Source organism: Manacus candei, unplaced genomic scaffold (assembly GCF_025592945.1).
Source record: "Manacus candei isolate 608988 ecotype Guabito, Panama unplaced genomic scaffold, ASM2559294v1 h1tg000018l, whole genome shotgun sequence".
In the NCBI taxonomy this organism is placed as follows: domain Eukaryota; kingdom Metazoa; phylum Chordata; class Aves; order Passeriformes; family Pipridae; genus Manacus; species Manacus candei.
This window is the reverse complement of record NW_026138066.1, coordinates 16,579,873-17,456,023: the sequence shown is the minus strand read 5'-3', so window position 1 is coordinate 17,456,023 and position 876,151 is coordinate 16,579,873. Positions and strand designations below refer to the sequence as shown.

Genomic DNA, 876,151 nt, shown 5'->3' with positions numbered 1-876,151 from the left:
AGCCTTGAAGTGCAGTGACTTCAGGGTTGGCATGAGGCAGCCAGTAACCAGCACACACTATATAATAGTGTATTGTGTGAATATCTTATCCATATGAAATTGCAAACAGAATTTGAGGAGGCAGGTATTTGATTCAGAGACCAGGCTAACCTCCCTAAGCCTTACCCTAGCTACAAGACATTCAATACCCATAAATAAACAAGCCCCGAGTTGACCCCTCTTTTGTAGCACCATCTTTCCTCCACCATTGTGCCAGAGTAGGGCTTTGCTGCTACAGACCCTCCAAGGCTCCTGCTGAGCCCCCCAGCAACCACCTCCGAGCATCTGACCCTCCGAGGTGCCGCTGAGCCTCTTTGTCCCGAATTGAGCGTGTCCCAACACAATGGGGATACAGCTGTCTGCCTGCCAGAGTTAATGAGCATAGAGGGTAGGCCTTCAATTACCTTCTTTATCAGACATATTTCTCAAAAAGCTTTACAGAAAAAGGAGGTATTCTGCTCCTAATTTTATACAGAAGGAGGCTGGAGGCTAAAATGCAAGGAAATTAAGTAATTTGTGGAAGATAACAAAGCAGGTAATCGGCAGAGCTCAGAATCAAGCTTAACTCCCCAGCCCCGCACCCCTCTACCACTTTTTGCATCTAAAAAGGCACAACTTAAAATCCAACACTTTTTAACTTTCATAGTAAAGAAGCAGTTCTGCTGCAGTTTTCTGTTTGACTTCTTTTGGCTTTGCATCAAGCCAATCTGGCTGTGTTCTTATTTTATACTTACTACCACCCTAAGGAGGATCTTTTATGAGTGGGCGCCATAGAAATTAAGTTTTAAGCTACAGTTTAGTGGGATCAAGTTTTTGGACACAAAATTCCCAGAAAATCTAAAATACTGAAACCTAGGTCTTATAAAAAAAGAAGGAGGAAGGAAATCTAATGGTCACTTCTCTCCTATCGCTGTATGGTCCCAGTCCAATAGGAACTGCTGGCTCCAACCAGGCTGCCAGAGGTCTGGAGTGCTGGGACAAAAGGCCAAAAAACATCTCTTTTCCATACAGACAACATTTTAGGTGGAAAAAGAAGGACATATCCAAGGACATCCAGATAAATAGTAGCCCTAGCAATGCCAACTTTTCTGCTCCCAAAGTTGTTTACACCCACAGAATTTACTGTGGTGCCAAACCGCAAGGAGAGTTGTGACTCCCTTAAATGTGTGGTCTTTATCTGAAAGGCCAAATGAAGTAATTTTGAATTGTTAGGCACATTAACAATACCTGAGGGTGTCATATACAAACAGCAAACACCTTTAAGCACTGATGCAATAAGGATGGACAAGAACATTAGGTGGGGGTGGTGGGAGGAAAGGTCTTTTTTAGATGTATCCGAGGTAGAGCAAGTTTTATTACTGGGCTAGAAACATATAGTATCCCAGGAGTGAATAGCTCACACATTTGATCCAATCTTGGGCTCAGTCCAGCTCCCACTGAAGTTTAATGGGAGTTGGATCAGGCCACTGCACTCACATTTTTTCCATGCATGGAAAACTATTTCCGTTACTTTGAATTACAATACCACTGGCTTTGGATTTTATATAATAAAATAAATCTAGGCCACTGTTTATATTCCAAAAAAATGCATTCTGGGATGCCAGCAAATATATTGCCTGTTGGATTAAAAAAAATAAAATAAAAACTGGACACATTGGTTTAAAAAAACAACAGCTCCTAATTATTAAGCATAATTTTTCTTCCTTGTGCTTTTCTGGAGTCCTCAAATATTTGAAGTACGAAAGGTACATATAAATTCTTCTCTGGTGGTTGAAATGGTGGAATCTGTAAAACTGCAATGTTTTATAAGAAACAGAAGTTTAATATAAAAATAATAATCTTCACAACTGGCTCTTTGCTTATTGGCATATTTTGCGCATTTTAAAATTTATAGGGAAAAAAAACAACACCCTTGGAATGTCAGTAACAAAGGGGATGTATATTAGCAACCCCTTAAATTTTGGGAACTGGCTCCTCTTGATTGTTCTGACTGCAAATGAACTCTGCAGATGCTGAGAGGCACAGGAAATGTGCTAGAAACAGCATTTGTTCCCTGCTTTATGAATTGGATTCTACTGAAATCCCAATGTGGTAAGACTGATTAGCAGACTTTGGTAATGCCTTCTGCCCCAGTACAATTTTATTATAGTCTTTTATTACCAAGGGAAAAAAACACAGAAAAAAAACCACAGAAAAAACACCCACATTCTGGGAGCAAACATTATCTGTGGTGAGCTTATGCCAGCGAAGAGCATGGCCCCTGGACTCTGAAATACAGAGCAGCAAAATAAAAGGCACGTCACCAAAAGAATAAAACAAAAACACACATATACACAAGCAAGAGAGGGAAAGAAATGTCACTGAGGGGTGCTTAATGTTAAAGAGAAACTATACGACTGGCATGGCGGTGAGGAGGATTTAATAGAGGTGAACAAGGTGACCACCTGCATCCACTTCAAAGAGGAAAAACCGGCAGTGGTACGAGGAGTGCTTATGCAGTCATGTGCACGTGTTTGTGCACAATGCTTCTTTCTACTGACAAAATATACTTTGCAAATATCCCCGGGCAGCGGCAGCTTTTCTTCTGTATTGACAAATTCAGTTTCAGCACAAGATTGAAAGGAAAAGAAAAAAAATTTCCCTCACACACAGAGCCATGTAGACTGAGCTGGACAGATTTCCCTTGGCCCAGGTGGTACAGAAGAGGTGCTGTCTCCATGGGGACTCCCAGGCTGTGCGCTGGTTAGCCACAGGCTGCACCTTCCTTCTTCACAACAGATGGTGGTAAACCTTCCTCCACTCCGTTGTGGTCTGGGGAGCATCCAAGAATGGTTTACAGGACTGCGGATTGTAAGCCATACTGGGGTAAGGGAGCCTTGGCTAACCTTCCTTCTAGTGTGACAAAGCCCTTTAGACAGACCAAGAATTGGTTACAAATTCCCCAGTGCAGGGTTTGAAACTCAAATAACTAGGACTCACCCACGTTTGGCTGTAATTTCCGATGTGCAGTAACTATGCAAAATGCTGAGATTTACAGATGAGAGAGCAGGAAGAACCCACTCTTCTTCTTCTTCCTGGCTTTCTTTCTGTAATGAAATAGTGTGTGCTTGTGTGCTTTGCCAGCACCTCCTCAGCCTCTTCACCCTGATTGAAACAGTCCTAGGGGAGATGCACCCAAAGACAAACTCCCCAGCAGAACTGGCGGAATGTCAAACCAGCTGGCCTGATGGGGAGATTTCAAAACCAAAATGTCTCTTAAATAAGCTTCTTTAATTATTATCATCATCTGTTTATTTATACAAATATAAAATATATTTATATAGATTTATATAATATAGATTTGTTGCTTTGGTGGCTCCTTTCATTTACAGACATACTGGTCAACGATCTCTGTGCACTTTTTACACTTGACATAACAGCACCAATGGAACTTGCAGTGGCAACGCTCCACCTGGACGCTCTTGAACTGGTCATAGCCCCGTCCGCAGCACATCAGCTCACACCCATCCATGCCCTCTGAGGTCTTGTTGCACAGCCGGCCCTGGGTGCCCAGAGAGCCGGTGGTCTCGTTGCGCAGGCAATAGTCCGGGCTGGGGTCAACGTAGACCAGGTCCTCTTGCGTCGGCACGTTGAACCGGTTGTTCACCAGCTCCAGCTTCCCCTTGCGGCTGATCCTCATGGCAGCGGCGCTGTCGTACTTCTCCTTCAGCAGGTCACCCACCTTGCGGAAGTCAGCCAGCTGCAGCCAGCAGGTCTTGAGGCTGCAGGAGCCCGACACACCGTGGCACTTGCAGGCCACGTCTGCCAGCTTGTACACGGCCTGTGGGAAAAGAAATGCAATCAGGCAGAGCTGCGTTTAGTTTATTCCTGCTGCACTGGCAGCTGGCTTAAGTACAATGAATTCATCGCGCTTTCAGAACTGCTTTGATTACCCCGCAATTTCTGTTGTTTTGCCCTTCAGAAGAGACAAAGGTCTTCTCATCTCCCTGTTGCGACTGCTGTGTTCCTGTTCCCTAAACATTTCTATTTCTGGTCACATTGCCTGCAAACACGGCTTCCTCGCCCCACCTGCTTTCCCTCTGGCAGACTGCTGGCTTGACAGCAGGGTCATGAGAAGGAAAAAAAAAAAAAAGGAAGAGTGCTCTTAGGGTGGACTCTGGAAATTCCCCATCTCACACCACAGCAGTGTGGCATGTTTTTCCCTTCAGTGCTGCGGAAAGGGAACACCTGGGAACCAGCCCATTTCCTACCATACGCCCCAGGAACCAAGGCTATCACTTGTAGGGATGCATCTGCATCCTTTGGAAACAAATCCACAGACCCACACCCTTTCCCTTCATGCCTGCTGAGAGGAGCTCGTCCAGGAGCAGCATCCAGAGAGGAGCAGGCAGGGGTGGTGGTGCCAAAGATGGGCACGTCCACCCTGGAATGGAGCAGTTTAGCTCTGCTGGAGGTGTTAACCAGGCGCCCTCCTGGAGCAGCAGGGCTGAGCTGGGAGCCCTGGCTGCGGACCTGCGCCATCTTGTGCCCACACGTCTCCCTCCACCAGCAGGGCTGTCGCCAGGCAGAAAAGCCTAGATTTTAACAGCAAACGCAAGCTTTCCGTGCTGTCTTTTCCCAGACGCTTTCAGCTACCCTTTCAGGAGCCTGCAGGGGCTGTAGATGCATCATACCCCTGAAAACCCGGCATCAAAGTTAGCAAAGAGTCTTGAAAATTCGGGGCAGTGAGCATTAAACCCTCAGCAGAGCAAGTACAACATGTAAAGAGGGACAGACGGTGGTTACTCTCCTCCTCCTCACGCTAGCTGGGAGGAGAGTGAAATACTGAAAAATATTCTACAGTAACAAAGCTGAAAACCATGGAAAATAAACTGAAATGCAAGTTGTGTTTGTTCTTTAGATCAATTCCAGAGACAGGTACAAAACTGCATGCTAGGTGAGATCCTGTCAGCTCTCAGGCACTGACAGAGCTTGCAAAGCAAAGAGCCGGCATCAGACCTGCTCCATTTTATAGGGGCTGACCCCCCCAGCCCTTGCTCCTCATCCTCTCACCAGCAGGGTCACATCTGCTCTCCCAAGACCATCCAGCATCCTGCAGTGCCTTTGCCAGATCCCACACGCCAAGCAAAGGTGTTTGGCATCAGCTGCAAAATTGCCACCAGCTGTATTTGGTGGGGGAGATCAAGGAATGTGGGAAAAAAATAGGGTACTCAGAAGGAGATGGCAACGTGTCTCCTAGCCAGGTTTTCTGCTGAAAAAAAAGCAGCCAAACACAGAGGTTTCTTTACCGCCTCACTCACTGACAGAAGAAAGCTTCACAGCTCTCTGCTTTCACATGCCAAGGACTAGGTGGTTAAGGCAATTGAGCATAGTGCAAGCAAAACCATCTGCCTGCGACTACGTTCTGGACCAGCAGCAAGAGGTCAGAGTTCTCCCTACAACAACTGGTTGCTCCTGGCCTAACTAAGGTCTAGTGCTTTTGACAGCTAGTGAAGATTCAATTTGGCTTAATGGCTAAATCACATGGAGGCCAATCCAGCTCCTGAGAAAGTCAATTGAGTGAGTCCCTAAAACAGAAAACCTTTAGTTGCCCTCCTCAGAGCTCAATTTACTGAGGCAATCCCTCACGGCACAACCTTACAGCGCAATGTAACAGCTGTAACAAGCTGGGAGTTAAGCACTTCTCTGGGATCAAACTACAACTGCAGAGGACCAACCACACCGTCACTTAAGGATTCCTGTTGTACTGTAACCAGACAGAGCTACAGCTGAATTTCCCGCACACCAGACACTTACTATATCCTCACTGCATTGCCAGCCTGCTTGTTATAAGCTTGTGTAAGCACTTTTTGGTTATGGTTCTGTCAAATCCCAGGCCACTTGTGCCCCCCTTGCCCTTGCAAGTGTTTTTATAAAGTATTATGATTCTTCCTAATCCTAGGCTTTGTTCCTTTAGAAAAACACTGCAACTCAATCCCTCTCAGTTAATGTCATGGGACTGAGTTCACTCCGTCTTGGCTTTAAGCAATTGATGCTCAAAACATCTGGCCCATGTGGGTAGTAGCTGTGCTGGGGAACAGAATGCTACCAGTTATCACAGGTAAGGATGGCGCCACTCAGCCCCCACAGCTCCCACCACCAATGTCCCGTGGAGGTAACCATAGCTTCAGCTGCTAAATGACTCTACACTCTCCCCCTGTGCTGCTCGGATGGGGAGAAAGCAGAGGAAATTGGAGAATTCCTCTCTGACCAGGCTCAGGTCAAGGTAAAGAATAACAGACCCCACATGCAGTTCTGAGGGCAGGAACTGATCGATGGCCATGCCACTTAAACAGGTTGAAAATGCCTCTAATGGAAAGGCTTAGAGCCCCTTCCCATAAGCCCAAGTTCTCTTCCAATTCTTTTCTTGCAAGAATGGGAACAGGAAGAGGATTAATGGGTAATTCCTCTGTGGTCAATTAGCCAGACCCCCTTCCAGGCTCTTATGGCACTGGCTCGAGTGACTGATGACTGAGGCCTGCCATATGCTGACTGGGTAAACAGCATGGAAGGACTGACCATCCCAGTCTGCCAGACACAGTGACAGATAAGGAATGGGGGAAATAAGAGAGGGTAATGGAGACCAATTGGAAGAAAAAGACAGATGGAAGGAAAGGACATATTGAGATAACAGCCAAAGACAAACAAACAAGAGCAATAAAGCCAGAAGCCACCACAAGGACTCCAATGTGGACTGAAGGGGTGATGGGGTCAGGACTGCCTGAAAGATAAAAGGCCTCTGATCCCCTCCCATCCTCCCCAGCTCCTCTTGAGAACCATGAAGAGAAGGGACAATCTTCTCTCCTGCCACCAGGGCTCCTCAGGGTTCAAGGAGAACTTTCTCACTCACAGGAAACTGAGTGAAGGGACATGCCAAAAATCTGCCTATAAATCAGAAGGTATCAGCTGAAATACTGGCTGGGAAAGCAGGGCAAGGCTGTAGTGGGATGGCACCTTGGTGGTCACTCCGCAGTGTTTACTGCTGGGTCTCCAGTACTCCTTTCCTTCAGCATCAACTTTTAGGAGTATGGACTTACATACGCACCTTCCTACTTCCAAAATCAGAATCTGAGAAGTTTAGGAATGCAGGACTAGACAGGACCTCCTTGGTTATTAAGTATGATCTCTTGCTATTGTAGGCACTGCTTCAAATAATATTTTCCCTAAATGCATACAGCGCCCTTTTAAAAGCAATTAGGTTTTCAGCCACCATTATTCTGATCACTATTGCAATGATAAAATACCTTTTTCTGATTTCCAGTCTAAATGTATTCACTTTATGCTCATTTGCTATTGTGCCAAATTGGCCTTTTGCTTAAAGAGTACTTTTCCTCCCATATTATTTCTCCCATGAACACAGACATCAGTCACATCCTCTCTTAACTTTCACTTTAGTAGGCTAAATATGGCAAGCTGGTCTAGCCCACTTTCTTAAGAAAAGATTCCTATCCCTTGGGTCAGCCATAACAAGCCTTTTCTAGTCTGAGGTCATTTTACTTGGGAATATGAGAACATACAATATTGTGGGGCCTCACAAGAGCTTAATACAATGGCATTAGTATTCCCTCATGTTTTATAAATAGGCTTTCCCTAGTATGTTATAGGATATTTACCACCTTCTGAGCCACATTACATCTGCAGCTGACTGCAGACCCATTTCCTAATGACTAAAACCAAATTTCCTACAAGGCCTCAAATGATGGTCTTAATGTTGTTTTATTGGATGTCATTAGCTGCTACAAAATTCAGATTCTCCTCTGCCACCTTTGCATCATCATCAAATTTCATCAGCCTAATGCTTGTGTTGAGGCTGAGAAACAAAAATATTCAGGTAAGTCCTTGATGAGCTCTGCAAAACAAGCTCTGTTAAGATCAAGATACATCCTCTCACAATTTACTGATATCTTTCCTTGAACCAGTTTCTTGTCCATCTCATAGCTGCTGCATTTTTCCTTATATTTCCCAATTTAACAAAGAATTTTCCATGTGGGAAATACCTTAAATGTTTCAGATAAATGAGACCTATCGGACCCAGTCTGCTTTTTAGGAGATCGGTCATATTCTAAATGACTGTGTGATCAATCTTTGCAAAAAATGTTCTCAAATTATTTCCCATTTTGCCTGTTTCTCTGAGATATCCTTTCTCCCACATCCACTTGTAAATGAAGCCAAGATCACAGGTGCCATCTCTTTCAGAATGCCAAGAAAGAAGGTGAGCACTCTCTGAGACTTGAGAGGTTTATGCTACCTGAGTTTTGCATCTGCCTTAGTGGCAAAAATTTCCATCTCCAGCCTTTCTCCTTTGCTCCCGTGCTAATATGCTTTTAAGAGCCAAGAGGAAAGGCTGTCCTGTACTGGCCAAATACCAGCCTGACCAGAAAACTCTGGAACACGCAGCGATGTGATCTCAGAGCCTCCTATGAAAGGATCTGGAGATGAGACCTGAGATGGCTCTGAGATCTCCATCCTTTCATATTCATCTCCTTTCCCAATCCCAGTATCTCCATTCCTCACTACCCCCAAATACTCATCCACTCAAATCCACCCCAAAGCCCCAGCTACAATTTCTCCAGAGCCCTTCCCTCTTCCAATGCTTTGCAGCCACTTGACTCTCATCTGAGTCATCTGGCTCGATCCCAAACTCTGCTTCCTTAGCAGCCCCCTGCACCATCCCACCCATGTCAAGTCCAATGGCTCAAACCTCAGTACTTGCTGCTCAACTCCTCTTCCTCTACCTGTCTGAACTTTATAGCTGCCTCCTCGTGCCTTCCTCACTCCCACAGGGTGCCAGCACCATCAGCCTACTCTGGTAGACCTTGCCTGCCCCTGTGGCACCCTGCCCTGCCTGGCTTCCCCCAAAAAATACAGTCCCAGAGGTATTTAAAAATCTACACTTCAAGTACTTATTCCTGCTAAGCAGAAGTGTTGAGGACAGAAAGAGACATCTCCACTGTGCAGCAGACACGCAGCATCCCTCTCCATGAGCAATGTCCCGCACTCCAACTTGGAAGCCCCAGGTAAAGCTCTCACTTACTTTTGGGACCAAAACTTCTCTGCCTTTAGACTCAGCCCCATCCTCACTGACTATGTCTCCTTTCTTCCAATCTCCCCCAGTCTGCAAAGTTTAAAAAAATTTTGCTGTTTATTTTACTAACCTTTGCAAGGTCTGACTCAGCAGGATTTTTACTGTTCTCACTTCATCTTTACACTTCTTGACCTCTAAGACAGAGCTTTTCATTATTTATTTGCTATCAGTTGTTTTTTTCTTCCCCCATTCTTAGTAGGCTCTTGGTCTATTCCTAACAGCTTCTCAGTTGCAGTTATTCATTCAGTGAGGTCTGGATATTCTTCCTATAAGCTTTTTCCTCTTGCTTGGCATGCAGAACTGTAATGGCTTTAGCATCTTTGACTTGAAAAAGTTCCAGACCTCTTCCACATTGAGTTCCTCGGCTCAGCTTATTAACCGGCTCCCTTAGTTTATCAGAGTTTTTTTTTGAAATCCACAAGCTTAATTACACACTGGTTCATACTACCATTTAATTTAATCTAAAATGACTTGTGTTCATTTAATCTAAGGTTATTTTCTACAGCCATCTGTTCTACAGAGTCTACAAAACTCAACCTGAAATAACACTGTCTTTTGCTGGCCCCTTTGGAAAGCTTTTGTCCAGGTCCTGGGTTAACTGGAGACACAGAAATGGCCTTGAGAGCTTGTCTACAGAGTCCAAAGAAGCGAGGTACTGTAGCACAATTTAAACAACTTTCTGCACTGTAGTAAAGGCAGGAAATAACTGCCTTTAACTCTGTCCCTAAAGCAGGACAAAGCTTTTTTTCCTCTGTAGCATCACCTGAAATCACAGCTCAGCAAGAATCTTGCCTATATAACAAGAATAACATGACAAGGCAGTATTTTCCCCGTGGCATGGAGTAAGCATCTTCTGACTTGATCTTCTAATACAAATGTTACTGCAGTTCAATTGGCACCTCAGACTATTGGCCATATTCTGTCCCTGGATCCCTCAAGGCAACAGGGCTGGCTGTTAAAGTCCCATAACATACTCACTCCCTATTTTAGGCAGAGTATTTTTTTGTAGTAATCCAAGTTCATGACTCCAGACATCTAAGATGTGCAAAGCAAGTAATGCAGAAAAGAATGTCATGTTCAGACTACTACTCCACTACATCCTCCATTTCTAAGACCCCCTGCCCTTCCAAGCCAAAAAAAAAAATAATCCCAAAGCAAAACCTACTGAGTTCTACAGCTTTCAAGTCTGTTTTTTTACCTACTGCAAATTTACCACAATTTGATTTTTCAAAAGAACCGTGGAATACTCACAATGCTTCAACCTGACACACTGATTTCACAATCAAAAAAACAGAGCACATCATCTTTGGTGGCAAAATGAAGTTGAAATTACATGCAGAAAAGACAAACATCCATGCGAAAGGGAAAGATAATTCAGTAATAATTAGAATCAAGAAAGGGCAGAAAATTGATAAGGAAACTAAGGCTATTAGTTAAGAATGTGCAAAAGAGCAAGACTAAGTACGCTTAATAGGATTTTTTTAACGTGCATTAGAAATAAAATTAACCTTAGAAAAGCTTACTTCTACAGAAGAATGATAAAATCTTAAAACACCCTGGGGAAAATGCACAAACGTTGAAGTAAGTATTCCTGTTCTACTTTTGGAAAGAGGAGGGATTACATGGCTGTACCACATATGAAGGATGCTACACCTTCTGGGCTATTAATCACAGACAAAGCAGTTGTGATAAAAAAGCAAAAGTGCATACACTGAATGCATACAAAAAGGGTATGGGAAAACTGGAAAGGGTACACTAAATTGACAGGGAAATGATTTGATGGCTGATGAGAACCTCTGAAAGTGGGAGAGTTTTCAGTGCTCTATCTAGTTTGTCAAGAAAGAATGGTGAATAAATTACAGTAGATAAAATACTTGCATGCAGAGGAAATTCTGATTACTAAGAGGCTTTTGGATTTAGCTGTAAAAGTCAGAAAAAGAACTGATTAGAAGCTGGTGCCAGATAAATTCAAATGATAATGAGGTACAGCACTGAAACAGGGTGATTAATGATGGTACCATACTACAAAGTGAAGTGATGGATTCTCCATCCCTAGGGGTCTCCAGATCACAACTGTGAATCTTCTCAGGAAATATTTGTCACCTAGATGCAAATTATTTATTTTGCCCAATAGCAAGGCAACTGAGCCAGGCCTAAGTTCCAGAAATAGCCAGGTAGCCTGATTCGATATTTGCTTCTGGCCTTATGTTCCCAAAAATCTAAATGATGGTAGGAGAAGAGAACTCCAGATGCCAAAATATTATTCTTTTCATCAGCCTGTCACTTCCAGAGCTCTGGGAAGCTCATTTCTGAGACATTAACTTTAAAAATGGGCCATAACAGCACCTAGTTTATTTGGAAAGGGCTTACATGTCTGCACGTGTGCCATACAGTGTCTCAACAGACCCCAAAATTCACTGGCTTTGGCTGGCAGTGGAAGCCTGACATTAAAACTGGAATATATCATTGTCAATATTGTCTGTAATATTCTGAAAAATGCAGAAAACGTGAGCATACACCCTTATGGGGGCATCACTGGACTATCCCTCATCACACCTCCAACTAATTTGGTATCCAGCTACCTCCAGCCTTCTGACTCTGCCTCCGAGAAAAAAAGAAAGGGTCAGCATCCGTCTTACCCTGCGACCGGCCTCGTTGTTCTGCAAGTTCATCAGCATGCGGGCCTGCTCCTCTGAACCTCTCACGTAGTTCTTCTCCCTCTCCTTGGCATCCACGAATTCCTTGGCGAAACGATATCCGTACTCCACGTTATCGCCGCAGCCGCCCCACAGCCAGTCTCGGGGCAAGTCCTTGGGCCGGGCCGTGCGGCTGCAGCCACAGCTGGAGAGCTCTCCCTCACGGCAGGCCCGGCTGATGGCGTTCACCACCCCGGCGGCGCTGACAGCGTAGGTGAAGGCGGTCTCTCTGCTCCCTGCCAGAGAGGTGAGACAGACAAATTAACCACAGGCAGACAGACCTCACTGAACATGCAGCACACAGTGAGGAGCAGGGCCTGGGCATTAGGATATGGGGTGCTCCGATAAGGCGCACAAAATTCACAAGAATACGATGCTCAAGAGCAAGGGCACCATCCTGCTCTGGAGGAGGGGGACTGCCCTAACACATGCCTGCATCCCAGTTTTGTTTTCATTTCACTTGTAACAGCTCCAGTCAATTGACTGTCCAGAGCTGGCAGTTTCTGCGTAACCAGGATCAAACCCAAATCTGATTCTCTGACACGCACCAGGGAAGGGTCTGAGATTCCTGGAGCAATGTTCTTTAGAAAACCATGTTCTTCATCGTTTGTAGGTGCTGCTCCTCCAGGGTTATTATTTTTATTACACCTATGTTTGAACATTTAAGAGCCCTGGGAACTGCAGGCCTTCGCCAAAAGAAATAGCAACACCATAGGCAAGAACTGCTCAGCCTCTTTCCCCTTCATCTATCCTCTCATTTTAACTTGAAAGAAACTCTCAAACAGCAAGAGGGTTACTCACTTGCTGAAAATACAGCTGCTGCCTTAGCCACTACATTTGCCAATAATCAGTGAGAACAAGTAACAAGGTTGGGCTTGTGCAAAAGAAACATTCTGGATAAGCCAGTTATCACCTGGAAAGGTTTTCATTTAACTGGGACAAGCAGTCTTCACGGGCTCCTCAGTTCATCGACCTTATTTTGGTTTACATAAGGTCAGCTGAAAATTGTTTGGAGACAAACTGAAGGAAACTCCTTTTTACACTACAGGCTCTCCCCGTGCCTACAGAACCGCAGTGCTGGAACAAGTAAAACTTTCCCATGTAGACAATAATAAATGAAAAGACTTTCCATTAGGAGGTTTACTAGAGAGTGCCCTGCTTGGCATGTATGCCCTACACAGCATCTGAGCCAAGCAGCTGGATCGGGTCTCCAGCTATGTATTCCTGGCAGTGATTCAGCCCCAATGTGACCGGGGCACCATCACAGCCAGAACACTGCATGAGGCCAAGCACCAGGAGCGCTGTGGGTCTGAAGAGGGGGAGTAGACAGGGAATGAGGAGGAGAAGGAGGCAATTCACACCTGCACTCTCACCACACGGTCTAACAAGCTAAACACCTTCAGAGTCATTGTGTTCATCACCAAACTTTCAGTGATAAAGAGAACAAATGCCAAAGCTTCATTTGAATAAGCAATCTAATTGTGAAGAGCTACTTACACCAAACCCCAGCAAGATCCTCTCAAGCAAATTTGAATGACTTCAGAGGGCAGATCTTCCAAGAATACTTAGTTTGTCACCAGCCCAGGAGGCTCTCAGTGCTAGCACCGTCAGCAGGGCTGAGCTGATGCTTTTGGTATGCTCTTGTTCCAATTTGCACCTGCGGACAATCTGTAACTAATAGCAGCTTATCACCAATTTAGCGGTAATGACCCAAGACAAAGGCAGGGCTGTGAATAGCATCCACCTTGCAGAACAACTTGTGATTCCCCCACCCCAAATGAGAGTCGAACACTACGGTTTCTGCTCTGGAGTGCAGCACAAGGCTGATAAAATACTACAGGATGCATAACAAAGAAGGGAGGGCCTTACTAGAAGGTCACAAAGAGAGAACTATGCTCCCTAAACCTTGCTGGTCTGAGAGGTAGAGAGGAGTGACTCCTAGTTAAGGTAATTCAGCTGAGACTGGCCCATAAGGGAGTTCGTTTTTCAGTAACCAAAAATCAAGCTTTTACTCATCTAGCTTGTTTTGCACGTTATGGTTTTTTGAAGATAACAGTCCAATGTGCAGTTTTGCCCCTACCCCTCTGTGCCTGTTTGGAGAGAGCCCTGCGGACACATCCTGTTAAGTAGAGCCCTCTCTTGTCTATAGAGATTAAAACACAGGCAAGGAAAGGACCTCACACTGTTACAGCTCTTGCAACAGTCCTCACAACTCCAGGTGCTTAGCATCCTTACAGCTGGATTGAGATCTCTGAAAGCACAGACTGGATTTGCACTTTTACTGTCCATGTTTTAACCATCTCCACCTGTCAGTTGTAGCAGCACAACTCAATGTGCAGCCCCTGGATCTGCACCAGTTGTTTAAGGCTGCTGGAGGATGGTGGTGGGAGAGGCTGGAACAAGTCACAGCAGGATGGGGGTTTTTTCCCCGTGCTGCCCACAAAGCAGAACAAACCACAGTGCTCACTCGACTTTGGTAGTAGGTTTGGAAGATCATGGCTTGGCCTGGGAGGCAGGATCAGATGTGATAAAAGCCTGTGTTAATACAAACCAAATTTGTAGCTGACAATTGAGGGCTTATACACCCAAGTTTTCTCTGCTCTCCTGCCGTGCCTTCCAGCCTTTGAAAAGTATTTGGGTTTTTGCTGGTCCTCTCATTCCAGTTCATTCCAGTTCCACACCTCTGTGCTGTCGTCTCGCAGGACTGGGAGTGTTCCCAGATTTGTTCTGCCCTTTTCCACACCTCTGCTGAGCTCTCCTGAGCTCTGTATCAGAGTCACCGCGGGCTGCCGGGGCCGACGCCGGGGGCTGCGGGCCCCGGGAGGCTCTGCCCGCCGGCTTGGAGCTCCACGGAGCTCTGCTGCCCTCCTGTGCCCGCCCGCCGCTGGCAGCAGGACGGGGAACCTGGGGCTGCGGCGGCTCTTGGGGGGCACTGGCGGGATGCGGCGTGGGCAGCACCCAGGCAAGGGCTCGGTCCCCACGGCTCCCTTCCCTGGAGCTGCTCGAGAAGGAAATGGGAGAACGAACCCAGTGGGGAGACTGACACAAAGATGGTAAAAATGTGTCAATTTAACTTTTTTGATGAAAAAGATTTAGCTTCAACTGATTTTTTAAAAAAGCGTTACCCTAAAGTTTGCCAATCTCGAAGAAAAACAAAGAAAAAAATATTTCTCTTTGTTCTCTGGTTTTATGACTCTTTTTTTTTTTCTTCTTTTAGCATTTGAAAAGGCTGAAGAGATAAGATCTCTGGCTCCAGAAATGACTGGACTAACCTGGAAACCCCAGCCTTGCATTTAGGATTACTCAGAGGGAGATCTGTTCTCTCCTCCCCTGAGGAAATTCTAACATGACCTTTTGGGGTGCTCTTGTCCTCTCCCCCTCATAAATGTAGCAGTAAGGAATGTCTGTATATAATGCATAATATATATATATACACACACACACACATGTGCAGTCTAAAATCTGTATTGACAGAACAAGAAGTAGCTTCAGAAGAATAATATTTGTACATCAGATATAATTATTGAATAAACCACATTTAAAAGGTAAGAGCAACTCTCATAACAACACAAGCAGTAGGAGGAAGTAATGCTGAAAAGCAGCCTACTTCAGTGCTGTGGATCCCTCTACAAAAGCTTGGTATCATTGGACTGCCTCACCTCTGTGGAACACAGAAAATGAAGGTGTAATGATTAAACACAGACCGACTGGGTCTCCTGTTTCTGAGCCAAGCCAAGTTCTGCGAGGGGGAAAGGAAACTAATCTTCCAGGTTTCTGAGTGAACACTCTCACAAGGATCTCCCAGGCTTTGGACTTGGCCAGGTCAGGTTCTCCTCCCCTCTCACAATCTAGAGCAGCTCAAGAAATCATGTAATATATGCCATGCCTGCATTGGTGGGTGGGCAGCCGAGGGCTGCTGGCACATTACACACCTTCTGGGTCCTTCTTATCACCTTTCACCTCCCTCTCCACAACAATCTGGCATGCCTGTGCACTCTTGCAGATATTCTGGTCTCCAGACCTTTCTCGTGCCATTGGCACAGAGTACAGAAAAAGGGCTGTGGTCCAGATTTGGAGCTCAGAAGTTGAAAGCAGGAGACAGACACACAGTATGAACCCAGGGAAGAATGACTTTATAGCTAACATAACGTGAGATTGAAAGGCTTTGTCTTCTTCCCCAGTGTGGAAAATAGATTTGCTGAAATGATAAGCAATGACTCATTTCAAAGTAGAAAAATGCAAAAGCAGGAGGTGGAACTGAGGCAGCACAGCAGCTTATCACTGACACAGGCAACAGTGATGAATCATGGATCCCCTAATACCCCAGGCCACCTTTGGTGACAGTTTTTTTATTGCTGTGCTGCCTTGTGCTGGAGTATAAACATCTGAACATACTCTAAGTGCCCAGAGAATCTAAAGGAGATGGGTTCAAAACTCTGTTAGGACAGGTTTTTAAACAGTGGGCAACTGCTGGCCCACAGACACTGCCATCAGTAGATTCCTAAGAGAGATACAACAGGACTCAACAAACAAATGCAGCACACATAAATCAAGCAGGACTTCTGGTCATACCTGTCACATACCCACAACACCTCCTGCCTTCATCAAAACCCAAATCTACCCTCCATCTAAACAAATAGGATCAAATTCATTTTAAAGAGGAGAAATCTTCCAACTTCCACTATCCCTTCTTCCTGTACACACTCTGATCTTTCCTGACAGCTTCTCATCCTTCAGATCTGATCTTTGCTTTCTCTTAGTTCACCCTTACTTTTCCAGGTGTGGACTCTCCCACTGGAGCAACCCAGGGTTGCAGGAAGATGCTGAAGAAGAGAATGAGGTTTGCTCCAGAAGGGGAGATTGCTAGATTCTTGCATCCTTGTGGAGTCACTAGTATCTCTTTGGGGATCTGAAATTTACCCCGTTCTTCAGGGTAAGTTATGTGTGAGGGAGGGACACCAGAAAGGAGAGATGAAGGTCTATTTTCTGTCCTTTCCCTTTGGTGGCTGAAATTTCAGTTTTCATACCCCAAAGCACAAGTTTTAACAATCTGGGATTGCATGCAGCCCCATGTGGCCACCACCCTTGCTATCAGAAAGTGAGAGATCAAGGATGCACAGATGCCTTGGATGTGTGTCAGGAACTAGAAGTATGTGTCAGGAAACAGCATTTCCCAGGGGAGTACCCCAGAGAAGAATTGTTAGGGTATGGGCTAGGCAGAAAGGGAAGAATTAGAATGGCTCTGATGGGCTGAATTAGGAATTTTGAAAGATTTGAGTAACAAATGCAGAAATATCCCTAGAGTTCTCTAAGATTTCAGGATCAGATGGAAGGGATCACAGGACTTGGTGCCCTATCGCCTTGACGCCCCAGAGGTATTAAAGATGCACCTCTTGGTGCCTTGCTGCCTATGCAGTTTTTTTCAGAGATAAGCCAAAAAAGTGAGAGCAATGCTGGGGGCAGCTAGGGGTTCAGGAGCTGAAGGTCTTTTTCCATCCCTTGCTAAGTGTTTTCCTTGACCTCACAACCGAGAAACACTGGAGAAACACTGCTGGTTCTTCGGTGTAAATGATTGGCTTTGTGGGTGGGAAAGAAAACCTCTTCAGACAGGGGTTGTGGGGAGTGAGTGTGTGTGTGTGTGTCTGTTTTAACACCTTTTCCTTATTGTCCTGGCTGTCGGACACATCAAAACGAGCCCGGATTTCTCAGTTTCTTGCCATCAGATGATTGCATTTCAAAAGGAGCTGGGACAATGTAGCTAGGTCACACCTCAATTCAAGTGCAGCAATGGCCTGTCAATGTGCCTCTTAGGGCCAGCAGGGCAGGAATTATAAAAATCGCTTAGGTTTACACAGAAAGTGGCAGTACAAGGAAGGGGGGGAACTCCCACGCCAGGGGAGCCCTATTTCCCACTTCTCAGGGCTGCATTCCCTGTCCCAGGGTACTCAAGATGCTGGTAATGATAACACGGGGCCATTGTTCCTGGCTCCAGCTTCTTCTCTCGCTACCTTTAAACAACCACTCAAAACAGAAGACGCCCTGCTCTTCCTGACCGTCCCGTGCTTCCCCCAAAAGAAAGTGTCCCCCTCGCCTCCCCGCTGGCTCCTGGTGTGGCTCAGGTGCACTGGTGCCACCCGCCCAGGCACAGGCAGCATGTGGGCAGCACCAGCACACCAGGGAATGGAAAAGCTCGTTAAAGGCAGCTTCAGGAGCTGGTACTAATGGGGCTCATCACTCCTGCATGTGTATTTGAAGGAAGGGAGAGAGGTGCAGAGGGACACCCGGCCTGCACCCAGCACCTCCCTGCACTAACTACTAGGTGTATTAGTGTTCTACCAGGTGTTCCTACCTATTTTCATGACTCTCCCAAAGACGGAGGTGTTGTCCACCGTGCTGCAGTTCCACCGCCGCTGCCGAAACTGGTACTGGCACTCCTTGATGGCGCTGCGGGCCCCTTCCCCGATGAACACCATGTGCTCCTGGTAGAGCTGGCAGAGCTTGCGCTGCCCAGGGGAGAGCCCCGGCAGCTGGCTGCACACCGGCTGAGCGCCGATGATGTACATCTCAGGTCTCTGGATGGGGTTCATGGCCAAAGACCTACGATGAGAAAAACATCCCAGGGAGTCTGGAGGGAGAGGCCCCCTCCGCGAAGCGCCCGGCACCTCTCCCCGCCAGCCCAGCCCAGCCCAGCCCAGCCCGGAGCCCGGGCGCATTTCTCATGTCAGCTGCCTCCCTGCACGGCTCTGCCAGATGCGAGGCTTTTCCAGGGCTCTAGCGGGAGAAACACAGCTCGTTTGTAACCCGAGTTTAAACACAGAGGACACCCGGGATGGGGAGGGGGCAGAGAGAAAGCTCAGCACTTTCTCTGCAGAAGAAAGCGAGTAGCTTTTTTACAGAGCGCCAGCGAGCGATGCCTGCCTTCCAGCCAGGCTATTTTCCGCTCTTCAGGAGAAGGGGGCTCCGCGGCTGCTCCCAGGGCTTTTGGCAGCGGGTAGGAAACCTTACCCATCCACTCCCTACGCATTCCCCACATCCTAAAGCCCGGACGGCATTTGAGCGAGCCCGTACAAAAGGAGCCCAGAAATGCCTGGAAGGAGAGGGGCTGCGTCCCACGTCTCCAGAAACTGGGCAGGGACAGTGGGAGGGGTGGCGGGGAACCTGGAAAGAAGCGAGCTGCTGCGAAAGAAGCCCGGGAGGCAGGGAAGCTCCCGCGGAGAGCGCAGGGCAGGGAGCTGCCGCACCGCCCCGGACGGTCCCCGGACCCCGGCCCTGGGCGGACAAAGGCACCGCCGGCTCCCCTCACTTACCACCAGGAGTTGGCGTCGGCCACCGGCGAGGTGCAGCTGCAGAGGAGCGCGGCGGCGAGGGCCAGCCTCGGCCCGGTCATGGTGGGCTGCGGGGGCAGCCCCCGCCGAGCCGGCCGCCGGGACGGGGCGCCCTGCGGAGAAGTGCCGAGGAGAAGCCCTGGAGCGGGGCCTGCGTGCGGCGGGGGCGCGGCGAGCACAGCCCGGCTGCCGCCCCCTCCCACCCAGCAGGACCCTCCCCCGGCCGCCGCCTCCCGGGGGCTCCGGCGGCGGCCCTGCCTCCCGCCCGCCCCCGGCCCCGGGGCAGGGGCCGCGCTGCCGGGGCCCCGCCGGCACCGCCCGGGGCTGTTCTCGCCCCGACGGGCGTCGAGAGGGACTCCCGGAGCCCTCGGGCCGCCCCCGCCTTGGGCGCGCCCGCCGGTGCCGGGTACCCCGCGGCCGCAGGTGTGCGGGAGCCGGCGGGGCACATCAAAGCGCCGCGCCGGCCCCGCTGCCTTTGTAATGCAGAGTCGGCTCGGAAATGAGCTGTGCCCCCTCCCCAAAACGGCCTCCCGAGGGGCCTCACGCCACGGACCCGGCCCCGCGCCCCGGGTGGGGGGTCTGCGAGGCTCGGCCGGGCCGCCAGCGACGAGCGCAGATAGGGCTGGCACCGGAGTCTAATGGCTTTATGGGCAGGGGAGGTGGACAGGAGAAAAGCTTCAAAGGCTCCTCTTGTCCAAACAATCTCTCCCTTCCCCACTCGACCCACCGGCAGCTCCTCAGCCCTGTCTCCCCCAGACACCGGCAGAAGGCAAACGCAGGCATCCCACACTGTGCGGGTACTAGTAACAGATGCTCCTCACACCCTGCCTCCCTCATACCGCAGGGAAACAGCCACCTTATCACGCCATCCACACCACTGCTGCTGCCTCCATCTCTGTGTGGCTTCCCGCTGTCCTACCCTGTGCCACATGGTCTCCACCTCTCTGCCATGGAAAAATGCCCCCCCCTCCTGCCCCACACAGTGTCCACACCAGGCCTGGTGTCCCCCCAACTCTGCCCTGCAGCAGTGGCTCCCCAAAGGCAGGCTGAACTTGCAGGTCCCCCCCAGGCTGCGGCCACGGTGTTCGTGGTCCAAGACATGCAAGTGCCCAGCCTTTCAGTCTGCCTCACGAGCAGCACCCGAGACATGAATCACCAGACTCGGCAGCTCAGACCACTGAAGTATATTTTTTATCGAATTCCTCGCACCCGCCACGGTGGACTTGCTGTGTTTGTTTGCAGCACGCTTCGCTTCCTCCCCCATCCAGATGTGCTGTACCTGCAGCTGGTGGCCCATCTCACCTGGCAGGCAGATGTGGGGCTGCAAGTGCCAAAATTAGCCTCGGGACAAAAAAGCCTTGTGTGACCCAGAACCTTGGTGGGAGGGGAGTTTTACTGCCTGGGCACAGCAGGATCCACGTCTGAAGAAAACAGGGTGACTTTATTCACATCTTCTATATCCTCCCTTCTCCTCCTCCCACAGCCCCGAGCCTGACGGAGGGATGCCGAGGTGTATGTGTGTGTAGCCACGCATACATGTTTTGGGTCTGTTTCTATAGGGAATAGACAGAATGGAAAGTTTATCTCCGTGAGTCTGGGGAGGAAGGAAGTTGTGTATGGATGAATGGCTTTTCCATGACAAACAATGAGTCTGCACAGACATGGTGTGATGTCACCTAAAGAATTTCCAAGCCAGCCTCAGATACAGAAAACCTTTTCGCTGGCAGAGATGAGAGCCTCCCACCTTTCCATCTCACCACAGCCAGAAGGAAGAACTAGGGCAGGGGGAAAAAAATAAAAGCCCGTGCTGTCTCACACACACACACACACACACACACACACACACACACAAGGCATGTGCCATGTAAATAGATGACATGATGGGAGAAGTGCATCTCCAAGCTTTGCCCTCACCAAGTCTCCTTGCGGATTCTGAGAAAGGAGTAAACCATGGCGAGCCGCCCGGGTGCCTCTCCCAGCCAGGAATGTGAGACAGCACCAGCCGATGAGGCAGTTCCACAAATACAGGTGATGTCAATGTCCGTGTTTGTGTGAGCTTCTCCAAGCACATGTGCACCATCGCAGCACTCCGTGGGACAACACGGACACAGCACCATGCAGTGCTGCACTGGTGGTCCATCACTGGCACTGTGGCGTGGTGGAAAAAAAACCTTTCCAGCCTGGGAGATGCTCACGTGAAACTTGGGTCAGAAACGCACGGCATTAATTAATTAAATATCTCATTTTAAGTATTAATATGCACAGGCAGCCGATGATTAACAACAGCAACGTGTTGTGAACACTGCTAGTAGCAACCTGACTGCCAACAGGCACAAGCAAGGCAATGATCTTATTTTGAAACATGAGACATAAGTATTGCCGTATGGGATAAGATCGCTTATCCAGCCAACCTAATATCCTGTCAAAGGCAGCAACTAAAGGAGCTGCTTCATCAGGAAAGGTCCGAAACTCTGAATTCTACCCAAAATCTGCTGCTGGTGAAAGCGACTGCCACTGAGCTCAGATGTGAATTATGGAAGCGAGTCCTTTTTAAGGTGTTGGAAATTATTTCTTCACTGGCTGTGTTTATGACTTCAGATAAAGTGATAATAGCAGGTGAGGCACTGCTGGAGGGATTTAGCCTCAGCCAGCAACTTCCAGACCGAAAGCTGCAAAGCACTTGGCTGGTGGTCCGAAGAATACAGTCTATCCCTTTTCCTTGCGCCTGTTTCTACTTGCCACCAAAATCTTGAAAGCAAGTTTTTGATTTTGTAAATAAAAAGCCTGGGTTATTTTTTAAGCCCAACTGCAGGGCCGGTTCAAACAGCTTTGTGAGGTTGTTTGCCAAAGCAGGGCTGGGTGGGAGAAGTCAGTGAAATTTAGTGAGGATGAGAGGTGGGGTGGAGCAGGGCTGCTGGTGGGCTGGGATGAAGAGAGTCAGTGCAGTATTAGGTGGGAGAGCCCAACCTCACCACAGGCACACCACCCTTCCTGGCCATCACTCCTTTCTACCCTTCACCACTCAAGTGACTCCCACCCCAAACCATCCCTCCCCTGCAGCAGCCCACTCACACCAGCTCAGACCGCTTCTGCTACATTAGGGGATGAAAGAGCAGTAGAAACAACTCCAAAACCAGGGGTTGCTCTTGCTTGTTGTGGAAAAAGGCCCCTTCCCCACCCCTTCCAGTGGGTGTGGATCACTCAAACAGCAGAATTGGACACTGGCTTGAGCACTGCATGTCTGATGCTTGCACACAGAGTGCTGAGGATCACCTGGGCTAAACAGTAAGCTGTTGCCTGAAAACGGGACATGAATCTCAACCCTCAGATTCATGTCTAATGCTCCCTTCTCAGAGGGCAGCACAGCAGCAGCAAGTCTGCATCTTCGTACAGCCTTGGCATTCTGCTGCATTCAACAGTCTGCTGCCCTAGGCAACTGTCTACTGTGTTGGCTGGCTGCCTAAAATTAGTACCTGTGTTTGCCTTTGTTCACTTTTCAGAGGTGACAACTGTGCACGAAGCATAAATTTACACATCCAGTTTCCAAAGTCACAGCAAAGCAGTTGGAGAGCTATCACCGCTTTCCCAATACCGTCCCTGCCGTGTTTGCTGGAGGGAAGCTGCAAGACTCCAAGAAAGGGAGGTCATGTCCATGAGATCATTTGCAAAGATTTGGCAGACCGTGAAAAAAGTTGAACCCTGGCTGGAAGACAGCCCTGGTAAATGAGAAAAGGAGAGTTACTCATGTAAATTCCTTGTCCACCCTTATTGTTTTTCAAAAATTTGGGATGTCCTCAAGTGTGACACAGATCCTTATCGAGTGCTATAAGGAGTGTTGAAAGGAAATGTGTCTTCCACATAACTCCAGTGATCCTCATTTCTGCAACTTTTCTGGTTTCTCCCAGGCTGGGGAGAACTGGACATACATTCTTCCTGTAATGATCAAGAGTGTCTTTCAAGTTCCTGTTTATTCTTGCAACTCAACTGTAGTTCAATGCTTGTTTTTAATGCCTTGCAATGTCCAGTGCATCCAGAAATATTTACTGCTCTCTCTGACATAAGACACTTACTCAAGATGTGAAAAATACCCACTGAAGCAGAGTCTCCTCTGCTTAAGGAGCCAGTAGAGATGCATTGCCCAATGTCATGGTTTAACCCCAGCCGGCAACTAAGCATCACACACCCTCCCGTTCACTCTCCCCCGGTGGGATGGGGAAGACAATCAGAAAAGAGAAAACCCATGGGTTCAGGTAAAGACAGCTTAATAGGTAAAGCAAAAGCAATCAAAACAACATGGGCAAAGTGAAACATGGAATTCATACACCACTTCCCATGGGCAGGCAGCTGTTCAGCCACCTCCAGGGAAGCAGCAGTCTATCACATGTTACTTGGGTTACTTGGGATGTCAGATGCCACAACTCAAATGTCCCCTCTTCTTCATTCTTCCCCCAGCCTGCACTGCTGAGCAAAACATCATATGGTCTGGGGCATCCCTTGGGTCATTTGGGATCAGCTGTCCTGGCTTTGTCCCCTCCCAACTCCTTGTGTAACCCCAGCCTATGCGGGGTGAGAGGCAGAGAAGGCCTTGACTCTGTGCAAACCCTGCTCAGCAATAACCAAAACATCCCTGAGTTACCAACACTGTTTTCAGCACAAATCCAAAACACAGCCCCATACCAGCTACTGTGATGAAAATTAACTCTACTCCAGCCAAAACGAGCACACCCGGGAAGGAGGGTTTCCATGTGCTGCTCGAAAGGGAATCCCTGCCCTTTGGTTCTGTGCCATGGGCCTGCTGTTGACAGCACCAAGAGATGTATCATAACATCCTGCTATACATCTGCTTCTGGCAGCCTGGCTTGGTTTTAACCATAGTTCTTACTAAGACTTCAGGAATCTCATTAAAATCACATACTTGCCCATTCAGCTGAACCAGTTTTAGAGGGAGTGTAGATTAAAAAAAAAAAGAAAAGAAAAGAAAAAAGAAATCACAATCACTTGAAGCTAAATTGCAGTCTTCACACAGAAACCTAAATCATCTTTTATCTCACCACTCCCTGACTTGTCTGGTTCTGTGCTGCTCCCCTGCTGCCAACCTGTCCCTCTCTCAGCACCGTACCACCATGTTGCTGTACTGGTGTCAACCTTCCCAGATCTAAATGTGTTAATTTATTTGTATTGCAATTATTACTTAACCTGCAACTGGAGCCACCTCCACAGGTCCAGACCCAGCTGAGGTGTTACAGAAGGTGTAACAAAACCTTCTCAAAGTATCCCAGCACATCAGTCTCTCATGTCTGCCCCTTTTGTCTTAACATTGCCTTGCCTCATTGAATTGTTACGCACCGTCTGTCTCCGTTGGAAGGGCAGATTATTCCTGCTCACATCCTGCTTGTTTCTTTTGGTACTTACAGACTCGGTTTTATCTCCTGATGTGCTCATGCACTACTTTTTTCTGCATCTCATCACCTGTCACCCCCACTGACAGATCCAGATTTCCTTTCACCACTACCTTGCCCTTTCATTTTTCCATGACTCCCCTGGCCAATGACATCCAGCCTCACTGTCACCAGGGCATGTAGTGCAGCAAATGCCAAGATATACCTGCCAGTCTCAGCAGACCCAGTGACAGCTGTCCCTGAAGTGCCTCACCAAGGAGAGCAAGAGTGGAGGGAGGTTGCAAGTAAAGCAGAAGTATTAGACAACAAAAAAGGCCATATACTAAATATTTTCACTTAAAACACAATATTTTCATTTAAAACCAGAGTAGGTATAAAGAATAGTGATTCTATGAATAAAACAGCTTCTCATAAATGAAAGATACAGAATATATTTAAAGCCTCATGAACGTTGTCATTTTCACCACAATATTTCACAACAGGCAATGAGCTCACCTGGGGCAAGACCATCTCACCCCCTACAAGAAAAGAAGCAAACTCCAAAGATAAACCAGAATATGGTCTCCTCCCTCTCAAGGGGATTCAGTGGTAGTTGTACTCTTACTGCAGATTAAATCTCAGTGTTGAGCCAACCTGGTCCACTGAGACCTGCACAAGATATCCCAAAGAAAAGTGCAAGAGACTCAGCAGCAACCCGTGGAGCACCTCCAGAAGCTGCATGTGCTGAAACAAAATTGATTTTGATTTTTCAAAATTAAGAAGCAACATAGACCCATCCCTGTAGGTATGCAGTTGTCTGGAAACTCTCCATATTTATGATATTCCCATGGACAGATCCAAGCCATCCAGTTCCCTTTTCCATGAGAACTCTATTTGCATGTTGGCAACCTCAGCTGAGAGCCAGAGCCTTGAACCAGGACATGTCTAGCCCAAATTTTGCACTTCTTGTTCCCACGACTACTAGAATACCAGGATTTCTGGGGCTGCAGGAAATCATCCATAATCACAAACTGAAACCTTTTTACCTCCTTTATTTATATGGGAAGGTCCCACAAGAAATTAGACCAGCTTCACTATGTGTAATCATAATCTAACAAATCACTAGATATATATACTTGAAAAAAGTATCAAACATTATCCTCTGCTGACTGTCCAGCGGCTTATTTAAGATGCCCACCATGTCACAGCTTACTTGCCAAAGAGACACTCCATCTCCTTCAATTGCACTAACAATTCCATCTTCAGAAACTGTTCCCCAGGCCCCCTCGAAGGAGCCATGGGGGGGCAGGTTGAAACACAAGCTCAGGAAGGATTAGGAAGCTCACACTGCTGCTCCCCCAACATCACGGGTTTCTAAGAATGAAAGACTCCAACCCTTAAGGCCATCTAGCTAACACCTTCCCAAAAGGTTAAGTTTACACAGAGGATTAACCATCCTAGAGGGGAATAAGACATGAGAAAAGTGAAAAGGAGAACGTACATCCCTTCTTTATTTGTTTTTCTGCGAGCTGGTTTGTTACCTGCTGTAGCTGACGGTGGCACAGATCCCCCTAGCAGTGACAGGAGGGCAGCCCTTGTCCTACTGGAGAGCTGATGCTGGCTGCAGGATTTACCTGAGAACTCTGGACCCAGATTATGGCAGTTCCAAGCACGTACACCAGCCCTCCTTGAAGGTTAGGAAGGATAAAAGCACAAAGTTCTCTGACAGCGTGAGCAAGGAGGCAGCGAAAGGCAATCCAAGTCAAAGCAACTCCTCTGCAAAGCTTTAACAACAGACCAGGGGATGGAAACAGCTGGATGACTTTAAGTGTTCTCTTCTTCACTCTGATCTCGCAAAGCAGGGAGCATCCTTCATCCTCCCTAAAGGGGTGTTTAGCTCCCCCAGTCCCAGTGGAGTCATTCCAAACCGAGAAGATTTATGTCTCTGCATCTCACAGGCCTCATTTTTGCTCCGAATATATATTCCTTCTAGTTTGTTCCATGCTCTGTAATAGTTACATCAACTGGCAAAGAAAATCAAATATTTAAAATACAGTTAAGCTGCTGTTGCAGTGGTTCTTAACTCTCCAGGAGTGAATGACCAGGGGAAGCAGGGAGATGCGTGGTTACTGCCCTGTCTTGGACATTCAGCTCCTCAGTGTAGGTCACAGGGACTGGCGTCAGACTGAACTGGATCAATAGCCTCCTGTCAGTTAAATCATTGCCAGCAGAGCTTGACACATACATTTCCAAAGGAAATAGTAAGCCATTGGAACTAATTTATTATAATTTCTCTCCTTCCTGACATCCTTCAAAGATGTTCTTATAAAGTCCAGTCTTATGAAAATAATAGTAATGACCAGCTCTTCCTCCACTCTAGGATTGCAAAGCAAGCACATAAACCCATACATTAGACCTCACAACACTAACAGCCACTATTTTTCCCTCACAGAAAGAGAAAGAGAAGTGCAGGATGGGCTGAGTAGCAGGCTCAAAACAATAAATCTGTGGTGCAGATTTACCTCCATTCAGCAAAGAATTAAACCAGGTGCCTGAAAGCAAGTATACTTATTTTTTAAATCTACTTGCTTTTTTCAGTTCTTTCAACCATCAAATACTTCTGCCATCAGTTAAGTGTTGTTCCTGCTCAAATACAGTGGATTTAAGTACAAAACATTTTGGGAATAAGGCACCAGTGTATCAATTGTACCAGCTTCATAGTTTTCACAAAAAGTTTCCAAACTATACAAAAAACATTTTTCAAGCCTTCTTACTGTGTTTGAATATTAAAATATATATATGTATATATATAAGGTTGAACCACTATAAATAAACCCCTGACTATGTCAGAAGATTACACTGATTTAACCAATTTCAGAACTTATCTTTTATATTGTCACGCTTCAGTGAAGGAATTTCCTGTTAATTCTGGATGCAACAGATTTAAGCTAAACCTGTTCAAACTGTCTGGGGAATAGATTGCATATACATTTGTACCAAAAAGAAGATCATTTTATATCTCAACTTTGTTCTAGCACCAATCACATATGTGGAATTTTAACTGCAGAAAATAAAGGTATCCTAATTTTGATCTTGACTGGTATTATAACATTATTACCTACTTAAATAAAGAGCTTCCAGATATAAATTTTCAGCAACATGTCCATCCATGCAAAATAATTTGGAAGAGTCCTATCAGTATATCAGTATTGTGTAGGTTAGTTACCCTTTAAACCAAAAGTAAAGCCTTTGAAATTAAGATCTACATTCATTTAACTGGACTGTTCAGTTAAATCACTGCATTTTTTTTCTTTCTAAGTTGATAAGGTCTAATATCAGGAAGAAGGCGTTGTGCCTCTTTTCAGTGACACATCATATGATACCATATGTAAGGTCAGGAAGCATCTTGAAAGCCTTGGTTTATTTGGGGTCCCTACTCTGTCTGGCATCTTACCATGCCAAAAGCTGTGACTCTTTCTCTAATTTTCAGTCAAAATTTATTCATGGTCAGCTCATGCCCATTTGTTCATGCGCCAGTTTGTCCCTTAAAGCTCAGGATGCCAAAGTTGAAGCTGGAATCTGACAATATGGTTCTGCTGGCAGCATTACCAGGGTAATAAAGACCCTTCTCTCCCTCCCTGGGGGCTCAGCCCTGTGCTTCAGGACACTGCTCTTTCAAGGTGCAGCCCACTGACAATATAAGTAGTTAAAAAGATTATATAACGAGTTAAAAAGATTCAAAGTTAAACTTACAAAAAGAAAATACCAGGGTTTACTTCTTTTTAACTGCCTGGACTGGGAATCAGAAGCCTGGTGGAGTGGGGAAGGCTGTGCCATGGCAGTACCACTGTCCTAGTTAGAACAGCTGGGACCAGTTCATCATTGTATAGGGTGTAACCCAAAACTGTGTATTCTATAGCCTTCCATGCCATTTCCCAGGAACTGTTATCAATGAACCATTTACACCATCTGCCCATAGAGCCTGACTCCTCAGGTTATAAACTGGGTGTTAAGAGGCCTGCTCTTGTCCTCATGCCCATTGAGGAACCCCCTGCCCTGAGAGAGGTACTGAGCATTCCTGCCTGAACTAGAGGATATATAATCTTGGAGTCTTGGAACTTTTGGAACCACTTGTGGGATCCGGAGGAAGACTGCAGATCATTGCTCTCAACCAAACTGCAGACCACTACTCTCAACCAGACTGAGACCATCACTCTCGACTAGACTGCAATCACCACCCTTGACCAGACTGCACCAGCACTCTCACCAACAGGTTTTCCCCTCTCCTTTTACTTTGGACTCAGGGGAGCCAAAGAACACCACTCTGTTCATGCCCCAGGGTGCTGGGTTATACATTTGGGTTTTGTGGATTAAAACCAATTGTTTGTCTGTATAATCGTACTTATTGCATTATTTTATTAAATTGTTATTCTGATTTACAATCTCTCTTTTGAGTTGAGTTCATTTCCTCTGCTGGTTTACCTCCAAACCAGCACAACCACCTTCTCCTGAGTTAAATTCTCCTGAGTTGAAAGAGATGCATTGACACTTCCAGAAAAGTAGTATTCCTGGGGATATTTTTTGATTGTGGATCCATTCCCTGACCAGTTTCACAGCTCACTACCACAGGCTGAGGGCACAACTGCACAGAGGGTGAACATCAGCCTCCTGGACAGGAACTACACAAAGCTGTGATGCTGCCAAAGCCCCTGTGTTATCAGGGCATGGCCTGAAGGGCAGGAACATGGTAGTAAAAAGAAAAAACAAATTAAATCTAAGTCTTAAAAAATTCATAACAAAGCATTAGTTTGAAAGATGTCTCTGTGTAAAACAACCTGGTTTGTAACAGATGAGGTTTTCCAGTATTTGTGCTAGCATTTGCTGCTTTGTAAATCCTTCCCTGAGCAGAAAGAAAAAACCAAATACCCTAGAAAAGTTACTGAAACTGCCAGTGCACTTTACTTAAATTTATTCATTTTCACTGACTTTGAATTTGCCTCAGTTTTCAAAGCATATTATATAGATATTTTAACTGCCAAAGCTATCCAAAAGCTTTCCAAAAAAAGCTACACTTTTTTCCTGCTTCTCTCCTCAACACGAACTCTAATGTGACATTTTTGCTGGTGGTACAGACACTAGAATAGCATCCATCTTCTCCTCCCACAGCTCTGCTTGCCCAGCAGGGCTAACGAAAATCAAAACTTGCTTTACATCGACACAGCCAGTGCAAGCTGTCACCAGACCTGCTTTCCACCCATGGCGAGGCTTTCTGAGCACATCCTGCACTCCACCGGTGGGGACCTCATCCTCCAAAGAGCTCAGCCCACACCAAGGCTTCAAAACAAGGAATCAGATTTCAGAGGTGCCTGTGGAAAACAGTGTTTTTCCTTTCCTGCTTTTGACATGAAAAATGTTGTAACCACCAGGAACATAACTCCAAGGGGTTAAATTATCTGGAAAATGTAGGTGCTTATCTAACACCTCATCTACTCAGAAAGTAGTGTACAAGCCCAGGAATGACTGACAACTGAGAATTTGCCCCTAAGCTGTTCTGAGAGCCCAGATGGTAGTACCCACATTTTGCAGCCCTTTAAATATGGATTTAAAAGTCACCATTCCCATAGCAGGTGCAGCTGGGCTGGATAAGTCTACCCGATTCAGATCATGATGATCCTGCAAAGGCACTTGGATATTCTGACTTCTAATGCCAACCAGTTTTTCAATCCAGTTTGTTATCAAGAGCTGGGGAACTGCAGGACTTGCTTCTTTTGACGCAACTGTGGGTTGATGTCATCTTTGAATGATCACACACCTACAGCGTCAGATGGCGTGAGATTGTCACCAGGTCTCAGAATCACACCTGAAGAAGGAAACAAGTATCTACTGACTGATTCTCATTCCTGGTGAAAATTCGGGTATGTGTATGATCACACGCTAATTTATCAGAGGGAAGGGTGTTTTCCTTGGAAGCAAGCAGTGCTTTAGCCTCTCCTGTGGCCAAACTTTGCCCTGGGCACGGGGTGGACATCAGGCCAGGTGCCCTGCAGGGCCAGCCTGCCTCCCCTCCCTGCTCACACCTTTATGCTAATGGCATTCTTTGGCCATATAACGCGTGGCACTTAAATTGCTCTGCGCTGGCATTTCCAGCGAGGAGCACGTACGGAGCCGACAGTTTGGCACGAACAGTCCTCACAGCTCCACAGTCTGGAGCTCTGCTGATCTAGGCAAGGTGGGGATCTGACCCTGTGTCTGGTGACTGCAGCAAGGGCTCAGGTCGGGACCTTGTCTTCCCAGCACCGCTGCTGATTTGCTTACCCATCTTGTTTTGGTCATAACTGACTGAGACTCTGAAATTCAGTTCCTTCATCTGCTGGGGGAGCTAAATTTATTTCAGGACCAGTATTGTGATTTTGCCTGTGGACACCATGGTATGTTACAGGCTCTAATGCATTTAAAGATCCTTCAGTGAAAACATGTAAATACAGTTATTATTAAGTGCATGATCACACTAAACCTCAGGCAGAACTCACCAAACTCAAGAGAACAGTCTATAGGAGATGGCTTTCTTTCAAAAAAAAAAAGTATGTTTATTCTTCCCTTGAAGCTAATGGGAAAACACATATCCAGGGGGTTAAGTTCTTCCAACTGCCACTCAGATAGAGAAAATTTAAATTATCTATTTTATGCTACAATCCAAAGAGATTCTTTCCCCATTACCTTGAACATATTTATTCTCTCTGGCAACATGCTATTGAGTAAGTTGACTAGACAGGACTAAGGGATTTCTGTAGGTGGAACAGATGTACATCTGGAATGCAATCTTTGCCTTTTTGGACAAATACAAAGTTCTTGCAATGAAAAATGTGTTTGTCCTGCAAAAAAAATCCCCAGTGTATTTGCAGAGGAGATAGGGATTGCTCTTCATGCAGGAGGGAAGCATGTGCTGCATAGCACAGATGGGTTATGTGCTTGCTTGCAGGTGTGGACCTCAGAGGGCTGGTGCATGAGGATATGTGCACCCATCCCTGCAGTGGGCAAGGTGTAGGAGGAAAGAGGGAATTGCCTGAGTCTCCATACTGCAGGGAAAGCAAGAAATCCTATTAAGGATTTATGCTGTTCCAGCAAAATAACTTCCTCACTTGAAGCAGGAGCCAGCTTTTTCATTGTCTTTGCCTCACTCGTGCTGACAGCGTGCAGCTCCTCGGTCAAGCCCGGCACCAGTTTTGCACTGAGAGATTCATCATTAGGAAATGGGCTACCAAGGCTCCTACTCCTGCTCTCGGTCACAATTTCAGTTGCCTTTGAGGTGGATTTCCAAGACTTTGAGTGAACAGCCCTCATGTTGCTGAACACTCACAGAGTGAAAGCAGTTATTTACTACATGAATGGGTTTGAAAATCCAGTGACGTGCACGTTCAAAAATATGTTCTAGGGAAGGCATGTATGGGAGATGTCTGAGGAGACATTTGTGCGTGGTGTGTGATAATTATAATATGTTTTCATTTACATAGTGTCTCCTCCACACACAAGGGGGGAATGCAACAAAATGTAACTAAAACCACATATCCATACAAATAAAGGGAGAGAGAGTGTTTCATACAAAGGTTAAACAAAAAAATCTGTTTAATGTCACTTTGGGGATTATAGGAACCAGAGTAAAACAAACATCCAGAACAAACTTTGAGGGGTTGCTTCAGGAAAAGCACATGTGTGAGTGTGTGCCATCACATCTGCATATTCAATATGTCTTGCTGGGACAGCTCAGGGAAAATAGGAAGCTGGAAATTTTCAGTGTGGGAATTAGATGGAAGAATGTGAACCATTCTAAACAAAACACTGCAAAGTTGCCAGCTGACTTGCTAAAATGCCAGTGCTCTCTAGGATCCCTTGAAACAGAGCTGAGGACTGGCCTTGCCGTTCAGGGAGTGGGTAGGGAGCCAGGAGATCTGGGCTGTATTCCTGGCCCTGCAACAAACCCAGCATGTGACGCTGGAAAGTCATTCAGCTCTCAGTTTCCAAAAACCGATTTCATGCCTATACTTCTGGGCACCTAGCGTGAGACAGCATGAGCCCAAACATCCAGGATTTCAAACAAAGTTAAGCTGCAGGTACTAACTTCCCATCCATGAAAAACACACATTTTGGGACTCAGTTTCATCACGGATGCAACAGGGCTAAAACCTGCAAAGCAACCCAAAATGCTGCAAAGCTCCAGGTGTTACACGATTACAGGACAGACATCTCATTTTGCCAAAGGAGAGGTGCTACAGGTATTTAGTTACCTGTTGTCTCCCACGTCCCGGTAACAACTGTCATTCTATAAATAATTTCAGAGGTTTCAATACATCTGAAGACTTTTGTTTATGTTTCCTGCTTCAGTGCATCAAGGAATAATCTTCTTACGAAAGGATTCACTGTTCCAAAAGGAACCTAAAGAATACAGATCAGGACTGCTGGCAAAAAGTGTGGAACAAGAGTAGGAAAATACTAGATCTCAAGGGTGAAACAGTGGAAAGAAAGAGGCTTTTCCACATAATTTAGTCAGCATATATGCTGGGGAAAAGAAAAAAAAGCAGGAGTAAAAGCAATATTTCTAGCTTACATTTTTTTTTCTGTGCACGCACATTTTTTAAAAAATTTGGAACCATCTGAATTTAAAAAAAGTTGTGTTCTCATTGTACATGACAGGGTCTGGTCACAGAGGAGATTAATTTACATGATACTGTAGGGAAAGGTTTTGTGTTTTTTTTTTAATGAACAGTGAAGTTGAAAGAACTATCGTCAAACACAGATCTTGTTTTTACCAATTTATATTTTCACCTCCGACCTGGTGAACTCTATACTTTCTTCCTACCCTGTTTGTGTCTGCCCTTAATTTTAACCCCACATTTCCAGAGAGGATTTTCAAGATTTTTGTCATGCACAGGTAGATAACACATGTTGGTAAATTTGGCTGTTTGAATGGGGTTTAAGAGTGTCCTCATGTACCCAAGAACAGAAGCAAGAACACAAGCAGTCTCTGAAAGGCACCTCCCTTTGCCACCACTTTTCTGTGCATCCACTAGTTGAACCAGATAACTTTCAGAAAATCAGGGGAATTTAGCACCAACAGTTTTCTGCACTGTTATTTCTAGGAATAATACATTACAGTAGTCTTCCTTTGGCCAGAAGCAATCAAAATCCTCCACAAAGTATAAAATTGTATTTTGTATCTTTAGCCTGCCTTCTTTATAAAACTGCATTTTCCAATTCTCACCTGTAGTTTTGCTGGGCTCTAACTGTGAATCTGATTTTCACAGCATGTTTCCAAAACAGCACTGCACAATTTTTCAGTTTTCCTCCAAGAACTTACTTTGGAGCCGACGCTCATAGGGCAGGTGACATAACTTTGTCCAATTCAAGGAACTGCCAATTTTAGAATGCTATTTACTATCTGAAAATGTGCTGGTGGCCACAGGCCAGAAAGGGAGGAGTTAAAAGTAACATTGTGGTAATCCATGGGTATAAAAATCTTGTGTTTTAAAAAACATCTGTATCCTCCCCAAGCTGAGTTTACCTTCTTGTGAGGTTACCTCTCACTCTCACTATCAAAAGAATATATGAATTTTGTCCCTGGACCTCATCCCTGGGGCCCCATGCAAGGCTTGACTGGAGATGGATACACCCAGGTACTGATGCCTTATCTTCCTTGCAGCTTCAGACAGCGAGGACAAGAAGAAGCTTTGCTGATAGCCAAATAACCCTTGCTCACAAGCTGACCAGTATTGCTACATCTGCCCTGACTGCATGGAAGCCTTTAGCAGAGGGGAGGCTGCACCCACTTTTCTCCAGCCTCAGCCAAACCTCAGAATATCTCCTCCATCCCAGGCTGAGTGGGCTGGCTGTCAGTTGAGCTACACACACAGAGCATCCATCCACCTCTGCTGGGTTTTGGACTAAACAGCTGTTACAAAGGAAGATTTCACAGAGCTGCTGCTGTAACAGGTACCACACAGCATGTCAGACACACATGTTTCTGCTGTGACTGCAGGGGCTGCCCCTTTTGGATCAAGTTGTAGAGGTCTCAGAGTTCAATCCCCAGGAATGGCTTATGAAAGCAATTACCACCTGAAAGGTCTCTTTGTTTTTGTGCCACTGCTTTTAATAATAACGATTGCATCAGATATTTTCTGCCATCTCGATCTTCTTTGGTGCTGCTAATAAAGAAATGACAAAGCCTAAAACCTGAAATAGCACCCAATGCAGTGAACTGCAAGCACTAAGGTTTGAGGTTTTACATCCTGCCCTCCCAGAGCACTTTCCCTTTGATGATTTTAACCATTGAGTATCAAGCTCTGCATAAGCCATGAAGGGCATGACATGCACGGCCGAGTCAGAGAATCGCCCGCGGGCAGGGGCCCAAGTGCCTTGCTCTCAGCACAGACAGTCCTGCCCCACAAGAGCATGTGCATGACAGGCACATGGCATCCGAGGGCAGTTGCCTGGACAATAATATATTGCTTTGATTCTCTAAGCAATCCTTTCATTTATGCTTGGTTCAATCTGTTGCAGCAGCAACAGTTGCTGGCCAATTTAATGGCAAAACTGGGAACATAATCCAGACCTCCCACGCTTTACATCCTGCGACCATTCCTCCTCATTTCAGCATAGTTATGTTCTCGTCAGCTATTGACTGACAAGTAAAATTAAGACCTGAAGAAAATACCCAAATCCCAAAGGCTCAAATTTATAGTTGGAGTCTGCACTGAGACATCAGCTCTGAATTTTGCCCCGGCACCCAACCACATATTCACAGTACATTGTATTTTGAATAAACCATCCCTGACACCAGGAAATACACGGCAGATGAGAATTACTTTGTGCAGGTTGAACCACATAATCCTGTAGCACCTATCAGAGACAAGATACCTGCAAAGTACAAAAACCCCACCATTTTTTTAAGGAAAGCTTCATAGTGACCTAATCTTCACAACAAAGCTCAACAGGTTACAATTTGCAAATGACCCTCAGATTAGTTACATTTTCTTTATAATCTCTGGTAAAAAAAAATAAAAATATCACAACCAAGATGAATTCCAAAGGGAATCCATTCCCTATTCTGATTTATATATGTGTGTATGGGTGTGCACAGATATGTGTATATGCATATAAATATGCACATTACACATCCATTCTGCCTACACTTAGATGTGTAACTCTTAATAGAGATCTCTGTCATGTAATTACTCGTTGCATTTACAGAAGGGTTCATGGGGATCATTTTTGTTTTATGTTCAAGAAGAAAAGGAACCTCTAAAACACCCCAGGGCAGCTTCTCTGACACCTTCCTAAACCCAGAAAAGCTTTTTAGTAGTAGTCAGGAGTCCAGTCAGTGCAAAACTCTGACGAGCAGCATGTTCTCTCCACAAGTTGGCACCTCATTTTGCTGAGCCATGTCAGAAGATGGTGGCTTAGGTGTCACCAATGCAAAATCACAGAATCATTGAACAGTTTGGGTTGGAAGGGACCTTAAAGGCCATCTAGTCCAATCTCCCTGCAATAAGTGGGGACATCTTCAACTAGACCAGGTTGCTCAGAGCCCTATACAACCTGACCCTGAATGTTTCCAGGGATGCAGTATCTACCAGCCCTCTGGGAAACCTGTTCCATTATTTCACCACCCTCATTGTAAAAAACTTCTTCCTTGTATCTAATCTAAACTGATTCCTTCAGTTTAAAACCATTATCCCATGTCCTGACACAGGCCCAAAAGGACCCTTTTGGTCTCATTCGTACACAAAAAGAAAAAAGCATTCCCCAAATTGACTTTGAAGAAGTTCCACTAAACCAACTTTAAACCCAGTTTAAGACCAACCAACTTTAAACCCAGTTTAAGACCATGGGTTGCATGAGACTTAGTTGATTTTTGTGGATACCCTTCAAATATGATGAAGAAGGTCTGGAAAGCAACTTGTGAAGGACAACCGTAGCCCCCTGAAGTGTGGCTGCATCTGAGCAACCTGGTCTAGTGGGAGGTGTCCCTATACACAGCAGAGGGGTTGGAACTAAATGATCTTCAAGGTCCCTTCCCACCCAAGCCATTCTATGATCCTATCATTAGAATTTGAACCAGTTCCACACCAGCATTAGCTGAACTACTCATTGAACCAGCTGCATTTTTGGAAAGGAGAAATTTTCCCACTGTAGCTTATACTGTGTTGAAAGACTTTAAACTAAGAAGTAATGTAGTGGTGGGCTGGACAAAAGAGCTGAAAACCCAACACCAGCCAGTCACAGGAAATTAGCTAAGGGATTGTGTCAGGCTACACCCCAAAAGGCACCAGCCTGCAGCCTCTGCAACTGATGAGGGAGGCTGAAGCCATTCATGCCTTGCTTTTTTCAAAGGTTGGAAAGTAAAGCACCACTGTTTTAAATGAAAATACTTTACTTTAGGAATTAATTTAAGGTTAAACGGATCAAAAGAGAGAAAAGGGTTAGCAGGGCATAGGCTTTACTGTCCAAGGGTTTTTGTGTCATTTCTATCCTGCATTCTCAGTGACCACCACCCATAGGCAAAAAAAAAAGCCAAAGGCTAAAAAGATTCCTGTGGGTAAATTCACAGGTTTTCCATTCCACAGCTGAAGCCATGAAAATGCAGAAAGCACACGAAGTAGGGTGGCAGAAGAAACGGAAGGATAGGGAAGGATTCTGTTATCTGTTAAATGATCAATCTGAGCCAAAAGTTACCCTGCAAATGGACAGGGAAAAGTAACAAACAGGGACAGGCTGAGATGGGAGCTGCAGAGGGACCTAGTGGATGTTATGCCCAACCACACAATAAAAGATACAGGACAGACAACAGCGCAGCTTTATCAGCAGGAATCTCTCGCAATCGCAGAAGCCATGAGTGAGTTATGTGGATCTTCCTGAACCCCTGCCAAGCAAAACCGTCCGGCCTCCACTGAACACCGGTGTAATTGGGGAAAAAAAAAGAACGAAACGTTTCTCTGGCAAGTGGTTTCAAAAAGAGAAAGCGGCTGTTGGGAGCTGCTCAAAGGGCTGGAATGCTAGAGACAGTTCCAGGGAGACGGATCAGCCATCAGAGTGTACATGAGACAGGCAGGGATTTTTTAATAAAACGCAGTTTATCGCATGGTGATTACCACCTCCTATTTATATATATGAGATCATCAAAAACATGGCACATATTTCCTTACTCCTGGAAACACAAAGTCAACTGAACAACCATGTGACAAATTGGCCCTTTTCATGCACTTTTACTTTGTCTTTCTAAACCTTTGTTTCCAAACATCTGTCACTTCGATTGGGAAATAAAAATCTACTAGAATAATAATTTCTGTGCCCACTCCCCCTTCCCCCTCAAACCAACCCCACAGTAGATTAGGATTATGAGTCCAAATTCCAGGCTGTTCCACTCAACATGTAAATCTTAATTGTTCACAAGAAATGACATATGCTCTAAGTATACAACGTGTGAGAAAGAGAACTTCAGGGTCCCCAGGAAATGCATCATCTATTTCCAACCTTTGCCGGTTACACCCAACAGGCACTTGAAGGCACAAAGAAAAAAGTGTTTCAGGTAAGCTTTTATGCCTTGAAGAGAGCGCCTTTCCCTGCCCTCCTTCAAAGGCGGTTTGAAAGCGAAAGGCTTAGAGGGAGGAAATACCGCATTATTTCCATGGTAGGATTCTGCAGTTAAGTTTGGGATAATATGGTGAAAGACTTCATTAGCACTCTTTCAGAATGACTTGTATAACTTGCTTGTAGCTTTGCCAGTTATGAGTAATGCAACAATCATAAGATACACCAACACTACTTTTGTACCACATTTCCTTCACACGTTGCCTGATGTCTACTGGACTCAGCCTTCCTGTTATCCCACCGCCTTCAGAGGAGCAGTCCCTGCCAAGGCAAGCCCATGAGATGCTGCACCTTTCACCCACTCCTCACTTTTGGAAATTCTCCTTTTCAACTGCGATGGTCTACAACTGGTCTGAGCACAGCTGGCCTGCAGTGCAGCTGCTCAGAAAAATCTACTGCCCCTTATCTTCCTCTTACGAACTCGATGGTTAACCAACCCTCCGACAGCACGAAACTACATAAACAATGCCACAAAGATAACTCACACTGGCTGACACTGCACAGTCCTGTGTGGGGACTGCAGCTCCTGCAATCCCTAAAACTGGGTCTACACATTGCTGGATCACCCAGGAGTAGAAATTTGGTCGGGATTGGGCCAAGGCATGTGATCGGGCTTCTGCTGAATGAGCCAGAGCGCACGATGCGGAGCCAACGCCAATTCTGCGCTGGCCGTACGCCAGCCACAGGGGTGCAGACGATACCTGATCTGGCTGGGGCTGCGTGCAGGGACACCTGAGCCGGCATAAAGTCTGCTAGTAAAAAGTTAACCTGTCAAAAACCGCTTGAATTAACTTGAGCAGGCAGGGTGAATGAATACCAGGTCAGCGCTTCACATCATGTGGCCACCCCATTTTTGAGCCAATAATAGGAGCTGCACTGCTGGCTTTTCTGCATTGCCAAACCACAGTCTGATGTCGATAGTGATGCTTTATATGCATGGGGATCTTATTGCAGGATCAGGGCCTCAGAGTCCTTCAACTCGCCTTGCCTCTGACTTAAAGCAAGAAGGAAAGAAAGAAGCAGAATGAAATCTAAACGTTTAACCTCTAAATAGTCAACAGGGTCTACTAATATGGAATTTGTACATGAAGATGGAGCCATGGGCATTTGTGTAGTGGATAAATTTAGATGATGATTAAAATAGAGCCTATTCCATCAGGTTAGTGAAAGCCTTGCTACAGCAAACACATCAGTAACTAGGCTGATTTGTGCAGTATTTTAATAATCCAAACAGTATTAAAAACGTGCCCTGTCGTGTTGAACAAATGTGAACTTTATTTTTTCTTTACAGCCCTCTGGCACAGAGGGGCAGTTCTGCTCTTTTGCAAAGCCTTACCTGATCTCTGGTACTTAACCTGGAACTTAACCCATTTTTAACACTACCACAATACTGCCCAGCGTTGAGATGTGCACAGTTACCATTACACGAGGCTAGAGACACACAGGAAATGTGGTTTTCAAACATTCTTTCTTGAAATTGCTGCAAATCACTGGAAATTGCTTGGCTTATGTAAGGACTTCAACTATTTTCAGGGCTAGTTCAAGGAGGACATTAGACGAAAGCCATTTTCAGATTTTCCATTTACCATTACAGACGCCCTAAAAGGGTCCACACAGAGATAGATGGCAACCTTGGCAGTTACCTAGATCTCTGAGCTACTTACAGCCATGCCCCTATTGTTCCTGCAGGCATGCCTGGACAGAGGGTTCCCAAATTTTGGCCCTCAAGGCTATTACACTGCCTCAAGGCCACCCCACAGACCACAGCAGAGAGGGCAAGGGCAAGGAAGTGGTCTGCTTTCCCCTTGGCACCTCCCACATCTGCATGAGCCCCTGTCCCTCCTCACAGGGCTCAGGGTTTCCAGAGAGTTTGAGGGATTATCAGGCAGCCAAACACAGCCCTTGGCAAACCCCTATGTGGAGGTGGGCTGGTGGCAGACACCGGGAGCTCACAGGATGGAGTGAGGGAGCATGGTGAGAGACTGAGCTGAAGTTTCAAGCTGTGCCAAGAGAGGTTCAGGCTGGACATTAGAAGGAATTTCTTCACAGCAAAGAGTGATTAGACATTGGAATGAACTGCCCAGGGAGGCGGTGGAGTCACCATCCCCGGTGGTGTTTAAGGAAAGACTGGACATGGCACTTAGTGGAGGTGTTTGGTCCAAAGGTCGGACTCGATCTCAGAGGTCTTTTTCATCCTAAATGATTCTGTGAAGCCAGGCTGCTGTCTGTGGCCCTTCCATCCCTGCCCTGGTGGGGACCTGTCACCCATGGGTGACAATGCAGAGCCACTGTGGCTCCTCTGCACTGACCAGGCGGGAAGGGGGTCAGGAATTAGGATTAGTAACGCATTAGGAAGAGCACTGCCAGCAGGTTGAGGGAGGTGATCCTGCCCCTCTGCTCAGCCCTTGTGAGGCCACATCTGGAGTGCTGTGTCCAGGTCTGGGCTCCTCAGGACAAGAGAAACATAGAGCTCCTGGAGTGGGTTCAGCAGAGAGCTACAAAATTGATTAAGGGACCGGAGTATCTCTTACAAGAAAAGACTGAGCTGGGCCTGTTCAGCTTTGACAAGAGGTGACTGAGAGGGAACCTCATCAATGACCATAAGTATCTGAAGGGAGAGCGTCAAGAGGACACAGCCAGGCTCTTTGCAGTAGTGCCAAGCAGCGGGACAAGAGGCAACGGGCAGAAACTGAAGCACAGGAAGTTCCACCTGAACAAGAGGAAGAACTTCTTTACTGTGCGGGCGACCATGCACTGGAGCAGACTGCCCAAGAGAGACAGAGTTTCCTTTACTGGCTATTCCAGAGCCGCCCGGACACACTCCCCAGGATGCGCTCAGGCACTGCCCAGCCCGAGCAGTGAGGCCGCCCCAGCCGGCCCCGCCCGGTGCCCGAGGCGGCCCCGGGGGCGCCCCCAGCGGCCGTTCGGGGCCGCGCCGCGGGCACGGCGGGGGCGCCGCGCGCGGGCCGCGCTGTTTCCAGGGCGACGGCTCGCAGTGTTCCGGACCGTACCATTGCGCAAGCGGCGCGGGGGGGGGTGCGGGCGGGGGGGAACAGGCCCGGCCCAGCGCCGCCTCCTCCCTCGCTGCCTCCTCCCCCCCCGCCTGGCCGCGCCTCCCCCCTCCCGCGGGCCGGAGCGGCGCCGGGCCCAGCAGCGCGCGGCGCGGAGCGGAGCGGGCGGGCCCGGAGCGGCGCAGTCGGTACCGGCGGCGGGCGGGCCGGGCCGGGCCGGGCCGCGCCACCCCTGCCCTCGCTGCCTCACCGCCGGCGCGGGATGCGGGCGGCGCGGGGCCGCGGGCTGTGAGCGGCGGCGGCGCGGAGACAAAGGGAGGAGGCGGCGGCGGCGGCGGGGCTCGGCGGCCGGCGCTGGGCACGGGGCGCGGGGGCCGCCGCCGGGGCGCGCCCGCCGGGATGCGGCGCGGGGCGGCGCGGCCGCGGCAGCAGCGCGGCGGCGGCAGCGGCGCGGCCCGCCCGGCGCGGCGGTAGAGGCGGCGGGGCCGGGCCGGGCCGGCGGTCGCGCAGCAGCGTCTCCCGCGCCGCCCGCGCCGGCGATGTGAGGGCGGCGGCGGCGGCAGGAGGCAGGAGGAGCGCGGCGCGGAGCGGAAGGCGGGCGGGCCCCGGGCGGAAGCGGGCCGGGCCCGGCGGCGAGGGGGCAGCGGCGCGGCGGGGGCGGCCGGGCGCGCGATGGAAACGCACATCTCGTGCCTGTTCCCCGAGCTGCTCGCCATGATCTTCGGGTACCTGGAGGTGCGCGACAAGGGCCGCGCGGCGCAGGTGTGCACGGCCTGGCGGGACGCCGCCTACCACCGCTCGGTGTGGCGGGGCGTGGAGGCCAAGCTGCACCTGCGCCGCGCCAACCCCTCGCTCTTCCCCAGCCTGGCGGCGCGGGGTATCCGGCGGGTGCAGATCCTGTCGCTGCGGCGCAGCCTGAGCTACGTGGTCCAGGGCATGGCGGACATCGAGAGCCTCAACCTCAGCGGCTGCTACAACCTCACCGACAACGGGCTGAGCCACGCCTTCGTGGCGGAGATCAGCTCCCTGCGCTCGCTCAACCTGAGCCTCTGCAAGCAGATCACGGACAGCAGCCTGGGCCGCATCGCCCAGTACCTTAAGGGCCTGGAGGTGCTCGAGTTGGGGGGCTGCAGCAACATCACCAACACTGGCCTCCTGCTAATCGCCTGGGGCCTGCAGCGCCTCAAGAGCCTCAACCTGCGCTCCTGCCGGCACCTCTCCGACGTGGGCATCGGGCACCTGGCGGGCATGACGCGCAGCGCGGCCGAGGGCTGCCTGGGCCTGGAGCAGCTCACGCTGCAGGACTGCCAGAAGCTCAGCGACCTCTCGCTCAAGCACCTGGCCCGCGGGCTGGGCCGCCTCCGCCAGCTCAACCTCAGCTTCTGCGGGGGCATCTCGGACGCGGGGCTGCTGCACCTGTCGCACATGAGCAGCCTGCGCAGCCTCAACCTGCGCTCCTGCGACAACATCAGCGACACGGGCATCATGCACCTGGCCATGGGCAGCCTGCGGCTGTCCGGCCTCGACGTCTCCTTCTGCGACAAGGTGGGGGACCAGAGCCTGGCCTACATCGCACAGGGCCTGGACGGGCTGCGCTCCCTCTCCCTCTGCTCCTGCCACATTAGCGACGAGGGCATCAACCGCATGGTGCGGCAGATGCACGGTCTGCGCACCCTCAACATCGGCCAGTGCGTCCGCATCACCGACAAGGGCCTGGAGCTCATCGCCGAACACCTCAGCCAGCTCACGGGCATCGACCTCTACGGCTGCACCCGCATCACCAAGCGGGGCTTGGAGCGCATCACCCAGCTGCCCTGCCTCAAGGTGCTTAACCTGGGACTTTGGGAAATGACTGAGAGTGAGAAGGTCAGGTGAGACGAGGAGGGCGCCCCGAGACCTCCATCTCCTCTGGAGGGACTCACTGACTGACTGACTGACTGACTGACTGCTGCAGAGGAGGAGAGAAAGAGAGAGGGGGGCACGCACAGAGTCATGCTACCCACGCACTCTGGCACCGCAGGGGGGAACACAGAGAAAGAGAGTATATCCTCGACCCGTCTGTGCTGCCTGCCTACCCTTGCTGTGGAGGAGGAGGAGGAGGAGGAAGGGGGAGCAGGAGGAGAGAGAGAAAGCACTTATCCATTTTCCAGGTCATGCCTCAAGCTCCACGCTGGGGAGACAGAGCTCTCCCTCCCACAGCATCCTTCCCTGCGGAAGAGGTAGAAGCCGACACTCTTATGCACTTGGGCTAGAGACACCCCTCTTTATCCCCACTCCCTGATTCCATCCCCTCACGCACTACGGATGGATAAAGACAGACCCTTGTTCTGCCATGTATTCAGAATAGGTTATTTTTGGTTTTTATAAAGGAGAGTGGGAATGGAGATGGGAACAAAAAATAATAACAGCAGAAAAGGCTTCCTAGCTACACTTGTGTCCCCAGCCACCCAGTCATCCTGGGCTGGGCACAGATACAGCTTTTGGTAAAACAACCATTCCACCTCTGTGCTTGCCCCTCCCCTGTCCACACATTTGTGACAGAAATACTGCTCCCTAGGTACATTGATTTTTTTTTCCTTTTAAATCTGTTTTCAGTCTCCATGTTATTCTCTGCTGTGGGTGGATACAACCTCCCACTATTCCAGTTCTCCACTGCACTGAGATTAGCGATAGCTACAGCCTCTCCTTTTGTCAGTATGTTTCCATGTCATCCTGCACTGTGGTTAATGGAAAAGCCTAGGCACTCCATTCTCTCTCCCCATCTCTCTCTCTACTGGAGATGAAGATGCCATTTCCTCCTTCTCTTGTCTCTGTGGGGACTGGACACAGGCCCCAGCCTCTTAAGCCTTCCCGTGCACTGGGGGACACTGAGAGTTACCGAGACTTGTCTTCCCTCTCATCATTCTCTCCTTTTCTCCCCTCCTTCTTCTTGGCAACAGGGATAGACATATCCAGCTACATATCCATTCCTCTTTGGATCGGGGGTGAGCAGGTAGAAGGGGTTTTTAGCTCCTTTCTACCCAGGGAACTTAAGGAAAAATCTCCAGCTTCATTTCTGCTTCATTTGAGATACTGTGACCTGTTTTTATTTTGAAATGCATAAAAAAAATTACTGCTACAAAAACAGCCTCTTACTCTCCCATCTATCCCTTGCTTACATCCTGTAACTGATCCCAGTTCACTCATTCTCCCCTTTACAGTATTCATTTTCTTACATGGTTTTATTTTTAAAGACATATGAAGTTGCTGTTCTTGTGGATTTTTAAGTACATTTTTTTTCTGCTGAATATATTCTATATATATAAATATATATATGATGTCTGGCTACCTCGTTTTAATTTGTTACTTTTTTTTTTCCCCCTCCTCAAAAGCCCTGGAATTCTTACAGGAAAGAGATTTTGAGACTGAAACATTTTTGTGCCTAGACTGGAATAATGCCCCTTGGGTTTGTTCTTCTTTTTGCCCCTCCTCCCCCCACCCTCCCCCTTTTTTTCATTTTTGTTTTCAGGCTTACCCTACTGTGTCCCACCTTCACATTCTGGTTGTGCCTCTCCCTCCCTCTTCACTGGGGACTGGGGACCCAAACTGTGCTTCTGCATTTTTACTCTTCTAGCACAAACATGTAACATGAGAATCCACACTGAGGATTGGGCTACTGTTAACAGAATTGTGTAAAATGCAAGTTTGTTTTAAAAAAAAAAAGTTATATATATGGATATATGCAAATGCTTTCCCTTCCCCTCCTTAACCACCTACAAAAGGTCACTATGCCAGCCTTCCTGTTTGTAGGTGGAGAGGAGCAGAGCTGGCCTACAGGCCCTGAGGCTGCAATGTGAAGGGGAGGAGACTGAAGTTCATCTGTCTTATCTCTGTTCTGTCAATAAAATTGAGCTGGGTCTTTAGATTATTTTTTAATTATTATTTTAAAGAGGAAGAGCAAGTTTGGGGGTTATTTTTGGTTTTTTGTTTTGTTTTGTTTTTAAATATCTTGGCTTTTTTTTTGCTCATCTGTTCCAAATCTCAAATCCTCCACAGTAACAGGCCAGACCATGGAGTTAACGCAAACCCAGAGACCCCTATGGATTAATTGTACTGTTTGTGAATTTGTATAAAAAAAATAACAAAGATCCTCTTAAAACATTTTATATTCTTACAGTAAAAGGTTAAACATATTTATATAATAAAAGAGGAAATATGAAGTATGTTTTTGAAAAAAAAAAAAAGCCGTATCTGTGTTGTCTGTGCTTTTTAAAGATGTGTATCTGTATCTGTTGGGTTTGGTAAGTACAGCCTCGTGGCTGAGGGTGGGAGTTTGGGGCCGCTTGATCTTGTGAGGGATGGAGGAGGAGAGGGAAGGAAAGGAGCCTGGTGCCTCCTGTGCAGGATGTTGAGTAACATCATCCTGAAGAGTTTGTAAGGAAGGGGTTTGGCAGGACCAGCCTTGTCTGCGAGGGTGCTTGGCAGCATCCCTGGGGACAAACCCAGTTCAGCTGCTTATTGGTGTGAAGCGTCAGCTGAGTTTGAGGTCATACAAACCAAAAGTGCTGAAGCTTTCTAGCAGCTGAATCGACTGCTCAGAGATAGAGGCAGACATTTGTGAGTGGGGGAAGAAGGGCTGTGTTTCTTAATTTTTTTTTTAAGCTCCAGGTAGATGGTATGGTAGAGGGTTTTTTACTAATTTAAACTGAGGCCCTCCCTGGATGGAAGACCCATCCAATAAAAACATTTCCCAGCAGTGACAACCACCAAAAACCTGTGCCCTTGTGGACCTGGGAAATCTGAAATATCTTGGTTGATTTCCACTGCCCAGGCAAAGATTAAAGAGAAAGTAAAGTGGGACCGTGTTAAAAAAAAAAAAAAGTTTGAATAATCTAAGGTGTCCTTTGTCCTATACCATAATCTTTCTCCTCAACGTATGACTTTTAACCCGGTGGGGTCCCTTTTTAGCCTCCACGACGTGGGGTGTTTTATTGTTGTTGGAGATGGAGCTTAAGCGGTGTTTATAGGGCACGACAAAGCCCGTCCCCCCCAGCCCGGCGGCGGGGCTTGCTCGCCCGCTGCCCCCTTCCTGCCTCGAAGGAGGGGGAATGCGAAATGGTGGAAGAAGCCGGAGCCATTGTTCAGGAAAGTTAAAAGAGGAGCTGTCCTTGCTTGCTTGCTCAGTCATGCATACTCAATCTGGCCGGGCCCGGGTCCCTATGGAAAGGAGGAGGGCGATTCTTCCCCTCTTTTTAACATTCCTCTCCAGGCCTGGCTGTATTTAAGCTGCTTTCCTCCGCGCCGAGGAGGAGGGAGGGGGATGGTCTGAAGTTCCTGTACATTTGCATTTTAAGCACTTCCAGCACTGAGCAGGCCACTTTGTTCCCCCGCTCCAGCAGCCCTGGCCTGGTGCTGCTCCAGGTGGGTTGGATGCCCTACCAAAGCAAGTCCTCTCCGTGCCCGGGCCTGCCCTGGGTGCTCAGCCTCTGCCTCCACAGGTATTTTGGCTGAGGCTGGACTGGACATACTCTTTTGTTGCCAGCCCTAACCACCTCACCTCTTTTATGTCAGTGCCACATTTCGAAGGGGAAAATAGTGCCTGACTCTGGCCCTCTTAAAAAGAAACACCATCTCCTCTGCATCCTAAGGACCTGGACTATCTCAGGGTTTGGACTTTGTTTTATTCCCTCCTTTCCAAGACTTCCAAGCTTTCTGCTGGGAGTCCATCACAAAAGATGCATTGTTCGCTTTAGGGAAAGCCACCACAATTGGATCTAATTGAGCCTGACACTATATCCATCTTCCTCTACTTGGAGGGAGGTATGGGGTCTGCCTTTCCTGCGTTAAGAAAAGAGTTTACAGTAACATCTTGATGGAAAAAGAACGTGTATGTAAATGTTATAAACAATGGGAATTCCAGATCAGGTTCCAATAACAGCTGAAAACATAATTGTTCCTGGGGTCGGCAGCAGTCCCAGCCAAGGATGGGGAGTGAGAAACCTCTCATAAGGTAGTTTGGTTCTGCTGGGTTTGAGTGAAAACAGCATCTCCTTAATAAGGCCCATGTTCACACGGATAACAGTGGGACACCTATATCTAAATATATCTAAATATGTGCTCATAAGCTTTGTAATCAGAACTAGAACAGTATTTTTTTTTCCCTAAAAAATCCCCCAAACTTCTTCTCCCGACTTATATAAAACACCAAACCAAAAGCATTGCCCAGATGGCTTGACATCCTCTTTAAGGGGAACCCAAGCCGAAGGAAGCTGCCAAAACCAAAGCCTCCCCAAAGCCCAGCACTGGGCTATTCCCGTAGATGGAGCAAGTGTTCCTCATACCTTCCTCTCATGCACCAGTGTGACAGCACCTCGAGACAGATACAGGCCAGCAACCATTGACCAATTACCACATAAACTGCTCAGCATAACAAGGAAACTTCCACTCTCTGACCACTCTTGAATTTTTGAATGTGACTCAGCTGGCAACTGGGGTAGAAAACCGTAAAAAACACCCCGCTACTTGGAAACGAGCTGGAAGTCTGTCTGTGTCAGTGAACCCACAGTGCCCCAGTGGTGGCTTTGGTGCCAGCCTTCACTGCTGTGCCCAGCAGAAGAGCTCCCATCCCTCCCTCCCAGCCATGCTTGGCTGGGGCAGCAGGGTCCCTCACCTACAGCTGCACAAGCCAGGGTATGGAGGATGAACCAGGGACCTGCTTTATGGACCAGAGGCTCTGGGGAACAGAGGGGCCACGCTCAAGAGGTGGTGACAGAGAGCAGCAGGAGCCATGTGAAGGAGGGATGAAGTGACTGATCAGGAGAGGAGGTGGCCAGGGACTGAGGGGCAGCAGCTGCAGTGAAGTCCTGCATGTGCATGGGGGTCCCTGCTCTGCTGCAGCAGCTGCTCCCCTGGCCAGATCCATGGCTGGCTCCTCTCCCTGGGAGACAGGAAGGAAAAGCAGGCTCCACCTGGGTCCTACTGCCCTTGGACTAGCACATGGGAGGTCCATGCATGACAGATTTATACATTTTATACCATCCCACTCCACGCTGTGGGTTCAACTGAATCAGTTTGTCATGGTGATTCTGGGGTCCTTTGTTTCGCCAGTAATAAATAACGGGGTCACGGGGCAGCTGTCAGGCAAACCACCTGGGGCCTGTGCTACAACCAGAGGTGATCTCTGTGCTAGACAGTACAGAGCTTACTATTGAACCTGCCCTTTGGAGGTCAGGGAAGGGTTAAAATGAGAGCTGGGTGGTCAAAACACCCACAGTTTTTGAAGCCAAAAGCTAGAAGTTAGCACAGGCTGCCATTAACAGCTCAAGGGTAGATGTCCCTTGGATCTGGCAGCCTCCCTATGTACATACGTGGGATGCTTCTAAAGCAAACTCGACCTTTTTTTGTTTTCTCTCTGCCTCCTCCACCTTAAATGCCGCTCTTTTAGCCAGCAGCTCTTTACTAGCGCCTTCTGTGGAGGAAAAAGATAAACGGATAAGCTCGACTGGGTGGTGTGGGCTGGATGTGAGGACCCCTCAGCACACCAGTGAGGCCCCACGCCAGAGCTGCTGGCTGAGCTGCAGGACACTCCCCACCGTGGCCAGCCAGCAAGGCCGTCCTGCTCAATTCCCCAGCCCCAAGCTGCACGAAAGAAAGAGCTGGAGAGGGTTCATCAGGCTCCTGTGCCAGAACTTAGACTCCAGCCACGTTTGGCAGGAATGCTAGTGTTTCTCCCCCTTCTTTAATTAAATCTACCAAATGCATTATCTCAATGACAGCCCAAACTGAAAAAGACACGATCGAGATTTTGAAAAATCCGAATCTGATCTGTCCCTGCAAGAGAAAGATGAATGGAAATGGGATTTTCCTAAAAAATTTCCTAAAATCCTCAGTGTGTCTTGGAAAAGGTGTCAAAAGTTTAATACCAGGGTCTGGACACATGCCCTTAGTAAGTATTTCCACATGAGAGGGTTACTGAGACATAAACCAAACTCACATTCTGCTACAGAAACTAACTCAGATCTAGGAATGGGCAACTCCTCCTAGTTATTTTCCTTCCTCTGAGTCTTGTTTCTCCAGGCACAGTCTAGTGATTTCACGATTAAGCAATTTCCCCTCCCACCTTTAAAAAAAAAAAAAAATACAACAAAACCCCAAACAAATTTCATCTAAGCTTTGTCCTCTTCCTCCCTCTCCTTCACCTTTCTCCCCCAAAATGTCCCAGCTTTACAACCCCTGGGTAACTTCAGGGGCGCGGCAGTTGGCACATACAGACAGCACTACAGGGACACACCGATAACAGCTCTGCAGCCAGCAGGCTCTCTGCTTGTTCAGTGAGCTGAAATGCCAATAAATCCCTGCCATTATCTCCCTTTGTGACAGCCACAGTGGCATTACTGGCACCCCAGCTTCAGCATGAACCAGGTGCATCCTTCAGTGTTATAAACTCCTCCTGCCACACACTGGGTAGAAGTCTCCTAAGGCTGTCGTGGCACAGGTGAGCTGGTTTCCCCTGCTCCTCCAGGCTCCTGGAGCCTGACTCTCAGCTCTGGCAAACCTCCATCCCCTTAGTTAAAGCCCCCCACGCACCACCAGCCCCTGTGCGAACGGACCGGAGGTGACGGGCACCGCGAGATCCCTGGGGCTGCCCGTCCACCCCACACCCAGCGAAACCCGGCGGCGACAACACCGCTGCCTGTGACACCGGCGGGGCTTCCGCGAGCGCAGGGGCTGGGTGGAGCATCCCCACGCCCGCTGCTGCCGGGAGCGGCGGAGCCGGCGGCAGCTCCCGGTCCCGCCGGCCGTAGCTCCCGGTCCCGCCGGCCGTCCCGCCGCGCCCCGGGGTCCCGCCTGCAGCGGCGGCGCGGCCCCGGCAGGCGGCAGCATTGCCCGCCGAGTGCGGCCCCGCCGACCCCCGCGACCTCGCGCGGGTATTCCCTGAAACCGGAGGCTTTCCACCGGCTTGCTGCGCCGTGAGAAGTCCGCACCAGGGTACCTGTGCTGCCTCGGGGGAAGGGGGGTCAGCTGAGGCGTCAAGTGGGAGGGGTGAGAAATGGGATGGATAGATGGATGGATGGATGGATGGATGAGAGGGCCCCGTTTGGCAACCCTGGACCACGGCTGTGCGGACGTGACACCCATCAGTGTGGCCGAGGTGGAAGGTACCAAGGGATGGCGAACTCTACTGCTGCTCATCATCATCACCACCATCAGTATTTGCTGGTGGTGAAGGGTCCCACGGGTTTGCACCATAAACCAAAACGGGAAGCCACACTTGGTGTAGCTGGACCAGTCACAGAACCACTGAATGGTCTGGGTTGGAAAGGACCTTAAAGGTCATCTCGTTCAAACCCCCCTGCCATGGGCAAGAACACCTTCCACTAGAAGGTGGTTGCTTAAAGCCCCGTCCAACCTGGCCTTGAACACTTCCAGAGGTGGGGCATCCACAGCTTTTCTGGACAATCTGTTCCAGTGCCTCACCACCCTCACAGTAAAGAATATTTCTGATACCTAATGTAAAACTACCCTCTTTCAGTTTACAGCCATCACTCCTTGTCCTGTCACTACATATCTTTGTAAAAAGTCCCTCTCCAGCTCTCCTGTGACCCACTTAGGTACTGGAAGGTGCTCTAAGGTCTCCCTGGAGCCTGCTCTTCTCCAGGCTGAACAACCCCAACTCCCTCCGCCTGTCTTCATAGAACTGCTCCAGCCCTCTGATCATCTCCATGGTCCTCCTCTGGACTCACTCCAACAGATCCCTGTCCTTCTTATGGTGGGATGGGCATCAAGGCACCCCACTGTTGCATGAGAACTTCACATCCCAGCCTAACAGGCTGCCTTCTGGAAAACATCCATCCTAGACTTAGCACTTCAGCCTGAAGTCTGCATCTCTTGACACCTATAGCTTGACACCAAGAAAATTATTTTGTTTATTTGGTTTTTTAAAAGCACGCAAGTGTGAGAATGGTAATGGAGCAGGACCAAACTTAAACTAACACCTGGATTATTTTATTTCAGTTTTGTTGTGCAGGGCTTTGCTATGTTGTTGGCACAGATACTCCACTGGGTACCTCTGCAGTGATTAAGGTATCTGGAGTTGTATGCACATGTCCTTTCTAATACATAAACTTGAACAGTCTTTTTTATCCAGTTCTCACACTGCTGCTATAGATACAGTGATGATGTCTTTTTCAGAAGCAACTATACCTTATAATTTAGAGAATTAATAATTAGCTTCTGCAGGCTCATTACACACACAGACGTCAGAAAGAGAAACATCAGCATTAATGGGAAAGAGAGGTGGAAGCAACTTGACTAAGGCTTTGTCCCAGAGCCGCATGTGTCCAAACAGTGCCTGGCGTCAAGCTCTTCCATCTCCAGTCCTGCTGGTTTTTGTCACTTGGAGCACCAAAAACGGAAATGAGTTTTCCAGCCTAAGGTAGCCCTGGAGAGGCAGAGTCAGGACAGAGAAACACTAAGCACAGAGGACATCTTCCTACTCTTCCCACGGCAGGCTGTGCCACCCAGGGCCCCAGAAGTGCTGGTGTACGAGCGTGGGCTGCGGAAGAGCTCCCAGCAGCAGGAGCCCCTCCGACAAGCCATCCTTCTCTCCCTGTGCAGACTCTCCAGCCGTCATGGCTTTTATTTCAGGCAGCGGCGAGTCTCACCGAACAAGAGCTGACAGAAAGCGCCGCCCTGACAGCCCTGAAGTCCCGTCACAACAACAGGTAGGGCTCGGGTTGCAGCTCTCCCAGCTGCTCCAGCTACATCTTCACCACGACTGTCCCTGCAGCGAGGCCCGGGGACCACCCATGCGGATCAAAGCCACGGGCACTACACGGTCCCTAAGGCTGCAAACGCTGTCTCCCCTCATGCATTCCCTTCCCAAGAGGCACCTGTCCATTAGCACAGACTTGCCCAGACCACACCAAAGGCCAATCAAGCCACAGCGACTTTCGATCTCCGGGCCCAGACCACATGGCGCGAGGACTTGTGCCCGGGCTGCCCTCTCCCTTGCCCTCATCTCCACTGGTTTCAAATGCAGCATGCCGGGGGGACATCGGGGGGAACACTGTGGGGGACATCATCTCCTGCCCACACCTGCCAGGGAGTCAGCGAGACAGGGGGAGGCTGCATGTGAGCGGCTGGGTGTAACTTCCACCCTGTCCCTAGTGCCAAAAACAAGCATGTTAAAGCTAATCTACCCCTGTCTCAGCTCAACTGCTTTTCTGTGACTAAGCCCCTTATAATGGTTTTACTAAAATCCCCTTTTGATGGAAAAAATCCCAGCTGGAAGTTTCGGGCAGCGGCACAATGTGCAAGTCTGCGTGTCCCTTTCCCCAGCTTCACAAAAGCCTCTAATCGAGTGGAAAATTTGCTGGAGGCCAGAGGTTTAGGCCTGCAATTATTTTTTAAGGGATTATCAGGAGAGAATGGGGGTACTTACGACCCTCCCTCTCTTTGTGCTTTGCTCTGTGCCGCTTTCAGACGGACTCAGCCAGAAACCTAAACCACCGCAGCTGGATCCAGCAAAACCAGGGCTCAGTTGGGCAGCTTGCCTCCTCTCTCTTATGGGACAGATCCCAGACTCCAGGTTAGATGAGTCCCACTCCAGCAGCATGCAAGAAACAGAAGTGCTTTTCCACAGAAGTAACACTACAAGATTTTTTTTTTTTTTTTAAAGAAAAGCCTGAGAAAAAGCAAGAAATTCCAGTCCTGCGAGCCTCAGGGAACTGAAAAACCAAGGAGCCAGGAGGGATGAGGTCCACTGGACAGGCTGGGCTTTGGCTGTGCAAAGCCATTATGCAGGAGGTCTTATACAAGTTACTTGCAGCAAGCTCCAAAAAACACTTGGCACCGAAGACGTGCGCGCTGTAACACCCAGCTTTTAAGGGCTTTGCTCCAAGGGTGGATCCCGGCATTAGGGTCCTCGGTGCTGTTGCGGCCTCCGAGAACAGTCAAACACCACTAAGGATCCAAAACAACTCCTTACCGGGCACAGAGCCACTTACTGTCAGCACATTTAGCGTGGGCAGGCCAGAGGAGAAGCGCCGCTGGCCCTCGTGCCTGGGGAGCTCCGTACCTTGCTCGGAGCTGCCGGGAACTGCCCGTGCTCACACGTGACCTGAAATCAGGTGCTTCTCCTCTACCATCCAACTGCCGTGCTCCCGCTTGCCTAACAGCAAGTGAGCCAGACCCAGAGGAAGCAGCGGCGTTCCCTGCTTCCCCAGCAGCCTAAGGAAGAAGATGACCTGCTTTAGTCCTGGTCTCCCTTCGTGGCACTTCAAACCTATCCCTCCTGGAGAAGGCACTAACCATTGGGCCTCAGACAAGGGCCATGAAAAAGGGCTACTCTTCGCTATTCCCAAATAAGCCATGCTAGGGTGTGGATGATTATTCCAGACTCAGAGCAAGGAAGGAAGTACATGAAGAAAGCAGTGGCTATAGACCACAGGCCTCTCGGCGTGTGGCATAAAGCACCCGTTGGTCAAGACAGAGAAACAGGTTTTGATCCTTGAGCTTTCCAACCATTCGGCTGCTATATAAGATGTTTCAGAAGAAAGGGGCAGCTGCCACTGGGTTTTCTCCCTTATCGTGTGCGTGTGTGGTGGGTGTGCTCTGAAAGCACCTGGGGAGGCTCGGGAGCCAGGGAGCTTGCTTTCTGGATCGTGATCAGACTCATCAATTTTGGGCAGGCACGTAAGTAAAACACTCAGCACCCAAGGGGCATTAAAATAAAAATAATTTAAATAAACCCCTCAGACAAACTCAGAGAAAAAGTCAAATGAGGCATGTGTGGAATTACGATGCCTCCAGGAGCTAGGTGGTGCCTAAGCTGGGGATTTTGATTTTGCAATTCTGAATGCTGCTTAAATGTCATTTGGTTTTGTTTTGATTTTTTTTTTCTTGGATCAGTTTTTTGCTCCTCTCTACCCAATTCTCTCTGAAAACACGGACACTGTTTTCAGAGTTTTAAGACAGCAAGGTAAATGACAAATGGCCTGACCTGCTCAAAATTGCTTATTAAGCTAATGTGCTTTAAAATACTCTCTACATGTCTAACTCCTGCAAAATAGATGAGTTTGCTGTCCAAGACAGATTGAGAACTTTGGCATCCCAAGGTAAGGAATGCAGAATTGCCAGTAACTAGTCGCATAGGATGTGACCTGTGTGATTCACTAGTGGCACTAGAAATCAGGTGAAGAGTCAGGTCCAGCTCCAGTTTCTCACTCCAATAAACTGAGCACTGTGCATAGTGCCACAGGAGTCCTCTTTTACTACTTCCAAGGAAGAAAATCTTTCCCCCAGCCTGCTGTTCCTGAGTACCATCAGTGAGCTTTGCTCTTGGAGTCCCAAGTCTTTCTGTTTATACACAGTCTGCTGTCCACAGATAACCTTGGAAAGCCCTACTTACAGTATCACTGAAACACTGTAGTCTTTCAGAGATCACCATCCAAATTCCGCACAGAGGCAGGATCAAATATACTTGGATCATTCCTTGCAAGGGTTTATCTTACCTGTTCCTAAAACCCTCCCTAAAAGCATATAGCCTGAAGCCCCTTTACTCAACCACTTCCAGTTTACTTCTAATAATATTTCTCCCTATCCACCTCAGATATTTTACTTTTTCCTCCAGGCTAAGCCATGTTTTTAATGCTTTCTACAAGTGGCAACAAAAAAGAGTTGAGGAGTTTTCTGTTTCAGGCAACCTCTTATGGCCTGGACAAACACTTCTTTCCCTGAGTCCTCACACTCCTGCAGAGGGCACCTCAGATGCAACATGGTTCAACTCCACCTCTGTGCAGCATCTGCCTTGTGAAGAGCCCAGTTATCATGCTGCATTGTACAGGTGGATTTCTAGACACATGATAAACGTTTCTGGAAACCATTGTTATCCTCACAAATGTTTGTACCCTGCAAGAGTTGAAACCAGGATCCCAACAACGTAAAGCGATTTGCTCACCGGGATGTTACAAAGATTTTGTATTTTACATTATTACAATACCTTTATGGTATATATTATAATAAAGATACAACTTGCCACTTGTAAATTGTTAAAGCTTCCTAAGACTTACAGATAACTCTGTCTCAGCACTTCCACTACTTTACTTTATAGTTCCCTGCCAGCCCCACTCCTTTATCCTCCTTACAGTTGTTCTCTCACACCCCTTGATCTAACAGCAGCATTCACCAAAAGAGTCAACAGGGACCTTATTTCTGTCCCCTATCCAGGGGCCACTGATGGAGACACAAGGGATCTGCTCAGTAAGACTGAAGATAACCAGCGTTTCACAGGCAGCTGCACACAGTAGAATGATCTTATTCTTTCTAGCACAACTTTACAATGCAAGTAAAAAGAGGGTACTGACAGGCCATGACAACTGGAACCACTCCTGTTCAAGCTGAACACTGCACCAAAGCTATGCTAGCATGAGCATTACAGACCTTTGAACTTCATGGGCTCTTGTCAACTCTGACACCAGTACAGGATGTCCCACATCATGAACAGAGTGAAAACAAAAATCTCTTTCCAGCTCTCAGAGGAGCAGTTCTGCTGTCACTGTACTCAGAGACAGTATGAGGTACAAGTAGGTACTTGTTTCCTACTTGCAGTATCACTGCTAATTTTGGGACACAATTTCAGCTCCAGGCTCATTGCTAGAGCAGCAGAACAGAAGTGCTGAGCTATAGTGCAGCACAGAAATAGTGTTACTCATCCAGGAAATTACAGTTCCACGTCCCACACAGAGCATTGCCCTTGTGTCTAGATATGCAAGTTAATGGGCATCAGCCACACTGGAGTGAGGCAAGCAAATGGCTTGAATTTCTAAAACTCCAGGTACTCAGATGTCCCAGAGCACCGTGGGAGCTTCTGGTGACTTGTACCTCTCATGAAAAACAACAGAGTGGATTCTGTTCCAGGCTCACCACATGACTCCAGTCAAGTCCTGCCACCCCTCTGCATCTCAGCTGCTTCGTGCTTAAACTGAGAGTATTATGCAGCTCTGAGAATAGACACACTTATTTTTGGAAGTTCAAAAAAGTACTCAAGACCTCTGCACGGACGTCATCAGAGAAGTTTCTAACACAATCATTGACATTCCCGTGCCCAGGGCACAGCACAGGAAATCTGTCAGAGCCTCCCAACAAGGCCTGAGGAAGTCCCAGCATATGTTCATTTCTGTTCCCTCCATGCCATTTCCCTGAAGAATGGGCCTTGTAGACAGAAGAGTTTCAAAATATGTCTGAATTACTGTCTGAATTACTGCACTCGAGCTGTGTTGTGTCAGACAGGGGCTCGGTGTTGAAAGAATTGTCTATATGTTCAGCTGCATATCATTACAAACATTTAAAGAAGCTGCTGTTTCCAAAAAGGAAGCAGTTCTTATTATTATGAAAGCTGGGGGTTTTCCAGGGTTGCTGGAGTGCCAGCAAAGGATCCAGAGCCAGGACAGATAATCACAGTAGAAATGATAGGCAAATCTACAAGTGCCTGAGGACCACCTACGCAACATCTGCACATCTCATAAACCAGGTGTTGCTCCCTGAAGCACATAATTTGGGCATGCATTCTGTGTGCCACTCCTACCACCTCCTGGCTCCCACCAGGACAATGTCATGCACTGCCTACAGCTACGTGCAAAGCAAGGCGTGCCAACCCCAGCTCAGAGAAATCTGTCATTTACCAATAATATGTTGTGTCAGTGCAAAACTAGCCCACAGCTGGGAATTGGCAGGACATATTTGAGGTATCGCACTCACAGAGGAGGAACAGAAAAACTGCTTTGCCCACAATTACCCAAAAACTGCAAGCAGTTTAAGTCGAAGACTTAAAAGGAGGCACACAGAGAAGTCAGGGGTCAGGCTCCAAGAGAGACACAGATTGACACTCCAGTAAACAGGCTTGTTACAAAGCACTAAATGCAAAGAGGAATTTATCCCAGCAGCAAGTGTCACACTGCACACAGACAAGCTTTCTTTACAGAGGCAAATGCACTTCGGCACGCCCAGCATCTAACACAGCTCTGGTCACTTAGTCCATGGATCCTACCACACTTCAAGGATGGGAACATCTCTCCTTCATCCACTAGCTATTCTCAAAAGCTAAGGCTGAAACCCTGGGATTGGTTCCACCTTTCTTAAAAAACAAAAGAAAAAAACCCAAAACAACACATGCAAAACAACAAAGAAAAAAAACCCCAAAGATATCCCTAGTCAGGAGTCTGCTACACCACGGAATGAAAAGTGAAGGTGGCCATGGAAAGGGGCACATGGATGCAGTTCTGGAGGAATTTTATTTTAATAAATATGTATAACTCCAGGGGAAAAACCTCTGTCAATATAAATTCTATGGAAAATATTGCTCCTGTAGACAGAAGAGAGACCAGTTCTGTTTGTGTATTCAGGCACTGTATATATGAAGATATTTTAGAGGCCTCTATACTTAGCCATTGTGGTTTCAATCTTTCCCAGGCCAGAGGTAGCTGTGTAAGCATATAGTCAGCATTGGCTAAACAAGTACTTTTAAACCATACTATTATTACTAAATTCATTAAAGAAGGCTTCTTTTTTTTTTCTTTTTTTTTTTTTTCTGTGTGTGTGCATCTATTAATTCCAGATAAAAACATTAAAAAGACCCACTGAAACCCAACACCCTTCTAGCCCTCAGAGCGAGATGTGTTTTTTTCAGTATCTCTTTATGTTTAACTGCAGCCAGACCACTTCAGGTCATGATTTCATCTGATCTCAGCAGGATGGCAGCGCTGGGTCCCGGGGAAACCAGGGTCCCTCAGGAAGTGATGTGGGTGACTCAGGCAGTGGAGCTCCTTCCTCTGAGTCAACACTGCCCCAGTGTTTCAGCATCGTGCCGGAGGGCGCTGACCTGCTCGGCGCGTTGTCTCTCAGAGGAAATAAATGGGTGCCTGACCACACTTGTGGTTGTTAAAGACAACATGTCGCTGTTCACAAACACTGGCATTTGGCTACGTGACCGCTCCCCATGTGCATAATTACATCTCTGCCTTCCTCCACTTTCTGTCCTGAATTGTTTCAATGGCTCCTGTGTTTCATCCAGCCCTAAACACACTTCGATGGTTGGAGGAACAGTTCCAGCAGAGCCCTGAACTAAGAACCTGGAATTTTATTGCTGACCCCACCTTTGGCTGGCTGCATAACCTAAGCATGCCTCTTCCACCTTCTCTCCCTTGGTTACCCCATGTGCAAAAGGGAGATCATGAGAGGAATCTCTTCTGTGAAATGCATTGAGAGATACTGGTGAAAAAAACCATATAAGAGAGCACTATAAAGATGAGAAGGTGCTATTAATTAGGTACGCCGATTAAACATCTGGGATATTTTCAGTAGAAAAGGCATTAGGGAAAATAAGGGAGATCTGTAAGGAAAGAAGTGAAGTCTTTGCATTTGATATAATCATGACCTATGATCTTCAATCCAAGAGTGCCTTGGGTTATGGACCAGACAGGTATTTCCCCCTTGGACATGGAGTTCAAGTGATGCCTGCTCTACAGTAAATTCTCTAAAGGTGCTGAGCATTAGCAGGATTTTTATCCCCCACAGGCAACTCAGCTGCCTGTAATTACCTGAAGAAAATTCCTCCTCTTCTTTCCTAATCCCAGTGCTCTGATCACATGCTCTGGGGACTCCATTTTGGAGCAATGTGACATTTACAACACACAGTCTGAAAAACACATGAAAAATACACCTGGATCTGGGATTTGGCACAAAAATTCATCCCAGGTTCATCAAAAAGTTTGTGACCTTTCTGAGCACAGTTGGGACCAAGCTACAGTTTTGCTTTGTACCTTGCAGTTTGGACAAGAAAAAAATCTGATCAAACTGACTGAGGTGCACTTGGAGAATTTCAGTTCAGTTCAAAACTCAGAGGCCAGAAACTGCCTTGAACAGAGAGCAGCCAAAGTATTCTGCACCCATCTGCATGGCAAAAAGGATCAGCTTGACAGAAGTGACAGGAACTCAACAGCAAACCTGACCACTACCAGCTCAGAGACAGCCATGAGAACACTGGTACTGTAGATCAAATAGGGATTCACTTCTGAAGCAAATCCCCCACCCATCCCACTACCCATGAAGTGGTTTGCAATTCTGAGCAGCCTTAGAGCTTGCAATTTGGATTCTGTCTGGATGAAACCGCACAGCAGACTGTGCTTGAGGAGGATACCTCATGTTCCTCCTCCACAACCATGGGGTCAGACAAAAACTCATCCAAAATAACACTCCCCCACCCCACAGTGCTAGTGCATGGGTGCCATGTCTTCAGCGCCAACTGTTCACCCTCCAGGTCCGCTCTTCCCGGCCCACTCTGCCTGCCAGTGCAGCCACAGCCACCAAAAACTGGAGCTCAGCTGCCAGAGAACTGGAGTGCAGAGGTACAGCAGTACCCGATTACTCGGGATATCTGTTTTTGAGCACCCTCTGCTGGATATTACAATTTTTAATTCTCTCCAGGCCAGCAATGCTAGCAGGCTAACTCTGATCAACCAGCAAAATGCTGGGCTGTAGAAGCAGGGAGCCTGTCCTGGGTATCCCTGGGATGCCCCAGCATACAGTGTGCCCAGTGTGCTGTGGAGGATTCTACTCTGCAGCAGCATTTATTCCCAAGGGGATAAATCAGTGTCCACTGAAAACAATCAGAGCTCAAAGTCATAACAAGGAAAAGTCAAACCCAACAGAAGTTTTCCCCATGTGACTAAGCTGCTTACAATTCACTTGGACTGAATGAAACATATTGCTGAAAAAAAGTGCCAATGAAACACCTAAAATGCATTGTTCCTCAAGAGGATGGAGCCGCACAGGCTCTGATGGTGTAACATTTTCTGCTGCGGTTCAGACCTGCAGAGGTCACCTAACCACCATAACACTGGAGTGGATGACTCTCAAAAAGATTGTTCAGACACCTGGGATGGTGGTTTGACAGATGGGTAACTGTCACCTTGAATCTACAGTCCGTGAGGGTAACAACAGCATCCTCATATTCTACATCTCAGCCTTCAGGTGATTAGAAAGCTGTGGTCACCTCTGATCCCAGCCAGGTTTATAGCAATCACTCAATGCAGAGACATTCGGGAATGCAAGGCTTAGGCACTCTTCTAAGCTAGTGTCCACTGTCAGATGTTTCAAAGGAGGGTATTAGAGTTTTATGGGGCCAGGAAGAGCATTTAACCAGCTGCAGCTGGAAGACTGTCCAGGAGCAGGAAGACTCAAACCTTCTAAACCAGCTAGAATAAAAATAATAAACTGCATGTAAGATTTTTATCCATATATCTAATCCTTTCTGTATTTTACTGTGTTCTCAGTCTCAATTATTTATGTGCAGTAACAAAAAAAAAATAAGTTTCACATGTGTCAGATGTTTTATTTCAATTTCATTGGAAACCTTGTATTATGTAAAAGTATACACAGGAATGCCTGGTTTACTTCTCTGTACTTCTAAGTTTATATACTTCTGTCATATTGCTTTTTATTACTCTTCACTCTAACGAAGGATACATAATCTTTTCAGTCTTTCCACACCTCTAGGCATTTTCATCACCTTGTTCTGTTAAATATTTGTAGCAGAGCGATCGGAAATGAACGCACGATATTTTATTTTTAAAGACCGCAGTCCCAGAGAATCACTCGTCTTCCCACCAAAGAGATCCCACACATCCCTGTTGCCAGCAGCCTCCTGCCCAACCAAAGTGAGGGAAGAGATGGAGGAAGCAGGGCTTATTACCTCAGACCCTTTCACACTGCAAAATTCATGACTGCTGCAGGAGTTATGTGCTCCCGTGCCATGCCAGCCAGAGTCAGCTGTGGTAACACAAACGAAAAGGCATTAACCCTGCTCCCTGCTAGGAAACAAAGTCTCCCACTCATTCCCGAGAAAAGTTAAAGGTACTCATTTCTGAGGCACTCGCGGGGTGGGTAGATACACTCACTGCAGTTCTCCAAAGATAGCTCAGAAATAACCTGGGAGGATCCCAGATGAAGGCTGGGTGTCTTCTTACATCTGCCTGGTTTCGGAGATGGAGTGTAAACAGTGGCACATTAGCTTAGATTAATTACAGACTGCCGGTATTTTGCTTTCATGTAGCGAGCTCCGGGAACATAACACCGCTGATAATTAAATAGCACCTTCCATCAAAAGGCTCCAAACCACCCAGCAAACCAGCCGAGCTGTTAAGGCAGGGCTGCTGGGGCAGCACACAGCAGAGGCTTAACAGGACGCAGGAACACAGCACGCTTGTTTAGGAAACGAGAAATTTCTACTGAAACTACAGAAGGAATTGTCACGTGTTTTATGTAAGTACTGCACAGCCAAACCTGTGCAGGATTAGCATCAGTGTCAGGAGACCTTCACTGGTCAGACTCAAAAGTTTTATATCCTACAAGAAAGATCATTTTTCCCATGATACGACTGTCTATTTTTTTTCTTTTTTTTTTTTCTTTTTTTTTTTTTTTCCTGGAACAGTGGCTCAGTAATAACTGAGGAATTAAAAAAAATAGTTATCTCCTACTTTGTTTTCTGCAGGTATGGGATTTCTTTGCAGCCTTCCTACACAGAATATGAACAGTGCAGAGGATTTATTCGGGAACTAATAGCCCTTAACTAAGCAAGGGTGAGAAAATGCAGAACAGGAGATAGATGCCAACAGAGAAAAGCTCATGGCAGTGGGGTTAATCTTCTGTGTCACCACATCCCCTCCATCTCCTTCCACGCACACCACTGCCCATTAGTTATGTGAGATTTTTGTGCCAGGCTCACCAGCACAGCAGTGTCAATACTGGGAGGTGAGTGATCAAATCTCCCCTCCCATGTGCGGTATCACAGCTGGGGTACCACATCCTCTCTCCCTGGTAATTTCCTTTTCTGTCCCTGCTCTTCCCAGTCCTTTTCCCTTCTTGCCCCATGCCCTTGCATTCTGCCCACTGATAGCAGGGAAGACCACAGTTGCTTTGGCTGGGATGGCTGAATGAATTGCTGCTCTAAGGCCGGGCTGCTCCCCAAAACTGCAGCCCTGAACCCATCAGCTGTTCTCTCAACGACACCAAAAGGAGAGGCCCATGTAGAAGCCAAAGGGAGAGCAGAGGCTGCTGCTTTACATTCACACTTGCAACAAGGAGCAGAACTAGTGGAGGGGTGCACATTTTTCCTGCCCAGCACAGCCTCTGGTGCCATCACCCTGCAGAGGGGACTGGGAACCTGCAGTTTGGGAACTCAGTGTCTCAAGATCAGCTGCCCTTTGCAGGCAGCTAGGGACTGGGAACACTGACATACTGAAACACACACCAAATACCTTCAGCATTCTCAGAGTAACTCCCAGAAACTCCAGCTTGAGCACCAGCAGCATTATCGAAGGGCAAAACCACTTACTGTCCTCATGAGCACTCAGTATCACACAACCTGCCCTCTGTGCAGGGACAGTGACCAATCCAGCAAATTTCACCTTCCACAGCTAAATTCAAGGCAAGGCCACAAATGCTCTTCAAAACCACTTAGGCTGGAACCTGCCCACTGATATGAGATGGCCAGAATGCCTGGCCAGGAGGCAATCCATAGGGATAACAGTCATAGGGAGAAGAGCTTAAGGGGGAAAGAAGGAAGGGAAAAAACATCACACTGGAGCAGCTCTTACTTCTGAATGGTTAATTACGTGCTATTATGGTTTAGTTAATAATCTGAAGTGAGACACACACTTCCATCCAGCACCTCCTCATCTAACAGAGAGAGGTATTTTTTTGGCACATTGTGCAAACAGCACCAACTTTTCACATAACAGTTGAATAAAAGCCATGAGTACTCAGTCTATGCCACAGCATTTGATACAGCAGCTAGAGCACGCTGCTGTGGGACAGTTATTTGTTAATTTTGCCTACTCCTGCTAGAAAAAAAACCTTCCCTGAGCCCAACCACACCACCACAGAAACCAGGTAATCCCAGCTACAGAAGCTGCACCAGCTCCTCAGGGTTGAGGTGGCGGTACCAACAGAAGCGAAGATGTAGGGAACAGATAATTTTGCAGACATAAAACACCAAGCAACAAAGTACAGGAAAGCCAAGGAGATACAAAGCTACCAAACTTCTACAGTATCTGTTAGGATCGTTCACTTACCTTTCACCCTCCTAGGAACCACGGCACAGTTGAAAAAGCAGGACCAGATGCAAAGCTCACAGGGGAAGCTAAAGAAGAGTACTTCCCATCTGCTCTCTCACAGTCCTGAGTTACAGAGAAGATGCACTACACCTGGGCAGGTTCAAATGGCAATGGTAATCCTCTGCACTCTCTGCTGCTCACACCCATCAGTACCCAGCTGAAACCTATGAAGGAAAGGAGCCACTCAGGCTTAACAGAAGGGACAGAGCCTGGGTTACCTCCATAAATCCCAGTTCCCAGCTCTCACCCCCATAAATGAATCCTCCAAGAGAAATATGAAATATTTCCATATTTTGTTTTATAGTCATTAACATCAAGTTCATATCCTGGAGCCTTCGGATTCCTCACTGTAGACCAGGATTCCAGCATGCCAAGAGCTCTCTGCCAGCAAAGCTGTATGGCTTTGGTCTGCAATGTGTGGCTTGTGCTGAAGGAATATTCAGAGGCCTCAGTGTGCTGGGCACCATAAAGCACAAGACAGAAATTGATTTGCATCATTCTTATCCCGCTAGATAAATAAAAAATTTTAAACCAAAAAGTTTCTTACCTCCTTTTACGGTAAGACAAGCACATAGCAACACTGGTGTTGCCCTTAGAAAGGCATAAAGATGAAGATTTAAAAGTGTATTAAACAGCCAGAGATGTGACTGCAGTATGTTAGATGTGCAGGCAGGAGATCCTGGATAGCTCATGGAGAAAGAGCAAGGGTTTCCACCCACTCCTTTGCCTGATTAAGTCCTGGAGGATCCCCAGCAGGTTTGTGTAACCAACATGGCCACACTTGCCCTGCTGCTGCTGCTTGTGTGTGGCAGAGACTAGAGGGGGCTCAGGTGGGCTGCCTTGAGCTGTGTCCACCCTTCAGCATTTCCACGCCGTGGGAATACCTTCCTTTCCCATGGAATCACTCCCACTGCACTAGCAGAAACAGCAAAGGAAGACAAGCCAAAAAGCTGAACTAGAAATTGCAAAACCAAAGTCCTCTTTTAGTCACCAAGTTGCATCTGTTCCTCACACATTTCTTGGAGGTATACATTTCTGTTCCAACGTAAGTGAAAGCCCGAGGACTCCAGTTGTCAGTGTGCTGCCAGTGCTGGAGTTCTTTCTGATATATTTAGAGCTCACAGCATCACACCAGCTCCTCTACTCATTAAGCCATGATATTTGAGCTATGACTTTTTTTTCTGTTTTAAAGGTAACCCATCCGAAGAAGCTCTCAGACTGTAAATCTGGTTGCTGAACAAGAACAGTACCGTTGCCCCACTGTGATTTTGTTGCTGCAATTAGTTTGGCTTTTTATTTAGAGAGTAGGTTTTATGTCTGTCTCTCAAGGACAAACTCCTGATCGAGACCAAAAATCTGGGTGAGACAACTGACCAACGCATCTGACCCAAGGCTGAAAATAAAAGCTGGCTTCCCACATCAGTTTCCAAGTAAACTCCACCAAATGACGCAGCACCCCATACTGCATTTCACCGGCAGTGCAGATATATTTAGCCCTGTATGCCCCTCCCAAAGCTCAGCGTGGGGCACAACTGGCTGAGCAGAACCCAAAGAGGAATACAGGAAAACAAACCAGGCAAACCATCCTCTCCTACTCAGTAGAGTGGCTCTTGTTTACTTGCTTTGTTTAAAAGAACACAAACAAACAAACCAAGCCCCCAAACAAGGAAACTTCGCAAGAGGAGTTTTATTTTCAGGCCAGGCGGCAAACCCAAGACTTGTAATTAGGTCCTGGAAATTAGCAGTTTAATTTATTTGTGTGGTTGAGTGTTCTTTGTATTTCCATCACAGTGCCAGAGGAGAATGTAGCAGGTGAGATCAGTATCTACCCTTTCTCCAAAGGCTTGTGAGAGAAAATGGTGTAAGCACCACACAAGCATCCTGGACGTATGAACATGCTGGGACTCTCCTTTCACAGGTGTGAGACTAGAGGAAAATAAGCCACTTGAACAGTGATATTTGGGTGCCCACAGATTTGGGATCTAGAAAAGTGCCCAAGGGAGGTGATTTTCAGCAGTGTGTAGACAGCTAACTTGCAAATGACTTGGTGTATTCCAGCAGACACCTCCCCTGAGACATGACTCCGGGTGGGTCACCCCAGGGCTGTGGGAGGGTTGGAAAATGAACACAGCTCTAGGAAGCCGAGGTTTTGCCCTGAGGGCCTGGGATGTCCTGAGATCTCTTCTCAGCCTCATCAAATCAGAGAGCAAATAAGCCAAATTATTGTGATAAAAACAACAAAAGGTAGTGGCTACTCAGAAGCATCCACCAGCCAGGGTTTTGGTACCAGCTGGTTGTATGGGGTGATGAATCTCTTCCCCCAGAAAGCCACAGGGAGGGCTTTCTGCCTTCCTCAGAAGGGCTCTCAGCTGCCACACAGGAACACAAGGCATCTTCTTGGCTTCCATGCTGCGCAATCTCCTGGCCTCAACTAAAAAAACTTACACGCTGAAGTCTTAGTTGTAAAAGACTTCCTTTTCTTCTCAAATCAGTAAAAAAATCCATTCTATACCAGAAATGAATCAAGAAATCACAGAAAAACATAACAACAAGGTTGCATGAACAGGAGTAACCCATCAAGACCCCCAGCCTGCTTTCCCTAATACGGCTGGTTTTAGGTCAAGTCTTTGGGAACTTCTTGCTCTACAGGATGAACTTTCAGCTCAGAGCTGGCCTAAGCAGAGTGTGATTCATTAAGGAGCCCTCAGTGCAAAACACAAAACAATTTCTCTTACCATTTTCCCCACTCCCAAATGGGAGTTAATGTAGAGCCAGAGAAGGTTCGTGGCCATGATAAGACTTTATTCTCTGAGTAACACTACGAGCACAGAGACTTTTGATTTCTCAGAGTTGCACTGCTCTTTCCTCTCCTTGACAATTTAAGAGGTTGAGTGGAGTAGCTGTCTCCTAGATTCCCCAGTCTTTTGCTCCTTTCCCATGAAGAGTGCTCTCTCAAGGCCTCATTTCCATGTCCTTCCCTGAGCCAAGCACAGCTTTTCGCTCGTGTTCTCGCTGCCCCGGCCGAGAGGAGACCATTATTTAAAGAGGTGCAGAGTGAAACTGGGATATGATCGTAATTACTGACCCCTGGGCACTGTAAAGCAGAGGACCACAGCGTGCTGAGACATGAGTAACTGTCCTCCTGTGGGAGAGTTGGGCACTGCTGCTCTGTGTGACCAAGAGCTAACCAGGTTTAGAAATCCCTGGACATCAGTATCCCGTTTCACAGTCCTGTAACAGCAGAGACAAATAACAGTCCATAACAAACAACTTGAGAAAACCTCTTTTTCTTATCAGATTGTTATAAAAAGCAATACAAGATTTTTCCCTAATTTGAGGTATAAAATTGTTTACAAAAACTCCTGCAAGTAATTCCTATCCTATAGGTTGCTTGTGTACGTAATGCTGACAGTATCTATTACTCAAACACTTAAGAATGACAGGCATAGCTTCTTATCCCTGACTGGGTGAGTGCCATGCCTGGAACCAAATTTATCACGCAAATATTTGAAGCTAAGATGCCAAAATTCAGGTCCCTTCAACAGTGCTCGCTTTAGCCCGCTACCACTGTATCTGTGAGCATTTCTGTAATAAAAATCACTTGTTAAAATAGTCACAAAGAGTGTGGAATGCTCTTCCAACACAATCAAACGCCAGTCTTCCTCTAAATATTGGCCAATACTAGCCAAAAAGTTTAAAATACTCACCTAGCTCATCACTGTTCCAGTGATGTAATGTTTGTAACAGTCCCGCCAGTGCCATACACAAGGGAGGTTTCTGTGAGAACCAGTCTTTTCTCCTTCAAGAATATGTCTCCTGCTCATTTAGATTAATTGATTTCACACACAGTTGTTTATGTGTGTGGCCTCCCTTGATTTTCTGAGCTCTCTTCGCTCCAAACAAAACAGCTTAGGGTTGTACAGGGAGCCAACTGCATTTTGGAAGAGGGGAGATAACACCTCAAAGCCAGACAGAAAAGGATGTTTCTTGCTTCAGAGACTTTTCCCTGGATTACTCTTTGAGGCAGCCTGACAAAAGCATGCTTCTGGGGAACACCATAAAACTGCTTCAGAGACACACTGCACAGAGCCCGGCAGGAAAAAGCTCCCCACAATGGTGGGAAGGGGAAAAAGTAACTTCTGAGGAGAAAGATATATGGCAGTCTGTGAGATTGCAAACAATAGACGACCAAGAAGCTGTCTCAAATTTTAAAACATCCTGATTTCATATAACAGCCTGTAGCTAGACTGAAAGAGCACCAGAATCCTCATTTGTGCATGGAACATGTATCAGGCAGCTGTGCAGTGCACTACCAAATGCTGGTTTGGAAGGAAAATTTATCTTCGGAAAGAAATCTGGATATTAATTTGAAAGCACAACACAGAGCAAGAAAGATTAACTGCCCTCAGCCTCTCCAGACCAGCCATGTGGACACACCACAGATTCAATCTGCAGTGAATTACAAGTCATCACAGACAAAGTATTGAAGTAGCCAGCCAGCAAAACCAGTGGAAATATACTTTTGTGGATCTGGTCAGAGAATGGAATCTCTGTTCCCCAAGAAGGGCTGGGATTTCAGCATTTGCCTGCAACCCAAATAGGGATGAAAGGTCAAAATATTATACTATTTCATACTACAACCAATTCCAAACTCTTTTTGATATGAAAAGGCAGGGGCGGGGGGAAGATATTATTGACAGAAACAAAACATTTGAAATGTTTTACCAGAATTTTCTCTGTCTACCAGCACTGTAAAAATGTATGGGCCCTCACATAATCTACCAAGGATGTTAGGAGAGCTGGCTGATGTCATTGAGAGGCTGCTCTCCATAACCTTTGACCAGTTATGGAAATTTTAGGACATCCCAGAGGACTGGAAGAAGGCTAATGTCACCTCATCTACAAGAAAGGCTTAGAGGACATTTAAGTCAATGTCAAGCAGAAACAGAAATCATTAGGTTTTGAAACATGACTATGGAAAAATATGTTTTTCTTCTGAAAATTTCAATTTAGAACACACCATGTTTGCTTATGAGAGCTTTTTCATTTTACCAGCTCAGTGCTTGTTTTGCTGCTTGAGGACTGGACATTTGCTCCAAGCATTTGGATGTCTGCAATGGGCTTATCCCATCAACACTGGAGGTTCCCTTTAGAAGTTCAGGAATACACCTGCACCCAGACTTTTTTAGAAACCTGAAATATTACAGAGTAATTACATACTTTAATTTAGGGAAAGTGGTCCATGGTGTCAGATGAGTAGTAGAGAAACAGAAACTCATTCTGCACACAGATGAGGAGTGGGGTCTGCAGATACTCCTGGACGCCCTCCAGAGCAGCATCCCTTCATCTGCATGCAAGATTAGAGATCTCTATCCAAAGGTTGGTTTTGCAAAATCTTGGAAAGGAAAAGGTAAATGGGCCTCTGAAAACACTAAATTATTGAATATTATTCAATATTGAATATTATTTCTCTGCAGAAAAAAAAAACAACCTCACAAACAAAAGCCTAATTCCAACTCCAGTAATCTGGGGACATCTTTAAAATTTCTGAAGACATCTTTAGGAAGATGTACAACTACCAGGAACCTCTGCCCTGTGCAGAAATAACCAGCCAGAGCTTTCTGTGGAAGCAAGGACAATGAGAAGGCAGTATATCCCAAACACAAGGTTGTAAACTTTGACTGAAAAGGCCACTCCGTCACTAACGCGCTGCTTCAGACCCAAGGGACAATGGCTGTGGACATGCAAGTCTGCACAGCACCACAACCACAGAGCACATCCATTTACAGGGACTAGTCACAGATGCAGGACCTCAGACTGCCAGTCATCAAGCTGGTCTGGAAGATCCACTCAGCACAGTGCTGAGCTATGCCAAGAAAAAGCCTTACCAGGGCAAAAGCGGCAGCGTAAAGTGGTGAATTTGATGTGACGAGGTTGGTGTTAAAAGCCAAAGGCTTCCGTACATTTGGACAGAGGAGCTGAAGGGAAATGTAAAATGCGTTTAGGTGGAGTCAAAACTGTTGACTGAGCAGACCAGCAACATTAGCCTGAGTACCAAAGGGAGAACTGATCGTATTCAAGTGGCTGCAGCTTTCGACGTCAGACCAGCACCTGTTAGATTGATGAACCTTCTGGATGTCAGTCTATAATTTGGGAATGGGTGCTGCTTTTGAGCTCTTTCAATCCCAGGCTCAGTTTAGAAAGCTATGACCACCCCCTGGCAGCCTCTGACACCTGTCCCAACATGTGAATGAGCCACAATTTCCACAGGACCGGACATCCCCTATCCCTGCTCCAGCTCCCAGAATACCCTACAGTCCAGCATACACATTCACTTGCACACAGGTCTGCTGGATAATCCTAAACCTAAAGGTTTTGGGCTTTGTGAAGATCACCACCTCTTTTACCAGGAGGAAGAATGAGTTACTGGACCAGCTGTGAAACAAGAGGATAATCCTCCTTGTTGCCGCAGGGAGGTGCAGGAATTGGTACAGGTAACAGGCAAAGCTTTCCATGCCTGCTCAGAGCCATGCTGTGATGGTCGCCTTCCATCTGCTTGGCTTGGAATCAACTGCATGAAGCATGAGGTTTGCCAGCTCAGATCTCACTCAGGTTTATCAAAAGCGGCAACAAACTCACAGAACCTTCTCTCTAATGTATTTAAAATACATTTCCTATTTCAGCCTTGTCCATAGGCTAAAGTAAGGCTTAGTTTGTGTTAACTAACTCTGTCTAAACGCAATCACCTTTCCTATTGCTTCTAGCTTGCTTTTATGCTTGACTTAGAAGTATTACGCAGCCTCTATAAGTGAGGCCTGGTCCAGACTATCAAGGTTACCCCACAAAAATTTTTTTAGTTCATTGAGTGAAAACAAAATATAATAAAAACACGTGCCTCCCAACACCCCGGTGAACACTGTTGTGCTGACAAAGATGGCCACATGGGCACAGCTGTGCCTGCAGAAATGCTCCCTTCTTTCATGGGCTTTGGAAAGGTGTCAGAGCTGCACAGGCAGAAAAGCCCAGCATTGCTACAGACATAGCCTAACACAAGCAGCCAAATTGAGACAGTAAATTTTTCCTGGTGTGTGAGTCTGACCTAATTGGCACCATTTTCTTAGAAGATAAAGAAGATTTATATGCCTTGTGGGTAAAAGTTTTGGTTATTACGTGCAATGGGGTTTTAAACCACTGAGGTGCAACTGTCACACAGAAATACAGACCCACTCCTAGGTCTTCTCACCGTGCTATGGAAGAGATAAGCAACTCTCAAGCCTTTCAGGATTGTGCAGGCTTCTTGGAGAAAGGCAGAGATGCTGAAAGAGCCCGTGCAGCTTCAGTAAAAACTTAAAAAAACCCCAGTGCCGCACTTACCAAGCTTACCCAGCTGAAAACTTCCTTGCCATTAATAAAAAATTATTAGAAGTTCATTTTGTATATTGGCAGAACTCCCAAACAGCTTGTTAAGAATAGGTGGAAATGGGGACTAGTTATAAAAACAGAAAAGAAATTGGGACAGGTAATTGGTCATAATTCACAGGCACTCACTCCGCTCTACCTGTATGGCAGGCTGTGAAATCTCCACAGGTGGAATAACAGCTGCAGCCACCCACAGGGCTGCAGATGTGGGTGAGAAATCTGGTTTGTACACACCATGCACTGGAGCAAGAGCTGACATTTTGGTCCAAAACCAGAAGCTTCCAGTACACCATGTGGAGTAACGGAGCTACCCCATGAATATCTGCATCGTCTCAATGCAAGAGTGTAAAGCTTCAGTTAGTTTTCAGAGATGCAAAACTGGGCAGAACTGACAGTGATAACACCCATAGAATACTACAAACCTTTCAAGCTGTGACACAGAGACGATAGTGACAAAATATTTACTAAACAAAACCCTGACATGCTGCCAGGACCAATAATTACAGTAATTATTAACAAATCTGGGGCACAGAATATAATAAAGAAACCTGCAGAATAGCTATATCTGTAAAAAGAGGATGAAAAAAAGGAACTTAATTTTCTTTTGTACAGTATCAATTTTTTATGATTAGAGACAATTTCAGAAGACTTAGGAACACCTCAGGGAGAAATGAACCCGAGAATGACAAAATTATTTTTTCTGAAAAGTGTTCCATTTATGAAGACATATTTGGGCTCATATGTTTCTCTCGACACTGTGATGCGTAACAAAGCTCAGAAACATTTTCACAGCTAAGCAAGAGAGATTCTCATTTAATTTGCTTTAGAGCTCCAGCTTATCCATAATAGAGGTGCTACAATGCTTCAGGACTCAGTGAAACAATGACACCAAACCAGCCAAGAAGCTAAATACAGAACAACCGGAGAAGGAAGATAAATTTAGGGAGACCACTGAAATATTAGTATTCCTATGAGTTTTGTTAACCCTCTGACCTTAATGATGGAAAAAAACAAGCCCAAGACACATGTTTCACTGAGCCACTTCAGTCTCCTTCACCTCCAAGATGGGAGACTTTACAGAAAACCTGTTTTCCCTCAAATCCTTCAAACCAAGACTTAAACTTCATATGTATTCAGAGATATCTCTCTCTATATATACAAAGATACTATGTTGCTCTCCTTTTCTTTCCCTAATAGAAAAACTATCAAACCCTTTGAGCCTTTCCCATGAGCTACTTTAAACCACAAATTAATCTAAACCAAGAACTCTTTAGAAATCCCTGCACGCAACAGTACCATGAGCTCTCCGGCCACAAAACAATTCCCACTCTAGGAAGACTCATTCGAGTATCCCTGGTATGTTGTGCATTGATTTATCTCATTATGTTTTGCTCCAGATCCCGAGATCAATCTTTGCACAACAGACTAGTCATTTTGAGTAACCAAGCCTGCCCAAGGAGCCGAAATAGCTGAACCTTGGGAGAAAAAAAAAATGGGACCTTTGACAGCATTTCAAGTTGGATACCCCAAATCACCAGTCATTGCTGAAAACCCTGGCCTTCACTACCTTTCCTCTGAATATGAGAGTATTAAGCACAAGGCCACCGGGTTAGCTCAAAGAGTGGCAGAGGAGGCCAGGATTCAAACCATCTCTCTCATGTGGTAGACCACAGCATTAGCTACACGACACAGCAGGCATGCCCGGAAAGGCAGAGATCAATTAGGGGTCTCTTGCAGGACATGAATGGTTTGATCTCGATGGTTTTATTTAGATGAAGAAGGCTGCCAGGTTGGGCCATATTTACTGTCCCAAACTCAGAAACACTAAAGAAAGCAAATTCTGTCCAGAAACAGGAGCATTCCCTCTCCTCTGCTTCTCCCTCTCTCCAGCTCCTGTGAAGCAGAGGGGTACATCACTCATTTATCAAATAAACTCAGACAAAAGCCAGCTTGGGGAAGCCCAGCTCTGAACAAAGCGAAATAACGAAGATGCCTTCACAGGGAGTCACCTACTGACCCCACTGCTGGGATCCCTAAGGGAGCAGAAAGAGGCACTGTCCCTTTAGAGCTGGCCAGGGAGCAACTCAGCATGCCTGATCTCTGTTTGGGAGCAACCACAGCCAGAAGGAAAACAACTGTGGGCTGTAGCGGGACAAGGGGAGATTTCCTGAAGCCTGCTGTGGAATAAACACTCAGCAACCAGAGATGAGACAACAAGGGACCCTCCAGTCCTGAGGGCTGTGCAACCAGATTTAAAAATAAAACCTGCAAGAGGGAGAACTGGCTTGTCCAGGACCTCAAAAGAGCCAGCATCCCCCTGAGAGAGGGAGCGAGCAGCAAACCACCAGCCCAAGGCAGCCAGGAAACGCTGCAGCAGGAGCCAGACCCACAGCTCAGCCACAAGAGAACAGGTCGGCTTAGGATGGATGAAGCCGGCTGGGGAGTTAAATTTAGACAGGTAAACATACTGAGGGGAAGAGATGGGGTTCACATAGCCCTCACCGTCTGCTGCTGCCAGGCCCTGGGGAGGATCCTTCAAAAAAAACACCGTGGGGATGGGGCACCTCAGAACAGGGCTGTTGGGGGCAAGTGGGTTGGGAGCACCCAATCACAAGGGCATTTTTTCCCCATCATTTGCTCTAAGCATCTGCCTGCCAGGCAAAGTCCCCAGGAAGCAGGAAAGCTGTTGAGAGAAGCATGGAGGACTCTGCAGCCTGAGGAGAGATGCAAGTCCTGGCTACACATGGTGCAGTGGGACCTTGCAAAGCAAACATACCAGGGAAAACCCAATGAGAAACACAGGGGCCACAGCACCAGTGTAGCCATTTGGGTGTCAGAGCCCTGATGAGCTCCCTTTCTGAAGGGAAAAAAAGGATAAAAGAAGCAAGAACAAGGAGCTGGTCCTGTAAACTCAGCCAAACTCTGTCTTGAGTCATCCAGGCCCCGAGACCTGGAAGAGACACACAGCACTCCTTTCCCTGCACAGCACAGCAAGCCATTAAAGCTCACTGCCCATTTTACAGCTCCCAAGGACAAGGGAAGCATCCCCACACTCACACAGACTGCCCCCTACAACGGGCTCCCCTCACAAAGCGCTCCCACAGAGCACGGATGTGCACTGACAAGGCACACGAGAGCATCCCCACTTGGTGGGTACTGCTGTGCCAAAAAGCCACAATCCGCTCTCAGTGACCCCGTCGCTCCACCTCACGCAGAGCAGGGCAAGGCTTGTGTAAGCTTCACCAAGGACCTCAGGCAGAGCAGGGGAAGGCTTGTGTAAGCTTCACCAAGGCCTAAGCCAGAGCTTGGAAGGGGGCGGCGGATCACAGGGTCTGGGCTGGTCTCTAATTCTGTCCATATGGTCTCAGCCAGTTACCTCTGCAGTGAGCCCAAGAACTTCAGTAAAGCGCCTCTTCCAAAGAGACACCCAGTCTTTATTTGAAGATTTTAAGAGCTGGAGGAGCTAAGGTTGCCTTTGGTCGTTTGTTCAGATGGTTAATCACCCTGCTGTTAAAAACACCGCCTATTTCTAACAGAGCTTAAATGCCCAGCCACATGCCTTAAGTTGTCTCTCCTGAATTAGAAAGCTCTCTGAGCACCCTCAGAACTGCTGAAAGCGCTCAGGTATCACACCATGTTCTTTCTGAAACGCTACCTAGGTCTACATTCCTTAAATCTCGCATTAGAAAAGGATTTTTTCCAGTCCAGGAGAAATTCCCTTGAGTCCTCTCTGCGCTGCCTTCAGTTTTAATGAAGTCTGTATGCCTTTCCCCAGCAAGCAAAGGTCCCTTTCTATGCAAAAGTGGAATCAAATCACAGACTGCCCTGTCTTACATAACAACAAGCCTTGGCTATGCACATCCTGATTTTAAAAGTTCTGTGTTTCAAAGTCTGTCCGAAGTGCTCAGTGTGTGTGTGCGCAATTTATTTGGAAATGATGAAATGGTTTTCACTCGATCAGCTGTTAGAAAAAAAGATCTTATGAATAGAAACAATTTATATTCATTTAAGTGAGCAATCATGCAGTTTTCAGAAAATAACTGGTTTCCCTGCGCGCCTTGAAACCCAAACCCAACAACTTCAGGACAAAAGACGCAAGATGTGAAGCAGTCCAGAAACAGAGAGGCCTACTGGGCTAGAGAAAGGGACAAATAGCTTAAAGGTGACTGCACGGATTTATTAATTTTTAAAAATTTCATGGTATTTGATCTCTTCCTAAAAGACCAAGCTCCTGGAGACTTTGCTATACAAGAATGTTAATTTTTCTTTTAAAAAAATAGGACCCCCCAACTTTCTAGACTTTTCAAAACTTCCATTTTTTTCAATTGATGTCGTGAATTCTGGCAGATTGGGAGGGAAGAGGCTGAGAGAGAAGGCTTCTCAGGGCTGGGAGCCTGCAGCCACGACTTCAGCTTTAGCTTTCCTCAACAGAGGTCAGTCACATGTACATTTTCATTGTACATGCACTAGAAACAAGGGAAAGGATGCAGGGGCTTACAGCTTACAGCTACCAAGAGGAGAGGAGTGCTAATACTGAAGGAGCTAGGGAGGGACTCCTTTCCAAAAGGAAGAAATCTCTCACAGACAATCCTGGGCACAGAAACGTGAGTGACAGAGCCTGTGAACAGAGAAAACCCACAGCTGGAACAGGGCCAGCTTACTTCCCCAGCTCTGCCTCCCACCCCACACTGGCAGCTCAGCCTCACACTTTTCTCTCCATATACTCAGCAAATTTCTTTAAAAAAAGAAGGAAAAAACCTGAGTATACTTAGGCTAGCTTCACTGCACATATGGCAACTAATCCCTCACACTGGACACTTGGGGTAAAAAACATTCCACCTGAATCCCTGCAGTGCCCAACCTTCATGTTGGATAAACCCAGGTGTCCATGCACAGGACACTGGTTTAAGAAAAGTGTCTCTCTAGCCAACTTCAAGAAAGCCCACTTCTTTCTCTTCTGGAAAGAAGAGCACATATCCAACTTGGTTCTCATCAGCATCTGTGTGACAGAAGACAGGCACCTGCAGGTGAAACCTCCCACCACCAGAAAAAGTGATCCCTTCAGCTCACATGTCAATGCCCAGCACAAACACGGGAAGGAAGGACAATGACAGGCTTACACTTGAGTGTTGGTCTAAGCCTGCAGGGGAAGGTGGGGGAGGCATTAGAAACCTGCATGCACCAGGCAGGCTCTGAAGGGACAGAGAGATGAAGGTGAGTGCAAAGGAGAGAGATACCTTGTGTGCCCTTTGTATGTGTGTGCCCGAGGCTGTGTGGACACAAAAGCCCAAACAAAGGGCAGTAGGAAAGAGCCCCTCACACATAGGCAGAGGAGGAAGCATCCATGCAAAAGACAGCCTGCACGTGCAGGTGATGTGGAGTACAGCAGATTACACTGGAAACGTGCAGGTGCACACAAGGAATGCGATGCACAAGCAACCCAAGTTTTCGGCTAGGAAGAAACTGAAGCAAGAACAAAAGTGCTGGTACATATGTGTGGAACAGCTCTGTCAGAGAAAGCACCACAATCCCAAAGATGAATAGGTGAGTACGTGGGTGCAGGTAGCAGGGAATTAAGAGGAAGATGAAAGTTGGATAGAGAGACTGACAGAGACATTCACCTGATGGCAGAGGAAAACTACCAAAACCATGAGGCAACCAAGTGTATGACAGCACACAAAAATATGTTTGGGGAAGTTATTTTACCCCATCACTAAGGGAAGTATTGCACTGTAATTCCCAGAAAAAAAACCCCAAGTTTCATAAAACAGCATGTTTGTTACAGACATAACTGGGATGCTTGTGCCCTGGTACGGTGAAACTGGGAACACCATTACTACTCATCTGTGTTTCCATGTGCACAAGCACCCTTTCCCACTCCACATGCCATGGCCTGTGCCACACCACAGGCACATGAGAGAGAAGGACAGTGTGGGCTGGGGGCTTGGGTGCTCTCTGGAAAGCAGCTGTGCTCACGCTCAGGGAAAGGGTCCTCATCCGAGAGTAACATCCCTGTGTCCCAAGTAACGTCCATCTTACTGGAGTAACATCTGCTTTGCTGAACTCATGTCTGTCATGCCTGAGGAACATCTGTTTCACCAGCACAGTGTCTGCCACCCCAGAGGAGCATCCCTCGCACCCCAGCAACATCCCTCCTGCCGGAGGGTGACCTCTCACGCCCCGGCAGCGTCTGTCCTGTCACAGCAGGTCTCTCCCACCGCAGCAACTCCACCAAGGCCACCCCGGGGCCACCCCGCAGCCGGCCGTATTCCAGCTCTCCGGTCGCCCCTCCGCTGCTCCGTGTGGCGGGAGGGCTCACCCGGGGCCCCCCCGACAGCCCCTGCCCGCGGTCGGGGCCGTCCGCCGCGGGGGCTCCGCGCAGCCCGGACCGCCCGATCCCCGCGCCCCCCGCAGCCCCTGCCCTGCCCCGCCCCGACCGGCGGCCGTGACGGGCCGGGGGCGCCTCCGGGCCGCGCCGCCCGGGGTCGGCGGCGAAACGCTGCCGTGTCTCCCGCGCTGCGAGAACTGAGAGACCCCCGGCACTGCCCGCGCTGCCTCCCGCCCCTTCGGGGGCCGCCCGGCGGAGGCGTCCGGACCCGGGACGAGACGAGCGCGGGGGTCCGCACCGCCCGGCGCGGAAAAACACCTCCCGCCCCCCGGCCTCCTCCTCCTCCTCCTCCCGCCGCCGCCCTCCCGCCACCGCGGGCCGGGGCCGCCTCCTACCTGCATCTCCCGGGCGCCGCGTCCCCGGGCGGCGGCGGCAGGTGAGCGGGCGGGCGCGGCGGGCGCGGGGCTCCGCGGCGTCGCGGCGTCCGGAGACCGCGAGGGGACGCACCTGCCCCGGGGGCCGCCGCCCCGGGCCGAGCCCCCCGCCGGCTGCGAGAGGGGAGCGGGGGGAGGCTGCCGGCGCTGCCCTCCCCGTCGCCGCGGCGGCGCTGGGCTCCGCGAACGGCGGCACCGAGGGCGACCTCCCGGCCGAAGTTGGCGGCGGCGGCGAGTGCCGGGCCCGGGAGGTGCCGGCGGATCCCGGGGGCTCCGGCCGCCTCCGCCCCGCCTCCCCCCGCCCCGCGCCCGCCCCCCGCGCCCTGCGCCCGCCCCGCCGCGGGCACCGCCGCCGCCGCCGGGATGGGGCTCGCTGGAGGGGGCGAGGCGGCCCGGGGATGGGGCGGGCGGGGGGCTGGCCCGGGGGCGAGCTGCGGACCCGCTGCCGTCGGGGGGGCCCGTGCCGGCGAGCGGAGAGGGCGACGGGGAAGGAACGCTGCCGTCTCGTACGCTGAAGGCGACCGGGCTGGCTCCCTCCCTCCGGCCCCTGCAGCCCTCCGGTCCCTGCCGCCCCGGCAGCGCAGCCCCCGCAGGGACACTCAGTCACTCGTGGGTCGCTCCCAGCGCATCCCTGCGGTGCTCCCTCCCTGGCTGCCCGGCCCCACCGGCTCTAAGTGTCCAGCCCGCTCCAACCGCCCCGAGCTGCCGACAGCTCCGTGCCCTTCCCTTCTCGTTGGGGGGGCACCACGGGCACCCTGCTCATGTGGCTTCTGCCCCGGGGGCCAACGTGCTGGGGGCCAAAACCCCTCCGGTACGGACAGCGCGGTTCCTGGCTCCCGCCAGCGGAGGGATTTTGACCCGGTGACCTACTGCTTCATCCGAGCAGCGATTTTTGGCGTCTGTCTCCCATGCGTGTGGGGGGCCGGGTTGCAATGAAGGTGTGAATGAGGCAAAGCCTGGTTCAGGGATGCTGTTAAAATAGGCTGGCAAAGTTTGGCAGAGGAGACAGTGCGTGAAGCTCTTGATGGGGCTGGCTCTCAACGAGCACATCCATCCCTTGCCTGCAACACCAGGAATCACACTGGAGGATCTCCCCCACCCCTCTTCCCATAAAACTTCACAGATTCACAGCCAGACCCTGTTCTCACTTTTCCTGGCAGAAGTAGGGAGTAGCTGCACAGGCATTAGCAGGATCACTGCAAATTTATGTTGGTGTAACTGAAAGCGGTGCCTAGCCCCCAGGATTGCTGGGCATCTCAGTACATGGAGACAGGATTTACATGTCTGGCCTCTGAGCTTGGTGACAGCTCTGCAGCAGCGAACAAAGCCAGAAGTTACACTTGTTGTGTCCAGATCCCCATCTCCGGGCCCCACACTGTCAGGCATCCAAAGTCCCTCTGCAGCAGGAGCTGCAGAGCCTCACATGTGGTGCAAAGAGCACCTTGCTGCTCTTACACCTAAACAGGCTCTCACATATAAGGATCCGAACAGAATTACATGAGGAAAGTGTTTGCCCTCCTGGAATACCTCAAATTTTGGCTTGGGGGACAGTGCAGCTTGAGGCACAAACCCCTTCGTGAGCACCTTGTTTCAAACAGCTCTGAGCATCCCTTTGGGTTCGGAGTGGAAATACTCACGTGAGCACTTTTAGAGGAGCAGCTACGTGTTTGAATACAGGCTACACACTACGAGTAATTGAAGGAGCCTTAATTTATGGCCAACTGCAACAGTGTTTCCCATCACTGTAGTCATTAATGATACTTTCTTTTAATGGGGATAGGAGATAGAGGAGGTACAGCTGGAGATAAATAGTAACCCAGTGTTTGTGGCAGGAAATAAGGAGCCATTGTCCTCAGTGCTATATAACTAGAAAGATAATAGTTGGTACAGCAAATACCAACTAATTAGAGGGTAAAGGAAGTCTTGAAATTGCAGCTGGCTGCAGGAAATTTTAGGTGCCAGCTTTTTTGCTCCAAGGTAAAGCCTGTTTACCATATGGGCTCTTGTTCTCTGCTTGTCTGTCGAACTTGCACCTTAAGGCTGCAGAGGGGAGGAGCAAGGTGCCCCTTTGGGGACCCAGAAGACAGCAGGGTCCCCTCCTGGGGACCTGGAGGTGTGGAGTGTCACAGAACTGAGACTTGGTAACAAATTACTTGATCTGTTGAGTAACACACTTTTCCACTTTGGGTGCCGTGAGGCACAGCTGGCCACAGCGAGTCATTAGGCCACAGATTCTCATTGGTCCTTACAGGAATCCTCCTGGGGCTGGCACTGCTTCACACCTCGAGATGGTGTCCGACATCAGCGTTAGAGGGAGCAGAAGGGGAAGGCAGATGCTCTGTAGGACCACCAGCAGAGACAGATGGGCAGGACTGGATATGTGTGCTCCCTAAAACCTCCAGCTATGAGCCATGGGGATTATTCAAAAAAGATACCAGATGATTGAAAGACCATGCTGGTTTCAGCATAGTCCATGAGGAAGATGGGATTTCCTGCAGCTTTAATCCATCCTTGATGTCTCCACTCCTTCTTTGGTAGGAAAAGAAGAGCTATTGAGAGGTACATATGTGTGTGTCAGGTGGTGCTGGGTGCCCGGGAGAGCAGGAAGGAGGGCTGGGGTTGTGCACCTCAAAAATTGGGTGAGGTTCCCTGGCTTACTGCTTGAAGAGCTGGAGAGAAGGTGAGACATCTTCAGTCAGCAGTAACGAGGTGCATGGCCCATCTCAGAGGTGTGTGTCTCACAAGGGGGAAGACCTGGCACTGCTGCCAGTGCTGAGGACAGAAAACCACAGAATGAGTTGGTCATGGTGTTGGTGTGGGTGGGTGACAACAGGAGGCCACCTACTGCTTTACCTCACTTTGCCCTCTCTGCTGAACTGTCTTTGGTGTTTTTCTTCTTTTTTGGAAGGAAAAAAGTTGGTTGCCTGCTTTTCTTCTAGTTTTCCCTGCAAGATTGCTTTATCCTCCACCAAAACACCGCCCTATGAATGTCATTCCATAGCTTTTGTCCATTGAAGCTGTTCCTCCATCTACAGAGCAGGGCAGATGAGAAAAGGGCACTTGTATCCCCCCAGGAGTGATCCTCACTAGGTATCGCGAAGGAGGGGCAACAGCTGCCAGTAGGAGGGGCTCCTGTCTAGCCTCAGCTGCCAAAGGTGTTGTCCATATGTTCTTCAGAAGATGTCCCAGTATGATTAAGTCTCACTGATTTAATAATGAGCAGTCCCCTCAACTGGAGCTGGGCAGGATGTGGACTCTGGTCCATGACCAGAATCTCGGATGTGACTAGTATTGGGGGCAGACACTGTCACAGCACACCCAAGGAAGATGTTACTTCTGATCAATTGCAAGAGGTGGCTTAACCCATGCAGCACCCTGGACAACACAAGCTGTTTTACTTCATCTCACTGAAACATTCCTATGGCTCCAGGTGTCCTCACGCTACTCTTTCTCTCCTACTACAGTAATGCATGTTGTGTCTCTCACCTCCCTGGTCTCTGCTGCTGGGGAGCAGGAAGAGGGTGGGGAAGTGCTCAAACTGTTTGAGGTGTGGAAATACTCAGCTCACTTCGCAGAGGACAAGGGCAATTTAAAATGTATGAGGAATAGAAGCCCATCTCAGTTAAGGGCACGACCCTGCAGAATATATTCAGAAACAGGAGACCTCATCACTAGAAACTCTGCCATGTGGCTCCAACTCTTCTTAGAGTAGATGTAGCCCAGTCTAGCATTTCTGTCGTGCTCATAAGCTCTGATATCTTGTGGAGTTTCTTCCATCCCTGTTGCATCTGCACAATAAGGTTCTCCCTGGTCAGCTGGTCCTGTGTCCTCTCTGCACGCAGGGCAGAGCCAAGGCAGAGGTGATGCCTATTCTGTGACAGCTTTCAAGGAGAAGGAGTACTCACTATGCTTCTTTCATTGAGGTGGACCTTATTTTGTCCTTTAATTACCACTTGCCCCACACTCCTGTGGTGGGATTACTAGCAGTAGCAGAAGCAAGCCAAAAGGAGTGAATTTGTGAGGAACAAGACACATTTCCAGCAGTGAGATTGTTATGAGTCAAGGTGGAATTCATGGAATAAAAATCTGGAAATGGGGAAAAAAAAATAATCTTGAGCTCCTGCCAAAGGAGGGCTCATTCCAGACAAGCTACCTGATCTGACCTGCCTTGCAGGTGTGAAAACCTTCATTGACCCACCCCCACATTCTCTACCTGCCCCTGCAAACACTAAAGGAAACCACCGCCTTATTCCCAGCCGCTGCCCTCGTGGGAAGCAGCCAGTTTCCTTGAGGCATAAAGCTCATGACCTGAGAATTTGTGGCACTCCACAAAAGGAAATATAGGCTAAACTTCTGAAACATTTTCTAATGTTGACGTCTTTCAAGCGGTAGAATCGTCTCCCCAGGGACACGTGGATGCTCCGCTCCTTGAGTCAGGGAGACAGGACTGGACAATGCAGAGGGAGACGTATTGTTGGGAACCTCACTGCTCCGGTCCCAGGGAGAGACAACGAGGAGGGGAGAGGAAATAAATTAGATGACTTGAATCATTTCCAGCTCTAATTGCTATGATTTTGCAGTAGTTTTCCCAGCCCCAAGTATAACATTAACCATCGAAGCACGATTTCACCCACGGTCAATTAAACCAGGATTCATCTGGCCTGACATCACCAAGTAAAATGCATCCTGGATTCAGGGACACCCTGCTGAGAAGAGACAGGAGCCAGATAGGGGCTCCACGGGGTGGGCAGCAGTTGCTGCCTTTGGAGGTGGACATCTCCAAGCCCGCTCTTGCCCTCTGCCAGCTCAGGGCACAGAGGGCTGTGCAGCAACTGTATGATGTGCAAAAGCCTTTCCTCACCTCAGTGATGCACTGGTAGGGTCGCTGGGACTGATCTCCCCGTCTGGATGGTGCTGCTGGCTGGGGGGGCTGCTCCAGAGGTCAGATGGAGACAGCCTGCAATGCTGGCTGATGTGTGCAGCCCTGCCAGAGGCAGGATACCTCTTCACATGCAGTGGTTACACGTTACCCTCTGTCTGGTTTGCCTCTGCCCTCCTGGTCCTCCAAAATGCAGATCTGGGAAGCCCACAAGGGATTCAGTGACTGGAGCTGCATTCCTGAATGTCGAGGTCCACGGGGTAGAGGGGGAATCATAGTACGGCTCTCCTACGGCAGATCTCCTGCGGCTGCAGCCCTCCTCCTTGCGACTCCTTTCTCTTTCTCCACAGTCCTTGAACAAAGGAGTGAGCCGAGCCATTTACTGGGTTTAGAACAGCAAGAAATCAAATAATGAGAAACCCTTGTGAAGACACAAGGATTGAAAGGACGCAGCAGTAACCAGGCTGACCCGGCGGCTGCGGTGGGGTGAAGCCCTGGCTTGCCTGGCTCCACGTAAAGTGGTAGTGGGGCTGGGGAGAGCACGCAGAGTTCATGCCTCCTCATTTAGCGCTTTAATCATTAGACAGGCACTCCCGGCCGGGCTCTGTGGGCTGAGCAGGTTAAACTGTAACTGCCCCCCTCGGCGGCCCCCCACCAGGAGCCCCTGCTCGTGTGACCAGGGCAGGACCAGCCTCCCGCAGGAGTCCCACCAGCCCTCACTGCTGGCTGGCAGGGATGCAGGGACGGCCCCAACCACAGGCTGCTGTGGGGATATCTGCCTCACATCCCAACAATGGCGTGGGTATGGACCAGGACCCTGTTGGATTTTGTTGCATGGAGCTGGGAGAGCTCCCCTATCCCTCCATCCCATGGACAGATAAGCATCACCTGGCCCCATGGCACTGCTGGGCAAGGGGGACATGAGAGGCACTTGGGGCCAGCCCAGGGTCCTAAGCCCTGTGCCTTGCCACTGCTAGTGGCCATGGCTGTGTGGTTCAGGGAGGTGCAGGGCCACGGCCATAGCCAGACAATGAGGTAATCTGCCCCTGACTCCCCTCCTCTCAGACCAAGTCTCTTGGTCTCTTCTATTTGGCTTAAACCCCAAGGCGAAGAGTTGTACATCCTTTCCAAAATTTTTATCGGCATGAATTATGACAACTCTGGATATTCTTATTGTCCATTCGATCCTGTTCTAAAGCCTTAATTCTTGGCCTCCCCTGCTTCCTGTGGTAACGAGCTCCACAGAGTAACTGAACACAATCTGTGATAGCAACCACGTGATGGGCTTCACCAGGGCCAGCAGCACTTGGGTGTGCAGGCCCAGTGCCTGTGTGTGTGTGTGTGTGTTTGTGTGCAGAGTGGGGTGCACGACAGGCGACAGTGCACTCCTGCCCGCTGGCAACCCCAGGGCACAGCCAGGCTGGGGCACTGATGCCACAGTGCTGGAGCTGTGTCAGAGGGGTCCCCTCAATGCCTGACTGTCAAGGAATGATGAAACCCAAATTCCTGCCCCTCACAGTCCAAAGGGGATGGTCGCCCTGCCAGCCCTCTCCCTCTGGATTAGTGGAGTGATGCTGAAGTCCCACAAACCTGTCAAGAATATGCCTCTGAAAGTGCACACAGGGCTCTAACTTGGATCTGTCAGAGACAGAGGAGCCCCAGCATCCCCTTCTCCTGTGGCTGCTCAGGGGGTACTGGTGTGGAGGTGCCCCTCCATGCTGTGCTGCAGCGGAGCCCTTTCCCCAGGCTGGCACCAGAGGAATCCCAGCCAATGCTAAGACTTCACCCCATTCCACTATATGTATCCTAATTTATTACTGTAATCTCTCATCTACTTTTTCCTTCCTTGCTTTCCTTTCTTCCTTCCTTCCTCCCTTCCTGCCTCCCTCCCTCCCATCCTTCCTTCCTTCATCTTTTCTCTCTCCCCCCCCTCTTTCTGATCATCTCCCTTTGTAATTTCTTTCTTCACTTGCTCAAACATTCTTACATAATTTCTTTCTTCGAAAGGAAGACAGGCCTCTGGCTGGATCTAGCACTGCTGAGGTGAAAGGGCATTATTCTCCTGATAACCACTGGGATTTACACTGCACAGCAACTTCAGCTAAAGGAGGAAACAAACAATTCCAGTGTTACATCCAGCTTTCCCGTGGACCATGCAGACGGGTGGGTTCATGCCAGTGGGAAGAGGCAGAGGATGGACGAAGAGGGTTGAGCCTCCTCTCCCCTGCCTGGCCCCACAGGCACCACTGCAGGTGGGCATGAAGGGTAGAGCCCCCCAAACCCCAAACCCAAGGTGAGAACCTCTCCCTGGGCTTGCTCGGTGCCTCCCTGCGTCACTGCTGGCTTGGGCACTCCCGGCTGCAGGGCCAGCCCGACGCCCTGCTGGGGACACACAGGTGACGCAGCTGCCTGCTGGGGCGGGTGGCACACGCTCTGTGGCCTGGCAGGCAGCAAGGGAAGGAAATGAAATGTGCTGAGACGCCAAGCCGGGAGGGTGGGACCAGTGCCGCCCTGTCACCAGTGCCACCAGTGCCACCAGTGTCACCCTGCCACCTGGGAGCTGAGGCAGGGGGCAGAGGTTGGATGGGGTTGGGAACATCACTGCACAGAGCAGGAGGGTGGGACAGAGATGCTGGGTCTGGAGGGCGGCAAAGGGAGGAGTAGGGCAGCGCGCAGGGAGAGTTATATATATGATACAATGTATGTCTGCCAGGCATGTGATTGCTGGTGCCACTGCCTGGACGCAGACGCTGTCCTGGGAGGGATGTCACACTGACTGGGGACGGTCACTATTTACAGCTAGTGAAGCCACAGCACATTTCCTGCTTTTATTTCTGAGTCCCACAAATCTCAGGGACAAGCTGAAGAGTGTCAGCGAGGCTCTGCAGCTCCTGGCTGTGCTGCTTGCACGTCCTCCTGCAAACCAACCTGATGACAATAAAGCCTTTGTATGAAAACCACCGTGTTTCATAGGCTCCAATGTGCCCTTTGATGACAAATGCCTTTGCTTAATAGTCTTGCCTTTACTGTGTGAGCTGAAGGAACACAAATACAATCCTTAGACACTGCGGCTTCTAAACAAATATATATATATATAGCACTGGTAATATATGGGCTTACACAAACATCAGCATTAAAACAAAGTGGGCAGAGATGGAAAGTATAATAACCAAAGCACCAGTGCAGTCACAGGATACAAAGAGGGAAGAGACCACGTGGCAATATACGGTTTTCTTCTAAGGCACTCGGATGTTGTGTTGAATTGGTGCTCTGCCACCAAACAAAGGAATGCACACGGATACTGATGCTCCCACAGCACAAGCAGCCCTTGGCACACTTCAAAGTCTTGTTCATGGAAAAAGTGTGTGTGTGTCTGTATGTATCCACATATGCAAGAAACTAAAGACATATAAAGCAATGAGTTCTAGCTCAGAGTCCTGTCGTATACTCTTGCATAGGTAAAATTAAAGACATAAGAGTTCCCCCATATAATTTAAGTGTAATTGTGTATGTGTTCTGTATTTTCTGTGGTTGACATCCTTAAGTGATGACTCTGAATTTCAGCTTGAGACACTGATTTTCCAGGATGTGCAGAGCACCTACCTGCTAACACTACTTGTGGCATCTGAAGTTATGCCAAATCAGTAAATGCTTCAACACATCCTGGGATTGTAATTATACACACCTGCAAAAACCAAAGAAAAAATCCCGAAAAAACCCAAAGCAAAAAACCCCCCAAAACCAAAAACCCACAAAAACTGAAGACACTATGATTCATGCCCCAAAAAGAATTTGCTCACTCTGGGAGGCATTTTTTGCGGATTTCATTCTTGTTTCTGAGCCTTTAGTGTTCACTGAAGCTACATTTTTCTATATTTCCCTCCAGCAATGGGAGCTGGAATTCTTTTTTTTTTCTTTTTTGTAAATGTAGATGAGGACCTTCTTTCCATCACAGGGCTTCAGGGGCCGTGTTTGGAAGAAAAAAAATGTCACGGAAGATTGTAACGTTGTGTTCGACAGCTTTCAAGATACGGCTTGCATATAATCCCTTTTATAGTGGCATGAATAACATTGGGCACAGGGATATCTGGAGAGCAAACGAGCTTTTCTGTGGTGCAGCGTGCCCAGATCTGCCTCCTGTGGTTCTTAGTGAGGAGATCAAATTGGGCTTTGGGGGAGACCAGGTCATCCATTGTGCGTGAGTTACGGGAACCTTCCCAAGCACGTGGCACCTAAACCTCTAGGTGTCAGTACTCCTTGTAGAGGTCTGAACTGCAGCTGGTAGATGCTGACAGAGCTCTACTGAAGGCAAGGAAGGAGCTGGCCTTTGGCACCATCTTTGGCTGTTTTGCTCTGTGTATTTTCTTTCATTTCCTCGGCTCTTCCTTGTTGAGAAGGTGTTAGTTAATGGAGTTGGTGCTACAGTGATGATGTACTTCAAGGCACCCAGACAGCAGGGGTCAGGTCAGGTTTGGCTCCAAGCTGGGCAAGAAGTGATGGCCGTGTCACTGTTCCCAAATGATCCACGACACCCTCGCTGCACAGCGCCAGGCGGCAACACACCCCACAGCGGCACAGCCCAAAGGCCTCTGTCCTGTCTGAACTTGCCCAGATATCATCGTAAGATTGCACAACTAACGAGGAGCATAAATGATACTGTTGTGCTGAACAAGCCCTCTTACCAGAAAAACAAACCCAGGGAAAGTTGGCGTCATCGTCTCCAACCCCTGTCACTCTTCAGCTGTGAGCAAAGGCAGAGGAAAGCTCTGGGTCAGCGTTGGGCCGGGTGACTTCGCTGCACGGATCTAAGACTGGTTTCCCTGTGAAGTCATGCTCCAGTCTGTCACTGCACGCGAAGGAAGCCTCTGGGTCATCCGTGGTAATATTTGTCTGCAGCTCTATAGATAGCTTTGATCTGCTCTTCTGACAGATGAGCATAAACAACTGTGTTACTGCTCTTGTTTTCAGGAGTCATCACTTCATTAACAAAGGGGTCAAATTAAAGCCTCCAACCATAAGGGCGAGGAGCAGCCTTTCACTGCCACTCTAAAAAATCATTGTGCCTGGCTTGGGCTACTGGGATAGACTGTAATGGCTGCCACTGATCCTTACAGTGCACGGAGATGAGGTTCACCACATCTCCAACATCCACCATTTGGCAAAGTGTTTGTTCCTGCAGCTGAGTGCAAAGCCAGCAGTCGCTGCCTCTCCGTGGCACACCAGGCTCGTGGGCTGGGTGAGCATCCAAACCCCTCCTCAGGTCCAGGAGGAACCATGGGTCAGAAACAGCGAGTGGGTGTTTGAAGACATTAATCCCTGCCTGCCACCCCAGGGACAGCTGTGGAGATGGATTCCCAATGGAAACTGTGAACTTGCATTATATTTTGCTGACAAATCCCAGTTTTGTCATTTCCTCAGGGTTTCCCCAGGGTCTAGTAAGGGATCTGTTTTGAATTCAAGGTGTTGTGTGGCTGCCAAACTAGGAGGAGAGGATCCTTCAGAGGGCACTGGTAGGAAGCACAATCTGTGGTATGCAATATCATTGCAGCGATGAAGGATTTTGAATGCACAAGGGGAAAGAGTTTCTTTTATTTTCTTTATCTGTCCTCAAGACAGTGTCTCACATTTCTCATTTCACTGGGGCAGGAAAAATAAGCACCTTACAATATTGTATTAGAAATGGTCACAAAGGAGTTCGCAGGAGATAGAGTGGATTGAGCACTTAATTCCCACCATCTCCTCTTGAAGGACCAGCAGCACCACGTGCTTTGGAGGAGCAGTTCCTGTGTTTGCCACTCCTGTTAGATAACTGAGGGTTGTCCACAGTAACCAGAAAAACCCTCGTTTGTAACAGTTTTGAATTAAAAAATAAAGAAAACAAAAATGGGTGCTGCTTTCTGAGACACACAGAAAGTTGACAGTTCTGAAAAATTGGGCACTACTCCCTTAAAGCATTTTGCTGGTTTGTCATCTGAAGAGACAATGAGAGCCATGGAGTTACTACTGCTTAATAGAGTGCTGCAAGTTAGCTGAGCCTTGGCAATTGGCAGGATGCATGCCCTTAGCCCAACACAAATCTAAGTCTAGTGTCAGCTGATCTGCAGCTGCCAGCTACCATTGTCCTCTCTTTCCTTGCTGAGTAGCAGAAAGACCTTGCCATAGTCATACATCATCTTCAGTGGAGATTCTTGGTTTTCCATACAATACACTGTTGTAGAGCCCCCTCCTATGCAGACAATCAAGATACCAGCATGAATTCCCACTTATTCTAGTTCACTTTACATCTCTGGAGCCCCAAGAGTCTATAAAAATGCGAGTATTCACCATGGTAAAGAGGCATCTTGGGAACAGAGCCAAGCTCTGCATGAACCCATTAATAGTCTGGTTACTACTTCAGCTGCATTCTGCTAAAAACTGTTTAAACAAAAAATAAATAAAAAAAAAAGTAAGGAGGATATCCTGTACAAGCATCATTCTGCTGGATTTATGCACAGGAGAGTAGCTCCCCAAATAAACTCCTTGACAGAGTCAAAACTATAGAGCAGAGGTCACTCAGCACTGTGTCAGATCGGGAGAGAGAGCAGCAGTGGAGACACCCATTGCTGGTACTGTACTACCAACAGCTGAACCTCCTTGCCTTTGGTGGGTGTCATGAGCATACAGAATTCCCTGGCTGCTCCTGCCTTGCTACTGCTGAGCTCTGGCTTCCTCTGAAAACAACCTTACACAGTCACCACTTGGTTTGGGAAAACACACCTGAAGCCAAAATATGCTACTTTAGAGCAATGAAAGATATCAGCAAAACTGGCAACAGTTCAAAATATCCTTAGAAGGTGCTTTCTCAAACTTTAATGACTACCACCACCCCCCACCCCCCCACAGTAACTACCAATGCTAAATTAATTAAATCATACACAAATGGCATGTACTGCTGATTGAAGTCACATTGGGACAAAAAAAAAATGAGATGTGGAAATCAAACTTACCTCCTTCTGCACCTTGCACTCAGTCTTCAAATCCAATGTGCAGGTATTACACATCCTCTAAGCCACTCAGTACCTGATGTAGCATCTTGAAGCTCTTTGCAACTGCAGCTGTCAGACAGTCTCAATTATTTTATACAGGACTTCGTGAAAGATTTGTGTTGCTGCCAGGAATGACCTGGCTGAGAAAGTCAATGTGTTTTGTAGATGATAAGGCAGAACAGAGGAAGAACATTGCTATCTCCCTCTAAGTCTTTGAATTCCTAACAAACCTCACACAGTCTACGGTGTCTGACCATAGTTAATGTTCAGCTACGTGGCTGAAGAAACAGAACTCTTCTTTGCTAGGTGAAGATTTTGATTATCAAACCCTTTAGAAATAAGTAGGGGTAGTTGAAGCTCAAAGATGTATCACACGGGAAAGTGCCTGCGTGCCCAGGGAGCAAGAGGACAAATGGGAGCAGCCTTCTTGGTATCTAAGCTGTCACTAAGGTGAGGGACAGTTTAAAGAACCACAGTAATGAGAGGCTTGTGACAGAGAACTGGTGGTCTTGGCAGAAGGATGGATGGCAGCTAGGCTTTATGCAATTATTGATTTGAAGAAATCAACTCATCCCGCACACTTAATGAAGGAAAGATCTGGCAAAAAAATAGTTACATAAATACATCACTGAAAATTGCATCATGGACACAGTAGGCAGGAAGTAATGAAGGTTTTCTAATTTCCAGACCTTTGGCATTGCAAGCTTAGTACTCTTGAAACATGGTTTCCAGTGTGCACAGACACACAGAGATACATGTACACATGCACTTCAGTACATTGGGCTACAAGATGATACCCTGTTTAAAGCTAAAAACAGTTTCTATGCATTACATGAGAGGTTAAGAGCGTTCATATATATTCCAAGACTTGTGGTTCCCCAAAATGGTGTGCCCTTACAGAAAATGAAGGGTTTATTCAAGCTGAACAAAAATCTTTCTAGGAGGGGTTTTGAGCTACAGCACCCACCCATCCTTTTTAACAATACATAAAAAACCCAAATGTTTATTAACTTGCCTTGTCACAAGGTTTGTGTCCATAGACATTCCTGGAGCTGAATTCCCACTGAAGTAAGTGACAACTTCACACAAATGGGCTGCGGTACCTGGGCCTAAATATTTAACTTCTTAGTCGTTCTTCTAGAACAGTTTTAATGTTTGCAGTTGCAAACACTGGGAAAAGCTACTGCTCATGTACTTAAAACCAGATGGATTTAAAGCCCACACCCAGAGAATCACTTGCTCTAACCCCACAGCTACACCCAAGCTGGTCCCAGCTGTTCCACCTACGTTTTATAATACATCAGCAGGATATTCAGAAATAAGGTCCACCAACACAAGGTGTATGGCTATGTTTGCTTGATAAGCAGATAACTTTATGAGGGTTTTTAAAGACAGTAAAGAAAGAGGACTTTGGCCATTTGCCCAAGATTTCTAAACATCCTGAAGCCCAGTGAGAAGAGTGGCTACTTGATACCTCCAAGTCCCAGTCTAAAGGTCATTAGTCCTACACAGATCATTAGCACAGGCAATTAGTTTTTAACTACTGTTTTGGGTAATCTTTGGCACAGCTGATGCACCCCTATAGCATCAAGCCACAGGAGGCATCTGTGCAGCACCAGTGCAGCAGATCCTGTCAGAAATAGGAGATCCTAAATATGCTGCTCTTCCCAGTGGATTGCTGATGTGGTTTCAGCTGAGTTTCTCTGACTGGTGTAATTTAGAAAAGCAGGTTTTCCAAAGTCATCCTGACTAGAGTACTGCAGAAGGTCCATGTTTAATCAGGAGCTTGGGTAACACAGGGCTCGGCACACCCCTAGGAACTTATCCGCAAAGGAAAACATTTTAAATTTCTGTGTGCTTGATCCCAGGGCTGACCATTCGCAGTTTCCACTGCTGCCTTGCCTGTTCTGTGTCACAGTAGCTGCAGTCAACACAGACAATTCTGTTCAGATGCCTTGTGTTTTACTGCACAATGCATAAAATGTAACCTGATAACGGATTTGGCATCTTCTCTTTTTAGCGGCGAACACTGTTATTGTTATGGGCCATCCAAAATGTGAGTCAGCCTCGGGGATACGGCACTGCAACACAGCAAGAGCCAGCGTGGGCTGCAGCAGCTCAGCTCAGTTCTCCTGCAGATGTGCTGCTCTCCCTGCAGATGTGCTGTCCCTGGCAGTGACTGTGACTCTTGCCCTTTCACTCGTCCTCCTCTTCCAAAAGGACAAGTCACTCAGAAACGGCATTTGTGCCATTTTCAGACTGACAGATACCTTTTCCTACAGTAATCGGTTAAATTTATGTGGCATGTGGTTTCATTCAGTTGATCTGGACTGTGCTGCAAAAGCCAGGCACACCCTGGCCTGACAGGAATCATGAATCCCCTCCTCAGCCAAAGAGGCTCGAGAGAACATAAACCAGACTAGGAACCAAAAGGCCGATGGACTCTTCCTTAAGCTCCCAAGACCCTTAATCCCCATGTATCCTTTTCCACACATGCCTGATTGAAGCCCAAGTGATTGAAATCCAACAAGCAGAGGGAAAGGAATGTCCAGGCACTGAAATCAGGACGCCTGTTCCCGTTACACATGTAGTCACTTGCACTGAAACAAGAAGTCAGGATCTTAAGAATCTCTGAAATGACAAATCTACAGAATGTAGGAGAGAAACGGCCAGCAAGAAAGTGCAGAGAAAAACTGGCTGCACAGACAGACAAAAGGAGAAAGAAACTGAGAGGTTTTGAGAGAAATTGGTTAGAAAGTGTCCCAACTTGGGGAGGTCTGCTGTGTCAGGGCTTCAGGATAGCTGCGGAGAATCTGGTGGAGTGTGTTTAGCATGGACATTGTTCTACCAGTGGGACCCAGTGTTGCAATGCTATTCTCTTTAGAACAGTTAAAAACGCCAGAAAAATGAGATTTTTATAGTGACATTATTCAGGCAACTTCCCATGTCCTCAAAATGCATCTGGAGACTGGATGCTGGGTAGAGCCCATTTCCTTCAGCGTTGCAGGGATCAAAGCTCATCTTAAGTCATGAAGCTGTGACTCTCCTTTGCTCCCGAGGGATAGGAGAAACCTGTGTCCAGGTTTCACTGGGAACATGCTCAGTAGGACAGTCTTGCTGGCCTTTACACAGCAAGGCTTTCCAGGCATATTACTCTGCAAGATGTGATCCCAACATTGACTTAACACTGGATGCACATCTGGAATTCAGTCACTTTTTAGCAACGTTTAGGTCACACTGACTTGGAAAACAGGCAGGAGAGAGACAAAGGGAACAACTGACTCTAAATGCAGTTGTTTTATCTCCGCTTACCTGACCTGTGAGGTCCTGGGATACCCAGGACACTCCTATGATTGACAGTCCCTCACCTTCACCTCGCAGGCAGCCCCAGCTGTGTCCATGAGCATCACCAGGCACGTGGTGCAGCCAAAACCCCCAGCAGGGTTGTTCCACTGGCCTCAAATGGGACCTCAAGCTTGGTCTCAGGGAACAGCCACTCAGCCACCTGGCCCTCCTACCTGCCCTCCCATCCTGGGCACGCAGGAGAGGACACCATGCAAGATACACCGAAATGAAGACACAGGACAGAGTTTTTAAATAATTTTATAATTTCCTGATGAACTTAGTCTGTGAATAAAAAAAGAAGAAAAAAAAATGAACAAAGTGTTTATATTATCAAGGCAAAGTTGAATATAACACATTTTCTTTGCAATTTCATTATCCTGTCAGTAACATGACTCCAGCAATAAAACACATACAAGTTGAAGGCAGCGTGCGCACTTGCATCACGGACATCAATGTCTCCCGCTGCTGTTATTTCAAAAAGGAATTCAAGTACGCTAGATCCTGTCCCCAAAGCCTGTCTCCCCCTCCACTAAAGTGCAACACATCTCTTCCAAAGCAAATGAGGGATCCGTGTCTGTGGAGTGGATGGAGCACCCCACAGAATTATTTTTTAACTCCACAAACCATTTGCGAACCCCGCGTGCGGCTCTCCTCATTTACTGACCTGGAGGGAAACGGTAATTTACTGTTTTAGTGGGCTTGGAGCAGCATGTTGGGCTAGCACAGAAATGATTCCCCTGTTCATGGTCCCGTTGGATTCATCCTCCTTCAGCATCTGAACAAATAAAGGCATCTTACACTAAAGCCTCCCCAGATATACTGTAATGTGTGTGTAAGTAGGGGCCAAACACAGCCACCCCTGGGCAGGCAGGGAGGACTTGGCCTTGTCCACAGAGAGCTGGGAAGATGGGATAGATCAAAGGAACAATGTCTACTCGTAAAAGTTGGCTTCAAATTTGGTTTTGAGTACAACTATTTTCTGCCAGTTTCCAAATGAAAAAACACAACCTTTTGAACAAAAAAACCCACCAAAGCACCAGGAACCTAAAGCATGGATACCTACTTAAAAGCAAAACCAATTGACTTGATTTTTAAGATCTGAACTAAAAGTGCAAAACGGGGACAAATAGCACATGGTAAGTTTGATATTAAAAATACATTTACTTAATGAAATTCTTTACCCAGTCTCATAGGTAAAGCGACTTGTGTTGGGTTTTTTGTTAACGTTACATGTCAGTTTAACCTCATCTAACCTCCTTTTAAGCAATGCAAGTCTTTGCTGCAGCCAGAGCAGAAGGTGGCTGCTAGTCCTTTCCTGCCCCATAACCTGCTGCAGGTACGTGACCAACACTGGATGCAAAGAAATACAACTTCAATAATGGATCTACACAGAACTACCTGCCCCAGCTGATCTGCACTTGCTTGTGGTCCCTGGTATCAATGGGTGCAATTGAGAAAAAGGAAAATTTGGCCAAAGCATTTGGCCCACTTACATCAGCGGTTCTTATCTTAAGGGACGCCTCTGGTGTTGATAACTGTTACTAGAAAAGATTGATTTCCAAAATACTGTTTCATTCTGCCCATTTCTGTCTTACACGTGTACAGTATATACCTGGGAAAGCAGAAATTTATACAGGGTTTGTTTCCTAAGAGGCCAAGAAGCCTTGGACCTCAAAAGCCTGTGAAAGGCAACTGGTTATAATTATAAGCCCACAAATCCTTTTCCGTACAATCCCGAGAGGAGGAGTCATGGCTTTGTCGCTTCTTTACTTGAATTCCTTTTAATGAAATTTATTTTTATATATTTTTTTAAAACACATCTTTTTCAGTTCTACTACTATCTTTTTTTTTTTTCAATCTGACAACAGACACACATTGTTGGTAACTGCCCCAGCCTTAGGACCACACAGACAATATCGACAAGCAGAAAACAAAACAGGAAAAAAACACCCCTGAAAAAGTCAGGAGAGATACTGATGACAAGGTTACAGCACTCACCACACACACTGGAAAAAAGTCAGGATTTCTGTGTTTATGCTTTTGACACTAAAAACTTTTGAAACAGTTTTTCCTCTTTTTTTTTTTTTTTTTTTTAAAAATAGTCAGCGGACACAGCCATTTTGTTCAGAAGGATCTGCTGTTGCGTAAGGTTCCTTCCATTTATGTGGAAAAAACAATTAAAAACATTATTTTGTTTAAAAAACCCCCCTGACCCTCCTTTTCCTCACCACGCTGACGAGAGGGGTCAGCAGGGCTGGCCTTGCCAGGCGTGATGCCCTGTGACGCCCCGTGCCTGACCCTCCCACCCTGCCGGCTTCGCTGGGGCAGTGTTAGTTATCCACAGCATTCTGCGTCCTCTCCGCTTCCCTCTTCCAGTGCGGACGTCGAGCTGAGTGGAGGCTTCCTTTAAATATCAGATGCCTTGATTGTACTGTTTCCCTTTTGCATTTCATTGGAGTCATTTGAGTCATGTGTGTTACTTACGTAGTGAAATTTTTGCTTTAAAATGGTATCAGTGCGTGACTCTGGTCCTTTGTAAAGACCCCTTCAGTGGCAACGATTGGCAATTAGTACAGGACTGGGGACTCAACCCTGTCAACCTTTATCAGATGTAGAAATTTCCCAACAAATTGAGCACTAGCAGCAGAATGGGCGGGAATTACAGGGCAAATGAAAAGAGATGCCCCTTTGGTTCAAAAAGCCAAGGTTATGCCTACAAGATTTATGACATTTATGCTCCCTTGTGCAAATTCCTGAGAGCCCCAAAGTACCAGAAAATTTGCTAGAGAAGGGATATTCCAGCCGTGCAACCAGAAACGGCACACGCAGCTTCGTGCATCACATCGGCCTTTTACCTTCTGTCCCCAGGACTTGGCAAAAACTGGATACTCCAAAGAGGGTTTGGCATTTTATGGAGGGAAAGCTGGTTAAAGGCAGTCAAAATGAGAGAGAATACTAGAAGCTTAGAGCTTCGTTTGGGAGCATGCCAGGCAATTCTTCTTCCAATTGCAAACAGTGCTCATGTCCTCACCCTGCAATTCTAGTGTTGTAATGTCCTTTTAGTGTTTTACATGAGGCTGGATTCAGAGGCAAATATGGACTTGGACTCATGGATATCATGAACAAGCATAGTAGTGGTGTCAGCTTTTACACTTTACGTGGGCTTCAGGCTTCAGTTATTTTTTAGCCCAAACCCTGCTAAAATGACCTATTTAATTTTCTACAGACAGCTCCTTGTGTCCTTACGTCTCTCAGTTTCTCTACAAATGACAGACTGGAAGAAAAAAAGTAATATTAAAGTAATTAAAACTTTCTCTGCTCCCATAGAAAATGGAACTTCATTCAACAGGAGAAGAAAAAGCAAGTTTCCCAAGGGTCCCTGGGAAGGGCCCCTGATTTCCTAGGGCCGCTGCACTGCAGGACTGCTGTGCTGGAAAACTGTCTGCATCTGCCTGGCTGCTGACACTTGGGTATTAGATCTTAAAAGAGCAGTGGTGGGTTAGGCAACTGGATGAGCATTGCAGTGTATGCACACATGTGGCCATTCTGCCACATGCCCGACACGCAATGCCACGATGGGTTATGATAATAAAATCCCTTTGTTGCCCTAAGGCCAATGGTGCAGCACTCCACAAGTGTGAAAGGAAAAAGCTTGCAGTGGCCACATTCGGCATTAAATCGTGGCCAGCAGCACCTCCCAAATCCCAAAGTTCCTCAAGCTATTCACCTCAAGATCTCTGTCGACACAGGATCAGAGAGATTACCTGAAATGGTTCAGTGGAGATCAAGTCGGATCAAGACTGTTCCTAAATGAGATCTGCTCTCTCCCTGAAAGCACTTTGTAGAGGTCTAAGATCAATGTTTAAGATGGGAAGCCCAGAAGATCTAGAAGATAACAGCGGTTAATGAGAAAAATCAGAAAGGCCCAACAATCCAGATGGGAGGAACAGCAGGCGTGTGGCTGGGAGATAAAGGACCAAATGGCCAGTGTGAAAACTAGCCAGGCTTGACAAATCCTCTCTGGGAAGAGGCTGGGAGATGTGTAAACAGTGAGCTTCACCTGGCTGCCGACGCACAGATCCTGCACACGCTGCCATGACAGCACCGTGCCCTTGGCTGGGGCACTTTGAACTGCAGAAACACAGCCACCAACTGAGTCAGAGATGCAGAAGAACCAGCACTTCCCTGTGATGTGTGGACACCGCAGTAAAGCAAGGGAATGGAAATAACAGCCCAAAGCGACCGCCCCTTGTTCCTGTTCCCATCCCCTCCCCCTGTCCCTGCCTGCAGCAGGAACGTTATCAAGGAACATCTCAGTAAGAGGTTTACAAGCAGGAGTCATTTGAACCATCGATAAGAGAAATTCCACAGCTTCTCACAGAGGAAGGATTGTTTTACAGCAGGGAACCAGGGCAGCTGGAGATTTGACCATATAAGTTAATGAGATAGTCAGGAGGGGTGGCGGTGGCCCGATGATGTTTGGTTGATGGCTCTGATGCTTTTACAGGCGGCATTAAATTCCTCGAGTGAGTAATTAGGGGTGATGAAGAAAAAGCAAGAGGAGAGATTTCAAAACAACAGCTCCTATCGAAAAGTGCTGACTCAAATAATGGGAGCGAAGGGGTGGATCTGGGATGAGGCACGGCTCAGCCATATGTACAGTCATTGTCTGCACGCCTTCCGGTGCTCCCCCCCATCCACACATTCAGGTTCCCATTACTCTCCTCAGCCACAACAAAAAAATAAAAAGCTTGAGACACAGGCTGATTTGCAAAGCACTGGCAGTTCAAAACATGGAAGAGGTGTGAATCACCCCTTTCTGGAGAACTTACATATTTCTTCCTAGTAGACACCATGGCTATGGGTCCAGTACTTTCTGCTGAATCATTACAGTAGAATCAATTGGGATGTGATTTATTTTAAATCAGTTATTTTTCAATAGAGTCTACAGGTATATAAGGTTTTGCCTGATTTTCAGTGCTTGTTTGGAAAAAAATACAGGGTACATCTTCCCTTACTCAAACTTTTGTTGATTTCCTTTCTATTGGAAGCAATTGGTCACTTCTAAAGACAAAAATAAGGAGTGAAAGACCTACAGGGGAGCTGTGCTGTGGATTTGAAAGACATAAGAAATGCAGTCTTCCTGAAAGGGCCTGGAACATTTTCCTTAGCATAACAGTTTAGTGATTAAGCTCAAAATGTAGTAAGTCATATGGAATTAAACTGCAGACTCTGAATGGGAGGTTTACTGAGAGGGTTCATAATTGGCTAGTGACTAGAAAACCAAGATTTCTTCCACTGCTGTGTTGATATTTGGTCTCCTTCCACCCTCCCCTTGTTCTCTTAAGTAATATGAGACAGGCAAAGGGGAACAACTCCTTTAAGGAGCACATGGGGACATGTTAAAGGGTTCTGTCCTGCAGATGCCCCCAGACACACATAACCACTGGTGGCCAGGAAAAAAACATGTCTCCCCATTAATGCATAGTCCAAGAATGAACACCCAAGTCCTACTCACAAAATAGGATTCTGACTTGGTACCACAATGACAAACTGACCTGGTATTTCAGGTCATATTACCTATCAGCAGGGGCTTTAACGAGTGTCAAAGATGGATGGGAATAAGACTAAGGCCTCTCATATACATATAAGAATTGCACTGGTTTAAGTAAAGCTGTGATTTTACACCTATCTACTCAGCTGGGTGCCAACTCCAGCAGAGATGATCCTCTCATAAGAATGGGTTATTGCTCTGAACTCAAACTCATTCCTTGTCAACCTATGCTAAACCAAAATAAATTAAATTATAATTATAGTAAGAACTATGTTACTGATTTACCTAACTTAGCTTTAAAATTATACTTTTAAGCTGAATGATGCAATTCTCTCATTTACAAAACCTAAGACTACTCTGATGACAGCTAATGTTCACAAAACTATGGCCTGAAAAATTGGCAGTGGACAAACTATACAATTTGAAGCTGGGAGCTGATCTGTTGACCACACCTGCTTGAAGGGAGAGAGCTCTCTATAAAATAAGAACTTAGGAGACACAGGTTTCTGATGAGAAACCTCATCTAAATCCCCCCCAAAAATCAACAGATGAAAACAGTTACCTTAACAAATGCCCCACCTAGCACGTCAGAATCAGACCAGTGAACAACAAAAATCCAAGTTAAGTAAACAGAAAGTACCAGTACGCCTACCTTGTTTCCCAGCTGCTAGATGAAATGACTAACAGGAACAAGTAGGGAAACTTTCCTTTCCTCTCTCTGTTATTTAAGAACATAAGGAACATTGAGACAGGCAGTGAGACCCGAGCTAGCTACCTGATGCTGGCCAGTCACGAGCCATAATCAGAGCACGCTCAGGTTTGGTTTTAGCACTGTGAAACTCAGGCTTTCAGCTTTTATGAAAACAAAAAAAAAAAAAAAAAGAAAGAAAGAATGAAAAAAGCAACATATGAATGAAAGGCAAGGGCTACCCTTCTGCGACCTCATGGAGAACTAAAGCTGCTTGTGTCCAGTGGATCCCCTCTGCTTTGCTCAGTGGACTTGGAAGAACTCTGCTTAGCTTTATCCCAAAGTCACCATCAACAAAGTCAACGGGGAATCGGATTCTAAAGCAGAAAGGCAGTGAGCAGATGAATGCAGAAATGACTAATTAATCATGGGCTGGAAGAACCTAGAGAGCGTGTAGTTTTTTAGAGTTTGGTTTTTTTTTTTTTCTTTTTGCTTTTGTTTTCTTTGTAAAAGGTGCACCAGAAGTTTCAATTCCGTTTTCTGTCTTTCGCGCTGCTCTCCGCTCTTACGGCTCCTTGGACTGACTGGGCTTGGCCACTGGTGTGCTGCTCCAGTGGGGCTGGTGGCCGAGGTCATGACGACTCCTCGAGCGTGTTGACGACTTGCTCCAGGATGTCAGGGCAGTGATCTGCTATCTGCTGTAAGATGGCATTGGCAAACTCCTGCAGCTCCGCGCTCTCCTTCTCCCCCTTTTCCAACTCATCATGAAGCTGCAAGAAACACACAGAGGCATGGTCATTCCCTGTTATTCGGTGGGGCCACTGTATCACAGACCTGGCCAGCAGGCTCAGCTCTAAGATAAAACACCACTTTTAGAAAGGGAGCTGGCAGAGGTGTAACATTCTGGGCACTTCCGGAATCAGCATCTTCCCTTGGGGAACCTCTTTAGTTCACTTTTTCATTCTGTGGGACCAGGTTTGTGACCTTCCCAGTTAAGGCCATGTCCACATGGGAAAACTAACCACCTTAATTACTCCTGAATACACAGTACTATGATAAATATGAGAAAAACTTCCTCTGTGAATGTTTTTCTAAAAGCAACCATATTCCAGAAGCAATACAGCAGTTTGTTAGTGTATTACTTTAAATAATTTGACTTCTATTCATGAACAACAGGATGTTTCATAGGTCATTACTTCAGGATTATTTCTTATACAAAATCAATGGGAATAATTATACAGAATACACTCAGAGTTAACCAGAATTCTAATTTTTCTGTGGAATTACTAATTTTCAGAGACTGTCTGTCCTAGCACAGTCATAAAATGACTACACACAATTGCAGTGGAACATACACAATTTTTGTTTACTAACTCTGCACTTCCTGTTGGATCATTCATTTTCAGATCATTTGGCTCGTAACAGGACATGAAATTTTAAACTTTATATTATTCACTCAGCCCACAGTTTATAAACAGTTTCCCCAACAAGTGGTGTTACAAACCATGTCACACAACGTACTGCAATATATGCAAACACAGCTTTTAGCTCTGAGCCTGATGCCATTGCCAGAATTAGGGGCCCACAGAGACTTAATAAAGAGCAGGAAACATCTGCCTTCAGCAACCTGTTTATCTGCCCAGCAATTGATAAAGTCCATGCTGGCCTGTGAACTGCGTAAAATCCCAAGTAATGCTGTAATTTGTGCAAGCATTTAAGGGATTACTGTACTCACAGTGGTCTAAGGATCTAGGAACAAGGAGAACAGCACCTCTTACCAGACCAGATGATAAGGATAGATAGATAGATAGATTGGATAAGCCTCCAAGTAGACAGCCCTTTCATTACTATATATCAAAAATCCTTTATTTTTTCAGTCATATGATTTTCTTCTAACAAAGTATATTCCCTATGAATATATGACATATATATTAGAAGGTATATACACTTAGGCGGATTCTGAAGTTTATTCCAAGCTTCTGCATCCAAAGTTCTTTGTCATTTTGAGCAGCTGTAACCAACTACCTTATCTTATTTGAACCTTCTTTTAATTTTTTTCCACTTTAATATTATCTGTCAGTTCTGCAACATTTCTTACTCCTAACTGATTAATATTTGTATTGGAACTCTAGTGTGTTAATATATGACAAAGAAAGAATGTCAAACTGGTAGTTTTCATGCCTGAAAGGATAACTGTTCATCAGTACACACATTTCTTGATCTGTGTTTTGCACTTCTGTTGCACTGCTCAATGTAGGTTTTAAAAGGACAGAACTATCAGGCAGTAGCTCAACAGGGATCATTTTACCACTGTAAGAGCACAATGCAGTGGCAAAGGTCAGATTTCTACAATTAAAATTCTAACCAGATACAACAGTACATCTCTGTTTAGTGATGGTATCGAGCAAAGCACAGGAGATTGTTTCTGCAAGAAATATTGCATAAAAACAAACAGCCTAAGAACGACTACAGAATAAACATAAATGCTTTTTAAGGAAGTTATGGTACAGACTTCTATAGACAAAAGTGCGAGAAAGGAAATTAAAAGGGTGAGCCTGCTACACTGTTCCCTTTACTAGGCAGGGTAGCATATAGTAAATTATTTGGGCTTTGCGTGCTGAATGTTGGTTTAATGTGTTCTTATGTGCTTTGTTCCTACTGGCTGCAGTACTCACAGCGCAGCCACATGAACCCGAGAGGGGCTCCTGCCAAGAATCACAATGCAAGAGCAACCTGATCCCGCTCTGCGGAGTGACATGAGCCGGGGAAGTGGGGAAAACGAGAGGGAGGGGAGCACTCCGGGCTCTGTAAGGGCTCCCGGGGGAGAAGGGGGGGAATTCGGCAGTAACCCATAATGGTTCAGAAATGGCACGCTGTGGATAGGTGATTAGCCTGGTTCCAACAGCCTGGCAGAGTTATTAGTCAGAAATTTGCAATGGATGGATAAGCCTAGGAGAGGTCCAGTCAGCAAGCAAGATTGAAAGAGTCAGAAAAGCCAGCTAGGAGCAGTGTTGGATATTAAAAGCCAGGAGACTGGGATTCAGGGACTACCTCTGAGTTTCAGGTTGCTCAGCCTAGTGAAATCCCAGCAATCCAGGCAGCCTGCAAACCACCTCACTGCTGGTGCATTCATGGTTTGAGCCTTCAACTCTGAGACAGGGCTGCCTTGTGGCTTCCTGGGCCAGGGCAAAGATTTCACAGTGCCATTCATCAGAAGGGTGGGAGGCCATGGAGGCTGGGAGAGAGGAGGTAATGGGAGAAGCAGCCTACAGTGTAATTCTCCTTTTCTTATCTGGCACCTGCAAGGGTCCTGAGCTCTCGGTCCGCAGGAGGAGAACCAGGAGAGGGCAGTGTTAGCAGGGAAAGCAGAGGTCCTGCACCATCACCACCTGCCCAGCCAGCATCCCTCCTCCTGGCCTTTCAGCCAAATCCTCCAGGTGAAGCTCCAGGAAAGGACAAAACAATTAAATTAATCAAATATAAAAGCACCTCTAAGAGATTAAGCCCTGAAGCTGAAAGGAGGTTGGTGAACAAGGAAGAATCCTGCAGGATGTGTCTTCAGCAGGGCAGTACTTCAACGTCAGTGAAATCTTTGTTTCTTGCTGTACTGGTCAGCACTTCTGTATTTATAAGATGCCTTATAAAATCAAGATAAACCCAAGAAAAGAAGCCCATGCCAAAGCTAATAAATCAAATGCAATCAAACAAAAGCAACCAACTTAGAGGAAGAAAATACTTCCAAGAAATGAATTTTTGACCATGAAGAGCCCAAAAGGAGATGGCTCTGAATGCTGAAGGCCAGCAACAATACTTTGCAAATTAGCAGAGACAGAAAGTCTACACAGCTGGCTGGCAGATGTCTGTGATGAAATGTCCTGGAAAAAAGTAGCAATGATAGCCTTGAGTTTGCTAACTTCAGAACATCTAGGTTTAATAATGTGATTTCTGCTTCAACAAAGACATCTTAATTGACTATATGGCTGGTGGCAGCATTTCTAGATCCTATATGTCATCTCCATTTACGTCATTCCTCTCAGAAACAGCTGTGAGCAGCACACGTCAGTCCTCATTCAGGCAAGGGCCTTCATGGGGAACATCCAGTTCTCAACAGTATAACTTGATTCACCTGGATGTTCGGCAGTCCAAATTTTAGGGAAGTTTCTTTAAAGGTATTATGCAGGTCTGCTCCTGGTTTCCTAGATTTTCTTCTCGCGAGTGCAAACAGAAATGGTGTTATCTTCCCCATGCCATTTTTCTATGAAAATAAAGGAGTGCCAACAGTCCTTTTTTGCAGGCATTTTCAGCTGAGGATATAAGGAAATTCATTCACTTGTCTCACAGAAATGACCAAAAAAGAGAAGGAAAGGCCAGAGATGTTTGTCTAGTTGAAGGCAAGTAAAAATAGACAGCTCAGAAAGAAAAGGATAGCAAGGACCCCAGAAGTGCTTCACAGTATTTATCTTTGGACAGAAGAACAGAAAGGACCTTCAGCATCTCAGGGGAATGAAAGCTTGCAGATAATCTGCCACAGATTCAGACACTTTTCAACACTGCTGCCTTCCTTCCTGGGTTTAGAGCAAGTCATGATAGGAATACTTTTCCTTTTATAGTTAAACTCCATCAGTGAAAAAAAATCCCTAACAATTCAACATGAATTTAGCTTTTCTGTTGCAAGATATTTCAGAACTTATTTAAAGATTAGCTGACATTTAAAGAGAAGACAACTTCATAGTTGAGAAATAGGATGCTATGGTTTTATATGCACACCAGATGAATCGTGGTGCTGCTCCACAGAACTTTTGTGGCCTTTGCTTATTCCATAACATAAACAAGGCAACATTAAGCTAAGATCCTTTAAAATTTATTTATATGGAGAAGGTTTACTCCCCAGTGGGATTTTTCTCTTGTTAACAATTCCACAAAAACACTGATGAATAAAGGCAAACACAAGCTAAGGGCAGAAAAACTGAATTCAGAATATGAAATGCTTGTAGAACAGCACAAAAACAATGTTAAGGGGAGGACTTCTATTAGGCTACAACACTGGGATATGGAACTATGTTTCTCCAAAGCTTAAGTGTTTCTCAATCAGGTTATGGTTAGTCTGAAAAATACATTTAGAGCTTAATGTAACAGAAATAAGAAATTAAACTGATTTAATCTTAACCTTTGTTTTGTCTCAAAATAAGTTAAACTTCACTGTATCTCAGGCAAATGGACAAAAGCTTTTGCATCTACCAAGACTAACCAGTGTAAATACGCATGTTTGAAGTAGTGAGAACCAATTATACATAAACCTTTATTTGTCAACTGTATACCTATCAAATGGCCAAAAGAAAGGGTTCAGAATACAGAAATGCAGTCTGACAAGCTTTAAAAACAAAAAAGAAAAAAAATGCAAACCCTTTAATATTTCTGCTCTATCTGGAAATTTTGTTTTCATGCTAGCTGTTTCAAAATATTTAAAAAACATGCATTTAAAAATTAAACTAAGATTTCAAATTAAACAGTCTTGCCTTTTTAAATAATGCGAACTTTAAAAGTATGCTTTAAATATATTTAAATATATTTGATTAGATTTTGCAACCAATTTTGACAAAAAACCCTCAAAAAGTTTGCTGAGGGCTCTTGTACCATATATTTGAAATAGCTCTGCACGTGGGATTTATCCTGCATTTCTGAGCATCTCTAAGCTCTGTGAACAGCAGAAATCTTATTATTTCCTTGGTAAGGAAGGAATTTCAAGATTATTTGAATGGGAAGGAGTAAAATCAATCCCTGTAAGTTATAGTTAGCATTTCACTGGAGAAGTTTTTCTGCAAACCTGGCACTTGCAGGCAATACGTCCATCCTCCAGCAACAGCAGCAATCATTTCACAGTCAGAGGACAATTTGCTGTTCATGTAAATTCTGTTGTACACTATACACTGAAAATTAATGCTGCTAGAAGTGTACAGAACATTGTTATTTTGTGGCTAAGCAGAATAAATAGCAACTATTCCATGTACCACATTTAAAAGACGTGTAGATGTGGCACTTAGGGACATGGTTCAGCGGTAGGGTTGGCAGTGTTGGGTTAATGGTTGCACTTGATGATCTTAGAGGTCTTTTCCAACCTAAATGATGGCTTCTTCTCCTCATTTCAACTGCAATGCACTGTGCCAGTTTATTCTCCTGAAGCCAGATTGCTTGACACTGCCAGGATTACTCTGTGCTGCACCCTTCGTGCTGGGCCTGTACTTTGCTGCTTGCTTTCTCTGCTGATGAACTGGGGCTCCACATCCCCACAGGGCCTTCTGCCTGTTTAGTCAAGGCAGTACCCCACACAGGGAAAATTCACCTGTCTACAAAGCAAATCTTAAATAGCTCTCCTATATGCCCTAGCTGATGAGTTTTGGAAAAACTTTTAAACAGCTAGGACAGAGGACTGGTGAGCATTTATGGTCTCGTACCTGCAAGGTGCAAAACAGAGAAGAAAGGACAAGGCTGGGAGTACTATTCAAGTACTCCATTAGTTGGCCGTATCCACAATGCTGTAACTTCACCCATTTTTATTTGTGCATGGAATTGCTAATTTTAATGACAATATATCCTATCAATCATTATCACTAACTATTCCTAACTGGAAAGAAAATAAAAAGCCAAGCAGAATCCACAGCAGTAGCTCAGCGCCAGCTTTCACAAGGACCATGGTGTCAGAACAAGGACCAGTGTAACAGAACTTGTTACTAAGAGTAAAACATATGGAGAGGTGAGCTGCCCTTGAAAAAACAAGGTAATAGCTCAGGCTGCTACAACATCTGCTTGTAGGAACTGCTTGAAATGAGGTCACATTAATTTTTTGAGACACCACACACACATACACAACACTTGAGCATGTCCTGAAACCAATGTTTTTCAATTTATATCTCTTCTCAAGTCAGGAATAGTTAAAGATACTGATTGATAGTATATATTTTAATTAAAACTAGCAATTTCATGCACAAATAAAAATGAATAATGTTATGGTATTACGGACACGGTCAACTTAAAGATAATGTTTGTGACTTTAATCAGTATTTAAGAACTATGGCACTGATCCCAAGTTCTCATCCTCACCCAAAAGATTAAATATAAAAGTTTAAAGTACTATAAAATGTAAAAATTTTAGAGAGTTTCTATATACATTACTTTCTCCACTAAACTCAGGAAATACATTTGCACGCAAAGAAGGATATAAATGGTTGTAATTATTACTTCTAATTTCTAACAGAGACCAGAAGGGGACTGTTTAACTTTAAAATACATTATGCATTCCCATAAGATTACAAATTAAAAATAAATGACATAAATCAGGTGGGGAAGATAACAAGCTGATGGAAGAGCAGTCAGAGAAGGAAGACAGGGTAAAATTGAAGTAATAGAGTAGTTTAGAATGACTAAATGCAAAATATATCAGAGAAATTTCTTTACAGAAACTAAGTAAGTTGAGTAATTTCTTACAGACAATACAGAAGTAAGAACACAAATGGGATCTGAATAAAGAAGCAGACAGGAGCCTTATAACATTGCTATTTGTAATTTAGAGTAAAGCTTATTCCACTAACAATATTGCTTGTATAACAGATCAAAATATGTTTTCAATATTTTTGAAATTTAGCAAGCAAATATGCAATTTCAAAATGAAATTTGACAGCTACATATATGCACTTTGGTGTCCTTTCATATGAAAAGATGAACATCACTTTGCTGAGAGTGAAATGTGAATTATGTGCAATGTAAATTATGCTCCTTGGAAACAAGCCATGACTATTTAGCTTATACAGCAGGTTCTGATTGATACAGTGAGGTGACATTATCACCTTTTTCCTTCCTCTGCTTCGAGTAGCTGAGCAGAAAAGACATTCCTGATTTCTTGAGAGAGGATTAGTAAGCAGGAATCTCTAGAAGGTCTGTTCTTCGGCTGAAGCTGGTACACAGGGAGAGGGAAGTAGAAAGGCTCTTCTGTGATCATAAAGATTTTTCAAAAGTGCCTCTCAGTAATTCAGTGAAGCAGCCACGGGTGCAACACTGTGTTAGTAGAGGGGTGAGACGCTCTCAGAGCAGGGGACTTCTGAGAGAGCATCTCATGGAAATGCATCTGCCCAGGTCTTAAAGGCTGCTGTCCATGTCCAGGTCACAGCACAAATGCTGCCAGAAACACCTCTGGGGAAAGAGGGACAGACTGATTGTGTGGGGAAAAAAAAATGGAGTTTGGGGGCCAGCAGAAACTGGCAGGACAACCAGCAGCCTGGATGAAGTCAGGACATGCTGGGTATGGCTGGAAAGAGCCACTGATGGCAGAGAGCCAGGGAGAAAAATGCCTCCTACTCCTTGGGTTAAAAAAGTTATCTTAATTGTATAGGTCCCCTGCTGTTGGAAGAAGTGGTGTTTTTCAGAATGTCACTGCAGGACCTATGGAAAATAAGAGGCTCTCCATATTATGATGTTCTGCACATTTTGAAGATGGATTTAGAGCAGTAAGAAACATTTCTAATAGTCCATAAACTATTAACAAAACAAACACTGTTGACTGCTTCTAATATGTTGTTGCTCTGTTTTGTTGTTTCTTTTTACTTTCTCACACTGCTGCCTTTCCACCACAGCACAGTACACCACCTCTGACACACTGAAATGACATTTTTCAGCAAATTCCTCTTTCTACTCCATTCTTTTCCTTTGTAAAGATAAGAGCAAAACAAAGCCCAAACTATAAATAAAAACGTGGACCATATAATTATGTTCTTAATGTAATTTCCTTTAATACAGGAATAAAATCCTGGACTTAGAGGCAACTATCTGAAACATGAAACGTAGCAGTAGTTCTACAGAGCTCAAGAATATTACCATAATGATACCTTTAGGACAAAGCGAAAGAAAATATTGCATTTAATAGAAATTGCTAGGATAATGCAATTACTTGTAATGAATGAATGGAATTTTTATTTCTTGGTGTTGAGATTTGGAACATTCTTCCTTCCTTGTGGTAACTTCAGTTTTTTAATAAGAAAAGTTGAATAGGACATGAACTGGTTGAAGGAGGACAGTTTCAGAAACGGTACTGGCTACTTATTCGGGGACATTGGGTCAGAACTGACTCAAAGGGATATTTTCCACCATTGGAATAACTTAATGACATGGTTCTAAGCACTTCAGGTTCTTTATTGTCCACAAATTGGACTAGTGTACTATTTTAGATTAGGTTTTGAGACACCATATACTCCTAAGTACTGGTTTCAGGCCTCCATTACAAATGGACCAAAATTTTACTACAGTAAGTTACCCTTACAAAATGTCTTTGATAAAATGCCAACAAAAAATGATTTAGCTTCTTGGTCCTATATTTTGATTACAATCAATTGAAGTCACTCAGGACTATCACTGACCTTAATGGCAGCTTAAAGATACTATTTTACATAAGAGGCACCAGCTATCAGTCAAACTTTGAGACTTCACAAAGTTATTTATGTGGCATATGGTGTTGATGCTGGTAGATACTTTTCCAACGACTATTTGTACATTAGTTTCTGTGGGTCACTGTGGACTGCTGGAAGAGTGACAAGCTTACATCTAACTTCATATACTAGTTGTACCTACTAAAAGAAGCCACAGAAAACTTCTGCTATTTGTACCTGAGCCTCCCCAGCAGGTATGAGAGACCTACAGAGTATATTGGCAGTGATGAAACGCAGCAAGACCAACCTTTGTCAGTCAAAGTTGCTGCAGTAGGAAATCACAGCTCCAAAAGCAGCAGTATGAAAATGAATTCTCACCTATTTATAGAAAAACCCCAAAACAACCAAACCATACTAAATAGTCTCATTGGTGAGAAGTGGATACATTGGCATCGTTCTTAAATGTTATTGGTGCTCAGCTAAATGTATCCTCCCTAATCATGTTAGCACTTCTTAACATTCAAGAGGATTAATTTTTTCCCACTGAGACTTGTGAAGCATTATCTACAGAAGATCATATTAGAAGGGACAGGACTGAATTTAATGCACCGGATTTGAAGTAATTTACAAAACTCATTAAAATTCCAAAGATGTAAAATGGGTATTCCGTGATGGGCTTCTGCGAATCTGGAGAACTGATTCCCACCCCCCATGGGAATACTTTAAGCACAAAGGAAATTCTGCAGTTAGAAACAGAAAAGCTCCATGACTTAAACGAAAAATCTGCTTTGTAAATTGAAATATATCATTAATTTGTGTTTTTCAACTGAAGTTCCTTAAATACAATCCAAGTGAGTACGGGAAAGCAGAAGAGACAGCTACATTTTATTTCAGTTGTATGCATGGGAATCTCAGCTGGAGTAGTAACTTTAAACCACTGTGGTGACAGCAAGGCAGGGTTAGGACAATAATGTGAAAGGACAGAAAAATAATTTTTTTCTCTTCTCCAGGACAACTTAGGCAATTCTTTTTTCTCACAATTTTTCACAATGCTTTCTTTACTGTGTAACCCATAAATGTTGTTAATGCACTAGCAAAGTTTTAATGGAAAATATTATCTTTTATTAGACCAGTACAAAGAACTGGAAAAAACAGTTGCTGTTCTCGGCTGTCTATTCAGAAGAACTTGACAAAGAAAGCCCTTCCTATTTTCTTTACCTACATCTCTTGATCAAATAGCAAACATCACCTATCCACACAGATCTTGATTATATACAAAGACCATCACAACTATAACTAAAAAGGCAATTTTTTCCAGGGATATCCAAACTTTGCCCATATCCAGCCTTTACTCCTGTTTTCAGAGGTGCCTCCCATACGTGCCACAGGTTTTGTCACCCACTGCTTTATCCCACCCTGACAGAGAAGGTGGTTCAAAACAGTATGCCTCATGTTTTGATTTATAACATAGGAGCTGTACCTCTTTATTAAAGAAAGATGGCATTGCATTACACCGATGAACTTTAAATTCTGTATCAATGATTACAGAACCCAAGAGGTTCTGCAGGGAAAAGGAATGTGCCATGCCTATAAGAGGGAAATGTAGATATGGACTGAGGTATACAGCACATGCTGAATCAAATAAATGTATGAAGACAGGTACAAAGAGAAAGAATGACTGTCCTGTACCATCTCAGCCCTGTTACGGGCTTATTTATCTCCAGAGGTCTGCTCTTCTTTCTGAATTTTTAGACATGCTCCTGTTGGCTTCCTGCAATTTGGCTGCTCTCTCCAATTTTTTGAATGAAAATTCAGTCTTGAGTTGAAAGTTCAAGGAAATTAGCTTTAACATCACAAAAGAAGAAAACCAGAGCTGAACTGTTTGAGACAGGCTCAAGATAGTGTTCACTGACCCACAAATCCCCTTTTAACTACATAGGCATTACACTAGTTTGTGTGCACACTGGATAGAGTTTGCTATAAGACATATAAAAGTAAATAGTGAAAGAATTGGCATTATAATCCAAAATCATGGTCAAAAAGACAAAACTAGTCACATCTAGTTGAGGTGCAAGCTCCTTGTAGTAGTTTAACTCAAAAAAAAAAAAGGCATTCAGTAACACAGGAGTACAATAGTAAAATAAAAAAATTGAAAAGAGAAATTAGGAAGGAATTAGGAATTGTAGGGTTGTAGGGAATGGTGAACTATAGTCTAAAACCAAGAGATAAAAACTGCCAATAAAGGGATTAAGGAAGGCAAGACATCCTCAGATCTTGAAGAAGATTATTTCAGTATCTGATTTATAACTAGATTGACAGTCTCTTGTGGAGACTTCATCAGACAAACTGTTATTAAACCATTTCCTGGAAATATGGGGTTGGGTTTCTGAAGTCACTGTGTGTGTACATAAGCATGGGTGTATCACATGTAGCACACTGAGTCCAAATCTTGATTTAGGTATCCAGGTAAGGTGGTAAGCAGTAAAAATTACTGGCAGAATATACTGTAATGGAAGGCAAGGACACTGTATTCATTTATATAAAGTGACTCATAAAAATGTGCCAATTGAATAAATGGTCTTAAATAAGATTTAAGATCCCGATGACTACATTCAATTATAAAGAGTAGCTAAAATTTGTTAACAGTTAAAACATGACAATAGTAGTATCTTGCAGTTTGATCTCCCACAAATGTGTAGCTGTATGGTCTCAAGTACAGATAAAGGAAGAGATGAAATTCCATAATAAATGTTAAATGGCAATGATTAAAAAAATTACTGACTCCTTTTATCAGCCGAGGAGTTGACCTTTGTTACCTGTTTCCACCACTTACCCAATGGTTTCACAGCATTTTGGTGTGGCACATCAGTAAGACCACATCAACAGTTCAGGCCCTTGTTCAGAACTTCAGACCACAAACTCACCTGCTCCTGGGTCATCTTCTGCAGCTCTTTCTCCCAAGCTGCCTGGTCATCATCCAGGTGGTAGGAAGCAGGCGGGGTGAGTCCACGCAGAATCAGGGGGTCACGGTCATGGCAGAGGGCTATCAGATGTCCAATGTACAACTTCAACTTGCTGCGATTCTGATCAAGTTCTAAGAGGGGCTGAATTATCTGAAATAAGAGAACAGACACAGTGAGGAACAGTCTGAGACCCAAGCAGCAGTGAAGGGAAAGATCAGTGTCTAAGTTACAATCTTGTTCAGCTTCATACTGGAAGAAACTTGAACATCCCCCTTCCCTCTATACTCTTAGCCCTTAACCTACCAACCAGCCAGCTGAAGCAGAAAAAAACAAGGACCCTGGGGAAGGGGTGTGGTGATGACAGCTGTGTGATTAGTACAGGAAACAACAATTATAGGGGTGAAAAATGAAATGATATTAAATTGAATGCATTACTGATATCCAACAGTGCTTTAGTCAACTACTTCACCAAAAAATAACTCTTCTGATAAAGAGTGGCAGTCCACAACCAATGCAATGGCAATACAGATTTTTAGCTAGTTTTGCCAACAAATATTTAATTGTAAATTAAGTATGCAATAAACAGAGTAATTTCAAATTATGCCAAGAAACTGGATAGCAACATATCTTCATCAGAAAGTTAAAATATAACTTTTAATAGTCTTTTATATAGTTAAAATATAATCTTCTGTAGTTTTGAAAAGGCAACGACTTTTATAATGCAAGCCAGATTCTATACAATAGACCAAAAAACTAAAATCAAAGGACTTTATTAAAGTACTATTTTATTTCGCTATACTTTACCCAATCTGAATCTAATCCTTATTCCTCAATGCAATCCAAACTGGAGTCATCCAGTTCCCATAAAAAGTATCCAAAGAACCCTTTTTCATCTTTTCACAAAAACAAAGAGCTCAAGTACATAAACACATACTGGGCATCCTTTGCTATGGCCTCCCACAAGAATACTGCTTCACATTGTTATAGATGTTTGTGGGTATATATTCAAAAACACAGTAAAGCAAAACTCCAAGGTTTAAAACTGATGAAAAATTAAGAACTGGGCTTAGTGCCTCCCTTCCATAAAATGAGGTGCTGAAGCTACAGGCACTGATGTACATGGGCAAGGAGAGCTGGAAAGCCTTGCCAAAGTACTGGCAACTTCTCTTTGTGTTCCCAGGCAGAGGCTGCACCTGCTGTTTGTTAGTGGGTCGGGGATATCTTTCCAATAGGACACCTCTGACCCTGCTAATGAATAAGGAGTGAGATAATCTCTGAGTCAACAGAAACAGGGTGCTGGCATTACTTTCAACAGAGACCCTGGCTTTGACCCCTTCTAATAAGGCTGTCAGGGCTCAGTTATTTAGATTCCAACACTGTTCTACATGGATTAATTTCTGTAGAGTTTGAGGATCTGGGAGGCATGGCTAAGCAGCTGATTAATGTCAGGCTCCTTGTCCTGCTGAGCTTAGCTGTGCTCAGGAGCCTACACCAGAACATGAGGGTGCCAGTGCCTACCAAAAGCCACAGGGCACCCATGGTAGAGGAGACAAGGTAGGCAAGGTAGGCAAGAAACCCTCAGAGAGAGTGACCTCACGTGCTTTATTAAAAACCCTAGTGCTACCTGCAGCCTTGGGGCAGCCTCTGTTTGCAGATACAAACACACACATCAAAATAATGGCTTGTTATATGAGGATGGGATGAGTGGACAGCAAGGTGGATTGAGAACTGCCTGAACAGCAGATGCCAAAGGGCTGTGATCAGTGGCACAGTTGGAGGCCTGTCTCTAGCGGTGTCCACCAAGGCTCAATACTAGTCCCAGCATCTCAACTATTCATCAGTGATTTGGATGAAGGGGCAGATGCCTCCTCAGCAAGTTCACTGATGACACAAAGCTGGGAGGAGTGGCAGATACCCCAGAGGGCTGTGCCGCCCTTCAGAAGGACCTCAACAGGCTGGAGAGCTGGGCAGAGAAGAACAGTCTAAAATTCAGCAAAGGTAGGGTCCTGCACCTGGGGAAGAATAACCCCATCCATCAGTACAGGCTAAGGGTTGACCTGCTGGAAAGCAGCAGCAGGGGGTCCTGCTGGACAACAAGCAGTCCATGAGCCAGCAGTGTGTCCTTATGACCAAGAAGGTCAAGGGTATCCTGGGTGCATTAGGAAGAGCATCGCCAGCAGGTTGAGGGAGGTGATCCTGCCCCTCTAGTCACCCCTAGTGAGGCCACATCTGGAGTGCTCTGTCCAGTTCTGGTTCCTCAGTACAAGAGACACATGGAGCTCCTGGGGCAGGTCCTGCAACAAAACTGATTAAGGGACTGGAGCATCCCTCTTACAAGAAAAGGCTGAGGGAGCTGGGCCTGTTCAGAAGAGACAACTGAGAGGAGACCTCATCAGTGTCTATCACTATCTGAAGGGAGGGTGTCAAGATGCTGGCTTGGTGGTGCCAAGTAATAGGACAAGAGGCAACAGGCAAAAAGTGATGCACAGGAAGTTCCATCTGAACAGGAGGAAGAACTTCCTTATTATGCAAGTGACCATGCACTGGAACAGATTGCCCAGAGAGGCTGTGGAGTTTCCCTCAACTGGATATTCCAGAACCTGTGCTGTGTGCTCTGGGATGACACTGCTGGATCAGGGAGGTTGGACCAGATGACCCACTGTGGTCCCTTCCAGCCTGACCCATTCTGCGGTTCAGTGACTGCAAACTGCAGCAGGGCAGAACACTCTGCTCTCCTGTACACAGGGCAATAGAAAGGGATATTTTAATAGCGTCAACACAGTTACATTTCACTTCCATTATCCAGCAAAACTGTATTTAGCCAATTATATCCATCAGCTTTGGTTATTTACTGAATTTGCACTATTTACCCCAATTTCTTATTTGTTATGAAGATTATGATCTGAAAGTGTACTGACTGTGCAGGTGAAAACCAGTGATGCTTCTAATTGAACTAATGTCTTTCCTATCTTTCTTACTATTTGATTTGCCCTCAGAGGGTAGTGATGGAATATCACATCTTAAAAAACCAGTTTTCTATAGAATGAAAATGTGCAAAAGCAGTAGTCAACATGTAATAACTAGCTGTCCCATCAATGTAGTAGCTGCTTTGTACTCTTTTTAGATACCACAATCTATTGAATATCCATCAGATGTGCAGATTCCAGTCTGAAAAGAATCCGACCTGCCAACCTTTCTGGTCATTCTTTGTGAACAGAAACCCTTGCTGATAAAAAGAAAGCAGACCTATCTAGCAAGTAAGGATGGAAGATTTTTATACAACAGTTGCATCTGATCGCTCAGAAATAAATCCCCTTTTGAAACACATTCCTCCTGTACCCTTCCCCCTTACCTCAAGCTGGAAACAGGCCAAATGAGGCGTGTGAAAGTTCTTAACTAGCAGCCTTCCCAAAGCTGTTCACAGAGCAATCATTCCTCTCACTTGGGATCCATTAAACACTGTCAGTCAAGTAGGAAGTGCCCTTATATCTGCGTTCCTGCCGTATCTAATATGAACTAGCCACTTAGCAAGAGGCACTGTGCTTCCCACACAGCAGAGCTGCCACTGCCTTATCTCAAGAGGGTGTAAGAGCATTTGCTAAGTGGAAAAGCAGGGCAGTGCTGGATTCATAAACCACATCGTGTTCTCATGATCTGCTCAGAGCTGTAGAGCTTTCTAGGAAAGCAATGGATAAACAGACCAAATCCAGGAATATCTTCTAAAGCGGCCCTGATTCATTAATTGCCCTGATAGGTTTAGGCCATCCTCATCAATGCATGGAATGAAGTCTGCTTAATGTACCCTCAAGTTCAGAATATTGCTAATGGCCAGCTAAGTCTGACAGTCTGTTTCACTAAAAAAGGCAATCACTACAACTCTGAGGGAGAAACATGAAATGCCTGACAAATCTCTGATACAAACCCAAGCCATCTCAGCCAACTAATAAAGACATCTGGGAACATACTCCAAAACACATTCAACTTGGAAACAACATATTTTTTTTTTTAAATTTTGTAGATTTTTAAAAAATCTTTGAGCATGAGAAATGGGAACCTAACTGCAGTTTTACAACTCATTGGGGTAGAAAAGCTTTAGAATGAAATTATACTGCTTATTCAGAGGTAGACCTGCTGTTGTTGTACAATGGTCACGGGTAACTGCATTTAAAAGTTTTTTTATGCTAAGTCTCTGCATATAAATATGTATATACACACTGTATAGATAAGAAGAGGTACTTGTAACTGAAGGTAGCTGGAGAGACCTATCTAAATGTTTGGTCACTTTGACTGTGAAAGATGAATACACCTCTCTCCCATACGGAGACTGCGGTGTCCAAAAGTTTGGCTGAGCAGTGTCCATCATAAATATACAAAACCACACAGGTGGTTACATGAAAAAGGAAACCAGTGAATGGGTGGCATAAGTGCAGCACTGTTGATAGGACAGAAACGCGATACCGACTATCCATAATCGTCTGCAGAATAAAGTATGGGTTTAATCAATGTGTAATTCACCACAACCACCAGCTTTAAATTATGGGTTCTCCAGGCAGAAGGGTTAATGACCTGCTCACCTTTCTCCCTGCTAACATTCTCTTCTTCTCTGAAGGAAGCAACCACTTTTCTTTCGCAGAACCAAGTAATTAACTGTACTAATTTCAGAGAATACCTTCTAAATTTCTACTTAACAAAAAATCTGCAGCTCCCATTTTGAGTAAAGTCTTATAGGCACCTCTAAAAGCCTGTCTGTTTTCATAACTACATCAGTTGACCTTGTAAAAGTTATCTCCTTACACAGCTTGCCTTAGTCATCAGAATCATGCATAAATGTGCATGTTGTTTGTGGATCAACATCAATAATCTTTTTCTTACAGATACATGCCTGTGATTTCTCTGAGAGAGCAAAAAAGAAGGAGAAAATAACAACTTCTTGACACAGCAATGGCAATACAAGTTTCCATATGTACATTTGGCACTGGCAGGACTGCTGTCACACTCCCCTATTAGCTTGACTACCCTGCTTGCCCTTAGAGTGTATGTACTCTGCATGTATATACTCACTAAAGGGCAGAGTGATGCAGACAAGTAGTCTTTTTTTTGCAATCAAAAATTTCAGTATCTTTTTCTTAACTTACCCATTAATCTCTAAATATTTTAGAAAAAAAATCCCTGTAAAAACAGCTATATCAGGAAAAAAATAAAATAAAACAGACAAGTAATCTCAGGTGTCAAAGTAAACAACACAAGGTCAAAATGATGGTGTTTTTGTATCGAGAATGTTACCAAGAAGTGGAGATGGAGTGAATCTGAAAGTTTTCAAGGAATTTATTTGAAAAATGACTTAGCTTGCTAGCCTGCTCTATAGACTATGAGTTTACATTGTAGATCCTGCAAAAGCACAAATAAATATGGAATTCTGAAAAAAATTCAACCATAAACCCAAAATGTCACCAAACATCTCCTCAGAACTTCAGACTGAACGTAACAAATATACTTGGAAAACAAGTTAAATGGAGGTAGCCCTTTATCTCCTCTCAATCACATCTTTCATCTGAGTGTGGAAAATTATTTTCAAATTTTTGTTACACACAGATGCAACTACGCTACCCAACAGAACCTGCTTCCCAAACTACCATTACATAAGAGAAGATGAGCACAAAAACTGTGTAGGCACCTTTTTTTTTTTCTAAAAAGAAATTATTCCAAGAGGACCTGACAAATTTAACAAAAGATGGAATGCATCATAGTGGATCCTCAGATACCTCCTTGTATCTGGGTTTTATTATAGATATTGCCAGACAAGAAAATTTTGCCTATATAGATAAATATCTTATATTGGGAGATATGGAAATAAACTAAAGATATCGAGTGACACAGTTTGGAAGTATTTGCATGGCAAATGGAATTAAGCCTTCTTGCTCAGACCATTTGTGTTTATTTGGCAACAAACACGAGGGCTCAGCTACAATAATCTTGTAACCATTGAACGCAATGGAGTTTTATGAGGCATGAATTTGGCTCAGAATGTGCAAAGCTTTCCCAAATTCAGAGCAATTTATCACTGATGTCTTCCCTTCATTATTTTAAATGGAAACAGAAGAAAGTTCTCAAAAAGACACATCCTGACCTCAGTTCAGTTCAGCTCAGTTCACTGATGCACAGAGATACTTGGTTTCTTCAGAAGACCACAACACAAAAGAGCAGGGACAGGCTTAAATTTCTTTAGATTTGTTTTAAAGACAAAAAAAAAAAGATTTAAACCTAACTTTCATAATTTTTTCCTCATAAACCAAAACAAAACAACATATGTGAGGAGCTGAAAGAGATTCTGGCTATTTTGACAGAGTTGTCTTGCTCAGTTCCTTTCTGACAAAATCAATTAGGAAATCATTTTTATATAGCAAATTATTTTAGAAATTTTTATACGCCATGAACAAATCCCATGGATTAATGATTTCCAGAGTTCACCCTCTTCACCTTGGGAAAAATCCAGACCAGAAAAAAAGAACAGAGAAAACACAAACCAGGGAAAGTAGTTTTCTCATTAGTTCCCTCTGTTTGAATAAAACCTTTTCCCCATCATGTAGGTGAAGCAAAGAATTGCAGTGGGTTGGTAGGATTCCTAAAGCACTGAAAATGAGCAAGTACTTGTAAAATATTTTTATACATAACAAATCCAGAAGTGGTTTTTCATGACACTGGCAACTTTTGCTTACATGGGCTGCGGAGCAAATGCTTGAGGGGAGCCACGTGAGGAATAGCAGGGACTACTGTAGATGAACGTTCAGGAATGAGGTACCTCAGCAGAGCTGAAGGGGGTGTCTGCATACAGCTTGAATTTTACTTGTTTCGTCAATCCCTGACTTTCAAAAGCAGAAGCATTTGCCCAAACTCTTACTCCTGAATATAACTAACTGCACTGTGCACACCTCACATCTCTTTCCTCTCTAACAGCCCATATTCCTGTTCCCCAGCTGAGACACAGGAGAGGAATCTGTGGCTTAAATGCAAGATGAGATCAGAACATACAAACTGAAATGCTGTTTTATTTCTCTAAGTTTTCTTTTGTCTTCAAAATCTCTTTGGAATCCAGCAACCCAGAAGCTTAGTTCTGGAGCGAAACAGGATGACCTAAGAGAATCTAAAATCTTCAATATATTAAAATCTCCTTCATTTTGTTCCTGTAAGTTATGTTAGTTACCAGGTTAAAATTTGGAAGAGTAAATTAAATTCCACAGAAAGTCAGACTCATGATACTGACAATGATAATATTATCAAGAGAAAAAAAAGTATTCCCACAGCAAGTACAAATAGTTTAATAACTATTTGCAGCTTGTACATGACACTGTGGATTTAAATAACACTCTCCTGATCAAACTTCTGCAGGTGTAGTTAGGCAAGTTTTGATTTCACAGAATCCATTAGGTTTTATGCTGATTCCTTCTCTACAAGCACGTAGCAGCTTGAGAATAAGTAAGAACAACCTGTTTATATTTTTAATCCATTCAAGCTTTCTAGCACTTGTTATCCACACAACAGTGAACAAGAAAGCAAACACATCTCTTGCTGTGCTGTATTTTGTCTATTGCTTATTCCTATTACAAAGGATAAAAGGGAACAGTGGCTAACATGCTTTTGTTTGAAAGCAGAACACATGCACTGGGAGACTGTGTCCATGGGAATGCTTATGTATCAGGGACTGTGTTCTTCTGTCTCCCTGTGTCTGTTCCATTGCTAATGGAAAACAGAAGGTATTTCTTAAGTAGTCTACCAGAGAACACAATCAGTGCTTTTCCTGTTCAGATGAACTATAACCTCCCTGTCTGCAGGTGATAGGAATCTTGGTCTTGTCATTCTCTAACACTGGGTCTTCATTCTGCTGTTGCAGCTCCCTACCTGATAAAAGATACTTTCAAAGCAAAGCCACATGAAGCCACCAGACACCTGGTTTATCTGTCTTTAGGAGTTCTTTTTAGAGTTGTTTGCTCTACCTTCAAATGTAAAATCCCACAAATAAACACACACATGCACACACACATATATATAAGTTCTTATCTAAAAGTTACATTAAACAATCAGATGTAGCTGGACTGCCTGTGGTGAGCCTACTATGAGTTGGAACTGTAAATCCTGACATCTCCATCATTTATTATGAACTTTACCAGCCAGGAAAATATAGCGTCTGGATTGGCTACTTGCCCCTATAAATTTTTATTTTAGGCACATTTCTCTTGAGCTTATTTTCATAGTTAATATGTTGGAAAGCAGGTTTGGGTTTGATTCTTTTTCTAATATTCTTCATCTCCCCTCTCCCTCACTTTCTTTCCTCCTAACTGACAACTAACAGGGCCTGGCTGCAGCTATTCCTCTTCTGTCTCTATCCTGTCCATGAGTGCCAGGGCTCAGCTTCCCTCTCCTTCATGTCACCAGCAGTGTATTCATAGTTTGTAGAAGCTTCTGACTTTGCATGATTGCATTCTTGGGTATGGATGAGTACTGCAAGAAATCTAAATGGTAAAGTAATTGGGAGATAGTACAGACTATCACACAAGATGCAAGCAACAACTGTCCTGGAAGTGGCCAGAAACAATAAATGTCTGAGTGCAGAATTTCTACTTGCTAAAAAGACCAAGTCACTCGTAGGAGATCATATTCAGCTGCAAATCAAAAGAGAAAATAAGACACAGACCTGGCATAATCTCATTTGGCAGAAATGAATGATGGTCTTTTTGCAATTGTTTTGCTGAAAAGCACAAATCTGTACAAAAAGAAACCAGCCATCTGTTTTGAATGTTTTAGAATGTGAAGTATCTATTTGTGTTCTTCTTTGATCTGTAAGAATAATACGAAGACAGTGATACAGTCCAGCTACACCTCTGTTGTGAGTGCTTAATTCATCCCAGAGCTGCAGATTACAAAGTTCCATCTGGAAATCTTAGTCTTATCATTCTGGGATCAGAAAGAAGATGAACAGTGTATCAAGATCAGTTCTTTTGTGTTCATAGATATTAAATTCTTGGACAGAGAATACACTCTTCTAAGATACATTAGTTACTAAATAGCAAAATAATAGCAGCAGAATTGTTCCCTAGAAGAGTGAAAAGACCAGGAGCAGATGTTGACATCATCTTAAGGACAGCATTCTTCTCTAGGCTGGCCCATCCCAGTCTAACAGTATTTACTGGGTAAAAGATGTCATGCCAATACGGGTATAAAGGAAGAGAGAAGTTGGAAAGGCACGGTTTCCAAAATGGAATGGTAGAAGATTAATCATAAAGTAAAATATTAAGCATTACTTCAGTTGTTCACTCCACCATGACAGGATTGTTACACTAAAGTGAGCAGGTCACTACAAAAGGCTCTCCCCTAACCAGAATTACTACAACCAAAGAAGTAAAGGTTATTCTCTGAAAAATGGCAAAGTTTGAAAAGGCTTGAAAAGCATGGATAACTGTATGATAGCCAAAGCAGGATTTTGAACTGCACTTCCTCAGAGCAGCAACTGGCAATCCATGAACTCTTCGTGTCTCCTTGCCTGAACTCGATGGCACAGGTGACTTTTAGTTTCATGGCTAATGATGATGCCCACATAAGCAGAGGTCCAGAAAAGAAGGGATGGAAATGAAGTCCTGTGATTAACTGGAACAACTGTATTCAAAGTGTTGCTCTTGCAAGGATTAATTAGTTACATCACCTCATTTGAGTTCATCCCATTAGGGTTCTTACTATGGGGTTCCCCATCTGAAAAATGGAAGTGAGGAGCTCTGGCTGTCACCAAGATGACAAAACACATCAGGCATCTTAACTCTCAGTCAGGACAAGTGATAATGTTTAAGTAAAGTAAGATTATTTCACATGGCTGCCTTAAAATTTTGCACAGGGTATGTCTCTAAGGCACTTTCACAATGCTTTTACACATCTGGATGAAGAACTGTAATGAACATATTATACCATTACTACACACTACACAATTAGTCTGTAGATTTTTAGAGAAGGGAATAAATGACCCTTCAGATGACAAAAGATCACAATAAAGAACAAGAGACAGTGGTCTAAAGAGCTTTGTTCAGCATGCTGGAACAGCAGCTCCTTGAAACGTTTAACATATGGATCATTTTCCCTTTTTTTTTGGGAGGGAAAAGGATCTTGGAAGGAAAAAAAAAGAAAGTATTAATAGAGTCAAATACAAATCTAATATAATTTTGGGAAAAAATTCAACATGAGGTATTAGAATCACTATCATATCACTTTAACAAGACTATTTCAGAATATTGTGCAATAATAGTACCTAGCACTTATATAGCACTTTTCCCAAGCCAACTTCCACTTCTACAAAAACTTCAGCTCATTTTACAATTAGAGAATTTGAGACAGGAAGAAAGAGAACAAGTGAGTGGTTGGAGATGATTCCAGGAAAGAATTTATCTTCTGAACTGTGGTCTAGTACTGTGTCCAGTAAATTACATTGTAATACGAGTCAGGCACAAAATCTCAGTGTTTTTGACCATTCTGTATGATCTAACAATTAAAAAGACCATATTGAAAATAAATTTATTCAAAAGGTTTATGAGGTCACAGTGTAATAAGTGACAATACTGAGAACCTAAAAGGTATGACAGTAGGACGAGCAATTCTCTACATGCTGCAAGCATAAAATGTGTCTTGTGGAGAAAAGATCACATTTATGTAGTGAATGGATGCCTGTGTAATCATTTGAACATGGAACTCACCATGAAAAAGATATTTACATTGCTAAAAGAAATCAGTATATGAATCCAAGCATCAAATAATGTAGAAAAAAAAATCAATGTTCTTCTCAAACGTCCCAAAGCATAGACATTTTCAGTGCTGTAGTGATCAAAATGAAAAATTCATGGGGTTTAACAGCTGTGGCAAAGGTTAAATTAAGTCCTGAGATGTCCTGCCCTTACTGGCATTATTTCTATCCCTCTTACTCTCCCATCATAGTAGTTACAGTTCTTCATGCTGCTACCTGTCACCTATTTCTGCCACTTTCCTCTAAATCTGTTTGAATAGCCATGAACACTGTCTGACTGGGTGTCCACTCACTGTGTATTTCCTTTTAGCTGTAAAATGGAGTAAGAAATACCTCCTACACAAGAGGAAGGAAATTGTGAATGCTCCTTCTGGGCATTCCTAGGGGTGAGACAACATTGCTCTGCAGATACAAGTTGGAAACACATGGCTTAAAACCCTAAGCATTCAGTTGGGTTTTGTATACATCTACTAGTATCAACTTCTCTGTGAGATTTCATTGTTTCTATCATTCTTACAGGAATCCTGTTTAATACCCTTGTTCTAAAACATGCAACACAGGAAAGTCATTCAAGCTCCATTACCCTTTAAAAATCACAAATGGCTATTTAGAATTAAACTGGTTTTGGAAACAATATATTCATTAATTATGTCCTTCAGAATATTAGATGCTCTTGATTAAAAACTATAGTTAAAAAATTCAAACTGAATCTGTTAAACTTTCTTCATATTGATGGTTTTCCCTCTATTTCAGTTTTTAGATTTAGATGACTCATCTACAGAAAAACTCTTGGCAAACTCAAATTACAACATTAAAAATGTAGCCCTTGGTAGAAAACACATACTTGTAATCTGGTGATGTTGCAAATTATAATTTACACTGATTTTGACAAGGAGTGTAGGAAATTTATTTGAATTGACTGTTTTTTCAGGTCTTAAAAATGAGTCAAATATTTTCCTGTAATGACTTACTCCCTCTTTCCACCTCTGAAATCTTAAGAGAAGTCTCAAATTCTGCTAGTATCTTCAGTGCTCAACCCACAATACCTACTCCTTCTGTGTTAAAATTTGTCAAACTCAAGTATTAAAGAAAAATGTCACAAAGAAGAGGCTTTTTGTCTTGCAATATTTTTACGGTAATAGGAACTTGCCAATATCTTCATCATCTTGAAATATCCCTATTTTTAGGCACTCCAGTTCCACGCTAGCTCTTTGACCATTCCACTGTTACTCTAATAAGCATAATATTAATTTTCAGATTTTGTTCCTGGAATTCAAGAAAAACCAAATGCTTTGCTCTTTAGCAGGAGTATCAGTGGCTTCAGGACTTGTTCACAGCTGTTAATAAAAAAATGCTTCCACAGAGTGAGTTCAAAAAGCTTGTCTAATGACAGCATCTACTAGGATTCAACCCTTACTGCAAGCTAGAGCCATGGAAGATAGGAAGAAAAATACAACAGCATACATACTTAAAACCACACAAGTGGTATGTATAAATTACATACCAGGATTAAACTCTCAGTTCTCAGGATTTCAGTTTTGCTCTTCCTCTGTTCTTGCCCTTAGCACTTGAATTCTGTCCTTGCTTTTCCCTGGGCCCTTCCATTTGATTGATCTTTCACTCTTCCAACCGTTTGTTGTGACCCTGTGCCCCCTACACCCTTTCAACAAGAGTGGCCCTCCTCATTTCTGATGGGCAGGGTTGAATCAAGCAGATCTCTGAACCACACCCACACTTTCTCCCAGCGTAGGTAGCACAGCTGTGCTTCACAAGAAAACTAGATGAACTGAGACATTTATGTATGGAAGCTTTGCTTCTCCTTCCCCCATATGACACAGGCATGGTACAGATTTACAGAGGAGATACATGTGCATACACACATACCCTTCTGCATGTATGAGACCTCATAAAGTGTAAATTCATATTATTCTCAATAACAGTGAGTAATAACTATTTAAGATATTGGCCAGACCATTTTAGCATCTGAGAAAGACAAAGGAGCATCCTCATGTGAAATCACACTGGAACACGCTTGGGTACAGAGGAGGATAGAGCTCCATCTGGGGAATAAAAGGAGTCATAAGAAATTCACACAGCAAGGCAACAAGCCTAGAGAAAAAGGCTAGGAAAGACTATTTCAGGATGAAAGATGGTATTTCCATTGAATTATAGACTGAAATGTAAGCTACCATTCTCTGGAACTACCGGAAAGGTGCATATGTTTAGGAACAGTGCTCCATTTCAGGGGAGATCTATCTGATAATCCTGTCATGTACACAATGGCATAATTAAATATTAAATTCAGTCAATTCTGGAATGCTAGAGGGGAAAAGCCTTAAACCCTAAAACATAAAAATAAAATAATGTAGTTTGCTACTGTACATATTCGTTACTTTTTTATCATTGTAATACGTAAATTTTAATTTAGCACGTAAATTTAAGTTAGGGACTCTGCAACTTACATTACCTTAGCTTTTACAAAGAGAATAAGGACTTTTTTTTTTCAATACACATGGAATATCATGGTAAAAACAGGTACTCTGTTGGGAATAAATGGCTTGGGACACATCAATCACCTTTATACTTTCCCTGTTGATGTATGCAAGACAATCTTGAGGCTGACAAGTTTCTCAGATGAGATGCATGTAAGGCAAGGATGCTGGCTGACTCATTATTTTGACTAGGATACTCTGTAACATGCTTTCCTGAGGAAAATGCCTCCAAGTAGAGAGATAAGCTGTATTTAATGTCACCCACCCATTAATTCAGTAAACTAATAGAAACCATATTCTTAGCACATTTGCATTCATAAATGTACCAGCAGGTGGGAGAGGAAAGGAGAAAGATCTTTCTATCAGTGTTTTCCTCACAAACTCCATGTTTGCTCTAGAAGGAAAATAAGAATCATTCCTACCTTCATAGTGAGTGTCCTCTTCCTTTTCATTCATTTACTTACCTGATCTTTCCTGTTTAATTGCTGTGCTTCAGCTGATCTTTTACAAGCATTACCTCTAAAACTTTTAACAACATACACTAACACACAACCATTGCAAGAGTGGTGATTCAAAAAGAATGTGAAATCAACAGCAAGTGTAAATTAATGAAGCATTTTATCAATTTTTCCACTAAAGAGATTTTCTCAGTTGAAACCCCAAGGCATGAAATTCAAGTTTGACACTGTCATAGCTGGATTAAATTTTTCAGATGGTTGACTTGAAAAAAGGGATTTGACCCATACAGTCAGACAGACATGTAAGTCTGTAGTTAATTGAGCAAGTGTGAAGAGATGAGAGTGCCTTATTCTTTCATGAATGTTTTAAAAATCTAACATAAAGGAAAAAATTTTCCAAAATGCAAGAGTCCAAGATTTCCACAGAAATTTTCAGAAGTTTTCTTTCAAGTAACTAGTAGGGAAAAAATCATATTGTGCGAAAAAATGTGAAATATTTTTTCTCGAAAGTGTAAGTGAAGAAAGAAAAAGTTTCATATAAATTTTTAAAATACTGTTATTGCATTTTAGTCCTTTAAAATACTTTAAGTACTTCAGAGAAATGTATTCTGCTTTAAAACTACTCCAAGGCATAAATGAATCCTATGTACGGTAGCCTAATAATGGGTATTGGACTTTTAAGCTCTATATCAAGGCTCCTGGTCAGTGAAGGATGTTTTCTTAGCTAGAGAACAGGCGTGAGGAGAAGGGCTCTGCCCTGTGTAGTGCCCTCTCTTCTGGAAATGGGAGTTGTCATGGGGACAATTTGACAGCAGAAAAGAGAAAATTGTGGACATTGACATAGAGAAACAAAATGTACTTTAAATGAAAAAACAGCTACCAACTTCTCCCCCATTGTTTTGAAAGAATGAGGGAGATGGAAAGGAGAGAGGAAGGTTAAGGGGATATTCCTCTTTGCCTTCAAATTTATAGACAATTTATATTTGTAGTCCATATCAAGAATCATCTGTTGTGAGCTGATAAATATCTGTGACTGGTTAGGTCAGCATGCATGGCAGCAATCTCAGCCGCAGATCTTAACATGCTTAAAACCTTCAGGAGGAACATTATCTTCAGGAGGAACATTATCTCTGAGCAAATTCTTTACAAACCAGAATCGAAAAAGCATACATACATTTGGCTACAGTGCAAACTGCTTTGAAAAAGAATCCGACTGAAAACATTTCCTCCATGAAGTCAATGATAAATGATATGAGAGACATTTCCTGTTCTCTCGTCCCCATTAAGAGTTTGCTTTGCACAGAAACTCAATTACATGCCCTGGAAAGTTCTCCCCACAACATCGTGAAACAATGACATGGTGATTAGAAGAGGAAAATCACAAACTCCACATAAACACACGAGAAACACCCTCATGCAGAGACTGTCCAAGCAAGGGGGAAGGAGCACAGCCAGGTTTCACAAAGCACACGGGAGCGAGATGTGGGAGCGACTGTCGGAAACTTTTCTATTGGCAAGAGAAGTTGATTCTCACCGTTCTGAACAAAATGGCTGAACTAAGAGCATCTGACTGGTTATGCCCAAATACCCTCCTCCTCATCCTAGAGGTGCAGAGGTGGCAATGGGAGGAAAGCCCCAGAGCAGCATGGGAATGAAATAAAGAGTTGGTTAGTATTTAAAGCACATAGGTAAGTACAAATAGTAGTACAAAGCATTTAATTCCTTATGCAATATTCTGAGCTACCTTGAGGTACAGCTTTCTTTGCTCTCCTGTAGGCTTTGTCAGCTTTTGAAATGCCCCTATGCAAAGGAAAAGTGCAATCAGACCCTCCTCCCACCCCCTCTCCTCCCTGCTGCCCTCCCCTGCAAGGTCTTTGCAAGAATTTCCGTAAATGTTTAAATTGTATTTCTCTTTTACATTTTATCTTTTCATTTCATCTGTGAATGCTATGCTGCATTCATTTGCAAGCATGTAATACAGTTACATTCTGGACATGGCTTCAGCTGTCTAACATTCATATCAAATTAAGATTAAGGAATCTATTTAATTTGCAGTATTAGCAATTTCCCTCTCCTGAAAAAGGTAACACCAACATTTTCCAAAAACACTGCAAAAAATTCAAGCCAGTCGAGGAAGGTATTAAATCAAGATGCAAAAGAAAGCTGCTTTGAAAATGAGAATTTTTCTGTTTGTTTCTTTGTATACACTCCTTATTTTCTTCTGATGCAGACATCAAAGGAGATTTTTAAAAATCTATTTTCTGCAGGGTGAATATGCAATTGTTTTTTGTAATTTTCCTCTTGTACCTTACCCACGATTTCTGTGCATCACTAGGTTGGCGCTTAAAGGTCTAGACTGAGATGCCTCCCTTCAGACCTCAACAATGTCTAGATGAGTCAGAGGGCAAAGAGGAGCACCAAACATGCCTTCACTTCATTAAGGCAGTGATTAATGATCACTAATATTTTAATTAAACCAGAATGGATGAGATTACGACATGGGATATGTAATTATGTTGGCATTTTCTGTGCTACCCAAGGGATGGTTAATCTCTCTGATAGTTATCACGCACATGGTTGTGCTTTCTAAATGACACAGGAGGCTCCTCACTGCTTTGGAGATGGTAAATTGATTTTCCTTCAGTTCACGGCCCATTGAGTTTGTGAGGGAGCAGTCTGTGCTCATTTGGCACCGAGGCCGGGATTTCCTCATGGGAAATGAAGGGAACTGCTCATATACAATCCATAGATCAGAAAGCTGATCCTGGAGCATGATTTCCTGCTACTGAAGACAAGAAACAGTCCTGGACACTCCACACACTCAAGCAGTAAACCTGAGCTACTAAAATCTGAGTATGTCAGACAGGACTCGAGTCTCGCGTTTTAAGAAAGTAATGTTTTTCTCCTCCTTTTCAGTGTGCTCCTTCTTCTCCACCCACTTAATAACAGGTTGGTACTGGGAACTGTTTGTTCACATTTCAGGAGTTTTCAACAAAGGCAACATGACAGCAACATCTATTTCTGCTTCATAACTGCACTCCAGAATATTATTTTTGTTCCAAGGTACTGCAAGCGGGTCAGGGAAAACTACATATGACTCAAAATAATCAGCCCTCATAGTAAAAATGACCTAAAAAACAAAAGAAGAGAGACACATTACCTGGTCAGGGGAGGGCTTGTGGTTGGTTTGGTTGGAATGGGATGAGGATTTGAGGTGGTCATCCTCATAGTTGTCAGCCATTAGCTTCATACGGTTCTGAGTCTATTAAAAAAAACAAAAAAGAAAGAATCTCAGTCTACCTTCTGATGTGATCACAGGGACTAAAGGGAACAGGGTATTTATACTATTCTGCATATCCAAAATCCATACACGGAAAAACATAAGACGTGCATAAAACATCAGTTGAATTACTGTAGAGGATTTGTAAAAACTGGGAGACACATTACACACAGTTCACTTTGAGGCTAAATTAGTTTTGCAATTTAATGGCTTATCTGACTTGTGCCTACTAAAACTTGTGTTGTACAAGAAATGACTGGTCAGTAAAATGTGAATGATACAAAATCCATCCTGTGAGAAAATGACAAAGTTAATAAATAAATCTTTGGGAAGAAAAAGTGACACAATGAAGATTTATAAATTAAAACCTGAACACAGTCAAGTAAAGAATTAGCAAAATGTGAAACAAGTTTCTTAAGTTTTCTTCAACTTCTTGGAAGATTTCAAATTCCAGAAGATATATAATTTTTAAAAACACACAATATGAAATAAACTGTGTAAGAATAAATGGAATACTTTACCTTAACAATACCATCCTAGGCAAGCAATTGCAACGAACATGAAAATATACTACATGGCTGTGTCTGCAAAGGAGAGTGTTAGTGAGATAAAGCCCTTTTAACATAATATCCTGAAATGAGGTCCCCAAGCACCTATAAACACACCCCCACAGAAATAAGGAAAGAAATGCACCTGGAAAATGTCCCACTTCCCCAGTAGGCCTTACCAAGGCCATTCAGGCAGCAGTGATACTCTGTGAGTAGCCTAGAGGGGACATGGAAGAGCTGGGTGAGGGTCTTGCAAAGCAAAGAACTGTTTCCCTTCACATTAGCTGGGTGCCAGTGTCACTGGGAAATCACATCTGGAGCAGACCCAAAATGGAGTGACAGCACTTCTCAGAGGGCAGACAAAGCCCCATTTTGAGCTTTGTGAAATCCTTGTATTCCAAGGAAATAAAAGGCTAGCCAGACCTATGTTAGAGATGATATACAGTAAATTATATACAGCTAGACATATGAAATCATCAGACATGCACTAAAATTAAATGTCTTAAAATGAAAGCTCAAACCTCACAGTAAAAATGCCAACTGTTGATTCAATCCCTTTGTAACTCCATGGTTTCTCACTGAAAACCCTAATTTTAATGAGCATCTCGAGGCTAGAGAATGCAGATTCTACTTGACTCTATTCAGAGAATCTGGATTTGATTTTATTTTGGATTAATTTAACAAAAGCTAATAGTAAATTGAGCTTAAGCAATAAGCAATTTAATCATGCAAAATTTTTATATTGTTTGCTCTGCTTTGTCAAACAAGTTTTGAATTCCAAGTCTGACTCATCATTCATAAATCACTACTTGAAACATGCTACATTAATCCTTAAACAATCAGTTTATTGTAAAGACACTTCCTTCATATTTATTATTTTATTATATTTAAGGTTATCTCTTCAACAGTTTCTTCTTTGCAATGAGAAGAACTGATTTTAAATGATTTCACATTTCTTTGGAAATTTTTGGTTTTGATAATAAATAATAAATCCTTACATGACTTTCAGCATGTGTGTGGAAAAAATCTATTGAAGACCAGATGTTCAGCAGAATGTTAGCACAGCACATTAACTTTCCTGAGAGAAAAAGTAGCTCTTCCCAGAGAGAGGCAGCATGTTTTAGGGTATTGCATGAAAAAAGCCCTACGTTAGCTCATACAGGAAGAGAAGAATATAAAGAACATAAAGACCTAAATATTTCAAAGAATCACAGAATGGGTCAGGTTTGAAGGGACCACAGTGGGTCATCTGGTCCAACCTCCCTGCTCAAGCTGGGTCATCCTGGAGCACAGGATTGCATCCAGATGGTTCTACAGTATCTCCAATGAGATACACAACCTCTCTGGGCAATCTGTTCCAGAGCACAGTCATCCGCAGAGTAAAGAAGTTCTTCCTGTTCAGGTGGAACTTTCTGTGCATCACCTTCTGCCTGTTGCCTCTTGTGCTATTACTCAGCACCACCAAGAAGCCCCTGCCTCTGTCCTTTTGACACTTTCCCTTTGGATACCGATAGACATTGATGAGGACCCCTCTCAGTAGTCTCTTCTCAAGGCTGAACAGACCCAGCTCCCTCAGCCTTCCTTGTAAGAGAGATGCTCCAGTCCCTTAATCATCTTTGTTGCTCTCCACTGGAGTCTCTCCAGGAGCTCCTTGTCTCTGCTGTACTGAGGAGCCCAGAACTGGACAGAGCACTCCAGATGTGGCCTCACCACGGCTGAGGAGCAGGATCACCTCCCTTGACCTGCTGACAGTGCTCTTCCTAATGTACCCCAGGATATCCTCGGCCTTCTTGGCCACAAGGGCACACTGCTGGCCCATGGACAGCTTATTGTCCACCAGCACCCCCAGGACCCTCTCCTCAGAGCTGCTTTTCAGCAGGTCCCTTCCCACATCTTCTCTCTTTCGAGTTTGGTGATGCCCCTGTCCCCCTTCAAATCTAGTTTAAGGTTCTCCCAATAACCCTTCTAAGTCCTAAGCTAAGATCCCTTTTCCCCTTTAAGACACGTAGACTGTATTTGTTGTCATTGTTGTATAAACTGGCCCATGATCAAAACCCACAAAGTTTTGCTGTTTATACCAGTCCTGAAGCCAGGTGTTCATCTGCACGATTTTCCTGTTTCTTGCCCCATCACGCCCTGCAATTAGCAGGGCAGCAGAGAACACAGCTTGTGCTCCAGATCCCTTGACCAGTTGTCCCAAAGCCCTGACCACCCTCCTGACTGCCCTTAGCCTTCTTGTTGGGACTTCATTGCTGCCTACTTGGAAAACCAGGAGTGCATAATAATCACTGTGCTGTATCAAGCTGGGAAGTTTGTTGGTGATGTCCCTTCTGTGGGCCCCAGGGAGGCAACACATCTCCCTATGTGGTCTGGTCAGCAAAAAACACAAGTATCCCCCAAGAAAATTCGGAGGTCAAATTGAAGAGGCTGAACACTTCTGTCACTTAACTTCAAGTAGAATAACCTACTATTAATACTTGGCAGGAGGTTTGAGAAGAGGCTGACGGAATTGGTCTGGTTTAGCCTGAAAAAGAGGAGGTTTTTCTAAATTACTTGACAGAAGGAAATAGAGAAGATGAAGCTACGCTCTTCCTGGAAGGGAGAGGACAAGAGATGATGCTTGTTAATTGGAACACAAAAAAGTCTCATTAGAGATGAGAAAAATTGTTTTCATAATGAGGCAGATCAAACGCCAGAACAGGCTGCCAGGAGACTGTGGCATCCCTGTCTTTGCTCATACTGAAAAGGTGACTGGACAAAGCCTTGAGCAAGCTGCCCAAGCTAGTGATGCTCTTAGCAGGTGGTTGGACACAGAGGTCCACTCCAACCTAAAATATGCTGCAATCCCTATTATTTCAGGTTTTCATCTTCAGGTAATTTTATAGCTATCAAAGTCGGAGTTTTCAAATTAAGAGGGAGATAAGTTCCAAAATTCCTCCTACTTGCCAAATATGATTTCATTGCTTTGTTCCATTACAGCCCTTCGAACATTTTAACTCAGAACAAACTCTGCAGCACTCTGATGATAAGAATTCTATGGGATCTGTTCACCTTAGAGGACATTTCCTAAATTCCCCCTTTAACTCAACCTGACCTTTCACTGTTGCTGCTGTTAATTTAACAATGCATGTTTGTGATAAGCAAGTCTTGGCAAGAAAACACCAAAATAAGTATTGTTATTTCACTACCAGAAATAATTTATATATGTATCACCGGAATTAGGCAAAACTCAAGAGATGGAAGAAAAGCAGTTTATCTCCTGATGGATACCACGAAGAAATATTTCCCAACATCTAAATTCCAAGCAGTGTTGCAAATAAAATATATGATATTATTTGTATAATTCTTTTAGTGTCAAACATGGAAATAAAAAGCTTCTGATTAGGACTGAAATACCAATGATGGATTTTAATTGGAAATTTTAAAAATAACTGTAAATACATGAATTGAGTTTCTCTCCTATTGCTCCTCTACAGAAGAAAAAACGTTCAAAAGCATGGAAATTTCTAGAGTAAATGGTTGTTGCAATGATTTAAAAACAAAACGTTTACTTTACTGTGGGGAACCACTCCAACATCCTGCAGTCCTGAACTGCTTTGTCATGGCACTATTATACAGTCCTCTCCCACCTCATGAGGTTATGGTTCAGATCCTAGGGCAAACATTTCTACATCACTGTAAAAAGCATGAACAAAAAAGTGGTTTAACCACCATGTCCTGTGAGAAAATAAATGAGCAGTGCAGAAAAATCGGTTGTGTCAGGAGTGCTTTTGTCTAAAACCTCCAGAGCTGTAAGCAGGACCAGTAGTGGTAAGAACCGGATGTCAGAGTCAAATTTTGCTTACGAAATACCTGTAATGTGCCATTATAGGTACCTTCTTCATGGACTTGAAGAAAAAATGCTGGAATGAAAAAAGCAGGATAAAACTCTACAAACTCAATAGGTTTCCTGATCTCTGTTCAGGTTTCTTAATTTTTTTTTTTTGACAGATTTCATAACCTTACTCCTGGCCCTCCAGTTATACCATTTTTAAAAACCCCACAACTTGTCAAAGCCCTTAACAATGCTCTTTTTTACTGCCATTAATCATCGTGCAAAAGAACAGTCCCAAACCCTTGAGACTGGTGCCAGTTCTCAAAATTACTAAAGAGCCATTGCACACTCTCAAGCTCCTAACTGAAAGCCAGGAATGACTGTGGAGAACTTGCCACGAGAAGACTGCAGACCAGAGTCTATGAACTGCAGGTCTAAAGCATAACATTTGCAAGGGTAACGTATCTAAAAAAACCCCAACTTCCCCTGGTTATATGTCAGACTATACTCTAGAACTATCAGGTCTTGTCTATCCCTCCTTTTCCCTGCCCCGCCCCCAAACTTCTGCAATTATACTTCTGCCTCTCTAATACACTTATTTTTAATGTCTTTCTTGATTCTTTTCATTTTTTAAGTCTGTCTTCTTCCCAATCCCTTGCTACAGCAGGTAAAGCACCTGGGGAAAATGAGAGATAAACTTGTTTTAATCATGAATGTGAATTATCAGGACTTCTTTTAAACATGCTCTGTTTGGTTGTTTCATGGTCCTGCAGTGATTTCACTATATTTTCATCACTTTTTTTCTCGGTACCATATGGTTTACTTCTGCCTAAACGTTTGGGTAAACAAGGAAATTGCCACAGAGTAGACTGTTTCTAACATAACTAACACCTGAAAACTTTCATTGCAAACTGCACATGAACACTATTTTAGCTGCCTAAACTGTAGCCATAGTGACTTTTTAAAGAATCACTAAGGTCCTCATTCATGGATGTACTGGTTCAAAGCACGCTCTCACCTGTAGGTTCTTAAGAGCAAGTTATTTTCTGTTCCCTGCAGGCTATATTGGTGGCTTGTTTGTACACCTCAATCCTAAAGACCAAATTAATAGATTTTATCACAGCTAAATTATTACATGAGAAAAAACAGAACTGATGCTGATCCACAAATTGTAGGGGAGAGTCACAGACGTGTTCTGGAACATAGCTGGTAAAACCTAGAGGAGTGCTGTCCAGGTCTGACAAACTCTTTATTGTGGAATTCCACATATAAATTTGAAACCCACAGGTTAAACTACAGACATTGTTTATAATATATTTTACAGAATGTTTTTATTTGAAAGCTTGCACGAAGTTGTATGTTATAATGAGAGTACATACCTTTCTTAAGCATTTCTGCAGGACAGCTAGTGTTCTGGTAACCATTACCCTGGCAAGTTTTTGAAACCAAGTTTTATTCATAGGGATCACACATTTCTGTATCTCTGGACAAGCTTTCTAATAAACAGCAGATAACAGCTCATAAGCTGTGCATTCTCTCTATTAATCTAGTCTGATTCAAACGTTCATTGCAGTAACTTATTCAAAGACTTTGCATCAAATTGGTTGCTCCACCATGAAACACAGCACAAACCATGACATCAGAGACTACTTTCTCATTTTCTGTAGAATATTTGCATGGGGGTAATTTCTGGTTTTGCTAACCAGTCTAAACAAGCTTTATTAATCCTTTAATGTAGAGTTTTAAAAGCCCCACATTAAGTAAATATTAATATAATGACTGTACTTGTGACAAATGGATATGTGGTGGAGGCAGAGTGTCAGCAAGTTAAAGGAGTCATCTCATTTCAATTGGAGTTGAATGTTTCACTGGAAGCACACACATGCAGAAGCAACAGCTTAGAAACATTTTTATCACTAATAACATAGAAAAATAATGAAGAAACTGGGGTGATTTTTCTTCCTAAGTATGTGCCAAATTCAGTATCTCTGAAAATTATATAATTGCAAAGACTTTCAGATAGTTCTTTTCAATTTGTTAAAAACCTGCAGTGAGCCATAATCCCTGCAAATGTCAAACCACCTCCCTGCCCGAATCTGGCTGTCAGAAATACAGAAAGAATAATTCCTCCTTGCCTGTTATTAGAATATGATGTCCTGCATAACTACCTTGAATATATCTATACCTACCTTGAGCATGGGGACTCTGAAAGATTGTTTCAAGTGTTTTACTCTATGCCCCCTTCCCATTCACGATATTTAATAATCTGGGAGATATTTTTCAAATTTGTAAAGAGATGATACATGCTGAGTTGTCACTTTTGTTTGTAAGGTTTAAAAGACACATGGTTAGGTTTGGCTTTCATTTTGGCTATGGTTAAGATTAGCAACTGAGATTTCTCTACTAGCAGCAAACAGTACAATGTTCAGCTGCAGAGAAATGAAAACCATTCCTGTTACTAGAGTTCTGTACATCCTGGAGCCTGTGTTTTTGTGAGCCCAACAAAGAACATGTGCAGCTGCTGGGGTTTGTCAAAGCCTGAAGGACTTAACAGATTCTACCTGAGATACTGGCTTCTGCATTGGTTGTTGGCAATGTTACAACAGTATTACATTATAAAATGAAAGACTTTATCAGCTCAGCTAATTTCTGTGTTTAAAGATTTCGTTTTTCTGTTCATCTCCCCATGAGTGATAATTACCAAGAAATTGCATTCTGGAGAATTCATATTCAAAAAACCTTTGAACTAAACAAAAGGAGGCAGATCATCTAGATATGTATGCATTCTCTCTGAGACTTGACTTACGTAGACATATGTGGATGGGATTAAAAAATAAACTTTGAACTGAAATTTTCCCTGTACTGAAAAGTGTCTCTTGGAACTTAGTTCCTTAGGAGATGAACAAATAACTAGCTATGGAATTGCCCAGTAATAAAGTTTATTGAAATCTATGGCTCTGATTCCTCTATAAAGAAAACCAGTGACACACACACAAAAAAAAATCCAAATCAGATCAGTGTTTGGGACTCCTTTTTGTGTTACACCATATGAACATTTTAGTATATGCTCCTTTAGCTCTGTTTTGCTCTCCTTAGAGATACCTCAAGCTGCGTTTAAGGCTGACTGATCAGTAGTAATAGAACTGCCTTTCTCAATTACTTGTTTCACAAGAGCTAAAATCTGCCCAGTCACAGGTTTCAAAGGAAACTAAATAAATAAATAAATAAATAATCTCCTCTCATGGTTAACTACTCAGGAGCAAACTAAGTATGTTTCTTCTTTGGCATCTTTCCACTACATGTAAGGGTCTTAGGCAGAAATATACTTTTTCCTGTATCTCAAAGATGTCTGGGCAAGGGGTGGAGTCTGAGAACATTCACCACCATACTGTAAATACCTGATTTATACTGAATGGATGGCCTATGCATCAAAAAGCCCCTTTCAGGTAGGATCAACAGGACAAATGGTAACCCATGACAACAGTCTCAAAGAATCCTGGATCCCTCACACAGCAGACAACCCAAGAAATTATTTACTGAAATTGGTCTGAAGACACAACAGCAAACAAAATGAGCTGCTGTTTTAATTCTTAAGACAGAATAAGAGATCTGGTTATATTCACATTCCAGTACTGAGCATCTAAAACCTCTATACTCTAGGTTTAAAGTAAGCAGGTAAGTATTTTTTGTGTTATGAGCCTGCCCTATGGTGCAGTTCGTTAGGGCAAGTCTTTGTTCCACACCATGCCAGAGCAGAGCCTGACTGCAGAAGAGAATAAGATCAGTATCCTTTACTGCCACATGCTCTGAAAACAGAAAAGACTCATTTATTTAAATTAGTTTAACAACAATTAGCTTTTTTGCTAAATTATGCTGCTACATCCACTCTCAGTCTATTGTGCTGTCTTAACTACGTCTTTAATCAGTGAAGAACTGATTTCTTTTGCAGACAGCATTGGCTACCCTTGAAGAGCATATGAGTCCACTTTATTACCCATTTTATCCTGGCTAATGAAATCTGCGTGCTTTGGATTTGTATTCTCCATCTTCTAACCATGGCCTTCAACCCTATAATAATCTCTTTCTCCAGCCTGCCTCCCCCATGGTGTCTCCAGGCAAGAGTCAGCTGGGACCAGTGTGAAAGTATGTATGTTCTGAATGGCCAGCCATATGTGTATGCTACAGCCAAACAAAATATATCATGGCTCAATTCTTCTTGCCTTTCCCTGTGTGGGAGCTGTACTTTGGGCTTTTTTCGCCTCTACCCAGCTGTGGATGTTAATTAAGTTCCTATAAATTACACAATCTTTGAGACTTCTTTCCCTCTGTCAAATTTGGTTGAAAATGGTCAATAAATTGAAAAGTTACTGGATGGGAACTACAGTTCAGCTAAGCAGATGGATAGTGCTGTCATTTAAACTCTTTTTTGGAGGAGTCCAAACTAGCATGTTTTGTTTGACTTGTAAGAATTTGGATTCCCAATATATCCTTACATTAAATGTTGCACAGAAGTGGAATTTTCTGATACTGTGGTACATGCCAGAGGCTGAACTGCTACGAATTCTCAAGTGAACAGGAGCAAGCCTCTCATGTTTAGTTCATGTGTCTGCTGAATGTTTAATGTATACAGTTTATTGTCTCTTTAACCTACTTCAATACATACCACCAATGACAACTCACTTGGAGAAAAAAATGAAATGCTACTTCTATAATAATGCAAAATGAAATACCAGTCTTTGTCATGGTCCTCATTACCCAAACTGTTGAAAACTCCTGATTGCACTTCCCTCTTTCTCATTTTTCCCTTCTCACGGTGCATTTGTGGACCCAAGCTAAAAATTTCATCTTGTATTTTACTAAAGATAGAAAAGCAAAGACAAAAAAGCAGTGAGGAAAAAATAAGCTGAAATGTACTTTGGAGCATAAACTCTTCCTAAAAACTTTGATAGGTTGGTGACATGTGTTTTACAAAGCAAAATGTAGAAGATATCTCAGGTTATGCTGCGGTTGGAAACACATTCCAATATATTAATGATTCTGTGATTACATTAAACTTGCACAATTTAAGCATCAACACTAAGTACTACAGATAAGGTTAGTCTTACAAAATCTATTAAAAAAACTTGAAGGCAAAACCCTTCAACTACCTATATCATATCCTATAGAACAAGCAAATATTTTTATCAAAAACAGAACAACCTTTGTTTGACATCTTGATGGGACTCCTGGTTTGTTATGACTCTTCACTTGAAATTTCTCCTTCCCTTTTCACTTCAGCTTCACTCCACACTCTGCTCATCTTACCCTCAACTACCATACTCTGTCCCCCTTTCTTTTGTTGTTCTATTTGGTTCTCCTTTCCAAAATAAATCCACTTGCATTTGCTTCACAAAGCTGCCTGTATAACACAACCACTTCAATCACTCTGTCTTTGTCTCAGCCTTTCTCCTAGTCTGAAACAAGAAAGCTTCTCAGTTCAGTGGTACCTATGAAAACCCATTGGCAAAAATCTCATTTAGGAATTTACAAACAAGATGCATCCTACTGTAAAATCTTGAAACCTAGTCATGATTCCCTGGTTCAACAATATCACTTGTAGGCCATCTGCTCATGTGTATCTACATACACCTTTCCTAGCTGACATGATTTGGAAGTTTTCCAATCTTTGTCTATTGTGATTGTGTCTTTACAACAAATACAGTAAAAGCATTCCTTTATCCAGCAATTTTTATTTTTGGAAGGTACCTACCAGTGTTTTGACCACAGCTCTTTTATTGTTACATATTTTTATTGTTACATGACTCATCACTTCAATTGCATTTGCCTGCAGCTTCAAAAAGTTGTTAATAGCAAAACCCCCTCCCCTCTATACATGCTGTTCTTGGCAAAAAAAGTAGTTATGTACAGATACAAATTCCTAGATGCTAAAGTGATGTGAGCTGCTCAGTATCATCTCAACAGACTGTCTGTAACTACCCAGAGCCCAGCTCTGGGTATATACACGAATGTGTCTGTGTCTACATGATATAAACAGTGTTGATAGCAACTGTTTAAAAAAACATACAATGAAACCTCAAGACTATTTACGCTTGATCTCAAAATAATTTTAAAAGCTGCTGCATATAAAAGAAAAAGAAACCCAGTATTATTCTTTTTGTGCCTTTCTTTCATCTTTGAATCTAGGCAAAGTCTTGCATGGTAACTGCTGGAGGGAAGAGTTGAAAGGGCATTTCCTTTGACAACCAACAGAGCTTTGCTACCCCAAACTAAATTAAAGTTAAGAATTTTTTCTGTATGGCCAATTACTAGGGTTGACATCCACCTAGAAGAGCCTTGCCTCATAATATCCATACAAACACACAGACATTACATTCCTGTCTGTCCACACCATCTGTGCGTGTGGTCTGCAGACACAGGATTCCTGTCCATCCTCACTGTCCCTGTGTTTGGTCCACAGAGGCAGGATTCCTACCCAAGCACACAGCAGCACATGTGCAGTACAGAGTTGGACAGATGATTCTTATCCATTCTCCCTGCTCTTGCACGCAGCACACAAGCAAGGAGGACTACAATAAAACACTTTCTTTTCTTGTTCTTCCAGCAGAAGTTGATTTTTCCTATTCAATCTGTGTCAAAGCTTAGATACTAAGCTGGAAAGACTGAAAAACCATTTCGTTTTTCTGCTGTATTCGTTACAAAATTATTCTTACTAAGAAAAGAAATTCTTGTCCTTTCTACAAAATTCATGGCACACAATGTGTGGAGATGTGCCAGTTTGGCCAGATGAATTTCTCTAAGGTGTCTGCATTCCAGACAGTATTCCCATCTTTGCCTGCTCTATTCCTAATCTGTTGTTTTTCTGTGACTTACATTAGATGATGACATTACATATGAACAGAGGCCCACCCAATGGGCACTGTAAAGCACACTGTAAAGCTTAGAAAAAAGTCTTAAAAAATTCCATCTGTGCTACAGAACCACTAAAATTTTTGTGAAGAAGACACTTGAAAGGTGCACAAACTGAAGATCTCGATGTATAAATAAATATATTTCCCCTTAGGAAAAAAAAAAAGAAGAAAAAAAACCTAAAATGAGAAGATATAGTCCTTATTATTTCCACAGAGCAAATAAACCTCTGCAGGCTTCCAAGTTTTAAACAACTTATGTATGTGTGTGTTCTTAAGGATCATTATATTGCTTTTATTATTTTTTCAACACCATTAATGTCAGCAGTTGGCAGAAGTTTGGGTTGCTAGCCGTAATAAAGGAGGCGAAGCCAAGATTACATCTTCTAGTGTTTAGGAGATGGAGGGCACACTGGCTTGGCATCAGAAATTATGGTTATAATTCATGTTAAGATGAAAAAAGGGAGAAGAGTAATTTCTTAAATTACTAAAAGGATTAAGAGTGGTACAACAGTGAAAATGAATGTTTTAAAAAGTTAAACTCCCCCCCTCCACAATAAAAATCCACTGTAAAAACAAGAGATACCTAGGTTGTTCAGACCCTGAAAAGAACTTGTCTGGAGTTAGTTGTGAGAACTCCATTTATTTTTTGTTTACTCAACTACAGGAAATATTTGTATTCACGCTAAGACAGACGGGCATTGGTGGCAAACAGAAAGAAAGAGAACAAAAGACTAGGTTTTGTGACTGTGAAGTTGTACTCAAACAAAGAGAACAAAACCTGTAATAAAATAGTTACCCCTTAGCCAAGGCTGTATTCAGCATAAAAGACCATTACTTCTCCCAGGCATCAGTACTGTGATCAGAGTTTAATACATATTTGGAGACTAAAGCTTTACAGAAGTTGAGAGACTAACATTTACCTGTACTGTTGACAACCTAAAATTGTGCAACATGTTATTGTAAAGGTAAATTACTTGTATTTATAACTGAGGGTACCTGATCAGGAAACTGATCTTATATCCCCATGATAAATGTTTGATTATGCCAAGTAAAATCATACTGCAATCTTCTGATAGCTGAGTTTGAGACTTACTTTGCCTTCATGCCCAATTTTGTACTAATCCCTGAAAGGACACACAGCAACCATTCCTTTATTTTGTGTTCAATGCAGGTCTGCTCAGAGACAGTTGAACACAACTGCCCGAAAGATGATCTGCCAAAATCATTAACTCGGACTTGACAGCATCATCTCCAGACTCTCATTCAAGGGAGGGACTGGAAGCAGAATCTCCATCAGTATCAACTTTCTCATCTTGTACCTTTCAGAGTTGGCAGCTGTTTCCAGACTCCTCACAGCTTCCCAAGTTAGCAGCCAGCAGAAAAATCTCCATCCCCTCCCTACATTCACAAATGTCAAGCGGCAAAACCCATGGCCTCCAGGGAAAAGCTGCACAGCTTTTCTCTGGTTGTGAATATTTTTTCATCTTAGAAAAGGGCCAGAGAAAACATCACGTACTTATTAAGGAGTAAAAGGCATCACTTGTTCAGCACCAAAACATGAATAGTAATTTTTCTAAGACTTGGATTCTTCAGAACACACCACCATGAATTTACCAGAACTGAGGGCAATCTGCAGCCACCAGCACCCATCCATTTGCAGAAGTTAATGCAAGTAACTGATGCTTAATTTCATAAATCTATGTCTCCTTTTGACAAAGCTGCTATACTGCCCTAGCAATTTCCACAATTTGCTATGTAAATTAGGGAAGGGTTATTATCAAGAAAGTAGTCCTAATTGACAGCATATATCTTAGATTTCCAACTGCAAGATGAAACTTCTATTTTCCCCTGCAATACATATTCATTATGCTGAGATTTGGTTTACTGGAGTAGGCTCAGACTGTTTCAAATAGGGAAACGATTTTCAGAATTTAAGGAGCTTAATACAGTGGATAAGAAAAATATCTGCAGACTGAGAGGTATTTCAGTATTCAAAAATACCTGAGATTACTGTTCATCAACAGTTCACTGTTTACTGAAGCTGAAGTTCATTCCATACAGTTGAGACTTAATTTTTTCCATTATCAATTTTTAAGATGGTGGGGATTAAAATTCTCTTTTGTAGACTATGCATTTTTCTCTTCTTGAGCAAAAAAAGCACTGATTTATTATGTTACTCCCAAAATAACACAGTAAAATCACAAATATGCAATATATTCTATCTTATAGATCATTAATTTTCATTACGTATTTCTATTCTTTCCATCATTCCCCCTTCAAGTAAAGAACACATCACTAACACATTAAGTCATACAACTGTTAATCTGTAATCTACTTGAAACCTTCTACATATTTGGTTTATGAACCCAATCAGTCACCTCATATCTCTGACTTCACTTTCTCCTTTACACATTTTTGGAACACACCTTGAATCATCTATCACCTCACCAGTTACAGACCTTACACAAATTAAAACCAATATTAAAGCTGGTAGAATGCCTTTCAGCTTTCTGCCACTACACTTCTACTGACTACCAATATGTGAATTGCTTTTTATATAAGATAGTTGTTGATGCCACAGGTTTGTTAACCTTTTCATCCAAAGGCAAGTAACCACAAATAAAGTCTACTTTATAGCATCAGCATGAAACTGTTCAGCGTGTTGTGTGTTCCCCGGGGAATAATACCAATAAATGTAGGAAGAGATAAGCATATTGTACCAAGTTAGCACATTTTGAATGAAGTTGAGGTAAAGGGACACGTGTCTCCTAGACAATTGTCAGTGTGTCAGGTAAAACAGCTCAAATGAACAGGACTAATTTAGTATAGAAAAACCTGCATCCAATCAATGAAATACCAGTAAGGATACTGGTATTTTTACTGAATTCAAACAAGCAATTCAAAACCTTCCTGTATCTGAAATTGCTGCTTCTTCCCCAAAAAATATATTCATGGGTTTATTTCATCAAGAATTTTTACATGTTTACATGTTTAAGTGGAATCCTCCCTGTTACCAACGCTTCAGAGTTCCCTAAACAATGGGTCTAAATGACAAGATTTAAATGCAATCATAAAATCACTCTATTTTCCAGTCATCCTTCAGACATCATCAATTCAAATACCAATAGAGTGATGCCAAACCAACCCAGCCACAAGGACTGATGGTCAGAGAGTCTCAGATGTTTTACCCCTGAGGCACATCCTGACACTGGACAACAAACAGGGAGCAGTCATGTATGGGTTCTTCCCAACTACCCCACAAACCACAGAAGTTAAGCAAAAGAAGATGCACCCATAACTGTATTCCTTGAATGAACAACTATTTTGGCAATCTTGAGCTGTTCAGACCACTCTTTCTGAGCTTTTGAATCTATCTCATGACTCATCAACTAACACAGAGACTGTCAGAAACGAGGGAGGGTAACTGTTCTCAGCGTAAACTTTGTAGCAAAGAAGAAATAGAATTAATTACATAGATACTCTGTAGGATGTGTGCATTATACAGATCTGCTCTAATATATTCTCTTTATTTAATTGAAAAACACTGTGTATCAGATCAGTGATTTGTGTCACGATAACTACAGTAAACCACTGTAGTATGGTACATATGGTGATGTGAAATGACAGTGACTATTTTTACACTGCACTAATGTCCAGAAATACTACTTGCAGACAAAGGAATGATTATTTTTCAGGCCTCAAATCAGACATCCTAGTGCACTCTTCTGAAGAAACCCAAGTTTACTGAGTATTCTTAACTCTTTAATACTGCTAACAAGCCTGGTTCTTCCAGTGTAGGTTTAACAATCATATCTGATATCCATCTCCATCAAGTTGGTCACTTACAAAAATGGGACATAGGGTCTCTCAGCTGCTAACCTAGACTTGTCCAGCAATCCTGATTTTCTAGTCAGAGACAATGTTGTCTAAATGACTTACTACAGGAGTTCATAAGCCTTGAATGAGAGCTACTGTATATGTGGCCCTAGATGCTGTTGACAATTATCCAATTAATTTAAACTTATTTGTGCAAACTTCTAGTCAAATAAAAAGCAGTAAAACTAGAATGTGAAAATCTTAATATATTCAATAAACAGAGGAATATTTCTAATAGAATGAAACAGGCTTTTGAAACGAACTTGGATTTGAGGACAAACTTGGGATTAGTCCCCAGAGTATTTTTTAAAATGTTACAAATGTCTAGAAAGAAATGGTAGCAGATACTATATCGTCATCTGAGTTTCACAGTACTTTTATAAATCTTAAAGCGCACTCTGTTAGTGAGGCAAACACCTTCCCCTTCAAGCAAACCTCCATAGCTGCCACTGCAATACCCCAAAAAGAACAGGCTGAGAAATGAGTGAGGGTACAAGCAGAAAGCAGACATGGTTGTTTACAGCAGAGCCAACAGGCTGGCACTGTGAGGTCAGCGACAGCAAAGAGCTCACCTGAACATACATTATTATTTAGTCATACCAGAGGCAAAGGGTAAGGGTAAAAGGAGGAAGGAGAGGGGAATGGGAGTATAAGTAATACCACAGAGAAGCGAAATGCTGCCCCCAAAAAGACTGCTGACGCTGCACTGAGTGCTGTTACTGCGCTAACAGATGATTAAAAATGATGGGAAAAAAGTCTGGAACACATGGCAGGGAGAAGGTGCTTTCTTTTAATCTGCAAGGACTTCTTGTGCTCTGTTCAGGAAGCGCTGCTCAAGGGCATGACAAAGCCTTGCTTTCTGTGCCTGCTCGGCTGCTGTCAGGGTGCTGGGGTCTGCTCCTGGCAGAAACTTCCCCCTTGACAGAAACAATTACTGAGGAGCAAAGCCTGGCAAAACAAGCAACGCTGTGATTGATAATCTAGGTGGATTACAGGCCTTCGACAAAAGCCACGATGCTTAAATTTGACAGCTGGCAATGCTTGATGAGAGCCAATTAGTGAATATATATTCACTTCGGCCAGAAGTTTCTTCTGTTTCTAGTCCAACAGCTTCCTGAACAGGAAGTGTACAGAGTGATTTCCCCCACTTTGGCCTGCTCACATATATGCCAGCTACCCTGTTAGTACAGCTAAGAATATGCCATAAAAACTACATATTTTGGCACTTTTGTATATTAAAGCCAGTAATTGAAAAGCTGCAATTGACCCTCCAGATAGTGGTGGTACAAGAATCTGAAAAAAGATGACTTTACACTGACTCTACAGACCATGCAGTATACAAATGAGGCTGTGAGTGCACTATTTATGTAACAAGACCCCTATAAGTGATAATAGTTCTGAAATGTTTCACTCTTCCTTGAAAAGTTTCTGGTAAAGTGCATTAATCTGTAGCTGTTTCAAACAGGTTAACCTGGCATCCAGAGAACACCAGAATTCACAGTTTGCCTTCTGTTCTAACCAATACATGCAGAAATCATGATGCCTTAAACATGATCCCTTAGAACTCATCTGCCTGTTCTTTACTTTCTTATTGCACAGGTTTTCCTTCCCCACTTTTGCATCTATTTGGACTCTTGCTAGTGCAAGTATGGGTACCGTGGTGAAGAGATCAATAAACAAAGATGGATCCAAGTGCCCTGAATCTCATCACTCATTTCAAATATTAACTTTTCTTTCTCATCTATAAAAAAGCCAACACCACCACCCTCAAGACAACTTACATAAATCTTCCTAAACTTGCCAAGTTGCCTCCTGGTTTGGGAGAAACCTCCCCTCACTGAATTTCAGAGGGGACTGTCACACTGCTGAGACTTCTTAGAGAACAACAGTGGTTCTGTTACAGAAGAAACCACCACATTTAGCAATTACCTGCAGTGATTGTATCCATGTCATCTGAAGAAGAAATTTGCTTGCTAACAGGGCGATCACTCTCATCAGACATGGTTTCAAATCAGGGCAAGCAAAGAGCTAACTGAATGCCTCTCTCAATCTATATTATTTCATCAGGCAGGGTGGTAATAAAAACTGCCAGCAGTGTGGTCATGCTGATACAGCTCCATGGCAGTAAGAGGAAAATGCTTGCCTGTCAGTCTCCTTTGACCTGTTTTACATTCTCTTGTTATAAACAGAAATGACTCCAACTAGTGGAACTTCACTTTGGAAAAGTTCACAGCAGAGGAGTGTCAGGTGTCAGTGTGCAGGGTTTCCAGGGAAGCAAGTAACAGTGGGAAAATAGCATTTTTGGAGGGAGAAGCTATTCTGGAATCTAAAATTCTTTTCTTTTTCCCATGATCCCATGAACCACATTTACTTGGAAAACCAGTCTTTGCAGTACCTTGGCTTCATAAAGTCAGTCAAAGTCCTATAGGGAAGAGGCACAAAGTAGCACAGGGAAAACAGCTTGGGCACTTGCATGGCTAGATAAAATATATATTATATATTGTATAAATGCTAACTATTATTATTACTAGCCATCGCCAAATAGTTCCTCTCCATTTGTGGGAATGGTAAATAACAATCTCTCAAATTCATGCTGGCCCACAGAGGAAGGAACAATCTTGATGAGGATATAGAAGTAGAAGGGAATGACAGGTATAAAAGATTCCTCTGAAAGGCAAGTAAACTGACTACATAACCCACACTTCCAATAGCAGGAGGTTTCTTATCTCCCTTCATTAAAAAAGAAAGGAACTCTTTTCACTAAGTCTAGTGTAAACAAACAGCAAGTGTGTCTATGGCAAGAACATGAAAGCCTTTTTTTCCCATAAGACATAGAAAAAATAGGAATGATCTTGAATTGCAGTAAGTAACATTACAGATTACATAAAATGATAGACAGACAAGTCATAGAAAAGACTTTCCAAGACTGAAGGTCTCCTTCACTTACAGTCTTTAAGAACAGTGTACACGTGTAACTGGATAAATCAAGTGGGTTCCACAGAGCTCATTACTATTCAGTATTTTTCACTAACAGTTTGCATGATAGATGGAAATATATGTTCATGAAATACGTGGAGAAAGCTTATGTTAGTTGGTTCTGTGAGCATGTTGAAGTACAGGATGAAAACTCAACATGTTCATAAAGGACTGAGGAACTGATCTGAAAATAACTTTTATTTAGGAAAAGGCAGCATAATAAAAATGTACCCAGTACTAATCTAACCTGAAGTTGCACCACTTAAAATGAAAATTTTGATATCCTGTCATCAACAACACTGAGCCAAGCTAGTTCCTGGTAAATCCTGCTATTATAAAAGAACCCATAATAATTATGAAATATTATATAATAGTACAAGTGAATACGGTAATTTACAAACAATTCATTTGAATAATGCTCCATGCTCTCAGAAAACAGACCCTAATACTGTTCAGAGCCTCCTAAAAATTTTAACACCATTACTTTGCATTTATGGCATGGCCATGCCTAGAGATGCTGGTCAGGTCAGGCCCCCACTGTGCTAGACACTGTACAAATACAGAAAATGACAGCCTTTGCTACAAACAGCTCCTAGCAGAAAACCCCAAGCATTTAAGGCTCAAAGCCCACAGACAGGAAAACCTCAGGCCATTCAGATATGCCTTCCCTTTACCACTCAAAGTCGAAGAGCAGTGCTTTGCTCCACTGCAATAAATATATCCCGATCCTTAAAACTTAGCTCAACAAGGGAAGGAATAAATGGCAAACAGGCAACTTTCTAACAGATGAGCAGCGGATGTGCTGCCACAAAGCAGGCCAAGGCTCCTTGGGCCCCTGTGAATTCCAGTGTGACACACATGGCGGGGGCTCCTCCAGGGCGCACAACCCGAGCGCACGGGCTGGCGCTCGCCGCGCGACATCTGGACCTGGTTAGACAACCTCCAGCTCTGCTCTCTTGCATCAGCCCTGGTCCCCTCTGGTGAAGCAGCCTCCCAACCACTGCTTCTCCATGAACTACCCACGGAGACAAAGTACCCTGGGAGGAAGTAAATTGGGACCACATTAGCTGGTGACCCTCGCCCTGCAATCGGCCTGCCTTTCCAATGATAGAGGAAATCCCTCACACAAACTGACAACCAATATGAAACAGGCAGCTCCATTTACTGGAGAGCCTGGTCAATGCCGAGTGCCTCATTAGGAAATGGTCTCTATATTGAGGCACATTCCTGCAATTCAGAGCCTAGAAACTCTAAATTAAAACAACATTGATGCCATATCCTCTTTCCAAAATGCCTCTCTTCATCCAAACTTAAATGCACATACTTAGAGAAATTAAAGAACCAAAATGTCTTTGGCAGGACTCCTTCCCTCTCTTTTGCAGCAGTGCCCTTGCCCTGTGAGTGACCGGGAACGTGACAGTGTTGGGAAAGGAGAAAGGAGAGTTACAGTGAGGAATGCCACAGCATCCTCCAGAATCCTTGCAACCTTTCCTTGATGAATCTCTGTGTCTTCGCCAATATTTTCAAATAAATAAAAATCACCTGAAATTATTAGAAGAAGTTTTTGTTTTGTGAGAGTGTTATATCTTTCTATACTCTAAGAAAGGGCAGTTAACAGCAAGTTAGTCAATAGTAACCAGCACAAGCAATGAAAAGGCATAATCCAAATCCTGTCCTACATGCTCGGATCCATTCACACTCACTGTTGCAGCATAGTCAGAAAATTGCTTTCCTAAAGCACTATCTATGTCAGAAGCTCTTTCCAGCTCTTTCCAGTTTGCAGTGAGATTCAGCAATCAGACCTATGGTACCACAGCATGCATAACTCTTCCCACAAACCACCCCCTTCCGATATTGCTCAGCATTTCTATTTGCATCCTACGTATGTGGAAACGGGAATCTTTTAGTCAACTGTGTCTGCCCGCTAACTGAAAGAGATGCTTTCCCACCACAAAGACTAAGCATTTCCTAGTACTGGGATGGATGGAAACACCAAATACTTATCAGGGAGTTCAACAGTCCTGAAACAGAGATTAGCGAGGTCAGGCTCACAGCTCTGGATCTGAATGGTTGAATAAACTTTTTGGGTTCCAGAACTGTTTTTCCAAGTCTTTCAGAATATCTTGATTAGTGGCATCACTTGCCTTTTTTTGAACAGCTGTGTTCAATATGTGCAAGTCTGAAAGATTTTTTCATTCACAATTTCAACTCTAAATTTAAGAATTACAGCTGAACTTTTAGGAAGTTCCTGAAATGTGATACGGTTCTGTGGAGCCGGCAAACACAGATGGACCCTTGTTCTCAAGATGCAGAAAAGGGTCCATGTAGAGAAAGCTTAAGCTGATGAAGCAGCATAGCTGTTTTGGTGGAAAATATGAGGCTGGTGACCTGTAAAAACTGAAGAGGACTGCGAGGGCCAAGTACACAGAATATTTGCAAAGCATGTAGAAAAATGAGATTCCCCTTGACTACATCAGTAATGAGGATACTGTAAAATCTCATCACCTTCTCTTCTGACCCATCTCCTATTTCTGGAACTGTCGAAGTTGGTGTGATTTGAGTTTGTGCAGAAAAGTATATACCAAAACTACTGGTACTGAAAAAAACAAATGGGACTTCAGATTCCCTGAAACTTACAGAGGTGGTGACTATTATTGTCCTATTATAAACATCTTTGTAGAGCTTTTCCTTCAATGTATTGAAAGCTGTACATAAAAAAGGATAAAAGATGACACATCCTTAAAATGTAGGATAGAATTTAGTGAGGATGTGTCAAATCTCTATTTGGTCACATAAATATTTCTCAGGTATTTTTTAATTATATAGTTTAGATTGTTTACATGTAAACAAATATCCTGCCTTGGGAACTGAGGATGCATTGGAGAATACCTTTGATTTTATACTTATACTACATATATAGCACTGAAAGATAATGATATGAACCATAACAATGTTTAAAAAAATCACTTAACTGAAACCTAAGTCATTACAAATAAGCACAACCTTAATACACTAAATATACACAAATTTTCAGCAGGAAAAAACTCACCACAAAGTACTAAAGATTGTTCCATCTACCAACAAAGGATAATCAGAAGGAAACTGGAAAGGGCAAGGGGCATGAAAGCACCTGCATTAAACTTAGGTCAACAAGAACTAAGAATAAAGTTTTAATTTCTCTTCAAATGAGTGGTAACATATATTAAGGCTGCTACACCAACAGACAATTACATGAAGAAAACAAGTACTTTACATTTCTGTGAGCATTTATGAATCCTGTTTTAGTAGAAGATCATCTGGCTGACCAGCAAAAGCAATTACAACTCTTGCTCAGAAGTAAATAATACAAGAGTGTAACCCATACTTCTTGCTCATTCTGAAGGTGGTATAAAAAATTCCAAAACTACTATTCTTCAATTAAACCATATATAACTGTTATCTTAAACAATATGGCCAATAACCTACTTGTGTTTCCTAAGGAAGAAGCAGAGAAATCTCTTATCATAAAGCAGACCTGTTTTTGTCTTACATTCTTTGACAGCAGCAGAAATCATCTGGTTGACAGATGAAATGTTGCACATAAAACTTTATGAAGATAGAAATGGTGGCACTGAAGAAGTTGATACTGGATTGGCAGCAGCATATGTGCTATTACAAGGAATGTGGCAAGGGAATAACTCAGAAAAAAACACTAGAAGTGCTGAAGTGAAAAATCTACACAGATCTTTTCAGATCCTAAATCTCTTATTGCCAGGGATGCCTTTTGCTTTCTCTGTGTTTTACTGGCAATATATTTTTCACATTGCATTCAATACTGAAATACGGTATTAAATGCTTGAATAGAATCATACTTTTTCTAATTGGTATACCAACACAAAAATATCTTAGAAACAGGAAAGGACCAATCTCCTCACAAGCACGAGATCTCCTAAAGTCTACTCCAGGAGCTGGCATTCCCATATAGTGCTCCTGTCACAGCTTAAAAATCAAAGTAGAGACTGTGTGGGCTTAACACGTTCATATTTGAGCTCTACAGCAAGGAGAATGTTCTGCCATCTATGCTTCTTCACCAACAAGGCAAATACAAACCACTAAGAGAAGGATCATTACTTTTCCCTGAATCTGTGATTACTTATGCCTCTAGAGGATAATAGCCAATGTTCTCTTCATTCACAATTTCCTATACATTCTATCCCACATTTACTACTCAGGGACAGAAAGAAACTTCCCTCAATGTTGAGTCCTCTTCTTTCTCTACTATGCTTCACAGACTTCATGACCTGTAGCTAGTTTGAAATCGTTGTCTATGCACTTTCTATCCCAACATATGACAGGATTATATGTTATTAGTTCCATAAATCAAGATGATAATCCTACATCAGATTATTAACCGGTTCCTTTCCCAGCCCTCCTCTACCCACCTGCTGCTTGAGCTGTTGCACGAGTCGGTCTTTCTCTCGTTTCAGTGCAGCCACTTCATCTTGGGTCTTCTTCTTAGAGGATGAAAGCTCTAGCAGAGCAATATTGGCATCTTTTTCACTAATGGCAGCAAGAAGGGCTTCTTGTCTGAAAACCAAAACCAAACAAACGACATTATTATCCTCCAAAATGGAGAGGAAGCCTTTACAAAGTGTTGAACTGTGATGCTGTACCAGTGTGCAACTCTGAAAAGCAGCAGTAAATACATTTGTCACAGTTATATGTCCCTTGGTGGAAAAGGAAGTCAAGACCCACCCACCTCCCCCTAAATGACTGTGCTGATACCACATAGTTGCTTATAGGATAAGAAAAACATATTAAAATATGTTCTTATTCTGCACTCAGCTTCTCGGTTTTTAATAACTAACATTAACTATTGCTTTGGCTGAACACTTTCATTCTCTATAACGTTCTAAGCATTTCCAGAACAGATTATGAGAACACACCCACAAATACTGGGCGAATCATGACTTCTGTGTTAAATTACATTAGGTTATACTGTCTATTCATGCAGCTATTTTAGAAAGGTGGCATGTGACAATTTTACTGAAATCTCTCAAACAATACAGTATATTCCCAGAAGGAAATGGTGACATTTTTGTGCTACATAACATATGTTGAAATAGATGCCTTCAAGGATGCTTGAACTATTCTTTGACTTTTCTTGTGAACAACGAATAAATAACATTCTGTAGCAAGATCTTGAGCCCCAAGCACTATAATAACTAGCTCTGGAAAACCAACCTTGTCACACTCTTTCAAAAGAGAAAGAAAACTCTTACAAATAAAATTCAGAAATATTTTATAGATACTGGGAAGAAAGGAGACAGAGATAATTACCCTGACCATAAATCAACAGTTCTTAAATGAACACAGAGGATTGCTCTGTGTTAGGGAAAACGACTATGTACGTCCTTTGACCTTACTTCTCACCTCCATCTAGTGCAGGATGTGCAACAGGACATAAAAGCAAACTTTGCCCTTATTGCCCAGTAGGGTAGGGGTGGCTTGTCCCACCTCTCATCACCTCACAAAGAAGGAACAAAATGAAGTCCTAACCATTTATGGTGGTGGTGGTGTGACAGATGACATCATGCAGCAGTGATGATGAAAGACAAACTGAATATTACAGATTTCCTATCTACCTTTCACCTAAAAATTCAGTTGAAAATACAGGTAAATCAGCAAAAAATTCAAATTCCCAATGAATAAAAAATTTTATATGCTGTAGTTTATAAACAAAAGCATGTTAATATTGATAATCTCAGAGAATGATTTAAAAAAAAAATCGAATGTGCTAAAACAATTCTGCTAATCATGTTAGTAGCAATTATTGTACTAATAACACTGCCTTCACACCGAAGTCTTTCATTAAAGATGCAAGAAAAGCATTCTAATAGAATGGTATCAGGAAAGAACTACATGTGCCACCCTGCTGAAAGATCTGAGACAACAGTAGCCTCTGAGGAGCAGCTCAGGGCTATAAACCTACAACCCAGCTTGGCAGTAACCAGCCCAGCACATCTGCCCACAGTTCTGTGAAAGGCACGCTGTCTACTCAGCCCTGGAGCAGAAACCACAGGTGCTGAGGCTGTTGATCTCTGAGAGTTTCATGAGTTAGACACCACATTTAATAAGCTCCTGTCATTTTCTATAGTTGATAAAAAATACTACTACTGCTGTCACTTGAAAGGTGTGAAGGTTTGCTATGGGTGAAAATTCACCCACGAGTGATGATGATTGCTTTCAGATGAGCAACAGCTGGGATGGAAGAAAAACTTTTTCTCACATATTGCAGGTTTAGGTCAGAAGAGAGTGAGCAGTGTAAGACCTGGTTTTCTTCTTATCCCAGTCAGTGACTGAGCTCCTAGAAATATTTATGTGAGTGAAACCTTAAGACCTCTATCACTGGACAGCAGAAGAAACTAGAGCATAAGAATAAAATTGCTAAGAGGTGATCTCTCCTCGTCTCCTCAGTCACTTCAGCCATAGCCCAAGTTTTGCTGCAGCAATCAATACAAAGAAGTTTATTATCAGGATCCCAAATGAAGCCACTGTATCAAAAAATGAGAAAGAATCATGTATTTCAAGAGGAAAAGATGTGTTTCAACAGACAAAATTGTTCATCATCTGACAGTAGAATGGACTCACACAATGGACTTTCTTTAGGTGGAATTTCTCTCTGGGTTTACACAGATGTCTCTTGTACATGCTAACAGAGTTGGCTTGCTTTAAATGAATTACCAGAGTATCAAAAATCTCACAGATCCAGTTTAGAGAGTACTTGGATCCTGTCTAGATCATATCTAGAAAAACTAGCTCCTTAAATTATTCCTTGTCTTTCAAAATGTAATACCACAAAGTTAAGCAAATTTCTTCAGATACTTGAGAATAATAGAAAGATATTCTAAATACATTTATCCTATGAAGAAATACAAATATTCTAATTACTTCATGGAGGCAAAGAGTAGAAGAAAGGAAAAGGTGCACATCAGATTCCCAGTTGTAGTGTCAAGATTGTAGGTGTGGGAATGATGGTTAGTGGATGTGTTATTATTGCCATTTTGTTTCTGTTGCTTTTGCTTTGTGGAAAAGTGTACAATTTTGGATGTCTGCCTGAAACATGAAAAATACCAACAGAGTGAAGTGACAGAACATGATCCATGACCTCTGCTTTTTTCTAGCTATCGGTGTCCTGGGAAAGACAGGCTGGCTTGGAGCTCTGGTCATTTTCACTTGCTTTAGAGTAATCTGTTTTGATTCTAAAGAAACACTTATTCTTTTAATAGTAAACCCACAATCCTTGCTGATGATTCAGGACCAGAGCCAAGAATATCTCAGTAACACTATCTATATGGCCATTACTCTGGTATGGAAATTGGAGGTGCTCAAATAGCACATAAGGCATATACCTTCTGCAATCAAATCCTTTGCTGCCCATCTCTGCTTCTTAAATGAAAACCTCAAGGCCAGGAAAATGAGATATGGATAACAGTCCATAACTTTTTTTTTTTGTGGAAAAATTTTTGCCAGCACGCCTTAGAAAGTGAGACAGGGGTGCTGGTCAAGAAGTGGGGTGAAAGGTGAAAGGCTTTCTGATTGTTTTCTATAACTGAAACAAGATGAAGTTTGAACAAAAGAAAGAAAAATGTGACGTGATAAGGGCATTGTAGCTGCATTTTGAATTCTGCAAGCTAGCTGTATATTGTTTCATATGGGAGAAGTGCAAGTGTCGCTGTCAGCTCTGTCTGTAATGGCGTGCTATTGTTCTAAACAGAGGTTGGAACTGCCAAAATGATTCTAAAAGATCACAAAAAGCAAACATCACCAAGCAAAAGACAAGGTTTGTGACTGAAGAGCACTACAAAAGTGACTTGTTTCCTTTCTTGAGAGCTGTTATCCCCGGGGAGACCAGAAGAACATGCTGTAAGACAGATGAGGTGGCAAGAAGGAGAAAATGGGCTGCTGTGTGAATGGTGCTAGTAGCATGTGAACAAACCTATCTGTCAGCAGTGCTGCAGTCAGTCACAGAGGCTCAGTCAGTGGTACAGGCTTAACTTCTTCAGCAAACTGCTTGTCTTCGGTTCACGAAACCGGGGGTCCTGAAATGTTCTCATAGGGAGGCAAAACACACACTTGCTGCACAACCCAAGGTGGTTGATCTTTTAAAATGCTGGCTAATGCCAAGGTCACTAAACAGACACAGCTCACTTAAGTTAGTTCAGGCATTTCAGGTGCTGGTAGTAGTGTAGCTGTGGCAACATCAACTCAGCAGGAGAAAACTGCCTATTTCTCTCTCCATTTGGGCAGGTTTTGTAGGCCGCACTGAGCTGTGTGGAAGCTCACAAGAAGTAAGCAGACTTTATAACAGACTGAATATTACCAAAGGAAACCTGAAATGGAAATAGTGTAGAAAAATCTATTGAAAACAGGTTCAAGATTAACTCCAAACTGGATAAAAAGAGGAGGATTTATTTTTTTCCTTCTATTTAAGCTGAAGCCTTTCAGTGAATGTGGATCATGATCAATACAGACTGGAGCTGTACTAAGACCAGTGGGTTCAATTCTTAAGAGACAGTGGTAGATATAATCTGAAGATGATTATCAACATATTTGTTCTGTTTGCAATCTTAACAAAATAATGCAAAGAAAGATGGGTTTGCCTTTTTAAAATAGATGGCTACAGAATAGCTATATGTCAGTAGAGCTGCCTCTGGAGTACTTTGATCTCATATGTGTGCTTACAGAGGCCCTAGAAAAAAAGACACGCACAGCACAGATGAGATTTCTTGTATGGCTTGGGTGAGGATAAATAAGTGATTTGGTAGTTTGAGTGACCAAGTATTTGAATGAACTCAGAAAATAAGGAATTCCAGCTCATATAGATTCAGTTACCAACTCCCACTAGCACCAAAAGACCCCAGTGTGCAGTGTGGTGAAAACCATAACACATCTCCTGGGAGTACTGCACTCACCAGTCTTGTTTCATTCCTCTTTTTCCTCTTTGGTGAACCACCACATATTTCTGCAAATGGGGACATGGGACTTTCTAACTACTCAGTAACCCTCAGCACTGCAAGACTAATATGCTGGATTCCTGGATAATAAGCTGTAGCAGGGTAAATCCAATAAGTAGTAATAAAAAAGGTTCATCCACAACACTAAAAATGTTTTAACTATCAGGGTAGCCAATTTTGTCCTCTGGCTTACAAATACTAATAGAATCAAGATGTTTTCAAATCGGTTTCTACAGCACTTGGTTTCAGGAGACTATGTAATTCCTTCACAGCTCCTTCCTAGTGAAGGAGAGGAATCCATTTGGTAAAACACAACAGAAAGCAATTTTTTACCTTGCAGTACTGTTCTCAGGGTTATAACACTGGAATATTTATCAGCTGTATAATTAGAAAGAATAACAGGGTTTCAAACAGTGTTGAATTAATGATGCCTCAAAACATCAAAACCATACATATTCATTAAAAGAATATGTTTACATATGCCAGAGAGAACACACGGTCCATGTAGAAATGTTATAAATACATTGTTCTATAACATTTTATTTCAAATTATGAGATTTCTTCCTATGTGGAGTATTTCTGAAAGCGTGTATGAGATAATATAAAAGCAATATTGAGATCAGCAGCAGCTTTGATTTTAATGTCACAGAGGAACTGGGATAATTCCATCAGGCCTAGCTGAATTACAGAGATCAAATCTGTTTTCCTTCTGACTGGCATTAAACTACAACATTTAAGAGTCCAACACAAATTTGAAGAGCTCAGGTAGCTATAATCTCACAGCAATCCAGTCAGTTCCTTCAACAGAGACTGTTGCTCTTCTGTGAGGGATGACTAACCTGCCAGCATTTTCAACCTGGCATTTTAAAATGAACTGTAATTGTGGCTATTGTGCCTTTAGTACACATGGAAATTTTCTCCTTTTTCATAAACTGTTGACTCACAGTAAGGGCATCAGTCACCACAGAATGAAAGAACTGGCACTTGTTTCAGCTGTCTGATTTTTGCCCACTGCATTTACTCACAGCCTACAGAAAAGGCTGATAAAAGCTTTTAATGCTTTTCTATCACAGACATTTGTAAAAGTTACCCTGGTGAATCACCATTACAAGAAGAACTATATTATTTGCAGATTAATTAAAAACCCTCCCATGATGTGACAACAACACAAAGAACTAGTAGGCAAAGAGTTTCAGATGCAGTACTGCAGCATTATGAGATCCAGACAGACGGGCGACAGCTTAGAACATAAAAGCACTAGGACATGGTATTTAGTAATTTCATGGGTTTGGTAGAATGACAGTGTTTGGGTGGGTCACACTTAATAAACCCTTAAAAAGTAATTATTAATAAAACACACCAAGCCGCTGATCCAATGGGACAGGTCCGCTGGCGCCAGCATCATCCTTTTTGTCATAAACTATGTCTGCCACTGCAGTGGTAGTTCCAAACTCAACCTTTTTTGCTGGTTATAGAACATCTTCAGAAAATTAAGAAACTCTAACTGCTCTGAACTACTCTGGAGAGTAAATTCCAGTTTCTATCACCCTGAGATCCTGGCATTACCAGCCACCATCCTGTCAGTACCTCGCAGGGAGGAGACAGTCCTCACATTGCTCTGGGTATCACGATTTGGTTCTTAAAAGTAACCTTGAAAAATATTGGCAGTCAGACCAGTGAATGACATTTCATGGTGCTAACAGACCAGTACCTCACTTAATAAGCAAGTTGCCAAATTCTGCACTGGCTGTAATTTCTGCAGTGTTTAAGATGCATCTCAAAGTATCCCAAAGTGAGCAAACTTTTATCCAAAAGAAACAGTAGCAACCCCTTGCTGCAAGAGAGTGGGAAAAAAATGTAACTTGGCAATAGGTACTACCTACCCTTTTAATTACAGCTGGGAATAATCAAATCTCAGGTTGCAAATTAATTTCCCAAACACAGACTTACACCTTCAGTCAAAAGGGATAATACCACACTGCTTCCATTCCTGTCCTTGAATCTGCATGTTTCCTTTGCCTGGCCTGGATGGCATATCAGCAGTCTTTCTCACTCCTGATCTACACTCTCACAGCTACTAAAAAAGAAATTGAAAATTCAAGCAAAACAAGTGAGATGAAAACAAGTGGGTTTTTGCCATCAGCAAACTGAAGCCTCCTGAATATACACCTTTTTAATGCCATTGCATACATGTGACCACAATGGGAAAACAAGATAAAAATACAAAGTCTTTGGGAATATAGTTGTGTAGTCACAGAAGTGATGCCCCTTTAATTTTCCACTGTATGAATGATGTGATAATAATCAACACTAATCTCAGACACAGGAAGCATTACCACTTGTACTGTCCTTGTTAAAAAAAAAACAAAACCAATAATATATTTTCCTACACACATTAACATCCTAATTGTCTAGGATCACAGAAGCATCGATCCTTACTATAATCAATAAGCAATGCCTTTCAAAGTCCTTTCCCTCAACATGTTTGATAAAATCACAAGCAGTCCTATAAATATTTTATATTACCTCTCACATCAATGTTTTAGCCCTTCTTTGAGTTAAGCTTTCCATTTTAATTTTACCACTTTGGCACCTGAGGTAAAAATTTGCAATTCCTAGCCTAGCTCATGTCTCAGCTCTGAGCACTCAGAATTGCACTACAGTCCTACCGTGTCTGCCAGCATATCCAGGAAAAAAAAATCTAAGGCTTTCGCAGAGGAACTTTCAAACCCACTACTAATTTCCGGAACAATTTTTATTGATGAATTCCTTCAGTGAAAAAGTGGCTGCTGCCAAACCGATAGTACACGAGCCTTACCTACTTGCCTGTGAAGAGTGAAAGTTCTTGAAGATGGCACATTTTAGAAGGAACTTTCAATCCTGGCACCTGATGTTAAGGGAGATCTGTCCCTATAAAATGTAGCATTTTTTTAAGACAACTTTCCTTGTTTTACCAGCCCTTGGTGCAGAAGCTGGATGAGAGACAGAAGTACTTACAAGGCTCTTGAGTTCCACAGAGCTGGCTTTTCTGAGAAGGCAGTCCTGAAACTGGCGTTCTTTCTTCATCTGCAGTTCAAGAGCAGTGCGAATAGAGCACAAATTTAAGGCATGCTTTTCATCCAGGCAATACAGGCCACCAGAATACATCCACCAGATTTTGAAAAATGGCCTTATAAGAAAGGCAGCTCTAATTTCTTTTCCTGGGACATGGTCAAGTACAGGTTGAGCTTTAGGTTAGCATGTGGTTTCACAATCAGCTTAAGCTGACACAAGACAGGCTCTTGCTGAAAGAGATGGTTCTGCCCTCCCATTTTCAGGTTCCTGCCCCGTCCCTGGTGCCGGCACCACTGACTGTGTATCCCTGCAGCCTGGCCAGTCAGTTAAAACCCAGCCCTGAATAAACATGAGGAACCCAAATCTGACCACAGGTTGCTTATCCTGAGAGGAACTGCAGTTCTTCATGATGCCGTGACAGTGTCAAACCCTTAGTTGCCACAGCCAGCAATGCCAAAATGTAAGAATGGAAAGTGAATCATGGAATTCACATTGATTATAACATACCAAACAACCACAGTTACTAGAGGGAAAACAATTGTCTTTATGCCTTCGTGAATCAGACCCAGGTGAAGGACAGCAGAAAGAAATTTCAGTTATATCACCAAAATGATGACAGCAATAGTGCAGTCTTATTGTGGTTCCTCATCGTGTAAAAACTCAAGTCACGATTTGTAACATAGTTGTTTTATGAAAACTATCCAATATTTATACTCAAATCAAACTGACAGAGAATCTACCTCCCTCTAAATGACTATTATGACTTTTATTTCAGGTTAGTATAATTTATCTAACTTCTGCATCTGCCTCATTTCGATGCTTGACAGAGTCATTCTGACAGGTGATTATACTTGCCTTTATTTATATTTTATCTATTGCCCATTGGAAACCAAGGCAAAGGCATTCATTTAATTCTGGAGCCATATTCATACTATTCCTATCCTCAGTATATTGTGATTCCACTTCTTTTCCTGATCAGGGATTGCATCAGTGGCTATAAAATGTTTATTATTTATTTTTATTTCTTTTGGAAGCTCTAATTGTCACTTTATTCCTGTAATATCTGCTTCCCAGAAATGTCTTCTTTTTCTTGATCACTTTTTAAGGCTGCTTCTAATTCCCTTTTGGACACAGATACACAGCTTTGTAACTCTTTCTTAAACTTTTCTCCCTTTGTTTTGGATGCAAAGTCCTTATAGTTTTGGACTTTTGATTTAAATAAATTCCCTACTTCCTCTACACTTGAATCTGAGTCCTTCTGTCCAATTTACTTGCCACCTAATAGTCTCAATTTTTCAGTGTATTACTTTGAAACTGAAAACTTTACTTTTTTAGCATGGTTTTTTTATTTAAATATAAGTTTTCTCAATTTGTGGTCACTACAGCTGAAGTTGGTTTTGGTGATGACTTCTTCTCTAGTATCATCAACACTTATTACAGTCCTGAAGTCTTACACCAACATTACCCTGTGGTGATCTAGTAATTATTGAGTTAACAAGCCCAGCAGTTTCTCTGATTTGTATCCAATAAATAGACATCTCCTACAAAACCACATTTCTCCGTTATTATTTACATCTACCACAACTCTACACCTAAAATCCACAGCAGGATACCATCCATTCTCTTTGTATAACCCCTTTTATTATCCTTACGTTATTTTCACTCAAAGTAATGCTATAATTTATGCTATCACTTTTTTATTTCCTCAGAATCTCTAGTATCATTAACATACACCAGCTGTACTTTCATTTTTAGCCTTCCTGAACCACTTGTACCCACATTCCAGCTGTGAATATTATTCTATTTCCCCTTAACTGCTGTTATCCCTGTGACATCTGGTTTCATGTTACACACCAAATGCGTAGAGCTACTTCATTTTGTTGTTCTTTTACAAACATCTCAATTTTCCTCTGCATTTCAACAATTTTTCTTGCTGGAGTTATGGATTGCTTTAATCATTTATTGTCTATCTAATTACCAGCCTGGATGTGTCTCACCTAAGAGAGAGTTCCTACTCCCTCTTCTCTGAGGGTTCTTTAGTACGATTGTCCAAGCCTCTCTTCTAGAACCACTCTGTCTGATTTCTAAAGAGATATATTTCTTATAAAGTCAGACACAGTATATGGGATTGTTTACATTAATTCTGCAAAGATGGTGGTAGTAAAACAGCAGCACTAATGTTGATCTCTATTCTATCCTAACCCTGATGCTTACTACCAGTATTTCAATCTTCTCTGGTTGCTGCTGCTGCCCAGGAGATGGATTAAAAGGAGAGCATAAGAAATGCCAAGTGTCTGGATAATGACAGGAATAGCAGCATCAGGGGGAAAAGAGGCTGGATGCAGCTTCCTTAAACACTGAGGCATTGCTTTGCCTCCTGATCCTGGTAGCTCCAATGACTGCTACTTAAGTAGTGCCAAAAAAGTGTTTCTTAGCAAGCAGGAGTTGTTGAAAGGGTTGAGGACAGGAATGGAGCAGGTGTCAGGGGCTATGGATAAAATTTGGATATATTTAGTTCTGTAATTGCGGCAGAAGGGGCCTGAGACGTTTCCTTTAATTTCCTTTTTCAAATCCGGGTCTGAAAGCAGGTGTAGCTACTTGCAGTCTCTGAGTACAGAAGATTTGTTTGAATGGGCACTACAGTATTTTCTGATAAGCTCTGAAGATAATTTTCCAGATGTTTGAAGCAACTGGCATTCTACAGTAAGTAAGGAGCATCCTACCAACTTCTTTTCTGTTTTTATCTCTATCCAGCCCCTATTCTTCTTGAGATGAAACTGGAGCTGCGTGCTGCAAAATGTTCAGTTGCTCCAGAGCAAGCACTGTTAAGTCTGATCTAAACCATGCAAACAGACCCTTTATTATCAGATCCCTGCTAAACATAATGGTATGCAAAGCCTTTTTCTTGTAGAGATTCAGAGTTTTATTAAAATAAAGAGAAACTCAACAATCTCAAAGTAAGCTGTCATTGTCTGTTTTGTAATGAGACCCAGGGTGTGTGAACCTTAAGAAACACATAGAAAGTGAGAGAGGAAGTCATTCATATGTGAGAGAATTGGAAAAACCTCATTTTAGCACATTCTAGCTACCAACACCTCTTCAACTGAGCAAATTTGAAGCTGTGTTTATCCTGCAGTTTAAACAAAAATCCCAAGTAAACTGCTTTATTGAAGAAACATGATCACATGTAAATTTACAGATATAACTCTAATCTCAGAAAAAGTAAAACCTCTCCAATTTCAAGGATATGAAACAGAAGAAACAGACTTAAACCAGTTTGTATCATACAAAAAAACAGCTCTCATGAAAACCTGCCTATACTATAGATCAGTGGAAGTTCCCCTACCTTCTTCTAAGTAACCTCTTGCTTATTTTGGTATAGTTGCCCTTTAATTGCTAAGAAGTATCATTTGGCATCTACTTTGTTATTGAGACTTGTGTGCAAAAAAAGTTTCTTGCTAAATTTCAAGATGTTTAAATTTAATCTACTTGATGGAAAAATTGTGCATATTTTCCCTGGCTGACTTCAGGATGAGAAGGTCAAGGCAAAAATTTAAGTGTGTTGCAAGGAAGAGGACTGCTAAACAGGTTACAGCTAACAGTACTATTTACAAACTAATTAAAAGAAAAATTAAAGGTTCTTTCTGTCAGTTCCCTATAATGTCTAAACTATTTAAAACAATTAGATTAAACCAGACAAATTCATGGGAAGAATATACAGTGGAGACTTACACTTAATTGTATGGACAATCAGGGAAGAGGGGCAGAAAATAACTGTGAGGCAGCGTGAACATGAGTGATGTGGACAACTTTTAATCCTATAACTATCCGAAAGAAATAGGTATTTTGCACAACGTCAGGAAAACATAAGGATGCTTCATGCAGAATAAATGTTTTAAAGACTGAGATGGAAAGACCACCACCAAAGAAAAGTGTTAGATTTTTAAAACTAACAACTGCTAAATGCAAAACATGTAAACAAACACTGTCAATTGAAATAGAAACATGGCTTAGTGGAGTTGAGAGTCAGGATCTACTCTTCATGCCTGTCATTTGTGGTTCAAACAAAAGCACATCATTTAACTGCCTCTGTAAATGCAAATGCTACTATTTACTTAAGGGTACATCTGGCAAGTCTGTCACTGTAAAAGAGTGACATCCTGAGCTGAAAAACAGTAGGGTATCCTTTTTTTTGTTGTTTATTTTTAGCTTAAAGGAAAAAAAGGGATTACCAAAAACTTGCACAGTTCAAGATGCCTTATTTTTGTTAGGAGCACCACGAGTACATTGAGATTCTTCACTTCTACACACAAGAAACTATGAGGCCACAAAACTACAAAGGAAACACCTGAGGAGCGAGAGGATTCCCCTACCACCAAATGCCCAGCAGACGCACAGCAGAGAGCTCTCGGGCAGGACAAGTGGAGCTGCCAGCCCTGAGCAAACCTGCGTTTATGGATTTATGGCAGCCTCCCAGTTAAAGGCCCATCTGGGCTGGAAAGGGGGAGGCTGGGAAGACCATGCGCCAGTTACATTTTTGCCATTCCTGCTGCGGTATGGCGTGAATAAATCACAGGGCTGAGGTCAGAACAGCCAGCCCATAAAGTGATTCATGGGCCCAGCAGCACATTCCCCCAGGACTATGTACTTTATTACAGTAAACCTCAGAACAAGATACAATTTCCTGTCTCAAGGAGCAGCCTTTAAATCAGGACACCTGGACAGCCCTGCAACCGCTTACAGAAACAATAGGCCTCGGCCCCACCGCCGCCTCTCCTCGAGGGCCCGCGCTGCCCGGGCCCTGCTGCCTTTAACGCCAAATACCACCCTCAGAAACCCTCCTTCTGCAACACATTACTGCACTGACAACACCGCGCAGGCAACACACTCATATAATCCTATTCTTCAGCCATAGCTCCCCACCCAAGAAATAAATATTCTCCATCTGTTGTTTTTCGTTCCGTTTTAGCTTTTAGGTCTCTCCTGCGCTGTAAAAGTTTGACTCGAAATGTTAAGGCAACACGGGAGTTGAAAGGGAACTCATTGGTTTCTCTGTCTGCAAGTAGATCCTTCACCAAAAGCAGGTTTTTTTGCCTTTTTTTTTTTCTTTTTTCCCAAGCTGAAGAAACTGACATGCAATTTAGGCTGTAATATGGATGTTCTCACTGTGATCAAGGACTGTGATCTGAGTTTTGGGTTTGGCATCTGGAAAGAAACTGAGGTGGTGACAGAGATGACGGCATTGTTAAGACTCCTGAGAACTCTCACTCAGCTAAAAGTAATGTTGCTCTTACACCATAGGTTATGTTTTCAGGAGAAAGAACAAAAGAGAACTCATTTTAAGCCATGAAACAAAGCAGTGGGTCTTTTCTGCTCTAAATACTCTGGGAATCTTATCTCTCTAAACACTTACATCACACAGACCTTCCAGGCTGTAGAGGAACACAACCTGCCATGACTGCCTGCTATTCTAGTTGTCCCTCAGGTAAAGGTGAGGCATGTGCTGACTGCACTTCTGCTGTTCTCCTTGGAAGCAACAGGACACTCTTCAAATGGAGGCTTCCCATGTTCACACAAAACAGGACAAAAGAAAAACTTGCTTTGCATCCTTCAGATCCATAATGGATCACCAAAACAAAAGTTTCACTTGGGTGTGTATTTTTTTCAGTATGCATCAGTCAACAACAGCAAGCATGAATAAGAAAAGGGAAGGAAGCTTCATTTTGAGCATTTATTGGCAGAAGGGAAGACTTTCCTACAACTTTGCTGACAATAAGTCATTCTGTACAATCATTATGCAAACAGTGGAAGTAATCCTGATTATTTTCACTCTTCAAAGTTCTTTCAAATCTCAAAACTATAGCAATAAACTACAGCCATAATAAGGTAGCATGTCCTTTGGAAGCTGCTTCGTGGAAAACACAGACACACCTGAAAGAAGTTCAGAGGACAAGAACATATGAGAAAGAGATGAAGGAGAGCAAGTTTGAGGAAAATTTACGGGAGAATTCATCAAACACTTGAAGTTAAGAATGCTATTGAACTGTCCAAAGTAAAAAAAAAATCTAGATAAGGAAAGAGGAAAAGAAAAGGATTGGTAAAACAGATGTAAGTAGCAGTTAACCCACCAGATTTATCCAGGATGAACCCTCCTGAAGCTATTTGTTTCATGATTACTTTTCCTATGAGTAACAACAGTTGTGTGGAAAGTAACTTCTTCCACCTGCTAATTTTTTTTTGTTTTATGCTACTTAGAGGATCTCCACTTTTGTGGATTGTTTCAGAGCCTACAGCAGGCAGAGTCAAGGTTTATTGATTTTATCCAGTCTGATTTTCTGTACAGAACAAATACTTACATTGTATCCAGTTGTTCCCATTGAAGCCAGTAATTTATTCAGGGGGGCTCAGGAAAGGACATCTACTTGTGACTGAAAGCCATGAGGAACTGGCTGCTATCCTTGTGAGCCTGTCCCTGTGGTTAATAATTTTCCCTGCCACAGTCATACGTCTTTCTAATTCTAACTTTTCTGTCCTCAGTTTCTGGATAATGATCCTTGTTATGACTGTCTCTACTGGAATAAAGTGTTCTAATATTACTATTATTTCATTTTCTAGATATTAGAACTATACAGTCTTGTGACAACTGTATCAATTATCCTATAAACCAGAAGTAAAACCCTCATTCTATTCGTGCACATTAATCCTATTTTTACGTAGCCAAAGTCCTTCTGTGGCCAACATCACACCACTTTTTTCCATAACATTGCTAAATCTTTTCCAAGTCACTCCTTTCAAAATAGTGTACAATAGATTCCATATTGTTCTGATTTATATGCTTAACGTTCAGACGCACTTAGTGTAAATGAGTTCGTATTAGGAAGCAATTTAAATTGCCCTACACGTCTGCTCTCACCATTAGGGAACACTGTGCCATTTTCTGTATCACCTGCAGGTTCCATTCACTGTCATTTTATACTTCTTCCAGCTCGTTGACAAAACGATTGTTAGCATCAAGCCAAGCACCAAAATCTACTAAGCACAAAAATAATTATCACTGTTCAGTTTTAACTGTGACTGGAAAACGCTCACACATAATGCTCACTCTAAGCACACTGTCTATACAGTGTTAATACGTAACATTGAGGGACTTTTGACAAAGGCACGTATTGATAGGACAAGGGGGGAATGGCTTTAAACTGAAAGAGGATAGAATTAGATTAGAGATTAGGAAGAAATTCTTGACTGTGAGGGTGGTGAGGCACTGGAACAGGTTGCCCAGTTGTGGATGCCCCATCCCTGGAAGTGTTCAAGGCCAGGTCGGATGGGGCTCTGAGCAACCTGGTCTAGTGGAAGGTGTTCCTGTCCATGGCAGAGGGGTTGGAACCAGATGATTGTTCAAGGATCCAACCCAAACCATTCTATGATAATGTTGGGAATTTGTCGTTTACAGAAGACTAATTATTCTTAATGCAAGAAATTACTTATACTGAACAAGGTTTTTTTGTTTTAACCAAACTTTAGAGACAATCAAGGAATCATATAAACATGTTTTTGACATTACACATCTTACACATACACATTTGACTGGTATTAATTAAAAGCCTATTCTTTATGTTATCAGAGAAATTTATCAGCTTATTCATCACTCTGCTCATGAACTGTAACAGTTAATCAATTCATAGCACGTTAGCCATCCTGCCTGTTATTCTGCAACACTTCCAGAACTTTAGCATTTCCATAACTTCTAGAATTTCACCAGAATTCCAGTATTTATTAAACTTTCACAGAGCCAAAATTCCCTTCAGTCAATTTCTCTTAGTGTTCTTAGATATCAGAAACCTTGGTGTGCCACCCCCAACACATGTATAACTTCTCCAGCAGTTTCTTATATTGTAAAGAGAGATGTGGAATGTCACAGTGACTTGCTAAGAATAAAGGCAAAACCATTTCTGCTCAAGTCCTGTGTGATCAAAATTAATAATCAAGGATGTCACAAACCAGTAAAACTATTTTAGGCATGCTGAAAATACCTCAAGTGGCTCAATGAACTGAAGAAAAAAGAAAGGAATAGGTCTTGCTTGACTTTGTTTTTCTAGTAGTTCTAATTATGGTGGCTATTTTTCTATCAATAGAAAACAGCAATTTTTTTATAATTGAACAAGTTTTTAATAATTTGAATGCTAGCATTAAGAAAAAAACAGAGGTCATTTCACCACCTTAGCAAATACAAATGGTATCCTCTCTGAAGCCAAAGACAAAATTCCCATTGACTTCATACAGTAAGAGCTGTATTAAGATTCCCACGTCCTTCTAAATGGCTTTAAATATTTAACGAATATTCCCAAAAAACTTTCAACATTTCATCTGTCTACCTAAAAGGACACAAAAATCATCCTTATTAAAAAAACTCCAAACATTTTAAGGTTGCAAAGTGAAATTTCCAGAGGTTGAGAAATGTAGTTATAACCCTATCTGCTTGTGGGGATGCTTTATGCTCTCTTGGTCTTCTATTAAATGAACATATATAGGTTTGGTCAAAGAACCCCTATTCCATTTCATCTTCAAGACCTTCAAGACCTCAAGACATTCAGGGACTATGGCAGGACAGCACATTAAGTTGCTTAGCAAAATTATCTTCAGATAAAACAGAAATTAGCATTGGCAGTTCCCTAAGAATTTTTGGCTAATTATTTGTAGCAAAGTGCTTAACTGTGACATAGAGTGGCTTCAAGGGTGGAGTGAAAAAGCAAGTTTTGATTTTTAGGTTTCAACTAGCATCCTATTTCAAAAAAATCTGACAAGTAACGTTCCATTAACATGATTTCAATGCCAAACAAAGTAAAGAAGCAAAAGGAAATATAAGCCTTTCTTTTTCCCTCTCACACATCTTGCTTTTTTTACTTACTAGTATGATAGGGACAAAAGAAAGATACAGGTAACTAAGTAGAATACTGTAGAAATGAGAAACATCTCTGTCCTCTCCACTTGAAGGTGCTATTCTATATAATCTTCTATTTAAAGCTAACTATATCACACCTGTGCCCATCAAGACATCCATTTGTGGTATCTAGACCCGAGAGCTCGTTTGTGCAACATGCCAGGGATGCCATGAAAAGCCCAGTAACGTGCCAAACTCCAGCTTTGCCAGGTGATGCTTTTAGGTTACAGCAAATACCAAGGGAACCTTTTTTTGCTCCCCTCCAGACAAGCACATCCTGTGAAAGCGTTACCTGAGGCGTAGCGTGGTAACCAAAGTCTACCACAAGCCATGGTGAGGGGATTAACACCTCTAACTTTCATGTGGCTCCAGAGCTGTCACTGTGCCCCTCAGAGAGATCAGCGCCTGTTTGTCTGGCTGCAAAGGGAACAGTGTGTTCAGACGGGGATGAAAGCCCCTCTTCCCCGTCAGCACGGTGACAGAGGCCAGGGCATGTTCATAGAAGAGGTCACTCTGAGGGGAGGAAAGCAATAACAACCTGACTGGAACAGACACCTTCTTCACAGCAAAGTCAGTCATTTACATTTTCGGTCTTGTACACCTCGCTGCAAAAGATTTTGAAGCAGTTCGTTTAAAAATAGAGCAGGAGAGTTGGCTCTCCAAGCACCAATAAAGTAGACACACTAAATATAACCTACTCCAGCCTACAGAAAATACTTCTGAGAGTAATGGCCCAAAAGCCTCTCTGGGAAAAAATAATGTTTTAGACCCAGAAGGCTCTCACACCATAACAGCTTTACAACATTTAAGTTAATGGCAGTTTTTCATTAATACAGTTAGTCAATATTATTTTGTTTAAATTAGCATTTTACTATTTTTGATGTCTTGAATTAGCTACCTAGTTGTAGACTTCTCCTTTTTCTCTAGTACAGACTGCTGAAAAGAGTGAAAGAATGCTACCTACAGGAGAACTTTTAGTTTCTATTAAACCCTTTCAGAGCAATGAGTGATGTAGGCATAAACCAAAGCAATGGAAGAAAAAAAAATGGCAGCTGAGAAGATATCCCAGACTCTCCAAGACAGACCCAAATGGGGCAGACTCAGAGGACTGACTGTGTGACCTCAGACAGTGCACTGCTTACTTAAAAAAAACATGATTTATGAATGATGAGCAATTTAACCATGAGAAACAGTGTCAGACAATTTGCCTCCCCAAAGGACACAGACAAAAGCTGTTTATATTAACATACTCTTCTTAATTTTTCATGTTCTTGAATCACTCTGAGCTCTCATCCATTCTGCAGAGTTCTCCAATTACGAAAAAACAAATTCAAATCCAACAATGGAAAATGAGTTTGTATGACACACCCCCCTCCATATATGGGACTTCAAACAAGCACATCTGACTAAGACAGTAACCCCCCCTAAATCTAAACAGCATTTTCTTATAAAGTGTGAGAACTTTTTCAGATTCAGAATAAGTAATAGAGGAATGTTGATGCTATTCATTATTTTTGGGAGGGGAGGGTGAGGGTAGAAAAGAAGGGGGGTTTTCAGTTCAATTTGGTTACAAAGCTTGTTTGCACAGGGCTGTGCTGGCCTCATGGTGACTATTCATAAGAGATCCCCAGAAGAGCTGTAAAGTCAGCCTATAGCCCAGGTGCTATAATTGCTGTCTGTCAAAACAGAGCTGTTTTCTCAGCAAACATTTCAGAATGCCCAATGCTAAGTTGATTAGTTAGTGGGTTTCTGGGAAGGAGTATAAGGATGATGGCTGAGAGACAGAGCAAAATTGATGACTCGGAGACAAAACTTGGATTTCATTAAAATGCTCTTGAGAGCATTTAATTTCTCAAAGAGAATTCCTGTCCTTGAAAGGGAAGTAGGTACTAGGAAGGAGTTATTACCATTCATGCAAGGAACATGAATTAGTTCAAGAACCAAACACAGAGGTGTTATCAGTACAGAATGTGGCTCAGCTGTGCCTTGAGTGTGGTTGTCAACGCAGTGACACCATTCCCATGCCACAGAAATGTCTCTCTTTCAGTACACCCTGCACCCAGTGCTATCTCAGCGAGCTTCTGAGGCTTCTCCCATGCACAAGAGCTTTGAGAAGCTCCATCTTCACACATCATGCTGATTCTAAATCCAGACTGCTCTGTGTTGGTAATGTGGACAGACAGATCCGGTTCCCTCAGGTGTCGGCAGCAGCTCTGACCACACAGAGCCTATTGAAACCACATCATGAGATCATCCACTGGATCTGTACACAGGCTGAGCCTGTGCAGGTTCCAGACACCTGAGCATGTGAACTCTATAAAAACAGTTCTCACATGAAGCCGTACACAGAAGTGTCGGGGCTGGGAGAGGGGGATAGCATGTGGAGTTGGCACGAGGGAAAAAGGAAGGAAATTAGGGGTATGTAGCAGAGAGAGGCTTCAGCCATCTTTTGCAATTAAAGAAACTCTTTGCAGACCTTTAAAGTGGCAGAAGGCATTAGTTGTATGTTTAGGCTGTGACTTACAACTTCCTACCTCTACAGCATGGTTAAGAAGTCAATGCAGATATAAGTCATCAAGGACCACAGCAGCCCCTTACAGACCCCTTTAGGAAGGACTTGGTGAAGCAAATCCATAATGGCTCTTCCTGTACATTATCTGCACTTCTGTATTTTCCATTAGCATTCATTGCTCCTGAACATCCACAGTATTAAAGCAACTTCATTTGTACTGCTCAGGTTACATCAATGTCAACGCTTACTTGAAGTCCCAGGGTTTTAGGGGTTTGGAATTTTGCCATCAAACTTCTCTTCAGGCTGAAACATGGAGAAGTGGGGCTCTGTTGCTCCTCATTTCCCAGGCACCTTCATATAAGCATTTTTACAAAAAACCCTCTGCAAGCATTTAAGATATTTTTGTTTTTCTCAAACCAGAAATGCCTTCAATTATTACTATTATTATTATATTTGACAAAGGTTAATTGTGAAGTCTTAAAATGTACATTAAATGTCTTAACTAAAACCAAACACTTTGTTAAATCCAGTGCAGCACATGTCCCTACTAGAGTGCACCTACTAATTTTAGCAGTAACTGATACATCTAAAGACTACAGAGGGCATGACAAGGGTTAATTACAGAGATTAGCTAGCTCAAATAGTACAAACAAATAGTACAAACAATAAGTAATAACATTTCACGACCATTTAGGAAAAAGTATTAAATTGGTAACAAAGCTTAAGCATTGAAGTGATTTTAATAAAAATTCTAAGAATGCACTGGGATGATGTAACAAGTTCTGAGACTTAATACTGATTAACTAATTTAATGATTTTTTACAACACCCTGAAAAATACAAAGCTAATATTGTTACAGTATTTTTTTCAAGCTAATGGTCATTATACAGCACTCTGGGAATGCACCTGTGGAGCAGACATCATGTCAAAGGCCTTCAGCAAGCTCTCTGGCCCACTTGAAAAGGCACTTATTTATGCTATAACTCTCAGCATTGCCTCAAACCAGGCACTTGCTCCTTAAGTAGAATTCACCACCCAGAATGACATGCACAGGTTCCCTTTGCAGCTAACGAGGAAAGCCATGCACCTCATAATGGAATCAGTGTTGGGCAACAAAATGAAGGAACACATGAATCAGCAGGAGAGTAGGAGAGAATTTGTTCTGTTCCCACTTTCAGGAATTAAAACTATTGCTGTGAAACGATCTACCTGTAGAAGTGGGAACCACAGCCCACAAATGCTCCTGAGGATACACATCTAAAGCAGGCAATTGCACACAACTGACTGCATCAGCTTGTACAGTGTGAGAACTCAATGACGACAGAGGGAGGACAGGGTAATGATCACTGTATTGACAGCAATTGATCTTCTATAACAATGCCCAGGAACGGTGACATTTTCAGTCTCAGAGCCTTCAAACCCACACTGTAGGACAGCTACTGGAGTAACCAGGCTATATGATGTATTCTAGGTTGACTTTTCATTACCTATGCACAAGGAAATATAAAACTGAGGATCTTTACTGGCAATACTCAACAAATTTCCTCATGTCATGTTAACCTATTTTAAGTATTTTGTGTTTTTTTCTCTTAATGCTGCCTTTATGATCTTTACGTCATTAAACAAGCTCATATCAGGTCAACAAAATGCTTTCCACTTTAAGAAAGTATAGAAGACAGTTTTGCATTTAAAAAAGGTAAAAGTGCAAGTGAACTTCTGCAAAATCTCCCTTGCACATCCAACCAAAGGTGAGATTTGAAAGTTAGTCTTCTGCACTGTGAAAACAAATACATCAGATACAAGGAATTGCTACTGGAAATATCCTGTTCCTCAGGATTATTTTCTAGATTAAACACTGTTTTATTGATTGATTCTCAAGGATTAAGCCTTCAACTTCCTCATTTGTCTCAAACCACGGTGACCACAACTGGATAATGCAAGCTGTTCCATCCAGTTCCAGAGGGATCATGAATGGCCTCTGAAATACCACATAGGTGAGCCTGGACTGTTGTGATGAACAAAACCAGGCACTGACAAAATTTGGAGCTAATGGCACTGTAAAGATGGAAGACCTGAAGGGCAGTCAACTCATCAGTCAGTGTAAGGGACTTTGTAAATGACAAAGGACGTTTTTGCAATAGGACAGGAGACTCTGTACTGCAAATGCAACTCAATAGAAGAAATTGATCCAGTTATAAATACAGAATCAGATAGTTTTGAGCACATTTTGAAGAGCAATAGTCTAACATGTTGATTTCTGTGCTAGAATTTGTTTTTCTTCCAGTTAACCTGCATGCAAACATTTTTCTTTTTGAATCAAGGGGCAACAACTATTAAAACTTATCATTCTGCCTCCTTCTATATGAAGTTCCAAACTTAACTGAAGTTACCAGGGCAACATCGTTTCCATCATCGATAATAACACCAATATGTGTGAAATTGAAAGTCTACAACTGATTCCTGAACTGGCATAGGAGCTGAGGGCTACGGGTTTAATGTTCCAAAATCAAATACATTTATATAATGCAGACACAATCAGATCAAGACCTTATATTACATGCCAAGAAACTACAGTATTCAGGATTTTTGTGTATCTCAAAACAAATAACAAGATACTTCAAGTGGCTTTCTAGGGATATCCTGGTTACTGCATAAAAAGGTAGACCACATGAATGATTGAATTTATATCTTATCATCAAAATGGCTGCCACCCATACTGATTTTTCTGTCTATTCCTTTCTTACTATTCTTTAGTAAGTTCACCAAGTTCACTCCCTTGCCATCACATACAACCAAATAATCACTTTCAAGTGCAGTACAAATTCCTATTCAACCCACTATGGCTACCAGAAGACTTCCAGAAATTAGTCTGCTGTCTAAGACAACAGAATTCTAACTAGAACCAGACTGGCATCCATAGCTTGAATGGAAAAAGATTTTCTGAGGGTTGATGCACAAGATAGGGAGTTTTACCAATTTAGAACTACTCTCCTTGAGTTTCAGTTTGTGATTAGGAAGGATATTCCTAGTTAGGGTCATATTATACTCCAAGTTGTGGTAACATCATGCATAAGATGGGGAACAGCAGGTAGGAGAACTTTTCTTATGAACTTCTTGAATAATCTAGTTTCATATGCTACCAGAGAGGTAATACTTCCCAAACACTCTAGAACTCTTAACTGGCATACAAATGGAAATTCTTCCATATGTTCAACAACTTTCAGTGAAAATTACACAGCTCAAAATACTGTATATAAGCATCTGAAATACTGCCTGCAGCACCACTTATTTTAAGGATTAAAATTGAATAAATCCAAGGTTGGGCTCGAGTCAATTCTGTAGCCCCTCTGGTATCACGGATATAAATTCTACACTTCAGCAGATGAAAGGACCTCTGTGATAAACTTTATCACCCTAAAGATGCTGCTTTTAGACATAACTCACATTGTCTTTTGCATACACATAAACAGTAGCAAACAGGATACAGTGGGGAAAGTTCACCCTGCAAAAGCTGAGATGCCTCAATGCTGTAGCCACAAGACAATAAAAGAGATTGGTTGAGATTTTTACAAGCTCTGACAGCCAATTCCACTACTGCTGGCTGGCTCATAGGATTTAAATATCTGCATCTCAAGTTTTATAACTTGCCTCCCTAAGGAATTACTAAGCTTCTTTCCAGAGACTGTTTAGAAGGGAAACCATTCACTTTGGAAAAGACAGGACTAATGCCCTTACTGTGGGGGCTCTGGTTTTGGCTTAGTCCCCTCTGTTCCCCGTCAGACACAACAACAGTGAACCTGATTGCTGTGAGTCAACAATTCTAATCCATAAAGTTCAAACATCAGGATTCCAAGGACCAGGCTTCACTCACAAGCATTACCATGTGAGGTTCTTATTTCCTGAAATTAATGGAAAAATCTGAGGTAAAGCACGATAAAGTTACAATAAGGAGGAATGAAAACAGTGATTGCAATTGTAGCAAAAGGCAATCAAACAGATATTTCCATTATAGGGAAACCTGAAGCAAACATAATTTTTAACTTGCAAAGAATCCCTGTGTGATCAAACTTCTTAAAAGCTGTTTGTAGGCACTTATGAAACAACTCCAAATCTGCTTCCTCCAATCAAATCTTGCTGTTTTCACTAGCAATCAGGGTAATTGAAGCAATCTCAACTCCAACTAACCACTTAGATCTGATCCACTTTGACACTTGATAATATACAGAAGCATTGTAGAAAGAGGCATTAAGAGAAAAAAGATTAAAGCCATATGACAAAAATATTTGTAGATTTTTAGTGTTATCCCACACTCACCTATGGGAGAAAGAGAATTCCGCCACTTGTCTTTTCAGAAAATCACTCCAGGATTTTCTCAGCACCTTCCTTGAACCATGTCACTGACTCCAAATTCATTTGGGTTCAATGTTGTCTCCTTAATTTCAGTACAAGGATGTAACTTCAGCTGTCCCATGAATTTGGTCTCTTTGTATTTGTTAACTTCATATCATGTAACACGACATTTTCTTTCACAGTCTAAAACTATTCTGCTGACTAATACTCAGTTCCTGTTCCTTAAACAGGTTGATTTTCCCTCATTACCTGCATCTCTGGTTCTCTTCTCATCTGCTATATTCCTCTTTAGATATTTCTGGCATTCTTTATAAATGGTTCACCTCCTATTCTGCTAGCACTGAGAATTACAGTATTAAGGACATTATAGAGCACATCCCTGTCTAATCTCATTCTAATATCCACTTATGGACCTATTGTCCGTGAATCTGCTTAAGCCACATTTGATCCTGCTGACTCCATTTCTACAGCACAGACTTCTCTGTGGCCACAACGCCTCAGTACCTGCTGCATGAAGAAGTGCTTTTACGTGTTTTAAACATGTTTTATATATACTACACTTAGCAGAAGAGTACAGCCTCCTCATGTAGTCCTGACCTCCTGTACCAGCAGCCTTGTCCACATCTGTGCAAGAGTTAAAACCCAATATGATGAATAAATTCCTTCTTCCCATGAAGAAAACACTCTTTTTCACTCAGTAAGTGGTGCAGTAGTGCTTTAGTAAGCATTGTTATGCTGTCATAACATCCCCCATGAAGAAAATTTAAAAAAAAAACCCATTTGATGCTCTATTGAGTGTCCATGATGAGGTGTTGTCAGTGGAGGAATTGCAGGCGCCTCTGGGAGAAGAGACCAGGGCTGCCCTGTGCTGGACACAGCCAGTTCTTGGTGGCTCCAATGGATCCACTGCAAGACACAGCTCAGCCCCTCAGCCAAGCTGTTGTCATCCCTGGGAAAACATATTTTAGAAAGGGTAAAACCTGGAAAGGTGCTGTTTTATTGTTTGACTTAGTTTCTCACTACCCAAACCTTTTCCAATTGGCAATACAATAATTTTCCCCAAGGTGAGTTTGTTTTGCCCGTGACAATAAGCAGTAAGCAATCCCCCTGTCTTTATCATGATGCATAAGCCTTCTCATCCTATTTTCTTCTCCTGTTGTATCGAGGAGGGTGAATGAATGAGCAGCTGGGTGGGAGTTTGGCCCTTAGCCAAAGATAGCCCACCATAGACATGTTTTTATGCTCCAAGACTAGCTTAGAAATATAGTTTTAATATGAGAAGGTAAAGTCTCAGTGGAAGTAAGCTTGCACAGTCACATCCCAGAGGTGGCATTTAAAGCTGTTGGTTCTAGCTATGAACTGGGGCTCAGAAGTGGACTTCCTTAACTTTTCAGGTTGGAGGAGAAAAGGATCAGCTTTTATAAAAAGAGACTGACCACAGTCATGAGCATCATGGAAGGTGAAGAAGGGAAAGAACTGTCACCATGCACCCTGGCAGAGAAGGAGAACTGCACTTGGATCAATCAAGATGCAGCTGATCCCGCAAGGAAGATCAGAGGCACCTGCTCTCCAAAATGAAACTTCCAAGAAGCAAGGAGCCAAAGCAGGGAAGTGCAATCAGACAGTTTACTTTTTACCCCCTCTATGTATTCAGCAAGGAAATGTTATTCTCTAAATGCTGCTTCACCCAGCACCTCTGCCATGAAACATACTGAAGACAATGGTGTTAAAAAATTAGCTTCATTTCTAATATGACACAAGGACACAACAATCAACTTTTCAGTTTTAACAAGTACTCCTTTTTTTTTTTTGCCAAAAATATTTCCATGCTTTTTTCCTGCTAAGCCAAAAGCAACAATGATTTTGGCTCTGGGCCATCACTATAATCAGCGACACCAAGAAACTTAATCACAATGGCAGCAATATCAATAAAGCCCTGGAAGAAGCCAAATAAGTTTCTGTACAGCCTCGTTTGAAAGGAAACGTTCCCTAGGCTAAAGTGCTTCCCTTCAGCTCTACACGATGCCATGAATTATGCTCTCACACTATTCAAGTACTTCCTGTGGACAAGCAGCCACCTTGGTTTCTGAGGATGATCTTCCAGGAGAGAAACATTCATGAAACTGCAGTAGATTCATGAAACCAGAGCAGATTAGAATAGTTACTGTTCAGGATTAACAACTCTGACACACCCTGACTTGTGAGTATAGTCAACAAAAAAAGACAAGGGTGGGGAAAAAAAAAGAACTGAATGAAAAATGATTTCTGGGTAGATAATCACTTGTTATTTTCTAACACATAATCAAGTTTAAAACCAGTGCATTCAGGTTTCCTTGAGAGAAAAAATATGGGAAGCTAAATCTGGGCTGTGAAAGTTCGGGAGTACTCATTAATATAACTTGCTACCTAGAATGCTAAGAGATACTTTTAATCAAGATCTGTTTTTCTACCTAAATTTTTTGTTATAATATACAGCTCTCCTAATTCTCCCAAAAATTAGAAGACCTTACCTGAAGGTTATAAACCCACAAAATACCAAAAACAGAAAGAGACAGTAGATAGAAGATAAAACTGATTGTCTTTATGCCCATAGAAGAAATCTGGAGATCACTTTTGATTTTTTTATGCAGTCGTTCCAGTTTCCAGAGTCTGCTTCTCCAAAGACAACATGAGAAGAGGGAGAAGACAAGACTCATAAAGATAATGCGATCAAGATGACACCAGTATCGTTTCAAAATGTACAGGAACAGTTGATTTACTATGGCAAAAATTTCTTTTGTGTCCTCTGTATCAAAATGGTTTGTATTTTAGACATGAATAATAGGTATAGATCACCAGCAAGCGAATGGCTTTATTTGAGCAAGACTCTTGAGGAAGGGGTTCAAATGGACAGATTACTTTTTGAGATTTATCACTGGGCAGCTATCAACCACATCTCATTTTATCCTAAATGGGGTACATTTTGAACAAATACCCCATCTCCCAAAATAAAAGAATGAGAAAACAGATATATTAATTTTAATTAATTTGAAAACCATGAACTACAACTGTAATGTGCATAAAAGGGACTAATTTCTGGGTTTTGCTGGTCATAAATAACAGCCCATTATGCCAACTGCTTGGTACCTGGTCCAGATACATCAGATTAAAAATAATTCCTTCCTCTCGTGAATCACAACACTCACCTTCTGAACCAGGCACTGTGAAATGAGGGATTCCTTCAGCAGCAAAGAGCCCAGACTGTACCATATGATGGGCCCTGGGACAACCAACAGAGAAGAACAGTTTGCCAATTAAGAAAGGACAGACCTAATCTGAAAGTGGTTAGTTGCTCTGACTGTATAAGTAGGATTATTTGCATTCCCATGTTTTCCTAACATTGCTAAAAGTCTATGTGAACAATGCAGATGAAGTAAGACTTTCAGAAATTCCTGAACTTCTTCCTGTGAATAGAAGCCCATGTAGAGACATCAAATAAATGGTACGAAAATATTTGCTTCAATCCTTCTGACTGCTAACAATTAAACAAGCAAATTAAGCTTTTATAAGGTTTTTACGTGGTTCCCAACATCCCTGACACATCCAATCCCACCCATTGCAGTTGTGAAGGCTGAATTTACTAATTTTTCCTTTCTGGATTGGTTTGTACCTCCAAAATATATCACTGCAATTGATGTAGGCACCCCCATGAATGCAGACATTGTTATAGTCACACAGACATACTTATGCAGAGACAGTTTGGGCCTATGGGCTCAGGAAAAGAATCTGTATCAATTTAAGTCATAGTTATAATGACAAAATTGCCTTCAGTCTAAGGGTCTCCCTAATGATTGTGCTGACTTAGCCCTTTTTGTTAGGACCAGAAGGGGGGTAGGGGAAGAAACACCTTTTACCAAAACGGTTAAAATGCTATAAAAAAAAGTCTGTGTATGCAGCCCAGGCCTTACAAGGAAGTGTTCTTAAACATTTATTTCTTGAAACACAAGGTTTCAATCAACAGCCACCGGAGACTCTGGGGTCATGATCTTCCCCCTCAATGTTCTGCACAAAGGTCAGAGAGGTTTCCCCTCTATGAGTGAAGCTGCCTTCCAAACACTTTGACTGAGGAATAAACAGTTTCTAACCCAGCTTGCAAAACTCTCTATTGTTTTCTACAAAACCGACAAACTCTTGCTAAGATATTTCATACTCTCTGCAGACTCTTTACAAATTAAAGGCCTGTAAAATCTTGAACCTTTATTAAGTCTGTCAGCAACAAGTAAGTTGAGAAGAACACCATATGTCAGTTTAAGAAGCCCACTGAGTGCCTACACTGTATTCCTCAGCTATCCAACCAGCTTGAAGTGCTTCTTACACCTTGACATGCTAGTATATCCATACTGTGTTAGCACATACATATAATGAACGCTCACGCTTGGCATTAGCTGGACTTGCATCAAAAGTAAAATATTGTGAGGTTACAGGGAATCTGGAATATTTTCTGATGAAAGACACAGGTTTAAAGAAGAAGCAAGTAAAATAATGCTTTGTAGCACCTGAAGCATTGAGGGAAAACACGAAACAATGCCCTTAGGATGTATCTCAAATCCTGATTTGAATATTTCAAGGATTAATTGTTAGGGTCAAAAATGTTAATAAGTGCCACCAAAGGTCAGAACTAAAATGGAAGACGTATGTTCTGCAGAACTTCAGAAAGTATTTTAAAAGAAGTTACATCTTGTGCATTTGATAAACATTCTTGTTTCTGCCACTATCACTATTTGACTGGGCTGCCTGGTGCCTGAACCCTAAAGAGCTGCCATGCTGCAAGTATCACAATACATATTTCTTTCGCATCTACTGGCGATAAGTTACGACACTGAAATTTGTCCAGGAACGTATACCTGTTAATTTTGCCTTAGATGGATTCTATTAAAATGTGAAAATCTTGGCAAGGACGGGGGTTAGACTTGCCCAGTCTGGGTCCTTTTCCCACCCAGCCAACAGGGCAGACTTTTTAGTTCATTATCACCTCATCAGTGCTCCTGTCAGCTGCCAGCAGTGAGAACTGGACTAAGCCACTCACTAATTCCTGGCCCTCCCGCCTCCACCAAAGCAGCAGTAAATCCAGAACAGATGGATGCTCTTTAACCCTCTCAATCCAGACACTTACTTTAATCAGTCTAATCAACCCACTCAACTCAGAACAAGGAATGACTGACAAGAAGCAGAATGATAGGGGGATTGCAGCTCAGATCCTTAACAGAAAACACCACTGTGCATCTCAGATACTCTGCTGATAAGGGAGGTAGCAGGCCAAAGCCTGTAGGACTCTCACATTAGGAGTAGGACAGACCTTCTATCAAAGAGGGAAAACTGAAGGGGAACGGATTAGAAAGTAAGGGCAAGTTTGTTAAACATTAAGATTTCATCACATTACCCAAGGTATGAATGAAGACCAGAAGGCAAGGGTGGCTTTTGGTTTTGCAACTAAAGTTGTAATTCAGGCCAATCTAACAGCTTACTGTCACAGTCATCTCCTTCCCAGAACACCAGACATAAGTTTCAAACCTTGCCTTGTGTTGTCTGAGACTTATGGATTGCCACCTCAGTGCACTAAGCCAGCAGAAAACTAACTTCAGAAAAATGTGAACATTTTATTGCTAGGTTAGTGTCCTGAATTAGTTCAGTGGGGTTCTGTGAGTGCCAGATACAGTATAAGGAGGACCTGGGAGAGGGGAGCAGGACCAGATGGGTTGGTACCTCAGCCTGCTCTGCAGTCAGACCACAGCTCCTCACGTACCCAAGAATGTATGTTCAGTCTTTGCCTGCAGATCGCAGAGCACAGCTTCACTCATACACTCAGGTAGAACCAGAAATTCCCTGAGAAGCTTAAAATGCTTCTTAAAGGGGATTTTACTGAATCATAATATCAAGAGTAACTCTTCTGTTTATTTTCACATTCATCTATTTCAACAAGACCTAACAACCAGGCAGACAACGGCTGAGTACACTTTAAAGAGAACCACTATTTTTTTAGATTGTCTGCATGATTTTGTATTCCTGCTATAGAAGACACAAACAAAGAAACAGCATTACAGTGCTCTGGCCTCTCAAATAGCTTTACATACTTATAGGCTTAAAGAAAACTTTCACTGAGTTATGAGAAAAATATGTAAGAAAAAGTAGTTGTATATTCATTTTAGAGTTTGGAAACTTTATAAAGTGACTTGGCTAAGGTAAAATTACACACCCAGAAAAAATTACAAATGCCATTCGGAACAACTACTTTCAGTCTTGCCATTCTGTAGCATCTTACTTATAAAAAAGGAAAGACAAATAGGAACAAAGTCAAAGAGTAGTAACAAAATGATAGTGCATCTGCAAAACCAAAGTGTAAGCTTGGGAAAAATTCTGAAGTGGTGGTTCTGATTAGCACATGGTATAAATTTAGGAGCATCAATGTAGCTTAATCATTCTCCTCTCAACCAGGTTATTTTAACCTCAGAAGTCTTACTTGTGTGATTGCAGCTTCTCTCTTTTGTGCCTTTTCTAGATGCATATAAAATCTTGTAAGGAGCAAGATAATAAAGAAGAGAAATGAAAGTCAATTAGCATCTTGCCCTGTATCATGTAAACAATACCTCCTGTTTACCCCAGGACCTACACAAAACCAGTTTCCTGAACCCAGGAAAGGTTGATAAGCATGATACGAAAAATAAAGCTTAAAAAAAAATAGTTTTATCACTTTACAATTATGCTTGATTAAACAGTATAAAAAGCATCCTGTCCTTGCATCTTTGACAAGAAAAGTGTGCCCTTCTTTTAGCATTGTATTTTTTCATTTATAAGCCATACACACAAATTTTAGGACAAATCTCTCCAAGTTTTTACATTTACATTTGTAACTGACAACTTTAACAGTTATAAATGAGGAATATATATAAGAACAGCCCAATTATTAACTAACACAATGCATTTAGTGCACATCTTCCTTCACGGAACTGGCTTTCCACTTCTCATTTGTTAAAATTTACAATTTTGCTCCTTAGATAACACAGACCAAAATTTGCAGGAATAGATGGTGGTATGGAATAACAGAACAGCCAGCCTTGTGTGAGCCAGAGAAAGACTGTTTTGGCAATTGGCCAATGAAACCAGAAGTCACTCCCAAACACCTCTAAGGACAACTAAAAAGTTTAGTAATTATTGAAAAACTCATTCAAAGCCAGCTTTTACTTAAGGACGACAACAGTAACAGTCAAAAAGACAAAAACAGTTGAGTTTATTGTAACTGTGAAACAGAGTGGCAAAATGTTTGTGCATGTGGCTGTTATAATTTTCTGAATTTTCAGTTAGAAGACAATCAAGGACAGCAAAATTATCTGGCAAAACCAGAAAAAAAATATTAGAATTACATTAGGAATCTATTGCTCTTTGCTAAATAAAAACATACTTAAATTACATAAGGACAAAACATTGTTGTGGAGTTTTTTGTTGGTTTTTTTTCAAGTACATAATTCGGCCATGGAATGAACTATCAAAGACTGCAGTATCCTCAAAGTAGACAGTGAAAGAGTTAGAAACTAGCAATGTTTTAGGAATAAATTATTCAATATGAAAAAGAAACAACCCATTATTAAGATCCTTTCAGCCTCAGTGATTATGACTAACCTATGGTGTGGAATTGGCTCAACTGCCAAGTGTTTTGGAACTAACCATTTCAATGCTTATAGGAAAGTACATGATCTGAAATGTCATGGAGACAATGACTCCTAATCCCAACGAGCCTGTGTGTAGAATGGTGGAAGTCTTAAAAAATGTTTCTTGGAGTCAAAGGTAAATCAGAGATCATCACTGGTAGGCAGAGATCAAGATTCTGAAGACAAACCAACCAAACAGAAGAAAATGAAGACTTGAGAAACCAAGAAGATGAGAAAGAACCTAATTGTGTATCTCCTGGTCTCTGTCCTATTCAAAACAATTTTCTTTCATGAACAAGAAAATTAATTTTAATATTGCCCTTTAAACAATATTTTAATAACTGCCCTTTATTAATTTGCAATGGAATATAAACTGTATTTATGGCCCAAAAAAAATTACCTCATTTCCTAGCAAATGAACTCTTATATTACAGTGCAAGATACAGTTAAATGACTTGAGCATGGTCTATAAGTCACTACACTACAAACAACCCAGATGATTTTTTCATGCCATTTAAATTTTTCTGTGCTGAGTTTCCCTTATCCCTAAATAAGATAAACACTTATTTTTTTTCAGAGGAATATTTTGAAAATTAGCATGCTATTTGTAACTGCTTTAACATTCACAGGTGGAAAGTGTTATGTAATGTGAAGTATTATAATGAGAACTGAGGACCGGAGCATAAATTGAAACTACAGAAGGCTGCATAATTAAAAAAAAAAAATCTATTCCTAGAAGGATCTTAAGGTCATGTGGAGACAAGTTATTGTAACCCATTTGGATCAGCAAACTCCTCTTGTTCATTGAAGATGTAGGTGTGTGTTTCCAAATCCCAGCAGACTGCCACCAACCTCAGCTGGAAGTTAGGTAATGAAATACTTCCACTAGGCTATCCTAACTCTTACCTCAAATCAAAACACACAGCTAAGACATAAAATAGAAAAATTTGCAGTGCATGAATTCCAAAGAGGAATGTGACCTTTTTTTGTGTTCCTTCAGTTAATATTTTAAAAAGACTTTTTCTAAGACCTGTAGGATTTCCTTGGGAATAGTACAACTGAAAAAGGCAGATTTTTCCCTTTACAGTTCGTGCTCCAGACCCACCGTATCAGTACAGAAGATGGGAATGGAAGTTTAACTGAGAATCTGTGACTGTTGGTCATGTGGAGTCAAATTTTCCACCTTTAGCAGGCAGGCATTTCCTGATGATGGTCTGCTGATTTATACATAGCTGCTTCAAAACTGACTTGGCAGTGGGAACAGGGGGTAGAGCAACTCTGAAAGAAGAGCTGAGGGTTTTATTTCACACCTCAGACTATAATCTGACAGCTCTTAAACAAGTATTCCTACCTTGCAAATACATCAAATTTTCATTAAATCCCTAACCTGCTAAGAAACTTATAGAGCTTATCAGAGTCCACAGAAAATTAATTATACTTATTTAAAAAATAAAAATGACCCATACTCTAGGCAGATCAAAAAAACCAAGTGATTCATGGCCGTTGCACCCATGTGAGTTTCTGTACCAGAAGAATGTGTAACCAGAACTATGCTAAGGTAGGTGTACATTAAAAAGCACAAGACATAACTTTATGCAATTTACATATTAATTCCACATTGCTATTTTAAGTTAGTAAAAAGAAAATGCAAGTAGAATAGAGATCTATTAAAAAAGAATGTGCATCTCCCATATATGGGAATAAAGCTTTTATGGTTTGTGTACCGCTGAGATGAAAATCATATGGTTGCCCAGTGCAATTTCTGTCCCTCTAAAATTAGTTTCGGTAAAGGTCTACAAGTTCTGTTTCAGAAACAGGTAACAAAAGATGCATTTCTTACACTTAACTGTATATAAGTTGCATTGAGATCATATTTGCCTATAAAATGAAACAAGAAATTCAGTATCTGTATAAATTATGTACTTTAGACAATGGGGATGTATCCATACATGTCACAAAGTCATGCAGAGCACTCTGTCTCCCCAAAACAAGGGCACAAAATGTAGAGATAAAGGCACTGTCAGCTGTAGTGTCTCTAGGCATCCATGACTGTACTTCTCAATTTCCCCCACAGAGGAAGTGCTACTCCCATGTTCCATGTTGCAAAGGAGGTGAAAGCTGCAGCAGTTGAGAGCACTGGAGTGAAGCCTTGGTGAGACATTGCTCAAAGGGGCTGTGCATGACCCCAGTGCATCGCTCTAGTCCACAGGCTTCTTCTGTTTGGGCCAAATGCCACACTGACACACTCTGCAGCTCAGCACCAAACACCTTTTCCATTCTCCAACAGTTTACTTGCATTTCTGTGTAAGTGCTGGTTTCTTCTGGCTCCAAAGACAGCCTCACCTGCAGGGTTTCATTTTTCTGTTCGACACCTTGCTGTTGATTTTCCCTTGCTGCACAAAAGAACTTGCTCCAGTGCCTCTTTCACAACTGCTTCTTTGTAGTAAGTGAAAGTCTTAATAATAGTATTTTGATTGTAGAGTTGATTAATTTTGACTTTGTCTAATTTGTGACCTTTACTGAGATCTTCGGGGCTGGGAATTAGAGAGCAACACTGTAGCACTGTACTTTGGACATAGGGGTTTGCCAACTTATTTCTTGCCTCATTTGTCATAAAACCTATGAAACTGCAGTCCAAAGCCAGTTTTGTATTTTTAAAGGCAGGGTAAAAACGTATTTGTTTTTCTTCTAAATTAACATCTCCTGGCTAAATTAATCTAGTTTTTCAAAGTCAAAACCAAAGCCCTCACTAACAGTGAGACTAGCGAGCAAGACAAATCCAAAGATCAGCTTAGAAAAAAGGAACAGACTGGTTCTCTCCAATTTCAGTACTAAAGTGATAAGAAATGAATACTCAACTTTAGGTATAGACATAGCATTATAAAGAAAAAAATGAGGATGTAGAAAGGATCTGTATGGGAACATGACAGAAGACAGAAATAAATGAAGTATGTATCTTACATGCACAACATCTCCTATTAAACATTTGTGTCTCAGTTAAGACAACAAAAAATCTACAAACCAGTATCTTCAGATTTTAATTCCTGACATCACTGAAGTTCTGTGGCCGTGGATGAACGAGTCACTTCATGTTTTTCATTTCAGTTTACTTTGAGGAACAACAATAGCATTTCTCAATTTTTATAAAAAAGAAGGCTTTAAAATGTAAGATCCTTCAATGAAAAGAACTAGTTCTGCAAAGTACTATTAATAATTGCATTATTTTTGAAGAAAATGTAGCTAGCTGAGTTCATAAAGCCTTTTTCCAGAACAGAAGATATCCTTCTCATTCTTTATAATCTAACCAGACCTAACCCTTTCAGGTTTCCTGCCTACTGAGGGCTTGAAAGGCAGAAGAACATTGCAGCTACTTTGAATCAACAAATTGAATGATGTTTATTTCTTGCAATAAAGAAAAAGATTCCTTTGCATGAAGAATACTCAACATGAACTACCTACAAAAGCAAAATATCTCTTTAGAAATTGAATCTGCAAGCCAAAGATGGTATTAAGAGAGAAACAAGCCCACATTACACTTAGAACAAGCTCAAGCATATAATATATTTTTACAAGACATATTTTTGGTTCTTACAGATGTTCATTAAGGAAAGCGTATGACCTGTGCTGAAAAATCACAAAAACCTGCAAGATAACACACTCTCCATCCTCAACTTAATCTAAACTACCCCTAAAGCATGATCAACTGTATATTTCAGGTATTTGTGATACGTTTGTCTGTAAAAACTTCTCTAGAACCTCTCTTCACTTTACTGAGATAATTTTGAATTTTCACCTTGTTCTCCAAAATGCCTGAACACTCACCATAGTATTTTGGTAACACACACCCTTTGGCTTTGGCTTGCCATCTGCTTCATTTATGGACAATTTGAACAGCAGCAGAGCTGGGAGAGACCTCTAAGAACATCAGGTAACACAGGTTTCCATTTCAACAAGGAATTACTAATTATTCTTTTCCAGCTACTTGCTTATTCACTTTACAGTGATTTAATTAGGAATATAATTCCTACTGTGTTGATGAGACAGTTCTGTGAGACAATTACAAAATCCTCCTGAGATCAAAACTACTGTATTACCTGGTTGATTTGTCATGACTTAGTCTCAACAAGTTTAGGTTCTCTGTTAACACTTAACTATTTTCTAAGCATTTATGAATGATATTTTTGACCATTTACTCCAATCCCTTTCTAGTAACTGCAAGTTGGCTGATGATCCCTGGCTACTCAAAGCTACTTGCAGTTGTCATCTCTTCATAACAGTATCAGTGGCCTTAAATCTTTATTCATGAAATTAAACTAAATCATCAAACTAGTCGATTCTTAGGTTGTATAGCAAATACAAATTATATAATTCAGCTTAATCTCATATGCAAAGCTTGATTCCTAGATTACATACTGGAAATAAACTAGTGTGATCCTTCAGTTTTTCAACTCAACATCAATTTTAAAGCTGGAAAATGCCAGAGGACTGAAAAAGTGCTAGAGGTCTACAGAAAGCTATAGCCATATATTTAGTGCTTGAGGAAGGGCTATAAAAGGGGCTTTGGGGAACAGCAAATATAACATTGGTCAAATGATTTTTCAGTCTTCCTTACAATTCTATATGTACCAGCTCCTGCTACCAGGAAGACAGTTCTCTTTATCCTGTAATCTGCATAAACCGGGGAGAAGTGACTTAATAGCTATGACAGCATCACATCTTAAAGAAAGACACTTTTACAGTGCTTAATCTCATCTTTTAGGATTTCTAAGTAAACAATTCTGGTCATTTTTCATGTTTTTAACTCTGGTTCCATGTGAGCAGTTGCACTGCACACAAGATATCATCAGACAAACCCAAACCAACAAGTCCCAAATCCTCTCGCTATGGAGTTTTCGCATAAATTCCACAGACTTGAAGATAGTTTTTTATTTTGCCTAAAAGAACTCAAAAGTATTGTTTGGAGAGGGTGGAAAACAAAAAAAGATAAAATTAATATTTCCATACAGTATAAAGACAAAGAGTGTAGGGAATGCCACAACTTGACTAACTTTTTCCAGTTTTTCTTACCCAACTCCCACTTGTCCTTCAGGATAGTAGGGAAGCAATTACTTGCTTCAGAGGTTATTCCTGTGATTAAAGCAAATTGACCTGACTTTCAAAAGAGGAATTTCTGTTCCACTCCAGAAAACAGACTGAAGTTAGTCTTTGCCTACATCCTGCAAAGCTACAGTGCTATTTTAAAAACAATAAAAGAATGACTTGCATATGCAGTGGCCATATGAGCACATCTAACCTTTGAGATTTCCCTCCTTGTATTCTGAACTATGTTGACGATGTCCGGATGGGATTTACAATGGCTCAAAGCTACTATTGTTCACACTACATTAAATCCACAATATATGCAACGAGATACCATAATATTTTCACTTGCAACTTCTATTAACCCACAACTTGACTTTATTTAATGAAATATGTAGTGCTCACAGAGTTGATTTATATGCATTACTACTTACAGTTCACGTCCATAAAAGAGGAAAAAGCACCCTGAGGAACTCATGGTTCTTTTGACTTTAACAGAAAGTAAAAAGTGCCTGATTTGGTTTAGCTCAGTCACACCCCTGAAAGCCCCAGAATCTTATAGCTGGATTAGGGATGGCGACAGGAATCACTGATGCAGCTGAAACAGCCAGCAATAGGCAATGCACTATTGCTATGAACCCTGAGCCAAAATACGCCTGCATATTTTAAAACAAAAATCACAGTCATATTTATGCTTCTTGCATATAAGAAGTATATACAAACAATTAAAATGGCCTGGAAATCTACTTTTGTCAAGTGTTGTTCTAGAAATGTGGACTGGAGGATTCATAATTCCAAGGGAAAAATACACAGATTTTCTTGAACGGATCAAGTTTTACTTCTGACAGAACTTCTGAGTGTATTTAGTTATACAAAGTAAAGGCATACAGAATTAGCTAGCAGAAGACAGTATATTGGTGCCCTTAGAGCTATCTTACAAGCACACTGTCCTATATACTGGTCAAAATAAAACCATTGCTCTTTATTCCTCTACCAGTTTAACACTGAGTTAACTGAGTAATTAGATCTAGAAAAAACCCATAATTTTTCTTATTCTTTTAGATAAGATGATCTGCATGCAGGTAAAAACAAACTTTTCCCAAACCAACACCCTTTGAGTAGTAAAGAACATGAAGAAATTTTAGCTTGTGCTGCACCTGCTCTCTAAGACTGTTTGCAGTAAGGAACTAGCAAACTGAGAAAAGACAAGAAAGGTATTAATTCACTGGTGTCAGGATTGTGTAAGCCTAAAAAAAATCATACATTTTAGTAGTCTGGGTATATATGCCAAGATCTCTATTGATGATATTTTTCATGGCAATTTCTGTGAGAATGCTGCAATCTATTAAAAGAAAAGAAAAACATGACAAAACCTCTGCATTCTTAACAGAGTCTACATGCTATATTTTTCACATTTTCACTTGAAAGAGGTCTAATTTCCTTTCACCATCTAGAAAACTAGGCTACCAAAGGGATCACTTACACTTAAATCAGTCCTTGGAAAACATATCCAGAAAAAAAAAAATCTCCTATGTAAAGGCATGGAAACAAGAGCATAGTGTAGCTAAATTATCCAGGAGTTAATGACTGGACCTCGTGTTCCCAACTCCTCCCTACAACATCAATAGATTTAGAAATTACAGAGTGGAGCAAACTGCTTTAACACCACCTGGTGTACTTTTCAGCAGTTGGTCTTGCTTCCAGGCCTGTCATGGTTCATTAAGATAGTATAGTACTTTCTCTCTGCAAGACTGTTCTCAGGGACCACAGAATTTGAGATAAAATGAGATATGGAGGTTTTATCACAAGACAGAACAGGACTGTGACATATCGTGCCAAGGTTTTAGTATCTGAGAAAGCTACAGAAGAAAACGTTTTTCAAGGCAGGTGAAGAGTAACAACAAACCAGTTATAAAAGATAAATATAACTTCCCAATACTTAAAGAATCAGAGTAAACCACAACAACCTAATTCTGTGCGTGCTCATATGGGGCACTTTATTTGCACAGGCTTTGCTAAAGGTTCATGTCTTTGCTTTGCAGTTTCATCTTTCTGTGACACTTCGAGATTCAAGTTCAACAGTTCTCTCACCTATGTGAATCATTTGATCCACCAGTTTAGTGCTGTTGACTGAAAATGGGTTAAACTTTTCTGCTTATTTCCCTGATTCAGGCTCTCTACTATCAGTTGCACTGAAAATGAAATGTCAGGCTGTCTCTAATGCTGCCACAACACTCTCGTCCCAGAGTGCTCAAAGGCTCACTGACAAAGGCAGGAGGACAGAAGGGATAATTCCTTCTTGACAGAAAGGCTTCATTCCTTAATTGCCAAGAGAAAAGGAGTGCAAAGGAGATTATGCTTTCTCTCACATTTTCACCTGAATTAAAAAAAATAATAGCAGAAGACACCACATTTGAGGGTTAACCAAGATCTACAACTACATTTATGAAAAGCCTAATGTTTCATTACAGTGAAAACTGAGGAGTTAGCAAAAAAAAAAAAATTATGGTCTTTAAATAAACTTTAACCTTAGAAGACACACAACATCTACATGCTGTATTTCAGCTTTCCTACTGGATTCTGCGAGAATTTGAGATTAACAGCAGTTCCAAGGTCAGTTTATTTCAAATTATTTAAGTGTGATGTCTGTATTGTTCCTTAATTAGAAATTTACTATTTTTAACATTTCAGACTAGTGCAACTGAAGTTTTTACAATTTAATTGGGTGACGAAAGAGAATTAAAACAAATATGTAATTAAATATCTTATGCTTAAAAATTAAAAAGGACAAAACAACGGCAGTAGGATATTAGTGTGTTCATTTTCACTGTGTGCCCTGCAAAAGACTTTTAAAAAAAGAAAACACCTAAGCTAACAGAAGAAAAAAAGGGACTGACGCAGATGCACTCATTCAGCTCTGCCCCAGACAGTGAATCCTATGGACACGGAGTGCCCCCTGTGGGACTTCAGCTTATTTAATTTCACACAAAGTAATTACAGGAGATGTTTTGGTACCACTGCTGCAATCACATGATGGCCTGATACACCAAGTGACCACAGACCTTGTAAGTCCAGTTCAGTATGACAAAGAGCTTGTGTTGGACCTAGAAAGCCATACCTTGCAGATGCAAGGTTAATGTGTTACTGCTTTGTGGCACTGACAACAAATGCAGTGATTTCCAACCACAGAGACAACTGTTCATAGTTGTTATAGAACATACACGCACTTCTGCAACCAGGAATCACTTCTGCTCTGGAGAACTGTTGTTAAACCATATACATAAACCACAACCTCTTTAATGACAAAAAAAAAATTCTTTAATTTCCAAGAAGACAACTGCTGATGAGCTGACAAGTTATTGTTGGATGGTCATTGATACTTTTTTTTTCTGGTTCTGTTCACCATGGGTGCGTGCAACCTGAAATATTTTTGTTTGGTTAAACTGTTTGCAGGGTTTGAAATTACTTCACACCTCATCTTGGATCAACTGAAATGACTTTTCTGGCAAATAAACTGTGTCAATTAATCAGTTTCTTTTGGACTATTTTCAATTTCAACTTCATACTCGTACCTCCAGACAATGCTGCTTTATTGCTGAGGAGATGAACTTTTCAGAAGACAAACAACCTCAGCTTCCACTGACTTAATTTCAGTTGTGAGTGTTCGAGCATCCATGTTTGTATTTTTCTCATCTGATAGCCAGAAAATGAACACGTGGACTTATCAACCATCTACCAGATACTTGTAAGTCGTGTCATGCAAGAAAACTGTAGCAGAGATACGGGTGAACAGTCTTCCTGCATAGCACTGCCTAGGTTGGCATCTTATTTTTATTAGTAGCCCTCCTGTAGCTCTCAGCAGGCCTTCCAAGTCTGAGATGAAAAAAGGGAGGCATACAATAAACAGCCTCATTAAGCTACACAGGCCTGGTTCATCTCTGATCGCCGCCTACACTCTGTATCAAACGAAACACTATCTGTGGGATGAATTCATGTAATTAGAAACTACTGTGATAAATATTCAGAAAACCACTCATGTACAGTCATGAAAGAAATCAAACGATGTTTTTTGACAGCTTGGTTTTGAAACATGAATTATTTTCTATTATAACAATTTATTCATCTGTAATATCCTTGATTATTTTTCAAGAAACAAGAGGACAGTAAATTATTCTCAGACAAGTAATAATCTTTCTGTTGTGAGCCAGCAGGATGAAGGATTCAACTCTGAAGCGCCAACTACATTATGTAAGTCTGCATACCTTGAATTATAGGGCTAGCAGCAATTGCAATTAGCAAGAGAAGGCATAATTCAGGAAAGGGCTGTTGGACAGTTTTCCAGGTCTGAAAGAACAGATTGAGAAATGCCCCAACTGGGACTTTTCAATCCTAAAGCAGATGATTAGGAAGAACCTTCTGGTCCTTCTGACCATAACAAAAGCCCTGTCTAGTAAAAAAAAATAAAAAAAAATAAAAAAAAATAAAAAATTCCCTCTCTCCATGCAGACACAGTGTCTGTTCCCCTTCCCTATAAGTGCAGTGTCCGCTGCTCCAGATTTGGCAATTGCATGAGTTCGGCCTCAGATTAGACTGTTTGTGCTCGGTTATTTTCACACACTGCCAAAATTTGCTGACAACACCAGGAGAAAAAAAAAAGGAAAGGAAAACTGGGGATTTTCAACAGTTTATAACTCAGCTCAGCCTAAGCAGGTTTTTACGGGACAAAGAACAGAGATTTCTCTGTAGACAGCACTTTATTCCTGCCTAATTTAAAAGATTTGCTGTGAATGATGGAAACATTAGAACTTCTTAAAGAAAACATAACAAAACAAAAATCCTAGCAGTTCACTAGTATTTCTTTACAGTAGATCGGGTTTGGTGATATAAATAGAGACCATTATCTACCTCTCTCATAATTATTTGCAATAAAGTTTTTTTAAAGGAAAATGAAAATATTAGACTTAAAGGAAGAGGGTTTCCAAATACATAGTATTTCTTTAAGGATTGAAATTTCTTGCTTGGAATAATTCACACTTGAGCTATTCTAGTGCCACAGTATTCCCTAAGGAGTGTGAAATGATCTTCTCAGGGTTACAGAGTCAGTAGTAAACACAAGTTCTACTCTAAGAAACAGTATTTTAAACATATATTTTCACTAACATAATATCTAACAACTTCCCATCAAAACCCAAAGGTAACTTTCTGGAGTCCCCTTGTTGCTTTAACACTTTCTTTCAGTCCATATCTAGAATATCCTAAAGCTGCATTTCCTAAGCTATTTTTCTTGTCTGTTCCCCAGCCCCACTAGCTGACTGCAGGGCCCAGCCTGTTAGATCTGCTCCTCTATCAAATCTCAAATTTAATCAGTGCTGCTTTTGAGCACCTCAAACTTTTCCCAGTAAAGCATGCCCTAAAACCTGGGAAATAAAACTGTATCTTTGAACACTATCTGTACAATAGCTATTGTTTTTTGTTAAGAACACTAAAAACAGCTAATTGCTTCACAAAATTGACCACTCATTCAATTACTGTTATTTTTTGAGCTGAAATAGTAGGAAATACTTTAACAACATGAGAAACTTTTTGGAAAACCAGAAAACAGAAAACAAGAATGGTTTTCATAAAAGGCATAGGCTGGGAAAGCAGGGCAATGAAGAATATACTGGAGTTTCTGTATATAAAAATAAGATATTTAATTGACTGGGAGTCCTCAGTAGAGACTTGTTTGCAACAGAGCTTCATGGTGAGGGTGAGTTTTTGAAGTTTGGATGCCTTTGGCAGCTTTATAGAACTTTAAGACAGACCAGCTATGACTAAAACACGCTCAGCTAGTTAACTATACAAACATAATGTTTTTTCCATCTTTCTCTCCATGTGCTGACAGCATTACCATTCTCTCCAGCATTCTTCTTCCTTCTGAGGTACAATGGATCTACCAGTTCATGCAGTTCCTGATACTACATTTCAGTACAACAACTTTCCAACAATAACTTACACAGCTAAGAGAGGTCATCATTTAGAAGTGAGTAGTTATATTAAAGGATCTACACAATTCCAAATACATTTCAGGATATACTGTACACTACGTGTATATTTTAATGAGAAGGTTTGGCAGAGCAGTTTGGCAGAAGAAAATGCTGTCAAGTGATTGGATATGGGATACATCTCCAGTTGCTTTGGATTCCCACATCACCTTAAGAGCTATTCTTCCCACCCCCACCCCCCCACCAACTCTCAAGGCAGTCAAATTTATAGCTCAATAAAATTTTTTATTAAAAATAAAAAGTGTGGCTTTTAAGTACTGTAGTCTTCCAACATCCTTACGCCAGGTCTAGATCAGACTGTTGTAGCGGAATATGAAGCTGGGGAGGCTTGGCCCACTTTATACAGCACTCCTAAGTTAGAATTTCAAGATCTAAGCCACCTCTTTCCATTTTGTAACAGCTGTTTTTCTATCCTTTCATTAAAAAAAAAAAAAAAAAAAAGGAAAGGAAAGAGACCAGCGTAGAATAGTTAAATAAATAAATAATGGCTCACAAAACCACAGTGGAGGAACCACTGCTGGTCCTGCCAATAAAAATGTTCCTTCTCTTCAGGGCTGGCTAAACAACTGAAAGTGTTTCTAATGAACTGCTGGCAGCACTATCCATCATTGCACTAAACGGATTCATGTCTCCCTAAACTAAGGATAACTATTTATCTATAATGCACAGTCAGAAATTAGGAAGTATTTAAGCCTTAGAAGTCTAATTCCTCACTTGTCCCTACCTCCTCAAAATTCAGTTTTATCCAGGTCTTCTTATGCAAAGATGATGAGAGAATTCTGACTGATAGAGAGCTTCAAATTATTCCAGTGTTAATGAACCCTCCACATTAGTTTGAAAAATACTTGAGCAGAACAGACCTCTGCAGTCTGATTTTACCATTACAAACACCTGACATTATGTTTATCTCTTCCCCCTTATTTTTTTGTCATTTGCTATACTGACTTGCACCTAACCTTAGTTATAGGCTGCTCAAAGCAAGATGACACATTAATAAAATAATTGAGTCCCAATAGTAGTCTACTGTGAACAATCGCAAGGAAGAAATGGTTTTGACCTCTAGTGGAAGTGTGACAGTCATGTTCAGAAGTAAATTCTGAAGGTTCAACAGATTACAGATCAGTCAGATAGAGACATGTTCATGCAGTGGTTGTCTTTAGAACACCAGGGATCAGAAAGGAATTCAGAGATATCAGTAAAACATGCCTACAAATAATGAAAGAAGACACTTACTTCATTTCCAGGACTTCCTCCAAATGTTTCCTTCTTTCAGCTCGTAGGTTGGTCAAATGGGTTTCCTTCTCAGCCAAAGACTGTTGTGTAGAGGACAATTTTGCTTTCATTGACTCCAGCTCCTGCTTAACCTTCTCCATGGCCATCATCAGCTCTTCTACCTAAAACATTTTTGGAGCAGACAGGAGGAGAGAAAAATAGTGTAATGTGATCAACTGGAATTTACTAAATGTCTCAACTAAATTGGAACACACAGGCTACCAGTGCATGTATGCTGCACAACACTTCTGTAGGCTGGAAGCATCATCTAGTGCTGTGGACAGTATGTCTGTACTTGACTGAAGCAACATTACAGCCTGTGAATTAAATTAGTTTGGTCACTGAAATGTTACTAGTACAATAGAAATCTTCAACTCTTCTGTGTTTCTGTTTTAGAAAACGTACCCCAAGGATAAGAGGATGACCTGTATATGTTCAAATTGGCCCACAGAAAGGCAAGGTATTAAATGAAACACATTGATAATACACCAAAACAATAAAAAACTTCCATTGTAAATGATGCCTAAAGAGAAACTACATATGCACTTTAAGAATAAAGGTATTGTTTCCAAAATAGGGAGAGGACTGGGTTCCCGTGAAGATGTAAGGCTACTTCCCTCAAAATACCATTTGAACAATGCTTATAGGTACATGTTGTGATTTAGCAACGTAAGATATTCAAAGAGTTGCTGATGGCAGAGAAGTACAGCAGAACATTGCTGATATCTCCAGCAAATTAGGAAAGATTCAGAATTAACATGATTGTAAAGTCTAGCATAGATTTTACACAGATGAACAGTACTTTTGTTTTGCACTTGGAACAAGTTCTGTCTCGGCTAAAATTTATGATAATTAACATGCAAAACCACAATAAATGCTTAAGTCTAACTACATGTAGCATTCAAAAACCTCTGGATGTGCTTTTATAATTTTATATAATTTTATAACACATTACTTTCACTGACTTCTTCAAAACAGGTTTTCTCTTCCTATCACAACCAAGTGTTCAGAACCATTTTTATAATGTGCTTCAAATGGGAGAAGCTCAGATGCTACTGATGCACATAATCAAACATTCATATAAATTTAGCATGACAACACAGCACTGCATTGCCTTTATACCCCTGCATAACAAGCAACTTGTGATCCATCCTGGAAGTGAATCATTGAAATTATATTAAGCCAAATTTCTAATTACATGTTTTCATAAAAGGAGTTGGGCATGTCATTTGCTATGTAAGTGCTGGAGGAGGGAAGGTATGTAACATACTTTAATAAATCCTGAACTCCTAAAGGCAGAGCTAAAATGGATAATAAGATTGGTTTTCATCCTCAATCAGTGACAGAGCATGAAAAATTGCAATCCAGAATTAGCAGATTTATAAAAATCTAGCACAGATATTGTGCAGTGTTTACTGTAGAAAGCCTATCTACTTCCACCCAAATACAGCTGCCAAAAGGATTCTTCTTGTGCTCAGCAAACTAAAAAAAAAAAAAAATAAGAATTAAAATATGTGATTATCAAAAACTATTCAAGATGTACAGTGAAAAATTCATCTCACAATCAACAGACCAAAGCAGAATTTCAGTGACGCAGAATCCAAACTGGTGACCATGGATATATTAACCAAACTTTCCCTGTTTTATTAGTGTGCAAAACAAGATCAGAAACTGTCAATTTTTAAAACAAAGAGAAAACTCCATAAAATGAAACAGAGAAAATACATTAGAAAAGAATGCAAAGAAGAACTGCAGAAATAATGAATAGCAAAAATACTACTAGGATGGAAACTGGTTCTTAGAAAGAGAAAAGTCACAACGTGGTGGGGAAGTAAAGGTGTACTTGTGCATCAGCTTCTAGAATATCAGCTTCTGCTTCCTTTGGGTGGATCAGAATTACCCACATAAACATTTCCCTTTAAACTTAGAAGAAAAAGGTATGCCAACTATAAACCCTTTAGCTTATAACAGAAAACCACCTCAAATCAACAAGCCCCCAGCCAACTGCAACAATCAAAATGGCCTGTGTCAATTTGTCAGCTGCCAAGATAAAACAATCTGAAGCAGCATCTTCTCTGTAATCAGGTCTGAAATATTTCTGCCATCCTTCCCTCCCTTCCCAGCCATCAGGGTCTGTGATGCTGACACTGAAGGACTGCTTTGCTCAGTGTAGATCCGTAGTGTGACAACTCTGTGCTGGTAAGAAGACACAAGCATACCAGAGACTGTCTAGGCCAAGGCTCCCAGCGAGAGGTGGCAAAGGCTAACTCTGCAGGAATACTTTGTAGTGGTGGTTATTGCAGGTACTTAATCTTTTTCTCGTTGCTCTGCTTGCTAACTCTTTTAATTCTAAGGTTGTATTCTCTATTTTTGCAGGCTAACGGAGAATTGATCTAATCACGTATTAGGAACGGTTGGAATGCAAGGAGCTTTTAAACTGTGCCAACAACTTAGTTTACAGAACTGTCATTACCTTCCATCCTCTCCAGCAAGTACCATTTGTCACACAGTTTACTAAAGACAAAGTTCACCAAAACAGTGATGACTGCATTCACAGTAAAGACTTCATTGTTCAGGTTCATCAGGTTATAGATATTACATGGGTCTGTTTCAATTAAACTTCTACAAAACAAAACATTTTATTTGGCAGCTTATGAATCTTAGGGCAGACCTGTCTGTACATGTCCCAGTAAGCAGCCCTGTGAGAAATGATACAGGAATACTCACTGGAAGCAAACTGCTTGCAAAGCACATCTAATTTAGCCTATATAAAAAAACTTCAAATCTACCCTTGATTTTTTTTTTCCTGAGAGCAGCTAATTGTATAATAAAGAATAAATATTTGCCAAAACCAGAGTTCTTGGCATGCTGAGATGTTTTCAGAGACATGCTGTTGACATTTGCAATTTAACTGCAGGTAAGTTTGTGCCCTGTCAGCTGTAACTAGAAAGTCTCCATCTCAGAAGGCGTGAAGAGTGCACTCTTGCTCCTCTTTTCTCTTTGCTCAAATGACAGCATATAAAGCAAAGTATATCTTTGACTATCTATGACTTAGCTGTGATTCAGTTCTCTGTAGACAGGCCAGAAAGGTCTTCATGTATTCTGAGCAGAGAAGTTGAATGGAGACTATTTTTTCATTGCTTTTGGGCCTTAAGTGACATGACATAACCAGGTAGCAGCTTATCCTTAAGGAAGAACATCAAGCTGAAATAAGTTTCCATTACAGGATAGAGCTCCCAGGAGACTGAACAAACTATGTGAAAGAGGGCAAAGTAAGTATGTCAATTAGACCGGTATTCATAGCAGCAGAAAAGGGAAATATCAAGATAGGACAAATTTTTTACATAGTATTACATCTCCTTCCTTAGGAAGCATGAAATCAAGACAAAGAAAAACATCAATATGACAGGAGAAGTTTATCTGCCATGTATTTGGATCTAATGGCAAAAAAAATGAAGCCCTTTTCAGAAGCCTATCTACCATCTTAACATCCCTGTTCCTACAAACTGTAATTTCAGGCTCCTCTGATGTAACTCTAAATCAAAAAACAGACTTTTGCACAGACATGTAGATACCACATTAACTCCAAATATGTAGTTGTTCCAGTAAACTTTTCTCGCCATTGGGTAATGTGAAGCCAAGGACTTGCAAAGAGCTTGGTCAAGTTCCCCAAAAGCCAGTAAAAATACAGCAAAACTGAGAAAGGGACTGGATATGCAAAATATTACTGAGCCTGAAAATCCTACTAATCACTGGATTAGCCCTTGGAATGATTACTGACAAAGACTGCAGTACCTAAGGCGCCAGACAGACAAGTTAGTGGAGCCTCAGCATCCCCAAACACTTCAGTCTGTTTAAATTACAATGTAGTGGCAGCTACCTTTTTCCATTCCATTGTGAACTTTCCCCAGTGATGAAGGATCACCTGAAGATATCTTTTCTACTGCACTGGAAATCGAAAAAGGCTTCCACAGCCCTCTCAGGAAGATAGTTCTGGAGTCTAATTTTCTGCTCAAAGAAGCAGAGTAATTTTGGGTCATCATCCAAGTAACAAATGCATCATGAATGCTGGTAATACAATGTAATTCCTTACATCAGTACGGTGCAACTATAAAGAGGCAATGGACAAAATCATCAGTATGGAGAAAAAAAAGACTAAAATGCTACACACTTGAAAAAACACCTGAAAAGGCAGAGGATCTGTTCTGAAATGGTGACCCCTGCAATCCATGTTTATATGCTACGTGTTTACCAAGAATGAGGAAAAGGCTAAAGGATGCCCTCCACAGACACCACAAAAGAAATGTTTCCAGTCTCAAGTGACAGGACATAAATGTACCCAAAGTTCATAGGTATATGATTGGCTTGAATAACCTTTATAAAAGACAGCAAATCACTGGTACACTACACAAAAGATATTTTATGTTAATGTTAGAGAAGGCTTTTCCTCACCTGTAGATTAGCAATCTTTGCAGAAAAGACTGCATAGCTTTTTTATTTTTCATTTTTTCATAGAATGCTTTGTCTGGGCTGGAAGAGACCTTTAAATACCACCTAGGCCAACACTCCTGCCATGCCTTTCACTAGATTAGGTTGCTCAAAGCCCCATTCAACCCAACCTTGAACACTTCCAATGATGTGACATCCACAACTTCTCAGGGCAATCTGTTCCAATGTCTCACCATGCTCATTGTAAAGAACTTCTTCCCTACATCCACTCTAAACTGAAGTTTCAACCATCCAGATAGTCCAAGGCATCTATTAGTCTTGTTATTTTTCCTTCCTCATATTTTTTTTCTTTTGATTAGGCACAAAAGATTACACATCAATGCATAATTAAAATTAAAATTCCTAAACTGGAAATACCACAATTTAGGTGTAGCAAAATATGGGAATTGTTTAATTATGTGCCTGGAAACAGACACCTTTTTATGTTTCTCATTGAAGGAAAGAAATTCTAATTCTTTCAATATACATACAGACATAGCAGGCTATGGGATAGCTGTTTATATTCATTATTGTGTCTCAAAAGTTCCATGTAGAATACAAAATGATGCAATTTTAGAGAATACAGATACAAATACCAACACAAACAAGTCATTTTCCTCGATCATTGTATAAATCAATCACTAGAGATCTTCATTTCAAAACCACCTCAGCAGGCTAACTTGTATATTTAAAATTATTGGCTTTCTAAACATAGACCTCTCTTGTATAAACAAGAAATTAGCATTACAAGACAAAATGTACTAGAAATCTGTACTTTTGCCCAAAACTAACTAGGCCAGCAAAACAAAAAGTCTTGCAATTAAAAGTCAGTAGAAAGAATGTTACAAGGACTGAAAAAAATAATAAACATTTCTCAAAGTGTCACTCTCTCAGACGACAGTCTCCTACTTTTCTACTGCTTCTGAGTTTTGAAACTATTTTTCATTTCATTGTGTACATTGCTGAAATGATAAAGGGACTGCAAATTTCTGCATTATCTTTTACTTAGTTTTACTGGTTAGACTTCAGAAAATGAAAAGAAATAGACATGAAAAGAAAGACAAAGACAAGAGTTCTGGCTCAGTGTAAACTTGTTTGGATCCCAGAAAAATTTCCTAGAACAGATGTTAAGACATGGAAAAAGCACAGGCCAGACTTGGGACTTAAGCATGTAATTTAACTGCCTCAAGTAACATATTACAAGGGAGAAAGCATTGAGTCTGACATAACTTGGACTGCCAGCAGGACCAGATGGTTTGCTTAAATCACAAGCTAATAAACCTTTACACAAAATAAGAGGGAAATGAATTATGGTTTCATCATAGCCCCATTTTCGTTAAAGCAGTAGGGTGGCTTTAAGGTACTCTTAAAGACTATATCCAAGACACTTAACTAAATTCTTGGCTATTCTGAATTGAGGGAACAACTTTCAAATTCCTATAGACACTGGGAAAGCTGTTAGGCACAGCTTTTTGAGAACTAAAAATATTGAAGAAAAATTAGAGAAATCAGTAAACAAATAACAAGAAAAATCTTCCTCTCCCTCAACAACATTAAAAAGTTGTTTCTGATTTGTGAGGTAAGGGCAGTCCTCAATGAAGAGAGCAGCTGCAAGCTCTACCCCACTGGCAGCAGAAGGGTGTGAAGCAGAATGGCCCTGCCCCACCACACAGGCTGGAGCTCTGGCTTCAATTCACACCCCTCTTACTCACCACCAGTGCACAGTATGCACATACCTGTGGGTGGACAGAGGACAATGCATTGTGGCTTCTGGCCTCTCCACCATGACAATGTGACTACCACTAATCCTCCTGAAGCAGATACATAGGGAGATTAGATCCTTTACCTCCCTCTTTATTCTGGGATTGCAGGTACTATGAAGATACACTAAGTGAAAAGCAGTTCACCTAAAAGACTGTTCTTCCCTACACTATACATAACACCCTACATAACTGCTTCACTTGTTCTGTGTGGTCGCTGTTAATGAATATTGCCATAAGATCCTGTGCAGACAAGTGAAAAACTCCTTTTTTCTTCACCACTTGGAATTCCTTAGTTGGAGATCCTACCTAAAGACACTCAGAAACAAACACAGCAGAATAGTGTGCAATAATGAAGATGCTTCTATACATCACATTTAGCCCCATCTCAAAGAGGATGCAAGATTTACAGAACCCCTTTTGGCAAGGTCAGCTGTGTACAGCATTAGAGGACTGTGACAGACTGCACACTGAGAAGGAGTTCTGTTTTGTTCACAGTAAAGAAGGGAGGGAGTGTTGAAGCTGTGAAAATGGCTGGTGGATTATCAGCTCTCCAGATAAATGGTAGGATCTTTTGATTATCTGTAATATACAGCAGCAATTTTAGGGATGAAATCTGTGTTTCTTTATATTAGCGTGTGGCTTTCTTGAGTCTTTGTGCCTTTGGTTTTTAGACATTTAGGATTTTGTACACTCAGCATCCCTAATAAAATAGAGTGTCTTGGTGGTTTAACAGGACTGGTGCCACTGTTCTGCTCTTACATTATTAAATGAGAAAAAGGAGAGGGAAAAGATAGAGAACAAAAGCCTATGGTCTGAAAACCTGCAGGATACTGCAGATGAATGCAATTTTTCTTATCTCTGTGAAAGTGAGATACTTAAACAGCTGATGTCTCTTATTTCCATGAGCTGGTCTCAACAAAAACTTCCATTATAAAAAAAGAATCTGATAATGAAGAGGAGTTAATGCTCTGTATTGCTCCTTACTGTCTCCACAGATGGCTCTGGGCAATGAGGAGCACTAATACCAGACTGATCAGGTATCTGACATTACCATGTTACTCCTGCAGAAGCCACAGAAACATTAACAAAGGAGTCTCTGTCAAGGGGTGCATTACTTGAGTATCAATTGAGTGCTTTTGCTCATACTCTGGGAGCACTGAGCTTTTGTATGAAGAAAGAGGAATCAGGATTCACAGATGTTTGGAAAAGAGAAAACTCCTGAGCCGCCAGACTTCAGGACTCCATAAGTCACAGCTGTGTTCTGTTAGGATGTTTGGAGGTAGCTTTGACAGTTGCATTTCCTAAATGTGGGCCATAACCCATACAAATAAGCAACAGCCTACTGCTGGGACAAGAGCTCTTGAGAAGGAAACAATAATTGTCACTGCTTAACAGATACGAAATATTTGAGTCAGGCCTGGGGGAAAAAAAAAAAGAAAACTGAATTCTGATTTCTACTGAGGAAAGAAATCTGTTTTAGTCACTGGTATCTGACAACTGTAATAAGTTACAATTCTATTTCTCCATTTCCCTCAAGTGAAACCATTATCCAACAAAACATTCTCATTATGCTTTTTAACCCTAGCAACCATACCAAAGGAAGCTGTCCTGTTTCACTTTACATTGACCTATAGTCTTAGGAAACTGTCTTGTGTTTATCTTCCATGGCTAGCAATGAGTCTCTCCCACTCTTTGGGAACACAGCAGCAATCACAGTACGCGATCTTGAAAAAAAATCTGGATTTTGATCGCCTTCTACAAATCTCTACAGAGGCAGAGACACTAGGATATAGCACATTAAGCACAGCTCTGCACACACTCATTTAGCACAATTTATTACATCCAAACAAAGTTCTCTAGAACTATGGATAACCCATGATACTCTACCTACAACTCTAAACGTGGTCATCTTCAAATTAACGTGCCCTTTCTTAGGTTACATCTACCCTGTGACTGCTGCTAAGGTAGAAGTCATACTAATTGCCCAGGGATTTCAGCACTTTTTTACCAGCACTCTGTAGACCATGCTGATTTCCATTTTGCTGCATTTTAGACAGTTTTAGGTTAACCAGGATGTCACTATGGCAGACAGTTTAGACATAACTGAATAATATTCAAAGTAAATATTTAATGCTGTGCTACATAGCACAGCAAAGACTGTCAATTTATATAGCATAGATTAATTTTGCAAAGAGAAAAATTCTGGGACGATGTATTAGCTCACTACAAGGAGTGAAAAACGTTATGCTAATTCCACATACAACTCTAACACCCTTTTCCCAAAAGACATTAAGGATCATGAACACAAATATACGAAAGCACATGCATTGCCATGTGAAGGTTGAACACGTGGCTAACTGAAGAAGCACAGTCTCACTGGCAAGCTCAGGAAAGTTTCCACCTCTATGAACTCGTGGAAGCAAATCTTTAGCATTGTAGTTAACAGAAAGCAAACAGCAGAACCTAACCACAATAAATAAAAAGCAATTCCACTACATGGAACCCAGGTTGAAATTCAGTGAAGGGTTTGAAGGAATCCAATGGTAAACAGCAGTACAGCAAAGTCTGGAAGCTTTTGTGTGAGTAGGAAACATTTCAAAAGAAGGGCATCCTCAGTTTAATGAACCTGAAGTTTGTCATTTTTCTGTGTTTTTCTGTATAGGAGAAAGGTACAGGAAGGAATACAATTTCTTTTCTTGTACTTCATGGATTTTGGGGAAAAAAATCAATTATGTCAGAAAAAGAGTATATGTTTTTCAATTTATGAATCTAATGTTGAAGCCTAATTAACTTTTCTAATGCACTCATCTATGTACTATTGCATCACACTTGCATTTAAGATCACAGTTAAACAATGCAACTGGAAAGGAAATTTAAAATGAGAAAAGCACAGCACTAACTTAAACAAATATTAACACAAATATTTGCTTGAGTCTTACAATTTCAAGCAAGCATTAATGTAACCAAATCTGCAAGAATTTGATTTTCTCCTGAGCCACCATAAATAAAATACTGTCTAGAGGTAGGTGCTTGAAAAAATAATATAACAGTCAGAGAGATGCCAAGATAGACCTTTGTCTGGAATACTCGACTATAATAAAAGGCATAATGTGAAATTGGTATTTATCTATTAAACAATAAAAAGGGATAAAAATCCAGACAAAAGGATCTTAAAGTCAGCATTTGCACCAAATTTATATATAATGGTTTCCATCAGTATTTCTCATTTCATTAAATGAAAAGGTGACTTACATGGAGAAATGCTCAATGTATATTTTGCACAGAGGTTAATTATCCTTTCAGTGTCCCCAATTCTCTTGAAAGTCATCAAATTTTGACTATTTTGCAACCTTAAATGAGAGCAACAAATGAAACAAAAACAAAGTCACCATCCCTGAAGGAATTTAAAAGACAGGTAGATGTGGTGCTTAGAGACATGCTTTAGTGGTGGGCTTGGCAGTGCTGGGTTAATGGTTGGACTCGATGATCTTAGAGGTCTTTTCCAACCTAAACAATTCTATGATTTTAAAAGATTTAGAAAGTTTTTCCTCTATAACGTTAGAAAAAAATCTCTGTCTCAAAGGCTTTGGGCATTATTTTCTATTCATCATTTCCTTCCCTATTCATTCTTCCCATCTGGAGACAAAAAAAAACAAGCCCCCAACTTGGCACAGCTGAACACAACTAAGAAAAAATTCCACTCTGTTACACTTCTTAAAAGGTACATTACTGAAAATGCAGGAATTACATATCAAATTACCTTCTCCCATGGAGGGAGCGTGACTCAGTACAAATCTGCATATTTTTAAAGGAAGAGGTTATGTAATCCATTTAAATACTTGGGGAAAAGAAGTAACTTTAGGGAGATGCATAATTGCTAAAAATTACTGCAAACATATTCCTTGACAAGGACACAGTGCACAGTCAACTTTAGCCATGCAAAATGCCTTCTCTAACCAAAGGAACAGAATCAGACAAAAGGCTAGAAAAAATAGATCTCTTGAAAAACAATGGGAAGTCTATGCTTCAGGCTGACACTGACTTAGAGAGCTCTTAAAACATCTGTATCAGTAAAAGAAACTAAAATGCAAGTTTTTAGCACAGAACTTTACTTAATATGAACCAAATACACACATTACTTTGTACATGTACATATATATACATACACTCAAACCCAAAATGAGTTTGGCAGACTTTTACAGGAAAGAGCTTTGCAGAAAATATTTAAGAGAAGTTCAGCCGAAGAAAATGTAAACTGCTTAGAAAAACCTGTGGGAAGCAATGAGGCTCCAGCACCTTCACCTCCAAACCATACCCTGGATTACTGCCTTGATCTCCAATCTCTTGGTTTATCAAACTCCTCATAAGGAAATACAGAAGAGACAAAAACATTCATTAAAAGGAAACTTTTCAGCATGTGTTACAGACCAGTCAGAATTCTGACATTTCTACAGTGCTCAGAAAACACCCACAGGTAAGTGGTTCATGAGAAATTCCATTTTATATTTTCCATTTACAGGGACTTGTAGGAAGTAACCTAATGTGTCAGAATTTGTGCTGTGAAATAATTCCATTGCTCAACATATGTAAGAAAATATATCAAATCTATTTCAGTAACAGAATGCTCAGCAAAAAAAAGGTATATTTTTTAATTTATTTTGCATTTTTAGAAGGTACCTGATAGGATCGGGTTCAATATGATAAATGTGTTGTGAATGTAATTTCTATTCTAACAAGGAAATGCAATCTAAATAACATAGCTAAAAAGTTAAAGCACAACCAGAATGGTGGTCTGATGGAAGTGCAAATGACAGGTATCATTCAATACCTGGTGAGAATTTCTGTGCAGTAACTTACAGGTAAGACTCATGGAGGCTGTACTCTACATTCAAACCTCTGCTGACCTTGTATTTACAACAGGGAAACAGGAGATTATGAAAAAGGAGTGAACTGTGAAGGTTCTACTTGAGTTATTAACCTATTCAATATTTATTTTTCCTTAATAAATAGATACAAATTTTGAAGGTGGCATATGTGATAGAGAATTTCAGGAGTCTTGTTATTGACATATTTTACATGTAATATGTACCTGAAATAATATGTCCTGAAATAATTTATAGAGACAGTGGGAGAAAGGAATTAGCATAGGAAAATACATTTAAACAATACGTTGCTTTTACAATATTCAATCTTTTATTTTTTTCCTCAAAAAGCAAAGCAGAAAAACCTGTCCTGTGCAGGATAAAAAGACACAGTGTATGAACACTGATATAGCTGTTTACAGGTCTACATACTTAACCTCATTTAAATGTCCCACTGAGAACCATAACTTCAAAAAAGGTTGATGGAAGGTGTCAAGATCAGACTGCCAACTCAAGAATTTCAGTTTAAGTAGCTACTTAAGAAGGAAAGAATGAACAGGTAATGGCCATTTTTTGTGTTTATTTACCATATAATTCTAGGGCAAGGAGTTAGATGTTAGCTGACACTAGAAAGAGTGCATTTAAGCAGGAGTTGATATCCATGAGAGAACAGAGCTGCACTACTATAAGCAAAAATACTATTTAAATTTCTAAAACCTTCTGCTTTTCAAATCTGAAGGAAATAAAATTAGATAGAGAAATGTATGTTGTGGTCAGGCAAAGCACCACCTCACTCATAGAAACAGTAGCCTACTGTAAAGGATGCAATAACCATTTCTGGTAAAAATATTTTTAGTAATAACACTAAGCAACTCCTGCCTCCACTTCTCAGTCCTGCCCCCACAGTTCAATGCTTCCTCAGATGTCCCCCAAGTTCTGCATGGGGATCCATGAACCAGGTCAGTGAATTGGTTCACATGAAAAAATTCCTTCAAAAAATGAGATAGTGGTTTCATGAATTAGGTCACTACTCCATTTCACAACAGAGCCTCAGAAAGACCTAGGCTGGGAAAACTGAAGGGATGTGCACTGCAGTATGGGGATAAAAGTGAGCAAAGAGAGGGAAGGCATTAAGGGTCTTAGGTGAGAACACATTAGTGAACTATGCCCTTCAAAGAGGAAGGCTCAAAATGCAAGTAATCCCAATATTGTGCTTGAGAAAAGAACCTGTCGCTCATTACTGATTGACACTGAATCACAGAACCTGAACTTCTGTTTCACTTTATTTCATATAAAGGGCCTCATTCTTTCATGAGGACTGAAACGCTTTTCCAGCATTGTTCTGGGAATGGTGAATAAATAATTATGAATAAATCCATCCAAAGGACAACATCCTGCTTTCTGCTGCAGGAGAAGGGATGGTACGATGCACCAGGACAGCAAAAGAACAACTGTGAGCAAGACAAGGCCTCTTGTCAAAGACGACCTCCACCAGTTTTTCCCAGGGAAGTAAAACTAATGTCGTATCTTTGAGCAGAAAAACCCCTTTATATTTAATTCTTTCTTCCCCCTTGAGGAACATAACGACAGCTTTTCCAAAATAAACTCAGATTTGGTTAATGCAGAAACAGCTCCTGAATCTACATTTGGTTTTGCCATTTCTAACAAAAAGAACCTTATGATGGAAGTGTTTATCCAAGTAATCCTAACTTCAGCCTTATGGGGAGCACTTAAAAAGAAGTCTCCATACACCTTCTGATCTCCCACCTAGAGGGCTGTACTAGAGGGATCAGCCACAGTGGTACATAACCCCACAGTTGTAAGGAAGTCACAATAACATCTACATACAGGATTCAACAGGTGCACCAACAAAACCAAGGTGAGTATTATTAGAAAGAAAGAACTTGAAGAACTTTCAAGTCTTTACATCTGTGCAAGACTGCCTCATCTGCTTTCTGTATGGCAGGGATTTTTGTTACATAGATCAGTAAGGATAATAAAACTATGCCCAATTCAATGGGTGCACTGCTCCCAGCAGGAAATGCCTGATTTCATTTTTGTGAAAGATGAAAGAAAGAACAGGTCTAAAATCCTGAAATAAACAGAAAGCTTCAGTCAGCTGGAGGCATCTTGCATACACAGATTGTGTATTAACACAGTGAACCCACTGTCACAGTTAATACACACTGACAGGATATTTTCAAACACTGGATTAAAGAGAGCATGATTTTAATCTATAACAGATATCTGAGAACCATGAAATCCAGGGTGGCTTCGTGGAGGCTGTAATTCAAATCTGAGGCCTATAAAACAGCACGACACCACACGCCAGGAGATAATGGAGGGCAGGATCACACAACACAAGGCTACAATAACAACATGAAATACTGGAGCAGAGGAACACACAAATGAGATGTCCTCATACCTTGAACCACCTAAAGCCAAAATGGTTGATCTCATGCACTGATTCATTAAACAGCTTCAGACAGGCAGTGAAGTGGCAGAATGGTAGAAAGCAAGATAAACAAAAGAGAGGAATGAAAAAGCATGCAATTAAAAGCAAATTATAATCAGTTAGAACAATATTAACATTTTAAAAATCACACATATTACTCACACTTGGGCTAAGAATGTTTGTGAAAGTCAAAGGATTTGCCATTGATAGTGTATAGAACACAGATCATTGCATTTTAAAACTCTAAGTCATCCAAGGGTGTCTTTCATGATTCTACAAAGAACTTCTACAAAACATAATAAAACAAAGAGGGCATTCTTCAAAAGTAATTGAAGGAATATGAACTGAAAAACATTTGAAGGGAAGTCTCCTCCTCACCTTGAAAAAACAGCTACTTGCCAACACTTTATTACCTGACTGCATTTAACTGAGGCCAAAACAAAATCCTATTGGACAAAATGGGGCACAGCTGGTCTCCCAGTGCTGACTGGAACAAGACACACCAGTTCCTTTTCCTTTGTGCTGACTGGTTGCTCATATTTTAAAAACTATAACTTGTCAGAACTGGCAGTTTAGTTCTTTGGTTGGAGTGAGACACTGCTGTCATTGCACAGATGTCGACTTTTCCCTCTTCCGATACTGCTGCTTTCAACCCATCCTTCTTTCTCCTCCCCATTTCTGTATGCACCACTACATCCAAATTAATTTCTTTTTCATGGTACTGTTGCCTACCATATTCCAGCAATCTTTACCCACAAATCTTACTTGTCTTGGCTCTCTTCCTCTCCTCTCAATCTCTCCCACTGACCCTTATGGCTCATTGACCTTCAGGCTGCGCATTTCCCTGCCTTTAGGTCGCCCACCCAATTCCAGCTCTTTATTCATCAGCTTCTAGGTGCTCAAGAACATAAAAGTGGTCACTTTGTCTTGTGACTGATAAATTAAAACATTATGACATCCTAGGCATCAAATCACAAACTACTTTGATGGCTTTTGTGCCTCATCATAGAACCTAATCCGTTGTCAAATATCTGTTATCCTTTCAAGGAGCTCTAATCTTTGATGTGGTGTTCACCACCCAGTCAACATTTCTATTTCATGCAATTTTTTAAAGGCTACAAGAAATCTGGAAAAAAGGGATTCTTGAAAGCGAATTTCTTAACACTGTCTAGGATCTTAGGATACAGCAACCAGAATTATCCTCAATATGTCTATCAGCAAACAGCTGAGCTTGACTCTAGCCTGAAGAGAAACAGTTGCTTTCTTCTTGAAAACTCGGATTATTACTAAGATATTTATATCTTCTTTTTCATTAAAGTCTGTGACATAAAAATACATATTAGAAAAAAACCCTCTTAAAACATTTTAAAGTGCACTTAGAACTGTTGTTAAGTAACTAACAAAGAGGAGGAGATCCCTCTATTGAAATACAACTGACAAAATGTTCCTGTTTGCTAATTATTGTCAAGTAAGGAATAGTGAAAAATACTGAAGAGGCTCACAAAAAGCACAGTAAGAGTGACAGGTTCAGCTTCTGCTTCAAAAGCTTTATCAAAATGTCATGGATTTATTCACTACTTATGCTATTCTCAAGGATTACTTACGTGAGTTACAATCAGGCATCTGTGTGATTCTTCAGAATCAGTGGCACAGAATCAATTGATGTATAAAAGTTTATACTTGTGGCTTCAACACGAGTGTGTATTTCTCTGTGTGTGCTTTACCTCTTTATCCTGTTGTTTGGCAAGTGTAACCAGACTGTGGTCCATAAACACAACTACACTAATAAAAGTCATTATCTTTAAGTACATTCAATGAACATCTCAGTTAACCTAAGTATGCTCACACATAGGAAGACAGCTTTGACAGGCAAGACAGATCAGAAGAGTTACTACTTAAAACAATATTTTAAAGCTCAGGATACCTTATATTTAATTTTAATTCCAAGAAAATCTTACCTATGAAATACCATTTATCATGAAGGCTTTGCAGACTTTACGAGTTCTGTTACTTAATGTTGGAACAGAGATACAGGATCACCAAAGAAAACCAGCTGTGTTTTGCGGTAAAGCAGGGAAAACAGCACTTCACTGTCTGGTTACTTTCCTAAGAGAACTACCAGTGACTTTACAAGATTGCAGACCTGTTTCTCAGCATTGATCCTGGCTGACTCCTCTTGTGCTAGCACCATTTCCCGCTCTGCAGTTATCTGAACACTTTCTCTGAGTGCCTCTTCCAGTTCTTCAATCCGATCATCCTTTTTACGCAGATTGTCCTGGAAAATGACGGGAGACGAGGTGAAGACGACTTGTTTGGAACTACAGCCTTTTAATCAACCAAGTTTTACGCCAACCAAAATGTGTTTCTCCCTCCCAAGGCGCAATTGCAGGTAAATCATCTTCACACAAGGGAAAGAAAGATGAAGGGATGCAAGAGTAAGAGGAAGATCGCAGTAAAGAGAAGGAGAAAGCTAGCGAAGCAGGACCCTGGAGCAAGAGTGCTTGCCCTCAGTGTTGGACACAAGCACAGTCCTGTGAGATTACACAGCATAGATAAGCAAGGATTGTTGGTAAATAAGGATTAGTAAGCAGTTCTGAAGAGGCACAGAAGCCAGAATTGGCAGGAAGGTAGCAGGCATTCAGCATTGCCCATTTGCTCTCACATTCATCAGCAGCAGGTGTGGTAAGAAAGGAAACACAGCACTGCAGTTTGGAATTTGTCATTTCCAGGTTAAGGGAGAGAAAAGCAAACATTAACCCAACAGAGTTTTCCATTGTTCAGATTAAGTCTTTGAGGAATTGTTACATCTCTAGGAAACATGAAGGATTCAGTTGGGATGTCTGAATCTCAGACATTCAAGTAGCAAGACTCCCTAAAAAGTTATTCTTTGATTAAGAGCATCTTCACAGTTGCAAATTCAGATGCCCACATATGTTCAAAGAACACTGAAGAAAACATTATAACTTAAAAAAACCCTATATACAAAATAATAGTATCGTTATTTGTAAAGGAGACTCTCCTTACTTTAGTCTTGCTAGGAAAATAAATGTGTATCTCCTGATTCTGCAGAAGCAGGTTGGACAGAAACTGCAAAGCAGGCTGTCCTTACAGTATAAATGAATGTCTTGGACCATGGCTGCTTAACAAATCCACCAGAAGTGAGCAGCTTTATGGAAGATTTCTGCATTTCTTGTCTTGCAGATTGGTTTAGATCATAGGGTTCAGGTGAGTTATTAATTCATATTGAAGTTAATACACGGCTTTTTAGTCATCTCAGCAGCAGTGGAAGAATCACAAATGCTTTCCTGTTTGCATTTTGCTTTTTGTCAGATTTATCCCTTTGGCTTTTGTCCTTTTGTATTTAGGACTGAAATTTTCCACTGTTTCTCTGAAAGTGTTTCATATCATATAAAGAATAAGGGAAAAGAAGACTGACCTGGAAAAAATTGACCTTGCAACCTTCATAATGGAAAGATTAGTCTTGTGAGTTTAAAGAATGAACCTGACTTATTCCTTGATTCCTGCCTTCTACAACCTGGGATACATCCCCAAGGACAGTTGTTGCATGAATGCCATTTCTGAGAGTCTCAAAAAACTGTCACTTTCAATGAGAGTGTTCAAGCAGAGATGCAAAGCTTTGTATCAGAGCAGTGCAGGACATCTGGCCCCACTGCCCTCGTGAAGAACAAGGCTAATGTTCAACCACTAGCACAGGCAACAGTAGTTCTTAGGCTTTGCAGGCAGAGGAGCTTTCTGCTGATGGTTACTTTCCGGAGTGGATTCACCAGGCAAGTAATTGCTGATTTCTAAAGAAACAGATGAAGAGATCTACATTTCAAAAATAGGTGTTGCACAACATGTTTTCATAATTTTTGAATCTTTTAGAAATGCTGATAACATCTTCCAAAACTACTTTATGGTTATGATTAGCCTAAATGAAGTCTCATCAAAAAGAGGAATAACAAGCTTACAAAAAACTCAGCACAAAATACTAACTGTGCCAGACATGACAAATATTTACTTGCCTATCTGCATTACACAGTAAGTATGAATTTTACTTCTTGATATATTATTCATGGATAGCCAAGCGAATGTGTAGCTCTCTGTGTCAAATAACAAAAGTGGGAATAGCACATTTGAAGAGCTGCATGTAAAATAGAAACCCCTTTAAAATAAGAATGCAGAATAAAACATTCTAACACATGGGTACATCCACTCTTCATTCCAGGCAAACATTTCAGAGCTGAATTCAATACTGTATTAACTGTGACACCATATAGTGCTCTATTCAGGCAGGTGAACTCTTGAGGGACAGAAGGAAGAGCAATTGGTGATACCAAAAATACAGTGCCACGTTACCTGCATTTGAAAAATCTATATTCATATATAATGATTTTTTCCTAAAATAATACACAAACTTTTACATATATGAAAGAGGGCTGCAAGTTAAAAAGTGCAGTGTTGACTTAGAATGAACTGCCTAGAAATTGTGATCTTTTAACTTGAGTCTAATACTGATAACCCACCCAGCACAGAAAGACTAGTTAGAACATTTCACTTTCTGTCTCAGGCAAGTCTAGTAAAAAGATGTGCAATTTCACCCTTCTAACACTGTCACAATGTGTGTAACCACCTTACAAAACCACACAAATGCCTGGCAGGAGCAGCAGATTGTTGCTTAGCCAGGTAACACCTCCACTAGAGCAGAATAGTCTCAAAGGACTTTTAAAGAATTATTTTGTTTCTAGCTCTTTGATTCATGACATTGAGCAGCATTTGAATTACTTTTTTTTTTTAAATACAAGCTGTTGCTTCATACTGCTAAAAAGTAAATAAAAGTGAATCCACATTTGCCTTTTAACATATCAGCACGTTTTTCCAATTGTTTGGGTCTGAAACAAATCAGGCTCATGCCAGTCTTCAACCTGTCCTGCTGCTGCTTTCTGCTTTTTAGTTACATGAAGTACTCTGTCTTAAATGTGATAGGTGTTAAACTCTGAGAAAAAACTTCTGTCAATTATAACTACAGTTAAAACTTTTTTCCTGCAGTGACTGATCCTCTGAAGCAAACATACATTTCAGCATTGCACTGAGGGCTAAATTACCCTCTTCTATTTTGAGAGAACTGCAGAATGATAAAAAGCGACGACCTCCTTTCATGAAGCTTATACAGATGAGTACTCAGAAAGAAACAAAAATACTACTTACCAGTACAATAACTGCATTCTTCAAGAGGTATTACCTACCCAAATATCTCCATGGCCCTCCCTCCCTTTCCTCTTGCATCCCATATGCACAGCAGAGATGGAATTAAACTGGGATAGAGGAGATACCTCTGCCTTTATGCTCACTGGTGGTAGCACACAGAAAATGAAAACCCATTCGACACTGTGGGAGTGCCAAGAGTTCAGGCACAATAAAAATTTTTGCTACCTATACTATGATTCGTATGCAAAACTCATTCCACACGTGCCTGTCTGAAAGCCTGAAAGGAAAAGGAGGTGAGAGTGATGCACATTTATGGGCTTTTCCTTTCCCTTCAGGAAGGAAGTGGTGGGATGTCCAAGTGATGCATGTTAGAACGATGGATCAATTTAATCTATCCTGCATTCATGTGATGTGTAATCTGCCATGTAGTTTTATGACAGTGCATGAAATAGGATACATGCTTCCACCAAGGCATTTAGGTTCAATTAAATCTGAGGTATCCTGGCAAACTCCATAACTGTGTCTTGAACTAGATTCATAAAGATCTTTATGGCCTAATTTCACTCTTGGAAATAAAGTGAATTTCTCTAGTCAGCTAATGGGAAAGATTAGTTAACAGCTTGAGAAGGCAATGAAAGGTTTCTTTTAACTATTAAAAGTATTCTAGGACTGTAACATCTAGGTGGGGAAAGATTCTTGTCATATAACCCTGTAAATAATATGATAGCATGTCTTACCTGTGCACTTTCACAGATCAGATGGGAAGAACACAATACTAGAAGTGTTTTGCACTAGGAAGCAATTACTTCTTAAACATTACAAGCCCCTATTATTACAAGCCCTGTTGCTTTTTCTCATAACATATTTCCTCAAGAAGCCACGACCTAGATAAAGAACTTAGTGATAATGATCTCAGTCCATGCTAGATTGAATAAAACTCCCTAAAAATAAAAAAATCTCCTTTGTGAACTGACCTTTCACTGGGTAAGCAGAACCTGGGAACTCAGGACTGTCAGCTGCCTCAAGTACTACTTAAAGCTTCCTCATGGATACAAAAAATCATTTTGTTAATGAGACAACAAATTCTTCACCAATATTTGGAGGCAGCCCATCTACAAATGTTGGGATTTTTTCCCAGTTAAAAATACGAGGGCCTGATTAACTGCAACTCTAAAGTGCACACTGGTTGGTCAATATGAAAAACTGAAATTTTCAACTGTACCACAAAATAAAAACAGATCCAATACTAAAGATTCTGAAAATAAAGTAACAGAGAGGCAAACTATCACATAAAAGAGCTTCTGCTAAAGATATTGCTGGGCATGGACAAACAGTTGAGTTAGAATAACTAGAAATGCTAGTGCTGGTTTCCCATAGCTGTCTTGATGTCCTCAATTGGTAAAGGAACTAATGTATTTGGGGTTACCTGTGATGGGGAGATCTCTGTCTCTCTAGGTAGAAGCCAGGTATATCCAAGTATTAGGTTCATATGAAGTTCCTGTTTTTCACAGCTGAAGAGGGCTTTTTCATAAGTACAGCAACAACATATGTAATCATCACGAGTTCCTGAATGAAAGGAACATTCTGAGAGCAACGAGGCACAAACTGCCAAGCAGGAGCTCCTTGATCAACATTTCCTCATCTTTAGAGAGATCAGACCTGAGATACACAATGATTATGTCATTAGGACAACATATGTCATCGTCTGGAGAATTGTATCTGCCAAATAAGACACGTGGATTGGAATTCAAGCCTGACAAGTTGCATAAACACAGAACAATAACTACAGGAGACAAAAGGAGAAAGGCTGAAGTAGAAGAATTTAATTCCACTAGGAGTTGAGAGGGAAGTGCAACCAGAGCTGGCCACAGCACTGCATATGCTGCATTGAGAACATGAGGAACGGTAGAAAGTGATGAATATATTCTTCTTAGAGCACCACAACAGAAAAAAAGAATATGTGTGCACTTGTGGATCATAAGTTGTACATCCAGAATATGTGTGTACTTGTGATTCTTGTTTCAGAAAGAATAAAAATATAGTTATAGTAAAAGAAAAAATGGATAAAAATTATTTCTAGACATGATAAATATTATTTAACCAGTCCATTAAAATTAGCATGCTGAAAAGAAGCCAAGAATTTATGAGAACTGGACAGTGAATTTTTCATTTGAAATAGAAAGGTAGAAAATGGAGTGGTGTTTCAACCATATTGACCCCTGAGTATCATTGCTGCAGTGTAGGAGAATACTCAAGAATGATGCAGGACTATAAAAGATGCTGCTGACAAAAATATGTGCTCTTCTGTTCACAGGAAGGATGCACACTAAAATATGCTTACATGGGGGAAAAAACCCACCCAAACCCATGAAAACTGGAAAAGAAATATATCAACTCTAACGATAGACAGTAATAGACAATACCCAGATAGATACACACTACTATTAATGGATCTAATTTATATGAAAGTGAAATGGGAGGGAAAAAAATCTTAAGGAAAACTTAATGAAAAGAAAGGCCTAATTTTTCACAGTCTATTTCTTAAACCCATATAAAAACCTTAAGAAAACTTGTGCATATTGCTATTTTTGCCTGAAAATCGCTACAAATCTATGTAATGCTTCTAAATATTATACAGTATACGTACACAAAAATGTGTCAACAACTCCAGCCATTCAGACCTTTTTCTTTCAAGACATTTTACATGTTATCACTCTGATATGTTACTTTCAAAAAAGCATTTCCAGGCCATACAACACTTTTGTTCAAGTGAAATACATACAATAATGATAAGAAAGGATCCTAATTAATACCAGTTAAAGGAGAACGGAGAGGAAGGAGAGAAAAGGACAGTTCTGTACTGGTATGACACAGGCTCAAGAAGGGAAGGGTAGAAGTGGTTATTCCTCTGAGAAACCAGCGCTGTCCTTTCCTGACAGCTGCCATGATCCTGACACTGCTTTCCTGTGACTGAGCTTGGCCTCCCAGCACAGCAATCAGTGACAAATCCTGGGTTTGTAGAGGCACTTTTCATTAGCAGCACCCCAGACAGACCAAAGCATCTTGCCAATACCAACAACCAGCTCTACCATTTAGCAGCTGCACAGGGTGCCAATAGCTTGAACACTTGGCTCCGGCTGTTGCAAATTACCACATTTGTAGCTTTTAAAACCTAGAGGGACGACGTTTCTATCAAACCACAGTGGGTCACTGCACGGACTATTGAAATGGGACCCAAAGCTGACAATACAGCTGTGAGAATGATCTGAAGTGAGCAAAAGCAATAGATATCTGTAATTGTTATGGGGCTTTGTGTTTTTTTTTGTTTATTTGGTTTGTATCTCTTTTTTTTTTTCTTGGGGGGGGTGTTTTCAGAGGCTAATTGGGCAAATGCTACTGTAACAAGACTTGTTCTTCACTCATAAATCAATACTATGACTCAAGACTCGTAAATTGATATGGGATTACAGAAAACAGCAGCAGAATTTCTAACTAACTGCACTATTAATATGAAGCTCAAACCCATATGCTATTCCCTAGATACAGCCTTATTTGTCTGAACTCTCTTCACAAATGTCAGTCCTGTCACCATCGTTGTACTAATATATCACAATAGTCGTAAGACCTACCTTTCTTTGCTCATTTTCCATCATTCAGCAAAACAGAGCAGCATGTATGGACAGCTATAAAAGAGCACTTCTCTCTTCTTCCCTTTTTTTCACAGCTGACAAAAACTGCTAATGATACACCACCACTGAAGAAATGCTTACTCAGCAGTTCATGCCACTGAATCTCTCTCACTCTCTCAATTTTGAAGGGAATCCCTGCAATCACCTCTGGTCTCTACATGTTCATTTTGGCCCCTGATGCCTCTTTCTTGATGTTCATCATAGTACAGTAGCTATTGTATTTGTGCTATGAACTGCTTCATTAAAAGCAGCCATCTAACGAGATGCTATTGTTAACCACTGTTCATTTTACTTAGGCCAACAAAATCCCCAACACTATTATTTTCACTCCATGCAGATGTTCTCCTATCTCCCCAACTTCAATCTACACCTCATTAAAACAATTTCACATCAGAATTTAATTATCAGTGTTTCTCACACCATCCAGGAACACCCTAACCCACCCACAATCCCTCTTGAAGCCACATATATCAAGGAAAAGATCTGTCGTGGTACAACATGGATTCAGCTACTAACCAGAAACACACGTATTAATTTAGGGGAATGTTTGGCTTAAAATATTAAAAACTGTTCTCAATCTCTGTATGGGCCATGAACTGTGTGGGTCCCTTCCAACTCAGAATTCTCTGTGAAATTCTGTGAAATATATTTACTAATAAATGCATAGATCAGCTGCACCACAGTATCTAGAGTCTAAGGATACATCTGAAGACAGCAAAGAAACATACTTATGATTTGAATACAATAGCAGAAACTTAGAAAAAGTTCATGAAGAAAGGATCAAGAAGAATGGAATGACTTAGATGTGCAGCAGCAGTGAATTCACCTGCATGTATGGAACATGAAACCTATCAGATACAACTGATAATAATAGAATACTGAAAAGAAAAATGTAAACATTGGACATTTAAATAGTAACATAATCAGAAAATGAGTTTAAAAATACTGAAATAAGGTGTTTGAAAATAAAAGCTTCTAATTTGTGTATCTGCAGTGTTACTCTGACAGTAGCTTTAAACGGGCAACTTAGAATCATAACATTCATGAAAATTACCATTTAAATTAACTGGCATAAAACCCCAAAGAATCAGAAAGTGGAAACTCTTCACATTCTGAAAGATTCTCACTTCTCTGTATGAAATTCCAATCGTTTCTATAAAAGCCTGAACTAGTTCAGAGAAAAGAAAAATAGTTATTGTTTTTCTTTAGTCTTAAATATTCCACAATGATCCTCTATTGTTCTCAGCCTGTAAAGCTAGAAAAAGTACTCCCTGGCTCTTGTCTTCACTCATTTCTTTTCAGTGTTCAAGTGTTTAAATTTATCTAGTATCTGTTTGAACTGAAGCTTGTCCTTAGGTTTACTGTTTTCTTCCTTTTCTTTGCCTTTTCTATGTTTGCCACATCCTTTTCTGTGTGGGTGACCTGAATCACTGCACATTATTCCCAAGGGGAATGCACTGCTCATGTATAGAGTGGCACAGCAGCATTTTCTGTTTTGTCATTTGATACTTCTCAATTTTTTTTTTTTAGTAGTTCTGCTAACCAATAATAGTTTCATGAAAACATTTATTCTAATTTCAAGATTGCTGTCCTATGGTAATAGAGCTAGATCAGAACCCATCATGGTGTACATGTATTTAAGATTGTTTCTCCTGACATATATAAATATGTATTCATGTTGAATTTCATCTGCTCTTTTATCCATGGGTTCAATTTATGAGATATTTGTGGAGCTCTATATGTTATCTTTCATTTAAATATCCAGAATAAATCAGTAAATATAATCCGGAAATGTATGGATATTTAGTGTCCTTTACAGAAAATATTACATTTGCCATTTTTTAGCTAGATATGTCACCTCAGCACAAAACAGTAACTGTTTCATAGCACTGGGACATAAAAACATATGCACTTATAATGCAAAAAACATTTAAAGTTTAAGAATATTCAATGGTTCTTTGAAAGGAGGATGGAAAAAGTACATGGGGGGGGACTGGCAGGGAGAAACAAGCTCTGCTCTAGAAGGGCTTGGATACATGGTTTTGGGACAGGTATCTGTCCCAAAGCTAAAGGACCTTTAGCTTTTATTTCCCTACTTTTCATGCCCTGCTTTGGAAAACCATCTGACCCCAAAGATATCAAAATTCAGGTAGAATTCAAACACAAGCAACAAAAAGAACACAACGTCTTAAGGTGAATTTGTTGACGAATTTTAACTGACTATAGACATCTTCTAGAATGTTCAGATCATCCTCTTCTAATCCTCAGTAAAAGACTAGGTGATACCAACATAGTTAGTTTTTCCTACAACCTGTGTTGAGATCTGAGTGCACATCAAACAAAATTCAGCTGAAAGGTGGTGACTTCTAGTACTTTGTAACCATCTGTCAGTTCTGAACACGTGATTTGCAGACTAAGCCTCAGTCCTAGCTAATATTTGCACATCACAATAAGAGCAGTTGTTCTGATATATCATAAGAACGTGTAAATTTTTCGACAGAGGAAAATTTAATAGGAAAAGTGCTAATTAAAGACAGAATAGGCTTATTTCTATAAAGAAAAAAGGAGTAGTTCAAGAGTGACAGCAATTTGGGCAGCTTAGTAAGCAAGATTAAAGAATAATACTGACTTAGAATGAAATTAATTAGTTTTATTACTATTTGAAATCAATCAGAGGAATTTTTTTATGCTTAAGCATTTGTTGAGACAGGTATCGAACTAAAAATAAAAATCCATGTGTATTATTTTTTAAAAACAAAGTCTGAATTCTGTGTGTTTTTAGGTCCCCATCATCACCCCACCTCCCTTTCCTTTTCTATTGTGCAAAAGAAGAATAAAGCAAACCAGCAATTTTATTAAACAATGAGACTATTAAATGAGCCGTGGCAATTGGGCATTTTCATTCTTGGGGAGAGATGAGTTAGAAACCACTTTCAACACAGCAAGTAAAAAAAAGCTTGTGAAAGAGAGAGAAAAAAATCCAGAAGAAGGAAAAAAATGCAAATTTATTGCCATTTCTCAGGCTCATGAAATAAGACACCAAAATGAAAAGAGAGCTGTTCTTCCCCTTGAATGTGCTCCTATTGTTTTGCTTAAATCTGGCCCTCAGTGTTTTCTACTCTCAGGAGAGACCTCCTCACAGGAACCACACCATGTTGTCAACAGTTCCATTAATCTCTCTGACAGTTTTTAGGAAAGCAGTTTGAACTCGGATACTAATCTTGGAAAAAAAAAATAAAAAACCTATGCAAAACACATCTAGTGGTTAAGGTTGTTGGCACTCATTCAGCTGTCCAGTCCTCACTGTACTTAGTTTCTGGCATATCATAAAGGGTACCAACCCTGCTCTTTGCCAAACAGGCAAGAGTACAAATAGCAGGTTTCATCTTCCACTGACACATAATGTTTCTGCAGAAAAGACTGGGTGAAAGTGTGTCTGGGGAATAATGTTCCTGATGGATCACAGAAAAATGTTAGGATGCTGGGAGTCCTCTTTCCTCTATTAAAAACTCTCAGGCCATATAATGGCTTTCTCTCACTACAAATCTCAATTTGCAGTTAAAGGAAATACTGGGATAATTGGGAGACTGCCTAACACTAGTTGTAAATAGTGACTTACACGAAATTTTTCCAGCTGTCTGCTCAAAACTGTAGAGCATTTTTACGTTATATAAGAAGACAAAGTCAAATGGTTCATCTTTCTTAAAGATGTGAAGGCAGACATCTAAGCTGAACATAATAAATGTACAGTAAACTAAACCGTAATGCGAAAACAGACAGAGCAGGTGGCTGAGTGTCTATCCAGGGACATGCTTATCCATTTCAAACATCAGGTCTCTTCAAGCTTGTTTTCTGCAAATGTTATGGTAGCAAGTAGTCTGTAAGGAGCCTTCTCGCCTGGTCAGACACAAGAGAAGGTAATTCCTTAACAATGTATTTAATGTCATAAACACTGATTATGTGGAATGACAGATTCTGTCTCTATAAGAACTGCTGTATCAAATTAAGAACTAGGTCATGTATTTATCCTGATATTCTATTCTAGATCGAGGAATAACCTGCATCTTCCTTCTTTAGTGACACAACTGAACAATTCATATAGCAATGAAGAAATCTGTTTCTGAGGCAAATAATTTCTTGTGTTCAAAACTACATTATTTTTGTTGCTGCTTCAACACGCAACATTGTACACATTAGCAAAAATTAGGTTAGTTAGACTTTGTAAACATTCATCAGAAAAAATGCCTTTAATAAAACTGGAGACAGGACTGTCCCCACAGTTTTCTCGTGGCTCTCTGCTTACATTGTAAGAATGTTAATACATCAAAATCTTACAAAGTCAAGAAAATTAAGAAATAGGAGAGGTAAATTTAAATTTTTTTAAATAGTCACCCATGCAACTATATATTTTGTGTGCAGCTATTTGGAGAAATAGGTATCAGATTTCTCTAAGGAAAACTTGGAAAACTGGTATTAGAAACAGACTCAAGTAAATACTCTCAAGGTCCAGTGTGTATGAAAGGTTGTCTTGATGAGTTTCCTTTAAGTAAATGGAGAATTACTGTCTTGTTAAGTCCATCAGGTACACATGTGAAAGTGTAAGAGATGAAAAGGACTAATATTCCTAGGGACAGGACCTCACCTGAGCAGATGCTGCAGGTCTTCCTGTTTGTCAAGATACTTCTCCTACTTTGTTGTGTTTACTTTGTGGCAATCTGTTAGCAAGTCTTCATGCCTTTCCTCAAAATTCAAGTTGTACTTTATGATTTCAACAAAGAAAAGAGAAGAAACCTTTGGTTTTGAGCTAGAAGCTCGTTTTTATGTGCAATACTGTCCTGCTGAGATGGAAATCCAACAGTGCAATTTTTACACAAAAATATAATCTCACAATAGTGCTATCTCATATTATGCATTGATTTTTGGCACTGTGCAGTATCCCTCCACTGTTCAACGAACTAGCATTTCTTTCCAGTCCTGATTCTGTGTTGTTAAATAATAAAAATTATTAAGGCATTAACACTGTAAAAATGACTAAGCCTTTCTTCCATTCGAAAGTATAAGAAATGAAGAATACTCGAGTTTTCTCTATAACTACTATATTACGTCACATAGATATAACAAAGTATGAAGTGAGGCTGTCTCTTCACAACCCATACATTATCTATGTCATAAAAGTAGATGTATCCAGGAATGCTTAATTATGAATTTTTAATTCCCCAAAAAAGGTTACAATTCAAATTAATTCCTCCCAGCGTCCCCTCAGGAAACTTCCCCTCACTCTAAGTGATAAAAACAGGTCATCGTTTTGGGAAACTCTCCCAGACATCCAGGAAAGTCAGGAAAAGCTTGCTTGACAAAGGGTTATGACATGATAAGAACAAGATCTGGTTTTTTTTGAAGCATCTGCCAGGGTTACATATTTGCCTGTATCTACAGTAACTGCAATACACTGTGCTGAAAATCACCACCCTTCAAATACATACAGAATGAAATGTTTGTGGAACACTGCATTTTCTGTAACATATTATAGAAGCTGATGGAAATTAAAATTCCTACTGGAAATATTACATCACTAACAAATCATGATGCATATTAATGTCTCTACTGCATATGTATATCCTGTTTTCTCATGCATAGCCAGCTGCCACAGAATCTGAGAGAAAGAGCTGGAGGGTAAGTCGATCCCAAAACTACCTACTGGCTACCACTGTGTTTAGCCCCAATAAAATACGAGGAAAAATTTACATACATTTATTCTATTTAGATATTTATGAGGTGTGATTGTTCTTTAGAGCCTGTATTTGTTCATACTTGCTGGATTTTCATTAACAAAATTCCTATATAACACTGAGAGACAGACAGTAAAAAACTGATTCACACAACCTCTGAGCTCAGAACCGCATTTAGCTTATCAAGAACATGTAACAATATTAAGTTTTGTCCTATATTATGACTGACAAAAAATCCTTAACCTTCAAAAAAGGCTAACAAATTTCTTAAAAAAAAAGAATAATTTCACAGTGAATTCATAACCTTTCAATGATTGATGTCATGAGTTCTGTCCTGGAGGACAGCATCAGGATGACCTAGAATGGAATATAGCATTAAGTGAAGTTATAGCCACTTGTGTAGGTGCTAATGGCACCTAGTCAGTCCAAGGAATACTAATGCCTACAAGGGTGTGCAGCACAGAGAATTATTCAGGGGCAGGGAGGCCAAAACTTCTCCATGATGTAATTAATGTCTAAAAAGTACTGGGAGAGGAAGAGAGAGAAAAAGAACATTTCGATCTGAGTAATTCCCAAAGGTGGATCTGAGCTCAAGGAGAAAACACATCTTTAATATGTCAGACTGTTCCCTGGAATACATCCTGCAGAAGCATATTGGTATTAAAGAATAGACTTCTACCAGGCTGAAATGGAGCAGCTGACGGTTTCCTGGGCCGTAACATGTTGAGCTGTACACTCCACTCATCTGGCAGGCAATGCTGTAATCTGATATGGCAGTGGTTTATATGGAAGAGAAATTAGCCAGGAACTCAGCACTTGAAACTCACTTATCCCAGGAAAACACCATTTAACTAGTATAACCAGTTTGCTTCAAAGCTGATGATGTCTAGAAAGTCATTGAGAAAATCCTGAACTTTAGGTTTGGAAAGCTTTACTTTAAATCTAACCGTTTTCTACTCACCATCCAAAAGCAAGTTCACAGATTAATTAGGAAAGCACAGTCTTGCTTTACTAATAGCCAAAAGACAACAAAATGTAATTTTCATTATGGCATAGTATTACTGTCAACAGATGAGATGAAAAAACTTCAGCCACCCCACCCTCAAGATTCAATCACACCATGTCAAGAGGAAATTCTTAAGTAATGTGAGACCAGATGTACTGGGCTCCACTTGGGTTTTCAGGCTTTTGAATGTTGACATGGACTGTGTATACACACTCATAACAAAGAGTTAACCAGAACAGACTGTTTCAGCTGGGAGGGACCTAAAACAATCATCCAGATCAGCCTGGATAATTCAGGGCTGACCAGAACTTAAAGTGTGTTGTCAAGGGCATTGCTCAAATGCCTCCTAAACACTTGGCAGGCTTGGGGCATTGAGGTTGATATTTAATGAATTTAGAATGCTCATTTGGTGAGAAGGTATTTGGCTATCTATCCATTTCATTGAGCTTTGCCTGGATCCCAGAAAAAGTGTTATTGAACACAAGTTGTATATTTTTTTAGATTGAAAATTCAGTTCTTTCTATCTAGAAGGATAGTTTTTTCCAATATGATAAAAGAAATATATAATCACAAGAAACAAACAACATATACCTGCATCCATAATTCATGAATTAGGAATAAATATTAAATTATCTAAATTTGGGTATGAAGAAAGAAAAAAAACAACCAGTAAGTTTACTTGCTTTTTCCAGTTGTTCATTAAAGCACTCAAATACATTTTACACCGCTTCTGGACGTATAGCTTGTCAGCAGCAATTAGAGACTGATGGATAGCTGCTGCAACACAGATCCAATAGTATACAAGCCATACCACAGATATTCTGAAAATTTATCCTTAAAACTCTGGAAGATGCTAGGGTGACAGAACAAGAAAACATGCATACCCTCCTCCAGATGTCATCTTGAAGTACCCGTTCAAATATAAAGAAATTTTAGTAAATGTCACCTTTCTAGGACTAGACAGCATATCAATTCTTCACAACAGCCAACCTTTAGCTACTTGAAGCAAAAATTTTCTACTCCAGCCCAACAGTTTGGGTTTTTTTTATCCTGCTTGTAGACCAGACACTCGTTAACCTCTCAGATCTCTGGAGAGTTGTGGTTTAAGGGAACCCAGGAGGAAAAGGCAAATTTGGAAAGCCATTTATCCATCTCACTAGAATTGAGACATTATGGTTTTCATTCTTCCCCCACTCCCCAAAATACCAAATTTCCATCATCAGAGCTCTCTGAATAAACGAACATTTTGTTACTGGACTCAGGAAGAAAGAAACCACATGCCTGTTAGGGACAGAGAGAGGAGGAGTGGACTGTGTGCTTTGGGAGCGTGTTTATTTGACTGGATTGCAGACGGTCAACCAAAGAACATGCAGATCATATATTTTTAAGCATTTCATAATGTCTTATTATTAATTCCAGCCAAAACCACCAAGACCAAAATTATCTGAAATTGGTGCTTGTGTGTCCTGACCCCAAAGCCAACAATGGTTGCATAAAAAAAAAAATAAAAATCTATGGTCTTCTCAGGTTTATTTTTTTTTAATCGATTAGAAGGTAGTGAGTGCCCTGTAGAGTCTATAGAGAAGACAGGTCTGCATAACTAACAAATTGAAATGTGGTCCTGGGTAAATTTTACTTCCAGGAAACCAAAACGCTGCAGTCCTTGAGAGAGGGAGACTGTAAGCAGAGGGCTCTTCTAAAGGAAGGAGTTTTTATTGAACCTGTCACTTGTCATTAAACACTCCATATTTTACCTTAGCCTGATATTTTCATTAGAGCATACAGACCTTTTTCATCTGTGAATGAAAGCATTCCCTTCAGCCTTGTGCTGAATATGAGGAAAGGCTCACTAAAAATCGAGCCCACCCAAACAGGACAATTAGGTTCACAAAGGCAGGAAAGGCACTAGGGAAAATCAAGTAACTTTAATACTGTCATAACTTGTACATTTCAATGTTGACTATCACATCACACTTCAATCTTAAATGTTTTCATGCATTTAATAGTGTCTATTTTTAATCTAAAAAATACCTGCACATAATTATATAGGAAGCAACAGACACCAGTGCAGAATAAAACACAACATAAGTAAAGTAGTAAAAACTATGTACTGCAGTATAGAGATCTCAAATCAGAAAACCTGAATGTAAAAAGGTAAAGATATTCATGCTATTCATAGTTTTATATCTATGATCTCTCTACTGCTTAAAACACTTTATAAGTAAAGAACTGGGTATTGCAAGGACAGCCATACATTCTTAGAGAATTCTGATATAAAGCAGTACCATTTTTGCCTCTCTGTCCATTGTTGTGTGTAGTAGTACAAACACTTTACATAACTTACTGTTTCTAACAAAGAAAGAGTGGTTTTAGTATGCAAACAGGAGCTGGGAGAAAATGTCAGGTTTTTTTCAGTGCATCACATATGCAAAGAAGAAAGAAAAATGAAAAGGGAAAGAATAATTGTGGGGGGGAAAAGCCAGAAAAGAAAGCCATACCTTTTAAAATCTGAAAGTGCTACATAAAAACAAAGATGATGGCCTTGTGGAATAGTGTCATTTGATAAATATCCACATAACTGCAAGGCAAATGTCAAGTACCAGCTATCTTTTCAAACTTAAGATATAGATTTACTCAAATGCGGATTAGAAATCTAACCAAATATTGTATTAGTTTTAGGAATTTTTAAAGACATTTCACTAATACCAGGAGGATTGTGTTATTTAAACTTAGCTGCCACATAACGACAGCCTTGTGAATTGCCATAGCATTACAGCCACAAAACCCATTAGCAGATGTAGAAATCCCACATTCCCGCCTTTTATAAAGGTCTGCAGTTATGAAATCATTTTCATACACTTGGAACTTAACTATTTCAGTTCCCAGGACTGGAACTGAGGGGCAAAACCACAAAACGGTGCATGTGAGAGTATTCCACATGGATACATGTTTCTGTGGTTCTTTCAAAGTTTTAGTTGAAAAAATCCCCCCCGAATCCCACAGAACAGCGTCAAGAAGTATCTGTTTCAATTAAGGAGAGGATTTGCCTTTACTAGTGAACTCTTAGGATGTATTCTGTGTCTTCATTGTAGATGTATTAAGATATGTAGCTGGTAACAAGAAACAGGTATAACAAAGGAAACTGCAACAACAAAGGAAAACACCTAGGGTAGGTGCTCTTTAAACATTTAAAAACTAATTTTGAAAGACCTAAAGGTTAGGGTACTGTTTCCATGTCTATTTTCACTCACCAAAAAGAAAGTTATTTTTGTAAATTAATTACAGGCAAAATGTCTATTATCTCCACACTTAGCATTGTGGTATCTTTGCTTTACTTCATGCCAACAGTTTAACATTTTTATGACAGCAACTGAAAATTGACCATTTGGTAAACCATCTACACCTAATCTCAACATAGAGGACACGGAGAAATGTTTGACCTGCTTTCATACCGGTGAATTTCTTGTGCCTAGGCAGATTTGATGCAGCCAGATAATTCTGTGGGGCAGCAGCGTGATATCATTTCAGAGATAACCCAAACTGACTAGTTTGCATAACTGCATATGCAGAATTCATGAGGTAAACAAGGATGAGTACACACAGAAAACATGGTTCTCCAGTAACCCCACAACAATTCCAGTTTACTCCAAGAATACTTACTTGGTTATCTTTCATTTACTGAAGAAAAGGCAGCATTATAAGGTAAAACCAGCTGGGAAAACACACAAAACAGCTAAAGAAAAAGGCTGTTAGAAAAGCAGAGAGGAAAGATATGCCACACCAATCTCAACACAGAACTGACAAAATTATTTCAGCAATGCACTTCATAACAGAGTTGACAGTTAAAACAATTTTTTCCTCTTATGAAAATGGAGTAAGATATGAAGGCAACTGAGAGAGGATTTTAAACAATCAGTAACAAATTTCTTAGGTAACAGCTATGAAAACAGATCAGGAGGTACAGCAGAGAGCCAGGTAGCTAAGCCTAGTTGATTGGCCAAATTGCTTTAATTCAATTCCCATGTTACCTGAAGCTGTTGGGAGCTGTCATTAAGATTATCCTCTCGTCTCCTGGCCTCCTCCAGCATCTGTGCACTCTTCTTTTTCTCCACTTGTTCTTTGTGCTTCAGATTTGCTACTTTCTTATTTTGATCTTTAACTTGCCTGTAAAAAAGAGAAGAGCACTCAGACCGTGTTCTGGACCGCACTTCCCAGGGCTCCAGCGCTGGGCAGCTGGACCAGGGAAGAGTGGAACCCTCCAGTACCATCACTTCATTTGTAGAAGGTCACCAACACCAAACTCATCCTCAAGCATTACCCTCAACTGTTAATTCAGCCAAAAAAAAAGCTTCATTTTGCTCATTACTATTAACCTAAACTAGGAAATTTCTGAAACAAACCCCTTAATTATTATTTGGTATAAAATATTAATCAAAAGATGCACCTGTTCCCTTGTGACTATGTGGCAGAAAACTTTTTTCTGTGTTCATACATACATATACACATAGAAACACAAACATCTAGTAACCTATTTTGTTTTGGGTACCACTATATCTAATGTGAGGGAAATAGGAGGATCAAAAGGAAAAACTACTGAAACATGACTTAAATATAGAGGACTACCTACACGAACCAGGCAATCTGCTTCCAGAAGTAAAACAATTTCTTCCTCAAGTTCTACTTGTTTTCTAGATATTTTGAGGCATTTCATATCCTTTCTTTTTACAGAAACAAGACACAGCAAGTAAGAACAAAGTATTTCAGAAAGCATGCATAATTTCCTAGTTCACATCTATGAACTATTTTTGATGATCCTGGCAACTACCATTGCCTGCAGACAGGGTTTGGCCTTCCAGGGCATTAAGACACATGGAGTATTGAATCTAATTACAGACTCTTTAATCTCAGCCTCCTGACCACAGAGAACTTAAGTCTAAACTTTTAGTCCAATCAAAACAAAACAGGCAAGCTTTGCTTCCTCAGCCCTTTTCTCTATAATTATATCTGGAGTTTGGATTTTGGAATAAAAGACAGATTCTTTGGTTGCAAGATTTCCCCAAAACATCATGCAAGTAGTAGAGACATCTCTTTAATTTACTGTTTAGAAAACAGAATGATACACCAGCTTCATATCTGGTATGTAACCCACACAGAGAGGGAAGAATGTTTCTTCTGTATTTCAGAAATACTTTTAGAACAGATCACAAACAACCCTACTTTAATATCTTCTTCAGAACTCATAACAAAAGTATGAACAAGAACATATCTCTTTGCATTATATAAGTTCAAATTATATGGCATATGACTAGTCAGTGCTCCGAGTTCTTCCAAAAATACATATGTTCAACACTGGGCTCTGCATTTTCCAATGTAAGCCAACTGAGGCTGAGAAAATTGCAAAGGCAGCAAGTTTTCCTTGGTGCTAAACAAACTTCTATTAGGATGAAAAAGTGCTGATGGCCTCTGGAGACCAAAAAAAACGGAAAGCCCTTTTCTGATGATGTTAAAAAATTATTAGCATACTTAACTACTCTGCCCAACAGTTACAGCTGATTTGAGTCAGGATGCTCTTTAAACACAACCAGTATAATTGTTAAGTTGTTCTAACCCAGTGCTGCACACTGGCAACGGGTGCATTGCCCAGTTTGAAAGCAGACTTGTTCAGTCACTAAACAACTTATTGGAAATATTATGTTGGCACCAACTCAGCTTCTACAATACACAGTTCTATCTGTCCAATAAAATAAACGTAGAAGGTACAGCTAAGTCAGTGCAGAAAATAAAAATGTGTCAGCCCAATACACTCAATTCTGTATGAGAATTTTTATTCAACTTCTAAATTAAAATTAGCAGAATTAATTATTTTTTATAAACTTGCAAAGCCAGATTCATCTATTAGGAAACTGGTCTTTGATTCTCTAATCTATTAGTTAGGTAAGAGACAACAATACTAATAAAGCCAAAACCCTCATCAAAGTATGTCTGAATTTGATAATCTTCTGAATGGTCCAAAACATTTTCAAACAAAATACATATTTCAAAGAAAGGAATAATTATAAGAATATTATATAATATATACAATTGACATCCACCTTCTCATGTCTGAACCAAAATTAATGTCTTTCGAATGTATTAGGTAGATATTTTGAGACAAACTCAAGCTTTCATAAACTTAAAAGATGGAAGCCTTCAAATGACCTAGTGCTTGTAATACTAAAGCTTCAACTAGACCAGGTTGCTCAAAGCCATATTCAAGTTGGCTTTGAATCAACTATGGTGCAAGATACAACTATCACTCCATACCTTTGATGTGAAAAAGCAACAAAAGTTGGGCAATAAACCTTTCAAATTATACAGGTATCTATGGCATGAGCTAAAATTTCCCCAACTATTTAACTACACAAAACTGAGGGGGTGATGTGAAACTCCAAATCTATAAACCTAAAAGGCTTGGAGTCAACTGATGCAGGAAAGTACATCTCATCCCATCTCAATGCCCATGGTACCAAATGGTAATTCTCACTTTTACGACACTTCATGCAGATAATCGTGTAAAAGGTTCAGCATCTACAAGTCCACAGCCCTTGAACACTTGCACCAAGAAAGTTCTGTGAAACCCTGAAGACTTCATACTGTGATTCTGCAAAGAATGCCCTTTCTTCTCTGCCAGATAACCTTCAGTCTTCAAAGCCAGATTCAAAGAATCCTCTTTTTATATATGTGAATCATATTTAGAAATATTTAAATACACACACACACATATTTTTAATAGCATGAGAACTCAGAAGCTTGCTTAATAGGAATCACCCAACTCACTGTTCAGTAAGATAGTTTTGTTGCTGTTTTAAATACTGCAGTACGGGTGTCTGTCAGAGAACAATTTCATCTTCACACCACCACTGCACAATGTGCAGAATTGGACCACATGCTGAACTGGAACAATAAGATAAAACACAGCAAGTACGTGTCTTAAGTGAGCACGCTGCAACTGGTACATTTGACGAGGACAGATTCAAGAGGAAAATTTTTCATAATATATGTGCACAAGGAAGCTAATTAGGACTGAAGAAAGAAACAAAGCGCTGGAATTCCTACAGTTTAGGAGACTCATTTTGTAAACTTAATGTTCTTTTAGCTCTTTTGAATGCAATTGCACATATATATATAGCACATAGCCCCATCAAAGGGACAGTAGAGTTTTAAAAAAATCCCTAATCTGTAAGAGTATTTTTATTAAAACAGAAAAAAAGATTAAAGACAGCAAAAAGAGAATGAATTATTTACAATTATGGCAACAGCTTAGAGATTTATGAATGTTTTCTAGAAAGCATTAGTATTTACATGTACAGCAACTGAGCAAACACCAGTTTGCAATGTGCATGCAGAATTCTCATCAAAGAGCAAATGAATTTCTGAGAGATACAGAGCATTAACCATTACCATAAGTACTTATTCATATTGGAATATCTTTTTAAACTGGGACAACAAAGGGAATGATGGTGATTCTAATGAAAGTTGCTGAGGCAGTTCATGTTCAATGAGACAAAGCTTTAAAGAGGGATGCCACTGGAACCAGCAGAAACAACAACAAAACTACAAAAGCATCTCAGAAGATGTTTATTCTCAGAGCCATTTCAAATCAAATAACAGAAACTGTTCTAGTCATATATGAAAGAAGAAAAATCTAATGAGAATGTTTATTATGTTGAATTACTGTGAAGAATCCCACCCATTTTGGAAATAAAAATTTCTTTTGCATTTTTAATAGCAATTTCCAGATAATCACTTTTTTTGATGTACAGCTCCTAAAAAATTTTGCACTCAAAAGTGGAAACCCTTCTCCATTACTCTGAATTTTTCTCCATTTCACAATGTGTCATGCCAAGCACTGTTACAACGGGATATATTAGACTAAAGGAATTAGAATCAAATTCATGTTTCTGATTTAAAAATATAAATCCCAAAGTCTTTCAACTAAAGAGAGGCAAAGATTCCCAGAATTAATAATTTCACATCCTTTGATTTTGGGTGTTGAATTTAAGCCATATGCCTGCTGAAAAAGCCCCTAAGATTTCTCAGTCTGGACACTGAAAAGAGCTGTTAATTTCTATGACTTTACTTTTTCTTTAATGAAATAAAGCTGCATCACTTTAAAAAAGCAACACCTTCCCACTTCTCTATGAAATTCTTGAATTTCCAGTGATGAGGGATTAGCCAAACACCGTGAGGAATAAAGTCAAATAATCACAATAAGCAATAAAAAATTTCAGATGAGAAGATTTCACACTTTATAATAATTTAAAAACAGGAAGACGAGTATAAATAATGGAAAACCAGTGGACCACCAAGTATTCCTGAAAAGTAGAAATGCTACCTGTCAGTCCTTGGGAAGAGTTTTCCTCCCTAATAATACCAACTGGCATACAGGCCCTACTGTTTATTAAGGCTTTTATGAAATTATTTTTTCTGCACTAATGTCAATATTTTTTGCATTTTAACACTAACCTCATTATTATTTACTGTAATGCACATCAGCATATATAGCTGCTAATTCTGTAGTGAAAGCTATCATCCTCACCTGGTTATCTTTCTGCCATAACTCTTGTAAAAGAAGAGTTGATAAAAATGTTAACTGAAAATATGCATAAGTTAATTTGAATTTTAATATCACATTTTAATATATTTTTCCTTCACATTTATGTGCCTAACGCACAACAGTGTTTTTACAATAATACAACGCAAGTAAACATTTACAATGCTTTTGAACGAGCACAGAAGCTTCCCTTCAATATAAAATGTATACACACATACTATGTTTCACACAATGCATACACACACTAGGAAGAAACACACAGAGCTTGTGCACTGCTATAGAAGCAGCCTGTTTTACTAACCTGACTGAGGCACTCAGAAAATATTTCTATGTGTCAGTCAGCCATGTCAGAAAGATTGCTTAGCTCCAGCCTTCATTGCTGTAGCATTACCACCACCCACAGGACAGTCCACTGTTGCTGCAGCTACTAATCCTGATGGACAGATGAACTTCAGTCTCTTTAAAGCACACTTTGCTCCTCAACACAAGTTACAACTGACAACAATAGCCAGCATTACTGGAAAAACCTGCACGGGAAACTGTACGCAATGAACTAATACATTATTTGGCTTAAAATTGCCAGTGTGTCTTGTGTGATGAAATATTAGATTCTACAATGTATAGTATGGAATCATAAATATTTCAGGTCGGCAGGGACCTGTAAGGATCACCAAGTCCACCTCCATGTTTGTTGCAGGACTACCTAAAACTAAACTATATGGACTAAGAGCATCATCCAGACACTCCATGAAATCTGTCAGGCTTGGTGCTGTGACCACTTCCCTGAGTAGCCTGTTCCAGTGCCCATCACCTCACAGTGAAGAGCCTGTTCCTAATGTCCAACCTGAACTTCCTCTGACGTGGCTTCATTCCACTTCCCCATGTCCTATTGCTGGGCACCAGAGAGAGGAGATCAGCACCTCCACTGCCCTCCTTGAGGAAGGTGATATCATTGCATAAGATCTCAAAGCACTTTGTAGTCCTAAGAGACACAGAGAAGTAAAGACCACAAAACAGTAATTCAGCTCAGAGTGCAAAACATGCTATAATAGGAAAAAATTACAGAAGGAGATGCTGGAAGGCAGGAAACAACCAGCTAAGTTGTCCAGACCTTTATTAGCAGTCTTGTTTTTAATGATTAGATGGGTGAGAGAACCAGGAAATTTTTACTGGAAATAAATTAACGACATCAACACAATGGGATGCCTGTGATCTGAGCTGGACTGATGTAACCTCACAGGACAGCGTCCAACTGAATACATTTACCCCACAGTTTCCTTCATAATTTCTTTGTTTTTAAGGTCTGCCCACACAAAATATTTTAGCTGGCTATATCGTTAAACATAACTTAGGAATTTAAAAGATAATGAATGCAGTGACACAGCTGAGTTGTTTGGGGGTTTTTTGTTTTGTTTTTGGTTTCTTTGTAGTTTTGGTACACAGAAAATATTTACATTCTGGGACATGTAACAGAAGGAAACCAAAGAGAAACTCTTCCCAAAAATGCTACTTTGTTTTGAAAATCAGAAGAAAACCTGTTCTGAAAGATTTTGCTTTGGCTTTCAGTTCCTCAAAACTCACCTGCCCTTACCAGTGGTTAGTCACCAAACCATGGAGAATAAAGGTAGTGTTTGGAAGGCCTAATTGCTTACGATGAAGAAAAAGAAAGTAATGAAAGGAAGGTAAATAAGTGATCAAGGAAACAGCACTGACCACATCACACAGTCCCATCACCACAACTGGGTGCCTGATTGACAGTCAGAGGAGAGTTGCCAAAGGTTGAACTAAGTTCCTTATCTTATGCACTGAAAAATTAGTATCAGGGGAATGGCACACTGCTGAAGATCTACATGGAATTCTGTATGGGTAGGTTTATTTTTTTTTTAACTACAGTAAGAACTATCTGGGCCTTTTTCTTTGCTTTATTGGGCTGTATCTAGCAATCCCAGCTTCCTAACAATCCCTAAACACTGTAATAACGCCAAAAAATGGTGCATTTATTTACCAACTAAAAGAAACAATAATTTCATTATGGTTTATAAACAGCTTGGTTAAATATTACTGCCTCTGTTGCACTCTGCATCCAAGCTAAAAGACCAATCACCATAGTTACAATGAGCTGTTTTTGCTCAGCACTCAGTTACCCCTTCTGCCTGAGAACTTCTCCCAAAATCTCTCATCATTTTGTTACACTGCTCCTTGCTGTTCTGTGCCATTTATATGACAAGGTAACATATGCCAATGAAAATATTAACAGACCTTGAAAATTTAACTGTTCTGCCGTATATGAGTCAAGTTGTCCCACGGTGGCTTTAAGAGATGGGGGGTAGACTTCATTTCCTGAGGCCAGGAAACTTTGACTTTTAAAAACAAAATATGTGTTCAGGTCAGCACTGGAGGAGGCAAGGGATGAAGATTAGAAAGCTGTGGGAAACTAGCTTATCCCAAATTTCAGGAACATTAGCCTAACAGTGTCTGAATCAAGAGGTGCTGAAGCCGAAGACTAGAAGCAGATCTCAAATTTACACTGGTCACTGTCATTCTTCAGTATTAAGAATTATCTGTACAATATCAATGCACACTTCTTAATGCAGTCAGCACATTAGCCAGCACATCTCTCACTCCAGCTAAAACAACATGAAGATTTTCTTTCAAAAAACAGCTGATGGGAATAGATGGGAAGGGGGACCACATGTCATATGAATCTAAAAACTCAGTATAATAAAAATGTTATCCAAACCCTCCTATAATTTAGAAACACCTCAGAAAAGAAACCTATCACTTGAATTATTACCAATACATAATGTTTATCCAGTAATAAGGTGTCACAAGTTATGAATGCTCCAAGGGATGTTTCATGAGGGGATGTTGGCAAGTCCTAACCGGAAACAGCTACCAGCCTGCGCTACAGATAACTGCACCAAGGTACTACCCTTAAACAGAATTTCTTTACGAGTAATTAAAGGGCTTCAACATCAGTTTCAAGCTTCTCTGAGAATAAACCTGTTAATGGTCAAATGCAACCACCTCCTACATTTTGCCATACAATGCAAAAATACAAGTTAATACAGTTTCAAATAAAGTTTTTCTCTTCTGGTATTAATATCTGATTCAGTGTAGCAGAAGACTAAGAAATATTATCAAAACTACACAGACTTAATCTGAATGCTACAGATGCTTGCCCTGTGAAATTTTATTTCTCAGTGATCAGTAGGGAACACACATTCATGGAAAAACTTTACTTCATGGTAAGTGAAATGATGCAGCATCAAGAGTCAGCGAATTTAGAGATAGGTACATCATAAACACATTAACAGAAAAAGAAATCTAACCAAGGATGAAATGTCTCGAATGCATGCTCCAAGTACTATCAAACTAAACTATTTCAGAGAAAATAAACCTTTTCCCTTCAATCTCTTAATTGAACAAAACCAGAATTAACCAGGTTGCTCTCCTGTCATGAGGCAGCAGCCCAGCTACACACAAACAGTGGTAAAGTCAAATGTTGTTGTCTGAGTATTCCTCAAAAAAAAAAAAAAAAAAAAAAAAAAAAAGAAAAGAAATAAAATTGCCTTAACCAACGGGCTAAAATCGAGGGATTAACTGCAGAGATTAACAGAAGTGTCTTTGTTTTAGTGCAGCAAGTCCATATCAAACTAAAGCAAACCAAAGGTTCACTTCCAGACAGGGCCAGATACAACACATTAAACCCTCTAAACACTTCAGGTAAACATTTTTAGCACCTCATGTTTTCACTAATCTCTAATTCCAGTTTTGTAGATAAAATCCATTACACCTACTCATTCCTCTAATGTGCAGCTAAAGAAACACTAGTAAAACTAATGTGCAGCTTCCCAACTATTTAAATTCTCAGCACCTACTTACCAGCAAGCAAGCTTTGTAATGAAAATAATGAATATGTTACCATAATTTCATAACTGATGCTAAATTTGAAATCAGACTGCAGAGATTAAATATCAAATTAATTATATGTCAAGTTTGATAACTATTTCTGAAAGCCAACAGCAATTGAACTAGAAAATAAACCTTTAACCTTAAAACCTGGCAACTTTTAGTTTTATTGAAGTTGGGACCATTAAAAGTACAAACTTCAGGTGAACTCTGAAATAAATCTGGGAAATAATGATATGGGTATTCCTTTGTTAAGAAAAATACTTTAAGGACCTTAATAAAAACATTCAGTAGTTCAACAAATAAGTTTGTTCTGTTGTATTTTTTTCTTCTGCTTTTGTTAATTGAGCAAACAGATGCAAAGCCAAAAATGACATTTATAAAACGGCTGATTAGGCTTTGGTGTGGATTCCTTCCCCCTGCAACACGCTGGGTTAGTTGAATTTGGCCCTTACAGTGTGGGAAGAAGTCCCCAAGGTGCTGTTCTCTTCAACTTCAGTGCACAAACCAACCACCCTGTGAACAGATCACACACAGCCAGTCACTCTCTGCTCAAGAGACCTGCGCCACTTGGCTGAAAGACGTGTTTTCTGAGCGGCAATAAAATCTTCCCTATGAATGGCATTTTATTGAGGTTTCATAGGGTATTTTTCTGATCTAAGATCACACATGTCTTTTTTAACTGCAGTCCCACTAGCCAGAAAAGAAAACAAATCACAATACAGCAGTTGTTTTCTTTCAGGCGGGCATGCGATCTTTTAATTCCTTCTAGAATAATACCTGATACAAATGGTAATTATAAGAAAAATCAAATGTAAAAATCAGCCATTGAAACAAAACAAACAAACAAACAAAAAATGTAAGAGAATTTTAAAAGCAGAGCATTTAAGAAAGAACTATGCTAGAGTAGCTTAAAACATGTATATGTATACAAACAAGCTATGAAGAGAGAAAAGGCCTTTCTGAAAATTTGCAGAAATTTGGGATAAGAGCTGAACATTATCCTGTCATCTTGATATACCATATGTTAAAGAATCACACTTTTAAGCTGACAGTTACTGAAAATCCAGTGCTTAGCAAAAGGTATTAAACAGTTGCCAAGGACAAAACCAAAAGTACAATTAATGTAGTAACTCAGTGGAAGAGGATTTCTGATAAAGAAGAAATACATGCACGAGAACATTCAGCGTCTTGCTCTTACAAAAGGATGTGAGGACAGTGATGCTAGCAGGACTATTCTGAAATAATGTATACCAGTTCATTTCAGGGCTAAAAGCCTGATGATTTTATGTCATTGAAATGCCTAAATAAAAATATGATATAATTTAGCTTATCTCCTTAAAACCAACATTGTTTTCAAGAAGAATCTGACAGATTCTCTCTCCAGAGGTGAATTGAACAGTGTTTACCATGTTAGCTATGAAAAAGTATGACATCTCATCCAAAGATGGTCATTCCTGGAGACTACGCTGGGAAAAGTATCCAAAAGGACAGGGTTGAGTGAAAAGCCATGTTATCACACCCCTCAAACTGTACATCTTCCTCACCATGAGAATGTGAGATGGGAAGTATACAGCTCTGTTTTGGGATCCACTGGGTGAGACCAACTTCTGGGAGTGAACAGAGACCACAGTGTCTCTCAGAATGGCATGTCTGGCATATTTCTTTCAGGTGCTTAGCAAACAGATTTACTAAGAGCTATCTCCCCTCATAAAACACATTCTGAAGCAGTGGCTTTGACAGCTCACGTCAGGTCAATATGAAGAGTGCCTACTGAGATGATTTGTTACAGACTTCTGACTGCCTGGCACATGGGGGACAGCAGCATTATTTGTAATAAATACACCACACACTGGGCTGAACAGCCTATATGAACAGTGCAGATGGTTTAGTTCCTCCTTCTCTGATATAGCTGTAACACTGTCTTCTCCATCTGGCAACTGCAGGACTCCAGAACACAGCTAAGGAGTATTTTGCAAATTAAGCAAACACTACTGGGTTTCTGGAGAAGTCAGTGAGTGCTGTAATAGCCTTGGTAATGTGTATGGACAAGGTTACTGGCTTATGCATTTGAGGAGGGATTTCTACCATTCCACAGTAACTGCGTTTGCTACAGAACTACAAAATATGTCCATGAGTATTTTGAATACATACATAATTTTAAAATACATTATGAAGGAGAATAGAAGAAAAAAATCCGGTGACAAGATGCCCCATGTGTCAGACATCTGAAATATATTCTCACCGATACCCTTAGAGATCATAAAGTTCACTAATTAAATTAGCTCTAGCCTGGAATATGTACTCAGAAAGATAAATTCTTTATCTTGGCAATTATAATACTCCAGTGAACTACTTTTTATTTTGTGACCTTGAGACAAATGAGGCAAAATTAAGATTTTAATTGAGCTGATCCCCCTATCAGGGCAATTGCCTTGATGTAGCCTGTCACTGAGACATTTTCTGCCTCCCTTCAATGAACTAATTTTCCAAGTAATTGGAGAACACTTCTAATCATTAGGAAAAATCAGCAAACAACAGCCTCTGCTGTCAAGAAGAATATTCCTAACACAAATATAATATACTTTCTATAAACTGGTTTTTTATATGAAGACATACAAAATGGAGGTTGAGATATACAAGCAGTGTTGAAAATCTAATATACAATTACTGAGGCTGTGGTCAAAACAGGACAGAAATACAAGAGGAGATTTCCAGTCCCTTTCTACCTTGAAATAAAATTTCTCTATCTCTAATTTAAGAAGCAACCTCCACTATTCCAAGATGTGGAAGAAAACACACTCCTTCCTCTTTGGAATTTCCAAGAAATCAACTGAAATTCCTTTGAAGGTGGTGTTGTTTTTGTTTTTTTTTTTTTTCTTGTTGATTGCTTTCTGCTTGTGCAGACAGGCAAAAGGAAGAAAGCAGCAGTGTAGAGGCCCTTTAAACTAATTAAAAAATTTCAAAGCCATGCTGTTTTAATCAGACCCAGTATGGCTCAAAATTAGAATTTCCGTGCAGATATTTACTAACTAGTAAGAGATATTTATATCTATTTTAAAAAAAGTATGATAAAGAGATAAAAATGGACCTGGGGAAGATTACATCTATAATGAAAAAGCAGGAATTCATATGTGTTCCCGAAACTGGGAATAGCATATACTTACCCCTTCTATTTAAAATAATCTTTCAAACGTTTGGTTTTTGTTCACACTATAAGGCTTTTGCCCAAGTTACAAATATGTTTGAAGTTTGAAGCATTTAAAAATAGAGAGCAGATTCCTTCAGCTATATTTCAGCTGTCATTTGCTCGTGCTATCCAAGCATACTCAAAATGAACATGGAAATAAGCAGTCAAAGGAAAACAAACTGTCAAAAACTGTGTGCCAGGCCCCATCTCTTTGAGTACACATCTGCATATGCCATATTAAAATGAGAAATCTCTGCTGAAAGCAAGAGATACAAGAAAGGGAAGAGGGCATGTCATAAACTAAGGCATGAAAAACCACTGTTATTTGCATCTCTCTGATAATCTTTATATAATGCCACTGCATGGTGCCTACAAAAGCTCTGCCTATTGCTTATACAGTAGGGAACAGTCTCTTTGATTGGGAGATATGACCATGAAACATTTCCTTTAAGAAGAAATGACATTAAATGTAGCAGTCATTACATAAGTGTCGTACTCCAAATACAACAGGAAAATCCATTTTTTTTCACACTCCAAGTCAGTGGCCACTTTTGCAGCATGAAGTGTCATTTTACAGTAGCCTAATAAAGTTTTTACTAGCAACTTCATTTAATGCTTTCTCCCATTTTCTTTTATATAGGACGACCTTGAAGTAAATGATGGAAAAGAAAAGAAAGATTTTTTTGTACAAGGGGCAAGAGGAGCAAGCAAGTAATGCTAAAAGAAAAGACACCATACACTGAGCTACTGATCCTTTAAAATACACTGACATACCAAATATTGAAAAAGTGTTTGCTCTGATATCTTTCACATATACTCCTAGAAGGAGTTAATAATAAAAAAAAATTATTTCTAAGTTGCCTATTTGGTTTTCTAAGTGAAATTGCTAACACGTTCTGCTGATTATCTATGAAAGTGAAAAATTATACACTGAAAAGTGAAGTGAATGTGTCTATCTAGCTAGTAGTCAGTTTTAAGTTAACAACATTAGTACTATTATTTATTTGGTACAAGTACCTGAGGAATTCAAGTACATCCTGCAAAACCAGCTGAAAACTCAACAGAATACACCTGTTTTAAAACATCACAGACTTAATGAACTAAAGTGAGCATATAATGCAGATTATAAGAGAGCAAGGCAAGCCACTGGAAAGAACCAAGGATGAACACAATATTGGTAAAAGAGAAAATGTATGACAGGAGATGCTCCCAAAATAACGCATTTTCAAAGGTACAGCATCCCCACTGAAGCTTGCATGGGTAAGATTTTTTATCCTTACAGATACTCGTAGGGTAAAGCTGCATTGTGTCACCTCTCTTTTAGTTCCCAGCATGTGGGACTTCATCAAACATGGCATGACCAACTCGAGACACTAAAAAAGCAAGGGAAGTTTGCAGACAATCTGAGTTTTGCTGGCACTCAGAACAGAAACAATCTGGTCATGGCTGTTAGCACCAGTGGGCCTGAAAAAGCCAAAAGTTGGACTGATGCTGAAAGCAAAGGAGGACAACATGTGCTTTTCAGAACCACCATCTGGTGAGTTACAGTAAATCCATGGCTCTGAGAAATCACAGGTTTACATGCTAGGAGAGAGCTGAGCAATACAGGAGAGTAGGAACTAGTAGGAAAGCAGCCTCACTTCTCTGTTGGGTTGGCACCTTTTCTCAAGGCTGGCACCGAGCACACCAGCTTGGCAACTGCCAGTTGTTGGCAGCTGTAATTTCTGGGACCAAATGAAGCTCTTCTTGTCCATCTACAGAGAGCGTTTTGCAACTCAAGTTTGCAATTTGCACTCAGTCTTGGTTTTTTTATAAAAAGAATGAAGTTACTTGTAATGATGAAGTTCATTCCAAAATGTTTGAAAGAAGGACGCTGCAGCAGCACCACTCAAACCCCAGTGTCATTCTAAAACTACCAACACACTTAATTTCAATTTCTACCAGATCTGTCCAGTGCTGTAAATAGATGCATACCAATGTTCCATGTAAAAGCACTTTACATTGAATGGAGTGTGCTGGGTCACTAAAGGGATAGGCAGCACTTCACCCCTTGGAGCCAGGAGTTAATTAGTCAGCCATGAACAGAAACTGACAACTACATAGATTTTGTTCTCCAAGGAAGTGAAAAAAAAATCCATTCCTTTTAATTAAGAAGAACATCCTATCTGCTGGATAAGAAGGAAATTAAGTAAGTTACTGAGAGCATGATTAAATCTGTCTGAATTGCCTGGGGTACTTCAAGAGGACTGGCTAGAAAAGCTGACATATTCCAGCACAGAAGGGCCCTCTATTGTTTGCAAATGAAGAACATGTTATGCAGAAGGAGGGAATACTTAACTACACCACCCTGTCAGAACAATGAAATGGAAGAGAGCCACAGAAGAGAAAGGAAAAGGGGGGAAAAAAGATCTTACTAATTTAACCTTAGCCTAAGAATGTTCAGCATGTTTTTATCTAGCAACATCTCTAAAAGTCTACTTAGGATTTCACGGATAAGAAATGATTTTCATTTTACAGTAATGTGATTTAGAGTGATTTCAGATTAATTGAGTGACAGCAATAGAAGTGTCCACTGGTTCTATAAACCGTATGAAATATCTATGCTTATCTAGCATATTTTTCATCCAAAAGATCAGGAATTATTTGCAGATAAGGTGCACAGGTCTGTTAGGAAAGCTGGTTTCACAAGAATGAGGATGGAAAATATTAGTTAAGTGACCAGAGAAGAAATGCTCTCAGTTGGTAAGATAAGTACTGAAAGGCACATCTGAAACATGAGGGTTCCAATGTCCCCATCTGAGGCAGTGAGGTCACCTTATGAGCAGGTCAGAAACGGAACCTGAACTTCACAAGTAACACAAGAACAAAAGATTTCAGTTTAGGCACAGGCACAGACTAAACACACGAGGAGTGACTTCCCAGCCAGCTGAAAATCTCACAGCAGAAAAATGTTGCCTCAACAAGGGAGCTGAGAAGAAAATGCAGGGTCAACTATGATCTATTTTATTTGCCTCCAGCCTAAGCAAGATAAAAGATGTGAAAAAGAGGGACGTGAAAACTGCAAATGGAAAATGGTTCTGTCAACCTGAATGACAAGACATAACAGAAAACCTGGTAACTACAAAGGCAGAACAGTAACCCCTCACTGTCTCAGTCTAAGCTCTCAGTCAGCAAGAGCAACTTATAGAGAACATAAAAAAAGAACTCAAAATATAATTTCCAACTTCATCTTCTTTGATTCTATTAAGAGCAATAAGGTTTGAGAGTATCCGTGTTTAGGGATGGGGAAGAAAGTGAGAGCAATATTAGGAATTTTGAAAGAAAAAATGTCTGGGTAAATTATTATTCATGAAAAGTCTATTAATACCACACTGACATATATCACAGAGATACATTATCCCAGAAAGAATAAATTCTTTTCAAAATTGTTTAAAAACTGAAAATACAAGAAGAAATTTTCCAGAAATAAAAGTTCAGTGGACCCGCACATATTTTTCTTACTCCTTTCTTTTCTTACAGCTGTACAGTGCTATGAGATAACAAGAAAACTTTTGTTTATCCTGTTTTACTGGGTCACTATTATGCAGCACATTCTTACCAAAACCACACAGAAACGGTAGAGCTTGTCCTAGAATACAGAGTAACTCACCACAGCAAGTTAGAATCAAGAGTAATTTTGGTTGGAGTGACCTCTGAAGATCACCCTGGTTCAATACCTTTCTCAAAACAAGGCCAAATTAGAGCAGGTTGGTCCTACCTTTGTTCAGATGAGTTTTGATGATCTCCAGTGTTGATGACTCCTCAGCCTCTCTGGACACATTTCCATATCTAAATGATCACTGTGAATTTTTTCTGCCAATTACCTCATTGGGACTTACATTGGAACAACCTGCAATTTGTGTCTGTTGCTTCTCCACCTTTTACTGAACATGTCTGAGAAGAGCCTGACTCTGTCTTCCCTGGCCCTTCCCATTAGACAGCTGAAAGACCACAGTATGATCTCCCACGAGGCTCCTCTTCCCAGGTTGGATGTCATGTCCTCTTCCCTCCTTGCATGTCATGTGCTGTAGCATCTTCTCATCTCACCAGCCTGCCTGCTGGACTCAATCCATTGTATGCTCCCCATAACCACTCCCCTCAGTTTGCTATCATCCATGAAATTATTGAAGGTGTGTTGTGTCCCATCATCCACATCACTAAAAAGACACTGAGCACTGCTGATTGCCCTCTGAGCCAGTCATCTCATCACTGAAGGCAATCAGGTTGGTCAGGCATGATTTGCCCTTGTAAATCCATACTGCCTGTTCCCTATCACCTCCTTTTCCTTCAGGTGCTTGCAGGTGACTTTGAGTATCTGCTCCAAAACCCTCCCAGCATATGAAGTTATACTGATTGGCCTGCAATTCCCCAGATCCTCCTTCTCATCCTTCCTGAGGATGGGTGTGAGGTTTTCCAGCCATGAGGAACTCTCCCTGAAAGCCACAAGCTTTTGAAGATGATAGCAAGAGTCCTTGCTATGACATCAGCTGGCTCCCTCAGCAACCTTGTATGCATCTGATCCAATTCCATCAACCTGCATATTTCTAATTTGTATAAATGGCCTGTAACTTGGTCTTCCAATTCTCTGGGTAATGCTTCACTCCTGCACACTCTGCCACTACACTCAAGGATCTGAAAAGAGTCCTTACCAGTAAAACAGGAGGAAAAGCAGCTGCTGAGCTCTTCACCCTTTTCACTGACCTTTTAAAAAGGTCTCCTGCCCAGCTGAGTTCTCTGTATCATATTAATGCTGAGCCCAGGATCTGTTAAAGCTTGTGGTACTGTCAGTTATGGAATTATTTGCACCATGACTATTTTACCATAGATATATACTACATTCACTGTCTGTCCATATATTTACCTGGCTTTAGAGTTTTAGTAGAAATAAAAATCTAGCCATTGGGGAGGGGGGATATAACATTTTGCACAGAAGTCAGCCATTAAAGAAGAAAAATAACCTTCAGATTTTATTCCTTTGACCAAATGTGATGTGACACATATGGGTTAGTCAAAGTGTTTAATGTTGCATGAAGTTTGAATGATCATTTCAGTTAATCTTCTGAGGATGACATGCTAGGTAATTTGTTAACTTTGGGATATATGAACATAGACACATTTTAAAATGTTTTCTAAAAATAATGTTGTCTTTCAATGTTTCAAATAGTACGGTAAAAAAAAACCCGCTTTTTTGTTATATCTGAAAAAAAGCAAATTGTGAAGGATTGCTCTAATCTCTCAGAGCATTTGACTCTGATCTCTTCAAAATTCACACTGATCAGCATACTGATGACAGACAAACATCCTCCCTAGTGCCATATCCAGTCATGTGTCTTTCTAATGCTGCCTCAGTTCAAATCCCCACAGGAAAGCTGCACCCTTTGTGAATACACGTGCTGAAAACAAAGCAACAACACAAAAAGAAAAACAACTCATCAGTGTTGCCTATAATTAAATTAATTTCAGCAGGTAGTAGGAAACAGATCATGCAAGACTGCAGAAAAGTGAGAATTCTGACATGATGTACAGCTGTGAATAATTTTGCTTTAAAAAGATGTAGTCAAATAAGGCAAGAAAAGAGGGCCTTTGACAGAAAAGGTACAGATTCCACTTCAAACAGAGGAGGAAAGCTCTGATAATCACTATACCTAAAGCAAATTTGAAAGGCTATGCCAGTGACTTGTTTTAGGAAAACCACAGTTCTGTTTTGTCCCTACTCATCACCACCCAACCTTCACAGCCAAGTCTGATGCCTTCATTTCTTCCTTTACCCACTATCATCTCTAAGATGCCTTACTTCTCACTCTCAAGGACAGACAATTCTTGCAAAGCAGAGTACTTTTTCATATAAAGAATTCCATAAAACCGTTTTTAGTCTAAGTAGAACTAAAGAAAATATATATTGGATAGAAAACAACTATTAGAGATTGTTAGTTTTTAGAGAAAGCCATGGAAATTTAAGTGGAAACTTCTTTGAAGACAATGTTTTTGTCTCTGCTGAGCTAAAACTAACCATTGCTGACTCAACACACTTGAAATTTTTATCACCTCCTGACTGTTTAATGACTGACATTGTGGCAGAATGAAGACCTTGAGTCTTCTGCAGGTATGAAACTAAAGAGTCAGCGACACTTCCAGTGAAATTTCTCCTGACTGCCTTGGCACTTGCTCGGTCCTCAGATCCACAGCTTCCTGGATGTACATCATATGAGTCACTGTATAAATGTATTTCCAGCACACTGAAAAAACCCCACAAGTACCATAGACTAGATTCCTGTAACTAACTACCCTTTTTTTAAAAAAAAAACCAATTATTGAATAGTATCCTGAGCTTCCTGAACTTGCTTAACTTTTTATGCAATATTATCTGTCATTTTCTTATAGAAGGATGACTATGTTTCAAATATTTCTTCAGTGGTTAGACATGTTCCGTTTAATATAAATTTAGGACTCTGGAAAAAGGACTGAAATAATCCCCTCAGATTTAGTATTTTGTTTTTACTTTGATTTTATAAGGCTACACTTGGGTCGTTACATTGACATTTAACTTTACACGGACACTCTTAGGAGACTTTTATCTGGATTCATGCCACCAGCCTGCACTCATCTAATCACCAAGCCACCATTCTGCTTGTGGAAATAAGGTTTACAGTATTTTATTATTACTTCTTATAGCATCCAATTCTCACTGGTGTAGCAAAAAATCCAGAAAACTTTGAGAACTGGATTACTTGCTTCAAAAGATGACAGACAGTACAGTGAAAGACAAGCCTCCTGTGGGAGGCCTTCTGTCCAGTTAAGCTGATTGTTACCCAATTTGGAGCTGTAAATCTTACTTTTGCTTTATCAGTATAGCTCATTCTTTCCATGAAAAAAGACCAGCTTAAAAGAACTGTAGCATATGACTTCGTGGTATTTTTCTTTTCTTTTTTTTTTCCACTCGTGCAGGTAATAACACCAAAATACTGTTATTTGGCTTGTTACTCTTCAACTCAGCCAGCATTGGGTAGTTCTTTATGTAAAGCTGTCATCAACAGAGATGCTTAGCAAAAACTCCTTATGCAAAACTGCTTTAATCCCCACATTTTCCAAGGCTATTTTATTTACTGTGAATCAGCATGACATCCACTCTAGGTCCTCAAGACTTCTGAGCAGTAAGTACATGTCATAACAGTAACAGTGATGTGGATTACAGTGTTATATTCTGATTCTCTGAGTTTATCAACAGGAGAGAGATGATGAAAGCTTAATGGATAGATCAGAAAATTCAGAGGTACTGCACTGACTACAGTAAGCAAAGCTGTTCTTGACGAGATCAGATATAATATACTCTAATATAGAGTATTTCTTTTTGTTTCTTGAAGACAGACATACCTAGCACATTTTTCACATAGTCAGTTCTTTTCCAGGAGACACATTTGCTTTGATGTCTGAAAAAAAATAACTGCTTTATATAATTCAGAGAAAAACAAAGTTTTGGCTCCCAGAGTAGCTTCTAAGGCAAAATGTAACTTCACAGAAGAGCTATTTCTTCACACGTTGCAGTTAATGGTAATTAGGCAAACTCTGAAATACATAGGAAAGAAAATGAGTGGTACTGCAACCCCTATAATGTTTCTGTTTGTCTTTAGAAGAATCTTTTACCTTTGTTTCCTGGTCAGCAGGAATTTTGTAGTTCCAAGAGGAGTCATTCCACCTATTTCCTTACAGTCTGGATTCATTTTAACCAATATATGAAAGCCTCAGCAACTAACCATCCTAGCAATTAATTTTAAGAATGAAAAAAAAAGTAACACCAAAAAAAAAAAATCAATAAAACCATTAGGAAATTATGAGGACAGAATGAACAATCTCTTTAATATCTTACCAGAAAACTCTTCAAAGTTCCTAACAGTTGGCCACCTCAAAACACAGCCATATCTTTTCTAGCCAAATTTTACAATATGCTCTGAATGAGAGAAATGAAAGTTATCATCACATTGCTCGGAAAAGGAGAAATCACACCAAATCTTAGAAGAATCCACACCAAAGCCAGACCCTAAAATTGTTTCCCCTCTTGTTCATCGTGAATTCCAGCACAGGCGCAGGTACTGAGAAAAGCCTAAAGCCACCTGGATTGAATCAGAAACAGCTTTGACAGATTTATTCCATAACATCTAGGACTTGATCAGCCAGACAAAGCACACCAAGCTCCATTCACGGTGGTAACCAGCAAATACAGACTGGCCAACAGAGTCCTGCTCGTGCAGGAAAGTGTTTGTTTCAGAGGAGAACGCTCACAGGGCAGAAAAACTTCCTGCCAGTTGCGTTCTTTGGGATCTGAAGAAAAAGGGTCATTCCAGGACAGCCCTCCTCTCCCCAGCAATTACAAGTGTGCCAGCATGATACACTGAATATGGAAGGTATTGATGGACAACAACATGATTAACTTCCAATCTTTTTCCAGTCTGTGGGAGGAAGGAAAATACGCAGACAAGGCCACAAGTGCAACGTCTGTGCCAAACCAAGGTCAGAACGCCGACACAATTTAAAGGCGTCAGCAGCACCGCAGCAGTGGGGGATTCCACTCACCACCACATTTTTCAGTGTTAAACACAAATAGGAAAGTCAGATTTTGGTTGATAACTCAGAATTTCAGTCATTAAGTAGTGGCTTCCTGGGCAAAGACACTGCCTGAAACACTTATGACCATTCCTTCGTCAGGAGTCACGGACGCCTTCTACCAAACAGATTTCATCAGCAAAGACTAGAATCCAAAATGGTTTCAGAGCCTTTCAGAGGCAACTGGGAGTCAGTAGATGATGCAGTCTGACTTGTATTATGTACACCATAGACATTTACTCCAAGCTACTCTACTGAAATCCCAAAATCTATGATTAGCAACTGCTTTTAAAATATAAAAATAGAAAAATAATCCACGGCTGAAAGACTCAAAACATGTTGTCTCTTGGTAAGGTTTTTTCAGTAGTTTATCGGTTTGTGCCTTCAACAAATTTATCCTCTTGCTAATTTACTTATCTTTAGCCCTCAGCTCTTAGTTCTTTCTGACAGCACAGTACACTTGAAATGCACCAAAACTAGTTCTGCAATATCACTGCAAGGTTTCAGGTACAGATGAAATGATAAAACCCAACAGTTAAAGTACATATGACTAGCATTTTAAAGGAACCAATTTTGCACTCAGCAGCATGTAATGTATCAAAGAACATGGCTAATAGCCAATCTTTTTTCTTCTTAAAGTAACAGATAAACCCAGTAATATTTAAACTCTTGCTTCAGCTTCCCGTTTCTGTATTTTTTTCCCTTTAAAGGCATCACTAGTAACTCATCCCCTTTCTTCCTAGTGCACAAAACATTGATTTACAATGGTTTGATATAAATTCTTTCCTTCAAGTACACATTTCTTCTAAACATACACCCTATTCAACCCATCCTCCTACACAGACCTAACCCAGTGTCTGATCTTTTATTTTGCCATCATGTAATTTGATGTGCAATCTTCTCCAAGATCTCAATTTTAGCTGAATAGACAACAGTTTTATAAACACCCCTTTAAAAGTGAATACTGACCTTGAGGTGAGGCTGAAGGAAGCAGCAAATCCAGGAAGGAGATGCGAAAGAGAAAGAGTTAAGAGTTTGTGAAAACAGTGTCCAGAGATAAAGCAGTTCAAGAATAAAGGACAAAACAAGCAGATATAAATCAGGTAATGACACACAGACACACAATCCTTCACAAACACAGAGCTGCATGTTTTATAGACATCTAATTAAAAAAAAAAAAAAGAACAAGAAAGAAAAGAAAAAAAGGACCTTTACATTAGATTACACCATTTCAATTAGAGGCAACTTTCTACAGAGAAAATAGTCTCCAATATAAAACAGTTCTTGGAAAAAGGAAATAAGCTGACTATAGAAAACTCTGGATTTAAATCACATCATTAGCAAGTATCCTTCTTCCAGAATTCTAACAAACATTTTGAAAATATGGAGTTTGACTATCCAAGATGAAACCTCATGTGTTCCTTTATGCCATCTTCTAGGGGCTTATTTTCTCTCCATGAGCAAGACACACATTTTTTTCAGTTTTCCTGCAGATGATCCCGACTTGTTGGACAGGAAGGAGAAAAACCCCAACCACGGAGTAAAGTCTTCAAGACCTGAAGACTTGTTAAAGGTAAAAGTTCATCTTTCTTAATTTTGACATTGAACACACCCTTCCAAAGAGAAACAAAATAAGCATCTGTTTCTTCTTCCTGCCATATAATTCTCCTGTATAAGGTGCAATCTAAAAACAATAATGACCAAACAGGCATATTTTGGACAGTTCTCTCCAACATTGTTCAACAGCAGAATTGACCAAGACAAAATGCTGGAGTCCCCTGTATAACGTGAGGTCCCATAGGTTCATTATTGCTTTTTTTTTTTTTTTTTCCCAAATGTCTCCAATATCTTTCATAGGCATCTGCTGGCAATTTCACTGATAACACCCAGGGAAGGCAACAAGGAGCCAGAAACACAGAGCTTTTAATCTCGGTTTAAATTTGATGCTTTTTCAGTCAATAAAAGAGAGGCGAAGTAAATGTCCTTCTGTCCCAAGTGGCAATTTGGCTTCTACAACACACGTTGTACTTCTCCCATGACAAAATTTCGCTCTAAAATGGCAGGATATGGTCTGGAGAAAAATATTTCTATAGGATAGGCTAACTGCCATGTTCTTTATTACTCTCGGTACATGGAGGCATGTAAATGAAATTTGAAGTCCTTATTTCTGGCATAAAATTTACTATCAACCATGTAGGGTATTGGATTTGTACAAGCAGCTGTTGTTGGTCTGTAACAGATTAACTAGTGTAAAGGTACTTTTCTTTGGCTTCTAAACTAACATTCTTCCAATCAAGCTCTTCAAGGACAGCTGTTGTAAAGGCTGTGCTATTTGGAGATTCTGGGAAAGATGAGACTTGTAAAATGCCAAATACCACATCTTTGATCTTGAAGCAGGTTATAATGTTCCAAAAGCCTCAGTTAATTCATACAGAAAAACGAGTAATTAATTCTGACTGAAATTCAACAAATTTAACAAAAGAGAAGAAAAAAGTGAAAATAAACACTTGGTTAGATATGGGAATAAATAAGGTACGGGAAAAAAAGGTTCACTTTTTTTATGACTGTTACCGATTCTAAATTATGAAAATTTAAGACTTCTCAGGGATCCTTTGCCATTCCTGGTTCTATTGTAATGATGTGATATTTTTTCTCCAGTTTAACAGTGAAAAAAGGTACAGGCTAGAACTCAGAACAGCCCTGTAGAATTTAAATGAACTGTACTGTTCTTTCAACTGCTATTAAAGGTAGCATCTTTTGCTGGCACAGGATGAAGGCAAAACAGTATGTAAAAAAACTATGCTGAGGTCACTTGCAATTTTCTGTATGCTGCAGAAGTATTATTTAGCCAGCTGCATGGGATTTAAATGGAGAACAATTATTGGTACATCTCCATTTTGTTACAGAATAAATTCTTTCTTCCGAAGAAAAATACATTTTGTGTAATTGCTAGCCCCTTTTTCCATGTTTTTTTTTTACAGGGGTACAAAGTATTTTTTTTCAAAATGTAGATTTTTAGAATAACCATAATATTTATCCAAGCAAAAATAAGGACTACGTCCGAAAGCACATTAAAAACGGACAAAAATCTGTCCGTGTGCTATCACTGGAACTAAACCCAAGGCAGACACTGGAAACTGTCAGTTATTAGGAAGTAAATGGAGATCTGCCACGGTCTGGAGGTGAAGCCTCAGTGCACGGGGCTCCATCAGTGAAATTGCGCAGAGGAGCACAGCAAGCATCTGCCCCAGGCAGCAGCCCCAAGCAAGCAGGATCAGATCCACACCCACACATGCTCATGGCAGAGCAAAATAACAAGTTTTGGTTCGCACTCTTTCCCTTCGAGCAAGGACACACACTTGCAGCATTCCTTACAAGATCCAGCAGCAGCGTTTCTGCCCAGCCCCATTAACTGTGTATTCCGATGCAACAGTCACACAGGGAGATAAGACAATTGTAATGCCAACTGGTAGTCTCAGAGAAAGCCATTTTCCTTTAAAATACCATCTTGTTAATCTTAAAGTTAAAGCCAACTTAAATCTGATCACTGGGCGCGGATCAAAATAGCGAGATGTGAACGCTTCAGTATTTTAATTAAGAAAAATGTACTTTAAAAGCTGTTGATTATTCCAGCTACAATTTTTCCCACATGCTTGTATATTGTAGGGAGTGAAACAAGTCTGCTAAATTAATCTCAGATGTACTTAGGGGGGAGTTTATGTAACGATTTTCAGTCAACCTTTGAATTCCATTTGTTTGACAGTGAGTGATTGTGTATATTTACGACTCTGTCATTCCTTCAAAGCAGTCTGACAAGGAACAACAGGCATTTGATCTTCCTTGTGTCTGTCAAAGCAGAAAGGCTATTTATGTTTACCACTTCTGACATATTTATGTTTACTTCTGACATATTTTCTTGGTAAAAAGAACGATGCCTGGTCTTTTCCTTTCTTTCTGGGTTGATATTTAGAGGGATAGAGAAGAGATAGAGAGACAGAGGGAGAAGGTTTGTGTGTACATCCATGTGCACAGGCATGCATGGATCTAAGAGCACAGACTTGGCCACTGATATTACTATTTCACTGGCTTATTGGCAATTACTGGATATTCCTTTTATTCTTTCTGTACTCCATGATATTGTAAGGATCTGATGCTTTTTTACTATACCAGCTGTATAAAAGAGAGTTTTTGGTGGGTTTTTTTCACTCCTTTTGTACTAGCTTGTGAGTATGGATACCCTCATATTGCTCAAAGATGTTGACTGAAACAAAGCTACAAAACAGCTTTTGAAGAGATGTAGTAAAGGCAGGCAACAATGAAACCCTGATATGCAAACTAGGCTCCTTATTTAGATGAGAATTCTTCTCCTTGGGTTTTAGAATTATTTTAATTATATCATAGTTCTTACACTCTACTGATCAAACAGCTGGATTAGGAGATATTTGCTAAATAAAACCCATCATTGCTACAATGCAGGCAGATGACAACTCCTATATTCATTAGAGATAATAAGCATGAGAGGGAATGCTTGATAACCACCCTGATTTAAAGATAAAAACAAAGAGGACTTCAGCGCTACAGAAAACTTGGCAGGAAAAGAAGCCTTCAAAAAAGCTCACAATCAGTGCTTCTCATTATTTGTACATATTTCTCTAGTGCAGGGTCCTTCTTGGAGGATCCAAGATCAGATCCTTAGTCTTGGATTAGCAGACAAACCACACTTTCAGCCCACGGTTGAATTTAACAAAGGAGTAGGTCTGTACTCAGTTCCATGGACATGAATCACTCTGTTTAATAATGTCAGTCCTGCCTGCTTGAACATGGACATAATACTAGGGCAAATACCAGGCTTTAGGTGTTTCAGTGATGGGATAACACAGCAGGCCCATTCAGCCAAAGCCTGCACCAGCCCTGACCTCTCACCATGTCAGGGGCTGGACTAATTGGGGTTCTTTGACCTTGTATTTCAGAACAGCTGTTTCTGCAATATCACAAAGTTTCAGTTTCTCCCAAAACACAGGAAGAGGGAGAGAATGGGAAATAAAGAACAGCTAAATAAAGAACAAATCGAAAAAGGATATCCCATTATATGAAAAAGGTGAGGATGGATTGAGGAGTCACCGTAAAATCACCATGATGGCTTTTTTATCTGGTGCTCTCTACAGATGGATTTGCAATTACTGGCAGTGTCTCCTTGTCTCTCTTTCCTTAGATGCAGGTTTCAAAAGCGATTAGTGAGTCTGAGTGTTGATCTTAAGGCACTTTAACAAAGGTTGACTTTCAGAGGGCAGACACTTGCCTTCTGAAAATCGGCACACTTTCAAATGTATGAAGTTAAATACCTGTAAATGAAGGCGCCTGCATCTTTTATTTTTATCTGTTTAAAGCAGTTATGTTGATCTAAAATGGATTTCGTTTTCCCTCTGTGAAACTTAATATGGGACTTCAGGAGTAATGCTCATTTTGTAGGAAGAGAAAGAAAGACTTAGAAGAAAGAAATGACTTCTTCATTTCCTGGCTCAGAAATTATGAAAATCTTAATATTCAACAGATCTGTGTACTCTGAGGGAGAGCTGAACTAACTATGGGCCTGACCACTTCTTTCCATTACAAAACCTTATCCTCAGTTGATTGCCAAAGATTAACAAATCTTGCTGATATTTTCCACGACAGGTGTCAACCTCACCCCGGATTTTTTGGGGACAATTTCAGCTATGTCCTTCACACGCCAAAGGCAGCATTCCTGTGGAAAAAATTTGTTCATATGGTTGAAGACTGTATTGCTTCACTGCAATATTCATATATGCTCACATAAGAGGTGAATTAAAATTACAAGGCAATCTTCATTTTGGAATATCCTAAGTTTTGAGTGATTTACCTTCGAATGTTAATAGTCACTTAAGCTACACATTTTTGAGGGAAGCAGATGAAAAACACAACAATAGATTCTGCCTTGTAATAATACCATTTGACCGTAAGATAAATATATTTGATTTGCTCTTATGTTTTATGGCACCAAAATGGACTGAAGTATTTGAAAATAATATTTAATTGTTTCAGGTTTTCCTATGCCTGAATCAGAATTCAATTTACTTTTGGAGGACTATAATGAGTTACAACAATTACTCAAGGTTAACGGTGATGATTATGACTTTATAAACACCTTTCTTTAATTTGACAACAACCCTTTTACTTTAAATTATTTATATGCCCTGAGGTGGTTCTTGCTTAGGAATTCTATAAAAAATTATTTAAAAATTCAAAGAAACAACCAACTTGAAGACCAAAGACAATTATTATAAGATGAGAGTAGTGGTTTGAAAATATGTATTTCAACTTCAAATTGTTGACTTAAGCATAGGGAATAATTTACTAGTACAGTTTCCTTTACACTATTCTAGGAAACTGTAAAGTTGATGGAAAATACAGCTAATTTCTCTATCCTTCACAGAACACTACACAAACATATCAGTGTCTTAAAGATATACAAAGTAAGAAACTTCATTTTGCTGTCCACATTTTTCAGCACTCCTTTGAGATCACCCAATTTTTTAAATCTTTTATTTACTGTTGAGAAGAAATATTTAAGATGAGGACTATACCCTTTAGCTGCTACAAATCAAAAGTTGGAAGGCTTCCTCTTGAACAGGGCATCCTTAAATTCATTTTAGAAAAACTCTCCAAAATCTCTTTCTTAAAATAGCCACCAACTCCAACTGTCCTTAACAGGACTGCTGGTAGTCCAAAGCTGAGTGCTGTCTTCCTTAGTTCCCAAATCAAAGTCAAGCTTCCTCCAGGAAAATAATGGTAGTGCCCTGTGTACTTACAAGAGCTACCTATCTTATATAGCGAGTATGCTGAATGAAAATCAATATTAAACCTGTAACTGGAACTGGGACTTCCACATATATTCACTCAGTGCTTACTTCTGAAGCAACATATACATATATACTTATTGCCACCTCTCAGCTACAAAGTCAGTCCTTATTTGCACAATATAAGCACACAAACAGGTCTGCATGTAAACTACCCATCTGAAGGCTGTGAAGGCCATGTCCCAGATAAGTAGCATTATTTTTCTTTATCTTCTTTTTTGTTTGTTTTCTTATTTCAGGATAATGATCACAATAAATCTCAAGAATAAGCCAATACTGACCTCTATCAATGACAATGTTTTAGAACACTTGAAGAACACTTGAGTTTTAGCAGGTTCAGGTAGAACTGAGAGCAGAGAGTTAAAACACAGCAAGAGAATTAGAACTGAAAAGCAACAGCTTCTGTTGAGTTTAAATCAAGGAGAATAGCAGCAAACCTCCTCTGGACTGTGGTCACAGCCACTGTGACACGAGTTGAACGCAGAGACTGTCAGAGCTTGTACTTGACAGCACCAGCTCCTGTTTGACCCACGGAAAAAAAGCGTAATTGCAGCAGACCCCAAGAGCAGCAGCAGCAGGAGCGCCGGGCAGCCAGCGGCGACATTCCAGCCCGGAGGAAACAGAAGCCTTAGAGAGCACTCACTTTCCCAGGAAGTCCCACACAAACCCCCCTACGTGTTGCGGTGCGGGGACCGACACCTGGTAGGGAGGGTGCAGTTTGCGGGAGGCGTGCTTTCTGAGGAAAGGCACGGGCAACAAAACCCCGCGCGGACAACACAAAACAGCTCGTGGAACCAGGACGGGACAGTGTCAATGGAAAGGGAAAGGCGAGGGAGGAAACAAAACACAAAATGGAAAGTTACAGAGAGAGACGGGAGATTGTGGAATGGCAATACAAAAAGCAAACAGTTAGTAAGAAAGAAAGTGAACAACCAGACAGCTACAAAAAACCCTCCACACACCATCGCAATCGGGGACAGAAACAAAACTTATAGGGCTGTTCAACCACAGAAGAAAAGTGGACTTAGGGCCCACCTTCTCGTAAGAAAAAACAAAATCCTCCCCACAGAGAATATAAATTAATGAGTTTGTGCTTTTTGTGCTTTCAAACTTCTGTATAGCATGCACCATACTAACCCTTTTTTTTATATCTTTCCTCCCATTCACAGCTGAAAAACAGTGTCACCCACCCAGGAATTCCAACAGCTACTGAAGAGTGGAAGCATTTCCTTCCTCATTTTAATTTAAACCAAAGACAGCTTTGCCTACATTGAAAAGGCTTTAAGAGAACAGTTTTCTGCTTTTTATTTAATCTTCCTCTCCCTACTGTCTCTTCCCCTTCTCTGTTCCTCCATGCATACTTCCCTAATAGGTGACACATTTCTTCTCTTCCATGGATGAAACTGTGCTACTATTTCTCTTTTCCTGACCACAGATGGTCTAGTTGTCACATATAACCAGCATAAGAGAAAACTGCAGGGAACAGAGACTTTCTCTTTTGAAAAATCCCATTTTTGTTAGTACAGTTATTCTCTGAATGTGACTTATTTCTTCTCATCTTGCTCTACACAGAATACTAATGGTTCCTGATAGGCACAGCAATATTCACTATTTTGCCTGCTGACAAATGCTTCTGCAAGCACTGGGGTTTTTTGCACAGCAGAGTTTGAACAGCTGTAGAAGCATTAGAAGTCAAGATAATTTCTAGCTCGCTCTGCACAGACCTCAGCTTAGGAAAGACTTTTAAAATTATCTATTTTTTTCCCAGGAAACCAAGACTCTAGCTCTTAAACATCCATGTAACATGCCTGGATATATAAGTTCAGCCATGAAGGAATATTTTATAAACAAGCATGGTAGATAAAACCAGGCCCAACCTATATATTTAATAGGCATGTTAAGATCTCTGCTTTGTGCAAAAACTCACAAGAAGAAATCAAGGTTTTAGGGAATAGTGGTTTGGGGAGCAGCTGAAAACAACTAAGGTCAAACAAATGGCAACAATTATTCAGAGAAAGAGAAACTACTAATTAAAACCTCACTATAAAGTCTCTGAAACTTTCTATCTTTTTCTCCAGTGCTATGATTATATTACAGTTCCACCTGAAAAATTATTTTAAGTCTTGATACTTTGCTAATTCACCACACTAACAGTATCCACCTTAGATCTGAAGACTTCTAGTTTCACTTACAGTGGTTATGGAACATGAATATTCTTAGATGCTTTCCCCCTTGATTTTCTCAGCTGCTGGAAATCACATGGTAACAAAAGCAGTCTTTTCTTTTACATAGTTGAAATACACCTATTCTAATTAGTAGAAATAAAAGAAAACATATTTTATATGTTATCTGAGTAGAAAAGATGACAAGTTAAAAAGAGAAGAGGACCACTCAATTTTTTTACAAGAGTGAAGGTCAGGTGGTAAGAAGGAATGGATAACACTGAATAGTCAAAGTATTCACCGAATTGCTATGGAATGATGTCCAGTCATTTGGGGGTTTTATATTTTCACATTAAGAGTATGGTCTGTGGTTGAAGCAGCAAGGAACTACCCTGCAACATGAAAAACAATAATTGCTTTGCAGATCTCTAGAAGTGCATCTTTTCAAAGAAAAAAGTTGCTATCTAACTCTTTGAAGACTGGGTTCCAATGCCTTTATTTGTAGAAGAGAAAGAGACCCATCTTAATTGCTCTTCTTTGTTATTTTTCCCTTGTAGACTGTAAACTCTTTTGATTATAGGACACTTGTATGTGTCTATTCACTGTTTGATGCTGCAAGTCTCAGTTGTGATTAGAGGCTTGCATTACAAGCATAGGTAAGAAGATTCTCTTCCTGCCATTTCACTCTCCTCCAGGAATCAGGCTGAGGAATGACACATTTCTGACTTGCTTTTCCTAAGCATTAGTTACTTCTGCACACAGAAAAAAAAGTAAGGCACTATGAACATATTTCTTCCCTATACCCTACCTCTAATCTAAATTTGCTGCTTAGACCTGATCCCTACTAAACTTGCATGCCCTAGGATGATGACATGGTGAACTTCACACCTGAGACAGGCACCTCAAAAGAACAGAGAGAAAAATCACACAGACAAATGACTCATAACTGCAATGTAGCTTTTCCATGCCTGTATTTAAGGAACCTACTCTATCAACCTATTGCCTGGATGTTCTGCTGAATACATTATGTATCAATAGGCTGAAAATTCTTGTCACATAGGAAAAAAGGGAAGACAAAAAGAATGTATCCTCACCTTTGGGTGTTCAAGCCATAGGTATAAAGAATTTGGGTCAAACAAAACAACTTCAACAAAACTAACAGGATGTTGCTTACAATGATAAAAGAGAGAAATCCAGACGACAAGTTGAACTGTTTCGGAGCTCTTTAACTTTCAAGGAAAAGAGAACGGACTCCTTACAAAAGAGTTTTTCAAATCATTCACAGGGGCCCATAATTTGACTATCAGTAAGCCAATTAAAAATAACCATTGAATGCAGAACCTGAAATGTCCTCTACTCAGTTGCCCTAATTTTCCTGACACTAAATTGCAGAGCAGTTGAGTAGTGAAGAGATACAAATTAGAAAGACTATTCTGGCACAAGACAAATGGGAACAATCAAATTTCCATTTTGCTGTTCCAAGTTAGTGATTCTTTACGGTGAATGGTAAAGTAAACAAAAAAACCCAAACAGGTATTGCTGCCTAGAAATTCCCTCTTGGCCCAACTGTAAGGTGAGAAAATGAGAAAATGTTCTGTGAGAACACAGAATCTAACTCAGGTCTTTCCCAAGATCTACTATTTATAATTGTGAAACAAATGTCACGGAAACATAATAAATCATAATTTTTTGAGGGGCATTATAGTCTTGAAAAAGTATCTTGAGCACCCTGGCTCCAACAGAAAGATGGAAAATGCTGAAAAGGGCCGAACTGCATTTTGTTTGGACAAAAGCAGATCTATTCATTAGGCTTCACCTGGGACAGAGTTTCCCTGTGTCCCTACCAGTACAAAGAGTTACCATGGACTTGTCAGCAGAACCTGAGTAACTAGTATCACAAGCTCTTAAAAGTCATGTCTTATTTGTTTTGTGAGAGCCATGCCTGAGGAATTTATGAAATCGAAACAACAAACTGTTCTAGAAACACACCAGTGCCAACAACTTTTCCTGCCCTCTCCATTCCCTCACAGTTCTATCTACCCTTCTAGTTCTATCTATAGCAACCCTATTTTTGAGCAGCCAGGTAGTGAAAGCACACAGTAAGATAACCTCTTGCTTACAATCCACCACGATAAAGGACTGAAGATAGAAAAACTCTAAACAGACTTTCCCAAAATAGGCACTTTAAAGTTTTCAAGACAAGAAAAACAGACGAACTTATCTCTAACTTTAATCAGCTCTTTTGCTCCTCTATTAACTTTATACCACTCTCACCTCTCCAGTTCTGCTATCTTCTTATCCTTATCATTCTTCTCATTTTCCATCTCTTTCAAGATTTCCAGAAGACGATCCACTTCAGCTTGAGCCTTGCTGGATTCCTCCCGATACCGTGTTACCTCTCTTTCCAGCTGCTGCATACGATCACTCAGCTCTGGGCTGGCCCTTGCCTCCAGTGTTGCCTCATGAGCCTGTAGGAAAAAGGTTCAAGAAAAAAAAAACCACTTTCATCCACATGTATGTATTTTACAAATACTACAACAACTGCAAAATGCTATCTAGAGACCTATTTCAAAACGGCAAGATTAATTATCACACAGAAATATACGGGGCCTGTGCTACTTTCAAGTATGAGAAAATACTTTCAGGGAGAAGAAAAATTTAAAACAAATTTAATTTTTTTTAGTTTAGCCTAAAAATGGTTGTTAATCTGAAACAGAATCGAAATAAAAAAGAGGTAAAAATATGAAAATATTAAAAAAGTTTAACTTCTTTGAAAGGATGGGAAAAGAAAAGCAACTGTGAGTCTAAAAGTTCCCAAAATACACTTTTAAAACAGGGATAGGACTCTAGAATTAGTTACCTGAAGAATTTATAATAATCTATATAATCTAGAAAAACAAAACATCGGTTAATAACTACAATTAATACAATAAATACAATAACTTCAATAACTACATCCGTATGCAAAGTGTCAGATATATTTGCACAGATGGTGCTGGTGTTCTGAAGCCCTTGCTAGTTATGTGAGCCATACAGACCAGGATTAATATGATTATGGCTATCTCCTGAAATTGTCTTTGTCTATTCATCTAGGAAATATATAGGGACAAAAAGTATTAGAGGACTGTGGATTATATGATCCCAATGAAGAGATGGTTTGGGTTTTTTTTAAGTGGTTTGGTTTGTTATTAACATCACTAATTTACCAGTAAAATTAATTCAACAGTTCCCAAGCATATTAGAGAGAAGGAAAATGTAGTATTTATGGTGGAAGTTAAACCAGCTGACTAAGGACTACCCTTTTATACTCCCCCTGCACCTCTGCCCTTGGATCTTGATCTGCAATTTGGTATCAACTAAAGCTATTTCAGAATTGCTCAAATTTGCTTCAGTGAATAGCAGGTTTGATGGAGCTAATCTGCTGATGAGGATTGCCTGCAAAATCAAGGCCTTTCTCTTCTCTGAAACATACCTCCAAGAGAAAATAAGACTACAGACTTTTCTCCCCACCGTGTGCAGCTGCAGAAAGTTGTTTTACAAGCTGCCAATGTTCTGCTCCAAAGCACACTAAGTCTGGATCTGATAGTAAAGGACTCTGTTGCTTTTAAAGGTAATTGGAGAGAACTGCAGCAGTATAAAACACAGGGTTAGAAGCTGCTGCTTCCAAAGAACCAAATAGCAAAACTACACTTGGCTAAATCTGTTTAGTTATTCAGTAAAATAAGACTGGAGGAAAATATCCATTCATTGACCCCAACATTTTTGCCTTGAAGTGTTTTACTTTTAATTAGCTCCTTCAAAGCCAAGGCCACATTCTAGTGAAATCCAGGAGAATCTTGGAGTAGAATATTCTAGGACTGAAGGATATCTTGGTGCCTGTCTTTACTGGGACGACAACCTTGGGACAGAGCTGGGTTTCCCAAACAATGGAACGCTTCATGTTCCAGGGCCTTGGCCCTGCAGCTCCCACCTTGGGGTCAATACTAAACTGTTTTGGCTTTTTTTTTTTTTTTTTAAAAGACAGGAATTCCAGAAAGCTGGTTAACCTGTACAGTATTTTATCCTAGAACAAAATGCCTGGCCATCCCCAGGTCTCCCACTGAGGAGTGCCCAATAACCAAAGATCATGGAAGAACGGAACTCTTTCCTGAGGCAATGGATTTAGGAAGACTAGAAGGCTCCCTGCTTCGAAGAGACTTCCAAGTCAAACCCTGACACCCCTCCATCACTGAACTGTAAGTCTGAAAATCCTGCTTCTGAGCTTCTGACTGAGACACGGACCCAAGTGCATCCCTGGTGAGCCTGGAAGCTTGAGAAGCCTTTGGGATACAGGGCTGTCAATGCTTTCAGATTCCTTACTGCTCCATAAGCACTTCAAATTACATGCCCTTGGAAAGGGCTTTCTACAGCAAGTGGAAGTGTAATTAATGCTCTGCCAAGAGGATGCAGACTCCAGGAGGACATGGCAGCAGTGAGCCTGACAAGTGTGTCAGCTCCATGAACAGCTGCAAGCATCAGGGGACATACTTGGCTTTGGAAAGAGAGTGTTGGTGGGTGTTTCTGAAATGCCTTTTTGGGATTTCCAACCTGCAGGAAATCTGAAATATTTTATTTCATTTCCTTTTCAACTACACCTAAATTTCAAAGAAAAAAAATCCATCTTTCCTTCCCAATTCCAGGGAACTGGGAATACTGGTTTTGGGGGGACACCTATACATCTACTGGGGGCATCTATATTCTCCTAAGAGACTCTATGTATAGAGTTAAGTCTGGATTTCAAAAGACACAGAGCCTGAATTCTTCTGCACTGGATTTAGGTATGTTTCCAACATCCCAAATTGTTTGTTTTAACAAATACTCCTCCAGGCTCTTTAAAGTCATCCAAAATACATGATCAGATAATCAAGAAACTCCTTTAAAAAAAAAAAAAAGCAAAGTTGGGCTGTTAGCCTGGCTTATTAAACTGATTCAAAAGAAGTTATAAGAGCTAATGCAATTCTACTGTCAGAACAGTCCTGATTTATATTACTCTGCTAATAAAAGCATCTCCACAACAACCCAAGAGACACTACTGAGAAGAGGAAATAAATTTTCTTTTTTAGAAAATTAGCCAACAAGTCAGTATGTCTGGTTCTTATAGAACCAAAGGGCTATTTACACGACATAAATTATTAGTTAAGACACGTAACACATGTTATTTGTATATAATGCACATAAGTATGGATACTTTCACCTAACACAAAGAGAATGTTATGTGATATGGTGTAAACTGGAGACCACTTCCTGAGTCGAGAATTACTGACTGAGTGCCTTTGGTCCATTTTGTGGGTTTTGTACAAAATACGTGTTTCATGACCATATCTAAAATCCTACTGGATTCATTTATTGTATAGGAGAGAAAACCAGTGCATTTAGAGGTTTCCCACAAACTCACATCAAGATTTGGGACACGGGAAATTGGCTACCTTCCCAATGCAACATTGTGCAAAATAATTCATCAGTTTGGGTTTTGTTTTTAAACCAAAAAGTTAAACTCATATAATGAATTCCTATATTCGCAGTAAAAAACCCCACATACAACTTCTCCTACCCACCTAAAGGTGTACAAAAATTCCAAAATAAGTAGTAATTTCATTTTTGAAACAGAATCAACATATAAAATGACAAATGCACTAAGAGTTTCTTCTGTATTATGAGACTCTAAGAAGTATATTTCAATAAGTTTGACTTCCATCTCTGCCTGGCACAGTATCTGTAAATCTGCCATCTCTTAATATAGTTACAAACAAATGTGATAATGCATTAAAAAAGTATAATGAAAATAATATAAATTTAAAAAGCAGCTTGCTTAGGGTGAAGGGAACACTGCTCTTTCTCCTCTGACAAACAAGAGTCTGCACAGGCCATGGAGTTTACCTCAATACAGGCTATTTTAAATCTCTTAACTGTCACTATGATCCCATCATTAACTAAGTCTGTTCCTGTGTGGAGTCAAACAGGTGAATTTAAGCTACTTTCAAAAGCACAACCAAATCTGCATGTTTCATTCTGCATTGATCTGCCTAAGAAACACAGCCACATTTCAGCTAGAAAGCAGCACTTTCTTAAACTATGTTTTCACTAGCAAAGCTCATCTGATCAGTATTAATCTTTGCCAGTGTGAATTCAGTTTCAAATTCTAAGTGGTTCAGGACAGAGAATAGCTTAAGCTCACTACTCTGGATATGCTCTCACAGTTCTTAAGAGGGACTATAAACTAAAAGGTGGTTTAACAGCTTTCTGCTTTCCTGCTCTTAGCCATCATTTCCCATCTGGAATGTGTAAGCGATGGGGTGAGTGCTTCAGGTACCTAAGAAATATAAGAAAGAGTGATTGTTCCTCAAATAAATGTACTATAATTTCTATTGCTTCCACAGAAAATCAGCTGACAAAGCCAACTTCTACAACTAAAACAAAGATGACCAATGTTTCACAGAAATAACCACTATTTACAGATGGAGAGAAGAGGAAGACAAAACACATTAAAAAGAATTTTCTAAGTTGATATTTCTTGTGCCAAAACCCTCTTTATTAAGAGGAAAGGTAATCTTACACAGCTTAAAGCATGCCAGAAGCAGGGAAGAAAACAATAGCACAGATCCAATTTAAAGGTTCTAAAATGTAAATAAAAATTCCAAACATTATGACTAAGATTCCAAATCAGTATTCCTAAAAGATTAACTAAATCAAACAGCAAATAATTCACAGCAAACACTTTCTACTTTTACCTATGAATTGAGACAGTAAATTCAGTTTAACATTTCACATATAAATATTGCCAAGAACTTTTGGCCACAACGTGGAAGTTCCCAAGAACCTGAAATCCCATTTTAATCCACCCTCCTACCTCCAAGGGTTCCTCATGTCTCCTAAAAATAGTAAATGCACACACAAATACAAAAAGATATTATGACTATTTACTGCAAAAGACAAACACACATACTCACTTTCTGTACTTTTCCTATGATGAAGGCAGCAATTCAATTGATAAGACATTTGTGCTGCCTTCTATCATGTCATTATTAGCTTCAATAAAATTATAAATTTAAAAAACAACCAGACTTTCTCTTCCTTTTGTTCCAAGGCTCTGCACACCACATATTGTAAGAAAGCTTTTGGAGAAGGTTGTAATGGAAGCAGAAGGCTCAGGAAATTCTCTCATATACTATGCACTGTAAACTTGAGTCTGTCACAAAGAGTTATTTGTTGTCTTTTAACCATCTTTAAATGGTTAGTCTTTGTTAATGTAACTGCAAATTTTTGACACTGAATAATGTTGGAATCAATTCATAAACAAATTATTTTCTTTATAAAAAAATTATAAAGACTGGAAGATGCCTCAAGAGAAGGCAATTACTATCACTTAAAAAAGTAATCTCTTCAGAAAGAGATCAGTTCCATAGTTGTTATTAGACATTGAAAATTTGCTCTCTTTGGAATTTACAAAAACACAAACAATGTATAAAGACAGGAGGGAAATGCTCAGGGAATGTCTGTCTTTATGAGCAAACTTCAACCCTCTCACCTGCCTCCTCTGATCTGGACTTTATTCACCTGACCACAGGCTACCACTATTTTACAGAAACAGAACTTAAGTAACGACCAGATATTCAGGACCTGCTTTTGGATATTCAGTGTATGCCTCTATACTTCATTTCTTTTAAATTGCAAAATGACAAAAAAAAATATTTCCCCAATTTTCTTTCTATCATGCTAATCATGACTGCAGGCTATTTTTTGGCAAATAGTAACTAATCAACTTCATAACATCACCAGTGGGAAATGAGGATGTGTTATTATACCTGTTGTGCAGGGGAAAAAATGAAACGCAACAATATCCTGCCTTATTCACTCAGTGCTTTCCTACTACTACAAAAAATTTGACCATCTAATTTCTCTAGACGATTACCATCTCCCTCATATATCTCTGGCTCGCTCTTGGAGCATTTGTCATGCAATACTGAAGCCAGCAAGAGTCTAGCAGACAATAATTTAGTTATAAAATGCTGTTACAACTACCTCACAATGAAAAATGAGAAAGACCACACAACGTGGCACTGGCCATTTCTCAGCTTTTGGATATTTAATTTTTCAAAGTGAGTGTTATCTTAACAAGGTTTCTGGGAGAGGTACAGCAGGTAAGTTTAAATTTTTTAGGTATAAGAAATGCAGGGAGAAAACCTCTCAAACTTTCCCCTGCATGATAAGATGCTGACATTGTCATGAAGCATCATCAGGACTGGAACTTTCAGAGCCATCATATAATCATAGAGTGGTTTGGGTTGGAAGGGACCTTAAAGATCATTTACCATTCCAACCCCTCTGCCATGGACAGGGACACCTTCTACTAGACCAGGTTGCTCAGAGCCCCATCCAACCTGGCCTTCACAAAGCCTCTTGTACCATACCCTGTACATTGGCTATATCATATTGGAGAACAGAACACAGTTAGTTCCAACTTTTTGTATTTTCTGACTTCAGAGTAATGGGAAGTCTCAGAAATTTTGCATGCTATTATAGATTTTGTAGAGAATATGCTCTCCTGACACTAACTCTCCTGTCTATTTGCACCAAGTACAATCTTTTCATATTATATCTCATTTTCCCAACCTCTTCTCAACACTATTTGGCCAGGTTCAAATTCCACTCCTCTTATCCAGACAGATTCCACTAATCTATCAATTGTCCTCGTCCTTTTCCTATCACTTTTTTTCAGGTTTGGGAGATTTTCCTCCAGTTATATCCAACATCACCTGTAGCCCCATGTCTTCTGCTCACACACAACACCTTCTTCTTCCCCACGTCCCAGGTTCAGTGGAATTTTCATCGTAATCCCAGATACTCATTCTCCCAGCAAAATCCATTGTGTTTTCTCCTCTCAATGGCTAACATTCAGCGCCAGCTTCCAGTCTTAACCTTGTTTGTCCTGATATGTCCTGCACACTGAGGTGTTGATTCCTGCTTCTACTCTATTTGTATCCAGCAGCTGCTTGGAACCAGAATGGTAACTGGTGAATGGTCTACTTGGTATTGCTGCCACCTGTTCAAATGGGCAGACCTAGGAGAGAGGCTGTGACAATGGATAGAGACAATGGGAAGGTCTTCCTCCCTTTTCAGGATGGGGTATAATCAGTGCAGGTGGAATATTTGGGAAGTTTCTAATTGCTAATCTAGTTTTCTACTGAGTATAAACAAACAAATAATGCATTTAACCTTTAATCGGTTTAGATGGATTTAAACAGGGGCATCAAAATCTGGTACAAGGATAAAATCTTTGAATGAAAAATTACTAGTGTTAAAAAATGACTAAAAGCAACACATTTCTGTTCCAGAAAACAGTTGTTATGGCTGAGTTTCTTTCAAAAAGACAAAACCAAATAAAAATCTCAGACTGAAGCAAATAACATAAGAAACGTTAGCTTTAAGATTTAAAAGGTTTTGCAAAACCAGAAACAATTGATAAAGAGTCTATTGAACAGGATGCACTAAGCAAGTTTAGTAATGGGCTGTAACAACTTAATCTGTAGGTTTGGAGTTTGGAAAATTATTTTAAAGTGGGGGAATGTATCCATTTACGAGAAAACACTTGAATCTGTTTTTCATACCTGAACACACAAAACTTGGGGAAAAATATTTTCTGTTGTGAAATACTAAATAATAAGTAATTCAAATGCCATATCCACTAACTTTATAAGAGATCTTTATCCACTGACCATATCCACGCCATACCTACTAACCTTCAAGAAAATTGTTCAGTTTTTTTCTTTGTGCACCAAACACCTTAAAATATTTATTAATGTCTGTTTTTACATATAATAAATAATTCAAAATGCAGTGTAGGAGTCTCTGTGCCCTAGTGCATTCTAAGAGAACTTTCTACTGCACAGCACAACTCTCTTCACAAATCTAGTCCCATAAATGCATTGTATTATCTGCTCTATTAAAATAATTTCTAATATGGGATGCCACTAAAACTGGACTATTGCAAGCACCGGCAATTCTCTGACCCTCAGACAATGATTGTCAGAATAGACATTTACCCTGAACATTGTCAGGAGTAACACAGGTATCAGACTCATGAAAGTTTTGTAACACCATTTTTTATGCACAGAGCCACAAAAGAAATCTCTCATGAAAACCACCTTGGATTACGTAATTTACGGTGTCAAGATATTATTATACAAACACTCCTCAACAGGAGTGCTCTTTGACATCAAACAGGAGGCTGGTAATAGGATCCAAAATTAAACTGACATAGTACCAGCAAGCTTAATGGTCACACAAGTTTTTAAGCACTCTCTTACTTGCTGTAACTTAATTGTTATTTCTAATGCGCTGCTGTACATCGTGTTACAGAATACTTTCATGCAAGGAGCTTGATTTGCATGGAAATTCTACATTCTTGCTCTGAAAATGCACAGACAATGGAGATGACAGAAAAGCTACAAGACACTTTAAGCATCAGCAGCAAAGGGAAACAAAAGCATTGACACAGTATTAAGCTGACCAAACAGAAATGCAGTCAGACCAACGCAGTCAAACAGTGAAAACATCTCAGAAAGCTTTTCTGAACATGACTGGTCAGATATACCATAGCATTTTGTTTGTATCCATACTATCCATACCTACTACTAAAGTAATTCAACAGTATACTCTGTGTTGGTCCAAATATAAAAGCACAGGCGAATGCACATGCAACACAAAAAATTAAATATGCCTGGCAACAGCCTCTCAGGTTGCCAGGGAACTTACTAGCTTGGATGGATGACTCAATAAAACTTCAGGGTGCTAAAAAGGGAGAAAGAAGATAGGAAAAGATGGAGAAAATTTGGGATAGAACAGTGTGAGAGAGAAAAAGAAAAGATGCAACAAGAAAAGAATTTAAAATAATAGCTGCAACATTAATTTACTAAGACGACAGAATCTTAATTAGTGGTTTTAGCATGCATTACTAACCAGCTTTTGAAACAGGAGAAATATGGAGAGTTACCCTCATGCAAGTTCCAAACTTCACCTTGATTTTTCAGTTAAACAGATTTGCCCAGTCTCCACATATTTAACATAGTTCTGTGGGTTTATATATGACTTTCATAGATTGAGAAGGACTTTGATTTCTAGTCCTTCCCTTGTATCAATTTCCAGACAGCTAAATGGTTTAGAAAGTTAATTCAGTAACTGACACTATCTGAACACTGAACAATTGCTGGGTTTTTACTTTTACTGTTACAAGACATCCTGATTTCCCTGGTAACCTTTTTCTTTCTAGGTTGAATACATCATTTACTGTCCCTTCTTCAAAAAAACCCCCATCAGCTGAGAACAAAAGGTAGTATTTCTGTTTCATCTACCAATATTATCAGCGATATTTTCAGTTGTGACAGGAAATCTATGTTCACAAAAATAAAAAGCACCAGGGTTTGTATTAGATAAGTCAAGTAAACCTTGGGAAAGGTTAGAATTTGATGAACACTTCATTCAGTAATTTTTTCTCCTGTTTTTTGAAAGATACTATCCTCCTGAACTTGAAAAAAGAACACCACAGCAGAAAAAAAACCCAAAAACCAAACACCCTCTGAGTGAGCCTGTTGAATCCAGAGGTATTTTCCTGGCAGGGAATCACTGCTAACATTCTCTGATGAACAGTTCCTAGAACTGCACCAAGGGGAAGTTTGTTAACATATGGTTTTGGACAATTTCTTTTCCCTAAAAATAAGGAGTATACCTATAGGGAGAAAAACTATGCAATGGAAATTAAGATGGACAAAAATCCACTTATCTTTGCTGGAACAACTTATAATACTAGTTGGTCTCTTCTAAATTAGAAAAACAAAAAGAAAGCAAGTATACTGGCTGGGAAAGACAAGACAGAAAAAGCTGGGAAAAGAGTATCCTGAAGCAAAGCAACTAAAGCAAAACCTTTTCACTATAAAATTATTACATTAAAATAGGAGCTTGGAAAAAGACTTTCCTAAGGAAAAGAAAAACACAGCATAAAACCACTTCACATAAAAACAGGGAGAGAACCCCCTGTGTGTGATTTGCCTCTAATGATTCCACCTCAGCTAAAAGGAAAACAGGACACCAGGCCATGTAAACTCAACAGGGATCTATCTATGGCTTGCTTTCAGCATTCACAACCTCCCACAGTATCTCCTGCTGGCAGAAGGCTGACAACTGAGCACAGAAGCAGTGACAGTGGAATAATTAGAATATTAAGCTCACAGATTGGCATAACTATAGTAGCATTATTTGGGGGAAAAAAAAAAGAATATGAAAAACTGCAGTTTTAGTCTCTAAGTCAAGGATCAGTATAAAATAGTTATTAGTGAGAAGAGGAATAGTAACAATGAGAAGTGGACACCTCAAGTCAGACACTGGAGGCTGAAATGGAAAGAAAAATAATACCAGTAACTTTTCAGCACACCTGCACTCCACTTGGCTAATAATATTTCAGTTTAGCACAAAATTAAATCTCTTTTACAGAAAAAGTGGAAGTTTGCATGGTTCATGATTTCTCAGAGGCTTACTGTTCGGAGATTTAGCAAGAGTTTTTTCCAAGGACTGCCCAAATCTTTTTTATCTAATAGCTTAACAGTAGTCCAATTCAGTCTCTTCTGTCAGCTTCTTAACTTATGAAGCCAATAGATTTAACTGAAAGTACTCGAACTGTTCACTGGAAATAAGAGGTAAGGCAAACAAGACTGATGTTAGACACATCTCTGTTCAAACAGTAAGGGAAACAACCCAAAAGAAAAAGCTTTTAGCCATTTATTGTTAGGAGGCACACAAGAGCTTCCTTCCTGCCTGTGTCTTATGCAAATCTACACTAAGATAATTCTCAACAGAATGAGCCTCTAATTCAGTTTTAAACTGAATGCTCTTATGCAGCCATTAGTTTTAAGGCTAATTATCACCATTATTTGCAATGGTTAACAATGCAGATGTGTAAAACTGAAGCTTTGAAATGGAGCTGGACTATCTGTCATAATTGTTTCAGGGATGAGAAGGAACTAATCCGTCTTGAAAATGTCAAACTGCCTGAATAAATAACTGCAATGCATTAAAAAGAGAAAGCCTTTAAAAATACTTTTTTTTTTTTTACTTCTGTGCAAGCTACAAAAAAACCCCAAAACTCTGGGAAATTAAAAACAGCTGGAAAAAAGGTTATTAAAGAAATATCTAAAGTTACTCCTAAGTATAAAACATATTCAAGTGAATGTTTACTATATTTTCTTGAGTAACTAAGAGTAACCATGACTTGGTTCTAGAAAGCAAGGAAGATCAGTGGTAGAAGTGGGCCCTTTTGTTCAACTTGAGGAAAGCAAATGCAGTTAATTACTGCATAACTGGCTCCTGAGGTTAGATTCCTATATAAAAAGTAATTGTAAACTGACTTCTTATCACCAAAAAAATCTTTCCATAGAATTTGAATTTTCCCCTGAACAGAAGAATGCAGTAGCCCAACATAACACAGTACTTAAAAAAGGAACAAAGTATTGATGATTTTGTCTCTGTAGGACTTGAGAGAGTACTTTAGGGTCTCTGCACAGGAAACAATGGTCCAAAAGTCCTAGTAAATAATAATGCCTGAAGCAGAGGAGCAGATAACCAGAGTATTAGGGAAGGGTTTTATATTGTACATAGGTAATGGTAGCCTATCAATTTTCTTCTGTTGTAGAACTTGAACCATCCTGACAATGATTTAGGTAGCTTCTTTGGGTGAGAAGATGCAAATCTTATTTGTGCTTAAAATACAAGAAGTTTATATTCACTGTTTTTCTCAGAACCAAATTAAGAATAGTTATTTGTCCCATATCTCTCCTGTACAATTAATAGTGCTCTTCACATTTGAGCTATTTTCCCCTTTTAACCCTCAGGAAAAGAATCATCTTGAAGTGATTATAACAGTCTCCACTACAAACTACTACTATCATCCAATTGCCCTAACAAACTTTGGAAAATCTTAGTTCCAATAGATTCCTCAACTCATTACCAGTAACACACTGACACAAGATGAAGCTGTAACTCATGACAGAGAATTCAAAGTGAAAGGGTCCTTTAGGACTTCTGAAATACTCACCCACTGAAAAGAGCCTGTGAGACCAATAAATTTGCGTACAATTATCTTTTATTGCTACTGGGCTCTGTTGATGCTGAGTAACAGAACTGTTTATTTTATGTGATAGAACTATGGACAAACATGGGTCTATATATGCATATATAGAGTTTCACTTATGCAGAGTTCTCAGGTGCATTAACACACACTTTACACCCACACAACAGGAATCCTAAACAGGTCTTAACTGATGACTCAAAATTTGATCTCAAATTCATTTAAGGAACTAGGACAGAGTTCCAAACTACAGCATGGGCACTCCTTTTCCTGGTTAGATGTAAAGAAGCAGCTAGAACTCCACAATCCACAATTTTAAATTTCTTTTAAAACCTGTTACATTTTGTCTAGTTCTAATTTTATAAACAGAAGAGTTATCACTATTTTGGTTAGTGTGTTTTGTGCTTCTTCATCAGAGCTCTTTTAAAATCAAATAATTAAAATCAAACAAATGTTTTTCTCAACAGTGCAGTATTTATGCTACTCACAGCTAAAATAAAGGAGGCAATGCAAACATAACCCAAAGATGCTGTTCAAATGAATTAGCTTGCTTGTAATAGAGTACTATTCTTCTGAACAGCAAAATCCTACCAATATATCAGTGGTGACTGGCAATGAGATTAAAATAAAAGACCACAAACTTCACTGGTGACATATTCTTTTCATTTGTTTTTATGCTTTCCTACAGGCTGGGCCAATCATGTACCTGAATATATCACATTAACGCCTGTAAGCACTGATAATGGGTATGTGAAATGTTTAGCTGTTATTTTTTTAGGTTTTACACCAGTTTAATGGCACAATTACTGCTATGAACCATACTGAAGATGACTAAGCCTTTAATTCCTAGTACCTGTTAAAAAAAAAAAGCCAACAGCACTGTTACTGCATGTAAATGAACTCCAAAATTAGCACAGGTGTCTGAAAGTTACTTTCATACTACAGCTTGTAACATGGTTTGCATGGACACACCTTCACAGTTCCTGCAGGAAAACAACTCCAAGAATTTGCCCTTAGATTCCAAAGTTTATTGTAGACATGGCCAATGTGTTTAGCACTGTATGCTTACAACACACACATAAACACGAATTACCTTTTTCAATTGAGTTTCCATCTTCAAACATTCTTCCTTTTTCTGTTCTAATGCAATTTCTAGTGTCTTCAGTCTTGAATCTTTCTTCAGTCCTGATGAAGCCAATGATGAAGCATGTTCCTTCAGATCCAGCAGTGATGTCTAAATTAAAAGATGTGAAATAACTATCAAGTAAGTGCAACAGCTAGTTTCTTTTCCATCTTTATTTTTTTTCTATCCCTTCACACTATGTTCAGGATCCAATTTTGATCAATATTTTTTCAGCATGTTCATGTCACTGACTTAAGACAGTTTCATTTAATTCAGGTTTTCAGGATCAAAATACAACACTGTCTAAATTAATTGTAAAATAATTTTGAAAGATGGACGATTCTGTAAACTGGAACTTGTGCTCCAGTGACAGTCATGTTTAAGAAAAACTTGTCTTCAATAAAATTGTATTTAAAATTGTATGTGGTTAGCGGATTTAGCCACTGAAAGGGTTCAAAGATTTTCTGTAAACACCTTCCATGGAGTGAACTGATTCATGCTACCTAACTCCAGAAGACATCTCAACTCCTTGCCTTCCAAGCCATTTTTGGGTCAGGTTTCTTCCTGTCAAATGCTGATTTCTATGTAGACAAAAATCTTAGTACTTCCTGGGTATGTAGTTTTTGTATTGTTTTACTTTGACTGAGTTTTGAAAAAAGACTGTAAGTACATAAGAGAGGAACAGAGAGCACTTATATTTCTCTCATACAATTAAGTTCATTTGTCTGGCCAACTTACTCATTACCAACAATCAACTTAATTAATCAAGAAAAGACTTGAGAGTCAAAAGAACTATCTGTTTTGTGGAACAATACACTAGGAATAAACATTATCCTCATGCTTTAGGCACCCACAGCTTTGATCAGCCTCTGTCCTTTCCTCCCTACATTTAGACAGGAACAAGCCTGTTCTCTGCCTTCAGTTGTCCATAAGCACAGCTCTGGTCAATTCTGTCACTGACCATCAGTCATCCACTACTAACATGATTAACTGCTGCAAATAAGGACATGGCTGCTATCCCTGAAAAGGTGGTTCTGAAATATCAATGCTTTGCAAATTCTCAAATACCGTGTTTTACCAGATAAGCTTTGTTGAAGGACAACTGCTATAAAGCAACAGTTTTCTTTATCTCAAATATAGCACAAGCATATACAACAAACAATTCTGTCACAACAGATCTGTGGTGGTGGTCAACCTCTTTCTCTGTGAGATCTCCTTGTAAAATGCTGACTTTCTCTTTCAGGTCCTTAATGTCTTTCTTGTAGTTGTCGATCTCTTCCTGTTTTTCCCGTTCATCTCTGTCACGCTGCTCCTTTAAGCGCTCAATGGTCTTTTCCTGACAAAAGAAAGCACTCTGTGAAGAAAATCCCTCTTAGTCAGTTCAACTTCTGAGACTTCTTATCGCAACACTTCTTACACACTTTAAACGAGGAGGAGGAGTGTAGGATATTGCCCTTTTCCTTATGGTTTTAAAGATCCTCAAGAAGGAAGAACCTTCAGAAATATATGGATTTATTGCTACGAAATACCAGGTTTTCTGGATCTCTGAAAGTTCCCAGTGCTGCTACAAGGCAACGCAATTTATCTCGTTCTGATAATCAAAATTAACCCAAACCAGGGTACATTACATATCACTTTCTGACTTACTTAAATCTTATTTTTCCACAATGTACAGTTAAGCCTGTGGTCCTTCAGAGAGGAAAGGGTGCAGCGCATATGTGACACCAGGACTGATATACAGTAAGAAAAGACAACAAAACGACTTTTCAGTACACCAGATATCAGTGGAGCTTCGGTTATCCTGGAAGCTGAAAGGATGCAAGTGAATTCCACAGCTTTACCACAGTTCATAGAACCTGACAGACTAAAGGAGCTGTAGCCCTGGTTCTCTGGGTACCGCAAAAAAAAAAATAAAATAAATAAAGTAAGTCTAAAAGTTGTCCCAGCAAAACAGAATGGAAAAGTCTGTTCTCTCAGCCTGCTATCTCCCGAGAACTGCGGCAGCCTACAAAAAGCGTTAGTTGCCGGGAGAATCCCTCGGATTCCAGGCTGGGAACGCCGCCGGTCCCGCCGCGCTCGCGCGTCCTGCAGCGCCCTCTGGCGAGGGACGCGCCCCGGCCCCGCGGGATGCGGCCACCCTGCCCTGCCCTGGATGCGCCGTCCAGGGAATGCGCGGGACAGCGACTTCAGAGAGCTTATCAGCCAAAGGAACTCCCCAAGGAAGGGGATCACGCCTTCCATACTCACTTTTTCTGCGAGCGCTTCTTCCAGCGTGGTCAAGGCAGTGTCAGTGTTTGTGGTGTCGGCCTGCAAGGATTTCACTCGGTCCTTCAAGCTGCTCATCTGCTTCTCCTTGTCTCTCAGCTGCTCTTGAAGATTTTCAATCTTAAAAGGAAAGGGGTGAATTTTAAGGCAACATGAAGCAAAACCATCCAAAATCATTCTAGGAGTATATTAAATCGTTAAAATTATTCTTAAAGCAAAGGAAGCGGGCAAGGGTTTAATTCTTATAACTCTACATCAAAACATCAAGTGATGTTAGCAAAACCATAGAATAATAACAAGGAATCAGTAACATTTCCAACAATGAGGAAGGAATTCAGAGCAAGAAACACTAAACTGTCTTTACAAGAACAACATAAAGAAAGGGTATTATTCCTAATTTCCAAGGATGTTGGACACTGTGTGACTGAAGGATGATGAAAGCATTAACAATAAGAAAGGAAAAAAGCTGAGAAAAACATATGTAAACTAAAAAAGGCTCCTGATTACTAAGAAGTTTTGAAGAAGTATTGTTTCAAATATTTTCTTTGGTACTATCATATTTTTGCTGTACTGGTAATGTTTCTTGTTCATCTTACATGGTGGCTTGCTATGTGATGGATGATCACAAAGTGCCACTCCTTAGGTAGAAAACATATCAGCCTTGTTTTCTGTGGGTGTAGAATTTGATCTATTTATAAGTTCTGAATATATCTTTTGATACACTGAGAAGACCTAATGAGTCCTGAATATATCTTCTGATACACTGAGAAGACCTAATGCTAAACCTTTTTTATGCATATATACACATTAACATCATGATAACCTGTCAAACCCCAAAATTTATCAACATATGAGTAAACTGTATACAGATTTCTCAGTTGCTTCTTTTTTTTGTGTTGTTCTGACAAGTTTTTCTTGCATCAGAAAATGTACATCATAAACTGGTGAATGACGTGGCATGTAAGGTACCCATCTCCAAAATACTTGTAGGAAGATATTCTTTCAAAGACATTTGTAAGAAATAATGCAACCAGACAGCCTCAAAGGCCATCTAGTCAGTCCAGTATTCACAATGCTGAATTAAAGCATCAACTAATCTTTTTGTTTCACCTTTTAAACAGCAGTTAGCAGCAGCTTGGTTACTGGAAATATAGCAACTATACCCAGGTTTTACTCTTCAGTGTTGGAAAAACTGAGTTGCTGTGATTCCAGAGAAAATGGCTGTGTAGACACATCCACGTCTACTTTGCTATGTCTATTAAAATTACATCTAGAACACAGTAGAATACAGGGATTGGAACAAGATGATTTTTAACATCCTTTCCAACCCAAATGATCCTATGATTTTATGACAGTTTTAGAAACTGGTCTAGATCTGTAATGATAACCATAAAATATTTTGCAAGAGACTGAACATCTAGTCACAAATAATGGCAGATATGTTAACAAGTGGAAGCTAGAAGGAAGAATGACCTAATTCAGGGAAACATTTTCAAATGTTCCTTTATAAACCATGACCATGGAAGAGTCTTTCGGTCTAAGACTCTTTATACCATATTTTTCATTTCTTTTAAGCAAGCACAGTAAATTTGGGATTCAGCTTTGTACACAATTTATATATTACTGCTAGCAGAAGAACTATCTAAGTTTTTTGTTGTTGTTTAAGGAATGGACTGAAATTTGGTTCAGTTTATCTTTGTTATTAGTTTCAATTAGGAAAGAAAAAAAGAATTAGGCCTCCAAGTTATGCTCAAAACTAAATTTGGGCACAACACAAATGATATGACAAAACAAAGAGCATCAGGAAACCATAACCAGAGATGTATCGTGTGAGTCAGAAATAACTGTAAGAATTGAAAATTCCTTCTTTATACACTCATATCTATTTTTTAATGCCTTATGTAGTCCACGGAGCCTCAGAAAGAACCCTACTATTATGAGTGAAAACTGACTGGTGCCCACACGTAGGGCTGCTGAGGAGGTAACGTCCCCAGGAGTAGCCCAGTGGTTGCTTCTGACCTTAGGAGCTGCCAGTGTCATGAGCTGTCTAGACAGGCTGGTGTTTAGACAGTCAACCATGAAAATATACTACAAAGGAGGTTGAGTTATTCTTAGACTCCTGTTTACTTCTGAAGGAGAAACACTCTCGCCAAAGGCTCTGGCTGGCTGAGGAGGGGATAGTGCAGAGTGACTTTCTGCTGCGAGCAAACCACACACAAGAGGCAGCTAAATAATTCAGCTTCAGCATATATTTAGATGATTACTAAGGCAGCACAAGCATTTGCACAGTGTGCATTTTCATGTTTCAATAACACTGTTTGCTATGACCAGAGTAAGAAGATAGCTGTATGAGAATACTCATCTTCCCTTTACAATTGCACCCTCTGCTATTAAAAACCCTAAAACAAGAATGTAACGTGTATAAAGTTTGAACCTGTCTATTCTTTCAGTCTATATGCATATTTTTCTGTCTGGAGTAATAAATGGTGAGTTTGTTATCATCCAGGGAACAGCAGTATGCAGAAATATTCCAAGTCATACTAACATCTCGGCACTACTTAAAAACCCCTCTGCACCTGCAGCTGTGCCTTTTGCAGGGGCACATAACTGGGAGTCCCCAGTGAAGGACATGACCCTTAAACTACAGAAAATGAACTGGCACAATGGGTCAAAATCGATGAAAATAAAACAGGTAAGTAAAATTAGATTTTTCTTTTCTCCCCAACAAAAGATGAAATAAACCTCGGTGGAATCTCTAAGTCTTGTGGAAAACATAAAGGGCCAAGGACTGAATGAACACTCGTTAGTCTTGAAATACTCAGAAGATGATAAATCTCTGAAATGCTGTAAACTAAAGTATATATATATATAAAACTGTACCATCTTTCTAAAAAGGAAAAATAAAAAAGATATTATTTTTAACTATCTTTAATCTTGCCATATATACTTGTTTTGCAGGGTAAAGACAGCCATCTATGGATAAGTTAGCAACACTATCCTTACTGTAAAGGTACACATACCTACACTGGAATCATCTGGTCTGCACACCAACTTTCTCATCAATAATGATTTACTGAAATATTTTTTCCAACATTACCAGTTGTCAAGCACTATCACGTTTCAACCTGGGTGATTTATTCTTAGTGGTGTGGAACTAATTATTTTGCCTTCCAGCCCCGAAGCACAGGAGAAGAGGCAAGAGAAGCTTCCTCTGGCATTCTGTTCCAAAGGCAAGGAAACATTCTACCTCTCACAAATACTGATCTCACTGAAAACCACAAGCAAATACAAATTAAAAATAGCCCAGGGATTTAATGAGACACATCTAGTTAAATATCCATCAAGGTCACCAGATTCCCAAATTCCTCTAGTTAGAGGTTACTAGCAAATCCTTTGTATCATGCTTCAATCACGAAATTCTTCTGTAGACCCAGTGCCCACCCCAGGGCATGTGGAAATGGAACACTTGGAAAACAATTTCTATTGTATCTGTGACTTCTGAATAAATTAAGTGGGTTTGTGAACTGGTTGTTAAATTTCTTCCACACCCCACCACCCCATGGTATTGGAAAAGAACCTTTTTCATCCTTCCAAATATTTATTTTTAATCAAACACCAGCCAACACTTTACAATGATAATGTTTGCATCCCCTGGGTTGTAACAGAAATACCTGCACTCTGTCTTTCAATTTGCTTCTTGCTACTCTGTTTGACTTGTAAAAGGAATGAAGTGGTAAAGGCCTTAACTTAGTTCATTCTGTGACAATAGAAGTGAAACAACCCTCTTAGAAATACGAAGATCCAGTAATTTGGACAAATATTTAAATAATGCAAAATGTCTTTCTTGAAATTCAAAATGTTTTACAATTTGAGAAGGTTCATTGCATATTATACTGTTTGTGTGTACCTCCAATATGTAGTAACTAGCTATACTACTTGACTGCAGACAAATCTTTCACTGTTCTTTGTTCTATAAACAGGTGGAAATGCTTTTGCTTATACTCTGCACTTGAAAGAGATTGTTTTGATCAGTAACCTATCTTCATCATAATATACACCAAGTATAGAGAAGACAATTTAACACTTGAGAGTATTCTTTCACTGTATTACAAGAGCAGATGTGCAAAAGAGTATCTCAGGGTTCTGTTAAGTCTCCTCTGCTTTTTCAGCCCTGGTTTTCCTCTGGTGAAAGCAGCACTGCAAAAAGGATCTCAATAATCAGGTGGATTGAGAGTGTTTCTGTTCCATTCCTGTGGCATACGAACCATAACTTCACATAAATTGTGACCTTTCTTCCTTGGTTTTGGGAATGCACTATTGGTCACACCAGCTCCAGGGTCAATGACCACGAAGAGATGATGGATTCTCACCAATCACAGGAGAAGGGATTCTGTCCACATCAGAAATATTAACAAGAGGACAAAAAGAGCATTTTTGGAAAGGAGAGTGGGTGAGTAAACAGGTACACGATGACAAAACAGCCACAATTCTGTCTAGCTGGAGATATGTTACTCTCTTCAATGTAATACTGATATCATGATAAAAATTTGAGAGCCTACAGACATACCTGAATTGCTGGAATCCCACAGTATTTGAGAAGCTGAGAAAGGTGGGCTTGCATCAAAATCAAGATAACCTATCGGACATGTTCACATTAAAACAAACATGCTCACACAAAAAAAATTAATAAAAGAATTGTTGCTTCAGGGAAAGGAGTAAGATGTTACTGAGAGACCACCTTAAATACTGAGAGACCATTCAAGAAAGCTGTAGTACTGGATTTATAATTATTACTGTAATTCTGAAAATCATTTTTAGAGACCATAATGAAAGCCTATAAGCAGATATTACTGTCCAGTTTTCTAACATTAAGCTCCAGTTTTATCAATGTCACACTGAAAACCTCACTATCATTGTCTTTCTATAGCAAATCCTGCAAAAGTACCACTGGAACAGTCCTGAACAAATTGCAAAAATCCATAATTTAATTTAGCATTAACAAATTCTCTGTGAGTGTGAAGTAAGGTCTGTCACATGAGTGAACATCATTCCTATTACTGTATTGAACTATTAGACTGAAAGGAATGTTCCTGCGATTAATTTTAAAGGTTAAATTCCCAAGACTAACAACAATGTGAAGCTTTAGGCATACCATGTCTTCTTGCAAGGGTGAGATTTGTAAGTTGTTTTAAAGTTCAGGACAGATCAAAACAATTTCTCTTTGTTCACTAAGATTTTGGCAAATGCAAGCCAGAGTTTCTTCCAAAGTTCAGCTGCACTCAGTACACTCTTTTCACTTTATGATCCAACCAATTGATATAAACATGGTCACACTGTTGTCAAGTTTTATACAGAGATTCTTATTTTTGAATTATCATACTAAAAACCAATTTAAGTAGTTTGCATATCTACTAAATGTGTAAAGTTCATTAAGGATAAGTAAATTAAAATCACTATGAAATGCAAGATACCAGTCGTGGTCTCATTCCCTCTCTCTCTCTTCTTAACTTCGAATTCTGTAGTCCCAGTTAACACTTCACTGCAGAGGTGGTGAACTGTTCAGTTAAGTGGCAAACATTTGTTTACATTAATTCTGCTACCCAGGGAAGACTGGATAAATTTTTATTTTGCTTCCCAACGAAGTTTTCTTTTTTTTTGCTGCTTCAATGCTTCAATCTGGAACATTACTGTCTTTGTAACATCACACTGGAATATCATTATGCACTTTGGAAATGTCCTGAACCTAAAATAGTGGGATTCTGTAACACCTTGAGCTGGTACAGAGGACCTTACACCAGGAGGTTTCTTCAGTGGCCATGGGCTACCAAAGGAACACACAGTTGCCTTAAGAAAAAGAACCAGGCTAGAAGGGGTGGGGACAGCATGAAGAAGGACAGGACAGAAAGAGAATTTGAAATGGGAAAACTCCAGCCTGCTGATGCATCTTAAACAATCATACTTCTGTGCCACTACACGAGTCCAGTTAAAACCCGAAACAGCTCCCATTAAAAAAATTTGTTGCTTTTTCAGAAGATAAAAATCTTTTTGTCATTTTCAGTCTCCCGGTCTCCAAAAAGTCCTTTGAAATCGGCATGAAGATCTACACTGTTCAGCTTTACAAATAAAGCATTGTGTTGCTATGCAGGTTAGAAAGCACAAAGAATTTATCTTTGTGATATCCACTGAAAATAAAACCTTAAATTATCTAATAAATGTACAGATCACAAACAGGCACGTTGTTACTGCTTCAAAAGGAAGCAACTTATATGCAGAGAAAAAAAGCTTAAGAAAGTACCTACAAATTGCAGGACACCTCATGAAATTAAAGCTTTATTCCTGACCTAACTTTGCAATCAAGTTGTCTTGAGAAAAGAATGGTGTGCAGAAAAAAGTGCTGAGACAACAAAAATTGACTTAACTTGTACAAACAGTTAATTATTTTGTACCTCTGGTGAAGGAACAACAAAAATATGACACTGTGACAAAAGAATATTCTCTTTCTATTGCCTTTCAAATAAGGTTGCTTTGCAAGTAGATCTATACCAGCCAGAAAAACAGTTCATCTATGTTTACATAATCTCTAAGGACATTTATTTCTATCCCTTTGTTTCCTTTTGTCCTCCTTTCTTTTGCATACCTAATCATCCTCTGGTAGCACCAGTTTGCTGAGAGATCACTGCAAAGCAGAACTTAACAAGAACAGTCACCATAAAGTGAATTGTAATTTTAGTATCTTCTAAATAATAAAGATTTTTTTTCTGTACTGTCGTATTCCCTATAACAAACTGTATTTAAACCAGATGTTTCAAGGTATATTCTCAGAATATTACTATCATGTTTGCAATCTTTTTGCCCTGCTAGTAAATAGTTTGAATTTCCTTTGAACCTAATGCAATCGTATCACTAAAGTTTGCTTTTTCTGAAAATTGACACTGAGAGACATTTTCCTGACAAGCTTCTGAAGATACTCCAACACAATTCAAATCAGGGGAAAAAAAAAAAAAAAGAAAAAACCCTCCTGATTTTTGAGTTCATAAACGTCCTGAAATTCACATTTTGAAGGGAGCCAATGTATAGGTTGTTCTTAAGCATTGTGTCAGCTCCAAAGCACTCGCCTAGAAAAAATTACGTATTAGCAATGACTCACATCCTTAGACAGCTGTAAACCAGTTAAATTCAGTTAAGAAATTGCTTCATTCTGAGGAGGTTCAATAATATCAATAGCCTAAGCTAGTCAAAAGCAGAGTCGTAGAATCATAAAATCCTTTCATGGAACACTATTCAATACAAGAGAGGGTTTTGATGTGAGGGCCAGACACTTTTTCTAATAGCCACTGATACTGGCTATGTCTCAAAGCACACAGGTTTTAATATGAATGGACAATACTTTCTTTATGTAAAATGCAATTAAATAACAAAAGTAAAAAAGCTGGTCATAAGAGATTTGATTTTGCAATATGTGAGCCAGTTGGTTAGATGCATATGGTTCATTGCATGACCCATTAAAATTCCTATCACTGGTTTATCTTAGAGCTTCACTGGATGACCCCTTGTTTTGGTGATATTCATCAGGTAAGAGAATGCATCCATTATCCACCACCAAGACTTCAACCTTGGTTGCTCATTAAGATAATCTGTTGGTTCCAACTTGAGCGTAGTACTTTCATTCCCAACAGTAATTCCCAACAAAACACTGCTATCATAAATAGCAAAACAAATTCATTTAGACGCTGCTTCTCCTCTTCATTGAAACACTAAGTTTATATATTACCCATTTATTTCATATATGTTAGAATGTCATCATACTGAGAACCACAATTGAAATCATCTGGTAATTTATTTCACAATCTAGTTATGAATAACATCCATTTTGCTGAAATCCCAGCCTAACCATGCAGAATAACATCACGCTAATTCTCCTTTCAGCTGTGCCCTGACATTATGAAGCAATCTGTGAGTACGTTTTCCAAAGTTTTACTCATACAACCTACCAAGCACAAATGGATTAAACACCCAACTATTTTGGGGATATCTGCTCGCTCCTGTGCCAAGTCTCAGAAAAGACTTAGACAATAAATGTGCATGGATTTGACTTAGCAAAGTTAATTACAGAAAAAATACAAATACTTATATTGAAGTATTTTCATAATGATGGTTCCCAAATGTTCAAAATAAGGAAAACCAAAACTACTTCATTGTGCAAGGCTGACAAAACAAGGGAAAAATTTGGACCCAGTAATTGTTAAATTAGATCGGATTTTCTGCTTTGTAAGAAGCAGAACAAAACTAAGAAGTTGTGACACTGTTTTTAGAATACTCAAGGATCACAAGGTTATATAACATTTAAAAACTGTCAAGTGAAAAACTTCCTATATTAACAATTAAATTTCTTTACTTGGATAAACCAAGTATAGTATTTCATTGACGATTATTGTGAAACACTCCTCCCTCAGTGGCAACTTTATCTCATATACTCAGGAATACTGATGATATTTTCCTGATTTGCTTTATATTTTGATTTTGGTTCTACGCAGAGTAAGGATACTGTAACTACTGACACACCCCTGAGAGAGACACAGTTGTGTGTGTTATATATCACACCCTCATTACAGAAAAAAAGGTGGCAAAAAAAGACATGAAGAAAGGAAAGGCTTAACTCCTCAGAGCACTGAGATACCCAAGCATGGAAATCAGGGAGCAGAAAAGACCAACCATTGAGGCAGGTGAATGGATAGGATAGGATGGGAACACGGGATTTAATGTTGATTATAAAGGAAATCCTCACAGCAAACTAAACTCCATTTACATTAGCATTTAGGATCACTCAAGTAGAAGGCTGTACAACTTGAACAAAGATTTTAAATTAGATTTCGATGCAGACACTGAATTACTTTGTCCAAATAACTCATTTATTATGATCAAAGATATACTGTAAAGTAAAACTGTCCAAACCCAAAGGGGAGAGCTCTGGAAAGGAGGGATGCTTCTAATCCCAGTGTAAAACACGGTCAGTCAACTGTGATTGTCCTGATTCATTCTCCTAGAAAGACTATGGAGTGATGAATAGGAAGGGATTAGGAAGTCATACTGTAAATACTAAACATGAAAGTGTGTGTGTGTGTATTCTTCAGTAGTTAGTTATCCCTGCTATTAGAGAATTCAGAACACAATAGGCAAAATATCAAACTCTAAAAATTCTTTAGTAGTCCATGCTCAAAAAAAATAATTCAAGAACCTAATATAATAACTTAGTACCACCATTTGTTTATATTCTTTCCCACTTTATACTACAGGTTGCTTTAGGCAAATCAGCACTGCAATCTCTACAGAATATAATGGTTGGAAGGGACAGAGAACGGTCCTCTTTATGCAGAAGTTCTGTGTTTAAAGACATTCTCTGCCATCTTTGCTGGAAGATATGTAAACCCTTCATCACGCAGAGGAGCATCCCAAAAATCAAATGCATGCTATTCTGGGACAAAGGGACCTTAATTTCTTCTGGTGACACTACTCCATACTGAACAGCTTTCTTATCCCTTGGATAAGTGAAATCACGGACTTGAAAGCCATTCATATGCTTGTGCCTTTCGAAAGTCCCAAAGACTGCATAAATATTATGCAGAGACCCAGCCTAGAAGTCTGTCTAGCCTAGTGGATTCAAAATTCACTCTCGAATCCAGGAAACTATTGATTTAAGCTGAAAAATCACTCCTTCCTTGTTCTGGTGAAGATCCCTGAGTTGGCTAATGCAGTCACTAATGTCTGTTCCAGACACAGCTCAGACAAAACCCCCAGGGGCAGAAAACGCCTGGTGACCAAAGGGCTGGAAACTGTGAAGTCTTACAACCCAGAGAGCAATGAAAAGCCTTGTGAGGAAGACTGATGTAAGCAACCCCAAAAATGGCACACGCCCTTGCTTTTCCTGCCTCTTCAATCATAGGGAAGTTTGTATTTGTCTTGCACGACAGTGAATGCACCAACAAAGCTCATTAGCTTTATCTTGCCAGGAAAACTACACGTTTAATTTATAATGAAGGCAAGAGGCCCCACAGTTGGCTGTTTTCCCAGATCCCTTCAAGAAACCAGAATTTGTCAGTCCCCCTACCTATGAGTAATGTTCCATCTTGCCAATCAGGAGGTTATCTCAAGGCACAAGGAGGACATAGTATTAAGATGACTGCTCCTCTTTGAGGGATACTAAAAAAAGAAGGTTCCTTCCGTACATGACAGATCTGCTGGGTTGTGGTTTCAGTTTTCTGGAATGCTGGAGTACAGATAATACCAGAAACTCCAGTGGAGTTTTCCTGTAACTTTGCTATTGCTATCAATCTTCTGTGACACTATTACAGCAGCGTGCATCAGTTTAAAACCCCACATTTTCTGGCTACAAAAGTTGAGCTACAGAACTAACATCATTAACCTCACAGTCCTGTTTTCTTTCTTTGTTTGAGCCTACTGATCTACAAGGACAAGTAGATATCCATTACTTGAGACAAGAAACAATCAAGCACTTCAGTTACTAAAGTCAACAGGCAAGATTCTTTAATAACATCAATAAAAATGGAGAGAATGTTCCTTACATTAGTAGATCTCAAAATAATAAACTGACTTGCTATCATTCACACACATCAGAGCAACTTTTGACTTTTTCAAAGAATATTACTATACATCTGGGAATACAGGTACATATGTTACATATAATCCAGATGTTTTTATTTTTATTGTGGTATCACAAAATGCTCCAAGCAAAAAAGGGATAATATAAAAATAAAGTAGCACATTCTCCACTTACAAATTTTGAATTATAACAAAGGCAGGCATAAACACTTATTTTGAATTCAGTAGGTTCCTCTGCCACAACTGCTGCAGTAGTAGTCATAACTGTGCACCAAAATTTACTGAAATAGCATAAAATTTGTTATATGTAAAACCAATTTTTCAAATTTAACTTATGCCTCCTCCACTAGTTTAGGTGGCCCACATAATTTTCTAAACAATCTTTCAGTGCATGTTCAGCATCTATCAGTAAATTCACTCACAGATTCCACTGTTCTGAAATGTAATAAAAAGCTGTTCTTATGCAACCCTATTCAAAAGCTGTCTGGACACGGTCCTAGGCAACTGAGTCTGTATAGCCCTGCTTGAGCAGGCAGGTTCACAAGATGACCTCCAGAGGTCTTTTCCAACCTCAAACCATTCTATGATTCTGTGAAGACTATTTGCCATAAAACCATACATGCACTGAAAAAAGAACTCAGGAAAAGAAAGTCTCAGGCTTCCTCTGTTGATGTTCAATGTAGAAATATCTTACAATGTTCTTCAGCAGTACAAGTCTGTGCTTGGGACTACTGTGCTAAGCCTCTGACTTCTGGTTTAATGACAAAACACAATTAAAACTCCTCATAATAGTGTCAAGAGTGCTCAGAGGGTGATTTGTTGTTTTCAATAACTAAGCATGAAGTATTCAACGGACAAAAGGGAATTTCACCAATTAATACAAGTGATCACGTACTGCAATAGAACCTAAATACGATACCTGTTGCTCTAGGCTATGGACTCACTGGTGAGGGCCGTATCAGTGCCCGACTTAACGCTGTGAAATCCATGTTCCTTTGGAAAGTAAAAGCTCTTACAATGAGAATGCTGGAGTATACTTCAAGCCACAAGTTATCTGCCATGACTGATCTGGATTAGGCAAGAAGATTGAAAGTATATTCCTCTTGTCAGTCCTTGGGAGAACACACTGTCACCTCTACCAGCACCCATAAACTGTGTACTGTCTGCCATTGAAAATACTGTTTCAACTTAAGTTTGGGGACATTTTAGGATTCCAGAAAAATGTATGTTATTATATGGCTCAGAAAGAATCAAAGATATCAAATCTCACAAGCTAAAGCCTCCCCTCAGATGGAAGGGACCTTGCTGACACTGAACCCAAAGTTGCTGTAAAAACTCCAAGATCTGTATGGTTATAAGCCACCTTCAAAACTAAACTAGCAAAGAGCTGAAAAGTGGCATGAAGAAACTGGGTTATTCCCCTGCTCTAACATTATCTTATTACCTGTACATTCATAGAAGTAAAAAAAAAAAAAAAAGAAGACACACCATGTCACCTGAGCTGGACTGCAATTACTCTAAAAGGTCTCAATGGATTCTCAGAGAAGTGGAAAGTCAAAATTGAGGGGTAAAGGACCTTACTTTTGAAGTGGTCATGGCTCACCGTAAAGTGAAAGTAAATTCTGTGTTGTGTCCTCATTTTCCATGTGGAAATTAAACAACTAATCTCCTACCTGAATGGTAGAAATTAAAAAAATCTCACAGGATAATTATGCTGGATTTGAACTGGTATAATAAAGCCTCTCCAGTCTTCTTTGGCACTTTCATTGCTACCACAAGATTTTAGCTAGTAGTATTTTGATAGAGATGAGGGTTTAAAAGGCCATCTAATTTTTCCTATTATTCCTCTAACTGAAGATAATCATCATGGCTAGGCTTCGCAAACGAAGATTTGGGAAAGGCTCTATCCACATTTGTTACAAGCATGCTGGTGGCTAAGTATACTGGTGAAAACAGAAGTGACTAGCATCTTGGAGTGACAGGGTAACAAATTAAAACAGCTTCTCAAAATTTCTAAAAGCCACGAGTTTCAATTTTGTTATGTTCAGTGGCTGTCAGCAAGCCTGAAACAGAAAGGTCTGAATGAAAGAAAAAGCAGCAGCAGCAGAGGTCTGATATCCCTTCAGGGACACAGAGATACAAGTATATCATGACCCTACAGGACACATCTTTGAGGTCATGTCTGTCAGATTTAATAAAGAAGCTGGCACAAGCCTGTGGGGATGTTTGGTCTTTTTTGTGGTGTTTGAAGTCTCAGAACGGAGTTTGGAACCAGCTCAGTGGCATGCCTTGAGACCTGGAGAGAAAGGAGCAGAAGCATGGCTTTTTCTGACAGAGAGAGATACTTACAGGAATACCCTTGTATTTGCACTGATAAGCCACAGAGTTCCTGAAGAAAAGTACCTATTTAATCAGCTCTACCTGAGCAGAAAGTCCAGCATATCTTCCTTCTACCTCCCTGCAGAAGCTCTGATGAGCAGACTATTATGATCCTCTGTAGTGCTCCTCCTTAAATGTTCATGATTCAAGCACCTAACAGCAGAAAATAAGCTTTCCCACAGGTATGTTACAGAGAAAAAGAATCATCCAGTCTGAAACAGGAAGCCACATGCATACCCACAGACCACCTTTGTTGGGACAGTCTGACTTTGTTCTTTGCTGTATAGTTTGCCCAACCAGAGACTTGGACACACATTGCAGGTCTGAATGAGCCACTGCCTACAGTGTGTGCACTATAGGACTTTAAAGCACTAAATGTCAACATAGAGAGTCTCAAAGGGATATCTCAAAGTCCATCCTGCATTTCATTAATTCTTAGAAAACCATATATTCTTTCATCTGATAGTCAAGTTCAAGGTCACACTCGGGAGGATGAAACTATCATAAACTGAATTACATGTTTGAAAATGCATTTCCTTGTCTTCAAGCTTGGAGCAGAAGAGCTGCCACAGGAGGTAAATCTACTTCACCGATGAGGAAACAGGGAATAGAAAGAAAACAATCTTTAAAGTACAAACACCAAACTTCAGAAGTTATGAATACTAAACCAACACTGCTATTGTAGTAACTATGATCACTATTAAATTCAAAGAACTGAGTTATAAATTTTATTTGCAGCCCCTCTCTCCTGCCACACAGTGCTTCTTATCAATAAGCATCAGATATTTATTTTGATTTCTAAGCTTTTTGAAAAGCAGAGGACATTTATTTCCTGTGGAGAAACGCAATGTTTCTTATCCAAAAGTACAGGAGCATTTGGAATCTTCCCAAATTCTAGCTAAACAAGTCAGCACAGCCACCAAAGAAAAAATAAATCTGTGTTCTTCCTTTATCGCAGGTCAATTATCACATAGCACATGGGGAGCTGCCAAAAACACTGCTATGTTCAGAAACTAAAACTTGCATTTTATTTGCCTGCAGCTGCATTGCACAAAGAAGGGAGTGTTAACCCCCCTCCCCAAGACAAAACATGACCTATCCCAAAAGCACAGGGTGATTGATTCACTGCTTGCTTTATTTTTTTTCTTTCAGGGTACTGTTACTTATCTTGTGTCCCAAATGCTACTTCTATAAAATGCTTTGATTGCAATGTATTGATTTTTTTTCCTCATTACTCTTCATCCTTGTCTACCAGCACAGATAGACAGATGGGGTAAAGAGAGTAAAAAAGCACCATTTAAGGTTTTTCAGGTTCAGATTTCAAATTTGCCCAGCATGGTCCCTGTTTTATTATCAGAGACACTTTCCCCTTGCCTTGAGTTCTAACAACTTAAAATGAGATTTTATGCAAGATTTATTTTCAATGAAATGAGAAAAAAAATTAATCCTGAAGCTCCATGAAACTAAGTTTTTGCATTAAATTTTCAGACATAAAGCCAAAGTCTCCAAATTTCTAGCATTTGCCCTACTTCTATTGTATAAAATAAAGGTGCTATCAAGCAGCATCACTGTATGAGCTTAGAACTGGAAAGATTCCAGAATTTAAAATGGGAAGCATGTGGTTTCCTCAGCAACCTGGAAAATGTATTTTGGTGCCTACTGGGTATTAGTAATGATGCCAATTGTAATGTTAATTTTTCAGATCTTTGTTGTTCATAATCTTCTTCTGTGTCTTTTAACTGTTCTCTAATCAGCCAGTAAACTGTCATGACATTCTTCATCTTGATTTTTGAATGACCTAAAAGTATGCTTTCTAGTTCACCACCTTTAATCAATACAATGAAAATAATGCTTCATAAAACAAACCACGCAGTGGCCTCTGTCAATGAATCCAAACAGAGACCCAACAGTAAAGGGTGCATTTTAAAACATTTGTGTTTCAACAACAGAATATTTTAGCAACTTAGGATAGCACTTAGGATAGTTTTGGGCACCACACCAAAAAATTCCTTGTCAGTATCATCAGAATAGGTGATTCCATATCTAAAAGAGTCACAGAAAATAAAAAAATATATGAGGTCCAAATACCCAATTGACTATGGTTACATCACTAGTACAGCCAACCTCTCTAAATTTCAAAAGAAGTAAACAGCTTCTAAATGGGTAAGTTTTGCAAGCTAATGATTTTTTAATAAATTATTTTCTTTTCAAATCTTTACCATTTTAGCTTTTGCTAGAAATTTTCTTTTCACTTAGCATTGAAAAAAAAATATTAGTGTGCAAAATTTAGTTGATTAGAATTGAACTTCAAAAATATCCTCCAATGTGAGTACCTGTTGAGGGAAGAGTATGTGGTAAAAACTGATTGAATAGTATCTACTAATCCAATTCTTAATTTTTATAAATTCCTTCAACATGCCAACACCTGTCCCCTGTTCCTTCTCATAACTGCTGATTCCAAATATCCATAGAGAAATATTACTTAACACTATAAAAAAAAAGTGGTTTTTGTACCACAAGCCTTCCACAGTCCTTCACTGTATTCAATTAAAATGCCTGAGTACCATTTAAATCATGTGGATTAACTTAAAACAAACATTTACTATCAGATAACTAAGACAGTAAAAAAACCTCAAATAAACTATCTATGATGTCTGTGACCTCTGAAGATACTTTAAACTGTACCTTCAGTTCTTCAACTGGAATATACAGGTTAAAACCTGATCTGTCTGAACATACCAGCTTATAATCAGAGGGAGGAATAAAAACTATCATGCATGGAGGTAAAAGTTTAAAGACTGCATATTTTTTTAATGACAATAAAATTCTGAACTGTCCCAGAAGGTCTGAAAGACAGCACTTGGATAAAGTAGAAAACAAGCTGTGCACTTTAATAAGAAAATGCACTCTAGAAATGCAAAGAAAGAAAAAGTAAATCACTGTTTACAAGCATTAAGAGAAAAAAAATTACATGAGAGGAACTAGAGACTTCTAAAGTTGCAGACAAGGGGCAGAATTAGCTATCTGTGAAGTCAAAAAATGGCAGGCATATATACCAGATAAAAATGAGACTTCATCATTTTTCCCTAGCACGTGAAACATTTTATGCAAGTTCTCATAACTTCCACAATAATATGTATCAAAAAATCAGATCAGTCCTTCCTTAGGTGTTGTCTCAAGCTCTGCTTTTCTGTGGAAAAATGCTAAAGAGAACAAGAAAAATGCAAAGCCCTGCTTATTTAAGTAAAAAGAAATTCCATATTGCACCACTAACCTCCAGAATTGTCAGCTGGATTCTTCACTAGGTTTGTTAGTCATAGAAACTGAAAAATTAATCTTTGAATTTACAACCCTCACAATTTAACTGTTCATGTCAAAGGAAAAGCTTCCAGCAACTTCGAGGCTAAAGCCCATTCAAATCTCTGTGATTCTAGTTAGCAGCAGGAAACACATATTTTTTTACAGACAGGTTTTATGGTTTTTATATGGAACAGGTTGCCCAGAGAAGCTGTGGATGTCCCATCCCTGGAAGTGTTCAATTCCAAGCTGGGTGGGGCTTTGAGCAACCTCGTCAAGTGGAAGGTTCCCCACCCGCAGCAGCAGGATTGGAACTAGATGATCTTTAAGGTCCCTTCTAATGCAAAGCATTCTATGATGGTTTGATTCTATGGTTTTGAGTGAGGGTATTTTTGTTTAAGAAGCACAGAGAAAGATTTACAAAACACCACAAATTGCAATTTATTATGGCAGTGTTATCCTCAGCTGAGCTGTCTAGAAGACCAGGATCTGAAACCTTTACATCTAGAAGCCTGGGTCCTTACTTTCCAGCCTGAAGAGACCAGGTACTTATACCTGGAAGCAGCAACAAACAAACCTCAAAAAACAGGCCAGATGCAAGAAGATACAAGATGAAACTGTCTTAATATGCATTACAGTGGTCTCAAAAAAACTAGTATTAAAGAAAGGGTAAAAAGAGAATCTTTAGCACTGCCTATAAATGATCTAATGAAAGGTCATTCTCAAGTGTCAAGTAAAGCGAGTAAGAAATCGTGTGAAAAAACAGTGTAAGAGTAAATGGAAGTAAAACACCCTCACTGACATTTAACATTTACGCAAATGTCAGATTCCTCACTTCCTGGTTAAACGTTCAGCTGGGATCTCAATCTATGTCTGGCGTGTGCATGGCCAATTTTGAAAACAAAGAGAAAGTACAGCACAAAAATCAGAAATCTGTAAGTGTTTCTAAAAAGATGAACAGTCAAAAAAATGAGCCCATGAAGACTGGGAATTAGGGCTCTGCTCTAGAATTATTAATGACTTATTTATGGCTTAAGTCCATGCCTGGACTTTCATTCCCACACGACGTTTGCTGTAACAGACCTGAACATGACCTAAACCCTCATGATTCATGGTTATGTACAAGAAGAAAAGGCATTGGCCAGGAGTCAGAAATTAATCAATATTCTGAACTATTAATATCATGAGAATTCCACAGAATTGTTTAAAGGTCTAGGGAAAAAAATAAAACAAAAACCACTCCTATTTACAGCCTAATACATTTAATAAAAGTTCTAAAAGTAGCTTCTCTAAAGATATAGAGAAAAAAATATTCTTTAAAATTTATTGTGATACATGCATTTCCCTCTTTTTACCACACGTGGCAGAAAATTGGGATATATTGTGTGCAATTTGCCAACAATCATCTATAACGATGTTCACTGCCCCAGGACTCAATGCCCTTTGGGAAACCTCTCTAATTGCTCTGACAGGGTCTACTTCTCCTTACCCAGACCTCCCCCATTTCACTGATAAGGTCTCCATTTTCTTATCCAGAAAGATATGAAGGATAGTCTGAACCCTGATTATCCTATTCTAGCAGTTCCCATAAAATATTAAGTATGATAAAACAACATTTCTAATGAAAGTTATACAAAGTTCTTCCTGAACTTTCCTCAGTAAGTTACAGAGAAACCATCCTAATTGCTTCTACTGATACATCATCTCCTGACACATTTAGTCACATACTGAAGTTATAGTCAGCCAGTGCTCTGTGCTTCAAACCAGTGTAGCTTTGGTAAGGTGGTGGGTGTGAAAAGATTGATTTTTCAGATGATGTGCCCTCACACAGATACATCAGTCATTGTTAATAAATAGCCCAATGGAAGCAGAAGCAGCACACACAACCACCGAAAGGCAACAACCTCTGCTTTGAAGTCTTTCTATTTTCTTATCAAAATTTCAAACTGAAATTCATCATTCACCAGATTCCCATTACACGAATGGACTCAATATCCGAAATGTAAATTCTAGCACAGACTTTTTGACAGACTTGGAAATGGAGATGCATCAGAGGTGTGTATCTGACGTAGACCTCTACATTCTTACCTTCTTCTGAAGAACATTAACTTTGCGTTCCTTCACCTCTAACATGTCCTTGAGGTCATGGATCTCTCCTGCTTGAGTCCCCTTCTCCTCTGCCATCTCCTGAATCTGCTTTGTCTTCTTATTTAGCATAGTCTCCTTCTCTTCCAGACGTAATCGTAATGCATCCACCTAGATTTGGAAATGCAGAAACAGGGTTTGTTTAGCACTGAAGAAGAGAAATTTTAGAAAAGTAAAACCACACTTCCACAGGGGAAGTATTACAAACAGATTCAGAAATCTAACACCCCTTTAAGGATTCAACATATATAAGATTGTGATAAAACAGTTATCACAAGTGGCAGGAGACCAAACAGTAAAAATAAACAACTGTTTTATTTCCAAACTATACAAGACTAATGCTCCTTCTTGGAAAATCTCATATTGTACTTCTCACATATCTCACCCTTGTAACATACAAGTCTGGAATTTTTTTCCCTCAAAGTAGAAGCCAACACAATGTGTTGTTGAGAAGTTCTCTCGTACGTAGGGAAACTGAGCCTTTTATTTGAAACATCACTAATACTCAGAGATTTAAATATTGACTCTTAGTAACAAATAGTCACTTTATATTCTAGGTTTTATCAGAATACTAGCTGAGCCTGGAGGTAAAGAAAGCAGAGTTCTTTGCAGCAACTACAGATCAAAACATGGGAAGAGGTTACCTTAGGATGGCTAAGAATATTTTGGGTTAAAAAGCAACATAATAGTTTATATGCAACATGCCTTTTCCACAGGATGCAGTCTTATATTAGAGATAAAATGGAACAAATGACACAGTACAGGATATTGTGGGTGCAATTTGAACACGTAAACACATTTAGAGCTTCCACGGCCTCAGTAAATTTAGAAACACACTGGGAATTCTACAGTATCCTCAAACTTCAAAACTGCATGTTCAACAGCTTTTGCTTTTCCTTCTTCATTTCTCTTACACAAACGAAACACCTCACAAGACAAAGCAAATGGGAGAAGGAATCAGAGCTATCTGAATATAAATTTGATGAGAAGAATAAGGTCACCACAGAGCACAGACTAATCTCAAAGACCATTGTGGAATACGAAATCCAACACCACCAACCTGCTCAAGACACCAAAAGAAACCCACTGACCCCTATCCACTCAACATTCAGACAGAGCTCAAATCTGCCAGCTTGGCTGCTAATCTTATTTGACAGTATCAGATTTGGTTCCTGTTAGCTGAATCCATTACAGGACATCAGTCACACAGAGTAAACACGGTGATCAATGAATTCCTTGGTCCTTCTGCACAGCATGGACTAGCAGAGACACAAAGTGAAAAGATGACTTTGACAACTCCAGCTAAGGAAAGAATTTAGGAAGTCACTATGCCTATGGTATTTTGAGCAACATTTAGTTTCAGTGTGTTATTCTAATTCCATTTTATTTTGATTTGTTAATGGAAAAGTTGCCTCTAAGGCTCTGCATTTACAGTATGTTACACACCCACAGAATCCTTTGCTGTTTTGTCTGACTCCTTTCACATAGAGAAATAAGCACTTGCCAACAGGGAAAAGGACTGCCCTGCTCTCCCCATCAGCGCTGCAATCCCGCTGCCACCTCTACGTCTGGAGCCTTCTCACTTACACATACATTATTAAAATCACATTTCTGACCTTTCACCCAACAAGTGGGGCAGGGAGTATAATCTGCAGGGATATTAGACTACCAGCTATACCCAAATATGATTTATGGGACAGCTAGTGTTTGCAATGAAAAGTTTAGCAGGTGGATCAGGCTTTGTCTTCTTTCTAAAAACACGCAATTTCATAGATTGATTACGTTATGTTCTTCTCTGGACATCTCTGATATTAAAGCTAAGAGTCACTTTTACTAATTCTTGAAGGGAAACTGAAAATCTCCCTCAAAAGAAAATCCACATACTCTCTACAGTTGTGTTGCAAAATATTTGAGACAGTCCAGATGCCTACAGTACAGTATAAAGTGAAAAGAGAACATCTGCAAATAGAAATTTATCCACAGAATGCTTTCCATTTTCTGATTGATTATTCTCTTTGAACTCTATATTAGCTTATGGTTTGGGGTAAATTACATTCCTGGTTTTATTTGTGTGAGGTCCTTGCCTAGGAAACCATAGAAAACACTTTCACGAGGTATTTTCAAAGGCTGGCAGGACACACAATGATCACCTTAGCACCATTCCTGGTAGAACACTGCACTTGTTTATTCATGTCAGCTCAGTTTATGAATGGCATCCTCCCACAGTGACAAGAATTGAGGTCTGTGGGAGTCAGGTGATGCCAACTTCAACAGAGCCAGTTTAAGATCTTCTCTGTACATGGAAACAACCAGGCAAACAGCTACTGAGGTGTGACGCCCCTTGTCCTGACTTCTGTGTCTTGGATGGTGTTGTCTTAACCCTGGGTTAACCTAACTGCTTCCACAGTAATAGACTGTCATGTCTTTAATTATGCATGGCAAGCAAATCTTACAGTACAGCTCAGGCAACTGCTAGTCCTTCGTGTAACAATGGGCTTGTTAATTTGACCTGCACACATCATCCAATTGCCCATGAAACTTTAGCAAAACAAGCACATTGGTTGCCACCTTAACACGACAGCCTTCCTAGGTACAGGGGCTTCTCTTCAGCTGGGTACCACACACTAGACTTGAATTTTTTCACTGTAAGAACAATATAAGAAAAGCTGTGTTGGGAACCATTGATCTGTCTTCACAGGATTTTCTATCAGCAACAAATAATACTCTCTGACTCCGTTCTTAATATGTATAGCCACACATTAAACATGTAGAAGTCCAAACTTCTGAGAAAATCTAGTACATTAGTAGCTTTAATGACTACCAGAACACAATAAATAATATTTACTATAAATTTAATCTTAAACCTTTTTTAGAATCTTGATTGTGTAGTTACAGTCTTAGCTTTCAGAATATTCCCAAACTATAGGGAAATCACTTAAATTTTCAGAAGTCCACAGTGAATTTCAGAACTGAGTCAGGAGTTTGAGTCAATAGGACTTAGGTTGCATACTTTTTTTTCCCTGGATTTTAACATCATCCCCACTGTACAGTAGCAATCAGGTTATGACGCTGCTGATTCTCACCTGGGGAAAAAATCCCAGTGTGTTGTCTTTTCCTGCATGATTCCTTCTCATCTACCTGTCACCTGTTCAAACCATGGTTGAACTATCAGTTTAGACAGTGAACTAAACTATACTTAATTCAGAGGTTTCAATCTCCCCTATGCTCTATCCAAGCCCAAATTTCTCTGTAACAGCAAAATTCAAAATTCTAATTCTCTGTTGGTATGACTACAGGCAGTAAAGGCAGAAAAATGAACAGATGGAATACCAATCTTGAAATGTGTGTTTAGAGCTTGCAAAGGTTTCTAACAGAAGCCAGTCACTTTTTAGAGCAGAGGTTAAGTAATTCTGTGTCAGCACTCAGAATTCAAAGATAATTGAGAAATGTACAGAGACATGAAATTATATTTGGTATGTGTGTGAGAGTTGCTTTTCACCTACAGTAGCTATTCTTATGTGAATTCTCCAAGTATGAGTATATTTTAAAAAGGATCACTTTTGTGACATTTCGTTACTAACTTGCAAACATATCATGTAAATACAAAAAAAAAAGAGTTAAGCCTTTTTACTGATAGCATAGTCTGTAATTAAGACTTTAAAGCTATGTTTATTGACTGATTTTGAATGCAGTGGTAGTTCACAGGACTTAATTTAATTCTCTATTTTTGACATTGATCTTTCTTATTAATTATGTTAAAGTTGACTCTTTACCTCCTTACCCAGACTGCAGCAATACCAAGTATGGTCTGTAGAAGTGAGTGAATTCTTTATGAACACACAGCTCCAGTTACACCTGGACAACTTAGCAGGATTACATGACCATGTCACGGGGCAGAGGAGCACACACCTGGCTTTGTGCAGAGCTTGTTTGGTTCTTGCTGGAGTTATAAACTCAATGCAGGACAGATATACTGATCCTAGGGCCTGCTCAGGTCAGAAATCAGTTCAAATGCTCTTCCACAACCTTTGGCACAAGATATTAAATGCCTAAACACAGCAAACTCAGTTCTGTGAGCTGACCTTCATGTTTGCAGGTGTCAGTACAGGTCTTCATGTAGCTGCTGCTAATAAGTCTTGTTAGAGACACTCAGCTCCCATTTGCACATTCCTCACTAAACGTAATCCACTCCCTAACTGTCTCTGATTTGGGAGACACTGCTATAGTTTCAAAACACCACTATAAGCCCTAATAAAGAAAGATCCTTAAAAAAAAAATTATGTTCTACTGAGATATTCAGAGCAAATAGAAACTTACAGAGGACTAGATTCATTTTTCTACTGAATATTCATATGAATTTACCATAGGAACAGACCAATTACAGAACCATGCCAGCTTGGGCAGTATGCAAAAATAAAGGGGAATGTTCTCACTGGTTAATGTAACCTCCCACTGAAGCCACATACCTTCATACCTTCTGGCACTGACCTAAGCTGAAGGGCTTACTAGGTAAAACAAACTTTATATGGATAAATCCTTAATTCCAAAATAAATACTGACTTATTTTCTGTTTTGTTTACAAAATGACTGTACAATTTTAGAGCTATTTTTAAAGGTTTCTTCACAAATCAAAAAGTTAACCACAATATCCTCTCCACCCAATAGCCCTCAAGATAAACACCCCACAAACAGCTAACTGTTGTTTGTAGTTCTAGGGTGGCAGGTGGCAAATCCATTTTTGAGATATTATATCAACATTTACCCCCACTTACAAGCAGGTTTCTTTAACAGAAGATTAAATAAAGGTTATGAAGATATTCTCTTTTAAAATGTTTATTTAAATATGACTTGAAAATATCAATCCCCTATGAAGATGCCTGCCGGTATATGTCAGAAACTGCACCTCTCTTCCTCCTCACAACTCTCTCTAGGTGTCTTGAGAGAAGCTAGTTATGTTTTTAACCAGTGCTGTCAACAAGTGAGCCCAAGCAGGATCTCACATTCCTATCCCATTCCCAGTGACAATGCTTGTATAGAAAGGAATCTTTTCCTTTAAAAAGGATGCAATGACAAACATCTCAACACTGTATATTTACAACACATTTCAACCTTATATGTGAGAGAATCACTTGCAAAGACAGATGATGATTTAATGGTTGAGCTTTCTGAGAAGAACACCAACAAGGATGAAAAAGATAAGACTATCTTTCAAAAAATGTAAATATCTTCTTGGTACTACATAAAAATTCTTAGAAACATAACTAACCATTCTAAATACCTACTCTGATACAATGGAATAGCCAGTTTATCAAACACTTTGTACATATTAAGTTCATACCAGTCTGCTAGATCTTACTGTGGAGAACATGCTGGACTATTCAATCCATTAAATCTATGATAAAAACATCATTCTAAACCAGTATTGTTAATCTTTTAGCTACAGCAGCTCCTTACTGAAAGACAGACAGACAGACAGCAAATCATCTTTCACTGTAACTGCAGATGTTACATTTTACTTACAATATCTGAGAGCAAATTATGTGAACAACCTAAAAGCAGTAAGCAGAAAAATCTCTCACTCTTTTCCCCCCATCCCACTCCCTTCAGCCACTTTTCATTAGTAAAAAAAGTTTGCACATTTTGAAGGAAGAATCCAATTTGGTTTTGAATTGTGGTGCTATATGAGAACCTCATTTGGAAGCACCCAGTGCAGAATGAATATTTTCAATGATTATTTTGTAATATTACAAGTTAGACAGTAATTTTCTACATTAAAAAAGTAATTTGGTCTTCAGCTAAAATAAAAGCAAAATGTTCTGAATACCTGTCAAGAGTATCTATCAACGGTATATAACCAAGTCTTCTTGTTTTTAAATATTCTGTTTAAATTTTGTACATTTTGAGTAAATATGTTTAAGTACATTAACAGCTGAAATTATGACCCTCTACTGAAGTCTTTTAGCTTGCTAATAAAGGGTATTTGTTCAAGAACTTATCTCTCATGGCCAGAAAAGTACTGGTATTTCTTATTTAAAAGTAAGAAGAGAAATGTGTTTCTAGCTTTGTAGGTTTTCACAATACTGCACAATGATTTAACATAACTATATTCTCTTCAATCACTGTTATGGTTTAAACCTGCAATTTACCTCTGAAAATGTTTATTTACATAATACCCATTTTCAATGATATTTTGAAATGTAATTTTTTTATATTTTTTTTTAACAGACATGTATGAATCTAGGGTACATTCCTGAACTAGCAAAAAGGAAAGAACAAATTTAATAAGAGGTTTATGATTGTAAACTAGTACATTTTCACAGTTATACCCACTAATGCAATTTCAACTTTGACATAAATCTGAGTATAACCAGAAAAGCCATCTTAGAATATCAAAAGATATTTACTATGTAACTTGATTTCTGCATGTCAACAAGGCCACATGCACTCACAGATTCACTGATTTTGGTTAAAGAAAAGCTACACGAGGGTAAGAAGTTCAGATCAATTCTCTTACACTCTTAAAATTTGGAACTTTCCTCCCAGCATTACCCATAAATCTTCTGCATGCATATTTCACAGCTCCGTTGGCTTTCTCCTGTTTTAGCTGTAAGGACACCTAGTTTTTGATGCATCACTGCCATCTTTTGGACTTCCACTAATACTACAATTCTCCAAGTCAGGGATTGTAATGCTGTCTGCATTCATCATTTCATGCTTGCCCTTCAAGAGTGTCCAGAAGCAATACCTTTATGCCCCATTTCGCATCTGTTTGATGTTCAGATACACACTTGGGTCTTACACAATGTGGGAATTTATGAAGCACTTGTTACTGAAACACAGTTTAGAAAATATCTTTCTTTTCTCTTGGAATGTGCACCATAGAACATGAAAGCCCATATTTTAGGTGTGAGCACAGTCTTACATGCAAGAGTTCCTGTCCATGCTGACAGTACTAGTGAAGCCTCTGCAAGGTGTGTGCTACTGGAATGCTCTTTCTTTTTCTGCTCTCTTTTAGCTACAAGGTCATTGAAAACAAATCCCCCCAGCAACTCCCAGCTCAGCTGAGCACCCATACACACATATTTGTCTTCGATAGAGAATCAAACATATAATCAAAGATACAAAGTGCTCAGAGCAAGCAGTACTGAAAGGCGGTGGGATTGTATAACCTAAGTAAAAATTAAACAAAATAATGCTTTTTATCTCTGAAAAGTCAGTAGCTAAAGAGTTGCCCATTTCACCTCTGTCTGCAGGATGGCAGCCCTTTGTTCTTTAGCTGTAAGAGACTCTTTCAGAACCTCGATATGCTGCTTGCTGTCAGAGAACTGATTTGTGAGGGTCTCTAGCTTTGTCTGCAAGGCCAGCAACTCGGTGTCTTTGCGTGACAGCTCCTGTTTCACCTGACCAATCTGAAAAAGAAAGAAAAGAGGGGCAAAGGAAGAAATAATTTATATCTTCCTTTACAAAAATGACTATAAATACACACAGCTACCAACAAACAGTATGATACTCTCCACTTATCCCACGGAATTGTGAATGTAAGGCCAGCAAAAATTTGTGTCATGAGCAAAGGATACAAGGAAAAAGATGGGGGAGCAATAGCATCAATTTTTCAAGAGAGGTTCTTTTTAACAGAGGCAATCTGTTCTTATTCATCTTCCAAAGGACTGACCAAAACCAGATACTTAGCAGGGATAAAGTTTTAATGAAGATGAAGCAGAACCACAAGAAGAACCCCTCTCAGAAGCATGATGTTTGCTTTGAAATGTCAAATCAGAAAGTTTCCCTCCATCTCTCCACCTATCAATCCAGACTCATGCTTATAGAAGATGTAAAGACACCCTTACTTTCCCCACTATTTACAAGACCGCCATTTCAATCTTCTAAGATTTAATTTATGGAGGCTTCTTAAAGCAAATGCAAATATACATCAGAACAACATGAAAACTGTTTGTGGAACTGCATTTTCTTGGGAGAAGTTTCCTAAATTTAACTTAGTAAATTAAATCAGTACAGAAATGCAAATTTTAACAAATGTAGGTTGGATTATTTAAAAAGATTAACGGTAAGAAATGCTAAAATAAAGCACTGAAATAAGCTGAAATGTCCTTCTAAGTGCAATCATCACCCAGGACAATTTTTATTAAATCTGGGGGAAAAAGAAAAAAAAGAAAAAGAAAAAAATTCATTAAAGAGGACAGAAAAGTCTAAATGTAGACTTATGTCCAACTTTCCAGTTTGCTTCCTACAGATCTCACAGAATAGCAATATTTTATTGCTGCATATATTATATAGCAGAGGTGGACATATCTCTAAAAACTAAACAGTTTTCCCTTTTTTAACTTGAACAATTTTGTTTGTGACATTAAAAAAAAAATCCCTTGGTCTCAAAAGTATGTAGGCCAATGCTTCAAAACAGAAATTAAAGGACATCACAAACTAAAAAAAAATTGTCAAGGTCATCCTCCATGTTTGGGAATGTGTTAAGAACAAAACAATGGTATAATTTATAATTTTTTTAAAAAATTTAATTAGAATAAATGCACATACTAGTAGAAATAACTGAGAGAAAAAGTTTGAGTAAATGCTGTTTTATTTGACAACATTGTTTCAATAATGGGCTACTAAAGAAAGAAAACTCTTTACCAAAGAGTATTAAAATAGCATCAAAATAAGTCATCAAGGACTCCTGTGTTCCAGTGTGAAACAGTGTAAATGAGGAGATGAGGAAGGAGGATGACATATCTCAAAAACACCTCACAGAAACTTGTTTTTTTTAAAATGGAATAATTGGAAAGTGTATAAGACGAATTTATAGAACTATTCAATAGTTTATTGTTCATTTAATTTAAACATACTAGGTTGGGGTTTTCTATATTTTTACTAAAAGCAGATATGCACACAGAATGATTTTGCCACCTATATAAATTCAAGACAAAGGTATTGATGTTAGCAGCATTATTTCTGCTGTCAGCCACTGGCCAATACCACCAGTTGCACAATACTGCCAGGCACAGCAGAACAGCTGGGAAAAGATGAATTATTTACTGCTGCTCATGTTTTCTAGAGTATCTAGACTAAAAAAAGGCCTCCTTAAAAAATTTCAGATGACACAAACTTTTCCAATTAGTAGGTAGCCTGAACTATAGTAAAACTTTTTCAAAACCACTTTGGACTTTCTTTGAAAAGATAAGAGTCTTTTTGGGGTCATCTCAGAAGAGATGTTTACCACATGTCATTACATTAAAATTCCCAAGTAGTACCCAAACAGTCTTGTCTCTAGAAATCCCCATTTCAGAGCTGCAAGCTCACACTGCAAATGTGCTAAAGCTGTTTAGAAAAAGTGCAGCACATACCATTCCACATTGCAAGAGAAGTTAAGACAGCATCAAGTGCTCACACCTCTCTTCTTGGTGATACACTGTGTTCCCTCCTTTGAGCGAAACTCTAATTTCACAGCAAAGGAATAACTTAAGCTCATGCTGCTAAAATTGAACAACCCGTTTCAAAAGCGTTCAGCATCCAGCTTTCGTTATTTTTTGGGGAACAATGTTAAGAGGGTTCAACCTAAGATTTGAAATTAGTTTTGTTTCACTAGGAAAAGTAAACCTCTTTGAAAGTCTGGCCCCAAAATGGGTGCTGAACACTTTTGAAAATCTGCTTCAATAGAGAAGAGTAAGTTATTGCTCAAACAGCTCATACCATTAAAAAGAACCAACAAAATGAATACAGATGTTCAGCCGAAGAGTGATGTTATTTATGGACACCAAAACCATGTGAACAAAAAGGCAGCTACAAGGCTGAGCAGGCTGTTAGTTCTACTTGTTATATCAAGTTGTTAATAGGGTAAGAGAAGAAAAGCTACTCCAGAAGCCAGAGAGCTACCAAGCCCCAGTGAATGGCCGCTGCACACGAAAGATAGATCTTACTGCAGAGACCTCGGTCTGGAGACCAGCCACTCTTTTTTTCAGGTCCTCCCCTTGAGCCTCTTTGGCACTTAGCTCTTCCTTCAGTTGCTCTACCTGTCACGACATTGTTATGCTTTTAAATATTTATTATTTGTCAGCTTCTAGTTACCCAGTCCAAGTAACTAAAAGCGACAAAGAACTGAACAGAAGAATCAACACTGGTCACTCATTTTTCTCTTCCATTCTTTGTTAAGTCTTCTCAGAAGTTTAATATCTGTGTAATTTCATATAGGTCGCCAGACATGAATTTGATTATGAAACAAAAGATGTATAGTTATGGTTATGTTCCCATATGTCAGGTATAGGGCACTTATCCCAACGGTTTTGAAACTGGAATTCATAAGGAAAACACATCAGGAAAAAGGACATATTTCAACTTAAGAGGAGTAAAGTTAATTGTCAAGATACAGACACAAATTACTATAAAATACAACAGTGAAAAAATAAATGCTGTGCAATTACAAAACAAGGTAGGACAACCGGATTGGAAATGGTTACGAGTCATGAGAAAACAGTTACCACAAAGGACCAAATTTTCTGCAGGAAAAATAAATGAGCAGACACAACAGACAGAAGAGATCCAGAAATCAAGTAGCTGAACAGATCTATAGGTTCACAGAGGGAGAAGGGAAACTAACAAGAGAAGTTGCTAACAAGAGAAGAAGGAAAGAAGAAAGAAAGACGAAATAATGGAAGGAAGAGATGCTCAAATCATGTCTCCATTCCTAACTTGAAGGGGATATCCTTCAGTTCCTGGAAGCAACCCAGTGGAGTAAAGGACAAAAGTATAAAAGAACAGATGTGGTTATCTTGAGGTAGATCAGTGAGCTGGTGTGAGGCAAGTGGAAGAAACACATACTTAGTATATGTTCCTACTTCAGGGCAAGTAACACTTCAAGATATTTCATTCAGCATTCTTTTCTTGACAAATAATTTCAAGCAGGACAAATGCAGTAGGCTGAGGACCTAGTAGAGTCATTTTCAACCTCTGTCCCATGGATTTGTATACCGCTCACAGGGAGTACACAAAAGTTCAGAAAAAAATTAAGAAAAGTAGGACTGTTCACAATATACTTGAATTTACTGCACAAGGGGGCCTGAATCTTCATTAAAGATCGTTAGGGCCAGCTAAAAGACTGAGAAACAAAGAATGAATTCACTTTTGCCTACAGACATTCAATAGTCAGTGTCCACCTTTATACCTGAGGATCAACAAGTCTCACTGCTGTATTTCTCCTGTATTCCAAACAACATAAATTAATGCTGGCACCACCACTGTTGTAGAATCTACTCTCATTCTGACTCCACTACTGAAAGGAGAGTGAAATGGAAAGCCATTATAGGGGCAGTTCATGCTCTTTTCAGTCTTTATATAATAACAAGGCCTACTAGTTATAGAACAACAGCTGCAGAAAGAAATATCCTTTTTTCAACAGACTGCATTTGAAAAGACTTTAGACCAAATAAAACCTAGAACTACAATGGATTAGCAATGGACTAAAGATAAACACAAAATCTTTCTAAAATAAGAGAAAATCAAGAATGACAATAAAAGCAGAATTTTGGCCACTGACCTTACTGAGCCAGCATTATCATATTTTCAAATTTGAATCTAAAATTCTCTTGAATATTTACAAATTACTTTAGTGGTTTAATGGTAGAACACAATAAATTCTGTTTCCCAGCACTCGAATGGGAAGCCAGACCATAAATCAATCCTAGCTGTAGTATGAAAATTTCTCTCATCTGTTTGCTAAGCTCAGTTTAACTTAATACTGTCACTTGTTCTCTCAATACCTTATTTTTCATGAATTTGGAATGACTACGGTACACCTCCATCTGCTTCATTTCCTCTTCACGTTCCTCTGTGCTCAGAGCTCCATTTGACTTCAGCATCTGAATCTCCTCTTCCAAATCCCGGAGGCCACGCTCCATGGAAGAAATTTTCGAATCCTGAAAACGATTAGAAGAGACAGATAAAGATACAGAGTCAGATGATTTGTTAACATACCACTGGAGTGAAAAAAAGGAAATTATTTGTTAGACGTGTACCTGCCCTGGAAATTTACTCCTGAAGTTCCTACAGAAATCAGTCTATAACTCTTTACATCTGAGTGCTCAGATACTCATTTTTCAATTTTTTTTTCTACCTTTCAAGGAAAGCAAAAGTTTAGTACTTACTGAAAGAAAACATGGCTCAGGAAAGGGACACAGTATATGATGAATAATATGAAGAAAAGTTGCCTTGTAATGCAAAGCCAGCATAAACCAGAGAAATTTAATTCTAATTGAATGGATAGCCAAGTGTGACTGCAAGAATGGTAAAAGACTGGGTTTGTGCCACTAGAAATCTAAGTGGGGTCACAAATGGAGAACAGAAGGGCACCATAATCTAGGAAAAGATGCAACAATCTAGTTTGGATTGGATATAGCAGTAAAGAATCTGTCAAGTATTCCGGCTCGTACATACAACGTATAAAACATTTCCATGCTTTAAAAATATCCAGAAAAATAAAAAAGTCAATCTATCATTATCCTCACAGTTTTGCAGGATGATCAGTCTACTTGGCTTACTTTTCATTAGAAGTCTTATGTGTTAGGAACAGCAAGAATAGATTCATACAGCACACAGAGTCTCATGAATACTCATAAACAGGAATATGTATTTATGGATTGTAATCTCTCAAAGCAGTCTAATTTTCTTAATTTAATTTCCCCAGAATATTTATTCTTTCCTGAAAGAGAAGTAGGGTTTGAAACTATCCTACAGTCTTTCACAAACAAAACCTTTATATATTTTAATTTGATAATCAAAGAACAGCTGAACAAAAAGCATGAAAGATTTTCACATACAGGTGTTCATTCATGAGATAAGGTTTTTCCTAAAAGACCATTATGAAGATCTTATTGGTTCTCCTGCTTGATGTTTGATGCTTAAGTTAAAATCAGTAAAGCAAACTTTTGCAACAGAAAATTAGAGAGCTAGTAAGGTGAAGTGATGTGTTGAAATGTGTCCAGTATTTAGTTTCAGCACTCACATCATTTCCCAGAAATGCCGGTGTGTTTCTCTTTTGATAGTAAAGACACTTATTGTTACCAGATGGTCAATTAGTTTTCATTAGTATGGACAAGAAGGATGACTAATAAAAGAATGACAGTAAATGAAAGGCTTCAAAGTAGAAAGATGTCATATGAATATGGAAAACACTGACATAGAATGGAAAAAGTTGCAAGGTAAAAAAGGAACAAAAATAAAAGAAAAGGAGGGATACAAAAAAAGAATAGTTTGCAAAGACAGTTTCCAATTTTTTAATTGTATTTGTCCAAACCCTGTCTGATGTACTTTATGGGCCATACAATATGAAATATGATAGCAAAAAGCTGTGTAAACCACACACTTGATTGTGGCTCCTGAGCTCCTGGCAAACTGCCATCAATCCATTAAATACTTAAGTTAATGGTTTGAAAATTCAATTGCAAGTTCATCTAGAAAAGTTAGGTTTATGATGACATACAGACATCTTTCTAGCTATATGCTCCATTCTTTAAGTGGGTGTTGAGTTTGCCAACTTCATTACACATAAAATGCAAAGCAGTATTTCAAATGTTGATAATACAAAAATAAAAGAACCCACATCATCATAAAAACTTAAAAATCTTTCATACTAATCTATCTTTCCCATTCTTGTAATATAATGGACTTTTAGTTAACAAAGAAATCCACATATGCTGCTGCAGGCAGACAGAAGGCAGGTTTCTACTGTGTCTGTCTCTTCACTGATCATTTATAAATAAAATAATACAGATAATTAAATAGTATAAAGTAAATATACTTATTTTAAATTAGAAGACTGACAGAAGTATATGGTATTTTGTAGAGTCAGTCACCTTTCATATGAAAAGCCATTTTTCAGAGAACAAAATCAACTGTGGCCCAGACACAATCATTTACCTTCATCTCAATAACAGTTTGAAGAGCCTTTGTCTTGGCTGTGTCAGGAGCGTTTTCAAATCGACGATGGATCTCCTGTACCAGCAGAAAAGAAAGCAAGAGTTAGACTACTGGCATTATGTCCCAACAAAAACATAACTACTAAAAGCTTCTCTTTTTACTACATAGCACAACTCAATACTGCTTTCTGCTGTTACCAGTTCATACATTTTCTTTTAGCACTTCTCATATCAAAGAAACGATAGGCAAAAGTTCATTCAACAGAATCACAGCCTCAGTTAAAAAGGCCCAACAGAAACTACATCTTTGACTACCTACTTTCAAAATAAACTTCAAATGACAGCTGAGTCTACCAAAAAGCGTATCATCTGCCTGCTAAACTAATCTAAACTCTTGATATTTTCTCACAGAAGACATACGTATAATTCATTTGACTAGGTGTTTACTGAAAACAGTAGCACTGTGGTTTCTATTTCAACAAGCTATGGGGTGCAGCTGTTGTTGATAACTCTCTTTTTTCAACTTTTTTACCCCAGAGTAGCACTATTTAACTACACAGGATGAAAATCTTTCTCCCCTGGGCCTCGAGCATTAGTGAAAGTACATGACTATATAGCACATTGTTCTAGAAGCTCACAGACAAGAGGACACAAAAGTCCGTGTGATATTTATGTAGATGTAAATCCACAAAAATAGCATGTTTCAGACTGCTTGCTAAAGAATAAAATGATAGAAAGCTGAAACAACTTGTTCTACCATATAAAGCAGGGGTTTCAAGACAACAAATGTGAACACAGAAGAAAAAATATAGTAACTATTCAACAACTTCTTTATTCGTCTTAAAATAGTATTGTCCTTACACCACACACTAATGTTAAATGTAAGAATGTGAATACTGTTAGAATGTTAATCTTGTATGCCATAAAAATACTTTGGTGCCCACAGAGTACAAACTGTGATGTCAGTCAACCTAACAACAAATTGTATATGTGCCCAAACACAATTAGCCACCCGCTTCCCTAAAAGAAAAATCCCCAAAGCCATTTCCAAACTTATATAGTCAATAGACACGGTGAAGAGAGAGCATTGTGTATGGCAGTCAGACAGGCAACTTGCTCCTTATGACTAATTACTTGAATGAGAGAGCTGCACCGTTCTTTTCAAAATCCTGAAAACACTACTTGTAAGACTGTTCAGTCTCCTTCCACAGCTTTGAAGTGAGCACGATGGAAATGTCTAATGACATGACAAGGGCCACAAGAAGAATTTTGCATAAGTCTGGCATAAGACCATTTGCATAAGTTGATGTCCATGAATGGTAATAACAAGAAAAGCCAGTAGAAGGTTTGTTTTCTGTCTGTAGCATCATAAGCGAGGTAGTATTTGGGAAAGCTCATCGTAGCACACATCCTGTGCTGGTGTAACACCAAATAATTCACTCTGCTTGGCTATGAGAGCACCTACTGGGAATATACATATAAAGAACAGAAGTCCAAGAATCCCATTTAACCCCTTGGAGAGAAAACTAGCAAAAACAGTTGAAGACACCCCAGTCAGATCTCGGTGGCACATTAGAATTCATGTCTGCCTAAAGAAAAGTTACATGGGACGGGAGGAAAAGAGGGTTTGAATCTCTCAAACTTCACCATTAAAAAAAAAAAAAAGCTGCTTTTCCTAACTTCAAAACTCATGTATGGGAAAAAGGGAGTAATTATGAAGATGATTCTTTAAGCTTAAGAAGGTGAAGAAAGATTCAAGAGTGAAAAGTATCCTATTCTGAATTGCATGAGCTTTCTCTAAATACAGAAAGTTGTATCTCCAGCTGTTCCTGTCACATCAGTTGTACAACCATCCCAGTCCTATTATTGTAGAATAAAATGAAGCAGTTTGATAACAGAAAAGAAATTAAAACAAACGCATGAGCCTTGAGAAACTGAGAAAACAAAGGCTAAGATGGTCAAAACATAATACACCATAAATCTATTTTGGAAACTATTATTTTTATTTTAGTAGTTAGATAATTTCCACTTGTGCAGAGACACAGTTTCTGACCTGAGAACATAAAATCAGCTACCACCATAGAAATGGCATAGAAGGAATATGTAGGAGGAGAACAGCACGTCTGTAAAGGGATGCTAACACAACAGTGCCTGTTTTCTACATTGCACAGTGTTTTCCCAAACAGAAAATTCTTCTAAGCTTCTTCTTTAGAAATGCCTGTATCTCCTCTGTCTGAAGGGATGCTCTGCACTTCAGCAAAGGAAATGTCCTACTTCTATAGTCTTAAGTAATTCCACTGCGATTTGGATGACATAACCTGCCGAAAAATAACACCTCCCACCTCATGGCTGCATAGTAAGGGCTTAATTTTGGCAATGTGCCTGTGATTCTGAGGAGCCTGAGAAAAAAGGCTACAGGCAGACTGAGCCTCCCCTGAACACAGATTTAAGGGCAGCTGCTGAAGGAAGGTGGTGCACAGATATCCTTTCTAATTATGCAATACAGGTTAGGTACATGTGGCAGAATAGAGAAATACTAATATATAGTATCTCTTATGTATTCAGAGTCTATTGTGGACACACCCCCCATAGATGAATGAAAATTAAGATTTTAATCTACAAACCAGGATTTTGCACAATCATTAAAAACATAGAGCCACACGCAGATATCAGGATCAGAAAAATACAAACCCAATCCTTCATTCCTTGCAAGTTATCCATTCTGATAAAGTAATAAAGCACTATTCCTTGGCACTAATTTCACATACAGAGCACTTTCAAATGTTATTGTTCCACAACAGATCAGTAAATGTCAGCATCTTTGTACCTTTGAATGTAATCTAGCTTATTAAACAAGGAGTGGCTCTTATAAATCTATGTTATGATTTTATAGGTTCAATGATTATTTTAAAACAGATGACAAAAAGGGGGGAAAAGCTACTTGTTCCCAAGGTATGTGCAACATGCAGGCTTTTCACTGTTAAATATTATTAAAAATATGCACCGTGTTTCAGTTTAGCCAGTGGGATCTTCTAGCCACCAGATATCATCACAATATTGCCACAGATATTGAAGAATGCTCTGTTACCCCATTTCTGTTCCAAGTTTTATGTTTAATACCCCATTATTACAAGCTAGTAGAGTTTCTACAACTCTTTGACATAAACAAGAAAAGCTTTAGGTGGAGGGATGCCTTATTGCCTGTCTGGCACTAGTGCTACCACTACAGGTAATACTGTGTCCACTTTGTGTGTCTACAATTTAAAAATGATATTGATATATTTAAGAGAGTTCAAAGAGTGACTGCAGGAACAAGATGTGCTCTTAGGGGGGAAAAAAAAAATCAAAGCAAAAATTACGATGCAAATCGATTCCAACATTAAATTACATTTACAGGCAACAAGAATTCAAAATGGGTTGTTCTGCCCTCAAAAAAAATTAGGATTCCATAACTAGAAACCGAAGGCTAAAAACAGGCAGAAGTTCTAAACAGTGTGGCCACCTTACCCAGAGCTGGGGTTCATATTTCATCACTGCCAATTCTTAATTAAGAACAGCCATCTTCCTTTTAAAGAAGATCTACCACAGAAAAGATATAAACTAAAGGTGTACCTGTCAAGTAGGTCTTCAAGGTAGCACAGTACTCCATGAGAAACCATACTGTAATTTTCTGGTGAGCATAATTACATAGAACAGCTGATCAAACACACTGAGAACACTGAATACATAAAGAAAGTAGCTGAGATAAAGTGATTTTAATGTGCCATAAAGAATTAGAAATTCTACAGGTTTTTTTTCTTGACCAAGAAATACCAAAATAACTCAAAATTAGAGAATATAGTTTAGAATTGAAGGAGTCCTCAATAGGTAGCAGTATAATCACTATAAATTATACATGTGTGCATAAAAATAAAAGTAGGAATTTGGTCTGAACCTTTTCTTCCTTCATAACCTGGTCATATCATTCATTACTATTTCCTGCATCTGATTTTGCACGGGATTTAGAACAAATGTGAAGGTGCACTTTCAAGCAATTATGTTTTTATAGTGGTGTAGGTTATCTGCTTGAAAACACAGCAACTTATCTCTCAGTAGCCACAAGATAAGCAGTTTCCAAAGCAATAAAGGACATGCCTTCCATTTCCTGCCAAACTTACATAATCAGGCAGTACATTCTATATGAGTAAGAAAAACACATTATTTCATACATAATTTCTTTTTCAAAAAACTGTGAAAAAAATGTATAATTAAAAGCACAGTTGTAATTCTGACTTTTTTTTAATCCTAACTGGCCTACCCATGTCTGAATATCATCAAACATGATGTTCTGTGATGGAGCTTTGTATCATTCAGTGGACTGGAGAGTTTTAGTTGACTAAAAACTATTTGGTTTTATTCTCCAACATGTAGTCCAGGCCTTACTAAATCAATGTTTTATCTTTTGTACCTAAAGTTTAGTTTCTCTGACAGCTTTTCTGTCTACCTAGATTTTAGCAACCTAGTTCCAATTAATTACAATGAAACGCAAATGTTACAACTAAAGGAAAAATTCAGGAACATCCATCAGTTCAGAATTAACTGACTTAACATCATTGCTAATTTTAAAAATTATTTAATAGATATATAAGATAAAATAGATCTTTAATTGTGCAGAAGGACAAATCATATCTGACTAACCTGATTTTCTTCTGCAGTGAAGTACCTGGTTGTGTGTGTAAGGGATGAGCAATGGGTGTTCCATGTCTTGACTTAGGGCCTTTGGCATGGCCTCCAAACATCCTTGGAGGCAAATTTGTGAGACACAGACTGGATAAGTGGTTAATAAAATGGGTGGAAAATCAGCTGGACTGTCAGGCTCAAAGTCTGGTGAGCACTGTGAGGTCCAGTGGGCAGCTGCTTACTACTGACAACCCTCAGAGTTGATACTGTTCAGTGCCTTCATTAATGATCCGAAGGGTGGGATGGATTGCACCTTCTGCAGGTTTACAGATCGCATGAAATTTGGGGAAGACGTGAACCGGGAGAAAGCAGTGCGCCCTTGATGTAAAAAAACAACCCAAACCCAAAAAACAAAACAGCCCAACTTCATCCTGGGCTGTATTAGCAAAAGTACACAACCAGGAGATGGGAAGCAGATAATTCTCTCTGTGCAGCTCTTGTGAGAGCACTGCTGGAGCACTGTGCCCAATTCTGGGCTCCCCAGCACAAGGAAGGCATTGAAAAGCTGAAGGGAGTCTGACAGACAGGCACCAGGGTGGCTGGGGCTGGAACATACGATGCAAGGAGAGGGGGTGAAAAAACTGTGTTTGTTTAGTTGAAAAGAAAAGAAGGCTTGGAGGGAAACTTGATGCTCTCTAGAACTAACTAACTGGAAGCTGTAGAGATGATGGAAACAAAAGTCTTTTCAGAAGTGGAAGGATGATAGGCAACAGGCAAAAAAGTCAAAGCACAGAAAATTTAGACTTGCTAATACGAAAAAGATTTTACCAGGAGAGCAACCAAATGCTGGACCAGGTGTCCAGAGAGGTTGTGGAATCCCCATGGCTTGAAATTGCTCATTTGAGCAGAAGGTTGCATGAAATAACCTGTGGGAGAGCCCTTCAATCTGCATGACTCATTTATATAAATATCTTTACTACCTGGGGCCAGAAAGTGACTGAATAGTGTTACAGTTGTTTAGTTTCAAGATTTTTTACGAGTATTTTTCAAAAAGTGCTCGATACCAGTAATTTTAACTTCTCTTTCAGCAACACATAAAAATGAACTGAAAAAAGAATTTATAATAAGAGCTCTGTATAATTTATTTCATTGCTATTGGAGTTTTGCTACTAAAATGTTAGAGTTAAACAAGTTTGGAGGTAGTAATCGTGGTAGTTCCTTCAGAAATTATTTCTGCATTTTTCCACTTGTCATTTCCTGCATTTGCAAACCCAATCAACATAATTCCCTGAAAAAAAACCTGACTGTACTAATAAAGAGCATAACTTTGTAAGATGTACTGAAAATTGCAAGCACATCCATAATGGGGGGTGCCAGTTGCTTGGAAGCCCAATTACCTCTGGCTAAAGAAACTCATCTCTCTGCTTTGCAATTTTATTAATCCATTCAGATGATTATTTCTAAATCCAATTGAAACCTTCAGATATTAAGACACTTAGGTTTGTTAACAATGGCATCAAGTAAAGTGAAAATTAAAGCACAGCTTCCAGTTAATCTCGCTATTCCAATCAGCAAGAAACAAAAGAAAAATCCCTTGAAAATTCAGCATTAAAGGCAAGATAAGATGAGAGAGACCAATTCAAACCACCCTATTACTTCTAAGCAGCAAGTCATTGTGTTGAAATCTGACCACAGAAGTGGGAATTCAAAAGCTAAAGAAAAGTCAACCAAAAATTAAAATCTTAATCATGTAGAACTTTATTTACATATGTGCTAGTCTTAATTTTTTTCTCTTCCTGATTATTTAAGGTGCAAAAGCACTCATTTTGTACTTAAATTAGCTTCCAACTTATTAATGGTATTTTCAATTTTTTTTTCTTCTACTGCAATGTTTCACACTTGCAGAAATAAAATTCCACAAATTTCACTACTACTGAAGAAAAGTCCAGGATAATACTAAAATCTCCAAGGAAAGTACACCAAAGATGTAATTTGTAAACAAAGCAAATCATGTAATACATACTGACGAAGAAAATCTTCTAATATAACAAAACATCAAAAGACATTAAAATTTAAACATTTTAAACCTCTAACCCCCAGCAAGATTTATGCATTGTTTCACATAGTTTTAAAAATCTCTTCTGAAGGGGATGGAAGTGCTAAAATGAAATAGTAAGAAATTATGCTATATGAGAAAAAAAAGGAAAAAAGAAAATCTCTTTGAAGACTAGCACATTCATATAGAAAAAGGAGTTTTGAAATAGATTAAAGAATTAAATCTCCACAATTTAACCCCCGTGCCAGAAAAAACAGATGAATAAACCTACTGATGTTTTACAGACTATTTCACTTTGATGAGACCATAATTATAAAACAAAAAAACCATCCTGACAGATGACTGCAGTTCTGATTTTTTCCCATTCACTTAATACCAACACAGTATTGAATTATTATAAAAAAAATTGGAAATTTTCTATACAATAATCAGAAAGTGTTTAAGATTTTTTGGTAGTTTGGAAAAACAGAAAACAAATATGTTATTTTTCACCCTAATTTTTAAACTTCTGAAGAAGTATCAAGCTACGAATCTCTGAACTGAGGAACAATGAAAACAATATTATATGTGTTTAAACATTTTTAACTGTCATTCTTTTGTAAAGTGACACATAAAAATTCCAAACTACAATGGCATTAAAGAAGTAAAATGTATAAAGAATAAATTATGCAGGCTCTCAAGCTCCAATAGTCCATTTTCTCAAATTTTAACCTACAAAAGCTCTGTATGTTTTAAAACTACTTGCCAACCAATCAAGCTAGTGTAACAGAGACATAACTATTTAAATTATCTCGATTTAAGTCACTTCCCCCTGCCATGCTTTTCTAAAAAGTCAAGAAGATGATGCAGAGAAAAGGGTAAAAGAATTTTAACACACCCATGGAAAAATAACTTGTTTGCAAAACTCGTCACAGTTCATTAAAATCTGGTCAGATAAGGGAAACAACCTTTCTCTTCCCCGGCACAGTCCAGCGGGGCTCCAATGGTATGTTTAGACAGCACATCCATCCCTGCTCAATGAGCTCCATCCTGCTGCTGCTGTTTGGCCCCCACGGTATCAAGTTTTGATAACCTAAAGCTAAACACACGTGTGTTAGAGCCCAGAGTGCCTGCTCACTGCTCTGACAGACTGCTACCAAGTGGAGAAGGAATAGAGGGTGCTCAGAGAAATTCAGTGCCAGTTCCCAGAATAGAGCAGGCACTGTTCGATCCAAGATCGCTACACAGAGGGATCGGTTCCTGCCGTAAGGCCATACTGGATATCTGTGATGCACTTCACAAACAGGACTTTGTGGAGTCACCATCTCAACAAGCACTGAAGAAAAGAAATAATAGCTTTTTCTGCCATAGCCTCTTTCCTTAAGCTCATTGTGAATGAGTGCCCTCATGAACAACCCATTACAGTGACTGTTTTACATACAAAACCACCCTTTATTTGTTGAGCACTACAGCCCTAACTCCTTCATTCAGTTTTGCACTCAGTTGTAATAAAAATCCATTTGTTTGAATGCGCCCAATAAGTAAAAAAAAAATAAGTTAAAGAAGTCAAACACTGTAATTTACTGCCAAACAGCTTTTTGTCAGTGTAAAGCCTCTGTTGTTTCTCGCCTTGTTCCACACCACTGTAGCATGCAAATCTTGAGCCTAGAACTGACTTCTGAAGAAACAAACCTTCGAGATAAATAGCCTTCCTTCTGTTTCCAAGTAATGGTTGTGCTCAGCCATCTGTTCTTACATCCTTGTTGGACTGTCCTTACAAATCTTAGTTTGCTCACAGAACTCCAAGTGTTTAGAACACCAAGTATGGATGCAATCGCATCATAATCTGCCATAAGTTGCACTGATATTTGGTCTCTTAATCTGTGTAGCTGAGAAAAATGTATTTCTACTCAGTGCATCTAGCATTTTGGGGAGGGGGGAGCAGGGAGGTTGTCAAAAAGAGCACAGTAAGCTTTATTATCTTTAGAGCCATGTGCTGTCACAGCCATCACTGATAATTCTGCAACAGGCGAGTCAGGAACAATGAGGAGCAGTTAATGCAGCTTGGGAGCTATTCTGGAAGCTAAAGTCCAGCTGCTGGATATCATCAAGTATTTCTTGCCAGTATGATAATAATTTTGTTTCTGAAAGTTAAGTTTAGAATACCAACAATAAGATGAAGAATTGTCACTAAGGTTGAAGAAGGGGTATTCAAAATAGAAGCCATCTTTTTATAAACTGTGAAGCTTAAGCTTGTTTTCTAGGGTAGAGGAATGTGATGCAGCCACACTGTTATCTGCTGAAGTCAGGACATCCAGATCCATGTCTGTGTTCCAATGTTCAATGAGACATTTAATTTTTCATTATTTTGTGTTAATGAGAGACTGCCCTCTGTATCAGCAAGCTGCCAATCCTACGCTGAGAGACTGTCCCCTGTATCAGCAAGCTGCTATCCTATGCTACACAGAGGATCTTTCCTGGAAAGACTTTTTGAGAATCTCCAGAATTCAGGACATTTGGGAAAAGCCCAAAAGAGTCAAATTGCTTATGGAGATACCTCTCACTAGCTGCAGAAGAATCCATTTCATAATCTGGATACGGGAGATTGAGACAGTGCTCTGGGAGATGAGCAAAAATACGCAATGTCTTTTACATGAGGAACAATCAAGTAGCAGAGGACTTTTCAGCCTGGAAGAAGAGAGAACTTGGAACGGACAGGACAATTTATAATTGTGAGCACGCAGTTTTGGTAGTGATTACCTGTTCACTGTGTGTTCCAGTGCCAGTGCAAGAGGCTGACAACGAAGCTACTGGGAGACAGGTTTAAACTCAAAAGAAATAAGGCAGGTTCTTCCTGCAACAGAGAGCAGGGCTGTAGAAGCACTTAGCAAATAATTCTACAGCTGCACAAGTTCACATGGGCTCAAGAAGACACTGACTGCGTACCTGGATGGCAGATCCATGGAGGATGCAAAATTAACAAGTTAGAAAAAGTTCAAGAAAACCCTCCTCTGTAAATAATCAGGAGGATGGGACAGCTTTACAGGGAAGTATCATGCTGACCTTTTTCTTCCCCTTCCCTGTGTGTCTGCACGTGGCCATTATGTGAAACAATGCAGGACTAAAGGGACTGTTGGCTTGAACTGGTACAGCTATTCCTTGGTTATAATCTTATCAGAACCACAGCTCTGGCTTCTCTTAGAATTTATTCTCCTTAGGAAATGAGTGCAAAATGAGTACAATAACAGTAACAGCAAAAGCTGAAGAAACCAATCAATTCACATTTCATTTTCAAGGTCATAGTGCTGACCACTGTAACTGCACTGTCTGCCTGAGAAGCTGTCTTATGACCTTGAGTCTTAACATCACACTTGGAATCACACGTAGGTTTAAAGTTGAAAAACTGAGGGGATACCTTTTTACTTTAAGACGTAAATCTTTAGTATTATTCCCAACAAATATTTTACCAGAAATCTAACATGCTTGTAGAGTCAGAAACAGTACTAGTGGATTCTGATACCTCAGACCTTGCTTTGGCTAAGATGGTCATGAATGCTGTTAAATTTTTCTCAACTTTCCTAATGTGTTAGAACATGAAACATAAACGCTGACCTCCCAAGCACTTGCAAATCCCTTTGAGATACTAATGCTTCCTTTAACAGAAGTATTTAAAGAAGTGTTTAGCATGCCTTTCCAGATACTGGGAATGCTAGATATAGAACCATCAAGGAAGTAAATTCATTTCTTCAAGGCAGCTCAAAAAATTCCATAGTTAGTGTCTGGGGGAGCAAAGGACTAAAATAACCTGAAGCTATGGAAATACAGGTAAATAGATAATAGAAGGTTGGTGGAGGGGGGTGATGCAGATACATCTAAGAGGCTCTGCAAAGAGACAACTTCCAGCTGTGGAACAGTGATAGCAAAAGTGAACAAGATCCTGCAGAGCAGAGCGACTTGGTGGTGAGGAAGTCAGATGCAGTCAGTTCCAGTTCAGCAACTTCTGATTTTCCCCAGCCTCCTGGAGCCCCAAGGCCTGAGTTTCATGAAGTTAGGTCTGAGGTCACTTAGCTCAGCCTAGCTCAAGCTCAAGGACAACACACAGGTACTAACAAAACCCTTCCTGTTGTCACACAGTTCCATAAGGGGCTAATTTGGCATCTCTGGGCACAGCACCGTGTTTCCAAGGCTACTGGGGTGCACAGCTTCAAGGCTAGATCCCACACCATAACAATGGCTTGAGCTACAAATTACACTATACCCAGCTCATACTTCTCAGTGAATTAGAGCCAGGTGAGCAGCAAGGAGTAGTTAATTTTAAAATACTTGATAAACAGCATTTGCACTTTAAAAGTCAGTAAGTCATCTCTACCTCTGCCCTAGTCATCTCTAGGAAACCTTTTACAATAAAGACTAGGATTTAAATGACTGATGATTTCCAAATATGTGTGAATGAAACAAGAATTCCTATCTCTCAACATCTACTCATCAGCAGAAGGAACAAACGTAACCGCATTCCTAAAAAATTACACAGCTCCTGCCAGCTTTTCATTTATGTTGCTGGACTTAGAGCCGAAACAAATGGAAGCCATGTGAGGCTCTTCCTGAAATAGTTACAAGAATTGGAACAGAATTATCATTGGTTGCTAAATAAAGGAAAAACTGTAGTGTAGAAACTCTGGAATCATATTATCTTCACTCCAGACACTCAAGAGATTACTGCTCTAAAAAAATAAATCTGGCCTAAATCTGGCTCAGAAATGCAATGGGCTCCAGCTTTCTTATATAAATGCTTGCAACAGCACAACTTCAATGGGTCAGGCCATGGAAAACATATGAATAAGAGGTATTAAGAAGTATTTATTTGCTGCAAACACTTATCTCAAAAACCTCTGTGCCAGGCCTTGCTTTCCTGGTTTCTTAGAGAAGGGGCTTAAATCCTGTGTATGTGTAGGGCTTTCAAAAAAAATGCTGAACCATGAAGTTACACTCAGTGTGCAAAACAGGTCACTAAATTCACACACATAACACACATACATGTGTAGCCACCAATTCATGCCTTCAAACCTCAGATGCGTGTAAAATAATCTTCACATAAAATCTTATCATTAGTGAATACACATATTCACATACCTATGCCCCTGCACAACCTTGCTGAATCACTTATAGAAATTAATAGTACAACACTTTATGAGGCAAAAGCAAGAGTAAAGTACAAGAGGAAAATGGCATTTAATAATATCAAGAAATTTAATTATGTTGGCTACACAATAACTCATTTATTTTCTTTTCTTTATTTTCCTAAGATATTTGCATTATATATAGCCTATATTTTATTATAATTAGCTTTGAATGATTAAGAGTGAAGAATGCCTGCCGTTGTACTCCTTTAAGGCACAATACAGATATAACAATGGTTTTTCTTTTCTGTTTTCAGAGGGAGGGTGAGAAGGGGTTACTATGTGTGCAGCAGTGTCCCTTTAAGTAATCTTTTTTTTGGCTGTGCATCCAGGGCAGCTAATAGTTTTATCAAATACCCTTCACAGCAAGATGACTGTTTCCATGGAAACTGTAGAGCAATCATCCATTATTCTTGCAAAGATTTCTCTCAGCTCTCACCTAAATACAGGTAGCTACTTTCTCTCAAACTACAACAGAACAGACAAATTCATTTTACAGGCAGTGTGACAACTCAACTCCAGAGCTTCCTATGGAGACTACAGGGAAAGTGAGGCCTACAACACAAATTCCAAAAGGGACATGCAAGGAAGCCATAAAGAAATTTTAAAATAGCCACAAATTCTGTCCACCTTATAGAGAGGATGGAAGATTCTTTCCTTACAACTGTCAAATGGAGAGGAGACAGAGTTGACCTGAGCTCTGTCACTTACCTCTCTCAGCATGTTGTTTTCTTTTTCCTTCTGTTCAAGAAGGCTTTCCAAGTGGTGCACGTGCATCTCTGCCTCAGCCAACCGCCTCGTTCGCTCATGATCCTCCTCGGTGGCTTTTGCTGACAGACCTTTACTCTGCAGCATCTCCAGAAGCTTTTTGATGGACTCGTCCCGCGCATTTAAGGTCTGTTTCTGTGTCTCAATGCGCAGTTCCATCTCTTCCAAGGTTTTACGTAGCAGGAAGAGCTCCTTGGCCTGGCGCTCGTGCTCTGCATGAAGCCGTTGGAAGTTTTCCTCTGTCAGCTCTGCCACAAAGGGCTCGCTGGTTCTAGTGCTGCTGTCCTGCTGGAACAGCTGGTTCAGGTCTCGCTGGATCCGAAGCTCATCCTGGAGAGCCTGGATAGTCATCTGCATATGCTGAAAGAACAAATAAATAAATAAAATCAGAGGATTCCCTCCACTGAAGAAATAAATAGACCAGTATGAGCCACATCAGTCCTCCTGAACTACCAACCAAAAGGTAACCACAGCACCAACAGACCAATATTACTTTTTTTAAAGCAGAATTAAGGTAGAAGTGGGTGATACTACAGAAATTTCAATTCCCTCCTTCTATGCCTGGCAGAAGTTGTTTAACGCTTAGAAGATTCTTATTCGAGTGACTCTACCACTTCCATCAACTTGAGTGAGTCACTATTTCAAATGGGAAATGTCAGCAGGCATTTGTCAGTAAGCTGAGGTCTTAAAATACTTCTTTTTTCCAAATGTTCACCTACCCTATAGAAGAATTTTGCATAAAAGTCCTAGACTAGAATTACTATCTTGACAAAGCAAAGGGACACGTGGCTATTAGAATTTACATACTCTCTAATAAAATGTAACCAGCCATGAAGGCTGCCAAGGTCTTCAGTACTAACACTACACATAGTACAAATTTCCCAGTTAACTTACAGAAGAAATTTCAGCATGTCAGGAAGAGCTACAACTACAGAAAACTGGATATATGCTGGCTGGGGAGAAGGGTCAGATGCAGGAAATAGCAATAGATCCTGTCTCAATGACTGTGAATACAGCAGGGTAATATAATGGGATAATATAGTGGGACAATACAAGAGAAGCACAGTTTGTCTAGAAAAATGTCCTCACTTCCTATTTCAATAAACATGCTTTTTCTCCTCTGCAAGACAGAAGCATCAAGATAATAACAGAGAAGTACAAACACACTGAACAAAGATTTGATTACCAGGAATGAGATGCACACCAAGTAATACATCTCTACTCCCTTAAGTGAGGCAGACACGCTTACAATTTAGTCTGAATGTGAACAGTCAGATGGACTGATCCTTGGGGTCTATCTTTATATTGCAAAAATCAGTGTCTGCAATACAGCAGCTTCCCACATTCACTAAAGTACTAGTTAGTATAGGTTATAATCTATTATCAAGCTTGACACAGTGATACACTGTTCAGGTCTATAATGGTGCCAAATTAATAAGTTTTATATAAATCCAAATACTTGATTCAACTCAAATACTTGTAAAAAAAGAGGAGGTGTAAAAAGATTTGGGTTTAAGTATTACTTCAAAAATACATTTATCAAAATTCTTATGTGAAATGCTTTGAAGATGTTAAAAAGATGTCTGGAAATGGCCCCTGGCAACAGGCTCTAGATGACCCTGCTTGAGCAGAGGGGTTGGACAAGCTGACCTCCAGAGATCCCTTCCAATCTCAACCACTCAGTGATTCTACAAAAAGACAGCAGATAGTATTTGTAACACAGTAACCTACACTTAATCTGTTTTAGAAACATAAAAGGTTAGTTTGGTTGTATAGAATTGTGCATAAAGGGAGTCCAATCCCATTTTCTTTAAAAAAGTCAGTACTTCAGTCCGAGTACTTCCTCTCCTTTTGTGTTCTGGCCTAAGAAGAGCTTTTCAAAACCAAAGGTGCTGTTACACATCCAGTTGACATAAGTCCACACTGCCACTAAAAGGAACAGTCCAACCACTTGTCCTTCCTTAGGTGGCTATCACTGACAACTGGCCCAAAGTTTCACCTGGTTGAAAATCAGCCCCATCAAAACCAAACTAAATGTCTTTCCAGCCAGATCTCAGGTCCACATGACAGTGTGACTACATCAGTGCTGATCCTGGTGGTGCAAAGTAGGGGTGGAAGGAGCTGGCCGAGAAGAAAATGGAACCATCCTTTATGGTATCAGCATAAACTGAAATCAGCTTAAATACACAGCTCTGTGGTTGGTGTATTGGTCTTTTCTTTGATTTCAGTAACACAATACTTGGCAGTTACTAATCCAGTAAATCAAAAACTACACTTCATGTTGTAGAATCAGTGTGACAACACAGCACAGTATATTAAGTGAGGGAGTAAGCAATTACTCTGTTCTAAAAGGTATATTGTGGATGCTCAGATTTATATTCAAGTAAGAGATAAAAAAATATCTGAAGAGAATCAACATAGATTTTAAGACTGTTTTTAGAAATCACTTTTTTTTTTTAATTAAAGATCTCAACTTTCAGTTATTGTCATTTATCCAAACTACAGTCAAAGTGAGAATGTCAGAACAACCTTCAAGCCTTATAACTGAGGCACTACAGGTAGGCAATCAAAACTACTACATCTGTTCAATTAATGTGTGTCAATTGAGCTGTAAGAGAAACCCTGCTGCAGTCATTTAAAGGTTTGCCTCGTCTGTACCTGTCCAACAGCAATAAAGCCAGTAGGACAACGACAGCAGTAGTGAGAGAATGCACTCAAATTTTGTTAAAATTAACAATAACTCCACTAAATAAACTTTACAATTCCACACGAGTTAATTCCATTTGTATTTGAGAAGCCCTACTTATTCACAGCCCAGCTGTGTGTTGTTCCTCCAGCTAACAAACAAATTCCCACATGCTTCCACCTGCCTCTCCACATACTGCCACTTCAGCATTTCCTTTCTCCCAAGCAAGAAAAAAGCTTCTTCTGAACAACCACATTATCTACTAAATGAAATTACTTCCTCTACTCAATGTTGTCTCGGAATCAAACTTGGGTTATTTATAAACATCAATGGACCAAATCACCACAACTAAATTCTTGTATTTTTATCATTTGATCTGCTGTGAAATGTCATTTCATGTTACATAGGCAAAAACTGTATCTCAGACCCACAGAAATTATTTCTCCCAAAGCTTGAAAAGTCTCCATGGAACTTCTGGGTCAATGAATCAAAACCTATTATAAGATTCAACACATGATGTGTGAAAAAAATTATTACCAGTGACAAACAGGATTTATTGGTATCCAACAGTCTGTTAAGTAAAGACAAGGGAATTTGGAATTTGGAGCACCCCACAAAAATATTCAATTCAGTTTACCCAGGAAAATGAAGAGGTGGGGTGAGAGGAAAGGTTAGCATCGAGCTTATGAATAACTATCACTGTTCTCTGAATCACTGCTCAGTTGAGAACAAACTTCATTATGTGAAAGGTAACTGGAAAATACACCACAGAAAAGTTATTCTATGCTTTTCACACCCACTCTTTTCCAACATGCAGAATGTATGCAAAATGGGTTCTTTGCTTTCTGAAAGATTTTATGATTCTCACAATGATAGAACAATACCTTTTCTTAGCTGGCATCTTAACTACTTTTTTTAGTTGCTTGTCTTCTATATAATTTCAAAGAAAATGTCCTTTTCCCTCTGAAGGAGAACACAAGTCTTACTAGCTTCTCTTTTATTTCTTAGACTTCACTTTTAAAATGGTGATTTTTCTGGAAAGGCAAAATATTTTCCAGGCTCATGCAATACTAGCAACTGATGCTTAATCCTGTGTCTAAGACCCGATTGGAGACCTCAAGAAAACCTGAAAAATAACACTGAAATAGGCTTCTCTACAAATAAACACATAAAATTACTTTTAATACCACTGAGCTTTCTTATGTCGTACTCTACCGAATAAGTACCAATCATGCTTTTCTTAAACAGTTTAACATCAGTAACATAATTAAAGGCAAAGCAATTATGATGAACCTGTACTTTGCTTGAAGTTTATCACTCAGATCTTGAGGATTCCCTCTTACATTCAAGTAACAAAAGCTTTTCTTGAAGCCTCACTACAAATTACAACTACACCTGCAAATCGCAGAGATATTTTTGTGAGCACACTTCTCTAGTCCTGCTGGTTATGTCCAACATACTTTTCTCTTGACAGAGCTAAGCACCTTTAGGCTCACCTCAAACATAAATCCTAAAAGGGCACGGTGCAAACACAACCTCTTACACCAGGTGTTCCTCTGCCTGTATTACTTCCATGGGCCAATTTAAAGTTCATTAACCAGGTTCTACACAGGGACAGAGTTTGACCTTCATTCAGTAGCCCAAAATTTACATCTCTAAGTAGATGAACATGATTCAATCATTCCCTCCACCTACCAGGGCTCAAATTCACATGTCACACACCTTGGTAGATGGGTTAGATGAGCTTCCAACCTACAGTATGACTACAGCCAATGATGGAGAAGTTCCTCGTATTTGGTTCACAAAGCACTCCTGCTGTTGCAGTCTCAGGATAATGCAATGTACCTACTGCTGTACTGGTGAGTTTGGGAACCTTGCTGCAGGCAGCTCTTTTCATCTCTCTCTGTTGAAGCTTTTCCATTTTGCATAAAATATTTAAAGATTCAGTAGGCCTGACAGAAAATATTAAAGAGAGCACAGCTTCTTATTCTAATTGGAAGAAGACATAACAACAGAAAGACCTGAATAGCAATACTCCCAATTACCTTAAATGGTTATCATCTTACCATTCCAAAGGAAGTGGGGGATGAGCATCTTTAACATTCTCAGTCAGGAAAAGAAACTTCAGCCAAGACCTGTATTCTAACCCTACATTTTAGATCAAAAGGAGGCAGCCATTGCTACTACCAAGATTTTGGAAGAAAGGATTAAATTGTGGCATGCTTTTTAAATAAAAGGATTTCCATACTCATCTTTGCAAGACAGAGCTTGATTCATCAAGCTACAATGTTAAAGATTCCAATATGAATTTGTCCATTTGGTTTTGGTTGCCTGATTTAGGCTATTCATACTGCAGATACTGTACTCTGTACCTACCATAATCAGATATATAACTCATCCCATAATTTATTCAAGAAGTCTAAATGCTTAAATTAGAACTGTGGGTTCTGCAACACAGGTGAGGCACCTAGACACCTAACATAACACTTCCATAGTCAAGTCCTCCTTAACCTCCAGGATTTAAATTCTAAATAGGTTAAACCGGGGAAATTACTTTAACTTCTTGAACACCAAGAAAAAATTCAGCATGTTCAAGAGATGCTTGTCAACAATAAGTAGAAAGAAAGAGAAGAATGTGCTCTTTCCCAGAAACAAGGGAAAACATAGTATGCAATTATGTGACACTGTGGCACAGAAATGTGTCACAATGAGGTGGGAAGCATTGTCACATTCTGCAAAACTCAACGACTTAAACATTCTCCTCTAACACTGGGAGAACGCTGAAGATTTGTAATCACAAGCAAGAGAATATGGTGTGATGGTGAGGGCAGGGAGAAGAAGAAGGTCTTACTAGAATATTTAGAGGTGTGATAAAAAAGCCTCAGCCAGTGAGTTCAAACTCTTACTCCTCATCTTCAGACAACCCTAATGAGGCTCCAGTCAGGAAGCAGAAAGCTATTCCTGGGTGGATCTCTAATAAGATATTTTTACAGAAAGGACTGAGAGTCTGCTTTGCACAAATATCTAAATATTGACTGGCTGCAAAATTTAAACCTACATCTCATACACCTCAATATCATAAAGGAAAGATGGTCAGGGTCTTTACCCAAATCAGCCAAGAGATGCTTTAGCACCTTGAGCATCCCTAACCAAGTCTGTTTCCTGATCAGGGGTAATCTCACCTCACTCTTTGCTAATTATTAACCAGAAATTCCTAATAAAAGTTCTGCTGAAATCAAAAAATTTAGAAAAAAATTCTTATAAAAATTAACAAACTTAGATAATGAGAATTTCCTGGTCACTTCTACTGTTAACCTACAAAGCCAGTACATCCTATACTGAATGACAGCTTTATGATGCACATGTACTTCCCAGTTTTCTGAAAATTTGCTCAGTGATCAAGCTGTTCTTCATAGAGGAAACACTAAGTGCTTGGAAACACACAGGACAGGTGTGCTGGCTTTGGCTGGAGTAGAGTTACTTTTCTTGATAGAAGTTGGTTTGGTGCTATGTTTTGAATTTGTGACCTAAACACTGTGATAACATGGGGATGTTTCTGTTACTCCTGAGCGGGGCTTACATAGTGTCAAAGCCTTTTCTGCCTCTCACCTCACCCCATCAGCTCATAGGCTGGGGTGCACAAGGAGCTGGGAAGGGGCACAGCCAGGACAGCTGATCCCAACCGACACAAGGGATACCCCAGCCCATATGATGTGCTCAGCAACACAAGCTGGGAGAAGGAGGAGGAGAGGAGGACATTTGATTTATGGCATCTGACATCCCAAGTCACCATCCCACGTGATGGAGCCCTGCTTTCCTGGAAATGGCTGAACACCTGTCTGATGATGGGAAGCAGTGAATGAATGCCTTGTGCTTGCACATATGGCTTTTCCTTTACCTGTTAAACTGTCTTTATCTCAACACACAAGTTCTCACTTTTACCCACTGGGGGAAGAGTGAGTGAGTGGCTGTGTTGTAGTTAATTGCTGGCTGGGGTTTAACCACAACAAGATGTTTCCTTTTTTTAATTATATATCACGTACTTCTCTATTTATTTTTCAGGATCCAGCCCAGGGATAAAAAAAAGTTTTAAAAAAGAGACATATGTAATTTGTTAATCGACGAAAAACTGGGTTTTGGTAGATACCATTTAGAGCTAATCTTTCATTAAGCCAATTAATTTTGCAGCTGGGAAAAAAAGACAAGCTTTCAGCTACAAAAGCACATTCAGGTCTGAAATGTGCTCGTACTACCTATAAACACTGCCTTACTTTTGTCTTTAGTTCATCATGACTACAATGCTACTACTCCGGAAAGATACAATAATTAGGATATATTTTATTTCAGAAGGACAATTCTGTAAGGCCTACACCTTCAAATGTACAGCACCAGAAGATGACAGAACTTAGAGGTGCTTTTCTTGCCAGCAAATCTGCATGCACAATCACAAACTTTTGCATTATGACAATAAGTCTCATGTTTTTTACAATGAAAGCATTTCAAACATTCGTAAGAGGATGAAGCGCACTGAGCTCCAAAGAGACCACATGCAAAATGTTAGAACAGGATTTAGTCACTCCGGGAAATCACTCCCTCCCATTCTCAAGGAGTTAATGTGTTGGCAGCATTTCTGGGAAATAGATTCTGCTGAATGCACCACAGAAGCAAAGGCCTGGCTGTCCGAGGGAGTCCCTGCTGACATTCAGCTGCAGCCCACGCAAAGACACTGAAAAAAGGGCTAATGTCAGGTGTCCTGCAGGGCTGAGATGAAACAGAACTTGCTGATTCCAGAAATGCTACATATTCCCTGTAAGGTGGATCAGGGGCTTCAAAACTCTTATTTAAATGGAAATGAGTGGGTGATTTTTATAATGTTAAGCTCAGATACAAAATACTGCTATGATTTTAATAGGATTTCATGTGTGAGAGTCAAAGAAAGAGACCTGTATTTTAAAGACAACCATCACATATTGCATTATCTCTGAGACAGCAGAAGGGCAAGATGGTAAAAAAGTGCTATAGATAAAGAGCTTAAGTTGTCAGTAATACATCTGTCAGCTGAACTAGACTTGCACAAAATGATTCATTTAAGGGGGTAGCAAGCAGTAGCCCAATTCCTTCACCTCTCTTTGTACAAACCTCTCCCCTCCCCAAAAAAAAACCCCAACAAACCCACGAGCAATTCGACAGGAATGAATTTAAACTCCTATTAAACCCGTAGTCACAGAAAAAACAAAACTGCAATGCAATCACCTCATACTAAACGTACGGGTACATCCATAGAAAGGCTGCAAGGTAAAACAGAGTAAATGCAGTACAACAGCTATGCAGTGCTGGGTGTCCACGTGAAAGATTTTTACCTATACTAAACATGAAGCAGCTTATCTTACAAAGAATAAACCTAAGCTGTTTTTATGGTCAAAGGATAAAGTATGAATATAGACAGTTTCTATAGAATACCTGATGCACAGTAAAAGCATCGCTTACCACGAAGAGATCCGTGCACATACCTGTGTGCTAAGAATAAAAATTCTGATTAAGCAGAGGGAAACCTACCAAAGTTCTGAAAAATACCAGTTTATCAATTTTTGAACAACAAATACAATTCTGACAGTTCTCCAGCTTCCTAAGGGAATTTGAGCTCTGTGGCAGATACCAGAAATGGTCTAGTAGGCAACAGCATTCAAAGGAAAATTGTTTCTGAAGTCATATCAGTGAGTCCCAGCTACCATGTGTTTACATTTCCAAGGGTACTTCTACATTAGTAGTTTACTGTGCTTCAAAAGCTTTTTCTCATGCAAATCTTGCTAGAATCTACATTTCACACCCTTTGAATATCAGCAGGCTATGATCCTGGAGCTAAAAAAAAAACAGATTCTTTTTAAGTGCTCATCTTTCTTGAGAACAGGCATTTTGGGATTAGGGCAAATGTTTAGAATTTCTCATTGGAATCAACAATTTACATACTGATTTTAACCTCTATTTCCCACTAGGCTGTCCAAATTGGGTTAGCATTACACTACTTAAATATCATGTTTTATTTATATACAAACATGAGCTTTGATTTTTTGTTCTTATGCTGCTAAAGAGACAGGAGTCCTTTCCCAGATGCAGTTTCGTACATTGCAGTAAGACAACTCTTTTTAGATTGTCTCCCATGTTTAACAAGCATAAGCTTCTTTTGTCACAAACTGTGTTGATAAAATGGATCCTCATGTACGAGGTTTCTGTTAAAAACAAACAAACAAACAAAAAAGCCAACATACAAACATCAGACAGATCCAAATTCAGGCCAGCCATGATAAACCTTGCAGAATTCAATTCTCATCCCATTTTGCATGTGCATTCAACACACCCAATTTCATCCATGGTACAGAATACTTCTAAACGTTGCATCTGTGAAATAGGTTCTTAGGTGCCACATTCAGCTTCTGTGAACCTCTCATCCCATGAAAGCAATTATAAATTATTATGGCACTTAAGGGAAAGAGAATTTTAACATTTATATATGTATAAAATCCAATATTTTCAAATTAATAGCATCTACATGAAACATGACTCATTTTGTTAATACATTAGGAGCTTTTCTGCAAAACCGCATTATTAGTCACCTCAATTAGAGAGGTCAGCAAATACATCTTTCCATTAGCTGACATAAGGAATCAATTCAAGATAAAAGGTGCTCTGCTACAGAACCTTTGATCTTGTGTTCAGTATTTTCCAAGATATGAGCCTACATTTGCAATATGCTCTAAAAGGGAAAAACAGCTGATGATTTCTAATGAGAGAGTACTATATGAAAAATCGATGCACAAGAAAGCTGTTTACTTTATCCACATCACTCTTGCCACTCCCCTCCCTCAGATTTAAACTTTGTTCTATACTGGTTGGTTTAGAGAGATTACAGTATAAATCTCAACGCACGCATGCATGGGGTTCCACAAGAATATTTTGCATAAACCCAACATCTCTCACGTGAAGACTATAAAATATGGAGTAGGTTGGATCTTTAAAGCTTTTTGAATAGTTCAAGCTTGTGACTGCTGAGGACTGAAGAAACAGTCACAATCACTTTATGTATGTGACAGTATTTCAACTAATTAGTTGTTATGTAAAACGGAGAGCTTTTCAACTTCTGCTTGCCCACAGCACTACAACACTTTGTTCTTCCTGTCCATCTGGAACAGCATGCTTCACTTGCATTCAACAGTGGAAGATCTCATGAGCTCCCCAATGCTCAGAGATCAATGAACTGATGACTATAATGTTCTTCTCACACTTGTGCTCCCAGAAATTGAGCTACAGTCCAGATAAGATATTTATAAGCCACATCAGCCTGGACTATCAAACCTGGACAGCGGTTCACCAGCAATTTGAAAACACTGCAATTTACTGACATTTTGTTTGCTGGCTATTTTAAAACGTTTTCTTGAGCAAGAAAAGCATCAGATGACCAGATATGGCCATATGTGAGAAGACAGCACACAGGACTTGATCTTGTGAAATAACAAACAGAACATGTGATATTCAGGATCTCACACACAACATATGGTTGTACTGTGACACATGGGAAGTTCTGGCCAATAGAGTCTTTGCACAATGTTCAATCAAGACAGGGAGATAACCACCAGCAAAAACTGCCTCTCAGCTGCACAGGCCAGGTGTACAGTGAGGTTTTGCCAGACTGCTTACAGTTTTCCTTGTGATGATTAGATGGTAACCTTGCAAGGCAAAAATCATCTTAGGGAGATGATTGGAGTGCAGAGACCCTGTATTGTTCCATAACTCATCCCACTGTTTCACAAGAAGATGGAGCCAATTTCACTATGTCACAATAATGCTTCTTTCTTTCTTTGTTCATAGTCTCTCCAACATGCCTTCCTAAATGCTTTCTATCCCCCCCACAATTTTAAGTATTGCATCTTCTCACATTTACTGTATCATCAACTCTTCAGGGGAAAAAAAAAACAAACCAAGTTCCCTGGAAAAGTATTTGCAAGTAGTTGTCTTGTTTTAAGCCACAATAAGGAAGAACTGTAGACTGTCATACTATATTGGCCCAAAATCCAGAAGGCCCAAAATGATTGCTGAAACAAGAGCAGTGCTCAAGTATATATCATCAGCCAATGTAGAGGAGTACAATATGTGTAGAGCTATAGACAGAAAAAAAAAACAAAAAACAAACCAAAACCAAATCATTCATTTTCTCTTCTTGAGGTCAAAAGTATGGGCTTTTTAGAGTTATCAACGCACTGCATACAACCACAACAGTCAATCATTTTAAATCTATCCTGAAAGATTAGAGCTTGAAGATCTCACAAATGAGGCAAGTTCTTGCCAAATGGAAGATATGCATCCTTCCATCTCCTCAACTTTTTTCATTTTCTTTGAAATGCAAGGAGGAAGAAAATAGAAACCTGTTTGTAAAAAAATGTGCAAAAGCAGTAATCATCAATAGAACTCTACTGAGCCTTTTCAAACCTCTGGCTTTTGACATGATACATGGTATCTCCTCAGCCCTCTGCCATGAAATATTGGCTACACTCACAAAGGAACAGACTTGAAAATGTTCTTTTCTGGATACATCAAGTGTCTTACGCCAAGTGCTGTTTTGGGAAGACAGGCAGTTCAAATGCATTACTGGAATTTCAGGATAAATTTAGAATATGGCTGCAGCAATCATTGTCCCTGTGAAAGAACATATAAAAAAACCTCTGATCGAAATGTTCTGGCACTTATCCTCATGCTGAAATGACAGCAGCACCTTTGACAGCAAAGCAGAACACAGCACATTACACTGCGTTCTAAAGGAGCTTTGTGTGACTTCTAAGAGGCAACACAATTGCCCCTTGAGGAGGTTGAAGAGAAAAGTGACAAAAAATATCAAGAGGAACCTGGATAGCCCTGGAAATGGGAAGGTCTAGCACAGCCCACCTGAATAGGAGGCATTCAAATTTCTGCTAGATGTACCATGACAGTGATCGATGCCAGGCTCAAGTACTGCTTTGCAGGTACAAAACCGAGTATTTTCATTACTAAAACCTTTACTAGACCCTAGAATGTGATGAAAATACCTAAACAGAAAAGTTTTCCCATTCAGAAGAGTGGTTCTTTCCCACAGACATCTTTCTGCTAGGTACGAGGATTTTCAAAGCGAGAGGCAATTCCCTTTGGCAGCAGTGCTCAGTCACCCACCACTAAACCCATCAGGTGCAGTAAGTTGGATTCTTAGTAGGCATCAAAAATGCATCTGTTCAGAATGTGAAACAGATAAAGCTAAAATGAGTATCTGCCATAGGACTGACAGCTAGAATGACTTGTGCCAGTGAAAGGCTTTAATAATGTCTTGTCTAAACTTGCACATCACTCTAGGAATCGACGGAATAGACAGAAGGATATAAAGCAGACATGAGTTCATTGTAATAAACATAAAACTATCCAACACCAAATAGTCTGGTATTGCCCATGGATCAAAATGGACAGTTGGTATAGCCTGTGCTGGTAAAATAAAAACTGGCTCTTAATAAATCCTTCCAGGAACCACTTACTCATGTATTACTACTATATGGTCATTAAAGCAATTTTTCATGCCGTTAGGCTTCTTGCAGAGCAATGGCTGAACTCCCTTGCTTCTTTATATACCAGACTGAGAATACATAACTGTTCAAAATCTGCAATAATATAGAGAGAAAAGCTGTGAAATAGAGTCTTTTGGTTCTGGTTCATGTGCATTTATGTAGATTATCTTGTAACCAAGTGCTCTGCATTTAAGATCTATTCAGAGAAGCATCATAATCTGCTGATACATCTGTATGAACAACTGTCAAGACACAGAGGAGAATGGAATTCCCTGTTGTGAGTTCAAGGCATCAATCCTTGAATCTAGCAAGAGCTTAAGCTTGTCTGAACATAGTAATCTCAGAGCTACATGTTTTATGAGAGTCTGTTAATTCAGAACTAAAAAAAAAATACTGAAAAGGGCTTATAGCATTGAAAATCTGGAATACTCATTTGTCCAGTGTTAGACAGATCATTTCAGGGAAACAGAACAAGTTGGCTCTGAAGACCCAAATTCAACTCATCTCTTGGATATGTTCTGGGACCTAGAAAGAATTAAGGAAAGGATTCTTTCTTTAATCCATCTCAGTTCAAGGCTGAAGGACCAGTGATGATACTTATTTAAATGTAAAGTTCAAGGCACACTTTAGAACCACTCGCTGTGCTTTCCCAGAGAAATAAATCCATACATGAAATCAAAGTTAAATGCAGCAGGGTTTAGCTCTTCCTTTTCTCACTCAAATGGATGCCTAGATTAGCTTTACTAGGCAGTTCGTACACCTAATTAACACAGAAACCCTGAACACATTACTAAGAAACCAATTCACAATCCTGGATTTCATAATCCCTGCATTCCTTTTAGATTTTACCTAACATTAACATGTCTTACTCATCATTAAAACTGTCTGTTGGTAACACTGTTTTGAGATACTTTTGCTATGGAGATTGATAACTGCTTAAGGGAGCAGGAGCACAAGCACTGTTCTCGTCTATTCTTCCAGTTTCAGGGCATGAGGAGGGAAGAAGCAGGAAGAGTCAGCAGATCAATACCTGGCTCTCAGCCCGGTGTCACTGGCAGGATTTTGCAGTTTTTAATTATAGGTCAGTTTACATGACAGCAGGCCTGCTGGCAATAGCCAGGGTACACCTGTCTCAAAGGGGAAAAAGGATCTTTGCACAGGAGCTCGCATAGCTCATTGAGAGCTTTAAATTAGGGGGAAGGAGATAAAACCAGGCTCACTAGAGATAAGCTTGGGGCAGCATGCCAGCATTCCTGGGACAGGGTACCAGTGAGGTCCTTCTGTTTGCCATGTCAACAGAGGTACTGGATGGAGATCCATGCAGCACACAGTTATTGATGTGTTAGAAACCATGAAAGCACCTGAGAATGACCACAGAGGAATCAGGGTTGGCGTGTGTTCAGAGAAGAGCAACAGAGCTGGTGAAGGGTCTGGAGCACAAGTCCTGTGAGGAGCAGTTGAGGGAGCTGGGGGTGTTCAGCCTGGACAAAAGGAGTCTCAGAGGGGAGACCTTATCATTCTCTACAACTACCTGAAAGGAGGGTATAGTGAGGTGAGGGTCAGTCTCTTCTCCCAGGTAACAAGCAACAGGACAAGAGGAAATGGCCTCAAGTTGTGCCAGAGGAGGCTGGATCTCAGATATTACAAACATTTCTTTTCCACAAAGGTTGTAAAGCACTGGAATGGGCTGCCCAGGGAAGTGGTTGGGTCACCATCCCTGGAAGTGTTTAACAGACATGGAGATGTGCCACTTAGGGACATGGTTTAGTGGTGGGCTTGGCAGTGCTGGGTAAGGTGTGACTCAATCATCTTAAAGGTCTTTTCCAACCTTCATGATTTTATTCTATTCTATGATTGTCACCAAACAATTTACAAACTCAGGACAGAAATGATGTGCTTTAACTTCCTGAAGACTCAGAGATGCTTCTCCCCTCTGATCAGAGCCACAAGCCACCTAACCTAACCTAACCTAACCCTGTCCTAACTGCTTGGACAAACCTCCAATGTCCTCATAGTCCTGTTAATGCAGCTGAAGTCCATACATGCAATTTCTAATGGTTATTTCTGACTGATGAGCACAGACCAGAGAATTATTTAAAATTTCAGGACTGTTGGTAGCAGTGTTGGGGGAAAAGTGGGGCTTGTTTTAAAGGTTTTTTTAAGAACCTTCTGTTTACAAATATACCCTTCTTGGAGAACAATTTATTAGAGAACCACTTTTTGTCTTGCTTTATGGGCTTTGCTACTGAAAGCAGACATCCATTTGTCACCTTGTTCTGCCACAGATTAACCGATTGCTGTTTATGTCTGTATCCCCAAACAAAAGACTTCAGACCATTTTCCTAAACTGATAACTGCACATATAACAGTTACAAACTCCAACTGCCAGGAAGGTGAAAAGCTAATCTATGTAGTTTTAGGATTATCTTCTGGTCAGCCCCTGGCTATGACACAAAGATAGACAGTAAAGCCTGATGGAAAATCTTTCCTCAGAAAGCACATTTCTCTCATCACTTTCCAGAACAGCAGAGATAATGTTGTATAGGAGGCAGCACCGAACCTGGAAAATTTAACTTTGGTGTCTAGCACAAAATCCCCAGAATCTTGTTCTCCAATGAAGTCAGAACTACACACCAGTACAACAAATGGACAGGAGAAATTCTTCATGTCCCCAAATATGTCTCTATTTCTAGCTACGCACACAAAAAATATTTACAATTTTATCTTTTTTCTATATTTGATTGAAGTTAAATTCTATTGGTTTTAAATAAATTTTACTTGATTGTCATAAAAGAACACCTCTTATGTCTGTACTTCACATTTCAGATTCCATACCTTAGTCATATCATTTTTTTTACCTCATCTGCATCCCTACATCACAAAATAAAAGCTACTTTTAAAGTTCTGCATTCCTCTGCAGGCATGCTTTTGGGGTTGGGTTTTTTGGTCACAATTAGTAATTTGTTCACTTTTTTAATTCGGATTTTGTTTTCTGTGGAAAACCTCATTAAAATCCTAAAATATAACATTCAATAAATGTAAAAGGACACCTGGTATTATGATTTATTACGCTAAAAATAAAACCCCATTATATGATTATTTTTACCAGAAAAGGACAGAGCAGCTCTTGTTCATTAACCTACTACAAACAATGCAAGAAAAAACACTATGGCAATTTAACTGATTTAATTTAAGTAAAAGCAGTTGAAAAAGTAGCTAGTTATTAAATTACTTCAAGCCTTACACAGAATAGGTGGAAAAGAACTACTTGAACCAGTGAAGAGTGATTTATAAACTCAAATCTTAGCTACTGTCAGAAGAATAGAACATATAATGGGGACTAAAACCATAACAAATTTAATCTTTCTCTGGTCAAGATTAAAATAATTTTTGTAAAAGCTCTGCAGAACATACAAGCACATAACACCATTGCATTTCTTTTAGTCAAAAATCACGATCCTATCACCTTTTTTACCATTGCTTTCCTCGAACCCAGATTATCAATCCTTTCTGTCATGTTTATGGATGTGCTGGGATAACAACCAGAATAATACACCACCAGCCCTTAAACACAACCACAATATAAATAGTGAATCAAACTGTTACAGCAGAAAAGGATTGAGAGCAATAAATAATGAATGAATAAAGACTTTCAAGAAAGCATTACCGTTCTCACGGTCTAAAGGGTTGAGCACAAGATTTGTATGGAGAAGTGGTAACTCGACCAGCTGATAAACAAAAAACAACCTTCAGAGCACACCAGTCCTTTAGGTTTTGCTGGTTTTGTATTAAATCTCTGAAACTATAAAGCAGCAAATAATAAATACGGTGAATTAATCTTACGTACTTTAAAAGCAATATTTTATCTAGTCTATGATTTTTAGAATTCAGTACTGGTTTACTGCATATTCTATTTTTTCCCATGCCATGCCCACAGACAATTCTATCTCAGAGGAGCCAGTCAGTGCAATGAACTCCCTCCATAATATGCCCCCTTATCTACAGCCGCCAGCCACATTTTTTTCCTACTGAAAACTCAGTAACATTACTCAGAGCAAAATTTCTCAGTTTCTTCTCAACTTGAAAGTTGCTGCTTCTGTCACCTTTCTTCCCCTTAAAAAGAGGTTTTAAGTCCCAAAGTTTGTTTACTCTTGTCTTGGCTACATCATTTAATTTAGCAAGATGTTTTACTTCTCTACAAGCCTTCCTGTGGTCATCAGACTGTACTTGGAGATGTTTCTTCCCCTCAAAAAAAGGGAAGGTACTGTCATATAGATCATCAGAACATTTAATTGTACATCAAAAAAGCTGTGCTATGGTAGCACAGACATGAGTACTATAACTTAATGGCAATCTCTAGAAACTCTTTTAAAGAAAATACAATAGGACAAGCCTGTTGGTAATATGAGGTTTCTATATGAGTTCTCTCTCAGAAAATAAATTTCCTTGAAACAAATCTGTGCATTACTGATGTAATAATGAATAGCACTTAGACATAATGGTGCCTAGACACTAAACATACCTTAATTTTCCCAGAAGACAGTCTGAGAGCCTTACTGGAACATTTGATAATTTATTTTGAGGAAGAACTTAACCCTCAAAATCTATCTGCATCATTCTCTTTGCAGCAGAAGTACCCGTGACTCACTGTTGACACCAGGCAGTGGCAGGATACAATAACCTTCCTGTGCCTCTCAACTGCTGGGACTGGCAGTGACTCACCACCAACTTCACTCAGGCCAAGATTTCCTGTGATGCAGCTTCTGTTTGCTGAGGAAAGCCTTGCTTACACTTTCACACATCCAGCATCCACAAACAGGTAATAAAGATGATACCCCATATCCTGCCTCTGTTACATAAAAGCAACTGTAGTTATTCACCCCAAACAAAAGCCTTAGCTATATTCTGACACTACTAAAATTAACAGAAAATGTGATTCAAGTCTTCAAAAAGACAATTATGTAAAATCAGTCTGACAAAAAAAAATTCCCTTTATTACCTAGAAAAAAAAGCAACAAAGGAATCTTGATCCCTTCATAATCAACAGAAGATCAATTTAAATATATAATATAAATAGATAACAGCTGAATAATGAATCCAAAGCTGAACCAATGACTTCATTGATCCACTGAATCCATCTACTACTTTCTGAACACCGCTACAGAAGTGAACACTAAAATTTATGAATAAAGCATTTCCTTTCCCAAGATACAAATAACAAAACTAGAAATAAAAGTAAAATCATTTTCTGCAAATCAGCATAGAAAAAAATTACACTGGCAAAACGTGATTTTGTAAAAAAGTTCAAAAAAATTAAAATATTTAACATATACATTTGACAAAAATGCAAAACTTTGGAAGCAGTTGTCTTACATGAAACAAGGCAGTTCATTATCCTCAGTTCCTGCTTACCTACTAAACCTTAAGAAACAAAGTCCTACATGTGTTTCAGTCTCACCATATATTTTTGAAGTATCTGTAATATAAGCACATTGTCCATGTGTAAGCAGTGCTCCTCACTGGCAAGACTGGTTATAAATCAAAAGAAAAAAAAAATAGAGAAGAAGCAAGTTTGTGAAGCAAGTTTCTTGATGTCAGTATTAAAACCAACTCTAGAAACCACCAATAAAGCTCCTGAAAGAAGAGAAGCATTCTTTTATGGGAGATAATGAAAAAAGTTCCTACATAGGTCCAGAAAGGACCTAAACAGTATTTACAAATTACTTTTTTTTTCCCAAGGCTCTTGATTATACTGAAAAATCAACAAGGAACATCAGCCTCACATTGGACTTCCCAATTCCAGCTGCCTTACCCAAATAAATCTCAGTCGTAATTCCTACCACTCTTGAATGGGAGATTTCAGTAACTCCTCTTTTACTCACAATGAGTTTAGTTAACTATATGTGTCAGTAAGAACTGAGACAGCCAGATCATCCATTTCCATCTATTTACAGAATGATCTCAGAAAACTGCCCATAGTCAGTTTAAGAGAAGAAACATCATCATTCTCACAGTTGAACCCTCAGATGAGTGTCCAGTGAGTATAAAGACACGAGTTCAGTATTCTTCTATCTGATTCTGCTCTGTCAGGGAAGAGGCAAAGGCCAAAATATCCTGCCACTCCTTGCCAGGAAAACTGTATCAATACTAAAATTTTTATTTAATAGCTACGCCTTCTACTAGCGGGAAATTTCTTACACTCCTTGCCAACAGGCTCTGCATGTAAAGTTTAAGAGATGACTAATCCCCATTAGCAACATTTTGCACAGAATTACTGTCTAAACACTCTAGGCAGAGTGTTAACCCTAACAGAACCTCCTAACCACCTGCCCAATAGCTCCAATTCCACCACTTGCTTTATGAAGGACCTTCACACTCCTCCCAGTCACCACTTTCAGCTCAATCATGTGAATATCCTACTTTAAAGAGATACTGTAAAAATAAGGGTTCCATACAAGTAGGTAACATATATAGGAGGGAAATGTAATTACAGACTGAATATTTCAAATACTCTCCATTCATAAAGTTCCTGTTCTCTTTAAATGTTCATTCATGTGTATCATTAAACTAAAGGTGACTGCATGCACTACCTACATAATGCATGGATTATCAAAAACCTCAAAGACTGTGGGAAGTTACAGCTTTTATGTTGCCTGAACACTTCTATTAGTGTCATGCTTAACAAATGTATGAATGGAAGTCCACTTGCAGCTCTGTGGGTTTCCCAAAGGATAATTTCTCTGACATGCTACAGATAGAGTTTGTCCCCAAATTAGAAATTTCTCCCTCTGCTCTGTGACAACATGTTCTAATGACCCAGAAGAACAGTCTCTGAGGAGGAACTGTCAAACTCAGAGTGCTTCCACCGGGAAAAGAACAACCAAACAAAAAGGCATGTTTTCAAAAAGATCAAGTTGTATATAAATAGGATGATGAAAGCTCATTAGAAGGTAGCCCCTGCAATACTGTCTCTGGTAAGGATGAACGGGATATTTTGATAAAGGCAAAGGAAAATCCTTCACAAAAAATGCAACTCAAACCACTTGGGTTTCAGGCTCCAGATATGTAAAAAGTTCAACCATATACTGAAGGAACGAGGCAGTGGGGAAAAGAGGATCAGTTCTCAAGTGCCCAAATTTCTATAGTGTTGCCTGCTGAGACAACAGCTATTAAGATACTCACTTCTGTGGACAGATAAAGAGAGGAAGACCATAACCTCAAATGGTTAGTCAATTCTTTCATGATCCATTGTGTGTTTTCATTGCTGTCTTGTGGTATCCACAAACTAATAGCACAGGACAGAATCACAGCATTGTCAGGGTTGGAAGGGACCTCTAGAGGTCTAATTCAACCCCTCTGCCAAGGGAGGGTCACCTGGAACGAGTCCGGGGTGGTTTTGAATACCTCCAGAGAGGGAAACTCCACAATTGTTACAGTCCTGTCATCCTCAATGTAAAATTCCTCCTCCTACTGAGGTGGAACTTCTTGTGTTTTAGTTCATGGCCACTAACACTTTTTTAGAATACAAATATCAAAGATTAGTTATTTACTCCAAGCCTGGAGTAAGCTGAATTCCATCTGGATAGTAATCAAGAGTCAGCAATCAGTTACATTCATTTACCACAATACAGATATTTGTATCAAATACATTTGCTCATAAATAAATTGAGTTAAAAAGTTCAGAGCACGGAGACATTTATCAGGTGCTAAATTTCCAAAATACGTGTAGGGAGGAGTACCTCTTACTGAGTCAATCAGTTGATCAATCATTCCAGAACAAGAGACAAAATCTCGTCTAAAAAGCAACACATCCTCAGGAAAATGAATGGTGCTTATTTTAGTTAGAGTAGCAAAACTTCTAAAGAAGTTCTAATTAAATTTTTGAATGAGCGAATCAGCAAAGGGAAAATTTCCATCTGTCTGGGCAGCAGAGAAGACTTCTACAAAGCTCTCAATCATAAAAACTGATGCTGCACCAAGATTAATTTCTCCTTAGTGCATGCAAACTGAGGCATGGGGGATGCACAGATAAACTACCCAGTGGAAGCACATCTCACCAAGAGGGAGGTCCTCAATGTCCCAGCTGCATTTCTTGGCCAAGGAGGTGTAGGGTAGAAAAGCTTTCAATTTTGGCACAGACAGATTAAGAAGGTTTCTCTTCTAATTCTCTTCTAATTCTGCTCTTTCACAAGCCATTTATAATGGCATGAACGTGCACTGACAAGGCAGAGGGTTGGAAAAAAACATCTTCCAACAGCAGTGATAACAACAAAGGCTCTTCAGCACATGACACAGCAGGAAAAAACCTTCCTAAATAGACACCAAAATTTCCTAAGCACTGGTCAGAAAGACTGTGAAAGAACACTTGTAACACAAGAATGAGAGAAAATGGTTGTTAAAAGAACCTGAATGTAGCTAACAGGCAAATGTTCCAGAAATTAGCTTTAAAATCATGCAGATGGTTTTAAATCATCAGAATAACAACAGACCTGCCTAGAAACCCTAAGAAAACCTTATCACTTCATGTGACACCTATGTAAGCTTTCCTGTAATTCATAAAGAAGAAAGAAGGAGCCTCTCTGGAATTCTGAGAAAATCCTACTATAATTCTGAGTAAACACACTATGAGATGCAGATATTCTACCTTTGGACAGCCTTTTGCAGTCCAAGTTCCAAAAAGTGAAAGCTGTTCATAAAAGCTACAGGGAAGACATCTGCATGAAGAGATGAAAGTTCCAAATCCATGAGTATTCCTCAGTCATGCCAATGTAGCTGAAATCACATCAGACAAACTCTGCATTTCCTTCTGCAAACCCCCCTGTGCCTGCAGAAGATCGATGCATCAGCTGGTCAGCTCCACAGAACAGACATTCCAGACAGCCCTGAAAACAGATTTGCTGTGGAACAGAAGGATCGATGTTATTCTCCTGGATCTTAAAGAGGCTGATCTCAGGCCCTCCCTAAATGCCAAATGGAAAAACAAACAAACAAAAAAAAGCACCCAGTACCTGCATCCTGAAAGCCTCAGCCATGATGCACCACCTGAAATGTCTTATCATACAACAAAGTTGCTCAGTGTTCCCTGCAAACAGACTGCCAACCACTAGTTCCAACTACAGGTAAGTCAGAAACAAGTGAACCTCCAAGTGTTCTAAGGGGGAATTTAAATTCTCTTTATTTACCGAAATTGTTTTAGTCCTATTAAGTAATCACCTACAACTGATGCAGAGAAACCCTTGGAATGTTTTCTAAACTCCTTGAGAACATGAGGCAAGGATCTTTAGCACACCAAAAGTCCCAAGTACTATGACCTGACCTGGCAGGAGGTCAAACTGCCTGTTTCTTTGACACCAGTAAAACATGGTATCCTTTTGCCAGGTGTACAGTGTGATTCTGACTGTCTGGTACTTCTGCAGACTGACAGGTGGGGTCCACTGAAAGGGAGGGTAAGAAAGAAGCAGGATGTTGAATGCATGACTCTCAGCATCCAGCAGACAGGAATTCAAGATAAAGGCATCTCAGCCAGAAACATGACTAATCAAAAGTGACTGCTGAAGGGGATAGAGACTGAGGCAAAATGAGTCATGTGCTTCCCAAAACATGCCAATGAGGGAACACAAACTGAGCAAGTGACTGAGTTGTAACTGGTAGCCTGCATATAAATATCATCAACAGATGATATTCGGACAAACTGTGATGTCTGCCCAATATTTAAGAGATTGAAGTATAAAATAAGGTGGGCTCCTCTATGCAGTAGGCTGCATGGCAATATCTGCCCCATCTAAAACTGCTTCATGAGAGCAAGCCTTCAGCTTGGGCTTATTTATAAGGAGCTTTCTCAGCAGGGGAATCATCCAGGAGTGCTTTGAGTTGATCCAAGTGAAAGTAAATATAAACAGGTATCCACCTGTATCAACAGCACCTGTATCACTTCATTCAAGATAACTGGATGAAGAGATGCAAAAAGACAGTAGGAGACTCAGGTAAAATATCTATGCCTTTAGTGAAAGGAAAACCCCAGTGTTCCAGGGCAGAGGACAGTCTAGAAATACAAGGTAGCTCATATGCAGTGGGAAGCCACTATTTGGCAAAAGCAGTAGCTTTGTACTTTCGATCATCCTTCCTCTGCGGCAGCCATAAACAGAGCTGAAGTCTTTCAGGATGGAAGGATCTTCTCCTGATGCCCTGAATCAAGCAAATCATGGGAACAAGATAGTATGGAGAGACTGTCAGAGCACTAACTTCATGCTGGACTCATTGTCTACAAGCTGGAGGAGAAATCACGAGTTGAATGTTTATGTACATCTCGAACATTAAAGATCACTCTGATTCAAGGCCAAAGCCAATGGATGTGTCCAGAAAATAATTAAGGAGTTTCTCCCTCTTTACTTGAAAGGCATTAGACTTGAAGCCTTTGTAAACCAAATACTTCCTCAGGGATCTGGTCCTCCAATAAAACATAAGTATTTGACATTCTTGCTGGGCACAATTGATGCCATTTAAAATAAGTCAGCTTCAGGAAATGAGACAGACACATAAAAGGAAAGAGAAATAATTACTTAAAACCAGCTAAAAGGCATAAACACATGTCTATGCAATGCAAGATGTTGCTCAGCCCTGTGCCACTGAAGATACCATGCCAGCTTGAGAGGTGCACTACCTGGGTTTTTTTTATAATTTACAGGTCCATAAAAAATTTGGTTGGAACCTAGTCCAAACTCTCACTTTAAGTAGGGTTAGTTGCAACACTAGATCAGATCAGCAACTCTCAAATATGTATCCTTATGCCATAACCTTTGAATTAGCTACTTCATATATATTTCAAGCCCTGATGTATGCCAACAGAATTTTCCTTTTAGTTTGTTTAAATAGGAAATAAGTTGAACGGGATTTGTGCAGAGACAGTCAAAAATTTCAGTCTAGCTCATATACATACACACAGTAATTCAAGCTAGGATTCCAAATCCTGTATGTACTGCATATATGTAATAATATTAACCAGAGAATTAATCTCTGGATTAATTAACCAGAAATGAATCTCTGTTCACCAAGAACTGTTCAAGGTAACTGTAATAAATTAAAGTTTTATCCTACAGACCTGTACCACATAACAGAACCGCCTCCATTCTAAAGAAGCAAGAATTCTCACAGATGATAAAGAGTTCAAAACCAGCAAAATGTAAGAATACTGAGTATTCAGATTCAGTTACTTTTCTACTGCAGAGTTTTTCACAATTTATCTTGGCTAAAACTAAACCAATGCAAGAAAAAGGAGAAAAACTATTACATGTAAAAATGTTCATAAAGTCCTTGCAACAGCAGTAGCCAAGTCCAAAACAAAACTAGAAAAAAAAAATCAGTTAAAGATTTATGTTTTCTAGACGACAACAATGCTGCACTTTTCACCAAAGATCAATAGTACCACATCTTTCAGTGCACCATCTCCTACTTTTGCAAAGGCCTCTGTGCTCCCTCAGGCAACCTCATTTCCTTTGCTCTTTATCTGTTCTGAACAGAGCCAACCTCTATGCAATGGAAAACAGAAACCACCTTAGCAAAAGACAGGTTTAACCAACCTAACAGGCAAGAGCTGAAAGGAAGGGGAATAAAATCATTAGTTTACTGGAGTAATGATCAGCAGTGTTGGGATCTTTAGCAATGTTTGTGCCCATAAATCAGACAGTGCAAAAGCAAAGTTACACAAGCTTCAATACTGCAAGTCAAATAATTCTCAAAGAAATCAGAAAAGATCTGTGCTTTTCTTCAATTAACAGTCTATGCTTCTTGTTACAGATTAATATAACGTGCCTAAGATCTTGCTGCTCCCTCTGTCTCCTCCCAAACTGGTTTTCAAGAAGTGTTTTCATACAGCAAGTAACCAACTGAGTTTGGGTTGTGGCATGACACACTAACTTGAAATTTAGCAGGCCTGGTTCCACGCAGCTATTTAGAGCAGCTATTGAGGACAACATATTTCATACCACTAACTTCTTAAAAAAAAAAATCTTTCAGCCTAGACAAAGTTCAAATGCAATGAAACTGATCTTAGGGCAGCTGCTTACCTATCAAAGGTGAATATCCTCCACATAAATCCCATCAGGAAGAATCTGATTAGCAAGTAATAAGCAATTAAAAACACATATAAAATACTGTTCCATCCTGAGAAGGGTCTGACTTCTACCACCACCATGTCCCAGATGAAAAATGCTGATTTTTCCAAGTTCAGATCATTTTTTCTGAGACACATTGTACTGAAGGAAGCTGATCTATCCAGTGAATGCACATCACAGCAGTAATGGCTATGAGTATTGCCATGCAGACAAGGCACTTGCCATTGCTTTATTAGTCTTTTTACACCATCTACTGCTTTTCCTAGATATCCCCTCTAAGAGTTCTTGATATCAGTTTCACATATATATATAAATCACATATATACATGAAGTTAAAATAAAAATATGCTGATTAACAATATCATTCTAGAAATTTTCTTTCTAAGAAAATGATGTGCTCCTATTAAGCAGGTATAGCTCACGCATTTTTTCTTAAGCTGAGACAGATGGAAAACCTTAATTTCTCCTCACCTCATCCAGGAGGCATGAAGCTTTATTTCTTCCACAGCTTATGCAAAGGAAGTAATAAAGAAATATTCCATTTTTTCCACCAACAGATATGACAAGAGGACTTTGCTGGGACTCATTTGCTTATAAGCACTAACTTAGAATTACTGCCCGCGGTATTTTTGAGTCAAGCTGATTCCATGAGATTAAGTACTCGGCTGACAGGATTTTTGTAGTATTATTTTTTATGTTTTAGGGGGAAAAAAACCCATCATGCCTTCATTTCTAACCCTAGCAAGCTAGTGTCTGAATTTCAGCAGCTGCACACTCCCCATGTACAGACACAAAAAAGGACATCATCAGCTTCTTTGTACATAGATCTTCTGAAACCTGCGGCTACTGAGGCTGCCAGGGATTGCAGGTGCCAGCTGAAAAGCCCACCACTCAGACTACCACTTAGTGGAAACTCGGAAAATGCCTGTGCATTAAAGAGCGGAACAAAATTTAATTTGTTCATGAATTAAAAATGCCATTCAGAATCAAATCACACAAACTCAGGGGAGACACATGCCCTAAAGACCTCATTCAAAAGCCACACAAGTCATATTTCTATTTATCCCCTGTTGTCTAACTGGGTTAGAGATACACAAGTCAGGGGAGGAAGGAAAGGTTTTGATCACTTGCCCATCAACAGCTAATCTTTAACATGTGCTCAGTTTATCTCTAACTTGCCAGAGAAAGAAGGTAACAGCTGAAAAGTCTGTATACTGTTTAACATTTAGTTTTGCAATTGGAAATGTCATGTCACCACTGAGATTAGATATTTATTTAAAATTCACATGAATATTCTGAAATCTGTATAATTCATAAAGCTGTATCTACCATGTGAAATCTTCAGTATAAATAGTAAATATAACAATAACATGTCCATTAATCATTAATTTTTTGTTGGTTTTTGTTGATTACTGCTGTGCCTCCTTGCTCTCATTTTCTACCAAGTAGGTAGACCAAGGGTTACATGAAAGAACATTAACTTTTAAGTTGCTCAGTAATATTTAGCAGTTAAAAGCACTGGTATGAGCACTAAGAAGTGAAAATAACACAGATCCCTGACACACCAGTAAGACTAATGGTGTGCATCAGGACATTTTCAGGGGGTACTTGCATTTATCAAGACCCAGAGAGCACTCTGACTCAGACATGTCTGTGGAACACACTTTGACTTACTTGGTATGAAAACTTACATTCTACCACTTGAACCCCATGAGTTCCTCCCACAAAGATATTCATAAAGTAAAAGGGTGTCTGCTGGAAATTCAAATAGAGCTTCAGCTGCATTATTTGACAGCAATAAAACATAATTACAGAGGCAACTGCTAACAGAATCATTCCTTCCCAAATACACACCAGCATCAGGCTACCAGATCGATCCATTTCCTAGACTCTAATGAACAAATATCCTTTAAAAAAACCTCTGTTCTGACTATGTAGACATTGGAACTCCCCTGTTGCTTTGTGAATTAGCTGGTAAACATTTAAGGCATTTGATGCTCACAAATTTTCCTTTTCTGCCACTTTGAATATAGATTGCCACGAGATTTTACCTCATGAAGTTCCATGTCCTGATACAATAAATTGAAACACAGAGGTCAGGAATTCTTAATTGCTGAAACCTAACACAGGAGATCTTTAATTTTTAAAATCTTGACCATCAAAACTGATACTTAAAGTTAAAGAAATACATTATTAATAAATCAGCAAGAGCTAGACAAAGAGAAATATATATCCACAAAGTTGCTCTGACTGACTTCCATAGGGATATCTGAATAATATTCCAAATATAATAAAGCAGAGAATATACTTCTAGTCTCAAATTTTTAATCAGTATCTTGAATGCTGTGAAACATTTAGCAAATAAGATACCACTGTTATTTTTAAGAGCTTATACATGCCTCTGAGGAGGTTAAACAAGGAACTAAGTTCTCTGTACATCTGAGACTTAAAATAATACCTGAAAAAATATTTGCCAAATACGCTTTTCTTCTTGCAAAATAATTTGAAAGACCCAAAGCAATATTCTGTAGTATACTCTTTATTTTTCAGGATAGTCAATTTATACCATGGAAACTTTTTTTCCCTTTGAAGATTTCAAATGTATCTCTGAATTCAAACCACAGAGCTGCCTAGCTGAATATAACATGAAATTAGATTTTATTTATACTGATAAATTGTCAAAAATGAAAGCAACTACAATAAAGTCATTATTACTCTAGAATATGACATCTAAATCACAACATACTGTAGAGTAGTTTCTCACTACTGACATGCCACCCCTGAGAAAATGCTTCATTTTGTTCAGCTCCAGACTGGTCAATTAACTGCTCACAGAGTAAGTGTTTTATTTGTGGTTACCATTTCATTTATTGACAGGATTCTGCAACCGCTTCTCAAATCTCTTCCTGTTCCTATACAGACTCAATCACAAGTGGCATTGAGAAGATGAATAGAAAACAGCTACTCACTGTTTTTTGTAATACAAATAACCAGCCACGCGTCACATAAAATTATTAGCTAGTAGTTTACCGAAAAATACCAAATTAGTTGCAAACCATGGTACACATTGGCAAAGGTGACACCAGAAATTCACCTAAATTCTTTCATGACAATCAGCCACAGCAATATCTACCCAAACAAAAAGTACACAAAATGAGTCACCTTTTTAAGCTACACCTAAACATTTCGATCTATTGCCAGGCTAACTCACGAGAGATCTGTAAAGTAATAAACCACATACGTATATTGAGATTTAGGCAGAGAGGGGACCAAGCTGGAGCAGATTTCTCCCTCTCCTTGTCTAGATCCACTACTATTTAATTATAGTTTTCTCTCCCCTGTCCAGCTGAGGAGGTGGAGTGACAGAACGGCTTTGGTGGGCACCTGGTATCCAGCAAAGGTCAACCCACCACACTACATAAATAATAACAAAACAAGAATTTCTAAGATAAATTACATCTTCTAGCCTTACATCTAAGGCAGTTTTTAAATTCAAGGTTCATAATGAATCATCTCAATGTTTAACAGCATATTAGAAGAAAAGGACTAATAATGACAGGGGTCAAATCCATTTCAGTTGTGTGGATTCAGCTGTCATTATATTAAATTCAACTAAAGAAAACATTAGCAGAAAAAGGATTGTTTGTTAAATCAGAAACCAATTAACCAGTTTTTTACTAAAGCATCAAAAGTTTCATTAAGTGTGAACATGAAAGGTACACAGAAATGCAGATCAGGCTTAACACAACTTATTCCATCTTTTTTTAACTTATTTATTAAAAAAAAAAAATCCATTACATTCATTTAAAACAAATAAATTAATCACTAGTTTATTTTCCAGAGTAGGGAGGCACTAATCTGCTTTTCAAAGATCTAATTCATTATTCTTTCTGCAGCTCCAAATTCTGCCTTTTCACATTTGCTTGACCATATCACCTTATTATTTTATCACAATACTGACTGCAGTGAAATCACTCCTACGCAGCCCGAGTCAGGCAGACAAAAACCACCAAAAGTATTTCAGAAATAGAACTTGTACAAGTTCAGCCACTAAGCAGCTCACCAAAAAGAGATTCGATTGAGGAAGCAATCCAGTCTTACATGAAATCGCAAGAAAGCAACATTGGCTTCTAATAATAAAGTACTTCTCATCAGCTAGCAGCAATATTTAGCCCAGTACTTCCTTTTCCCCACTTCCAGACTATTATTAACTAACACACGAAGAAGTTCCAGTTATAACTGCATTGGTGCAGGTGTCCAGGTGCTGCTGGCACAGCTCCACAACAGATCCACACAGGACACAGCTGAACCTCCCAGCCACGTGTGGGGCACTTTAATGAAAATCTATTTAAGAGCAAGCATAAAACACCAGGAGAGGAGGGACCAACAGAGGGAATGGGAGAACAACAAGGCCAGAGGAAGAACAGGAGGATGAGGAAGAGAAGATGCTCTGTGCTGGAGCAGGTACACTGCCAAAGGGATAGTGGCCTGTGGAGGACCCACTCCACAGCAAAGAAAAAGAAAAACAAGGAGGAGCAGAAAAATTGATACATCCTGATCCCAACCCCCTGCACTGCTGAAAGGACCGAGTATACCCTGTGGTGCTCACAAGGAGGGGCTGAGGGGTGTCTGAAGCTGAGCCTGGGAAAGGAGGAGGGATGATTTTCCCCAAGTGTTTTAATGTTTATCTTTTTTTGTTTCCCAGTAATTAAATATTTATGTTAATTTGCAATAAATTAAGTTAAATTCCCCAAGTTGACTGTGCTTTACCCAAGACAATAACTGGGTAGTGATTTCCCTGTCTTTATTTCAACCCTGGAGCACTCTCATCCCTGTTCTCCCTATTTGCTCCCCATCCCTCTGTGGTAGGGCCTAAGGAAGCAGCTAGCCAGGGCCAACCCACCACAGGGAGAATACAACAGTATCATGGTAAAATATAACAGTAACGTTATTATTTTTGACCTAATTTTCTCAAGGGTGAAACTTACAATCCTTAAAACTGTGTTAATTTATTACCAAAAATTAAAATGCCATTAAAAATGAGACATTCTTCAGTAGGGAAACTGAATACCACATAACCAGGCATGCTTGTACTCAGTAAGAAATCTTTATTTCCCTGAGCCACATCTCCAAGGGCCTCAACACTAAAACTCTTGAACACCTAAAAAAGTGCCTATGACAAACATCTCCAAAAAACATTCAAAATATCTATCCACTAGTGAACTAAATCTGTCCATTAGTCTAACCTGAGTACTTAATAGAAATAATGAAGAGTCATTGGGCAGCTTTAATTTCCAACAATTTGGCACAGGCTTCAAACAGTGACATAAACATACATGTACCTTGTTTCTAAATTTTCTTTAAGAGATTTATGGTGTCTGAAATAAAAAGCCATAAAAGAAAGCCACCAGCAAAATTCTAGCAAACTAAAGTGTCACTTGTTAAACACCTAAATGGAGTACTATGAATGTAACGATTAATTCAATTTTAACACAAAGTCAAAGAAAAATATCGTTTACCGCTAGTTTCTTTTGAGAGAAGTGGTCTTTATGTCCAGGCACACTGTGGTTATGCAAACTGGAAGTAAAAGCTTACTAGACCATGTCTAGAAAGCACACACACATATTTTGCAATTACAGATATGGAAAATCATAGAACAATATAGGTTGGGACACTTGGAATTAATCTAATCCAATGTCCTGCTCAAAGAAGGGGCAATGAAATCAGTTTGCTCAGCAGTTTACACAATCAAGCTCTGAACATCTCCAGGATCAGAGATGCTGATAAACCTTAGTGTTAAATTACTCTAATGATAAAAATGACATTCCTTGTGCCTAGCAAGAACGAACTTCTCGTGTTGCAACTTATGATCCCTGCCACTCCTCTTCTGCTGCACACCTCTGAGAAATCCAACTGAATCTTCTTCATGCCTTCCCATTACGTAGCTAGGAACCATAATAAGATATCCTGAGCTTTATTTCCATCAGACTAAGCCAAACCAGTTCTTTCAGCTTCTCCTCGTATGCTCTATGTCCAGTCCACTAATTGTTCTGACTACTTGCTAGACTCACTCCAGAACATCAGTATCCTGCAGGGCTGAAAACTGGGTGTGGTACTCTAGACGTGGTCTCAAGCACTGAACAGAAGGAATGATTGCTCCCCTTAATCAGCTGACTGTGCTCTTCCTAACACAGAACTTCATATGGCTGGCCTTCTTCACCACAAGGGCACACTGCTCATCCATGTTCGCTTTGGTGGCCACCAGGCCACCAGTCCCTTACTGGAAAGCTGCTCTGAAGCCAGTCAATGCCAGCCTGAGTGGAGGGGGTTTTCCTGTTTCATGTGCAGTTCCCATCACCCCATTTTTCCAGCCTGTTGAGGTCTAGGTTATTAATACAGGCATTGAACAATACTGCCTCAAGTATGGCCATGAAGAACACAAGCAAGAACACGAGCAGTTCGACTCTGTGCTGTTGCTGCTGCCCAGCCTTTGAGCCTGGCAGTCCAGCTGTGCAAGTGCACTTATCTGGTGAGTATTTTGCCAATTTGTCAATAAGGATACTTACATGAGACCATGTCAAAGGCCTTCCTAAAGTGCAGATAAACATCCACTGCAGCCCCTTTGCCCATCAGATCAGTCATCTCACCGCAGAAGGCCGTCGGGCTGGTCAGGCATGATTTGCCCAGGGTAAAACTATGCAAGGTCATCCGAGTCACATTTTTGCCCCTCACATGACTGTATGTGGCTTCCAAAAGAATCTGCTACATAAGTTTTCCAGAGACAGAGGTTATTCTAACTGACCTACAGTTCCTTGTACCTTCTTTCTTGCCCACCTTGAAGATGGGCATGGTATTCACCTTTTTCCAATTATCAGATAGTTCCAGTTATCCCACTGATTGTTTTCAAAGTGCAAAAACAGTGACAGCAAGATAGGATACAGTTGGATGGTATACAGGTATGGAAATAGGATACAGATTCTTTAGAAAGTGGTATAAGGCACAACATACCACATATCCCTCAATTCCAAATTTCAGAATTTTAAGGTCCTAAACCAAGTTCAAAGGGAAGCTAACATCTATATGCATTTACTTACAGACCAAACATCTCTTCTGCTTTGAATGATAGCCCACACACATTCACACTGACTAAATAATTATCAGCGTTAAAATATCTACCAGTATCTTTGATGTGGCACTGGCCATTTCCTGTAGAATAATACACATCAGATAAGAGACTCAGAAGTCTTGGCAGGTAGACATCTAACTTGGAAATACATCAGAAGCACTGGTTTCAATATTGATGGCCTCTTCACAGAGGAGACTGGGATTCTGCACTTTACTTGTTGACATAAAACATGATGGTAGTGGTGTTTATTTCTAACATCAGATAGATTTACACACTAATTAAGCACAGTTGAAATGCAGAAGATTTCTATGTCACTGACTTTTGATTCTGAGGCCCTGGAAGATAAAACAATAGCAAAGCAACACAAAAGGCAGAATAAAATCAGCAGTTTCCCTTTTTGGAATTCATACCATTAAGGGCATCATCACATTCACAGACAGACTGGCAACTCAGCAATCCTAGTAAAGATATATCTTGTTACAGAGTGGCTGGAGGAAAACACTTTGAATTGATAAGCAGCAATCTCAAACCATGAATAATTGGAGGTATTGTCTTAGCACAACTTTGGTCATTAGGCAGACAAAAAGGCAAGGGGGAGACCTTATATACATACAGCACTTTCCAGTACCTAAAGGGGCTACGTGAAAGCTGGAGAGGGGCTTGGACAACTTGGGCTTGTAGTGACAGGAGAAAGGGCTTTAAACTGAAAAAGGGTACATTTGGATTCAATAATTGGAAGAAATTCTTCACTATGAGGGTGTTGAGGCACTGGAACAGGTTGCCCAGAGAAGCTGTGGATGCTCCATCCACCCCTAGAAATGTTCAAGTCCAGGCAGGATGGGGTTTTGAGCAACCTGGTCTAGTGGAAGGTGTCCCTGCCCATGGAAGGGAGGTTGGAACTAGATAATATTTAAGGTTCCTTCCAACCCAAATCATTCTATAATTCTATGAATAAATCACCTGCAAGCTGAGAGAGTTAAATCAACTATTCCATTGGAGGGACTGTCCTATCTCCGGAAATATAATCATTATGACCTTGAAATGCAAGATGTACTCAATCCTCTTAAAAAGGTGATGGAAATCCACTTTTGATTTTCTTTCCAGTATTTAGAAAGCCAAAAATACCACTTCCCTTAAAACTTGTTCCTCCACAACTGTTCTAATTTCTCTAGAAATGGTTGAGAAAAGAACAGTTTCAAATCCCATGTCATCTTTCGAGAAAGGTCCCTGGAGGTACACAACTGAAGGGTCTGAAACTACACATTAATGCCAAATACTTACAAATAGACTCTCCCTATTGAGAAAATTCTTTACAGAAATGGTCTAATTTCTTGAAACAAAAGCCTCTTTCCCAAACAGGGATTATAACTGGGGGAAGGAAAAAAAAAAAAGAAAAAAAGAAAAAAGAAAGAATTAATTGTAATTCTTGGATACACATCAAATCTGCTACTTTAATACAAAAAGCTTAGAAGACTGAGCATTTCCACCATTAGAATCTACGGCACTAAAAATTAAATTCTCTCCACAAACAAGCAAAGTTCCTCAGTGTACCATCTCAGCACTGAAGGCAAGGCAGAAGGGAAGCTCTTTGAAGAGATTCACTAAGCTAAACTGTTGAGAGGTTCTCAGAGATGTAACTATTTAAGCAGGTGCAAACAGGTACAGGCAATACACAGAGTGTGGGGAGTGATTGCAACAGTGTTTTTGCACCCAAGTGCTAAAGGTACACAAACATCAACAACACAGATGTGAGATATCACTGGAACAAATCAAAGACTAGGAGCCCAAAGGGAATTCAGACATACAAGAAAGAACAACAAAATCTGTATGAAAAAGCTGAGGAAAGGACCAGAAACCACTTAACTGGAAGCCAATTTCACCAACATGCAGTGGAACTACGAAGGGGAAAATCCAAAATGAACAAGCCAGGTAGCAATGAAAGCATACAACTGATTTAACAGAGACATGCTAAATAAATTAGAAGTATGTAAAATAAATGTATGTTTTTGTGTATACACATATGCATACACATACAAACATAAGTAATAGACAACAAACAGAAAAGAATGTCCTGACACACCCCAAAGACAAAGTCTGAGACTCAGTCTCACAAAGGAAGTTAAAAGGTAGCAGAAAATGCCTTTAAAGCCTGAAAATAAGACAGGAGGGGAAAAAGAATATCATCAGGACAGCAGTTTCTGATCGACACCAGGATTTCCAGATCCAGTTGAATGCTACATTGGAAAAGCTGCAGATATCCATATAAATAAATGAAGCTTGAGTGACTAAATAAAGATCTCTCACAGCATAAAATCAGGAAAGGTATAAAACTTGCACAAACTAATATTTTACAAGATTGCCATAAGGAAAATTAATCAGTGGGGACTCCAAATTAACAGTGAAAGATGAAAAAAAAAAAATCAGGCTGCTTGCTGTATGTTTACTTTACAAACTTCAGAAGTGCTTATGACAGCACGAATACTTTATCTGGAAAGTAATGGGAGGCTGCTGAAATCTATAATGACCCTTTACTGTATAAGTATTCAGTAATAAACCTGAATACTCAAAAGCCAGTGACAGCACTCACTCTCAGGTATGTGTAGGTGTGCTGGGCATACAAGGGCTGGTTTTGGCACTGGGGGACTGCAAGGGTGGCCTCCGTGGGAAGAGATCAGGAGTTGCACCCGTGCCAGATAGGTAGAAGAGCCAGGAAGGAAGGAGTGAAGTCAGGTCTAGAAAAATGGGGTGTAGGAATGTGTCTTTAGGTTTTGTCTTTATTTCATCAGCCTACTCTATTTTTAATTGTAAAAAAAAAATTACCTTTATTTTCCAAGTTGAGTCTGTTATGCCCATGACAGTAATTGGTTAGCCATCTCCCTGTCTTTATCTCAACAATGAGTTTTTTCATCTAATTTTCTCCTCCCTGTCCTGTTGAAGAGGGGGGATGAGAGAGCAGCTTGGTGAGCATCTGGCAGCTGACCAAGGTCAGCACACCACAGAAGGTTGTGAAGAAAGAGCTTCTTTCATTATGCTTGTTCTAGTAGTATCAGGATGAAATGAGAAATAGAACTCGGAGGCAAGTCAGACTCAGTGGGGTTTATCCCATTTACTACAAGTTAAACACAGTTCTTATCTTCCACGCTGCCCAGAGATAAAAAAAAAAAACCATGATGAACACAGCAAAGACTGGAATGGAAAGGCTGTGAAATTAGAAAGCAGTAAAAAAAATTTGCTGAAAATAAGAGGGGAAATGAGATTATTTAGATTATACTAAGTTTAGTCTATTGCCTGTGGCATTGGACAAGCCATCATCCTGGACATGCTGTGTACATTCAGAGGCACTCAGTAAGATTGATTTTCTAAAACCTAGAAGGAATGGAGTGATAACTCAGCAAAGTCATTTGACTGCACAAGAAAAAATAAAATGTAGATTTTTAACAAGACATAATGCAATTTTTTTGCATGTAAGATTTACATCCAATATAGAAAAGTTTTTTAAAAAAATCAAGTCTTTAACTTTTAAATCTTATCACAGGTATATATTTTATAAACTGGTTAAACAGACAGTGCATGAAGAACTACAAAGTGTAGGTCAAAATAAAATGGCTCAGTATACTCTGAAAAATTAAACTCTAAGACTAGAGAAAACCCTGAGGAAACTTAGACGTCAAGACTATTGAAAAAACTAACACAAATATGGTCTGACCTGAATTACAACTGAACAGGGAGCCAAAGGCAGAGCAGCTACAGAACTGTCAAAGACTGAATACTTTTCTTGAAGTTAAAAAAAGATCAAGTGACAACATAAGGCTCACCACAGAACTCTCGTACAGTTATGCCTACATGTTGATTAATATTTTAAATGCACCATTACCATCTGTAACATAATAACTTCCTCCCTCAGAGACGTATTTAAAAATAAATGATAGTCATGACCATTAGCTCAGTGCTCTGAAACACAAAAACTTTGTACACAGGTGTTTACATTAAACTTACAAAGAATTTAAGAAAAATACATCTAGTAAAGAAACCAATGAACACTTAAGAATAAACCTGCAGTAGAATCTAAGCTAAAGAAAAGCTGGGAGACAAAACAAATCAAAAAGACACATGCCCTGAACATAGGATTTGGAAAAACAGTGGTTACAATTTTCTAAATAACATTGGATTTGTTGGGAATACTGTCAAACACAAGCCTGGAAGTCAGTGTGGATGTAATGCATTTGGACTCCGACTGCTCGCTGGAAAGCCTGCAAGCTTCACGAAGAAAACGAACACAGTGCCAGCAACAGCACAACAGCTACTGCCATACCTGACACTTTGATTCCAGTTTTAACAGACAAGGTGAGTTTTGATGCCATCGACTGTCAAGCCAGGAGAGAACAGTCTAGTCACTGACATGCAAGAGAGGGCACAGCCCGGGCAGCTGATGCTCTCTCAGCACTGGTACATCCAGCAAGAACACATCAGTAATACCGCAAACAAAGGCAGACAGCTTCCAATTTCAGCACTGCCAATTCATTCAATATAGTTTTGGGGTGCAATGTCTGAAAGTCCACTCAGTACTACTATAATTTATGCAGCTAAACATCCATGGGAAGCCCAGTCACTATGGAAGAACAAAAGACCTTGGGTTACTACCAAGGCTTAGTCAACTGGACAACTTAGGTCATGATTTAGACTAGAAACCTAAGCACACTTAATAAAGACATTATGCCAATCAGTGTCTGAAAACAGAATCATAATACAATAATTCAGGTTAAAAAGGACAGCAAGAGGTCATCTAAGTTTAACCTCTACTCAAGGCATGGTCATCTACAAGATCAAACCAACTTGCCCAGGACTTTATCCTGTCAGACCTTGAAAAATCTTTTATTTATATCCATTACTTCTCATCCTCCCACCATGCAACATGTAGAGCCTGGTTCCTCTTCTCAATAACTACTCTCACAGTATGGGAAGGCTGCTATTGCATCCTCCCAAAGCCTTCTCTTCACCAAACTAAACAAGGCCCATTCCATCAGCCTCTTCTCACAGGGTCTGTGCTTCAGCTCACCAATCACCTTGGCACTCCTCCAAGAAACTTGGCTGCTTATTGATGTCTTTTCCTATATTGGGCAGACAAAAGCTGGACAGAGTATTCTACACGTGGTTTAACAAGTGCAAAGCTGAAGGAGATAATCACCACACAATAAATTTCTCCACTCCCAGAATGTGCACTCCTGGCTCATGTTCAACTTGCTGCTCACCAGGTCCCCCAGGCCCCAATGTATCTTTCCTACAGGCTCTTTATTCCCATTTTTTCTTGTTGAATCTCAAGTCTCCTGCCTGCTCATTCCTGCAGATCGGGTCCCTCTGCACAGCAGCTCTGTCCTTCAGAGGGTCCCCTGAGGTTGGTGTCATGTGCCATCTGAATGAATGGGGACATGTCATCTCTATCCAGGTCATTGAGAATGATGTCAAACAGGACTCAACTTGTTACAGGCAATTGAGTAGTGATCAACCCATCAATCACTTACACTCTGAGCCTGATCATACAAACAGCTTTTTACCCACCTGGCTGCCCAGCCACTTGGACCATGGCATTCTAACTAGAGTGACAAGAACGCTGTGGGAAACAGTGATGAAAGCCTTACTAAAGGCAAGGTAAAGAACTGCCACAGCTCCTTCCTCATCCACAAATCCAGACATTTCATCACAAAAGGCAAGGAAATCAGACATGATTTATCCTTGACAAATTCATGCTGACTGTGCCCGATCATCACATTGTCATTGACATGCACAGGAGTGTGTTCCAGAAGGACTCATTTTCCAATATCTCCAGGGACTGAAGCAAGAAGCACCAGACCTCTAATTCCATGGATCGTCCTTTGGCCTGTTTTGAAGACTGTGGAACACATTTGTCCTTCCAATTTATTGAGACCCCTCCCCAATTTCTTTAGTCTTTTAAAGATGATAGACAAAAGCCTTCCAGTGGCATCAGACAGCAATCTCCTCCCTCTCAGATTCACCCTGGTCTTGCACGGGATCAGCTCCTTTCAAGTAATCCCTGACTCAACCCTCATTCAATTCACGGCTGCAGTTCTTGAACTGGGACTGATTGCAGAGGCCTGGGAGCCCTTCCCTGCTACCTGAGCAGATTGGCATATCCCACAAAGATGCAACATTTGTTCAGATGTGTTCTCTCTCTATTTGCATTCTGTGGGAAACTGTAGGAAGCCATGTAGGAAGGGATGAAAAAAGTTGAGTAATCTGTCAGGGGATCAACACAAGTCTATATTTCACATTAAAAGTTCTTGAGTTTCGCAAGCAGGAGTTGAAAAAAAGATTCCCTTCTTTATTACTGTCCTTAATACTTGCCTGAGAAGGCTAATCTTCAGAAACTGAAGCATACTTTTAGTGAGTTAATAAAATTGAAAGGAAAATTCAGTCCTTATTTACTACTTCTAACCAAACTCTGTTCTGAAGTAGATATTTTAAGCAGAAAATAAATTATTCACAAGTGTCAGCATATGCAAGATTGATTTCATTCTAGGGTTCATTACAAAACTTCTACAGTAATAAAAAATATATTTACATTTCTAAAGTTATATATTTTCATCTTATTTCCCACAGCCCTGCTGCTTAAGGAACAAAGTCATGAGAAAATTAGCCTTTTGCTATGTCACTCTTTAACGAGAACAGTTCCCTGACCCCCAGTTCACCCAAAGAATTCACTCAACCCTCTAAAACTAGTACCAGCAAAAGGGGACAATGACAAATTATCTGGGATTAATGATAGTGGAAATACAGTATTTTTAAAACAAATTCCATCCAAGAGCTACATTAAAAATATGTGCAAAGTTCAGGACTTCCTAATATTTGGGTTGACTCGTACTGAATTGATTCTGCTTTATTCACCACAAGCTGAATATGTGCTCACATTTTTACAATACCAACTGTGACTCATTTGGGTGCAGTGACTGATGCATACTAGAGGGGAAATAAAACTCTGTGGGGATAGCAATTACTGATACGGCCCCAGGGATCTGGAATTTTATTTCTGAAACGAAAGATGCATCAAGAATGAGCAGAAAACTGAGATTAGTGTGAAAATATAATTAAGACAACAGCTATATGCTTTTCCAGAGTATTTCTGTCAGGTGTTGATGGTCAAATGGGTTTGATTCCCTGCAGTTTATGATGTGCACATTCTTCTGTTGTTGAAGAATGCCTGTTGGCCATTCAGAATACACACAAATCATTTGTAACTGTGAAGTCAATATAAACTGTGCTTTGAACATGAGGTATTATAAAAACTCCATGAAAAACAGAGCTCTTCTTGTTTCCATGTTAGCCATGTAAACAAGCAGCTTGGATACATAATGTGTGTGTGCCTTAGGGCATAACCTGTTGCCCAAAACTGAACTTGTGCAATTTAAATTATTCCAACATCAAAAGTGACATAAAACCAATTATGTTACACATCTCCCAACAGCCAGCCCAATGTTGAAGGGAGAAAAGACAGGAGTTGTGCTTAAGGAAGAGGAAACCAGCCCAAAAGAAGACAAATGAAGAGATAAAATAGTTTGGTAATGAAAAAAAAAACATTCATTTTAGCTACCAACTTAAGTATTGTGAATGAGGGGACAATAATTTACTTCTAGTAACAATACTTCTCTAGTGCCTTATACTTCATGTTTTACACAAGCTCCTGTCATCTTGATTTAATAGCACCTAAAGGTGCTATTAAGTGTACTGGTTAATAGCACCTTTTAATGACAAAAAAACTGACATGATAGACAAAAGCTCTGAAAATAATTGAGATGTTAATTCAGAACATGCTAAAACAAGTTAAGAGGGAAGATATTTTCAACTGGAAACTAAATCTGTTTATGGCAGTAATAGCAGTTTTGTAACTTGGAATTACTAAGACAGTGTCACTCGTTACTTGTAATTCAGGTTTATGATGTAGTGCACAAGGGATGCAAACTATCACTTATACCTGGCAGAACCTCGACCAGTTTCTTTGGAATTAACAGTGATCATAAACCATCAAATTTAAGTAGTCATGTCCTGCCTTTTTAATTACAAAATACCTTGCTAGTTATTCTACTATGTGCAAATCTGCACAATTCAGTCAAGAAAGTGACTTTCATAAATTAAAGGCGAGTTTTTTACCAGGCTTCCCACAGTGTCAAAAATGTGAAGATTTATATGAAATTATTCACGGGGTAACAAGTCTTACAAGTCAATTACCATTTCTGTTTGCAATATATAAATATGAATAAAAAAGTAGAAACCACTGATTTTCATAGCTTAAAAGATCAACAAAAGAAGCCTAACTGAATGGAAGATTAAGGACAGAAATATCCATCCAAAGAGAATTAAAAAAACAATTAAGAAAAATACAGCATATTCCCTCTTAAAATGAAAAAGCAGTGACAATATAGAAATACTGAGTTAAAATTATCCATTTCAATGAAAAATTACTACTTCTGCATTTTTGTAGTGAAGTCTGCTATTCATGAAGTTCTATTGAACATTTTGGAATTTCAGAAAATGAAAGTGCTCAACAGCCAAATCTCATCTCATAGTTTCACTTATATATAAGCCTATATGGCATATTGACCACTCTTGTTATTGGTATACTTCTAAAATTAGTACCTTCACTCACAGATGATTAACCAAATTAACTGACAGAGTTGTTTAATGACAGAGAAATAGAAGTCAACTATGCAGGACAATTGAAGCTCAATGCCCTTCAAGAAAAGATGGGAAAAATAAAGATACCTTGCTTCAAAACTAACCCAAGCATACTATAGAGCTCTTAGAGAAACATGTCTGAAGAGCTCACAGCACTTAGTATATATCCAATATATATTCAATAGAGAAGAATAAATCTAGTCAAGAGTTAAACAGCAAAGTTATATGAAGCATACATGAAGGGGTCCCAATATCACCTACTATCTTTAATAATCAGGTCTTTTTATACCAAATAACCTGCTAACAAGCTCAACCTGTGAAGTACAGATCTACTTTTTCCAGATTAACCTTCAAAGACTGTCTAGCATTCAGCAGCTCACAAAGAAACATTAACAACCGTATTAAGCATAAAAGAAAGTGAATTAATGATTTCTTCTACAAATTCCCAGACTTGCAGATTAAAGAAGTCTGACATGAAACACTAGAAAAAGTTACTTAACAAAAAAGTAACACTAAATATGAATGAAGGACAATTCTCACACAGTCAAAAAAGAGACAGACCTTAGGCCTCTTAAAGGCATAGAGATTTGAGCTGATTCAGCCAAATGGAAAGAAGAAGAGGAATAACTTCTGAATAAGTACACACTACATGGATTTTACACTGAGAAAACACAGCATGGAGTTTTAGAAGGCAAGTCTTGAATGCATGCCCAGCTTTAGCAAAATAAAGTAGAAGCTTTTCCTGGATAGAAACAGTAACCTGGAACCTTCTTTAAATCACAAGAGTTTGAATTTGAATCTCTCTTCTAGGAGGACTGGGGAGAGAGAATGTAACAGCAGTAGGACCAAACTTGTTCAGTTGTTATATGTTAAGTGCAAAGCCCAATTTTAAAGTCACGTTGTAAACATATTTATTACCTTAAAACAAAAAAATCTCAGAAAAGGTAAGATGGGTTTTGTAAAAGCAATTTGAAGGTATACTATTTCCAACTAAAATGGCTTTAAAAGGATTAATTAGTAGTGGCAGTAGTACAAGGATCTCACTGGCATGTTACACAAGTGCAGAAAGTATTACAAATCATAACCTGAGCACACACAGCAGTACCCACACTTAATTCAACTCTTTGGCCAGGAAAGTGCACAGAGCTTCTCACAAATCATGGCCAAAGTATACTTCTTAAAACTTTCTATCAAAACCAGCTTCTAGTTCATACCAAAATTAATTCAGTGTTAAGAGAAGTCTGGATTAATTCATTTTATTGCAAGGTGATTTTTTTTGGTTTCCCTCCCCACAAATAAATTACTGCAGATAATTCCATTCTTTTTTTCCGAGCCTTCCAGCCATAGCAAAGCAATTAGAAGGTCCAAACACCCTCTGAAAGAGGATCAAAAAATGCTGTTTATTTTTATTCACTCATAAAAGATGCTGTTGACTGCACATACATAGTACACTATTTACTTTCTCATATGAAAGTATACCTTTCTTAGAAAGGTCCCTCCTTTGAGTAACTAGGCTCACAGATCTATTAAAATGGTTACACATTAACAGCCTCACCACCATATGGCCAAACCTGACCCATCAGACAATGGCTGAGGGAGAAAGGCTTAAATATCATCTTCCAAATCAAAGTTTCCATAGACAGAATAATTTGACTTTACTCAACTGATACACATGCTAATGAAGGCTGGTAAATTCCTCTACCCTCAAAAAAGAAAAGCACACCTATGGTTGTAGGCCTTTTGTACAATTACTTAGGACAAATTATTAATCTTCAGGAGTAACTACATCTGTTAAAATTAACATATGCACACACAAAAGGAAGATTTTGGAAAAGTTTATAAATTTGCTATGCTAATGTAAACCACAGAAATACACCATACTTGGTCAGATCAAAGAATTATCTAGATTTTTACCTCTGCCCTTTCCCAAAGTTCTTCTCCTTCCTCATCAGAGTTATTGAGCAGTATAATTTGAAAAACACTGGAATATTGGTATTTAACTCTGCTGCACCTAGTAAACACAACACTGTCATTTGTACTCCTAAACTGAACCGACATGAATAATGAATCACTGAGCAATCTGATCCTCCACATTTATCCAGTCGAGGGAAATAAGGCAGCTACTTCCTAAGTCTCCACTACAGAGCAGAGTATTTCCTAACAACCTAATTAAAAGTCTTTACTCTGCTTGTTCTTTCTGCCTGTTTCCTTTTTCTAGGATTATTCTGGGACTCATTGTTTCACCAATTAACACTAATCCTCAGACTAAAGCTTTTGTTATCGTCTCCATAGATGTACTTCCCTCCCCCAGCAAAGAAACCCCGAAACCTCTTGCCACAGAAGCCAAAACCACTTTCCAGGAACTTCCTGTGTACATTTTTAGTTGATGCCAAACACAGAAGTATGACCACTCTTAAGGACAGTGTTTTTGTCATCAACCAACTGCTTCTTTAGATCAGATCCAAGGCATTAATTGACTATGGAGGATTAGCATCCTCTACAGCAAAGCCGTACTTTCCAAGCAGGTTGGCGTTTCTGAGCTGTGTCGCTTTTTACATTTGTAACATTTTAAGAGCTTTGGTATGATGCCACGAATCCTTTAGTAAACCAAATTGTTTAGTGTTAAATGTTTCCATCTCTCAAAAGAGACACAGATGTAACAACAAGCCTTGTGGAGGCTTCTAGCTGTGAGATCAGATGCTGCAATAGGCTGGGTGGGTATCTCGCCTCTCTAATGAGAAAAGCTCTAGTTATCTCAAGTTACTTTTGTTGCTTCATGGTTTGTGTCTGTTCATCCAAGAACTGACATCTGCTTATAATGCATAAAGTCTAATAAATTATGCCAAATAGTAAAACAACATAAAACAAAAAGTTTTAAAAATCTTCGTTTTCTCACAGCAAGACAGGAGGTCTGCTGTAGGACACACCACTGTCTTCAGTGTCAGGACTTCTCCCTGGTCCAAAAGAACAAGTCTAACAACTGGTTAAGCCTGAGACGAGGACCTGCAGGTGCAAGATTGCTCAAAGACAACATGCTACAACACAAACAAGCTTTTCCCTCCCCCTCAGTCAAAAAAAAAAAAGTATTTTTCATCTAAGACATGATTCCACTAAAATCCAGAGCATTACTCAGACATCAATGTCATGATTTCTGTAAGGGAAAAAGGTATGTAAGTCTCATCACACTGCATTAAAAAAGGGCAAGATTTATGTGTGTCTGTGTGTGTGTATATATATGTTTATATATATATATCTTTATATATATATAAATTAATGCCAGAAGCTACAAATATATTATGATATTATCTATTAAGATATTTTATTTATATTAATATGTATATGTGTGGGTTTTTTTAATGCCAGGAACAATCAACTACTATGGAAGAACCAGATCCTGTACAAAGTACCTGAAGAAATAAGATTTTCATCTCCAAATGGTGGTGGTTCATGTGCTGACTTGTTTTAACCTCAGAAAAAAGTGACAAGAAGCATTAGAAGAAATTCATGGCCCTGTATTCTTTGGAATCCACATCAACATATAATTAGAAGACCATCTGTTCACAAAAGTTAACAACCCAAGGTAGCTGGTACCTTATCATCTGACAAGAAGGATCAAAAAATCCATAAATTTAATGTCAAACATACTTTCTCACGGAAGGCCTGCATCTGTGAAACATTTTAGGCAGTGAAAGAGCATTTAGTGAAGTGCCTGCTCCTCGATAGTGCTGCTCATGAGAACATGATGATGTAGTACATATCGTCCAGGAAAAAATGCAACCATACTTAGCTTTGATACAGATACCAGCGAGGCTTAGTTAATTTTGGACTACCATTTATTACTTGCTTGTTTTTCCAAAGCTAGCCTGTCTCCCTGTTCCTCTCTCCAGCCCACTGAAGCAGGGGATGTGAAGGGGGAGGAGAGGGGAAGAAGCAGAAGAGTGTACCACTGTAGAAACAGAAATGCATAACAATGCCACAGAACCTGATTGCAATGCAGATATCATACAGGAACAGGCATTAAACAAAGCACCCTTTAAAAAAGTAAAGTTTAGTCTCCACCTCTCTGCTATATTTGCAGAGCATCAAAAAATACCTTTTTATTGGACAGATGATCTCCACCCTTTCCTCCCTCCCTCAATAAGTAGCGTATTTTCATTGTGTTACACACGAAATTCAAAAAGTCCTCACACCCCTTTGACCTGATCTTATTTTCCATCTTGCCATGAACTGCCCAAGGTGATTAGGAAACTACATAATGCATTTAAATTCCTTCTGACGTTGTGGAATCAAATTCTGGAAGAACCTAACTGCCTTCAAACAACTGTCCACCCTTGTCGGCTTATACTATTTATTTTCCAAAAAAGTGATAACCATCACTAGATTTTAAAAGCAATCTGTACAGGAACTGCATGCAGCATAGTGCAGCAAGGACTGTATTTATCTCTGTTTCAAGGGGTTCCTGGACCAGAAGCTCCAACACTCAGGGAAGAGCAAAAGCAGCCCACTGCACACGCACTTTAATAATTTAAACAATAGGAATAAGCAGCAGTACATAAATTAAAAAAAAAAATAAAAGCTTGTATGTAGATCAGAAAACAGCTCAAATGCAACAGGCATCAAGATCTAAGGTTTACTGATGATTGTACATTACTTAGCATTCCAGTTTACAAACCAAGTTGCTAAAATTAAACTGAAGAAGTCAGTCACGTGGTATTTATTCCTGTAACTGTTATATATGAGTTTAACTCCTCCAATTTCTAAAGCAATGATCACTAGAAGCACTCTGAATGGTGTTCTATGCCAGTATTTTGGCACTTGATCATGCTCGTTTCAGTGAGCACACATGCAGTAGAAAACTGTTTTATGCTTTTGGGGGGTTGGGGTTTGTTTTTTGTTTGGTTGGTTTGGGATTTTTGGGTTTGGTTTGGTTTTTGAGGTTCAGGGTTTTTTTCTGTTGGTTGGTTTTTTGAAAGGGGGGGCTCACGTATTGCTTGGGAGGTCATGGGTTGTTTTTTTAAAGAATCCAGTCTCTTCCTACAGTGAATCCATAAGAAGACCTTCTTAATGGAGGTCAAATGACAAAAATTCAAATTACCATGAAATCTCTTTAAATCCTGATCTAGATATTGACAACAGATCCCTCCTTTCTTTTCTTCATGGTTTAAATATAAACACTGACTCTGCAACTGCAAAACATGATGTACATTGGTATGCCCCAATTTCTCCCAAACAGTACAGAAGTTTTTAATGTTTAATCCAAGACTATAAATACAAAGAAAAAGTCAAAGTTGTCTTGGGATAAATAAAGGTAGACAATTTAATATTCCTTGGAAGCAAAATTACCCCTAAATCAAGGGGGTTTTGGGTGGTTTACTATGATCTCTAAGTTACAATGGTGCTTCACATCATTGCTACCTGCTTCTCAAGGCTGCTCATATAACCAAACACCCATTTCTGCTTCACAGTCCAAGGTACTACTACTGCAAACACTAAGCAGATCACTTACATAGAACAACCAGTATCATCACAGAAGGAAACTAAATACATTTTGTCCTTGTATTTTTTCCACTACAGATGGTGACTCTGACCTTTCCAAGAGGATCCAATATAAATCTGAAAATACTATGTAGAAACACACTTATGTAGAACTTTCTGGGTTATGAAACTTAAGTTTTGCTAAAAAGACTTTCTTTTCCAGGTCTAGTGGTTGTTATCTTCAGACAAAAAAACCCAGAGATATAATTATGATCCACTACATTTAGCTGATGCAGCCATTTTTCCCTGTGTTCAATGGATTATGGCAAAAATTATATGGAAAAACTACAAAGCATTATCCATGCAAGGGAAAAAATCATGTAATCTCAACTGGCTCTGCTTACCTGCTTACAAGCCATTGTAATCTGATTTCTGTTGAGGAGCTCAAATTGTTATGACTGAAAACACTTGTATTTGATTGTGTCTACTAAACACAAGTGCATCTAGAAAATTAATTCAAAGGAGTTGCAAACTGAAACATCTACAGCACTACCAAGTTTATTCCCTCCCCGCCGGCTGAGCATATAGTGTCATTTCACAATGTTTCTTGCTTCAAATACTAATTCAGAGAGCTGGCATGAGTACTCTTGATGAAATATCCAATATAGTCATCACTTTCAGAGTACAGAAATGTCTCCTCTAAACTCTTTTGGTCTCCAGCTCTTATCTCAGAATATACATATATATACAAGTATTTATCCTAAAATAAGTTTCCTTGTTTTATTAATGTCTTGAGCATTATATGGACTATTAACAGGATCTTAGACACCTACTTTGCTGAAAAAACCCTATTCTTTCCAATTAACAGCTCAGTCATGGCAGCCCACTCTGCTGTATCATCTCTTCAAGTCTGTGAGGCTTCCTAATATCATTGAATTGAAAGGAGTTTAAAAAAGCTCTATCTCAATTTTTGGTCTTGGAGGTACACATGAAGATTGTCATGAGTATTATTAGTATTACTTCAATCTTTTTTCCATGGAGTGGCAGTTCCATGTAAAGTGCTCCTCTCCTTTCTACTTAAATCAGTAAGGTAAGGAAGACACAAGAGAATACTGGATTTGGCATTAGAAAACTATAACATCAGGACAAGACCACTTAAAATGAACTATAATGTAGGAGCACCTCTGTGCTATTGCCATCATCTATCATTGATAACTGTTCACTAAGTAACTAAAACAAAGCCTTATACAGTTCATAGCCACCTAGTCCACACTTTAGAAAGTAAGAACCCTTAGGGGGAGAAAAAATAGTAACTCAAATACCAGAATTACAATAAGGTTGAAAGGAACAATGGCTTCTAGAGAAATACAGTTACACAAATGACTTTTCATGAATATACACACTAAATGGCAGAATAACACACTGCAAACCTAGCTAGGAGTATAATGTCTGAACAGTCCCAACACATAGTGAAGAAAGAATTATAGCAGAAAGAGTCTGCTGTAAGTTCTGCAGAATTTCAAGTAAACTCTCCCCCAGTTTAACAGCAAAAAGAGCTCAGTTAAATGCTAAGTTCAGCCATACCACTGATGTCACCCGTTTTATTACAAGCTGCTTTTAAGTTAGTAGTATTCCCCTCATATGTTTAATGGATCAAGTAGAGACCAGCTGTTCAGCCCATGCTACAGCTCAAAGCAACCCAAGGCCTTAGATTCTACCTCAACAGGAAACATGGGAAAAAAGGAGCATTTGGGAACACAGATAAGCATAAAAAGTCTTAATTTTATTTCCTTATAGAATTGAAAAAAAAAGATGGGACACAGAAGGCCCCTCTCTCGGGTGATTAGATGACAATTTTTGAAGTTGCTGCAAAGTGCTGCAACTTCATAAATGCCTCAGATATCAAGCACTCTTGAGGAAGTAGTTTTGAGTTATTCTAAGAGAGAATTAAGTTATCATTTCGTGCTGCATCTAGGGAAAGACAGAAGGAACCTTAAAGCTGGCAGCATTCTAGAAAGCCGACAGACATCTGCCAGTGAAAGAATTATTTAAGTGCAATGCTGTGGGCTACAGATAATGCCTTTAAGCCATGCCTAAGGAACCACGTACTACACAATTAAACATCCAAAATGGAAGAAAGTTTAGCTTTCTATAAACTAATAACTAACTCAGGAATGGTACTAGTATTAGAATGACACAGTACTAAGACGTACCAAAACTTTTTTTAATATATAATTGGAAAAAAAAAATTAAATCAATGAAGAAGTGAGAACTGATCTGATTTTCAGAGGAAGAATGTACTCCTTAGAAGCTCAGCCAGTCTCAGAACAGCAGCACCCAACATTTTAGAGACTAACACATGGACAACTACATTTTAAAAACTGAGATGCTCGTTGCATGCTACTAAGAAATGGAGAGTAGTTCTGACTCTGGAGAAGAGCACTATGAAATGCTGGAGTACATCCCTCCCACTTCTCCATCACAATAAAGTAGAATCGTCTTCAAGTGCTTACCCCAAAAGCAAGGTGAAATTCCCTTCAGGAGTATTTTCTTGGTTAAACTCTCTCAACTCAGACATCCAAGGTCTCTGACCACAAAAAGACCACAGAAATGCATCAAAGCAAAAAGATGTTTTCAGCAGTACCACACTATTTCAGCTGAAATATAAATCAGATCTTAAATGCAGATCAGTCAAATGTGGGAAATTTCAATGCAGGGTGTTAGACATCAAACTTGCATTGTACTACCTATTTTAAGAGACAAACACCTTGTTATCAGCAAGTTTGAACTGAGAGGAATTCCTTTGTTCTAGAGTTTCACATCATCCGCCACTATTCAGTTCAAACTCTTTCTATCACAGTGCAAAACATACTCACTCTCTTTCCTTTCCTCTTCTGGTTTCTGATGAAGAGGTTTCCAGGGTAACTTTAAACCACACACACACACACAAAAAATATTCTTCAACTCAGAAAAACACAGTTACTAAAGCACGCTGAGGAGTGATACCAAGCCAAAACCAAGCTCCTGTTTACTGGGTTCATCAGTTTCTCCTTGAATATGCACGGGTTTGCATAACTGAGAAACCATTTGCACTCTTCTTTTGGCTTCTTGCAAAGTATGATTGGTTAACTAATCCACATTGTACTGAAAACTATTGTGTTTTTTCAAAAATCTCTGCTAACTAGAGGAATACTTTCCATGTTTCGTTTTGAGCTCTTCAAAACGAGAGGACAATAACACTCCCCATTTATGAAAAGAAAGGACTTTGTCTCTTCAAAATCGGTAACAAAGGACAAAAATAAAGCTCACCATATGCCACACTGCCCAGCTGAATTATTTGCTCAGAGTAGCTGATGCTGCACCACAGCTGGGGAAATGACCACAGCTGAGCAAGATTAAAGCACTCTCCAGCCAGGTGAGAGCTACAGAGAACCACGCGCATGACGTTCTCACTGTTATATCCAAGACGTCCCTGCTACCTACTGCCCTAAGAGGACAACCAAACAAAAGGATGTGACTGTCTCAGGACAGGTAGCATGCTCTTTCATCTCCCTGTTCACTCTCTCAGCTTTATCAAATCCAGAAAATTTCCTGGAAACCAGTAAGCAATACATCAATAATCGTGACTTATTTGCACATGTTCCCAAGAAACAGGAAAAAGAACCCAAAGACACCATTGCATTTATTCACAGAAGGCTTTTCAGGTGTAACAACTTCCAAAACAAAGGGTCGATTCAATCATTCAAGTTGAGGTGACAAGAAGCACAATAAAAAAAAAAAACACAAACAAAATACAATCAGTGACAATCAAGTGTGTGTAGAGGAATAAAGAGCCATGACCACAGGAAAGAGATTGAGATGACTATCAGATAATGGCATGAGTCAGCCAGCAGCTTGGCTCCACCAGCTGAGTCAATTTTTAACAATGCAATTGGCCTGAAATAAACTTTATTTAAAGCACAAGTAGTGCACGTGCAATACTTGTATTGAAGTCTAAAACTCCAGTTCCTGCAATTATACTAGAACTCATTTTAGGGGGAGGCTTGAGGGGTAACGATGAGATTTTTCTGGTCCCCCAAGAGATCAGGAAAATCTCTTGTTCAGAGTATAAACAGAGAAGTCTGTTCAATTAAAGAAAATCCTATTAAACTGATCTTCCATATAAAGGACTTAAGTGACCAACTCCAAAAGGCTATAGAAGACACAATGAATTCAGAGTTTAATTAGGTCACACTGTTAGCTAACTATAATCTATTAATTAGCATTCTTAGTTTTTACAGCTCATTGCAATAATACCCTTTTACTTTTAAATTGCACCCTTCTTATTTTTGGACCAAAGTTATACAATTCTACCAGTGTGGTAGTAATTACAGTGATTGCCTTGAGAACAGCAGCCTAGAAATATCTGTAAATGTTTAATTAGGGGATAAAGGAAAGACAAGAAAAAAAAATCTAAGAGTAATCACTGTTCTCTAATCTATTCATATTTAGTAATTGCTTAATCCCTTCTAAACCATATACTCATTGGATTTTTCTTGTAAGATATTGAAAGCATCTTCAAATGTCAAAACTGATTTCAGAAAAAAAAAAAAAGTTACTATATTCCAAGACATTCTCTTCAATATGAAAACAGGACTAAAACCGAAAAGAATTTGAGAATTAAAAGACTTACCTGCAACAAAGAGCACCAGAAAGTTGAGTGAATGGCATTCCATGTATTATGATCCTAGTACTGTACCACTCTAACTAAAATTTTCACTGTATTACTCCTTCTAAAGAAGTCCAACTTTTACAATAGAAATTATTTAACTGCAGGTTTTCTGCACTCCAAGAAGACATATGAAAATGGATACGAAACGTCACACACCTTAACAAACCCCACATCGTAACACTTACCATTTAGCAAGAATACAGCTGTAAAACCACATGACAGGTTCATTAAATTATTTCTTACTACCTTGGGAAAAGCAACTTACTTTCTTCAACTAAGTTCTTCAAGAAGTGAAAAGAAAATTGCAGACATATTCAGTGTAGCAGAGTACCATTAACCAAAAGGAATTAACTATTTAAGACAGGTCACCCGAAAGTAGAGTACAACATGTGGAGTACTACCAGCACTATCCTTTTCCTCCAACAGTTTCCCCTCTCCCTTCTACCTTCTAAAGTAAACCTTACAAAAAGTGTTCCCTAAAATAGCAACTATACCTTAAGAGCTACAAGAACATGATCACGCTTAAATACGGAAACTATTTCATTAAACATTCTTGGATATTTAAAAAGCTCAGTAGAGAAAGTAATTTTGCCATGGTGGAAGCTGACTTACATTTCAGGGAACTTTTGAAGCTGGGTGCCAGGCCCATTTTTCATTGAGAGTGGTGAGTTTTATGACCTGAGAGTCCAGAGAGATGCCTTACTAACATTTGGCCAGAAACAACTGAAGAGGAGGACGCTAACTCAAAGACAAGTAGTTACTTCAGGATTAAGATAGCAAGAAGGTCTAGGTGAGAAAACTTGAAAAAAGCTTTTAATAAGTGGAACAGACTACAAAGAGACCTCAACTTTAATCAGCCTCTCAGTTTTATTCTAAGTTGGAGATGCTTTTAAGATGGACAAGACAAAAGACCCAGACGCCCCAGACTCTCTGTTCTTCTGCCTATTCTGTAACTAGCCAGACCACTACAAAAAAACTCATAGGGTGTTCTGTGAGAGTTGCACAACAAGATACACACAGCTTATAATAAAAAAGCAGATGAGCATGTAGAAAACAGTGTTACTTAAATGTAGCCAAGAACACAATTTATATCTGTGTGTGAAAACTGCAGGTCTGGAGTTTTCCGTCTAAAGTAAGACCAGTGTAACCTGAACTTTGTTTTAAGGGCAATCCATCAAAATTCAGCAACAGTTCAGTTGTATTTGGGGTCAGCAGTTAGTACATTCTGCATCTCAGAGGTAATTACCTCTGAGATACATTACCTCTTCAAGAGGTAAACGGTACGAAAATATTAATTATGAACAGGGTAACATAATTTCCCAAGGAAACCACGTGGTTAGCACCAGTCCCAGGAAAAAAACCCACATGACACCCAAGGAGAGACAGGCACTCAAGAGGTGGCTTACGAGTCTGACAAGAAACATTTAAAAAAGAGGCTTGCAAGTTGAAAACACGTCTTACCCACATCAATTACCCAAGAAAAGCACTGATCTCATTTAGCTGCTTAAATGTGACATGCAAGTTTATTAAACTCATTTAATCACGCCACCACGCTAACACAACCGTGACATTAGATGACAAACCTGGTTTTCTTCTTGCAAAACTCTATACTGTTCCTTCCAAATGGTGATTTTCGACGCTTCATCTTTCCTCAGAGCTCTCTCCTTTTTTAGCTCAGGGCTCCAGAAGGTCTTGATGCTATTCATGGAAGAACTCAGCTTGCTTTCCTTCACCTCCACGTCCTTGCGAAGCAGATCGTTTTCCCTCAGCACTTCTTTGAGCTGTGTCTGCAGATCCATGATGGTGTTATCCCTGGCCTGGCGCAGCGAGTGAGGCACAGTGGATGCCATGCTCACCGGGGGGAGGTGGTGCTCCCCAAACGCGATGGTATCGCTGGCAACTCCACTCGTGGCGATGTTAGGGCTGCTCCCCATCGCAGTCATCCTAACACCGTAAGGCAGCCGCCCCCCAGAGCGGCCCAGAGTCATGGTGCTTTTCGGGGTGTCTGCACCCACGTTCTCGTGGTCACTTAGATACATAGGGCCAGACGTGGCATAGGCAGCGTTTAAGGACTGGATATTTTCCATGGAAAGGGTTTTCCCACTGCCACCCCCAGTACTACTCCCAGAGCTGCCTCCTGTGCTGTTGGTTCGACGATGGCCCAGGCGTGGTGACCGTGGCAGCCTCGGTGAACGCCCTGGGCTCTGGGTGCTGGGCTCGACCTTCCCCACGGACCGAGCACTTCCATACATGATTAAGCTGGTGGTGTGAGGCAATCAGATAGGCAAAAATCAGGAATGAGAGAGTTCTTCAGTGGTTATAAGTCAACTTAAGGCCAATCACAACTTATAACAGATCCAGTTGTCCATCTTCAAAGTCACATGCTCATGATGTTCAGGACCATATCTGTATCAATAAGAATAACATATTAAAAACTGTATCAGTAAGAGCAACAAATTAAATACCTAGCTTATCATCAAATGTTTTGTCCTGCATTGGAATAAAGTGTATTCTACTACCTTTGTACTTCTACAATATCTTTTCAATTTCCACTCACAGAAAAGCAATCTTATATTTAAACTCAAAAAGTAACTTCTATTTTTGTTTTTCTGTTGTTATATTATCACAGTAAAGAAGTAAGGGAAAGAGAATCCATCAATTTTCAAGCCAAAATTTTGTTGGTCATGATCTAACTCTACAGAAGCCATCTAATCTTTTCCTCTGTTTCTCATCAGCCCTAATTCTTTACCTATTACCTTTCTGAGTAAGAGAAAATAAAAATTTAAAGCCCACTGAGTAGTATATTTTTCCTTCAAGCGCTGCTAGCTTCCATAGGACACAATTTCGAAACCCTTGAGCTGTGAAAATAATCCTGCAAATGGGAAGACAGGATGGACTGAAATGACTCTGATCATGATCTTGACTACCAGGTCACATTCGAGTTGCTGTCAGCCTTTCTTCAAACACAGAAGTCAGAACCAAAACTCAGAGTAATCATGAAATCACTACTGACCACAGAGCTTAAGCAAGTAGAGATGCAACTCCAAAAGAACAGCAATCACACAGCAATGGAACCAACAAGGTTAAGAGGAACAAGAAAATCAAACCTCCACTGAAAACAAGTTCTGGTCTTTTGTTTTTTCTCAAACTAAAATAACTCAAATCTTCGTTCAGCTTAAGAAAAGATTTCACTTGAAACATGCTTTTCATTAACCAGCTCAGATTAATCCCATGAAATAATATTCCAACAGCAGGGACTTGAAACACAGGACAGTATGACATCATCATGCTGCTGTTCCTTCTCCCCTCTACTTTTTCATTAAACAAGAACTCTGGCAGCACATGCAATAAAACTCCTTATTTTTGCACTGCAATATGATGCTGCTGTACAAGTGCTGGCAGGGAACTCTTTAGTACAGGGGCACAGGGCTGGGACTGTGATTAGTAGTCAAGATCCAGCGGAAAAGCAAGAGACAGGGAAGAAATCCATTCCTGTGACTAAACTACTGCACCAAAGAACCACTCCCACTATACAGTTCTCTTCCCCCTCCTCCTACTTTTTTCCAGTGTAAACTATTTCTTGTAAATGTTGGGCTCAACTGAAATAAAAGCTAGAACATTGAAACATTCCTGATCACCACAGATGAAAGAATATTGGGCAATGTCTAAAGAGCAGCAGCACCTTATATATCCCAACATCTTTCCTTTCACACCAGCTTTTATCTAACTGCCCCCTCTGTTCAGAAGCTAGATATTCAGAATCAATTTTTTCAAATCCTATAGCATGTTAGTGAGATAATAATTGGGCAAGCAGATTAAAGACTAAGTTTAAAAGAGGAATACACTTACAAAATATAGAAATAGTGCAAGTGGGTGGAGGGGAAGAAAAAAAACCAATATTGCAGAAAATACTGGAAGGGAAAAAAGTAAAAGCCCAATGAAGAAAAGATACAGCATTTTTCCTTTCAGAGCAAAAAGTTAGTAAAGGAAAAGATACAGCAAGAAATAGTTTTAAAATGTTTAGTTGAAATTTTAAATGGAAAACTAGATCAGAATAAGCCAACATTTTTTCATTTTCACACAATTTCATAGAAGATACAATGGCATGAGCAGTTTTACAAAGCTTATGGAAGCTGATACTGTTTTGCGAGCAGTTCAAGACATTCAAGTGCTCGCTCCCTTTTTTTTAAACAAGAAAAGCTAGCAACAATATTGCTACAGAATATTTTAAAACACATACATAAAGGAAAACAGGCCAAGGAAAGACAACCAGCAGCATTAATAATTGAAATTACCTACCAAAGCAACACCTACAGATTTATTTTTTTAACACTAGTTACATTTCTTCTATTTCAACTCTATATCCTTATGCAAAACAGTACAGAAATATAAACTATGTAACAAAGTCTACACTGTTCCACTGAAGTTGCTTCAATAAGCAAGACACTGTGCCCCAGATCTGGAAGAAAAACACTTCTTCCAAACAGAAAGGCTATTTCAGACTAGTCTCACTGTTTGAGATATCAAAATGCTAAAAATGCTGCTGTGACACCACTTGAGCTCTCAAAACAAGTCAGATATGATTTCTTAGATGCTCCATAAAGTACATTCAACTGAGAGCCTTGCATTCATGAGGATTCTCTTGAAAATTAATCCAAATCACAACACTTAATTCATTTGCTAAAAACTCACCACAGTAAGTCAGTGCAAACACTCATTCACTTAACAGCTTTAAATGAGTTTAACTTGAATCAAGAGATCAGATGTGTTTTACTACATGAGTTTCAGTTTCCCCCAAAACCACTAAGTGTAAAAGCTGCTGGAAGTACATCACTGTTGCACACAGAAGTATCACCTGGTAAAGCCCTTAACGGAACACAAGAGGAGCACAAAAGTTTTTAGATTATTTCTAGTGAGTTCATCACCCTCAAAATAGGAAATCTCACGGAATTGCTTTCTCTTTGCTTTAGCAAATGTTTTGTTGAACTATTAATACTTTTCAAAGACTGAAATTGGCTGATACCCTTGACAGAAAAGCAGCTTCCCAGGCAGCTGCAAGGAGCTGGTACCACAGCAGGTGCTGAGCAGGAAGCATCTCCAATTATACTGGGCAGGCAGGTGAGCTCTCATCCACCCTAAGTGGAAACACTGTGCTAATTCAGCTCTAAGCTTTGTTTCACAGGTAGGCACCATCCTGTCTGCTTCTCCACAAACATCAGATAATTCAAGCTATGAAAGCCAACTGCTAGAAATAGCTGTTGATCAGGGTTATGGGAAGGATTCCCAGAGCTGGCACCAATGAAACTCAGGGAGAACAACTCTACTCTCACTGCCCTGCCTTACACTGCATCCACTTTTCAAACCAAAGCAATAGATTGAGAAGAGAAGTAGTCTCTGGAAAGAGGCAAATGTAACCCTCCAGTATTTTTCTTGAATAACAACTTTGATTACACCATTGTTAGGCTTCAAAGTTGTGAATATACCAAGTGTTAACTAAATACACCCTTCCACACATGCAGCCAGTTTCAGTCTTTTCACTGACACAGAGATTTGCTGTGGTTCAAGCAAAAAAAAAAAAAAAGTTACAAAATAAATCTTAACTCTTTTTTTCCCCCCTGTTTTTTTTCTAGTAGCATTTATCCCCAGTCATATCAATTTGTTGTAGAAGCAAATATTAAGACAATTAAGCTAGGAAAAACATCTTTCATCCTGGAAACAGCAAAGTGAAGGAAGCAACAAAAAAGTCTATTCTTATTCACAGCACCAATTAATCAGGAAGAAGAAAGAACTCTATTTTTCCGCTTGGAATCCAAGCAAAAGTATATGGAAGACTTCTTTCAGATAACAACATAACCAGAAAAGTTGAGAGTTTTTCAATATTCTGACCCACAGTAGCATTTTACCAGGAATCTCAGAAGAATGATCTCCTATCTTTCATGAGGCCAACATGCAGCACTGTTACTATTTTCCTCTTCTACTCTGACTCTAATTTTAGTCACAAATAAATCATCCCTTAACCTTACAAGATGGTGGTAACCACAAGGAACACTGTCCAACTGGGACATGAACGTGCAAACCACCTTCCCCTTGCAAGCTCTCCTGCAGGTTTCAAAAAACTTTGGTCTTTTCTGCCAGTATAGGAACCTTTACCCAAGATTACAAAGAAAGAGACTATAAACTGCAAGTGTTTAAAAAACCAAAACAGCTGAAGCCAGTGCTAAACCATTTTCCCTCAAAGGTAGCTTGCATACCTTTAAATTTATGAAACACAACTCTCATGTTCACTGTTCAATAAGAGAACAAAAAATTCCAAAGAGTATCCTATCTGCAAGCCAAATTAAAAAAAAATTCAAGTCAGCCCAAGCAAAAACTTCATATAGATATCTAGAAAGTGGCACAGCAGCTTTGCAAGTACAAAGATATATGACTGACCTGCTTTAGTATTAGTGGAAAATGCTATCTAGTGATTATGGAAAAGGTGGAAAGAAGGACTATCAGAAAAACAGGCAAAAATTACACAGTACTGTAGAAAAAGGTTTGAAAAAGGACAGTTATGAACACATTTTCTGCATGAAAATGTTAAGATAAATTAACAGTACATTCTGCCTGAATGCCAGCTAACAAAAATGTCTTCTCAGACCATAGGTGAGTGTCCAAAAAACACTCAGAGACAGACACCATGAACTGTGGAAAAAGTTTAAAATCTGGCAGGAGACATTTAGATGTACTGCAGTGCAATTTATTTCATTACAATAACCTGGTCAGCCAGTGAAAAGCAATGGAGAATTAAGCTTCCTTCAAAACAGCAGAGCAGCTACCAACCCAATAAGTACACCAATATCCAGACCCATCCACACTGAAAACAGTGATTCAAAGCAGCCCAAAAGCTGCATCAGGCCCTGGCACACGGAAAGAACAGTAAAAAGCCACCTGCACAACTTCACGCAGATTTACTTGTAAGGCAATTATGACATAAGAGAGAGCAGGAATAGGAACATGGGTCTTGTCAAAGATCTGATGGTTTTCAATAAAAAGGTTGTATTCAGGCATAGTAGAAATGTAAGAAATTCTGCAGGGATCACATCAACATCAACTTCACTATGAAGAATCCAATAAAATGAGATGTGTTTACCAATGCTGTCACACTCAGCCCCTATATGTAGTATTTTATGTGAACCAATGGCTCAGAAAGCAGACATTCCTGGCTACAGCTGACAGAAAACAGAAGATTCATTAACAGAGAGTTTTGTTAACCTCTGGAGGATCTCTCTGTCATATAAATATATAATGCCTTTCATATCTCCCTCTATTCCAGGACAAATACTAATACCACAGTAACTACTTCTACGGAAGCAAGCAAACAAATACACAACAACATACTGCAGAAATACAGGAAAAACCCGGCTTACATTTGTCAAAACAAAAAAGAAATTTGGAATAACTTCTGCAGCCTTCAGCAAGTAACATTTCCTCTGAATTTCTTTCCTGCAGTTTCTGTTCAGGACTGATACCAGCTGACAGACAGCAACATCTATGGAGACAACTCCTTAACAGTATCACTGCCTGATAGTCGGGAATGGGGCAGTGGGATCACACACCAGGCAGGCAAGCACAACTCTAGTGCCTCCCAGCAGCATACTGGAAGCCATCTATCCAGCTTCCAGAAGACAGAACTTCTTGTCCCACCGACTCCTGTCTGCACAAGGAAAGCTCTGAACGTCGGTTTTATAATAGAAGCAAAGTCAGCCTTCACAAGAGGCGTCTTAATCTGATAAAGGTCTGCAGCAGACACATTAGGCTTCATTAACAGAGGTAGCAATTGTTGCCATTTACATAATTCACACCCGGAGAGCTAATCACAAATAAGGATGACTGGATTACTCAGCAGGACGTGGACTACGGAGTAGCACCGGGAGGAGAAGGGGGTAGAAAAGGTAGAATTCCAAAAAAAGGAAAAGCTTGTATTCCAATAAAACCCTGCCAGATATCTTTACCCTGGAACCCAGACAGTGGGTATAATGAGAGAACTGACATGATTCACAACTTAGAGGTGTCTTAATCAAGAGAAACATTGAATTCCTGTTACTTCCTAGTGCACACCACCACAGTTACCAAAGCTATGGCTGCTATGTTACTTTTTATATAAAGTCTGAAGCCTTTGACTTAGGGCTTTATTACAGATTTCAGTTTTGACTAGTTTTGGAAGGTAAGAAAGCTCACTAATTTTCATGATAATTTAACGACTATTACACACAAAAAAGACAGAAGAAAGTTTACTCTGGAAACTGCTTGCAAGCCAACCAGTGCTGGACACAAGGCATTGAACCCATGGAATTCAGGGTTGTTTATCTTTATCAAAATATCCTCGTGGCTGTAAGAAAGCAAGAAAGCAAAAGGGATGAATGAAATTAAGACAGAAAGAAGCCAAAAAAGTAACTGTTCATATTAGGATTGATTCTCATTCCTAAATAGCACATAAACAGAAGCCCAAGCGCTGCCATCTGTTTATATCCAATCCTTTTTAAAAGCTGCAGGATAGTGGTGGTGGTTGGTTTGTTTTTTTAAATTGAGTTCACCTACTTGCACATCTGCCAGGTTCACTGAATGTAGCAGTGCCTTTGTTCTGTCTCACCAAACATAAGATGGGAATTGATATATTCTCCCCCACGTACACAACAGAGAAGTCTTCCCAGAACAGCATCTCAAAAATCCCCAATAATCTTGAGATGACTTTGACATATTAAAAAAACCATGTTTTGTAAAAGGCAGGTCATCAACCCCGACCCTAACATTTTGAGGAAAAAAACCAGCAGTCATTTGTCAAGAGAGTGTTTTGTTTCTAAACATAAAGTGACATTCCTGTTACAGTTTTTTCATTTGAAAGGTTAGCATAAATGGTACCCATACACTTTAAATCACCACAGAACATGGAACCATCTTGATGACCCATCCTTTTTAGATACCACTCTGCTTCCTATTCCTACAAGATAGCCCATCCAGAAAACACTACCTGTGAGTCTCTAAACAAGAGCCAGAAATACTCATCAGCTTCCTAGTTAATTTGTCTCCCACAAGTATACAATTCCTTTCATGAGATCTACTTCCTCAACACGGAACACAGAACATATTCGACTGTACAACAGTTTCTTTGCAAAAGCAGATTTAACTGACATCAAGTTTTGTTTCTTATAACTTCCATAAGTGTTGATATCAGCATAAAGGGTACACTTCCACCACCAGAGCTTCATTCCCTTATATCTTCTTTCCCCAAATACAAGACCACAAAAACAAAAGACTTACTGTTATTATAGCAAATAAATCTATTTCAGCTAAACCTTTATTTACTCATATTTATATACTCTTTCTGATATGCCACTTGCATATAAGGATTTTTTCTTCAAGCTCTGGAAGTCAGTCTCAGCTTGAGGCAGAACATGAGGCACTACTGATATTTCTAAAGGCCTTTCTTCATCTCCCTTGTCAGACTTCAGTGGTTCTGCACCCAGCGTACTGAGTCAACCCAGTCACTAAATTTGGGTGGCACAAGCAAGTTCTTTCTGTTCTGGCTGCTGTGCACAAACAGAAGCTTCTCTGTCTTCCTCCAGAGACTGGAGCACATACTGATTAACACTACCTGGACATCACACTGAAAGGCTTCCCAGGTGTGGCAGAAGTCTTGGACACTGCCTCAGCACATATTCTCTCCCTGATTGAATCTGTTACAGAAGGATTAGCACATGGTGCAGATATGACCATTCTCAAACTGCTTCTTGCCTGGGTTTACCAGAGACTGGACCCACATTGTCCCTCCCTGCCCTACCTTCTTAACACTGACATGTGGGTAGGCTGGGTAGGTGCATCACCATTTGTATTGTGCAGTGACTGGGACATAATTATAAGTCTCTAAATTTAAAGCAGATGTGAGAAAAAAAATTACCACGTGCCCTTCCTCTTTTGAAACAAGGTCCAAATCACAAAAAGCAACAGGAGCCAGAACCCACACATATCACTTCCTAGTGATAAACTGATTAAAATAATTCTCACTCTTCTAACTACCTAAAATATTGAAGACCTGTGCATGTTAATTTTCTGTCACCGTATGGTTAGTTTATAGCCTGAATTTCAGAGTATGAAGTCAGTAAATACTACGTGTTTGTAACCATGGCTGTTTCTCTCTTCCCTACAGGTGGCACAAACCCAACAACCCCCTTTCTAACAGCTGAAACAAAATGCTAAAAGCAATAAAGATATTTCAGAAGCCCAGAAGGACCTAGAAGCACTAGTGAATCCATGCAGACAGACAGCCTAAAGTCACCATGGGTAACATCACTGAGCAAGACAAAGCACACTCCAGCTACAGAAATTCCATCATAATCTCGCCCTGACAACAAAGTTGCATTAACAATATTGATATAAATCATATACTAGAAAACACCACTTTTGCTAAGTCAGCACTGGATTTCCTAGGATCTCCTGCTCTACCTGTGCCATACAGCAGTCCACTGCATGCCACAGAGTTAAACTCTTGGCTTAAACAGGCAGCAATGGATAGAATCCTCCTCACCCAGGGTGCTCTTATGGTAGAGTAGCCAGCAAGGGTCAAGAAGACACATTGCTGTTTTAGTTTTAGCAATTACTTTAAAAGCCACATGCACTCCTCCATACTTACATCTCTGATCAAACCATACTCAGCTAAAACAAGCCAGACCCTCTAAACATAACACACTTTATCAGTGGCTTAGACAGGTAAGTGTTGTAACAAATCTCTCACACAAAAGAGAGGATTTGGGGGGGAACAGGCTTGAAAATAGGGAGGAGGGATAACAATGGGAGAGTATCCTGCTTCACAAATAAGGAATAATCGTGAGGAACTCACACGCTGCTTACAATAGTATGGTGAAATATTTCTATTCATACAGCAGCACAGATAAATGCTTCCAGGAACTGAGAAAGGGATAGACTCAGAGGGGAAAAAAAAAACCAAGTAAACACACCAAATCACAAAAGCCCCTCAAAAAGCCAACCAGGGTTTCTTTCATCACCACGATTTGCAATTCAGCAAAAAATGTACAGGTCATGTAAATACAAAATCTGCTTTTTTTGCTAGTCAGGCCATTAGTCACATATTACAGATGAAAAGTTATGTGAACAAAATCTCAAAAAAGCTCGTGACAGGATCAAAAAGAATGTTAAAAATTATGAAAAACACGATGCTTTAGTATAGCCCAGATAGCAGGCTTTCTTCAGTTTAGGCTTCTGCTAACATCTTTACAGTGATTTAATTACAACTAAATTGGTTTCCCAGAAGTGGTGAAGAAAGTTCACATTATGTCAAATATTATGATAAATTCACATTTCACTCAGCAGATCCCAAACTTTTTCAAGGTGCAGCCTCTCTTGCAGTTTGATGGATTCAGACAAGTCCAAAATTCTGGATGACACAGTAAAGCCACAGACTTGACTGTTCTACAAACTGCTGTTCTGTCATAAAAGTTCTGAATTGTGCTTCCAGAACTGAACTACATTCAGTACAGCAGTTAACTAAACAACTACTGATTTAATCCAAATATTTCATTACTGAAAAAAATTCCACTCTTGTACTACCAACTCTAGTCACAGCAGCACGGGCAAGGTGGTGATTTCTCTCTTCCCATCCTATTTGAAATGGCTGTGAGGGTGCTGACTCATAAGTGACCCTGAATCGGGGCACACATCTGAGCTGCTGCAGTTTTCAACACAAACTCCAGTAGCATGTCAGGTTGTGGCTCAGGAGGAGATGTGTGTTCAGCCACCTACGGCTACAGACGCCGTAATCTCAGGGAGGAAAGGAGGGCAGGCAGCTGGCGGAGGTTACTGCTGGAGTCACCTTAGCCCAGCTGGCCATTGTTTGAGAATTACAACCCTACAGCCAAACCCGGCAACTTTTTTGTGGTTACAGCCTGTCGGATTTGAGGTAACATGTTATCCAGCTGCAACCACCCCACGCGCATCACCGTGGCCCCCCAGACACGCATTGTTCTTCAGAACAATCCTATTTCTATCCATTTGCTTTCATTCCCTTGGCTCCTGTAATGCTTCCCCCCACACACACCAACACCCCCGTAGGTGTTTCTTTACATCTTTTCTTCGCATCTCCCAGTCTCTCCCATTTCCACCGGGGCTTCACTTCGAACCATTTCACACCAGCTCGGCACGAACCACAACGTGAACTTCCAGGGTGCACAGCCGACACTCCAGGTAAAATAAATTGCAGACTTCCTAACTGAGATTCGGAGCTCACGCTACCAACGAGGCAGCTGTGGAAGGGCAGCAATTCGTGACACGGGCTCCAGGATGGCAGCAGATCCAGAAACAAAGCACCGTGTCAGCTGACGCTCACCCCGTAGTAGAGGCGATAAAATACACGAAACGTGACCGTTCAGCGCTCGCAAGGAAAACACACACGAAAACCCCAACACCGCCACAAGGTCTGGGCAAAAAGGCAGCGCTCCCCATCACCTCGGACTGAGGTGACTGAGACAACAAAAGCGAGCGCTTCCCAAGGACAGACCGAGCGAGGAGGGGCGGAAGAGCACGGCCGGGGAGGGCGAGCGGGCAGCGCAGGAATGACCGACCGTGCGAGGCAGCGCCGGACCGCGCCCGGCCGACGGGCAGTGCCCGGCAGGACGCGGGGTGATGTGGCCGCCCCGCCGCGCTGCCCGGGGCCGTGCCGGGGCCGCCCCGCCCCGCCGCGGGCGGTGACAGCGTGCGGGGCCCGGCGGGGCGAGGCCGCGACCCCCCCGGCCGCCCCCTCCCTCGGCGCGACACAGCCCGCGCACCCCCGCCGGGACCCGCACCCACCTGCGCGGCAGCGCCGCAGCCCCCGGTGGACCCTGCCCGGCCAACGCCGCCGCCGCCGCCGCCGCCGCAGCCCCTGCCCAGCGCGGCGGCTGCTCCCGCAGCTACCGGCGCCCGCAGGCCCCGCCCCGCCCCGGCGCGCTCCCCCCAGCGGCCGCCGAGGCGCGTTAACCCTCCCCGCCCATTCCCGGCGCGGCGCGGGCGGCGCGGCCCCTCACCGGCAGTGTCGGCCCGCGGGCAGCGCAGGGGCAGGGGCCGCGCAGGGACAGGGGCGGCGGCGGCTCCGCCGGGCCCCGCTCGGCGGCTCCGCTCCGCGCCGGTCCCGCCCGCGCGCCCGGCGCGAGACACGCGCAGGCCCCGCCCCCCGGCGCGCGCGCCCGCACGGCCGGGCTCCCCTTCGCCCCGCCCCGCCCGAGGCCCCGCCCCCGCCCCCCGGCGCTGCCGCTCCCCCGGCGAGGTTTGGCCGCTCTGCCGGCCCGTAGCGGCGGCGGCGCCGGGCGGGAAGTGCGAGCGCGGCGAAGGAGCGATTCCCGGCTCAGGTACGGAGGGAACGGGAGAGGGAACGGGAATGGGATCGGGCAAGGGATCGGGCACGGAACTCAACCCGGACCCGCGCCCGAGGCGCGCGCACCTCCTGAGGGAGCCGCCGGCGCGCAGGGCGACTGACCCGCTGCGGGATCCCCACAGTTCCACTGAACTAGGAATTTATTTAATTATTTCGTTAGTATTACAGTATACGTAATAAAATAACAATTAATAAATAATTAATTTAAGGAGCCAGAACCTGCATTAAAGTCCTTAGCCGCTGTTCGCAGGCAACGCTGAAGAGAGGTTATGGCAAATCGGATGGACCTGTGAGATTGCTCAAGGAATGACAGAGTTATTGGCATGTAAATTATCACTTTTTCAATTAGTATCTTGTTGCAAGAAATACCGTTTATATTGTAATTACATTTATCATATTGTATCGTATTATAGATATTATAATATCGTTATCATATCTTACTATATATTATCTATATGTTTTATATATTATATATTATTATATTTTGTACCATACATTACAATTATATTATATATATATATATATATATAATATATATTATCATAATATAGTTCAGACCTCTCACAGCCTGATACCCACTGAGGTCTCGATAACTTGAGCTCCCTTTTCAACTGTAGAAGCACAGAATCCATTTTAAATGCATTCCTGTTAAAGGTAAGGAAGGAAGAGCTTTACCCCGTGTTCATGAATTTCACATAAGTGCATGTTGTCAAGTCTAAAGTGTCCCAAAGAAGGGACACTTGATATTGCCGTCTAAGAAAGCAGAGGGATGAAAATGGATACAGGGTTGCCCGTGCCTGGAGTGTTCTGCCGATTTCAAGTGTAAATGATTTTTCATTTAACAGTAAACAAGTGTCAACCTGGAGCTAAACAGGAAAACAGAGAGCTTCAAAGCTTTGGGGTTTTTGTCCTAACTTAATTAGTGTGTCAGCTTAACAGGGTCCTGCTGCCAGAAGTGTCATCTGTACCTGTAATCACAACGGGGTTTATGATGCACAGTTTGACAGATCTCCCACAGCTCTTGCAGAGTTCACATGTTTCAGTTTCCAGCCTGGATTAATTTCTTGTCATAATTGCATTTGGGAAATCTGCAGCCTTTCCAGTTACAATTGGACAGGCTGCTTTTCCCTTGAAGTCCCAAACCATTACTCTGAGTTAAAAAGCCTGCTGTCTTTCTCTTGCAAGGGCTAAAGTGACTCGTACATAAATGATGTGGATATAAATCAATCTGACAGGCTTTTAGAAAGAAGTACCCACATAAATAATTTACAATATTTGATTAATATTTCTGCCAGGTCTGGCCTCCAGAACGAGCTCCTTTCTTTTAATCCATCTGTATGTATGTGAAACTCGTTTTTGGAGACTGGATTGTTCACTTTTGATTTTGTAACTGTGAGGTGTTGCTGTTTCACACCTGGAAAACAGCTTGTTTGTGAAATAAGTTTCTCTTTTCCTTCAGTTCTACCTTGTAGTGCAACAAAACAGGGCAGGTCTTCCTACAACCCCAGCTCACTGTTGCTGTAGGGAATTCTTTTATATATAATATCATCAAAAGATTATTTGTGCAGACGTACCCTTTAATACCCTGAATGAATTTTTTTTTTGTGCAGAATTGTGAGTTAATGCAAAGAAATTAAGTAGTGCAAGAAGCAGGCTTTATATTCTTGGAAAGCAAATGTATTTCAAATTTAGAATTGTTTGGAACTACCTGTTTCATAAGGTGCTACTGATGCATTTTTAACTAATGAAATTTCGTGGACACTCTGTAAGGCAAAAATGACAATGGGAACTGAATTTTAAAACAGCAAACAAAATTAGGTAGGAAAAGAGTAACTGACACACAACACTGCTATTAAGGAAAATGTTTGGAGGCATAACCAGCAACATTTGAAAAGTATGTAGGCTAAAACACAGCAACATGTGGGTTAAACCAACTAATTTGGACTGGAGCTGGGTTTGTATTTGGTGGGGAAGCAGGGCCCTGAACAACCTCCAATAGTTACACAGATGATTGGTGAACTTGTGACAGCTGTATAAAGGCTGTTATGACAGAAAACTCAGCATAGTGAATAAGGAGCTTTCTCATCCCACATTCCAAAATGCAGGAATTGACCAGGTAGGCTTTGTTTGAGATGTTGGATGTATTCAAAAATTCTTATATAGAAACATTCCTCAACAAAGGCACTGTGTTATTCTGCTAAGCTTCTATAAAGGTAAGGAAGGAGGAGCTTTACCCTGTGTTCATTAAAATGTTAATTAATAAAAATTGTAACCAGGATTAGTGTTTTCTGTTTAGTGCAGGGAGGGGATCATTATCCCAGACATGGCAAACGTAAACCTAGTAGTGCCTGATAAACCTGTGAGTTAAATTATGCTTTTGGAGCCACATGGATTCCACTGGAATAAATGGAACTGCTTGAAGGTGTCAGATGTGACACATGCCCTAACTGAGTAGAAATTGTCATAGTGCTGTTTGTGTGCCTTGAAAGCAAATATAGTTAAATTACTGCAGGTAGCTCAAACTTTCTATGTCTTTTTTATTCTCTTACTACAGAACATAGCCTGAATCAATAAGATGCATCAATAAGGTGTTGGCAGCATCACAGCCCACCCAGTCTCATGACCTCCCCGTGCATTTCATTGTTTAACCTGCTAAACACTGAATATCTTTTTCTTCTGATGAAGTCAGCAGAACATCACCTTGCTGTTCTCAAGTCGTCCAGGTTGTTTGCCTAGAGATAACAGAAGTCAAAATTGAAGAGTTCTGTTGTATGCAGCTTTTCCACAGGCAATTTCATCATCCCTTTTCCACTCTCTTTAACTTTGGTGTAGCTCAGGCCCGTCTTGATTAGGAACGTCTGCCCCATTTATACTTAAAAGCGTTACCTCAGCTTTAGTTTTAGGTAAAGCAGCCTTTGCATAACAGGTAAATCAACTTATAAAGCAGCTTGGAGTTCCCAGAGGAGAGAATACTCCACAGAAATATAAAACTTTTAAAGCTTTTTGCATGTCTTTTGGAGTGATTTGCACCTTAGGTTAAATATGTGGCATTATCTTTAGTGCTTGCTAAATCACTTGTTGCTACACGTGTAACTGTTTGCTCTGGGTGGGCTCAGTGGAACTGCATTGATTAAAGAATGCTAAAGATTTTTACTCAGCTGAACCAAAGCTTCACTGTGAAGGAAACTTACCCTATGGAGAGGATGAGGTTGAATGAAAAGCCCTCTGAAAGTTCACAGTCCATGTCAAAGTCCTTAGATTGTGTGATGCTGTGATTAATTTCTTGGAAGAGCCATGTTCTAGCTGAGTGTTTCCCAAGCTGTGGTACTCACACAATTCGTGGTATGCCAACTATTTTGAAGTGATGCAAAACTGCCTGCTTGCACCTTACACTTGAGGAGAACTGGCAACTGGCTCTCCTAGCACAGGATTAAGGCACAGGGCATGGTTCAAAAGCCTAGTTTGTCAAGACAGAGGGGAACTGATGGGAAAAAGGAGATTTAGGACCAAAATAAATTTTGGGGGGGAGTGGACAGCAGGGTAGAAAGGTGTGTGAGGATGTGTTAATTTAGAAAATTAGAAGTTATGTCCATACAATCATGGAAGGGGAAGGTGTTGCCACCACAGCCCACAGTGGTAGTTGTACCTGAACAGATTAAATTCAGGATTATCTACTCTAGAAGATTGCTTTATTTCCTGCACAGGAATTTGTGTACACACCCAGATTTTTCTCAGCAGCTGCTCCATTCACTACCAGCATACAAATAAATACCTATTTCTAGAGTGCTGTTGAAAATTAATATTTCATCATCTAGTTTCCCAAACCAGAGAATTTTTTTTTTGATCGTGTACCTAATATGTTCGAATTTTAAAGATCAAAATATGGAAGTAGTAAAAGCTGTTAAGTTTCTTTACCTGATCTAGTCTACCCAGATAACATTTTGGAGCACAGTGCAACACCTCTAGTCTTGTGGTGGTTTTTTCTCACTGATAAGAAAACTTCCTGAGAACATTACCAGCTGAACTGAAAGGAATTCCCTGTAAATAATAAGTAATGGTCAGAATCACAGAGGTAATAAATTATAAGTCCTTTAAATTGATGTAAGCTGTTTACGTTGTCCTGCGTACACAGCAAGTCTGTTTGAACTTTAATTTTTAGTATTTCAAGATGGTTTGAAAACAGGGCTTTTTTTAACACTGGTTAATGAGTCAGGCAGTCTCCCTGCACAGTCCTGGCCCTGGAGGGTGTTCGAGGCTCTTTGGCACTCAAGCCAATAGCTTATTATCTACTTTGGTATTAATGTTTCATGTAAGTTAAAATGTTGTGGGGAGAGGGTGGGGTGGGTGAGGAAACAATATTCCACTGAGGAATGGAAGTACCTTGCCTTCCCTAGCTCCTGGCTCTGATACTGAGATAGACTTATAGCTCCATTTGCAGAATTAACTTCTCTCTCTTCCAAACTCCTGCTCTAATAATTTTGATATTGGAGTTCTGTCACTTTGAAATGCTCTGGCAATTGCTTTGAGACCCAGGGCTCTACTGTGCTGCACTTCACCGACTGCAAAACCCACCACATTGCTCTGACAGAGTGTTTGCTTTAAACAAGGCTCACAGCTGAGGCTGTGCCTGCAGGTAAAGCCTGAAACCAAACTGGATTCATACATAATTTGAAGACAAAACACTGACACGTTTTTAAACTGTTTATTGCAAAGAAAGATGTTGCTAGTATTCCCTAGCAGCATCTGATCTGCTGGATTAAAACCATGTGATGTGAAGCTCTTTTCAGTGGGATTCTGTACTTCCTTGTTCTCATTCAGAATCAATTCCCATAACTTATTCAGAACTTTGTTAGGAGTGTATCTCTTTAATAAATTTAGACCGATAATGGTGCACACAATATAAAAACTTAAAGGACTTCAACTGAAACCAGTATTAAGCAATTTTGCATCAAAACACCACCCACCTACTTTGTATAAATTGGTCACAGGGCTATGTAGCAAATGACATTTTGGTCATTGTTTCTTTCCAAGGGATTATAATGATTAAGACCTGATTTAGACTGCTTGGGGCATGAGGGGAGGCAGAGTATTGTTCAAACTTTGATTCCTTTTGCCTCTCACCACACATACTATTTTTTTTCTCTCTACTTGTCTCCCTCCCCATGCAATGAACTCTTTGCTGAAGAGGGGAAATAGCCTGCTTAAATCACAAGTGTTACTCCTGGTAACGTTGCTTTCTATTTGTTCTTTTTCCAAAACCAAACGCATTTACCACAAATTGCAGCTCGCTTCTGACTGAAACACATTCAAGTGGATGAACACTCCACAATTATACAAGTTTTGGACTGAAGGTGAATAATTCTAGCCAACCAAAATTAAGGAGAGTTTTAGCTACACCTGGCATAATTGCCAGTGCTCATACTTGCCCAGGAAACAACCAGTATCCTTCTTCTGAAAATTGTTTGCCAAGTCCTCAGTAAACTTTGGATTTCTTGTTCAGAGACTGGAAAAAAAACTTATTTTAAAAAGTGCTGAAGCTGGAATAGATTAGCAAAGCATAATACCAGCCAGGTTCTGACTGACTGTCAAATCATGGTATTCTCTGGGGGTTTTAGACTTACTCGAACTGTTCTGACATCTCCAGCTATCTTGTATGTGTATTAATTTTTCCTATATTTGTAATGCTTTCAAAAGTCTGAGTGCTGGGCTACCAGTTGTACAAATGACATTTCTGCAAATACAATTGCAAAGATTGTCTCTGTGGGTTATTCAGAAGAGCTGCTGCATTTCCTTGGCACAGCTGGGAATCCCAGGGACCAGGGATCTCCCAGGGACCACTGCTCCAGCAGGGTGGAGTGCAGTGCTGGGAAGTGTTGGATACTGGCTTGGAAAAGGGTGCCATCTACTGAATTATTGGCACCACTTCTTACAGTTCTTACAGGTTCTGTGTGGTTTTCAGCTCTGCACAGCTTATGTGGTACCATGATAACACAAGACAGTCTGATTGATTGCAGTCAAAGCAATAATCTAAAATAAAGACTGACAAGTCAGGGTATAGCCAAGTAAGGTTTTAAAAAGTTACCTCTGCTTTTTTATCAGAGCCTAAGTATTAATAGATATTGAAAGTCATCCAAGAAGTGCTGAAGAATCTGAGAGGGAATTCTATTTTCTCTTACCTTTAGGGATGCCTGAAAGCCAGGGGAAAGATGGCAAAAGCTCCAGCAGCAGCAACAGTTCCAGCACTGGCAGTTCAGGTGCTTCCTTCGGACAGGTCAGTCCCCTTTGCCCAGGAGGGAAATAGAAATTTTATGCTCACACTTCTGGAAATCTGCCCTGCACGTTCATTCATTTTAAACTTGGACACAGTAAGGTTGGAATTGTGCTACATCTAATTGTATATTACATTTTTCATCCATGATGGTCTTGGCATGCCTCGAGTTGTAATATATTGCTGTGGATTCTTCTCTGAAGGTTTTTAAATCTCAAAAGTGGGTCTTGTTTTATTCTCCCTTATTCCCAGATGGCCTGGATCATACTTGCACACATTCTCAGTAGTGGTTCAGAAAAGCCAACTACTTTCAGCTATTAAAAAATTATTTAAAAAAATTGCTAAATAATTCAGAAAAAAGAAAATCATATCTGGGCTTAACAGAGCTTTTGGTGGTGAATTCTATTCTCCATGATAGGCATTTATATGTAGTTCCTGAATATGGCACAGGCATGTGCATCCTCCCTTTTTCCATATGCTTTTTGGTTACAGGCTTGCATTCTGGAGACAGAAGAAGACAAAGTTATTCCTTTAAATTTAAATGGAACCAAATACAAATCAGAGGGGTTTGCCAGGGGTTGGAATTTATGACACACACACTGTGATCTGCTGAATTGTTAGAGTAGCCAATACATTCATACACAGTACTTACAATTTAGGTGGTAAAACCTCTGTTCTGTCCCACATCAGAGCAGAGCAACACAAGCTTTTTAGTGCTCAAATCCTTACACATACATTTAGGCTTTGCTACGGTTTTTAAATTGCATTTCTACTAGGACAAGCCTAAAGTTACAACACCTTAGGCTTCTGGTGATGCTGGTGTTCTCTAAAGATACCAGTGATGTTGGAGTCATCCAGAGGGATTTTCCCAAGAGGGAAAATTGCTGAACACTCCTCAAGAAATTCCTATTTTGACTGGTTTCCTGAGTTTATATCCTCCCTGCCCTGATGGCATATGGTGCTAGAGTAACATTAATCTTTGCTTTTGTTGGAGTTTTTAAATACACTTTTCTTGTTGGTCACAGAGATATTAGGTTTTGGTTTTGAGAGGTAAAACAGAAGCTTATATGTGTGTTTGTGGCAAGCTTGACTAGGATTATTAATCAAAAATAGTTGCTACAGCTCAATAATTGTATACATCAAGAGGGGAAAAAAACCCCAAACAATCTAATGCAGTACATAACATGAGGCATTTCCTTGTCTGTTCTAAGCTGATTCTAAAAATGGATCATACACCTCTTGGAAGGACTGGGATAAAGAAATGATATTAGGAGAGTAAGATTTGTCTTACCTTATTTTTGTCAACAGTATCACTACACAGCCAGTGAATACCAGGCCATCCAGCACGCTCTTCGGCAGAGGCTGGGTCCAGATTACATCAGCAGTCGCCAGGCTGGAGGAGGACAGAAGGTAGGAGCACACATGCACAGATGTTTCTACTCCATTTTTTTCCCCCTAGGGTTTAAAAAGTTACAGTATTCCTTATTTTTTTTGAAGGTAATTTCCTGCTAGTAGTTTAATATGCAGATGTGAATGCAAAGTCAGCATGGCATAAATTTTAACTTTTATTGAGCCACAGATCCCTTTTACACTTAAAAAAAAGACTTAATTTTTCAGTGCTTCATCCTTTACAAGGGAATGTTTATCTGCTTGTGCAACACTGAGATGTTTTCCTTATTTTTTCCCAGAACTGGACTATATAAAGCATTATATAACACTGGCTATGTTTTACCATCTTTAGTCTCCTGTAGCTCTGCCTTCCATTAAGTCATATTTGTTGTTATATTAACCTGCATCACAGTTGCTGGAAGAGAGTGAACCTAAAGCTGCACCATCATCCTTTTATTCACATTACCTGAACCTTGAACTTAGCCAGGTTTCCTCAGTGTGAGGTGATGAGTGTAATCCCTCTTTAAAATAAAGATGTGTAGAGATGTGTGCACAGGTCCCTGTGTTTATATGCATATTTATGTGTTTATGCTTTTCTTTTCAGGTCTGTTACATTGAGGGTCACAAGGTCATCAGTCTGGCCAACGAGATGTTTGGCTTCAATGGCTGGGCTCATTCAGTCACTCAGCAGAACGTTGGTGAGTGTCTCCTGAGGGCAAAGAAATCTTCCCTCCCCCTTGTTTCACTGTGAAGGAAAAGTCTCTCAGATAAGGGCCAGGATATCTGTCCTAGAAGTTGGTCACTCCAAACAACCTGGAGAGAGGCATGTACAATTTCCAGGTGCTTTAACAGTTAGTAAAAATTATAGAAATTGAATAATTTCTCTAATTTCTCTAATAATGGAGCTTCTGTTTTCTTTTTACATGTCACAGTCATTACTCTGAGGGTGTTTATGATTATTCTTGAGGTATTCTAATCAGGTCTCTGATCTCTATGGGAACACTCAGTCAAGAGTAATTACAATTAAACTATTTAACACCCAGCAGCCCTGAGCCAGCTTTCATACTCACCTGTAATTTTTATACTCTAACCAGATCATATTCTCAGTTAATATTCCCCTAATCTTTAGGGACCCATCTTTTTCCGCAGACTCCTCTTCTAGCTAATACCTAGTACTGAGATTTTTATAATAGAAAGCTTTAGAAAAAATTTTCACTATAATTTGGTGTTCAGGTGATCTTAAAGCTTCAGCCTCTTCCATCTCAATAGCTGAAATAGTACCTACCAGAGAAGTGTTGTTCTTGTTTGCAGATCTGCTGTGCTTATGCTAAAGACTCGTTGTGGAAGTAGGTCAAAGTAGCTCCTTAAAAGTACTTTCTTTCTCCTCCCCACCTTCAGAAATCTTTTCTTAACTCAGGCTGCTAGATTCTAGAAATAGAATAACTTACTTCATTGCTTTCCATCTATTCTGCACCACTTTTTCTCCTCTTTTTAGTCAAGAAAGGACTGACATCCTTCAAACTCCTCCCTTTTTCAAATAATGCCATAAGAAGTCATTCCTTAGAGATTCAGAGGATTCTGTTATGTTTTAAATTCCTGGGTAGAAAAAGGGGGCTTGCACCTTCAGCAGGATCACAAAACAATGAAACAAATAGACCAGATGAGTACAGAAGGGCTCTTGCACCCCAGAACGGAGTTACTTGAACTCCAAATTTCATTTCAGACATGTGTCCTGTTTCTATTAGACTTGCAAGACTGAGTGCTCTATGTGTATTAGTTAGCATTGCTTTTGGTGTGAAGTAAGGTACTTTAGAGATTATGACTGAGAGTTGTATTGCAACCTCTTCAGCTCTTCAGGCATTCTGTACTGGATAAAACATTTATGCAAACTTTTACAAACTAGAAACTTCTGGTACATAATAGGAAAGGAATTACATGTATAGACTACAGTTTCTTTTCCATTGTTGTTTTTATAAATTAACCCTTAAAATCTCTCCTTTCAGATGAAAAAATTGTTATTCTTTGAACATTTAGGATACATATATGAATTATTAGTAACATTTGCAACTCTTTCTTCTTTCATATGTCAGCATTCTCAAGCTACAGTTAATATTTTGTAAGTCATGCTCCATTTTACAGAAGATGATACAGTATCTTAGGAACATTCAGCAAGTATGCTACAGGTTTATGAATGTCCTTAAAGGACAAAAAAACTAAATGTGGACCAGAAGCCTTTTGTATTATTTAGGATGTTGCTTTTCCCTCCCCCAGACTTTGTTGACCTCAACAATGGCAGGTTCTATGTGGGTGTCTGTGCTTTTGTCAAAGTTCAGCTTAAGGTAAGTGGATTTTTTTGTTTGCTCTGTTTGTAGTTGAGCAATTTGAAGCTGGGAATGAAAGATCTTGCATAGGTCAGACTGTGGCCCTGGAGTACTGTGCTGCAGCAGGAAATCTAGTGCTGTCCAAAACATGGACATTGCTATAAAACAACCAGCTAAGAGCAAGTAATCAGGCTTAGGAAAGCACAACACCTAACAACAAGTGCTGTATGTGTAGAATTTCCCTTCTACTTACTTAAAATTTTACTGCAGGATGGGTCATACCATGAAGATGTGGGATATGGAGTCAGCGAAGGCCTGAAGTCCAAGGCCTTATCCTTGGAAAAGGCAAGAAAGGAGGCAGTAACAGATGGACTGAAGAGGGCACTCAAGTAAGTGAAGATCAGCACTGGCACATTTTCAGAAGTTATGTGAGAATGAAGTGTTATTTTTCAGTCACAGTGAGCTCTCTTGTTTCTCAGGTGCTTTGGGAATGCTCTTGGGAACTGCATCCTAGACAAGGACTACCTACGAGCCGTGAATAAGCTGCCACGTCAGGTACAGAACACGGGCTGTTAGAGCAGGGACTGCAGAACATCCACTGTTCCTGGTCCTTCATGTTGTAAAGTTCATAAATAGTGATATCAGTGCATCTCATTCTTGAATGTTACCAGCCTGGAGACCAATAGACTTTGTAACAAACAGTTCACACAAACCAGCAGGCAGAGCTTTTCCCTGACATTTCACCACAACTACTCCAAATTTTGACTCTTTGCAGCAGACAAGTTTGCTGTGGCAAAGAAAGTATCTGGCTCAAAAATCTCATGTGACATTTATGGCCATGTTGTCTAAATCTCTCTGTTCAATGCCAGTAATCCATGCCTTAACCAAACTGGCTCCTTCCCAAAAGAACACTGCAGACTATTAGATGCCTCTGTGATAGAAAGGGTGAACTAAACTGTTTAGACTGGACCCACAACAACTTTCAGCTGTTGCCAGTCATTTCAAGGTTTTACCACAGAACAGCAAAACAGGTAACACTGTTTTATTTTGGTTTGTGAGGAGTATACAAATGGCCCTGCAAATGTCCTCTGCCTCGCTTCAAATTGTGCTGATAGCTGAGTTTTGCAACTGAATTATGAGAGCAGGATGTACTGGCCTTGGCTATTGGAGGATGAGGAATAATATTAGGAAGAACTACACTCTTATTTATTTGTGTTAAATACTTGATATGATACTACTGGCAAACTGGCTCTTCCATGTATGAAAGAATTAGCATGTACAACTGATGTATACTCGAACACTTGAACTATGGTTCTTATCCTTCACAAACAATAAGAAACCACATTACATCTTGCTTTGCTTTTTGGACTCCTTATGTTTCAGTTTGCAAGGAAAAAGCTGCAGTTACTTTACCCTCTGTGAAACACTATGTCAGTGAACCTGAGGTAACCAGCACCATGGAGAAATGCCTCTTTGGAGATCTTTGGTCCAGAGGGACATACAATAAATTGTGATGTCCATCTTCACCAGTGACAACCATTCTGTAACCCCTTTATTGTCTGCTCTGATGTGACATAACAGCCTTCAAAGTATCCGAGTTGTCCTGGCTGTTCCTGAGGTGGCAGCTCAGTGACCAACATGGATCTTGCCAGCTCTATCTGGGGGCAGGAGGCTTCTAGGGGGTGACCTACCTTGTGGACTGAGGAAAAACAAAGCCTTTTACAGCTGCTGATCCATGGAGTTTCATACTAAAGTTTCCTTCAGTCACACTAAGATTTGCCAAACCCCACCAGATGCCCAGAGATATAAGGTGATTCTCTCTAGCTAAAGGCTGTAGGAGCAGATCCAAAGTGACACCTCACCAAGTAAAGGCGGCCCAAATCTCTGCTTTGCCGTTGCCAGGGTCACTGTCTGTTAGAGGCACTGCCACAAATTTGTAAAATCACAGAGCCAGAACATCCCATCTTTAATAAACAAGAAGGGTGTAGCTTCCTCAGAGGCCTCGTGGTTGCAGAACTGAGTCAAGGTTTGCTGTGCCCTTTCACACAAGTGTGCAAACAGAACTGGTAGAACTGACAGGCTCGGCAACAGCCTCGTGGGTCTCTCTGAGAAGCTGTAAAATGCTGCATCGATCACCTGCACCTGTTCTTGTTTGCAGAGCACAGTGTGGGGAGACAGGGGCTATCTGCCCTGAAGCACCGAGGGATTAGACTAACAAAAAGGCACATGAATTCGGTGATTAACTAACTGAATTACTGTGTACTGAAAAAGCATTTCAGCTTTTTAACTCACTGGTCGACTTGGAGCAAACAAAATAGATTTTTAACAGCCTGTATGGAAACAGCCTGTGCTTATTTCATTAATTGGATAATGGAAATTTCTGAACATTTTCTCTTTTTTCCTCCTTTTTTAGGTACCCCCTGAGTTAAATTTGGTCACAGCTAAAATACAGGACTATGAGCCTGAAATAGAGAAAGCGAGGTACACCAGCTATTTGGAAAGGCAGAACACAGCAGGGAGACAGCACTCTGAGGTGGCACCTCACTGTGAGCCTGGTCAGACTGAGGCTGCTGTAGTGACAGTAGATCAGAAACAGCCAAATGGTCCCAGGTGAGACTGCTGTTATACATGTATTTTATAAAGTATATTAGAAGTTACCGTACCTTTTAAAACACATGGACAGCCCAATACCAAAGATGCCTTAAAACACTAGTTCAGTGGATTTTCTTTACTGTTATTTCTTAATGAATTTTTTCTTCATAAAATGTAATTGCTGAAATCCTGTTTGTCCTTGTGCTTGCTGGGGGGGAAGGGACAGGAACACAGACTCCTTGGCTATGGAGTGTGATGCCACTTACCAGCGGAAATTGCGGCAGAAGCAGCTACAGCAACAGTTCCGGGAACAGATGGAGAAAAAGCATCAGGTTCCAGCAGTTACTCCCAACAGCAAACAGGGTAATAAGACATGGCATTAAAAACTGGCAGTTCCCACGATAGCTGCTGGCAGGCACACCTTACCCTCAGTACAGGAGCCTGACCAGCTTCAGGTGCTTTTGTGCTGAGACATCAACACACCTTTGAGGCCAAAGGAAGGAGAATTATCCTCCTTTCCCCCCCTCTATGTTCTTAAAGTGGCAGGAATATCAGCTCTAAGCCAAGCATCATTAAAACTGCAATTTTCCAGCCAGCCTAAAGCTATTGTCAGCACCATTAACCTGCTGCACCCGAGCTGAGGCTGCAGGCAAATATTAACCATTGATATGTTGCCTTTTACTCATGGGGAATTCTGGAACCTGGAGGTGGGGGGAGCAGGCTAAAAGAACCATGTTAAAGTAGCACACTTGCTCTTGTCAGACAGCATCAGGTACAGAATCTTACTGTTTTACATCCTGCTACTAAGTCATAACTAGCTCTAGGAAAAAAGAGGATACCTGGTGCAGCTGCTGGTTATCATTTCGGACTCGTGCTCTGTTAAGAAGGAGCAAAGGGTTCTTCTGTATTTCTGATATTAATCTCTTCTTGTGTTACCTCCTTCCAGCAACATCTGATCCTCCCATAAAGCACAGCACTCCAGCAGTACAACAGGAACTAGCAATAGAAGAGGAGTTCTTTGCAGGTCAGCCAAAAATTGATAAGTGTTAAATCATTAGTATTTAAATCAGCTCTTCAAAATACAATGTAAAGGTAAAAGTTCTGAAGAATTGGAATAACAGAAGTGTAAGTGTGAGTCTAATCTTAACAATACAAACTTGGCTTAAGTGGCAGGGAGATGATGTCCATCACTATGAGGGGTTTTCCACTTAGGCTCCTGAGTAGAGTTGTTATATTTATTTGGTAAACACTTTTCTTGAGGTGACATTGCACAGAAACAGATCTTTGCAGGTGGGGTGGGTGTCGTTTCCTAGTATAACTTTGGCTGTTTGTGTCACACTTACACCATGGTGCCTGGACATTGCTTAAGTCCACAGCTCAAGGGGCAGGACCATTCCCTGCTGTGCACTGCCATTAAAAATGCTTTATAGGTTAAATTTTATAGCAGCCACCGCTTGTAGGAAAAGAGTGTGCTGATCATGGAGTTACTGTCATTCCTGTAGTACAACACTACCGTCGTGGATCACCTTCTCATTCATTCCAGATGATCCTGAACTCTGGGACATTTCCTTGGAGAGCACTGATCTTAAGGTAACAGGTCCCCAGGTGGCAGACCCATCATCAGCTGGACACCAGACACCTAAAACAGCCCACGGACCTCACCCGACGAGGACCCGTAACCGGACACCTCACAGAACGAACCACCACAAAGCCTCTGCCAGACTCGCACAACTGCAGCCACCTGCTACACTCAGGAGCAACAGCAGTGCCAGCCCAGGTAGGTGCTGCCAAAAATGACTTGAGTTCTGTCCTAACAATGGCTCTTGGCTTTGAAAGCAGTGCTGTTAGATTAGTGGAGTGGGAGAAACATTCCTCTTTTCTTGGACCTGGCTGCAGGGGCTGTGACAGTGGGCTCGGAGAACTGTCTGGTTTTTTCCATCCCACTGTCCTATCAAGGAAAAATTAGACAAAGAGTTGAGGAGTGCTTTTAGGAGCGAAAAAAAAAGCATTAAGAAGCTTCCATCTCTCACTCTCTCCCTGTTTGGCAGGGTGCAGCCCCCTCAGGAGAAGTCAGAGCTTGAAGAAAAGGAGACTGGAACCTACATAAGGCACCCAGTGGTATCCGTACCTCCATCACAGGACCGCAGTTGGCTTTTCAAATTATGTCAAATGGACTTTGCTGCATATTATGGTGAAGCAACAGAGAAGAGTTTCGTACAGCCAGCAAGAACTTCATGTACTTTTAGGTTATTGCATATTTCAGATGCCTTTTCTATAAACAAGCAATCATTTGTGCTTCTGCAGCACTGGTGGACGGTACGTGTAATTTGCCTGAAACAGGAACAGAATGAATTGTTAAAAATGAGATGCAATTAATAGCTTCTCTCTCTCTCTCCCTCAGTGCTATAGTTCAGCACGGAGGAAAGAGATTTTTAGTGAAATGGGGAGCAGGTGGGTTATGGTCAGAGGACAGAACATCTGAGCTGTGGCTGCCCATCTGGCGAGGCTGAGGGTGTGATGCTGTGGCAGCATCTGAGGTGCAGCCCAGCCTTTTCCCTGTGGCTGCAGAAACAGGGTCAGAGCCCATCATTCTTCCTCAGCCTATTCCTCAGCCATCCCAGGCAGCAGCAGCAGCACCTCCACTTCCAGCCCTGCCTGTGGCACAGGGCAGGAGCACACCAGGACTGCTGCCAGCACTGTGTGGCATCACAGACAGTGTTTGCTCGGATCCTTTGTGAAACGAATGGGAGCTGCACTTCTGTTTTTAAATAAGCTTTCGACCCTTCTCAATACAGAAATAAACATGAAATTTGCAAAGCAAACCATGCTGGGAGCTGTTTGTGTCTCTGTGCCCTTCCAGCCTTTACAACTCACTCCCTGTTTGACAGCCTCAAAGGAGTTAACACGTTCCAAATGGAAGCTAAAGAGGAACCACCGCGTCTGCACAGCCTCACGTTTGCTTTAGGATGGGCAAACAGAAAACCTCACAGGGTTTAAAGGTTAGAGCAAAGCCAACAGCTGTTCCTTCTAGTAAGAAGGTCAAAGGAAGAATTTTTAAGTACTATTGGAATAATACTCCTGTATCCATTTGGAGCAGCTCCATGCTGTAAAGGGAGGAGTTCTGCTGGGCTGAACTATCTGTTCTCTTCCTCTATAGTGAAGTGGTTCAGCTGTAGCTCCACCACCAAATCAGGGTTCAGGCACCTGTGCTGGCAGCACTGCTCCTGGCAGGGTGGTTCCACCTTCCCCAGGAGGGAAGCCTGGTACTGCAATTCCCACCTGCAGTGCTGGAAGTAAAGAGGATGATACTGTGTGACTGGAATTCACAGCTGGACCAGGAAAATTTACATAAACCCTGGGATTAGTCCAACCCTGACATCAACGTCAGGCTTGAAACAGGACCCTATTCCTGTGCTTTGCCATCACTGCTCTGTCTAAATGTAAACATATTTGAAACATCCAGCATTTATTCCTATTCCTCCCACAGTGCCTTTACCACTTAATCAGTCCTTTCCCCTTAAATATCCTCTACTGTCCACTTACCTCCTCAACAGGACAAGGAACAGCACAGAAAGACAGGACAAGCTGTAATTAATGGTAATAGATTATATCTAAAAACAAGTTGCACATTTCACCATGCTCATTTCTTGCCAATTCAGTGCTGCCTTCGGAACAGCTCAGGGAAGAAACACATTCCACATGTTTGAGTCATGCACTCGCTGTTGAAACCATATACCTGCTAGGAAGGAAGGCAACGTGCAGACATTCAGAATTACTGAATTCAAAGCTGCTCCACACTTTTACAACGAAAAACATTCAAAAGTCTCATATAAACGTAACTGCCTCAGCTTTCTTGACTCTGGAAACAGTGCCAGTGTAGCTGTGCCTCCTCTAGGAGAGATCATCACAAGGAGCCTCTCAGGATTGGTCCTTTTGAAAAGGGCAGGAAAACTTATACTTGGAGCTTTTTTTCCCTTTGAGGCCTTGCACAGCATGAGTCATAACAGAAGCTGCTCTTAAAATGGAAAGAAATGCAGCAGCAATTAGTGTTTAGAAATACCAAATTCCTGCAAGTCTATAGTTGAGAATGACCCTGTGAAGCATTTCCACAAATCTAAGGATTGAATTCCTGTTACAGACCTCAACGAGTTCCTTCTCCCCAGCCCCACAGGTGCACATCCCTGCTCCTGTCCACCCCAGAGCAGAGGGCAGGGGAGCCAACAGAGGGAGAGTCCCCAGGAAGGGCGCTCCCCCCTCCCTTGCAGCGCTCCCCACTCTTGCTTCACTGCAAAAACCAAGCACAGGACCTCACCAGCGACGCTCCCTCCACCTGTGCTTCTGACAGGGGAGCCACCAAGTTCTTGTCTGTCAGAGCTGAGTGTGTTTGGCAAGTCTGTGACATTCTCAGCCATAAAGGCAGTCCCACAGCTGATCCATTATCCTGCACAGCTTCTCCCTCCCACTCCCTCAGGCTGCTCCTCTCCTAAAGATCCATTCTACAAATTATTCCTTGTAGTACCTTGCTTTGGAGTGTCCTATTAAAGGCCAAAGGCTCATGACTGGTCACTGCTTTTGAGAAGTAAAGGGTCTCACTAAATTGGGTTTCTTGTACTTTCCTGTGATAAACTGACAAATTGGGTAACAGTTCCATCGCTGCAGGAAGAGGATGGAAGGGCTGGAACCTGCTTTTCAACAAGAAATCCCGCAGCTCAACAAAAGCAGGTTTGGTTTATTTGAGTGGCTTCATTCAACAGTCTGCAAAGGTGACAGACCAGAGCACAGGGCGCAGTCGTACGAGAAGCGCAGTGCCTGGGTTCAGTGCAAAACATACGACTAACTACGGCCAGGGAAGCCCCAAGTTTCAATTCATTTTATTTTTTTTTATTTTTATTTTTTACAGTGTACATTGTTAAATAATGTAAAGAAAACGCTTGTAATTCAGAAACAGATTTTATGTGGAAAAAGATACTCAAAGTGTAATATTAAACAAAATAATTTAACAGTTCAGTAGCATTAGTTTATTCCTCTAGACTTCAGTTATTCATCCACAGGAGGAGAGGGAGGGAGGGGAAAAAAAAAAAAGAAAATCAATGGTAAATAAAACCAGTTCTTGCATAACGTTAAGTGAGAAAACGACCTCAAAACTTATTAGATCAAATTTAAATAACCACGTGCTGCATCCAGCTGACCAGTTCCAATGCCATGAATATTCCCCTTGTCTCATTACTGCCTCAGGTTTGTCACCGCTCCCGTTTCCACTGGCCATGCCCAAGAGACTCCTCTGCATCTATCCCTGCAGATGGAGGAGCAGGCGTTCCTGTTCTGCCTCAGCCACAGGGACCCTGCCCTCCCCCCTTCCAACACACCCCTTGAGCCTCCTCTCTCTCTCTCCCTGCAGCTCCAGCCTGCACCTGCTGCACAGAACCAACCGGCCTCAGGGCCCAGAGCGGCTCCTCTCCAGCCTGGCCCTGCTGCCAAAACTGCTGTAAAACAAGTGACAGGAATGGAACGGACCTCGCACACTTCTTTGTAAAAGTGAGAACATCCACAGACACAAAAACTCCCTAATAAGGCTCCGGGGGAGGAGGAACAGTGCTCCTAGAAAACAATGTGGGCAAGTAACATCCCTGGTGGTGCACCAGCTTCCAGGATACTGGTGAGCTGCTCCCAAGCACTGGGAAGCAGAACTCTCATCCTTCACAGCTTTTTGCAGCACTACATAAATACTGGCTGGTATTATTTTGACTTTGAAGAGGAAACCAGTATTTCTTAAATATATAAAGGGAGAATGACCAAAGCAGAAGATACAGTATAGGTACTAAGAGGTGACAGATAGTGACAGTCCTGGTACCAGCTTGAAATTTGTTAAGAGTGAACAAAATTGTAAATCCTCCAAGACAGACAGAGGAAACTTCTTGATGCCGGCTGTTTCAAGTACATCCATTGCCGGCAATGGACGTTGCACCAGGACAGTCTGTTCCTGGCTTAAATGAATTTTACAAAAAAAAAAAAAAAAAAAAAAAAAAAAAAAAAAAAAAAAAAAAAAGAAAGAAAAAAAAAGGTAAGAAAGCAATCCCAGCAGACAAGCCCAACGAGCAACGGCACCTCTCCCTCAATCCACATCCTGACCAAACATCTTTACCACTTCGCAGGTGGAGTCAAACTGCATCTTAAGTTGGGCCTTTCCCAAAGATACACGTTCTCCCCATCCTCTCTCCGCTTCTGATCCAGACCTCCTGCCTCCACAGACAATATTGGTTAGTCTCGTTTTAGCTTCACCCGCAACCCTCCGTCTCTCCCCCACCTGGCCCCTGTCACACCAGCAACTTCAGATCTGCCCGCCTGGACAAGCTTCCCCGACACACAGAACGTTGTTCCAACCCGCGGCCTCAATGACTTCCCCCTCCACACACCTACTCCGAGCGGCACCGGGGCCTGGAGCGTCCCGGGCGCTGGGTACAAACAAAGCCACCCCTCACTGAACATGCCCTCTGCCCACCTGGGGTCTGCTGGGAAGACGACGCTAAACTGCAGAAGCAATAGAAGTCCAAGGCACTAAAATATCCAGCAAGCATACTGGGAGAACAGACAAGTATTCAAGTACATTAATTTATACAATTTTACATTCACATTTATTTATCTAATACAATGAAAATACAAAGGAAAAAGTTAAAGTGTCTCCAATAAGTATAAGGATATAGCTAGCTTTTTTTCCCATTTTTTCTTTTTAACTTTTTAACCCTCTATATTCCACTCATTTTTAAACTACTGTTGTCCAACAACATTTATATATCACAGTGTTTCCACATCAAAACTGATGGTAAGTACATGTCCGCAGGGAACTTTTAAATTTTTTTTTTTAACAATTTAAATTGCTCTAATGCTGCAGTCAAAGCTGTTAATATCTTACTTAAAGCAGTAATGACCTATCAAGCACGGGCTGCACTGCAAGTCCATTTGTGTGCCCCATCTTTTCAGAGCCAGATATGATTGACCGGGGAGAGGGAGAGGAGGGGAATTTGGACAGCTTTTTTCCTGATCTTGGTTCTTCAGGGAGAGGCGAGAAGCATGCTAAAGCCTCATGCTAGGGTTCAGCTCTCCCACCTCAACACATGTGGATTCAGCTTCAAACCAGAGAAAAAATTTACAGCAAGACTGTATTAACTGACCCCATGACTCCTCTTCACAGCTCTTGTTCCACACAAGAGCGGGACCCCCTCGGTGAAAAGCACTGTCCCATCACAAGGATGCTGATCATCCTCCTCCCCCTTCCAAGTGTGTGGGGAAACCCCCTTTACAGAGAGTTGACAGCAATGGTTGGAAAAGATAAATTCATTCCCAGTCTGGCAAGCTACCAGTTCATTGCAGCACTAGTAGTTGATACAGGGCCCCATTTCCCTCCCCACGTCCTGTCCCGAGGTCTCGCCAGCGTGGTCTCCGAGCAGGGCTAAGTGGTCCGCAGGTTGGAGCCGGGAGGGTTGCTGACCGACTTCTGCAAACTGCTGATGTTGAAGCTTTGCAAAGAGGCGGCACCTACGGGCTGGAACTGGCCAAGCGGTGGTTGTGCTGGACCGCCCGCCCCGCTCCATGGAGCGGGGAAAGACGCTGCTGGATAACCGTACGGCTGCGGGGGGCATATAGGCTTTGTGAAGGGACCTAAAGAGGTAGCTGATGCTGCAGGGATGGGCGTAGCACCCAGGGAAGATGTCATAGAGATACAGAGCTGACCTGGTGCCGAGAATTTTCTTGCCATTCCAGGGGCCTGAAAGAAAACCCAACCACCAAGAAAAGTTACGTAACCGTGCTTAAAAACCACCAGTCCACCCCTCGGTCCACAGGCCTTTCCCAGTGAGTGTTTACAAGGACAAGCCACGGTCCCCTCCTCTTCACTTACCCCCTTCCCTTCCAGAGCAGGAGATACATCCTGCACTGAAGGAGTCAGCTCAGAGTTTCCCAGAGCACTTGTCCCAGCTGCACAGCAGCTGTGCTCCAGCTGTGTTTGACGCCACAGCAACAACCCCACAGCTTCCCACCATAAACGCTCACAGATCACATCTTACCTCATAACTACTATGCCCTTTGCCAACTTTCTTGCCAGACAGGTTCATGGCATCCCGGGCCCAGTTATCGACCAGCTTGTGCAGGTCATCTGTGAAAGTCCCTTTCCGGCTCGAGGCGATAGCAGTGGGCTGGGTCTGGGGGGCCTGGCTGTTCACTGCAGCCCCAACTGTGTTAGTGCTGCTGGTCCCTACAAACACAAAAACCAGGAATCAAAACTAAGGTTAAAGATCATCTTCCTCTCGTGCATGAAATAACTGTGGTAATGGTACACCAATAGAGAGCCAGTTAAAATGCCATGCAGATTAATTCTAAGTTTTGATTCCAGGACACACTGAAGTGGGAACTACAAGGACTCCTACAGGCATTTTCTCGGACTGATAGTATTTCATAGATATGTTTATTTTGCTAGAAGTGCTGCAAGTGGTCATCTTATAAGAGGGGAATGGTAGCAGCCTACAGGTCTTCGTAGAGGAAAAAGGACATCAGATTTCAGCACTGAATCACAGTACACGAGGCACATCGCTCTCTCATCCTAAACCTTTAATTAGTAGCAACCACTATTGGCACAGGTCAATTCCACCTCGGGGGACAATGCTGGATGCTGAATAAGGAGCAGTAAAATCAGCATTGCCAGCTGCTCTGTAGCAAATTATCTCCACTTTGTAAAATGAAGAGAAAAATTCACCCAGTTTACATACACGCAAAAAAGAGACAGAGTAAGAAACAGCAACTGTTGTTTCCAATAGCTGCCATACTTATGTTCTTGAGGATAACCAGATGGGGCTGTCTTAATCCACCAAACAGCCAGGATCAGCAGGGGAAGTCTGCACCACATTAAATTTTGCTTTTTGCCTCTGAAAGCATTTTTTTGCCATTAGGTTCAGATTTCCTATGTCAGAAGAATAAGCATTTCAGATGCAAACAACTAACACAGCTTAAAGAAGGCAGGAGTGAGACTAGTTCCTCAGATAAGCTTTGACAAGTTTTTCTATTCACTGCAAGAACACAAAACCCCTTCAAATAAATACCAGGTTTCGGTTCTGCTGGAAAGCTTGTTGAACATTATCCTGTGGGGGGAAAAAGCAATCTAGAAGCTTTGTTTTGGATAGCCTCACTATGCTCCTCATACTTATAAACAACAAACTGCACTCAAATTTCGGTTTTTCAAAGGCAGACCTCATAACAGGAATCAAAGAAATTGCATTTTGTGCAGAATCCTAAATTCCCAGCAATATTGCAAAGCATCCTCATTTACAGATGTGGAAGTGCTAGTTAACCTCTAGGGCACACCCAACAACAAAATCAGCATCAGCAGTGCTAAAGCCAGCACTGCTTGCAAGCACACATCCTCACCTACTTGGTGCCTAAAGATCCTCAAACATTTCTACTTGCTCCCTCTGGAGACTGCAGCTGGGAAATCCATGAAAACCTGCATTTATGGCAAGTATTTCTGAGAGGAAAACTGATTTAAAAGTGGAGCACCAGAAATGCCAGCAATGAACATCACGTCTCTACTGGAAAGGCCAAATGGTGGCATCGCTGTCTCTTGCCTGACAGCTCCCTTCGTCTGTTCCACTGTCCCTGGCTATCAACCACATTCCTTGTAACCACTGTATCAAAGAAAGAACTGGTTCCAAACCTCTGCAGGAATGTTTCGTATCGAGGAGTGAATTAGGAAGGTGAGGTACTTACTATGCAGGACAAATAAACAAAGTGTTACTGCCTCTAGTAGTGCTGAGGAGGGAAGGATAAGTATCCGTCCCACCAGTCCCAGCTCAAGCATGGAAGTGGCTCCCAGTCTGGGTGCCCACAGGTGGGGCAGCAGTTGTTAGGGGCAGGCATGCAACAGTACACACAAAAAGGGAAGAATAAGGTTCCCTGAGCAGGGAGTGTGGCTGCAGCACGGATGAAGAGCAGCAGGAACACACTGTACGGTGCAAGGAAAGTCTGCAGTGAAGTAACAAGAACCTGAAGCATGCATCATGTGGAAAGGGCTCTGAATGCAATTATTTAATAAGAGCAACGATGTGAAAGGTGAAATTAAAGACAAATGAGGCAAAAGCGAGAAAGTACTTGGGGGAGGGGGAACGCTGCCAAAACCAGTAATCATCACATTCCACCATGAGAGTTCATGCAGGGATTGACACACTTGCTCTCATCGTCTTCCCGATGGCCAGCATCTGCTTTTGATATTTCACATTTCCACTTCAATCACTAAGTACACTGGATCCTGGACCTACACTGGAGAGGTTCCTCAGGCCACGGAAGGGAGAGAACTAATCAAAGCACATGCTACAGTGTGTTCAGCTGAAGATATGAAAGATCAGTTCATAAAGTTTAAGTGTTTTCAAAAGAAATGGATTGGTTCAGTGTGAGAAAGGTGGGAGGCTGAGAGACCTTTGTCTGCAAAACTGATTTTGTTAAGGAGCTCCCATCTCAGGTCACAGACGTAACAGGTCAGAGCATCACAGCTGAGCAACACAACTAAAGCTCTCATGTAATGTCAATTCAAAAAAGTACTTCGCAGGAATTTCCCATTTTAGCTCTTCCACAGTCAATGCCTGCAGAAACTGCCATCCAGAAGAGTCTGAAAAGGAAGTGCTTCAACTTGTAGCATTCAATGGAAACAACCCCCCACATTCCTGCTCGGTCACAGCAGCCGTCCCCAGTTCTGCTCTGACATGAAGGAACTCAAGTCAAACAGGCTCCTCTCTCCTCAGCCCACTACCTACATGCCTTCATTCAGCCCTTTTATTCCCCCCCCACCATAAAAAACCAGTCAAAAGACACCTTTAAAACAGTCTTAAATGACATGAGCACACACAGGCTTTTCTAAACATCTCTTGCTTTGGGAGACACACTAGAGATCTCTACTCTCTTATGCTTTTGAAATGTTGAAGAAGTGTCTGCAATTGGATCCATCACTGAGGTGACAAGCCCTATTAAATCCCAAACAAAGCAGCTGCTCTGTGGTACAACTCTAGCACATTAGAGTGAGCAACTGACCCTGACACTAAAGCTGCTCTTGTTAGCGATGGGCAGAGCTCCACAGTGAAGGTGAGGTTCTGCCTGCCTCCACTGGGCTGCAAGAGCAGCAGCCTGACTACTCAATATACTAATGACAGAGTACACATTAGAGGGCATAACACAGACAGACAGATGCTGTGCTGGAGACAGAGTCAGGGACATAAGGCTTCAGTGACCAGGAAAAGCTGATGAATAGCTTTACAGTCAGCAATCGGAGATAACAGAAATAAGATAATTACTACAGAGCTGGTTGCAAGGACAGACTTTTTTCACCATCTTCCCTGAAGCACAAAGAGAGAGTAATTTGTTAAAGATAAGAGAAACAGTGAGAAACGTTTAGTATCAGGAAGCATTACAAAAAGCTTGGTGAGAAACAGAGAACACAGCACAGCAGGGCTCTTGCAGTCACTACTAGGACATTCTAGCAGAAACCCAAAGACTGGTCTGATGGTTTAATCAGTTGTACTTTCAGAAAGAAAAGAGGCCCAGCCTCCTATATTTATTCTTCATAATTCCCAAACTATAGTGAAGAATGTCAGGAGACATTAAGGTCACAACTGGTTCTTATCAGAAAAGGAAAAGCAAGTACATCTTCCATTTTTGTCAGGATGTACAAAGCATTTTACAACTATCAAAGTTTGACCAGCAACATAAGAAGGATTTATTTGATAGGTCAAGTGCTCTTAGTTTGTCACCCTATTTTCTCAGATCTGTGAAAACAGTTCAGACATTCCCTGCCAAGCTGTACCACTCTGTTTCTCCAGCTGCACAGTTAAAAGCATCAATCACTGCACTGTTTCCTCAAGACCGCTGATTCTAACCCAGCATCTTCTCCAGCTGTCACTCTCCACAGCAGTCTGCAACAGCATTTCAAGGACAAGACTCCAGGAAACAAGCAACCTGCAGTAAGCCAAGTGCCAGGCCAAGCTGTGCCATGCCAAGTATTACCTGCTTTTACAGGACAGCTACAACACTCTTCAACAGGAATCTGTTTCCCTCAGCACCAGTCCCAAAAGAAGGAGACACACATGCAAAAGTACTCTTCTAGCTAAATGACAGTCAATTTGCAGTCAAGGCCTTGTAAGTAAATTATACTCTGATATATTTAATTCATTGCCAATTCTAGAAACAGACTGGCTGTTCCTCATATTCCCTACCCAAAAAGAGGACAGGCCGGACTACAGATAACTTTTAAAAGTTAGTTTTGGTAAGAATTTAACTTCTTCCAAGAAAAGAAGCATAAATTTTGACATTGCAGATGTCAGTGCACATCTGCACATTAATACACCAAGCAAAAACATTTAAAGATGCTCAATTTGAAAAATTAACTACCATTAGTGCTTATATCCCAAATCCAGTGAAGCGGGATAGAATTATCATCGCAAAACTCAACAGCTTAGCAAGAAGTTTCCCCTCCCTCTGACTCCCTCCCTTTCTCAGGAGGATGGAGCTGGTTGCATTGCAGCTGTCTCTGCAGAAGGCCAGGCCCAGTTCCCACACACAGCTCTGGCTCAGCTGTGCCACTGGCGACCGTAGCGAGACAGATGATGCAGATGTGTGGTACTGCCATGCAGAGCAGCGACTGAAGGTCTCTTCACAGCACTTAAAGCTTTCTCATATCAGGTCATTCCAGAGGGTGGGAAACAAATGTCGGGCATTTAAAGGGTCTAGACTGCAGAAGCAGCATAGGAAATGTTGCAGCACTCCCAATAAAAAGCATCACATCAGCAGCTCAAGCGTATTGTTATTTCAGCCACATCAGAAGTTTGAGGCTCTCTTGTAAGTCTGGCCTAACGTAAGCACAAATGAAAGGATTCTGAAAAGAGCCGCAAGGTAACTCATGAGACAGAATGTCTGAAGATATCTACTTAAATAAATGTCTATTTACCATTTTCACTGCTATTTGTTGTACATTTAATATATGTCCAATTCCCAGTAAAAATTTCTAAACCTGGGCCCGTTAGTAGGTAAGGATCTTCTGAGTTTGCCTGGAAATATCCTCTAATTATTTTTAAAACCCTCAGTGCTTCCAGCTTTAGTTATCCATCTGCTGATTATCATAAGAAGTCACTACTAACTGCCTACAGGTGGCATCAATGCTCTGCACTGTCATCAGCACTGGTGCCGGGGACATGCAGAAGCTTGTCCAACTTGCACTGTGGGCACACTGCTGGAGGAGGGCAACATATTCCCCCCACCAGTTACTGCAGTGCCCAGCAAAGGCATAATTTGAAAAACAAATCTTCCTCACTCTTTCAGTACAAAGATTATCTCCCCTACAAGTCTCCTGCCACCTAACATATGCCGAAGAAAAATTACTGAGGCAGGCCAAAATAAAATGCCCATGCACCTGTACCTTGCTAACTCTCCCCAGCTTGTGTCACTTCACTGACCTGTCCTGAAAGTTTCCACTAAAGGTTTAGAGAAAATGAGTGCTTGTGATCATGAGTTTAACAACAGAGAATACCTGACATGAGAACCCAAACTTCTAAAGGCGTGCTAAGAGCAGCTCAGCTGAGCCATGGCATGGGAGGGAATACAAGGTGGTGGATGAGAATGGGCTGCATGAAACAGATCCAAGCAGCAGAAACAGAAACCAAAAAGACAAAACAAAAAACAGACAAGGAAGGAGTAAAGGTGTTACACACAAAGAGCCAAGCAGGGCGTACTCAGAAATCGGGTCCTCCTGCCACCAGGCTTGAAGGTCACTCTCTCAGATGCACAGTTAAACTTCGCACAGCCTGTGAGAAAACAAGAACGGGAAGAACAGAGAAAGGAGAGGAGAAGAGACAGAACACCACTACAAGATGTTAGCAACTTGAAGTTGGAAGGGTGAAATGCATTAACATGACACACAAGAATAAGTCTCAAAGTGTGGACCAAAGAGTACACAGACAATATACGGAGTGAAGGGACTCCTTCCAACACCTCCAGACATTAAGCCAAGCTTGCAGTGTTGTTCTCCAGTACATAACCCAACAATAAGGTTGCAATCTATAGGAAAGCCAAATCCTGGCAGAAGTGTCCAATTCCAAAATGGTACTGCACAACTCTAGATACAGGGAGATGATTCAAGTAGCTCCAAAATACTTGAAACAGTTCTTTAAAAAAACCTTTACAGAAAATTCTTCCATAAAGTCTGTTTCCATTTTCTGCCTGTACTTCTCCAGTTTCAGCAAAAACACACATTAGAATTGATGTAATCAATCAGTCTATAGCAAAGCTTTTCAAAAAGATGTGCAAGGGGGAAAAAACCTGGAACAGCTAAGTTCAGAGAAATAAAGCAGTCATCCCCTTAACGACTGGCAAGTAAAAAAAGCCCTTCCTACCAAATAAGTCAGAGCTGTGCCTGAGAAATTATTTGATAACGTACTAATAACAAGCAATCCACGATCCGAGTAACCTGAGTAAATGAACAATTTACTATTCCCACCATTTCATCCTCCTACACTGACTCTTCCTTCCAGGATAATTTTTTAATCTCACAATTGAAGAACATGAGCCTTTCTTTTTTTTACCTTTTACTGTTAAAAATTCCATTGACAGAAACAGGCAAAGCAGTTTGGAAGTCTAGAAGGACTCTGAGTCTTCAGAAATTTTCTTCAGAAATTTCCTACTATTTTAGTTATCTGTTAACAACAAACCTGCTCTGCCCCTTCCTTAGTCTAACGTCTCATTTCCAACCTGTCTCCTCTTCCCCTCAGCCTATACCTTTCCCACAGGTCAGCAGAGCATCACTTGCCACCACCCTACTGCACTCTTTTGTCCCTGGGGCTCTCGTTACAGCAGACGGGGGCCATTCATCACTTCAACCACCTCACACTTCACCTGTGTGAGCAGCTAAAAATCTAGGTGCAAAAACCAGCCTTCACACATAGGCTGGGGACTCCAAAACTGCTTTACACCATGTACTAAAAATCAAGTGTTGTGAAGTGGATCACTCATTTCCATTGCTAATTAGACTAATTTCATTTAGAGTCTTACCTTGGCCCGGTGCCGAAAGGCTCGGAACCGACAGGGCACCATCACTGGTGAAGGCAGAGTAGAGATTTTCACTAGAAGGTGAAGGTTTGAGGGGCTGCAACAAATGGTTCTGCCCAATCTCTGGCACGCTGCCGGGAGGATGAAGGGTCTGCTGAGGGGGCAAGACTGATGGTGCACTTTGAGCTGACAGATTGCCTAGAGTTGAAAAAAGGAAGGCAAAAAGTTTTGGTCTCTCCACATCATTTTCAAAGGTTCTGTCATTGTTCCCAAGGGACAGGGGAAAAAAAAAAAAAAACCAGAGGAAAGTTTGACTGGAACAGTTACTAATGGAAAAAACGTGTATCATCTTCCAGTCAAGCATGACAATTCAGGTAAGACAGGGAGAGGCAGGGGGAGAGAACTACTCCAGTTTCTAAGAAAGCAGTAAGACCAGAAAAAATCTTCAGTTTTAAAGACAACTCTGTTCTAGTTCACTGTCACGTGCTCACATAGAGTTCCCATATCATATGACACCACAGAAGTGAGCAGCCAGGGTGACTGGACACAGAAACTGCAGTATGACGTGGAATTACTGAAGTGAATATGCAAGAAGCAGTAATAAATATTTCTGCTCACAGTGCTGGCCCTCCAATACTGTTTGCTCATCCTACAGGATTTGAGAAACATCTCCAATTACCCAGCAAGCATCTGACATCAACGTCATTCAATCAGTAAACAGAACTATTTTCTGAGTTTCCTTTATTATAAAAATGGTTTTAGTCAGAAAGGAAGCCTTGCCAATTCTCAATTTGTAATCACAATGAGGCTGCAACTCCATTAAAAAAAAAATATCACTACTTTAACATCCCTCAACTGTGACTAAGTTTCTACACTGAAAGGACACAAGTAATACCATGCTTAAGTGATACTAAAGTAGAAAAAAAATCTCTGCAGATGACTGAAGAGACCAGTCCCCTTCTGTAAAATCAGTTTCAGGAGAGAACAAGAACAGTTTAACTTTAAAAAACAAAGTTTTCCTCTCATACTGTAAATTTACACTTTTCTTCTTAGTCAGAGCCCGATGACTAATCTGTAAAAAATACAAACCACAACTTTAAAACTGCTCTTGCAGAACCATGTAACAGTATCTTTCAGTGGACTGAAAAAGTCACAAGCAAGACTACCAAATAGCACAAGTAATTTCAAAAATGATAAAGAAATTCAGGGAGGAACCAGTGCACACAGACCCCCTCAAATGAAAAGACAGACACAAAAAGATCTAAGAATGAGAGATGGTACCTTCTCTCTTTTATGTAGTAAAAAAACTGAAGAAAGTCTTACCTGATAGCTGAGGGCTTTTATGTCCCTGGGAGCTGCTACGACTGGACTTGCTGGTTTTTCCTTTAGTAGGTCGTCTCCTTCTTCCTGAAAGGGGTGCAGCTGGGGGAATAATTACTGCAGGTGGGGCCTTTCCCAATTTCATATACAGTGACTCAATCTCCTGCTTCTGGCGACTCTGTAGCTCCTGGATCTCTTTAAGGTGCCTAACACGTTACAAAAGAGAGCGACTTACAAAAATGCACACAATTCCTCCCCTCCAGTCAAGCCTGACGCGCTTCTTTGGTCAAGCTCTCGTAAACATTTAAGAAAGGAGGAAATAAATCTTTTCCACAAATAGTCACTAAACACACATGGCAGAACACTTGCCATTTTCCAGTGTGCTCTAGCCCTGGCCAGAATTCAAACACAAAGTTCCCAACATTGTAATCATAAAACCAGGATAAACCGAAGTATAAAAAAAGCATTAAAATGCTACAGGAATAGCTAGATTACTCATTTTCTGAGACATGTGGCCTTGGAGATTTCTACACTGGTATTGCCTTACATTTTGTTTCAGAGCAGTTGCATACATAGGATTTAAAACTGCCAGCTGCCCTAAAAAAAAAAAGTTCAACTTTCAGTATAAATAAATTAGTAGGTCACATTGCTTGACTTTTAAATTTTTTTTCTAAGCCCACAAGGTTTCTTTAGGAAAAGAAAAACCATTAGAAATGCCAGAAATGCATACTAGAAATGCAGAGACTTGTGTGTTATTTTCAAACAAGACTCCATTATTCCCACTAACTACTAAACGTCAGTGATACGCCAAATCCTCCTTACATCTGCAGTCTTATCCACAGGGCAGCTCTCAATCTACATACAACAAGGTTACAGGTTAGAAAATTAAGCACAGCAAATACGTATATCCCTTTTTTGTTGTAACTGTGTACTGCTTTCCCACTACAGAATCCTACTTGCCACATAAACACTGACAATGACTCCTGACACTTGGCAAAGGTTGAGCCTTTTAAAGAAGTCTATTTTTGTTCTTTGTGAATAGGAAAGTATGGGGGAAATTCCTATTTTATACACAAAGAAAAAAGCCTTACTTCTCCCGTAACCGACGGAGTTCCAATTTCAAGTCTTCATCTTCAATATCTGACTCGTTGTCACTGCTCATGTAGGAAGAGTTGAATGAGTTGCTAAGGCTCTGAACAGGGAGGCTGATCTTTGATCCCAGGTGCTGGAGAGAGTCTGGGCTCCCTGAGCCATCATCCAAATCCTTAGCCATCCCACTTAAGAAGGCGGCCTCCGGATCAGAGGACGGACCATTCATGTGTGGGGACTGCCTCGACTCCAACCCTTTCTTCGGAGCTGCAGCTGAAGAAGCAACTTGTTCCAAGCCCACAGAGAGAGGAAGAGTCATTGGCTCTTTCTCTGCACAGCTGACCTCATCCTGAGTCTTTGACACTGAGAAGCGGCCAACTTGATCCGTTGTTGTTGTCACCTGAAAGCGCCCGACCTTAGTAGCCTGCCCAACATCTACCGGTACTTGCAGCTCGGGATCTGTCTGAGGAATGCCATCCACCACATCCAAGGAAGCACCAGCAACAGCCCCGCTTTTCCGACTGCCAGCCTGTTTTACCAGTGTACTCTCTGGGCTACTGCCAGAAAGACAAGAATCACTGGAGGTGGTTTCAAATTGCACTGGCTTACTTTCAGGTTTGTCACCCTCTTTTAGCGCATCATCCACTGCCACAGATACCTAGAATAGAAATACAAACATGCAGACTTTCTTGGTTTTTCCTTAATATCATGCTTTTATTTACTTTAATAGTAAGATACATCTGAGAGGGGAAAATAACTCATTTCCTTGGTATGCCACAAAGCAAGCTACTGCTTCCCTGCAGGCAACACATTGCCACACAAAATAGTATTTCCGAGCATTCTGGAGGATTAACTCCAAGACACACAGCAGATTCAGATAGGGCTTCCTTCACCAGCAGGACACAATACAGTGAACACCCCAGCACTGTTAGTGAAAGAACAGCTAATATTAAAGACCAAGGTCTGACATGATAAAACACTGTATTTACAATTCCAGACCTGCACAGATTAGAGCAATCTCTGCCCCAAATGAAAACAGCACCTGCATGAAATGCAGCGTTCACAAGGCATTCCCTCCTGACAGCAAAGTCCAGCACAAGGAACACTGAGCTGGCACGGCACAGGAACTGCTCAAAGATCTGGATCAACAACCAAGTGAGCTGAACATCTCCTACCTGAAACCGCCCCATCTTCAGGACACTGGCTCCTGCTGTGGTAGCCACAGCACTGCTCTCTCCATCACCTGATGTTGAAGCTAAGGAAAAGGAGAATGGGATTAACAGGAAAACAAGCAACAAATTATTAGAACTCCAACTACTTCTTTTTAATTCAACTACCCATGAACTCCTAACAGGCCTTTGGATTCATAGCATCATATGAATATTAAAAAGTTAATTATTAATGTTAAGTTGAGGTATTTTTCTACAAAGCTTCCATGCTCAGTGTATTTGATGAAAGCGCACTTTTAGGTAACAGTAAAAAAAGCACAGTAATTTCAAAAAAGGAATGTGAAATAGACAAATCATTAAAAACAGAACCAAAATTTATGCAAGAAAAAGCTTATTTTAATTCAGTACCCACACTGACTACCTAATTTCAAAAATACTGGGGACAATTCATTAATAGAAAAGTAGTAAGTTGAAGAAATGCTATAAACCACATTTACTTAAAGCAGTCTATCTGAAGCTTTTAGAGCTGGATTCTTAGGTGTCAGCTCCTAGTTTTGTTGCTCTGTGCACTGGCAGCGTAAGGTTACAAAGCTGAGAAATAACATTCTATTTTTAAATCAGTTCTATTGGACAGCTTGCTCTGTTTATTAACCAACTTCCCAGATTATTTACTTGTACCTTCTAAACTTTGATAGACAAAATCCAACTCATTTTATTGCAGACTAATGGGTTCTACAGTATACTACACCAGCAACATACCAAAATGGCATATTTTATTTTACTACAGAGTTTTTGAAGGTTTGTCACTAAACTTCAGAAGCACATGCATGTTAAATAGTGTTTATTAGATAGTTTGAGAAATAATTTCAGCACCATATTAACAGTTTCTTTTAAAAATGGAAGACTTCAAAAACTAAAACAGTTAGGTGAATGCTGACAGGAAAGTCTCAGACTATTTTGCAAATGTTTGGATTCCACCCTGACAACTGAATTCATTTAGATTTGAAAGTCATTGATCATCCAGACAACCTTCAGTTGTTCTAAAGTATCCAGAAGGAAGTCTGGTTTTCCTACTATCTTCCTTAATTTTAGTAGTTTAACCTTCATTTCTCTATTTGAACAGAAAGGAAACACTCTCAGGTTAGGGAGAGGTACCCTACATGTAGAACACAGCGTGATGACACTACATGAGAAGTCTTACTGTTGTCGTCAGGAACATCACACATGACAGAAAGTTCCTTCGAGTCCTCAAGCTGTACCTTAGCAGCATAGTGGAGATTCTTGGTGAATCTTAATTTAGCATTTTGGACAGCTTTAAATCCTAAATGAGTCACTACAATCCACATGTATCATCCCCCTCTCCCGGCCTACGGGGGAAAATTTCAGTCTGGCTACTAAAAACTAATGCAATCCCCTTAAAGAACTGCCATTGTATGACTTACTAAAAAAGGCTACAACCTTCCAAGTTGCTAGTCTGTTCAATTCTGGATTATATCTCCATGCTGAGAAACCATCTAAAATAATCATGGCTGTCTTACCATCCTTCAGAGACTGTGTTGCTGTGGACACCAGCCCGGTAACCGTCGTAGATGCTACTGAGGGCACAGACTACATGTTCAAGGGGGCAAACAAAATAAAATTAAAATAATCAATGGTTTGATTGAATTCCAACAAATCCAACACACTGCATATTACATAATCTTTCCTTTCCAAGAGAGACAAATTATGACCCATGAAAAGACAAATGCAAAAGTTTTTAACCTCCAAAGCAAGCAACATCAGCAAGAGGTTTTAGAGGCCTTACAAGCCTGAGGCTGTAGCAGAACATTCCCTTTGGCTGTGTAGAAGGAATGCATAAGTAGCCACTTGGAGATTACAATATCAATCATTGTCTTCATCTAGTATCAAAGTTCATTATCACAGCCTTTGAAAGTTTCAGATCCACACTTAAAACACCCCTCCCAAATTAAGACTGACATATCACATACTGCTGGTTTAGTGCTCTTTCTCCTTACTCCACAGTTGCTTCCCCTTCTAGCTTGGTGACACACATGACATCACCAGAAGAGCTGGAATAAGAACTAATACCAAAAAAACAGCCTCAGGAAATTACATAATCTATTGCAACATACAGATTTTTCCTCCTTTGGTTGACTCAGTCCCACAGACGGGAAGATGACTTCTCATTTTTATTTTTAAAAGTCTAACTACTGGTGTGGTGATATTAAAGGCAGTGACCAAAGAGCACGACCTTGAGGAAAACACTGAGGTTTTTGAAGACTACTAAAATGCCAACATTGCAAACGTACACAGGCAGGAGCAGATGTCACTGGAACAGTCTCTGGACTAAGGGTTCTTCTCAGCTGAGCATCCAGATCTTCCAGTGGCTGCTGGGACTGAGAAAGAAAAGAGTAAAAAACTGTCCCAGCTCAGGAAAAATACATCACCTTTGAGAAACAGCCATATTTAATACTTAAATTTAAAGCAGTCAGTACGGCTTCCATATTTCTATCACATTTCCTTTCCTACATCTTTATATTTAACATCTTTATGTATAACACAGTGAGACTGGAAGCAACTTAAGCAACATATTTGTTTGAAAAAAAAACAAAAACACAGAACAGAAAAACTAACTTCCAATAAAAACAAAACAAACAAACAAAAAACCCCCACACAAACACCCAAAACCAACCAACAAAAAACCAACAAACAAAAACCCCCAAACCAAACCGAAACAAACAAAACAAATAAAAAAACCCCAACAATGAAACCACAAGTCCCCTCAGAGAGGCTATCTGGATGGGTTGGCTTGAAGAGGAGGACAGGAGAGGGGCAGAATCTCTCTCAAATATGCTTATTACTTAGATTCCAGCTGTTTCAGTTGGCATCCAAGATGTTTTTCAAACTTGGCCAATTGAATTGAGGGGGAGAGGAGAAGAATTACCTAAAAATGTCTTAAAGTTTAAAAAAAGTTCAGATTCACTCAAAATTATTAAATTCGGGCCCTACCCACAGCATACATATGAAAGAAGAAAGTGTTGGCAGATATCACTAAGTTGCAATTCTGACACTGTGGAGTAGAAGTTTCCATCCAAACTTTAGTATTAATAATCTTTCCAAGTCTTTTATATGAAAAAAAAGGTCTGTATCTGTTTTTAGAACTGAAGCTGAGGTCACGGCAACATAAAAACGTTATTTTCCACTTTTAAGAAACTGAAAGTTAGAGATACACAATAGCATAAAAATGCTTTCAACAGGTTGCCAGGATGACATTCTTCCTGACTTGTGGGTTTCAAAGCGCAACCAAAAATCCGGAGAACAATAAACCAGAATCAATTCCATTAAAAAAAAAAAAAAGGGCAAAAGATGCAGACTTCTATGACTCCATTCAGAAATCCAAATGCTTAGTGACAAGTGACCTAATTTAATTCAGTACTGTAAAATAAAGAGGACATTTCCCCTGAAATACTATATTCTAATACTATATACTAATATCACTTATGCTCACAAGAAGATATTTGCTTCAAGTAAACAAAGAGCTATCAGAATGATCGGGAAATGAAGATTTCCTTATGGAACAAGGGTACCAAAATGAAGCTTGAAAAATTAATCTAAATACGCTTTAAAAAGCAATTAAGGAATAAATAGAACAGGTATTTAAGACTATGGAACAAACTGTTCAAAACTGGTCTTAAGATGACGTGTACTTTGTCTGCAAATTACGAGTCTGGTACTAAGGAAAGGAAAATAAGTTGAGTAATGACCTACTGACAGAAGCAGCACGGAAGGCAAACCTATCAACTTTAAGACAAGCCAGTAATTTTCCAGATAGCATTATATGATAGCAGCAAATGCTCTTAACAGTCAATTAGATTTGATCCAGTTGGTCTCCTCCAATTTTGTCTCGCTCCTAGACAAGCCTTCAGAGTTCAAATGAGAAGTGAAATTAGGTAAGTTGTTTGCAAAGGACAAGAAGCAAAGGATCTATATTTGTGCCTCTTCCATGCCACAGATCCTGCCAGAAATACCTCTGACTTACAGGAAGAAGCCTTTTGCAGTGGCACAGTGGCTTGAGTCATAGAAGCGGCTGCAAGTGCTTTTGAGTTTGGGGGAAAATGTTACTAACATACTGAGTTTAAAGCAATGAAAGTAAAAAGGACTTCAAACTTAGTATGACTGATTTAAACCACCTGCCTCCTGATCCATTTGATATCTGCTCACAGCAAGAACTCAGGTAAGAATTATCACCAAACTGTTGTAGTTTTTCCTTTAGCAAAACCATGCTTCAGAGAGAACCAACTGAAAGACATAAACCAGCTTCTGCCTCTACAAGCTGAGGGCCGGTGGAGGGGGAGGGAAACCAGTGTTGCTTGCTAACAACTCATAAGCCATTCAGCTACATTAATGCAGCTTCTTGCTCAGTTTGAGAAAGAAGATACCTATTTCTTGATTACTCACAGGGCAGGAATAGGGCCTATGGCTTTAAGATCAAGCTGTAAAAGTGAGTTACTTTTGTGAAAGAGCTCAGTTGAATGAGCTTTTTCCCTTCCAACTTCAGACGTCATCTGCCTCAGCTGTGCAAACCACACAGTGTCACACAATGGGTCAGGCTGGAAGGGACCACAGTGGGTCATCTGGTCCCACCTCCCTGCAGCAGGGCTGTCCCAGAGCACAGGGCACAGGATTGTGTCCAGATGGTCCTGGAGTATCCAGTGAAGGACACTCCACAAACTCTCTGGACAATCTGTTACAGTGCGTGGTCACCTCCACAGTAAAGAAGCTCTTCCTCATGTTCAGGTGGAACTTCCTCTGCATCAGTTTCTGCCATTGCCTCTTGTCCTATTGCTTGGCACTACCATTTACATCCAAAATATCCAAGCTAACTATTGTATACAAGGACAAAAAAGTCCCTGTTACACTCAAATTATGTACATGATCAGGAGCTTCAAAAACCTTTTCAAATCTGAAAGCCCAGTGAAATCAGAGTGGAGTAACAACCACCAAAAAAAAAAAAAATGAAGCCCCAGGAGCCCATGAGGAATTTACAAAGCTAGCAATTTTTCACTTTCATAAACATTTAATTGCAATACATAGTTTCCCATATTATTTTGCTACTATACTTTTTTCAAGAAGAAAACAGGTTCAAGTTTTATGCACACACTCACCTGTGTTATTTTATTTTTCTTAAACACCTTTGAAGTTCAGGTTTACACACTAAAAAAATGCTGAGACTGATCAACTGTTCCTGTACTTCAGACACTGGGTACAGCACCCTGAAGGGCAAGTTACACAGAACCACAGAGTGGTTTGGGTTGGAAGGGACCTCCAAGATCATCTAGTTCCAACCCCCTGCCATGGGCAGGGACACCTCCCACTAGACCAGGTTGCTCATACCCAGTGCTGAAGCGATTCTGGCTGCTACTACAGTTACACAAAAGGGGTTACTCAGTCAAAAGAAAAGAAAAACAAGGACATTAATAACATGCAATGGAGAGTTTAATTGCAACATGCTCTTCGACAGGAAAAGCAGCAGATACAATCTGCCAAGTTGTGTAGCACCTGAGTTAGTGAAGGTCCTGGAAAAGGTGGCAGCGGCTCACTGGATGGAGTGCCAGCTGGAAGGTCAGAACCTACTGGTAGCACCTATGGATAACGAAGAGGAAACGCGCGTCCATCAGACAGGGAACAACAGAGGGATCAGATACCAAGCTACAGTCAGTCATGTCATACAACAGAAGCCTTAACATTTTTTTCTGTAGAGACTTCCTCCTGGCAGAGTTAGCATATAGAGTTTTTAGGTATTTTTTGAAACAAAGTTGGGGGAAGTTGTTTGCTTTGGTTTTATTTTATAATCCAGATTACCTTTGAGCAGCCACAATTTCCAGTTTAAACAAGCTGCTGTGTCCAGGAACTAAGTATCTTGGGGATATTACTTTCAAGTCTGCAAGAAACGCTAAAATAATTCTTCCAAAAAGCAATTAAATTTCCAAGAAGCTTAATTTATAAATGGTGCAAGAAGGCACTCAGTCTCCTTCCAACAGATCTGTGTTAACTTTCCATTAGAAACTGCAAGCTACGTGCTTCTGGCACATTAATCCAAGCAATGTGACTTGGGAACAGGAACTGTCAGTGCCTGAGGATGTCTCCACTTGTTGAGAAACAGATTTATAGAGCTCTCACACCATCTTTTGATCCATCACTACTTTTTGAACTGAAGTGTGTTGATGACCCACAGAAGATGACCAGGCCATGCATCTGGGTAGGGAGAAGTCATCCAGGTTACGTAAAGGAGGTTAGAGAGACTGGAAATGTTAGAAGGTGGCATCAAAGCCTCCCCACCAGGTCAGACAGTACATTCCAGTTAGTCATTTCCATTGTTAGGGAAGTGGGAAGTTCTAGGAATTAAGTGACCCATTACACAATTTGCAGTTCTTATTCCCAGCTGTCATCTTGAGGCCTGACCATGATGTGAGGTTTGCCTGGTGAGTTCCAGCACTGGACACTGTCTGCCCTTGTGTGACAGTGACTGATGGATATGGGTAACTGGCCCAAAGTCCACCCCAGGCCTCAAGCAGCAGAACCAGTTCCAGCTTGCAGTGTGTTACCACAACTGAACAATGCTTCACACTGCAGTAGTAACTGCCTGGTGAAGGTACATCCCATACTTATCTATCCTCTCAAAAATGTTTCAGCAGCAACTAGGCCAAGTTGCCTTAGCTCAACATTTTTGCACACTACGAAACACACAAGGATATTACCTGTTCTGAGGTATGATGAATTTTTAAGCTGTGGTAACTTCATAATTTAGTTTGTAGATAAGAGGCAAAACATACTTCAAATGCATTTGTAAGACAAGTCAAAACATTTAAACTGTCCAGGTTAACAGCTTGGTCACAAACAGAATAAAATACAGAGAGCTTAGCAAACCCCTGAAAACTAAAGCAATAAGCTCCTGAAAATTAAGTAACAACAAGGAAAGTTAAACTAAAAGTAAGCTTTGAAAAAAACCAAACTAAGTTATAAGTAAAAGCTTCAAAGAGGAGGTAGGTTTTCTAAAAGGGACAATCAAAAACTCCCTAACATTTATTACATTTAAACCCAAGCCTTTGTAATTACAGGTTTGCAATTAGCAAGTTTTTAACTGCTCCTGAATGGATATCACTTTCTATTATTTTCTACTCTTTCTTTTCTAATTCTCAATTTCATTTAAGTATTAATGAATGCCTTCATGTCCAGATTTCCCTACCAACCTCCTTGGCACATATTCCCAACTCCTTGACAGCAGAAATATTCTACTTTCTTTGAATACAAAGAGTACATGGGAAAGACTGCTAATGAATGGAGTTATTGGGAGCATTAGCTCAGTTTGAATGGCCTGAAACTGGTTAACAGCAAGGCCAGCTAAAGATGACCAACACTAAGTGTTGGTGAGTGGAAAACAATGTTACAGAAACAGAAAGAAGTGAGTATTAAAGTTTTGGGTTTGTTAAACACCTGGAAGTTTCTTCAATCTATTTTCATTTAAGAGCTACTTCTCCATTTAAGGAAAGGGTTACCAAGAGTTTATAATACTGAAATGGGCTGTCTCCCAGTATGGAGAGTCATTTAAGAGAAAATAAGTAGTTTAATTTCACATATTGATATATATGGCTAGCAAGCAGGTAACAACCTCCACAACACCTCCCAAGTTGTTATTCTAAGTCACTGCTATCTCTTTATGAAAATGTTTGCTTGTAGAGCACAATTCAAACAAACAAAAGAGTTTTGTTTCAGATATCTTTTAAACTTCTCAAAATCCTGCTTTCACAAATCTAAAATTTGAAAGGAAAACAGTATCCAGGCACTACATAAGCAGCACAGGACTTAAAAAAAATTCAGTCAGGTTTACCCTTGCCTGCAAGGAGCAGGCTAATGACAGGAAGCAAAGCTAAGCTATCCTGACCACTTTGTGAATTATACAACCACTTCATCTCATTCCAGTCATCGTGTACAAGATAAAAAGCTATTTAAAGCAATCCTACAAAATACTATTTGAAAAAGCAACATCAAGAAAAAAATAAACACATAAAACAAATCACAGTTGCTTTACTCTTTGTGGTTTAGGACTAGGAAAAACTAACAGTGACACCAGAGACCTCTCTCAGAAGCACACTACAGAATTGGACTTCTTTTTTTCCCTGATAGGGACAAAACAAAACACCTCTTGGGATACATGAAAACCACCAGAGCATAAAACTTTCAATACTACATTAAATGAAGCCACCTCTGCCTGAATAAACATTTTGCTTTATAACAAGGATTCTGCTCAAGAAGGCGGTTTCCTACAACAGCTGAACATTCACACAAACATTGCATTTCTTACCGGTACCCTGCTAAGGGGGGGCTTGGAAGGAGAGGTCCCTGGTTTCACTGCTGCTGTCGCAATGCTGCTTGGCGCCGAAATGTAGCTCCCTGGGGTGATCCCTTGCCCGGGAGTGGCAGCTGGAGTCAGCACTGGCAAGCCAGCTGGTCCAAGAGGCAAACTGCTTGGAGGTATACAAGTGCTAATGGATGTCAGGGGTTTAGTTGGTGCCACAGCAGTGGTTGGTATCCCAGGAACAACTGTCGTTTCCATCACCAGCGATGTCTCCAGAGATACTGAAGGATGCACTGTTCCCACATTACCATGCTCACTGAAGAGAGACCGTAGCTTTTCTTCCAGGGTCTTTATGTCATCAATACCAGGAGCTTTAGACTGAGCATCAGCATCAGCCTCCAGACAGTGAACGTGAGGCTGGTTGGGTAACGGAGCTGGTTGAGGCTGGCTATGTATCAAAGTCTGCTGAACGGCAGGCAAGTTAGTGACTGGTTGTGGCAAGACACCAGGTAAGGGAACCTGGGGCAACATGGGTGTTGCACCCGAAATCTGGGGCAGGACAGGTGTTGATGTAATTCCTGATGGGATGAGTAAGGGATGGATCACTGGCTGAGCGACTGAACCACATATGCTTGATGCTACTGAGGATGACAAAGGTGCAGAGATCGGAAGAGACAAGCCAGCTGCACTGCAGGGATGTGATGTAGCCAGAGACTGCCCACTCTCAGGTAGTGACTGTGGAGCGCTTACAACTGTTGTTTCTGCCAGACTGCACACAGAGCCACTGCTACTAAGGTGAGGAAGCTGCAAAGCCACGTTCTGAGCCAGAGACAGGGCAACGGATGTCTGTGGTGCTGCCATACTACTTACAATCTGAGGAGTAGACTGAGATGTCACAGTCGGTGCAACGACACCAAGACCAGTGACACCAGGAACCTGGGTAGATGGCAGTGCCAAGGACGACGGTGTGCTGATACTGGGGGCAATATCTCCAGTTACTGGTTGAGCGGGCTGGGATGTGGTAGATAAGGAGAAAGAAGCAGGGGCGCTCACACTGGAAGTGACACCAGTCGATTGCTGTCCAGATTGTGAGGCTGGAGGTGGAGAAACAGAGCTTGGCACACTTGTGTTTGGTGCAGCTCCAACAGCTGCATTTTCCGAAGGCAAAGTAACAGATTCTGGAAGAGAAACACCAGTGCTGGAGGAAACAGATACTGAAGAAGCAGTGACAGATGCAGGAGTTGCACCACTGCCTGCCATGCTAGAAAGTGCAGGTGGAAACGGTGGTACTGTTTGGTTGAACACTGGAGGAGCTGTACTAGGTCCCTCTGTCATCTGAGCATGCCCCATCTCAGAGAAAGCTTGCTGCAAGCTCAGTGATGATGCTGAGTGGGAGAGATTCATTCCAGGCCCATGTACTGGAGATGCAGCAACTGGAAAAACATAAAATTATCAGTCCGCTTGGAAAAGCTCATTACAGTATTATTGTCTATGACTAAACTAAGACCACATTTACCTCTTAGCATCACTAAAAAAAAAAACCCAAATAAAACACACAAATCCAAGCTTACCTTAAAACACAGAATTTAAGGTTTCAGTCTTGCAGAAAACGCATCAGAATTTTTTTGCTAAGAATCCAGCACAATATGACCTGAACTACGATCACTTCTCACCAGCACAGACAGTTCCTTACTTCCCCAAGTACTTCAAGAGGTCTTTAGGAACAGTTTAGCTAGCTAACTTCAGTTTTGATGAGCATGTCTTAGCCATCAGCTTTTAAGAGTTTAGACAACTTACCCAGATCTGAAGTTTCGCTTCCTCCAGAAACAGCAGAGGTGAAAAAGCCCTGTTCTTTTAACCGACTCTCAGGGACAGGGCTGACAATAAACCGTCTTCCCGCAGAATGGACAACCTGGGTAAAGGAGCTAGAAGGGACCCCTAAACAGAAAGAAGTCAGAAGTTTAGACACTGGCAGTTACTAAATACATAACCTGCAATACGGAATGTGCACTCCATCATACAAAATAAAAACTTGGCTGCACCCATCCGCTGAAACAGAAAAAGGTAACTGTTGGGAAAAAACAAAATAATCACAAAAGACTTACCTATTCTTTGTGGCATGGAAGATGTAGGATCTGGCTGTTTGAACTCTAATTTCTGTAAAGTAAGATAAAGTTTAAACTTCTATTCTGAAACAGAAACCCACAAGATAGTTCTTAAAATGCTAGCTGACTGAAACGTGGGCATTTAAGAGAAGCAGTACACCTTGGACCCAAGCACCATCACCAAACTAGAGGAATTCTGCCCAGATAAATGTCAGCTACAGTGGTTTTAGAGCTTCTCGGCTTAGAGACCATCAATGTAACAAATTGATCTAAATGCTCGCTTGTTAACAGGCAGTCCAACTGATTTTCTTAAACATTCCACAGATAAACAGATGTTTCAAACCAGTTTTGGGTATAATTAAGGCAGAGATTCAGGAAATGTCACCCCATCTTATTCCCAGCAACCAGTTTCAAAACCTATGTTTCCTAACTGAGCTATCCAATCTCTTAGTATTCCAGGGGGTAGAGGGCCTGAGTCCAGGCTCTCAGTGTTTTAGTGAGCAGCACAGGGTTGGGGATTTTACTGTCCTACCTCACAATAATCTCAAATCCAAGAAGCCTCAGAATTTAAGACTGTCTGTTTAGTGGACTGTTAGGAGATTCAGCAGCTTCAGAAGTCTTCAAACACACCAAAAAGAGTTCTGTTATTTAGCTTTCTAAGTGAATTTTAGGCACTCACTGATACAAAGCTTTCTCTGTGTTTTCATTTAATTATTAATCTCTGATATCTCTCATGAAAGAAAGTTGCTGTATCTAACTAGCTCTACTCACAAAGCCATATCACCCAAAATGGAAAATGCAAAAAGCTAAGGCGATCTGTCCTTTACATACCTGTGACCCTGGAAAGAAGCCATCATCTTTTGTCTGCATGCTCTCCAAACCCTGATCACCTTCTGGTTCCACGCTTGCATCCTCACTTAGCATTTCATCTGCTTTCTCAATAATCTCTCGTACCTGTTCTACGAATGAGTCTCTCTCTGTTGCTAAAATAAACTCATTCTGCACCTGTAAAGAGAACAAAACAACACTCATTTTCTATGAATGATTTCAAAACAGTACACTGAATAATGGTAATTTGCTCTTAGTGCTAATGTTTGTCCTTCCTTTGCTGTTCTGCACAAGACAAAGATGGTGACACCTTAGAGAAAAACAATTCTTTCTAAAATTATCTCCAGCACAGAAGTATTTGCCCTGGTTTAATCTTTGCTGTGGAACAACATTCAATCTCACTTCTTCATCAAACTGTCACCTCAGTCTTCGCTTAGCACAGGGAGATTTAAAATTAGCAGCCTTATCTTACTGCAGTTCCTCCTGTCTAATGTAATGTGCATTAAGAGCCACATTTAAAGGGAACTATAACATAAAAGAAATTGAAAAGTCTGTATTTCAAGATGTGTTCTGTGCTTCTCTCTTTCCATGCCATATACAACTTCTACTTTATGCAGGTTGCACATCACTAATTTAAAGTCTGGTTGTAGTACATAAAAGCCAGTATTAATTACGTTCCAAATACAGGAAAAGGAAGACTGCTCAGCCCACCTAGTTTCAATACATCATACCTGCTTTATGAAAATACCTTCTGCTGCTTATATTGGAGAAAATTAGCTTAAACAAGCATATGTGACATTTAGAAAGACATTTTTGGTTTGGTCTGACCCAGGAGAATATTCTGTCTCCTGAAATTACGCATGGTAAAGCTCGCAGAGACAGTCTGTGAAACAGAAGCAAAGCTGTCAGTCACAGTATCTCGGCTGGAAAAGAGAGAGAAACTGCCTTAGAGGTAAAGCTTGAGACATTGCATTTACATCAAGTTTCTGGGATGCTGGTTCAGAGAAAGGAAAGTCAAACGTGATGGGTGCTTTTATCTCCCTCTGCAATGCAGCAAACTTACTAGTTAAAGAAACCTTCAGTGTTTTAAGTTGAGGAATGACAAGTATCTATATGGGGTACACCTGACAGCATAATGATGAAAAAGAAACCATAAAGTCTTACAGTCAAAAGTTTCCTCAATATTCAACAAGAAACCCACGAGCATGACGTTTCAGATTCAGATGTCTAATTTACATTGCACAGTTTCAACTATGTGACTGCATTTTGGATGCACAGTTCACTTATTTTGCTTCTACTCATCTTCAAATACTGTGGGGTTTGTTGCTTGAGCTGTGTGTGCTTGTTTTTGTTTTGTTTGTTTAGATTTTTGGTTTCTTTTAAAATCAAATATACTCTTTTATTCCTATATAGGATCACTTCAGGTATGAGGTAAAGATAGACATCTGTGTATTTCTTGGCACTTGACTTTATGTTATTGACTTGTTTACAGTGTCAATACATGTATTTAGCCAAAAAACAACTTCTTCCTCTTTCTTAGAAAGCCATTAGTCACAGAAAGATTATTTCTCCCATATCACCGGTTTGGTTTCTTTTGACAGGTATGAATCCAGCACACACCAACAGAGGTACCCAAGAAGGTGGCAAAAGATACTGCATTTTGTCATCCTTCCTCACTTCACTAACACTTAAAACAATCTGTTTCATTTAGGCTGTACCAGACCAAAAACAGTTTAAATAAAAAAAAACAAGAAAGGTGTGCTAGTCCATGCTACACTCTCACTTAAATGTATCTCTACAGGGTGAATTATTTTATATGCTTGGCCATCATACATTGAATGAAGAGGTTTTTTTCCTCTGAGAAAGACAAAAGCAGCATCAGTCACTACAGACTTTCAGAAACCAGAAAGTGATTCCCATTCTTACTTCAAGGGCAGAACCTTCCCATTTTAGTTGAGAACAATGGCAAAACACTCAAAATGTAGGAATAAGTTTTAAAGACCTAGCAATGTTTGCTCCTAGAAAACAAACCAGAATTTTTTTTAACCTGACACTTCCAGAAAGTTGTTTGCCGTTTTAAAAAAAATTAGACTGCAAAAAACCAGATGCAAATTTACTTGATAAAACCTCAATTCCAAGGTAAAACCTGAAAAATTGTCATGTGAATTGTGCATGCAATATTAACTGTCAGTCAGGTGTACCACTCTGTGCCTAGAGTTTCTAGTTGTGCTCGTGTACCAACAAGGTGAACATACACCATACTACCTGGAAGAGCAACTCTGAAACACAAGAAAAAAATAAGTCAGACCAGATTCAATTCTACATCTCTAAAATATATCTTACCATAATTGAAGCTATTTCCTCAGGGTTATCACCATCCAAATCAAATTTGAAAGTAACCATTTTCCGATTGTGTGTCTCTAGCTGGCACTCCACTACCCGGTCACCTTTGTTCGAAACCTAAAGCAAAGAAAAGAGTACTTCAAACCAAAAGCACAAGAATCTAAGGTTTTTTCTTTAAAGTTCATTGAAACAAACCAACAGTATTGGTATAACACAAACTTGTTCTCTCTTTCCAGTCTAATAAATGGTGCCATGTACAGCATCATTTTTGTCTGAGGATACATCAAATATTCTGGAACAGTCTGTGGAACCACTGGTAGCTAAGCAAGCCAATTTTGCCAGACATAGTGGTCCAAAAAGCTCTTAGCAGATAACATTTGGAATGGTGACTCCAGAAGCAAAAGAAATACACTGGATAGCTTGCATGCTCAGGGAGCACGGAGCAAGGAACAAGACTGCAGAAGACACACATTCCTCGAAGGAAATAACAGTTTTAGAGGCTCACTACTGAACTGTCACTAAAATAAGAAATACTCACATTTAGAATTCTCAGTTTTGGCCTAGCAGTCTTCTCATGGCGAGAGCGACTGCGGACAGACCTCCGCATGTGCCGTTTCGCCGTCCTCCCCTCATGCCTTCCACTAGAAGTTGGGACATTCTCGTTGCCATCACTCAATCCTGAAGCAACATCAGAATGTGCACTGGAAAAAAAAAAAAAAGAAAAAGGCAACTTTACATTAGTATCCATGCATTCCATAACTGCAACAATACAGTTTAACCCACCAGATGATATTCTCTTCTGGACAGCAGTAGATGTGTGTAATATCAGACTAGAGGAAAAGAGTCCTGTCAACACTTAGGAATTCTACTCAAGCAACCCTAACAGCAATTATTTCGCTACACCTCTCGTGAGCTGAGTTGTACAAATCTGTCTTCCGAATATGTCTTCAAGCTATTTGGAGTCTGAATTCTGTTTAAGTGTCAAAAGGACAGAAAAACATCCTTTATGATCCACTGGACATGAAAAATAAAAATGGACTATAAGTTAAATCACTACAGACAATCCTATTTATTCCCTCCATATCCAGCCATAAATCAAAACTTACTCCACCTCTCATAACTCTATTTTTTTCTCTGGGAAGTTTATCTCCTCACATCCTAAAGAACACCCTTAGTGAAAAAAAAAAATCCCTGGTGAAAAAGTATACCTAAAAATCACACATGGAAGCATAATTTAAAGAAAGCAATGCTTACCTATCCATAGAGGAAGCCAAAGGGGTAGACTGAGCAGGCTGTGTTGCTGGAAGAGTCTCTGAAGAAGCAGTTTGTGAGACTCCCTGAGAACCCTATGGACAGAAACCTACATCAAGAACCCCCCAAAGAATACAGTTCCTCCTCAGGTAACCCAGCAGTCTTTCAAACTTACTCCCAAACCAGCTGTAAAGCTAAAAGCTCTGCCTTTTTAGAACTTTAAACAGCTGGCATCTAGACAGCTCTAATTTACAAAAGATTCTAGAGCAAACTGCAGTGAAGCAAAACATCCTCTGGGGAGGGGTGAGGAGAGGAAGTCAGCCGTCCTTTCTACTTCTACATGTCACTACAGTTTGCCATGCAGTCACGGTCTTACTAACAGAATGTGCAAAAGGCAAGCCAATGCAGAACACGAAGACAGTTCAAATTCTCCCTAGCAAGAACGACGCTGCAGGGAATAGGCATAATGACAGATTCTCATTTGCAGCTTGTCTTTGATATGGCAAAAATGTTCCACAGGACTAGCAAGAAGTGAAGTGTTAACTGCTTTTTGCCTGCAGGATGGCACACTCACTTCCCAACAGAACAACCAGTGGCAACAAGGTCCCCACATTGGCATGACATTCTGCTGTAAGAGAAAGGTCATTTGAAATATTAATTTCCAACTGAAGAAAAGCACAGAACGGATCAGTTCCCCACATACATACACTGCTGCATGACTCAAACATCCTAACTGTATTGTTACATTATATTCCATATATTTACCTCCAAAGCTGCCTGCTGTGAGGAGGCAGATGAGGCCTGCTGTGCTAAACTCACTGGAGGCTGGGGCACTTGCACCTGTCCTCCTATGCTGCCCATGGAAACAAGAACGTTCTGTTCCCCATACGGCTGCACAACAGGAGCGAGATATCCCGACTGGGCCATTGCATCTGTGGGTAAGGGAGGGGACAGGACAGCAGAAGGAATGCTGGCAGAGGCCACAGCAGAGGAAGGTGCCACATTCGAGTCCCCGGGGTACTGAGACGGCAGCCGCGATGGGAAACCCTGGAACAGAAACGGGGGAGTCAAGTCAGTGAATGTCAGAGCTAATTAGGAAACACGACAGTAAAAAAAATGAAAAAAAGAAAAAAAAAAGAAAAAAAAAAAAGAAAAGAAAAGAAAAAAGCATCAGTTCCAGGGGCATCTTCCAACCTTCTGTACTTATTCAAGCATTGCCAATATCTTCCCAAAGAAGCAAACTGCTCATGCAGCCAGCTTGCAAGTCACCATGCTTGAACAAGCAAATTCCCACTCATACTTCCAAGTCTTAGGCAAAACAATCTTCATCTCCCAACTCTCGCAGCTGCCTATGTAGCTTATTACTTTAAAGCCTGAGACATGAAATGAGTTTGAAGAATTTTCAGGCTGAACAACTACTGCTCAGATGTTATAAAACTGCTGCTGATTCTTGAGATTAATAGCAAAAACAGTCTTGTGTTCTTCCTGTCCTCTCAGGATGACCTGACCCAGGAACACCTTTGTCATTATTCAGGTTGCCATTGTTACAGCAATCACACAAAGTAGCTGAAGCAGTCTGTGCCCACCAGTCAAGCAGTTCACAACTAGCATCAGGTACTTACGTCACATTCAAGATCCATGCTGCCTGCCTTATTTCTAGAAATTCCATGTCCCACCCCTTCCCAGACTTGGAATGAAACACTGACATTGTTGAATATGCTGCCATTGATTTTCTTTCCAGTGCACATCTCCCAATTCTGAAGTTGAAATGTTTTGATTTTCTTCTTCTCCAAATTGACAGATCTCTTGGACACAAAGCTGTCCTCTTTCACACAGTGGTTGAACAAAGCCCTGCACTATGATTCTGTCATTTTAGACAAATTCCAGTGCCAAATATGTAAAGTTCAAAACACCAGGGTATCCAAGGACATTTTTTTTCCTCTCCTCCTTAAAGCGTGTTTTTATCACACAACGGAATTCATGTTGGTGGTTTAATGGCTCTCTTATGAAAAGTGAGTTTAGCTCCGATACCTTAAAGGAACAGCTAAAAATGTGGAGAAGAGGTCTGCTGGCTTGCAACAATACCTGGTAAAGAGCATCTCCAGCAGGAAGTGAAGCTTCAGCAGCTTGTCCAATGCTGACTGGCAATCCCACGGACTGGACAGCTGGCTGCAGGAGCTGCGGGAGAACCTGGCTGGGCAGCTGAGCCACAGGCTGCATCATTGTGGGGAGCTGGCTAGGGACAACGGTTGATCCTACAGGAACAGCAGTTGCCGCAGCAGACGTTGCCAGTGTGAGCAATGGCTGATTCATGCCAGCTGCCATTGAAATGGGTAGTGACTGGAAACCTGGCTGAGCCACTGTCACATGAGGAGCTGCTACAGGCAACTGAGAGACTGGGAACTGGGGAACCACAGAAGTTGGCAAGGCCTGTCCCATGGGTAGAAAATGAGAGCCAATGGGGACTGATGGGGCAACTGAAGGCTGAGGGAGAGAAGGTGCTGCAACAGGTAATTGAGGCTCGCCTTGGATGATCGACACTGGCTGGGAAACAGGAAGCTGGGGAGGTAAAGAAAATAGAGATAGATTTTTTTTTTAAAGCAGGGCTGCGGAAAGCAGAGCTTTTACACATTAGTCAAAGAAAGCATTATTCAAGTTACAGCACTCTGTTAAAGTGGGCGGGAGCACAGTTGGCAGAGTGGCTGGGAAGCTGGCTGGAGTTCCAAGCGGTCCTCTCTTCGAAACACTTCCCTTTGAAGAACTCAACAGGCTCTTAAAACACACACCCACAGCGGGTGAAAGAGCAACATTCGAATACCCTGAAGCACTGATTTGTGCATAAACAGAATCAAATTCCCCTCAACTCTGTCCTCAGACCCAAAGCCTGCCTTCTTACAGAAAAGAAGTGCAAATCTTTCAACAAATCTGTCAGCTTTGGGTATGGGGACTAAAGCAGAGGAAAATGAAAATCCACTGTGCCAGCATTCAGAGAATGGCAGGGGATATGTCAATTAAAGCCAGCAAATGATGCAACTGGAAAGGCAGTTTAGATGAACAAGCAACAAAACAATAATTTCAAAAACAAAAGTAAGGCTCACACATTCAACAGAGATATGAGCCAAAATGAAGCAATATTCAGTAACAGAAGCTTCTTGACCAGGGAGTAAAGGAGAAGAGCTGAGTAAGAAAGATGACAGAGTGAAGAAAGGAGTCCTATGGTTCACTACCTAAGTAAGTGACTATATAATGATGCAGAAGATAGACATTGTATGGGAAACAGAAATGACAAGTTCCTGAAAATCCATTCACAACACACCATTCATCAAAATGCCTCCTGATATTTTTGATGATTTAAAGATCTTTGTGCATGGAAGTACTATCTCTCCCTCAAATTACGACCGCCACATGTGAAAAGGTTTCCAACAAAACTGACAATTGCAGTACACTAGGAATACTATTGCCTGGATGAATGTTTTGGAACCATTAGAAAAGATGACAAAAGTGAAAGTAGCAGCATGTTGAATTTGCCAGCTGTGAAGAAAAAAAAAAAATAAATCTTCTGCTAGAAATAATTTTGTTTACCTGTGTCCCAGCTGCTGCCTGAGGCATTGGCATAATCTGTGAAGTCTGAGTTTGAGAGACAGTTTGTGCAGGAGTTGTGCCAGCAGAAACTGGTGGCTGCTGCAGCTGGTATTGTCCAGGCTGTTGGGAAGAGGCTGGCTGCTGTGCACTCTGTAGTAAGAAAAGAGGCAGAAGCTGTATTTCCCCCACACAGAGGTTTTTAAAGCATATCCTACTTAAATTCTACTTTTTACTCTCTCACAAGTAATATCAGTGCTTCTTCAGAACATGCCAAGTCAATTAAGCTTTAGCAATTATTAGCAACACTAATACAATTACATTATCAGCACCAAATCTTGCAACAGAATTATTTCCCCTGTGTGATCAAGAATGAAAATTCTATAAAGGAAGAAAAGGCAGTTAAGAGAATGTTGCAGAAGATAGTATTTCCAGTTAGGAGAAATCCTAAGAATGAAGTTTGCCTGTCTAGACAGTCTAACTTGCAAATCCTGACACATCTCCCCTTGGAAGGGACCACCACCGCAAGCTCAGGTGGAAGTTGGGGAAGACAGACATGGGAAAAGAAGTATTAAAATGATTTTAAAAATAAATTCCAGAAGGTCAATGCATATCTCATAGGACGTTAGACTGGGTGAGAACCAGAGGATTCCTCTGCTTTTGTGCAAAACTAGGGGTTGAAGGGTGACAGAGGTAGTCAACTGGTCTTAAAAGAGTCATCAAAATCCTATACTAGGAGTATTTTAGCCCTGTGTTTAGGAATTGTGATCTTACCTGCTGAGTGTGTTGGGTAGGCTGGGATGGCACTGATGCACTGCTCGAGGCTGGTTGGCCTTGCACCTGTGTCTGGAGGAGGGGGAAAAAAAAAAAAGGAGTCAGCTTAAAAAAACCCTATGATTTCTGCCATAGGCAATAATAATCATTTCTGCCTGGAATGATCTGCTTAGAATAGGTTTCTAGCAGTCCTTTTGGACAAGCAGTCCTTCTGGCCAAATTCCGCTATGACAACCAGAACAAAGCAGAGCAATCTGGAAGAGTTTCAAACTTCATTTTAAGTCTTCCAAAATAACCAATATAGAAAGTTTTTGCAACCCCTCAACATGACACAGATGAGCCTACCAGCTTCTTCTTCCACTGGTGATGCTTTAAAAGCAGGATGCCTTGGCATGACAACTGGAAATAGAGGCATTAAGTTTTATCTTTACATGTGTCCTACACACAATCAGGTGGGGTGATAAAAGGAGGGTATATGGAAATAAAACTATCCATAAAAAAAACCAACCACCAAGCACAAAGATATACGGAATTCCAGACTAATTACAACATATCCAGTACACATACATGTCATGAGTTTCCTTTGAGAGGTATGTCAAAATACAGGCTAGTAATCATTCCCAGAGTCACTCCCATTCAAAGGCTACCAAGAATCGGATATTAGGGAATGTGGGGGTTCACATTCTAGCTAAGACAGAATTTTTGAATAAGCAATGAAAAAAATGGATGAGTGGCATACAAATGAATGTGGAAGATTCAGAGGAAAATGGAATGGATTGTCATTATTTTTGTGGCTGACATTTTTTGATCAGATCCCAGGATTTGCATTATGATTTTTGTGACAACTGTATTCCTTTATCAGCTCCTGGGAGAAAACTAGACAAAGACCTCCAGATGAGCTCCCTGAGCATGCACCACATTGGTGAATTGCCTTTGTAAGAAGCATATCTGGCACATCTATATCATATCAGAAATAACTACTAAAATTCCTTAATGCTGTGATCATTCAGCTTGAAAAAGCTCATTAGGAACAAGTTTATTAAAATTACATACTTTTTTAATTATAGAAACTTTGAGGAAAGTAGACTGCCAATAAAGAGAACCATTTTTTTCTTTGCTGTTTTAGAAGCTTGAGGCCCTTACTGGCTAAAATCTAAACATGTGCTATATCCCACTGCTATAACATCTGTTCATATTGACTTAGTTTAGGCTTCAAATTCTAATCTTTTAATGAATTAGATAAAAGATCCCAGAACTTATATTCTGTAAACAATCACGATCTCTTATTTCGTTTTCCAGATGTATTTTACATGCACCAGAATTCACTTCCTGAAGTTTAACAAAGGTTTATGAAGAAAAAATCTCCACATAGTTTTCAAACTTCTTGAGTAGCAGATTCACTCTACAAGTTCTCCTACAGCACAGCAATTGCTATCTATTAGACTAGTGATTAAAGCTGCTCCTGCTTTAATAAAACACAGAAAGCCTTGAATACTTAGTTATTCATCTTACCACAGAAAGCAAAATGATTCTCCTTCAAACAAATCCCAAATTTGCTAATACTCCAACAACTAAAATGTTAGAGCCCCTAATTCCAAGGACAGAAGTAAAAGAGAAGTCTACTTCAAGTAAACCTTCTCTTTTCACAAAAAAAGTTATGAGAATTTTCAGACTAAAGTGCAGACACAATGTATACACACACACACTTCACAGTCACAGTGTACAAAAAAGTGACCATTGCAAGCGCAAATACCACATATGCTGATAAAACATGTACCTCTAAACTAAGCTTCAGGCCTCCAGTTTTGCTATTTAAAAGGACACCATTCTAGGTTTAGAAGGTGGCAATACCTATTAGCAACAGTTGTCTGTGCCATTAATTAACTACTCAGCCTGTTTAGTTTCTTCAAAGATCCTCCAAACACATTTCCAATCCATGTACATGTACATAATATAGCTCCTTCCATTCCTCTCTTCTCACTTTCTTCCCCCAAGTCTAGAAAAAGCCCTTGCATTTTAGACAGTCAGCAAAATAACTCTGTTGTTGTCTAACGAAACATTATTCATATGAAAGTTCAACTTTAAATAACACTTTCTCATTAAAATTAAGGAGCAGCAAAGTTTTACTATCACTGCTGATTCCAACTGTGGAGAAGATAGATTTCATTGAAAGCACTGATTAAAAGCCAATTTGGTCCTCCAGCTCTCTCTCACTAAAAAAAACCAACCAACTAGTCCCAGGAGAAACACTTAACATTTTTTTACTTTTAACACAAAAGCCCTACAAATATTTCAGCCAAATCTGAACACAAACCAAATGGTTGCTGATGCCTCATTATCTCATCGCAACCTGGTAAAGGGATCCTAGTATAGACTGGTGGAAAGACATCCCCAAGAACGCTAATACTTAGAGCCACAAGGAGCAAATCTAAAAGTAAGGCTCCCCTTTATAAGTACAAGGTATGACTTATAAAAAGCAGAGAAATTCTGGACGGGTTTGCTCCTGTAACCTGAGGATAGGATGCAGGTGGTCCTGATGAAAGCGAGGTGGACAAGGCCTGCTGAGTTGAGGCTCCCTGGGGGAAGCAGATGAAGAGCTGCGACTCTTGCAACACCTTCTGAGGCAGCTGAACAATGGGCAATGAGAAGTCTGAACCAAAAGCAGAAGATGAGCCCCCTGTAGGGGGAGGAGACTGGAAATCACCAGTGTCAGAGGAAGTCAGTTGTGAGGAATCACTGGAGTATTCTGGGCTTCCTTCTGGCCAGCTCCGCCTGGCAGAGCCCCCTCTGGGACCTGCTAACCCAGCACCAAGATAGTTACACTGCTCCTCTGTCACAGGCTGAAGCCGACCATGCGACCCTATGCCTTGAGTGGATTCCTCTTGACTGGTCTCCATAGAGCCCCGGCGACTTCTGTAGACCCGCGGGGGTAAAACTGCCCCTTCTGCCGAGGCAGAAGTCGGTGTGTGCACATGGAACTCAAAGACACAGCTGGCTCTGCCATCACCACTGTGAGAGAGCACAGCCGGGGCAGAGTGCGGAACAAACACCTGGTGGAAGGTCATCTGAGCAGGGTCTGCACTCAGAGGAGCTGAAACACTGGATAATGGAGAAAGGGGACCCATCCCAGAATCCAGCCTCAGGTTCTGAACGGGTCTTGCCAGGTATGTTTGCCCCGGTTGAAAATCGAACACAGAGCTTTGTGGAGGACCACCTTGCCCATGGTTTGACTCAGAAACCTGCTTCAAATGCTGTTCAGTTGCGTGAGAGTTATAAGCTACTTGATCATACTGCTCCGATACCTGTGATGGATAGTGCATGCCCACCAAATATACAGCTTCTGGATGCATTCTGTAGTGAGCATCCTCTGGAGGTGTTGGTCCAGATCTATAGTCATTGTGGACAGGAGCTGGCTCAAACACAGGATTAACTTGCACATGCAGAGGCTCCCCAGCGACTCTCTGAGCTGCTGTGCCCAGCATAACGAATGCCTCTGGTGTCCAATTGGTGGGACTACCACCAGGTGGAACTAAACTCTGGCCAGTCTTCAGCAATGGCTGGAAGTGGCAAGTTTGGGCTTCCAAAAATGAAGTGCTCTTGCGCCGCTGAGCAACTGCCACCTTCGGCGGGCAGACAGGTGGTGGTGAGAAAGACACCGGCCGTTCATGAACGGTTGGGAAAAATATCTGTGAGTCTGGGAACGTTGGTGTTCCCCCACGTGGATGCTGAGGCTGTATTGACATGAACAAGACAGGTAATTCATACATTAAAAGTGAAAGCACATCAACATGCACAGTTCACTAGGCAGTTCTGTGAAGTAACTTTATAGAATTCATACTCAATTCATGGTCAAAAACATACAGTACTAAGGAAATTTAGGTGAGTTGTAAATATCCATTAAATACATCCATGGCAGGCATAGCTACAAACGGGAACATTTGCTTGTGTTAGAGCTGCTTTTCCAGTTCAATTCCAATAATTCACAAAAAGAAACCAGCTTTGCTCATGACAATGGAAAGAGATTTATTGTCACAGCCTATCCATTGTGATCAGTGCTTGAAATCCAATCAAACCCCTGAGGTCACTGCCATATGTGGAGTATGAATTCAGAACTTGAGAGCAGCAATGATGCAGAGCCTCTAATTTGCACTCAGAAGATAAAATTACATTAAATCTCAGTATTTTCCAACACAAAAAACCACAGTGTACGTTATCCTGTATGCTATCCAGAGAGCTAAAAGAAACCTTTTATGAGACAAAATTGAACCATTCCAGCACACAGGTGAAAAAAAAGCTTCTGATAAAACCAAAGAGCCTTTGGGTTCTGCCTAAGTTGATTATCTCTCTTGATCCACTTAATCACACCTTTTTACACTGAAAATTAATACCAATTGAAACAAATCTAACTCTTGCCTGGGCAATAAAACATTCACAGGTTTAGAAAGAGTAGAGTCCTCAGGCAATTCCACTCCATCTCATTTACTATTTCAAATGAGGTTCACCTTATTTAAGATTTGTAGGGAAGATTTCAATAAAGACAGTTTATGTAAGAATATCAAACAACTTAGTAATTTTGCAGTTTTTCATCTCTGCCTACAGTGTGCTGAGAGAATGCATTCTCTACCCTAATGGAAAAAAACTGTAGGAGTCAGTAGCAAACACACTGTCCAAGACAGATGGCATTTATGACTTCAAGTTGCTCTTTCCACATTGTTTACTTTCTTCCCAGCCCCTTTTGTCCAGAAAAGCAGCAGCAAATTTCCATATTGACCAATACAAACAAGGCCCTACATGTTGAAATACTCTTCCTACATTCTAAAAACTGGTTCCACTTACTTCAGTTTCACAAAAAATGCTTCTCAAAACTTATTTTGTGGAAATTGAAGCTCAAAATTGAAAAGGAACTACCTGTGTGTTGCAAGCTATCTTGCATCTGACTTTCTGGGAAACATGAAACTATGGCTTCTTCCCACCAAGAAGCAGTTGAAGTGGTAATTCTGACTAAAACTTACAGAAAAATCCTCAAAGGTATTCATAATTTATATTTCTAGTATCCCTATCACAGCTAGCCAAAGCTTTGAGAATAACTAGCCACAGCAACCAAGCTTTTAAAACTGGTTGTTTTGTGCAGGGCTTAATTAACATTCAGTGTTTACTTAGAATTTGAAAAATAAAAAGCTATTCTTCTGATCATGATAAGAAATAGTCTTCCCTTTACCTTCTGTGGTATAACTTGGTAATTTATATTTAAACTATCCTAAAATACAAAAAAGCAGATGGTCAGCCACTGTTTGATAATGTTTAAGTGTACTGCTTCATAGAAGGGGAAAAAAAAAATTTAAAATTCAGCATTCCAGCAGCACAGTGTAAGGACTCAACTCTTCATTTTCTCATTTTAAAAATGCCCAAAGGCCAGGATGTATTTAATGATAACTTATCTTACTGTGCCAGGAGGCAAATGGTAACACATACAGGACTGACAGAGAGGGAGGGCAGGCTGGAGCGTCGATGCTTGCGTGGAGAGGCAGAGTGCATGGGCAGGACACTTTCCAGGGCTTTAGAAAGCTTTTCTGCAAAGGTTTCTTCAGGGACAGTCCGAAGGTAGAAAGGAGAAAGAGGTGCAGACAGCGCTGGTGGTGGGGTGCAAGGAGCACTGAGAGGGATGCAGGACATACAGGGAAGAGCAGGAAGGTGGGGGACACAAACTGACATGCTACGACCACGTTGAGGCTAAGGGAGGAAAACAAAAGTTAAGAATTGAACACTTCAAAAAAAAAAAAAAGAATAACAAAACCAGCAAAAACTATAATGAGGTAGAAAAGAAATGAAGACATACAATGAGAGGCCCAATACTGACTCATGTGTGGTACAACAAGATATGAGAATGCTGAATGAATGCCAACACACACTGGGAACAGGCTGTGTGCACCTCTGAGGACCCAAGTTTGCCTTAGGTTACTGAGCAGTGTGGGAAGTTCCCTAGTACCCTTAGAGGAAACATGTGGAAGGCAGAACAGACAGTATTTTCTCTGGGGCCATGGAAGCAGCCCATACTGTGTGTTCTCAAAGCATCTGGTAGTCTGACAGATTTACAAAACTTAAAGACACTGATGAGCTTTCAGACATTCATCAGTTTAGAGAGTGGGTGTGTGTTCACAGGTATCACCTAACCCAGTTCCTCTACTGAGACAGTCCCTCTGCCTGAATTAAGTGGACTAAATGTACGCAGCTGGCTCTTTATTAACTAAAACATTACCATAACAATTTAAACATTACACCCTCTACAACATGAGTTGTAGAAAAAAAAAATAACCAGTTTAACATGTGGAAAATTCTGTAAAATTAGACAAGCCTTTTCCAGATGCTGAGCCAATAACTGCATCATGATTTTGTAATCTTGGCACAATCCAGAAGGCCACAGGTCAAAATCTAATCAAATCCCAAGAAAAAGAATGAAGTTTTAGGATGGGATTTGCATTTTTCTGTTTGGTTTGGGGGTTGTTGTTATTGCGTTTTGTGTGTGTGTGTTTTGCTGTGGGTTTTTTAATGAATGAATAGAAACATGACAAAGAGGCAGTCTTCAACTGCAAGTTTTCCTTCTCTGATATTAATATGCTTCTTATGGGTGTAATCCACAATTTCTTAAACTAATTGAAATCAAATACAGATCTCCAGAGAGAAAACATCAAGATATTCAGTGGAGATCTGACTTTAAAGATTTTTGCTGTGAGAAATCTTACGAGACCGCTCAAAAATCTGGGAGAGAGGTATAAGAGAACTCAAATGGTTAACTAAATACATCGTCATCTATTTGAAGGCAGGAGTAGTTATATATCATTCCTGACTCTAATTTATACAAATTGTTCAAAAACATCTCCACTGATGGAGATTACAGTACTTAACTGTCTTTTCTGGTTAGCAAATTTATGCTTATGATTTCTTATTCTACCTAACAACGTTGTGATCTGATTAGCATCCTCCTATTTTATAGCAGCCTTTTACAGCTTTCTCTCTCCTCAAGCTCATCTTTTATAGGCTCAACTATTTCAGTCTTCCCACATAAACCATGCTTTTGTATTTCTGGTGGGAATTTTTTAACACTCTTCTCCGAATTTTCTCTCAATTCACCCTCAAATTCACTCAGTCAAGGTGTCCAGGATAGACTTACCAACGGCCAAGAGCAGAACTACCATTTCATACAATGTGATGTTTGCCTCTTTCACAACAGCGTGATGTTTTTGACCATGTCCAGTTTGTGGTACAATGTAATCCCTAACTTTTTTTTTTTTTCCAGAATGGCTGCCTAGCCAGTTGTTGCTCATTCTGTACTTGTGTAGCTGATTACTACAGTTAAGCATGAACCTTGTTCTTGTCCTGATTGAATTGTGTTCTGTGATTAAGGCCATTTTTCCAGTTGCCAATATAATTTCGACTTGTCATCCTGTCTTGCCAAAACAGGGTTAGTAGTTCCTGTAGTGTTCTACTCCATTCTGTCAGCCTCCTGGGACCACTGTTGTCATCATACGGCACGAGCACATTTTGCAGCAAACTAAGTAGCTTGGCTAAACCTCTATCATATGCTTGTTCTCCCACCCCCTCTCAAAAGATTACACCAAAATATGGCTTACCCAGAACAAGAGCTTATTTAGAGGGATTAAGAACTCATCCTCAAGGACTCGCAGTACCACACGCCTCAGGTTAAGTGTGTTGGAAAAAGATGGAGATGCTTTGCGTGTGATACCAGCCTGTTTTCCAAAAAGCTACTTACACCAGTGATTCTGCAACAAAGCCTACAACCACAGGTACCAGAAGAAGTGAGGACCCTCAGCCTAAAGTGTCACATCTTCTCCTTTATGGTATTATTAAATTATACCATAATGTCTCTGTCTCAGACTTTTATTGGTGTAAAAAACGAACAACAAGGGAACCATTGAAGACAATATAAAAGTAGCAGAAGTTCTACTCCAGAGTTAGAATAGATTTCTGCATAGTCTCTTATCAGATCAAAAACATACCAAGGAAAAAAACATACCAAAATAAAAGGGCAACACAAATGAACATAGTAGGAAAAGTATTTGTGCCCAGTGCAGACTTTCCAGGGAAAAGGAATACGCATGATGAGCAAATCAACACAAGCTAGAAATAAAATTGGGAACAAGGATGTGGGGTCTTTTCAGTCTGGAGTTCTCACATGCAGCATTCTATAACAGTCAAAAAAATCTTACCTGCAAAAATCTGTAATCAAAGCCTCACAGAACACACACAGCAATTTCATACAGTAGCTCAAATTATTCTAATCCCTTCTTCAAACTAGACCAACAGCTTAATCCCTGGTAACTTCATATACACATACACAGACCACCTTCCTAATCGAGATTAAACGCTTACATTTGTGAGACAGTCTTATTCCAAGGATGTTACTTCCATCCATAAAAAAACCCCTAACCTATCATTCTGTATAAGTTTACGCAAGATTAAATAAAAATGTTAAAGACAAGGATACCCTTGCACTTTTACCTCCCCCCTCTAAACTTAGTCACCTTGCAAAAAAAGCCCCTAAACTACTCCCATGCAGAATTTGTCCCCTACGGAAAACAAAACATACATGGAAGATGGCCTGGCAGACTTTCCCCTCCCCTCTATACGGACAAACAAAAATCAGGTAATTCCATGCATTTGCAAAACTCCAAGTTCCAGCTTACCCCTGCAGGTGGCTGAAATCCTCCATGCTGCTGTGACTGCACTTGGCCAACTGAAGCTGGGTATCCCTGGACTGCAGTGTTTGAGGCTGACTGGTCAAGCTGGGAACCATACGACACAGCCTGACTGCCCACACACGATTCAGCATAAACAGATGACCCCATGCCACTGTCAACTGTCCCATCGGCTGCAGAAGTTAAAGATAAAAATTTGCATTTCAAGAACTGCCATCTGGATTCAAAACTTGAAAGATATTATAATCAATCAAATATTAGACTGATGTTTGTGCTATGTCACATGGACCTTAACAGCATTTTACCTCTTGTACTACTTAAGGCTGGTTACAAAATACTTTTTTTTTCCTCCATACAGTAATTTATTACCAATATGCCTTCCCCTAACCCCTGGAAAAATTAGTAATTTCAGAAGTGCTTTGGGAAGACATTTAATAATAAAGTATGCTTCCTATAAAAGGTTAGACTAGACATAGAAACCTAAATTCCACATTGTTATGAATGATCTGTCAAGGGTTTTAAAATCATTATTTTTAATTTTACATGGACATATAAAACAGGTGGGTTGTGCTGGTTGCCAGATGCACCACATAGGCACAGTAAAGAACTAGGCTTAGTAGTCAATGTAAAATCCCTGTACCTAAAGAACAGACAATAATTTGCTTTTTAACTTCATCATTCTAACATGGAAGTTCTCATCTACCATCATTATTCAAATACTGACTCACATGCTGGGATGGCAGAAAAGACAGGAGTATTAATTCATCTTTTCATCTACAGCATGTAAAACAGAAAATAAAGCCTTTTCAGAAAGCAAATTATGATCTGAACTACTTGTAGATTTATCTCATTTTCACCTTAAATGTAAGTTAACAAGAATAAGTGGTTTTAGTATCTTTATCTGCACTGGTGCCAGAGTACACAGCCTTTTGCAGGGCCAGAATATACTGTCCCTATAGGGCAGCAAAAACAAGGACATATGTTCATGCTTGAGGTGCCCCAGTTCATTCAGTCTATTACCTTGAAACTAAGAGAAATGTTTTTGTGCTGAGACACTGGACGGTGAATTGTGCCAAGGCTTGGCTCAGCTAAGGCACAGGAATGCATCTTATTTTGCTGTGCTTTCTAGGGGGCTATTGTTCTTCAGCAGACAGCATCACCTTAAGGTATTTACTGTTATAGCCACCAAAAGTGTAAGATCACCGGGAAGAACTGTGTAAGTGCAAGAGTTCCTAAATAAACCAACTGACACACTTACAAAGAACAGATACGCTGGGCTGCTGGAACTGCAGTTGTTGGTGTTGATCAGCTTCCGGCTCTTCAGGCTCCACTTGGGTAGAAACCGATGCTGAAGCAGTGGGGACAAGAGTAGTACCCGTGACAGACTGGGGATGCTTTGACCCTGCATAGGAAGCACTTGGCTGCTGTTGCTCCAGCTGCTGCTTCTGACTACCTTCTTCCTGAAGGATCTTCTCCTGTTCTTCTCGCACCAACTGACGCTGCTCTCGCTTTCGCTTAATCAAAGATACCCTGTCCTTGATAGCTTTCGCCATCGTCTTGTGATCCCCTTCACAGACATAGCCAGATTCCACCTGAAGGAGGATATATTCACAGAATTCAGACTGTCACAGACAGCCACTGCTGCAGTGCTACAGCATAAGCTACCACTCCCTCTGGCATTAAATTCTCATTCACAAACCCCTGAACCAGTTTTATTTCTAGACAGCAACACCAAAAGCAGAGGTGACAGACCATGTTTCACTGTCAGAAAACACCAGTACTTCCTAAGCTTTATAAGACCATCAGCACTTACCATTTCCTGTGCTACATCCTCTGGGACATCTCTTTCCAAATCAAAGGAAAACTCTATTGCCTCATTGTCTTTATATTTGCCCTTGAGTTTTTTGATGTCTTCAATTCGCAGCCAGAGTTTAATGGCAATTTTTTCTCCATCGTCTTCCTCCGCTAGTTCTACCCGTACTCCAGTCTCTTCTTGGAAGAAAGCATGATTCAAAAGGTCCTTAATAGCATATCTAGCATATTGGGAAAGAACAGAAACCACATACAATTATTAGGTTTTCATAAAATATTAAGGAATATCCTTGCCTGATGATCCTCCAGATTTATTCTCCAACTTTATGTGTGTCTCATGCATTACTTGGCAGACCATCATACAGATTTCTACTTAAAAGCATGAATGAGAAACAAAATGCAACAATGCTACAGAAGGTACAAAAAACTCAAACCACACCTATTCATTTGGCTTTCATCTTTCTGCTGACCAAGAAAATATATATTAAATAAAATAATAACAAACCTTGAAGAGGCAGCTTGGGTATATCTATATATACATATATCTAACACACAACCTGTAGTCCCCAAATTAATGCAGTAATCCAAGTGTGTATTTCAATCTACTTCCAGATCTTATCAAAAGCCTCATGTAGTAAATTCAGCACTAGACAAACACCACTTGATTCCTTTCCTATTTTATACTATTTTGAACCACTTCATCTTGCATTTTGTTTGGCACAACTACAAGTTTTGTCCCTATGTTCATATATGCACAGCATTATCAATGGTAGTTAACAGCTTAAACTAAGTGGCAAGAAACAGGTGATGTGTAGCCACAAAATGAACTTAAAATGGGGAAAAAAAATATTAGGTTGTTTAAAACTAAGGAAAAGCACTGAAATTAAAAACACACAACACAATCAGATGTAAAACTTCCAAAAGTTAGTAGAAGGGGATGAATAAACATCCATGGACAGATAAAACTGGCTCTGAACAGAAGAGGGGGAGGCTAGAGAGGGGAAAAAGGCTGAAGCATTCTTAAGTTGGACAGTCAGCAAATAACAAGCATGCAAAAGAAGCAAAAAAACCCCCCTCAAACTCCACAAATAACCCAACAGAGCAGTTACAGATTTCCTGTAATGGTATAAGTTAACCACTTCAAGTAGAAGTCATCTTGCAGAAAATGTGGATAAAAATAAGCATCAAGAATTTGAAAATTAAGACAAGTCTTCAAAATAATTAACCATAAAATACCAACAGAATCAAAGGAATAGTAAAAAAACCCAAGGATTACAGAACAAATCCAACCAACCAAATCCAAATACCTGGAAACCTGGAAGGATTGTCCTCCACAATTTTGCTGACTGGGTCAAAGTTTTAATAAAAGCAGTAAAATTTCTGAATAAACTGACATGGATGGTTACCACAGCATTTGCACTTTTTCTGACGCTGTTAATTCTCTAAAACAATCATTGCATCGGAATCTACCAACAAACAGAAGCTGCAGAAGTATTACTGGCTTCCCAACCTCCATCAAACACAGAAGACCCCAGGAACTAATTGGATCTGATACCATCACAGATAAAAGACTTGGACAGCAACTAGGATCTCTATCTGAAAAGGAAGTACTTACCTTTCACCTTTGTTTTGCCGAATGCATCCCTCAATAATCTCCTTCACTTCAGGGATTGCTACTTTATCGAAGCTGGCTGGCTTGACACCCTGAAACATAAAAGTGAGAACTGAGAAACTGGAAGGTTCACTTGACTTAAGTTTTGATTGTGTTTATAGCCCAACTATTTATAATATATACCTATATATTTATTCTATAGATAACTGGCCTAAACAATAAGTGCAAATTAGAAAGAAATCTGACTCCAGTATTACTGTTCATTTGTTTGTCAGTGACTTTTGCAAACATCCCACACACACCATCTTCCCATCTCTCAGCTACGCTTCCATAACAGAAGGCATTGACATTTGAGTTCTCACGACAGGAGAACTGTTTAGTTTCCATAGAAGTTATGCTGGCTAGAGGCAAGTACACAGACTGGACTGAGAATGGAAGGAAATGCTTCCTATGTAATCCTAATGCAGGAACCTACATGATTAATTTAACAGTCTTCCAAGCATTCTGCTGCTTCCCAGAATGTTTCCAATGTGCCATTAGAAGTAATTTTGGCATAGATTGATTTTACAGGAAAAACCTTAGTCCAGAATGATCCAACTGGATCATTAAATAACTTGCCCAATGTCAAAAAAAAAAAAAAAAAAATCTTTCCTGTATTTTAGCTCTCCCCTGAAGACCTACTATACCCAAACAACAGTCCTGCATCACTGCTTTTGTGAGCTCAGGAAAATGAGCTCAGCTTTACAGGCCTTTACAAAAGCCCTTCCACAACACACAGCAATCCTTTCTCCAATATGCGCTAAAACCACTGGGGGAGAGCAAACCAAAATCCAAATAAGATCAACTATCCAAACGAGTAAAACAAACAGGGCATGAGATATGACCATCTGGGAATTCTGAAAAACATTACCGGCAGAGAGCCAAGCTTCATCACTCAGTCATGGCCAGAAACTGCATTTTGGGGCTAACTGTCCACAACAGCAAAATCTGGCACTTAATTTTACTCAATGCAGCCTTTAGCTTCGAACTCTGTACTTAAGACAGCAGAATGAAAGAGGATGAAGACATCCTGTTCAAATTCTGGTATATGAAGAGCTGGTGTTTTCAAGCCTAACAATCCTGAAATTACACACTTGATACATTTGACCTTGTGCCACTGGTAAATCACAACTAAACAGAAAATGAAAACCATAGAGTCTGAAGAACAGAAATAAATGAAGTAGCAGTACAAGCATCGTGATTTGAGTCCTAAACAGAAAGTACTTCTCCCAATAACCTACACAACACTGCTGCCCACCAAACGAGGACATCAAGACATGACTCTTCCCCATTCTTCTACTGTCAGTGAGAAATCTTGAAACAGAAGTGTTTGAGTCTCTGAACTTGAGCCTTTGCAACTACAGACCTTAATTTAACCAAACATGGAGACTTAATATGGTAATAGTTTAATATCTACATTTAGAGACTTCTTTCCTTAGCCAGTCATGGCAGTACCTTGACTTCACATGTTCACCACATAAAATATTCTCTACCACACTCTTCCAGGAGAGGGCATTGTCAACATCAACTTCAACAGATGTAAACCAAAGTCTGGGAGAAGCAAAAAAGTCCAGTCTTTCAGTGGGCAACATCTACCACCATGTTTTACAAAGGTGTCGTATCTGGAATTTTTCAAAAAAAAAAAAAAGCCAACAAAAAACACCCACACTACAGGAAAACATTTATTTGATAAAAAACTTCCTGTTACAACAGCATTCTGGTTTATCGATTTCTTTGGTCTAAAATTTGCTCTTGTGAAATTCTAGGACTTGAAATCCACAGCACTGCAGGCTACACTGTGACTAGAATAAGCACTGAAACACAGGCTGTCAGTGAACATTAGTTTAATGCTTTTAAAAGCTTCACTGAACATCAAGACTTAAGAAAATCGATGCCTCGGGTGATAAGACAGACCCAAGTTTGGATGGTTAAGTTTAATACTGTAACCAGGCTATATCATACACCTCCCCCTTCCTAGCAGGACATGACAGAGCTCTCCACTCTAAAGGATTTATAAAACGCTGCTCATGTAGCTGACTTGTCAGAGATGTCCACCTTTAATTATGACCAAGTTTAAACTGGTCCCAGGAATTCAGGTTTATATATGTAGTAGAGATGTTTCCATGTAGAGATGTAATTAAATGTTCTCCTATATGCATGTACACATATAGCCTGTGCAATAATTACTCAACTGCTTATTGCACATATTCCTATCTAAATTTGCCCAAATTTAGCACATGTAAGTCTCCTAAACAGCTCAAGTCCCTGACATAGCAGCAGCCAGCAAAGACCTTCATTTAGGCTGCAGCAGCAGAAAGATGATGTCAGATCTGTGACAATCTCATTTCAGAAAAACTAAGAGGTAATATGAGGAAGATAACTGGCACAGTGAAATATCAACATGACGAAGCCAGAACATGATTTTTCTTGGTAACTATTTTACCACGTGCTCTGTTCTTGCATGGAGCCTGAAAAGTTAAAGCTAAGGATAGGTTTTAAAATCTGTGATTCAAATCTGCTATCCTGTGTTTCTCCACCCTCAAAGAAATTAAATACCTGTCCAAAATCTTCAGGCCCTTCCGTGAGGACCATTTTACAATACTCCATTTTGTGAATTCCAAATCAGGAGTTCAGTTAAAAAGTGAAGCTCCTGCCAACCTCCGCCAGCATGGCTTCCATGTTCCTAACTGCACCTTAGAAAATCTGGGAGAACCTCACACTAGGGCCTAAAGCCATCAGAGGGATTCTGTGTTCAAGCAGCTCCCTATTCCTCAGTTTGCTCCACAGTCCACGAGAAGGGCTGCCTAAGCCCAGTCCACAGCGCTGGTCAAGCACCTCCTAGGCTGGAGTTCACCAGCTTCTTAAAACTTTTTCTTTTCCTCCTTCAAGCACTAGTGGAAGTAACAAACTATTTTATACAACAAGAGAGAAGGTACTATGAATGACTGGAAAAAAATAAATAAATAATTACATCAGTGAACTCTTTTCTATCAGACCTCTTCTACACACCTTAACCAGCCATCACACAGAAACCCAAAGGAGGCCAGGCCCTGCAATTCAAAAACCCTGATGTGTCCCTAAGAGTGCAGGAGCTGGGCAGCCAAGAACACATTCATTAGCTTCTGAACCCAAAGGCACTCAAGTAAATAGCAAGCCATTCAGTGTTTCCTGGTTTTTACCATGCTTAAGATGGTCACATTCCTATATGCCTCTCCTAGTCCCCAAACTTCTTAGAAGAATCACAGAGCAACTCAAATCTTTTAATCTACCAGTCCTGTTCCCCAGTGGCACTTTAATTAGGGCTAAACACCCAAATCCCACTGGCATTATTTCTGAGTTTGCTAAAGAAACAGAAGGAAGAGCTCTTACAGAGAAAAAAAAAAAAGCATGCAGAGGTATAACAGGCACACATGAAAATCACCAACATTTTCTCAAGCCACCACCTAAATTCGCACAAACTGGCAGTGCTGCTGGAAGCAAGAGCCTCCTTTTCTCCATCTCCCATTCCCACACTCGTGTCATTTCCTCTCTTTCACCAGCAAATGCATTTATACAGTTGCATAATGAACCAAATTACAGCGTTTATCAGACTTTTGGTTGAAGCAAATTCAACCAAAAAAGCCTGCAGTGGTTTCCAGTGAGCTGCAGTTCCCAGTTTGGTACACTGCTGCACTGCCTCTCAGGCTTACAGAAAGAAAGTTACAGAGCAATAGCTGACAAGGGCAGAACTTAAAACCCACTGAACACTTCCATTTTGAGAGCACCTCTAAAATAAGGACATATATGTAGGCAACACAAAGCGCCACTGCAAAACCAAAAACTCATCTTACAGTCCTCATGTTAAGCATAAGAAGAGATTTCATATTTCAATAAGGTGTGGTAAAGTTTGTGTTTTTATCAGACTTTAACCAGAGGAATGAAGTGTGTTCCAAAATTCAACATTTATATGGTTATTTGATCAATTAAAGGCAAGTTAGATTTTCTCAAATAAACTAAATTTCCAAGAAACTTTAAAACACTAAAGTATAAGCTATCCAGAATTCTTCTTCAAAATTTTTGCCTAGAAACAGAGTACTTTTCATTAGTTGGATCACCACATTACTGGGTCAGTGGTAGCATCTCATTCTAGTGCAAGAGATACTGAACACATCATTTACTTCAATAGAGAAGGTACAATTGGTGCTGCATAACCTCTACAACAAACCAAAATGAAGACAGAAGAAGTGTTACATACCCTCAGACATTCTAAAGAAAAAAATAGTTAGATTTGGAAGAAAAACCCAGGTAGAAAATAGCAGAAGCAATTATTGTTCCAGCCTTGCTGGTCGGGATTTTAATTTACATTTAAAGAATTACAGGGGGGAAAGTACAGTCAAGTTCAAAAGCTGAAGACCCAAGCTATGCAAATGTAAGGCAGTTCAGCAGATTTGTCAAGAATCCACCTCCAAAATACCTTCCTGTGGCTACATGCACTTGACAAAGCTGAAATTCTTACTTACCTCTTTAGCACAGTCCTTGTGAGAGCAGCAACAGTGGGAATTAACAATTACAAATATGGGACAGATCTCTCTTTTTGTAAAATCCATCAGGAAAAGAGGGGCACACACACCACAGAGTTAGATGGGAGCTAATTTCCGATGGGAATCCACTAAGCTGTGGACTTAACGCACAGCAGACGGAAAGCAGACATCAAGGCTAGAAGGGAGCATTGTTTCCTGTTTGACACCTCTTGTTATTTTCCAAGTCCAGTACATGAGGCTGCAGAGATCTGAGCTCAATATCTGCTTTTGCCACTCTAATGCTGAATAGAAAGAATCAATATAAGCACGAGGTAAGCGTGTCCTTTTCTGCCTGCCCAGCTGGCTGCAAGGAGGAGGAAGAAGTGACAGTGGAAGGATCCTTTACTTCCTGCTTGTCCCCGCCCTCCTGCTTGGCTGCTCTACCTATTCTCCACCCATTTTTTCTGCCCTAGCTCAAGGCTGCAGGTAGGATCATCAGGATCCTGCTGCTGCAGAAGTACCACTTTAAAGAGGGGAAACAGCTCAGTCAGTGGGTTCAGATCCAAGGCTGCTCACACTAATTTTGTGCAGGGGAATGAAGGCAGCTGTTTCTCTTCTTTCCGTGGAGTTACAGAAGTATACATACAGCTGACTACAATCCTAACTAAACACAAAGCATCATTAAGATAATATATTTCACCTCCCTCCTTCCTGACAATGGTATTTTGCTACTGTTGGCAACATCATCTGCTTAACGGGTACTTAATGTAAGGGAACAGGGATTTGAAGGTGATTTTCAAATTGCTGGACAAAGTTAGAAAAATGCATTGTTGCTTGTTTTATACCACATGTGCACAAATAATCCAGAGTTACACGTTCTAGTTGCTAGATTTCAAACCTAAGCCAGAAGTCTGATTTTTTTTTCTAATACCCACTTTCAAACAACCATTATGAAACTTGTTTATTAATAAAATGAGCTGTCTATGGCTTCAGGGGTTTGTCTGGGTTTGGGGTTTTTTATTAAAGATATCAGGAGCAATGCCAAGAAAGATCAGGTACATCATCTTAAAGTATGAAGCTAGCAAACAAACTCTGACCACCTTGTAATGATAAACTGTAATAAAATTCAATTTAGAATTATTAAGTTCCCTTTTTACCCCAAAATAACATCCTTGGTTCAAGTACACTACAACTGTATCAGTGTTGTTGTTATACTATACAACATCGGTGTTGCAAAAGCAACACTGGGCATTTTAGAATTCCTCTTCACCAGCTGTTGTGAAACCTTACAGGAGTCAAAGGAAAAGGGATCATTAAAGAACCGGCTATGTTGACTGGCCTTCCAACTGCTTAGCTGGACATTCTACAACCAGCACCATCACACCCCCCCAAAAAAAAAATCCACGGTTGATCATCAACTCCATTTTAACAGCACTTCAAGGATGTTGGAATTTTGCTTGCCATTGCTTATAATTTATTTTTTTTGATGTTGCAGTTACACTCAAACCAAACAGACACTCTGCAGTCAAAGCAAATCTACTTCGCTGGAATAAAAATCTAACATTTTGCACACCTAATTAAGGTTTTTCTGGGGTATACTGCATGACCTGCAAAGAACATTAAACATTTCAGCTTTTAACAAGCACAGGGTCTACCTGTCCCAGTCTAACCACAACTCTTGCTTGGCTCTTTTCAAAGGTGCTCTAACTGTAGAGCTTGAAAGGAATTCTACTGTAACTGATTAATCTTCTCAGACAAAATGTTCTAACTTTGCAGTCCAGAAGCTAATAAAATCAGTAGCAAAGTCAAATCCCACAAACAAAGTAATTAAAGTCTCTATATTTTCTTTTTGCTAAGTTGCTACCATTCTAGTTTGAGCCAGTCCCAGGCTGCCACAAACCATTAATTTCAGGAATTTAGAGAGAGCATATGATTCCAGTGGAAAAAAAGCCAATGATCCTACCTCTTTCCCCCTAGTCTCAAAGATGCCCTCAGGCAATGGTATTTATAGCATTTAAATAGGTTTACCCCATGATCTCCTAAATTTCACTACCTGCTATTAGTTACTTACCCTACCCTCAAAACCTATGTGCTTAACCATTTCACCACCTTTTCCATTTCACATCCTTCATCTTAACCTTACTGCCTGTTCTAGGAACAATCTTTCAGATTTAGTTCTTTCCTTGTTTCACACAGGATATACCTATAACTGATAACTCTCATCCCAATTCAACTGAATACATCCTATGAAAAGAAAAATTTCAGCTTCAAATTTACTCAGTTCAAAAGATATGGGTTGCCTACAGATGATGATTTTCTTTTTCTAGTTAAAAAGCAAGTTAGAATAGTTGAGACCACATGGCAAAAAAAAAAATGAAATGCAACATGTTTTAACAGAAGTGAAAATTTACCTTCACCAATTTCAGTATTTTCATAGCAATTAATTCTGGACAATTGATAATTCCACCAAGAATTAAATTGGTAAATCCTGCAGAATAAGCTCTGCACCAGATCAGTATCCTAACAGAGTAAACAGCATTACTGCAATACAAGCAGTGGAAGCAGATGAAAGCTCCCAGTGAGCCAGAGTTAGCTCATGAGGCACTATGCAGACTGGGACAGGCCTCGTTGTCTTCTCTGCTGATCAAAAACAACCACTGCACATTTTGAACCCAATACCTTTTGAACTCGACTGACCCATCATCATCCAAATCAAAACTCCTATCTCAGCTACTTGAGAGATCTAAGTCACTGAAATAGCTTAACCAATTGGTCTTCACCCTCTGTGATGAAGATGTGCAAACAACCCAAGTCCCATGATTCTTAAATTTCTCCAAACCAAATGAATTGAGGACTTGCAACAGATAAGGATGTATGCTCAGACTTCAAAAACATGCTGTTAAGACAATAACAGCACTGAATTTATACAGGCCTGCTTGCTGCAACCTGACTGATCACAATTCAGAAACTCTTCCTCCCCAATTTGCCACCTACCCTCAAAAAACTTTCAAGGCATTAATAAAAACCAAGAGGCCAAACACACAAAAAAATTCCCAGACATCATTAAAGTTGCTATACACACAACGTATATCTCTATTTTGAATGATACACTCATATTAATTGTTTCTCCCTAAAGTTAAAAGAAGCACCTGCTCACTGGCAGGTGAAAAGATTAAAGCAGACTCCTGATTTGACTAGCAATCACTGCTCACTGTCACCTCCACATCTGTATCCTACAACTGCCTCCAAGCCCAGGAGCCACAGGATACTGACACTTCATGCTTAACCAACTTCTCTGACAGTGTCTCAACACTGTATTTTTAACTCTTAAAGCCAGAGAATTCACAGCATTAAAAACCTTACAAGACCAAGATTAGTAGGATACAGTTCTCTTGCTTTGTTCCCACAGTCAAGTTTGAACAGGAGCTTGTCATAACTGTTCCTAGAAATCATTGGTTGCAATCCTTTCCAGCCAGTATTCTCAACTAAAAGGTGGTAAAAAGGGTCAAAAACCACTGTATTTGTGATAATACTGAAATCCCATGCACTACTGCCAAATATACATCATGGCTTAGAGCTGCCTCACTGATAAATTATCTAGCCCAGTACACAAGGCATTTTAGGATTCTACTTTGGACATGAAAGCCCACTGTACTTCAGCACTGCCAGGTAAATAAGAATATCAGCTTATTTCAGAAGTCCTGAGAATCTGGAGCTAAGCACATGGCTTTAGTTAAAAAAAAAAAAAAATAATTAATCACAACACCTACTGTAAATGCAGCAATTCTAATGAACAGAAGAAATTAATAAAGCTCTGGAACAGGGAATTTTGTAACTAAAAGGCAGGGCACAGTTCCCTAGTGTATAGCTGGCAAACAATTAGGACACTGGTGCATGGAACAGTGAAAAGGGCCCTGTTTAGAAACACATAGTACAAGGACAGAAGTTCTTCTGAAAACACTAGAATCTGGACAAGTGGCCCAGGTACTAACAGTTGTAATTCCTGCACAAAAGCATAAAGATAATTTGCATCTACTGTGCACAGTTGTTTAACCTCACCCTTATAAGCAGGGATGCTGCCTTTACCACGTGAACATGAATCTGGAGTGGTGAAGATCCTAAGCTGGCTCAATGATCCTTTGCTTTATTGGGACTTCAGCTTGAAAATGGCTTTCAAAAAAAATACAGACATGCCTAGACATACATTTCAATTCTATAAATTTAGAAATGCCACAGTGGCACAATACTAAAAGTGTCTGCCTTCTATTTGCAGTATGGAAAATACATTTTTGAAAAATTTTATTAGTTGCATTCTCTGCTTTAGTCTGCTTCCATTCTGGTAGAAAATCATCATGTAGCACTCAATTTTAAGCTCATGTACAGTAACAGTAATTCAAAAGCCACAGATTAGTTCCAGTGGATTCAAACTGAATTTAAAAAATGATGCAACATGGGCCATAAAACACATTTAGTACCAGAACTAGCCTTTAAAAAGGATACCTACTTAAAAAGCCTGGGATAATGTTCCAGCACACCAAAAATAGTGCACAATTCCAAAAATGCACCAAAAGTCATCGTGCCTTTTATTTTCGGACTTATTCTATTAGAAGTGAAGAACTTACACTTGTGTACCAAAAGATCCAACAGTTTCAGAAGGTTGTCTAAAAAGTATCCCTGCTATGTAGAGAACTTTATGATGGTGGTAATGGGTGGTAAGGTAGAAATACATCTCTGAAAAGTGTTTCCCTTAAAACAGAGTCACAAGCTCATGGTGTTAGAAAGCTACTTACACTGGACAGAGAAGCAACAGCCTTTTTTCTCTTCAGCATAAACATTTTAGCCTGTTGTGTCTCTCTAGTTTTTGAAATGAACTGTATCTACAAAATCATACTCAACTCTGGTGCCCTTCACTCTCTAATACAGGAACAAACCAAAGCACTCAAGCAGGCACACACAGCCCCATGTCACTGCCTGCTCTAGCAACAGCTCCGAGGAGCCTGGAGGTAACTATAAAGGGCTTATGTAAAATTTTGGTGGAGTTCTGGCCTATGAATCACATAACCTCAAAATAATTTATTACTACTCAACACCTCTGTGAGTTTCCTCAAGACTAAAATTTTCCTAGACTTATAACATTCCTACCCCTGTGCAACTACAGCAGTACAATTAGCAGGACACAAAAATTGTAGCCCATGCATTCTTAACGTCACTGTTTTCAACTAGTGGCACTATACAGACAAATAAATTTGAACTATCAGTCTCCCCACAGTAATGCTTCAGTGATTCACTAATCATAGAATTATAATGGTTCTCACCTCACTGCAGAGTCAGGCATTTTAAAAACACGACGTTGCTGTTCCTACAAGCACCTTACCATCTCTTGTTAAATTAACCTCAGTTAATGTAAGAACTAAATAGATGTCAGGACAGGGCAGAATATTAAATATTAATATCACAGTTTTAAGAGGCCTGATTCTTAATTATCAACTTTTCAAATTTTTAAACACACATTGTTTAGTTTGTATTCTGTGAATTTATTTAGGTTGCATTGCAAAACTCTGCAATACAACCAAATTTCAGAACCTAAAAATACACTAGATCTTGATTTTATGCAACTCAACCAATGCTCACAATCATTTTAAAATCATATCTGATTCAAAACTGCCAAGGGACACATTCCAGGCTCCGTGGTGAATTTAAGAAAGAAATAGCTCCTTTTACTTCAAACCAAGTTTGTTTTACACCATTACTGACAAAACATTTTTAGCTGTAATCTAGAAGCTGTTGATGCTGAATAGTACAGATGCCTCTAAGATCAAGTCGTAAAAGTGAGCTACTTTTAGAAAAGAATCCAGTTGAATAAGCCTTTTTCCTTCCAACTTCAGATGTCATCTGCCTTAGCTGTGCAAACCATACAGAATTACAGAATGGGTCAGGTTGGAAGAGTCCACAGTGGGTCATCTGGTCCAACCTCCCTGCTCATGCAGGGTCGTCCTAGAGCACAGGGCACAGGATTGCATCCAGACAGTTCTGGAATATCTCCTGTGAGGGAGACTCCATGACCTCTCTGGGCAATCTGTTCCAGTGCCTGGTCACCCCCTCACAGTAAAGAAGCTGTTCCTCATATTCAGGTGGAACTTTCTCTGCATTAGTTTCTGCCCATTGCCTCTTGTCCTATTGCTCAGCACCACCGAGCAGAGTCAGGTTCCATCCTCCTGACACCCTCCCTTCGGGTACTTATAGACATTGATGAGGTCTCCTCTCAGTCACCTCTTTGAGGTCAAACAGACCCAACTCCCTCAGCCTTTCCTCACAAGAGATGCTCCAGGCCCTTACTCATGGTTGTCACCTGACATGCAGCATGTTATACCTCAGTGTTCATGCTGATTGCTGCTCTTCCTTACTTAGATCATTGTAATTTCTTAAAGAGGACTTCTAAAGTGACACACAAAGCTGTCTAAGATATTAATGCTTCAAAACTTTGAATTCCCATCTTCCATTTTTAAAGTTATATATTTCTCAATTGACAGGAGGTCAGTGACAATCTCCATGCAGGAAGATTCTTTACTCTTAAAGCTGTTCCAGCAAAATGCTTGCAACTGAGTTGAACAGCTACAGGAGGCAAGTGGTAGAAGTTTTCTTTAGTCTGTTCAGTATTGATTCAAAGGAATTGCATCTGATGTGTCTTTTTTTTTTCTTGTATTTGATATTTAAGTATCTGAAGTTTCTTCTTTCAATGAATACAAGAGTTTGCCCTTTCTTACAATAATGAGTTTCCTGGTTAGAAGTTTGTGGCCTTTCAGTACCTGCTTTAACAAAGGACTACCTGCTCTGTTAGAGGGCTTCCTCCCCTACTTTTCCTTTTTTTTTTCCCTCCAGTGCTTTTTGCACTAGAAGCTTGATATGAGGGATGCCTCTGTATCAACCTAAACCAGGTCAAGTTATTCAATGTGAAGAAACAGGGTTTTATTCATGCCTAAAAAAGTTGCATATTGCTTTCAGGAAACAAAAGAGGACACTTGATCATCATTCATTAAGAACTGAAAGTAAAATTAATCGTACATCTAAAGATTTAGCATTTATCTGCCTAGGACCCCTAAAGAAGAAAAAGAAAGTAATATGGAATACTTTGCCTATTGCACCTCTAGTGAAAATGAAGCTGTTGACTAGTCTAGACAGTTGTGATGCCTAACTTTAAGACACTAAAGAAGAGATTAATTTTATCTCAACTGACCAAACAACAGCACTTTGTAACTGCCTGGTTTGCAGCAAAGAGAATGACCTTCACTCTAACCAGGGAGTTCCAGTTCCCACCAGTTAGGGAAATTAAGGATTTTTAAACCAGTCAGACACTGCCTGGCCAGGTTACTCATTATGTACCTTGTTCCCTTAGGCTCTTTTTCAAGCTCTGGAGAACAGAGAAGAAAACTGTTATGCCCACTCTGTGGAACATTTCAGTACAGCACCACCTTTTTTTTTTCTTCATTTAAAGTCAAAATGCAAAATGCCTTTTTCCCCCCCCATTCTCATCTTACAGCCACCTCAGTTGGCAGACATTGGTTTAGAGAGAAGAGATTGGACTTCTGGTGAAATAAAGGACAAGTGCAAAAGTTCCCTTGGTCAAAGTAAGCGTGGAGAAAAACCCAGTATAGAGCACAAGTCTGCCAGGAGGACTTAAAAGGTAAGTTTATACAATGGGAGGGGGAGAAAGAGAAAGGGGTTTTCTGCTCACACTCAGCTGATGAGTACATTTGAAACTGAGCACTGTCTTACTAAGTTTTTTGCAATGAGTGTTTGGATTTTTATGTTAGTGATAGATATGGAAGAAGGAGAGAAATCTGTATAATAAACCCATTAAAGACACTTATACACCCATTAACCATCTTTTCACTAGTCCTGAGACTAGTCAAGCACCTAGAAAATTTTAGCCTTGGGACATCCAAGTATTAAAGATTGAGTAGTCAGTACCTCTACATGCTTATAAAAATCTCTGCGCGGCAAAAAGCAAGTTTAAAGGAAATACAGTGTAAAAGTAAAAAGAGATCTATACTACATCTGTGACTGGTAACTGCAACACAAACAAGGAAAAAAAACAAACTAGCTTTTGAGGCAACAGCTTGGATTTCAGCAGTCACACCAGAGGCTGAGGCAAAGCAGCTGAAGTTACTGCAGTTAGTTATGCCTTTACTGCATTGCTTTCCAAACAGACTAAATTAAGAAATCATACTTAGGATGTCTGTTCTATAAATATCTCTGTTTCCATTTAAATGCACATGTAGCCCATTTTAAATATCTCCTGTGACAAACTGTTTAATTGAAATATGCATGGAGCAGGTAGAAAAAAAAATACCAGTCCAGTCTCCAGAGAGGAACAAAGTTAGACAGGGAAATATGCCCAAATTTTACCAAGATCTTAAAGTACTTTTTTTTGCAAGCAACTACATAACAGAATTACATATCTTGATTACATTTTGTGTTGGAAATGTCTGTATTGCTTTGATATGGGGCAGAATCGTTAAAAAAGAAAAAGAGGGGATTCATTCCCAAATCTGGTAGCGTATCACACAGAGGTGTGCCTGCACAAGAGGGCAGAGGAGCAAAAATAAATCACAGGAGCAGGCAAGATTACCTTAAAAATAGAGCAGCTTCTTGTCAATTTATTGCAGGTTCAGATTATTTTTTTTCTGAGGCCAAACAGGCAGCAGTAAGTGCCTGCTGGATGCATTCAGTTCCAGCTAAAGAGACATACTGCTTAAACCTCAGAGATTTCCCCACCCCCCAGTAATGTAAAAATCCCAGGAGCTGCAATTTCTTTAAGCACACGCTACTAATTTATTTGGAACCATTTTCAATGAACATCAGAGGATTGCCTCAATGAAGAAAACAGAGGGGTTTGAGACAAAACTGCAACATTATGATTTAATGAAAAAAAAAAAAAGAGGTGTCTCTCCTTTATGTTTGAGAGACAAGACATGCAGATCTCTTTCCTTTCTAAAGATACTGCTAGTGAAAGGGTCTGGACTGAGTATGCAAGAGGATGCAAGTACAGGGGTCAATATTCTGTGTCAAACTGCTGACTTCCTTACCAGAACTGTAAAACAAGGTTCAGGAAAACACCTTGAGCCTTACAAATTCTGGACAGTTGTTTTTTTTTTAAGCCAGGTACTTACCCACATTATTCTACTGAAAAGAAAAATTCTTCTAGATAAAGAGAGAAAGAATGCCAATTTAATTGCACTTCTGTTTCTTGGACCAGAGAGAATTCAGGAACTTTATCCTAGCACTACTTTAAAGGAAAACAGAAACTTCACAGTGAGACAATGTAGGCAGTACAGACAAGCATCTTGCTAACAGCAGACTCATGCAGCAGTGCTATCGTCCAAGATGTGAAGCAACAATAAGTGCCTGGGCCAAAAAATGTCTCATCTCTGGAAGGAACTTCTGCCTTTAGATCAGAATTCTAGATCGTTGCTTATCAAACTGTATTATTTAAACAAAAATCTGCTTCCAACTCTGAGGGAAGACCCTGAGCCAAAGAGGTAGAACACAATCCAGTACTCTGAGAAATCCTAGCCAACACCCCAACCCAATGCTGCAGTATCTGGGCATCAGCCAGAGGAATCCTTGTCACAAAAGGTGTAAGGTTAAAATGCAATGCAGCTAAAAAAAGAGACCAACGCACAGCCAAAATGTGAGATAAGAATATAAACTGGTATTAGCAAGTCTAGTTCTGAGAGGACATCCTGGGCATTGAAACACCTTTTACAGGATCCTGTCCTAAGCAATAGCAAGGATTTAAGCTAATAGAGCAACTCTGCTTTTTACTAAGAGTAACAGTTACTACAAAGAGGGTGAGAGAAATCAATTAATTTAAATAGATATTGCCTGCTGCACATTTTAATCTGATTGCCTTTGGGGTTTCAGTGGTTTTTAAGCTCCCACATGGCATGATCTTTCATGACTTTCAACAGTAGACCATTCTTATCGTTCTTCCCTCTGATCTCTGTGTATGCATCCAGATAAAACAATCCTTACAACTTAAGGCACAGCAGGACTATAGCTGCCACCTCAAAACATCCCTAAACATGCCTAGGAAAGTAGCAAATGAAGGGGTTGAAATGGAGATGCTAAACATCTTCCAGAAACCACATTTACCTTCCAACATACATTAGAATGAAATGTGTTTGTAAGCAGTGCTGGATTCCCCTACGTAGGTGTTTTCTGGCTCTACTTTGTTGTTGTTAGTTCACACACTGTCCTTTCAAGTACTAAATTGCTCAACTGGTTCACCCTTCACCCGCAACTGTAGACATGGTCTAAACTTCTGAAGTCTGCTTTGAAATGAAAGAAAATCTTATATTCTTTAATAGGGAGCAAAGGACAAGCGCAGAAAACTCTATGGTTCTTTTTCACCTCGGTTCACAGAGCGGTAAAAAGAACGCCAAGAGTATTTTATTTCACGTTCATGACACAGGTCTGCTTTCCACATTATAGAACACCGAATTTTCCATTATAGTTAAGACAGGTTTGTGTTTGAATTCCAGATAATACTGTCTTTTCCTTCATTGAAAGCGTTCCTTGAAAGTTATTCAAGTTTTGTTTGTGGTTGATTTTGTTTTGTTTTAAACAAACTGCTTTGCAACTACAATGGAATAAACAAACCCAAATATATCAAAGCACGGGGCCTTTCATCCTCTGCCTAGAAGCACATAAATGTACATTTCATTTTCTCTACCTTCCTGTCCTTCCCCCCTAAGTAAATCCTAGAAGCTCTCAAGCAGCAAATGAAACAGCAGGAAAAAAGTCAACAATTAAATTCAATCTGTGAACCAGCAGCAGCAGAGGACAAGAAGGTGGTGTTGGACAGGCCAAAAAACTACCAGTGTTTCTCATCCACTTAGAATTTCAACAGTCAACCAAAAACAATGGGGAGAAAGGAGCATCCAGCAAAATAAACAATCGGTAAGTTGAACCCTGGTAAGACTCTACACAACTTTTTCTGCTACAAGCCTCTACAAAGCTTTCCAATTGCTAAGTACTTCAAAGACCAGGGAAAAGACTTGGGAATTTCCAAGCTGAGATCATCTCAACAGCTGATTCTCACCAACAGCCTAGTTCCTAGCACTTTTTAAGGAATGGGCAGGACAGTTACATCAGGCATCAATTCTGAGAAAAAGTGCCCATCCAAATTATACTGCTTTGCCTCTGGCCAATGTACATCTATAAGCAAAGTAAAAGGTACCACTAAGACTGTTTTGGTAAGATACTCCAGTTTGCTTTCACTGATCCAAACCACCTTCAGATCACATTATGCTGTAAGCTGAGTAAAAGCTAGACTTCAGCCTAATTGTTCATGTCTATTTTAAAAATTACAGAAAAATCCACCAACATCAAAAAAACCCAAACAAAAACACATGAACAAAAAATCCTAACAAAACCAAATCCCTCTGTGTATGTATATGTGTATATAAAAACTTACTGTAGCATCTGTTCAAAAAAACCCAAAATTACTATTTATGCCTTATTTCTTCCTCCTTTTGTGCTCCTCCAGTATTTCCCTTCAGACAAGGGACAGTCTTCTATTTCACCTGCAGAATTCATTACTTCCAATGTGAAGACCCTTCTTTCCACAGAAAGGAATTATCAATTATATCTGCCTTTTATAGTGTGAGGCATCAGGAATAAGAAAGAACTTTATTTTTCCGAAGCCAAACAAGTTCTTTTTTAAATCTGCAACTTCTCCAAGTTAATACACACAAAAAGACTTAAGAGGAATTCATTTGTGTAACAGAGAAAGAGGTAAGTCTGGGTTCTTTTTTCCTTCCTTCACACACACGCACAGGTATTCTGAGAAATCCAGTGCAAGTTTTTCCTTCCCCAAGCAGCCACCTCACTACTTGAATGCTCAGATCAGAAGGTTCAACATGTTTTACTGCACTGGAGTAGTCCTCACAACACTGTTGTGGAGACCACAAAGGAAATCTAGCCACAACCATACTGCACATTTCTAGCACTATAGTTCTGCTTCCTATGTTCAAGGTCTGTAGGTTCCCCTTAGCTTAGTCAGAGGGGCCAACTCAAATTCCTTGCTTGCCTTCTCAGCCTTATTTGGTTTCACCCACAATGCCTCCAGCACCACCACTACACTTACCAGCACTTACCTTCTGCTATTTATCTAGTTTTTCCACTGCATTGTTATAAGAAGAACCCCCAACACACTGAGTTGCTGAGGGCCACTCAGAATTCAAATTATAAAAATCACTCTGGGTAACAATTTATGATCTGCCCTGGCAGGCAGCTAAGCCAAACTGCTCTGAATCTGTGATCCAGCTTTATTACAGAGAACAGTTACTAGCTAATCTTCAAGACTGAAATAGTTCCACCATCTCCCCAATGGCTTAGAAAATAATCTCTTATTATTCTAATGTGTTTTGGGTTGCTGGTTTTTTGTATTTTTTTAAACCCTATGTAATACCTTCTACTATACTGAAAGAAGAGTATGAACAGATGCAAAATTTTATTTGCGCTCACACATTTTACACAGCCTTCTGACAGATGTTTGGTGAGTTCAACCATGCTGTAACTTCCCACCCATCCCAAAAAAACCTCTAATCAGCTTTTTTTTTTTTCCCTATACACACTTGCACAGTACTGGTGCTACCCAGCTGTGCTCCTTTGCTGCTGACAGTAGTGGCTTTAGACTCAGGAGTGAGGAGGGACTTACACTGGTCACTCGGCGGTAGATCTGCGCAGCATTTTGGCACTCGGAATAAGGATACTCAGACGTGGCCATCTCTAGCATACACATCCCAAAAGCATATACATCAACGGATTCATCATATTTCTCCTCATACATCTCGGGGGCCATGAACTCTGGGGTACCTTAAATTAAAAGAACGATTCAGACTCTAAATGTCTCAAAGCGAGCAGAGGCTGCTGGCGTTACTCACCGCAGGAGGGAGCAGATGGGCAGACCTGTGAGACAAGAGAAAGTGGAGGCAAAAAGAAGAGGGAGGAAACCCTTAGTGACTCTGTTGCATCAACACACTCTGTGAGTCTTCCATTGCAAGGCCTTTGTGGAATAAGAATGGCGTGAAAGGACTGACGCGAGTCCTGGCCTAGGTACGTGAGTTGATACAAGTATCAAAACAGACTGGATTAGCCTGAAATCAAATGGGAGGGTAGGGGATAAGAAAAGGGAATACTGTAGACTAGCCATAGGCTGCAAACCAAATACTAAGGAGAGTTAAGACACTTACCTTTTCTCCCTGTAAAAAAGGAGGCACATTAAACCTTGTTTCAAAAATTACCCGACTGCCCTCTGCTGCAAAAGAAGTAGTACTGGTAAGAGCCCACAGCTAGTCTCTGACCTGGTGCTCTCCATCTACTTTTTGAAGTAGAATGGTTTAGGTAAGGCCTTGCAATGAAAAACTCCATTGTTACAAATATAAATCTCCATGAAAAGAGGATAAAAGGTAATTTTCTGCAAAGGCCACTCACCAGAGCCCTTTTCTTCATATACTTACCTTCCCACCTGCAGTATATTTATAGGCCTACTGCAGATACAGGCATTAGTGAGGGACATCCTACAGTCAAAAATACTCAGAAATACAGAGAGATTGAGTTACAGGCATAGAGCGTGAGATTCAACAAGTCCCATTTAAATAGTGTGCAGAAAATTATTGCCCAGTGAAGCATCACAGCAACCCCTCTGTAAACAAAGAGGCTGCATTGTTTGATCAGATTTACTTTAAGCCAGAGATGTAAGTTTGCTTTTTGTAAATTTAAGCACAGAATTATTTCCTGCAGACACCAGATTCAAGACAATTTACAGATCATTCTATAACCACGTTGCTTGTTTTCACCACACTAAACCAAAAAAAAGACCGTAATTGCAGCCATTTATCCAAAGGCTAACCATTACTAGATAACTAGATGGTAATTTTTCCAGTGATAAATTTGAGAATATGACAAGTATGCTTCAGAAATTATTACTTTTTTTAAACTATACTTTGCTTTCCTGTTAATATTTTGACCTGGTTAAGAAGCAGGAAATATTTCAGCGACAGCTTGCAGGACAATTTACAGGTATAGACCATTGATCCCATCTAGGAATCTGGCATAGGACTGTTGAGTAATGCTGCATTTTAGCAAGCTCTAAATATTGAGAGTGAGAACAACTTCATTCCCTGCAGTCTATTCACCCAACTATAAAAACAAAGCTGATAAAACCAATTCTTTTAAGAATTCACAAGAAAGACCCTTGTTTCTGATTACTCACAATCTGCAAGAGGTTTAATATGAACCCCTGGTGACAATAAAAAAAAAAATTTGGCTCTAAAAACTAACGCTACACTGAATACCAAAATGTTGTTTGGTCACCAAAATCTATTTGTACACTTCTTGAAGCATCATCATATCAAAGCCGAGATTTATAAGCAGTCAAGAGTGGTTTTATCAACAATGTTGCACTAAACTGTTGGGCAGGACAAGGACTCTGTATTCCAAAATACTTAATATTAATATACAAATATCAAAAGCACAACCAAAATTTCAACATGTCGTCGCATCAGGGACACAGAATGACCTCAGCAACCAAGAAACAAAGCCTACACATTTTTGGCTTTGACCCTGTACCTTTGCAACCATGTTTTTATAGAAAGCTCTTAAAAGGCTCTGCAGCCTCCAATACAGGAGAGGCTTACCTATCACACTTTTGGCAAAAGAAGCTCGTTTCAGGGTTGCCAGACCAAGGTCTCCAATCTTGACTGATCCAGTGGGGCCAGTAATGAAGATGTTGTCACATTTTAAGTCTCTATGAATAATGGGAGGAGTGCGTGTGTGTAGAAATTGTAAGCCTTTCAGTATCTGACGGCACCAGCTTCGTAGTACTTTAATTTTCATCACTTTAAATCTTTTCAAATACCTAAGGAAAAAAGTAACAATAGGTTACCAACTTAGTAGATTCTGCTAACAGGCAGTAGATTAAACTATACCATTTGGTGTTTGGAAGCAAAGAAACAGTAATTAAAGACATGCACAAATTTAAACTTCACCTTCTATTTTAAAATCTACCTGGGCGTTTCAAGACTTCAGAGGAGCTAAAGATGATTCCTCCTCCTAAAACCCACATCCTTTTCTTCTAGACAGGGGACTAATGATTAAAGATAAATATAAAAAGCCTAACATATAGCTAATAACTCATCTGCATACAAAATCATCCTATGGTAATTAGACAGTTGGCTTGCTAAGTTTCAAGGCATTGCTTCCATGACAGAGAATTCAAGGTTCGTGACTTACAGCAGTACTTTATCTATTTAATTGCCTAAACAGTTACAACCTTTACCTTGATTTATTAGAACTGGGTGGGGAGGTGGGTCATTAGATGCAAAACACTAATAACAACAACTAAGTACCGAGTTGGGGCAAGCTGCAAGAGCTCTGAAGTCATTATTCCTTCCTTCTCAGCAGCAGTCCAAGCACTCCAGTCAAGGTTTCCATATTATGCTTTAAATCTGCTTCAAATTTACTGGTGGAGTTGTCAAGCAAATGGGAAGTTCTTGGAGATTGCTTCCCTGGTGCAGGACAGGATTTGATCACCTGAATCTGACTGGTACTGCTCACCACTTCAAAACTACAGACAGCCATGGACAGGGCAGAGAAATTTTTAAAAAGGCTCTGCCAAATAATTGAGGTGGAAGAGTTCATACCTAAAGCCAGTACTCCCTCACAGTTAGAACGTGACCCAGCACCTTAACAGTTCTATCTTGCCACACTTTGAAATCCCATTTCAGAAGAGTCAAATTTCATACCAAAAATATTTTCCAATGCTTGTAACCTAAGACTATGATCTTATTCTATTACTTAACTTCAACAGATTAGAGATGCCACAAGGTTAATAACCTTATGACAGCATTCAAGTGCTTTCCAGCAGTGTTTTCTCACAACTTCTCTTTGGGTAACACAATTTGAAGTGAAAAACTGTTTTCTTCCTTTTGAAGCAGTACAGGCTGAAATACATTCAGGAGAAAGGAAGTAGCATGCTCTGCAGAGCAAGGACTTTATTCTTATTCAGCCAATGTTACTCAAAGTCTCAGATAAAGACCAGTTTCACAGTATTGCAAGACTGGTAGTAAATTCTGTGACCAGCATGGAGTCTAGCACCTACAGTCTCAACTAACAGCAAGTTATGTTCAATTATTCTGTGGTACTGTTCAGTTTACTCTGCATATCCACTTCATCAGGAGATAAAGACTAGATGAAATCACTTGAATCATTGCCAACATAAAAATGCAGTGTATTAATCCCTTTTACTTTCATTTCTCCAGTTCAAAAGAAGATCTGGAAAATCAAGTTGCTAGCAATAATCCTGCTGTGAAAATAGATCTGTAAAAGCAAGTGGGACACAGTTCCAGAGGAAATCAAGTCTTAGAATATAAAGACAGGCAGAGAAAAAGCCAAGCCAAGGAAGGAGACAAACTGAAGGAGGTTCTGAATCACATCAGCTACCACTTGAATTCCTGCTATTGACACAACCCTCATTCATCTCTCTTGAGCCTGATCCAAAGATCACATGGTAGGGGCACTTCAGTTCAGCATCTGGAATCCCTAATTACATTCTTGGTTTCAAATATGCTTGCCTACTGCCAGCTCCTCACTGCTAAAGGACCTGGGTCCAACCATCACCCAGCATCCTACAGTGCTGCCATCAGTTTTCCACAACACTGTCCTGAACTAAGTCACATGCCACTTAAGGCAGAAACCAATTTAAAACAGAAGCACACATAAATACATAAAGATACACAGACAACCCTACTAGCCAGTATGTTTTCAATTTTCCTAGTATCATTGGATAACTCAGTCTTGAAGAGACCTCAGGAGGTTTCTAGTCTAAGCTTCTGCAATTACAATCACCTACAGCATCTCAGCTCAAGGAGCTATAGGAATCCCTACTGAATTAGCAGAGGTAGTTATGAAGGTATGTGCCCTACCAGAGAGCTGACACATTCATTTAAAGTGGATCAGGAACACACACTAGACACACTTTTATCCAGTCCTTAGACAAAACCAATGGCTGAGACCTAAGTCAGATTAAACACTGTTGTCTTCATTAACAGTATAATTAAAATTTCAAATAGACAACTCAATTTTTCCCAATATTTTAATTCCATGATAGCATACAATATCAGAAAGCAGTCTTATTCTTTACAAAAATTCAGTTGTAAAACTTTTCCATTCATATACAGAAGTTCAGGGACTTTCTCTCGTGCAAAATTAGAAAATTGCCCAGACAGCATCTGAAAAGAAGCAGTCCACAAAATTTTAACATTTCTGGGTATTTATGTATCAATGTATACAAATACAAAAAACTATGAGAGAAAATTTACTTTAAGATATCTCTACACTTCTCTTCATTTTTTTACATCAAGTGTCAACAATATCTATGTCCCAAGTCTCAAAATGAGGAAAGTAACACTTTTATAACATGCAGGTAATGTAAAATTACTGAAAAAAAACAAGATATGCAAGTAATATTCAGTCAGCCAAATATCATAAGCTAACACAAGTGTGCAGTGTAGATTTAGGAATGTGACACAGACACGTGAAATACTTAATATTAAATTTGGCACACCAGAAATTTCCCATATATATAGTTTACCTGTCAAGTCTCCAGTGAAGTGGGCAAGCATAAACTAAATCACAATTATAACACAAGCTATGCAAGAGTGGGGAAAAAACCCCCACCCAGAACTCTACAGCTTAAAAGATCTTTGATTAAACAACCTGTTACTTCTTTCTGGATAAAACACTTTCATACTTCAAAGCACAAAATAATCCTAGAGACAGCAAATCTGAGGTGTTTCATCCTACCAACACCCTACTTCATAATTGCCTATTACTACTTTATCATCTCACTTATGCCATCACATAACAAGCCAATCCAAATATTAAAATCTGTGAGAGGGATAAAGGAGTAAGAAAGGCAGGAAAAAATTAAATCTAACACTATATGTTTAGCATAAAATTAAGTATCTTTATTTAAAGCCATCTTTACAGAGCTGCTTACTTTTTTACTGCTCTGAAAAAAGCACATGAAGCAACAGATCTATTATTTTATCTGAAATACCCTAAACAACCTTCAAAATATCTTCACTGAACATAAGGATAAAGAATGTTGTGGTATCCTTAGTCCTCCCTCCAGTACTATTTTAAGAGACAAACACTTCCCTGTAATTGCAGTCCAGACTCCCAAAGAGCCATTTTTTTTCCCTCTTTAAGAATGTCCATTTGTGGCTATCAATAAGCATCATAAAAACACAAGACATTCACGGGCTATTTTAACCAAATAGATGGCAAATTGTTTCCAGCTCCCACAGCCTGCTTACACATTTAGGATTTGAATGCCTCTCCAAGACTCAAACGGGCACTGAAAGAAGACAGCGACCCACAGCCCGTTTATCCCAAAGGCTGGCAGTTCTATTTCCAGCAAGGAACGGTGACTGGGTGCCGGCGGGGTGAGCTCCCTGGGAGCCCCCGCGGGCCCCACGCACCACTAGAGGCCCTCGCAGCAGCTCCATTTCCTGCACTCTGCTTTTAACTCTGCCTTCAAGACACACCCAGGGTCACTCAGCTGCCTCACAGGTTGGAGCTGCAGGCACCTGCATACTTTGATTTTTGTTAGGTACTGCTTCACCAAGTTTCAGCTAAACAAACAGGTAAATAGGCGGTGATTTTTTTTTCCTTTTTACATATTATTTGTACTGCTCTAACACCCAAAGCCTCCCAAAAGAGATGCATTAATTCGTACTTTGAACTTTACAAACCACCTCATGCTAAATGGAAGGCAGCTGGAGAGGAAAAAGAAAAATTCTGAGAAGTGAAAAGAGAGTATTGTCTTCCTGAGGTCTTAAAATCCAGAAGTTTTCTGTATGTGCTTACTAGGACATCACAAGGAAGAATCTGACAAGCCTCTTCAACAAGAATGTTCCTACAGGACGTTAGCCCTCAGCAAAAGGGCTCTAGTCTTACGTATTCTGAAATATCATCTATTTCTAGGGCTCTGATTCTGTGCTAATGAAGCTTAAATACTTTGACATGTCTTAATTTACTTACGTTTTCAGTGTTCCAGATGTCATTAGTTCCGTCACAAGAACAATACACTTTTTTCCTTTGACTGTAGACTCCCAGGAATCATAGAACCTGACAATATTGGGATGCTGAAGCCCTTTCAGCATCCCAGCTTCCTCTTTAAATCGTTGTCGCTCTGACTTGGACAGCTTCCGATCCTAATGAAAAAGAAAAGGTACATCAGAAAGTTTTGCTTAAATTTTCTTATTAAGAGAAGCAGCAACTTGAAAAACACTTGAGTACACACAAGAATCAGCTTTCTTAAATGCCATTTAGCTCACAATTATTTTTAAAATATGCTATCTTGAGCATATTCTATTACAGTCTTTTTACAATATATTGTTCCTTACAATCCCATTGCTCTTGGAGTTAAGAATTGCAAGTCTGTAGATTAACTCCTCCTCCTGTCTCCTCTTCCCTTACTCTTAATAAATTTATTATTGCCTTGAGCTGGAAAGGGCATGTACTGTTTTGAACATTTCAGTGTTTGAGGATAAAATCAGATCATTTAAAGCATGTTGTATGTAACAATAATCTTCCATCATTCCTATGTATCCAGCCCACTGGTAACAGATGGCATTAGCCCTCCATACAGGGGGTAGAGCATCAAACCTCTCTAACATACAGTATGTACGTGTAACTGTAAATAATCAAGTGAATGAGTTGGTTTTTCTTTGATTAAAAGCAGAAACTCATGATTGAGCAAGTTTCCTGTAATCTCACATCAACAAAAACATAACTCCCACTAGAGACAGAAAGCAACCTTTTGGCCAGAAGACAGACCATGAAAAAGCATTCCTGGACAATACTATTGCATTACCTACCAACAACTGGCTATCAGAGGTTGCCAGGACTCCAAGCTATTACCAGAATAAGCAGCACATATCACAGAGAAGACAATCTCCTTGTGCCATTCAGTGTTCTCAGCTCACCAGTGCATTACCAACGCGCTGGCTGCACCAGTCAGATCCACTGACTGACGTAAATTGGATCCATATGCAGTTTGCATTTAAAAAAAACCATTTCAAGATATCCTTAAAGCCAAGAATTTTAGAGTCATTGTTTCTAACAGTTACTTAGCAACAACCAGTGACCTATTTGTCAAATCTGAGTAATAAATTTAAGTCACTTGAGTTCGCATTTTCTTTTCAATTAAAAGGAGGCTGCAAAACCATGCTGGGTTTACTTACACTCCTGCTGTCCTCCAGGCAGTAACTCTTCTTCCTTTGTTTACAGGTAATGTGTTTTCTCGATACAATTCAGTCATGCTAATATCTAAACCATTCTATATTCACTTAGATCATTAACTTTTCCTAAGAGGTTCACAGAGTATCTTGGGGCATGGACAAACTTCATTTCCAGATGAAACGCCAATTTTCAGAAGTGCACAAGCCCCCCAGGGGAAAGTTTGAAAATAAGTTTGAAATTATCTCAGAAATCAGGTTCTTATCAGTGTCTATGAATGTCAATCACTCACATGCCTTTACAATTCCTAGGAAGATGCTAAATCCTTAAGTCTCCCAAATTTAATCTACAGATGTCAGAAGCATTCAATCCTGCAACTATTTCACGCTGCAGAAATCAGCACTAGCACCCCTTCTCACTCCTTGGTAAAGGTATTTGCAAAACTTTCGATATAACACGTTTGCAGAAACACTCCACCAGCGTTTGAGTACTCCTGCCTGCTTAGGTGTTGGGGGGGTTAATATGTAATTAGTACGTCCATTTGAGCTGCCTTACCCATCTAATAGTCTTCCTTTAATTAACATAAACAGGGCTGCACAAGTTCTGTTCAAAACCACTCAATTCTAACTGCTTCCAACTGCTGTGCAACAGAAAAGCAGTGAGTTGCAATACATACAGCAGACCATACACACGTGCTTCTGAGAGACACTCAATGCTTCAAACAACACAAAACCCACAAAAACATCATCTTACAGTAAAATAAAGCAGTATCTTCAGTCTCTGCACTTGACCCATATAATCCACATAGGACTACTTTATAGCTATAAATCCAGCTGTTATATATGGTCATCACACAAAAAAGGCTGCAAAAATTACTTTTATGTCACTTTTAAGTAGTCACTCTGAACACCTACAATCATTTTTGTCCGAAACCTAGATTTTAGATACACATTTGGATTAAATTTCCTTTATTCTGTGTGCACTAACAAGTTATCTACCACAAATACTACTAACCAGTTTTAGATTACACTCGACTTAACGTCAAGTGTATTTCATTTCATTCTCATCTTAATCTGTGTAACCTCATCTCCCCTAAGGGCTTGACTCAGCCTCCCTACCCCTGTACTACTGGCCCTAAATAGAAACTAAGTGCTAATCACCCTTATCAATGAACAGCCTCTTAACGGGCACCCACATTTTGACTCATTTCTCTCCCTGGTCACATCTATGGCAGCATCGTGTTCCTGCAAACACAGCTGTGACATTTAACACGGACACTCAACACTTCAGTGCTGACATTAAAAAAACCACCAAGACAGTGACAATGCACTAAGTAATACAGCCCTTCTTTCAAAGTCACAGTGCCCCAGTGATCTGAGACAAGTCTGGACAAAACACAGGCCAAAATCTTTCACCCAGGAACACAGCCATGTTTCTGCAACCAAGGAAACCCCGCACCCTTCAGTACATACTGCAGCAGCAGAAGGGAACGTTAAACAGAGCTGGAAGAAAAAGACAGAAAGGCCACTTGTTTCCTAACACCAGCAATGCATATTACCTTTTACTACCCTCATTTCCTTGGACACACAGCCCATACCCTCATCCAGAACAGGTTTTTATATTCTTTCCCATAAGGAATACTAATGTTAGGTTACAGAAAAGCGTGAATATACTTTAAAAGAACCCCCAACCCAGGCATTCAGGAAAACAGTAGAACTCATGTGCAGATTCATTTTGTTGGTATAATCATACACACAATGACTGGGTATAGTTGTACAAGCTACATTCTAATGCAACTTGGAAACAGTTGGCCCGTAGGCTAATATACAGTTTAAAAATGACAAGTACACTTTCAAAATCTGAGTATTCCATTCATCAGAACATTAAAAAAAAACATTAGACAGCAAGATCTCCCAGGCTGTGTAGAGATGGACTAGAGCACAGCACATCCCTAATACTATACTTTGCCATCCTTTGAGCTGTTAGTATGGGCAAATGTGACAACTTTATGCTCTTTCTTGTACAAAAATGCAACTTAAGCAACTGCAGCTACTAAAATATTGAGATAAGCAAGAAAACAGAGCACCCTATGTAATCTGGGAGACTGAGATACAATACTACCATGTTAGGCATGAATACTTTGGGAAAAGGAGGGGAAGGAGAATATCTTGGTACTGCATGGAATCCACAGCATAGCTGTAGCAGAGACAAAGAAGCCATCATCCTTTTCATAAGAATTCAAAAGAGTGTTTTTCAGGAATTTGGGACTGGAACAGCTTCTACAATTCTCAGTTTTAAGTGCCTGCTTCAAGAGACTCAACAGCCCAGATGTGTCTTCCCAGCAAGGCAGCTACTTGGGGCAATACTCAGATTCCACCGTGGCCTCTGAGCAGCAGTCTGCAGAAATACAAGACCCTCATCTCTATCTTCACCTCTAAAGATGTAATACAGTTTGTGACCTATCATTCAAAATATGCATTCCTTTTGATTAAATTATTATAAGGGTAAATCAGGTAAGCAGATTTACCCCCTGCAGCCTTTTCCCTGTAACTCACAGTCTAAATAGGTACACAGATGGATCATTTCAACATGTTTTCATTTGAAAGCAAAAATAGATGTTTCACAAAGTAACATCCCAGCTTCAAAAAGTACAAGATTAGTTTAAAATGTTTTCTTCTCTTTTTACTGTACTCTTAAATCAAACATCCAGACACTAAACAAAATAGAAGGACACAGAAGGTCCTTTTCTATAAGCCTGGGAAATCTGAACAATTTTATCAAGAAACCAGCACTTTAAGAACAGTTAATAATATATGGCTTGATACCCTATCCTTCAAAGACCAAATTGTTTTGGAATTCCCACTAATAGAATTTAAAAATGAACACACACTCTCCTCCCCCAGTCTTTTTTTACCATAATGAAGCAACCTTAGGCAGACAAGACAAAGTCCTAAGTCTAGAGAGTAGCAAATGACATTCTTGTAGCTCAGTTAGCACATGCCAAGCAGATATAGCCCAAATATTTTTAAAAATATACAAAGCTGTCAAACTGCAGGAGAGCTTGCTTCCTAAAATGGATTTAAACTAATCTTATAAAATGGACAGCATTGTTTTTCCTAAATGATAGCTTCCCTAGAGGACTTAAGTGTCACATCCCAATCACTGGGCTGCCCTTCGAACAAACTGAAACAGATGCATCAAGCCCACTCCGTTCATTTCATTCATTCCTTTCCACCTACATTAAATTGTTTTGACAAGCCAGGACAAACAGCAAGGCTTCCCAGCACGTGACCTGCAGTTCTGCAGTGCCAGGGGCCTGAAAGGAGACAGGCAGCAAATGAAACAATTGTTCAGCTCAGAACGATTCAATAAGCTTTTCTTGGCTGTTTCCATTTACCCGTGTACTTCCCATCTGATTTCTTTTGGTCAGGAAAGAACTATCAGAGGTGTTTACATTTTTCAATGTAAAACAGGGATCTTGGTTACTTATGATAAACCAGGTACAGGCTTACTCTTTCACTGATGTACTTCGTGTACAGGAGCATGAATTACATGCAGAATTGTTACTACCCTCTTTCTATCACTGTACCTACATGCCTTATATAAATGCAAAACAAACTAACCCAAAACCAAAACTACCCCCCCACCTCTAAGATTAGCTATTGCACCGAGCCACAAAAAACAAAGCTCAGCAGCAAAAAATGCCTATATTCCCATGGTGGCTTTTTTCAGCCAAGGCTTAGTATCTATTCAGCATCCTTAATGATGTTTCTGGCACCTAAATTAATCTTAAATTTCAACCGGGTTACTCACACAGCTGTTGAGTCTAGTGAGTAGTTTCTCATATGTTTTCCTTTCTAACTTTCCCCAGTCCTTCAGAGTTCTGTCCTGTTAACATCCTGACAAGAAATCACACATCTGCAAAGCACATCTTAGTACCACAAGCAGTAGAAGAACCCAGCTCAGACACCTAAAGCAGCAGAAGAGTCTCCTCAGCAAGGTATCATACTCTGCTTGTGTTGTTTGAGCTTGCTCTTCCCTTCAGGCCAACCTCAACCAAGGGTCCTTTTTACTAACTGACCAAACGGCCTGAACTAAAGTCTAGGACAATTCATCTGGTATTAAATGGACACAGTTATGTGGAAGTGACACACTGCACTTTGCCCTCTAACACATGCTACAGGATACCAAGCAAGGGGATAACAAGAGAAATACTCTACATGGAAAGAACTGCATCTGCTAACTCCTGCTATACATCCTCAAAGGCAATTTTCAATTTCTTAACATCAAGTACACTTAACACAGCCAAAGTGTTTCATGCACAACAGAACACACCAAACTTCCAATGATCTCCATCTTCTACAAATAAATAGACTCACAGGTGACAGAAGTTAACTTGAAACCATTTTTTTTTAAGAAGTTCAGTGGGTGAGGTGCTACACAACTTACAGCTGTTCCCTCTTTCACAATATTACGAAGATAACCAGTAGAGGAAACAGATAAACACTGGACACTTGACATACCACAGACAGGTTTTAACAGCCTTCTGCATATCCTATCACTATATCCAGAAATTATACATAGCTCTAATCCAGGGACAGTTAGTGGGTCGTTGCTTTGGGTTTTTTTAACTACACTACAGCAACAGTAGGCAGTTTTTATCCAAAGAGATGCACTAGAAAAATTAGTAGCAATGAACTGTCTTCAAGTGGTATGATCCAAAAATGTACAGCCACGAGAGACTTCAAAGTGCTGTTGAATTATAAATAGTCTGAATCACAAGCAAGGTAAATTATCTATCTGTGCTGAGGTTACACCAAGCAGCATTTTATCAAGTGTTCCAAACGTCTGAAAATTTGAGTGAAGACACTGAAGCTCCCAGCCTATTAGTCAGAGGAAGAAGTAGTATACAGAACAGACAAATGTTCTTCTGTGTGCATTTCTGCAGCATATGAGAAAGGCTTTGCAAGCCTTTTAGGCAAGGTTAATGAGGGGTCATCAGAGGAGAAGCTAGCAAGACTGCGCTCTGATATTCGGCACTGTTAATGGAACTGAGGCTTTGTGGGCAGCAGTGTTCTCATCCTGAAAAAATCTAGTAGTTAAGAGGAAAAAGGAGCACAGTAACCATCGAGCTAGATTAACAAAATATCAACAAAGAGTCCACTGATCTTAAAAATCATCTAGCATTACACAGTTGGTGCCTAGAAATGGAAGTCTCAGTGCACAAGAAATGTATCTACTTTTCTGTGTGTCAACACATACACCACTCAATACTTTCCAGTGTTAAATACTAGGTAAAGAGAAAAAAAGGAACGGAGCAGGAAGAGACTGTTCTGAATGCATCCCTGTATAGCAAGAGACACAAAAGTTGAACAAGGATCTGCAGAGATCCACAGTATACTTTCTGTGAACCACCAAACACAAAAGAATTAGCACAGTGAGCTGAACAGCTGCTGTTCCAAAAGTACGTGTCCAGGCTAAACAACTGCAGCTCCCTCAGCCACTCCTCACAAGACTTGCCCTCTAGACCTGTCACCAGCTTTGCTGCTCTTTGTTTGACATGCTCCAGAACCTCAATGTTCCTCTTGCAGTGGGAGGCCCAGAACTTTTGTGTAACTTTCCTCCTCATCTTAGTTTGAAGATGGAAGACAAAGTTTCTGACACGTAACAGAATGAAACCCAGTGCCAAGTTAACACTTATTTAGTGAAAGTGCAATTTCACACTGCAGCTTGGCAAGTCTTCACAAGAAGAATCAATTTTATATAAGTTACAGAGACTCTTCATGGAATACACAAATAATCTTAAGAAAGATAACACCAAAGTATAAAATACATATCACACAATGGAAAACAGTAAGCTTAAAACATAACTTTTAATGTTCTTGATTAAGGGTAAATATTTGCTGTAGGTTTCCTCTTGCACAAGCTATTAAAAATGCTTTAAGTTTCAGGAAAGTACACACCTTAACTTTTCAGGAAAATAAAACTTAAGTAAAACATTCAGGGATTATTCCCATTACTTGTAGTATTCTGGTGTGAAAGCATCTACCTTCAAATATTTTCACTTACTGGTTATGTGGAGAGCAAAGGAAAATATGTAATTGATTTGACAATTCCCTTCTTTGCTTTTATTTCTGCCATTTCAAGGCACGACTATAGCAGCACAGCACAAAAATCATTAGAAGATGCAGTTAATTTGTTAAAAACACACAAACAATACAAGTGCTTTGGTCCTTTCTCTTTTGACTGTTATAGATAAGTGATACAGCAAACATATCCAAGTTTATTGCTGCTGCTCAAATGTTACAAACAAAGAAACAAATTATACATATCTTGACAAATAACTGATGGTGGGAGGAAGGAAAGGAGGGAAATGAAACTCTAAATGATCAAACAGAAGGGGAACAGAGAAAAGCCTTCATCAGTCACCATTTAGTCTAAGTCAATTATACATATCCTGAAAGAACTGTTACTTGAGGAAGCTTCAGGAAACAAGAAACACAACTTTGTCTTAGCACTGAAGGGGAAGTATCTGCAACTACAGCCAATGTGTGTGACCAAAAGATCCCAGCACCGCTCCCCATTTTATCCTGCGATTGTTTCAGTTTTGATGAAGCTGTGACTCATCAGCACAGAGGAAAGGAGCAGAACACCACCAAGAATTCCATTCCTCTGATGTGGTCACCTTCCTGCTTTTACATACCCAGTAGCACCTGTGCCAACAGTAGCAATAGCAGCATCTAAGACACCTGGTGGCAGCAATGTCATAGACTTTAATCTATGCTTGAAGAGACATCATCCTCTGTGGAAGTCTCCTGTCGATAGAAAAGGTATCAGAACTGAAGTCTGTGCTTGCTTGCACCAAGTTCTGGCATCATTAAACACAACTGACCTGTAACTAGTCCCAGTTATAGTAGATCTTCAGCTAGAATATAGGACATTGGCAAAATCCTCAAGTTTCCAGCATACCACAATTCACAAGAACATTCAGAATAAGTCTGTGCTAACACTGGTATTGCTGTTCAGGAAGCAAGCAGTTAGGAGTAACTAGAATGTGTAAAATCAAAGATGCTTTATAAGAAAAAGTAAGTTAGGAACACTGCATCAGAGGTGAGCTCACGAACTTAGGGAGATAGGAAGCCACTCTGCCTCACTCCTTTACATGGAACAAATAGCAGAAGTGTAAGGAGCAGGCAAATACAACGCCCATCATGAACACAGCAGCAGAAAAACAACTACAACAGTAGATCAGAATGTTTCTTCTTTATAAAGGTCACAAGCAGTCTTAAAGTATGAGTCCCAATAACAAAGTTCTTTTGTTACAGTAGCACTGTTTCATTTTCAGCAATGCCAAAGATGATCACAGTGCTACAATACTGCACTTGGATACCATGTGCCATTCCAAAGACTTAAGCCAGTGTAGCTTTTTAGGTTACCACTAAAATTGGTAAACATCAGCCAAACAGTACCACCTGTGAGTCTCTACTGGATTACCAGCTTGCCTTCCAGAGCTGGGTGAATATACACATTAATATGTCTGTACTACTCCTCACTCTCTCACATAAGCACAAACCTCCATAGCAAAGCAAGTAGGTCCAGATAAAAACCTGATCCAAATGCCACTTCCAAAGAAAACAATGACTAAGACTAATCATACATTGTCTAATCCCACAACTCCCTTTGGGAAGCCTGCACTCTTCAGAATACGGACATGAAAACAACATTGCAGCTTCAGAGTAAATTAAGAACTACACTCATACTTTATAAAGTCTATTACATATTTTCCTTTGCTCTCCACAAAACCAATAAGCAAAAAATTTTAAACAGTAGATACGAAACCTAAAGCTTAGACATGACCTCCTCTGGGATCTTTCAGGTCCTCAGGAATCTGGACTAAGAATGGCAAGCAACTGTTTAGGCTTCAGTCATTTCTATTCTAGGGTTGCTCTAGGCAGCATTTGTTTCCTTACATAGAAAGGAAAAAAAATGGCTGAAAGTTTTATTCAATTTATCCATCCTGAGAGGCTGTACATAAGGGACAGCAATCAAAATGCTGGGCTATACAAAAATAATCAGTATTAGAAAAAAGAGAGCTCATTTATTTATTTTCACTTTAAAATTGTTATTTGATCCACGAAAGATAAATGGGTAAGTTTGCCTTCTGATAGCACTTCTCAATAAGGCTTATGCTTATTACATACAGCTTATTAGAGAACTGAAGTGTTAGCTGAACTGAATTCTTGATGAGCCATTAACCAGCTGGACCATCTTGTCACTTGGCTCAGATGCCTCATTAAAAGTTTTGAGGCTCATGTCAGTTCTCATTTTTCACTGAATTGACTGTTTTGTCAGTGAGAGGGAATGTACATCCAATCATCTCAGTTTAATTTTACTATGAAAATCCAATTCTCCATTCAAGAGTGACAATACTTCAGGAAAAAAGCCTTCTCCACAATCCATTCTGTTTACCTGACAGATTTGTTAACTCACTGCATTAAAAGTGCAATTATAGGTCTTTTTGTTTGACACGGTCCTGTATGACCATAAGAATCCTTTTGTGAGTAGGTAAATGTCTAAAACATTAGGGTAAACACTTCAGCAATTCTGATCAAGGTAAATCAATTTAGAGAATCAAAACCACACTACAATTCTTCATGCCATATACTTCACAAAATTAATGGCAAGTAGGAAGAGTTAGCTACATCCACTTTTCAGCATAATGAAAAACTGCATCAATATGCTGGTTGGAAACCACACAGAGGTGTTAAGATGACTCCAAAGATTTACTAGTAATGATCAAAGTAGGGGTAAGTAGGAACTAGTAATGTTCCTGTGCTTCTGACTGGCAAAAATCTCAGCATAAAGCCTAGAGGCAAAGAGTGAAGCAGCAGTCCCTGCAAGGCTGCCTCCCTGCACTCCTCCTGCTGTAAAATCAACTCACATCAGCTGCAGCACACGTTGGCTCCACCATGGGTACAGACATCACATATGCAGTCTGATCACACTACAGGAGTCACTCTTCCCAGCTTCTCCTCTTTTTCTGTGAGCACATCCAAAACCAGTACTTTATTTAATTCACAAAATTGTGGATTACTATCAGTTATGACAGGATGACATACGAAGTGTAGGCCAACTGGCAGCCGACAGAAAATCCTTACAATAATCACTAGAAAACTCCATGCCAGACATCTCTCATTCAGAAACAGATCTCTCATTCAGAGATCCTTCACTCATCTGTCCAAAAAAAAAAAAAAAACCAAACCAAAATCCTCAAATAATTGCCAGGTGTTCTGCATGTTCTTGCAAGATAGAAGGAATCAAAAAGGGATCTCCTGTAGGGAAAGACTAAAGAGATCCAGAAACAAGAAGGTTTATGGGGTGACCAAAATTTGTGTTTTAGATGAGGACTCAGGAATACCTTGCACAAATACAAGTATTAGTACTAGCAAGTCCTAAAACACCTCAGATGAGCACTTGTTAATTTTTTAAGCATTACTGCATCAGTGGTATAATTTTCCTGTGATCTACCAGAATGCCCATCTTCATCTCAGGTTGGTCATAAAGGGAAGCAGCAATAATTCTTCTATGCTTACCCAAAAGGTTGACTTATGAAATCAGCCTCTTGCATCACTTGCATGTTTATTGTAGACTTTCACAATAATACTGTACACACTGGAGATGCTTATTCCAACATCACACTGTGTACATCTTTCTTGGCAAACACCATACACAATGTAGATCTAAAAAGTTACTCTCAAAAATCAGAAATAGTTCAAACAGTATCAAACATACCACTGATATGTAAATCTAAAAATGTGCACATTATCTTTCAAAGAGCAAAGAAATCAAGCATAGCTGAGTCAGGAGAAGGAAAACACTCAAATATTTAACAGTAGGCGAGTGGCAGGCTGAACAACTAAGAAATGAATCATACTCTGCATCCAGAAGCTTCATTGGCTTTACAGTTCAATCCTGAATAGTTTTTAAATGAGTTAAAATATAAGAAAAAACAAAGTGTAACTGAAATGCAGACGGAGGGACCAGTCAGCTCCTATTACCTAAAGCAACACAGGATACAATACATAAAAAACAGAAAGGGTTTTGCTGTACAGTTACCAAAGTAATAACATGCACACCTTAGACATAAAAGGACTATCTTTACAGACGTTGAAAGGGAAAAGAAAAATAAACACAAAACCTTTAAGTGTTGGATTGACCTGCAAGAAAAGGCTTTGACAACTAAAATTCAGTGTTGTAAAACAGATGAGATGAAAGATTATCAAAAGAGTCATCTCCAAAGGGACACAAAGCAAACAGCTAGGGAAAAGCACCAGAGGAAGTTTAAAATGAACATTTAGGACTTTTTTTCCTTGTAATTTGGGGACTACATATGTCACACTCCCATTGGCAAGGCTATTCTGCATTAATCCAAGTTTATTTCCTGCAGAATACTACTGGGAATATCCTGCACTACCAGAAGACCAACCATGACCCAGAAGACCTCAGATACTCAGCCTATCTATGAGTCAGCTATTCAAACTGCTACAGCTTATCCCAAACGGCTGTTCCTCATTACATTGTGCTTTAGTCACATACTGTCCGTCCTTGGGCTGGTGCCACTTCAATCCTCTGAACAGGAACACTGAAGGAGTTTCTTGAAGACAAACTATAATGCCTGAGCATGTCATGGTCCAAGGGGCCTGCCTTAAATAGGTCATCACAACCTGTTAACAGGCTTCCTTGTTTTCCATTTACCTCCTACTTTGTCCCACTGAAGAACTCCATGTACAGTTCAAAATTCACTTTAGTTGTGAACTAAAAAGCATTATCCAGGAAAAAAAAAGTTTAAAATATTCCAGTACTGTTTCCATACAGTGAAATATCTGATGTTCTGTGCATGTGCATCACATGTGTATGATAACATACACAAAAACGATTCATAGTTTTGAACACTGAAAAAGTTGCCTTAGCCAAAAAGTTATCTGAAAACCTCTTTAGCACCATGGCTCTGTCTGAACACTCTTAATGTGTTCAGTAAGTATGCATACACAAAAAGCCATGGAAGATGGAATTCAAACGAAAGCAGTTTGTCAGAAAAGTTGCACAAGTGTTCTGGTACTGCATCCCTTGCTTTGCTGACAACAACTACATTTCTGTGGGGATAAGAGTGGGTAAGTAGATTTGTGACATTCCATATTGATGTTTAATTTAAATTCCTTGCCCTACCACACAATTCCAAACAACATCCCAGTAAAACAATTCTAATTAAGCTAAAGACAGTATCATAAAGATAATAGACAAAGATCTGGTTTTAGCCTGAAACCCACTAAATACTTCTTTAACAAGCAGACAGGCTTACTCTTGCTACAAAGAGTCAGTAAAGAATTATCTTCCCCCACTCCTGAGATAACCAAGGCTACACAAGACTCCTTTTTCACAGGCAGAGACAAATCTCTGGACAGATGCCTATCAGAGCAGCCACATTCATTTTCAGAATAAGAGCCTTCTGTCCAACTACCTGGCAACAGGATGTGAAAAGAGGCAGGACAAGTCCATTTAAGTACCAGCCTGGAAGCACCTGAAAATTAGCTCCTTTGAGGTTCTGTTACGACTCCAACATTTTCTTAATTAACTCAGAAACCATCCAGGGCCAAGATAAACTTTGTAATCAAAATTCTAATACTTGAATGCTTACTATCTAGAGATACTGATGAAAACCTCACCAATTCCTTTTGAAGAGTGTCAGGTAGTTTTGTAATTTTTCCTCCTTAAGACCCCACCACTACAATATAAAATAATTTTTCCACAGAATGGCTATGATCCAAACGCAGAAGTCAGCACTTTCAACAGACAGCTGGGTGAAATAATCTCTTGAGAGCCCAATTCTAAAACCTCTTTTGGTAGGGGATCAAAAGGTGAAAGTGTCATTAAACAGTTTTAAAATCTTCAAAACATGAGAAAATTTCTACAACAGTTTTCTTGTTATTGCCACAGGGTTCTGTGCTTAGATCTTCTAGTTTCTTAGTGTGGGCCACAAAACTGAATTATTTCAAATGAGACAGAGGGAAAATGAGGATTTTAACAACTCCTTGTTCTCTAATTGTTTACTAAAAATGAGGGCCAAGTATAAGCACCTGCTGCTGCAGCACTTCAGAAGTATTAGAAAGTCTTCTGTAGCCAGCAACAATATTACAGTACAGAGTAGCACGTGTTAAAACTCAAAATTTATAATTAACTGCACCAGCATCGACACTTAACAGCCTGCAATTGTGAAAGACCAACAGATCATCCAGTGAGCAGGAGAAATGAATCACAGTCTCAGAGTTGCAGTCCTATCTTCAAAGCTCTTAGCAGGCTGAAAAATTTATGAACAGGCATCTTCAGAATGAGTTGCAACATATCTGTCCATCAGAAACAGACATTCCCCCTTGTGATTTCACTTTGCAAGTAATAAAATCCAGACTGCATTGCAAACAAAGAACTGCAGTTCCCCCCCATACCCCACTTGCTCTTGCCCTGAGCACTCTGGCTGCAGAGGCTGAGAGGTTTTTGATGCTATTTTAATCTCTCCTGTGCTTCCAACACACGTTGGATCTCACAGATCTTTCTTGTAATTTCCTATTTTAAAGTATGTTTTCTCAGATAGACCTGGTTCATACTCAGTCACCTTCTGCTGAAGGTCCCCACAACCACTTGGTTTGGCTCTACATCTGCAGAGTAAATTAGAGCTCAATACCAACCAAATGGAGACAGCTTGAGCACTTTCAACACACTAAATTGCTGACTCAGTGCAAATGGCTCCATTTCAGAATTAGTCATACATATAAGGCTGTGAGGTGGAAACTGAAATTTGTGCCACTATGGACTCTTCTTATCTCAGCTGACTTCAGTGTGCTTGTGTCTAAATAAGGGCTTCACACAAGATCTCCTGGCAGTGACCAGCCATGTAGAAATAGGATGCTTTCCTCCAAAATTCATGTCCTTTTCAAAGACAGGCAATGGAATGGGATGGCATCGTAAGAACATGGTAAAATCTGAAGACCATAGAAGAGATTAGAGTTACCTACAAGGATTACACCCAGAATTGCATTTAAAACATGGAGGTAACAGTTTCCAGGCAATCCAAGGGATAACTGCCTTTTCTTATTATGAGCTACTGCCAATCCTTCCTTCCAAAGCACTTTCAAGTTTCCACTTCCCAGGAAAGGCAAACAACATTAGACATAGCACAGACCTGGCTCTGAGCTAATTAAAAAGGAATTCCCATACAATGTTTTAGATACTAAACACTAAAACAAAACTAAAAGCAGTAAAGTACTATTCTGATTATAGCTATGTTTAGGTTGTTTATAGATTTTTTTGCAGTTGTTTCATTGATATACTTTATATACTTTCCTCTGGACTTTTATTTTTCTCCTCCTTCTGAACAACCATGACTACTATCCATTAAAAAAACCCCCACACCACAAATGTTTCCCTAACTCAGCCTTTTGTATAACAACAGTGTTTGCTGGTAGACCTATTTCACTTAAACCCTGAACATCCTGAGTCCAAATTCATGTGAAAAATCCAAAAGGTATTTGAAAAGAACAAACTGTAAATATATAAACTTCTGTATTTTAAAATACATTAGACAAAAAAAAAGATCATTGCCAAATCTAGTAAAAAATAAAATTATATATTCTATTCTATCTATATCAATTTTCCCCTCAAGGCTGATACAAAAGCAGACAGATTTTAACAAGGGCATTTGCTTTCAAAATAATAAAATAATTCACTGTCAAGAACTAAATTTAACTACAACTAAAGTCATTTGAGCAGTATTTTCATAGATGCTTCCATCAGACTAATTACAACATATCGGTACCACAGCTGGTTCTCCACCTCTGAACACTGAAGAGCTGCAAAGTCTGCTGCTCGTGCAAATACAGAGGCTGCTGTTCCAAGAAACATTTTCTACTTGAAAACTTCAATGCCTGTTTCTCTAGAAGCTTGCATCATGGGAAGCAAGCAATTTCTGAGATATTAAAATTTACTTACTTAAACAGTTTGAACACAAACAAGTGAACTGAATTACATTGTACAGCATGTGCAAGTCAAACCTTCAGGGTGGGAAAGCTGTACAAAGAGTAATAATTATATATTTGTAAAACCAAGCCAACGCACATTGTAAGTTGAACAAATTGTTTCATATGGCATCATATGGATGCTCACATAGACTATTCACAGGCTACAACATGGATCAAGCCTTTAGAGTTTAAAAAAAAAGTAAGTCTAATCCAGAAAATGTCACTTATTTTAAAGTTTCATTATCTGAAAACTCTTTGGTTGGAAATACTCTTCAGGGTAAAGACAACACACCTGTCTCAACACTGCTTTTAGGCCCCTGCTTCACAGCTCTGAAGAGCAAAAGCTTACAGTGCCAATGGATGCAATAAAGCAAGCGCTTTTCTCTGAAGCATCTGTAACATCTTGGCTGAAGCTTCTTAAACAATTAAGCTCAAGACAGACACTTGGCTTGAAAACTTGCAGCCCAGGTGGTTAAGATACACACCAGTTGGGCAACTGAAAACAGGGTCTTACGACAGGAATCAAATTTAAGTGGTGCTACCTAATGTATTAGTCCCACGTGTCCTGACAAAGAATTTAACAGTAGATGACCCCTAGGTAAATATAGAGCATTACCAACACATTACTTCCAAAGACAGCTTGTAAAATTACAGAGCCAAACTCCAGGAAAGATACACACTTATGCTACAGAGCTGCCTTCTCAGTCTGCCTCAGTAGTTCTATTGAAGGGATCCAGCCCAGAATGAACAAGGACAAATATGATCATTTCCATACTTTCAGAAGAAGTAAAAAATAGGTATCAACTGGCACATTATGCCAACTGATGGGTGGTAATGCAAAGAAGTTCAGGCATATGTAGCTTCTGAATAATTTTAACCAACATTTTAGGCATTGTCACCAAATCTCAGACTGAACATTCAAAAACAAAAGTGTCTTTGTAGGATTTTGACAGCAGCACCCAGAGGGGCTGCAAAAGTAAGCAAGATGTCTCTTCATATCACTTCACGGCATGAGAGCAAAATCCTCCGAAGCTTTTAGAATAGAGTTACTGAAAAGAGCTTGCAACTATTGCTTCATTTGCAGATCCTTTTCTGAATAAAAACAGAAAAATTGATGCACTAAGGTGGCATTTTTTGAAGCATAACACTCCAAACACAACATGTGAAGCTCCACCCTTTGAACTACCTCAGTAACTCCAGTGGGTGTTTTCCACCCAAAGTTCCATAGCTGCAATATCCAAATTGGATCCTCAAGTGATCCAGAGAGATAAGTTTACTGCTTAGAAGAAGACAAGAAAAAACAGCAAGGTAAGAGACTAGACAATACACATCATCTCCTTGACCTGCAGGATCAAAGAAAATCATCCACAGCCTAGAAGGCACTAAAAACCTAACACTGCCCCACATCGGTAACAAGGATGGAAAGCAGCTGCGGTGTCTCTCAAGTCTATGGGGAAGCCACCTTCTGTCCTTAAGTTTATCCTGCATCGTTTTTTTCAGGGGAAACTGGCATACTTGTCATGGAATAATCAGCTGGGTCCCTGCAGTTAACTTATGCAGTATCATTAGTCCTAGTCAGACATTAAATTAGAAGCCAAGTTACAAGACTTGTAACTTGTAAACCAAGATTCCTTAACCAATCAACCTTTTCTTGTGTTGATGCTACAGCAGGAATCATGCAGGAACACAGAACAAAAATAATGACAAGGATTTCAAAAGGAACAGGATAAAAAAATAAACAAAAACCCCCAAACAAACAAAAAACCCTTAAACAATAAAAAACCCAAACAGAAACCAAAACAACAGAACCCACCGCCACCAAAGTGCTATTATTTGGAGTTTCCAAGTTACACCATCACCAGTCATGATTAGTATTAGATATGCTGAGTTAACGTGGACATGTGGTTGGATACAAACTGTCTCTGTGCTTCCACCATTCAGGAACAACTAAAAATCAAACTAGCCACAGATGCTTACAAAAAAGTGAAACTAAACTGATAAAAATGGGAAGTAATTCAACTCGATTTCCCCACTAAGACAGTCAACCCCACTTATCTTTGGTGAATGTGCCAAAGTGCACAGCACCACGACCCTTGATCTCTGCTTGACAGAAGTCATCATTCAAGATTTCAGATATTTTGCTATCCTGGTATGTCTAACAGACTGTTCAAAACCCACAAAACACAGCTAGGCTAACTGCTGTATTTGCTATTTCTGAGAGCACACATTGATGACTCCCAGACCCTCAAACTGTAAACCAGGAACTAAATTAGAAAATCACCATTCAGATGAGGTTCCAGATGAAAGACTTCCTAGCGTGTTGTCACCAAAACAAGAGATCACACGCCAATGTACGGCTGAAAAAACACCAACATTTTTCAGAATATGACCTATCCCAGACAAGTTATTTTACAGAAAATCAAAGAACAGGAAAAACTGAAGTATACCATGATTCTGAAGCAACACTGCAGACTTTTTAACAAGTATATATATCCACAAACACCACCAATATGTCAGAGGAAAGCATGTTCTCAGTTCCTGGCACCTAGACCAACTGCATGGATTCAAAGAGAAGTTTCCACACATGCAACTCAAAGGTCACAAAATCCTCATTAAAGGACTCCAGGACAGCCTCTGCCTCCCTAACTCCCTCTAGATTCCCCAGCCCCATAGAGCTGCAATCAATGTTACACTGGCTGCCTGGGCTTCTATTGCACAGGCACTGCATCATGGAATTCTGCAAGCTGGAAGAAAACCATTTCTGAAACACCATGTACCTGGAAGCAAAAGTGAGATCTGTGCAGCCAAAGCAACTCAACCAGACAATGCTTTGGGGTTTTCTTTTGGGGTTTTTGGTGGGTTGTTTCGAGGCATTACTTTTTTTAAGCCCTGCAGAGACTACGAGCCACCAATGTGGTCAACTGCATTTATTGTTCTGTTGACTACAAGTATTAACCATAGACATTAAAAACATCTTAGCTACCCCACTGATCAAGAAAGTTTTTCAAAGCAACAGACAGGACTCCTCTCAAGGTTTGAGAAACAGGTGGTTTCACTAAACTGAAGCCAATTTCCCCATTTGTTTATGGGTCTTTAGCAGTCTGTAGTTATTGCAAATTTTTGTTTTATTTCCAATTCAGTTTCAGTCCTATACAGTGCAGTCTTCATTATCCAAGAAATACAATCTTGCTTTACATTAGTTTTCTGCACACAAGCTATTATAAGTTAATGACCGTGCCCATTCTCCCATTTAAGTGTTTTTCAGTCATGGACTTAGCACTCAACGTCTTTTTTATGGCACTTTGTTTCACATTATGCTCAGCAGCCCATGCAACACATCGCATTTTGCAACCAAATAGCCAATGGCCACTGGCAGACTTCCCCACTGCCCCCCCCTTTCTCAATATTATTGGAAGAAATAGCCTTATTCACACATGGATGGCAGCAAAAACCCTCTGCAACCTGCAAAAATCAAGTTAACCCCCTCAATTATCAGTATCAAGTAAATTTATTTCAACTCTCATTGCATTTGACTTGTTGTTACTTAGGATCACATAGGTATCTCAGCTTTTTTGCTAGAAATTCATATTGAAACAAATTGAGGATTATCATCTGGCCAAAAGACCAGGGGGTAAGTCTGGATAAATGTTCTTACCTAATAAACTACAGAAGGAAAGGAGACAAGTAGACTTTAAAGCAATCCTTTAGCCACTTTAGGAACAGCATCAGTAAAATATAAGATCAGTGGATGAAACTTTATCATCGGTATAAGAGGACTTCTGTAATACTCTAGAAAAAGAATTATAACTTCATCTGAAAAAGGAATTTGCATTTAAATGGCACAGCTTCATTCTTTCTTCTTTAAGTGAGTCTTAGACTATTTCTAACAGCCTCACAGAACAGCTTTTAGAGTAATGGTCATGGCCCTCCAAACTAACAATCTGGTCACCAACTTGTGATCCCAGTGACTCCTGATAAACTCACAGCTGTTGGACTGAGTATTTATACATGAAACAACTGACGTATTTCCATCTGGTCTTCATGACAAGAGGATGACTATATAGAATGGCAAATCACTCCTGCTTCCAAACAAAACTCAGGGAAGAGGAAAGGGAAACTGCTGAGCTGGACTGCCCTTGACCCATGACAAACAGACAACTCAGCTGTCACTTATGTTTTGGTCATTTGAGTAGCTGCAGAAAGTATATCTGAAATGAGACACCCTATTCAGCTGAAGCTCAATCTAGTCCATGGATTTTTTTCCCTTCCTGGAAAGAAATTTGGCTTGAGAAGGGGGAAGGGAGAAGGCAAGAGTATAAGGCAAATTCCCAAGAGAACACTAAGCACATTTCCATGGATAAGATTGATTTACCAGCTGGAAAATCTAAGTTTGGAAGAGGCGGTTCCAGGAGTCAAGATTTAGATGCAGGTTTTAAATATGCCCATTATTCTTTTACACGGGGTAGCTGAACACAGATACAAAATCTGCTTCATTCCAGAGTGCAGGGGTGAGTATGGTGAGACAAAAAATACAAAAATAAAAATCCTTGTTTTGCCATATGGCCTATACAGGGACCACAGGAGGATTCAGGAAGACCAAAGTTAGAAAATAAAGCAAAAACCAACACTGGTAATGACCGATACAGTGTTTTGTTGGGGGGAGGAATGACAATACTTCCGGAACAGGTAAGAAGCAAGAACAATTACCATTCCCACACAGGAACAAGAGAAACAAAAGATACCATTTCCCTGAATATTAATGCCAGAGAAGATAAGGACAGAAGTCAAAGGGAAAGTGGAAAATAGTTTTCTGCATCATCACCCAACTCATTCTTTCCATTCTGAATTCCAATACCAACTTCCTCACATTTCATACTCCTCTTAAGTGACAAATTATACTTAAAACATCACTTTGCTCACAGTATGCTGCTTTTCAACTGCAGTCATCCACACCAACTTACTTAACGTGCTTATCAGTTGCGTCAGAAAGTTGCATTTATCAGTTATTTAAATAAAGTAGCTGCGCTCCTTCAAATCTTACAAGCTTACCCAAACCATGTGGCTTGCTGCAAGAAGTTATCAAGACCAGAAGTTGAGCAACATTCAGTTTTGGACGTGCTACAGCAGCACAATCACACATCATAAGCATAGTTCGGAAATTCAGTGTTATCTTAAAACCTGCCACATTAGAAGCCACGACTGTTTTCTGACAGAGGTCAAACCACTGCAGAACTGCAACAAAGCAAACCTTCAGTTAAACAATTCAGAACACCAACCAGCAATTTGCAGTAATACTAAATAACAGAGGCCAACACAAAAAGAATTTTGGGAATTATTTTGCTGATGTTGAAAGTACAGCCAGCTCCTTTAGCACAGCTGATCCTGGCTTACTTCCTTTGGTTAGCCTGACCTAATCTAAAAGCTACTTAAGCTTTCTTCTCAAAACTGAACCATTTCTTTGCTTCACCACTGTGCACTGATCGTAGTTTTCTCACGTGAAAAAAGGATTTCCAAAGTTCTTGTAGATTCTTCCCAATGAATTAATCAGCCATTTCCAATTAAAAGCCCTATCACTCATATGGTTTAGAATCTAAGGATGCTTTCTCCCAGAAGCCAAGGAATAACAGGATTTTATAGTACAGGTTTATCAAGCAGAAGCCATTTATACCTTGGGTACACTGGGAGTTTTCCCAAAATCTCTACATTTGGAGCAGTGAGACTCTACAAAGTTTTTCTCACTCTTGTTCAACTCCACACTTTAGACCTATTCAACTGTATATCTTAGAAAACTGATCCAGGAAACCTTCTGGAACAGTTAATCATCTACCACTAACTAGGCCACAGATGCTGGTTTGGGACTGATGTCTCTCCAGTTCCAAAAAAATGCTTTCAAACACCTAAATTATGGTCACAAAGTTTTACAAAGATGAAATGTGCAGGTTTGCAGTCTATTACAAAATACTAAAAAACCCACAACAAAATGCTCGTCATTACTGGCTGCTGCCCTTCTGCAGCTCAAAGTCTGAATACATACATAAAATGACTCTATATGTTCATGAATATTACACAATTATTTAATCTGCAAGTCTGTAAAAAAAAAAAAAAAAAGAGAAACTGAGGCATGTCAACAGTAGGTACCTTATTCCATAAATTATTACTAATCTAAGAATACAAAGGAAGGTGTTTCAGCAAAAACCAGTGAAGAAACCCACAAACATTAATACAAGTATTACATTAATGATACTTTCATGAACTAGTTGTTCATAGCAATCAATTCACTGTTTTACACTGGTGTAAAACTGGTCCAGATTTTTTGCTATTCCTCATCTTGTCTTGTAAATGCCTTTTCAACTCTCAAAGTTCCTTAGAAGAAGCTGCTTAAGTCAAAAATAGGAACAGATTTGAGAGTCTCCAACACCAAATAAATCAAACATCAACTCTGCTAAGTTTTCTGGGATTCACCCAAATTTGAGAAGTAAGATTTCACACTGGGAGAAAGAAAAACATTTTTATTGAACCATAGTCCCAAGATACAGACAAGGCAACTGGCTATTTTTCCTATTTGGAGTAAGTGTTATCATCTGCATTTAGCTATGTTCAGTTGCATTGAAATGCTTGAAGGAAACTTGAGTATTAAAGACAGTTTATGACAGATCTTCAGGTATAGGACACGTGCAGTACACTCAGGCACTACTTTTATGTCTTCAGCAGCACCCTAGAGCTCTTCACCTTTTTTTTTGTTCCCAAGGGTAAATACTGAACCTCTCAGATATGTTCAGGCTTGTGCAATAAGATCAGCAGAAAAAATCCTACCATCACCTTAACTGGCTCACAGTTGCCATCAAGAGGCAAAAAATTTCAAATTCAAGTGCCCTGTGTAATTCACCACCACCCCCCACCTGGCACAGATAACCTAAAATGCATTTCTGCTTTTGAGTCTGCAGAATGAAGCTCAAGATGCACATAAAGGAAGTAGAAAAAGCCACAGGAAAAAAAAATTCTAAAACTAAAGTCTTATTTTTGTATCAGACATTTCTGCAGTTTTGCCACTTTTAGCACACTGTTCCTGGCAAACCTAACAACCCACTAAGCCCCAAACGATGCTAAATGCAAACAAAAAACATGCCCTCAAAGAGCATTCTACATACTGTCAATCTCTACTTGTCTACATCCAGAGAGAGCAATATTAAAAAAAAATATATCAATCAAAAAAAAAATATCAATCACTTTTCAGACAGTATTTCTTACTGAAGGACACTTATCTGAACAGACTGCTTCAAGAACTCTCCAACTCAAGTTGTCTAACTCACCACATTTTTTCTTTAAGGAGGACTCATAGACTGAGTCCAAATCAGCTATAGCAAAACAGAGCACATAAATTTAGCATCTTGCATTTTATACACAGACAATCTACATTGCCCAAATGAAAGCATATCATAAGCAACTGAATAAAGAACAAGACAAACCAAATATAGTTCTATGTTGGAAAATATTTGTAAGAATAAAAGTCTCATTTAAAAGGAGCAGATTTGAAAACAGACATGGTAACATTTTGCAATATTTAAGCAAAACCTGCTAACAGTTCAGAAATTGCCATTAACAGATGCATATTACATAACTGTACACAGATTTGCAGATCCTTAAGATAATCAGCCTGGATATGCTGAAGCTTTTAATAGCAATATTTGTGGGTTATTGTTTGTATATCATTAGTCTATCCCAGGATAGAAGCGGTCAAAAAAACATTCAGACAGGGGTCATGAACTTGCCAGCAACAATCAGCAAAGAAGAAACAAGTCACAGGTTACCCTAAGAGAGGAAAGTGTCCAAGGAAAACTGGGTAACCCCATCAGTTGGATAGTTTTAAACTATCATAAGACTCTACTAACTGGCCAAAACCAGACAAAATGCACATAACTGTTGGGATCAGCTTTGTCCTTTCATTTAGTTCAGCATAGCTGTTTGAGATTTGCCCCAATTACATACAAAGAGATCAGAACTCCTTTTCAAAATCTTTTAAATGGTGGCAATAAACTCACAATCACATAATTGGGGTTTTCCATTTCTAGTTTCCTGCTTTCTGTGGCTAATCTCAAATCTGCTATCAGAACTATCTTCAGCTACCGATGCAATGAAACTAGAAGTGACTGAAACATGCAGATGAAAAGGATGATCCAGAACAGCCAAACAGAAACAACAGAGCTTCTACCTCACATAAGAGATCTAATAAAGCTTATTTTCCACGCCATCTGCTATCTTACTAAAGCAGAAAAGCAGAAGTTCAGTGGATAGCTACTGAAAGGTTCTACCAATGACTGCTTATTTAACAAAGGCAACAGAATCAGAACCACTCTGGACTATGGCTCAAAATCTCACTTGTGATGTGGATGCTATCAGAGTTGCCAAAGCTTCCTCTGTGTTTTCATCTTCCTGTTAACATGCTAAGAGTCCTGCCAACCACCTGTGAAATTAGACAACATTAGGCACCACAGTGATCCTGTCCTGAGAACAGACACTTCAGAGAATTGCTGTCTGTATATTGCTGATATCATTGCCAACAAATGAACCAGATCACTTCAGAGAATCATGTTCTCAGGCACACAGAGTACCAAAAACAAAAATTAAAAAAAAAAAATAGCATCCTCTCATTAAAACACATTCATTCCAGTGTCTTTGACATATCACTTTGAAAACTCATGGACATTTTAGTTACAAGGTAGACAGCCACCAATATACAACATCCTTTCTGGAGGATTTCTAGATTCTAAGTATACAGGCAGCACTCCCAAAGGTTCTGCTTAGACCAAAAAGGACAAACACAAACTCAGCAGTTTGTCCCTCTGAGTGATTTAGAATGAGTTATCCTCAAAATAACTGCTTACTGCTTTGGACACATATTAATATTTACACAGTTAGTGGAAGGTTATGATATTCTAACACCACCAGTTCCAATTTTTATCAGGTTGCAGTTTCCTTTGCCGAAAAATAAACTGAGAGCATGTTGAGTTGCTTGAGATCCAGGCAAAGTAACACAGTGCTGCTTGGAATTCCCCAGGCAAATCTGGAAGTGCTTCAGAATAATCTGGGTACGTGCAATGCACCTGCCACCACCAGGGGAAAACGACAAACAAGATGAAGTTCAGAAGTATGTTTGAGAACTGATCTGAATTCTGGTCACTGCATGCCATCCCAGTTATTTTATTCTGGCTTATTAGAAAAGATCTGTGATGATCTCACTGCATGGATCTCCTTTTGGGTCAAGAGGACTGCATAGCACAGAACATTATTAACACAAAGTTTATCCTCTGTAGCATGGAGTTAAGGAGTGTTCTCCAGGTTGTGCCCACAAGACAAGAAGTGAACAAGCTCCCTCTCTCAAAGATGACCTCAAGTGAGGCACAGATTCAATTCTAGTCACTTCTTCCCTTCCCCCAGCTCTCCCACGTGGAATGAAGGCAACCAAAACCACACATTGAGAAATGTTGGTATGACAATTTGCAAATATACTGAGGAAGCTGGAAATAGGGTAAAAAGAAGGATATGTGTGGTATCTTGACCATAAAATACTCTAACACTTTTTAAGTAAGATTAAGTACATACCCCAAATGATTGTCACAATAAGCTATAAGACAGTCCTAGGGGCTGTAAGCAGCTTCCACAAAAATACTTAAGAAGTCAGTATAAAATTTGAGTCTCATTCATCTGGACACAAATTTATACACTAGACTTGAAAAGATTTGCAGATGGTTCATGTTAGATAAAAGCCTTCAACTACTCCAAGAAATCAATTTTCAGCACTACAAATCCTCCTATTTAGAAGAGAAATTGTTTCAAGTATACTGGAAGAGTGTTTTTCCAGACGTGGTGTACACACATCATGATCAAGTTAAAACCATGGCATCATTATCTGAAGTTTTAAGAGTCAAAAACAGTAACTTTCTACCATCTGCAAGTAAAAAAAAAAGAAAAAAAAACCCACACAAACACATGCTCTGCCAAGAGAAAGTCCTCTGCCCAGCTGCAGGAGCACAGCAAACTTACATGGTATTTATTATCTTCCTTATAACTCAAATGCTATATCCATTATGTAGACTAAGACAAAGTTGAAAATATGAACTTAAAGGCCAAAACTGAAAAATACTCAACTTTCATTTCAAGTCACCCCTGATTTGAAAGAACAAATTAGTAATCTCGAAAAAAAGGTTGGTAATCTTTACAGGAAACGAGAGTTTCTGAGGAGATGCATGACAGGAAGCATCAAGGCTGCCACTGCTTCACACAGACTCTGTCACATGCAGTAAGGAGAACCTGGGTGTCAGTCAGAGCTGGGATGTTCAATGAGCTGCTCTATGAAACAAAGCCAACAATGACAAAATAAGAAATAGAACATGTGGCCCAGAGGGATGTTGCTAACCAAAAGGCACTGAAACTGCACTGTACCATGCGCTGCATCCATGGAGACTACCACAGATCTATTACTGCTTGTTTTATTTATTACTCTGCTAGGCAGCTCTCAAAGGACTCCATACAGGATGTCTCCAGGGAGCTTTTATCAGGTGGGTTGTTTTTTTTTTTCCTCTTTCAAGAAAAGATCATAGTCCTGGTACTTTTCCTTAACTCTCAAAAGTTTAGTTACGAAGCTAAGTGTTTTAAAGCACAACAGCCCCAAACAAATCTCATTTAAGAGATTTAATTCTGCACCTCTCAAACCCACACAAATTGACAAATAAGAGCCTGTTTATTCCCATAAAAAACGCTGCATTTTCAGAATGCACTTATCCGATTATCTTTATTGCCTCACAACCAGCCAGTTACAAATTGAACCACGGCCATCTCCAAAAGTGATATCCCTTTGAGGTAAGATTATTTTCCTAAGTAGAGGTCTCCTAACAGCTGCAGCTCCAGAATGTACTTTAAAGCTCCCTTCTCTCTTTCAGGGTCACCTTTGTCAAGTCTGAGGGAGCCTGACTACTGTTTATACTTCTGCAGGTAATTAGTCTGGCTCCTTTCCCATGTCATTTATCAAGTTGTCAATTGTATCAATTACAGGACAAACACTCAGGAATATGGCTGGGTTTTGTTCTTTAGCCAAAGGAGAAACTTTCACATCGGAGATTTGAAGCCCCTAAGTACCAGTAACTTGTTCTACCCTATGACATAGAAAACTAATGAAAATTTAGACCTTACTGCCCCAAATTTCAAGCTTCCTGTGTGCACACACCTCAAGACACTTGGAAATCCAGTATAACCTGAAAGTGCTATAAACCCATTGAACACTTACGGTTTTACAGCTTTTTACTATCAGTATTTTGGAAATTGTAGAGCTGAAAACAGAAGAAGAGCTAATAAGGACAGAAGGATGTTCACAGATTGTCACATATCTTGATTAATCGACATTTGTGACAATTATGCATCTGACCCAGGAGCAGTCATGAACAGGAGGCACACTGCTGCTGTAGCCACATGTAATTATGCTCACAGACTAGTAAAGTATTAAAAACACTGATGTGAAGTACTGGGTAGGCATGGGAGCCACCATACCAAATTAGACTTGATCTCCCAGTAGGAAACTTACAAAAAGTATTTTTAAATATTCAGAACTAAAACACAGTCAGAGTTTTCAAAGAAGACACAGTTGTCTCAGGATGCTGACTATTTCTCCAGAACTAGCAGAATATAACCTTCTGCCAGTAGCCCTTGACAATGAATTCCAGGTCCCTACTCCTCAGCTTCCTCTCACTGCAGAAAGGTCTTGATCTGGTTTTCCATTTTGCCTTAATGTAGCTACACAATTGTGCATCAGAGCCACTATCTCTGCAGTCGGGCCTCCTAGTGAGCAATATACAGCCAGCTTTTAAAAAAAAGACACTACAGGATGCCACAGTTATGTGATACAAGACCTTTTTTGGTTGTCAGACTTGAACATGCAGCTTCTGAAACATTCTCAGCTCAGCCAGTCCAGAAAGCAAAGAGAATTTTAAGAATTAAACATGGACTTCAGCAAGCTGATATTTATCATGGTGAGCCTGCAGTGGAGTCTATACTCCGGAGTATAGAAACTACATTCCATTGTTGTCTGCTGACCTAAAAATCACTATTAAATATAGTTTTAAGTCTACAAGATAAAGATGGGCATAGTTAAATCTGAAGTGTCACTAAAAGAAGATATACACCACATCCAAGCAACTTCCTGCACTGTGAGTTTAAGTTAACATTGTTAGACTTAGACAAATTCTGACAGATGGAAATATTATTTAGTACCTCACTGCTTCCTGCAACAAAGTGACAACCAGTGGCATTATCATTTTACCACAGTGCACTACAGAATCTCATGGTTCACATTCAGTTATGGCATTATGCTTGTTCTCAACTCATTTTTCAGTGCTACTGCCTATATGAAGAAAAATCCATTAGCAAGCTGAAGTGCTTGTACACCACACTTGGTCTGTAGTTAAACATCTGCAACAGACTTGCACACATGTAACCCTACACCAGTTTATTACTCAGATGATTTATAACTAAAGGCAGCCAAATTCATATTCAGCTTCCCCTCCAAGTAGGAACCAGTACAAACACTTCTTGCACCACTTCCACCCATCCAACTCACTTCTTACCCCCAGAAGCTCTATGCTGCTTAGGGAGAGCCCTCAAGCTCCTTTTCTCCTTCAGCAGCTCACGTGTTAAGCACAATAACCTGACTGCCACTGCACTGAAGCCAGGGTAAGAATGGCAAAGCAACATATCAGCAAGGCAACACATTTGTGAATTGTATCTGCTGACTGACAAACTCACCCTTCCCGTGAAAGAACACAAAGCACAGGAGGGACACAGCACATACCAGACAAGCAGTGCTGTTCTCCAATGTACACAGTTTACCAAGAATGGATTTCCAACCAACGCAAATATCTTTCTAATAACAGTTGATAAATCGTGCTGCCTTTAAGGGAACACACTGTCCAAATGAAAGAAGATAAGCCTTTGCATGCCTGACAAATATACAGTTCAAAAAATCACCAAGCACATGTTCATATTAGAAAAGTTACTAATTTGAATGACATAGCCCAGAACAATAATTCTAGATACAAGATTCTGCAGTCCAGCAAGTGACTGTACTCTTCTCTAAATCAGAAGTTAAATGACAATCTTGATGTACAACCAACTCACACAGGGCCTCAGAGGGATGACACAGTAGCACTAAGATTTGGCTTTTACAGTCAACTACGTGAGTCTTGCTACTTTTGGCATAAGAGTATTGCTTTGCACAGATAAACAATGCAACAGGGCAGGCATCACAATTTAGCCACAATGTTGCCTGAACTGTGCAGAGGTGATGAACGACTCACAGCTCAAAAGTGATTCAGAAAGACTAACCAGGAACACAATTGTACAGGAAGAGTTATTTTACATTAAAATAGAAAACAGCAGTAGTTACCACTTTTGCCAACATCTACCTATTTAAAGACCATTTAAGCAGTAACCCTACCTACTATTTCGCTCAATTTATGAGATGTGCTAATGACAACAGTAGGAGGCACACTTGACTCAGAATAACTAGAGTTGAGATGAATATATACAAGGGGAATAAAAGTATTTGAAGGCTAACACTACACTAACAATCTCCTTGCAGCAACTGAAGCTGAGCACTGGCATGAAGCAGCTGCTGCTGAGCTCTTCACAGCTCCACTGCGCTCACAGCAGGGCAAATAAATCACATTTAAAATACCTGCATCCAATATTTCAAATAGGTTCTGCTACAATTTGCTTCATATAGACAAGTCATGAAGTACACTGGGATAGTCCATCAGTCACACCTGTGTTGGGCTTTTGTTACATTCAGCAAACTTGACCCATCTTCCACAGATCAAGGCAAACTAGAGTCTTGGCCAGGACCTTGGCTTGCTGGAGATACTAAGAGCACTATTTGGTGACCCAGTGAACTTCAGCTCTTCCTCCTATTTCTTGCACAGTTCCATACATCAAGCAAAAAGGGAATTACAAGGCAATCCAAGAGCCTTAAGGATATAGAGCAATATTCCCCAGAGTAACACCAACAACTTGGGAACACAAGCTGTATTTCACACACAGCCTCCAAACTTCCTCTGAAAGGAAGCAGATTGATAGACTTTTTAGTCTTTATTCATATAGAGCATATACATAGAAATGAGGTAGAGTTGCATTATTCAGCATTAAAAAGTCATTCTGCCAGAGACCATCACAAAATCTTCAGTAGAGTTGTTTGGAAGACTCTAGGGAGGTGGGACACCCCAGATGCCTATGCTTGCTGGCATGAACACAGAGAAGAAAAGCTCTGCTATTGCTGAGGAACATTATTTCAGGACAATTAAAAGTAACCATCAGTTAGTTATGGTTACAGTAATATAGCAAGGAAGAAAATCATTCACATTTCCCTAATAAAATAATTATGCTTTGAAGGTTCACCAATCCTCAACCCATGGCATTCTGGAAAAACCAATAACATCTGAGTCCATCTTTGTGAAAGCAGATTGTCTTTTGATACAAACCATGCATAACAAATATCAACCTGTCAACAATTATATTTTCCTAGAGAAAGAGGAGGATATACCCACCATACCAATAAATACCAAATTCCTCCTTTTCTTTCTAGACACAAACAATAAGACTTAAGCTTAAAGTATTCTACTAGCTGTAGAATCAAGCTCCCTCAGCAAATACTTTTAACAGCTAAAAAATTTACATTGTTTTTCCAAACTTGTCACTTTGTACTGAGTCTCCTTATGAGAGGGAAACTACAGACTTTGGAATAACTTAACCCACAAGGCACTCCTGTAATGAATGCAGTTAACCTCTGAGCAAAACATCAGGTATTTTCTCCCTTACAAATATTTTCATTCATGCTTTTTGTAACCTGTCATTTTGAATACTACTCAAATTCTTCAATCAGCAACATGCCCTTCATAAATGAGTTTCTTTATTAAATTCCTACAAAGAAGGTACTTCACACAGTTTGTCCACATGGTACCAGTGATGATTCAGACACTTCAACAGAGGCAACATTAGTGAGAAACAACTGAGCCAAGGTGACATTAGTTTCTGATAAGTAAGTAAAGTGTGAAGATAAAAACGGTTTTCAGGGGTTAAAGTCAGAGAACTCGAAAACTGCAAAGATTAAAATTTAAAATAAAAGTCCTATCACTTTGGTGGATTATATTATTACCCTCACAGTTCAAATTGCACAAGTAAAGCTTCAGCAGAGCCCAACACTTGATCATTTCACTTTTAATTTAAAATTAATGCTCAAACACACCACCATAGCAAGTACCTTGCTAGCATGGAAGAGCAGGGCATGCTTAAGGGTCACAAAGAAAACCTTCTTCCACAGTCAGTAAGCACAGAATAATGGCAATAACATTATGAACCAAGATATTGGTAGAACACTTGAGCAAAGGCAAATATGAATACAAATCAAGAAATCTCTTAATTCCCTCAGCTTGACTGGAACCGATTTAAAACTGCCTTTGAGAAAGTTTTGGTGCAGTTACTCCAATCAATAATTTGTGAGCAGCCAACTGCCTAAAGACCCTACAAAGACTTTTAGGACTTTGACCCAATGCTCTTTTGTCTGTCCTAAATTGGATGGAAGCACAAACAATAACAAAGATGAAGGACACCAGCGTCTCTATGAACTGCACCAAAACCCAACACTAAGAAACAAGCACTAACCTTTTAACTTAACGCTGAGGCTTTGAAAACAAACTACTACACCAGGTATTTGCTCCTGGTACTCCAAGTTCTTCCCACTTCTTTTAAGGTTGTTGCACAGCAACCTCCGTCTCAGTTACACAAGCTCTGACTCGAATGGAACTAAGGCTGTTCTTGCCATCGTGAGACTGGACTCCTACTGAACTCTGGCTCTGCTCAGGCTAGAAACCTGGTAACAGAGTAGTGTCTTAGGCCAGTCTAACCCACCAGTCATTTGGGAAGTTTAAACTTCAGGGGGTCTTCTAGAGCTTCAGAAAGAAGAGAATTTCTTTCTTTCCTTGTGCCTATTAACAAGTATGAACCTCAGAACTTGGAATGAAAAAATCCAGCTTTGCAAAACTAAATGGTGTGAAACACTACATGACTTGTGTATATTCTAGAGTTACCTCCTACAGGAATCCACTGCCACAACACACGAAATTAACATTTTAGTATTTTTTCCTAAAGAAAAAACACCCAAACAAATTCTGAAAAGCTAGGTCTAGCTCAAGCTGACATTTACGTACACATTTTCCCCTCAGCCTCCCTGAAGCTGTACACAAGTATTTTTACAATCCTCCAAGCTACCTTTTGGAGGCGTAAAACGCAAGACGCTATACGAAACACAACTGTGGTGCATTTTGTGATGATAAACCTAAAACACTCTTCAGAGAGCACAGTATTTAAAATAATTAAAAGGCAAACTGACTCCAAGGAAAGGCTGCACCCTTCTTCCAAAGGACTGCCCCAGGTAAAGTCTGCAGCTCCCTCTGAATTAAGCAACCTCAAGCTGGTGGGTTTTACCTCCTTCAAGCACAGAGCCTAGCACCTGGGAGAGTGACTGTGCTCTGGTAATTCACAATTTTTATTTGTTTATTTTACCTGTAGCTCGCACCAGGCAACTTCCACGGTGGTTTCCGTATCCAGTCCTTTATACACAGTTTTGAAAGAGCCTCTTCCAATCTCGATGTCAAACTTCAGGAAGCGGCCATCCGGGGAGATGCCCACCGCCTTGGTCTCAAGCTCTTCGATGTCCTCCTGCTGTGCTCTCCGCTCCTCGAATTCCCGGGTGGCAGCTGACAGGCTGCCAGCGGCACTGGTAGGGGGTAGCGCAGTTGCCTCGTCCCCCTCCTCCTCCTCCTTGGGCAGCAGCGGGGCGGCATCCTTGGCAGCTGGGGGCTCCTCAGCAGCCTGTCCTTCTTCCAGGGGGAGCGGGGCGGGCGGCGGCGGCTGCTGCAGCAGCGAGGGGGCTTGGGCGGCGCTGACAGCGGTGCAAGGGGTCGGGCCGGCACCCTCGGGAGGGGACACCAAGGGAGCTGCGCTGCCTCCCGAGACCGGGGCCGAGGACGCCGCGGGCTGCAAGCTGGGCAGCTCCAAGGCCGTGGCGTTGGAGTCGCAGATCACGCTCCGGCGGAAGAAGCGGTGCTCGGTGGCGGCCGCCCCCCGGCTGTCCTTGTCCATGGTGTGGCGGCGGCGCCGGTACTCCTCACTGCGGCCGCCGTTCCCCGGCCCGCCGTCCGACCCGCCGGCACCGGCGGCTCCGTGGTCGGCGGCTCCCAGCTTCTCCCCGACGGAGCTGTCCGAGCTGGAGCCGTTCTTGGGCGGCGGCGGCGGGGGCACCAGGAAGCGAGGGGCCGGGGCGCCGCTGCCCGGGGCGCTCCCCGACATGGTGCCCCGGGGGAGCGCGGCTGTGGCGAGGCGGCGGCGGCGGGAGGCGAGGGGAGGGCCGGTCACTGAGCGGGGAGCGCGCCCGGCCGCGGCTGCCGTTGCAGCTGCAACTGAGGAGGGTCCCAAGGGCTCCTCGCGGCGGAGCTGGGAGGCTGGGCCGGCGGGGTGGATCCCCGGTCAGCGTCTGCATCCATCCTGCAGCGGGGAGCCGGGCAGCGGGGCCGACATGGAGCACCGGGAGCCGACACGGGGCGCTGGGATGGAGCGGGGGGCGGCGAGGGGAGGGAAACCCCGAGCACCCGGGGAGGGGGCCCCCGAGCGGGGAGACGCCGGCGCCTCGCCCGGCTGCGGTTACCCCCGGCGATGGAGAGAGAGAGAGAGAGAGAGAGAGAGAGCCGGGCCGGTGCGGGGAGGGGAGGGAAAGGGGCCGGGAGCCGAGGAGGGAGCGGGGCGCAGGCCCCGCACACCAAGGGAGCCGCCGCGCTCAGTCACTCGCAGCGAGCGGGAGAGGCCCGGGCAGGCCCAGGGCAGGGAAAGGGGTCCCGGGGGCTCAGCCCCGCCTCACCGGGGCGCCCATGGCGGCCGCGGCCTCTCCACCGCCCGGCAGGCGCAGCCACCGCCCGCGCGGCCGGGCCGCGCTCCCTCCAACAGCCACGGCCGCCGCGCGCGGAGCCGGAAACCCTCCTCCTCCTCCTCCTCCTCCTCCTCCTCCGCCTGCTGCTGCTGCTGCTGCTGCTGCTGCCGCCGCTCCTTCTCCTTCTGCCGCTGCTGCCCGCGGCCCGCAGCCGCCGCGCACTGGGGGCCGCCGAGCCAAGTCCGGGTGGCGCCCGGCGGGCAACACCGAGCGCGGCCGCCCCGGCGACGCCTCCGCGCTAAATGGCGACGGGCGGGAGCCCGAAACCGACACACGGCACAGGGGGGAGGAGGGGCCGCGCCGCCGGCCACGCCCCCGCCCGCACCCGGCCAGCGCGCCGTGCCCTCCCCCCGCCGCCGCGGGGAGGTGGCCGCGCCCGCCGCGCGCGGGGCACCACGGGAGCTGTAGTTTTCCAGTGGCCCGGCCGGGCCGGGGGAGCCGCCCGTGGATTCACGGCGGGTTGGGAGGGAGAGAGGAAGAGAAGGAGGGAGGGAGGGAGAGAGGGAAGGAGGGAAGAAAAAAGATCCCGGCGTGGGGCTAGGGCCAGGGGGCCGATGTGGTGTAGGCGAGCAAGGATCAGCGGGTCAAAAGACGCTGAGTCTGCTCATGGTTCTTGTTTCTTCAGGTTTTGCGTTGCACCGACATGTTAAATAGTTTAAATATTTGTATTTATCTAAATATTGCATATAAACAGATAAATATAGTTCACAGAGTCACAGAATGACCAGAGTTGGAAGGGACCCACAAGAACATCAAGGATCAGCTCCTGTCCCTGCACGGGACCATCCCCAACAATCCCACCATGTGTCCGACAGCATCGTTCAAATGCTCCTTGAACTCTGACAGGCTTGGTGCTGTGATTACTGCCCTGGGGAACCAGTTCCAGTGCCCAACCACCCTCTGGGGGAAGAACTTCTTTTTAATATTCAACCTAAACCTCTTCTGACACAACTTCAGGCCATTCCCTCAGGTCCTGTCCCTGGTCCCCGTAGAGCAGAGATCAGTGCCTGCCCCTCCACTTCCCCGCTGAGGAAGCTGTAGACAACAATGAGGTCATATTTTCAAACAGCCTCTCAAAGTCTTTAAAATCATGGGCAACAATAACTCCGTGCAGCTGAGCACTGTATGAACAAGTGAGGGTTTGAGTTTTTCCTCCGGGAAAAGTGGCCAGGCAATGTAAAATACAAATAACTGCCATGAAAATGTCATTGTTAAAAAAAACTAGAATTTGCAGACTCTGCCCTTAACACAAGTGTTATCCTGTGGCCATTTCAGCCATGGTTGCAGCTGCTACAATTGAACCCAGGGTTGTACAGCAGCCAGAGGAGCAGTGAGAGCCCACACAGACCCTGACAGGAATCAGGAACTTTCAGGTTAACAAAGTGTTGGCACAGACGAGTCATCTAAATTATTTATATCGTGTTCCTCTTTTGTATCAATAAACCAAAACCAAGCACTTTCCTTCTTACGACAGCAGCCTTTTGAAGTCAACTCGAATGTACTGAAGGTGGAGCAAATGATTTGGTACCAAGACTTTCAGGCAACTACAGATCAAAAATTACGTTGAGGAAAAAAAAAGAAAATTAGGAAATTTCCCTGTGTAAATAATACGTTCCCAGCAAACACACTGCCATTTCAAATATTTTTTTTAAAGTTACTTTTAAACCAGCAGTTTTGAGGAAGTTGTATGTTGCTGATATGAGGCCTTAACTCCTTCTGCACGATGTAGCACAAGTGGCCCTTTCAGAGCTCCACAGACACAAACCATCAACCTAAGCAATTCTCACGTGCTTGTATTCCTCACATATAACATTTAACAACACATGGCAATCAGCATATCGTTGTTTTCTGTACATCCTTCTGCCCTACTTTTTAGCCTTAGTAACAGCAAATAAAATAATGGTATAGTCTTTGCAAAGAGAACAAGAACTACTTCGTTGTATAACTCTACAGTAAAGAAATCTGCATGGCTCAGGCCTTCCCGAGCTTGCCTTCACTGAAAAAGTTAATTTAGTTAGTATATTCATCAGTGTGCTGCTTTAACTGCGTCAGACCAAGAGGAGACACGCTCCAAAACTATGCTGAGCTGAACAGGGTAATTTGATTAGCAGCAGAGTGACAGGATCGAAAATGATTAACCCCTAATTCAATCTGCCACATCCCTGCCGCACTGCCAGCACCGACAGCTCTCCTGACACCAAGCAGGGTTCAGCTTCACTCAACACTTGACTACAGGTATTTGTGCATCCCTCTAGATGACAGAATGAGGATTAATTTACAGCATCAGCGGGTGTATCCCTGCTAGCTTTATACTGTTAGGGGTAGTAAGACATATTAGCTGAGCTCCAGGAAGAGCTGACAACCAAGGTCCTGTTATCTTCCTTGCCCTGGCCACTCCAGCATCACTGCTGCTGTTGCCTTCTGGAGCTACATTAAAGCAGAGATCTGCTTTCCCCCACTGCATTTTACTAACCCTTTGGGTGGGATAAGTAGGATTAGACAGCAAGCCTCGCTCCAGCTTGATGCCTGATGTAACTTCATGAGTGCGTAGCTAAAATAATGCAGCAATAAATCATTCCCTGTGGTGTAAGCCTACGGAGCTGTTAGGTGAATTCCACTTGCATCATCAGTAGGCTTTGGCAAGCAGCTCCCAGGTCTGTGCCCAGCCATGTACCGTGTGACCTACTCCACAAGGTAGATGAGCTGCAGCGGGGGAACCACCTCGCTGTGGGCTGCATATGTGGTTTAAATGAGACCTTGAGTGTAGCTCCCCTCTCACTCAAGTGCCTTTCACCCATTGTTCTTGAATATATTTCCCCCGTAGTTAATTAAGCAAAAGCTTTGCAAAAGAGACTACAGCCCAGCCATGCATAGCCACAGGGGGCCTGAGGCAGTCTTCTACTAAAAAATTGTGGTAATTATGTAAAAAGGCACCTCCCCGGTGTCTGAACCAGCACATTCCTTAGCGTTCTTGAAATTCAAGAAGGTTAGTCCTCCAAGTCAAATGCGAGGTCCCTAACACTGGGCTCTTCTCACTGGCTCCTCTTCTGGGCAGAGGTAGGCAGAGCAATCCTCTTGGTAGAAAAAAAAAAAAAAAAAAAGAAGCTGAGCAGCTGACCTGGAGGTGGGAATGATAGATTTTGTCTTCTTTGGCTCCGAAAAATGAAGTGGTATGATATTGGCAATTATATTTTATGTGGGTGTTGATTTAATTTTGTCATTCTAAAAAAAGATGAATGTAATAAAGAGTGTGGGCTTGCTTTCCCTTCAATTTTATTTCTTTTAATCTGTAAAACTCTGTTTAGGCTAAATGGAAAATTTCAGTATTGCAGCAAGATTTAATAAGCCTTAAAGTAAATTCTATGTGTATTCTATGTTTAGAAACAAGTAATTAAAATAGTTTCGGTGCCGGAGATCCTCAGCTAATTAAAAATATTTCTTTCGCCCATTGCCCTAAGAAAAATCCACAGAAATAAGGAGCCTGACTATACTTGAGAAATTACAGGCAAAAAGACTTTTGATTGAATCCAAAGGGCTGACACTTGACACAGTAAAAATATCCTTCTTCTGTCAAGCCTTTTTTAGTTACAGTCATCTTGCATGGAACAATAATAGTTTAAAAAATTACTCTGAATGAAGTGTGATTTTGAAGTTGACTGAATCAGAAAACTTTTTTCTGTTTTGCTTTCTCTAGTGAAATTTCATCCACTGTTGGCATCCATGACCTGCCCATGTGACAAAGTATTAATGTGAAACAGCTATTCTCTATTTTCTCTTATGCAATACATTATGCAATGCAGGAGGCTATGCCATAATTTTGATGCATGTGATTTTATTCCATAACCTAAGTGCTCTTCAAAGGAAACTCTTCATCACAGTTTTATTGCCCATTACCAGGTTGTAGCTACAGTGCCCTGTAACAACAGTGACAATACAAATTTTTCTACCACAGTTTCTCCTTTTTCCTTGACTTTTCTTGAATCTAGGCCTCTGCCACAGTGTTAACTTTTGTTTCTTACAGCTGGAAGTCAGTGAAACAAAGTATTTCAAGACTGCATGCTTGAGAAACGAGGGTAACTTTTCAGATATTCTGTTTTGCTTTGTTTTTTCTCCCCAGCAAATCAAAGTTAATTGGAAACTTGTTCTAAAACATTACATGTCTTTTATCTTTAGTGAGGTTTTGCACTTGCAAGTAGTTCTGGAAGTGAGGTCGGTTCTGAAATCACTGTAACCATCTCTAGGATCTCTGGGCACTTTAAGTCTTCAGGCTCTGTAGTAGGTGGTCCATCAGGTGGTGTTGGATGGTGAGTCCTGCCAAAACCTCTGAATGAGGGTAGTCTCCCCACAAGCAGGGACTGTGGGAATCAAAAAAGATCAAGAACTGCAAGTCTTACAGGGCTCAAAACTAAACATCCCTCTTTGTGCCCTCCTAGCTTTCAGAGTGTGCCAGTTCTGCAGGAGGACAGGTTCACACCATGGCCAAGACACCTGAGCAAAGTGTGAGCTTCAGCTGAGGGAATAGTGAAAGAGGCAGCCAGGCTGTGTAAGAAAGACTGACTCCAGAAACGATGAATTTATGTGACATTTCTTACTTATTGCTTGAGAAAATGTCAACAGCCATGCACCATAAAAATGGAGCATAGCATGTGCTTCTTCATCAGATTGAAACCTACATTTCCCTTTCACCCACCCATCCACCCCCATCCTAACTACTAGAATAGAAAGCACAACTCTTTTTCTTTCCCTTTTTTCACTATTCTCTTGAGCTACATCAACAAATGTATTCTAACCATGTGAAAGTAAATCAGTGAGAGAACCAGCAGAAGGATATATTGCTGGTTTGTTACCTCTCTTTTTAAGAGCAAAGTACAATTTTCCATTATAGTAGTAATGATTTTTAGTCTAGAGCCCATTGTAGGCTGTGCTGCTGGCTCCCTGTTGTTTGTATCTAATCAACTATTGTATTTATTATTAGCATCTTTATCTATGCACATTCTCCAAATATAATCCACTCTGATAAAGTTGAACAGCAGCAACATGATGAAAGGACATTTAAAATTACTCAAACACTGAATTTTATGAAAGATGAGATTCAGTTATTGTTCATGCACTATTTCAAACTGTATCAAGTCATAATGGCAAGTTGTTGTGGCCAAATTCAATGTTGGTCCTACTGGGAGCAGAGGAAAAATCATTGCTCACTTCATTCTTCATGTCATCTTCATGGTTATTCTTGCAACGTTTCTTTACACAACGAGTTTATGAAGTAGTCTAACAGTGGGTAAGTGTTTTGGAAGCATGGATATTTGCTGAAATCAGCACTGTGTTCTTCCTTTTTCTGTGCCTTTAGTCAATTGCTCAGGATACCTCATTTATCTTTTCTCTCTCTGAGGCTTTGGGGAATTCTGTGCTTCACAGCAGTGTCATAACACTTCTAAAGCAAGCACAGAAGCAGGGGCACTGCTTTAATGAAGAGGAGCTGTTTGATGAAAGTGGGTGGAGGGAAGTGTGAGGGAGATGGTGATGCTGTGTTTGCAACTGAATCTGTTAGTGATGCTGTGCAGCAGTGAACCTGCCCTCCTTTCTGCTCGCTGCTCGCAAGCTGATGAAAATCAATCACTCTCACAGCAGGTCCAGTCCTGCTCCTCTCTACATCAAAGTACAAAAATAAAATACTACTCACTTCAGTCAAAGCAGGAGCAGGCTTAAATCCAGCATAACGAACTTCCTCCTGTCCTTCAAAAACACAGTCTGGTCCAAATGCAAAACATTAGTCTGCTCTGGTGCAGTTTATGCCAGCTCCAGTATTGGAAGGTGTTCGCCATTTCTGAAAGGTGTTGAGCATTCCTGAAGGATAATGAGGGCTCTCCACAGCCATCAACAGCAGGGAGAGTGAGAGCACTCAGCCCCTCATGGTGGGGCTCAACACACTGCAGGACAGAGCTCTCAATAAGGCAGAAGTCCTAGAGAAAAGAGGAACGTGATCATTTGGCTGAAGGGAGCAATATAAATCTGGAGTAACCTCCTCGAGTCACTTCTCTCCTTGCCAAATACTCAGCAGGAGGAGTGATTGGCATGTTGTGCACGTTACAGAGCTGTCCACTTGTGGACTCAGGCAGCTGGCTCCTCTGGCAGCCTGTGGGGACCGGGAGCAAAGGCACAAAGTTGAAATGTTAACACATTCTAGCAACCCACAGCTGGCGGACGGCCTACTGTAGTGGTTTGTCAGTAGTGAAAGGCTTTATTGACCATTTCAATACCACAATGGTATTGAAAGTGAATTAAACAAAGGTCCTTATCCGAATGACCCCCTGCTACACATGTGCGAAGTTTTCCCACTCATGTAGTTTCAGTGCTGTAATTATTATCTAGTGAAAGAATATCCAGGGTAAACAAGCTCTCGGGGACCACTGCCAGATGACACAGGTCAGAGCAGCTCTCATGTTGCTCAAATCTGTGTCCAAGACTGGGCACAGAATCAGGGAGCTATAGGTGCCTTGTACATAGCACTGGATCTTTTGCTGTGCTTGATCTTAAGTGAAACACTCCAGGGAATCTACTTCATGTTTATCGGAGACCTTGGAAGGCTGATGACTGTCTTAAAAATTCAGGTGAGAAGGGAGAGGGGATCTGAGTGTATTTGAAAACTGATATACACTGGGAAAGCTCCCCATTTCCTTTTCATTCATGTGGTACTACCCAAATGCAGACAATCCTGGTAGGACTGTCACAAGTGGATGACTCCATCACGTAACATCAGCCTCCCCAAACTAATGAGACACACAAGAACTCATCAAGTAGCCCCAAATAAAGAAGGATGGAAATTAATAGTTCAACTGTCTTTGAGATGTGACTATAATGTTTTTTAAAATTTCAATTGCATATGTTTATACATATATATATATGCATTTATCCTAATTTATCTACCTCTAATTTATCTGCCTCTGTTACCAAAGCAGTGGTTCTACTGTTTCGGTCATGAAACATCAGTCTTTTAAAAAGTTTCTGTTTCATATTCTTGTTTTCAGAAAACAACTTCCCCATCTTATACATCCATCCACAAACTCTTAACTGCCACTCACGGCTGGAAAGCAAAGCATTGCCTTCTGGGGACACAAGCAACACCACAGTAAAGACCAGACTAAGAAGTGATAGGAGTGATGTCTTTCTGCTCAGACAACTCCTCAACTGCCCTAGGTAGGTAGGACAAAGCCTCAGAAGACAGATATGTTTAGATACAGTCATGGCTTCAAAACTCAGCTACACAAAGATTAAGTAGACAGATTTTCTACAGAAATACCAGTATAAAGGACAAATTATTAAAACGTTTTGATGAGTCAGACTCATTTCCTGTAGTTCACTCCACCCACTTTGGGATGCAGTGTTTTAACTTCTCTGGGTGCCTGCAACCTGAACCATAAGCTGTTTTCTCCCAGCACCTTGTACCCCCATCAGCAGCCTTTCTGCTGTGGCTGGAGACAGACACACAAACATCCATTGTCAGGACCCAAATCTGCAAACACTTCAGATGGGAAACAGTACTTAGTCCTATGAGCAGTCACACTGACATTTTACACTGTACACAGCAGTAAGTGTCTGAAGGATCAGGCTCTTACTGATTATGTGATTTACAGGTACATCACTTAAGATTCAAAACAATGCAGGTCATGGAAAGGCAAATAATTCTGGTCTCCCTTAAGGTACTAAAAATCCCCAAATCAAACACCAGTACCTAAAATTAGATCCACTATCAAGTGACAGAGATTACACAACATTCATTACAAGGTTTGCCAGGATTTTCAAGCAGAAAAGACCCAGAAGGAAATACAGATCTACTCATGAGGACCTCCAATATCACAGGGAGTAAATTAATTTTTAAAAACATCTTGCATTACAGGGAATATATAATTCTCAGGAGAAACAAACAGACTCTGAGCAGTTTACACTTCTGGCAGTAGCCCAAGATAGCATGAGGCGTAAATCACAGAAATGCCTGAGTTTGTGTAAATTCTGTGCTCAACATCTGCACAAGATTCCTTCCTAACCGTAAAAAACTCCTAGCTCATGGTATGTTTCTTTGTCCAAAATTCAAGCATCTTATATGCTATCAGACACACCAGACAAGTTACGGTTGTTCCTTGGATCTGAATCTTTTGTGTCCCCTCACTCTATTAGATATGTAGCATCACATGTGATAGATCTTGTATTGGCAGTCAATTGCAACATAAAATCAGCAAAAACAAGGCCAATTACAATGCTGTGATTATTTCTTCTTTATGAAACCATTATTTACCTCCTTAAAGTGCCTAATTTCTGTTAGTTTAATTACATTAATTTAACAGGCCTAATTTCTGTTAAAATTTAGGTGTTATTACCATGCAGGAAGTCTTGAAGATTTGAAATGTGATTATTTGGGCATTACAACAGTCTATAAATATTTAAAGCATTAAACCCCAAAGAGGGTTAATGTAACACGGGAAAGTAACATTAGAACTGCTACAGTGAACTGTTGAATGGAAAAATGGAAAAGTCTGAATATATTTGAATGTTGAATAACCCCCCAATAAGACAGGGCTGATACATGTTACTTGACATTGTTTCAGTGACAATCCCAAAAGAGCATTCAATATCTACTGAGTTAAAACATGTAAAATGAGAGACACATTAGAACATGAAATGGATTACTCTGCTGTAAACAGAGTTCATCACCCTAATATTAAGAATGATGAGTTCATTATTGTCAGTAAAATGCATTGTTGGAAATACTTGGTTGAGAAAAAAACAAGACCAACTCATTGTTTTACATCTCTCAATTTTCACATCCTGAATTTGGACATTTTCTTGGTCATCCAACTCCTCCTGTTTCAAAACCAAGACATACACCCTCTTTAGTGCCTGTAAAACTGGTAACACCTGTACACCATGCCAGGATATTAAGCTGCTCATATCATTTTATCAGTGTTGTTGAGATCTTTGTACAGGAGAGAGAAGTAACCACCACTGTGGTGTGGTTTCTAGCCTGCTTGTTAGCAGCTCAGCTAACTCAGCTGGCTGGTTCAGAGTTTTTAAAAATGCAAGCTGACAATAACATGCTCTAAATGTTGGACTAAGCAATTTCAGAGTGCATATTTAGCTTACTGTCTTGATTCCATTTTCTTTCAAGTTTGTTCGGTAAGAAAGGAATATTTTGCCTTAAAAAAGCTGATCATAGACAGACAGACAGACAGCATTTATCTATATTTATTTACCTCTAGTACACAATGCAGGCTCTATTTGTGCAGGGAACACTCTAAGTCTGAACACAGGATATTGGGAATGTTAGAATCCTAACTCAGTCCTAACTAATTTTTTTGCTTGAATCTCGTGAAGCCCTCCTAAAGCAAGCCAAAAACTATATATGGGAGATTTCCTTGTTAAATCTTCTTCTACCACTCAGAAATTCATTCTGTGGATTTTGAGAACCTTACACTTGCTCAGGATATATAGATATCCCATATCCCTAAATGCTTCCCTCCAAAAGGACTTCTGTACATCCAGGATTTTGAGAGGACCAACACAAAGCCCTTCTGAGAGTTGAGTAGGAAGTTCTAATATATCTGCCCAAGAGCAAAGTAGGGCATTGTGAATTCAGGAGGAAGATGAAATGCTGAGGCAGCAGATTTAAAAAAAAAAATAAATAAAAAAAGAAAAGATTACAAGCCCTTTCAAAAAGTTTTTGGTTTTGTTTTTTTTTTTTTCTATTTAAGAATGTGGGTTTTACAGTACAGATAGACATCACCACTGACACTACATGCTGGATGAAATCTGTGTCAGAAGGACAGACAGTTGCTGAAGACAGACCACAGCACGTTTTCATGGTGTCACAAGAAAGGAACAAGAAGAGCTTAGCTGAGCAAAAGTAACCCACATTTCCTCCAGTCAGTTTTTAGCTTCCAGTCTCAAAATCACGCCTTTTTGTTCTTCACACTTAGCTGTGTGAAGTTGCCCCACTAACCCATTCAACTCTGTCCCTCCTCTGTGGCCCTCAAGCAGTTCACGCCTCATTCAGGTTGTTGAGACACATGCACTTCTCTCTTAGCCATCTATGGATTGTTTTCCTACCTGAATCCCAGATTGCACAATGAGTATGATTGCTGCTTACCTAATGTTTGTTATAAAACCTGTGACAGCATTTTTTCCTTGCTGCTCTACAAGAGGAAATAGCATTTTATTTGAAATGCTGTGCTGAGTGTCAACATGAGAGGTGTTTTAAAAGAGCTGAGAAGTATGCTGTCAGGAAAATGTTTCCAGGCCTACCTTCCCTCCCACATCCAACTGTGATGAAATAATCAAATGCTATACCACTTGTACTTGGGAAGAGGATGACTAACAGCAGCTAATTACTGCTCAATCTGTTGCCCTCAGCAGCTGTTGGTCTGAATCACACCCCCTGGCACCAAGGGGCATGATTTGTGGTGCAAGTGCTCTGGAGGCAACTTAATTTTCAGGGGCTTCCTAGCGAGGCAGCAACTGGGACAAGAACTTCACATATTAAGATCCTGTCACAGAAGCTGCTACCACCATGCCTGACTCAGCAAGTGAGCCTCTCCAGGTCAGCCTTCTCCTGCTGGGGGCCCTGGACAAGCCCATGTCCCACCACACAGAAAGGAGAAGGTGGTTACTGATTTCTTCCTGCTCCGTCCTTCTGCAGCAGAGACTGAACCTAGCTCGTGGCACCAGATATAAGTTTCTGCTTTCTTCCCAGTTTGCTGCTGCAGTAGCACAGAGTTGGCAGAGGGCCTTCTGTATCATATTTGATCTGTTGACACTTGCAGCAGTGCTGGACTCTAACACTGTAGGAGTTTCCGTTTGGAGAAATATGGTAGCCCTTCCTGCCTCCTCATTCCACTCCCTACGGAAAACCTCCCTCTTGTTTTCCCAAATTCTGAGCCAAATAAAATATACCAAAATAACACTGGAGACAGAGAAGGAATCTCTTGCCTCAAACTTGGCCACAGAGCAATACATGCAACCATTACTCGTCTCACAAGTGAAGTCACGTGGGTGGAAGAATCCAGGCAGGGTTTCATCGGCAGGGACTGCAGGTTCAACCTGGCTGCTCTGCAAACCTTGTTTGTGGTGGCCAGAATGACCACTTCTTCTGTTTTCGTGGTAGAAGAATCCAGGCATTATACTCTTCAGCTGGCTAACTTAAAACTTTCTAGGAAAAAAAGGGACAGAAGGTCTTGAACTGTGGTGGTGTAGCTGCTGGCTGCCCAACACGCTGCGACATTTCAGCCTTGTGTGGAGAGGAGGCAGGAAAGCAATATTTTTATCAGAGCTGTCAGAGATCCTGCCTCACTCCTGAAGCTTTTTAGTATTTCAGGGATGTTCTCCTGAGTAATCATGTAATTTTGCTCCACTCATATAATGTATTCAACACCTGACACCTGAGCCAGAGGGTGACTTTCTATAGCATAACATGCCTGCCATGAAGCCACCAGTATCATCCTGTCCATGCAGAGCACAGCTCTTTTACAGGAAGCCTCTTACATGTGGGACAGCAAGGCCCTGCACAGAGATTATGCAGGGCCTCCTTTCTTTCTTATAATTCCTCAGTGTCATTCCAGGCTTGAACCATTTCACCACCAAAGAGTCTGGAATTTGGCCTAGAGCTCATGATGTAGCACAGTACTGTTCTTTACTTAAAGTAAGATAAGCAGTATTATCAGGCTACTGTCTCACCTGGGGCATCTCTAGTGTGTCACACTCCTGCACAGTCAGGTTAATGGTTCAGTCCCTTTGAGACCAGGGACAGAGAGAGGGTTTCTCCGAAATGCAACTTCTCTGTTTTTGCTGCGATTTGTGTTTGAAAAGCCTATTACTGAGTAAAACCCTGTTTATTTTTCCCTATCTTATACAGGTTTTCATCCCTCTGTGCAATCAGTGTCGAGAAAATATATCTGGTGATAATGAATAGCTACATACTGTGTGCTGTAAACTTCAGTTCTTTTTATGGAGTTTTAATCTCTTCCCAGTTCCATCTGCCTCCTGTTCCAACAAAGGCCATATGGCTCTTCAGAGCCACCTATGCACCAGTTAGGTGGGGTGTGAGTGTTTGAAGTGGCACTCGTTCTTCTGAGGAAATTTCCATTTCAGGTGTAGGCTGAGAATGGGGTCACCAACTGGCTGTGGACATTTCTAAGACAAGTGGAATTAAAGACCAAAAGATATCACCACAGAGTATCATCACCAGTCTGACTGGACACCCTATTTAACCTGAGCTGTAGAATGACACCTGTTCTCCTCTCCTATATGGAATAAGCCTAACTGGCTGAATGACATTGGAATTGTAGAGGTATTCAGTATCTAAACAGGGTCCTGAGGATGCCCTTCTGCAACTTGTCTCCAAGCTTGCATGGGTATTGTCAAGTCATCTAGTACAGAGAGCAAGCTAATTTATACCAGGTAAAGTGCTCAGCCTCCATTTTCTCCTCCTTTCTCTTACATCCTTCTCCTCATCTGGTACCGGTTCACTGTTTTCAGATGCAAATTACTTGTAAAAATGTATATATCTGTATATCAAAATTATTGTTTTAGAAAAAAGTTCTCCCTAATGGTCTAGCGGATTCTCAGTGGCAGCATCACTTGATAGATGTGCAGGAAAGAACCTCATGTCTCTAGCTAGGATTTCACATTTGACTGCAATGTGCTCTCACCTTTTTACAGAAACACTTCAGTGTTGATGATGAGACCCTTACTCATGGATCTAGCAGCTACAGCAGCCACCTCTAGATCACAGCAATTCATCAAGTATGCTCTAGGTATCCAGAGAGACTTCAAGATAACAGTTGCATGAAAGTTCATGGAATCATTGGTTAAGCAACAAGAAGAATAACATTAAAAAAAAAAATAATTGAATAATAAAATGTGTAGGGATTCCAGCACAAGTCCACCGTTCCTGCTACACAAGTCCTACTTCTCTTACCTAACTTCCTCTTGTGTGAACTCCAGGTTTCCTCGATTAATTCCTGACAAACCGCCTTGCTCTGGCTTTTGTATCCTATGCTCCACATTCTTTGGATTTTTCTTATACATGTTATGGCTGAAATTTGTTAATTTTTTTTACTTCTTTTGATCACATTCCCTCGCACTTGCACCAGCTCCTCCTGGCTAACTGGTTCTCCACCTCTGTCTGCCTTTCCATCTTGCCATCCCACCTTGGGTGTCATCGCCACCTGCCCTCTCTTCTGAGCCTGCAAAGCCTCTCTCAGTGGAGACCTTTAAGAACAGGTTAGACACACATTTACCAGAAATAGCATAAGTACAGTTCATTCTGCCTTTGGGCAGGAAACCAATTAAAGGACTTACTGAGGCCCCTTCCAGCCCTGCATCCTTCTGATTCTATTATCCTTTGCATTAGTGGGAGAGCAGTAATGGAGCCACACTTCTTGGCACAAATGTTTCCAAGCGATTGTTATCTTGGACTCTTGGGCTTGCAGTTGGAGCTCCCCTTTAGGTTGTCTGCAGGGTAGCACGGGCTGCAGCTAGGGCCAGGGCTCAGGCTTGCCATTCTGGCTTCAGTGATGACTTAAACATCTGAGCTTCTTCTTTCCATACAGTTATCAAATTACTTTCATTTTCAATTACTCTATGTTTTCCAAATACAACGGTCATAGATACTTCTTATTAAAATAAGGGTCTTTCCCCATTCTGATTATATTTGTATTTGTCTTTTTGGGTAATTCTGCAGATAACACAGGCAGCATATAACACTCCACAGTACATCCTGCAACCATTTTGAGTACAGCTACTCTTTCAATCAGCAGATGAATTTGCTGTCAGGGGTGCAGGTAGGATATCCCAGTCAAGGAATTCAGCCTTTTCAAAATTATTAATTTTCTCTTGTATTAAATTCCTTGGTAAGTAGGTTTATAATGAGTAAAAAAAAATTGCTTTACCGCATGTAACAACATTATAGAATGAATACCCCATTATACCCATCCAGCTGCAAATTGCTGTTATCTCCTCAGAACAATTAGCCTATTATACATCCTCTTAAAACCTGATACCAGCCCATCATCTTGGAGCCCGAAGTATAAAGCCATCCATTAACTTCCTTATACTTTGGACCAGCCCACAAAAACAGCTTAGTGTTCCAACATCCTTCGCCATAGGGTTGCTCATTATCAGCTATCAGCTTTTGTGCTAACAGTTCCACACCGAGTACAAAAAAGAAGCCAAAGGGTTCGCCTGTGGTTTTCTATTATTTTAAGCGCTCTGGACTGAACTTACATCAATATTGTTACTGGTGTACTTAAAATAATAGTCAAAAGAATAGATGACTGGAAAAAGGTGAGGTGGTTTGGGGAGGAGGAGGAAATACCAATGCTGCTGGAAAAACAATTTTTTAAAAAAAAACCCCAGTGTTTCAGTGAGGCAGGTTTCACAACAAGCACCACTGACTTCTACGGGGTTGCTTCTAAGTTGTACTAAAAGAACTGAGGAGAGAGTAGAAATTTTAGAGGCAGAAAACAGTTAAGATATACAAAACATTTCAAACAAAATGGATCTTTGAAACAGTCAGGAGAAGGTTTCAGAACTCTGGTACAGACAGTCCAAAGGTCAAAAGCTTTCAGGCTTGTGTAACCCTCTGAAGTAAATCCATGCAGCCCACTGAGCAGAGAACTCAAAAAAGGCACTTAAAAAAAAAAAGGTCTGACTAATATACAGTTTCCTCAGAAAATTAGGTTGTCTCTGTGCAGTTGGCCAGTCTTTAGTCACCTTTTAAATTACACCATGATGTGTACTTGTGTGTCAGAGCAATTAATTTAATTTCTTTTTGCCTGTTCCTTGAGAGTAATCTTGGCTATCCTTTAGTCTGAGAGGGAATTGATAAGTGTAAAATATTATTTGTTTTCTTTAGTTGTGTTCTGTTTTGTTTCCTTACATTCCTTTTCTGTGGTTCAGTTTTCTCATTGCTTTTATTATCCCTTGGATCTCTGTTTTGCTAGAGTACAGGAGCACCTCAGACAGATACAGTTAGGCAGGGACAAAAAAACCCCTGAAAATAAAATCTTGTGATGTGACTGGAATTTCTCTTTTTCTTCCCAGTGCTTCTAAGGAAAAGCTAATTGTTGTACACCCTGAGCTGCATGTGAGACAGCACACACCAGCACACTGCTCTTACCAACAAAGGTGCTTATCTCCCAGTGCTACTGGTGACATTATCCCTCTCTGGGCACGAAATCCCCATCCCTGTCTAACTTTAGGGTTGTTGAAAGGTAAATTGCAGCTCTCTGGTTTAGGTGGGGGCTGGCAGAAGGACACACTGTCCTTTTTCCCTGGCTGCTGCTCTTAGAAGGGCATGCTGGCCCTCTAAGATGCCGGCAGAAGCAGCTGGTCCAGCTCTGTAATGAAAAGTGCACAGGTGTTGGGAATCTGCCCGAGGGCACGGGTCCCAGATGAGAGATGCAAATAGGGAAGAGGAGATGCAGTGCTTCAGCAGGGGATGGACACAGAGACTGTCAACAGTCCTACACAAAGGCAGCCCTTCCCCTAGGGTATCCAACAGGGACTCGCTCCTGCCTGGGCAGAAGCACAACAGTGATTTTTCGTATTTGGGGGGTTGAATTGTTCTTTTCCTCTGATTCATTATGGAGGAAAAAAGCTTAAATTGAGATGCTCTCAGGCGAGTGCCTGTGGTGTTCATTATCATAAGCTGGCAGGAGGCAAGACTGTCCTGTGAGGGTAAAGAGCAGGAACTTTCCTCTATCAGCATCTTTCTATCCAAGCTGCTTGTAAAGCTATTCCACTTTTTTCCCCTCCCTTTTCACCTTCCTGACTGAGGGATGCACACTGCCAGCATCCCTCAGTGATGAGGGAAAACATCTGGTGGTGATGTTTCAAATCAGGGAACAGGTAGCGAAGGCTCAGAGCCACTGTCTGCAGGTGAGCAGGATAAAATACCGCTTTCCAAGGATGCTCTTTTCATTCAGATGGCAGGTGCTGCCTGACAGGAAAAATTTCTTTCTAAACCAGTTTTCAAGGAAGAAGAACTGCTCTTTGAACAGTAATACTACTCTAATGAGACGAAAAACCCCCAAGTGAGTCAGGATGAAGTTTGATAGTTATAAATAGTGGCTTTTGGAAGTCCCGTTTCAGGCATCTATAAGCAAGATGGTTGCATTATCATGCTAACTCATAATCCCCAATATGCTTTGCATTTGCTATGGATCATATACTGGGAAAGACTATGATTCTCCTTTGCCTGTTTAGACTGAGATAACCTTGTAACTCCTACACAATGGGCAGTCCAGATGCCTGATATAATCCGGTATCATGGTCAGCATTTCCACAAGGCTGGTGAAGTTTGTGAGAAATGCTTTTGTTATCATATTTCTTGGCTTCCACAGCCCAGTGTCTTTTTGTAAAAACTATAACAAACCAAGCCACCCTTCACATTAGTTAATGGGCACAGAAAAAAATAACTCCTCTGGGAGCCATTTTTTTTCCTAGTATAATGATAGATTTCACTAGGAAAAAATTCCGTTTATTCCAAAATAAACTGTTAGCATTCTAAGCCATTTCTGTGGGGGTTTATCTGTTATAATCTCATCAGAACTATTTTTAGAATACTAGTGCATAATAATATTAGGCAGCACTGATCTCTGAGACAATTTGAGACTCCCAGTCGAGTTTCTGCTAGAGACTCGTACCATAAAAAGCCCCATCACAAATTTGCCCCTTTGTTCCAGAGGCTGCCAGACAGATCAAGGACTTAAAGGGCCTGCCATTTGAAGTCTCTTCAGTTTGAAGATGTACTGTCAGGGATCAGTATGGAGAAGGCTTTTGTTCTGCTGCTGGAGTAAGTGTTTGTAGATGAAAGGAGAACGCCTGCTCCTGGGCCATCAACCTGACACTTTTCAAGACATGAAATTCGCTTAGAACTAAGCACGGGATGGGGGGATGAAAAATAACATATATTTATTCTACCTTTGCTTACTACCTTGAGGAGCATCCCAATCACTTTGTAAAGGAATACTGATACATAAATAAGCTAGTGGAATGGAGAATTTACAGTATAAAGAGCAAACTTTTGAAATTGCACAAGCAGGGGAGTGAAGTTCTGAGGCTACACTACAGTCGTTGGGGATGTTTCCATTACTTTCCATAACACTTCTGGAGCACAGGTATTTGGTCACTTGTCACTGAGATCTGTGTCACAGAAACATCACCCTAGATTTTTTTAAACGTGAACATAGGTATGATGATGCCTCTTATTCCCTGAACAACCCCTTGAGGTCTCTTATTCCTTGAACACCCCCTTCAGATCACAGGTGAAATACACTGGGTAAATGAAAACAGAAAGTATTTTTAAAGCCACAGAGATTACCTTAGTATTTTATTGTTTTTGACACCTTTTACTTATGGAAGTGTGTGAGTAATGTACTTTCTTCTGTAACCCTGCAAAACTGAGTATGAAAAAAGGAGAAAGGGTGGGTCACTGTAAGTCTTTAGCTGATGTTGTTAGATTCACTTCTGGCTTTTTTATTTTACCCATCATCCAGGGCCCCCATATACTCCTGCCAAGGACTGCCTGACTTTATGCTGCATCCTCCCTTCAAAGATCTCCAAACACCTAATGGAGTTTACCACCTCATTATTTACTGTAGACACAAAGAGCATTTTGCCATGGCAATTCAGCCTTTTCTGGGATGAAAGACTGTTTTAAGCAGAGGGAGAGTACTCAATAACACATTCTTAATAAAAGTAAGAAGGAATTTTAGACAGAAATAAATTAATTTCCCACTGAAGATGTTATCTGGATAAGAGAGGTTTACAAAGAAAATTATACAGAATTTTAACTGACACAATTATTTAAATCCCTGATTTTACTTCCGAGCTGAAAGCATCACTATATAAAACACTGCCTGCTAAATAATGTTGGAGATTGGCTCAGGGAAAGGTTCTGCCAACAGTGTTTTCCATTATTTTTTAGGAGAAGAGGGACTGACCCTGTCTGTATTTTAAGTACCTCGTAAGAAGAATTTGTGCCTGGAGGAACAGACATAATGGATGACTATACAGATGTAATCCCACCAGTTGGTGTCTGCCACAAGGTCTCTGCATTCTGCCAGAGGATGAGTCAGTTATGGATCCCTGAGAAGCAAGGCTGGTATCAAGCATAGCACCTTTTCCTCCTCTCTTCTGCCTTGGCAGCCCTCGCTTCATGGCTTAACCAGGATGGACACACTTAGAAATACTGACACTTTTATTCATGCACATGCAGCGAAGGGTTTGACCTTGCTCCCATTGCTAGATTTCAGTGTGATTTAGTAGGTGCCGTGGATACTCACTGGAGAAGATTCTGGCCTTACTTGTACCAGCATTAATTTGAGGTAAATTTCTGACATGGAGAGCCCTACTCCAAATATAGTGTGATATAAATGAGAACAAAACATAACTCTGAAGTGCAAAATTTACAGTTGCTGCCTGCATGAGGAAACAACTCTCAGTAACTTCTGTAATCAGTGAAGGTGCCTCAGCCCTTTGAAATAGGTGACTTTGTGAGTAGCTTGTTATGGCCTGGCTACAGTTACCAAGTCTCATGTTCAAGCACAAAGTAAGGCAGGTGATTCCAGGCAGCCTCGGCTTCCCTGTTCCCACAGGGCTTGGCTGTGCAGACTGAGGAGCAGATGGGACTGTTGGTCACATTACTCATTCAGCTAAAGCTCAGCACTTTGTTTAATGCTTTGCTCTTTAAGATTGGAGTGGTCAGTGCTCTGCAGATTTGAACCTGTTCTTCCTACCACATCAAAGGAATCTGGATACTGGGGCAGATTTGGATCTCCCACCAGTTTTAACTGGTATAAACTATGTGATAACTGGTATGAACCGTGTGTAATAACTATGTTACTTAAGGTCTCCAAGCACCTAATATGAGCACTAAGTGAGTGGTGAAAGAGTGACAAAGCCTGTAATACTTTGAAAACATCAAGTAATGCAGTGATTGAAATATAAAAATCATTGGAAATCCAGAATTTTCACAAAAGCTGTGGCCAGTGCTGCATATTAAGCATCAGTCATTGTGCAAGCTAATTCTGAGCATAGTGCAACGATCCTGTTAAACACTTAGATTAGGAAGGATTTACAACTTCATTTCCCAATGGTAATCAGAAGCAGTCCTCTAGAAATAAATGCAACTATACTGGTGTAAAAGCCCAGAATTCAGACTACAGGGCAAAAGAAGATCGTATGTTGTTTAGTGAATCCCTGCAATCTATTTTTTTGCTGTATTCCCTCATCCCACAAGCACATCTGGTGTTTTAGGAACATTGTATTCAACACTGGTAAAAGGACACCAGGGCCAAGAATAACAAATGAAAAATGAAAACACTGGGGCCTAATGCTGATCTCATATGGGTGTAAATCAGAGGGATTCCAGCAAAGCCTTTGGAACCACCCCAGTGAAATACTTGTGTCTGATTCAGGATCAAAACTGTAGAGACCAGTGATTTTTACTGTCAGGCCTGAAATTCTCCCACTCCACTGGGAAATTTCACTGCAAAATATCTTTCAGAGAGCTTCTCACAAATATCACAAATGCTGAGGAAGTGACAAAGTAAAGCAAAAAGGCTTTAGTAGCTCTTGTGTCTGTACCGACTAATGTAAAATACCTGTCAAACCAGATTAGGCACAAGTATTTGATTTGCAATTTGCAGCCCAAAAAAGGAGTTTGACTGCAAATAAATATATATTTTGCACTTAGTTACTGGGTTAGTACATGTTTTCTCTTAAGCCCTCTAGAGACAGAGAAAGTCTTTCCACTGACTGCAGGGTGGGTTGTCCTCAGTAACACAACCTTCCGAATAATATACATTATTGCACTTTGTATTTCTGGTCTTGACCTGAGGCATGGCCATAACCATAACACTTGTAACCGCTTGGCAATTTAACTAAATCAACTGTCTTTAAAATGTAAACAAATCCCAGCTGTTTGTCGACAAAATTGTTTGAAGACACCAGATATTAAAACTCCTCAGTCCCCATTTATCGTAGGGAGATCTCAGCAGGGATGAAAAATGTGTGCATAAATGTCATGTACAGAAACCATTTTTGAGCCTGAAAATTCTGTTTTCCCTTGGAGCCCTGCAGCAAAAAAACCAAAAGTACATTCAGGACCAAATCCAATAACTGCATTGAATTTTCTAATCTCACCTTCCACCACAAAAAAACATTAGAACCATTGTAAAAACACAGGTCTTCCTCTTCCTGGAGACATGATCCAAAACATCAATAAGTTTTCTGTGATTGTCAGGTGCTGCTGTTTTTATTTCATCCCATTGTACTTGTATTTTTACCTCGTTAAATAACTTCCCTCCTGTTTCAAATATTGGTGGAATCTCCCCCTCCCCTGCTGTCTCCCTTCAGGGCTGCTGTAAAGCTAACTGTAGTCAAGAGGGCTTTTTGTGGATTTAAAGGGGCTTTGTAGGAGGTACTGACTTCAGCTACCCTCTGCATGCTTTTCTTCTAAAACACTTCTTTGCAAATTATGTCTTTCACTGTCTTGCAGCCGCTGCTGCTTCAGTTGTCTGCAGTTTGTCAGTACTCAGGGACAAAGCAGCCCACCGAGAATGATGCTCTAGGTCCTGCTATACAAAATCTCTCCCTATTTTTCTCCATGGCCCTTTAGGTGAGGATACCCTTTTAAAGTTACTTTGCCAGAAGTCAGTATGCTTGCTTTGTAAACAGAGGAATAACCTGCTCAGGGTTGCCCCTTGTTTGACTTTGCATTCAATGAACATCAAGCCAAACAGCAGCTAGAATGCCTGACCTTAAAGACTGAAGTTCAGTAAGAAACACCAGAGATCTTGAGGCAAAGGGTTTCATATTACTGACTCCTGTGTCTTTCATTGATTAGACATTTTACAACTGATAGTGGCTTTCAAGGTTTATTTGGAAACTTTGTCAGGAGGGCAGAGATGGGGGAAGGGAGAGAGTAAGCAAGGCTGAGGCTTTCTTTTCTATTTAGTGTGTGGAATTAAGCTGGGAATAAACAAAGGTGGCAGAAGGGAATGCCATTAACATACCATTTTCAGATTTACCCCTCAGCTTATCATTGGGTCAGTTCTCTCAAGCTGTAGGTGGAGAGACAGCAGTGAACACTGGAAGGAGGGAGAGTAGAAGAGAAGGAATCCGGGAGTTGTTCACTGTAGAGAATTTTTTCCCTTTCTGAAAAATACTTCCAACTCTAGCTGAAGCACATGGGAGTGATCCAAACACTCTGAATTAGTCTGTATGATTAAACCCCAATTTTGTTTGAGCTTCTAACTCTGGGTCTCTGGGAAAATGTCATACAGGTGAAATACCACATAGGGAACTGGGCAGCATTTGTTCACAGCGTGCAAAACATGCTTGTGGCAAGATCTGCTGCCAGGGTCAGAGCCAGGGAATACTATGTTCAAGCAGAGGAATGGCAGGACAGGTATCAATACAGAAAGGGGTAAGAGGAGAATGAAAATCCTTATTTTTCCTAGTGCCCAAGGGTCAGATTCAGAGACTTTCAGAAGAAGAAAGGAGCTTATAAGAGGGAGTCTTATTTAGATGAGCTTTCCAAGATTTACCCTGGAAAATGGTTCTCAAAGCTGCCAGGCACAGCAAGGCTGGGAAATGCTGCTTAGTCCAAACTCAGATATGGATCAAGGCCATAAGCACCGAAGTCAGTAGAAATATCCACAAGGAAATTCAGATATCAGCAAGTTTTACATTCAGAAGTATCATGAAAGATGTTTTGGTAATCACTTGAGGACTCAGGAAAAAAGTATGTAGTATGGCTCACTAAAAAACCATGCAATGTTAACAACCATCATGTAATGAAGGGGGGTGTGCCTCTGTGTGTGTGTGTGTAGGCACACACATGTGTGCCTTCTGACCCACTGGTGTTGAAAAAGTTTCAAGTATGAGACTGTCTAGAGCTAAGAAGACGAAAAGAGAGCATGAAGCAACCTGTAATTTCTGTAGGCTGTGGCTGAGCTGCTAAAGGGAGGGGGTGTATGCTGGAATGCACATAACCCTTTTCTAACCTCTCACACCTTCCCGTGTTGAAGATAAGGACTGACATGGGAGTTATTTGTCCACTCGAGCTCTCAAAGAGCTCAAGGAACTGCCAGTCAGGCTGTAGTCTGACTGAGCTCCCTGTTTCTTGTGTGATATCTTCTGCTGGTGTGAATTAATATTCTTAGTTTATATTTCCAGTGCAAATTTTTGGCTAAGGAAGACAAAATCTAGCAGTGAGAAAAAGCAAGTCTGGGCTGCTAGGATTTCTGGGAATTATCAATAGCCAGTTACATGACCTTGGACTCCCTACAGACTGACCCACCTTTACTCTCTTCTCACTCTGACTGTGGCTTACCACAACATTTTAAAAAGTTTAGGAGTGCTAAAAGAATTTTTTTTTCTAGCATCTGTCCTGGCCTTCTGGAGGAAAATAGTGATTTTTTTCTCTCAAGGGCAGACAGAATCTTGTACTCAGTCAGATCCCACAAAAATTACAGTCTGTGCTCCAGACTCCCATTATCAATCCAAATACACAGAAGATTATTCCTCTGTTATTTCTCTCACTTGCACCCCTATGACCATTTTCACCTGTGCAGACTGCAAACAGTGCAAAACTCTCCAATAATTCAACAGGAAAGAGTTCAGAGAGGAACAACAGCACTCAGAGACCTGTGAAATATAACCTATGAGGAGACAGCAAAGGAATTTTTGTTTTCTTAAATATAGAGAAGACTGAACAGAGACATGATAACAGTCCTCAAAAATGTAAACGACTGCAGCAAAGAGGAAGGAAATAATCTCTCCTCTCCCACGTGGAGAGGATAAGAATAACAGCCTAAAATTGCATCAGGGACTTTTTTTTTTTATTAAATATTAGCAAAACCATTTGTGACTGTTAGGATGGCGTTACTGGGATCGGTTGCCTTGGAATTGACCCCTCTGGAGCACTTTCAAAGCAGGCTGGATCTACCTCTGTGCTAACAGGACAGGTACCACTGACCTGCTGTGCTCTTGGAGCAGGAGAAGGAATTGGTGATTCCTCAAAATCCCTTCTAGCCTTGCTTTCATATAACCTAATGATTCATTGGATAAGTACATGTTCATTTATCACCCTCGAGGGAGAATTTTAGAAGTACTACTTGCATGTGTGTGTTCTTTGTCTCTAGAGCCTTCCTTAAGATTACTACTCTTCCCTACACTGGGCTATGCTCTGTGGTTCTCTCCCATAAGAAGAGAAGCTAGTCCTGACAACCAGGACCTATAACCTTACCAATAACTGCAAGGACTAATATTCCTAAAGAAATTACAAAAAATGGGCCTTTGCCTGCCTAGTCCCTTGCCTTCATTTTGCAGTAGCATGCACTACAGCATTGCTGAGTTTTGCTCTTCCAAGTCAACCACCAGTGAAACACAGAAAATAGGACCTGGGACAAGAATGGTTAGCAGGGTCAGCCCCTGGCTGTCACAGGCAGCCGTATCAGGCAATCTTTTCGGCAAACTCAGCAAACTCCATCTCCAGTCTGGTTGGGTTTCTTGTCCTTGCTACTCTCACTGGCTATCTTCTTCACCACATCAGCACTTAGGCAGCCAAGAACCTTCCTCTAGTTTGTAACCTAGCATTTTCTCTTGGCCAGTTTATTAATTACTTCCAGTGCTAATGCTGCACTTCCATCTCTTTAGACTTTTCCAGTTTAGTGGATTTACAGTTGGCATCAGTATCGCTCTTGGTTTTCATTTTGTAAGAATAAACATGTCAAGCTGTATTCATATCCTCTCAGGGAGTCAGGTGAATGCATCCATAATTGATCAGTAGTGCACTTGTCTCCTGATATAGAGAGGAGTTTGCCCAAAATTACAGGGTGCAGAGAGAGTGTCTTAAAACCACAACCAAACCACTTTTGTAATACAAGATCAAGGCCTTGGAAGAGTTAAGAAGTGAAGTTGACCTGCTAGAAGTGAAGTCGTCCTACAGAAATTCTTGTGATTTTGGATTCTTACTTAAGTTCTGCAACAAATCTGAGAGTGGAGGGGAAGAGCAGTTCTTAGATCAGTCTCCACACAGCATGCCCTGCTTTCTGCTGCCAGCTGTCTCTACTGGATAGAGCTGAAACCCAGGAACCTCAGCTCTTCTTCCCATGTCCCCTTTTGAAGGCCAGCCCTACTGGTGGCACCAGCACTGCAGCACTGTGCTTACACATCCAGCAGCAATGCTGCTTGAACCGGCTTGTCCCCACCCTCCTCCACTCCCAGCTGCTTTTTCCATTTCCCGCCGGACGCCCTCCCTCCAGCCAGTGGAAGTGTTTGCGCAGTTACGTGCAGAACCAGGTCAGGGATCTGATCCCAGCCAAAAAAACAGCCTGCAAATTTATATTTTTTTTTTTTCCAGCTGGAAGAAGTTCTTCTGTCTGGTTTCTTGGGTGGCTGCACAAGCACTTTGGCTGGCATAAGGGAGGGAAGAGGACAGAGGTGGAAATAAGCAACTTTGCCATGCATGCTCCTCCCAAGTGAGTGTGGCTGATCCATGGAGCCTCCCCTCCACTCTCAGCCAGCGTGGGCTGATCTCGCAAGGAAAATCACACACTTGTTTTTTGTCATGCCCCAGATGCTCCCCACCCTCCTTTCAAGAAACACTGCTCTTTCCCCATCCATCTCTAGCAAGCATGAGCAGAAAGATTCTCCCTAATCAATCAACAGCCATTAGAACAACCAGGTTTTGAAGGTCTCCCACTTTTCTTATGTTATACAAAAGGCTGGAAGAGAGCTCAGGGGCTCTTTAGTCTAAAACTGTTGAGTGCTACCACTCATGTGACACAATCCCTTCTAGAAGGTGGGCTGCATTCTCTATGCCTGAGTCTTTGGACCTTTACAATGGTGCATTCTTGCATCATAATTAACAGTTACTAGAAAGATAGTTTGAAAAATTTAGTTCTTTGCAATCACATTTAGAAACAAGTATATCTAAATAAGTTCATTGAGGCACTCCTTTCTTGGGCAGCTGTTATAATCCAGCTTAAAATAAACCCACTCCCTTCTCTTCTCCCATTTTTTGGCTCTGAGCTTTGCTATTAATGACATAGAGAAATCACTTCCAAGAGAAATTTTATTATTTGAAGTTTCCTCAATTTAATGTGTTTGGCTCCTGACACTTCAAGGAAGGCTGGTACAGCTACTAATACGCTTTGCAGAAAGACTCCTTCATGTTGTCCTGAGAGAGGGCAATGAGAACCTGGTTTGATTGAAATACCTACAAGGACACAAGTGTTGCCATAAGTTTTGGCTGGTTTCTCTAGTTATTCTGAGGACACAGTAAAAGATTACTACTCTTTGCAATACCTCTCTGGAGAGTATGTTAAAAAAAGAATAAAGTTCCTAGCATAGCATTTAAATAGTTTTTAAAAAGGAACATTGTTCTGTACCATGCAGTCCTGCCTGAAATTTGTGCACTGGTGATATTTATTCATCTGCTAAATAAAATCACAGATACTTCATTCCTGTCTGATCACTAGAAAATATTTTGTAGCTGTTTTCATGCTTATGTCACATATAGAAACTCAAAAAACTTTGACCAGCCTTCATGGGTTGTTTGCTGGAAGCCTGTTCACAAAGGACTTGCACAACATGAAGTCCTTTTAACTCCCAGGAGTGCCTCAACAAACACAGTGGGCATCCACCCAGTGTAAATAATCTATTAATAAACAATTTACAAATTGATCAACCATAACATCTTTTTATAGACTAAAAAAATGTAAATAGAAACAGGTAATTATCTACATTAACATCTGTGCAACAGCATACTCACAGAGAGTTTTTAGTTAACATACAGGTTCCCATCAGGAGGGCAAGTCAACAAGAGCAGCAGATGGCTGCATTTTGGGTTAAATGCTCCTTAAAAAAAAAAAAAAAGGTAAAAGCCAACAGGTGCAGAAGAGCAGCAATGAATTGCCTCTTTCCGCTCACCTCCACTTCCCTGTAGAATTCAAACACTCACTTCAGTGATAGCAAGACACAGGGATCTTAATTTTCATTCAAAAGTAGGAACCTTGATGGTGGCTTTTGTTTGTAGAATCAGCCTCATGGTCCCCGATTGGCATTCAGCCTTAGGCCAAATCCTAAGGATGAAATGAGCTGTATCCTAGCCCTGTTTTCCTGCACACTGCTAGCCCAGTCCCTAAACATATCTCACTGCTTCATCTATAAGTTTAAAAAAAAAAGCTGTTTAAGAGGAATGCAGAGAGGCAGAGAGGCTAAATTCATCAGTGCTTTGAAATGAACTCGTAGAACTAAGCACTGATATTTTCACTGCAAAATGAGGCGTTTTGCTGGGAAGCATCAATGCAACAGGATTGTCTACTGACAGACTTGTCAGCACTTTTAGGCAGGCTGGAGTATTAGAACATGCATTTGGCTGAACTGTTTAAACAGAATATATTACTTACCATAAATTTTCTATGCTACTGTAACTACAGAAATTCTCCTTCAAAAGCCAAACATGACCACCTGATCTGCAGGTAGTACGGAATAGCAGCTTCTCTAAAATCTAGAGAATTGTTTCTGATTTTTCTGCCTGAGGAATCCACCTAATAATAATAGCAACATATTTTTATACACTGTGACTTGATTCTGGCTGCACGCGTTTCCATTCCAGCGTCATTCATAGTTGTTTTCAACTTCAGCAAAAAGCAAGATTCAATTTCAGCTGAGACCAGACATATCAAATTCAACTAAAAAAAAAAGTGTTGGGGAGGGGAAAGGAAGGGCATTTTGGCTGGGGAGAAAAACGAGGAAAAGGGACTGTAAAAAGAGCGAAGTGCAAACTTTCTCTGAGATGTAACGGTGTCTTTGCTGCGGCAGCAGCAAAAAGCAGGCACAACTCTGTGGACCTCATCTCTTCATCCCTTAGTTTTCCATCCGCACGCTCCGCTGTGCGCTGGCAGGAGACGGAGAGATTGGGATCGCCGCTGTGGCCGCAGAGCCCATGCCAGGAACCTCTTGGTACACTGGCTGCATCACCACATCCCTGCCCAAGTGAGCTCATGGGGCTCAGCTGGGCTCACCGAGGTAGCACAGACGTGTAATGAACACAAGTGTCATGGAAAGTCTAAGAGGGGCGCTTGTTCCGCGGCCGCCCGGACAATGAAGAATCGGCGTGCCACCCCCGCTCTCGCCCCCCAGCCGATGCCAAGGCGGGCGGCTGCCGGCAGATGAATAGCAGGTCTGTTCCAGCAGCTGCGCGTCCTGGTCCAGTGGGGAGAGAGTCTCCGGGAGCACGGAGTGCTCCGCTCCCTGCTCCGTCTGCAGAGGGAGAGACCTGGGGGCAAAAGGATGGCCTCGGAAGGGGAGAACATTCAAGTGAGTCCATCTTGGGGAAACACCCCATGGGAGGGAGAAGTGGGAGGGAAGATCCCCAGTCTGGGGGAAATATCCACCGCTCCTGTCATTTGCTCCTCAGCTTTGACAGCCAATTTCCCTTGAAAACTCAGTTCTGCTTTTTTCCGCTGTTCCCCTTTGAAGAAAAACTAGTGGCAGGATCTCTGTTGTGTTCTGCCAAGAGCAGTTACAAGTCTTTTTCAAAAAGAAATGAGGGTAAGAAGGGGGATATTACTAAAAAGAGATGTTTTTTGGGGAAGGAGGGGCAGCAGGGAAAGAAATTAGCCTTCAGCTCTCAGGAGGAGGCAGCACATACTCTACAAGCTGCAAAAATCTGATCTGCTCCGCATCTCACAAAGCCTTTCTCTGTTTGGCAGAAAGTACTCTCAATCTGGAGAGGAGGAAAAGAAATAAATACAGCAAATACTGAGGGAGTGCAGAGGCCAGGATTTCCTAAGTAGGGTTTATAGAGAAACACAACTTCTTGGTGAAGCTGTTTCAGTTCTCTGTCTTCCTATTCTGAGTGTTTGTGTTTTTTAAGAAGGGTGTTTCTTGTGCTCAGCATGTGTTCTCATAAAGGGCAACTACCCAAGGGTTTGGAAAAAAGAAACTGTTAGAGATGAAATGGAATCAAAAGCCCAGATCACAAACACCCATCAAACCTCAGAAGTTCAAGTCCAGATCTGCACTTCAGACAACTGTGGAGAAGGGAAGAATACAAAGCATTGCCTAGGGCACAGCTTCCAGCCCTGAATAGGCTGGCATCAGGGTCCAAATTTTGCAGCCAATTTTTCTGTCTGGAATGGTCTCAGCCATCCTTAGACTTGACAGTGGGCAATTCTGTCTGGGGTGATGATTTTTATTTCTTCGGCCTGTGTTAAAGCAATTAAAATGGAAAGATTTGTGTCCTTGGAAATAATCAGGACGATTAACCTTAACTAGAAAGAAGGACTGAGACTCTCCAAAGCTGCAGAATGTATCTCCACTGAATGTGAGGTGCAGAGCAGTTTTTGAAGACCTGGGAAAACTATGCTCAATGAGAGACACGAGTGAGGAAGTGAGGAAGATGCCCAAGTAGCTGTGACAGTTGGTAAACATGTACTCTATTTAGGATTGAGAAAGAGAGAGTTTAGTCTTTCCTAGAACTAAATAATAAGGGGGAAAATATAGAAATCAGCAAGCCAGGAACTGGGGCCAAAAGGCAGAGGTCAAGAAAATTATTCTAAAGAAAAAGTCAAATTAACTCCTTGTGTGTTAAATCATACACCCAGTGGAAAGTTTCAGGTCTATTGTGGATTTGAAATCCAGGTTCCATAGATGAAAAAATCAGCTTCACTGATTAAAGTTCTCATAAACTTCTGAAAAATCCAGGGTTTAGGTTTTTATCTTTCAACCTATCTTGAGGTTAAGCAAAGAGCCAAAAGTGATCCTCAGCATCTTCAGTCTTTACAATATGCAAATAAGTAAGTCCAGAAAGTCAAAGGTTCCTTGGGTTGCAAAACTGAAAGGAGCATACCTGTCTGTTTCTAGAACAGGAAGTGTGAAGTACTTCCATCCACCTCTACTCAGGTTGCCACAAGAATAACCACTCTACAAAGATTTCCTTTGTGACACCTTACAGGGAAGTGACCAGGCAGCACAAAATGTAGGTGAATGCACACAGATCCTCACATGCTTACAATACACAGTGCTAGCAGGGGAGGGAAAGAGTCTTACATACTGTGTCACATATGATGGATGCAACCCCTTAACCAAACTAGCAGCAGTTTGGTTCAGGCTCTGAAGGATGTGAAGGAATAAGCTGTAAATGGATGAAGGACTCATCTGGTTTCAATCTGCTTTCTGAAAACCCACAAAGAAGCAGAGTTGACCCAGTGAGCATCGATGCATATGGTCTTGGAACACCAATCATGCGATTAACACATGAATAGCAGGTGGCTTTTCCAAGACTCATTTATCAAGGAACAAAGAAAGTTGTGGGTACAAGGAGTCTCATGCATACCTTTACTATCACACGTAATTTGACTACAAGCCAGCCACTTTATTCCATAAATAAGACAGCCTGAGTGAGCCTTCTTTGAGCTGCTGGCTAAGCAGCCTGACTGCATGGCACTGACCTCCCCTCACACTCTCAAGTTTGCTCCTCAAAGCAGAGAACCCTTTTACCAGCAGCATATCTTTGGTAAGTGATTGATATTGCACATAATCTTGTAGTATGGTAGGTGTGATTTGTGCTTTGGTAACCTTGATTTTTTTTCTTGGTAACTCTGACTTGTGCCTTGGTGGTTTTGAATCGTTGTTCAGATGATTGTGCTGCACAGTAGCAGAGTGAACCTCGCCGTCGAACTTTGCTAAGTCACACTTTTACAACATCATATTAAAACCACTTTCACAAGTATCTCTGATGGTGACTCGTTAAGGGGTCTAAATCACCCATTCATGACAAACTGGCATAGTTGGCAGGGTCTGAATCAGGATTCACGACACAGAGCTGAGACAAGCAGAGGGTCCTGGCAATGACGTGACTTGACCAGTGAGAGGTGAGGGGAGGAGTGATCAGCGGTAGAGAAAAAAAAAAGTTTTTCAGTTGAAAGTATGTTTAAAAGCCTCTTTTGAGTCCCTGCTCTGAGCAGTGAATGCAGAGCAGGTGTCTTCTCGGAAGTTTCCAGCTGTGGGCTTATGAAGAGCTTGTGGGAATGTGCACTGCATGCTGTGGGGTGGTAATGTATGACTCACTCCTCCTCAAAGAGCTCCTGGATGGAGTAGCAGAAACAGTCATGAAAGTTAACTATGACCCAATACAGAAGTAGGAATTTTTGTTTATAGGGAAAGGGTCCTGTGCCTGAAGTAGCTGCAGAGCACCTACAAGCATTTCTCATACAACATTTACGTGGCCCAGCTAGACAGGTAACTATAGAATTAAAACAATGTAAACCCCTGGCCTCATGCAGGAGAGAGCTAGAAAAGGCAATCAAGATTTAAGAGGGCTCTTAAGAGGACTGATCAGTCCCCAACAATTTTTGCTTATTCTGAAGCATGAGAACAGGAGCTCACTCAGCAAAATTGAAAGCCTCTGTAACAGGAGACACTCCCTTATCCAGTGTGACATCAGCCTGTGGAATTTGCCATCTCCTGGAGCAGGTTAGAAGGTCAAATATTGGAGCAAGCATCGAGAAGAGGTCAGGAGGTCCAGTAACAATATTTACAGTTATGCAAGCTAAAAAAGGTACCTTCAAATCCCATAAGCCAATAGCAGGATAAAAATAAATATGCTTTTCAGTTCCCTAAAGGCAATGGCACAATTGCTGACCAGACTACAAGTGGTATTTGCATTAGAGAGGTTATACACCAGCTCTCCATAAATGAGACCCAGGACTGCTTCTTAGCAGCAAGAGGTATCTCCCACTAATCCACTTTCTCCCTTACAAAAATTCTCTTGTTCTGTGTGTTTCAAAGAGGTCTTTTTTCCCATTCTGACTTCTAGGAAGACCAGTAAAACCTCAAAGTGTGCACAGAGAGATGCTAAAAGGAAATTGTGCTGAAATGGAAAAAAGCCACAGGGCTGTAGAGTAGCCTCACCAGATCTGTGCCAGCCAGTCAAGTGCTAAGAAAATATGTAAACTGGAATGAAACTATTTTAATTAAAAATAGTAATTTACCTATTAAAAGATGAAACTTTGATATTAATTAATTTGAATGATGCATTTTTCTCACCAGACATCTCTATCTGTGGCTTCTAAGTGAAACTTTCACCTTCCTCTATTAAACACCTGCCACTGATGAAAAGCCAGACAGAGACCAGCAGATGAGTTACTACAGAGTACATCCTGAGATAGCTGGGATCAGAAAAATACTTTTGGGATAGAAACAAATAAAACAACCCAACAAGATCCCATCACCACTTTTCTTTTACTTTGGGAAACAAAGGTTTATAAATTAGAAGTATGGCATTGATAGAAACACCCTGGCTGATTTATCTGCACTTCTTTGTGCTACTGTTCCCCCTGACTCTTGCCTCCAGCCCATCCATAGAGATTTGCAGTGGGGGAGAGAGAAGGAGGGAGCCATAGAGGACGGTTCTTTTCAGCAGCAAAAGACCTGTTAAATCTGTTTAGCTGTGTACCTCAGCTGCTGCAGTTCACGATCTGGCATCTTAACACAACCCTGTTTCATTGGTGATTTAAGCCAACGTGCCAGACTTTGAATGGGAGCGACTGAGACAACATCCGCTCCACCACTCCCACCACAGCAGCAGTAACCAGGGGAAAGTCTGTGGACAGCTGAACTCAGGAACACTCACACATATTGCCACAGCTAAGTCTGTCAGAGCCCCAGATGAATATTGCAGAACAGAGCGAAGATTGAGGCTGATACTAAGTGGTTCTACAGTTTTATCAGGTTTATATTTTTATGTTTTCTTGTTCATGAATGGGTGTTATGTTCTGTATAAGCGGCCGTAAGGGATGTGCGTCGGATGAAATGTCATCCCTCTTCGTATTGCAAAAGAGGCTATATATTGTATGTTGTGTCTTTCTTTTTATAGTTTCTTACTCTTTGGATAAAAAAAAAATTTACAATCCTCTGGGATAAGAAGCAGAAGTAATACCTAGCCATTTAGGGAATCATTCATACTTCAAAAGTAAAAAGAGTAAACAGCTAAAATAATCATTCTGGAAAATGGACCCTACACTGAAATTTTTTGGCAGAAGCTGCTTGGTGAATACCTTGAATGGAAAATACATCTGTGGAAATAAAGACAGGTTTGCAAGCAACTTGCAAGGAAAAAAGATTTTAAATAATTGCATAGTTTACTTCCAGTGCTCAGTTTTTGACCTGATCTTAGGCAGATTTTAGACAGGCAGATAAATAGCATTAGCTTCAGGCATAACAGTGTGGACTTTTCCAAAATGCCCATAAAACAGTTGGAAAGTTCCCCTTACCACTGTAAATTCCGTCTCCCACATCCCACTTTCAGTGTAGACCTGATGAGGGGATACGGCGAGTGTGTTCACAACTGGGTTAGACTTTCAGTTTTTCGGGGGTTTTTTTGTGGCTTTAACTTGTGCCTCAGGGCTATGATGCACTGTACAAGTTCCTGATTTGGGCATGTATTTGCCTGTTTCTGCAGCAACAGCTAGCTCATACTTTCTAGTGCTCTAGGACCTCTACTGTCCTTCAGTAGTTTCCTAGAATGGTGGCAGTCTCATACGACCAGCAAAGCAATGTCCCTGCCCCAGTGGGCTTCAGTAGAGTTATCTGGGTTCTGTAGTTTGGGCTTGCATAGTCTGCACCAAGAGAGAGAAAGAGCCTTTCAAGAAAAAAGTCTAAAATGCTTCAGAAAAATCCATTCCTGTGGCATCCCTGTATGATATGTAATACAACTCAGTCATCAAGAGTCTGAGGAGCTTATCTCACTTTTTTAAGTTTGTTTTTAACTCAGCTAACTCAGTTACTACAGCCCTTCCAACAGGATTCCACTCCCCACTCCCAGGGGTACACTCCACCACCTGTGCTATTCATTTGGCCCTGGTAAAGCTGGTTCAGAGACCTAAGGTCAAAGAGAACTAATCACTTTTTGACAGAGTTAATGTTCTGGTTTGCTGTCCTGCAGTGGTTCCTGGGAAGATCAGACCATGTCAATGACTAGGACTTCATGGCCATGAGAGCATGTAGAGGCAACAGAATCTCTCCTTTCAGTGGCAGCCACCCCTCACTTCAGAGCAGTAATCCTAAATCTGCGTGTAACCAGCAGAAGCAGAGAAGGCCCTAACAGTAACAATGATTGCTCCCACTGCAAGATTTCAGGCTGCTACTTCAGAGTAAAGCCTTTACAGGGTTACCTAGAGGCTTGGGCAGAGAGATTCGCTGTGCCCTAGGTGGTCAAAAGACAGGTGTGAAATAGGTTCTCACACCTAGGAGCAAGAGTGATCCTATGCTTTTCTCCCCCAGCTGCAGGGACTTGTAAGTCTGTGTAGCATTACCTGTGTTGCTCCCAGAAACCAGCAGCACTCACAGTAGAAGACAGACAAGTGTGACCACAGCATGCTGAGAAGAAGCAGACTGTTTCTTACAGCCAGTGCTAATCAGTCCTTTGTTATATAGTCAGATGTGGCATTTCTCCTCTCCCCTAAATGTTCCTTTCCCACTTAGGGTGAATGTTCACTCATACCCTTTCCAAACATGGGGATAGTATTTTTCATTTCGAGGAACTGAACCCCAGGTTTCAAGGTATCTGGGTAAAGCGAGGCACATGTGGAGTTAAATATACTCTTGGAGTTAGTCCATGGCAATCAGCATCCTTACATCAGCGGTTGAGCTGGTCCCTCACACTCCACCTCATTGAGGGACAGTAAAAGACAAGTATCAATGTCTTTCTGAGGGAAGGAGCCCGGTCCTACGCTGTACACTGGACATGTCTGATAACCACAGCACAGCCAGAGCTCAGGTCACAGCTGGGAGCAAGGCCCAGGAGGCTCAGAGTCTCCCTAAGTGGGTAGGAAGGGGGTGAAGTGGCACAGGACCGAGGTGACAGGATGGTGCCTGTGCAGCACAAGGGCTTGAGGGGTTGCTCATGCCCCACTGAGAGTGACAGCAAGTCAGCATGGCTACACCCTGTTTAGAGGCCAAAGTCAGCCAGTAGCCACACCAAACCACCCTGGGATAACCCTCCTGCTGTCCCTGTGCTGCACCACCAGCTTGGCCTGGCCTGCTCATCAGCCACCAGCAGGACTTCCCTTGTTCCACCACCTCCTCCTCAGCCACAACCTTCAGAGGCACCATCTCTTGCCATGCACACGTTTCACACGTTGAGATACAGATACATCTCACCCACACTTGCACCTTGCAGATTTGAGAGCACAAGGAGTGGATTTTAATGAGTAATCATAAACCTGGTTAGGTCGTGGCAACGCACTGTTCTTCTGGTTGGCTAACAGTAAAACCTCCCACTGACACATCTTTGTGAATAGGAGTCCTCTGCAACATGAAATACCTGTTAAACCACACTTAAATCGATTTTTGCATCTTTTGACAAGTAGTCCCCCCCCCTCAGCTTCATTCCAGCCTGTGGTTGAGAGCTGAACCGTGCACCTGCTTCTCCCTGCCCTCAGCTGACACACAGGTACAGCATCTCCACTCATTTGGCTTCCACTAAAAATGGAAGCCTTCAGTCCAAGTCACCATTTCTCAGCTCTTCCTGTAAAATATGTAATAGTTTGTTATGTTTCTCTTCTGAGAACCAAAAATAGGCAGTGCTGCAGGCATACAGTAACCACACACAGAAGTGTGAGCTTCTCCAAGTACAAAAGGGCGAATGGGCATTTTCACTGCTGTTTCCCCATCCTTGGCTTGTGAGTCAAATGTTTATAAAACTGCCTCTGAAAAAAGACAATACAAGAAATGAGCTCTACTACTGTAATCTAGACTGCCTCGGGTTTGTAAACACACAAGAGACATTTGGACACCAGAATGAGGGAAGAGCCCATGTGCAGATGCTGCAAGATTCACATCACCAGTTACCATACACCTTGACACACTCCTTTGAACTAGGCAAGCTGTAATTCCTTGTCAAATTACATGAATCAGATATGTGACTCTGTAATTACAGCTGTGAAAACCATTATACTCAGGATCTTAGAACTTTCTAGCCAAAATAACCCTTGGGGAAGAAATTTCTCGTGAAGCTGCTTGGGTCAAGGTTCAGTGAGTGCTGGAAATTCTTGGGGAATCCTGCTGGCAGATTTAGAGAAATGAGAACAAGAGAATGAGATGATGTACTGGTTTGTGGATTGTTCAGGCTTTCTTTTTTTTTTTCTTTATTCCCCCCCAGTATTTATTCTTATTTGCTGGAGTTTTCTCTTGCAGTCATGTATCTCCAAAAAATATTTTGTGAGATTTAAAAAAAGGCCCAAATTCACCACAGACCTTCATTCTGTGAGAAAAATAACTGCTCCTACCAATCTAAGAAGAGCCAAAGGGCAGCCAAGCATTATTCTGCAACCTATGTTTTACTAAAGGAATGTTTCTGCAGAAAATAACAACACAGCAATACTCTACCAGAACTTGTGTGAGAACCAAGTTCTGCTGCCCCTAGTTCTCCAAGCATGTTATAAATATCAGTGAATTTAATTTCACAATCTCTACGTGGAGCAAGAGGTGTTTTCCTGCCTATTTTACAGATATTAAATCAAGGCAGAGACAGCTAAATGACCCAAGAACACACAGGTGTGTGACAGAAGTAGGAAGGAAGGACTGAGCATCTCTGGATGGGTGGATTGATTCTTAATCCATTATATTTTGAAGAAACCATTAAAGATTGATTTAGTCATCAGAGACCACTCTGTTACTTCACAAAATGTAAAGAAGAGCATTAACTGAAGCTGTCAGTAAGAGACCACATACAATTCTTTCCCTGCTGAATGTTAACTTCAGCATCAATTTGGGAACAAATTTTGACACACTTTAAAGAGTTTAGGCACACAGTTGTGTTTGCACCTCTGTCTTGGTGGAGCCAGAGTCATCCTCAACCACCTTGGTGTAGGACACAAACCCCAAAACCAAAGTGAAACAAGCTAAACCACGTTACACACAAATTCTGACTCAGAATGACCATAGAGGCTCTTGATGCAACTCTTCAACTTGAACTTTGCACCTCCTTCTGGCTGAATCAAGATGAAATGTTCCTGCATGCCCCTGTGTGATTTCAGGCTGTGGCCACACATTTTTTGCTGACTGAAGCTGAAACAAGGAGGTTTGTCCTCATGACCACCATCAATTATTATTACTGCCTCAATGCAACTGCTCGAAGTAATCACTCCATCAAGACTGTCTGGGCTAGGAAACCTCCATTATTGAGTGTCTAAGCTAACCCGGATCATTGTGAAAGAACTTGTTTAGGGAATATGTCTGGACAGAGACAGAAATAGCAGCTCCTTTAGACAGGCCTTCACCCATCTTATTGCAATGGGATAATTGCTTGGATTCTTGAATATTTCTTGGCTAGTTATGTTAGCTGAAGATCTAGTTATCCTGTGATTATCAGAAGACCATGAGATATACAATCTGAGTTCTTCTTAACTTAGTTGCAAAAAATAAGGAGAACAACTATCAAATACAAATGCAATAAAAACTATTCCTGCATAACATAAGCACCCAGTGTTTTTTTTCATCTTTTGCCTATGGTGATACCTTGACTGACAATCCACACTGATCAGAGAGACATCCAGCAAAGGAATAATATGCTATAAGAAAATATAATATGCTGCTGTTTTCTTTGAACAGAAACAGATTTGAACTCCATCTTCATCTTCATGTACTAGATTCCTGGGAGCTGACTCTGGACCAATTCCTTAGCCAGCCCCCATTTTTGGCATGTGGTTGTGAAAAGGTTGCCGAAGGGAGTTGTGTCAAAGGGCTTTTACTTTGCTCTTAATGGCTCCACATACAGTCTGAAGGAATCTGAAGCGCTCACGAAATGTGGTTTCCCCTCTGGTGTTTGCTGTTCAGCTGGCTCAGCAGCTCAACCATTTAAAACCATTGTGAGTGGATTTAGCACTTGTGAAATAATGCTGGCCTATTCACATCCAGAGAGGGATGGGCAAAGTCCACCAGTACAATAAAAGCCCCTCTTACCTCCTTCTCACATGAGGAGCCAGGGTGCAATGGACTTTGAGGGAGAAAACTACTCATACAACAGGTGCAGCTACACAGATCTTGCAGGCAAGAGTTACGGGCCTATTGAAATAAAAAAAAGTTAATGTACATTCAGAAGAAGCAATGTCTTCAGCATTCCAGAAATAGGAAAAAAAAAAAAAAGGAAGAAGAAAAAATCACAACAAAGAAGTACACCGAAACCCATTTATCTGAGTATAGGGAGCAAATCATGAAGGAGAGAAAAAAAAAAAAGAGGAGCACAGTACCAGAAGAGAACTCTGGCAGGTTGTGTTCCACAGAATCACAGACTATGCTAGTAAGCCAAATGGGGAGAACAGATATGGAGAATTGGGAGTCCTGGAGGTCTCTGTCCCCAGAACCCAGAGAAGACGGAGCTCCTGACTTCACCCAGTCCGAGCTAAGTATAGCAAGAGGTGTTTTTCGTCTCTGAGCTGATCTAATGCTCAGCTGTTCTGCTGAGACCATGGAAAAAAGGAGATAACTAAAGCCATCTCTGATGTGGACAGCGTTGCAGGCATGCTGTAGATCTGTATCTTTGAGCATAGATTTGAACTTGGGACCAAGCTCAGACAGGCAACTCAAGAGCAGATGGCAACAGGTGTTGGTGGCTACCAATTTAATTAGCTTTTGGTTAGTGATGTTGAGTTGAGTAGCCCTCTGATTCATTTCCAACCCCCTCCGCACTACCTTCAGCCACAAGCCTCCAGCCATCACCCTGAGTTACTGAACCGGGTCAGTCTTATGGGGGTCACTTTTTTGGGCCACGGCAAAGTGGCAGTTCTCTTACGGGTCCCCGGGAGGGGGAACAGGCCCAGGATTCGGATGCGGGCCAGCGTGGGGGTGAACTCAGGTGTTTACAGCCAGGGTGGAGCAGGGTCGTGCTAAAGTGCTTCCTCTTGCCTCACTCACACCACATACAAACAGGGACATTATATCTCCTGTGGGAGCAACTGGCTCACATTCTTGGCCAGCTGCAGGGAAAGGTGTCCCTGTAGTCACCAACAGCAAAGGATAGCTAAAAAATAAAAAGATGAGTCGCTCTGTGGCTGCAGATGATAACAATATATTCCTCTTTATTCTGCTCCAAAAGCAATTTTTTTCTTCCTCTGTTCCCCTCCCTGTTTTTTCCTATCTGATGAGAACTTGTTTCTCAACTAGGAGCCCAGTCAGTCTGTTATTGGTGTGCCTAACATCATTTTTGTATTCCTCCCATTTTTTTTTGTTTTACATATTATTAAATGACTTACAAAAAGTAAAGTTCAGCCAACTGAACCTCAAAGGAGTTATGCAAGAGTGAGTAGCACTGAGCTTTACCACAACCCCTGCACATCAAACATGTGTGTCCATGGATTGATAAATCTGTTTATGAAGTACATGGTGGGTATATACTGATGCAAATATGGCTGGAGGATACTGTTCCCAGTGGCCATCCTTACATCAGAAGACACTGTCTCTACTCATATTCTTGACCTTTATGAGAATTGAGGGACAGTATTTAGACAAGTAACTCCTCCAGCTCTATCAGTCAATTCCATACAGATGATACATTTGTACCCTGCACACTGACAAAGTACTTCTTCGCTTATTATCATCTGCTCAGTGGGTGTAATTGCAAAGCTGATTCAGCAGAAATGAGAGCAATTCTTGTGGGAAGTTTGTGTCAGGACCAGCAAAATACACAGGCTAAGAGAAGGCTGTGATTTACTGATCAAAATCTTCATATGGAAATATCTATGTCCTTTAAAGGCCCTCTTCTCCTTCTGGTGCACTGTGAAGGGCAGGCAGGACTCTGTGACTCCTCCTGGTTGGGCTGCAGATAATATTTTGTGGACCCAAAATTGTGAGAATATTGTATTTGTTACAAAGCAGCATTCAGTCTCCCCTTTGCCCAAGGCACACATATTACATACACAATCAACCCTAACATGTTGATACATGTGAGCAGAGGGAAATTCACATTCTGTACTCAAGTGCTGCAGGAGCTGAGGTGTTGGGATGATGTATGAAATTGAGGTAGGGAGGGCAGAAGATAGATTACAAGGTAAAAGGTCTTCAAAAGGCCCAAAGAAAACAAGATTGTTTGTTTCCAGGGTCAAGAAGTGAGTAAAACAATTGTAATGATTACACTAAATATTTATCTGCCTGTCAGGTAGAGATAAATATATATTAAGAGTCACTGGTCATGATAATCATATTATTAGATGGAAAGATGTTTCTTTTGCTCACCTTCCCTGGTCATGCCAGCAGCAGCATTAAATAGAGTATCAGAGTGCCCAAACAGAATATGAGAAACTGTGAATAAGAAAAGAAAGAGGCAAACTGGCATTTCTTTTTGTTGGGTTTCGTTTTGTTTTCAGGAAAAAAAAAAAGGTTGTAGTGAGCACACAGAAAATCACCACAAAACCCCAGAACTACTGCACAACATGTAGTTGTGTAACAGTAAAGCTGAGCTGCTCCAACAGGGCTGAGCTCTGCTGGGGAAGGCAGAAACCAAGAAAGTGTGATCAGAAGTGAGTAAGCTATAGGGATAAACTCCTCTGTCACTTTGTGCTAGGTATGTGTAAGTGTTTCAATGCACAACTAAAACTGGGAGCTAATATGACCCATTTCTCTGAGCCCATGCCAAGTAAAGACCATCTTGACTGCTCTCCAAACACAGGCATCCAGTGCCTACTCTGCCCCACATGGTCCAGGGTTTTTCTTCCCCCTCCCTACATCCCTCCTCAAACATTCAGGAGTTTTTTGGACACAGCTTTTTGGCAATCCCTTTATAAGAATCCAGCTCTGGTACACAACGTGTACTGAGTGAACTCCACTTGAAATCCAGGGCATTTGTTCTGCATCACTGGTTCCCACTTCTTTTGTCCCTTGGTCATCTTGAAGGGAGAAACTACAGGTTAAACACCAGATACAGTGACAAAGGAATCATAAGAAACTTCAGGTCCTGCAAGATTTTGTTTCCCACCACAGAAATTTAACACATCTGGCAGCTGAATGTGAACGTCTTCTTCAGAACAAGACTATATTTGTAGAATCTGGGCATTCAATTGTCAGAGAAATGGTTATTCTGCTTTAACCTCGTCCCATTCCTTTTCTGGCCCCGAGGTATTTGCCTCCCCAATAGAGTCTCCTAGGAAGGCCTCATTTGCTACACCCCTTCCCAAAGGTCTCTCAAAGCAACATCTACTCAGGAGATCTCTGAAAAACACAATTGTCACTAAGGGGATTTGGGCCTCCCTTTAATTTCTGCCATGCTGTACTATAGCTCCTCATTATAGAGTTAGGTCTTAAAGGTCCTTTGTCTCTGCAGGGTTGAAAGTTGCTGACTGAATGTCCGGGTCCAATTTTCCACCAGTCTTCCTTTAACTGGCCATTCTCAGCTATGCAAAGTGCTTGCATAATGCTACAAGATCATTTAATCTTATTTTAAATTTTGAACGTGTTTTGCAAAGGGGTTAATGAGAAAACAAAACACAACCTGAATAATAAGTCACCAGAAAAAATACTACCCTAATCCTTTAATATAGAGCCTGAACAGCAGTTCTTTTCACAGAGGGAAGAGGGCTGACGTTTTTCCTAATCTGAGAATGTAATTCCCAGGGACAGTGTATGAGAAAACAGCAGTAATCTACAGAACACCCAGGAACAGTTGTTGAAAGATTCCCAGGGTGTTACTTTTGGCAGGACATCACGTTCCAATAAAACCCACTGAAAACACTAGCCTAACAACAATAATAATAATATTTTACACAGATGAAGTGCCTTTTATCTGAGAGTCACAAAAGGCTTCTGCAAGAGAGGAAAGAGCTCCTTGAGGAGGGGTAAATGAAATCGATGATCTGTAGCTGTTGCCACTGATTCACTGATTTAGAAGATAGGGGATTGTGTACAGAGTGAGAGGGTACAGAGAAAAGAGTTCACATGTATTGACAAGTTTAGGAGCATTCCTTATAGTGAACTTACACAGACATTGTAACGCATTTTTTAATGTTTTCAGTAAATCAACTGCTGACATTCCGCATACACAGTTAGAGCACCTGTACACAAACCAGGTAACCAGAGATTACGCTGTGCAAATACACAAAGTACTGGGTGAGTTCGTTCACAGATACTTGACTCTAACGTGAAATTCCATATGCCATGCTTCAATTCCTTCTTGGCATGCTCTCGTATGTTTTCTGAGTCTAGTCTGGACTTTAAAAAAAAAATATATAACCATATATAAGTATATGAAAAACTATGGACTAGGCGTAGGCTGCTTGTGAACGGCTGGAAGTTTTGGATCCAGACTTTCACTTTGTACTGTGAGTCCATTCCTGCAGGGGAACCATTCCACAGTGTGGCTAACTTTCACAAAACCTGAAGTTCTGCATCACTCTGGGCCACATACAAATCTCAGGCTATATTTCATATACCATACTCTAAGATGTTGCTTGTGGTGTTGTAGTGGCAGAACTTGCAGTGGAAATGCAGCTTCTACTGCATCATTAACAGCTTTTATGGCTGAATTGGATTGCTTATGACTTTTTGGCACAAGTATAGCATCAAATGTTGTTGCCTTGACCTTACCTAAGCGACCTTAAGAGGACAACATCTATTGAGATAAGTGGTTCATTCTCTCGGGGTCTCTCAATGTATACTTCACACAAGGATCACATCTTGCTCTTTGTAGCCATTTCTAGAGTCATCATCTCTCTTATTTCCCAGCCCAGCAGTCTCCTCAGACAGCAAAAGCTGTTGAGAAGTCATTGTCTATGTCTGGAGCACGCAGACACATGAAATTCCTACTCAGTGTTCACATGGAGGGAATTATGTGAAACAAGTCATGTTTCCTCTGTGTCATAAGGATAAAAACAATAGCAACGGAGGTTTAGTCAAGACACCCCTGGTCTAAGGCAATGACTAACAACCAGAAAGATTAGATATCACAATGGTCTAATAGCCTGCTGTTCCCAAAAGGGGGAAGCCCTGCTCCACTTTAGCCTATGACCCTTTGCTCCCTCCTTATCTCCTGCTCCCAGAGACACATCCCACCTTGTCCTTGTGCTGGCATTTGCCAAACCCTTTTCACAGACAATTCAGCTCATTAAAGCCAGAGAAAATGGTCTTCTTTTTTTTTTTTTTTTTTTAATTTAGCTTAACTTAATGAGCTGGACTGGCTCAGAACAGGGTCTCAGGGAAGCCAGAATGCAAGAGAGCACAAGACTCATAGCAGGAGCACTCGCTCTGGACTCTTAGGTATAGCTAAGAGTCCAGAGCAAATGGTCACACCCATAGCTACAAGGTGTGACCCTCAGAGTCATGCAGAAGATACTCTATTGATGGTAGTTTCACTTTTTCTTATGGGTGACCATAGTTACTTTCTGAGATAATTCAGTCAAGTCAGGAAGGGGATTAGCAGAATAATTGATGTAACTCAGAAGTTGTATTTGGCTACAAATGCAGAAGAGAGAATAATTCTGGCCTCTAAGAGCTGTACAATACAATACCACAGAAGAATGAAGAGGGGCAATTAGAACTGATGACACACAACTGGAATAGCCTTTATGGGTTGAACATACCATGACGGCAAGGCATCACAGCCACTAAGAGCTGCATAATGCTTTACTCACTATCAGATATACCCACATGGCTTCCCTCTGGCTTGAAACAGCGACTATCACTAGGCCAAAACATACAGAAGCTCACCAAGCATCATGAGTCACTGCAGCATTCAAGTCCATTTTCTCTGTCCAGTTTTGCTTGCCCTAGGCCTGGAGGGTACCTTGTCAGAATCCTAAAAGAAGCTTCAGTGCCACCACTACTTTGCCCCCCCCCCCGCCCAACAGCACGTGAACTTGTTCCTTTTGGCTCTCAGTTTCTGTCCAGAGATGAGAGATGTGTAGCTGCTGTTGTTAGACACAGGTTAAAAGCTTACAAACTGGTCTCGGCAGCTGTATTTGGAAGCCAGGTCCTGAGAAAGTGAACTGCTCCCATCTTTTCAGATTTTGGTTTTGAACAGCCCTATAGTTGTGGTCAGACATTAGAGAGGTTTTTGTGGTGTTAAAAGAATGTTTTGGAATTGCTAGTCCAGCCATCTGCCCTCAAAACTTAGCAGATGACTCACTAGCACTCACCTCCATTTGTCACCGAGCTAAAACTTTTATCTCCTCGGCTTCTTGTAAAGTTCCACTCTGTATCCTTTCAGAAGCAGAGCCTGTTCTAATATGAAAGAACAAACAACGTGGGAAGTGCAGCTCAGAGTTCAAGTTTTCCAGAGCTCTCGTGTTAAATTCCGGCTGAGCTAACGTGCACGTATTCATAGAGGCATTTGCACACATAAATCACAGCTTGCTTACATCTGGCACACGCAAAGAACACACTGCTTGGCACACTGTTTAAATGTGCTGCAGCTACTGGACTGCATCAGGCCTGCAGATAATTTTAAAGAAGTTCCTTTGTAGTCAGAAGACACAAAACCTTGCTGAGTATTTTGCTGATATTCTTCACGCATCAGGCTCACTGTTGCCTACCATTTCCTAATGAAGCTCCTGCAGCTTTGCATCTGTGGGATTGTCAAAAGGGGGGCTTTTCACTCTTGGGAAGTAGGAAAGGTATCTCCATATCCCAGATGTTATTTGTTTACCTTGCACAGGTTTGAAGCAGTACTTACAAGTGGTCACAATTTGACCAAGCTTCAATGTCAAGTAAAGCAGCTATCTAAAGCAGCAAGTGCCATGTTACCCAGACTGAATAGTTTATTGTAGTCTTACAGAAGCAGCTCACCATTTTGCTTACATATTCAGCCCTAAATATAAAAGGAAATTCAAGCTAAAAATACCAATCTGGTGCCACACCCAGATTACTTTTACTACCTTGTACCAGAGTAAGTGCATATCAAGTGAATTTTTCAGAGCGGTTTGTGAAAAATTCCTTAGTCAGTACAACATCAGTCATAGCTCTTTCAACTATAATTTTTTTTCCCCTGCAAGTGGGTCAAATTCCTTCTGGGTCCTAAATGATAGCTTTTGAGAAAGGAATATTTCTTTCATTCTTAACCTGTAAATTTCCAATCTGGTCACAACTGTTTTTGAGTTATGCAAGTCCAGATCTGTACTTCTTTCATAATTATCTACCATGGTAACGAAGAGGGCAGCACCATGTCTGGTCCCTCAAGCTCTGTACTTGTGCCAAAGATAACCAGTTATACTGGCATAATTAATTTTGATGCATTAATAGCACAACAGTTTTTGTATTCACCAGCCAGAATATTTGCCAGTAGGATTCAGCAAATGTAATTTAACAAAGTCCTTTCCTCTATTAAGAGGAAGAACCATCCCTGAGTTTAGAGAACAGGGGAGGAATCTCCATTTAGGGATTAATCGTCACTTTGTAACTCCTGCAAAATTCACACTCCAGGCTCTGATTTAGTTATACACGATAACTGTGGCTTGCTAATTAAGAAAAACATAGGTATGAGCCTTCTTCTTTTAGGTTTTTAAACTGCTGATTTAAGACTTCTCTCAGTGTGAGAAGCATTTCTAAATATCCGAAGTGTGATGTAGCAAGGACATTTGCATCTCCAGCCAAACCCACAAAGGCTGGAAAGAAAGGCATGATTTACATTTAATACCTCCACCTATAACCTGGAGGACATCTGGAACTCTTCAACTCCAACCTCCACTCTATGAGAAAGGGACTTCTCCCCATGGTTACAAAGCAGATTCACATTTTGACTTTATTTGTTGTCACTGAGGGGGGCTTTAGCTTGAAATTATTAATTCCCTTCTCTGACTTGTATATGAGACAAAGCAAGAAGTATTCCAGAGACATTCCAGAAACTGGAACTTCCAAGGCCTTTCTGAACTCTTTTAAAATTTTGTCCTGGTCTTTCACTTGAGTTCCTAACAGGTACCCTGCCTTTCAGTTCACACAGGTTTTCTGCAAATACCGAGACACACTCTGTTTGTTGTGAACTGAGATGAAAATGGTTTCTCCCTCTTACTTAAGATAGACAGAAAAAAATACTTCACTTTCTACCTCCAAAATAGACTTCAAGGAGTCCTATTGAAAGAAGATAATTTACAAGGGTCAGTCTACCACATCTGCTGGATACTAGTCTAGTCCATGAATGGTGCATGGTTAGGGTGATAGCTCATCTTAGCTTGATTAAGACAACATTTCTTCTAATAACTTGTTATTAAGAAATATGTCATTAACTTTGACTTCAGTATTCTGTAGAAATTTATTTTCCTGATTCTCTTCAGCCTGAACTGGGTTTGATAGCAGTTCTGAATTATGAAATTTGATGCCAACTTTGACTCAGTTGCACCAATAGCCTTTTTCTTCCCCCAGAATTTTGTTCATTGCTTTATGCTACCAAGCCTTGCTAATCCCTTTGTACCTGCAGAATTTCCTCGTAAAAAAAAGAAAAGAAAAAAATTACAAGCACACGTGATCGCTGGCTGTACCAAACCCAAAGTTTCCAAGAACACTTGACAGCATGGAAAACATTCAGAGATGTTGAGTAAGAGGAGATGGATGATAAGCCTGGAGGCAGTGGCAGCATGGGCACAGGAGCACAGCACGGGCAGGGGCAGGCCTGGAGGCAGCCATTAGGCAAATAAGGGGCACGCAGCCGTGTCCCCATCCTGAGGGGTTCCACAGGGAGCCACGTGACGCTTTTCCGATTGACTTTGATGAAGGGATGCTGGAAGTAGATAGTTAAATCATTTCAGCTGGGGCATCCTCAAGACAGAGTAAACATTCAGGGAGGAATGGTCGACTCCTTCTGTGTCCTCAGTGTCCAGACGCAACAACTGGCTGACTGAAAACTTGTTCTAAAGATGATTGTGGTATGTGGGGGTGACTGGGGTGGGGGAAAGGTGGTGGGGCAGCAGCGACTTTACTACTCAGGAACTTTCAAACACGTCTGTAAGACCTGCACATTGCATAACCTCCTGCCACGGTAGCAGAAACAGTTTGGGGGGGTCTTTGGAATGGAAAGAAGTGAATAGAATGAAAACTATTTGTACTGGACACTACTACTAGATTTCATTATGGTCTTTCTCTGAGATCCTGGATTCTCAAAGGAAAAGAATTGCCAGGAAGGTCCTTTCTGTGCATTTCTCCAGGCAGCTGCAATAACTTCTTTTGTATGGAGATGTCATTTCCGCAAGGCAGTGATTTCTTGGTCAATTCAAGGATATATCCCAGAGAGTACAGACTTGCAAGCTCTCCAGAAACGCTAGGAAGTGCAAATGGGGCTGCTTGTTCATTTAACTGTCAAATATATAGCTGATGTAAGAAGTGCCTTCTCCATTTTCCTCTCCATTTCTAGGTGTACTCCAAGGGATTAAATGCAGTTTTAAAAGCACTTATTTAAAAGCACTGCTCTGCTTGCAGTAGTAGCCACCTCTTACCCTAGCTGTAGCTGGAAAACCTGAGACCCACTGAAGTGATTTTGCTAACATTCCAGTGACCTGCCTATCCACAGGGACAGGGTATTTTTGATAGCAAGCCCTTAATTCTTCTTTCTGTAGATCCAGCTGGTCCAGAGAGCCTGACATCATTTGACCACAAAATATAAGATGCTAACCACCAAATTTTTGCCAGAGCATAATTTCGTATCTGAACACATTAAAATTTCTTTTGGAATCAGAGTCCACTACATATGCTATTATTCATCAGTGGCATGCATTCAATGTCTCTATACAATCAGCCAGTAGGGGTTTTTTTTCTGTGGATATATTTGCCAAGATGAAAACCCAGAAAAAATTTAAACCATTTCCAATGTGTTTCCAACTCCTGGACTATGTTTTCTGAACCACATTGTTGAGTTGTGATGTAGATTAATGAATATTCTCCTGAGCAGCTGCTATTCAAACAGTTATTCTCCATTTTCTTTTTTGATTATGATCTGTAAACCATTGCACATGAGCATGATTAAGTGGGACTACACATATGGACAGTCTGGGTTCGTTACAAAGCAAGTCAAATGGGCAGTTGTTTCTTCCTTTCTAGAATGATTTTATAGTCTTTTTTGGAATGAAGAGTACTCTTGAAACAAAAAAAAGTCCATCTTTTCAAATACATGCTGGTGTTGCTATGGCCAATTTGACAACTGTGACATATGCATATTTCACAGGAAATTTGGGGGGTTTTTTGATTTTGTATTTTTTTCCCCTGGGCAGCTCAGTGTTCTGAAAGAGCTGCTGATGAAATATTGAATAAGCATTGTTAACATTTACTTGCAGCAATATAACAGCTCAGCTATAATTTTTTGTCAGAATAAAACCTTGATATGGAACCATTTTCCACTGGAAAAAGACAGTTCTGATAAATCTTTTTGCAACTGTGTTGAGAACACCAAAATCTGTGAAAGTTTTCCACCTAAATGTTTCAGAATGAAACACCTAATCTTTTCACTTTGAAATAGCTCTTTATTTTGTATTTGATTGTCCCGGTATTTTATGTTACAAAACATTTAAAATATTGTTGGAGTGGTTGAAACATTTTCTCTCAACATAATACAGATATTTTCCAGTTTAACTTTTCTTTCCCAGACAATTTTGAAGCACTTAGCACCATCCCTCCAGATCAGAACAAAATAAAGAGAATGTAACTGAATAATGAGTGCATATTACGCACTCTCCTCTGGATCCCAGCCACACAAGGTCTGGACCAGTTACAGCTTTCTGCTGAAAAGCTTGGCTCTTCACCTCAGGCTGCAGGGACTCAAATGCTCAGCTTTGGACATTCTGTAGTTAAGACTTCACTGTAAAAGCCTTGGCTATCACAACACTATCTATCTACACTCACTGGATTCTGTAATTCTAGTACTGTAAAACCCACTGAGTGTGTGGTCTTAGTAAACACAGAGAAAATTCCAAACTCTGTAGCAAGATATCTTCAACAAACAATTTGCACCTATAATACACTGATTAATAAAATAGAAGAGTTCAGATTTTATGAGGTTGTTACGTGGAAGACTGAGATGTTCTGCATAAAATGTTTCCCTTTCTTGATCTTGGAAAAACAGAGGAAGACCTAAAAGCAGTCAGTTATCTACCATGTAATTATTAATTATATGTAACTATTGGTAGAGACGCAAGTTTTTCCAGCTGAACAGTACAGTTTTAACTTCACTACAAGAAATTCAGTGAAGGTTGCTAGGACATGTAATTGATGTTGTTACAGGTAAATTCTGGCAAGAGTTGTATATTTACCAGCCAAAACCAGGTACAGCTCACACTGTTCCAACATATACTAAGAATCAACCCCCTTCTAATCTGTTCTCAAAAGGTTTATGTCTTCATAGAATGATTAGTTAGGGTTGGAACCCTCCCTGCCATGTGCAGAGGCACCTTCCACTAGACCGGGTTATATCCAGCCTGGCCTTGAACACTTCCAGGGATGGGTAGTCCACAACTCCTCTGGGCAACTTTTCCAGTGCCTCACTGCCCTTGTAGTAAAGAATTTCTTCCAAATATCTCATCTAAACCTACCGTCCTTTACCTTAAGGCCATTCCCCCTTGCCCTATCACTGCATGCCCTTGTGAAATGTCCCTCTTCAGCTCTTTTGTGGCCCCCTTTAGGTACTGGAAGGAGCTCTGAGGCCTCCCCAGAGCCTGCTCTTCTCCAGGCTGAACAACTCCAACTCTCTCAGCCTGTCTCCATAGGAGAGGAGCTCCAGCCCTGTGATCAACTTAGTTGCCTCCTCTGGAGCCATCCAAACAGGTCAAGACCTTTCTTGTGCTGGGGACCCCAGAAATCCAGGCAGAGTCTCACAAGAGCATTGATGCACTGCTTCAGCTGGCCTCAGTGTAGAAGAGTGAAGCAGAGGATTGTTTAGGGTCAGGATTTGACTGATAGTGACCATATCTCTGCTGCTCTGTTTTTATGTTATTCCCAGCTATGCAGATATCTCTGTAGATGTTTGTAATCTACAGTTTGGCAGGGCAGGCTCAGCTGCAGCACAGCAGCCAGATGGATTTTGCATGCTGAAGTCTGACCTCCAAAAGATGTCACTTGTACTGGTATGCAGTGGGCTCTCAAGTAGTTATTAAAATCTTCGTAATTCATCACTATTTTCAATTTATGAAGAACTTATTATGTTCACGGAGCCACACTTATGACATTGCTCTGGTGTTCTTGTTCATTCACACACTTGAGAGATCCTACAGAAGGTCATGTAATGCCAAGGCCAAGAGCTGGACATAACACCTTCAAGTGCTGTTACACAGTTGTGCTCCCTTGTGGTAACCATGAGAGGGAAAGACAAATCAAGGAGATCCTTCAGGTGGTTCAATACCCATCCAGCCCGTCATGCAACTGCAATAGCATTAGTATAGTTCCACAGCCTTTTCAAGGGACATAAACCTATTTAGGCTTTGCATAATCCTGCTGACAAACCATTTACACCTTTGGCCTTTCATTATAGCTAGGTGAATCAATCCAACAAAAGAAACTTCTGATGTCAGGACATAACCAGATCTGAATGATGCACTGCCTTTATTTAACTCCGCAATTTGTTGTCTTTTAAAGCCATGCTGGATTATTTATAGAGAGGAAACCAATAAAAGATACAGCTATGTGGGAGAGATTTTAGAATGTGTGCTGTTCTCTGGCAGGAAGCTAAGCAAAATCACAGAAGTCACTTCAGGGAAAATACAGCCTCCTTAAAAAAAAAAATCCAGTACTAAGAGAAATGTACTTTGTCATCATCACATGGCAAGGTCCTTATAAGCACCCGTGGTTTTGGAATCTCTTAAATTTACACTTTTTGGCATCAATATCCTAATCCCACAGAGCTGTTTGTACAAAGATGTTACACAGGCTACTTGGTTAAATTCAAGAATTGACTAAGTCTAACTTTACCTGCAGTGTCATAGATCGATAGAATAACTGCCATATCAGCACTAAAGCTGACTCAAGTTTACCAGTGTACAGCAATACATTTGAAAAGTTTAGGAAGAGAAACAGATACTTATGAGTCCTTGGGGATCACTGAATTATTCAGTGTCACCTTCTGTGTAAGGCTGATGCTGTATCACTTCTCTGCTTCTATACTGAATGCAGTAACTGGTATTTGACTAAAGCACATAAAGGTATCACATCTCGATTTAAACACTTCAAGAGATGGAGAATTTACCCCCTTTCTTGGCAAGTTATCTTGCTGTCTTCGTTTTCAATTTAAACTTACCTCAATTCAGCTTCCTATTATGGGGGATTTATATACTTTCTCCAACAACAATACAAGGTTGGTTTAGTACCAGACATACTCCATGCTACTTATTAAATCTGAATTAAGCTTTCTTTTAAATAGGATAGCTGGATCTCTTTCATTCACATCGGGAGACATTTTTTAGTATTTTCATATTTTGTATGGCTTTTTTCTGTGCACTCTCCAGATTTTATGGATTTCTCAGCTGTGAGCAAGTTTTTCATCTTAATGTGATATTAAACAATATTATGAACACAGCTCTGCTCTTGTCATCACTGTAGAACTGCCATGTCCCACAGCAAGCGTATGTTCAGCTCCATTTCCATTAGGATCCTTAAATCCATTTCTGAAACACTGCCTTCCAGTTGTATCATTCTTAGTGCTCATAAGCTGTATTTCACTGGTATTGTACCTAGCAATTAATGAAAAGACTAGCTATGAAAATGGTTACAGTAACCTTGATCTATTATTTCATGCCATATCAATGCAAACTGGCCTGGCAAAGTTCCCTGGCATATGACCATGTTGATTAGAATTGAATTACTCACACTGCCTAAACTGAGGCTGGTTTCACTTTGTGACACACAAAGTTAAATGAACTCCTCTTGCCTTCCCTGTCTCCACAAACAAATATGAATAATTTTTTGTTAAAAAGTATTAGTCTTAGTTGCTGCCTTAGCCATATTTGTAGCCTCATGGCCCCCATGCTGTCCTCTCACATATTGTATTCTCCAGGCCTAAAAGGGTCTTCTGTAGCACTTCTTTTAAGCCTGCTTTGGGTTCAAGAAAAGGCACAGATAAAAATACTGAACTGCCTCAGCAGCAGTCAACAGATCAATCCTAGTTTGGATGGTTCCAGCTCTAGCACTCAACATCTGTGCCAAATCCAGCTATAGCACCAACTAATTCTGGCCAACAGGGCACATCCCTGGGGCTGATAAAGAGCTGCAAAGGGCAACAAATCTGGCAGGGTATCATATATCACAATGAATATTTTCAAATAATATTTTCTGAAAGAAAAAAATAACACCAAAGAATCCAAGCCTCACTTCACACTGGGCACAATATTGTCTAGTCCCTTTACTGCCCTGCTAGTTGAATCCATATCAAGCTTTCTCAATATTCACTCACTGCTATCAAAGAAGCTGGGCCAGAATTATCCTGGTCATCTTGCTTTGCCTCTCTCTGAGTTAACTCTCCTCTAGACTCAAAAGTTTCCTTATTTCTCAAAGACTTATTACAAGTTAGCAAGAGAAAGCTATGCACCTCATGCAGCTCTTTTGCTTATCTAGTGCTGTTTAGGCATGCAGGGGTTTAGTTTTTAAGCCTTTATGGTTGTTGTTTTTCATCTTTCATAGCTACTTGGGAGAGCTGGGAGGTACTTCTGCATTCCCATGATGCCTGATTACATCATCCTAATTCTTTCTAAACACAGAAGGGAACTGCTGAATATTTCTGCTGTTCCTGAATCATTAAGACTTTCACCATCTTCTGCTAAGCAAGTGAGATATACTACTGTTAGAAATGATTTTATTGCTATCATCCTTTAAAAAGCCTTACTGTCCTTAGGCTGCAAGGTAGAGGTTTCTTTTGCTCCCTTTCAAGTCTTTCCCCTCTTTATATTTCCACAGGCTCTAATTTACATAATTGCTGCCTCCTTCCTCTTTCTTCTCCTCTTCTCCATTTATCTGATATATTTTTAATAGCTGCCTTTACTTCCTCACTTATTAAGGAGGTGCCGCTAACCAAAGATGTCCTTATTCATGATTATGAAATTGCGGGTTTTAGTCATCTAGTAAACTTTCCTAGAACAATTTCCAGTTTTCATTCACATTTTCCTGTCTAAGTCTCACAACTTCTGTCTGAGTTTCTCTTCCCAACCACTTTCATTCACTGTTTTTCTGGTTCCTTTGCGAAATAAGCCAATGGGAGCATCAAACACAAGGCTAGACAGAGATGTAGAAAACAGACTAGATAGAAAATCTTGTGTCTTTCCTTGGGCAAGTTAGAAGCAAGATGGAAAGCTCTTGGTTTAACATCCTAACAAGAAAAAAGGAGTTTCTTTTCAATGTCTCTTCAGAATATGCTGGGCTATGGTTCAGTTCCTGTTCTCATTTAGTCTAATTACACAGTCATTACCAGGAGTTACTAAGCTTGCACTGGCAGTCTCTTTTCTAGGAATTAACCAGCTCTACTCAGTTCAAAAATTATTGGAAATATGTTTTAGACATTATTACCAAAGAAACGAGAAGCAACCGGGAAAATCAGATTAAAAAAAGACTAGAAGTTCAAAGAAGCTCAAAAATATTGAATACTTCCTCATTCCTATTAAACCTTTCAGAAGCTTTTGCTTTATTAACAGCAGTGATGGTTAAATGTGCTGTCAGTGACCTGTGTTAGACTGGGGAGTCCTGGGGTGAAAACACCAAGGCAAGGCATCAGCTTGCCAGATATTTAGGAGTACCTTGGTGAAAGATGCGAAATGTGTAGTGTCCCCAAAAAAACTAAACAAAGATGAATGAAGCTGACTGGTTGATGGTCCTCCTTCCTGTTACATGCTGTAGTTTGGGAATCACGAGGAAACAAAGAGCAAGTGTTCCTGATGATACAGAAGTTTATTAGAACCGAAAGGGCTAATGATTATAAGATTAGAGTCTTGATTACAATTGAGCACTGGTTTACCAAAAATGTGGTAGGAATACAAAGCTAATTCTTGGTAGACTTTTTTTTATTTGAGGGTAGGTATAATAACACATAACAAAAGGAGCATCTAACTATGTTTAAGCACAACTCCTAAAGAGTTTTTCTGGTTTTGTTTCTTTAGGTGGTGGGTTTTTTTGATTTTCTTGTTTGTTTTTGTTTCCTTTTTTCCCCCTCCTTTTTTCCCCCTCCTTAAATCAAATCTACTACAATAGCATGAGGGAAGAGGAGAAAACAGAAAAAAGTTTTGGGAATATAGTCTTCCTAATAAACATTATACAAACTTGGCTCCAACATTATAGCTGCCTACTTGATTTTAGTACTGCTACTTGTGAGGAAATCGAATAGTTAGAGTAGAAAACAGGTATAAATGTCTAGTAGCTGGGAAAAATTAAATCAGAGGGAATCAGGGCTTTGGGGTATGCAGCAGACAGGGATCTATCATGAGGAAAATGACAATTGTCAACCTTAGGAAAAGACTTCTTCATTCTAGGCATGTTACTGTTACTTCAGGCCATATAACTGATGCAAAGGTTGAGATTTGTGTTTCACATATAATATTACAACAGAAGTAATTCCAGTGCAGGTATAAAAAAGTCAATTTTTTTCCATCAAACTAGCCTCCTCTATTAGCTCATTTTAAAGTTTTAAATCTCTTTCCAAACTAAAATAAAACCCATACAGTTCTATCTCCACTGGAGTTCAATTTAGTTATCCTGGAAACACGATGATGAAATGATATTGCAACTACTTCTCAGTTATAGTGAACCAAGAAAGTTTTTGGAAAAAAAAAATTGTTTAACTGGGGCAGAGAATAGAAGCAGCTACTAAATATTTTACTACAGAAAAAGATCTGGAACATACACAATTTGGTGCAGCAGATTTGGTTTTCTGTGCTATTGGCAATTCTTTTTTAAAAATTAGGTCATTTCTTTTTTTTAAAAGAAACATTCCTAAGTAGCATTTGTGGAGATTATACTACTGTTAAAAAGTGCATTGCTTTCAAGCTGCAGTGTATTTCACATCCTACATATATTATTTTTTCAACATACAACAGATTTGTCAAATTGGAGTGGCCCTATTTAGTCTCATGTTTACAATTTTCTGTAGTTGAATGTGAAATTAGAGCCATCAAATTGTCATAATTCTCTAAGACACTGTTGCTTGGTGCTTTTTTTTTTTTTCCCCCACTTTCTGTTTCTTTACACATTCCTTCAAATCATGGGAAAATGTATCTAAACATAAGTATTTGACCTTTTTTTTTCTGGGAAAGACTCTCTTCTACTTCAGAAAACTTATATCTTTATATTTCTGTCTCTCTAGATATATCTTCACAAGGTATGTATATTGTTTATTATATACCAAAAACCCAAGAACTGATACTGTGGATGACTATACAACACTTGTTCTCTATCCTGACTAATAGTGATTCATCCTTGCTTAGACTTTGACATTCATCTTTAAAACACACCTGAGATAAAAATAAATCTCTGATGGTGGTCAAACATTGCAACAGGTTGCTCAGAGGGGTCTTAGAGATTCCATCCAGTGATATGATCCCAAGGAACACCAGGTGTCTTCACAATTGGCCTAGTTGTGAGCAGAGGATTGGACCAGATGACCTCTAAAGACTTTCTACAATTTCATTCTCTCTTATACACGAAAATAAGCAAAATATGTTCCAAAGTATTCTCTTTTCCACTCTTAAGAATTGAGAGAGATTTTTTTTAATGGTCTCCTGTTCAACATACACGCCCTAATATAATGTTTCTGTCAGGACTACTGGCTTCTCCAGCTGTGCCAGGGAAAGGTGACTGTTTGCTTTAGTACCAGGAGCACCAAGGCAGCACCCCTGGGTTTGAGTTCCACTGGCAAATGGAAAGCCGTGCCCTCCCGTGCTGGGGTCGTGCACTCTGGATCGACCGGCGCTGGCGTCTGGGGTGACTGCGGGGCCAGGCAAGGTGAGGGCTAAGAGCAGACGTGCAATGAGAGCTCATGTGGAAGGCAGTGCTGATGGACCCCTGTGCTGAAAGCCTCAAATATGCATGCTGCTGCTTTGAGTGGAGGATTGCTCTTCCACGAGACTGGCCACAGAGGCATCCTCCCCTTGACAGAAATACCGTTCTTGGGTACGTGAAATAATTATGAGATGAATATGAATTGAAAGTGCACTTCCTCTTGACCTACTTCCCAGGCAGGGAAGCACAGCTTGATACCCTCCTGTTTGGAGAGGTAAAATTATCTCTACATTCCCTGGGCTCTGCACAAGCCTCTATTGTTTGGTACCAACCACATGGCTAATTATCGTGCCTAAGATGCAGTCTCTTATAATGATTTCCTTCCACCTCCTGTCAACACCCAGGCTGACTAACCAAACTGGTTTCTTGGGAGGGAAGTGTACCTGTTTACCCCGTCAATAAATACACCTCTGTTTTGTTTGCACGGTGAAGGTAAACATGCAGAATGATAGTGTAAGCTGGCTTTGGGAAAGTGGTTGATCATTTCTGGGGTGCTCCAGGTCTGTGTGCATCATATTCCCTCCTTGTTAGGTGAATAGGCCTTTCTTTACTCACAAGGCTGTAGGATGCATCTTTTTATTTCACCACAAAAATCAATTACATGTTGCACTAATACTAGTGGAGTCTGGCTTGGTCCCAAGTCCCACAGCAGCTCAAGGAGCAGGAAAGTGATGCCACTGGTGTGACAATCTCCTTGCTTGAAGGATGTAAGCTCCAGAAATAGAGCTTTTGACATAGGGGCCTTCCTATCCCTTCAGAGAGGTCTGTGGCTCTTTTTCTGGTGTCTGTAAGAAAGTACAGAGGATGCCCCAGCACAGCTCTTGCTGGCATTTCAAAGCCACCAGCTGTGCTGGTGTTCTGGGAACTTTACTGCAGGTCATTTCCTTCTCCTGAGGAATCAATCCACAGTTCTTCCCTCAAAAGTAACTGTTTGAAAAGGGAGAAGCTGCTGGGATTTTCTGCCCTAGATAAGCACCCCACAAAGAAAAAAAAAAAAAAAGAAAAAAAGAAAGAAAAGTATAACAGAAAAATCTGTTTGCTGATACCTAAAAAATCATGAACTGATTGTAACTGTCATAACTGATGACTTGCTGTTGCAGGGTATGAGCACAAGCACCAAATGTATAGAGAAAAGGAAGTTAAGCGAAACAGCAGACAGCAGGCTATGGAAATCCCTAAATTAGCAAGTCAGTAAGTCTGTGCAGCCCCACATGGCATCATGCAGTTGTATCAAGTTGGACTGGAAGCAGTAGAGAGCAGGGTGTTGCCAAATGATTGCTCTGTTAATCCATAACCTGAATAAACCACACAGAGATAAGTGATATGATGATGCATAAATTGACAGAACAAAATCTCAATTCCAACTTCACAGGTAGAGGTCTGTAGGTCACAGCAAAGAAAATTTATGCCAGGAAAGAATCTGATCACGAGTTGCGTTGTTTTTTTCCCACGTGTATACGACACCAAAGATAATAGCTTTTGCTGCAAACTTCACCCAGGATGAATTGTGAATCAGTGCACATGAATCACCTGCCAAACCCTCCACTGCGTCAGTGATAAGAGAATACAAATTCAAAAGTGCAGGTGCCATATCAGCAGCTGGAGTGGAGCTGACAGCGCAGCCAGAGACAATGACCATTCCTGAATTCCTTCCTGGCCGCGGTTTGAATGTTTCGTCTCACTTTCCACACTAACATATGACACATCTGAGTGATGTGACCTCTGTAACAGATCTGAATGTCCATCTGAGCGCTCTCGGCTTGTCAGTGGTAATTTCATTCAGTTTGAACATCCACAGTTGCTGCTACAGTCTTAGACATCACTAACTAAACTGCTCACAACTACCAGGTGTGTCCAGTGACCAATTTATAGTTCCAGAGTTGTCTAGTCTCAGAATGATCTGGGGGGATTTTTTCCCCCTCCCATGTACTGATTTAACACTCTCCCTCCAGAAGACAATCCTGTTATCAGCAAGGATACTGAACAGGGAAACTCCTTGACCGAGATTAATTCACAGGAAACAGATTCAAAGGCATTGTTTTGGTTGTCAAAGCAAGCACAGCTTCAGCTGAACTGGGCTCCAAATCTCTTAATTTATTTTTGCAGCCTAATTAAATGCATCTTTCTTAATTAATTAATTACACTAGAGAAGATTGCCTCAAATCCACACAAATACTGAAAGCATGCCAAATCCAAAGCCAATAGGAGTTATCAATCAGCACCTCTGGCCAGACACCCACAGCCCTGGGGCTGCCCACTGACTGCCTGCTCCTGTTTCCCCCTAGGGGTCAGTGGAAGCTTTCTTTCCCCACAGCTTTCAGTAGGAACACAGTTGGCCATCGAGTCAGGAACATGGCAAACAGGTCCCTGGTTGAAGCCAGTTCCAGGCAAAAGGCCATTCCAGAGCCATTTGCTTAAATGTTTCCTTGGCTCCCCTGATGCAAAACACTTCCTGTGACACTTTAGATATATCAGCATAATGAAGCTTGGGGTTTATTTCCACCCACCTCCTTTCAAGGGACTAAAAAGACCTCAGACAGTATAATTTTCAAAGGGCAGTATTTTCCTGCACTGTGGCTCAGAACAGCTGCCTACACAAAGTAGTGTGGCTGAGAAGTTCCCACTGGTTATACTAGAAGTTCCAGCCCTGTTGGGCTCATTAAAAGGAACAATATATTTAGCTTAATGGTTAGGAGAGACCGCTATTAATTTTGAAATGGGGGATTTACAAATCAGTTATTGCTTCCATGAGCGAGACAGAATGTTGAACCGGATGGGTAACAGCCACAAGGTCTGATGTCCTGCTGCTGTGATCAGAGACAAATCCATACAGGACATCTTGGCTCCACTAGCCAGGCAGGAAGCAGAAAACAGCCACCTGATCTTCCTCCCCACACATCTGCTGTCTGCAGAGCCTTCTCACAAGCACAACTTCAGCCGCATGAGCTTTCTCAGTAGCCCGTGAATGCTTAGTAACTCATCTGCATTCAATAACCTAGAAAGGCCTCAATACTTTTGGAAGCATCAAGCCCCTTTCTCAGACTCACCTTAACAGTCTATTTTTGAGATGTGGTTCCCCAAGCTTTTTCATCTGTGCCTTGGGGTAGAAAGTGATGGTGTACGTTCCTTCTCCCACCAGATCTGAGACAAGCAGACCTTCACCATTTAGGGCTATACAGGAAGACTCCTTTCACAGCACAATTTCTCTAAATCACTGTTTTAAAATCTGAAATAAGAGAATGAAGTTTATGCTTGCTTGCATTCTGTGTGCTATTAGCAAGTGAGGTTGCACAGAATTTAGGTTAAGGACAATTTTACTTCTAAAACACTCTTTAATCTGATCTTTAGTATTCCTTTTACATAAAACTGAACAGCCACAGCAACAGCTGTATGAGAAACTGAGCCCAAAACATAATACTTCTCCAAGCTCTACTGTGGTGCCCTCCTTGCAGTGCAGGGAAGAGAAATTTAAGACTTCAGGAGGCTACTATTGACATTCAGGGCATGTAGTGTTAAAGCAGGAGAGACAGTTTTAACTGAAGGGAAATTTTATGGGAAGAATGTGTGTCAGGTGGTTTGTAGCCACTATTCAAAAGAACACAATCCAGGGCTATGACAACCATTAAAAAATATATCAGATTTAATAAGGACCAATTTTACACGCATGACCAACTTCTGAAGTAGTCCTTTTTACAGATCTTCCCTCCCAAGCTTTGTTGCAAGCATTTCTCACTGTTATCTTCCAGTCACAACTTAGTTCAGGGTTGCGTGTGTTATTTCAACACAACATAAAAGCATAAAACTAACTCTAAAATAGATGATTAGTAGGAGGAAATGGATGAAGAGAGAGCTCTACAGTTACTGCATACTTCTTTTACTGAATGGATTCTTGCAACACTCTTCTTGAATGAGTTACATCAGCATCTTTGAAGACCAAAGAACTGTGCTTTCTGAACTCTTTGCCCTTAGACTTCAATCCCTGCTGTGCAGCTGGTCAGAGGAGTTTCCAAGTTATTCAATGCCCTTTTGCAATACTTCCTAACCCGGGACTATCTAGAAAGCATATATAACCCCTTTTAGTCATAGTTACATCTAAATTCATAATCCACCGGAAGAAAAATTGCCAGTGTATCAGCAGAGGCATAGGAGAAACAATTACACTGCAAAAAGTCTTGTTAGTGTCTTAATGATTTGCGTTTATGACTGAGCACCACCTGCAGATTATCTCATCCAATTTGGCCATTTCTCCTGTTCCAGTCCCCCCAGAAAATCCAGAGAGCAGATCCTAGAGTTTAGGAAGATGTCCTGATATAGACTTTACAACTGGGTGCTGCAACAGGGGACTCGAGATTCCAGAGCTGAGCTCCTGAACCCAGCAGGACAGGAAGGTGGCAGCAGCTGGAGCAGACACCAGAGGGAGACAAAACTCTGGAGCCTCCTAACACAGAGGGCAGGGGGCAATAGCCCTCCCACTGCATCCGTTCACCACTTGGTCTCAGAGGCCAACACAAAGTAAAAAGCAAACCCAGCAGAGGTCCTTTCATCTCCTGCTGAATTCCTGTATGTCTCATCCTCCTCATTCGACTTCTCCTGAAACATCATTTCACCTTATTCACACCAGCATCCCCTAGCTGAAGTGCAACTTGCTGATTTTCTCACACAGTTCCCCTGTTGTGCCAGTGACTTATGATTTCAGTTTACCATTAACTACTTAATCCAGTTTGCCAGCAGGAACAGGCCAATTACCTACTATTATGAAAAAATTCTGTTCCAGGCTCTTCAAATCTGTCACTTTGATCTTATAAATTATCTTAATGATGATGTGTTCAGGGCCACAGTTTTAGAGTATAATTTAATTTAATATTGTGAACTTAAGTGGTGATGGCCAAAGATAAGTGTTTCCATTGTTTAACTTCCATTGAACTCAGTGGAAGTTGGACAGGGAAGCCCCGGTACCATTTTTCAGAAGTGGGAGATATTACTGTCCACCAGCTGTTTTGTTTCTGATCTCTGCCCAACAGCAATTCACAATTTATGTTTAACATATCGATATACCAATGACCATTTTTATAACCCATTTTATAACCCTGAACTTGGCGTGACTAGCTCTTGCAGCACCATCAAGCTGCACTGAAGGATAGAAAGAAAAAGGAAAAACAGTCTCATCCTATGAATTCTTCTGTCAACATAGCAAGCTATAAATGCAAACAACAGAATGACCCCACCCTTGAAATTCCTCCAGGAAGACAAGGGGAAGCCAAACTTAATATTTTTAATTACCAAGGAAAACCTTCCATTCTTCTATAACCACCTTAAACCTCCTCCCTGAGCTTTACTGTACTGTATCCTAAGGCAGGGCCTTGGCCCAGCTTTCAATTAAATTATTAATAGAAAAAATAGAGCCAAAGTTTCCCAACTCAGATCCCTCAAGTTGTTAAACTCATACAAAGTAACACGACACTAGATCCGCTGATTTCAGATTTTCCTCCCGTACCCAAGGTTTTGGGTGCATGTTGTGTTGGATCCTTCCTTTGCTCCGAATGTAGGAAGGGCTCCCTTGCTGACCCAGTTAACTGTGTCCCTGGGCCCGAGTTGTTTCTAGTGATAACAAAAACCTTGCTTGGGAATGCCAGGTCCCGTTGAGCCTCTGTAGGGGCTTAATTTCAGACCTTGGAACCCCTGTATGACAAGGGGTTCACTGGGCCAGGGTGGGCTTGGAAAAATCTGCACCAGGGGGGAAAAAAAAAAATAAAAATAAAAAATCAAAGAATGGCTCCTTGCCATCTTTTTGCTGTCCCCAACTCATTCACTCTCTCCCACTGTCAGGGTCAGCCTTCTGAAGCAGCCACCTCCAGGGACTTGCACGGGACATGAGAATACCCCACAGAGTCCAGTGCTGCTGCCTTTCACAATGGGACTTCCCATGTGGGCTGATGTGTGAGCCTGGGCAGAGGGAGATGGGTCTTGCACAGGGCTAGTTTCTTAAAGAATAAAGTTCAGCAAAGAAGCAAATGGCATAACTGCTTAGATTGGATGCTGCCAGTTTACTGTATAGAGACTGGAATTTGCACACTCCAGTAAGAAGGGCGTGGCTGGGACACACTTCCCCACATCAAGGTGGTGCAGAAGGATGATTGCCCATTTGTTCTGTGCCAGCTCATTTCCTTGGCCATCAGAAGGTGCTAGAAGAGAGAAGAGCTCCCAGAGCCCACACCACGAGGTGATGCAGGGGAAAGAGGGCGAGTAACTCAGCAAGCATCAGGGAGAAGGCTCTTTTGGGGACTTTAAGGAGACCAGCGGGTTTATACATAGAAGGTAGTCCATGGAAGTTGCTGAGAGGGACACCAAAATTGAAGGAATAGACTCGCTGTGAACAGACATTTTCTTTTTAAAGTTAATATCTCACCCAACCATTTCTCTAATTAAAAAACTCCCCCCCCTTTTTTTTAGCTTAACGTACTGTTCTCATATCTCCAGTTTTACAAACTAGACACTTTTTTCTTTAATCGTGTGTGCCCTTTGATGTGAGGCGATTCCATCTCAAGGTTTTGTCTAATTCGAGTTTCTGTCACATATGGCCAAAAAAACAAGTTGTGGCACAAAACGCACCCTGACCCCATCTGGATTTTCCTGTTGGTTCAGATTCACGTAGCTTTAGCTAACAGCAGCGAGACTAAAGAGAAACCTGAACATTTCCTGGGCAATATCACCCCCAAAACACTGTCTGTGTCCCCCAAACAAAAGACATTAGATGTGCCAATGAAAGAGGAAAATGGGAAAGGAAGAGCCAAAGCATGGAATTACTTGATTCCAACAGTGAGCAAGGACTCAGCAAGGTGCAGTTTGAAGAAAGGGAAGTAATGCTGCATCTGTCAGAAAACTAGATCAGATTCTGGGTTACTTCTGTTGCAGCTGCCTGTGTGCTCCTAAGCAAGTTCACACCTGTCATAACAGGACACCCATGATGTGATGAGGTGTCTGGGTGCCACTTGAATCTGAAAATAGAAGCATCCCCTCCTTGTGGGACATACCCCTTGCCTCTGCAATTGAGGTAACTCCTTCTTGACTTGAACTACAGTGACAACTTTTCCTGAAAGACGAGAGGAGCAAAGAGCCGTTGCGCTCAACACCTTACCTGCTTTCAGGGTTCAGAGGGGCAAAAGCTCAATCTCAGCTGCTCAGAAGGGACCTCTAAGACTCTAAGGCATTTCCCTGAGTGTGTTCCATTGCTTTATAGCTCTGAACTTGTGAATGGTTCCCACCAGATAGGTTTAAGGAGGTCTGCCAATCACTTACATGTTCAAGAGCTGTCTTGCACAGCTAAGCTCACTCTCCTTTGTTACCTTTGGAGAATGCCTAAGGAGACATCTCCAATGGTCCACGGGATACAGGTGAAAACCAGCTGCATTCCCTAGTGGGAATTTTTTTTTTCTAGTATCTTCTTGATTCAGTCTTGCTTCATGCTGAAGCAACGCAGGCCCAAACTGCTCAGTGCTTTGTCTCTCAAAGAAGGATTGAAACTTAATCCAGTGCATATGCATGGCATGTGCTAGAGTGTGGGAGAGACCAAAACCCCTGAGTTCCACTGTTTATGGATGCAATGTCATCAGCTCTGTCTCTGTTGAAACCCTTGGTCATGTTCTTCCTTTTTTCCCACTTGGATTCCCACAGCTTCTTTTCCATGGAGAGCCCCGAGCACTCAGAGGGTGGCCAGGGGCACATAAATGCCCAAATCTACAGATGAACCTGAACTCCAGTGCCTTGGAGAGAGGTTTACCTGGGAAATACTGTGAGATGTAAATCACCCTTGGAAGAAAAAAAAAAAAAACACAAACCCTACCTAATTTCATCAGCTTCAGTGGCTTTACCTGCATGATGAATTCAGTCCATGTGTATTCTGTACACAACAGGCACATATTGCACTTCTGCAGTAGATTTTGGCTCTCTCTCTCTCCCTACACATCACCCTATGAACATTCTTATTAATTTACAGATGGGGAAAACTATAATCCAGGGAGAGCAAGTAGGATGCCCTGAGCCACACAGCAAATGACAAATTAACCTTGGGCTTCCTCATATGAAAAGCAACACCAGGCCAGGGCTGGGTCAGTTTTGAATACAGAGTTACAGGTCACTGGTTTACAGGACACAAGGGACTATTGCTATATGCCTGCCCCATTCTAAGACTTTTCTCTCCCCCCCTCCTCCCCCAAACATCTGCTACAAACCACAGTCAGAGGGGAATTGGACCTTTGGTCTGATCCAGTACAGCTGTTACCATGTTCCCTCAGTTTTAGAAATCAACCTGACCCCTCAGCATTGGACACAAACACCCTTAGACTTGGTAGAAGTTCAATTTTAGGACCTTGCTTTATGAATGTTTTGTATTAAAATGATTTATATGAACACATTTGCTCTTTGGATCTGGCAGCAGCCTGCGATCAAGCCCAGCTTTTCTTAATATTTTGGGCCATAAGCCATCCAGCTTGGGGATTTATTCATCTTAACGTGTTTAGCTTTGTAAGCACAATGCAGTAGTTACTGTTGTGCCTCCCGGCTGCTCTTCTATTTTTTATAAACTCATTTTCTCTGCTAACCTACTTTGAATTTTTTCTTGTAAAGCTGTTTTTAGTCTTCCTCTGCTTCCCTCCCTCCCCCTCTTTTTTTTTTTTCTCTCCCCCAAAACACTGGGATAAAACTGCTCTGGGCACTAAACGCTAGTGACTTGAATAGGTTCCAGCTTCTGTAGCCTGACTTTGGAAATAATTGTTCCCACTAATCCTTTTGAGTGCACTCCCAATTCCATATATTCAAAGAGCTGTCCCCCCCACCACACATACACACCCAATTGCTTCTGTTCAACAACCAGAGATCATGCATCAGCACCTTGTAGTTGCTGGTGCCAAGCAGTTCTTGAGCCCCAAACCCACTAACTGCTTCTGAGCTACAGATGAAGGCTCCTCCACCGCTGTCACTGCCTTTCCCACCTTGTCCTCATCCCAGCTACCTGGAAAAGAAAAATCATCTTCTATTCCAGCTCAGCTCTGCAGCCTGCCAGTCGATTCCTGGATCCCTTCAATTCAGTATCATAAATACACTTAACGAGGGAGTTTAATATAGATTTGGTAAGACAGTTATTTGAGCGATACATAATTTATGTTGCCCTGTAGCATAGGAAGCCTTGAGTGGAGTCTGAGAGTGAACAGATTCAAGAAACTCGCCAGACAGCAGAGGGCCAAAGGGGGAAAAGAGTGGGGGAGAAAGAGGAGACAGCAACCCAGGGAAGGAGGTGCATGAAGCAGGAGAAGAGCTCAATAGCAGAAAGAAGCGTGAAAGACAGACAAGGTGAAAGGCACAGGGTGAGAAAAGAATGGAGAAGGAGAGAATAGAAGAAGATGAAAAGAGAGAGGAGAAGCTGAACAGAAGATGCAGTCGGGGCAGAGAGTCTGCAGGATGAATAAGAGATGAGAAGCAGCATGAAAAGGGAGAAATAAAGAGCAGAGCATGCACACTTGATGCGACAAGCAGGTCTCTGCAGGCTGCGAGTGCCGCAGCCAGCCGGGAAGCAGAGCCGACTGCCGTGTCAGCCGGAGGGCAAGGGCAAGGAGAGGCGCCCCGGCTCTCATGGGGCTCTGCTACCTCGTGACTCATCCCCGCTCCCCCTGCCAGCCACAGCCAGGGGACTGCCTGGCTTCCCTACCCACTTCCAGCCCCTCAGCTCCATGCGGTGTTAGGTTTTGCTGTTATCCTCCTGCTCTCGTGTGGCCTCATTTCAGGAGCTGTAGGGAGAATATGATGCCAGCCTTTCAGCTGGATAAAAAATTGGAGAGGCGCTGCTGGCAGTCTCACCCAACCACACGTTCATCCTTGAGCGGCTGTAGTGTCCTACTTTGGCACCCCTGGGCTCAAGGATGAGCTTAAATGCTGCACTATGGTGACACCTCTGCCCGAGGGACTTCACCAAGTTTTCTTGTAGCTATGAGGTGAGACACAGGAGGCAGACAAAGCAAATGGAGAGAGGGAGTTTGGTAGACCAGAGAACACAAACAGTGCTTGTCAAGCACACAGGATCTGTGCCTGCCATTTGCCTAGGTTCCCACTTTGGAAAAGGCACTGCCTCTCAGCTCCTGGAAGTCACATTTTGGTTGGAGAGCTTTCATCCAAAGTAGTTAGTGTCAATTAGCTCTCCATTAAACTCAGCAGTGACCTGTCACAGAAGTATGGGAAAACCTCAGAGACAGACCTCCATTAGGACCAGCCTGGTACATGGAAAGATACTAGAAAAGCACCCCTGATGTATTTTCTGGAATTTATGCAATATGAATCGAAGGTAACACAACCATTTGGCTCCGAATGGGACCCCTAGTGAGCAGAACAGATGGTTATATTAAAAGGAAAAAACCCTAAGCACAACTGGACTAGTCAACAGCCTCCACAGAGGCTGAAGAGGGGGCCTGGCCCTGAACACTCAGTTTTCCTTTTGCCTGCAGTATCCATGATGAGGTTTACTATTACTTCTGTTCGTGGAACGCAGCCAAGATACTTGCTGTTGTGCCAAACTGGAGAAAAACAGCCTCTGCCTCACAAAGTTTACAGTATAGCTGGTATTGACCAAAGGGCTCCCTGTGTATCCCTTCTCTTGCACACGTGTGGCTGTGCATGGACCTGCTTCCCTGACCGCAGGCTGGCACATACAGCTCTGTGAGGGAATTCCAACCCTGTGGGTGAGCAGGCGTCGGGCCATTGCTGCTCTTCCTGATGCTGCCGCTCTCTATGCCCAGGCATGAAGGCCAAAAATACTTAAATTCGCTCCCTTCATCCCAAGTGAAGTGGTCAGGAGCTGCAGGGAATCAGCTTCCCTGGTAAAGAAGAGTAACTAATAACTGTGCTCTTAAAAGCAGACACAGTGATGGAGAGTTGGGTCTTTAACCTCTCTGCTTGCTGCCCACAGAAGGGTGACTGTGCTCCTCTCCTACCTTGCAAGATGATGATGACATTCAACGTGCTTTAACCTTCATCAGCTGATGTTTACAAAGTATTTCTAAAGCTGATGAACAGCCAATACTGTGGAAACACCCCCCGGGTTTTCCCTGGTGCTGGGTGTGCTCCCTGTGAGCAGTTGGCTGTTTATCATCCGGGATCCCCGTGGCGGGAGTCCCCACACTCACCCCTCCGAGTGCACAGCCTACATCCATGTCTCTGTTTTCTTTGGCATTCTCCAGCATTCTCCTTGGAACAAATGGCCAGTAATACAGCTTCTACTCAGACATCCCCCTCTGACAGAGCGCTCCTACGAAGAGGATTATCATTCTCATACTTGTGAGCCCCATGCCGTCCCACTGTCTCTTTTAGGCTGTTCTCCCCTGGGGATGGGGTCAAAAAACCCACAAAATACACACAGATTGGCAATTAGATCTGCTCTCTGATTTATTTTTTTTTCCTGCCCTGAAAAACCAGCAAAACTGCAGGTTTTGTAGAAATTGTCCGAGAAAGTTTAAGAAAGCTCTGTGCTCCCCTCGGCCCAAAATCTGCCAGCTTTGAAAGAAATATTTAGATGAACCTCCTCCAAAAGTTTGCAGAAGAAAGGTAGCTATTTCTTGTAAAAATAAATGCATAATAAAACCCAAAGAATTTCTCTCGAAAACTAATTTTAGTGGAAATTTTTCAGCTGTGGAGCTCAGCACGCCCTCTGGTGCCAGAACCAGGTTTCACAGGCCCTGAAACCTGCCAGCTCCCTACAGCAAAACCAGAGATCAAGTTCAAAAAGGAATTAAAAAAAAAAAACAAAGACCAACAACCAAATCCACACTCGTGGTGATATTCATCCTGCTTGCTCCAAGAATTCCTCCAAAAATCAAAAATAACAATAGAAGTGAAATTGGAATATTTGTGTGTGTGCATGCTTTGAGCAAGAATTAATCCTCTGACTTATAAAACATAGATGGGTGCCTCACTCAGTCTCTTTAGGGATCTGTATTGCTGTGCCACGTTTACACAAAAGCAAATGGAAAGGGGATTTGCCTGAGGGCAGACTGAAGCCAGCAGAGTCTTTGCAGGGAAAGAGGCTGTTTCACATGGAAAGCCAAAACATCCAAAAATGGGGCACAGGAGATCAGCTCCAGCACCAGTTCATCCAGCACTGTTGCATGACCGGGACGGAATTTTTCAAGTCCCAGTTTCCCTGCTCTTTAAGAGTGGGCAATAGTGACAGATCCCCATCTTGGGAAAGTGCTGCTTACTGGTAGGTGCTGTTTTCCAGCAGACATGCTGGCTCTGCAACAACACTTTCAAGATGAACTTGGTGTCTGACTGCCAGATCCAGGTTTCCTTTCTTTGACACATTATAGAGAAAAGGCAGTGATCTCCACTTTCCCAAGGGGAACGCTTTCAAAGCGACTAGAAAGACACCAGCTCTAGCCTGATGACATAAATCACTTTGATGAGCCTTCAGGTATGTCCTGTGACTTGACTTAGGGTTCTGTTTGCCAAAAGGGAATCATAATCTCCTCAGTGATCCCACACAACCTCCCACAGCTGTCTGGCCAATCCTGCTACAGGGAAATTTAAGTTGCTTGTGAATCAGTTCCTGAGCTGCAGCAGTTTACAGGACCGAACTTTTAAACAAAGCAAAAGCAGAAATGGTCTTCAGAAAGCTGTGCAAACATTCTGGCAGCCAAAAAAAAAAAAAAAGAGTCACAACCACACATTCAAACCCCACAGACACAGTAGTTCACTGGTGACAGCTATGGCACAGGCAACCCAAGAAAATCCACCCCCCGGCATTAATCCAAATACCAGGGGTCTGAAGACTCCTGGTTTGTTTAAGCCTCTCCTTATTTGAGACATCAGGCTTCCATTTCTAGCTGCTAGACTAGACAGAACACTGAGGGCCAAAGCCATAAAACCCCTGGATTTCTCCAACTTTTCCTTGCATCTTAAGTGCATCATGTGCTGGAGTGTGTCAACAGAAAGGCAATGAAGCCAGTGAAAGGACTAGAGCACAGGTCCTATGAGGAGAGGCTGAGGGAGCTGGGGTTCTTCAGCCTGGAGAAGAGGAGGCTCAGGGGAGACCTCATCACTCTCTACAGCTCCCTAAAAGGAGTTTGTAGCCAGGTGGGTGCTGGGGGGCCACCCATCACAAATCTTAAGCTACCCAAGTTTAGTGTCCAGCTTTCATCAGCCTTTATCCTTTTGGTAATCTTTCTGGATCTATCTGGACTGAGAGAGCTTTGAATCTGGAGTCACACCTTTTCCATTGCAAAGGTTTCCCAGTTCCAGTTACTCCACATAGGAGAGCAGTACCTGCCTGTGTTTTCATGTCCCAAACAGGAACATGCTGTCATGCTCATCCATGCAAGAGAAGCCCACAGGAAAGCTGTCTATTTTCATTGCCTGATCATCTGGGACACAGAGCTCAGTACGTTGCAACTCTGCCCCATTTCACACTCCAGGTAAAGGAGCATGGGGGCAGCTCAAAAGGAGGACGTGTTTTCATTCAACAAGAGCTCCTGACTTGCTTTATTTTTCTCCACGTAAGCAACTAGAAACAGATGTCTCAGCCTCCTTGTACCAGTCACTCATTTAACAAAAGCTCTGTCCTGTTTGTACAGCGTCCTTGTTCTCGCACCCTTAACTCATCATTACACAGAGATAAATTATCAATGCTCAGCCTTGTGATGCTGCAAGGAAGAGGGCTGATTCCTCAGGAATAAGGAAAACAGCACATGAGAGGGATCAAATCACAAACCTTGCACCATTTCGTATTAGCTCCTCTCTGTTTCAACGGGATCACGTGCTTTCAGGCCAACTAAGAGGCAGTAGTACCTCAGTAAATATTTTTAAAATGTGTTCACAGGATCCGACCTTTTGCTGGCCTCCTTTCCTCAAGATGCAAGACGCCTCTATGCTGCCCCTGACACCACACTGTAATGTTTAAGTCTTGAACACCTACACACTGCCTTGGAGTTCTTTGCCTCCTTACAGTATCTTTTAACTTCTACCTTCCACAGCAAGAAATACAGGCTTTGCAAAAGAACCACTTAACCACAGTAATATCACTGTCAGAAACTGCAAGAATTACATGTTTTAAGCTATCATATTTAAAAAAAAAAAAAGAAAATCACCCAAAGCCCTTTTCTACCCCTAGCTAGCCACTTCTTAGTGGCATCAATAGGTCAGAACAGACACAGTCTTTCCTGCTCACTTTTTCATATGTGGCTTTGTCATATGAAGGTGACCACTAGAGTGGGGCCACAACCCCCTTTCAAAATTGAACTCCAGCATCGGACACACAACCACATACAGTGCTCTCCCAGGATCACTGGTTTTGCTCACACTCTCCTGGCACAGAGAAAGCCACTCTTGCACAGGAATGCACGAAGAGACCCAAGACCACAGCATAAAGCACCTGCCATGACCCTTCCCTAGCATCCTGCCTAGAGCATGGAGGAAAGACTACATTTTATACTTTACATGGTACAAAGAGATGAAAAAAGCACTTACCATTTGATGTAGGCATTTCCAGTATGCACCTCAAGAAATCTCTCTCACCACTTTGAGCAAAAGAAGGCCCCTCAAGCCCAGCCTGGCCTTTACCTCTGGTTTTAAAGGGTTCCCATCAGACAATGCTGAGGGCAAGGCCGCTGGTCTTTACTGCAGCTGACAGGAGGTTGATTACCCAGAACCAAAGTCTATCTGATATATCTAAGTGTTGGGGTTTTTTCTTTTTAAGGTAAGAAGAGCACAGCTTACTGCAGATAGATCCAAATCTTTTGTAATTGTTGCCTTTGCTGGTGGTTTATTACCAGCTTATGATGCTCTGGGTGAATTGAAAACTATCATCCACTTTTCTGACTTTTTGGTTTTTTTCATCACTTGGGTCAAGAGAGCTAACAGGTGAACTCACTAAGAGAAAGGTAGAGAAAAGGTGGATGGCTGAAAGCAGTTAAATTACCTACCTCTTGCAATTAGATTAAAGGCAACCAGGTGATTTGGCTCTTACAAATAGCTGTTTCTTTCCACTGACAAAAAAATGTGCCTGAATGATTAGTTAAAGTCAGGTGTGATGGATCCCACCCCTTGTCTTGTTGCATTTCGGTGCCTGATGTTCTGAAGAAATATTGCCCTTGGTTTCAAAAACAAGAAAGTGAATCATCCCATCTGCTCTAGCACCTTGTCTAAGACAGAAGCCAGCAAAAAATGTTCAGAGAATCATAAATGTCTTCAGGTTGGAAATGATCTTTAAGATCATCAAGTCCAGCCATTAACCTAGTACTGCCATGACCATCACTAAACCATGTCCTGAAGTGCCACATCTACATGTCTTTTAAATACCTCCAGGCATGGTGACCCAGATACTTCCCTGGGCAGTCTGTTCCAGTGCCTGACAAGCCTTTTGTTAAAGAAATCTTTTCCTAATATCCAATCTAAACCTCTCCTGGTGCAACTTGAGGCCATTTCTTCTTGACCTATTGCTTGTCAATAGGACAACTGCTTGTCTTAAGAGACTGGCCCCCGCTTGGCTGCAATCTGGGAGTTGTAGAGAGTGATGAGGTCTTCCCTGAGCCTCCTTTTCTCCAGGATAAACCTCCACAGCTCCCTCAGTTGCTCATAGGACTTACTCTCTAGAACCTTCACCAGCTTTGTTGCCCTTCTCAGGACTCACTCCAGCACATCAACGTCCTTCTTGTAGTGAGGGGCCCAAAACCAAACCCAGCATTCAGGATATGGCCTCACCAGTGCCCAGTGCAGGGAGATGATCCCTTTTCCAGTTGTGCTGGCCACACTATTTTTGATACAGGCCAGGATGCCATTGGCCTTCTTGGCCACCTGGACACACTGACAGCTCATGCTCAGCCAGCAGCCCCAGGCCCTTTTCTGTCAGGGAGCTTTCCAGCCTCTCTTACCCAAGTGTGTAGCACTGCATGAAGTTGTTGTGACCCAGGTACAAGACCCAGCTCTCATCTTGTTGAACCTCATGAAATGGGCCTCAGCTCATTGATCCAGCCTGTCCAGATCCCTCTGCAGAGCCTTTGTATCCTCCAGCAGAGCAACACTCCTGCCCAGTACAGTGTGGCCTGCAAACTCGATCCTCTCATCCAGATCACTGATAATGACATTAAACACAATACCCAACCCAAAGAGATCTCTCTCTAACCCCCTGTAAGTTTGAGGCTTGTCTGTGCCCTGAAGGAGGAGAATTTAATATTCTTTGCAAAACCCCTGGCTTTGGATAATCTATGCTATTGTAACTCTGGATGAGCTTGTTTTCCACAAAAAGACCCGGTATGTTTTTAACCTTGCTGAGGTCTTGATCACTGCAAGTATCTTGTCCTTATTAATACCACGAGGTGGCTCTGAGGGGAAACTGGATGCACCCAACACGTTTAAAACGCTCAACTTTGACTCCTTCCCAGGCTTTCTAGACAAACCCCAAGGAGGAGGCAGCACCCCGTGTGGCACAGATGTGTCTGCTGGTTTAGTGGCATCACCAGTTCATGGGATTTCTCCTGTCCCCCCAGGGCGTGAATCCTCATCTCCGGATCAACGGGCCGATGAACATCAACCACTACGCGACGAAGAAGAGCGTGGCCGAGAGCATGCTGGATGTGGCGCTGTTCATGGCCAACGTCACGCAGCTCAAAGCCGTGCTGGAGCAGGGGCCGTCCTTCCAGTACTATGCCACCCTCATCGTGCTCATCAGCATCTCCCTCTTCTTCCAGGTGATGATCGGGATTCTCCTCATCATCACTGGTAAGGCGGCCACTGAAGGCTGTGCACCCTCGCAGGGTGCTGCAGGGGCAGAGAACCCCATGGCTTGGCTGGTGGGGGGGTGGAAGCGAGAAGCCTCTTCTCCCAAATCATTCCCTTCTGGCTCCAACCAGGGCTGCAGAAGGGTTGAAGGCAGCTTGATGCAGGCGGTAGGGAGGTCTGTGTCACTGCTTTTCAAAGTGCTGAGTGGGTTGTTTTTCACTTGCACAACATCTCTGAGCACAACTCTTCCTTCACTTTCCCACTGCTGACCCTTGGTCACAGTGAAAGACCTGGGTTTTGGCCAAGGTGGGCCATTTGCTGCCCTTGCTGTTATACGCTCTTTCAAGTAGCTCCTGCAGACACTACATTTTAGCCTTGAGCTTTTAGTCTCACTTGAGCTGTGACTTAACAGAACAACTTAGGCAGAGGTATTTCCTGTATTAACCAATTCCACAGTTCTCCTAGTGCCCTACAGACAGTATATTAACATCAGCATTTCAGACAGGCTTCCCCAGTGCTCCATCTGATACAGGAGTTGCTATATTTCCACCTCCAACACTGCTCACTATTAAAAGCCTGCAGAACGCTGCATTTTCCTGTATATCCTATGTGGGCTTTTATGTGGGACAGAGGATTGAAGGCTACGGGACATCCTGTGATGTGTTCCTTCCCCTGCCCCACATGCCACAGCCTTTCCTGGTGGCAGCTGTGGTGGATGGAGCCAGCTGTGAGGAGAAAGGGGACAGGGGACCACAGCTGAGAGCAGGGAGCTACAAGGCTGCTGCTTACATGGGTTATTGGCCAGAAAGCCTCCCTAAACCTGAATTCCTGTTGTCTAAACAGGTCAGTGTCCATCAGCTAGGGATGATCCCATTTATGTACCCAGATACCTTCTGGTCTGTGGGTGAGGAGGGGGTTGATAGCTGTGTCAGATCACATATATGAGATCTGGGTGGCAAAGAGGAACAGGCATCCACACCCAAGCACAACATTGCTGACCTTGTCTCTCATGTCACACAGCCTTCCCTCGCCATGTCCCATGGCCATGCAGTACAGGGGGCATGGCACACATCTGGCTCGTGTGCAGCAGTAACTTGGCTATTTAGGGTTGATCCACTGCAGGGCCACGGCACCTCCACGGCAAAACAAATACATGACATTAAAAAAAAAAAGTGTTTTTCTCTGCTCCGTTCTTCTACATCATCTTAGAGCAATTTGTGGCTCCTGTTAAATTCCTGGGACTATTCCCCCTGCTCTGTGGCCTCAGTGCCCAGGGGCACCATGGACATTCATCAAGCAGGGAGGGCTTGTAGGGGCTGGGGGACCTGGAGTCAATCTGCAAACCTCCCTCTCTTTTTGCACTGTATCGCACAGCTCGTTTGAACCTGAATGACATTGCAAAGCAACCCCGCCTGAACATTCTCAACAACGCTGCCACAGCTCTCATCTTCATCACAGTCATCCTCAACATCTTCATCACAGCCTTTGGGGTACAGAAGACTGGCCTCTACCCTAACAGGAATTATCGACCTTATTAAGTCATGGGGCACGGAGTCAGGTAAGAAAGGGGTGAGCTCTCACCACTGCCGGCCCCTGGGAGGGCTCTCAATTTCAGAAAATATCATTGTAAGGTGGAGAAGGCAAAGATGCACAAATTAACAAAGCCTGTCTAGAGGCATGTTGCTGTCCCACAAGAATCTGGGGCCACTGAACAAATTCCCTCAGTGAAGCAGGATCTCTCCTTTAAAGCAAGACCACCAAACATCCCATTTTCTGGGATTTATCAGCAGCAAGTGGTTTTTGGAAGGCTGCAGACTTCATGCTAGACACAAATTGCAGTTGTGGATGGGAGCTAAACTGGGGAAAGAAAATGCATTCTGGGAGGTATCCAGAGATGGCAGCACTATTAGCAGAAGAAAAGGAATGTGCTGGTTAGGCCAGGGTAAAAGAGCCCTTCTCAACAGCCAGTGTGGTTTGGCAGGGACTCTTTTAAGAATCCAGTGCTCATTTTCAACAGTCTTGTTAATAAGAGTCCAACCACATGCCTGGGTTCCCATGTCAGGTCAGTGAGGGAATGGCACGTTCTTAGATCAAAAGAACTTTAGGTCAAGAAGTAAAGGTCACAGCTCTTGCTAACATGGCCTGCAACATGTAAACACAGTTTAAATGCAATATACTGGGGCAACAGCCGACAGGAAAGCTAAATAGACATATGATATGATGAGGAAGGATGCAAAGGTCAAAAGCCTCTATAAAAACACTGCTTGCTTGGGATCCAGAAGGGTGCAAGTGCTGAAGAGCAGCAGCCCACACGTGTAGGGGTGGTCATGGTGTCAAGTGACCCAGTATGCTGTGACTGCTCCTCTCTGGCTACACAGCACAGAGGAGCCCGCCCTGACCTTACTGGCATTTCTTATCTTCCCTGCAGGATCTGAGGAGTGCAGTTGGAAGGAAAAGCTCTCCTCCTCTACATCTTCACTGACCTCAGCAGGAGCCCATTGACAAATCCAGAAAACTGGGTTAAACTTTCTAAACTCTGTGTGTGTCATGGTATACTGGCCCCCTCCTGTAATGCTTTTGCTGTTCTGAAGGGGTGGAAACATCACCTTTCCAAGCTAGAGCAAACTTTGCATGGGAATAGCAGCAGGTACATGGTTTCAAAGCACAGTTCTGTAAATCTCATCTCTTACTGCTTCACATATTCAATATTGGCTCATTCGGTAGAGAAGACTGAATGATTTACTTTGTAGGCTAAATAAATAAGAAGAGTCCAGCTTCTTTTTTTTTTTGTCTCAAACGTAAGTCTCTCTCCTTAAAGCAATTCTATCTAATAGTTTACATCCCAAGTGTTGGAATGGGTTTCTCACATTAAAAAAAAAAGTTCTCATGGGAGGACAGAAAAGTGTGTGCACGTCAACATAGTTAAACCAGTTCAAATGTTTTCCTAGTTGTTTAAAATTAAATGCAACACAGTTAAGAAAACAATCAGGTACTTTCAGCATCGGAATATTAGCAATGAGAAAAAATACTTATTATGGTCTGATGTCATCATCAGGGATCTATCAGGAATGATGTCAGAATGGCCTGACAGTATTTAGTAGAAAATGAAGAAACATTATACTTAAGGAGACAGTCTAGACTTATTGCCACAATGAGAAATGACAGTTACTTCATTAAATAATCACCATTATAGTTTAAGGTCTTATCAGTAATACAAATGTTTTTAAATATATTGATTTTATATTGGTAATGCTGGAAATTCCCTTGTACTAGAACAATTTGTTTCCTTAAAAAAAAGATCCTTTGAATTAACAAGTTTTGAGATTTTTTCGAAAGAGTAAAAATTTTTGATTCTAAATTTAACTTTGTAGTCATGCTAAGAAATGGATATTTTAATAGCCTTGTGTAAACCTGTTAAAACAATTACATGCTCTTCTGATTATTAAATGATTTTTTTCATTGTACTGCAAAATCAGAGTTCAATATGGATTTTTAATTTTGCATATCCTTGCTACCACTGAGACAGAAATGCCATGAAAACATCCTTATAGTGGTCTTGAGGAGCTACTAGAAGTGTCTGACACTTAGAAATAGATACAGACAGATTTCATTTGTATTCTGTATTTGGCTTTACAGAACTAAATTTCACTGTAAGTCACAGTTTGTGCTTTTTTCTGAAGAGGGTGTGAATGACCTTGCTCAGAAGGTGGTGGGTAAGGCCACGGGCCAGCATCAGCTGGTACTTGCAATTGACTTTTTGGCAGCTGAAGGAAAGTTGCATAAAAAGAGGAGGGTGGAAAATACCAGTTATGTATTTACCAGAATTTAAAGTGGCAAAGCTGAGCACGGTCTGGGATTTGTTTGGTGAAGCAGGCAAAGACTTGTCCTCCACTTTATCTGGGGGATGACAGGTCTGCAGTGACACTGGATTTGCTGCTTAACTCAGTCCTTGCTCTGTGCCAAGACTGACAGCAGACAGGGGTGGATGTTTCTGGGAAGCCTGTTATCCTGCTCTCCTCCAGAAAAAGGCTTCACTGTAGGGGTAACCAAGCCACTTGTAGGCAAAGCAAAACCACAAGCTAAGGGCTCTCAGCCACTACTGGCCAGCTGGGTTCATGAAAAGGTAAAATGTTATGCATTCTGTGCGCAGATCCCAAACCCTAGGGCTCATTGCTTCATGGAGCAGGAGGCAAAGCAATTAGCATTGATGACTGAATGTAAAGAGAGGGAAAAAAATAAAAGGTTCAGCTGGGAAAGAAGCAGTGAGGGGAATTTCCTTACCAGATCTTAACTTCATCATTGTTTCAGAGAGCTACTACATCAGGTATGACAGTACATGAGGCCTGCCTGAGCAGAGAAGGTTTCCTGTCACTCATCCCAGACAAGCAAAAGACTGGCAGCACACCAGAATATTTTTCCCCCATCACCTTTAATAATAATAATTTCTCATTATAATGAAATCACACTCATTAGCAACCTTGGCTGCCTTTTCCCCTCTCCATGTCTGACTCCATTCCTGCCAAGCTTTTGATACTCAACACACAGCTGAAGCAAAAATGGGCCAAAATTGAATCTAAATAAGCAGCTGCTGTGAAAGAGTTGACCTCTCATTTGTGTAGACTGTGCCAAGTACCAAACCTGGGTCTAGGCTCTCACCTGTGGTCTTCTCCAGCAATTTTCCTCTGCTTGCAAGGAGGACCACTTTGTTTTCCACATTCTCTATGATCACATCACACCTGTGCTTTGTTCAGTGTTTCCACCTTGTTCCACATGACAAACCCAAGAAGACAGGAGAAATACTGCTGTGTTTCCATCCCACTTTCTGCAGACCTAGAGAGACTGAAACAGGTCTCGCTCCTGGCTAACCTTGCTTGCTGCATCTCCCACTCACTTCCTGCTGCAGAGTTCTTGCTGCCTTGGGCAGAGAGTGATCTGTCTCTCTGGTATTGCCTATGCTTTCTGTTATATGAAGACAGAGGAGCAACACCTGGTTTCTAATCCCTGCTGCATGGTGATGTGGTTGCGAGTAACACACAGACAGAAGTGAGCTCTTGTAGGAAGACAATGTATTTATAAAACATGAGGGAGAATCTGTACATCCCCCAGCTCCAACAGAGAGGTGGCCCAGGAGTTGTCTTGAAGGCACAGAGCCACTTTAAGGCAGGTAATTCAAAGGTACAACTCAGATTCTCAACACAAGGCATCTGTATCTAAAAAACAATCAACTTCAGACATTTGTAGGCAATAAGAAGAGATGTTCATACTGGGCAAACATTAAGACAATGACAAAACAAATCACATTATAATTTTCACACAGAACATTTTGCTCAGAATAAAAGCCAGCCCTTCTTCGTTCCCTTTGCTGACCTGCAAAACAAGGCCCAGCCCCACAGTTCACAGTCCTGAAGACAGAGTCACATTTCTAGGCAGAGCCCCCTTGCCCTGCACTGCGTACTTGGGGGCCCAGGCCCCAGAGCCTGGTCACATCCTGCCCCAGGGAAGGTCTCCCTTGAACCATGGCCCATCATCTCCCCAGCCAGAGAGCTTCCAGAGCAGCTTGCTCCTGTCTGATGCACGGAAAATCCCAAGCTACTGACTTCCTCCTGCCTTCGAGGCAGGACACAGCCAGGATGCATATCAAGGCCAGAAACTCGGCACAGCTTCCTAAAGAGATCTTAGCGAGAGAAATGTGATCAGCTGCTGGGGGGAGTCAGCTTCATGGTCATGGTGAAGCCAGGTTCCCTCTCCCCTCTGGGAGCTGTGCTGGACCCAGAGATGATGCAAGACATACGACGTTAGTGATGGGGCAAACCCCTGTGGTTCTGGTCTGGCCACTACCCTGGCGGGCCATGTCCTTTCACTACATGGCTGTGGGACTACCTGCTCCTGCTGGGCTTCCTGCTCTCCCTGCCTCTGTGACTCTGCCTGGGGAGAAAAACTGCATGCAGGTTGTTTTGGAAGAGGGACAACAGCCCCAGAGCAAAGCCCAGCACTGCTCCTGCAAGGTTTGCTGCTGGCTGGCAAACTGAGAAGAGTGTAGCCCCTCTCTCTCTACCTGCACTGGTCTTTGAGCATGTGGGTTGGAAGACAGCTTTTGTCCCCATGGGCTCTCCAAGCTCCTCCATGGAGACTGCCAGCTAGTGCCAATTAGTATTAATCACGTTTACTACAGCAATGCTTAAATACCAACTGAGAATTCCCACTGTGGTAGAAAGGGAAGAACATTTGAGATGGCAGCTTTGACAGCAGGGACACTGGCCATCAGGAAATGGGACTGAAAACCACTAACTCCTTACATCTCCACCAAGGAGCCCTCACGAGGTAGTTCTGCTTGACACTGGCCTGGGTTACAAGGTATGAAGGAAGGAGCACAGTCTCAACCGAAAAACGGAGGCAAAATCCTCAAATTCTGCTGGCAGTGCTGCAATGAGCGCTGCTTTCCAGTCCACTCTTTGATGACTGTCCTCTCTGGTGGGGAAGAGGAGCTACTCATATCATCATTAAGGCAAGTGAGTTACCTTCTGGATGCACCTAATTCTTGCCAGCACCTGCAGATGAAAGCCAGCTGCTGACTTCAGGTGCTGCAGACCACATCTACAGCCAGATGTGAAAGCACATGGTACAAATAACCCTTCCTCCCTGTGCATGACTTATAGGCTGCCACTGAATCCATCAGCTCTCCATCTGCAAAATGGGCATCATGCTGTTCTCAGCCTGATGGGGCCAGACAGCTGGTCCTGCTATTGCCTCACTGTGTCCCGGCATTCGCCCTTCCCGATAGCCTCTCCCCATTCCACAGGGATTGCGTGACAGAGCCAGCCTGGACAGGCTGTGGAGGTGCAGTCCTGGAGCCTGGAAAGCAGCTCACCTGCACTCTCGTGGGGCTGTTCCTGTGTTTTGAGTGAAGCACAGGCTCTGACATGCACCGAGAGCATGACTGACACTGCACATTCCAGGCAGAAACAGAGCTTATTGCAACATTGCATCACAAGGCCCTGGCCTCCTAAACTCCTATAACACTTTTTTGGAAAAAAAAAAAGAAAAGTTGACTGTTGTCAGCCTGTTTCCTCTCACCTCAGCTGCAGTGACTAATTTCTTAGTATCTACATGGGTAAAGTACTTTCCCTCAATAGGAAGACTGCTCTGGCTTGGGCAGATGGCTAAGGCTGCCTCTTCTGGGATATTCAGTGTCTCCATTCTGGCAAACGCTCTGTGGAGTCAGAGACACAGCTGTCTTTTGTCTACTTCTTACTATGGCTGCACACTGCACAGCAAAACTTTCTTCTATCTGGTTGCCTTTTTCTAACTCCATCAGTCACAAAACCCAGACTGATGCAAGCAGATGATTTGACAAGATTTCTATCTCACGTGCCAGAACTTGCACGTTCAGTTTTCTACAATAGTGGAACTTGATGGACTTGTCAAGCACCACAGAACCAGTAACAAATGAATGACTCCATCAGCAAAAAGCAAAAAAAAAAAAAACAAGTACCATGTCAGCATTGCTTGTATTCTACATACCTCCATTACTCACGTCTCAACAACTCCCCACAGAGCTGGACCCCAAGAGCAGCATTCTATGTCACATTCTCCCCTCAAGCTTGAGACCAGTAGCAGCCTTTTTAGGATGGTACGGGGACCACTGGAGCTCCAGTGTAAAGTCCTGAGTGTGCTGGGATTTCTGGGTGTATATAGTCTTCTAAAATGGTTACAGGGAAAAAACAATCTTGCCTTGCATTAACAGGAGTTTTAGGGGATGAGAATTTCCTGTAGTGTCAGGCCAACTGTGGGCTCTTTCCACAGGTCTTGCATCAATGACAGCATGGGTCTGCCTATCCTTTTATTCACTCAACCCTCTTCTGTCCTCACCATTCTTTACATCCAGTGCACTTGCTAAGACCTGAGGCCACCTCCTCTGTATCAGGCCAGAGCTCCCAGGGCTGTTTCAGAGATGAAGCACCAAGAGCTGTGCTGGTTCTTCAACCAAGAAGCCTGCTCTCTACATAAGAGTCAAACTAGGACAAGACACAACTGTGAGGCCATAACTTATTAAATTAACTTTTAGATGCTGCATAAATGTACAGGATTTTGAGAGCAGAATACTCTGTCTCCTCTTCTGACAAAATCACAATATTTCAACTACTAAAATATTGCCACTTCTTCCCTGCTAGGGTTTCCCTGATATTATTTAGGACAAACACATGTCTGTCAGATAAGGCTGCAAAGTTCCTCCTGAGATGCCCTCCTAGCTTCTCTGTATAACCCCTCCACTATCCTCAGGAAGTGGATCAATAATTTAGGTGGAATTGTAACATCACCCCCACCAGCTCGCCCAGCTACAGGCAAACATGGCTCTTGGAAGGGAAATGTATTTGCATCTCCATCTATGGCCCATAATTTGCTGAATATGAGCACAGTTTTTCATAATGACTAAAGTGAAAAGCACAGAGAAACGTCTAAGCACCAGCAGCCTAAAGTGCCTATTAGCTCCTCCATATCCAGATTTCCTTGGGTCAGCACATGGGCATGTGGATGCAATACAGTCCAGAGAACTTTGGTCCCCAGTCCAAAATCATGGATACTGAAGAGATAGGGAAGGAGGGGAAATGGGGAGGGTTGTGGTTTTTTCTTTTTTTTTTTTTTTCTTTTTTTCATTCAAGTATTGAAAAAGAAGCTGCATTGCTCTAAATAAACCATTCTGGGCTTAGCTGGGATTTGTGTTTGTTTGGTGCAAGACTCAACAGGAAATATGGCACCTCTCCCACTGTACCATCCACCAGACTGCACAGCAGGAAACGTGAGTCCTTCCCTTGTCGACATCTCCCCCGCACACCTTCCCAGCCAGACGTGGATCCCACGTCTTGGATACAACGGCTCAGAAGAGAAGCTCCTGCTCCGCCAGCCTGATCACCCCTTCCCTGGTTGTGCCATCCCATCAGAGGGCTCTGGAGGCAGAGGAAGAGTTTGTGTGCTCGGCTGTGTGCCTCAGTAAAGTGCACATCTAGATGAGATGGTGGACGGTGCCGCCGAACAGCTGTGGGGTTGAAGGTTACAGTGTCTTCAGCTGGCGTCGGTTCCACATGCCCCGCTTTGAGTGAAACCAGTGGAAAAAGTTTCTCAGGCAGAGACGCTCCACTTCCAGCCCAGCCTGTAAGATTCTGGCAGAAAGAAGGGTAGACTCAGAGAAAACTTGATCGCAAAGATACTGGGGGGGGCTCAGCCCCAGGAAAACTCTTTTAAGTTGTGCTGTTGACAAGAGACTACAACTCTTGGATAGTCCAGAATAGCTCAGGGGTATCTCATACCCATAACCAGGCATTTAATGACACTTGGTGAGTGTTTATGCACCCTTGAGGGAAGGACTAGTCAGGAGTGCCTGCACAAACCAGGCTAGGAGAAAAAGACAGCTGGCAGCACAGGACTGCTCAGGATGCTAGTCTTTTCTGTAGTCAGCTGTCAGAAAAGACAGGACAGGGCCCAAAGCCTAGAACTACAAACCCAGAGGCCTAGGATTTGTCCAGCAGAGATCCCTCACTACAAACTTCTTGGAAACTGTAACTGTACCTTGTGACCTTTAAATGTTTCTCCAACAGTTGGTCTTCTGGACAATTGCTAAATGATATATGGGAAGTCTGAGCGACCCAGACTGTGTGCTGCACTGCTGGAAGAGGACAAAGCCTTCACAATCACCAGTGCCTGATCTGCATGTGGCCAACCAGCAGTGTGGTACTAAGGCACCAGAAAATGGCTCTTCTCTTACTAGTGGCTGTAGGAGAGTGTTTTGTGTCTCCTGTCCTACTAGGTTTGAGGTCAGGACAGGCTCAAAGACTCTCCCTCACCGATCGAGCTTATGGCAGCAGACATCTCAATCTCCTTATAACCCTACTCCTGTGGTCACTGGTCTTCCAAGATCCAATGGGTCTCCCTTCCTGAGCACATGAACAATGACAGTGGATGCCTACCTGTCCAGGAGTTCCCAGTCCTCTCCTCCCCAGCGGTCCCGAAACTCTTTTGTGTTCATGCCTCCAATCTTGTCCAGGTCAGACTTGTATATGCCCAGGAGACCAAACCCGTTCACCTCCCAGTAGCCTGAGGAGAGCACAAAAGAGGCACAGGTATGTTGGTGCTTGGAACCATTGATGACTCCAGCAGAGATTCTGGAGAGAGACTCAAACTACTTTCAGCATGATGTTGACACCAGAGAGTGAACTCAGCAGCAAGGCAGAGCCAACCATTCCAACCAGCTTTGGAAAGTGAGAAAGACTTGAGGATAGACAGCATGGGCCGTCCTATCAACTTGTTAGCAGAGCCTCCAACACCTCCTGGCCTGTCCCAGCTTCACAGAGTTGCCCTGTGCCTGAATGGCTCCGGGTGGCCACCTCTGTCTAAAGAAAATCCCATGCTAAGATGATCTATGCCACTTTCCCCCCTCTGACTTGGGTTGGTTTCCCTCACCCCTGCTCTACCAGCTCTCCTCAGGACAGGCTGTGCCCTCTAAGAAAAGAGAGAAATGGACAGAAGGGAGTAAAGGAAGGGTTTTCCAAGGTCCTTAAATCCATAAAGAGCCCCAGGAGATGACCAGGAGAAACATCATACAAAGGGCTCTGCTAGCTTTTTGATCTCAAATTCCAGGTACTTGATGCTGTTAAACCACATCTAACACACCCTCACTTTGTGGACCTGGAAGTACCTCAAGCTTCAGACCTCAACAACACCAGAGGAACAAATCTAGAGGTGGCAGACATCCTGCTTCTTTCCCCATTCCCCAAGGTCTGAGCCAAAGAGGCTCCACTCCCTCTTACCTTCAGGCCACTGTGGGGACATCCCGCAGTGCAGCCTCATGACCATGGGTGCAAAGGCCATCTTGCCTTCCACACAGTGCTTCCTGATTGAATCAATGACTCCAGCTGGGAAGTGGATGTGGAGGTCACACAGGAAGATGATGCTGTGCGGGTCCTGGAATGAACCACACCGGTTGGGAAAAAAATAGATTGACTTTCAGTAAGTCTTTCTTGAGGAGCAGGAAGACAGAGATAGGGGAGTCAATTAAAAAGCCATTTGTTGCTGCATCAGAAACTGAGGTCCTAGAGGCTGGTAAAGCAGCCACTGAGTGGCTGTTCAACGATGAATGTAAAATACCACAACTATGACCTGGCAGAGCCAGTATCACAAAGCTGCTACTGCTGATTTCCCTCCTGTCTGACAGTCCCAGCAGGGGGACTGAGAACCAAACAGAACGCAGGCTCCTCAGAATACAGGGTGAGACCCTTACTCTGGAAGGACAGGAAACATATCCACATTTGATCTAGTCTGCCAAGCTATTCCCTTCCCTAGAAACAGCGTGTACAGTACCAAAAGTAATGATAGCACCAGTATCCACCCCAAGGGTGCCCAGACTTACCGTCACAAGGTCTATTCCCGCCTGCAGCCCAGCAGAACGCTCGAAATTCCCTGTCAGCTTCAGGTACTGGTAGCTGGGGGACAGATGGGAAAGTCAAGTTCAGTTCCCATGTGCTGGTGGCACAGGAAGCACCACGGGCATCAGGCTGTGGAGTTGCCCTCACCCCGTGCACCCTCTCAAGGACAAGGAAAGCCTTTGCTGGGTGAGTGCACAAGCTAAGCACTGTTCCAGTTCCCATCATGCCCCCAGAGTCTTCCTCCTTGTGCAGCAATGCCTAGCAAAAGTCTTTTCAGCTATAGTCCAGTCTATTCTAGGACTAGACCTGTTACTGGTATGTAAAGGAAATGACCAGCCAAGGCTGGTTCAGATCAGATAAGGTAAGCCAGACAGTTATTCGAGCAAGCGGAGTCCCCAGAGGCCTCCACGCTCCCTGTCCTATTTCTCACAGTTTTCTTGTCTGTCCTCCCTCTGCCCCATCACTGTGAGACTTGTTTTGTCTTCTCTCTTGCAAACTTGAAAATAGAGACAAATTCAACAAATTTGGCTGGAATACTACACTAGCTATTGCCTTACACTTTTATAACACTGTTCCACGCAGTACATGGTGTGTATGCACATCATGATAACAATATATTCATGTATGATCTGGGTGGGTGTTATCTTCGGTTTTCCAGCTGCAGCAGGCTGTGGCTGGTCAACACACAGACTAGCAGAGGTGCTGTGTTTGCAGTATATGTATGTGAGTGGTTTTTTTGTGATCAAGCAGTACTCTCACCTGTGCAAGGTAGACCTTTTCAGAGCCTTCTCTACATCCATGTCATCGCTGCTGTAGTCTGTGATGATGATGTTGAAGTTGGGATCCTTAGTGACTTGGAACAGCTCTTCCATGTCAGAGATGAACTGCAGCACCCAACGTGCCTGGTTTTTCACTGGTTGTATTGCAACAGGGAGATAATCTAAGCAAACTGATTTCAGTGATGGTGTTGTTTCTCAACAGGCAAGGCTTCTTGCCTCCTGTCAAACCCCAATAACCTTGCAGGGATGCTGAAACAGGCCCAGGCTGAAAACCTGGTCCAAAGAATCAAGGAATCAGTGCGAGTTCTTTCCCACCATGCGACGGGAGTTTTCTTTGAGCTTACAAGCCATGGAAGTTTGGGCCCTATAATATTTCTGAGGGGGTTTTACTTGGAGAGAACAGAAATTGGAAGTGACCCAAATGAGATGGTTGAGACTGGCCCAGGTTCACTGTTCAGGACTGCCCTCATGGGAACCGCCCACCGTGCCATCCCTCGGTGTCCTGGGGAGGCAGGCTGTCCTTACCTGGCACCACGAAGTGAACCATGGCGCGGTGGTTCCAGGAAAAGCCCTGAGGCCAGCACAGCTCTGGCTCGTTCGCCACAGCCATCAGGTGCCGCCGGCGACCCCACACCAGGCTCCTCATCTTCCTCTCCTCCTCCTCATTGCCACCAACTCCCTGCCAGCCCTGGGCAAAGACGTACTCGGAGAAGCGGACGAGCCGCCCTCCCTGCTCCAGCAGCTCCAGCTCCAGCAGGTAGCGGCTGCCCCGCATGCGGTCCTGGCGTTTCTCCACGTTCACGATACGCTGCAGCTGGAACCGCCTGCAGGAGATAGAGCTGGCATGGGCGTGTGCCCTCTACACCAGCCCTGCACCCACCTCCAGCCTGTTCATCTCTGCTAGGCTCCTTCCTCCTGGCTAGCACAAACCTTTCTGTCCCCAGCTTCCCCTTGCTTCGCTGCACTGCTTCCAAAGTCCCATGGGAAGGTTTAGCACCTGTTTCCTAAATCCACAAGCATGTGGGATTAGACCTGGGATTCCGGCCAAGAGAAAAATATTTGGCAGGGGAAGTGAAATAAAGGTGACACAGAAAATAACAAATGTGTCTGAATGATTGTAGGGTTGGTAGTAGTGAGTGTACTCAACATCACCTACAACGATCTTGGCACAAGGAGTGTGTTTGGGCTAGTGAAACTGGTTCATGACAGCTTATCAGCCAAGAACATGGAGGAGGACTGAGCAATCACACAGCAAAAACTGGAGTGAGCTTTAGGTTTGGACTGGCCAAAACTGGATGAAATGCCAGATCATGCCCTTTCAGAACATAACAAGAGTTTCTGCTGTAAAGCTGATGCTTGCCAGAGAAAAGCTTGTGTGTAGTGATCAGTTACACCTGACTGTGTAACTGTGATGTGACCCTGAAAAAACAAATGTGATCTTAAGATGTAGCATCAGACAGCAGGGACTGGAAATTCATAACACTTATTCTATAAAATATCTAGGAAACTGATTACTTATGTCAAGGAAGATTAACTCAAACTGAAACCTGCATGGAAAAGGATTGGTTAAAAAATTATGGAAATAGACACCAACCCAACAGAAGAGTCGGGAGTTGGATTGTTTAGCTTATGGAGGCTCAGAGGAATTATGTCTGTTTGCCAGAAAGGCAATCAGGATGGTAAATCTTGAGAAGAAAAAGAACCATATCAAGACCATGTAAAAAAAGAGTACCAGCAAAAGCTGGCACCAGTTATCAGCCAAAAGAGGTATATTTAAAGCCCAGTGTTTTACATAGATTCCTTGCCTGAAATCTTATTTCCCACATGTAGTTTATCCTCTGATTCTCACTAGTTACTCACATGACAGGCATTCTCTGTGCAGCAGGGTACACCAGCTCCGGGACTCTGTCCCTTGGTTCTCTCATTGTGCCTTACCCTTTACTCCTCTGGTTGAGCTTCTTCAGGAAGACACGTGTAACTTCCAGGGCTTCCCTTTCTCTCAGCAGCAAGTTTCCTGATGTGTTGCATTTCAGGTCAATCCAGTCTGTGCGCAGCATATGGAAGTCCAGGTTGCTCGCGCTGAAGGTCTGCTCCCAGTTCACTGCCTGGTCAAACACTGGTACGTAATCAAAATCCTCCTCATCTTCCTCCTCTGGCTCCCCATCCGCCTCTTCCTCTTCGTCTTCTGCTGCCACAGGTGCAGACTTGCCCTTCACAGGAGATGGCACCTGTACCTCTCTTTCGTCCATGTCCCCACCATTGGCTGCCTTGTGCTCAGCAATGTAGGACTCCACTTGGTTCAGCCACTGGGGCAGCCCAGGCTGGCTGGGGCTGGCAGTGCTCACAGAGCGTCTGCTGGCTTTGCCAGAGACTGGGCCTCCTTTCCTGGCTGGCACGGTGCCTGCTGGCTGCAGCCCATCCTTAGTAGTGCTGAGATCTCCTCGAGGTCTCACCCCTTTGGGAATTGTGACCCCTGAGTCCCTTGGGTGGCTAAAAGACTGCTGTCTTTGAGACACAGTCCTAGAAGGAGGGTTTGCCCTTCTGACAGGCACTCTCCCCTGGATGGCCCTGGCATGCTGCAGAGGGCTCCTGGAGTTGTCTTTGACACCAGCTTTTAAATGGGGTCTCTTTGTTACTGGGTTCCCCTCCAGGCCAGCCTGGCTGAGGCTTTGGTTAGTAGAGGCCAGCACGGCTGATTTGACACCAGACCTCTTTGTCCTTCTCCTTTGTATCCCCTCTCCTATGTTACTGCCCATTACTGAGAGGAGCCGACGACGCTCCCGGAAGGAATAGTCCTCGTGGATATTGTCCCTACCCAAAATGCTGCCGGGAGCGTTGCCCAACAGCTCTGCCTTCACTGTGCCAGGGTGCTCGGCAGGACGGGTACTCTCCGTGTCCTGCTCCTCGTACTGCAGGTCATCCAGGTTCCCCTCCTGGGAGCCTGCAGGAGTAATTGAAGTTACATCTCTGGCATCTTCCCACTGCTTTCCCTGTCCTAACCCAGGCACTCATCCTGCTGGGGGCAGCTACTTGTTGCCTCACCTCAGTATTGCCCCTCCTGCTCAGAGGACAGGGATGCTCTCACACACGGGATCTGTGCTCCTGCTGGCACCAACCTTCTCAGCACCTCTTAGCCATCACTGCCAAAGGCTGTGGAGGTGTCTGGCTTTGCCTTTAGCTGTCTTGTCTGGCCTCAGATTTGCAAGGCAGGTGTGAGCACCGGCTACCATGATACAGAGCTTTGGCTCTGTTGCTCCTGCCCACGTTTTTGCTAGAATTACATCTCAGATAAGTTGTGGGCCTGAGAGGTAGTTGTCATGTTGTCTCCTACAGCCCACTGTTTGGTGACCTCCCAACCTGCCCTTGAAAGAAGTAAAAGCTGCAGCAAAAATCTCCTCCCAGACACAATAATCTGGCAGGAAAAGGCTGTGACTTCCTTGTTATGGAAAGTCAACAGCTTCTTTCAGCTGCTGCTGGAAGACCACACGCAAAAGTGACAGGTGAAAGGATCTTCTGGCTGTGACATTAGGGCCCCTACCTGGCTGCTCTGTCTTTTCTCCAGAGTCCAGGCTCTTCTCTGGCCGATCCATTTTCATGTACTTGTAGAATCCGAATCTGTAGAGGGAAGAGCAAAACACAAGTTTGATGAAAGTTCCTTTGCCCTTTCCAAATAAATAATAGCCATTGCTTCAGAGGTGATGATCCATTACTCCGGTTACATCTACCCAGCACCTCTAGATCCTTCTTTCCAAACATCATCACCATTTTTCAAATCTTTGGGCAAGCAGATCTTACTCTGCAGTGCCTAAGACATGCATTTTCCTTCCTTATCATCTCAGTCTCTCAAGAGATTTTCTCATAGGTGCAGGAGGAAACTCCAGTATAAGTACCCTGAAACACTTCTTCAGCCTCCCTTAAACTCCTCCTTAAAGCTCACTTAAGATGTAGTGCTCACAAATGCAAATTATCACGCTACAAAAGCATCTCAAGCAGCTGATTGCAGTGATCTCCCTCTCTCTCTTCTTATACCACTACTGCCTGTGTGCTGTCCTCATATGCCTGTGCTTCAAGCTTTTGGGAGGGATTTCCAGGGGTGTTTCCCTCCACATGTGCTTAATGCCAAGCAAAATGGGCCCTCTGTTCCCAAATCCAGTCGCAGTACAAATGAATTGCCAAAGCAATAAACCTAGGTGTCACCTTCCAGCCCATGGTAGCCACCTATCCTTCATTATGAACCATGAGCCTCCTCCCAAACTCATGCCATGATCTGTTGTTCTAGCTCTCAGAATAGTCCTGGAGGGTGGAATAAGATCCTGAACACAGGGAGGCCACCATCAGCTATCTCACTGGTAAAGTGATTTCTTATCCTGTAAAAAAGTCCTCCTGAATGGACAGGAGTCCTCATGAAAGGTGTCTGTCTGTTATGGGGGGAGCATGTAAGTGGCAGTTCTCTCGTGGGGCCACCACTGAGATCAAGGCCCCAGTGAAGCTGAATGACATGTATTTCTTCCCCCAGAGAGATGCCTGGTGCTGAGCACGGTTTGGCTTTCACAGTGATAGCTTTTAGGAGGCTCCAGCCACTGTCAGGCAAAGTTTCCTGGGAATACACTCCCTGATGTAGTGAAACAAACATGCTCTGACTCTGTTGCTGGGTTAATAGTGCAAGAAAAGCAGAGGCAGTTTCCCCTTGAGACCTAAACACATTTTCACTTAAGTTATCAAAAGAAACGATAAATACTTTAATATTTTGCAAGGCTTAGGGAATCTTTAAAAATTGAGAGTCCTACAGAAGTGAGTATGAAATTCCACACCAATTCCAGCCTTCAAACCATCTCCTCCCTCCCTTCTACTAAACCCACATTTGCAGCATCCTACCTTTCCAAATAATAAGGGTTTTCCTGATAGAAGCATTTGTTTTCTTTTTCCATGTGGCTCAGGCGGCTGTAGTCATTTGGGTAAACAAAGGATAAATGAACCTGAACAGAGAAAAACAAAGTAAAACTCATAAATGCCAGACATCAGTCACAAGGTAACCCAGACATAGTTGCAGGGTAACCAGCCCTTTTTAAAGGGAGCAGGAGTTGCTCACTAAATCTTTGCCTCTCCAAGGCATGCAGTAGCAGGCTGTGAGAATGGAAAACAGAAGGAAGCATGCTAGGATATGTGCCTGGGTGTGTCTTTTCCTCCCTTTCTCAGCATCTGTCTGTCCATCTCTGTAACTGTGAGCTTAATTCAAATAACAGAGTGAGAACTAGGCGGGAGAGAGGTGGCCATGCCCTCCTGAAGAGATGTCAGGGGCTTTAGTGGTACAGTTCACCCCACAAAGAATGAAATCCTCAGCCACTGTGAGGCTCTGTGTGAAGGCAAGCTCAGCTCTTTGGTTTGAGGCCTGAGGAGCTCTGTAAGACGCACACACTTGTACCCTGGTGAGACACACGAGCAGTGCACAGCACTCATCTCCCTTTCCTTGACGTTGCCCTCTGGCACGTACTGGGATGCAGAGACCCGAACACATGATCAGATCAGCCCAGGAGCTTCAGATCAGTGGAGAAGCCCCGTGGTTAATGGGATCTCTCTCTCCTTCCTCCTTGTGTTCCCCTGGGCAAGCACCTGCTTAAGAAATAAAACTTACAAACTGGAGCCCCTGGTAGCGCTGCAGAGGAAATCCATTCACCAGGTAGCTGGGCTTGTAGGGGCAGTCGGGCAAGGCTCGGCGCACACGGGACTTGCTGAGCAGAGGCACTGGGAAGAGGAAACACATGGGCGAGCGCTGCAGGAGGAGCCCGGCTGCAACTGATGCACCAGCTTAGCTACTTCTGGCCCTGGTTTTTATTTATCCGTGTGAAATGGTAACAGACACATAAAGCAAACCTTGCACAACTCATCTCCTTACATCCCTCTAAGGTACTAGCACAAAAATATTATGCCTGGGGATGTTGTGTGAGTTGGATGTCAAGAAAGAGGAGCTGGGTTTAGTCTGTGCTTTGTCTCCTACAGCGACTGATACTGCAGCAGCCCCTCTCTTCTGCACCAGGAATAAGAAGACATGGCCTTGACAACTGTGGTGTAGGAGGACGATGCTTCTCAGCTGTGTCACCACACGTGCTGTGACAGGCTGCAGTTACCTCCTCAGCTGCTTTGCAAGTCTTACCTTCGTAAAGAGTGTCCCGGGGGTCAGGCTTCAACATGTCAGCCGGGTGTGCCTCGCTGCCTGCGCTGTCAGCAGGCCGGCTCCTGTGACTGGCCAATGTCTGCGGGATATGCCCGACCTCATCCATCTTTAAAAGCGTCTCGTCTAGAAACCAGAGAGAGAACAGAAGGGGGAGGAAGGGCTAATTTGTCCCTTGTCCCAAAAAGCACCTCTCTCCAACGTCAGCCTTTCCCAAATGGCTTTGCATTCATGGCACTAATGCTGTCTCCGGCACAGCAATGCCTAAATGGTGCTGATCAGGAGCATCTTCCTGCAAAGACACTGCAGGAAGGAAAGGCTCTGACCCAGAAAGCTGGAAATACAGAAGCTGTGGGGTAGGAACATGGCTGTCACTGAAAGCAAACACACACAGGGATAAGTTATGGAGGAAAATGGCCTCCTGTCTTGGACGGACCAGCAGTGGTGTGTTGAAGAAGCCCCATGCTGGCAGGAATTAATGGATGCCTCTGTATCATTAGTATTGCATTTCTTTTAAAAGGAGATAAAAAAGATGAATGGGAGGAAAAACCTGAAAAAACCTTTTCCACCTGTGCTGGAAAAGGATCAGGACCCCGGGGCAAGGCCTTCAGTGGCTGAGGAGGATGTTACTCCAGAAAGGGAATAAAGACCCACAGTAAGCCAGGAGCAATGGGAAGCTCAGACTCAAGACTGAGTATTGGTTACATTTTTTCTTGGTGCTGCTGCCATGGGACTTCATGTCTCCATAGATCTTACTCTAAAATGAGGGGAATTGAACAAATATCCATGAGGGAAAAAGCAACATGCTGCCAAGGGCACTGGTGTGCAGCTTTTGGGTACTGAACAACACATGAACCCAGAAGGAATGGGATGACATGATACAGCCAAAGGCTAATATGGAAGAGAGAAAAACTATATAGGCAGAAGGTGACAGATAAAGGTGAGACTGCAGCACTGTACCTAACCACAGAGGGATCTTCTGGGATGTCAGTCTTCTATTCTACACGGAATTAATAAGAAGAAAAGAGAAGAAGGAAAAAGGATGAAGATGGAAGACCTAATGGAAAGCCTAGTCCTGGCCAAATGGCAGGTTTCAGAAAATACAGCAGCAGGTTGTAATCCAAGACATAGCAAACAGATGTCTCGACTACATCAGGGAGTCTTCCATGCACAGAAGTGCTGGCATGGAAAGAACCCAGAAACATTGGAAGGCAACAGTAGTAGATATGGAAAGGGGGAATGCTGGCAGAGGAAAGTGATGCTGACAAAGCTAGGTAAGGGTAAACAGGACTAAGGAGTTCCTTAACTGATAAAGGCATCACTTGATGTGCTAAGAAGGGTTTACAAAACAGGAGGGACTGGACTGATGTGTTTGCTGCAATCCAGCAACAACTTGAAGAGGCTTGAGGCTAGTACAGAAGAAAGCAGCATCTCCCAATATCACTAGTGTATCCTGCTGTGTTCAGGACCCAGAGTGAAATCCCCTGGAAGTGCTACAGTGGCCCCCTCCCTGGTCATGTCCAGCTGACAGCACTTCCCCACAGCTCCCATGCTGTGGGCCTCACATTCCCCCTGGCTCTCAGCAAGCAAACTCCATCCTGTGTTACTCTCATATCTGGAACGCTTCTCACCCTTGCAGACTCTTCTCGCTACCTCTAGACTTCCCTGGAATAACGTTCCAATCTTACTTCCAATTCTATTATATATGAGTCATACCCTTGTCCAGAAGTCTTTCTCCTGACCTGTCTCCACCTTTTTCTCCTAATGATCTGTATGCCTGGTATTTGCCTGGCTAGACTATGATTCATGGTGAAACACCACTGATAAGTTTTGGAAGAATGGGGAGGTGCTTGGGAAAACCTGTGATGAAGATACTTACTAGCAAAAAGGGAGAGGTATTGGGAGTCAATCACTCTGAACTTCGCCTCTGGGTCATTCAGTCTCCACTGGAACAGAGAAACACATTAAAATGAAGTGCTTATGGAGTTAACCAAGCCTGAAAAAAAGGAACAGGCACAAGATGTTTTTTTCACCAGATGGGTTCGCAGCTTTCCTCTTTCTCCCTGCTATGACTGAATTTACCTAGCAGCAAAAGACCAGGAATAAGCTGAGATCCCCCAGGACAAATCCAAAATGGGAAAGGACAAAAAGCTGCAATGGAGACCAGAGAGGGCAGAACTATCCCAAGTAAGCAGAGGAAAGGGTCCTGACATGTGGACAGGACTATCCCTCACAGAAGTAGGTAAGGGTTCTGGAAGGGATTAGATACATCTCATGCAAGAGGAGCTGAGGCCTGGGAAAGGAGGGGAATAGTTACAAACATCATTCCCAAGCTCTATGGGGATATATATACAGTATCATCATTTCCACAGACTCACTGCTACTTCCACATGGTCTGTTCCTCTGTCATCCTGCTTGTGCAGCACCTCAAAATAGTACCTGCCTGCAGCTGACAACCTGTGAAGAACAACGTGTCTGTCACCAGGAGCGTTAAGGAATATTTCTTAGCTTGTCAGCAGACAGTGAGTGGGGAGCAACCACACCCATGAAACAACCTAATTCTCAGGGTGAACGGGGTTAGGGCTGCCAAGAAAATCCAGATGCTGACAGTGAGATAGGTAGCTTTCCCTGTGCATCTGGAGCACTACAGACCCTTCTCAGTTAATGCTGAATAACTCCCTTTCAGTCTCGCCTGCTGGGTTTTGGCCTCTGGGAAACCCAGCCAATTCCAAGGCAGGAAGCTTGGGATATAGTTCATATAGAGGAGTCTGGATCTGCTGGTGGCTGCTTCCTCTGAGGAAGAAAAATTAAGTTTTGCATTCCTGCAGTAAATCAGCAAAGCTTTGGTAATACCTCAGAGTAATCCCTTTCTCTATATTGCTAAATTCTCCAGGACAAGCCTGGGTTCCTTTTCCTCATCCTTGTGATTTCCTGGCCATGTGCAAAGGTGGCTGGGAGCAAGGGACTTTGCTCACTCACCTCACCATCTTTGACTGCTGGCTGTGAAATTTCCCAAACTCTCCTGGTGCAGTCCACTCCTTCCCTGTCTGTGAAGAGATGGAAGATGCTCTAGTTAACATGAGTTTCTTCTCTTCTTATTGCACTGAGAATGATGAAGAGGGAAAATTGAGCTCTCTCTTCCCTCCAGTACCTCCTGGTAAGTTGTCTGTGAGATCCATCTATGGACAGACTTATGTCACTTAATCATGAGCAGGGGGCTGCCAATATGTAACTGGCTTAAGGTATGACATGTCATACCCATCTGGCATCTGTGGTGGCGTTGTCTGTAGTTGGGCAGGAAAAGAAACTTGAGTAGTCCAAGGAAGTATGTAAGTCAAGTCAGGAAGGTCTCCATTCCCACAGACACACTAAAGCCTGGATAGAAGAAGCCTTGTAGCATGCACAGTACCTTGCCTACACTGGCCAGCAGCTGGAGACCAGAGGTCTTTTCATCTGGGCTCAGCCAGAACTCGGCATTGTCATCCGCAGCTATGGCAAACTGAAACTCCCCTGTTGAGAGATGGAGGCAGTGAGTAGGGCTTTGGGGTAAGGGCTCATGCACAGAACAGATCCTGCTCCTCTAAAATGCTGTCTTTGCCCTTTTTCCTGGTGAGACCATAGTTTCCCTATTGATAATACCACCCTCACCCCTTTGAGCATCTCTGAATTTTCTAACTGAAAACAAACTCTACAGATGCATCTTGTTAACTGTCCTTCCTGCATCGGCTTCATCTGATGTCTAACCTGGAAAGCTAAGAAGTCTATGCAAAGTCTTACTGAATTCCTATTTTGGTTCCAGAGCAATTTTTTTGTGTGAGATGCTGTGTTTGGATGGAGGAAAGTGCACGTGGAGCCACAAAGGGAGTCAGGGGTGCTTGAGTCTCACTGTTCTGGGGATGGCAGCTGAGGGCCAGGGGACCACGAGAGGCGGGTGAGCTCTGGGCAGACACATGCAGCTGGCTGATACAGATGTCAGCTGCTGTCAGATGCTATTCATGCACCCGGGTAGCAGCAGGGACATCAATGATGTCATGTACAATCCCGGGCATGCGAGGGAGGGAGGGGAAGTTCAGGGATTGTTCGTGCCCACACACACGCCATGGGGCTGTGCATTCACGACAGCATTGTTATTTATCTAGCACTTCCCATCTGTTTTCTCCTGTGCTTTTCCTTTCCACCCTACAAGGGAGGCAGATGTGTTCCCACCCATGCCAAGGCCACGGTTAGTCAGGCACGTCACCCACATGAGGGACCAGGCATTGGGCTTGCCAGGGTGAGGTACGAGCGGTTCAGCACCGGGAGGGGAGTGAGGGAGGGGAGGGACAGGTGACAAGAGACGTGAGCAGTGGCACAGCAGCCTCAGAACCCTCACCATTAGTGAAAGGATGCAGGTAGCCAAATATCCGGAGGCCATAGTTGGTCCATTTTGGGGACACAGCCAACTTCTTCAGTGTAGTTCGTGTCTGAAGTGGAAGAAGAAAAAAAATTACCAAAATAATTTTAGATGTGACAGGAAGAAGGGGAGATATAAAAGTCCTGAGACAGGTGGGTAGAGGGAAGTACGAGGTTTGCTCTGAGAGGATGGGCTACAGTGTGTGATGGAGGCAGAGAGAAAGAGCAGGCCAGATGAGAACTGAACTGGAGCAGGTGCTGCTGTGGATGGGAGAGCTGCATGGGAATGCCATTGAGATGGTGGGGACAGGATGTGGCATTTGCTAGCTACTTGGAAGGAGAGTACCAAATACAGGGCTCCTTCACCGTGTGTCCAAGGCCTAGCAGGCCAGCATAAGAAAAATGAGCCTCCCTTGTGCAGCAGAAGAGCTGCCACCCTTGACACCTTGTGAAAATCTCCTGCTCCCTCAGCAGGAGGACAAAGGAAGTGGTTGAGAGGGAGGTGATGGATGCTTATGAGCAGCAGGACAGACAGATGATGGATAGAGATAGGGACAGGATGTGAAGGGAGCAGGGGTGACCCAGCTGGGAAGCAGAGCTGGGAAGTGTGGGGCAGCAGGTGTCATGGTCTTACTTACGTGAGGGAAGAGGGGGAAGTGCAGGTTTTTCCTGAGCTGCTCAATGGAGCCGCCGCACCAGTCCTCGAACACGTGCAGATTAGCCTGGCCCTGGAACTAGGAGGCAGAAGCAGGGCACCATGAATTGTTGCATCCCTCCCCTGTGTGCCTCCCCTGTCTTGACAGCCTTGGCCATGGCCCCAGCACTGGAGCACTTGAGAGAGCGAAGGAAGATGCCACTGCTGCGATGGGCTGGTCTGAAGGAGACACAGGTCCAGCCCCCCGTTTCTCATCTGCTGAGGGTTTGGGGTTGGAACACATGACTGAATAGCACCAGGAAACTGTGCTAATGCTTGGGACATCTCACTACATGGCGAGGGTTCACTCCGTTAAGGAGGTGTTTAACCAGAGGTCAGTGCTCTGAGACAATACTGTGGAACACACTGCAGGGTGGCAATAGCCCCCCATGATGCAGCAGAGAAAGTGTAGGGTCCTACATTCTCCAAGAATGTGTTTTGGACTCTCTCACCATCCCAGGGCTATCTTCCTGACCTGAGGAAGAGGGACACACTGCAGGGGTGGGAGGGAGATGCCAGATCACCTTCTCAAAGCATGTCTTGAGATGTAAAGCTCATGGAGGACAGTGGGGACAGCGAGGCGGAGGCTCGGCAGGTGGGGGTGCAGATGTCTGTCCCCACTACGCAGCCACTCTGGCCAGGAAATGCTGTCAGTGTCCAACGGAGGCCTGGAGCACAGCTTTGTTGGGAAAAGCTTGCTGGCCACTGTGGGACTGCAGCAATACATTCCTCAATGGACAAACTTCCTTTTTGTCAGAGCCATTCGGAAGGGAATCACTGTCTGCCCCCCAGCAAAGTCCAAGCTCTCTGCCTTCGACCAGTGGAGCTGGGTGCTGAAACCCTCCTCACAGTACTGGCACCCAACAGTGGAGAATAAATAGGTTGGAGACGGTAGAAGCTACCTTAGATGGCGAAATGCTGAAGAAAGGAATAGGTTGCCTTGGGACTGGGGAGGTTTTGCAGTGGATGTCTTGCCTATATAAGGGCTATGTGAGCAGGGCTGGGGGAATGGCCTGAACAGCACCCAAATGTCTACAGATGGCAGCAAATTCTTAGTTTTCACTGGGGAGTCTCCAGCAGGGCTGCAGCAGCACAGTGGAGGAGGGTCCAACCCCTCCGTGCACTCCTGGCAGAGGAACTGCTTCCTGGATTTATTTTTCCCAGGATGGTGCGTTAGAGGTGCATTTTGAAATACACTGAAGGAAGGCTGCGGAGCAAACTTGGCTCAGCACCAGTAATGCTCCCTGTGAGCTGTGGACTTTAGTCCTGCACATGAAAGCCATTTCTGTATGCCAGGCAAAACACATCACAACCACTGCTGTTCTGGAGGGGTCTCTCATCAGCCCTCTCTCACTGGTGTCTGCACTGCCAGGGCTTGACAAACGTCTGCAAGCCCATGTCTACCCCCACTACTACCTCCTCCTCTTCTGACATCCCTTAGACTGGATTCTGCCAGACGAGAGGAAAAGCAGCAAGACAAAGTGGACGTAATTCCCCAGAGTGATGCATAAAATCGTAGCTTAGATGCACAGAGGGCTCAGGGTGATGGATGCAGCCAAGAGAAACCCAGGACTCTGCAGGAACTTGCGATACTAATAAATCACTGCAAGTGTGACAAACACTGAATTGGAATGTAACTGCTGTGCAGTCCCATGCCCCTTGGCCAAATCCAGGTTCACACCCAAGAGTCTTACACTACTTTTCTCAGCCAAATCAAATAATGACAATTGCTGTTTCTTATGGAACATGCAGTGAAGTGAACAGGCTGCGCTCCCACAGCGAGTCACTGCCAGAAACAGTCCTATGGCAGTCTGCTGCTACCTACAAGTGATGCTGGTTTTTCTTCTTAAAGAGTTGCTTGCACACTGCAGATAGCAGGCTCAGAGCCCTGTGAAACGTAGCACAACACTCCCACACCGTGGAGAGGCTGGCACTGCAGTCTGCTCCCGCCAAAGACAGACCCAGGGGATACTCCCAAAGCTCAAGACTGCAATGGAGCTGGGCTGGCTTTGGCATGGGGTAGCCCAAATGCAAACCCAGATATTTATTAGAGAAATCCCAAAAGACTGGCTAGACTTGCTCAAATGTTTGCAGAGGAAACTTGGACCACTCCCACTGCAATACAAGATTTTACTGCAGAGTTTGGCAGGATTAGGGAGAGGGCAGCCTACTAAAAAATAAGGCAGACACTACTATACTAGGTACACCATCAGTGGTGAAGGAGGTGTTCCCTGGGATTTGTAGCCTGACACTCCTGTCTCCAAAGTCTTTACGAAGTATTCTGGCAGGAGTTAATGAGATCACTTTGCCATCCTGTGCTCAGACTTACTAGAAATAATTAACTGGTAAATAATAAGTATTTCTTGCATGCAGTTTCAGAGTCTTTTCTAAATCAACAGATTTTTCTCCTGAGTTACAGTAGCCTAACTTACTTTCCGCTGCCTCCAAAAGGGAAAAGAACATTATTGACAGATAAGTGTTGGCTGCCCAAAGCGCTGCTCTGGGACTGAAAACTGAGCTAGGCTTTAATTTTAGGGCCCCAGAAGTCATCAGTCTAGCAGCTGTTTTGAAACCCTATCACCTCTGTCCCTCCAACTCAATCCATGGCTGTCCATTGCAGGCAGCTGAGAAATTCCTCTGTTTGCTATATGTGTCTCCTCTGGAATATGCAGTAACAGTCTCCTGCTTGGGGCTTTTGCAGATTGTAGTTACAGATAAGCATCACCATCATTCCCAATTCATGCACACAGAAAAGTCAATGGATTTTCTAAAACATGGCTACTAAGTCTGACTTCCCAGCTTAGAACTACCTGGCCCTTTTTTTCAAAGGAATGGAAATTTAGGACCTGGCAAGCGATAAGACAAGTGCCCCTTAAAAACACCTGCTTTGCAAATTCTGGATAGACTGATTTGGCCAGAAGCAGGAATAGAAGCCAAGAGTATGGGTTTTCAATGGGAGTGTTTTTACGTGACCTGTGCCTTCCCATTTGGAGGGCAACCCCTGCTCCTCAGCTTCCTCCCTGTCCCAACCCCACCTTATGCTGCTTATGTCCACCCTGGCTGAAATAGCAGCACTGCAAGAACCCAGCTCAGATCCAAAACGGGCACAGGTCGTGCACCAAGGGCACCGTCAGCACAGGGTGAGTGTGCCCAGGAGTTCATGCACAAGAGCTGTTCTGCCCAAGGAGGTCTGTGCAGGTCGACACCCTCCGGAGCACAACACCATGGGCACACAGTGACCCAAAGGAAGGGAGAGCTGGACCCTAACAAGTGCAGGGAGGGGAGAGCTGGGACAGGCCTTTGCTTCACTGCTGATGCAGTGGCCTCCATGTCTTTTTGGAACGTGGTTGGTCTCTGAGCACCAGTGCTGACCCTTCCTGCTGAGCATGCTGAAATAATGCCTGCCTGCAGCCCTGGCTTGGTATTAAGAGATTTTAGTATTTCTGCTTCCTTCTAGTGAGAAATTTTAGATTATCAGCCCCTGCTAGAAAAACAGACCATAGAGGAGGATCAAGCACACAAGAGCCCAGACCTCTCTTTCTAGCCCAAATCCTATCATATCAAAACTGCCTGGAGGGGGGTGGCACCACACACTCAAGGGCTCCTGGTGAGCAAGGAGCCCAAGGAAGAAAGGTCAGGGCAAGCAGCAAAGCTGGGAGGATTGCAGCAGCAGAGACATGGCCTGTTGCCTTGTAACTGGAGCTGGATGGAGAAGAGAAGTCTTTCCTAATTTAATTCTGGGTGGCTCTGGCATCACAGAGGCAAATCAGCTGCGTGGCTGCACGCAGCCCAGGGAATGCACAGCACCGGGGATGATAAACAGGGCACAGAGAGGGCCTGAGCCTGGGAAGAAAGGCGACATTGTGCTGCCAACTAGAAACTCCTGAGTTTATAAGACTCCTCTGTCTCTGCAGAGTGGCTGTGGCCCCTCCTCCTGCTTGGCCCAGCTCCCCTGACTGGGTGACATTCAGCCTCCAGCAGCTGGGCTTGGCTGCACGCTCCGCTGTGCTGGGCACTTGTGCGAATCCATCAAGACAAGTTAGTTACACAGGCCCCCTCCCTGTCTGGATGGGCAGGAGTGGGCAAGGAAGGGACATCAGCAGGGACAGAGCAAGCAGCAATAGCTCTGTCTTTCAGTCTTCTAATGAAAGGATGCTTCCTCTTAGGGCAGGTTCGGTAGCAGAACAATACCCCAGCACAGTGCTTTGGTTTTGTACAGCACCTATGCACCTATACAAGTGCTGCCTGCAAGGGGCTGCGCTCCTGGACACCCCTCACAGAGAGAACAAAGTCCTGAGGCTGTGCAGACATGACAGAGGGGAGGACATTTTAAATGCACCCCAGTGCTTTCTCCTCTCAGAGCTGTACAGAAGCTTTTGCAGAGGCAAATGAGAATGATGAGGCTAACCAGGTTTTTCTGAAAATCCTCCCACCCCACAGCAGTGTCAAATGGTGACACTCATGGTCCCAACAGTGCAGTTTTGCCCTGACAATAGCCAGGTACCTTTCTGAATTAATTAAACAAGACATCCGACATCTCTCCACCCTGAGGAGGCAGTGGGAGATGCTGGAAGCTGGAAGACTTTGCTGTGGTGCCTGGAACCGACAGTAAGGGTAGGGACCATCATGTGCACAGGCACCTTGAGGAGCCCAGGTGTGAGGCTGAACCCTGCCTTCCCCCAGACACAGGGTAAAAATTCATTAGGGGTTTCCTATGCGCACACTTTCCCGCCACGTTATCCAAGGCCGAAGACTTAAACTGCTTGTTTCATATCCTGAAACTGAGAGGGGGGAAATTGAAACCTGCCTTTTTTTGGACATACTGGCTTGCCAGTTCACCCTGCAACCCTGTTAATTATTTATGTTTGTCAGGAATATATCTCTCTATTCAAATAAAGCCCAGTTCCCTGACCTGTGTCAGGCAACCTGGTGCCCCTCACCCCAGGTATCAGGCTGCAATTAAGTTATTACAGATGCCACAGGGAGGGCACAATGGTATTACAGACCCTGGGTAATTAATTTGGGCAGAGTCACAGAAAAACTTAATCCCTAGGTCAGGAGAAATTTCAGCCAGTGGTTAAGAGGACAGCAAGCAGCTCTACACAGAGCTGTGTCCATGGATCCCTCTCCATCACCTGCAGCTGGTGCTGGTGAACTGCTGGCCTCTGCAGTCAGGGTGACTCTGCTGACCCTCTGGGTACAGACACTTCCTGCAGCAAGGGCAGGAGACGTTGCCTTATAGAGTCAAAGAGAAAACTGTCCAGGCCACAGCATGTACCTCACCAGCTGCATCTCTAACCCAGTGAAGGCTCATTGCACACCACAGCCGCCTGCTCTCAAGACTTCTAAGAAATCCCTAGGAGGGGATCAGAGACACAGGGTAAAGCCTCAGAGAAGCTGGGGGATGCCATGCAGAGCCTGCCATGGGAGAGGGGAGCAGTACATGCTCCTGACACCCCTGTGCACCCCTGGCCTTCGTGTCCCACTGGTTCTCAGCCAGCAGCTGCTCACCTGCGAGGCAGCCCTGCCTGCACACTGCCCACACACTGCCTGCACGGCCCTGCAGCCAGAGGAAGCCCCCAGGCTCCAGCTGGAACCGGCACACCAGAGCCAAGGCAGCAGAATAGATCAGTAGTCTGGTCTGGTTCTGGGCACTGGAAGGTGACTGGTGCTGGCTACTTCCAGGAAAGCTTTAGCTCATGCTGCGGGGACATGAACTGCTCATTGCAATGCTGGAGGGACACACTTTTCCTCCATCACCAGTGACAATCTCATCCTGAGCACAGGGCCAGCAGCCGGCTCGCTCCACAGGGGAGCTGCAGAGGCCCTTTAATTTGTGCAGGTCTCTAATCACCTTGAGGAATTTAGTGAGCCAGTTCCATTAGCTAAATGCCCCCAGGCTGGTGGGCCTCTCATTAGAAGCAGGTTGCATTGCTCCCTTATCTGAAGAGGAATGATGAGATAAGGGAGCAGGGGAGGAAAGAATAAACGAGGCATGAAGGAAACAAAGGGGGTGTTTACCTCAGTCTGTAAGGGTCACCAGAGAAGGCCTCTGTTCATTGAAGTGTCACTGAAGTGGAGAAATCTCTATGTATGACACACAGGGGTTGGATTGCAAATGCCAGAGCAAGAGCGTGACACTTGTGCGTGCCACAATCATGTATTCTCTTGTCGAATGCTTGGCCCTACGCACCCCAGACCTGAATAAACTTCACTTTTCCAGAAGGCAGTGGGCTGCCTGCTCTCAGGGAATTGTAGGTGGGTGCTTGGTGCCTTGATGACTAGTGCAAAAACCAAATTATCTGGAATCTGGACACACCTGTCTTTCCAGATGATTACTGAGGTCTGTAAGTGTCATTAAGCAGAGAGGGGGTGATAGGGGACAGAGCTCCCATAAAGTGAATTAATTTCCAGGCAGATGTCCCTGCCTTACATTCTTGCTGTACAAGTCTCTAGCTACACTTCCCTCATGCAAAACAATGGAGAAAAGCACCCACCTCTGGCAACCATGGGACAGGGTTGTCCACAGCCGCATAATTTGATTTATTCCTCCCAGCTCTTTGCAGCTCTTGCTTCTGAAATACAAGTAGAGGAAACTCAAAGTAACCCAATAAATGACACAGCACTGACATCTAAACAAGAAGGCTCAAACCTGGTTACAAGAACATATGAGAAAATAAAACAAGTTCTCAAGCTCCCTTTCCAAAGGACAGGCCAGTTATCATGGCCATGGTGGGGTGAAAATGCTTGTTTGACAGCACATTTCAGGTGAGCTACTGAGGGAAAAGGACATCAATACTTTATAACAGCTTGCTAACACAGAGTTAAAACTTAGGTCATTTTCTGGTGGTTTTTTTCCCCATCCTTGTTTCAAAAATGTCCAAGCAATAGTTCTTCCAACACTGCCTTTAGGCAAAAGTACCAAGACGTGCTTCACTAGAGAGCAGCAAACTCTCTCCTGATCTTTCATTTCTGCTTCTGTCTTGCTCATTGCTACCTTCCTGTGCCACAGATCCAGTCAGCTTCAGCCCACTGCTGTGGCTTAGTACATCTAAAATAACTTAACTGACTGCACTGGAGTCATTGTACATTCATATTGCTGTGAGTCAGCTCGGATTTTGCCCCGTGGCGAGCTCTCTTTCCTGCATGAAGAGAGAGCTGTCTCTTGGGGCCAGCATCAGAAAGGAAGGTTTGCCCTTGTAAATGTTCAGAAGGCATCCCAAATCTCCTCACCTGGTGTCCTGGCTCCTGTGGATAGTAAAACTGAAGGCTTGGGTCCCCACCTGGGACATTGGTGTCTGACTGAACCTTAGCCAGTTCCCTCCAGTTTTCATATCCTGTATAGAGGAAACAGAAAGAGGTGTCAGAAAACATCTAATAAAATAAACCACCACAGTTATCAGAATAAACCAGTTCTTTCCAAGGCTGAGAGACCTCTAACTCTCTGAAATTGCCTGGCAGAGACCAGGAGTTGTTTATGCTACTTGGAGTTGGCAGACCGATACGGAGAGAGAAATTGCCTTTATCTTCCTCAAAAGCTCTTCCCTCCTTCTTATTAATACTTATATTAAAGATTCATCATAGTTTCACAACACGTCAGAGACTTCATTAATCACCATAGGACTGGGAACCTCTTTGTAGATTACTCACATAATCCCAGTGGTCAAACTAAAGAACATCAATTTTTATTAACTAGCAATGTCAAAGAAAAATAAGACAATAACTAGATTACTAATTAATTTAACCATCAAAAGCATATTATTCGTATATATTATTATTTTATTTACACAGTAAAAGCTATCAATCCTCTCTTCTTGAAGGAAATTATGGCAAAGAATGCTGCAATGTCTAAAATATTAGCATCCCCTCCCCTCCCAGTCTGCTCAATCCAGAGGTGAGGATCAATCTTGATTTCCTTCTACAACTCTGGCGGCCTCCTGGGCTTAGAAGGGAAAAGATGAGCAGATGCAGCATAACACTGTAGCTCCCTGTGACCACTGCCCATGTCACTGATAAGACAGTGCTGGTGAGCAGAGCCTCCCAGCAGTGCTTCAGTGGCTCACACCATGTGGTTTTCAGATTTGATAAACACTTTGGCACTTAGTCAGCAACTAACCAGCCTGCCAGCACCTCAGTGCTGTGCCCACACCACATGACAGCTTCATCATGAAGGGCAAGTGCCAAAACCTCCACAAGTCCTAACCCATTCCCAGCTGGTTGCAAACCAACTCAACATCCATGTACCAAGGAGCAGAGCCAAGCTCTCTACCCACTTTCTTTAAAATTGGAAATCATCCTCAAAGCTCTGGGAGGTCGAGAGAAGTTGGCTGTATGTAAAGGGAATCATCCCATCATCTTCAAGTCCAACAAACTTAGACAAATGGTCTGAGCCCTCTGCACCGTTCTTGCAGCCAGAAATAGCAGGAACATGCTCTGAGGATGAAGAACAGCCCACTTCTGGGGAAACATCTGCATACCCATCTTCAGTCAACTCACTCATCTTCCCCTGGCCAATTATTGCACCTACAAACTGAGTTGAAAAACTCTGTCTTTCCTTACTCATGAATCTGGGTCCTATGGAATCTGGCAGAGGTGAGTAGAAAAGTGAAGATGTTGAAGCTGCCTCCTATGATCTGGTGACCAAAGGGGACAATTACTGAGAAGAAAGTGCAAGAAGTGTGGAAAACATGAAAGTAGTCACAGATACAACGGAGAGACAAGACTCGAGGCAACTAGGGTGTTCTGCTCTCCTGATGTGGGCGTTGGCTTGGATGTGTGAGTTTTGTTCGGGCCCCCTTAGATGCTGAACAGTCACAAATTTCTGATCTAGATCATCCCATTCCCAGATTTTGATTTGAAGCTATGCATTTCAGTTTATGGCTAAAAATATCAACATCAGCATTTATCTTCTGCAGAAGATTTTTCAGTCAGACGCTGTGTGATTAATCTACTGATTAATGCAGTCAAGCACATCTTGTGCTTCAAGGACTGACTGCCATGGGAAAGAAGGAGAAATTCTGGTGTCTACATAATTTTATGTGTAACTGGTGAGTTTCCACATTGTTCAGAGCGATGAGACAAAAACCACTGTTTGTGAGTGTCCTGCAGTTGGACACATGGTCCCACTTGGAATGGGGCTGAAACAGACTTTGTAGTTTGTGTGAAATTCAGGACTTGCTACTTTGAGGGCTCATCATATTAGTGGGAGAGCACAGCAGGTTGTTTTTGTTTTTTTTTCAGAAGGGAGACCCAGAATCATAGAATATCCTGAGTTGGATGGTACCCACAAGGATCATTGAAGTCTCACTGGCTAAATAAGGGAGGAACCAAGTAAATCAGGAAAAAAATAAAACAAGGGCAACAAAAGTCAATTCAGCCCTAGACATTCACTGAGTGAGGACGCCGAGAGAGGCAGGTTTTCTTCTTTTGTGCAGGGGGGAGAGATTATTTGGTTTCATTGTTAAACTCAGCACTTCACTGCCCTGTGGAATAAGCTCTGGATGAAGCATTGGGAACCTGCTTTTCCTGGGAAGAGGATGTTGGCCACCACAGGCAGCCACTCTGGCTGCTCCTGCCCATGGTTGGCATGGAGCCTACCTTGCAGCAAACACAGAAGCCTGGCTGCACACCAGTGCCATGGCTGACATTTCTTTGACCCCTGGAGAAGAGAAGAAAGGGAGGCAATTCTCTGTGTTGCACAAATATTTACCTAACGCTTACATCAGCCAAACATGGAAGAGACAAAAGAACTATGAATTAATCTGGAGGCAGTGATTTCCTTGCTGGGTATAATTTGTGCTTTGGCAAGTTAATTCTCCAGTATGGTAGGAAATGATTTTCAGAAAATAATAGGATAAACCCTCCTCTCAGAGAGAGTTCTTGGCACTCCAGTTCCTTCTAAAAAGATTGGCTTTTCCCTAGCGATCTCCACTGGACACACTGGCTTTGGAGGACCTGGCTTTGTACGTGCTTTCCTCGCTAGGAGGAGAGGGCTGTAGAAAAGAGACAGATCTCCTCCAGCTTCCTGCAGTCAGAACACCTCCAGAGGCCAACTGCTGATGAAGTTTTTCTCCCCAACACAGGTCACAGGATTCAAGACATTGCCTTTCAGGTATGTATCCACTCCTGTGCAACAGCTGGAGAGTGAAGCCGTTGGCTACATCCACTGCTCTGTCTCAAGAGCATCTGAGCAAGGTTCAGCCACAGGTTCAGCCTGTCCTCAAGCTCTCCATGAGCACTGCTCAGCAGCTCAGCTGGCCCAAGCACTCCCTTGATGGCTATTTTTAAGTCAACAAGACTACGCCTGGAAAAAAGCAGCAGTCTAGAACTAAAATACCTCAGCAAACACTTCAGTGTTACCAAGAAGGAACGCCAGAACTATTAGCTTTGATGGTTTTGCTCCAGCCCCTCTACAAAACCAGTTCTGGTTAGGATGGGAAAGGGCAGAAAAAACCATAAAGTAGGAAATCAAAGGCCTGGGAATAGCCTGTCTCACAGTCAGGTGAAGATGTTGTCCAGGTTTTGTTGCCATTAGTCTGTTAGACAGATGCACCAGCCAGCTCTTGGTCTTCCTCTCTTCTGAGGATCACTTCCCAAAGCATTTCCCATCACCTCCCAAAGCACACCAGTTGTTTACCAAGGCTATTTTTTCACCCCAAACACCTCCAAGGAAGGCAACACTGACGCAGGCACAGCTTGCCAAAAGCAGCAGCCAGCCTTGCTGCCACAGACTCTGCCCTCCTTGGCATAAGGACCAGCCTCCCCACAGCCACAACGAGATGATTCAGAGCAGTGATTCACTCAAAATCCATCCCACAGGAAAGAAGGGTACATGGTTTTCTGATGGGCCACCTTGCCCAGCCGAGCTGCCTGGTGGCTACACAAGCACCACAGCACAGTCCAGAGAGAGGGATGTCACTGTAGCCAGAGCAGTATCCATGTTTCCAGCACTCTGCAGTTGCACCATGCATGGTGTGACATCAGATCTTCCCCTTCCCCATCCCTGTCTGCGACAGCACAGCAGGCACCAGGGCATGGTAGATGGGGAGAGTTGTACAATTTTGTGCCGAGAGTGATCAGATGAGCAAGAAGACATTCTCAGAGACACTGTAGAGGGACAGAAGGGCAGATAGGTTCATGGAAATGGCAGGGGTTTTGCCCAGAGGGCATCCAAATTGTGTTTTTTATCCTCACTCCAACCTCCAGAACATTTTCCCTATATCTACAACCAGGCACTTGGCTGACATCCTTTCCGCAAGCAGATTTGAACCTTTCTTTCTTCTTCTGTGCTCTGGTGGTCCAAGGTTCAAGCCTCATAGGGATCAGCCAATGCCCAGAACCACGAAGGTTCTTCTTCAGGGAAAAGTCACCCTTTTTGTCCCTGTTCCCATCAGAAACATCTGGCAGATGCCTGATGAGGACCCAAATGCCCACCAGGGTTGACCCTCAACTGCCCCTCTGGATTCAAGATGGGAAGCCCCCAGTACTTGAGCTTTCTTCTGGAAATAGAGGCAGGTGAACACAAAAGAAAGGCAAAGAAGTTGAAGTGGAGACTGAGACAGATGCTGCATCCTACAACAGAAACCCACACAAGAGGCAGCCGGTCTGGAGCCAGTTGCCCACAGAGCCAGTGAACCAACCATTAAGAGACAGAAAAGCTGTAGCAAGAGAAAATAAGATGAAGATGATTCTCGACATGGCCCTGGTCAGGGCCCAGGGCCATGTCTGCCTCTCCTCAGCTATGCAATGCACTTGAAGCCCAGTTCAAGAGAGAGAAAAAAAAAAATTAAAAAAGCAGAAAGCCACAGCCAGAGATAACAGGCAGCAGTACCCAGGGAGCTATCAGGCCTCGGGGCAGGAGCGTGACCAGAGCTGCTCTGTGTATTCAGAGATTAGATCCACCAAGCCACTGTCGTGCCCCGGGCCCCAGACAGCACTCGATGTTTCAATTAGCCTGCAAAGGTAGCTGGCAATGGTGCAAGGGGGAAATCCCAGCCTCACTCAGGTGATCGGTTTCCCCTCTGAAGGATGAGATTTGATTACTCTGCTGTTGTTACTGTTGCTTACATAGCTGCAAATGCTATTAACACCCACATAATATCCAGCCCTTTTGCAACCCTGCTAAATGATTTTACTCAGCAGCCTCAGGAAAGAGCAGGTCCACTGGTTTGGACAAAAAGCATTTTAATTCTTATCTGAGATCCTGTTCCTCTTCTTTTTGTTGCCAGGACAGGGCAAGAAAAAGACTTGGCAGGTATGAAGTAGGGTTATGTTCTTCATTACCCACAGACTCCTCACCATGGCTTTATGTTTTAATCCTCTGTTGGATAGTCTTATTTCTCCTCTTATTCTGACTGAATATTTTCAACTTACTGTTATTTGACAAGACTTCAGCGTGATTTGAGGTCTTTCTCAGTATCAGTCCTGGGCTGAACAGGTATGCAGATGCAGTACCCAATACCCCCAGATATTACCACTATGTGCCTCACAAACATACTAGTCCAAAAAATGCTGGAGAATGTTGCTTAAAACTGAACATGACACAGGAGCTGAACTCAGGGAGCTATTTGCAGTCTCACACACATATGCACCAAGCCTCCTGCCCTGAAAACAAACCTCAGCTCCACCTCCTGCCTCAGTTACCCTCATTTAGATTATACCCCCCTCACAGAGGCAGTGCACCTTCACCCTGCCACATGATGCTATGCACCAAAAGCAGTGAGGCTCTAGTCCAGCAACCAAATACTTCTGGCCAGTGAGATCATGGGGACAAGCTGCCATGCTGTGCTATACACCCGAGGCAGCACGGATTCATGGCTGCAGCCCAAAAGCAAACATCTCCTTGTCATCTGGCCCAGGCAATGCTGCATCATGCTCTGGGGAAGAGGATATTTAGAGAGTTTGACACACCTTTCATGCACCCTGACCAGAGCAAGCCCTACTGCAAGTGACACACCACAGGGGAAGCAACACCCACCTCCTGGTCCATCACACACACAAAGGCAGCCCCACAACACCAAGCGTAGAAAAGCATAAAGGTGTCGTGTAAACTGACCTTCTAGAAACAGAGATGTAAGGGAGGGATAGAGTGAAAAGGGACAGCCAACAGTTTCTGGACATAAGGGTGAGTGAAGGTTAGGTCAAGTCACGAATCACAGACAGGGTCAGAGAAACTACCAAAAAACCCTCATTCAAGGGTAGACCCCAGAGATTCTCTTTGGTTACTTATTTAAGTCAACAAAAGGCATAAGCAGAGATGAGTGAACTCCTTGTCCTCAGGTCAAGATCAGAACAACACTCCTGGAGTTAAAAGGATTCAAGAAGCTATGAAACCTGGTGTTACAGAGGGAGCCCTGCAAACCTTTCCATTTCTGGTTAATGCAGAACCCTGCAAATATGACTGTAGGGATAAAGCACAAGTTAGAGCCCATGTGAGCAGAAATAAATTACTCCATTCTTCCTCCAGGTACAACTCTGAGTCACTGCTACGTGAATGGCTTTGCAAACTGACAATAAGCTGCAGAACATTAAAAGTACGTGAAGTTTGATGGAGGAACAGGCAGAGCACTGCACTTGAGAAGGACTGGAAAATGAGTAGACATAACTACCCAGGACACTAATGTAGTCTCACTGCCAGACTCACCCACCAAATAGTACCTTGCTGCTGTTGCCCTCCAGGTACAGGAAATCTATTTCATGCAGCAAGGGAGGAACTGACAAGCAATGCTTGGAGCACTAACAGGTTTTGTGGAAAATATAACTCAAATCTTGCTCCTGCCACTAAAATTTTCCATTGCCCTAGTTAAATCATGAAATCCACTTATGCCGCAAAATTATCCAGCAAATATTACCTGCCTCCTGAAAGTCCAGTGAGGATACACATATGGAGATGCAGAGCTGGATTTGAGTGAGAAAGCCCATGATGTTCCTGGCACTATCCTTCAAAATTATGGGGCTGAGCTCCCAAGTCAGCTCCAGAAATGCCCCTGTTTCAACTAGAGGAAAACAACTGCCAACTATTGCTTACCTGCACTTGCCATGCTGAAGGCAGAGGAGGTTCAGGAGTTCATGCCAGTGTGGAAGGGGGCATGACCCGCAGCCAGCTGAGGTGCTGGCCACAGAGAGCCCTTTGGCTGTGCCCCTGTAATCCCCCGCCCAAGGTGACCACTGCCAACAAGAGCCCTGTGTCCTCAACTGCCCATCCTCACCTCTCCAACTCTCTCTGCAACTTAATTCCTCCTCCGCTTCCTCTCTTCTGACTCTGCAAAACTGCACTAAGGAGTCCTGAAGGATTAGACTGGGGAAGAGGAAAGAGCAGAGCACTCTTGTTTTTCAGGGCTAGGAGGCAATATTGACTCAAATGAAGATTGAGCAGAAGAGCACCTACTACTGCTTTCAGGAACATAAAATAAAAGACCATGATTTTGGCACTTCTAACTTCCATGCAAAGCAGGAAGAAATGTTTTCTACTCTGCTACTCTTTTGCAGTATTCCATGGGCCCTCTTAACCACATAAAGCACATGCCGAAGCTTTTGAATCATAAAATATGTTTTCAACATAGTGGCCATGATAGCTGTGAAGTTAAAACCCTTAACTGCTGGCAAGCTCAACTCTTTAATTTACAGAATGCATGGCAACTGTCCTGCAATTATGGTGCACTTGTCCCTGAGACACTGTGCTGCACACAGGCTGATGCTGTATCTGCCTCTTTGGACAATACTGCCATCAAAAGCAGTCTCTCCATTTTTACAGTCTTCATGCACAGCAATAGATTTCTCAAAACAGCTACAGTCAGTGTCAAAAAGGGCTGATTCCAGGCCCAGCAAGAGTAAAGGTATTTGAGCAGTTCTCACCACGGTCTCATACTTACCAAGCCAGGCTTCTGCCAGTCATTGTCTTTAAAACACAGGATTGGCATCAAACCATTTACTCACAGGAGATCAAGATTTGGTTTGCTTGAACTTCAATACTTGCAGAGCTTGGAAAAACCAGCAGGTTGTCAGAGAAGCACAGAGTCGGGTGTTTTTTAGACAAGGCTAAGTTTTGATTTTTATTCCTGCTTTTAAGATCAAAATAATTTGCTCCTTTGTGGACTCCAGTTTCATGCTTTTCTCTACCTTTTTTTTACCCTGCCTTTTTTTTTTTTTTTGTGAACTGTGATATTCGGCATTATTTTTGTTTCAAAATACCTTTAATCCTGGAACATTTGCATGGGTTTCTAACAATTCACTCCCAGTGACCACATCCTCAACTGCTGACTCACACCATGCAGTCTGTCTTATTTTATTTTTAATAAAAATAATAATAACAACTTAAAAAATTCCTACCTAAACCTCAAGGTGATTAGCATGAAAAGCAGATGTTCCATCTGGTTATGATCACTGCAAGTGGTATTCCTGGCACTCTCCCTTCATCTGGAGGCACTGGTGAAGCCAAGCCCTTACAGACACAAGAGGCAATAAAGGCCTGTTCCATTGAGGTAACAAGTTAATTAAAGCTAAAGTTTGCCTCAATTTATCTGTACGTCAGCGCAACAAATCATACACAGGGCACCTGGAAACACACCTGGCAGGCTTTCTGCCTACTTTAATTCATATGTACTGCATCACCATTAACAGCAGTAAGGACTTCTTTTGCCAAGAGAAGCATGTTTCTAAATGCTCTCAACTATGGACCAATCTGTTGATGTCCATGGTATCTGCACAAATGCAATTAATAGGAAGCAACATACGTAGGGAACTTCCCTCCCCTGAGCACTGTGAGGTACCTACAAAAATATATAATGAAAGAAAATGGCAATTCTGTGCTCAGCGGTCTTTGCCATCTGTTTTTATTTCTGCAATGAGACTGTGCCCAAGAAAGCTCAACGAGGTCATCCATGAAGCTTTCACGAAGCTTTGGTAAGTGCATTTTTGTCAACTGGTCCAAACACTGCAGCACACAGACTGCTCAAAGACCTTTCCAAGATTTATTTTTTTTACACAGGAGCTGTCTAAGATGTGAAGCTGAACATCAACTGAGCAACAGACCTTCAAGTCAACCCTTGTTACTGCTTTACCAAACATAGCTAATGCATTATTTTTTTATCCTGGATGGGGATTTTCCTCTCAAGACTCAACAGTTTGCCACTTCCATGTAGATGCAGCACTCCCAAAATATCTGCTTGCAACTTGATTTTCAGTCAAGTTCAGTGGAACTTTATGGTGTAGACAATGTCATTTGCTGCTTCTGTGAGAAAACCCCCACACCTTATTTATTTCTCTAATTGTCATTTCTATTTGCCATTTTGCTCAAAGCTGTTGTAGCCATTTTCCTCCCCTGAATTCACCCACTCCTGCTGAAATGTGTTGTTTCCACAGTCTCTGTGAGCATTGCAACAAAACTATTACCCTATTCTATTGCTTTCAGCAGTGACTGGAGGCAGTCTAGGGATGTCACTAAGGCAAGAGAAAAAATAAGATAAAGAACAGGCTGGGCAAACATCTGCCAGAAATAGTGCAGGTAGCGTTGACCTCACCTGAAGGCAAGGAAGCAAGCTGAACCAACACTCTTGCAGGCCACTCCAGAAACACTTTACTATTTGTTTAAGTTTGCCAGTGTTCTTGAGCATAGCAGAATGACTGTTCTTCCCACGGCTCTGTATGGGACACTCTACTCTGACACCACCCAAAGACAGAGACACCTCTAAATGGGGGACAACACACCAGTTCTCCAATAGCTACGCTGAGGGGTAATCAGAAGAGGTAATACTGATGAATACAAAACCCAGAGAAATATAACAAGTCTTTAAAAATAACAAAGAGGAACTGAGTGCAGTGGCTGAGGTACTGCTTTGATATAGCTTTCTAGATATGTCAGATTAGAAACAATTTGATGATTGCATTTTGAGTCAGATGAAGTTCTTCTATTAATGTTAACAGGCTTTGGATGAGGCTCTAAAACTACTCCAAGAATGTCAGGAACTTGGATGCAATCCCTGTGTGCAAGTTTATTTCCACAATTCGGATTCAAAATTCAAAACTACGACTTCTGGTTCAGACTTACATGTCACATAGATTGGTTTGGGTTGGAAAGAACCTTCAAGATCATCTAGTTCCATCTCCTCTGCCATCGACAGGGACACCTTCCAACTAGACTAGGCTGGTCAAAGCCTCATACAGTTGGGCCTTCGACACTTCCAGGGATGGGGCATCCACAACTTCTGTGGGCAACCTGTTCCAGTAACTCACCACCCACGCAGGAAAGAATTTCTTCCTGATATCTAATCTAAATGCACACCCTTTCAGTTTCAAGTCATTCCTCCTTGTCCTATCACTACATGCCCTAGTCAAAAGTCCCTCTCCAGCTTTCCTGTAGGCCTCCTTTAGGTACTGGAATACTGCTGCTATAAATACAATTGGATGGTGATTAAAATGGCAGCAAAAACCAACTGGAATATCAGAATATTCTTCAAGAATGTCTGAAATTTCTCAACAGATGCTGACCACACCAAATCTATGCCCAAAGCTTCATTTGGCCTCTAACCCGAAATGCCTTCAGCTGTCTTTGCAGAGGAACTCTGCACGCACCTCTCACCTAACACCAGCATCACTAATTAGCAAAGGTAAGATTTGTAACACTGATTCCCTCTGAATTCTCAACAAATGCCGACTGTTAGTCAGGGCAGACAAACATAAGATGGACTAACGTTTTAAGAAGTTACAGAAAAACCTATGCCTTTAAAACCATATCAAGCCTCAGAGTACTAAGGGGCAAGGGCATGCTTGAGCTCCTCCATGACACAGGCTCAAAATTCACATGGACAAAACAAGCTGCCAGTCCTCCCTTCAGGCATCCTGCCTCCAAGCAAATGCCTGCTGTGCAATGGGATGGGCTGCAAAGCACAGACACTTGCTTCTGAGACAGCTTTATTTACACAACATGGGTTGCTAGGGGGAAAAAATCAGGGTTGTGTAAACTCTCTTTATAGAACTCTTACACAATGACATAATTCCAAAATATCAACTTCTGAAATACTGTTTTTCCTCTCTCTTGACTAAATCCCACGTCAATGGCTTGCTTTGGGTCTCTAATCAGCCTGCGCAATACAGTTAACAAAAATCACTAAGGAAGTGGGAACCACGAGGAGTTCACAGAAACTACTTTTTGTCCCATGGAATCATAGAATATTCTGAGTTGGAAGGGACCCACAAGGATCATTGAATCCGACTCCTGGCCTTGCACAGGACAACCCCAAGAATCCCACCACGTCCTCGAGAGCCTTGTCCAAACACTTCTTGAACTCTGCCAGGCTCGGTGCTGTGACCACTTCCCTGGGGAGCCTGTTCCAGTGCCCAAACACCCTCCAAGCTAACCCTCCACTGAGATCAAAAAAAGAGCCTGTATTTAGTTACCCTAGTCTGCTAAATCACCCACTGTCTTTGAGAGAATTTGGCATAACTTAACCAGTTTGGTGAATATTTCCAGCCTGCTAAACCGGGACAGACACCACTCACACTTGCCATTATTTTTTTAACGTTGTGTGTTTCAATTTAAAACTTTTTAAACAAGACTTAAGAGATGCCACAGAAGGAGAGGGAAGAAGAACAATTCAGTTTGCTCTGTAAATGTGCTCTTAAAACTTCATTGGTTTTGAGAATCCCAGGGTTCCTCTCAGACCCTCCTCAAAACCAGACCCAAACTCTTCCCCCAGGGTCCTGCAAACCCACTAGAGCTGGAAGAAGGATGACGATGGAGGAGGGATGCCCCGGGTGGCAGAGCCGGCGTCCCCGGTAACCAAATTCGCGCTGTTGACATGCAAATTCCGCAATGGGCCGAGACTCCCTGTGCCGGTCTGGGGGATTTACAAACGTCCCAAAGACGTTTGTTCCCTGATCTAAACCTATAAAGCTCTTACATCCTCAAAAGCTTGCAGGAACCTCTGAAACTTATGGACACAATCACTGGAATTTATAAGTACTGAAAATTTTTATAAAGGTATTAACGGCAGGATGATTTCTTTAAATTACTGCAAACAATGTGTCTTAAAAAGTCTTCTCTCGTATTGCTTGCAAGTGGAACATTATCCTTGAACTTTCCTCTAAAGATTCCAGTGTGTTGCTATACTCTGTTCACAATAAGCACATTTGCAGATGTGCAGACATATAATTACAGGAAGTACAAATAAGACCCCGGTGTAAAGCATGGCACAACTGAAAACCGGGGAGGTTTATGATTCAGGTAGTTTAAAAGACTTTTTAACAGCTGATGAAGAAGACTCAGTTTGCTTTAAGAAAGTACATGCAACAATAATGTCTGCACTTACTGCAGAAAGAGTAGAAACAAAGCAACTATTCTGCTCTTAGTTGATCCATAGGCCTATCACTGAGAGGGGTTTTGAAGATGATGGGAGATCTTTCTTCTGTGAAGCGCCAGAGATTGTTAAACTGCATGTCTTATTTTTAACTGATTTCAAGTGTGGATCCTTTATGAAGACTGAGTGGAATGAGATTGACATTCTAAGGAAAAAATCCCTATGTACTATAGCTCCTGACCTTCTCTCCCTGTATTGGGAGTTATTGCAGATTGCTGGAGTTTTTGTCTTCATTGTGATGCAGTTTAAATACATATTATCTGTTTGAGAATTTAGAGCTGGGAGTTGGAAACTCAAATTCAAATGCTTTAAAGCTGCAATACAATGCTAAAATTGTGCCATTGCTGTAGGTTGTAAATGACATTCAAGCTCTACTATAAATTTAACTCATTCTTGTGGTTTTTTCTGTATTAATAAAACCTGTGTGATAGGTCAAGATTTTTTTCATTCTGCCCTAAATTTCATAAAACTAGGGCAACCATTTCTACCGCTCTTTTAGAACTTCCAGGGAACCAAAAAATTAGTTACTGGGAAATTTCTGTTTTGAGTTCTGCTAAACTTCTATCCCAGACAGAACAAACTCAGAGCCACTCACAAGCTGAGCAGCAGCTGAACTTTTCAGAGCCCAGACTGCAGGGGCCAGCCAAACGCTGCTGCAGGGCCCCTGTTTTCCACAAGCAATTCCTGCCACCAGCAGGCATTCCTGAGGGCTTCCAGGAGGTGATCCTTCACCCAGCAGGAGACAGCCGGGTTAGTTGCCTTGGAGCTGGGCCAGCATGCCTTACAGAGCTATCTTGTTTCAGTGGAATATTTCACTGTGCTGCAGCTTTCTACCAGAGCATTAAAATTGCCCTGCCAGCTGCTTAAGGTGGCTTGAGAAGACCGATTGCAAAATTATCATTTTCTTTCCAGTGCATTGGAAATTTCCATAAGTCAGGGAAGAGTGGTTTCTACTGCCCAGCACTTGTCCAGTAAATGCCTAATGAACTTCAGGACAAATGAAACCATAACAACTGTCCAATCTGCCTCTTGTATAATTCAGTACAGGAAGCTCACACAGTAATTCCTGTACTAGCTCCAGAATAAATATCCAGTGAAAATGCCATCTGACACGGGTTATTTACATGCTGACCTGAGATTTCATCCAAATTCTGTTCTCAGCCTCTTTACTAAGTTTTACTGACCTTTTCCACAGCCTCCTGGTGTGATTCCTACCGAGCTCCACGGACTCTGCTCACTTTCAGTCCTTTTCCACAATGGTACGAGCGCACCGCCTTATACAGCTTAACCACATATATCAAAATACCCATTTCTAGCATGTTCTGCCAAAACTGAAGGCAAGTGAAAGCAGCTGTCCTCTCTACTGCATTTTGACTAAAGTTGTTCATCGTCTGTCCTTTATGTGCGTCTGACCCTGGTAACTCACAAAGCTCCAGGTTCTACATAACTAGGAGAGCATCAGACCTCAGGTCTGGTGTCCTGAAACACTACAGTACAGTTTATGTACTACACACTGTTTTATGGGAAAAGTTCTCAGTGCAGTGTCTCTTGGGATGGAGATGAAGACTGTGTGGCTATGACTTCCCAGGCTCCAGAAATAGCCCAAGACAGTTCATTCTTCATTATTCTTTTAATCTGTTTTTATTGCATGCTAATACAAAAGCACAGAATTGGGTTGGACAGGACCTCTGGGAACCATCTACTCTGAACCCCTGCTCAGAGCAGCATCACCTAAAGCAGGTGTTGAATACCTCCAAGGACAGAGACTCCACAGCTTCTTTTCCTGTTCCAGTGCCTGACTTCCTTTACAGCAAAAAAAAAAAAAAAAGGCTTCTCTTATATTTAAACAGAATCTCCTCTGCCTTGGCTTTTGCCCATTGCCTCCTGTCCATATATGCCACTGAAAAGAGTTTCTCTCTTTTTTACTTACTCCCTTCTATCAGGTATTTATACACATGCACAAGATCTCCCTGAGCTTTATCCTCTCCAGGCTGGACAGTCCCACCCCTCTCACCCTCTCCTTGTATGTCAGGTGCTCCAGTTCTGTAATCACCTCCATGGCCCTTGGCAGGACTCACTCCGGTGTGTCCATGGCTCTCACCTGGGGGGCCCAGAACTCAACATGATGTTTACAGATGTCACATGTGGGCTGAGCAGAGTGGAAGGATCATCTCCCTCAGTCTGACCTAATGCAGACCAGGAGGCTGTTGGTCTTTGCTGCAAGGCCACAGTGCTGGCTCATGGTCAGCTTGTTGTCCACCAGGATCCCAAAGTCCTTTCCTGCAAAGCTCCCCAAGGCTGTCTCCCATGGGATTCTTTGAAGCAGGTCCCTGAACATGGCAAAGTCTGCTTTCCTGAAGTCCAGGGCTGAAATTTGCCTTGTTCCAAGTTAATTCCAGTCTGTTCACCACAAGGTGAACAGGCAAAAATAACTTGTGAAACTAGTTTTAAAGCAGCCAGCCATCTAAATACATTGATAACTCTGTACTCCAAAAGTTTACAACTTCACTGCTTTTGGAAAATCTGCCTGTAAGTACCTTGGAAGCAGAAGTCCCAAGGGAAAGTGCTGGGATTTGAGCCAAGCCACACATGTGCCTTTTTAGAAGTCAACCTAAAATGGCAATGTAATTAACTACTTCAGAGTTTGCAAAATCACTGTGAGCCTTGCTCTGTCATCCTGTGCTCTCCATCTCCCCATTAGAAATCCACCTTCTTCACAGCAAGTTTCGAGTCAGTGATCAAAAATCTCTGTGATCCTGAAAAATGAGAATGGAGGAACAAAAAAGAGGAGATTGAATGCCAGAAGGAACTATGAGAGATCTTGTAAGCAAGTTGATTCTTCATGTCCTCACTATATTAATGAGGTAAGAATTTTTTTCATTCAAATAAAGTAACCACAGAATAAAAGCCAGGCTACCACATCAGCATTTCCCAGGATTTATAAAACTTGGAGCAGAACGTAAATCCTGTTTTCTGCAGGATGTTAGGGTTTTGTCTATTATATTTCATAACACACACAAGTGCCACTGTTAGACATGCTCTTCTGCTTGGAGGATTGATGCCAAAAATGATGCAAGGGGATTTTTAGTAGTCTATTGTCTGTGAGCTTATCCATCCAAAAAAGTCCTGCTGTGATGGAATATTCTAACAGGTAAACTGGCAAAAACTCAAAATTGCTCACCTCTGCCAGGTTCCTTTCTTTGCTGCTCTGCCTTGGGTCTCAGTATCAGTTAAGCCAAGTGGAAGACCTGGTGTAGTGCATGAAATGGAGACAGCACCATTTCAGAATGGCCCCACGTGCTCTCGTACACCTTTGTTCTTTTAGCCGACATCAGGAGTGACAATTGCACAACATATATCACACACTGGATTTTTACCTGCTTTAAGGATCTGGGCTGCTTGAGTGAATTTTACCACACCTTTTTTTTTTTTGCAATACTGACTGAAATATTAGGTGTTCATTCAGCACTGGTTTAGACATCACTGCAAAAATGGGGCTTTCATCCTGCCTGAAAAGCAGCTGTTTTGATGTTTGAAAACTCAGCAACCCTAAGAGCAGGAGCCACGAAGGGACAGGACAAACATCATGAAGAGTAAATATGGAATGAGCACAAGTCATTACTGCACCAGGATCAACAGGGGTGCATTAGCCCATGAATGCAACTGCATTCACACAGCTGGTGAAATTCAGGCATGTCCTGGATGCCAACATGCTCTCCTTGACTGTTCCCCAATCAACAATTGATGGTGAGAATAATGCTAACCTGTTTGATTCACAGAAGCACTGTGAGATTCAATTATTTCACTTTCTAAAACACCAAAAGTTACAAGGATGGAGAGTCCAATTCGCACTCAGACTTACTCAGACTTGTTACAGAAATGCTACTGGTTCTATCTGAAAAATCAGGCCCTGGGCACTCTGAACCTCATTAGAAAAATGAAAAAAATGCTTTCTAGTAAAAAAAAAAAAATCTCATCTCTGCATCTCTGAAGCTGGCAAAGTTAGCCTCACTGGGCTTAACTTCAAACGCTTATAACTTTGCATAATTGGGAAATATCAGAATAAAATTTTTTATGCATCTTTGCACATGATCAAAAGCACGACTGTCACAAAACCAGAGACACACAGCATGTTCCAGACTCTTGGTGATATCTGGTCCCTAAAGCATTCAGTTGCTGTAAGCAACCCTTGTGGAGCCATGTCCTTAATGAATATTTTTAACTATTTTGGGTCATCTCAAATAAAAGAAGAGTTTAATTAGCAACTTCATCCTTGCTACAGACTATTTGAGTCACGAAAAAACAACAAGTAGAGCATGCATGATTTTCCACCAGACTCTATACAAATTTTTAGGATATTTCTAAAATCGAGACCCACAGCTAACCCCAGAAAGTCTTACAGGTCTTCTTTATAAAATTTGAGCTCATTTATGCTAGCAATGTGATGGGTTCTCTTTATAGGTAAGCTCTCACCCAGCAACAGCTCAAACAACAGGAAATACATCCCAGGCATAACATCATTTTAAAATTATTAGTGAACAGGAAAGATGACAAAAGAGAAAAAAAAAATCATGGTTTTTCTAACAACTCTGGAATAACAAGATGACTATCCAGTTGTTCCCATTTCTTCTCAGCTGGCCTCCATATGCTTTTTATTTAATTTCTTTTGCCCCTCATTCCCTTGCCTCTCAGACTCTTACAGCCTCTGACTGTTTTGGGGGAGAACGCAGACCTTCCTATCTCCCAGCGAGCCCCATGAGCCTCCTCCTTCAAGCTCTCTCATGTTTCCTGGTGAGCTCTGTCTCCTCTTTCATCATCTGCCTGCAAGTCCTGCCCCAGTCTTACAGCACTGGAAAGAAATGCAATCCAACAGCATTAATAAATGATAACTGGTCCCTCCTCTCCCTTTCATCTCCTCTTCTCTGGCCGTAAGCAATCCGCCTGCTCCCAAGGCAATGCATAAGCACGGGTCAGGATGTGGTGCTTCCATGCCAAGCCTCAGGACTGATGTCAGGACAGTATGCCATCTAAGCAGGTTGGTGACCAAGTCAAAATGTTGCTCTCCTCTGCTGCCCCAACTTCCTGCTGACACCTTGAGTGGAGAACAGCTGATGGGTCCAGCTTGAGGGACAACAGGGGCTTCCATCCATCCCAGAGGACTTCTCCAGCAGCCTCCCACACCCTCAGAGCTCAAGGCACCACTACATTTTATCTGGAGACCCCAGATTGCTCCCACCTCCATCGTAGCTCCAGAGAAATCAGTCGCCACTCCCTGGTCCTTCCTTGCTTGGCGCCCAAGGCTCTTCTCAGAAAAGCCCATCAGATTTTGTGACTCATCCCTCACCCCAGGGTAAAGCTAAGAAAACAAGCAATGATGACAGAGAAAAGAATAACTGTCATACGAAAAAAATTTATAAGCTATTCTTCCCACCCAGAATTTCCCCCTCTCAGACATGAGAAAAGCACCAATTAAATCATTACAGCAGGCTCCCAGAGCCCCAGCAAGGGCTGAGTGTGATGGACACCAAATGGCCCCACTGACTTCTGCCCTGCTACAAGGGCCTGGGGAAACCCTTAGTGCTCATCTCCTTACAGCATAGGGTCACATCTCTTGCACCAAGGAAGTTCTTTCTCCTCCCTAGTCTGACAAGATGTAGCACCGAACTCAAATAAATTGGTGGGAGCAGGGAAATCCTGGTACTTGTGAACCCGAGACAGAAGAATAAATCCCTAGTGAAATCCCAACTGCTTCAATGCCATGAGCAAGGCAGAAGCTTAAGAGGAGCACACTTGTTCAGCAACACAATGTGCAGACTTTAATCAGGCCCCACGAGATGCCAAAATGCAATTCCAGTCAGAGGTGATACAGGACAGCATCTCAGTATCCTGTATTTTCTCTCTTCTAGTAGCTTGCTCCCATTCACTCAGCTTTTAAATCAAAAGGATGTTTTCTGACCAGTGCTGCTGCAAACCACACACTGAAAAACCAAGCCAGGTTATTTTTTGCTCTTTAAAAACAAAAACACCACCCACCAGGGATTTTGTCCAGTGGTCAAAACCACCCAGCTGCTCATTTGTGTGCACAGCTGTATACAGTTTGTATGGAGCTGTACAGCCACGGGAGCGGAAGGAACAGAGCAAAACCAAGCTGCCACAACCAGCAACAGTAAAAAGATTCTTTTTACCCTCATCTTCCCAGTAATTAAGGTAGCTTTCTTCCAGTTTTCTGGGTGATTGAACCACCCTGGAAGAATCAACCCCAACATATTTTCAACCCATGTTTTGGTTTACTCAGAGAGGGCCAACTTTTAAATTGCTTCTTACAAGCATTCACAACAGGCCTGGATTATCTAAGAGCAAGCCTTAGCCAAATCAGGAGGGGAGGAAAAAAAAAAAAAGTAAAAGCAATGCCCATAAAATGAACTGTTGCTAAATAACATCAAAATCTCCTCACATGTATTTGATCTGCTCCTGGAAGTTCCACATGCAAACACACAAAGTGAAATAAATATGCTAAATTACCTACTGCTATTTCTTCACTCAACTGTAAGAGCTTCTGCCAGAGATACAGTTCCCCCTCATGGAACAGAAACCGCAGAGGCCCGCCTAGGGCTACCCAGGAGACAGACATGGTCCAAACCTACTGAATGCTGCTGGTTTCAATTAGGGACCAGAGCTGGTGTTTCAACTTAGTCTTATAAAAAAGAGTCTATCTGAAAAGAAGCAGCACAGTACCTCCCTGTGCAGGAAATAAAAGCCTTACGTAGGAATTTAGTAATTAGCAGATCACACCATTGGTTCATCCCATCAGATAATCCACCTTTGACCAGCAGCCAACATCTAATGTTTAAAAGGCAGAAGAAAACAACCTTCAAAAGTACCTTTAGCTGTATTACTTACAGAGAAAAAAAAAAAATAAAAGTCCTCATGACCTACACAGTCAGCTTATGCCCTGCAGCACAAATTGTGATTACTCTTTTCTTATCGTGCATAGTTGCAAGTGTTACCATTACTCATAAAATTATCCAACCCTTAAAAAAAATTCCAGCCACACCACTTGCATCACTGGCTGCTGCAGCACCAAATGAACTATTCTGAAAGTACCCAGCACATATACAACAGACTTATTTTACAAATAATGCTTTTTAAGTTCATGGTGTAACTCCCATTAAATGGTATGGTGCTGAAAGAAACCAAGAAAGAGACTGATTTCATTTCTAGAGCCACTTCTAAGTCTGCTGTAGGACCTGTTTTAACCTGTTTCTCTTCATGGAGGGGGGGGAAAGGTATAGATATCTTACACAAGTAAATCCTATCACAAGTAAAGCTGCCTCATCCTTTGCTGTTCCTTCCCCTTGGTCCTCCTCAGACCTCATGATACCCCTGAGCATGGAAACACACAGAGCTAGCTGCTCTGCTCCAGACAGAGATGTATCTGGGTTCAAGGGAATGTCATGCCTGTTTATGTTCCTTCCATTTTTAAAACAAAGCCACTCTGGACCATACTGGCTTCAGTCCAGTGGGAGCCCTACCACTGGCTTTTGTGGGCTTAGATCCAGCCCTTGGCCTCACTCTACTTATGTTTTGATGAGCTGCAGCAAGCAAGGCAGCCAGCTTTGTTGTACAGCCAATTTTTTGTCATACAGACTAGTGAGTGACTCCTGGGTCGCTTTTCCTCCTGAGCAGCCCCTGCGTGACAATTTTTGAAAGAGGTTTGCTTGTGTTTTTCAGTTTCAGGTGAAAGGTGTCCAGTTTCACTGTGGCCTTTCCAGACAACTCCAGTAACTCAGAGGAATCCAGTTATGCAGATGAAAGATGTATTGGTTTGCCCATATCAAATCTCATACAGCCTGACTTTAATTAGCTCCTTATGGCCTGGTTTTGAGCTCAGAAATGCCATGGTAAATATGGAGTAACTCTCCTGAGCAGCAGAGCTTGGGCCCGATGGTGAAATTCTGACCTTCTTTTACACTCCTGCAAGGGCTGGCCAGTAAATGCTGACGAGAGCAGCTCCAGGCAAAACCAGACCTCCAAGGCCCCAAAGCCATCAAGTTCATCCACGTTCAAGCAGGGTACTTCCTGCAGTCAGGACCTTGCTGTGGCATCCTCTCTTCCCCTCCCGTAAGAACTCTTCGGGGTGAGACTGCCTTGCCTAAAGACAATCCCTGGGGAAACCCAGGCATTTCAACCCAGCTTGACAACAGCACAAAGGACAGGAGAGTGAAGGGTGTCCCACTGTGGAGCAGCTGAAGCCGGATGTTAGTCCTGCGAGGTTCAGTTCAGTGCTAGCAAGTGCATGAGGATCTCTGTGGAGGTTCACCTGCTCAAACTGGGGCTGTGCTCAGCCCACAGACTTACAGGGTTCATGAGCAGCTCCCTGCACCTTCATGTCTTTCAGGGCACAGTGATGCCAAAAGCATCACTGGACATCTTTGTGCCACTCCAGTGCTGCCTTTGTACATCAGCATATGATGTTACCGCATTAGTTCATCCATGAGGGATGGTGTTGACCTGCTGGCTCAGACTGTCCTCACCCAGCTGCCCGAGACCTAGTCTTTTCCCTTACCCACTAGTCCTGACCACTGCAGTTGTTTCCTTGTATGCTTACCTGTAACCCTAATCCTAGCTCATGTTCTGGCTATTTCCTCTTGATCCTTGGTCCCTTTGCAGCTCTTCCAGGAGATACAGTCCAAGCACAGCAGCCTGCTCTGTGACTTCCCCATCAGTGCTGCTGGCCATTTCACTTGTTTGAGCCCTGTATCACCTACAAACTCTCCCCCCAAACCATGCCACTCCAACAACGTCAATCTGACGCATCTGAATACAGGCCCCATCCAAAGTAAGCAGCACTGAAATGCTCCTACCAGGCCTGCATGGTTTTTCCAGGTTTGATGGTCTGCACTAATAACAGCCAAGCACAATCTGGGGGAAGGCAAGAGCTCCATTTTGCTTTACCAATCATCTCCCCTTCTCACAAGGCACTGCAGAATCAGCTGCAATAAGCTGCACTTTGCTCTGTTTGAGGTCAGTAGGACTTTTGCCACTGATCTTCAGAGAAAAACCCCTTGGCTTATCCACTTCTGCTGAAGGATATGGATAGGTTCCTGGAAATGCTGTATTATAGTTTATGCTGGTACCCAGTCCAACTACAGCTCTTTCTCATACCACAGTTTAGCCAAGTCCTTCTTGATTAACCAGTTTCTTACTCCACCATCGCCAGATCCCCAAGCAAAGCTCACAGGACTGTCACCAGAGTCCCTGCAGACTTTTGCCCAGCAGTGTTGTGATTTGCTCAGGCCAGGTATGTGGTAGGGTACCACAGAGCTACTGTTGCTTACTGCCACCAGCAGCCCACAGCTGCACGAGGAGGTTTCCAGAAGTTGCCAAGAAGCCCAGATGACCTGATAGAGCCAGCATCTTCCCTCAGATAAAATACATGGATAAAAACAACCGTGTGCACATGGCCAGGAGGAAGCATTCTAAATTGTGGCACAGTCCACATGATTGTTATTTGCAACAGTTGTAGAGCAGGTGACAATTGTTCTGTAGGAACAAGGTCTGATATTCACTTGTACTTCTCTCTGAGTCATTAGAACTAGGTAGGTCCCCAGAGACCAGCAGCAACCCACACTGAGCAAGGAGGGTGGCTGGGGTCCAGGTTCATACCCCTAATTTCCCCATTTCCACCCATCTCAGCCAGTGTCACCTACTTCACACCCAGTTCCCATGGCCACAACCTGTCAGCCTCCCCTCTGCAATGTCTCCAGCACCATAATGAAAGGCAGAAGGGCTTTGACATAATGCATTTTTATATATTCACAAGCACCCCTCCTTCTTTTTATCTTCTATTTCTCAGGCAACACAGAAAAGGTCCATGAGCTCCTGGGAGCCCAGAGAGGCAGCACGCAGTGACTGACACCAACTCCCTGTACAGACCTTCACATCAAAGCCTTCCTGCAGGACAGCTACTAAGTCAGGCACTGACAGGCTCTGCCAGGACAGGAAATCTGGCAAATGCCACAGAGCACCGTGGCTGCTGAGGAGACCCTCTGCACAAGTTCCCTTCAGCTGTGGACAGAGCAGACCTGGCCCTCTCAGTGCACCAGCAGAACAAAACTCAGTTTGAAGTTTTATATCAAAAAACTGGGAAAATTTTATACAGAGGAAGGAGTTGGCACGGGATAGTGTGAGAATTTGAAACGTAAGTGCATGGTTGCAACCCTAGAAAGGAAACTTGTAAGTGCCATGGCCATGTCATGTCTTATTTATTCCAGGATCTGACCTCTCACATACATCAACATCACTCTCCACCTTAAAGGAAGCCAGAAGGGAAAAAGACTGTAATATACAGCAAGCTGTGCAGTCCCAGGAGTTTGGCAGGAGAGAGCAAGGCTTTCAAGGTCATGAAAACATGGAGGTGAACACTATGAAAGAGCACTAAGTAGGTGAGGTCAGCAACATGCAGGTACTTGCATGCTGGGGTGGCCAGGTATGTATGAAGAGGAGTTAATGCATGGGGAGCACATCTACACACCCAGAGAGCACCGAGAGGAGGTGGGTGGACAGCCTCAGAGATGAAGGGATGGAGCCTTTTGGCAGGAGGACAGATGTTCTGCAGGGAGGAGCAGAGCGATGCGGGGCTTTGGGTGTGCCTCCATGCCAGAGCGGGTGGGGAAGCCGGGATGAAAGGAAAACTGGTGCAGCAGCACAGAGGAGCGTGTGCTGCAATCATCAGCACACAGGCTGGGGTTATCCAGGTGCTGCTGACTTACACTGGGCAGGGAGATGGTACAGAAATTGCAGCACACAGCTGTGATGTGCCTATGTAGGTACAATGGTGCCTTGGGACAATTTTATGTGGGAGACAGCAGCACCTACTAGATATGTACTGTTTACTGAAGTCTCTCACCTGGGGCACTTTCACTGCATGAGTATCCTACACAGAGGATACTCATGCTTGGCTATCACCATGCATGAGGGAAGACAACAGGAGAAAACCTATGTTGACATGGGACCAAATCGGGAGGGAGAGGTCATTTAACAGTGCCTGAAACCACTTGCTCCTCTGGTTGACAAGTGTAGAACACGGCCTAACATTAACCCTAATGGTAAAACATCAGAGTAGAGTGTGCTGAAGTGTCCCACACCCTGGCTCTATACAAAGAAAACATTGCAGCCCGCAAGGCTTTTATGCAGAACAGTAAAGTATAGTAAAGCTGGTGTCAAAGACGTGCCTCTGGCCTCTAAAACAATTCACCAAGCATTGTCAGCAGGCTGTTTAAGAGCAGCAACACACTGCTTTAGCTGCCAAAACCCTCACCTCACCTCCACACTGTGGCCTTCTCCAGTTCAGAATGGGGAGGGAAGAGCTGCAACTAGATGTTCATTACAGATCAGCTCCATGCAGGCCACCTTGGGTCAACAAAGTGCAAGTAAAACTGCCCTAAACTAGCTCAGTTGTCTGCCACGCAGTGGAGCTCCACATCAAATTCCCTGGCTACCTGAAACAACACAAAGTGAAGTACAGGTGCTGCAATTCTTCTGTTGGGAAACAATCATTCTTAACCTGGAGCAAACAGGTTTCATTAGATGTGCTAAGCAAACACAAGGAACACGGGTGCTTTTGGAGCACAGGACATTTCAAAGATGCTATCATGAGGCTATCTTGGTACACAGTGCAAAGGTTAGACCTTTGTTTTCTTGGGAGATTCAATTGCTAGTTTCTGGACTCTGGGCTGATTTGGTAATACTTAAGAGTCCACAGAGACCCTGTGTATGTGGAAAACGTCTTTAAGTTTTGAGATACATACACCTGCAGAAAGTAAAGTTACAGCCATTTCTTTACAAAGCTACAGATACAGACAGTACTATCACACATCTTTTAAATAATAATAATAATTTTAAAAATCTGGATTACTTACAAAGGAATGCAAAGAAATGCACACAGGAATTCGTACAGTTTCATTTAAGCCATATAGTGAAATGACAATCCTAAGCACCCACAACAGACATAGCTAGTAAAATCCTAAAGCATTAGAGAAGAATCATAGCCTAGGTGCCTGCAACTGTACAAATGTATCTACTACGTTCATGAGAAAAATCACTGAGGCCTCATCCCTCTGCCTTGTCCTCAGAGCAGCTCTGCTAGAACTGCTGAGGTGGCCAGAGCTGGACAAGGGCTGTCCTGAGTGCTTGCTACCAGCACAAGAGGTGACTCAAATGTTTTCCTCCCCACTCGCTCTCTCATTCTCTTTCTTTTTTGCTTTTTTCACTTGTATATGCCTGCTCCGGGAGATCCCCCACAGCCATCAAGAACTGCCTGGTTTGAGGACCAGCCCAGTACATCATTCACCTGACCCATCCTTGTTCCAAGGGCCTCTACCCTCAGCCAAGCAATGTATGAAACCCCACTCTCCCAAAAAAAACGTTTTTCAGTAATTAAAGCCTTAAGCTGCCTTTTCATCATATCACTCAACTATTAGAGAAACACACCCAGATCTAACATCAGAGGATACGGTGGCCCTGCTCAGCCTGCTAATGAACCACCCAGAGGGAAGAATGCCAGGTCACCCACTTGAACCACTCCAGTTTCAGGGTCTGAGACAAGAATTATAAGCAGTCTTAAGACTTGCAGAGCTCAAGAAAGGCATCTCTGTGGATTTCAGCAGCTTAACTTTAGGAAGAGATCTCAGCAGACCCTGCAAATACCCATCTGCAGAGGAGAGGTAGCAGAATGTTTAAAATCCACCATTGGAAGAAACTGGTTGCAGAGCTAAATTTAGCATAGAGACATAGGGGCATGCTCCAAGCCATACTCCAGCCCTCCTCCCTTTGCCAAAGTTCTGGCAAAGCATGCTGTTCCAGCTTCAGGGAAGCACTGGTCCCTTCCCAATGCCTTCTCTAGGGTACAGGGGGAGGCTCCAAGCTGCATGTTGCCTAAAGCACTTACTGTCACGTAGCATCTTCCCATCAGCTCTGCAGGGCCTTGGGCAGGGGTGCTGACAGCCTGACTGGCACAGACAGAGAAGACAGACTGCTCCTGGACAGCCTCAGACAGCAAAGGCAGACCATTTCAAGTGGCTGTCTGGTTAGAAATTAGTATTATTGCCAGTAGTCAACACCAGAACAGAGTTCAGCAAGGGGAAGTGAACACAAAAGAACAATTTTCCCCACTTCTCAGTAAATCATGATTATTAAGGACAAGGAGGTCCCTCTCATTGTTACCAGCAAGTGCAGGAAAAAGCCACTTTTCCACCACAGAACAGGATTCAGCTGGGAAAAGGCAAGTCCCATCCTCTCAGGCTTGTGAGCTAAAGTGACACAAACACAAATGGCTTAAGCCCTCGGCTCCAGCAGTGCCAGTGCTCCACAGGATGACTCCAGCCCCAGCCCTTGTGCATTCCCTGTGCCAGCACACAGAGCCAGGAGCTACCAGGAGTGTGGGATGCCAGCATCGGGGAGAAATCTTGTACTAGAGGACTTGGCAGATCTGTGTGAAGGGGAAGGAGGAAGACACAGCCACCTTCTCCCCCAACCTCACAGTAAGTCTGCTGCAGTGGTGCTTTCTTCACCTTGCTGGGCTCCAGGCAAATAAATCCTTTCCAGCAAAAACAGTTGCCCTGAACAAGTCCTCTTGCAGCTGTAGGAGCCATATTTCCCCATCTATTTTATACTTTGCCTTTCTTTAACCATGCTAAAAATACCATTATGTCCTTCACACAGACAGTCCTCATTCGACCTCCGGCAGGGAAAAGGAAACTCACTTGAAAGTTTTGTTTCCTTTACTTCACCAGAATAAAATCACAGAGAGGCACTTACAGGAGGGAGGCACCTGTGCCTGGAGGTGAGATGGGAACAAGGATGGACCCTGCCAGTATCTCATCCCATCCAGTTCCTGGAGCTCTCTCTTTCCTGTACACCTAAGGTAAAGGAGAGCTGGCAGAGGCTAGCATGCACCCTCTGTACACACCTCCAGACACAAATAGAGAGGCCACTGTCCAGGTTAGCTGGTCAAATGCATGAGACAGAGCTAGTGCAGCTATCCCAGCTGCTCTCATTTCACTGCTATTTGCAGGAAAAGGGGAACGTCACCTCCCTTTCAGCAGGAACCAAGAACCTGCCTTCCTCTTTCTTTTTTCTTATTCCTACAGTTGGCTCAGCTTTCCCCAGCAGCAGTGACAGCCAACCCTTGATGGAAAAACAGAAATCTCAATGCAAATCTTGTTTACATTTACTCTGACCTTTATTAGGCTGTCAAGGGGTGCTCATTTTGCTCCACCACACCATGTTGTCCCTCAGACTGCCTCCTCCAGAGCTGTCAGGACCAATAATGTGCAAAAGCCAGGGTAGTTTTCCCTGCAATGCTCATGGTTTGCTGTTGTGCTGCCCTTGCACATACTGCAGAGGGCCTTTCCAAAGGACTTGGACAGAAGGAACAGGGTTTAAGGTAACAAATCCTCATCTAAACTGCACCCTTGCACCCATTTCTTGCTCCGGGCTGTGCAGTTCAGGCAAGTGCAATGTATGAGAAAGGTCAGAGGTGCGACCTGTATTCTGGGGGCCCAGACAAATTCCTGCCACTGCATTACACACAATAGCAAAATTGGTTCTCAAAAGGCAGGGCAGCAGCATGCCTGGGGAAGTCAAACCAGCAGGGCTGTACCAGCAGAGCAGGCTGAGTCCAGCAGGATAATGAAACATGCTTTCCCTCTGCACTGAATTCATGTGGAACCCAGTTAATACTTTTCCATTCACAGACATTAAGTATTTCAAAAGGATAATAACAATTGTCGTCAACACCTTTGACACTGAGGCCAACTGAGGCATGGGAGGCTGAAGCAGCTCATTCTTAAGCCTCGGTTGTTCAGCAGCAGAGGTAAGGATGGTGTGCACCCCTGTTTGCCAAAACCTGTACTGTAACCACCAGAGCACCGCCCCTCCTGGAGCCCACCCTGTAATACAGAGCAAACAAGTTCTCATTTAGGGTGAGGACTATGGGGGCAATGAAATCTTCAGCAGCTTGTTCTGGCAGAGTGAGAATGGTGAATAAAGTAGCTTTCTTAGGGCAGCCAAACCCCACATGTGCCCAGAAAACCTTTCCACAAGTGAGGACACGCCTGCAGCTCTGAAGATGTACAGGAGCAAGAACTGGCCTCCCTGGCTGTTTATATGATATTCAAAGGGAGACCGAGAAGGAAACAGAGCTCTGAGAGTCAGGATTTCCTACTGTGTCCCAAGACCATCCTGGCAATGCCCTGTGCTCCCCACTGCTCCAGCATCCTCCCAAGCACCCCCACGGCAAAGCATCCCCAACCCTTGCACGGAGTCCTCCGGAGAAGCCAGCAGGCACGCAGGGTGCACTGTGTGGAGAGATCTGAGGCTGTTTTCCTCCCTACCCCGCCAGGCTCAGCTGGGTCAGACACAGCACTTGGCAAGAGAAGAGCTCCCAGCTAATTTTAGCCTCTGGCTCTCCACCCAGCAGCAGCTCAGCTGCTATGGAAAGCTGGGCAGCACCGAGGTGAGGGCTGGGAGGCGCTGCCTTAAAATGGCCCACGCGACCACACGCTGCCAGTTAAATATAAAACAGTGGCGGGCAGGGGGTGCCACGCTGACTTGGGCTGAAGCAAATCCCTTCCCCACTGCCAAGAGATGGAGTAAGGACAAATTTCAGCTCCCTGGGATCTGCTCCCAGACCCAGGCAGCACTCACGAGACTCTCTGCCCAGAGGAATAATTGAGGTTGTAAACTTGCAATAGGATCCCATATTTTACATATTTTTGGACAGTTCTGGAGCTGGTGCACCTCGGACGACAGTGTGGCCTGCTGAGCAAGCACTACTTTGCAAACACTGCTCATACGACAGCCTGGCCTGGCTCCTTCCCATAACAGTCCTTTCTCTACCATGTTGCCTACTACAAAATGTTTATCCAGGGATGGGATGCTTTCCCTGCTCAGTTTGCAATGTTGGAGTCCTCGCTGTGGGAGTTGGTGCTTGGGGTGGGAGTTGAGCAGGGCGAGTTTTCCCCTGAGTCTGGATGCAAACTTGCACTGGTTCCAGCAAATAACACCTATCCCTCTGTGCAAGAGAAAAACACCTAAAAGGCATGGAAAGACGGAAAGGGAGCCATGAGGATTATGACAGGAGCAGCAAATTCAGAGTTTCTGGATTAAATGTTACCTGACTGTGGACCATAGGACTATGTGCAAACCAAGCCTCTTTTCTTTGATTTTCAGAGTGCCTAGAAAAAAGGGATTTCACAGACTTTGCAAACAAAGAGGGACACGAGAAAAATTCCTGACCACATTAGCAAATCCTTTTTCTACAGAAACAACTGGCAAAGTGCTGAGCCTTTGCTAGACACCCAGGACAAAACAGGTAACCATACTCTGCAAATACAGTGGAGCATCTGCAGCAATGAGCACAATGCTCTACAAAGGGAAACCAGATGTCTTGGCAGACACCCACCACAGTAAAAAGCCACCATGGTACTAATTTTCAAGGCACCAAACACTCGTATGACACCAAATACATTCTTAACCATCCTGGTAGAGCTGCTTATAGTCCCCACCAGCTTCTGTAATTATTATCCCTGCATTTTCCTCCACCCTTTTTAAATATAAGTTAGCAGTTTACTCTGTGCTCTCTTCTTTCCACATCTCCTCTCTTTTTGATTTCTGTTGATTCCAGCCTCTCTGTTTCACTGAAATCCCAAGTACTTGCTTCTAATTTAGCCTTCAGTTCCTTCCCCCATACAACTTTTTAGTGGCCATTGGCATTTTCTGATTACTCTGTTCCAACACTCACCTCACTATGCCCCATTTCTGGCCACTTCTTACTTTTGTTAAATAATTCCCGCCATCTGTATTTCCATATAATGCTTCTTCTCTTCTGCTGGTCTTGTCTTTCACATTTCTTTCTTCCTCTACTTCTGCATGAGGTGCAAAACATGCTAATAGTTCTTTCCCCTCCTTGATGACAGGTGAAAATAAAATTTACAAAGAAACTAAATTCAGGAAAAAAAAAATAAAATAAACCAACTAATCATGCCAGTTGGGAAGCATGGAGTTTTGGGACAAAGCATTCAAGAAAGAGTACTGGAAGACCCAGAGTTAACTGGCAAAGCACTTACAATTTGCAAAGCAAAGGAAATCAGCTGCATGGCTGGAGCTGATGGAATGCAGACAGCGATCAGACAGCACAGACAAACTGAAATAATACTCTCCAGACTGAGGCAGGGTACAGTAGGAGTTCAAAGAGAGAGTGCATCCTCCCCTGCCCCACCAGCACACAAAAAAAGACCCTCTTCCCCACTGCAGCAGGAGGTTTGAGTCAGTGAGACACACCTGGAAAGGCCCTGCAAGACCTGCAAGGAAGGGTGGCATGTTTGGAGGAATCACAAGCGCAGAGCACGACTACAGGGGCCGGAGCAGCTTTAGCATCATCTGGACTCCTTCAAAGTAGAAGCTGGGATGAAGATGAGGGCTCAGAGAGAAGAGAAAGGAATGTGAGAGATAGAGGCATTTATTAGCTGCAGACTAGGTGCAGGTGAGCAGCACCATCTCAGTAACAGAGAAACTGCCAATGGATGAAAAGGCACTGGCAGGAAAAGCAAATGAAATTCAGGCTGAATGGTGGTAATCTTAGCTCCACTACTGGAGAAGGTGAACAACGTGAACAAGTAAATACAGATGATCAGCTACAGCCAGTAACTACAGGGGAAAGGAAAACACCCAAGACCAAGGTTAAATTCTGTCAAAATGTGGTCTCACAAGTGTTCCAGTTCCCTGGAGAAGCAAGAACCAAAACAGCAGAGACAGATTTAGAATACATCTATCCAAGGATAAATAAGCTCCCAACATAGAACAACCCGGAGCAGTACAACTGTCCTTCAACTCGCACACCTTACAAAGCTCTTCCTGACTGAGGAAGTGGCTGAAAAAGAGCTGGATCAGGAAAGACTCTGGGAATCAGTGACAGAGATGGGGCAGCCAAGGAGTCTGAGCAGAGCGAGGTGATGAAGCAAGCCCTGACAAGCTCCTCCTTAGGCCCTGAATAATTAAACATCTGTAATAAAGAGAGTTTTGCCCCTGCCTGTGAGGGGAGAGGAGAATAATGGTTGATACCAAACCACTTTTGGGGCCTGAGGTGCTTGCAGCTGGTGGTCCAGCCAGCACGTGGAGACAAACCAAGCATCAACTTGGCAAAACCTTTTTCTACAAACCAACATTCAGGCTATGTTAAGAACTTAAATTCCTTCTAGAACCCATACAAATTTAGATCCACGCAGATATTTGCTCAGGCATGGTGACAGTCCTAGAGGATCATCACCCGAGGCTTGGGAAAAGTTAGACCTGCTGGGTTTACCTAAAAGGGACTACCTAACCTAAATGTCAAAAAGGAAAATAAAAATTTAGAAGTGAAGCAGTTGGCAACAGTAATACCAAGGCTGTTGTCAGGGTGCCTGTCTTAAAAGCAGCAGGAAAGGACACAGTGATACTTGGAATAGTGAATGACATCAGACAAATTATAAATGCTTGGGGAAAAAAAAATGTGTTTCAGAGCTAAAGCATCCTACAGGCACAGGGCTTGAGTTTCAGCTGAGAAACTGAAAGAGAAATGACGAAGGCTTGGCATTTTGAGAATAAGTAGTAATTCAGTGATCCACAGCCGACACACTGGTTGGTTTTTCTGTACAAGCCTCTTTTACAAACTGAATATAAGCCTAAGAGAGAGATGGTGATTTCAGACACTTGATAGCACAGCCCACACTGCCTGTTTCACAGGTTTGGGTGAGAAGGAACCTTAAAGATCATCTAGTTCCAACACAGCCTTGAACACTTCCAGGGATGTGGCATCCAGAGTCTTTCTGGACAGTCTGTTCCAATGCCTGACCACCCCCACAGCCAGGGGCAGTTCCCTCAGCCTGCCCTTGAGTACCCCAGCCCCACACCATCTTGAAGACCATGGGCTGGGCCCACATCCCACACACCAGTGTCCTTCTTGGACTGGGGAGACCGAGAAGGGACAGAGGTGTCCAGACACAGTTGCCAAAGTACCAAGTAAGAGAGAAGGAAATTATTTGTACTGTTCTTTTGGTTGCTTTATTGTTATATTTTTAATTATTGCCAATATTGAAAAGAAATCCTAACGAAGCAGCCAGACAGAGGCCAAGGAGGGAGGTTCACAAGCCCTGGAAGTGGTGGGGTTTCCTTACACTCCAAGGTTCACCCTTGCTCTCTAGTTTTAAGAACAAACCTTCTCCTTGCTTTAGATTTTAATAATGCATTCATTCTTAACATCTTGGCTGGGACGTTACTTTGAATTTCCAAGTAGATGCAACAGCTCCCTCCCGTTGGTATGAGAGTACAGGCTATGGGTCACAATCACTGTTCACAAAATTTCCTCTGAAATAGTCATGCATCGATGTTTTCAAGACATAGAAGTCGTCTCCCTTTGCAATTGCTATTTACTCCTTATGTTACACAGATAATTCACCTCTGGAAATTATAGCTCAGTCAGGTTTGATGGGAATACTTGGTTTTGGCAGATTGTTGGTTAATTTTGCATTTTTGATGGAAAACAAATAAAACACTCCCAGCTGGCCTGCTTGCAACCAAACACGGACTGTGGCAGCTAATGCAGAGCGAGCTGCTGCAGCAGGTAATTGAGGCTATTAGTACAGGGCGGTCTGGACAGGATATCCTCAGCCCATTATAAATTTTGTTCTGCAGCTCAGATGGGGTTAATAGCACCCAGACATGACTACTGCAATTTTACAGAAAATTACATTACAAAATATAAATAAAACTAATTTAGGAAGTGAAGTATTTATGAGAAGGGCTGGAGATATCTTAACTAGGCTCAAATGAGCGGCACTGCTGAGGAAGCTGTCGGAGTTGCCAACACCAAATACAGGGGCCCAGTCAGACAGCCCACACCAATGACACAGAAATAAGTGGCCTCTTGAAGCAAGGTAGAAACAGATTTATCTAGAAGGGCAGGAAAAAATTCACATATCATTAATGTAGATTATCCTCACTCCAAGAGAACTCTACCAGGCAATTCTGCAGCCATCACAGGTGATTACATAGATGAAATATTTTTACAGGTAACTGGAATATAACAGTATCTGACAATGAACTGTTGTTGAGTGTGCGTGAATTTACACAATTTCAGTGAAACACAGACTTCCATGTAAGCCTACTAGTTCCTAATTCTCCCAGTTCAGAGGGTTAGAGGAAAAGAGCGTTACAAAGATAACTCAGTCCTGTTATAGTTAAGTCTCTGATCCGTATTCATTGTTTTTAGATTACTGACCAGCACTGGCTGTCAACTTCCAATTAGTAAAAAAAACCCTCAAGAATATTTAAACTGTCTCAAATCAACATCAAGGTCACTGAGGTGGAAACCAGGAAGGAAGGATAGCCTGGGACTTACCGTTTGCATCTCTGATGGAAAACAGTGACGCAGAAAAGGAAAAATATCCCAAGATGTGACTTTTGCCACATAAGGGTATCAGATAGACCTACAATGTAAAGCAGTAGGTGACAGCTTATCCCCTTTGTTTTAGAAATTGGGAAAAACCCACACTGACCTCTTTCCCCCATCAAAATTAAAAAAAAAAAAGTCAAATGGGAAATAGTCACAGAATGCTGAAATAACTAAGGCTTAAGAAATTATAAAAACAGAATGAATGACCTCTTAAGAAGGTCATGATGGTTCAGGGTGACTCATAGGTCCACTCGACAGTCTTTGGACTGTCTGAACTTATCCAGCATCCCAAAGACTATTTGAATCTCATTCTTCTATGCAGTTGATTTAAAATATTTATTATGGCAACAGGAATTATTTTTCTGTGACGTCCTAGGAGAACTTAATGGCAGCATTATTCCAGACCATCTAAACATCTCAAAGCATAGAGAACTCTCTCTGGATCAGGAATATCAAAGCCTTTGTGCTTTGGCATGGGAAAGTCTTCTAAGGAAAACAGAAACACCGAGCTGCTCTGGTCAAGATCCCAGTGTATTTTGGCTCGGCTGATGACACACACAGACTATGAATTTCTAACGTCATGAAAAGGATAAGTATCTAAGGACCAGATTCACAACTGTTTCCACCCATGGATCTTTCTGAAATCTCACACCACATCTAAATGAGACAGCTTATTTCCTTTTCTGGAAAGTCCTTCTTAGCTATTACTGCAAGCCCAAGAAAAGCAATTGAATTGGGAAGCAACTGGAAGATGGAACATCAGCGCACAGCAAGAACAAATAGGAAAGGGCAACGCAACAAAATATATAATCCCATGAACTCCTGAGGCCAGCGCTGTAAGCACTGGAGAAAGAAGCCCATCTTTACTCCATTCCCCACTGCCACAACCTACAAGGCAACCCCTGCCCTCAGGAGAACATCCTGCCTTTTACCATATTGCAGATGTCAGTAATTTCAAACCACCAGATGAAAGCTGATGTCCATCATCTCTGAGCACCACTCTTCCTTCACATCTGTCTGAACTTGCAGGTGAGAGAAGGCAGAGCCTTCACATTACTGTATCACACGTGGAAACACATCTCCAGAAGACAATAGCATTCCTCTGCCAACCCCACAGTGCGGGGGAGATGCACAGGAGGGCCCCCCTCTGAGACTGAGTTATCCTAATCCAGTCCAATTCAAGACAGGAAGGTGTGGTGCAGGAATACAAGCTATTCTGGCACACCACTACACAAATCTGTCACAGGCAACATGAGTACATAAAGAGATGGTGCAAGAGTTTATTTATAATAAGTAATCTTTGCAAATTACTTGGGAATCTGCTAGGGCCAGACAAACTGTGGGGCAAGTTGCAAGAAAACAAACACTTACCTGACTTCAAGTCAGGTGGTGAAAAAAGCCAGGTTCACAAATTACCTGCAGTACATGCCCCAGCAGCAGTGAAAGGATACACTGACCCAGGACAAGTATGGGATAGCTGGCATGAAGTCTGGGCATCCCCTGCCTGCTCTGTCAGTGAACCTCACAGCCAAGCTAAAGAATGATCCATATTGCTCTCGGTAGCCCTGGATGCTCCACTGAGCCTGTGATAGTGGTCCGTGCTATGAATATGAGCCTGGGGATGTTGGCTCCCTTTACATACACTAGTGCAGAGCAGGATGCAACAGCACTTCTGATCACCCTCCAGGAAGACTAAACTGGCCACCTGGAAGTGAAAAATCTGCCCCACCTGCAGTGCCCATCCTACAGCTACAGGCCCACAATGTGCTTTGGGGATTGGGGTTGCTTGGCACAGGTCCTCGTGAGCGAAGGTCTCACCAGTGCCTTCAAAAGCACAAAAACACCACACGCAAACTTCATGGTACAGACACTTCCTTCAGTCAGGACAAGGTGCTTCGGGGGTGATAGTTTAACTCTTCCTCAGCTTCCACAGAGTGGAAATAGATACTTCAGACACCACTGGAGAGCCACATGGTCCGATTTCTCGCCGTGTGCACTAAGTAACCCTCAGAGCAATTCTCTCTGCAAAAGAACGATACTGTGCATGCACAGGCAAGTCACCTCGCGTGTGAGCGATTGCAAAAGTCAGTCCGTGTGCATGTGAATGAACCTGTGCACGTGAATGAACCTGTGCACGTAGGTGTGCTCCTCTTTATGCTTCTGAGAGTGCCTGGGCATGGAGATGAGAGAAGGAAGCTGATACATTACAATAAATGACCAATTTCAGCTTCCTGCCAGCTCCTTCTCTCCCACAAACACACGCACCTGTCCATTCACACCAACACCTGGGGCAGTTTTTAAGCAACTCGCACTGCTCCATAGTAGCCTGGATGCCTGAAGATTAGAGCTCACCGTGGTGGAGGGATAAGAAACCAATGCTCTGGGAAAGGAAAGGGACACTGAAGATGTACATACTGCAAGAGTCTTGCCAAAGGACTTTTTTATTTGCACATCTCCATGGTTTCTTCCAAACCCCTCCTATTTCCCGCTTCAGAGAGTGGGAGTGCACACTACTGAGGTAGAAAAGCAGCAGTCTGAGAATCTAGAAGCGAGACAGAAATCACTAACACAGTCCAAGATAGGAAGATAACATACAGTGTTATTTACACACAACAATAAAATGTGGAGGCACCAGGGGAGGTTGAAGCAGCCAAGAGAGGCAGGTTAAAGAATGCCCCCCCCCCCCCCCATTCCTTGTTCCTACAAGCTGCACCTCCCAGGATTCTAATCTAATCCTGCACACCCTGCTTGTGCCTGGCTCAGTGTAACCCTCACACCTGCAATAAAAGAAATCGGTGCAAACAATTTATAGACTCCTGAGACACCATGGTCTTTGCAGCAGAAAAAAACCCAGATTCTGCACAGCAACGGCTGGGAATGACCTCACCTCCAAGTTTCCTCAGGGATGGGGCTTGGGTTTTACTACGTTGACCCAAGATTTTAAAGCAAAGGGGGATCACTGCACATCCTGCCTGCAAGCACAGCTCACTTACACCAGCTGGGCTCCCTCAGAGACACACCTTTCTGCTCAGGTGGGCCAGATGAGGCACTGATGGGCACAGAAGAGAACAACAGAGGTAGCAGGAAGAGTTGCCTGACCCAACATCTTTTCCATTCAAACAGCATTGCAGCAGCTCTGGGAAGTGGCAGTGCCTTAGAGTGGGGGGTTTTCCCTGGGGAAGACCTGTTGCTGCACTTGTCCCTTCAAGCTCTGCTGCCAAGCCAGGGGCATAACAGCAGCAAAGGCAGGGTGCAGGCCTTGTTCTCAAGACCTCTGTGCTTTGCTGGTGTTTTCTCCCTTGCCAACACCTCATTCACCTTTGAAATAATAAAGTCTTCCCATCTCCAGCATTCACTTGCAGGAGCAAAGTGTGCTGTGCAGCAGCTTGCAAAGATGAGAAAAACATTCCTACTGGAGAGCCCACTCCACAGAGGTTAGGGCCTGTCAGCAGCAGGAGTAAACAGACTGTCTCCAGCTCCTCCGGTTTCTTGGCAGGGAAGCTGTATCCTGCCTGTTACAACTTGTTTTGGATGACAACAGGCCACATCTCATGTGAAGAGGGTGCCCATCTTCAACTCACATCAGCCTACTTGTTTTTCTTCACTCAGCTGTAAACATGTTTAAGATTCCTATAAATACCTATTGGGCAGCAGACCAGCCAAACATGCTCAATTAAGAGAAAAAAAAAAAAGAAAGAAAAGGGCAAGCCCCACAACAACAATAGAAACATGGAAACACCCTCCTGCCCATGAGAGAACAGTTCTGTCAATAAAGCTCACAAATTTTTTTCTTTTACCAGACTGACTGCTCATTTTAGCATCACCTTCAAAGGGAACCCATTCTATCCTCTGTCCTTCTCCATCCCAATCTCCCTGACAGCCACAAACAGCCCAGATCAATTTTGTCCACATGAATCCCAACCCATGGTGTACACCAAGCACAAGGTCTGCACCTCAGGCTGATCCCTCAACCTTTGACTTTAACATTACAGCAAAGTGAACCTCACACCAGAGCCTGCCCCAGCACATGGGGATGCAGCATCATGGATGCCAAGGGATACCGACAATTACGGCATATTCTCCTTGACTCCTTATTCTCTTTTATCCAAACTATTTATATGCTTGAATTTGTTGCATAGCAGAGCTGCACATACATCAAGGAAGGACAGCCAGGGCCTCAATTTTTAAGCATCACTTACTCAAACACACTCACCCCGACCATCTGACATTTGCTTTCTCCACCACTCATCTGGAGGGTGAAGAGGAGGAGAGGAGCATAAAGCTGGGGAGGGATCCCTCATGCCTAAAGACTTGCTCTAAGGCACTGACTTGGGAGCAAGGGGGTATCACAGGGGCTTCTGCTCCATTCCATGCATGGCTGAGAGGAAAAGGAATATTTTCTGACTCCTTATAGCCTTTCATGAGGAAGACTCACCTCTCTGGAAAAAGAAAACATACTTAGCTTTCCAGATACTGGTTGTTCTATTCTACAATGCCTTTTAGGGAGACAAGAAGAAACTTCATTACAGATACAGGAGACAGAAACAGTTATCTCCTGTAGATCTCCTTCCAAGTCCAGCAGCTCTTCCTCTTTCTGCCCCAATGGAGAAGCCTCTTAGCCTTTTGCTTAGAAGAATTACCCAATAAACAGCCTTTGTATTTTATCATTAATAACTGAGGAGGCTGTTGCATCAGATAAGTTGAGGTGGCAGCTCTTGGTTGGTCCCAAGTGTGATTTGCAGAAGGGTTCTCACCTGGGACATGCAATGGAACACAATGCAGAAACAAGGGAGAAAGTATTAATTGCTTTGAGAGGCACTCCATCCTACACTAGCTCCCTGGGATCTTTGGAAAGAGTCACCACGTGGAGTCACAAACACAGCCATCCCTGTCCCCAGAGAAGAAAACATTACTTAGTTTTAACAGGCAAAAGAAAACAAATACTATTTGTCTTTCGCTCGGATTTCTGATTTCTTTTAAAACAAAACAGGCTTTTAGAGGTAGTAGAGCAAGAGGAAGGGTGGGCAGGGTCACGGATTAACCTTCCTCCTGTTAGCAGGTTCCAGGATTCTGGCCACAAGGCCAAGAAAACACGACACCAAGTGCCCAGTGTGACCACAGCCCTCCAGGATGCTGCAGAGCTGCGAGGCACTGCCAGCTGGAGGGTTTCACCCTCCCACCCTTTCCAGCAGCATTTTAATCCTTCTGCACGCAATGAGCAGCAATGTCTCCGGTGGATTTGGGAGAAGCTGGACTTTTATATAATTGAACTTCAAAGTAATTATTTTTCTCATCTTCTGTTTTAGTTGCTAATAACTGTAATCATGTCACTGCTTTCCATTTCAATGTTATAACAGAATGACTTTTGTAACAGAGATGTAAAAATAACCCTGTCTAAAAGCAAAGAGGAAGAACCCAATTCATTAAAAAAGTTGTTTGCTCTTGCACATCTCTGCTGTCCTCATGCTCTCTGCCCATTTCTCCCATCCCCTCCACCTCCCTTTGCATTGCTGGCAGTAAAAAGACCACCACCTGTACAGCTCCAAACACCTGACTCAGCCCCTCTCCCCTCATAACCACTATTTTAAATACTTCTGAGTAGCTTGTTTTCTCCCTTGCTGTACTACACAAGTCCTCTCTACACCTGTACAGTCTTGTCTAAGGAACTTTGGAAGGGGTACTGGCAAAGTGGAGTACAGTAAGAGGCTTGGTGAGATGGTGCAAAAGATGTAACTCAAAGTAGACTTGTAGTGCAACTCATCTTCTCATTTCACCAGGAATGAGGAATTCCACCAGGCACAAAAAGCAGATTGGAACTAGAGGATTTATCCTAACCAAAGAAATCAGATTTGTTACCCTGCTGGAATAATAAATGTATGATTTTAGCCTTAACATCACATATAATACAGAACAAATTAACAAGTTGAAGTCCTGTAGGGGACTTTGTGGGAGTAGACATTCATGGTACTCCCCACACAGCCACAGTCTAAAGCTTTAAGACTGAAACCAAGCCTGACTCATAGGAGTAAGAATTAGGAGGTTTATAACATGTTAAGAAGGAACCAATATACTGGAAAGTATTATTAGTTGAATACTCATGTCAGTTAAGAAACTATTATCAAATTAGATTAACTCCAAGCACTGCTATTCTTTTAAAAACAACACCAACAGCATCATAGGCTTTTAAAAAAAAGTGAGACATTTGAAACTTTCCTGTAACCGTAAAAAAAGGAGAAGCATAAGAACCCACAAGACATTGATAAAAATAACTGTTTTCCCATACTTCGGGGGGGAAGGGAGGGGGGGAAAGAAGCTCAGTGCACTTCGCATCATCCCCGCCGTTCTCCTCAAAGTTTGCACAAAGCGAGCCCGTTACTGGGCGGGCGGTGCGCCTCTCCAGGGTATGCATTCCCTCCTCCTCTGCATACACTTCTCCTCGCATCAAAGCGATATTCAAAGCATCTCTGCTGCCTTCCAGATTGGCACCGAGAACCAGAGGCACCTCAAAGCCCGTGTCTCCGGGCTCTGCAATTCCAGCACGGTCGCATTTGGACAGGTCTCCCCACACAGAGCGGGGCGAGAGCCGACAGGCCAAAGGCAGGGAGTGAAACCCCCAACGCCCGTCTCCATCCCGGGGGACAAAGCCCCGCTCCGACCCCCGGAAGCAGCGGGGCTGCGCTCACCCCTCGTCCCTCCCTGGCCTGGAGAGGGGGCTCCGCACCGGCGCCCGAGCGGGACGGAGCCCCCGGGGCCGCGCCGGGCTGCGAGGGACGGGACCCCCCCTCCGCCCTTCCAGCCCTTCCCCGCCTTCCCCTCCTCCCGCGGCGCGCCGGGGGTCACTCACTGCGCTCCGGGGCAGCCCCGCCGCCCGCCGTGGCCACCAGCTCCAGGTAGGCGGCCCAGAGCCCCAGGGCCAGCGCGCCCAGGGCCAGCAGCAGCCGCAGCAGCCGCCGCCGCCTCAGCCGCGCCAGCAGCCGGCCCCGCATGGCGCCGCTCAGGGCGCCGGGCCCCCGCCGCCCCGGGACATGCCGCTCCCGCCGGCCGGCACCGCACGGCGGCCTCGGACCCCCCGCCCGCCTCCGCGGGGCGGGCCCAGGTGCGGGGCGGCGCCGCGCCCCCGCGGGGCAGCTCCCGGGGCAGCTCCCGGGCCCGCTCCGCCGCCGCCCCCCGCACCTGCCTCCGCCCCGCGGGGGCCGGGCCGGGGGCTGCGCCGGCACCGCGCTGAGGGCCGGGAGCGGGGACACCCCACCCGAGGTCTCCGCTCCTGCCAGGGCCACGGGAAAGTCGCCTCAGAAGCGAAGGGGGCTCCCAACCCTCCCTCAGTGCCGGCGGGAGCATTGGGGGATCCCTCCGGGCAGAGGCGTTATCATTTCCCGTCCTCCCAGCGGAGCGAAGCAGGATGAGCGAGGGCAATTCAAATTCACACAGTTATTACACGCAGCTGAATCCATCTTAAAGCGTCTTTCAGCTGGTGCAACAAGTGTATTTGCTTGGAAGCGCTTTGCTCTGTGAGGAGGAACGGGGCTCGTGAAGTCTCCAGACCCGCTTTCCGAAGCAGCTGGCTGGGCGCGATGTTACACTGTTCAGACCCCCGCAGGGAGGATGTCGGAGGCCCATGGGAAGGACAGGACCTTCCCTGGGTGAACGCTGTGCTTCGTTACACATCCCGAGCACGCTTTCGAAGTGACTCTGTCAGAGTCCCTCCCGTGCTGTTGATTTCGTTCACATCACCAAGGTGTCTCGGAGGATGCAAACTGATTCCTCCTGGGTGAAGTGAAAGTGGGAGATGCTGTCTGGGATGTACATCATGCGGCCAGCAGGGGAGCCAGTCCAGAACTACCCCTTTCCAAATATGTGTGATGTGAGTGTTGGGCCATTGGCAAAAACCGTTTCCCTTTACAGCTCTGCTCCTGCAGAGATGCAGCTCCCGTGCTGCGTGGAACTATGAAAAGAAACCCTTTGGCTACAGTTAGTTTTGAAAATGCGTGCAATAATGACAGACCTTTTTTTTTTGTGTGTGTGACTTTTTTCCACTGGAGCCTTCTAAAGTGGGAGGCTGCTTAAAAGAACACTTGCTGTTATTTGGCTTAGAAAACGTGCCAAAGGCATTTTAAATGGCATTGAGGGACACGGAACTGTGGTGTGAGTCCCAGGAGGGACAGGCTGACATTGGCAGAGTGCCAGCATCTCAAGTGTTGCACAGACCAGGAGCTGAAGCAGCATCCGTAGTCCCTGGCATCAAGTGCTGTACACTGTGTTCCCAGCATCCAGGCAGCATTGAGAGACACTGCTATTACCTGTCACACACTGGGATGGACCAACAGATGATGGATTTCCTTTTTATGAATGTCTCACAAAGGTTGCAGAGCTATCTCCCCTCTCTTGATTAGGGAAAGCACATCCAGAGAGTTTTACATCTCAATGCAGAGGTGGAGAGACATGATTTTTCTGAAGTTGGAAACAAACCCCATGGTGAGGGAGGCTGGTGAGTGCCTCCATCCTTGGGCTTCCCAGCCTCCCTGGGACAAGGTCCATTCTGCAGGTTTTGAACTTGTGTTCCTCCTTTCTACCCCACTGGAGGCCACAGATGTACATCCACCATCTACGCTTGAATCATGGGGATACTTCCTCCAGTACAAACAGAAAGGGCTGCCCACAGCCAGGCCCCTGGTACCCCCACAACTGAAAACAGGGAGCTGTGCACCACTTTAATCATTGGAGGGCAGGAATCTCAGGAGGCCATGACACTCACTGCTAGAGTTTTTTGGTGGAATGTTGGTTTGGGTTTTATCCAACATGAGAGAAATAAACCAAGTTTTTATAGTTGTTCCAAAAAAGAAAACAAAATACTAAGAAAAATGTGTAATAAACACAGATCTAAATTAAAATTTATTTGCCATTTAAAGAATGAGAATTGAATGATGTATTCTTAGCAGGAAGTTGTCTGCATTTCTTAAATGAACAGCCTTATGCTTGAAAAATTACAACCGCACTTTTTTGGAAATTTGTTGCATATTAAAATAAGTAAGCACATTTATTTCTACTGAACATGGTACTAAAATGGAGGGAAGGGAAAAGCAAAATTAAAGGCTAACAGTAGTATTGTTGACTTCTAAAGAAACAAAGTCTTTTTCCTGATAGAACTATGCTATAATGAAGATAGAGAAAAGCTCTTGTCTCTGGAGAAAAAATGAAGAAAATGACTATGGCATGGTGATTTCTATCTGTTACAATATAGTTACAACAGAACAATATTAAGGAACAAAATTAATCTGAATGTGTAATAAATAGTGAACTCAGGAATTTGAATAGCTATACACTGTACTTAAAATAACTAATTTTGGACCACTTACTCATTGCAGAAAGCACTGATGTCCAGGAGTAACATTACCACTGACAGTAGTGTTTTAAAACCACCTCACATAAATGTTATTATCTCAAGTCTACCAGCAGTCTTATATTCCCAAATTCTCAAGCACCCCAAGACACATGAGTGCATGCCCAGATGGCCACATCTCTCATCCTCACTGTGTGCAATATGGTAGCAGTGGAAACCACAGTTTATAATAATCCTGTATGGTGGGATTAACCCCATCAGGGAAAGAAACAGCTGGAATCAGTGCTGCAGGAATAGGATCTGTGTTGTATGGAGGTGACTCAGGGAGCTGGCACTCCTGACAGACCACCCTTGGATATAACAGATCACTGCTGGCTTCAGAACACACCTCTCCCAGCCTACCCTGAATATGCATTTCAAAGAATCTGACTCTTTGCCAAAGGAGCCAACTGGAGTATTTTTTTTGCTTTGTTTGAGCTGCTGTTTGTTTTCCACTTTGGCTATGTTTCCTCATGATAAAAGCAGCCTTTGATACAAGTGCAGCACTTAATGCACATCTCCTGTTCCTCCCAGCTCCCCTCTCTAGATCCATCTCTGTACATCCCTGCCTCTCCTTGTTATGCTTTTGCTTCTAGTTATCTAACAACTGTTTTTCTGTTCTATAAATTACTTTTAGCTCCATGCCAACAATCCTTTCTCTGTAGGCTCCCCAAAGGTTCAATTATCTGCCACTTGCTCCTTCCCTTCTTTTTTCTTGTGTGATTTTCAACACTAATTACAAGCTCCACACCAAAGATACCCAACTGTCCCTAGAGTTCACCATCCCAGTGGCTCCACACCCCTTTTCCTGGCCTCAGCCATGCTCTGAAGCACAAACAACAATTTCATCTCAACACTCCTCATCGAAATGGCTCAAAGGCAGAAGTGTTTCTCAGAGGAAAAGGCAGTCTCTGAAGACACAGTTCCCCATTATCTCCCTTTTTGGCTCCTCAGGAATGGACTGGGCTCTAAAAGGCATTACTGGTGGAACAATCCCAGAAAAACCCCTGTTAATGCCACAGTATTAACTGTAAGGGAATCAATGCGGTCCCACAATCAACAACCCATTAGCAAAAGGACCTCCTTGCCACGTTAAGTTGTGCTGATACAGTGAGTTTTGCTAAGGTAGTTATATTTTACCAGTACAGTTACACTGTCAACATTTGTACCAGCTGACCTGAGTTGGGTTTTGAGACTTCCTTTTGCTGTACACACGGCTGTGCTCCCTCAGTGCTGACTTTGACTGACATTGCTCTCCTACAACTTGCCTGTCTGGGTGGAAAGCCTCATTCATGATTCTCTCTTTTCACTGTGTAACTCTCCATAGGTCTCAAGCTCCAACTGTCCAGATAAAGTTACATAGAAATGGCTGCCCTTCCTTTTCCTCAGTAAGGAGGGCACATTTTCACATGAACTTGACCCAGTACCTCTAGGAGCACCTTCTGATTGCAGGTCCTGTCCCAGGAGTAGAGCTGAATTACTTCCTGCACACCAGAACAATCTCTTGACATCTAGAGCACATTTTCACTTGCAGAAAGAAGTTTTTATATACTTTAAGCTGAGAACTTTCAAAAGACTTTCCATGGTTTATATATTTACCATAATGAAGGATGTATCTATGTATTCCATCATTTTGGAAATACATGTTTTCAAATCTGAAGTCTTGCCTAAATTTCCTCCTTTCTCTGTCTTAAAAGTACTAGTGCTTGGTTTGTATTTTAAGTGACTGTGCTCATCATCCTTACTTTTCAAGAAGTTCCACAGTCACATAATTAGGGACATAACAGAACAGTGCTGATGAACAGCATCCCCTGTAGATATCTGTCTACCCAAGCTAGGATTGAAAAGGAAAAACTGTTTTACTGGATGGTTTAGAAGCACTTATAGTGAAAGAAAGGCAATTCAATCTCTGAATCACTACAGGAGAATCGAGCACCTCCTGGATGTGCTTCACCAGGATAAATCCAGAGTTTTTTATTAAAATCAAACCCATTTCAACAACAAATCCCTTCATGCCTGTGCAGTAAAATCATTGTCTTGCTTTAACATTGAAGCACTTCTGTGTTAAAAGCCTTTCTGAGTTTTCTGAATAAAATCAAATAATCTGTATTACACATTTGTAATCTGTCCCCAGTCCAACAGCATCGCAATCCTTAAAAAATGCAATTTAGACAGTGTAAGTGAACAGCCAATCCCATTGAAGGCTCTGTTTTTAAAGCTGGACTTCTGGAGCTTACTTGAAGGGCAGCTACTCTAACCCATATTCAAAGATGCCCTTTCTCCAGCAGTTCATTTGGTGCTAAACGGGAAATACCAGAAGTCCACTCCACTCTTCTCAAATACTTGAGTTACAGCAGAAATATTTCCTGCTAGTGAGTTAAATTCCAGTTACCTCTGATGGCCAGCTTCAAACAGAAAGTCCTTAACTTTTGATGCAACCTAAGAATTAAAACAAACTCTGCTCTTTGTGCCTGAAACCTTACGAAGAGCCAGAAGGGATCATTGCAGCTTCCACCTCTCACACTTTCTACACTGTATCCAATCATGTTTTGGTGCATAAACCCAGTCCACAGGCTAAAAAATGTATATACTTCTACAGCTAGACTTGCAAATTTAACAATAACTGTGTAGGGACTAAAAGGGATATTTTCTTACAATTTAAAGCAACTTGAAAACATAAATGCAAAATACTGCAGAAAAATTAAAGAAAAAATCTTTAAGTGTCCCTTGTCTACAAATGATCTACGATGCCACTTTGAACGGGGACAAATGGGACATCTTTATTAAAATTTTGACCAAGTGGGTACATATACATTCTAGTATATCAAACTGAATGTGTTTGTGAGCTGTCATTAAAAGTCTGAACGACATCACTTTTCATGAGTATGAACAGAACAAAGTACACAGGCATGTTGCTCCCAGCTCGTCTCAGAAGAAGTATCTACTTATCAAAGAATTACTTCCTGCCCTACACACAGAGACATTTCAATTCCAGAATATCAGGCTGCCTGGAGAGTCCATCCATACTGGTAAAGTGTGTGTGTGTCTCCTGCTTACATAGGCAATTTAAATACAGCACATACTATACTACTGTTTAGATTTATTCTGACACCTGTGAGAGCTGTTAATCTGCCTTTCTAAGTGCAGTCACAAATTACTGCAGATTGTGGTACAGGAAGATCACAAGGGATTTTCTTTAATTTTGGGGCTTTTTACCTTGTATAACCTTGCTGTGTAGGGTTAGCTGACACAGCAGACAGTCCTATAATTAAGGCAACTGCATGAATACTAAAAAACTCCTACAAATATTGCATATAAATACATCATAGGTTTGAAGCCAGAAGGAACTACTAAATGGTTTCCTGTTAGTTCATGTTATTATATTTCATTAAGTTCTAATGTGTCCAACCCGGTAACTTATTAAAACAAGGTACCTTCTCCAGAGGTGAAATAATTTTTTTGATTTGCAGATAGAGACAGAGAATTTGTTACCTCCACAACTAGTTATAATGAGGGGGAAAAGCACAATCTTCCTGTTAAAAATGTACGCTTTTTAAAATTAACTTCAGACTCAGGCTACTTGTTCTTGCTCAGCATTGCTCTGCTAGGATAGAGAGGCCTTGGGTAGATTTTTTTGTCTTCAAGAGACATGTATATTAATCAGGCTTCTTAATGCAATATAAAATGAGCTCTTGCACAACCTTTTCTCTACCACTGAATCATCTGTGGTTCTGTGCCTTAGCCAATATTCCAACATTCCTTCCAAAACGTACGCGCTCCTTCCGTACCTAAATAAAGCTGCACAACAATAAGGTTTTCCTCTATTCATTTTTCTCCCATTTGTGCAAGAGACATTTTCATATCTTGGCTCACAATAAGAGCATTTGTCCAGTTCTAACCTTTAATCCTGTAGTATAGTCTCCATATTCTTAGAAGTAGACATTTTGGAGATCTTTCAAAATTCTGTGCTCCTACATCCATAACCTGGCATTTAGCTGTATTGGAATGATCCAAGTCACACATTACTAACTTAAACTAGCATAAAAAGCTCATTGGTCTTTGGAGTAAATTTTTTGATTTCTACCCAAAAACTGTGGGAAAAAATTGACTAAACTAGGTAGTGGAACCTCTCCCAGGAAACCCTTTTGAAAATGCCAATAATTCTTTATGGACATCTTAAAGGGGAGTTGTCAGTGGTAGGAAGCACTTAGCTTTTTAAAGCAGTTCTTGGCATGAAGGTCCACATTTGTTTTGGCAACATTTCACATGATCACATGATGTCACACAAAGAGCACGTACAATACTTTGCACTTCCTGCACTTGGACAAATATTCAAGCCTCCAAATAAAATGGATTTACTGAGTAGCAATACTGTAATTTCCCTCCGCCTCAAATAGGAAGTGTTCATAGCCTAGAAACAAATTAGGAATCAAGTTCAAGCTGCACTTTGTTTTTGACACATCAGCAAATATATTAGGAATATTGTCATCTTATTCTGTTCAGTCTTTCAGGTAATAAAGAATATTGGTAAGGAAGGCAGGAAATTAAACATTTACATCCTTCTTCCCCCAATACTTCCTCCCAGTCTTACAAACCTAAATTGTCAAAGCCTGAAGTCTTTGGCCATTCACACTTCATGGTTTTCAAGTGAGCAAAATGTAATTTCAAAGGCAATTCTTTAGCTTGAAAGAGTTGAAACTAAACAGGAACCCATTGATTTCTATAGGTTAAAGAGACTTTTTGGTAGTTTCCCATCAGCTGAATTTAAGTAGATGGATCCTGCTGAATAAGTGGCTAATACTTCATTATGTAGCAATTTTCAGAAGCAGCCTTCCAGGACTTGAGATAACTTTGATATCTAATCTTCAAACCAGCAATATGTTATTTTGCATACAAACTCACTTTAATTAGCTTGACTTCTCTAAGAAAGAATTAGTCAACTAAGAGAGAGTGAGACTAAAAGATGGATGGCATTAAACCTTCCTCAACTGTCCACATCGCATTGGCACTCAAGTTATTTATGAACCAGTTTCTGAGCAGTTCAGCATTTTCAGCTAAACTAACCAGTGCAAATACCTTAAAACAGCCTCCTGTAAGCTGCAATGCTGAGCAGCCAGACACAGACTGTCAGAGAACCTGTGATGAACTGACCTCAGGAACACAGACAAAACAAAAGCCACAGTCCAGGACCCTAAGGGAGAGAAAGCTTGTCACAAATAGGTTAGACAACTGAAGCAAGTCTTGACTTCTTTAGGGCATTTCTCCTCCCACATTGCTTTAGCTGGTACTATAGAAATGATTCTTTCTTCTCCAAATCCTGACAGCACAAAAACATCTTTGGCATATCTACATCTCAGGCACTGAATGAGAATCTCCATGGCCACTTCCATGTCAAAAAGAAATTGCCTGCTTTCACACACCAAGTTCTTTTCAATGGGAAAGGGAGTGCTGGTAGGATAAAAGGTGTACACTTCAGAAACAAGGTAGGAAGAGGTAAAGTAGGAAAAAGAGGCATTGAAATCCCTTTTCCAACACAGATCTGCTCTCTGACTACACGGTGGACAAGATTTGCTGACGCTACACTAACAGCATGAACACCTGCAATTATGAACTTGGCTGAAGCCCTGTTGTAACCCTTTTCATGATTCCATCTGTTTTCTGGAATTGCGATGTCGTGATGTCTGGTGTGGAGATAATCATCATATGGCTAGAGAATCATTACATAGCTAGAGTTACAGTTCATGGAGCAACTAGGCACCTGCTCTTCCACCACAGTTTGTTGCAGTTCAGTAGCAACAAGTGCTGTAGCAGAAGTTGATCATGATTTCCTTGTACATAACCATGATATTTAGAGCTACAACAACAGATAATGTGGTGGCTAAGGAAGATACTTGATCCCTTTTATTATGGGCACCCTCTGTGTGTTAAGATACACTGGGAGGAAGGGGACAAGAAGATGAAACTTGATAGTGCAGCACCTCCCTCCCCACCAAGCATTCAAAACATGTTCTATGCTGCTGGTTCTTGCAGGTGAGTTCTATAATGGGTTATCTTTTCCCACCATATTAAATCAGTCAGGTTTGTTCCAATTACATAGAACCAAGCAAAGGGGAGCCATTTTAAAATAGTTATGCTGTCAAGGGGAGAGTCAGATGTAATACATTTTAGTACAGGCTTCTATATGTAGTCTTTTCCAACAAAAATCTCCAGTTACATCCTGAAGTGCTAAGCACCAAAACAGTAACCACTTAAACTATTTTAAAAGCTGCTTCTCGCATAGGAAAAGGTCAGCCAAAATTCAGATCCTGAACTAGATCCTTCTATGATTATTAATTTCTTTATAACCACGTATATGGTTTATAATATGCTCCAAATAAAGGCGAAGGCCAGTATACACTGATCCCTACCACAGATATGAAGGAAAGAAGAAGTAATACACACACTCCTGATATATCAGTCATCATGTACTTTCTGTGTCAGTCTTACCAGGTGCCATCTCTCAGCTGAAACAGCCATATAATCTGGCACTCTGGGAACGGCTCATACACTGTTATGACATTAACTGCAGATTTCCTCAAACCTTCTGTCAATGGATGCCAGGAAACAGACAAGCAGGAGCTACTCTTGCATATGACTATTCCACTTAGCAATATCTCATTCCCAAAACTAGGATGTCAGCTAACAATTCAGCCTCAGCAGACCCGTAGTTCATTCTCTAAACAGAAGATTTTTGTTTTTAAGTCCTTCAGTTGTCCTTGAATTTTACGTGTTAGTCTGTTTCCTTGGCGGACCTCACGTAGAATTGCAAGATCCTGCTCTGGTCCCATATTCAGAGTCACCTAAAAAGGGAAAAAAAACCAGATGAATATAAACAAAGCTGTACAGAATACAATTTAGAGAGTATTATGATGAGTGCATGAGGGAGAGAACTCCAAAGGGGACCCTTTGCAGCTACCAAAGAAGATGCGTAAGTTAATGGCACTTTGATAATGCACATCACCAATAGAAAGGTGCTTTAGAACCAAAAATAAAGAGCAAAGCTTTCATAACATTATGGTGTTATATTACAGGCAAGGAAGAAATCTGGATAGAATATAATCAAGTTTACCCATAGCCTGTTGACTCAGCTTTCTAATTCCCGTATTACTTAGAGACCCACAAAAAGAGGCAGGTTAAAATATTTATCAAGTAATTTGTACCTAGTTCTAAGTACCTCACCTGATATGATGACATCTTATCCTCTTTTCCTACTAAAACTAGAGGTGAGCTAACTGCTGTGCCAGACCTGCTGCCTCCTAAACTGCACACGGTTCAAGAGCAGTTCAAGTACAACGCCTTGTTTCAGGCAGTGACATATGGCCTGTACTGAGCTGAACAAAGGCTGCTGGATAATCAGAATTCCTGATGGCAAGCTGGCCAGGGCTGACATTTCCTGTCACTCTGGAACTGGATAGCATGCCAGCCCAGTCACTTTCAAGGGCATGGGCTTGGAAACTACTCTCAAACACTTTTATTTTCTTGACCTGCCAGGGTTTCTTATTGCCATCATGTAGTTCTTGGTCAAAGATTTTAATATGCAAATCACGAAATGCAGTCATCAGACCTCAAGTGATGAGAAGGATTTAACTACCAATCTGGAGAATTCTAGCAAATATTTTGTTCCCCTGCCCTCTTGTGGTTAACAGTGTAATGAAGTGGAGAGTACAATTAAAAGCACACCTACAGATATAAAACATACAGGTCTGTAGTAAGGGTATCACAGGCCATTTCCCCCCTTTTTACATACGCTGTTTGGTCCTTACAGAATAAAGTTTAAAAACCCACAGCTCAACAACAACAACAACAACAAAAATATAAAAAACCCAAGGCCTTTAGTCAAAATAAATGCATTAGTCTAAGGAAACTGAACTGTGCACCAAAAGTACAGGAAAAAAGTGAGTCTACACTATGCCTGGATCATCCTCTCAAGCATATGCTTGAGATAAATATCTCTCCTAAACTTCCAGCAACATCAAGGCTGTGGCTTCCCTTCTAAGCTGTTCTGATGTTCATCTACACATCTGGAAGCTACTACAGAGTACACAGAGTCAACTTCCAGCCATTGCTTCCACAGTGATTTTTGCAGAGTTACAAATGACATATTAACAAAGTAACAAATAGAATACTCACAATACTTCAATGATCTAGCTCTTACTGGACCCAACCCAAATGCTATGGCTCCCAGAAAGAAAACAAATCATCATTTTCTTTGCAGGATAAACTTTTGAATCAAACTACTTTACTGCCTTGCAATTTTGAGACAGCAAAGTGAGCTACAGCTATCACGTAAGAACTTTCAGAGTGGAAAGAATAATACTCAGCTAATGCATAGTCAGGACACTTCCTGGCAAGCTCAATGCCTGACTGATTAACAAAGACATGTTTTTTACTTTGTAAAATACACAAGAGGCAAGTTTTGTCAAATACTGATATCTAAAGAAGCACGTAGGAAAGAAATTATTTCCTAAACTCTAGGGAAACAGTGCATTTAAATACTGAGCATACAGCTCTATAGGGTAAGCCCATAATAGCCTGCCTCAGAAATGCTTAACTGCAACCTTGTAAATCTGCTTCTCTACATCTTTCAGTTTCTGCTGAAGCTGTTTAATGTCATTCTTGAAGCCTTCTACTTCCATACTACGACGTTTTTCCAGGGCCTCACATCGCTGAGTCATCAGCTTCAGGCGCTTCCCCATCTTTTCTGAGCGTTCCTATGGAGATGAAAACTCAATAAGGTATACAAAATAAAGGCTGAAGATCATCACATAGCTAGCAGATGATTACAGACTAATTACCTTAAAGAGTTCTTTCCCAGCATCTCTCTCCTCACGAATCCTAGCCAGCTCGCCTTCCAGGGCGACACACTGCTCTCTGTACATGTGTGATAGGTGTTGTTCCTGCATTAGCTTTTCCTGCAGTGACTAGGACATAGGAGAAACAGAAAGAGTCAACTCAAAAGACTCTGCTTACAAAATCTCCCCTGCTCTGGAAAAGCAAGTGTGATAAAATTGCCAGTATGACAGGCAAATAAAAACTAACAACTGGAGCTGCAGCTAATGAAATAAGTAGTTGTGGACAATAGTCTACCATTACTTCCATTACCAAAACCTTTTAATTAAGTTAAATTGTATATGACTGCTCATCATCAGATAAAGAACTCTCTCCTCTTCCCTTTAAAAATAATATTCAACTAATGCTGTAACTCTCCTCTTCACAGCCGTTTCCCAGTACTGCATTTCAGAAGCATCTGCATTCAGTGGTAGATGAAAACCATTCCCTATTGCCTGTTTACTTTCCACTTCCTTATTGCCTGTTTACCCACTTCAGATCTCTCAGCTTCTCACTGGAAGTATAGCAGAAGTGAAGAAAAATACTGACTAGTGTAAAAGAGCTGGAGTACATCAACAGAAAGGACTCCTTCTCCCCTGACAGCAGCAAGGAAGATCCAGACATGGCATTCTAAGTCCATTAGCTCAGAGCACTTGCACCAACAGAAAGCCACGTGCAACCAGCAGGTTGAAAACTGTTGGCCCCACATATCAAGTGACTTACAGAACTAGGGATTTGTTCTGGGCATGAAAGAAACTGCCAGTGACACACAACCATAAATCCTAACTACACATTTTATCTGAAATTTGCAAGCAATGCTGAGGTTGAGGCAGGAGAAGTTTTGGTTTAGATTAGTGCCAAAAGCAATGTAACTTATGGCAAGCCAGTACAGCTTTGAAACAGCTGCTAGCTACTGCCTGTTGAGCCAGAGCCCAGATGCTTGCAATTTTCAAGTTAAAAACTGTTAAAGAGACTCTATCTAGGACAAAAAAATTACCTTTATTTCTCTGCTTTGGACTTTTGAAGCTCCATCATCAGCTCGATGCATCTTCTTGGTACCTTTATGCTTCTTTTGTCCTGATGGACTATTGAAAACAAGTTGATCCAGACCTTTGCCAAGTTGCCTCAACAGACAGTCCTTCTCTGCCATCCATGCTTTCTCATTGGCTCTGGCATCAAACTTCAGCTGGAGATAGTCACGGGTACTCTCATATAAGAGATTTTGTGTCTTTTGGAGCCTGCAAAAAGGGATCCCAGTGGAGTTAATTAACTTCTTTCCTAGTTCCTACCTTAATTTCCGCAGTCATCACTGCAAGTTGGAAGCAGCATGGAAGAAAAAGATAGGTGTTCTCCTACTCAGCTTAGCTCTTATCTAATGAAAGAAGTGCTATTCTTCCTATGTGAAATAGGATTTTTAATATGTAGATTACTCCACTCATCATCTTCCACACATACTACCAGATGGCTGCATAATTAGCTTTTCTGCCTGCTGCAGGAGCAACACATTCAAAGTCATAACATTTCTATTGTTCCATCTCTTCTCATCTCATGACTACACCGTGGTCATTCTCTCACACTCACTTCTCTGTTACAGCTTTGATCTTCTCCTGGTCCCTCTGATGCTGGACTTCAGCTTCCTCCATGTGAATCCGCCTGTCCTCTAGTAGTGCCTCGACCTGTTCCTTGGATAATCGTGTCTGTTCTTCTATTTGAGCTTGCAAGGCCTGGATCTGGATAAGCAGAGGCAAACATTGCTGAACAAGACCTCAAACCAGTTCTGCTCCTGTCCTTGCAAGTCTCTAAAATTTCAAGATTCAGATCAAAGACTCTACCTGATAACATCTTTAGCAGTTCTGATTTCTCAAGCTTTCTTTTTGTTTTAATGCTAAGGATTCCAAACAACTGAATCATTTTTTAAAAAATCATGCTATAGGCAAGAGAGACATACCATAAACAGCAACAATAGGTTGAAGATACTGGAAAGATTTAAATTGCACATGATTAAATTACATATGACAAATCCTGTGAAATATGCAGAGACACTTCCATTCCTCTGCTACCATCTTCCAATGAAATGGTGATATAAAAATACCTAAATTCTAGGAAGGCAGCAAGTCCACAGATATTGAACAAAAGAAATTACTCAACCAGAATTAATTACTAAATGTAAACAAGATAAAGAGTGAAGGAGAGGAATGCAAAGAATCCTGATCTAGGGCACATAGTCAGTGAGATACATTGGAGCAAATAGTTGAAAAATGTGCATCTGGCCTTTATGTTAGAAACTATCTGGAAAAAAACCTTGGTGTGTATTTAGATTGCTTATTTTTATGTCAATTTTGAATGATGCTTTTGTTCCAGAATAAATGCTGTTAGATAGCTAACTGGCCATCAGGTCAGTCAACATCACCCTTGAACAAATAATATTAATAATAATAACCACCACCACCAATATCTGCTGTACAAGTTAGTCCTTTATTTGCTTTTCTTGATTCATCCTTCCTCATACTTTACATACAGCTTCTGGTACCTTCCCCAGTTCATGATACTGCACATTTTATCTTTCATTCTGTCATGCTACCTTTCATTGAAGTCTAACAAAGGGAACATTTCATGGTACAGGTGCATCTTATTGGGGCTGCCTAATACTGTCTCAGACACGTTGCTTTTGTCAAATTACCACAAAACACCCAACCCTGCAGATCTTCAGAAGGTTTAGTGTGAATTCACGGCCACTATCAAATTGTGGGAGATAACATCAATTACACATTCTGTACTTAAGGGCAACATATTTCAGTTGACATTAGTGGGACATCTGTTTACATAGATCTTTCAGAGTTCTTAAATCTACATTCACTGGAAAGAAACAGCTAAGTAAACTGACAGAAAATGTGAATCTATACTAAGATGCAAGGACTGATAAAATTGGTACATCTACATCTTATCTAAGCAGACAGCATATTTTTAATCACAATTTTCTGCAAGCCAGGAATTATGTCCATTGCTTAGCAAATGCTTTTACCTGTAGTAGAAGTGTTTGATTTACACACTGATATCTCTCTTCTGGTTTTTCTCCTTGTACTGTTTCTTTTGAAGTGCTCCTCTCGGTACCTATTGCAGAAATGTACCAAAAGTAGAAAAGGGTTTTCCAATCTACTTGCAATACCCTTCCAAGCATGACATATTGTATGTTCTGGTGGGCCTACAGGGACAGAAAAAAGCTTGCCACTGCTATAGTCACAAGGACTTCTAGGAGGGCTAGCTGAAAGAAAAGAATTTCACAACTTAAGGTGATCACATAACTTTATCCCAGTCCATCACATCGCAGTGTTTAGTATTTAGGCAATGTACTAAATATCTTGGCATACATAGAAAGCAAACTTAACACATTTTCTTAAATAAATGATGAACAGGCAGATGTCACAGCTGCACAAACATCAAGCCTTGAATGAGTTTTGAGCTTGTTGACTAATTTCAGTCAATTTAGATGAGGCAAAGGAAAAAATTAGTATGTAGGCATACAAATACACACTACTGTCTACAGAAAGTCAGGCAGAACCTCATGCCTTGGAATGGCTGTGGCAAAGGTGCCTGTCCAGTTGGTACCTGCATACTTCCAGAACAGCCACCTGATGGTCATACCAACCTCTTCCTTAGCTGGGCAAATCATGGACACAAGAGGCTATTTGAAAAGGTTTTGAAGGGAAGCCAAGAGCACTGCATGTATATGTATGTACACATGGACATTTAGGGAACTTGATAGAGATTTACCAAAGCATTTTCAGGAAGGAATTACTCCAGTATACTGGAGACAGACACAGAGAAACAAGTATCAGTAGCTGAGCTGTTGTCAGCCAGCTCGATGTGGTACCTGGGCTGGAAGTATCATCTCGTTCATGTGACTCTGCTGGCATTTGCAGAACAGTAACCTAGAGAAACAAGATATCTGCACTGAACATCTGACTTCCCCAAAGCAACGGTCAAGAACAAATCTTAAAAAGTTAAAATGAGGTATCCAAAAGAACAGCATTACCTTACTCCTACCACAAGACAAGGAAGACACTCACAAGTGTAATGTCCATGTTGAAAAGTTTCCCTTATCATGGCTGAGTTTTGCTATTTCTGCCTCTATTTTTTTCACCAAAACAAGTGGAAAGTAATTCTGCCTTTTCCGGCTTCATTAGGATGAAAGTCAGCACCCTCAGCAGGAAAGGAGCATTTTGGGGATAGAGAGGAGAAGAGGAAGGTGAAGATGATGTTATTTCCTTCTTTCACACTCCTCCTTGTCTCAGCAAGACAGAGAAACATGGAGCTTCATTTATCAGCACATTCATTCAAGCTACTGAACAAGCCTGGGATAAAAGCAAGTATCAAGAATATTGAAACAACTCAACTGTTGAACTGAAACTTGCTTAACAGAAAAAAAAAAAAAAGGTCATGACAGCAGGTTATAACCCCAATGCTTATCTTTAGGTCGATACTACATAATAGCACTAATTTTAGAGCTACCCTAAACCAAGGAATTTTAGAGCTTCAAGATTTTTGAAGTACTTGGGTGGTGCAGAGCAACCATGAATAATGCAGCATATTTCAGCCTTTTTCTGCACCTTATTCCAAGATAAATTCTATATTCCCATCATATACTCTCTATGTCCGAATCATTTATGACTTTATAAAGGTTCAGCTACACTGCACTTCACATGTACTGCAATTTAATCAATTTAACCATAATTCTGAAATATGTGACACAATGTTGCCTACAGAGGATGGTTCTTCTGCCCAGGAAAATGCTGCAGCAACCTTGCCACTTTCTCCTTGAGTGAGGTCCTAAGAGAGGCACTCCTAGATAGCTGATCTTCAAACACTGCACCTGGTTGCTTTCAGCACTTTTTTTTTTCTTCTTGTGGTGTTTTCTCCATCTTCTCAATGACCATTTGCCAGATGACTTCAGACTCCTATCTGACATTCAGGAGGCTGACATGGAGGTATGTTTTGAAGGTAGAAGGAGGTTGATGCTACTTTCAGTGTGCTTGTTCGTACTTACCTTTCAGCATTTATACTAAAACCTGATGTTGCTACAGATCCCTCCTCTACTGGGCTCATTTAGTAACTTTTGACTTGTGGGACAGATCTGGTCTGTGGTCACCCTGGGATACAGATGTTACAATCCAAAGCAGAGTTCTACAGAAAAATGGGAACTTGCCTTATGTGGAGGCTCATTGTGAAAATATGTAACTTCTCCATCTGCTCCCATTACAGTCAGGAGATGCTGAATTTTTTTTCTGTCCTCCAATTCCCTGGAATTCAAAGAAAGCACTTTTTTTTAAAAATACATCAAGACATTACTTGTTAATGCTTGCAAGTTTTCTAAGCTGTTGCAGTTCTTGAGAATATTGCTTTAAAAACAGCTTCCTGAACACATTATGGATGTGGCCAATACAATAAGAACACCACCAATTCTGTTGGGATTGGAGAGCCTCTTTTCAAATATGACAATACTACATAGGTTGATACAACAATAGCACATGAGGTGAAGAATTTTCATTAGAAAGTTATGAACTTTTAGATTGTAAGTGTCCATTGTTTTTAAAGCAAACTACATTAAAGACTGTGTCAGACTTTTCATCACACTCTTGAAAAGTGCCAAAGAACAGCAACACATGTTTTGACTTAAGTTCTTAAATCTTTAAGAGAAAACTTGATACTATCACTCATAAATACTCTGAAGAAGGTTGGGAGCTCCTTTGTCACTGGCAGTTTGTCTGGTATGATGGGTTATATTACAGTTCCCCAACTAAATGGCATTAAAAATGAGTGGCTGATGTCATGATCTCAGAGTGAGGGAAAACTATTTGCTTTGGTCTGTATTTTCTACTCCAACTTAAGTGTTTTTATGGCTGAGGAACTTTTGCCAGGCAGATGCAAGATCTGCATCTGGGTTTTGGTAGCAGGGGGCTACAGGGGTGTAAGAAGGTGCTAGAAGCTCTTCCCCCATGTTCAAGAGACAATGTCAGCCAGCTCCAAAATGGAGCTGCCACTGGCCAAGGCCAAGCCCATCACAATGGTGGCAGCACCTCTGGGATATTTAAGAAGGGGGGCTCAGAGTGCCATCCAACCTGGCTTTGAACACTTCCAGGGATGGGGCATCCACAACTTCTCTGGGCAACCTGTTCCAGTGCCTCACCACCCTCACAGTGAAGAATTTTCTGCTAACATCTAATCTAAACTTAGCCTCTTTCAATTTAAAGACATCACTCGTGTCCTGTCACTACATGCTCCTGGTAAAACTCCCTCTCCAGCTCTCTTGTAGGCCCCTTAAGTGCTGGAAGGTGCTGTAAGGGTTCCCTGAAGCCTTCTCCAGGCTGAACAGCCTTTACTATCTCAGCCTGTCTTTACAGGAGAGGTGCTCCAGCCCTGAGGTCATTCGATTGGTAATAATTTCCCCAAATCAAGTCTATTTTGCCCATGACAGTAACTGGTGAGTGATCTCTCTCTGTTCTTATCTTGACCCATGAGCCTTTTGTTATATTTTCTCTCCCCTGTCCAGGGGAGGAGGTGAGTGATACAGAGTCTTGGTGGACACCTGGCACCCAGCCAAGGTCAACCCACCAGAGTCAGGTTCAATCAGAACTCCCACATTCAAACTGATAGCATGCAATCAAAATGTGAACCTACGTTAAACTTCTGCTCTTTCTTCTACTACCAGAATAGGAGGAATAATAAGTGGAAACATATTTAGCATCCCAACAGAGCCCACCCTGGGAAGTGTGGCATAATTGCTTCTCTGAAGACCCCAGATCTGGATGAGAACTAGCACACAAGTGTATGCAATTGCTGCTGCCTGTGACCCAGCCCACACCAGCTAAGACAGCACACCTGATTTTCAGCCGGTCATTCTCTGAGTGAAGACGAAGGACATGTTCCCTCTCCTGGAAAAGGTAGACTTGCATATCACTCAAAGCCTTCTGCAACTTTGAAACCTCCTCTTCTAGCTGACGGACTTCCCACTGCAACTTGTGCTGAGTGGAGAGAATGAAGTACTTGAAATGATACAGAGCATTGGGCAACACTTAGGAACTTCAAACTGCCTGTGCTCTGAGCCTATAACTGCTATAGAACAACAGCCAGCTCAAGTGAATTATTTTATTCTCTTATAATATTTGACCAGCTGAGGGCAGTATTGGAAAAATGATTTTAAAATGTTTCAGCAGGGAGTTCAGAGCCCCAGGAATCACTGTCACTACACAACAGCTCAATAAGGCCTCAGCAAGGGTGTCCAGTTTCCAGTGATTGCACTTCCACACTGGTGGTCAGAGCAGCACAGGTATGGGGAGTGTGACATCAACAAAAACATAGCAAAGCCTCTGCAATAACACTTGCTTTTAAAATAAATTACTGAATAATACACATTAAAGTATCTGTATGGTTTAGCACTGAGAAATCTGACTAGTTACTAAGTTACATTAATTATTTTCTACCTGGTGTGGAAAACTAACAAACCTTTTAGAAAATCATTCCTGTACGAAAGAAAGCACTATTTTGGAACCTGCCCCTCTTTTTCCCATATGAAAATAACTTGAACAGCACGTATTTCCCCAAGCTGCTTCAAGCATGGCCAGTACTTGAGGAGACACCTTAGTCACCTCAGAAGTGATCACTCTATTCCCAAAGGACCATCCACAATTATCAAGATGACTGCTAGAAAGATACATGCTGTAAGGCATATCAGAACACTGAATATCTTACAGATATTCTGTAAGATTTCTTCCTCTTAAAAGGCAGATTTGGAGGTTTTGGAGTTTCTTTTAAACTCTCATTTATTTGCTGTGAAGTTTACTGCTATGCTTATGAATTCCACTGTGGTAAATACAGATTATATCCATATCTCCAAGCCTATTAAATTTGGACAAAAGAGCACTCCTTTACTATGAGAAAAAAGGGAAAGATACTGGACAACACAGAGAATCAGCATCTAAATTCAGGTCTTAATAAAAAAAAAAAAACAGAAGCAAAAACCCCACTGAGAAGATATAACCAAACTATGGTAACTTTAGAAGAAGGTATGTTTCTGTCTGCTTTGACAATCAAAATCTACTTATTTCTTCATAGCTCAGTTCTACCACATTACTGGTAAATCTGGAGACATCTACGCTAAGTTTTCAACTGAGGAAAAATACTAAGTCAGTGGAAGGATAAGTAGTCCATCATTGCTCAAAAACTCGTTCCCTACCTGATTGTCATACGTTTCTTTGTATCTCTCCAGCCTTTTTACCAAATCCTCCTGTTCCTCATCAAAGTCAGCAATCTTCTTGCGGTAATATTCCAGCAGCTCCCGGGAAGGATGGAGACGGGCCAAGCGCTCACTGATAGAAGGGAGAGGAGTAAAGTCCTCCTGGTTTGGAGACTGGCAGTCAGCATGTCTGGATGAGACATGGGGGTTTGGTGCCCTGGACAGAAAGAGAGACATGTAAGCTTCAGACAAGAAAATTCAAACACTTTTTAAAATAGCTGAACAGGTTTTAAATTTTTACACAGATTCGATTTAAAACACAGATTAGCTTGACTGTGCTACGGGTATAACAGGTGGTCACAGCATTAAGGAGAACCAAAACCTTTGATATAGAATGGCTTGCAAGTTTATAATACTGTGGAGAAGGGGCTAACTTACAGAATAAGGAGAAAAAAATGTTATGGAAGCAAAGTCTCATAGGTTATTTAGGGAGGGTGAATGTGAAAAGAGAAGGAAGAAAGAACAGAAGGACAGAACACAGAGAACAAAAAGTCCATTGTTGTGCTATTAGAAGCCACTGTAAAATGAGCAGGAAAACAATCTGTGACAGTCACTATCTGATACCCAGACAAAGAAACACTTTCTAGAGACAGACCATTGAATAAAGGCAATAATTCAAGATAACTGAAGCACCAGCCACTTCAATTTAAGGTGTACGTATAGGAATCTATGTGCTTTCCTTTCTGGTCTACTTGATCTTATCCACATGGCTTGTCCATCCTCAATAGTGAAGTAGAGCCTGCCAAGTTCTTGTATCTTACATTAAAATGCTAGATGGAGAGCAAGTCAATATTATGCAAATCAAATTAAGGACATGCATGATTACATGTATTTTCCTATAAACAATAATTACGACATTCAAACATTTAATCTGCTAAACAAGCACCAAATTTGCAAATAGAGCTGCACGGCTCACAGTTACCTTGGAAAGCATTATTTTTGTTATTTATGTTGATCCAAAATGTTCATTTTTTAAATGATACCATGAGTAACAGAAGCCTCTTTACCAAAGATCTGCTTAATGAAAACACAGTCCAGAATCTGACCCTGGGACCAGTGCCAGAATGTTGATGATAAAGTGATTTGATGGATGGCACTGAGGCAGTGGTGACCTTTATGGAGCCACTCACCAAAGCTGCTTAGATCAGAACCCCAATGCACATCCATGAAAACGTGCCAAGCTCCTTAACTCCCGGCACTATAGAAAAGCATTAAATATACAAAAGTATGGGGTTTTTTTCCCACGTAGGAACTTGCTGCACGATCAAAAATGCCTTAACACACTTAGAACAATAAGTAACACCAGAAGGACGGAAGTAACCCAGGCACGAGGTGAGCGCTTTATTGAGGAAGAACAGCAGAAATGGAAAAGTGTAAAAGGTAGGAAGCACAGCAGGCACAGGAGCGGGCCAGAGGGTGCCCTGCGTTAAACCAGGCCACCGAGCAGGAAGGAAAGGGCTCCGGGACCCCCGGTGTCCCGGGAGGAGCAGCTCCCCCACACTCACTACCTTGAGCAGAGCGGGCTCCCCGCCGCGCTCATCGTGCCCCTGCGGAGCGCCGGGCTCTCCGCGGGTGGGGGACAGCAGAGCTTCGGGCACTCCGAGAGGCTGGCGGCGGGGAGTACCCGGCGAGAAACCCGCCGGGAAAGCCCCGGGACGGGGGTTCCCAGGATGGGGGGTCCCGCCGCCGCCTCACGGCCCCAACGTCCAAAAAACCGCCACTCTCCGCCCGCCGCGGCTTAAACCTCGTAGCGCCACGCCCCTCGCCGTCTCCTCCAATCACAGACGGCCTTCCATGCGGCTCCTACAGTCTGCGCCAACCAGCGATCGCGACACGGGCGGCGGGGGTTCCGCGCCGGCGCCTCTGGGAGTTGTAGTCCTTGGGCGGCTGGGGAGGTCATGGCGCGTGCGCGGCCGCGGCGGGGGCACGGGGAGGGTCTGAGGGGGGGATCGTGGGGCCTGCACGTATTAACCCTGGTTTTATGAGGGCAGCCATCAGGCCTATGGGCCAAATAAATGCAAACCTGGCAGAGGGGACTCTTTACATCCACAGCAGCAAAAACTGCTACTCAAACACCCATTTGTGTTTGGAAATGAACTGAACAAAACATGACATTGTGCAGTCACAATAAGTTACCGACTTGAATTCTGCCTGAATTTAATGTATTCTTTGGATCATCTCGATGCCTTTTAGCCTCTCCAATCCCCCTCGTATACCCAGAAGTACCTACTAGTGGTCTTACCATTTATGCAACACATGGTCTCCTAACTCATTAAATGTTCTGGGGAAAAAAAAAAGCCTATGCACTAACGAGCCAGTTTTTTTTCTAAACACTTTGTTTAAAGAAATCGACTTTCTGTATGACAAAAAAACCCAAAAAAACCACTTGCTTACATACTTACAAAGCTATGAGGTTACTCGTTGCAGTTACAACTTCCTCGTGAGAGGAAGAGCAGGAGTGGGCACTGATCAGTTCTCTGTGGTGACCAGAGACAGGACCCGAGGGAATGGCCTGAAGCTGTGTCAGGAGAGATTTAGGTTGGATATTAGGAAAAGGTTCTTCCCCCAGAGGGTGGTTGGGCACTGAATAAGCTCCCCAGGGAAGTGGTCACAGCACCGAGCCTGACAGAGTTCAAGGAGCATTTGGACAACACTCCTGGACACATGATGTGATTCTTGGGGTGTCCTGTGCAGAGCCAGGAGTTGGAGTTTGTCAGTCCCTTCCAAGTCAGAATATTCTGTGATTCTGTGATTCTTCTTCAAATTGATATTCTCATGAAATAGAGAAAAGAGGAGGGTAGATAATTTGTCTTGGCAAAGTCCAAAAGAAAGACTGCTATTAGGGATTTGGACTTGATGATCCTTGTTAGTCCCTTCCATCTCAGGATATTCAATGATTCCCCTTAGTTAGATGGGGTGCTCTCTCCAGAGAGCAGCTGAATACATTGTAAAAAGAGCTGAAGTCTTCTCTCAGAAAAGTGATAAATACCTCCAAATAACCAAGAAGAATAAAGGCTGACAGAGGGTACACAAGTCCCAGCATGGACCAGTGTTTCAGAAGCAAACAGCTCCAAAACTGGAGCAGGTAACAGAGAAAAGCGTAAAATTCTGTTTCTGAAAGGATATCTTGGAGAACTGATATGATTTAAAAAATGCCCCCTTGGGTTATTTGGGATATTTAGCTTTTTGCTGTTAGGAAATCCTGCACAATTCCCAGCAATGCCTTCCAGAGCCCTCCACTAACCCAAACATGTTAACACAAAGCTGAAACAACTTTGAAGAGTCAGTGTCAGTCTACAAGAAAATCAGCAAAAGAGTGGTTCTCAAAACAAAGCTTTTGAGCATGGAGATTTTTCCCTCTGGTATTCCTGGCTAAATCATTGCTTACCTTCAAACTGAGAACGTTATTGATTCTGCTGATGGGAATAGAATACACGTGTATTTCCTCAAAGGACTCTGGTACAGCTCATCAGGAGAGAGACACAACCAAACAATAATAGAAACAAAATGGAAGGAGTTCATAGGTAAATGTATTGGGTCTGAAGCAGATCTTGTAAGCCTCATGGCGGGAAGGGGGGGGGGGAGGAAATTAACTTTTTGTGAGCCTGAAATAGAACACTAGGACCAAGGTCTGAATAATCAGAAGAGAATAAATATTCACAGAGAATAAAGTGAAATGTGGCATTTGGTGAACACCGAAGGCAGGGTTCTGGTTAAAAAGAAAAAACAACAACATACAATTTATTTTGAAATACTATGTTGCGATGCATAGGCAAAAGAGATACTTAATGAGTCCCAAGAGGTACTTAACAGGTCCTAAATTGTGATTACTTGACTTAGGAAATAAAACATGGCATCAGGGGAGATCAGCAGAGTATCCATCCATAGCACAGAGGTTGGGGGGTGATGGTGGAGTACTGGGCCCAACCTGAAGTTCAGCCTGGAGGAGATGGAGGGGAGATCTCATCACAGTACAAAACTTCCTTGTGAGGGGAAGAGGAGGGGCAGGCACTGATCTCTTCTCTGTGGTGACCAGTGACAGGACCCGAGGGAATGGCCTGTAGTCGTGTTAGGGGAGGTTTAGGTTGGATATCAGGAAAAGGTTCTTCCCCCAGAGGGTGGTTGGGCACTGAACAGGCTCCCCAGGGAAGTGATCACAGCGCCAAGGCTGTCAGAGTTCAAGGAGCGTTTGAACAACGCTCTCAGGCACATGGTGGGATTGCTGGGGATGTTCCTGTGCAGGGACAGGAGCTGGACTGAACAGTCCCTGCGGGTCTCCTCCAGCTCAGGAGGGTCCCGGGGTCACGGACAGACGGACGGACCCTCCCACTCCCGGGGGCGGGGCCTATGGGAGGGCGGGGCCTATTAGGGGGCGTGGCCTGTCTGTGGGCGTGGCCTGACGTCCGGCCCAGACAATGGGCGACGCGGCCGCTCCGCACCGGAACTGAATGGCTCGGGTTTCCTCGCACATTCCTCCGCGGCGGAAGTGGCGCCGGCCCCGCCCTCCCGCTCCCCGGCGCCTTCTTGCCCTGCGCGGTACCCTGAGGAGTGCTGGGCGGGGCGTGTGCGCGCCAGGACCTGCCGGAGGGGAGTCCCCGGGGGCGGTGGGCGCGGGAGGTCCCTCGCCAGCAGAGGGGTGGGGGGGGGACTACTTTTCGGATCGGAAGGCAACGCGCTTTGCAGTTCCGGGGGAGGGCTAAAGAGGCTCGTCACTTCCGGCGGGCCGGACGCGAGGAGTGGGGCTCGGGCGGGGAGAGCGGCCCGGGCCGGGACAGCGACCGCCACCGTCACCTCGGCACCGCCGCTCGTCCGCTGCGCCGGGGATGCGCCTCGGTCCCCGGTCTGGCCCCTGAGCGCCCCACCCGCCCCGCTCCGCCCTGCGCTCCCGGCGGCGCCGGCGCCCCCCTCCCCCTGCGGCCATGGCGGGGGGCGGTGGGTCGCGCTACGCGGCCGAGTTCGTGCCGCCGCCCGAGTGCCCCGTGTTCGAGCCCAGTTGGGAGGAGTTCAGCGACCCGCTTGGCTTCATCGGCCGCATCCGCGGCCTGGCCGAAAAAACCGGCATCTGCAAGATCCGGCCCCCCAAGGTACCGCGCCCGGGGGCTCCCGGGGGGGCTGAGCGCGGCTCGAGAGCTCCGCGGGGGGCGTGAGGGGCCGGGCAGCGCCTTCTCCCACCCCCGGGTCGCCCGGGGTACCGTGTGTCCCTTCCGACAGGCCGCGGTGCCCCTGCCGGGGGCACCGAGAGACCTGTGGAGTCTCTGACCTCGGAGCGGGGTGTTTGGAGGTTCCTCTGCGGGAGGCGAGAAGCGAACAGTGCGGGAGCGTGTCCGGGACTTCACGGTCTTGTCACTTCAATAAAAAACCCCCGCCATCCGACTTGTGAAAGCTGCGAGGGCTTCGTGGGTGAAATCGGGCGTTTGCTCCGGGAGGGGAGGAGAGAGAAAAGAGGGCGTTTGTTTTTAACGGGTTGCTGTTTATAAGCATAGTCTGTCAACTCTTAAGAGGAGCGCGGCCTGTTTGTGCAGGGGAATTATGTTTATTCGAGGCCGTTTGGGAGGCAGAAGCTTGATCGCTCCGATGGTTCGGTCATTACTTCACGATCACTTGCCCAGTGACCTGGGAAAACCATCTCGAGAAGGCAGTTAGATCCCTAAATTATTAAAGTACGAATGGACTTTAAATGTAGCAGTTAAGTAAGAGGCTTGAAAACACCGAGAGAAGTAAAAACCTGAAAAGAAAGCATGAACCGAGATACGGGGTTTGCCGATTGGATTTCATGATCCCTCTCCCGGCCTGTTTTGGTTCCCGGAATCTGTTTAGTTGGTTTAATGGCACAGTGAAAACTTGACCTCCGCGGGGCTGCCCTTTCTAAAATAAGCAGAATGGCTCAGGTTGAGAGGCCACGAGAAACCGATCCAGGTCCTGTTCATTGAGAATAACGAGAACTTTCCTGGCCGTGGAATGTGTTTGTGTTTCTCCACGATTGCCGAGCTGTTTGCACTGCAGGGTTTCACGGGATGCACGAGTTGATTTGCAGCCTGCAAGAAGGACTGAATCAGACACTTCACGCTAACCTTACTGATTTATTGCTCTTTTCCATTATTGGAAGCTGTAAATATTTTACAGTTGGACTTGAGGCATTTATGTGCTGCAGCAGGGCAAATAATAAATATTTAGTGTGGGTTGTCCACTTGGAATGGGGTGTCCTTGTTCTCTTACATTTGCTACCAGGTAGATAATCTGCTGTAACTGAAGATTTTGTTTTAAAAAAAGTGCTAAAAAACTGAATGACTTGTTTTGATGTTGTAACACAGTTGTGGGAGATAGGGCTGGGAGGCACTTGTGGTTGAACCGACGGCTGGTGGTGCTGAGAAGGTCATTGTTTAAGGCTCCATTTCTGTTAAAGAGTTGGGCTCCTGACTGGTGGTCTTATCTTTGTACATGAAAACATTAGATGTGTTATAATGTGCTTTATTTAGTCTTTGTTGCTGTTGACAGTGAGAATTTTTCAGTGTGCAAGATATGTGGAACTTTTTTTAGAGTAACTAACCAGCAAGCTACAGGGTGTACCACTGATTTAAATTTAGCATGAAACAATGCATGCTGAAATGTTTTAAACCTTATTTTCTTTTACATTTTTACTTCTGTGAGGATCTTTTCCTCTAACTAAAATATAGTGGGAGGAACGTTATTGTATAAGCACAAGAATGTCTTAAAATTGGAAAATGATATCACCAGTACTGAGAAACTCATTTACTGTTGGAAGCCTGTTTACTCAGACATTATTGGGGTCTGCTGGTTTTGTGCATTTTTTTGAAAAGTTTCTGGAAGCAATAAAATGTCTTTCTGTCTCTGTTTAGGACTGGCAGCCTCCATTTGCATGTGAAGTACAAAGTTTTCGTTTCACTCCACGAATTCAGCGCCTGAATGAACTGGAGGTGAGCTTTCCCACTGTTGATATAATTTTGTGTTTGCACTGAAAGCAAGAGGTCTCCCTGCTTGAGATTTGCATCTTGGCAGGTTTCTGGATGGGGGATACTTTAGAAACCCGTAGACCACATCAATGTTTATACTTGGCAGTGGCAGAGTTCATATAAAATAACTCTCCATGGCTTTGAGAAAAGTCTGTTTTTTATTTTATTACCCAAAATAACCACAAGAGCTTTTCACATTCAACTGGAAATGTCTAAAATGAATTCCAAATACCATGTGTGTAGTAAGAGCAGCCAGTGTCTAGCCTTCAGAGCTCCACAGGCAAGGATTTTTTTTCTCTTGAAATATTTACTGCTGTTCTGAAGCCTCTGGTTACCTCATACTATCTTGATAATGCCTTTTAAGCCTTAAAATGAACTGAATTTTTTTATGGCCTTATTATAGTTGGTTAATTTTATGATTTAGGAATCTATGTGAGCTTTCTTGAAAGCAGCATGAGTTCCATTCTGGCCTGGTTTTTGCTTTTCTCTACAACACTTCTCAAAGCCCTGCTCTGTTCACGTGCCAAAACGTCGTGTATCGTTTGGCTTGTAAATGGGTCTCCTTATGGAAAGTGATTTGAGTACTCCTAAAATACTCAGGGGAGGAGGCCTCTCTGCATGGTTGAGGCATATATAAAAACTGTTTGTAACTCTCCCCCTCCCTACCAATGTATATTTTAATAATTGCTCTTGTGTTTCTCTCTGGAATGCTGGGTTTTTTCATAAGTTTGTGTTTTGGTTTCAAACCAAGAAACTATTAGGTAGGAGTTTGGTTTATAGGATCTTAAATGCAGAGAGAAAAACATATACAATTTTCTGTTTGTAAGGACTTTATTTTTATTAGTGTTTCTATTTTTAGGATTTTTTTAACATGGCTGAGAAATACCTCCCTTGCCAAGTTGCATGTTGAAAATGAGAACGTTATAAAAACTTACCTTGTTTTCTCTCAGGACTGTAAGGTTTTGTCACATTTGTTTTGGGACATGCATGATTGTCTGCTTTTGTTGATTGCAGGCAATGACAAGAGTGAAGCTGGACTTCTTGGATCAGTTAGCAAAATTCTGGGAACTTCAAGGATCCAATTTAAAAATCCCTGTGGTTGAGAGAAAGATACTGGATCTCTATGGTCTGAGCAAGGTAAGTATTTGTAGGCCTTAGTCAGGCAGGGACTTGGTTTTTCATTCAAGCTCAAGAAGCCAACTAACAGGGAGGGCTTGTTTTACTGCACTCCCATTAATGTGGAGATTAAATAAGTGGGGAAAAGACCACAGTGAAGCAACATTTGTAATTTGAATGGTTGTGGCAGACATGTCATAGCATAGTTAAATGAGTTGCCTTTGGTTGGGTTCTATACAGCAGGTATTCATTACCTTCTGTAGCTTGAATATCCTGGTGTCAGCTGGCCACTTGCTTTTTAGTTCTCCTTTTTCACATGTGGTGGAGCTGCAGGAGTTTGAGGTGTTCTTTGGGGAAAGCAGCACTGTGCTTGTGTGCAGTTCAGCTCTGAACTAGCAATTCTGTAGTTAATTGTTGTACTTGCTCCCTCCTCTCTTCCAGCAGAGGTTTTTATAAACGTGCATCTTTGAGAATTTATAATGTCAGCTTCAGGAATAATTAGTTTAATTTTAAAAACAAACTTGGCTTAAGGCTGGCTAGAAATCTATTCTGCTGTAGTTCTATTTGGTGTGTTGTCTTTCAACACAAATGAATTGTTGGAATTTGCTTTTGCACTGGCAAAATATATGTATCATTATAAACTTAGCTGCTAAGGATGGCTTGTTAATATACATAGGTAGATTTCTTCTTACAGGGTAAAGACTGAAGTTCTGGTAGTTCTAGTGCTTCTAGGTTAGAGCATCAGTTTCCATTCCCCATCAAGATTCCTTTCTCACAGGTAAGTAAAAATGTAAAGATCTGAATAGGTTTTATTTTTAAAGAAAAAGAAGTCAAGTACTTTGGAAAGTCTGGAAGTGCTGATAAAGTGCAGAGAAAAGCTGATAAAACGCCTTTCAGTGTTGTTTTTTTTTTTCTTTTTGTGTCTGTGGTGGTTTACTGGGATATGCAAAGTATCAGGGGTGCTGGCGAATATCTGGGTCACTGTTATGAGCTGGAACATTTTAGTTGGCTGCAGATTTGCAGGTCTAAGCTCATATAGTTCGTTAATGGCTTCTCTAGCCGTTGTTCTTGTATAGATAATTTTGGAAAACAAATTGTAATGGAAATTTTGAAGATAAGTTGAAATTTAGGACTGGCTTCATTTTAAAATGCTTTTCAGGAACTTTTCTGTAACTATGAGGAAAAATAATGATCAATAATATTAGTGTTTTATTTAACTATGGTTATAGGAAGAACTAAAATTAACAAATTTGCTTGTCACTGTCGCAGTTAGACTTCTGAATTTACCTCAACCTCAAAAGCAAACAAAGAATTTCACTCCAGTAACAAAATGTTTTTGCATTGAGGTTTTTAACAGTCTGTGAAACATTAAGCATGAAATTTGGTCCTTGTGGTCCTTGTATAAAGAAATGCAATGCAAAACTACATTGCTGCAGAAATGGTACTAGTCCTGCAATAATATAAATGAAATTGGTGTTTTTAGCTACTTGGCACTGAAACTTTAAAAGGAATGGAGGCAGTAGAAATGTTGCCAGTGTTTCTGGGGAAGCAACTCATATGCTGTTTATGATCATTACATGGAGGCAAATGGTCTTGTTTTTTATATGTAAGCAGTAATAGTTCTGTATATGAATTACTGGTCTCAAACCAGTGTAAAAACTGGACTGAGTTAATTGGAAGGTAAATTCCCTTTTTCCTCTTTTTATAGTAGTCTCTCTTCCATTCAGGGTTTTGTGGGAGTTTCTCTAACTCTGAAGTTCTGAGCTCCAACACTCCCTTCTGCCTGGGGTCTGTTAGAATAGGCTTTACTTCTGGGCAGGCTTGTGTTTTGCATCAGAGTACGAGTCTGGTGAGAGTTAACTTTTCAGTTTGTTCTGATGGTAGGGTTTGTATTTTTTCCAACACATCATAAATCTTAACTGTTGGACTCCTCCTGTCTAGGACAGTATGCAATTTACATTTACTAGATACATTGTTACGTTAAATGCATGAAGTAATGAGTCTAAGGAAGTGATTAGTTATTAAAGTACTAGTCTTTTGGGAAACAAGAGCTAAGTCCAGGATTCTGTCACTTTTACATAGAACCTTTTAACATTTGGTTGGTTTAATTGATTCTTGATTTATGCAAGTTGGTGAGAGCAGCTCAAAACCCTTAACTTTTTATTTATGCATTTCAGATTGTTGCCAGCAAAGGAGGCTTTGAAGTAGTCACTAAAGAGAAGAAATGGTCTAAAGTGGCAAGTCGGCTTGGCTACCTTCCAGGGAAAGGCACAGGGTCCTTACTCAAGTCTCATTATGAACGGATCTTGTATCCCTATGAGCTCTTCCAGTCTGGAGTCAGCCTTATGGTGAGATGCTTGTCTTTCACTATATGAAGAGGGGACCCAAACAATACAGAGAGTGCTGTGTTACTGCATTACTACATAGGGCCCGTGCTTTTAGAAGCTTCAGCTCTGCATACAAAGCTAGAACGACCCTCACACTCACCTGTGACAGAATAGTGCTAGAACTTATAATAATGTCACCTTGTGTAGTTATTGTTGGGTATTTCGTTATAGGATTGAAGTCAACTCTTATTGGGAAGGAAAACAAGGCAAAAGATATGATTAATTGCAAAGATCTCTTTTTCTCTTGATAAGTTGGTAGTTGAGATTGGGTTTCTGTGTTTGAAGGGTGTGTGGATTAATTGGCTTCTTGTCCACACGGTGTGTGTAATGCTGTGTGACTTCACTTGTCCTGTTTCTTAGCAAACAGAATGATTCACAGGCTGTGGAATGACTGGCACTGCCTGACCAATCATCACGGTGTCCTGTGCTCTGATCCCCTAGGGCATCCAAAAGCCTAACTTGGATCTTAAGGAAAAGGTGGAGGCTGAGGACCTCAGCTCAGATGCCCAGGCTTCCCCAAAGCAGGCTTCAAGAATGAATGTTGTGCTGAAGAGAACCAGGCGTGTCAAATCCCAGGTACCTGTTAACCCACTCATACAGAGACCAGTGCAGCAGCCTTTGGCTGTGGGAGCCTGCTCAAAAGCACCACCAGGAAGCAGCCTCCATCTAAATAAAATCCAGAGAAGGTTGTCTTTCTGAGACCTGGTTTGATGTGGTAAATGCACTGTTTATATCAAAACTTCTAAAAGCTGCTTTTTGTTTATTGATGAGAGGCTTAAGTACCTTGGTAATGAATACTTCTGTAAACACTAAACAGATAGAAAGCTGTTTGTTAATTATGTTAAAGCTTTTGCTTGTGCAAAGTTCTAAAAGTTTTTTAAAACCTTTTCAAATATGCCCCTTAGTGACACAAATATGTGTAGGTAAGTCTTTGTGGAATTGCACGTGGGACTATCTCAAGCTGGGCAGACTGTTTCTCTGAAGAAGTAAAACAAGTATGTGAGGAAATGATCAGTGATGGCTGGAACTGTATAGGATTTCTATAGTTTTGCTGCTGAAAAACAAAACTTTTTTTCTTCTGAATTACTGGTGTTATAGGAACCTCTGGTATTCTACCAGGTGATATTATATCCTGGGAGTACCCCGCAGTAAATATCAATTCAGACTGAATCACCACTATTTTAAATGCTGTCTCATTAGAAACAACTGTGGGGTTTTGTCCTGATGGCTCTATTGCACTGTTTAAAGCAGGCCTTCACCTTTGATATCCATTGCAAGCAGCATCCTAAGGCTCTTCACATGAAATCCGGTGGCTCCCTGCTGGCTCATCAGCAGAGCGTGGGCGAAAGCTGGATTTATATGCAACCAACTTCCTACTTGCTTCACGCCGTTCTAGACTTAGTTTTAGCACCACCAAATTTTTTCAAATGCTCTTAAACTGCCTTTTTTCAAATGCATCTTTCTTGTCACTGATATACTTGAGTATCCCTTATAAAGTTTCACGTTTCTTTGATGTCATGGTTGATTTAGGCTGAATTGTCGTTTTTTTAGTCTCTTTTCTTAGCTGACTTGATGTAATTTATCGTAGCCACATAACAAGGTATCACATAAGTGGTCTCAGGCTGTGATCTTACCAGATTTCTCAAATAAAGCATTGGTGGTGAGCTGTCCAGAAAAACTGAGAACACTGAATGAACTGTGGTCATTCACTATGTGGAATTCTTTTTAGGATTTTACTGAATCTTACAGGAAAATACCAGTATGACCTTCTCCTCATACATGGTGTAAGAAGCATCACTATGGTATTAAGATCTTGGGTGATCTTTTCTCCTACTGATTTCAACAGAATAATGGTACTCCTCATTTCCCCTTGTTGGAAAAATGATTCTGTGGTGGTCCTGGCACTGTGTAGCTGCTTCATTTTGTTTAAAGGGGCTGCATTTCAAAAATGAAAGATTATTTTGTTTGGATCATCTACAAAAAGTAAATATATATATATTTAAATGCCTTTTATTAGGCTTATAGCCAAGCTATCTTTTAACCATTATAGTTATTAAAATGGCTGAAACGACTTGTGTAATACAGGAAAAACTCAACCTACTTGCATAGCCAGGAGAATTAGTTTCTGGCTGTGTTGGAAGCTGTGTGTAACTATCATAAGTCATCTCTGGAACAGCATTTAGAGACAGATTTTTTTTTTCCTCAGTAACCCTAAATGGTAGAGGGTAAATATCAGAGAACATGGAGAAATCGTTCCAGATGTCAGTGCACCCCCTTAGTGTAGACAGGACGCTGTTTGCTGTTTGAACTGCAGACCTGGAATTGTACCAGGGATTGTCTAAATAGTCTTCAGAGAACAGGTAATATGCAAGTAATGTAAAGACTGCTAAATAAATGTCATTCTGCTCTAGCTGAAACATCTGAATGATTTGTGTGTAGTGTGCCAAGTAGTCCAATGCCTGGGTAGTGAGCATGGATAGCTCCACAGGCCCCTGCATCCCTGTAGATCTTTTTCAAGTGCTAAAAGTACTTTCCAAAAATCCTCTGCATCTTCTTGAAGATAACTTGCCTAAGAATAAATAAGAAAGCATAAAGATAGTAATGAGAAATTACTTAAATAAACATCCTCAGCAGTAGAAGAGGGTGTCAGACTTAAAAAAAAAAAAAACAACAAATTTCAGGGTTTTTGGAAAATGTGAAAAATGAAAGAAAACAGGGAATGGGTATTCTGTGGATAGGGTGGGTTGAGAATCTGAACACCACAATCCAATGTCAGTTGAAAACTTTGTGTCTGAATAGGAAAAGAATAATTCAATGATAAGAGATTCTGTTCAGAAAATAAACTGAATGCTTTATTCTCTTTCTCTTTCCTGTGAAGAAAGCTTTGACAAATAAAAATTGGAGAAGGGCAACCGAGTTCCTGAGGGCTTGTGAAGAAAAAAAGTAGGATTAATTCAGATTAGGAAAAGAGAACATCCTTAAGGAAAGATTAAAATTAAGAGAGTACTTTCTTAAAAAAAAGTAGTGTATCTTCATAGATGATCTGCTAGGGTGTATTTTAACTGACAAGGGATTTGTCTGATGAGGTTACGTCATGGTGATTTCTGGTGAAGAAATGCAGTACTGGAACAAAAAGTGCTGTCTTTTTGAAGGATGTTAACTTAATGTCCAGAGGATTTTCTTAACTTAAGACCAATTCTGTACAGTATATCTGCTTTCAGGTTTCTCTTAGAAGAAGTTTGGTTGATTAGAGAATAACATAATAAAATAATAAAATAAGCTTCAATTTTTTTAGTTTGAAATATTTCCATCCATGGGAATAGCTGTGAAACAAAATAGTGAAACAAAAGAGCTCTGAGATAGGCTGACAAAATGCCCCAAACATGTAAATATTTTGGTTCTTGGTTGTAACTATTGTGTTCTTGCACATTGGGGGTGGAGGAGCGGGGATTCAAATGTTTCAAAGTTAATGGGGGTGGGACAGCGGAAAAAGACAGTGTGTGTGAATCCAGTGTAACTGGATCATGTTATTAGGATTGGCCTATATACAAGGAAAGCCCTTGAGTTGTACTTTCAGTTGAGAAGGTGAAAGAAACAAAATTATATCTGTATTCTTCAGCACAAAGAGGAGATGAGAATAGAATCACAGTTTAATCAAGTTCATTTCACTGATGTGGAGAACATATAATGCAAAAGTGAGGTTGTGTTGTTAGCAGTGAGAAGATGGCAAGGAATGCACCACTGCTACTTCCATGTGCTCACAGTTTTGACTTGGTTTTTTTACAATCTTAAAGGACACCAGTGAAAAACTACTCAGTGGGGCTTCTGAATACTTTTGGTATTCACACCTTAAACTATCAATATCCTGGCAGTGTTCATGAGGTTACGTAGGAATCTGGATTTTTAAAAAACATTTCCTTTTCAAAAAGCAAACTTTTTTATTTCAAAACTGTAGCTTTTTCTACCTGAGCAGGAATGGATTTCATCCACCTAGGTTTAGTGGAATCCCAGCAAATGTGGGCAATGGAGTTATGAAAATATATTCAGGGAATGCGTTTTTAAACGAAGAGATGTTACTGCATTGTTAATGATTTATTTTTAGTAAATATGGTAATAAAATTATTTTTCATGTGTCATTGAGAAAACTATCTTAGGTCAGAGTAGCAGAAGTCCTGGAGATTGTTCATAAATGCTGGTGAAATGATGGCTATGCTGAAAAATATGATGTAGTTTGATTCTGTAAGGTTCTATTAGTTGAGAGAATGGTTGAGTTAATGAATTTCAGATGGAAAATGAGGGACTGGGAAGTCTCCAGGTGTGTTTCCTTATGGCTTATTATCCAAAAAGTGAGGAGTTGATGAGGAAAAATTTTCCAGTTAGCACGCAGGTTCACAGTGGGCTTACAAAGTTGGTAACGTATATCTACAGCGAAAATAATTTAATAGCAACATATAAGTGTTCAAAATTAGAATATCAGCAATAATTAGTTTGGAAAGATGCCCGTTAGCACACTGCATACACAGTTCAGTGGCAACAGGGACTTTAAATATCACAAAAAATTCCGTAGAGTAATAATGCCTAGGAAACGAAATCTCTTCGAATGTCTTCTGGAAGCAAGGAAAACAACCCATTTAGGCTGGATAAATGGAAATCATCTTTCTTTTTTTTATCTTTATTGCAAATGTATTTAAACTTATTTTAAACTCTTTTTGGAAGAGTTGTTTTTATTTGTTGATTAAAAGCTGTGAAAGCCTATCACCCTGAGGGACATGTATGACATATCAGGCCATAATTTGGAAAAATAACAGATGAGGTATCATCAGGAAGTTACTTGAATAATAACCTTTTGAAAATGAGGTACCCACCTTCAAAACTGATAGATTTGCTGATGTCTTTTAAGATCAGTGAATTTCTGGAAGAAGATTTTAAACAGGGACAGTTTAGTGGCCTTCTATGTCAGGTCAGAAAGGGTTTTCAAAGTATAAGGAGGCAACATAAAGAAGAATTCCAAGGTGATTGCACTGCAGATGACAGCAGGATATATTCTTCTTTTTGTTCTTTTTATTGTTATGTTAGCAGCAGTGATGTGGGAAAATGAGGCAGTTCAGTAATGGGAAACAGGAAGAAGTTCAGTTGAACAGAACAGTTCAGGAAACAACACTGGCAGGGGCATGGAGTTGTCACCAAATGGATCTTTTCAGCTCAAATTTCGAGTTTGCAACCTGAGTAGCTGCGATCTGAGTTGTACTCATAACATTTCATCACAAATAAACCCAGGAGCAGCCAAGCTCAAGGAAGTTGGTTGGAACTCATTAGTGTCCTGTGGATGTTTCTACTCAAGGAAGCAGATAATAAAATCCTGTTGAAACAGTGTATGTGTTAAAATCCAGGCACTCGGCTGAATCATTGTGATTTTGGAAAATGTTGCTGTGGCATTCTTATTTTTTTGCTAAATGTCCAACCTGGTTCTTTTACTTGCTGTATAGGAGACTTTCTGTAGTTGGTCTGTAATACTAGATGCGAAATAATTTGGAAATTTGAGGCAAAACTGCTGTCTTTTATTCCATTTGCATATGTTCATTTGCTTTAGGAACAGAAAATCATGTCTTTTCATGCCTCTTGTTTCCTTTCTTTTGATGAGCAGATGTTGTGGGAGAGTGGAATATAAACAAATTATGAAGAAACCTGGAGGGGAAATATCGGTGGTTTGTGCTGATGTGGTCTTGTTTTTATTTTTAGGCAGAGGGAGGAGAAGTGAGTAGAAACACTGAACTAAAAAAGCTGCAGATCTTTGGAGCTGGACCCAAGATGATGGGGCTGACATTGGGAGCAAAGGATAAAGAGGGTAATTAAATCTTGGGCTCTTTGCTTTGTAGTGAGACTGTTAAATCTTTCTGAATGTCTCTAGAGGCAGCATTAAGAGGTAAGCAAATCAAAACTTGAAAGAGAAAGCTGAGTGTTCTAGGGTTTCATTCATGAGAAAGATTTACAGGGTGCTTCATATAACTTGGCAGAGTTTCAACTCTTTATGTATTACATAGTAACAATAACAATTAAGCAGCTGTTCCGTGAACTGAGTGACTGGAAGGGAAAACAGGATTTGACAATACTGAAACTGATCCTGCCAGCTAAAATTGCACAAATTATGAGTGTAATTCACTCTGTTTCATGAGGCAATTGAGATCACCTATGAGGATAAGCAAAATATGGTTTTCCTAATCCCTGCTGATTTTGGGTGGGGCAGGTAAAACACAACAATTTTGCCTTCTTTGGACTGTCAGGTAGTTTCTGATCTGAAGTGCAGAGTACCAGGCTATATATCTGTGGTGCTTCTGAAAGTTAAGTCTGTCTGGATGTGATATTAATAACATTTAACTTTATTTTAAGATGAGGTGACACGAAGACGCAAAGGAACCAGATCAGAAGCATTTGGAATGCAGATGAGGCAACGCAAAGGAACTCTTTCTGTCAACTTCGTAAGTTTGATTCCTCTGCGGTGATTTCTGATAAAAAGGACTTGGTTGATTTACTAAGATGATTTTTTTTCCCTGAAACAGCCCCCACCCCTCCAAATAGATGAATCAATGCACACTGCAGCAGATGATACTGTTATGGGAAGAGAGAACAGTATTTTGAAAAATCATCTGTTCTTTAGGTTTTTGTTTTAATCTTTTTGTTGCAATGTGAAGCTTTTTGCTGTTCATACTTGCCCCATGCTTGAATGCCTTCAGTAGTTCATTTTCTGTTTGAGCTCCCCTTTGTAGAACAATCCTCTTCCTTAGAAGAAATTTTGAGGTGCTCCAGTACTTCAGGATTTTGTTTTTAGCAATTCCACCTTTTTTGTCTTTTCTGTTTTGAGTTTAAAATAGTCATTATACAAGTCTACTCGAGAGAAACCCCTAAGGAGAAAAATAAAATGTTCAGTGCTCTGATGTTTTGCCGTGGAAAAGCAGTGGATTGTTGTTCTTGATAGCTTTCATAGCACATGATTTTCTACTTTTAAATTGTCATATTTAGCATGTGTACACAACCATGAAAGAAGATACAAGCATTTAATGTCTAAAGAATTAGTCTTCACTTACAGTTCAGCTGTTCTTTTTTTTCTTAGCCTGAGAACACTTACAAGAGCTTATTTTAAATTTCAACCATAGAAAGCCAAGGCAATCTAAGACTCTAGTAATCATATTTTTATGTTTGGAAATGCCTCCTGGGGTGGAAAAAGTGTGAGAGAAGTTGGATATTTAAAAACCTGGTCATTGTGCCATTGCAGCTAAGTCAGAATTTGTGCAACTTGATTTTTTTTTTTTTAATTGTGCTACTACTTCTGAGTATATCATGTTCTTAGGCCGTGTAAACATTGTGACAATTTTAAGTATGCTTCAATTTTAAAATATTTTGTCTAGACTCTTGGATTTTCTATGGAAAACTAGCATTTGTTTACTCTTTTAATTTACTTCTATTTGTAAGTGAAAATGAAAATACTGTAGCAACAGAACTGTTGTTTTGAAACTACGTTGGTGTAACTCTGATCTTTATGCAAGGGTGATGCATTTGCCTTATATAGCTGTGGTCTGAAAAATACTGTGGAGCAGGTTTGTTTATGCTTCTCCGTAATTTATTTATCTTTTTGTAAAGTTCTAACTGTGAAATTGATTTTATTTACATGAATTGGTAACTGGGAGATAAAATACACCTCTTTATCCCCTCCTCTGCCCTTGATGCATATAGTTATATATCATCATAGTCTTACTCTGTTTTGTTACATGGCTAGGAGGCTTGTTTGTAAGTTATGCATAATCACAGATCTGCTTATTGTGAATATTTATTTTAGTGCAGTTTTTTTACTGACAGATCACCATTTATGCTAACATAGAGACTGTATATGTTAATAGGAATTTGGAGAAAAGAAGGTGGTGTCAGCGATAGGTAGCCAGTGAGTACTGTAGAAAAACCTCCTGCTAGGATCACCATTTTAATGCATTGTTAGTTTTGGGAAGAGAACCTGAAAATGTCTGCTAAGGTACCCTCTCTCCCTTCTCTATTCCTGCAATGAAAGCCACTGGTTTGGTGTTTTAGATAGACATGATATTCCATGAGGGTGAGTGCATGGATTTTTTTAAAAAGAGGAGAATAACATGCCTGCTAATAGAACTGCATTATTTTTTGAGATAGTTCTTTAAGAAACCTGAGCAGTCTTCTTAAGAAGTGTATTATTGCATTAGCTAGGACATTGCATGCTTAACTAGGCTGGTGTAACTAAAGATGGGGTTGACATCAAGTATTTAACACCACTGAACCTTGTCAGCTGAAAGGCACATGTGTTTCACATCTGGATGAAATTAAACCCTCCAGAAAAACAACCCCACTACTTTTGGTGTTACTTGGAGCTGCGTGGAGGAAATATGCATGGCCCGAGTTGCCAGTGACTAGGGGGAGTAGTAGCAGAGTTTGGAGCAGGTATCATTCATGAAGTTCATGTTGTTAGTAGAAATTTATATGTAAAGTAATTTTTTAGCTGTGATAAAGTAAGACACAGTTTTTTTCATTCAGATTATGTTACAGTTTATATTTAATTAAAGCCCTTTGGACAGTGCAGGAAGCAACAGCAAAGAAAACTTGAAACCTGTTGATATGGTTTTCTCTCTGGTCCCAGTGACTACCTTGAACAGATACTTGTGAGAATTGTTTGCTATTGTATTGGGATTAATACTTCTCTCTTAACATTTGAAGTTTTTATCCTTTGCTTTGGAGAAAATACGAAAGAAGTTGGTACCTTTACGTGCAGTTTCCTTCCCTTCCTCTATCTCTTCTTTTTCATTGCAAAGATATCCCTGGACTGTTGCAAGCAATGAAATAAATATTTCTGAAATGGTTTTTTTTGAGATTTTCCTCAGCCATGCAGTTTGTAGGGATTTAGTTTGAATTGTTTTCCATGATAAGAGGCCTGAAGAGCCTTTGTTTAAGAAAGGCAGCTTCTAGATGAGAAACTTTTTGTAACTTCTTTTTTTTTTCTTCTTCCTTTTTTTTTCTCCACAGGTTGATCTCTATGTTTGCTTATTTTGTGGTCGAGGAAATAATGAGGACAAATTGCTCCTGTGTGATGGATGTGATGACAGCTATCACACTTTTTGCTTGATTCCTCCTCTACCTGATGTACCCAAGGGTGACTGGAGGTGTCCAAAGTGCGTTGCTGAGGTACAGTTCAAGAACTACTCAAGCTTTGTGTGTACACCAGTGTACCTGGAAAGGTCAGAAGAGCAGTTCAGCTCAGTGCCAGTCCATCTTTGTAGAGGATGTAGTTTGTTTTGGAATATTGTCAAGATGAGCCATGAATCTTGGTTGATGAGCTGTAAGGAGAGAGAAACATTCCTTCTAGAGCTTGGGCATAACCTTTGTTTATTATGTGGCCATGTGACAGCTAAAACTTTGGCCTTGGTATGTTAAGAGCTAAAACTCAATTTGACAATGTGCTAGTGGGAAATTAGGGTGAGAAGTAGGGTTGTGGTGGGTGTTTCAGCATAATGATGAGACATTTTGTAAACTATGAAGTAACCAAAGTATGCAATTTGGGCAAAAGGTAGCTTTGATTATTGAGAAGTCATGATAGCATTGTTCAAAATAGCTTGTAGCAGAAAGTGAAAGAACTAATTTAAAATTTTGTAGCTATATTTGGTTTAGACTGAAAAAGGAACTGTTAAGGCTCTGAAAGTGGAAGCTGGTTGAATTTCATAATACAGAAAAGAAAAGCTACCAAGTTCCAGGAGATGACTGATCAACAGCCTAAAGGCAGCAAACGTCACTTGACTGGCTCGGTATTTGTCTTAAGCAAACAAATTTTGCAAGCTCAGAAAGTTGGTAGGTTCAGGATTCAGAGGAAGAAGTTTTGTGTTCCTAAATCTGTAATTTTGAGACTGGCTTTAACTTTTTTAGGCTGTGTTTTTTTCAGAGGGGGCAGTTGTGCACAGGTGTGTATGTGCCTGTATGCCCCCAATCCCTCCCACCCTTCTGTGTGGCTTCTGCTGGTTTCCTGATGGCGGTGAATGGATCGTTGTCCAGCCACGTGATGGGGTGGATCAGCTTGCTGCTCTCACCCAGAGATGAAGCTGTAAGATGAACTGAGGCAAATGCTGTTGTGAGAGAGGTGGAAATTCATAGTTACAGGGGAGGGAAAAGATACAGCTTTCCCTTTGGGCTGCTGCTCACAGAGTGGATTAAGCTGCTTGTTTATTGTTCTCTTAAGAGAGAGAGCAATAAAGAAGTACCAGCAAAGTGCAGCAATCTAATGTGGGGTTAATGTAGAGAATATAGTAGTAAATAGAGTGGCTACAGTAAGTTTAAGAATGTGGAGACTCAGAAGAAACTTTGCCACTGCTGGTAAAAACAGGGATACGCTGTTACCAAGGAAAAATGTGCATGTCCATACAAAACCCAGAAAGACCAGGTGCTGAGTAAGTTGTTACTAGCAAATGGTACACCAAATACTTGAAAAATTCTGGAAATATATTGAAAGTAACAGGAAGAAGGGGAAAAAACATAGCTATGTTATATAATGGTGAGTAAACAAATAACATGTTTGAAGCGCTCAGTAGTGCTTTTTGCCTCAGTTTTTACTTTAGATGTTAATTGTGCACAGATGCTTAATGTAATTTTAACAGCAGGGTGCTGGAACAGAAGCTGGGAAGAATAGGGTAGGAGCTCTTTATATGTATTTAGGTCAACGTTGTGTGACAGTGTTCACAGATGTTGTAGATTCTCTGTTGCAGGCTCCTTTTAAGAACTACTTTGATACGTGTTGGGCATAGTGTAAGGATAGTTCCTCTTGGAAAAAAAAAAAGAAACTAGTGATTGATTCCTTTCTAATCCTGTTTCTTTATGACTGAATAGCTGACAATCAGATAGTGATACGTCATCTTTGTGTTCAAATATGTCCTGTGTATGTAGGAACACTGTGTCAGTTCCAAAAGAGCTGAGAAAGACACACTGGTAATGGGTGGGGAGAGTAGCTGAAATGCACACTTTTAGTATGAATGGGAATAGAACAGTGAAAGACTTGGAGGCTTTCTATCAGATGGGCTGTATCTGTTGCTGGCTATGTTGCACTGTTCTTATTTTCTTCTTCCTCTTTACTCCTATATATTTTCACAGTGCCAAATCTGTTGATGATTTGCTGACTTGATAAGACTGAAACACTACGGGGGGTTTGTTCCTGTGCTGTTATTCTGCGGGTGCTTGAATCCAGTGTGTCTAAGAAATGCCTTATGGCTGCCTAAACATCTTGTGCACAGTCTCTCTCTGTGGCTGGCAGTGGTAGATGAGGAAATGTAGTTTTGGACAGGAAAGCAGAAGTGTGTAGCACGGGGTTTACAGTGTTAGATTAGCTTCTGTGCCATAAATTCTGTGCTGTTTCCGTTGTGGTAGGACTTCCTCGACTGAGGAAAGCACTCAGAAGTGGTAGCTTATTGTGTTTGGTAAGGACTCAGGCATTAGGGGTTTTTGCTAAAAATGTAACTGTGTCATAGTCTGCTGCAGGGAACAATATTTTTATGTTCTGTCTCCTAGGAATGCAACAAACCCCGTGAGGCCTTTGGATTTGAACAAGCTGTCAGGGAATATACTCTCCAGAGCTTTGGTGAAATGGCTGATAACTTCAAGTCTGATTATTTCAACATGCCAGTCCATGTGAGTTTCAACTTTTGTTGTGATTCTTTGTAAGGGAAAAAGAGAAGAGGTTTCAGCTGATCCTTGATTTTTGCTAAGGCATCTTAGCTTTGTTTGAAGAGGCACCATAAGCTTCAAACATGTAAACAAATGATTTAGCTTTCTGGCATCTGGTCTCATTTCAACTTCATTTCACCCTTTTCCTGTGATGGACAGACAGCTTTATTGCTTGTTAGGGTATACTGCATTGGTCATGCTCTAGTTTAAAGTTCTTGCCCTTTTTGATAAACTGAAGTAAGTATCTTGTTCTTGTTTGGCAAAGGGGTCTTTCTCCTGCCCTTTCTATGGCTTTTGTCTTGGTTTGGTTCATCCAGAGGATAAATCATTGTTTTCCTTACTATTACAGTCTTTTCTTGTAGTCAAGTCAATTGACTGTGTCTGATAATGACAGGGTTGGTTGCCTTTTTTTTTTTTTGTTCTACATTTCAGCAACATTTTTAAATGAAACATTTTAAAAGATTTTAATATCTTTAAAACTAGCATTTCTACCTTGGCACACTGCCACAATTCCACTGTCTTGTACACTGCCTGCAGCACCAAGATCTTTCTCCTCTCATAGTTCTTTGGTAGCCTATGGGCATTCTTGCTAAAGCCTCTACCTTTTAAGGACTCCTATTTATGATACAACTTTTGGACATGGAACAAAGCTTCATAAGTAAATGCATATAAGTAAGAATCATAATGAACTGTATGACGATCAGACTTTGAACACAATTTTGTATCTGAATTTTCTTACTCTTATTTGGAAGTTCTGGTCATTATCCTCTGAAATAGTTAGGAATTTGCATACTGTTCATTGTGTTTGCTGCTTGACTTCTGTTGACTGTCTCCTCTTCCCCTTCTTTTTTGCTGTACTTCTGGTGATTCCATCTCTCTTGTTTATTCCTTGCCTCATGCTGCAGTATCCTATTTCTGGAACATCGCAGGCGCTACAGAGGAATACAGACCAAACTATGGCTTTGAAGAGATGGAGGGGGCAGAGGCAGTGACCCTGGTGTTAGAAAATTCATGGAGAGTTAATAGTGATTTACTGCTTGAAAGATAATTTTTATGTTGGGTCTTGCATGCACATACCCAAACGTCTCTTCTGCTTTCAGATGGTTCCCACTGAGCTCGTAGAAAAAGAATTCTGGCGATTAGTGAGCAGCATAGAGGAAGATGTCATTGTGGAATATGGGGCTGACATCTCATCCAAGGATTTTGGAAGTGGCTTCCCCGTGAAGGATGGCCGACGAAAGCTGATGCCAGAGGAGGAGGTGAGGAACAGGATATGCAAACTGACTCCATTCTTTGCTCTGCATAAGATTTCACATTAAGAATTTAGGTCAGAAATCAACATGGATTTTTTTCATGAAGAAATTGCTTAAGGCTTTTGCGTGTACTTAACATTCCCTTTGAGCAGGGCATTAGTCTGATAATTGAAGTTCTTTTACAGATCTGATTGCTGATAAATAAGCTCCTTTTCATGATTTAAGTCACACCTCTTTTCTGTCTCTTAATCTTAGCCGGCGAAGATGTGCAATTTGTTGCTGTATGTCTTGAGTATGAGGAGACTAATACTGTCTTTTTCTTTCTTGTTCCAAACCTTTTCATTATAGACTTAGCTACAGAAACATGATTCTATCATCCTTAGGAGGTTCTTAATGGGTAAAACTAATTTGATTTAGCTTGTTTCTCTGACTGCGCATACTTGTAAGAATGAAAAAATGTAGATACAGCATCTTATTATAGAAAATTTTGTAGAGAATATCTAGTAAGTACATTACCTATTTTCCCTCAGACCTTAGCATAGCATATCAATTTTCTTGCTGCTTATATGCCTACATTCAGACAAAATGAGGGTAAAGGTGTGGTTTGCTGATTACACAGCCCCAAATCAATTTATACTGCTCACTGTAAGAGGTAATCCTGCTCACTGTTGTCTGCCACCCATACCTACACCTTCCTGTGTGTACCTTTGTTGACTGTGCAGTGATTGTGCAGCTGCTGAGTGAGTCAGAACTGATTGTTGATCTGTTTGTATTCACTTAAAAATTTTTTTTAGCCAGATGACTTAAATCATCTGACTCACTGTGTTGCCTTTGTAGTGTCAGAGCAAAGGGAACAGCAGAAACGTGTGGCTGAGCTGAGGGTTTGACCAGTCCTTTCGGCAGCTGTGGGATATGTCTAAAATGCCTGTGAATCTGTGCTTACAGCTCTTCTAAAGGTGGAAAGTAGACTGTGTTAAAGCACAGTAGTGAGCTTTTAAGGCTGTCTGAAGTATAATTTTTTGTACAAATCGTGTGTATTTGAAAGTAAAGGTGGGAGTGCTTAACGGGTGATGCTGTCTTCTCAAGAATGAATGAGCAGGAATTTCCTCCCTGGAGAAAACTTCCTAAAGGAATCTATAAAGTAGATCAACATAAACTGCAGTGAAGTAAAACAGATGTTAAAAAAGCTGAAATAATAACATAAGATTCACTGCATTGTTTACAATTTCAAGTTGTCCTACATTATTGAAGATTTCAGTCTATAGTTCTGCTGGTGTTGCTGGTATTTCGTTCCACCATAAAAGCATGAAACCTGCAATCTTGAGATGGGGAGGAAAGCAAAGCTTGATCTAAAGAAGATGGGCCATGTATGTTGAATTACTAGGACTGGCCTTAAAATCTTAGTCTTATTATTTGATGATTAAGGTATTTAAGGAATTATTTCTAGTTTTGATGTTTCATTGTTGCAGGAAATATCCCACTGTCTACTAATAGAAATGGGTAGGCTGGTCTTTTCCTTTGTACTTTCCTTTTCTGTAGTTGGTGTCCTCATATTCTTTTGACTTTTTTCAAACTTTCTCCTTTTTTTGGCCAGGATTATGCGCTCTCTGGTTGGAACTTGAACAACATGCCAATTCTAGAACAATCAGTCCTTGCTCACATCAATGCAGATATCTCTGGCATGAAGGTACCTTGGCTGTACGTAGGGATGTGCTTCTCCTCATTTTGCTGGCACATTGAAGATCACTGGAGCTATTCCATCAACTACCTGCACTGGTATGGGCTGTCCTTCGTTTATCTACCTTACACTGCCCTGTTTGCTTTAGGAAATTTGTAGCTCTATTTGAAAGTGCCTCTGCACATGATGACATTTTTAGATAAAAAGCTACATGTGGTGAGTGGTTCATATTGTTTGCTTTGGCTGATTAGAAGAAAATACAGATACTGTTTTAACCATATTAGCATTTTTCATTAACTGCTTAAATATTCTTATGTGGCCAACATTCCAGTGTCACTGTAAAATCATGCTTTACGGGGTCACATCTTTTCTTAGAAAGCTTTTCCTTTTGAACTGAGTTACAGTTCACTACTTCACTGTTTTATGATTTGAAGTTGAGATGTCTGTGCTGGAAACTGAGTCTGCTGTCCCATGGCTTTCAGAGGCATCAGAACTGACTCTTCAGCAGCAGAAATACTCCTGCTCAAGAGAAGAGAAACTTGAAAGTAATTCTGACTTTCAGAACAATCTTAAGAGTGTTCTGGTGTTCAGCTTTTGTGTTTGACAAGAAGACTCGTGATAGATAAATTATTTACATTGCACTCTTCTCAGTTTATCAGACTCAATCACAGTGGATGGAGCAGGGGGGAAGGAATGGAAAGCTGTGGGAAGCAGCCCTTTAGAAAATTTGCTGTATGTCTGGTACAGACGAGTTGACGGCCTTCAGACCACAATTGCACATCTCTGGAGAAGCGTGTTTGATAGAAAGGTCTGATCCACAGACTCAGGAAGGGAATTAGTTTTGTTTTGAGTTCAGTTGCTTTCCTCAGCATGCTGTTAAGTGGGTCAGTGTGTGAGGGGTTTGTTGCTGGTGAATTCCAGCAGCACATATCCCGAGGAGCGGATTTACTGGGGTGTCCTGGCTGTGTGCTGCCAGCAGGTGCCACTGCAGCCTGCAGGAACTGCAGGAAATGCTGCTTCTGGCATTGTCTGGGATGGTGGGTGACAGGATTATTGATACATTTAGATAGTGCTGTGTAAACTCTTTCAGATATTTCAGTGGACTACTGCTTGTACTTTTTAATAAAGTGTAATCTAAAAATAAACTTCAGCACTGCAGACACTAGATCATTACAGTTTATTTTGGTTAAGACAATACTGGAAGGACTGGAGTAGTGCTTGAGTACATATTTGTTTAGTTTTGGTCTTGTTAATCTTTCTTCCATCATACTTAACTAATTCATGTTATGTGGCATTTTTTATCTTGAAACCAGTGTACCACAGGTTCTTAGTAGTTAGTTGTGTATCTTAGAAGGATTGCTTGTATTTCATTCTGCTGGCTGCTACCCTCTTCCATTGGTTTCAGGAATGTGACTACTCCAAGCGTAATTGAGTGGAGGACTATCAGGATCTCTTTTCTCTTAAACCTTAGCTGTGACAGCCAAGGTTTTGTTTACTAAACTTAATTCCTCCTTCCTGAAGGAAAGTAATTGCCCATTTTACCCCTTTAGAGTGTGGTGAGTTATCTTCCATGTTAGGCTTGCTTTGTCAAGGCAAATCTGCCATCAGGTGTTTTGAGAGTTGTGTTGTAGCGTAACTGATTTTTCGGATTAAAACAGTACATCCTGAAGAAGATGCTCATTGATTAAAGACATTTTTTTGTATCTAGGTGCAAAATATTTGGCTTATGAGGACAGTGCTGCTGGATGTGAGGTGTAGTTTGCAGTTGGGTGGCACCATTACTTCCCTGTAAGTCGTGTTGATTACTGTGGTTGTGTTTTGGTAGGGGAGAACCGAAGACATGGTATGGAGTGCCCTCTCATGCAGCAGAGCAGCTGGAAGATGTGATGAAGGAATTGGCTCCTGAGCTGTTTGAATCCCAGCCTGATCTCCTGCATCAGCTGGTCACTATTATGAACCCCAATGTGCTGATGGAACATGGTGTGCCAGTGAGTAGCACACAAGCGTTTTTTTACATAAGTACTCCTATGTGCTCTCTTTTTTTCATTCTCTGCCAGTTTTGTGTAACAATAGTTCCGCGTAACTCTGACGAATTTTTATGGTGGACAATTGCATATTCAATTCGTTACTTATGGGGTGTTTTTTAAAGCTGTTTTCTAGAATCTTCTGTAGACTCACCAGGAAATTTAAATTATCTTGTAAAAGAAGTGTGTGTGCCAAGCTTCCTACATAAAATACCTTATAGAACAAGTGTACATTGTGTATTGCACTTAATTTTTAATTAAAAATCACTTCCCTTGTATAACAGCAAACTTGTCTGAAATGTTTTTAGTATCTCTTGACAGTAAATACTTTTCTTATGTTCAGTGGAAATCTCAGCATTACAAAATGCTTTTTTGACCAAACATAATTGACTGCAGACGTCTAAGCAGCAGTCACTATCATTTGCTTTTGTCTTAGGATAAATTACTTCCCTGGCAAATACCCCAACAAAGCAAACCATAAACTGCTTCCAGAAGCTTTTGCACTTTGTGGTACAATGGATTAAACGATGAGAGAGAAACATCCCTTTTGGGATTCATAAAGAGAATTTTCAACTGTTGGCTTATATATTCAGCTTTGTTGAGTAAGGCTGTAAATTGAGTATTCATTTTGAGAAGATAGAACCAGTCTTTACCAGTTGGTAATAGCTGTGTTTCCTGTGGTGTTCTGTAGGTACAGAAAATGGTGTGCAAACATCGTGTAGTTTTGTGTCTTAAACTCTGTTGCATGTTACATGTTGTTTTTCTTTCCTTTATCCTATTAGGTTTTCAGGACCAATCAGTGTGCTGGCGAGTTTGTTGTGACCTTTCCTCGTGCCTATCACTCTGGATTTAACCAGGGATATAACTTTGCTGAAGCTGTGAACTTCTGCACTGCTGACTGGGTCTGTTCTTTTGTGTATATTTGCTGTGTCTCTGCTCAGTGACCTCTGCAAGGAGTCTGTTAGTAACCTAACTATCTGAAGAATAGTCTTTCAAGTTGTATAGTGTATTTTATGTTTAGAGTTCTTGGTACAGCAGTTGAAAACTGATGTGTTTCCATTACACAAAGTAATTTTGATGAGCACATAACTTTAAGGAGCTTCAAACTGAAACTTTGGCACATGTTCTTCCTTTTAAAGTATTGATTGAACCAAAAAATGACATCTTGCAGTACCTTTACCTAGTATTTCTGTGATACCTCTTTCTAAATTTGATACAGATTAATGTACTGTCTTGAACAGCTGTTGTCATTTGGATGTTGGAGATAGGCATATAACAATCTTTTGTGCCAGCTCATTGCACCTTTTAGTTATTTTAGTGCTTGTTCTAAGTTGTAATAGCTATGCCACATCAGTGCATAGCTTATATGGATTGTTCAGTAAATTGTAAAAAGTATGTTCTGTTACTATCCAGGGTTTACAGTTGGAAGTTATGATCTCACCTTAGTTTATCTATCTCTAGCTTCTTTTTTGTTAATTACAAGTAGAAATTTTAGCCCTTGATCAGAAAACTTTATGCATTTATCAGAAAAATTGTCTGCAGGACTGGCAGTGTGTCTGTGGTTTTTTTTTTTTGATTCCTTCCATACTCATGATGTAATCATGGTGTGTAGCCTCTGTGAAAAACAGCTAAACTCATACCAGCCATGTGAAATTTCCTGTGCTTGTGGAAATGTAACCAGGAATCTGTTTGGCAGGTTCATCTAGTGTCTTACTTTTTTTGCTTTAAAAGGCACAAAATGAGTGATAGCAATTTTGGTGAACTCTAGGCATCTTGTGCTAAATGTTTATGTCCAAGCATAGTAATATCCAGAGGGCAATGCACTCACCTTGGCATAGACCAGATGACTTCTCTGTGGTACCAGTTTCTTTCCATTGGAAGTAAAAAGATCTTAGGATAACTCTTAAACTTTTCTCTGTAAGTTAGGCACATAAGATTATGGAATATGCTTCCCTACCCCCCAACACGGATATTATCTTTGTTCTCATCTGTGATGTGATTTAAGGTTGGTATAATTGGCTCTGTCCAATTCTCTTAGCCTCCGTCTTTTCCCAGTTTTTGTCAGAGGAAGGGAAGTGGGAGCGAAGAGATGACTTTGCTTGTCTTTTCCCAGAATGATGGATGTCGTGGTTTTTTGTAGCTTCCCATTGGACGTCAGTGTGTGAGTCACTACCGAAGGCTGGGACGTCACTGTGTTTTCTCCCATGAAGAGCTGATCTTCAAGATGGCTGCAGATCCAGAGTGCTTAGATGTTGGGCTGGCTGCCATGGTCTGCAAGGAGATGACTCTGTTGATAGAGGAAGAGACACGGTTAAGGGAGACTGTTGTACAGATGGTGAGTAATAAAAGACAATTCTATGCTTGCAAAAGAACTTTTGCTTCCCCCTCCCCCTGCCTGCATTAGAGTTTTTGAGCAAGTGTCTAATTTTTTTTTTGTTAGGGAGTGTTGATGTCTGAAGAAGAGGTGTTTGAACTGGTTCCAGATGATGAACGTCAGTGCACAGCTTGCAGAACCACGTGCTTCTTGTCAGCTCTTACATGTTCCTGTAATCCTGAGCGTCTGGTGTGCTTGTACCATCCCTCTGATTTATGTCCATGCCCCATGCAGAAGAAATGTCTAAGGTACACAGGATATTTTTTTTTTCCTGCCTGCTTTTCTTCCCTATCTAATATTTACTGTAGACCAGTGACCAAATACATTTGGCCACACTTCTCATTTATTAAAGGAATGTTTTTGTCTTTCTTTTTTTCTTGGTCCTGTGGCAAACGGGTATTGTTCTGTTTTTCTGGCCTTGTTGTAGCTGGAAAAACTCAATATTAGCAGTATCCTGGCTTTTGTATGGGCATTAATACTTTTTTTTGTGTTTTCCTTCCATATCTCCAGGTACCGGTATCCCCTAGAAGACCTTCCTTCCTTGCTGTACGGAGTGAAAGTCAGAGCACAGTCTTATGACACTTGGGTCAGTAGAGTTACAGAGGCTCTGTCTGCCAATCTCAACCACAAGAAAGGTCAGACTTCTATCATTCATAGTAGGATGTCCTGAAACTCCTACATTTGTTCTGTGCTCTCATTTAATGAGAGCAGCACTGTTTTGCTTAGTGGAAAAAAAGAGATGAGCTAATGCAAGACTTATGCAACTTATCATTGTGCATTTCAAATTGAACTACCCTATTGGAACCTTGATTGGAGACCTTTGAAGCAATCAAAAATCCCTCTTGTATTTGCATACAAATTACTTGTGTACTCTTATTACAGATGTGATTGAGCTGAGAGTAATGTTGGAGGATGCTGAAGACAGGAAATATCCAGAGAATGATCTTTTCCGTAGGCTCCGAGATGCTGTGAAAGAAGCAGAGACCTGTGCTTCAGTAGCACAGCTGCTTCTGAGCAAAAAACAAAAACACAGGTAGGACAGGCTTTTTTTCAACAGTTTCCATCTGTCTCTTGTTACTCAGTTTGACCTGGAAATGTGAAGAACACTGAGGTCTCACTGTGCACTAACTTCTTTCAGTAGTTCCTGTCCTTAGTGCTGTGACTCACTGAGAGGTGGGCAGGGGAGGAAGCAGATACAGTGACACAAGGGGACAAAAAAATTGGACTTGGTTGGAATGTGATAAACATCGTGTTTCCAGCTGACTTATATACTGAAATGTGAAATCCCTTGGAGAAGTTGTGTTTGATTCTGATTAAATATTTCTCTGAATGTGTGGGAGAGTTGTAGGGAAAGAGCTAAAAAAGTAATGAAAGTAAGTTTTGACATGGGTGTTTGTGACTGGGGCAAAACCATCCTGGGGACCACAGCAGAGCACAGCACATGCAGTCCATAGTTTGAACCAATCTTTTGCTTCTTGGGAAGGACCATGGGAGGCAGTGATGTGTGGCTAAAAAGTAGTAGCTTGCCTCAGTGACTTCTGGCAGTTTAACTTCCTTAGTTCTCTGTGTTGCTTGCCTTGCCTGTGGCTGCTTCAGTGTTACTCTGTCCCCCGGTCCTGCCTCAGCAGTCTGCTGGTTGTGTTCCTTGTTCTGCTCTCGTGAGCTTTCAGCAACAAATTTGTCCTTCTCTCCTATGTGTTCTGTGCACTGAATAAAAGTCCCATAGGAAATAATCAGGTGACTGTAGTTCTTGTGCCAGCAGTTGTATGGTAAACTTCTGTAGCTGCAGTTCCTGTGTTGATCATAAGATTTGGCTTTGCAGTTGGTTGGGGTTTTTGTGTGTGTGTAGTTTTTGTGTATAACTTAGGACTTTCAGAGGGAGTAAAAAGTAAATACTTTGTTAGTTATAGTGCCCAACTTCGCTACACAAAACATAATGCATATCATAATTGCTTGAATTTGAACACTGAAATGTTACAGTTACACCACAGATCCAAGTGTAATCTATTTTAATTGGAAAGCTATTACAAAACAGAGAAGCATTTTTGCTGTACTGAAGGGGAAAGAAGGCTCTCCTGTTTTGTTTTATTGCTTGTAGGATCCCACTGCCACAGAAGTATTTGTCACTTAGAACTCTGGTCTAGGTAAGGGAAGCAACATGACAAGGGGCTGTATTGCCCAGTTCTAGTTCAATAATTTTGGTAACTTCCAGCTGTTCCTGGTCTGTTGTTGCTTCCCCCTCTTTCTCCTGCTCTTGGAGAATATCAGCCTTCTCTCAGCAGACCTTCAGTTGCTGATCGATCGATCGATCTATCTGTCTATCTATCCATCAACACACACACACACACACATATATATATGAGAAGAAATAACTCTTCATTTAATTATTTGGTGGGTTTCCAGCCCTATCCCAAGAAAGTCTAGAACTATTTGGCAACTTGGAATGGTGTGTCTGATCTAAAGCTGAAAGAAATCTATGGGACAAAAAAAGGATTCATTTGTATGTCTGAGGGCTGTCGTGTGCTAAATAACAATATTTTACAAAATTCAGGTTTGAGAAAGATTTTAAAACTTCTTTGAACGCTATTAGGAAATGTAATTACAAAGGTGTCACATTTAGCTGCTTTTTTAACATTTATATTGATATTTAACACATTGAGAAGGATCACACACAAAGGATAAGGTTATTAAAAACGCAAATTAAAAATAAGTGCTCAAACAGAAAAAATTGGCAGGGGTTGATGCAGCTATAAACTCGTAGTTAAATGTAGTAAAAGAAAATCTATTCATTACCCATCTCTTTATGTATAAACCCAAAAAACAGTTGATGTGTTCACAGTTGTGAAGCCACAATCAATATTCTAATCCTAGATCTCTCCCTTCTTTTGGGAGCTGTGAGTTTCCAGAGGCAGAGATAGTTGTATCCTTTTGTGCAGCATCTGATGCTGCACCAGTCCATGGTTGGACTAGGGACAGAATGCCAGTGGGATGTTTCAGTGTCCCCTGCCATAGTGCTGTCTCTTGGAGCCCAGCACCCCATTTGCTCTTGTGCAGGGATTTTGGGGGCACAGCAGGTCTGGTGCAGCCACCACTCCCCCTCACTGTCTGCTGTAGCAAGTCAAAGCCTGCAGTATTTTTTCCCCTCTGAGGTTTAGCTGGTGTATAATTATGTTTGATCATTAATCTAAATTTTACATTTACCATTATATGTAACTCCACAGGTTGAGAGACTGAATATTTTTTCTTTATTATTTTTATAGTAATAAAAGGTTAGCATTAGCAGGGAACAACTTTTAAGTGTTTGAAATCTGTCCTGCTTGTGAAATTGTGCCTGCCAGTGATATGTGTACCAAGTGTTTAATTTGTGCTGTGTATCGCTTCAAAGTCTTTTACTGCATTCAGGGCTTGTTTGACTTGCTTCGAGTGATATTTAATGGAAGTGTCTTTGCAGAACATGTCCTACTCAATAGCAGTCCTCTGTTGCAAGGCCACTTCCAGCAGTTCTCTGGCTGCAAGAGAACACACCAGAAAATTACTTGTTTTCAGGGTTCGTTGCTGTTCCATATCTCAGACTTCTTGTCAGTGCCTGTCACAACAGTCAACTTCTTGAGCTGCCTAAAGCAGGCTGTGTGGGGCTATATTCTTTTACATATTTGTAACAAACTTGACTTGAAAGTCATCTAGAGAATTGTACCTCTGAAAGAGCAGGGTAATTCCCTTGAAGATACTTAAGGGGAATTACATTAAATTTTGCTTTCAAGATTTTGGAATTCATTTTGAGTTCTCAGCTGATTAAATGTTTTTGGTAACTTCTCAGTAATTATGTTAGCTTTCTGTCACTGGGAGTAAATCCAGGGATCACAGTTCTCTCTCACCCACTATTGTTTAATTCTATATGTTCATGCAGCAGAGTGAGCCAGGACAGTGGAAGGACACGGACCAAGCTGACTATGGAGGAGCTGAAAGCATTTGTACAGCAGCTTTTTAGCTTGCCATGTGTTATCAGCCAGGCCCGACAAGTAAAGGTAAGTTTGCATCTGTTCCTTAGATAATGTTGTGCTTTTTACTTTGTTCTGGTTTTGTGGTGGTATTTTTTTTAAACAGATAAGGTTGCCTGGTGTAAAGGATGAAAAGCTTTTTGCTTTTTTTTTTTTTTTGAGAATTAGTCCTGCACTGTCAGAGGTGGATTGAGTGGGATGTTTCATTTCTAGCTTTTGATGTAAAGCATATGACTGCTTTGCAATGATGTCTGTGGCCTCAAGAAAGGAAGTACAGTGTCTTCCTGCATTACTGGGAAATGTTGCTGTTGTTGTTGAAGTTTTGCTGATGACATGTTGCTGTCTCTCCAGCATGGAATGTAACATACATTTCCTGTTCATTTGTAAGCATGTCTCTAAATGGGCAATGTGACGGTGTTTGTATTTTTATGCTACTGTAATCATAGCAACTCTCAAATTGATAGCCTGAGCATGGATATGTAATGCCTTGTGAGATACTCTAATTCCACCTGGCTTCCACTGCATTCTGGAAGAATACCCATGCTCTTGTGCAGCAGTCTGACACAGGGTGGGGTGTTGCACATGGTGATCAGCATTTGGGCAAATGAACAGAGCCCTTTACATGACTGTGTGTGCACTTTTTAGGGTGCCTGTTGCAGTCGGCATTGCCAGATGTGGTGGTCTACTGCAGATAAAAGACCCCCCTCACCTGTCACTGGTCCAGATGGCCCAGTTTTAGCTCTCTGAACCAGTTACTCTTATTCCAGCATCATTAATGCTGTTTGTAGAGGTGAAATTTCTGGCTAAGTCCTGCCTTTTGTTTGTTTTTGTAGAAATCTATGAAGGTTACATGGGTGTGCTTTTTTAGGGGAGAGGGAAAGCGGTGCCACAGTGTCAGTTATTCTGTAAATACTTCTCAGCCTTGCTTTCCAGGTTACAGCCCTCTTAATCTGTATGCATGGCCTGCATTTCTTACCCTTCATATATATCTTTGCACCTGTCTGTGAATGAATCTAGACTAATAAGCAATCCAGATCATACTGATTCCCCTGGCATTCATCATTCTGGCAGTCTGCATCATAGCAAGTGTTTTCAGCAGCAATCTTAATTTGTTTCTCTGTCACTTATGATGAAATGCTAAATAGTGTTTCACCTGCTAACCAAGTTCTAGAAAACTCGTTCAAAAAACAGCCTTCATAAAGATTTTTCACCTTGAGAAATGCTTCTTGAGATGTATGTTAACCACTTATTAACCTGCATGTTCTGTTGATACTGTTTTAAGTGTTGTATATTACTAGATCGAGGGCCTAAAATTCTAAACGTGACCATATGTGCAGCTACTACTACATAACCAAACAGTTTAAAGATAAATTAGTTTTGTTTGAGATGGCCTTTTTTCCATAAGTGTTTGCTAATGTTTGTTATGTCCTTCATTTATTCATTTCATAGTAACTTTTTCATGGTAGTTCAGTGTTTGATAAGGGAGACTTTATATTGGACTTCCTTCTTGTTTTCAGCAAATACATGCCAGTATCATAAAAACAGGTTCCTTCAGAAAACTCTAGGGTTCCAGGCTGCAGTTTAGCCAGGCCTGTTGATGCTAATCACCATCTTTATCATTCAGAGGTGTTCTTTAATGAGTTTCCAAGCAACTGGTAGAGAGTGGAGTGTATTCTCATCCTAATAGGATAGGATGGTTTTACTACCCTTCTTTCCACATAAACCCCAGAAATATTTATTTATACTAATATTTATTAATGAAATGTTATTGTCATGTATTAATAGACCTGTAAAATTGTTCTGAAAGGGCTTTTTTGTTTGTAATGTGTTTAAAACCTGCTTCTAATTAAAACTTAATTCACAAATGACAGAGCTGCAGGCGTACAATAAACTCTTAACAGTTTTAATTTGTATTTTTGTCTAAATGCTTTTTCCCAACTAGTCTTTATTCCTCCAAACCCCAGCATTAGGAAACTAGTTCTAGTTCAAGTACTCTGCCTCTGCAGGTGCATGTTCTTGAAGCTTCAACATCATCACTAGCCAATAAATAAATATTATCATTTTACTGGTTACAAACTGTAGTTTATGAATGAAGTCACATAATGATCACTTATGCCTAAGCACTCACTAGCTTTCAGCATGGCATTTGAAGTCAATTATCCATCATAATGAATAGCAAAATAATTGTCATGTTGGATGATGAGTATTTTCTAACACAAAAGGCATTGTAATTATTAAACTGTAATAATTTACTGTTGTCACTATGAAGCATTCAGTGTTATGTTCCCTAAATCAAAATCTTTATAATGTGGGTCTTGTTCTTTCTTATAAATTCTTTCTGGTTTCCAGGCAGTCATGAGAAGAATCATCAGCCAGAAAGGGCAGGAAGCTAAGGGTTAGGAAATGCAGGTTTTGCTCCTCATATTGCCATCGACTTGCTGTCAGAAATACCTGTCTTTTTTTAAGAGACTTGGGAGTGAATCAATTGGGTATACTGGTTGAATGTCCTTGAATGAATCTCCTGCAGAGGTTCTTTCCTGTCTGCTGGCTTTGTTTTTTTTCATTGCAGTGCCAAAACATGAGGATGAGGACAACTGCAGCAGTGCAGTTGGCTTTCTGTGAAATTGTCTCCTTTAATAAGAGGGCTTTGCATTTTCATTTCTATCCTTTGTGCAATAAACCCCTGATGCTTTTAAGTGGTAGACCCGTTTTAGGAAATAATGAAAATATAATCATAGTTACTTTAGTGATCTTTTGGAATTTATGTTCTCTTACATCTCTGGCTTGTTATTTCTCCTCAGCATGTCTTGTTTTGCTGTGTATTGCCATCATTACTGTAATGCCCCAACACTGTATTGAAATGATGGTCTGTTTGCAGAAGTCCCCTTTCTTCCCACTCTTTTAAAATTATGTTGACTGGACAGTGCTAAATATTCTGGTTTTTTAGGGTCTGTAGTCATTTGCAATCATACTATTTTTGGTGTAGAGTTCGATGCAGCTAATATGCCTCGGGTATGAAACATTAGGCCATCAAATAAGTTAGATGGTCTGTTACTTAATATGTGTCAGACTTGATGGCTTGTGACAGCTAGCTGGCATGGTCTGTAGAAGCTCTGACTGATGATGTGATGATCACAAACAAATTCACAGCTGACTGATCCCTCAGTCAGATCTCCCTTTTGATTCTGTGGGCGTTTTTCCCTAATTGATTTGTACTGTATGCTACTTCAGAATCTGCTTGATGATGTGGAAGAATTTCATGAGCGTGCTCAAGAAGCTATGATGGATGAGATCCCAGACTCTTCCAAGCTGCAGGAGTTAATAGACATGGGCTCTGGCCTTTATGTAGAACTCCCTGAGCTGCCAAGGCTGAAGCAAGAACTGCAGCAGGCACGGTGGCTGGATGAGGTGAGGTCCACCCTCTTGGATCCCCAAAGAGTCACCCTGGATGTGATGAAGAAGCTGATTGACTCAGGTGTGGGCTTGGCACCACACCATGCTGTAGAGAAAGCCATGGCTGAGCTGCAGGAGCTGCTCACAGTCTCAGAGAGGTGGGAGGAGAAGGCCAAGGTCTGCCTGCAGGCCAGGTGAGTGTTCCTTTGCAAACTGTTCATACAGGTCACGCACTTGCATGTTTCTCATCCTCTTTTGAGGAGTGTGGTGAAGAGTCAGGTCTTTGCAGCTGTAGTGCCTTTGTTCTTTTGGGGTGTTTTTTTACCTCCCAGCAGTTGGATTGCTCAAGAGTGGGATTTGAGGTTGTTGATGAATTGCAGAAGTGTTGATTCCCTATGATGTTGCACAGTGGCCAGAGGCTGCGAGTGTTGCTGCTGGTTTTGCTATTCATCCCCCTCAACAAAGAACCCTGAGTATGCTACCCAGGACAGCTTTCTTGATGTTAGGGAGCTGTGATGCTGTGCCCTTTTGAACTTGACTGTGCAAAGTCCATCAGCTTTCTCGCCTCCTGTTCTTTGGTAGGTGGTAGCACCCTCCAAGCATAGAGCCATGGTGTCCTACACTGCAGTGTAGTGATGAAATTGCATCACCAGCCTGTCAGATTTATGGCTGTAGTTAACTGGCATTTTGAGAGAAGGCTGGAACTGGGTTTTTCTTACTCTAGACCACGCCAAAGTATGATGGCTCTGGAGGGCATCGTGAATGAAGCCAAGAACATCCCTGCTTACCTGCCCAATGTGCTGGCACTGAAAGAAGCCCTGCAGCGGGCTAGAGACTGGACAGCCAAAGTGGAGGCCATTCAGGTAGGGGGTTCAGCAGGGACTGGAATCTTCTGCTTGCATATATTTAGACATGTCCTTTATTCCTAGCACCTCTACCCACAAAGGTGACCTGAAGGAAAGCTTTGCTATAGCTGTTAAATGTATAGCTGATGTGCTTGAATTTCATTTTCTTTTTGTGCTCTTGTTTCCCCCTTGGCTATCCCAATTTCTGTTTCCCTTCCTTTTATGCATTTTAGGGGGATGTAAAAGCTGGCAAGTTCATTATGGTGTGGTATTTGGTATCGAAACTGTTTGGCATACTGTCGGTGGAAATATTTAACTGCAGCAGAAGATGCTCTGCTCACAGGTCTTCAGTTTTGAATCTGGCTATGGAAATGCATTTTATTTGTGTTTTCTCCCCCAAATGGTGTAAGGTTTAATGGCACTGGTGGCTAGAATTTTCTGTCTGAAATAGATGAATTAGCTCAGTAGCCTTCCCTTCTATTAGTCTACCCACAGGACTTGATGCAGACACCTGTGATATTTCTAGGTGTTTATCTCTGGACTACAACTGCTAGTCTTCTATCGGGTATTTGTTGGAAATTGAACTGATAATCCCAATGGATTTCACATCAACCCATGTACAAGTCACATGCAATAGCTCACTGTTAAGCAGACAGCATTTAAGATAATGGTATAGAAATGGAGTGTTGTCTTATTCCCTAAGCCAGCTGGCCGTGACTGTTGAAATAAAAGCTGTATGAGATGGATTTGTAAAATAACAGTGAGATTGAAATGTTGTCCTCCTTTCCTTTAATATGGAACTCTATTTTAGTCAGTGACAAAATAGCGTATGGCTTGAAAGTAAGCTGGCAACTGAAATATATATAATGGTGGAACTGTTGGCTTAGAAAAATTTCTTTCATCCCAGAATGGGAGCAACTATGCCTACCTGGAGCAACTGGAGAGCTTGTCTGCCAAAGGCCGCCCAATACCGGTGCGTCTGGATGCCCTGCCACAGCTGGAGTCTCAGGTAGCTGCAGCACGGGCCTGGAGAGAGCGCACAGGAAGGACCTTCCTGAAGAAGAACTCGAGCTACAGTCTGTTACAGGTGAGCAGCACTTCTGTCAGCCTTCAGAAACTCACCTTGATGGCCCCCAGTGGTCCAGAGCGAACAGCTGCTTCAGCTACAGTGCATTACAGCTCCTTTTCAGAAGAAAATAGAATTTCAGCTGTTCTCAGGTGAAAAGAATGAAAAGGGTGAAGAGAAAGAAAAAGGCAAAACGTTCTGTTTGGTTAGTCTTGGTTTATGTATGGACAGCCTCATCCGTTACTTTTGAAGACAGAGGGAAAGCAAAGGATTTTTTTGTGTCATTGTAGAAGTGTAGGCCTGAAACAGACACAGATGCTGTCTTGAATTGATGAATGTTTTAACTTGCCTTACTGCTTAAATGCTAAGAAAATAGATTCCATATTTTATAAACTGTTTAACTATAAGAAAAATTAAGTCAGCTACTGTTTATTTCACTTCAATGAATCTAGTCACTGTCTTTCTTTTAATGAAAATCAATCATGTGTTTGAAGATCTATCATATCTACTTGACAGGCTTCCCTTTTCTACAGAAAATAATTCAAGTTTGGTCAACTGCTATATTTTTCATTCTCTTACATTGTTGTTAATTCTATGCAGTTTGTCTTCACTTTTAGTGAGATGTCCAAAACCAGACAGCATCCTCTCTCTGACTTCCTGAGTGCCACATGAAGTACAATAATTACATCTTGTGTCTCAGAGGGGATACTGATATTTAATGTTCCCAGTAGGATCTGCCCCCATTGCCACAACATCACACTGATTTCTGTTTGCTTTGTCGTACACTCTAGATACAATTTTTTTTCTCTGTATTCTTCTGCCTAACTAGTTATTTAATGTATTCTGGTTTTGCATTTTCCTAAATGTAGCAATTTGAACTTTCCTGTGTTGAATTTAATTGCTAGATTTCATATTTTAAGTATGCATTCCAACTAGTCAAGGTAACTTAAAATTTTATTCTTGTCCTTAAAACTGCTTTGCAGCCTCTTGTAATACTGATATTAAAGGGCTTATAGCATATTTTTAGTTTTCTTTCAGCCACCAAATTGCTGATGTAAATATGAAATAATGACAGATTTTTCAGATTTTTCAGATTTGTCATTAATAAAGGCCTTTGAAGCAAATGTTAAACTACTGATATCTAACTGCATACAGTATTTTGGTTAGCTATTTTTATGGTAGCTTAATCATGAAAACATAGTGCTTTCAATTTGACCTGCCACTTTATGGTGGTACTGATTACATTCAAATTTCTTAAGTATGAAATATTTTTATCCTTTTCTGTTTATTCTCTTGTTGCATTAGTTGATAGATATCAAAGGTGTTAGATTGCTGAGTATTTCTTGCTCTCTGGTGACACTGTTGTAATTCCTCTATTAGATGTTTTCATATGGTGTCCCTGATATCACAAGGTTATAGATTAGAACTTTTTTCTGTTCTTGGTATCCTTGGCTCTGACAGTTTTCTTGGTGTTACAGGTTCTGAGCCCTCGGACTGATATTGGTGTTTATGGGAGCAGTAAGAATAGGCGGAAGAGGGCAAAGGAGTTGATGGAGAAGGAAAAGGAAAAAGATCTTGACTTGGAATCCCTAAGTGAACTGGAGGATGGGCTGGAGGAGGCCAGGGACACTGCAGCTGTGGTAAGGAGCAATGAAAGGTGGTATCTCCTGATACATTATCTCTAATCTGTGTAGAAATCTTATGGAAGAACTGATAAATGAATCTCAGTCTCATAATATGATGTTTGACACAAGAATATGGTTCAGCTTTAGTTGCAGTGAAAGTAGGGGGGAAGAAGCACAGTTCAGAGTGTAAGTGCTGGTATTTAGTATGAGTTAGGCTGTGTGTAACTCTTAAATGCTCTTGGCTTGATATCTGTGGCTGCTCATCTAATATTAACATTTACTGAAATCACGTTGCAGTAATGTGCAGTGAGGTGCAGCTCTGCCTTAACCAGTACCAAGACCATATTTGGTTAGGTCAACTTTGAGGGCAACCTGTAAATGCTTGGTCGTGGACACTGGGCTGGAGGGAGTGTTTTGTTTGATTCCTCCTTTTTAGGAGGATATTCATGCAGCTTATCAGATGAATTTGCTGTTATCTGGCTGCCCTTTCTCTGGGAACAAAGAAAATATATGCAGGCTCATTAATGTGGCTTATACACAGTCTGTTTTACTGTAGTATGCTTTGTTATAGTTACTTGAATGGAAACATTGAGCAAATGCAAGTTGCTTCAGAAGATATATGGTCACTCAGATGCTTCTGGTGCTGACTCAACATTGGAACAATGCTCAACTGCATTGTCTCAGTAGGCAAATAGATGGAACAGATTATTACTTCTTCCCTGGAGTCAAAACCTGTTCTTCTGGTGGTGTTTTGACAGATATAATTATAAACTTCAGAAACTTTGTACATATTGAGAAGGTTATCTTAAGTTTACATAGTATCTCTGTCAGAAGGACTCAGGTAGTAATGAGTAATTGAGGAGGAGGTATCTTAGCTAAAGTTTTAATTAGATCACACAACTCCTAAGTTTTGGGCTAGTTTAAATAGGAAGATATCTTGGTATGTTTGGGTTTGTTTTTTTTTTTTTTTCTTTTCCTGTGTTGCTAATAAAATGAAATCTCTCTTAGCTGTGAATGTCACGACCTGCTTTTTGTCCTTTTTGTGTAGGTGGCTGTATTCAAGGATCGGGAACAGAAGGAGATTGAAGCCATGCATGCTCTCAGGGCAGCTAACCTGGCCAAGATGACTATGGTGGACCGAATCGAAGAAGTCAAATTCTGTATCTGCCGCAAAACAGCGAGTGGATTCATGCTGCAGTGCGAGCTGTGCAAAGACTGGTTCCATAGCGGCTGCGTGCCCCTTCCCAAAACGAGTTCTCAGAAGAAGGGCTCTAGCTGGCAGGCCAAAGAAGTGAAGTTCCTGTGTCCCCTCTGCATGCGTTCCCGAAGGCCGCGGCTGGAGACGATCCTGTCCCTGCTGGTGTCCCTGCAGAAGCTGCCGGTGCGGCTGCCGGAGGGGGAGGCCCTGCAGTGCCTGACGGAACGGGCCATGAGCTGGCAGGACCGAGCGCGGCAGGCGCTGGCCACTGACGAGTTGTCCTCTGCTCTGGCCAAGCTTTCTGTGCTCAGCCAGAGAATGGTGGAGCAGGCAGCACGGGAGAAAACAGAGAAAATCATCAGTGCAGAGCTACAGAAAGCAGCAGCTAACCCCGACCTGCAGGTAGGGATGGGGGTGTCTTGCTCTTTACTGTACCTGTCCTAATTCATTGTGTCAAAATGCCTTGTGTGTCTTGGAGAAGCTTGGGGAGAGAGGAGGAGAGTTAAAAGCTGGGGATTAGATGTGTTGAAACTACTTAGTTTGGAGCTCCTCAGGCTCTGGCTACTTCTGTCAGCTACATGCTGCTGCAGGAACAGCTCTGTGGCTTTGTGTTCACTGTCAGTAGCAACTGCCGAAGGTGCCTGTAAGAAACATCACATCAGTCATAACAGCTGGGTATGGGCATGAAGCTGCGTAAAGCAGTTGCTACTTTGGTGTCCGAATTCCATTTCCCTCTTGACAGAATCCAAGGTCTCAGTATTTATAATTTCTGATGGATTGTCATTCCTAAGCATTTAGTGTCTTGTTAGTAAGTTTCAGTGAGGCCTGTAGGAAGGCAATGGTGCTTTCACAGCTGACCTCTTCACCTTGAGATTGGGGTCGTGTGATGCTGTGGTGAAGAAGTTTGTACAACCACAAGCTGTAATTTGGTAGCACGGAACAGCAGTATCTAGATCTTTCTAGTTCCTGTTGTTCAAAAACATGGAATCAAAATCTAATGGAAGCTTTGCCTTGGGTATCTCCCTATTTTTCTTCACATCTTGATGTAACTAGTCTTTTCTGTGACTGTCCAGGTAGTTGCCCTCAGGCCAAAAGAAGCACTTCTTTGTCAGTAACTCTGTAGCTTTTCTGCAGATTTTTCTGGAAATTTTATTGTTTCATTCCCATATTTCATTTTTCTTTTAGGGACACCTGACTAGTTTTCAGCAGTCAGCCTTTAACAGAGTGATAGGGAGTGTGTCCTCATCCCCACGGCAGACTTTGGATTATGATGATGAAGAGACAGACTCTGATGAAGACATCAGGGAGACATATGGCTATGACATAAAGGTAAGTGTGGTTTATCTGCCTGGAATTAATCCAGAACACCTGTCTTCTATGAATTTATTTATTTCAGAGTATATTTTATATCTTAAGCTATTTATGTATGTTCTGCTCTTGCTCTTGTTGCAGAAGAAGTACTTCTTGATTTTTATCTGAATGTTTCAGTTCTGAGGGAAGTTTTTAATGTTTTTATTCAAAATTTCCAGACCTGTGTGAATTTCAAAAGGCACTTTTTAGTGCTAAGGAAAAAGATAAACTTACAAAGATATTTGTGTTTATAATACCGTGGAGGATGAACATTATCTTTATGCCCCATTCAAAGATATCATGAGTCATAAAAGTGTCTGTATGGAGAGCTCTTCAAAGTTTTTTGCTACAGCAAAAAAATTAGTCTTTGAAACCTGCATGCTATGTAAGAAGTTTCCTGGTGTCAGAGCTTCTTTCATGTTTTCATACCTTTCTCTTCATTCAACCCTCATGTAAAGGAGGTACATGTGTTCCATTTTGGATGTGTGGAAATATTCGATACTGGATGTCTGGATCATGTTGTAAAATTAGTGTCTGGATTCAGTTCAGAAATTGTACCTGCAGTCAAATTTTTCAAGTATTTTAACTAGAGGAGAACTTCCATGAGAAAAGGCAATTGTGGAGATAACCAAGTGTTTTCCATGTGTTGAAATGTCCTTTTGATAAATGTAGAGACAAAAGCAATGCCACTGGTTCTTCCTGAGCAGTGTTTTCTTATTAGCGATAGTGTCATTTCTACCTTAAAAGATGCTGTCTTAAGAGACAGTGTGGTCATGTAAATTCTTCTAAGGCAGATATTCTGGTTTATAAAGACCTGGACAGCACATTCTCCAGGTATGATTTACTGCAGTCTCCTATTTTTAGTGTTTTATTTCTCTGCAGCTTTGTGCATATACTCAGATTTTTCTTATAGTCCCATGTGAAATGCCAACAAGAGTACATTGCAGTTGGGTGCTACAGCTTTTCATTAAATTCATTGTATATACAAAAATAATTTCCAAAATGTTCTTTGCATCAGGAGTCATAATAAGGCATTTCTGAAAGATGTGGTATTTTCTGAGGCTGTGATAAAAAGCATATGTCAAGAAAGATGGCATATGCTTGTCAGGATCTGAGGGTTTTGCAGGAACTTCATTTCATTTGTTTAATGATTCTGTTGTCATCATTTAAAAATCTGTTACTTAACCCTTTTGATTTGGATGTCCATCACTATATGTAATCATAGAAACCTAAAAGTAAAAAAACGTTGAAGCAAAGCTGCTAGGGACCAGAAATGTCGTTTGTTAGGTCAACTAACATGTTGGGGATAGAAAACAAATTTTCAGGCAACCAAATTCTTTAGGTTTAAACTAGGAGAAGCGAAGTTCAAAAGAAATAGCAAAGTTGTTCAGAAATTAATTACTTTGAGACTTTCGGCTTTTAAGGGTTGATTTTTTTCAGATCACAATGCATAAACATTTTCCATTGTGTTTAAGAAAAATGCAGATCGTGATGCATTGTGTATGAATTTGCTCTTGACTTCTTGTGGAAGTAATCCCTGTATCCCCAAGGGTCCACAGACTGTATTTCGAAACCCACATTCTCTGGCTTCTGAAGTGCACAGTTGTTATGGAAATACATGTGAAAAAGGCCTGTTTGATCATAGTGTGTCTTCTAATTAAATCATTGTTCTTGCCAATAAATACTTCATTATGAGTGCGATAGCTAGATTTGTTTTAAGATTTGCTTCAATCAGGATAATTCACTGTGAATTTTCTTCACCTGTTATTTTCACTTTTTTTGTCTCGTATTTTTCTCATTTCTTTGCACCTGTGTTGCCTATGGCCACTAAATGGTGATTTTTGTAGAAAATCAATTTACATATTAGTCCTGAACTTTCTTTAATGTGATACCCATAACAAGATACTGTACAAGATATAAACGTTATGGTGTAGGGAGAAATATCTTCTTTCTGAGTATATTTATTCTACATTTTCATCTGGGCGATTTAAATTTGAATTTCCCACTTATAGTTCTGCACAGAAATCATTAGTGTGCACTTCACTTCCTTTTAAACATGTAACTGAAAGCCAGAGAGAGAGATTACCATTCTTAAACTCCCTTTTTATGTCATGAAATGACAGTGTCTGGGTGGTACAATTTCCTGAGTTAGCCATTTTGGGACCCACACAACTAATCTTCAGGTAAATATTGTCAATAACTGCTCTGTAACCTTTCTCTTTTTTTAAGCCAGCTTCTTGTTTTTAATGTTTTCTGAAAGATTTCATTTGTACACGGTGTGCTAAGTGTGTTAAATCTGTTGTCCAGTTTCATCACACACATGATGAAACAGCTGAATTCTGGAAAGTGCTGTGAGAATAAATGGTTGGTTGAGGAGATTGTCCTAGCAAATTTCACCTCCAGGGGCGAGTAAGAAGAGGCATAAATTAGTACTAGGGAGCATCAGGGAATCTACTCAGGTGGGCTTGTGCTTCTCTGGTTTCTCTGCCTAATGTAATGCAGAGTCAAACAAATCTGCTCCCACTGCCAAGAGATTCCTAATGTCTCTTGTCCTAATGGGTCCAGCTGCACCTGAAGGTGTATGTCCCACTTCAGTGTGATGTATCTAAACAGTCAAACATCCGTCTTGCCCAATACCTTGAATGTGTTCAGCATCTTACACAACTCATTTTGCTGAGCACAAGCCAGCAAATGTTTGTGGAAATATTCACAACAGTCTTAGCTGTTACAACCCTCTTCTTTCAGTGTTTGGTCCTGTCTTAAAATGATTTGAGACTGACATAAAAGTCCCAATCCTAGGACACTGGATTTTGATATTTGTGGCTGTGCTGGACCTCACCTGTAAGATCTTTCTACAGTCACTCAGCACACCCCTGCTTTACTACAGATGCCTGCCTTTGTGGTTTTGCAGTCAATTTTTTCAAGCAAAATAATAAATTACGTAGGCTAAGAGTAAGCATCCTTTGGTTATGTTGACTTCTGAAGACCATACTTGAGGGAATGCTGAGTGAGGAAACTTGTCAAGTGTTTCTCTTGCAGTAACTATAAATCTACTGACCTATCTCCATAGTTTCTGTATTCCTCCATTATTTAAGTAGGGATATAATTTGTGGCTTTTGCACATGGCCTTGATGTCTCTGGTGGAGTGTTTCAGAGTCGGATTTTAGGAACAGCCTAGTCTTAGTAGAATTTCCTTTGAAGTAGGTATATTCTGGATCCAGATGTTGCATGTTTTCTGTGGGTCTCTTTCAGGACAATGCCAGTGTAAAATCTTCAAGCAGCTTGGAGCCTAATTTGTTTTGTGATGAGGAAATCCCTATTAAATCAGAGGAAGTGGTGACACACATGTGGACTGCTCCCTCCTTCTGTGCCGAACACGCGTATTCGTCTGCTTCTAAAAGCTGCTCTCAAGGTATTCCCTTTTGTGCATGTTGAGATAAAATTAAATAGATAACTGGGATGAGCAGTCAGTAAGGAGGGGAACTGCTCTGTTACCCCTGCTAGTTGTACAGAATATGTCTGTAAGAAGGTACAGTAGAGTTACATTGCAGTTAGTTTCTTGATGTCTCATATATAGACCTGTGTCAATGCGTTTTGCTTGGGATTGTCTCCCTCTTTACAGTGTTGTAAAAAGTATGTAATTGCTTTTGGTTTTCATCTCTTCCTTTTATCTTTATATGACCTTGCCAAGGGGAGGTTTAGATTGGCTTTTAGGAAAAATTTCTTCGCTGGAGGAGTGGTCAGACATTGGAACAGGCTGCCCGGGGAAATGGTGCGATCACCATCCCTGGAAGCGTTCGAAAAACGTGGATGTGGCACCTGGGGACATGGTTTAGTGCTGGGCTTGGCAGTGCCGGGTTAACAGTTGGACTCAATGGTCTTAGAGGTCTTTTCCAGCCTTAATGATTCTATGACCTGCCTCCTGTCTGAAAGGTTCTAGCACTCCAAGGAAGCAACCTCGGAAGAGTCCACTGGTACCTCGCAGTTTGGAGCCCCCTGTATTGGAGCTGTCACCTGGAGCAAAAGCTCAGCTGGAAGATCTAATGATGGTGGGAGATCTACTGGAGGTGTCGCTGGATGAAACGCAGCACATCTGGCGCATTTTACAGGCGACTCACCCACCCTCTGAGGAGAGGTTTCTTCACGTCATGGAGGTATGGAACTTGAAATACTCTGATGTGGAACAAAAATCTCACCACATTACATTGGAGGGTTTTTTTTAATATAGTCTTGAGTAGTTGAGTGGTTAGTTGCTTGACATGTTTGGATTTGAACTGGGGGGAGTGGTAGATTCCAGAAAATAACAGAATAAGAGACCCAGAATTTCAGTTCTTGTTCACTCATGCCGTACCACTGTCCTCCACAATTAACCATATTTAGAACAGTTTTCTCAAGCAGTTCCATATGCAAACCTTATTTTAGAAAATATGGGGTTAGGAAAGGAAACACTGTTCTTGATTATGCTTGGAAACAGAACTAATCTGCAAAAGAGTTACAAAAAACCATTTAGGAAGATAGAAAATCTACACATAGCTTATATAACTTGATACTTAAATGTTACTGAACTTTGTTACTGGGGAAAGAACATTTTTTTTAGTAAAATGTGATTTGGTCGTGCAGGTAATAAGATTTCTGTTTTTCCTCAGAATAACATAGACATAGAAATTTTTTTATTAATATACTTTGAAGATGTCCTGATTGCTTTGCTCAGCTGACAGTGAATCAGATGGGTTTATCTGCTGATTCTGAGGTCGAGTCAAAATCACTTGGCCATGTTTGTGCAGTGGGCAAGGGGTGTATACTGGAAGAGGTCAACTCTTGTGTTGAAGAACTCGACTGGAACCCATTCTTTATCATCTGTCAGCTGCAGTTAGGAGTTAGTTTGACCATGTGTGGCTATGGAGTATGTGATAGCTTTTTGGGTTATGCACAGGAAGCACATAGAAGCTGGCTCTTTCTTGATTTCTTGGTGGTGTACAGTAATACAAGATGGAAGGTTAGATGAGCATGTTAATTGGTGTCTCATTTTCTGAATGCCTTCCATATACAATGGATGAGTTAAAAGTGTTGCCAAACTGCCATCAGTTAGGGCAGTAGTATAAAACTGACCCTGCCTCCAAAGTACTGCTTTACCACTTTTCAACCTGAGTACTTCCTAAGCTTAATGTTCTTTTAATATAATAGTTTTGGTATGGAGTTGATTGAAGAACAGTTTGAATGCCAGTAAATAACAATTTATAAATAGTATTCCAGACTGTTATATTAATAGTTAAGCAAAGCTTTTTTTCAGGGGAGTGGGGTAAGGTGTGTGGGATGTGTATGTCTTATGACATTTTCTGGTTAACCCTTATGAATACTTGTTTGACCAGAACTACTCATTCTGAATTGAATGTTTTCCGTGTCTGTTTACATACAAAATAAGTAGACTTTTGTAAAATAATCTTGAGAGGATTTGGTTTTGGGTGGAGTAGCTATATTAAGTAATGTACAGTAAACAGAGTGTCTTTACTCACCTGTAGTATGTTCTTAATCTATTAATAATTATTTAAGTGTATAGCTGGATTAACTGAAATTGAGTCAATCCTGTACAGAGGAGCTATACATGTGAATGTTTCAGATATAAATAGGACTTGTCACTGTGAATGCTACCTGCAGGGACAGAGTTTGCCAGTTTTAAGCCTCACTTCTGATCTGAATCTGTTATTTAAGAGCTGTCGATGACGCCAGGATATTTACAATGTCTGCCAGTTTGGAAGCTTTTCAAATAACTGATGGTACTTTTTTCTCTTGCTTGAGTTGATGATCCATTTTAAGAATTCACCAATTACGCTATGTTAATCTCCAAAATAGCAGTTGCTTTCTCTCAAAAGTAATTACAGGCAAGACTGACCTTGGATGAAAAATAAGCAAGAGCATCTAACAAATTATTAATCTTCTCAACTTCTATTAAAAAACAATGCGAGAGGGGGAGTTGTAATTATTGCTTATTTTGCCTCCTTACCCTTGCTGATGATTTACTTTTTCCCCTGGGTATTTTTGATTGATTGTACTTTGACACAGTTGATAACACTGAATTTTTTCAAATATGGTGAAAATAAAGTTAAGTGCCTTTTGCTTAGAATTTGTAACTATGTTGTTGAGTAGCTTTCTTCATTCCATGTCAGCATAATGGTAGAGGTAACTACATCTCTGAGACATCAGGTTTGCAGGAAATTTGCATTTGAATAAAAATCTCTCTTCACTCTTTCCGTGAAGGATGACAGCATGGATGAAAAACCGCTGAAAATGAGAGGGAGAGACTCTTCTGAGAGGAAGCGGAAACGAAAACTGGAGAGAGCAGAGCAATTCTTTGGAGATATGAAGCAAAAATCTAAAGAGCTGAAAAAACTGGAAAAACCTAAGAAGAAGAAGCTAAAACTCACTATGGATAAGACAAAGGAGCTGAACAAGCTGGCGAAGAAACTGGCTAAGGAGGAGGAGCGGAAGAAGAAGCGAGAGAAGGCAGTTGTTGCCAAGGTAGAACTAGTAAAGGAGAGCACAGAGAAAAAAAGAGAGAAGAAGATTCTAGATATTCCTTCTAAGTACGACTGGTCAGGAGCAGAAGAGTCGGATGACGAGAATGCCGTGTGTGCTGCACAGAACTGCCAAAGGCCCTGCAAGGACAAAGTGAGTTTTCCCTTAGTTCTGTCACAGGGAACTTCCTTTGCACTTCCATGCAAAGTCAAACCCCCTCTGTGCCATTTAATGTTTAGATTGAACAGCATGAGAAACCGAAGTGGTGTGATTAGAAATGAGAGAGGATGGAGTAGTACTTGGGTAGGTACACAGGTGTAGATGTAGCAGATTAAACTGTAGATCTTCCTTCCTCTCTTAGGTACTTTAAAACAGGAAAAGATGGAAAATCAGAATCTGGGTAAAGTTCTTGGTTGGAAAGCTTAACTTCTTCAAGCTGGGTAATTTTTTTGTTGACTATGTGCAACATGCATTGGCTGATTCAAAGGATTAATTCTTTGACTCAGATAGAAATGTTCCTGTGTTTCTGAGCAGGAGTGGGATGTGCGATGTTCCTAAATGAAGTAAATTTTCTGTATTTCTTGCATACAGTCTGTGAACAGTGATGCTGCAGGCTGAGTGATCTACCAACTTCAGTGCTTCATTTTTCTTGTTGGTGATGAATAATCAGTGATTTTTAGACCTGATTGGATTATTACAAAAGAAACTTGATCTGCTTGTCTCTGTGCTACTGCCTATCGTAATTGTCAGCTTTTAACACTGACTAATCGATGATCAAAAAAACTTTTTTCAAAATGTTTTTTTCTGCTTTCTAGAAAGTAGAAAAAACACACCCCAAATAACTGTGGGATTGAGACTATACTGTACTGACTTTCACAAGAGAGAGTAGGAGTAAGTGCAAATAGAAAGAACTTATTTCTTGTGCAGAATTGAAACATTGAGTTCAAGTCTTCATTGGAACAGTCAAAAAGACCAGTTAAAAGACCAGTTTTGAAGTCTTAAACTTAGATCAAGGTTAGAAATTACACTCAGTCACTCAAAATATGATAGTCTTTTTATTCTCTTTACTTCACAGGTGATATTTACTTCATATTAGTACATTTTTATGGAAATCGAGATTGTAAGCGGGAGGAGAGGGCCTATAAGCTCCTATTGTAAATAAGGTTGTACTGAATTTGTCAAACTTCCATGAATGAAACTGAGTAAAATTCCTGATTGTATAATCAAAATTTTTAATGGAATGACTGCCTTGCCATAAGGTTGGATGTACTTTAGTACATTTGGCAGTTGAACGCCGTACATACGTACTCGTATGACAAGTGAAACATGGCAGGTACAAGAATGTAACAACTGAAGCTGCAGCTGTTGGTGGCCATTACTAGTCACTTTGAAAATATGTTCAGGAGTAGTTTGCTACAAACTGAAGTAAAAATCTTGAGATGATGATAATGTTTCTTCATTTTGATAGGTTGGCACTAGTGCTATTTTCCTAATATGTTGTCACGTTCCTCTGTGAGGTGAAAGCAGAACTACAGCAGTAGCAATTTTTATAGCTGTACCAATGCATGCCATTAGAATGGAGAACCTGTGTTTCTTATCCTGCAGATCACAGTTTCCACCCACTGGCTCAAATAACCGTGGACTTTTATTCAGGGAATTGCAGAAATCAAATAATGAATCTTTTTTCCTTCCTAAGTTTTAACTTACTTTTTTACGTTTTTCCCAATTGTTCTATAGCAAGTTCAACTCAAAGTGTGAAATATTCTAGGTTAGATGTTATGATGTTTAGGACTTAGAGCTGTGTGTGCTTTTTTTGACCTTTGGTGGCCAGCTGTATACCCAATATCTAGCTGGTAGAAAAGTATTAAAGCTATTGATGTCATGTGGCTAATTCCCCCCCTCCAAAACCATCAAGTCCTTTTGTTTTCTGTAATTTTTAGGCTTCAAAAGCTGCCATTTGATAATGCATCTAAGGGGATGTATATAATTTAGAATGTGTATTTGTAGACTTTCATCTATGCTGAAGTAATGTCTCTGAGTGTCCTCTTGTTTTAAATGTGTTCTAGCACACCTGCTTTCATTTGAGGAGAACTGAGTCATCTTCCTCAATAGTAGTAGTGTATATTTATATTGTTGTGGTCTAAGGATGCAAGAGGTTTGTTGGAAGAGAGTTATTTTTCATCAAACTGAAGCAGTTATTAAAACAAGCTCTGTAGGGCATTAATTTGTACCCAAAAGCTGTTATGTGCCAGGCACCTCAGTTGGGTTTAATGGAAGGTGTTTTCTTCATGTAAACCGTGCCTGTCTGTGCTTCCCTGTAACGTGCCACGTGTTGCTGCTGTGCTCTCTTGCAGGTGGACTGGGTGCAGTGTGACGGTGGCTGCGATGAGTGGTTCCATCAAGTCTGTGTCGGCGTCTCTCCCGAAATGGCTGAGAATGAGGATTACATCTGTATAAACTGTGCAAAGAAACCCCTGCAGGGACCCAGCAGCCCTGCTCATGCACCACCTCCTCCCTTCTTGTTGAGCTACAAACTACCAATGGAAGATCTTAAGGAGACAAGTTAGCAACTACTCGATGCCCAGAACTTGTTGGGAAATGGACCACTGAAACCCTACAGGAAGAGAGGGTTTGAAGCTAATGTAGCCACTGAGCTTCACTTCCAAGGATGTACAGACCTGCAGCGGAGTTGGTCCGTTCCTTACAGCTGGCTTCCTTCATACAATGGGAATGTCAAGGCACAGTGGTACCGACTCATCTATGCAGACACCGCCTGAATTAGGAGCTCCAGCCAGTGTTTTCTGACTTGAGTGTTTCCATCTTTGAGTGTGGCTGTTGCTCTTAGAGACTGAGCAAACTCGAGGCTGTTAGATTAGACACTTCAGGGTGTTAGAAGTACATGTTGGCAGTGGAGCTGGCCTGGAATTGGTGGGCACAGGCTGGAGCTTTTGGGCTTATCAGGTTATCCTAAGGAGGTGACTTCAGAAGTTATCTTTTGCCTCTCCATGCCAGCCCAGAGCATTGAGTAACATATTGGGAGAGTTAAATTGCCTCCATATCCAGGCAGCTAACACTACACTATAAGGATGGGAGCAAGTGGATGAATTTCTTTTCATTTCTCTTTTGTAGCTAAAGGGCAGAGGAGCTCATAATCTCAGAAATCAGCAAAGGTTGTGTTTACCAAAAAAGAAACCCAACTCTACTCCACTAGGCAAAACTTTTTCCTCCGTGGGAAACAGCCGATCTTCCTGTCCTGAGGAGGGCCAGAAAACATTGATAATGTCTAGCTAGGCCAGAACTTGGGAAGAGCAGAGTGCTTCCCTTTCTGTGGGGATGCCCTCTCCTTTTCTAGGCTTTGCTTAGAGTTCTGCACTCCTGCACATTAAAGTTGTCTCGCGCAGGATGGAGCTGGCGAGGAGGTACAGCACCCAGGGCACCAGCTTCTGAGATCTGTACCCAGGGATGGGAAGGAAAGAAGACAGCCCACTTACCTCAGAGGGCTTGAGCACATGTGCTTCTGTGAAAAGTTTCACTCACAACTATTTCCAGTATCACCAGGCTACGGGCATGGCCTCCTGTGATACCACAAGCAGTCTGCAGATACTGTTCACAGTGCAAATCCCCCTCCCTGCTGGCTTTGCTGGATGTGCACCAGTGTACAATCAGCAACAGTTCTTGTTTGAAGTCGCCCCTGGCTTTGCCAGAGGACCAGAGGGGCTTGGGGTCATCCTGGGTGACAGTTGTTTTAGTAAATCCATTTTTAAAGAAGGACTTGTTTTTACTTTTTTCTAAATGTCTCAGACTACTGACTTGTTCTATAAATAGATTATTTTTCTTTGATTTTTTTATACTTACCACTGTTAACCAGCAGCACAGACAGAGGTTCACAAAGCAAAAACCTGCCCGTGGGCTTGGGTTTTTTTACTCCATTCCTTCCTTGTAGTACAAGGAATTAGCAGTTACCTTCCCCATTCTAGCTTGACCAGCTGCCTGTGTTTAAATAGGTAAATACATTTCATGTGCTACCTTTGTGTTTGGGTTTGTTCCTATTAGTGGGGCATCTGGGCCTTGAGTCCAGTGGATGCTGGCTTTGTGTATGTGAATGTCTGAAGTCAGCCACTGAGCTGTCTCCCCCCTCCACTCGCTCCCTATTGTGTTTCCATTCTTCTGCAGTTCTAGGAGTGTTGTAAGTAGTGTCCAGTCTTACTAGGAGCTGGATTGGGATTTAAAGAAATATTGACAAAAACAAAAGTGTGCTGTCTTGACTATTCTGTGTCCCTTCTCTTGTTCTCTAATATTTGGAAGTTTATTTATCTGGCAGAATTATCCATCCCAAAAAAAAAAAAAATACTCAGCTCAGGTAGATGGAGCTTTATTGCTTTCTTTTCTTTGTGCCTGCTACCTGAGAAGAGGAAGATGTGCAAAAGAAAAATAAGATGGAGGGCAGAAGATACGGGGTCTTGGGGGCTTTAAGTGCAAATTGGGCACAGACTTTTAATTCCCGCTCCTTAAAGACTAAAATGGTGTTAAAAGCAAAAGCAAGCTCTGGTAAAGCATGTGGCTGAACGGGCACCCTAGCAAACTTAAGAGTATTATTTGTTTACTTATTTATGAAGGAGTCTATGCTATAGCTAGACATACCCTCTTTTTGCCTCCAGTTAAATTTTTTTCTTCTCAATGTACACTTAGTTTTGGTAAACTGGTTTAAACAGTTGTTACTTTCCTTCAAGCTTTAACTGATGGTACTACATAAATGTTTCCCTATATGGAGTGGATAGACTATCTGTCACAGATGTTTAATCGTTCCAGAAGTAGACTAGTACAAGATTTCTTAAGGAATCCCAGTGTTCTGTATTCTTTCCTGACTCCTAGAATCCGTGACACAACAGGGAAAATATGGTTAGCATATCCTGTTAGCCACTGAGCATATCCTCTTAACCATTCCTGCATTCTCTGTCGCGATAAAGTCGTTGTTATGTGTAATCACCATCAACTGGAAAAGAGATCTTTGAGTAAATCTGCATTGCATGTTCCTGTTTCTCTGCGTAGAAGGTGTGGTGGAGAATGTTAACAGTAGCACCGGTTACAACAAGATGGAAACAAACAGCTGTATGATGCAACAGTCCTCATTCTGCTTGTAACAAGCACAGAAAGGAGTAAACAACAGAAAGAAATGTGCGAATCATGTGCAAAAGTCACATTTTTAGTAGCTGTTTTTCGTATAGCCTTTTCATAGAGCCTCTATTTCACTGTTGAAAGGAGATTGCCACGCTTTTTCTTGTTACAAGTGTCTCGTCTGATTTTGGATAAGGTGTTCATAAACTGAAGACCATTATTAGCTTCACATCTTATTGTTTTAAGCTTGTTTTTTAAGAGCATAATTCCTATCAAAGGATTGCTGATAGTATGAACTTATGAATAAATGTTAACTTTTGGAAAAATCTGTAGATATGTAGTTAGTGGTTGAAAAACCTAAAGCTACAGCTGTGGTATTGTCTCCAGATCTTAGGGGTTTGAATTTTTATAAAAACATATGTAAAGAAGCAACCCGAACTTGAGGTAAGGTAGTAATGTTCTTACAGGTCTACTACTGCTGTAGAAAAAAATCTCTCATGCTTTGGGGACAAAATCTCAGTATATAAAAAACATTAGCTCGTGTGTATATAGAAAGGTACCTCTTAAAGCCTACAAAGGCTACTAGCCACTGTTTATGTTGTTTTTTTCCATGTGTCTGACACATAAGGTCAAAGAAATCACCTGAGCTGTTGTGAGGGGCTGAAAGTGGCCAGGACTTGAGTTGTGTGTCTTATACAAACTGTGTGGTTTCAAGCTTTCTTTGTAAAACCCAGAGCCTGGAATTTGGCAGCTTTACTTGCAGAGAGAGAAATGTCACTCCTGACCTTCGGTACCATTGCTTTTAGGATTTATTGGTTTGACAGATCATCTGTAGCTGAATGCTTGTGTAGCCTGGACTATGTGATAATGAGGGCTTAAGGTAATATTGATGATATTATGGAAATTATCTTGAGGGATTGGAATACAGTCACACAGCACAAGATAACAGACAGTTGTCTGTTACATTAGCCACACTGTGAAGCTTGCATTGATCTTTTCAGTTTTTAGAACCATAGAGTAAATTTAGGTTGGAGGGTACTTCTGGAGGTCATATGGGTCAACCTCCTGACTAGAGCAGTGCTGACGTTGAAAGGGGGTGAAGTTTTTCAGGGCTGTGTCCAATAAAATTTTGAGTATTTCCAGAAATGAGCATTTAACAACCTCTGACTTCCTGTTTGGTTTTGTAGTATCTTCAGCGCAGACTTTTATCTAATGTACAGAGTCTCCCTTGCTGTAGCTTGCCTGTTGCCACTTAAAGAGTGTGGCTCCATATTTTCTGCAACCATCCATTAGGTAGTTGAAGGCTGCAGGTCCTGCAGCCTTAATTTCCAAGCTGAACAAACCCAGCTCAGCTGCTTTGAGCCATGTCATGAGCTGCAGCCTTCTAACAGACTTGGTGGTCCTCAGCTGGACTTCCTACAGGTTGGTCATGTTTGATTTTGTAATGAGGAGCCCCAGACTGGATAATCGTATTCCAGGTGCATCTTACAAGTGTTGAATATGTGGGGAAAATAACTTCCTTGAACTTGCTACCTGTGCTTTTACTGTGCAGGCTGGTACAGTGCTGGCCTTTATAGCTGCAAGTACTGCTGACTGCTATTCATTGTGGCCACTGTTAGCCCCAGGTCTCTTGGTTTCTTATTTCTTATGTGCAGGGCTAATGGACTTAACAAACTTTCCATCAGCACATCACTCCAGCCAGTCAAGATCCAGTTGAATGGGAGTTCCCTCCTCCCATGTTTTGGGGTGTCCTGCTCCTGTCCTCCACTAGCATTGTTTCGTGTCATCTGCAAACATGAGTGTGCTCTATCCCACCACACAGGTGGGTAAGACATAAACCAGTAGTCTCCAGTACCAGCTCCTGAGGTACTGCACTTGGAGCTGGCCACCTCCTAGATTTCAAATTGTTGACTACTGAAGTCTGAGCACAGAAGTCCACCCCATTTTCCACCCCCATTGTATGTTGTCCATCCATTCCACAGGTATGTTTTTGCAGTAAGTCTGGGTAAATGCCCACTGCTTTCCCCTTGTCCTTATAGTTCATCACAGAAGACACCCAGATTGGGCTGGGGTTATAGTGATGACTGTTACCAGTCTCCTTAACCCTCGTGGGACTGGACGTGGCTTTGAGGAGGATTCCATAATCTTTCTCCCCTTCATTGAATGGGCACGATGTACAGAAGGGTTCATAATCCATCAGTAAAAATGATCTTCCATACAGATGTTTTCCTAGGCTTCATTCATCATCGTGGCATATCGAATTTGGAGAAAAAAACTACAGCCTATCTGAACTGCAGTTCTTAAGATGCATGGAAAAATAAGTGGCAGAACCAGAGGTTTCTCAGTGGGCTGCTCATACCTAACTCCATGTGGGCCAGTGAGAAGGTATGTCAGTCCCTTACATGTAGATACACGTTCAAGCTGCTCAGGTCGAAGTCTCTCAGTGTTACTGATGCGTGGTCCTTTTGTACACAGTTTTTTGCACTGGAAGAAAGACAGAATACAAGGATCATGAACAGAGGCGTGTCATCTCGGAGAAACAACACAGTCTGCAGCCTTCATTCAACAGTAGTGTGTGTACTAGGCAGGTGTCTGAGGAGAGCTATCACTTTCATTTTTCTGTTGTTCTAATAACAGTTATTAGAGTAAACACAACACAGAGTTGTAGCAAAACAAAGCAAGAAGTAATCAGATATTCACTAGTTGCCTATCAGACATGTCTTGCTGTCATCCTAGGTACATTTTGCATACCTTTAAAAATAATGGCTGATTGAGGGAGCCACTGTACAATAGCAGTCATTTTGTGTGTTGGAAATGGAAGGTTTTAAAAGGGTGGGAAAAGTTTCTTACAATCATTCCTGAAATAACTTCTCGAAACCCCTCTAAGATGTTGAGAACTGGTCTGCTAAAAGCAGGATTTGAGCCTTACTCCGGTTAGATGAAAATGAAAAGCAGAGAACTTCACATCCTCTCCAGCTGTGGTCACTGAGTATGTGTTTGGTCAGCCTGCCTGAACCAAACAGGAACTCTGCTTGGAGCACCAAGGCAGTGGGGAGGTGCTATAAATCCAGCCCTTATTGCAATTCTAGCCATGCTGGCTTTGGGAGGGTGATAAATGCGTAGGACAGCTGGAAACTGCACAGCAAGACATTGAGAGCATCGAGCCTTATGTAACGAGATGGCTCAGTACAAATTGAGTGTGAAGTTTCAAGGTAAAGGAAATGAAAGCAGCAAGGGTTTATTGAAGAGCAGAGATACCTCTAAAGAGACATGCACTGAATGCCTTTGAAACAAAAGCCCTGCTGCAGCGAATAGTTGTAATCCTAGGTGGGGCATTGTGTCTTAATTGGAGGCTTTCCAGAGGTCAATTTTTGGCAGTCTGCACCACACCTCCCCTCAGAAGTCATTTAAAGACAAGTGCCAGAGGGAACTGCTATGGGTGTTAATACCCGAGGAGAGCAACCACCTCTGAACACACAGGTCCTGAGATGATGGCTGATGTCTCTAGCCAGCCTGGCATCTCTTTTTAATGGATGGGTGATGTGCCAGCTGATCGAGCTGCTGCATCCTTTTCCAGGTTGATGCAGTCTGTGCTCAGCCTTGCAGCAGCTCAGCTCACCCCCAGGGCAGTGGGCACACTTGTTGCTCCCCAGAGAAATGAGGTGTTTGCAACTGCTGTTCTGTGATAGCAGTGGGGCCCACGTAAATCTGTACTATGAATTTGAGAAACAGCTCAGGTAAACACATTCTGTTTACTTCTGTCAGCTAATGATTTAACTTTTCGTTTATACAGCTGGAAATTTAGTTAGCCAGGTCTTGTGTGTGTCGCTGCAATGGCATTATCAGAGCAAAATACTGTAAAGATCAAAATCTAGACATTACCAGTGCATTGATAGTGTTGCATCCCATTATTTTCTTTCTGGACAGTCTCTCAAGCAGGAGAGAGGCAGGAGTTGGATGCTTTAGCTTTTCCTAGGAACAGTCTTGGGAGAGACAATCGCTGCACACCAGTGTCTGAGAACACCTGGTGAAGAAGTGGGATCACCTGGTAGCAACCCTGCCTAATGCTGATGAACCAACCCCCAGGTGAGTGTGTGGTGCTTCAGCTTTTCACCTGTTGCTGGAAGGAGGTGATCTGCTGGTGCAGCTGCAAGCCATTATCCAGGTTTGTATCCATACTGGTAAGGTTTGAAAACAGCTGGGGTTGCTTGCTTTCTGGGCCTCACCATATGTCATGGCACTGGTTTCCCCCGGCTTCTGGTATGAATGTACTTGGAGTGGTCAAACCCCAGGATTTAGGGGTGTTAGACAGTACACAAAGCTGAACAAATAAATAATGGAAGAGTACACAGCAACAGAAAAGCTGTCCAAAACTTAGAGGTTGGGTTTTTTCTTGCTAAGGCAATTCTAGGAAGCTGATGGGTCAGATTCCTGTTTGGAACAAAAAGTGGATGTGATTTTGTGTAACTCCCATTTACAAAGTGTGCAGGGACTGGTGTTGCACAAAGCAACACCTGAGATTTCTGCAAAAAGGAACTTGTTTTGCTTTGTCCTTAAAAGCAGCTGTTCTACGTCCCTGTTTCTCTCTCAGCTCTGGTGATCTCAAAGAAACACAGTTGTTTCCTGTGCTGTTTGCTTTCATCCCTCAGGGCCCTCCTGTTACACCTTGGGCAATCCCTGCTCTCGGGGAAGTGTGGCCAAAGGAAATCAGGACAAATTCTGCTTGCAGACTCCTTTTTGCTCTTCTGAAACTACTTTCCCTTCCCAGCAGTGGAGGCCTTGCCTCCCACCCCTCTAGGGCTGCCTGACTACTTCCAGAGGAGCTGTGAGACTGCAAACTGCAGGAAGCATGGAGCTGCCATTCCCTACCTCCAGCATGGAGCATCCTCTATGCAAGTTGGCACTTTGATGCTGTCCTCTCAGCCCTGGCTCATCCCACAGCTTCTCCACCAGCCGGTTGCTGGAAGCAGAGAGGCTCTGCGGCTCAGCCATCCAGGCAGCCCTGGGCTGAGTGTGGGAATGGTGCTGAGGGCATGTGCATCTTCAGACTACTTTTGACAGTCTGTGAGCTGTCGCCTGTGTGGCCCCAGTCAATGGGCTCTGTGGGGTATTGCTTGGGTTCCTCGCTGTGGCTGCACGGACCAAGTTTGGTCTTACCTTTCCAGCAAGTTCCTCCCTCCTGAAGTCTCATTAGCCTCCATCTTTCCTCCACAGTGAGCCAAGTGTCCATGCCCATTGGCATCATTAGGACCAGATTTGGACAGCAGTGAAAAAGGGCTGCTTCCTGGTTTGCTCTGGTGTAAATCCACGGGTTCTGTTCTAGCAGTAGGGTGTGTGCTGGTACTGCTACACAGTTCCAACCTTGTGGTAAGAAACTTTTAGGGTAAACAAGGATATCAAAGGCGGTTCTCCTTTTTCCCCTAGATCCCAGTTATGGTGAATACCAAGATTAAAGGTTTCATTGGCTCCATGTTTTTCATTATTTCCCCAATCTGAACATACCACCATGTCTTCCCCCCTCCCACCCCCACCTGATCACTACGAAACCTTCAGATCTGAGCTGCGAGAAACTTAATGAAACCACATTCCCAGCACTTGTCAGATGATTGGCAAGCAGTTCCTGACCCTCTGCCTTAGCTTGCAGGGGCCAGGAATGAAGTGTCTTTCTCAAAAAGAGCAGTGGTGCTCTGTCTGGCTAAAGGAAAGTAGTAAATTAGTGTTCATGGTGGAAATACCTTGTGTTTGGGTGTATTTCTCCCTCTGACCTCTTGGTCAGGTCGGCCCCCGTGTGTTTTATTTCAGGTGAGCATCAGTGTTTGAATTCATGGTGGCAAAAGGGTAATGTGGCTTGGAATTTGATATTCAAAAATGACAAAGAGTGAAGCACATGAGCAGCCCTTTTGTTCCCTCTGGAGAAGGCTGGTCTCAAGCAGTGCCAAGAGGCTACCTTCTCCATTTACCACGTGTGTGGTGGGTTGACTGGGCTAGACCCGATCCATATGTGGTTTTGCTAAAACCTCTGTGCCTAGTGCCTGGGCACCAAGCCCCTGATCCACTGCCACTCCTCCTCTTGGCTGGAAGGGTTAGCTTTCTTCAGACATCAGCTTCATCTAATTTGAAGCTTAGCTTTTTCATCTCCGGCGCTCATCAACAGAAAAATAAGATTGCTTTAAGTTATCAAAACTCACAAATTACTTTTTTTCTTTCCTTTTCGTTTTGGACAGAAAATATCTTAAGCCTGAGAAAGAGAGATTTCGTGCCATATGTTGCAACTGACTACCAGAACAGGAATGACCTGTAGACAGAAGATCAGCCTTGGTGTGAAGGCTTGTGATTCTTGCTTCAGGCAGAATTCCATCCACCAGGGAAGCTAAAAGCTCTAGGTCTGGCTAATGTTATGTCTCAAAGCCCCACTAGGCAGTGAGCCAGTTCAGCGGGTGAGTGATGGGGAGTGCATCTCCAGTGTGTGAGCTCCTTTTTTCTCTGTCTGCAGAGGTTACTCTAAGCTCTGAGTATCTGGCTACATTACCTTGCAGGAACCTCAGCAGGGCAGCCCAGGGGAAGAGTAGAGAAGACCAAGTCCCTCTGCTTCCTCCTGCCCTGCCTTGGGCTGCTGGTGACCAGAGGAGCAAAGCAAGAGACACAAAATGCTTCTGATGAGCAGTGGCCAGGAGCTGGCATGCTCTGCAGAGCCTTGCAGGGGGGCTTGTGACCAGGCAGCATTTCAGGGATGGGCTCTGGACTCCCTGGTGATGCTTCTCCAAGCCCAGCATCCCTGGGTGCTACAGTGGCCCAGGAGCTCAGCCAGGCACTCCTTGTGCTGACGTGAGGGCTGCCTGGGATGTTTTTAAGAGAAACACTGCAGGGGCTTTCTAAAATCTGATGTAATTCTAATTTTTGGAAGTGGGAAAAACTGAACCCGTGTTTTATTTCTTACTGACGGTTTTTGAAATGCCCAAGTTTTCACTTTGTCAGCTCTTGCATAGAAAACTTTCTTTTTGAGAAACTTTTAAAAACCTTCTCTCGTTCTGTCCATTGGTGACTAGCTGATTATTGGATTTTCTCCCAGAATGGAAACTTGGCTTTTACCAGCCCAGTACTCCTGAATGAAAAAGATTTTTTTTGTTTGTTTGGGTGGGGGTTTTTTAGTTTTGTTTTTTTGGGTATTTTTTGTAAGAGCATTTAAATAAGTATGAAGAGATGCCCTGAGAACACTGCCCAAACCTTGCTTGCTTAAAACCAGATTATGGGTTTTCTGGGGAGGAATCAGTTAAGCGGGTACAACCCAGTCTCACCTCTGAGAAAAGTTTTCCCTATTTCCTGCCAGAACATCCCCCTTGCAGGCAGACAGGGTGCAGGGGCATGCAAATCTCAGCCCTATCAATGGTTTTGATGCCATTCTTTCTGCAGACAGTCGGTTACAGACTTAGACCTTCACCTCAGAGGAGTAGGATGTGCAGAACATAAGGAAAGACCATCATCCCAATGGTCCCAATATACATCTCCTTCTCTACCACCCGATTTACCCTGTACCTAATCAATCTGCTGATCCTATGCTTTTCACTTCTGGGCCACTTAAACAACACTCCTATCGTTACTAGCCTTGACTTATGATTTCCTTTGGCATATGGTTCTTGATATGAAAATGTACTCCAACTGGTTCCTTGGCTGCAACAATGAACTGGTGAGTTTTAATTTCTTGATGCAGCTATCAATTTTCACATCAGGAGGTCCATGACTAGATTTTAGAAGGGCAGTGTCTCCTGCCCTGTCCCTAAAATGTGCTCAGGTTCTGTTGCCACAGTTAATCTGCCAGGGTTTGTTCAGGTTGCCCAGTTGCTGGCAAACTGGAACCAGGGAAGAGCCCTGAGGAACTGGAGTTACCTGATGGAATTGAAGGGAAAGTAGAAGGAGATGCTAAAAAAGATGGAAGTCTCCTGGCCCTGGAGCCTTTGCTTGCTGCTCAGCTCTTGTTTTTTTATACTGTATTTTATTATATTATAAGCATATACATAGGTATCTATACATGTGTGTTTATAACTGCATAACCTTGCAGTGCTTTTATTTTGGACCATAAATGAAATGAGAATACTTTTGAATCCTGAGCAGAAAAAACACTGTTCCCTGCTCAATTGTGCAAGGGGCCAGAGTGTTTAACAGAGATGAGGTACTAGGGAGAAGTCAAAGCAGAGGCGAGATGTGAAGTGGATCTGCCTGCCTGGGCACTCCTGCTGTGCTTGTGCATGCCATACAAATATCTGTGTGTTCCTGCTTTTGTGTCCCTGACAGGCAAGTGCACACCCAGAGAGCACTGCTGTTTTCATCCTGGTCTGGAGGGAAACCACTGGCACTGGACATAGCTGAGATAGTGGTGACAGGAATCTGCAGCTCTGATTCTGCTGGGAATTCATGTTACAGCCAAAGCAGGTTCAGGAGCACCGTTCTTTTGGTCTCAACTTACCTCCTCCTGTGCTCTACAGCTTTTGATCAGAGGTGCCTGGAGAGGGACTCACCAGCACCCTGTCAGCCTACACAACTGACCCACAGCTGCTGCCTGCAGAGGAGCAGAGGGTATGGCAGTGCTATCTGCAGGAGAGGGTTCTCCAGTGTGCCATCCCACATTCAGACTGGTCCCTGAGCTCTGGCTCGTGCAAGAGTGTCACCTGTTTATCTCCAGTGTGCAGAGCATGGTGTCCACAGACAGACGTATCTTGTACCACAAACCTGGGCACAAAAGTGAGGCCTCCGCTCCTCTGCAAGCATCTGGGGAGGACAGGAGTTTTCTCACCTCAGGATTCTGGTCTTCCAAGTCATTATTTGGAAGCAGTTATTCACTAGGGAAGCTGTGTCTGATTGAGGCTGTCCAAATGGCTGCAGCAGGATCTTCTGTCATGTGGGAACTGCAGGCTCTGCAATGGCTTTTGGTTTCTGCCACTGTAGTTTCAAAATATATGTGCCTTTCTGGGAGAGAGCTTAGTGGCTCAGGCAGGAGTCACTCCTTTGTGCTTACTTTGGCTTCTTTCTCCGCTGAGCAGTCTCCAGGTTCCTTGTAATGTGCCAGCCAGTATCAGTCTCTATTTATCCCCTTTCTGTGCATATTTGTGACAAATTTGCTTGCTACAGCCACGGTCGCTTAAGCTGAATAACATTTTCAGGCTGAGCAGGCCAGTAGCAGGGTGGTTATCAGATAGAGGAAATGCATCGTATTTGCTCTGGCCTTTGGTTCCCAGATAATATAACGGCAAATTGTGTTCCTGGAAGCTGGGAGGTGGCTTGCAAGATTACATGGCCTCAAAACACATGAAGGCAGTTTGTCACATGTGACAGAGGAGTGGAGGGGGAGGTGGAAGTGGGGAGCACAGTTGATCTCAGTGCTCGGCAAAGGCCAGATGTGGCTGGTGGCTTTTTCACATTGGGAGTGAGAAGCAGCAGCAGTTGTTCCCAGGCCACTCTCCTAAATGGAGTTTGGTGGGTTTGGAACATAATTCACTGGAGAGTAGCTGCTACTTGAAGAGCAGTAAGAGATTGTGCTTGTCTCCTATTAAACATTTCCCTTTCTTCTTTCCCTGTCATCATTCATATAAGTGGGTGCCTTTTGAAACCCTCCTCCTTTTAGGTTTGAACTGCCTCTCCAGGTGGCTGGAGGTGGCTTGGTGCACTGGAGGAGAGAAATCTAATTAAGTCATCCTCTGCTAAGCTGGACATAGACATGAAGCAAGACCAGACCTGGAAGTAGGTTTTGTGGTTCCTACCACAGCACGCAGGGCCAGCGCTCCTGTGTGTGAGCTGTGCACAGTGGGGTGGGTTGGGGCCAGTTCTTATGCACGTCTGACTTCAGAGAATGTCAAAGTGCCTTATTATCTCCAGAGGAAGTTTGTTCCAGCTTTGTGTTGTTCAGGCTGTAAGCACTTCCCCAGGAGCGCAGCCTCAGCTGCTGGTGGAAGATTGGGATCAAGCTGAACTCAGAAATCTTGGCAAATGTTGTAAGATAAAGAGAAAGATATAAGAAAAATGCAACATAAATGAACAGCCTTTAGGATCAGGATTTTCCAGCCCTGGTCCTGCCTGAGGTGTGAGGCACGCTAACAGTGACACCCCTGGCCCAGTGCTCTGGCTCTTCTCCAAAAGTGGGTACTGGGGAGAAGTGGCTAAGCCAGCTGTGCCCCACTCATGCCCCATGTACCAGCATTGTGCTGCTCTGTCCCCTTGGCAGCCTGCCTGGACCTGGAGGCTGCTTCAGGACCTGCTCCAGGAGGCATCACTCCAGCGTGGGCTGTCCCAATAAACAGTGGGTGATGGCCTGCCTTCCTGGGATGGGACTGGGAGGAGTGTGGCTGCTCTGGCTAGTGCCATTAGCAGCCCTGTGCTCTGAGGGGGTTACTGAATAGGCAGCCTCTCATTTCACACCTCTTTCAGGGGAGGCCACCCACAGAATAACCCCCCTGTGCGTTCCTGGGGGGTGGCATGAGAACAATGCACGTGGGACAGGCACAGCATCGGGGCTGCCACTTGCCAGCACTTGTAGCGCTGGGAGGAAAGTGCTCTGCAGCCTCCCAGAGAGGTTCAGCTTGCACAGTTCCAGGTGAGACACACTGCAACAAAACCTCTTCCCTGGTGTTCTCCTTATTCGTATAAATATTTGTGTGTGCGTGTATCTATCCAAATATTTTTAAATGGCATTACCTTTTTTATTTTTTTTGTAGATTCACATTCTTCTATTTCTCTTATTTCTTTGAAAATCTGTTTTGTAAGGCCTTGTTTCTGCCTGTCCCCATTCTTCCACTTGCCTTAGATATGGTTATAGACTCAAAATCCTAGACATTGAGATTTCATCCTTCAGTTTTTTCCCTTTAGATTTTTTTATTGCCTCTGATGGGTTATTTAAAGTCCCTCTCAGATTCTTTACCTTCTGCTATATCAAAAATATGTATTGAAAACATCTTTTTTTTCTGGAGTCGTAACTGATTCTTTGTGGTATTTGTTGGTTCTTTTCTCTTTCTACCTTTTTTTTTTTCATCTCTCAAGTAACATCTCCCAAACCCACATAGACTTCTCCTTATTTTACTCCAGAAGATGCGTAAAGTGATGTTTTACTTTTAAAATGCTTTCCTCAGGATTTTCCAGCTTACTTTTGCACTTGTAGATTTAATATTTCCCCTCGCTGCTTATGTTTACACTGAACATTTGTTTTCATTTTCAAGTTATTGTTGTGTTCAGTGCAGTCTTATCTCACTGGGTGGAAGCCAAATAGTTTGTAATTAATTGCACATTTTCCTATAATAGTCTATTAGTTCCTGCCAATTAGCTTGTCTCCTTGTTGATAAGATTATTGCTATCTGTATGCTGTAGTAATTCTGCTTACCCAGGGATATTCATGCAGTGATGCTGTTGAGCACAATAGTTTTGAGAATCTCTAGAAATGTTTCCTTAATTAATCTCCTCTCTCCTTACACCAATCTGTTGCACAAGGCAAGATATTATTTGGTTTTGCTGTTGTTTTCAATCCCTACATTCTTACCATAACTATTTAACAGCTACACTATTCACTGTGAGATGGTTTCTGCACAGGGATGTTCTCCATTTCTCACTCTACCGTGTAATTCCTCCTCTGGAATATCTTCCCTGGTTTTCAAGAATCACCGATTTGAGGACTGGAGCTGGTTTAGTTGGACCATCCTGTTTAATCGCTGCAGAAGAGGAGCAGATCTGTGTGAACTTGCTTGGTTCCTTTCCAGATGATATTCTGTGGTAATGGCCACAGGTCTAATTAATTATGCACAGTGGGAGGAAAAAGTATTTCATTTTGCTTTAAATCTGAGCTTTTCATTGAATGCCATTAATTGTTATGCTGTAGTGAACAATATATTCATCTTCTCTGTCCTTTCCTTTTTCCTAGACCTCTGTTGTCATCCTGTTTTCATCCAAGGCATCTGTTCCCAAAATGAGGAGTCACTGCATATTTGATCACTCCTTGGTTGAATTCAGTCCTTATGTCTGCCTGTCCCTCTTCCATTTCCCTGTTTTTCCTGTGAGAATTCTGGTGCTGTGTGGTTACACCATAGATTAATGTGGTGACACCACAGTGTTTGCTGGTTCATTCCTGTTCTCCTACTGCCTTCCCAGACTGCCTGTACACAGCTCAGGTTTTGCTGCTGCTTTACGCACTTGATGCAAGGACACTGAACCCAAAAGCGTTATTGTTTTGCCCCCTATTCTATCTTGCCTCAGATATTTATCGACAGATATAATAAAAATATTTTAAAACCTTGACCCACATGCATCCTCGGACCATCACAGCTGTAACACATCTACTATGAACAATGTCCTGTTCTGTTTGCCTCTTTTATGGCCTCTAAGCATGGAGCTAATGTCATCAGATTACCTGCTGTAATCCCAACATAGCTCATTTTGCAGCCCAGTGCTGGGTTTGCACAACTGGGGCAGGTTGTCTCCCTGCTGTGTGATGTTTTCATCTGCTGCCTGATTGCCCATTCCCATTGCAGCTTCTGGAGCGATGGGGCAGCACTGCTCCCGGGAAAGACCAGTGGCAGAGATCCCTGCGCGAGAGGGGAGAGAGTTTGCAACCTGCCAAGTTTCTGAATGAGGCTGTTTTGGGCCCTTAGTAAGAAGCAGCAGAGAGTTTAGCTGAGTTTATTTCCAGCTTTGCTGCCTGCCACTGCTCCTGGCCACAGCACAGCCCTGGAAATTGCCGGTCGGGCTGTCGTGCTGGACCTTGCCCTGTGCCCGTGACCTCCCTGCCAAGGAAAGACCCCGTGATGGGAACTCACCGTGAATTTGTGTTTCATCTCTTACCTCTTCCCAGCAGGTCTCGGGGCTTGCACTCCCTCAGACAGTGCTGTTGAGGCACCTGTGTGTGGTGGTCTCCCCTCTCTCCAGGGACGGTGCTGGGCTGAGAAGGCGATGGAGAGCGGGAGCCCCGCGGTCCCGGCCCGGGAAGGGAGCGCTCCGACGGAGGCGGCGTGAGCCCTTCTCACAGGCGGGGGGAACGAGCCCCTTTGCACTGGCCATGAAATCAGTCATGTGTAGGTTTTTGTCCAGCCCTGGGGGGTGGGGGGAAGGAATGTGGGTTGGGCGAAGTCTAGGATTACACCACCGCTGAATTTTTTCTTTCCAACACTTTAAATAGCCAGCACCTTTCGGTCCTGCCCTCGCCTCTCCCGTCGGCTCTCGCCCCGACAGCGCCGTCCGCAAGGTAACACCTCTGCCCCCGCTTCCTTCTGCCCTGATCCCCCTGCGCCCCGCACCCTCCCGGGGCTGCCGTGGAGGAGAGGTCACGGAGCATTTTCTGCCTGTTTAATAATTTTCTAGCGTGGAGGGGTCCTCCCAGCCCTTCCTTTCGGCCGCTGTCAAACGCTTGCCAGTGTTTCTTGCTCCTCTTCATGTCCCCAAGTGTTTTATAGGGGACTATGCAGACAGAGGGGAGAGGCTGTAAGTGCTGCTTTGCCCTTTTTTAATTCTCCCCGGATGGGGGAGAGTGTCATTTGCTGCCAGTGCCTTTTCCTGCTCTCCTGGCGAGGGAGTTGCAGGCAGGGATGAATGGCAGCGTAAGGCTGGGGCTGGGGGAGCTGCCTTTGCAGGGCAGGAGCAGGCTCGAGGGCTGGCACTGTGTGGAGGAAGGTGCCCTCCTTGGCACAAGGTCCTCAGCAATCCCAGCTTTGACAACTGGGCAGGGGTAAGGAACAACAACCCTCACCCTTTGTCCCGTGGGACTTGGTGGCCAGCGGGGCATCCTGCCCGGGAGGAACAGGCTGAAAGACCTCCTGATCCTACTAAATGGCTGCAACAGAGTTGGTGCCACCTGTGCTGCCCATACCTGTGACCTGAGGCACCAGCTGTGCATCAACAGTCACATAGGCTGTGCCCTGGCTTTCTTGGGAGGACAGGTGTCCTCTTGGAGGTTTTTGGGGGAAGGTGGGACAGTGGGAGTGGTGCCCACCTACTCTCTGCTGATCTTCTCTCAGCACAGATCTATTTAGAGATGGTGCCAAAGCTTCCTGAGAGCAGTACTGTGGGGAGCCTTGGCAGGCAAAGGGCAGATGTTTGGAAGAGCAGATCCTGGGAAAGGTGAGATCCCAGGTGGTCATGACTTTTGCACCCTTTCTCTTCCTGCTATTAGAAGGATAGCACCATTCTGAAAACTGCCTTTTCACTCAGCCTCGTAGATTGTCAGCAACAGTTGCTACCACCGAAAAGAGAAACTTGTTTCTCTTATTTCAGTTCGTCCTCTTCCTGTGTCTGAGACTTCTGTGTGTTTTGTGGCTTTCATTGCATGGTCTGTCAAACTAGGCCTTGGTAAGCAGCAACAGGAGAGAAGATAAACCCTTATAAAATACCTTGTCAAGTATTTTATCCTGCTGTCGTCCCCCTCCAGCCCTAAGTCTGTTCCCTGTTCTTGCTATGGTGGAAGCTTCACCCTGGCTGAGCTGCTGGGTCCTTAGTGTGCTTATAGGATGGGGTTCCAGAAGCAGTAGTGTTTTGAGATGAGTCAATTTAAAATAAGGAAACTGATAGTGGCTTTTAAGAATTGGTTTTGGACTCAGTAGTGAAAGTGTACACATCCCCTTAGTGTCTTGTGCCAACAGGAATCATGAGGAGCAAGAAAAGAACACTTTGACATGTGTTTGTGCATGTGTCCTTGCCCATCTCTTGCCTCCCACAGCCCAAATTTCTGCCTTATTGCATGGCTTGTGCTGAATGTAACAAAGGAAACTCCTTCTGTAGGTGGGATGGATTACACAGTCCCCGGTGCTGTCAGCAATGGTGAAATGGTGCCTGCACACCCTGGCATGGAAACGGAGAAGGAGGAAGAGGAGGAGGAGGAAGACCAGACCCTGGAGCGTGGACAATGGAACAACAAGCTGGAGTATGTCCTGTCTGTGGCTGGGGAGATTATTGGCTTGGGAAATGTCTGGCGCTTCCCCTACCTCTGCTACAAGAACGGTGGAGGTAAGTGCAGCCCTGACCATGACTGCCCTGAGGGGCACCTGGTCACCAGCATCTCTCCACAATCCCTCCTGCCTCTGTGACCTCTGTGTCTGACCCTGCCCAGTGCTGGCAGCAGCTTCTCAGCAATGCCCAAGTCACGAGTCTGAAGAGAGGGTGCCAACCTGCCAGCATGGTGTCACCATCCCGGCCCCCAGCGGGGGCTGTTTTGACCCAGTGGGACATGGATAACTGGGCAACAATGTTCCAGGGTCTCTGATGGCTGTAGCTGTGTTCTTCTGGGGTGTGTGGAGCTCTGGTCCTGCTGGTGAGGTGGGTGGCTATCTGCAGCGGGAGGTAGGAAGAGCAGGGAAGGGGCTTGGCTCTCTGAAACAGTGTGTCTCATCCCAGGCACTGCTTCCTTGAGGAGCACCAGACATCCTGTGCAAATCAGATGGTGGGTCCTGGTGGCAGACCAGGGAGTGCTGTGGGAGGCCATGGGGCACTGATGTCTTTGCTGGCTCTGTGAGGAGCTGCAGCATTTTCAGGAGGCTCTGGGGGATTCCAAGGAGCTCTTGGCCACAGGTCCTGGTTGTGTCTGTGGAGGGGTGACCCTGTGGTGCTAGAGCCAGGTGTCAGGGACAGGGGAGTGTGAAGGGGTTTTCCCCAACTTAGTTAAGAAATATTACATCCCTCCTGCATCCCAAGGTACCCTGTTGGCATCTGCCAGAGATGCAAGCGTGTCAGAGAGGGGACCCCTGCCTCTGATCCCCATGGCAGGGCTGTGAGGTGTGTGGATGGATGTGCCTGATGCACAGACATGGAGAGTGTTGCTGCTGGCACCAAAGTGCCAGCACACCAGTGCTGCTCAGGCTATGCTTGGCAGTGACCAGTGGCTGATCCCCCATGATGCTGGGCTATAGTGCAGCTTGGCAGTAGAGCTGGGATCACTTTGCAGGTGATCTGTGGGCTTTGACAGGTCTTTGTGCCTGTTTTTAGCTTGTGGTTGACTTTAAGGGAGAAAATTGTTTAAAAAACCAAAAACACTCTTTCTCAAATTTGGCTTGGTGAAATGTAGAGAGAGGGAGCTGCTCTCCCTGTCTGGTGATTAATTGCTAATTGGGCCCTCCGGAAGGGCAGGGGAGAGGGAAAATGGCACTTGGCTGGGAACTGGCGGGGACTGAGTGCTGGGGACTCGGGGCTGAAATCCCCTGGCTTGAGCTTGGGGTAGTCTCATGGGCCTCACTAAACTGCTTTCATCCCAGTGGCATAAAAGAGGATTAAATGCTGTTCAGCTACTTTCACGCCGTGCTTTGCTCAGTGCTTGTTTCTTTTCGCCAGGTGGTCAGGCAGTTTCTTTCCCTGTTGTAAAGTTTTCCTCATTTTCTTTTTCTATGGGAAATGTTTCTTGGCTGCTTGCTGAGCTGTGTCTTTTCTCACCGCTGCACCCCTCTTGGATACTATTCCCTCAATGGGAGTGGGACCTGGAATCCTGTCCTGGCACCTTTTGCCCTGGGTGCCAGGGAGGAGCTCAGGGAGAGTTCTGTGGAAAGGGGAGGTGCTGTGTGTGGTTGGACAGCAGAGGCAAGACACAAAGGGATTTCTCAGCCTTTTTTCTTGGAGAAATGGACCTGAAGCAAAGCCATGTAGAGCAGCAGAGGCCATGGGGAGTTTGAAGTCTCAGGCAGATTTTTCATCTCCAGTCCCCTTTCCATGAGATTAGAGCAAGGATGGAGCACACGACTCTTGTGCAGAGAGGAGAGCGTTTCCTAAAAGTCTTCTTCGAGGGCAGAGCAGTGTGACAAGGCTGTGCAGGACACAAGGCTCTCTCCTGCCTCACAGAACCCAGCCTATCCCAGACACTGCTGTGTCAAATCCCTTGTAATGCCTCAAGTTTAATTTTAAAAGCTGCCAGAGGTTTTGTCCTTTACTCCTTTGAGAAGGCTCGTCCAGGCATTTGCTTCTGTCATTCTTCGATAAAGGTGCAGGGCCTTTATTTAATTTCCAGCCCCAAGTCAATCATGGCCAGCCTACAGCTCTTGTACCAGCTCTGCCCTTCGTCTGCCCCGCTGGGTGACTCTTTCTCTCCACGCTGAACTGCGGGTAGACAGTGGGGATAACTGCTCTCAACTCTTGCTTTTCTTGCCTAAATATGAGCCTCTTCACAAAAAAGGTGTCTGCAAAATCTGAATTATGCAAAGAGCCAGTCACTTTTCCTCTCTTTAGGGATATTTTCACATAACAAAGAAAGAGGAGTCCCTTACATATTTAGGGCTCAGCACCTGACACCAAGGCCCTCCATAGCGGAGGAAAGACAAAGAAGAGGAAAAAATTGTTCTTTTTGCTCTTGTTTGCTCTTGCTTTCACCTCCTGTAGCGGGGTCAGGCCCTCCCTGGGCAGGCTGATTGGGAAATACCAGGGAAGCCTGTCTGGTGGTGTGGCTGCCAGCACCACATCCCCCACCAGTGCTCCCCAAACCCACCATTCCCAAGGCCCACCACTGCTGCCATCCCTGCACGTGGGGAGGGGGACATGGAGGACACGTGTGCCAGTGTTTCCCCTTTTGCTCTCAGCAGGGTTCAGCTGCAGGGAGGGTGGACAAGGCTGGACTAGAGAGATGTCAGCCCAGCACTGGGGGGCTGCTTGGGCATGCTGATGGCCCCCTGTCTGCAGCACAGCCCCCACTGTGTGCTGCCCTCCCTGTCACCCCCTCCTCAGAGTCACTGTGCAGGGTGGATCTGCTGGGCTCCTCTCCTCGACTTTTTCTCCTCTGCCAGCTAAATGAGATGGGGAGGGCACTGGGGTTGGTGCTGGGGCCATCCCACCCTGGTGTCCCCCCACCTGCAATGTGAGGGGAGTGGGGCAGAGCACAGACTTTAGCCCAAACCCGTCTCTGCAATTCCTTCCTTCTCTCCACCATAATTCTGCATTATTTCACAGCCCACACATCAGGACCCTCCAGTTAGACTTCCGAAGCTTGAAACCTGAGATAACCAGAGGTGCTGAGGAAGGTGACAGACCAGATTGCAGGCTGCAAATAAGGGAAACCTGGGCTGGAAAGCTCTACCTGCCACCTCAGAGACCTCTACCGGGATACCCTGGGTGCAGTTTAGTTAAATACAAACTTTTTTATGACAACAATCTCTCTTGGAAATAGGCTTGACTTTTATGATGATATGATTTCACGCAAGTTGGGAGTTAAGGGGATGGTGTTGAAACAACCATTTCCCCTTCCATTTGCCCTCATCAATTATTGGTAGAGGGATAGCATGTGGACAGATGCTACCTGGGGCTAGCAGGCTAGCAGGACTATTAAGATTGGAAAAGACCTATAAGATCATGGAGTCCAACTGTTAACTCTGCACCCCTTCAACTTCTGTTTGTCCACAGGGAGCTGCCAAGATGCCTTCCCTGTTTATTTTGCTCATGTATTCTTTTTGCAAGAACAGGAGGGCTGTGGGTCTGAACCCAGCTGGGACAAGTGGCAGGGTGGGAATCCTGGCCAGTCCCTAAAGCCCCCCTTCCCTCTTCCTGCCCCTGCATGCTAGCTAAGCTTCTTAGGGAAATCTCTTGGGTTTTGAGTCTACTTGTGCACCAGGGTTGTTATGGACTGTCCTGCAGGTCTGTCTCCTGTGCTCTGTGGGGTAAAGGCCATTGCTGCCTTTAACATGAACCTGGGGTAATCAAAAGCCTAATGCATTTTATCTCTCACTGCCCATTTCATGACAGGGCTTGAACAGGAAGGCAGCCCTAGCTGCTGGCATGGGGTACATACTTTCCTGCACTACTTGCTTTTTGTTTGCATGTCTGCTGCTTTTCTGTGAGCAAAGACTGAGCAAACCCACAGACTGGGTGAAGATGTCAGTCTCTCTGTGCTCCTCAGTGCCTTGGTGTTGTCATCCATGGGTTTGTCAGCTTATTCAGAATAATCAATGTGAAAGGAGTCACCAACTTGATTAAAAGTCTCAATGGCTTTACAACAGGGTGTTCTTCTGTACTTCCATACTGCTATTGATAACTTACTTTTTACACAAAAATCAGGCCTAGAAGCTTTTCTTCCCTCTGGATCTTTTGTAAACATTGAACTTCTCATGCAATTGCATCATTCCAAGAGATGAAATGTGAGGAAAATCCCTTTTTCCTGACATCCCTTCCATGATCTTCCTGCACTCACAGCCCCCATCCCTTCCAGTCTGTCCTACCCAGGAGGAACCTGCCTGGTGACAGGTTAGAGACAGCCTGACCCCAGTTACCCCATGGGGCTTATTTTTCTATCTGCCATTTGAATCTGCCAGGTGCCTTCTTCATTCCCTACCTCATCTTCCTCTTCACCTGTGGGATCCCTGTCTTCTTCCTGGAGACAGCGCTGGGACAGTACACCAGTCAGGGAGGGGTGACGGCCTGGCGCAGGATCTGCCCCCTCTTTGAAGGTGAGTGCGGTGAGCCTGGGAGGGCATGGAGAGGTGGTGAGAGTCTTGGACCCTGGGAAGATGAGTGGTGATGTCTCTCCCCACAGCCTAGAGCATTACTCACCTCCACGCATACACTGCCCACCCCTATCCCCTATCCTGGGAGGGCCACTGGCTGCCCCCTTTCCAAAATCACCCTGGAAAAATTGATCACCTTTTCCAACAAACAGCTCCCATTGTTACATTGCATCCCAGGTTCCTTCTTCATGGCCACAGCTCTGGCCAGGAGCTTTGTGCCCAATCAAGGTTGTCCTCCAAGAGCTAAGTGGGGAAAACGCTTCTGGTGGTTATGAGGAACCTAAAACATTCTGCTGTTTTTTTCTAAGTCAATGCTATGTCATTTTCCTGAGTTTGCAGGTGGCTTAAAACCTTAGTGGTGAAAGGTGTCAGCTCTCTTAATAAATGGCTAGCAGTCAGATCCTCCATTTCTAGCACCATTTCAACACAGTCATCCAGCATCGAACCATTTTCCATGATTTCTCTGAAAGTCTCAGTTGCTGATGGCTCTGGTGGCCGCCCCGCTGGCACTCATCCAGCAGCGTGCTCAAAATGCAGAGCAGCAGATGCTAACATTGGGTGAGCACCTCCTAAAGGGAATCCTGTTCCTCTCCTCTGGCATGTGGGTCACCTGCCTTTGGGACTCGCTTTCTGCAGGAATTGGCTACGCCTCACAGGTCATCGTCATACTGCTGAACTTCTACTACATCATTGTCCTGGCCTGGGCCTTGTTTTATCTCTTCAGTTCGTTCACCATCGACCTCCCCTGGGGAAGCTGTGACCATGAGTGGAACACAGGTGGGTGTGGAGCCTGGAGCCCCCTCCCAGTCCTCCACCACATCCTGGTTGAGGGAAACCTGCTGCTGCCCACGGCCAAACCTCGGGAGAGTGTCTTGCCCCTGTGTAGTGGGACATAGGGGTGGAGGGTGCTGGGTTACTGCAGTGCTGCTGGCACTTTTGGGGAAGAGGCTCAGTTGTTCTGGGTCTTTGCTAGAGAGCACCGCTGCCCAGCCACTTGCAGCACCTATCCAGTGCAGTGCAGTGGTGACCTCCCTGGGCTCCAGCCACCAGGAGCACCTTCCTTCTTGGATCTTCCAGTCAACCTGTTCTGTGTGTTAGCCACCAACCCCGTGCTGGTTGGGAATGTGTCCACTGGAAGAAAAATTAAATGCAATCATCTTAAGTGTCCCTGGCATGGACTTGTTTTGTGCATCTTTGGGACTACACAAAATTTGTCCCAGAGTCAATGTCAATCAGTGTCAGCACTGTGGATGAAAAGGGAGGGATTTTTCAGATCCTCTGGTACTCCAGGCACTGCTGCTTACACTCTCTCTCTCCCTGGGCCTTTCCCTCAGGGAACTGCATGGAGCTCCAGAGGGCGAACTCAACATTCAACGTGACCAGCGAAAATGCCACCTCCCCTGTCATCGAGTTCTGGGAGTAAGTAAAGGACAGCCCTGTAGACCCCTTTCCTCTCAGACAGATTTTCCCTGGGCAAGGGACAAACCCTGAAGTGGCACATCCTATTAGTCCATCCTTGCCAGAAGAGGACACAAGAAGGGAAGCTGGGCAGGTCAGAGTGAAGGCTCTCAGGGGCAGCACTGTCAGTCAAGGGTAACCTTGCTGGGCTTGTGGTGTTTATCTGGGGCTGAGCTAGCAGGCCTCAGAGCCATCTGACTTTGTCTTTCTCTGATGCTGTGTTCCTGTCCCTCTGGACCTTTTGGCCTTCTTGGTCTCACTGACCCTTTCTCTTTTGAATCCATGCTGCTATGTGATACCAGCATGTTCCCAGGAGGCTCTGGCATGGTGGGTGGTGACTTTTGTATGTGAGCTAGTCTTATTTTAAAAATAGAAAAAGAAGTGATGTTTTCACTACAGAGTGACTAATATGCAAGCTATCCCGAGGAAAGAAACTCACCAAAACTGAAGTTGTAGAATCAACTTACTTCACACTGAAATTTGGTCCCTCATTTTCATTGTTTTCTCCCCTTGTGTTAGTTACCCTGAGGTACGGAGTAATTTTATTTCTGGCACCAAGGCATAGGCCTGCTGGCTTGGAACCTCTGATGGTCCTCAGCATCCCCTGGGAGAGCAGGCCCAGTTAAGCACTGAGCCCCGGCTGCTGGACTGTGCCAGTAACCCCTCTGCTGCCACTCTGCATTTCCCTTGTGTGTTTAGCAGGATGGAGAGCTCTGCCCTTGCTGCCCTCAGCAGCACTACTGGCTGCTGTTGGTGCATGGAGCACATACACAGTACCTCCAGGGCATCTCCAGCTTAGCACAGGCATGCTACTCTTAAAGTTTTTAAATTTTCTTTGTCTCCTGCATGCTTCCTGAGCCTGTGCTCTCCCTCTGCCTGCTGCACACACATGGCCTACCTTAGACTACTTTTCTGGAGGCTGGATGCTGGAAAAGTTGATGTTTCCATCACTGCTGTGACCATCCCTGTTTTACTGGGGAAGAAGCACACGGGATTGGAAATTTCCACTGTCCCTTCCTTCTGATGCAGTATCTGTTCCTGCCTTCCCTCGGCAGGGTGGTAGGAGGCTTCTTCAAGAAGCTCTGACCTGTCCAGTGGGCTGACAGGCTCCAGAGGCCTCTTTTGGCTGCAGTACAGTTCCCAGTTAGTTACGGTCTACTGGCATCCTTTGCCCACTGGTTACATAGTCCATGTCCTTAGAAACAGACAAAGAGCAACATGACGAAATGTGTCTTGGAGAGCAGTGTGATTTTTCCAACCCCTCTCTCATCCTCTCAATCCACCAAAAGGTTGTGGGGCGGGAAGGGCAACAGTGTGTATTAGACTGTGGTTCTCCTGCAGCACGACCTTCATTTTGGGATAATCGCTGTCTTTTGCAGCAGGGTGGGCATTGATGCTGGGTTCCAAGGTAGTGCATGTCCCTCTCTGGCTGTCTCAGGCTTGGGGTTTTAGGGTTACACTGTGGTGTTTCCCACTCAGATCCATCTGTGTGGTGTAGGAGATGGAGGAGGGTGAGTCCTTAGTTTTGTAAGCGATAAGGAACATTTGACATACACATGACATGGAAAGCTGCTGTTGTCTGACCTCATCTGAACCAGGGTCTGTCTAGCCCAGGATCTTATCTCCACACTGGTTGAAAGAGGATGCCCAAGGTGGCCTCTTCTGACTGTGCAGTGGGGATTATGGCAGTCTTGGTTGGGTCTTAGTCACAGAATGGGATGCTGTGCTGCTCTGTGTCCTGAGATAGCTGCTTCTAAAGACAGAAGAAGTGTACTGTGGAGAAGTGGTTGGACAGCACTGCTTCTTTGGTGGTCCTGATGGATTCTGCACGGTAAGTGTGGTGTATCCTTCGCTTTGAGGTTTGAAGCATGTCAGAAGTGTAGATGAACTTTGTAATGTGCATGAAAAAGGCCTGGGCAGAGCTCGTGTGTTCAAAATGTTGCATGATCTTGCAGAGAAACAGCTCTTACCATGGAGGACAATACAAATGAAGGGTGGGAGAGGACAGGAGAAGAAATATATTGGCCCAACAGGTCAGCCCTAGAGTGAATGTAGAAGCTAGTGTCTGTGCATCACCTTCCAGGCTGACAGTTTTTCAGGGGAGAGCACTGCTTGATTCCTTGGAGGCTTGCAGCTCAGACCTGAACCTTGTTAGTAAGACAAGGTTCTTGTCTCCCCAGAGCCATCAGGCACTGAGAACCAGGGGGGTGTTGGGAACATTAGTGGCCAACATCAGTGACACTTGCATGTTCCTTTGCTTCCTCCCAATGCAGGAGGCGAGTGCTAAAGATCTCCGATGGCATCCAACACCTGGGTGGTCTCCGCTGGGAGCTGGCTCTGTGTCTCTTGCTGGCATGGATCATCTGTTACTTCTGCATTTGGAAAGGAGTCAAGTCCACAGGCAAGGTGAGTCCTTGGTTCAAGTCAAGCCTCTTCCCTTGATCACAGCTGGAGTGCTTGTTCTAATCACCTTTTATAGGTTCAGAGAGGTCCTAGAGGTTCTCTGGGAACCACTCCTGTCTGTGTAAGCTGCCAGGAGTCTGTAGGGCTCAACTTGCAGCAGGAGTGTGAGCCAGGCCCTGTGTTTTGGGTAGGAAAGGATGGGAGCACCGAGGCATCTCAGGGCATTAACTTCCAAGATGTATACACCCATCTGGTCCCTCTCCATCCACAAGCCCAGGAGACTCTGCAGTCTTCCTATGTGTGGGGTGGTTGCATGTTCACTTCCCTCCCACTACAGTGTGAGCACGCAGCGTTTTTGCCTCTGATGGCAAGTGCAGCTGGAAAATCTTCAAATTCATTAGATATAAACAAAGGTAACTCTGAGGGCCTCAAAGCCCTCTCTGCCTTGTCACCATGGGGGTTGTCTTTTATTCTTTTTGTTTGTCCCAACTCTTCATACAGTTGCTCGTATTTTCCAGCAATAAAGGTTTCCTTTTTTATTCCCCACACTAGTCACCAAAGAGTTATATATTTAAATGCTTTTGGGAAGGATTGGTGTGACTGCCCAGCTCCATTCCATGCTCCCTCTGTCACAAAGTGTGCCACTCTCATTTGCACTGACCCCATTACTTAGTTTCTGCTACCGCCTCCTGACCCCATTCCCAGCCAGCTTTGTCTGGAGCCAGCAAGAACAGATGAAAATGAAAAGGTTTAGTGTGTTTCCTAAATGGTGTCTTCTCTGCATGTCTTGAACAAGACATCATGTGTGATGGGGTGTAAATTTTAGCTGCATCCATTTCCATCAAGTTGGTGGCATGGATGTTAGCAGTTCCTCCTGCTTCCAGAATAGTCTGGGTTATGAAACATGGCAGGGAAATCGAGCATCTTCCAGAGATGATGTTTTCTGGTTTCCATGGAGTAAAATTAGAAGAAAAGAGCAACCACTTGCTGTAGTGACCTGTTAAAAGAAAGCAGAGGCAGTCTAATAACAGCAAATATGATACTAAGATACAGCAAACATAGTGTGGGAAGTGCCGAGAACAAATTTGATCTATTTCAGACAGAAGTACTAGTGATGGTGAGATCTTCTTGAAAACAGAAACCTTCTTTCAGTGAAGCAACAGTGTCCATAGGCTTTATCAACCCTCCACATATTTAATAACCTGACTAAAATGATGATGACTGTGGGAATACAACCCCACTGGGGAAGAGATACACCTTCCTTGTGTGGATTTGCCTGTGGAGGGTCAAACAACATGAGTTGAAATCATCAGAACACCAGCAGCAGTTTGCATCCTCCAACGCAGGACCTGCTTGACCCCGAGGAGCGCTCACAGATGCAGGAGGTTGTCACAGATGGAACCACTTTGCTGAGGCGTGTGGATCAGATTCAAATAAAACCCTGGATGTTGTTGACCAGCATGTGACAGAACAATCACACTGATCCCTGCAAGGGTCCCAGTGATGTAGTTAGTGCTAGCAATGCCCAAGAAATAAAAAGATTGGGTCTGATCCAAGCACTGACTAATATCTCATTGGATCCAGATGTTCCTGTTGTTAGATAGAAGTTTGGCACTCTTAATACAGCAAAACATTCTCCAAATTCAGGTCTCTGGTCTCAGTGGAGATATGTGACTGACTGCTGAGTGAAAAGCTTAACACACTAATTTGCACAAGCTGTAAAGCACATAGGATGCTACCAAAATATGAAATCCAAATCATATGTCAATTTGTACTCTGAGCTCCTAAAATTGATGTTATTTAGAGATCCAGGCGAGAATGTGCAACCTGGCAACCTGGAAGAATGGGCACTAGGGTTCAAAGGCAATAAGTTGTTTTTATGATTTTTGATTTTAATCTAGCTTTCACAAACTGAGAAAGATTAAACTTGCATCCTGTTATTTCCTGAAGGAAGCCTTTGGTTGTGTGGTAAATACAGTGATGATGGTTAAACTTGCAGGACCTGCAGATTTGATAAACTGTCACGGAAGAGCTTTAAATCAGAGGCTCCTTGAAAATTTGAGAATGAAATGAATGATGGTGTTTGCCTGTGTTGAAGGATGCTGTCCTTGGGTTTCTTCAGTGTTTAGGGTGCAGATGGGGATGGATCTGCTCCCACAGACATCTCAGGCAATCCTGAACTGCAGCAAGGAAGTGTTTTTCACTGACCCCTGTGGTATTACCCAAGACTGCTGTGATGTATAGAGAAGGGCACATGAAATGTGTAGAAAACACAGAGCTGCAGGCAGAGATGATAATCTAGTATTGTGGTTTTTCAAGGACAGGCTATCTCTCAAATCCTTCTATCCTACAATACAAAACTGAATCGCTGGAGAGTGTGTATCCTGACTCAAAGGAGGACTCACATTGCAGTGAGGAGCTTTGGACCTTGCTTTATTCACATGGAGTGTATTGGAGTGGATCCAGAAAAAATCTCTTTCTGAATCACCACTCAGATCATAAGAATTACCCAGGGGAAGAGTGCAAGTGGTCGTACTGTCCCGGGAAATCATACACTTGTTCTTAGTAGGACCTCCTTTAATGCAGAAAGTGCTGCAGCTGCGGCACAGCCTGTAACTCCTGCTAAGGGATGGTGGCCTTTAGGTGGATTTCGAAACAGCTTATTCTGGATGGATGGGCAGGTGTGATGAATGGATCATTTCACATCATTACATTTTACACTTCCTCCAGAGATGAGCCTTAGCTCTCCAGTGCACCACTGCCGAGGCTGAGGAAAGAGCTGTGGGGTAGCGTCCAGGTGAAGCATGCTGGTGCAAGTCCTCACTCAGCACGTCCACACAGGAAAAACCTGAAAGAGCAACATTTCTTTTTTGGCCTAGCATGATACGATGGGCTGAACAACCTCTTTTCAGGGTGGCCAATAACTCTTGAAAGTGCAAAAGCAATGTGAAGGGATTAATGACATTACTTGAATTTCTGAGGAGGCTGTGAGCCCTTGGTATCAGTTTGTTTGTATGGGAAACATAGACTACAACGTTGTGTTGTGGTGGCATGCTACAGAAAGTAGCCTTAACAGTCCTGAAAGTGCCCTGGTAATCCCCAAATTGAGTGTTACATTTACCAGAGGTCAAGTCCCTGAAAGGATTACTGGATACCGGCCTCCAGCTTTCCCCTGAGGGATGTGGCTCCTTTGCTAGAGGAAGGAATTTCAACCCTGAGTACATCTACATTGCTCATGGGGCTGGTGGCATAAAAAGCAGGAGGACACAGGTTAGAGGTTCTGTTTGGGTCTGCATCCGTGATGGCAATTCTGAGATGTGCTGCCCTGCTCTGTGTGAAATACCCGTGTTGGGTAATTGTACAGGGGTCAGTCAGAGGCAGCCTCTGTGAGTCCCTGCAGTGGGCAGAGGTGGGTGCCAGCCCTGAGCTGGGCACCCCCCACTGTCCCTGGTGGTCCTTTGGTGGCAATCACATTTCAGAGTGTATCTCTTACCTGCACATCCCTTTACCCTTACTACTAAATCCTGTGGAGAAGAGACTGTCTGTGTTTGATTCAGACTACTTGGAGTAGGGACGTGCAAATAGATACTGGGGGCAGCTCCTTCTCTGATGCATGTAGATATTACACTGCTGGCTTCAGTAGAGCTACTATGCCTCTAGCCTGGTGACAGCCTGGCTCATGGTCTGGATTGCTCTTGGGACTAGAAAGGTTTTCTCTGGCTCCAGACATGTAATGGCATGTGACAATTTTTCTGGGTGCATTTTAGAATGCATTTCTTTCTATTGCAGGAGACAGGAAGGTGCTGGGTGAAGCAGCTTGATGTGTCCCCTGGCAATCTCTCCCAGCCCAGGGGTCAGTGCAGTGCTGCCAGCACTGGGTGCTCTGGCCCATGCTGCTCTCTCACACTTGTCCCTTCATCCCCCTCCCAGGTGGTGTATTTCACAGCCACGTTCCCATACATCATGCTGATTGTTCTGCTGATCAGGGGAGTCTCCCTGCCCGGGGCATCCCAGGGAATCCTCTTTTACCTTTATCCAGACATCAGTCGCCTTGGGGACCCCCAGGTAAGGTGGAGGGGGAACTGAATGGATGAGCTGTGCTTGCATGGATTCCTGTGGCTACCCTCACTCTCTTCTTTTTGTTTTCCCACTTTCTTTCTTCCAATTTCTTCCTTCTGACTCCTCTTTTCCCCTTCTGTGGCCATAAGGCAGGGCTGTGATATTGGTGCATACTCTGACAGTCCCTGCATTCTTGTCCTCCAGTGCAGTTACCATATTTTCCTGTCTGAGTTGAGCCTGACTTGCTCAGGGGCTGGGGCACTGGGATTTAACCCTTCATCACGAGTGGTGCCAGCTTTCTCCCCCCTTTCCTGGGGAGGCTCCTCTGCTGCGAAGGCAGAAGGTGCACGGGGCGTTACTTTGCACTGTGCTGGCAGCTTGTGGGGTTGAGCCCCGCTCCTGACACGTTTGCTTCAGCTTCCTGGGGAAGTATGCCGGATGCATGGATGGTGAGAGCCGTGGCATGCTGCAGCAGCAGTCCCCGGGATCTGGCTGCCCTCTTTGCCTTCCCATCCCTGGTGAGAAATTCCTGCCTGTTTGACAGGAGGGTCAGCGCCCGCCCGACTGCTGCTTTTAATCTCTTTGGGACAAGTTCTTCCACGTTAAATCCTGGCTCCAGCTGAGCTGCTGTACCAGCCTTTGTGTGAAGGTGTTTCCAAAGGAGATTAAAGGGTGCCTACTTGGAAAATAGGCCAGCAAAACCCTTGGTAACCTCATTAACTCTTTCTAGTCTAGCACCAGTGTTGCCTTGGTTATTAATTTTGTGAATGAGAACATAAGTGCTGGGGGAGGTACAGCTCCAGCTGATCCTGCCCTCCCTGATGGAGGAGAGAGGATGCCTCTTCCCTGGGGGCAGGGGGTATAGCAGTGTGTCAGAGGCTTCAGGTCATCCTCGGGCTCTGCCTGTGCCCAGGGTGCATCGTGGCTCCGTGCAAGTCAGTTTGACTTACAGCTTCTGATCCGGGGAGGTAAACACAAGTGTCCGGTTTCCAGCTTCAGGCAGTCTGGTTTTTATCATGGGAAAGACTCAGAGTTCCTACTCAGCTTTCTGGAAGTCGCTCTCTGGTCAGGGCTGTGCCTGAGCATGGGGTGAGAAGCCTGTTTTACAGTGCCAGCTCCTCTCTCTCTCTATTTTGTCTGTGGACAGGAGGTGGGTAGGACAGCTGTTCCCTCGGCATGAAGGTGCAGCAAGGCTTGGAAGGGGGTTAGGACAGGTCTGTGTTTGCAGTGTTTGTGTCTCCATTCATGCTGATGAGGTGCAAGAGGCTTCTGAAATGAAATAATATTTTCAAATGGTGCTCCTTCCCTTATGAAAAGTCCTGTTGTTACTGTGGCTGCGTTGCCCAGGGGACTGAATTAAACCACCTCAGGCATGGCATGGTTGGTACTAGTTGTGTCCTCATTAGGTCTGTCCTGGCAAACTTTTTCAATTACAGCCTGAACTTTAGAAGCACAGTTTCCTTCCAGCCTGGAAAATGCTAATGTGCCGGTGGAAAAGCAGAGTAGCCCTTCAGAGCAAGAGGAAAACTGATGAACCAGGGAAGGAAAATTTGCTCCTTCATCCCTCCCTCCCCAACTCCATCATTCCCCAGTGAATGCTTCACTTCTGTGGGAAAAGCAGGAGTTGGCAGCAGTGGTTGCCTTCCTCCAGCGAGCTTTAACCACCCTACTGAACCGATTAGCAAGGCTTGAGGCTTCTCTTTCATTTTCCCATAAGAGAGGGAAGGTTTAGTGCCCCAAGCCCCACGAGTGTGTGTCTGTGCTTCCCTGTGTCTGTGCAGGGACAGTGTGAGTCCTACCATGCCCTTGGGACCAAGTCGATTATACTTGGTTTGTGCTCATAGGACAGTGAGCTGTTTACCCACAGTCCTGCACTGCCTGGCAAAGTGGAGGATTCTTTAGTGCCTGGGGAGGGATTCTGGAAGTTAAAAAAAAAAATTAGGAACACCCTCTGCAATCTGAACCTTATGATAAAGGCTTCTCAAGGGGAGGTTTAAACAAAGGGCAAACAATACACAAGGGGACAAAATCAAAACTCTTCTAAGTTGTATGAAAAACTAGGTGAAAAGAGGGGATGAATTATTTACCAGATTCTATCAAGGGAGCAGCAGCAGATGTGATTAAGTGTCAGAATATCAGGCTGCTGTGTGGGAAATCATTGCTTTTCACCTGCCAAATGACCTTGGACAGAACCGGGAAATCCTGCCTATGAGAGTCAGGCAAGCTGATTGATGGTAGTCTCTTCTGGCCATGAAGTCTACAGTGCTCTAAATCTTCCTGCACCTTCATTTTCTAAATCTATGAAATGCTTATAATTAAAATGGTAAATGAATTGCATTTGACAGGTAGATCAGACTATACAGAGAAACTGCCAAATAAAAGTTTTGAATAATGAAGTCCAGTTCCACTCAAATACAAGCAGATAACAGCAAAAACACCAAAGAGATCATCAATTTTGAACTGTGTGCCTCCAAGCAAAAAAAAACCCCAGAAAAACAACCCCACAGTTAGTTTTTTATATGTATAATAGTTAATATTATGATATTAGCACGTCAGCCATAACTAAGTCCAAAGTTTTTTCCCCCATCTTGATTGCATTTTCTGTGCTCCAGAAGGTTCCTTCTTATTTCATAGAACAGGTTGTGTTTTAACCAAAAGGGACTCATGGGGTCGTCTACCATTTCTACTTCTGTTCACTCCACCCTTTGCAATTATCAGTTTTATCAATTATCTATTTCAGTAGAAAATACTGGAAATTTATGAATATGATTAAGGATAATGATCACTAGTGCAATCCACTAGTGATAAGCTGAAATGAGAGGAACTCAGAGAGGAATAAGGCTTAAGTGTGTGAAAATTGTCTATTAAAGAACTTTTCTCAGATGCTGGCAGGCTCTCTGTTGCTTGATGCTTTCATACCACTGCCAGGCACTGTTTAAATAGACAGATTTAAAGTGAGGACTGATGGGCTTGATGCAGAAAGTGCCAGCTGGGTGTTTGGGTTTGCTTTAAAGAGAAGAAATGTAATAGTCTCCTTTCACTCATATCAAATCTCAAGTGATTTTAGCTAAATTTCATTAAATTTAATGAGTGAGAATGGAGAAGGAGGTAAATTCAGCAGCCTCTGAGCATATCTGTCTCTGGAAAAGAAGCTAATGTTTCTCAAAACCTCCCACTCTTGTTTTCCTCTTGAAGTTTCCAGAAACCCCTCCACCTTGCTGTATGTGCTTGCACTTTATCCAGTCTTTAGATAAAGGAAGAGCTTTCTGTGACAAACTGTTTTCCAGCCACCCCAGATGTGCTGAAAGCCCTTGAATTTGGGGGCTGTATCCCAGTCCTGGGGGCAAGAAAGCGCCAGAGGTGCCAAGGGCCAGCAGAAGTGTGCATTACTTTTCAAATATCCTTCCCTACATTCCTCTCATTTCCTTTCACCCATTTCCCCGATGGTTGCCTTTTGGAGCAGCGTTTGCCCCTGCAGTTTTCCCCCAGGGGTTTTGCTTCCCAGCAGGTATGACAGGAAGGGGAGGCAAGAGAAGAAGATGCCCCCATTTTTTGGGGGGGGGGGGGGGGTCTGTCTGCTCTGCCTGTGGCTGGAGAGAGAGAATGCTGATGGCTGATTCATGGTTTGGACTGGAGCAGCTCTTACTGCTGAGGCTGTGCTGAGGATAAGCCTCTTAGACCACCACAGGGAGGATGAGAGGTGTGTGCATCTTGCAGGGCTGTGACCAAGGGCCCCTGTAGCCACACTGGGGAAGGGGTCAGAGCCCCAAATCCTCTCCAAATTCAGGCCCTTCCTGATGTTGCTCCATGGCCAGCAAGAGCTGCTGCTTCCCAGCAAGAGGGGAGGGCCACCATGGGCTTGCTAAATATTATTTGTTCCCCTTATTTATTGTTTTCCCAGCAGGCCTTTGACTCGGCCCTGTGTGCTGGGTTTGTGCTGTTGCCGGCCCCCCGCCTCCCCTTCCTGGCGGCCGGAGTGTTTGTTTTCCTGCTGGAGGACAAACCGCTGTTCCTGTGTGTGGACACGTGCACCAGCTGGGCTGCCCTGGCACACTGTTCTTGCTCCCACCGTGTGCCCTCATGCCCTGGCAGAGGGTCTGCAAGACCAGGCACTGCTCACACTCTTCCTGGGGGACAGAGGGCAGGTACCGGGCAGCAGGGAGGAAGAGCCTGTAGCCCGCACAGCAATGCCAAAGGGGCTCAGGGCTGGAATCATCTCCACCTTGCTGGAGCAATGCATCCACGTGGGGTGAACCACAGCTGTATTTACCTTGCAGGGCTTCCTCCTCCTCCTCCCACGCCTCTTCCCAGCCCTGCCAGCATGGGACTCGGGTGGCTGTCTGGCCACAACCGTGCAGCCCTGCTGAGTCTGATGTCAGAGCTGACATAGGAGGAAGGAATAAAGCTGTCTGTCTGTCTGCCCACAAGCAGCAGGGCATGGAGGACCATAAAGCCCAGCTTCCCAGGCAGCAAGGAGCATCCCTCGGAGCACTCCTTGCCCCTTCACACCTCCCTGGGGCAGGCAGCTGCATTTTTGGGGATGAACCAGAAACCTATTTGTTTTCTTGCGGTGTTTAAAGAAACCCCAGTGGTGGAAGGGCCCTGCTGGTTGTAAAGTGTCCCTATGGGTCTGCAGTTCCCTGAGGTGTGGGAGTGACATGAGGTCAGTGGTCTCCGATGGGGATTATGAGGACCTTCAGTGCTGACACAGGGTGATTAAGTGGGAAAGAAAGCCCCTGTCCCCCATTCCCAAGGAGCCTAAGGATGTATTTTCTAAGCAGAGCTGGGGCTTGGGACTGGGAACATGATGCTTGGCTGAGTGTTGGCTGGACAGAAGGACCAGGAACATTTTACAGAAATGACAGTGACTTGTTCCTTGCCTCCTCTCTCGTGGGATAAATGGGAATGAGGGAAAGCCTAACCTGTGCAGCAGGGCCCCAGGGCTGCACAGCTCTGTGCTGCTGCAGTGCTGTGGGGTGTGGGCTGTGTCTTGGGGCTGGGGCCTGTGGGCTAGTCCTGAGTGAAGGGGGAAAGGCAATCATCTGGAAATGGTGCTCTGGGAGTCTTGCAGCAAAACCTTAGGAATCATGATCTCCCCTTTTAAGGCTTGAGTGATATGTTTGTGTGGTGCAGTGGGTGGCTGGTGGGTAGTGCCAGCACCACAGGCTGACTTGTGAGCCATGATGTTGTGAGCAAAAGAAATGCTGGTTGAACTGTAGCTCGGGACCTGGGTGGTTTTCGTTCTTTGCTCTGCATTACACCGAGTGTGACTCTCCACACAGCATGTGCCCACCCTCTGCTGTATCATCACTGCCTGTTGATGGGGATGCTCTCAGCATGGCACCTGTATTTGATGTATGGCATACACTGGGGTTCAGTAACATTTGCTCAGAAATGGTCTTTACTGTTGTAAGTGCTTTGAGATCTTCCTAAGGAAGGATCTGTTTCAGTACAGGGCGCTATTAAATTTCAGTACAAGTAATAAAGCAAATATTGCCGAGAAAATTAAGGGATGAAGGAATGGCTATAACCATCTTGGATAACTGCAGCTCAGGTGTAAAGGTTTTGGCCAAAAACTGAGAGCAGGAGGTTATTACAAACTCAACAACATGTTCAAAGAAATTGAATTTTGAATTAAATAAACTGGATAGCTTAGAAAACTGCAGACAAGAATAAAATCGAAATACCCATGCTGCCAATATGCCAGTGAAATCTGAACAGGATAAACTTTACCAGTCTCTTTGGGAGCAGCAGCCAGAGAACAGCAGGATGTTTTTATCTGCAGTGGAAAGAGAGCCCTGTCTGACCCCAGCGAACCCCTTTAGTCAGAGAGGCCTGGGAACAGTTGAAAGAAACATTTTTCTGAGTCACTGCAGGGAGAGAAATGAGCAGAGGCAGCAGGTTGGGAAGGAAAGATTTTTTCAGCTATTTGCTGAAGTGAGTGGTCTGTGTAGCCCCTGTGAGCCCATGGGGCTGGATGGGCAGCACTGCCTTTGGTGAGAGGCTGGAGGAGGCTGGACCCTCTTCCAACCCCACTGCTCCTACAGTCCTGGGAATTGCTGCTGCTGCTAAACTCCATCACTAGTGGGTCAGGAGCATGTCTTGTTGCATCCCACTGACCCCCATTGAATTTGGGAACTGCAAGGAGGCTGGGAAGGTCATAAATGTGTCTTGGTTTCTGGCCCAAGAGCTGTAGTAACCTTTTAAAACATGAAATAATGTGCGCACAGCCTGAGCTGGTGCTCACAGTCATGCTGACTAAGTAGGATCATAAGCTCTGCAAGTCAAGCTTAGCTTTATTTACAGTTTCAGCTACAGGCTGCCTTGCTTCAAATGGGAACATATGCTAAGGCAGGTCCTGTATTCCCCAAAGATATCCCTTTGGGGCTGGACTCCCACACAGTCCGGTGTGCATCCCAGAGCATGCAGCAAAGTGGGGAGCCCACAGACCCCGTGCTGGTCTCTGCTACACAGTCGGGGATTTTAGAAATGAGCCACTTCATAAGCCACGGAGCTAATGAAGCTTGGTGTCTTGATATTTGGCTTCTACCACGGATGGTAAAGCAGCAGTTCTTTTCCTGCCCCAGGGGTATTTCTCATGTCTCTCGTTTGTGTGATTTATCTGATATTTAACACTGGTTGACTCTTCCTCCCTGTAGCTTTCTGCTCAGTGGGGACCCTGAGTTCCTGTCTTTTTCCTGTTCCCTAACTGTTGTGAAATTCATAGGTAGTTGATATTCTTGAGGTTTCTAACAACTGTTAAATCTGGTTGAAACTTGTCAACTGGGTCTAATGTTACGACAAGCGTGGGGTAGGCAGTTTAATGACAAAAGTCTTATCTTGACAAATTAAACTACAAGAGCTACAAACCCCACCAGAGGGTGTGTTTTGAGCTGGAATTTGATGAAAAACAAGAGCTCTAGCAATAACTAGCAAAATAAAAAGCAAACCTAACAAAACATTTCACCCCAATCTGTGCAAAGATGTTTAAATTATTGATGCAAAGGTGTCAGCTGGTCCAGCTCACCTCAGTGCCTTGCTGTGCCTAAAAGGTAGCTGCAGAGTGAAAGCTGTGCCCTTACTGCCCACAAGCACAGTGATGCTTTAGGAATCAATTTTTTAAAGGGCTTTGATCTTTTTCTAGTATTTTTGAAATGAAAAAAATAACTAATACTCTGCTCTCTAAACACATCTTCCCATTCATCTCCTCCAAAAAGAGTAAAATATACTGAGGTCAATCACTTTTCTGACTTCCCAGTGCCTTGAACTAGGTGTTCCAGTCCCACCTCATCACCTGTCCCTTCCCATTCTACAAATCAGAGACTTGATCTCACTCCCTTTTTCATCTGAAACCCAAAGTCCAGGATTTCCATGGACCAAAGTGGAGGATGTGGGGTCAAACATTAGGTTGCTTGCAGGAAAGTCAGGGAGAGCAGTTTCACCAAATCCAGCCCTAGCAGTGCTTCTCTTTCTCTCCCTATGGACAGCCTTGCTGGGGTTTGCATCAGTGGGCAGGGAGAGGATTCATTCTGTGTATCTGTACCTTGAGCTAAACCTGGAATTTCCTCCAGAAAAACCACAGCTAATGGTACCCTAGCATGCCTTCATGAGGCCTATCAGCCCAGGAAGGGGAAGAGGTAAATATGAAACCAAACCTCTTGCCACACGATCGCACTTTGGCCAGTATGGAAGAGGAAGGTCAGAACAGTGCTTTGGTAAGGGTGGCCTGAGCAACAGGGGTGGCTGGGCAGGTGCTGCCAAGCTGACCATTGCCTCAGGACATGAGACCTCGGTACAAGTGTACCTGACAGGTACAAGTGTGATTTGAAGTCATCAAAACCAATGTGGTGCTTTCCATTAACACCTGTTCTTCTCAGAGGGGTCCTGGGGCAAGGCTCGCGTTTGTCTGAGGGTGGCACTGCTGGGAGAGGACCATATAGCCAAATGGAGACTTTTCTCATAAAGTTGTCCCAGTGATACTTTTCTTCTGCTTTTCTTTCCTGACTAGCTTATCTTTTGTCTAAAGAATGTGGCTACCCTTCAGCAGTGGTTGGATTATTGTCTCATCTCTGTTTTATAAACCCCTTGGGAAAAAAGACCTTAGAAAACAGAGGTTTATTAAATAATGTTTGTCATTGCTTCATTCCTCGCTGTTGGTTCCCGCTTTTGCTGTTCTCTGCAGAAGGCAGTGACAGTGGTTGCATTGGTGACTGCACACAGCTAGGCTTTCAGATCAAACTTGGCATTGACAAATGTCAGCCTTGGAGCACTGGGATGTGTTATTGACAGTGAGAGCAAAGCGCCTCATGGGAATAACAGTGGTTTTGCATGTTCTTTTAGGAGCTGTCTTTTGCAAACAACTCTGTTTATTTCTAGTACTCCTCTCCTCCCCAGTTAATTTTCTTTTAAGTGTTGGAGCCTTTCCATTAGGTCTTGGAGAAAAGGGCCACCACCAGAAGCTGTATCCATGCTACTCAGAGGGAGACCAAGCTTACCCAAATCAAGTTCCCCTTCTCTGGTAGCAGAGGGCTCCCTCAGCTCTCACGGGAAGTATTTATCCAGTCTCTCCCTGCTGGAAGGCTCTACACAGTTGCAGGGTTCTGCAGATTTGTCAGAGAAAGAAAGAGGTGATGAAGAGCTACATGGGATGTGGGTTGACAAGGCTCCTGATGCATTCCTTCCCTTTGGCACTCTTAGGCCCCCTGGGTGCCTCACTGAGCACTGTAATTCCTGGCACACAACCTGCCTCTAGAGAAGGCTTGTCTACGTGCTGGGTACTGCTGACCTCCCAATCCCTGGCCTTTCTGCTGCTTACAGCAGCCTCCAGGCTCTGCCTCTTCGCATCTGTGCAGTGTCTGCGCTGGCCTTGTCTTCTCACCTCTGTTTACATCTCCCTTGCAGGTCTGGATGGATGCAGGCACTCAAATCTTCTTTTCGTATGCAATTTGTCTGGGATGCCTGACGGCTCTGGGCAGCTATAACAAATACCATAACAACTGCTACAGGTAACTGGAGCATGGCTCTGCTGCCTAGAGCCTTCCCCTCCCTGAACATCAGCATGCAGAGGCTGGTGAACTGCTGGAGGCTACTGGCCTTCTGAAGTGTCATGATTTCTGTTCCTACTCAAGGTGTAGGAAGACTCTTTCCAGGTGTTTTTGCCCCAAATCCAGCTCTCCGTGCTTTCTACCCAAGGGACTTTTCTGTCTGTGCCATGTTTGACAAATCCCCTCTTCCACACCCAACAAAGTTAGATCCTCTTCGCCAGCTTTGTGACCCCAGCCCAAATGACAACCTCCCCTATTACATGGATGCACAAGTAGCAGTAGGGGAGGCAGAGCTGTGAGATCTTAAATGGCTGTAGACTGGACCCCTTTCACCTTGTGATTTATCCCTCCGTGGTTCACTTGGACCCAGTGACCTGCACAGCTGTCAGTGCTTTGGGTTCCTATGTGCTACCTGCACATAAGCCTGCAGAGGTGACTTCTGTTTCTTGCATGCTGGGCTGCATGAACAGAAATGGGCAGGTTGCCAAATAGAATCAGGCTGCCAGGTTGAAGTGGTCAGGTGAAAATACCCTCATTTTGCAGTAGGTGTATTCAGCACCTGGAGCTGCATCCCCAGGGGTAAAAGGGGAGCGTGAGAGGAAAGAGGACACCTCTAGGTAGACCTGCCCACCTCTCCTCCCACCGTTTCTCTGCTGATTCTGTTGCTCCTGGCACTGGGTTCTCCCCCTATCTTTTAAACTCAAAATTGTGGTTGTTGCCATGGAAGGTCCAGGCAGACCACTGCTACATGATCCTTGCTTGGCATCTTTCTCTCTCTTCACCCAAGGAGAAGTTGATTCCAGCTGCAGGGGTGCCTCTCCAAAAGCAGGTGGGCTGGGACTCCTCTTTCTTTCCATGTCCCATCTCCCAGATTCAGTTTTGAGAGAAAAAGCCACAGGAAAAGAAGAGATAATGGATCTATCTCTGGCCTGCTACATGTCCTTGGACATTAGCCCTTTGCACCTCCAGTCTAATGTGTAGCATGGGGATGATGACAGGGACTGCTCAGCAGCAAGGTTGTAAAGGGCTTCAGTAACTGCAGCTGGGAGATGCTGTGGTAAGGGGAGGGATGTCTGTTTGCACAGAGACCATTTATGCTATTTGGCTTTTCTAGGAAAATTGTTCTTAGTTTCAGAATATGCCTATTCCCAGGCATGGACCCAGTTTCAATGAGTCAGTCCTGTGGTCTCCAGGCTTGATTTGGATAGGCAGACAGACAGAACCAGGCTATAAAAGGGCAGAGGGACAGCAGCATGGTGCCCCACTCTTTTATGCCAGGCCCAGGGTAACCTTCAGTGACCTGGAACAGGAAAGGATGTGGGGAGGAGGAACCATTATTCAAATGGCAGTGGTCCAAGAAAGTACCAAACAGCATAAACCATTTCTTGTTTTCTGGGACAGTTAGGAAATTCTTCAGTGTTCCCTGGCTCTTCACTTTTTCAAGTGCAAATCTGCACAGAGAACTCTTTCCTCTGGCCATTTTCTGCATGTTTCTCTCTATCTTGACACCTCTTCCCACCTGCTGGATGGCTGGAAAACACCTTCCAGTCCATGCCTTTCCAAGGAGGATTTGACCTGTCATGCACACATCCAGGGAAAAGAGAAAGAAACACCAGGAAGGGACAGGAACTACTTGAAAAAAGTGGGAATTTGTAAAAAGTGACTCAGAGTATAATTTGAATGGAAACCAGGCAGTATATAGAACTGGAGAAATGAGGTTCTGGCATGGCTTCCCTTTGGGTTAGCTGGGCTTGGTGGAGTGTGACCCTTCTTTCCAGCTGGAGATTCATTGGCCTCTTTCAGTCTCTCCTGCCTTAGAAATCAAATGCCAAGGCAGAGCAATGGTGTTAGGTGCTGTGCAGTCCTTTGCAATGCAAAGAGCTGTGCCTTGGAAGGAATAATCTGAATTTGTATGATATAGAAGCTCTGGATGAATTGTACTTTCTCTCTAGTCAATATTCAAGGAGGGGCAGGGAACCCCAAAAAAGCTAGATACCTAAAGACTGGTGCAGAAAATCACACTAGGTTTGCAGAGCAGCATTTAATAAAGTCAGAGCAGGCCACGCAATGCCAGAAGGAGCACGTTCAGTTTGGTTCAGAATATCTCAGAATGATGCTGCAAATGTTATTGTCCCCAGGGTTGCAGTCACAAGAGGACTGGGGAGACTGGAGCATGAAAAGGAATTGGATAGATAAGAGCTGTTTAGTTTAAAGAGTAGATGGATGAGAATGAGATGAAACAGAGACAAAAGGGAATAGATCAGAGAAAATAAATTGGATGGCTCTGTTTATCTTTTTCTCATAATGCAAAGACCAGGAGATACCTAGTAGTGCTGAGAACCAAGAGGATTGTAACTGGTCTGAGAAAGCTATTAAGGAAAAAAAGCATGCCCCCTTTTCAGTCAAAAATAAACTGTGGTACACTCTGCTACAGGAGGCACGAAGGACAGAGAGGGGAAAAAAAAGGAAAAAAACCTTGGCATTCAGATTCAGACAATCTCATGAGCAAGGACCTTAGGTGTGGAATGCATCTGTCCTTGGGTGAGACTTTCCCCTGGGGAAATCCTGGTGTGTTGTCCACACTGGGGCAGCTTCCTGCAGCTCCTGCTGCTGAGCTGAGCTGTGTGCTTGGGAGAGACGCCCTGCTGTGGGCACAGTGGCTGGGGCAGAGGAGTGGGTGTTGCCCTGGGGGCTTCCATGGGGTGTGGGCCATACCTGGACTCCCACCTGGTTGATGCTCTACCCCCTTCTCCCAGGGACTGCGTGGCCCTCTGCTTCCTCAACAGTGGCACCAGCTTCGTGGCTGGCTTCGCCATCTTCTCCATCCTGGGCTTCATGGCAGAGGAGCAGGGTGTGCCCATCGCCGAGGTGGCAGAGTCGGGTGAGTGGGGACTGTGGTGGGATGGGGCTGTGGGGGTGCTGTCCCTTGAGCCCCCAATGACAGGAACATGCCTGCAGGGCACCTTCCTTGCTATAGCTGCAGGTTCCCATCCTGGTGGGCAGCTTTGCTCTCTGCCTCCAAAAACCAAGAAGAAACAAAAGCACACTCATGAAATAGTGAGATAAAACAGCTGTGGTTTGAGGTTAATCCAAGCTACCTCTAAGGGCAAGGGATTAGGCAACTGCTGCCCCTCATAGGGAGGGTGGTGAGGTGACTGCATGGCGTATGCCCAGGCTTGTGCTGTGCTTCCTGGGCTCAGAGACTTACCCTGGCTCCCAGACCTTGCGATGGTGATGCAGCCAGTCCCCTTCCTTCCCTTCCTGCTTTTCCTCCACCCCTCCAGGAGTCTGAGTTCCATGCACAGTGCAGGTATAACTGGAGTGAGAGGCTGCATGGCCACAAGCTGTACCTTGGCTGGGTGGCTGCTCAGGCAAGTCTGCCCCAGCTGTGTCGTGCTGCTGCCCTGGCACTGCCCGCTCTGAAAGCCCTTCTCCCTGCAGGGCCTGGCCTGGCATTCATCGCCTACCCTCGGGCTGTGGTCATGCTGCCCTTCTCCCCGCTCTGGGCGTGCTTCTTCTTCCTGATGGTTGTTTTGCTGGGACTGGACAGCCAGGTAAAGGTGCAGGTGTAGAGTGATTCCCTGCCAGACAAAAGCTGCCGTCTTTCCAGGACAGGCTTCATCTCGGCTGAGGGGGATCCACCGGGACTGGGAGGCTGGTAAGGATGGGTTGACAGAGATGGGATCTCTGCTTTTTGCAGTTTGTCTGTGTGGAGAGCCTGGTCACAGCTCTTGTGGACATGTACCCCACCATCTTCCGCAAGAAGAACCGCCGGGAGACCCTCATCCTGCTGGTCTCCATCATCTCCTACCTGGTTGGACTGTTGATGCTCACAGAGGTATTTTGGGCTCAGACCACCTGCATGGTACTTGCTGGGGCAGAGGGGGTCCTGGTGGGTGGTGAGGTCCGTGCTGGGGCCGGGAGCTTGCTGGTGAATCCTACCCTGCTGCACAGCCTGAGGAGGCTGCCCTGCCCTGCCCATGCCATTCACATTTTCCCTTCCAGCCCTCACCCCTTGTGCCAGTCACAGTCCTGACACTTCTCCTGCCAAGGCTGATAGCTGGAGCTCTGGACAGCCCATATTTTGGCTATAGACTTATCTTTACACAAGCCAAACCTTTTACAGCTCTAGCCTGTTGCATGGTAAGGGGAGTGTCTTTGTTCTGAATGGAACTACATGAACATTTGATGTAAGGAAACTCAGTGGGCCCGAGTATGCCCCTTATCTATTATACTGATATACTCTGTATTACTCTTGTGATTAATTGCCTTGGAGTCAAACTGTTCTGGTTTAAAACCTTTAACTGTGCCTACCAGTATGTGTGTGTGTATTGATGCTGCCCTGATGCTCTTTGCACTTTCTGTTTTCATTTGGGCATAATTTTGAAAAGGCTGCTTCTGATGTTGCACCTGCAGCATTGTTGCCTGGGCTTACCCACCTGCCTGTTTTGTAGGCAGCCTTGCAGACCTGGGCAGTGAAACAGCCAGGCTGCACACACAGTTACTTCCCTCTGCAAATTAGGAGCCTAAAGTAAATCAGATGGATTGCATATCTTAAGGGGGTTCCCATCCTCACTTCCAGCTACAAAAGCTGCTTTGGTTTTGTCTTCTCCTAAAATATCCCCACAATCTCTGGCAGTCTGTTGCCCTGCCCTGCCCTGAAATGAAGGGTTGCAGAGACTCCTGAGAGCAGGGTGTCTGCGTGTCCCCATCAGGCCTCAAGCACAAGGGACATGCCCTTTGCAGTTGGCTAAAACCCTGCCCCAGAGAGAGGAAGATGCCTCCACCTCTGGGGAAGATGCTGAGTTTGTTTCCTGCTCTGGCTCTTGCTCTTTGCCTGATTTCTCTTCCCTCTCTCCCTCCCCATCTCACTTTGCTGCCCACTTGGCCCTTCCCAGGGTGGGATGTATGTCTTCCAGCTCTTTGATTACTATGCTGCCAGTGGCATGTGTCTGCTCTTTGTGGCCATCTTCGAGACTCTCTGCATCGCCTGGGTCTATGGTGAGTATGAACCAGGGGGGGATCCCCAGCTCTAGTCTCTCAGGCTCTCGCCTGGTTCATCTCAAAATGCTGGTCTGTAGCTCGCTCAACTTGGCAATTGTTTTGCAGCGCAAGGCAGACATCTAAATCCTTGCTTTGGTGCCCCTGGACTCAACCTGAGTGGGATTTCTCACAGGAACAGCCTGGGGCATCTGCTCAGCAGACATCCCCTGCATGTTCCTACGTGCTCCTGCTTTTGAGGCCTTCCTTTGTTGGAGACTTGCAACTGTCTGAAAAATCTTTTCCCAGCCTGTATATAGAGAGACCCTCAAACATTTTTGAGAGCCCTCTTTTAGCCTTGATGCTCACAAGGGACGGGTGAAACCTGGGTTCAGGTCCTAGCCTTGGAGATGATGAGAGGCTGGCCCTGCTGACCCACTGGACTGTTCTGGGGAGAGAGGAAGTTAGTCCAGGACAAAGCATGAACCTGGCCACACTCCTGACGAGCTCCCCAAGAGGACTGTTTGTGATGCTGAGGCTACTGCCTCATCTTCTGGGGAGCACCCCAACAGTGGTGCAGCAGGGCCCTGCTCTTGCAGACCCCACTGCCCTACTTCCCTGGTAGCAGTGAGGTATCCCATCCTTCCCCTCTTCCACAGGTGCTGAGCGTTTCTACGACAACATTGAGGATATGATCGGCTACCGGCCATGGCCCATCATCAAATACTGCTGGCTTTTCATCACCCCAGCTGTCTGCATGGTGAGGGCCCACTGGAAAAGGAGCTGTGGGGAGGAAGATGGGCAGAGCTGGGTGCCTCTGAGAAACAGACACCTGCATACATGGAGAGGGATGTGCATGCGTGTAGGGGATTATGCGGCCTGTGCTATGGGAGCCTCTTGTTCTATATGCTTGGTGCTTTGGGGGGCAGATGAGGTGCTGAACAAGGGGGAGTGCGGCCTGAATCAGCTGTGATAGAGGTGTTTGCAGGTGGGGTGAGCTTCTTGATGCTATGCCTGGTACTGCCTGTGGGGGCTGTCCCAGCAAAGCTTCTCTGTTGCTGTCCTGGGCTGCTCTTTGTTACCACAAAACTGTGCAGGTGTGTACTCACCGGGAAGACCTCTCTTGGTGTTGATTTTCTTACTCTTTTTTTTTCTTTTACTCTTTCACCTTGCCAGGCAACCTTCTTGTTTTCTTTGATCAAATACACCCCGCTGACTTACAACAAGAAGTATGTGTACCCGTGGTGGGGTGACACCTTGGGCTGGCTGCTGGCCCTCTCCTCCATGGTGTGCATCCCTCTCTGGATCATCTACAAACTCTCCACCATCAAAGGCTCCCTCAGAGAGGTGAGGTTGGTGCTCTGGGACCAGAGCATGGGCTGTGCTTCCGTGCTGAAGTCCAGCCCTGCAGGGGGATCATTTGTGTGTTGCTGGTTAATTAGCAGGGAGCCCAGAATAAATCTCTTGAATGAGTCCATTGCTATAAGAGACTTGGGTTTTTAAGTTCTGTGTTGCTGGAGGGCTGCTCCAAGCTGGCTGTTACCTCTTCATGCCCTTTTTTTATTGCTTCTGTCTCTTTGCAAGTACTAATTGGAAAAAGGTCATTAGATGGAGAGGACAAAGATGATCTCCACGTTGCCCTTAACTGAGTCTTGAGGACTTGCTCTGAGAAAGCTCCAGATGCTCTGAGCATTGTGGTCATCTGAGTTCACCAGTCTGTGGCTGAGGCCATAGGGACAGAGTGGAGGGGATCACTGGAGATTTGGAGTTCCCATCACAGTCTCAGTGCCCTGGATCTGCCCTGCTTCCAGAGCTGCCGGGATCCATTGCTGGCTGCACTAGATCTCATTGAGAGGGCAGGGATCTGGAAAGTCAGACCTTGCTCCAGATGGGCATCCCATCCCTGCCATGGCTCATGGTTTCAGGGAGAGATTTCACAAACAGTCCTGAACTCCCAGGATCCTACCCATTCTCTGCACCCTGCGAATGCTCGAGAATGTGTTGTGACAGCAATGGGACTCTGACCCCTGTGTCCATCACAGACAGGGAGGAGTGGACACAGGTGCAGGGGCTTGGCAAGGGCCATGCAGCATAATGTGGTATGAGAGTAGCCCCTTGTGCACTTGCTGTCCCAGTTAAAGCCAAACCTGTGTGCACAGGCTCACCCTTTGCAGCCTGTGCTGACGGAGGGGTTGACCTGGATGTACTTGGTCACCAGTTTTTCTCTGGACTGCTTTGTAGCTCTGACCTGGAGCAAATGGAGGACAGAGCTGTCCTACCATGTCTCAGATCTCTCACGTGCTCAGTGCTTGTCCTGGGACAAGTGGTTGGAAGATGAGTTTACCCCCTCAGTTTCTGAAGTGCTGACTGTCCTTGTTTTGGACATCTTGAGCATATAGAGATCAGACCTGCAGCCCTGCCTGGCTGGCTGAATGAAACCCAAGACTGGAAGGGAAGGACCCACACGACCTTTTGTCCTTGCAGCTGTGTTTAGTGCCTGTCTTTGCCTTCCAGAGGTTCTGCCAACTCACCTGCCCACTTGAGGACTTGCCTACCAGGCCGGGCATGGGACAGCCCCTTCCCACCACCAGATCTGGCCTCCTGACGCTGACAGAGCTCGAATCTAATTGCTAGGACTGGTGTGGCTCTCCCTCCCCTCCCCCAGGATGGTTTCTATACAGCATTTACCACCTGTTGGATAACACAAGGATTCTTCACTTGCTGAGAAGAGAGCGATTTCTGGGCTGAGCTCCCGTGTCTGGAAGATTTGAAGGGCTGAGGAAGAGTCTGCCATGGAGATGGTCTGTGTGGAGTTAGCAATGCACCTTAATTCTCTCCCTGGAGAGGGCTTTGAAGGGGCAGATCAAGCACCAGTGTTCCTGAGCATCCCCAGGCTTCTGGTGGGCAGAAAGGAAGGACTGACCCTGGAATGGAGAGTGTCAAAGAGCCTCAGAGTTGTGGCTCCAGTGTAGACTTTGGGAGCTTCTCCATTCATTCCATTAAATCCATGTTTTTCCCCACTAGATCTGCTCTGTCTCAGTTTTGTCTCACCAACATCCCTTGCCCATGGCATGTTAGGTGAGGTGTGTGTCAATGGAGCTGTGCTGGGCTTTCAGGTCTGGATCTCTGTTGCACTGGCACAGTGGAATGGGAGGGTGGCCAGAGGAGAGGAAGCTTGGTAAGCCCCTGTATGTGTCAGCCCTGGGGTACCCTAGGTGAAGGGAAGAGTGCAATGGCATCTTCTGATGGAGCCCTTGCCAGCTCCCAGACAAAAGTGTCATGCATGTGATGAGTCACTGGGCTACTCCGGGGTCTGAGAGAAGCAGGGATTGGTGTTTTCTTCTTGCAAGTGAGGGATCATGGGAAGCTTTCCCTCATCTCTTCAGGTCTGTGTCTTTTTTATGCTGACTTGCCTTCCAGGTGCTTTAGGGCCAGTCATTTCGGTTTTCCTGCGTGTGGAAGAAGAGCTGAGTGGTGGAAACGGACTCTGTGTGTTATGTCAACAAACAGGGCCCCTCGGTTCCAAGCTGTTTGGGTAAAAAACCCATAAAAATCAAAGAGCTTGTGTTTTAAGTGCTGTAGCCCCAGCATCCGAGGAGGGCAGCCAGAGGACATGTAACCCTGGGAAGCTGGATGGCTCCCAGGAAACCCTGAGGAAGCTGGAGCCTGGACAGAGCTGAGCCAGCAGCCGGCAGCGCTCAGCTTTCCGAAGCACAGACGGACACGGGTGGGCACCACGCTGCAGCCAAGGCTTCTGGTGACGCGGGCAGAGGAAGACGCGAATTAAAGCGAATTAAAGCAAATTACAGCAATCCATGCCATTAGCCACAAGGTGGCCCCAGGACCTCACCTACCGCCGCCGCTCGGGATGGGGTCCTTGGCTGGGTGACGATGGGACCCCTGGGTCACGATGACCCGGCCATCCCCCTTTCTCCCCTTCCCGGTCGCCTGTCGAGGTTTTCTCTGCAGAACCTCCCTCCGACAGGGAACGGTGACCCCAGCTGTGGCTGTGTACTGGTTTAGACTTCTAGGCAATGGCAAATTCTTGGGTTTGGTTTCCCTGGGCTTGGTTTTCCCAGGCTTGGTTTTCCCCAGTTTTTTAGTGTTCTTGGAGCCTGGTAACCTGAGATGGGAGACAGGTCCGTGATGGAAAGGAGTCATGGACTTTTGCTCCTAGAGGCTGTGAAACTCTGACGAGCACCAGGTACTGAGGGGATTGCTGCTGGGAGGGTTTGTGGTGGTGCAGATTTAACCTCCAGGAGGGAAAGCCTACTGATGTATTTTCCTCTGGGGCTTCATTGGCTCTCTTCTAGAGTGGCTTTAGAAACCTCAGCTCATTTCCATCCTGTTTTCTCTTTTCCTAGCCTATATTCCACAGGGGGTATGAGGTGGGCAGGTTCCTTTGCAAGGCTGCATGTGCAACCATGGGATACGGTACTGGGTCTCAGAAATTACTTTTAGAAATGAGAGAACAGAGTTCAATACAGAAGTTTTTTCCTCCTTTTTTTTTTTTTATGAATCATATTAGAAGCTCCAGCAACAGATATTTTTATTCATGTAATTTTAACCTTAAACACAATTTTACTTTCATTTTCCAGTAATATCTATAAGAGGCTTGGCCCACTGGGAAGACATTTTTACCATAATAGAAAACAGTAATTGTGCACAGCTGTCTCCAAAATATGGCTGATGTAAAAAGTCTGCTTGGCTGCATGTAGGCAAATTTGAGTTTGCTGAAAGCCTTGTGACTTGCTTTGTTTCAATATAGCCTGGTGTCCAGTGAGCTGGGCATGTGGTTTATTGATCTGGTTATGTATGAGCCAGGAAACCTCCCAAGCCTGTGTTCTTACATGACCCAGTTGCTGTAAAGCTTTGGATGAGCTAGACAGGTCAAATAAGCAAGAGGATCAAAGGTTTTGATGAACACTTAAATAAATATATTGTTTCTGATAGGAATTTAAGACAAAGTATTAGAACCTATGACACCTGGCTTGAAATATGAATCAAGTATATTCTGTATTGCTCGTTGATAAGGTTGATGGACTAAATCTGAAATTAATATATTTGAAACTTCCAGACATGAAATCTTTCACAGCACTTTTTAAGACCCCATGGTTAGAGGGAACTTTGGTAAAATTTGGAATATGGTGATTGTTCATGATGTGGATTGTGGTGAAAGGAATTTTACTTGAATTCAAAATCAGCCCAGTATTCCTTGCACTCTGTGGAATTTACACCTATTCATCCCTTCTCTAACTGGAGAGATGCTGTTGTCCCTTTAGACAGGAGGTGTGTGGTCATTGGAAATTTCCCACCTTCAGAATCCAAAACCTGCAACTTAGGCTGAGAATTCAACCCATTATTTTCTGGATAATGGGCATGAGATCAAAGACCCTTTTTTTTTTTTTTTCAGATGAGAAGTTCACCTAAAAATAAAATCGTCCCTGAGATTCTGTCCCTGGTTGCTAGTGCTTGGAAAGGATGACCTTTCCATCCATCTGTCTGTGAAAACCAGGCTCTGCTTTTCCCATGCTATGATGCTTGCATCAGTGGTGCCCAGGGAAGTCTCAGCCCTCCTAACCTAGGGATGGAGATGCCCAAATAGGGCAGGGGAGAGACTCAGGGATGGACCTGTGGACCTGTGGAGCAGGATGAGTCTCAGGGCGAGCATCCTGATTCCTGGGGTTCCCAGCATGTTTTAAGAGATGCCTTGAGAGGTCCTTCTCCTTTTGCCATTAGTGATATATACAAGACAGTTTTCCATGGCTGTTGAAAAAATACATATTGTGAGTTGCTGTTTGGTGACAAGAAAGGTGGATGTGTTGGGAAAAGACAGGCCATGGTGCATAAATGGAGAGAACAGAGTAAGATTAACATGTTAACACATGAGATACATAATTCTGTGAAGCAGAGATCCACAAATAATCTGTTAAGTGTGTCCTACAGGTGGGTGCAGATGAGCATATCCCATGGAACAGGGTGTTTGGCTGAGCCCTTGTCTCCTAACATGGTTAGCAGCCTGCAGGATGGGGATCTGCATGGTGCAGATAAGGGAAGCATGTGTGTGGGAGCACAAAGACAGGAAGCTGTTACTTCTAAGAAGTTACCAGTGGTTTGCTTACCCCCTTCTCCATCTGACCTGCCCAGAGTTGCATCATTTTGGGCAGCCACATGTGCTTCTCTGTGCCTGCAGACTGACCTTGTCCTTCCCATCCTTGTGCCCTGTACACTGGAGGTGTTTGCTGTCACAACACACGTCCCACAGCACCAGGCTCAGCTGCCCTGAGGAAGCAGGGAGGGAAAGCAGGAGCAAACAGGCACATACCCATGTGTCCTCTGCCTGCCTTTGTACTGTGATCCTCCTTGGTCTCTGATCAATAATGAGCAGTGCTGTGAGACTCAGAGAAGCTGTTAGACTACAGATGTTCCCCCAACATTGTTAGTGGTCAGTGGTCAGTGGTCCCCCTGACCACCTTTATCACCTTCTAAGCCATTTGCCCTTGCCTCATCCTCTCCCCCACCAGGAATGCTGTGAAACAGGGGATGTCTCACCCTGCCTGTACTTCCAAAGATGAAGGCTCCTGGCAGCCTCCTCTTCCCTGGGAGCCTGGTGGGGGAGCGGTGCTGTGGCTGCTGGAGCTCGTCATGGTTCTGTGGGGTCTCATTAACACTTGTTACTTTGGTCATGTTAACTAGTGATTAGTTTTGGAGGAACTGCTGTCAGAAGTCACAGTAGAAGTTAGCTGTGAACATAAAAAATAAATTACATGAATGCCTAGGAGGAAATCCTCTGCAAACAGTACTCAGTTGGCTAGGCAAGCTCTTGGCCAAAGAGGCAACGGCTTTGTGCTCAAGGGGGAAGCATTTCTCCCATTTTGCTTGCAAAAGTGTTAAAAGGTGGGATTGGTCTGGACAAGTGAGGGCAGTGGTGGCTTCTCCTGCAGGTGGCACAGCCAGTTGGGCAGCCAGGGCTGCAGGGTTTGCTGTCTCCAGCACAAATCCCAGTGACTGCCTCTGCAGCTTCTGGTGTTTGTAGAGCAGGAGCACATTTTGGATTCACCCATAGGGTGTCATGCTGACAGACCTCTCCCAAAAGCTGGACTGGGAGGGGGGGAGGGAATGGACTCGTTTTGGCTTGAATCCTTGCATCTCACTGGCTCAGGGATGAGGGAAGCATCGTGGGGCCCAGGACTTGCTGCTGCCAGGGAGTGTGGCCCTGGTGTGGGCTGGTGTTGGCAGCCTGCCGCTCTGGGCTGGCTCTTCTGCAGGCATGTCAGAGCTGGCTGGAAGGGAGGAAAGGGTGGGGAGACCCAGATAATGGGAAAAACCAACACGTGCTATGAGAAAAGAGAAGGTGAAAAGGGAGGCAAGGGTGCACTGCCAGCTGGCAGGGGGTGAGCAGGGTGGGGAGGAGTAGACCTTTGAGGAGGTACAGGGCAGATCTGAAGTTGTGGTTACCCATCCATCAGAGCAAAGGATGGTGTAGCAGGCTGAGTCCTGGTCTCCAGCTGCCCTGGGCCTGGCAGGTTGAGGGTATCAGGTCACTTCAAGGATAGTTCTCCTCTTATGATGGGAGGGGATGGAAACCCATGCAACTGGCTCTGAGTGAGCTGGCAGCTGCAGATGGAGTGGGTACCTCTATGTGGTGGGACAGCTGTGCTTTCCCATTCCTCCTGTGCACCCCTGGGCACAGCAATGGGGCTTCCTCTTGTCTTGGTTTTCCTGCTTGCAAAATCAGACAGTGCCCTCCCTTCCTTTGCAAAGCACCTCAGGGTGTGCTGTGGGGAGAGCTATGGAGATGTGTGTGCTGCTGATGTCTGAGCTGCACACAGCAGGGCAGGTCCCATGTCTGAGAGGGGTTCATGCTGCCTGGGGAAGGGGGTGCTTTGAACATTTCTAGGATTTATTGCAAGCAGCACTTTCCTTTTGGGGATGGAGTGTTTAAGAGCAACCTCATCCACACTCAGAGAGGAGGAGTTCTGCAGTGAGGTTGTCATGCCCCTTAGCAGCCCTGTCCTACCTACACAGCTGTGCAGCCCAGGGTGCCTGCTCAGGGCTGACTCTGCCAGTGAAGGTGCCAATTATTGGTCAGGTAATGCATCACCCCTTACCTTGCCTTCTCCTGAGCACAGTCTCTTCCCCCTCAGCTGAGCTGGTCAGAAGGTGGTTTCTGGTTTTCAGTCTGGGCCATCACTCTAGTGCAATCCCTCACGTGGAAGCTGCCATGCTGAGATAAATGTGCCCCATGCCTGTAGCAGGATTTAAAACCACCATGAATTATTGCCTGATGGGAAACACTGAAGCCCGAGTGTGACTTCTGGCACCTTCTGGGCTGGAAAACAGAAATAGCAGCCTTTTTTTCCTCCTGGAGAATGACTTTGACACATTGCTGGATAAAGTTTTCATTTAGGTTGACTTTCTTGTTTTACCTGAATGTCACAGGTCATTTCCCATCTACAGCTTTGCACAAAACCCGCGCTGTTCCTGTGAAACACTTCAGTGTGGATAAATCAAGTTTTTAGGTCAGCTCTGCTTACCTAGGCTTATCTCAATCCCCTTTTCATATCTGGATAACCTCTACTGCACCTTTTCCTCAGCTGTGCTGGGTCACACCAGTCCTCTGTGACAGGACAGGCAGTGGCACTGTCCTTCGTGGGCAGGGACAGAGGCAATGCAGTGGCTGTGTTGTGTAGCCAGCACATGGTGTTCACCTTGCAGTCTTTCAGGACTTCAGAGGCAGCCCCTAAAAGGTAGAAGATGGAGCCTGTCCCCTCTGATGTTGATGCCAGGTTGTGCAAAGGAAGAATCAACCTGTATTTCTTTGGGTGTGGGACCAATCAATTCAACTAGCCCATAGGGAAGGTGAAAGCCAGGGTTTTGAAAATGGCATGCTTGGAAGTTTAATCCCAGAAACAGTGTACTACACTTTGTCCTTGGCTGCCTGTGAAGAAGCATCACCTGCTCCAGCTGCCACCCTAGCAGCCCCATTGCCCAGCTAGTACCTCTGGGAGAGGGCTGGGCTGGCTCGGAGCTCCACCACCCTGGGGATGTCCCCCAGATCTCACCCTGAGCTGCTCTGCCCCTCTTTGCATTGCTCAGAAGTGTGGGCCTGCCTCCAGTGTCAGCTGAGGTAGTACATTACACCCCCGAAGTAGATGGAGATGTTTTTCCTTACTGCCTCCGGCGCTGGCCTCAGTGGTTTATCCCAAGGATCCCACCAGGCACAGGGTTGATTCCCCTTACACATGTCTCCAGCATTATTTGTCCCCAAGCTAATCCAGCGTGCTCCAATGCAATCTGAGTCACTGGCTTCTGGCACCTGTGGAGGATTTTTTTGAGACAACATTACAAATGACCTCTATAAGCGTGTGCAGGCACGTAAACCTACTGCTTCCCCACTCTGTGGTGGTGAGGGCTCGTGTCAGCTCCTGGTTTCCCACTGAGGGGGCTGAGGGATGCTTATCTGGTGAGCCCTGACACAGGTGAGCCACTGGAGCATGTGCTGGATGTTCCCCACCTCCCACCCCACATGCGGCTCTGGTTAGGCCACATGGGTACATGAAAAGGTCCATAGGAATTTGGAAGGCACATTAACAGGCAAAGCAGAAGACAAAACAGTAACAGCATTAAACATAACATTAAAAAAAAAAAAATCAGACCTGAAGTATCTTGAGAAAAATGGTGTAACTGGAATGCCTGTTGCTAGTGTTGGTCATGAGAAGCCCTGGAAAAGTGTATCAGGGCTAGGCACAGAGGGATTGTGCACTCCTAAGGAGCACCCAGATACTATAAAGATTCCTGCAGTACCTCTTCTTGCTGGCAGAGCTCTGTCCCATGAGCTCTACTGGCACTCAGCATAGGGCACAGGCATGGAGGGAGGGGCCTGCGTGACCCCAGGACAAACATCCCCCTCTTCACACACCCTCTGCCTTTTGTTCACCTGTCTCATAGTGTTAGTGAGTCTTCAGCTTGGCCACAGAAGAAGGTTTAGTGTAGTGCTCCCTGGAGATGGGACAATTCTGCACATTTGTAGGATGACTTTGAGGGATGTCACTATCCTGCTAAAGTGCTGGAGCTCCAGTGCAGTGGGACCATGTGGCAGTCAGACTGGGCCATGCTGCAGGGTCTGCAAGGGGGGAGGTCCCTCTCTGCTAAGGTCCAGATGACCTGGAGTCACTCCCTGACTGCTGTTGTTGATGTTTGCAAACATTGGTCCTTTACCCTGCCCGCCTGTGGCTGACCTTATTTTGCTTTCCTGTCAGGGCCACAGTTCAAGGTCTGGAGGGGTGCATGTTGTGCATGTTGTGAGAGAGTAGGGGAGAAAGTTCTTTTACCCTGATGCACCTCCCTGCCTGATGTCCCACCACCCACACGTGAGCTGGGTGATAATTTGGTGGGGGGAGCTGGTGGAAGGGGAGGGACAGGAGGAGGAGAGAGGGTAGTCTCTGCCTAAACTCTTCCTGTATCTCTTTGGCACTCGGTGGATTCCCTGCCTGGATTCCAGTGGGACGGGAAAGGACAGGACAAGATAGAACGGGAGGGGCTTGCCTGGGGGAGACCTGCGCAGGGTTCAGGTGAGTTGGGCGTTTGCTCATTGAGCAGATCTGGCTGGATGTGTGTGTCACACCGGGAGTGCCAGTGCCTCCAGTCCTCCCTGCTGCATGCCAGTGCTCTGGAGAGTGGTCCAGCAAATCTGCAAGGGGAAAATCTTCTCAGCGTTAAACAAAGGAAGAGAGAGATGGAAAATAAGGAGCAAATAATCAGTTTGGATCAAACCAGGGAAGAGATTTTTCTTTTAGTGATTCCTATAGGAAAGGACAGGCAGAGAAGCTGCTGGGGGGCTGCTGGGAAGCTGAGAGCAAAGAGATGCCTGAAGGATGGATAATTGGTACTGAAGGTTGTGGCAGCAGAGAGAGAGAGAGAGAGAGAGAAAAGTACTCAGCAGAAAGATTGAGAAGAGAGATGAGAGCAAGCCAGATAAGGACAGGGATGAAGGGCAGATAACTAAGTGATAATAGGTACAGCAAAGGTGCTAGGTGTGAAGTAGGCTGTAGGCATTTCAGCTACTGCAAATATGAGTCAGTGACTCCCTCTCTTCCTGTGCTGCCCTGCAGAGGTGCTGGCCTTAAAGCATTTACTTGGGGGCTGCAGCTCTAAAAGATGTACCTGGTAATGTGCTCCTTGTTCTTCTTTCCACCAAGGCTTCATCAAATTTGCCTCTGAGTAGGGGTGAGGCAGGGAGACAGCATAGTTTCTGCATGTGCTAAACTCTGAGGATCTTGGGCATTTTTGTGAACAAACTCAAGCGGAACATGTGGGGGTTTCATAACACCTGATCTGCGTCTTCTTAAATCAACAGTGCTTTTAAAGTAATCACTGTTAGTCAAGGCTTTCACCCAATGCCATTGGAAATGCTGTTGCCCTAGTTTTTCCTCTTTGGCAGCTGCTGATATGAGAGGCTGAACCTTGGACCTGACCTTTGAAGCTCTTTAACAGCCCAATTTTGCTGGATTCGTGGGTGCAGATGTGGCCCTTGCAGAGGGCAGGCTAGAATGTCCTGTGCCATATCTCTGCTTGACGGTGCTCCTGGGCAGGGCTATAGGAAAGTTTTGGTGCCCCAGGCCGGAAAGCAGACACCTTGCCTCTCAGAGGGTGCAGGTGGGGTGCAGTCCCATGGCATTACAGTGTGGTGTTACATCAGGCACTGCTGGAAGGCACTTAGGGCACTTCTGGAGTCATAGTCTCCATATACCTCTGCCTGCACTGATTTCACCTGGTGTGACTAGTCCTGAGCACCAACTGGAGATGGCTGAGCCTGCCCAGAGTCCGCCAGGTAGATCCCCAGCCTGCACCTGAGCAGGACACAAGGTGCTGGGCTCCCCATGCAGGGCTGAGCAGTGTGGGGACAATCATGGTGGGGAGCTCCTGCAGCTCTGCTCTGCTGCTCTGTGATGTCTGCACACACATCTGGGCTGAGACACTGTTGGCTCCCCTTGTCCTCCGTGTGAGAGGCATAAAGCAACATGGTGTGCCTTAACCTTGACTGCCTTTTGGGAGAGTTTTGCTTGAGTGTGCTTCCCTCACGCTCCCCCTTTCTTGTCACTGACAGCAAGTGCCCTCAGGCTGTGTTTTTGGGAGGTCTGGCAGGGTGTGCCCGCCTGGGGGAGTTTAGATACAACTGCCTACAGCAGTGTGATGCCAAATTCCCTGTGCTGCTCTCCCACCTCTGAACCATTGGCTGCAGTGCTGGCTCTTCTGCTCTCTTGCTCCAGTGGCTTTGCTGCCCATCCTTCCCTAACTCCTTGGCCGCCAGGCTCAGGCTGCACACAGGTGGCCAAGCCTTCAGGGCTGGCAGCCTCTGTCTCTTCACCCGACCTGCCCAGGGCTGCCAGGTGCTGTGCCTTGCTCTGTGAAATTGCTGCCCCAGTGAGGTGGCAGCTCTGTAGCCACCATGTCCCATCCTGCAGACTCCGTCCTCTCCCCGTGGGGCACCTTGGGGCTGCACCACAGGTTGCTGCCCCTCTGTGCCCCTGTGGGGCCTGTTTGCAGAGCGGGTACTGGAGCAGCACAGCTTTCACACTCTATGCTGTTCACCTGCTCTGCTCCTCCAGCCAGTGACAGAAGCTGTGCTGTCCCCTTGGCTGTGCACAAGGACCTCTGAGCAAGCCACGGGACATCAGCTAGACACCTCCAGCCACCAGGGAGGTGAATCTAGGGGCTCCCCTGGGGCCAAGCTGGCTCTGTGTCTATAGGAGACCTGTCACTGTGGTGCCCTGTAAGAAGGATGGATCCTGCTGTGGATGGGCCTCTTGCTGTGTTGCAGCGAATACAACCAGACTGTGGGCTGAGTGGAGGTCTCAGGAGTATCTCGTTTTATGTGAAGACTGGTTTCTGGCCATATTTACACCCCGTTTATGGACTTCATCAGTTAGTCTTGACTTTTTTTCTAGGTTAAAGAAAGAAGACCCCCATGTCTCTGTAGCTCAGAGCAGGCATGGTGAACCATGGACACTGACAGAGACTGATCTGGCCCTGAGAACAACAGCCTACACTGATTTTAGCAAGATGTTTGCCACTGATCCTCAGGAAAGTCCAGCCACTTTTAGGTACTTAGGAGGATCTCCTGTTCTGGCAGCAGAAGACAGGCCAGGAGCCATTTGGTACCCTCCTGAGCTGGGGGTGTGTGCTCTGAAGGGTAATGCTCTATAATCCTTGCAGCTTGTACTGCAGATGTACATGTCATTAGCAAACTCTCATTTGCTTCTTATCTCACTCTTTCTGGTGCCAGTAAGTAGCAAACTCTCTGACTGCAGAAGCATTGCTCTTATTTCACATTGGAGAAAATATAGGCAGAATCTGATCCTTGTAACAGCCTCCTGTGCCCCATGAACCTTGCTGAACAGATGCTTTGAGAATACCCTGCAGCCCACAGAATCTGGAAGTTAATTAGAAAGTGTAAAGAAGCCAAGTAGCTTTCAACAGTTCGAAACGAAAGGCATTTTAATTTCAGCTGCTGTCCTCTAGTTGATCAGCCTTTCTCATGCTACATCTTTCCTTGTCTTTTTGCAGCTGGAGTGAGCCATTCTCCAGCAGCACCTGGGTTTGGAAGCAGCCATCCCCGCTCTCTTAGATTGGCTGGAAAAGACTTCCTTCTACTGCTAATATTTTCCTGTCCATCTTGCAGAGATGACCTATTCCAGTAGCAGCCCCCACTCACTAATTTAACTGGGTTTGTTCCTCAAGCTGTACCTTGGCACTACTGTTCCTCTCTGAGCCCTGATTTTCTCTCTCTGCTCCCACAGCCGCCCCCGCCTCCTGCCATCAAAATGCAGTGCAGGATTTCAGCTGCCGACTAACTGCTGGCTCTGATTGTGCAACCAGAGAATTTTCTGCGTCCTCCTGCTCCTCCTTTTGTAACAGCCTGCTTTGCTTTCTGATTCCTCCCTCCCCACCTTAAATTGCAATTTATGTCCTTGGTTGCTGCTTGTTTCAAAGTGAAACCAAGAAACATAAATGCAGTGCAGCTGCCTGCATTGTCACCTGTGATTCTGCAGCCCAGGCAGCACCTACCAGTGTCCAAAGGAGCTTTAACACTGTGCTTCCTCTAATGAGTGCTATTGGCTCCTTTTTAAAGACATCTCTGTTTGCAGTTGTCTCTGTTTCACTATTCCCTCTTGAGATTGTCCTCTTCTCATTTGCCTTAAGATAAATCAGCAGAGGAGGTCAAACGGAGGATGTTAACTTCCCATCAGTAGAAGCTTCTGTCTTGACAGCAGTCAGGAACAGGCAGTAAGTTTCAGGAAGAAAAGCTTTAGGAGAATTGCCATTGGCTTCTTCCTCTGGTGTCAAAACTCCATGTGGCTTCACTCTCAACTTTCTCGTCTCTCTCTTGCTCCTTATCTCACCTGAAAAACTCTGAAAAAGCCCTTTTTTTACCCTGGGGGAGGCTGAGGATACCACCATGTTTTGCTTTCAAATGACACTTTCTCTTCATATGCTCCTCTTCTTCTGATTCCTGCCTCTCCTCTTTAGTGGCATCTTGTTTCCAAATAAAGCCAAAAAATGCTGTTCTCCTGCATATCTGCATTGTGTGTTCAGCACATCAGACACAGCGGGTGAGTGTCCAGAGCACTTCAGAGGTGTCTTTGCTTTTCCTTGCCTTTTGTGACAATACTTCAAGAATCCTGTGGTGGTAGGTGTGGGACAAACAAAGTCCAAAATTTGTGACCAGAGGGAGACTGAGTTACCGCATTCAAATGTTGAAGAAGGGAACTTGTTGGTCTATGTTTATGGATGCCTGCATGCTGCCTGTTCTCCTTCCAGAACCTGTGGGAATCCAAGTGTTCTTATTTTTTCAGCAGTAAATCTTTTTGGGAAAAAATTTGGCTGCTTCCATGCACCATGCCCAGCCCTGTACCATTTCACACAGAGCTGCCTGTTGCACTGGGCACAGAGGAAGCCTCCTACTCTGTAGGAAGATGACAGACTGCAGGTCACTCCTGTGAAGGGTACTCCAGGCCTGGCAAAAAGCACCTCCTCAAAGTGCTGAGGGCTGAAAATACAGCAAAGCACCTCTAGAAGAGACTGTTGAGTTCAGGGGGAGCTGAGAAGGGGAGGTGGTGGTGGTGGTGGTGAGTGGGATCAGGAGAGGGGTAGACTATGGATTGCATCAGATAGCATCTTAAAAGTTGGGAAAACTTTATGGCAGAGGGGAAAAAGAGGCTGGGAATGAAAGAGTCATAGGATTTTTTCCCCTAAAATTTGGTGAAGAACAGCAGAAAAGGTGCAGGTGAGCAGTGAGGGGCACAGTCTTTACTTTGAACTCATAGATTACGGAGAGGGGTATCCAAAGGGAGAGGAAAATGTCTGCCTGTCAGGATGTAACACAGTAGATGGCTGCGGCTGCCATGGGAGAACCAAATTGTTCTTAGCTGGAAACAAGAAGTTATTTGAGTCCCCATCTGGCCCCAGAACATATAGGGCAGGGGCACAGTAGGATTAGATGTTTAGAAAGAGAGCCAGGAGGTACATAAATAGGCTTCATCACAGAAACAGCAGGCAAAGCTGAGAGGGAAGTAGTGGGGATTTGTAATGCTGTGCATGGCTTTGTCTGGGAAAGGAGAAGCTGTAGTTCATGACATGAAGGACCAAAACTTTGGGCACCAGTTTAATCCATCATCTGTTCCCAGCTGAAGAGGTTTGACTTCATAACCAGGATGCTTTCCCCCTTCTTAAAATAGGAAAATGAAGCCACAGGTGCTGCATCTCCTCTGCTGTTCTGTTTGTCCAAGCTATGTTCCTCATTGCAGCATCACAATTCTATCCTTTGTGTTGGCCTATTGTGGTGGTTTCACTCTAGGCCTTCCTGGAGACCAACTTGTAACCAGGAAGGAAACTAGAAAAGTGACCACGGAAGTATTCCATGCTATTCCTTTACGTAACTTGAGGTATAAATAAGGCCAGCGGGAGGCATCTCGCTCTCTTCCTTTCCGGCGAGGTTCGAGAACGGCGGGTCCCTGTTTTGGTCTGGTTTATCTGGAGCTGAGGCCTACAGTGACTACCGTTATCTGCCACGCGTGAGGGGAGAGCCTTGGGCCGTGTCTAGCCATCCTGCCTGTTCGAAGGGAAGTGGTGAGATTTTTTTGCTAGTTTGCCTTCGGTCGGCTGGTTGGCTTGTTCGGTCCTTGCCCCTTTTTGTCCTTCTCCCTTCCCTTTTCCCCCCCCCCCCCCCCCTTCTGTGTGTGGTATTCTCCTTTTGTGTATCTGTCTCATATGTAATATATATATATATATATATATATATATTTGCTATAGCTTTGGCTGCTTGGTTTTCTTTTCCCTCTCTGGGAGGCGGGTCCTTGTTGTCGAGTTTCGGGGACTTGGCGGGAAGCCAGCTCGAAACTTGCACAACATTTTTGGTGTCAGAAGTGGGATATTTTGGTTAAGTTTGGCTTGTTTTGATAAACGTTTTTCCAGGAAGACAGCCAAGCTCGGTGTTGTTTTGCAAAACCAATCTATTGTTTTGGGAACAGGTCTGGGAACACTGCCAGAGTCTGGGAAAGCAGCCAAGGAAACTTTGTTTATATAAACAAAGGTTTGTTTTGGGATCAAGAAGAAATAATAACAAAAAACAATGGCTATTTCATTAATTTGTCTTATAATTCTAGCCACCTTTACACCTGTGTTAGGCTACCGTATAGGGAGACGTCCAGACCTTGAGGATGGATGGAACGAATTGCTTCCATCCTTTAATTTTGACATCGAAGGTTTGGTAAAGGAAATCCCCATGGTTAAAATTGGCTCTAATTACTATATAAATCTTATTGCAACAGTACTGTCATTGATAAAGGTACTGGAAGTGCTACTTAAACTTGGAAGAATGGGGTTCCGTTGCCTTCCCTCTTGTAGGAAAGATCACACCTCAAAGGGACTCGCTGGAACTTTGGAAAGGGCTGCAGACAGGCCAGTCCCCGGGTGGCATGGAGCTTGGGAAGATTTCGGTAGATTAGTAGGACATGTGTCACCCCCCATTAATTGGGAGTTCACACCAGAACAAATGTTTGATTCTGGTGAGATGGCCCACTGTTTGGCAGAAGGGTGTTTTTCCTACAAAGATCCGAATATGCAATTCTCCGCTTTGTGCTGGGGCCTGGCTAATGCTTATCGAGCTGCCATAGACCACCTTCAAAGGGGTAAGGTCGACACAGAAACCCAAACCACGCCACTTGAAACCAGTGATGTCCCTATTAGGTCCACAGAAGTTGGGGTCCAAACACAACTTGAAGTCAATGCCATTTCTACTAAGCCCACTAGAACCGGGACTCAAGCTAAGAACCGGAAGGTCATCATTGCCCCTATGAAGAAGAAGAAGACGTGGGTAAGAGAGATCAAGGAACTTACAGACTCATCTCCCCAACCAGAACGCACAGAAGAAAGAGAAGAAGAAGAAGAAGAAGAAGGAACAGAAGAACCTATCCAATTCACTCAAGATGTAGTGGACGAAGGAGCGGCAGCAATGGGAGAAGGAGCAACAGCAAGTGATGAAGGCGCGACTGCGAGAGAGGAAGTAGTGGTTGTGACTGAGGAAGGAGCGATTGGAAGAGAAGAAGCAGGTACCAGAGAGGAAGAAACGGTTACACGGGAAGGAGCACGTCCAAGAGAACTAGGGGCACGCCCAAAGGAATACAGAACAGCATCAAGAGAAAAGAAAGCAACAGTACAAACGGCCGGTGGTATATTGTCGCTTGATGATTTATATCCTGACTACACATTCAGTGTTACAAAAGACGCAAAGAAGGAGCCAAAGCATTCCCCTCAATTGGAGGGGGAATTATCCCTACCCCTCCAGACCCAACCTTCTCTTGGAGGTGTGAATGATTGGAGGAAGAGGCCCTTATCTCACCACGTGAAAGATTACTCACTACCTCCACCAGCTGGGTATCGCGAACGACGCAGGAGTCCATCCCCACGGCATGAATGGCATAGAAGTCCATCTCCACGGCGTGAACGACGCAGAAGTCCATCTCCGCGGCGTGAACGGCGTAGGAGTCCATCCCCACGGTATGAACGGCATAGGAAACCATCTCCGCGGCGTGAACAATATAGAAGCTTATCCCCACGGCATGCTCAGTCTCCACCTCCACATGAGAGATATAGGGAGGAAGTGGGAGCAGTCCCACGTAGGAGTGGAAGAGTAAAGAGAGAGGTGGAAAAGATTCTACGTGGGAGAGATGGACAAGAAATTATGCGAGAAAGCGAAATTACACAATCACTGACCACAAGAGAGCTTCGAGATTTACGGAGAGATTATATGCGCTTGCCTGGTGAAGAAGTCCTCACCTGGCTGGTGCGATGCTGGGACAAGGGAGCTGATAGTCATGTAATTGAAGGTGATGAAGCACGACAGTTGGGATCCATTGCTCGAGACCCTGTGATAGAGCAAGAAATGGGGAGGGAGAAAATGGCATCCAGTCTTTGGCTCCGAATACTCCACGCGGTGAGAGTGAAATACCCATTTAAGGAGTCCCTGAAGAGTTCTTCAAGAAGGTGGAGGACTGCGGAAGAAGGCATCCAATACCTACGGGAATTGGCCATGCTGGAGATCATCTATTCTGATCCAGATTATTATGATATCCAAGTTCCTGAGAATGTTCCCTGCACGCAACCAATGTGGAAAAAGGTAATTCAAGGTGCCCCTAAACCATATATTTCCTGCTTGATACCCGTATATAATCCAAAGATGGATGAACCAAGCGTGGACACTATGTGTGCTTGGATAAGAACCATCGAGGAAAATATGGAAGACTCCTTCAATCCCCTGTACCGACGCACCTACGATAGGGAAAGAACGGAGAGAGATTATGAATATTCCAGATATGAGGACGACCTTAGAGACAGAGAGGACAGAAGGTATAGAGATTACCAAGAAAGGCCAATGGGAAGATCACGGCGGGACCGACAAAGACGACCTCGGCCTAGACCTCGATCCTGGTCTCAATCTTGCTCACGGTCCCTGTCATTCACACGTCGAAGGAAAGAGAACTCTAAGCGTGGGTCACGTAACCAACTATGGGCATACCTTCGTAGTAAAGGAGAAAACATGAAGAAGTGGGATGGTGAACCCACTTCTAAGCTTGAAGCTAGAGTGAGGGAGCTGAAGCGAAAGAAGACTGACAAGAAAGTTGTCTATGTAGTAGACGGAGATTTCTTAGAAGAGAAACTGCGATCGCCGAAACACGAGAAGATGGAGGTCCACTTCGACAATGGCAAAAAGCCTAAGAAGTCAAAGTCAAACTCTGACGACGAATGCTCTGATCAAGACCAGTAGAGGGGCCCTGCCTTCTGCCAGGAGAAGGAGAGGGACCAAGAAGATAACCGGGTTTACTGGGCTGTGTGGGTCCGATGGCCTGGCACATCGGATCCTCAGAGATACCAGGCCTTGATAGATACTGGAGCCCAGTGTACTGTAATGCCTTCGGAGTATAAGAGTACCGAGACTGTTACTATTTCTGGAGTGACAGGAGGGTCTCAAGAATTGTCAGTAGTAGAGGCGGACATGAGCTTGACGGGAGACCAATGGGAAAAGCGTCCCATTGTGACGGGGCCAGAAGCCCCTTGCATCCTTGGTATGGACTACCTAAGAAGAGGATACTTCAAGGACCCGAAAGGGTACCGGTGGGCTTTTGGTGTAGCCACGGTGATTGAAGAGGGGTCCAAGCAATTGTCTGCCCTTCCTGGCCTTTCAGAAGACCCTTCCATTGTAGGATTACTACGAGTTAAAGATCAAGAAGTGCCAATGGCCACAACAACTGTACACAGACGACAGTATCGGACAAACCGAGATGCTGTGATCCCTATCCACAAAATGATCCGAAAGTTGGAGAGCCAAGGGGTGGTCAGCAGAACCCATTCACCCTTCAACAGCCCCATCTGGCCTGTGCGTAAATCCGATGGAGAGTGGAGACTGACTGTGGACTATCGTGGCTTAAATGAAGTTACGCCACCGTTGAGTGCTGCCGTGCCAGATATGCTGGAGCTCCAATATGAGTTGGAGTCCAAGACAGCAAAGTGGTACGCCACCATCGACATAGCCAACGCGTTTTTCTCCATTCCTTTAGCGGCAGAGTGCAGGCCACAGTTTGCTTTCACCTGGAGGGGCGTTCAATACACCTGGAATCGACTGCCCCAGGGGTGGAAACACAGTCCAACCATCTGTCATGGACTGATCCAGGTCACACTAGAGAAGGGTAAGGCTCCCGAACACATCCAGTACATCGATGACATCATTGTATGGGGGGATACAGCAGAAGAAGTTTTCAAAAAAGGACAGACGATCATCCAGATTCTCCTCGAGGCCGGTTTCGCTATCAAGAAGAGCAAAGTCAAGGGACCTGCCCGAGAGATCCAATTCCTAGGGGTGAAATGGCAAGATGGACGACGCCAGATACCAACAGACATAATCAACAAGATTGTAGCAATGGCTCCCCCCACAAACAAGAAAGAAACCCAAGCTTTTCTGGGAGCCATAGGCTTCTGGAGGATGCATATCCCAGAATACAGTCAGATTGTGAGCCCTCTTTACTTTGTGACCCGTAAAAAGAACAATTTCCAGTGGGGTCCTGAGCAACAACAAGCTTTCAGGCAGATCAAGCAAGAAATTGCACATGCCGTGGCTCTTGGACCAGTTAGAATGGGACCAGATGTAAAGAATGTGCTCTACTCTGCAGCTGGAGATAAAGGTCCCTCCTGGAGCCTCTGGCAAAAGGTGCCTGGCGAGACGCGAGGGCGACCACTGGGTTTCTGGAGCCGAAGCTACAGAGGTTCTGAGGCCAATTACACCCCTGTGGAAAAGGAAATCTTAGCGGCGTATGAAGGTATACGAGCAGCTTCAGAGGTAATTGGTACCGAAGCACAGCTCTTCCTGGCACCCCGATTACCCGTCTTGAGCTGGATGTTCAAAGGGAAGGTGCCCCCTACGCATCATGCCACGGATGCTACATGGAGCAAGTGGATAGCCTTGATTACGCAGCGTGTACGATTGGGAAGCTCAAATCGCCCTGGAATTCTGGAGGTTATCACAAATTGGCCTGAAGGTGGGAACTTCAGCCTGGCAGAAGAAGAGGAAGAACCAGTGAGCCGAGCTGAAGAAGCTCCGCCATTTGATCAGCTGCCAGATGAAGAAAGGCGTTATGCCCTTTTCACTGATGGTTCTTGCCGAATTGTAGGAAGGAACCAGAAGTGGAAAGCGGCCGTTTGGAGTCCCACCCGACGAGTGGCAGAAGCTGCTGAAGGTCAAGGCGAGTCAAGTCAATTTGCAGAGCTCAAAGCTGTCCAATTGGCCCTGGACATTGCTGAACGAGAAGGATGGCCAAGGCTCTACCTCTACACTGACTCGTGGATGATAGCCAATGCCTTATGGGGATGGTTGGATCGATGGAAGAAGATGAACTGGAGGCGTGGAGGAAAACCCATCTGGGCTGCTGACTTGTGGCAGGACATCGCTACCAGAGCGAAGAATCTGAATGTGAGAGTCCACCATGTAGATGCCCACATGCCCAAAAAGCGAGCTAATGAAGAACACAATAACAATAGAGAAGCAGACCGAGCTGCACAGATAGGAGTGTCACAAGTAGACCTAGACTGGCAGCAGAAAGGAGAATTGTTTCTAGCTCGATGGGCCCATGATGCTTCCGGTCATCAGGGCCGAGATGCCACCCACAGATGGGCACGAGACCGAGGGGTGGATTTAAGCATGGATGTAATTTCTGAAGTTATCCATGATTGTGAAACTTGTGCCGCTATTAAGCAGGCAAAAAGACTGAAGCCCCTGTGGTATGGTGGACGATGGGATAAGTATAAGTATGGAGAGGCATGGCAGGTTGATTATATCAAACTGCCACAGACCCGCCAAGGTAAGTGCTATGTACTTACCATGGTGGAAGCAACAACCGGATGGCTAGAGACTTTTTCAGTGCCCCACGCAACGGCCCGAAATACCATTCTAGGCCTTGAAAAGCAAGTTTTGTGGAGACATGGGACCCCAGAACGTATCGAGTCAGACAACGGGACTCATTTCAAAAATGAATTAGTCACCACTTGGGCGAGGGAACATGGTATCGAATGGGTATACCACATTCCATACCATGCACCAGCTGCTGGGAAGGTTGAGAGATATAACGGATTATTGAAGACCACTCTAAAGTTATTAGGTGAGGGGACTTATAAAAACTGGGACAAGAACTTAGCCAAGGCTACCTGGCTAGTTAACACCAGGGGTTCTGTCAATCGAGCTGGCCCTGCACAGGCAGAATCCCTTCACATTGTTGATGGAGATAAAGTTCCAGCAATCCATTTGAGGGGAATGCTAGGGAAAGCTGTTTGGGTTACCCCTGCCTCAGGCCAAGACAAACCCATTCGTGGGATTGTCTTTGCTCAAGGGCCAGGACATACGTGGTGGGTAATGAGGAAGGATGGAGTCATCCAGTGTGTGCCTCAAGGAAACTTAGCCTTGGGGAAAAACTAATTGTATGTCCTAAGTTGTGTTTTTACAGGAAGCCAGTCACCAGATGAGAGAGAGACCTGAACTAAGCTGTTGCTGGTATCCGGTGATGAGACAGTCCAGTGATGAAACAGCCATAAAATCAGAATTGTAATGGTGACTGAGGAGACCAAAGATCTGGACTGAACTGACATCTGTATTGATTTTCCAACGACGAGACAACTGTGCCGAGAGACCAACAAGAACTATATATATATATATATGCAAATGTGTATATATATGCGCGGGATGTAGACGAACGTGAGACATAGGTGTTGCGTAAAGAAATAGTATGGAATAAGGGGTGGAGAATGTGGTGGTTTCACTCTAGGCCTTCCTGGAGACCAACTTGTAACCAGGAAGGAAACTAGAAAAGTGACCACGGAAGTATTCCATGCTATTCCTTTACGTAACTTGAGGTATAAATAAGGCCAGCGGGAGGCATCTCGCTCTCTTCCTTTCCGGCGAGGTTCGAGAACGGCGGGTCCCTGTTTTGGTCTGGTTTATCTGGAGCTGAGGCCTACAGTGACTACCGTTATCTGCCACGCGTGAGGGGAGAGCCTTGGGCCGTGTCTAGCCATCCTGCCTGTTCGAAGGGAAGTGGTGAGATTTTTTTGCTAGTTTGCCTTCGGTCGGCTGGTTGGCTTGTTCGGTCCTTGCCCCTTTTTGTCCTTCTCCCTTCCCTTTTCCCCCCCCCCCCCCCCCTTCTGTGTGTGGTATTCTCCTTTTGTGTATCTGTCTCATATGTAATATATATATATATATATATATATATATTTGCTATAGCTTTGGCTGCTTGGTTTTCTTTTCCCTCTCTGGGAGGCGGGTCCTTGTTGTCGAGTTTCGGGGACTTGGCGGGAAGCCAGCTCGAAACTTGCACACCTATTCAGGAGTCAAAGGAGAGATGCAGAGTCAAAGCTCTGGTCCAGGTGTCCCTGGGGTGGAGACTGGTGACAGGGCTGAGGCTGCAGGCTGGCACTCGTAGCATTCCCTTCCTGGGGCTTGGTGACAGGTGATTACCTGATTGTGATCTTCCCCTTCCCCCACATGTGAAACAGGTCTAACAAAAGAGAAGTAAAACACAAATATTAGTAGAAATAGGCTGGCTCTTGCATCCACCTTACATTAAAAGAATAAAAACAAAGCATTAGGTAAGTCATCTCCTGCCATCTTCCTGTGACATCCTCAATAACCCAGACTTAAACATCATTGTACTTGATAATGTGCCCTGGACTGCAGCAAATTGGAATGTGCCAAGGACTGTGACAGATCAAACACATCTCATTAAGTATGTGTTACTTTTTCTCTCACATTTGACAGTGCGTGGAGCTCTGCTCCTCTCAAAGATGAGGAGGCTGTGCTGCAGCATCGGAATAAACTGATTAGCCAGCTGGCAGGCCTTGCTGCAGGCAGGCAGTGGGGAAAGGGGCCTTGCCTGAGCTTCAGAAGCTGAGAAATGGCTGGCAGGAGGACACGGTGTTTCCACCTCCCTATGCAGCCCAGCAGGCGAGCTAAGGGAAGAGGGCAAAGCTGGGACTGGGAGGATCTCTGTGCTGGTGAGCTGCTGCTGCAAGCCAGCATTTAGGGTGTGTGCCTTGATACTGCCTTCTTAAAATGTGGGGTTTGAGGTTTGTATGAGGCTGTTAGAGGGCTGATTGACCTTTACACTCATATGTAGATCTATATGTGTTAGAGCCCTTGCTGGGTTTGGGACTATGCAAGCCATACCAGTAAATAGGTGCTTTCCAGCATATGAACTATAAAGGGCAAGGGCTGGAGATAAAATGGAGATTGATTCCTTAGTGCCCTCACACATCTGCATTTGACACTGAAACTGGTTATGCCCCCTGCAGTACTGCCCATATATAAGCTCATATAGGAAATAACTCTAAAACCCTCTCAAATTTATAAGGGATCAGGATCTTATGCAATGTTTTCGAAGAGGCAGCTGTGTTAGCCTGGAGGATGCTCTTCACTGACCCCTGATTACTCTCCTCCTTGGTTTGTGCTCCCCTCGTTCTTGCTGCAGCCTCTATTACAGTGGTTGATGCTTTGCAGGAGATTCATCCCTATACGTTCAGAGTCCATGGATATCTGCTGATGATTTCAAAGCAAATAGGATGGGCCCTTCAGGAAAGCAGATGGGGGAACAAAGACTGTTGTTGCCTTGGGCACTTAGAGAGCAAGTGGTGTATTACACTGTGAGATCTGATTTCCTTTCTTTGCTTGAATAACAGAGGGAGGAAACATGTCTGTGTTAAAGAACTACTTGTTTTGCTGTGAACATTCATTAGAAGTTGTCTTTTCATACTCAAGCATGTTTCTTTGCCCGAGGGCCTGATATATCCAGAGGGTTTGCATTTAGGAAATCATTTCATTTACAGAAGTAAATGAGATACTTTGATAATGATGCTGTGCTGTGTGGGGTAAGTGCCAGCAGAGCCAACCAGTTCCTGTTCCTGCTTCCCCCTTGCCTCACTGGAAACTACACCAAAACAAGTGCTGTGGTGTTCCTTGGCTGCTGGGACAATTAGAAGTTAGAGTCTACATGTGTGCTTTTATTTCCAGCTAGGTCATATTCCCTGGTAGTCCCTACTCCCCATGAGATATCTCATGCCCTGATGCTGGTCCACAGGGAGATGACTGGAGAGAGACTAGGCATAAGGAGGGAGGGAATAGGTCCTGGTGCAAAGGGTGGATAGATAGATTTGGTGGTCCTATAAGGTAAAGGACATCAAAGGTGACAAGATCCTGCTCACCACTGAGTTGCTGACTGGGAGAGGTCCCTGGCCTGAGCTGCCTCCAGAGCTGTGCTTGGACTTTGCCTGGGAGAGAGCAAGTTGAAGTAGTCCAGAGCAGATCTGGGGGCAGTGGAAATGTTAAGCGGTGTGGGTGACGCAGACTGCTGTCCCTGTTGCTCCCCAGAGATGGGGATGTCCCCTTAGGTGGCACAGAAGGAATGATAGATGTGACATTAAAAAAAACCCTGGTGAACCACCAGCAAATTGAATCTGTAAGTTACTACTGAAGGAACCAAGCCCTGATTTCTTTGCAGTCTCAGATGCTGGAAATGGAAACAGAGATGCTGCTGCTTTGTTTCCGGTGTAGTTTCCCAATCCCAACATGGCAATGTGTATCCCTTGCTGATGCCAATCACTCTTTCAGAGGCCAAACTGTGCTTACTAATAATGCCACCAGTGAGATGTAGCTAAAATTAGGACCTCCCTGTCATGGTTCACCAGATTCCCTGCTCGTGTTAGGTCTGTGCTTTCTGTCAGGACTGACATGTGCATCCCTACCTCAGGAAACTCACTAGAGGAAGATTTTGAGAAGAATTTTTTTAGCTGTGACAGAGGAAGCTTTCTCTTTTCATGCTTTCATTTCTTCTTATAATCAACTGCCTGTAACAACATGAAAATGTTGTTGAAAAGAAGATTCAGTCTGGTCTGTGTGAATTTTGATTAGATTTAAAGTAACTAGCCAATAAAAGGACTTTGTGTATGGTAGAGAATTGCATCTTTTAACAGCAACCACTAACATTGCTTCATTAAGATGATGCTAAACGTAATGCAGGATTTAGTAGAGACTGGAAAATGTCTTAATTGTGCCACTCTGGAGGCCCAGCCACATTCAACATGTCTCCTCCAACAGTGACTTCACTCTGTGTTTCCACCTCTGGGCTTTTTCCCGCTGATATTTTCACTGCAGCACTGGACTTGTCTAATCTGAGAACTCCCTTGCCCGGACACGAAACACCTCAAAAGTATGAGGCCCTTTTGCTCACCCCAGGGGCTTTGTTTCCTTGCCCTGTATTCTTTGAAAGGTTAGGCAAAGGTGGAGGATTGGTGCTGGTACCTGCTTGTTAGTGAAGAGAGCCTGGGTCAAATAAGTGCCTGTGCACTGCTGCGTTGTCAGGCTGTGGTAGTGTAATGTGGTGTCCAGGGGGACAAAGACAACACTCCTACCAGTGCCTTGAGGTAAGATAGTAGGTTGTCCATTCTTGTTCAGATTATTAATCTTATTAACATTTCTCTCCTGCCATCTAAAACCAGACAGTTGTTGTATAAAGCACACTGGGAGAAGAAACTCCTTCTGCCTCCATTCCCTCCTTCTGCTTCAGCTCCAGCTCCTGTTCTCTTCCTCTGAACTGCTGTTTCCAATTTAACAGGCCAGGTTTCAGCAATGATGGAGGTGCAGAGCACTTAGTCAGGGGCAGATAGGAAGGATGAGGAAGGGGGCTGTGAGCAGGGAAGGGTGAATTCAGGGGTGAGTCCAGTAAAGGGGTAGTGTGGGTGGGTTCATCTCACCTGATCAGTGACCTTTCCTCTGTCTCTTCAGCACAGACATAACTTGGGGATAATACTTTGTGCTGACACTAAAGAAACCATTTTCTGGAGGATAATGGAACCTCAGGCTGACACAAGGAACACAACTATTGTGGTGACAGGTCCCCTCCCTCCCTCTTCCCACCAGCTTGTCCTGCAGTGGCTCTCTACATCCCATGTTCTCCTTTTCTTCTGTCCCACAGAGCCATGACAAGAGCTGTGCCTAAAGAAGGAGAGCCCAATGGGGCCATTGCAGGACCTGAAGAGACAAAAGTGGAGGAAATGGAAGAGAGAGGCCAGTGGCGTAGCAAAGTGGAGTTTGTGCTGTCTGTGGCAGGGGAGATCATTGGTCTGGGTAACGTGTGGAGGTTCCCATACCTCTGCTACAAGAATGGTGGTGGTAAGTTCACAGCATGCATGAGATGTTCTAGATCTGTAGCCATGACAAGAGATATGTGCATGCCTGAACCCGTTTCTCCTATGCCTCATGTGCCCCAACATGCACTCCCTTATCTTCTCCTCCAGCAAGTTAGCTCCTGCCAAAACCAGGAGGAATAAAAACTGAGGGGTGAATTCAGCTGTCCAGCAGGTACTGTTTCTGAAAGCAGCAATCTCAAGTTTGGATGCTGAATTAACTCTAGTAACTTCTTAAGGCCCTTGGGTATCTCAAGAAATTGGTGGTCTTTGGAAACTATCAAGTGCTGTGAATGGTCAGAAAGCCATCAGCAGCCTCCTCCTACACAATTCCCTTTTCCTACTCCCGGTGTCACCTCCACCTCTCTCAGGCCCTTCCTCACAGAGGAAAAGCTTAGATGGTGCTGGTATCCTTGCCAAGGCCTGATACTCCTTAGGAGGACATTTCTCCCTTTTTCTCAGGAGCAGTTCCCACAGCCATCAAACCACTACTAGGAAAACCCATGGAAGGGTTCATTCACCTTCCCCTTTGTCTCTTTGCATGGCTCTCCTTTTCCAGTAGCACTGCAGTAAGATCATTACATGGTTAAAAATTAAACTTTCTCATAACAATAAAATGAAACGGAAGGGAATAATTGACTGTCACTAACTTTTCTTGGTGAATCAAAATCAACTTTGTAAAAGAAAAGGAGGAATAACAAATTACATGTCAAATACAGCAATAACTTCTCTTTTGTTCTTGTTCTCTAGAGACACCTTGAAATAACGCTCTGGGACTTGCTTGTTTCCCCCACTTTAAAATTCCTTTCTCTGCAAACCATGCCACAAAGGTCTTTTTTGTCCAAGGCACCGTGAGCTTTCACGAATAGATGAGTGGTTCCACTGTAGTTTATCCCAGGACTTCCAAATTCCAAATCAAACAGGAGACAATACAATGAGTCCTCTAAAACAAAGAGGGGCTGGGTAAGAAATAGTTAAAGAAAATGGAATTGAGTTTTTCTTAAACCTGGGATGGTTTTTAGCAGATCCTCCAGTCTCCTTTTCCTATGTTTTGATGGGAGGCACTGGAGGCACCAAAAGCAAATCAGACCAGCATGGGTTAGTAAACACTGGGGGTGCCTCTGATTGAACAGCCCATTCTGCAGGGATGCTTTGAGAGAGGAGTCATGGGTTTTGCATGGAAAATTTCTTCCTGGGCTCAGATGATATCTTTGCATAGTTTATGCCTGTGGTATCCGTTTCAGTAGTCCTTGCAATTTGTATGATAATTAGTGTAAGTGAAAAGGCTACTTTTGTTCACTTTAGATACCTATTGAATAACTTTTTTTTTTTTTTAATTAAACTACTCTGGAATATCTAAAGCTGTAATTCAGAGGGCAACAAGGCTAGCCTTGGGAAAGATTAGGATGGGAGAGGCCTTCCCTCACAGCTCACATGCTGCCTTTGCAGAAGGTATGCCACTGCTGTACAAGGTACAGTTCCCTCTCCAGGGCTCTAGGGAACCAGATGGCTGACAAACTTGTGTGGGACAGGGCACTGTCTTTCCTATGACACTCAAAGATATTCTCATCATTGGAAAAGTCCTTGAAATGGCAAAGAAGGCATTTTCCACTTATAACTGTTGCATCCCCGTCCCTCCTCCCCAAACTGGAGATGGCTGTCCTGTCACCTTTCTCCACCTTCAGAGGTACTGAGATGGTTATAAAGCTGTAAGAGAGATGCCATAGAAACAATAGCACTAATTTGCTGTAAAGCAACCAACTGTAGCCTTACCTATGGCTGCACTATCAAATTTGATCTGATTCTGAACAGCATCCTGAACTTGCTGTTGTCTCATAAGGAAAAAGAATCTGTTTCTGGGGGCCCCTCAGTCCTCCAGCGGAGCAGCAAGTTGAGGAGGGGATCACAACTGGAGTTTCAGCTGGTAACTCCTCTGGGATGGTTACAAGAGACAAGGCAATAGAGGTTTAACAAAGCCCTCATTGCTCAGAGACCACAATGGGTCAACCTCTGAGACAAATGGTATCAGAGGAGAGAATCTGGAATCTGCTGAAAGACTCATCTGTGTGCAGGATGATAAAGCTGTCTTGCAGATTTGGCAAACAGATAGATGTCTTGCAGCACCAAAAGCAGCAGCTGCCTCTAGTTCAGCACATGCAGCTCCCTGTCCCTGCTCTGCAAACCTGGACTGACCCTGAGAACCAGCCTCCTTCCCTCTGGCCCCGGGTCTCCTGCAGCTACGCACAGCTGTGTTTAGGGGAAAATTTGGATGTTCCTTGTTATTGTAACATTGTTGGCTGTGCTGGTTTAAAAGTTAACCAGCAGGGGGAATGAACCCAACTCAAAGGAGAGATTATAAGTCAGAATAACAATTTATTAAAATAATACAGTAAGTACAATAATACAAACAAACAATTGGTCTCAACCCACAAAAACCCAAATGTATAACCCAGTACCCTGGGGCCTGAACAAAGTGGTGTTCCTTGGGCCCTGTTTGAGTCCAAAGTAAAGGGAGAGGGGAAGAACCTGCTGGTGGGAGAGCTGCTGCAGTCTGGCCAGAACTGGTGATCGCAGTCCAGTGGTGGTCTAAGTCTGGTTGAGAGCGATGAGATGCAGCCGTCCTCTGGATCCCACGAGTGGGTTGAAAAAATGTTCCAAAACTCCAAGATTATATATCCTCCAGTTCAGGCAGGAATGCTTGGTACTCCCCTCAGGGCGGGGAGTTCACAAAGGGTGTGAGGACAGAAACATCCTTCTATCTCACAGGCCTCTTAACACCTAGTTTATAGCCTGAGGAGTCAGGCTCTATGGGTAGAGGGTGCGAATAGTCTATTGACAACAATAGTCTAGTTTCTGGGAAATGACATGGAATGCTATAGAATACAGTTTTGGGTTACACCCACCATGCTCTATGGGCAGAGGGTGCGAATAGTCTATTGACAACAATAGTCTAGTTTCTGGGAAATGACATGGAAGGCTATAGAATACAGTTTTGGGTTACACCCACCATGATGAACTGATCTCAGCTGTCCTAACTAGGACATTGGCTTAAAAACAAGGGCAAGTGTTCCCAGTTGCTAATTGTCATAGGAAGGGATTTCAGTGTGGATGCCTGGTGCTGGCAGGAGAGGAAAGGGCCTGGGGGGAGACAATGTCTGGGTTTGGCTGAGAAAGGGACCCTCATTGTGGTTGCAAGCGCTGGCAGCGACAGCTACCCATGACCAAAAGTTTACTGTGTGGAGTGGCAAGACCTTGACAGTTGTTTCAGCGAGGAAGACAGTTGCCTTAGCTTGTTTGGAGCAGAGTGAAAGTGTGAAAACCTACACTAAAGATCAGGAGAAAGGCAGTGAGGTGACAGAAGGAAGGTCAGCTGTGAAAATGACATCTCAGGACCAGTTTTGAGCAGAGCAGTGAATTTACTGGGTGTATCGGTTTGGCAGCAGAACTGAAAAGAAGGAAAAAAGATTCAGACAGCTAACAGGGCATTAAACTACTTTTTATAGGGCATTCAACTTTGATGTTTTTGTTTTTGTCTTTTCTGATGCTTTGCTTATGTTGGTCATTGTTTCTGGAAAAATCCTGCTTTTGCTCTCCTTCTTCTTCCATTTCCTCAAGGGTTAATCTGAGTTCTATTTTAGGCTGATTTCTCTTAAGACATTGCTCTACATTGTAATAAAAAATTGATTTCAAAGGGAGAAGTTAACCCTCTTCATTTTGAAAATGCTGGAAAGATACTCTGTTGCCCTTCCCCTATTTCCATTCTTTTGGTGCAAACTGCTTTTCAAATTTGACATGAAATATACCTCAAGTAAATTTATATCCTGGGAAATTTATTACTTAGTAAGAAATGTCACCAGCCTCCAGGTTTGTATCCTCTGGGCAAGTGGGAGTTTTGCTGTGACTCTCGTGAAAGGCAGAACAAATGTGGTTATGTGAAACAAAGACTTAGTTGGTTCACCCCACTCCTACTGAAAACTGGAATGAGGTCAGGAGCATGAAGCAGGGAGAACTCCAGCCCTGCCTTTTTTTTTTACTTTTTTTTTATCCCCTTATCTGGCTACTCTTTACCTTTAGGTTTTGGCCAAGAATAAATGCAGAAGTACTGCATTTGGCAGTAGACAGACCACCCTTGTATTTTTTTCTGGAAAATGATGGTGTTGGAGACCTTGCCTCTCTAGCAGAGGTTGCACAGTTAATTCAGAGAAATATTTGTGTTTATCTAGCTGATTCCAGCTGTGGCCCAGGTACCTGGCAAGGAGTGGTGAGAATAAGGTTTTTGAAGAGGTTTCTGAGGGAGCATCTTACCTCTCTCTGCAGGAGCCTTCCTCATCCCTTACCTCATCTTCCTCTTCACCTGTGGGATCCCCCTGTTCTTCCTGGAGACGGCGCTGGGGCAGTACACGAGCCAGGGAGGGGTCACTGCCTGGAGGAAGATCTGTCCCATCTTTGAAGGTCAGTCAAGTTACAGGATTTACTGGCAGCACTTTCTAACAATTAGTGACTCACAGCCTTTTTCAGAAATGTTGTTATTATTATTCTTTTTTTTTTCTTTCTCCTTTATTCTCCCTCTCTTTCTCTCTCTCTCAGCCTTCTTATCCCTCCTGGTGACTGCTGTGTGTGCAGGGGCAGTTCCCTGACCCCTCTGGAGGTGTCTGAGGGTGTGTGGTGCTGACCAGGGACTGTGCTGGTCCAGCTGAACTCCAGTCTCTGCCTTCAGAAGCTCAGAGCCTGGGAGAGAGGAGAAACTGGATGGCCAGCTTGCAGGAGGAGGATGGAAGTGTCAATACATAAACACCTGCATGTAGTCCAGGACAAATAGTGAGAAAAGGATGAGGAAAGCTGGCTGGTTTATAGTGCTTTCCCTGCCCATTGCAGTGCCCAGGCTGCTGTGGCAGCTTTTGCAGACTGGCATCATCCAAACTGGAGGGAATCACGTTGCATGTACTGGTCTGACAGCCCAGAGATGGCAAGGGGTTTAGGTTAAGGCACAGATATAAGAACCACGACTTCTGGAGCCCTTGGGAAGGTTGTTTAATGGCATTAATGTATTAATGAATCTGATTTCCTCAGTTCTGCTGTCCAGAGGAGAGCTTGTTACCCACCTTTTGCAGACAGGGAAACCTGTGCTCAGGCAGACTGCAGGCCTGGGTAGTTTGCTTGAGCACGGGTGTGCAGCCCTATTTGAAACTCCCTGGGGACTCTGGGACCTCCTGCACTGGAGACCTCTGGCACAGGCCTGGAGGTGAACAGCAGTGGCATCTCAAAGGTCACTGACAACCAGTTTTAAAGGAATGAGTTGGGCCTTTCTGGCCTGAGTATGGTTCTGATGTCTCAGCGAGCAATGGGCACAGTCAGCACAAGACCAGTGCTGTGCTCCCAGGTCTGTACCTTGGCCCCTGCACCTTACTTCATGTATATTGGCTGCGAGAACATTTTTTTCCTGAGTCTTCCCAGAAGTAAGAGATTCACCTGCATTTCTTTTCTTTAAAGGCTAGCTGAAGGAGAGGCACTGCAATGCAGTGGCACTGTAGTGGTCAAAAAATTTTTTTCACATCAGCATAAAGTTTTCTGGATGTTCCAACGCAGACCTGTCTAGACATACCAACAATGTGTCCTGCCTGCATGCACAGTCTCAAAATCCTTTCTCTTTCCCTTATGTAGGTCTTACCCTATTGTCTAGTGAGCCATGTTATTGGTGTTGCAAGCCTGATGTGTTGGGAGTTGGTTGGCAGTCCCATCCTCACCTCTTTTGCTTTCCTTCACAGGAATTGGATATGCCACACAAATCATTGAGTGGTATCTGAATATTTACTACATTGTCATCTTGTCCTGGGCACTCTTCTACCTGTTCAGCTCCTTCAATTCAGTGCTACCATGGGCTAGCTGCAATAACCCCTGGAACTCAGGTACAGCTTTTACCTTCTTTCCGATGCCCGGAAATTATTTGGGATTTGTAGAAAATATTTTTTTTCTTTGAATACGAAGCTCTTATGAGCTGCAATATGATTTCACAAAAAAAAATCTGCATTTTCTGGCAAGTGGGAGAGGTAGGTGGGAGAGTTTTCAAGCCAATCTTGAGTCCTCCTCATGTGGCAGGAGCTTTTTATTAGCTTTGGTACAACAATTTATCTTACAGTTCCCTTACTCCACTCCTTCAGAGTTACTGGGACAGTTGTTGCCAATGCCTGAAGAGTTTCCTCTGCACTCACAGCTTTTGGCTAAATCAGGCCAAGCCTGCACTGGAGAATTTTGCCAGTACAGGTCCCCAAGTGAAGGAACCAGTAACACAAAACTATAAGGGCACTGTTTTCCTGGTTTAATCACATCCATACAGCCTCTATACCTTCACACTGGCCAGGGATCTCATCTCCTCATGCCCACAATTCATATAACTGCACCCAGCAGAGAAGACCTGGCTTTGGTTTTACTCAAGGCACTGGGAAGATGGGGTAGATGTGAAGCAATCCTCATGGACCTCACGTCCTTGACAGGACATTTTTAATGTGTTGAACAGGTTGTTTTGCTTGGCAGCAGCTTGGTTCCCTCCCCTTTTCTCTTGTCAGATGATCAGTTTCTGTGATGTGTTAAATTTTTCCACCCCATGAGCCATTCACTTACAGCTTCCTCTGCCCCTTCATCCCAGCAGAGGTAACCAGCCTTTTGAAGAGCTGATTCCTTCAGCTCCTCCAGCATGGTTTGTTTGTGAGGAAAGCCACAGATGTTATCTCAACAGACACAAGCTTTCCAGCCACACCTAGGCTTCCTTGTTTTTCCAGTGGATTGTCTTTTGCTGGTGAAATGCAAGATGAGGTGCATTTCTTGGATGCATGGTTTTAGTAATTTCATGCTGTGTAACAGTTGGGGATGGTAGAAGGGAACATCTGCAGTGTGTGTGAACATATGCATGCATGTGTGGACAGGGAATGGTACATGATGGGGGAAGAGAATGGGATTTTCTATCCTGGCTACTCATAGTGGCTATCCCTTGATAATCTATATTTTGCAACCATCTGGATTCCATTTGGCAGGGAATTGTTCTCTCCTTCCCCTTTCCCTTTCCTGAAGCCCTCTGGCTACTGCTGGATTGGGATTTGTAGCTGGGGAGAGCCAGAGTTTAATGAGATGCTTAATGAGATGCAAAAGTTTAATGAGATGCTCTATGGCACAAGGTAAAGGATCTGTGTGCTGCCAGAGTGAGGGTTAGGGTGCAGAGGGGAAGGAGCATCCCCCATGAAGGAGCCTTAGAGAATTTCTTTGGCTCATCAGCTTCCTTTTCTTTTGGTAGATCTCTGTGTGGACATTCTGAATAGATCCAGCCTGGACAACAGGACCTTGCCTGCGAACGCCACCTCCTCAATGATTGAGTTTTGGGAGTATGTGATCGCTTTCCCTCTGTTCAGGCTCCTCTCTCATCCAAAGGCTGCAGCTCTAGGAGTATCTGGGCGGTGGGCTGTGCATCTCTGTAGGACCGAGTGAGGTGCCACATGTCAGACCTGAACATGGGGAGCACAATGAGCTGCCAAGGAGATTGGCACAGAGCCCAGGGGCGTGAGGACTGGGTACACCCCACGGTGTGCCTGCCCGAGGGTGCTCATGTGCACACCTGCACAGGCATGTTCTCTCTTTGGCACTGAGGTGCCTGGGTGAGTGTGGCCACCAAAAGAGGCACCAAAATCAGATGAGAAGTTGCTAGAAGCAGGGGATGCATGTGCTGGGTGTTGCAGGCTGCTGTTGGCAGGTGAGCATGAGGGGTCAGGGCAGACTGAACAGCCCTCTGCAGTGAAACAGAAAGGACCAAACTGCCTGTTCTCTTCTTCTGACCATGTCTTGCTTGCTGCCTAAGGGAAGTGGCCAGTCAGGGTGCTCAGGATCATCCCTGGAGAGTGGGGATCTGAGGTGCATTTGTGAGATGCCAGGGAGGAATCTGAGGAGGTTTGGTCACAGGGCTGGAGGCAATAACGCATTTTCTGATGGAGGGGTCTTGCAGCAGGGCAGACAGTGTCCCAGAGAGAGGTTGAAACAGCTGCTGGTGCCACACTACCTCTCCACACTCTACTGAGGAAGGTCTTGTAAAGAAGAGGGGTGTCAGGGACTCAGCTTCAGCAGTTGGGACTTTTTGTTTGTTTGTTTGTTTGCTTTTGTCTCCTCCCCCCATTTATGTGTCCTTAAGTGTCTCTGAAAGGGTTGAGTGTCCTTTGTCTGTTGCAGCCACCACAGGGCCCATAGAAGATGATAAGCACCCATGGTTGCAGAAAGAGTCTGCACAGTGCTGGCCCCCCTCTCCTGTTCTGTTCTTTGCACACACTTTTAGTGAGAGCTAAGACCCCTCTGATATGGTTGTTCAAGTTTTCTGCAGAGAGAACAAGGGGACCTGAGGGGACTGGTTTGAAGAAGGGTGTGCAGAGGAATTGTGAGTGTGGGGTTGAGCTTCTGGGTGCTGCACGAGCTGCAGTGCTGAGCTCTCATGTGGCCCACCTTCACGAAGGTGAATCTTCAAGGAAGGGGGCTGAAGGAAGGGCATGGAAATCATAAAGATCATTTATGCTTATATATAGGGTGTCTGCAGTACATAGGGAGGAAGAGTGATGTCCTGATGTGATGATGGCATCTTCACTCACCCCTGCTTTGGGTTGAGTAGTCTCTGCTGGGCATCTGCCAGGGTGGGGGAGCAATGGGGAGCAGCTGTTGATTTTGTGCAGCTTGGGTCCAAAGGGCACAGCACCACGAGTTTGGAGAGTGGGAGAGTTTGGGCCAGCTACAAGACATGGTGGAACAGCATCTGCAGAAATGAGGGAGAGGGGAGCCCTAGGCAGAGCTGGGGTGATTCACATGGCTGGGAGCCCTGGGCAGATGTGTTGCGGATAGTCTGCTAAGATTTCGGATGGGGTAATATGGGAAAGGTCTGTATGGGTGAGTTGGGTCTGGGGTGTTAATGCTTCTCTCCCTGTCCCTGGACACTGGCAGGAAGCGAGTCCTGGGGCTCACGGATGGTATTCACAAACTGGGCACTGTGCGCTGGGAGCTGGCTCTGTGTCTCCTGCTGGCGTGGATCATCTGCTACTTCTGCATCTGGAAAGGGGTCAAGTCCACAGGAAAAGTAGGAACGGAGATTATCCTCCCAGTCCATAAGCCTCCTTGTACCCATCCTACATTTCTTCCCCAATCTCTTTTCCCTCTTCATGAAATAGAGGCAGGAGACACATTACCAAAGTCAAACCTAAAACTTGGTGAGGCCATACTGATTTACACCAGTGGTGTTTGACCCCTAAAAGGAAGACTAAAAGAGTAGCTCCAACAGGAAGAGGAGAACAGGGAAAGAACTGAGGGGAGCCTTGAGTCACTTTTTCCCTTGCGGATACCCAGAGTGGCTGATGGATACTCCCCAACTGTCCTTGGGAATCCTCTGATCACTAGTGTGTTGTCCTGGTGTAGCTTGCTGGTGTTTTTAACAAGATCATCTGCAGTGGCAAACTTCCCATCCCTGGCAGTAATTAAACACTTGAGCAAAACAGACAAGCTGCTGCCTGTAACCAGATCAGTGAATAGATAATGAATCTCTCCTGCTTCTTTATCCTGCAAAATACTTGCAGTGAGAGAAGTGTCTTTGTGCTCTCCTTTTTCTTCCCCCTGCCTGTGTATTTTTTGCCTCTGAAGGTCACTTTCTGCATTTTGCTAGTGAGGCTGGAGCCAGAGCTCCCTGCCCATGTTGATCCTGTAGAGCAGGTGAACTGGTTTTCCTTCTGGAGTGAATGAGTGTGTGATGCCTTGGGCTGGGTGTTAAGGACACTGCCATGGCCTTGACTTACTCAGGACCATTTTCCTCCCTGGAATCACAATGAGATGGGTGGGTTATTAATGACGGTTGAGTCTTGTGGGTATCCAGAGGATGTCCCAATGGCAAAGGGAGGGGGATCAATTTCTGCAACAGATTTCTTCCTTCAGGTCACTATCTCTACCATTGGCAGGTGTTTCCTGGAGCACTGGGCACCTGTATTTCAACATGAAATCACTTCTGCTACCTGAAAACTGCACTGGACACCCATTTCAGCAGAGCAAGACAATAGCTTGCTCTGCTCACTAGATTTTTCCCACTTTCTGCTGGTGACTGGCTCTTGCTGGTGCTGACCTGTTGTCCACCATTTCTCAAAGGGGGAGAGCCAGACTCCACTTCTGTGGGGAGAGGGAACGCTCTGCATTTTAAACCTTAAATCCCTGATGCCCCCCGGTTTGCCATCTTCACAAGAGGCATCATGCTGATCTTGGGAGATTGGATCTTGAGAGGGTGTTTGATCTGCATGGAAGTGTAATTAAGTCATCCCAGGTTCCCTTCAGCTCTCAGTTTTCTCCACCGAGTCTCTCTTTTGCCCAGTGCTGCCCTGGTGCACAAAACTTCCCTGCAGAAGGAGAAAACTAAAGAAGTTCAGTCAGGCTGGTTGGGCTGACAGGGTTTGGCAAGACCAGGCCAGAAACAGAAAACAGTGAGTGCACACAATAGCTGCAATGGTCTTCCTGAAACTACAGAAGATTTTTCCATCACAAGTTTTAGGACACAGGGCTTACTTTTTACCAGCTAGATGTTATGGACATGGTGCAACAACACACAGGGTGGGGTTTTCTGTCCCAAAATACACTACAGGTCAAACAGGTCAGTTGTCTTCTCTGCAGGTAGTAATTTTGAGTATTACAGGGGCACTGTCAAAAAATTCAGTTGCTTCCTTCTCTTTCTTCACTGACAAGGTATTAGGATATGCAGTAGAGAAGACCCAAGAATTCTGAGTAGGTGCATAACTCTGTTCAACAACTGCAGATTAAACAGAGGGTTGTGCATGCCTGAGAGACTGTTCTAAGTCAGATAACCCTGCCAGACCCTTATGTTTCTGCTTCTGTTATTTAAGGAATCCAAACTCAAAGAAACAATAGTGACCTCAGGAAAATAATTTCAAAAACTCCATGAAAACTAATTTTCTTTAGAAGTCTTTTTCTTTTAATTTTGCCCAATTTTGTGCTCTTTCCATGTTTCCTTTCCTCATGCATTCAGCAGATGTGTATAAAGGCTCACCAGAAGTTATTTCTGAAGGTAGATTTTAATACTTGTGCCCAAAGTGCTCGCATTCCCATTCAATCAAGGAACAGCAAAAGTACCACGTACTGTCACTTATTCAACCAATTATCACTAAGCAGAAAAAAATTTCATTTCAGGCCTCTCACTATGAATCCACAGAGTAAACAAGCCTTCACATTACTTGGATAAATTTTAGTAATGAATAAATGTTAGGAAGTTGCAACTTGCTCACAAATATTTTACAAATAGAACAAAAATAATATGTTACCTTAGGCAATGGATTAGTGATGATTAATTCTCCTGTAATATTTATTTACATCACATAAGAGAAGAAGTGAAAAGAAAGTATTACAGAAGTAATGGTCTACATTTTCTTTAAAGGCTTTGAGGTGCCCCCATTCTTTAACTGTGAGCTCAGAGGCATTGAAGGGATGGGACTGATGCATGAGCACTCCTGGAAATGAAACTCCTCAGAGGTGTCTCAAATGGGGCAGCAAGAGCTGCTATTTAATTTGGAAAACTCTTGCTGGGCATAGGACCATTTTAATAATTCCTCATTAAAACTCAGTGACAGGAAGAGATCTGGGTTTTTTCTGCAGCCCTAGAAAGATGAAGAGAACAGCTGGAGAGCAGGGAAATTACACTGACTGGGAAGAGAAAACAAAGCAGAGCAACCAGTGGCAGAGTCTTGGATGAGGAACAAAATGTAGATTAACTAAATCACCAGTGAGACATAACCTTGATTAATTTCTTTCCCACCCCTCTCCTATGCAAGCAGTAGCAGCTATAGCCAACAGCAGAGCCCAGGGACCTTTGCTGGGGTGGGGGCCTGCAGACGAGGTGAGATGAGGTGGTGCCTGCACTGCCTCCCTGCTGACCCTCTCTCCTCTTGTTTCCCTGTGCCTGCAGGTCGTTTACTTCACTGCCACCTTCCCGTACATGATGCTCATCATCCTGCTGGTGCGAGGGGTCATGCTGCCGGGTGCTGCCGAGGGGATCATCTTCTACCTGAAGCCAGACATTTCCAGGCTGGCAGACCCGCAGGTGGGTGGGGTGTCAGGCAAACGCTGGCCATGAGAACGTTTTCAGTGCCTTGGCCGTTGGATCTGATGCTGACTGACCATCCAGCTGTCTTCTCTGAAAGGAGACCAAAGAACCAGAATCCTTAAAATTGCCGAGGGGGGTCTAGTCCCCCTGCACAGCACAGCCTTTTTGCTCATGGTCTGCAGCATATGGACACATTAGATCATTTCCACTCATGGGCTCAGCAAAACCAGAAGAGTATATCAAATATTCAGCATGTAACAGATGGTTTTCCTAACTGTTAAATGCAAATAACTAAGGGACGGGGGGGATATAATCTACCATTTTTCATTTTTTTCTGGCCTGGTTAGCACTTTGTTTGGGTCCAACAGGGCCCTCCCAAGAAGTGTGGGGTCCCTGTGCTTGCACAGACTGAAGGCATGTAACATGGGCTGTGCCCCAGCTGGGCAATAAGTTCCCTTCACCTGTCCTGGGGGCTGGTCCCACCTGCCTGGGTCAGGGCCTGGCCAAAGGGTCAATCCCTGCCACCACTCACTGGAGCTTGTGGAAACCTTCCCCACCTTGGAAGAAGGATGCTGTGTACCCAGAGGTGAAAAATAGGGTCAGAGATGACAAAAAGGGCAGAGGGTGCAGACAAACCCAGGACCTGCAAGGTAGCCCAAATTAGCAAGATGTGGGCAGCACCCTTGGGGGCTGCACAGGGTCCCCCTTGGAGGATCCCTCTGGGGTGTCTGCTCCCACGCCTTTCTGCAGCAGTAGGTTGCTTCTCTTCCCCATGTGGGCTCAGCAATGCCCATGGAGGTGTTAATGTCGACCCCCCTCCCAGAGGAGCATTTAAATGACACTTGCTGCTAATTATTCCACTGCTGAATCATTTCATGGAGGCAGCCAAGCAATAGGTTTAGCCCACAGTCTCAGTTGACCTTACGTGTCTTCCCAGATGCCCAAAGCTCCAGCTGCTCCCTAACCAGCTGCCAAACCCACTGTTTTCCCCCCCAAATTGCTTTCAGATGTATCTGTGTGTTGTCAATAGAAAATCTGTGGTGCACTGAAAGCAGAAAGCCAACTGAATGTAAATGGCATTTTGATATCAAAATAAATAACAGTGGGGTGACTGGGGCTGAGTGTGTTTTATTCACGGTTAGAGCTTATTCCCTGGAAACGTCCCTATCTTTCACAGCCTAACTAAAGCTGACATGGTCTTTCCAGGCTGCTGCAACCCAGCATAGCAGGAGTGAGATCCTGCTACTGAGTTTTGGCAGAATGTGGGGCTTTGGTTAAGGTGGGATGTGTGTCCGTGCCTGAAGGGCTGCCGTGTACTTGCCTTTCCATGAGAAATCTGTGTGAATTTAGGCAGCAATGCCTGGGCTAGGATTCTTTGAAGGCTACAGAATTTCATCCATCTTTCTGGATGTTTGCAGCTGGGGGCTGCTTGGAGAAAAAATAGGATGAGCAAGGAACCTGGAGATGATCAGAAAGGTGAGCTGTTTCTCTGCCTTCCTGCTAATTCACAGCTCAGGGCTTTCCCTGGGAGGGCCTGAGAGCAGAGCTGCAGCTCAGCCCACAGTTCAGCTCCTCCACAGAGGAGAGGGCTGGAGCAGTGGTGAAGCCTGCTCAGCTTTTCCCAGGCAATGCCAGAGCAAGGGAGAACCTGAGTGTGTGACAGCCCACTGGCCTGGAATCTCTCAGCTTGGCAATTTTCTGCCCTTCACCCTGCACTGTGGCCTCCGGGATGCTGGAAACTAGATAAGGGAGCAGGGAAGGCATCAACACTGACTTGATCACAGTCTCGTTTGGTGTGACTCACAAGTGGCTCTGCAAACCCTGGGATATGTAGGGACCACAGACTCCAACAGTGTCAGCTTCTGCTGGAGCCATGCCATCAGGGGTGCCATCTCCACCCTGAATGCAAAGGTGAAGGATGGAAAAGTGATGTCACCTTGAGTGGGATGCGAAAATGTGTCCTCTCAGGAGACTTTTCCTAGAGGATTTCCAGTCCTGTAGCTCATTTTTCCCAGACAGGCATTCCAGTTTCTACACTCACTGATCCCCTCTCTGTCTCACAGGGTTTTTTCTCCATGACTGGAGGGGTTGTTGTTGGCAGGGCACAGCCATTTAGTTTTGTCGTTGTCAGGTCTGGAGACCACTGACCTTTTCTGTTCCAGGTCTGGATGGATGCAGGCACTCAAATCCTCTTCTCTTATGCCATCTGCCAGGGATGCCTGACAGCTCTGGGCAGCTACAACAAATACACCAACAACTGTTACAGGTAAGAGGAGCCTAAACTTCTTGTATCCTTCTGGAAATTTGGTAAGAGACACACAGCACGGAGCTGTGTCAGAGGCAGCCGGGGGAGACCTTGGGTCACGCTGCTTTGACTAGTGAGCTGCTCAGAGCACAGAGGCCGTGGAGGACAGCACAGGGATGGAGAGTGGCTGAGGGAACAGAGGAACTCCAGAAAATGGCTTTAATTGTGCTCTCCTGCACGAGTCAGGTTGGAAATGGGAGATTCGGAGGAGGGGGAGGAATGAAAATAGAGAGTGTCTCCAGCCACTGTATAGACACCACAGTCTATTTTGACAGGGTGTGCGAGGCAGGGGAGGTGGTACAAAGAGGAAGGCAGGGCCCCCTGACTCCAGTGCTTTACTGTCATCAGAGTAATGTACTGCCAGTGGCCTTTTGACCCTATCAAGGAGATTAATCAAGTCTGTCTGACCTTCTCCATGCCCTTGGATTACAGATCTATTTTATCCATGGCCTGACATGGGGCTCAGTGGAGCCATCAGGAGCACTTCTGACACCTTCTACAGAGCCCTGAGAAGCAGGGGCTTTGTTCTTCCTTCATGTATTGCTCCAGCACAGATGGGAAAATGGAATTGTACTTGGGAGACTTCAATCGTCTCTCCTTCTGTTCTCCAATAGGTGCTGCCAGGCTGTTGGTCGGGTAGTTAAAAATTTCCTCTGGCTCTCCTGGAATGTATCCATCACCAATGGAGCAGTGCACTGATGCCTTCCTCTAATTCCCTTGGTGCTTTGCACTGGCAGCTTAGCTCTGGGTGGTCCAAATGTGCTGGGTGTCCACACTGCCCCATAGCAGCTGATGCTGTGGGTCAGCTCTGGCAGCTGCCCAGGCAGGATCCTGGGGTGTGGGGCTTCCAGCCCAACCAGCTCAGACTGGTGGCCCATTTTCGCAGGGAGCAAGTGCACAAAAGTTTCAGGAAAAGAAGCATAGGACATTCCAGCCTCCACATGAATATAGTTAATAAAGACAGTGTAGACACAATCCTTGTCAGGTGAGGATTAGGGTTAGCCCATGAACCCTTGTTTACCACAACTGCTGAACCTGTATGTGTTCATGCTCTCAGACGCTCCTCTTTCTTGCCTGTATTTGCTTTTGCAACCTCTTCCCTCTTCTAATTTGTTCTTTTCCCCACTTTCTCTATTGTTTTTCTTATTCTCTTGACTCTTGTCAGCTTTTTTGTTGCCATGTCCCTGTGTATATAATTGTGTCATCCTATTCACAAGCCACTGGTGGTGCCTCATTCTCTGTGCCACGTGCAGTGAGGCACAAGGTAGGTAGGCTGATATTTGGCTTTGTCTTGAGCTTTTTACTTCTGAGGGAGTTCAAAACCAACACTGTTGTTTCTTGGTTTATGCTACCTGACTAGGGAAGCTGAGTACAGACACGATCCCAAGTGGAACCATTCTGCAGCGGGAAACACTGATTTCTCCCTGGTCTCCTCCCTGCAGGGACTGCATCATGCTCTGCTTCCTGAACAGTGCCACCAGCTTTGTTGCTGGCTTTGCCATTTTCTCAGTGCTGGGCTTCATGGCTCGAGAGCAGGGCATACCCATTGCAGAAGTTGCTGAATCAGGTAGGTTTTTCTGAGACTTCAGAGCCAAGGGAAAACAAAGAGCCTGAAGGGAAGGGCCATTTTCTGAAGTGAAGCCCAAGATGTTATCTACATCCTCTATTGCTATGGGAGTCTGCAGAAAGGTCTGCAGGACCAGTGCTCCATGACACAGCTTTCAGCCCTGTGTGGGCAAGAAGATATGGTGATACAAACTTTGAAGAAATATGTGAGCTTACTCCAGGCTGCAGGGCAGTGGTAGCAGGTGATGGTGTGAGTGGCACACGTGGTCATCCTGTGGTCTGTTGGCAGGTCCTGGCCTGGCTTTCATAGCCTATCCAACAGCAGTAACAATGATGCCCGTGTCTCAGCTCTGGTCCTGCCTCTTCTTCCTCATGCTGATCTTCTTGGGACTGGACAGCCAGGTACAGCAAACACTTCATCTCATCTAACACCCAAATGCCTGTCCCCACCCTGAGCAATCCCCATGGTCATTGTAAAGTATAAGGCGGGTTTGTGCCTTGCTAGTACCTTCCATATGTTCTCTACCTTGTACGCAGTGCTTTCACATTGAGGGAGCTCAGAGCCAGGGCCAGTGGCAGGCCAGTGGTAATATGTGCTGGCATCTCTGTTTAGTGTCCTCCTCCCTGTGTGTACGTGAGGATGTCCCAGCTACATCCCTTCCCATCTTTTTGCCGGCACCGACTCTGTGCACACAACAGAGGGAGGCCTGGCACAGAGCAGGGCAGTTTGGGAGCGGGAATGGGACTGTTTTCTCCCAGCTGCATCCCAGCAGAGCAACCCCTGTATTCTCACCAGTGTGCCCATCCTTTACCATCTCACACCCCTGTTATGCCAGGAGCAAACCTCAGCAGAGCACCCTGCAGAGCGCAGCGTGCAACCCTGGCATGCTGGGATGAGGGATGCAGGGGGTGTCCTGACACGTTTACCAGGCAGGGTGCTCTGCTCAGGCTCTGCTCTGCAGCACCTCAGCCCCTCCACCTGGAGAATCAGGCCTTCTTCCTCTGTTTTTGACAGCCCTTGGTGGAAGCAAGACAGATGAAAAGGCAAAACGAAAAAACAAGGATTTGGGTGGTGGGAGGCAAAAAAGGATGGTGAGAGGAAGTGTGTGCTTGGGGAAGGAGAGACACTGATTTTTCTGACCTGTTTTCTTCTGCAGTTTGTCTGTGTGGAAAGCATGGTGACAGCTATTATTGACATGTTCCCAGGAGTGTTTCGGAAGAAGGGGCGTCGGGAGCTGCTGATCCTGGCCATTGCAGTCATATGCTACCTGCTGGGCTTACTGCTGGTCACTGAGGTAAGAAAGGAGTAGCTGGGTTACACAGCTGAGCCCCAAACCCGTGCTACACAGCTCTGGAGGTCTGGGCAGAGACAGCAAGCTTGTCTTTGGTGCTGTTAATTATCCTTCATTTCTAATGCATTAGCTGGTGTCTCTCACAGCCAGTGCTGCTTTGACCTTGTGTGATGCTGGCACTCTCTGCACAACTGAGCCTTCCAGAGAGATAGTCCAACAGCCCAGCTGTGCTTGACACACAGCTTTGTGCAAACAGAATCACAGAATCATCCAGGTTGGAAGGGACCTCTGAGATCATCAAGTCCAACCCTTGATCCACTACCGCTGTGGTTACTAGACCATGGCACTAAGTGCCACATCCAATCTCATCTTAAAAAGCTTCAGGGACGGAGAATCCACTACTGGGCAGCCCATTCCAATGCCTGATTACCCTTTCTGTAAAGAATTTCTTCCTAATATCTAACCTAAACCTTCCCTGGCAGAGCTTAAGACCATGCCCTTTTGTGTTACTGATAGCTGCCTGGGAGAAGAGACCAACCCTCACCTGGCTACAACCTCCTTTCAGGGAGTTGTAGAGAGTGATGAGGTCTCCCCTGAGCCTCCTCTTCTCCAGGCTAAACAACCCCAGCTCCTTCAGCCTCTCCTCACAGGACTTGTGCTCGAGTCCCTTCACCAGCCTTGTTGCTCTTCTCTGGACCTGCTCCAGCACCTCAATATCCTTCCTGAACTGAGATGCCCACAACTGGACACAGCACTCGAGGTGTGGCCTCACCAGTGCTGAGTACAGGGGAAGAATCACTTCCCTGGACCTGTTGGCCACACTGTTCCTGACACAGGCCAGGATGCCATTGGCCCTCTTGGCCACCTGGGCACACTGCTGGCTCATGTTCAGCTTCCTGTCAATCCAAACTCCCAGGTCCCTTTCTGCCTGGCTGCTCTCCATCCACTCTGTCCCCAGCCTGTAGTGCTGCAGGGGGTTGTTGTACCAAAGTGGAGGACCCGTCACTTGGCCTTGTTGAACTTTATCCTGTTGGAATCAGCCCAACTCTCCAGCCAGTCCAGGTCCCTCTGCAGAGCCCTCCTGCTTTCCAGCTGATCGACATTCCCCCCCAGCTTAGTGTCATCTGCAAATTTGCTGATGGTGGACTCAATCCTTTCATCTAAATCATCGATAAAGATATGAAACAGAACTGGGCCCAACACTGATCCCTGCGGGGGGAAGAATCTCACCCGAGAGAGCTGGGAGGTGGCTGTGCCCCTCCTGCTTGCCCTGCCTGCACGAACTACCTCGCTACAAAAGTGCCACCTCAAAAAGTGCCACATCCCCGTCTGCCGCACTCCGGGTCGCTGGCGCTCCCAGCAATCGTTTAAATCCCTCGTCCATGTGCTGGGTTCCACCCCCCAGTCAGCTGATTGGCCTCCCAGGACACCTACCACACCTGATCGCTAAAGCAAGATCGTTTGCTGGCTGCTTTCCACGCAAAGCGGAGCAGCAGGAGGGGAGCCTGGGAGTAATGGCTGCACCGTCACCCTGCCTGAGCCCGTGGGAAGTCTGTGATCCCTGGGACCAGAAGGAGCAGAGCTGTGTCAGTATGTGCACGTTGTTCACACCGCTCTGCAGCTCAGAGTCAAGCATCTCATCCTGCACAGTGCTGTGCTGTGCTGTGTGTGCATACCACATGCTTGGGTGGGGGTCTTAGCACTCCTCCATGCTGCCTCCATGCAGTGTCAGCTAATTCCTGCTGAACTCCTTAGGCACTGATGAATGATCCTCCAACAGGATCCTGGCTCGGGAGCTGCTGAAAGCAGCTCCCACTGCAATTGATTTGAATGCAACTGCGTGTCTAGAGCTGTTCAGCATTATTTGAAAGCATCTGCTTGACTTGGAGGGGCTTTCTCTCTGAGAAATCACATGAAAATCATTCAGTGGCCTGTAGAGGTAGCTGATGGCAACTCCTCAGGGCTCAGCTCAAAGGCAGAGGCAGGAGGGCAGCCTCATGTCTCTGCCACTGCAGAGCTTGGACCTTGAGCAGTATGTAAAGTTGGACGAAGATAAAATGAGGTACCTGGTGCTCAAGATCTCAGGTTTTTGGGTGCAAAGTTCTGCACTGCTGCATGGTATTTTGAAATGATGGTGGAAACTTGCTAACAGATTTTAAATGAACAAACAAATTGGCTTCTGCTCCTATGAACTGAGAAGCCAGTCTAGCCAAGCAGGATCATAAAATGGGCATGAAATACTCTCCTACCACCAGACCTGACTGTCTTTTTGGGACGAAGTGGGGGCAGCCCCAAGAGAAGGCTCTCCTCCCACCTTCTCTAGGCTCAGTGTTTCTGCTGCTATTCTTCTGTTTGCCTCAGTCATTTTTCCCTGACATGGAATAGTCTTGTCATGGCTCTGTCTTTTCTACCTCTTCAACAGGGTGGCATGTACATCTTCCAGCTCTTTGACTACTATGCTGCCAGTGGCACGTGCCTGCTCTTCCTGTCTGTTTTTGAAGTCATCTGTATAGGATGGGTGTATGGTAAGTGGAGGACAAAAATCTATATTGCTCTTTCTCAAGGCAAGAATGGGAAGTTGAGAAGTGGGAACGGATAGAAAGGATCCTCAGGGGGCAAAAAAATGCTGTAATTACCCTCTTTCTTGTCTGGTTTTCACTGTGTTTCCTTGCAACATTTCTTAATTGCTCCACATTTAGAATAGGAATGTTTTTTCCTTCTCTGTAGGTGACTCCTGTTGAACTACCTTGCTGTTTTTCCCATCTGCCCTTTCAATTAGAAAATCAACTGTAGTGGATTGTCTGCTGTTGTTTGGTGTTTGTCCCTGTCTGCTTACACTGTGCATTTAGTTTAGTCCTGACAGTTAATTGAACGCAAAATGCAGGGTGCAGACCTGCTGTGTGTCACTTCTGTGATGATACAGGCATCCTGTTTTGCACAGGCTGTGATGGCAATCCCAAAAGAAATAGGAGAGCCTGCATTGGCTCTCAGTGAAGTCTGTAACTAAACTACTCAGGAGCAGGATTAAACTAAGCCCAGCAAACTATGAGGAAGAAATCAACTGCTTGTTTGTATGTGCAGTAAGAAGAGTATACTCTGATATCCTACAGGAGATCTCTTCCTAGGCACTCAGTTTATCTCTTTGAAGCTTGTGTCGAGGCTGATGGTTTTTGGGCAAAGAACCTAGTTGTGTGGGATACAGGGAAGCTGCTCTCTCTCCTTAGCTTTGTGGAGCTACATGATCTTGGTACTTGTAAGGACTGTGCAAAGCCACAGTAGATGCCAGCTTAGACCAGACCCTCAACATCCCACTGTCACACATCTGCTGGTTCCAACTACTTCAAGCAGCACTGCCACCCTAACCTAAGGAAAAGACTGCAAGCACAGCATCATGTTGTGTCTCAATGGCCAGGAGTGGATGATTATGGAGGAATACAATAAAAGAAAAATTAGGAATTATACTTTCTGTGAATGTTCTTCCAGCTTTTAACAACTTATTATAGAACCATAGAATGGTTTGGGTTGGAAGGTCATCTAGTCCACCCTCCCTGCCACTTTCCACTAGACCAGGTTGCTCAAAGCTCTGTCCAACGTGGCCTTGAACATTTGCAATGATAGGGCATCCACAACCTCTCTGGGCAACTGTTTCCAGTGTGTCAGCACCTCCAGAGTGAGACATTTCTTCCTTACATCCTCTCTAAAATCTATCCTCTCTCAATTTAAAACTGTTAACCCTTGTCATGTCACTATACGCCACCTTTATATATTGAAAGGCTGCAACAAGGTCTCCCTGGAGCTTTCTCTTGTCCAGGCTGAACAGCCCAAACTCTCTCAGCCTGCCTTCGTAGGAGAGATGCTTCAGCCTTCTGATGATTTGCATGGTCTTTCTCTGGACCTACTGTGACAGGTCCATGTCTTTCTTGTGCTGAGGGTCCTAGAGTCAGGTGCAATACTCAGCTTGTTGCCCAGGGATTTCCACAGCCAGGAGTGAAATCTATTTATTTCTCTTCTGTTCATTTTCCTGTTTGACTTGGTTAAGCATTTATCATCCACAAAATGCTGCAGCGAGGAGTTCCATGGCTTGCTTAGGTGTTGTGTGAGGAGTCACTCTCTTTGCTTGTTTTAAATCTGCCACCTGCCAATTTCATTTGATGCCACCTTTGCCTTATTACAGTCAGTCCCTTTGTGCTCTCTTTGCTTACAGTTTCGTAGAGGTTGTGTTGGCTGCAGTGCAGGTGCTGATGAAGGATATCGGTTTCTCCAAATACTTTATGTACAGCAGGAGCCAAGTGCTAGTCTGGATGAACTCCTGCCTTACTGAAATGGTAGCCAATCCAGCTGCTTGGATTTGACCTCCAGGGAATGCGAGAGAAGCAGATATATAAGAAAGATATATTTTAGAGGGATGTCCTGCAAGGAAAGCTCACCTGACAGCTTGCAATACCAGACCCTGGCCAGATTTTAATTTAGAGGCATCTTCTGCCCAGTCCTTCTGGAATTTATAGGGACGTGGAGATCCCCATCCATCTGTGACAAGGCTTCATCATCACACTGTGCTAGCCTCATTCATTAAACGGAATTATGGTTTAAAGAATGCAGCCCCCCTGACATTTTTACCACCACAGAGGCCACATGCCTTTTCTGGTGACCCCTGGACAGCAGCAATGGCAGATAATGAGTAGCAGGAGAGATGGTGCTGCCCCAGCAGCCTTGAAGGGAAACTGAGTAACTGGGGACAGAGAAATGGCCCTTTTCCTCACCCCAACAAGTTCATTTGTATCACTCTGCACAGTGGGATTTTACCCTCTTCATGTTCTGCTTTGCATCTATTGGGAAGATTCTCATCCAAAATGTAGTCAGAGGGCCAGGGTGAGGCATTTTAATGGAAAAAGAAGTGTCTAGTGCTGATTAAAGTTGTTTTTTTTTAACCTAGCATTAGAATTGGCAGGGCTGAGCCTCTTGCTTACCCTGTGAAGAATTACAACATTTCTGCTAACACAAATATGCGTTCCGAGTTTCCCCTCTCCCAGCACATACGCCAACCACCCACCACTTGGCAACTTCCCTCTGCTGCCAGGCAGCTGCTCTCCCGAAGATCTGAGGATTTCCTCGCATGCTGCTCTCTGCCTGTGAAAGGATCGTGCAGCATTGGACCTGCTGGTCATGTTCCCCAGAGAGGAGTCCTGGAGGGATTTTGGTCCCCTCCACACCCCTCCTCCTCTCTCCCTTCCACTTTGGGACAAGCAGCCCTTCTATAAGCAGGCACGGGTTTTGAGCACTGGGATTCACAACATGATGCTACTGAAATGTGCTGCAGACAGGATGTTTTGCAGGCAGTCACAGCATGCACATTAGGATTAGCTGTTCCAGGGGAAAGCAAGGGCCTCAATCACTACAGGACAGCCAGCACTAAAATCATTAGGACCATTTACAAAGCTAAAGCAAACTGATGCCAGTGGGTACCTGTGGGTGGCCCCAGGGCAAACCTGTGTTTTGCTGTGATAAATCTCTCTCTATCTCTATTACTCACGGGCAGTGTGGCTTCCAGAAGCAGCAGCCTCCTTTTGCCAGGATGCTGCCTGTCAGGTTTGCACTGGCTCCATGTGCCTTATCCTCTCAGATGCACTGGGTACAGGCAACCTTACATATTTATGGACAATAAGGGGTCTGCCCCGTGCACCTGGTACCCAGTGGATCTGCAGTGGTTGCAGTGCCACAAGGCCTCCATTGCTGGCTCTTTGCACAGGTTTGGTGCAGGTGTTGATGCTGCAGGTTTGAGACAGGGAGGGAGCAGATACAAGCTCAGCTTCGTGGCATGGAGCCGGGGTCATCACCTATTGAAATATTGTGGATGAAGTTTGGTATAGATGAATGCAAATAAACGCGGATTGGAAGAAAAGACAGGGAGGGATTTCTCATAGATTCCAAACTAGCAGACTTGTGAAACTCACTGTTTTTTGAATCTTGTAAAAATAAAATCAAATCTTTGTCCCTTTCAGTTTGGGTCTCACTGTTATAAGCTACATAAAACGAGATGGGCTCCATAAGGACAAGACACAAAGATATAAGCAAATCTCTAGTTGGATTAATGTGAAATTTATTCTCGTGAATTTATGTGGCAAAATTAAAGGATTTGTCAGAAAAGCATGCAACCACTTTAAAGGTATGTGGGATTGATCAGTACAAGAGAAGTGGTACCAGCATGCATGGGTAATTGTCCAGTGCCTGCATACCATTCTTCCTTGTCTTGGGCTATTGCAGATAACAGCAAACCTCTTTGTTCATTCCAACAAAAATCTCTTTGGGGAAGTCTTTATGGTTTTCTCTGCAGGAGCTTTATCTAATCCTTCTAATGTGCTGGGAAGAAAGGGCACATTCCTCTAGCACACGTCCTTCAGCTTCTAATTTGCTTGCAAAGGCAATGTTGAATGATTGAACTGATGACTTCTTGAGTTTAATTACTTTTTTCCTCTGCCTGTGAAACTTAGAATATATAAAACCTCTTGCTCATATACTTCCCGAGAATGTTCCTGTCAGTCTTCATTGGTTCCCGTCAGTCTTCATTGCATTTCATCACATCACCCACTGACTGCCATAGTGGCCACAGAAATGCAGGACCTGATGGTTGCACTACAGAGAAAAGGGATAAGGACTGGTGGAGGCTCGTTGTGACTAACAGCTTTAGTTTTAGATTGTTTTTTTGGTGGAGGATGGACATGTTTGTGTTCTCCTTTTTGTTTGGTATTTTTGTATTTCTTTAGTTGTTATGTCTCTTTGACTAGATTCTACATCCAAATTTGCAGGGAAGTTTTATCTGCCACAAAGTTGTATTAGTAATTAATTTATCTGTCCCTTCTGACATCACACTGTGTTTCTGTGGAAACACTATATGGTGTAAGACACTGTGCTATACTCGTATTCTGAACTGCAATTCATGTCATTTGTATCTCTTTTTTTTTTTTTTTTTTTTCACCCTGTAGATAATTTCAGCTTTTTGGCAAAATAAATTTCATATACCATCTCCTTTCATTCCCAGTATATTTTTAGAAATGTTATCTGAAGCCTCATGATATTTACAGCTTGGAGGTTCTCTGGTGTAGGCTGGGCTCCCACACAAGGTTGCATGTCCCTTGATGTGCCACAGCTTGTTGTCTTTGCTTGAGGCTACTTGTTAACTCGCCAACTCAACACCATGAGGTGTTCAAAGAACTACCCCCCTCCAGTCTATATACTTCAAAAATCTGGGTTTAAAGGAGATTTTCTGCAAGCATTAGTCATGGGATATAGAAAATACTGCAAAAAATTACAAAAAAATAGAAAAGCATACATAATGTGCTTTTGTAGAAAAAAATACATTTAAAGGAAACATAATATGGGAATTTAATTCTGAAACATAAAAGCCACAAACCAAAATAAAACTCACCAAACCCCAAACACTCACAAGTGTGGCCAGTTCTCTAGGTACATATTTTGCCCAGTTCAGCCTTCTGGTGTTAAGATGCAAAGAAGCAAGGTCTCATTGCCCTTGCAGGTGAAAACCATGGCGTGGCCATGAGTTCACAGGTGGATGAAAACCCAGAAGCAGAATCCTTCTTTGTCAGCTAAGCACCGTGATAAAACTTTAACAAGACAAATATGCTATTATTTCATCCTAGAGCTGTTTAACTGGTAACCTTTTTTCTGGATAGACTATCTCCATTTTTTTAATCTAATATTGTTGTATTATTTTACCTGAGGCAGTCTGCTACAGTATCTCTGATTAGTTCTGTTTAGGAAGGTGTTAGGGAATCTTATCCATCTTACGAACGACTTTTTGATTTTTCTTCATTTTAAATATCTTTCTGGCCAACATTAGGCTCTTGATCCTTGAAGATGCCCTAGAGCTTATTACAAGGTCTGCTGAAGTTCATCTGCATTATGTTGTTTCTGTATGATATTTCATCCATTTCCTCTTTGTGCCTTGGGCTGGAAAGAGTCAATGGTTAGAATCCAGCCAGTGGCAGGACTTTCAGATGCTTTTCAGAGGTATATCCCCCTCCAGTGCACCATGAGATTCAAGTGGGTCCCACATACTCTGAACAACATAACTCAGTAAGTGAAATTAATGAGGAGAAAAGAAGGAGATAGGCGTCCACTGGACAGCTCTCATTGGAGAGTACAGCAGCATTTACAGATGGAAGGTTTGGTTTCTGGAAGAATTTGGATTGCAGTTTATGCCAAAAATTAAGTGTTCTGTGGAAGGCAGGCGCTTGATGACAGGGGTCATGCCCAGCTCTGGGGGGATTCTTGACAGGCATAAGAGCATATCTGTTTACAAAGAGAGGGTTTTGTTAGGTGTTCCCTATTCTCTTTGTTCCTCTTAGCACTCTGGACTCATGTAATCCCGTGTGCTCAACCTGCAAGAGCTTTTCCTTGCTGATCTATAAACCAGACAACTCCTCCTTTCCTTGTGCCAGCCCTTATCAGTACATGGGCTGCATCCCCTCACAGCTGCTGCTCTCTGAGGGACTGTGTGTTTCTTCTATGTCAAGCTTTCTGACAACTTATGGATGAAGTTAAAAACCTCCATCTCTATTTAGCCACAGATGGGCCTTTTCAACGCCAGAAAAGCCCACCACCTGCCGCTCTATTATTAGGGTAGCCATGTTTTTACCAGGAGTAAACACCAAGGATAAAGGAAGCTGGGATCTGATGTGAATAGTGGTTGGAGGCAACAACAGTGATCTGACCTCTGACTTTGTCTCTGTGATGGTTGGTGGCCAAGGTGCCGACCGCTTCTACGACAACGTTGAGGACATGATTGGTTTCCGGCCGTGGCCCCTGATCAAGATCTGCTGGCTGGTGTTCACCCCGGGTCTGTGCTTGGTAAGTGCAACTATGGCAACATCTTATGTTACTCTGGGCCCCTGAGCTCCCAGTAAAAAAGGTTGATTTTTCTCCAAGGTGCTGCTGTAATTTTTTCAAACTGCTATGGAGAAGGAAAAGCTTGTCCACAGCTGAGGTGGCTATTTATTTCTTTCGTAAAGTAAAGCCTTATGTTTTGCCTGGACAACTAACTGAGCCTGAAAAGCCACTTGTTTACTGTGAAGGCAAAGGGAAATATATCCTAAAAGCCTGGAGAGGTTTGGTCAAATTACTTTTGAGTAGAAGACTAGTGAGAATTACCCTGTTCTGAAATACTTGCTTCAGCCTGTGTTCCTGGGATTGCCTGTGGTTCGGAAATGTTTTCCACAGCTTTCTATGTTATTAAACTACTTGTAAAGCTTCTGTGACTGTGTTTAAAGAAAATGCACCCAATGTCAGGCAAGTTCTTGCCTGTTTTGAATTTATGTCCAGTCTTGCTCCACTGGCTTTTTACATGAATTCTGAGCCAAATTCTGCTCCTGCATCTGATGTTGAGAGTTGTTTTCTTTGACCTCAGTGGGAACACAGATGGGATCTATATAGCTACAACTTACAAAAGATTCCTAGTCCTTCATCCTTAGGCTCCAGCAGGACTTGAAAATCAGGGAAATTTTCAAACCAAGCCTGAGCCAGCCCAAATCATCTGAAAGCTCTGTAGCTAGAGAGCCCTGGGATGGGTAAATCCCTGCCCACATATGTTACTTCTGGAGGGCTTCTGCCAGGGAGAACAACAATTCCTGGCTTTGATATGAATAAATTGCTGTCAATGTTGCTGGACCCTCAAAGCTGCTGTCAACTTTGCTTACACTGAACTCTTAGGAAGCCTGAAGGCTTTACACTGTGGAGATGCCTGGCCCTGGCTCAGAGGTAACTTCTTGTGCAGCCAGCATGCACCAAACTCTGCTTGCCACCAAGTAGCCAGGTCTACTCTAGCTCATACAAGACAGCACACACTCACTGCCACACAGATGGTGCTTGCAGGGTGGCCAGGCTGCTGGGCTTGGCTGCTCCCTTTCTCTGTTTAAGTCTGTGTTTTCTGCTCCTCAGGGTGTCTTCCTGTTTTCCCTGATCAAGTACACACCCTTGAAATACAACAATTCCTACGAGTACCCAACCTGGGGCTACGTGCTGGGCTGGCTGATGGCACTCTCCTCCATGGTCTGTATTCCTCTCTACGCCATCTTCATCCTCCTGAAGACCAAAGGACCGCTGAAGCAGGTACTGGGGTTGTGGTCACTGGGCATGTTGCTGTTGCTTCCCCCAGATGGCTCACGGAAGGGCCCCAGGGAAGATGCATGTGGCATATCTCTCCTGCGAGAAGGCAAGGGAGGGTGAGAGTGGCCCTTCCCCAGTGTATTCTATAGGTCTTGTTGGCAATTTGGAGGGCTTGAAGTGTCTCAGCACAGCTTCCAGGGTGATCATCAAATGTCCAAAGTCTTTCATGAGGTGTTGCACCACCATACTCAGTGCAATATATATACATATATATACATACATATATATATATAGTATATATACAGTAGGTTGCAATGCAAACCCAATGCAAAACCAGGATCTGTTTTGCCTTTACTTCTTGTCCCTTTTATTCCTGGGTCAGGACTATGTTATTTTCAAAAAAGAAATTACCCAGAGTTATTAAAGAGGACATGCTCACAGAACTGTAAAGGTTTACCCTGTGCTGTGCCCAAGCCTGTCATCTTTCACTGTAGACACCTTTCTTCTTGTCCTAGGAAAAACTGTATTTAGGAAGATGGTGTCATGGAGATGACACCTCACTTGACCCATGAAGAAAGATCTGAGTGATGTACAGTACATCTAAATTTCTACACAGTTTCTCTTCTGGTCCTTCCCCGTCCTCACTGCAGCTGGTTGGGGGTTGTGGTGGGCAGAGGGAGCAGGTGAACAGGGAATGGGAGCATCCCTGTGGCTGTGGTGTGGGTGTGATGGTCACATCGTGGGGTCATGGAGACCCTGTGCTGCCAACACATCCAGGGATGGGCTGGCTGCAGGATGTTCTGGTTGGCTCCACTGTCTCAAGGAAGGTGAATCTGTGCCTACACGGGCTCTTATTTGCTGGCTGGGAGGTGTGTCAACAGGGAGAGACAAGAGTTATGGCAGAGCTGGCTAATTCCTATCCCAGGCTCGGGAAAAGATACAGGACAAGGCCCAGACAGGAATGGCAACAGTTAAAGTCTCCTGTGAAACACTGAGAGGGGCATAAACCATGCAGGCAGGAAGGTAGAGGAGAAGTATGAAGCTCTGAAATAGTTTCTGTTTAGATGCCTTTGACCCCACAGTCTTCTGGTTGCTGTTGGGAGACATGAAGAGATTATGAGTTTGGAAGGAAGCTGGGAACTGTACGGTGTGAGGAACTGCAGGTGAATCTTGTGCCAAGGTGCTGTGATATGGTTTGCTCCAAGTTCAGACCTCTAGTCCTTCCTCTTACAGCCCTCTCCTGTGCTCTGGGCCATTTAGTAGTGATGCATCTGTCCTTTCCCTTGGCTGGTTTGAAGAGTTTGACTGGGTGGGTGACATACCTGACTCCCCATGGCTCAGAGGCTTTATATGTCTAAATGAGGACGTGGAGATGTCACTGATGTAACTGCCCACATGTCATGCCTGCTAAACAAGCAATATCTCTCACCCCTGGCAAAGTGCTTCAAGCCCTTGGACAGAAGTGCTGCTGTGAGTAGTGTTAATGTTTATTGCAGAGCACTCCTGAGGAACTGATGTGGCCTGTTTCAGATGGAGGGTTTTTCTGTTTTGCCCTGGTTTAAATGATATTATTTGTAATTTCCAGGGACCCCTCAGTTACATTAGTATGAAGGAACTTCCAAAGATGTGATTTAGGTATGCGGGAAGGAATCGGCTGCTAAACCTGGGTCGATTCAGGGCAGAATCAAAGCCAGCCACATGATACCTCCTGGAATACTTGCACCTTTTTTGAAAACAAGTTTTCCCAAAATATACCTGTTCTCTTTTACCAGACACACCCCAGAAATGTAGTGAAATAATTTCCTGGCACAGATGCTTCCAGGAACAGTGCCTTTCAACTGAATATTGCAAAACACTCACTGAAAGCAAGTTTGTAATTGGTAATTATGATCAGTCACTGCAACAAACTGATGCCTGTTGTTATACTTGATTGACCAAGAAACACAAATGTTGTTTCCTAATGTGTCTGATTAAGGCAGCTCAAGCTCCAAAGACTGAAAATTCACAATCAACTGCTCACAAAGCAGCTGCAGACCAAGGTCAATTTCAGAAATCATGGGGCAAATAGTTTTGAATAAGTGAACAAAATCCATGATTCTGGCAGGCACTTCACAAGGGATGGGAGCACTAAAATTAATCCAACGAGTCATGGATGAATTGGCTGCTCTGCTGGGATGCACTCTGCAAGGGAGGAGCGTGCACTGGCCTGAACAGCTTGTGATGGAAAAAGTTAGTAACTGTGAAAGCCAGTTTTCATCGGGGAAATGATACGCTCCCTCATGGAGCCTGGCAGGTAGCTGCAGGACACTGAGTGTTGGTTGGCTCTGGGAGGAGACCAGGAGCTCAGAAAGGCATGTGGCACAAGAGGGACTTCAAAAATCAGATGAGTAACACCAGAAATTCACAGCAGCTGTCCCTGTAAGCCAGCACTTTTTCCCCAAAGAGCTCGAAGATACTTGCATTTTTTAAGAATAAACTCCCCAAAGCTGTCACAACACCACATATGTGTGTGTGGAACAACCTGTAGCACCCTGCATTGCGCGGGGCAGAGGGAGCTAAGGGCGGGGAGCTGCCTCACAACCCCTGTCTTCACCATCGCAGTCTGGCTGGCTGGAAGAGAGGAGCTGGGATGGTTTGGGGGCAGGAACCAGTGTGCAGAGGAACTGCTTAACCTGGGAAATACCACTGAGGTAGCTATCACCTACCACCCTGTTTTGGACCACAGCACTTTCTGATGATCAGACCATCCAAAAGGCTTCACAGCTCTCACCAAAGTCAATGGCAAGCATGGCTGCTTGGTATAGGAAAAAAAAGGGCTTTATGGTGTTTTCTTCCATTGCCACAGAAAATGGCTGTGGTGCTAATTGCTGGCATCCTCCCTCACAGAACCGGGTCTGTGAGGAGTCCAGCTGAAGTTAGCCTGCTCTCCTCCCTCTCTCTTTCACAGCGGTTCAGCGGGAGAGGAGCAGGGAGCTGGGAGCAGTGGCTCTCTAGATGCCTTTGCCCCCAGCAATGGTTGTGGATCACCATTGGCTTTCAGTTTGTTTATCAGCTTAATTAACAGAGACTTCCTCTCCGCAGCGGCTGATGCAGCTGATTTCCCCGGCAGAGGATCTGCCGCAGCCGAAGAAGCACGTGGCGGGGCTGTCCGAACCGAGGCGCCAGGGATGGTCTCCTCCGATCCAGGAGGTGCTCAGCATCACAGAGAGAGAAACCCACTTCTAAGGCAGACTGATTTGCTCTCTCCTTCCCAAAGTGGTTTGTTTTCTCTCCCGGGCACTTCCCTTCTCTCCTTCACATCTGAGACAGAAGCATCTGGGACGCCCTCTCCTTCCAGCCAGCTGGTTGCGCCCACTGGGGACAGTATTTCTTTTGACACCCTGGGGACAACTCACCCTGCCAGTAGCTGGGAAGACTGCAACATGCTTTTGTTAGAAGTGTCCTTCAGTACTGACATTGGTTTGGAAGAGAAAAACAACACAGTAACCAAAAAAAAAAAAAGAAAAAAGAAAATAAAAGGTGCATTCATGTTGAGAGGAGGAAAAGAAACCACAGTGGTGAGAGAGAGAAGGGAGTAAAGGTGTGAAGGAGCCAAGTGAGGGATGCAACAGCACAAAATGATGGGGTGTTAGTGCAGGAAATAAGTAAGCTGGTTCAGAAGTACATAAGAAGCTGGAGGATAACAAAGGAAAATACACTGCTAGGTCACCTATGTATGAGGAAGAGAGGAACATATCATAGCCAATGACAAAAAGGAGGATGCAGTGTTAGTAGTTACAGCTTTAGCTTGTCACTGAAAGGGAAGGGAGTGACAGGGTGCTTGATGCAATCGTAGTTGTTCATGATGGATCTCAAGGCAGTCTCAGGCTGGAAAGTGGGTGACGAATAACTACCTAGGGGACTTGCTCTTGGTCAAAACTACACGGCCCAGTAAAAACGCATCCGAGAGTGAAACCGATGAATATTTGACAATTCTTTCAGAAAATTCATGGAGTGTAAGAAAAGTCTCAGAGCAGCTGGTAAAAAAAAACAAAAGGGGGGAAAAAAGAGCTGCATCACAGCTGGGAGAAATGAGACCCTGGGGACTGCACGCCCACAAATTTAACTGTGCTGCTGGGGCATTTTGTAGAGGAATTAATGAAGGAGCTGATGGGCCTGGGTCAGTGCTGCAGAGTAGCTTTGGGGCGAGGGTGGGAGAATGATTTCACTCCCTTGGCTTTGCTGCAGGTGACTGCTCAGGGGATAAGGAAGGCATAATTGGGCGCAATAATCATTAGCTCAGGCAAGATAAAGCATAATTAATAGGTAAGATGGGCTCATTGGAAGCAGATTGTGTCGAATTAAAGGCTTGTCGTTGCCAGGGTAGTCAAAAATGTGAGATGATGGCTGGGAGGAATTGTGCTTGGATGCAGGGTTTGGTGCGGTGCCAGATGACTCTGTCCTGTGGAGGCTGGAGCTGTAAAACTCCCTGTCAAATGCTGCTTGAATGCCTATCAGAATTTCACAGCCAAAACCACAAGGAAGGCCAGTGGCAGGTTCCCCCCAAGAGCTTTGCTGTGGTCGAAGGTACACGCTCTGGTGCATGGCTGTGTTGCAATATTGGCGCATCCAACCACGCCAAAGAATGGCCATCAGAATGAATCACAGATGCCACAGGCTCCTTTCCCTTGTTCCAAGTAATTGCTTTTCCCTGTGCTGTGTGGAGATAAGCTACCAGCACTGAAAGTAAGCAGGGAAATCGGGCCTCATCTGTGCAATTCGGTACCTATTCCAATTGCTATGGGAACCTTATCTTTTGCAGTTTCCTGTGAGTTTAACTGGAGAATTAGCATAGGGCAATCTTTTCCCCATTTAATTTCCTTTCCTTTAAAAACTACAAACTGTTGGCGAAATGAACACTGAAAGTCAAGTATCAGAATTTGTACCTCTCTGGGACATTATCACTTGATTGGAGATGTTTTACTGCGGAAGGATGAGAGAGCTGGCAAATCTCATTCATGTTCCCTACAAAGGGCTGCAGCACCACATAAGACACCATTTATTTTATTTTTATTTTTTAAAGAGCTGAATGTCACATTCATAACAGTAATTGCAGGAAGAGCTTAGCATCTAGAGGCTTGCAGTCAGGCCTCAAGGTAAGTAGTTTGGTGTTTTTTGCTCCCCCTCCCAGCAATGTTACTCATGATTCGGTGTGGAGAGAAGACATGGAGATGGGTTTACTCCTTTTCTGAGGCACTTGGGCAAAACTGTAAAAATCCTACATAGAGATAAATCGGTTTTCAGTTTTGAGCACAAATGTGGGGCTGTGTTATTGAAAATAAATACTGCATGAACTGGTTCCTCTGTTGCTGATGTATAATCTGATAGTAGCACCCACTTCTGCCAGGAAGCAGCTTATTTTAATAAAGGCAGAGGAGGTGTTGCTGTCCCCACTGAAAGCAATTCCAGAATTCCCAGGATCAGGAAATGAATCCAGTTTCTTTGGATGGGATTGACAGAATTTTGGGAATTTTAAGGGAAATCTCAGTGACCCAGAGTTGTTTAATTCCCTTTCCTTTAAAAACTAAAACCACTTAGATACACCCAGCTGAGGAAACAAGAGAAAATGCCGATGTCTTTTGGTGTAAGATCCCCAGCACAGTTAGAGACCAAGTAATGATTTTCTAATCTTATACAAAGATCTCAGGCATTGCTGCATGCATATGACAGATCTGACAGGTCTCCATTAGCCCCTGGATTTGAGCTCTTCTGGAGATCTGAGTCTGATGGGAAACTGCTCCTGTCCTGCCCACCACTAGGAATACAGTACTGAAGGGATGGTATGGAGGGGAGGGAGGTAATTTACTTTTCCCCTGTAATTGTTGGTAACATGCCAAGATACAATGCATTTGAAGTCCAAGAGAAAGTACCAGGTGGCCATACTGTGCTGCTCCTCCTAGGTGGAAGAAAAAGACTTTATATAGAAGAGAGGACAGACATCTGTCAAGCACTTAACTAACACTTTTGAGTTTTCAGTTTTTTTCCCTTTTTTTTTTTTCTATTAAAAAAGGTTGTTTTAATCCCTCTCTCCAGAAAGAAAACCCAGGGAAACAGTTTACTAAAAAAGGTACCAAGACAAAAGAAAGATCTTGCATTATCCTTCTCCTTTCTTCCTTTCTTTCCTTCCTGTTATTTGTTTCCTCTGCTTCAACCTTTCTACCCTTCTTCCTTCAACAGTGATAGAAGGAAAAAAAAAAAAGGAAGGAAACTTGTGTTGTACAAAATTTAAAGAAAGAAAGGTAAAACAAATGACAAACAAGGCAAAAAACTTGTTAAGAGTTATTTCCTTGCTGTGTTCCTCCCACTGTTTATGTACCCTCCCAGCCAGAGAGGTTGTATGTGCCCTTCTGACATGTTTCTTTTTCCCAAAGAGAAATGTGTAGTTCTTGAGCCTCTTCCCTTAGATCCTCATCTGAATAAAGGTGATTCCTGATCTGACTGAACTGCTGCCCCCTGCAACTTGGTCAGGTAGGGAGACATTGTGGTGCCCTCAAATGGCCCTGAGGCTGCAGCTGATTTGTGAGCCCTTTCTGTCCTGGACCTGGAGGATGTATCCAGGCTCTGGAGGACTCTTACAGCAATTCTTGCACTTCTACCTTTGTCCAGCATCAGGATATCTTCAATTCACATAACTCCAGCCCTAAACATAGTTTTTGGGGAGGAGAATTGCAGTGGCATTTCATCTTGGTTAGGGCTTGGCTCTTGAACCTTCTCCTGCCCCAGGTGACCATGGTAGCCCTCATGCAAAGGACAGTGACCTGCTGTAGCTCCCAATGAGCTGGAGATGCTGCTGTGCCCTCCCTTCAGCCCTCATCTTTACTTTTTGAGTGGAGAAAAGCCACGCCCACCACAGCCCTGGCGCAGGGGTTAGCTACCAAGGGTTGGAACCACAGCTCCACCCTGAGCAAAGCTCTTGATTTGCCCTTGACCCTGTGCAAGTATTGCAGCTTGCCAAGGGCGAGGAGAGGACAAAGAGCAGTAGGGACTGAGCTGGAGGAAAAAAGGGCATTTTTGCTTAGAAGAATAGACTGGCTTCTCAGGTTGTGTTTGTGCTGTGTGAGTTATGGGTGTTCTGCAGCAGCTGTGTGGTTTGTGCTGGAACCTGGGGACTTCCCTGAGTTTTGCTTCCCTATTGTGTGGCAAGAGGGATTTGCTAAGATGCTTTCCCCATGTTGAAGGGAGGTGGGTCTTGCACATGTAGAAATAAGAGATGTGCAAAGTGACTTGAGTGCACAGCAAACGAGGGCCAGGAAAGAGACAGTGGCCAGTCATGCAGGTATAGAACACATCAGGTCTTGAGGTCCTTTGCTTTATTAGGTTACACGTGCTTATGTACAGTAACATCTTACTAGTTAGCTAAGCCATGTTTGAACAGAGTAAGAGGGGAGTAACATTTATCAAAGGACGAGATAAAATTATACATGCTGTCAAAAAGTAAGAATTAAAATTTAAGACTCGAGAGGCTGAGTAGATGTGCATATGCTGCTATCCAGTTTCCTATGCAGGGCTGCAGGGAAGGGCTGGGGCATTAAAGTGAAAGTCTTTATTCCTGAACCTCTTGCTGGGGCCAAGGGAAGAGAAGAAATGTCTCTAACAGTGCTTGAGGTGGCAGTGGGGAGATTGTTTTGCTTTGTGTTGTTTTTAAACCCCGAATAAGCCCTCCCTCCTCAACTGCTTTTGGAGCACGATCCTGGGTCTGTTTTGAATCCCTGACCCACGACTGCAAAGGGGGACATGTATTTTCAGAGCTGTCTGTTCCAGTTTGTCAAGCTTGAACTTGGAAAGCTCTGTGGAAAGAAAGGGGATTCCCAGGGAGAAATGCTTTCTATGTCTGTGCAAAGCCAGTTGTGGGCAATTCCATCCTGTCTTGCTTTTGGTGACATGCCAAGACCATTCTGTGAAATGGCCTTTTGATTTTTTTTCTCCTGTTTTGGTGGTGGTGGTGGTTGTTGCTGTTGTTGTTTTACAGGCAGTAGAATTGTTTCCTGCCCAGCCTGGGTTACAGCCAGGATGGGGAGCTCTATCCCGCTAGCTGACTGGGATGGCTGCTCTGGACTGGAGGCGTGCTCTCACTGAATCATTATTTGCCAGTGGCCACTAAACTTTTCCAAAACATGCTTTATCGAGTGTGCAGCTTTTGTTGTACCATGGTGTAGATAGTGGTCTCTGGAGAAAGATGAGAGATTACAGGCCATCTGGTGCCTTTCTCGACCTCGTATTTTCAACAGGAGATGAAATAAGCTTCTTTTTCTCATGGAGGAATAAACCCACCCCCAATCATAAAAGCAACCTGTCACTTTCCCATATCCTGGAGGAGGGCCGCTGCCATGTTGTGCAACATGAACTTGCCTCCCCACGCACTAGCTTTGAGGGGAGGATGACCTGAGAACTGTAGCCCGGTGTTTCTTGACCAGGCTCTCCAGAAGCAGAGGTGCTGCAAGCAGCACACAAGGGGGCCCAGGAGCTGCTGAAGAGAAATCCCACCAGTGGCAAGGTACAGCAGTATAAATCAGTAACCCTCGGTTAGCCTCTGGGTTAGCAGGGATGGCGGGAGGCAGTCTGGCAGTGGGAACTTGCCTGATGCTGGGGCTTAATCTCATAACTTTGGGGAAAACGTACCTTGGCAGTGTTAGTTTTCTGTGCTATGCTTTTGAATGAGGTATGAATACCCCAGACAGGCTAGGTGAGCATAGCTCCACTTGCACTGGTGTGATGTATATACCAGTCATGTAGCAGGGTGGAATTCTCTCTCCTGTGCCCCATGCAATCCTGTCCCATGTGTGTTTGCCTCTCATCACCAGCATTGGGCTCTCCCTCTCCAAAAGGCTTTTGCAAGGCTTAGCTTTACACCTCATTTACACCTTACCTCAAGCATAAGCTGCCAGCCAAGTAAGACAGAAGACCAGGATCAGCTTCCAGTCATCCTGACCCATAAACCTCCTTGTCCAGGAGCCCAAGCGTGGGAGTGTGTGTCTCCACATGGGTGAGCAGTGTGGTCAGACACAGTTAGTTTTTTCAGAGCCTGTGGGCAGAGGATATATGAATATTTTCAGAACATATTGATTTTACATCAATAAGTTGGGAAAATACTCGGAATTAATTTTCTTTTGTTGTTGTTGTTGTTGTTGTTGTTGTTGTTGTTTTATGAGTTACCTGCCACAGCTCACAGTTAAAAGATCCAGCTTTTAGAAGTAACTACGGTGGTAGTGGATCAAGGGTTGGACTTGATGATCTTGGAGGTCCCTTCCAACCCAGCTGATCCTGTGATTCTATTCTATGATTCTATGATTTGGTGCCTTAAAATTTTACATTATTTTCAGTAAGACACCCGGCTCAGGCTCTTTTGCAGTTCAAGACATGGGGTGGCATTTCCCTTGCATTTGGAGGTTGTTGAGCTCAGTCCTACTTTCTTGCTTCCCTTGCCTCCTGGCAGTTGGAGCTGGGCAGCTGGGATTAGGGCAGGAGGATGCTGACCTGCATCATTACTTCTGGGGTGTCTCTCCAAGCATTTGCAGTGGCCTATGGTCAGGTGAGGCAGCAGCAAAACCTTTGCTTTTTGGTCTTTGTGCACCTGTGAGGTTTCAGGTGAAGAAGAAGAAGGCAAAAGGGACTGGTCCCTTTTGGAAAGTTGTAGATACTGACCTGAGATGTTGCAGATCTCCACATGAGGATGTGTGTGTGTGTTATGGTGTCTGGGGGAATTATGCTTTGGTAGGTTTTGTCTTAATTACATCACTTCTGTGAGGTTGTGACAGAGGCTGGTGAGTAAATGCGTGGCTGCTGGCATTTTGAGTTTGTGAGCTTCTGGACTTCAACTATAAGTGGAGTTAACTTGTAATCTTGGTAAAACTTTCCAAAACTTCTTCCCTCTCTGGAAGGAAGGGAAGGGTGATTTACTGTGGGCAGAACTGTGAGCAGCACCTTCTGGCTGTTCTGTCCAAAGTCCCTCGGGCAGGCTGACGTAAGACACATCAAACGATGGCAAAGCAATTTCCCACTGTCCGATCCTATCGATAGGAGCAATTCCCCCGGAGGGGGTGAAACTCAATTGCTACAAACAAGGGCTAGTTCTGGTTGTGTGCATCACATGGGCGAGCAGCAGCAAGGCTGCGGGCTGGAGACATTTTCCCTGTCGGTGCAAGCACTGTGGCTTCCTATGTGGTGATAAATGAGGTTGCACCTCTGTGGCACTTCACAGAGGAGCCAGGCCTTTGCTCTTCCTTCTCCTTTGGTCTCCAAGGCCCATGTACTTATCATGATGGAGCACCTGTGATGGGCAGTGGTTATACTGCCTCTGTTGGTAATGTGCCCTGGTTTGCATCTCATGTCCAAATCTGTCCTATATTTCCTCCACATCTATCACTTTTTTCCCCCCACTCCTGTGCTTTTGAGGTCAAACGCAGCTGTGCAATAAGGCTTCTCCCTGTAGGAAAGCATTGCCATACAATTGTACTGGGAAGTGGCATAAGCTGCATCAGTATAACTGTACTTATGCTGATTTAAAGTGTCTACCTCAGAGCTTTTATCAGCATAAGCCTCTTAGTAAAGAGTGAAAAAATCATATGAGCTACACCAATGATGCAACTAGACCTAAGGGCACACTGACTTTAAAGTTAGGTTGGTTTAACAGAGTATGTGATTTCAGTTAAATCTTCCAGAGTATGTGAGGATGCTTCTATTTATGTTCCATTCACACTAATTTTAATTTATATTAAGTCCATCAGGATCAAGTTTGAGCTAAGTTGAACACCATGTTACTTTTCACACTGTTTTTGATGGATTAGAAGCAACAGAGCTAAATCTTCCCAGTCCCTTGTGACAGCAGTTTCACTGACAGAAAGATGATCAGGTTTTTTAGCTACATTTATCAAAACACTCTGCAGATACAGGCCCGCTTTCATCAACGTGACTATGTCCATTTATTACCCAAATGGTCTTTAAACTGGAATAATCCTTTCAAAGTGTGCTGCTCTGGTTTAATTTAGCCTAATTTGTTTTGATTTAGATGGGCAACACTGGTTAGTTATGGGTAGGCAAGACCTAAGGGAACACCCTGCGGTGGGTAGGTACTGCTGTTACACAAGTCCTACCAGAAGTCCTTTTCCCTGCAGAAATCCCATGATTGGTGTCCCTAATGTCACCTGCTTCTGATTCCCAGGGCCTCGTGCTCCTTGTTGGTGTGCTGGGCAGGAGGTGCATATCACAGGGACACTGGACACCCAGTTTCACTCAGATACCCCTGTAGCAGGGAAGACAGCTGGGAAGATGGGGGCAAGAGGAGACTCTGCCACACTTAGAATCTGCTCCCAAATCCCACCACGGACACCAGTGGTACATGGTCTCTGGGGCCACGTGGGAACCTCAGTGTCCCTGTGCCACCTGGACCCCAGGCATTCTTGCACTCTGGGTTCTCTGGCCTTTGGAGCACCTCTGGAGAAAGCTGGAAGCCCACAGGGAGGTGTCTTATTCTCAGCAGTGCTTTGAGACCAAACAGCAATCAGCTCGAGAGCTCTCTGGCAGCTGCCAGGCAGCGGGTGCTGGTAATTAAACCTCACACCTTGGAAGGGCAGCTCAGGTCTGGTTTGCCCGGCAGGAAGCTGAGTCTGTGTCACGGTGAGATGCTGTAGGTGTCAGCCCCATCAGAGGACAGGGTGGGCTTCCCACGGGTGTGGGCCATCCTGAAGCACCACCTCCAGCTGTGCTGCGGCTGGGGAAGCAGACGTGAGGGTGCAGAGGGCTCAGCTTTCACTGTGCTTCAGTCATTGACAGAAGTCCCAGACGTGCTACACCGTGTGTAGCAGTGTGTTTCTCTTCTCTCAGAAATTTCCACATGTACAGCCCTATTTATTTCAATCAAATGGAAAAAATAGTCATACAGCTAGTAGAATTTTAGCCACATGAACTGGAGATACAGGCTCTTAATAGAAAGAAAGAGTAGGGAAAATGCCATTATGACCCCTTTGAATGCATGGATATTATTTTAGTGGCCTTTTCTTTCTCTTCTACCTAATATCCCCTCTTCTCCCAGGACTTGTCAGATTGATCTTCTTCATTTTGTGCTGGGGGACCCTTGGACTTCAGGTCTTGCTTGCTGACTGAAAGGTCAGTGCTGATAAATATTTAGCAGAGGAAGTTTTTCTCCCAGGTGTTTCTCAACTACATGAGTTAAGGTGAGGTGCACAGGACAAACGACAGAAAAAACACTGAGTTTAACAGAACTTGGCTGTTTCACTGTTGACAAAGTCTTACTGCCAGTATATCCAGTGACATTATCTCACTAGTTCTCCCTGTCTCCAGAGTATTCCAGGGGAAAAAGATGGATAGGTGAACCCTGAACAAAAGTGCTCCAACCCAATCTATTTTTCTTTTGCAGGTCACTTTTAATCTCCTCAAGGGGTGGTAATTCCTTTTCTTTTCTTGTATTTATTTTCAGCTTTGTTCTTGCCATATTTCTTTTACATTTTTTATTTCTTCACCATGTTCTGTTTTGTTTGTGCTGCTGGCAGCAGGAGTGATTTAAAAATGCCCAGTCTTTGAAATAAGTCATCTCCAGATGAAATTGCTCCCAAGGGCTCCTAGCAGCTGCAGGGGCAAGCGGCATAAATGTAGATTTAATACCAGTGGCTGAAGGTAATTGTAAATAAAAGTACTATCTGTGAAAAGTATTGGACAAGTTTCCAGGGAAAGGATATTTCATAGAAACTGTGTGCCCCAGCAACGTGGCTGGCAGCCTGTGGAGGGCTATAAACACATGGGGCAAGACCTTTCCCTGTGCCATAGGACTGGCTCATCCCAACTTGACTGGGAGTGATTACACAGGGTGGCCAGGATCAGGAGAGGCTGAATTTCTTTCCTGGGGAGAAGAGGCCAGTGAGGCTGGCAGGTGATTGTGTTACTGGGTATTAATAGTCCAGCCACTGGTGGCAAAGCAACCCTAGACCCCACCAGAGGAGTCTTCAACAGGCCCCCCGTGTTGGGAGTCATGTGGAGCACCTGTGGGTGGAAGTTGGCAGGATTGAGCACAAGGAATTGTCCTGCTTTTCCTACCCTGGTCTTACACATTTTCCCTGTTTATTCCCTACTGACCACCATTTGAGGGTGGATGGGTTGGGTGGCAGGAGTCAGACCAGACCTGAGCTTTGAGCCAGCTCAGGGAGGAAGGAGGCTGGCCAGCTTGGCTCCCACTGCAGGTTGGTGGGATTGCTGAGGTTGCAAAGGAGAAGACCATGCCTTAAACTGGGCTCAAAAAAGCAGAGAAGACCAGGCCTTGGACTGGGCTCAAAAAAGCAATGCCTGAGAGCCCTGCTGTGCTGGCCATCTTTGCTTCCCTTTGGAGGTGGTGGACTTAGTGGGCTTAGTCAGAGCCAGGCAGCCTTGTATCTCATAACAGCCCTTTTCAATGAGTGCAACCCTATTCCTCTTTGAAAATTATCCTCAAGTGATTATACTGCTGCTTATTTTACAATGATCGTGTTAATGATTTTTGCAAATGAATTTTAAACCAAGAGATGTCTAGCCTGATTATTTGGCTGCTTTCACCACTGTCATCGTGTCCAATAGCTGTTATTCAGAAAACGCTCTTTGTACTTATGTTTACTCACACAGATTATATGGTGGGGTTGGGCTCTTTTGCTGGATACTTCCCAAGCCACCAAAAGCTTTGGAGGTGGCAGCCCAAACGCTTCAAATGCAAATACTGAAGCCAGCGAGTATTTTTCTGAGTACCTGCCAAGATCCCATTTTCTGAGAACACACTGGTGAATCAAAATTTAGTTTCGTGAATGTTTATGGACAACAACCAAGAGAGCAGCTCCAAATTCCATCTTTTCAAACAAATTCTGCTTCTCTTCTAAGGCATGCTCCGAAATCCATTTGGGCTCACCAGTCCATGTCTAGTTCTTGCCAAGCATGAAATATCCATGGAGTCTCTTCTTTTCTTGGTCACACTTCCTTTTCTTCTGGAAAAGAAGGTGATGCTCAGGCTGATGCTGAGAGACATTCTTACTCTCCAGTGCCTTTGATACTCACTGCCTGCATCTGCCTCTAACTCGCACAACAAATGTGATACAGAAAACACCATTGCTTTTAAATTCAGTTTTTATCCCTTCAGTGGAAATGGCTACTTTCTGGCCTGTTTTCTCCCAAGAGCAGAAATGCATGAGGTGGGGTGATGGTTTGCTGTGCTTCCAGTAAAACATGTGCTTCCTATGGTAACTGGTGTTTCCAGTTGACCCACTGCAATTCTCAGGTGTTCCTCAGCCTGGACTGTGTGGACAACTGTGAAGAACACATATAACAGACTGATTCCCTCAGGGCTGAGATCTGCACCTACCCTGCAAGCAAACTGCTGCTGTCTCTCTCTTTATTTTAGGAGGTGTCACATCAGCAATTGGGCTTGAGGAGAGATTGAAGACCAAGAGGGAACAGTGATGGATGGGCTAATGCCAGGCTCAGAAAAGTGTGAGTTACAATATCTTGGTACTTGATGTTTCATTAATTGTGACAAAAGGAGGCCAGGGTCTTTGCTTCCAGCTCCTCGCTGAAACTACCTGCAGGTACCAGCTCTAATTTGGTTGGTTTGGCCAAAGAAAATCTAACATGGCATTACACTCAAAAAGCCCTTTCCTGGCTTGGGCCTTGTGGTAACTGCAAAGAAAGCTGGGCAAACAAGAGGGAACTGAGCCTCCTACATGGTCCAACACATCCAGGGCTGTGCCTGCACACTTCCCGTGGGACAGGGGAGGCATACCTCTGCCAGTTCTGCTTTCACCAAGAGTTGTGATTCAGAGAAACACAGAATGGTTTGGATTGAAAGGCACCTAAGTTCTAACACCTAGTTCCAACTCCCCTGCCACAGAAAAAGCTCTCCAAGCTTGGGGCTTGATCTTGCTCCTGCGGGATTCATCTGGCAGCAATTCCAGCAGTGCTCCATGGCACAACAGGCAGTAATGATTTCCCTGTTCTGCACTACATGCTCCCTGTCCATGCAGGCTGTGCTCACTTGCAGAGATACAGAATGAGGTTTCCAGGGAGCAAGGTCAGCACAACATTTTCACTGGCTGTTTTTTTATCCCAGACAAGAGTCTAAAGGAAAGATTTCTGAAACAGATGTAGTTTACTTCTCTTTTGACTTTATTGCTGATAAATAAGAGGTTCTCAAGCTCACAGAATGGTGTGAGGGACACAGGCTCCCTGGAAGAGGAGAGGGATCAGGGTGCTCTGTAAGACCCACTTTCGGAAGGGAATACCACTCACTGAATTTGCTTCAGCTCAGAGAGGATGCCTGTTTGTCAGGATGCCTCCAGACTGTGTACAATCCTCCCACTCAGCTCTCAACTCCCCCACTTGGGTCTACCCAGTAAAAATACTTTCCTTTCTCCATTTTCCCTCTCTCCAGCCTTGCCAACCTTCCTGGCACCACTGCCTTTCTCCTTTAATGGCCAAAATAACCTGGTGGGAGTCTTGCTGCCTCATCTATGTTCCTCCAGGGACCACTTAGCCTGAAATGTGTTCCTTAAACAGAGCCCATTGACAAGATATTAGCATAGATGTAGATGGGACCATGAGCAGCAACCTCAAGGAAGCTGTAAGGCAGCATGTTTTCCCTCCCATCCGTATGAGTTAAGGGCTTTGGCAGGTGAACTCTGCTAGATTTAGCTGTGGTGGGTTATGGTGTGATTGCCTGCTCTAAGGGGACAGGGGGGACCTTTAAAAAACGTGAGTTTTGATAACAAGGAATAAAAAGTGTGGTATTGCCACGGTACCCTCAGCCCACCTGAGTGCCCAGGGAGCTGGTGCAATGTCACGAGTGGGGTGAAACAAGCCCTTGTACATGTGGGGGGGGGGTACGGGAGGAATCCAGGTCACCATGTGTTGTCTCTGCAGCACTGAAAGCCACTAAATGTACTTGTCCTTAATTTAAGTGTCCCTAGCTCTGCTTTCACACAAAGACAGGAGCTGGTGAAGTGCAAAGGTGTTGTTTTTGCTGGTGATCTCTGGGGAGAACTGTACTTTGATTCACTAGGGCTCCTTCCCCTGCCCCTCTGTCAATGCTGCCCCTAATAAGACAGAGCTGGCAGCTCCCACGTGTTGCTTTAGCGAGCAACTTCTCTGTATTCCCAGTGGATGCACATTATCTTGGGCCCCAGAAAGAAAAAGGAAAGGGAAATAGAGGTCCCACACAACCCCTTTAAGAGACAATGACATGATTTACGCATGAAGCAACTGGTCATCCACATGTGGCTCCTTTGCTTGGCTGATGGATGGTACTTGACACTTCAAATGAGAAGTATCCCTCTTCCTGTGGCTGCCTCCTCCACCCCAGAAGCCTGACCCACAGCCAGTAATGCACCTGACCGGTGACACCACAGTGTCCTTTGCGGCTGTACCTCCTAAACCCTACCTGCCCTGTTCCCCCTTCCCAGGGCTGCACTGTTGCAAGCCTGGCCCTGTACAAGGGTTGTGTCAGGCAGGGCTGTGTGAAAGCAGGAGAAGCTCATGGGCAGAGAGACCCAACCTTCCTTCCTCTGCATCCTCAGCGTGGAGGCAGCCACCCCTGCTTGCGGAGAACGGTGGAGACACTGACCAAAACACAAACACAGAGGGCAAGAGGTGTGCACAGCACCTGCAGCACGGCCTCTTATATACTGCTGCAGCCATCCTTGCGGGACCCGCTGCAGCAACATGGGTGCAACCAACTCCTTGTAACCCACTCACCTGCTGACTCCCCCTTTCTTTGGCTCCAAGCCCTTTGTCCGTGCTTCTGCCCTCCCTCCTGCCCGTGCCCTTGGAGCCTGTGTGATTTTCCAGTGGCTGTGGGTCCCCCACCCCCACACCCGCGACATGCAGGGTGTTGATTTGACTGGACGTGAGCTCAAAGCTCATTAAGGGCTCGTCGATATGGGCACTGAGGAGCTGTGTGGGGTGAGGCAGGGGGAGAAGGGCCCTGCGGCAGGAGGGGCTCATAGCTCCGCTCTGCGTGTGGGAGCGGGTCAGTGTGTGCATCCCTGGGCTGGTGTCTCCGTGAACAGCTCCACTCACCCCAAGGACCCCACCACTGGCTGGCACCGTGAGGACACTGGGACACCACTGGGACAGCAGTGTCTTGTCTTGGAGGTATGAGCACTGGGGTCATGGAAGGGAACATTGCAGCAGAGGTGGGGATGCTCACAGGAGCATCCCTGGGAAAGAGCTGCTACAGGTGCTGAGCTCTCTTTCATCCACGCTGAGTTGGATAGGGCTGAGGGGTGCAGCACCCTGAGGACAAGGCGGGATGCAGGATGGCTTCTGCCTCCCAAAAGGTGCTGGAAAGGTGAGCAAATGGGAGCAGACCTGCCTGCCTGGTGCTCAGCTGGGACAGTGTGAGGTGGGCATGGTGCCCAAAGCAGGAGCAGATGTTGTCTATGCTTTACCCACAGCTGCATCACTGTTATGCCTAAATTTCTTCTGTCAGTTGCCATTGCCATTGCAATGTCCCCTTGGTCAAGAAAGACAGCAGTTGCTGGGAAGGTAGTATTTTTCCCATCTGTCACTACCATGCAGAGCTAACTGGATTCCCCTTGGTGTTAACAGGCAGGTGCAGCAACCAACTTCCAAAACCTCCTTACTATGAGCAAAATCCCAGTCTGGGCAGGCTGTTTCTGCTGCAGTGGAGAAGTGGGGCAGGAGCCATCAATCCCCACATGCTGCAGTGGGGGTGGCTGGGGAGGACCTGCAGGTGCTGCTCCTTTCCCTGCTGGGTGAGCAGCCCCCTGCCTCCATTTGGGGAGCTGGTGCTACCAGGCAGAGTGAGGGGAAAGGTGACAGTCCCAAAACATCACCCGAAAATGGTACTGGGGGCTTCTTAAATTGCCTGTGGACTGGGGAGAGATGTAGTGAGCACAAATGATGGTTTAGTAAAGATGCTGTATCAGGACTTATGTGAAAACCCAGTTCCCTGGGGAGGGTCTCCAGTGGGTAGGACTCAGGGATGGGTTAGGTGATATGCACACAACAGGCATGGGTTTGGCTGCCCCTCCTCTGGGGCTGGGACAGCCCTTCCCATCCTAATGCACTGCAGCCCCAAGGATCAACTCGAAACACAGTATTTCAGGCTCTGGGCACCCCTTTGCAGAGACCCTGCAAGCTCTGGTGGTCTGTGGCAGTGGAGTTCAGCTTCCTTGCCTATACAGCTGCTGAGGTGTTTCTGGGGACTGTGTTTGTGCCTTTCCTTACTATCTATCTCCAAGAGACTGTGACCCTGAAGGAGGTGACTCACTCCCTACATGAAGGCCTCCCCATCTCACCTCTGTCTTCTGGTCAAACTCGTCCACACATCTCCTCTCTCCCCTCCTACCGTCTCCCTGCTCCCCATCTCCTGTGAGTGCTTCTTGGAGCTGCAGCATGGATATCAAAGGCTCCTCAGTTTGATAGTGACCTTGCTGTGTTTCTGCCAGCATCTGGTGGAGACCTCCAGCACATTTAATTTCAGTTCTTCTTCCTGCATGAGAAGCTGTGACAGTTTGGGATTTTGTTGAGAGAACAAAAGTCAGGCTGAAGACCTGCAGCTGGAAATATGTTTTCTTCTGAAGAAACTTAATGGACACAAGAAACAAGCAACTAATGTCCTTATACTGCGGTGGACATCTCCACAACACTGGGTCCTGTTTGCTGGGGACAGAGCGAGTGCCGTGCCTGCCTCCGTGGAGATGCTCGTGAAGTAAAGGCTGTCCCTGACCCTCCTGGGTCAGGGTCTGCAGCCTGGTACACACACTGGATGTGTGAGATCTGGCTCTGGTCTCCAGCCAAGGCAATGTGGACAACAGCCTTTCCTTGGTCTGCCTTATCTCCTGATATCCTGATTCCTGGGGGAAGAGCTGCTCCTTCTGCACTGCTGTATCAAGCTTAGCACAAGAAGTAGGGTGAGGAGAAGATCTGAATGTTTAAGTAGTAGAGACCAGCTAGTTGCAGGTTGATCCTAGACAGCAGGGGATGGTGCTCTTACCAGGTAATGAGCACATTTTCTGGGCTATTTTGAGGAAAACCTCAGCCAAGGGGCTGGAGGCTAGCAATGCTGTTGTGTGGTTCCTGCAGAGGCAGCTGGCTCTGCTGTTCTCTATTTTCCACCCCAAAAAAGCACACGAACAAAGGGAGCCTTGCGGCAGCCTCAGGACTCTGGAGCACAATTATCTCTCCGGTTTCATGGAGAAGGAGAACAAACAATTTGGCATCTGAAAGTGGACACAGATTTTCTCTTTGGCTTGGCTATGCTGCAGCAGGAAAACAATGTTATGCTCTGCGTGTGAAGCTGTAGTCTTTCTCAGAGCTGAATTACATGTGCCGGAGTGGTGACGGGCACTTTCACAGGTGCCATGTTCTGAATGAGGTGCTCAGTAGCTGCTGTGACCTTGGTCACAGTGAAGTTCATCACCTCCCACTGCAAGACTAATATTGTTCAGTTTCCTCTGCTCAATGACTTCATTAAAAAAACCAAACCAACCATCTAAAAAAAAAAAAAAAATCCCAAAGCATACCGAGCCAAATACAGCAAATAAGCACTGACATTACTTGCAGAGTCTCTGGAGGTACATCAAATCCAGCTCTGTGTGTATGAAGTTATAATTTCTTCACTCTCACATATTGCATAGCCGTGCCTTTTGCACGGTACTCGTGAGTCCTGGCAAGACAGAGAAGTTTACCCCTGTGAAGGCCATGGTCTCTGAGGATGTTGCTGCAAATCGGGATTTGTGCTAAAATCTTAGCTCAGAGACACAGCTTTGGTAAGGTAGTGGCCAGTGTGAGCAGTAACTCAGGCTGCATCAACTGAGCTGTGGCAGTGCAGCCTCTCTGGGGGAAAGGGAGAAGAGGCCAGCAGGGATGCCTGCCCACATCATGGTGGCAGTGCCTGTACACCATGCTGGGCTGTGAGGAAGGGCACAGGAGGTACAAGGCAAGTGAGAAATCTGAAATTGCCCTCTCTGTGTTCGTTTCTAGGTATTTCTGTCCCAGTGATGTTCTCGCTGAAGGCACTGGGAAGATTTTTTCCATTAGCCTCCCTGGAGTGGTGTTGTGCCTTAGCAAGGAACAAAGCAGGTAGAGGAGGCCAATGAATGTTACTCTGGGGTTGTGTGTACAAAAAAAAGTGGAGAAATACGTGCAAAACAACAGCTTCTGTCTTAGAAGAGAAATAGTGAGTTGGGTTTTTTTTTGCTCAACAGAACTAATGATACCTGATTTTCTCTTCATAATGTCCTTTTATACCTCCACCTCTGATGACAGTTCCCTTATGGCACTGTTTACTGCCTTTCTAGTCCCCCTCTCTACCCCATCCTCAGATCTTCTGCCTGTCTCCCATGTTTCCAGGCTACCCTCCCAGGAGCTGCCTCTCTCCTCCCTGGCTCTGTGCACTGCCTGGCTCATGCCTGATGCACAGCAGGGCACTCTGGGGATCTCCCCACTGCCCTTCCTCTGCAGGAGCACTAACCTGAGGCTCTTCTCTCTCTCCATTCCCTACTTCTTGAGGAACTTGATATCTTTGATGGCTGTTCTTTTTTGAGCATGGATGAAACTCACTACTGAACTCAAAAAGTAACTGGGAACAGACAGATGGGTCTTTGTAGAAGAAAGCTGGGCTAAAAATGTCCGTGTTGCTTCAGGCAGGGCAAAAGAATAACATAGCAAAGCTGTATAAACTACCAACATCATGAAACTGGCATCCCAGTGTGACAGCTTGCACTGCATAAGAAAAGCAAAAATGCTTTTAAATTTAATCAGCACATTTAAAATGAGCAGAAATAGGCCTTTAATCTTTTTAATGTGGTACTTTTGCTGAGGAGGATGGAGACAGGGATGCCTTTAAGCCATTTGTCTGTCTCTCCCAATCTGGAAGCCTGCAGTCTGCTCCGAGACTGCCATTAAGGGAGCAGGATGTGGCCTGGCCTTGATCCTCTTCCTGCTGTGGTGGCTTGGGCTGCGTCAGGACAGTATGCAGGAGCCAAGGAAGAGTCCTGCCATCTCTCTGCTTCCTAAGGAAGCTTCTGAGGGGCCAGGATGAGCTTTAAATGAGAGCACTAAAATGGCTCAGAGGCTGCATCATTTGCATCATTCAAAAAAGGCACAAAACTCTGCTTTCCTTAGGGAGAACGTAAGGCAGCCCCAGGCACCCAGGTGAGAGCAGCACTGCTGAGTGAAGCACAGTCTGTGGTCAGGAGCAGGATCTGAACCCACTTCCCCCTGAGGGATGAGAAGCCAGAGGAGATTCAAGTGGGCATCTGGAGACAGGGAGGGCATTGGAGTAGATGACCCCATTCCTCCTGAATGTGTAACAGAAGGAAGATGCTCCTTGGCAAAGAGGCTGCATGGCAGGATGCAGAAGCTCAGCAGTTCTTCACCTGTTTTTTCATGGCTTTGAGGGACTGCCACAGCCCTCCTGGGATCAAGGCTGGGGGCTGCAAGATGTATTCTGACCTCATGCAGATGATCCCTTCATTTAATGGTTTGTGAAATGTGGCTCATGCTCCAATTGCCCCCTCTGCTCATGTGGATAGGGTTCTGGTGTGGTGCCAATCTCACCTGCCACATTATTAGGAACAATGTGGGTGACCCCGGGCTGCTGGTGGAAGAGGGACATTGGGCAGGAGCTGCAGGTCAGACCTGGGCATCAACAACCTAGATCTTATGCAAGAGGGTGTAAAACGGAGTGGGGGTAGAGGCCACCCAGCAGCTCCATCACCCAGGACAACTGATTTACTTTCTTCTCACATCCTCTGTGAGTGCTGACCTCTCCTGTGACCAAGCAATTGCCTGTCTTCTGGGGAAGGGAGATGAAAGGTTGAGTGACTGCAGCGGCTGCGTCTTGGGCAGAACACGGAGAGGGCTGTGAAACACAAGTCCTGTCTGCCTGACCCAGCTGGACAGGACAGCAGTGCTCCAGCCCTGAGTGGCTTCCATGTGGGGCCAGCACCTTGCCAGCATCCTCAGGCTCCCACAGAGGGCTTTCCCCCAGACCCTCCGGCTTTCCAGGATGCGGGAAGCTCAAGCATATGTTGCTGCTGCAGCGAGCAGAAAATCGACCGAGAGTCTGCCTGTGCCCTGATCGGCTGGTCACGGCTCTAAACAAGATGCAAGAGCCTTGGGGCTACTTGGCTGTCATTAAAATGGTGTGGATGGAAGGAAAAGTCTAATTGACTGAACAACAGCCTGCACTGTGTAATTAAACTAATTGTGGCTCTACCTGCATGGGTCAGAAGCGATTTGTGTGGCTGTTAAGGCACTGAAAAATAAGAGGTGGGGATGTGTGTGAAAGTATTTCTTACACACATTTCCATAGGTCATTTTGTTTTTCAGTTCAGGCAATTTTATGCCCTCGAAATTTTTGGTTTCTGTCAAATTTGAGGAGACTGTTAATATTTCATGCTGAAGCAGGGAAAAGTAAAAAGGTCACTGTTGTTAGCAGTGTCAGGTGGCAGCGTTTCAAGTGGAGGTAATACTTTTTCAGTGCTATTTTCTTATTTGAAGCAAAATCCCTCAAAAAAGAGAAGGGGAAGGACTGTTTTCCAAAATGTGTTTCAGCCTGTCTCTGCACCCGCAGAGGACATTGGCAATTGTTTTTATTGACTTGAAGAGGAGAAGACCAGGCCTTCTGCACAACCCAGTGAAACGCAACTCACTCCTTTGCTGCCAGGGATTTATGGTGCTAGCTTTCACTGATTGCTTGGAAAGTCCTGGCTTCAGAATATGGTGTATTTGGAAGAAGCCGAATGAGAAACCTGCTGTAGTGTCATGTTTGAACTCTTTGACCTTGTTTTCAAGTCCTTGTGAAGCAGAGCCCACCTCCAGCTTGTAGCTCTGCTCTTATTGATTATCATTTTGAGTCCTTCAGGCATTTTGCTGTGCCCAAAGCGCCGTGTGCTTTTCAGAACAAATAATCTGACATGACAGCTGCTGAACTGACTCTGCTCTCTCTAGGCTGTCAGCACAGGACAGAGCCCTTTGCCTGTGCTGGAGGAGACCCACGTAGATAAGTGGAGGGACTGGTGCATTTTGTTGCAGTAGGACCACTTGTCTAGCGTGTGAGCTGGTGTCTAAACATAGGAGTCAAACATTTAGCCTGGAGCAACTGATGCCTGTATTTTTCCTGGTCAAGGCTATATGCCTGGGGAAGGACATGGCACAGCCAGGCTGTGGGACATGCATGAGCTCTTCTGCCCTAATCATCCATCACTGTAAGAGACAGGACAGTAGGTGGGATGAATCTTCAGTGGGTTCTCTTGACTGTTTTTCAATTTCTTGACTGTGGAGAAACCTCTATAAATATAGCTTATTCTTTCTGAGCTGGAGATGAAGGACCTCACTTCTCAGGTAAGAAGAAATTGCCAGTATGGTCTGCTGCTCCTCTATCATCCTACCCCAAGAATATGAAATATGAGGTGTGATTATCTGGCTGCAGTATCTCCAGAATTGTGGCAACAGGAACAGGGAAAAGAGCACAGGATATATACATACGTTTTTAAGATAGCACCTTACCTACTGTTTTTTGTCTCAGGAAAAAAAAAAGTCAAAATGGCTTCTGCTGACTCTAATTTGTTATGTCTCCAGGCATAGCTAATTATCCTAACTTAGCCCAGCTCTGAATTCTTCCCAGGGGTTTTTGTGCTATTTCTTCTGTTTTGATTTATAAATTGTCTTTATTTTACTTTCCTCCTACATGTTCTTTAAAATCCTTTTGCTCCCTGCCTTACTGAGGAGCAAGGAGCTGGTGTGACAGTGCTATCACAAGGTGTAGGACAGAAATGGGATCTGTTCACCAAAGCCTTTGCTCTGGGTGTCCTGCAATACTTCTGGCATCTGTCTCATGGGCTCTGTGGAATGGTCTCTTCTCCCCAGAAAGCATTTTCATGCTGCCATTTACTGCTGGACTGACCTGCAACCATCCTTGGGCTAGAGGAGTTGTGAGGCTCGGTGTGGGCTCCATAGCTCAGAGGGTTTGGTTACAGCCTTCATCCCACAGCAAGGAGATTTCTGGCTTCTCCCCTGACTTACCAGAATGAATTACAGGGGTCTTTTCTCTGATTCAGCCATTCCCTTCACAGTTGATACAGTTTTCCTAACCTCAGCTGTGAATTCTGTGGGGGAAGGAAATCCATCTGCTGTAATCATGGGGTGCCCCTTGTAGTAAGCAGAAGTCAATACTGACATTGAGCCTGGACTTGGGAGACCATTTCTGTCCAGGACACTTCAGAAATTCTAATTAATGAGTCCTCCAGACATCCCACGGGATAAATGGGTACTGTTTACTTAGGAGACAAGACTGTTGAGAGTAAGAAGCTCAAGCAAAGACAACTTTAACTGCTAGAGCAGGACATATCTTCACAGCATTGCTGTGTTTTATGTTATATAGTCTTGGTTTTTCTTTTTTTTTTCTTTCTTCTTCTGTCTCTTTTTTTTTTTTTTTTTTTTTGTGGGGGAGTGGTGCTTGGGGGGGTGTTTAGTTTGCTTTGCTTTACTTTGCTTTTGGTGGGGTTTTTTTGTTGTTGTTTTTGTTTTCCAATATGTGTATCTGGGAATGTTTTTGTCAACAGACTTCTCTGGGAGACTGTAGTACTAGTCGCCCTCATGGTCCCTGGCGGAGGACCATGCCAGTCCCCTGTCTTTTGTTCTGGCTGAGGGCAGATGCTGAGGGGAGAGGATACAAACAGGAAAAGTAGGAAGTCTTATTTCCTTGGAAGAGTCCCTCAACCTCCAATAACTTACAGCTCAGGGTTTTCCTGAACTGCAGTGGTAGATCTTGGTGGATTTTTCCTTCCATTATTTTCCCCCTTAATTTCCTTTTTGAAGTCATGTAAACTCTCAGCATCCATCATGTTCTGCAGTGGGGAGTCTTGCTCAATAGCTGCACATTTTGTGAAATATCCCCTTTTGATCTCTTTGAACCTACCACCCACTGTCTTGGTTCAATCTCTCGTGGTTCTTATGTCAGAAATGGTGAATACTCGTATTCTATGACACTGATACATTTATAGGCCCCTGTCAGTTACCTCTTCCACAAGACAATGGACCCTCTCTCTTTTAGCCTCTCGTGACATGGAAGGTGCTCCACACTTTTAAGCATCCTTTTGTCTCTCCTCCATGCTTTTTTCTGACTTTGCAATAGCTTCTGCAACAGGAAGGGAGAACTGCACTTAGTTTTCAAGACACGAGTGCAATATTGTTTTAGACACAGGTCTAAATAACACAGCCTGCTCTCGCTCTCTTTCCGAATTGTTTTGGTGTGAGGGTTATGTACTCCTTAGGGCACGCCATCTCTCAGATGGCTCCATGGCTGATGCACTCAGTTTTGGGCCCCAGACCTGGGAGATGTGGCACCTCCACCATGCCCCTTTCCACTGTCACTCAGACATGCCTGGACTGCTCTGTGCTGGATCACCCACAGGCTGTGATTTCTCTGCATGTGTACTGGTCCAGGAGCTTTTCCTACAGAGCATTGCGATGAGAAGGAGATAAGATGAGAGTTGAAGGGTTTGTTATGTACTGGTAACAGCCAGGTCTGAGTCTGTTGTTAGCAGTCTATGTGGGCACAACTCCTCAGTAGGGCAGCTTCGAGCAAGGCAAAATTATCCTCCTTCTCTCCGGGGAAAGCAGGGAGGCATGGATAGGCTGCACTGATGTGCACCAGTCTACCCAGTGAGTCCGCCTCAGACCCAGCAAGACCCTCCCCTAAGTCCACTACACTGACACAGGATTCTTTCTCTCCTTTCTCATCAGGAGCTTTGCCCAGTGCTTCCCATTTCATCCGTGCTCGCCCAAGGCAGAAGCTGCCCTTATTGCTCCTCTGGCCCCTCAGCAAGAGTGGCCACACACCTGAGTCACCATGGGCAAGATGGACAACCCCTCTGTGGAGCTGAACTCTCCCTCCGAGGTGAAGCAGGCAGCCCTGGAGGAGCCAGAGCCCGTCACCCCTGAGGTTGTGAGCACCAAGAAGAAGAAGAAGGAGCTCCCAGACAGAGGTTCCTGGAAGGGGAAATTTGACTTCTTGCTGTCCTGTGTGGGCTACGCTATCGGTCTGGGCAACGTCTGGCGCTTCCCTTATCTCTGTGGCAAGAATGGAGGAGGTAAGAGAAACACACTGTGCCTGCATCCATCCCTGAGCAGCCTTGTCCCTGAACAGGCTTTGGTTTGGTGTGTCTGGGTTGATCCTCCAGCTGAGAGCTCTCCCTCATGATGTGAGTTATTAACTTGTCAGGAAACTAGTTCTCAGATCTGTGGCCTTAACTAGCAAGTGCAAGCTGGGAAGAAGCCGTACAAAGAAATTAAACAAGAAGTTTGAGTTCTGTCAAGCTTTTGCAATCCAGATTTGCAGGGCTACAGAAAAGACTGTCCTCATTTATTTACAAGGAGGACTATGCACATAGGCACCCAGCTGGATGCTGGGGCGCTCCCAGGGAAACCTGCTAATGGTGAGGTTCTCCTCAACCTAGTGTATTCTCAAGGGATAACAGTTTTTCATGTGAGTTTGGATCACATGTCTAAGGAGTTCTGATTAGAAGCTTTGCATGGATCATAGCAGGGCTGTGTAGACATATATACAAACAAGAGTACTTATGTACATGTACACACGATGATGTGTCATCATCTATGGAAGGAAATGAGCTTTCACTTACTAGAGTTCTGTGAGAAGGGTCACAGTTATCATCTCCATCCTAAGGCCTGGAAAACAGAGGCCATAAGACAAGAAGGCAGCTGGCAAAGGATGCAGATCCCACTTACAGTGGGATGTAGCTGGTAGCAGTGCCCTCTTCTGCAGACAGCTAACACCAGCTACTTTTAATTCTCTTTTTTATTGCACCACTACATCCTTTCCTTACCATCATCTACTGAGGCTTTGCCAAACCACTGGAAGGCTAGAGAAAGGCAGGCAGATGGGGAAACACTGCTGGGCTAGAAATCAAGAGATCTGGCACATCAGCTCCCTGCCCATCTACAGACTTTCTGCATGTCTTGGATCAAGACAGAAAATAAACTTCTGTGCCTCAGCTCCCCTCTAAAACAATGCTATTTCTTCAGCCTTGCTGGGGAGATGCTTTTTGGGAGGATAGTATGGGCTGGTGTTAGTAGAACAGAGGCTCTTTCTTCTCCTCACTCCATGCCCAGCTCTCCTATCGTTTGTGCCTGTTACCAAAATAACCTTCCTCCCACACCTTGAAGAGCTGCTCACCTCCTTGAACCATTTCTCAGACTTCCCAGACAAGTCCAAACCCCTTTTCCTCCCCTTTAAGGCTGTATATATAATTTTAGTATCACCTGCTGCTCTTCCCACATGGCTCTTTGCTTCCCTCTTAGCTCTTCCCTGCCCAGAGTCGCTGTCCTTGGTGCCACATTCATTCATGCTGCTCTGAGGGTTTTCTCATGCTGCTTCTCCACGTCGTTTTTATTTTCCTTTTGCCTTTGATTCTCATGACTCAAATCCACTTCTGCTGTCCATGTCACAGGTAGTGCAGGATGCTCTTCTCCTCCAACCCTGGAAAAGAGGAGAAGGGTCTAGCTCCCTAAAGCAGTCTGTCCATGTAACTCCACAGCATTTAAGGGTATCTTGGCTCTTTCTCTGAAGCATGTGGAGTGAGTTCCAGCAGGAGATCAGACATTTATCAATTTTGGCAAGAAGATTTTAATGGAGTATGTTGTTTTCATAGAAGCATAGAATCATAGGATGGTTCGAGTTGGAAGGGATCCTAAAGATCATAGAATCATAGGTTGGAAGGGACCTTAAAGATGATATAGTTCCCACCTACCTGCCAAGGGCAGGGACACCTTTCCTTTCCAGGTTGCTCAAAGACACATCCAACCTGGCTGTGAACACTTCTAGGGATGGGACATCCACATCTTCTTTGGGTTTTGTGCAGAGGCATAATTATGCAGCTGAGCTGAGTGAGGTTTATGGGAATCAGCCAGGCCTTCCTAGGGAAACCTGTGCCACCAATGCCAGAGCCACGGTGTGGATTTGTCACCTTTATCTAGCCACACTCCAGCACCTGACTGCCAGCCCTCCTCACACAGCATTAGCCCCGTGGCTGAGTCCCAGCGCCAGCCAGTGTCTGCCCTGTGGCTGCTGTGTCATCTCAAATCTCACACTGGATCTGTGATGCCCATGGCTGTTTCCTCACACATAAAGGTGGGGGTGACAATACCTATAATTAGATGCAGAGTGTCGTGAAGCTAAAATCAGCCCTATTTATAAAATCAGCTGAGAACCTAGGACAGAGGATGCTGTGGAGGTGTGGAGCACTATTATTAGCATGAGCAGTGGCACGCAGGGTGATCTGTGCCCTGGCAGCTCCAGGCATGCAGAGGGACCAGCCGGCTGTGAGCAGGAACGCCAGACCGATGAAAGGCAGGGATCGGTGCCTGCCCCCTCCCAAACACCCTGCCTCGCCTGCCGCTTCGTGCCGTCCGCGGCGCTCCGGATCCCTCACTCCTCTCACCCCTAGCAGGTCTGGCTGTTCGCAGGCACGACTGTTCCCACAGCCGGCAGTAATGAGCGGCAAGTGGAGGCTGCCGATGCTGGAGACAGGCGGGAGAGCTGACGCACGAAAGCGTCACCGGGAGCCGATGCGAGGCAGGGTCTCACGGCATCTGATTCGCAATCGGGTGGGCACCGCCTTGGCTCTGCCCCGACGGAGGCGCCTCCGGAGCAGAGCAGACTGTGGGTGGGACTCTAATTTTAGCGTCCTGCATGTGCGCTGCTCAGAGCGCGGTCGTGTGGGCTGCTTCCATTACGCACAGGCAAATTGAACTGAATGGAAATATTGTCGTCTCACTTACCGCTGTCACGTTGCATCGGCTCACGGCTGGTTTGCTCGCTGCAGGGAGCCCAGGGCACGGCAGCCCAGCGCACGGCCCGTCCGCTGCGGGGGGCAGGCTTCGCCCAAACTGATGGCTGGGCTCCCTGCTGGCTCTGCACACAGCTGGATGTGCCCAGATGTGACTAACACTCCAGCCTCTGCACCGATTTCTAACCTCATGCATTCCTTCTGATCTCAGCAGGGTTTTACCGGACTCTAAATTCACTCTAAATGCAGCTGAAAATTGTCTGTGAGATCCTGAGCTTGAATAACTTGAGAGAAAAGCAATTCTTTAAATAAGCATCATGCATTCCTCTTTTGCACACTGAGGCTCGAACTAACGGCATTTAACAGCCTGTAATGCTCAACTTTTGATTCGTGGGCAGTGTTCCTTGTTTAAGGCTTAATTGTTATTCCTTGCTTTATGTCATTAGGAGCTGGAGACTGCAGGCAGATTTGGGGCTGCTCAGTGGGTGCCAGGTGCTATATGATCCTTCCGTGCCTCCAACAATCAGTGCTCTGAGCAGGCAGGGCAGGACCAGCACCATCACTCCTTTAACTCCATGGACTTCAGAGACAAGCTGGGATTCTCACAAGGTCAAACACGACTATTTGTAATAGGCTCAGGATCTGAACCAGACCTTTTGGCAGCTCATCCAGGGCCAGAGATTAAAGACCATTGCTTTCTCTCTGTGCCAAGGATTTAGGCAGAGGCCTGCAGACTGTAAGTACAGATTTCAGAACTGATTTCCACTCTGGCTGTACAGCACCTGGGGCTGTTACCAGTGCCCTGGATTGCAGATTTTCCAATATTCTCGAGGATTTTTGTTAGGCCAGGACAAAAGACCTGTGTCCATAAGTTCATTTGTTGTTTTTGTTCTCAATAGTCTCATAAAATCTTTCATCTACAAACCTTCCTGGCCTGCTGCGGATCAAAAATGCAGGATTGTCAGGGCTGTGGCCAAATTTCATTAGTTGCTTGCACAGGAGCGAGGAAGGCACTTGCACTGCTGATAAGCTCACCCTCCAAACTCCACAGTGGCAGGGTGGCAGCATCCCTGTCCTCCTGCAGGGCTCCTAAGGGGAGTGGACCTTGCAGCCCGTGGTGGCCAGCAAGAACACAAGGGAGGATGCTGAGTGTGCAGTGCTGCTCAAAGCTGCTCTCTCCTCCTTGCCAGGCTGCTGGTGAAGCTGAGAGCCTGTGCTTCCACGCCAGCTTGTGATTCAGGCTCACGGTCATCGAGCTGTTGGCCCAGAGAGTGTTTCCTCCCCACCACCCACTGCCAGCTCCTCTTGCATGCTATTTCCCACGGATTCCCATGCCGGGTGCTGGCACCTGCCTCTCCCAGCTGGGCTCAGCTCCCTGCTTGGCAGGCAGGCGTCCCCAGCTGGGTGTCCCCTGAGCCAGTGTCCCTGGCTGTGCCTCACTGCGTCCCTACCCTCAGAGAGCAGCTGCTGGAGCCTGACTCTGCCAGGTGCAAGCTGGGCCGCAGCTCTCCGGAGTGGCTTTGCTCTCTGGCTCCGTGTTTGCTTTCCCACTATTATCTGGAGAAGAAGACTCATACTGACAGCTCAGCCCTTCGGCTAATGCAGAAACCAGCGCTGTCCCAAACATGGCCAGCTGCTTCTGAGCAAACTGAGTGTCCCCACTCTGTCCTCAGCCAGAGTTTGTCCTCCTCAGGGATGATGGTGTGCTCCAGCACATGCATGAGAAAGGTGGAAAATGAGCTTTGTCCCAAGTCCTAAATGTCAGGATGACCTGAACATGTACAGCCTTCAAATCACACAGCAAGGCTCTCCTATTCTATTCCCTCTTCTTATAACTCGGTGCCAGTAATATCTCTAGTGAATGGCTGCAATACCTTGTTTATAGTGATTTCCACAGGGCCATAGAGAAGAGTAATATTTTTACCAGGAATTTTAAGGGTAAAATCTAAAACATGGATAGCTAGGTATATAGCACTGTTATAAGAGAAAATTCAGTCTTTGTCACAGTTTTCTTAAAAGACTGAAATAGCTATAAAAAAAGAGAGCAGTGGCCAATGCTAGATATTCCTGTGCACTTTTCCCTCGAGCTGAAGAACTGGAAGCTGCTGCAGGTTAAGACAGAAAGCATCAACAAGAACAAGTTACCAATGTCAGTGTCCAAGTTTTGGGTTTGTTGTCAAATTGAGTTTAGCATTGCCTAATAGCTAACAACAAAGTGAGACTGGCATTGTCTGTGATGCCAGTGTATATGTACACAGGGTACATAAATACCCATTGTGATAGGAACAGATAAGGGTAAAGCAGTGGTGATCTCAGTGGGAGGCTCATGGAACACACCAACTCCAGATGGAAACTGTCATCTCCCAGCAAGGCTTCTCCTCTTCTCGTGGGTGCTGTGGAGCAAGAAGCCGCAGCTGGAGGTATTTGCTTCATTGTAAAAGAGAGAGCTGTCTGATAACACTGCTCCTTCTTTCAGGGGCCTTCCTCATCCCCTATTTCCTGACACTGGTGTTTGCTGGGATTCCTCTCTTCCTTCTGGAGACTGCTCTGGGCCAGTATACCTCTGTTGGTGGACTGGGAGTCTGGAGGTTGGCACCCATGTTTAAAGGTACTGTGTGTTTGTGAAACTAATGGCATGTAACTACAGATTCCATTAAAGGTTTGAGGAGCAAATCAGCAAATCCCTTTGGTCTGGGATGGGGTGACAGGTGAGGGGAGTGTTTTTTTCCCCTCTGTCATTATCCAGCTGTCCTTGGCTCTGATGTCTGCAGTTATTAACATCACTATGCTCTGTTTGAGCAGTCTTGTGTGGTGACAAGGCATAAAGTGCCTTGCCACCACACAAGACTGTGTGGTGAGAGCAGTATGGGCTGTGATGGAATGGCTCTGGTTGCAAAAGACCCTTTGTTGCTCCAAGCCTCCCTATGTAGGCTTACTTTAATTGCATGGGAAAGCTGTCAAGAGGGGGCATGAACCTGTTGCTGTGCCTGGAGTAACTGTATTCTAGAAACCAGTGGTGATTTAGAAATGCCTTGAATGTGGGAAAGTGCAATTCTGCCTTCTTTTGCAGGAGTGGGACTGGCAGCTATGGTTCTCTCCTTCTGGCTGAACATCTATTACATTGTCATCATTGCCTGGGCTCTCTACTATCTCTTCAACTCTTTCACTGCGGTGAGTCACAGGCGTATCTGCAGCACAGCACTGGCTGTGTTCTGGGTCCTCACTCCTGCTTTGTGGGGGCTGAGTGGTTTATGCTACAAAACAGGCACTAGCTGCTTGCAGTCTGTGCAAAGAGCCCTTGTCAGCATCCTGCTGGACCCTTCCTGAAGAGGTTCATCAGCCCTGGGGGCGGTTTTGTAGTGTTGATGGGTATTGATGTTGCCTCTTAAGAGGATGGTCCTCTGGAGAGGACAGTCCCATCACCTCTCTGAGTACTGTTCCCTGCTCACATAATTCTTTAAAACTCACCCTGTGTCTCTGTTGTATTTCTAGAGCTGCTCAAATCTAAGAGCTACACATTTCCATAACTGGTTTTGTTACAACAGGGTCTTTCCCAGGACTTAGTCCTGACCTTAATTAGTTCTTATTCACTCTTTTCTTGATAAATGAAATCTGGAGGATTTTTTTTCTGCTGGGAAAATGATTGAGAAATCATTTAGACATCTGCTTGTGATGTTCCCTTAGCATGTGCTTCAACGTTATGGTTTTTAGTGGGTTCCTCTCCCATAGCAGGGTCTTCTACCATACAAGGTTAGAATCACTTCTTGGTATCAACTTCTTGGTAGATGAATGATTAATTTCAGCCCAGAAACTGGGAAGAGTTTCCTTAACATAACTCTCTGAGCAACCTGCACCCTTAAAGACAACAACCGCATGGTTCAAATGGGATCTTCTTAAAATTAATTTAGATACAACCATGAAATGCTGTTATGATGCTGTACATCCAGTTTTACTTTTTGTTTCAGCAAAATTTCAAATATCTATCAAGACTTCTGCTAAATTATTCCGTTTGGCATTCCCCACTGTGCTTCTACCCCCAAAACCACGTACCACTGTAGGGTCCTGGATCTAGAACAAAACTGTAGGTTGTGGATGAATAGATGCACCCTCAGAGGATTCCCAAATAAACAAAGGTCTACCCATCCCTGGGCAAGATGAGGCTTTGGTACATTCGGGTGTCACAGACCCAGCTGCTGACAGTGCTCATATGTACGCAGACAGGTCCAGGTATTTGGCTCCAGATGTTTTCTTTTACCAGAGATAACTCTAAATTCCCGAAAGGAGCCAAGGTACAAATAAAAAACCTAGGCTGATGTCGGTCCCCTGTCCCTCCTAAATTTGACCAGGAGTATTTTGAACTATAATAGGAGCCAAGCTTCATATATAATAGGAGCCTTCTGCAGTTTCTGTCCTCTGAAATTCAGAGGAAATGGAGCAGCAACAAACTGCCCCCCAGCCTGCCCCTCCTTGTAAGAGCTGTGCAGCTCCTCTGATGTGCAAAGCACTTGTTTGAAGGGCTGCTGCACGGCACTTCTTGAGCCTTTGCCTTTACTTCAGTGCAGTTAGCATTTTTCAGTGAAATCACCATGTGGGTGGAGCAGCCTGGGTGGCCACCGAATGTCCCCCACTCCCCTACAACAGCCACCCTTCTGCCAAGCCAGCACGTTAGAAGGTGGTGTCTCCTGGAACGAACTGATTCAGACGGAGCAGTGAAGGCAGCACTTAAAGGCACTGATGCCACAAAACACTTAAAACGCAGATAATATTTCTAAAGAGGTCGGTGTTTGTGGATGAATAGTGATGGATACAAACATCTTCTTAGAACTTTGTCGAGCTGGAGCCCGAGGTCTTATCTGCAGAGGGAAATCACCTCGTTTCACAGAATAGCTGTTCTGCATTTCTCTACGTGCACTGCGCTTGGGAAAAGAGACTGTTACACATTGAGACATATCTGAGTTGCTTTTCTTGGGCTGCCTCGGCCCCAGCACTACGTGGCACGGGTGAGCTGCCCTGCTCACTCACAGGGCCCCTGGCACTGCAGCTCCAGCACTCACAGTGCCAGAGCTGATCGCATTAAATCTGTAGTGGTGTGCTGCCGTCACACTGCTACTACCTACAGCGTAATCACTGCCCAGGAATCCCTTTGTGCTGCTTATAATTGGGGCAGGAGACAGCATGAAACAGCTATTATGCTTTAAATTTACTCCTATGCTTGCGTTACATTAGTCCACTAGTCTCATAGACAACCTGTTAGCCCCCATTCTCAGGGCCATGTTGCTTTTTAAGCATCGGAGCTTAGTATAATTGAGAGGTAAGAAACTGTTTATTCTTTGTGCACTAAATTCCAACCACTTGTTGAGTGAAGCTAACCAAAAGCTGTAATGGTTATAAACACAATGTCCCTCGGTAGCCATTTTAATTTGTAGCTATTAATTACCAACAGTTAATTGGAAATGGCTTTCTATCTGGGGAATTGCTAACATTTTATTAGAGCTACAGCACTGTCCTAATCAAGCTGTGATATTGTTTCCTGGAAAATCCTTGTCACAAATTACCATATTTTAGAAAATGGTTTTATGCTTTTGGCTACAACGGCGTGCCCATCTGATGGTGCTGCTCATCCTCTTTGCAAAAAAAATAATGGGGTTTCAGTTTAAAATAAGCCAAATTTCACTTCTCAATGCTGCCCTTGGGAGATACAACATTAATGATAACCCTGCTGTCCTTATTCCGGTGCAGGACCTGCCATGGCAGAACTGCGGGAATGCCTGGAACACCGACCGCTGCTTCTCCAACTACTCCCTGAATGACACCACCAACCTCACCAGCGCCGTCACTGAGTTCTGGGAGTACGTCCACAGCCTGCCTACACCAGGTTTCTCCCCCCTCACCACAGTCATACCTGCCCACCAGGATTGTGGCTGGTGCCCGTTGGCACTGTCCTTGGATAACTTTGGCAGGAGGGCGTTACAGCCAGCCATTGGCCGTGGTGGGCATGGGGTGCACTGTGCAACCTCAGGTCTGATGAACAGAGAGGATAACAGCCTCTCCACCTCTCTTCTCCTCCCTTTATCCCATCACGATGAACCTCAGGTCTCTTTAGGGTTTTGTGGGCTCTCATGCTTGTCTGCACCTGGCCCTTCACCCTGTAGCCCCCCCGGGATCTCCAATCCCTCTGCCCCCAAGGGTTGGACTTCCCTCTAACGCAAAGTCTCCCGTCCCTAGGAGGAACATGCACCAGATGTCGGGGGGCCTGGGGGAACCCGGCTCTGTCCGCTGGCCCCTGGCCGGCACACTGGCCCTGGCCTGGCTGCTGGTCTACTTCTCCATCTGGAAGGGTGTGGAGTGGACAGGCAAGGTACGGTGTGAGGGCCGGGTGTTTCACTGCTGCCTCTCATTGCGGCACTCAGGTCTCGGCTGTCGAAATGTCCTCCAGACTCAATTTTATTTAAGTGCCTATAACTAAGGTTATGGTGTTTTGAGGCAGAATCACAGTAGATGCTATTAGATTCCTGACATTTTACCTTTCATGGTTGTAAAAATTGCTGCTGTGTTTATGGTAATTTTCATTCTAAGTGTAGAGAACAGCTCTTCCCTGTAAAGTCACGGGTCTGAGCACTCAGTCCTTTGGGGAAGAGGCTTGTGAAGATGTTTTCAGAGGTTACTTATATTTCCCACCTTGGGACAGCCTTTTGAGAGAGTAAAGCCTCTTCTCGTCTCCCCCTTTTGAAAAATCACGGTCTCTTAAAATGTTTTGGTGGAAAAAAACCCTCACCATCTCATTTTAAAATTTCCCTGCTGCTGCCCTTTCAATATTGGTGGGAGACCTTCAGATGAGAAGCATGTTGTTATTCACTGTGTAGTGTTTCAGGCTAGCACAGCAGAAAGGTAATTGCTTAGTTTAGTGAAAACGTGATGCTGAGACACTGGGATATGTTATTTAGAGCACAGTGTGGTGCAGCAGGACAATATTATGAAAGGAATAATCTAGAGGAGAGATCAGAAATAAGCGCTTCAGGGGTAGGTCACCTAAGCTGTTAACTTCCCCAGTGGCTTCCAAACAGGTTTTAGCCACACAGCCACAGCAAAGCTCTGGTGATTCCTGGTATGGGCCCTGTGATGAGGGATGTCATGTACTTGTGATCCCTGAAATAGTGCTGAGAAGAAAGCAGTGGAAATCAAGACAACTCTTGTTGCTTGATGCATAGGTCTAGAGAAACATTGGCTTTAGCTCTGCAAAATAAGGATGTGATGAGTTAAAGGGATTACTTCTGTGGACTAAATTTATCCTCATGCAATTCCCTTGTCTTTGGGCATTTCATCCAGACTTCAGCATGCTACTTTTGTGATTAGTGTGTCCTTGGATATCATTGGTAGGGAGAAACCTCAGACAGACAGAAACATTACTAGCATGGGAATGGGAGACAGCAAATGCAAGGAAATTCTGCTGAAAGTGGCTGTGCTTGGGGAGCCTGTCCCCCTCACAGGGGTACATGCCACGTGCAATGACACTGTGGGCAGGAAAGCTCCTGGGCACTGGTGGGCTGAGGGTTTCTCTACCATGGGGTCTTTTTCAGGTTGTGTATTTCTCAGCCACCTATCCCTACTTCATGCTTTTCATCCTCTTATTCCGTGGAGTCACTCTGCCGGGAGCCAAGGAGGGGATCCTCTTCTACCTCACGCCTGACTTCAGAAAGCTCTCCGACTCCGAGGTTTGTGGCCTAGTGATGAAAGCTCCTGTCTCCCAGTTGTGTCTGCATTAGTCTTCCAAAGGCACTCCCCTTGAATATTTTAAGTATTTAAAAAAATCCTGCAATAGTTCCTCGTTCAAACAGTCACGACCCTCACAGGCTAAGACAAAGCTGCACTGAGCTGCTGCAGGAGATGCACCTGCAGCATGGAGTCCCTCCCTCTCCTGGTTCTTTCTCCACAGGTCTGGATGGATGCAGCCACACAGATCTTCTTCTCTTATGGCCTGGGGCTGGGGTCCCTGATTGCTCTGGGGAGCTACAACACTTTCCACAACAATGTCTACAGGTCAGTTTTTTCTTTCCCAGCCTCCTGCATGGTGAGGAGTGCTCAGGGTGAGGTAGGGGGTCGTGGTGAGTCTGGGGTGTCTGACCTCCACTGTCCCCTTAGTGCCAACATGCAGCTCAGGGAACACACTGTGATCTCTACAGAGGGGCTCTCCTGCCTGCAGGACATTTCATATCTCACCTGTGCTACCTCTCCAGGGCATGGACCTGCTCTCAGCAGGGCTTGGTCTTTTATTTACCCCACTCTCCGCTCTTGGCCTCTTGGTAGGGACCTGCAGGTGGTTTCTTTTCCTTCTTTCTCTCTTCCAGAGACTCCATTATTGTCTGTTGTATAAACTCCACTACAAGTGTATTTGCTGGATTTGTTATTTTCTCCATCATTGGCTTCATGTCACACATCACGAAGAAGTCAGTCTCAGAGCTGGCCTCCTCAGGTAAGCAGAAACCCAGTTCAAATGCAACAGCAACCTGTGAGAGCAATTTTTCTGTGAGCATGGGATGCTCCCAGGCCTTTCCAGACTGGGACCCAGGTGCTCTTTGAGCACCCTCCCACCAAGATATGTCTAAGGCACCTGTGGCTGATGTTGGTCACACTCTGGCTGCAAGGGGCATCTCTGTCTGCTTTTAGTGTTCTTCTCCTTTTAGTGCTGAACTTTCATGTGATTTTGCTGTAAGGAAATATTTAGGCCATTCGCTGTCTGAAACCTTCCTGTAGAGAATAGATACTGCCTATGTTTTCAGCAGGCATGATGAAAATTTGGAGTCCCTTTTTCATGTGCAATCTTGAAATTGATCTCAGAATAATTTTTTAACCAAGATGGGACTGTGTCTTTTTGTGCAAAGACATATTTTGAAATTGCTGTCTTCCCAGAGAAAGCTTTTATCTCAAGAAACAGCATTTTGTGGTGGGAAAAAAAAAGGCACTGGGAAAGTTATAAGCAGCTCTCATTTTTGTAGCAAATGCTCCAGCTTCATTTGGTTGTAATAATTTGATGACCTTCTTGCTTGCAGGACTTGTTTTTCCAGTCATTCCTGCCTCCCCGTCCTACCCCTGTGCACTCCACTGGGTCGGTGTGTCACAGACAAAAGCTCAGGTGTTCCTAGCTCCTATATCAAATACCCACAAGTCTTGGCTGGGATTGTTGTCTCTCAGTTCAACCGTGGCCCTTAGCTCAGACTTCCCATCAAATGCTTTATAAACTTGCTCTCACCCCTCTTTTCATTACCACAGGCCCCGGACTGGCTTTCCTTGCCTACCCACAGGTTGTCACACAGCTGCCCCTGTCACCTCTCTGGTCAGTCCTCTTCTTCTCCATGCTGATGATGTTGGGTCTGGATAGTCAGGTGAGACAACCCGGGCACGAGGTGGGGTAAGATACAAAAATATCTTCAGGTATGATGGTGGTGTCCCCTCCTACACCTCTGGACAGTGCTGAGCAGGGTGGTTTTTTAACTCTTAGAGTTGAAATGCAGCTTCATGAAACAAAACCTCCTGTGTGGACATCACCTTTGTGCTCTTCCCTCATGTAGGCATATACTTGGAAGCGTGATGGGATCTGACAACTTCCCAATGCACTAGTCCTTGTCCTGCTGCCCATTAAAAATAAGAGCAATGACCAGTTTCCAGCAGCCCAGCAGAACCAGTCAGCCCTATAAGATATTCACCACTTCCCTGTAGAAGGAGAGGATCTTTGGCAAGCTTTTCTTCGTTCACACCAATTTTTGACCCTGTGGCCAAGTACCAGTGCTGCTGAGTGCACACAGCCCATCCCCACCTTGCTGGGTCACCCTGGCAGCTGAGCTGAGCCTCACAGGCTCTAAGCAGAGCTAGTGGGAAACTAGTCCTGCCGAAATACTTTGCATCACAGGAAAAGGGAAAAAAGATTTCTTTCAAGTAATAACTGCTTTGTTCTTGTAGGACATGACTCCCCCCACTCCCAATGTAGGTACATGAAATAAGGGAAATCAGTATGAACTATTTCATTTCATGCCTGCATGACGGTAGTTTGTGGTCATCTCAGCTCTCTTAGTGTTCTGTGAGAAGCTTGGATGCTTGGAATTTTCTGTCGCCTTGACCAAACTGCATTTCCTGTGAGGCGAGAGAATGTCATTACTTCAGCTTTTCTTCACAGCTTAGGGTAGAAGGTCTCCATGTTCCCTACTCCCAGGAGCCAGAGCCAGCATCTTTGCACAAGGTACTGGTGTCCAGCCAGGCCCAGTGCTCTGGTGGAGCATCAACAGGTTCTGCTGAGAAAAGCAGCGATGCAGGGTTTCAACTGGGGCTCCCTCCGAGTGTGAGGACAGTGGTTTGGTGCACTGTTTTGGCATCGGTGTTGATGACAAAAGTGATCCTGAGCAGAGCTGCAGCTCCCTAGTTTGTAGGTGAGCAGGAATAGATTCTGGCAGAAAGAAGGAATCATGCCTTGGGAAAGGCTGGTGCCCGGATACCTGGGTAGCTTTGCCATCAGGTGAGTCTTACTTGTGGAGGAAGCAGCTGGATGTAGCTAAAGGCCTCTACCCTGCCCCCTCAGAGCCCTCACAAAACAAACAAAAAACCACCATTATCTCTGTGTTTTTACAAGTGGTGATACTTTTTTCTGATAATTCAGCTTAAAAGTAGCTACCCAGTGAAGCAGTGAACTGCAGTGTGCCTCTCTATTCAGTGCATCAAAATCAAAGGCTCCTGCAAAAGCCTGCACTTGGCCTGTCCCATCCTCCCTTATGCCCACGTGCTCTTCCCTTGCAGCACAAACCACCAGTACAAAATGGATGCTCTCCTGGATTACAGGTAGCGTTCACAAATCCAAGCCTAGTTCACAATCAGACTCAGACCTATTCCTGAAATGTCACACCTGGTTTCCAGGAAAATCTAATCAACCAAATCTGGTTTTCAATGATGGCACACTCTCATAAACACATTATAAAGCTCATGTCTGCATTACTACAGTCATTATTTAGCAAAAAAGAAATGCAAATAAGAACTAAATATTCTGAAAAAAGCTACATTTACAGAAAAAAAAATTATGTCCGTGGATTATTCACTCAGAGCCGGTAAATAGTTCAAGGCATGACAATAAGCCCTCTAAGCATTCTGTGGAATTTATTTGCTGCATTTACTTCTGAAATACCCCTTGAAATTCTCCGTGTCCCTTCTGACAGCCAGTCCTGGAGGGCAGTCTGTGGGGGGCTATCATTGCCTGAAGGAGAAGGCTGGGCAGAAACGAAGCATCAAAAGGAAAACAAGCTCTTAAAAAGCACAGCTAAATACATGTGAAATAGCTTTCTGTCTGCATGCTGGAGCTCTGATTCATTCAAACACACCAGCAAAGGCATGGCAGCTTGTGCATATAAAACAAGTAACACAGGCTGCAATAATGCCTGCAATTCCACGTGCATTTTGAAGCATTCATCTAAAAAAACAAGAAAAGGGGAAAAAAAAAGGTGGTTTTGCTACGTGCTGATTTCATATCCTTTGTGGTATTTGCAGATGGGGAGCAGGCATTTTTCATTTGGGTCAGCAGCCCAGTCTGTGAGGCATAGCGGGGCCATAGGGCATTTCTTGCACCCTGTACCCCCAGGGCTGCTGGGCTGAGGCTGCCCCTTGTCTCTGTAGGCTCTGTAGGCACGGCAGAGACGCTTGGAAGCCCAGCTAGTGACGGGAGGTCGGGCTGAGATCTGTGTTAGTGATGCAGCAACAAGCTCCAGCCCTTTAGTGACAATGGGAGTAGGTCCGGCGAGTCACACCTGCCTCTTTCTGTCAGGGTGCTCATCTCATCTGCAGGTCCTTGAATGGGATGAGTGACCTACATGGATGGACATGCACCTCCCTCCTGTGCCCCCACTTGCCACTCGTGTGCCTTAATGTTCACTCTGCTCTCATCCATCCGGGCTTTACTCCTCTTGCGTCTAGACCCTCTTGCGTAATATGCTAATGCTTTCTTTTAACCTACCAGTTTCCAGGTCAGGCATTCATTCCTCAGGGGAGCTTGCAGGCCTTGTGACTGCAAGCCTGTGTCTGTCCCATGTGAGGCCTCCTCTCACGGGTTATTCATGAGGATTTCCAGCTGCTGGCAGTGAGACCACTCGTGGATCTCTGGCTGCACATCTGTGGTCAAACTCCCCACACATCCATGGGTCCCAGTCAGGGTGCTCTGTGTGGTCAAGGAGGGAACAGCAAGCCCTTGACACTGGGAGAGGGTGGGAGAGGGACTCTCCTACAGACTGAGGTGCCACCTATATTGACTCCCAAATCCAGGTTATCAAACCCATTATCCTTGTGTGATGATTAAGCCTTGAAGGGGAAAAAAAGCAAAAGAGCTAAGTTAATGGCAATACAATGCTTAGGAAAGAGACAATATCATGAGGTGAGGCATGAGGAAGAATAGAATATATGCTAAAAATTGTGTCTGGAGGAAGTTGGTGGGAAAAGCAGAGTTTTTTGGAAAGCATACTGTAGTGGCAAGGACAGAAGGCACCCCAATGCCCAGATCCTCACCAATCCTGAAAGCAGCATACTTTCACTCAGAAGAAATGCCTACTTATCTCGTGTGAGGAGCTAAGGTTTGGTATGTAGGCCTGGAGAAGTGGATCTCAGGCCAGCTAGGGAACCACAGTCCACAGGGCTGGAAATGTGAGCCTCCTCCAGGCTGCATCCCTTCTGAAACCTGAGGCTGGTGAGAGGCAGTTTTCAGTAAATGATATGAAGATCATTGCCTGTTTTATGGCTAGAAAAAGCAGTATACTACCATTTGTTTCACCACCTTGTCCATTACACAGCAGCTTGATTTTGATAGGAGACAAAGAGATTTCAACTCACTTTGTAACCCTGTTTCTCATCACCCACCTCCCTGTATTTCCCTCTATGCTTTCCCTGACGTGATCCTTCTTCCTGCACCAAAGGGCTGTCAGTTTTACTCCATCCCGTTATCTGAGACATCATTTTCTTCACTCCTTCTCTGGTGGACACCACCCTCTGCCCCTGACCACCTCTGGCCCCCCCTACAAATCCATTTCTCTCTCTGATCTCGGGTCTCCTGGCCCTGCCCATGGCTCTGGCAGTACCTGGCCATGCATCCACATGGAAAGAATCGCTTTCGACAGTGTTTTTTTTTGTCATGCTATCTCTTCACACTGTGGTGCCAGCTCAGTCCTGACTCTTCCAGACAACAAGCTCGGTGGGATGGGGTGAAGAGCTCGCTGTCTATGAGTATAAAGGCAGCTTAACCCATGCGTGAATGGCAAAAGATGCTTTAATGGCACTTGTGTCCAACATAAAAGGCTTAGCTCATTAAACATTCAAGCTGAAGCCATTGAGCTTTGATGCTTTGGGAATACTGGTTTTCCGTGAGGATGTAAAACCCTGGGCAGACACATTGCCCTTTGCCTTGCTCTGGCCCACGTGGAAGCCAGCCCCAGCAGCCAGCAGTGTGAAAGCTCTTCCAACATCCCTGCCCAGCTAGAGGCACAGCTCAGGCTCTCTGCTTTTCTTCTGTACATCTTTCTAGCCCTCTGCTGCTCTTTTTAGTCCATATACCTCCACCTCCACTCTAGGGGTTCTTTTCTTCCCAGGGACAGGGAGGTCCCTGACTCCCAAGAGCGATGAAACCTTTTTCACTTTCATTGCATGAGCTTTTACATTTGCTCAGGGTGACCAGAGAAGCCAGGAATTTGCTGCTCTTGTTAATTCCCAGGATTTCTACTAGAGGCATAATGTACTGTCTGAGAGCTGTATGTTACCTGTAGTTTCTGGGAGTGAGATATAAAAGTGAATCTCACAGTTTATCAGGAAATAGGAGGAAAGGATGCACTTCACATATATATGGTCAAACTGTCCTCATGCCAGAAGGCAGGACTAGCAGGAGCATTGATTTGAAGGTAACACTCACAGGGAATGTGTTGTGGTGCACACAACATATACTGTGCCTTGTGTAGTGCTTCACAAGCCATCCAGGTGTTTCCATCTCTAGAAAGATGATATGCTGTGAGGATGGGCTTTTGATGTGCCCCATGCATTTAACGTAGTGTGCTTGAAAAAGGACTGGGTAGTCAGAGATGTCGTAGTTATTCACATGCACATGAGACTGGGCAGTGGGTAATGCAGCTCCTTATTAAGTGTTTTAGATCACTGAACAGCACAAGTGTTCTCTTGTGTGTTCCTGTAGACTGGGAAGAGCACACATGGGAAGGGAAGAGCAAGCGAGGTCCAGCATGTGTCCCAGACACACAGCTGTGACACAGAGCCTGGCATGTGGGGGAGCAGGGCAGTGGAGGGGAGGCCTCAGAGAGTTTGTGGAAAGAAAGGAGAGGCTTTTCACAGGAGCAAAAGACAGGGATTTATCTCAGCTATTTTTAAGTATTTAACTTCAGTGCTTTTAGCTCCGTCTCTATTCAGTGAAAGTCTGCAGAGAGTTCTTAAATCGATGAGGTTCTCAGCACTGAAGCTAAATGTGGGTGGGAGCGATGTCAGGCTACTTATGTATATGTCCTTGGTGTATACCTTTTCTAGTTCTGCACGGTGGAAGGGTTCATTACAGCCCTGGTGGATGAGTATCCTCATCTCCTGAGAGCCAGGAAGAAGATCTTCATCGCAGTGGTCTGTTTCATCTCTTATCTCATTGGATTCTCCAACATCACCCAGGTACAGACAGCTGTGTTTATGCCTCCATTCATGACACCCTTCTAGTCACTTTGGCACAGCACAGCAACACCAAAAACTTTGGAAGAAGTGACAACATTTCTCCTAATGTTGAATAAAAGGGTTTGCTCATCACTGCTACATCTCAAGTTACTTAGGATGCCTCCATAATTTTTTACCATTATCCTGTTGTCAGTCTGTCTTGGTATTTTGCTATTTGTAATAAGGGCTCAAGCCAACAGAGCCCAAGCTGGGGAGTGCTTGCTGCAAAGGGTTAAGATAACATAAAAAAAACCAGTCTGCTGGGGCCCTGAATTTCTGGGGCTGAAGCCAAGGTTCACATGAGGGACAGTGAGGGCTGAGTGATCTGGAGACCATTTGTGGACCACTGAAGGTTCATGAGGAGGCAAGGCAAAACTCCTGGGAAGGGCAGAGCAGACTAAATTCAGCGACTCCATCTAAAGCAGAGAAATATAAGAGATCCTAGTGAATTACTGGTTTTCTTCTCACCCTTGGCTATGCCTGAACAGACTGGCTAATTGTCTGCAAGAGCACATCAGTTTTGCTGCTGGGAACCAGGCTCCAGTAGAAACATTGCAACACTGGCTCTACTGTCCAAGGAAATTAACATTAAAGCCAACAGACAGGGACAGTAGCAATCGAAGCTGCTGACTGATATTGTCGACCAAAATCTATAACTCCTTAACCCTGTTTTTGTCTCTTCAGGGTGGCATTTATGTCTTCAAGCTGTTTGATTACTACTCAGCCAGTGGCATGTGTCTTCTCTTTCTTGTCTTCTTTGAGACCATCTCAATTTCTTGGTGTTATGGTAAGCACAGAACACCTCGTTCCTTTGTTTCCTCCATGGGCACGGTGAGTTATTTCAAAAGCCTCCCACAGTGAAGCCAATGACAATTTTGCAACTGAAAATAGCTTAGACTGATAACCCCAGAAAATCAGGAGTGGAAGGCTGTCATCTCACTTCTCCAGCCCATCACAAAGACCTCTGCACAAACTGACAGATGCCTAGGGTACTTCACTCTGGGCCTTCAAGGGGACACCAGGAACATGGAAGCTGTTAGCAGGAATTTGCTTTTGTGTCCCAGTACCCCATCCCCTCCAGAAAATGCGTCTCTCATGCCTCTTGCTGTGACTGGCCTGTGCTGTGTCATGAGAAGATGTGTTAACCATCGTGCTGAGATGGGATGTTTTTTTCAATGCTCATTTCTTCTTGTAGGTGTGAACAGGTTTTACAGGAACATCGAAGAAATGATTGGCTACAAGCCTTGCATCTGGTGGAAGATCTGCTGGGCCTTCTTCACACCTCTTGTCTGCCTGGTAAGACCTGGGGCATCCTATCTGCAGGTGTGGGTCAAGAAGGGCCCCTCAGTTTGGATGGACTGTAGGGGAAACACTATATTCTCCACCTAGTATAGGGCTGGTGCAAGGCGGTCCCAGGTAGACTTGAGATGGGCAAAGTGATACAGGAGCCTCTTTCACTCTGCCTGCTAGAAATCACCCATAAGAAAAGTTCTAGGTGATTGTTTTAATCTAAATGAGGCCATTAGTTCTTCATTCTTCTTTCTGAGATGCCAGAAGATAAGCAAAATAATTTACTGCTTTAAAAAGCTATTATTGGTTCTGGTGAAGGCTCTTAGCTACTCCAGCTCCAGCTTCAGCCCCTGACAGGCTTGTCAGAGCAAAAGCTATCAGCAAATGCAGGATAATTGACTGTAGAGCAATTTGGCCTTTGCTGATTCTTGCCCTTCCAGCAGAAGTAGTGCAGGGAATGGCAGGAAAAGGCCAGTGACAGGAAGATGAAGACTCCTGAGGCCAGCTGTGAGGATGCTATTAACTTGCTTAGGAACCGGTGTGGGGGCACTGCTTGTCTAAGTAGCCTAGTGAAGAAGAAAATCAGGAGTATTCCAGTTCCAGCTTTTTACATGTGATAAGAATTTATTTCAGATTACCAGTTGATGGGCTGAAAGACTCTAGACTAGTTTAAAGAGTTGTTCAGTTGCTCTAAGACTGTTGGGACCTAAGAGGATAATGAAGGAAAGACTTTATGGGCTCTGATTTTGCATGCCTTCACCTGCATTGGCTGGTGCTCTTTTCCCAGGGTGTGTTCTTCTTCAGTGTGGTGGAAATGACCCCTCTGACACTGGGAAAATACGTCTATCCTGCGTGGGGACAAGGCCTTGGTTGGCTTATGGCTCTGTCCTCCATGGTTCTGATTCCAGGATATATGCTGTACTCTTTCTTCACCTCAAAGGGGACTCTCCGGCAGGTATGAACAGCTTTACCACTCCTCTCTGCTCAGGGTAGGTGTGTCTGGCTGTGGCTGGCCACGTAGGCAGACCTTCAGGTAGTCTACACTTTGGTCCGTTGTTCCTCACTGAGATTTGTGTTGTCACCATCACAAAAAGGGAGCCCTCGCCCCTGGAATATCCCTTTGGTGCAGGTGACTGGAGCCCAGGAAAAGACTGGGAAGAAATCTTTGAGATTTCATAACCCAGAGGAATCCAGGTTCCTGACGGTCCCTGGCTATGAGCATGGTTACTTGGCAATTCTCAGCAGAGAGATCAGCATCCTCCAAGCGTGGATCTTGAAGTGTCTTGGGCTGGGACCTGCTACCAACAGAGACAAGCACAGTGGTAGTTTGCCGTGTGCTTTGCAAAGTGCACTCAGTGACTGAGGGGTTAAGAAGCAAGGAATACTTTTATGCAGGACCCACAATACCCACTAGTCTTGTTTAAAACGTTTTCTTTAGTAATTTGAGCAGGGTTTTATGTAGCAGTGAATCATGAGTCTGTATGTCATACCTAGTACTTACTGTTAAGATTTTATTTACGGTGTTGACATTCAGTCTTGAGAGCACTGTGCAAAAAGTCACTGGCTTGGTGCTGTCTGCTGCAAACTACAGATGTAAGAAGTCCCCCCAGGGGTGCTCATTTATGGCTTTCCCAGCCCAGCTGCAATAGCAAGCAGACGCCATCTAAACCCCATGAGCTCACTTCATGGATGCTGTATTTCGAACAATGTTTAACTCAGAAATGTTTTGGCTGGAATTACTGGGCTTAGGTCAACTTCAGGCTCTCTACCTCTGAGGTCAAGTTGCAGGTGGATTTGAGTTTTCTTCCTGCCAGCCTTCCATTTCGATGTGCTCTGATGTGGGAACTGAGTGAGTCTGGGGTCTCAGATCTGCTTTCAGTTCTGGTCTCTCATCTGAAGCTGGGTTTAGGTACTTGTCATTGGTGTTGAGATCCACCTTGGCACTCCTGCAGGACTCAAGCCAGGGTGTTGTCAAGCCACTTTGGAGATTTTGGGTTAAAGGCCAGCATCAATTCCAGCAGAAGCTCCTTTCTCAGACATTTAGAGGGTTCCTTATTCCCTCATTATATGAGCTGGAAAAGGGGAGAAGGGAAGCCCGAAAGTACAGATATGAGTTCAACCCTTTGCCTAGTCTCAGTCCTGTTTTACTAGAGGCGGAGGAAGCACATCCCAGCATCTGGGGGAGCCCAGGCTGGCCTGTGGTCTCCCAGGAGTAGCTCAACTCCTTCTGACAAAGGGCTTGTGCTAATTATACACGTAACAAGAGTGGCAACACCAGCACTTCCAAAGTGCTGGGGGCTCCCGTTTTGCCCCAGGGCATGGAGAGCAGCTCATGAGCATCCACCCATCCCCTCTGCATCTTGTGCAAACCAGCAGTACCAGTAAGCAGTGTGAGTGGCTGATGTGTGCCCTCCCTGTCTGGCTCTTCCTCTAACATTGCCCACACACATGATGAGACCCAGACCCCTCTCAATCGTTCATAGACCCAGGAGTGAGCAGCAGATGGCACCATGAAGAAAGCAGGCTAATCTGTGAATGTGTCTGTTGGTATCAGAGAGACAGAGAGAATTTTTGGCCTCTTATATGCCCAGATCCTGGATTAATTTGTAATAGAGCTGGAGCTGGAGGGAAATTAGATGCCAATCCTGAATAAAGTGGTTTTGACAGACAGGGAAGATTACAAGTCATTTTGATTCTACTGAGCATGAATGTGAGAGGGCAAAAAAAAAAAGACCAGAATGGTAGAAGCAACTCAGTGAACATTTCAGGGACTACACCCAGCAACAGCTACTTCAGTAGGAGCTTGTTTCTCTTGCTGAAAAGAGGTTCTACCTGTCTTAGTGATGTCTGTTAAGGTCAGGCTCAATCTGCCCCTGCTTCTTTTCTGCAGTGGACAGCATCAGTCTCCCCCTGACCGGCAAAAGTGATTCATTGTTCTTCATCACTCCTGATGCTCAGTCCACATGCCTCCAGCAATTACTTGCCCCTCCATATTTTCCCGGGTTCTTTGCTTCACATTACTTGACTCTGCACTTTTCATTTGATCAGCTCGGGGTGACAGGAGTTGCTGCTGTGCAAAGGTTTGTTCAGGTGGATGGTCTCATCTACATCAAAGGCAAAGATCATAACCTTGTTAGCCTGGTGTAGTTACTTAGTAATGCTTTGTAATTATTTTGGGCTGGGCTTTGCTAACGAAGATTTGGACTTTGTAATCAACAGTAGCGGAAAATGGGTCTACTCTGAAGCCTGTGACAGCGCAGCTCTCTCTTGTTCCTCCTTGCAGCTGGTCTTGTCTGGTAACAGTTTGCCTGTGTTATCAGGATGATCCCTGTATTTCAGATAAAAGGAGGAGCTGCTGTGCTGTGTGTGGCACCAAAGCAAAGGTGACTTGCAGCGGTTTTTGGATTCAATGAGTGGTGCTGCGGGAGCCACTTCTGCTGCATGCGCCACCCCCTCACCCTGTAACTAGGGTCACCTCTGAGGCTTGGGGAGAGGGGTCCCAACCCTCAGCTGCTGCCGTGCCCTGGCTGTCCCACTGCTGCCGCCCCCAGCCCCTGGCTGACACTTTCTCCCTTTATTCCTGGGCAGCGTTTGCAGCAGATGACACAGCCCAAAGCAGAGGGGCACGTGCAGAACAACGGCCTCCAGCCAAAGACGTCCTTGAATGGGAGGATCTCAGATGCCACTGTCTAAGAGGAAAGCCTAGGAGGAAAGCCTCGCCCTGTCCCGTAGCTGCTCACTCCACATTGTCCCTCGAGCTCCTCCGGCACAGCTTCATGTCCCTGGCTCCATGATGGCTTTTACTTGTTGAAGAGGGGACCTGGCGGAGGAACCTGCTTGTGTCCCTCCTGGCCTGGCTTACCAAGGCGCTGAACAAGCTGTCACCGGGGCATTGTGAGGTGACTGTCTTCATCCTGCAGCATCCTGGTCCAGGCTCTCAGGGAGGAGCAGCCGGTGCCCACGCCTTCCTCCTCCTGAGCAGAGGTGATGTCTCTAGAGAGCTTAGACTGACTGTTGTCCACTTCTTTGCTTTTCTTGCCTTTCCATGTGAAACTCTGCAGAGCATCCCCCAGCACACAGCTGTGCTTTCACCCCACAGATCTTGCTGACACTGGGTTCAAATCGCAGGTGGCTGTTGATTTATGGAGCATAAACCAACACTAACAAACAACTGGAGGGGATTTGCAGAACAAAGGATACTAGTGCAGAACAAGGGATTCTAGTGAGGAGTCCAGCATGCTGGTAGCTGTAGGACACCACCTCAAAACTGGAGAAGGGCTTACGGACAATGTGTGCTGCTCACAGGTGCCAGGTTTCAGCCCTGCACAGTCTCCAGCTGTGTTCCCTGCATCCATTGGGGCTGGCCCTGTGAGTCAAAGCCCTGCAGAGCAGGCAGCCTTTCTCTTCTGGAGCATTCTGCCCTCTGCAGATCTGTGTAGTAGCTAGTCCCTGACCCTAAAATGCAATTAAAAGGGTAAGTGAAGGGCTCTTTGCTAGAGGCTATCCGAATCTCCTACATGGTCACTCTCTGCTACAAACAGCTTTGTGCAGAGGCAAGAGGTCCACCATGTGATTGAGAGATTTTCCAGCACTCCTCCCAGCCAATCTCCCACCAACTGGAAAAAGGTAGTTCCTGCCAAACACCCGCCCTGGCTGCATCCCTGGGTGGGAAATAATAAGATGCAGCATAGTGCCCATGGATGGTTTAGTTTACACCTTTTCTGTGAAGTGGCAACAGCTAAATCCCAGGAGCTCCTGAGGCAATTGGTAGGATGTAGCCCCCATGCTTAAACCCGCCCCTGTGAACCAGTGCTGATGTCCCATGGGAAGTATCTGTACAGCCTGCTGCTGGCATTGGCATATCCCAACTCCCAACACACACCACAGGAGACAGTGAGCTGGTGTAGATGATGCTGGAGGAGGGTAACACCACAGAGAAGGCTGGGAAGTATTTCAGAGCAGTCCTAAAGCAGCAACATATTTCTTGGTTATAAAGCCTTGTGAAAGAAGGTGTCTCATCATAGCACCATGTGTAGATGTGACAGTGATGTTCCCATTTGTGCCAGCTGCCCAATGACCCCATGCAGGGATACCTGTGTACTCAGGGCATTTGAAGAGCACCCACCACACGTGCACACATGGTGTGACAGTGCAGATTAGTCTCTCCCCACACATAACACAGCACTGGCACTGCTCACACTTCCAGGTTCAGCTCAGAATCAACAACCTCATAAATGAGCATCCAAGAAAAGCTATGTCCCACCCACACTTCCTACTGAAGAGTCTGGTCTCAAGAGTGACACAGTGCAGTCCCCTCGAGGTCCCACCTCAGGCACCAGCTGAGTGATGAGCCTTTGCACAGTTGTCCTGCACTCCGACAGCAGCTGCAAAATGCTGCAGGTTGGCCCTGTGCTGCCTGTCCCTGGGACCTGCCAGTGCACTGGGCCAACCTGCTCTTCTGCCAGTCTTCCAGCCTGAGGATCAGTAACAGAAAGAGGAAAGTTTTCTGGTTAAAGCTGAAGTCAGTCACCTTTGGGGGTGGGTCCCCTGCCAACTTGCCAATGCATCTCAATTAATGTTGTTTCAGATGTGTAACCCATTTTTGTTTGTACACGTGGCTCTTAGTGGCTGTGGCTGCCAGGCCTTGAGTGTGTGTTTTGTGGTCTCCAACACCCCGAGCTGGGATCACACCCTGTTCCATGTGTAATCAGTCGGGTGTTTGTGTCAAAAAAATCACAGCTGTTAAACAGACGTGAGGAAACACCGAATTTGCAGGCTTGATCTCGTAAAGCCGAAAGCCAAACACTGAGAGCTGCAATCATAGCTCATCACAATTAATCTCAGCCCGTCACAGACATGTCATCTTTCCTTGTCCCTTATTTGTCTGCGCTAGTACAGCTGAAAATTTCTATTCCAATTTCACCTATTTTTATGAACCGGGGCAGTAAAGGAAACCACTCTTTATAAGAAGAGGGACATCTGTGTTGAAAATAAATGTTAAACCTCTGATCTTTGCAGTAATGACCTTTACTAGACACCTACTTTTGCCTGTACATCCAGGTCACATAACCTCCCTCCCCTCAAATGCAGACTGAGGGTTGCACAGGCAGGTGACGGACAGAGGAGTCAGTTCTTGAGAGAGGCCTTGAAATCATGGAAGACCTTGTTTTTTTCCAGCTTCATTGGGTCAGCTCAGGTCTGAGGCAGAACAAAGTCAGTGTCAGGGGTAATTTTTTAAACGCTTGGCCAAAGAGCTTAATTGCTGTTCAAAGGTTGTTCAGAGCTGTTCAAAGGTTGTTCCTCTGAGGGAGTGGAGAAGGAAGGGTCAAGAAAACCAACTCCTTTTCCTGGTTGTTGAGAAAATCTCTAACCCCCCAGTTCCTGTTTGCTAGGATTTTAGCCCCAGCATCTCTCTGACTTGTGGTCTCGCCTGTGGCACATCTTTCCAGGTGTAGCAGCAGGGGCTGCCCTATGCATGGACTGCTCATAATAATATTTGTTGAGATTTAACCACTTGTTTAGTTTTCTGCCTGGGACCTTCTCCTTTGCTCTCCCTCCTGCACTTCTCTGTTTTGTTTTCTTTTCTCACTTCTTCCCCACTATCATCCATCCAGTGGAAATAATCTACCTCACCTTGCTTCTTCCTGCTTTTTCAGTTCCACTACTGTAAAATTACAGCTCTCCCTCCTTTCTCTTCTCCTTTCTGTTCTTTCCTCATTTCTATCTCTTTCTATTAACACCAGCCTCTCTTTCCTGTTTCTCTCATGTGCTCTCCTTCCAGCCTTATTACTCATTCCTGTGTGCTGTGGCTCAGCTGGTCACCGTGTGCATGCTCGACCCTTCTGCCCATTGAAAACTGGAGTTCAGGACCCTATGGAGGAACTCACCTTTTTGCAGTATCCAGTCCCTAAGAAGCAATTGCTACCCCAATATCAAAATTGTAATGAAGTTCCAGCTACCTTTTCCTCCTCTTTTCACCAGAAAGTGGTGCCAAGCAATGCTATCTCTCAGTATTACTAGAAAGATATTTTGACCCACATTCTACCAGTCCACAGAGCTGTGCCTGTTCTTAAAGATTTTGTGGCCTTTCCTGTTTTGGCACAATTTTATTTCCACCATGAATCCTTGGATCTGTGAAGTCTGGCATGTGTAAATTTGCAGGTAGGAATCTGTCCTTAGTCAAGCTCTGTCTGGTTGACTGATCCCCTTCTCCAGCATTTCAAACTCATCCTTAGCACTAGCAGAGCCTTCCCACCTTCCTCACACACAGGTTTCCCATCTAGTGAGAGGTCAGGGATGGTGATGGCTCCCCTTGAACTCATCCCACACCTCTGAAATGCCACTATGGCCAGGTCCAGCAAAGCAGCCATATCTGCACGTTGTCTTTTTGACATCAGGCTTTGGATACTGATTTTTTTGGATACTGATTGCTCCGTGCCAGTGACTCCTCTGTAAGAACTGCTTTTGTGCTGTTCCCATGGTGTGTCACTTCTGCTGACCACCCCTCTGCTCCTCATTCCTTTTGACTCACCCAGAAGAGAGGATGCATACATAGCCAGGAGGTGGGATGCCCCCCTCTCCCCTCTGCTGTGGTTCAAATGGGGACTTTGCTCCCCTGTGCTTATGTACAGAACTCCTACCTTTTGTCTGCCCCCCTCACCTCCCCAGCACCTGCCAGCCTCTCCCTCCCACCACGGGCAGCTGCTTGAAATAATCCTCTGTGAAACCTCTTAGTTCTAAAGAGCTATTTAGGGAGCTGTGCTCAAATCCCTCTGAAATCCTCTTTTTCCTGAGGGCTGCAAAATACAAAATAAATGCCACTGCCCCTCTGCTGCAGTGGGGGCTGAGGTGGGCCATGGGGACAGCAGGATTGTTTCATTGCTGCTCAGGTGCTGCTTCCCCTGGAGTTCCAGGTGTGATCCTCTCCCCTGGGAGAGGGGAGCTCTTCCTGCTACCATTCTCCCAGATGTGCTCCAAGAGCTGGCAGCTGGCAGCTGGTTGTGAAACACGTGTGCAATGTCTGTGACACGATCCTGGTGCCGTGTAAGGCTGCACTGTAAGGCTTTGGCCAGCTGACCACCGTGTAGACTGTAGTCTCTCCACAGCTCTGTTAAATGATGTGTTGGGCACAGTTGTGCTGAGCATCAGAGAGTGCTCTTAAAGCAGGTGTCATTCCGGATGAGCAACTTGTCCTTATCCCTCGTCTGTCCCGAGGGGAGTCTCTCGGGATTGGAGGATCCTGGTTGCATTTGGTGATGGCCAAATGGGGAGGGGGTCTGCACCACCAAGAGGCATGTCCACTGTGCTTTTGCTTGTAGTGAGGGCTACCAGCTTGTACCAAGCACTACCTGCTTTTCTCAGGACCTTGAGCACATGGTGCTCAGCACTGGCTGTCAGTACTGGCACTGGAGGCCACATGGTGCACCTGTACAACTTGGCCTTCATCTCCTGATGTCTGATCCTGCCTTTGTACAACTCTAGATATTGGTCAGAGTCTACCCGAGCAGCTCAAGGTAGGAAGAAATAGCCTGGAGATTCTGAAACCTACTGATGACACCTGCGAGCTTTCAAAAATGTGTGCAAGGACCATTCTGATCATTTCACGACTCAAAGCCCTTGAAAAGGCAAGAAAAGATATGTCAAAGGAGGGTTGAAAGATGGGAGCTACCACGGGGGCTGGCTACCATCTCCCCTCCACTTCCTTGACCACTACAGCAGTCCTTGGTTCAGGCACCTGTCACTTCTTCCTCCCTTCTCTGCTTTGCATCCTCTTACTTACATGCCTCACCTTCTCTCTTCAGGAAGAGGCTTGCCTGCCCATGCCAGTTTTCTCTCCTCCTTAGCCCTGCTTTGCACCTGTCAGCCCCGAATTGCTGGTCAGCCGTGCCTGTTGCTGGGCTAGGGGGTGGCCAGAGCAGGCAGTCTGGCAGGGAGGGGAGGGGCAGGCTCTGCACAGAGACTGGGGCACTGGGCCCTTTCCTGCTCACACAGTCACCCCTGTGCAGTTCCATGGCTCCTTCCTTCACCAGAGCTTCTCACTGTCTCTGCTCTCAGCACTCCTTCCTGGCATGGGAATCCAGTGCTGTTTTATGGACATCTAACAGGGATGTCAGAGATTTTACCCTACGCGACTGACAGCCCTCCACAAATTCACAGGAGGCGAGTAACAAGGTACCAAGGGCACTCTGAAAGCAAAAGCCACAGTGCTGCACACTCCAAGCATTTTAAGATCTTTCCTCCACTTTCTATGTCTTTAATAGCATGTTAAAGTGGTGTTTCTCATCAGAGGTCCAGGCAGGCGTTGAACCTGCTCAGAGCTGCATGGCGGCAGTGATGTTACCACCCTGGGCCTTGGGGTTTGTTCTCCCCATCAGGAGCAACCCCCAGGACTGGTGTCCCCTCCTCCAGCGCATCAAGTGCCCTACCCAGCGTGTGTCCCTCTGTGTCCCCTCTTGTGCCCCAGGGGTGTGTGTCAGGAGGGCTTCCTGGGGGACTGTGTGGTGTTTCCCCTGGCTTTAGTGCTTGCCCTGGCACATCCCATGGGACTGAGACCCACGTGCAGCTGTGAACCACTGGATAAAGGGGTTTGAGCCACAGCACAATGCCCATGGGGGAGACCCAGGAGGTGGTCCTGGAGAGACCCTGGCAAGTGGCAGGGGGATAGGATGGCATCCCAGTGTCCCCATTGCAGCCCTGGCTGAGGCAGCACTGCCAAGGGCAGTGTGGGGCTCCTGCCAAGCTTGTGTCCATCATTCCTGTGATGCTGTCAGCTGGGAAGTGTCCATGTCTGGAGATGCTCAGGAGAGGTTAGTGCTCGCCACGCCAATACCTGACAGCCGTGACACTGATGGAGATGCCTCCTGACAGCCTGGCATGATGCCGCTGTGCTGCCAAGAAAACAGCACCAGCATTCACTGGGATCTCAGGGACCAGCCACGGGCTCTCATGGGGTTCCATGTGTCTCTAGCACAGCTCCTGGGAACCAGCAGCCCTCACCCCCACAGCTGCAGCTCTGTGAGGAGTGGCCTTGGAGGGATTTATCCTGACCATACTCCTGACAGCACCACAGCTTTCTCCATGGGACACTGGAGGGTTGAGGTTTCTGCTTCCAGATAAGAAAACCCAACTTATCAGGAAGGGACTTGTCTGAGTCACGGGTGTAATGATATGGGGAGGGGGCTGGCCTCAGAGAGTCCCAAAGCCAGAGCACAGGGGCAGGTAAACTGCTGAGTGGGCACTCCTGCTTGATCACTGCATCTCCCTCAAGTCTGGGAGGCCACAGGCAGAGCAGGGCATGGTGGCACAACTGAGTGTTTTTCTCCCTTTGAAAGCTACGTGGCTCAGAGGAGACTTTTGGCCAGTTTGCATTGCATTGTGCTGTTTGGGAAAATACAAATATCCCAGCAGTGAATCCCAGCAGTGACCCCATAAAGAAAAGCACCTCTCAGTTTTGTGCTGACGCTGCTGACCCAGATCAAGACAAAACCTCCCCAGATCTATCCAGATGTGAGGTTCAACAGTGTAAACTCATACCCTGACATCAGCCCAAAGAGCACTCCCTGCTGTTTGCTCAATGGCTCCAGGTCCCCTTACACAGCCTTGGAGGTACATCAGCCCCTGGGCTGGCCCCGGGGGAAGAGGCATGCATGTCTCAGCACACAGGCAGTGCTGGCTCCTGGCCCTGCTCTCTGCCTGTCCCCAAGGAGCCCACGTGCTTCTTGGTCGCAGCTTTCTCCTGTCTGTGTGGCTGAGCCCAGCCTGCCGCCCTCTTGCCTGTGCATCCCCCTCCAGCACATGCCAGAGCTGACTGACATGTCTTTAAAAATATCTCCTGTATGGGGAGAAGGACAAGAGATGGAGAGGGATGACTGCCCTTAGTTGGAGGGGGACAACATCCTCCTCTGCCTCTCCCTGCCTTCCTGATGCTGCTACCACATCCTGGCCATGCAGCCTCTCCGGGTCACTGCCTGCCCAGCCCTTGGCACAAATACTCTGATGTGTTTTTGGAGTGCATTTGGTCCTGCAGGAGGAAGAGAGCCGGTATCTCTGTCCCCTCTCTGCATTTACTGCAAGTGAAGGGATTAGGAATTACAATCCAAGATTCTTATTTTAAAGCGGCTTTTCAGCTCTGTGAGGGGAACTTCAGCGTGATGCTCCTGTGGGAGGTGGTGAGAGGGCAGCTGTCACAGCCCCAGTCACTGCGCACTGCGGGTGCTTGGGCAGTGGCAGACAAGGCTCAGTGGTGCTCTCCAGGCTCTGGGAGTGACTGCATGGAGTGACACTTCCACAGGGAGCGGGTGTGTGTATCCAGGAGGCTCTGCAAGCCCAGGGTAGAGGGTATCCCAGAGCTGGGCACCTGCCTTGGCACCACAGAGTGCACTGGGCAGGTGCCATCATCAGGTTGCACTGATGGATATTGAGGGGTTTCCAGATGTTTTGAGCTTTGAAAAGGAAGAGTGAGCTCTTCCTTTGGGGATGTAGGGTGAGTCTGTATTAGCCAGAACTGTTTAAATGGGAGATTTGAGGGGTGGGCAGCACAGCCACAGTGAACTATGTGTGGCAGCCCAGTCCCCATGACAACATCCCAGCTACTGCCTCATGGGATGCCACATGCACCCAACCCCATGGGGGCTGCCTTCATCCCTGGCAGCACCATGGACCCCAGGATGACCCTCCAGCTGTGGGGACTCCTCTGCAGGGCAGAGCCTTGGGATCTGAGCATGATCAGATGCTGCCAATCCCTCGTGGCAGCATCTGCTTCTGGGATGCTGAGTGCCAAATTGCATCAGCCCAAAGCATCCTGCAGCCCTTGGGCTGTTCCACACCGCTGGCAGTGTCTGCCCCAGAGAAGCACCATGACCTTTTCCTCTTTTACATTTTTCTCCTCCTGCTCCTCCCCACTGCATTCATGGCAGACCTGTGAAAAACGTTAGCAAATTACTGTTGTTTTCACTGGCCTCTCTACCGCCTTTCCCTCTGCTAATTATTATAGCAGTGCCTCTTCTAGGGCAAGTCGACAGATGGCCGGTTTTTTCATCTTCAAACAAGCTATTTAATAAGGGCTCCTGCTTTTCCCTTGCACATTTCTTTCCTGGCTGCATGTCCTGAGCTGCTGGATGGGTTGTCCTTTTCACTGGGGATGCCAGAAGTTGTGAGCTGAGGCTGAAGGCTGAGGTCAGATCCCAGGGGAGGTTTTTTCCTTTCCTTTCAGAAAGGCAGGATAATTCTGCCCAGGGTCATGCCGCCTTACAGAGCAACGCTCTCCCTGCTTACAAAAAGATATGATGGGGAACCAGTCCTCACAAGGAGGTGAGAAGGGCTGTGTCAGATGCTGGGTCCTGTGGGGCAGATCCTAAGTACATAGAAAGCCAATGTAGATGCTGAAACCAGCACAGTCCCTGCTCACACCAGGTGAAATCCATCTCACAGGGGCTGCCCTGTGCTCTGGCTTACGCTGTCATCGTCTGCATGGCTTTGCTGTGGCCCACTGGGTGCAGAGGAGGTAATCCTTTCTGTAGGCAGAGGGTCACAGGATGTGACCGGGAACACAGGGAGAGCTAATGGTACCTTGAATGCACCACAGAGCCATGTGTGGCATTTGCTGACGAATGTTTGTCTGCCTGGGACATCGTGCTTGAAAGCCACATGGTTGAAGTCTGAAATCTCAGAAGGCAATAATGTGTGCATTTTTGTGGACAGAGGCAGCTCCCAAGTGCTGGAATGCTGAGTGGGGCAAGCAGCTTGTGCAGTTGGCATGTGAATACAGTCAGGGCTCACTGCACCCTCCTGCCCTGGTGTGCCTGGTGGACGCAGCAGGTGTTTTTTAGAAGCTAAAGCTGACATTTCCCCAACTTGCTGTCTCCCTGATTCTAAAGGGGGTGTACAAGGACCCAAACCCTTCTGGAACTATTTCAAAAAAGTGGTGAGGGGAGGAAAGGGGAAGCACTTTCCCTGTCACAGGCAGTGGTGGGAGGCAGGATGGTGCCGAGGCAGCTGCGGCGGGGCTGTTCCAGCAGTGAGACCATGGCTGTGGGAGCAGGGAGCATCCCCTGACCATACTAGTGCCTCATGCAGAGGAGCATCAGGGTACCCACGGCTGCTACCATCAAGGAGACCTGCAAAGCTGTCAGCTTTCAGCATGTATAGCCCTGGACTGACCCAGCTCTGTCCCATCCAGCTGTGCAAACAGCACACAGTGGCAATTTGAGGACATGGGTAGCTTTAGTGCCCTGTGGGTGGACACCAGTTTGCAGCAGGGTGTGGGAGGAGACTTGTTCCATTGTCTCTGATTTCCTATTAGGAAATTCATGAAAGCAGCAAAGAGGGGCCACCAGCTCAGGGGAATCCTGCATATGCAGCTGGGCAAGTGCAGGAGAGGGGCAATTTCTCCTGTTGCTGGCACTGTGTGGGTCCTGTTTGATCAGCTAGTCAGCATGAGGCTTCTGAACATTTGACATATGTCCTGGTTTTGGCTGGGATGGAGTTCATTTTCTTCCTAGTAGCTGGCACAGCGCTGTGTTTTGGATTTAGGATGAGAATAATGTTGATAACACACTGATGTTTTAGTTGTTGCTGAGTAGTGTTCACCCTAAATCGAGGACTTTTCAGTGTCCCCTGCTCTGCCAGTGAGGAGAGGCACAAGAGGCTGGGAGGAAGCATGGCCAGGACAGCTGATCTGAACTGGCCAAATTTATATTCCATACCACAGAACATCAAACTCAACATATAAACTGGAGGGAGTTTGTCTGGGGGCTGCTGATCACTGCTGGGGGACAGGTTGGGCATCGGTAAGTGGGTGGTGAGCAATTGCACTGTGCATCACTTGTCAGTCTTGAGGTTTATTCCTCTCTCTCACTTTTATCTAATTATTATCTTACTTCATTTCAATTATTTCAAAACTGTTTTTATCTCAACTCACAAATTTTACCTTTTTCTGATCTCATCCCCTTTCCACTGGGGTGGGGGAAGAGATTGAGCAGCTGCGAGGTATTTAGTTGCTGGCTGGGATTAATCCACAAGATAAAGAGCTGAAATTCACTGAAAAGTCAAGCCTTTCATAACGGGAGGGAATAGGAAGGTATTCCTATGGAATAAGGTATTCCACATGGAATGTTGGGATGGGCATATATCACATAAAATGTTTTAACTGCTACAGTCTTAGTCCTACAGTCCTGTGGAAGAAGATATTTCCCTCTCCTCTTTCACTCCCTGTGTTCTGGGGTTTTTTTATGAACTCAGTATTGTTTGGAACACCCTACCCTTCACGAGGAGGAAGGATTAGAAAGACAGGACTCTTGTATTCAAAAAGTAACCGATGACTGTGCCACACTGTCAGAACCCAAGGTCGGAGCATGGGTGCTGTGTAATGTAACATCTTACCCTACATGCCTGAAAACATTCCCAGCTTGTGGATTTTATGGCTTAAGACAGAAAACACAGCTCCTCAGCCAGCTTTTAACCTCAGTTGCATGCACTCATTAGCTGCAAGAAAGTTGCTTCAAGACCTACCAAGTGTGACAGAGCTCCTAAGCTGGTTAAATCCCACAGCGCTGCTAACTACGCATCATCATCCTTGAGGCACCTGCTTATTTCCAGACACCTTTCCTAGGTCAGGCAGGTGTATGTTCATGGCTCTAGGTTGTTGTATTCAGGATCTGGGCAGTGACTTTACAGAGGGGCACCTCTTCCCCAGCAGCTGGTGATGACAGGAAACCTGAATCTGTGGGGAAGGGTGGAGCCTGATTCTGTGATCAGCTGTGCCAAGGCACCCCAGAGGCACCAGCACAATATTTCCAGAGTACCCCAGATGAAGTGGAAGGGGACCTACACAACAGTGACCCTGCAGGCACATGGCAGCTTTGGGTTTGTGGTGACCTTCCACTGCTCCAGGAGGACTCCACTCTTTGCATTGGCTTTGGGGCATCTGACCCAAGGGGCAGCACCTTCAAAGCAGGAGGCAGCAGGCTGTGAAGTGCTGAGTTCAGTAGCAAGTCTGCATTTTGCTTGACAGGAGGTGGGTAGAAACCAGTTACAGCAAAGCATTTGAGGGATGTGCTTAACTTAAAGTCCATCTGAAAAGTTCCAGAGAAAAACTGCATCTCGAAATTCTCTGTGGAAAAGAGCGATGTATTTTGATCAACTCCAACCACACTGTGTATAAGTTATTGCCCATAATGGATGCTGTATAGATATAACAGGTTACAAATGCAACGTGACAGTGGTGGTATATGCTTTTTGGGTTGTAATCCTTTGTACCAGCACTACCTGTATGTGTCTACAAAGAATCCACCCCAAAGAGACTTGCCATCTTCCAATTAATAATAGTATCTGCACATTGGAGCAAGTTAGGAGTATTTCACATATAGACAATCTGGTTTTATTGCTTTCATCTTTACAGCCAGGTGTGTGATCTAAACATCAGGCAGAAACTTCAATAATCTCCTGTTTCAAAACATCTTAGAAAATGACTGTTTGGAGTGGGCTGATTTATAATATATCCGTGGCACACGAAAACATAAATGGAAGCCTCTGAATCCCTGGGAAATTCCCTGTCTGTTTCTTAGAGAGATTTCTGTCCTCCCAAGTGTTTCACGGTGAGCCGGGGGATCTAAGGGATTCTTTGAAGCCAGCAAAGAATTTGCAACCTACAGACAAGAGTTTTTTTAGCAGGAGCAATCTGAATCCAGCATCTATTCGACTCAGCTGCAAAGATGTATCTTGCCTTCCCCCACCCATTGCAGAGGAGAGCTTGCTTTGGGTGCACCTGTTTGATTCTCCCTCAAAGGTCAGTTTAATTAACCTTGGGGTTATGCTTTGTGTAAATATGCACGTCACTCGGATTTGCATGGGAAATGTCATTTTCCTTACGTGTGTCTCCCATCCAAATGTTAACCAAGCCTGAGCCTACGTAGCCTGTGAGATGTGCTGTGATGGTAACTGCAGCCAGCACAGCTGTCCTGCTCAGGCAGTACACAGCTGCACATGCCCAAAATTTTTGCACAGCAGACTCTGCTCCGCGGACAGCAGAGATGCCTACACGTTATCTGCCGTAGAGTCCTACGTGCTGGCAGATGGTGTGTGCAGTAACACACAGTATGTGCTGCTGTCTCTGGGTGCACAGGTTGCTGTGTGGCCAGCTGGCACATGTGAAGCTGCTCTCCTGCCACAGCAGTGTGAGCCCTGCAGGG

The 876,151-nt window shown here is 42.8% G+C and overlaps 12 protein-coding genes and 1 long non-coding RNA gene across 40 annotated transcripts; 8 read left to right on the top strand and 5 right to left on the bottom strand.

Moving 5' to 3' along the window:
• Positions 1-2,441: 2,441 nt before the first annotated feature.
• WNT5B (Wnt family member 5B) lies at positions 2,442-77,769 on the bottom strand. Of its 4 annotated transcripts, none has more exons than XM_051784993.1 (6): positions 77,508-77,601; positions 63,324-63,529; positions 19,167-19,297; positions 18,209-18,456; positions 11,803-12,095; positions 2,442-3,859 (listed from the first exon to the last, which is right to left on the bottom strand). In XM_051784993.1, exons 3-6 carry the CDS (start codon positions 19,244-19,246, stop codon positions 3,401-3,403), a joined length of 1,080 nt encoding a protein of 359 aa, XP_051640953.1. In that variant the 5' UTR covers positions 19,247-19,297; positions 63,324-63,529; positions 77,508-77,601; the 3' UTR covers positions 2,442-3,400. The 4 variants fall into 4 exon arrangements, with proteins under 4 accessions (XP_051640953.1, XP_051640954.1, XP_051640952.1 ...); XM_051784994.1 differs by lacking the exon at positions 77,508-77,601 and adding an exon at positions 63,913-64,018; XM_051784992.1 differs by lacking the exon at positions 63,324-63,529 and having other exon boundaries at positions 77,508-77,769.
• On the top strand, positions 41,818-45,432 carry FBXL14 (F-box and leucine rich repeat protein 14). The gene has a single exon (XM_051784982.1). It carries the CDS (start codon positions 41,887-41,889, stop codon positions 43,087-43,089), a length of 1,203 nt encoding a protein of 400 aa, XP_051640942.1. The 5' UTR covers positions 41,818-41,886; the 3' UTR covers positions 43,090-45,432.
• A 15,268-nt stretch (positions 77,770-93,037) lies between the features above and the next one.
• ERC1 (ELKS/RAB6-interacting/CAST family member 1) lies at positions 93,038-383,136 on the bottom strand. Of its 9 annotated transcripts, none has more exons than XM_051784916.1 (20): positions 383,001-383,136; positions 371,529-372,351; positions 319,518-319,934; positions 306,937-307,011; positions 304,782-304,937; positions 302,955-303,038; positions 300,258-300,425; positions 292,960-293,127; positions 274,561-274,698; positions 273,509-273,649; positions 272,284-272,424; positions 267,830-267,865; positions 259,313-259,506; positions 227,698-227,833; positions 210,181-210,312; positions 194,431-194,591; positions 150,964-151,108; positions 128,301-128,402; positions 111,375-111,563; positions 93,038-99,807 (listed from the first exon to the last, which is right to left on the bottom strand). In XM_051784916.1, exons 2-20 carry the CDS (start codon positions 372,195-372,197, stop codon positions 99,670-99,672), a joined length of 3,390 nt encoding a protein of 1,129 aa, XP_051640876.1. In that variant the 5' UTR covers positions 372,198-372,351; positions 383,001-383,136; the 3' UTR covers positions 93,038-99,669. The 9 variants fall into 9 exon arrangements, with proteins under 9 accessions (XP_051640876.1, XP_051640875.1, XP_051640881.1 ...); XM_051784915.1 differs by lacking the exon at positions 383,001-383,136 and adding an exon at positions 382,786-382,909; XM_051784922.1 differs by lacking the exons at positions 93,038-99,807; positions 383,001-383,136 and adding exons at positions 126,675-126,741; positions 382,786-382,910 and having other exon boundaries at positions 111,420-111,563.
• An 83-nt stretch (positions 383,137-383,219) lies between these two features.
• On the top strand, positions 383,220-423,592 carry RAD52 (RAD52 homolog, DNA repair protein). Its single transcript, XM_051784980.1, has 13 exons — positions 383,220-383,321; positions 389,530-389,618; positions 390,924-391,025; positions 391,609-391,702; positions 393,276-393,343; positions 393,596-393,714; positions 393,805-393,880; positions 395,739-395,935; positions 396,138-396,280; positions 396,864-396,941; positions 397,461-397,694; positions 397,966-398,429; positions 423,583-423,592. Exons 2-12 carry the CDS (start codon positions 389,532-389,534, stop codon positions 398,022-398,024), a joined length of 1,257 nt encoding a protein of 418 aa, XP_051640940.1. The 5' UTR covers positions 383,220-383,321; positions 389,530-389,531; the 3' UTR covers positions 398,025-398,429; positions 423,583-423,592.
• On the bottom strand, positions 400,773-503,132 carry WNK1 (WNK lysine deficient protein kinase 1). 9 transcript variants are annotated; one of them, XM_051784883.1, is made up of 30 exons: positions 501,461-503,132; positions 469,590-469,762; positions 465,182-465,402; positions 463,201-463,358; positions 445,942-446,030; positions 444,328-444,547; positions 443,773-444,106; positions 442,503-442,687; positions 439,273-439,530; positions 437,103-437,531; positions 433,801-433,872; positions 433,030-433,179; positions 431,533-432,006; positions 430,213-430,494; positions 429,451-429,542; positions 428,735-428,897; positions 428,197-428,313; positions 425,857-426,030; positions 425,026-425,077; positions 424,718-424,858; positions 422,927-424,353; positions 420,124-420,207; positions 416,874-416,960; positions 416,103-416,172; positions 414,571-414,650; positions 413,398-414,053; positions 412,310-412,512; positions 410,990-411,184; positions 403,978-404,165; positions 400,773-403,679 (listed from the first exon to the last, which is right to left on the bottom strand). In XM_051784883.1, exons 1-30 carry the CDS (start codon positions 502,244-502,246, stop codon positions 403,365-403,367), a joined length of 7,875 nt encoding a protein of 2,624 aa, XP_051640843.1. In that variant the 5' UTR covers positions 502,247-503,132; the 3' UTR covers positions 400,773-403,364. The 9 variants fall into 9 exon arrangements, with proteins under 9 accessions (XP_051640843.1, XP_051640834.1, XP_051640835.1 ...); XM_051784874.1 differs by lacking the exons at positions 437,103-437,531; positions 439,273-439,530 and adding exons at positions 407,245-407,286; positions 409,654-409,746 and having other exon boundaries at positions 501,461-503,131; XM_051784875.1 differs by lacking the exons at positions 437,103-437,531; positions 439,273-439,530 and adding exons at positions 407,245-407,286; positions 409,675-409,746 and having other exon boundaries at positions 501,461-503,131.
• LOC127469992 (uncharacterized) lies at positions 457,837-470,735 on the top strand. Of its 2 annotated transcripts, none has more exons than XR_007904138.1 (4): positions 457,837-458,157; positions 461,234-461,438; positions 462,028-463,598; positions 466,805-470,735. It is a non-coding gene; the product is annotated as an uncharacterized LOC127469992 (long non-coding RNA). The 2 variants fall into 2 exon arrangements; XR_007904137.1 differs by lacking the exon at positions 466,805-470,735 and having other exon boundaries at positions 457,844-458,157; positions 462,028-462,275; positions 463,126-463,274.
• A 27,020-nt stretch (positions 503,133-530,152) lies between the features above and the next one.
• On the top strand, positions 530,153-577,613 carry NINJ2 (ninjurin 2). Its single transcript, XM_051785013.1, has 4 exons — positions 530,153-530,267; positions 574,400-574,631; positions 576,006-576,189; positions 577,060-577,613. Exons 1-3 carry the CDS (start codon positions 530,241-530,243, stop codon positions 576,167-576,169), a joined length of 423 nt encoding a protein of 140 aa, XP_051640973.1. The 5' UTR covers positions 530,153-530,240; the 3' UTR covers positions 576,170-576,189; positions 577,060-577,613.
• Positions 577,614-579,974: 2,361 nt separating this feature from the next.
• On the bottom strand, positions 579,975-644,992 carry B4GALNT3 (beta-1,4-N-acetyl-galactosaminyltransferase 3). Its single transcript, XM_051784925.1, has 20 exons — positions 644,770-644,992; positions 605,316-605,419; positions 604,580-604,657; positions 598,027-598,122; positions 597,369-597,459; positions 596,406-596,506; positions 595,976-596,043; positions 595,375-595,453; positions 594,876-594,942; positions 592,979-593,122; positions 592,460-592,569; positions 591,703-591,803; positions 590,366-590,442; positions 588,763-589,768; positions 587,353-587,651; positions 586,808-586,961; positions 586,033-586,105; positions 585,434-585,587; positions 584,594-584,720; positions 579,975-583,789 (listed from the first exon to the last, which is right to left on the bottom strand). Exons 1-20 carry the CDS (start codon positions 644,909-644,911, stop codon positions 583,681-583,683), a joined length of 3,180 nt encoding a protein of 1,059 aa, XP_051640885.1. The 5' UTR covers positions 644,912-644,992; the 3' UTR covers positions 579,975-583,680.
• A 1,804-nt stretch (positions 644,993-646,796) lies between these two features.
• Positions 646,797-666,210, bottom strand: CCDC77 (coiled-coil domain containing 77). Of its 2 annotated transcripts, none has more exons than XM_051784972.1 (11): positions 665,968-666,210; positions 664,400-664,616; positions 663,046-663,188; positions 661,373-661,466; positions 660,041-660,098; positions 659,192-659,280; positions 657,751-657,899; positions 657,167-657,407; positions 656,136-656,261; positions 655,893-656,051; positions 646,797-654,140 (listed from the first exon to the last, which is right to left on the bottom strand). In XM_051784972.1, the coding sequence occupies exons 1-11, from the start codon at positions 665,997-665,999 to the stop codon at positions 653,994-653,996; spliced, it is 1,455 nt and encodes a 484-aa protein (XP_051640932.1). In that variant the 5' UTR covers positions 666,000-666,210; the 3' UTR covers positions 646,797-653,993. The 2 variants fall into 2 exon arrangements, with proteins under 2 accessions (XP_051640932.1, XP_051640933.1); XM_051784973.1 differs by having other exon boundaries at positions 655,899-656,051; positions 665,968-666,209.
• Positions 666,211-669,132: 2,922 nt separating this feature from the next.
• Positions 669,133-719,406, top strand: KDM5A (lysine demethylase 5A). 3 transcript variants are annotated; one of them, XM_051784892.1, is made up of 28 exons: positions 669,133-669,543; positions 671,317-671,394; positions 672,445-672,567; positions 674,724-674,894; positions 675,375-675,509; positions 680,673-680,778; positions 681,321-681,409; positions 683,970-684,128; positions 686,493-686,612; positions 687,749-687,907; positions 689,496-689,677; positions 691,405-691,567; positions 692,386-692,505; positions 693,744-693,938; positions 694,044-694,225; positions 694,488-694,612; positions 694,860-695,010; positions 697,885-698,002; positions 701,207-701,562; positions 702,093-702,231; positions 703,121-703,300; positions 704,758-704,919; positions 705,953-706,504; positions 707,288-707,431; positions 710,705-710,864; positions 711,386-711,606; positions 713,708-714,118; positions 716,320-719,406. In XM_051784892.1, exons 1-28 carry the CDS (start codon positions 669,379-669,381, stop codon positions 716,530-716,532), a joined length of 5,079 nt encoding a protein of 1,692 aa, XP_051640852.1. In that variant the 5' UTR covers positions 669,133-669,378; the 3' UTR covers positions 716,533-719,406. The 3 variants fall into 3 exon arrangements, with proteins under 3 accessions (XP_051640852.1, XP_051640853.1, XP_051640854.1); XM_051784893.1 differs by lacking the exon at positions 669,133-669,543 and adding an exon at positions 669,614-670,687; XM_051784894.1 differs by lacking the exons at positions 669,133-669,543; positions 671,317-671,394; positions 672,445-672,567 and adding an exon at positions 672,772-673,324.
• Positions 719,407-731,880: 12,474 nt separating this feature from the next.
• SLC6A13 (solute carrier family 6 member 13) lies at positions 731,881-763,473 on the top strand. Its single transcript, XM_051784958.1, is given in 17 exon segments — positions 731,881-732,025; positions 732,027-732,123; positions 732,228-732,293; positions 733,823-734,047; positions 738,319-738,453; positions 739,147-739,287; positions 739,845-739,929; positions 742,242-742,374; positions 746,302-746,436; positions 755,332-755,435; positions 758,231-758,355; positions 758,916-759,028; positions 759,175-759,312; positions 760,373-760,475; positions 761,114-761,214; positions 761,631-761,801; positions 762,969-763,473. Coding segments are annotated over 17 exon segments (2,016 nt in total). The 5' UTR covers positions 731,881-732,001; the 3' UTR covers positions 763,089-763,473.
• Positions 763,474-770,539: 7,066 nt separating this feature from the next.
• SLC6A12 (solute carrier family 6 member 12) lies at positions 770,540-820,459 on the top strand. 5 transcript variants are annotated; one of them, XM_051784948.1, is made up of 17 exons: positions 770,540-770,827; positions 770,959-771,028; positions 773,405-773,560; positions 787,520-787,716; positions 792,048-792,182; positions 793,496-793,636; positions 795,016-795,103; positions 796,695-796,827; positions 799,702-799,836; positions 802,002-802,105; positions 803,587-803,711; positions 804,000-804,112; positions 804,868-805,005; positions 807,425-807,527; positions 813,767-813,867; positions 814,954-815,124; positions 818,203-820,459. In XM_051784948.1, the coding sequence occupies exons 3-17, from the start codon at positions 773,520-773,522 to the stop codon at positions 818,344-818,346; spliced, it is 1,869 nt and encodes a 622-aa protein (XP_051640908.1). In that variant the 5' UTR covers positions 770,540-770,827; positions 770,959-771,028; positions 773,405-773,519; the 3' UTR covers positions 818,347-820,459. The 5 variants fall into 5 exon arrangements, with proteins under 5 accessions (XP_051640908.1, XP_051640909.1, XP_051640910.1 ...); XM_051784949.1 differs by lacking the exons at positions 770,540-770,827; positions 773,405-773,560 and having other exon boundaries at positions 770,838-771,028; XM_051784950.1 differs by lacking the exons at positions 770,540-770,827; positions 770,959-771,028 and having other exon boundaries at positions 773,543-773,649.
• Positions 820,460-829,408: 8,949 nt separating this feature from the next.
• Positions 829,409-863,657, top strand: LOC127469966 (sodium- and chloride-dependent GABA transporter 1-like). Its single transcript, XM_051784957.1, has 15 exons — positions 829,409-829,620; positions 840,901-841,247; positions 846,439-846,570; positions 847,033-847,133; positions 849,702-849,811; positions 850,188-850,320; positions 851,540-851,674; positions 851,896-851,999; positions 852,308-852,432; positions 853,230-853,342; positions 858,504-858,635; positions 859,359-859,461; positions 859,870-859,970; positions 860,752-860,919; positions 863,553-863,657. The coding sequence occupies exons 2-15, from the start codon at positions 841,007-841,009 to the stop codon at positions 863,655-863,657; spliced, it is 1,803 nt and encodes a 600-aa protein (XP_051640917.1). The 5' UTR covers positions 829,409-829,620; positions 840,901-841,006.
• Positions 863,658-876,151: the final 12,494 nt, after the last annotated feature.

Bases quoted from the DNA above. Each gene is read 5' to 3' on its own strand.
- CCDC77 (XM_051784972.1), bottom strand. From the start codon at position 665,999: ATGAGCGCGGCGGGGAGCCCGCTCTGCTCAAG. The intron at 660,099-661,372 runs GCAAGTTCCCAT...TTGTTTCTCTAG, and splicing joins ACAATGAGCCTCCACATAAG to GTTACTGTTCTGCAAATGCC. The intron at 656,052-656,135 runs GTAATTAGTCTG...TCATCTCCATAG, and splicing joins CTGGGAAAGAACTCTTTAAG to GAACGCTCAGAAAAGATGGG.
- SLC6A12 (XM_051784948.1), top strand. From the start codon at position 773,520: ATGTTTGCCACTGATCCTCAGGAAAGTCCAGCCACTTTTAG. The intron at 795,104-796,694 runs GTATGTGATCGC...GGACACTGGCAG, and splicing joins TCAATGATTGAGTTTTGGGA to GAAGCGAGTCCTGGGGCTCA. The intron at 796,828-799,701 runs GTAGGAACGGAG...CTGTGCCTGCAG, and splicing joins GGGTCAAGTCCACAGGAAAA to GTCGTTTACTTCACTGCCAC.
- NINJ2 (XM_051785013.1), top strand. From the start codon at position 530,241: ATGGCCTCGGAAGGGGAGAACATTCAA. The intron at 530,268-574,399 runs GTGAGTCCATCT...CTGTCCCCCCAG, and splicing joins CGGAAGGGGAGAACATTCAA to GGCGTGAATCCTCATCTCCG. The intron at 574,632-576,005 runs GTAAGGCGGCCA...TGTATCGCACAG, and splicing joins GATTCTCCTCATCATCACTG to CTCGTTTGAACCTGAATGAC.
- KDM5A (XM_051784892.1), top strand. From the start codon at position 669,379: ATGGCGGGGGGCGGTGGGTCGCGCTACGCGGCCGAGTTCGTGCCGCCG. The intron at 674,895-675,374 runs GTGAGATGCTTG...CTGATCCCCTAG, and splicing joins AGTCTGGAGTCAGCCTTATG to GGCATCCAAAAGCCTAACTT. The intron at 675,510-680,672 runs GTACCTGTTAAC...TTTTATTTTTAG, and splicing joins CCAGGCGTGTCAAATCCCAG to GCAGAGGGAGGAGAAGTGAG.
- FBXL14 (XM_051784982.1), top strand. From the start codon at position 41,887: ATGGAAACGCACATCTCGTGCCTGTTCCCCGAGCTGCTCGCCATGATC.
- ERC1 (XM_051784916.1), bottom strand. From the start codon at position 372,197: ATGTATGGAAGTGCTCGGTCCGTGGGGAAGGTCGAGCCCAGCACCCAG. The intron at 259,507-267,829 runs GTAAGTTCCCTG...TTTTTCCTACAG, and splicing joins TGAGTCATCCATCCAAGCTA to GCTCATGAGGCAACACTGGA. The intron at 111,564-128,300 runs GTAATGTGTCTC...CTCTTATTTCAG, and splicing joins ACAAGCCCTCCCCTGACCAG to ATAATTCAGCCCCTCTTAGA.
- B4GALNT3 (XM_051784925.1), bottom strand. From the start codon at position 644,911: ATGCGGGGCCGGCTGCTGGCGCGGCTGAGGCGGCGGCGGCTGCTGCGG. The intron at 597,460-598,026 runs GTAAGTAAGACC...CTTCCACTTCAG, and splicing joins ACTTCCCCCTCTTCCCTCAC to ACACGAACTACACTGAAGAA. The intron at 590,443-591,702 runs GTAGGATGCTGC...TTCCCTCTACAG, and splicing joins AACCCTTATTATTTGGAAAG to ATTCGGATTCTACAAGTACA.
- WNK1 (XM_051784883.1), bottom strand. From the start codon at position 502,246: ATGTCGGGGAGCGCCCCGGGCAGCGGCGCCCCGGCCCCTCGCTTCCTG. The intron at 465,403-469,589 runs GTAAGTAAATTA...TTTTTTCCTTAG, and splicing joins ACATCTGGAACACTGAAAAC to GTATTTGAAAAGATTTAAAG. The intron at 439,531-442,502 runs GTAAGCTGGAAC...TTCCTCCCTTAG, and splicing joins GATTTCAGCCACCTGCAGGG to CCTCAACGTGGTCGTAGCAT.
- LOC127469966 (XM_051784957.1), top strand. From the start codon at position 841,007: ATGGGCAAGATGGACAACCCCTCTGTGGAGCTGAACTCTCCCTCCGAG. The intron at 846,571-847,032 runs GTACTGTGTGTT...CTTCTTTTGCAG, and splicing joins GTTGGCACCCATGTTTAAAG to GAGTGGGACTGGCAGCTATG. The intron at 860,920-863,552 runs GTATGAACAGCT...ATTCCTGGGCAG, and splicing joins CAAAGGGGACTCTCCGGCAG to CGTTTGCAGCAGATGACACA.
- WNT5B (XM_051784992.1), bottom strand. The intron at 18,457-19,166 runs GTAAGTGAGGGG...TTCTCATCGTAG, and splicing joins GCCGACGCCAACTCCTGGTG to GTCTTTGGCCATGAACCCCA. The intron at 12,096-18,208 runs GTAGGAACACCT...CCTCTCTGGCAG, and splicing joins TGGGAGAGTCATGAAAATAG to GGAGCAGAGAGACCGCCTTC.
- RAD52 (XM_051784980.1), top strand. From the start codon at position 389,532: ATGCCTGAAAGCCAGGGGAAAGATGGCAAAAGCTCCAGCAGCAGCAAC. The intron at 395,936-396,137 runs GTGAGACTGCTG...CTGGGGGGGAAG, and splicing joins AAACAGCCAAATGGTCCCAG to GGACAGGAACACAGACTCCT. The intron at 397,695-397,965 runs GTAGGTGCTGCC...CCTGTTTGGCAG, and splicing joins CAACAGCAGTGCCAGCCCAG to GGTGCAGCCCCCTCAGGAGA.